The following is a 1,100,611-nucleotide window of genomic DNA, read 5'->3' as shown; positions in this document are numbered from 1 at the left end:
AGTGTCATTTGTGTTTGGGGTCTTTATGTTGGAATACTGCCCTGCGGCCCAGTCTCCAAAGGGAGGCGATCATGCTCTGCTTCAGTATGTCACAGTACATGTTGGCATTCATGGTTCCCTCAATGAACTGTAGATTCCCAGTTCCAGCAGCACTCATGCAGCCCCAGACTATGACACTCCTACCACCATGCTTGACTGTAGGCCAGACACACTTGTCTTTGTAATCCTAACCTGGTTGCCACAACACATACTTGACGCCATCTGAACCAAATAAGTTTATCTTGGTCACATCAGACCACAGGACAGGTTTCCAGTAATCCATGTCCTTAGTCTTCTTATCTTCAGCAAACTGTTTGTGGGCTTTCTTGTGTATCATATTTAGCAGAGGCTTCTTTCTGGGACAACAGCCATGCAGAGCAATTTGATGCGGTGTATGGTCTGAGCACAGACAGACTGACCCTCCCCCCACCCCTTAAACCTTTGCAGCAATGCTGGCAGCACTCATATGTCTATTTCCCAAAGACAATCTCTGAATAGGAAGCTGAGTACGTGCACTCAACTTCTTTGGTCGACCATGGCGAGGCCTTTTCTGAGTGGAACCTGTCATGTTAAACCGCTGTATGGTCTTGGCCACCGTGCTGCAGCTCAGTTTCAGGGTCTGACAATCTTCTTATAGTCTAGGCCATCTTTATATAGAGCAACAATTTTTTTTTTTTTTTTTTTCAGATCTTCAGAGAGTTCTTTGCCATGAGGTGCCATGTTAAACTTCCAATGATCAGTATGAGAGAGTAAGAGCTATAAACACCAAATTTAACAAACCTGCTCCCCATTCACACTTTAGACCTTGTAACACTAATGAGTCACGTGACACCGGGGAGGGAAAATGGCTAATTGGGCCTCACTTTTGTTGGCAGCAGTTTAGACATTAATGGCTGTGTGTTGAGTTATTTTGAGGGGACAGCAAGTTTACACTGTTAGTGCCCGTTCACACAGGGGCGACGTGACTTGCAGCGCGTCTCACAGACGCGACCTGCACACGATTTCAGCGGCGACTTGCAAAAATGACTTCTGTATAGAAGTCAATGCAAGTCGCCTGAAGTCGCCCCGAAAATACTACAGGAACCTTTTTCTAAGTCGGAGCGACTTGAGTCGCTCCTATTAGAACGGTTCCGTAGTACAGAACGGAGCGCGACTTGTCAGGCGGCTAAGTCGCCTGACAAGTCGCGGTAATGTGAACGGGCACTTATACAAGCTGTACTCTCACTACTTTACATTGTAACAAAGTGTAATTTCTTCAGAGTTGTCATATGAAAAGATTTAATAAAAAAAATATTTACAAAAATGTGAGGGGTGTACTCACTTTTGTGTGTGTGTGTGTGTGTGTGTGTGTGTGTGTGTAATATATATATATATATATATATATATATATATATATATATATATATATATATAAAATCAATCTAAAATAATTAAAGAAGAAGTGCTTAAAAGAAATCAAAAGATTGCTTTAGTTAGGCTGCCTTGGTTACATTTAGGTTGCATAATAACTTGTAAGAAGACGTGTATGCCTGCTGGAAATGAGCTCGTTTACTACTATACTGCTATATTTCACTCGTGCCATTTATCCAACTAGGAAACATACATTTATGTGAATATCATATCTTCCAAAGTGGTGTTTAGCTGTGTGGTTACAGATGCTAAGTGATTGTATAAAGAACCAAATTGAGGATGATGTTATTCAACTAAAAACAATTCTTGCAGCTGTCATGCAAAGTTTAGCTCGGAAAAATGAATGGCCCCTAGATAAGATGCATCTTACGGTGGATGTAATGAAGAAATACAAGGAAGAATTCTCCCAGCCTGCTAGAGAAGGAGCGTACATACATGGACTGTACTTGGAAGGTAGGTGCTAGGAGCTCCTGTTTGCTGCACCACTGTTCCAGTTTGGTCACTACAAGGCGTAGGGTAATTGTAGTTAATTTACATCATTAAAAGGGATTTTCAAAGCCACTCAAGAGAGCCTCAGGTAGAGGATGGATATCTGCCTTGTTCCTGAGCTATTATCACTAAGGTCAGGTTCATATTGATGCAGGTTGCAGTTAATGTTTTCTGTCACATTTTGAGTCTTTGAACACGTGTATTTCTTTTTTGTTACGGCAAATGGGAAAGTATGACAGTTCTGTTCATGGAGTGCGACTTTAATGCAACTTTATACTATCTGGCATTCAAGTAGCATTAAAGGGACAAGAGGTCAGAAGAGAGGTCAGGAGGTCAAAGGTCAGAATAAAGTTTATAAGTCAGAAGAGTTTTTTTTTTTTTTTTCTGAAAAAAGTTTATATTTTGAAAACAGACATAGGTACAGTAGTTTAGTGCCATTAAGCACCCAAAACAATAGATACAAGAAATACCACTACCAATCACATAGTCAAATGTAAAATCGAAATATCCAGTCAGTATGATATATAGATACCTCTAACCTTACGAATCAACCAAAACATATGGATAATCCTTGGCTCCACTTTGAAAGACCCTGTAGGAGTCGCATCTGAACCAGAGGTGTGCAGCCAATGAGCCCATAGCTTCACAAATTTGCCAGGTCAGCCCCTGTGTTGATCTATGTATTTTTCTAAACACAGTGATTCACCAAGAGAGCGAATCCATTCCTGCAAGGAGGGGGTGAGCTACAGATTTCCAATGTATCAAAAGCAATTTTTGTGCTAATAGATATGGCCTCTCGTTCAAAATCTTTGGGTTCTACATCTCCCAAAACATTCAATAGGCAGCATTTAGGGCAGGGATATTCAATTAGTGGACCTCCAGCTGTTGCAGAACTACAAGTCCCATGAGGCATAGCAAGACTTTGACAGCCACAAGCATTACACCCCGAGGCAGAGGCATGATGGGACTCTGCTAATTGCATATCCCTGATTTAGGGTCTAGTGCAGGGGTCTCAAACAGGTGGCCCTCCAGCTGTTGCTAAACTACAAGTCCCATGAAGCATTGCAAGGCTGGCAGTTACAAACATGACTCCCATAGGCAGAAGCATGATGGGAATTGTAGTTTTGCAACAGCTGGAGGGCCACCAGTTTGAGACCCCTGGTCTAGTGATATGTTAGCCTGGAACACTGAATTAGCCATGTTAATCACCCCCTTCCAGTAGAGATGGAGTTTTGGAAAGTGCCAAAGTAGATGCATGAGATCTCCGTGATCATGCTGACAGGGCAACAGGGATCTGGCTGAACTCCCATTCTGTGCAGGCGCAACGCAGTATAATGAACCCTGAGTAGGATATATAATTGTGACAGTTTTTGAGACACATTAAGAGAACAGGTAGTGAAGTGACCGCCTCAAAGGCTTCTTCCCATTGATCACCTGACAGAGCCTATATCTTTTTCCCATTGTACCAGAACTTTCATAGGGTATTTCTTAAGGAATTTGGTCATAAGGCATTGAGTAACATTGTGGAAAAAACCCTTGGGAGTACTCAATATTAACAATCAGGTTAAAAAATGGTGTAGGAGATAAATGCCAGTTAGGAGTATCCCCCAATGCCCTAATATCATGTCATGTCATAATTGTAGAAGAGAGGATTTTTTACAGCGGATGTTGGCTCAAACTTGTCTTGCATACACACGGTCACACAATGTTGACGGAAATTCTGAACGTCAAGAACGCGGTGACGTACAAGCCCAGAAAATTTAAGTTCAATAGCCATTGCGACTCTTCTGCTTGGTTCCGAGCATGCGTAGAACTTTGTGCTTCGGAATTATGTACACACGATCAGAATTTCCTACAACGGATTTTGTTGTCCGAAAATTTGAGATCCAGATCTCAAATTTTGTGTGTCGGAAATTCCAATGGAAAATGCCCGATGGAGCCTACACACGGTCAGAATTTCTGATAAAAAGCTCCCATCGAACATTTTCCATCTGAAAATCCGAGCATGTGTACGCAGCATAACAGTTACCGCTTACCCTAGCTCTAACCCAAACAAAGGTTCTTCCATTACTTTGTTGCTACTTGAGTGCCAGAGTGTAAGGTCACATCAAAGTCGCACTCCCTGAACAGAACTGTTATACTTTCCTATTAGCCCAAAAAAACGGAATGCATACAAAATGCAACATTTGTGTTTTTGCTACGGGTCCATTGAAGTTTATTACATGTAAAATATGATCTGCTGCTGAAAAATATCCCTAAACCCTTTCCAAAATATGCACCTTCTCAAAACGCTAGGTTAATCTAGGTGAATTAGATCAATAGGAAATCATGTTAAATGGACTGTAGAGCGTTTCTGCAAATCACACAAAAAAAAAAATGCATAGGTGTGATCCAAGGGTAAGGTACTATTAGCATGGGTGTTTTGCCACGCTGCCAATCTTGATGACAGTCTTTCATTGCAGTGTAGAGTCTTGGCGGCCACTGCTATCCACACACAGCTGTCAATCCTAGCAGTAGGTATTAACAGATTCCTGGTGCTGGAATTTGCAGTGTGGCAAAACACCTGTACGAATGATGCCCTAAGCCAGGAGTCGGCAGCTGCAGGCCGCTCCCGGCCAACCACCACTGAATGTCAGTGCCCGTAATTAATTCACAGACACGCATCCCGCTGACATTTTCACTGCTGTCCCCTTCATTGGACAGCGGTGAGGGGCCGTTATCACAGGACTGGGTGGGGGGGGCGGAAACTGCCTTTAGATTACTTTTTCATTAAACAGCAGGTGATTGGTTGCCAGGCGATCTTAGCAACCAATCACCAGCCTGATAATGTTAAAAGTTGACTTCAGAAGTTCCCACCCCCATCCATATTGATCTCTGTTTGCTGCACACTTTGTAAGGTAGGAAAGTTCTACCTACAGTATAGGAGAGGGGGAGTGCAGAGGTCAGAGAACACTACAGTGAGGGGGTGCAGGAGACAGAGGACCCTACAGTGGGGGGGGGGGGGTATGCAGGGGACAGAGGACACTGCTATAGGGGTACAGAGGACACTGCAATAGTCGGAGACCCTATTAGGGGCCCCATTACCCCTGGGGACAGGGACCTCTTCTATCCTGGGGATGGGGCCCCCATCTCTCCTAAGAGCAGGAACCCCATTTTCCTTAGGGACAGGAACCCCATCTCCAAACCATGTTGGCTAGCAGGGCTGGTGTCAGCCACCCTTGGGTACCAGGATGGGGAAGGGGGCAGTAAAATCTGAATCCCCAGCTACAGCACCTCAGGGTGAACTGCCTTTGTATTAGTGAAGCACCTTAAAGTGAGGTAAACCTGCACTGTTTATTACTGTGTTAGTATTTTTATCTTAATTTATTAGCAGGTGACTGCGGCCCCCCATGCATTCACATATATTGAATCCAGCCCTTAAGTGGAAAAAGGTTACTGACCCCTGCCCTAAGCAGTGACATCAGTCTCACTGAAATCAAAACTTTAAACTCGAGTACTACAGAACTAGCACATAACCTGTGAGTGAGAGACTGTCAACGTTCATCTGAGGTTTCTCAAACATGTATTTTGCTCTTCAAAAAATCCTTTTTACGCACTTCCCAGCTGTGATGCCACACCAAACAAATCAAATCTTTGGGATATAGTGAATACAGCATAATGAAAGTAATTGTTTTTACATAATATGGTCACATTTCAGAAGGCATTCGGGCAGTCCTCAAGATCTGTACTTACAGCTTAACTAAACCTAAATGAGAAAACTGCAAACAAGCAGCTTTGTTGTATTTGCGACTTACTATATATCTTCTGTTATAATATACACTTGCCTGCTTGCTTGCAGTTTCCCATTGAATGGGCACAACACTTAGCTGCACATGCACAGCTCAGTGTGCATTCCTAAAAGACTCCAGCTGTGCTGCAATGAATGACTCCTGTGTGCATGCATGGAATGAGGTCATCCCTCACCAGCCAACTAAAAGGGGCTGAAAACCCCTCAACCCAGGGAGAAGATGGCAGAGGCTGGTAAGGATGTTACCACTGCTAGTTTAAACCTTCCTTTTTTTTTTTTTTGCAGTGCTCATGGCCTAGAGTTCATGACACATGCACAATCTGGGAATAATAAACATCTCTGTGGAATACAATTGTCCATATACTTTGACACTACAGCCAGGGCTCAATCTATTTTGGAAATGATTACAGCGCTGACATCGTACAAGGTGGTGATGTCCTGAATTATCAAGGAGATCTATTGAATGGGATTTAATTTTATCTTCTCAGAATCACCCTTGGGGCCCGGGAGGATGGAGTGTTGTCCGTGAGAGAGGGGAGGGACCCGATGACGGCGCCAGCGTGAGCAGATGGGGGCGGTCCTAACGATCAGCTGGAGCAGCGCGAGGGGAAAGGACGCCGAGCTCCATGCATGAAGCCGCCCGGCCCGTACCACCCAATCCCTCCCGCATCTCGATGTATACGGCGGGCACGAGCAGAAGAGTAGAACCACAGTGCGGCGGAGCCTTAACGCCGATCACCCCCTCCACCCCCCCGCAAAGTGCGTGAAGTACTTACATAAAGCAGCCATGCTCCAGGAACAGAAGGAAAGATAAATCAAACTAAAGCCTCAAGTTTACCCTGAAGCACTGGAAGACAGCGGAATCCTGAGTAGACATTTGCTGCTTACTGCCTTCCGGACAAGATCCCCTGCCTCTCCAGGTATTCATTTTTTTTTGATTACCACTCACTTTGATTTGTAGTTGCTGATTATTTCTGGAACTTTACATGATCCTCTCCCTGATTGTCTAAACCTGTTGAAGGCCCACGGCACATGGGCTGGTGAACTGATGTCAGAGGATGACATACTAAAGATCAAGTGTAAAATAGGATCAAATGGAATGTATTTATAAAGGATGTGCAAGAGGTAATACACCTAAAAATTGATGCAGCGGCTCTGAGCACAAAGTACAGTGGTCAAGTGTCGGAAGGCTAAGTAGGTTAAACGTGTGGTCCTTGCTGTGGAATCGCATTGCAACTTTCATCTTGAGAGCATGTGAAATTGTAACTAAAACTATATGGGAGAGTTCACCCTGCTTAAAATCATAGAGCAGGTGAAAACGGTTTGAGGCCGGAGTCTTCAGCACAGGACAGGTGCTACAACTAAGGAGAGACTGTACAAAGAATTGTCGCCTTTCCTTTCAGTGCGCTGTTTTTTCGGCCCTAATAAACCTGGGGAGGCAAAGGACAAAAGGGGTAAACATGAGGGGAAGAAATCAAAAGGCGAACGATCCAAAAGAGAACCTGAATACAAGCACGATTCAGAAATATCTGAAGGAAACCAGTTTAAAAAGCCCCGGTATAGAAAAAAAACAGCAGGGAGTAAAGGAGAAAAAGAGAGAAGGATCCAAGACAGCAGGGGCCCCGGGAGCCAATTCAGGGGAGGATACGGACCCAGAAATAGATGGTAACTCGCGGGGACAGAGGGACATCGCCCTAATCCCCACTAAAAGTGAAATGTTGGAAATGTTCGCCAAACTTGAAAACACCATCAAAGTCGAAATTTCTAATGTCAGAATGGACATGGGCCATTTACTGAGGAGAGTGGAAGAGGCAGAGGAATTAACAGGAAAACAGGCCCACGAAATTTTAGAACTGCAAACACAAGTAAAGAAACTGCAAATAGATCAGCGGGACACTTTATATAAATTGGACGAACAAGAAAACCAGAATAGACGACAAAATCTGAGGGTCAGAGCATTGCCGGAACAACAGGGAGAAGATCTCGAGGCTAAGATGGGAAAAATTTTTAACCCCATTTTGGGAAAAGCAATAGGAGAGGTCTTAAAGATCGAACGGGTACATAGGGTGAGGAAACCCCTAGGTCTGAGGGAAGAGGTCCCGAGAGACGTAATCATCAAATTCAGTTACTATGACGACAAAGTTAAGATATGGAGTAGGCTTAAGGGGTCGTCCCCGTTAATATATGAAGGGGTCCCTATACAGATTTTCGCAGACCTGTCAGCAGGTACACTGGCCCGGAGGAGACTCTTAAAACCTTTATTAGAACTACTAAGAGCGGCAAATATCAGATACAGCTGGGGATTCCCTGCGGCCTTATTGGTTCAAAGAGATGGACAAACATTCAGATTAAAATTCCTCGAGGAATTGGAGGCTTTTTGCAACAACCTAGGGATCCCAGTACCAACAAATATCAAAGTCCCCTAGTGGATGGACACGGGGGTCTTTGACGGGGGAACATGACTCTTTGGATGGTTATTTTTCGGTGGGGTGGAAGGGGGGAGGGGGTGAGAGGGGTGGGGGGCGAGGGTGGCGGAAGGATCATGGGGGACCCCGGGATATCATACCCCATCGGTGGGGGGACCTCCTGCCTTCTTAGGGGAAGGAGGCAGGGGGGACCCAGACACGGGGGGCCTTAGTCGGAGTCACACCCTAGCGGGAGAAGTCTGCAGAATGGAGGAGATCCTCAGCTGCAGAAAAGTGACCAGGAATCGGCCAGGGGGTGGGAGGGGGGGAGGTCGGGTGGGAGGGATGAGGGAAGGTAGGGAAGGGGGGAGGTTAGGGGGGGGGGGGAGGTGTCTTGCAATGTCAACCAAGGTGTCACAGATCACGCCTTTTTCTTTTTTTCATCTTATCTGAAAAATTCAAATGTTAGAGGTAAATTTTTTGTCTTATAACGTAAAGGGCCTGAACTCTGTAGGGAAGAGGCACAAATTGTTAAAGGAACTACAGATGTACAGAGCGGAGGTGGTATTTTTACAGGAGACTCACTTGTCGCAAGACTCTAATATTAAACTATACTCGGCTAACTATCCAAATTGGCTATATGGGGACTCACCGATAAAAAGGGCTAAGGGAGTGGCAATCGGGTTTGAGAAAGGCATAAAGTTTACAGTGACTGACAGGAAGATAGACCCCGACGGCCGTTATATGTTTGTAAAGGGAAAATTAGGGGATAAGTTCCTCACCCTAGCAAATGTATACTGCCCCAACAAAAATCCTATAAGATATTTGAAGATAGTGCTGGGGAAGTTAGAGGAATTTAAGATGGGGGATGTGGTCCTTGCAGGAGATTTCAACTTTTGTATGGATCCATCTTGGGATAGTACGTCCCGTGCTGGGGGGTTAAATATGAAGGCGCGTAAGATGATTAAACTTAGGCTGAAACAACATCAAATGATGGATGTATGGAGGTTACAGCATGAAAAAGAAAAAGATTACACCTTTTTTTCCCACGTACACGGGACGTACTCCCGGTTGGACCATATACTAGTCGACCACAGATTGTTGGATCACGTAACAGAATCCAAGATTGGAATAGTTACATTGTCAGATCATGCTCCGGTGTCGGTGAGGATGAGGATACCCGAAATGCAGAGGCCACCGTTTATGTGGCGCCTGAACGAGAGCCTATTGCAGGACGAGAAAATTGCGGAGGCAGTGCTAAGGGAAATTGAATTTTATTTCTCTGTTAATGATACAGAAGAAATTTCGGGTGCCACTCTATGGGAGGCACATAAAGTATATATTAGAGGTATCCTCATCTCCATGGGCACAAGGAAAAAAAAAGAAAGACTGGAAAAAATTGAAAGTCTAAAAGAAGAGGTTTATAAACTAGAACAGGCCCATAAAAAAACAGGGGGACAACAACAGAAATATTTTCATCCATTGGTGATTAAACGGGATGAACTTAAAGATATGATGGAGCAGGATTCAAAAAGGACATTGGATAGGAGAACCAGAGAGAGGTACTATCAGGGAAATAAAATAAGTAGACATCTAGCTAGGCAGCTGAAGAGGAGAAGTGGGGACAACTTTATAGATAAAATTCAAGATAAGGATGGTAAGATGACCCACACATCCAGGGAGATATCGGAAGTGTTTAAGCAATACTACGAAGCTCTGTATAATATAAGTCAGAATGGGATAAAAGATATAGGGAAAAAAGAAAAAATTAAGGAATTTCTGAACAAAGTGAAATTACCAACTTTAGATGAGATTGATAGAAGTAACCTAGATAGACCCATCACAGAAGAAGAGATTTACAAGGCGTTGAAAGATACCGCCTCGGGGAAAAGCCCGGGTCCAGATGGTTTCACGGTTTCATATCTGAAAAAATATAAAGAGACGCTGGTCCCCAAGCTTTGTAAGTATATGAACGGCTTAGGTAAAGACTGTGCGATGGGAGGGGAGGCCCTGCGGGCTTCCATCACGGTATTGTTAAAGGAGGGTAAAGATAGTACATTGTGCTCTAGTTATAGGCCAATAGCCCTACTAAACGCGGACACCAAATTATTCGCCAAGGTCTTAGCATCGAGACTGAAGGACAGGATGCCCGACCTGGTGCACCCGGACCAGGTCGGATTTATTCCTGAGAGAGAAGGGCGGGACAACGGAGTACGATCGTTGCTCCTGCTACAGGCCTTAAAAATGAATGGGTCCCCAGGACTACTCCTGTCGATAGATGCTGAAAAAGCATTCGACAGGGTAGACTGGGGACTCATGCTTGAAACTCTGAAAGTGATGGGTCTAGGGCCAAGACTGATCCAATGGATCAAGGTGCTGTACAACCACCCGCAGGCGTCAGTAAAAGTGAATGGGTTGTCCTCCTCCCTTTTTCAAATGGAGAACGGCACTAGACAGGGGTGCCCGCTGTCCCCTCTTTTATTTGTCTTGTCTATGGAACCTCTATTGGCCTCTATCCGAGAAAACCCTGACATAAAGGGGATCATGGTCGGAGAGGAAGAGCACAAACTCGCAGCTTATGCGGATGATGTGCTGTTCTATATCTCCAACCCAAGGATCACGATTCCGAACTTGTTGAGGCTACTGGAAAAATATGGGGAAGTTTCGAATTTAAAAATAAACCTCAACAAGTCCGAAGTCTTAAATATCAACATTGAAGGACAGGAAAAGAACAGACTCCAGGAGGAATTTAGGTTCCCATGGAGAAAGGAGATCAAATACCTGGGAGTCTACCTCTCCAATACCATCAGGAAAATATATGTTAACAATTACATCCCCCTATTAGAGGAAATAAAAAGAGAACTAAAAAAAATCACAATCAGCCACCTCTCCTGGTTAGGGCGGATCAATGCAGTCAAAATGGTTTTGACCCCAAAGATTCTATATAAGTTTCAAATGCTGCCCATATCGCTCCCCCCAGTTTTTTTCAGGATGTTGAAGGGGTTGATTTCAGGGTATATTTGGCAACATAAAAAACCAAGGATAGCCTTCGCGGTACTGAGTAGAGAAAAAAAAAAGGGGGGCCTTGCCGTTCCGGATTTCAAAAAATACTATAATGCGGTAGTACTAACTCGAGTGGTGGAATGGGGAAAAGAGGGAAATAATAAAAGGTGGGTAAAAGTAGAAAAGGCACTGAGTCAAGCACAGTTAGGACGAATTATCTGGAACCCCCCTCAATACAGGACAATAGGGCTAAACACACATGAAATAACACGGATTGCTCTTAGACTATGGGACAGAACACATGCACAAAACAAATGGAGTTATAATTCACCTTTGATTTTTTTAAAAGACAATGATTTTTTTATGCCAGGGAAACAGGAGGTGGGGGGAAACTGGATAATAAATAACAATGCACAAGTAAAAGATATTATTTATAGAGGTAAAATAAATACATTTCAAGCACTGAGAATGAGCACGGAACTTATGAGTATAGACACTTGGAGGTACCTTCAGTTAAGACACTTTATATCAAAACTGCCCCATCCAATTAGAGGCGAGGAAGACTATAGGCCTCTCGAGCAGCTTTGCCGTAGAGAGAAATCAAAAAACAACATAGGTCGAATATATAAAATTTTATCTGCGGTAGAAGGTTGGGAGGGTCCACCTTACATTAAAAAATGGGAAAGAGAGCTGGGGACTCGATGTTGTACACAGACAATGGAGAAAATAATGAAACTTACACATAGTGCGACGGTTAACCATAAGTTGACGGAACTAAATTATAAGTGCCTCGCAAGGTGGTATGCGACCCCAGACAAACTAGGTAAATTTGTAATCGCGCAATCCCCAGAGTGTTGGCGGGGGTGTAAGACAATAGGAACCATGGCTCACATCTGGTGGGATTGCCCGAAAATCAAAAAGTATTGGAAGGAGGTGCTAGAGCTAATAAAAGTTGTTACAAATAAAGACATAGTAGAAGACCCCTGGACTGTACTGTTTCACGGGACCGAGAGCCCTGTGAGACAATATATGTCCTCATTAATCCCCATACTGCTCAGTTCCGCAAAAAGTCTAATCCCTAAAAAATGGGGGGAGACGGACAGCCCTAAGATACGAGACTGGATACACAGGGTTAATGAAATACAGAATATAGAATGCTCAGAGGGGGAGGAAGAAGAAGGGGCAGCTGATGAGGGGTGTAAGGATAAATGGGCAGCGTGGATAAAGTTTAAAAAATCATGGAGGTATGTTGAAGAAATAGTAAAATAAGTCTGGGTAAGATGAACATAGGGTTGGCTGGGGAGGATATTTCTCCAAACCCACTGCAAGACAGGGAGGGGGGGGAGGGGTAGAAGAGGGAAAGGAAATGTTTATTTAGCATGTATGTAAAAGATTCTAAGAAAAGAATGAGATATGGATTGAATGTATTTCCATTGTACCCTCTGTCTTATTCTATTTGTAAGGGGAAGAAAAAAAATAAAAGAAAACTAAATAAAGATATAAAAAAAAAAAAGAATCACCCTTGGGTGATCTCTGAAGAGCTCCATCACTATGAACCAATAAATATCAGGTTTGTAATGCAGCATGTAATAACGAGTTGTGTCCTAAATTGTAAACAGGTCAGATGACTCTGGCTAATTGCTAAGGACATCCTAGACACTTCCCTCCGCTATTTAAACATCATGCCAAATGTTCTCATTTAACCCCATTAGACTTTGCCAATGTCACCGCATTTTGTGCAATACTGTGTAGGGAAAGAGATTACGGTATTTAAAGTGATCTTGATTAATCCCCATTTCATGTTATTTGTTTTTACCTTTGTACTAAGACCTATTGTATGCACCTATTCCTTTAGCCATTTGACTTTATGAAGCAACAAATTAGACTTTCTTTTGTGTGAAACTTAGGGTCAAACCATCAGCACTGCTACATTAGATGAGGGCCCACAGGGTGGGGGCAGGGGTACAGTCAACTATAAATTCAAAGTGCAGAATAATGTGCAGTTAGCCCCATGGCGCGCAGCTATGACTTTTAGGCTCAGTACTGCATTCTTATGATGGGCATTTGATAAGTTGGCAGCACCTGAATGATATACCAGTGTCATAGGGAGTCTGCTAGAAGATGTTAAAAAGCATTGGTGAGCTTTTATTAACTTTAGTTTCAAATACCAGGCTTTTGGAAGACTGGGGGGATGACAATGGTTACATAGTTTATAAATGTTGAAGAAAAAAAAAAAAAACGTGCACCCAGGTGAACCCGTGTGTAGGATTTAAATTTTTTAACGATGCCCACGGCCCTGTACACTGAGTTTCCAAAGAAAGAAATCTATTTTTTTTTTTAAACTGTTTTTTAAACTGTTGACAGCTAGTATGACTTTATAAAACAAAATTCTAACACTAAAAAAAAAACACTTTAAACAGAATTATGCATTTAATTGTTGAATATATGCCCTTTGAATGCTATTTGATAAGTCTGATCTAAAAACACCCCTAGATCCTTTTCCATTACGAACACGCCCAGGGGAGTATCTTGCATGTGTATTTTTTGCCAACCAAGTTCATAAATTTATATTTCTCAATATTTAGCCTCATACGCCATGTAGCTGCCCAACTCCTTATCGTATCAAGGTCTTCCTGTAACAATGCTTAATCATGTGGATTGGTTTAAGAACCAAAACTGAATTGCATTTGGTTCCTGGATGGACAGAAGCTGTTATCCAAATACATTACTGTTAAATCTTAAACAAGTGGATGTAAACCCTCACATATACCCAGTGAAGTGAACAGCCTCAGATGATACACAGAGATTAAACAAATCTCCCTACATTAGTTTTACATGTATATCTGCAGGCTTCGTCTTTATATACGGTTTAGAAAGTGCATATTGTGTTTGGAGATTTTCTCTTTCTGGTTAGCACCCCAATGAAGACTGGGCATACAGCCAAGACAGCTGATTGGAGAAAAGGCACACACCCCCTCTTCATAGGTAGAGACTTTCAGCTCTGTTTGGTTATTAGTTCAGGGCTCTGCTAATTTATTTATAGCATCTTCCCCAACACAAAACTCTGGCTGCTTTTATCAGATATGGTGGAGAACTGGTCAGGAGTTATCAGGCTGATCACAGAAGAACAGAGCAGGAGACAGCTACGGGACATAGTGCTTTGAAGAGAGATAACAAAACGTGGCAGATAGATGTGCCCATCTCAAATTTCATGAATCGGGTTTACATCCACTTTAACATGACCAACAGACCATTTTTAAAAATACTAAATACTTTACACCCCACACCCCTTTCATCACATACCCCCAACTACAGAAACTTTGTAGTTGTAAACAAGTGTGACCTTGCCGCAGGGTTGGCAAAGCCTTTTTTCTTTTTCCTCTGACTTGATTTATATTTTGATATTTACAGGTGCACACTGGGATATTCAAGGAGGGCACATTGCTGAGGCTCGGCTAAAGGCTCCCAATCCTATCATGCCAGTCATCTTTGTTCGAGCAATTCCGAACGACAGACAGGACACAAGAAACATGTATGAATGCCCAGTTTACAGGACAAAGATAAGAAGCTCAACTTATGTGTGGTCTTTTCACCTGAAGACCAAAGAAAGACCTTCTAAATGGATTCTTGCTGGGGTGGCTTTGCTGTTAAGTGTATGAAATAAAGTTTAAAGGTTGAATACAACTTTTTTTGTGTTATTAAATCAGACAAACACAAACTCCCCATGAGAAGTACTAAAATCTTTTCCAAATATCCTATAAAGGCGATAGTATATACGTTTCTAGTAGCAACAAACTATAAACTATAGTGATCAATACAGGTGCTGGTGACCCTGCATTGAGTTTAGTTGAGACTACCTACCACTATCTTTTAGACGTACTAATTTCATAGGGCTTCAGAGTTTCTTTGGGGGCCAAGAAGAGTTTTTCACTTTAAAATCAAGCAATTAAAAGCACTGTGTCTCAGATTTAAACCATTACAAGTTGCACACAAGTCCCCAGAACACAATGGAGTTGATTTACTAAAGGGAAATAGCCTTTGCACTTTGCAAAGTGCAGTTGCACTCTGCAGCAACAGAGCTTAGTAAATGAGCATACACTCTTCTGACTTTCATCATCCAATCATGTGCAAGCAAACATGTTTTTTATTTTCCTTGCATGTGATTGGGGTTTTTCTTGCACAGAAACTTACCTCATTTACTAAGCTCTGGAGCAGCAGTTTATTTGCCTTTTGTCAAAGCATGTGCAATGGCTTGATTTACTAAGACATTTTACCAATGTTTAGGTCCCTAAATAGTGCGCACAACACGTGTCGTATCTCTAGCCCCAGCTTTTCCCCAATCCATCTGCAGTAGCTTCTCTGGCAATATACACTCATAGGCCACTTTATTAGGTACACCTTGCTAGTACTAGGTTGGACCCCCTTCTGCCTTCAGAACTACCTTAATTCTTCATGGCATAGATTCAACAAGGTGTTGGAAACATTCTTCAGATTTTGGTCCATATTGACATGAATCACCTTTCTTCCCCATTCGGATGCTCGGTTTGAAATTCAGCAAGTCATTATCACCAGGTCTAGATGCCAAAATGCATTGAGTTGCTGCCATGTAATTGGCCAGTTAACAATTTGTGCTGCCAAGCAATTGAACAGGTGTACTTAAAGTGGTTGTATAGTAATTTTTTTCACTTTTACCTACAGGAAAGCCTATAATAAGGCTTACCTGTAGGTAAAAAAAAAATTCCTAAACCTGTACGGTTTAGGAGATATTTCCTTCGGTATGCGGCGCATGCGCACAAGGGGATTCTCGGCTGAAAGCCCGGCAGTCGCCAGACCCGGCATGCGCGGGAGTGACGATATCGCGGCTCCGGCCACTCACAGCGCCGGAGCCGCGATACCCGGAACAAACGCAGAGGGAGCATGTCAGCTCCCTCGGCGTGGATCGGGCCAGATGTCGGGGGCTCGTTCTAAGGTAAGTATTTCATAATGAGCTAGTATGCGGTGCATACTAGCTCATTATGCCTTTTCCTTTGCAGGTGGCAAAAAAAAGAAAAAAGAAACACACACACATTAGCGGGTATACAACTGCTTTCATAAAGTGGCTGGTGATTGTATGCTCCCCCTCCCCTGGCCCAGTGGCTACATTCCTTGGTAGCTCTCTTCCCGCCATCCACACTAAGGCCGCGTACACACGGGCGGATTGTCTGCCCAACTAAGTTCGTCAGACAATCCGACAGACAGTCCGTCCAACTTTTGAATGAACGGACTTGACCACACACGATGAACAGACAGTCCACTGAAAGCTTGCGCGATGACGTGTACAGCACGTACGACGGGACTAGAAATACGACGTCCAATACACTGCAATGCAACCTTCGGCGTGTAAATCCTTTCTGAGCATGCGCCATACTTAGTCCGTCCAACTTGCCTACACACGAGCGGACTGTCCACTGAAACCAAGTTTGGACGGACAAAATTACGGAAATTCCAAAAGACTTAGTCCGCCAGACTGTCTGCTGAAAAAGTCAGCTGAAGCCCACACACGAGCGGATTGTCCGCTGAAACACGTTTCAGCGGACTAAGTTGGACAGACAGTCCGCCCGTGTGTACGCGGCCTAAATCTCTACACAACGCAAGATTAATGATAGCCAAAATATATACAAAACATAAAAAGGGTATCCTAAAAACTAGTCAGAATAGGATTAAATTTAGGAAAAAAAAAAACCTGAAGAACAGAAGGGTGAATGAACCTTTAAATTTACTAGGAATACAGAATATTTAATTCCATACACCAGAAAAAAAAACAAGTATTATAAATGACAATTTTCACATTAGGCATACACCATACATTACAAACACTGCAAATAAAACCACAAAGTATACACCCAGATGTACACAGGCAAATATCACCATAGGAGACGAGTTCCGCATGGGTAAAGAAAAAATAAGTCAGCAGCTGCAAATACTGTAGCTGCTGACTTAATATATGGACACTTACGTGTGCAGGGAGCCTGCGATGTCAGCACCCGAAGCCGACCCGTCCCTCAGCTTCAGCCATCATTACTAAGGGAAACAGGAAGTGAAGCCTTCCGGCTTCACAGCCTGTTTTCTACTGTGAATGTGCAGATGAGGGAGGGGGTTAGGAGGGCCGGACATTACGCAGTTCACCGCACGACATGCAGCAATCTTTACCCGGAAGTGGGAGCAGATACCTAGATTTGACAGGCATCTGCTCCCCCCTGAAATGTGCCAAATTTGGCACCAGAGAGGGGGGGAATCCGATCAGCAGAAGTTCCATTTATTGGTGGAACTCAGTTTTAAGCCCTTATATGATGAAAGAGGCTAAAGACGTTCATATTGTCCATAGTGATAAGAAAACTGAGTTAGACTTACCGGTGACGGTATTTCTAAGTGCCTTTCAGGACAACCCCGGAGAGAGTGTAGCTCCACCTTATTAGGAAACACATGCCCACTTTAAAAACACCTCCTCTTCCTCCATGGCTTCAGTTATTGTGGCCTTCCGACACTGGAAAACAAAGCACAGAAAGCACAACACCATGGTAGAACTTAATACATTTACTAAGAATAACCTAGGGAGGGAAGTAACGGTTGTCCTGAAAGGCTCTTAGAAATACCGCCACCGGTAAGTCTAACTCAGTTTTTCTCAAATCGCCTTTCAGGACAACCCCGGAGAGGATAACCGAGAAACCTACCCTAGGGCGGGACTACTGCCTGCAGTGTCTTCCTGCCGAAGGCCTGATCTGCCGCAGACAGTAGATCTAACCGGTAGTGCCAGAGAAATGTTGAATAACTGGACCAAGTGGCAGCCTTGCAGATTTGTTCAGGCGTTGCACCGGCCCTTTCAGCCCAGGAAACTGCCGTGGATCTGTTAGAGTGAGCGGCAATACCTGAGGGAGGTATTTCTCCTATTGCTTTATAAGCTTCTGTTATAGCCAGCTTAAGCCACCTACCCAGCGTACTCTTAGAAAATGTCTCCCCCTTGCGTGATCCAGAAAATATCACAAAAAGGGCGTTTGATCTTCTAAAGTCTTTAGTTATCTTCAGAAACTGCAATAGGCACCTTCTCACATCCAAGGTGTGGAAAACTTCCTCTCCTGCATTAGCTGGGGTTGCAGAGAATGTAGGTAACACTATTTCCTGCGATCGATGAAAAGCTGAGGATACTTTCGGTAGGAATGCTGGATCCATCCTCAGTACTACTCTGTCCGGATAAACTCTAAGGAAGGGTTCTGTAATAGCTAGGGCTTGGAGCTCGCTGACCCTCCTGGCCGAGGTGATGGCCACCAAAAAGATTGTTATTAAAACCACCTTCTGTAAAGAAGCTTCTTGTAAGGGTTCAAACGGTGCTCCCAAGAGACCCTGCAAAACTGTTAACAAATCCCAACTGGGAAAGTCTTTAAGGGCTACTGGTCTACTTCGAGCGAGAGCCCTAAAAAGCCTAGAAATTAAAGTCTCTTTAGATAAAGTCTTTTCAAAGAAAACTGATAAGGCTGCCACCAGAGTCTTCAGGGTGCTGGCTGCTAGACCCTTCTCCATTCCTTCATGGAGAAAACTCCAAGACGGACACCATGCTCTTGACCTTGAGCTCTCTAGAACTACACCAGGAGTTGAACTTCTTCCAGACCTTCATGTAAATTGCCTGGGTAACTGCTTTCCTGCTAGATAGCAGAGTCTTTACTACTTTATCTGAGAGCCCTTTGGCTTTTAAGAGGTCCTCCTCAGAAACCAGGCGGTTAGCTGTAGAAGTTCCACCTCTGGATGATTTACTGTCCCCTGGGATAACAAATCTTTTCTGGGTGGTAACCTCCATGGGGGCTTCGAGGCTAGGTTTCGAAGACCCGCGAACCAAGGTCTTTTTGGCCAAAAAGGAGTGACTAGTATTAAGTCCGTCTCTTCTTCCCTGAATTTCCTCAGCACTAGTGGAATTAGAGGAAAGGGGGGAAAGGCGTAGCACAGCTGGTAGTGTCAGGGGTGAGCAAATGCATCCAGCCCTATTGCTGCATCTCTCCAGTGAAGAGAAAAGAATCTGTCCACCTTTGAGTTCTGCTGGCTGGCAAAAAGGTCTACCTGTGGAACCCCCAAGCCTCGGAAATCATCAGGAACACCTCCTGATTCAGGCTCCATTCTGCCTCTAGCAATTTCTGCCTGCTTAGGAGTAGGGATGAGCCGAACACCCCCCGGTTCGGATCGCACCAGAACTTTCGAACGGACCCCACGTTCGTTACGAAAGTTAGAACCCCATTCAAGTCTATGGGACTCGAACGTTCGAAATGGAAAGTGCTAATTTTAACGGCTAATATGCAAGATACTGTCCTAAAAAGGGTTTGGTGACCTGACTCCTGCCTCAGGGGACATGGGTCAATGCAAAAAAAAGTTTTAAAAACGGCCGTTTTGGCGGGAGCACTGATTTTAATGACGATTAAAGTGAAAAAAAAAAAGTGAAGTATTCCTTTAAATATGGTGCCTGGGGGGTGTCTGTAGTATGCCTGTGAAGTGCCACGTGTTTCCCGTGTTTAGAACAGTCCCTGCACAAAATGACATTAAACGGAAATAACACCATTTAAAACTGCTTGCGGTTTTAATGTTATATCTGGTTCCTGCAATATGGTTGAAAATCATTGAGAAAAATGGCATGGGTAGCCCTCCCTGCCCATTACCAGCCTATTTGGGTCTTGTACGCATATTAAGGGGAACCCTGTACCCATATTAAAAAAAGGAAATGCGTGTGGCCCCCAGGCCCTATATACTCAGAACAGCAGTATACAGGCGGTGCAAACAAGACAGGGACTGTGTAGGTTTGTTGTGTTAAGTTGAATCTGTTTGTAATTTTCAACTGGTACATTTTTAAAGTGTAGCTCCAGTCAAAAAAACTATTTTTAAGCTTTTTGGAAAACATAGGGAAGGGTTATCAACCCTGTATAATTTGTTTTGTCATCCATCTTTTTTCATCTCACTTGCTGCTGTCTGATGTTTGTAAGTTGGATGTTTGAAAGTAGGGGCCTGCCCTATATGCTCTGCAGAAATGGCGGAACAAGGTGTTGGTTTTGCCACAACATTGTAAGCCCTCAAAGTGACTCTTGGTGGGCGCTGGAGCGCCCTGCTGTGAACGATTATATCAAGAATTGTAATTACATGCCATTGTTGAACAGTGGTAGAAAAATTGACCTTTGGTGGTTGTGGTGCTGGTGCCACAACACTATAAGTCCTCACCGTTACTCTGGGTGGGCACAGGAAGGGGCCCTCCTGTGAAATATTATATCAAGAATTGTAATTACATGTCCCTGTTAAACAGGGGCAGAAAAATTTGGCCTTAGGCACTGCTGCTGGTGCCACCACACTGCAACCTCTTCCATATACTCTAGTTTTTTTGCTGGAATTAGCCCTGCTGCAAAGCATTGCATCAAAAATTGTACTTAAACGCCCCTGTTAAACAGGGGCAGAAAAATTGGGCCTTAGGCTGAGGTGAATATCGCGGTGTATACTGCGGTCAGGGCACGCAGACAATAACCAGAAAACAGCAGAGATAAAGGGGTATATACAGATGTATACTGTGCTGTGCTGGAGGCACACACAACTTCCAATAACTCCTGCAGATGGCAATTGGGCTCAAATAGAGAACAGCTATGTAGGTGGATTATAGCGGTATGTACTGGCTACAGAGCACGCAGACAGCACGCACTATCTCCTAACACTACTGACTGCAAGCTCTATTATTAAAGATAGATCACTAGCTATATAGGTGAGGTGAATATAGTGGTGTATACTGCGGTCAGGGCACAGACAATAACCACTACACAAGAGCAAGATAGGAAATCAGCCAAAAACGATCGGTGTGTAACTGTGTTGAAGGTACACAGAACACCCACTGCTTCAGATGCCAACACACTACACGAGGCCGCCTCAAAGGCGGCCTTATATAGTTTGGGGCATGCACTACACAGCCTGAGCTATGATTGGCCACAGGCACCCTGCCTGTGGCCAATCATGGCTCTCCTCGCTGCTGGTGCTGCGATTGGCCAAGCATGCGGGGGTCACAGTGCATGCTTGGCCAATCATGAGCCAGCAATGCACTGCGCCATCGCAGTGCATTGTGGGCCGTGCGCGCCACACGAATTTTGACGCGAACGGACCAAGAGTTCGGATTTAGCCGAACGGACGAACAGCCAATGTTCGAGTCGAACGTACGTTCGACTCGAACACGAAGCTCATCCCTACTTAGGAGGTCTGCAAACAAATTCTGAGAGCCCTTCAGATGCACCACCGATAGTGAGGCTGTGTTCTGCTCTGCCCAGGCTAACTCCATCAAGCTCCTGCTCCTGATTCCCCCTTGTTTCATTATTTAGGTAACCGCTGTTGTGTTGTCTGACAAAACCTGGACATGGTGACCTCTCAAATTCTGCTGGAAGGCCACCAAACCCAGAAAGATCGCCTTCAACTCCCTCCAGTTGGATGATCTTTGAGCTTCCTGCTTGGACCAGACCCCCTGTGATGTCTGAACATCCAGATGGGCCCCCCAAGCCCCAGGCACTTGCGTCTGTTGTTAGTCGCTTGTCCAAGGGAAAAGTCCACACCAGACCCCTTGAGGTTTGTCTGATCTCTCCACCACCAAAGAGCCCTTTTCGTCCTTGACGAGATTCTTAACTGCTTTTCCAAAGGATCCTGATAGGACCAGCTTGACAGAACCTCCCTCTGAAGGGGTCTGGAATGGAACCTGGCCCACTGAACAGCCGGGATTGCTGCCGTAAGCAGGCCCAGAACTGCCACTGATCCCCTCACACTTTCCTGTGAGGGGATCAGGTTTGACTTCTCTAGATTTAGAAGCCACCCCAGGCCCTCGAGGTGACACTGGGCCATCTGGAGATTGACTAGGACCTGCTCCCTGGAGTCCGCAAAAAACAAAAGGTCGTCCAGATAAGGGACGACTGAAATCCCCTTCAACTTCAGGGGCTCCAGAGCCTCTGCCATAATCTTGTAAAGACCCTGGGAGAGGACGAGAGTCCGAATGGCAGAGCCCTGAATTGGAGGTTCCACACCGAACTCCCAACATTCAATTCCAGGCGCAGGAACTGCTGCGATGCCTGATGAATGGGTATATGAAGGTAGGCATCCCTTAGATCCAGGGATGCCATGAAACATTCTGGGGTCAACAACTTTGTGATGGAAAAAATTGTATCCATCCTGAAATGCTTGTACCGAATAAACCCATTCAGAACTTTCAGATTCAGGATCAAACGGTACTTCCCTTAGGGTTTTTTCACCAGATAAATATGGGAGTAAAAACCCCTGCCCTGCTGGTTTACTGGGACTTGAATTAGAACCTCTTGCTGTATCAGCTCCTGTAATAAAAAGCTTCATTGCAGAGGCCTTCTCCTGATCCCTTGGCAATGTTGTCACATAAAACCTGCTCGGGGGTGGTTCTGAAAATTCCAACCTGTACCCCTGATCGACAGTGCTCTTCACGAACAGATTTGGAGACAGCCTGTCCCATTATTCGCGAAAAGCTGACAGTCTCCCCCCCACTGGGGAGAGATTGTCACTTGCTCATGGGGATCTGCTCTGGGGGAGATCTAAAGAGGACTCCACCCCTGCCTTTGCCCTTCTGCGAACCCCATCTGCTCTTGCGATCCTGGTCTTTTTTATGGGACTGCTGAAAAGCACGAAAATTCTTTTTGGTAACCTGCTTTTTCTTAGCTGGAAAAGCCTTCTTTTTATTGGCCGTCCTATCCAGCACTGACTCTAAATCGGGCCCGAAGAGCAAGTCACCTGAGAAGGGCAGACCACACAGTTTGACCTTAGAGGCCGTGTCTCCAGACCATGTTTTCAGCCAAACTGCTCTTCTGGCTGAATTTACAAGAGCCGAGGACCTGGCGGCCAGTTTGACCGATTCTGCTGATGCATCTGCCATATATTTGACAGCATTCAGGATCAGTGGAAAGGACTCTAAGAGATCCTTGCGGTGTGTCCCCGCTTCAATATGGCTCTTCAGTTTCTCTACCCAGCATTCCAGGTTCCTGGTCACTACCGTAGCTGCCATAGCTGACTTTAGACTGACTGACGCAGCATCCCAAGCCTTCTTAAGGATGGAGTCAGCTTTTTTGTCCATTGGGTCTTTAAGGATCCCCATATCCTCAAAGGCTAGATCCGTTCATCTGGATACCTGCGAGAAAGCTGCATCGACTCTGGGTTTTTTTTTGTTCCAAACCTCTGAGTCTTTATCTTCGAAGGGAAACCTTCTCTTGAGAGCTTTAGAGAAGAAAGGGGCTTTTTCTGGGTCCTTCCACTCCTTTCTCACCGAATCTGAGAGGACCCTGTGGACTGGAAAAACTCTCCGTTTTGTTTCGTCCAACCCCTGGTACATTTTGTCATGAATTGACAGCTGTACCTTTTCTTCTTGAATTTCTAGAGTTGCGTAGATTGCTTTAAGGATGTCATCTACCTCCTCTAATGATAGCTTGTACTTAGAGCCCCTATCTTCTTCCTTCTCCTCAGAATCCCTGAAGGAGATGAGAGTACTACCCCCTTAGTCTCCAGAATCCTCGGTCTCCACCTGTCTGGACGACGACGCCCTGGGGCTGGGCGGCAAGTTCTGAGGCTCGGTCTGTGCGGGAGGGTTTTGTATCAGGATGGACCTGACTGAACTCAAGGAGTTTGTCAGCTCTTTAACCGAAGAAAACAAATCCTTATACTGCTGGGATGTTTCCTCTTCCACCAACTCTCTGATACAAACTCTGGACATTGCCTTCTGCCACGAATCTCTGAGGGGGGTCTTGCAAGAAGGACATTTTCTCTGGCCTGGTTTAGCTTTTCCTAGTGATTTTTCCTGAAACGACATGCAGGCTTAACTCACTAAAAGCTCTCAACTCCCAGTTGCTTAACACCAAGCCAGTGCAGAGACCCACCAAACAGACCACTAGTGAGACCCCAGAACTAGGCTGCAAAAGGTCAGAGCGAAGTCACCTCTGACCTGCAGCGACAGGCCCCCAAGAGGGGGGGGGGGAAACAGACAAAGACATAGCCCAATAGTGAAGCAGAGGGTGCCACTGCACCTTACATACCTGGGCTGGACCGGCGCTTGGGGCGCCTGTCTCCGCCATAGCTGGCTTACACTCCTCCATCGCTGAGTAAGGCAGTATTCACAAACAGCTCCGCAATTTTTTTGAATTTTCCCGGCCGCCGTGTCATCGGGGCCGGCCGGAAGCAGAAGCACACGGTCACCTGACCCGCCCCATGATTCCTGCTTTCCAGGTGCTTGAACCACGGCGCCACGCCCCCTCAGAGCGCCCGCGCGTCACAGTAAACGACGCTGTCGCCGCCCGGGACCCGACGCCGAAACGGAGCCACGCCGCTGACCCGCAGCGACAGAGCCCTCCCTGCGCTAGTCCAGCGGACACCGGGCACCCGACGCCGGCACTCCGAGGGTCCTTACTCCCATGAGATGGCGGGACCAGGAGCTCCAGGAGTCCTCTCCCGCTGGAGATGCTGGGGGGGCCAAGAAAAAAAGACAACCAATACCTAAGGTAAGCCTTACTCCCCTGCAGAGAGTGTAGCTTTCCCCTGATTCAGGCGCATGCTTCCTCCATGGAGGAAACACAATAACTGAAACCATGGAGGAAGAGGAGGTGTTTTTAAAGTGGGCATGTGTTTCCTAATAAGGTGGAGCTACACTCTCTCCGAGGTTGTCCTGAAAGGCGATTTGAGAAATAGTCCATAATTAAACTTCTAGAACAAAGCAGACAGCTGCAAGACACAGGAATGGATATCTGAAAAGACAGTAAAGTGACACAAGAGGGGCGCCACTAAGTGTATTAAAAAATAGCTTAAGGCTTCATGCACACGAGACGCAGATGCAAACTCTGCTGGACACATGTTAAAAACAGCTGAAAGCTGAAACCGGCGTTTAGAAACGCGCGTTTTGCAGCGATTTTTACCGCGATTTAGCGGCGTTTTACCGCATTTGCGTCTAGAAGCGTTTAGTTAAGCTAACATCATAGACCCTCCCCAGCTCAAAAAACAGTATTAACTATTTCAGCAATTTTGTGAGACCAGAGTGAGTAGCAGCAGCTGTGAGAGCTGCAGTGTACTTGTATTTAGCGTGTCACTTGCCACGGCACCTGCCACAAGTTATGGATTGTCCACTTGCCATGTGACTTGCCACATCACCTGCCACGTGACTTGCCACGTCATCTGCCACAAGTTGTGGATTGTCCAACTGCCACGTCACCTGCCACAAGTTGTGGATTGTCCACTTGCCACGTGACTTGCAACATCACCTGCCACGTCACTTGCCACGTCACCTGCCACAAGTTTTGGATTGTCCACTTGCCACAAGTTGGGGATTGTCCACTCGCCACAAGTTGGGGATTGTCCACTTGCCACATCACCTGCCACGTCACTTGCCACGAGATGTGGATTGTCCACTTTCCACGTCACCTGCCACATCACCTGCCACAAGTTGTGGATTGTCCACTTGCCACATCACCTGCCACATCACTTGCCACAAGTTGTGGATTGTCTACTTGCCACGTCACTTGCCACAAGTTGTGGATTGTCCACTTGCCACAAGTTGTGGATTGTCCACTTGCCACGTCACCTGCCACAAGTTTTGGATTGTCCACTTGCCACGTCACCTGCCACAAGTTGGGGATTGTCCACTTGCCACATCACCTGCCACGTCACCAGTCACAAGTTGTGGATTGTCCACTTGCCACATCACTTTCCACGTCACCTGCCACAAGTTGTGGATTGTCGAGTTGCCACGTCACCAGCCACAAGTTGTGGATTGTCCACTTGCCACATCACTTTCCACGTCACCTGCCACAAGTTGTGGATTGTCTACTTGCCACGTCCCCTGCCACAAGTGGATTGTCCATTTGCCACGTCACTTGCCACAAGTTATGTATTGTCCACTTGCCACGTCACATGCCAGTCACCTGCCACAAGTTGTTGATTTTCCACTTGCCACGTCACCTGCCAGGTCACTTGCCACAAGTTGTGGACTGTCCACTTTCCACGTCACTTGCCACTTCACCTGCCACAAGTTGTGGATTGTCCACTTGCCACAAGTTGTGGATTGTCCACCTGCCATGTCACTTGCCACAAGTTGTGGATTGTCCACCTGCCATGTCACTTGCCACAAGTTGTGGATTGTCCACCTGCCATGTCACTTGCCACAAGTTGTGGATTGTCCACTTGCAATTGTTTAAAATATTTTTCTAATGGTTTTTCATCATTTGCAATCATTTGAGATTTTTTATGTAAAAAAAAAAGTCACCTTTAAAAACGCTTATAAACGAAAACGCAGCAAAACGCGGTAGCGGCGTTTTGCGTCTGAACCCATTTTTTTGCTTCTGGAAAAACTAGGTTAAACGCAACTGCATAAAAACGGCAAAAAACGAGACTGTGTGCATGGACACATAGGATAACATTGAATGAGTTCAGGAGCAGTTGAAAAAAAAGTGTCCAACTGCCTCTGAACACGCGTTTAACTGCATCTTGTGTGCATGAGGCCTTAATGAGGCAGCCAAATGTGTACGCACATAAATCCACAAAGGGAGTGCTTGTAATTATAGTAGTATCTGCACATGGATCATTCACAGACCAAGCCGGAATGTCAGCAACAGCAAACCACCAGAGAGCCACTTGTCAGCCGGAGTAGAGGGACATTCAGAACCATGGAACAGAAAGGGACGATCCGTTGCCTAGGTAAAGCACATTGGAGCGCCAATCAGCTCCTTTGTCAAACCTAATAGGCTGCGTCAACAGGACACCTACTGGATTTATGTATTGGACATGCTGGCTCCAGTAGGACTCAAAGAGAAGATAGAGTAGCATGAGGAAAAGTAGCATGTGGAAAACACCAGGAAAACTTTATGGTAATGTGAGCATGACCAAAGCACTGGGCCCTGGGGTCCAGCCCTCCAAAGAGAGGCATTACAGGCAAAACCTTTTTCTAATATGAGGCCCGGGTACCATCCACTTTGGCCTCAGTGGAACTTTGGATGGATCCAGACTGTAGAGGCTGTTTAAATCCAGTAAGGATCGGTACGGGTATGCTGGAGGGGAAGAATCTGTTTTGCGGCCAAGAGAGGAACTCTATCTTGTAGCGGGATACAATCAGATCGCAGACCCATTGGTTGAACAGCCGAGAGGTCCACCAGGCTGCAAACCCCCCAAGGCGACCCCCCACCCGTGTTGCAGGTGGGGGCAAACCTTCATGCGGTAGCACTTTTGCTCACAGGCTTGCAGTTCCAGGGACGCTTTGGTCCTTCAGAAGTCATCCTGTCAGGCTGGGGACACTTGGTCGAAGACCCGGGCAGACCAAAAAGCCGCTTGTGAGCAGAGAGGGCCCTTGCCTACGGCGTGGCTCCTTTGCCTTCCTGGCCTGTGGGAGTAGAGTACTCTTACTACCTGTGGCATTTTTAAGAATCATCCAAAGAGCCAGTCGCCAAGGAAGGGAAGATCCATCAGGGCTTTTCTGGATGCCTGGTCAGCAGACCAGCATTTTGACCAAATTAGGAGCCTCAGCACCACTGCTGACACTGAAGCCCTGAATAACAGAGGGAGGGTTGTCCAGGGCCATGTCACAAACCTACTTAAGGCATTGCACTAGTTGGTCTGCTAGTTCCACACAGACAGAAGCCTATTCTCCCATTTACGGTGCAACAGTTTTGTCCACTCAGTGTCTGCGACACAAGTGCAGATGTCAGTACTGGTCGCACGGTTGACCCCACAACCGTAAACAACGAGCCACTGCCTCGGCCTTCCTGTCTGTGGGGTCCTTAAATGCAAAGTCCTCTCTACCGGGATCGTGGTTACTTTGTTTGACCTGGATACTAAGGGGTCCACGACCGGAGGAGCCAACCATTTTTCTAAAGCTCTCCTCAAAGGGGTAACGCACCGCCATGTATTTGGGGACCAAAAAGTTCCGTTGCTGTCGATCCCATTCCTTGTAAATTAACTTTTCAAAATAAGTCAGATACGAGAACACCTTAGGTGAACGGCCTTGGCTTACGGGACCCAAAAAGGGACTGCTACATCAGCGGAGGGTTCCTTGTCAGTGCAGTGTGATCTATGCACCTGGGAGCTGTCTAGAGCTGCTGCCTCTGGTGCTGAACTGATCCACGTGTCCAGGCTTCAAGAGGGTGGTCGAGCATCCAGTATAAAAAAAGAACAAACCCAGGGAAAATGGCCACCGAGCTACAGGAAAGCATGCTGCTCCTTGCCCTCACCTAAGATAGCCGCCAAACACTGTATACCATGAGGGACAGTGGCAGAGAAATGGTGTTGAACAGCACTGCAGCGAGCGACAGCCACCAGACACTCCCCAGGGAGAGAAACAACCACACACACACACATCAGGGCACAGCCAGCGCTGAGCCCCCCTGGAAAGCCTCTGCATCTGACACACGCCACTCAGCAGCCTCATGCAGCATCCCCCACAGGGAGGGGGGGGGGGGGGAGAAAAGGGAGGGAGAGAAGAGAGGGAGGTGAGGGACCCCCAAATCGACCCCCCACGGAATGCCCAGCCCTGCCAAGGCAGGGAGAGCTGGTACTTGCCAGTCCTGCAGAGCTGGGAGACATTCCATCACAGACCCACTCACCGATCAGTATGGGGTGGCCGTTGGCCCGGCACACTGACGCAGACATCAGTAGCCCGGTCATATGTGTGTCTCGGAGCATTAATGCTCACTGACCACCTCTGGAGCCGAGGTACATCGTGGCCGACCCAGCACATAGCTCTGGTCTGCACATGCTCGCTGGCCAGGCTGGGGAGACTACAAGGATAAGAGTATCCAGCATGTCACCCAGCCAGCTGTTGATAGCAGATCACAGGAACTGTAGTCTTGTACAAAAATAAGCTTCTGCAGAAAAACAAAACATGAACCAATTGGCCCGCAGGGTTCCTAGGTCCTTCTTCACTAGGCAAAATAAAACTGAAGCTGCATGGCAGGCTGAGGGATTGTTACCCAAGGGACTGCCCCTTGGGCGGAATTAGAAGTTCTGAGTTTTACACGTTACACCTAGTCCTCTCCTAAAGGTGGCGTAACAACCCAAAAACTAAAGAGGAGCTGTGTCAGTTGGTGACTATAAGAGAAAGTTAATTTTTAATACAAGTCATATTGTAATTAAAAAGGTCATCACAGGTGAACATACTATATATATTTTTTTTTTATTTGCCATCTATTTTTCCCCATGAAAGTGGAGCTACCCTTTAAGCTTGCTTTACATCTTTATCATCTATTGGGACAGACGTAATCTTATTGCCAAATGGTCAATAGCCTTTAAATATAGTAATTCTATCCTTATAAGGTTACATGATTGTTAAAAGCATTACATTTTAAACCGCTGCTGTCATACTGTGGCAGGTTGGCCCTTTAGACGCTTTAAGCTATAGGGGACACGCGCTGCCAATGTGACAGGGATCTGGCAATGTAAATAGATCCCAGTTCTGACAGGAGAGGACATACAGATATGCTGTCCCTAGTGATTAGGAACAGCGATCCCTCTTTTAGTCAGTCGCATCCCCACCTTGCAGGGAACGCATTTAACCCCTTTGTTACCCCCCTAGTGTTAACTCCTTTCCTGCCAGTGACATTTACACAGTAATCAGTGCATTTTTATAGCACTGATCAGTGTATAAGTGTCAATAATCCCAAAAATGTGTCAAGTGTCTGATCTGTCCGCCTCAATGGGGGGGGAGGGGGGGGAAGGCAGAGCGCCATTACTAGTATAGAGAGGGGGGGGGGGGGGGGGGGGGGGGGGGGGAAAAAAAGCATTAACCACTTCAGCCCCGGACCATTTTGCTGGTCGAAGACCAGACCACTTTTTTGCGATTCTGCACTGCGTCGCTTTAACGTGGCTCCCAAACAAAATGAACGTCTTTTTCCCCCACAAATAGAGCTTTCTTTTGGTGGCATTTGATCACCCCTGCGGTTTTTATTTTTTTGCGCTATAAACAAAAATAGTGACAATTTTGAAAAACAAATTTTTTACTTTTTGTTATAATAAAATATCCCCCAAAAATATATTGTTTTCCCCTCAGTTTAGGCCGATATGTATTCTACATATTTTTGGTAAAAAAAAAATAAAAATTGCAATAAGCCATTTGCGCAAAAGTTAGAGCGTTTACAAAATAGGGGATAGTTTTATGGCATTTATTAATTTTTTATTTTTACTAGTAATGGCTGCGATCAGCAATTTTTATTGTGACTGCCACATTATGGCAGACATTTGACATTTTTGCGACCATTGTCCTTTATACAGCAATCACTGCTATAAAAATGCAGCGATTCCTGTGTAAATGACTGGCAGTGAAGGGGTTAAGTGTTCCTAGGGGTGTGTTACTAACTGTTGGGGGCTGGGCTTTTATTTAGTGAACACTGATCTTTGCTCCAATCACATGGAGCAGAGATCAGCGTCACTAGTTGCTAAGCAGAACGGGGGAAATGCTTTTTACAACGGCATTTCCTCGTTCAGCCACCCAAGTGAGGCGATCGCGGGTATGCCCGTGGCGATAGAGTCCGCGGGACCCGCGACCGGACTCATGGGGGTCCCAACCAGCGCGCCACCGGTGGCGCGCTCGCAATGGCAGGGTGGCATTTAAGATTGGACGTACCTGTACGCCAATATGCCTGCCCGTGCCATTTTGCCGGCATACATCGGCGTGCGCTGGTCGGGAACCCGGTTAATCTACCCCTTTTGCACAAACCAGTCAATATACACTTATTGCGATTTTGTTAACCAAAAATAAGAAACAGAAAACATATTGGCCTCAATTGATGAAGAAATTTGTTTAAATTTTTTTGGGGGATATTATAGCAATTGTCACTTTTTGTTGATAGCACAAAAAATAAAAACCACAGGTGATCAAATACCAAGAGAAAGCTACATTTGTGGTGGGAAATAACCCTCAATTTTGTTTAGGTACAATGTGGTGCAATTGCCAGTTAAAGTGATAGTGTCGTATTGGGAAAAAAAAATAAAAAATAATAATAATTGCATGGTCATTAAAGGGGCAAATCCTTCTGGTCAAGTGGTTAATGGGTTGTGTTTAGAAAGCACGTTTTAGAGGTTAGTTTTCGCAATTTGAGTCCTCTGTGGCTGCTGTGTAGTTAGTCAGCACTTCCACCTTTCCCCTAGTGCTGGAGCTACGTGCTCCTGGTACAGGCTCCCCTGCACCTAAATGTATGAGCATACTTTAGGTTTGGCAAAGGAGCCAATTACCTAGGTAATGCGTTTCAGAATGCCAAACAGATCCTCCCCCAGTGTGACTGCTTCCTGGTTCATCCATCTAAACAGTTTGCCGTTGCTGACACTTGGCCTTGGTGCATGGACGATCCATGTGCAGATGCTACTGTAATTACAAGCACTCCTTTCATGGATTTAAACAAGTGCATGTTTCGTTGGCATATTAAAGTGGTTAATACTGCACTTAGTGCAGGCACATGGCCCCCACATATCCCTTTACAAGGACTACAACCGCCTGCACCTTCCTCCTGAAAGATATATATATATATATATATATATATATATATATATATATATATATATAGAGAGAATCTCTCTATCCAAACAGACAATTTGGAATTCTTGTAAATTACAAAATGAAAAAAAAAGTTCAGTCTCTGCATGCTGCTGTATAGATGGCTATTAAAAAAAAAAAAAAGTAAAATCACAGACAAACAGCGACTCAAACTCTGCACAAATAGTGATTGTCTAAATGACTTGAATATTATATGTTTTTTATATATCATCCTGCATTCAAATCATAACCAGCTGTAAGTGTTTTGTCTCCATTTTAATTATGTAGTCTGAAAATAGATGATAAAACCTTTTAGAAAAACCAATATGCTTGTAGCCGTTGGGGGGAGATGTTCTTATGAGGAAAGACTTTTCGGGGTAGACACTTGCGCAACCCCACCAGCCCCCCCCCCCCCCCCCCCAATAATTTTTATATGCAAAAAAAAAAAAAAAAATTAAAAAATAAAGGACGGATGGCTTATATATCATGTAAATGCTTTATTTAACCATGTGTGGCAATTTTAAAATTACAAAACTCACAACTTTCATTGACATAAAAAAGGGGGAGAAAAATCACTGTTATGGGCGGAGACTACCCAAATACAATATTTCAGTTTGTTCTGTATCACAGGAGATTCCAGTGATAAATCTTAGAGTGCATGGAGTACAATGTCAACATCCATCATAAAAGTATCACTCTGCATTAAATGACTGAAAATATAACAGCTGGAAATCAGGCTTCAAAAAAGGTCCAATTCTTGGAATCAGATCGGTTAGGGCTACATTCACACCGATTAGGGCTGGAGTGAATCCTAGCAGCAGAAATCCAATTCCTTTATTGTGGCTCTCAGCTGCTAGGTGTGGCCACCGACCCCGTTCACTAGAACTTGGTCCCCTGACAGGCACAGCTATTCACTGCGGTCCGCACAGCCCACAAGTACCCGTGGTGATCGCTGACTGCAGAGAGGTACGAGTAGCTGCAGCCACACCTAGCCAATGAGAGCTGCAACAGGTGTCAGAAGATTCCTACTGCAACAATTCCCACCAGCCCTAGTCACTAGTGTGAATGTAGCCTTAGAAACAATTCCTATGAAGACTAAATTCAAAAACTATTGCCTAATTCACTACAGTAACTTATGCAAGCAACACATTAACAGCTTATCCATTTTGGATCATAAAGTTCTCTCACTACTATGAAAACATTTCACTTGAAAATGGACAAAAGTGACAGTAATTCTAAAGGTTCCGATGTGGTTACCACTCCAGCTGGCATCAGAATCCAATGTATCACTTTTGTTTGAGACTAGGGAAATGCCAACATTACACCCTCTGTCATGTGACTGTGCAGGGGTCTAGTAGCCAATCACTAGGTCACATGCTTCCCTATAGACAAAAGGAACTGGTTATCCATCTGGTGGCAGGCTCAATGCAAGATTACTGGTAACAAGCATAACTAGGTCAATCAGAAACATGCTGTCAATTTGACCCAAATGGTCACATTACAGCAGCAGTTTACTCCAGGGAAAACTTTTGCAGCTTTAGATAGCATGGGAAAAACCTCAATTTTTTGTCATTTATCCCTGTTGGGGAATTTTCCCCACTCTGACCCCCTCTTATTGCATTTGAATTGAGGAAAATCTATCCAATGGAGACAGTGACCGCAATACAAATCAAAGTACTTTACATAGGTTAGCCTTTTGTTTAGGGCGCTTACATAATATATGTAAACTATTTAAGGCAGATTAGTGGTCAGCTTCAATAATAATAAAAATTTAGCAGGGGAGGGGCATATACTTACTATGCTATGTAGTAAGGGAATTTTACAGTATATGTTTCTCTTAAGAGAAACTCTGCCAATATACAAATATACAATACTTTTTACAGAAAAAGCTAAAACCACCTTTAGATGCATGGATTTTAAAAAACACCAATAAAGCCAAGCATTAAAAGCTACGAAAATCCTGTGGTTTTCTATATTTTCAAAATCATGCTCACGATATAACATGTTGCTGGTATTTTTTTTCTACCAGACCACTACAAAAATGGCTTAAAACCGAGCTTTTTTTTTTTTTATTAAAAACAATGGAACGAAACTTAGTAGCAATAGCTGAATATATGCAGGAATGACATAAAATCCAATCAAAAACTAAATTCGAACCGCCAGTTATCCTAGATGGATATATAAAACTATGCATTTTCAAGTTAAGTGGCCTTTTATATACATTTTATATACAGTAGACAAATGGAACAAATGTATTCTAAAAATCTTATTCTGAAGGTTACAAATATATTCCGCTTTGAAGGACACCCGTGATTTAATCAAACAGATCTGCTGCATTCTACAATTTTCTAACACCAAGTACTCAGACAACAGATCTGTTTAGATTGTAGGATTCCCTAGTTACCATCAAACGGAAACCAAAAAGCAGTGGTTCACTTTTGTTTAAAGAGGGCAGTGGAGGGGCAGCTATTGAGGGCAGTGGAAGTTCCTTCCGATAGTTTACCCCTACTACACCCCCCCCAGCAAGGTATACTCTTGAAGTCTGGGCTTACCCAAATGGATGAGGTCACCAGCATCCCCCCTTAAGCTCTCCAATAACCAAAAGCCCCTTAATAAAAGTAATAGAACAAAGGCTGTGAAGGACTGGGAGGAAGCAATGGGGTAGGAATGCAGCTGGCTACACATAGATCAAAGTTTTCTTGGTTAAGCAGGGGCTGGCTGAATTTCAATCCACAAATGGGCAGGGAGGTTGCACAAAAATGAATCAACCAATTGACTTCTAAAAAAAGACAACCCTATTGGTTCCCCCCTACTTGATGGCAGGAAACTCTCCAAGGTCAGAATACAATAGCTCAGCGAGTCCCCCGCCCCCATTTATAGCACGTGAATAGATCTTGCTTAGTGGGTTGTCAGGTAGCACTGTCACATTGTCCCTCAACGGTCATTAAAAAAAAAAAAAAAAAAAAATTGTCTTCCAACATTGAAGTAGAGATAATCTTCCAAACTGAAGATTTTAAAACATCAATTTCTGCTATGTAGCCAACAAGTCTGCCTTCCATCACGATATACAACCAGTGTTCAGTCCTGTTCCAGCTCACGTTTCAAGCTGTAAAATAAAATGAGAAAAAAAAAAAAAAAAAAGTTAAAGTTTAGTTTGAACTCAGGCACATTATGAATTTTTGTGCATCCACAAGCTTGACAAATCCCATACCTGTTCAGATACGCATGTACATTGTCATAACCATGGTATTTTGCGAGGTAAACAAGCACACCGGTGGCACAACGACCATTACGCTGTCGACAGAAACTACAGTTACAGATTCCTCTGCATGGTGGGCAGTGCCACTCCTGGGGGGAGGAAAAAATAATAAAATTAAAAAAAAAGTTGTAGAACGTCATTACAAAGGCAAAGAATCCAGATCATCAATTTCTAGCGCAAGAGCTATTCTCTAGTAATGCCCTTTACTAGGCAATATTGTCAGCTATTCAATGCCATCACTGCTGCATAATGATGGGTAATTGACTTACTGGATCTAGCAATGCAGTTCTCACATCCTCTCCATAACGATTCTTTAGGCAGGGACCACAGAACTGGCCCCTCACCCCTGCGCAATCGGGATTCCGGCAGTTGGTTTTGGTGTCAATGGTCTTCTGACGACACTGATGGCAGGTTGAACCCTAAATAAAAAACATGCCGTTAAGAAAAACTCCATCCAAATTTAGATTTGTAATAAGAGCATGGGCATTATGGTTACAACTAATCAGACAACTGCAAGACTAACTCAGTTTGGTACCTTGCAACACTTAGAAGTTTATAGCACACAATTTAAAAATAGAGCTGGGCTTTTACCCAACAACTTTAGTAACAGTCATCTGGTGCAGACAGATGTTAAAGAGAACCAGTCTCAAAAAAAATAAAAAAATTACAAAACACATCAAAACACAGAAAAATCTGTTTTGAAATGCATACTTGTAGAATTTTTACCTTCATTAAAACAATTTGACCTGCAATACGCCTCTGAACTTGCTAGAATGCAACTATTCCATGAGTCAATTCCATAGCACAACCTAGTCCTCCACTACCCTGGGAAATGTGCAATTATTCACTGTACTAACCCAGTTCCTCTCCCCACAACATTTTCTATAACTGCCAGTCCAGGGGGGGGGGGGGGGGGGGATACAACAGGAGAACACAAATGTCACTTGACAGCTAGGCATTTGCAGAGACTGGTGGACAGCACGTCCTAAGACAGAACCCAGCAGCACTCAAGGGACTTTTGGATGTATAGGTGGGAGATACTTACAAGCACAAAATACAATAAAATGCACACACAATATCTCATGTGACAATTTGTGTTGAACTGGTCTAAAAGTCTCGTAAAACAGGGCACAAGTACTGTAGGGCTCAAACATGATAGACAAGACGAGGTAGTAGTTATCAGCCTAGAAATCACTAATCTACTCAAGCTGATGGAATTGTATAGGCAAAAAAAAAATAAAAAAAAAAAGTTCCAAGTGATTTTTCTTCTTTTAAACATTTCAGCAGTCATTTTTAAATTTAGACAAATTAGCTAACCAGTACCAAATTTTTGTATACTTTATGGAGCCAAATTGGCCAATAAAACCAGTGGATCCCTAGCAAAACTCATTTTTCATCCTCTAAGGCAGTGATGGCAAACCTTGGCACCCCAGATGTTTTGGAACTACATTTTTCCCCATGATGCTCCACTACACTGCAGAGTGCATGAGCACCATGGGAAATGTAGTTCCAAAACATCTGGGGTGCCAAGGTTCGCCATCACTGCTCTAAGGGCTCTTGTACACAGGCCCCCTGAACCCATTTAGCATGATGGCCAGCATCTTTGCTCTGCCAAGGTGAAACATACAGCACCATCATTAACATGAATGGTTGTGCACCGCTGTATTTGTGTATATGGTGATACCATCAAACACAGTTTTTCTAATTTTTGCAAATGTTTATTCGCTTTACTTGCGTATACATTAGCACTGCCGCATACACAAGTCAGTCACTGCAGAGCCATTCGCATTGACAGGCTGGCTGTATGCTACACCTGGGAAGAGGGAATGCACCAGGCATTGCTCTAAATGGGCTTGTGCAGCCCACGTGCAAGAACCCCAACTAAACCCTAAAGATTGCAGTACTATTGCTCCTTAAACAGGTCTATCTACAGGAGGGAAAAAAAAAAAAAAAAAAAAAAAAAAAAATCAAAAAGCTTGATACTTACAGTCGCCCTATTGTAGACCTTGTCTCGTGCAGTGACACATATTGCATCTAGCTCCTCCTCTGTGATGTCTTCCACTGGTCTTATAATGTGTGGTAGAGTCAAGGAACTTTGCCGGCGGAACCGTGGAACATAATTCTCATCCTGAAAAAGCAATAAAATGAATATGTGATAAAAAAAAAAAAAACTCATGAAGTCTTTAAAACCTGCAGAATGTGACAATTACAATGAATAGCTCCATTTTAGATGATTTAAACCATCCAAACTAGCCATGGAACCTGTTACACCAGTCGAGAGAAACATGGGCACTAGCATTTAATTTTGTTTTAAAAAGCGAAAAGACCCAGGCCAGCAGTCACCCTTCATTCACTACTTGTGTAGTCACATGATCAGAAACAAGTACCACAACACCGGATATACACTTGTTCCAGGTCAGTTATGCCCAACTAGTGAAGGAAAGGATAATAGACAGGGGGGGTGGGGCTATATTTGCAAAGACAAACCACAATTATAAAAATACTGACATGATCAAAAGCAAGACTCACATCTAACATGGGTCTGCTGTGTAAGAAAGAGGCAATTATAGCCATATTAGTACACTTAACACTGAAACAACTTACTGTCCATGGTGTCATTTGCACTAGCATCCTGAAAAATTGGATGTTAGGGCAAATAAAAACAAGTCAGACAGTACTCAATTGTTTCAGTAGGAAAGTTTACAACTGCCATTTCCTCTGCTCAGTTTCTACTTAGTCATATTTAGGGTTCTAGTTCAACCTCATCAGGTAAATAGGATTGTAAGTATAGAGAACGTACATCATCATATTCTTCCATCTTTCTCTTCCTAATCAAATAGTAGCGGTCATCCTCCTCCTCCTCGTCGAGACCAGGGCTAGGCGGGCCATCAACCTGAGATCGAGACCGGGTGTGGGGACGAGAGGCTCTGTCTGGGTTCCTCCTCATGTGCCCCCCTGATGGTACACTTCTAGGTGTTCGCTTTACTTTCCTGTAAGAGAAAATTACACTAACCATAAATACCTTACTAAGATTGAAATCACAGTCCATGCCAAAGCAACAATGGCATACAGCTCCAACCATAATCAACAAGTTAAAATGTAATGCCCAGTTTGAACTAACCTGGGTATTCAAATGCAAGCCATGCATCCCAAGGTAAAAAAATAAAAATAAACCCAGCAATGATTGCATACTACCAAAAGAAAGCACGATTGGTCACTATACTTTTTTTTTTTTTTTTTTTTTTTTTACATATGAGAGAAAAGGGTCAGCATTGGCCTGGTTGGCAAGTGCTTATCACATAACTGAGCTTTATAGTATTTGCAGGTGATATTTCATATTGTTAAATAAGAGGTTAGATTTTCTGTTTGAACACCCATTAATAGCCCTAACATTAACATGGGGGTAGCATGTGATGCATTTTAACATAGACCACTTTGGTCCACAAGCCAAAAAGCAATTATTAAGTTGAGCAAAATGAGTTTGTTACTTACAGGAGGAGTAGATGGTGAGAATGGGCTTTTGAAGTTCATAAATTCAGGTATGCTCTTCAACTCTGCCATCAACTTTGCAAGCTGGAATGAGCAAAAAAAACAAAAAAACAAAAAAAAACTGTTAAGATGGCACAAGGCTAAAAAATTTGTCAACATTCTCTTAGTAAGAACTAAGTAAAAACACAATATGGAAAAGTAAAAACCTATGTGAAATATATAAAACATGTTTAGCCCCTTGCGCTCCAGCTCACGCAGATACAAGTCGGCAGAAGGGCATGTATGGGCATATTAAAAAGTACTTGTATGTTGCCCTTTAAGACACACCATTTGTGTGCATGTGCTGCCGCAAGTGTGAACCGCAGGTCCCGTGGACTATATCCACAGGGATACCTGCTATCGTCTCATGGAGAGAACAGGGAAATGCTGATGTAAACAAGCATTTTCCCCATTCTTCCTAGTGACTGATCACAGCTTCCGGTGATCAGGTGCAGTGATCTTAGTGTCGTGTCACACATAGCCCATCCTTCCCACAGTTAGAATCACTCCCTCAAAGCCCTGCAGCGCCCTTGACTGGCAGTCACATTTTACACAGTAAATCAGTGCATTTTTCAGTGCACTGATCACTGTATAAAATGTGAATGGTAACAAAAGGTGTCTTATCTGTCTGCCATGTCACAGTCACGGAGAAGAAAAACAGATTACTGCCAATACTAGTTAAAAATGCCATAAATGCGCCCCCCCCCCCCCATTTTGTAGACACTAGTGCAATTTTTACCAAAAATATGTAGAATATGCATCGGCCTAAACTGAGGGGAAAAAAAAAAAGTTTATATATTTGGGGGTATTATAGCAAGAAGTAAAAGATACTGCGTTTTTCAAAAAATTGACACTTTGTTTATAGTGCAAAAAAACAACCACAGGGGTGATCAAATACCACCAAAGAAAGTTCTATTTGTGGGGGGGAACTAGATCAGTTTAGTTTGAGAGCCACATCGCAAAACTGCACAATCGTCAGTTAATGCGACACAGTGCTGAATCGCAAAAATGCTCTGGTCTTTGGCCAGCCAAATGGTCTGGGGCTGAAGTGGTTAGTTAAAAATAGTGCATTCTCCCAAGTCTAAATATACTAACAAAAAAAAAAAAAAAAAGTTATTGAATTTGAGCTTTTGAAATGCAAGCCTACACAACACTGCCAGGTTTTAGGTGAAATGCCTGAGTCATTTCAAGATTTACAGGGACTAAAGAGATTCAGCAGCTTTTTACAGAATGATATGATGAACTGTCGCAACTAGTTTCCCTTGCTGACTATGAGCAAGGTCAAGTCATCTCGCCCCCCCCCCCCCCCCCCGCATACAAAAAAAATAAACATATCCTCCTTGTTGTTGCCTACCATTTCTTTGTTTTGTTTTTATGTTCAAGGCCCGCTTCTCTAAGAAATTGGATCCACTTTCAGTGTCAGAATCACCATCTTCATTCTTAACTTTCTTCTTCTGTTCTTTAGGAGGGTTTTTGGCAGGACCCTTTTTAGGTGGGAACTTTAGAGCTACTTTCAAAGACGTGTTCTTTTTTGTTTGTGCCCTTGTGGACCTTCGAGTCATTGGTCTACCTTCTTCGGAATCAGATTCAATTTTTCTATAGAAAAGCAAGAAGAGCAGAAGGGTTACAGTTAAGATAGCTGTACATTGTGTGCAATTATGAAGCAAAACCCCCAGCAGCCCGTTTCAGCCTAACAGGACATAGCAGTACTATGGCGGTAGAGTTTCCAGGGTCTCAACGAGGGATTGCAAAGCGGACAGCTACAAGCATGACTCCCACAGGCAGAGGCACGATGGGACTTGTAGTTTTACGACTGCTGGAGGGCTGCCAGTTTGAGACACAGGTTTATACTAAAAAATGACCAACTCAGACGTGGTCATTAAATCAAAAGGGCGACTGTATCCATTAGAGGAATTAGAGATCAGCACTTCCTTCATGCTAAACATTGCAGTAAAAACACAGCCGACAGTGTCCATGTACATAAGTTACATGCCTTTCACTGATGCACATTTACAGATGTTAAATGTTTCTAAAAGCTGCCGATTATTGGTAGCTGTTAGAAATAGTGCAATAATATTTTTGTAAAACTTGTGCCAAAAGACATTACCATCTCTGTTCGGGCTACAGATTTCTTCCCCGGGGCACTTCTCCAACTGTTGCCATCCTATACCACAGGCAGCACAAAAGAAAGTCCTACTACGCAGACTTTAAAAATAAAACCTACATTGCACTTTAAAGAAGCCCAAACCCTTGTGACAATCTATGGCTCAATAAGTTTGTTTAAGACAATTAACACCTCTTAGTAAACATCAGGCCAGTTAACTAACCACAGACCTAAAATGACACTGCTTGAGTTACAGGAAATGGGTAGAGAGCTACAAAGTTGTGTTGCATTACTGAATATCACAAACCCATGTCCTCAAAATACAAGACTTAATTCAGTCAATTTCCCATTAAAATCTTCATAACTTACTCATAAAATACTCTGCACGTATTTGACTTAACTAGGTTGTTTTGGTCAGAAGGCTTTAGCCACCATCCCTTATAGTGTTAGTTTGCCTTTCTTCACATGACTGCATTGCCACGTAATCCCTGCCAAATGACAGGGACACGTGGCTGTGACCATGACTTTGTATATGTGCATCATCAAGGGCAAGAGCAAACATGCCAGTACATACTTCCTGACAGTTAATTGGCTGGTTAAGATTTAAAAAAATATATATAGTATTTATTATAATTGTTTTTTTTTTAACAGGTACGTTTTTATTTGTCTCCATTTAGGAGAAAATCATTGGTACAATACAACAGCGCATCGTACAATACAAACAAAGCACAGTGTACAATCAGTTTTCCAGTCATTACATATCAACAGGATCAGAACAGAAGTCAGGAGCCCAGATACGGCTCATAGTAGAAAGCATTCTTCGGCAATACATCATTCTTCCCCCAGTAACCACATTCTAGCAGGTGATTATAAGAAAGTACCGCAAACCCTACTACCAAACCACCATCAGAATACAATAGTTCCACTCCCACCCAGCATCCCCAAATCTTGTCGAATTTGGACGGACATTTCCCACTCATATACGTCAATTTGTATAGAGGAAGAGCAGTCAATCAACCCCTTCCATTGAGAGATCCCAGGGGGGTCAGCCTTCTTCCAGTTAAGCAGGATGGTCTTCCTGGCATAGAATGCCGCATAAAATACAAAGAGTTGCTTGTGTGTACCCACTGCCACTCCGAAACACACCCCCAAAAGCAGGACCATAGGATCCAGCCCCAACGAGAGACCCCCCCACCGAGTTCAGGACCCCCACCACCTCTGTCCAGAAGGTCTGAATAACTGGGCATTCCCACACTACATGCATAAATGTCCCAACTGCCGTGCAACATTTCGGACACCTATCGGAGCACAATGGGTATATTCGATAGTCTCTGTGGAGTGTAGTAGGCCTTGTGGATAAACTTCAGTTGAATAAACCTATCCCGCGCCAAGATCATCAGGGGGATATAATTCTGAATCCCCTCCATCCAATCCTCCCCCCTCAGAGACTGGAGGTCAGACCTCCACTTGCAGAAAAGCTCAGTCTCCTCTATGGGTTTCGAAGTGGAGAGCCTAAGGTACAGGGAGGAAAGAATACGATCCGCCTGCTTGGAAATTAGGAACTTCTCAATCTGGTGTGAACATATGGAGATCCGGTCAGGGAATTGGGCCCGTGTCGCATGGCGCAGCTGCAGGTATCGAAAAAACATTTTATTCGGTAGCCCGAATTCCGCTTTTAGGGTGTCAAAATTGAGGAGAACTCCCCTAGGCATAACATGCTGTAGGGTCGTAATGCCATATTTGGCCCACAGTGCAGGGTCCGGAACAGAGTTTAAGTGTTGCAACTGCGGATTGCCCCACAACGGCATATGGGGTGAGACATCTAAGGGGCCACTAAGTTTTGTTGACACCTGCATCCACACACGCACCGTCGTTGTCATAGTGGATTTATTATAATTGTTAATTTAATATTTTTGTTATGCTTTAAAATTACTTTGAACAATATATATATTTATTGTTTTTATATGAATGGTGCATATCTGCATGACAAATATGGTACTATCATTTCAGAATACACCATTCACATAAATATGCACATATGTTATGTATTAATTCGAATGTTTTAGTTATGAGGCGTCTGTTTATTGGGTAAGGGAATTACATCTTTATTATTAACTTAATATGTGCAGTGTATGTGGAGTGCTTCGTATTTCACTTTGTGATTCTGATACTGAAATCTCCCGAGCCATCACGAGATTACAGAAACAGAAGCCGTTCAGGATTCTCAAAGCATTTGTAGATCACTTCTATTCTCAGTGGGAGAAGTGATCTACATGGTATATTAAACTGCCACAAGGGTGAGAACAGATCTCGGAGAAGAGCTGTTAACTCATGAGATGTGAAATATCAATTTTTAAACGGACACCATAATCTGCAGAAATCTCCCATAGAGTCTGGCTGCATCCATTTTAACTGTGGGCAGCTGAGGCTGCTGCCTGTTCACTTCATGGATTTACTCAGACACACAGAGGGCACACCTCCAGCTCTGATTGGCGCTCTTATGACTCATTCCCCCTTCCTTTCTGGCAAACACTCCAAGGCTGTGCATGATGTTATAAGCTTATTAGTAGACAAGAAGTGGGCTGTATAAGGCATTTAACATACATAGAGTTTGATTATCCAAATGTTAAAACAAAGGCAGGAGATTTAATAGATGGAAAGTTGGGGGGGGGGGGGGGGAGGTCTGCTCTTAATGCAGCAGAATTACCACAACATTTAATTGCTTAAATGCAGCAGTACACGCTTCATTATGGAAACTCACCATCCCATTCCGGATTTCATCTTCTGAAAATCCAGAAAAACACTCTCCTTCCGATTCCTCAGAAAATATTCTGGCCAATTCTCTGCTTGTACCGGCTCTGAACTTGTTTTTCTAGAAGAAAAAATAAAATAAAAACCAAGACATACACTTTTAGCTTAGCAATTTTCCATAAACTGCTCAGAGCTCAAATCACATTTACAAGTGTACTATAAAAGAATAGCTTTTGTTAGTAAGAAAATGGCCAAGGTTTAATAACCATTTTAGAGCTGTTATGGCAATCATCAAGCATCTTAGGTCAGGTGACATTTCAAAGGGGAGAATAAGTAGATAATCTACTTCCAACAATTACTACCTAGAACCACTAGCGAAAAGTAAAATGAAATTACAGGAGAAGGTGTATATTCATAAGCGCTCTATAGAAATGCTAGGAGAAGCATGCAGGTTCTAATCAAGCACAACACATTTTGTGCATTTCCAGCTTGGAGAGAGCGGCTCCCGAGCATGCTTCTACCTCACTTACCGTGTTTGCACAATTATCGGAGCCAAAGCTGTCACAACTGTCATCAGAAGATGACGAGGTCTCCATGGGGATTAACTTCACATTTCTAAATCTTCCAAATTTCTTTTGATTTGAAGTCTGCATTTTCTGTAAAAGAAATAAAAATAAAAGGGCATTATTCTATCAACAAACAACCTTATAGGTAAAAAATAAATAGCTCATATTACAAAATAAAATATTTTGAACCAATTAACCTAAAGCTGAACTGCAAGCAAATGTAAAGCACATGCAATAAATAGGGCTGAGGGGGTGCACACTGCAGTCTTCGAGAAAGACTTAACAGAATGGCAGGCTTCCTAATCATGTGACCTCTGGTTGGTGGTCACATGATCAAAAAGCTACCCATCATGAACTGGGAGGTGTCCACAACAGCATGGTTACTGTGCTGAAGATGCGCTTGGCACAGAATGGAGGTCCCACATGGATGCACCTGGTCATTAAAGTGGACCATCCCCTCAAAACATGATTGGTTGCATCTGACTCCAGTTTCCTCCCTCCCCCACACCTGGATACTTTTTTTACCCAACACTTTCAACAAGGTGAGAATTACGTTGTGCCCAAGCCACAGGTTTACAGATGTGCTGAAGAGCTCTATCCAAAAAAAAAAAATCTCATAATTTTTTGGGATAGAGCTCTTCGCACATCTGTAAACCTATGGGTTGGACACAACGCAATTCTCACCTTTTCTCCCACAATTTTGAAAAGAGTTCCTTTCGGCTGTAAAAAAAAAAAAAAAAAAAGCACATGGCTTTGCCTGGATTGCCCATCCACAGCGGACAGCCTGCAACAGGTTAAACTAATCACGATTGTTAGTGGCCAGTAGCCTCAGTGCAAGATTATTCACATAGATACTCCTGATCCAGCAATCTGCTTCCCTTCACAGAATCACACAGGAAAGCTCCATCTTGAATCCAATCAAGCTTATGAATACCTGAAGCCCTGATAAAGGGAGTTTTTTCTGACCACTCCCGATACACTTTAGCACACTAAAAGGTTAAGTTCACTTTTTGGAACAGGTTACAGCTCTCTCCTGCTCTGCCACCAGGCAGGGGTTGTTCACGTCAGTTTCCTGTGAATGAATGGACTACAAATACTGTTTTTCACCTGAATACACCAACATGAAAAAACCTTTGCCTTTACAGCCACTTTACGCCTGTCCTGCCACATACTGTATAAGCATACTGTAGAACAGGTTAACTGAGGCAACACTCCAACTTCATTGCCAGGGAATGGGCACAGCTAAGCCCTCATCCACATCTGAGCAATTTGGCACGTGCCTCCAGAAGCACAACAGTTAATTTTATTCTAAGGGGCTCGTTCACACAGGAAACAAATGGCTTCTGCCAGTTACAGCTCTGAGGACGTTTGGATGAAAGTTAGATTGCCACCTAAAACATAAAAGTAACCAACTGGCTGACATGACCATGGCTGCTGAAATACAAATATATACCCAACAGTGTGAAAATTCTACAATTTAGTTTTTTGGAACTTTTCATCGCCGCCCCAGCTTATATTGCCATACACTTTAAGTTCTAGTGCATCTAAAACCAAGAGCACAAATGTTTAGATTGGAAACATGCAACATGTTCCATCATCTGCAGCTCTCAAACTCCACCCCCTTGTGACAGCAGGCCAGGGATCTTCTCCCCATACTCACTGTCACAATCTGAAAATAGCATGACCATGCAGGGCTCTGCCCACTGGGCCAAGTCACTAGTTTACCATTTCCTGTAAATAAATGCCTACAAGTATTGTCAGCCATTGCAGCTGGCAGCTTTTAGTTCTCAATGAACTGTGAGGGAGCTGGCGAGCACTCTGGTAGTTCACCGATTCCGCCAGCTCTCAGGGTAACCGCCTGTCTGTACAAGTGGACTGATGTTCTGAGAGTCTGCAGGAGCCTGAGAATGCTTTCCCAAAAGTCTGGATTCACATCTGTTCATAGTGAGAAGTCAGATTCCTGCTTGATTTGCATAGGACAGCCTTTCCACTTAAAGTGGATGTAAACACAAAAGCATTTTTTAAATTAAAGGGGTTGTAAAGGTAAATGTTTTTCCTCTTAATGCATTCTATGCATTAAAGGTGAAAAAACATCTTTTTTCAGCGAGATAAAAACCAGATAAATAGGAGTCCATTTCTCCACCTTGCTGTGACAGGTGATATACATATCTAATGCACAAGTGTGAGAGGCATTCTGTGTACATCAGATCCCCCTCCTTTCTTCTCCAGCTCTCCCAGGATTGGCTGCTCCACATTTCAGCATGACTGGGCATGCTGAAGTCATGTGGGGACCTTTCTGGGTTTTGACTGGATGTTAATGATCATAGCACAAGTTCAGTGTAAGAAATACAAAGGAGAAAATGCATGTTGGCAAGGGGAATGTAGAAGTGGGCGGGGAGTCTGACATCACAACTCCACCCACCGAGCTCCAGACAACAGACCCACCCACAGAATCTGCAGTTTTTCAGGCCTCAGACAGAGGGGAGACATTTGACAGGTAAGGATACATGCAGGAGGCATGTATATCCTTCTAGATAAGAACTACGGCAGTAATTTAGAGAGGATGAGAGTGGGCTTACATCCACTCTAAATGGGGCGTTCTACACACAACAAATTCTCCATAACGATTTCCAAGTTGGGCATTTGTCACGTAAAACAAGCATCTGCTTCCTGTGCTTAGGTTGGAACAATAGAGCTGCATGCACGCAGAATTATTTTTTTTAAACTTTTCTAGAAGCCATCAGCATTTTTGCAGAAGAAAAAAAAATGCCTGCCACTTGCAAGTGTGGTTAATGCCATTACATGCATTTACAGATGTCAAGCGATTGGGCATTCATTTCATTGACTAGAATAATTTATTCTGCCATTGAAATGAATTAACGCTCAAGTGCTAAATCTGGCTAACATTAACATGTTTAGGCATGTTTACAAGTGTCAAGCATTTGTTTGTGTCCAACTCTGCTGCTCCTGGACACACTGGCAGGGTTTTTTCCTTAAGCCCCCTTTCACACTGGGGAGGTGTAGGCGGTAAACCGCTGCTATTAGTGACGCTTTACCGCCAATTTTGCAGTGCTATTCGGCCGCTAGTGGACGCTTTTACCCCCCGCTAGCAGCCGAGAAAGAATTAAAAACACCACAAAGTGCTGCAGCAGCGCTATGCCGGCAGTATAGCCGCACTGCCCATTGATTTCAATGGGCAGGAGCGGTGTATACACCGCTCCAAAGATGCTGCTAGCAGGACTTTTTTACTGTCCTGCCAGCACACCGCTCCAGTGTGAAAGCCCTCAGGGGTTTCACATTGGAGACACAGCAGCGGCTCTTTCAGGACACTTTGCAGGCGCTATTTTTATCGCTGTAGCGCCTGCAAAGCGTCCCAGTGTGAAAGGTGTCTTACTCTCCTACCACTGAAATATGCTAAATGTCTATGGGGTTGATTTACTAAAGGAAGAGTCTCAAGTGAAGTGACTGCAGACCTGAGGGGAACGTGCAAGAAAAATTATAAACCACTTTTTTGCTTGCACACGATTGGATGATAGAAATCAGCAGAGCCTCCCCACTGATCTAGAGCATTTGCAGTGCACAGTTTAGTTGCCTTTAGTAAGTCACCCCCCCCCCCCCCCCCCTCAGCGCAGCTGCAAGACATCCGTTGTGCACTAAGGCTCCAATCATACCTGGTGTTTGACACAAAGCACACAAATCACATGGCAAACACTTTGTGCTCGCAGTGCCATTGAGGCTGCACTGACATCTGGGTGTTTTGAATCACCACAATGCCATCCATGATTTTACTGCCAATGTGAAAAATCACACAACATGAATTTCAGATGTTATTAATCCTAAAGGGGTTGTAGACCTTCATGTTTTGTTCACCATAATGCATCCAGGTGAAAAACCTTCTGGCAGTCACACCCCCCCCCCCCTTACCTAACCGAGCCCCATAATTCCGAAGACGTGCTCTCCCTCTCTGCATGGGGTCCCGGCTCTTGATTGGATAGATAGCAGCGCAGCCATCCCACTGCTGTCAATCAAATCCAACGACATGGGCACCAGGGTCAAGTCCAGCATTCCTGTCAATGGCAGCAAATGCTGGATTCAGGAGCGTGGCTGTAAGGTGACCCCTCAGGAGGTCGCTTCTCCTGGGGGGGTCATCTGAAGTGAGGAGCTGCCACTGGGGGGCCCAAATGAGGAGGATCGGGCCACTCCATGCAAAAACAAGCTGCACAGTGGAGGCAAGTATGATGTTTTTTTCTCTCAAACAAGTCTTTACAATCACTTTAAGGACATGTAACAATGCAGTGCAGTGATGCCACACGACAAACCGCATTGGGCGGAGCTTGTCTGGAAGAATCACAGCAGACCCCCACACCCCCCCCCCCCCGTATGGTTAGTGGGCACATCTGTCTGGTCAGCAAATGCAGAGAGGGGCAAAACCATGGCTAATTCCACAGCAAAATACAATTGTGGAGAGTTTGTCAAATAGAAGACATTTTGCGAGTTCTCACTATACTTAGGTGTGGATCCAGACATAATGGTGGTGCAAGACGTGTTTACTGTGTGCCCGGTGTGAGCAGAGCCATAGGGATCAGTATCCTCAATTCATATAAATAAATAGATCACATACAATGCAGATCTGTGAAGGGCTCTCATCATCATACACACAGTACAGAGTTCGCGCGCTTCCCGCAGTCACGTGTCAGCTTTGTCTCTCCCCCAGCACAGGGCACACGTGTCCTCTTCCCCGGATGGCTGAGACTTCTAGTTCCTCATTTCCTATATATCCCCCTCCGCCCCGCCCACAGACCGACACCACAGGAGCGGGGGACACCCGGACTTCTCTACCACCGATCCATCCTCCGCTCCCCAATCACCACCACGCACTCACACTGCGCCCTGCACTCCGGGGTGTCTGCACTCACCTCAAGCTGAAAGGGATCCATGACGATGAGCGGAGAGACTTCACACCGTGCAGCTAAGAACTCCTCTGATTTCCCGCGAAACTTTCCGCGCGAAAAAGTTTGTAGTGTGGGTGGGGTCAGGGGCGGGGCGCGCCTCCCGAGGTTGTATTCTAACAGGCTCTGTAGCCTGCCCACCTCCACTCCTGGACCACCCACAACCCGCCCACCTCCAGTTCTGGCTAACTCGCCTGAAGTTATTGCCCGCCCACCTCTAGTGAGTGACAGGCCGCCGCCGCAGTGAAGATGTACAGTGAGGAGATGTACGGAGCGTGCTCTTGTACTGTACACTCTCCTCATGAGGTGAAGGTAGAGCGCTTCTCATATCACTACCCTGTACAGGGAATGACAGGGAGCTCCTGATAGAAGACTTCCCTGTACTGGGGGCTGATCATTAATAACATATCCCGGGACATGGCCCCGCCCCTCTCCTCACACAACACTTATTGGCGCCAAATGTAGATGATGGATTATTAGAGAGAGGATGGTGGGGGAGGTGCGGGGTGTCCTCTGGAGGAATGTGACCAGACTCCTCCCAGGAGAGAGCTCAGTACAGAGCAGCCCCGCCCCCCCATACAAACTACTCATCACATCACTCTATGGAAGTCTATGGATCCCATACAAGGGTTCCTCTCAGTGTCAGTGCAGCTAATGTGTGTCCTTCCTTACACAGGAGGGACTGAACCAATCACATTCACCAGTGTGAAGTCTAATTCAATCCCCTTCACTTATTACTGTAATGTACTTAGCTGCATATATATATATATATATATACTGTATGTACACGACTGTTCAAAAGTTTTAGGCAGGCGTGAAAAACTTCTGACAATTAAGAAAGCTTTCAGAATTAGAAGTGTTTATTTATATCAAGTAACAAAATAAGTAAAAAAAAAAAAGTACAATCAAATCAATATTTGGTGTGACTCGGTGGCGGCTGGTGGTTTTTTGTTTGGGGGGCAGTAAACAACCACCCCCCTCATTGTCTGCTAATCCACTGTTACTTACCTCATCTAGACGGCAGGCACATCAGGCAGCAGTGGGGATCGGGCATCAGCAGGCACATTGGACAGCGGTGGGGATCAGGCATCGGTGGGCACATCGGGCAGTGGTGGGGATCAGGCATCGGAGGGCACATTGGGCAGTGGTGGGGATCAGGCATCGGTGGGCACATTGGGCAGCTGTGGGGATCAAGCATTGGTGGGCAAATTGGGCAGTGATGGGGTTCAGGCATTGGTGGGCACATCAGGCAGTGGTGGGGATTCAGGCATCAGCAGGGACATCAGGCTGCAGCAGGTATTAGGTAGCGGCTCCTGTGTCTTCTCCTCCTCGCTTCTGCCATGGGTCTCCTCCCCTCCTCCTAGGCATCCAATAGGATCACCTGTCCCATCAGCCAAAAGTACAATAAAATCAATATTTGGTGTAACCCAGTGGCAGCTGGTGGTTTTTAGTTGGGGGGGCAACAAACAACCACCCCCTCCTTACTGTTTGCCAATCCACTGGTACTTACCCCATCTAGGCAGCAGGCACATCAGGCAGCGGCGGAGATCGGGCAACGGCAAAGATCAGGTATTGTCACGGGGGATCGGGCATTGGCAGGCAAATCCAGCAACAGCGGACATCAGGCTACGGTGGGCATTGGGCGGTGGCTCCTGTGTCTTCTCCTCCTCGCTTCCACTGTGCGCCCCCTCCCCTCTAATAGGATCGCCTGTCATTTCAGCCAGTCGGGTGAAGGGTATCAGACCCTCTTCCTGATTGGCCGGGAGTAGGATCAGTGTTGCAACATCGATTATTCATTCACTGTTGCAACACACCTGAATGGGCTCCAAACGCAATGCTCTGTGCCCCAAGCTCACTCTATTTTGAAGCCTTTTAGAGCCTCTGACTCAAAAAACACACCCCCCCCCCCATAGGAATTCATGTGCCCAGCATCCTGAAATGGACCGGGGGCATGGATAAGGAGAGCGGCAGTGGATAGGGGAGGCAGCGCCCATGCACTCACAATGGACGGGCCTGACCAGAATTAATATTTCTAGGTACACTTGCACACAGTTTTTGAAGGAACTCAGCGGGTAGGTTGTTCCAAATATCTTGCAGAACTGACCATAGATCTTCTGTAGATGTATGCTGCCTCATATCTTTCTTTCTCTTCATGTAATCTTAGGCAGACTTGATGTTGAGATCAGGGGTCTGTGGGGGATAAACCATCACTTCTAGGACTTCTTGTTATTCTATATGCTGAAGATAATTCTTAATGATATTGGTTGTATGTTTGGGGTTATCTTGCTGCAGAATAAATTTGGGGCCAATCACATGCCTTCCTGATGATATGGCATGATGGATAAGTATCTGCCTGTATTTCTCAGCATTGAGGACACCACTAATCCTGACCAAATCTCCAACTCCATCTGCAGAAATGCGGCTCCAGATGTACAAAGAACCTCCTCCATGCTTCACAGTTGCCGGAGTCACTTAGCCTTGTCTCCATTCCATGTAAATTGAAAAATAAACAATGAAAATATATTGTTTTGAAAGCATTCCTACTTTACAGCGTTTCTTCACACTTGCCTAAAACTTTTGCACAATATTGTGTGTGTGTGTGTGTGTGTGTATATATATATATATATATATATATATATATATACACACACGCGCGCGTGCCACACCGCTGCAGTACGTTTACTGCAGCGTGGTGGCACAGGCAGGCTCAATTACATATATATACCTGATTGAGCCTCCTCCGGGTTAGGGGCACACAGCACGCTCCACCTGTGGCGGATTACTGTTACAAATATCTGAGTATCATGTGATCACTATGATTGGTCATAATGATCACATGATAACAATGTTAACCCCTTCACACCTAAGGGTAAATTGAATCTCAATGCCTAAGCCAAATTTTGCAACTTTGGCATGTGTTAGTAAAACCGTACATATCATCACAACTACAGTGCCTTGCGAAAGTATTCGGCCCCCTTGAACTTTTCAACCTTTTGCCACATTTCAGGCTTCAAACATAAAGATATAACATTTTAATTTTTTGTGAAGAATCACCAACAAGTGGGACACAATTGTGAAGTGGAACGAAATCTATTGGATATTTTAAACTTTTTTAGCAAATAAAAAACTGAAAAGTGGTGCGTGCAAAATTATTCGGCCCCTTTACTTTCAGTGCAGCAAACTCACTCCAGAAGTTCAGCGAGGATCTCTGAATGATCCAATGTTGTCCTAAATGACTGATGGTGATAAATAGAATCCACCTGTGTGTAATCAAGTCTCTGTATAAATGCACCTGCTCTGTGATAGTCTCAGGGTTCTGTTGAAAGTGCAGAGAGCATCATGAAGACCAAGGAACACACCAGGCAGGTCCGTAATACTGTTGTGGAGAAGTTTAAAGCCGGATTTGGATACAAAAAGATTTCCCAAGCTTTAAACATCCCAAGAAGCACTGTGCAAGCGATCATTTTGAAATGGAAGGAGTATCAGACCACTGCAAATCTACCAAGACCTGGCCGTCCCTCTAAACTTTCAGCTCAGACAAGGAGAAGACTGATCAGAGATGCAGCCAAGAGGCCCATGATCACTCTGGATGAACTGCAGAGAACTACAGCTGAGGTGGGAGAGTCTGTCCATAGGACAACAATCAGTCGTACACTGCACAAATCTGGCCTTTATGGAAGAATGGCAAGAAGAAAGCCATTTCTCAAAGATATCCATAAAAAGTCTCGTCTAAAGTTTGCCACAGGCCACCTGGGAGACACACCAAACATGTGGAAGAAGGTGCTCTGGTCAGATGAAACCAAAATCAAACTTTTTGCCCACAATGCAAAACGATATATTTGGCGTAAAAGCAACACAGCTCATCACCCTCAACACACCATCCCCACTGTCAAACATGGTGGTGGCAGCATCATGGTTTGGGCCTGCTTTTCTTCAGCAGGGACAAGGAAGATGGTTAAAATTGAGGGGAAGATGGATGCAGCCAAATACAGGACCATTCTGGATGAAAACCTGTTGGAGTCTGCAAAAGACCTGAAACTGGGACGGAGATTTATCTTCCAACAAGACAATGATCCCAAACATACAGCTAAATCTACAAAGGAATGGTTCACAAATAAACGTATCCAGGTGTTAGAATGGCCAAGTCAAAGTCCAGACCTGAATCCAATCGAGAATCTGTGGAAAGAGCTGAAAACTGCTGTTCACAAACGCTCTCCATCCAACCTCACTGAGCTCGAGCTGTTTTGCAAGGAAGAATGGGCAAGAATTTCAGTCTCTCGATGTGCAAAACTGATAGAGACATACCCCAAGCGACTTGCAGCTGTAATCGCAGCAAAAGGTGGCTCTACAAAGTATTAACGCAAGGGGGCCAAATAATTTTGCACGCTCCACTTTTCATTTTTTTATTAGTTAAAAAAGTTTCAAAAATCCACTAGATTTCGTTCCACTTCACAATTGTGTCCCACTTGTTGGTGATTCTTCACAAAAAATAAAAATGTTATATCTTTATGTTTGAAGCCTGAAATGTGGCAAAAGGTTGAAAAGTTCAAGGGGGCCAAATACTTTCGCAAGGCACTGTACTTTGTGCATCCAGGTGGATTATACCTTGTGCTTTTTTTCAGGACAAATTGGGCTTTCATTTGTTGGTAAATGGTAATGGTTATCTCCTGATTTTTGTTAATTATCTAAGGAAAACTGTCCCAAAATAGTAGAAAATTATTATTTTTTCTTTAAAATTGAACTGTATATTTCTTGCTACTACCATAATATTATAATGTACCACCAAAAAAACAACCCAAAATAAATTCTCCTGCTCCCGAAGATTGCAGCGATACCACATATGTGTATGTTAGTTGTTTGTACCCCTAGTACAGCCCAGATACAATAGTGTGTATTTTGCTTTCCTGGCCAGCCTCACGTCAGCACACAATGGGTTAACCCCTTCCTCCAGTCTCTCAGTACCACCTTCTCTTAGCTGATAAAAGGGAGCCCCTCCTCCCCTACCCTTGTTCCTTTTTTTTGGTCGGACTCCAGGCCACCATGCTCGTGGATTAGACTACACCCCCCTACCGAACCTACCCACCCAGGTTCAAGCCTCTCCTGGGATCGGAAGATCCAGAACAATAAAGGTAGTTCCTTTTATCACACTGGACGTTCTATGTGCAGGAGCCATGCGGGCATACTAAGGCTTAAAGCTTACCATTTTAGGCTGTGGTGTTGCTGTAGTATTGTGCTTTCCTTTCCTGCTTTCTAGGAGCTGCGCTGGCCGTCTCCCCTGTGTTTTCTGTCGGTCGGTGATGACCTCACAGGGTGTCGGGGCTGTGGGGCTATAAAGCCTGGAGAGCCAGAAGCTCCAGTGCTGTTTTCCACAGCTAGTGAGGGAAGTGTACTGGTGAGTTTTTCTTCACAGAGGTGGAGGGGTGGCTGGGCTTTGTCAGTGTTTACTGACCCATGATCACAAAATGCATTACACCATATGTTTACAGCTTTTCAGATACCCTACAAATCTGCTGCCACCCTGAGTGACTCCATATCCAGTATTAAGGTAAAGTTTTTTCCTTTGAAGAGCCAGTAAAAAAAAAAAAAGATAGAATAGGAACTTCTTATTTCTATATCCTGTCTTTTGTTGCTGTAGTATGAGCTCACCACAGCCCCAAAGTGCACGAAGATCATCAGAAAGGTAGGAGGAGTCTACGGGGGCCACAAAACAAAAGAGTGCAACACCAGCCTAATAAGGTGTTTTGTCTTTATAGGAGCAGAAGTCCTAAAAAAATACAGTCGCGGAAGATAAAGTCCCGCCACCGCTCAAAATCTCTGCATGCATCAGGGTCCCGCACAGGACATAGACCCCAAGCAACGGGCAGTCCAAGCCTCAAAAATGCTCAGACAGCTAGGGCAGCAGAACCAAGTGCGACAAGAGGCCGTTCCACCGAAGGCCTCCGCTGGGCTTGTTCAGAGCCATCCGCCCCTGAAAAGCTCTTGTGCGCAGAATGCATAAGAGATGTAGCCACAGATAGAGAAACAGAGGCACGTAGGACAAAAGACTATATTCAGGAGGCGGTGACGGAGAGTATGCAGGTGGTCGCAGTGCCTCCGGGACTAAGCCTAGATCCAAGAACGCATCTAAGCAGAAGCAAGACGCATCACCAGGGCTGGAAATATCTTCAGGAGATTCTTCAGACTCTGATGAACCGTTGGAATATTTGTTCGACTTCCAACTCTTAGACCCTTACATTGTAGCAGTGAAGGCGGCCATAGACTGGGAACAAGACACTCAGCCTCCGGAAAAAATTAAAAGATATTTCCCTAACTTGAAAAGGCAAGGGGCAACCTTCCCGTTCATGATGGAGATCCACGAATTATGCGATGGGGAAGGCGAACATACAAAATCTTTTTAAGATTATACCCATTTAACACCCCAGATGCTGCCTTTTGGGAGTCACCTCCAGGGGTAGATGCGGTCTTGCAGCTCCTATCAAGGCAGGTGCCCCTGCCATTGCAGAATTCTACAACCTTCAGAGACCCAATGGACAGACGCACAGACACAGATCTAAAGAAGATCTATTTAACTGCTGGAGCAGCTTGTCGCCCGGCCATAGCCCTAACTTCAATCTCCAGGGCGCTGGAGGGCTGGGTCACAAATGTGGAGATGGCCCTGAAGTCTGACGTAAAAATGGCCAGAATCATTTCAGCAATGGAGGAACTTTATCTCTCAGCTGCCTTTTTGGCAGAAGCCTCTATAGACCTAGTAAAACTGCTTGCAAGAATTATGATGTTTTCAGTAACGGCAAAAAGGGCCCTATGGTTGCGCCATTGGGTGGCAGACAGTACCTCGAAACAGACACTTTGTAACATTCCATACAAGGGCAAGATGCTTTTCGGGGACACCCTGGAGGAAGCTATTAAACGAGCTACTGGAGGGAAGTCGGGTCTGCTACCACAGAGACCCAAAAGGTAGACAGCAAACCGCTCGGTCAGGCCAATCAGAGTTCAGAAGGTCGCAGGAGTCCAGGTCATATAGACCAGGCCGAGAATATACAAGACCCTAATGGAGAGGCTCACAAAGCTCCTTTCTTTAGAACGTGAAGGCTAAGGTCGCTCAGCTCGCTAAAAAAACGGAGAAGTCCTTTTGACGGGTTGACCGTCCATCACCCCCAGGTGGGTGCCAGGTTGGCATCCTTTTGGAAGGTATGGGCGGAGAAGGTCAAGGACTAATGAGTCCAGAAAACAATCAAGCAAGGGTACAAGATAATGTTTCGAGAAAAAACACCGGACATCATTGTCCAGACAGAATGGCCACAAGATCAGAAGAAACGAAGATGCTTGCAAGAATATGTGACTGAATTACTTCAGAAAGAGGCAATCTCGGTTTACTCCCCAATTTTTCTGGTGCCCAAAGCGTCCGGAGGTCTCAGACCGGTCTTAGACTTAAGATCTCTAAACCACTACATCGATCCCAAGACATTTAAGATGGAATCAATATTTACAATTATATCTATTCTGCAACCAGGGGACTGGCTAATATCAGTCGATTTAGCAGATGCCTACCTTCATGTCCCAATCAACAGGCATCACCAAAGATACCTGAGTTTCATGGTAGGGGAAGATCATTTACAGTTCAAATGTCTTCCCTTAGGAATCAGCACAGCACCTCAAGTCTTTTCCAAGATCTTGCTAGCTACCATCACTGTTATATGTTTGAGGGGCATAAAAATTTTCCACTACTTAGACGACATCTTGGTAATGGCCCGTGCAAGCGAAGAGTTAACAGCACAAGGCGAAGTGGTGCTGAAAATTCTGAATTTGCTGGATTATCAACAAGCAGAAGAGCCAGTTGATTCCCCCCCAAGAGATGGAGTACCTAGAGCTTCTTTTCAACAAAGCAAAGGGCAGGTCTCGCTACCACATTGCAAGATAGCTGAGCTAGTAGCCTGCGTGAACAACATGGTGGAGTTCTTGTCGCTGTCGGCGAGGGACTGTTCCCTGGGCAAGATTCCATACAAGGGCATTCCAAACGTCATTTCTGAACCAGTGGGATGGAGTATCACTCCACCAAAAAAATATTCATACCGAGACGGATCCGCAAGGGCTTGGCGTGGTGGATAGTGCCAGGAACTCTGTCGCAGGGAATGCCTCTCGGCCCCGGAGATTGGATCCAAATAACCTCGGATGCCAGTCTCCGGGGCTGGGGTGCTCACTGCCTCGGCAGATGGGTTCAAGGCAAATGGAGCAGGATGGAGACCAGACACTCCAACCTTTTGGAGTTACAAGCAAGATACTTAGCCCCACTGGCATTCGAGAACCTGATTCAGGGAGCTTGGATCAAGCTTATGTTGGACAACCAGATGGCGGTCGCTCATATAACCAATCAGGGAGGAACCAAGAGCTTGCCGCTGCTGCAGTTGGCAACCAAGATATTCAACTGGGCCGAGGCACATGTGGAAGTCTTGACGGCAGCCTACATTTTGGGCAGTCAAAATTACATAGCAGACCATCTGAGTCGGGATTTTCCCAACAAAAATGAGTGGGCACTCAATAAGGACTATCTGAAAACAATCTTTTACAGGTGGGGTACACCCTCTGTAGATCTGATGGCGACCCCCAGTTTGTGTCAAGATTCCACTGCAACGAAGCGCTAGCTCAAGATGCCTTCTCAATCCCATTGGAATTTCCCCTAGTCTAGGTTTTCCCACCGGTACCACTGATAATGAAAACCCTATTCAAAATTGCGAGGGAGAACGTCCATGCAATTGCAATCCTACCCTTTTAGCCACGAAGGCCACGGTTCCCACTGCTCCTGCAGATGGCGGCAGTTCCCCCAATAAGGCTGCCGCTGAAGAGGGACCTTTTACAGCAGGACCAATGGTGTCACCCCAACCCAGGCAGATTGCAACTGACAGCATGGCTGTTGAATCAGCCAGACTGCAGTCTCAGGGCATCTCAGGGAGGTAATCTCGACACTATTGAAGTCAAGAAGGGCCGCAACTAATGCCACATACACCAGGATTTGGAGAAAATGTACAGAATTCGCTTTACAACAACATTTCTCCCCATTGTCCGCAAACATTGCGCAGGTGCTGGAGTTTTTACAGTCAGCTTTAAGTATGGGCTTAGCATACAACACCATAAAGGTGCAGGTGCCAGCCTTGTCTTGCTTCACAGGCCACAAATGGGCAGACAAGCCGCTAATAAAGCAATTTCTTAGAGCGGCCATAAGAATAAGACCACCAAGGAAGTCCCTGTTCCCAGCTTGGGACTTGGGCAGAGTGCTAAAAGCTTTGCTCCAACATCCATTCGTGCCTGCGGAGACATACCCACTATGGCTCCTGACAGTCAAGCTGATTTTCCTCACAGCCATAACATCAGCAAGGAGAGTTTCACAGCTGGCAGCTCTATCTTGCAAAGATCCCTTTTGCATCATTCTCCCAGATAAAGTGATCGTAAGGCCCTTGCCAGCCTTAATCTCTAAGTTGGTTTCCAAGTTCCACGTAAATTGGGAGGCAGTCTTACCTAGCTTCACGCAACCGCCGAGACAAGCGGAGGAACTAGATTTCAGACCATTGGACATGGCCAACTTATTTTCAACCTACTTAAACCGCTCTCTACAGATGCGCAAAACGTATACCTTGTTCGTCCTGCCATCAGGACCTAGAAGAGGAGAAGCGGCATCAGCTAGAACCATAGCTACCTGGATCACCAAGGGGATATGAGAAACGGGCTGACGCCTCCACAAGTTATTAGAGCTCATTCTACAATAGGGGTGGCAGCCTCATGGGCAGCTTCTGCTAACATATCGGTTGAAGACATATGCAGGACCGCTAGTTGGAGCTCCTGCGAAACCTTCGCAAGACATTACAGTTTAGATGTCACAGCGGCTAGTGCATCAAATTTTGGAAACGCAGTGGTGTCAGCACCCTTCCAAGCAAAATAAAATATTCACTAAAGCCGTATTACCAGTTGTTTTTCAACTCTTTTTGTTATCCCACCCTATATCAGCTAAATCAAATCCCATTGTGTGCTGACGTGAGGCTGGCCAGGAAAACGGAAAATTGTTACCAATACTTACTGTAATTTTCCTTTCCTGGCCTGCCCTCACGTCAGCACAATATTTTTCCCCTCCCTACAAGCCTGTCGTCCACTAGTAATGGAACAAGGGCAGGGGAGGAGGGGCTCCCTTTTATCAGCTAAGAGAAGGTGGTACTGAGAGACTGGAGGAAGGGGTTAACCCATTGTGTGCTGACGTGAGGGCAGGCCGGGAAAGGAAAATTACAGTAAGTATTGGTAACAGTTTTCCGTTTTTTTTTATCCTACCTAAAACACACTGATACTAATTAAAAAGAAAAATCTTCTCCATTCACAGGAACAGAAAACAAAGGGTTGGGCTTCACAGTGACTGATCACCAAGTCAAGGAGAACATGCAAGGGCAACGCATGTCAAACAAAACCAAAGAAAATTCCAAGCTCAACTTACCAACGAGCTGCAACCAACCCAATTGCCCTGTCTAACAGAATGCATTAAAAACATGGATTTAGTTTACACATATTTGCAAAAATGTACATAAGCTGCAGAGCCACTTCACGGCACCCCGGTATTATCTGCAGTCGTAACTCTATACATTTTTGAGAGTCTTCATAGTAGAAGCACATGCATTATAATGAATAGGCAGAGGGCAGGTGAGCCTGGAGGGAGCCGACCCCTCCTTAACCACTTAAGCCCCAGACCAATTTGCAGCCAAAAGACCAAACCCCTTTCTGCGATTCGGCACTGCGCCGTTTTAACTGACAATTGCGCGGCCGTGCGACGTGGCTCCCAAACAAAATTGACATCCTTTTTTGTTCCCACAAATAGAGCTTTCTTTTGGTGGTATTTGATCACCTCTGCGGCTTTTATTTTTTGCTCTATAAACAAAAATAGAGCGTCAATTTTGAAAAAAATTCAATTTTTTTTACTTTTTGCTATAATAAATATCCCCAAAAAATATATATAAAAAAAAAAGATTTTTGTTCCTCAGTTTAGGCCGATATGTATTCTTCTACATATTTTTGGTAACAAAAAAATCGCAGTTAGCGATTATTGATTGGTTTGCGCAAAAGTTATAGCGTTTACAAAATAGTCCGTTTTATAGCATTTTTATGAAAAAATTTTTACTAGTAATTGCGGCGATCAGCGATTTTTATTGTGACTGCAACATTATGGCGGACACATCGGACATTTTTAACACATTTTTGGAACCATTGTCATTTATACAGCAATCAGTGCTATTTAAATGCACTGATTCCTGTGTAAATTACACTGGCAGTGAAGGAGTTAACCACTAGGGGGCAGTGTATGTGTTATGTATGACGTTATGTGTTTTTTTTATTGTAGGGGGGCATGGCCTGACATGTGACGTCACTGATTGTCCTTACCTATAAAAAGGAAGAGACGATCGGTGACAGCCACACAGGGAAACACGGGGAGAGGTTTGTTTACACAGACCCCTCCTCATTCTTCAGCTCTGTGACCCGATTGCGGGACACCAGCGGCGATCGGGTTCGCTGGTCCCGCGGCCACGGTCATGGAGCGTGCCGGCGGCGGCGCACTCCCGACCCACGGCTGGGCACTTAAAAAGCAACATACAGGTACGTGCTTGCGTCCAGCCGTGCCATTCTGCCGACGTACATCGGCGTGAGACTGTCCTTAACTGGTTAAAGGCACAGGGGTACACTGGACATAAGCATATAGCATAATGGCAGTATATGTGTCCAGTGTGTCCCCTCACCAATATTCCAACAGTACAAACAAACTTTTTCTGCATTAACACCCCTGGGGGAATTAATTTTTTATTTTTTTGCATTTATATTTGGGGTGCGCAGCATTTCCCTAATCCTATGTGGGTGTGCATATTTATATAAGGAGGCATTCTTTCCATTGCTAACTGATATGAGGGACATTTTTGCCATTGACCCCTAATGGAATTTTTTAGCTGAGGGGTTCCCCAAGATCTACAAATTATTTCAAGGGTTCCTTTGGGATAAAACGATTGATAAAGACTGTTCTTATACCATCCCTTGTGGTTTTTTTTTATCATATTCAAAAAAGAGTAGCGTTGATACACCGTAATATTTTATCAACCTAACTGGTGTGCAGTGAATACCAATAGCCCGCCCTCTGCCGCCAGCAAAACTTTATTCTGAATGGGGTTTTTTGTGTCAGAAAAATGTGTTATTTAACATTTAAATTGGGAAGTTGTTTATTTGTGATGATGTTGCTAATGCTGTTGAATTCCAATGTTTAACTGATGACACCCTTGTAGGATGTGAAATACTAAACGGATTTCTCCCTAGCTCAGATACTTACATGCAAACAAGGAATTAGTATGCAGATTGCCTCTTCTCATGGAAATTCTTAAAAACTCCACAGGTAGCTGCTGTTGCAGCAACAATGACAAAGTTACAAGCACTAGGCTTACCCCAGCAATGATTTTTAAAGGTTAGTAAATGGGGCCATTTCAGATTTTAGGTATGATTATTTGAAGTCTAGAAACAGTATATTTCAAGAAATGCGCATTTTGGAGTTTTTGTTCAACGCGTTTGTAAAAATGTTGGACCCAAGCTGGTGTTTGGTTACCTTATCATGGAAGTCATTTATGTGTTTTTCACTTGGATATCAGAGATGATTGTGGTGCACAGTGACCTTATCTGCATACATTTCCTGCAAAAGATAAAATATCAAGTTGCTCAATTAGTTTATAGCTGGCAAAAGGTTCACAAAGGAGGGGCTGTTCAGCACATTTCTCCCATACATAGGAGCATATTTAAAAAGCAGTGAATCTGATATTCACCAAACACTTACTACAGGTGAAAATTCCAAGTGCATGTGTTTTAAATTACAGTTATTTTAACTGTCACGTTCACTGTTTTGTAAAAATGTCCCTTAACCACTTCAGAAGGATTTACCACCTTAATGACCAGGTGATTTTTTGCGATACGGCATTGCATCACTTTAACTGACAATTGCGTGGTCGTGCGACGTTGTACCCAAACAAAATTGATGTTCTTTTTTTTCACAAATAGAGCTTTCTTTTGGTGGTATTTGATCACCTGTTTTTTATTTTGTGCACTATAAACAAAAAAAAAATGACTGACAATTTTGAAAAAAAAAACAATATTTTTTACTTACTGCTATAATACATATCCAAACAAAAATATATTCTCCAGTTCAGGCCAATATGTATTCTGCTGCATATGTTTGGAAAGAAAAATCACAATATGTGTATATTGATTGGTTTGGATAGGGTATACGTCTTGTTTACAAAGGCAGATCCCCATTCTGCCTCTCTTTCCCACGATCGTGGGTGGCCAGTGAACATCAAGTCCGCCAGACCTGTGGGCGAGCTCCGTGGTGCTAGCGCGTGTGCAGCACCACATGCACAGACCGATGTACAGTTTGTATGTCAATTTGTGCAGTTTAGCCGCTTTGCTGCAGTATATATGTGAAAGGTTAAAGTGATATTAAAGATTTTTTTTTTTTTTAAAACATGTCATAGTTACCTGATCCTCTTCCTCTCAGGTCCCCCGCTGGTGCTCCTGGATCATTCCGCTTGACCAGTGCCCCCAATAGCAAGCTGCTTGCTGTGGGGGCACTGGTGCACGCTCACTCCAGAGCCCTGCTCTATATGTATATAAGACCCGGCCCCACTCTCCTCACTGGATGTGATTGACAGCGGTGGGAGCTGCTATGTCTCAGCCAATAAGGAGAGAGAAAACCGAGATAGTCAAGGCTGTTGTGCACATCGCTGGATTGAGAGAGCGCTCAGGTGAATATTAGGGGGGCTGTGGGGGGAGAAGCACACTGAAGGTTTTTTGACTCCCGCAGCTGTCAATCAAAATCAGCCAGACAATTAGGGGAGAGAGGGGGTGGGGCCAGGTCAGAGCTCCTTGTCTGAATGGATACACGGAGCTCTGACTCGGCTTGGGTGCCCCCTGTAGCAAGCTGCTGGCTGAGGGGCACTCAAAGGAGGGAGGAACTAGGAGCAGCGAAGAGGGACCTGAGAAGAGGAGGATCCAGACTGCTCTGTGAAAAACCAACTGCACAGAGGGCGTAAGTATAACATGTTTGTTAGTTAAATAAAAACAAAAAAAACAAGATTTTTTCAATTACTTTAAACCCAAAACCTTGCTTCTTTATCAAATATTATTACCAGTTTATTTATTCAGCACCACATCTCAGGAAGATATGAAAAATAAAAACAGAGAAATAGGGATTTTTCAGGTGCTAAAACTTTCTGTCAGAATAAAATTACATTAATTAATTCAAAGCAATCATTTTAACTACAAAGTTCCATTTTAAAACACTATGAGGCACAAAGCCCCTCGAAAGACCACACATAATGGTTAAAGAAACTGTAATCAATATTGCAGTCCCCTAGAAAGAAGCATCTCCCCCAAAGGTAATATGGCTAGATATCAACATGTACACATACCACATCACATTTAGTTGTAAAATATACATATATCCAAAGGGGGGGAGCAACACCCCAGCGTGTTTCACACTCAAGGCTTCTTCAGGGGTTTATAGGGTGGGCTTCAATATGGTTAAAAAATCAATTTGAATATACAGTGCCAAGGGGAAATGATCCCAAAGGGAGTGTAGATCTGATGACAACCTCTAGACACATGACTATGAGCATAGGAGGCAAGAGATGGAAGGTACGTGAGAATGAGGCCCACAAAAAAACAGCCAGGGGATCCCAGACAATGCCCAAGGGGGAGTCACAAATTCCCATCAATCCCAAATGGTGCAGTGGCCTGAATAGGTAGAAACATCTGGGAGACACAAAATATGCAGACCACAGTTAGTCTCACAAGCGCTTCCCTTAATTTAGACAGAGATGTAATAATCCCGCCACTGCACACCAGCGCTAGAGGAGTACCAGCCCCTGGATGTGTCTACATCAGGGGTTAAATAAGGGAGAGATGACATCGCTCCCCCCAACACCACGCCATCCACAGCGTACTCACGCCGGAATTCGGCAGCGCGGATGTTTGCAATTTTATTCTGACAGAAGGTTTTAGCACCTGAAAAATCCCTATTGCCCCTTACACACGGTTGGATTTTCTGACGGAAAAATGTGCCATCGGATCATGTTTTCGGAAAATCCGACCGTGTGTGGGCTTCATCTGACTTTTTCTGTAGGATTTTCCGACTCACAAAGTTTGAGAGCAGAATCTACAATTTTCCAACAACAAAATCCGATCGCATAAATTCCGATCGTGTGAGACAATTCCGACGGACAAAGTGCCATGCATGCTCAGAATAAACTAAGAGACAAAAGCTATTGGCTACTCGCCCTTTTATAGTCCCGACATACGTGTTTGACGTCACCTCGTTCAGAACGTTTGGAAATTCCGACAACTTTGCAGTATGTTTTAAAGTTCATTTAAAATGAAATATGAGATTGTTATTTTGCTGTGAGGTTATTTTGGTTCTAATGAACCCTCCAAAATTATAGCTCAAAATGAATATCTGCAAAGAGGGCACCATTTTATCATTTAGTGGTTACTGTTGTACAATTGAAGAACACTTAATTTCAACAGCTTGTATAAGTAATCCCAAAGAACCTTTTTAGGTTTCTATTTAGAAACAATAAAATTGTGATCAAATTGTATTCTGCTTTAATGAAGAAATAGCTAGGCTCTTCTTATTAGACAACCTCATGTAGCGGGGATAATGCGCAAGATGTTTCTTCTAAATACAAACCGCCAGCTGTTTATTTGTGCACAATTTGATGTAATTGTGGATCTATACAACAGCACACAAGAAAGTGTTATTAAGTTGCACACACTGGCACTAAATTTGTATTTCATTATCCTCTTTACAAAATGCTCAACAGAAAAGTTTATGAAAAATATGATGTATTCATGAGGCCTTGAACATTTAGTGAACTATTTTATTTTTTTTAAGCGCAGTACTTATTACAAGAAAAATCTCTTTGTGGCTTTGCAGATGCTTTCTTGATGAGTCTTGTTTTGGATGTAAAACCTTAAAAAAAACAAAAAAAACAAAAGAGCTTGGGTAATTTACAGTGGAATTTTGGTAATTATGTTTAGGACTGGTTTCCAACACAAAGTTCAAACTAGCGAATTTTGTGCACATAAAGAGACCTTTAGAGTGGGGCTTTTTTTCCTACAATTAGGGGAAAAAAGTATTTGATCCTTTGCCGATTTTGTACGTTTGCCCACTGACAAAGAAATTATTAGTCTATAATTTTAATGTGGAGGGAGGTGAAGGTTCCAGTTACCAAACGTCAGCCTCGAAACCTTGGAGAGGATCTGCAAAGAGGAGTGGGACAAAATCCCTCCTGAGATGTGTACAAACCTGGTGGCCAACTACAAGAAACGTCTGTCCTCTGTGATTGCCAACAAGAGTTTTGCCACCAAGTACTAAGTCATGTTTTGTGAAGGGGTCAAATACTTATTTCACTCGTTAAAATGCAAATCAATTTATAACTCTTTTGAAATGCGTTTTTTTCTGTTGTTATTTGGTCTCTCACTGTTAAAATAAACCTACCGGTCAACTGAGCATACATAACCCCATAACTCAGCCAACTTTACAACGAGTTCTGGATCACAACGACCTTCTAATACAGGAGACCTACTAAAGTAGATTCCAATAGGGTCAATTTAGTAAGCCTCCACCTCTTCAGGTATACTTGGGCAACATATGTGAAACATGGCAGTCACCTCTTCCCTGCCCTTTTACTTTATTACATATGTCTATATTAAGATCATTCTGCTTTATTGTTCCTTTATCTATTGCTCCATTACATGAGCAGGTCACGGGTAACACCAACCATAGACCGGTTCAACCAGTTCAAGATTCCTTGTCCTTATCCCTAGACCCTTTTCCCCATACCCCGGTAGTATCAGAGTATAATGTACAACATTTATGTTAATTCAAAATTGTACACACTTGGAAGGCAAACACTTTCCCTTCCACATGCTTTTTTTGAACCTTGTTGAATATATATGTTTACCGTATATACTCGAGTATAAGCCGAGATTTTCAGCCTCTTTTTTGAGGCTGAAAGTGCCCCCCTCGGCTTATACTCGAGTCATCGCTGTCTGCCCGCTCGATCAGCGTGTCGAGCAGACAGACAGCGGCCATTCTATGATTCAAAAGCCGCGCCTCCGGCTCCGCCTTCGCCTGTGATAGGCGGAACACTGAATTTCCCAGCAGCCTGTGTTCCGCCTATCACGGGCTTCGTCTCATCCTCGTACTACGGACGAGGATGATACGACGTCCGTGATAGGCGGAACACAGGCTGCTGGGAAATTCAGTGTTCCGCCTATCACAGGCGAAGGAGGAGGCGCGGCTTTTGAATTTTACAATGGCCGCCGACGAAGAGGGCACGGGACGGAGGCAAGGCAAGGCACGGCACGGGACGGGACGGGACGGGACGAGACGAGACGGGACGAAGGCAAGGCACGACACGGGACGGAGGCTCGGGACAAAGGCTCGGGACACAGGTAGGCTGGACACACACACACACACACACACACACACACACACACACACACACGGATGGAGACACACACACACGGATGGATGGATGGATGGAGACACACACACACACAGGGATGGATGGATACACACACACACAGGGATGGATGGATGGATGGAGACACACACACACAGGGATGGATGGATGGATGGATGGAGACACACACACACAGGGATGGATGGATGGATGGATGGAGACACACACACACAGGGATGGATGGATGGATGGACACACACACACACACAGGGATGGATGGACGGACACACAGGGATGGACGGACACACAGGGATGGACGGACACACAGGGATGGACGGACACACACACAGGGATGGACAGGCATGTCTCACCCTCGGCTTATACACGAGTCAATAAGTTTGCCAGTTTTTTTGGGGGTAAATTGGGGGCCTCGGCTTATATTCGGGTCGGCCTATACTCGAGTATATACGGTATTTCTTTTTTTCCTCTTTTTCAAAGACTCTGTACTGTTTTGTAAACGGTTAAAATTCCAATAAAAATTGATGTAAAAAATAAATAAATAAATAAAAAATAAACCTACCCTTGGGGCAAACATACATACAAACATACAAAAGCAGCAAGGGATCAAATACTTTTTTTCCCTCACTGTATATAGTGTAGGAAAGAGTTAGGACTTCTTTTGGGTTAATATTGCTGTTGGCGTACCACCAAAGAGATCTCCTGTCTCTTCCTGTAGTGTCATTGGAACAGGAAAAGAGAAGAAATCTCTCACATAAGAATACAGACAGTATGTGCATATGTTTGTCAGATATATTACCTGCTGGCTGATCGTGTAATGTGACTGCAAGTAAAGCAGGTTTTAATTCCCAGCCGCCACACATATGTATTTATGGTTATCCCGGTACACTGACCAAGCGGTCACTGACAATTCTCAGTCAAAGTTTCTGTTAAGAAGTCAGCAACATGAGCTCATGATCATGTAGACACTGTGAGACCCAATCAGAGTGGTCGCATGCTAGAGAAGCAATGCTGTCTCCCAGGCCACTGACAGAAGGCAGTGTTAAAGTGGGAGTAAACCCTCCTATCCTTTTCAGGCTAAGAATCTTGGCCTTGGCCATGTTGCTGTTTATGTCATCCATTATGACACCAGCCACTGGATGGTTTGACAGTTTGGTTGAGAACACATCTAATGTGACAGCTAGCGTTTCCGGGATGCCGGGAATGTTAATAGTTTTTTTTAATTTTTGAAATTGATGGGTTTACTTCTGCTTTAAGGGTTTAATTAAAGTGGATCTTCACTGCAGCTGAGCACAACAAACCAAAAACACTATTTACCGTATTTTTCGCTCCATAAGACGCACCTGGCCATAAGATGCGCCTAGGTTTTATAGGTTGAAAACAAGAAAAAAAAATATTCTGAACCAAATGGTGTACTAACATATTTTCCAGTGCCCATGAAATGCAGAGTGACCATTACCATAGAAAATGTAGAGTGACCATTACCATTGAAAGTATTGGCAGGGTATGGCAGAGTATTGGCAGGGTATGGCAGAGTGTTGGCAGAGTATTGTCAGGGTATTGCAGAGTATTGACAGGGTATGGCAGGGTATTGCAGAGTATTAGCAGGGTATGGAGGGATGGCTGTGACTGCACTTGTCACAGAGCAGCGCTGTGGGCACTACAGATGCAGCCCACCGCGCTGCTGCCATCCGATCTCTCCCCTCCACTGTACAGATCTGTACACAGAGGGGAGAGAGGAACCAGCGTCATCATGACGCCGGTTTGTTTACAAGTGATCACTCTGTCATTTGACGGAGCGATCACGTTGTAAACGGCCGGCGGGTGCACCAAAATGGCCTCCGCTCCGGAGCTATATTTGTACTTCCCCGGGACCCACGGGCAAGGCCGTGATGCTTCCAAGATGGCGCTGACTGGGAAGGCCCAGAAGGCCACAAAAATCTCCCAGCACAACGCAGCTCAGCTCCAGAAGAACGCAGCTTCCCCAGTTCCCTCCCCAGGGTCGGTGAGTGAATCAGCCCCCCCTGCCTCACCTATATCTCTAGATAGAGGCTCTAAAATGTCTGACCTCCTTGGGAATGAGGACATCAGATGCCATATCTTGTCCCTCACCACCAGAGAGGACCTCTTCACTAGCAGGGTAGAGAAAGCCTTTAAAGAGGACATTGCACAGCTAAAGGCTGATACCTCATACCTGAATGCCAGAGTGGAATCTTTAGAGCATAGAATTGAGGAAGCTCTCCCTGTTATTACCATAACGTCTAAATGCCCTATGCAGGATCAGCAAATTCATACCTTGCTATGTCAGTTAAATGATATGGAAAACCACAGCTGTAGGGCAAATATCAGAATTCGGGGCCTGCCAGAAGCCACAGCTTCCAGGGACATTATCCCCACTCTTGTGGATATCTATAGGAAAATACTGGAACTACCAGCCTCTGCTCACATCGAGATCCATTGTGCACATAGAGCACTCAGACCTCCATCTCAGGATGTGGACAATCCCAGAGATATAATTTGCAAGCTACATAAGTTCACGCTTAAAGACCGCATCATGCAAAAAATGCATGGCAAGCCTTTTATTTTTATTTTGATGGAGCACATTTATCTTTCTATCAGGATATCTCCAGACGCACCCTCATGCAGCACAGGGCACTCCGCCCCCTACTGGCTGCTGTCCAGGAAGCAGGCCTGACATATCGCTGGGGTTTTGCCTTCTTTCTACAGGTGACCAAAGTCAGCAAACAGGTCACCCTACACACCAAAGAGGACCTCCCGCACTTCTTATCTACTCTTGGGATGGACTTCCAGGACTGGAGAGGATCTTCAGACATACCTGGGATACAGCTTCCCCAACCATGGTTACCTACTAAACGCAGAAGTCGTAAAAGAGATCGGCAGCATCCAGCCCCTGGTCCCTCGTCAGGCCCCTCCACTTGCAGAGACTGACAGAGCAAGTCTTCATGGTCTCCACAGTTTAACTTGAGGTCCTCCACCATTGTTGTGGGGTGACCCTGCTTCCTTGCGTATAATCCCTTCCTAGAGCCCTACTTGATCTTAAATGCGCTACTGCAGAGACTGTTCCAGATGGAGCCTATGGCTACCCAATGGCACATACAGCCCCATTCTGGTTTTGTTATCTGACCTATATTGCTGATACTGCCTAGGTTTTGGTTAGGAATACCCCGCCATCACAGACTTCATTAACAGTCTGCGGGCATTTAAGGTAAGATAGATAATATCCCCCCATCCGATCATGGCGTCTTGTTAAATGCAGTGGACGGAGGTGGGGGTTCCTACCTTCTCCCCCATGTTGGCATACGTTCCCCACGTAGGCCTCCCCTTTTTGGGTAAAGATCCATATTGGGACTCTGAATCGTGGTTTGGGGCCCTCACCTTTAGAGGGGAGAGCTCTGAATCCAAACTACAGATGTTTAGATTACTGTTACGGTTTCTGACACATTGCAAATTTTTTTGTTTTAACTGGTAATTCTGTGTTTGTCCTTTTTCCTCTTTTTCCCCCTTTTATCCTTTCCTCCTCCTCCTTTCTCCTCCTCTTCTCCCAGGAGCATCCCCCCGCTTCACCTACCGTGCTGATGGAGCTGGCGCATTTGGTAACCCACTCGTCCTGTAGATCTTCTTTGGCTACTCTTAAGGTAATATCTTAAACTGTCCGAGGCCTCTGTTCTCCAGGCAAACGTAGCAAACTGTGGTGGGAACTAAAGAGGTCTGGGGCACAAGTGGTATTTTTAGAGGAAACCCATTTTACTCCCCATTCAGTGCCTAAGCTGCCCACCCACCTATACAATCAATTGTTTCATAGCACTTCCTCCGATCTCCAAATCCAGAGGTACAGCGGTCGTTATTCATAAATCCAGCCCCTTCCAGCCCACAGGGAATAAGATAGATCCTCAGGGTCACTATGTTTTTCTGAAAGGTACTATTGCAGGGAAATTGTATACATTTGCCATAATCTATGCCCCTAATACCAACCAACTTACTTTCATAGATACGGCCCTAGAGCTATTGACGGAATTTAAGGAGGGTTTAATAGCCCTTGGAGGTGACATCAATGTCATTCCCAACCCCTTACTTGACACTCTTATGCTTTCCTTTAAACATTATTGCAAGTCCCTTCAGTCACACCTCCTGATCGATAGTTGGAGAGTGCTCCACCCCACAGGCAGGGACTTTAGCTACTACTCCAAAGTCCACAACATATATACCCGAATAGATCACATCTATGTAGATCGCCCTACCCTCGAGCTTCTGCAGTCTGCATCCATATCTGATCACGTACCGGTTGTGATGGCTTTCATCTTACCGTCCTGAACCCATAGGGCTTGGACATGGAGGCTAAATGAGAACCTGTTGGATGATAATGCATTGGTGGCAAGGGTAGCAGATGTCATAACGCACTATTTTAAAGAAAACACCACGGATGACCTTAGTAAAGGTATAGTGTAGGAGGATCATAAGGCAGTAGTCAGGGGGGGAGCTGATCTCCTTGGGCTCCAAGCTCAAGAAAGCGCATCAAGCAGACTCCCAAAAGGTACTTGATGCCCTCCAAAAGGCAGAATTCCAACATAAATATAGCGGAGACCCTGAGGCACTGCAGAAACTGACCGACCTGAGGGAATTGTTTTTGCAGTTTTTAGATTGCCAAGCATGTAAGAAAGTTCAATACATGTCTCATAAATACTATGAACATGGCAAAAAATGTGGTAGTATGCGCACAAGGGCTGTTCGAAAGAAGCATGCTCAGGCATACGTGCAGAAGCTTCACTCCTCCACTGGTGAAATTGTGATCCAGTCTTCTAAAATTGCTTTAGAGTTTCAGGAATAGTACTCCCAACTGTATAATTTAAACCCTGACCTGCCCCTGAATGCTCAGGTGCCCATATCAGTGGTCATCCAGGAATATCTGGCCTCAGCTGGTATTCCTCCCTTGACCGCAGATCAATGCGCTACGCTGGAGCTGCCGATTACTCCCGCTGAGATTGAGCTAACAGTGAAGTCCTTGCCCAATGGGAAAATCCCTGGACTTGATGGATACACCAACACGTACTATACATTTTTCCCCTCCCTCTTGATGAACCCTATGTGTAGGTATATCAATTCCATAGCTGAGGGCAACACTATTCCCCCAGAGGTGCTGCTAGCTCACATCTCAGTACTTCCAAAGGAAGGTAAAGACCCTACTGTCCCCCAAAGTTATCGCTCCATATCCCTCCTTAACGTTGATGTTAAAATCCTGGCAAAAATTCTAGCGAACAGGCTGAAACACCTTATACCCCATATCATTCACCCTGACCAAACAGGATTTATTACAGGTAGAAAAGCTATAGATAATTCCATTAGGGCAATCCAACTTATCCACTGGGCCCATAACCATCCCGACCCTAGGCCGGATGATGAAAAAGAAATTCGACGAGCTGTTAGATGCCCAGGGGTTAGGATCATGTATGTTGGCATCAATTATGGCCTGATATTCCACCCCTAGTGCACAGGTCAAGGTAAATGGGGTGTTCTCCTCCCAATTCTCAATCAGGAATGGCACAAGACAGGGGTGTCCCCTTTCACCCGTCCTTTTCGCCTTGGTACTGGAGCCAGTAATACATACCATAATGCTGCGTACACATGATTGGACTATCCAGCGGACTTGGTCCGGTGGACCAGAGTCCGCTGGGACAATTCGCACGTGTGTGGGCTCCGGCTGACTTTTTCTTCCTAAAAGTCCAGCGGACTTTGAAAGAATTCTTGACTCAAAATTGTCCGCCGGACAATCCTCTCGTCTGTGTGCTAGTCCGCCGGACTTTTCAAATGAACGGCCTTGCCCACACACAGAGTAAAGTTTGTTCATTTTGAACGTGACTCCAGGTAGACGGGACTAGCGAAGGAAGTCAATGTTGCTGCTTTCATTGGTGAGATTGATACCTTGCTAGCCTGGTATGGATTTAAAGGGGAACCCCTACGCTGAAAAAATGGCGTGGGGGTCCCCCAAAGTCCATACCAGACCTTTATCCGAGCATGCAGCCCGGCCAGTCAGGAAAGGGGGTGGGGATGAGCAAGTGCCCCCCCCTCCTGAGCCATACCAGTTTGCGTGCCCTCAACATTGGGGGTGCTTTGGGGAAGGGGGGGAGCTGCAGCCCCCCCACCCCAAAGCACCTTCTCCCTATGTTGGTGAGGACAAGGGCCTCTTCCCGACAACCCTGGCCGTTGGTTGTCGGGGTCTGCAGGCAGGGGGCTTATCAGAATCTGGGAGCCCCCTTTAATTAAGCCTTATTGAGAGAACATTAGATCCCAAATAAAAAAAAAACATCCTGGGTCTAAATGTCCCTCTGTCCCCGGTCCACTTCCTCCTGCATGTCCCTCAGATTCTGATTAGTCAATATAAGAAAAGCTCACTGCCACATTTGCTGAATCCGGCCAGACACTTGCTCCCAATTTATTGGAAGCAACTACAAATCCCTACATGGGAGGAGTGGATTGGCAGGGTGAATGGCGTTCGGGAGGACTGGATAGCAACCTGTAGGGTCTCTTCTGAACGCTTCAATAGTATATGGGCACCCTGGATGGATTATGTTTCTGACCCAGGGCACGTATCCTCTAGTCTAGACTTAGCACTTAGACTTAGCATTGCTGGAGCTGGCCGAACCATCCCTTAGAACCCGCCCGCAACTAGGCACAGAGGGGACAGAGATACACCCTCTTATCGTGATATAGCCTTCCCCATTTCCATAGGATGTTGTTCAGCCTTGGTGCGGCTCTCTCAGTGTGGATATGAAGATTCCATATAAGAGTACAGGTATGCTTTGGTCTTCTCTTTTCTATAATTTCTCCTGGTCTATTTATTCTTTTCCCCTTTATTCTTTAGAACAATGTAAACACTCCTTGTTATGTGGGTTCTGACACCCATCTCACCTACATTGCAATAGCAGGCTTTAGTGCTTTGTCGCTGGAAGAGAGGCCTCCCTACCAGGGGAAGACATCGCTTTTCCCTTTCAGCACCAGATGTTCGCCACAGACACTCTTGACTCGGGTGGGGTGCAGAGAGAGGTTAGCTGGAGGCTAATTTGCCCCCCCTTTCCCAGTGTCACTGCAGACAAGGTGCCCCTATATCCTTTCTAGAATTTCCAGAAGCATGGGCAGGCTCAGTGCTGGCTGTAGGGCTTGCTACGGCCCCCATATGTATCCTTATGTATTTTTAGGATGTCATTCATTGATGTCACTGTCATAGAAGTGCCCCTAACCCCTCATGAGTGAAAACCCTTATATTATTGCTTAACAGCATGACAAGCATTGTTCTCTTTTACCTTATTCCCCTGCTTGTTTGTACATACCTTTTTTATTTTTTGGATAAATGCCTATTTCGGTTTAGTCCTTGACTGTCTGGAAATGTTTGCTATGACATGTTATTTTTGTCCTAAATAAAGATTATACAAAAAAAAAATCTATCAGGTTCTTATACCTGTTTGTGACCCTTGTGGGGATATTTTCTCCACCTTCTTGTCCCTCTGACACAATACAATAAATGGTGTTGTGGTAGTCACTAGGAGAGGAAGGCATTGACAGCAATAAAGAATGTTCCTCCTTCTGCTAAAGTGTGTTCTTGTCTGTATTAGAGAGATTTTCCATCACTTTAGTAAAAAACTAAAAAGGATGAAAAATAAAAAGGGTTGGCGAAACCAATGCCTGTCATGTGACCTCCCTCTGCTTCCCTTCCAGAGTAAGTGAGCACAGTGGGAGGGGCTGATATTTCCCTCTGATGAATGTAAGCTAGCAGTGGGAGGTCATGTGTCTGCACAGCAGGGCTCAACAAAGAAGGTATTTAGCATTATAAATTTAGGAAAGCACACACACACACTGTTCTGAATAGGGACCTAAACAGAGAGAATCAAAGTAACTAATACACGTTTCTTTACTTTACAAGCACTGGAGCAGCTGTAGAGAATATAGGGGAGGAGAGGGGAGGGGATCGGCTTTCATACAGACCATGAAACTGACAAGGGGAGAGGGGAGATGCAGAGATGCTGAGGAGATAGCTGGATTACAGAGGCACCTAAACTGACCATTCTATCAGAGATTAGCATGGCCAGTTTACGGAGCAGAAGACAGGAACAGGCAAGATCCGCCAGGTATTGTGCAGTATAGAAAGGGACAATTGATATGGCAAAAGCACTGTACTATATCTCGTGCATTCAAGGGACAGGAGCATGTTTTTATTTTTAGCGTTATAACCACTTTAAAGCTGAAGTTTATTGTGCTTATATTTTTTGTTCCCTCGCACCTTCTTTCCCCCTCATCAACAAGCTAATGACATTTTTTTAATGAAACCTTTCCATTACATATCGTATTTTATACCCAATGATGTGATTAGTGGGTCTCTGTGCTTCTTTATGCACATGCAGATCATGGCTGGTGCGAGGGGTCGCCAAGGTCGTGCAAATAGCTTTGTGGAAACATCTCATGCACTTGGTGGGATGGCTTTATGGAGAAGATTTCAGCTCTTTCAAAAATGGAGGCTCAGCATCACATGAGTGTGTTACTTAGCATGGTCTGTATGCAAATTTAGCCTGCCTAGGAATTGCCACTTCTTCACATTGACATCCACCCATCAAAGCTCTTTTATATTTGCATAGGAATGCACAGAGACCCAATGATTTCACCACTAGGTCTCAAATAAGGTATGTAATGAAAAGTTTAATTCAAAAATATAATTAGCATGATGATGAAGGGGAATGGAGGAAGACAAAATGTAAGCAGATTAAACTTAAGCAGTCCCTCATTTAGGAGACATTTTTTTTTTTAATCAAGCATACCCCTGTAAAATTAAAGTGGAATTCCTGCCTAATGCTAGATGTGTTTAAAAGATGACCCCCCCTCCACCACCTTCTGCTACCTATGCAGCCTAACCTGTTTAATAAAGATGTGTATACCTATTTTTTGTTTGCTCTGGTCTGGTTGGTCATGTGATCTCCTGAGTCAGTGAGCAGCGGTTGCAGAGGAGAAGAGAGAGCGCTCAATAATGTCTGGAAATTCTGAGAGTGGTGATGCCACCCATAGGCTCCCATATCCCAGCTATTGTTGGTGCTCCCTCCTCTCCCCTGCTGTAGCAGCCGCTCACTGTCACAGGGGAGCCTGGACCATGGGACTGAAAATAGATAGATATACACATTTTTTTAGACAGGTTAGGCAGAATAGGTAGAAGTAAGGAGGAAGGAACATTTTTAAACCTAGTTAGTGTAGCGCTGGCTCCTGACGAGCAGGCGCTATATGTTTTTCAAAGTTAATTTACCTAAAACCACAGTTGGGATTTGAGGCTAATTTTCTAAATTTCTGGTTTCAGTGCCAGTCTAGCTGGGTTGCACTGGGTTCTCCTTGACCACAGGTGTCACTGTCACCGCCGGCAAGAGTAAGAATGCAGTCTAGCTGGGTGTATTGAATGCCACTGTTCTTTTGGAACCAGCCCAGTGGGAGTGTTCTCCTGCTGTGCTTTCTGGGAGGTGGTATTTAAGGTACTGACATCAGGTGCTTCGGTGGTTCCAGTTCCGGAGATTGTTCTGCATGTTCAGTTCGGGTGTTCCTCCTGACCCAGCCCCATGGCCCTCCTGGCCTGGGGTGTGGAAACATGCATTTCGAGTCTCACGGTTGGCTGACCCGAGGCAACGCAACTGCAAGGACAGGCCTGAATGGATTTCGGGGCCTATTAATCCAAAGGTGGTCCAGGTGCCGTCTCATCTGAAGAGAGAGGCCCAGCAACTGGAAAAACCCCAGGGGAGGATTCTTCAGGAGAAGGCCGTGCGCAAGGCATGCTTCTCTGAAGAAGCCTGGAGGCTTAGTTGAAGGACACTGGATCTACACTCATACGGTTTTGCCGGATCGGCTGAGAGATACTGGTACCGTATGATAGCTCTTTAAATTTGTCTATGTCCCTCAGTAACATTCAAGTCTGTGGCAGAGACTTTGTCAAATATCCTACGTTCAAGTCTGTAGCAGAGACATTGTCAAATATCCTACATTCAAGTCTGTAGCAGAGACTTTGTCAAATATCCTACGTTCAAGTCTGTGGCAGAGACATTGTCAAATATCCTATGTTCAAGTCTGTGGCAGAGACTTTGTCAAATATCCTACATTCAAGTCTGTGGCAGAGACTTTACTTAACAACCTACCGGCTGCTAGGCCTAGTGAGAGGAGGTCTATCCGGGGGTAATAAAATCCAGTTGTGAAACGGTTGCTATTCTCTGGATTTTCCTATAAGAGACTTTGCATTTTTGCAGTCTAAAGTACCTGAACTTACTCCTAGCCCTCTACCCTAAACTGAGAGACTCTGTTTCTGTTTCAAATAAATAACCCAAAAGAAGATTCAGTGTCAGTTTCCACATTTCTTTGGGCCATCTACCACGGGAACACCTAGACGGAGAAGCAGTCAAGAAGGTAATGGTAAGCCCAATAAAACCAGCAGCTCGTTCGGGGGTCAGTGATACATTAGTGTTAGACAGGAATCCTACTTTATTGTCATGAGACCCGTTTCTTAACTATCATCTAACAATCTCAGGATTCAAACCAGGAGATTGTTTCAGTCCTCAAGTTTAAAAAATGCACATGTATCCTAAGCCAGTGTTTCTCAGCCTTTTTCTGTTCGTGGCACCCTTTAAACGTATGCAAAATTTAGAGGCCCATAAATGTTACTCATCAGTAAGAAAACTGGGCCTGGGACAATGAACATGACTGCCTTGATGAATTTAAAGTGGTTGTAAAGCTTTAAAGTGATTGTAAAGGCTTGTTTAATTTTTTTTTAAAATAACAAACAGGTCATACTTACCTGCTCTGTGCAAGGGTTTTGCACATATCGGCCCAATCCTCCTTTTCTGGGGTCCTCCGGTGGCGCTCTTGGCTCCTTCTCCTCATCGAGTGCCCGCACGGAGAGCCGCATTCCATGGAGGCACTCGTGCGGGCTCACTCCTGAGTCCTGCTGCTGTGTCCATTGACACAGGCAGCAGGTCCTGGGCCTGCCCCCCAGCTCCCGTGTCACTGGATTTCATTGACAGCAGGGGGAGCCAATGGCTTCCGCTGCTATCAATCTATTCAATAAAAACCCGAGAAAGCGGCTGGAGCTGCTCTGCTCATCCTCAACGTTGGAAAGTTTGGGCTCAGGTAAGAATAAGGGAGGCTCTGTGGGCAACTGCAGCACAGAAGGTTTTTCACCCTAATGCAAAGATTCCATTAAGGTGAAAAACCCTGAGGGTTTACAACTCCTTTAGGCTGGGTCTACACTAGTCCGGTGTAAATTGCAGCTCCGGTTTCCCTGCAAAGATAAAAATGATTCATTCAGTGGTTCCTCTCCATTGTGGCTGTGGATCAGCTGACTGGGGAGAGGGGGGAGGTGTAGGAGGAGGGGAAATAATTTGTGTCCAGAATGGAACACATTTGCAAATCAGATGCGTTCCCATTGAAGAAAATGTGCCTACAATACGTATCGCACTGCCTAGAAAACGCACATGTTTTTTGTGCAATGCTGAGTGCGGATGCAATGCACATATGTGAACCAGACCCATTGAAAAGAATATATTTTCAAATGTTCTGTGAATTGGATGTGGTGTAGGCCGCATCCAATTCGCATATGTGTGAACCAAGCCTCAAGGTTTTTCACCTTTATGGCTCCTTTGTTTTCAGGTAAAAACGCTTCTGTGCTGCAGCTCTCCCCCAGACCCCCCCCCCCCCCCCTTTTTCTTACATGTGCTCGAGCGCAACGGCTCCAGCCATTATCTGTCTCCTCATTGGTCAGATTGATAGCAGCAGGAGCCATTGGTTCCCGCAGTTGTCAATCAAAAGCTCTGACACGGGAGCTGGTCTGTGTGAATGCAGCAGTGGAAGCAAGTCCGCACAGGTGCTCCATAAAAAGTGGCTTTCTGTGGAGGCACCAGATGAAAAGGAGGGGCCTGGAGTGCCGGCAGGGACCCCAGAAGAAGAAAATTGGGTCTGCTCTGTGCAAAACCATTGCACAGAGCAGGTAAGTATAAAAAAAAAAATATATATATATATATATATATATATATAAATAAAACATTTTACAACCACTTTAACTTCACAGCAAAAACCCCCTTTAGAGGTTCTCCCAGCACTGTAGAGTCACTCCTTCTCATCAGATGCCCCCCTATAAATGAAAGTCCTCCCTATACATGAGAGTTTCCATCAAATCAGAGTTACTCCATTACACAGTCTCCATCCACAGACTCTCCCCATTAAAGAGCTCCCCACCCACCAATAACGGAGTTCCCTCTTCACATCGGAGCCCTACCTTTTGGCTTCAGCAGCACAGCAGAGCGTAGGTGGTAGAGGAGGTCTGTGGTCTGGATGAAATGGACTTCTGTCTTCTCCTGAATGCTGGGAGCGGCCCTGCCTTATGCCTGTCTGGATCAGAGCCATGCATTGCCATGGTGCAGGCAAACCAGCCATCACCAAAGCAACAAATATTGGCATGCATCCTGGCCCTAGAGCCTCAGTGATTGTTATGGCATGGGTGGCCAGCCCGTCCACACCATGGCAACTCATGAAGCTGATCCAGAGCAAACTCGCAGCACCCCAAAGTGGCACCCCAGAGTGCTGGTTGAGAAACTCTGTCCTAATCCTAATAGCCACTGGATTTCATACTTGGGGACCACAAAAAACATACGTTGCAGTTAGAATGATACGCTGAATAGATTTTTCAGTTCTATATATTAGCTCTGCTTTAATGCATTTTCCTCTAGTGTAGGACAAACGAACCTCAAACTCAAATATTCAATTTAATTACAGCACCACACAACATGTAAAAAAATAAAAATAATGATCAAATCACTAGGTATTGTTATGTTGTGTCGCAGAGCTGAAAAGCATGAAATGTCTTACAGGAAGAACTATTTATTGTCTGCAATGGAAAGCATGAGGCTATTTCCATTTGAAGTCTTGTAATGAATGTTCTTGTTACATGGAAAGTATTTCCTATCTTTTTTTTGGCATACATTAAAATCCTGTTTATATGTTTTGTAAATTTTAACATAAATACTCAGAGATGCTGTCAAATTTTAGCATACTCTTATAACTTGTTGAAGAAATAATTGTGATGTACCATTCAAGAAGATTACTGAATAGGACTTTTAATTGTATTCAGTACAGATATTTTTTTTAAAGAGATAAAGCAGGAAAAATTATGTTATTCCTTTAGCAGATGCTCAGGTGTTAAAGTGGTATTAAACCCAAAACTAAAAACGTAACAAGTTGTAACTTACCAATCCTTAAATGTGGTGGCTGCATTCATTTTCCTTCTTTTTTTTTTACCTTTTAACCAGTTTTTCAGCCAATGAATCTGCTATTTTTCAAATCATTTTAACAGACCAAGATGTCCAGCAAGAGTAGCAGTTATGCCCCGTACACACGAGAGGACTTAATTCCGAAGGAGTTCCCAACGGAGTTCCGCCGGAGTTCCGCCGGAGTTCCGACAGAGTTCCGACGCAACGGACTTGCCTACACACGATCACACTAAAGTCCGCCCGTCTGGTCCGCTGTGACGTACACCAGGTCCGACGAGACTATAAAACGGAAGTTCAATACCAAGTGCGCCACCCTTTGGGCTCCTTCTGCTAATTTCGTGTTTATCTCGTGTTAGTAGAAGTTTGGTGAGAGACGATTCGCGTTTTTCAGACTCGTATTTTTCAGAACGTTTTTCACTGCTTTTCAGTTTGTGCTTGTGAGGTTTGTATCTGTTTTTTAGTGCGTGTAGTCAGTTCGTCTCTGTATTTTGCAGTGCGATCTAACTGCGCTCGCTGACTTTCAGGTCGCTCTTCACAGGCCTTGCTGTTCTTCAGTGACGTCTGTTAAGTTCGCTCTGACAATCCGACCGTTTTGAAGCCATGTTGCGTGTACGTACTCGTCGTCGAGTTCGTGCTTTGCTTGCGCTTGGTGTTGTAGTTCATTCTGCAACCCAAGAACAGTCCTTGGACGGGGTGTTGAGGAGTTCATGGACGAAGAATTGGTTGCTCCAGCGTGACCAGTTCTCGCACATGCCTTTGCTTCGTGAGATCCGGGAGAATAATCCTGATGATTTCAGGAATTATCTCCGGATGACGGACCCCGTTTTTCACCGTCTGCTGGCTTTGCTGACCCCTTATATCAGCAGGCAGGATACCTGCATGCGGCAAGCCATCACTCCGGAGCAGAGGCTCGTCGCCACGTTGCGCTACTTGGCGACAGGGAGAAGCCTTCAGGACTTGAAGTTCTCGACAGGCATCTCCCCCCAGGCTCTGGGGATCATTATCCCAGAGACCTGTTCTGCCATTATACAGGTCCTGCAGGAGGACTATATTAAGGTAAGATTTAGCATTTAACATCACATTTTATTGTCTTTAATGTTTGCTAATGCCTTGTATTTCTTTCCTCAATCTCTAATTACCATGATTGCAATATGCTGTGAATGTCCCCTTTGTCCTCATGCATGCTGCAATCTTTTAATGCTCCTTTTTTCTTTTTCATGCATATTTGCCTTCATTAACCACTTTCAGACCGGACCATTTTGCTGGTAAATGACCAGAGGTCTTTTTACACTTTGGCACTGCGCTGCTTTAACTGGTAATTGCGCGGTCATGCAATGTTGTACCCAAACAAAATTTGCGTCCTTTTCTTCCCACAAATAGAGCTTTCTTTTGATGGTATTTGATTGCCTCTGCGATTTTTATTTTTTGCGATATAAACGTAAAAAGACCGCAAATTTTGAAAAAAAATGATATTTTCTACTTTTTGTTATTAGAAAAATCCAATAAACTCAATTTTAGTCATACATTTAGGCCAAAATGTATTCAGCCACATGTCTTTGGTAAAAAAAAAGTCAATAATTGTATATTTATTGGTTTGCGCAAAAGTTGTCACATCTACAAACTAAGGTACGTTTTCTGGAATTTACGCAGCTTTTAGTTTACGACTGCCTATCTCATTTCTTGAGGTGCTAAAATGACAGGGCAGTACAAAACCCCCCCAAATGACCCCATTTTGGAAAGTAGACCCCCTAAGGAAATTGATAAGAGGCATGTTGAGCCCATTGAATATTTTATTTTTTTGCCTCAAGCGATTGAATAATGACAAAAAAAAAATTTTTTTTTTTTTTTTACACAAAGTTGTCACTAAATGATATATTGCTCACACATGCTATGGGCGTATGTGAAATGACACCCCAAAATAAATTCTGCTGCTTCTCCTGAGTACGGGGATACCACATATGTGGGACTTTTTGGGAGCCTAGCCGCGTACAGGGCCCCGAAAACCAAGCACCGCCTTCAGACTTTCTAAGGGCGTAAATTTTTGATTTCACGCCTCACTACCTATTACAGTTTTGAAGGCCATAAAATGCCAAGATGGCACAAAACCCCCACAAATGACCCCATTTTAGAAAGTAGACACCCCAAGCTATTTGCTGAGAGGCATGTTGAGTCCATGGAATATTTTATATTTTGCCACAAGTTGCGGGAAAATTACAAACTTTTTTTTTTTTTTTTTTTTTTTCACAAAGTTGTCACTAAATGATATATTGCTCATGCATGCCATGGGCATATGTGAAATGACACCCCAAAATAAATTCTGCTGCTTCTCCTGAGTACGGGGATACCACATATGTGGGACTTTTTGGGAGCCTAGCCGCGTACGGGGCCCCGAAAACCAAGCACCGCCTTCAGGCTTTCTAAGGGCGTAATTTTTTGAGTTCACTTCTCACTACCTATTACAGTTTTGAAGGCCATAAAATGCCAAGATGGCACAAAACCCCCACAAATGACCCCATTTTAGAAAGTAGACACCCCAAGCTATTTGCTGAGAGGCATGTTGAGTCCATGGAATATTTTATATTTTGCCACAAGTTGCGGGAAAATTACAAACTTTTTTTTTTTTTCACAAAGTTGTCACTAAATGATATATTGCTCACGCATGCCATGGGCATATGTGAAATGACACCCCAAAATAAATTCTGCTGCTTCTCCTGAGTACGGGGATACCACATATGTGGGACTTTTTGGGAGCCTAGCCGCGTACGGGGCCCCAAAAACCAAGCACCGCCTTCAGGCTTTCTAAGGGCGTTACAGTTTTGAAGGCCATAAAATGCCAAGATGGCACAAACCCCCCCCCCCAAATGACCCCATTTTAGAAAGTAGACACCCCTAAATTTAGGGGTACACTAGTGAGACTAGGTAATAAATGGCGGGTGCCCTGAAACTATAAAAAAATAACTAACCAACCAGCGTCACCTGTAACAGTTATATGGTGATCACTGGTGAAAGGGTTAACTAGGGGGCAATCAGGGGGCTTTATGCGGTAGTATATGGGGGTCCCTGGCGCTATAAAAAGCTGCGGCGAACCTAAATACCTACCTGCCTAACTAGCGTCACCTGTGACACTAATACAGCGATCAGAAAAACGATCGCTTATTAGGCTGGGTTCACACTGGAGCGATGCGGGAACGCCACGAATGCGCGGCGGGTTCCCGCATCGCATGCCTCCCGGCGGCAGTTCACACTGCCCTATGCGAACTGCTGGGAGTGTCAGTGAAATGTTAATGACACCCCCAGATCAGTTCGCATATCGCAGTGCGATCTGCAAACTTGGATCGCATGGTGTGAACACCCATGCGATCCGATTCTGCTGCGGACCAAAAAAAGGGTCCCGTGCGAGTTTGCGGCGGGTGCGGCGGGTGCGACACGAATTCAGCCATACTATCTGTATAGCTGAACTCGAATCGCACAGAGATCGGATGTGATTTGCACTGCAGTGCGGTGCGAATCACATCCGTTCTCATAAACCGCTGCAATGTGAACCCAGCCTTAGTGACACTGGCGACGGGGGGTGATCACGGGGTTAAACCTTTATTGGGGGGGTTAGGGGGGTACCTTAGAACTAAAGGGGGCTAACCCTAACTGCCCTAACAGTTATTAGTCACAAATGACACCTGCCGGGTGATCAGGGGGTTAAACCTTTATTAGGTAATAAATGGCGGGTGCCCTGAAACTATAAAAAAATAACTAACCAACCAGCGTCACCTGTAACAGTTATATGGTGATCACTGGTGAAAGGGTTAACTAGGGGGCAATCAGGGGGCTTTATGCGGTAGTATATGGGGGTCCCTAGCGCTATAAAAAGCTGCGGCGAACCTAAATACCTACCTGCCTAACTAGCGTCACCTGTGACACTAATACGGCGATCAGAAAAATGATCGCTTATTAGGCTGGGTTCACACTGGAGCGATGCGGAAACGCCGCGAATCCGCGGCGGGTTCCCGCATCGCATGCCTCCCGGCGGCAGTTCACACTGCCCTATGCGAACTGCTGGGAGTGTCAGTGAAATGTTACTGACACCCCCAGATCAGTTCGCATATCGCAGTGCGATCTGCAAACTCGGATCGCATGGTGTGAACACCCATGCGATCCGATTCTGCTGCGGGCCAAAAAAAGGGTCCCGTGCGAATTTGCGGCGGGTGCGGCGGGTGTGGCGGGTGCGGCGGGTGCGGCGAATGGCTGAACTCGAATCGCACAGAGATCGGATGTGATTTGCACTGCAGTGCGGTGCGAATCACATTCGTTCTCATAAACCGCTGCAATGTGAACCCAGCCTTAGTGACACTGGCGACGGGGGGTGATCACGGGGTTAAACCTTTATTGGGGGGGTTAGGGGGGTACATTAGAACTAAAGGGGGCTAACCCTAACTGCCCTAACAGTTATTACAGTCACAAATGACACCAATGCAAAAAAAAAAAAAAAAAAAAAAAAATGACATTGGTGTCACTGTGACTGGGGGGGCAGGGGTAATTGGGGGGGTGATCGGGGGGTAAAGGGGGGGTGTGAGTGTGCCTGGCATGTTCTACTGTGTGTGGGATGTGTTGGTGCAACTCACTGATCCGCTCTCCTCCGTGTCGGAACGAAAAATACCGACACGGAGGAGAGAATACATCACTTCCTCTCCTGTGTTTACATTACAGGAGAGGAAGTGATGTCACCGGGGATTTCCATTCGTCGGGAGCGATCGCGAGGGGGTGGCCATGAATGAATGGCCGTCCCCTCGTCCGGGATCGCTCCCGAACGAAAACCGACCGCCGCAGGCACCGGGCGGGGGCCCGATCGGGCCCCCGACCCGCGGGAGGCAAATCACGTACATGTACGTGCTTATGCCTGCCCGTGCCATTCTGCCGACGTACATCGGCGTGAGGCGGTCGGCAAGTGGTTAAACCTCACCAACATGCTATGGTAGGCCCATATCCACCTAGTCTAGTCACTTAAAATGTCTTTTGTCAGCTCCATTCTATTGCTTTATCCTAAAACCAAACATTTTAAAGCTTATTCCAAATGGTCTGTGTCCCCTTAACTGAATCCCCCCCCCCCCCCTTAATAGTATCCCAAATGGTCTGTGTGTCCTTTAACTGGATCCCCCCCACACACACTTAATATAATTCCAACGAGTCTGTGTGTCCTTAAATTAATGTTGAATTATATATTGTATTTTTAACACACTTCAACCCTGGAATGATTTTCCCCCCCTTCCTGACCTTCATCACTTTTTTGGGTGATTTGGCAGTGCGTTGTTTGAATTGACAATTGTGCGTCCTTGTAACATGGCTCCTCCTAGTAAATTATCTTCATTTTATTAGCACAAAGCGATTTTGTATTTGGTTGTCTTTGATCACCTCTGCTTTTTTAGTTTTGGTGATTAACCACCAACAAACCCAAAATGCATTTTTCTAAATATGCTTTTTTTTCTCTCTTTTCGCTCTAAAGAAAGATAGTCACAAAAATATATCACCATGATTTTTTGGGACCTCATTTGATGCTGATACGTAGTCTTTTAGTAAACAAAAATGTGTTAAAATGAATCACAATTTAAGCGTTTCTTGATTGTTTTTTTTTAAAGTTCTATCGTTTAGTAAATATGGTCTATTTTGCTGGCATTTTTAAAATCTTGCCATTTTTGAAACTAGTAATGGCGTTGCTAACCGTTTTTTTTTATTTTTTTTTATTTTTTTTTCTGGTGACTGCCACATTATGGCGGACACATTGGCCAATTTCCATACATTTTTGTGACCATTGTCATTAATACAGTGATCAATGCTGTCCAAAATTGTCTTGATTACTGTAAAAATGTCACATGCAGTGAAGGTGTTTTATTAAGCACAAGGGGGCCAAGGAATGGTTTAAAGTGTGTTCTGGGTGAGTGTTTTTCTTAACTGTCTGGGGGATGGGCTAGCAGTGACATGACCCTGATCACTGCTCCCAATGACAGGGAGCAGACGATCGGTGTCATGTGACTAGGCAGAAGCGTGAAAGAAAGTTTGTGTTGTAATGTACAATGTTTAATGTGCCAAAGTACTTATTTTGTTTTTTTTTCTGCTTTTTGCCTCCCCAGTTTCCTTCATCGCCACAGGAATGGCAGACTGTGGCATCCCATTTTGCCACCCGGTGGGACTTTCCTAACTGCGGTGGTGCCATAGATGGGAAGCACGTCCACATTGTGCCACCACCCCATTCGGGGTCATACTTTTTTAATTACAAGGGGTTTCACAGTATTGTGTTAATGGCGGTGGTGTCGGCACAGTATGAATTTCTCTATGTGGACGTGGGGAAGAATGGCCGCATGTCGGATGGAGGAGTCTTCGCCGAGACGGAGTTCTACCGCCGTCTACAGACAGGTGGCCTGGGCTTGCCACCTGATTCGGAGAATGTGGAGGAACTACCCTTTGTATTCATTGCGGATGAGGCTTTTGCTCTGGACAACCACATAATGCGGCCATTCCCCCAAAGAGCCCTCACCCCGGAGAGGAGGGTTTACAACTACCGGCTGGCCAGAGCGAGAAGAGTGGTGGAAAATGCTTTTGGCATAATGGCCAGCCGGTTCCGTGTATTTCTGACGGATCTCAACCTAGCGGAATACAAACTGAACCATGTCATCCTTACGTGCTGCATTTTGCACAACTTTTTGCACAAATATTCCACTACATATTTCTCAGGAATAATGCCGGAGGCTGGAGTTGGGCCAGAATCCATGACAGGCCTGGATACTGGCCGTACTGGCTTGGCCCCCCAAAGTGCACGGGAAGTGCGTGAGAGATATGTCACTTATTTTAATGGTAGGGGGGCCATTGCAATGCCACCCAATCTTTAATTTTAAAAAAGAGGAAAATAATAAAATAACCTCAAATCTGAAATGTGTTTTCTTGCTTGCTTTTGGTTTGTGCTGTCTCCTATGTTATCCTAGTGTACTTGTAGTGCCAAGTGTATTTTCATTAAATTCAATAAGGCCCATTGTCACTGGATACACAAAATCCCTTTTCCCAAACTGGTATTATAAGCATTGAAAGAATACGCCACACATTCTTGATTATTCAAAATTTTAATTTGGCCACATTCACATGTGCCATTGAATATTTAGTGATCTAAAATTTTTTGGGGGTTTATTTAACTTTCTTTGCCAAACATTTTTTTGTTTCCTTTTTTTTCAATTTTTTATAAACTTTTTTTTTTTTTTTTTTTTTTGTGGTTTTTATTTTTCTAGAAAAAATATGAAAAATGTATAAAACAACAATCAGCCACAATCGTAAAAATTGGTGAAGTAAAACAATCTTTTTGAACTAAAACAAGGGAAATGAAGAACATGATCGATATTATGGAGAAACGGATTATATTCTCCCCAAAATATCGATCATGTTCTTCATTTCCAGCTGCATATTGTCAATCTGAGTCTTCATGAGATCCAGGCTAGTTCGCATGTCATCTAGTTCCCCATTCCAGCCCATTATCTGGCCAATCAGCCTTTGTGCGCTGTCACTGGAAAATGGGGCCCTTTCCACAAACAGAACATCACCTACAATAGATGGGAAAAATTGGGTCAAAAATTAGGCAGTCATACATGGATTTCAACAAGCTGGGGTGTCAGACACTCACCTGGTGGGGTGCCCAGCTCCCCTACTTCCTCCACCTCTCCTTCCTCAACCTCTCCTTCCTCGACATCCTCGGGGGGGGGCACTGGTGCTTGGAAATGTGTCGCTTTCCACAACCACAACATCACCTAAAATAGATGTAAAAACATGTGTTTGGAAATATGCAGGTATACATCGATTACCTGAAGCTGTGGTGTCAGACACTCACCTGGTGGGGTGCCCATCTCCTCTCCTTCTTCCACCTCTCCTTCCTCCACATGCACATCCACGGGGGGGATGGGGCTAACCTCACATTCCTGCTGGCAAGGATGGCGGTCCCTGGGATCCTGCTTTGTGAGGCTTTTCTCCCCTATGAGAAATTAACAAACCAAAAGGTATACTTTAGCACACAGATATTTAAGGCCAGAACTAGGAAGATGAAACCTTGATTAGAAGTGTTGTACAATTGTCGGTTTATGAAGAGATGCAAAATGTGAAGACATGAGAAATCAATTCACTTTGCCAAAAAAGCTAATAAGTAGGTTTTTGTGCCAAGGTTCACACATGCCCAACCCCCCCCCCCCCCCCCAAGTATACCAGGGAACCCCGTGTGGCGTGTGGTTTACCCTAATAAATGTTCTCTGGTGTCCCACACCTTTGCTCATGAGTGCAGATGTGTTTTTACCCAGCTGCCAAGTGTCCTCTCCTTCAATTACACTGAATGTTCTTTTCTAGTCATTGTATTTTGAAACACATCTAAACCACAATGTCCTAATCATTTGTTGTGTCCTAAAAATTACACACCCAAAAAATGCTGTTCAAACCCTGTATCATAAACGAGGTTTGCCACGAACAATTTACGAGGGTTTGTTAAAACGATACGATTCTTTTACTGTATACAACATGAAAGCAGCAATTTTTTACATTGTACAAAGGTAAAGCATATGGATCTGTATGCAATAATCATAAAATAGGAACACACGACAAGTACTTACTTTTTTTCAGAACTTTCTTGATCCTTCTGTATTGATCCGGCTCCCTCAATTTCAGGTCGGACCACCGTTTCCTCAATTGGTCTTTTGACCGTCGTACTCCAAAACGATTATGCAGGGTCTTAACTACTTTGGCCATGATTCTGGCCTTGCGCAAGTTCGGATGGGTGTATGGTCCATGCTTGCCATCATAATCCCTACTTCGCAAGATTCCCACCATCTCCACCATCTCTTGAAATGCCATATTTGAGGCCTTAAATCTCCTCTTTCCGGATCGGGACGTTTGTGGCTCCGGGGATTCCTGACTACTGGAGTCGTTCATATCAAGCACCTGTTGTGTTTCCGCCATGTTTCTCCTACTGCGCACCGTAGAGAAAAGGGGGCGGGAAATATTCTTGTAAAAGAACGTCATGGGCGGGCAAAGCAGGCGTAGTTCTACGCGTACGCACTGGGTCTTACGCCAAAATCACACGTCGTACGTACGTTAAGTGCGCAGAAAGGGCGGGAAACCATGAACTTGACTAAAAGAACGTCAGGGGCGGGCAAAGCTGGCGTAGTTCTACGCGTACGCACTGGGTCTTACGCCAAAATCACACGTCGTACGTACGTTAAGTGCGCAGAAAGGGCGGGAAACCATGAACTTGACTAAAAGAACGTCAGGGGCGGGCAAAGCAGGCGTAGTTCTACGCGTACGCACTGGGTCTTACGCCAAAATCACACGTCGTACGTACGTTAAGTGCGCAGAAAGGGCGGGAAACCATGAACTTGACTAAAAGAACGTCAGGGGCGGGCAAAGCAGGCGTAGTTCTACGCGTACGCACTGGGTCTTACGCCAAAATCACACGTCGTACGTACGTTAAGTGCGCAGAAAGGGCGGGAAACCATGAACTTGACTAAAAGAACGTCAGGGGCGGGCAACGCAGGCGTAGTTCTACGCGTACGCACTGGGTCTTACGACAAAATGCACATGTCGTACGGACGTTAAGTGCGCAGAAAGGGGCGGGAAACCATGAACTTGACTAAAAGAACGTCAGGGGCGGGCAACGCAGGCGTAGTTCTACGCGTACGCACTGTATATAACGACAAAAATCACATGTCGTATGTTCGTTTGCGAAAATAGGAACAGAAGTTGGGAGCAAGAAAAACGAAGGTAAGTTTAAACCATTTCCCCAAATAAGTGGCAGATCCTGGAGTCTATCTTGGGCTAAGATTAGGAGAGTCTGAGCTAACATTATGTTTTTTGGCTTGTGTATTGTCTTGCAGAAAAATGAATAAAAAATTCAGGGATCCAGAATTTTTAAGTCTGTTTATCGACAAGTATAAAGAAATGTCTAATCTGTGGCATACCAAGAACAAGGATTATTTTAATAAACAAGTAAGGAGGGCAACACTGGAGAGATTTGTGACATTTGTGCAGCCTTGGATCCCAGAGGCAGACGTGGACTTTGTGGATAAGAAAATTCAAATATTGCAAAATATGTTCCGAAAGGAAAAGAGGAAAATCGCTAAATCCCAAACATCAGGAGCAGCACCAGGTGATGTATATGTACCCAGGCTGTGGTACTTTGAAAAGCTACGGTTCCTGGACGACCGGTATAGACCCAGGGAGTCGCTTTCTACTCTTCCCTCCACCCTTCCCTCCACCCTTCCCTGCAGCATTCCCTCCACCTCAGCAGAGGCTGATGAGCCTTCCATCCTGGAGGAAGCGGATGCACCCAGCTGGAGCCAGGTATTTTTTTACCAAAAATAGTGATATTCAGAATATTAATGATGTTAACTAGATGTTATTCGAATTTGTACGCTATTATTGATGTTAAAAAATAGTTAAAATTTGGACATATCAATTTACAGTAGTGGCCACAAATGTTTGTCACCAGCAGAAACAAGAAATAGTGGTGTCATAATGATACTCTTTTATATGTATTAACCGAATTTTGAAGTCAGGAGCTGAAAAATGTTTAGGATTGATGAACAAAAAACTAAAACAATGTCCCTTTTTTATACACAGGAGGAGCTCAGCCAGGAGGAAGGTGGTGAAAGTGGCAGGCAGGAGGAGGCTATGCCCACTCTCAGCCAGGAGGAGTCCATGCCCTCTGTCAGGCAGGAGGTGGCCGGGCCTAGTAGAAGCATGACGACTTCTCAAGTGCCTCCCCTCCGTCTTCCATCCAAAAGGGCCAAAAAAAATACACAGGCACAGGAGGAATCCCTGCGACTATTTAGAGAGGCGACTAATGTTTTAAACAGCCCCCCTGACGCAGAAGAGGCCTACGGCTGCTACATTGCCAGCCGGCTCCAGCAACTAGAGATGGGCCAACGTCTCCACTGCGAAAGGCTCATTTTCCTGTCCTTACAGAAGGGGTTCAGTGGAGATTTATCAGCCAACAGTACTATTGTGGAGCAAGTTCCTCCTGTTCCTCCTCCTCCTCCTGCCACGAGTCCACCACCGGAGACACAGCCTCCCAGGAAGGCTACAGGGAAGTCTGCAGGGAAGGGTGCAGTGAAGGGTGGAGCGAAGAGAAGAAGGTGATGACCTGGCTTCACTCTGGTCCGACCAACCACAGCCTGGGGACATATATACCATCTGATGCTGCTCTTGATGTCTGGGATTCTGGGACCATATTTGATTTTGTAATATTTGAATTTTCTTGTCCACATAGTTTCACGTTTGCCCTGGGGCCAAAAGGCTACAGAAATGTCACAATTTTCTCCAGTGTTGCCTTCATTTTTTTGTTTGTAGAACCAGAATAAATGGCTATTTTTGTTTGAAAATATAATTGCCTATGTGTTTTTTGGTCAAATACCTTTCTATAAAAGACAATGTGAAATTAACAAGGGACACTAACCTCCTTGAGGTTATAAACAAAATAAAAATGTTATTGTGGTAACTTGTCACCAGAATAAAAATAAAAAGGTTATTGTGGTAATGAAAAAAAAATAAAATAAAATAAAGTTTTTGGTTTTAACTTGACGGAACAATTAAATATGGAGATCACAATAAAAAATAAATGGTAAAGAATTGTACCAAAAATATGTAGGCCAAAAATTAGTCACCAACATTTTTTCTTGTTTTTTTTTATTTTTTTGGAGTAATTTTTTCATCAATATTTTTGGGTGAAATCATGAACATTTTTATTCTTGTGATCTCCATATTTAATTATTCGGTCAAGTTAACAACTTTTTTTTTTTTTTTTGGTTTTAATTGACAGAATAATTTAATATGGAGATCACAAGAAAAACATGGTAAAGAATTGTACCAAAAATATGGAGTAAAAAAAATTATTAAAAAAAACATAAAAAAAAAAAATATTGAGATGGGGCTTTAAAATAAAAACAAGATCATTCATGAGATGAGGAGAAATAAAACAGAAATGTGTTTGGTGAGAACTCTGTGAGTGAATATGAGCAGCAAAGCAACTTCGTTCTTCTAGCATTATAAATAAAAAGGCTTCGTTCTTCTAGCATTATAAAGAAGATGCGCTATACATTTAAACGAGCACAGAATTTGCAGCATGACGAATGTGCTACTTCCAATACGAACTGGAGTTTTACAAGACCGAGCACTTCCGTCTCGTACTTGCTTCAGAGCATGCGTCGTTTTAGGACTGTCGGAACAGCATACAGACGAGCGGACTTCTACATCGGACCTGGGTCCGGCGGAGTTCCGTCGGGAAAATTTGAAGCATGCTTCATTTCTAAAGTCCGTCAGACTTTTGCGAAGCTAAAGTCCGTTGCAGCCCACACACGAGCGGATAGTCCGCCGGACTCAGTCCGTCGGAGTTTGGATGTCGAAAAGTCCGCTCGTGTGTACGGGGCATTAGAGCATTGAAACAAACCATTTAATCCACACACTTCCTGTTTTTGGGTTTCTCCACCGTTGTTGGAGGAACAATGGAGACACCATTGGACAGTAGCATTGTCAATCTGGTGAAATGAAAATGAAAATAAAATGATTCAACGTGTAGCCTATCCCCACATGACAAAAGATGTATTGATTATGTTGTGAATATTATAATTGTTATGATTACTGGGCTTATTTGGCTTACAAATGTTTTAAAAGATATATACAGTTTTAGGATTATTGGACTCATTTTCTGGTAGCTCAGCTACCCATAGCCTTAAAGTGATTGTAAAGTCTTGTTTTAAAAATAAAAAATAACACACATGTTATACTTACCTGCTCTGTTGCAGTTGGTTTTGCACAGGGTAGCCTGGATCCTCCTCTTCTCGGGTCCCTCTTTACTGCCGCTCGTCCCTCCCTTCTGTCGAGTGCCCCAAACCAAGCTGTGTCTATTCAGACAAGGAGCTGCCATTTGGCCCCACCCCCTCTCTCTCCCGATAGGCTAACTGACTTTGATTGACAGCCATGGGAGCCAATGGCACCACTGCTGTGTTTCAGCCAATCAGGAAGGATAGCCAGGGACTCGTGGACATTGCTGGACAGAGGAACCCAGAGGCACACAGCGCAGCGATTGAGGATGGCGCGTGTCCCTCGGTCATAGCTCGTCCCCGATCACAGTAAAAAGCCAATGAAATTGGCTGTTTACCATGTGATTGGCTGTGTCCAATCACAGCCAGTCACTTTTGACAACAGACGAGAATGCGTGCCTGATGCTCACCCGGTGGCACGCACTGCAGTGACTGGGGATGGCACTTGTCCCATGGACATTGCCCATCCCCCATCAGGGTAAACAGCCAATGAAATTGGCTGTTTACCACATGATCGGCTGTGTCCAGTCACAGCCAGTCATAAGTATAAACACAAATGGCTGTTCCAGGGATCTCTCCTTCTCTCTCCTCACACACTGATCATGTGAGGAGGGAGGAAAGATTTGTGAGTTACAACTTTACTGTCTGCATTTTACACATTACTGTGCACAACACGCCCCCCCCCCCCCAATAAAGAGAACCTGTCACACAGCCCATCTGGATCTTTCACAGCCCATCTGGACCTGTCACAGCCCATCTGACACAGGCCGCCACCAGTACCACCATCGGTACCACCATCTGGATCTGTCACAGCCCATCTGAATCTATCACAGGCCCACCAACGGTACTGCCATCACTACCACCACACAGGTCCGTCATCAGTACTGCCATAAGTTCCGCCACACAGTCCCATCATAAAGTACCGTCACACAGTCCCGCCATAAAATACCATCACACAGTCCTACCATAAAGTACTGTCACACAGTCCCGCCATCAGTACTGCAATCTGTACAATCACACAGGCCTGCCAATAAGTACAGCCACGTCTCAAAGCCTTTACACACCTGAGGAGGCCTAGGCCATCCTTACCATGTCGGACTATGAGAGCAGTGGGGAGCTCCCATCATCCGATTCTGGTTCGGAAAATGAGCCAGTGGAGGATAGTGGATCAGAGTCTGAGTCAGAGGAGGAAACCATCCCTAATAAAAGAATAAGGAGATCAGGACCAAGATCTGAAGACCAACTTACCACCAGTAGCACCAGACCCCAGGAAGTGGAGCCCAGTACCGGTAGTGGAAGTACACACCCAACCCGAAGAATCCAGGTCCAGCAGTGGCAGTGGGTCCATAATGGTGCACAGGCACTCTCTCTCTCTCCAGCCACCCCCTGTATGACCAATGGATAGATTCATGCATTGCATGAATCTATCCATGGCTGCCACTGCCACCCCTAATTCAGGCACCACTGTAATTCATTGAGCGCCTTAATTACAGTGGTGGGAGGTGTTTTTGAAGCACCTGATTGGAGCCATAAGCATCAAAATGTTCACCCAGGTTTGTTAGAACATTGAATGAATATTCGCTGTCCTAACACTGAACCGCCTATCCACCAATCAGGTGCTCAGGTCTGTTACTGTTACTAATACCCAAGAGGAGTAGCAGAATGTATTTTGGGATGTCATTTTTGCTGTGCACATGCCGGGTTTTGGAAATAGCTTATCAATGGACAACTTTGTGTAAAAAAAATATGATTTCATTTTTCTTCTACATTTTCCAAAAACTTCTGGAAAAAAAGAACCGTTCAAAAGACTCATTATGCCTCACAGATTATACGTTGGGGTGTTTGCTTTCCAAAATGGAGTGATTTTGTTGTCCTGGTTCTCCAGGAACTTCAAAATTATAATAGGTGGTAAAGAAATAAAATGTGTGTAATTTATGCTCATAGAACGCCTGAAGGAGCTGCTTCAATGTTAGGCTTCTGTACCTCTGTGTGTGGCCAGGCTGTGTAAAAGTCTCACACATGTGGTATCGCCATAATCAAGAGGAGTAGCAGAATGAATTTTGGGGTGCCATTTTTGTACATGCTATGTGTTGGAAATATCTTATAAATGGGCAACTTTGTGTTAAAAAAAAAACTTCTGGAAAAAAATTAACTGTTCAAAAGACTCATAATGCCTCACAGATTATATGTTGGGGTGTTAGTGTCAGGGCTAGGCTTAGCCCTTCCTTTTCAAAGCTGGCTGCTCAGTTGTCGGCTAATTGCCAGCTCCTATCTCTCCAAAATGATTCATCTGTTGATGATATCCTGCTTGTCAGTCCTTCCTACTTAAGCCGTCCAGTCCAGATGATCTCTGCCTTCGTCTTGGTCACATCTCTAGACGCTGATCTCTGGCTCCCTGACGTTGGGCTTGTCTGACAATCCGTTACGGTTCCTGAACTCTGGCTATGTTTTTACTATGTTTACTTTTTTTATTATTATTAAACAAGTGTGATTTAACTGTACTTCTGTCTCAGTCTGATTCATTGTTTCTGACAGTAGGTGAAGTCCATGAATTCATGAATTCAGAAGATGCAGTCAATCCACTTGTTGGTAATATTTTTTCCAGACTGGATGAGCAAGATCACCGCATGGATCAGTTTGCCATGGCGTTACAAACGCTCCTGAGTTGCACGGCTCACCTGGAATCTCCCACTGTGGCTGCTCCGATACAACCTGTGTTGCAGGCTGTCCCTGCAGGCTGACTGCTGCTCCAGTCTGTGCAAGCACCCGCCTCGAGTATTACCTCTATAAGAGGTATGTCTGGTTCCGCTCCACTTCCCCAGCGATTTGGGGGCGATCCAGTCCAATGCAGAGGGTTTCTCAACTAGGTTGACATATACTTTGAGATGCGGCCCCAGGCATTTCCCACGGACAGAAGAAAAGTAGGTTTTGTGATATCTTTGCTTTCTGAGAGAGCCTTGGCCTGGGCAAACCCTCTATGGGAGACGCAAAAACCTGTTGACTTGAGTTACCCTGAGTTTGTGAATTCTTTTAAAAGGGTATTTGACATTCCCGCATGCTCCACTTTTGCTGCTGTACATCAGAGTACGAGAACTGTTGCCGATTACACCACTGAATTCCATACTCTGGCAGCAGAAATTGCTTGGAACAATGAGGCCCTCGTGGCTGTTTTTTCTCATGGTCTCTCAGATACCATCAAGGATGAGATAGCAGCCCGAGATATACCAACTGAGCTGGAGAGGTTGATCACATTTGCCATCCTCATTGACTCCAGACTCAGAGAAAGACTCCCTTTTAAGGAGCACTTGCGGAAGCCTCCTGTACATTTATCTCTGAACTTTGCAGTCCCACCCTTGCCTCCCTCACCTGCCATGCCTCCTGGTACAGAGTCGGTCTGTGAGGATGAACCCATGCATTTAGGCTTCACACGTCTTTCTGTGGATGAGAGAACCCTTAGGATGAGGGAGAAATTGTACCTTTATTGTGGCTAGGCACGTCACTTTTTGAAGTCTTGTCCTATCCATCCAGGGAACGTCCGAAGCTTGAGGTCCTGTCATGGACAGACCTTAGGTGGCGTTGTTTCACACCCAGTTATTCGGAAGGATAAGGCCCTCGTTTCGGTTACCCATTTAGTCCGTCCGTGAAGATACAGGCTCTAATCGACTCTGGGCCTGCAGGCCTGTTCATTGATGCTGCCTTTGTATTGGAGCACTCGATTCCACTGCAGCTGCATGACACTCCACTTGCCATTGAGCCTCTTGATGGAAGACTTCTACAGCCTGCCCATGTGACTCATGAGACTGCTCCATTGTCCATGGCCATAGAGGCTTTTCACCATGAGATAATCCAATTCCAAGTTATTTCCTCACCTAATTTTCCGCTGGTTATTGGTTATCCTTGGTTACAGAGGAACAACCACTGTTTTGATTGGCTCCGTGCTGAGGTTCTCTCCTGGTCACCACAATGCAGTAAGACATGCTTCCAGAAGGTAGCCAAGGTCCTGTGCACCTCTTCACTCTCCTACCTGCTGGAGGAGTAATGAGATTTTAGTGATGTCTTTGACAAAGGTCAAGCTGTTAGTTTGCCTCCCCACCAGTCATATGATTGAGCAATTGACCTTCAACCTGGTGCCATAGCCCCTCGTGGCCAGGTTTATTCTTTGTTGGTCTTGAAGGATAAGGCCACGGATGAGTATGTTGCAGACGCACTTTCTGGAGGTTTCATCCGCAAATCCTCATCTCCTGCTGGTGCTGGTTTCTTCTTTGTGAAGAAGAAGAGTAGTGAACTGAGACCTTGTATTGATTATAGGGGTTTCAATCGTGTCACAATTAAGAATGCCTATCCGATTCTGTTGATTACAGAGTTATTTGACCACCTCAAGGGAGCAACGGTTTTCACAAAGCTTGATTTGAGAGGGGCATACAATCTTGTGAGGATTAAGGAGGGCGACGAGTGGAAAACTGTGTTTAATACCAGAACAGGCCATTATGAGTACCTCATAATGCCTTTTGGCCTTTGTAACGTCCCAGCAGTTTTCCAGAAATGTATTAACGATGTCCTCAGAAATTTGCTGCAGTTATGTGTGGTGGTTTATCCTCATATTTTCCAAGTCCCTGTAGAGCCACCACACAGATGTCTGTCGTGTGCATCAGAAACTAAGAGAGAACAATCTCTATTGTAAATTGGAGAAGTGCAAATTCCATCGTGAACAGTTTAAATTCCTGGGTTATGTCATTTCCACTGCTGGTTTTTCAATGGACCCAGAGAAACTTTCAGCAGTCCTACAGTGGCCCCGACACGTGGGTTTACGTCCTCTGCAGCGTTTTCTTGGCTTTGCCAACTATTATCAGAAGTTTATTTGTAACTTCTCGTCTCTGGTCAAGCACCTGACTGATATGACCAGAAAGGACGGTAACTCACAGAGTTGGTCTCCGGAGTCCATTAAGGCCTTTGAGAGTCTCAAGGCTGCCTTTGTTTCTTCTCTTGTGTTGACCCTTGTGTCTCAAAAAAGGGGAACAAATTACAACTTGGGGAATATTTGTACTTTCCTGGCTGGTTAGGGTCTCAAGAAATGAGATAGGCTGTCAATACATCAGATATGATCAATTTTCAGTGATTGGCACTATAGCGTGTAGACTCTTCAACTTTCACACAGACTAAATAATATCCACTAATTTGGGTTATTTTTTACCAAAGATATGTAGCAGTATACATTTTGGCCCAAATTTATGAAGAAAAATTACTTATTTGCAAAATGTTTGCTCTTTTTTTGCTTATATAACAAAAAATAAAAAACCCAGCAGTGACTAAATACCACCAAAAGAAAGCTCTATTTGTGAGAAAAAAAATGTATAAAAAATTTGTTTGGATACAGTGTAGCATGACTGAGTAATTGTCATTCAAAGTGTGAGAGCACTGAAAGCTGGTCTGTGTAGAAAGGTGCATAAGTGCCTGGTACTGAAGTGGTTAAGCTAGACTTGGACATTAGATGGCAAATGGAAATACTGTATGCAGATGAAAAAACATGTCACTATATCGTATTAGACTGGTTTGCTTCATGTGCTCATCTGGCATTCTAGGACTATGTCTATGGGTACGAATATTATGTGTGTACTGTATCTGGTGGGCTGTTAAAGTAAATGGAAATCCAATCACTACAATGTATTATTATCTTTAGCATGTTAATACATTTTTTTTGAAAGTTTAATTCTGCAGATTTCATATAAACAATTTTTTTTTTCTGCTGTGATCTGACTTCCTGTTAGAGGGTGGCTCGGACAAACAGGGGGCCAAACAGCAGGGGGATCAGTACCGCGTAACAGTAGGACAATTACAGAGCAATGCACTGTGTCTGTTTCTCTTCTACCTGCCGGCTTTCAGCTGCTGAAGGGAGAGACACAGACACAGGACATCATTTTGTAAATATCCTTCCGTCTCACCACACTGATCCCTCTCCCTGTGCTGCCCACATCTAAAACATCCCAGTGTGCACAGCCACACCCCCCCCACCCCCCTGTAGTGCTGCCAACTTTTCTCTCCCGCTGGAGAGTGGGAGTAGGAGCCTAGTAAATATGTAATTTCCCGGCTCATTCCTTTTCTGAATTGGTACCGATTGCTCCTGTGTCCATTGATAACTGAACTTAGTAAACTGTGTTTACTATGCTTCAGTTTATGAATGAAAATGAGCCCCTGTCTCCTGTTCATTCATCTTTAGTGTAGCTCAGGCTGCAGAGAAAATAAGCTGAAGAATCTATGTCCCCAATTCCTTTCCTAGTATGCACTACTTGTTCCAAACAAACAAAAGGAGGAAATAGAAACGTTTGGGATCTCACAGAGTTTATTACAAGGAGTCAGAATAAAAGAGTTAGGCCCCTTTCACATGTGCGGACCGTTCGTCCGTTTTTCCCTACATCCGTTTTCGGACGAAAACGGAGCACAATGCATGTCAATGGCATTGCGGACGTTTGCGGATGACGATCCGCAAACGTTCGTTAACGTCCGTTTCCGTTCAGTTCCGTTTTTCCGAACGGAAGAAAACCCTATTTTCTCTTCCGTCCAAAAAACGGAACGGACGTAAAACGGACGTTTGCGGACAATCCGTTCCGCAGACATACGTTTTTGAGCAAAAAATATATATTAATGTACAGGTGACCTCTGACCCAGGTAGTGGCCAGTCACATGTACAAGCACATGCTGCTAGTGGAGAGAGTGGAGAGAGGAGAGGAGAGTGCATAGAAAGAGAGCTGCCTGAACCTGTGTGTTTTGAAGAGACGTGTCAAGAGAGAGGAGACCTGCCAAGAGAGAGGAGACCTGCCAAGAGAGAGAGAGAGGAGAGCAGCCTGGAGAGAAGAGAAAAAACGGCCAGAGATGTCTCCCATGAAAGGCTCATTCAGCTCGTGCATGCCAGGCCTGGCTTATGGGACAAAACATGTGCTGAGTACAGTGACCGCCATATCACCAGCATGAAGTGGGAGGAGATTTTTGAGGAGGTCACACCAAACTGGATGTCGCTTAGTAATAAGCACCGTCGGATACGTGGTAAGCAGTTTGTGGCTTGGCATGGTTAAACACATGGCATTTCATGGCATGGCATGTCACGTGGCCATGTGGCATGTCACGTGGTCACGTGGCCATGTGGCCATGTGGCATGTCACGTGGCCATGTGGCATGTCACGTGGCCACGTGGCCATGTGGCATGTCACGTGGCCACGTGGCCATGTGGCATGTCACGTGGTCACGTGGCCACGTGGCCATGTGGCATGTCACGGGGTCACGTGGCCACGTGGCCATGTGGCATGTCACGTGGTCACGTGGCATGTGGCATGTCACGTGGCCATGTGGCATGTCACGTGGCCATGTGGCCATGTGGCATGTCACGTGGCCATGTGGCATGTCACGTGGCCATGTGGCCATGTGGCATGTCACGTGGTCACGTGGTCACGTGGCCATGTGGCCATGTGGCATGTCACGTGGTCACGTGGCCATGTGGCCATGTGGCATGTCACGTGGTCACGTGGCCATGTGGCCATGTGGCATGTCACGTGGCCATGTGGCATGTCACGTGGCATTTCATGTGGCATGTCACATGGCCACATGGTCACGAGGCCACGTGGCCTCATATTATATGTAATTGTCATGTTGGAGTTCTATCAGTTCATTGTGTCTACTGTTCCTATACAGGTGATAAAATCATCACACGGTGGAGATCCCTTAGAGACCGCTACAGACGGGAACTAAAGGAGGAGGCAAGAGAAAGCCGGAGCGGAGCAGGACCATCAACAAAAAAAAAAGCCCCTTTTTTGATTCACTGGACTTCTTGAGAAGTGTTATGAACTTAAGAAAGTAAGTAAATACATTATTTCTCCCCTATATTAAATTATTTGGCCGAGTAAAAAAAATGATATACTCCAAAGAGGAAGTACAAAAGTACAGAAAAGTACAAGCATGCTAGCTCATTATGAATTACTTACCTGTGATGGAAGCCCCCGCTGTGGTCCCCGTTCCCCTCCTCCGTTGCCGCCATCACTCCCTGAGTGACTTCTGCGTATCATGGCTTCGGTACTGTGACTGGCCCTAGCCACAATGACGTCATGCACGTGGGATCCACCAGTCATGGCACAAGCGTCTTCAGAAACGGCACGCTTAGGCGCCGTTGTCTACGGGTTTTCTGCTAATATCTCCAAACTGTGTAGGTTTAGGGGATATTTCTTGCACCTACCTGTATGTATAAGTGGTCCACTTTAATGACACACATGGGTCCATGTATTGTAATAACTCTACTGTACTCACCTGTAATCCATCTATTAACAAATATTTTACAGTACCACCAGCAACATTTCTGATACAGAAGAGGAGGGGGGTGCAGTGGATACCCAGCCTGCGGCAGAGGAAGACATTGGAGTTGGTGGTAGGGAGCAAGCTCCTGAGGAAATGCCATCTTCACAATCTACAGCCACGCTTGAAAGACGTGTGCCACAACGTGTGCCTGTAAGTATCCTATATAAAATGTCCCATTTTAAATGTTGATAGAATAAAATGTACTAATAAATGTTCCAACCCTCAGATTCGTTCTGTTACTACTGCTTCCAGAAGCAAACAACACGGACAGCATAGGCCTGACATGGATGGAGCTATGCTGTCCTTTATGCAAGAGATGACGGCAATGAGACGGGCGGATAGCAACGATCCTTTTGCAGACCCCAATAATGAAGATGCAAGCTTTGTGAAGAACCTATATCACCACCTTTCAAAGGTTCCGACTGCACGCAAAATGGACGTTCACATGGCCATCTTCAATTTCACTGGTGTGTGCGTAAGGGCTGCACTATCTGGAGATCCCATGCCACCAGTTATTCCATACCCATCCCCAACGTCCATATGTTGAGCAAGCTCCGCAGCATCCTTATCCCCATCCATATCACCACCCAGGCATTATCCCCCATCACCAACGTGCTCCAGCCCCCACTGCCCAAAATTTTGCACCCCCACCTCAAGTGGCACCCTCCAGTTCCCCGGCCACTTCTTACCTTAGTTCTCCCCAGTCATCCAATCCCTATCCCACTTCCCACAGTCCTTATTATCAAGACCTTTAAAAAAAAAAACATTTTATGTTGCCTACCCCATTCTAGTTGGCCACCCAGTTTGCACTGCAGCAATTTTTAGTTTTTTTGGGTTATATATATTTTTGGAAATATGGTTGTCGATTTGAATTTTTTTTTGCGTTTCTATGTTGTCGTCACTGACATTATTAAACATAATGGACTGTATGGAATATTTTATTGTGTTTATTGTACTCTATATAACACAAAAACAACTGATACAAAAGAATGTGATGGTCATAGGGTCAATGGTGATTGATCTTGGCACTAGGAGAATGAAAACTACAAGCTTTATACACTGATAGCAGTTACAAGACTGCTATACTGCTAACATGAAAATGCATTATTTCTTAAAACTATTGCATTTCCAGTTTATGTGGGAAAACAAATACAATGCAGGGTACCAAAAGGGGGTCAAACATGTACTAACAAAGGTATACCCAATAAAGTGCCTGGTGAGTGTTTTTACACATGTTGATACTGCCACGGAACCTCTCCCTCTGGGGACATGAAATAGTTTGCAAACGTTTCACGCATGGTAACAACTGAATTGTTGGGTCGCAGTCCAGTAAACCGTACAGAAGGTAAATCGATCTCGTCCTCTTCCTCAACAGTAATTCCTTCTTTCTCACGTATAATGTTATGGAGGACACAACATGCTTGTATAGCTAGTTCGGCATTCTTCAGGCTCAGTTGAATTGTTGTATGGAATATGCGCCACTTGCTGGTCAAAATGCCAAAGGTACATTCAATAAGTCGCCTTGCGCGACTCAACCGATAGTTAAAAATTTTTTGGGGGGGAGTTAGATTGTGCCTGGCATAAGGCCTTAGGAGATTCATAGAAAGTGCAAATGCCTCATCAGCTACAAGTACATGTGGCATATCTGGCCCCACAGTTCCTGGAAGAGGTTTGTCTGATGGCAAATGGAAGTGGCCCTCAAGTAGTCTTCTCCCTATTTTCGATGATGTAAACACTCTTGAGTCTGCAGTACATCCATACGCCCCAATATCTACAGCTACAAACTTATAATTACTGTCACAGATTGCCATAAGCACAAGGGAGAAGTATTTCTTATAGTTAAAATATTGTGAGCCAGATCCAGGTGGCATCTGAATTCGGATGTGTTTCCCATCCAGGGCTCCAACACAATTAGGGAATTGGGTCTTATTCCAAAACCCATTTGCAATTTCTTGCCACATAGATGTATCTGGAACAGGCATTGCAGTACACCGAAGCTCCTCCCATATTGCTTGACAGGTGTCGTGCACAATTCCAGAAATTGTAGAGATTCCCAACAAAAAGTAGTGGTTTAGGGACGTATAGGATACTCCAGATGCCAGAAACCTGGGAAGAGTAGAACAAATAATGAAAGGAACCCTACATTATGCTGGACATAAGCAGAGAGGCTGGCTGGCTTACCTCAGGGTAAGTAGAAGTCGCTCCTCAGGAGGCACACAACGTCTCATATCCGTGTTCATCCTTTCCAAACGGGGTTGCAACTTTTCTAATAAAAATTCAAACGTTGGTACAGACATTCACGTAAAATTAAAAAATTTTTGCGGGAACTGTCGCAGATCTGCATAGTGCAGAGCAAAAAACCCTTCAGTGGGCCTCTTCAGCAGCATGGGATGTGTCCAGTACCTGCGTCTTATTGCAGATTTGTTCCTGCTCATGCGTTTCTGTCTCCTCAAATAAGATAGCATGACAAATAATGTCACATGCTCAAAAAATCTGTCCAAATCCATTGCTAAATAAGCACATACACTACAGCAAGGAATCAGGAAGCACAAAGCCAGCTGAAACCACAAAGCAGCATGGGAAGCACAATGCATGCTGGGGAAAACAAGGAATCATGGGAAAATCCACATAATTCATGAAAAAATGATTGCATACAGTTCTAAAAAAGTGGATAAAAACGGATGAAAAACGGACAAAAACTGATGAAAAACAGACATAAACGGATGAAAAACGGATGAAAAACTGACGAAAACGGATGAAAAACGGACATAAACGGATAAAAACTGACAAAAACTGATGAAAAACTGACAAAAAATGGATGAAGAAGGACATAAACTGATGAAAAACGGATGAAAAACTGAAATGAAAAGGATGAAAACTGACAACAACTGATGATAAAAAACGTGACTGAACTGATCTAATGTACGGTCAGCATGTGTGAAAGGGGCCTAAGAAATAATATGAAAATAGATTACAAAACTCTTAAGTAGTATATGTATATCAATTACTTTGTTGACTAACAATAGTGTTTGGTGTCATTTTTACCCTCTTTCAGAAAGAAGTTATGTATCAATAAATCTTTGGATAGCCCCAAATAAAAACAGTTTCTTATTTATATACATTTGTAGATGTCCATAAATAAGGATAGGGCAAGGGCTGCCCAAGACTGAGCAGCCCACAGCAGTTCACCCCATCTTGCCAATCTCCTGACTGCTGGTAAACGCCACGGTTGTCAAGTTCCCAGTGTGGGCTTGATTCCATGCAAGGGTCTCAGAAGCACTGCAAGCATGGTCCTTGCCGCTAAATTGCTTTCTCCTATTCTCACCAGTAATAATAAGGAATAATTATTTCTGTCTAGATAATGACAGCTCCATGCTGATAGGTAAAATGATAAATACAGAAGAAACTATACAAGGCATTGTAACATTACATATATAAATGATTTCTGTTCAGTTAAGTTAATGCCGCAGTCTTGAATGCAGGTGACCCCTTTTGGATGGATAAACTATAGCAACAGCAATTATACAAATAAAGAAACCTACTACAAACACCTCTATAAACAGTTGTCAAGGCTACGCGGTAAATGCAGTCACTTTCTATTGAATGGTTATAGTTAATCTGTATAAACCTGCCACCATTCTTAAGAAATTAAAATATTTGATGTTTCAGTAAACTACTGGATATGATAGGCCAAGCCATGACTGGTTGCAAGCCTGTATCAGTTTACGTGAACACATTGAATGTATTCACATGAGTATAATTTTTAGATGTACAAAAAGTTCCTTTACAAAAAAACAAGGAAAGCAAAGCAAAGCAAAGCAAAGCAAAATGTTCTTTATAAGGAAAATTAACATCTATCCATACCCTAATCTAATGGGAAATGTAAAAAAAGTTTGACCCATATCTTCAATTTTCAGCTTAAAGTGAAACTGCAGTCTGCTCACATAATTTGTAATAATTTGCCATTACGAAGCTTCCCTCCTACCACTTTGCATATTTTTTTATATATACTGTGATTCTGTACTTGCCAAAGATGCTGCAGAAATCTCCCTCCACTGAGTCTGGCTGCAATCATTTTAACTGTGGGCAGCTGAATTTGCTGGCTGTTCACTTCCTGGATTTACACAGACACACAGAGAGACAACTCCAGCTCTGCAGCTCTCATTGGCCCTCTTATAAATCACCCCCTCCCTTCCTGGCAAACTCTCATGAGTGTTAGAAAGAGAGCTGTGCATGAATTCATAAGCCTAGGCTTTTTTACAGTCAAGAAACAGGAAGTGGGCTGTATAAGGTATTTACTGGGAGAAAAAAAGTTTTACTATCCAAAGTTAAAACAACAAGGGCAGAAGATTTAACAGATGGAAAGATTAAAAAATGACTGAAGTTCTGCTTTAAATTGGTATTTGTAGACATTGCTCAATCTATTTGGTAAAATGTGCAACTGTTACTAGACTGACTGTGCTTCATATTTGTTTTGAAGGAACCTCTGATTCATTGGGGGTCTTGAGGAGCATCCAAAGAAAAGACTAGACATCAAGATGATTTCTAAGTAGGTGTTTTCATCTGGCCTCATCAGTCATGCTTGATGTGAAAACTTGGTGTATCAAATATAATCAACATTTTGTAAATATCTGACTATCCAGTCTATTTTTATTTTCTATTACATTTTTGGATGTGGAAATATACAGAGGAGAGGGAGGCACCCTCTGCAGCAAATTATACAGGAAGCCTCCAGTCGGCACTCGGCAATACGATACTGCATGCCTCAAGCTTCCACCCAAAGGTTCTGATAGATTCAATGCCATATAGCCAGTATCTAAGGATAAAACAGAACAGTTCAGATGATAATGACTATAAAATAGAGGCGGCAATTAAAAAGATCATATAAACAAGCATCTCTACAACCCAGAAAAAACTACTCTATTCACAAAAATCAAAAAACAATGCTAACCTTCTAAGAATTATTACAAAATTAACTAATCAACAGGATAAAATTAAAACAATTGTAGAAAAATACTGGCATATGCTATCACTTGACCTGTCACTGGGACAATTTGTCCCTGTAACACCTCTCTTTACTTTAAAAAGAGCTACATCGGTTAGAAATAGGGTCGTCAACAGTGAGTTAAAAGGAGAAGCAAATAAAAACCATTGTTTGGAACTTACATTTTTGGGACTTGTAATTATTGTAAATTTATGCTCACTCAAAAAAATCCTATCCTTCCAAACGGGCAAATCTTTCATCCAAAACATTTTGGAGTGATATATATCTTGCAATGTGATTGCAGTTGCTTCTATATTGAAAAACAGAACTCAAATTCTGGAGGCAGCCATACAGGCATATAAGAAGTATGCAGGTACTCAACCCAAACCTCCCTCTTGGTCAACACACCAAGATAGTACATGGTGGTACATTTGCAAATATAAAATTCTTGATTTTGGATCGGATACATCTCAGCTCCAGGGAAGGGGACTGGAACAAAGTCCTTCTCCAAATGGAGCAGCGGTGGATCCATAATTTGAAAGCCACACAGTCACCAAGCTGAACAAGGCTATCGTTTCAAACCATTTCCCGAGCGGTCCTCATAGGGGAGAATGGAAAAATAAATGATACATTGTTAACCTGAACTATATATTGCTAGGAAAGGTCATTAACTTTGTGATATCTGTGATACAACATAGTTTCAGATATAGCTTGCCTGTGTTTTGTTTTTTCCCTTGCTTTCTCCATTTAATACCATGTAATATAATAATATCTTTCTGCTGTAAAAAGTTCTAATGCTGTTTAGATTTATGTGTATCTGCTTTCTGCTCAGATCTCTTTTAACATCAAATTACCTTAATATCCATGTAATTTAGAATGTGTGTTTACATCATGTATCTATAATGTGTATGTGTGTATGCACGTATGTGTATATACACGTTGCATTTGCCTTTAATATTTGATATTTAATTTCCAAATGTGTCTTCCCTCTTCAGCCTTAGCCCTTGTACACATGGTCGGACATTCCGACAATAAAATCCGTTGGATAAATTCCGATGGATTTAGTAGGGAAGTGGTCCGCAATTGGTGTTGCATACACACGGTCGTACTAAGTTGTCGGAACTTCCGACCGCCAAGAACGCGGTGACGTAAGCCGCGTACGATGGGACTAGAAAAGGGCTCCTTCTGTTGATCTCGTGTTTATCCCGTGTTAGTAGAAGTTTGGTTAGAGACGATTCATGCTTTTCAGATTTGTGCTTCAGATGATTGTTACTGGTCTTCAGTTTGTGCTTGTCGGTGCGTATCTGCTTATCAGTGCGTGTAGTCAGTTAGCATTTGTTGGTCATTGTGGACTATGTCTTGGTATATAGTATGCTTTGATTCTCAGTGCTTATTGTCCACTCGTTTCTGGTTTTCAGTTCGTTCTTTCAGGCCTTGCTGTTTATTGGTGCTGTTTATCGGTGCCCTCTGTTGTCCGTTTTGACCAGCCGACCGTTTTGAAGTCATGTTTCATGTACGTACTCGTTGTAGAGTTCATGCTGTGCAGGGGCTTGGTGTTGGGCTTTTAGCTTTGACACAAGCCCAGTCCATGAACAGGGTGAGGAGGAGTTTGTGGATCAAGAACTGGTTGCTCCAGCGTGAGCAGTTCTCGCACATGCCTTTGTGAGATCTGTGAGAATAATCCTGATGATTTCAGGAATTATCTCCGGATGGCGGACCCCGTTTTTCACCGTCTGCTGGCTTTGCTGTCCCCTTTTATCAGCAGGCAGGATACCTGCCTGCGGCAAGCCATCACTCCGGAGCAGAGGCTCATCGCCACGTTGCACTACTTGGAGACAGGGAGAAGTCTTCAGGACCTCAAGTTCTCGACAGGCATCTCCCCCCAGGCTCTGGGAATCATTATTCCAGAGACCTGTTCTGCCATCATACAGGTCCTGCAGAAGGACTATATTAAGGTAAGTTTTCTCCTTTAACATCACATTCTATGTATTTAATGTTTGCTAATGTATTCCTCATTCCCTAATTACCATGATTGCAATATGCTGTAATTGATTTTTTTTTCTTGTTTGACTCCACAGTTTCCTTCAACGCCACAGGAATGGCAGACTGTGGCCTCCCACTTTGCCAGCCGTTGGGACTTTCCCAATTGTGGAGGTGCAATTGATGCGAAACACGTCCGCATCATCCCACCCCCCAACTCGGGGTCCTACTATTATAATTACAAGGGGTATAATAGTATCGTGATGTTCGTGGTGTCAGCGACGTAGAACTTCCTGTATGTGGATGTGGGGAAAAATGGCCAAATGTCGGATGGTGGAGTTTTTGCGTGGATGGAGTTCTACTGGCGTCTCCAGAGTGGCAGTCTGGGCTTGCCACCTCCAGAGGAGAATGTAGAAGTACTCCCCTTCGTTTTCATCGCGGATGAGGCATTTGCTCTGGCAAATCATCTGATGCGGCCTTTCCCGATGATGACTCTCACCACGGATCAGAGGATCTTTAATGTGCGGCTGGCCAGAGCCAGAAGAGTAGTGGAGAACACTTTTGGGATAATGGCCAGCCAGTTACGCCTATTTTTGACTCCAATACACATGGCGGAATATAAACAAAATCATATTGTGCTTGCCTGCTGCGTTCTGCACAATTTTTTGAAAAAACATTCAGTAAACTATGTGGCCTCAGTTGGCCCTGATGCAGACTTGATGGAAAATGTAAACCTCACGGCCCTTGAAGCTGCTCGTCCTGGCTTGCCCCCCCCCCCCTCCCCAAAGCGCCGTGAGGTGAGATCCAGATATGTGGAATACTTTGTGGGTAGGGGGGCCATTGATATACCAGACAATGTCTGAGAGGCATTTTTTTTAATACATTTTTCTTTGAAACTCCAATAATCTTTGTTTTCATTTACTGCTTGGCTTTGTTTTAGGTGTCTCCTAGGTTTTTTTTGTGTTTTTTTGGGCCTTTTTCTACAAGAGTGCAAACCCAAGTTCAGAGCGAGATGAGGTGACAGTCTCTTCTTCAGATAATCTTATTATGTTGTGGGTCTGCTACACATACACCTTCTTTTTGTTGATAATGTATGTAGTGCATTACTGACAAAAATATTGATCATTTTCAGCACCATGGCAGAAATATGTGGGGTCATGAAAATGGCGTGATTGGGGAAATTTTAACATCACTGTGGGTGTTATTTACTAAAGGCAAATCCACTATGCACTACAAGTGCACTGCAAAAGTGCACCTGAAACTGCACTTGGAGTGCAATGTGGAGTTGCCTTTAGTAAATACCACCCATTGCCACAGAAAACAACAACTTTACTACAAATACTGCTTTTGCACATTGAAAAAGGAAGCCACACATTGTTGATAATTGAACTTTTTATTCAAAGCACATTCACATGTGCGTTTAGAAAAGGGTTTTACAACAAACCAACATATTTGGTGTATATAAAACATTATTTTTGGTAATATTTTTCTAACTTGGCTTTTTTGTGTAAACAGGCATGTATCAAAGCATAACCTACAGAACACAGGAACTTACAGAGTTCAACTTTGAAAAGTGAAGACAATATTAGACATGAGTATGTACAAACTGTGCTGATATTGCCTTCATCAGATAGGGTGTCACCCCTGGAAAAGCCAAATTTGGAAGATGCACACAAATTGAGAATCATAAAGTGGCCAGTTTCCTCCTGATCCTATGCCTAATGTCAACATGTGCTATCTCCCATCATGGGGTATCAATGTACATGTTTTGGGGGTGCAACCCCTTCATCTCAGCCACTTTAGTAGCAAGGAAGGCGTTGCACCCACAAAATACGTACATTGATCCCCCATGATGGGAGATAGCACATGTTGACACACTGTGTGCATCTTCCAAATTTGGCTAAAAATATGAAAGTGTTTTTTAAAATTTCAAATGGATGCTAGCTAGTTTGGAGTGTTTCAGACTCTCCCTAAAACATCAATGATGTTCTTCATTTTTTGTTGAACATCATTGATGTTTTTCTGTATATTCTCTAAATCACGATTGCACCCCATTATCTCCCCAGTGAGGATCTGGGCACTTTCACTGGTAAAATGCAATTCTTCTTCCACAACATCCACATCACCTAAAAAGAAACCAAAAAAACACACCATGTATTATAAATATGCAGGCATACATTGATTAGCTTACCTGAAGCTGTGGTCTCAGACACTCACCTGTTGTGGTGCCAATTTCGCCAATCTCTCCTTCCTCCTCCTCCTCTGCTTGTGCTTTTGGTATTTCCCCTTCTTTGGGAGGTGTGGGGTCCCTGGTGTCCTCAGTCGTCCTGAGTCTTCTCTCCCCTATGAGAATGTAAAAATGGAATACTTAGCACACAGATATTTGAGGGCAGAAATAGGAATATGAAACATTGCTTGGAAGTGTCGTACAATTGTGTTTTTTGGCAGAGTTCAAAGGTGAAAACATTATTCTTGACACTTTCTAAAGCTGGAATACTTACCTGTTGTGTGAACAAATGTAGTCAAGTGCAAGTTGGCAAAACATCATTTTTGGAGTGGGCTAATGAACGATGTTTATTACGAACAATTGAACCCATGAACATGAAAGTGGCCATTTAAACTGTACAACATTAAATCAAAGCATATGGAGCAGTATGCAAGCAATAATAATAATATGAACACACAACTACTTACTTTTTTGAAGAACTCGCTTGATCCTTCTGTACTGATCATGCTCCCTCAGTTTCAGGTCTGGCCAGCGTTTCCACAGTTGATCCTTGGATCGTTGTACCCCAAAATTCTTCTGAAGACTCTTCACAACTTTAATCATGATCTTGGCCTTTCTGACATTTGGGTTTGGGTAAGGTCCATACTTCCCATCATAGTCGTTCCTCTTCAATATGTCCACCATCTCCAACATCTCTCCAAAAGACATATTTGAGGTCTTAAATCTTCTCCTCTGGGATCGGGACGTTTAAGGCTCCGGGCTTTCCTCGTCCTCCTCCTCGTTAGTGGAATTATTAGTGCGCACCTGCGGTGTCTCCGCCATGTGCTCTCCCCACTGCGCCGAAATAGAAGGGGCGGGGAATAGTCTAGAAAGAACGTCAGGGGTGGGCGGAGTTTCACGCATGCGCACTGTATATAAAATGCAACACGCTTGTGTCATACGTACGATCTGTGAGCAGAGCGAGGAGCTGATACGCCGATCGTTCACACGAAGGTACAATTTTAACTTGGTACATCACTAGCCTATACTGCTTCTATATAGGCCCATGTTGGGACAAGATTAGGAGAGTTTAGCCTGACACTATTATTAGGGTTTGTCTTGTGTTGTGTCTTGCAGACAAGATGGATCCCTTCAAGGAATCACATTTTATGGGGCTATTCATTGATCTGCTCAGGGAGCTGCCCTGCCTGTGGCAGATGAACAACCCCTTTAATAAGGACATAATAAAGAGGAAGGCAGCGCTGGAGAAACTGCTTGGTTTGGTAAAGATCATGGTCCCCACGGCAGACATGACCTATGTGAAGGCCAAAGTTGGTGCCCTGAGGAGTATATATCTCAGGGAGTGCAAGAAGTTCCAGGATTCCCTGAGATCAGGAGATCCAGATACCATTTATGTCCCCAGGATGGTGTACTACGGGAGGCTGCATTTTCTGGCAGACCAGGGGGAACCCAGGCCACCACTCTACTGTCTTCCTTCAAGGCTTCCTTCCCCCCCAGCTGAGGCTTCCAATGTCCAACCTGGGCCTTCCAGGCAGCAAAATGTGGAGGGGTCCAGCTTGAGACAGGTATAGCATTGTTGAACATATTTGTCGTACATTTAATGATGTTAACTAGATGTTATTATTGATCAGTAAGCTGTGATTTAACAAAGTGGTTTACATATCAATAGACAGTAGTGACCAAAAATGATTGGGACAAGAATGAAAAATGCTGGGCTCAGAATGATAGTCTGTTCTATTTGTTAACATTCAATTTGCAACAGTCATGAGCACAAAATTGTGTGATTGATGACCAAAAAAATAAAACTATGTCCCATTTTCATACACAGGAAGACCTCAGCCAGGAGGAGGCTGTGGTAAGTGGCAGCCGGGAGATTGACCATCACCCTCCTCCTCCTCCTCCTCCTGCCACAACTATAGGAGCCGAGCCACAGCCTGGAAGGAAGCCTGGAGGGAAGTGCCTAAGGAAGACCAGAGAATGATGGCCTGGGTTCAGTCTGGTCTGACAGAAGATGCAGCCTCCTGTAGGACCACAGCCTGGGTACATAGATGGCATCTGCTCTTCCTGTTCTCTTGGACTTCTGGACCAGACTGCTCTCCCTGATATATGCACTCCTCAGGCCACCAATTTTGCATTTTCAAATTATTTCAAATTGACCAGTTTCTCCAGCGTTGCCTTCCTGTTTATTTGTTTGACACCTAAAGGTTTTTTTTGGTTCAAGAAATACTTGCCTATGTGTTTTACTTTAAAAGGGACAGTTTATTTGTGAGTAGGCAGGTACATTTAAAAAATACAAAGTCGAATTAATAACAAGGGGCACCAACACCAAACAACCTCCTCTAGATTAAAAAATAAAACAATAAAATAAAAAGATAATAATGGTGTTGTGGTAAGTTGACACATAAAACACACCAAAAAAAAATGATTAGGGAGATGTGATGAATTAAAATATTGTATTCATGAAATGAGGAAAAAGAATAAAGAAATAAGTTTTGGAGAAGTGTGTGTGAATATGAGCAGCAAAACAACTTCATTCTTGTAGCATTGTAAAGAAAAAGAGAATGTGCTGCATTAAAGAATGTTTAACATTGCAGCATGACGAATGTGCTATATCGATTACGAGCGGTAGTTTTACCTGACCGAGCACTTCCGTCTCAGAATTAATTCTGAGCATGCGTGGCACCTTGTCCGCCGAACTAGGCTACACACGATCGGAACTGACGCGCATCGGATCATGTTGTCATATATTTTATAGCTAAGCTCTCAAAACGACGGAAACAGTCCGATGGAGCCCACACACGGTCGGATTATCCGACAACACGGTCCGATCGGACATTTACCGTCGGAATATACGACCGTGTGTACAAGGGCTTACTCTCGCTTTCCTGTCCCACAGAAAGGCCATTGGACTGCCCCGGCACACTAAGCCGCTCGGGCAAGGTAACCCGCAGTGGGCTCTGTGAGGCTACAGACGTCTACATCTTTGTCCGGCCTCCATCTTGCTACTCCGGCGGACATGCGCAGTCTGCCCATGAAGCTATCTGTGTTGAGGGGCAGTGCACACATGACGTTGTTCTGATGTGACGGCTCTTCATGCATGCGCACCGGGGATGAGACGGTGCGAGATCGGCTCAGGGGGCCGGGGCTGAGAGATTTGTTTCCTCTTCCTGCCTCCAGAGACATCAGCTGTCGCAATTATGGGTGCCATCTGACTGGAGGGAAGGAGTATTTAAAGACAAAATCCTGAGCACATCCTGTATCCACCACATTTGTTTGCTGGATGTCAGGACGTGCTGTATCTACTGTGATAACCTGTTTAAATGTAAATATGGCCATTTGCATCTATTTTACTAAAATTCTTTTTGGGATAGTATGCATTGGAACCTTCACTTTGTTATAAACAGCCTAAAACCTTTTTTATTTTTTTGGAGATGTCAGTACCGGTTGTCCTATTTGTTACCAATATAAACTGTAGTATATACAGTTGCAAAAAAAAAAGTATGTGAATCCTTTTGGAATGATATGGATTTCTGCACAAATTGGTCACAAAATGTGATCTGATCTTCTTCTAAGTCACAACAATAGACAATCACAGTCTGCTTAACCACTTAACAACCGCCCTATAGCCGAATGACGGCTACAGGGCGGTTTCTTAACTCTGGGAGGCCGTCATATGACGTCCTCCCAGAATTCCGCTCTCGCGCGCCCCCTGGGGCGCGCACTCGAGAGCATCCGTGACCGCCGGGTCCTGTGGACCCGGCGCATCACGGATCACGGTAAACGGCCACTCATAGCCAAATCACGGAGTGATCACTTGTAAACAAACCGGCGTCATGTTATGACGCCGGTTCCTCCCTCCCCCTCTCTGTACCGATCGGAACAACGGAGGGGGAAGAGATCAGTGTCAGCAGCGATGTGGGCTGCATCTGCAGTGCCCACATCGCTGCTCACCGAAAATGAACCCCTGAATTCCCTGCCAATACTCTGCAATACCCTGCCATTACTCTGCAATACCCTGCATTACTCTGCAATACTCTGCATTACTCTGCATTACTCTGCAATACTCTGCATTACTCTGCATTACTCTGCAATACTCTGCAATACTCTGCAATAATCTGCATTACTCTGCAATACTCTGCATTACTCTGCAATACCCTGCAATACCATGCATTACTCTGCAATACCCTGCAATACTCTGCATTACTCTGCAATACCCTGCAATACCCTGCATTACTCTGCATTACTCTGCAATACCCTGCAATACTCTTCAATACTCTGAAATACCCTGCAACACTCTGCAATACCCTGCAACACTCTGCAATACCCTGCAATGCTCTGCAACACCCACCAATACCCTGCAACACTCTGCAATGCTCTGCAACACCCGCCAATACCGTGCAACACTCCGCAATGCTCTTCAACACTCTGCAATGCTCTGCAACACCCACCAATACCCTGCAACACTCTGCAATGCTCTGCAACACCCGCCAATACCATGCAACACTCTGCAATGCTCTGCAACACCCTCCAATATCCTGCAATGCTCTGCAACGCAATACTGTGCAACGCCATACTCTGAGATACCCAGCCATACTCTGAGATACCCAGCCATACCCAGCCATAGTCGGTGATACCCTGCAATACCCAGCCATAGACACCCCCCTTCTCCCGCCGCCCTCCGGTGCTTCTACCGACTCGCCAATACGATCAAATCCAGAACCTTTTTTTTTTTTTCAGGTTTCCCAGCTTAGAGGTGAGATGCGGGGTCTTATTGACCCCATATCTCACTGTAAAGAGGACCTGTCATGCCATATTCCTATTACAAGGGATGTTTACATTCCTTGTAATAGGAATAAAAGTGATCAAAAAATTTATTTTTGGGGAAAAAAAATGTCAAACTAAAATAAATAAAGTAAAATGAACAATAAATTTTTTTTTTTTTTTAAAGCGCCCCTGTCCCCATGTGCTCGCATGCAGAAGCGAACGCATACGTAAGTCCCGCTCACATATGAAAACGGTGTTCAAACCACACATGTGAGGTATCGCTGCGAACGTTAGAGCGAGAGCAATAATTCTAGCCCTAGACCTCCTCTGTAACTCAAAACATATAACCAGTAAAAAAAAATTAAATCGTCGCCTATGGGGATTTTTAAGTAGCGACGTTTGGCGCCATTCCACGAGCCTGTGCAATTTTGAAGAGTGACATGTTAGGTATCTATTTACTCGGTGTAACTTCATCTTTCACATTATGCAAAAATTGGGCTAACTTTACTGTGTTTTTTTTTTTTAAGCACAAAACTGTTTTTTTTCCCCAAAAAAGCATTCGAAAAATTGCTGCACAAATACCGTGCGAGATAAAAAGTTGCAACGACCACCATTGTATTCTCCAGGGTGTTTGCTAAAAAACATATATAATGTTTTGGGATTCTATGTAATTTTCTAGCAAATAAATGATGATTTTTACATGTAGGAGAGAAATGTCAGAATTGTCCTGGGTGCTCCAGAACGCCTGATGGCGCTCCCTGCATGTTGGGCCTCTGTATGTGGCCACGCTGTGTAAAAGTCTCACACATGGGGTATCGCCGTACTCGAGAGTAATAGCAGAATGTGTTTTGGGGTGTAATTTGTGGTATGCATATGCTGTGTGAGAAATAAACTGATAATATGCCAATTTTGTGAAAAAAAAAAAAAAAGTAAAAAAAATCTTAATTTTGCAAAGAATTGTGGGAAAAAAATGACAACTTCAAAAAACTCATCATGCCTCTTACTAAATACCTTGAAATGTCTTCTTTCCAAAAAGGGGTCATTTGGGGGGTATTTGTACTTTTCTGGCATGTTAGGGTCTCAAGAATTGAAATAGGCTGTCAGTACTTCAGGTGTGATCAATTTTCAGATATTGGCACCATAGCTTGTGGACTCTATAACTTTCACAAAGACCAAATAATATCCACCAATTTGTACTTATTTTTACCAAAGATATGTAGTAGTATACATTTTGGCCAAAATTTATGAAGAAAAAATTACTAATCTGCTAAATTTTATAACAGAAACAAAGAAAAATTCATTTTTTTACAGAATTTTCTGTATTTTTTCTTTTATAGCACAAAAAATAAAAAACCCAGCGGTGATTAAATACCACCAAAAGAAAGCTCCATATGTGTGAAAAAAAGGACAAAAATTTCATATAGGTCCAGTGTTGCATGACTGAGTAATTGTCATTCAAAATGTGAGAGCACCGAAAGCTGAAAATTGGTCTGGTTATTAAGGGTGTTTAAGTGCCCAGTGGTCAAGTGGTTAAACCAGTAACACACAAAGAATTAAATGTTACCATGTTTTTATTGAACCCACCATGTAAACATTCACAGTGCAGGTGGAAACAGTATGTGAACCCTTGGATTTAATAACTGGTTGAACCTCCTTTGGCAGCAATAACTTCAATCAAACTTTTCCTGTAGTTGCAGATATGACGTGCACAACGGTAAGGAGTAATTCTTGACCATTCCTCTTTGCAGAACTGTTTCAGTTCAGCAATATTCTTGGGGTGTCTAGTTTGAACCACTTTCTTGAGGTCATCCCACAGCATCTCAATCGGGTTGAGGTCAGGACTCTGACTGGGCCACTACAGAAGTTGTATTTTCTTCTGTTTAAGCCATTCTGTTATTGATTTACTTCTATGCTTTGGGTCATTGTCCTGTTGCAACACCCATCTTCTGTTGAGCTTCAGCTGGTGGCCTTAAGTTCTCCTGCAAAATGTCTTGATAATCTTGGGAGTTCATTTTACCTTCGATGATGTTTTGATGTTGGTGTGCTGTGCCTCTTTTTCTCCACACATAGTGTTGTGTGTTTCTTCCAAACAACTCAACTTTGGTTTCATCTGTCCACAGAATATTTTGCCAGTACTGCTGTGAAACATCCAGGTGCTCTTGTGCAAACTGTAAACGTGCAGCAATGATTTTTTTGGACAGCAGTGGCTTCCTTTGTGGTATCCTCCCATGAAATCCATTCTTGTTTGGTGTTTTACGTATCAAAGATTCGCTAACAGGGATGTTAGCATATGCCAGAGACTTTTGTAAGTCTTTAGCTGACACTCTAGGATTCTTCTTCACCTTATTGAGCAGTCTGTACTGTGCTTTTGCAGTCATCTTTACAGGACGCCCACTCCTAGGGAGAGTAGCAACAGTGCTGAACTTTCTCCGTTCATAGACAATTTGTCTACCATGGACTGATGAACAGCAAGGCTTTTGGAGATACTTTTATAATCCTTTCCAGCTTTATGCAAGTCAACAAGCCTTAATCGTAGGTCTCCTGAGAGCTCTTTTGTGCAAAGTATCATTCACATCAGGCAATGCTTCTTGTGAAAAGCAAACCCAGAACTGGTGTGTGTTTTTTTATAGGGCAGGGCAGCTGTAACCAACACCTCCAATCTCATCTCATTGATTGGACTCCAGTTAAAAGAAAAAAGGAACAATAGCGCTCAGTCAATCGATGCGATTCGCATGCTTATTTAAACTGAATATATTGAATAAGATATAATAAATCTCAGTAAAAGGTCTTCATAAGACAACTGTCCAGAAAAAAAATTGTTTAAAGTCACATACAAGGTGCTCACAGGTATACCTACGGTATCTTTTACACTTGAGAAAGGAGCATGCTGGCTCTGTACGAGTCCTGCGCATGCTCAGAAACGCCTACGGTATCTTTTACACTTGAGAAAGGAGCGCGCTGGCTCTGTACGAGTCTCCCTCGCATACTCAGAAATGCATTGTGTTCCCCTTGCATCTCTGACGTCACACAATGTCTCTTCGTGCCGCTCTGAAGTCCACCAGACGCGAGACCCAGCCGGGCTCTCCCCCAGCATCCCACAGTCATATTCACGGGCTCTATTGGCACTCCTGGATATGCCGCTGACTACAGTATTTACTCCTGTGTGTGCCCAACTTTCTGCATGTCAGATGTAAGTGACAGATATATGTTTTATTATGGATTAAAGCACCTTTTACTGAGTGTCGCTTTTCTATTTGTTTTTTTTCTTTTCTTTATTGGACTCCAGTTGGCTGACACCTCACTCCAATTAGCTCTTGGAGATCTCATTAGTCTAGGGGTTCACATATTTTTTTCACCTGCACTGTGAATGCTTGCATGGTGGGTTCAATAAAAACATGGTAACATTTACCGTATTTTCCGGCGTATAAGACGACCTTTTACACTTAAAAAAACTGGCCAAAAATCGGGGGTTGTCTTTACGGCGGATCAGCCCCTCCGATGCCTGCTGAGGGTTCGGTAATACTGTATGTAGCTTCGGCTACATACAGTATATACCGCTCAGCCAATCCCAGTGAGCGTTGTATTCAGAGTAGCCTGCTCGGATTGGCAGAGGTTGTTACTCCAATCCGAGCAGGCTACTCTGTAGCCAGCTCGGATTGGCTTTGAGAGTCAGAGAGGCGCGGGCTGATGATGATACAGCCTCTGCCAATCCAAGCAGGCTTTGTATTCATTAATAGAATACATCGCTCGCCGTGATTGGTTCCAGCAAAAACAGGAAGAAGGATATGGCGCCAGCTCCTGCAAGAAGGACGAAATATCAAGCGTCGGAAGCCTCGGAAGGGGGTCGTCTTATACGGTAAGTACAAAAAAAAATGGTTAAACAACTGTAAGATTAGGGGGTCGTCTTATATGCCCGGTCGTCTTATACACCGGCATATACGGTAATTATTTGTGTGTTATTAGTTTAAGCAGACTGTGATTGTCTGTTGTTGTGACTTAGATGAAAATCAGATCACATTTTATGACCAATTTGTGCAGAAATCCATATCATTCCAAAAGGGTTCACATACTTTTTTTTGCAACTGTAGTTAACTTACTTGGCTTTTTTTTAACAGTGCGAGTTATACCAAACTTTGTATGAAAAATCACTTTGCCTTTCTACAACACAATATTTTACCATAATATATGTTTAAACATTTTTTACATTATATTTTAAATATATTTTCCTCTTCAATATACACCCCTAAAGAAGGAGATAGCTGTACTCCAAAATGCGTTGGGTGCAAGAGGATCATATCTGTTATGCTAGTAGATGGTGATAATGTCATAGAAGTACAATACTTTCCTTTTTCATATGTTTTTTTTTACTCAATGTATTTAATAAATAATAAACTTTACTCTAATACTTCCAAATACTTTTACTTTGATTAGGTGTGTCTTAAAAGTCCATTAAAAGTTTTTTTTCCCGCTTTGACTACAAGTGATTGGCTGTACGTAGCTGTACTGCTGTAAATGTTGATGCTTCTTTGCATCAGTGTTTACCTGCTCATGCATATCCGGCGTATTTTCCACATTCAGAAAATAAGTCAGATGTGAATGTGTGAGTAAACGCGGCAAAGAGACATCAGCCTTTACAAGAGTATGCCTGTGTTCAACCGCTTACTTGAATGGCAGGCTGTATGCAGAATATATGACTCCCGGGGTGCAGGAACATGCTGGGAAATTTTTGCTAAGCATAAAAAAATGCCTATAATAGTCTGTGTGCAAGAACCCTAATGTGTTGTAAGCTCAGCTGGTCTGCAAGTTTTCGTCTCACTGAACACTCCGTAAATCAGACCAACATGGTGCTTGGTATAGAGATTTTTCTGATTACTTGTACCTTGGGAAACTGAATATTTAAGCAGTAACTGTGGTTTACCAGCATCAGGAACCCCTCTCATGCACAGACACCAACAGCAGTGTTAAATATGCTAGCATGAAGGGATAATGACCTCAGTGAAGAGTCAAAAGAGCCAACTATTTCTTACGGGATAAGAGTATTTCTTACAATGTTGGGATGGTTAGACGTATGTAGTCACAGACCACTGTAGCCATGACACTAAGCACAATGTAAAGGCGTCATGTAGCACCTAACTGAGGTTTGGCCCTGCCATCAACTATCATGCCTTGCTCCCTCAACACTGATTGTTTTGTAGAGTTTACAGGTTGCAAAATTATGATCTCTTGATATTTCTCCTAAAAAAAACACCTCCCAAGCCAAATTTCTCATCATGCCTCATCATTAGAGTAATGTTAAAACAGAGTTCCCTCTTACAGGAAATATGGGGCCTAGAGAATCTTAATGCATCTTAGTTAGCCCTACTGAGCACAATGGGATAATTTTATGGCAACTGGTATATTGGTTTGCTTAGATCCCAATTTTTTCTTTTAACTATGCGACATTCAAGTCTTTTTATTGCGTATATACTTTGTAGTTATTTTCCCTTGGATTAAAGACAAAAGATGAGGAGAAATCTAAAGGGGACACCTGTTCCAGTGACAAATGTCTAAGCCCTTGTACACACGGTTGGACATTCTGACCACAAAATCCGTCAGATTTTTTCTGACGGATTTTGTCTGACGGATTTTGTCCGAAACTGGTGTTGCATACACACGGTCGGACAAAGTTGTCGGAAAATCTGATCATTCGGAACGTGATGACGTTCGTTCGTTACAATGGGACTCTGTTCAGGCTAGTAGCCAATAGCTTTGGTCTCGTAATTTGATCTGAGCATGCATGGCACTTTGTCCGATCGGAACTCTTTTTATATTAAATTTTATATCCAGCTCTCAAACTTTGTTAGTCGGACATTCCGACGGAATAAGTCAGATGGAGCCCACACACAGTCGGATTATCTGACAACATGGTCCGATCGGACATTTTCCGACGGAATGTCTGACCGTGTGTACAAGGGCTAAGAGGCAAAATCCCTTCACGTTTGAGAAATTTCCTCTAGCTTGCTGTTGCATATCTGGGGCTGGAAATGACATGAAATCACTCCAATAAGGATGAGTTAAGGTTTGGGCCAAATTAACTTTGCCTTGAACTCTCAGGAAATTGTCACAGGACAGCAGTCCAATCTGCTGTGACCATGGAATTCCTCTGCCCTTGAATTCCTCAGCCACATGTAGCAAAGGGGCAAGTATACTGGTGACATCATTGACTTAGACCCCTTTCACACTGGGGTGGTTTTCAGGCTCTTTAGTGCTGGAAATAGCCTCTGCTAAGCCTCCAATTCATTCCAGTGTGACTTTTCACACTCGGGCGGTACGCTTGTGGGACATTACAAAAAGTCCTACAAGCAGTATCTTTGGGGCGGGTTGGGAGGGCTGAATTTAACGCTTCCAAATCACCCTGCCTATTGGAATGAATGGGCAGTGCTTTCTAAGTGCCTGAAAAGCAATTTGAAAGTGCAGCAAAATTGGAGTTTCTAACCCTTATTTGGGGGTTAAAGGCGCCTCGCCACAGAAGCGCCGCTTAAACAGCAGTAAAGTGCCACTAAAAAGGCCAGCGCTTTCAGTGTGAAAGCAGCCTAAATATGGCCACATGGCCATAACCTTAGCTCATCCCTATAACCCAACAGTACATACAATGTAAACAAAATAACTTAAAAGTGGCTTTAACCCTTCTCTGTTCTAGTGTAGCACCCTCTAGTTAGGTATGATTTTTCTGGAGAGTAGGAAAATTTAGGCAGGCCTATCTGATGGTTAGGCCTGTTTGTTTTCATTCTGGGCTGGGAGTGGCTCAGGGCAGGGCTGGGGGACTCACTGGTAGCATCACTGTTAACTCCCTCTTCTTTCTAGAATGTGCTAGAAAAAGAGGAGAGGAGAGGTGGAGCAGCCTGGGGTATTCTGGAAGCTTTGACAATCCCCAACTTGGATTGGCAGGGGACAGGCCTCCTTTGATATCCGGGGTCAGCCCAGCTGAGGAGGAGTTGTTGGGTGGAAGAGCTGGAGTGATAAAGTGTGGAGGCTGTCAGGGCCCACGGGAGCTCCCCAGTCTCGGGAGGGGGTGACCCTGGGCCGGGGCTCGGGTGCATCCAGGAGGAGAGAGGAGATCCTGGAGGAGAGGCACATGAGAGAGAAAGAAGGGAGGACAGTGGAAGAGAACACTGCTAAGAGACTCCAGGGAGGACAACTGGTTGCAGCCAGGAGGGCTGGTGAGTGGAGCACAGTCGGTAGGACTGGGGAGGCATGCCTGAGAGAACTGGGAGATTTCAGTTTCAAATGGGTACAGAACCAGAAGAAAGGACTGTGGGAAGGGCAGTGGAGAAAGGTCTTTGAAACCAGGCTGGCTGGCAGGGCCTGAAGAGAGCTATCTGGGATTGGTAGCTGAACAGAGGACAGTTAGCACCTGAACTATTTCTACACACCGGGTCCGAGGTCCCTACACGCAAAAGGCAGTTCACTGAGGCCTGGCTGAATTAGTGTCAGGGCTAACCATGCAGTACTAGCTAGTCTGGGGGAGTAAAAGTCTGCAGCCAGGGAAGTGCTGGTTGAGTAACAGTCTGCAGCAAGTGAAGTGTTGGAGGAGTGAAGGATAGGAGGTCTTAATCAAGAGTTTGTGCTGGAGAGAAGACTGGAGTGTATATACTGAAGTGTATATATAAGTTCCAAGCAAGTTGCACTGAATATTCCTGGACATTCCATAATTTCCCATTTCTCATCCAAGTTTGATCCCCTCAATAAAAAAAACAAAAAAACAAAGCTTTTGGACTGTTTTATGTCTCTGATTGTCTGAGAGATGGGTGCCTAGTTGGACAGGGTGACAGATGAACCACTACATTCAGCAACCCCTACAGGGGCATGGTTACATATCCAAAACTAAACAACAAATTGGGCTATCCATACACAAGCAGCCTCTTTTGCAGCCAATCAGGTTTAACCTCCCTGGCGGTATGATTATTTCTGAGTTAGTGTGCTGAAAGTGGTGCAATTATTTTGCATGGAAATTTGGCGTTTTATATTGTAGGCCTGCAATTCTTGGGCATAACTCTCTTAAATCTGTTCAAACACGAATCTAGTAGACATCCCAGGTATGATAAAGTTTATAATATAATAAATAACTATAAATAATGATAACAAATAATAATAAAAATTATTCAATAATGTAATCAAATCCAAAAACACAGAAATTTGCTCATTTGCAGAATTGTCGCTGTCATTAGATTTAGTGTTTGATGACGGATCTCCCCACAAATCGCTATCGCTCAACTGGCAAGTGATTCTAATTTATTATCGCTGTTTTCTAGCTGGTCTAGAATCACTTTTGACATAAAGGGACACTTTTTGGTTGCTATGGACAATCTCCAAATTCCAGGCAGAAAAAAACAGTATTTATAATATAAAAGTGCATGCAGGGCACTGCACAGACCGCTAGGGACAAAGGGGGGTGTATTTTTTTATACAGTACTGTAATCTTACAGATTACAGTACTGTACTTACAGTACAGTACATACAGTACTGTATGTGTTTTGTGTATTTTTACTTTTTTGAATTTGGCGCCGATCTCTGCTCCCGTGCGTCGTAACGTCGCAGGGAATGGAGCTCGGCGGCACTCGGGCACTGCACTGTGTGAATCGAGCGGAGGACAGCTCGATCACACAGCACGGAGGACATCGCTGGATCCAGGGGACAAGGTAAGTAAGTCTCCCTGTATCCAGCGATGCGATCCCGAGTCTGGCTCGGGGTTACCGCTCGTGGTACTAAAATTCCAGCCCGAGCCAGACTCGGGATTACCGCCAGGGAGGTTAAAGTGATATGGTTCTGGTCTGGAAATCAAAGCTGATTTGTTGATTTTAGTTATTTATCCATGCTTAGAGAATAGCTCACTGCCATGATATCCACTTGATATAAGTTTGTTTTGATCCCTGTTTAATTTTTCTATGTGGGATTCAAGTTTGTTTATTGTGTATTTGCTTCCCTGTTGTTTACCCTTGGATTAGGTAGTCCCTTAGGGCCCCTTCACATGGACATGTCCGTGTACGGAGCCCATTCTGCTCAGTGGGGGATAGCTCCATCTATATCTGCTGAGCAGGAAGATGACAGGTCTGTCGCTGCACACTGTGCAGGGACGGATCGGTCGGAGCGCCGCTTTCCCCAGTGGGGGATGGGATGAGGACCGACCGTAGAGTCCGTCGTCACCTGATCCGATCTGATCCTCAGACGGATGGAAAAGTAGGTTTTTCCTCCGTTACACTTTTTCGGATTGGAGTGGGTCGGATGTCAGCGGACATGTCACCGCTGACATCCGACGCTCCATAGAGGTCTATGGAACGTCTGTTCGGGTCCGCCTAAAAAACTGACAGGTGGACCTGAACGGACAGTCCATGTGAAAGTGGCCTTAAAGCAGAACTAGATTGCATCTTAGCACCACAAACACTATCAAATTCATTTATAATATTCAAAGCACACTCCCCCATCCATCCATGTCTCAATGCTTTATTTTTCTGAAAATTCACTTTGAAAAACACCCCCCTAGCATTTATGGCTGTGGCCATTTTGAGTAAGGGCAGATGATTCATGTAGCATTTACTTTCTGGAATCCATCTTCCCTTAGCTCACGCATGCAGTTAGCTAAGAAAACCCCTCCTCTCCTCCTGAAGACTCCTGGGATGTATGGTATCATTTGCCTAGGCCTGTAAACCAGAAAGTAACTGAAGAAATATAAAAAAAAGTTTAATACAAGTAAATATGATATACTTTCCTATCTATTTACCAATAGCAGCATATGGATTAAAAATAGTCAATGTTGATGAAGAGAGTGAAGTTCCTCTTTAACAGCCAATCAGACAAACGGTGTTCATCTAAAAATTAAAGTGGCTGTAAACCCTTACATATCCCCAGAGAAGTGACTGGCTTCAGGTGATACAGAGATGAAACCAATCCTCCTACATATGTTGTACCTGTTTTTCTGCAGTCTTCTCTTTTCTACATGCATTCAATCTCCAGAATTTATAAAGTCTGAGAATTTAGAAAAAAGGTGGCAGAGAGCTAAAGCTACACTCTGCAAAGCTCAGTGAAGAGCTCAGTGAGGAGAGATCTGAGAGCTGATTGGAGGGAAGGGACACACAGGAACAGAGCCAAGCCTGTCAATCTGCTGGAGGCCCCTCCCCGTCACCATTTTTCTCTTGGTGTCAGGAAAAACTGTCTGAAGTGATTCATGCTGATAGCAGAGGAAAAAGGAGGCAGACAGAATTTAGACTTAGTGGTTTTAAATGAGACAAGTTCACACTATAGAGGGCAATGCTTTGTTCCTATTTCATGCCTGAGGTTTACAACCACTTGCTGACCAGCCACTATCTTTATACGGTGGCAGGCAGGCTCTCCTTCACCAATTGCCATAGCTTTAGGGCTGCTCACGCTTGCGCATGCTTCACAATGCGGGAGCAGGAGAACTCGATGTCCACTGGCGGCCCACAATCGCCTAGTACAGTGACAGAATGGTTATCTGCCTTTGTAAACAGGGCGGATCCCCATTCTGACAGATGACATGACAGAGATCTACTATTCCCAGTCATCGGGAACAGTGATCTCTGTCATGTCCCTGCCAGCCGCCATTACTAGTTAAAACAATAAATATAAAATAAAAGGCCCTAAATCTATCCCATAGTTTGTAGACGAGATACGTTTTGGGCAAACCAATCAATATATGCCTATTGCAATTTTTTTTTACCAAAAATATGTAGATGAATATATATCGGACTAAACTGATGAATACATTTCTTTTTTAAGGCCCCTTTTACACTGGCGGATAGAATTGTGCTTTTAGCTGCAGATTTTATAGTTTTCTATCGCAGCTAAAAGCACACAATGCTTTCCTATGGCCCCGTTCACACACTGCGTTTAGCTACAATTTAGTTACATGCGGTTTGGTGCGGATAGAAAAAATAGAACTGACTGTGTCCAGGAGCGATTTAGCGCAGTTTTCTGCACATAACCGCAGGTAATCGTAGTGTACTATTTCACCTGCGGATACAGCCTGAGAAAAAAAATATATAGATGGAAATAGATGGTTTGAAATACAGAGGACCGAAATGCATCATGGGTAGATTCAAGGGACCCAAGAAAAAAACATAAATAAAAAAAGGGTTGTTATGGGAATTACTACCGTAGCTAAATGCAACCGCATGTAATCGCATTGTACAAATGCAGCTGATCACAGTGCCTGGAGTCTTGAATTTCGCAGAACAAATTATATACTTTTATCTGCGGCAGAACAGCCATCCGTGTGAAAGGGGCCTTATATATTTTTTGGATATGTATTATAGCAAAAAGTAAAAAAACAAAACAAAACTTTTTCTCAAAATTGTTGCTGTTTGTTTATAGTGCAAAAAATAAAAACCATGGAGGTGATCAAATACCACCAAAAGAAAAAAAAGATCGTTAATTTTGTTTGGGTACAGCATCGCATGACTGTGCAATTGTCAGTTAAATCAAAGCAGTGCTGTATCGCAAAAAATGGCCTAGTCATTAACCAGTTCCCGACCAGTGCACGCCGATGTACGTCGGCAGAATGGCACGGGCAGGCATATTGGCGTACATGTACGTCCAATCTTAAATGCCGCCCTGCCATCGCGAGTGCGCCACTGGCGGTGCGCTCGTGTGCTGGTCAGGACCTCTGTGAGTCAGGTCGCGGGTCCCGCGGACTCGTTCGCCATGGGCATACCCGCGATCGTCTCACGGGGTGGCTGAACTGGGAGATGCCGTTGTAAACAGCATCTCCCCGTTCTGCCTAGCAACAAGTGACGTTGATCTCTGCTCCATGTGATTGGAGCAGAGATCAGTGTTCACTAAAAGAAAGCCCAGCCCCCAACAGTTAGTAACACACCCCTAGGAACACTTAACCCCTACACTGCCACCCACTGGTTAACCCCTTCACTGCCAGTGTCATTTACACAGGAATCACTGCATTTGTATAGCACTGATTGCTGTATAAATGACAATGGTACCAAAAATGTGTCAAAAATGTCCGATGTGTCCGCCATAATGTCGCAGTCACAATAAAAATCGCTGATCGCCGCCATTACTAGTAAAAAAATAAATTATTAATAAAAATGCCATAAAACTATCCCTTATTTTGTAAACGCTATAACTTTTGCGCAAACCAATCAATAATCGCTTATTGCGATTTTTTTACCAAAAATATGTAGAAGAATACGTATTGGGAAAAAAGTATTTTTTTATATATTTTTGGGGGATATTTATTATAACAAAAAGTAAAAAATAATCAAAATTGTCGCTCTATTTTTGTTTATAGTGCAAAAAAGAAAAACCGCAGGGGTGATCAAATACCACCAAAAGAAAGCTCTATTTGTGGGAAAAAAGGACGTTGATTTTGTTTGGGAGCCACGTTGCATGACCGCGCAATTGTCAGTTAAAGCGACGCAGTGCCGAATCACAAAAAGTGGTCTGGTCTTTGGCCAGCAAAATGGTCCAGGGCTGAAGTGGTTAAGGGGGCAAATCCTTCCGGGGCTGAAGTGGTTAAAACAGTTGTGAACCACTGCAATAAAAGAAAAAAACGTCCCCCTGTGATGTCGCATACACATTATCAGAATTTCGGCCAGCAAAAGACCGATGAGAGCTTTTCATCGGAAAATGCGACCGTGTGTATGTTCCATCAGAATTTAGCTGGCCGAATTCCCGCCAGCAAAAATCTGAGAGCATTTTCTAAATTTTTCTGAACAGAAAAAATTTCTATTGGAAATTCTGATGGTGTGTATACAATTTCTGCTCAGATTCAACTATGTGATGGAAGCTATTGGCTACTGGGTATTGAACTTCCTTTTTCTAGTTCCGTTGTACATTTTGTACGTCACCGCATTCTTGACGATTGGAATTTGGTGTGACCGTGTTTATGCAAGACAGCTTGACTGAAATCCCATCAGGAAAACCATCAGAGCCTTTCCGACCAAAATTCAGATCGCGTGAACGCGGCATAAGACAGTTGCATAGTGTGCTAGTATGCATTGTATACTAGCACATTATGAAAAATGTACCTTAGAGCGAAGCCATCCAGCAGTGCATTGTCACCGCTGACAGGTCTTCCATCTTCCCCCCGTCTTCCTTAAGCCGCGTACACACGGGCGGACTGTATGGCCAACTTAGTCCGTCAGACAATCCGACGGACAGTCCGTCCTACTTTCGAATGAACGGACTTGACCACACACGATGAACAAACAGTCCGTCGAAAGCTTGCGCGATTAGTGTACAGCACGTACGACGGGACTAGAAATAGGACGTCCAATACACAGCAATGCAACCTTTCGCCGTGTAAATCCTTTCTGAGCATGCGCCATACTTAGTCCGTCGAACTAGCCTACTCACGAGCGGACTGTCCGTGGAACCAAAGTTGGACGGACAATACTACGGAAATTCAATTTACAGGTTTGAAGACTCCGGCTCTGTGAGTGGCCGGAGCCACGATTACATCACAAATGTGCGCGGGAGCTCTCAGTTCCGACATGGTACTCTGAAGGTCCGACGTGGAAATATTCATTTTACCAACAGGTAAGCCTTACTATAGGCCTTATTATAGGCTTACCTGTTGATAAAAAACACAAAGCGGACTTTACTATCGCTTTAAATAATCTGATTGGCTGAATTAAATAAGGCTTCCACACATAGAGAATAGCTCCCTTCTTTTTGTTTGTTCCCTGCAATTTACCTGTAAGCATAGTTCTAATGCTGCAGATCTTAAGAATATTTTAGAAAACATTTAGTCAGTAAATAATTGTCCACTTAGTCATGTTTTGATTCCTAAGTTGATAGTAGCAATTACTGTACGGTCATTATACTATTCAGCTAGTTCAGGTATTAATCAAGGCAGGTACAAACAATTCCCTTTGTGAATCTTACTCAGTCTGTCACTCTTGAAAAAAGGCCTTTCTGATAACATTTCGAAAAGCGCTGTTTTGTTCTTCTGCCTCTTATTACCGTAGCAGCTATCGCATTGATTGCCACCAATCAACATCAAAATAAATCATAGTGTTTCCTGCGTAGGCCAGCAACTGATTTGATTACTTACAACCATCTCGGCTTGTATTATTACAATTAGAATGAGCATAAAAGCTGAAAATCACAGATATGGATGTTCCCATGGATGAATACTCAGCAAGAGCTACATTGTTTAAAGTGACTGTGGAACTGCATATCTATATTTGAAATATAATGAGTAAGGTTGCCACCTGTCTGGCTCTAGTTGGTAATATGCCAGTATATTCCATCTCCATTAAAGTGTATTGTAAAGGGCCCGGATTGCAGAAGTTCCTGCCTATTATCTCCCCCAATCTCCAGCTGCTGACTGCATTGCTGCAGCAGGCCTGTGATTTGGCGTATAAAAAAACCCACAGATTTTCAATTTCTCACACTGAGGAAGCAGAGAATTAATCTCAGCATAATGGTTAATAGATTAAAATCATTATTGTTCTCTTGCGGGCTTTGTGTGTGAGGAGCATTTTATAGCACTATCATTATTCAACATATTATCCGCCCATTGTGTGTCTACATCAGGCTGACGCAGCCACAGCAGCAGTGAACAGCAGGTGGGTGCAAAAGCAGTGCGCTACTCTGAGCTGACCGCCATGTGATGCTAAGGTGGGGAGGTAGTTGTTTCTTAACAATGAGGAAAATCTTGTGAAATCACAGTCATGACATCAGGAGTAGATGTGGGGAGGTGTAGGAAAAAGACAAGGGTCATATCTGGATTGCCAGATTTGGTTAAAACAGTTGTCTTATAAAGAAAGGCAAAGGGCATGCATGCAGAATATGCAGGGCAAAGCATGAGGCCTAAATAATTCATCGTCTGGTCTTCCACCACACCAGTGTGAAATATCCAGTACTTCCAGGGGATCTCCCCTTGTTTCTGCGATGTGATGATTGATGGGTATCTGAGCAGCCTCTAAAAAATCCTGAGTACTGTTACATGGGCAGGGGAATAATACTGGTTTACTTTAATGTCTGGTGTGTCCCCCCAAACCAATTATCACTATGTGAGCCACCTTGATGTTGGCATACCTGCCCATGTAGTTTGAGACAACATCGTCTTAATGTTTTTTATTGGTTAATGAAGGGTATTTGTTATAATCTTGTACTTTTGATCATTTGGAATTTAATACATTTGTATATGATTTGTTTCAAATTTGCCCGTGTCAATGACACTCGGTCTGTTTTATGTAACCTCCAGATTTGACCCCGATACTCTATTGGGGTCTTTTGATTTTTGGCATGGTTACTTTAATGTCTCATTTTCATCAAGGCAATGAGGTTGATTTACCAAAGACAACTCCACTTTGCACTACCAGTCCACTTGGAAGTGCAGTGACTTTAGATCTGAGGGGAAGATATGAAGTGAGGGGAAGCTCTGCTGATTTTATCGTACAGTGATGTAAAAAAAAAAAACAATGCTGTTTTTTTTTTCCTTGAATGTCCCCCTCAGATCTACAGCGACTGCACTTCCAAGTACACTTGTAGTTCAAAGTGGATTTGCCTTTAGTAAATAAACCTCAATGTGTTAGAGTATATACCTTATGGTATTCGTTATATGCATTGCGTTAAGGCAGTTTAAATAAATGCAAAAGGCACGAAAAAAAAAGGTGCATGCACCATTTCTGACAACGCAGCATACGCCAGTTGGCAAGTTGTTTTGGTGTGCTACTAGCACAACATCACACCAACCAGTAATTCCACACATTATATGAACATGTGCTTTAGGCCCTTGGAAGTTTGACAAAGTATGGTCTGAGCTGACCTAAGGTGTGTCTCCTATGATCTCCAAATTTTGTACATGATCCGGTACTAGACTAGGGTATACCCTTTATACTTGCTCCTTCTTCCTCCTTCTCTGCTGTCATTTCATAAGTTGCTCCTGCCCCCCCCCCCCCATACTTTCCTTTACCTTCTCTCCCCCCACCTTCTATCTCCATCTCAGTATGATCCTAAGTACAGGATGACCTTTTCTCCAGGGTGGGAGGTCTTTTTCTTTGGTACTATGGTGTGCAGTGTACTCATGAATGTCATGCCTAAACTTTCTTCCTCTGTGTACTGGTTCCGTGGTGATTTTGTTTGCCTGTCATAAATATGCTCTGTATGTACACCCTCTTGTTAAATACTGTACTAGACCATGGGTTGTATTCAGTTATGCTGTATTGCTTATTTGAAAATAAAGCACTTCTGTTTTGTAAAAAAACAAACAAAAAACGCGCTTTAAGGAGCGCATTACTGCAAAACAATAGTTTGAATAGGCCACAAAGGTACACTCAAGCTGACAACTGAAATGAAGTCTCAGTTTCTCAAATTGTCATCCAGGCAACTGTGTAGTGCCTCAGTTCACTGCTATTCTACTAAGGTGTAGACTTGAATGCTGCTGACTATGGCAACCTTATTACACAAGGATGCAGGCTTTGTGAGGCATCAGGCTATGGATGCCTAGGGGATTTGTAAGGACACCCCTGGTACAAGCAAGGTATCACCATCCCATGAGCACTGAACAGTGGTGGACTGACCAACTAACTGCCTGATGGTGCTTGATTAGTTCTGGCAACAATGTCACTTGAAATGCCGCGTACATATGACCGGACTTTCCGGCAGACTAGGTCTGAAGGAATCATTCCGTTGGCTAGTCAGATCGTGTGTGGGATAGTCCGATCATTTTTCTTTAATAAAATCAGACAGACCTAGAAATAGAACATGTTTCAAATCTGTCTGACGGACTCAATTCCTATCGGCAAAACCGTTAGTCTGTATGCTGGCCCGACGGACCAAATACAATGCAAGGGCATCTATTGGCTATTGAACTTCCTTTTCTAGTCCCAACATATGTCATCCCATTCAAAACGAACGGACTTTCGAACTTAATTTAGTCCGTTCGTGTGTGGGCAAGTCCGTTCATTCAGAAGTCTGACGTAACTCAGTCGAAAGTCTGCCGGGAAGACCGCCGGACCTTTTCTGCCGGAAAGTCTGGTCGTGTGTACGCGGCAATAGAGCCAGTAGCATGCAACCAATAGAGTGTATTCTGTCTTTTGCCTCTCAGGTAGGTAACCTATAATCTCTGTAACTGTCTGCAAGGGGGGGGGGGGGGGTTCTCACTGACCACCAATGTAAATCTGGCCATATACTAAGAATTCTTTCTTTCAGCCCATCTACGCTAAAGAGTGCAGATGGAGAGTCAATTCCACCATCCACGCTAAAAAGCATGAATGAAGAAATCTCCATTGCCCTATGCAGCCACTGCTCAGGAGGAATCTTCGCTGTTCCATCTGATTTGATGTAGCCGCTGTTCAGGTGACAATTTTCCACCTGCCTACTTCAGTTTATCCAATTGAAGAATGTTGGGCAGGAGAGTGCTAAAAGAGCCTCCCACAGCTTGAATTTTGGCCAATTCTTTAGAAACTTTATAAAATACTCTTCGTATAGGGTCAGGTTTAGGAGCATTCTTTCCATTGGTTACCAATGTAGTGGTGCATTCTTTTCACTGACCAATGGTGATAGAGGACTTTTTTTTCTCCTCCTGACCATAAATCCTTCAGACTATCAACTGAAGGATGTCAGGCAGGAGGATGCTGACAGAACAACCCTTGGCTTAAATTTTGGCAACTTCATCAGGAGCTGGAAGAGATACTCTCAGTGTATGGCCAGCTTTAGTGGCATTCTTCCCATTAGCTACCAATATAGCGGTGCATTCTTTCCCAAACCTCCATCGTCAAACCTACTCTTTACCATCAGTCTAAAGGAGTGCCTTTCTCACTGGCCCACAGGCTGCTTCTTTTCTGGCCATATTATTTATTTTATTTCAAAGTCATAACTGAAAATCCTTTTGTTGTATAGAGAAGGGGGAATGTAGAAACATATCTTCTCTGAGCTCCAAATACGCTAAGTCCACCACATTCTTTATTCTTCTATTTATCTTATTGTTTTATTTACTAATTACACAAAGGTGCCAAGAGGCCTGAAAATTATTTAAGGGGCTCCTCCAAGGTCACATTGTAGAGAAAGGATGCACTAGGAAGTTGGCTAAAATAATGCCGCTAATCGTGCATGACTGACTTTTTTAGCTATATTTTTTTTATTTGCCATATTTGTTTTCCACAAAAATGGAATTGCTCTTTAAGGGTTAGTTTACAACAGTTTGTTTGGCACAGTTTCACACCTGAATTATGATCTTGTATCTTCACTGCATGGTAGTCTCAGGGTCATTGCTGAACTTTACTCTACTGAACTGAACTTTACTGATTTATTGCATGTTATTGAAGCCAGGTGTAATTGACCTCACTACACATTTTTCTTATTGGAAAAGCTGGTTCTGGGATGTTTTTGTCCATGGTAGTTTTCGAAGCAGATGCTATTTGATTTTGTGCTTGCCCTAATTTGCACAGGTTTGAGAAACATAGCTTTTTGGGACTTCCATAAGAAGTGTGAATTTGCAAAGTGAAGGTATTCCTCTTATGAAATCAGAAAAGAAAGTCAAGACTATTCTGTGATGCTGTGAGTCAATAATTTGTACACTTACCTGAGTCCGAACTCAATCCAGGACTATGACCATCTGCAGAAGCTCTTCTCCCTGCTCTCTCTCTTTTCACAGGAGACTCATCAGTAACAGAAACCATTGGCTCCTGCTTCTGTCAGTCAAATACTGTGAGGAGGGAGCAGGGCCAAGTGGCACTGGGGTTGATTTCCTAAAACTGGAGAGTGCAAAATCTGGGGCAGCTGTGTATGGCCAATTGCATACCTCCCAACCACCCCGGATTCACTGGGACATTCCCAGGATTACAAGTAAATCCCGGCGTCCCAAAAATCCGGCAGGAGTTCCAGCACTGGGCTCCTTTAATGCATGCATCTCACAGGGGTGCACTGTAGTTGATCACCAGGGAGCCTCCCCCGGACCTCCCACACTGTAGCCTCCTGCAGGGATCTCCCGCCTCTAGAGAAGATATCACGAATGCAGGCTGGCAAACATCACAGCCAATGGAGAAACTTCAAGCCTTGCCCACCTGATGCTGATTGGTGGCAAGGACTGGAGGCGGGGACTGCCCATTCAACCCAGGAAGCAAAATATAACTCCAGCCCTGCCCACCTGCTGCAGATCAGAGCGCAGATAACAGGTTTCAGCAACTTTCCACTGACTGGAAGAGGGGAGGACTGGGGGTGAGGATTGCCCATTCAACACCCTTCAAGCAGAGAGGAAGTGTGTATGTATGAGGTTGTATGGGTCTGTATTAGAGGTCAACCGATATGGGGTTTTCTCTGGCTGATGCCAATATTTAGAAATCACAGAGGCCGATGGCCGATATATGATGCCATTTTTTTTTGGGCCGATATGTTAGGCCGATTTTTTTTCCCTTCATCTTATAAAATCTAACAGTTAGGCCACTTCCACACTGGGACATTTTTCAGGCACTTTTGGGCTAAAAAAGGCGCCTGTAAAGTGCCTGCAAAATGGCTCCCCTGCAGTCTCAGTGTGAAAGCCCGAGTCCTTTCACACTGAGGAAATGCGCTGGTGGGATGTTAAAAAAAGTCATGCAAGCAGCATCTTTGGAGCGGTGTATGCCGCTCCTCCACCGCTCCTGCACATTGAAATGAATGGGCGCCTGCAAAGCGCTTTGGCAGCAGTGCTACACGGGCGCATTTAACCCCTTCATCGGCTGCTAGCTTGGTTATAAGCGCCCGCTAGCGGCAGAATAGCGCCGCTAAAATGACGGTAAAGTGCCGCTAAAATGACGGTAAAGCGCCGCTAAAACGAAAACAGAATTTTACTGCCAATGCCTGCCCGCTCCTGTGTGAAAGCAGCCTTAGGTAATAAGTGATACAGAAAATGTCTTACATTTAAACATGTATTACATAAAACAAATCTCCAATCAGTTCACTTGTATGTATAATTTAGATAAAAAAACAAAAACAAAAAACAATATCTTAACCAGTTCCCGACCGGCGCACGCCGATGTACGTCGACAGAATGGCACGGGCAGGCATATTGGTGTACAGGTACGTCCATTTTTATATGCCGCCCTGCCATCGCGTGCGCTTGCGTGCCGGTCGAGACCCCCATGAGTCCGGTCGCAGGTCCTGTGGACTCGATCTCCGCGGGAATACCGACGATCGTCTCACGGGGCGGCTGAACATTCTGCCTAGCAACAAGTGATGCTGATCTCTGCTCCATGTGATTGGAGCAGAGATCAGTGTTCACTAACACAAAGCCCAGCCCCCCACAGTTAGTAACATGCCCCTAGGAACACTTAACCCCTACACTGCCACCCCCTGGTTAACCCCTTCACTGCCAGTGCCATTTACACAGGAATCACTGCATTTGTATAGCACTGATTGCTGTATAAATGACAATGGTCCCAAAAATGTGTCAAAAATGTCCGATGTGTCCGCCATAATGTCGCAGTCACAATAAAAATTGCTGATCGCCGCCATTACTAGTAAAAAAAAAAATATTATTAAAAATGCCATAAAACTATCCCCTATTTTGTAAACGCTACAACTTTTGCGCAAACCAATCAATAATCGCTTATTGCGATTTTTTTTACCAAAAATATGTAGAAGAATACATATCGGCCTAAACTGAGGGGAAAAAATGATTTTTTTTATATATTTTTGGGGGATATTTATTATAACAAAAAGTAAAAAATAATGCGTTTTTTTTCAAAATTGTCTCTCTATTTTTGTTTATAGAGCAAAAGATAAAAACCGCAGGGGTGATCAAATACCACTAAAAGAAAAGCCAAATTTTGGGAAAAAAAAGGAAGTCAATTTTGTTTGGGAGCCACGTCACACGACCACGCAATTGTTAGTTAAAGCGACGCAGTGCCGAATCGCAAAAAGTCGTCTGGTCTTAAGCCAGCAAAATGGTGCGGTCTGAAAGTGGTTAAATATTAAATATACAATAACAGTTAATCAAAACTTTTGGATGAAAAAAATGGGCTAACGTTACTGTTTAGTTTTTTTTTTTTAATTAATTGAAGTGTATTTTTTCCAAATAAATTGCGTTTGAAATACCGTGTGATATAAAATATTGCAGCAACCACTATTTTATTCCCTGGGTTCTCTGCTAAAAAAAATATATATATATAATGTTTGGGGTTTCTAAGTGATTTTGTAGCAGAAAATACAGGATTTATACTTGTAAGAAACAAGTGTCAGAAAAGATTTAGTCTTTAAATGGTTAAACTGAAAACTCCTACGCACAAAGCTCAGTCCATTGATAAATATAAACATTGTATCTCTTTGCTTCTTTTCTCAGACTTGGCAGGCTGCCCAGATAGGAGAGACAAGTCTCTATGGGAAGACTTCAGGCAACTTACATTGACTTCTATTACAGAAGTCATTTGCAAGTCCAGCTGAAGTTTTAAATCTGCTTTTTTTATCAGCACAATCAACGATGCAGATTAATTAAAAAATGCCAAAAATCGGCAGATATATCAACCTCTAGTCTATGTATGTGTCTGCATAGGAGTGTGTGTGTGTGTGTGTGTGTGTGTATGAGGTTGTATGGGTCCCTGAGAATGTCTGTGTTGCACTGCTAAATAATAATGTAAACCCACCATAAATTCAATAAAATACATAAATACATAATTTAACTACCACAAAAACGTAATAAATAAATCAATAAATAAGTGATTTGGAAAATTCATGAAAGTTCATAAAAAAAAAAAAAAACACTTAGAGCACATTTGTTTTATTCAGTACTGCACTTGGTTGTTCTTTCATCATCTATAAATTTTAATGAACGTCTTCAATAACCTATTTATTGATTGATTAATTTTTTATGAATATTCATGAACTTTACAAATCACTTATATATGGATTTATTTATTACACTTCACTTAATGTAAATCTTGTACTTTATATTTATTATTTATGGTGGTAGTTATATTATGTATTTTATTGAATTTATGGTGGGTTCACATTATTTTTTTGGCAGTGCAACACATTTGTTTTGGTGGTATTCTTTGTATTATTTTGTGTAGAGCTGCTGCCATTTGTTGATATGTTTAGTGATTTCTGTTATTGAAACGTTAGCACAGGATATTTTCCCCTTTTTTGTTATATTGTCTTTTTGTATGGCCTTGTTCACAAGGGCAACGATACCTGTAGAGCATGAACGAGTCATTTTTTTTTCAGTGTCTGTAACTTCCAGGGGCTCATACCTCCAAACTGTCCTGGATTTGCTAAGACCATCCCAAGATTTGATTTAAATCCCTGCAAAACTGTGCTGAATCCTAGAGCCCAGTGCAGGAACTGGCCTGACCAGAAAAAGACCTGACGGAGTACGCTAGTGTGGACACTCGGAAAACCTACCCTGCATCTCTTGCGGTGTGTCTGAGGTACCACACGCCTCTATTTGCCCCTCCCTGTACAACACACTGCCGAGCAGACTAAAACTGCTCTGCATGAGCTGCGCTTATGAGTTTATTATGGATTGAGACTTACAGGGGAGGGGGGCACAGTGACTGGGATAGGGGATAAAGGGGGGCAGATAACAGCAGCGTACACTTGAAGCAGTGATTTGGCAGGGCCAGTGGTATGAGGATATGTGCTGGGGGGTGCTTTTGGGGGGGGGGTGAACTTGTGCTAGAAGGGGAGGGGAGTTGGATTTGAAATCCCTACCCCACCTTCTAGCATAAATCCTTTCCCCTCCCAAAGAGCCCCCCTCACATATTTGCCTCCCACCTTCTAGCACAAGTCCCCTCCCCTCCCAAAGCACCCCCCATTACATTTGCACTCCACCCTACCTCCTAGCACATGTCCACTGCCCATCCAAAGTGCTCCTTCATCACATATCTGCCCACCCCCACCTTGTAAGCTGACATTCTCATGTACACAGAGAGGAGGAGGGACACCGCTCTGCATGAGCTGCGCTGATGAGTTTATTATGGATGGAGACGTACAGGGGAGGGGTGTACAGTGACTGGGATAGGAGGTGGAGGGGGACAGATCACAGCAATGTACATTTGGAGGTGTGATTTGGCAGGGCCAGTGGTATGAGGATATGTGCTGGGGGGTCCTTTTGGAGAGGAGAGGACTTGTGCTCCCTCATCACATATCTGCCCACCTTCTAGCACAAGTCCACTCCCCTCCCAAAGCACCCCCAGCATATATCTGACCACCCCCACCCGCTTTCTAGCACAAGTGCTCTCCCCTCCCAAAGCACCCCCCAGCATATATCTAACCCCCACTCGCTTTCTAGCTCAAGTTTTCTCCCCTCCCAAAACACCCCCATCACATATCTAACCCCCTCTCCACCCCGCCTTCTAGCAAAAGTTCTCTTTCTTTCCAAAGAGCCCCCAGCACATATCCAAAGCATGGGTTTTGTTTAACCATGCCCTTTAAACCCCTCCCACTGTGAAGCTCAATCACACCCACTTTTTGCAGCGGCGCACATAGTTCATCGTAGGTTTTATCTCTTTATGTCTACAGTGTACCCATCTTCTGATAGCTACGTCCAGCAGGATAATGTACCATGTCACAAAGATCAAATCATGTCACCTGATCGGATCGCCCGTGTGAAACGGGCCAAAGGCAGATAGATTGTTCACTTTGTAGAGGATTTTGCTTCAGAGCATATTAACCGCTTCGCGCCCGCCCTATAGCCGAAAGACGGCTACAGAGCGGACGCTAACTGCCGGGAGGCCGTCCTCCTGTTTACGTCCGCTCTGCGCGCCGCTGCGGTGCGCATCGGGGAAGTTCTGTGCTGGCCGTGTCCCTTGGACACAGCCAGTCACAGATCGCTGTAAACGGCCAATCACAGCGGCTGTTTACAGCACGATCGGCGTGTCCAATGAGAGATGATCTCATATGTAAACATATGAGATCATCTCTCAGCGCCGCTCTCCCTCCTCACACAGACAGCCTGTGAGAAGGAAGAGATGAACGGCTGCAGCGGCCGTAAGTTAAAAGAAAAAAAAAAGTTAAAAAAAGTGCCATCCTCCCCCAGTGCCATCCGCCCCAGTGCCATCCTCCCCAGTGCCATCCTCGCCCAGTGCCATCCTTGCCCAGTGCCATCCTCCCTAGTGCCACCTGTTAGTGCTATCTGTCCCCAGTGCCACCTGTTAGTGCTATCTGTCCCCAGTGCCACCTGTTGTCAGTGCCATTTGTCCCCAGTGCCATCTGTCATCAGTGCCACGTATAAGTGCCATCTGTCATCAGTGCCACGTGTCATCAGTGCCACATAGTGCCATCTGTCATCAGTGCCACATATTAGTGCCATCTGTCATCAGTGCCACGTATCAGTGCCATTTGTCATCAGTGCCACCTGTCAGTGTCACGTGCCATCTGTGGTCAGTGTCACGTGTCATCAATGCCACTTATCAGTGCCATCTGTCATCAGTGTCACACGTCATCTGTGTCACGTATTAGTGCCATCTGTCATCGGTGCCACTTATTAGTGCCACGTATTAGTGCCATCTGTCATCAGTGCCACGTATTAGTGCCATCTATCATCAGTGCCACGTATTAGTGCCACGAGTCATCAGTGCCACGTATAAGTGCCATCTGTCATCAGTGCCACATATTAGTGCCATCTGTCATCAGTGCCACATATAAGTGTCATCAGTGCCACGTATCAGTGCCATCTGTCATCAGTGTCACGTGTCATTGTCCTGGTGCTCCAGGGCCTTCAAAAGTGTAATAGGTAGTCAGCAATTTAGATGTGTAATTTATGCTCCTAGAAGATGTGATGGTGCTCCCTGCATGTTGGGCCTCTCCTGGCCAGGCTGTGAAAAAGTCCCACACATGTGGTATTGTAATACTCAGGAGGAGTAGCAGAATTTTTTTGGGGGTGTCATTTGTGGTATACACATGCCATGTGAGAGAAATAACCTATTACAATGACAATTTTGTGTAAAAAAAAAAAACATCTTAATTTTGCAAAGAATTGTGGGAAAAAATTACAACATCAAAAAGCTCACCACGCCTCTTACTAAATACCCTGGAATGTCTACTTTCCAAAAAGGGGTAATTTTAGGGATATTTGTACTTTTCTGACTTGTTCCGGTCGCAAGAAGTGAGATAGGCCCCAGTACATCAGATGTGATCAATTTTGTGCGATTCGCACCACAGCTTGTAGACTGTCTAACTTTCACAAAGACCAAATAATATCCACTAATTTGGGTTATTTTTCCAAAGAGATGTAGCAGTATAAATAAAAACCCCATAGGTGATCCAATACCACCAAAAGAAAGCTCTATTTGTGGGAAAAAAAGGACAAAAAATTAATTTGTGTACAGTGTTGCATGACTGAGTAATTGTCATTCAAATTGTGAGAGCACCGAAAGCTTAAAATTGGTCTGGGCAGGAGGGGTGTTTAAATGCCCAGTAGGCAAGTGGTTAATGAGGTGAAGCTGTGCTGACTTCATTCATCCAATCATGTGCAAGCAAAATTGCTGTTATTTTATTTTTTCTTCATGAGATTGGGTATTCATTGCAAAGTGAAACTTCACTATATTCACTAAGCTCTGGGGCAAATGCCCTTGCAATGTGATCAGACTATTTGCCTTTAGTAAATAAATCCCATTGAGCCATAACCTAAAGCAAGCCATAGATTATGTCATTTTCTTCCCTGCAACCATGGGCTGGTGTAGTCTGACAGCGGGAGGTTTACCCGCCGTCAGAATACAATGATCAGTGCTGATGGCTATAGCTGCCAGCATTGATCGCACATGAAAAACCAGAGAGGCTGGTTATACTGAAGTTGAGCAATGAATCAACTTCAGTACAACCAGCCTGCCCATAGATGGATCAAAATTCGTCCGGTTCCAGCTAAATCGGGAAAATGTTGATCAGTCTATGGCCGGCCTTTCTGTATTCATGGGCTGTAAGGCTTCAAAAGATTTTAACATGGTTCTATAATTTCTGACACTTCTCTACCTATCCAAATATATAATGTAAAGTAAATAAAGAATAAATACCAAGACCAGCACATAGGAAAGGGGATATTCTTTTATTTGCAATTTGCACTTAATAATGTTTATGCAAAAATATAAATATATATAAATTGCTATGGTGCTATTGATGTTTAAAAAAAAATCCAATTAAATTAGATAAAATATTTGCATTTTTAAAAAAATAAATAAGAGTGTAAACTGATGCTATTGACGACTACGATTAGATGCTTTGGGTCTATCTTTTTTTGACTTGATTTGTATAGGTTGCTTGTGATGTTTTTTGGAATGTTCTACTTTTATCCACCCTCCATCATTATTAACCCTGTTTTCTTCTCCATTAACCTCTTCTGTGGTTGGCACGGGCATCCCTGGTATGTGTCGAGTCTGATTTTGGCCCTTTCTGTGAGGTTTGTCATCATAAGTCCTTGCTTGATTTTGGGTTACTGTGTAGGATGTGTAATATTTACCATTGCTTGCTTGGGGACTCTTTCCTCCACTTCTTTGTGTGGGTGAGCTATGAGCAGAGTTTTGGTAAAAATAGTTTCTCTTTGCCCTATACCGTGCCCTCTCTCTCTCAGAGGGACTATCTGAGGCTGTACTGGAAGCACTGCTGCCTTTAGAACTATGAAGAGACATGGAGGACAAATTTGTAGTGAGTCCAATTTGGGTTGGCGATGAACTGCGTGAGTAGGTGATAGGAGTAACTTGTAACGTGGAAATTACTCTCACTCGTCTGACAGCAGCGGCGTAGGTTTCCTGGTTTTGAAGGTATGGTAAAATCTGTGACAGATTATTATGGCTAGAGGACTGGGAACGAGGTAAGCCAGGTGCATGCTGAGGAGACCTGTCCATCGCCATCTGACGCATTCTTAACATGTAGATCCATTGCCCATCAACACCTGTGGAAATGGAAATGTCATTAATGTCACAGTTAAAGAATATGTAAAACCAACATTTCATATTCCTGTCCTGATATGTGCCTGCTGCACCATGTACTTGTATGAAAAAGTATCCTGTTCTCTTTGTATTGCTTTATTTGTGTGACATCCCTGGTGTTCCTGTCAGTCCCTCTGACCACACTTAGCAGGAGAACACACCGTGGTCGGTTCCTTAACTATGCTGGGAACTCAGCCTGCTCGCCTCCAATGATTAGACTTGTCCTGACCCGATACACAGCCATTCATTGGGAAGATCAGTATTCTGCTGTTTCTTCTCCCCCCCCCCAGCTCTTTTGTAGCTGACAACAGGAGGAATGTGATAAAAAAGGGGAAAACAAGGTATTAAGACATTTTTTTGGTGAAAAAGATTTGTTATCCAGAGGTCTGGGGAGCAAGGCACCACATCCCATAAACTGGAAAATACACATGAAATCCGGAATGGGAACTTTTAGGGTGCCAGACAAAGATAATATATTACATCGTGTTTTAAAATTCATATCAAATTGTATTGGATATATTAAAAAGATACTTTTGTTTTTTAGGGGGTTTAAAAAAAAAGAATTTCAATAAAGATCACATGCAATCCAGGTATACAGTACAGCAATAATTCCTCAACAGGTTTCGCCAGAAAATGGCTTATTCAGAAGACTTATTTTGCTGTACAGGATATTCACTGTAGACAAAAAAAAAATACACATTTAGAAACAATATAAAATGGGGCAGTACGGCCCTTTTATTTATATTTCATACATAACCACTTGCCAACCAGCCACCGCAGTTGTACTACAGCAGAATGGCTCGGCTGGGCGAAACAATGTAACGTTGCTTCGCCCTGTAGCCACTAGGAGCGCGGGTCAATTTTGTTTGGGTGTAACGTCGCACGTGCAATTGTCAGTTAAAGCGATGCAGTGCCGAATCGCTAAAAAGTACTCTGGTCAGGAAGGGGGTAAAATCTTCCGGGGCTGAAGCGGTTAAATTATATTACAAAACAAAGTTTCATATATAATAAATTATATAACAACATAGTTACAATGAATCATCTGAAGGACTGCTCTTACCCACCAGACACCACCAGATAAGTATGTATCTGTGAAGGGCCAAAAGATTACCATCAAAAGCATATCAGTGTGTCATAGGAGGACCATATCACCACAATGAAGATCTAAAAAATATCCAACACAATATTAAGGAGACCATTGTCTCCAAAGGGAGGGTTCTGGATTCACAATGGTCTCCTTAATATTGCGTTGGATATTTTTTAGATCTTCATTGTGGTGATATGATCCTCCTATGACACACTGATCTTTTTGAAGGTAAAGTTTTGGCCTTTATACAGACTTACATACTTACCCGGTGGCATCTCTGGCGTAAGAGCAGTCCGGATGATTCATTTTTAACTATGTTGTTATATAATTTATTATATATGAAATATAAATAACAGGGCCATACGGCCCCATTTTATATTGTTTCTAAATGTGTATTCTTTTTGTCTACAGTGAATATCCTGTACAGTAAAATAAAGTCTCATGAAGAAGTCATTTTCTGGCAAAGCATGGTGAGCAATTATCACTGTACTGTATTCCTGGATCACATGTGATCTTTATTCAAATTCTTTTTAAAAAAACAAAACAAAAAAACCCCCAAAAAGTATCTTTTTAATGTAAAGAAAGAGAGCGCGACCGGGGAGAAAAGGGATTATTGCAGTCTTTTTAATGTATTCAATAAAATGTGATATGAATTTTAAAACATGATGTAGTATATAATCTTTGTCTGGCACCCTAAAAGTCCCCATTTGGTATTTCATGTGTATTTGCAGTTTTTTTTTTATATACACAAAAGGTTTTGCCTTTCATTTCTATTTTTAAACTGAATGGGCTGTTTTACAAGGTGAGGATTTACAATCATGTTAGGGTAAGATTACTGGTTTTATTTGAATTGAAAGACAAAATCCCTGTCCCATGATGCCTTTGCCAGCTCCGATGCAAGCTGTAGATGCAAGCTTCTGGCCTGAAATTGCTGGTAATATAACGCAGTATGTTAAGTTCTGTCAAATGTTGGGGAGTTTTTCCCGTATTTGTTACTCTATCAACAACAACACTTTTGTGAATGCCTTTATTATATTTATTAGCCCTTTTTATAAAAACTATACATGAGATACCCACACTTTTGTCAAGAGAGTAATAGCTACATATTTGTAAAAGTTGATAATTTTTTATCTAAAAAAAAAAAATAATAAAAATAAAAAATGTTCTAGATATAGTGGTGTTGTGGGTCTGTCTATAAATCAACTGGTGAAACTAGTAAGACCTGCAGTTCGGGGAAATCACCTGAATGAAGAAGAGGCTCCTGGACAAAACTGCCAGGGATGCCTGCACCCATTATTTAAATAATATAATTATTAAGTCACGCTTTTTTCAAACTTCTATAAGTTCTGGTTCAGCCGTGAAGATCTACTATGCCCAAGCAGCATCTATGATCTGGCCGCTTTTCACATTTTACTTAACCTCTTTGTTAGACACCTTGTATTACCTTCAACAATCAACCTGCATATTTCACAGCGGCATTTCTCTCTTGTTCCGATGGGTAACAGGTGCAGATTACCTGATTAGCAATTATAAAGCTACCCATACACATGAGATGACATTTGCCCAATCTAGTCTTTTTTCAACCAGAAGAATGAGAGAAACTGCCCCGAAATAGGTGTGCCAAGCTTGTGGCATCATACTCAAAAATACTTGAGACTGTAATTGGAGCCAAAGGTGCTTTAACAAAGTATTGAGCAAAGAATGTGAATAGTTATGTACATGTAATTTGTTTTTTTTTTTAATTTTGAATAAATTTGAAAAGATTTCAAACGTCTTTCACGTTGTCATTATGGGGTATTGTTTGTGGAATTTAGAGCAAAATAATGAATTTAATCAATTTTGGAATAAGGCTGTACATAACAAAATGTGGAAAAGGTGAAGCGCTGTGAATACTTTCCGGATGCACTGTATAAGCAAATGATGGTGACACAGGACCCAATGTGTGGTGGCAGATTACGGTAGGCAACGCTGGGTTTGCTGGATGTGTAAGCATGTGTTATTAGGATAATCAAGGAAACCAAGTAAGAGGGGAAAGAAAAAATATTATAGCGGGTTGAATTTCCTCTTTAACATAACATAATTTTATTTCTAATGAAGCTAAATACACCGCATCCAGGATGTCATTTATAATTAACATGAATAACTCTGAACTCACAAAAGAAATCATACTCTTTATAAGTTTAGAGTGCATTGTTTTAACTTTCAGGGAGCAACAGTGCCACTTGGTGGTATATCCGTTCTCTCAGCCGTGTTCACTGGTATATGTTTCAGTTCACAACGTACCCTCAGCTTTTGAAATGCTAAGACAGATGAATGATAATTTTTCTTGCATTGTCTACATTCTTTACATTTTTAAATACATTATGTGTTGTATAATGCTATTAAGTGTATGTATTGAGAACAAAGAACACCAGTAACCTTACTCAATAAAGAGGCAGCTCTTTTTTGGAGAAGAGGCATCCTATGTCTCTTCTCCAATAAGGCACGCTATCCTGACTGCTCTCAGTCTTCTACTGAATGGACACTGAGGTGTGCATGTATTTGAGTGTGCAAGAATAACCAGTTCCTGCATATATACACAGGATCACATCATGCCCCACTGGCCAATCAATAGGCAAAAGGCCTGTCACCCGGGGGAAGAGGACAGCGGCCAGCAAGGGATGTAACCATTGTGTCGCTGGAAGGTAGAGGTGAGTATCTTGCAGAGTTTAGTTCCGCTATAAATGGTCAGTCAATTCCAAACTGATACTTCGGTTAAGGAAAGAAACATCCGAGCTAGATTATTATACACTTCTTACATCTCCCAAGGGTAGGATTTCGCTGCTGGAATAGCTCCACCATCACCCACCACAGAGTTTTACTCCTTTTGTTCGAGATAGCGAGAGTTTAAATCCTACTGCTACAATCTCTATAATGTAACATGAATGAAAAATCCAGCAGGGAGGGGAGACCCCTCATAGGATACTTCAGGTGGAGGAATCTCAGAAGTCCTAAGATGTATAAGAAGCTAGTGAGTGATTCACTACGATCCATCTAGAGCAGAAATATCACTTCTGGGTATATCAGCATCTATAATATTAAGGATATTTGCCAATAGGAGCTGAGGTTTTTGCAATATGACCAAATGTAAGGTCAAGGCCTCAACTTACATGTGCTGGATGAGGCCTGGAGATAATAGAACACTGAACACTCTATAAATAATAGTTGGCTCTGGAAATAGGCTCCAGCTTGTAACAATCACATACACTATAAATGGTTCTGGTTTATTACTTCCATCTAAAACTGGGATTTCAAGCATTTACTACAGTGCTGGCTTAATTAAACAGCAAACCATTTAATACAATGATGTGTTGCTCATTCTGTGAAATTCTGGGAATCTTACTAGAATCATTGCTGGGCTTGCTCTCGGAGTTCAGCAGTGGCTGCTTTATTGCTAGTTGGACCGACTTCACTGCGTCCTGCTTTTTCATCTTGTTCCAGTGAATTTTATGAATGTGTTTGGTAAATTTAGGAGTTCTGACATCACTCTGTTGGACAAAAAGAAAAAAAACAAACAGCTCTATAAACACTCTGCATATAAATTAACCAAAACACAACAGAGGAAGAAAATAGATACAAAGATATTGGCAAAGAGATCTTTATTAGGGGGTGCTGGGCCAGCTGGCTGCAGTCTCCCCATCACTGATTACTATGCTGCCAGTTACAGTTTTCCACATTGTCTCCTAAATGTCTGGAAGAGTCTTTATTGTATACTATAACAGCAGAACAAAAATGGATTTACACTGATGCCACCTCTTGGCAAAATCAAAATATGTAAACGTCAAGCTTTAAAAGGAAACTATATGATTCACATGCTAGGTGACATAACAGGTTTGTCATAGAGGGGTCACCATAGACGGGCCGAGCTCCCCTTTTTATGCAGAGAAAGGCACCTCTAAGTGCAGTATGTCAGCAATTTTATTAAAAGGCAAGGGTAAAAAAAAAACACAGGATTACAGAGTAAACAGGCTCATCACTGTATGATGTACTCCTGAAAAGGTATTCCCTGTCACCGTGTCGGCCAGCAGCTTCAGGAACCGAGGGTCTGGGGGAGCAAATGGCTGCCACACTCCCTCAAACCACCATGGAACACAGGAGGCGGAAGTGACATCAGGAAGAGGCGGTGGCTAGTTTCAGAGCATGCTCAAGGGCTCCTTCTTGAGGTTTTGAAGAAGAAGCCTTTACGCATGCTCCAAAACTAGTTACCGCCCCTTGCTGATGTCAATTCTGCCCCGGTATTAAGGAAGTGCGGCAGCCATCTTGCTCCTCCAGACCCTCGATTCCTGCTGGCCGGCACAGTGACAGGGAATACCATCTCAGGAGGACTTCATACAGTGATGAGCCTGTTTACTCTGTAATCCTGTAAGCCCTTGTACACACGGCCGGCCATTCCGACAACAAAATCCGTCGGATTTTGTCCAAAACCGGTGTTGCATACACATGGTCGGACAAAGTTGTCGGAAAATCCGATCGTTCGTAACGTGATGACGTAGACCAGCTCTAAAACTTTGTCCGTCAGATATTCCGATGGAAACAGTCCGATGGAGCCCACACACAGTCGGATTATCCGACAACGCGGTCCGATCGGACAGTGTGTACAAGGGCTAAGTGTTTTTAACCTTTGCCTTTAATAAAATTGCTGACATACTGCACTTAGAGGTGCCTTTCTCTGTATATCTTTGTCTATCCAGAGCCTGCTTCTCTTCTGTAAGTGGTGCTTGAGTGCTTGTCAGCTTGCTATCCTGCTACCTTGGATGATCCTGAATGTATATATAGCACCTGGAGAGGAAAACCCTTGTAGGAGAAGAGCTCCTACTTAATATTTTCCATGAACTCACCTCCTTGCCTCCCATACCTGTGGAAAGGGCACCCTGAAATTCCTGTGAAAGCGTCAAACTTCTGAAGCCTTGAAACGTTTGGCCACCGGCTTCTCAAGTGCCCTGACTAAATTAAAAGGAAGCATGGACGGTGCAATGTGTTCCCCAGTTTGGAAAATTAATGCAAATGCTGAGTTGATGTTATGTCAAGGTCGCTAAAGATCATTAGGTGGCCAAAAAGTGCTACCCGCCCCACCACTGCCATTAGTAAACTATGTTTCTATAGAGTCTGCCATATATAAAAGTCCTTTTACGTATGATCAGAGCAATTTTGTATAACAAATAGTTGATGATATAGTCGCATTTTAAAAACAAGTGGTATATAAGCATGCACCGTTTTCATTTAAAGCATGGGTGCTCAACCTGTGGCCCTCCAGTTGTGGAATTACAAGTCCCATTAAGGCATTGCAAGGCTGACAGGTAGAAGCATGACTGCCAAAGACAGAGGCATGATGGGACTTGTAGTTCCACAACAGCTGGAGAGCCACAGGTTGAGCACCCATGATTTAAACTCTGCATTGTCTATGGACCTCTTTACATGCTAGAGATAAATCTACATATAAACAATACAACATGTTGTCTATAATAGCACATTCTGGTTTGTACATGCTCAGCAGTAATTGTAAAACATGGACTTAAACCAAAAAAGTGGAGCCTTTACAGATGGGAATTACCATCAATTATACACGAGGCACATCCTGCACAAAACTGACATTATATAACTAACAACTTTATAGGTTACTGCATGATAAATAAGACTGAAAGACCTTGGAGATCACATCAACTTGCATAGCCCAGGCTTTAGGAAACAAACCCACTCACCCCACATGTGTGCAGCTAATACCTCTGCCCGCTGTGGGTTAGATAGAATGCACATTGCAGTAAACCTGATGGAACTTCTCACTTCTAGTCCTATATATCCTACATAGCATTAAAGGCTTGCTGACTGCTATCCCTTGTTGGGTGGCATTGCTAATAAGGCACAGGTATAATGAGCTGTATGCAGGGTGCTCATTTGTGCAGATATGTTTCTATCAGGACAGAAATAACACGGCCAGCTTATTCTAATAGTTTAGTGTCAGCAACCTTCCCCACAGTATATGTCATATTCACAAACATTAGTCAACCAGCATGCCAGTGAGCACACTGTAGTCTTCATTTGTTTTTAATTCTTGCACTCATACCTGTACTGCTAATGGCAAGTTAAATTCATTAATTATAATGTATGCACTTCATATCTCAAAATGGCCCCAAAGCATGCACTTCAGACCTCAAATCCACCCCAATACATGCATTTCAGACCTCAGATCAGTCCCAATGCATGCATTTAAGATCTCAGTTAAGCCCCAGTGCATGCATTTCAGATCTCATTTAAGCCCCAGTGCATGCATTTCAGATCTCAGTTAAGCCCCAGAGCATACATTTCAGATCTCAGTTCAGCACCAATGCATGCATTTCAGACTTCAGATCAGCCACAATGCATGCACTTAAAGAGGTTATAAAGCTTGAACATTTTTTAATCTTAACCTCTTCACACCGACCACCTCCCAGCCCTTTAAGAGCCTAAAAGCCAGGAGGTGGAGGCAGGCATTTGGGTCATGTGACCACTGTCATTGGCTATCACAGTGGTCACATGATCTGAAAAAGCTCCCAATCACAAGTATGCATCAGGAGCTTTCTGGTACCTGTCAGCTACCATGCTGGGAGCGAACAGAAGACACCTTCTCAGCATGGTAAGTGGTTTTAACAGGGCTGCATATGTGCGGACACTCAGCGTTAAGGTCCACCCACCGAGCGCCCATATATATGCATGCGGCCGGTGTCAAAGGGTTAATGCATTCCTTGCATTAAGGTAAAAAAAAGTTTAGGTAGTAGTATTCCCCCTCACCCCTCCTTATATTTACCTGAGCCCTCATTCAATCCATCGCTGTGCCCGTCTGCAGGAGCACTCTCCCCTCACTTCCTGGCCTCACAGGCTTTGCTGAAGTAGCGAAAGCCATTGGGGCAGGGGTGAGCCTTGTTGTCTGTGTCTATAGACGCAGACAGTGAGGCTCAGGAGTGAGCCTGCACAAGTGCCCCTATAGGAAGCACCAGAGAGGAGGAGCCAGATGGGCTGGCAGGGGGAACCCGAGAAGAGAAGGTTCAGAGCCGTGCTGCACAATTGCATAATTCCATTACACAAAGCAGGTAATTATAAACCTGTTTGGGTTTTTAAATTTAGCATTTACAATCACTATAAGATCTAATTTTAGCCCCAATGCATGCACTTCACATCTCAGTTAGGTACCAATGCATGCACTTCACATATCAGTTCAGCCCCAATGCATGCACTTTACATATCAGTTAGGTACTAATGCATGCACTTCACATATGAGTTCAGTCCCAATGCATGCACTTCACATATCAGTTAGGTACTAATGCATGCACTTCACATCTCAGTTCCACCCCAATGTATGCACTTCACATCTCAGTTCCGCCCCAATGTATGCACTTCACATCTCAGTTCAGCCCCAATGCATGCACTTCACATCTCAGTTCAGCCCCAATGCATGCACTTCACATCTCAGTTCAGCCCCATTTCATGCACTTCCCATCTCAGTTCAGCCCCAATGTATGCACTTCACATCTCAGTTCCGCCCCAATGTATGCACTTCACATCTCAGTTCAGCCCCAATGCATGCACTTCACATCTCAGTTTAGCCCCATTGCATGCACTTCCCATCTCAGTTCAGCCCCAATGTATGCACTTCACATCTCAGTTCTCAGTTCCCAAGCCCAGTATCTTTATGGTATATACTAGACAAATACCTCATAGGTCACAGTGCACTCCACTGACTCATCTTCAGCTATCCCAACAATCCATTTCTCCATTACAAATGGCGGCTGCAGGGAAGAAAACAAATGAGGTGTAAAGAAAATAAAGATTATAGCCAGCACATAGGTAAAATGTATTTTAATTATGTAACTAAAAGTGACACTATAAACTTTTTTTTACCATCCGGTTGGTGTAAATATTCATATCGGTATGTCTAAATATATTTGAAAACCTAATTTCTGTTTATAATTACTTACATGGGTGTAGCCATTTTAAAATCAATATATATATAAAGTCTCTGCTACCTGCCTAGTTGTTGATTACAAAGATTGTGTCTAATGGCCCATTACACACGTAAAAATTTTTTTTGCATGCTAGTCTCACATTGAAAATGGATAGGTTACTAAAGTTACAAAAATTCTTGTATGCCAGAATAAAAAATCAGAAGTGATGTAGTGTGTTGTAGTGTATTTGTATTGTATTTATGGATGACAACTGTACTGTAAATGAAAATCGTACAATCTGGTATCATAGGAGAACATTTTTTCATGCTTGTCAGATTGGATAATATCAGATGAACTGTCGAAAGCTCTGTAGCTCTGTACTAATGATCCGATTATTGTACCATCGATTCGAAAGCGGTATTTTTTGTCTGGTGTACGGGCCATTGGACCAAGGATCTCCAAACTATGGCCCTCCAGCTATTGCAGAACTACACTTCCCATGAGGCATTGTAAAACTCTGACATTCACAGACATGACTAGACATGATGAGAATTGTAGTTCTAAACAACTGGAGAGCCATAGTTTGGAGACCCCTGCATTAGACTATGGGTAATGATTTGCCCACTTGTTGGCAGTCTCATCATTTGAAGCCACACTGAAATGAATGTGCTGCTAATGGGTTGACCATCAATATGTAGTTTCTCGGCAGGAAGAGATTAATATGACTTGCGTAGCACTCACTATTCCTCTTTCTTGAGGCAAGTGGACCAAGTTGTGGGGACTGGATGGAATCAATATCCTCTCTACTTGGCTGAGACTTTGCAATTGTTAAGAGGCCAAGAAGTACTATAAAAGCATACTCAATTATGAAAGAAGCTGGTCTAGCTATGGTCCCATTATCCCACTGCTGTGGTTATTATTTTTTTTATACAAGTAGCTGTGTGCACAAAGGAACTCTCAACACTTGAGGGAGAGACCAGGAGGGAGAAAGAAGGCGTTACGTAGAGACCAGGCAGCCTTGTAGGTGAAAAAAGCTGGACAGTCAGGGACTTCAAGCTAAACACTGGTAGGCCAATAAATATAAGCTCTGAATAAAGTTAGTATTCCTTTACTCTCCCATCCAGACTAAACAAGCATTTAACCTTTACTATCTGGGGAAAGGGGGAGAAAACAAGGCACAAAATACTTGAATTTAATGGCTCGCCTGAGTTTTGACTTTAAATGCTGTGTAAGTGCCCCACAGGCAAGAATTTATTTTGTACTTTGCTTTTTTTTTGTCTGCAAGAAGCTGCCTATGCTGCTTTTATCCTAGAACTGCAAAACTGCTGTGTGAACTCCAGCTGTCTATACAAAAAAAGCAGTGGCTGCCTACTCCAAGAAATAGTTGAAGCTAGGCAGCTATCATCACAATATGTCACAGAAAGACTGAAATAATAATTAAAATATGGTACAGCAAGAATTGAAAAATGGGAAAGATGCATTACATTTTTTTTTTTAAGGTCAGTCAACAAACTAATGATTAATGATGTGTGCTCATTGGAAATATATTTCCCTCTTTAATATGTATACAATTCTATCAATTCAGTCCTGTAATACAGCCTATACAGCAGGGACATACTGTAGCTATGCAAATGAAACAAGGTGTGAGAGTTTTTACAGCACACAGAGGCTCCAGTCATTTTTAGTTATGACATTTTCATGCTTTTTTCAAAGATTAAAATAATTAGAATTTTAACATATTGTTATACTGTACAATACGCTAAGTGTATTGTGTTAAAAAAAAAAGAATAGAAAATGGGATTACAGAAAATGTGTTATAAGCTCAGTGGGGATAATGTGCTGGCTTTTAACATTACTTACTTTAGTCATCCTCAGCACCTCAGACTCTGCCTGACGTCTGCTGAATGTCACGTCCTTTATGTACGTTATAGCAATTTCATCTCCATCTAACTCAATGTACATTTTCCATTTGCAGTCCTAAGATTAAGAGAGACTATTTTAATTTGGAAACAAGAAAATAGCATCTTTTATTTCTCAATAGCCTTCTATATATAGAGCTAACACAATGCAACAGAAAGACACAAGGCTTACTACATTTAGCGCCTGTAATGGATTGTACTATTGTGTTATATCCGTTACAGAAAAAATTCTTTGTATTAATTGGTTATAACTGGCCACATGCTGATATGACCTGACCAGGAATAACTTAAGGGACCATATTCATAAAAATATGTATTGAAAGGGAAATGTTACCCAGCAGCTGCCCTAGCTACTCAGCTACCCACAGAAGGTATAACAGTAAGTGCCCCTGGTTACCGGCAGCAATTTACAACATTTGCAAATTAGGATTTTAGGACTATAATCCTCATTTGTATTGTGTCACATGTGCAGCAAATGTACCCTTAGGCAATGGTACTAAATCAAATGTAGCTGTTCTCTCTAGAAACCAATGGTGAAAATATCAATGTCTCACCACATGAAAACAGGTACTTAATAAAAACAGTAAATCTAATATTGAATATGGTACACTATATGGCCAAAAATTTGTGGACACCTGACTATTGGAGATGAACTTGGATGTCCTCCAAACTCAACTCAACTCTAAACTTCTACTTTGCGATCCTTTGAGGTCCACTCATCTGTGGGCCATGTCAATACCATCCCCGCAGCATCCCCCCTGCAATTGTTGGAATGCTAATGATGTCAGAGCCCTTATAAGGACAAATGCCTATATTTAGTCAATGGCATTTAATTATTTAGTCAATGACATTGACTAAATATGGGCATGTGTCCATATAAGGGCACCAACATCACCAGCATCACTACCCCTTTGTTTACATAGGGGTAGTGATGTAGGGGTTTGCTGCAGAGTGGGAAATGACCCTGCCCACTGCTGATTGGACTTATAAAGAGTGCTAAGTGGAAGTTTGGATAGAGATGAGTTCAGAGGACATTTGAGCTCATCTCTACTGACTATCACACCTATACGAGTTTGCTGGACATCCCATTCCAAAATCATAACCATTAATATGGAACTGGCTCAAGCTTTCCAGTTTTAACAACCTCCATTGTTTTGGTAAAGCTTTAAGCACATTTAGGCAAAAAGCATCAGTGAAGTATTGGACTAGAAGATCTGGCTTGCAATTGACATTCCAAGCCACTTGGGATCTTCCAACAAAGTCGCCAGACCAAGTCTTTATGAAGCTGGCACAACTGTCTAAATGTATGCTGTAGCATTAACAGTACCCTTCACTGGAAATACCTGAGCTTAACAACTTGGTTCGGTATTTTGGCCATATATTGTATAAATAAGGTAAACGTTCTGAAGGAATGGAATTTATATTAAAGACTGAGCAATCCAGATCTTAAGTGAATGTCAGTAAATATGTCTTATTTGGGCGATTATGCTTTATGGTAACCATATTTGTTTCTTAAGATATTTTTTATTGAAAAGTGTTTTTAGCAAGATTCAGATTAAGTTGCTAAGTTCAGAAAAGATAATAACAAAAAATATATGTGTTTAGCAGAATAGACAAAATCATTTTTTCATCCCAGAGGTATCATAAACAGTCTGAATTAGACTTTATTAGAGGGAGAGAGAGAGCAGGGCACAATAAGCTCCACATCCCAGATTCCCATAAGAGGCCAGTCTACTGGACAGGTGCGGGATAAGCTGGATATAATAGGTTTTCTATGGTGAGTCTGGGTATTTATTCAGGTAGGAGAGTGTGACCTGGAGGGATGGGGTAGACTACAGGATAGGGTGCAAAAGAAGATGAAGGGGAAGGAGCTAGCAGGGATTTCTGGTAGTGTAGGTGGCTTTATGGGGTGTTAAGGGTATGTTGTTTTGGAAGAGTAGAAGGAAGGGTGGAAAGGGCCGAGGAGGCGGTCTGGGTGGGAAAAGGGGTTATGGTGGAGGCTCCGGCAGGGTGGGGTACCAACTTGACCCAAACATGTTTTAATGAGGGAAAAGTGTCAGTCTCCTGATTTATTGGCTGTAAACCAAAGAGTATTGTCATGTATATGTTGTATATTGCCAAACAGTGTTTGAAGATTAGTCAGGTTTTGAGAAGCTAAAGAGGATGGGGGCACGTTATAAGTTCATCCAGGAAAACCAGACTGGAATGGTTGGCGGATATTATGATTTCCATAGTCCCAGGATTAGGGATTTAGCTGTATTCAGCAAGTGTGGTGAACATACTTTGGATATGTAGCAGCATTTCTGGTTGGCGAAAAGCAGCAAACTGATCATTCACCACATTATAAATATGCTACTAGGTGTTCAAGAAATATTATTCAATAAACATATAACAGTAATGAATTGGGGTAATTTCTTTAGATACAGAATGTTCAGTATAAACAACACTGACAATGGAGCCTGAAGAGCTCACACCAACAAACGCAGGCCCAGACTGGTAGTCTGACAATTCTGGGATTTCTGTCTGATAGCATGTTTAGGCTGGTATGAACTTGAGGAAAGCTTTAAGCAAGCTGTTTTTTTTTAAATAGTTAAAGTATAACTAAAGGCAAAACGTTTTTTTCAAGTTTTGGACAGAGTGGGGATGGATTAGAACAACTGTCAGTTTCTATTGCTGTCTATGCCCCATTACAGAGATTCCCCCTCTCTATTTGTCCCCAAGAGATTGCCTTAATTAGCAAGGATTTCCTGTCACTTCCTGTTTGGCTATGGGACAGGAAGTGAAGGTAAATCTCCCCAATGGGACAGATGACAAAAATAAACCTTACACTGGTTATAACCCTCTCTTATTCTATCCAAAAAAAAAAAAAAGTTTTGCCCATAGTTCTACTTTAATGATAAACATTTTACATTCAGATCATATGGAAGTACTAAGACAGGTGTCTTTACCATAAACATGACAAATGATATGTTAAAAAAACAACAGTGAATTTGAAAGCCTATGTGTATGTGGAGGGATCGTTAAAGTGATACTAGACATACACTATTTAATTTACATTATCCATTCTCGTTCTGTATATGGATGATGGCACTGTAAATATTTTAACCACAGGCCATTTTTTGCAATACGGCACTTCGTCTATTTAACTGACAATTGCGTGGTCGTGCGACATTGTACCCAAATAAAATTGATGTCTTTTTTTTTTCCCCACAAAAGGAGCTTTCTTTTGGTGGTATTTGATCACCTCTGCGGTTTTTATTTTTTGCGCTATAAACAAAAAAAGACAGACAATTTTGAAAAAATACCAACAATGAGTTTTACCTTTCGCTATAATAACTACCCCCCCATAAAATGTAAAAAAACGAATTTCTTCATCAGTTTAGGCCAATATGTATTCTTCTACATATTTTTGGTAAAAATAATAATAATCGCAATAAGTGTATATTGATTGGTTTGCGCAAAAGTTATAGCGTCTACAAAATAGGGGATAGTTTTATGGCATTTTTATTATTATTATTTTTACTAGTAATGGCAGTGATCAGCGATTTTTTAGCAGGACTGCGACAGATCAAAACACTTTTGACACTTTTTTGGAGAGCAATGACATTTATACAGTGATCAGTGCTATAAAAATGCACTTATTACTGTATAAATAACACTGGCAGGGAAGGAGTTAACACTAGGGGGCGATCAAGGGGTTAAATGTATCTTTTATCCTAATCAATATACAGCTGTCACATGACCCTGCTCTTTCCCAGCCTGTCTGTAGGGAAACAGTGGCAGGAGGAGCTTCTATCCATCTTTGCTTCAAATTGTCATACAAATATATAGCTGAAATGCAATCTTTAACATTTTTGGCAATAACATGGTGTGGGCAGATTTCTGCCAGTCGCAGGCTGTATCACACCCCTCCAGCCTGTGTCTTTGAATAAGAGGGAGGTGAAGCCTCTATCAATCAAGATGTAATATCCCATCTCCATTGTGTTCAGCTAGTTAGTGAACATGGAGGAGGAGAGGCAGGGATTTAGCTGTCCTTTATCACTGTGTATACGCCCACATGTGTGACTCTATAGCAGTCTTTCTCAACCAGGGTGTGTCATAAAAGAAGCTGCTGACCAGCCTCTGAATAACAACAATACCCCTCATCACAACTGTGGTCACACAGACTTCATGCTGAGGAAGAGGCATGGGCAGGTTTGTATCCTAGCATGAGCAAGCTCACTAGGAAGCTGTCAATGTACTGGGCCAATCATTTATGACTGAGACATTCCCCACCTTGCAACCACACATTTTCACCACACATATGCTTCCACATGTGTGTCTGACTAGGTGTGTTAGATTATGGGCCGCATAGGGCACAAACACTGGTACCTATTGCATCGTACAGCCAAAGTTTGACACCCTGTGCAACTGCTATACCAGGAAAGTGGAGATAAGATTATGAAAATGGAGGTTGTTAGCACGATGTCTATCTGCTTAAATATCTGTTTCTTTGATCTCAGTTTGGGTAATCCGAAGCACCAAGAACCCAGAGAATAATTCACAGGCTCACTAGGAGTGTACATCCTGAAGTCTGTGATGTGACTTCCTAAAGCTTGCCATAGAGGGCTCGTATTTTTGGGGATTCCTGCTGATTTAGCAGACACTCAAGTCGTGGGTGGACTACTTGGCTTACCAAAAGTTGATTTAGAAATCGACTGAGCTGGGTGGAAAAATATGGGCTAGTGACCGCATCTTATTAGATGCAGATAGTGTTCAGGTATTCGAGCAGCCACAAGTGCTGCACTTGCCTGAATACAAAAACAAAAGTAAAAATGGGGTGCTGGGTACAGATAACCAATGGGTCACTAAAATTATCACTGGCAACACTGGCTCCAGTTTGGCAGCACTTCACAAAACAGGCACACCCCTTAAAAGCGAGGGGTAAACCCAGAATTGATAATCTAGGCACACACAGTCCAATTACAGCAACAAATGCCTAAGAACCCAAGGTTTTTAATTAAAAAAACACGTTTCAGGGCCAAACAGACTCCCTTTTCATCAGGGCTTAGGAATTTTAACTGAGCTTAAATGGACTCATATAAGCAGATACCAATTAGATCTGTAAAGAGATCTGCTTGGAACCATTTCAGAACTGTTGGAACAGTATAACAAAAAAGTCTCCTTTACTGTACTCATTAACACCGGCTTAACCTGCCCTTCTGAGTCCCTCCCACAGCTCCGGGCACAAGCTATGTGCAGCACTCGGGTGATATCACTACTACTTTTACAAGGTAATAACTGTAACTGAAAAGGCATTTGGTGCACACAAAGTATATTTATATCCAGTATTTGAATGGATTTAGTTTTTTTGCCCAGAGCTTAGATTTAAGCTTATCCCATATGTCATGAAAGAACCTGCTCAAGACAGCTGTAGACCAACATAGGGTTTAATTAAGTTTCTTTGCTGAATAACAAGGTTGAGTGAAGAGGATATTTTCTGCAATTTGTATATAGTTAATTGCCCCTCCAACCGTGTACCTTCCTAATTGGGTAAAGTTGATTGAGCACTCATTTTGTCTTTTTTGTTTTGACACAAAATAGTATTATTTTAGGCTATAAAACGTAGCTGTCTACATTTATTAAGAGTAAGCTGACATTACTGATATAGAGTTTAAAACAAAAGCAATATTCTATCTCATCTTTTAATGATCTTAATTAAGCATTTAATATAGAGAGCATCCATGAGGCTCAGCACACAAAATTGTACTTCCTAATAAAGAAGGCAAGCTTTTTCACAAACCAAGTCATTAAAGGATAAGTTCACTTTAAAAAAAAGTAAAAATGAATAAATGCCCTTTTTTTGCAGGTAAAAATATGTGCATTTAAATTTTTTATTTTTAGGAGCCTGGAAATCATTGCACCAGCGATCATTAGATCACTGATGCCATGCAGGTCTCCTGCAAACTCTCAGTGTGAGCCGTCTACCTGTCCATCATACAGACACAAATAAAGACTCAATGAACTACCACAATGCTCAACAGCACCATAGCAGTTTATTAAGAACTACAAGCCGACAGCCACAAAGGATGTCGGTACTTGTAGTTCACTCATACACAGAACTCTGTGAATGAATTACGTGGCCTTGTAGGCAGAGCCCCATGCAGCCGTGCTGTTTTCAAAAAGTGACTGCAGGTATTGGCTGCTGCAGTGGGAACATGTTGCATGTTCCACCCTACAAATGGGTGGAACATGTAACATGTTCCCAAAGGTAGACTTATTTTTTAAGATAAGGTCACCTATACTGCAAGAGGACATCTCATTTCTGAATCTTTCAGCTGTGTGTGTAATCTGACCTCCCTTTATCTTTCACAGGATAGCCTACTTGAGGTGATTGTAGCCATATTAGACCCCTTTCACACTGGGACATTTTTCAGGCGCTTTAGCATTAAAAAAAAGCGCATTGAAAAGCGCTTGAAAGAAGCCGCAACTGCAATCCCAATGTAAAAGCCCGAGTGTTTTCACACTGAGGCGGTGCGCTGGCAGGGCGTCAAAAAAAGTCCTGCAAGCAGCTTCTTTGCAGCGCTTTTGGAGCGGTGAATACACCACTCCTAAAGCGATCCTTCCCACTGAAATCAATGAGAAGTGTCTGCAAAACTCCTGAAAAGCGCTTTTGGCATCAGCGCTTTGTGGGCGCTTTTAACCCTTTATTTGGCCACTAGCAGGGGTTAAAAGCGGCCCAATAGCACCCAATAAACCCTGGTAAAGCGCTGCTAGTTTAAGAGGCGCGTTACGAGCGTTTTTCGGGCGCTGACATTGTGAAAGGGCTCTTAAAGCACTTGGGCTTTCACACTGGGATTGCAGATGAGGCTTCTTTCAAGCGCTTTACATGCGCTTTTTTTAACGCCAATGCGCCTGAAAAACGCCTGAGAAAAACGCCCCAGTGTGAAAGGGGTTTAGTGCAATCGTGACAGAGAAAATGGAGTACTGTCCGTGATACTTTTTTTAATTGCACTAAGACCCCATTTAACACTGGAGGCATTTTTAAGGCACTTTGGCACTAAAAATAGCGACTGTAAGGCGCCTGAAAAAAGCCTCAGCTGCAATCCCAGTGTGAAAGCCTGAGTGCTTTCACACTGGGGCGCTGCACTGGCAGGATGTCAAAAAAAGTCCTGCAAGCAGCTTCTTTGCAGTGCTGTAGGAGCGGTGAATACACCGCTCTTAAAGCGCCCCCTACCGATTGATTTCAAGCAGCAGTGTTTTGTGGGCAGTTTTAACCCTTTTTCGGCCGCTAGCAGGGGCTAAAAGCGTTGTAAAAACTACAGTAAATCGGCGCTAAAAATAGGTACCTTCCATTTAAATGACAATCTGATTTAAATAAAACACAGATTTACATCTCATTGTACATGTCTACATAGGGTTTGGGCCATGAGTATAAAGTGGTTGTAAAGTCAGAAGGTTTTTTATCTTAATGCATTAAGATAATAAAAAAAACCTTCTGTATGCAGCAGCCACCCTCCAGCACCCCCTAATACTTATCTGAACCCCATCTTCCTCCAGCGATATCCAAGAGTTCCTTGGCTGTCCAGAACTCTCTTCCTGATTGGCTGAGACACAGCGGTGGCATCATTGGCTCCCGCTGCTGCCAATCAAAGTCAGTTAAGAGAGAGGGGACAGTGCAGAAGAGGGACCCGTGAAGAGGAGAATTTGGGCTGCTCTGTGCAAAACCAACTGCACAGAGCAGGTAAGTATAACATTTTGTTATTTTAAGAGAAAAAAAAAAACAAAGAATTTACAATCACTTTAAGTTTCAAAGCCATTAGGCCTCAATGGCTCTCATTGGTTTCACAAACAGATAAATATGATTCCAGGAGTGTGCTAGGGGCCCTAGAGATTTACCAAGAAGCACCTCATGGGGCTCACTTATTTTCAAATGGATTGCCCTTAATGGCTTTTATTGGACTGGGACTGAGATGATCAAAGCCCTAAAAATCCAATGCAGTTGACAATACAATTCTCCTGGGGTAAACTATGGTTTATTCTCAATACGTGTGCAATGATTGTAAACACATTACGGAAAAAGTACACATGAACCTTTCCTACTGTTTTCATTACAAGAACGACGAAAAAATTAAATTTGGCTTTAAAAACAACTGGGTAAAACGAAATGAAAACAATACACGTGGAAGAAGAACATTTCATTATTTTCATAGTTAACAAATAGTAAGTCATTATATGGTCATGGGTCAGCAGATTTCCCTATTTGCCTGTGAGGCATGCAAAGCATTGATCAACAATTAATTTCAAGCATGTGAGCTATAGAAGCTTAAAGATGTGATGGATTAATCTAGCATAAAAATGCACAATGTGCTATGAATAATAATTTTCAAAATGCTGAATGACTCTGTCATCTGAAAATAAAAAAAGAGTGAAATTATATCCAGTGAAATGTGAAGTAGGTTTTGTTTGACATCTGATGATCAGTCTGAAGTTTAAAATGAAGATGTGAAGCATTTTATGGCACATTTATTGTTTTTCCTAAATTAAAATGACTATTTTCTGAATTAATGAATCTGACCTACAAATGCAAAATTAGGGCTTTTTCAGGCAGGTGGCGGGGGGCAGCAATCTGCCCACCCTGATTGTAACAATACACCTGGACATTGCTGTACACAAGCCTTGGCTGCAATGCTTTGCTTTGTGGCATTCTGTAACTAACTCTGGGTGCAGCATTTGACACGCAGAACCATCTGTCAAACTGACATACTGAGTTCAATAGGGCGGCACTGCAAACCACAAGCTGAAAGCTGCAGAATGGTCCCACAATATAAAATTGTCATGGAACGCTTTTAAGAGAGCGGCAAGCAGTACTGCAAGTCTGAAAGAAGCCTCATAGTCTGGAAGTGGTAGTCCAGCCTATACTTTCATTTTTAGCTTTGGATAGAATGGATGGGGAACGGTTAGAACTGCTAATGGACTTTTTTTTTTGCTATCTGGGACATTTCCACTCATTTAGCGCTTGTGTATATGGGTGTTGTTTTATTCTATTTGAAAAACACATCTAGCACATGTCAGCAAGTTCCCATTCACTTCAGTGGAGTAGTATAAATGACAGTTCAGAGGCTGTATTTGACTTGCTTTGCATTAGGTTTCTTTAGAAGTAGTACATTTTATTAAGGTGTATTTGGATTGCTGGCAAAGCAGGTCAAATTAAGCCTTTTCTTGTAATTGCTGCAGTTTGCATTCAAATGCATTTGCATTTGAGCAGCGATGCGTTCAAATGGACACTGCTAAACTGAACACTTGATGACACGAGTCGCTGCTGTCACAATGACAATGTCACAATGACAATAGCTTTACTAGACAGGAAGTAATGGAAAGTCTACAGCAACAAGCAGGTGGGGTTTCTAGCTTTCCCTAATCTATTAAGACCACATTCACATGCAGTTGTGGCTGGTGTTCGTTTTTTTGGGGGGTGGCAAAAAAAACCCCCGCCAGGTCCGCACTTACCCCATCCAGGTCGCGGCTTTCCCGGCTTCTCCTCACTGCTAATCCGGTTATAAGATCCACCTTCTGTCCTGACTGGCCGGGAGGAGAGCCCGGAAGAGAATAGTGAATATTGATTCGCTAATGTCACAAGTGGGTGGGTTTGGGGCTCTGCGTCCCGAGCCCAATCATTCTGAAGCCATTTAGAGCCTCAGGCTCTAACCATGTGCTTTAAAAAAAAAAACTCATAGAATCCTATGAGTCTGGCGCCCCACATGGTGATTAGGAAGCAGATAGAGATTAGGGGGATGGCACCTCCACGCCCCTTATGGACCGTCGCTGTTCACATGTCCTAGATGCCCATAGTGTGGCAAGTATACCTGCGCAGAGATCCAGGTGTTCTGCTCAATGACAGGCTGTAAAGAACCGGGGCTGTCCACAGCTGTAAGCATGTATTCACACATTCCGCAGTTACCTGCAATTAGGGACAGATGTCTTCCCCCGGGGGGCAATCTATCTGTGCCAAGGGGAGATCACCTGTCCCTATCTGTAACCCTTGGATGTGTGGATAGTCATGGATACATGCTTATAGTCAGCTTTTTTCAGTCTGTCATTCAGTTGTATGACTGAGCAGCCACCGCTGATCAGAACACCTTTAGGGGAGCAGGTATGGGGGGCAACTCCAAGACTCTATATATATAAAAATTGTGACACCCTTCCCTATTTTGTTCCCTTCTTCTATTCATCTCACACATTCACTCACATTCACAGAGAAGCTAAACAATTCAGACTTCAGCTGGAGACAACTGACACACGTTCAAATATGCAAATAGTGTAGTGTCTGTTATTTTTTCTGCACCACCTATTTTAATCTCTCACACAGAAGAGTCACTTCCAGCGTTATGGGGTCCTCTATGGCTGGATACAAAATGACCGCAAGACCAAGCACAAAGGCGGATGCAGCCCTCCTCACACGGGGTAATCAAAAGTAAAACTACAAAAACAAACGGACAAGAAGGCAAACAAAAACAAACAAAAATTCCCAGCTCATTACCAGTTACCAAATTACCAGTCAGCTTGCAACAAACTGTCTTCTAGATTGTAAGCTAACGAACAGGGCCCTCTAGTCCCTCCTGTATTGATTTGTATTGTAAGTGTACTGTCTGCCCTCATGTTGTAAAGTGCTGCGCAAACTGTTGCTATATAAATCCTGTATAATAATAATGTCTAACAGTTCATGTTAAAAACAAGGTTTCGTTTGAACACATTGGCAAATATATGTGTAAGCTGCAGCTACCACGTCACGCCACCCCACCCTAGTGTACTTCAGTCCTAACTATGATTTTGAGAGTCTCCTGAGTTGGAGCACACATATATAATATGAAAGACTCTCAAAATGATAGCGTTAGGACTGCAGTACATTGGGGTGCAATTGACGTGGCCGCTGCAGCTTACGCATATATTTGCAAATGTGTGCAAATTAAACCCCTTATTTTTAACATGAACTATTAGGCAGGGCCATTTTAGTTTGTTGCAGGCTGCCTGGTAAGTGAGCTGTGCATTTTTGCTGCAAAGGCTAGTTATAGCTTGCGGTGGTTTCCATTTGTTTGTGTTGTGCAGTATTAGGCTATGTTCGCATATAGGTATTGTATTACAATGTGCTAAAGGAAATATATAGTCACAGGATATTTCTTGATTTTTTTTTGTAAAACTGTACAGCAGGGGTGTCAAACTCAATTTAATTGTGGATGGCATTAGCAGTAGGGTTACCCTCAAAGGGCCGGTTGTAGCTGGGGTGCACTACGTACTGAGTTCAGGAGTGCAGAGTTCAGGGTTGCGCTATGTACAGAGTGCATGGTTTAGGGGTGTGCTATGTACAGAGTGCAGTGTTCAGGAGTGTGTTATTTACACAGTGCAGAGTTTAGGGGTGTGCTGTGTACAAGTGTAGGTCCCCCCTCTCAAAGCTTCTTCATATCTCTCTCTCCAACCTGACCTGGCTTTAGTACCTTCCTCTGTAGGCCACTCTGCCTCACCTTGGAGATCATTCTCCCTCTCAGAGATCTCAAAGATCTCTGGAGATCTTTCCCTGCCATGCCCTGCCATGAGTGCTTGCAGGGCTTTGGTAGTTCCTGAAAGCAAAGCTTTCCCTTGTAAACACAGAAGGCTTAGTGGGGATCTGGAGCAGAGGGTAAGTGCCAGAGGTGATGGTCAATATAAAGCGGCTCCAAACCTGGTGTGAGGGCCAAGGCTTGGAGGGCCGCATTCGGCCCGCAGGCCTTGTGTTTACCATATGTGCTGTACAGCATTGCTTTCCTAATGTATTGCCAAGCCGGGCAGTATCTTATGCCCACTGGCTTACACAAGGTACTACAAAACCATCAGGCTCTTTTAACAACTAAAAGGACCACATGCAACGTGCAGCAGCACATAACAAGTCATTTTATTTGAAAGTGTAATCTGAATGGTTAACATGACTCAACACATTGCTCAACCTCGGTAACAAAGCCGCCGCATCCCACCAGGTACAATTTTCTGGAGATCTATAGGCAGTGCTAAACAACCCTATCTATTTACAGTACTGTCCCAAACATTAAGGCCAACAGCTGCGGCAACCTTTTTTCTACCCATATTAGATAACCAATTCAGCTTTTGTAAACCAGCAGAAAGGACTCTGTGAAGTAACCGACATTTTTTGAGATGAAAACATAAATCTTTAAAAAAAAGAAAAAAAAAATCCTAAATTTCCCCCCGCTACTAATAAAAGTAGTTTCATGTTAATGATGTAAGCTTCCGCTGCCTGTTGTAAATTCTTTGCTATTATCAAGCTCAGCTGCTGAGACCTGCTGTTTTCCGAGTCATAACAGTTACGGCACCTGGGTTATTTATCATTATGTTAAACCCCCGTTTCACTTTATCCTTTTTCGGATTTAAAAAGCTCCATAATACAAGTGAGGATAATTTGCTCCTCTTCTTTCATAGCTGGCATGTCATGACCCTCCGCAGCACCGTCTCATGAGACAGTCTTATGGAGGAAAAAAAAAATAAAAAAATGAAACCCACCATGCAAAGATGTCTCTCCCAAAAATTCCATTAATAGTCCTCTCTTAGCACATGTAGGTTCCAGGGTCTGGGTCTAAAGGATGTTTTAATCTCTTCAGGAAAACAATGTCTCATAATGATGTAAAGGACTACTGCGGCACTGATGTAAAAATCATAAATTATTCAGCACCTTTCACTTGGCACCACTGTGATATCCTCATTAGCAGTGGCTCACAGTGTCTGTCAGATGGTGTCCATACGAAACGCCGGCATCACATTGTCTTTGAGATGTGCAGCTGGTTCCATGACACTGCCAGTATATGAAAACATGACGCCAGTTTGTTTTATTTAGTGCTAAACCTTCCAGTTTGTAAAAACAAGGCTGACACAGAGCCTGACATGAGGCAGTGAAAATAATTAGCTCCCATTTTCTCAGGCTCCTATTTCCTTCTCCCCGCTGCGTTTTCTTTCCACTAAACCACCACATGTCAGTCGAAATGGGAGGCAATTAGTGGGCTCATTTCAGTCCCCACAACTGTGCTGAAAAGAAAGTATTTATGATGGCACAATGAACAGCTGAAAGATTAAATAACATTTGCCTTTTGAAAAGAAAATGACTTCAAGCTAAATGGCCAATTTTTGATTATTCTCAAACAAGCTTAGAGTAGTTGTTTTTTTTTTTTTTTTTAACTACAAGAAAGGAAAATGAGTCATTTTATTTTTTATTTCTTTTTTAGGTGGAAGAATCAAATAAATCTTGACACTGTAATGCAAATGACTGATGTTTTATTGCAAAATATGTAAATGTATTATACCCTTAACAATAGCGCGTGTCTGAGGTCAGGCGGGATTGGTACTAACTAGACACTGTGCAGACAAGGTTACTACAAGATTGCAATTTTTTTTTTTCTTATGTGTGTTGCCGGCGTCTGAAACAAGGCCTTTGGGTATTCTTTAAGATTAAATGGAATCAAGACAAATGAAGCATACTTTTTAATGACACAATACATGTTTCATGAGAGCAAAACATCTTGGCTGACATGTTTATAAAGGTCCTGACATGTTTTCATGAGTAGATGTCATGGAGCTAAATTAAGAAGGGCAGAATAATGTTGCTTTTCAACCAGGTACTTTTAATTAGAGCTCTGAAATACGTCTTCCAAGTATATTCTTGTAGTCTTTTTTTAATCTCTGAGCTTTAATTTCCTTTATTATTATTTTTTTTTTTTTTCTGCTCAATTATAAAAGATAAAACAGACACAGCTTGACATAAACTCAGTCTTTGTCCTAAATCTAATACATTACGTTAAAAAAGGTGTTTTCATGAGATCTTCTTGCGATTGATCGATTCATGCTGGGGGAGTAAAGAGGAGGACTAGAGCAGGCTTCCAGATAAACTGTACAACAATATGCTATTGGTTCTAAGCCTACCATTAACTTAAAGTGGTTGTAGCCCCACTAGGTTATTTGCAGGCACTCAACTGTCTTCCATAATGCTAAGTGCACTGCTTATGGGTTTTATATAAAAAAAATACTGTTCTATACCTTGTATCCTACCGCCGCTTGGCGCTTACGTGGCCGCCCGCTGCTCCCTATCGCGATCTGACAGCTACAGGGGGCGGGGCTGAGAATCCTCCTCTGGCGACCGTCGGGAGGAGGAGAGAGGCAATCGGTCACGTGAGCGCCGATCTGAAATATAGTATAGAATGGCACTTAACTGTCTTCCATAATGCTAAGTGCCCTGTGTATGGGTTTTATAAAAAAAAAATAGTGTTCTATACCTTGTATCCTACCACCGCTCGGCGCTTACATGACCGCCCACTGCTCTCTATCGTGATCTGACAGCTACAGGGGGCGGGGCTGAGAATCCTCCTCTGGCAACCGTCGGGAGGAGGGGAGAGGCAATCGGTCACGTGAGCGCCACTCTGAAATATAGTATAGAATGGCACTCAAGTGTTTTCCATAATGCTAAGTGCCCTGTGTATGGGTTTTATAAAAAAGAAAAAATGTTCTATACCTTTTATCCTACCGCCGCTCACGTGACCGCCCGCTGCTCTCTATCCTGATCTGACAGCTACAGGGGGCGGGGCTGAGAATCCTCAACTGATGACCGTCGGGAGGAGGAGAGATGCAATCGGTCACGTGAGCGTCGCTCTGAAATATTGTATAGAATGGCATTTTTATGATAAAACGCATACACAGGGCACTTAGCATTAAAGAAGACAGTTGAGTGCCTGAAAATTACACAGTTATTTCTGCAGGAGGGGAGGGGCGGGCACTGACACAGCTGACAGGCAGGAAGGGAGAGGGAAGAGGAGGACAGAGGAGAGCTGCGGATGACGGAGGAACGTAAACTGACTACGGTGCCAGGTCAGTTTACAGGGGGAGGGCAGAACCAGGCAGGATCAGACACTTAGTTTATATGATAGAAAACAAGAAAAAAACTGAGCTTGTGAAATAAACTCAAACTAAATAATGTATGGCAGCACTACTGACGTCAGATAATACCACTAGAACAAGTAACTATAAAAAAAATGTGTTGCGCTAAATAAATCAGTCCGTATGTCTTCAGTATGACTTTATGAGATACAAAGGGACAAATTACACAGCATAAACGCTGTGCTGTTATTCATGCTTTAAGGAAACAGGATACATTTTTTTTTAGGGTAACCTGTCACTGGTAGCAAATCGTCAGTAATAAGATCGCTCAAATAGATCACTCACCTACTCCTATCATGTCGCTCCCTTGATGGCCAAAAGACTACAGAGCAACGACAGGGCAGCACCTTGCTGGTAAGGCCAGAGGGGAGCGACGCAACGCTGCAGGAGCAGATTTGTATCCACGTTGCTGAGTTGCCACCCAGGCCTAATAATTCAGCAGATGGATCATACAAAACCTGGCAGATGAATGATCTTTTGTGCTGTATGTTTGTGACATAGGCCTAATACTTCATCAGATGGATCATACAAAATCCAGCTGATTACCTATCTTTTGTGCTGGGTGAACCTGCATGTTTTTTGTCTATGGAGAGGTAACAGGAAACACCAATCAGCCACTACTCTATACTCAGTCTTTGTCCAAAATCGAATACATTACATTAAAAGGGTGTTTTCTGGAGAACTTACTGCGATTGATCGATTCATGCTGGAGGAGCAAAGAGGTGGACTAGAGCAGGCTTACAGATAAACTGTACAACAATATGCTACTGGTTCTTGGCTAGCATCTAAAGCTACCATTAACTTAAAGTGCCATGCCACTAGTAAATCTGTCACTGGCAGCAAATCGGAAGTGTCAAGATTGCTAAACAGATCACTCACCTGCTCCTAACATGCCACTCCCTTGCTGGCCAAAAGACTACAGAGCGACATCAGAGCAGCACCTTGCTGGTACACTACTGTGTTTCCCCGAAAATAAGACCTACCCCAAAAATAAGACCTAGCGTTATTTTCCAGGAAGGCTGCAATATAAGCCCTACGCCGAAAATAAGCCCTAGTTTAAAATGTCAGTAAAATCCTATAATCCACTCTATTACTGTACTATATAATATACAATGTGTTTTTCTGTAATATAATTGCAGGGAAGAGAGCTCACAGCAGATAGCTCACAGAAGAGCAGAGCGGCACTGTAAACAAGGTATTTGGCACAATTATATTACAGAAACACACATATTGTACATTATATACTACTGTGATATAGTAAATGATAGGATTGTACAAGCATTTTAACTCAGTTCACACAGGGGATTCCTGACAGGCAGGGAAAGAGAGGGGGAGAGAAGACATCACATTGCATGGTAAGACCTACCATGAAAATAAGCCCTACTGTGTCTTTTGTTGCCAAAATTAATATAAGTCCCAGACTTATTTTTGGGGAAACACGGTATATAGTACCAAAAATATTGAGACGCCTGCCTTTACACACACATTAAGTTTAATGGCATCCCAGTCTTATTCTGTAGGGTTCAATATTGAGTTAGCTAACCCTTTGCAGCTATAACAGCTTCAACTCTTCTGGGAAGGCTGTCCACAAGGTTTAGCAGTGTGTCTATGGGAATGTTTGACCATTCTTCCAGAAGTACATTTGTGAGGTCTCCGCTCTAATTAATCCCAAAGGTGTTCTATTGGGTTGAGGTCAGGACTCTGTGTAGGCCAGTCAAGTTCCTCCACACAAAACTCACTCATCCATGTCTTTATGGACCTTGCTTTGTGCACTGGTGCGTAGTCATCTTGGAACAGGAAGGGGCCATACCCAAACTGTTTCCACAAAGTTGGAAGCATGAAATTGTCTTGGTATACTGATGTCTTAAGAGTTCTCTTCACTGGAACTAAGGGGCCAAGCCAAACCCCTGAAAAACAATCCCACACCATAATCCCCCTCTACTAAATGATTTGGACCAGTGCACAGGTCCATAAAGAACTAAATGAGCAAGTTTTGGGTGGGGGAACTTGACTGGAGGAACTTGACTGGCCTGCACAGAGTCCTGACCTCAACCCGATAGAACACCTTTGGGATGAATTAGAGCAGAGACTGTGAGCCAGACCTTCTCATCCAACATCAGTAAGTGCTCGACCTCACAAATGCGCTTCTGGAAGAATGGCCAAACATAGACACACTCCTAAACCTTGTGGGCAGCCTTCCCAGAAGAGTTGAAGCTGTTATAGCTGCAAAGGGTGGGCCAGCTCAATATTGAACCTTGCGGACTAAGACTGGGATGCCATTAAAGTTCATGTGTGTGTAAAGGCAGGTGTCCCAATACTTTTGGTAATATAGTGTATGGCCAGAGGGAGAGCAGCGCTGTATGAGCAGATCAGTTTCTGTGTTGCGGCATTGCCACCGTAGGCTTAAAGCGGTTTTATATTTTTATATTTTTAACTTTGACCCACAGTTAATCCTATAATAATGCTTACCTGTAGGTATAAAGAATATCTCCTAAACCTGTACGGTTTATGAGATATTCCCCTCATTGCGTGCACCAGGGATTCTCGGCTGAAAGTCCGGCAGACGCCGGACCCTGCTGGGAAGAAAACTGCTATGAAGACAACATGGCTCCGGCCACTCACAGCACCGCAGCCGCAATACCCGGAAGACACGCCGAGGGAACATGTCAGCTCTCTCGGCGTGCACCGAGTGAGATTCCAGCACCCCATTCTAAGGTAAGTATTTCATAATGAGCTAGTATGCGGTGCATACTAGCTCATTATACCTTTTCCCTTACAGGTGTAAAAAAAAAAAGTCAGCGAATTTACTCCCGCTTTAATAATTCCCCATATGGATCATATAAAACTGCTGGTAAGGCCAGAGGGGAGCGACGCAACGCTGCAGGAGCAGATTTGTATCCATGTTGTTGAGTTGCCACCTAGGCCTAATAATTCAGCAGATGGATCATATAAAACCTGGCTGATTAATGATCTTTTGTGCTGCATGTTTGTGATAGAGGCCTAATAATTCATCAGATGGATCATACAAAATCCAGCTGATTAAATATAATTTGTGCTGGGTGAACCTGCATGTTTGCGTCTATGGAGAGGTAACAGCAAACACCAATTAGCCACTAAATATCGTGACCCTTCCCATAAGAAAGCATAGGCAGTGATATCTTCCATTCTTTGATAGGGCCTACACACAATAGACCAGTGATGGTGAACCTTGGCACCCCAGATGTTTTGGAACTACATATCCCATGATGCTCCACTACACTGCAGAGTACATGAGCATCATGGGAAACGTAGCTCCAAAACATCTGGGGTGCCAAGGTTCGCCATCACTGCAATAGACTGTCCCTCATCCAACCAGAAAGATAGGATCTAGTAATGTTCTCTTAGCCCTTGTACACACGGTCGGACATTCCAACGACCAAATACGTTGGATTTTGTCCGAAACTGGTGTTGCATACACACGGTCGGACAAAGTTGTCGGAAAATCAGATTGTTCAGAACGTGATGACGTTATTTTGTTACGATGGGACTACGTTCAGGCTAGTAGCCAATAGCTTTGGTCTAGGAATTTGATCTGAGCATGCGTGGCACTTTGTCCGATCGGAAATTCTCTACAAACGATCGGACAAAGTCTGATCGGATCATGTTGTTGGAAAATTTTATAGCCCAGCTCTAAAACTTTGTCAGTCGGATATTCCGACGGAAACAGTCCAATGGAGCCCACACACGGTCGGATTAACCAACAACACGGTACGATTTCTGTTGGAATGTCTGACCGTGTGTACAAGGGCTAACATCTATAGGGAGATAGCTAGCAATACATACAGAAAATATGTACAAAATTGGGTTTATTTAAAAGGAACCTGTCAGAGAAGAAATATGTGAGCTTCCATTGCTGACTTTATATAAATGCAGGTTGTAGAGCCATCCTCCTGATCCTGCCTTTATACCTGGAAAGTCAATGACCCAGAAGAAATGATGGAAGCGGTGATGTCTGAACTCAAATTCATTCTGTTTTCAGGTTAGTGACCGACTGGGCGCTGAGATGGCAGCCCAGGAGAAGGCACCTTAAAGCATATTAGACAGCTCTCAAATTTCCATCCTTCCAGGTTCCCCTTAAGACACTCGTCAAACTTGCGTTCCTAATGCAAGACCTCTGACCTATGATCGCAAGTGTCACATGAGCCTAAGAAAAAACAGCCTTTAGGAATCGCATGCGGACTGACAAAGTGCCATTTTTCTTTATAATCTTCTAAGTTTCATCTTCCTAGTTCATCTTAGCTAGGACAACGATAGGACATTTTTTTACACGCTGAACACATTTCCTTTTTGGTGTGGCCACAGAATTTTTAATGACATAAATGGCACAAAAAACACTGCATTTAGGGCGTGCTGGATTTCCATGTTTGCACATCGATGTTTTTAACGCTGCCTATAATCCAGAATATATTTTAGTTCTGTAACACATCATGACTCGTCATGTATGATAAAGGATGATTCAACTGGTCACAGGAAACTGTTTTCACCACAGGTCCATCAAGCTGCAAAAATTCAGTTCTCTGATGATACAAGGGTAACATTCTTACCATGCTGCATCCCCTATGGGAGTAACAGGGACATCTCCAGGCATGCAATAAATTCTAGATGTCTACAAATTAATCTGAGAACAAAAGATGGGATTACCTGCTGTGTGAGAAGCTTAAAGAAAACCTGCCAAGAAAAACATAGCTATGTGGCTATGTGCCACTGGCTGCTGATCTCTTTCTAAAAATGCTTGCACCCTGGCTGCCGGGACGCCTCACATACCTGATATCAGTATTTTATTCACTTACCTGAAACAAGCATGCTGATCAAAAACTTTGATTTGCAAACCTGTTTTGGGTCTAGCTCAGCAAGTGCTGACACCAGAGACAGCCAGACAAGTTTACTAGAACACAAACTCCATCAGTAGGTTGACCATGCAGATTATACACAGGATTGATTCTATAGATTAATCTGATTGTGAATGACACCATTGGTGGGACTATACCTCTTAAAAATAAAATCTGTGTCCATCTGTCTTCCTCTATTTGGCCTGATATATAGACAACTAAAAAAAAATTATATATATATAGATAGATAGATATAGATATCTCTCTCTCTCTATATATACATAAAATATTATTATACACGATCTATATAGCGCCAACAGTTTACGCAGCGCTTTACAATGTAGAGAGGGGACAGCACAATTACAGTACAGTTTAATACAGAAGAGATAGGAGGGCTCTGCTCGTAGAGCTTACATTCTAAAAGGGAGGGGGTGGTGGTACAAAAGGTAAAACATGTGGGGAATGATTTGATATATATATATATATATATATATATATATATATATATATATATATATATACTGAGAAAAATTATAAACGCAACACTTTTGTGTTTGCCTCTATTTATCATGAGCTGAACTCAAAGATCTACGACTTTTTCTATGTACACAAAAGACCTATTGCTCTCAAATATTTTTCACAAATCTGTCTAAATCTGTGTTAGTGAGCACTTCTCCTTTTCCCGAGATAATCCATCCACCTCACAGGTGTGGCACATCAAGATGCTGATTAGACAGCATGATTATTGCACAGGTGTGCCTTAGGCTGGCTGTCATGAATCTGCCACCTAGGGGTTAAAATAGTGCTGACTAGTTTCAGTGATTGGTAACAGGCTGCCTTATTTAAACACCTCAGCAGCACTGTGTCTTTGGTGTCTGATCTGCAGCTCATACCTGTTCCAGTGACTACCTGTTCCTGTGATCCGATCTGTTTCCTGTGTTTGACCCGGCTTGTTTGACTACGATTTGATCTCTGCTATCCTGACCTTGGCCTGCCTTGTAACCACGCTCTGCTCTACACTGCTTGATATCCTGTTGCCGAACTTTGCCTGTATCCTGACCATTCTCTGCCTGTCGTCTATGGCCGCGTACACACGGCGGACTGTTCGCCCAACTTTGTTCGTCAAACAATCCGACAAACAGTCCGCTCAAAATTTGCATGAACGGACTTGACCACACACGATGAACGAACAGTCCGCTGAAAGCGTGCGCGATGACGTGAACGGCACGTACGACGGGACGAGAAATTCGACGTCCAATACACTGCAATGCAACCTTCGCCGTGTAAATCCTTTCTGAGCATGCGCCGTGTCGAAGTCCCGAATACCCTGGAAGCCCTTATCACACTGACCATTCCATGAGCAACTATCCTGAAGATCAGCCCAGCAGCCACGTCCGGTCTGGATGATGCCACGGATCCCAGCTCCTACTCACTCTGCACCTGTTTGCTTCACTCCAGTTCAGCCAGCTCCTGTTACTATTGCCACCGAAGCACTGGAGCCTATGCAAGTTGGCCTAATACACCCCTCTCTGTCTCCGGAGGAACGCCTGCACTGACGACAGAACAACCTCTGCCTATACTGTGGGGAAGCGGGCCACTATGTACGTTCCTGTCCAACCAAGACACGTAAGTGGCGGATGTTTTCTTCCATTAATAACTTTTCTTTATCTACCAACGCCACAAACCTAACCCTTCCCATCTCTTTCTAGTTGCTAGAAAGGGAAGTGTCAGTTAACGCAATCATTGATTCTGGGGCCTGCAGTTGCTTCATCGATCTAACCTTTGCAACACAACAACGTATCCCCTTAAGACCTAAAGCACAAGGACTTTCTGTTTTTCTAGCTGACGGGTCATGTATCAAGTCCGGACCTGTGACCCAAGAGACATTTCCTTTACCCGTGTTGGCCTCCTCCCAACATAAGGAAATCCTAAGCCTCAATGTCATCTCTTCCCCACTATTTCCTGTTATTCTGGGCCTACCCTGGCTGCAGGCGCATAATCCACGAGTTGACTGGGCCACAGGGAGCATTGACTTCCACTCAGCCTATTGCCAGGAACACTGCCTTCCAAGAGCCTCAGCTTCTTCTACAACACTACTTTGTGTGGACTCTGAGTCTGAGGTGCGGCAAGTCGTACCTGAACCATACCATGAGTTCCTGGATGTCTTTAGTAAGTGAGGGGCTGACACTCTTCCCCCGCATCGGCCATACGACTGCCCAATTGAACTGCTTCCAGGGTCTGAAATCCCTTTTGGTAGAATCTTCCCCCTCGCTGAACGAGAACAGGAGGTACTAAAAGAATATATCCAAGAAAACTTGAAAAAGGGGTTCATCCAACCCTCCACCTCCCCAGCAGGAGCAGGAATATTTTTCGTTGAGAAAAAGGACCACTCCCTACGACCTTGTGTGGACTATCGGGAGCTCAACAAAATTACAGTTAAAAACCGGTATGCTTTCCCTCTAGTACCCAAACTATTTCAGAGATTAAGGTCGGCAACCATTTTCAACAAACTAGATCTACGGGGGGCCTACAATTTAGTCCATATCCGTCAAGGGGATAAGTGGAAAACAGCTTTTCGCACCCGATTCGGCCACTATGAATACCTGGTGTTGCCCTTTGGACTTTGCAATGCCCCGGCTACCTTCCAACACTTTGTCAATGACATTTTCCGAGACTTCCTGGATATATTTTTGATTGTTTACCTAGATGACATCTTGATTTTTTCCATTTCCCTAGACTCCCACCGAGATCATGTAAAAAGGGTGCTGAGCCGGCTCCGCCAACACGGACTCTATGCTAAAGGTGAAAAATGCGAGTTTGAACGAAGCAGCATCCAATTCCTGGGACTGATAATCTCACCTGAAGGCATTAAGATGGACTCTGAAAAAGTCTCTGCTATCTTAGACTGGCCTCCACCTACCGACAAGAAGGGGGTGCAGCGCTTCGTAGGATTTGCCAACTTTTACAGGAGGTTCATTAGGGGCTTCTCCGCTATCATAACCCCTATCACACAGCTGACTAAACAGAATCTCCGCTTCCATTGGACATCCGAGGCACAAGCCGCATTTGATACCTTGACGGGACTGTTTACTTCAGCACCTGTTCTTGGTCACCCAGACCCGTCTCTGCCTTATACACTAGAAGTAGACCCATCTGAAGTCGCTATTGGAGCAGTCATCTCCCAACGCTAAGGCCCTCAGGATCTGATGCATCCAGTAGCCTTTTTCTCCTGCAGGCTGTCTCCAGCAAAGAGAAACTATGATGTTGGAGACTGAGAATTGCTGGCCATAAAGGCGGCTTTAGAAGAATGGAGGTACCTCCTGGAGGGAGCAGCGCATCCCATATTGATCTATACTGACCACAAAAATCTATAGAGTACCCGAGGACTGCTAAACGCCTTAAGCCACGTCAAGCACGTTGGGCCCTGTTCTTTTCCCGATTTGTTTTCCACATTACCTACCGGCCGGGCTCGAAGAATGTCAAACCAGATGCACTGTCTCGTATGTTTGATGACCCCAAGGAACCACCAGTGGTAGATACCATCTTGTCTGAAAATAACTTCTTACTTTTACAGGGCAACCTTCTCAACCGAATGAAGCAGGCTTCGACAGATGTTCCTAGCCCTCCAGGGGTCACGCTGACACTCCAGGAAGGATTGTTGTTTAACGGAAGCAAGGTATTTGAGCCTGAATGTCTACGTATAACCATTTTGGGTCTGTGTCATGATCATCCCCTAGCAGGTCATTTCTGGGTGCACAAGACGCTTGATCTCCTGAAACGCACGTTCTGGTGGCCAGACCTGGAAGAAACCTGTAAGAGATACGTAAATTCCTGTGCAATCTGCAACCGGAGCAAGGGTACAAAGAACCGAGCCTAGGGTCTACTTGGGCCACTGCCAGTCCCTGACAGACCATGGAGAATGATAGCCATGAATTTCATTGTGGAACTTCCCCCATCGGAAGGATGCACAGCCATCTTTGTGGTAGTGGACCGATTGTCCAAAATGGCCCATTTCTTGCCTCTGAAGAGTACTCCCTCTGCCATGGAGACGGCTTTATCAGAGAGATTGTTAGGCTTCATGGAGTCCCTATGAACATTGTCTCTGATCGGGGGTTCAGTTCACTTCCCAATTCTGGAAAACTCTGTGTGAAGCCCTTAAAATTTAAAGATCTTGTCCTCCGCCTACCATCCCCAGACCAATGGACAGACAGAGAGGACCAATCAGACGTTGGAGCAGTATATCCGATGCTTCACCACTTTTGTCCAGGATGACTGGGTATGGCTGCTACCACTGGCGGAGTTCGCCTACAATAATGCCACTCACTCAGCCACAGGTCAGTCACCCTTCTTTGCAAATTATGGTTTTCACCCATCCTTCTTGCCCGACTTTATTCCAGAGACCACAGTTCCTGCTGTCCAAGACACAGTGGATTTCCTAAACCGCAACAATAAGTTACTTCAAGAAGTGGTTACCAAGGCACCAGCAACAAGCAAGAGGGCTTTTGACAAGAAAAGAAGGGGTGAACTGATTCTCCACCCGGGAGACCAGGTATGGCTGTCTACTATGAATCTCAGGTTGGCATGTCCCTCAAAGAAACTGGCACCTAAATTTGTGGGACCATTCCCAGTCAAGAAGAAACTCAATGAGGTTGCTTATGAATTATCCTAACCTGACTCACTTAAGATACATCCTGTCTTCCATGTTTTTCTCTTGAAACCTGCAGTCCCTGACTCTTTCCCAGATAGAGTATCCAGGCCACCAGAACCTGTGACCATCAATGGCGAAGAGGAGTACGAGGTAGAGGCCATCATAGACTGTAGGAAAAGAAGGAATCAGGTACAGTACCTAGTTAAGTGGAAAGGTTATGGCCCAGAGGATAACTCTTGGGAGGCTGAAGAGGATGTGCACGCCAGAGACTTGGTTAATGCCTTTTTTTCGCAGTCATCCACAAAAGAGAGACCTGTTGGGCACCCGGAGGTTGCCCGTAAGAGGGGGGCAATGTCCTGAATCTGCCACCTAGGGGTTAAAATAGTGCAGACTAATTTCAGTGATTGGTAACAGGCTGCCTTATTTAAACACCTCAGCAGCACTGTGTCTTTGCTGTCTGGTCTGCAGGTCATACCTGTTCCAGTGACTACCTGTTCCTGTGATCCGATCTGTTTCCTGTGTTTGACCCGGCTTGTTTGACTATGATTTGATCTCTGCTTTCCTGACCTTGGCCTGCCTTGTAACCACGCTCTGCTCTACACTGCTTGATATCCTGTTGCCGAACTTTGCCTGTATCCTGACCATTCTCTGCCTGTCGTCTATATCTACATCTGATCACCTGTTACCAAACCTGGCTTGTCTGACTACGTATTCAGTGTCTCCCCAGCTTACCAGCCTGCTTCCTGTTTCCTGCTGCACCAGCTGAACTGACAAGACCAAAGACGAACCAGGCACCCATACACCACCAGGCTCTTGCAGCCACTGTTGCAACATCGGTGGCCCTTGAGCCGGGGTTGTACGAGACAGCCTTCCCACTGCATGTCAGGCTCATCCGGCAGGTACGTAACACTGGCCACAATAAGAGGCCACTCTAAAATGTGCAGTTTTATCACACATCACAATGCCACAGATGTCACAAGTTTTGAGGGAGCGTGCAATTGGCATGCTGACTGCAGGAATGTCCACCAGAGCTGTTGCCCTTGAATTGAATGTTCATTCCTCTAACCTAAGCCATCTCTCCAAAGGAATATGGCAGTACATCCAACTGGCCTCACAACCGCAGACCATGTGCAACTACACCAGCCCATTACCTCTACATCCAGCATCTTCACCTCCAAGATCGCCTGAGATCAGCCACCCGGACAGCTGCTGCAGCAATCGGTTTGCATAACCAAAGATTTTCTGCACAAACTGTCAGAAACCATCTCAGGGAAGCTCATCTGCATGCTCGTCATCCTCGGGGTCTCAACCTCACTGCAGTTTGTCGTCGTAACTGACTTGAGTGGGCAAATGCTCACATTTGATGGCATCTGGCACGTGTTCTCTTCATGGTTGAATCACGGTTTTCACTGTACAGGGCAGATGGCAGACAGTGTATATGTTGTTGTGTGGGTGAGCGGTTTGCTGATGTCAACGTTGTGGATCAAGTGGCCCATGGTGGTGGTGGGGTTATGGTATGGGCAGGCGAATGCTATGGACAACGAACACAGGTGCATTTTATTGATGGCATTTTGAATGCGCAGAGATACTGCCATGAGATCCTGAGGCCCAGTGATATGCCATTCATCCACGACCATCATCTCATGTTGCAGCATGATAATGCACATCCTCATGTTGCAAGGATCTGTACACAATTCCTGAAAGCTGAAAACATCCCAATTCTTGCATGGACAGCATACTCATCAGACATGTCACCCATTGAGCATGTTTGGGATGCTCTGGATCGGCGTACACGACAGCGTGTTTCAGTCCCTGTCAATATCCAGCAACTTTACACAGCCATTGAAGAGGAATGGACCAACATTCCACAGGCAACAACCAGACCAGCTCTATGTGAAGGAGATGTGCTGTACTGCATGTGGCAAATGGTGGTCACACCAGATACTGAATGGTTTTGGGATCCCCCAATACAGTAAAACTGCACATTTTAGAGTTGCCTTTTATTGCGGCCAACCTAATGCCGCGTACACACGATCGGACTATCTTGCGGACTTGGTGGTAGTCTGATCATGTGTACGCGGCATTAAGCTGGCCACAATAAAAGGCCACTCTACAATCCGCCTGTGTTTGGGGTCTGGCGGACTTTTTTTCCCAAAAGTCCGGCGGACTTAGAAAGAAGTTTTGACTCAAAATTGTCCGCCGGACTACCGAGTCCGCCGGACTTTTGAAATGAGCGGACTTGCCCGCACACGGAGAAAAGTCAGTTCATTTTGAACGTGGCTCCAAGTAGACGGGACTAGCAAAGGAGGTCAATGTCGCCACCTCCATTGGCGAGATTGACACGTCGCTGGCCCCGTCACCTGGTATGGACGTAAAGGGGGACCGGGCCGCCACTAGTAAAAGAGCTGGGAGAAGAAAGCGGAGGCCCAGCAAGAAGAACCAAAGAGGGGGACAAGACCCCTTAAGAGGGGGACAAGACCCCCAAAGTCGGAAGAAGACCCCCGGGCGGCGACGAAGAAGAAAGCCGGGCTCCTCCGCTAGTAAAAGAGCTAGCAGAAGATAGCAGAGGAGTCCGGCGAGAAGAACCCCCCAAGACGGAAGAAGACCCCCGGAGCTGTGCAATAAATTATTTTAAAACCTTGTGTTGTGTTTTATTAACTTTTTTTTTCACCAGGTGAATGGGTAGGGGTACATTGTACCCCATACTCATTCACATAGGGTGGGGGGCCGGTATCTGGGGGCCCCCTTATTAAAGGGGGCTCCCGGATTCCGATAAGCCCCCTGCCCGCAGACCACGACAACCAATGGCCAGGGTTGTCGGGAAGAGGCCCTTGTCCTCATCAACATGTGGACAAGGTGCTTTGGGGTGGGGGGGCCGCAGGGCCCCCTTCCCCAAAGCACCCACCCATGTTGAGGGCACACGGCCTGGTACGGCTCAGGGGGGGGGGGCGCTCGCTCGTCCCCACCACCTTTCCTGACCGGCCGGGCTGCGTGCTCGGATAAGGGCCTGATATGGACCTTGGGGTGGGGACCCCCACGCCGTTTTTTCGGCGTAGGGCTTCCCCTTTAAGTCTATACCAGGTGATGGGGCTAGCGAGGTGTCAATCTCGGCGCTGAAGGTGGCAACATTGACTTCCTTCGCTAGTCCCGTCTACCTGGAGCCGCGTTCAAAATTAACGGACTTTTCTCTGTGTGTCCGTTCATTTCAAAAGTCCGGCGGACTCCCGCCATAGTCCGGTCGTGTGTGACCAGGTCCGCTCATTCAGAAATCCGACGGACCTCCGCTTCAAAGTCTGGCGGGTTGTCCGCTGGGCTAAGTCCGATAGTGTGTATGCGGCATAAGGCACACCTGTGCAATGATCATGCTGTCTAATCAGCATCTTGATATGCCACACCTGTGAGGTGGATGGATCACTAACACAGATTTAGACAGATTTGTGAACAATATTTGAGAGAAATAGGCCTTTTGTGTACATAGAAAAAGTTGTAGATCTTTGAGTTCAGCTCATGATAAATGGGGCAAACACAAATGTGTTGCGCTTATAATTTTGCTAAGTGTATGTATATATAATATATATATATTTATATATATATATATATATATATATATATATATATATATAATTTTTTTTTTTTTTTTTTTTTTATGGTTTAACTGACAAATGTGTTATACGACACTTAACCCAATCTGGAATGTATTGCATTTGTTATTTTGAACAGCCAGTATATAAGAAACGTAGTGTTTGAAAAAAGCACTTGTGGGTTTAACTTGTCATTTTTTGCACATTTATTGGTCTGCTAACATAGAGTGTGTTCTTTGCCTACATATCTTGTGCTACAAGGTATTCCTTTTTCATCTCTGAGAATTGAAAGGTATAAAAATCCACTTAAAAAAAAAAAGAGGTCTGATGGCAGAGATGTAACCACAGATCAATTCACTCCCTTTCAATATATATCCAACCTAATATCTGCTGGTTGGTCACTGTCAGCCCACCCATAAAGTGTAGGCAGGAGGAATTAGGAGGGGAGTGTATGAGATGAGATCTAACCACTGGTGTCCCTTAAATATATAAGATAATGATTCAACACAGCAGTATATATTCATAACCAAATATCGGTATTATGAGCGAGCACCAACTCTTTAATGTAAACCTGTGCTGGTCTATAAAGGCAACAACTGGTTAGCTTAAATCCCCCCATCCCCAGCAGACAATATTCACACTTTCTTTACTCCCCCTGCTCCTCAATTCAGTGGAAATACCAATACTTCTACTGTCACACAGCTCAGTAAGGTCACTCCATTTTGGTACTAGGTATAGGGTGGTATTTGACTCGGCCACGTTACAGCGGTGGGCCAATCAGTGCTCTCACAGGGAAATCTATAGCTGGATGTAAGCTACAACTCCAGAGACTCACAGCTTACACAGGGCTTTCCATGCGGCATGTAAGGCATAATATAAGCATATGCTGCAGGGAAGTGGAGAATTACAGTAAACCAATAGCTTTCATTGCTTGGACATATAGAGGTTAACAATAAATTAGGGCACTAGTTTGTTATATATTTTCCCTACTCTGACTACTTTCAAATCCAGTAAAACAGTTAAAAAATCTCCATAAAACACGTAACCATTTAACAGTTGCAATCAGGGCAGCATAGTGCCTTAGTGGTTTGCACTTCTGCATTGCTGCACTGGGGTCCTTGGTTCATGTCCTGGTCAGAACACAATCTGCATGAAGTTTGTATGTTCTCTGATACAATAAAGCCAGCTACTCTGTAACATCCATTATGACAATTCCTTATTGGCTACATAGCAGGATACAGTAATAACATACAAATACGTTTCAGCTGAAGCTTTACTTTTGCTGTAAGGCTTCAGCCAAAACGCATTAGCATGTTATTGCTGTATCCTACTATGTAGCCAATAAAGAATTGTTGAAGTGGATGTTACAGAGTAGCTGGCTTTATTGTATCAAAGGGTTAATGCTACATTTCAAAAGAATCTGGGCCAAAGCACGGGTTTCCAGTCTTCCAGGTAATTTGCAGTAGAGCATATTTTCTTTGCTGGACTGAGTTTGTATGTTCTCCCAGTTGCCTGAGTAGGTTTCCTCCAGGTTCCTCCCACACTTCGAAGAGTGTGGTGTGCATGTGGAATGCTGGTAGGCTAATTGACTCCCATCTACAATTAACTAAGTATGAGATTCTACTGAGTGTATCCAAGATAGTTGTCTCACCATCTGCCCCAACAGCAGATAAGGCGCTTTGAGCCTCCAGGGAGAAAAGCGCTATAGATTTATAAATTGATTGAGACAACTAGTAATTTTAATTTCCTTTTTTTAATAAGCAACCTTTTATGTCAGTAACAAGGGATTTATCAGATCCTTAAAAGTGGCTTCTAGACTGGTGGTAGTGCTGGTCTTCTGGCGTCAATGACTTGGGTCAGCGACCCACAACAGCTTTGTAGATACAGACTTTGACTTTTCTCTGACTTTCCCAATCTGCATACTTGTTGCAAATCAGTGATTCTGAATTGAAGCCATTAGTTTAGCACAAAAGTTTGTCAACCACAATTTTAAGAAAATGGTAAATCTGCCCTGGAGAGGGAAAGGGAGAATATATGGCAAATACAGATAATTCTTCTAGATTATTGAGGTCTACTGCTGAAACAGAATCTATTTGTCCATGTAAATATTGAAAATTGTTGTTTGGCTATTATTTCTGTGGCTTTTTTTTCATAGGCCCCTAACCTGCCCCACCAGAGGCCATTTGTATGTCTGTAGAAGTGGCCAGTCCCAGCATTTCAGAATAATTGTAGACCTGGAGCAGTGCATTGCCTGTTAGGAGATATTGAGTGTGATGTGGCTACGGCACAATGAGTATAAACCCAGGGGTATGGGGAATGGCAGGTGATTGACCGGGGAGACATTTACTTTAAAGCCCAACTCAAGGAAACTTTAAAATGACCCATTTGTTTTATCTAGGGGAGATGGGAAGCACTTTTACTTAACTGATTCTCATGATCAAGCAATAGACTGTCCCACAGTGTCCTCATGTACACTGCAGGGCTACAGAACCTGCATTGGTCTTAAGGACATCGGGACTTAGACCGCTGGAGTTCAGGGGAGAAGATGCTGCGGGGACTGGTCTAGCAGGAGAGAGGCGTGGGTAAGTAAACCTTCTTTTTTTGTGTCCCCTAGACCTAGACCCACTGCAAGGGAGAATTTTGGTTTCAGGGAGTTGGGCTTTAATGATGAACTCCAGAAAACCAACTTAATACACAGGTAAGAATACATATATAAAAGTCAAAATTACAGCATCCAAGAGTACAAATAATTACTAAGAAATTATCAAAGAGTTATTAAGAAGATGATATTAGTAAACAGCAATCCAGCAAAAATCAGGTAAGTAATCACAGTCCTACAAAAGTTTACACCATCCAGAGAGAGAAAGAATCACCACCACTTGTGATTGAAGACAATAACCGCACTCACCATCTCCCGAATCTGACAGAGCAGCTAACAGCTCATGTTAAACAACACAGCATCCCTCTATAGCTATCACAGCCCCATCCATCCATTGTCTTCTTATCACAGATTCCACTCTGCACCACTGGTGGGAGTCTGAATCACAACAACACTGTATAGGAAAAAGAATGCTCACTGCAGGAGCCAGAAACACCAGGGGGGGCTCCAATGGCCGCCAACTCCCTGGCCTCCTGGCCCCTCCCCAATGTGTGTCGTGCCAACGCACATCTTCAGGGGATGAGCTGATGTCACATTGCCATTTCCAGTCATGGAGTTGGTGGCCATTGGAGCCCCTCCTGGTGTTTCTGGCTACATGTGGTGAGCAATCTTCTTCTTATAATAGATCTTCTTCTTGTAATAGATGCAATCAAGTGCATTTATTCAGTCTCCCCCTAGTGGTGCAAAGTGGAAACTGTGATAAGAACACCATGGATGGATGGAGGGATGCTGTGTTGTTTAACATGAGCCGTTAGCTGTTCTGTCAGCTGGTGAGTGCGGTTATTGTCTTCAATCACAAGTGGTGGTGATTTTTTCTCTCTCTGGATGGTGGAAGCACATTTGGATGGTGGAAACTTCTAAAGGACTGTGATTACATACCTGTTTTTTGCTGGACTGCTGTTTACTAATATCATCTTCTTAATAACTCTCAGATAACTTCTTAGTAATTATTTATACAAAATACTGCAGTTTTGACTTTTACTGTGTTTATGGATTTTGTATACTTGCCTGTTTTCAGCTGCCTTATATTATCATTCCTAGCACTGACCATTTTACATACAGATACAAGAATATACATCTAAGCCCTTGTACACATGGTCAGAGATTCCGACGGAATGTATCCGATCGGACCGTTTTGTCGGATATTCGGACTGTCTGTGGTCTGCATCAGACTGTTTCCATCGGAGTATCCGACGGACCAACTTTTCCAACTTGCCGGTAAAATTTTCCGACAAAATGCTCCGATCGGACATACTCCGATCATGTGTAGAGAATTCCGATCGGACAAAGTGCCACGCATGCTCAGATCAAATTCCTACACCAAAGCTATTGGCTACTAGCGTGAACGTAGTCCCGTCGTAACGAAATAACGTAATCACGTTGGATTTTCCGACAACTTTGTCCGACCGTGTGTATGCAACAGTTTCGGACAAAATCCGACGGATTTGGTTGTCAGAATCTCTGACCGTGTGTACAAGGGCTAACAGTTGTTTTATCAAAATGCAACTAAGTCTTGTCCCTGCTCCCAGCATGACACAGGACAATAAAGGAGAAGCAGTAGACTGATGAGCCCATCCTTCTGTCATTCTGTGTTCCTTGTCAGCACAATTGCAAGCAGCTCAATGATCACTGATTCAGACTGGCTCCCAGCACTGCCCTTCCCTCTGCTGTACAGTGGATTGCAAGAGGCTGATATGTAATCAACGTCAACACTAGTTGCTTTTAACAATAAATGCAAAGATATACACTTTTTTCTGCCAGTAGTTCAGCTTTAAAAAGAAAGAAGATTGTATATACATACTGAGGCATGTACACGGGACGTTTTTGCAACCTCTCCTGAACGATTTAACTTGACATATAGTAACTCACGTTTAAAATGTCAGTTTTGCCACGTTTACATGCCGCGTTTAGAGGTGTTTTGCCGCATTTGCGTTTAGAAGCAGTTGAAAAAAAAAATATTATTTTTTTTTTCAAAATAGCCAAAAACAACAAAATGCGGCTAAACGTGAGTTACTGCGTTTAGAAGCTTTTGGCACTTGAAATGCCTCTAAACTCAGCGTCTGAACTCTTTTTTTGCATTCCAAAAAAGGCCTCTAAACTCAACTGCCTAAAAACGATTATAAATGAACCTGTGTACATGTACTGATACGATAACATAGAGGAGAGTTCAGGAGCAGTTGAAAAAAATGCCCAACTGTCCCTTCAAGCGCCAAACACTTCTAAACGCAGCTAAACGCGGTAACTCCCGTTTAGCCGCGTTTCGTTTACAGGCGTTTTTCACTTTTGGCTGTTTTGAAGAAAAAAAACTAAATATATTTTCAAATGCTTCTAAACGCAAACGCGACAAAACGGACGTTTTAAACGTGGGTTACCATCTGTCAAGTTAAATCGTTCAGGAGAGGTTGTAAAAACATCTTGTGTACATTAAGCCTTAACGTCCGTTTAGCAGCAGCAGTGTACATGAGGCCTAAAGATTTTCAACTGTCCTGTGTACAAGGAGCTGCTATGGGCAGCCATCATTTGTTTTTGTTTTCCCATTCATAATATACAATGTTAAATTATTACCTATAGCCAAGGTAATGTACCAGGAATTATACACATTCAGGCAGTAAGCAATTCAATATTTATCATGTTGAAGTGGTTTTAAACCCAAAATCAAAAATGTAATGTACTGCAGCCTGCCAATTATGTTTTTTTTAGGCTTTTCCTCTCTGTTTTCACCTGGTGATCTGGCCAATAACACACTTCCTGTATTAGAGTGCCTCCACTCTGGATGAAGGAACACAGTCTTAGCCCTTGTACACACGGTCGGAGATTCCGACAACCAAATCCGTCGGATTTTGTCCGACGGATTTTGTCCGAAACTGTTGCATACACACGGTCGGACAAAGTTGTCGGAAAATCCGACGTGATTACGTTATTTCGTTATGACGGGACTACGTTCACGCTAGTAGCCAATAGCTTTGGTCTAGGAATTTGATCTGAGCATGCGTGGCACTTTGTCCATCGGAGTAGGCTACACATGATCGGAGTATGTCCGATAGGAGCATTTTGACGTAAAATTTTACCGGGAAGTTGGAAAACTTGGTCCGTCGGATATTCCGACAGAAACAGTCCGATGCAGACCACACACAGTCGGAATATCCGACAAAACGGTCCGATAGGAAACATTCCGTCGGAATCTCCGATCGTGTGTACAAGGGCTTAGATTTATTAGCAGATATGGATTCACTAAATAAATTGAAGCTTAACTCCAGCTAAAACTTTATGGGTAGATACAGCAAACAGTTCTTTGTTCTTTTTTGTATAAAGGTTTTACATAAATAAAAAAAGCTGTTTATTATGTGCACCCCTGTCAGTGTTGAATGGTTTGCCTCATTCCTGTAACTGATACATTTGCAGGACAGCTTGTTCTTTTGAAAAACAACATACTTACTGGCTAGGTCACCAGATGAAAATAAAGGAAAGAAAGCTTAAAAAAGAAAACAAACTCAGCTATCACATCTAAGTATTGGTAAGCAGCTGCATTATAATACATATTTGCTGTTAAGTTTAAAGCGCAGTTCCACCCACTTTTACAAGGTGGTCTTAAAATAAAGACCAGCCCTCGTTTTTGGATATCTATACAGTGGTACATTGTTTAACGAGTAACGCTATTAACGGCGTTTTTAAAGACGAGCAACGTTTCTTTTTTAATTCTGACTCGGTTTGCAAGTGTTTCCTTTTTCTTTCCGAGGGTTTCTGAGTTCAGCCGAGCTGTCTCAAGCATTTCCGAGGCTCTCTGGTGCCCCTCCATCTCTGGCCACATGCGGTATTGTATGCAATAGAAGTCAATGCGGAATGAATTATCTTAGTTTCCATTGACTTCTATGGGAAACTCACTTTGATATGCGTGTGCTTTGGATTACAAACATTCTCCTGGAACAGATTATGCTTGTAATCCAAGGTTCCGCTGTATATATATATATATATATATATATATTTTTTTTTACTTCCTACCTTTTTAGAAGTACAAAGTGTACTTCCATCCTAGCCAGGTGAAGTACGTGATGTCCTCTTCTGCGCGAGCCCTCCTCCTTCTCCACCGCTGCCCTCTGGGACCTGTGTGTGTGTCCCAATAGACGATGTAGCCATTCACAAAGCGCCGTTGCGACTTGCACATGCGCAGTAGAAAACCAACTGTGAAGCCTGAAGGCTCCACTGCCGGTTTCCCTCAGTTGTAATGAGGGCTCACATTGCGGGCTCCATGGACAGGTAGTTGTCCTTATTAAAAGTCAGCAGCTACAGTACTTGTAGCTGCTGACTTTTAAAAAAAATCTTTTTTTGCACCTGGAACTCCACTTTATTACCACTTTAATCTTTCATTGGTTCAGTAAGAGGGTCCAATCAGACCTTAATGTCCTAGTGCGTTTTGTTAATGCCCATTGTTTCGCATGTTAACATAGCAGCACAGTGGTGTAGTGGGTAGCACTCTTGCCTAGCAGTAAAAAGGGTTGCTGGTTCCAATCCCAACCATGACACTACCTACCTGGAGTTTGCATGTTCCCCCTGTGCTTGCATGGGTTTCCTCCAGGTACTTCCGGTTTCCTTCCACACTCCAAAGACATGTTAGGAGGTTAATTGACTTTTGTCTAAATTGGCTCTTGTATATGAATGTGAGTTAGGGACCTTAGACTGTAAGCTCTTTGAGGGTAGGGACTGATGTGAATGTACAATATATATGTAAAAGCACTGTGTAAATTGACGGCGCTATATAAGTACCTTAAATAATAATAATTTGTTACGTAAAAGAAAAATATTCAAATAAATGAGAAGACAATGCACCAAATCGTTAAAACAGACATTGACAATTTTTGGCACCAAAGCACAGCATAACATATGGTAATGCCTTAGTGTGCATTGTGGCCCATGTGCGTTGGAGCTGCATTGTGTCATGCATTGTTGTGCTATTCAAAAGGAATGACACCGCAACAGGCTAATGCACGGAACGTGTATTATCACACTGGAAAGGTGTGAATGGGCCTTTAGGGTTTAGAAAGTGTCTGTAAACACGCCACTTATCCCATTAGGTGTTGTCCAAATCCCACAGTAATAGGAATGTGACACATCAAGCCATTAGACAGTGTACGGAGATTTATCATTATAGACATTTACCTCTGGGCTGTTAGCAGATTTCAAATGGTATCCAAACACAAGTTCTAAGTTCACAATCTTTTCTTCCTCTTCATTCTCTATAGCGAGATCCTGCAGCACAGATGGAGTAATTTGTGTCACTTCTATTGTGGATCTTTTTTTAGCTTTACAGACAACATTCAGGAGTTTATCACAGCCAACAGCTGAAATGTTTCTTTAACAACTATTTTCAGTCTCGCAGTTGACATCACCGCTGAGGATAGTTGCCTCCCACACAATTAAATAATGGGAACAATGCTCTACTCTTAATGTATTTCAAAGACCAGATTCGGGGAAAAAAAACAGGTGCATTCTTCAAGTGAGTTTGTCCAAAAATACTCCCCGGAAGATGCACGGTATTATCGCACAAATTGAACTGAATTGCAAATACAGTTTTTAAAGGGGGGTTGCTGTAACAATTTTCAGATTATTTTGAAATTATGCTTTTTTTGTGTTTTTATTTATCTGTAGAATGCGAGACAATTTCTGCTTTTTCAAAAACAGGGGATTAAAGGGCAATTACCTGAATCCTAATGCCTTTGTGACATACGGCAGCTTTGCATATACTTAAAAAGTACTAAAGGTAAAAAAAAAAAAAAAAAATTGCTATAGTTACCTGCTCTGCGCAATGGTTTTGCATAGTGCAGCCCTGATCCTCCTCTTTTTGGGTCCCTCGTCAGCGCTCCTGGCTCCCCCCCCCCCGTTGAGTGACCCCCATAGTGTGCCACTGGCTCCGGCTTGTATGTCTGAGTCAATGAAGGGGGAGAGAGGTTGCTCCCATGCACATGGATCGGGATTGGCTTCAGGTAGGTATTAGGGGGTGCTGGGGGCTGCATACTAAGGCTACTTTCACACTGAGGCGTTTTTCAGGCGTTTTAGCGCTAGAAATAGAGCCTGGAAAGCACCTGAAAAACACCTCCCATGCCTTCCCAGTGTGAATGCCTGAGTGCTTTCACCCTGGGGCGGTACGTTTGTGGGACGTTAGAAAAAGTCCTGCAAGTAGCATCTTTGGGGTAGTTTGGGAGCGCTGTACACAGCGCTCCTAAACCTCCCCTGTTCATTGAAATGAATGGACAGCGCTTACGAAACACCTGCAAAGCCTTTCCTTTTCTTTGTTAAAAACGCCACTCTAGTGGTCGAAAAGAGATGCTAAATCGACAGTAAAGAGATGTTAAAACTAGCAGTGATTTACCTCTAACGCCAGGCGCTTTCCGTGTGAAAGTAGCCTAAATGTTTTTTCCTTACATTCGTAGAATTCATGAAGGTAAAAAACATTCAGTCTTTAGAGTCCCTTTAGTAAAATACCTGATCAGTTTTTTTTGCCTCCTATGTTCTGTTAAGTAGAGACAACAGTAAGCTAGAGGGAAAAAAATTAGGGAAATTAATCTTCATCTAGACAGTTACCACAGGAACTGATTTCCCAACTGGAAGATTTACTCTGTCTTCCTGTTTGGGAGACTGTTCAAAATTTTGTATTTTTCTTCAAATTGATACTCAGTGATAATGGTTACCAGGAAAAATAGAGAGGGTGAATCTCCCCAGTTAGGCAGGAGACAGGCAAAAAAAATTTCTGGTTTTCCTATTGGTCGTAAGCATAAATACAATGACAAGGCGGGTGAGCCGCACATATACGTTCATAGGGAACCACTCTTCGGTGCTGAAAGCGTGCTCCCAGCACAGTGACCGAGCTGTCCCAGACAATTCCCAGTCATTGCTTACGATCAAGCATCCAATCGCGTGACTGCAGTGACAGCCCAACACAGTGGTCACAGGATCAGGGAAGCCTGCCTCTTTTTCCTAGAATTAGGAGGCTCTTAAAGGGAGGCTGCAAGGGGTTAAAGCTGAATTCCAGCGAAACAGCTAAATGCATGGTAGAAATACAGATATATTAAATGTCTTATCTGCCAAAAAAATGTTTCATTCCCCCAGCCACTTTTGTGGTTCATAAACCTCTTGCAGACAACATAGCCAGGAGGGTGACATCATTTTCTTTGTTATGCCTCATTAGCACAAGCATACCTATGTGTACATCCATGTGAAGGGCTATCTTTGCCTGCTAAGACCACACAGGTATTCTGTGCATCTGCATGCAGACAGTCCCATTTATGTCTATTGGGACGCAGAGGCTGCTGGACATAGACACTGGTCCCAATTAGACAGTGGTGCGGATGTGTGTCCTTGACATACTGTCTGCACTTGGGGACACACACCCACGCTGACATTGCTGTCAAATTGGGACCAGTGTCTGTATCCCAACAGACATGAATGGGACTGCCTGCGTGCAGATACATGAACACTTGTGCATCCTGTACAGATGAAGAAAGCCCTACGCACAGATGTACACAATGTATGTACAGTGCTGTATTGTATTTGCTCCTTTCCTGATTTTTTTTTTTGTATTTGTCACACTTAGAAGTTGTGCTTTCTTTTTTTTTTAAATCATACTTACCTAGGTGGATGTAGCATCGGTCCCCCGCCGGCTCCAAGACTGAGACCCAAGGGATCAAACACCGCTTATCGCTCGGTTCTCAAAGCTCCGTGAACAGAGACCTGATGACTGTCAGTCACCGCTGTCTGCTCTGCCCCTCCTACGCCATGTTCACTGGAGTGCTGGGCTGTGGAGGGGAGCTTCAGCCGGGTGCTGATCCAGGCATGTGGGTGGATCCCGACTTGATTGTCGTGATCGTGCATGACCATTTTTTTTTTTCCGTGGACCGGCTCTGTGACGTCAGCCATCAGCGGGCTTCAGCTTACTGTCTGCTGAAACAGGGTCACAGGAGAGAATGGACTGCACTCCTGTTATCCACAGGAGAAGTACACCAAAACAAGCTTTAAACGGTTCAGATCGAACATTTAAAACATTTTAATATTACACAAAGATAACCCGAGTAAATACAAAATGCAGTTTTTAAATGGTGATTTAATTTATTAAGGGAAAAAAAACTGTCCAAACTTGCCCTATGGTCCTGTTAGAAAAAGTAATTGCCCCCTAAATATACAGAGCAAAATATTGGGAGCTGTTATTGAATGGACACACATAGGAGCTAAGATTTAAATCTTTGCAAACATAGTGAACAAAAATGTGAACAGCATTCACAGATAAGGCTATGTTCTTGGAAGGATGTGTTGTTTTTCTAAAATGACAGTGTCCTTAGGCTTTGTGACCATCAAAAGAACAAGATGATATTAGGTTTTAGAGGGGGAGGGTTTAAGCTTTCTTTTTTTTAAATATATACAACAGAGATAAAACTATATCCACTTTAAAACACTTCTACTTTAAACAGCATTGCTGGGCCCTTTGCTTCTGAGCCCAATATCACCTTCCACAGCTCAAAAACTGTATTTATATAATACTTACTTTAGTTAGTGGTGGGAAATGAAAAAGATTCAGATAATCGTGAGTTAATTTTTCAATAGCAGTCTGCAAAGCAAAAAAGTCATGAGTTAGATAGACCTGGCAAACGCCAACAAGATTCTTATCATAAGTACATAGTTAGGATAAAAACACACAAGTCCATTTAGTTTAACCAATAGAAAAAATAAATAGAAACCCCTCATACACATAATTCTATACCCACAGCTTATCAATTCTGATTACATTACTGGGACCCACCTTATTTTTAACCACTTGCAAATTGCAATACCCATATACACGTTGTGGTTTGCAAGTGGTTTGCGGGGTTATGGCTGAAGCTACCAGTCATAACCAGGTATTTTTTTTTTTCCAGCAGGATCTGATTACCTCTATGGCCTTGGAGGACTGAAGCAACGTCATGACGTCACTTCCGGTCTAGGGTGAAAGTAAGCAATTTTTTTTTTAAAGCACTTGCCGTCCGTATACAGGCATACCCCACCTTTAAGTACACAATGGGGTTTATTTACTAAAGCTGGAAAGCGCAAAATCAGGCTCACTTCTGCACAGAAACCAATCATCTTCCAGGTTTTATTACCAAAGCTTAAGTGAACAAGTTGGGGTTAGAAGCTCATTGGTTTCTATGCAGAAATGAGCCTGATTTTGCACTTTCCAGCTTTAGTAAATAAACCCCATTGCGTACTTAAAAATGGGGTATGCCTGTAACTTACTTATATGGCGGCAAGGTGACACTGCTGCGCCGGATACGTGATCCAACACTTTCAGGTCTAGGGCACACATGCGCGATGCCGACGACCCGCCCCCGCTATGATTATGCAGATTATTCAGTACAGAGGCAGAATGGCGATCTGTCTATGTAAACAAGGCAGATCACCGTTCTGTCAGTAAGGGAGGCATTGTTTGTGGGTTCCTGCAAAGCAGAGACAATGATCCATGTTTCCTCCTAGTAAAAGCACCTCCCACACTGTACACAAACACACTAGCTGGGTACACAGTTAACCCTTTGATTGCCCCTGATGTTTAACCCCTTCCCAGCCAGTGTCATTCGTACAGTGACAGTGGATATGTTTAGCAATGATCACTGTATTAGTGCCACTGGACCCCAAAAAGTGTCAGTTAGTGTTCGACGCAATATCGCTGTCCTGCTATAAGTCGCTAAACACCACCATTGCTAGTAAAAAAGATCATTTTGTTTTTTAAATAAATATAAATCTCCCACAGTTTGTAGATGCTATAACTTTTGCACAAACCAATCAATATACACCTATTGGGATTTATTTGACTGAAAATATGTAGCAGAATACATATTCACATAAATTGATGAAAAAATTAGATTTTTTTTTAATTTTTGATTGGATATGTTTTATAGCAGAATGTAAAAAATGTATTTTTTTCAAAATTGTCTGTCATTTTTTTGTTTATGGTGCCAGAAAAAGAAAAACCGCAGAGGTGATCAAATACCACCAAAAGAAAGCTCTAGTTGTGGGGAAAAAAAGGATGTAAATTTTATCTGGGTACAGCGTCGCACAGCCACGCAATTGTCAGTTAAAAGAATGCAGTGGTGTATCACAAAAAAATAGCCTGGTCATAAAGGGGGGTAAATCTTCCAGAGCTGAAGTGGTTAAAGCAAAAGATCTTTTGCTTTTAAGGTTGGGTTCACACCATTGCCACATGCAGCTGCCAGCAGGGGTCTGGCGCGTCTTGGTTCACCATTTCAGGTCTGATTTCAGCCCAAATTTTTAGCTGAATTCAGACATGAAATGGACCAAATGCACGGCTCCTGTGAAATTTTGCACCAAAGCCGCAGTGGAGATATGTGAACCGCCTCCATTAAGAGCCAGAAAAAATCTCCTGCTATTGCAAATTGGATGCAGGCCCTGCATCCAATTTTCAATGGTGTGAACCCAGCCTAAAGGTAAAGGAGAGATTTGTCATCCTTATTTCTATTACAAGCGATGTTTACTTTCCTTGTAATAGGAATAAAAGTGATCAAATAACAATAAATAAATTGTAAAAATAAAAAAATTAAATAAATAAGAAAAAAAATTAACGTGCCCCCATCCCTTTGTGTTTGCATGCAGAAGCCAACGCATATGTAAGTCATGCAACTCTAAACAGGTAATCTGTAAATATTTTTAAAGCGTTGCCTAGAGAGAATTGTAAGTACTGTACTACTTCACAAGCATGCACAATTGTAAAGCGTGACATGTTTAACATAAGTTTCTATCTTCAATAAAGACCCATAGTAATAATTCTCTCTTATAGTCTGAGACCTCATATACATTCAGTATATATGTTGATTTTGCTGGTGCATATACATTATTATAGTACACATCTTTTCTGTGGCATACCTTTAGATGAATAATATGTCCTTTGGAGACAATGCCCATATCTTTGAGGTCACTTTCCTCCAGAAGGAGCAGTCTCTTTCCTGTAATGTGGTGTTCCTTGAACAGGGTGGCATAGATACTGTGCAATGTAGAGTTGTCATCTGCAACCAAAAGCAAAAATGACACAATATGGTAACCCTTTTACAACAAAAAAAGCAACAAAGATGATTCACAAAACACTGACAGATCTTACCTGTCTTTACTAACTGTTGCACCCAGAAAAACTGTGAAAAAACATTTAAATAATTTCAGATTATATATCCAAAAATGTACATATAAAAAAGTGAATTCAGCCTGGTCAAGGACTCTGGTTCAATAATCGGGACAAAGTTTGGCCACACAAATTTAAAGTAATTGTAAACATTTTTTTTTTTTTAAATAACAAACATTTTATACTTACAGTACCTCCTCTGTGCAAGGGTTCTGCACAGAACGGCCCCGATACCCCTCTTCCGGGGTCCCCCAATGGCGCTCCTGGCTCCTCCTCCGCATCGAGTGCCCCCCACAGAGTGCCGATTTCCATGGACGCACGCTCCAGAGACCTACTGCTGCGTCCATTGACACAGACAGCGGGACTTGGCCCCGCCCTCATGTCACTGGATTTGATTGACAGCTGTGGAAGCCAATGGCTCCTGCTGCTATCAATTCAGGTAAGTAAAAGGGGGGCTCTAGGGGGCTGCTGCACCACAGAAGATTTTTTTACACCTTAATGCATATGCATTAAGGTGAAAAACCTTGAGACTTTACAAGTCCTTTAATAGACACTCCAGTTTTCCTTAGAAGGGTATAGTAGTTTAAAGCTGAAATTTAATCTGCTTTATATTTTTTCTATTCCTATTTCTATTATTTTTTTGCTCCCAATTCATTACCATGCTCATGACATTTTTTAAATAAAATCTTTTTGCTTTCATTATATACCTTTTGTTAGACCCAGTGATTTGTGACATTGGATCTCTGTGCTTTTCTATGAAATGCACATAGTTAATGGCTGGGGGAATGGGCTGGCAGGGTACTGTACATAGCTATCTGAAATAATCACAGCACCCCTGCCTCCGTACTCCTCTTTCCTTAGTCCTGCAGTGTGCAGTGAATTGCAGTAAGCAATTTCAATACAAGAGGGGAGCCTGTACAAATGTACAAGACTGTAGGGAAGGCTGGAGATGAGCTTTAGGTCTACAGTAAATATAAAATGTGCTACAGTGCCTTGCGAAAGTATTTGGCCCCCTTGAACTTTTCAACCTTTTGCCACATTTCAGGCTTCAAACATAAAGATATAACATTTTTATTTTTTTGTGAAGAATCACCAACAAGTGGGACACAATTGTGAAGTGGAACGAAATCTATTGGATTTTTGAAACTTTTTTAACTAATAAAAAAATGAAAAGTGGGGCGTGCAAAATTATTCGGCCCCCTTGCGTTAATACTTTGTAGAGCCACCTTTTGCTGCGATTACAGCTGCAAGTCGCTTGGGGTATGTCTCTATCAGTTTTGCCCATCGAGAGACTAAAATTCTTGCCCATTCTTCCTTGCAAAACAGCTCGAGCTCAGTGAGGTTGGATGGAGAGCGTTTGTGAACAGCAGTTTTCAGCTCTTTCCACAGATTCTCGATTGGATTCAGGTCTGGACTTTGACTTGGCCATTCTAACACCTGGATACGTTTATTTGTGAACCATTCCTTTATAGATTTTGCTGTATGTTTGGGATCATTGTCTTGTTGGAAGATAAATCTCCGTCCCAGTTTCAGGTCTTTTGCAGACTCCAACAGGTTTTCATCCAGAATGGTCCTGTATTTGGCTGCATCCATCTTCCCCTCAATTTTAACCATCTTCCCTGTCCCTGCTGAAGAAAAGCAGGCCCAAACCATGACGCTGCCACCACCATGTTTGACAGTGGGGATGGTGTGTTGAGGGTGATGAGCTGTGTTGCTTTTACGCCAAACATATCGTTTTGCATTGTGGGGGGCAAAAAGTTTGATTTTGGTTTCATCTGACCAGAGCACCTTCTTCCACACGTTTGGTGTGTCTCCCAGGTGGCTTGTGGCAAACTTTAGACGAGACTTTTTATGGATATCTTTGAGAAATGGCTTTCTTCTTGCCACTCTTCCATAAAGGCCAGATTTGTGCAGTGTACGACTGATTGTTGTCCTATGGACAGACTCTCCTACCTCAGCTGTAGTTCTCTGCAGTTCATCCAGAGTGATCATGGGCCTCTTGGCTGCATCTCTGATCAGTCTTCTCCTTGTCTGAGCTGAAAGTTTAGAGGGACGACCAGGTCTTGGTAGATTTGCAGTGGTCTGATACTCCTTCCATTTCAAAATGATCGCTTTCACAGTGCTCCTTGGGATGTTTAAAGCTTGGAAAATCTTTTTGTATCCAAATTCGGCTTTAAACTTCTCCACAACAGTATTACGGACCTGCCTGGTGTGTTCCTTGGTCTTCATGATGCTCTCTGCGCTTTCAACAGAACCCTGAGACTATCACAGAGCAGGTGCATTTATACAGAGACTTGATTACACACAGGTGGATTCTATTTATCACCATCAGTCATTTAGGACAACATTGGATCATTCAGAGATCCTCGCTGAACTTCTGGAGTGAGTTTGCTGCACTGAAAGTAAAGGGGCCGAATAATTTTGCACGCACCACTTTTCAGTTTTTTATTTGCTAAAAAAGTTTAAATTATCCAATAGATTTCGTTCCACTTCACAATTGTGTCCCACTTGCTGGTGATTCTTCACAAAAAATTAAAATTTTGTATCTTTGTTTGAAGCCTGAAATGTGGCAAAAGGTTGAAAAGTTCAAGGGGGCCGAATACTTTCGCAAGGCACTGTATAACCTATGGTGACAATAACAATCTTTCATTTTCAAATCTGCACTAGGAAATGACTGCCACTTTATGGTTGGCTACTCCCCAATTCTTCTATAATTCTTTAACACAGGAAACCTAGTATTGCATGACATAGTGTTTAGGTGTAATTACACTTTGATAGTCCCCCAGACCTTAGCTATCAATCCCAGTCCTATACTAACCTGGCCCCAATCCAGTGCCACCCAGCTTATTGTCAAAATCTTCCCGGTACATGCGCTCTGCACTTCCATTGATTCCAATGGAGAGTTATGTCACACCATATCCCAAATTTAAATATAGAAATAAAAAAAATTATCAAATCTATAATCTAAACCTTAATATTTCTAAGTGGCTCAACTGGCATTTGGGACAGACATTTCTAGGTGAGATATATTATATATGAGTGCACATGAGACCTTGAAAAAGTGGACATTGTTCCAGAAAATACATATACATGTGCAGAATAAGCTTTAGAAGAAATATTTACTGTATATCTCTAATAATTTGAACAAGACATTATTTACGAAGGTATGCAGTATTTCAACTTTGTATTTTTAATTTGTTTGTTTTGCTTACCTTTCACACCTAATTATCCACACAAAAAAAGTTTGTAAATTCCTATGGCGGGTTAGTAAGGAGTATGATTCTAGAGCTCTCTGTAAGGTTCAATGAGTTTGCAGAGCACATATGCAGGCCTGGGGCAAGGGGGGGGGGGATATTGACAGGGACTGTGTGGCTGCACAGCTGATACCTCACTGTAAAAGTACATAAACCGTAAGCATTTACAAACTTCAGTTGCATATTTAGCTATTTTCCTGCAGATTTATTACAAACTATTTAGATGCTAAAGATTAAAGGATAAGTTCAGCTTTTGTAACATGTTACACCCATATTCAGGCCCCCGCACCTCCCCGATCCCCACTGTGACAGCTAGTGGGAGTTTTCTCCCCCCAATCCCCCATTAGCTGTCACAATTTAAAAAGAACATGGCCGAGTGGGGCTCCGCCCGCCCATCCTGTCATGCATTTACAGGACTCTGTGCATGAAAAACGACAAGGACCTGCAGCCTTTGCGGATGTCGGCTTGTAGTTTCAATGAACTACCATGACGCTGTGGTGTGTCATGGTAGTTCATTCATTCTTCCTGTCAGATTGAATCTGCTTACCCATATGGGATGTACAGACAAGCAGATACTCTGGCAGATCTAAGGAAGACCTGTGGGCACCAGCGATCTTCAAAAAAATTAGCAATTTATTATTTTTTTCTAAAACGTGAGCTTATCCTTTAAACTGATATTTGACCTCTTACTTATATTTCCTAAGGTTTAAACATTCAAATAAAATGTTTTAGACCAGACATCCACAAATTCAAAAGGTGCTTGTACACTAAATCAAATTCTTATGCAATCTGAAAGATTTAAACTTTTACCCAGTGGCGTACCAAGTGGGGGGTGGGCCGCCCCGGGTGCCGAACACTGGGGGGGGGGGGGGTGTCAGGCCGGCGCCCCCCCTCTGCGACTGAAGCGGTGACATTGCCACGGGGTGGGTTTAGGCAGTGCCGCGGTGACAGGCAGGTAAGAGCAGGGAGAGGTGAGCTTACCATCTAATCTGGGTACAAAATAGTAGCTACAGATGAACTCCATCCATTAGTTAGGGAAGTTGGAAAATTATTAGGGGATGCCTACTGGGCCCTGCTCATTTAGCTGATGCTATGTGCACTGCTGGAGAACATGCTTAATATGCACTATATACTGTATATTAACTGCTGACTGAGAGTCATTCCTAGGAAAACAACCAGGTAGGCACCTTTAGTTCTTTTCACCTCGGGCACCACCATATGAGCCTTGATGGTTGGCCTACCCTGAAATATTATTCACTACAATTTAAATAGTTATAGTGAACTGATAAATTAATTCAACCACTCTTTGCAATGCTTTAAAGAAACCTTACCACGTCTTCTTCTGTCCATGAGCATACATCAAATGAAGGCAGCAGCTGCATAAGATGAGGGAAAACAAGAACAATTTTGTTAGGCATTACTATTTGGAATCTTACATAGCATCCACAATGCACAAAAACGTAAAGTCCCCCAGAACAGATATTTCAATTATACATGAATGCAGTCAAGTTAAATTATGTGCTTAGATATCTGCTCCACCTTCCCAGTTCCACCCAGGTACTGTCATTGCAGAGCTAAGATATGTTTTTTTCCCCCACCTTTTGAAATATTCTCAGTGATAAGGAAGAAATAAATAATTTGGCTACTCTTGCTGTCAAAGAAAAACTCTACCTTTGTTACCTTGTGGCAGTTGACAAACTTCAAAGAGAGAACATTCCACTTGTGTTTCCAAGAGATTGAACATGTAGGTGCCTGTTCAAAATTACAATCAGTTTTGGATGTATTGAACCTTTACATTTCCTTAATATGATCATGCAATTTGTTTGAAGAGTGGTACTTTTGCAGTAGAGTACTGCTCCATTTTATTGTGGGATCTCACGTTCCTTTTTCATTAACCAGACAAGGGAGATATTACATTAGCCAGACCATACAAGATCTAACCTTGTCCTTGTACCATAGGGGTGTCAAGCCATCTGCATAATTACACACACATATGTAAGTAAAACATGATTCTGTGATTAATCACGTTTAGTACAGGGAGGGGAAAAAAAGTAATTGATCACCTGCTGATTTTGTACATTTGCCGACAAAGAATTGATCGGACTAGAATTTTAATGGTAGGTTTATTTTTAAAGTGAGAGACAGAATAACAAAAAGAACCCTAGAAAAACGCATTTCAAAAAAGTTACAAATTGATTTGCATTTTAATGAGTAAAATAAGTATTTGACCCCTTCGCAAAACATGACTTGGTGGTCAGACGTTTCTTGTAGTTGGACAGCAAGTTTGCACACATCTCAGGATGGATTTTGTCCCACTGCTCTTGGCAGATCCTCTCCACGTTATTAAGGTTTCAAGGCTGATGTTTGGTAACTCGAACCTTCAGCTCCCTCCATATTTTCTATGGGGTAGAATCTGGACCTTAATGTGCCTCTTCTTGAGCCACACCTTTGTTGCCTTGGCCATGTGTTTTGGGTCATTGTCATGCCTGAATACCCACCCATGACTCATTTTCAATTTTCAATGCCCCCTGGCTGAGAGAAAGAGAGGTTCTCATCAGAGATTTGAGGATACATGGACCCGTCCATCGCCCCTTTAATGCAGTGAAGTTGAGTTGTCCTGTCCTCTGAGCAGAAAAACACCCCCAGAGCATAATGTTTCCACCTCTATGTTTCATGGTGTTCTTGGGGTCATAAGCATCATTCCTCCTCCTCTAAACATTGCGAGTTAAGTTTATGACAAAGAGCTTGATTTTGGTCTTATTTGACCATAACACTTTTACCCAGTTCTCCTCTGAATCATTCAGATGTTCATTAGCAAACTTCAGATGGGCCTGTACACATGCTTTCCTAAGCAGGGGGCCTTGCGGGCACTGCAGGATTTCAGTCCTTCACGGTGTAATGTGTTATCAATTGTTTTCTTGGTGACTAAAGTCCCAGTTGCCTTGAGATCATTGACCGCCATCTCTCACTTGAGAGATGGCGGTCAAGGTTGTTGACTTCCTCACCCATGCTCTGAGCAGAGGCACGGATTTCAGATGTCTTCCCCACCCTTCGATAGCTGGAGTTTGTTTGTGGACCTGCCCCCCCTTTTTTTTCTACTTGTTCTAATCCTTACAATTGACTCCGGGACTATCATAAAATAAAGGGGTAATATACTCCTCAAAGGGATATCCTTCACCGGCTGACCAAATTATTGTGGTCTTTGTTCCTGCCCTGGGATTCTCCACTCCTACCGGAAGGTTTGGAGAATTTATGGGTCAGGTAGTGTCGGGCTGGTAGGCTCAGCCGCCCAGAGATGATGAGCCTTAGGCTGTTGTTTTCGGGTTCCTGGGGGTCCCGGGCACTTATACCTTTAAATGTTCCATAGGTTTTAAGTTAAGCAATACTATTTTAGCTGATTCTTGATGACTGTGTTATTAGAAGTTTTCTAAATCCTGTGCTAAAGACTGTTTAGTTGAATGTATTTTTATTGTTACGGGCCAGTGGTTAAGTCGGACCACTGCTCCCCCCATGAGTTGGCCCTTGGCTAAAGCGGCTGTCTTGGCCAATGTCCCACCCCACTGTGGACATCACAGTCCATGAATTGTTGCATTTAAGTTCTTAATGCTTACTCTACACCAAGTTCTCTTCAATACTCTTGAGTCTTATGTCTTGTTTTCTCTCCCCCCCTCTCTCTCAGTCCCTGGGGTGTGTGACTGGAACATTTAGTAGCAGCACACTTCTGATCCCATGACCCTCCACTGGTTGTCACTGAATGTTAAGGGCATGAACTCTCCCCAGAAACGGGTCAAAGTATTTAAATATTTCAAACAACAAAAAATAGACATTGCATGTCTGCAGGAAACCCATTTCTCTTCCTCCTCCTACCCAAAATATTTTGCGGCAGATAACCCCCATAATTTATCTGGCCAAAGGTCCTACTAAATAGAGGGGGGCCCTGATTGCCATACGCAAATCGGTCCCATTTATTTGCAGTAAACAGGTAGCAGAACCCAATGACAGGTACTTCATTTTGCAAGGCACTATTCAAGACAAAGAAGTGACCATTATGACTTACTACACCCTGAATAAGAATCCAGGGCCCTTCTTGACCCACGTCTGCTCCCTGCTGAAGTCACACCAGAAAGGTACCCCCCTGTCTTTCAGAGAGATCCTTAAAGACTTTGGTGGAATATTCTAAACTTAATGCAGGGTCAGTTTCTTCCCGGTCACATTGTGGGAAGCTTACAAGGCGGTCCTTCTGGGCCACATTATCCGCCTTGCGTCTAGATGCAAAAGAGAACGAGCACAAGTCCGCCGCGACTTGAAACAACAATTGGAGACCTTTATAAGCAACCTTTAAACAATCCCCTACCCCTGTCAACTGCAGGCTCCTAGAAAAAAGTCCGCACAGATCTAGACTTGACGGACAAAGTGGAACGCACCCTACTCTGGGCCCGACAAAAGTGGTATGTAATGCCAATAAACCCAATGCAATGCTAGCCAAAAGACTGCGCAACTTTACCCCAAAATTTGCCACCATTGCTTTGCGCATCCGCCACAACATCCTTATGGGCAACCCTTAGCGGGTTCTGGATGAATTCAGACATTGTCTTACTAAACTTTATTTGGTCCCCGACCACACCTCCACCCAGGGTCTCGATGCCTTCCTGGCAAAATTATCTTTACCCTCTCTATCCGAGTCCCTTATGGACTGGGACATACAAGTATCAGAAGTCCTTCAGTGTATTAAGGAGTTGAAGGTGGGTAAAAGACCAGCCCAGATGGTTTTACAGCACTTTACTATCGGAAAATGGCAGACATTATAGCCCCCTACCTGACAACTATGTACAAATCAGTTAAAGAAGGTCATCTCTTCACACCAAACCTGCTGACTGCTAACATCGTAATGATCCCCAAACCTGACAAGGACCATTCCTCCGGGGCCAACTTCAGGCCGATTTCTTTAATCAATATAGACATGAAAATCTTGACGAAGATCTTGGCCAAACGCCTCAACTCCTTTCTCCCACATCTAATAAAAAAGGATCAGGTAGGCTTTGTCCCTAGGAGACAGGCTAGCGATACTATCCGACGTCTCCTTCAAATACAACATATCGTCCACAATAGGTCTTTAGAAACAATGTTCCTGTCATTGGACATCAACAAGGCCTTTGACACCTTGTCCTGGCCTAACCTAATACAGGTAAACCACTTTGGGTTTGGCACATCCTTTATGAGCTGTGTTTCAGCTATTTATGACACCCCCCTAGGCCAAAGTGAAATACTCTTGAGTCGCCTATCTTTACTATTAAAAGGGGAACTCACCAGGGGTGCCCACTTTCCCCACTTCTATTTATCTTGGCACTGGAACCCTTGGCAGAGGCCATCCAATCACATCCGGTATATATCGGGGGTGGAAATAGCGAGTACATTTCACAAGCTGTCCTTGTTCGCGGACGATATTCTGCTCACCATTACTAAACCTTGACTTACCCCTCCCTAACTTGCTATCTCTTTTAAACACCTTTGCTACACTTTCAGGCCTAGCTGTCAATACTAGACATGTGCAGAGTAAAATATTTTGTTTCGGAATTTCGTTTTCGTCTGAAAAATTAATTTATTTAGTTACTCCCGAAATTCGTTTTTATTTATTTCGTTTTTCGTTCAAAAATTGCATTCGTCCGAAAATCCACATGAATTACGGTCGAATCTGTCTTTGTAGGCTTATGGTGTCTGTCGAATGTATAAAGAAGATTCGACGGAGCTAGTATATAGCATACTTCGTGTGAACTTTAGAACCCTATTAAAGTCTATGGGACTCCAACGTTCAAAATCTAAAGTGCTAATTTGCAAGTTACTGTCCTAAAAAGTGTTTGGGGACCCGGGTCCTGCCCCAGGGGACATGTATCAATGCAAAAAAAAGTTTTAAAAACGGCCGTTTTTTCGGGAGCAGTGATTTTAATAATGATTAAAGTGAAACAATAAAAGTGTAATATTCCTTTAAATTTCGTAGGGGGGGGGTGTCTATAGTATGCCTGTGAATGAAGGGGCACATGTTTCCCATGCTTAGAACTGTCCCTGCACAAAGTGTCATTTATGCAGGAAAAAAAGTCCTTTAAAATCACTCGCAGCTATTATGAATTGTCGGCTCCGTAATACAGAGTACACTCATTGAAAGTCATTGATAAAAATAAATAAATAAATAAAAAAGCGTGGGGGTCCCCCAAATTCAATTACCAGGCCCTTCAGGTCTGGTATGGATATTAAGGGGAACCCCGCGTCAAATTAAAAAAAAATTGACGTGGGGGTCCCCCTAAAAATCCATACCAGACCCTTTATCCGAGCACGCAACCTGGCAGGCCGCAGGAAAAGAGGGGGGGACGAGAGAGCGCCCCCCCTCCCTCCTGAACTGTACCAGGCCACATGCCCTCAACATTGGGAGGATGCTTTGGGGGTCTGTGACCCCTCAAAGCACCTTGTCCCCATGTTGATGCGGAGAAGGGCCTCATCCCCACAACCCTGGCCGGTGGTTGTGGGGGTCTGCGGGCGGGGGGCTTATCAGAATCTGGAAGCCCCCTTTAACAAGGGGACCCCCAGATCCCACCCCCCCTGTTTGAAATGGTAAGGGGGTACAAAAGTACCCCTACTATTTCACAAAGAAAGCGTAAAAAATAGTTAAATAAGACAAACACACTTTTAAAAAATTCCTTTATTAAAAATAAAAAAAAATTTAAAAAAGATTCCAGAGGTGGTAATCCATTCTTGCTATCCAGTGACGGAAGATCATCTCTCCGGGGTCCAGCGATGGATCATCTGAATCAGCGCAGCGAATGCATCCATCTTCTGTCTCCACGGAGGAGACACTGCGGGGCCACCCGTCACCTGACCCCGCCCCCCTCTCACGCAAGGGGAAACCCGGGGTTCCCCGTGACGTATGGGTGACCCCGCACCCCTCTGATGTAACACAGGCAGGTTTCCATTACAGGTTTCCATGTTTACCACCACTAAGATTATCCCATTTGCTTCCTTTACGATCCTCTCATGACATCCCCCTTAGGGAGCACTATAGCTATATGCAAATCCGACACTTCCTTCAACAACTTATTAAATCCCGACCAACCCCCTACACAATAACCCCTTTTCAGAGCCTTTACAGATCACGGCCCCAGTCCGCGGGTTTAAACCCTTTAATATATGCAGCTATAATAGGCTCTAAAAAAACACCCAGGAGACCATATCTCCATTGGGAGGCAGAGTTGGGGAAGCGATTGAACACAGAGGATTGGCAGGACTGCTGCATTGTCCAAATGCTCCAAGAATGTACTATTCCTGGAAAATGCTTACAAAGTGCTCTATAGGTGGTACTATACTCAGGACAGATTGGCGAGTTTTATCCCACCCTATTCCCCCTTGTGTTTCTGTGGGTGTGCTCAAGAGGGCACAATGGTGCACATTTGGTGGAGGTGTCCCAGGGTATGCAGACTGTGGATCAGAATCTATGCACTTCTTCGTAACCTTTTTAACGCCAATATTAAGAGGGACCCATTTGAGGCCCTTCTGGGGAAACCGATCATGGAATTACTATGACCAGAATGCCAACTGACATTGCACATTTTTACTGCAACTAAATTGACCATAGCAAAGTCCTGGAAAACCCCGGCTCTCAGCTTCAAAGCAGTTAAAAACCATGTAAACATAATCATGAATAATGAGAAGCTGACAGCCGTGTTATCGCATACGCATGATAAATTCCTCCCGACATGGCAGCCTTGGGTGACTCATATCCAACCTCCCCAATTGGACCCAGCGCTCCTCTCACTCTAATATGCCTACACTCTCCCCACCCCAGGGACCCCTCTTCTTACTCCTTTCTCCTTCTGCACCACCCCCCCCTTTTTTTCTCTCTGCCTTACATATCTACTCTACTTTTCTCTTAGCCTTCCTTCTTTTCATGTCCCCTTTCTATATTTTCCTTTTCTGACTGTTCGACCCACAGGCTAGCGCCTGTCGGGACTGGATGCATGGTGAGAAAACGCTATTAATGAGTACAAGAATATGCTATCTAGTCTTATGCATTCTCTTTACTTTTATTATTCTATTAAGTTTTGTTTTACATTCCTCTGTTGACACATATACTACATATGGCTCTGTAATCTAAAGCACACGTATACGTAGTTAAGCAAGCTACTACCCCTTCAGGATCGGTTGGTCACGCACGACCCCCTCCTGAACCTTCAGGAACGTGTGCAAGTTTCTATGTTCAGAAATAACATATTCTTTTGACATCTGTAATTTAAGCAGAAATGTTTACATGATGTGTCCACCAAAGTTTTGTACTTTCTTGTTGATCTGTATTTTCAATAAAAACCCTTTGTACAAGAAACTCTGTAGAGTTTTCTGTGTCCTTCACTATCGATAATTTCAATTACCACCTTTTCAGGAAAGAAAGCTATAGGTAACCTTTTCAAGACACCAGGACACAGACACGTGTTTAGTAGGCTGGGATAATGGTAGAATCTCCCTTTTATTATATGGGCATCAAAAGCAAGGGAGTAAAGGAAAATCTTCCCAGTGTGGTCACTAAGAGATACACAAACATGTTAATGCAACTTTTAAGCCAGCCATAGATGGTTTGAATTTTGGCCGGTTTAGCAGGAACCGGCCAAGATTCAAACCATGTATGGGCAGGCTGAATGTAGCCTGATCGATCACTTGGGTACAAACAGCCTGCTGAATTTCACATGCAATTATTGCTAGCGGTTGTTATAATTGCTAGCAACAATCACTGTGTTCTCCTAGCGGGGGACACTTCCCCTTGCCGGGAGAACAGAATGGCTCCGTGGGAGGAATTCCCCTGTCAACACTGTATACAGCGCTTCCAAAACGTCCTGCCCATTGAAATGAATGGGCAGCGCTTCAACACGGGTGCTTTTAAACCCTTCTTTGGTCACTAGCGGGGGTTAAAAGTGCCCCAATAGTGCCCAAAAAACATTGCTTAAGCAGCGGTAAAGTGACGATTTACCGCTAATGCACGGCAGCCCCAGTGTGAAAGGAGACAATTGTTTTGTCCAGACTTGTCTCTGCCTTGCGTAATACCATGCCAAGATATATCATGAGGACTAAATCTAAACATACACATAACCATTTCTCTCGTTCAGCCCAAGGAGCTGAACAAGAAAGTCCATTGATTCCCCCAATTATGATAAACCGGGATTCAGCCACAATTCGAGCAGTGTATGGCTTGCTAAAGTGCTTGTAATGTGGCATTAATGGAACAACTGTGTGAAATGGTTTCTAACTAGGGGGGCATAATTACAAAACAAATGTGCAGAAATACACATTTTTGTTTTTTACTTTTTTTTTATCTGGGGGTTTAAGGAGCAAAAGTGGAAGAAAAAGGAGAAATTGGAATTCTCTAGCAAAGGAAAGACAAGGCCAAGTTCACTGTTAAAATACATTATCCTCCCTTGTCCTGATGTCCTCGCCTTGGGGGGGGGGGGGGGGGGGAGGGGGGGTCAACGCTTATCTACATATGCCTGAACCGCTAAGGTCCTCTGTTATTTCCAAGAATTGCTTTTTACTATGATTATCCAATTATGCATTCAGAAAAATAAAACACAGAATTGTGATCGCTGTCATTCCTATCAGCAGTGATAGATTTCCATTAAGTGGCGGTTAAAAATATATGTACGGTGCATTTTTGCATGGCATAAGTAGATGCATATGCTAAAAGCCGCGTGTTCAAAGTCCGTATCACGTCCCTGTTGCCACTCACTTCTAATTGCATGTAGATATCTAATAGCAAGAAATGTAACACTGAGGTCACATTTATCGGTTCTAATGGTTATCATTAAGCTAATATTATTTTTACTGTGGCCATCGAGGCCGATTTAATGGAAATTGAGGCTTCATGGAAATGTCCTACTACGTATCAAGGAGTGGGGGGTTGACAAAAAAAGAGAGCTCAACAATAAAAAAAGATGACATACCGTATATACTCGAGTATAGGCCGACCCGAATATAAGCCGAGGCCCCCAATTTACCCCCAAAAAAACTGGCAAACTTATTGACTCGTGTATAAGCCGAGGGTAAGACATGCCTGTCCATCCCTGTGTGTGTGTCCGTCCATCCCTGTGTGTCCGTCCATCCCTGTGTGTCCGTCCATCCCTGTGTGTCCGTCCATCCATCCCTGTGTGTGTGTGTCTCCATCCATCCATCCATCCCTGTGTGTGTGTGTATCCGTGTGTGTGTGTGTGTGTGTGTGTGTGTGTGTGTGTGTGTGTGTGTGTGTGTGTGTCCAGCCTACCTGTGTCCTGAGCCTTTGTCCCGAGCCTCCGTCCCGTGCCGAGCCTCCTTGCCTCCGTGCCTCGCCGCCGTGCCTCGCCGCCATGCCTTGCCTCCGGTCCCGTCCCGTCCCGTCCCGTGCCGTGCCGTCCTGTGCCTTGCCTCCGTCCCGTGCCCTCTTCGTTCGTCGGCGGCCATTGTAAAATTCAAAAGCTGCGCCGCCGCCTTCGCCTGTGATAGGCGGAACACTGAATTTCCCAGCAGCCTGTGTTCCGCCTATCACGTACATCGTATCATCCTCGTCCGTAGTACGAGGATGATACGAAGTCCGTGATAGGCGGAACACAGGCTGCTGGGAAATTCAGTGTTCCGCCTATCACAGGCGAAGGGGGAGCCGGAGGCGCGGCTTTTGAATCAGAATGGCCGCTGTCTGTCTGCTCGACACGCTGATCGAGCGGGCAGACAGCGATGACTCGAGTATAAGCCGAGGGGGGCACTTTCAGCCTCAAAAAAGAGGCTGAAAATCTCGGCTTATACTCGAGTATATACGGTATTTAAAAAGAACTCTAGCAAGTACCGATGCAACCCCATAGAAAAAAAAAGTCTTTAAATTAAATTATATAGAAGTGTTAATCCTTTCCCATTGGAAATCTTTGCTATTTTGGGTCCACACTTGTGGAAGCCATTTTTACTACTGGAGACAAGTCAAGGTTTTTTTTCCTGTGCTTACTCTACAGAATTCAGTTGCTGAGAAAATATTCCTCCCTTATAAATCCAGCCGCTGCAACAGATAATGTAATCTTCCTGCTGAATTGGCTGATATTCAAGCTGTGGCTGGCCCTGCAAGCACCGCCTGTCTCACCCAAATTAATTTAAAAATTGACTGAGCCAGGTGGAACATTTTCATCTGAACAGGGACTGCATCCTGTCACAAGCAGTCTCTGTTTGACCTCACTGTTGTATATACGCAACCGCAGGTACCCTGACTTGTTGAATAAAATAGCCGGTAGAGGAGATTCATATAAGCCTGTGTATCATATTGTTGGATATTCCCAAAGAAGGACAGCATAGCCACCGTTTATAGTTTTTATTGAGTGTTGTAACCTTAGGACAAAAAGTGAATTACTGGTAGGATCACCAGGTAAAAATAAAGGGTAAACTGTCTGAAAAAAAGAAAATGAATACAGCTACCACATTGAAGGACTGGTAGGCTGCAATATATTATAAATTTGTTCTTGGATTTAGATATACTTTAACCCCTTCCCGACCAGCTGCCGCAGTTATCCTGCGGCAGGTTGACTGCCCTGCGCAAGCCTTCGTAGCTGTATGTCGGCTCTGTAAGATGTTTTAGCAGGCAGGTGTGTGTCCCCGGAGCCGATGCGTGTGCCCAGTGGGCGCGATGACTGGCAGGCACCCATGATCACTCGTGACAAAGCGAGAACCAGGATCTGTGTGTGTAAGCACACAAATCCCGGTTCTCTCAGGGTAGAGGAGACAGATTGTGTGTTCCTACTAAGTAGGAACACCGATCGGTCTTCTCCCCTAGTCAGCTCCATCCCCCCCACAGTTAGAACATACCTAGGGAACACAGTTAACCCCTGGATTGCAACCTGTTAACCTCTTCTCTGCCAATGACATTTATACAGTAATCAGTGGCTGTTTTTAGCTGATTGCTGTATAAATGTCACTGGTGCCAAAATAGTGTCAAAAGTGTCCGATCTGTCCGCCACAATGTCGCAGCGATAAAAATCGCTGATCACTGCCATTACTAGTAAAAAAAATAAAAATAATAATAATAAAAATGCCATAAATCTATCCCCTATTTTGTAGGTGCTATAACTTTGATGTTGAAGAATACATATCAGTCTAAACTGATGAAGAAATTTTGTTTTTTTTGGGGATAGTTATTATAGCAAAAAGTACAAAATATTGTGTTTTTTTTTAAATTGTCACTATTTTTGTTTATAGCGCAAAAAATAAAAACCGCAGAGGTAATCAAATACCACTAAAAGAAAGCTCTATTAGTGGGGAGAAAAGGACAATTCTGTTTGGGTACAACGTCGCACAACCGAGCAATTGTCAGTTAATGCGACACAGCGCCGTATCGCAAAAAATGGCCTGGTCAGGAAGGGGGCAAATCCTTCTGGGGCTAAAGTTGTTCTAAAGCCAGGTGTTTTTTTTTTTTTTTTTTTACCTAAATGCATTACCTGCATTAGGATAAAAAATCATCCACTCCTTGTCCCTCCACCCGGAATATTGTATTTACTTGTATCGATCCAGCACTTTGCCCATCTGCAGCAGTTTAATAGATGCACACAGGCCGGAGCAAGCCTACAAGTGCACCACCATTGAAAGCAGCTTCCTATGGGGGCACACTGAACATAGGAGTAGCTGAGAGCGCTGGTGGGGGACCCCAAAAGAGGAGGCTTGGGGCCCCTCTGTGCCTTTTACAACTACATTAAGTAGTCGATTTATCAATGATTTCACCAAAGATTCAAACAACTTTCACCCAAGTGTCGCTAATTTTCTAAAAGAATATTGTGTGAAAAATGTAAGTGATTATGAAGAATTTTTATTTTTTTATTTTAATAGCCAACAACCCTATACTTAGCTGCTCTGTGCAATGCAAATTGCACAGAGCAGTCCTGAACTTCCTCTTCTCAGGTCCCCCGCCGGCGCTCTTGGCCCCTCCTCTCTGTCTAGTGGGAAGCCATTTTCCTTGAGGGCACCCGAGACCCGCTGTGGGACCCTGCCCGCCCCCCGCTCCCCTGTCATTGGCTTAGATTGACAGCAATTGAAGCAAATATCTCCTGGTGTCCAAGCAAAGTCAGCGAGACCCGGAAGTGAGGGGAGAGAAGAACCGAAGACGTGTACAGTGCTGGATCCAATGAGGGCTCAGGTAAGTAAAAAGGGAGGGGCCAAAACTGATGCCTAAACATTTTTTACTTTAAAGCAAGAAAAAAAAATGTTTAGGCTTTAGAACCACTTTACTTAGTGAAAGCTGGGTGAAAACATTGATAAATACCTTAATACTCTAGCCTAAAACATCCTTGGATTTTACTTATCACACAGGCATAATTTTACATAATATTGATGCACTAAACTCACCTGTCATAATGCTGTTAGCTTGCACTACAGAAGTGATTTCTATAATTTGTCTTACTCTCCGATTACATTTATTGTTCCGGCATTCCACTTGTCATTCAAACTAATCTGTGAGAATTGGATTTCGTGATGTCAGCAGGTGGTGATGTCAGAATGGAAAGTGGCAGGGGAACGATGGCTCCGCAGTTATATGTAGCTATGTATACAATAATTGCTCTTTTGTGAAGTTTTCATTTACAGCCCAAGGTTACTTAATATGTACGCTTGAAAATGAAAAGATCATAGGGTCATAGACCATTACTTCTGTATTGCCATTGGCTCCAATTCCCATATATGTGATATATTCATTATAATGCGCCACGTTTAGCTGCCCTCTGCAGACAGTAATCCTTCTAATGACAGTAAATTGCTTTGTTCTGTAATACTGAAACCGTGGATAATCTTCTATTACTAATACAACCAGAATAAATATGCTCTCTTCAATTTTAAGCAATGTAGAAATTCATTAAGAGCATTGAAGCTGCCTGATTACAGAAATACAATGCTTAAATATCCTGTAATTCCTCTTAATACGGCATGACAGATCCGTGGATTGAAATGTGTTGATGAATCCCATTTTAACACGGATGGCTCAATACAAGACAATTGCTAGAGGAATGTATCAAAAGAACATAATCTGTATTGCCAGGACCTGCGGGTCTTAATTGCTGCGAAGCAGACAAGCTTAAAATATTGAATGTTATTATTGAACAAAACGCGAAAGGAATTAAAATAATTGTGATCAGTTATGGCCTTGTTCAGAACTTTCCTGCACTGATAATATGGAGTAGACAGACCGCAGACCCCATTTTGTCACTGGTCACAGTTGCCTACCATTTATGCCAAACACAGAACAGTGCTTCCTTTAATCGCAGACCTATGCCATGGCAAATAGGTTTTTTTCCCCCCCAAAAAGGTTGACGTTCAGGGAACAAAGGACATGATGCACTTAGTAGTAAAAGCCCCACTCTGGGCAGAAAAAAAGGTTTCCTATCAGTGGAGTCCTCACATTGCTTATTAAGTCTAGAGGTAGAGAAAAAACGTGTAATGCTTCTTTCAGACTTGAAGTACTGCCTACCCCCTCTGAGAAGAGGTCTGCGGTGGATTGCTATTAAGAGGGCAGTATAGCAGCAGCTGATAGGAATGCAATAGGCTGTCACCTCCTGAACGCCTGTTTTGTGTTATTTTTCCTTTTTTTTTTTTCAATTGCCGAATGGGCATTTTACATTGCTGAACTTGCTCTGCAACTGTGAGCCAAGTTTTTGGCTCGTAGTTGCCGTGTGGGCCCATTGAACTCAATAAGCAAGTTTGACAGGTACCGTCACCTATAAAACGGAGTCAAAAATGCAGCAGCTGAGTAGGCAGGTGGGGGATGGGCGTTAAAACAGGCAGCTACTCTTTTTTACAGACTTTAGGGGGTCTACAGACTTTCATACAGCGTCATACCGACAATGGTCTGGTTCTGGAGTCTGGATCCACCCACTCTCCTGTCATCTTGCTTGATTGATGACGGCTCTCTGCTCGTTCCCAAGACTTCACACAATACACAGAGCAGCTCTCCCCTTCCCTTCTCCTCCCCTCTCCCTTTTGCGGACAGGACGAGCTAAGCACACGTTCAGGAAAGCAGCAGAATTCAGTGAATGTAGAAGTCACTAGCAGTACGCTGCTCTATTATATTCTACTCTCCTGGTAAAATTATAATATAAAGAATACATTTTTTAAGTAAAATCCAGCACTGGCTTTTGTCAGCATTGCCTACATGGATAGGATAGGGATGACATCAGTGGCAGTGGTGAGGATAGAGATGACATCAGTGCTGGTGGGGATAGGAATGACATCAGTAGCAGTGGTGGGGATAGAGAGGACACCAGTGGCAGTGGGGATAGGGATGGATGATATCAGTGGCAGTGGGGATAGGAATGACATCAGTGCCAGTGGTGAGGATAGGGTTGACATCAGCAGCAGTGGTGGGGATAGGGATGCATTGAGACCAGTGTTACAGCTGTAAAAATGGCTTATGCAGATAAACACCGTATACTGCCCTAAGCCACGTCAAACATTTTTAAGCTGTAGTTATGTAATTTGGGAGTGGGAAAATAGAAGAGAGCAGTTTTCTTTACAAAAACAAATGCTAAACGATAATGCAGCTAAACGTGGCATCAGTACTGGCTTTGCAGCTATTTTTTTTTCAATGCCTTGTGTGCATTGTGTTTGGCCTTAAAGTGTTACTAAACCCAGTAATATGAAAATAGTTCATCTGCCCCCCCCCCCCCCCACAGCTTATAAATCGTTTTACGTTAAAATACTGCCACTATATACCTTTTTGGCTGATCTGTATACCACGGTCACATGATAAATTGCAAGGTCTGCCCGAATGCCGAGTGTTCAGGTAGGAGGAGATTTCCACTATAGCCTGTGTCATGATGCTATTATGGGGGTGGATCATCCATCAATCAAGATGGGCATGGAGGAGGGAGGGGACTTGGCTGTCATTTAGGATCTGTACACATGCCCACATGTGTGATGTCATTATCATGTGACCTGGCTAGCTCTGATCAACAAAGAAATGTTGCCTCCAGCAATAGAGACCAAACTGGACATGTGCAGCAGTACTACCCTCACTGTGCGTTATCTGGCCTTGCCAAGAGAGACCCTGCAGGAGGGGGAGGATCTGTTCATACAGGATCAAAAAGCCAAAAAGCCATTTTACACAATGCAGAGGATTAACCCCCTAAGTTTCACAGCGAGTATAACAAGCATGCTAATCTGCACATACAGAAAGAAGTAACACTTAGTGGAGCACCAGACAATTTCAAAAACATTTTTTTTAATAGAGTGGCTGGTGGTTGAGGTTGGACTCGCCCTCAGTTCTTGCTTCAGTGACAGTTGACCATTTGTAGAAACTTGAGAGGAAATTAAAAATTTTACAGTTGTGGATAGAAAAGGTGGTCAGGGAGAACTTACGGATAAGGATACCTGTTCTGGTCACAACTATCAATGGCGGGCGTTTCCTTCTCTATGAGGAGATTTCCTTTTATTGTCATATCTCCTGGACATAAGCCCCCAGTGTGGACACAAACAATACCCAATAGGTCTAACCCTATTTAAAACTAGCTTTATCTTTGGTTTCTATTTCATTTCTTGGTTTAATGTGCTTAGCACCCAGTATAACAAGGGTCCTTACATTTCTGCAAATATCTTTATTTATATATGGCTTATTTCAAGAATATTTAATAGTATGTACAATTCACAGACTATTCGTTTTTCCAACTATGCAAGTGTATTAGAAACACAGAGGCTACCCCCTTAAAAAGAATATCACAAAACTGATTAAATTCACCTTTGTCGGATCAATGTATCAGCATTGTTTTTTGGCATCCATACCAGAGAATAAATATATATTGTTCAATGCAGGTGTTATCAAAGCAACAGTCCTATCATGATAACAAATAGTCCAATTTCAGCAGGCTATTAATGTAAAGTAAATAAAACAATGCCAGAAAATTAAATCAAGTAAAAGTGTTGTGAACTAGGGGGTGTTTCCATACACAGTACAAATACATTTATACAATGGCAAAAAAAACTGTAAAAACCTTCAAAACCGGGCATCACAAACATTAACACAAATAATACTGAATGATATATTTTTGTTCTCAGGAAATTACACAATTTGTTTCAAGTTCATAAACACAACTGCATTAAAATGACAAATTCACGTTAAAAATGACCTAGAAAGTGTGTCTACAATAGCAGATATATTACAAAGGTCAAACAATTTAGGCCTTGTGCTTCACACATAATATATATAAAAAAAAATCGTTTGGCTTCATTTCCTCAAATAGACTTGACTGTTCATTCACTGCTATCATCTGACCAATCAAAATCACTGAAGCCGACAGCCATGTTGATCTTCTTGCCTTTCCTGACTGATGTGGTTTTGGAGGAGTTCTGCTTGGCTTGCATGTTTATTTGAATCCCAGAATGCAAGACGGGTCCCACATCGCCCATGTCGAACATATTCCCGAAGCCCTTCATCATGGCCTGCAGGCTTTTGTTCACGCCATCTACCTCTCCGTTACTGGTGGCTGTGATCTGACATGACATCTCAGCACTGTTTGACTCCTCTGTTTTAGATTCAAAGAAACACTTCTGAGAGAGCCTTGCAGGAACAGGAAAGTAAAGCTATTAAAAAGGAGGAAAGGACAGAGGCAAAAAAAAAAAGGAAAGTTAGAATCAATTTAAATCAAAGGATCCATAAAAAACTGGATTAGTTGGCAGTAAATGGAAAGTAAAATGATTAGTGATTTAAAACATGTAAGCCAAGTAGGACTTGATCAGAGCCAACCTTTTTATCGTGTATGTGTGGGTAAAAAATATTTTTTTGCCATTTCAGAGATGATTTTGGAAGAGAAGAAAAAAATGCTTATATATATATATATATATATATATATATATATATATATATATATATATATATATATATATATATACATACACACACACACACACCACACACACACACATATAAAAGAATAGTAGAAGTATAGAGTATAAATAAAATGAAAAAAAAAAAAAATAAATCAAAGGAGGTCATGCTTCATGATCATTACTTTAGAAGTTTTAAGCAATACCCATCAGTCAATAATGGCCCAGCTTATCCATCAAACACAATGTTTGTGTGTCAAGTATTAACAGTTGAAGCTTTCATAATTTCCAACTCTCCATCTGAGACCCTTAGGGCTCATGTACACATAGACTAGGTCAACCGCCGGTCATGGGAAAACGCAAAACATGGCAACATCACACCGACAGTAAAAACATTTGTATCCTGAATGTGATACTTCCACGTTTAGGAGAGGGAGGTTGAACCTCCCCTAACCGCAGCAGCTTCAAAACTCTTGTAAAACCCTATGTGTGCATGGACACATAGGCTTTTATAAAGTTGAGTTTAGGAGCTTTGGCAAAATAAACACCAAAAGCTCCTAAACGCAAGTTTAGATGCTATAGTGTACATGAGCCCGAAGGCTGATGTCACACAGGCAATTTTACTGCTAGAACCACCAATCACCCAGAAGAGGCTTCCACTTATCTTCATGAAAATGTTCTGTTGTTTGACAGGAGCTCAGCCGGACTTGCTGGTCCGGTTATTGACAAAGTAATTGCATTAGAATAGTAGTAAATTAGGAATCCAGTCAGTGGGGAGTAGCAGCCAGTGACAGTATTCCTGTGCAACATCGGTGTTCGAACCCCTGTCTGGAAAATATGCTTGCCTTCTTCTGTCTAGTGAAACACCAGGACAGTAAGTGAGGGGAAATCCTCTAATGGAGCCCCTAATAGGAGTGTAAGTTCTAATCCTTCACCACTGTAAGTAAACACTAAATTAGCTTTGGCTGGACATACATACACTTTAAATGAGCAATGGCTGACGATTTTAGAAAGAAAAAAATGGAACATCATTGTAAAGACCTGCCCATGCACTGCTCCAAGGGTAATAATTAGAACGGCGTAATCCCCTAAAAGCAAAGTGACAACTACCTCCAATATGCTATACATCTTGAATGTGTGTATTGTGAAAGCAAATACAGTACTTTGCTTAGTGCACATCAGCATTCATATAAGCCCCTGCTTATCAAACTAGCTTACAGTTTAATCCCCCAACTAATCGTGGTAGGTTGACCCACTACCCCTAACAAACAGGCTAACCACTATGACACCATACTGCAAGAGCACTGTTTTCAGCTAAACTTGAACAGAACTTGTCAGTTTGACAATAATGGATAAAGGGACATGGCATAAACTTCAGGGTGCGCCAACGTCACATCATTTTTTTGTTGCAGATATTCAGTGCTTCTGGTTATGGTTGAGACTGAGTTTCTCCTAGGGTGCAGTGCTCAGGGCTGAGTGGCCAATCACTAAGTCCAAACACTGTCACCTGGTGTGGACAATGTCATACTCCTTGTTTAAACTCCGACACCAAGGTTACACATACAGTATGTAGACTCAATGAGTAACAGGGAAGCACAGGGGAGGTTAGAAGTGGGTTGATTAATGGAATAGTAAAATACTTTAATGCTTTGCCTTAAAATAGGAAAATGACTGAGTCTCTTCAAAGCATACATATACTTAAAAAGTAGCATTTAAAGCCCTTGTTATGATGGATAACAGACCAACAGAAGGTGTGGAATAAATTGTAGAAAATGTGGAATCAGGCTCCCTACATTGCAGCTCCTATCACTAAATGCCTACATATTTGGTCATGTGATCTCTTCTAAGTGGAATGGAAAGCCAAGCTGATCTCTGATCCTCCATTTTAGGCTATTGGATTTACAAGCAGCACTGGAGGCAACCACAATTTCATTCTCTTGGAAAAGTAGGTATTTCAGACATTCATAGGGTTCATTTATCTAATCAACAAGCCTATTGACATTTGAATAAAATTAGTTTACATCGCTTTCATTGCGATGTAAACAGATACAATAAATAACTTGCTGTATTCACGTTATTCCATTTCTCACTCAGGGTTTCAACAGTTGTATCTAATCCTAATTTGAAAATCTTATCCATTATAAGGTTCCAATCCACTAATAGAAAAGTATGGTCAAAGCTTTTTTGGTAATATTTCTCTTTTGAGTCACAGGAGCCACTCCAGGCTCTGGAAGGATCCTTGCAATATTGTCAGCATGCACCCAGATGGCTGATTGGCAGCTGGCTCAGCCTCTCAGCATGCTACTGAGAGCCTGAGACAGCTGCTCCTGCCCCCTCCCCAGCCTAGTGCTCCAGAGCTGGAGGGGCAGAGTAGAGATCAATGGCTGACAGTCCTCGCTCTCTGCTCAAAGCAGACTGAGCGATCAGTGGTCATGTGATTGCTCAGTTCTCAGGCTAAAGCTAGCTATACACTATACAATTTTCTTGTACAACTTTCCTTTAGATTGACCGAAACCATATAATATGGAGGTCAAACCTAAACACTTTCAAATTTTTTGAAATCATGCAGGCCCTTGCAATACATAGTTGAAGGTAACTCTAAAGGAAATTGCACAACAAAAACTGTGTATCCAGCTTTAGAACCGGTGGACAACAGATGCTACAGGAGGGAGGTGAGTATAAAGGTCTGTTATATTTTTACATTTCCAATACCTCTCCTTTATTGATGTTCTGCAAAGCAGAGAGAAGTATCAGCCACATTTACTAGTCAAAGCAGCACTTATTTTACGCTTCCATTGCCCCTAGATGTTAACCCCTTCCCAGCCAGTGTCATTAGTACAGTGACAGTGTATAGTGTTAGCACTGATCAGTCTCATTGGGGATGTCAGTGCCAGTTAGTGTCAGATTGCCTCAGGGTCCCATTATAAGTTGCTGATTACTGGCATTACTAGCATATAAAAAAAATTAAAAGATTCCATTATATATATATATATATATATATATATATATATATATATATATATATATATATATATATATATATATCATAGTTTGTAGCTATAACTTTTTTAGTTTGCATAATAAAAAACCCAGTGGTGATCAAAGAAAGCTCTATTTGTGTGAACAAAATTATATACATTTTGTTTGAGTATAGTGTTGCATGACCACGCAATTACCAGTTAAAGCAGCGTGGTGCTAAACAGCAAAAAATGGCCTGGCCATAAAGAGGGCAAAACCTTCCGGATCTGAAATGGTTAAAGGCGGAAACTGAGAAACCTGTTCCATGTCCTGCCTCTCCCTGTGCGCTCATTGCTTGGAACATCTTCAAATACACTATTGTAGAAGTGATGCCAAGTTTTGCAGATACTGCTTGTTTTTATGAGCAAAATGAAGGAGATGTACAGTATCTCACAAAAGTGACTACACCCCTCTTATTTTTGTAAATATATGATATCTTTTCATGTGACAACACTGAAGAATTGACACTTTGCTACAATGTAAAGTAGTGAGGCCGCGTACACACGCGGGGACTGTTCGCTCAACTTTGTCCGTCAAACAGTTTCAGCGGACAGTCCGCTCAAAATTAGCATGGACGGACTTGCCCACACACGACGAACGAACAGTCTGCTGAAACCGTGCGCGATGACGTGAACGGCACGTACGACGGGACGAAAAATACGACGTCCTATACACTGCAATGCAAACTTCGGCGTGTAAATCCTTTCTGAGCATGCGCGGAACTTAGTTTGACGAACAAGCCTACACACGAGGGGACTGTTCGCTGAAACAAAGTTTCAGCGGACAGTTTTTCGGAACTTAGTTTGACGAACAAGCCCACACACGAGCGGACTGTCCGCCGAAACACTGTTCAGCGGACAAAGTTGAGCGAACAGTCCCCGCGTGTGTACGCGGCCTGAGTGTACAGCTTGTATAACAGTGTAAATTTACTGTCCCTTCAGCACTGCCTTGCTAAAGAAGCTGAGGGTAAAGGTGATGGACTGGCCAAGCATGTCCCCAGACCTAAACCCTATTGAGCATCTGTAGGACATCCTCAAACAGAAGATGGAGAAGCGCAAGGTCTCTAACATCCACCAGCTTCCTGATGTCGTCACAGAGGAGTGGAAGAGGACTCCACTGGCAACCTGTGAAGCTCTAGTGAACTCCATGCCCAAGAGGGATAAGGCAGTGCTGGAAAATAATGGTGGCCACATAAAATATTGACACTTTGTGCCCAATTGGGATATTTTCACTCAGGCCGCGTACACACGGGCGGACTGTTCGCCCAACTTAGTCCGTTGAACAGTGTTTCAGCGGACAGTCCGCTCGTGTGTGGGCTTCAGCGGACTGTTTCAGCGGACAGTCTGACGAACAAAGTTTTTTGGAATTTCCGTAAGACAGTCCGCTGAAACTTGGTTTCAGCGGACAGTCCGCTCGTGTGTAGGCTTGTTCGACAAACTAAGTTTTGCGCATGCTCAGAAAGGATTTACACGGCGAAGGTTGCATTGCAGTGTATTGGACGTCGAATTTCTCGTCCCGTCGTACGTGGCGTTCACGTCATCGTGCACGCTTTCAGCGGACTGTTCGTTCATCGTGTGTGGTCAAGTCCGTTCATGCAAATTTTGAGCGGACTGTTTGTCGGATTGTTTGACGCGGCCTTAGGGGTGTACTCACTTTTGTTGCCAGTTTAGACAGTAATGGCTGTGTGTTGAGTAATTTTGAGGGGACAGCACATTTACACTGTTATACAAGCTGTACACTCACTACTTTACATTGTAGCAAAGTGTCATTTCTTCAGTGTTGTCACATGAAAAGATATAATAAAATATTTACAAAAATGTGAGGTGTGTACTCACTTTTGTGAGATACTGTACATCTCCTTCATTTTGCTCATAAAAACAACGCAATGTATGCATTCATAGACGGCTGAGGTTTCTATGCTGAGAGCGTGCTCATTGTGCACTCCTAACAGTGTGTCTGAGCTGTCAGACAGCTCCTGCTCTCTAGTAAAGATCAGGAGCCAGTGGGATTGGTTCCTGATCATGTGATGACTGTGACAGCCAATCACAGCAGTGATAGTGCAGTCCTATTGCCCCTTGGGTGTAAAAACCTAGGTAAAGGGAGGATGGAAAGGGGACATATGTTCCATCAGACAATTTATTTCTTTAAGTTATTTTTATTCAGTTTACAAAAATTACAAAGCAACAGCTTTAAAAAGGTACAGGCCTACTTATTTCATTTTTTTAAAGAAACTTTAATAAAACTGGTGCAGCTGTTCATAGTAACCAATCAGCTTCTAGGTTGAAGGTCCGGTTCACACTGGTCCATCATATACTTTGACTTTGATAGCACAAGTCGCATGACATGTCAAAATCAATGTTTCCCTATGAGAGCAGCTCTAACTGGTCCAACTTGGGTCGGACCGACTTTGAAAAAAGTTCCTGCACTACTTTGGTCAGACTTGGGCAAGATTTAAGCCCATTGATTTGAATGTAAGTCACATCTTAACTGATCTGACTTGTGGCATGCGAGTTGTGCAACTGAAGTTGAACCGCATGCCAAAATAAAAAAAAGGCATGGGGGGTCCACCACCCCCCTAAGACTATTATCAGAGTATGCAGTTTGGCAGCACAGGACAGGGGGATGGAGAGAGGAACGAGTGAGTGCCCCCTCAGACCGTACCAGGCCACATGCCTCCCTGTGACGGCACAAGGGGGTGGGGTCTCCAGACTATGCCAGAGTGGTCCCTGCCCCATAGCTATATAAGAACCAGTAGACAACAGAGCTAACACAAAGGAGGGAGCCAGCGGCAGAAGAAGATATCACCGGAGGGAGAAGACTGGATGGAGGAAGAAGACATCAGAAGAGGGAAAATACATCAGCAGATGGAGAAGACCGGAGGAAGAAGACATCAAAAGAGGGAGAACACATCAACGAATGGAGAAGACTGGGAAGAAGACAGCGATGGCGGAACAAGAGAAAAAACACACAATTCATTTTTTATAAAGGACTAGTCAAAAACCGTCTCTTGTTTTTTGTAACACTACACTTCTTCTTTTTTTTTTTTTTTGGTGAATGGGTAGGGGTACAATGTACCCCATACTCATTCAAATAGGTGGGGGCGGGGGTCCGACTTCCGTATAAAAATAAAATAAAAAATCAAATGTAAAAGGTGTTGGTGCCTAAAACTTATAAAATGAATGTGAATATTAAGAAAAAACAAATAAATATATTAAGTCCAAAGTGACAATCCCAACACCATAAATTTATGAAATCTTTTGGTTTGATGTTCCTTCAAATAAAAGCTTCACCACGAGTGCTCATGAGGTAGATGGCAACTCACCAAAAGGTGTTTGGCCACTTTATACAGTAGGTCAAAATGCGCTTAGGCTGAATGGACCAGAGGAATCCTAGGTATGCATCTCTCCACTGAGTGACCCTCTCCAAATGGCAGCTGCCCTCTGGAGGGGGTCACTCAGTGGAGAAATGCATACCCAGGTGACCTACTGCAAAAAGTGGTCAGATACCTTTGGTGAGTTGCCATCTACCTCATGAGCACTTGTGGTGAAGCTTTTATTTGAAGGAACATCAAACCAGAAGATTGTATTAATTTCTGGTGTTGGGATTGTCACTTTGGACTTTATATATTTATTTGCTTTTTCAATCACCATATGCTTTTTCTTAATATTGTTCACATTAATTTTAGCGCCAACACCTTTACATTTGATTTTTTATACGGTTCAGTGTTTACACTTTCTGGAAGGGGCAGCTAAGTTTAGAAACACTAAGCGCCATTTTCAACCCACTCATTATCACATCGTCCAACTTCTGTGTTGGAGCAGTGTGAACCTGGCCTGATTGGTTATTAAGCACAAATGCACCAATTTCTGTGAACACCAGTTTTAGTAAATCTTCTCTGAAGTGTGTATATACAGTAGATGTCCAAAAACATAAAAGATTATTATTCCTAATTTTGAAATCCATTTATCTTTGGTCAGTTAAAACAGATAAAACAAACTTAAATGGAAAGCCGAGGCAAGCAAATACAGTGCTACATGGTACATGAAATAGTGTATTGTGCAATGGATACTTTTAGCTGGGTTAGCTAACAAAATAGATGGTCAAGACAACTTTTGAGTATGTTTTTTTTATTAATTACAAACAGGTGATAATACAGGAAACACATAACATGCAAAAACTTCATGCAGGGCAGGCTCATGGATATTTAATAAAGCGTATCTCAATCCAAAAGCAAGATATTGCAATTCATCAATCCTTAGATTTTGTGACTGCATTTGTTTTCTGTTTTTATTTTATTTTTTTATCTCTATTTTCACCTGGTGAACCAGCCAGCAGCACACCTTCTCTCTTAGGGTGGCTCCGCTATCTATGGAGGAGCAACAGACACCCTTTGGATAGCAGCAATGTCTGGAGAGGGTAGTGTTGAATGGCCTTTAACACTTTTTAAAGCCAGGTACATAAACTGTGCCCCCCCCCCCCCCTTAGGATAAAGGTTTCACATAACTAAATAAAATCTGACTATTGTAAGCACCCGTCAGTAATAAATGTTTTTTCTCAACCTTCTAACTGCCACTTTTGCTGCACAGCTTGCTCTTTTAAAAGGAAGTTGCAAAATAACAGCAGGATCAACAGATAAAAAAGTTACAGGGGTGACCCAAAAAAACAAAGCATGTAATCATACAGTATCTCACAAAAGTGAGTACACCCCTCACATTTTTGTAAATATTTTATTATATCATTTCATGTGACAACACTGAAGAAAGGACACTTTGCTACAATGTAAAGTAGTGAGTGTACAGCTTGTATAACAGTGTAAATTTGCTGTCCCCTCAAAATAACGCAACACACAGCCATTAATGTCTAAACTGCTGGCAACAAAAGTGAGTTTGCCCCCCTATGTGAAAAAGTCCAAATTGGTCCCAATTAGCCATTTTCCCTCCCCGGTGTCATGTGACACCTGGGCTGCAGGTGTGTTAAATTTGGTGTTATCGCTCTCATCCTCTCATACTGGTCACTGGAAGTTCAACATGGTACCTCATGGAAAAGAAAAATATGTGTTGCTCTACATAAAGATGGCCAAGGCTATAAGAAAATTCCCAAGAACCTGAAACTGAGCTGCAGCACAGTGGCCAAGACCATACAGTGGTTTAACAGGACAGGTTTCACTCAGAACAGGCCTCGCCATGGTCAACCAAAGAAGTTGATTGCACGTGCTGAGCGTCATATCTGGTGGTTGTCTTTAGGAAATAGATGTACGAGTGCTGCCAGCATTGCAGGTTGAAGGGGTGGGGGGTAAGCCTGTCAGTGATCAGGCCATAGGCCGTGCACTGCATCAAATTGGTCTGCATGGCTGTCATCCCAGAAGGAAGCCTCTTCTAAAGATGATACAAAAGAAAGCCCGCAGACAGTTTGCTGAAGACACGCAGACTAAGGACATGGATTACTGGAACCATGTCCTGTGGTCTGATATGACCAAGATAAACTTATTTGGTTCAGATGGCGTCAAGTGTGTGTGGTGGCAACCAGATGAGCAGTACAAAGACAAGTGTGTCTTGCCTACAGTCAAGCATGGTGGTGGGAGTGTCATGGACTGGGGCTGCACGAGTGCTGCCAGCACTAGGGAGCTACAGCTCATTGAGGGAACCATGAATGCCAACATGTACTGCGACATACTGAAGCAGAGCATGATCCCAGCCCCTCGGAGACTGGGCCGCAGGGCAGTATTCTAAAATGACAACCCCCAAACACACCTCCAAGAGGACTACTGCCTTGCTAAAGAATCTGAGGGTAAAGGTGAGGTCAAGCATGTCTCCAGACCTAAACCCTATTGAGCATCTGTGGGGCATCCTAAACTGAAAGGTGGATGCGCGCAAGGTTTCTAACATCCACCAGCTCCGCGATGTTGTCATGGAGGAGAGGAAGAGGACTCTAGTGGCAACCTGTGAAGCTCTGGTACACTCCATGCCCTAGCGGGTTACGTCAGTGCTGGAAAATAATGGTGGCCACACAAAATATTGTCTCTTTGGGCCCAATTGGGACATTTTCACTTAGGGGTGTACACACTTTTGTTGCCAGCGGTTTAGACATTAATGGCTGTGCATTGAGTTATTTTGAGGAAACAGCAAATTTACACTGTTATACAAGCTGTACACTCACTACTCTACATTGTAGCAAAGTGTCATTTCTTCAGTGTTGTCACATGAAAAGATATAATAAAATATTTATAAAAATGTGAGGAGTGTACTAACCTTTGTGAGATACTGTATATGCTTTTTTTATTTTGCCTCTTTAGTACTACTTTAACTTTAAATTAGAATGAATTAAAATAAAAAAATAATAAAAATCTAATTTTAATGTTTATTGCCCATACTTTTTAAGATCTTTTGATAACTAAAGATATAGGAGAAAAAATAATCAAAATAGAAAAACATACTAATCATAGCAAGCATTTAGCAGCTTCAGCATGGGACAATGAACTCACAACTGAAAAGAGCTTACACTAACAAATTATATAAGATGGTAAACTTCCTTATTGTTCTGTAAAAGCTTAAAATAATCAGATATATTTGTATATATTTTGTCAGTTCCAGGATTTGAAATACAAGTGATGTGTGCTCATTTAATTCATATGAATTATTTTCTACACAATTAAAATTTTTACTTCTACCTTGTATTTACACCAAAGACGCTTTATTAAATATCCCACAGCTTTCTCATTATACTATCAATACAGACATTAATATGTTTGTGATGCCAAAACACAAGTACATTAGTTAGCAAAAGCTACTTTCAGTCATTAATAGAAAACAATAAAAGTGAATACATTTAATATCGGTTTCAAACGCTTTGGTTTAAAAAAAAAAATAGAAGTTATGCAGACAAACCAATAGTTTTTAGATTATTTGGCTGAAAAAAAACATGGAAGAGATGTTTTCTGATAAAACTAAGAGTCGTGACAGTAAGAAATAAAGTCATTAGTAATTCTTTCTCTCACTATTATAAACTGTGCATATATATGCACACACACTTTATTACTTTATATGTTTTTTGTTTGTAGTTTACAATAGGACTCTTTAAACCTGAAAACTTATTTACTGGGGACACTTTTTTTAAAAGGAAGTAGACAAATATGGAGATTGTCATTGCTAAATTTGACTTCTAAGAAAATGCCAATACAATAGCTTAAAGCGGGATTCCACCCTAAAGTGGAACCTCCGCTGATCGGATCCCTCCCCCCCTCCGGTGTCACAATTGACACCTTTCAGGGGGGAGGGGGGTGGAGATACCTGTCAAAGACAGGTATTTACACCCACTTCCGGGCATAGACTCCCGTGGGAGTCTACGCCATTTCCTGCCCTGCCGCGCTGTCTGCTGGGACACACACGGGTCCCAGTGACAGCGCAGAGATTTCCTATTGCGCGGCGCAACTCGCGCATGCGCAGTAGGGAACCGGGAAGTGAAGCCGATTCGCTTCACTTCCTGATTCCCTCACCTAGAATGGTGGCGACAGCAGCCGAGGGCCGAGCGATCGATCAGCCTCGGCTGCCGGCATCGCTGGAACCCGGGACAGGTGAGTGTCCATTTATTAAAAGTCAGCAGCTGTAGTATTTATAGCTGCTGGCTTTTAATATTTTTTTTTTTTGGTGGAATCCCTCTTTAAGTAATTAAAGCTGAACTACTAGTTTATTCATATATACATTCTTTAAGTTATCTTTAGGTATTATTTTAAAAGCATTTAAAAGTGTTTAATAAGGAGTGATGCCGCTTCATGCATGGTATCCCAAACAAACACCCGCCCCACTCAAACCTTCAGGTGCAGACTCTGCAAACGTGTAGACAATCAAGGAAGATAGCTGAACGACCACACTCCGAATATGATGACTAAGTCATGATGTGAAACGCCTTTATTCTGTACCTACCTCAGCCATCTTCCTCAATTGTCTACATTTAAAAGTGTTAGTGTTAAAAAAAGCATTTTATACATGTTAATAGCCACATTTGTATTTGTATCGGCTTGATAAGCTCCCTGTGCTATAGCCGGCAATAGTGATAGTTGTATTCTAGGGTTGGGGGATAGCTCAGCGAGAAGGAATCAATGTGGATGGGGGAATCGGCAAGTGCAAGCTGGTGAATGGAGTCCTTGAAAGAGCTACCCTTGTAGCATAATCAATGCCAATTCCAAAAAACGTATTTCCCAAAACATGTAAGATATACAGTACTTACAGTATTTATTGGCGTATAACACTCACCTTTTCACTATGAAAATTGGGTGCAAATAGCGTGTGCGTGTTATACGCCGATACTTCAATTTTAGCTGCCTCGGAGGGGACAGGGAAGGGGGCAGGACAAGCACCGTCAGATTACATACAGTGAGAATCTCCTGTTTACTTGGCTGTCTCTATAATAGCAAGTCCCGTCTCCTGGGCCACCATTGGACCAGTGTTCTGTCTATCATAGGAGATTCTCACTAAATGGCTGCAAATGGGCAAGGATCAGGCTGCACTGATGGCAATGGTGAGGCTGCTACATGGATGGCAAGGGCGAAGCTTCTGCATTGATTGCAATGGTGAGGTTGCAGTGATGTGGACTGATGAGGCTGCAGATGAACATTGATCAGGCTGCATTGATGGCAATGGTGAGGCTGCAGAAGGGCACTGACTCTTATTTGGCTTAAAAGTTCCTTATTTAAAATTTAATTTTTTTTCCTGAAACTTCCCTCTTAAAATTAATGTGCGTGTTATACGCCGATAAATATCCTTTCTTTCTAAAGATGTTATGTGTTCCAATATATCACTAATGAGTTTATTATGTCAGAGAACAGTAATCAGAATTTGTGTCCTATGGTTACTCAGGACTCGCAGTTACAAAAACTTTTGTTCTTTTTTAGACGATCATAATTACTTTTAGCTTAACAAATTTATTGGATTATTTTTTTGGAATATTGATCCAAAATAATTAATGATATTTTTGTGCCATATAAATATAAAAGTGTATATGCAAAAAACAACATACTGATTCAGGTATGTCATAATCACAAAATTGTTGAAAGCACAAAATTGGCCCTTTTTTTTTTCTTTTAAGCAAATATTATATAAGTCCGGTGTAAATGTATTTTCAACATTTTTTTTTGTATTATTTAACAAAAATAAAATATGAAGAACCTGAATAATTTGCAGAAAACTGCTCAACTTTTGAAGAAATTTAACTTTTTTTTTCTCACAGTGAATGTCCGTATTCTTTCTACAAAACATGAATTATGTACAGGCCCTGATATCTTCTGAAGACATCAGTTAGGCCCCATTCACACTTCAGCGTTTTGTAGCTTGAAGCCTGAAGTTACAAAATGCTGGAGGGGGAAAAAATCAATTATTTTCTATGGAGATGGTTCACATCTCCACTCCAAAACGCTTGAAGCCAGCCAGAAGCTCCAAAATGCCTGAAGCTTAAACAAGTTCAGGAATTTTTTTTAGGCAGATTACAGGCATTTTTCTGCTTTTTACATTGGTGACCTTTTGACTTGTACAAAATTGCAGCAAAAAAGCGTCAAAAATCGCCTGAAAGCGATACGCTCAGGTGTGAATGGGGCCTCAGCGATGACACTTTCAAATCTCCTGCATTGTATTATGACAGCACTGCCTGGAGTTCTGAAGATTCAAGGCAATAATCTTCTCCAGTAGATTTCCAAAAGAAAGAAGAAAATCTTGCAAAGGATATTTCTGCTATATAAGTTTGCAGGTTTTATTTGTAGAAACTTCCTTTTGGTTATGATGGGAATTTTTAATGGCACATGGAATCCTAATCAAGAATCCCACTGTTATCCAAACAGAAAGTGATGTGAAATTCACATTTTTACAGGGGGTGTAGGGGGTGTAGGTGTAGGGGTAAATCTTCTATACTTGTTCCAGTGATAATTATTTAAAGAACACAATTTCACTCACTTTGGGGTTGGTTTACTAAAAGCAAATGGGCTATTCAATTTGCATGGGAATTTTAACTTTTCTTTTTTTTTTTTTGTTTCACAAAGTAACTTTTCAAGTGAATAAAATGAGGTGAAGCTCTGATGACTTCCATCATCCAACTGGGTGCAAGCTATTTTTTTCCATGACTTTATTGGGTTTTCTTTGCTCAGTGAATTTTCAAGACATTCACTAAGCTAAGGGGAAATTCCCTTGCAAAGTGAAAATTCTCTTGCAAAGTTTACAGCCTGTTTGCCTTTAATAAATAAACCATACTGAGGCTAATTTAGTAAAGAAGTTTAGAATAGTCACTGAAAAACACTGAATATTTACTTTATCCAATCAAACACTGATCACTTTGAATATCCAATCATGTGCTTTTCATGTGATTTGATACAGACTTTTTTCAGTGCCAATGTTTAACCTTTTTATTAAATCACCTCTCTCTCTACTGGCTACTCATTTGTGGGGACTGAGAGTGATCTTTGATGGCTCGGTCTCTGTGCTGGATTTGTACAGTGATCAGCATAGAAACATCAACCATCCAGCAATTCATATGTGTGGAATGTGGGTATTAAAAGTTTTTTAAAAACCTTTTTCCACTGCACATGTTACGTGAGATGCCACAAGTTAAAAATGAAATTGCAATAAAATAAAAAGTCAATAAAATATAATATTTTTGACAATATAATTTGACATAATTTTTGTAGCAAAAAAAAACTGAACTATGGATCATTTTAAATAATTGTAAATCAGTCTGTATGAATCAGTTGTAACTGTACTGTCTTCCCTTATTTTGTAAAGCGCTGTGCAAATTGTTGGGGCTATATACAGTGCCTTGAAAAAGTATTCATACCCCTTGACATTTTCCACCTTTTGTCACATTGCAACCACAAACATAAATGTATTTTATGTGATAGACCAGTGGTCTCCAAACCCCCGACCCACAGGCCACATCTGGCACACTTGGATGTTCTATCTGGCCTGTAGCTCATTGAGACTGCTTGCTCCAGCATTCCTACTGTGTGTTTTAGGCAGCGGGACAGAGCAGAAGTCAGGTGGAGCGATGTATGTGCCGCAGATCCAATGAGACAAGAGGAAGGCGGAGAAGTGGGCAGATTCCCATGCATGCAGGGTGGAGACGGGCCCCCATTGTCAGGAAGTATGGATGTGCGGGCTGGCTGTGCGTGCTGGAGTCAGGCTGGGGGTGGGGTGCCATCAGAGGAGGAGGTCGGGGTGGAGGAGGCTGTCCGCTCTATGCAGCTGCCACTGCCACTAGAGATTTGGATGGAGGTCTTGTCATTCTTGTCCCAGTGATAGCTAACCCACCTTTGTGTGCTGCAAATTCCTCCACTGACATCATCTGGAGGAAGAGCCGCAGTACCAGGAGGAACTGTCTGCAGGACTGGAAAACCCAAAGGTGTGTGTGATGGTGGAGAGGTATGAGGGGAGGGGGGTAGTAATCAGAGTGGAGAGATATTGGGGGGGGGGGGGTTGATCAGAGTGGGGGTATCTGGGGTTGTGGTGATCAGGCTGGGGGGGGATCTGGGGGGGAGGTGTGGTGTGATCAGATGGGGAGGATATCTGGCAGTGTAATCAGGGTGAGGGACACAGACGTGCAGAAAGGCTCTGACGGAGACACAGACGTGCGGTAAGCTTCCGATGGGGACACAGGTGTGCGGAGAGGCTCTGATGGGGACACAGACATGCGGAGAGGCTCTGATGGGGACACAGACGTGCGGAGAGGCTCTGATGGGGACACAGACGTGCGGAGAGGCTATGCTGAGATTATTTATAAATACATTTTTTTCAGCCTGCGAATATTTGTAAAATCTACAATGTGGCCCTTGGGCTAAAAAGTTTAGAAACCCCCTGTGAAAGACAAACACAAAGTGGCACATAATTGTGATGTGGAAGGAAAATGATGAATGGTTCAAGGGGTATGAATACTTTTTCAAGGCACTGTAAATCCTGTTTAATAATAATAAAAATACAGCTGCTTTTCAAAAAACAAAATCTTCTGGCACATCTACAATGTACAGCTCTGTACTTTACAAATGTGGCCTTTGCTTGCTTTGGTACACTGCAGCATGCAAAAGTCTATTTATTTTACTGAACAGGGAAAATTGAGTGCTGGGAGGAGGAGAGTGCAGTCATGTGACCTGTCAAAGACTTGTGACCAAGCGCTTTTCCTATCACAGACTGTTTTGCAGTGTTATGGATAGAACCACCACTAAAGAGAAAGCCGCTCCAGGTGAGCACATTAGCCATCCATGCACAGCATAGCCAGGGTTTAGGTGAAGGTGCTAGCGCAGCCCGTCTCCAGATACACAATTAAAAGAAATCCAGAATTCGCAACACTTTATTAATTCTTCATGCAAAAGATATCACAGAGAGTGCAGGGTACAGTAAAAGTTGATGAGTTTCACGATGTGACTAACGCAAACATATGAGGTTATGCGTAAGCGCTAGTCACAGTGCAAAAAGCATCAACTTTTACTGTACCCCGCACTGTCTGATGTCTTTTGCATCAAGGATCAATAAAAGGTAAAGTGGTGCAGCAAATTCTGTATTTCCTTTGATTGTGTTGTGCAGAGAATACTCCGGACACCAAGACCTGCATATTATGAATGACTACTAAAAAAGCAGGCACAGTGTGAAGTTAACAGTTGAGGTACTCGCTCTCCTTTTGAACTAGGACCCTAAAATTGGGTATACACGGGCCGAAAGTTGGCCTGTGTGTATGTTGGTCTGTTCGAAAAAAGCTAGCCACTTGACCGGCATGAGCATGACAGAAAACCAGCAGCGGACCGACTCCATCGCTTTCAGCCAATGGCATAGAGCACTGATCAGAGTGTTCTGGGTGGGGCAAACCCCTGTCAGAACCCAGCCCCCGGGGTTGAACGAAAAAATAAAATCGAATAGTGTGCACCCAGCTTAAGCCTGTAAAAGTCAGTAAACAACAACTTGGCTTGCTAAATTGGTATCTAAAAAGGAAGTCCTACTTTTATTATTCACACAGAAGTGCCGGTACCATTATAAAAATGATTATCTGTCAAAATTCAGCCCATGTATGTCCACCTGAATTACACCTGCAGTACTGTTCATAACCCGATCAAGTAACACAAAAAGCCCACAAGATTAATAAAACAGCAGCAGGAATCACAGTATCAAAAACAAGCAGATGGATAACAAGTAAATCCACAAAAAAGTAAAATGAACTTTAGTTATACTGCACTTCTAAAATATACAAGAAAAGAAGATCGTAAAACATTGACATGTTGTCAGATTGCCGTTTGATATCACAGATAATTTGAGCTAGATTTTTATTTTATTTTTTTGTACTTGGAAAACACACAGTTTTGCTAGTTCCATTCCCTTCAAGATCATTATGTGCCCAAAAAAGGGTTTACACCACTTAATTGGAATCTAGTCCATTTCTGAACACTCGACAATTTAATCCTGTGATGTGTTCTTGCTTCTCGCAAGTACATCCCTATTTATTCCCTTAAGCAAGGAACACAATGTGACTTGCCTTCTTTCAAGGATCTAGAAGATGATACAGAGGTCACACATCACTACCAGCTGCCTGGCAGGTCAGCCAATTAATTTATAGTTATCCTGTAAAAGTTCCTGAGATCTTTCTCTTGGCAGAACACTACAGAGTGATACTATCCCAATAAATGTCATTCTTGATCAGCTCAGCATGCACCATAACAAAAGCTATTAAAGGTGCAGTCCGGCCTGTACATTATTAATTTTTATTATCAGTCTTATAAATCAGATAAAGAGTGATCTTGAATTTTCTTCCAAGGTGTACAATATAAAAGAGACACTTCTATTACAAGCCCAGTGTTCCATTTTGAAGTGCAACTCAATGTCGTCAACAGGACATTGCTCTGTTAAGCTAATTTGGAGGTGCAAGCAGCAATGACAACATGCAAAGAGCAATAATCCCCAACAACCAATGAGATTTCAGGTCAGGGAAGCTTGAAAAGTGTTACCAACATTGCCATTTTCTTGCTAAATAACTGTGCATGCATTTATTATTTATTCTATCGCAATATTCAAAGATTATAGACATTTGGGAAAGTCAAAGCACAGTATGTTGGTCTTATCTGAGACAGCAGGGCCTTAAAAAGGATAGTTTAGCTGTAATAAACCTGACCCAGCATAACATTGCCCACCCCCCCCCCCCATCAAAAATTTACCATAAGACCATTGTAACTAAACATATTGTATTCTGGTAACTATGTAGTAATACCTGCAATGGTAATATTTAGTATATTAATTTCTCCTTTATTTACCGTTTTTTTTTTTTTTTTTAAAGACACCCATAATGTTCTTATTACGAACTTTAAAAAAGGTAATTATGTGCAAAGTCAGTGTAGTATTGCAGTATTTTTGTATAAAATTAACCTTAATATTCAATTGGCATTGCGCTACATGGTAATTGTGGGTATGTGAAGCCCACTATTATATTCTTTCCGGGACAAGGTTTAAAAATGGCGCTCATCTCCGGTTTGTATCACGTCATTTCCTGTTTGGAAATAACGCAATGCTAACGGCGGCGATGCCCACTGACTCTAGGAAATTATAACACAAATCTCCCAAGAGCCAAGGTGACACAGGAAATTACATTACTCACTGCGGCGGCCGAAACAGGAAAAAAAAAAAAAAAGATTACACCGTGGAAACCAGGTAAAGATAGAATTCTTTTTTTTAAATGGCTAATGATGTTTTAATTTGCTGTATTGAAGCGGATGATGCAAAGATGCAAATGTGGGTGGTGCTTTAAATTGGTTTCCACATTTACAGGCAAGTCAAGCTGTCCAGCAAAAAACATAGTTACAGGGATTGGGACAAACCAACAACCCTTTTCTAAAAAAAAAACTGTTGCTGTAACTTTGGAATGTTGTTTTTTTTGTTGCTTATTTAAAGTTCATCCAAAAATGGCATCCATTTTATGACAATGCAGATGTGCATTTCACTAGAGTTTAAACAACTTTGTTACCCTGTTAAAGGAAATTGAAAAATTGGTGGACCTACTACTAGCAGCATCAACTAAAGAAAAAAAATGGATGTTATGGGGTGTAAAAAAAAGGGAGGGGGGCAGGTTTGAGGTATTTGTTTACAACCTCAAATGCTTTTGTCCATAAATTTTTATGGAATGAGGCTATGCATGTACGTTATAGCAGGGAAGAAAGCCGTAGTGGAGCACATAAAGAAAGCTGTAGCTCATTGCACCCCACAGCTGTCATGGCAGAGTAAATGTGTTGTCTACGGGTATGTTAAATCTTAAAAAAAACTTTTTTAATGAAGAGGACAGGAGGTAGACTAGAGCAGCTTTATGAACACTAAACGTAGTCTTTACAAATTAAGTAGTTAAGGGCTGGAAGGATTTGCCCCTTAATAACCAGGCCATTTTTTTTGGGATACGGCATTGCGTTGCTTTAACTGACAATTGAACGGTCGTGCGCCGCTGTACCCAAACAAAATTGACATCCTTTATTTCCCACAAATAGATGTTTCTTTTGGTGGTATTTGATCAACTCTGCAGTTTTTATTTTTTGTGCTATAAACAAAAAAAACAAAAAAAAGCAACAATTTCGAAAAAACAAAACCAAATTTTTTACTTTTTGCTATAATAAATATCCCCAAAAAAGGCCGATATACATTCTTCTACATATTTTGGGTAAAAAAACACCCCAAAAAAAAAAGGCAATAGGTGTATATTGATTGGTTTGCGCAAAAGTTATCATGTCTACAAACTATTGGATAGACTTAGAGACTTTTTTAATTGTTTTTACTAGTAATGGCGGCGCTGTGCGATTTTTAGGGACTGCGACATTGCAGCGGACAAAGCTGACCCCAAATGAAACTTTTTGGGGACCAGTAACATTATTACATTGATCAGTGCTATACAAATGCACTGATCAATGTAAAAATTACATTGACAGGGAAGGGGGTTAACACTAGGGGGTCATTAAGGGGTTAAGTGTGTTCCCCCGAGTGTGTTCTAACTGTAGGGAAGATGGGTTGCCTGGGACATGACAGAGATCACTGTTCCCGATGACTGGGAACAGTAGAACTCTGTCATGTCACCTGTCAGAATGGGAATCCGCCTTGTTTACAAAGGCAGATCCCATTCTGCCTCTGTACTAGGAAATCGCGGGTCGGCAGTGGAAGTCAAGTCCGCCCGACCCACGGGCATGCTCCCACAGCGGGTGCGAGCTGCCACACACCCGCCCGCAACTGGATGTACAATGTCAAAACCCTGTGTCTTGTAGCTTTGTCCTGCTCCGTTCACCTGTTATCAGCCTGAGAACTTTGACAAGCTCTCCAAGGCCCGGAGATAGAAGTGTGTGTCCGAGGAGGTTGCTAAAAATAGATTAGCAGCCAGCTAAACTATACACAGGCAACCTCTGCATATGTGGGGAGGGGGTGTGTGCCTTTCCTCCAATCAGCTTTCTCATAGTGTCTAGTAATGATCTCTTCCTACAGGGGAGTCAGGAAGTGAAAAGTCTAACAGAACTTTCACTTTCTATACAGTATATGAAGGTGAAGACAACAGAGGTACATGTAAAACTTATGCAGGGAGATTTGTTTCATCTCTGTGTATCATCTGAGGTTGTTCACTTCACTGGGTATATGGAAGGTTTACATACGCTTTAAGTCCGTGCATAAATAATACGACTCTAAGATTATGATTTACTTAGGTGCCGTGCATGTTTTGGTTAAATCTTCATTAAAAAAAAAAAAGCAGCTTGCAGTATCACATTGAGCTACTTTATCTGAATGAGTTTCAAAGAGCCAAACTGCATTATAGAAAACATTGAGTGTCCTTGTGTTTAATAAAGCCATGCATTGTCAGACAATGACACCCTGGCAAGAACAATCCACTGTGAGATAACACACGTGCATTCATTATCTAGTGTCACTTGATATTTTTTTTTAATTTCATAATCTTTATTCATTTTCAACATACTTTTACATAATAAAAGCAAAAAAAAGCATTCTCTATAGCATGTGTAGCACTTATTTCACCTTTACAAATACAGTAATACTTTAGTGAGTAATAAAAAAAACCTTTAGAAAACATTCCTATCCATGATGTGTCAGTATTTCTTCTATCTAACCCCTCTTTTCGCTCGTTGCTCATATAGTCCTCCTTCCCCTCCTACTTCCTCTCTCTCTACCCAGCTTTCACCTCTCCCATACCTCATTCTGGGTATCTCATTCTATCCAGCCAGGGTTTCCACATCTTTTTAAATTCTTTAAAATTTCCTCTTCTCAAATATATCACCCTCTCTTTCCATATTGTCTCCATAATTGCTGTCTGCCAGTCCACTACTGAAGGAGCATTTTTTGCTTGCCACCTTTGAGCTAACAATCTTCTTGCCTGAAACAAACATCTCAGTATTGCTTTATTGGTATGTCGCGATCTCCCCATTGCTTCACCCAGACCCAGCACACATATCCTGGGATCACCTCTGATCGTTACACCAAATGTTTCATTCAAGGTGGTAACAATCTCTGACCAGTAACGAAACAATTTTGGGCATCGCCAGAACATGTGAGCTAGGTCTCCAGACTCTTGACATCTAGGGCACCTATCATCTGCTCTACGTCCAAAGCTGAACAGTCTTTTTGGCGTATAATAGGCCCTATGCAGCAGCATTAAGTGTGACATCTTCTGGGCGGGCGAAACTGAGATTGAGTAACCATCCTCCAATATTTTCCTCCACTGTTCATCCGTGAATGTTCCCAACTCCTCCTCCCATTTCCTTCTGCATTTAAACCCTTCTGGGCTTCCTATACTTCCTTCACATATAACTGGATATACATCCGCTATAAATCCTTTTGTCCTCACTGGGGCCTTTAATCTGGTAAAAATAGGGGAGCTATTCCACACAGGACCTTGCCTATTAAATTGTTTCCCTAGGGCGTGTCTGATTTGAAGGTATTTATAAAATGATTGTTTGGGTATATCAAACTCTGATCTTAAAGCACTAAATGTTTTTAATATTTTCCCTGTATATAACTGGGCCAACCTATCTATCCCTTTAACTTCCCAGTCTTTATATACCCCTATTTCTTCCATTTCCTGCAGGTTCCGGTTGTCCCACAATGGGGTGTACTGAGTTAAGCCTCCCAGGCCTTTAATCGCCTTAACTGCCTTCCACACCTTTACTACTAGTTTTATTGTGGGTATTTTTTTTTTGGGAAATGAATTTGCCTCCAGAGCTTCTACCATATTCTTATGGGGTGTCTCCGTTAATATTAAGGCCTTATTAATTCCTCCACCCATCTCCTCACTCATGTCCAGGTGTTGTAATTGCGCAGCTAAAAAATAGCTCCTTGGATGTGGAACTGCCATTCCACCTTTTCTTGTAGGTAATTGCAAGGTTTGTAGAGCTATCCTGGATACTCCCCCTTTCCATATAAGTTCTCGGAATAGTACCTCTATTTTCCTAAACCACATTATGTCTACCCAAATCGGAGAGTTATGTAACACATACAACAACTGAGGCATCCATACCATTTTAATCAAGTTACATCTCCCTGCATTCGATAATGGGAGTCTTTTCCAGATTTCGATTTTCTTCTTGAATTTAGCTATTAATGGAACCAAATTATCATTTATATATTTATTAGGATCTTTTTGTATGTGTATCCCCAGGTATTTCATGCGCTCCACAACTTCCAGCTGCGCGCCTGTCCCTGGGCTTTGGGCCCTACTTTTATCCAATGGCATAAGAACTGATTTTTCCCAGTTTATCTCCAGGCCAGAGAACCTCCCGAAATCTGAAATAAGTTTCATCCCTTGTCTGAGGGACTGCTCTGTGTCCCCCAGAAAGAGGAGAATATCGTCCGCATATAGCGCTATCCTCTCTTCCCTCGTCCTCCTTTGAAAACCGACCATATTCCTACTGGATCTAATTGCAATAGCTAATGGTTCTATTGCTAGGGCAAAGATCAGGGGTGACAAAGGGCACCCCTGTCTTGTCCCCCTCTCTAGAAAAATCCTATCTGAATATTCATTATTGACCCTAATTCTAGCACTAGGGCCGTTATACAGAGTTTTTACCCATGCAATAAGATTAGGGCCAAACCCAAATTCCCTCAGTACCCGCCAGATATAGGGCCATTCTAAACTATCGAAGGCTTTGATTACATCTAAAGCCATTATTGCCTTATTGCCATCATTCTCTATAGGTACCTGCATATTAAGATATAGTCTTCTTATGTTTGTGCTTGTAGTTCTGCCCGGGATGAAACCTGTTTGGTCGGGATGTATCAGCCTGGAAATAATTTTATTCAATCTAATGGCTAATACTTTGGCTAATATTTTAGCATCCGCACAGAGAAGGGAAATGGGTCGATAGGACTGTGTTTCCAATGGGTCCTTCCCCTCCTTGTGTAAGACTATTATTGTTGCCTCAGTCATTGAAGTTGGCAATCTCCCCTCTTTTTTTGCCCAGTTAAATACTTTCAGGAGCTCTGGAAGCAATATTTTACTGTAATATTTATAGGTTTCCAAAGGAAGACCATCTGGCCCTGGGGATTTCTTATTGGCCATTGCTGCTACTGCGCACTGGATTTCCTCAATTGTTAATGGGGCTTCCATTATCTCATTCTCCTCCTTTGTTAGGGAAGGCATTTTGATATTCGAAAAGAACCTATCCATATCCTCGCCAACCTCTGTCCCCCGTGAAGAATACAGTTTGGCATAGAATACCCTAAAGGTATCAGTAATCACTGAGCTCTGTGCTGATATTTCTCCTTTCTCAGTCCTTATTACTGGGACAGTGGATGGCGAGGAGTTACTTCTTACAATCTGTGCCAACATCTTTCCTACTTTTTCCCCTTCCCCATATTCCACTTGTTTCTGGAACAGTTTTTTATTCTCTATTTTCCTAATAACCACTGCCTTGTGTTCCCGTTGTTTCTCTAACCATGTTTTTTTTTTCTCTGGGGTGGGGTTTTCTATATAGGCTCTCTCTGCTATTACTAGATCCCTTTCAACCCTATTCTCCCATTCATTAGATGTTTTTTTAACATTCGCTACCTGTTGGATAAGAATACCCCTAAGATAGGCCTTCAATGCGTCCCATATTACTCCAATCTCTGCAGACCCGCTGTTAAACTCCACAAACTCTGCCACACTGAACAGCACCCTCTCGGGGTCCCCAATTAGCTCAAACCACACTGGATTCATATTCCATACTCTTGGGGGCTTTATCCCTCCTAGATTTACCGAAACTGTCACTAGCGAGTGATCTGACACCCCTCTAGGTTGATAAACTATTTCCTTTACTACACGGCTTGCCTCCTCATTCCCAAGGACTAAATCTATCCTTGAGAGTGAGGAGTATGAGCTTGAGAAACATGAATATTGTAACTGGTCCGGGTTACGCTTTCTCCATATATCAGACAGGCCCCCCTCCAGCAAAAATCGAGACAGCCGGGTTTCAGCCTCCGTTTGCATATATATTCCTGGTGGAAACCTATCCTGGCTTTTATTTATAACCTCATTAAAGTCTCCCATTACTATAACAGGAATCCCCGATTTGTCCGCTATAAATTCCATCAAATAATATAAAACTTCCATTTTAAATGGGGGAGGAATGTAAACATTTGCAAAAACATACTCCTGATTTTCAATTACACAGTGTAAAAAGATAAACCGCCCTTCTTTATCTATATTGATCTGCCGACAGGAGAACGCCACCTCTCTCCTTACCAACACGGCCACTCCCCTCGAGTAAGAGGTGTGGACTGAATGGTACTGGACTTGAAATTTCCTACTCTGAGTTTTTAATATAGTTTCTTTACTTAGGTGTGTCTCCTGTAGGCAGATCAATCCTACTCCACACTTTTCCAAGGTGTCGAACACTACTGCTCTCTTTACAGAGGCTCCCAGCCCTCGGACATTCCAAGAGCCAATATTCAAAACTCTGGACTGCATAACTCTAGGAAGTGTGGAAAAAGGAAAAAGAAGAGCGAGAAAAGAGTAAAACCTGAAGGCTCAAAATTAACATTTAAATTGCTTGAATTCCCTGACGTTGAGCAGAAATAATCCCTGCTTCTCCCTCTATAGTTCCTGCCGAAGAGGCGAATGCAATGGGGGGATGTAAAAAGAATAGTGCAATCCCACTTAGTGAGTACTTTAATAAAGCTATACCATCTTTTATACTCCCTAGTGTCATCCCTTCTCAGTTTCCTCTTGTGAACGTGAGATCCAAACCTTCTATCTACACACACCATTACCCCGTATTTGCTCATTACTTTTAAATTAACATCTATGACTGTGCAAGTATTACCTATTTCCTTTTCCTGAATTTTGTATGCTTCCATCTTCCCTGTTCCCTCCCCCCTACCCTCTCCATACCTTTCTAGGTTACCCCTAGGGGTTTTTACCGTGACCACTACACTCCCACACATACACATACCCTCATGCTCCCCCCTCCCCACTCCTTCTCTCATGCTTCCATCCCCACCCACCTCCCACTCCCCCCCAATACTCAACAACCCCCCCTTTTGACCCTCCCCTTCCTCAAGCATAAATTCTTACTATATTGTGTGTCATTCTCTGCACCCTGACTTTAGTGTATCATCTTCCCTTACTTCATTTACAGTGCGCCCATTACATCCCCCCTTCGCTAATCTTCCCCTCTCCCGATAAAAGAGGGAGGGGAAAGGGAAGAAAGAGAAAAAAAAAAAAAAAAAAAAAAAAAAAAAAAAAAAAGGAAAAAAAAAAAAAAAGAAAAGAAAGGATAAATGAAGTGAAAAGGGGGTCATACACATGCATATATAAAAAAGAAAAACACATCATTTCTTCAATAACTGATCTCCCTTCTCCTGCATCCATGCTTCTACCCTTGCCGGCGTATCAAAAAATAAAGTCTCTCCCAATGCTACTACCCGTAACCTTGACGGATAGAGCAGAGCATATGTAATGTCCAATTTCTGGAGTCTACGCTTGACTTCTATAAACTCAGCTCTGCGCTTCTGCAAATCAGGGGAAAAGTCAGAGTAAAACGAGATTTTAGCGCCCTTGTAGCTGACACTCCCCATCTCCCTGGCCCTCCGAAGCAAAACAACCTTATCCCGGAAGTTAAAAAATTTGATTAGTACAGATCTAGGCTGACCCCCCCGATGCATAATTCTAGGCGGCACTCTATGTGCCCTTTCAATAGCAAATTGTTGGGAGAAAGACTCTCTGCCAAACATTTCAACAAGCCATTTTTCCAGAAACTCAGCTGTGTCAGAGCCTTCACACTTCTCGGGGAGGCCTACCAGTCTTATATTGTCCCTGCGGAGTCTGTTTTCCAATTCATCCAGTTTCCCTTCATATTTGCCCATCTGTATTTTTAAATCTTTGACCTCTTGATTTAATGGATACACCTCATCTTCCATCTGAGAAATTCTACCTTCTGCTGCTGTTAATCTGTCAACCGTTAACTGAAGTTCCTGCCGTATAAAGGCCAGCTCTTCTTTAATACTTCTTGTTTGATCGCATAGCTCCAATAATGATTGTTTGCAAACGTTAACAGCCCCAAGGACCTCCTTCAGCGTCGGCTCTTCTTCACCATTTATTGGGTGTACCAGCATGGGATCTGACTCTGATCTTCCAATTGCACCCGTATTTTTGTTATTTATTTGTTTTACGCCTGTTTGTGACAGTTGCCCTTGACTCTTTCTATCCGTTGGAGGTTTTACTAGACTCCCCTGTCCCCCCTTGGTTGGCGTATTATCGGGAGTATGAGCATGGGCATATTTTTCCAACTTGGCCGCAGCAGCTATCCCAGCTGTTGTTGCAGTGAACTGGGGATCTTTTTCTTTATCTTTTTCTTTGGCAGATCTCAAAGATTGCGCCCCCACATTTTCCTGCCTGACATGCTCCTCCCCCCTCCTCCTTGCAGACATCGTTCAGATCCGTAAGTGTCCCCGGGAAGAAAAAAATAAATAAAAAATTAACGTTTTTTGAAGGGGGGTAAATTTCCCTAGGCCAAGGCAAAAAAAAGGAGGAGAGGTCGGCTTCAGCTACTCCGCAGTCGGTCCAGAACTTTAAACATGAGTGGATTTGATTTGAACTAATTTCTTAAAGGGAAAGCAGCAGCAGGAGCTATTTTTTCCAGTATATGTATTTATATATTTCTTTCTTACTGCAACACTTTCCCCAAGGATAATACAGCGTTCACAACAACTCCCCTCTTATTTCTCCTTTAAATCAACTCAAACGGGGCAATGATGGGGGGGATCTGGCTTGAAATAAAACGTCTCTCCACAGTCACTGCATAACAATATATAATATATCTATGCCTTTAAATTTCTTCGCTGGGTTTAGCTGGCTTTTACCTGGAAGTGGCTGTGCCTCCTCCCCAGTCTCAGTGATGTGGCTCCTCTCTCGAGCGGATCTCACGGGATTTCACCTTCAGGGGCTGAGCTGAGAGATCTCCCCTCCGTTCACCCTCCTCCACACACCGCCGGTGCTCAAAAGATCCCACCGCTCCGCCACACACTGCCTCTCCCGACCGTCACCAACCACTGCTGGGCACCACAGGTCTCCCCAGCACACCGAGCCAGAGCCTTCTCGTTAGGGAGATCAAACGGGGATGTCACAGGCGCCGCTGATACCAGCTCCCGTCAGCGTGCAGTGAGAGCACACATCTCTCTCACACTCACTCCTCACACACCGCCGCCATCACCATCCGGTCACGCCCCCGCCTATAGTGTCACTTGATATAAATATATGGAAGGATTACCTAACTGGTAATTTAGAAAAAGATATCTGCTATACAACAAAAAATAGTTTAGCAAAATCTATAGTTGAAAACAAAATACAGTATAGATATGATGAAAGGATTGTGTACTTTAAATAGGAATACATAGTGTATTCATTTAATTATGGTATGCTTTTTAAAAAAAACGGCATAAATAGTCAGTAAAGACTTGAATTTGGATTGTATGATAAATAGGAAATGAACATAAACAAAGAAAAGTTTTATGTAGAAGCCTTTGGCTATCCAGTTTAAAAGGTACATGTAGACTTGAGATATGAGATGATTGACGAAAATGGCTGGATTGGGTGACTGCGGTCAAAGGGAATAAAGTGATTGGGCTAGATACAAAACCTAACCCTACTTATTTAGTCTATATACCAATAAGACAACACCAGCATTATCCACTCTCCTTGACCCTACGCTTGTCTTTGAAGAGGGAAAGAGCAAGGAAAGCCTGGCAGATCTGAGCATGCCTACAATATGGCTTTGCCCAAGTATGATCAGAAGTTATACCAAGTCTCACAAACACTTAAAAGAGTATTTCCACTTTTCAAGTCAAATTTGAGAAAGTCTCATTATATGTTTTATTATATACTGTATTGTTATTTACACAGAAAATCGGAATAATAAAAAAATATATATTTTATACCGTTAGATGTTTCTGAGGAGAAATTGCTGACTGCAGGCATTTCTCAGATAGCTGTGTGATGTGTTCAGTTCCCCTAACTAAAAGCAAAACTTTTTTTTTTTAGTTTTGGATAGAGTGGAGAGGGATTAGAACACCTGTCAGGTTTTAATTGCTGTCTGTGCCCACGTTAAGGAGATACTCCTTCTCTATTTGTCCTGTTTACCATTAGCATTGAAAGTAAAAGAAAATCTGTCCCCAGAAAAGTACCGTATTTATCGGTGTATAACACGCACCCCAAGTTTAGGAGGGAATTTTAAAGGAAAAAAACTTACATTTAAATGCCTATCAATGCAGCCTTATCAGTGTGCATCTGCAGCCTTGTCCATCATTGCAGCCTTGCCCAGTGCCTTTGCAGCATTGCCAGTCTCTTTGCAGCATTGCCCTGTTTTAAATTTGGCGCCGATCTCTGCTGACTGTGAGCGGAGAGGAGCGAGCGGAGCCGAGATGCAGAGTGTACTTCGGCTAGACTCGGCTCTGCTCACAGTCCCACCCATCTCCACTGATTGCGAGAGGAGGGGAGCGAGCGCTGCTGACATACAGAAAGCCGAGTGTACTTCGGCTAGACTCGGCTCTGCTCAGTCAGGGTCGGGACTGCGAGAGGAGCCGCGTCTAGCTGAAGTACACTCGGCTTTCTGTACGTCATCGGCTCTCGCTCCTCTCGCAATCAGTGGAGGTGGGCTTGACTGCGAGAGGACCCGAGTGCTCTTCAGCTTTGTGTATCTCGGCTCTGCTCGCTCCTTTCCTCACAATCAGCGGGGGATCGGCGTATAACACGCACCCTTGATTTCCCCCTGATTTTAAGGGGAAAAAGTGTGTGTTATATGCCGATAAATACGGTAATAGAAGGGAAATCTTCCATTGGGGACACCAGTTCTGGTGACCTGGGGGTCCCTAACGAGTTTCCTTGAATTTACAGGCATTTTCTCTCACTTCCTGTTGAGCTATGGGATAGGAAGTAAAGGGAATTTTCCGCAATGGGACACAGATGGCAAAAAAAAAAAAAAGAAGAAAAACAAGGGTTTATAACTCTCCCTTACGCTATCCAAAATGAGAAAAAAAAAGTTTTGCATATAGTTCTAAAACATACAATGGAGAAGCCAAGCTCCTAAACATTTAACCTTTTGTCAAAACCATGTTCAAATTTATGATGAGAAATCTGCTTCCAGACACTGTGAACTATGGTAAAAACTTCCCAGCCCCTCTCATAACTGAAAAGATAGAATTTTTCCTTGCTGGAAGTTCCAAATTAGAGCATCTCAAAAGGTAAAAGGGCATTTTATTTTATTTTTGCTATGTGAATGGGGATATGTAACACATCTAAAGTAGGTATTATCCCAATGTAGCTGCACAAGTGGAAATACCCTGTACTTTTACCATTCAATCCAGAGTAAAGGGTTCACAGAAAAACAGGTAGAGTATTAAGCCTGTACTCACATCCCGGCCATCTCATTTTCCCACCAGAGCCTTGAAAAAAGACTGGTAGATATAAACATGGGAGAGCGCATGACACTTTATTCAGCCTCTCACAATGCAGTGCTTCTTGCTGGAGTGACCAAATCTCAGACCCAAATGCTGTCACGTTGGGGAAGGGTCTTTAGCACTGTGTAAGCTTAGATCTAGTATATGTTAAAAAAATTACTGAATGGTTTTGGGGGGGGGGGGCTTTGGCTAGGAGAGAATGTGTAAAATATAACTGAAGGATAATTACCACAACTGCTATCTATCAAACCTGTTACTTTTTGCCATCTCTAATTTAAAGGAAAAAAAAGTCCCTACCAACAATTTGTCCATGTCAATCTCAGCATGCCACTGCATCTAAATAGACCAAAGAGTGTTAGTATGCTACCTACTACTGGTTTGGTATCCTTAAGAGCAAGAGGTTTTTTGAGGTACTGACCACATGATATCATAGAGCACTTACCACTTATAGGTAAATGTACCTACCGGTGTGTGCGACTGTTCTGTGAGCTTCTGCTCCCACATTTTTAAGTGCTTCTCTCGCTCTTTCAGTTCTTGCTCCTTAAAGCTCAAGTCTCGCTCAAGCTTTTTCAGCCTCTCCAGTGTTTCTTCAATTTCACATCTGTGCATCACAAACACAAAGAATTTGTGTACTGTTAAGGCATACTCAGCAAAGATTAATACTGTAAGAAAGGCTGTGGTAAGGTTTTCATATTTTATCTATATTTTCTGCAGATAAACATTTAATTACTAGAAGCATCTGGGGGGGGGAACGTAAAGAAAAGGAAGTTTTTTTGTTGGCGTTTGTTAATTTGTAATCATAATTAAACAGTTCTTGTAGGTCCACCATCTGCAAGGGTATGGAAATATACAATTACATTACTGCACACTGTAATTTGCACACTATAATTTTGACTCTGATGGTGCACACAATTATGACACCGGTATACTAGACAATTAATAACCAGAACAAAATCTAAACCAAAAACGCAACCTACAAGAATGTAAAAAAAGTTCAAAACATAGTTGACTCTACTTCCTGTCTTTGTACGGTAAGAATACAGTAGGATGACAGTATGTAAATGTAAGGGAAAACTCTTCTGGTACTGTGGGTCTTGTCAAAAGGCTGGGGTAGGCAAGCTTTTAAGATTTATGACTGGTGAATGTGAAGTATATTGGCAGTTGAGGTCTAAGGGGTCAATATCACTCCATATATATATATGTTGGCAAAATTGAGTCTCTTTTAGTTCTCCATTATCTGCTCTAATCTTCTGGCTCTTAAGAAAACTGTGTGTATACAAGGATTGGTTGGTTTTGTTCATATTTTTGTTCAGTTCTATGCCTTTGAAACTGTGAACTGGATATTACAGAGAGATTTACTTTCTGCTTGTGTTTAAAAGCTCATAAAATAAAATGTGGACATTTTGTCTTGTGGGGCATCAAACACAAAGCAATGGGGCTTCCACAAAAAACACCTTTTCAGAAGTTCTCTTATTTAAACAGACATATTAAATTTACCATATATGGTCTAATACCTAGCAAAATGACCTTTTTATTATAACTTTTTTAGAATAATAATAAAAGTGGGAAACACATAGACCACATGGTACCATATTCAAACCTACAACAAAGATGAAAACAGCCTTTACAAAAGGCCAATATTTTTTTTTTCCAAGCAATGCAGAAATATAGATTGGGTCGCCGCTAGGAATTAAAATATTCCCCACTGGCAAATCGGTAGGCGGTCAGCGATAGGAATTGTTCCAGAAATAAGGATCTAAGCAACGTGATCAAATAAGTCGAAGATGAAATTTTTATACAAAGATTTTGATATCTCATGATTCAATTCTACATACTGTTCTTTTGACCTTTTTATAAGCTCAGAGCAAGCGTACTTTTTTTTTTTTTCGGCAAATGCCTCTCCACTGTCAACATTACAAAACCAGATGGACGGCCACCTATCACTTAAGACAGATCTGCTACAAAAGTACAGAACAGGAAAAGGGTTTGATCTTGCCAAAGTGAAAGCGGAGACAGTGGTGAATCCTCATTAAGTGTAGTACTTACACAATGAAAGGTAAAAATATAAAAGACAGACCCCCCCCCCACCTTTTTTTGCGCTGTGAAAAATACATTCATTTTCGAAATGCACGGAATTTTTTATGTATTTTTTATTTTTTTTATTTGAACCATTCAAGAAAGGGGTTGTATTGACTTGTGTTGTACTGACATTATTTATACCAATACAATTATTATAATTGACATTACATTAAATTAATTGTACTTTATTAAAAATATTTGATAAGCTACATTATTAATTATCTCTAGCTGAAGGCTTCCATAAACCAGATGTGGGTTACAGCCTTTTAATAACAATTGAGAAAAAGTTTATCAGGTTTACCAGGAAAGCTGGTTTTACCGAGTTACCAATTTTCTAGCTGAGTTTCTAGAACTAAAACACCGGAACTGACCTAATCTGATTTTTTTTTGTGGCATTCAATTACTTTGTATTGTGCTATTTTTTTAGATTATTTTTAACCAGCTCTAAACTACTGCTATAGTATTTTTCAATTATTCATTTTTCAATCTGGCAACCCCATAGTGCATGTCTTCTTGAATGCAATCAATTTCTGCTACAAATAAACATTAACTATTCATATCTTTGTATACAATGCTATTAGAGCCGAGTTGCACAAAAACAAAAATTATAAGGGTGAATTACTAAGATTTTGGTTTGACTAACTAGCAATTATTTTAAACACTGGATTTAAAACACATTGGATTGAGGGTATTTGAAAAAATCTAATACAATAATTAATTTACAGTCATATTTAATAATTAAACTAAGACCATAAAACTATTTTGCAATTGGAGGTATAGCCAGTTTTATTCAAAATGCTATTTGTAGCTTTATAGATGGATAGGATTTCTGTAATTGTAAGTAACATTTCCAAAACGGTATTACTTTTTATTATGCATCCTAGTATTTTTTAATAAAGCTTGGTGAATTAAGAGTTTGTCAAAGAAGACCTGTGGATGAACAGTCTTATGAAAAATCTTGATGATACCAATAACATACACATAATTTTTGTATTTTTCAAATAGATAAATTAATTTCTTTTAAATTATTAACATCTATATTAAGAGATGCAATATTAAAATGCTTGAAAATAACCATTTGCTGACTTTTTGTTTGTCATGTATACCTTAATACAGCAGTAGAGAACTAGCTCCCTAAATTTTAATGATGGTGGTGGTAAGTGATGCAAAATCTACTTCTGGCAATCTAAATGATGTTACTAAAGCAACCTTATAGTGTTACTTACCAATACCAAATATCATCCGCAGCTCTAAATTCCACAATCTACCCTGTTTAATCAAGAACTATACCTTTCTGTACCATCCAAGCACATGGTATAGACACTGTCATCTTGCTAGCCCCGTGAACAGGAGATCCCACACATGCACATAACATTTTGGTCTGCATCATGTAGGCAAGAGCCCCGCAATAAGTATGCTACCTTTAGGAAGACTGAAATAAAGGAAATAATTGGTTGTTTTTTTGTTTTGTTTTTTTGTACAGTATCTGGGTCAGGATTATTTTAATATTACACAGGGGCAGAGTTTTAGAGGATATGCAATATGGATATAGAGTATAAAATCTGATTACTGCTATAGTATTTGTTTCATATTAAACACATGTGCATGTTGGTACTTTAGTGAGTATGAGCCGATGTAAAGCTGGATTTAGGTTTGTTGTTACAGATAGATATCCAACCTCAGTGATAATGAATTACAATATCCATTATAATTTAAAGGCACATAGAATAATACATTATTTTTTTTAAGGAATCCCTACTAACATACCCCTACCAGGGATCAGTACAAAAAAGGCTTTTAAAAGGTAATCATAAAAAATAGCCTTTTTGTGAGACATCTCTAGATGTCATTTTTGTAGGTTTTTTTGCTTCTTCTTTTAAGTCAAGTAGTGTTCCTGTAATAAAAAAAGGAGCACTTTAGACTTTTCCAAAACCCAATGCACACTAGCTTTAAAACCCTAAATTGTTTTTTTTTTTTTTCCACCTAGTGGAAATACTTTGTGAATCAGGTGTTACAAATCCCAAGGGGAAAGTTCCAGGTATTCGAGAGGGCCTGAAACATTTTCCTTGAAAATTGCAGGCACTGAAGGGAAGCTATAATGGTTTTGAAACAATTTTATTTTATATTTTAACATTTTACACAGATGTTTTATATCTTTTTTTTCTGCTTATAGAAAACCTTTGTTTGAAAAGAATAAAAGTAAATAAATAATAATAGAGGGTAAACTCATGACAAATGATTTGGATAGCATTATAGGTTTTTAAAGAGTTCAGAAAAATCGGTTTGCCTTCCAACTCCCTACTTAATTTATTAGATTGTAAGCTCTTCTGAGCAGGGCCCTCTTAATCATCTTGTATTGTATTATAACTTCATGGTCTCCCTTTTATATTTTAAAGTGATGCGTAAACTGTTGGTGCTATACAAATATTGTGTAATAGTAATACTTCTAAATTAAACTTCCCATGAGAGCAGTCTGTACACAGCAAGATGTAGAGGAAGTGAGGAGTGGGTGCACTGATTTATTTAGCTGTGTGTGTTTCAATTTCAGCTTAACTTTTTTAAGCTATGTTAGGATAAGCACGGCCCAAAAGGATCCTCGATCTCCACCTACTGCTTGATGATCAAAATGTTTAACATGTGGACATGTTAAAAAGGTTTCATTTTTTTAGTTCTTGTCACAGTAAACAAAAACATATATACAAGACCACTACACATTAACCATTCCAGAAAACTTTTTTCTTTTCAGTGATGTGATAGTGATGTGTTTTTAGATCTCCTGAGAGGCCAATATTAGCATGCAATAAGTGCTATAGCAGTTTGATTAATCTGGCCTATATATTATTATACAGGATTTATATAGCGCCAACACTTTGTGCAGCTCTTTACAACATGAGGTAAAACTGTACAGTTACAATACAATTCAATACAGGAGGAATCAGAGGGTCCTGCTAGTTAGAGCTTACAATCTAGGAGTGAGGGTCTCAAAAGGGCAGGTAAACAAAACCACACTGCAGGTGGAAAAAAAATGTGTATTTTTATTAGTAGTCTTGAACTCAATTGCACTAAAAAGCTTTGGGGTTTCAGAAGTAGGCTGCGCAAGTAGGCCAACCCCCCCAAAAAAAACAATTATAAAAAGTTTAACATTTTTGAACTAAAGAATTGGCCAAAATACCTCCTAAATTCTGCACAGATCTGAACAGCGGCAACAAAAATATTTAATTAAATAATATTTAATGGGCTTTTTTTGCCAATAGGAAGTTGAAATAATGTCCAAATATGTTTACTACTTTTTTCAAATTGATGCCCTGATTGTTTAAACTCTTTTTTTTTTCAATAAATGTTATGTAAATGTTGTGCATGTGTTGTTTGTTACATAAATCTGCTTTGATTTATTCGCAATTTGCAAGTCATACATGCAGAAATCCAGAAATGTCCTAAGGGTTCACAAATGTTATGAAAGGAGACTTGCCAGTGCATGCAGCTTGCATTCCCCAACAGCAGATGGCGCAAAACATTCTTAATACCATCCTACTAAGCCATTCCGGCATCTTCACACAGTTGATTCAGGATAGGAATCATGTCAATGTTAAATCATGCTATTTATACTTCTATCATGTGATCTGGCTGAAAGCTCAGAGTCACTTTTTCCATTTGCAATGTAGCAGCTTCAACCTGCTGATTTCAGGTTTCAATAAAACAAGGTTGTTGCTTTCTGCTCTGGGATCCGTCCGTTAGTCACAATAACTTGCTTTGCAGTCAGTCTCAGAGACTTTGACTGTATTACTCACATTTCATTAAAAAAGCTTTGAATATTCTTGGATCAGCGTAAGAGTTTTCCCTGGCCTAAGTCCAAGCATTCTTAATATAGCCTGCAGTGGGAAACTTGTAGTACTAGTCCCTCTGGAGATACAAATTTGTTTGCAATGTCTCTTTGCAAATGCTAAAAAGAGCAGATGCCTCCAGATTATACCGGAGTGAGAATTAGAGTCTGGGTTTCATATGATGTTAAACTGGGAAACAAGACTAGAAAAGTATCTTCATAAAACTGGTTGGCTTACCTTGTGGGTACGTTGTTACAGTGCCAATTTTGTTTTAAATGTTGTTGCCAAGTTATCCCAAAACGCTTTACAAAGGAAATGATTCAATGTAATTCAAAGAATCAAATCATTTAGGGCCCTTTCAGACATGCAGATCCGTATCCAGCCATCAGCTTGCTCAAAGGGGATCGCTCCATTGATCCCCGCTGAGCCGGCGGATGACAAGTCCAGCTCTGCACACTGTGCAGGGATGGACCTGTCAGAGAGACCGCTCTCCTTTATGGGGGGATTAGATGAATATGGACTGCCTGTCCGCCGTTTTCATCCGATCCACCAGACGGATGGAAAATAGGACATCCGATCCACCAGACGGATGGAAAATAGGACATCCATCCGTCTGGAGTTTGTGGAGCAGATCGGGGCAGATCAGATGTCAGTGGACATGTCACGCTGACATCCTTTGCTCCATAGAGATGTATGGAGCGATCGTTCAGATCCACTGAAAAAACTGACAGGCGGATCTGAACGGTCCACACGTGTGAAAGGGCCCTTAAAGTGTAGATGAAAGCAAACATTTTTTTAGCTTTGGATACAGTAGGAAAGGGTTAGACCTGCTGTAAAATTTGAATTGCTGTCTGTTTCCTCAATGTCACAAAGATAAACAAAAAGGAAAGCCCTAAATTTTAGAGCTGACATAAGAGGAAGATTTTATAAACCTTGTTTCCTTATAAGTAGATGTATATGCAGGTGGTCATATTTGCTTCTTACATATGCTTCTTACTTCTGAACAATGTTTGGGGATGTTCTGAAGTAACGATTTCTATTCTGATTTTTGTTATTTGGTTTGAGCTATCTTTAAACAGAATAATTACAGCAACACATGACATAAATCAGTCACTACCTAATGCTATTCAAGAAACACCACCAACTGTGCCAACTTTAGGAAGTTCAGTGTAATCCACTGCAGTCCGACTCCACACAGTTCTTAGCCCCTGTACACATGGTCGGACATTCTGTCAACCAAATTCGTTGGATTTTGTCAGACGGATTTTGTCCGACGGATTATGTCCAAAACTGTTGCATGTTGCACTGTTGATGACGTTATTTCGTTCAGGCTAGTAGCCAAAATCTTTGGTGTAGGAATTTGATCTGAGCATGTGTGGCACTTTGTCCGATCGGAATTCTCTACACATGATCGGAGTATGTGCGATCGGACCAGTTTGTAGGAAAATATTTCCATGTTGGAAAATTGGGTCCGACGGATATTCTGACGGAAACAGTCCGATGCATACCACACACAGTCGGATTATCTGACAACACGGTCCGATAGGACACATTCCGACGGATTCTCCGACCGTGTGTACAAGGGCTTACATGATGGTAGCGCTACATCCTGAACTCTGCCTTGTGCAATTCCTCTCTGCTTAACAACTTCAATACCGGGCATTTCACCCCCCTTCCTGCCCAGGCCAATTTTCAGCTTTCAGCGCTGTCACGCTTTTGAATGACAATTGCGCGATGCAGTACCCAAATTAAATTTTTATCCCTTTTTTTTTTTTTTTTAGACAGATAGAGTCTTCTTCTGGTGGTATTAAGGCTGCATTCACACCTGAGCATTTTCAGCTCAAAAAGCGCAAGAAAAAACGCCCAAAAATCGCCCAACAAACAAAATACCATTAATTTCAACAGCACCTGCTCACAGCTGAGCGTTTTGTCACCTGAAGCAAAATGCCTGAAGCACAAAACAGTACATGAGCTTCTTTTTTAGGCAGATTACAGGTGTTTTTCTACCTTTTACCCTAGTGACCTTTTGACCTGTACAAAATCACGGTAAAAACTTTTCGCCTGAAAAAAACACGCTTATGTGTGAATGCAGCCTTAATCGTCAATGTTTTTTTTATTTTGTTGCTAAAAAAAAAAAAATTTACAAATAAATAAAAGACCGGAAACTTTGAAAGAAAAAATTATTTTCTGTTAGATCATTTTGTAATTTTTTTCCTTCACTAATGTGTGCTCATGAGGCTGCACTAATGGGCACTAATGAGATGACACTGATGAGACGGGACTAATATGCAGTACTACTGGGAACTGACTGGCATCACTGCTGGGCACTGTTGAGGCTGAACTGATGATCAGTGCACCTATTATCTGTGCAGATCTCCCCAGTGAGAAAATGCCGCTGATCAGCTCTCCTGTCACACTGTCAATGTGAGGAAAGGAATACCGATAACTGGCATTTTCTTGTTTACATCTGAACAGCTGTGACTAGACACAGCCGATCACATGGGTAAAGGGCCTTGTCATCGGCTCTTTACTGAGATTGGAGATGCGCAGTGTCCCCGCTCTGTTGATGGTTGATGATGGCCACGGGTGCGCAAACGCCGCGAGAGTGGGTTGATGTCATATAACATCGTCCCAGAAGGAGAGAGCCACAGTGGGTAGGAGGTGGTTAAAGAACCACAAATCAACCTGAAACATGGGACTAAATCTGTCTGGTAGTTGTGAGACAATTCAGAGTATTCAGTATTCAGAGTTCACTTTGAAAAACACACCCCTAGTATTTCTATCCCTGGCCATCTTTAGTAAGGGCAAATGATTCAGGTAGAATTTACTTCCTGGAATCCTTCTGCCCTTCACTCAGGCATGCAGGCAGAAGTGTGTGCTTAGCTGATAAAAAAAATCCCTCCTCCTAAAAAAAAAAAAAAAAAAAAAAAAAAAAACGCCAAAGAAGGCTCCTAGGCCAGAAACCAGGAAGCAAAAAAGTAAAAAAAAAATGAATTAAACGTTTATTTCTATCCATTTACTAATGCTAGCAGGATAAGGCCTCTTGCATGATACTCCTGTTTAAGCATCTACTTGCTCAAATGCGCAAAAATGTATTCTCACATTCTCGTTCTGCCCAATATGTAAATGAGCATTTGCGTGTATGAGGCGTAAATTACTGACCAATAAAGCTGATTTTTCTATTTTTGTAGCTCTCCTTTTGTATTTGATTTGCTTGTCAGCCACAAGCCTTTTTAGCAGTGGAAGGTTTATATATGGTTTTGTACTAAAAATACCCATAAAGATTATAAAAAAATAGTTCATACTGATTGATACGGTTTGTTTCGCTTTAAGGGATCATGCACATGGCTGATTAAGGCAGTACACCAGTCAGATCACTGTATTTCTGCAGCAGGTAAGGTCAAGCATTTCTGATCAGTCATGGACAGGAAACCTGTACAAATCAATGACCAGCTGACACTGTTTGCATGTACTCCTACATGGAGTCATTAGCTGGGGCTAGTGATGGAGGCGTGCCCATAGATGCAGACAGTTTGTGTATTTGCCACAGAAATATAATTATCTGGGTGGTGTATGGCTCTAATTGGCCGTGCGCATACGGCCGACCATACCCGCTTCGAATCTCGGCTGGTTCAGCAGGAACCATTAACGAGCAGGCTAATTGTACCAAGCTGATCGACTGATCAACTTGAGTACAACCAGCCTGCCGGATTCACTTTCGATTATCGCAAGTGGCTGCTATAGCCACTAGCAATAATCAATGTCTTTTTCCAGTGGGGACAGCTTCCCTGCCCGCTCCTGCCAGGAGAAAACAATGGAGCTGTGCGTGCTGATGGGGGAATCGTGTGAATCTTTTTCTGGCAACCGTGGCTGCAGGAAAGAAATTTGCACCTTCTATGGCCAGCCTAAGCCCTTATCTTGTGTATAAATAAGTCTTTTAGGATTATTTATAGTATTGTTATACCTTATACTATTATTTGTTTCACTTTATCAGAATCCTTTCAACTATCCCCAACATTTCTATTCCATGTTTCTCATCTCCTTTCACGGCTCATCACCTTCACTTTTTATTCCATGTAATGGTCTTTCATATACAGTAGATCTGAAATGGAGCGGTTTTGTTTGGCAAAGGATTTGTATTCCCGTTTTCAGTTTTGAGATTTACACAGAACAACACGGACACTATGTTAGAATTAAGTAACATTTACAGGTCTTGTTCCTACCAGCCTGTAATTGGACAAAGAAGAACCAACAGACTGATGAGGTCATCTCTGTCACTCTTCTCACCCCTTCCATCAGCATTCAGAATATTAAATTACCCCCTTGGGCTGCTTCTATCTCTCCCAGCCTGAGCTGTACAGGAACATTAAGTCAAATTAAGGTACTTAAACTGATATATAGATGTACATACAAGATGGCCATTTAATTCCTGGAATGGACTGTAAAGAAAAAAGGGTTTGTGCAAGAGTCTTGTCGTGTCATGCCAGAGTTTGTCTTTTCCTGTTGAGATTCCGTAACCTTTTCAGAATTTCCAAGTAACAATAACAATGTTGGTTGACTGTTGTACCATGTTCTATGAACTCGTAGTGAACTATTCCATTGTTTAAAAAAAAACAAAAAAACACCCCAGCATGAAAATACGAGCGTTCGCACTAATGTTTACTTATTTGTTTTAGTTGATCATACCTCCATTCTGCCTTGTTGTGTAAAAATGAATTGCATTGGTCTGGCAGCTTGCTGTCATTTGACATAGACTCCAAGTTTGCTATGATTTGTTTGAATGATGGTCTTTTCTAAAAAAAAAAAAAGTGATTTATTTTTAAAGCTACAATAAAAATATTAAGGCAAACATAAGCTAGGGTTAATTTTTCTGTGGATACAGTGGGGAAGGGTTAAAGTGGTTGTAATCCCTCTCCTATAACCAGTGAAGTGAATAGCCTCAGATGATACACAGGGATGAAAGAAATCCTTCTACATAAATTTAACTTGTATATTTTCCCCTTTTTCTCTTTGGAAAGTGCAGATTGTGTTAGAAATCTTTCTTCCATTTTCAGCAGTACATAGGGGTGGGTGGGGAGACTGTGCTTACACTGTGTGAGAGCTGATTGGAGGAAAGTGACACCCCCTCGCCATAGGCAGAAGAACGAAGGAACATGCAGAGCTGTAGGCGGAATAGAACAGCTCCCTGCTAATCTCCTTCTAAGCTCTCCCCCCCACACAAATTTTCAGCTACTGTTATCTCATGTGTTGGAGAATTTGTCAGAAGTGATGCTGATAACAGAGGAATGGAGCACCAGAGAAAAATGGCACTTTGGAGAGAGATAAGTAAACACAGATATATGTGCTTAGTTCAACTTTCACGAATGGAGTTTACAACCACTTTAATAGTCTTGAACATGATTCATTTTTGTCTGTTCCCTCACTCATGAGTTTTTTTTCCCTTCCAGTTCTTGGAACAGGTGTCAGATGGGAAGGGATGAGACTAAACTTTTTTTTGTGTCCCTTGCTAGTAGATTTACCCTGACTTATTTTCCCAATGATCTGTGTCAGACAGGTCAGTACATTATATGGGCAAGAATTTGCAGGCAACTGAACATCACACTTATATGAGTTTGTCGGACATCCTATTCCAAAACCATAGGCATTAAAATACAGTTCTCCAATTTAACCCTAATAAATGAAGCAGACACAACTAGGGTCCACTGTAGAAAATAAATCAGCACCTTCAAGATAGATAGTTATGTCTTGATTTTTTTCCATCAATTCCACATGGCAAATGAACAAGAACAAAGAACAAAACTTGAAAACCCAGGATAAGAATAAAATAATTGTAACAACTTTATGCAGCAACATTTGGCCTGTCTTGTTTTCTACCATACACAAGTTTAGACAAAAGGTCTAATGCTAAGACAACATAATAAACTCCATCATGGATTACCTTTGCATCTGCTTCCCAGCACTGGCGCATGAGTTCTGCAAAACTTCTCGGACATGAGCTTGGAATGGTCAACCTCTGAAAATACACAAGTTAGAAGATTTTACTGGTCCACCCAATTGAGTGTCTTAAATAATGGCTTGTCCACATAGTAATCTGCGGCCGCTTATACTTTAAAAAACAAAACAAAACAAAAAACAGAAAGAAAACAGCATTTGAACACCAATGAACATCTGAAATAATCTAAACCTAAATTCTTGAATGTTATGAAAGAGCTCTAAAGGACATTTTGATTATTATTTTTATGAACATAAACAAGCAGAACAATATAACCGTTCCAGCAACGTCTGTTCTGCCACTGTTTAACCAGTCCCAGTAAGCAGACTAGCGAGGACAGAGAGCGAGAGAGAGAGGTTTCGACCGGAGACCCTTTGTATGACATAAGCCACTGTCTCCTAGGATTGTGTGATGGCTGGGCAGGACCAAAAAATGTGAATGAAGTCTCCCCTAGAGTGAGAGCATCTCCAACAATCAGGTGACGTGACAGGAACCATTTTATGCACTCTGTATGGCATATAGTAAGCTTGGTGTATTATTTTAAATTGAATAAGGCGGTCTCAGAGAGAGACTTATTTTGATTAATTGTATTCTTTTCCTGTCAGAGTAGGAATAACAGACTGAATGTCAGGCTGATAAGCCATCCTAACTTCTGCCTGAGTTGAGAGCTAATAACAGTCAGCCATAGTCTGTCAAGTAACAAAGATACTAACAGGATTACATGAAAGAAAGCTAAAGCTACTTGACTGGGCTGACATTTTAACCAGTTCCTGACCGCGCACGCCGCTGCACGTCGGCAGAATGGCACGGGCAGGCAAACTGGCATACAGGTACGTCCAGTTGAATTTGCTGCTGGTCGGGACCCCCATGAGTCTGGTCGCGGGTCCCGCAGACTCGATCGCCGCGGGGATACCCGCGATCGTCTCACGGGGAAGGAGAATGCCGTTGTAAACAGCATCTCCCCGTTCTGCCTAGCAACAAGTGACACTGATCTCTGCTTCCTGTGATTGGACCAGAGATCAGTGTTCACTAGCACACAGCCCTGCCCCCCACAGTTAGTAACACCCCTAGGACACACTTATCTCCTACACTGCCACCCCCTGGTTAACCCCTTCACTGCCAGTGTCATTTACACAGGAATCAGTGCATTTGTATAGCACTGATTGCTGTATAAATGACAATGGTACCAAAAATGTGTCAAAAATGTCTGATGTGTCCGCCATAATGTCGCAGTCACAATAAAAATCGCTGATCACCGCCATTACTAGTAAAAAAAAAATATTAATAAAAATGCCATAAAACTATCCCCTATTTTGTAAACGCTATAAATTTTGCACAAACCAATCAATAATCGCTTATTGCGACCGCGCAATTGTCAGTTAAAGCGACGCAGTGCTGAATCGCAAAAAGTGGTCTGGTCATTGGCCAACAAAATGGTCCGGTCTGAAAGTGGTTAATTGTGACAAAAAGAGAATACAACAAATTAACAGTACACACAGCAATCCTTGAGTGCAATAAAACAGCAATAAAACAATTTAACAGTGGAGATTTAGATTTGTTAAAAATAAATATTTCTTATGGCCCCTTTCAATAGACTTCCTGGAGCAACAGGGCTGACATGAAGTGACCTGACCTGAGGGAAGCATCAGGGCAGACCACAACAGTCTTTATTTCATCAGTCATTTTAGTTCAGTTAGCAAAGAGTACCCAGAAAATGTTTGTTGTATGTAAGGAGGGATGTGACTATGATGAGGAAGTTTCACTGAAATAGTAGAAAGCATGAAGGTAAAATTGCAGAGCATGGAATGAAGTAATTACATGATACTTCTTAGGATATGGCTAGCTAAGCAGGGATTTCCCTCTGTATTTATGTGGAATCTGACAAGTCAATTGTTTAGTTATTGTGCACCTAAACTCGTTGTAGTGGTGACACTGTACAGGACATATAGCCATATAGAACTTCATGTGTCGTTCCTGCTGTGTGTATATTAGAATAAATGAGTGACATCCAAGATGAGCCTCCATTCCTAGTTGATACCTATTACATAGAAACTTATCAGGTGGAGCCACATCTGTGACGTCATTGCGCCCGAGATGGCTGGCGACTACGGTGGTCTTGATTGCTGTTTGCATTCGCTGCTTTTTAACTTCAAATGTGTAAGTGCAATATGTGCCTGGTTTTAGCTTATTAAACTTTGAGGTCTACTCCTCTTTCCACACATGCATGAGAGTGACTGCAAGTCAAATGATATCTGCTCCACAGAGTATTGGCTGATATCTTTGGATGACACCATCATTGAGATTGGCTCTGGGTGAGCTCCTTTCCATTTGCTGAGTTTATTGGAAATCTTTATAGCGAGTGAGATCTCTATAATCTGAGATCCTTTTTTTCTGGTAAGAGGTGTGAGTCTATGTGGGGATGGCACCTTTACAGCCACTTCTTCACGCTGTGTCTGTTGATTTGAACACCGATAAGCCACTGGGGCAGTCGCCATTCAATAGGATTGTTTATTTGGAACCAATTTTTATGAAATGTCATGATAAAGTTTGTTTTAAGAATTGATCTATCTGCGCATGTAACAATTTATTCACAATATTGTTGATTTATACATCAGTTTGAAGCTTTGACACTTGGGCTGGTTTCACACTGGGGTGGCAAGTTCGTTAGCAGTAAAGCACTGCTAGTTTTAATGGCGCTTTACTGCTGCTTTAGGAGCACTTTTTGCCCACTAGTGTGGCACCTTTCAACCCCCACTAGCGGCCGAGAAAAGGGTTAAAACCACCCGTGTTGTGGCGCTTCCGAATCGCTGCCTATTCATTCCAATGGGCAGGGGCGAAGTAGGAGCACTGTATACAGCGCTCCCCAATGACTCCAAAGATTATGCTTTCAGGACTTTTTTTCCTGTCCCACAAGCGCACCACCCAGTGTGAAAGCACTCAGGCTTTCACACTAGGGAAGCATTAGAGGAAGTTTTCAGGTGCTTTACAGGCACAATTTTTAGCGCTAAAACGCCTGAAAAATGCCTCAGTGTGAAAGTAGCCTTAGAGAAGCTCAGTGTCAGCATAAAAGCTAACGCTATGTAAAGCCAAAGCTTTAATTTTAGTTGTTTTTAATAGAATTAAGAATAATTAGAACCTCTGTTAGGACTTGTTTTTACGGTCTGTGTTCCTCTTTGCCCTTGTACACACGGTCGGAGATTCCGACAACCAAATCCGTCTTGTCCGAAACTGTTGCATACACACGGTCGGACAAAGTTGTCGGAAAATCCGATCTTTCAGAACGTGATGACGTAATTTCGTTACGATGGGACTACGTTCAGGCTAGTAGCCAGTAGCTTTGATGTAGGAATTTGATCTGAGCATGCGTGGCACTTTGTCCGATCGGAATTCTCTACACATGATCGGAAGAAAGTCCGATCGGAGCATTTTGTCGGAAAATATTTCCGGCAAGTTGGAAAATTTGGTCCGGCGGATATTCCGACGGAAACAGTCCGATGCAGACCACACACAGTCGGAGTATCCGACAAAACGCTCCGATTGGACACATTCCGTCGGAAATCTCCGATCGTGTGTACAAGGGCTTAGGGAGATTTTTAATGAAACAGAGAAAAAGTGATGGGAAATCCAAAATGTTTGAGTTTTCCCAGGACAGAAGGTAAGAGAAAATTCTTTCAACGGGGTAACCAGGTCCAGTGACAACCTGTATAAGAAGGCTATCTTTTTGCTTTGCTACTGTATCTCTGGAGCAAGACAGGGAACAAAACCATTCCCTATCCCAGACAAAATAATAAAAGATTTTGGCTATACATACATTTTATTGTCAACAATTATGTTATGTGCTTTCAATACACTTTCCATCACATGACTGGTAAAGTCACTGGCAGTTTTTTTTTTTTTAATGCAGATTCTGAATTTTTCACAGATTATGAAAAGAACAGAATTGTCCAGATTGCTCACAAACTTCTTTCAGAGTAATGAGATTTTTGTCTCTTTTTTTGAAGACAGGGACATTGTATTACAGATAGCTACTAAAAACTATTAGCAACAATAAACACTAGAACAGATAGTACTTGCTATGTACTGAACATCAAAGACCCCCACCCCTCAACAACCTGAAAAAAAATCCATGCTTCCAAGAGATCTAAGGGGAAGCTCTGAAATGAAGGGAAGTTCTACTGATTTCTATAATTCAATCACGTACAAACAAAAATGCTGTTTTTTACTTTTCTTGTATGTGATCAAGTATTCTTTTCAAAATGAAATTTTACTTCATTTACTAAGCTCTTGCGCAAGTGCACTTGCAGTGCACAGTATATTTTCCATTAGTACATCAACCCCTAAGCCTCTACAACATATCCTGTGGAGGATTCCAACCCTTAATAAAAGTACCTTGAAATAAATTTTAAACTGGTCAAATGAGAGATAATACATTTCAGGGAACTATGTATACCAACCAGAACAAGATTGATCACTGAATGTATAAGGAATATACCATTACATGGAGCCGTGAAATGGAGGCTTTGTTTTAGAATTTAACTTTAGCCAAATTATTTTTGCTTGAAGTAGGATTGTGTATGATGTAAAAATATTTACACCTAATTTTTCTAATAGTTATGGCATTTGATTATTGGCATGATATTTTCAGTATAGAAGGCCCTTTGTTTTATGTTTTTGGCCTCATACAGTTAATAAGAACCCCAATGTCTTGAATTGGGATTAATGGAAAGGAAAGCATTATCTTATCATGTCCTACCTTTATTTGTAAATTTTTATATAGTTCATTTAAATATGTCATCTTTTATTTTAGATGTGGTCTTGTGCATAAATTAGGATGACATACTATGGCTGTTCAATTTAAAAAAGTAATTTTGTTCTTATTTTATTAACATTATTTTTGTTACAAATGCTCCAATTAAATTAGGATGGTTATTTTTAACTCACAATTTAAAATCAGATTGTTCACAGTGATCCTGGTGCTAAGCATGAATTTCAGGAAACAGACATGTAAGCACAGTTAAAAGGCGAACTATTCCCTAGTACAGTACGTGTTTACTCCACTGTAGACTTTATTCAATGGCAAAAGCTTTGAGGAGGAACCTTAAAGCTCAGCACTGCCAATACGTGTTATGAGCATATCTTTAATGTGGAGTCAAACATGCTGCGGGAAGCTAAACTGTAATTTTCTTTATTTTTTTCTTCTTTTATTTTTGAAACTCTTATCTAAAGTGACAGCTTCTTGTAGTACAACGTCTCCTGCTGGGAGAGTTAAGTTGAAGTATCTGAACGTCTTTCACTGAAATATCAACTCCTGGCCAGTAAAAAGATGCCCAAAATCACGGGAGATGGAGTTAAACGGGTCCCCTACCTTGGACGCAATGACTCCTTTCATCACGAAGAACAAACCCCCAGGTTACCCTATTGAGGCTGAGAAACTAGTACAGTAGTTCTACAATTTTTGATCTGTGGCATCACGATGTGAAGCCTCAACAATTAGATGTAAAGGGTCCATTCATGAGGAATAACATTAGTTTGACCCTTTGTGTTAGCTCCTACTGGTAATCTTTCCATAAGCGTTGAACTTACTTTCAATTTGAAAAAGATGAAAAAGTCTTTTGCAAACCCCCAATACTGTTTTCATATCTATCAACTGTATCTGAGCAGAAAAAAGTAGCCTTACCTCGTTTTTTTCTACCACGAGCCAAGCCACTTGCAATCCTTCAAGTCCTTTAAACGGAACCTCCCTTGTTAGCATTTCCCACAAAACCTAGAAACAGCACAAATATTATCTGACAAACGAGATTTTAAAGCTTGTATAAATATTTGATCTTTAAAATTCACAGCGCGTGCCCATTCATAGTGACAACATTTTATGTGCTAAATCTTTTCAGCTTATGTTGCCTTAATCAAAAAAAGTTTTAGAGTAGTATACACACTTTTTTATTACAAAAAAGACTGTACAATGCTTTAAATATATTGCATGATATATATATAAAACATATTTATAACATTTGACTGTAAAATATAATATATATATATATATATATTACACATACACACACACACACACACACATATACATATTTACAAGTATGCATATAAATGTACTCAAACAAGGAGCATCATTTAATAACCTTTTCATAACCAAACACACATTTTAACTGGTGGTGATGATATGAAAAAACAAACAAAAAACAAAACAAAAAGATAAACTAGCAGTTGCCAACACTTATAATGATCTGCTTGTTCTGTATACAATATGGTGGAATAGAACAAAGCAATAGATTTGAGAAATGTAATGGGTATCTTAGAATACAATGATAATTCTGGTGACATATCAGCTGTTAAGTTGGTTTAAATCTTTTTTGTAAGGACATCATTAAAAATAATTATTTTCTACAACTTGCAGAACTTTGTCTTTTACAAATTGCCTTCAGAGAACTAAGAGTCTTCCTGGGTATCTGTAAAAGTTTTAGATTTCCTATAATTATAGGAAATAAAGGAAATTCGTTATTTCAATCACATATAAAAAACACTAAAGCGAACAAATAGCCATTATAAGAAAAAAATATTCTGCAGTGTCGTAAAACATCATAATTATATCAGCATCAGTGTTCATGCTCAGCAAACTGTATAGCTGTCAGAGAATGCATCAATATCTTTAGAAATATGAAAAAAATAAAAATTAATATTAGTTAGAAATCTTACCATAAAGTGTTTTTGTTGATAATTTTTTAAAGACAAATGGCATCTAAAATGTAAGGTTCTTTTTTTATTTATTTTTTTATTATTTTTTATAAATATGTTTAATTTTATTGAAAATGTCAAGGTAATGTTCTGTGACAGCACTTGAGGAACATTGGCCTTCCACACAGTTGTAGCCCACTGCATAATATTAATTTCCAACTTTTTAATCCTACCTCTCCTAGGTCCTCTTCAGCGCTACTAATCAACTAATCTCCGGTCTTACCATCTTCATTCTTCCTCCTTGTTTTCCTTCAATAACCTTCTTGGGGATATTTTTTCTCCTCCTTATCACATGACCAAGCTATCCAAGATACGGAATTTTTTTTATCTGCTGCTGCGTTTGGAGTTGCAAAGCTGGTCCATAATTCTTTATTTGTCCCCTTGTTTCATTTTTCAATAAAAGCCATCATGAAAAAACCCTCCTTAAACCTTTCTTTACACCTGTCTTAGTCAGTCCACTTCTGCTTTTGTTATTATCCAGGTATCTCCTCTGCCTATGTAAAAATTTTGAGAATAGTTCTTTAAATCTGAATTTTAAATTCCAGTGGCAAAATCCTTGATCTATTAAATAATGACACCCTTTTTCTTTTTATTCCCTGGGACACATCATTGTCTCCATTTATTGTGGAGCCCAGGAGACAGGATGATTCTACACTTTCATTTTTTTTCTGCAACACACATTTTTTCATATGTTACTCCTGTTTGTTGTGATCGTGTCCTTAGCCTTCCCGAAACTTGCCTTTACTCCAGCTTTCCCAAGTTCTTGAATTTGTTCATCTTCTCACTGTGTTTTTACGAATGTCATTTTTTATTAGGTATGCTTGGTAATTACATGTTTTGTCACAGAATGCTAAGTAGGCCATTCTACTGCATCCAAGCTCATTTTTAAATTCAATTTAATTTAAAAGCTAAATTTGCATATGCCCACAGTTGTTTGATGTCTAATACCAAGAATGGAAATAACATGAATCAGTAGCAACGAAGATATTCTAAGATCAAAGCAATAGGTCATGAAACTTGCTCTGGCCCAAAAGTATAATGCTCTGACCAACATAACAAAGCAACCGTGAAATATCTACGACTCTCCTAAATACTGGCAGAGGAACATTATTTTGTAAATACTTTTTTCATTTTGTGGATTTGCATAGGAAACTTCCTTGGGGTGGAGGCGATTTCCTTTCATTGTTATCTTCTAAATAAACCCTAAATTTACCTCCCACACGGTTTTTATTTTTCATTCTTTGGCTTCTCATTTACTCTATTTTATTATCCCTTTATATTCCTTGGGTTTATGATTTTTGTTTTTGGCCTAAGCTTAAAGGTTAGGTAATGAACTTTCTATCCTAGTATGAAAAAAAAAAAAGACAACTCTTCCAGATGTTATTGGAAATATCTTCCTTTTTCTTTTTCACAAGGCATATTTATAACTGCAAGGAAATATGTAAATGTATTACAATTTTTGTATAACAGATACTGTAGAGTTCTGTTACTTTTCTTAACTTATGTAACATTTATGTTGGAATACACTTTTTGTCACTGATGCCAAGACAAATGGAAATTTATTGATGACATTATGCCAAGTGTGTCATCTGATGCACTGTTTTTGTGCAAAGTTAAACACGAATAAAAACAAATTTAAAAAGAAAATATCTCCATGTCAGTACTCCACTGATTGCCAATTCCTTTGTCAGGGTTCTCTGTATACACAGTACAAAAGACGGATGCCAAAAAAGTCAATGTATAGTAGTCTATGAAGTGTTATTGTAGGACTCGCCAAACATGAGGATAAAATGCATAGCAGCCTGTTTGCGTAATAAATTGTATAGGTGACAACAAGAGGCTGGTCTCAAGCACTGTGAAGCTACATTTTTTTTTTAATATTTTACAATGCTGTATGCATGCTTTCCCTTCAGTGTCTTTAAAAATAAAGTCTAGGTATTCTTAGTAAGTGCACATTTTGAGCTCTTATTTTAGCGTTTACCCAATTTCTAAAATGATGTTCATATTTTTAAATGCTTACTCTACTCTGTTAAGATATTGAATGTAACAACTGTAGAGATTGAATAAAAATACATCAGCTATACTAGGGGTGCATTTTTTTCAATTAGGTGGCTGACTCAGCAACTTGCATTATGATAAGCAGTATTAAAGGACACTCATTAGTGTATACTGCAATACGTGACAAGCAAATATGGGTGCCTCTTTGTATATGTATATAAACTATACACAAACACAATGTTTTTTAAAAGAAGAAGAGGGGCTAACCCTTGAAACGCGTAATCTATGCCCCAGTGGATGGATGCAGCTACAGCATTGGGACTGGACTATTTTACATGCACTTTTTCTTGTACTTTTGTGAATACATTGGGTTTTGGTTTAATAATAAAATGTCTTATGATAATGCAATGGGTGGTTGAGCCTTTTGTTTGTTTCAGTTTTCCCCAGATCTGAATTGGGCAGCAATGCCGGTGTGGAGTCGAGGTTGCCAGTGGCGGTGGTCTATATCTCTGTTTAACAAGACTGAAGATGGGCCTACACGTTGAACTCTTAGCTTTAAGGGCCTCATTCAGCCATAGCGCTGACAAGATTGTATGTTTCTGTTTAACCCATCTTACTAATTGGTAATCCTATTTTATGTCAAATTTCAACCATCTTTTTCTGGGCTGCCAAGATCGTACAATTGTTGAAAGTGCATACATGTATTGATATTACTATTCACAGAATATTTTAGATGCAATGTATTGTAAAAATATGGCTAACTGTCCCCCATATTTCCTGAATCCACACTGGTAGTCAACTAATTCTTATGCCCGAAAAACCTATATGACTGCAGTCTATACATACTGTCTCATTCAATTTTTACATAGGTACAAAAATTACTTTTATTCAGTCCTACATCCTTTTACATTTTCCCTCAAAACACAAGTTCTAGGATACATTTTTGTTGTTAAATTTCCTCCTGGGGTTTTTTTTTTTAAAGCTGGTTTTACTGCAATACTTACCTGCAATCCAGGGCTTAACCACACAGTATCTTTTCTTCGCCACAACATGTCATTAGACTTCTCAGTGCCACACAAATCAGAAGGCATGGGAAGACTGATTGTAGGGCATCAAGGCCTGCTCCCTGAGCAGGACTTTCTGCACTCTCTGTATCTGTGCAGAGAGTTCTGATTTAATTATGTCAATGCCAAGCTCTGCATTACCCACAATCTGTTACACCTGCTTCTTAAAATTTCCCATAAACTATCTATGCTCTTTTAAGTTTTTTTTCTGTATATTTACAGACTGCTCTGTTGCCAATCATAAATTATTATTATTATACATGATTTATATAGCGCCAACAGTTTACGCAGTGCTTTACAATGTATAGGGGAGACAACACAATTACAGTACAGTTCAATACAAAAGGAACAGGAGGGCCCTGCTCGTAGAGCTTACATTCTAAAAGGGAGGAGGTGGTACAAAAGGTAACAGCTGCAGAGAATGATTTTATGGGGGTGCCTCGTGGACAGTTAGGTGGTTGTGGGATAGGCTTCCCTGAATAAATGAGTTTTCAGGGATCTCCTAAAGGTGGACAGGGTAGGGACTGATCGGATATACTGGGGCAGGGAGTTCCAGAGGATGGGAGAGGCTCTGGGGAAGTCTTGAAGGCGAGCATGGGAGGAGGTAACAAGGGAGCTAGAGAGCAGGAGGTCCTGGGAGGAGCGGAGGGGACGATTTTGGCGATATCTGCAAATGAGGTTGGTGATGTAGATGGGGCGATGTTGTGAATGGCCTTGTATGTTATGGTTAGCATTTTTAATTTTACACGGTGGGGTAAGGGGAGCCAGTGAAGAGATTGGCAAAGAGGAGCAGCAGTCATGGATCGGTTAGTGAGGTGTATTCGTCTAGCAGCAGAATTCATAATAGACTGAAGGGGGATAGCCTGCTTAAGGGTAGGCCATTAAGGAGAGAGTTGCAGTAGTCAAGGCGGAAAATAATCAAGGAGTGAATAAGTTGCTTTGTCGTGTCATTAGTCAGGAAGAGTCAAACTCTGGAGATGTTGCAGAGGTTAAGGTGGCAGTATTTAGCCAGTGATTGGATATGGGGGCTGAAGGAGAGGTCAGAGTCTAGGATTACGCCCAGGACCCTGGCATGTGATGGTGCGGTAAAAGGAAAAAATAGTAGTTAATATAAAGTACAACATTTTTTAATCCATTGAAAAAAAAATGTGTTCAGTTGGCTAAAAGTTAATGTAGTACTCCTAATTATTCAGGTATTTGTACGCAAGTAATGGATTTCAGGTGTTAGGTTGTAGAAAATATTACAAAAATTCACTGATCAATAAATAATATCTTTGAGCCAGTGTAATATTCTGAGGAGCAAGAGGAATGCAAACATCTTCTGACCAGGCAACTTAAAAAATGTACTTACCACCCCATATGAGTATGTATCACATGTCTCAGACACAGGAAGACTTTGAATAACTTCTGGAGCCATCCATGGAAAAGTCCCTACAAGGGACATATGTGTAGTATGGGAATGGAACCTCGAGGCACCAAAATCACATATCTAGAGAAAACAATGACATATTTTAGACAACAAGAACTTGTTGGGATGGAAGTTATCAAAGTTCTATTGTAAATAAGAAAATCCTTACCTTTAATATTCCATCCACAGTAATAACAACTAGAAAAAAGAAGACAGGACAATCTGTAAATATAGCACATAAACTACTACTACGTAATTCAGCCCCTACTGAAAAGGGAGCTCTGTCACATCTAAAAAAAAAGTTGCCTGCAAAAGAAAACTGTTAGTACTAGCCTCCCTGGCTGATGGTGAGTCTGCAGTTCATTCCCTTCAAGAGCCAAGACCTGCAGCAGAACTTTACACCTAACACACTACTGGGTGTATTGGTTGCCTGCCACCATGATGTACAAAGTAGGTAATCCTGCCACCCCCCATGTCACTACTGTGTCCTGTGGTGATGTAGGGCAGATAGAACCACCAGCTCATGCTAAGGGATGAGTTATACCTGGAAGTGTTAAATACTAAAGAATTGGTTGGTGGCCATGGCTCTGCAAAAGTTAGAACTCGTCATACTTTAGAGAGATTAGAACTAGAAGTCTTCTTTACCAGGCAGCTTTTGGAGACATTTTTCAAGTGAAAAAATATCAACACAAACAAGAAAATAGCTCTTCATTCCACATAGTTATAATGCAGTTTGTGACTTATCTAAAACTCCCCTAAAAGACAATGATGTTTAGTAGACAAACTGCACTTCTCTTTAAATCTATAAAACCCTAGTAATATTCAAATTGTGAAACTCAAGTATTAATAATTTCCAGAAAATTAATAATAGCTGAAGTTAAGTTATATGTGGTTTGAGGTTTCAAATTTAAAGTGGTGTTCCAGTGGAATTTTTTATTTTTTTTAAAAAGTCAGCAACTACATACGCTGTAGCTGCTGACTTTTAATAAGGACAATTACCTGTCTAGGGCACCCACAATGTCGGTCCCACTGTGGCCGATATGTCCCTCATATTGCGTCAAGGCACCGCCATCCTCACTAAGGCAAACAGGCAGGGGAGCCTTGCGGCTTCACTGCCTGTTTCCTACTGCGTATGCATGAGTCACGCAGTGCTTTGTGAATGGGGCGTGCTGTGTTCTGGGACACACACACAGCGCGCCCCATTCCCCAAAAAACAACGTGAGGGAAGACTGAAGATCACCGCTGAGTAGGAAGAGGCAGATTAGGAAGACTGCCTAGCAACAGGGGTTTCTGGCAATGAAATTTTTTTTTCCAAATGTTTTTTTTTTTTTTAAAGAATATTAATGCTTTTTTTTTTTTAGGATGGTCCTCCACTTTAAGTTTGATTATGCCTTAACTGTAAGCAAAGGAACCCTTGTGACAATCTAGATAGAGGTGTTTTAACAAGTGTTATGATTATCAGAAGTGATGCGTATAACACAAAAAGGTTTTCCAACATTCTGGAAAAATACTTTTGGGATGAATAACCAGTTTTTCCTTTAACTACTAAAAAATACATGCATCATTGACAGCCATTGGCCAAATTGGGAAGATTTTGGAAAGTCTAGCAGCACCTGACTCCTATGGAGATATTATCTATTATTATTTAACCCAAGGATAAAATTACTCTGGTGCCTTGGGGAAACTTTGAGGTCACATTCTAAATTCCTTACCAAAGTCGTGCAGTTTTTGGTTATGTCAGGTTTCAGCAGCAAGGATGGCCAGATCTGCGTGGCTACACTGAGGAAACTAGGACCAGACTGTGTATGCTTTAAGTGAGGTTTATTTACAGTGAAACAAAATCCATCCAAACAAAAAATATAAGTGAACCAAAAACCCAGTGAGAGAATACCCGAATAACTAACAAACAGAAGCCTAAGCAACAAATAACTACCCTATTTATCAGTGTATAATGCAGACTTTTTCCCCTGAAAATAGTGGGCAAACAGTGCATGCGTGTTATACGCCAATATTTTTTTTTATCAACGGGGGCAGGGATCGGGCGGGCTGCTCTGGGTGCCACACATTGGGGGGGGGGGGGGGGGTGTCAGGGCATCAGCTCATACATTGATCCTCCTGTCTCACTGTCATTGTAAAACGAAGCCCCTAGATATCTCTGTTATTTCCTCCTCCCGCTCCTCCGAGTGTAGCTTTAGATTGAAGGAGGACACTGGCAGTACTGCCCAGGAGACTGGGGGTCTCCTGGGAGTGTAGATGGCTGTACAATTAAAGGGGCTGTGTAATGTAAAGGGGGTTGCATTTTGTGCAGGGGTCTTTGGAAAGTTTTTTTCCCTGAAACTTTCCTCTTAAAATTAGGGTGCGTGTTATACGATGATAAATAAGGTATATACAAAATGGGGATCACAGAAAAGCAGGGAAAAACTGAGGTGTAGGGAGTAGATGGGAAGGGAGAACAAAAACGTGGATCAAGAACAAGGGAGAGCAGATATAAGGCAGCAGGATATAGGGCAGAAGCAAGAACAGGATCACAGCTAGCAGTATCTGGCAGCAAGAAAAACACTGGAGCAAGAGGTACTCAGTAGGGGAGGACCTAAATACCCTCCCAGCCGCCATCATTAGGTGAAAACAGATTACTGGGGTCTCCTAGCTGCTAGGAGACACCTGCTGGTGGACACTGGAATTACAACCCTATGCTCTTCTATAAAAAGTCAATATTTATTAAAGAGGTGCACAAACATAAAAAAAACACACACATCACAGATTTCAGCGGTTCCTAAATCATGCCAAGTCTTCTATTGGTACCTACATTAACTGCATTTCAAAATGTATTTCATTAAGCTTTTAAATAAGGACCTAAGTGTGTGAAATTTTGTTTTTGGATGTGACCCGAGTTCAGCTTCAATAAGGGGTTGCAAACAGCACTAACAATATACACAGTATGATAATACTAGCCATGCACTTATGAATGTATTTTAGGAAACCTCTCCAGACTTTTCTGGTACTAGCTTTAGACATGTGTAATGAAAGCACCAATTATTTTCACTGTTAAAAATAGTATCTATACAATTAAAATTGCAAAATCCTATATAATGTATGGATTTTGGAAGCTTAATGGTGGAGCAATCTCCCCTACCAGTTATTGTCTTTCAGACAGCTGCAGTGCCTGGAGCGGTCTTAACACCTGAACAGTGACTGCATCTGATGGGATTCAGTCACTGTTCGGTCAACAGTTTTCCATCCGGGTTTTCCAATTTTCAAAGTTTGTCAAGGCGGGTGGTCCTGATAGCTGGTATCGGCTAAAAATTTTGAGTGGTGTATGACCAGCTTAACTCCATTTACTAATTAATGAAAGATAATAGCCGATTGGGTTGCTTGGACCTACAAGTAGTTTACATATTCGCCTTCACTTATTTATTAAAGGCCAGAGAACAAAGATACAGTGCAGCCGGAAAGTATTCACAGTGCATCATTTTTTCCACTTTATGTTACAGCCTTTTTCCAAAATGGATTAAGTTCGTTATTTTCCTCAAAATTCTATAAACAATACCCCATAAGGACAATGTGAAAGAAGTTTGCTTGAAATCTTTACAAATTTATTAAAAAAAAACAAAAAAAAAATGACAGTTAGGTCCATACAGTATACATTTGGACACAGGCAAAATTTTCATACTTTTGGCTCTGTATACCACCAGAATAAAATTAAAATGAAACAATCCAAAATTTATTTGATTTCATTCAAGGGGTTGAATGTAAATATCAAGTACACATTTTAGGAACTTCAACCATTCAGCTTTAATTCAAGAAGTTAAACATACATTTAAAGTACAAATTTTAGGAACTTCAACCATTTTTATATACAGATCCCCCATTTCCAGGGGCTCAAATATAATTGGACAAATTAATATAATCATAAATAAAATGTTCATTTTAATCCTTTACTGGCAATGACTGCCTGAAGTCTGGATTCCGTGGACATTACCAAAGACTGGGTTTCCTCCTTTCTGAGGCTTTGCCAGGCTCTAACTGCAGCTGCCTTCAGTTGGTCTTTGTTTGTGGGTCTTTCTGCCTTTAGTTCTGCCTTCAGCAAGTGAAATGCATGCTCAATTGGGTTGAGAGCAGGTGACTGACTCGGCCATCGCAGAATATTACACTTTTTTTTCCTTCAAAAGCTCCTGGGTTGCTTTTGCAGCGTGTTTTGGCGTATTGGCCATCTGTACTGTGAAGTGCCGCCCAATCAACTTTGCTGCAATTAGCTGAATTTGGGCTGACAGTATATCTCTAAACACTGCAGAACTCATCCGACTGCTTCTGTCAAATCATCAATAAAGACCAATGACCCAGTGCCACTGGAAGTCATGCATGCCCATTCCATCGCACTGCCTCCACCACGTTTTTCAGATGGCGTTGTGTGCTTTGGATCATAAGTTCCAAGCCTCCTCCACACTTTTTTCTTCCCGTTATTCTGGTACAGATTAATCTTAGTTTCTTCCGTCCAAAGAATGCTTTTCCAAAACTGGTCTGCCTTTATTAGATGTTTTTTTCAAAGTCTAACCTGGCTTTTCTATTCTTCAGGCTTATAAATGGTTTGTATCTTGTGGTGAACCCTCCGTATTTTTCTTGTGAAGTCTTCTCTTGATCATAGACTTTGGCAATGATATGCTCACCTCCTGGAGAGTGTCCTTCACTTGTATGGATGTTGTGAATGGGTGTTTACCATATAAAGAGGATCCTGCGATCATCCACCACTGTTGTCTTCCGTGAACGTTCAGGCATTTTTATGTTGCCGTTTTCTTTCCTCAGAATGTACCAAGCTGTTGATATGGCCACTCCTAATGTTGCTGCTATCTCTCTGATGGATTTGTTTTGTTTTTGAATCCTTACAATGGCCTGTTTCACTTGCATGGACAACTCCTTTGAATGCATGATGTAGGTTGACAGCGATAGATTCCAAATGCAAATACCACACTTAGAATCAACTCCAGACCTTTTACCTGCTTAATTGATGAAGAAATAACAAAGGAGTAGCCCATACCTGGCCACAAAACAGCTTTTGATTAAAATTGTCCAATTACTTTTGGTCCTTTGAAAAAGGAGGGGGGGGGGTGTCTAGTCTTAAGAGCTGTTACTCCTAAACCCTTCCTCCGACTTGAATGTACAATCAAGTTAAACCCGAGTGTGTGCACTTTTAGCCCATATCTATTATAGAACTAAAGCTTGAATATGTTTCAGTAAAAATACCTGTCACAAAAAAAAAAAAAATTTGTACCTGTGTCCAAATATATATGGGTATAAGTATTCACAGCCTTTACTCAATACTTGTTGAAGCCCCTTTAGTATCAATTACAGCCTCAAGTCTTTATGACGCTACAAGCTTGGCACACCTATTTTTGGGCAGGTTCGCCCATTCTTCTTTGCAGGACCTCTCTAGCTCCATATTGTTGCATGGGGCATGTCGGTGCACAGCTATTTTCAGATCTGTTCAGAGATGTTCAATCGGGTTCAAGTCTTGGTTCTGGCTGGGCCATTCACAGAGTTATCTCGTAGCCACTTCTTTGTTAACCTGTCCTGTTGAAAGATGAATCTTTGTCCCAGTCTGAAGTCCAGAGTGATCTGCAGTAGGTTTTCCTCATGGATGTCTCTACACATTGCTGCATTCATCTTTCCCTTGCTCTTGACCAGTCTCCCAGTTCCTGCCACTGAAAAATATCCCCACAGCATGATGCTGCCAACACCATGCTTCACTGTATGGATGATATTTGCCAGATGATGAACAGTGCCTGGTTTCATCCAGACATGACGCTTGCCATTCAGGCCAAAGAGTTCAGGCTTTGTTTCATCAGACCAGAGAATTTCGTTTCTTATGGTCCTTAAGGTGCATTTTGGCAAACTCTAGGCAGGCTGTCATGTGCATTTTACTGAGGAGTGGCTTCTGTATGGCCACTCGACCATACAGGCCTGATTGGTGGAGTACTACAGAGATGGTTGTTCTTCTGGAAGGTTCTCCTCTCTCAACAGAGAAACGTGGGAGCTCTGTCAGAGCAACCATAAGGTTCTTTGTCACCTCCCTGACAAAGGCCCTTCTCCCCCGATCCCTCAGTTCGGACGGGCGACCGCTCTAGGAGTCCTGGTGATTCCACAATTTCTTCCATTTATGGATTCTGGAGGCCACTGTGCTCATTGGGACCTTCAGTGCTGTAGAACACTTTCTATACCCTTCCCCAGATCTGTGACTCAATACAATCCTGTCTCAGAGGTCTACAGACAATTCCTTGGTTTTCATGGCTTGGTTTGTGCTCTGACCTGCACTGTTAACTGTGGGACCTTATATAGACAGGTGTCTGCCTTTCCAAATCTTGTCCAATCATCTTAATTTACCCCAGGTGGATTCCAAGTTGTAGAAACATCTCAAGGATGATCAGTGGAAACAGGATGCACCTGAGATCAATATTAAATGTCATGGCTGTTAACCTGATTTATTTATATTTAAGATTTATTATCGTAAAGATATGAGATGGGTTAAATGAGAGTTCTTTGACCAAGAGTGAAAGCTTTAAATATAATAACATTTATTAGAGTATTGGTAAAGTCTAGCTAATAATACAAACATCTATCTATAGTCATATCTAGGAAGAAAATATTAGGTTGAAATAAAATATTTACATGAAGGAATAGAGAGTATATTCCTTAAAACAGTAATCTACAAACATATTTAGTTACAAGCATACCTTTCCCATAATTACCCATTCTTACAGTACCAAAGTTCCATTCTTATGGCTGGTCTCCCAGAAAGAGAGCCATCCCCTCCCCTCTGCTCTGAGTATAACCCTTCATGCTGATGCCCCATAGGTTGGCCTAGCTTGGATCATGATTGGAGGGCTTACTACATATGTCAGCCCCCTTTCATGCAAATCGTTGTGACTATTCTGGGCAGGAGATTTAATTGAATATCCCCAGGAAGTTAGGTATTGATTATGGGTTGGGCTCCCTTCATTGCATATCCCAGCATGGGATCCTTTGAAGTGAGTAAGTCTTAAACAATGGAATTGGCTCTCCATTGTTTGTATAGACAAGCCTCGGCACCGCATTGTCTGCTCTTAACAAGTGCTTCGATGAAGCCCTTTTGCCCGGCTTTCATAGATGCACGCTAAATGAAATAGATTCATAATTACAATATTTTACAGCTATTAATGGAGATTTCACATAAACCCATAAGGCAACATTGCAAAAGCTGTGAATGCTTAAGAACATGGGATTTTTTTTTGTTTTTTATTTTAAATACATTGGCAACGATTTCAAACAAACTTCCTTCACATTGTCATTATGGGATATTATTTGTAGAATTTTGAGGAAAATAATGAATGTAATCAATTTTGGAATAAGGCTGTAACATAAAATGTGGAAAAAGTGAAGTGCTGTGAATACTTTCCAGATGCACTGTAACTGTGAAACATGGAACATTACCACAGTGCATTGAATTCCCTAAATATATTTTATATACCATATTTATTTACCATTTCTAGACTTGAGATCACGATGTATTACACGGATTGGGGCCTCCATGTGTAAGTAGTGCATTCCTGTTAATAAAAAGAAAAGCAAAGTGTGAATCCAAAGTGTTTTTACTTCTGCATGAGCATACTCTATCCTAAAAAAAATACATTCATTTTGAAAATTAAGAGATACCGTATATACTCGAGTATAAGCCGAGATTTTCAGCCTCTTTTTTGAGGCTGAAAGTGCCCCCCTCGGCTTATACTCGAGTCATCGCTGTCTGCCCGCTCGATCAGCGTGTCGAGCAGACAGACAGCGGCCATTCTATTCAAAAGCCGCGCCTCCGGCTCCGCCTTCGCCTGTGATAGGCGGAACACTGAATTTCCCAGCAGCCTGTGTTCCGCCTATCACGGACATCGTATCATCCTCGTACTACGGACGAGGATGATACGACGTCTGTGATAGGCGGAACACAGGCTGCTGGGAAATTCAGTGTTCCGCCTATCACAGGCGAAGGCGGCGGCGCAGCTTTTGAATTTTACAATGGCCGCCGACGAAGAGGGCACGGGACGGAGGCAAGGCAAGGCACGGCACGGCACGGCACGGGACGGGACGGGACGGGGGCAAGGCAAGGCACGACACGGGACGGATGCAAGGAGGCAAGGCACGGCACGGGACGGAGGCAAGGCACGGGACGGAGGCTCGGGACAAAGGTAGGCTGGACACACACACACACACACACACACACACACACACAAACACACACATGGATGGAGACACACACAGGGATGGATGGATGGATGGATGGAGACACACACACACAGGGATGGATGGATGGATGGATGGAGACACACACACACAGGGATGGATGGATGGATGGATGGAGACACACACACACAGGGATGGATGGATGGATGGACACACACACACACACAGGGATGGATGGACGGACACACAGGGATGGACGGACACACAGGGATGGACGGACACACAGGGATGGACGGACACACACACAGGGATGGACAGGCATGTCTCACCCTCGGCTTATACACGAGTCAATAAGTTTGCCAGTTTTTTTGGGGGTAAATTGGGGGCCTCGGCTTATATTCGGGTCGGCCTATACTCGAGTATATACGGTATATGTTATCAATTAAACTGACACCACTTGAACATTGTTTTTTATTATACAAATAAACCTACCAACCAGTTTAGGCTGGGTTCACACTGGATGCCGATGCGGTTCCCAGCAGGGGTCCTGTGTGTCCTCGTTCACCATTTCAGGTCCGATTTCAGCCCAAATTTTAAGCTGAATTTGGACCTGAAATGGACCAAAAGATGCACAGGGTTCCTGAGCAAATTCCCACCAGAGCCGCATTGGAGATATATGAACCAGCTCCATAGAGAGCCGGTCACATTCTCCTGCTATTGCGACTTGGATGCGAGGATTCCACATGCAATTTGCAATAGTGTGAACCCGGCCTTAAAGAGTAAGTATAAACTATCATGAATACATTTAAAATGTAAGTGTGTCCAGCATTAGTGCAAACAAAAAGAAAACACTCATATCAAAGTAAGTCTTAGATCCAGAGATACAGGTAGCTAAAATGCTATGCAAATCGCCACTTTTCTTGATTAAGTTGAGCTCCCCTTCCTGCTCCATGTGTCAGTGGTACTTCAATATGAAAACCTACCTTGTTGACCAACATGGAAGTTTGACTGAATGTGGGCCAGCGACTTACGCTGAGAGACAGCAATAGTCGAGCAGTCTTTGTGTAGCACTACTAAACAGGAAGCAGAACTTAGATATGTAATGAGCAAAAATGACTGTGCCATGCCCATATAAACTTACAAACTACAACACAGAAAAAAGGTACCTACTAAGTAAAGGGCTATTTAGAAAAAATTCAAAGTGATAAGTCTTTATTCATAAATAACTTCAAAAAATAATCAGCAATGGCAGCATCTATATTTCTTTCCTGACAGATTAAATTTACAGCCCAACTCTAGGCATTTTATTTAAATAGTCCACCAATAGGGTTTTGCAACATAAAAAGCAGATCTGGCTGCAATAGTCACCCCATCTCTGCAGGTGTCCTTAGCAATAATTCCTTTACACCATCCATAGACTTTCATTGAGTGTCATTTAACGTGTAAAATGGAGGCCCTGTTAGTGCAAGGCATTATGGACACACTACTGGTGGATGAGTCATCATCGAATTCGACATTAATTTTGTAATGATGCAAACATCATTGTGTCAGTGCCACTCTCTGCACCAAAAGGGACTATTAGGAGAAGATCTGAAGAGGAAGAGGACCCTGCACGTCAGCCTGAAAATGATTTCTTCAGGGGGCTGGTCAAGAGGAGCACTGTGAAGGCAGAGGTGCATCCATGGAGTTGAGTTTGAAAGATAATGTAGGTGGCCACTGATATTATTCATTACAGAATTGATATTTTGATCTAGAATAACTTAGAACTCCTAGGACTTCAAAAGCATCGAAACTAACACGCAAAACAGGTTCCTGCATACCCAGGGGTGTATTTACCGAAAGGCAAACAAGGTGTTTGCCTGGGGCAGCATTTTTTAGGGTGCAGGCATCACCCCGGTATTATTTTTTTTAGAGCCAGCAGTGGGCTCTCTTGTAATAGCAATCAGAGCAGCTTACTAGCTGCACGATTGCTAATAAAAGTAGCAGGAGGGGGCTTCCCATCCCCCCTCCTGCTGCCTTCCGCAGCTCTACCGCCCCACAAGGAGACTGACATGCTGGATAGCCAAGCAAAGCCGGGACTGGCTTTGCTTTGCTGTTCCTAAGAGTAAACCGGAAGGGATGGCATGACATCACTTCCGGTATATGGGATCCAACCGATGCAGGTTTTGAAAAATCTAAAGCATTCAAAAACACAGATCTTGGTGTTTTGAATGCTTTTAAGGCCAGAGGAGGGATTTGCGGTCTTATAAACAATATTACAAATAGTTTAAATAAATAAGAACAATCATGGAATCCACTTTGCATAAGTTGCAAATAGTAACCTAAGCTCAGATATATCAACATGAAAAATTTATGGTACAAAGAGGTGTCTCAAAGGAGCAAAAATGGAGGATCAATCACAGAGTATCTAATTAAGAAATAGCTTTATTAGTTTACAAATATAGAGCCCCCCTAAGGACACCCTGCAATAAAAACACATACAGAAAAAATAACAACGTTGTCACAATATGGTGCCAATCTGAGGGCCCCACACAGACACGAACCAGCTAAAGAAAGGAAGGAATGGTGCTGCTGTAGATAAATGTAGATACTTAGTCCTGTATGGTCAGAGATAATAGACTACATATGTTGCATGTCCATGTAGTGGGTTTGTGCAATTATAGTATAGACAGATTGCCTTAACAGGTAAGTCACACATATAGGGCTATATTGGGAGTCCGTAGCCTATATTGTGGTGATCAATCAGCTTGTAGTGATTTCAGCAGGCTGATCACTGAATGGAAAGCAGATAATTCGGGCATATAAGGATGGATTGATTATGAAGCATATTATATATGCATGTATTGACTTCACAGTTCCTTGACCGAACATAACACATCAAGTCAAACAGTGCTCAGTTCAAGAATAGGTTCAGTGAATGTGAGCAGGGTTCAGAGGGGAAGGAGGAGGGGAGAAAGAGAAGGATTTTATTTGCCCTAGGGCTCTCACCAGTCCAAGGATGATGGGTGCAGTAGCCATGGTACATGGAGCCCGTTCCCCTCTGAGAACAGCCTGCAGATGAATGCTAGATCAGCGTGTAGGTGAACGCAGGAAAGGTCCATCAGCATGTTACAGTGGCAGTCTGTTGTGGAGTGTCAATGCTCAAAAGCTTCCAAACATGTGTCAGGTATGCTGGCTATGGTGGCCCATAAATAGGTGCAAAGCAGGCTTGTCCAGTCCGTCCAAGCAGAAGTGGCGGTGTGATGTTTTCTCGTGCACTTGCTGGAACGCATAGTGTAGCATGGGGTAGAGATGGAGCGGCCTACGTCAACGCGTTTCACTCATGTGACCGTGTGCTTCATCAGTACGTGAGCTATCTCCATCTTTTTAAAGTGATGAGCATCCAATCAGTATCAATTGCGTCAGGATTTAATTTTAGAGCCATCTTGTGGTGACAAGTATTATATTATATTGCAGTGATTAAAAAGAACAGGACAAAGGATAAAAAGGATGAGTGTGGAAACAGTCTTTATACTGAAAAACATGGAATTAAATTATATAACCATAACACATCTGCATGAGATAAAGGTATGATTTTTGATCAAAAATAGATGGCCAGCTGAAGACAGTTCGGCTCAGTACAATTAGAGAGACCCAGTCATTTAAATGGCGATTTGAATAATGAGGCAGATTATTATTAAAAATAATTAAAAAAATTATTGTTGAGAAATTATTATGGCTCAAGGAAAACTTTAAGGCTTCATTCATTATTCAGTCCTTCAGGCTGTAAAGTATCTAGCCTGAATATCCAAGACTTTTCTTTCCTCCACAGGACTGTGCCAAAGTCACCTCTATGTTCTGTTAGCATGGCATAAAACTCCTTAACCCTCAGACCAGTAGGATTCCCACCATGACATTGTACAAAATGTTGGGCCACGGGAATGTCTGCTTTCTGCTTTATACTCTTTCGGTGTTCACCTAACACGATACGGAGTTGGCGTTGCGTTTTAACGATGTCGAATTTTTTGCATGGGCCCCCCCGAAATATAGAGAACCCGCATTGTAGCACAGTTGATAAACCGTTTAATCTTGTACTCATGCCTTCTTTCAGAGTCGGTGAAGACCCTTGAGCATTCAACATGAATACACATCCCACAGTGGCCACAGGGGTACATTCCTTTCAGTCTGGGCCGATCAGTGAGCCAGTTTTTATTTTGTGAGCGGGTAAATTCAGATTGGACCAATGTGTCGTATAAATTTCTTTCTCGTCTTGCCACCATATGGGTGTCAGAAACCATGAATCAGACAGAGACAGAAGTACAATTAAATCACACTTGTTTATTAAATAAAAAGGTAGAGAAAGCGTAGTCAAAACATAGCCAGAGTCCAGTAACCAGAGTCCAGAGTTCAATAACCAGATCGGGTAATCAGCCAGGCCAGAAGTCAGGGATCCAAGTAGAGCAACAGCAAGCAGGATAAGGAGCCAGAAGGGATGTCAGCAATCCAGTCTTGAACAGAACCGCAGGAGATGGTTTCTTGTGATGTGTCAGGATATGCCAATGATCCTGCATGATCTTGCCAATCTGATCCCACTGTGTACTGTACTGTGTTATTAATCTTACAGGTCCCTCTGGTACATCAATTGTCCTATCTCGGACATAATGGGGATAGTCTTTATCCCTAAAGTGTTGATAGAGTAAGTTAGATTCATAGCGGTAGTCCTCCTCTGTATCCTGAGGAACTGTAACACCAGGATCCCATGAACAAGTGGTTAAGGGTAATGGCTGTCAGCTGAAAGTAGAGTGTTGGCTGCTGTCTTTTTCCTATAAGTTTTTGGTACCAATTTACCCCTATCAAGTTAAATAGAGAGGTCAAGGAAGGAAATCTCATGGGAATCCATCACATAAGTTAGATTTATGTTCCGAGTTTTGGCACGTTCGTCCATAAATTCCAGCAGTTCGATTCTAGAGCCCTCCCATACCATCACGATGTCATAGATGTACCTGGTAGCCAGCTGCAAACATGGCCAAGGCACATCGATGAGGCATAGACCACTTCCTCCTCCCACCATTCAAGATGGAGGCAGGCATAGGCCGGTGCCCAGGGTGCCCCCATGGAGGTACCACGTAGCTGTTGATAACTGTGTCCCAGAAATTGGAGGAAATTATATTTTAATGCCAATTCAAGGAGCTCAATGACAAACCCATTTTGAGCCCCCATAGTGGGAAATGTTTCTTCCAAGAAATGGTAAACGGTGGAGATACCCCATTCGCGTGGTATAGATGTATATATTGCTTCTACATCAATCCCAACAAGGACTTCCCCTGGAAAGATCAATTGTTCAATTTTAATTACATCTCCGGTGTCACACACATACAAAGGTAATGAGCTGACCAGATCCTAAAGGGAATCTATATATCTGCCAACATATGGGCCCGACTGCAGAGACAATTGGCCTTCACGTTTGGTCCTCGTGGTTTTTATGGATCTTTAGAATGATGTAGAAGGTCAGGATATTGTAGTCATCCACTTTTAGATGGTTCAGGTCTTCTTTGGTAAGTAGGTCAGCCTCAAATGCCCACTGGAGTCTATCATTGATAAGTCTAACTAATGATGGAAAAGGGTTATTACAAATAGCATTGTAAGATTAATTCCCCCCCCCCTTCCCAAACAGTTAAAGTGGTTGTAAAGGCTGAGGGTTTTTCACCTTCATGCATTCGATGGACACTGATATTCTGCACTGATGGCCAAAGAACAGGTTGAACTGATGGACACTGGTAGGGCTGCATTCCATAAGTATTAAAAACAAAAATTATTGGCGCACAAATGAATAAAACCTTTTGTAGAGAACGCTTTGTCCAAATGTTAAGTTAATTGTTGTCTCGAGGAGGACCTGTAAAAAGTCTCAATGTGCAGCTGCTAGACCACTTTGGACTTGGTGGAAGAAAGCAGAAATTGAACCATCAAAAGGACAGCGCATCATTCCATAAGCACTGGTGAGGCGGCATTCCACGATGATTTTACACACAAACAAAAACCACAAACACACACAGAAATCATCACAAACACAGAAACCATGACACCCAAACAATAGAAATGACTTTCTCTTGACAGGGGTACACCGTAAAAAGGTAACACTGCCATATACCATATAACAAGTTTTTAATGCAGACAGCAATTTCCTATAAGTAAGATATAGAGATATAGAGCACAGTAGCAAGAACTGGTTCATTTTTTGGTGTCTGAGAGAAAATAAATGATAGAGAAAGGAGAAAATAGCTCTTATACACCACTCACTTTTTTTCCAGGAAAGAGAGGAAGAACAAATCTTTCATATGTTTATTTTAGAGAAAGTCACATTGAGGTTAAGAGCTGATTTATTGGCATGTAGCTAGACTATAAAAACAGGAGCTGCTTCCCTGCTTTTAGGCCTCATGCACACTGGAGGTTAAAATAACGTTATATACAGTTAGCTTTGCAGTGGACTTTTCAATGTTTAACGTTTTTGCAATGGCGTTTTTGCGGGTTTTAGCGCTTTTCCTCGTTATCAGGTTTTTTTTTTTCAATGGATCACAAACGTCAAAAAAATGCTGGTGAGCTGCGTTTATCAGCGTTTTTTGACGTCGGAGCGTTTTACAGCTGAAATCAGCTGAAAATTTTCTCTCAGAACCCACTAGTTTTTTTTTTTTTTAAAGCCAAAAAACTCACCAGCCAAAAACTGCTGATAACAGCTTGTGTGTGCATGGACACATAGGATAACATTATGGGGAGTTTATTGACTGTAGAAAAAAACATCTGAAGTGAAAACCAGCTGCTGTAAAAATGTCCAAAAATGTCCAGTGTGCACAAGGCCTAAGTGTTGACTACAAATAGCTCACCAGGGCTGCCGCTACACGCACTATATTGCTCGCACTTGCAGAGCTGCAGCGAAGCGATGCAAGCAGGACATGCAGCCATGCGGGGGAGGCAGCCTATAACACTCCTCCGTCATTAAATCAGGTGAAGCTGTCCCTCAAAGTTCTCCAATATCTCCAGAGGTAGCTGGAGTTGGTGAGTGGAGCTGGGGTTGGGGCTGCCTCTTCCACTCCTCCCACAGACTCCTTAACTCTGGCTGAACCCACGGCTGAAGGAGGAGAAAGAGGCGAGGACACAGCAGTCCTGGATATCTTCATCTCTGCAGCTATGCTGTAAGTTACTGCACACTGACTACATAGAATTCTAACCTGCCCCACCTTAACCTGCCAATATACCACCCTAACATTCCCTATACCACCCCAAACTGCCCTATATCACCCTAGCCTGCCACTATACCACCCTAGCCTGTCACTATACCACCCTACATGACCCTAACCTGCCACTATACCACTCTATACTATCATTTAAAGGGGCCGGTTTGGGGTGCGCTTCGTGACCGTGCACTGCCTGCAGGGCGCTGGCCAGGATAGACAAGGGTGATGACACCATGTTTTACCGCATCAGGTGATACCAACCCTAGTGATGGCACTGCATGTAAGGGGGGGTTTAATGGGTTTGAAAAAGATGGTGGGGGTCAACAGTAACAGCTGGAAGTCTCTTAGCAATGTCCGAGCAACAAAGCAGGACAGGATGATGCCATCCTTGGGGAGTCTTTCAATCAGGCTTCAGGGGGTACATAAATGGCCTACACCTATGTATAGCAAAAGGGCATTATTCAACTTTGGTAAAACCTTCACAATTTGTTTTTATCTAAAGACACCTCTTACTTGCATAAGCATTGTTTAGGTGAAGTTTGCCTTTAAAACGACACCTGACCCCTAAAACCTAATGTTGGCCTGGCTTTAGCAATGTTAACCCCCATGAAATAAATAAACCTGCGCTACTGACTACTCTCACCCTGCTGATATACAGCTGCTATCAATGAACTATATAAATATACTTAAAGTGGTTGTAAACCCTTACAAACCACTTTGACCTACATGTAAGCCTAGATTAAGGCTTACCTGTAGGTCCAAGAAATATCTTCTAAACCTATACGGTTTAGGAGATATTTACAAAAAGACAGCCACCTCTGTCTACGGCGCATGCGCACTGCCGTCGAGGGTTGGCTCCCGAGCGCATGCGCGGGAGTGACGTCATCGCTGCTCTGGCGAATCACAGCGCTGGAGCAGCAAGACTCAGAAGTCACTCCGGGATCCATGGCAGCAGTGGACATGAAGACGGAGGACCGCTTCGGGGGCTTCGTTCTCAGGTAAGTTATTCATAATGAGCTAGTATGCTATGCATACTAGCTCATTATGCCTTTGCCTTGCAGGTTGCTTTTTTTTCCTATGGGTTTACAACCACTTAAAAATTGGAAAAGCAAACATGTTAGAGCGCTAAAATATATGATAGGATACATACATATCAAGAAATAAATAACTAAAAATGAAGAGTGTTCAATACATGTAAACAACATATCAAATGAATATCAATTCATTATTGCGTCAACTAAAAAAAAAATCATGTGGATAAAAAAAATGAATAAAGCACCACATATATAAATACCAGTTCATCCCATAAATGTGCTTTCAAAAAATGTTTGTCTAAATACATTTCTGTGCATAAATATTATATCATCTCTATATGTAAACATTTTAATAAAATCCAGCACTTTCTTAAACAAAAAAAAAAAATCGCAATAAAAATAAAATGTCCCATACTCAAATGTGCATCAATTAAAGCGCATACAAAAATATTCCAAATATCAATGTGCCTTCAATTATACAACCAATCTTCTATCTTCAACCGCTGTGCCACCACTGTGTTCACCGACGACTAACCAGAAAAATAACTGTCACCAGCCTTGTTAAACTTTTGTCCCTTGATCCATTCTGCTCCAGCCTTACAAAGAATTACTCCCCTTTGACATGGAATTGTTCTCTGCTCTCATACCAATGTCCCAGTGGAGAACCCCAATAAAAAAAGCTGAGAAATGCTTCCATCGCCTCTTTTTATTTATTGCTCCTACATCTTTGAAATGTAATTGCTGACACAAAGGAATAACCAGACTCAGAAACAAATTTAAGCCATGCTGGCACCAGCCACAATGTCCTGGCTGTGAGCTCGGAGACTATATGGGATGATGTCACGTCCAATAGACCACGCCCAATGCGTTTCATCTAAATTACTTCTTCAGGGCAATGGATTTGTAGTCCAATATCATCGAGAATATCCCTGTATTTAGCATCATCCATCTTTCCTTCAACTCTGACCAGTTTCCCAGTCCCGGCTGCTGAAAAACATGTATCACTGTGGGGATGGTGTTCTTTGGGTTATGTGATGTGTTGGGTTTGTGCCAGACATAGCGTTTTCTTTGATGGCCAAAAAGTTAAATTTTAGTCTCATCGGACCAGAGCGCCTTCTTCCATAAATTTTGGGAGTCTCCCACATACCTTTTTGAAAACTGAAAATGGCACATTGTTTTTTTTGCTGAAAGTAATGGCTTTCTTCTGACCACTCTGCCATAAAGCCCAACTCTATGGAGCATACGGCTTATTGTCGTCCTATGTACAGATATTCCACAGTCTCTGCTGTGAAACTCTGCAGCTCCTCCAGGGTTACCTTAGGTCTCTGTGCTGCCTCTATGATTAATGCCCTCCTTGCCTGGTCCGTGAGTTTTGGTGTATGGCCGTCTCTTGGCAGGTTTGCTGTTGTGCCATGTTCTTTCCATTTGGTTATGACAGATTTGATAGTGCTCCTAGGGATCATCAAAGATTTGGATTTTTTTATACCCTAACCCTGACTTGTGCTTCTCAACAACATTGTCCCTTACTTGTTTGGAGAGTTCCTTGGTCTTCATGGCAGTGTTTGGTTAGTGGTGCCTCTTGCTTAAGTGTTGCAGCCGCTGGGGCCTTTCAAAAGGGTGTGTATATGTAATAACAGATCATATGAAACTTATGCCGCATACACACGATCAAACAATCCGGTGGAAAAGTCCGGCAAACTCAAGTCCGCCGGACAATCCGCCCGTGTGTAGCCTCTGGCGGACTTTTTTTTACCGAAAAGTACGGCGGACTTAGAAAGTAGTTTTGCACGCCAATCTTACCGCCGGACTTGCATTTCTGCGGACAATCCGGCCGTGCGTGTGCCAGTCCGCCGTACTTTTGAAATGAACGGACTTTTCCCGCCCGGAGAAAAGTCTGCTCATTTTGAGCGCGTCTCCAGGTAGCCGGGGTCAGCGAAGGAGGCGTCGCAGGCCCCATCACCTGGTATGGACTTAAAGGGGAATCCCTACGCCGAAAAATCGGCGTGGGGGTCCCCCCTAGGTCCACATCAGACCTTTGTCCGAGCACGCTACCCGGCCGGCCAGGAAAGGGGGGACGAGGGAGCGCCCCCCCCCCCTTCCTGAGCCGTACCAGGCCACGTGCCCTCAACATGGGGGGGTGCCTTGGGGAAGTGGGGGCCGCGCGGCCCCCCCACCCCAAAGCACCTTGTCCCCATGTTGATGAGGACAAGGGTCTCTTCCCGACAACCCTGGCCGTTGGTTGTCGGGGTCTGTGGGCGGGGGGCTTATCGGAATCCGGGAGCCCCCTTTAATAAGGGGGCCCCTGGATACCGGCCCCCCACCCTATGTGAATGAGTATGCGGTACATACCAGGTGACGCCTCCTTCGCTGGCCCTGGCTACTTGGAGACGCGCTCAAAATGAGCGGACTTTCCTCCGCGTATGTGGGCGAGTCCGTTCATTTCAAAAGTACGGCGGATAGTCCGGCGGACTTAGTACGCCGTATTAGTCCGCTGAAAAAGTGCTGTGTGTGGGCAAGTAGCCCGTTCGGAAAGTCCGGCGGGAAGTCCGCCGGATAGTCCGCTACGTGTGTACGCGGCATTAGATTGCACACATGTGGACATCATTTCATTATGTGACTTCTGAAGGTAATTGGTTGCACCAGAGCTGTTTATGGGCTTCATAACAAAGGGGGTGAATACATACGCACATGCCAATTATCAGTTTTTTATTTCTGAAAAATAGGTTTATATATCTATATAGATATAGATATATATTAGCGCTGTCACATTTTTACTTTTCCAGAATTTACCTCCAGCCTTAGGTCCATGCAGAGGTATGAACTTGGCCAGCGTCTGCTCTGTACATCTCCCAATAGTCCATCAGTGTACAGCAGATGCACTTTAACCCTAATCCTAACACTTAACCTGCCAAACATATTTCTATGCAAATTCTAACCTAACCTTCAGTCTTTCACAGTTATACAGGCTTCTTTCCTGCATGGAAATTGCATTTTCTGATTTCACTGCACACTTTATATTTCTCAGGGTGTATGGCAGGAAATCAGATTATGCCTCATTTCCTGGCTGGAGGGCATCCAGCACTATCTAGTCCTTTCTTCACCAACCACACTGTCCCTGGCCTGCCCCTTTCATTTATTGAATATACGTTCTTTTAGTCAAAGAGACTAATGGGCCCTGCTGGCCCCTCATACCAGCTATAATCTACCAGCACTGCATAGAGAAACACAAAGACCGAGTAATGACATTACTGGGTTGACAATAAGGCAATTCATCAAAATGGAAAGCTTTTAAAATGTAATTTGCATGTTAACAAGGGGGGAACCAGGGAAGGCAAAATATAAGCCGAGTCGATTTTAGCTTCAACTGCAATCTTATTTTGAACGTTAAAATAATACCAATAAAAGTATACATTTGTATAGAGTAAAGAGCAGGATTAGAGTAATGCAGAATAAGAGTAAAACAGGGTTATGCCGCGTACACACGAGCGGACTTTTCAACATCCAAAGTCCGACGGAATGATTCCGTCAGACTATTCGATCGTGTGTGGGCTGCAACGGACTTTTGATTCGCAAAAGTCTGACGGACTTTAGAAAATGGAACATGCTTCAAATTTTTCCGACGGAACTCCGCCGGACCCGGTCCCTTCGAAAAATTTGCTCGTGTGTATGCTATTCCGACGGACTAAAACCGACGCTAGAGCAGCTATTGGCTACTGGCTATGAACTTCCTTATTTGAGTCCAGTCATACGTCATCACGTTCGAATCCGTCGGAGTTTGGTGTGATTGTGTGTGGCCAAGTCCGCTCAGTCGAAAAGTCTGTCAGAACTCTGTCGGAACTCCGGCAGAACTCCGGCAGGACTCCTTCGGAAGTCTGTCGGACATAAGTCCTCTCGTGTGTACGGGGCTTTAGAACCACTGCCAGGGTTTTATTTCTGTATGTGGTCACATTATAGATTTACTCTCTCCTGGGAGAATTAAAAAAGGGATGTGACTGGTTGTAACAGACATCAAAACATATTTCCTATGAGAACTTAAGTCAATTATTTATCACTTCCACACACCAATGATTCCTATGACTTCAGTATCTAAGGTTTATGTTCACATTCAGATAACTGCTCTACGCAAACATGCTGAATTCGTCCCTTACCTTTCGCTACATCTGTGGCCCAGGCCATGATATGTTCCATGTCCATGTCTTCACTCCTATTGCTATTAATGTAATCATACAGTGATCCACAAGCAGCATATTCTGTAAAATGTAAGAAAAAGACAAAAGTAAAAATTACAATAGGAAGAAATGTACATGCACAGTTATTCAAATAAAGCAATCCATAATGTGGATGTGTCCCAACCAGGCCTCATGTGTCATTAGGTCCTGCAAGCACACATATGGTGCCTTAAAGGAAAGTAAAAACTTTTATTACAAGCTCGTACAAGAAAGAGGTAGCATAGCAGGGAGAACTAATTTCAACCAAACAGCTAACATTCAGTGAGGCTGGGATTACACTTGTATGCATGACGTGTGAAAATCAATGTTTCCCTATGAAAGCCATCTTAACTGGTTCGACACAAGTCGGTCCAACTTTGAAAATGCTCCCTGTACTACTTTGGTCCGACTTTGATCCTACTTCAGCCCATTGAATATCACTGAAGTCGGATCAAAGTCGGATTGCGGTCTTAAATGATCCAACTTTGTCATGCGACTTGTGCTCTGATGGTCTTGAAAAGGGAACCCCACACCAAAGAAAAAAAACAAACAAACAAAACACACAAACCTTCGGTCTGGCATGGTTTTAAAGGGATACCCCCCAAAATCCATACCAGACCCTTCTCTGAGCACGCAGCCCAGCAGGTCAGGAAAGGGGCTGGGGATGAGCGAGTTCCCACCCGAACCATACCAGGCCACATGCCCTCAACATGGGGGGTGGGTGCTTTGGAGCAGGCCCTGTGCCCCCACCCCAAAGCACCTTTCCACCATGTTGACGGGGAAAAGGGTCTTTTCCTGACAACACTAGCCGTTGGTTGTCGGGGGTTTGTGGGTGGGGCTTATTGGAATCTGGAAGCTCTCTTTACCAAGGGGCTCCCTCAGATCCCAGCCCCCTACGCTATGTGAATGAGTATGGGGTACATTGTACCCCTACCCATTCAACTAAAAATGTAATGTAAAAAAAAAAAAAAAAACAGTACACAGGTTTTTAACGTAATTTATTAAGGCAGCTCCAGCATGCCTTCTGAATTGTTCTGCCCTTTCCGACTCTTCTGCCTCCTGCGCTGATGTCTTTGGCCTCTGCCGGATCTTCTCCCCTCTCCGCTGATGTCTTCTAGCCCTCTCTAGTTCTTCTCCCTCTGTCTGTCTTCTGCCGGGTCTTCTCCGCTGTCTTCTCGCTCTTTTGACGGATCTTCTCCATTGTCTTCTCCCGCTCTTGTTTTTCCGATGTTGACTCTACGCTCTCTCCCACCCTAATGCTAGGTGACGTCATAGGTGATGTCATAGGAGGCGTGACCTCCATATGACGTCACCGGATGGCCCTGCCCCATGTCTTTATAAGTCATAGCACACGGCGGATCTGGCATTACATTGGGAAAGCGCGTCGTGGCAACATCAGAAGAAGAACAGAGGGCTAGAAGACATCAGCGGAGGAGGCAGAAGAAATCTGAAGAGAAGCCTTAATTACATTAAATTACTTTAAAAACCTGTGTACTGTGTTTTATTTTTGACATTTTTTTTTTTTAGGTGAATGCCTAGGGGTACAATTACCCCATACTCTTTCACATAGGGTGGGGGGCCGGGATCTGTTAAAAGGAGCTTCCATATTCCAATAAGCCCCCCGTCTGCAGACCCCGACAACAATGGCCAAGGTTGTTGGGATGAGTCCCTTGTCCTCATCAACATGGGGACAAGGTGCTTTGGGGGGCACAGAGCCCAAGGGGGCAAAATTTTAGTACAATGCAAGGTCCACTCAAATTACCCAGTCTCCCTTTAGATATCATCTAGAGTTAGTTGAGGTTTATTCACACTTGTGGGTAGTAAAATAGACAATTGTGGCTACACATGTCACAGCCACGATGTGTTATTGTCACGAAGATCCTGCCAGCAGCGGTCAGCCCGGACCTTCCGCCGTGGGTGCGCGCGTGCGTGCGCACACGGGTGCGCGCGCGCGGTCGTACGCGCGTGTGTGCGCTCGTTGGCGCCAGGCGGGCTATTTAGTCCAGTTGGTCACATCCAGTTCTTGCTGTCTGATCTACAGCGTGCTAGTACCCTTATCCCGAGAACCTGCTTCCTGTGACCTGTTGACCCGGCTTGTTTACCTACTGCTCCTGCTATCCGCCTGCATCTGACCTCGGCCTGCCTGACCACCCTTCTGTTTATTCCTTCGGTACCTTGCTGCCTGCCCGTTTACCGACCCGGCTCGTCCGACCATCCACCTGCCTGATCCTCGGTACTTCTGCTGTCCGCCTGACCTCCGACCCGGCTTGCCTGACGACTCTGCTTCCAGCCTTCTGTTCCGGTGCCATCCGCTGCCCATCTCCTGTACTGGTTCCAGCATCTGCCTGAAGTCCTACCTCTGCCAGAACTCCTGCACTTGTGTCCTGCTTCAACCTCTCTGCCTGCTTTCCAGTTCCCCTCCGATCCAGCACTCCTTACCCAGCTGTTGATCCTGCCAGACACTCGTGCTCCTCTTGACTCCTGAGTCACCTGTATACACTACCAGGGCTCTCAAGTCTGAGCTGCAAGAGAGGTCTCCTTCTGCAAGTCGGGCTCTACCACCAGGTACGTGACAGTATCAGACAGCCATGTCCGAGCCCGCGCAGGGAGCCTCTCCCATGGACGAACTTTGTCTGCATCTGGCTGGCCTCACCCAGGCTGTTAAGAGTCTCCAGGAGGGTTACACGCGTTTGGAGGAAAGGGTCCAAGCTCTCACTTCGCCCACAACCGCTCAGGGGCCTCTTCCGTCTACTGCCGGCTCTAGCACCCCTTCTCCGACGGTGGTAATGCTGCCTCCCGAACAAAGGGTTCCCATGCCTGAAAAGTTTTCCGGGGAATGAAGTAAATTCAGAGCGTTCCGGAACTCTTGTGAACTGTACTTTGCCCTTCAGCCTCGCACCTTCTCACTTGAAGCCACCAAGGTGGGATTCGTGGTGTCCTTACTCCTGGGAGATCCTCAAGCTTGGGCTCATCGTTTACTGGAACAGAAAGCAGAGGTCCTAACCAACCTGACCACCTTCTTCGATACGATGGCCCAGCTCTACGAGGACCCTCAACTCTCTGCCACGGCCGAAGCCGCCCTGCATACCCTTCAGCAAGGGCGTAGGGCCGTAGAGGACTATGTCGCTGAGTTCCGCCGTTGGAGTACTGATACGGACTGGAACGATGCGGCCCTTCGCTACCAGTTTCGGATGGGGCTCTCAGACCCACTGAAAGATGAACTGGCCCGTGTGGGAATCCCACAAACTCTGGATGCCTTGATTAATCTGGCCATCCAAATTGACCGACGGCTGAGGGAGCGAAGAGCTGAAAGAGGTCCTGGGCTCACTCGCCCCACCTGGATGCTGCCTCGGGTACCTAACTACTCTCATCCGGCTCCCATTCCTGGTCCTGTTCCAGCACCTGATACCTCTGAGCCTATGCAGCTCAGAGTCCTTCGCCCTGCTCTTACGGTGGAGGAGCGCCAACGTCGTCGGGTCAACAATTTGTGCCTCTACTGCGGGGAACCTGGGCACTACGTCAGGAACTGTCCGGCCAAGCTTCGTAAGTGCATGTCTGTCTCGTCTGGCTCTACTACTGCTTGGCTTAAGACCTCTTCTCACCTCGCCCTTTCTGTCTCGTTGCAGCTCCCAGGAAAGACTTTGCAGGTCCCCGCTATCATTGACTCGGGGGCTTGTAGTTATTTCATGGACTCTTCTTTCGCCAGTAAACACCAAATCCCTTTGCTGTACAAGGCTCAAGGACTCTCCATCTACCTGGCCGATGGCTCCACGATAAGATCTGGACCAGTTACGCAAGAGACTACCCCCATTTCAGTTTCTGTCTCTAACCTGCATCAGGAACTGCTCCGCTTGGACATCATTCCATCTCCTTTGTTTCCAATCATCCTTGGCATGCCATGGTTGCAGGCCCATAACCCTGCTATTAACTGGGTCACTGGGGAGATCACGTTCTTCTCTCCTTACTGCCAGCAGTACTGTCTCCTGAAAAATTCTGGCAAATCTTCTGCCCTACTATGTCTGGATTCCGATTCCGAGCTTCGCCAATCCGTTCCCGAAGTATACCACGACTACCTAGATGTCTTCAGTAAGAAGGGGGCAGAATCTCTGCCGCCCCATCGGGCATATGACTGTCCCATTGAACTTCTTCCCGGGGCTGAAATTCCCTTTGGCAGGATCTTCCCACTGACCGAACTGGAACAGGAAACCCTAAAGACATACATAGACGAAAACCTGAAGAAAGGCTTCATTCAACCCTCCACTTCTCCAGCGGGTGCAGGCATCTTCTTTGTGGAAAAAAAAGACCATACCCTCCGACCCTGTGTCGATTACAGAGAGTTAAATAAGATAACTATAAAGAATCGATACCCGCTTCCTCTGGTACCGGAATTATTTCAGAGACTGGGAACCGCCTCTATCTTCACTAAGCTGGATCTCAGAGGGGCCTACAATCTGGTTCGTATCAGAAGTGGGGATGAGTGGAAGACAGCCTTTCGAACCCGCTTTGGGCATTTCGAATATCGGGTGATGCCCTTCGGACTGTGCAACGCTCCCGCTACCTTTCAGTATTTTATTAATGATGTCTTCCGGGACTATTTAGACTTGTTTGTCATTGTTTACCTTGACGATATCCTCATTTTTTTCCCCTTCTCTAGACTCCCATCGCAAACACGTTAAATGTGTCCTGAACCGGCTCCGGCAACACGGGCTGTACGCCAAGGCTGAAAAGTGTGCGTTTGAACAAGAGAGTATCTCATTTCTGGGCCTAGTTATTTCCATTGAAGGAATAAGGATGGATCCACAAAAGATTTCTGCAATCCTTGATTGGCCAGCTCCCACTGACAAGAAAGGGGTCCAACGTTTTGTTGGCTTTGCCAATTTCTATAGGAAATTTATCAAGGGGTTCTCCGCTATCATCTGCCCAATCACGCAGCTAACCAAGCAAGGGGTGCGTTTTCACTGGTCCCCGGAGGCTCAAGTCGCTTTCGAGTCCCTCAAGAGACTGTTTACCTCCGCGGATGTCTTAAAACACCCCGATTCTTCCCTACCATTTGTCCTGGAAGTAGACGCCTCTGAAATCGCTGTTGGAGCTGTCCTCTCCCAACGACAAGGTACCAAAGCTTCACTTTTTCCTATTGCCTTCTTTTCCCGAAAGCTGTCCCCCGCGGAGAGAAATTACGACGTAGGCGATCGGGAATTACTGGCCATTAAATCTGCCCTGGAAGAATGGCGATACCTGTTAGAAGGAGCTGCTCATCCTATCCTGATCTACACAGACCACAAGAACTTGGTGTACCTGAAATCTGCAAAGAGGCTGAGACCGCGACAAGCTAGGTGGGCCCTGTTCTTTTCCAGGTTCTCTTTTCATGTTACTTACCGGCCCGGCTCCAAGAACACGAAACCCGATGCCCTCTCTAGGATGTTCCACAAATCCGAAGGAACTCCACCCCCTGACACTATCCTGGCCCCAGGGAACTTTCTCCTGTTACAGGAAGATCTGCTCTCGCGGTTGAAACAAGCTTCCATGGGACCAACACCCACCGTTGGAACTGAGTTACAGGTCAGGGATGGACTGTTTTGGTACGGCAGCAAGATCTTTGTACCCGAATGCTTGCGAGTGAGCATTCTCGAACTTTGCCATGACCATGCTCTAGCAGGGCACTTTGGTGCCTATAAGACTGCTGATCTTGTTCAACGTACCTTCTGGTGGCCCCAAGTACTTAAGGACTGTAGGAGTTACGTGGAGTCCTGCACCACCTGTGCCCGGAGCAAGACCTGTAGGTCCAGAGCTTGGGGGTTACTGAAACCTCTGCCCATCCCAGATAGGCCGTGGAAGATGTTGTCTATGGACTTCATCGTCGACCTGCCCCCTGCAGCTGGGCATACTGCCATCTTTGTGGTGGTAGATCGGCTGTCTAAAATGGCCCACTTCATCCCGATGAAGGGTACCCCCTCTGCATCCGAGACGGCCCAGACGTTTATCAGGGAAATAATTAGACTCCATGGAATCCCGACTAATATAGTGTCTGACCGCGGAGTGCAATTTATCTCACGGTTTTGGAAAGCGCTGTGTAAAGTCTTGGGAATTACGCTGTCATTCTCCACCGCTTACCACCCTCAGACGAATGGTCAGACCGAGAGGACCAATCAGACTCTCGAGCAATACCTCCGTTGTTTTTCATCCTATTCCCAAGATGACTGGATCACACTGCTCCCGTTGGCCGAATTCGCCTATAATAATTCCGTGCATTCTGCTACCAAGCAAAGTCAGTTTTTTGCTAACTATGGGTTTCATCCAGCTTTCTTTCCTAATTCCATTCCCGAATGTTCTGTGCCAGCAGTCTTGGAGACTATAAATTTTTTCTCTTCAAACAACCAACTACTACAGAAGACCATGGCAAGATCCCAGGAACAGAATAAGGAAGTGTTCGACAGTAAGAAGCGGGGTGAATTGCTGCTCGAACCAGGTGACCGCGTATGGTTATCCTCCGCAAATCTTCGATTGTCGTGTCCTTCCAGGAAATTGGGCCCCAAATTCCTGGGCCCTTTCACTGTAAGGAGGAGGATCAACGAGGTAGCCTATGAGCTGGAGCTCCCGGATTCACTCAAGATCCACCCTGTCTTTCACGTCTCCCTGTTGAAACCCTTTGTCCCCAATCCTTTTCCCGACCGGAATGTGAACCCCCCAGACCCTGTAATGGTGAACGGGGAGGAAGAATTTGAAATTGAAGCTATCCTGGATTGTAGGAAAAGGAATAACCAAGCTCAATTTTTAATTAAATGGAGAGGTTACGGCCCGGAGGAGAATTCTTGGAAGCCTGTGGAAAATATCCATGCAAAGACCCTAATCCAAGCCTTAAGAAGATTGCACCCGGAAAGATGGGCCCGGTTGGGCATCCGGAGGCTGCCCCTTGAGGGGGGCAATGTCACGAAGATCCTGCCAACAGCGGTCAGCCCGGACCTTCCGCCGCGGGTGCGCGCGTGCGCGCGCGGTCGCGCGTGTGTGTGTGTGCGCTCGTTGGCGCCAGGCGGGCTATTTAGTCCAGTTGGTCACATCCAGTTCTTGCTGTCTGATCTACAGCGTGCTAGTACCCTTATCCCGAGAACCTGCTTCCTGTGACCTGTTGACCCGGCTTGTTTACCTACTGCTCCTACTATCCGCCTGCATCTGACCTCGGCCTGCCTGACCACCCTTCTGTTTATTCCTTCGGTACCTTGCTGCCTGCCTGTTTACCGACCCGGCTCGTCCGACCATCCACCTGCCTGATCCTCGGTACTTCTGCTGTCCGCCTGACCTCCGACCCGGCTTGCCTGATGACTCTGCTTCCAGCCTTCTGTTCCGGTGCCATCCGCTGCCCATCTCCTGTACTGGTTCCAGCATCTGCCTGAAGTCCTACCTCTGCCAGAACTCCTGCACTTGTGTCCTGCTTCAACCTCTCTGCCTGCTGTCCTGCTTCAGCTTCCTGCACCTGCCTGCTTTCCAGTTCCCCTCCGATCCAGCACTCCTTACCCAGCTGTTGATCCTGCCAGACACTCGTGCTCCTCTTGACTCCTGAGTCACCTGTATACACTACCAGGGCTCTCAAGTCTGAGCTGCAAGAGAGGTCTCCTTCTGCAAGTCGGGCTCTACCACCAGGTACGTAACAGTTATTATACCCAATGTCAAGTGAATGGGGCTGCACTGTAACTGCTCTTCAACTGCATGTAATAAATGTGGTTAAGGCATGGTGGTAAAAGCTTTTGAGGTTAAAGGAGAAGTTTATCTTTGGGAACATGTTACCTGTTCCATTCGTTTTTAGGGTGGAACAGGTAACATGTTCCCACTGCTGCAGCCTCTCCCAAACCAACCGCCTTTAGTGAAAGCGGGCCAGGAATCTTCTCCCTGAACCCACTGTCACAATTTAAAAAATGCAGCCGTACCTGGTTCCACCCACCCGACCACATCATTCATTTACAGAGTTCTGTAAATGGGAGAACTACAAGTACCAACAACCTCTGCAGCTGTCAGCTTGTAGTTCTCAATGAACTACCATGGAGTTGTTGATCACTCTAGGTAGCTCATGGTCTCTTCCTGTCAGTGTGTAACTGCCTGTCCATATAAGGTACAAGCAGACAGATACACTGACAGTCTGCAGAAGTCCTGCATTGCACCCGCAACATGCTAATCGCGGGTGCAATGCTTTTCAGGCTGTGCAGTGGGGGCGTGTGAAGACAAGTCTGATCAATGGGAGGAGAGTAGGCGGAGTTCCCAGCACAGCTAGAGAACGGACCACAGTGTGCTTTCTGGCTTAGTGTGGTCAGATTTCAATAAGAAAGCAAGGGGACTAGCAGGAACACCAGGCATTTCACACCAAGGAAGCAATACAAAGAGAACAGAATACTTTCTCATACAACAACGTACTTGGTAAAGCATGCACATATCAGGACTATTGGGGTAACAAACGCTTTTATAGTCCCATAATCTGATTTGGAGGAGGATGAGAACAAATAGAAGATACTTAGAGTTAAGAATAGAACCTGAACAGAATTTCAACTTTAGATGCATTTTGTGTGCAATAGATCATATTAACAACATCACCGTGCAGAAAATCAATATTAAAACACACATGACCTTTTCTGACCAAAAGTAAACAATGACTTTGCTATTCGCTCACAGTAATCAGGATCTTGGTATTCAGAGATATTTTTTGGCATTTATCAGATTCTCAAAGGTTTGCAAACATTGTTTATTGTATTACTAAACCTAGGACCGCAGTTCACTATAACTGGTTTCCCACAGGACACAGAACATGAAAATGCAATCGTTTTAGTAAATATAAACTGCTAGATACCTTTTCTCATTAGCAGTATATAGCAGTCTTGTGACTTCTATCAGTGTCTGGTTAAAGCTTTTAGAAGGAGTTTTCATACTGCACTGGCTGTCCTATGAGGTTGCAGGACCCCTGACCCTCTGTCTAGAAAGTGCCGATTGGCCCTGTGCTGATCACATGCACTCTCCCAAGAAAAAGAAAATCTCTAGCAATACACACCAACGTGAGCATTGTTCAGACTGACTCCATCAACTCGGTCTTATCCAGACATGTTTTGGGGACAATGCAAGAAGGGCAGGCTCTGTGCATATGGATCAAACAGTCTTTATGCAGAGGATTAACCCTTTAGGATCCACAGTGAGTATAACAAGCATGCTTCACTGCATGATTTTTCTGTTGTAGGTTTAGTAACACTAAGGTTCGGCTCACACTGTTGCACTATGTTAGTGCATGTTGCGTTAAAGCACTCTATTTATTTGAACCAGTGCATGCACTAATTTCTGTAAATCACAACACATAATTATCATGCGTCGTGGCGCACGACAACACATTATTATTATTATTATTCACGATTTATATAGTGCCGACAGTTTATGCAGCGCTTTACAATGTATGGGGGGGGGCAACACAATTACAGTACAATTTAATACAAAAGGGTACAGGAGGGCCTTGCTCGTAGAGTTTACATTCTAAAGGGAGGGGGTGGTACAAAAGATAATAGCTGCAGAGAATGATTTGATGGGGGTGCCCATTGGCTAGGTGCATTGTGGTCCAATGTGTTTTGATACCCTGAAAAACTATTGATTACATGGTATTCACCACCTTTTCAGTTTTGTTCGGCCCAATTTGAATCTTGCATAAATTTGGTGTGTACATGTTGAAGCTTTTCAATAAAAATGCTTGAACAAGTGAACTTCTTACTGTGTATTTCTGCCTTCTTGTAACATCCCCTTCACTTCTGTATTCTATAGTCCCTAGTCCATAATACCTACATACAGTGATACCATGGAGAATGAACATAGCCACCCTCTAACAGAAAGTTAGCTTATCACAATAAAAAAATAAATCTGGAGGAGGCAGAGAGCAACCAAAGGTCCTTTTTTGAGTTAGTAATACAGTTTAGTGCCACATTAAAGTGAATGTGTGGCCAGGCCATGGACATACCAAGCATTTAAATTATCTACACATAGTAAGTGGGCTTTAAAACAAGCCCTCGCTGACCATGGTAGCCACAAGCAGTGTGCTGTAATTCATCCTCATTAATTTTCAGGACATTTTCAGCATTACTGTTATAGCAGGGAGAAATGTTCTGTAGCACAATGCAGTATTGACTTCCTGTGCTATCATAGCATAGAAACAAAAAAAAAAAAAGTCACACAGAGCAATAATAAAAAGAAAAAGAAAATTTTTAAATATCGCTATACACGCATTGGAACTTGTTTATATATAGTTCTGAATGCTATTTATTAGCATCTGATGCATTTTGTTTTGTATCATAATGATCCTTTAAAGGCAATCACCAAAAACTGATATTTCCTATTTTGGTGGAAACCAGGTGACTGAATTACCTGCCAGTTTCTTCTCAGAGACTCCAACAGTGAGATGACTTATTCTTCTTTGTGTCATCACTCCTCTCACATAGCCATAAAAAAGGTGTAACTAACAGCAGAATTCAGCATGCTGACAGGAGTGATGAGTGATGTCCTCATCAATGGGGCTCTTCTACCTCTCCTATCCAATCAGTGCACTGTGGGTGTGATCAGGTCCTACTGTACAGCCTGGTCAAAAGTTTTGAGAATGACACGAATATAAATCTTCAAAAAATCTGCTGCTTCAGTGTTTTTAGATTTTTTTTTTTTTTTGTCAGATGTGACTATGGTATACTGAAGTATAACTAAAAGCATTTTATGAGACTCAAAGGCTTTTATTGACAATTACATTACGTTTATGCAAAGAGTCAACATTTTCAGGGTTGACCCTTCTTTTTCAAGGCCTCTGCATTTTGCCCTGACATGCTGTCAATCAACTTCTGGGTCACATCCTGACTAATAGCAGCCCCAGTCTTGCACAATCAATCTTGGAGTTTGTCAGGAATTGTGTTTTTTTTTTTTTATTCACCTGCCTCTTGAGGATTTACTACAAGTTCTCATTGGGATTAAGGTTTTGTTCCCCAAGCCACATAGTTATCACTTTTACTTTATGGCAGGGTGCTCCATCATGCTGGAAAAGGCATTGTTCATCACCAAACTGCTCTTGGATGGTTGGGAGAAGTTATTCTCGGAGGATGTTTTTGTACTATTCTTTATTAATGGCTGTTTTCAAAATTGTGAGCCCATTCCCTTGGCTGAGAAGCAACCCAACACATGAATGGTCTCAGGATGCTTTACTGGAGGCATGACACAGGACTGATGGCAGCGCTCACCTTTTCTTCTCCAGACAAGGTTTTTTCAGGATGCCCCAAACAAACAGAAAGGGGATTCATCAGAGAAAATTACTTTACCCCACTCCTCAGCAGTCCAATCCCTATGCCTCTTAATGTTTTTCCTGGAGAGAAGTGGCTTCTTTGCTGCCCTTCTTGACACCAGGCCATCCTTCAAAAGTCTTCGCCTCACTGTGTGTACAGATGGACTCACACCTGCCTGCTGCCATTCCTGAGCAAGCTCTGCATTGGTGGTGCCCCGATCCCGCAGATGAATCAACTGTAGGAGACAGTCCTGGCGCTTGCTGGACTTTCTTGTGCGCCTTGAAGCTTTCTTCGCGAATGCAGTGGAAATGTTTTTATGGGATTAAGTTCTGGAGTGTATGCAAATTGCCATCATAAAAAACTGGTTTGTTTTTTGTTGCTGCCTCTAAACGCCCCAAGATGTTAGCCTATGTGTCCATGCACACACAAAGGCATTTAGAGGTTAAAAAAAAAAACACTGCCAGTACGTCCAGGAATAGCAGTGTTTTGGCAGAGAAAATGATTGGTGCATGTAAAAACACATCTAATGCTTGAATTTGAATTCATTTAAATAACCAGAATAATAATTATTCTGCCCAATAAAATGATTTAACACCCATTCACTTGGTGCACCTAAACGCATCAAGCATTTACCAGGAGGAAAGACCATAAGTCCAGTGTGCAGGAGGCCTTAAAACTATATGATTCTAAACATATTCTGTTCACAACAGAACCAAACACCTCTGATACTGGTCCAGAATAAACAAAGAATCAAGTATATAAATCTTCATTGCTAATTACATTTCCATGTACAAAAACTTGGCAGATGCTCAGGAAAAGAAAGAAATCTGAGAATCTAAAAAAACAAAACAACAAAAAAAAATCAGCTACAAAAAACAAAATCTTTAATATCAGCTTAAAAAAAAAAAAAAAAAAAACCTGGTTAACCAACTTGATCTCAAGGGCAGAGAACACCGATTAAATGCTTCCGGTAGGCCTAGGCAACGTCACTTGATTTCCACAAAAGGACTACTTTTTATGATAAAGCTACATCTTTTTTAACCCCCCTGATGGTATTCCCGAGTCTGACTCGGGGTGGATTTTTCATACCAAAAGCGGTATCCCCGAGCCAGACTCGGGACTGCATCGCTGGATCCAGGAGGAGGTTTACTCACCTTCTCCCTCGGATCCAGCGTTGTCTCCCCGCTGTACGAGCGAGCCGTGTCTCGCTCGATGCATTACATCGCCGATCTCCGTGCCCTGCGAGCGTTGCGACGCACGGGCACGGAGATCGGCGCCAAATTCAAAAAGTGAAACAAACAGTAAACATACAGTATAATGTAATCTTACAGATTACATTGCTGTATGTAAATATTTCACATCCCCGTTGTCCCTAGTGGTCTGCCCAGTGTCCTGCATGCAGTTTTATATAATAAAAACTGTTCTTTATGCCTGGAAACTGGAGATTGCCCATAGCAACCAAAACTGTCACTTTACATCAAAAATGATTTTAGACCAGCTAGAAAACAGCGATAATAAATTAGAATCACTCGCAGAATTGAGCGATAGCGATTTGTGGGGAGATCCGTCATCAAATACTGAAAAGTAATGACAGTGACAATTCTGCAACTGAGCAAATTTCAGTGTTTTTGATTTGATTACATTATTGAATAATTTTTATTATTGTTATATTATTATTTGGTACAATTATTTATAATTATTTATTATATTATAATTTATGATTTAATTTTTCAAACTTTATCATACCCGGGATGTCTGCTAGACTCTGGTTTGGACAGATTTAAGAGAGTTATTCCTAAGAATTGCAGGACTACAATATAAAACGCCAAATTTTCATGCAAAATAATGGTACCGCTTTTAGCACCTAAAATCCGAAATAATCGTACCGCCAGGGAGGTTAATTCTATACCATTTATGGATATTTGTAAAGCACTGAGAATTTAAACAGCAAAGGATAAATGAGTACACTTCAACAGATTTGTCCGAAAAGCTTTATTTTCATTTCAGAATCAACATCTTTGGGACACTATGCTACAAAATACCACCACAAATGTGCTCCGTTGATTGCAAGATTTGTTAATTAACCCACAAAGTATTTTTCCTAACAAATTCATTCAAGACCATGTTGCAAAAATTAACACACTCCAATGAAAGTCTAAGGAGCAAAAATTAATTTTAGAGAACAAAATCCTGATTAACAAGAATTCAACTACAGGTAATTCTAATTATTCAATAAACAGGTGTCCAGCAAACAGTTGATTATAAATGCGGTCAGCAATGGCACCACATGAAAGAGAAATGTCACAAGGCCTAAGAAAGAAAATACTTTCTTTACACAGGAAAGTTGAAGGCTACAAGAAGATCAGCAAAGCTTTACTTGTCAGTCAGAATACTGTAGCAAAAGTGATACAAAATTTTAACAAAAATGGAACTGCAACCATCTCACAGAGAGGCCCAGGCTGTCCACGGAAGTTAACACCTCGACAGGAGCATCTTCTGATGAGAAGGGTTGAAGAAAATCACCATGCAAGTTCACTGCAGTTAGCCAAACTTGGGTGATTGTTTCCTGTTACACAATTTGGCGTAAACTGCAGAGGAATAGCATGCATGGGTGTCATTCACGAAGGAAGCCTCTCCTAAAACCCATGCCCAAAAAAGCCCCCATAGAATTTGTCAGGGCCCATGCTGAAAAAGAAGACTACAGGGACTCTGGAGTGAAGAGACCAAGATAAACGTTTTTGGAACTGATGGCTTTAAAACTGTATGATGTCGCAAAGGTGAGCAGTACAAAGAAAAATGCATGGTGCCTATGGTGAAACATGGTGGTGGCAGTGTCCTTCTGTGAAGCTGCATGAGTGCTGCTGGTGTCGGGGAGCTGCATTTCAAATGATGGTATCATAAATTCACAGATGTGCTGCTCTATATTGAAAAGAGAAGATACTACCATCACTCCGTGCCCTTGGTCGTCATGCAATTTTCCAACATGGCAATGATCCAAAACACACATCTAAGGCCACTGTTGCATTTCTGAAGAAGAACAGGGGGTGAAAGTGATTCAGTGGCCAAGTAGGTCTCCTGATCTGAACCCAATCGAACACCTATGGGGAATTCTGAAGAGACAAGGTGAAGAGACGAGGTTGTTCTTAAGGAATAGAAAAAGATAGATATTGCAATATGTTGCCAACTTGTTCATTCCATGCCTAGAAGACTTGGTGCTGCCCTTACAAATCATGGAGGTCATACAAAATACTAGATGTAGTAGTTTTTGTTGTGGGATGTATTCAGTTTTGCATCAACTAATTTGAGTAAAACTGAAGATTTTGTAATCTACATTATATTATTAACCTTACTTTCATGTAATGAGCTAAACAAATGTTCTATAAAACTCAAGTTTTCCTAAATGTTATAAATTGTTCTTGTGTTCATTAAGATATTGATTAAAATCTTACTTTTCAAAAGGGGTATACTCATTTATGCTGAGCACTGTGTGTGTGTATATCTGATCAGCTGAAACTTTATTACCACTGATAGGTAAAGTGAATAACATTGATTATTTTATTGCAATGGCACCTTACAGTAAGCGGGAGATAATAAACAGCAAGTAAATATGTTGTGCCTGAAGGTGATGTGTTGGAAACAGAAAAAGTGGGCAAGCATACGGATTTAAGTGACTCTGACAAATTGTAATGGCTAGACAAATGGGTCAGAGCATCGCCAAAACTGCAGCTCTTGTAGAATGTTCCTGGTCTGCAGTGGTCAGAACCTACCAAAAGTGGTTCAAGGAAAGAAAACCGGCAACCGGGCTCATGGGTGGCCAAGGCCCATTGATGCATGTGGGAAGCAAAGGCTGGTTTGTGTAATCCGATCCAACAGAAGAGCTACTGTAGCTCACATTGCTGAAAAGGTTAATGCTAGTTCGAATAGAAAGGCGTCTGAACACAACAAAATTGCCAGATGAATCACGTTTTCTTTTACATTATGTGGATGGCCGGATGCGTGTACATTGCTTACCTGGGGAAGAGCTGGCACCAGGATGCATTATGGCAAGAAGGAAATCTGGCAGAGGAAGTGTGATTCATTGGGCAATGTACTGTTGGGAAACCCTGGGTCCTGCTTTTCATGTGGCTGTTACTTTGACATGTACCACCTACCTAAACATTTTGTCTGACCAAGTATGCCCCTTCATGAAATCAGTATTCCTCGATAGCAGTGGCCTCTTGCCACTAAATAATAAGCCCCCATGCCAACCCTTCTTGGGTTTAAATGATCTTAGAAACCCTTATGGCTCATTCAGTTAGCAGTATACTATATACAATGTATTTTATTGTGGCATTTGCAGCATGTTTAACGGCTTGAAATAAACATGGTATGATCTAGAATTCCCCTTTAGTAAGTGAAACAGTAATGAGAATAAAACGACTGGAAGGCCAGCTGTACTGTGATGGGGTATTCAGATTCTCTCCTCAGTCCAGCTGTCACTTCTGTCATTAAAACTGTATCTGACAGGAACCATCTGGTCACAGCAGGAGGGAATAGTTAATGTGGAAGAAATGTAATTTTAATCCAAATATTCCATCCGAAATTGAATTTCTTAACCAGTGATGCATAGCTCGTATTTGTAGTAACCTTGCTGCGGGCATGCCGTCGTCATTGGCAGCAAACAGACTTTTACAGAAAAGTAAACAGGAAATTTGGTAGAAAGGGTGGAACAGTAGCTGATGTTTATTACAGTTCTATTAAACAGAAACTTCACGTAATGTTTAACATACATGATTTTATTGCCATAGTTTATAGTTCTAATATATTACAAGATCTATAGTAGAACCATTGACAACAATTTCTGTCCGTGAAAGGCTTATTTCCTCTCAGTCATACAAACACACACCAACATTAGGGCCAGTTAACCTAAGAATATGTTTTTTTAGGTTGAGAGAGAAAATCAAAGCATTCACAATACTAGAAAATCCACAACGTCATAGAAAAACTTCCAAATTGTATTCGGTGTACCCGTGGATATTAAACCTAGTTTGCAAGTGCATAGAGGCTGATTTATTTGTGAATTGATAATGCTATCCATGGCCAAAAGGTGCACCAAACAAATGCTTTATGTCCAACAATGATTTATTGGTTCGGTTATAGGCCATTGAAAGGACAACAGCCAATGCACTTAAAAGCGGAATTAAACACTCCCATCTTTTACAGCCATGGAAGATGCAATCTTAGCCTTTGTCTGATCTGTAGTTGCCAAGGTACAGCCAAGTTAATTGCTTATGACAGCAGCCATTTGATTTGGTTCACGTGAGAGCACAACCAATTGTGATAGTCATCGGTCACAGCATGTGTTGAATGTAAGGCCGCGTACACACGGGTGGACTGTTCGCCCAACTTTGTTCGTCAAACAATCCGACAAACAGTCCGCTCAAAATTTGCATGAACGGACTTGACCACACACGATGAACGAACAGTCCGCTGAAAGCGTGCGCGATGACGTGAACGGCACGTACGACGGGACGAGAAATTCGACGTCCAATACACTGCAATGCAACCTTCGCCGTGTAAATCCTTTCTGAGCATGCGCGAAACTTAGTTTGTCGAACAAGCCTACACACGAGCGGACTGTCCGCTGAAACCAAGTTTCAGCGGACTGTCTTACGGAAATTCCGAAAAACGTTGTTCGTCAGACAGTCCGCTGAAACTGTCCGCTGAAGCCCACACACGAGCGGACTGTCCGCTGAAACACTGTTCAGCGGACAAAGTTGGGCGAACAGTCCGCCCGTGTGTACACGGCCTAACAGTTTTGGGAAACCGTTAAATAAAAGGCTGTGGTTCCACTTTAAGTACCGTATTTATTGGCGTATAACACGCACTTTTTCCCCCCTTAAAATCAGGGGAAAATCGTGGGTGCGTGTTACACGCCAATCCCCCGCCGATTGCGAGCTCTTCTGCATTTTCTGCCAGTCTCAGCAGCTTTCGGCCACTCTCGGCGGCTTTTGGAAGCCGCCGAGAATGGGCGAAAGCCGCGGAGAGCGGACGAAAATAGCCGAGAATGGTACCGAGCGCCACCGAGATACACAGGACAACCGCTCTGTATCTCGGCGGCACCATTTTTAAATGGAAAGCCTGCAAAAGAAACTGACAAGGCTGCAAATGACTGACAAGGCTGCAATGAAAGGCTGCAAATGACTGGGAAGGCTGCAAATGACATGTAAGGCTGCAATGGAAGGCTGCTAATGACATGTAAGGCTTCAATGGAAGGCTGCTAATGACATGCAAGGCTGCAATGGAAGGCTGCTAATGACATGCAAGGCTGCAATGGAAGGCTGCTAATGACATGCAAGGCTGCAATGGAAGGCTGCCAATGACATGCAAGGCTGCAATGGAAGGCTGCCATTGACATGCAAGGCTGCAATGGAAGGCTGCCATTGACATGCAAGGCTGCAATGGAAGGCTGCAAATGACTGACAAGGCTGCAAATGACACTGATAAGGCTGCATTGATGGGCATTTAAATGTAAGGTTTTTTTTTCCTTAAACTTGCCTCCTAAAAAAGTTTTTTTCTTTAAAATTCCCTCCTAAACTTGGGGTGCGTATTATACACCGTTTAAATATGGTATATTGAAATGGTTTAGTGACCCAGAAGTGGCACAATCACCAGGGTTTGTGGTGTAAAAAGGCAGCTATGACCAAGATCGGCAAATCAATGAATTAGCCAAATTTGCTGACTCACTGATCCTGGTCATATTGGACTTTTTACGCAATCAAACCCTGGCGATTTTGTCATTTTTGAGTCTCTAAACTATCTGATTGTACATGAGCCCTGAAGAAGAGGGGAAATTTATGAGCCCCTGAAATGTGTTGGCTGTTTGTTGTCCTTTTTGAGGAAATTTGCTGAATCAATAAATTATCACTGGACTCTCTCTTCAATTGGTTGAACTGGGTGGATTTTTTTCAACCAGACTATGTAACTATGATTCTTGGATTGTTTGGCACTCTTCTTGTGCAAGTGTATACAGACTAGAGGTCGACCGATATATCGGCCGGCCGATATATCGGCAGATATTTGCCGTTTTTTAAATAATCGGCATCGGCCGATTTTGCTGATAAAAAGCCGATTTAGAACTACAGCGGGACTTTGAAATGACTTCTGTAAGAAGTCAGTGTGAGTTGCCTGAGTCGTCATAGCAACACTTTCCTCCTCTCTGGGCAGACTGCCAAGAAAAGAACTAAATGATACAATGTTTACACTGAATGAATGAAGTCATCTCAGTGTGTAGAGTTCTCAGTTTAACCATTTAAAGACTAAATCTTTTCTGACACTTGTTGCTTACAAGTAAAAATCCTGTATTTTCTGCCAGAAAATCACTTAGACCCCCCAAAAATTATATATATTTTTTTAGCAGAGATCCTAGGGAATAAAATAGCGGTTGTTGCAATATTTTATGTCACACGGCATTTGCACAGAGGTCTTTCAAATGCATTTTTTTGCGAAAAAAATACACTATTTAAAAATAAAATAAAAACAGTAAAGTTAGCCCATTTTTTTTTTTCGGCCAAAAGTTTTGACTACCTGTTTTTATTTAATATATAGGTTTTTTTTTTTTTTTTATCTAAATCATACATACAAGTAAACTGATTGAAGGTTTGTTTTGTTTAATAAATGTTTAAATGTAAGAAATTTTCTGTATCACTTATGAAGCCTCCTTTCACACTGGAGCGTTGATGTTAAAACGCAAGTTTTAGCGGCTCTTTACCATCATTTTAGCGGCGCTATTTGGCTGCTAGTGGGGCACATATAACCCAGCTAGCGGCCAAGGAAGAGGTAAAATGCGCCCATGAAGCACCGCTGCCAAATCGCATTGCATGCGCTTCGGCAGTGGTGCCCATTCATATCAATGGGCAGGAGTGGTGGAGGAGCGGTATACACCACTCCAAACGTGCTGCTTGCAGGACTTTTTTTAAGATCCTGCCAGCGCATCGTCTCAGTGTGAAAGCACTCTGTCTTTCACACAGACTGCAGGGGAGCCATTTTGCAGGCACTTTACAGGCACTATTTTTAGCCCAAAAGCGCCTGAAAAACGCCCCAGTGGGAAAGGTCTGTTAGATCAAGGGGGATTAAAAAAATAATAATAAATAAAAAAGTAAAAAAATAAATAAATAAAATAAAATCGGCCTAACATATCGGCCCAAAAAAAAAATCGGCATCATATATCGGCTATCGGCCGCCATGATTTCTAAATATCGGCATCGGCCAGAGAAAAACCCATATCGGTCGACCTCTAATACAGACTACTCAATTTGTGTGATCAATATTTTTATGGGGCCCACACACTATGGAGAGCCACTGAGCCAAAGCTATTTGGCTCCACTAAGGACTTTGTTTCTACTGGTAGAGGATCCATATACAGTGCCTCACACCCACCTCATCTTGAATTAGATCTAGGAAATTTCATATTTGATCAGTGAAATGTTAATATTATCCAGGAAACTTTGAAAGCGAGCAGAGGTCTGAAATTCAACTCATTTTATATAATAAAAACAAAGAACAGCAAACAATCCCCTGTGCTCAAGCGCAGCACCAATGTGGGAAGACACACTCTACTTCATGTACCCACTATGCCTTGCCACACTCCTCAGACAGGGGTAATCTATATGCACTACATGCAGAAAGACAAAAGACTGTGCACCAACCTAGTGTGTTAACTACAACACCATTTATTCAAAAGATAAAAGTAAACAATTATACTCGCAAAACGGACACAAATTGCTCATTACATATGAAAAGAAGAAATTAAGAAACAAAAAAACCTCTGTGCATGTCTCCAGATGGACTGGGAATAAGCCACAAGGGCCTGAAGATGCATATGTGTTTTTCGAGGGTATGCCCTCTTCTTTTAGCAACCATGGCATCATCAGGAAAACATAAAGTTAAATTAACATGCCCCAATAGATCACTGTAGCAGAATAAAATAAAATGCAGGTTAGGTTACCCTAGTTAGAGATGTGTGGTGAAATGTGCGTTAAGATGTAAGATCTATTCACACTTGCTCCCCACCACTCCAACATGTTGTGTCTTTAAAATTCAGCTTCAGGATCTGTCCTTCCAGTGAATATTCAGGGTTGATTTCCTTCAAGATTGATTGGTTTGAACTTCTTGCCATCCAAGGGACTTATATTACTAGTCTTCTCCAACACCATAGTTCAAAAGCATAAATTCTTCAGCGTTCAGCCTTTCTTATGGTCCAACTATCACAGCCATAGGTTACTACTGGGAATACCATAGCTTTGACTACTCGGCACTTTGTTGGTAGGGTGATGTCTCTGCTTTTTATTATCTTGTCAATGCTTGCCATTGCTTTCCTCCCAAGAAGCAAGTGTCTCTTACTTTTATGGCTACAGTCACTGTCTGCTGTGATCTTTGAGCCTAGAAAGATAAAATCTGTCTCCGTTTCCATTTCTTTTCCTACTATTTGTCAAGGAGTGATGGGACCAGTTGCCATTATCTTAGTTTTCTTAATGTTCAATTTCAGGCCAGCTTTTGCACTCTCCTATTTTACCTTCATTAAGAGACTTTTTAGTTCTTCTTCACATTCCGCCATTAGTGTGGGATCGTCTGCATAAGTTAGGTTGTTGATATTTATCCATGCGATTAATTCCGGCTTGTGATTCATCAATCCTGGAATTTTGCATGATGTTCTCTCCATACAAGTGAAATAAGTAGGGGGACAATATACATTCTTGCCGCACTCCTTTCTCAATTTTGAACCAGTCAGTTGTTCCATGTACTGCTCCAACGGTTGCTTCTTGACTTGTATACAGGTTTTTCAGAAGACCGGTGGTCCGGTATTCCCATTTCTTTTAGTATTTGCCACATCTTGTTGTGATCCACACAATCGAAGGCTTTACTGTATTCAATAAAGCAGAAGGACAACTCCCTTTCTTTCGCCATGATCCAGTGAATGTTGGCAATTTGATCTCTACTTCCTCTGACTCTTCGAAAATCCAGCTTGTACTTGTGGTAGCTCTCGGTTCACATGCTGCTGAAGCCCAGCTTGTAGAATTTTCAACATAACCTTGCTAGTGGTAGTTTGAACATTCTTTGGTATTTGAATGTAAACAGACCTCATCCAGTCCTGTGGCCATTGCTGAGTTTCCAAATATGTTGGCATATTGAGTGCAGCACTTTAACAGCATCATCTTTCAATTTTGAATAACTCAGTTGGGATACCATCACTTCTTCTAGCTTTGTTTATTAGCAATGCTTTCTAAGGCCTACTTGACTTCACTCTCTGGGATATCAAGTTCAAGGTCAGTCACTGCATCATCGTGGTTATATGGGACATTCAGATCTTTCTTGTATAATTCTTCTGTGTATTCTTGCAATCTCTTCTTCAACTCTTCTGCTTCTGTCAGGACCTTGCCATTTTTATTTATTATCGTGCCCATATTTGCACAAAACTTTCCCTTGATATCTCCCATTTTTTTTTTTAAAAGCTTTCTAGTTTTTCCCATTCTGTTTTCTTGATTGTTTAAGAAGTCTTGTTTGTCTCTTCTTGCTATCCTCTGGACGTCTGCATTCAGTTGGGTATATTTTCCCTTTTCTCAATTACCTTTTGCCTTCCTTCTTTGTTCAGCTATTTGTATAGCCTCATCAGATAGCCACGTTGCTTTCTTGCATTTATTCTATTTTGGGATGGTTTTTATTGCTGCGTCTTGTATGATGTTACACACTTCCTTCCATAGTTCCTCAGGCACTGTCTATCAGATCTAATCCCTTAAATCTGTTTGTCACCTCCACTGTATTCACAAGGGATCCAATTTAGAACATATTCCAACTGTCTTGTGGCGTTTAACACTTTCTTCAAAACAAGACTGAATTGTGTCTTACGAAGCTCATGGTCTGAGCCATAGTCAGTTCCAGGTCTTGTTTTGATGGACTGTATAGAGCTTCTCCATCTTTTGCTGCATAGAATATAATCGATCTGATTTCTGTAATGACCATATCCTGTGATGTCCATGTGTAAAGTCAACTCTTGGTTGTTGGAAAAGAGTGTGCGTTTTTACCAGTGTGTTCTCTTGACAAAACTCTATTAGCCTTTGTCCTGCTTCATTTTGTACTCCAAGGCCACATTTACCTGTTATTCCAAATATGCGTTGAATTCCTACTTTAGCATTCCAATCTCCCATCAAGAAAATCTCCCTAATATATGGTGTACAAGAACATGTAGTGCTGCAGGCCCTTGTGGCATTTTCCCCATCCATCTGGAGGTACTCACAAAGGTTCTGGCTGTTTCTTTTACATTTGTGATGAGCCTTTGTCAAAGTCCATTTATGAGGATAATTATATATGTTTATCTTTCTTTTTAAATTGTGTAGTGGTTAAAGGACTAGACTGGCACACCCGCTTTTGATTAAAAAAAATCTATAAATAGATTATATATATATATATATATATATATATATATATATATACACACACACATCTCATCTCAATTTTGGCTAGATTTATCACACAAAGAGTATGAAGGGCTGATTTGATTGCAGTCAGGCAAACTCACTACACCGGCACACTCTGCAATCCATTGAAGCTAAATTCCATATTTGTTTCATAGCTGCCATTTAGGTATTGCCAGAGAGCTCTGACAGGAGAGATTACAACTATCGTTATGCAAGGATATTTTTAGATGGGATCGTAAAAGCAATAGCAATGGTCTGTTTAAGAAGAAACATGTCATCTTGGGATATTATTCTATGTGCATTCTATGGAATTCAAGGAAATAAGCATAATTTGTAGTCTTCCATGATACTCCATGCGGATACACAATTCTGTTTACTGTTAATTAGTTTGCCGCAGCTCACACTACTGAGTATCATTCCTATCTGTAAACTAATATTAACCTGGAAGTTTGTCTGGGGAGAGATAAGGAGGTAAAAGAGCAGACCTTTGAGTTGCTATAATAAATGGTATCATGCAAAGCTTAGCATAATAATTGTCTTCCTTAGCAAATGTAAATAGTTTCGAGCTGAATCATACTATTCTACCAACTAGTGCCAGGTTAGGTAAAAGAAGGTAACATTTTTTTTGATTCAAAGCTGGGACACTTCCGTATAGTGTCAGGACTTGTCCAGTACCAACCATGATGATGGGCTGCCTCACTGGCTAATAGGAATGTGTGTGAGATAGGAGGGGGCAGGCAAGCTAATTCACTGCTAGGAAGTAAGTGCCAAAACTCTGGCAAAATGGCCCAGCATTGAATGTAGCAAAGACATGGAAAGGGCAGCAGATATGCACAAGATAATATGTTCCATAGTCAATGCATAGTCAATGCATGCATTTAAATGTGCTATGCAACAGTATATTTGGAACTTGTTTATAGAAATGGGGCTTCTCCTATATCTGTTCTCACAACAGCAGAAGAGCTAGATTTCTATGACAATATGTCCAAATGGCCTCAATTTCTTGTGTTTAATTGGTCCTAGCTAAGAATATTGTGATAACGGAATTTGTGTATACAGCCTTACAACCGTGGATTCAGCCAGCCTGTTATTGATTTGTTTAGGCTGGATGTACATGGCTGTATGATGTATGAGCCACCTTCACATTCTAAAACACAGTGTTAAACCAATGACGTCCTTCCTCAAACTCTATTTAGCCAGCATGAACGCACACAGCTTTAAAGCCTACAGACTGCTGTGCTCTAAAGTGTTTCACCCTTACATGCTTAATCACAGAGTTCTCCATTTGGAATTTTGTTTGCAATGTAATGGAAAACAAAGCAGAGAAGGGCTCCTTTTGGCCTGCACTTGATGTTCCCAAGAACAAGCATGAGGAGGATTAGTGAGGTTTGGAGCAGTGCCTCCTTTTTTGTAACCTGCAAACTAAACAATCCACCTGTCAGTCCCTGATAGAGAAATAAGCCCAAATGTACGCTATATAATATGGCCTTCTTGCAGCTGCGATGACTATTTCTACAGATAATGGAAAAAGTATCTAGAACTGGTAGGGAACTCAATTATTATTAGAAGGACATAAACAAGGATCATGATCTTCCGAACTGTATGTTGTTTGCAGATACTTCGGGGTTCAGCACATTGCAGATCAGATGGACAGATTGTTTGGTGGGCCTGGGGCGGACGCAGCTGTTGTGGTACATAATGGTACAAATGATAAAATTAGAGAAAGATTGAGTGTCCTTAAAATAATTTTAGGATGCAATATTAAAGTAAAGGACCTCCAAGGTAGTATTCTCAGAAATAATGCCTGTACCTTAAGCCACACCAGTGAGCCAGCAGGAGCAAGGAGAGAGGTAAACAGGTGGCTCAAGAACTGGGGCAAGGAGGAGGGTTTTGGGTTCATGAGGAACTGGGCCAAATTTGCAGTCAGTTACTGGCTCTGCAGCAGGGATGGAGTGCCCTTAAATCAGGAGGGTGCAGTTCTGTTGGGGGGGGAGAAGATGGGCAAAAGGCTGGAGGAACTTTTAAACTAGGACTGGAAGGAGAGGGATCAGTGAAAGGTATGCAGTGCAAAGAGCAAGTGTCAAGTGTGCAGATATGGGCAAAGTTGGGGGGAGGGGGCACAAATCAGATGATAGAGCAACTAAACTATGAAGGACCAGTACTTGTAAGCTGGATGAATTGTGCTGTAACCCAAGAGTGAGCAATAATAAAATATGTGCGTGTACAAAATTAAAATTAAAAGGAATATACACAAATGACAGAAGTCTGGTTAATAAAATGAAGAACTAGAACTTCTGATACATGAGGAGGATTTTGACTTCATGGGAATATCAAATATTGGGTTTGACTTGCTTGCGACTGTCCAGTGGTATGTCCTGCATTGGAGGGAAATGGTAGGTAGAAGAGGGGAAAGGGTGTGCCTGTATGTCAACAGTGATTTGCTGGTGAATATGAGAGATGAATCAGATTAATTGTGGGTGTATTCTATAGGCCCCCTAATGTTAAAGAGGAGGAAGAGACTAATCTACTTTCACATGGGAACTTCAACTATTCTAATACTGAGTAGGCACACAGAATGTCACACTCAAGTAAGGCTCATCATTAACCACTTGGCGCCCACACTACGTCTATTGATGTCATGGGCTTTCAGTGGTTATATCTGAATGATGCCTGAGGCCACAGACATCATTCAGATATTACCGTTTTCAGCCGGCGATTCCCTGCACCATAAGAACGATCATAGCGGCTGTTCCACCGCTTGATCGTTCTTACGGGCGGCGGGAAGGGACGCCCCCTCCCGCCGCCCTCCGGTGCTTCTACCGACTCACTGTTTCCATCGGTGAGTCGGTCACAGGATCCGCCGGCCCCAGCAAGTTATCATAGAGATTTCCGTCAGACTAGATCGTCCCCGGAGTCTCTATGATCGTTCGGAGGCCGGGCGCGATGTTATGACGTCACGCCCGGCCTCTGTATTTAAATTAATGTCGCTGATCTGGCTAGGAAGCCAGGATCGGTTTTATTTTATTTTTATTCTTCCCAGCTTAGAGGGTCTTATTGACCCCATATCTCACTGTAAATATGTCCAATCATGCCATATTCCTAATACAAGGGATGTTTACATTCCTTGTAATAGGAATAAAAGTCATCAATTTTTTTATTTTATTTTTTTAAGTGTAAAACTAAAAAAATAAAAATAAAATTAACAATAAAAAAAAAAAATTTAAAGCGCCCCTGTCCCCGTGAGCTCGCACACAGAAGCGAACGCATACGCAAGTCCCGCCCACATATGAAAACTGTGTTCAAACCACACATGTGAGGTATCGCCGCGAACGTTAGAGCAAGAGCAATAATTCTAGCCCTAGACCTCCTCTGTAACCCAAAATATGTAACCAGTAAAAAAATGTAAAGCGTCGCCTATGGGGATTTTTAAATACCAAAGTTTGGCGCCATTCCACGAGCGCATGCCATTTTGAAGCATGACATGTTGGGTATCTATTTACTCGGCGTATCCTCCTCTTTCACATTATGCAAAAAAATTGGGCTAACTTTACTGTTTTTTTTTTGATGCAGGACAATTTCATATGGTGGAAGCCCCAACTAGAAATATTGCTCAGCTGGATCAGAGTAATTACATTTGCCATAAATTATAGGAAAAGAGCATGACATTTCAAAAGTGCAAACTTTACTAAGCTGTGCTACATGATACTAAATAGGATCTAATTTGTGAAACAAAGCACAATGAAGAAAAGCAGGAGTGCTTTTAGGATATAGCAAGCATGCCATATAGTCATCAATTTTTTTATTTTATTTTTTTAAGTGTAAAACTAAAAAAAATAAAATAAAATTAACAATAAAAAAAAAAAAATTTAAAGCGCCCCTGTCCCCGTGAGCTCGCACACAGAAGCGAACGCATACGCAAGTCCCGCCCACATATGAAAACTGTGTTCAAACCACACATGTGAGGTATCGCCGCGAACGTTAGAGCAAGAGCAATAATTCTAGCCCTAGACCTCCTCTGTAACCCAAAATATGTAACCAGTAAAAAAATGTAAAGCGTCGCCTATGGGGATTTTTAAATACCAAAGTTTGGCGCCATTCCACGAGCGCATGCCATTTTGAAGCATGACATGTTGGGTATCTATTTACTCGGCGTATCCTCCTCTTTCACATTATGCAAAAAAATTGGGCTAACTTTACTGTTTTTTTTTTGATGCAGGACAATTTCATATGGTGGAAGCCCCAACTAGAAATATTGCTCAGCTGGATCAGAGTAATTACATTTGCCATAAATTATAGGAAAAGAGCATGACATGTCAAAAGTGCAAACTTTACTAAGCTGTGCTACATGATACTAAATAGGATCTAATTTGTGAAACAAAGCACAATGAAGAAAAGCAGGAGTGCTTTTAGGATATAGCAAGCAATGGTCTTCATCAGTGCATTCCAATGGGCAACAAATTTAAAAGAGCAAAAGTTAAACCTGGACGGCCAAATACCAATGTAAAAAGGCATATTAATGAGAAAAAAAATATCCTTTAAAAAATGATAAGGTCAGAGGGTCAACATCAGCATTCCAAAACTACAAAGAGTGCAATAAGAAAAACAAGCGTGTGATCAGGACAGCCAAAATAGATTACGAGGGACACCTTACTGAGAGTACAAAAAAAAATAAAAAATTCAAATAGATGATCAGTAAAAAGGATAGGTCAAAATATACATAAAGGATGAGCAGGGAAAGTTGGTCACAATTGACAGGGAGAAGGCGACTGTAATAAATACATTTTTCGCCTTAGTTTATACAAATAAAAAAAGGAAATATAATAAGCAAGACAGGAATGCTAACATTATATTGAATGTAGCCTTGAGACTGCCAGAGACCACTAAACCTTAATGTGAACAAGTCACCAAGACCAGGTGATCTATACCCGAGAGTTCTCACAGAACATTGCAATGTTATAGCCAGACCATCATTCCTTTTTTTTTTTTTATTCTTTATTTTCATAATATAGTGATACAGTCTTTCATATCTAAACACGTATACACCTACATCTTATGTTTGACACCGTGCCATTCATCATTTAATCGTGCTTAATTTCTTCTATTACATTACCATATTTCCTTATATTCACTATTATTTTTTCCCTTAACCTGGGATAACCCTGGTTATTTGTCTTTGAAGAAAGAAAAACAAATAAAAAAAAAAAAAAAAAAAAAAAGAACAGAGAGAAAGATAATAAATAGATAAATAAAAAACAACAAAAACAAAAACAAAAAAAAAAAATTAATTTCTTCCTCTTCCTCCTCCATCCCCCCCTCCCTTGCCCCTCCAAAAAATAACCAGGATCAAAATGGTAAAACATGAGTATTACAGAGACACGATGACCCCGGACCAGAATGTGGACATAACCGACAAGAGAGGGGGAAACATTTTTTTATAAAAAGGAACACCCCCATCTAATGGTTTTGTTCCCTATATATAATATAGGGTTTCCACACTTCATGATACCTATCTTCTTGCTCTCTCAATATCATAGTCAAATTTTCCATTTGTTGGATCTCTGATACCCTGCTCATCCATTGTGATTTGGTTGGAGCCACCGTAGTTTTCCATAAAACTGGAATGCATGCTTTTGCTGCTGTAAGCAAATGCCTTAAAAGAGACTTTTTATATTTCTCTATGGATAACGGAACATCATGCAGTAAAAAAGCTGCCGGATTTTCCCCAAGAGACACATCTGTTATTTCCTTCACTATTTCCGATACCATCTTCCAAAAATCTTTTACTCCGGGACATTCCCAAAATATATGTAGTAGGGTACCTTCGGCTCTCTGGCAGCGCCAGCACAAATTTGATACTTGTGGATATATCCGGTGCAATACTTCTGGTGTCCTATACCATCTAGACAACATTTTATAGCCCCCTTCTTGGTATCTAGTTGCTATTGACGCCTTATGCGTGAACATGAAGATCTTATTTTTCTGTGAGTCTGAGAAAGTGACTCCTAGGTCACTCTCCCATGATCGTATGAAAGCCAGATCTTGTGAGGCTTCTTGTTCCATCCGCAATGCATACATTGATGAGAGGGAATGTTTCAGTGGTTCACCTTTTAAGCATATCTGTTCAAACCCAGATAGTGTCCTAATCACCGGTATTCTCTGCCTACTTGATCGAAGAAAAGCATTTAACTGTACTCGCCTAAATGGGTCCAAGTCCTCCCTAAATTCTTGTTCGATCTCTTCCTTATACATTACATGATTATCAATTGAGAAATGTATAATCCTACTGAATCCCTTTCGTCTTAGTTCCCTAAAACCCTGATCTGTCAAACCTGGCTGAAAACCAGGAGTGCCCAAAATTGGTATCATAGGGCTTGGATATTCTGATATCCTGGTTTTCTTAAATAACTTTTGGACTGTCTGTAGTGTGGCACCCACTGTCGGATGTCTACGTACCTCTTGTGGAATTTCTACGTCTGAGAGCCACACTATTCCTTCCAGTGGTATCGGGATTATTGCTTGTTCCATATCAATCCAAGGTTTTTCTTTTTGAAGTCTACACCAGTCTACTACCCGTGCTAAATGTGATGCCTCATAATAGCCTACTGGATCTGGGAATCCTACCCCTCCTCTCTCTTTTGGTAATATTCTCGCTTTTTTACCTGCCCATATAAATTTCATAAATCTTGATCTCAGATCTCTCAAAAATCTTACAGGGAGGTTTATCGGTAGGGTCTGGAACAAATATAGCAGCCTCGGCATTACGTTCATTTTGATAATATTGATTCTCCCAAACCATGTAAAAACCGTTTTGTCCCAACGTTCAAGATCTAACTTAATCTGTCGTATTAATGGGATAAAATTTAGTTCAAACAATCTGTTCAACTTATTTGATATTTTAGTCCCTAAATAACATATGTGGGAGTCCGTCCATCTGAACGCAAAATGCGCCGCTAGCTGGGATTTCATTACATTATTCATTTCTACCCCCATCGCTTCCGATTTGCTGTAATTTACTTTAAAGTTAGATATCTCTCCATATCTGCGCAGCTCCAATAACAAAGAAGGTAAGGAAATCCTTGGGGAGGTTATAAAAAACAGCAGATCATCCGCTTATGCGGCCAATTTATGTTCATCATTTTTTTTTATTGAAATGCCCTGAATATCAGGATTAGCCTGAATTGTTCTCAAAAAAGGTTCTAATGTGAGAATGAATATGATAGGGGAGAGTGGACATCCCTGACGCGTTCCATTCCTTATGCAGAATGGTTCAGACATTATCTCATTTATCTTTACCCTAGCTTTTGGGCAAGAATATAGACTATCAATCCAATTCTGCATCCCATTTTTTAATCCTATATGCTGTAACGTTGCTCTCAGGAATGTCCAGTCGACCCTATCAAATGCCTTCTCTGCATCCGCCGATATAAGTACTAGCGGTTTTTGATAGTATTGTGCTATATATAGAGCATCGATAACTCTCTGCGTATTTTCTCTTCCCTCCCTACCAGGGGTAAATCCCACTTGATCTGGATGTATTAAAGCTGGAATAAATGGCAAGAGTCTATTCGCAAGTATTTTTGTTAAAATCTTGAGGTCTACATTTAGTAAAGAAATTGGGCGGTAACTGGCACATTGAGTTGGGTCTTTCCCTTCTTTTGGGATCACCGTTATATGAGCCATTAGCGTTTCTGGTCGCATCCTTTGCCCATCCCGTATAGAGTTAAAAGCCTCTATAAATTTTGGTGCCAATTTTTCAAAAAAAGTCTTATAATAAAGTAATGTATACCCGTCCGGGCCGGGGGCCTTTCCGGGTTTCATTTCTTTAAGGGCTTCTGACAATTCCTCTATTGTAATTGGTCCATCTATATTTTCTGCTTCTTCTTCGAGGAGCATAGGCATTCCCGATGCCATTATGTATTCTTTTACCTTTTCCCCTCTAGAAGGTATCCCCAGCATGGGCCGTCGATCTTCAATCTGATAAAGAGTAGTATATTAATCCCTAAATGCTTTCGCAATAGCCTGTGGTGAGTTAACTAACACATCTCCTTGGGTTTTAATTCTCTCAATATGATTTTGTGCTCTCGTTTCTCTGAGCGCATTTGCCAGCACTCTGCTGGGTTTATTTCCATATTCATAATATATTTGTCTGCACCGAGTTAGTTTTGCTTTCGCTTTATCCGTCAATAACAAATTCAATTCTTCCCGTAACCTCATTAATTTTTCTTCAGTCTGTTGCAACTGCGATTTCTTATGTACTGATTCAAGTGTCCGGATCTCTTCCAGCAGAGTGTCTAGTTTAGCGCCCAGAGCCCGTTTCCTTTGTGCTCCTAAAGAAATAAGAATTCCCCTAATATAACATTTATGTGCTTCCCATCTACATAGTGGGGTTACCTCCTCTGATTCGTTTGCTATAAAGAAGAGTTCTAATTCCTGGGCGATCTGATTCTCGTACTCTGGTTCTCTCAGGAGTGTCTCATTCATCTTCCAGTTCCATTCCCGCAGAGTTTTCTCTCCCCATTCCATAACACTATTAGTTGGCGCATGGTCCGACAGCGTAAAAGATCCTATGGAGGCCTCTTTCACACAGGACAATGCACTTTGGGACATAAGAATATAGTCTATTCTAGTATATGTTTTATGTTTAGCTGAGAAAAAAGTATAATCTCTTTCCTGTACGTGGAGAATTCTCCATGTATCTATTAACTGCAAGTCCTGTAACATTTTCTTCACTCTGCGCAATTTTACTGCAAATAGATGAGAGACTCCCTTTGAGACATCCAGGGCAGGGTCTAATGCTATATTCAAATCCCCTCCCATCAACAGAATCCCCTCCTTATTTTGGTATATCAGATTCAAATATGTCTCAAGTGCCGCGACCTGTCCCTCGTTCGGTAAATACAAATTAACTAGTGTTACTTTTTGTTCTTGTAAAATACCTTTGACAATCAGAAGTCGTCCTGCCTCATCAGTGATTATCTTACATTCTTTCCATGGTATTTGATTTGAAATCATAATTGATACTCCGTTTGCCTTTGTAGTCTGAGCAGCACTATGATATACTGTAGTAAATCTCCTATTTCCTAATTTTGGGATTTTGTCCTTTCTAAAATGTGTCTCTTGTAGGAAAATAATTTGGGTCTTCAGTCTCCCTAGTTCCGTTAACAATCAAGTCCGTTTCTCTGGGCTGTTTAACCCCTTTACGTTATAGGAACGTATAGCAATCCATATACACCCTTTAACCTATCGCACCATCCACCCTTTTTTAATGTATCGAATTTCTTAACTATCCTATCTTTGCATTTTCATAACCCCCTTACCTCCCTATCTATCCCAAACCCACCCCCTCCTTTCTCTTTTTCTTCTTTCCTCTCCTCCCTCTACACCCATTGCTTTACATTTATTAAATTTCAAGGGAGAAAAAGAGAAAAAAAAAAAAACATATATAAGAAACACCTCCAAGCGGGTCCCTATATTATTATATTATTCAAATATTAATATTTTCTCTTCCACTCTCTATATTTTTTTTTTTTTTATCTATATCTCTCTATATCTATATAACTTTGACAAATCGTAGTATTTTAGTTCTATTAATTCCTTCCAAAAAAAAAAAAACAACAACAAAAACAAAAATAAATAAATAAATAAATAAAATTAAATAAAATAAAAATATCTTTAGAAGTTCATTTTAAATTTTCTCGTTCGTCTCATTCAGTCCATAATAATTTCTTGTTCCTATGATGGGCTTGGTCTAAATCTCTCCCTCTGCCATAAGCTTTGTTGAGAGGGTCTTTTCAACAATTCTGTCCAATTTGGGACTTCAATAGCCTCTGAGCCCAGAAAGAAGAAGAGGTCTGGGAGTTGGGTCGGTTCCCTTAAATTGAAACTTTGCCCGTCCTTTTTCACTACCACTGCCAATGGGTGACCCCATTTATATGTAGCTCCTTTACTTATCAGATAGTCCAGTAGGGGCTTTAGCATCCTTCTCCTCATTTTAGTTTGTCCACATATATCCGGATATATTTGTATTTCACTTCCTTCAAACTTTACTGTTCCCTCTTGCCATGCCGCTCTTAAAATGTCCTCTTTTACCCTGTAAAAGTGCACCCGACACAGAACATCTCGTGACTTAAACCGTGCAGGAACATGCGTCCTGGGAATCCGACGCACCCGGTCAAGCTCAATCTGAGTGTTCGGGGGATTTTGCAGCACTTGATTTAAGATACTCATCACTATGTCTCTTAGGGTGTCCCCCTCGCTCCCCTCCGGGACCCCCCTAATCCGGATATTATTCCTTCTACTTCTATTTTCTGTTTCCTCAGATTGCAATTGTATCATAGTCATTTACCGATGTTATTTACATAATTTCTCCTCCATAGCCGCCAGTCGTGTGTCAGTCAAGTTGTTTATCTTTTCTAGGCTACACACTCTGCTATCAACCGCTGTAATATTAACCCGTACCTCCTCCATTTCTCCTCTCAGTGAACCCACTATACCAGTCAGAAGTTTTTGTATATCTTCCTTCGTTGGGAGAGCCTGGATAAGCTGTCTAATATCAGGCTCGCTCCCCTGCTCCTGTGTGTTATATATGGCATGTGTACATACCTGCTCCTCTCCTCCTGAGGCTATAGGGGTCACCACCGTATGTACCGCACCAGCCGTCTCAGAGAGTGCAGCCGACACTCCCCACTGTGACTGTGACCGTGACTGCGAGGTCACCGATGCTCCATGCTGTAACAGATCAACAGCCGGAGCCTGTGTCAATACCTCCGCAATGGGCTCCTGTGTCCGCAGCATACTGGTATCCGCGTCTGTCGGCTGTTTGGCTTCCCGCTTTAGCGCCAGGTATCGGGTGATGTATGAGTGGGTTGGAGTGTGTGCCCCTCCTGCGCTTTTCCCTCTCCTCGGCATGGGTTAGATAAGGTACTAAACACTGTCGGTCTCCTGAAAGGTGCAGCTGAGCTCCGCTCTACATCGCTCTCACGCCGCCATGCTTAGGCCACTCCCCCCGGTGAGAGACCATCATTCCTAATTAATTAGGGACAACTTATTGACTGGAATGGTACCAGCTGATTGGTGAAAAGCAAACATGGTACCAATATTCAAAAAAGAGCAGAGATACAGTATATATAGTACCTGGAAACTACAGACCGGTCAGCCTAACATCAATAGTATGTAAACTATTTGAAGGAATGATAAGGGCCCATATCAAAGAATTTGCTGATGAAAAGAGTATCATTAGCAGTAACCAATAGAGATTTATAAAAGACCAATCTTGCCAGACCAACCTTAAAATTCTATGAGAAGGTGAGCTGCAATTTTAATAGAGGAAGGTCTGTGATGTATATGTATATCTACAGTATTGTGCAAAAGTTTTAGGCAGGTGTGAAGAAATGCTGTAAAGTAAGAATTCTTTTAAAAATTTATAATTTTAATTGTTATTTTTATCAATATACACAATGCAAAGTGAGTGAATGGAAGAAAAATCTAAACCAAATCAATATTTGATGTGATTACCCTTTGGCTTCAAACCAGCATCAATTCTTCTAGGTACACACAATGCTTGTGCACACAGTTTTTGAAGTTTAGCCACTAGAGGGTGGCTTTTTGCCAATACGTTCTCATTATAGCTTCTCTCTTAACAATTACTGCAATAATATAACCACTGCACATAAGATGCATTGTTTTCAGTAAGTCGGTTGACTCAAATATGTTCTTGGTTAGAAGCAGCAACAAAGAACAACCAATTTGTAGCAGTGCAAAGTAGAAAGCAGAGAATGTACATATGACAACTTATGCACATGTATATATTACACACAGAAAATAAGTGGCTTAAAACATCAATACACACTGATAAGATCATATACATAAAAATGATCTATTTTATATAAACCTTGAACAGACTATACATCCTCTTTAAGAAATAGATTTAGCTAGGGGTCAGTTTGATTATATTGCACAATAATACGATAAAAACGCCAGAGAAATGTGATCAGATAAAACAGAGAGAGAGCACAGCTCTGACTGCTGAGTGATACTGACAATACCATCAACAGCCCTATCAACAAGTCCAAAAATAAAACATAAGGGTATGTGTACAAAGCACTGGGAACTTAGCACCTGGTAGCCACACAGTTTTGCGAACACGAAGGTGGTAAACATACGGCTTTCTGGACAGCAGTACCAAAGATGCCCTTAATAAACATTTAGGGCTCCATTTATAACAGAGCAAATATCGAAATCTGCTTTTCGCTATACACCGCAGCCTGCATTTTATGACCCATAAAATTAAGACTGTGGTGTTCTACAGTGTTTTCTCTGTGATTTTTATATGCATATTTTTGTTCTTGGATTTTAATACTTGAGGTTAATAAAATGTCCCTGTTAAATTAAAGTGAGGGTCGACAACCCATCGATCGCGGTACACCTGTCGACCGCCAGCAGGTGACAGGTGGACTGCGAACATATTCCTGTGCCATCGACCCCCGCCTTCTATGTGCCAGTCCTTGTCTCCCTTTCCAGCCTCCAGCCACCTCCGTGGTTGTGCCGCGTCATCTATATCCCGATGTCTCTCTCTCTGTCTCTCTCTCTCTCCCCACCTCCACCCGCGCTGCTGTGATCAGTGAACAGTAGAGACCAGGAGGAGGAGCTGGCCAAACAAACTTTTTATGTTAAACCGCTGGTGACTGGTTGCTAGCATACAGGGTGGTCCTAAGCAACCAATCACTAGCTTGCTAATACTAAAATTGACTCTGCCAGCTCCCGCCTCTCTGTTCAGAACTGTGCTGCCTCCTGGTCTCCGCTGTGGAAACAAGTAGGACACTGTGCTATGGGAGAATAGGGAAGGGGGGTGGGGGGTTACTGCTATAGGGGAAAGGGGCAGAAGACACTGCTGTGTGTGTGTGGGGTGATGTGAAGGGTGCAGAGGACACAGTTATGGGCAGGGTCACCCCCATAGCAGTGTCCTCTACCACCCTTTACATCACCCTCCACCCCTGCATTCTGACCGCAATGCACTGCTGAACCCTGCATTCTGATCGCAACGCACTATTGAACCCTGCATTCTGACTTCAACTCATTCCTGAACCCTGCTTTTTGAGTGCAACGCACTCTTGAACCCTGCATTCTGAGTGCAACGCACTCCTAAACCCTGCATTCTGAGTGCAACTCAGTCCTGAACCCTGACATTCTGAGTGCAACTCACTCCTGAACCCTGCATTCTGAGTGCAACACAGTCCTGAACCCTGCAGGTGTGGGAGGGGGCAGCCGAGTGTCTACAGGTTTGAGAGGGGAGAAGCCGAGAGCCTACAGGTGTGAGAGAGGCCGAGTGTCTACAGGTGTGAGAGGGGGCCCCCGAGTACAGGTGTGAGGGGGGCTGAATGTGTACAGGTATGAAGGGCCTTAGTGTGTACAGGTGTGAGGGGGGCTGAGTGCATACAGGCATGATCAGTGAAGGGGGGGTGCCAGATATAGGATCCACCTCAAGTGCCAAATGCTCCAGGAATGCCCCTGGTCTGGATTGTTCTTTCCTCTTGCATAATACATTTTAAAAAAAATTCAGTGGTCCATGGACACATTTTACACTTATGTATGGTACAAGATGGCTACATTATAACCTACATATACTTCTTTGTACTTTATTATGCTTTATTGTTCTCACCATGGCTATTGATCATGTTGCCACTCTGAAGCACAAAAGTTTGGGAAATGATGTATTATACCTATACAAAACTCAATAATAGAATCTTAAAAAAATAAATAAATAAAGTAGTTTTAAAACTAACACTGGTAAAACTGGGGAAAAATATATATTTTTTTTAATTTAGAAAATAAAATATTTTTTGCTTAGACTTTGTTTCAAGAAAAAAATATTTTGGAAGTAATGTTAAATTACTGAATATAAGGGGCACAGCTAAAATGAAAAAATTGCCTAGGCTCAGAAGCGGTATGGGAGATGCTGTGGTTAATAATAACCTGTATGTATTGTATATTACTTTATTGAATTATCTCCAGCCTCAAAACGGCTAAGTCTTTCTATTATCATATACAGTATATAATAGAATTCATTCCTTCCATTCAGGGCTGAAAATACAAACTGAGAACTTGTGAATCCTTTGTTAATCTTAAGAAAAGGCTTGAAAATTATATTTATATATGCCAATAGGAGAGCTCACCAAGTACTAATAAGCAGGGGGATTAGGAGAGTTACATTATGTAAACGAATTCCACTTATTTTTGATGATCGCAAAAAAGACAAATTAAGCGAATTATAGTTATCTGATGGGTCACTTTTTAATGCTTCATTATGCTGGCTGAAATGATTAATAATTCAAGAAGCACAACTTTTACCATGAGGAGGATAAGACACTTCGTATACAGAATACTTGGGATATAATCCTTTCTAAGACACTGGGTATAAATGGCTGTACAAGGGCGATGTGCTAAATTCTAACAAAACACCGCGCAGACAAAAACCAAAACCAGATAATCTCTCCAGAAGCCATAGCCTTGCACAAATGAGAGCAAGCAAATCCAAAACAGCTGTATGCAGTACAAGGGCGTAATGACGGATCATGTGACCCCATAGCACAATTATGATGGGGCCTCTCAATGACCATTCTACTGTCACTCATCTTAGCAAAGTATGTCTAAATTAAGGACAGGTAGCAAGTGAGCTGTGAGCGTGGTGAGTACAATACTAGGGAACAGAGCTGTAAGCATGGTGAGTACAATACTAGGGAACAGAGCTGTGAGCATGGCGAGTACACTACTAGGGAGCAAAGCTGTGAGCATGGTGAGTACACTACTAGGGAGCAAAGCTGTGAGCATGGTGAGTACACTACTAGGGAGCAGAGCTGTGAGCATGGTGAGTACACTACTAGGGAGCAGAGCTGTGAGCATGGTGAGTACAATACTAGGGAGCAAAGCTGTGAGCATGGCGAGTACACTACTAGGGAGCAGAGCTGTGAGCATGGCGAGTACACTACTAGGGAGCAGAGCTGTGAGCATGGCGAGTACACTACTAGGGAGCAGAGCTGTGAGCCTGGGGAGTACACTACTAGGGAGCAGAGCTGTGAGCCTGGGGAGTACACTACTAGGGAGCAGAGCTGTTTGCATGGTGAATACACTACTAGGGAGCAGAGCTGTGAGCATGGTGAGTACACTACTAGGGACCAGAGCTGTGAGCATGGCGAGTACACTACTAGGGAACAGAGCTGTGAGCATGGTGAGTACACTACTAGGGAGCAGAGCTGTGAGCATGGTGAGTACACTACTAAGGAGCAGAGCTGTTTGCATGGCGAGTACAATACTAGGGAGCAGAGCTGTGAGCATGGTGAGTACAATACTAGGGAGCAGAGCTGTGGGCATGGCGAGTACACTACTAGGGAGCAGAGCTGTGAGCATGGTGAGTACACTACTAGGGAGCAGAGCTGTGATCATGGTAAGTACACTACTAGGGAGCTGAGCTGTGAGCATGGTGAGTACACTACTAGGGAGCAGAGCTGTGAGCATGGTGAGTACACTACTAGGGTGCAGAGCTGTGAGCATGGTGAGTGCACTACTGGGGAGCAAAGCTGTGAGCATGGTGAGTACAATACTAGGGAGCAGAGCTGTGAGCATGGTGGGTGCAATACTAGGGAGCAGAGCTGTGAGCATGGCGAGTACAATACTAGGGAGCAGAGCTGTGAGCATGGTGAGTACAATACTAGGGAGCAGAGCTGTGAGCATGGCGAGTACAATACTAGGGAGCAGAGCTGTGAGCATGGCGAGTACAATACTAGGGAGCAGAGCTGTGAGCATGGTGAGTACAATACTAGGGAGCAGAGCTGTGAGCATGGTGAGTACAATACTAGGGAGCAGAGCTGTGAGCATGGTGAGTACAATACTAGGGAGCAGAGCTGTGAGCATGGTGAGTACAATACTAGGGAGCAGAGCTGTGAGCATGGTGAGTACAATACTAGGGAGCAGAGCTGTGGGCATGGCAAGTACACTACTAGGGAGCAAAGCTGTGGATAGAAATCATCAGGAAAGAGAGGGGCATCTTTGCATGGAAAAAAACTTTGAACTTTCATTTGCCATCTAACCATTCTGTCCTCAGTAGCTCCCTAGACAATTGTAGCATCTTAGGTCTTGGATAATTAAGGGGTGTATTTCTTAAAAAAAACAAAAAAAAAAATGCACAGCCATGTGTCCTGCAATACTGCATGCACATTCATTATGTGCAAATGCCAGCAAAATCTAATGTTACTTTTTCTCACCAGGTCAACCGTTCTTCATTGAGAAGAATAGTATGAATCAGGAAAATACCACATTATGGCCACTGGGTGGAGCTGATTATCATAGGAAATAAATAACTCCATCTGGTGACCCCAATATATGTAAATTCTAAGTCTTTCCATTAGTTCTATCACCACAGCAAGTGCTAAAATGGTTGTCTAGTAGTAGATAAAAAAAAAAAAAAAAAGCAGTAAAAAAAGGACCTATACACTAGCATGACATATTAGTGACATAAGCACAATTGCTTCAAGGCCTCATGTACACTGCTGCTGATAAACAGACGTTCAGAGTCAGTTGGATGCTTTTTTCAGCTGCCCCTCAACTCATCCAATGTTATCTTATGTGTACATGTACACAGGTTCGTTTAATGTTGTTTTTAGGCATTTGTGTTTAGAGGCTTTTCTTTGAAGGCAAAAAAAATGAGTTCAGGCGCCGAAGTTTCCAACGCCAAACGCGTCAAAGCAAAAGCATTTTCGCTTAGAAGTGTTTTTAAAAGGTGCCCTATTTTTTTTACATTCCAAAACTTAAAAGAGGAAGTAAACCCTGATGGGTTTACTTCTTCTTTGTCTCCCTGCAAAGGTAAAGCATAATGGGCTACTATGCATCGCATAGTAGCCCATTATGTGTCACTTACCTGACACAGGAGCCATCGATGTCCCCGCTGTCCCCTGTAGCACGGAGCATCCATCTTCTTCCGGGTATGGCTACTCCGGCCACTCACAGCGACAGAGCAGCAATGGTGTCACTCCCGCGCATGCGCCGTAGACAGCGATGCCTGTCTTTTTGTAAATATTTCTTGGACCTTCAGGTATGCCTTAATCTAGACTTACCTGTAGGTCAAAGTGGTTTGTAAGGGTTTACAACCACTTTAAAAATGATAGCAAATGATGAAAAACCACAACATTTTTTTTTGAAAAACATTTAATTGCTTGCAATGCTTCATTCATAGACCATTGCAATGCTGACCATTCATAGACCATTTATATACCCCTATAAGCCCATGATCCAATCCAATACACCACTAGCTTTGCTGTTAGCCAAAAGTAGAATTGGAATTTGACCTATATGTTTTGTTAGATTTGAACCAGATGATCCCACCATTGATTTCGACCGCCTTCTTGATCAAACATAGTTGCATGAAACTTAATATCTGGCTTTTTTGATTTCCTGACATCTGCTCATTGTGGGATCCATAGTAAAATCTTGGAAATTGAGGTAGATATAAGTACACTATCTGCTCACTCAGCTGCTGCTACTCACTCTGGTCTCACAGAATGGCTGAAATAGTTAAACAATACAGTTTTTTTGTGCTTTGGGAGGGTCTTCTGATGTTATATTAAATAAACGTGCCTAGATGTGAACGTGGTAAAGCGCCACTAAACTCGGCATGCAAACGCGGCTAAACGGGTGTTTTTAAGTGCCGGTTTCAAGCTGTCAAAAAAGTCATTCAGAGGAGGTTGCCTCAGGGTCCCGTGTACATTAGGCTTAATACAAATGTCATTAAATTGTTTTATTTTTTTGCAGAACTACTAACAGCTGCTTTGTACGTTTTTAGATGAGGAAACGCACTTGGATTTTTTTCAGCCTAAGGAAAACTGCATTAGAATTACAGAGTTAAAGCAATGTTAAACCCAAAAATAAAACCTTAATACAGCTTACCGATCCTCGAACATGGTGTCTTCATTAATTTTCTTTATTTAGCTTTTTTACTTTATTTTCACTGGGGGAGCAATGAAGATGCCTTTGGAAAGCAACACTGTTTATTCTGGGGAGAGGGTAATGTTATGCCGCATACACGCGACCAAACTTTGAGGCAGAAAAGGTCAGACGGTCTTCCCGACGTTCTTTCGAATGAACAAACTTGCCCACACACGAACAGACCAAATGCCATTCATTTTGAGCGTGATGACGTATGACGGGACTAGAAAAGGAAGTTCAATAGCCAGTAGCCAATAGCTGCCCGTGCATCATATTTGGTCCGTCGGACCAGCATACAGACGAATGGTTTTCCCGATAGAAATTGATTCCGTCTGACAGACTTGAAACAAGTTCTATTTCTAGGTCCTGATCGGAACTTCTCCAGCATTGCCACTCATCCCCCCCACCAAGGAGTGAGAGAAGGAATAAAAATAGAGATTATATGGAAGGGAGAGGAAAAGAGGGGGAGGAACAAAGAAAAAGGGAGAGGAAGAATAAGAGAAAGAACAAGAAAGTCGGCTAGAGAGGGGGATGGGGAAAAAAAAAACAAGAAATTAGGCTAGAGAGAGATAAATGGGAAAGAAAGGAGAACAAAGAGAAAGAGTGGTACATCCTAAAATGTACCATAAGGGGTTTTAATACTTGTACGAGAAGAAGGGACTCAGGGAGCACTAAATGTCCGAGGGTTAGGTCTTGCGTTGGGTGCTGACAACTCACGATACAATTTTTTTTTTACTGTTAGGGCTCTCTACAACTTGGGAAATTTTATCAAGGGATCACGGCACTAGAAGGGTTGAGAACCAATGGATTGGGGTAATAGCATCGATCTCTACAAGCCTCGTGTAACATGTTTATAGCTCCATATTGTGTTCTGCAGCATATTTCAAGCCAGAAATATAGCATGTCCACACTCTCTGGCCCCCTATTAGGTCTGCAGTTTCCAACAGTCCTCTCAAGCATTATGCATATTGAATATTATCTGTGGTCCTTTGGAGATGTCAGGGGTTGCAATTTGAGGACCCCTTGAGCTCATAAGTTGACAACCAGTGATCCACAGGCTTTTAACCAGACAATTTTTAGATATTTTCAGCGTGCGATTGAGATAAATTTAAGGCAAATATGTTTTACCTATTCAGGGCAAAGCAACAGATTTGCTTTAAACCCCCATTCCCCACATCTCAAAATGTACCCAGGACCTATTAAAAAAGTTCCACCTTTTGGCTGGGTATGGGAATACAAAATATTAAAAATAGAAAATATGTGCAAAACCACTGTACATACCTTTAACAGCAACAAAACATAACTGTTTAAACGCCGCAATTTTTAGCATATAGACCAAAAAAAAATTTTGCAAAATATGGTAAAGGCAGTATGGAGATAACAAGAATTCCTATTAGCCAATGAGCAGGTCTACATATATTATTGCTGTAGGTATCACCCCTATTTATTCAACCTCTAGTCTATTTCAAAAGCAATACTTAGATATTAAAAAATATTCTTACCTGTAACTATACAGTAGTTAGGCGGTTCAAGTACAGCTCCATAAAACTGGATGATGTTTCTGTGACTAAGCATGCTAAGGATTTCTGCCTGCAAAACAAAATAAAATAAAAATAGGTGTCATTTTTATCCACATACAAATGTATATTGACTTAAAATGTCACTAAACCCAAATCATAAAAAAAATCAATAAAAAAAAATCAATAAATGATTTTTACATGCTGTTTATTTGTATTCTGCCAAAAACCTGATTGATCCTGCTGCTCTCTATCTCCACCTTCTGTTCAAGTCCCCTATTCAGCTAGGGATTTTGCAGAGCAACGTTGGCAGCTCTGCACATGCTCAGTTTTCAGTTAGTTTCTATGCTGGGCATTTCCTCCCCATAACATCTGAGCAGCCCATGTGACTACAGAGTCCCACATGTGGATGTATACACAGTGGTAAATGACAGCCCACTCCCTCCTCCTCCCCCATGCCCAATAACCAGCTAAACACAATTGGGCCGGATTTTACATGTAGATTGATGGTGAATCATTTCCCTCCTATTCTAAGACACAGGCTGGAGGGACAGGACACAGCCTGTGACTGGCAGATATTCACACACACAGTGTTTTTGCCCAAAAAATAATAAAGGTCTAATTTCAAATGTATATTTGTATGACAATTTCAAAAAAAAAAATTATTATATTAATTATTTTTACTCTTAATTCCAAAGGCCGTTTTTTTATTTTGAACATGTGACCAGAAACAGTGGACTAGAAGCTCCTCCTGCTTATGTTTCCTGCAGACAGGAGGGGAAAGCTCCGGGTCATGTGGCAGTTGTGTATCTGTGACAGACAAAACCGGGACAGGGGCTTTTAGAGAGGACTAGGGACAAGCCTCCTACCTACTGATTGTGGCCCATGGAGAGGTAGATCATTCTCCAATGATGGACAACAATGCAATGAACGCATTAGAGCGAGGCTTGGATTAATTGTTTGAATAAGAACAATAACGCATCCCGCAGGGATCGAAAAAGAATAACGCATTCCGCAGTGGATGGAAAAAGAACAATAACGCATCCCGCAGTGGATCGAAAAAGAACAATAACGCATCCCGCAGTGGATGGAAAAAGAACAATAACGCATTCCGCAGTGGATGGAAAAAGAACAATAACGCATTCCGCAGTGGATGGAAAAAGAACAATAACGCATTCCGCAGTGGATGGAAAAAGAACAATAACGCATCCCGCAGTGGATGGAAAAGTGTAATATTAATCTTGTACAGGTTAAATGGTCAGAGGAAACATGGTGGCCCTCCTGCAGACTGGGTTGGAGAGGCTCCTTCACTTGAGAGTTGAATATTTATCAACTATCTCCTTCAAGAAATCTATAAAGATAAAATTATTTTATCCACTGTATCAGACTGCTGAAGCACTGCATGAGTTGTTCTCATAGACTGCTGTAGACACGTGCCGGCCAGTCTGTGGTGGAGTAGGATCACTGTTAATATAATGTGCGTCTCTCCCATTGTGTGCCTCCTAGGTGTGCGTTCCCATTGTTAATTGAGTCACCAATTGTTTCTGTCTGTTATCTAATTTGGCTAACTCTTGGAGGTTCTTATGGTGGGATTAGCCTTGTGTCAACTTTAGCTCGTTATCTATTGTGTGTTTTGGGTAAATATTTGGTCTTATTGTTCATGTGGTGACTGACCTACTTTTGAAGTGTATAAAAACCTGTATTTCTGTTCAATAGACTGTTATTGCTTTGGTTCTACCGCAACATCTTGCTCGTTTACGATGCTTGGGGTAAAAGGGCTGGTATTAGCTCTCTGCTGGAATGGTTAGGAGGGCAGGATGAGCCATTTGGCGGAAGCACCCAAGCGGGGTGCCAAGTTTCATCACAATATTGATTAGGAAAAGGGTACTTGTAGATGTTTTTTTTTAATTAAAATAAATACAGAAATAGAAGGGATAATGCAAATTAAACAGTGTGTGTTTAGTAGCACTTTAAGTCTTCCTCTACCTTTAACAATAACCCTCAATGTAACCCTAACACTCACCCTCATTGTGACCCAAGCACTTACCCTTCCCATAACCCCAGCACTAACTTTCCATGTACCCTAAACACTCACCCTCTCCCTTATGTACTTATTACCTTGTTCAAATATTTAACACTCCCATACTAGAATCCTCTGTGCCAAAGACCAAAACAGTGCCAAAGTTCCCACATCAGAAACTACTGATTTGGTAAAAACAATTCCAATATGTAAAGTTTTTCCAATTTGCAAATTACTTACTCTACAAAAGGCAGTTTGTGCCTCATACAAGATTTAAACATTTCCAAAAGGAAACCAACAAATTAAACAGTCATATAGTTGCCTTGTTGTTTCCTAGGTTGTGCAGCTTTTACAAAGACACAAGCACTGACTGAAAAAAAAAAAAAAAGAATTATCTAACGGCCAGTGCTATGCTACATGTACATTAGCAACTTTGTGTGTGCATTCTCCATATCACCATGAATCAAACCCCAGGTGTCAGCTGCTTCATGACAGCTTTTAGAAGCACTTCTAAAGTGCAGTGTATCCAAGGTGGCAGTGCTTTTCTGTGACCTCTCTCTTCCCATAGTTTATGTAGTTAGAAAAACCATTTCCTTTGATTGCAATCGTTCAAAACAGCAAAGTTGCTTTTTGTGATTTATGTCAGATCTTTCACTTTGTCTTTGATGTCACTGAAGAGGAGAAATGAGAGCTGCCAAGGCTCGGTTCACAAAACTACTTCAACATTTGTTGTCAGGATTGCACTTATGTTCTTCAAAGCTAGATATTGTCTCCTTTTTTTCTTTCTACGGCAGGTGGAGCTTGCTGAAGAGGATGGTTGATAATTATTTTACTTAGAATAACAGCACAATGGTACAAAACAGTCATGGGGGTTTAAAGGAGTCTCACAAAACCATGTTTGAAATATTGGTCTAAAGTTTCCATTGTGTGCAAATTACCTAAAACTTAACATAGATGTCCATCAACACTTTACCTCTAAGTCAACAAACAGTGTCCCTCAATGAACTCAGAGAAAAGAGTTTTACGGACAGTAGAAACAATTTATATTCTTTATCAGATCCATAGACCATTAGACCAGTGGGGTTTGAGCAAATAGTGTCCAATTAAGTGGTTGGCAAAAATACACCAAACAATAAGAAAAAAAATACACCAAACAATAAGAAAAAAAATACAGAGCTACGTGACAGACATCCTCCCTCCTTGTCCATTGGCAGTTGCAATGTTAGGAAACCAAACTGAGCTGTCCCACCTCCTGTAGATGGCACTATAACCCACTGGTCTAAGAATCTATGGAACATAAGCTGTGTACCTCAATGAACTTTAGCAAAAAAGCTGTTATAAAATATAGGTCCTATCAAGAACGCTATGTGTGTACATACAGTATGCCCATACTATGCATGCTTAGGTGACTTTTCTCCAGGTGGTCAAGTTATCTCCTACAATTCACATCCAAACTGGCCTCCTATAGAGTAAAATCTGTAAGCACATTAGATTGTAGGGGAATGATGGGAATTGTTCAGTGTTCTCCATAGAGCTAAACTAGTAAAGCACATGTACAAATGCAAGCACTAGAGAACCATGTAAAAGGTACTCAGTCCGCCTGCCAGAACCAGAGATGCAGGTCCCCGGGAGAATATTTATATTATATATTATATATATATATATATATATATATATATATATATATATATATTTACATTAATAGTGTGGTTCTTGTGGTGAGTATTGATATGCACAATGTAATTGACTGCACACTCAATACAGTCCCTCTTATAGATTTCAAAATCACCAGCGTTATATGGTAGAATGCAGGGGAAAGAAGTAGACTTTTAAAAAGTCAATATTTGCATTCCGACAGTGGGAAGCTAACAGAGCAATCCGGAGGCTCGAATTATTAAATGGAATTGTTTACTAGCACCTCTTGGTAGTAGCACTTGCAAGGGTATGTTGGTTTATACATACGGTTGTCAAGACAGATTTACTTAAATAGCAATAGTGACCAGGACTTTTTTTTACATGCATAAATCACATTTGCTGGCAGCCATCACACTGATGTACTAAATTTGGAACACAGACATTGGATTTCCACATATTTGAAATTCAGGAAGGATTTGCCAAAACATACTGCAGTCCATTTGGGTCTGAGACACCGATATAGTGTCCCTTGGAATATCATTCCCCACAGATCTTAATTTACAAATGCCATTAACTTCAAACACACAGCTATCAGAGACTGTAAAATAGTCTTATTTTGTTTTTACAGAATACCAAGAGTTTGTGGACAAAACCTCATAACTTAGAGGATCTTTAAATATGGACTTACAAAAATTGTGAAACAACTTGCAGGTAAAATTTAACTAACTTTTTTTGTTTCATAAAAAATACAGGGGTAAAAGAGTGAATCTTTCGTCAATAATTACATAACGTTGCACGTGCTTCCCTTGCTTTTTAAAAATTTGACAGGTGTTGTATTTTAATATACAATTTTTACTCTTCTAATTAAGCTACCTTCATCTTTAAAAGAGACCCTGTCACCAGACCTGGATCATGTTATAGATCAGGGGTCTCCAAACTATGGCCCTCCAGTACTTCAAAAATGACAATTTCCATAATGCCTAGTTATGAGTGTGTCAGGGCTGGGCTCAGCCCTTCCTTCTCAAAGCTGGCTGCCCAGCTGTCAGCTAATAGCCAGCTCCTATCTCTCCATAGTGACTCACCTGCTGATGATAGCCTGCTCGTCAGTCCTGCCTACTTAAGCCATCCAGTCCAGATGATCTCTGCCTTCTCCTTGGTCACATCTCTAGAGGCGCTCTCCTGTGTTCCTGTTAAAGACTTGCTTGGCTGACATTCCTTCTGGCTCCAGATCCTGCTTGTTGTTCTACTATGCTCCTCTCTGGCTCCCTGGTCTTTTGTCTTGTTTGACTATCCGTTCCGGTTCCTGAACTCTGGCTATGTTTTGACTACGTTGACTGTTTACCTTTTTTCATTATTATTATTATTAAACAAGTTTGATTTAACTGTACTACTGTCTCAGTCTGATTCATGGATTCTGAAAGTGTGTGAACGTCAGAGTTTTACAATGCCTCATGGGATGTGTAGTTCTGCAACAGCCAGAGGGCCATAGTTCGGAGATCCCTGTTATAGATCATCCTTAGGATGCACAGATGAGGCACAGTTGTTTGGCTCAGCAATGCCAGGAGAAAGTTGAGGTCCACTGGTAGGTTACACTTCCTTTATCAGCAATCATTAGGGGCCCAATGCAAGAGTCAGCTGGCTCCTGATCACGTAGGAAACCAAAATGGTGGCAGCAGATGGAATCTGCATTCAAAAAGTGGAAGATGAGAAGAGGAAATCAGTGGGAACAGCAAGTATTTGTTTATTCAGAAGGTACCAGCACGGGCAATAGAGATCTGGTCATTTTTTCTGGGGCAAGGCCCAATTTAATGTTGAACTCCGAGCATCTTTTTAAAAACAACCCTTGTATTAACATTGCAGTGACAATTTGTGAATTTTCATGCACAGTACAGAACAAAATGTAGTTTTAGTTTAACTGGTAATGTATTTTTTATAATTAAAATGATCTCAAATAAAACGTATGAAGTTAGAAATTCCTTAAAAAAAGAAAAAAAAAAAAAATTAAAAAAATCTAGACTCTCATGGGATCTTACCTGTGATGACACTAGAACCACAGCAGCCCACTCAGTGGGGATGAATCCAGTGATCATCTCCAGGAGAAGAAGAAGAAGAACAAGAAGAAGAACAAGAACGGAAGGCGGCGGCGGCGGCGACGACAGCGGCGACAGAAGACCGGGCCACCGCCTGTAAAAGAGCTACAAGAAGGCGCGGTGGCCCGGCAGAAGAACCGAAGAGGGGGACAAGACCCCCGAAGTCGGGAGAAGAGGCCGGCGGCGGGGAGGAAGAAAGCCGGACTCCTCCGCTAGTAAAAGAGCTACACACAGATAGCGGAGGAGTCCGGCGAGAAGACCCCCGAAGACGGAAGACCCCCCGGAGCTGTGCAATAAAATATTTTTTCCCTGTGTTGTGTTTTTTTTTGTACTTTATTTCACAGGTGAATGGGTAGGGGTACATTGTACCCCATACTCATTCACATAGGGTGGGGGGCCGGTATCCGGGGGCCCCCTTCTTAAAGGGGGCTCCCGGATTCCGATAAGCCCCCCGCCCGCAGACCCCGACAACCAACGGCCAGGGTTGTCGGGAAGAGGCCCTTGTCCTCATCAACATGGGGACAAGGTGCTTTGGGGTGGGGGGGCCGCGCGGCCCCCCCTTCCCCAAGGCACCCCCCCATGTTGAGGGCACGCGGCCTGGTACGGCTCAGGAGGGGGGGCGCGCTCGCTCGCCCCCCTTTCCTGGCCGGCCGGGTAGCGTGCTCGGACAAGGGTCTGGTGTGGACTTTGGGGGAACCCCCACGCCGATTTTTTTCGGCGTTGGGGTTCCCCTTTAAGCCCATTCCAGGCGGCTGAGCCCGCGATGTCTCCTTCGCGGGCCCCGCCTACCTGTACACGCGCTCGAAATGGGCGGACTTTCCGAGCGGGAACAGTCCGCTCATTTCGAAAGTACAGCGGACAGGCCCACACACGGGCGGACTGTTCGCTCAAACACAGTTTCAGCGGACAGTTTTTCGGAATTTCCGAAAGACTTTGTCCGTCCAACTGTCCGCTGAAACTGTCCGCTGAAAGCCCACACACGAGCGGACTGTCCGCCCAAACACTGTTCAGCGGACAAGGTTGGGCGAACAGTCCGCCCGTGTGTACGCGGCCTAAGACAACTGCAAACACCACTAGATAAAGCACCTGCATTGTACTGCCACAGCCTGTTTACTCGCTTTATGGTACTGCCACATTAACTTTAAAAAAAAATGTTACTCCAACATTTCATATTCCTGATATGTGCCTGCTGTACCATGTACTTGTATGAAAATGTATCCTGTTCTCTTTGTATTGCTTCCTTTGTGTGAAATCCCTGGTGATCCTGCCAGCCCCTCTGCTTTCCTAATAACAAGTGACCCACACACCAGGCATGAGAGTACAGCGTGATCACTTTTCTGTCTTTGCTGGGAACTCAGACTGCTCTCCTCCAATGATCAGACTTGTGCCGACACCCCCCTACCCCCCATTCACTGGGAAGACCAACGTGTTGCTGTTTCTTCCCCCCCTAGCTCTCCAAGCTCCTTATGCAGCTCAGAACAAAGAGCATGTAATCACAAAAAAAAGAGAAGATATTTATTATTTTTTGTTTTATATGTAAACACAAATGCCTTTCATTTCTATTTTAAACTGCATGGGTTGTTTTACAAGATGAGGGTTCACAAATACTTTAAGGCTTTGGGCTTCTTGAACTGTCTGCAGGACAGAACAGTAAATGTTAGCTGGAAAGGTCTAGCGACATTTTGGAACAGAGACAACATCTAATATCAAGCTGCACTTTCCAACAGTGAAGTAATGGTCTCTTCACATTCCTGTCTTTAAGAAGCTGAGACTTGCTCTTAAAGCCTAGTAACGCTATTTTTACCCCCAGCAGAACTCACTATCCATTTCAGTTTTGCTTGTTTTCTCCTGTAATTCATGCTGCTCAGAGAGCGCATCGCTCATATGACCCTTCCTGTAACCTTACAGCAAGACCACTTTTAAAAATGGTCACTGAAAAGTCTCAGAAACACAAGTCATTATACAACCATGACAGCATGCTGAAAAAGGTCTTAAGACCAAAAAAGTATTTTCCCTCCCTTGTATCTAATACCAACCAAACACAAAGTAATGTCAATTTTAAGAGAATCTGACATCTGCAGAATATATATATATATATATATATATATATATATATATATATATATATATATATATATATATATCTATCTATCTATCTCTCTATCTATCTATCTCTATTATATATATACACACACACACACACACACACACATATATATACATATACACATAGAGATACATACACATATACACACACTACTTTGCAAATGTTTTAGGCCGGTGTGAAAAAAAATTGCAGTAAATTAAGAATGCTTTCTGATATAGAAGTTTTAGTTTATTTTTTTATCAATATATAAAAGGAGTAAAAAAAAAAATTGTAAAAAAAAAAAAAAAAAAAAAAAAGGAAATGAACAGAAGAGAAATCCAAATCAATTTTTTTTTGGTGTGACCACCCTTTGCCTTCAAAACCAGCAATCCTAGGTACATTTGCACACAGTTTTTTAAGGAATTCAGCAGGTAGGTTGTACCAAACATCTCTTCTGTAGATGTAGGCTGCCTCAAATCCTTTGGTCTCTTCATGTAATCCCAGACAGACGATAATGCTGAAATCAGGGCTCTGTGGACACCTAACCATCACTTCGAGGACTCCTTGTTCCTCTTTACGCTGATGATAGATGACATTTGGCTGTATGTTTGGGGTTGTTGTCCTGCTGCAGAACAAATTTGGGACCAATCATACAACTCCCTGATGGTATGGCATGGTGGATAAGTATCTGCCTGTATTTCTCAGCATTGAGCACACCACTGATCCTGACCAAATCTCCAATTACATTTGTAGAAATGCAGCCCCAAACCGGCAAAGAACCTCCACCATGCTTCACTGTTGCCTACAGACACTCATTGTATCTCTCTCCTCTGTGAACAAACTGCCTCCTGCTACAGTCAAATATTTCACATTTTGACTCATCAGTCCAGAGCAGCTGCTGCCATTTTTCTGCAACCCAGTTCCTGTCTTTCTGCATAGTTGAGTAGCGTAGCCTCGTTTCCACCTGAGAGATTTTTTTTGGCCACAATTTTCCCATAACAACCACTTCTCATCAGACTTCTCCAAACAGTAAATGGGTGTACCCAAGTCCCACTGGTTTCTGCCAGTTCTCTGTTGATAGCACTGCTGGACATCTTCATGGCGTGTCTTTCATCTGTCTTTCATCTGCTGCCTTAAGTTCCCTTGGCTGACCACTGCATCTACCGTCCTCAGCATTGTCCGTTTCTTTCATCTTCAGAAGAGCTTGAACAGCACCTCTTGAAACCACAGTCTACTTTGAAATCTTTGGCTGGAAGTGACCTTACTGATGCATTATAACCTTGTGTCTTATTGCTGTCCTCAATCTGAAAAGGTGACCTGTGATATGAAATGGTCATCCACACCCTCACCTTACTAGCAGAGTTTGCCTGTTCCTCACTCAGTTTTGTGCCTCCTACACAGCTGTTTCTGTTTCAGTTAGTGATGGTGTTTCAACCTACATATGAAATTGATGATCATTTGCACCTGCTTGGTATAATTTGTTAATCCTACATCTGACTCTAATCCTACATAACCCTTGACATTGTGCAAGTGTACAAAGTGTGCAAGTGTAAGAACTGATGCTGGTTTGAAGCCAAAAGGTAATCACACCAAATATTTTATTTAGATTTTTCTTCTGTTCGCTCACTTTGCATTTGTAAATTGATAAAAACAATTAAAATATATATGTTTTTGAAAGCTGCACAATGCAAGAGGTCACCGAAATTACCTTTGAACATTATATATTTATAAGCGGACACATTTAGAAAGCAGCTCCAAAAGGAAATACCGTATATACTCGAGTATAGGCCAACCCGAATATAAGCCGAGGCCCCCAATTTACCCCCAAAAAAACTGGCAAACTTATTGACTCGTGTATAAGCCGAGGGTGAGACATGCCTGTCCATTCCTGTGTGTGTGTCCGTCCATCCCTGTGTGTCCGTCCATCCCTGTGTGTCCGTCCATCCCTGTGTGTCCGTCCATCCATCCCTGTGTGTGTGTGTGTCCATCCATCCATCCATCCCTGTGTGTGTGTGTCTCCATCCATCCATCCATCCATCCCTGTGTGTGTCTCCATCCATCCATCCATCCCTGTGTGTGTGTGTATCCATCCATCCATCCGTGTGTGTGTGTGTCTCCATCCATCCATCCATCCGTGTGTGTGTGTCTCCATCCGTGTGTGTGTGTGTGTGTGTGTGTGTGTGTGTGTGTGTGTGTGTGTGTGTGTGTGTGTGTGTGTGTGTGTGTCCAGCCTACCTGTGTCCCGAGCCTTTGTCCCGAGCCTCCGTCCCGTGTCGTGCCTTGCCTTCGTCCCGTCCCGTCCCGTCCCGTGCCTTGCCTTGCCTCCGTCCCGTGCCCTCTTCGTCGGCGGCCATTGTAAAATTCAAAAGCCGCGCCTCCTCCTTCGCCTGTGATAGGCGGAACACTGAATTTCCCAGCAGCCTGTGTTCCGCCTATCACGGACGTCGTATCATCCTCGTCCGTAGTACGAGGATGAGACGATGCCCGTGATAGGCGGAACACAGGCTGCTGGGAAATTCAGTGTTCCGCCTATCACAGGCGAAGGCGGAGCCGGAGGCGCGGCTTTTGAATCATAGAATGGCCGCTGTCTGTCTGCTCGACACGCTGATCGAGCGGGCAGACAGCGATGACTCGAGTATAAGCCGAGGGGGGCACTTTCAGCCTCAAAAAAGAGGCTGAAAATCTCGGCTTATACTCGAGTATATACGGTACTATTGTTACAGGATTCTGAGCTGTGCAACCTCCCTCTCATGCTTCATTGTGTGTGAGTGAGAATGCTGTGGCTCTACCTGAAGTATGGATCAGACGGGGACATATTTGTATGGCATGTATATTTTTTATATATATATATATATATATATATATATATATATATATATATATATATATATATAATTTTTTTTTTTTTTTATGAACTTATTCTTTAAGGTAAAAAGAAAGCTTTGGCTTTAGAAGTGATAGTCTATTAAAGCAATCAGGAGTTGCACAAAAAAAAATCTTCTGGAGCTTATACCACTTTGGAGGGCACCAGTGTTTTTGTGCACCAAACTATTCATTGGGGAGGGTTTAGTTCTCTCCACAAAGCACCAGTCTACAAATATTGGCAACGCTGGCTAGTATTACCACTTCACATGAAATGATGTACCTGTTATCACCTGTTATCATCGCCGTTATCACCAGAAGCTGGAGGGGATGTCCCCCCACCGCTCCGCCCATGTCTCCCATCCCATTGGGAGACTTAACCACTTTCAGACCGGACCATTTTGCTGGCTTAAAGGGATTGTAAAGTTATTTATTTTTTAACCACTTTCAGACCAGACCATTTTGCTGGCTTAAGACCAGACCACTTTTTGCAATTTGGCACTGCATCGCTTTAACTGACAATTGCGCGGTCATGCAACGTGGCTCCCAAACAAAATTGACGTCCTTTTTTCCCACAAATAGAGCTTTCTTTTGGTGGTATTTGATCACCCCTGCGGTTTTTATTTTTTGCGCTATAAACAAAAATAGAGCGTCAATTTTGAAAAAAAACGCACTATTTTTACTTTTTGTTATAATAAATATCCCCCAAAAATATATTAAAATAAAAACGTTTTTTTTCCCTCAGTTTAGGCCAATACGTATTCTTCTACATATTGTTGGTAAAAAATAATCACAATAAGCGATTAATGATTGGTTTGCGCAAATGTTATAGCGTTTAGTATAGTGGATAGTTTTATGGCATTTTTATTAATAATTTTTTTTTATTAGTAATGGCGGCGATCGGCGATTTTTATTGTGACTGCGACATTATGGCGGACACATCGGACATTTTTGACACATTTTTGGGACCATTGTCATTTATACAGCAGTTAGTGCTACACAAATGCACTGATTCCTGTGTAAATGACACTGGCAGTGAAGGGGTTAACCGGGGGTGGCAGTGTAGGGGTTAAGTGTTCCTAGGGGCGTGTTACTAACTGTGGGGGGCTGGGCTTTGTGTTAGTGAACACTGATCTCTGGTCCAATCACATGGAGCAGAGATCAGTGTCACTTGTTGCTAGGCAGAACGGGGAGATGCTGTTTACAATGGCATCTCCCCGTTCAGCCTCCCCGTGAGACGATTGCGGTATCCCCGCGGCGATCAAGTCCGCTGGACCCGGACCGGACTCACGGAGGTTCCAACCAGCACGCAAGCGCACCGCCAGCGGCGTGCACGCAATGGCAGGGCGGCATATAGAAATAGATGTACCTGTACGCCAATATGCCTGCCCGTGCTATTCTGCCGATGTAAATCGGCGTGCGCCGGTGGGAAGTGGTTAAGTAACAGGGTTTCTCGCCATTCCACGAGTGTGCGCAATTTTAAACCATAACATATTAGGTATCTATTTACTCGGAGTAACATAATCTTTTTCACGATATACAAAAAAATGTTTTTAAATTCAATGAAAGACAAAAAATTCAGTTTGAAAGACCACTGCCCAAATACAATGTGACATAAAATAACCACCATTTTATTTTCCAGGGTCTTTGCTAAATAAATATATATTTGGAGGTTCTAAGTAATTTTCTAGCAAAAAATACAGATTTTAACTTTTAAAGCAACAAGTGTCAGGAATAGGCTTGGTTCCTAAAGTGGTGTTTCTCCCCCCCCCCCCTCCCCCCAAAAAATGAGTAAAATTCCTCCCAAAAAAATAAAAATTTGAAAAAATAAATAAAAATGTAACTCACCTCTAAATGCCTGTTGCTAGGGGGTCCCTTGTAGTCTGCCTCCTTCAGTGCCCGGGCACCTGATGTCAATTCGACTCGGCGCAGTCAGTCATCTGGGACATATGACAGGTCTCAGATGACTGCGCGGCGTATCACGCCGCGTGGCGCCGCTCGCGCATGCGCAGTGGGTGCCCGGCTGTGGCTTCACAGTAAGGATGCGGGCGCTGCCGAGCGGAGGGGGGGCGCGAACGCAGCTTCGTTCCCCCGCATCGCTGGACCCTGGGACAGGGAAGTGTCCGATTATTAAAAGTCAGCAGCTGCAGTATTTGTAAAAAAATTTTTAAGGGGCACCCCACTTTAAGTGGTTAATGTAACCAGAGGGCCTGCATATTCAGGGCCTGAAATGCATTTCTTCATATGTGTACCATAGAAGAGAAAGTCCTATACAGAAAGTAAGAAAAAACACAAGTGGGGGAAGGACACTGCAAATTGACAGAGATTACGATAATAGGATTTCTCTAGTTAGGATAGTAGATGGTTAACACCTATCAGTCAAGAGAACAAATAGAATGTGCATTTTATTGGCTTCATAGTTTATCCAGAAAACAAACGATCATTTAAATAACAATGCTGCCACATTAAATGTACCATCTGTGCCTTAGTTGAAAATTTCCTGTGGCACCCAGGGCTAGCATGTTTATACAGTTATGTTGTAATCGCAAGAGGAAAAAAAAAAAATCATCAATTTAAAAGAGGAACTTCACCACAATGTGGTTGTGTTCGTACAGCTGCTGCAACCCTATTCAGTAACATGGGCTGCCTGCAGGTGGCTCCAGAGGCATAAACACATGGCTCATTCTTGCTGCACAGACCTCAGCGCTTGTGTGAATGAGCCTTTGCCTGGACCGGCACCTGGCTCAGCCTCTTAGCGAGCCGCTGAGAGCCTGAGCCGCCCACTTAAACCCCTCCCACAGCCCAGAGCGTGGGGGGGGGCAAAACTGAGAGCCAGTGACTGACAGTCACCAGCTCTCTGCTTAGGGAGCTCTGAATACTGAGTGAGGCAGTGTTTGATCACTCAGTTCTCAGTCTCAGTGCCAGGGGGCACAGGTGCAGCTTTGGACCAATGCTGCATCCACCTAGGCAAGCATGATTTAAAAAAAATAAAAAAAATAAAAAACACACAACATTCCCAAAGAAAACTATATAACTCCAACTTGCAAAATCTCAGCTATCTCACAGTGCTTACACAAAACATGGAAGTGCTGAACATTTGATGTCCATCTACAAATAGATGACAGCCCCACATACATTGACATAGTAGTCACAATAACAAATCCACCCGTGACGTGTAGCTGAGCATTTATATGGAACAACCTGCCATGTTGCACATGGAAGAATAATGTATGGACTTTTTATAAAGAGCGCACTTAAAAAAAAGAAATGGTCATGAGCCTCCTCTGGGAGCTTGTAAAGGAAATAATATGATGTAAAAACAGTTACATCAGCTGATCGAACTTACCATGTCTCATTCTTTACTGTGTCTGTGTGCAGGTCTAGCATGAATGAAGCAAAAGCAGTGAGATCCTTACACTGCAGGTCCTCAGGTACAGCTTCCTCTCCAGCAAAGAGAACAGTGAGCAGCACACTAATAACATCACCAGACCTCACTCTAAATCTCAACAGACTAGCATTCACGTGCAGCAGTGCCTTAGATCTCCCACTGCACTTACTCTATACTGCTCTGAGGCTGTAGGTGCAGGAACTGCACTGCTATTGCAGAAGAAGCCAAGTCAAAAGGTAGATATTTCACTCTACTGCTTAAGCAAAACTAACATTGCTAGACATTCGCTATAGCAGAGCAAATCTTCACTTCTTTGGGTTCAGGTCCACTTTACATACAATGGGGGGAAAAAAATGATTTGATTTCCTGCAAAGTTTGCCCACTTACAAAGAAACAAAGGGTCTATAATTTTTATCATAGGAGTAAAATAGGTATTTAATCCTCAAGTAAAACATGACTTGGTGGAGAAACCCTTGTTGTCAAGCACAGATGTAGTAGTTGGTTACCAGGTTTGCACGCATCTCAGGAGGGAATTTGGTCCACTCTTTACAGATCTTCTCTAAATCTTAAAGCAGAACTCTGGCCAAATTGTTTTTCCATGTCCTTGTTGCTGATCTCCTACCTTCACCCTCTTTGCCATGCATGTTCTTCTGAGCTCTGCAGTTCCTCTGTAATAGGCTGCTGAACTTGCTGAAAAAAAGGTTATTGCCTGCTGACATCCTGTCTGTAAGACCACTTGCTGCTATTCCTCTCCTCAGCTCAGCCAGCTGTCTGGCACTCCCCCTTGTAGTCCTCAGAAACCCGAGCAGGAGGAAGCAGACATGTATGCGCAAGGGGTCTTACAGACCCTGCTCTGTGCTGCCCATGGAGGAGGTCAACTGCTTCTCTCTTCTCCCTCCTCCTCCTCTGCTCCTGCCAGTCACCGCCACCACTCCACCCCCTTCCACTCTATCACCACCGCACCATCCCTCCGCCCCTCCCCCCGGATGCCACCTGCCTGCTATCTCCGTGCAGAGTGGTGATTATCATCAGCAATTACTTGTATATACACAGCAGGGATCTTCCCTGACATGGTGGCCCCTGACAAGTAGCACTGGTGGTCCCGGACAAGCGGCACTGGTGGTCCCTGACAAGCGGCACTGGTGGTCCTTGACAAGCGGCACTGGTGGTCCCTGACATGGTCATCCCCAACAAGTGGCACTGGTGGCCCTCGACAAGTGTCACTGGTGGTCCCTAACATGGTGGTCCCCGACAAGCGGCACTGGTGGTCCCTGACATGGTCCTCCGACAAGTGGCACTGGTGGTCCCCGACATGGTGGTCCCTGACAAGTAGCACTGGTGGTCCCTGACATGGTCATCCCCAACAAGTGGCACTGGTGGTCCCCAACAAGCAGCACTGGTGGTCCCTAACATGGTGGTCCCCGACAAGCGGCACTGGTGGTCCCTAACATGGTAGTCCCCAACAAGCGGCACTGGTGGTCCCTCACATGGTCGTCCCCGACAAGTGGCACTGGTGGTCACCGACATGGTGGTCCTCGACAAGTGGCACTGGTGGTCACCGACATGGTGGTCCTCGACAAGCGGCACTGGTCTCCCCGACAAGCGGCACTGGTGGTCCCCGACATTATGGTTTCTGACTAGAGGCACTGGTGATCCCTGACATTTGGCACTGGTGGACACTGATAAGTTGCACTGGTTTGCATTTTATATTAAATGCATTCATTTAATTTAAATGTATTTATTAAATGCATAAAATATTATATTAACATGCATTTATATTAAAATGCTTTGCATTTATAAGGTTGTAACCTATCATACCGTGTGTTATGTATGGCTTGCTGGCTGCAGAATGAGGGATGTGATTTATATTGAAGTGGACAAAGTTCACAAAAGCCTAGTGTACCTCCCACATTCACTCCCATCCCAAGTATTCATGGGAAATGTAGGCTGATTACAGAGAGAGAAAAGAGGATATGATGCAATCACTGTTCTAACACCTCCTCTTTGCCAGAATACAGGCTGCATTTTTTTTAATTGGAAAACCGACTTCCTGAAAATTAAATCAGTCATATCTCTTAAAACGGTAAGAAATTTCACAAATGTAGTAACTGTTTAGTGTTTTGCATGTGTGCGCTGTAATGTTTTTGTTCTTGAGGAAGGGGACCTTGCAGGCGATGGAGGATTTCAATTCATGGCAGCATATTGTGTTACCAGTGGTTTGTTTGGTGACTGTGGTCCCAACTGCCTTGAGATCGTTCACAAGCTCCTCTGATGTAGTTCTGGGCTGATCCCTCACTTCTCTCATGATCATCCTTACCCCATGAGGCAAAATCTTGCATGGAGCGCCAGACCGAGGACAATTGATGGTTATTTTGTATTTCTTCCATTTGCGAATAATCACTCAAATAATTGCCTCCTTCTCACCAAGCTTCTTGCTGATGGTCTTGTAGGTCTTGTGCAGATTTACAATCTTGTCCCTGATGTCCTTTGACAGCTCTTTGGTCTTGCCCATGATCGTGAGGTTTGAATGGAAGAAAGATTCTGTGGACAGGTGTTTTTTATACACATAAATAATTGTTGTTAGGAACGCCTTCTTAAATTGATAGGACTAATCTGTGTACCACATGAGCTCATACTGTAGCCAGTCTGTGGGATCCAGAATTATTGTAGGTTGGTAGGAGATCAAATACTTATTATTTTAATCCCTTTACTGCAACTCCATTTAGAACATTTGTTTTATGTGTTTTTTATGGATTTTTGGTTGCTATTCTATCTCCATCAATTAAAATACACCTTTGATAAAAGTTATAGACCAATTTCTTTGTAAGCAGGCACAATTACAAAATCTGCAGGGGATCATATAATTATATTTCCCGCTGTAGGTCATACATCAGCAGCAGTAAAAGGTTTTACACACACTTTTGGTTGCTGTAGTGCATGCAAGTCTGACAAGCCGACTGTCGGCTACCAGGTGGAAGCAATCCCCAGCGGCTGTAGTGCCTGAATGCTTCCACAGACCCGTGACAATGAGCAGATAATTGGCCCTCATCCAACTAATAACCCAAGATATTTGCGTTATTAACAGCTCTTCTACAAAACTTTTTTTTATTACAAAATTATTGGTTCTTAATTAGGCATAAAAGTACCTAGAAGCCGGTAAATGTGTCAAAAGTTGGCCAATGGCTGCAAGCACTGAGCAGTGTATTCTAGCGGGGGAAGAAGTCCCTCTGTCAGAATACAATAGCACAGAGGGAGGGATCCCTGAATCACACATGGTTGTGTTGACGCGGGGATCTGCCAAGTTTTTTTTTTCCTTCAACCTGTTTGATGAAGGAAAAAAAAAACTGAACTTGTATACCCAGCTTTAGAGACAAACAAGACAAAGTTTAATTACCAAAAAAATCGAAATGCCTCTGTTGGTTGCTATGAATCGCTAAAATTCCCAAATTCTGTAAAGTTTACGCAGCATTAATGCATATACCTGAATGTGTCTGTGGTCAGGCCTACATATAAAGTATCAAATACATGTCACTTTACTCAAACTGTAGATAGGGATATATAAAATGGTGATAAGTGCTTGACATAAGTAGGAGTCTTACACAATTGGATCTTAAAAGGCAGAGAGCTTGTAATGCCAATGTGCTCTTCCAAAACTCTAATTCTATTTAGCATGATGAAAATGTTGCTGTTGCCATTTTTTATAAATTGCCATTTCCTATGTGTTTATACCCATCCTATAGCTTCACTACTTGGTAAGCCTGGTGCTATTTTTATTGGCAACTTTATTCACTCTCAAGTTACCCAGTTTAGTAGTTTATTGGTGTCACTTCTTAGCGGTTTTTCAGATTAGACTTCATTGACAAAATTGTCTGTCTACCTCCTTCAACGGTAGTCGTAACTCCCACTTTCTCATCCCAATTCCCCTGATTCCACAAGTTAGCCCCCTCCCTTTCATGTTCCCTCTGGAATGTCTTCAACAAACTAGCTTCTCTCAATGACCTTTTCCTCTCCAAATCCTTTAATCTATTAGCCATTACTGAAACCTGGCTCCAGGAATTCAACACTACCTCTCCAGCTGCCCTGTCCCACAGTGCCCTCCTCTGGACTCACTCCACCAGACCTAGTGGACGAACACAATGCTCCTTCCAGGTTCTTCCCACACCTCCCTCTTTTTCCCCCTACTCTTTCAAATTGCACTGCATTCATCTTTTCTCTCCAGCTTGTCTGAGGGACGCAGTAATTTATCGCCCTCCTGGACCAATATCTTTCTGGATGACTTCTCTGCATGGCTACCCTATTTTCTCTCCTCTGAAGTACCTGTCATTATCCTAGGTTATTTTAACATTCAAATGAATGTTGATACTGCAACCACTTCTCAACTACTTAACTTAACCTCCTTTTTTAACCTAACACAATCCGTTTCACACTCTCCTTGTCTCCTACCTTCAATGCTGCCAACCCACAAATTACTACCCGCAGAAACGTTTGCAACCTCAACGCTTCCCTTCTTTATTCTGTACTGATGGCCTTTACCACAAAATCGCACCCCTGTCCAGCCCAGACCTAACCACTTCCATCTACAACACCACAATGTCATCCTCCATAGACGTACTTGCTCCTCTTTCTACACGCAGAACCAGGCCCCATCTGCCACAACCATGGCAGACACCAGAAGTCTCAAGAGACGCAGCCGTGCTCTTGAGCGAGCATGTCATAAGTCTAAATCCCTACAAGACTTTACCCTCTACAAATCGTCCCTTCTCAAAAACAACTCCTACCTCCACACTGCTAAACAAACCTACTACAACAACACTCTCATCAAAACCCTCTCATCGAACCCTCACCAAGTCTTTTCTACCCTTAATTTCTTACTTCACCTCCCACTGCCCCCACCCACCAATGGCTTGCCGCTCAACAGATTGCCAACCATTTCAAAAGCAAAACCTACACAATTCGCAAGGAGATATCCAGTATTCAACTTCCTCCCCTACCCAACACATCAGGTCCAATATCACACTCAACACTCCCCTCCTTCACCTCAGTTACCACCGATGAAGTTGATAAACTCCTCTCCATGGCCCACCTCACCACCTGTCCCCTGGACCCTGTCCCCTGGACCCTGTCCCCTCACAATTACTGCGACCACTTTTCCACTCTATCCTAAATTCTCTAACCCACATCTTCAGGCTCTCCCTCTTCTCCAGTACCTTTCCTTCCCCACTCAAACATGCGCTGGTTACCCTCACCTGTTTGAATAACTTAAGACCCATCTCCCTGCTCCCGTTTGCCTCGAACGCCTAGCCCATAACCCAATGAGTCACTGTCACACTACTTTCTCAAACCAAACTTGCTATTTTTCTTCCTTCCCGGTCCCCCCCCCCCATGACTTTACCATTAAGTTGAACAGCATAACCATTGGTCCCTCCACACATGCCAGGGTGCTGAGTATAATCCTTGACTCTGACCTCTCCTTCAGCCCCCAACATCCAATCACTGGCTAAATTCTGCTGCCTTAACCTCTGCAACATCTCTAGAATTCTATCCTTCCTAACTAATGACACCACAAAGTAACCGATCTGTAACTGCTGCTCCTCTCTGCCAATAACTTCACTGGCTTCCCCTACCCCACTGTATAAAATCCAAAATGCTAACCACAACATACAAGGCCATCCACAACATCACCCCCAACCTCATCTGCAGCTATCACCCAAATTTTCCCCTCCGCTCCTCCCAAGACCTCCTGCTCTCTAGCTCCCTTGTTACCTTCTCCCATTATCGCCTTCAGGACTTCTCCAGAGCCTCTCCCATCCTCTGGAATGCCCTTGCCCCAGTATGTCCAATCAGCCCCTAACCTCTCCACCTTTAGAAGATTCCTGAAATTAATTTATTAAGGCAAGCCTATCCCAAGCCCACTTAACAACTGTTCCTGGGCCACCCCCATCAAATAATTTCCCATAGATATTACCTTCTGTACCACCACCCCCTCCCTTTATAATGTAAGCTCTACAAGCAGGGCCCTCCTGTCCCTTCTGTATTGAACTGTACTGTAATTGTGCTGTCCCTCCTCTACATTGTAAAGCTCTGCAGAAACTGTTGGTGCTATATAAATCGTGTATAATAATAATAATAATAATAGCTTACCTCAACTGAATTCTGCCTGCCCCAACTTTGCTGCCATTCCTGTCTAGGTGTTTGCTCTTGGTTTCACACTCAGGTCTGGTAACTTCTGACAATGACTCTTTATTATACTCATGCCTACACTCCAGCTGGGCCTAGGGCACAAGCTAGTGTAACCACTTTATGTAGCATTACAATCATTACAGTTCATGAAAGCACTGGATAGTTGAGGTCAGGGGTGGACAAATTAATATGGAATTCAGAAGTTAGCCTGTACAATTTATGGACAAGCAGGGTATTTAGGAGCCAGCTCTATTAACGAGTACAGAAAATCTCAAACCTTAGGTGCCAGAAATAACTTTTTAGAAGCATTGCCTGGAATTCATCCAGCCCTGTCTTAGAGAATAGGTGTGAGAGGGCTTGGTGTTCCCATGTACCAGGGCTTTTAAAAAGTTATTAAAGTGTTACTAAACCCACAACAGTAAAATCAGTCTGTATATACAGTAAAGCATACTTGTTATACTCACTGTGAGTATAACCTAAGGGGTTAATCCCCTGCATTAAGTAAAAAGGCTGTTTTATCCTGTCTTCTCTGAGCCTCCCCTTATTTTACAGTCCCCAATCCATCTACTGAGCCTTTAGGGCACTCTGCACATGCTCAGTTTGGTGTGTATTGCTAGAGTTTCCCTTTTTTTTTTGGATGGTGCATGTGATCAGCACAGGGCCAATTAGCACTGTCAAGACAAAGGGTCGGGGGTCATGCAGCCTCATGGTAGTGTCAGAGCACAATGAAAACTGCTCAGCTGGACTGCTGGAAGCCACAAGACTGCTATATATGGCTGATAAGAAAAGGTATTTATCGGTTTATATTTACTAAAATAATTGCATTTCATGTTTTGTGTACTGTGGGAGACCATATATAGTGAACGCCGGGTCCTGAGTTTAGGAACACTTTAAACTTTAAATAAATAAAAAAATGTAATATATTGCAGCTTGCCAGCCATTAGCTGGGGTGGTTGCATTATTTTAAGCTTTTGGGACGGGTTATACAGCTCTCCCAAAACACCTCTGCTCATTGGAATGAATGGGCAGCAATTTCAAAGCACCTGAAAAATGCAGAAAAACGTGGGTTAAAAGCACCCCGCTAGTGGCCTAAAAGCAGCGCAAAAGAAACAACGGTAAAGTGCCAAGCAGCGCTTTAGTGCTAACGCGCCCGCGGCCCCAGACTGTGTGTAAAGGAATGCGATTCCAGCCCTGTGTAGTGTGGGAGGACCTGTATACAGTGCTGGGATGGGAAAGGAGCTCTGCCAAGTGACCTGCCAGGGGTCCCTGTCCTCTGATTCACCAGCGGTGATCCCTGTCCTCTGATGTAAGAAAACTCTTAAGCCACTTTGAGTATCTTGGCATGCTGTGGACGTATCTACACGCACGTTGGAAGTAGTGGGCGGGGGGGCCCAGGTCAACTTTTGCATCAGGGCCCACAAGCTTCAAGCTACACCTCTGTGTCAGGGTCTTGCAATGTCTCATGGGACTTCTAGTTTCACCACAGCTGGAGGGTCGAGGTTGCCTAACCCTTTGTTAGAGAAATTGTAAAAAATGTGTGCCGAATCCAGTCCTGGAGGACTTAAGTTAGCCACCCTTGCATTAAAAAGAGGCAGGCTGAACTGGGACCAGTACCTGCAGATATCTGTGAATTAGCCAAACCTGGGTTGCATCACAATCCATGACAGTTGGTTAAAATTATTTCTAGTGATATGACCATTTGAATTGTGAGATAAATTTCATGCCATGTGAATGTTGGTACGAGTGAATGTGTCATACCACTGGAATTTCTAACGGAAACTAATCTCTTACCTCTTTTTCTATTTTCAGAAGTTTCTTCACCGCCACTTCTTTGTCTTGCGGCAACCATTTTGCTCTGTATACGCTGCCGAAGCTTCCCCCTCCACAACTTTCAAAAAACTGCAGGTCGATAAACTTTATTTGGACAAACGAAGCGGTTAAGGACGACATCTCATAATGACAAAGAGCAGTTCCAAAATACAACCTGCAACACAAAACACCGATATTCAAGTACACACATCAAAATGAACTGTACTATATAGTGAACGATAGACATGTAACCCATATAAAATAATTATTATTTTGTGTTTAGCAAATGGAGACAAAATAAATTCTTTGAACATTTTCAAATAAATCGACAGTCCTAAGGACCCTTGTTGCTCTTAATAAGGTTGGGTTTTATATACAGGTTAGTATTTCAAATGACATTAGGCAGACTCGTAGAGTTAAATAAACTTACAAGTTATTTGTCCCCAGACAAAAAGTAGCGTTTTTTTCAGCTCTGCTGGATAAGATCCCGTGATCGCTCTCCCATGGGACACATCACTGTATAAAGTTCTCCATGGTCCTGCACGATGGCACAAAGATCTGGCCTTCCCACAGGTCTGCTACAGTTAAGTTCTGACAAGTGCCCAGCACACTTTCAACTGCCAGCTTGCATAGCCATTCTGGAATCTAAGGCATGACATAGCCCTGCGTCGTGCTCCCTTTCCATTATGTGAACATTCTCGCAACATCATAGCTGTTACAAATTGGTCCTGATCAGCTAGCCGACATTGGTGCTTAGGGCCACTGAAACACCTGAGAGATCCTGATTGACAGTCTAAGCAGATTGTTGATGTACCTGTACGGTTATTTACATAAGCTTACATATTGATGCTAAGCCCCCCCCCCCCCCATATACATGAGCTCTTATTCCAAGAATGGATCTTACGTTTCTAGCAGATGACTGGGTCATGTTCCTGTTCTTTTTTTAGATGTACAAAATAATGTCTGCCTGTACCATTTATGACTGTATGGCCATTCTACAACACGCACTAGAAAATACACAGTTCAGATGCAAAGCTAGCCTATTCTCAGATGAAAACCATTGCAAGTTATATACTTGAGCCAGGACCTCCATAACATCACATTACCCGGCTACACCACCTATGCTGGAGCAATACAAGGAAAGTAACCATTGTATTTCATTAAGGCAACAAGAGGAGGAGTCCCATAGAGAATAAACTCCTAATGATATACCAGAGCCTGGCAGAGCCATGCCGGTTCACACTTGTGCGGTGTCAGACACTTAATTTTTAATATTCAAAACAAATGCACCCATCCATCCTTCTTTGCTTTATTTTTGTTTAGAAATCGCTGTGGCCATCTTAACTAAGGGCATGTAGAATTTACTTCCTGAAATCTATCTGCCCTTAGCTAAGGCATGCAGGCAGGAGGGTGTGCTTAGCTGAGAAAGCCTCTTCTTTCCTCCAAATGAAGAGCCTAGCAGAGGTATGCTGGTTCACACTTGTGCGATGTCAGACACTGCATGTGATTCACACCACATTGCTGTGCAGATCACTAGCGATGTCTCTGCAGTTTGAAGTCAACCATACAGATTGTATGGCTGAATTTACATCGCATTCGGACTAAACTCACGCAGGACCCTTTTTTTGTGCGCACCATAAATGGTTCATGCCCAGGCAATCCGATTCCTGTCCGAATTCACAATTTGCACTGCGATCTGCGAACAGATCTGGGGGGTGTCAATAACCTTGTATTGACACTCCCAGCAGTTCACATTGGGCAGCGTGAACCACTGGCAATTCAAGTGCGATGTGGGAACCCACGCTGGATTTGCAGGCTTTCCCGCATCGCCCCAGCGTGAACCCAGCCTAAATCACAAGTAAGGGGTTACTTTACTCCATATTTCAGGATAGCATTCACGAGTTTGTAAATTAGGAAAAAAAATTGTTTTTATGATTCGTGATAGAAGCAGAAAATGTGCAGCTTAAAGCCAAAGCTTAATTATATCAGAGGAGAGCACCACAAAACTGAAACCGCTAACTAATTTTTAATATTCAAAACAAATGCACCCATCCATCCATGCTTCTTTGCTTTATTTTGTTGAGAAATTGCTTTGAAAAACACCCCCCCCCCCCCACAGCATTTCTAGCTGTGGCCATCTTAACTAAGGGCAGATGATTCACGTAGAATTTACTTCCTGAAATCTATCTGCCATTAAGTGGTTGTAAACCCTTACAAACCACTTTGACCTACAGGTAAGCCTAGATTAAGGCTTACCTGTAGGTCCAAGCAATATCTCCTAAACCTATATGGTTTAGGAGATATTTGCCCGAAAACGGGCACCGCTGTCTACGGCGCATGTGCTGTAGACAGCGGCGTGCAGGCGCACTGAGCGCGGCATTCTCAGCGACGGAGCTGCCGCACGTGTCGGCTCCCGTGCGCATGCGCGGGAGTGACGTCATCGCGGCTTCGCCGAATGACAGCGGCGGAGCTGCGAGACCCCACCAACAAGATGGATGCGGCGGACTACAGGGGACAGCGGCGACTTCGCTGGCTCCTGTGTCAGGTAAGTGACACATAATGGGCTACTATGCGATGCATAGTAGTCCATTATGCTTTGCCTTTGCAGGGAATGAAAGAGGAAGTAAACTCATCAGGGTTTACTTCCTCTTTAGCCAAGGCATGCAGGCAGGAGGGTGTGCTTAGCTGAGAAAGCCTCTTCTTTCCTCCAGATGAAGAGCCTGGCAGAGGTATGCCGGTCAGACACTGCATGTAATTCACACCACATTGCTGTGCAGATCACCTGTAATGTCTGTGCTATGTATGACAGCATTTGGCCTAGGTCAGAAACCAGGAAGCAACTGAAGAAATGTAAAAAAACATAAAAAAAAAATAAAATAAAAAAAAATATTTTTATAGAAAATAAAGTAAACATTTTTAAAAAATAAAATAAAAATAAATAAAGTAGGGAGTCAGGGTGTGGAGCACCATCTGACCAAGAACCATTTTGGTGTGGACAAAATTGTCCAAAACTCACATAGGGAGCCCTATCTATTAAAGTAAAAAATAACATGATCAGTTGCATAATAAAGGCTACAGACTGAATCATATTTTGGAAACCCATTGTGAGTAGGGGGACAAACTAACCGAAACGGAGCAGATCGGCCTCAGCGAAGATTCCATAAGACAAAAAGAAGAAAAAAAAAAGTATGTGCATGCAGTATATCATATCTTGAAAGAGTGAAAACAAAAACTATATAACTTCCTATAAAAGGCAATATAAAGTACCAGCAAATGTCCCTCCAGAGGAGTATTTCAACTGTTTACTTTGCGCTACCATATTAACTTGCAACTTTTCAAAACTTTAATAACCTTTCTTTTAACTTGATGGAATAAGTGGAAATCTTTGACTCTATTTAGTTCCTATCTTTTCTTTGGTTTTGTATTTCAAAAGATAGGATAATATGTTAACCGAGGGAATGAAACAACTTCTTCAGGCATCCATATTTCTGAATGCTTGTCGCCATCTTGTTTGATCCCGACATGTGGCTGGGGTAGCCCAAATAGGTAAAGTGTGGGGAGTAGTAGGTCTTGCCTCTGCAACTGCATCCAGAAGTCCCAATTTCACCAGGAGATCTTTACCTTCTGAAACATTAAAGATGGTCTAAGTAGTGCCATTGTGGGGCACTGTTAATTTAAATGGAAATCCCCATCTGTATCTTATGTGGGCAGATTGTAGCACTGAGGTTATTTCCTTCATTTTGCGTCTTGTTTCTCGGGTAGCCTGGGAAATGTCAGGAAAAATTTGGATTTTTGTGCTATCAAATCAAAAATGTTGTGCATATTTTTGGAAGCTCTTAATATGTTCTCTTTTGTGATGAAATCTTTCATACACAGAATAATGTCCCGTGGGGGCTTGTTTAGGACGCAAGGCCCTATGGCCCTATGGATTCTGTCACAGGCAAATGCAGATGGTGGTGACTCTGGGAGGAGATTGTGGAACAAATTAGATACAGCCGGCATTAGGTCAGAGATTCTGGGATACCGTGAATCCTCAGGTTGTTCCTACGGTTTCGATTATCCAAATCTTCCACTTGCAAATATGAGTAGTTTTCAGCTAGGAGTTCAAAGTCTTTTCTACGATCATTATGAGCAAGTGATAGCTCGTCATGTTTAGTTTCCAGAACATCTGTGGGACCTCCGAGGGTTGCTACTTCTTGTGTGAGTGTGCTTGTTGATTTTTGGAGCTCATATTGTATTTTATCCGCAAGTTTTTCATAAATCTTAGTTAAGCTGGCATCTAAGACTGCTTTTGTTATTTGAGTGGAGTTTTCACTGTTATTTTTTGTGGAGGCCATCTCCTGTAGAGGGTCACCAACTGTTGTAGAAGACTGTACTGTCTGTGGAGAACCTGCACCTCTTTGAGTCATTTTCTTCTGTTCCTTATTGCTCAGAGGATAAGTGGTCAAGGAACGTTGTTGTGAATTGCGGCGGTGCGCCTTCCTGCCCGACAGCATGCACTGGATTGACCTGCAGGAGTGGTAGAGGAAATGCAGGTGATTTACTGAAGTTTTCTTCCTTTTTTTCTTTTTTTTTTCCCCTACAGGGTGCTCAAAATCCTTGCTGATCTGATGGGGCTCTTACACAAAGCTGCCGATCCGCATCGCGTCCCGCATGCTTCCCCCTTTAACTAGAAGCGTGACTTCTACTCCACTGCAAGATTAGAGGCAGTTACACTCTGACACCACAGCGTGGTATCAGACTGTCTGGTATGGTGGCTGCGGTACCCTGATGGGGCTAAGGTCTAACACCGGAGTGATGGGGGGGTCAAAAAAGAGCTATTGTGGTGTAGCAAAATGGCCACCCCCTTTCAAGCCAGGAACCACACCACCTACGGCCGAGGGAACAGCATATTCTTTTTAGTGTTAACAGCCTCTGGTGGTAGTCTTTCAGGCTTGTTACCTCCAGTTATAAAGCAAGGAGCAGCGTGTCTGAAGAGAAGTTTAGGGAGGCTACTGTAACACTATGGCCGGGCATAGCAATATGGCCGGCACACGTGGCTATGGGATTAAGGCCAATTCTGCTGTCCACTCCACAAACAGAGGTGGAACGCTTCTTCAATCCCCCCACAGGTGCCCTGCACTGTCCAATCGGGGTGTTCTGGTGGTGGGATGGGGCCTGGATTGAGCTCCGAGGGGGCGGGAAGGCCTCAGGCATCTGATAAGGTGCACCAAGATGGCCGCTGTACCCCTGCTAGGCCTCAAGAGATTCACCTGGACAGCGTTGAGACACTGCTGGATCCAAAGGCAGCGGATGTCTCGCTGAAGAGCCCCCTTCACCCTGTGAGGAGGTAGCTGAGCAGGGAAGGGCCAGAGGGGCAGTGAGGGGAGGAAGGTACTGTCTGCAGGTGGAGCAATATGGCCGCCGTTCCACCGATTGCAGGCCGGAGCCATCGGCCTCGAGTGGTTGGAGCGGGAAGGGACACCTTGCAGACGGCCTCGGGTGGTGGGTTAAGTGTCCGGAGACTCAGCGGGCAGTGGTTGTGCCCGTTTTAGGTGACTGGTGTGTGACAAGGGGGCTATCTTGCCTGGTAACCTTTTTCCCGGATTTCTTAATACATATCAATGAGATGTGTATACGTGGAATGTATGTGGATGGTGTCTAGATACAGCCCTTGATTAGACAACGTTGTCTTTTTAGATGGTATTTGGTGGAGGTGTCTCATTTTGTATTGGAATTTATTATATATGCAATAAACTTTTGTAATTATTTATAAATTTTGTTTGTTCCATTGTTTGGTACTGTATCCCTGAGGCTCTCGTTTTGTGGTGCTTTGAACTTTACTCCTCCCTAGTTCAGTTCTATTTTTTGTATACGCTATCACTCCATGATGCCAATGCACAAACAAGGAAAGAGAGAGTTTACTTCTTTGTGTCAAAGGCACGGTGCTAAGTGTGTTCATGTAATGGATTGATATTCCAGATCTCAGACCTGCAAACAGAAAATGAAGAACAGAAATCATCTTCACTCTGCCCTACTGTCAATGAGTTTGATATTGTGGAGAGTTAATTAGTCAAAATTTACTGGGCTTATATATGAGCAACTTTCTGATTGCAAAGAATAGTAGGCAAAGGTGATAAATGGTGTTCTTTAAAGTGATTTAAAGCCTTGAATATTTTTTATTAACTGCTTTTGGACTGCCCACTGTACATATACTTTGGCAGGACGGCCCGGCTGTGCAAAATCACATACCTGTACTTGTTTTCGTGCAAACAGTGTGGGGGCAAACGCGCGTCACCGCAACGCCGCTCCCACTTTGACTGAACACAGCGGGAGCCAATCAGAGGGTTCAGCAGCCGCAATGCCCGCCACGACCTGCCGATCGCTCTGTGGAGAGAGGGATCAATGGTGTGCCTATGTAAACAGGGCAAACCGCTGGTCTGTCAGGGATAAAAAGGAGAGATGTTTGTGTTTCAGCTAAGCTGGAACACGGATCTCTCTTTTCCTCCAGTCTGTCCCTCTCCCACAGTTTGAAAACACTTCCCAGCCACACACTTAACCCCTTGATTATCCCTGGTCTTAACCCCTTCCCTGCCAGTGTCATTTATACAGCGATCAGTGCATTTTTTTTATCACTGATCACTATACTGGCGTCACTGGTCCCCAAAAAGTGACACTTCGTGTCCAATTTGTCCGTCGCAATGCCGCTTCCCCGCTAAAAATCGCTGATCACCGACAACACTAGTAATTGTCGTTTTTTGTTTATAGCACAAAAAATAAAAATTGCAGTGGTGATCAAATACCACCAAAAGAAAGCTATATTTGTGGGAAAAAACATCAATTTTATTTGGGTACAACGTCACACGACCACGCAATTGTCAGTTAAAGCAACGCAGTGCCGTATCGCAAAAAATGGCCTGGTCAGGAAGTGGGTAAAACCTTCCAGAGCTGAAGTGGTTAAAATAACATCATACTTACCTGCTCTGTGCAATGGTTTTGCACAGAGCAGCCTTTATCCTCCTCTTCCCAGGTTCCCCACTGAATGCTCCCATAAAAAGACTCTATGGCAGCATTCATGCGGGCTCGCTCCTGAGCCACCCTCTCTGGGTCTTTGACACAGACCGTGCAGCTCGGTCCTGCCCCCCCCCCCCCCCCACTTCCTTGTCGCAGAATTTGACTGACAGCAGCAGGAGCCAATGTATTTTATCATTTAATTTTGTATACTTACCATTTTTATACATCACTAGGCTAGTTAGCCCTTGTACACACGGTCTGAGACTCCGACGGAATGTGTCCTATCAGACCGTTTTGTTGGATAATCCGACTGTGTGTGGTCTCCATCGGACTGTTTCCGTCGGAGTATCCGACGAACCAAGTTTTCCAACTTGTCCGTAAAATTTTCTGACAAAATGCTCCGATCGGACATACTCCGATCATGTGTAACCTACTCCGACGGACAAAGTGCCACGCATGCTCAGATCAAATTCCTAGACCAAAGCTATTGGCTACTAGCCTGAACGTAGTCCCATCGTAACGAAATAACGTCATCACGTTATGTACAATCGGATTTTCCGACAACTTTGTCCAACCGTGTGTATGCAACAGTTTCGGACAAAATTCGTCAGACAAGATTCCAACGAATTTGGTTGTCAGAATGTCCAACCGTGTGTACAAGGGCTAAGGCGATATGCAGAGTCATTTGCTTTGCCTCTTCTATTGTACTCAATGATGCAGACAGTGAGCTTGTTATGACATCAGCATCATTCTGCATCATCACACTAAGTGCAGGGTGGCATAATGGTACCCACTCAGGGGACAGGTCATTGATACCCTGCACTCACAGCACACCCCAAATCTTCTGGGTAAGGGCCGCTTGGTAGCATTCAACTCAGGAGACTGAGGATATGTAATGACAGTAAAGACTTACTGCGGATAACAGTGCTGAAGATGAGGCAAGTCCATTGCAGCCGATCGTTCTCTGCTAGAGTTTCACTTTCACTTACATTTCCCCTCCCCACTCTTTGGACAGTAAATAGAGAAGCAGCTCACAGATGAGCTCTGTCATTTTGCTTTCTCCATTTATCTCCACATTCCTTGCACTGCAGCACATCCGATTGGCTACTTGTTCTGCTTCTCCCTCCTCCAGTCTGAGTTCTGCAGTATACACTGTTCAGTAGACTGCCAAAGGTTGATAGCTAGGCAAATTACAAGTACTTGCTGCACACGGCTTCATTAAAAATATAAATTTAATTACATATTAATGAATAGAGATCTGCATTTTTGTATCTTTTAAATATGCTTTGAATTCAACTTCTGATCTTTTATAGATACCTAGGAAACACCTAGCAGTATACTAGCAGATCCTTTGCCAGTGTTCCCATACAGTAGAGAGCCGGGCCAATTCACAAAGATGCATGGGTTATTTTTACTACAGTCTTCATTTTACTTCCTAAAAATGTTCTCATGCAAAAGGTCAGTTCACAAACATAAATATCATAGATGTGAGACAGACATTTTTTCACATGGAATGGATATTTAAAGAGAATCTGTCACTGTGCCCAGTAAGGTTCTGATGCTAGCCCACCCCACTGATACTCACCTTTGCCTATGCTGACCCAGCTGCTCCACTGGTCTGTCAGAGGCATGGGTGTAATCTTTGTGTAACTCAATGTTGGAGTTTAAACAGGGTTAAAGTGTTACTAAACCCACAACAGTAAAATCAGTTTGTATATGCAGTAAAGCATCCTTGTTATACTCACTGTGGAACCTAAGGGGTTAATAAACCACATTGTGTAAAAAGGCTGTTTGATCCTGTCTTCTCTGATCCTCCCCTTCTTCCGCAGCTCCCAATCCATCTCCCGATGAGACATAATAGCCTTGAGGGCACTCTGCACATGCTCAGTTTGGTGTGTGCTGCTAGAGAGTTTTTTCTTTCTTTTCTTTGGGGGGTGCATGTGATCAGCACAGGATCAATCAAAACTGTCCAGACAGAGGGTCAGGGGTCCTGCAGCCTCATAGGACAGTCTGAGTAGAATGAAAACTCCTTCTAAAGTTTTAACCAGACACTGATAGAAGTCACAAGACTGCTGTATACTGCTGATGAGAAAAAAGGTGCTTAGCAGTTTATATTTACTAAAATAATTGCATTTCCATGTTCTGTGTAATGTGGGAGTCCAGATATAGTGAATGCAGGGTCCTGGGTTTAGTAACACCTTAATTACCACCTCCCCTCCTAAGGTGACAGTGTTTGGCGCTGGCAATTGGGTACCCAGGCCTGAGCATTACATCATGAGAGCAAAGAAAGGTCACACTGAACCCCATACCCAGAAGTACCAATTATGGGCCAACAGAAAATCAGAGCAGTGAGAGTTCAGCCAAGAAATGCATCAGTGGATAGGCTAGCAAGAGAACCTGTCACTTTGCCATGAATGCAATAAGTGACACATTTCTGATGAATCAGTATTTAAATTTTAAAATTTTTCCAAGTTTTTACATTAAAACATTAACCAGAAAGACAGCTAAAGGAAAAAAAAAAAAACAGTACAGGACATCATTATGCATTACATCACTGCAAAATGTGAAATTATTCTTAAGGGCTCTTTCACACGGGACGGATCAATGATGATCCGCCCCGTGGATATCCGCACGCTCAGCGGGAATCACTCCGTCGATCCCTGCTGAGCAGGAAGATGACAGGTCCGCCTGTCAGTTTTTTAGGCGGACCTGTCATCTTCCTGTTCAGCAGGGATCGGATTGTTCGTCTGAAAGAGGCCTAAGTGCCGCATTCAAGTAAAGAATTGTAAAGAATTGTCAAGGTAGACAACAGTAAATTAGAATATGATCAGATGACAATAATGTAGGTGTGGTAACGGGTAATGTCACAAGTGTGATGTCCTGTGGAACAAAGAGAGGTATAGTTAAGCTAGCCAGAGATGGATTGAAATTCAGCCTGTCATGAAGTGACGGACGAATTCTGATCCATAAAAAAAAAAAAATTCTCGATCAGTGGCTGCAGCCCCTGATCAGTTATTCTGACAGCAGAGATTCCCCGTGTGCATTTGGGAACACGGACTTACATGCACCCGCACCCACACGGACATCACATTGGGACACAGCAGCTGGGACTTTCTGTACAGGGATAGATGGAACACCAGTACAGGCAAACAAGCGGGCAAAAGTTATAGCGTGCCCATGTGGACGAGGCCTAACAGGTCATGTTTTAATGGCTTTGTTCTGGCCAGTGCTGTGTAATTAGAAGATCTGTCTGCCTGCCAGATTTATGCCGTATTCCTCTCACCTTCACAGGCCTCGGTTTACAATTCATCTCTCAGGAATACACAGTGTGAAAAGTCTGACTGTAGAAGCGCACATAAAAGTACTTCTATTTATAATAATGCAAAGACTTTCAAATAACATTATAAAACATTTGTCTAGAGAAACCTCATAAACACTTGTGGAAGTAAACGGGCGCAATGTACTTCTTGGCCAGTAACCTCGTATTTCCATTGTCAGCATTGTATATTGAGCTGATACCATCTTTACTCTATATGGCTGTCTGGTTAAACTATTACACTCAAACTAACTGCAGTCAGCCTCAAGAATCCTTTCCAGTGACCTCATGTGACCCGCTTGTATAGCACATTAGACTTGGGTTTTACAAAATACTAGCGGTATGTTATATTGTGAAATCACCACAATCCCTCCAAAAAAGCAAAAAAAAAAAGCAATCAGTTGCACTGCTGATGTGTGTATCATTTAGACCTCTTTCACACTGAGGCACTTCTAAACTGTCAGAGGCCACTTTCACACTGAGGCGTTTTTGCGCCAAAATTAGCGCCTGTAAACTGCCTCTTCTGCAACCCCAGTGTGAAAGCCCGAGTGTTTTCACACTGCGGTGGTGTGCTTGCAGGACAGGGAAAAAATTCCTGCAAGCAGCATCTTTGGGGCAGTGCAGAAGGGCTGTATACATCGCTCCTAAACCGCCCCTGCCATTGAAATCAATGGCCAGCACTGCCAAAGCGCCTGTAAAGTGCTTTGGAGGTGCTTTTAAAGCTTTTTTGGCCCGCTAGCAGGGGTTAAAAGCACCCATAGCGGGTCAAAAGCAGGATAGTGTTGCTTTACTGTCAACGCGGCCAGTGTCTCAGTGTGAAAGTGGCCTAACACTGAGCACTTTTGGGGCGCTTTTCAGGTGCTTTTGAAGAGCTTTTCAGGCGCTTTTTTATTAATTTCAATGGAGAGGGGTGCTTTCTTTTAGCTCTCCAAACATGCTGCTTGCAGGAGTTTTTCACTTCCCCACCAGTGTGAAAGCATCCGTTGATTTTAATGGGTAGCTGTTTTTATGAGCTTTTCAGGCGCTTTTTTTAACGCAAAAGCATTTGAAAAACACCTCAGTGTGAAAGGGGCCTTATTGAATACAGCAATGTGAAAAATACATAACTAACCCCTAAAAACCTTAAGACCCCTTTAACACTGGGGTGCTTTGCAGGCGCTATAGTGCTAAAAATAGCACCTGCAAAGCGCCTGAAAGTGCCGCTGCTGTCTCTCCAATGTGAAAGCCTCAGGGGCTTTCACACTGGCAGGACGCTAAAAAAAGTCCTGCTAGCAGCATCTTTAGAGATGCACCATATCCCAAAGCTCACATCATCTCGCCGCTGGTTTCTTGAATATGACAATGAGGTCACTGTACTCCAATGGCCTCCAGAGTCACCAGATCTAAATCCAACAGAGCACCTTTGGGATGTGGTGGAACTGGAAAATTGACATCATGGATTTGCAGCGACAACTTAGCATCACGCAGTTGCTGCTATCATGTCAGTATGGAGCAAAATCTCTGAGAATTGTTTCCAACATCTTCTTGAATCTATGCCACATTTAAGGCAGTTCTGAAGGCAAAAGGGGGTCCAACCCAGTACTAGCAAGGTGTACATAAGAAACTGGCCAATAAGCGTATCCAGGAGTGAGGAACCTTGGCACCCCAGATGTTTTGTAACTACATTTCCCATGATGCTCATGCACTCTGCAGTGTAGTTAAGCATCATGGGAAATGTAGTTACAGAATATCTGAGGTGTCCAGGTTTGCCATCACTGGCGTATACTACACATGCATGGTTTACCCTGCCAAAAGGTATTGTAGTTGTATTCAGCTTGTGATCCAGATAGCACAGGCAGGCTGGTTACCTCATATTTTCTCTACTGCAGTTAAGCAGTATATCCAGTTAAGCAGTATATCCACCAACTAGCTCGAAATTTGTGACTAAATGATGCATTAAAGCCAACCTTCACTCAAAAATAAACATATGCAGTTTTTTAATTATTTTATTTACCCTTTTTTTCCTGCTGGTCCCACCCTCCACCCCCATTGTTGCATAGGTGCCTAAACAGAGGCAACTCCATGTCTGGCACTGTGTCCGTTTACATATTGCTCTATGAATGGAGGATAGTAATGCCTAATGTGATTTGTGACATTGGTATGCCAGGTGGCAAAACTATCCTCCATTCATAGGAAAAACATGTAAACGGATACAGCGCCAGATCTCTGTCTGCACATGTGTATGATACGGTGTTGCATGGTCTGGGGAGGAGAGGGGGTTGGAGGGCTGGCTGCAGGCACCAGGAAGGGACAGCCATTGCCCTGCAACATAAATAAGAAAGATGGCGGCACAGAACGGGTCCTGTAAGAGAAGAGTGGTGCAGGAGCACAGGACAATGTTAGCTCTGTTGGGCTGGTAAGTACAGTATATTAGTTAAGCATACATTTTTAAAAAAAAGGACCGAATTAGAGTGGATGGAAGGTTTCTCATTGGGAGGGCGAAGTTCCTCTCTCAGGGCTTGTTTACAGCATATGCATTTGAATGCATTTTTAAATACAGTACTTATGAATATGCAAGAAAAGGGAATATATTTCAATGAGACATATAAAAGCAAGTAAAACGCAATTCATTTTAAAAAAAAATGCAAAAAAAATGCACACTCAAGTATGAATGCATAAGCAAGAAAATTAATATATTCCAATGGGCCCAGTTTACACCACTGCAGTGCTTTCATGTGCATTTAAAAATGAAAAAAAAAAAAAGAAAAGAAGAAGATGAAGAAGGCGGAGAGCAGGCTGTATTTTTGGTTTTTTTTTTGCACCGAAGAGCAAGTGAACGCATTGCAAACGCCTGTAAAACGCACATGTCCAACTGTGCACTGAACGCAAAGACCGCAGTGTAATTATTGAGCCCTTCCGCCTTGTTTACACCGATGGCTGGAAATGGCAAAAACAGGCAGATGAGTTGTACCCCCTATTAGAATCCACCTATAAGAACACGCAGATGCTCAAACTTGTACACGTGTCGCAGCAAAAATTGTTGCATTCAGCAAGCAGTACCGCCAACAAGCACAATCATATCAAGAGAGTGGGGGTATGCTTCAACACTGTTACAATTGCACAGAAAAAAAACAGGCAGTGACCTATTGCCTTGACACTGCCTGTCAATCCCCGGTGGATCACTTTTCAGAGGGGCTGCAAGTGTGAAAAAGCCCTTAAGCTGGTTACATACTAAAAGTTTTTTTTTTTTTTTTTTCATTCAACTTTCAGCAGGCTGAGAACAAAAAATAAATAAATAAAAAACAAAAAAACAGAGATCCCCGTACTAGGGGACTGGTAGTCATCACTCCTGCGGTGAACATGTTCATACTGTTTACTGAAAATTGAGTGCAAACCAATAGAACTCTGACTGCCCCATAGAGATGGTCCTCCAACTCCTGATCTGCTGTGCAGAGGACCACAGGAGTCGATATCAGGACTGCTTTAGGTATTAATGCAAGTTCTAAATAACAATATGATCAGTAGCATTTCCATGAATACATACAGTATATGTTATATGGCGTTTTAATATTGGCCTGGAATTCAGCTCAAAGGCATACGATATACGTATTTTTCTTGCTGCACTAGACTTCGTAAATCACCTTCAGGAATGAGCAGGACCATGTGAACTCGGTCGGGAGGAGGATTCTCTCCTTAGATCTCTTTTGTCCCATGCTGCCTTTTTTAGTTATATTTACAGGAACATGCCAGCAGTCTTTCAACCTCTCTGTTCTGCTCACATCTATACTCTTCCTTAAAGTACACACACTGCGTGATAACCGTTACCGTAATCCCACTGCAATTTGTCAGACAGCGCACAGACCAGAAGGCAGCTCACTTCTATCAGATCAGGCAATGATATTATACTAAAGCCTGTAAACTTCTTTCTCTCTCTCCTAATAATGGAATGGGGTATATTGTAGCTGGTAACAGAACTCCTCTTATTATCATCTGGCACATTTCACTAAACAAAGAAAGTAGCCAGGCAGCCTTATTTAGCCAGGAAAGCTCTACAGATCTGCTCACTGTACAGTGCAAAAACATTGTCCAAGAGAAATTCAATTTTATTTTTTAATAACAAACATGTTATACTTACCTGCACTGTGCAATGCTTTTTGCACAGAGCGGCCCCGATCCTCCTCTTCTCAGGCCCCCTGCTGGTGCTCTTGACTCCTCCTCTTCTCTGAGGGCAAGGCCTTCCCGGAAAAAGATGTCTGGATGGGATCATATGCTGCTGGATATATATCTTTCAGCAGTGTTGGTGCCTTTCCAGATCTACTAATGCACCCCCATAACATCAGAGATGTTGGCTTATGAACTGAGCGATGATAACAAGCCCAAAGGTCCTTCTCCTCTTGAGTCCAGAGGACGCAGCACTCATGGTTAATGAGCTTTGGCCCAGAGAAGATGGCAACGTTTCTGGATCATGTTTCGATATGGCTTCCTATCTGAATGTTAGAGCTTTACCTTGCATTTTTGGTTGGAATGGCATACTTTGTTCACAGATAGTGATTTTTTTTAAGTATTTCTGAGACCATCCAGTGATGTCCATCACAGAATCATGTCATCTGATGACCGAAGATCACAGGCCTCCAATATTATGTTTCAGCCTTGCCCCTTGATGATATATTTAAAAGCTTTGGAATTTTACATTGAGGAACATTATTTTAAAATTGTTCGACAATTTTTGGATGCAGCTTTTCACAGATTGGTGAACCTCTGCCCATCTTTATTTCAGAGACATTCTGACTCCCTAAGATGCTCTTTTTATGCCCAATCATGCTACTGACCTGTTACTAATTAACCTAATTAGCTGATAAATGTTCTTTCAGCTTTTCCTTCTCAGTACAACTTACTTTTTTGACAGATTTTTGTTGCTCCTGTTCCAACTTTAAGAGATGTTGCTGCCATCAATTTCAAAATTACCTTTTTTTTTGTTTTTTTTTAAATGGTACAATTTTCTCAATTTAAACATTTGATATGTTTTCTATGGCAAATAAAATATCAGTTCATGATAAATTATTGCATTCTGTTTTTATTTAGATTTTACATAAAGGTCCCAACTTTTTTGCAATTGGGGTTGTAGTTGATATGGGATTTAAAAGGGACAGCACTGCACTGTTTGGGGGAAATGTTCTTGATCCATCTGATGTCACAAGACTGCTTCTAAGTTTCAAGGTTATGATGACAATATGGCGAGATTTACTAAAACTGGAGTGTGCAAAATCTGGTGCAGCTCTGCATAGAAACCAATCAGCTTCCAGGTTTTATCGTTAAAGCTTAATTGAACAAGCTGAAGTTAAAAGTTGAGTGGTTACTATGAACAGCTACACCAGATTCAGGGCGCTACAATTTTGCAAATCTTTCCCAAAGTGAGTTCTCTTAGCCCTTGTACACACGGTCGGAGATTCCGACAACCAAATCCGTCGGATTTTGTCCGAAACTGTTGCATACACACGGTCAGACAAAGTTGTCGGAAAATCCGACGTGATGACGTTATTTCATTACGACGGGACTACATTCAGGCTAGTAGCTAATAGCTTTGGTGTAGGAATTTGATCTGAGCATGCGTGGCACTTTGTCCGTCGGAATTCTCTACACATGATCGGAGTATGTCCGATCGGAGCATTTTGTCTGAAAATTTTACCAAGTTGGAAAACTTGGTCCGTCGGATACTCCGATGTAGACCACACACAGTCGGAATATCTGACAAAACGGTCCGATCGGACACATTCCTTCGGAATCTCCGACCGTGTGTACAAGGGCTTAGACTTTAGAAATTATGTTGGTGGAATAACAGAGGAAGAGGAGAAGCAGTAGACTCTAGGAACCAATCATAATTCAGTTTTTGGTGCAAAAGAAGAATTTTGGTCTATTGATTACTGAACATAAAACGTGGAGCACCGAATTGAAAATTCTGGTGTCGAAACCAAAAATTCAGGATGCACTTGGCCGAAACCGAAAATGAAGGTTTTTGAAAGAATATGAGATTATATATATATATATATATATATATATATATATATATATATATATATATATATATATATATATATATTTTAAAAACCTTCAGTAGCAAATGTGTGAAAACGAAAACCCCTGTTTGTAATGCATATTGTTAGTCCTCTGTCACACGGGCACTCTGATTAGGTCCAACTGTCAGTTTTTCAGGTGGACCTGATCGGATGCTCCATGCACATTTATGGAGCGGCGGATGTCAGCGGTGACATGTCCGCTGACATTTGCCAGTATTCGATAAATCCAGATGGATGGAAACTCTATTTTTCATCCATCTGGAGGATTTGAATGGATGGGATTGGATGCAAAATGGACAGGCAATCCATTTTCTTCCAATCTCCCATAGAGGAGAGCGGGGCTCTGATAGGTCAGTCTCTGCACAGTGAGCGGACACGGACCTGTCATCCACCTGCTCAGCGGGGATCAACAGATCAATCCCACGATGAGCAAACAGAATCCATATAAAGAACAAGCCCGCGTGAAAGCACCCTAAAGCCTCGTACATACGATCGACTTTTCATCCGGGAATTGTGTGATGACAGACTGTTTGCCTTAAAATCTGACCATTAGTACGCTCCATCAGAAAATTGTTGGCCAACTTTCCGTCAACAAATGTTGGATGGCAGGCTAGTAAATTTTCAGCGTACAACTGTCTGTTGTCAGATTTTCCTACCGTGTGTACACAAGTCCATCACACAAAAGTCCAAAGTACAAACACGCATGCTCGGAATCCATGCTCCCCAAACATGACATTAGCAGAAGATGCCCAAAGGGTGGCGCTCAAGAGCTGAAATTCCATGTAGTATGTCACTACGTTTGTGTTTTTTGACCGACAATTGTGTACTGATTGCAGCAGAAGGTGCCCAAAGGGTGTTGCTCAAGAGCTAAAATTCCATGTAGTACGTCACTACGTTGGTATACAATTGTTGGCCAACAAACATAGTTTGTATGCAAGACAAGTTCATGGCACATGCAGTTTGGACAAAAGTCTGACGCTTTGTTTGTCAACAATCCGGTCGTGTGCACGAGGCTTTAGACAGGATAATTCGGTTGGTTGCAGGCTGGTCAGTAAGTTGAGCTGGGAATTACTTTGGTTTTATTTTGCTAGTGTTGCCCTTCCATGTGCTCCTTGCTGCAAAGGCCAGTTAGGCCTCATATACACTGCTGCTGGTAAACGGACGTTCAGAGGAAGTTGGATGTTTTTTTCAACTGCCCCTGAACTCATCCAATGTTATCGTATGTGTACATGTACACAGGTTTGTTTAATGTCGATTTTAGGCAGTTGCATTTATAGGCTTTTCTTTGAAGGCAAAAAAATTAGTTCAGGCGCCAAAGTTTCTGACGTTTCAGATGCCAAACGTGGCTAAACGCGGTAACTCACGTTTAGCTGCATTTTGTTTACAGGTGTTTTTCCATTTATGGCTATTTTGAAAAAAAAAAAAAAAAACACAGCAAAACGGACGTTTTAAACGTGGGTTACTATTTGTCAAGCTTAATTGTTAAGGAGAGGTTGTAAAAATGTCCCGTGTACATTAAGCCTTATAGGTGAGGGCAGTTGGCCATTTGTTTGTACTCCTTATTGTACACAGATTTTTCCAACATGCAGGAAAGTTTCTGCACTGCATGCACCATTGTCTTTACTGCGCAGGAAAACAGAGACAGGTCTCCACAAACATGCATATCGATTTGTGTGTCACTGCCAGACATCTGCTTGTCTATAGCCAGCCCAGCCTGGAATGAACACAGCACAGCGCTGGCAAAGTCAATTTAAATCCAATCTGCAAGCTCTAGCAGTTCAATCTTCATTGCGACATAAAGATAAATGATGGCAGGAAGCCTCCTAATGACAGATTCAGATGCAATAAATCAGCTGACTGTCACAGCCATAGGTTCAAAGTATGCTCGTCACCTGTTTATTCCAGTAGCACTTTACCCATTTTGGCAGCAGGCACAGTTGGCGTTCTTCTCCTTCCTCCCCGTGGCCCCAAAATTGTACTTACTGACACTTCAGTATAAAAACATTTCTTCAGCGTGGTTTGTAATATCCCCGACCCGGCCTGTTCTGGAAGGAGCGCGCTTTTGCTAGTTAGGGATTGAATGCAAACGCCAAATTGTTTATAGACAATTTTAGTTTCATTTCCTTACAGATGACCACCTCTGAAAAGAGTTTCTAACACTTTTCTCTTATTCTTACTATTTTCACAAAGGACTGCACATATTTAAAGCAGTATTAAACCCAAAAGCAAATATTATATTGCAGCTTAACAATCCTTAAATGTGATGGCTGCATTAAACACACTGGGTAAAATGCCACTTGTTTTTAGTGGTGCTCTACCACTGTTTAAGCAGGGCTTTTCGGCCGCTAGAGGGGCGCTTTTAACCCCCGCTAGCGGTCAAAGGGGTTAGAAACGCCCGTGTTGTGGTACTTCTGAGAGCGCTTGAGGTGCTGCCCATTTATTGCAATGGGCAGGGGCGTTTTGGGAGCGCTGTATACAGGATCGAGACAAATCATTTACCACTGACAGGGGGTACTTACAATGATCAGTTTTTATTTATGTAAACCCTTTATCCCAAAAAAGGGGAAAAAAAATATTTGCTCTAACTGCTTAAAAAGTGTAATGCCCCATACACACAGTCGGACGTTCCGACCACAAAATGCATCGGATTTTTTCCGACGGATTTTGGCCGAAACTTGTCTTGCATACACATGGTCGCATAAAGTTGTCGGAAAATCGTTCAGAACGAGGCGACGTCCAAAACGTATGACGGGACTATGTAGAGACCAGTAGCCAATAGCTTTCGTCTCCAAATTTTTTCTGAGCATGTGTGGCACTTTGTGTGTCGGAATTCTCTACACAAGATCGGAAAAAGTCTGATCGGATCTTGTTGTGGGAAAATTTTAGATCCAGCTCTCAAACTTTTTCCGTCGGAAATTCGGACAGAAAAAGTCCAATAGAGCCCACACACGATCGGATTTTCTGACAACATAATCCGATCGGACCATTTCCGACCGTGTGTATGGGACATTGTAATTTGGCTTCAATCTGTTAGTGTATTTATATCTGTTAGTCCCTCTAACACTTCCCTCCCCCCAGACTGAAAATTCTGCTGTCTAAAGGAGTCTTTGTGCTCTTTCTCCAGAGTTGTGTCTCACTAAGGCCGGCCATAGACAGTTCGAATTTACTGCTGAAGCGGCCGGGATTCGAACCATGTATGGGCAGGCTGAATGTAACAGGTTGATCAATCGATCAACTTGGGTACAGCCAGCCTGCCAGATTTTGTATGCGATTATCACTAACGGCTGGTATACCCACTAGCAATAATCACTGTCTTCTGCCAGTGGGGATGGCTTCCCTGTCAGAAGAATACAATGGCTCAGCAGGAGGGATTTGCCTTTTAACGCTGTTTGCTCCGTGGATTCGCTGCTTAAATAGTTGTAGTTGTAAAGTCTCATGGTTTTTCACCTTAATGCATTCAATGAACATCTCCATTCTGGCTCTCGTGCCCGCCAGCCACGCGCATCGGATCCCCTGCCGTCTCCCACCAGCGCGCACGCTATTGCCGTTTTAAAAGGCTGACCTACAGCTACGGCGATTCGGGAGAGAGAGCCAACCTGCCGCGGTATAATGATGGCGGCTGGTCGGCTAGTGGTTAAAGAAGTTTCTTCTACATAGATCTCCGGGCTTCATTGGCTGGTAAGTAGATTTAGCACACTATGCAGCTATACCCGGGGCTTTTCAAATTTGCTTTGAATGTAGGAGCCAGCTAAAAAAAAAAAGTTAGGAGCCATTTTTTTTTTTTTAAATAATAAATTTTATGGGTGGAACATGTAACATATTACAGTAGGTGAACTTATACTTTAACCCTTTCACTACCAGAGCCGTTTTTTGCACACGTTTGAAAAAAAATATTTTAGGCTTGAAGATTATATAAAACCCCCAATTTTTTGAAAGTAGACACCCTAGAGAATAAAATATTAGTAGTTCCAATTTTTTATGTTACACGATAATACCACAAAAGGTAAAATTCTGTAAAAAAACAAACAAAAAAAAATATTAAAAGTTTTTTTAGAGCGGGAACAATTTTTTTTTATAAAATACAAAAGCAGAGCCGAGTAAATAGATACCAAACATGTCAAACCTTAACCACTTGCCGACCAGCCACAGCACATATACTGCAGCAGCTTGGCTCTATTTTGCTAAACAACGCACCTGTACATCATTTCGTGCAATAGCCAGCGTGGACCACGCACGCTGATTGGCAAGAGGGATGAGCAGTCGCTCCCAAAAGAGGGGTAGAATGGTGGTCTGCAGATGTCAATGCCTTGTTTACAGGTATGAACCCAGTGATCTTGTGTTCCTGCTAAGCAGGAACATGGATCTCTGTTTTCATCCAGTGAGTCCATCCCCCACACAGTTAGAAAGAATTCCCTATGGACACACTTAACCCTTTGATCGCCCCTGGTGTTAACTCCTTCCCAGCCAGTGTCATTAGTACAGTAACAGTGCATATTTTTAGCACTGATCACATTATTAGCGTTACTGGTTCCCAAAAAAGTACTACAATTTTCCGATTTGCCTGCTGCAATGTCGCAGTCCTGCTGAATATCGCTGATCACAATGGAGCCCTGGCTATACCCATATGGGAAGGTATAGTGTGCTATTTTTTTGTAAAATGGACTTGAAAGCAGAGTTCCACTTTTAGTTTATTATAAGTCAGCAGCTAAAAAAAATGTGTAGCTGCTGACTTTTAATAAACAGACACTCACCTGTCCCACTGTCCAGCGATGTGGCTGCCTGAGGCCTCACTCCTCTCTCCTCCTCTTCTTGGCACCGTCCTAGCAACTGTGGGCACCTGGCCGTGACAGCTTGTGGCTTTAAGGCCAGGCACGATCTGGGCACGCGCGAGTTGCACTGCGCTCTGTTAGTGGCCATGCAATCTTCTGGGACCTGTGACGTGTCCCAGGAGATTGCAGAGAGGGAGGGGCTGCATAGGGGGAGAGGAGTCGTCGCCTTGGCGGCCAAGAGACGAAAGCAGGAAGTACCTCTCAAAACAAGGTGATCGAACCCCTGCTCAAAAATATGACATGGCAAATGTGGCATGTAAGGGGACGAGGAGTGCTTAAAGTGTAAGGTCCACTTTTGGGTGGAACTCTGCATTAAGAACTTGTTCATGCCAGATGCATTGGGGCTACACTGGCAGCTATATCCTGCAATGCATAGACAAGGCAAAATGTTTTGTATCCAATGATGTGAGTTCACACTACCAGGGTCAGTGCACACCACTGTGTCTCCCGGAGCACACCAGCAGCTATGCGATCAGGGCAGCTCGTTGGTGAGAATGAGCTCCTAAAGTAGGTGTAAACCTTTACATATACCCAGGAGAGTAACTGGCCTCACTCCTCTACATCCAATGTGCAGAATTTATACAGCGTGTCTGAGCTTTCGGGCAGCAGGGGGCAGGGAGCTGAAGTTACACTCTGCAGAGCTCAGCGACAGTGGATTGGAAGGAAGGGACAAACCACCCATTGCACAGGAACAGAACAGAGGCCGTCAATCACAGGCTGTGTACTGGAGCTCCCTCTTCGTCACCCTTATTTTTTGTTGTTGTCATGAAACCTTGTCAGAAGTGATTCATACTGATATGGATAAAACAGGATGGTCTCTACAGTAACAATGCCCAGATCTCCCTGAAAATCAGTAACAGTCTGATCTGTGTGTCCCTTAGATGGCTATCTACATATGGGATTTTGGCTCTTCAGACACCCTTTGTCTTTGACTGCCCCCCCATGAATGACCTCTCTCCCCTCCCCCTTTTTTTTCCCCTCTCTGTCCTTCCTGGTTAAACAGGATGATTAATTCCATCCATGTCCAATGTTAAGTGTGAATCCTGAAGAAGCTATTAGCAGCGAAACACGTTGATTCCACCCGCTTATACTAACCAAGACTGACTGTCCAACACTGTATTAGTTTTATACAACATGATTTTACTTTTGATGGCACTTCATCTTTTTAATGTGATACAAAAAAATTATGTTTTTATATTATTGAAGGTTCCATTCTTCTTCATTTGTTGGCACAATTAATGTTCCTTCCTCTGCGGTTGAGGTCTTCTCTTCCTTTTTTAGGATGTGGCCCTCCCTCTTACAGGGGTTATGTTGTGGTTTGCTAAGATTCATGCTTATAGTAGGGGATTGAAGCAGCAGAGAGAAATGACACGTCATACTCTGAACTGAAACTGAAAAAGTACAGTGCCTTGCAAAAGTATTCACCCCCCTTGGCATTTTTCGTGTTTTGTTGCCTCACAACCTGAAATTAAAATGGATTGTTTGAGGATTTGCATCATTTAATTTACAGAACATGTCCACAACTTTGAAGATTTTTTTTTATTATTGTGAAGCAAACAACAAATAGGACAAAATAACAGAAAAGGTCAATGTGCATAACTATTCACCCCCTAAAGTCAATACTTTGTAGAGCCACCTTTTGCAGCTATCACAGCTCCAAGTCGCTTTGGATAAGTCTCTATGAGCTTGCCACATCTTACCACTGGGATTTTTGCCCATTCCTCCTTGCAAAACTGCTCCAGCTCCTTTAAGTTTGATAGTTTGCACTTGTGAACAGCAATCTTTAAGTTTGACCACAGATTTTCTGTTGGATTGAGGTCTGGGCTTTGACTAGGCCATTCCAACACATTTACAGGTTTCCCCTTAAACCACTCAAGTGTTGCTTTAGCAGTGTTTTTTGGGTCATTGTCCTGCTGGAAGGTGAACCTCCGTCCTAACCTCAAATCACAGACAAAGTGGTACAGGTTTTGCTCAAGAATATCCCTGTATTTAGCACCGTCCATCTTTCCTTCAACTCTGACCAGTTTCCCAGTCCTGACTGATGAAAAACATCCCCACAGCATGATGCTGCCACCACCATGTTTCACTGTGGGGATGGTGTTTTTTGGCTGATGTGTTGGGTTTGCGCCAGACGTAGCGTTTTCTTTGATGGCCAAAAAGTAAAATTTTAGTCTTAGACCAGAGCGCCTTCCTCCACACATTTTGGGAGTCTCCCACATGCCTTTTCGCAAACACAGAACGTGCCATTTTGTTTTTTGCTGAAAGTAATGGCTTTCTTCTGGCCACTCTGCCATAAAGCCCAACTCTATGGAGCGTACAGCTTATTATTGTCCTATGTACAGATACTCCAGTCTCCGCTGTGTAACTCTGAACTCGGCAGCTCCTCCAGGGTTACCTTACGTCTCTGTGCTGCCTCTCTGATTAATGCCCTCCTTGCCCGTTCCGTGACTTTTGGTGTGCGACCGTCTCTTGGCAGGGTTGCTGTTGTGCCATGTCCTTTCCATTTGGTTATTATAGATTTGATGGTGCTCCTAGTGATCATCAAAGATTTGGATATTTTTTTTTTATAACCTAACCCTGACTTGTACTTCTCAACAACATTGTCCCTTGGTCTTCATGGCAGCGTTTGTTTAGTGGTGCCTCTTGCATAGGTGCTGCAGCCTCTGGGGCCTTTCAAAAAAGGTGTCTATATGTAATGACAGATCATGTGACACTTAGATTGCACACAGGTAGACATTTCACAAATGATGTGACTTCTGAAGGTAATTGGTTGCACAGAGCTTTTAATGGGCTTCAACAAAGGGGTGAATACATACGCACATGCCAATTATCAGTTTATTTCTGAAAAATTGTTTTATGTATATATTTTTCTAATTTTACTTCACCAACTTAGACTATTGTGTTCTGATCCATCACATATAATTCAGATAAAAAAAAAAAAACACACACACTTAACTAAAGGCTATAATGTAACAAAATAGGTAAAAAGCCGGGGGGGGGGGGGGGGGATACTTGTGCAAGGCATCTACTTGTGCAGATTGAAATGCTTTGTTCATATGTCTGAGGTTTACAACCACTTTAAGCGTTCCAGAAAAGGTCGTGACCTATTCCACCCTATGTTGCATATAATTGCATCACTATTTTTTTTTTTTATTATTTGGAATGTTGTTCCTACCTGAAAGCTCATATATGTGTGATATAAAGAGAAAAATGTTTCATGTCAGTCTACACTGACCCAGAAACCTGCACTGAGATAAGAGAAGTACTAAAGTACAATTACTGTACTAAACAGGATGCTCTGTAAAAAATGAGCAATTGTGGCTACACCCTGTACAGATAGAATGACAATCACAAGAAGGTTTATAAAATATGAATGTATTGATAAGAGGAGTTTATTTTCATGATATTGGAAACCACACGCAAAAAATAAAAAATGTAAAAAAAATAAAAAACTTAAACCTGCAAAAACTAGGTCAGGCTGACATTGCAGGAGTGGCAACACCCCACGGCAGTTCCACTATGATATAAAATAGCAATTATGCATTTTTTACATTCCATTAGCAAGAATAATTTTGCCAAACATGTTTCCTAAACTAAAAAAAAAAAAAGAAAAATCTAAACTTGCCATCAAACCATACTTTAGGGCTCTTGCACATATGCGCCAACCCCCCCCCCCCCCCCCCCAAAAAAAAATAACACAAGTTTGGGTGTGCAGGAGGCTTTTATTTTACTTTTCTCAATGCAGCCCACTGTTTTCAGGTGGCCTGTACACACAGGCACGTAATGTCAGCAAACTACCACCGCTTTTAGGACAGCCATATGCCATTCAAATCTCAGCCAGTTCAGTAGGAAGCCGAGATTTGAACTGTTAATGGGAAAGCTGAATGTACCAAGTTGATCGATCGACTTGGATACAGCCAGCCTGCCGGATTCTCTTGGACGTCGGAAGAAGACAATAGCCCAGCCCAAGGGAATCAAGCTAATTTCTTTCCTGCAACCTGTGGTTGCAGAAAAGAAATTCAGTCTGTGTATCACAGGCCTTAGATCAGAAAAAAAAAATATATACAAATATGATTTATTGGTCAGTATTTTACACGTGTACAGGTCAATACGTTTGTAACTCACACCCCCTTTGGTTCTGTGTAAACTTGCGCACTTTATGGACCATATTCATTTTTTATGCAGGAAATTTTTGCCAGGAAGATCTGGCATTATTACATCAGTACCTTGCACAAGGGACCCCCCCCCCCCCCCCGTAGGCTACATTCGCTGGCAATTAGGGGCACACAATGGGATTCCAACGCATATGTGAAAAGCTGCGGCCCGGCAAGCCTGTACAAAGCAATGACAGGAGCCACACATCCAGTGATTACATGTGGTTAGGGACAGATGTTTACTCCTGAATGCAATCTGTATCCAAAGTTGGATATCTGTCCCTAACCACAGGTAAACACTGGATGTAGGGATATGTGCAAATGGCTGTGGCTCCTACCAGCCTGTTATTGCTTTTTACAGGCCTCCCGACCACAAACACCTGTGATCGCAACAGTTCAAAGAAAACTCCGCTACCATGGCTCTCCACCGATCATCAATAAACAGAAGAAAACGGTTGCATACCATAGAATTAATCCAGCGTGTTTAATTCCAAAACATGACAATTGACAACCACAAGGACAAGGTTACAGGACCCAGGAGGTGATGCGTTTTATACTGAAGAAAGTGCTTCTTTAAACTCTTCAGGTTTGAAGAAGCTCTGTCTTCAGTGTGAAATGCGCCACCTTCTGGGTCCTGTAACCTTGTCCTTGTGCTTCTCAATTATGTTGTGGAATTAAACATGCTGGATTAATTCTTTGGTGTGCAGCCATTTTCTTCTGTTTATTTACCTGTGATCCCAGCTATAGGAATCAGCTGTATGCCCCTAATTGTCCATGTGAATGTACCCTTAAGCCCCGTACACACGGACCAAATATCAGGCTGGTTCATTAGAAACTGGCCAACATTCAGCCTCTGTGTGTGTGGCAGCCGGTCCGGCTAATGTCGAAAGGGGCATGACCGAAAAAGGTCTGCCGATCGCCATCCAATCAGTGTTCTCAGCCAATGTCGGTGTTCTGGTGGTGGGAGCCTCCCCCTTTCCGAATAAAATAGCTCAGCGTGGAGATCAATGTGATAAAATAGGATTGTTAGTACAGGATCTACTCCCAAGCTCTTCTTCTTTTTTTTCTCGTTCAGCCCGCTGGGTTAAAAAAAAAAAAAAAAAAAAAAATTCTAGTGTGTACCAGGCTTAAGATTTATTTTTGAATAGTGAACATTAAAATAGTATCCAGATGTCACCGGTGATATCAGATGTAGTATCACAGATTGGCGTTTGCAGTGATCCTATGAATGTCTCTCTTGACTCATCACTGTCTGTTGTGTCCTGATCTATTTCAAGCTAACTAGTCAATCTTCAAATGATAAGCCCCATATTAAAAACAAACCGGAGTATACCTGCCACACCTGGAACCCTACCTATACCTCTCACCAGTCTGGAAATACTTGATCTGTGGATCTCTTGTATTACTGATTAAGAAAAAAAAATGAAATCAATTTCAAATAATCACTGCAGCTAAGGAAACACTGAAACATTAACATAAAACTATTACAACTGTCTTTCCCGACTGATAAAGAATACGTAACAGAAGAGAAGAAACACTTAAAGTGTATGTAAACTTCAACAATACATTTCTCCTATGGGTGCCATCTTGGTCTGTAAAAATATCAATAAAAGGGTTTGATTATAGCTGGTGAACAAGTATAAAAAAAAAATTGTTGTGCTCTCTGCCTCTGGACTGTCATCAGTTTGCATTGTTCTCTGCTATTCTTTTTAATGGTCTTCAACCTTCTTCCCGATTCAAGTAGATTATTAAGAACATTTATACAGCATGTCACTGTGCTTCATAAACAGGGGCAGACTGGGCAAGGGGGCAATTGCCCCCCAAACCACTCTGATCTCCCATAAAAAGGCCACAATGCTTCTGCTGCAGGCATGCCTAAAGGCTTCCTGGTGAAGAGGAGTAAAGATTCCCATTGTCTGAACCAAGTGTGGGGTGAGGACAGAGCACAGGTTGCCCCTCTGGCATGGATCGTGTACTGTGTATCTGAACTGGCTGTGCCCGAAGCTGGCTCCGTGCCTCACCAGAGGCACTTCTCCCCTATCTAGCCCCAACTGAGCCACCCGCCTCCCCATTGCAGCCCCTAGCCACCCCCTGCTGACCAATGTGGTAACCCAGAGTCGATGCAGCAGGCGCTGTCCAGTCCAACCTGCCCGGTAAGCAGAGAGTTACTTCAGCCTGTGATGGGGGTCGGGAGGAGGCAGGGAAGAGAGAGAGTGGGAGGGGGGCCAAGTCGCTGCACCATGGGCCTCTGGGTTGTACTTGCTCCCTGAGCAAAAAGTGGCCAGTCAGCCCCTGTTCATAAATATGCATTTTTTTTCCCTTTAGGCAGCAGTAAGACCATACTTTGTAAATGGGGCCTGTACTATATATAACTGCATTAAAAGAGAAGTCTATCTTTCAAACCATGTTTCATATTGCACCCATAACATGGGTGTAACATGGAACATGGCCGAAGTCCCTCTCCCCATCCCCTTACAGAATCTGGAGGTTCTCATCCCCACCGGCTCCTGTCATGTTGTTAATGAGTGTCATGAGTTTCCCGACATCAGAATACATACAATGGTCAGTTTGCTGATTATAGCTCGCAGCACTGATCAAGCAAAAAAAAAACCTGACAGGCTGGTTGTACAGAAGTCTATCAAGAAACTAACTCCTGTACAACCAGCTTGCCCATAGATGAATCAAAATTTGTCCGGTCCCTACTGAAACAGCTGGATTTTGATCCGTTGATGGCCAGCTTTAGATGGTATGCTCCCCTTTCCCTTGGCTTCCTCTGGGTGTACCTAGATGAAGATGACCTTATCATGCTTATGTCGAGATCCCGGGGAAGATTGAGTAGCCCCAACCCTCATGGAAGACCATCCTGAGCTTTCCGTAGAATTTTGTTAGCAGGGTGGTAACGTTACTCACTGCACTACAGAAGTCATCGGAAAAGTAAGTACATTTATGGAAACTTTTTCCATACAGGTTTTTTTTACATTACATTTTAAGTGGCATTTCAGGAAGGGGCGGGGCATAAAGACCAGGTATTAAGTGTAAGGTTCAATATAAAAGCCTTGCAGAAGAACATCCAGTGCAATTTCAAGTGCACTTTGCACTTGTAGTGCAAAGTGGATTTGCCTTTAGTAAATAACCCCTAAAGTGTCACTTTAAAACCCAACATTTGCAGAACGCCAGTGCCAGTGTAAATACTCAACACAGAATCCTTTCTTCGGAACAGTCTACTTAAAGTTTAATTTAGAGATAAATATAGTCTAAATACAAGAGGCTTGTGCAGCCATCCAGTGTGAAACATCTCTGTGGAGGAACTTCCTGTAAAAAAGACCAGCCAGCACTGCTCTTTCTCCATGTGCAGGGTGACTGGTCTTGTCTCCGCCCCTCCTGCAGTTTTCAATAGGTAGCCTGAAGTGGATGGGGCTCCTGGAGAAGTGACAACTGGCAGAGACATTAAAGTGGCACTAAACAATATCCTTATTTTCCAAAAATAATTCATACAAATCTAATGCTTAATGGCCCCGTAAACAATTTTTTATTAAATAATTTCTTACAGTGTTTGTCTGCCTCCTTGTAACATCATCCGTGAGCTCCCTTTGCTCTTTTGGAATGAGCAATGCATTCTAGTTGTGCTAGATAAGGGTTTAGTATTGATTTTGGGGGGGGGGCCACATCTTTTTTTATTTTGGCGTGGGGTTCCCCTCCAAATCCATACCAGATCCGAAGGGTCTGGTAGGGACTGGGGGGTGGGGGGGAGGGGGCGACCCTACGCATTTTTCATTTTTTTAATAGCCGGGTGGCAGCAATTGCAACCGCGAGTCATATTAAATGTGATTTGACTCTTTTTTTTTTCTGTAGAAATGCCATTTTTGCTACAGCATGTTTTATGCATGAGATGCACCACTTTACAGGCACATTAAGGGGACCCCCAGCACTATATTTAAAATAATTTTTCATTTTTATTGTTGCACTTTAAGCAAAATTAAAATCACTGCACAATGGGCACTTTTGATTTTTCCTGTTCAGCTCCCATAGAATTCACTGGGGTTTGCCGTTTGGGTTAGAACATTTCTCCTATTTGGGAGTTCTACTGCGAAGAGAAACGGGGGGGGGGGGGGGGGGGATGTTCGGCCAATGTCGAATTATGACAGACTTACCCAACAACGAAGCTCTCAAGTGGCACACTGTCACCGCCGAAGGCACTTCCATCTTTCTTCTGGGTTTACGGGCTTTGGTGATATGAATGGCCAAGCCGGCGATGACATCACTTCCAAGCACTTGCGCAGGAGTCGCCGTTTACGGCACGGCTCTGAAGGAAAGGCACAGGTGTGCTGTTCCTTCAGAATACATATGCCAGTGATGTCACCTGCCGCATCTAATGTAAATTTCTCCTAAAAAGTGCACATTAAGAGATATTTACACTACCTACATTTTATATATATATATATATATATATATATATATATATATATATATATATATATATATATATATATATATATATATATAGGTAAGCCGAATTATAGGCTTACCTATAGGTAAAACTCATACATGGGAGTTTACGCCCACTTCAAGGAAGTCTTCCATCAAACAAGAGAACCTTTTACATTTTGAGTGGTTCATGGTACATCTCTGACTGCGGGAGATAAGGCACAATAGGTGCATGCAGTAACTACCAGCAGCAAGTAAGAATGACGACTTACCCCATAAATACAGTAGTACTAAACTTTTTGCACTCAGTGACTCGATCACAGTAAAATGCCAGTCATCTCATATGTGTCATAGTAAGCAGTTTAGCCATGACATGGTGTGTCTGTCATTGTAAAGTAGTTCAGGGATACCAACATGTGTAATGTGTTGCTCAACACTATATTAATCCCAATGTGATGACAGCTGATGTTCTCTTCTAAGGAAACAGGCTTTTTTAGGCCTCATGCACACTGGACACAAAAAAGGCTTCTAATACAAGCGTTTTACATTAAAAGAGCAGCAAAAAGAAAAAAAAAAAAAAGAAGAGAAGCTTTCGGGCAGAAAAAAGCTAGACATGCATAAACATGGCGTTTAGATAATGATTCAGATAAATAAACTCAGAATGAAAAATTAATAGGGGAATGTTTTGGAGGGAAAAAAATGCTTATAAAAACGCAAACGTACATAAACGAGTGCGATACATAGTTACATAGTTAGCCAGGTTGAAAAAAGACACAAGTCCATCCAGTTCAACCACAAAAAAAAAAAAAAATATCATACAATCCCATATACCCAATTCTATACCCACAGTTGATCCAGAGGAAGGCAAAAAAAAAAAAAAACATCAGGGTATGATCCAATTTGCTAAAGCGGGGTAAAAAATTCCTTCCTGATCCCCAGAGAGGCAATCAGATTTTCCCAGGATCAACTTTACCTATAAATGTTAGTGCCCAGTTATATTATGTACACTTAGGAAATAATTCAGGCCTTTCTTAAAGCAATCCACTGAGCTGGCCAGAACCACCTCTGCAGGGAGTCTATTCCACATTTTCACAACTCTTACTGTGAAGAAACCTTTCCATATCTGGAGATGAAATCTCTTTTCCTCTAGGTGTAAAGAGCGCCCCCTTGTCCTCTTTGTTGACTATAAAGTGAATAACTCAACACCAAGTTCACTAACCATTGAGCCATTATGAGCGAAAAAGTTCCCGAAGAAATTGCCCCTGGGATTTTTAAGGAAGTCACAACACAACTTAAAACATAAGTATAAAACAAACAAATAGTTTTATTACAAAAAATTTTTTTCATAAAAACATAGAAATGCACCAAAAGCATATTCATCAGGACAATTCCTTTGGGTACATACTCAATATTCTGTACAAATGTGTGCGATTTATATTTTATTGCCACAGAAAAAAACAACAACATCATAATCTGAATAAATTCCACGATTTTTAGGCAGATTTTTATGAGGTTGTGGCATTTTTTTCAGTGTGCATGGAGCGTTCATGTTTTATTTCACAAGTTGTACTATCACAAAGTCGGATCAAAGTAGTAACCTGTTTATTCAAGTCAGATGGATGTAGGACTGATGTCGCAGAGCAAAGTAGGAGGACAGTGGTACCTAATTTCAAAGTTCACCGCAACACGACCCGTGTATTGTCATGTGTGCATTGTGGAGTGTTAAAGGGTCAGGCCTATTGTTAACTGCCTGGTTTTACATTGGGGGGCAATTAGAAATGAATAGGAGGAACAGTGCATGTGTCTGATGTGCGCACATAGGTGTGAAGCCAGTTTTCAGCGTCTATTTATGTTTTTATGTTTTAACATTTGTGTTACTCCTATACTCACACTGTATATGAATTGAATGTCTCATTGAAACCAATGCACGCCCTGTGTGGCTGATATCGATCCCAGTAGTTAAAAAAAAAAAAAAAAAAGAGCATTAGAGTAAATGCAAGTTGAGTGACTATAAAAGCTGAACACTGGGATTTTTGTATAAAATACCCTTGCTGTGGACAGCCACCCCCCACACCGCGAGAGTTAATTGCTCATTAAGTCTAGGGGTAGATGGAAAAGCTGTAAGGCCCCTCTCACACGGGTCGGACTCCGGGTGCAATCCATTTGCTCAGCAGGGCATCTTTTTGGTGATCCCCGCTGAGCAGGCAGATGGCAGGTCCGTGTCCGCTTTACTTATGCTCATGTTTACACCTGACTGTCATCCGATCTGATCCGCTAGAGGGAAATAGAACAGATCCTCATCCGTCTCTTTTTAGTGGATCGGATTGGAAGCAGATAGATGTAAAAGGGACACATGCCCCTTTACACCCGCTATCCTATGGAGGAGAATGGAGGTTCCGATTGGGTCCGCCTAAAAAAAAAAAAAAAAAAAAATGACAGGCGGACCCGATTGGAACACTTGTGTGGCAGGGGACTAACAGTTACCTTACTTCTCACTGCTTGGTAGGCTTCTGGTGCTCTCCTCTTCTCTCTGAAGTTCTGGGCAGGCCTTCACCACCCTCACTGCACAACTGTGCAATTGTCAGTTCAAGTAACGCAGTTTTGTATCGCAAAAAAATGGCCTGGTCAGGTGGGGGGGGGGGGGAATCCTTCCGGAGCTGAAGTGGTTAAAGTGGTTCTAAAGGGTCATTTAAAAAAAACATTTACCTGCTCTGTGTAATGGTTTTGCACAGAGCCACTCTGATCCTCCTCTTCTAGGGGCCCACACTAGCGCTCTCCTCTCCCTTTCGAAGTGCCTCCAAAGCTGAGCTGTGTGCGTGCCTAGACACACACACACACAGTGCGGATCAGCCACATCCCCTGCTTCCTTCTCACAGGACAAACCAAAAGAGGGAGGGCCTTGTGCATAATCTCAATATACTCTTTGTTGATAAAACCAAGGTAGATATACTCACAAACTGATTTACAGAATTCATCAGAATAAATCAAACACTTGATCCACTGCACAAGCTCCTTAGCTTGCGAACACGCTATCTGGATATTTGCTGGCTTACGCGTTTCAAGGGGTGTCCCCTTGTCCTCAGACCAAAACAGTTCATCCTCAAGGGATTTGATTGACAGCAGCAGGAGCCACTGGCTCCCGCTGCGGTCTTGTCCTGTGAGAAGAAGGAGAGAGAGAGAGCTGCTACACACAGGCACAACGCTAGATCGAGGGGACTCCGGTAAATGTTTAGGGAGGTGATACAACTGCCGGGACAGTTCAATCAACTTGGTATATTCAGCTTGCCCATACATGGTTGTCAGTTCCTGCTGAACCGGCCAAGATTTGAACCCTGTATGGCCTGCCTAACGCCCCGTACACACGAGCGAAATTTCCGTCGAAAAATCTTGGATGTTTTTTCCGACGGAATTCCGCTCAAGCTTGGCTTGCATACACATGGTCACACAAAATTCCCTGAACTTTCGACCATCAAGAACGCAGTGACATACAACACTACAACAAGCTGAGAAAATTAAGTTCAATGCTTCCGAGCATGCATCGAATTGTTTCCGAGCATGCGTAGGAATTTTGCGCTACAGACAATTGGAATTTCCGCTCGTAAATGTTTCCATTGGGAAAATAGAAAACCTGAATTTCCGCCAGAAAAAGTCAGATGGAGCTTACACACGGTCGGAATTTCCGACCAAAAGCTCATATGACACATTTGATGGTGGAATTTCCGATCGTGTGTACGGAGCTCTAGATGTTGTCAATGTCTAAGGCCTGGTTCACACCTATGCAGGTTGCAGTTTGCATTTTGTAATACACCAGAAAAGGTCCCTGTCCCTTTCTATAAAATGTACAGAGTGAACATGATCCATAAGAGACCATGTTAATTGGATTGTAGTGCGTTTCTGCAAAACTGAAACTGCACTATAAAGTGGACACTTACTGCATTAGGTAAGTGGGTATATGGATTGTGTGGCGCTCCCTTCAAAAAATAAATATATATAAAACACACACTACTGTGCGGCTAAAGTACAAAAATAATCCTACAGTGCATACATATTACCAAAGTACTGTGCAAAGCAAACAAAAGAGTGTCATAAATAAATCAATAAAATAAATAATTAGAACCTCAATTGATCAGTAGATGCATAAATAAATAAATTAGTGAACCAAAAGAGACCAAAGCATATATGTATATTCAAATAAACAAGAATATATATATACTCGAGTATAAGCCGAGATTTTCAGCCTCTTTTTTGAGGCTGAAAGTGCCCCCCTCGGCTTATACTCGAGTCATCGCTGTCTGCCCGCTCGATCAGCGTGTCGAGCAGACAGACAGCGGCCATTCTATTCAAAAGCCGCGCCTCCGGCTCCGCCTTCGCCTGTGATAGGCGGAACACTGAATTTCCCAGCAGCCTGTGTTCCGCCTATCACGGACATCGTATCATCCTCGTACTACGGACGAGGATGATACGACGTCTGTGATAGGCGGAACACAGGCTGCTGGGAAATTCAGTGTTCCGCCTATCACAGGCGAAGGCGGCGGCGCAGCTTTTGAACTTTACAATGGCCGCCGACGAAGAGGGCACGGGACGGAGGCAAGGGAAGGCACGGCACGGGACGGGACGGCGGCGGCAAGGCACGGCACGACACGGGACGGATGCAAGGAGGCAAGTCACGGCACGGGACGGAGGCAAGGAGGCAAGGCACGGGACGGAGGCTCGGGACAAAGGTAGGCTGGACACACACACACACACACACACACACACACACACACACACGGATGGAGACACACACAGGGATGGATGGATGGATGGATGGAGACACACACACACACAGGGATGGATGGATGGATGGATGGAGACACACACACACAGGGATGGATGGATGGATGGATGGATGGATGGAGACACACACACACAGGGATGGATGGATGGATGGACACACACACACACAGGGATGGATGGACGGACACACAGGGATGAACGGACACACAGGGATGGACGGACACACAGGGATGGACGGACACACAGGGATGGACGGACACACACACAGGGATGGACAGGCATGTCTCACCCTCGGCTTATACACGAGTCAATAAGTTTGCCAGTTTTTTTGGGGGTAAATTGGGGGCCTCGGCTTATATTCGGGTCGGCCTATACTCGAGTATATACGGTAATAAGAGTCCAAAAAAATAATCAAGTTCATAAAAATTGTGTATATGGTGAAGCTCCAAAATGGCCAAAAGTTTCAAAATGTGACCCAAACGGTATTCACAGCAAAAATTGGTGACTTTTTGTGCTCAAACAATACAGGTGACTCTTATGCTTCCCCTCCAGGTTCCCCACTCACCGACTCCCCATACCCCTACAGGGGTAATAGGCATATATGACAACCGGTCCGTTCTCACAGCAGTGACACCTTAGCTGGCTCCTTCAGCTGTTGATAAGCCCCAGAAACAATCTGCAGGATGGGCCGGTTTGTGGCGTGCGCTCCACCTGCGTTCCAGGCTCCCTCTTTGCGTACCGGACATGACTTACTGCATTAGAGCTCATGCACACTGCAGCTCCAAAAAATAAATAAACAGCTGCTTTTACAGGCGTTTGAGCTTTTAGTTTGAGCTTGAAGAAGCTTGTGTTTTATTAAGCTCTTTTCCCCTTTTTTATTGAGCTTTTTTGAGCATAAGCGTTTTTTTTCCCCCCAACAAACCCTCCCCTCGGCTCATTTTTCCTATTTTTTTGTGTGTGTGTTTTTTAGCTTCTTAGAGCTCTTTCATGCTTTTTTTTCGCAAGTTTTTGGGCACTTAGGTGTCTTTTCTGCTTGAAAGCTCCTCTCAAAAACGCGAGTTTGGTGGGAGGGGTTTTTCTACCTATAAACTCCTGAAAAAAGCCATAGTGTGCATAGATTTAGTAGAAGGAAATATGATTGTATGGCAGTGGATGAAAGGAACATGTATTTTGCCAATAGCAAATAATCAGATTCTGATACCTCTCTGGCGCAGGTCAGAATATGGAGTCCGGAATCAGGCTGAGTCACTTTAGTCCTCCATAAATCAGGCATCTGCTTCTGACCGACATACCAGCAATGATCAGCGACTGCTAATCCCCTCGCAGTTCCCAATGACCTCATCTGCCAGTCAATCACACAAAGATAACTAAACAGCAAGTGCTGAGCTACAAGCTGCTGATAACATGTAGGGACAATGCCAACACCATCGCTGCCAACAGCTGACACAATTGAAAGCTCCCAGGTCACCATTAGTACAAATTTCTACTATTTTCCATGTTCTAAGGTAACATCTAGAAGCCTTGATATTATGTGGCTGCTCCCTTAACCGTTTCACTGCCAGAGACGTTTTTGCATTTTTTTTGCACACATTGAAAAATATCATTTTAGGCCTGAAGATTACACAAAACCCCAAAACATTACATATTTACTGAAAGCAGAAACCTTAGAGAATAAAATAGTGGTAGTTCCAATTTGTTGTGTCACACGATATTACCGCAAAGGTAATATTTTATATTTTGGTAAAATAAAAAAGGGACGAGGTTGCACCAAGTAAACACATAGCTAACATGTCAAACCTTAAACTTGTGTGCCCCTGTGAAATGGCAACAAACTTCAGTACCCCATATTTTCTATAGGTAATGCTTCAAAAGCCTTCCATAGGTCATCAGTTTCGTGTTACAGAGGTCTTGTGCTAGAATTACTGTGCTCATTCCGGTGTGTGTGGCCATATGTAACATGTATAACGCAATTGATGTTTTCATGCATAGGTGTCCCCGACATGTGTTTACGTTCATAAATGCATATATGTGGGGAGTGGGGGACCTCAACATTTTTTTGATAGGGGATTTTATGTGGTTGGGTGTAACTTTTTTTTTGCAAAAAAAAAATTACAAATTTCTTGGCTTTTTTTTCCCCATCACATAGTCCCCTAAGGGATGATGTTTAGGTGACAGGTTCTCTTTAATGAGAACCTCCTCTGTACTCCACTGAATATACTGCAATGCACATTGCATTGTAATATATTCCCTCTCGGCTATGCTAACTGGGGAGAGTGACAGGTGACCTAGAAGTGACATCATACACATTGCTTTCCGTGTCACAGCAAGAAGGGGAGATGAGCAGATGTGTGTCCACTCTTCTTTCTCCCCTCCACTCACCATGTTGGTCCCGGGCCCTCAGATGGGCAAGCAAGTCCCGGAATACATGGCGGGGGGCGGCGATACCTGGGAGTGTGGAGTCAATCAGGCGGCAGTGCAGCAATTGCCCTGCCTTGTTCATGCCCTGACTTAGTCGGGGTAAGCGGATCACTTTGGTGGGGGTGGGTCAGCCCGAGACTTGACCTTTGACCTCTGGGGGACATGCCTGCTGACCTTTGGGGGTAGTCCCTATTCCAATCCCTGAGTCCTAACCTTGTTCTTCTAGGGGAATCCCTAACCCCCCCGGTGGCTGCAACTAGTGGTTTGTGCGTGAAACCCCTGGATGTCAAGTCCTTATGACGTACAGACCTGGCAACGAAAGGGTTAAAGGGTTAGTTCACCTTTACAAAAAACCTGTCTATGCAGGTAAGGGGTTGTCTGGATAAAAACAAACTGTGCAGCTCTGACTAAAGTTGAATTATGTCCTTGCTATAAGTGTAGGCCATTTACATACCTCCCGAAGAGTGACTAGAATACTACCAGGAAATAGGTAAGTGAGGCCTAGTCATCGCTGCTCACCTCCAACATCGCAGGAGAAAACTTATTTTCTTATTCAAACCTCCACACAAGCTCTCTCTCTCCCCTGACGAAGTAGCTCTGAATCTAAGAGCTCACTCCTGTGATGGTGGAGGTGAGCAGTAATGACTAGGCCTCACTTAGCAATGTCCTGGGAGTATTCCAGTCATGCTTCGGGAGGTATGTAAATGGCCTAAACCTATAGCAAGGGCTTTATTCTGCTTTAGTCAAAGCTGCACGGTTTGTTTTTATCTACAGAACCCCTCATCTGCATAGGCAGTTTTGTTTGGTAAAGATGAACTAACCCTTTAAAGGTCTCAGGGAACCCCTGACAAGAATTACTGTATCTACAATGCATAGTACATTAGCCTGGTGGTCATCAGGAAGAATTCCCTCCTTACAAACATCTAAAAACATCATTGGTGTCAGAGGACACTTATCTGAGAGGCAGAAATGGCTGATTGTTCAGGGAACCTCTAGCAACCTCTGGAAGAACTCTATTCGTGAAAGGCTGACTTACACAGGGGACACAACTATGGCTGATCACAAACAGAAGTCTCATGCGTTTATATAATTTGAGTTTCAGAGGGAAATGAGTTCCCCTTCCCATTCACAAACATGCAAAGTAAATGTTTGTCCTGAACTGAAGAATTTTTCACATCACAGTGGAAACGCCACAGATTCTAGAACTGCAGATGAAGTATTTGAAAACCTCCAACAATAAACCTATTTTCTCCATTTTGGTCTTACCAAAAAGGACTGAAGTTTCTGAAAAACACAACTTCTAATAAACCCATCATCCATGTGTGGTAAGGACAGCAATTCTGGGAACTAAAGCCACTCGCAATATTCCGACATATTGACAATGAAATATTGGCAATTGCTGCAAAACCAATGTCTCCACTGCTAACAGGTACACGTTAATGGAAGGTCAGGCTACCTAGAGTAGGGGTGTTCAACCTTTTGACCTTCCTGGGCCAAATTGGAAGAAGTGGAATTGTCTTGGGTCACACATAAAATACACTAATGCAGGTCATACATACATGGATCGAATTCCGAATAAATTTTCTTTTGAAAATCCAAAATTTTTATGTGTTTTGTAATCCGGAGGTGCCACCATTGATTTTGAAATTCAACCAACCAAGCCTTCAATTTCACCTTATGTTGCTACAAAAAATAATTTTTGAGGCCGGGAATCTTCTTTTCTCTTTCTGGGAAATTTTCTTTTATGGTCCTCATGCGCATTTCTTTTTGAATTATATTTCTTACACAATTCTCCCATCATTGATTAGAAAATCATCTGTTTTTCAAAAGATTTCCAACATGCCCGATCACTCAATTTCGATGGCTGCACAAACATCGGCCCTTGCTGTGGCCCAATAAGGCCCCTTTCACACTCGTGCGACTTGACCTGTGACTTGGGACTGCAATGTCGCACAAGTCATTCCCCATGATAACCATTCATATCTGTGCGCCTTCAAGTCGTGCTGACTTCAAAGTAGTCCCTGTACTACTTTGGTCTGACTTTCATGCAAGTTGAGGTCCAAATACCTTAAGTTTACACAGGCATTCCAAAGTTGCGGCAAAATCGCACGGCTTTGAAGTCTCTGTAGTGTGAAAGGGGTCTGATAGTTCGAAATGCGAACGAAAACTCTTATGCCTTGTACACACGGTTGGACATTCCGACAACAAAATCCATCAGATTTTTCCAACGGATTTTGGCTGAAACATGTGTTGCATACACACAATCGCACAAAGTTGTCGGAAAATCCGATCGTTCTGAACGAAGGGAGGTCAAAAACGTATGTCAGGACTATAAACGGGCCAGTAGCCAATAGCTTTCGTCTCTTAGTTTATTCTGAGCATGCGTGGTACTTTGTCTGTCGGAACTGTCTACACACGATCGAAATTTATGCGATCAGATCATGTTGTCGGAAAATTTTAGATCCTGCTCTCAAATTTTGTGCGTCGGAAAATCCGACGGAAAAAGTCAGATGGAGCCCACGCACGGTCGGATTTTCCAACAACATGACCCGATCACAACCGACCATATGTACAGGGCATTCGAATTTTCTGACTACAGACCGCTGGCCGCCGAAAATTTTATTAGCCTGCCATCCAACATTTGTTGGCGGAAAAGTTGGCCAACAATTGTCTGATGGAGCGTACTAGCAGTCGGATTTTAGGCCAACAGTCTGTCATCACACAATTCCCGGACGAAAATCCGATCGTGTGTACGAGGCTCCATGCACATTAGAATTTTTTCTACTCCTAGAAGCTAAAGCGTGTCATCCTATGTGTCCATGGACGCTATTAGCATTTGTGAAAAAGAGGGCAACATTTTTTTTTTCGTATAGTTTTTTTTGGAGCTTTTTGCCAGCAGAAAAGAACGCTCCTAACTGCCTTTTTTTCGCTTTTTTTCTTTATGTACTGCAAAAACACTAATGCTCCTAAAAAGCTACTACAAGCTGGCACAAAAACTCTATTATGAGCGTTTTTTTAAACTAGCATTTTTTCTCGCATTTATTTTTTATTATAGTGTGCATGGTGCCTTCTAGTATATCCGTACTCTCTGACAGTTGTGTTTAGCATTACTATTGTACTATTATTATGTGCCGCCCTAGAGTTATGTCAAAGGTCACAGTTGAGGACCTCTATACCTTGCAAGTTGACAACCACTGGTGTAGATAGTAAGTTAAAGAACTTACTGGTTTCTTGTCTCCCTCAGGGACTCCACCTGCATTATCAACCCCAACCACCCGCTTCAGACACTGCAAAGGAGTTTTATTCCCCTATTGAGTTTCTCATTTAGCTTACATTATGAACAATGTAGCAAAGGCAGTGACACTTTCTCCTACTGCAACGCCATAGAAAAGGGGAAAGATCCAGGATATGGTTGGGTAAACTCTCTGCTGGAAGTCTTTGGGTGACTAAGCCCACCAACTAACGTCCAGTTATGTACAGCAGCCATTCTCAACCAGGGTTCCATGGAACCCTAGGGTTCCTTCAGAGGTGGCTAGGGGTTCCTTGAGCTGTGGCTGATTTACCTCCTGATTGATGGTGCCTACATAGTTCTTAGCCAATGCCACTTGGAGGAGCCAGTGTTGTGACACCACTGATCTTTATAGCCCTCTGTAAGAGGGCCATTCTTACCACCACTGTAAAAAAAAAAAGTCATTGTTCCCACACAATGAATGGGTTTTATCAGGGGTTCCCTGAGACCTGAACGTTATTTTAAGGGTTCCCCTGGGGTAAAAAGGTTGAGAAAGGCTGATGTACAGACTGATCTTGGTCTTCCTGCATTTAGCGTTGTTGGTTAAAGATTACATCATTCCTTTGCTTGCCATAGGTCAGCGATGGTGAACATTGGCACCCCAGATGTTTTGGAACTCTATTTCCAATGATGCTCAACTACACTGCAGAGTACATGAGCATCATGGGAAATGTAGTTCCAAAACATCTGGGGTGCCAAGGTTCACCATCACTGCCATGGGTTATAAAACATCTCTGGTTTATATGGGTTACAGAACATCTTAAGTGGCTATGAGATGCAGAAAGCCCGTTGTTCTTTGCATTAGTATGTTTTTGTATGTCTATCCAGCTGTGGCACATCCATAGCAGTTACCATTCCCACCAATTAACCATTAAGTACATTATACAACTTGCTACAAACATGTCACTCCCTACTAGTGCTGGGTTTATAAGAGGGCAAAAAAAAAAAATGAGTGCCAACAGGAAATCCATCCAAAGTGAGGGAAATCCCTGGCAGTCCCCTTTTCAAAATTTCCTCTCTATTTATGTTCTGGTGACAACCTAAAGTGGAAATAAAAGAAGTGTTTTTTTTTTTCTTTCATTTTGGAGGGTTATAACCCCCGTCAGTCTTTTTTGCCATTTGTGTGATTTTGTGTTCTAATCCTTCTCTGCTCTATCCAAAATTTAAAAAGGAAGGAGGTTTGCCTTTAGATATATTTTACATTTTCTTTCACGGTTGGGGAGAATGGTTACCAGGATAAACAGGGAGTGAATCTCAGGACACAGAGAGCAATAAACTACTGACAGATGTGCTAATCCCTCTCCACCAGTCTCTATGCAAAACAAAGAAATGCCTTTAGTTGTACTTCTAGGAAGCAATATTTTGTCTGCAACATTCTGTAACATTATTCTGGTATATTGTATCCAATTTAAACTAGTTACTTTAGCGGCTCACATGAACCTCCTTAAAAAAAAATGGTATTAAACTAAAAATTATAATATATTGCAGCTTATCAATCATCAGATGTGGTGGCTGCATTGATTTTATATGCATAAGCTTTTTCCCCCCCTCAGTTTTCTGATGACCAGTAATACACCCCCTATATTTAGAGCGTCTACACTCCGGATGAATGAACACAGGGGGCACAGCAGACAGCGGCACCATCAGTCTAGGGAGGGAGTGTTAAAGCGTGAGTTCCACCAATTTTTATTTTATTTATTTTTTTAAAGTCAGCAGCTACAAATACTACAGCTGCTGTCCAGGGCGCCCGCGATGTCGGCACCTGAATCCGATCTGTCCCTCGGCTCTCGGGTGGAGGTGCCGCCATCTTTGGTAAGGGAATCAGGAAGTGAAGCCTTGCAGCTTCACAGCCTGGTTCCCTACTGCACATGCGCGATTTACGCTGCACGACTCCACTGGTCCCTGCTGTCTTCTGGGTCCTGTGTGTCTCCCAGAAGACATCGGGGGACGGAGGAGGCGCCAGATATAGCATAGACAACCGCAGATACTGCAGCTATCTATTCTCAGAAGTGGGAGCAAATACCTGGATTAGACAGGTATCTGCTCCCCCCTCCCCCCTGAAAGGTGCCAAATGTGACACGGGAGGGGGGATTCCAAAAAGTGGAAGTTAAATTTTTGGGTGGAACTCGACTTTAAATGTACTAGCAGATTTATCACACTTTATAATCAGTTACAGCAAACTGTTTTTTCTTTCCTTTTGGGAAACATTATGTACTAATTATTGTAAGCACTCCTGTCGGTGTTAAATGGTTTGCCTCATCTGTGTAAACTGAAACATCTGGCTTGTTCTTTTGAAAAAGCAACAGACTTACTGACCAGATAACCAGGTGAAAATAAAGAAAATAAAGGCTAAAAAGAAAAACGAATGCAGCCATCACATCTAAGAATTGGTAAGCTGCAATATAATACATACTTGCTTTTGGGTTTCATTTTACTTTAAATAAGGCGGTCTAGGATTGTGCGTGCGCATGCGTGTGCAATCTCATAATGACTTTGTATCATGTATTTTCAAAATGTGGGAATGTCACTGAGAAAGTAAAGCAGCTCCATATTTATTATTTGGTGAGAAGTGTCAATCACCAAGTACATTTTGTGTAGAGGAAGGCTTAGCAAGCACGGGCATGCTAGGCCAGCCTTTCGCAATCAGGGTCCTCCAGAGGATACTGGGAGTTCCTGGAGCTGTGAGTAGCCGTACATTAATCAATAATGTCAGTGATTATATAGTGATGTCACTATGATCATCAATGTAAGGGACACTACACTAACCAGCAATACAACACGCCATTCTTCCCTCTGACCAGCAATATAACAGGTATGTATATGGATCTGCCATAACATTATGACGACCCACCTAATATTGTGTAGTAGGTCCACAGCAGCCCTGACCCCTCGATGTATGGACACCACTAGACCTCTGAAGGTATATGTGGTATCTGGCACCAAGCCCTCAGTAGCAGATTCTTTAAGTCCTGTAAGTAGTGAGGTGGTGCCTCCATGGATTGTTTCTCCAGCAAGTCCCACAGATGTTTGATTGGATTGAGACATTGAGAATTTGGAGGCTGAGTCAACACCTCAAACTCTTCATGCTCCTTAAACCATTCTTGGAGCATTTTTTCAGTGTGGCAGAGAGCATTATCCTGCTGAAAGAGGCCACTGCCATCAGGGAATACCGTTTCCATGATGAGGTGTACTTGGTCAGGGACAATGTTTAGGTAGGTGGCGCGTGTCACATCCACATAAATGGCAGGAAGAAGGTTTCCCAGCAGAATCACACTGCCTGTGCCAGTCTGCCTGCTTCCCATACTGCATCCTGGTGCCATCTCTTCCCCAGGAAAGTGATGTACATCGACTTGGCCATCCACATGATGTGATAGAAAATGTGATTCATCAGACCCGGCCACCATCTTCCATTGCTCCGTGCTCCAGTTTTGATGCTCACATTCCCATTGTAGGGGCTTTTGGCTGTGGACGTGGGTCAGCATGGGCATCCTGACCGGTCTGCATCTACACAGCCCCATACACAACAAAACTGCCAAACTGTCCAATTTTTTCTGCTGTCAGCACATCAACTTCAGGGACAACATGTTTACTTGTCACTTTATATATCCCACCAACTGTTAGATGTCAAGGTAAGGAGATAATCAATATTATTCACTTTACCTCTCAGTGGTGACAATGTTTAGGTGGATGGATGTGTATGTGGTGTGTAGTGGATGTAGCTCCATGGTGTAATATGTATTGTACTGGTCACATTGATTTTTAGTGTATGAGGTCCCTTCAAGGTATAGATCCAGCCCTGCCCCCCACTATACATACTTATTGATCTGAATTGGAAATCAATAGTGATGCACCAAAATCATCAGCCAAAAATACGTTTTTTAGCTTTGTGCCGAAAGAATAAATAAAATAATAAAATAAATAAATAAATAAAGTGCCGATAATAGTTTCTAGAATCGCCCGCAATATTACCGTGTTTATTGTTTATTTTTCATAGGTCATGTGACTCAAAAAATGCATCAAAAACGCAACACTGGTGCATCTTTGATGTGTTCTTGCTGCATTTTCAATGCATTTTAATGGGCGGGTGCATTTTTGGTGCGGTTATTTTTAGCTGACCAAATATTCACCAAAAATGCGGCAAGCAGGACTTTTAACTCTGCTTCAAAGGGTGCCAGTAACGGCCGACAAATTCATCTTCATTTAAATTCATGATATTAAAAAAAAATTCAATATAATAAAATTATTTATAAAAATATATATTTTAAAAAACCCATCAATTTTGGTTTCTGCCAACTGCATCTTGCGATTTTAGAAATCAGTGAATATTGTGAGGTATGTACAGAGGTAGGTGCGCACACAGCTCCTCCTCCACTCTATGATCAGATAGAAGACACATCACCCTGTAGATGGGGAATTCCCTGCATGGTGGGGACTACACTAGGGTGGCATTTACTAAAACTGGAGTAGCTGTTGTGCATGACAACCAATCAGCTTCTGGCTTCTGCTTCTTTAAGCTTTGAAAATGAGAGGTAGAAGTTGATTGGCTGGCATCCACTGCTGCTGTTCACGATTCTGTCTGTCCAGCCTTATCAACTTTTCTAAGCATGGAATAGACAGCATGTGGAGCAGCTGTGCATGGCAGCCAATCTGCATCTAGATTTCGTTTTAAAAACTTAGCTGCTCAATAAGATGCTAGAAGCTGATTGGTTGTTACGCTGCTCCGGGTTGTATAGCTGTAGATTGGAGTTCACTGATCTGATCCTCCCCTGGCATTGCCAGTCCGGTAGGTGTCCCACACCGGGTGCTGAGTCACCTCCTCCCCGAACTTCTAAACTTTGTTCTGTATTGTACAGCCCACTTCCCAGACCTTCCAGCCGCCTCCCCCCAGCCTGCTCCCCGCTCTTCTTACCGGTGCTGAAGCTGCAGTCAGTCCGATCCTCTCCCCGGACAGGATCCCCGCTCCGCCACCGGACAGCTAGAAAGTTTCCCGCAGGAGGCAGCGTGCTGTCACTGGCACTTCCGCCCTTCTGTCATTCACTACTATACTATGGCAGAGCTCTGTACCAGCGCCACCTACCCGCAGTCCGCGGTACTGCACACGCATCCCATAATAAGGAGCTGCATTCCACACACAGACAGGTTCTGGAAAATGTGTTCAGAGTTCATCCGTCATAGAGATGTGTGCTGAGGAGACTACTCTACATGGGGGAGGGCTGGATTCACATTGTCATTCAATGTACCCATTTTGTGCAATTTCTGGCTGATATTATCAGAGAAGAGCTTCACACGTCTCATTCCATCACATATCCCCGAAAAAGCTAGATTATTCCTCATTTCAGGACAGTTCTCAGAGCTATGCAGATTATTGCCTTACACCCTATTGCCCAACACACAGCGCATGGTGTAAAGTGTAAATATCAGACATCCCAACCTGCAAAAACTCATTTCAGGGAGGTCACACTCCGTGCCGACAGCCCACTCATTCATTATAAAGTACTAGAATAAAATAATGCTTGAAAAGATAATGTTGTGTCACACTCACCAACAATGTACCCTCACTGTGCCCATTTGCACTCTCGTTAGTGCCAACAATGCATCCAAATTGTGCCCATCTGCAGCCTCATCAGTGCCCATCAATGCAGCCTCCCTCAATGCCATCTTAAGAGCATTATAGGCCCCCAGACAATACAGTGCACTGGGGCCCTGTCTACACAATCATGCACGATTGCCCACCAAATGCAGCTTTACTGTGCCTGTGAATGCAGCCTCAGTGTGCCCATCAAACGCAGCCTCAGTGTGCCCATCAAACGCAGCCTCACTGTGTCCATGAATGCAGCCTCACTGTGTCCATGTATGCAGTCTCACTGTGCCCACCCTTGCCACCTCACTGTGCCATGAATGCAGCCTCACTGTGCCCACCATTGCAGTGTCACTGTGCCCATGAATGCAGCCTCACTGTGCCGTGAATACAACCTCACTGTGCCCACTATTGTAGCCGTACTGTGCCCCTGAATGCAGCCTCACTGTACCCACCATTGTAGCCTCACTGTGCTACACCATTGCAACCTCACTGTGCCCACTATTTCAGCCTCACTGTACCCTTGAATGCAGCCTCACTGTACCCACCATTGTAGCCTCACTGTGCCCACCATTGCTGCCTCACTGTGCCTTGAATGCAGCCTCACTGTGCCCACCATTGCAGCCTCACTGTGCCCTCCATTTCACCCTCACTGTGCCCACCATTACAGCCTCACTGTGCCCATGAATGCAGTCTCACTGTGCCCACAACTGCACCCTCACTGTGCCCATGAATACAGCATCACTGTGCCAATTAATACAGACTCACCATCACCTGGTAACACACACACACAGCGGGCATCTCCTCCTGGGTATCACGGAGCTGGCTGGGTCTGTGTTTGGGGGCCGCACTGTAACAAGGTCCTGCCCCCTAGACCGGCTTGTGTCATAGGCAGAACACTGATTCAATCTACTATTACACATGCCATTTTAGGGAGGCGGGACCTTGTTACAGCGTGGCTGCCGAATACAGACCCAGCCAGCTCTGTGATACACAGGAGGAGGAGAAGAGAGGGAAAGAGCTGAACACTGCAGCAGCAACTTAAAGCGGCTCCAGGGCAGGCAGCCTACCTGGAAATTTTCTGGTATCCTGGTAGGCCATCTTCAGCCTCACTGTGCCCATCTCTATCTTCATCAGTGCCCATCTACAGCCTCACTGTGCTCATCTGCAGCCTCACTGTCACAGATTTTTTTTCCAAGTATGCAAAAACAAAAACACCAATAAGGAAACCAAAAGAGTACACTGAGGCCAGCCATATATGGAGCAGTTTTGCTCAATCCCCCCTTCAACAGGGGTATCTTTCCCACCGAGCCATTGTATTCTCCCGGCAGGGGGGTGGGAGAAGACCATGATTATCGCTAGTGGCTATCGCAAGAGTCCAGCAGGCTGGTTGTACCCAAATTAATCAATGAATCAACTTATTACATTCAGTCTGCCCATTAAGAGCTCCTGCTGAACCAGCCAAGATTCAAACTGTGTATGGCCAGCCTTAGGGTGTGTCTCCTCCCAAAGAGGAATGACCCCTCAGGGCACAAGGCTCCTGTCAGGAATAAGTTACACTCAGGTTATCCTAACCAAAAGCCCTGGTGGACCCGTCTCCTCATGATAAGCCAACCACCGAGTATAAAGTGAAGAGCTTTCCTGAAGAAACACCCCCCCCCCCCCCTTCAAGGCAGGGGAAGAAGGAACCTGTTGGTCACACATCCTCCCCCTAGATTTCAGGGTAGGTCCGAGGACCCACACCCTCCATCCTGAGTGAAAAAGGAACACGCTTATAAGTGCAGGGTGGCACATGTGCAGAGCAAATACATATATATATATATATATGAAAAAATAAAAAAAAGTGCCAGTGGCTAGGCCTTGCAGCTCGGTAACAAAAATTGCCCTGTCTCAGCCATAAGGCCTAGCCCATGAGGCTCGATGCAGAAAAAAGCCAAGTTGTTGAAGCCTAGTGCTGTTTCACACAGTGGGGTCCCAATACCATAGTGTTACTTTGGTATCCCTGGGGCACCATTCCCTGGGATGTTTGACACCACAGGCCCTCTGCCTTCCCAGACCTGGTAGCACTGCTCAAATCAGAAAGCACTTGGCTTCTCAGAATCCTCCATCAGGGCATTACTTCCAGACTCAACAACCCAGGGACACTTTAGGGTTATTTTCCAATAGGGAGATTCTTCAGGACCCCCATCACACCAGCAGGGATATACAGCCACCCACCCCAGCCAGAAGGACAGTGGACCACCTCAACTGGACACTAATAAGAAAAGATACTACAAATGACATTAGCCAAAAGGCCAAGACACATACAGCTGTTTTAGGCTATTTGGCCATTATCAGTGCAGTGTATGGAAACCAAGGCTTCTATGGAATAGGGTTTGGGGGTCCAACAAGACAGTATAACTATAGAGATTATGGTGAAAAGGGACTAAAGCAATCAAATAACCCTTTTTGTTTTCTTCGGGCCCTTCTCACCATATCCTGTATGATTATCCTGTCCAGCTGAAATGAAAACTGTAGAAGGACTATAGGTAGTCAGAAGGCTCCTACTTGTTCAGGGAACATGACACCATCATGGTGACCACAGATGATACAATCTGAGTGTACAATCCTCTTTGCCTGTAAATGTATAGATCATAGCATAGCAAATTATGGTTTCGCTGATACTAAGCATTTGCACAAGAAACTCATATTCGTGCAAATGCTTTAGTACGTAAAACCGATACCTTTGTTGTGTGATTTGAGCTCATACAAAATAAATTGGCCTAAAATTGCACTGCAAAGAATCACATGTGACTTGACCAGGAATGCGGTGCAATTCCTGTCTGAATCACACACGGTTTTTCCAACCGATCCTGTGTGAATACTCATAGTGACTAGGGGTGGGCAAACGGTTCAGCCCGAGCATAAGTTCAGGCCGAACTTTCGCTATTTGGACATTCAGCGAACAGCCGAACAAACGGGTCATTCAGCCGTTTGTTCGCTCCCCCCAAACCGACCACAACGCATTGCGTCGCTGAACAGTGCATTGCAAGCTCTGATTGGCTGAAGCAGTGAAAGCTTCACTCAATCAGGGCAGAGAGCACTGTCAGATTCCTGATTGGACACTGTCATCATGACTTTATCCAATCATGGCTCATTCCTGCCCCACAGTATAAAAGTATTCTTTCAATGGCAGCCATTTTCAGTGTGATTTAGGCAAGGAGAGAGATAGAACAGGGCTCTGTTCAGTGCTATCAGTTAGATAGTGTGCTATACTGTGCTACTTTGCTTCAATTGTCAGTGTAAAATAATAGTTAAGTGTCAGTCTTGGGATGTGTGAGTGTAGTGAGGAGGACATTCATTCAGCTTTGCATAGTGTGCAGCTAGGTTAGGGACAGCTCAGATAGTTTCATTGTAGTGTAGTGAGACCGTGTCATTCATACATACATTAGTAGGGACAGTTCAGATAGTGTCAGTGTAGTGACAGTTGAACATTGTCTATTTGATTGCGCTACTGAGAGTTTAACGCCATTTACTTCTGTGTGTGTCACTGAGAGTTTAACGCCATTTACTTCTGTGTACGTTACTGCCAGTTTAACACCATAAAGTTTTGTGCATTACTGCCAGTTTAATGCAATTTACTTCTGTGTGCATTACCGCCAGTTTAACCACTTAAGGACCGCCGTATTGCCAATGTACGTCAACACAATGGCACAGGCAGGCACAATCACGTAAATGTACGTGCCTGCCTTCCAGCGGGTGGGGGGTCCGATCGGACCCCCTCCCGTTGGATACGACGGTCCGGTTCGCTCCAGGAGCGCTCCGTGATGAGGGGATGGCCGTTGGTTTTCGGCCACCCCCTCTGGATCGCTCCTGGCCAATGAGAAGCTTCCTCCCACTGTGTATTGTTTACACAGGAAGGAGGAAGTGATGTCATTCTCCTCGGGGCGGTCTTTTTGACCGGACTACGAGGAGAAGACTAATAGTAAGTGTGCACCAACACTACACTGACATGTAGGTACACACAGTCACACAAACCCCCCCCCCCGATCCCCCCCGATCGCCCCCCCGATCCCCCCCGCCCCCCCCCCCCCCCAGTCACAGTGTCACTGATTGCATTGATCATTTCTTTACTGATCAATGCATTCAGTGTCAGTTGTGACAGTAAAAACTGTCAGGACAGTTAGTGTTAGGTCCAGGGTAGCCCCCTATCACCCCCCAATAAAGATTTAACCCCCTGATTGCCCCTAGAGTTAACCCTTTCACCCCCTTTTGCCAGTGTCACTAAGCGATCATTTTTCTGATCGCTGCATGTGTCGCTAGGTAGCTAGTTATTTTTTTAGGTTCACCGCCAGGTTTTTATATCGCTAGGTACCCCGATATACTACCCAATAATGGTTTTAACCCCCTGATTGCCGCTAGTTAACCCTTTCACCCCCTTTTGCCAGTGTCACTAAGCGATCGTTTTTCTGATCGCTGCATTAGTGTCGCTACAGTCGCTAGGTAGCTAGTTATTTTTTTAGGTTCACCGCCAGGTTTTTATAGCGCTAGGTACCCCGATATACTACCCAATAATGGTTTTAACCCCCAGATTGCCGCTAGTTAACCCTTTCGCCCCCTTTTGCCAGTGTCACTAAGCGATCATTTTTCTGATCGCTGCATCAGTGTCGCTAGTGTCGCTAGGTAGCTAGCTATTTTTTTAGGTTCACCGCCAGGTTTTTATATCGCTAGGTACCCCGATATACTACCCAATAATGGTTTTAACCCCCTGATTTCCGCTAGTTAACCCTTTCACCCCTTTTGCCAGTGTCACTAAGCAATCGTTTTTCTGATCGCTGCATTAGTGTCGCTACAGTCGCTAGGTAGCTAGTTATTTTTTTCGGTTCACCGCCAGGTTTTTATAGCGCTAGGTACCCCGATATACTACCCAATAATGGTTTTAACCCCCTGATTGCCACTAGTTAACCCTTTCACCCCCTTTTGCCAGTGTCACTAAGTGATAATTTTTCTGATCGCTGCATCAGTGTCGCTAGTGTCGCTAGGTAGCTAGTTATTTTTTTAGGTTCACCGCCAGGTTTTTATAGCGCTAGGTACCCCGATATACTACCCAATAATGGTTTTAACCCCCTGATTGCTGCTAGTTAACCCTTTCACCCCCTTTTACCAGCGATCACAGTATAAGTGTCACTGGTGACGCTGGTTAGCCAGTTAGTTATTTAGGTTCCCCGTCAGGTTTTTATATAGCGCCAGGGACCCCCATATACTACCTAATAAAAATTTGAACCCCCTGATTGCCCCTAGTTAACCCTTTCACCACTGATCACCGTATAAGTGTTACGGGTGACTCTGGTTAGTTTGTTTTTTATAGCAACAGGGCACCCACCATTTATTACCCAATAAAGGTTTAACCCCCTGATCACCCGGCGGGTGATATCAATTAGGTTTTAGGGTCAGGGTCTGCGTCGCCCCAGGCAGCGCTAGGTTAGTGCCAGTACCGCTAACACCCACACGCAAAGCATACACCTCCCGTAGTGCTATAGAATCTGAACAGATCAATATCTGATCTGATCAGATCTATACTAGCGTCCCCAGCAGTTTAGGGTTCCAAAAAAACGCATTGTTAGCGGGATCAGCCCAGATACCTGCTAGCACCTGCGTTTTGCCCCTCTGCCCAGCCCACCCAAGTGCAGTATCGATCGATCACTGTCACTTACAAAACACTAAACACATAACTGCAGCGATCGCAGAGTCAGGCCTGATCCCTGCCATCGCTAACAGGTTTTTTGGTAGCATTTTATATTTAAATCCGGAAGGCAGTGCTTGGTTTCGGGGTCCCGTACGTGGCTAGGCTCCCAAAAAGTCCCCCACATGTGGTATCCCCGTACTCGGGAGAAGCAGCAGAATTTATTTTGGGGTGTAATTTTACTTCTGCCCATAGCATGTGTGAGCAATATATCATTTAGTGACAACTTTGTGCAAAAAAAAAAAAAAGTTTGTAATATTCCCGCAACTTTTGGCAAAATATAAAATATTCCATGGACTCAACATGCCTCTCAGTAAATAGCTTGGGCTGTCTACTTTCCAAAATGGGGTCATTTGGGGGGGTTTTGTGCTATTTTGGCATTTTATGGCCTTCGAAACTGTGATAGGTAGTGAGGAGTTAAATCAAAAATTTGCACCCTTAGAAATCCTGAAGGTGGTGATTGGTTTTCGGGGTGCCGTGCGCGACTAGACTCCCAAAAAGTCCCACACATGTGGTATCCCTGTACTCAGGAGAAGCAGCAGAATGTATTTTGGGGTGTCATTTCACATATGCCCATAGCATGTGTGAGAAATATATCATTTAGTGACAACTTTGTGCAAAAAAAAAAAAAGTTTGTAATATTCCCGCAACTTGTGGCAAAATATAAAATATTCCATGGACTCAACATGCCTCTCAGTAAATAGCTTGGGGTGTCTTCTTTCCAAAATGGGGTCATTTTGGGGGGTTTTGTGCTATTTTGGCATTTTATGGCCTTCAAAACTGTGATAGATAGTGAGGAGTTAAATCAAAAATTTGCACCCTTAGAAATCCTGAAGGTGGTGATTGGTTTTCGGGGTGCCGTGCACGACTAGACTCCCAAAAACTCCCACACATGTGGTATCCCCATACTCGGGAGAAGTAGCGGAATATATTTTGGGCTGCAATTCCACATATAACCATGGCATGTGTGAGCAATATATCATTTAGTGACAACTTTTTGTAAAAAAAATTTTTATTTTTTTTTGTCATTATTCAATCCCTTAGGAAAAAAAAAAAAAATATTCAATGGGCTCAACATACCCATCAGCAATTTCCTTGGGGTGTCTACTTTTCAAAATGGGGTCATTTGGGGGGGATTTGTACTGCCCTGCCATTTTAGCACCTCAAGAAATGAGATAGGCAGTCATAAATTAAAAGCTGTGTAAATTCCAGAAAATGTACTCTAGTTTGTAGACGCTATAACTTTTGCGCAAACCAAAAAATATACGCTTATTGACATTTTTTTTACTAAAGACATGTGGCTGAATAAATTTTGCCCTCAATGTATGACTAAAATTTAGTTTATTCGATTTTTCTTATAACAAAAAGAAGAAAATATCTTTTTTTTTCTAAATTTTTGCTCTTTTTCCATTTATATCGCAAAAAAAAAAAATCGCAGTGGCAATCAAATACCATCAAAAGAAAGCTCTATTTGTGGGAAGAAAAGGACGCAAATTTCGTTTGGGTGCAATATTGCATGCCCGCGCAATTACCAGTTAAAGCAGCGCAGTGCGAAATTGCAAAAAGACCTCTGGTCCTTAAGGTGTTTATTGGTCCGGAGCTGAAGTGGTTAATGCCATATAGTTCTGTGTGTGTTACTGCCAGTTTAACACCATATAGTTTTGTGTGCATTACTGCCAGTTTAATGCCATATAGTTTTGTGCATTACTGCCAGCTTAACGCCATTTACTTCTGTGTGTGTTACTGCCAGTATAACACCATATAGTTCTGTGTGTGTTACTGACAGTTTAACTCCATATAGTTCTGTGTGCGTTACTGCCATTTTAATGCAATATAGTTTTGTGCGTTACTGCCAGTTTAACACCATTTACTTTTGTGTGCTTTACTGCCAGTTTAACGCCATATAGTTCTGTGCATCACTGTACGTTTGGCGCATTACATTGCAGTATATAATTGTGTGTCCGTGGAATGTATCTGTGTAGTGTGAGTGCTCAAATTAAAGTACACCAAACACCTCTTTACATTGATTAAAGTGCATCTACTTACATATTTCAACATCTTATTTTCATTTGCTTATAAGCACCACCCCCACAATTCTTTACAGTGTGATTTGAGCACAATCATATTGTATAGGCTTAAATCACACCGCAAAGGTATCGGTAATTGGTATCAGCGAGTACTTGAGCACAAGTGTTGGTACTCATACTCGCCAAAACATTATCAGTACAAACCTATAGCTTATAGTTTGTCACATTCAGCCAGTCGTTTTTTAGAAATGTTAAAGAACTTTCGCCACTTATCCAGGTTGCTTCCTCATTTCTGGAATATCTTTAGCATTGCTAACCAATCCAGCTGTGAACAGCTGCTGGCTAGATTTACCAACAATTAGGATGGGGGAGACCAACAGACTTTATAGAAATTGAATGGACTTTTTAGATAGGACCTAGCACCACAAATCTGTTGGTGAAAGCGGAAATAAAGTTTAAAATGAAAAAAAAAAAAAAAAATAGAAGCAGGCAGACTCTTTATTGCAAAGGATACATATGTCTTTTCAATAAAAAAAAAAAAAAAACTACCTGCCTGCTTGCAGTCTTCTATGTACACTTTTTTTATAAGTGATCGCATTCCCTCTGTTCTCAGCTGCATAGGAGCTGGGAGAGGAGAAGCAGCAGTACACTGATCTTTCCAGTGAAAGGCTGTGTAGGGAAGGCAAGTCTGATCATTGGAGGAAAGCAGGCTGAGTTCTCAGTATAGCTAGAGAACTGACCACGGTGTGCTCTCCTGTAGGGATGAGCCCAATGTTCGCGTCGAACGCAAGTTTGACTCAAACATCGGGTGTTTGCCTGTTTGCCGAATAGCGAACAATTTGGGGTGTTCGCAGCAAATTCAAAAGCCACAAAACACTCTTTAAAAGTCTATGGGAGAAATCAAAAGTGCTAATTTTGAAGGCTTATATGCATAGTATTGCCATAAAAAGTGTTTGGGGATCTGGGTCCTGCCCCAGGGGACATGTATCAATCCCAAAAAAAGTTTTAAAAACAGCCTTTTTTTGAGAGCAGTGTCTTTAATAATGCTTAAAGTAAAACAATAAAAGTGAAATATTCCTTTAAATTTCGTACCCGGGGAGGGGGGGGGGGCGCATTTTTCTCATGTTTAGAACAGTCTCTGCACAAAATGGGAAAAAAAGTCAGTTAAAACTATTTGCGGCTATAATGAATTGTCGGGTCCTGGAAATATAGATAAAAGTAATTGAAAAAAACGGCATGGGATCCCCCCAGTCCATTACCAGGCCCTTTGGGTCTGGTATGAATATTAAGGGGAACCCCCAACTAAAAATGAAAAAAAATTTGCGTGGGAGTCCCCCCAAACTCATACCAGGCAATTCAGGTCTGGTATGGCTATTAAGGAGAACCCCGCGCCAATTTTTTTTTCTTTAAATGGCGTAGGGGTCCCCCTCAAAATCCATACCAGACCCTTCAGGTATGGATTTTAAGGGGAACCTCACGCCAAAATTTTTTTAAAAAATGCCGTGGGGGTCCCCACAAAAATCCATATAAGATCCTTATCTGAGCAAGCAACCTGGCAGGCAGCAGGAAAAGAGGGGGGACGAGAGGGCCCCCCGAATCGTACCAGCCCACATGCCCTCAACATTGGAAGAGTGCTTTGGGGTAGCCCCCCAAAGCACCTTGTCCCCATGTAGATGGGGACAAGGGCCTCACCCCCACAACCCTTGCCCAGTGGTTGTGGGGGTCTGCTGGCGGGGAGCTTATCAGAATCTGGAAGCCCCCTTTAACAAGGGGACCCGCAGATCCTGCCCCCCTGTTTGAAATGGTAAGGGGTACATTGTACCCCTTACCATATCACAAAAAAAGTGTCAAAATGTTAAAAAAAAACACAAGACACACCTTGGGACAAGTCCTTTATTTAAAAAAAAAAAATGTCCCACGAAGTCCATTCATATTCTTCTCTCACTCCGCCGATGGACCGATTTTTTTTTTTTTAAATACGCCTCCATTTTACGTTTGCGTGTTCAAACAAATTTTTTGCCGGTTCGCATGTTCTCATGCACACCGAACCGGGGGGGGATGTTTGGCTGTTTTAGCCTGTGCTATATTCAGTCATTTCTTGTCTCTTGTCTCTTGTCAGAGCTGCTGGAGCAATTTGCCTCTGTATACTCACCACAAGGGGTCACTCATTCAGCACCTCCACCATTCACAGAACATCTTGGGGTTGATTTACGAAAACTGGAGAGTGCAAAATTTAGAGCAGCAGTGTATAGAAAGGAATAGGGTTTTTTTTTGTCAAAGATTAAATTGAAGGAGCTGACGTTAGCAGCTGATTGGCTTCCACACAGAGCTGCACCAGATTTTGCACTTTGCAGTTTTAGTAAATCAACCCCCTTGTATTTTTTTGAATTAATACAAGGCATTCTGTGATTGGACAAGGTGGTAATTGTGTCACCATCCACCCCTTCCTCTTCATCACTTTTTTGCACAAAAATTTGCTTTTCTTTAGTTTTACTGGTTCTTTATTATAAACCCAAATGCCAGAAAACACAGAAATCCAGAGTAAATTTATCACATTTTAATCGAATAAGTGTTTTATATGTACAGCAAAAAATAATACAGTCTTTTTTTTAACCTATGACAAGAAAATAAGTATTTAATGCATGTGTTGGTATATATGTCATTTGTATGTACTGTACACACACACCAACTCTACAGTTCTTCTATATACACAGAAATGAACATTGAAACATTCATCAGTTACATGCCAGTTTAATAAATAGAGCAAAACAATTTGGCACAATGCTCAACATAGAAGTGAATAAATAAAGGAACAAAAAAAATGAAATAAATAAGAACAGGCGGTGTAAATATGGTCCTACACAAAGGAACTGCCACAACCAATGTGGAAGTACATTTTCTTGTTGATGACACATTTGGCAGTCCCTATGTGAAAATCACTAGGAAAGCAGATAAAACATGGAAGCTAGAACACAGAAATGTATACAATATCAGTGGTAAAATAGCTACAGTGCAATGCAGTGAATATGTAATCCAGTTGTAATGCCCAGAGAAGATTGCACAGGATGCGGGAATACACATTTCTATCGATTGTGCTTCTGTCTACATATTTATAATGAAAGAGCTCTAGGGGACCTCAGCTGTAAGTAGGGATGAGCAAATCAGGACTGGAACTGTTTTATTCTTCTGAATATTTCTATGTATTTGTAGTAACACAGAAATCCAGACTAGAATACATTGCAACTCATCATTGTATGAGCATCGCCACCCTCTAACAGGAAGTGTGATCACAGAAGCAAAAATACAAATTTTAGAGAGCTATAGAAGTGGCTCTAAAGTCAAAAAGATTTTACCTTTGGGGCGTGGCTTAGAAATGGAAGCGTGAGGATGTGCTTTCTGGAGCTCTGCACGGGAAAGAGCCAAGAATCACCCGTTGGACTGTACAGATGAGCTGCTCTTTCATGCCCGGGGACCGCAAACACCCGCTGACCACAGGGGAGCAGAGGGGACTCAAAATCACCCACTACTTCTTGAGGCAGCACGCTGTTTCTTCTCCCGCTGCCCTGACCAAGATAGCGCCACCACGAGTCAACCCAGCGACCAACGCCACCTCTACAAGTAAAAAAGTACCAAGACAGGGGCTGCAGTGGCAGGTGACTTGCCATCACTTGTGGATAGGCCGTTCTCCCCGGCGAGCAACACCACCTCCACAAGTAAAAATGGTACACAGGCAGGGTCTGCAGTGGTAGGTGACTTGCCATCACTTGCGGATAGGCCGTTCTCCCCTATGCTGTCCCCAGCTATCCCGCACTCAGACTTAAAGCCAGACTCTGAGAACACAGGAGGTCAGGTGGCCATTCAGAGGGCTCCCTCCAGGATATAGTAGCATGTTTGTCCACTAAGCAGGACCTTATGTCATTGCAGCCTGCATTGTGAATGCTATCATGCAGGAGCTCCATGATCTCCGCCAGCAGGTGGATACGGTTGAGGAGAGGGTGACCGTCCTAGAATCCTCCACCACCACCACCACATTACCACCCTGGAGACAGAGCACCAGGCCTTCCGCCAGCATCTTGTTGAGGTCCAACTGCAGTTAGATGATGGGGAAAATAGGATCAGGGGAAATAGTCGCCGCCTCTGCGGCATCCCTGAGGTTACCATGGGTCCAGATCTCCATGCAACCGTGGTAGCTATTTTGAACCAGGTTCTGGGCAAGCCCCACCTCTGAGTTAGAGCTGGACAGGGTTCACCATGTACCGGGCCCCACGACACCTTCCTCATCTCCACAAGGCCCACATACCTCAGATCTGCCACGAGATATTCTCTGCAGCGTTCACTTCTTCACCATTAAGGAGGAGATCTTACGGCATGGGCGAAAGGCCTGACTGACTTTGAGGGAGCCCTCATATGGATCTACCCTGATGTCTCCAGGCAAACACGGGCAAACACGGGCCATGCAAGGCCCTGAAGAAGCGGGTCAGCCCATGAAACTCATTGGCCCTACTTTAACAGAATCCAGGAATGTAACCAGTCTATATATATATAGGGGAACAAGAAGGTACTGCCACCAAAAAGGGTGGTGACAAATTCAGGATGCTCTGCAAAAAAAGAGGTCTATTGGATATTGAATTTAAAGCCGGCGGGCCTTAAATTTGAATGGGACGTCACCCATTTTTATGAGTGAAGCATTCATCAGGTATTCATTTATTTGTTTATTTTGATATATTTTTTCAATTTTGAAATATTTTTTTCAATTGTTATCCTGCCTTATTTTTTCAATTTCTTTTTTTCTTTTCTTTTTTCCTTTTATTTGTACCTTGATAATTTTTCTGAAATTCTTGATAACAATCCATTTTAGGCTTAGAGGTTAATGTGGTTGGTTTCTGTCTCCCTTTCTTTGAAGGATGGGTTCTCCATATATTTTTCCTCGGTGACAATAAATTAGTGCTTTGGTCTAGATTTGTCCATGTGCACACGTGTGATTTTTTTTGAGTTTTGTATGTCAACTTTGTTGGTACATTATTTTATTTTTTAATATTATCTTTTAACATAATTTTGTCTCAGATTTAATCTTTCATTTAATATCAGACATAAGATTCTTGATATAAACACATATATATACATATATATATATATATATATATACATATATATATATATATATATATATATATATATATACACACACATACATTAAATTTTTGATCTTAAATGTATTTACTATTTTAGCATTTTGGGCTAAACAGGTGATGGGCTTTCCAATGTGGTAAATCCTATCATCTGTCAATGCCTTCCAATTGTTAGGTTAATAGGTATTAGGATCTTTTATTTGTGTTTGTATATGTAGCACCCTGTTTAGGCAGGGCTGCTATTAAATTTATTTGCCAGGTGATAGTTGCCTTGGCCAGTTGTTAGGAGATCAGTTGATTTCCCCCTGGCATTCTGGAATTGCTGCACTTATCTCTTCTGTCACTAGGTGGCCAGGTACCTGGTGACATTGGATAAAACAAAGGCATAGCAAGGACAGATTATGACTAAATGGGGTATCTCAGCCAATGGGCAGGGATTTTCTTGGGTCCCATGGCCTGCTGGGAGAGCCTATTTATTCAGGTGATTGGGGCTCTGTGCCATCTGAATGACTGTCTGAGTGGACATGTGTTTTATTGCCCCGGGCTGCTAGGCCAGAAGCCTAAGGCCTATCCCGGGAACATCTGACTGCTAGGCTATTTTAGAGCCTACCCAGAAGTAGCGCAAGGTTGGGACTGCGGGCTTGTAGTCCAACCAGAAGGAAGTAATGGTTCTGCCGCATGTCAGTGGGGGTGAAGCTTGAGGAGTATCTGTGAGTGCCAAGCCTGGGACTATGCAGGCAAGCGGAGGTGATGCTTGAGGAAATTACTGAGTGCTAAAGTGGAATAGCTCAGGGGATCCAGTGGCTAGTGGATCTGAAGTCTAGTGAGCGAGACTGGGAGCTCGTTGAGTGAAGACACACAATGAGAGAGTGTGGGGAAAGCTGAGAACTGTTCGTGTTGCAAATAGTTGAATTTAATTGCCGTTAGTAACAGCTACATGATTGTTGCCATAGGAGCCCGCAGTCCTACCTATAAAGAAGTGGTGTCCGGCTGGATGCCTTCACCTGTATAGCTGTCTTCCTATAGAAGTATCGGAGTCTGTCAATTAACATTGCATCTACCTAAGGGTGTCCTGGCCCTAACCCTTTCTCGCACAGTTCTGTTTAAGAGACAATAATTCTATTTTTTCCATTCTAAAAGTGTCTGGCATCTACCCTTTCATCTTGCATTACACCCACAATGCCTTGCAACCCACTCAACACAGAAGGATGTCAGCTGTCCCTAACTGTGGGGGTCACCATTAGGCCTTGAGGGGCCCACAACTTTGCTACATATACTGCTTTCATTATATGGAATAAAGGCAATTGCAGAGTGCGGCCATCCAGACTTCTTTCTTCCTTCATGTTTCTGCTGCAAGCTTAGCCAGCACCTACTTCATGTGCAAAGGCTACAGAGCAGCAGAATAGGTGATTTTTCTGAAGCGATGCATGGTGTGTAACCATCTCGGATGACTGACTTGTGGATATGTTTTTAAACTTATTTATTTATTTGTAATATTCTCAATAAAAATAAACATGTTATGCTTTTATACACAGTATTTGTATCTGTTAATTACACCCAGGAGGTGCACACAAAGTCCCATATAACCTGTGTATTTTTTAGCGATGCTAAGATTAGTTTATTAGGGATCATAGGGAAAAATCCCCATACAAAGGCGGTCAGGGAGAAAAATGCCCCCTTATAGTAATCCCACTGGTTCTACAAAGTGGAGCTGGACCTGGAACTATGTGGGCTCCATCAGATAGGGAACCCTTAGCAATCTCTGGAGGAACCCTAGGGTTCTATGGAACCATTGTTGAAAATGGCTATGCCAGAGCACAGAACACATTTAGGAACTACCTGGAGCTCCATGTAATATAACAGCATAAAAATCAGTGTTCAGCAGTAAGCAATCAGAAATCATGTTTTATCACTCATTATGCTAAAATGTGATATCTAAATGCTCACTCCAGTACATTAAACTATGTTATTTTCGAAGCCCCAGTCCTTAATTATCCACTGAATTGCTAAAGGGTGATTCATATTTCCGTAGCAGATTTTGGTCTCTGAGAATACCTTACCAAATCTCTTGTAGTAGTGCTTACACTCATGCCAGTAATGTGACTAATGGTGTTTATTAATGAAAAACTTTCCCAAGTTACATCACACTCAGGAATGCTGCACCTACTTTTTGCTATGTTACTCATCACTGTGAGATGCAGACATTTAAGGAATACATTTATTTACACAGGCTAAGAAGACGGAAGTTGAATGATTGTGTAACAATACAGGAAATGGTTATTCTGGGTTATACATGGACGTAGTAGCTCACTCCCGCTATGTCATTAAACCAGAAAGATCACATTTTTTGGAGTTAAATGTGTTTAGTGTGCCAAGACCACAAACTGTAATTTTCACACTACCAAAAATATCACTAATATTTAAAATGCCCTACTAATTATTTTATCTGTGGTTCTGTCTGAACTGGAAAACACAGACTACAGGGTCTGTTCATACAGACAGTGAATACAGTTCTGTATCCAAGCCTGTAGGAGTCTGTATGTTCTGCCTGCCTTGGATTCTTTTTCAAGAGGGAAAGCTTGCTGGGAAGCAGTCAAAGTATATCTGTCATCAGAGTAATATGCGGGCAGTGTCAGTGATCTCCTTATTAAAAAATGTAGTTGCCTGAGCGCTCAATTTTTTACGCGTTAAAAAGTCTAGCTGCTTGGCTATCAATCAATCAAGGCCCACAGACTTTAAGGCTGGATTCACACCTATGCATTTTTAGTGCTTTTTGCATTTTGCAGATTTGCACTACAGAACGTGTTCCATAGGAAACCATTTTAAATGGGCTGTAGTGCAAATCTGCAAAATGCAAAAAGCAGTAAAATTCATCAAGCCTAAGGCCTGGTTCACACCTATGCAGGTTACCATTTGCATAGGTGCATTTTGCATTTTTTTATACACGTTTTTGATTCATTAAAGTCTATGGAACCAAAACCAGAAAAAAATCCCTGGCCCTTTCCAGAAAATGCACAGATGTGAACGTGACCCATAGGAAACCTTGTTAAATGGACTGTAGTGTGTTTCTGCAAAACTAAAAACGCACAAAAAAATGCATAGGTGTGAACCAGGCCTAAGGACTTGTTCATACTTCATGCATTGGGCTGTACTGAGCAGCCTTACTCAACACATTGACAAGGCAATTTTCCTTGAGTCTTATGGATTCAGTTCACACCATTGCAGAAGTGCGTGTTATAGGGAAACAACACAGATGCACAATTGGGAGACATTTGTCATTGTATTAAAGGAAGTGCCTGAAGAAGAACCTACATGGCAGGATCACAGGTATTATTTTAATGATGGCTGTATATTACTTTAGAATATTAAAGCTTATATGAAACTAGTTGTTGGGTTTATATCTACTTTATTCTTTGTTATGAACACAGGTGCAGCATGCCCTGTTTAATAGGTACTGAATAAAAATGTAATAGAGCAGGCTGCTAAGGGCTGAGTGTGACCTCCTTTTCCTTGAGATGAATGCAAGTTCATCTCAGTAGGATCTCAATAGGATGCATTCAAAGAAACACAAAACAATTTAATTGCAGCCTCAGAACCATCACCCATACTACACCAAAAAAGGTAAGTGGTAATCTGCTGATCTGCATTTGCTGCACACATCTACCCAAGCACTAAGGCTATATTCACACCTATGCATTTTTAGCGCTTTTTGCATTTTGCAGATTTGCACTGCAGTCCATTTAACATGGTTTCCTATGGAACACGTTCTGTAGTGCAAATCTGCAAAATGCAAAAAGCTAAAAATGCCTAGGTGTGAATCCAGCCTAAAGTGAGGTCACAAATGGGGGCATGAGGCCAGTAAAAACAAGCGGTTGATCTGCATTTTTCTTGCCCGTGACCACTTATTTACAAATTTACATGGTGGACAATCAGGTCCATTTACATTACTGTGGATTTGATGCTTTGTGGTGTGCCAGATTTAACTCTGAAAGCCCAATGTGACCATTGAAGTCCATTGAACTGTGTGGCAACTGTGCACCAGGTGCTTGACATGGGGCTGCGGCATGGTATTTCAATCCCCATTGGGATAAATGCATCAGTATCTTGCAAGCTTGGTTGGTTCAGCCGAAGGTGCACCAAGCTTGCAAGTCTGTGTGGCTCTGTTGCCTGGGGGTGGTTGGATTGTATCTATATGTTAGACAGCCTAACTGCAGCAGATCTCTTTTCCGGAGACTGATTGGCAGTTTTGCAGGTATTCAGGAGGAGATACTGATGGTGGTGAGAGCTGTGGAATGACATCTTCTCCCAATCCAGGTAAAAATGGCCAGATTGGAAGATTGTCATCTATTATCTTTGGGCATTTTCACAGCTGCACTCTACGTTGTTTAAAATAGTTGTCCTGTCTAGATATTTTGCCAGTAGAGTCCCTGAGAGATACTGTATGAGATAGCGAATGATTCAGGGCACTAGCATGAATCTAAAAAGAAATGCAGGTGGACCCTTCGATAAAACGTAGCAATGCGCAAAGTTCAGTCATCCATTGCAACCAATCAGATCATTGTTCTAATAGGCCCCAGAAAGATGACTGGACATCTTGTAACTTGAATAACTGAAATATACAACTCTGTAGCTGCCATCAACGTATAATTTTACATCACAACCCTAAGTACAGTAGCTGTATAACCGTTATGCATTGGTGTATTTTTCAGTCACTACATAAAATATGTACAATATTCACAGGTCATATGATCAGACTGTGGAACTAAGAAAAAGTATAAAACTTAATAATTGCCACAGTGCTTGTCATGAAAAGAACATCCTTGATTACGGACTTCCTTTTTAGGTGCGCCGCGGTTCTAGCCGATGTGACATCTGCGATAATATCCTCTGATTGTCAATGACGTTAAACTGCCGTACGTAATTTCGAACATCCTGGTGATTTTTGTTAACAAGGGAAGCATCAGGGCCTGGTGGTAAAAACATTTTTTTTTAAAATTGCTGTGCATAAAATACAGCTATCTTCAAATGGGTAAAAAATAATAGCAATTTGAATTTGTTGTCATTTCATTATTCATTGTAGTTATTGCAGCGTTTGCTGTATAGTAGGTTTTGATGGGAATTTCATAGGTCTACAAGTTTTCTTGTCGCTAGCATGCTCCTCACTGGACTTAACACACAGTAAGCTAGTACATTTGTAGAATGTGGCTGAATTCCTAGAGTTCAGCATTAAAAATATATAATGCTACCTAAAACATAGCTTTATTTGTATTTTGGATGACGTTCTGAATAATCACTTAGCCTCTCTGCTTAATAATTGTTGAGATAAAATATCTTATTGGGATTGATTTACTAAAGGCAGAGCTAAGTAAATAAGACGAAGGTTCACTTTGCAAAATATACCCAATTGCATGCACGGAAAGTAAAAAAACAAAACAAACAAAAACAAAACAGCATTTTTGCTTGCAGATGATTGGATGATGAAAGTCAAAATGTACTCTGAAGTAACTACACTTGCAAAGTGCACAGTCTTTTTGCCTTTAGTAAATCAACCCCATCGCTGTCTGCCGTGTTGGCGGACATAAGGGTTGATGTACTAAAGGCAAAATACTGTGCACTTAGCAAACAAAAAAATGAATTGCATACAGGGCACGTGTAGCATGTCCAGTCTCTCTGCCCCACTGCTGGGACCCCACCCTCCCCAGGTTCCAGCAATTGTCAGCAGTGTTTATTCAAAGACGCATTACTGTATACTCAGTAGAGAAGTCTACTTTTATATTTATATTCATATTTTTTATGAAAATGGTGACTGGATATTGATTTTGGTTTTGGACACACATTTATATTTTTGTTTTTCTTGTTTTTTTTCCTTTTTCATTAACTCACTTTATTTATATAGACTTTTGTATATGTTGTATTGTATTAATTCATGTGCACTTATTTTTCCCTGTATTTTGTTGCAATTTTAAGGTTGCGCCCTTTTTATATTTTTGAGTTCATGATAACAGGTTCACTGTGAAAGGAGCAGCAACCTAGTGTTTTACACTTGTTTTAGGCCCCTTTCACACGGAGGCACTTTGCAGGCGCTAGAGTGCTAAAAATAGCGCCTGCAAAGCGCCCTCAAACAGCCGCTGCTGTCTCTACAGTGTGAAAGCCCGAGGGCTTTCACACTAGAGTGGTGCGCTTGCAGGACGCTGAAAAATGTCCTGCAAGCCGCATCTTTGGAGCGCTGTAGGAGCGGTGTACTTACTGCTCCTAAAATGCCCCTTCCCATTGAAAACAATGGGGCTGCGCTCCAAACCCGCCTGCAAAGCGCCCCGCTGCAGTGGTGCTTTGCGGGTGGTTTTAACCCTTTTTCGGCCGGTAGCGGGGATTAAAACTGCCCCGCTAGTGGCCGAAAAAGCGCAGCTAAAACAACGGTAAAGCGCCGCTAAATATAGCGCTGCTTTACCGCCAGCGCGCCCAGCGCCTCAGTGTGAAAGTAGCCTTAGGGTTTTGTTGGCACTCCTCTTAATTAATCATGAGTAGAAAAGTCGACAGCTGTAGCTCTCAAAAAAGAAGTTTGAAAGGAGCCGATTTACTAAAACTGGAGATTGCAAAATCTGGTGTAGCTGTGCATGGTAGCCAATCAGCTTCTAACTTCAGGTTGTTCAATTAAAGTGATTGCAAAGTCTCCTTTTTTTTCTATAAAAATAACAAACATGTTATATCTACCTGCTCTGTGCAGTGGTTTTACAGAGAGCAGCCCAGGTCCTCCTCTTCTCAGGTCCCTCGTTGTCACCCTCCTGTTGAGTGCCCTCACAGCTTCTGCCTTTACAACCACTTTAAGCTTTTGACAAAAAAAAACAAAAAACTGGAAGCTGATTGGTTTTTATGCAGAGCTGCACCAGATTTTGCACACTCCAATTTTAGTGTATCAACCTGTGTTTAAAAACAACATTGCTACAGATGCAATTATGCAAAGATAGAAAGTAACATATTGTTACTTTTGTATCATTCTGTTCATTCATCTGCAGATCAAGGGGATGAACTTAGATCTGCAAATGATGCCAGTTAAAACCACTTGACAAGTAAAAAAAGTTTTTTTAATAAAATGTTCATGTTTAACCCCTTATTAAACACTGGCTTACTGGGAACTTAAACCCCCCTCCTATTCAGACCAATTTTCAGCTCTCAGCGCTGAATGACAATTGTGCGGTCATACAACTTTAAAGCAGACCAGGTCAAAGTTGCAATTGATTTGGCTGGAACAGCCGACCTGGATCTTTGACTTGATTACCTGATTCAAAGAAGCTCAATGACCATGATTGTTTAAGCAACTTGTGCAGTCTAAATGGTGGTGTATATTGTTTATTACTTCCTTACTGCTAGCCATAAGCAAAAAAGTGGCAACAAGACAATAGGCTTTTCCACTGCACTGCCACATATAAGTGTAAAGTCAGCGTCACAGTTCTGTTATGGGAGCGCGCTCAATTGCGTGCCCCCAGCTCTGCGACTGAGTTGTTGCCACCAGCTCCCAGTCACTGTTTATGATTGGGAGACGGTAAGGTTGGCTCACAGTCATGTGATCACTGTGGCCAATCACAGTGTTCACGTGATCAGGAAGTCCAGGAAATTACACCAGGTGGTAGGAAGGGGATAACCAAGACTTCATAGCTCAAAAAGTGCTAACAAAAGAGTTAAAGGATGGGATTTTATATGTGCAAAATTAGTATTACGCAAACTACTGTTAAAATGACATAAACTATATTTACAAATTAGATTGCCGCCCATATACTGCATATATATGGCGGCAAGGTTCTCCTGGGCAGGATCACTTACCTGTGCGTGATCCTGCACTTCCGGGTCTGGGGCCAATCAGCGAGTCTGGCAGATGCGATGTCCGCTGGGACTCGCCGATCGTTTCCTATGTAAACAAGGCAGATCGCTGTTCTGTGAGAAGGGAAGGTTGTGATCCTGTCAGGAACATGGATCTCTGCCTTCCCATAGTACAAGCACCTCACATAGTGTACACAAGCACACGTTAGGCACACAGTTAACCCTTCGATCGCCCCTGATATTAACCCCCTCCCTGCCAGTGTCATTAGTACAGTGACAGTGCATATTTTTTAGCACTGATCACTGTATTAGTGTCACTAGTCCCCAAAAAGTGTCACTTAGTGTCTAATTTGTCCTCCGCAATGTCGCAGTCTCGCTCTAAGTTGCTGATCGCCCCCATTACTAGTAAAGGAAAATAAATCAATAAAAATTCCATAAATCTATCCCATAGTTTCTCACCAGCTGCCGCCAGCATCCTTGGTGAGGGGATCTGGAAGTGAAGCATTGCGGCTTCACTTCCCAGTTCCCCACTGTGCATGCGTGTCCTAATTGGTCCCTGCTATCTCCTGGGACCTGTGTGTTTCCCAGGAGACAGCGGGGGGTGGGGGGGGGGGGAAAGGGGCGTGACTCCTATGGGATTCTAAATCCGGAAGTGGGTGGAAATACCTGTATTATACAGGTATCTGCACCCCCCACCCCCTGAAAGGTGCCAAATGTTACACCGGAGGAGGGGGGGGGGGGTTCTGAAAAGCGGAGGTTCCATTTTTGTGTGAACCTCCGCTTTAATAGCGCTTAAGTATGTTTTTTGTATATTTCCACATGTTGACTGATTTCTTGTGCTGTTTTTTGATTCTTGTCTATTAGTATCCCTGTCACACATTTTCCTGAAGAAGCTAAGATGGGCGAAACACGTAGAAGAAAAAGTGTGATGGGATGTCATTTTTACTTGTTTATAGAATACATACAGTAGTTGAATCAGTGCATCAATGTTTTTAATCGAAGTTTATGTAATTTTAACAATAGTTTGTGTAATACCAATTTTGCACCTATAAAATCCCATAATTTAACTCTTTTGCTATGATGGTACCAATTAGACATTTTTTTCTGTTCTTATCCTCAGACTTTATAGTTAAGCATTATGAAGAGAACATGTCAAAGTTCTAACAATCCTTGAGTCTGCACAGTCTTTTTCTGTTAACTATACTTAAAAACTCAACGAGTCCTAATAAAACTGAGACAGTCCCACCAAAACTGGGACTGTGAGATGACATGGCAAAGTTGTAGCTAACAACTGTTATAAGCCTCTGTGTTACATCTGTAGTTCAAAGAAGTATATCACAGGGAGATAAACACCAATCAAGTGAATCAGTGTTAATGTACAGTATCAATTAACAAGCTGACATGATATAAATGCTATAAAAGAAATTTAATCTATTCTTCTATTTAGAAGTTTAACTTGACAAAGCCGGCTTGTGCTGGAATCTAATTTATGGTCTGTTTTGATCATTTAAATTCAGAGCTGAGTTTTATAGAATCACTTTACCATAACATGCTAATTATGACTGTGACACAGTGACAGTGCATATAGAATAGATAATAAAGCCATTATGATACATACTTAAACAGAGCCATAAAATGCTTTATCTCTCATTCTACGCTCGTACATAATAACCTTGATGAAAAATACAACTTACTGAAGGGCACGCTCCGGCAGTATCTCATTGTTCTGACGGTGTTTGCAATCATACGCTGAAAAACACAATTCATTGTCCTAATATTAATCTCACTTGTTTGAAACAAAGGCAGTGATATATTTGCAGTATTGCTGTACTGTTTTAGCGGAACTCTTTATAATTGTAAGGTACCATTTGGTTCTGTTATCAATGTTTCCCAAGTTAGTTTCCCAAGGAGCCAATCAGTTGTGCTCCAGTTCAGGGAACATGCCGATTAGAGGAGAGAGGAGAGTGACAGAGAGATAAGCTCATCAGTGTGCTGCTTTTCATTTCACTGTCTAGTCACAGGGTAGGAAAGACAAGACTGTGCTGCGTGGCAGAGTAGTGTAAATGTTAGATCTGGATAGGCAGAAATACACATTCTTTGATAAGAAAATAAAGCAACCGCTCCCCTAGGTCCCTTTTACACATGTGGATCATTTGTCCTTTTTCATCCATTCGTTTACTTGCGGCTCTACATGTGCCCTACATGTACATGATTTGCTAGGATGTGGACATATAGCACACACAGTCTGGGCTTCTCTCCCATTATAGACATTTTGTACCATATAGAGTGATTCATTTAGGTTTTAGGAGGATCTGCCCTATTTCCAGAAATATGCAGGAACTACAGCTGTGTGCTACATAACGGAGACTGACTTGCTTCCAATTCTTACTCTTTATATTGGCCAGGAAATCTGCTTTAATCTGATTTACCTGTATTTCCAGTCATGCCATATAACTAATACAGCTAATGTGCAATTTCCTCTTTTAACAGCACCTGCTGTTCTCTGTCTGTGTGCTCCTGTCACCTGATTTCCCCTTAGAAGTACATGGACAATTCTGTGACCTAGGGCAGGCAGCACAACTGGAAAAGGTTTTGCTTAGCTCAGCAGATTTGAGCCTAGGTTCACATTGATGCAATCTGGCATGCGATTTGACATGTCAAATCGCATGCCAAATCGGCGGCCATTGCCAGCAGTGACACCGTGCGAATGGGTGCGATGCTGACTTTGCAATGCCCCATAGATTCCCAGAAGTAGTTTCTGTACTACTTTTGCCGACTTCAGATGTGATTTCAATAGACATCTGTGCAGGAATCTGCACAGATGTCTCTGAAATCACTCCCGAAGTCAAACTGATGTGGATATGAAATATTGCGAGTTCAGCTGAACTCGCACAATTTCAAACTCGTTGTCAGCGTGAACACAGTGGTTTTCAAATCCACAGCAGGTTATATTTTCAGGATTCCCCTACTTTTCCACAGGTGTGTTCATGTTGACCACTGCATCAGTAATTTCCTACAGTCGCCTCCTTTCCCCCACTTCCTGTAGCCGTCTGCTGCCATTTTTAAATGGAAGCCTGTACCTGTAGCACTAGCAGCGGTATTCATTCTCGGCGCGGCGGTGCCATTGCCTTGCTACTAGCCGCCACAGCAGCCGAGGAGGAGCAGAGCAAAAGGAGAGGAGAGGAGAGGAGGGGAGGACACTGTCAAAGCCTGTGAACTGGAGGGGCACAGAAGGATACTGAAGGGGGGCAGAGGAGGAACCTACCATGTCCACAGCCTTTGTCCCCCACCTCCTGTAGTATGTCCGCAGCATCTGTGCCCCACCTCCTGTAGTATGTCGGCAGCATCTGTCCCCCACCTCCTGTACCATGTCCGCAGCATCTGTCCCCCACCTCCTGTAGTATGTCCACATCATCTGTCCCCCACCTCCTGTACCATGTCCGCAGCATCTGTCCCCCACCTCCTGTAGTATGCCCGCATCATCTGTCCCCCACCTCCTGTACCATGTCCGCAGCATCTGTCCCCCACCTCCTGTAGTATGTCCGCATCATCTGTCCCCCACCTCCTGTACCATGTCCGCAGTCTCTGTCCCCCACCTCTTGTACCATGTCCGCAGCCTCTATCCCCCACCTCCTGTACCACGTCCACAGCCTCTGTCCCACATCTCCTGTACCTTGTCCGTAGCTTCTGTCCTCCACCTCCTGTATCATCTCTGCAGTTTCTGAGGGTGAGTTTGAAGAAGAGTCAAGAGTGGGGACACCGTCCTGGATGGGGGTCCCGAGAAAAATCAGACGTGTGGACTGTGGAGAGGAGACTATAGAATATAACCAGAGCCACTAAGCTGGAGCCGTCAGACCGAGCCCTGCACGGTGCACCTGGGTGGAGGTCAGTAACAGTGCCGCCAGGCCAGTCTGAGGGGGATTGCTGATGTAAGGGAGGAGTGAATACAATAATGTAAGGGGGCACTAATACAAAGTTTCCCCCTTATATTAGTAACACACCCACCCCCCCTTACCTTAGTGTATTCACGCTGCGGAAGCTGGTCTCAGGTCAATAGGGCCCCACCCTTACATCAGAGTTCCCCTGTACATAAGAGTTCTGTTTCACTGTAAAGGGGAATCCTGCAGACCCTGATGTAAGGGGAAACTCTGTGTTGGCTGGGCTACAGTAACCTTACCTTCATGTAAATGGAGGAAGTTGGTTTTTGCTTTTGTTTAACTTAAACGCATTGCTAATAGCACTAGCTATATGTGTATAGTTTAAATATTGATATTTGCACAATTTAGCAGTGAAAACTGTCATTTTAGGTACTTTCTTTCAGTGGCAGTAAAAAATGCAGCTCTGCCAGTAAATTTCGGGATTTTTGCCAGTATAAATTTTGTGCCGTTTGTAAATTTTGGCATCCTGCCAGTGAATTTCATTTCAGGGGTTTGGCAACACTGGAGGGAAGTAAAAAAATAAAATAAAATAAATAATGTGGTTGCATAAGCGTGCACACCCTTTTATAACTGGGGATATAGCTGTGTTCAGAATTAAGCAATCACATCATAAACTCATGTTAAATAGGAGTCAGTACACACCTGCCATCATTTAAAGCGCCTCTGATTAACCCCAAATAAAGTTCAGCTCTTCTAGTAGGTCTTTCCTGGCATTTTCTTAGTCGCATCCTACAGCAAATGTCATGGTCCGCAGAGAGCTTCCAATGCATCAGAGGGATCTTATATTTTTTAAATCAAAAAACCAAGAGCCCTGGACCCCATACTAATGATTGGGACCCGGAACACCCAACTCCGGGTCACCTGATCACTGTGATAGCTCTGATTATCTACCTCAGTGATCAGTCACTGTGAAGTCCACCCCTTGTTTTCTCTGTGAATGGAGGAGAGAAATACATTGCATCTCTCTCTTTCCTTACATAAAAAAAAAAGTGCATGTAAAAATAAAATAAAATAATAATAAAAAAAAAATATTAAAAATACAAAAAAAAACCTATATCAAACTTTAATCAAGGTCAGTGCCAAGGTTAGTGTTTGGGTCAGGATCAAAGATCAGGGGCAGAGTCAGTATTTATTTGGACAGGATATTTTTTTTAATTAGTATCGGTGTCAGTTAGTGTCAGTTTGTTTTAAGTAGTATAACAAAAATCAAAAAGCACACATATTGTTTCTGGGCTGTGCTATGGGTACAGACAACATCTCCCGCTTGGGGGGGGGGGGGGGTTTAGGGCAGGGGTGTCAGCAGTGCGTGTGGGGGGGTTTGTTTGCCACCCCCCAAAAAATCTTAAGTACCAGTTGCCACTGGGCAAACCCTAACATTTTTCTCAAACGTGAACAGAACTAACGCTTTTTGTTTAATACGTACTGTTGTTGTACAAAATTAGATACAAAATACTGTACATTCTCTAAAACGATAAACAATAATTTACGATACAATGTTTCTATGTCAAACAACAAAAAAAGCCTATGTCGCTTGGGAATTTTTGTACAATTAGTGCCATTCTCGGGTTCCACTTGCTTTGAAACATCAAGGAAACCAGACAATCATTTGCTCGATTTTCTTATATTGTGCACTCAGATTTAGTCTAGATTTAGACATACAGCAAGATTGCCGCACCTCTTAAATGCGATTTGTGGTCGGAACGCTTTTCAGAAGTGTTGAAAAATGGTGAAGAGGCACTATGTGACCTCCTCACTGCCTGTTTTAACCCCATAAATGCTGCACCACCTTGCTGCAACCGTGTGCATTGCATTTGTCTCACCGGGTCACATTTCGGTGGCCTTACTGCCGTCTAAACGCGAGAGGGAGGACAAAACATTGCTGTCAAATACATGTAAACATCTGCTGCCTTTTCCATTTAAAAGAGAAAAGAGAAGTATGGGCATTTTTCTTATTTAAAAATCATACTTACCTAGGTGGATGCTGCATCTGTCCCCCACCGGCTCTAAGACTGAGAACCAAGCGATTAAGAATCGCTGATCACTCAGTTCTCCCTGAGAAAAGAGCTTGTGACTTTCAGTCACTGCTGTCTGCTCCCCCCCCCCCCCCCACACGCTCACTGCAGTGTTGGGCTCTGGAGGGTGTGGGAGAGGCTGGCTCAGCCTCTCAGCAAAGAGGGAGAGAAAGGCTGGGTACTCCTCCCCTCCTTTACCCCAGCCTATCAGCAGACAACAACCCTTCTCTCCTCCCCCTCACCTCTCATAAGTCCGTCGAGCGACCATGGGGGTCTGACGAAGGAGCTGTGCATGCACCGAAACGCGCTACTACCTACCACCTTCACCTGCTGTTACAATCGGCCGCGTGCATTCCAGCCTGGTTCCAGAACCCAGGGCACCTCGTCACATCTTCACCTCCTTGCCAATCCACATCACTAGGGACTCTGACAGGTGCAGGATGGCTATCTCTCTCTACCCAAGACAGACGAGGATTACAGCGATCCGCATGGGAACAAATCATTGTATGCATATGACCTCTTACCATCTTGTGTTTTTAATCCCATTGTGCCTGTAATAAATATTTTAACCACTGCACTTAGAGGCGCCTTTCTCTTTCCTTTATCAGCCTCTCAGCGAGCAGAGGCCGAGATAGGGGCCGGACCAGCTTTGGATGTACCTCAAGGGAGGGAGAAGGTTTGGGGAGAAGTAAAAATGTAGCTTAGCCACATGTTTTTACCACCCCCCTGAACCACAAGTCTAAACAAGTCCTTCCAGCTTCTACCCAAAACTAACACTGACTAGCCCTTTAATGTAGTGTGCTCACTTTTCCTTATAAACCTTCTCTCAGGAGTTCTTTAATAACCTAGACCTGGTATAAATAATGCCTCAAGTTCAGAGGAAAGAAACATACAATTAAAGATAAGTGTTACTCACTCGCTGGTTTCCAGTTTCATTCTGTACTGTTTTGCTCACGCTGCTAATTATAATAACATATTGTATAACTACTTGTTACAATATCCACCAGCTGTCGGTATCAGATGGCTATTTATAACCTCCCACTAGTTAGATAGAGTCTTGTGCAGGGGACGTGGTACAGTGTAACCCCAGATCTCCACAGTTTAAAGCCTATGCCATGACCTCATAATTGTTATAAATATTCACAAGCTCACTAAGGATATATCAGGTTCATGACTGTCATGGATGTAAAGTGACAAAATGATATTCAGTGCTGCATATACCCTGGTGATGGAACATAAGCTAGGCTTACTACTTCTCTAATGCTTTAACTTTTTCTTAAAAATTTTTTTGCCAAGTCCATAGAAGGTGATCTCCTTGCTGTGGTTAAAGGGAAACCCCAACTTCACATTATGTGGTCAGGCTTTCTTAATGATTGTATAAAAATGTGTGAATCTTTAAAGTTGGACTCTAGGTATGATCTTATTTTCCTTCATTGCTCAGCTTTGTACAATGTAAGTATGCCTATCTGATACCTGGGAGACCACTGGGGAAGCTACCAATCACCAAAGAAGTTGGCGCTACTACAATGACTGCCGCAATCTTCTGAGTTCTGTGCTGAGCAGATGCCCCCACTGCACACTACAGGGGTTTTAACTACTGAATACAATGCATTCTCAGCAGTGGCGGCTGGTGCTCAAAATCTTGGGGGGCATAAACAAACTGAAAAATACTAACCCCCCCCCCCCCCCCCCGAGCTATTGTGTTCTGACAGGGGGGCAGCCCCCCGCCAGAACACTCTGGTCAGGGCTTTCTGCCATTGGCTGAGAGTCCTGATCGGGAGGCAGTCGGCTGCTGATTTTTCAGCATGCTCATCCGACAGAAGCCGACTGAATGGCCAGCTTCTGTTGGACCGCCTGCCATACACATGGGCCGAATATTGGCCGGTTTGGTCCATGTGTACTAGGCTTTAAATGGCAGCTCTTCAAGGTTGACTGTGATCAGTAGTATACATAAGTGGAAGTGCCAAGGATGATAGTATGCTCTGCCACTACTACTGATCAACTACTACTGATCAACCATGACCTCTGAGAGCTCAAAGGTAAAGGTAAAGTGGAGAGGCATGGCAAAGGAGAAAGGCAGCAAATCTTATATGCATGAATATACAATACACAGAACATGGAAATGTATTTAAAGATAAATGTGGGCTTTCAATCACTACCACTCGTTGCTTTCACATTTAAATTTCAGTTTATTTTCATATATGGAGGTTTTTTCTCGTCTTATTTAACTTTTTTATTTTAGTTAATTTTTCTCTTTTTAGAGTCTACTGCAAATAAAGTTTTTGCATTTTGGGTTTACAAAGTGAAGTAATCAACTTTAATAATTGGATAATATCTTTAGAATATATTTAAAGAACTGGAATTTCGGATAAAAAAATACGGAAAAACTGAAACATCATAGATATGAGTCCCCAGAGATCTACTATACTGGACTCATTTTAAAACATAGCAACTATTCTTAGTGCAAAACAAACAGATACACACAAAAACAATAGCAATAACAAAATCAGAAACATAGGGCTCTTTGGAAATTTGGAATGCAGATTTAAAAATGTTCTTATGCACAACAAAAAATAGATTGCTATACTAATAGGGATGAAATCAAAGATACACAGAGTAGACCCCAAAGTCCTCCAAGTTGTGACCCTCTACCCTGTAGCCTGATGCTGTGTCTCCATAGTCTGTATTTGGAGATCATGCTGCCCTAAGTACATCAAAATAATGATGGCATTTTACACAAGCTCCACCCCTTTTGTCATTTGATTTTATTAAGTAAAAACTACTGCTACAGTTGTGCTCATAAGTTTACATACCCTGGCAGAATTTATGATTTCTTGGCCAGTTTTCAGAGAATATGAATGATAACACAAAAACTTTTCTTTCGCTCATGGTTAGTGTTTGGCTGAAGACATTTATTATCAATCAACTGTGTTTACTCTTTTTAAATTATAATCACAACAGAAACTACCCAAATGACCCTGATCAAAAATGTACATACCCTGGTGATTTTGGCCTTATAACATGCACACAAGTTGACACAAAGGGGTTTGAATGGCTATTAAAGGTAACCATCCTTACCTTTGATCTGTTTGTTTGTAATTAGTGTGTGTGTATGCAAGGTCAATGAGTTTCTGGACACCTGACAGACATTTGCATCTTTCATCTAGCTACACTGACGTTTCTGGATTCTGAGTCATGGGGTAAAAGGATTGTCAAAGGATCTACAGGAAAAAGTAGTTGAACTGTATAAAACAGGAAAGCGATAAAAAAAAGACATCCAAGTAATTGAGAATGGCAATCAGCAGTGTTCAAACTCTAATCAAGAAGTTGAAAAAGAGAGGTTCTGTTGAAACCAAACCACGGTCAGGTAGTCCAACTATAATTTCAGCCACAACTGCCAGGAAAATAATTTGAGATGCAAAGAAAAACCCACAAATAACTTCAGGTGAAATACAGGACTCTCTGAAGACATGTGGTGTGGCTGTTTCAAGATGCACAATAAGGAGGCACTTGAAGAAAGATGGGCTACGTGGTTGAGTCGCCAGAAGAAAGCCATTACTACGCAAATGCCACAAAGTATCCCGCTTACAATATGCCAAACAGCACAGAGACAAGCCTCAAACCTTCTGCCAAAAAGTCCTTTGGAGTGATGAGACCAAAATCTAGCTTTTTGGTCACAACCATAAATGGAAAGGAGTCAACAAGGCCTATGATGAAAGGTACGGAGGTGGATCGTTGATGTTTTGGGGACGTGTGAGCTACAAAGGCACAGGAAATTTGGTCAAAAATGATGGCAAGATGAAAGCAGTATGTTATCTAAAAATACTGGAGGAACATTTGCTTTCATCAACCAGGAAGCTGTGCATGGGACGTACTTGGACAGTCCAGCATGACAATGATCCAAAACAAAAAGGCCAAGTCGACCTGTCATTGGCTACAGCAGAATAAAGTGAAGGTTCTGGAATGGCCATCTCAGTCTTCTGACCTCAATATCATTGAGCCACTCTGGGGTGCAGTTCATGCAAAACAGCCCGAGAATTTACAGGAACTGGAGGCTTTTTGCCGAGAGGAATGGGCAGCTTTACCATTTGATAAGATAAAGAGCCTCATCCACAAATACCACAAAAGACTTCAAGGTGTTAGAAGGGGGCAATACATGGTATTAAGAACTGGGTTATGTACAATTTTGATCAGGGTCATCTGGGTAGTTTCTGTTTTCATTATGATTAACACAGAGTAAACACAGTTGATTGATAACAAATGGCTTCAGCCAAACACTAACCATGAGTGGGTGAGAAATCATAAATTCTGCCAGGGTATGTAAACTTATGAGCACAATTGTATAATCAATTATTGGAGTCTGTATGCTGCCTGCTTTATATGCTTAGCTACTTTTCTTTTACTTTGTTTTTATTGAAACCTCCCCCCCCCCCCCTCAGAAAAAGCAATTCAGTACAATACCAACAGGCCATAGGTCGCAAAGCTAAGGGATACAACCATTATTTCCACCGTTTTCCAAATGTAGAGATTAAGAAACATCACCTAGTACAAAACTCTCTCGCTAGTCTAAAAGCAGAGAAACTTATTAGTCAAACATTTTAGAGCAGTCCTGAGCGGAGCAAAGCAGAGGATAAATTAGGCCAACAGCCATTAACATAATGATGACCGGATTTTAAAGGTATTTTAAAGTGATAACATGAGAACATTCACCTGATGATAATTCAATACAGACATGAACTATCATGGGCCAAAATAATTGCTAACAACATGGAAATGGCTCACTAAAATCTCCCTATTGCCTGACTTGAGAGGAGCAGCTCTATGCCATCTCCGCTGATGAAGAGAGTGAAAAAAGGAAGAATCCCTAAAAAAAGAAAGAAGAAAGAAAGAGAGGAGGTAAGAGGATGAAAAGGAAGGAAGAGAAGGGAAGGAGGAACATAGGAAAGGATAGACAGGGGAGGGGGTGGCTTTACTTATAAATCTGCTATGTTCATATTTCTATACTCCTTGAAAAGTGTGTATTGTGTTAGAAATCTTCCTGTTTCAGCAGTGGGTGTGGAGTCTGGGCATACACTGTGTGAGAGCTGATTGGATGAAAGGCACACACCCCCTCCACATAGGGACATGCAAAACTGTATTATGAATAGACAAGCTCTCTGCTTATCTACCTCTAAGCTCCCTCCCCAAACACAAATTTCCAGCTGCTGTTATCTCATGTGTTGGAGAACTTGTCAAAAGTGACTCTGCTGATAGCCGCAGAGGAACGGAGTACCAGAGAGAAATGGCACTCAGAGCTTTGGAGAGAGATAAATAAACACTGCAGATAGATGTGCTTAGGTCAAATTTTATGAATGGGGTTTACAACCACTAACTGCACAGATAGGCCCCACCCCGCCCCTCTTCCACCTTGCCATTTTTTTTTAAAATGTTGTCCTGCAGTTTTTTTCCCAGGTATTTAGGAGCTGGCAGAAACTGGCACATCTGCACATACAGATGGTTCCCAAGTATGCAAACAAGTGCTGCCAGCTTCTGATAGATAGGCAGTATGGAGTTTCTCCACATTTTTAGGCATGCACGGAAATAAGATGTGCATGCGCATATGGGTGGTAGAGTTGGGGCTTAGTAACCACCTCCTGGGATAGCTATGACGTAACAATCATGGGAGGTAGCAGAGCCTGGTCTATGCCAGAAACTAGGGCAGTGCTGCTTTGCAACATGAAAGCTAACCCAAAGATGCAAATTGTAATAATTTGTTTTATTATTTATATAAAACAGAGGGGGAGGGACAAAATAAAATAAAAGTGTTCTACAGAGGTAAAGGGTAAAGTGGAACTTTAGTCTGAAAATTAAGTCCTGATAGATTATTTCAGACTGGTCTCTTTTTGCATGTAAAACATTAAAGAATATGTAAACCCAACATTTCACATTCTTGATATATGCCTGCTGTACACCCATTCACTGGCAAGAGACCAGTGTGCTGCTGTTTCTCCTCTCCCAGCTCTCTAAGCTCCTCATGCAGCTGAGAACAGCAGGTATGCAATCACATCTTAAAAGGGGAAGAAAGGGGGTATTCATAATGTTTTTTTATACGTATACACAAATGTTTTGCCTTTCATTTCTATTTTAAATTGAATGGGTTGTTTTTCAAGGCGAGGGTTCATACTTTAAAAATAAGCGCCTATACTGTTTAACCACTTGAGACCCGCGCTATAGCCGAATGACGGCTACAGCGCGGATCTCCTTTTCCGGGACTACGTCTATTGACGTAGTCCCGTGCACGAGCGGCCTGCGCGCCCCCTGAGGGGCGCGCGCGGCTCGCTCTGTGATCGGCGAGTCTACGAGACTCGCCTGATCACCGATCCGTGCAAGGGGTCGATACCGACCCCTTATCACGTGATCAGCTGTCAGACAATGACAGCTGATCATGTGATATAACGGAGACAGTAATCGGCTATTATTCCTCCTCGCGCTGATAGCGCGAGGAGAAAAAAAAAGCCGATCACCGGCGGCCGTGATCGGGACATCAGTCCCGATCACGGCCAGCCCTGCCAGTGCCCACCTGCCCCCTGCCAGTGCCCACCTGCCCCCTGCTTTGCCTGCCTGAATAAAAAATGTGTCCCCCCTGTCAGTGCCACCCAGCAGTGCCCATAGTGCCACCCAGCAGTGCCCACAGTGCCACCCAGCAGTGCCCACAGTTCCACCCAGCAGTGCCCACAGTGCCACCCAGCAGTGCCCACAGTCTGCCTCAACAAAGGTGCTGCACCCCAGTGCCACATATCTGTGCCCAGCAGTGCCGCCCATCAGTGCCCATCAGTGCCCAGCAGTGCCGCCCATCAGTGCCCAGCAGTGCCATCTATCAGAGCCACCTATCAGTGCCACCTATCAGTGCCCATCAGTCCCATCTATCAGTGGTACCTATCAGTGCCCCTTAGTGCCACCCATCCGTGCCACCCATCTGTGCCACCCATCCGTGCCATCTTATCTGTGCCCGTCTTTGCCCATCAGTGCCGCCTTATCTGTGCCCATCGGTGCCGCCTTATCTGTGCCTATTAGTGCCGCCTTAACTATGCCTATCAGTGCTCACCAGTGCAGCCTATCAGTGCCCACCAGTGCAGCCTATCAGTGCCGCCTCATCAGCGCACTTCAATGAAGGAGAAAAATGACCTGTTTGCAAAATTTTATAACAAACTATTAAGCATTTTTTTTGCATCTTTTTTTGTTTGTTTAGCAAAAAATAAAACTCCCAGCTGTGATTAAATACCACCAAAAGAAAGCTCTATTTGTGGGGAAAAAATGATAAAAATGTCATTTGGGTACAGTGTTGTATGCCCGCGCAATTGTCATTCAAAGTGCATCAGCGCTGAAAGCTGAAAATTGGTCTGGGACTGAGGGGGGTTTAAGTGCCCAGTAAGCAAGTGGTTAAAATACAAAAAATGCACTGTCTCACCCTGCCCTGCATAAACTAAGTTGTGCTCTATTCATGGCACTGTACTTAACATTTAGAGCCAGTAGAGCCAATCAGCTGACAGCTTTACGATTTGTGTGCTTAGGGAACACAGATTAGGGAGGGAGCAAATAAAAGCAGTAGAGGTGACAGGGCAAACTATGCTGGGAGACATAAGAATGAAATTTACATGGATAGTGTCCTATTTTATGTCGGCAACCTGTGAACATCAGCACTATAAAGCTTCTGTCAGCCTTCTGCTCTAACTTCACCAAGACATACAATCAAGGCTGGAAATGTACATATTTTAATTACAGAAAGTTACATATAGTTTTTAAGACCAAGGAGAGTGGGGGAGTTTCCAGTAAGGAAGTGACTGCTCTGGGCTTCATAAAAATGGCGGCCTCCGGTAAAAAGCGTCGCCTATGGGGATTTTGAAGTACCGAAGAAAAGGCACCATTCCACAAGCGTGTGAAATTGTGAAGCATGACATGTTAGGTATCCATTTACTCAGCCTAACTTTACCTTTCACATTATGCAAAAAAATTGGCCTAACTTTACTGTTTTTTTTTTTAAAGCACAAAACTGTTTTTCTTTTTCCCCAAAAAAAAGGCGTTAGAAAAATTGCTGTAAATACCATGCGAGATAAAAAGGTGCAACGAGTGACATTGTATTCTCTAGGGTCTTTGTTAAAAATATATATCTAATGTTTGGGGGTTCTATCAAATTTTCTAGTGGAAAAATATGATTTTTACATGTAGGAGAGAAAAATCAGAACTGGCCTGGTTGGCAAGTTGCTAAGCTTGCTTTGTTTTCAATCGTATTGGGTGATAACACATTAGGTTTATTTTCATTACACGGCTTGGTGTCAGTTTTCCTTCAGTCCTAATATATACACAGCTCTGCTGGGCAGAGCAGAAGATCTGTTTTTTCTGTACTATAGTAAAGTACCAATTACTTCTTCCCAATTCTATCACTAGACAGGGAAAAGAGGAACAACAGACTGATTGGTTAATGATCTCTCTGCTCTCTCCCCCATCAGCATATTCCTTCCACTGCAGTGCAACTACTAGGTCCTTGTGCTGCCTCTCTCTCTTAGGCCGCGTACACACGCGGGGACTGTTCGCCCAACTTTGTCCGTCAAACAGTTTCGGCAAACAGTCCGCTCAAAATTAGCATGGACGGACATGGCCACACACGACGAACGAACAGTTTGCTGAAACCGTGCGCGATGACGTGAACGGCACGTACGACGGCACGAAAAATACGACGTCCTATACACTGCATTATAACTTTTGGCGTGTAAATCCTTTCTGAGCATGCGCGGAACTTAGTTTGACGAACAAGCCTACACACGAGGGGACTGTTCGCTGAAACAAAGTTTCAGCGGACAGTTTTTCGGAATTTCCGAAAAACCTTGTTCAGCGGACTGTTCGCTGAAACTGTCCGCTGAAAGCCCACACACGGGCGGACTGTCCGCCGAAACACTGTTCAGCGGACAAAGTTGGGCGAACAGTCCCCGCGTGTGTACGCGGCCTTACAGTCTGATCTCTGCTGTACAGGGACTGCAAGAAGCTGATGCCAGGTCAAACTATATTGCTTGCATTGCAAAAATAAATGTAATGATGTGCTAAGGAATACACAGCTGCATTCATTTGAGACCTTTATATTTGTCCGGAGTTCAATCCCAGGTGTGAATTTCTTTCCGTGAAACAATGATTATATTGAACGATTGTATTGATATGTGTATGGCCATAATAAAACACAAACAGTATTTTTGCGAATAGATTATAACCCAATTAGTGTCTCAAATTATTCCAAAGTCACTGCCGATAATATGCAAGACAAGACATGGAAACACACTAATGTTACTTTAGCTTAACGAGCCAAAGAGGTTAAAGACTTGTTTAACGTTAAATATTTCAATTAGAATTAATTTACATAATGACTTTACTTAAACTGTGATTTAGCATTACAAATGAGAGAAGCACACAGATGGGATAGTAGGAATAACTTGGAATAGAGAGTTCATATTGCTGTACTTAGTGTAAGCTCTTTAGATTTAATCTCCTGGGAGGCAGATGTTACAATTGCTTTATTATATTAGGAAAGAGGAAATCCACTGTCCTGTGGCTACTGGGATGATTTCACATCACCCATGCAAAGACAGACTTACCATTTTCTCAAAGTTTATCAGATTGTCGATAAATGTTTTGTTCCCTTCATGGGTAAAAGTCATATCTGTAAAGAAATAAAGAAGAGATGGTCAGGCGGGGTAAGATATGTGTGTTGTGAACCCTTGGCGCTCTAAGCTCAGCCCATCTACCTACCCGCACTCTGTTCAATAAAGTGCAGTAACCATCGCAAAGGCACATATAGGGAGAGATAATGGGGCTGCACACCCCAATTAAACAGAACATGGGAAGAGTCCACAAGAACATTTTAGTGGTTCAACATCAAAAAACACCTAAAGGATAAGGCACCACATCCCTGAGAATTTAAACATAAATCAGAGACAAGAAAGGGAAATAGGGATTTTGGCGGTGCGTATAATGACTAAATAGTAAGCATTGTTCGATAGAATACAAAGTTAAATTACAATTATTTATTAAATTCAAAGTTAAAATTCATTAACAATAATTATTAATGAGATATAAAAACACAGGACAGCACAATGCAGTGGCTATTCTCGTTAAACAAACATAATCCCAACATGTTTCGCAGTGAGTTGCTTCTTCAGGGGATGTGTGAATTTTTCAGAAAAATCTTGGACCACTACAATGATGATAATGTAGGGAGTTTGTCCACCTCAAAGGTCACCCACAGTCATGCTGGATCGCAGGGGGCTAAAAAAACGGCCAGAGATAACTGAGTAGGTTGAAAATTTGTAGAGATATAGGCGAATCGTAGATATTGGTACTCAAAAGGACAATTTATCGAAAAAGTACCAGTAATGAATGGTACATCATGAGAGTAAGCGTCACCCTTGGCTGCAGATAGCGAATCTACCTACCCGCACTCTGTTCAATAAAGTGCAGTAACCATCGCAAAGTCACATATAGGGAGAGATAATGGGGCTGCACACCCCAATTAAACAGAACATGGGAAGAGTCCCTCAGGGTTTTTTTTATAGCAACAATGTAAAGTAATTGAAAAAATATGCATGGGTATAGAAAAATAGATGCTTTATTTAGAAAATAAGATATAATATTAATAATAGTTAAAATATGAGCTCTGATGGGGGCATAGCCATACCAAATACACAGAATTTGCAAACATGGAAATTATACACAACATTACATGTCTAATATACAGGCATACCCCTCTTTTAAAGTGGTTGTATAGTCATTTTGGGGACTTTTACCTACAGGAAAGCCTATAATAAAGCTTACCTGTAGGTAAAAAAAATATATTCCCCTCGCAATGCGCCTCTGACTGCAGCAGCGCATGCGCACAGGTGATTCCCGGCTGGAAGCCCGGCAGACGCCGGACCCTGCCGGGAAGAAATCTCCCACGCGCATGCGCGGGAGTGACGATATCGCGGCTCCGGCCACTCACAGCGCCGGAGCCGCGATACCCGGAAGAAACGCCGAGGGAGCTGACAGGATCGGGCCAGATGTCGGGGCCTCGTTCTAAGGTAAGTATTTCATAATGAGCTAGTATGCGGTGCATACTAGCTCATTATGCCTTTTCCTTTGCAGGTGGAAAAACAAAACAAAACACAACAGCGGGTTTACAACCGCTTTAAGTACACAATGGGGTTTATTTACTAAAGCTGGAAAGTGCGAAATCAGGCTCACTTCTGCATAGAAACCAATGAGCTTCCAGGTTTTATTGCCAAAGCTTAATTGAACAAGCTGGGGTTAGAAGCTCATTGGTTTCTATGCAGAAGTGAGCCTGATTTTGCACTTTCCAACTTTAGTAAATAAACCCCATTGTGTACTTAAAAGTGGGGCATGCCTGTATAACAATGGCTGACGCGTTTCAACCCATACATTTGCGGTTTTCTTCAGAGGAAAAGTTTGCAATGCATTTGGAAAAGGCCACACAGTGCAGTAACCAACAGCAACTGTCAGGAAGGCACTAGCCATAGTACAGATGAAGCCTCGAGACGTGCGTAGATGTGAGCAAGTGCATAACTGTTAGTGAATGCATATGCGTATGCACGAATGCACACGTGCGCACCTGTCACTAATGTTGGTGCCAATGCGACTATTTAAACCGCAGAAGTTCTATTAGCCAGTGCTGTCTGATCTACAGCTATTACCCATCTGTTCCTGTGTTACTTCTGTGATTGACCCGGCTTGCCCTGACCTTGCTTGAACACTACCTGACCTAATTATGGCCTGTCTCTGCATTTGCTCTCCGTTCTGCCCATCTGCTTGATTCTAAGATGCTGACTTCTGCTTGTATCCTGACCATTCTCTGCCTGCCGTTTATGTCTGTTTCTGACCGTCTGTTGCTGACCTGGCTCATCTGACCCTGCTTCCAGTTATCCACTCATCCTGCTCTGCATGCTACCTGGTACCTGCTGGTTCTGCACCTGCTGCCTGTCAAGCACCTACTGCCCTGCTGTCTGCCCAATCTGGGGTCTGCTCTGTCTGCTGCCATCTGCTGTTTCAGCGATTTGAGCCGGGGTTGTACGAGAGGCCTCCCTCTACACGTCAGGCTCTGCCACAAGGTACGTCACTGCAACTGCCTAGAATACTACGTTTGCCGAAATCTGTAACTGAAATCTGATCAGCTGTTGTGACTTATAGCAATTTGAATATTATCACTGTGCTTTGCATTACTTTATTAAGTGCAAACCTTGTTTGGAACCTAAATCCTTGCTTGGACAACGTAGTCATTTCTGATAAACACTTTTGGGTCTTATATAAATGTCAGAATCAATGGCAAACGCAATGCACCTTCAGCATGCCATGATGTATGCTGAAGGCCTGCTAGCAGCGTGTTTATTGCTGACTTCCAAGAATATAACTAAATACAAATATGTATACAAGAATGATTTTAGCTGTCAAAATATTTGTAATCCTGTCTATCCACTTCTGAGATTTACACGGCTGTGCTACACAACACAGCCCTGTCTGGTAGAGCAGAAGACCTGATTTTGCAGTAGTTTAGTAACTAACCGGCAGGGCTTGTTCATTCCCAGCCCATGACTGGACATGGAAAGGTGAAGCAGCACACTAAGATACTCACCTCTCTGTCACTCCACTCTCTTCTCCTACCAGCATGTAGCATGTTAACACATAAGCACTGCAGTACATCTTACTGGCTACTTGTGCTGCTTCTATCTCCTCAAGTCTGAACTCTGCTGTACCTTGGATAAAAAGGCTGATATGCAATCAAATTTATTTTACACTTCTTTCATTTAAAAATATATTCAATGATTTATTAATGAACACAAAGCTATATTAAAGTTTTTTTTTTTTTGCTTTGTTTTAAATCCTGATTTTGAAATATGCCAACTTTATTCAATATAACCAGTTGACACTGCTTTGCAACTTTTCAGATGACTGTGCAGATTTTACACTCCGCAAATTGTAATAGAGGATAACTATAGGTAAGTCCAACGATACCCTGAGAATAAGTAGCAAAGATATCATTAATTAATAAGCTATCATTTATCTTTGTATGATTAAAATATGAGATTACCTTTAATGAGCAAAGGTGTAAATGGAATAATCGGTGGCTCCAGTTTAGCTATAGTCAGCCTGTATGCTCTGTGATTTCTTGATGGGTCCTTAAACAAAAAGAAGGAATCTTAGTAATAATGCACCATGTTATCACTTCACTTACAAGAACAAATTAAATGATAAATTGCACTTTGGTTTGATTTCTTTTGAGTTTACATTAAGAGACAATGAGCTCCATTTTACTAACTTTCACAAAATATGATTCGTTTTGGTTTGATGCCTATTTTTCAATTACAGGAGACTAGTATGTAAGAAAGTATGTCACCTGTAACTGACGACGTCTGATTCTTAGGGCTAGACTTGCTTCAAAACAAGGCTTCGGACACGCTTTGTTAAAGCTCTCTGGACACCAGTCAAAGCTCCTGTCGCTAAATAAAATGGTTAGCTTACAGTCCAGTTTACACCTTGCTTTTGCTTGGTGCTTCGATGAGGCTTCAGTGGGGCTTCGATGAGGGTTCAGTGGGGCTTTGATGAGGCTTCAGTTGGGCTTTGATGAGGCTTCAGTGGGGCTTTGATGAGGCTTCGGTGGGGCTTCAGTGGGGCTTCAAGCAAGCTTGCTATAGTCTTCTATGGAGGCTTTGAAGACTCTTTGAAGCACCACTGAAGCTACACGGGGTATAATTTTTGAAGCAAAGCCAAAGCAAAGCAAAAGCAAGGTGTAAACAGGACTGTAAGCTATTCATTTTATTTAGTGACAGGGACTTTGACTAGCGTTCAGAGAGCTTTAACAAAGCATGTCCAAAGCCTTGTTTTGGAGCAAGTGTTAACTAGCCGTTAATGTGTGTTGAAGCTGAAGCAAGTGTAAATGAGCCCTAAATAAAATGGTTAGCTTACAGTCCTGTTTATACCTTGTTTTTGCTTGGTGCTTTGATGAGGCTTCGATGAGGCTTTGGTGGAGCTTTGATGGGGCTTTGATGATGCTTCGGTGGGGCTGCAGTGGGGCTTCAAGTGAGCTTTGCCATAGACTTCTGATAGACAATGATTTGAAGCACCACTACAGCTACATGGGGTATAATTTTTTAAGCAAATCCAAAGCAAAGCAAAGCAATGCAAAAGCAAGGTGTAAGCAGGACTGTAAGCTAACCATTTTATTTACTGACAGGAGCTTTGACTGGCGTTCAGAGAGCTTTAACAAAGCCTGTCCAAAGCCTTGTTTTGAAGTAAGTGTAAACTAGCCGTTAATGTGTGTTGAAGCCAAAGCAAGTGTAAATGAGCCCTTAAAGTGTCAGTTGCTTGGCTCTCATACCGATCCCATGGCTTCTGAGTTTTCTGAGTCAATGACCTGGAACAGGGATGCAGATCAGACGTACGTGCTGCATGCTTGATCTGGTTAGTGACTAAGTGTAAGAAAGCCATATCCTCTTCAGTAACTAGAATTTTAAGAAAATGGTCAGCAATGGTAAATAACCTGTTTCTCGCTGACATTCTGGGGATTAGCTTCAACTGTCCTATTATGGTAAATATATACAGTATATACATATATACACTATATAATAAGATATATTATTTACTCACCATTAAATTTTCAAACTCTGCATAGATCTTCTTGAACTTGCTTGGAAGTTTCTAAAAGACAGAAATTACAAACTGTTGCATTTTGATTGGACACATTGAGGTATTACTTAACCAGTCCCTGGATAGACCATGACCCAGGACGGCTAATGCCGCATACACGCGATCGTACTTTTTCGGTGGACTATTCAACGGACTTTGCAGCAGAGGTCCGCCGGACTTTCAAATGAACGGACTTGCCCACACATGATCACTCCAAAAGTCAGACGGATTTGAACGTGATGACGTAGAATAAGGAAGTTCATAGCCAGTAGCCAATAGCTGCCCTAGTGTCGGTTTTAGTCCGTCGGACTAGCACACAGGCGACAAGATTTTTCGACCGGACTCAAGTCCATCGGAAAGATTTGAAACATGTTTTATTTCTAGGTCCATCAGACTTTTGGGAACGAGAAGTACGCTGGAGCCCATACACGATCGAATTGTCTAACAGATTCCGGTCCGCTGGACCTAGTCCATCGAAAAGTCTGATCGTGTGTACGCGGCATACATTTTATGATGTCGCAGTCTTCCCCTTTTTTCCTTTTTTTAAACATAAGCCATAAACCTGCACACAAAACATTTACTTACCTTGTAAGTAAACAACCTATTTATTTAAAATAACAAGCGTTGTTATCACAAATATTTGCAGTCATTGGATAACAATCCCAGAGGTGAGGGGATTCAGTCTTAAAATCTGTTCCTGATTAAGCAGGTACTCCGCTGAACACATTTTATAGTGATATTATATAGTGATATAGTACCAGATCTAAAATTTAACATGCTACGCAAGGAATAAAAAAGGAAAAAAGAACAAACTATAAAATTAAAGCAGCATTAAACCCAAAAGCAAACATTTATTAAAATGTAGCTTACAAATTCTTAGATTCTTCTATTTTCATCTGGTGATCCAGCCAGTAAGTCTGATGTTTTTCAAAAGAACAGGCTCTCTTTCACGTGTATCAGTTGGGATGGGACAAACCATTCAACACTGGCAGGTGTGTTTACAATGATCAGCTTTTATTTATGTGAAACCTTTATCCCAAAAGGGAAAACTTGTTTGCTAAAATTGATTATAAGATTCCAGGATCTGGCTTACATGTGTTAGTGTATTTAAATCTCCTAGTACAATTAACACCCCCCGCCCCAGACTGACAATGCTTCTGTCTGCTGTGCCCCCTGTTCTCATTGCTCCAGAGGGGGGGCACTCTAATACAGGAGGTGTGTTACTGGCCAGATCACCAGATGAAAACAGAGGGAAAAAAGCCAAAAAAAAAACGAGGGAAGCCACCACTGGTTAATGACTGATAAACTGCAATATAGTACAAGTTTGGTTTTGGGCCCAATACCCCTTTAATCATGAGAATAATGAATAATGATGTTAGAAATAACACTAGTCCAAAAAGCTCACCTTTTGGCTTTGCAACTTTATCACTATCACCTATATGATAGTCACATGTGGTGAAAACAAACTGTACAATTTTATTTTACTCTGCCAAAAAACGATGTAGTGTGAGGGCCTATCTAATGTAACCATTCAACTTATACTTACACAGGCCCTTGCAGTACATAGTTGGTCAACCTCAAAGACTAAAATTGGATTTTGACAGCTTTTAGTATAAAACCCTACTCATCTCTATACTTGCAGACCACCAGCAGATTCTAAGCATGTCCCTTGTTAGCACATGAGCTCAATAGATGGTGGCTGCTTGTGCTGTTCTTTCCTCTTGCAATCTGAGCTCTGCTGTACCAAATAGTTTTAATCACCACTGGGTTTTTTATTTTTTGCTAACAAACAAAAAAAGACCAACACTTTTGGAAAAAAAACAAAGCAAAATCTTTTTCATATTTTGTTATAACATAACATAACAAACAGGCAATTTTTCTCCTTCACTGATTGTCACTGATAAGCTGGCACTGATGGGCACTCATAGGCTGCACTGATAGGCACTGATGAGGCAGCACTGATGGGCACTGATAGGTGGCGCTGATGGCCACTGATAGGCGGCATGGATGGGCACTGATAGGCTGCACTGATGGGCACTAATAAGTGACACTTATGGGCACTGATAGGTGGCACAGAGAGGTGGCATGGATAGGAAGTACGGATGGGCACTGATTGGCGGCACTGTTGGGCACTGATAGGTGGCACTGGAGGGCACTGAATAGCAGCACTGGGGGGCAGTAAGGGAGCCAATGTCCCTCCAACAAAAGCTAGTGAATGGCTTTCTTCATTTCTTCATGTTGACAGTGTGGAGGAACTTGACTGGCCTGCACAGAGTCCTGACCTCAACCTGATAGAACACCTTTGGGATGAATTTGAGCGGAGACTGCAAGCCAGGCCTTCTCTCCAACATCAGTGCCTGACCTCACAAATGCGCTTCTGGAAGAATGGTCAAACATTCCCATAAACACACTCCTAAACCTTGTGGACAACCTTCCCAGAAGAGTTGAAGGTGTTATAGCTGCAAAGGGTGGGCCAACTCAATATTGAACCCTACGGATTAAGACTAGAATGCCATCAAAGTTCATGTGTATGTAAAGGCAGGTGTCCCAATACTTTTGGCAATATAGTGTATCTAAATTTATATATATATTACACACAAGGCATCACAAAAAAGTGGTTATATAGTTCACTAGTTCTATTTAGCAATTTCAGTATTTGTTTTTTTATGGATAAAGACATTTCTGCAACTACATAAAGGTCTCCCTATACATAAAACTTTGGGTGGACTGCCCGACAGCCACACAATTGTTTCATAGAACTGAACAGGCCAAGTGTTTAATCAATTGATTTACACCCTATCTTGGTAAAAGTACAGCATTTGACCTGATCTCCGGTTATTTAATTCTCTATGCCTTGTACTTTTTCTTTAAAGATAAGAAATGTGAATACTTTAAATTTAAAATGAATTTATAAGCAAATCTTGATTTTCCTATACAAGCTTATCTTGGTACATCCGACATCCCCTATTGGTCAGTAAAACCACCTGCCTCATTAACCACTTCATGACCAGGCCATTTTTTTCAATATGGCACTGAGTTATTTTAACCGACAATTGTGCAGTCGTGAGACGCTGTACCAAACTAAAATTGATGTCCTTTTTCCCCACAAATAGAGCTTTCTTTTGGTGATATGTGATCACCTCTAAGTTTTTATTTTTTGCTTTATAAACAAAAAATTTGACAATTTTGAAAAAAACAAAAACAAATATTTTTTACTTTCTTCTATAAAACATATCCAATAATTGAAAAAAAAAATCTAATGCCTTCATCAATATAGGCCAATTTGTATTCTGCTATATATTTCTGGTAAAAAAAATCCCAATAAGTGTATATTGATTGATTTGCGCAAAGGTTATCACCTCTACAAACTATGGGATATTTATATGGGATTTTATTTTTTATTTTTTTTATTAGTAATGATGGCGATCAGAGAGGCTGTGACATTGCGGCAGACAAATCTGACATCAACTTACATTTTTGACACTTTTTTGGGAACCAATGACATTATTACAGTGATCAGCGCTATAAATATGCACTGTTACTGTACTAATAACACTGGCAGGGAAGGGGCTAACACCAGGGGCTATCAAGGATTAAGTGTGTCCCTAGGGGGTGATTGCTAACTGTGTGGCAGATGTACTGCCTGGGAGAACCCAGAGATCTGTGTTTCTGCTTAGCAGGAACACAAGATCACTGTGTTCTCCCCCCTCAGAACGGCGATCTGCCTTGTTTACATAGGCAGATCGCAGTTTTGCCTCTCTGGGGAACGATCAGCGAGTCCCCGCGGATATCTGTGGTAGGCGGTCTTTAACTGGTTAAAGGACCAATAAGGAAACTCAGGAGTTGGGAAGAGGTGGGGGAATATTCAAGTGTTTTCCTGTAAAAATCAAGATTAGCACAGGTTTTCAGTAGAGTATAAGCCTGACTTACTAAAGGCAAATAGGCTGTTCAATTTGCAAGGGAATTTACCCTTAGCTTATTGAATGTGGAGAAAATTAACTTTGCAAAGAATACCCAATCATGTGCAAGAAAATGAAAATGAAAGAAAATATTTTTTTCTTGCACATGATTAGATAAAAGAAGTTAACAAGTCTTCACATCATTCACTAAGCTAATTGAAAATTCCCTTGCTAGGTATACAGCCTATTTGTCCTTAGTAAATCAACTCCTGTATTTCTAGATCTACAGCTATGGCCAAAAGTTTTGAGAATGACACAAGTATTATTTTCACAAAGTCTGCTGCCTCAGTTTTTATGATGGCAATTTGCATATACTCCAGAATGCTATGAAGAGTGATTAGATTACATGGTTACATAGTTAGTCAGGTTGAAAAAAGACACAAGTCCATCCAGTTCAACCACAAAAAAAAAAAATAGTATCATACAATCCCATATACCCAATTGTATACCCACAGTTGATCCAGAGGAAGGCGAAAAACTCCAGCAGAGCATCATCCAATTTGCTAAAGCAAGGGAAAAGATTCCTTCCTGATCCCCCGAGAGGCAATCGGATTTTCCCTGGATCAACTTTACCTATAAATGTTAGTGCCCAGTTATATTATGTACATTTAGGAAATAATCCAGGCCTTTCTTAAAGCAATCTACTGAGCTGGCGAGAACCAGCTCTGGCGGGAGTTTATTCCACATTTTCACAGCTCTTACTGTGAAGAAACCTTTCTGTATTTGGAGGTGAAATCTCTTTTCCTCTAAAGAGTGCCCCCTTGTCCTGTTTGTTGACTGTAAATTGAATAACTCAACACCAAGTTCACTATATGGACCCCTTATATATTTGTACATGTTAATCATATCCCCCTTAATCTCTTCTTATCAAGAGTGAATAAATTCAGTTCCTCTAATGTTTCTTCATAGCTGAGCTCCTCCATGCCTCTTATCAGTTTGGTTGCCCTTCTCTGCACTTTCTCCAGTTCCCCGATATCCTTTTTGAGAACTGGTGCCCAAAACTGAACTGCATATTCCAGATGAGGTCTTACTAATGATTTGAATTGCAATTAATTGCAAAGCCCCTCTTTGCTATGAAAATTAACTTAATCCCTTAGAAAACATTTCCACTGCATTTGTGAAGAGGGCTTTAGGGCGTCCAGGAAAGTCCAGCAGGCACCAAGACCGTCTCCTAAAGTTGATTCAGCTGCAGGATCTGGGCACCACCAGTGCAGAGCTTGCTCAGGAATGTCAGCAGGCGGGTGTGAGTACATCTTCACCCACTGTGAGAATAAGACTTTTGGAGGATGGCCTGGTGTCAAGACGGGCACCAAAGAAACCACTTCTCTCTAGGAAAAACCTCAGGGACAGACTGATATTCTGCAAAAAGGTACAGGGATTGAACTGATGACGACTGGGGTATAGTAATTTTCTCTGATGAATCCCCTTTCAGATTGTTTGGGGGGATCCAGAAAAAACCTTGTCCAGAGAAGAAAAGGTGAGCGCTACTGACCTGTATCATACCAACAGTAAAGCATCCTGAGACCATTCATGTGTGGGGTTGCTTTTCAGTCAAGGGAGTGGGCTCACTCACAATTTTTTCTAAGAAAACAGCCATGAACAAAGAATGCTACAAAAACATCCTGAGAGCAACTTCTCCTAACCATCCAAGAACAGTTTGGTGACGAACAATGCCTTTTCCAGCATGATGGAGCACCTTGCCATAAGGCAAAAGTAATAACTAAGTGGCCTGGGGAACAAAAGATTGAAAAATTTGGGTCCATGGTCATGAAACTCCTTAGACCTTAATCCCATTGAGTACTTGTGGTCAATCCTCAAGAGGCGGGTGAAACCCACAAAATCTGACAAACTCCAAGCATTGTTTAGAATGGGCTGCTGCCATCAGTCAGGATGTGGCCTAGAAGTTGATGGACAGAATGCTTGGGTGAATTGCAGAGGTCAAAAGAAGAGTCAACTCTCTTTCTTGACTCTTTGCATTAATCTAATATAATTGTCAATAAAAGCCTTTGGAATTTATGAAATGCTTGTAAACACACTTCAGTATACTATAGTAGCATCTAACAAAAAGATCTAAAAACACTGAAGCAGCAGACTTTGTGAACATTAGTGTCACTCTCAAAACTTTTGGCTTTTCATAGAACAGGGATATGCAATCAGCGGACCTCCAGCTGTTGTAGAACTACAAGTCCCATGAGGCATAGCAAGACTCTGACAGCCACAACAATGACACCCAGAGGCAGAGGCATGATGGGACTTGTAGTTTTGCAACAGCAGGGGGTCCGCTAATTGCATATCCTGTCATAGAAGGTAATCTCTACTTATGTATTTTGTGTGATACATTCCGTTTGCATTGCCCAGGTTTGAGACAGGTTTACTTTAGTTGATATAAATCCCTGGTAAGTATAAAATATTGGCAGCACTGCTCGGCATCCTTTGAGAGAATCAAATCCTTTCATGACAAATGTGCTGAAACATTGTGCGATACAATCAAGATGTTTGCAGATCATTTGTATTCATTTGTGCATTTTCTGTATTTCTCATCTGCTACATTTTGAATTGCTTGTCACCTGACCTCATGAGCCTAAAGTGAATTTTATATCCCAATGTATGACATGTCAGTGTGAACAGGCTGAGGTCGGCCAGCTTATGGAGTGATGGACAGCGCTAGGTTGTGACTGAACATATAATGTATGCAACATTACGTCTAAAATGTCAAGTGTGATTATACTAATGACCAGGACAAATTTTATCAACCTTGTTTTTAATACATTTTTAGCAGATTTCGACACATGAAGTTTAGTCCCTGTGGTTCACAGTCTATATGGAGTCACGACATTTCGTTTTCTGCCTTGGGATACAAAGTTTAATCTGCCCATGCGATTGGTTATAAATAGATCTTTTGTCAAGTATAATTTAAGTAGAGCAAAGAATATTGCCAGACATGACAAAAGTCTATCTCCTGAAATGTATTAAAAAATCTAAAGTAACACACTTTTTAAACATGATCGTAAATGTAATCCTTATTTATGCATTGTGCATAAAGGCTGTTTGATCCTGTATGCACAGAGCCTCCTCTTCTTTCATTGACTCCAGAACATGTCTGGATAATTCAGAGCCTTTGGAGTCAGGTTGCACATGCTCAGTTTGGTGTGTATTGCTAGAGAGGTTTTTTTTTTTTTCTTGGGAGAGTGCATGTGATCAGCACAAGATCAATCAGCACTGTCCAGACAGAGGGCCACGGGTCCTGGATCCTGATAGGACAGTCAGTGCAGGATGAAAACACCTCCTACAAACCTTACCAGGAACTGATAGAAGTCCCAAGACTGCTATATCCTGCTAATGAGAAAAGGTATTTAGCAGTTTGATTAATGTGTTTTTACTGCCAACATCCTAATAACATTGTATAGAGAAACATGCACAGTAGTGCATTAAGGGACGCCCCTTTGGACTTTATATGCAGTTATATAGTATCAAAGTCAAAACTCAATTAGCAAATATATATAAAAAAGGCAGAAAGGTGCCAACTTTATTATAGTAATCAAAAAGAAAGAAATGTATGTTGCATAATGCACAATGAATAAATAAGCCTAAAGTCATACATCGATGAATATTGTAAATATATGTAAGAGGATAAAATACAATGACCCAAACTCGTTGTCAAGAAAAAGCATCAACCAAACCACACAAAGGTTGGCAGGCTGATTCAGACGGCATGGACCCAACATGTTTCGGAAACCAATTTTACATCGATATTTTCCTGTGATATATTCCAACGCTTGGCCAGCATGAGACACAGTCAGTTATTTAAGAGCTGACAACTGAGGATCTGGTCAGCTCACCGGCTGTGTCTCCAGTGCCTTGCTTCATATGCTGGCTTAAAATTCAAAGGTAAATTTTAATTACAAACCTTTCTCTGTATTTTATTATGTGAGGCACTGAGTGGTTCCTGGACACTCACTTTTGCCACTTACCACTAATCTAAAATATATATAATTTGTGTTACATACAATGGCATATATGCACCCCTACTGATACAAAGGACTCACTTGTTTCCTTTTGCCATTTTTCCACAGTACATAACCCTGCTGCTGTGGTAGTAGTTTACCATGTGTCTTTTGTGGACATGCCCTAGCGATTGGGTTTTGGACATATGCCTTACCATCTGCCCCATATATGGATATGTGCACAGCCAGCGTGTATCATTCCTCTGCATTGTTATTTTTTACTCTGGCCAAATCGCATGTGAATCTATGATATGTAAGTACATGTGGCTCTGTTTACATATTACTTTCTTTATATCCAAAAATTCTCTGACAACAGATGTATATTTTGTTTGATGTTGTCAGATGAACTTTATTATGTATCCTTATATTTTTCACAGATCTGAATATAATTGCCTAAATTCCACATCACCCCTGAAGAAGGAATATATCGATGTAAAATTGGTTTCCAAAACATGTTGGGTCCATGCCATCTGAATCAACCTGCCAGCCTTTGTGTGGTTTGGTTGATGCTTTTTCTTGACAATGAGTTTGGGTCATTGTATTTTATCCTCTTACATATATTTGCAATATCCATCGATGTACGATTGTAGGCTTTTTTATTCATTGTGCATTATGCAACATACATTTCTTTCTTTTTGATTACTATAATAAAGTTGGCACCTTTCAGCCTTTTTTATATATATTTTCTAATTGAGTTTTGACTTTGATACTATATTACTAAAATAATAACATTTCCATGTTCTGTGTACTGTGGGTGACCAGATATAGTGAATGCAGGGTTCTGGGTTTAGTAACACTTTAAGTGCTCTTTTAAAGACATTTATTTACCGCCACATTATACGTGCAATATTTCAGGGTCACTGGGGACCCCTTCTTTAGACAGCAGTGAAACAAGAAAACTGCAGAGGGTATAAAACCATAACTATGGTGGAATTTTAAAGGGCTGACTTGAATTGTACTTAAAAAAGAAAGTTTATTATAAAATTTAATTTGTTAAAATGACAAACATTATTAAGACCTACTATCCATACATAAACCTTTCCCAAGGCTATTGGGTTTGATGTTCAAATTAAGTGGTAAACAGTTCTGTTCAGTGCTGATTTAAGCAATAGACCTAATACAAAGATCTCCTTCCATACACTCGACGCGTTTCTTGGATACAAATCCACTTCATCAGGAATTCATTGGTGGAGCACATGTATATTCACTAAATGCAAAAGATATGCATATAGAATTTTATTTTAACAGCATCAAAAAGTTACACCACTGATGATCTCAATCTATGCATGAATCGACTGGAATTACCGGAACCTTTGGACATGAAGAGGTGGAGAGCCAGCAACCCTTATGTAGGGAGAAAAGCGCATGCTAGGCCCTTGACCAAGGGGTAAGGCCGCGGGGAGACACCACACAAATATGTTTCATGGATTCTATACGATGTATGTGCATCTACATGATTACTGTGAATACAAACAAAGAAAAAAAAAGGGGATTTTTTTATATGAATAAAGATCAGATCATTTATTATATCCACATTATCAAAGTATATTTTTTAGGTATGTTTTTATGTTCACAAATACTCAGTAAAGGCCTTATATTTATTATGTTTTACCTGTAAAGTTCACAATGTAGCTTTTTATTTGTGTTAATTAAATCCAACGTTCAGATACTTTGAATCTACAAAATATAAAATATAAATGACATGCTAGTCTTAGTTATAGGTGTCTATCATGGCCTCATAGTAAGGCCAGTGTTAGCTTCTAGTACAGCCATAGATAATGGTAATATATAGTCAGAGCTGCATGCCAATACAAGAGTTAATAATATGCTTTATTTATGGTGTACTAGTTATTGCACATCCCCTAAAGGTTTCAAAACACAAAGCCAAAAGAGAATGGAGATATACAAGTACTAACATAACTACATAGATTAGCACTCAATAAACTACATAATTAGCAGTGCACAGGCCATCTGTCGGGTGGTCATGCCTCCGTCACGCCTCTACCGCAGGTGTGATGTATGGGGCCCATTTAGGGAGTACATAGGCAGGTGGCCTGTGCGAGGGGGGGTTTATGGTGCATGGGGAACCATTGATGCAACTTGTTTGGATGAATGACGGTCTTGACAATTGTGATCCCTTAGGCTGGTATGTGCTGCTAACCACATATTACTTTAATAGGGCCCATATACATATAGTTATGATCCTTGTAAATTACACACTGCTAATTATGTAGTTTATTGAGTGTTAATTTATGTAGTTATGTTAGTACTTGTATATCTCCATTCTCTTTTGGCTTTGTGTTTTGAAACCTTTTGGGTATGTACAATAACTAGTACACCATAAATAAAGCATATTATTAAAGGGGTTGTAAAGGTTTGTGTTTTTTCACCTTACTGCATCCTATGTATTAAGGCGAAAAAAAACACCTGTCAGTCACCGCCCCTCTAGCCCCCCGTTTTACTTACCTGAACCCCTTCATTCAGTTGGCGGAGACACGCTGTGTCTCTCTCCACGTGCTCCTGGCTCTTGATTGGATAGATTGATAGCAGCGCAGCCATTGGCTCCCGCTGCTGTTAATCAAATCTAATGGCACGGGTGTTGGGGAGCAGGGCCGATTCCTGCATTTGGCCTCTATGGATGCTGAATGCTGGAGTCGGGAGCATGCCCACAAGGTAATCCCCCGGGAGAGCGCTTCTCCTAGGGGGTTATCTGATGCGGGAAGGAGCCGCCAGAGCTGCTGGGGGACCCCAGAAGAGCAGGTTCGGGGCCACTCTGTGGAAAACGAGCTGCACAGTGGAGGTAAGTATGATATGTTTGTTTTTGTTTTTTTTAAATCCCCCCTACAATCACTTTAACGTTTGTATTGGCATGCAGCTCTGATTATATAGTACCGTTTTCTATGGCTGTACTAGAAGCTAACACTGGCCTCACCGGAGATCTATAACTAAGACTAGCATGTAATTTATATTTTATATTTTGTAGATTCATAGTATTTGCAGGTTTAATTGAATTAACACAAATAAAAAGCTACATTGTGAACTTGACAGGTAAAACAAAATAAATATAAGGCCTTTATTGAGTATTTTTGTGAGCATAAAAATATACCTAAAAATTATACTTTGATAATATGGATCTAATAAATGATCTGATCTCTATTTATATAAAAATGTCCCTTCATTTCTCTGTTTGTATTCATAGATATCAAGTAGATGCACATAAATCATGTAGCATACATAAAACATGTGTGTGTGGTTTGTGTGGTGTCTCCCAGGCACCTTGACCCTTGGTCAAGAGCCTAGCCTGAGCTTTTTTTTTTTACCTACATAAGGGTTGCTGGATCTCCCCTCTTTTATGTCCAAAGGTTCAGGTAACTCCAGTCGATTCATGCATAGATTGAGATTATCAATGGCAAAACTTTTTTTAAGTTGTTAAAGCGTAACTTCAGTCATTTTCTCATCTTTCCAGCTATTAAAACTTCTGCCCTTGTTGTTTTAACTTTGGGTAGTAAACATTCTTTTTCTGCCAGTAAATACCTTATACAGCCCACTTTCTGTTTCTTGTCTGGTGATTAGCCTAGGCTTATGACATCATGCACAGCTCTCCCTCTCACTCTCATGAGAGTTTGCCAGGGAGGGAGGGGGGATGAGTCATAAGAGGGCCAATGAGAGCTGCAGAACTGGAGGTGTGCCCTCTGTGTGTCTGTGTAAATCCAGGAAGTGAACAGGCAGCAGCTTCAGCTGCCCACAGTTAAAATGGATGTAGCCAGACTCAGTGGAGGGAGATATCGGCAGTATATTTGGTAAGTACAGTATCACAGTATATATAAAATAATATACAAAGTGGTTGAAAGAAAGCTTCCGAATGACAAAGATATTTTTATTACAAATTATGTGAGCAGACTTAATATATTTAATATATTATTCTATATGCATTTCTCTTGCATTTAGTGAATATACATGTGCTCCACCAATGAACTCCTGATGAAGTGGGGTTTTATCCAAGTTGAGTGTGACGCAGAAGCTCTTTGTATTAGCTGTATTGCTTAAATCAACACTGAACAGAACTGTGTACAACCTAATCAAACATCAAACCCAATAGCCTTGGGAAAAGTTTATGTATGGATATAATATGTCTTTTAATAATGTTTGTCATTTTAAGGAATGTAATTTTGTAATACACTTTCTATCTGAAGTACAATTCTAGTCGTGCCTTTAAAATCCCACCATAGTTATGGGGTTACATCCTCTGAAGTTTTCTTGTTTTATTATAATTAGGATGTGGCACTATAAGGTCTATATACTTTTTAGACAGCAGTGAACAGTGAGATCCTCAGTGGCTTGGAAACAAATCTTCTGGTGGCAAAAAAAGTTAATTGATGTTTTGCTACAACAGTGTGTTGTGAAAATCTTTAAATCTGTGGTCTATTTGTGACAGCTCCATCCGTCAGCTCACCTTAGCTCCCAATTTTGCCGAAGGTCTGTGGCTAAAAAAAAGGCACAGGTTCTTACTGATTTTTGGACTAACTTTAACAGGGAGCCGTCTTTAAGGCAGGGCAAAAGGGGCTGGGCCCTGTCATTGCTGTGGGGCCCAAAGCAGCTGCCTCATACTTGCCAACTATCCCGATATAAATTCCCCTGTCCCTTGAAGTTTTAGTCAAATGCTGTATCCTGATATCTCAGTGTGGAGTCCTTTTACTAATGCTGCCCAGCTCTGCCCTATTGTTCTGTACAGATGAATCACCTGCAGACCCTGTGTTCAGGGCTGGTGCTACCACTAGGCAAACTAGGCCGCCACCTAGGGTGCCCTGCTGCCTAGGGCACCTGGCTACTGGTGTTCCTACTCTCTTCTCCCTGCAGCAAGCAACTAATGCCATGTATACACGATCGGATTATCGGACAATCTGCCCGTGTGTGGGCTCCGGCTGACTTTTTGTTCCCAAAAGTCCAGCAGACTTAGAAAGAAGTCTTGACTCAAAATTGTCCGCCGGACTCTGCCCACACACAAAGTAAAGTCCGTTCATTTTGAATGTGACTCCAGGTAGACAGAACTAGCGAAGGAAGTCAATGTTGCTGCCTCAATTGGCGAGATTGACACCTCGCAAGCCCCGTCACCTGGATTTAAGGGGGAACCCCTGCGCTGAAAAAATGGCGTGGGGGTCCCCCCAAAGTCCATAGTAGACCCTTATCAGAGCATGCAGCCCGGGCCGGTCATGAAAGGGGGTAGGGACGAGCGAGCGCCCCCCTCCTGAGCCGTACCAGGCCGCGTGCCCTCAACATGGGGGGGTGCTTTGGTGCACCTTGTCCCCATGTTGATGTGGACAAAGGCCTCTTCCCGACAACCCTGGCCGTTGGTTGTCGGGGTTTGCAGGCGGGGGGCTTATCGGAATCTGGGAGCCACCTTTAATAAGGGGGGCCCCAGATTCTGGCCCCCCACCCTATGTGAATGAGTATGGGGTACGATGTACCCCTACCCATTCACCTGGGGAAAAAAGTGTACATAAAAATACACAACAAAGATTTTTAAAGTACTTTATTAGACAGCTCCAGGGGTCTTCTTCCTTCTTCGGGGGTCTTCTCGCCAGACTCCTATGCTATCTTCCGCTCTTTTGCTAGCTCTTTTACTAGTGGAGGAGCCCGACTTTCTCTTTCGTCGCCGCTGCCGTCCGGGGGTCTTGTCCTGCTCTTCGGTTCTCCGCCCAGTCTTCTGTCATTGTCGCTGCCACCTTCTGCTTCTTCTTCTTCCTGCTTCTTCTCTTCTTCCGATGTTGACACAACGCTCTCTCTGGCCGTAATGGCAGGGAGGCGTTGTTCGGCGACTTATATAGGGATAAGGGGCGGAGTCACTGATGTCCGATGATGTCACATGGTGACCCCATCCCTTATGATGTCACAGCCCCAGTATCCTCCAGGGCTGTGGCATAAGGGGCGGGGTCATCATGTGACATCACCAGGTGACCCCGCCCCTTATCCCTATATAGGTCGCCGCACAACGCGCCCCTGCCATTTCGGCCAGAGAGAGCATTGTGTCAACATCAGAAGAAGAGAAGAAGGAGGAAGAAGAAGAAGCAGAAGAAGCAGAAGAAGAAGCAGAAGGCAGCGGCGACAGTGACAGAAGACCGGGCCAACGCTAGTAAAAGAGCTGGAAGAAGAAAGCGGAGGCCCGGCACGAAGAACCGAAGTCAGAAGAAGACCCCCGGACAGCGTCGGCGACAAAGGAGAAAGCCGGGCTCCTCCGCGAGAACACCCTGGAAGATGGAAGAAGACCCCCGGAGCTGAATAATAATGTACTTTTAAAATCAGTGTTGTGTTTTTTTTTATGTACAATTTTTTCCCCAGGTGAATGGGTAGGGATACATCGTACCCCATACTCATTCACATAGGGTAGGGGGCCTAATCCGGATTCTGATAAGCCTCCCACCCGCAGACCCCGACAACCAAAGGCCAGGGTTGTCAGGAAGGGGCCCTTGTCCTCATCAACATGGGGACAAGGTGCACCAAAGCACCACCCCATGTTGAGGGCACGTGGCCTGGTATGGCTCAGGATGGGGGGGTGCTTGCTCTTCCTCACCCCCTTTCCTGACCGGCCGGGCTGCGTGCTCGGATAAGGGTCTGCTATGGACTTTGGGAGGACCCCCAAGCCCTTTTTTCGGCATAGGGGTTCCCCTTTAAATCCATACCAGGTGACGGGGCTCGCGAGGTGTCAATCTCACCGATGGAGGCAGCGACATTGAATTCCTTCGCTAGTTCCGTCTACCTGGGGCCATGTTCAAAATGAACGGACTTTACTCTGTGTGTGGGCAAGTCCGTTCATTTCAAAAGTCTGCCAGAAATGTCTGGTCGTGTGTTGGCGTGTGTGGGCAGGTCCGCTCGTTCGGAAAGCCCGGCGGACCTCCGCTGCAAAGTCCGGCGGGTTGTCTGCCGGACTAAGTCCGCCGGATAGTCTGATCGTGTGTACGCGGCATTAGTCTCAGCAACAACAGGCAGTTGGCGGAGGACTGTGTCTGTGTCCTGACTCCCGAATGAATGGAAGCAAGAAATCATTCATTGATGGGCGCTGGTGAGGCTCCATTTGATGGGCGCTGGTGAGGCTGCATTTGATGGGCGCTGGGGAGGCCAGATTTGATGTGCGCTGGTGAGGCCTCATTTGATGGGCGCTGGTGAGGCCTCATTTGATGGACACGGGTGAGGCTGAATTTGATGGGCGCTGGTAAGGCCTCATTTGATGGGCGCTGGTGAGGCCTCATTTGATGGGGGCTGGTGAGGCCTCATTTGATAGGGCGCGGGTGAGGCTGCATTTGATGGGCACTGGTGGGCTGCATTTGATGGGCACTTCATTAAAAAGGTAGGGTATTCATAGGCAGGGAAAATAGGGTGGAGTCAGGGATGGAGCCAGGAGGCGGCAAAATTAGGTTTTGCCTAGGGTGTTCTTTCACCAGCCCTCCCTGTGTTTACATGGAAATAACTGCCATTGGTATGTAAACAGAGGCAGCATTCATATGTATATCATGCCCCCCTGAGGTCATATCCACCATCACCTATACTTAATGCTGCCAACTAGGAAGGCAAAGGGGAATGCTAGAATGTCCTGCCTAGTTTTTAATCCATGCCAATGGACCTTACTTTGTACAGTAAAGGTTTATGGGGAACTGTGTCAAATACTTTTGCCAAATCCAGATACACTACGTCAATGGGCCTTCCTTTATCTAGACCGCAGCTCATCTCCTCATAGAAGGTTAATAGATTGGTTTGGCAAGAATGATTCTTTATGAATCCATGCTGATTACTGCTAATGATACAGTTTTCATTACTAAATCTTGTATATAGTCCCTTATCATCCCCACCAAGAGCTTGCATATTATTGATGTTAGACTAACTGGTCTGTAATTCCCAGAGATGTACTTTGGCCCTTTTTTAAATATTGGTGCTACATTGGTTTTTCTCCAATCAGCTTGTACCATTACAGTTAGTAAAACAGGATTGGTCCCAGCACAGAACCCTGGGGGACCCCACTTCCCACCCCTGACCATTCCGAGTATTCCCTATTTATATTACTCTACCAATAAGGATTCCACCTCCTCCATAGCTCCCTTATTGATGTCATCTCTCACATTCACTTGTACATTATTCTTGATATATAGGCATACCCCTCCCCCTTTTTTACCCTCTCTTTTCCTGCGATAAAGGTAATACCCTTGAATGGTTGCCAGCCATTCATGAGAGCTGTTGAACCAGGTCTCTGAAATTCCCACAGATTCTAAATTCTCCTTGTCCAACAGTATCTCTAGTTTACCCATCTTGTCCGCCAGGCTCCTGGCATTGGTGAACATGCCAAGTAGTTTAGACGGATCCAATACTGTCCTCCTATTGTGTGTTCCCGAGAGTTGCAAATGTTAAATAGGAGTCAGTACACACCTGCCATCATTTAAAGTGCCTCTGATTAACCCCAAATAAAATTCAGCTCTTCTAGTAGGTCTTTCCTGATATTTTCTTAGTCGCGTCCTACGGCATATGCCATGGTCCGCAGAGAGCTTTCGAAGCATCAGAGGGATCTCATTGTTAAAAGGTATCAGTCAGGAGAAGGGTACAAAAGACAGTCATCATCAAGTGGAAAAAATATGGCACAACAGTGACATTACCAAGAACTGGACGTCCCTCCAAAGTTGATGGAAAGACGAGAAGAAAACGGGTCAGGGAGGCTGCCAAGAGGCCTACAGCAACATTAAAGGAGCTGCAGGAATAACTGGCAAGTACTGGCTGTGTGGTGCATGTGACAACAATTTCCCGTATTCTTCATATGTCTGGGCTATGGGGTAGAGTGGCAAGATTGAAGCCTATTCTTACGACGAAAAACATACACGCCACACTAAATTTTGCAAAAACACATCTGAAGTCTCCAAAAAGCATGCGGGAAAATGTGTTATCTGATGAAATTAAGATTGAATTTTTTGGCCATAATTCCAAAAGATGTGTTTGGTGCAAAAACACTGCACATGACCAAAAGAACACCATACCCACAGTAAAGCATGGTGGTGGCAGCATCATGTTTTGGGGCTGTTTTTCATCAGCTGGAACAGCAGCCTTAATCAAGGTAGAGAGAATTATTAACAGTTCCAAATACCAGTCAATATTATTACAAAACCTTCAGGCTTCTGCTAGAAATCTGAACATGAAGAGGAACTTTATCTTTCAGCATGATAATGACCCAAAGCATACATCCAAATCAACAAAGGAATGGCTTCATCAGAAGAAGATTAAGGTTTTGGAATGGCCCAGCCAGAGCCCAGACCTGAATCCGATTTGGAAATCTGTGGGGTGATCTGAAGAGGGTTGTGCACAGGAGATGCCCTCACAATCTCACAGATTTGGAGTGATTTTGCAAAGAAGAGTGGGCAAATATTGCCAAACCAAGATGTGCCATGCTGACTCATACCCAAAAAGACTGAGTGCTGTAATGCCCCGTACACACGAGCGGACTTTTCGACATCAAAGGTCCGACGGAACGATTCCGGCGGACTATTCGATCGTGTGTGGGCTGCAGCTGACTTTTGATTTGCAAAAATCCGACAGACTTTAGAAATGGAACATGCTTCAAATTTTTCCGCCAGAACTCTGCCGAACCCAGAAATCCGCTCGTGTGTGTGCTAGTCTGACGGACTAAAACCGACGCTAGGGCAGCTATTGGCTACTGGCTATGAACTTCCTTATTCTAGTCCAGTCATACGTCATCACGGTCGAATCCGTCGGACTATGGTGTGATTGTGTGTGGCCAAGTCCGTTCATTCGGAAAGTCTGTCAGAACTCCGTCAGAACTCCGTCGAAAGTCTGCCGGACTTAAGTCCTGTCGTGTGTACGCGGCATAATAAAATCAAAAGGTGCTTCAACAAAGCATTAGTTTAAGGGTGGGCACACTTATGCAACCATATTATTTATTTTTTTTATTTTTATTTTCCTCCACCTAAAAGATTTCAATTTGTTGTTCAACTGAGATGTACAGTTTATAGGTCACATTAAAAGTGGAAAACGTTCTGAAATGATTTATCTTTGTCTCATTTTTTACATCACAGAAACCTGACATTTTAATAGGGGTGTGTACACTTTTTTTCGGTCTGCATCTGTCCCCCGCCATCTCGAAGACTGAGAACCCGAGCGATCAAACACTGCTGATTGCTCAGTTCTCAGAGCTCACTGAGCAAAGAGCTGGTGACTGTCAGTCACTGGCTCCCTGCTCTGCCCCCCACCCCCTTGTTTACTATGTCCACTGTAAGTGGAAGTTTGCACAACACATAATCACATGTCAAAAACATATGGCCTATGTAGATTGCTAAATCTTCTTTCACTGGATTTTATAAAATCTAAATTTGTTGACTAAGGCTAATGTGGAACTATAGCCAGAAAATTAAGTCCTGCTAGATCACTTCAGACTGGCCCCTTTTGCAGGTATAGCTATGTAAAACATTAAAAATAAGTGCCTATAATGTTTGAAACCCCATAATACACTGTCTCATCCTGCTCTGCACATTAGACATGTGCACTGCCGAAAAATGTGTTTTTGTTTTGTTTGGGGTTTTTTTGTTTTTCGGGTGACTTGTTATGATCACAATTCCCAAAAAAATATGAAAAAAAAAAAAAAAAAAATCAGAAATGAAAAAAAAATCGGAAATTCAGGAATTCGAAAACCCGCAAATTTGAAAAATCTGAAATAATAACTAAATAATAATAACTTAACTATTACTAATTGTTATAGGTATTGGAATTTCCTTTCAGATTTGGCTGTTAGTGAACGTTACAAATGCAAATTTATCCAAAGTTACAAATTATACAAAATATGCAAGAATGCCGCATTTAACCAAATGGAGCGGAACATATAATAATAAATAATAATAATAATAAAATGTTTTTATTATTGTAATTTATTATTATTAATTTGTTACGCTCCATTCCTTTAGATACGACATTCGTTATTTCAGATAATTTGTAACTTTGGATAAATGCGTATTCATTATGTTCACTAACAGACAAATTTGAAAGGAAATTCCAATACCTATAATTTAATAGCTAGTAATAGTTAAGTAATTATTAGTTAGTTATTATTTCAGATTTTCAAATTCTTGGGTTTTTCTAATTTCCAATTATTTACGAATTTCCTTTTCTTTCAAATTTCTGTTTTTTTTTCTAATTTCTTAATTTCGGTTTTGTTTTCGAATTTCCGATTTCTTTTGAATTTACACATTTTTTTGAATTTACGAATTTGGAATATTCAAATTTACGAATATTCGGAAAAGTTTGTTAAACGGGTTTTTGTTAATTTAGATATTTCCGAATCAACAAATTTGTCGAAATTCGTTAAGAGACAAATTCGGAAAGAAACTAATTGCACATCTACTGCACATGCTCAGTTGCTCTTTTTTTTTTAGGCACTGCTGAATTTGTAGAGGCCGATCTGCTGACAGGCTTAAACTAGAATTAACCCTCTTAACCTTTACAGCCTAGAAAGCTGTTTCTGTTTGATCTGCAACTGCAATATGATCAGTTATGACTCCAGCCATTTGATAGTTGAGGAAACAAGCAAATGTGACAGCAATCTTGGCATTCCAGGAATGTAACTTTTTTTTTAAACCGCTACATTGATGGGTTTAGTTCCGCTTTATGATTTACTGCTGCTCAGGGGCTCTGTGCTTCACCTAAACGGCAGCCTCCAGCAAGAACAAACAAGAGCAATGCTGGAGACAATTTACAGCTCACACTAATGTTAGTAGCATAAGTATTAATGTGGAATGTGTGCTCTTTGCTAAAGAACATTATTTTTGATTACGTTGTTATGGGTAAAGTTCCACTTTAAAGTAGTAGTTCCAGAAACCATTGCAAGGCTGTAATAAGCAAATTCTATTCATATAAATGACCACCTACTTCAGAAGAATGTGTGTTGCACTGCCTAGCCTGTAAGCTCTATTGCTTACATCCTCTGAACTGTATTTATTAAGTATTTGTGCCAGGTTGGCTGTTGTTTACTTCAACGTAGCGACCAACTTATTCTCAGATTGTGCACCTACATTTACCAACTACATGAACCCGGCACTGACCACATACAACCTAAGAGGTGCAAGCGGTTTCTGGATATGGTACCCTTTTACTTTTGGTAATGTGGCAGCACAGGTTCTCCGTACAGAAGACCTGAAATAGTTTCTAAAACTACAGCTATCCCATAACTCCCTCCTTGATTTAATGCAACTAAAGTAATGTAATCTAGAAAGTGTTTGGCTTCAATTTGCTAGAGTACCTAAATCTGCTAGTACATTTAACACTCCCATCCCCCCAGACTGACAATGCTGCTTTCTGCTGTGCCCACTGTGTGCCTTCATCCACATGGCACTCTAATACAGAAGGCGTGTTACTGGCCAGATCACCAGGTGAAAATAAAGGGAATAAAGCCTAAGGCTACTTTCACACAGTGGCAGTTTTCAGGCGCTATAGCGCTAGAAATAGCCTCTGAAAAGCGCCTCCTATTTGTTGCAGTGTGTCTTTTCACAATGGGGTTGGCAAAAAGTCCTGCAAGCAGAAACTTTGGAGTGAGTTTAGGGGCGCTGTATTTAGCGCTCCCAAAAAAACCCTGCCCATTGCAATGAATGGGCAGCGCTTCCAAAGCGCCTGAAAAGCATTTTCAATGCACTGCAAAACACAATTTTTGGGGTAAAAAGTGCCCCGCTAGTGGCTGAAAAGCGCTGCAAAAGCACCGCTAAAACAAGCAGTGCTTTAGCACAAACACCCTGGTGTCCCAGTGTGAAAATAGCTTTAGAAAATGTAATGTCTTCCAGTTTGCTTCCCTACATTAGACCTGCTTGGTGCAGACCACATTGCCTGAGCAACTTTCCCTATTATTTCTCCTGCCATCTGTACTCTGCATATGTGGGTGGTCTCCATATCGTCAGCTGGGTGTACCTGGGGGGCGGTGACCTGGTTCCAGCTTGCTGAAAGTCCATCCCCACCATCAGAGGCCCTGGGGCTTAGACTCCATGCCCTTGGAAACCCCTAATTGGCGATCTACAAGGGCTCACTACCACAGAAACCTCACAAATGCAGCCACCACATCTAATGATTGGTAAGCTGCTATTAATCTTGTTAGCCACCATGTCCACCCCTCTGATCCCATTTAACTTTGCTACTTCCCCTAACTTCAAGTAACTGCATTAATAGCTGGCACCTATCTCCAGGTCTAACAAGAGAAGTTCTGGCAAAAGGAAGAGACTTAGAGACAGGCTCGGGGTATCAATGCAGCCTTGTCCTTACTAACTGTGTTGTAGGTCAGCCGTGGGGGGGGTTGAAGAGCGGAGTCCTGTCTAACCACATATCCAGCCTTCCACTGCACCTAGGAAGTTAGGACAAAATATTATGTGTACTTTGTATCCTGGGTGGCAGAACACTTTAATAAAAACAAAACTTCTTTTAGAGTTTAGTTAAAAAAAAAAAAAAAAAAAAACAGGAACAGAGAGAAGCAAAGGTCAAAAGATAGCACTAGGGATTTCCAAGATCTTGCGATCGTTATTCTGGCAGCCATGAAAATGTAAGATATTAGGCATTGGTTGGATCTTGGGGCTCCTCCAACTGGGTGTCCGAGGAGTGCCTGTTGCTGGGTCTTAGTCAAATTAGTCTTAGTGATCCCCAAATCCAGAATCCACAAGCTTTTGGGCACATCCATCATAAGTGATACACTGTTCCCTCTTGGCCGCACCCTCAAAAACACAGAGGGGAGGATCCCAACACCCATTGGGCAATTCTGGCAGGTACCAAGTACCATCGCATTAGTACTTTGTAGTTGGCCTCTATTAGGCCCCATTCACACCTGGGCTTTTGTAGCTTGAAGCCTGAAGCTACAAAACGCTGGAGGGGAAAAAATCAATTATTGTCTATGGAGATGGTTCACATCTCCACTCGAAAAACACCTGAAGCCAGAAGCTCAAAAACGCCTCAAGCTCAAACAAGTTGTGGAACTTTTGTTTAGGCAGATTTGGGCGTTTTTCTGCTTTTTACATTGGTGACCTTTTAACCTGCACAAAATCGTGGCAAAACACCATAAAAATTGCGGCAAATCGTGGTAAAATCACGCGATTTTCTGCCTGAAAACGATACACTCAGGTGAATGGGGTCTTAGGGAGGTCAATAAAGTTTTTTTGTTTATTGAAAAAGTATAGGGTACAGGACCAGACAGGTATAGGGTACTCTGGTACAGGACCAGACAGTACTATATATCGAAGAGACAAAAGCAATGTCAGAGCTTCAACTGAAAACATGACAATCCTTTAAAGTTGATATATAAAATCTGTTATAGTACAACTTCAATACAATATCAGATTAAACCCCCCCCCCTTCAACAAATGTCAACATGTACCCTTCTGTAGTATTACCATGTGAACTATCAAGATCATAGAGTAATTTGTTACATAACCAATTGGTTGCTATCTCAGTTCACCCATCAAGACCTGGGATATCCGTCCAACTCTGCCGTATGTGCAAAAATGATGAATTATGATGCTCAATTGTTAATTTTTCACACATCAGATTAGTGTGGCCTATGTTAGGCAGGAAATTACTAATACTATTAAAAGTATAAAATAGCAGACAGGTTCTCTTCAAATAAGAGGGGCTTCATTATTCTCATCCTCAGGAAAAATAACATGCAGCATCTACTATGCCCCACTCTCCTTTGGAGCATTATGTCAGCTGTAAAAGCAGGCCCTCTTATTATTTTTTTTTTTTTTTTTCAGTTCAATTTAAGTGTATTATTTGAACAAGCCAAAGTAATAGCATAATATAATCTGCAGCCGGCTTTAAAAAAAAATCCTTCTCAGCAATAGAGACAAATGGGAGTGTTCACTGAGCAGCTAACATTGATATTTGTAACCTTGTCGCTGTAACTAACTGGTGACATAAACAAAACACAATTATTATTTTCTGATTTGCCAAGTGCAGAAAAAAAAAACGCTCTAGCATTCTTTATGCATATGCATCTGTCAATGATAATTGCATTGTAATATTCACAAGCTAGCTGTGAAAACATTGAAATACTAATCACATTGGCATTATGACTTATGAGCAACAATCACTGCGATCAGTAAACATTTTCCCATCTAAATTGTCTGAGCAATAATTGGGGAATGAAAACTCGTGCGAATGAATAGAAAGCAGATCCAGGAAAATATGGCATCTCAGAACTAGGGAGGAAGATAAAAATGACAAGCAAGCAAATGGGATTCTGCTCATATTATTCAGCCAGGAATGGTTACTGTGAATCAATTATAAAAGCTGTTTTCATGCAGATGAGAAATATATGAAGAGCTGGGGTGTCTGGGTTCAGCCTACCGGATGTTCTGCAGTACAATCCCTGTACAGATAAAACAGGAGATGTGCAGTTAAAGACCCAGATGTAGTTCAGCCTATGGCAAGTTTATAAATAGACCAATTAGGTAAAAGTGGAGGGGGAACAGACTGCGGAAGAGGGAGGCTAAAGGGGAATTCCAGCTCATGACACGTTTTATCAAACAATATAAGGGTGCAAGAACTACCACATTGTAATATATATACAGATATATACTGTATAAATCTATATATATATATATATATATCGATCTCTCTCTCTCTCTCTCTCTCTCTCTCTCTCTATATATATATATATATATATATATATATATATATATATATAGCTATATCTATCTATCTATCTATCTATCTATCTATCTATCTATCTATCTATCTATCTATCTATCTATCTATCTATCTATCCATCTATGTAGATAGATATATATGTAGATAGATCTATCTATCTATCTATCTATCTATCTATCTATCTATCTATCTATCTATCTATCTATCTATCTATATGTAGATGATAGATATATATGTAGACGAGCGGTTTTTCCGATAGGAATTGGTTCCATCGGAAATATTTAGAACGTGTTCTATTTCTAGGTCCTTCAGAATTTTCGGCATAAAAAGTCAGATGGGGCATACACACGATCGATCGGAATATACGATGAAAAGCTCCCGTCTTACTTTTTCTGGCAGTTTAGAAAGGCAGTTTAGAAAGTTTACAAAACAAAGGCAGACAGATCTTTAAAGTGGTATTAAACCCAAGAGCAGGCTGCACAGTGATAATACACCCAGCTTCCAACCTGCAGGTTGTTGACTCGTTTAGGTACTTGGGTTTAAGGCTGGATTCACACTTGTACGACAAGCGCTCTGACATTAGGAGCTCATGTCGCATGACGTGTGAAAATCAATGTTTCCCTATGAGAGCCGTCTTAACTAGTCCAACACAAGTCAGTCCGACTTTGAAAATGCTCCCTGCACTACTTTGGTCTGACTTTGGTCCTACTTCAGCCCATTGAATATCATTGAAGTCGTATCAAAGTAGGATCTTTGTCCTAACCATCTGACTTGTGATATCCGACATGGTGAGTGCAGCAGCAGTAAAAGGAATTTATGTCACACTGGGATTATTTTGATTGGTCAAAAGATAAGTCAGATTATCACAAAATTGGATCAAAGTAGTATCCTGTTCATTCAAGTCGGATGGATGTAGGACCAATGTAGGACTGATGTCACAGAGCAAAGTAGGATGACAGTCGTATGACTGTTGTGTAGTATCAGTGTGAACCTAGCCTCAGGCTGGGTTCACACTGGTACGACAAACTCTCTGACATTGGAAGCACATGACATGTGTAAATCAATGGTTCCCTGTGAAAGCCTCTTAACTGGTCCGACACAAGTTGTTCTGACTTTGAGGCCAGGTTTACACTGGTGCGACAAACACTCTGACTGGGAGTTGATGTCGCATGACATGTGAAAATCAATATTTCCCTATGGGAGCCGTCTTAACTGGTTACAGAAAGAAGTCAGTTTTTAGGGACTTTAAATGAATTTATGGTCTGGTAAGGCCATGTATTCCATCTCTTGGGACTTTAATTGAAATTATGGCCTGGTAGGATCATACATTTCCATCCCTATTATGGTCAGAAAAAGGAGGGCAGAGCTCTGCCCTCCTTTTTCTGAGCCATCTTAACTCTTCTGACACAAGTTGGTCCGACTTTGAAAATGCTCCCTGCACTACTTTGGTCCGACTTTGATCCTACTTCAGCCCACTGAATATCATTCATATCAAGTCGGATCAAAATTGGATCGCCGTCTTGCCTGATCCAACTTTGGCATGCGACTTATGCTCTGATGATCTTGAGGGGGAACTTCACGCCAAATATTAAATAAAAAAATGGCATGGGTTCCCCCTCCAGGAGCATACTAGGCCCTTCGGTCTGATATGGATTTTAAGGGGAACCCCCTACGCCAAAAAAAACGGCGTGGGGTCGGTCAGGAAAGGGGATGTGGAAGCGCAAGTGCCCCCCTCCCTCCTTCCACAGCATGCCCTCAACATGGGCAAAATGCCCAAAAAATATATATAAATTGCCGCGTTATACGTGGGATTGTAAAAACTTGTGTTAGAAAAAAGTAATAATCAAGCAAATAACAATAAAATATAGTCCAATAACAAATATAGAAAAGGCATATATGTGGAAATGATATTATGTTGAGCCAGTTCTAGTGATCACCCAATGCACCGTCACCTCTGTTAAAAAAAATTGACTCTTACCGGAGCAGATAGATCCTATTACAAAGTCAGATTAGCATGTATGTTGTAATCTCATTATAAAGAGGTTCAACAGACCCACATAGCGTAAAACTGCATACAACTTTTAATAGAATAAAAAAATACATAGAACTACTCACAATGTTTAAATGAAAAAGCGCTTATAAACAGTGAACATTCCTGTGCAATGTTGTAAGCAATCTAAACATCTACCAGTGCATTGCCGTGGCCCGTGGGTGCTGCGAGAGGGAAAGACCGATCTAGTCTTGTGAAGCAACATTTGCCTTGACTGGATAATGATGTAATATATATTTCCATTCCCCTTTGTTACAATTAAGTGCAGTTACTGCTTTCTCTCCCTGTCATGTAATCAATAAAATGATATTTTACATAAAGTTTTTCATATATATATGTTTGGTTGCCAACAAAATCCCAGAAGGTCTCAAAAAAATGTGTATTTGATACATTAGGGATGGTGGCAACCATCACCTACATTTGAAAGGGAAGAAAAATATTTCCAAGGTTGAAGGTTTAATGAATAGTCCAGTCTAAAGGCCCGTAGACACGATCTGACTTTTTGACAATAAACATGCACATTAGCTGTTTTAAGGCAACATCTGAACGTGTGTACGCTCCATCGGACAAACTTTTTCGTTTTTTATCGGACAAATGTTGGCTGTGTGAACAGGCAAACTTTTCGACAACATAAGTCCGATGGAGTAAAGTCCGATCATGTGTACAGAAAACCATCGGACTTTATAAACACGCATGCTCAGAACCAATGCAAAAGATCAGACAACAATACAGAAGTTGACCAAAGGTGGCGGTAAAGAGCATAAAAACCGCGTGATTTGGTGAAAGTTGGCTGAAAAAGTCTGATCGTGTGTATGCTTAACAAGTTCAAATTTACAGTGCCTTGCGAAAGTATTCGGCCCCCTTGAACTTTTCAACCTTTTGCCACATTTCATGCTTCAAACATAAAGATATAAAATTTTAATTTTTTGTGAAGAATCACCAACAAGTGGGACACAATTGTGAAGTGGAACGAAATCTATTGGATATTTTAAACTTTTTTAGCAAATAAAAAGCTGAAAAGTGGTGCGTGCAAAATTATTCGGCCCCTTTACTTTCAGTGCAGCAAACTCACTCCAGAAGTTCAGCGAGGATCTCTGAATGATCCAATGTTGTCCTAAATGACTGATGGTGATAAATAGAATCCACCTGTGTGTAATCAAGTCTCTGTATAAATGCACCTGCCCTGTGATAGTCTCAGGGTTCTGTTGAAAGTGCAGAGAGAATCATGAAGACCAAGGAACACACCAGGCAGGTCCGTAATACTGTTGTAGAGAAGTTTAAAGCCGGATTTGGATACAAAAAGATTTCCCAAGCTTTAAACATCCCAAGGAGCACTGTGCAAGCGATCATTTTGAAATGGAAGGAGTATCAGACCACTGCAAATCTACCAAGACCTGGCCGTCCCTCTAAACTTTCAGCTCAGGCAAGGAGAAGACTGATCAGAGATGCAGCCAAGAGGCCCATGATCACTCTGGATGAACTGCAGAGAACTACAGCTGAGGTGGGAGAGTCTGTCCATAGGACAACAATCAGTCGTACACTGCACAAATCTGGCCTTCATGGAAGAGTGGCAAGAAGAAAGCCATTTCTCAAAGATATCCATAAAAAGTCTCGTCTAAAGTTTGCCACAAGCCACCTGGGAGACACACCAAACATGTGGAAGAAGGTGCTCTGGTCAGATGAAACCAAAATCCAACTTTTTGCCCACAATGCAAAACGATATGTTTGGCGTAAAAGCAACACAGCTCATCACCCTCAACACACCATCCCCACTGTCAAACATGGTGGTGGCAGCTCATGGTTAGGGCCTGCTTTTCTTCAGCGGGGACTGGAGTCTGCAAAAGACCTGAAACTGGGACGGAGATTTATCTTCCAACAAGACAATGATCCCAAACATACAGCAAAATCTACAAAGGAATGGTTCACAAATAAACGTATCCAGGTGTTAGAATGGCCAAGTCAAAGTCCAGACCTGAATCCAATCGAGAATCTGTGGAAAGAGCTGAAAACTGCTGCTCACAAACGCTCTCCATCCAACCTCACTGAGCTCGAGCTGTTTTGCAAGGAAGAATGGGCAAGAATTTCAGCCTCTCGATGTGCAAAACTGATAGAGACATACCCCAAGCGTCTTGCAGCTGTAATCGCAGCAAAAGGTGGCTCTACAAAGTATTAACGCAAGGGGGCCGAATAATTTTGCACGCCCCACTTTTCAGTTTTTTATTAGTTAAAAAAGTTTAAATTATCCAATAGATTTCGTTCCACTTCACAATTGTGTCCCACTTGTTGGTGATTCTTCACAAAAAATAAATTTTTTATATCTTTATGTTTGAAGCCTGAAATGTGGCAAAAGGTTGAAAAGTTCAAGGGGGCCGAATACTTTCGCAAGGCACTGTATGTGTAATTCCCACCCGCACCCCCCTCCTTTCTTCTCAAGCTCTCCCGGGATTGGCTGCTCCACACCTCAGCATGATTGGGCATGCTGAAGTCATGTGGTGACTTTTCTGGGTTTTGACTGGATGTTAGTGATCACAGCAGAAATTCAGTGTAAGAAATACACAGGAGAAAATTCATGTTGGCAAGGGTAGTGTAGAGGTCGACAGGGAGTCTACTGACATCATGATTCCACCCACCGGCCTCCGTAACAACAGACCCACACACAGAATCTGCAGTTTTTCGGGTCTCATAACAGACGGAGGGGAGATATTTGACAGGTACTGATACATGTAGGAGGCATGTATATCCTTATATATAACCACTATGGCAGTAGTTTAATAGTAAAAGTAGTACTTTACTACTACAGCTTAAGACAGATTGATATGTCAGCAGTATATTGGTATATTTGCTAATGTGATATTTGCGTATGTTTAGCTCAAGTTTAGAGCTCGCCAGTGAGTACAGTCCATGCCAGTTATGCCGTTTAAGACCTTGTTGGCCACCATTTTTTTTTTCCTACGCTATCCATAGAATGGAAGATCCTGCTTCTCTGACCCATGGTGGGAGAAATACACTCCTCTATATGGAAGGACTCCTCCTATAACACAGATGGACATCAATAAGAGGCAATGATGGGGGAGTGGGGTGCTCCGGCCCAATTGTTGGCCAACTTTAATTAAAAAAAGAAAGAAAAAGTTCACACCAGAACAAATAGATTCCCTTGCAGGGGTTTTCAGACAAAATAAATGTTCCGCCTCTTGGCTCTCTTTAACAGCACAGGTGTGTTAGCAGCTTTTTTGGAACTTGGATAGCGCAGTGTTTTTCTTTGAGTATAAGGAAAAAACTATTATTTTGTATCTCTTTAACAGCACCCCTGTTCAGGCCTTATGCCTAGGTCGCCCTGACCACCTAACATAGCATTCCCGTGTTCATGTACAATCGCTGTACTTCTGTCAGATATCTTTTCTTTGCAACTCCCTGCTGCCCCGGCCCTCATGCCCTCTGTCTATTCTATCACAGACATGCACCCTTCAGGCTGCTCCCTTGTAACTACACGGACTCCACGGGAAGGGTGGAGGCCAGAACCCTAGTCCTGATTCTCCTAAAAACCCAACACACATCTGCACCAGTTTGCCAGTTGTCTGCAAAACCTTGTCCCAGGATTGGAGATGTCCTCCCTCTGAAACCGGATATTACACACTACTGGGGAAACTGAAAACACAGTGTCCTCTGAATGAAACAAGCACCCTGGAGCCCTTCAACGTGCCTTGTTGAGAATCCTCGGTGACAAAGTAAAAAAACTCGTAGGAAATCTGTCATTATGAGGTCAAAACAGCAAAAAAAGAAGGCATGACTGTAAAAAAACAAAAAAAACAAAACAAAAAAAAACAACAGGGGCACTACATTAAACTTTTCAGAAGCCCATGTTTTGAAATGCTTCTGTGAAGGCCACTCCAGGAATTCCACATTTTTGGGTGTACAAATTCTTGCTACCCTTGATGCCCACAGTGGTTCCTCCAACTATCTTATATGCTACTACAGGAGATATGAGCTAACGGGGGGGGACAGGTATTTGACCCATGCGAGTAGTTGACCATTTGCACTGCCCTGAGGGCAGAAATGTGGAAATGTTTTCAGGACACATGCTTCCAGAAAAGTATAATGTCTCTTTTTACAGCTATGTATTTTGCTGGTTTTGACCCTATAGTGACAGGTTCATATCACCTGTGTTCTGGTGTTTCAGCTCACCCACTTTTGCTTTGCTTTTTTTTGTTTTGTTTGGGGTTTAAAATAACTGATTGAATTATCAGTACCAGGTTCGTTTTTCTTTTAGGTGTGTTTTACTTTTGTTCTCATTTCCATATTGATCCCCTGTATCAACATCTTCTAATCAACAGACGAATAATACTAATAGAGGTCAGAGAGATAAGAGAGGCATAAATGATGAGTCACACCCTAATAAAAAAGGAGATCATTAATCCACCAACATTTTAGTATTCCATTGCTTTTTGTTTTATTTTTAGCACCATAATACCTTGAATACCTTATAACTACACTGTCTATTGGTCTAATGCCGCGTACACACGATCAGAAATTCAGCCAGCAAAAGACTGATGAGAGCTTTTGGTCTGAAAATGCAATCGTGTGTATGCTCCATTGGACTTTTGCTGGCTGAATTTTGGCCAGCAAAAGATTGAGAGCATGTTCTCAATTTTTCGGTCAGAAAAGGTTCCTATCCGAAAATGCGTTCGTGTGTATGCAATTCCGAGGTGCAAAAACTCACGCATGCTCAGATTCAACTACGAGACGGAAGCTATTGGCTACTGGCTATTGAACTTCCTTTTTCTAGTCCCGTCGTACGTGTTGTACGTCACAGCGTTCTTGGCGGTCAGAATTTGGTGTGACCATGTGTATGCAAGACAGCTTGGGCAAAATCTCATCGGAATTCCGTCAGGAAAACCATCAGAGCTTTTTCCGATTCTGATTGTGTGTACGCGGTATAAGTCATTAAAGTGGTAGTAAACTCACATGTATGGTTTCTGGTAAGCCTATAATAAGGCTTACCTATAGGTACTGTAAATATCTTCTACATGTGCACCTTTAAGAGATGTTTACTTTATAAGGGCTTCTTTTTTTAGGCAAGTCTGTCCTAATGTGGCATATTATGACTTAACCCAACTACGTGCTGTTTTTTTTTTTTCTGGATGCAGTTTACTAATGCTTTACCAGTATATAATATAAAACATATGAAATAGGCACATACAGTATATGATAGATATGTTTTAAAATAAGTTCTACAAAATTATTAGAACATAGCATTAAAGAAATATATCTGACTTTCAATATTTACCTCCCATGTCATTGAAAGCCGACTCACTGCCACATTGCTTAGACCCATAACAATTGCAAAGAACGAGTTCAGATTCTTGTATTCTTTACAACTGAAAAACAGAACATTTTAATCTTAGCGCTGCCTTCCAATCTTAGTGAAATGCAAATCCTCTTCTGTAAACATATGCCATCATAGGTCAAAACATTATCGGCTGTTTCATATAACTGGTGCTGTGTGACTGTCCTTTTATGCTCTTAGCTCCATTTAGGGATATCAACATAAGTGACCCGAGGAGTGGCAAGGATCCAGTGGATCAACATAATGAGAATCCTTGAAAAATTTGGAATAAAAGAACCACCCGGATTTTGTTGCTACAAGTCCCTGGATTCTGCTGGGTGCCGGGTCTTCAGCCATCCTGATTGGCCAATGCAGGGTCACATCACTCTTGCAAATTCAAAGGAGTCATTGCCTGCCCAACTCTGTGTACATTTTCTTGGAGGATTGCGAATAAGCAAGTAAGTGTATTTTTTGAAAAGTCTTTTCTGCAATAAAGAGCCTGCCTGTTCATGATTTTTGTTTATTTTTTGCATTTAGCTCTGCTTTAAAGCTACAAAGAAATTTTAGACAATTTCACACTTCCAACCTTGTGGCAACAGTTTGGGTACAACGGTTTTCTGTTTGATATGACTGGGCCTCTGTTTACAAAGCCAGCTTCATTCAGACATGGTTTGAGGGGTTTGGTGTGGAGGAACTTTGGAGGCCTACACACAGTCCTATAATGTAGATATTCGCCAGCACACCAAGGATCTTTAATTATGTCCAAACGTTTTTTTTATTGAAAAGACATCACATCACAAACAGTGTTTCGGAGCCACACAGGACTCCTTTGTCCGGCAAGTGATGCCTGACGACATCATCACATACTTGACAACATCACATGCCTGACAACATCACATGCCTGACGAAGGGGTTCTGCGTGGCTCCGAAACTTTTCAAAACACTGTTTGCGATGTATTCTCTCTTTGATAAAAAAAAGCTTGGATTCAATTGAAGATCCTTGGTGTGCTGACGAATATCTATATTATATTGTGGATGTTCCAGTATCCAGCTGGCAGTTGCTACAGCACGGTCAGAGATTCAGACGGAATGTGTCCTATCGGACCGTTTTGTCGGATAATCTGACTGTGTGTGGTCTCCATCGGACTGTTTCCATCGGAGTATCCGACGGACCAAGTTTTCCAACCTGTCCGTAAAATTTTCCGACAAATTGCTCCAATTGGACATACTCCAATCATGTGTAGCCTAGTCCGACGGACAAAGTGCCACGCATGCTCAGATCAAATTCCTAGACCAAAGCTATTGGCTACTAGCCTGAACCTAGTCCCGTCATAATGAAATAACGTCATCACGTTATGTACAATCGGATTTTCTGACAACTTTGTCCGACCGCGTGTATGCAACAGTTTCGGACAAAATCCGTCGGACAAAATCTGTCAGACAAAATCCAACGGATTTGGTTGTCAGAATGTCCGACCGTGTGTACAAGGGCTTAGCCTTCCCAAATGAGTGATAACTTTTTAGCTGCAAAGGGGGGTACTTATTTTTAATGTCCATGGTTTTATAATGGGCTATTCAACAAGCTCATATACGTGTGATGGTCAGATGTCCACAAATGTTTAGCCATATAGTGTATCGGGGGAACAGTCACAAAATGTGGAAATCTTAAATGTTTCTATTTTTTCAAATTTTCGAATACATAAGCAATACTATATATAAAAGATATAAAGCTAGTTAGCTTTATTATTATAATTTAACTTCTACGCAACATTAACGTAGATTCTTCCAATGTTTTGTTTTTATCATATAAGGAATTTCTCTCCCCACAGGAATGCCATCTGCTGTCTCTTTAAGAGTTCAGCCCTAAAAGTGGGGTTGATTTGTGCCAACTCGTCTTTTGTCTCCATAAATTTGTTCTTTGGCACTCTCGGTGGGAACTCCAGCTACTAAAAAGCACATTTAGCCTTTTTTTATTTTTAGCCCTGTGCAAAGTAGAAAATGAAAGTAAACAGTTTTCTTCTTTCTAGGACTAAATTAACCACATTAAGAGGAAAAAAACCATAACGTTACCTGACACCCTAAGCCGCTGCACTTAGCCCCACCAGTGTTTTTGTTTGGCGTGCCCTTTAGCACTTACGTTTAAGGATTTTTTTCTAAATTCCATTGTCTTTGAAGATTGTTATATTTTTAATTGGTTGTAATTAAGTATTTTTCTTGAATCCCGCTGCTGAACCTGAACACATTTTGAAATTTATGTCTTTAAAGGATTTTTGTTTCTTTTCAATGTCCTGCTGATTTTTGAAGCTGTAAACGGTTGAAGAAAAACACCTTTAGCATTTTTTTAATGCAGTTGCTGAGAGGGAAAAGGATTTTGAGAGGAAAAAAGCAGCCTTCTATCCAGCGGGTTTAAATAGTCAATCCACAGGAGAGCAGAGCCGGGCTGTCAGGGGTCATGCTGTTGGCCTACTGTGGTTTTCAGTCAGCCACCAGCCTAAACAGAAACGATTTTCTGGTGGACTTTGAAATGTTTTTCTATACATTATGTCTTTATTAAAATGTATCTCTGGAGCAAAGAAAATAATAAGTCATAAGCAACTTGAACGTGCAAAAAATAAACTAAAAAGTACAATCCATTTAGAAAATAAAAAGACCCCCTCAATATTTTTTTCCCCGTTACTCTTTTGAAAATTGCACTAAAAGTACTTACTGGGCTGCAATTTTAATAAATTTCTTCAGAAGTTGAACACGCTTGCTGAGTTGAGGGCACAGGCAAATCTCAGTCACAACCCAAAACTGGATTTCATTGAAACGTCTCAGGAAGAGGTCCAAATTGGCTGTTGTCTTTTTAAAATTGTGCCTTCCAAAGGTGTGATAGATTAGCTCCAGCTGAAAGGAGGGAAAGATTACTTAACTGCACTTGCAGGACATTTTAGGTGAAGGGCAATGTCAGATGGCTGCTTTCTCGCCATGTCTTTTTTTTTTAAATTAACGTATTACATAGGAATATATTGGATCAACCAACACAAGGTTATGTGAGCATGCCGGCAGATCATTTTTATAAAACATACACATCAAGCATTGGTGTGAGGAAGGCTGTAAGGTGTTTTTAAGCAGTGATAGGAAATCACTGATACTTTGGATAGGGATTATAATCCCTGCTAGTTTTTTTTCTGCCATCTGTGTCCCATTACAGAGATTCCCCTTCACTTCCTGCCCCACATCCAAAACAGGAAGTAAGAGGGAATCCCTCCAAAGTCAGGGAATGCCTGCTTGTCACCAGAACTAGTGTTTACTTTGGAAGATCCAGAGAAAGTCACCAGCACACCATGGATCTCCAAAATGGGTCCAAAACTTTTTTCAGCAAACACATTGTTGGAGCAAAAGCAACGTTTTAGAGCCTCACAGGATCCCTTCATCAGGCATGTGACCTAGTTTGCTGTAACATTGTGATCGCTGAATAAAGTTTGGGACCCATTCTGGAGATCCATGGTGTGCTGGTGATGTTCTCTCACTCTGACTATATACAGTTTCAGCCAGTGGTCGCTGCAGAACCCACTTACATACACAGCCATTGCTACAGGAAAGTGTACACTGGGAATAGTGCGTTGGAATCTAGTGAAAGATTTCACCTTTATTCCTGTTCTTTCTAGTGACAGCCCAAAATGTGGGATTTTCTTTTACTTTCACTCTTAGTGATAATGGTAAACAGGACAGATAGTGAGAATGAATCGCCCTAATAGGGGTACAAACAGCAGGTGGTAACATGGAGGAACCCTAGAACTAACTTTTAGGACACATGGAACCCCATGCTAATAATTACTATATGTACAACTCATGGTAGTCAAGCATAAACAGTAAGTGGAACTATAAAAGTGCATGCACATGGATGTTTGCAGGTGCAAATCCCCTCTAGTGCAAAATTATAGTTTATGTACCACAGGTGGCGCATACATAATGACTGTATGTAGCTGTATCTGGCACTGGTCTTTAACCACACATGCATGTATAAAGTATTCCCTAAAAGTGAAACTCTTGCAGTCTGGGAGTACATCTTACATGCAGATTAGTCAGATGAAGGGAACAGCTGGCAACTCCGTGAATCCTTATATTTTTACTGTTGCATATCAGCGAGTAAAAAAAAAGTGACTAACATGTTTCGGGGATAAGCCTTGGTCACACTGTTTTTTACTTACTGATATGCAAGAATAAGGAATATAAGGATTTACAGAGTTGCCGGATGTTCCCTTTATCTGATTAATCTGTCCATTGGTGTTGAGAGGACACCTAAGCCTGAGCACCCAGAAGATGGCTTCCACCAATGCTTGATACTTTGTGGTTCCACTGTTTAGAGAAATGCACCTGCTCCCTTTGTGGTTCACATCTTACATGCACACATGGAGAAAAGTTGAGGCAAAAAAGCCTTGATGTTTTCTAGAGTTTAGATGCATACAGCCATTCACCTCAATGGCCAGCTGTGCGCATCACCTGCGGCTCTTCAGGCAATAGAAAACACCAGGATTTTTAGGCTAGATGAGATTTGCACCTGGAAATGTCTGTGCTCACGGGCCCTGATAAAAAATAAGAAAATAAGAAATAAGACACATACTTTACATTTTTGACACCTATTACATGACAATTTTTTTTTAGCAATAATAATGAAATTAAGTAAACAAGAAAATACATTTTTAGTGCTACCCTACATTTGTGGTCAGTAAGGTGACTCCTTGGTAAAAAGTCCCCCTTACAGGAAGAATACTGCCTACATTGGTAGTCAATGGAAACAACGCTCCTTACACTGGTGGTTGGTGGAAAGAAGGCTCATAAAATATATGGTCAGTGGGAAAAAAATGTTTAGATAGTTGAAAGAATCATTAGTGTCAGTGGCTACTTATCTAGGCACCAAAAATGCTTTGATCAAGAAACCTTTAGCAACCTTTGGAGAAACCTTAGGGTTCCATGGAACCCTGGTTGAAAAAGTCTGTTATAACCTAAAGCAGGGGTGTCCAACCTGCAGCCCCGGGGCCACATGCAGCCCCAGATCCCCAGATGGCTATGAGTGCGGCCCAACAAAAAATGATAACCTTACTTAAAAATTTAGATTTTTGGGGCTGAATTGTTTGTAAAAATGTGTTTACACTTAGCGAACACATGCTGAAGAAAAATGTATCAGTTTCTCTTTACTGGACTTTTATAAGTTTTATCTTCCCAAAGAAAATATTCCACTCTTCACAATCAAGCCTTATCCATGCCATTAGTTTTCTGCACCTATATTTTTGAGCAACAATTTTCATGGATAAAACACGTAAAGGGCAAAATTAGAACAAAAATATCTGAAGAGCACCTTGAGAATTCATTGAGGATTGTTACTACATCCATCAAACCAGGAATTGATGCGTCAGTTTATCAAAAACAGTGTTAAATATTGCACTATTTCTATGTTGTCCTCTTTCTTTTAGAATAAAAAATATTACAAAAAAATTACTCAGATAGGTACATTATCCATGTTATTGATTGGTAACTTGTGATCTGCCCAACTTTTTCTGCTCATCAGCTATCCATATTGTTAGTGTATTTTATGTGTGGCCCAAGACCATCTTCTTCTTCCAATGTGGTCCACGAAGGTCAAAAGATGCTATCAGCTATATTACTGGTTAGTTAAATCCAGTCTTAACAAACCCACAGTGGCTTTTAATAATTATAGATCCAGTGATATAGATTTCTGTACAAGAACAATGAATCCTCAAACGATTGCCCTGCTTGCCAATATAATATAATACCACATTATTCAATAACTAATTAATGAAAACCTTCTGTGTAATAAAAACGAGAAACCTGTAAAGTCTATAGTTATGAAGGTACAAATCGCCACATTTCTTTGAAAACTCTTATTTTTATAATATTTATTGATGGTCTAGAACAAAGCCAAAAAACTTTTGGGCACACAACTTACCTCATTAACACAGTTGAAAAGGTCCCAGTCGTGAACTGTCATTTGGTAAGCCAAATCCTTTGAACTCATGAGTTCAAACGTTGACATGGTACCGACTGACGGGCCCTCTTGTTCTGGAAGAGGTGTCTAAATCAGAAGACATTTATGTTACTTAAAATAGAATTGTCTCACTTGTTATCCTTCTTCTACAACCTTAGGCATTTTTTTTTTAAATTGTATTTTTTATTGAAAATATAAAGATAACAATGACACAGTATCTTATGCTTGCATAAGTGCACATGTAGACAGTAAATCCATCATATAAGACAAATCAAAAATAGAGAGGGAGGGGGGATGGTGGTGGGGGGGGGGGGGGGAGAAAGGAAGGAAAGGGGAGGGAAGAAAGAGGAGGGGGGGACCATGATATTTCAGCACATTCAGTATGTCTTCACAAAAATTAACAATTATTTGCGGTACAGATCAGCATTCGTCACAATCAAATAGGCATAGGAAAGTGAGCAGGAAATGTGGAAATTTCATTCCTTTAGAAGGGCATGAAACAGTGTGAACGGTCAATTTGAGCCTTAAACTCAGCATAAGAGGTCATAAATCAGAAGTCTATATTAAGCAGCAGCATACAGTTTAGAGCGATACCACAGATCCCAAATCATAGAGAACTGAGGCATAGTGTCATGGACTATGGCTGTAAGCTTCTCCATACGGCCGATATGTTCTAGGTTCTGCAAGACTTGGGGGAGAGTGGGCGGAGTACGGGATAGCCACCGTATAGGGATAGCTCTCTTAGCTGCTAACAAAATAAAGGTGGCGAGCTTCTGAGCATGTCTAGAGAGTCCAGGAACCGGTAACCCTAGTAGGAAATACAGAGGGTCTAGTGGGAGGGAAATCTCAAACAAGTCGTGGATGAAGGATTGTATTGCAAGCCAAAATGGGCGGATCAATGGGCATTCCCAGAAGATATGGAAATGGGAACCTATATCCCCTCGACATCTCCAGCACATCGCAGGGGTCGTGGGATTATATTTATGTAAAATTTCAGGCGTTCTATACCAAAAGAACAGTATCTTGTAAGCCGTTTCCTTCTGTTCCACACAGCGGGACGTCTTAGAGACAGCTTCCCATATTCTCTGCCATTGTGGGAGTAGGATGGGATGTTCTAACACTTGCGACCACTTCCGCATATATGAATGAGAAGATTCCGTAATGGGCACCATTTCATGGAGTATTCTATAAATGTCAGAGATTAAATGGGCCTGGTATGGGCCCTGAGCGAATAAAAATTCAAATGGGGTTGGCTTGTCAAGACAGAGAGTGGGGGATTTAGAAGCAAAATAATGTCTGATTTGCAGATAGGAGTGGAAAAGTTGTTTGGGAATTTGTTGCTGTTTCTGCAATTCCGCGAACGATAGAAGCCTCCTGGTGAGCGAATGCACTATATTGCGGAGTTGAAACAGACCAGCTTGGGACCAAGGAATCATTCTATCATATGCCAGGCTGTCTGGGATATCCGGATTAAACAGTATGTTTATCAAAGGAGGGCATTGGGAGGCCAGAGGAAATAACTTTAGGCATTTCCTCCAGATTTCCAAGGAAAACAGCATCGGGGCCAGACAAATGCTACGAAGTGGACCCATGGAGGTTTTAAGGTCTGCCCAAAGCATGGCACAGATGTGTACAGGTCTGGTGATGCTCATCTCAATTTCTGCCCATACTGTAGGGGCTTTCCGGGATAACCTTAGGCATTTTATAGTACAACAAGCAGAAAACTGACCAGTACAGATTTTTTTTTGTCTGATATCATGACAAGTTTAACTACTTCCCACCCAAGGTACGTCATATGACATCATGGGCTTTGAGTGGTTATATCTGAATGATGCCTGCAGCTACAGGCATCATTCAGATATTGTCTTTTTCAGCCGGCGATTCCCTACACCAAAAGAATGATCATAGCTGCTGTTCCACCACTTGATTGTTCTTATGGGCCTCCCACCGCCCTCCCGTGCTTCTACCGACTCACCGCTTCCATGGGTGAGTCAGACAGGATCTGCCCGCCCCGGATGGTGATCATAGAGATTTCCCATGGACTAGATGGTCGCCGTAGTCTCTATGATCGTTCGGAGGCCGGGCGCGATGTTATAAAATCACGCCCGGCCTCTGCATTCAAACAAATGGCGCTGCCTTGGCTGGGAAGCCAAGAACGTTTATTCTTATTTTTTTATTTCAGGCTTCGCAGCCTAGAGGTGAGATGTGAGGTCTTGTTGACCCCATATCTCACTGTAAAGAGGACCGATCATGCCATATTCCTATTACAAGGGATGTAATAGGAATAAAAGTGTTGAACTAAAAAAAAGAAAAGTAAAATTAACAATAAAAAAAAATTTAAAGCGTCCCTGTCCCCGTGTGCTCGCACGCAGAAGTGAACACATAAGTAAGTCCCGCCCACATATGAAAACTGTGTTCAAACCACACATGTGAGGTATCACCACAAGCATTAGAGCGAGACAATAATTCTAGCCTTAGACCTCCTCTGTAACTCAAAACATGTAACCAGTAAAAAAAATTCAAGCATCACCTATGGGGATTTTTAAGTACCAGAGTTTGGCGCCATGCCATGAGCGTGTGCAATTTTGAAGCGTGAAATGTTAGGTATCTTTTTACTTGGCGTAACTTCATCTTTCACATTATGCAAAAAAAATTGGGCTAATCTTAATGCGAATACCGTGCGAGATAAAAAGTTGCAATGACCGCCATTGTATTCTCTAGGGTCCTTGCTAAAAAAACATATATAATATTTATAGAGGTTTATAGAGGTTCTATGTAATTTTCTAGCAAAAAAATTATGAATTTTATATGTAGGAGAGAAATGTCAGAAATGGCCTGGATGGGAAGTGGTTAATATATGATGTTTTTCCATCATCAATAAATACAATTACATTTTTTTCATCTTGATTTTTTATTTATTTTTTGTCAAAAGGTTTTCTGCACAGATTAAGTAAGGTGCAATGTGCTGATCTTGTGTCCATTTTACGTACCAGAGAATCGAACTGATCCCGAGGACAAGCAAAGAGTCGTCCATTCACGCTGAGTGTTGTAAACACAGAAATGTCATTTGGCTTCAGAACCACTTTCTCTAAAAGAGGGAAAAGGGTTAACCATCAGTGACAAAGAATATATGCAAATATGACATTTATTTTTATGCATTTATGATCCTTTACTCCTTATTTTTTTTTTTTTCCCTAAGTAATCCCTAAAAGTACATCATAAGGGTCTGTGTCAACAGAATTTTGTTTGCTTTATAGCAGGTTTTGCTTTCCCATACTATTTTTTTTTGTAAAGCCCGACTGAGGCAGGTCAAATGCATTTCAGGAGGTCAATTGCATGTCAGGTGCACCTGACAATGAATCCTGAATGAACTCAGAAGCATCTCGAACTGATGTCAAACTAATGGCATCAATACAAGCTCAAAAACCATTGAAACTGGCCCTAAGGCAGTTCAAAAACATTGATTAAAGAGTATGTAAACTCTAACGATGAACTTCTCTTATTTGCTGCTTTTTATCCTGGTAAATGTACCACTGAAAGAGTTTTTGAGAATATGATATTGGTTGTGCTTTAGTACTTTAGTAAAAGAAAGCTGGGAAAGGCTGACACGACTCAGTTCAAAAAAATGCTGTTGGCTATCTATCCACAACAGGACATGGGAGCTGGCAGATCGACAGCTATTTTTCTGTACTTGCAAAGCTTCTAAAGGCACAAGACATGGGGAAATATACAGTAAACCCTTGGATTGCGAGCATAATTTGTTCTGGAAACATGCTTGTAATCCAAAACACTTTTATATCAAAGCAAATTTCCCTTAGAAATAATGGAAACTCAGATGATTCGTTCCTCAACCATTTATTCATAAATCCTTCAGTTTATAGTCCATATAAAAAGATTATAGCAATGTGATAGGTTGTGTAACCATAAAATGTCCAGCCACAAATGGCAGCCTCTACAAAGGGATTAGAAGCAAAATCCAGCAGGAGCTACAGAGCATAAAAGAGAAGAGAGGTGCCTCTAAGTGTAGCAATATGGTTCCATTTAATAAAGGTACAACATTTAGCAACTCACATGGTTAATGATTAAAAGAGGCACATCTAAGTATGCAGGCAACTGGGGTAAAGCTGTCCACATAGACCGTCCTCCGAACCGCCGGCTCTTACCTCTGTCAGTCTGCAATTGTGACTGTGTAGACTACCCTGCAGTAGAGCGATCTGAAAATTAGGCTTGAAGTGCTCGTGGGGCACAGCGTGGAAGAGATGACGTCAATGGCAGTTAGGAAGATAGTCTATGTGGACACCTTTACCCCGGATGCCTGCATACTTAGATGTGCCTGTTTAAATCATCAACCATGTGAGTTGCTAATTGTTGTACCTTCATTAAATGTAACCATATTGCTACACTTAGAGGTGCCTCTTTTGTCTTTTATACTCAGTTGTGACATGACGCCACTTATATCAAGACATCGCTTGTTTATCAAGTCAGAATTTATTAAAAAATGTTGCTTGTCTTGCTAAACGCCCTCAAACCAAGTTATTCTTCAACCAAGGTTTTACTGTACATGTATTGCATGTTTTTTTTTTCTTTTAAACAACAAACAGTAACCTATTGTAACAAGATTTCACATTGTTGTAATTAGACTAGAAAAATAATGCAATTCTGGTTGCTAGGGATTACTAAATTCTGCACACTAACTTGTACAACTGGGAAACTCATTTATTCTCTAACATTTCACCTCCTGCATCTTTCACAGAATTCATATTAGGCTCTTCTGCAAAGGAACTTGGTTAAAGGAGAAGTTGTTTGGCTGTACTTCTCCTGTGGATCACAGGAGTGCAGTTCATTCTACACTCCTGAGACCCGTTTTCAGAAGACGGCGGTATGAAGACCGGCGAGCTGTGAGAACTGAGCAATCTGCGGTGGTAAATCACTCACTTCTCATTCTTAACCCCTTCATGCCGGTTCCTCCTAGGGCCTTTAAGAGGTTTAAGATGCCGGGAGGCGGGGCGTGGCTTAAGATCACATGACCACCATGACAGCATGCAGCGATCCAACAGCAAGTTCGAAAAAAGCTTGCCAAAGCGAAGGGAAATTTCCTTTTAGACAGTTATCATTGGAACAGGTGAGAGATGAAAATTGTATGTAGCGATGCCACCATAGGAGCCGCTGAGTTTTGTGGTCCACCTGTCACCCTGCGCAGGCCGGCATTCAATACTCATTCACTCTTATAACAATGAACAGTTCATGTGCTTGTTTTTGTTTGTTTTAGTGAGGGAATTTTACTTTGATGGGGTAAGAGAAATATGGGATGCCTGATGAATTATATATTAATCAATTGGTGGATTGTATATCAATCAATTGGTGAATTGGGATAAATTGGGACAACTATGTACACTCCTCTGTACATGTTACTACTTCAGTCTCCTCCAGCACTTTCCTTGTTTGTTCTTCCTTCCTCCTGCACAACTCTTAATCCTCAGGACCAGTTAGCACATGTAAGGTTAGGCCTGACACTGGCTCAGTGAGGCCTTAGCAACTGCCCCTTGCAGGCAGGGAATGCGGGTCCCTATGGTGTAGCAAGAAATAGAAAGTCTATAGTGATAGCTGTCCTACAGATGGACTACTGCTCCCAGTCAGCCCTCTTCAGGCTCTGCCAGCCATCCCGGCTACAGCTGCTCGACTCCACTGCCCATGACATCACAGTCTTCTCCACTGGCTCTGCCCCGCAGTACTAGCTCCCGCTGCACTCATTTGCTCCTCCTGTGCCTTCTGTCCAGAACCTTCAACTTTTCTTGAAAGGCTCCATCCTGCACCCAAGCCCAGGCCCAAGGTGACCCCCCCCCCCCCCCCCCCCCAGACAGAGGAGCTCCCTCAAAGGCCCATGGCAGCCTAGTACTCTATCTCCATTTTTTTTCACCCGACAGATACTCCCCAGCCAGGCTGACTCTGGGTATTTAAGGAAGCCAGTCCCCTGCCATCCAGGTTGGGGATTGGTCAGGGCTCTTTAGAACACCCCAGGCAGCTCCACCTCTCCTCTTCTCCTCTCCTTCTAGAATACTCTAGAAGAAAGAGGGAGGGCTCAGTGGCGCTGCCTCTGAGTCACCAGCTGCTAACTCTGAGACACTCCCAGCCCACACAAACCAAAACAAACAGGCCTAGCTACCAGCCAGGCCTTCCTAAATTTACCTCCTCTACAGAACAAAAATCATATTCTAGCACCTAGCTAAGTAGAGGGTGCTACACAGTTCTAGATTCTCCCATCACTTTCTGTCACTGGGACAGTGGTCACCAGAACAAATAGAGAAGGTGAATCTCCCTAGCAGGGACATAGAGAAGAAAACTTGAAGTTCAAGTAGGAAAACGCCAAACCCAGAATGTATAAAGTCCAGATTACATTTTATTGAGGCACTGCATCCATAAATCCAATGTGTTTCAGGGACTCAACTGGTCCCCCTTTATCAGGGCTTGGTATTGTTAAATGACACTGTGTCATTTAACATGACAATGTGTACTGGACTGATAAAAGTGGAGGAATCCTAAAGGGGTAATGAGTGTGATCTCTTCAGATGCTAGTTGAGCTGTATCCATCGCTTTAAAAAGTTTTGGGTTTAGAAACACTTTAAGGTTGAATATATTTTTTATTTTAGAAAGAAGCATAAAATACAACAGTATAACAAAGTCATTATCGCATAGATATATGGGGGTGAGGATAGGGGGGAGGATATTTGAGGGGAGGGTAGATGGTAAGATCAGGAAGGAGCTTAGATACACTTTAAACCAAGAATGATGATGACATCAAATGAGGGGAAGACCTGCTGCAGATCCAGGGAACCCATGCAATGTTCCAGTTTAACACTTTTGAATCATGAGGGCAAAAAAATAAACTTCATTAGATAATCTGAACAGTATCTGAACAATATCTAAGCAGATAGCATTCAAACAAGAAAGCCAGAGGCAGTCAAAATATTAAAAAAACAAAACAAAAAGCCTTTCTTAAGTCCCCTTTTAGACTGAGGCGCTTTTCAGGCGTTTTATGGCTAAAAATAGCATCTGTAAAGCACCTAAAAAGCGCCTTTCAGACTGGGGCAGTGCGCTTGCAGGATGGGAAAAAAAGTCCTGCAAGCAGCATCTTTGAGGCGATGTGGAACCGCTGTATACAGCGCTCATACACCACCTCTGCCCATTCAAATGAATGGGTAGTGCTTCCGAAGCGGCTGAAATGCACTTCGGAACATGGGCACTTTTAACCCTTTCTTCGGGTGCTAGTGGGGGTTCAAAGCTCCCCACTAGTGGTGTAAAAGCGCCGCTAAAACAACGGTAAAGCGCAACTAAAACTAGCGCCGCTTTACCTCTAATAGACCTGCCTCCCCAGTGTAAAAGGGGTCTAAAGGATATGTAAACATCCAGAGAGATTAAGCTCTAGTGGTGCATCCGAGTTGAAGAAATCATGTCAGTCCCAACTGCATTTTCTTGGGCATGGCAGCCCATTTTTATTCAAAAGAAACAGTTCAAAAATAAACAGCAGGTTCCCTCACTGGGGTATTCAGTATTACGGTCCTGCTTCAGAACAGCCAGTATTCAGCCTTCCTGGCTAAAACACAGCATTCCTGCTCAGGCCTTTCACCTTAGGTCTTGGTCAGTCTTCCCCAGACCTGATGCTCAGCACCTCAGTGCTTGCAGCTTCGTGCTGCACTGGCACCCTCCTGACTCCTAGGCCAGAACTCCTGTCTGCTGGGTGGAGCTGTCTCTAAGGATGAGCACTGACCTCTATTCCTGGGATGTTTATGAACCCAGCCCACAGGGGTGGAATAACTATTCCTGCCAAAATCAGGCATACACTGCTCATATTCACCTGTGACACGGGGTTGCATCTACACAGACACTTGATCTGGTTATTTGCATTTTTGCCCCGTCCTATTACTGAACTGTGAAAGGAAGTTATGCAGAATTTAATGACAAACCAAACAATCTTTTTTTCTAAATAATTTCCTTAAACTGGTTATTCTTTATTGGGTGGTAAGAAGGTACTTGTATATGCCAGATTCTGAGCTCCCATGGATGTATTTTACACAAACTTGGGTACTATGCCAGCATTACAGCCAAAAAAATCCAACTTCTGCATTTTAGTCATTGTTTAAGTGGAAATCTGTCAATCATACAATTAGATTTCTTTCGCCTCCTCCTTGATCAACATGACTGAGGATCTGTCAAAGTCTTTTTCTGTTTGATTGACATAATTGCTTTGCACAGCCTCACTTACTATGCTATTATGCTAAAGATCTGGAAAGCATAACACTTAAAGAGTAGCTTGCTACAATATAATTGTTTACTACTTCCATAATGTGCTTTAGCCTTAACTTAGCAGAGGTGTGTTTTAGAAAGGCATCGATAGATTTTAAAATCATCCTTAACAGTATTTAAGGAGTATTGGTTCTGTCAGCGTTTACATACACTATCATTACCGTTAAGAAAGAGAGGAAGACATATTTGATTCACATGTTGGATGAATATTGTGTTTTCCCTTTATTTTCAAAAAAGAAAAAAGATAATTCATCCTGACATTGATACCTTAAAACTCATGGTTAATGACAGGGGTTCAGCACATGCCACAAAGCCAACTCTTCAGTATCCACGTGTACCCAGGCTGTCCCAGACCAACCACAGATCCAAATCCCACATTACAAAATGAAAGATGGATCTGCTCTCACTTCCATGATTGCTTCCCAGAGAGATGGGAACGAGGGACACCTATTAGCAAAAGTATGTTGGCATAAGACACACCCCCTGCCACACCCTCTTAACAGAGAATTATACAAAAAATAAAACAAAAAAGATTAGTTCAACCTCCAAGTGCTTTTTTTTACCTCTACTACTCCTTTATACTGTTTACTGTCTGTATAATGTCTGGTGGGAGACTGCCTGGGGTCATCATCAGAAGTGTCTGTAGGTCCACAGCAAAGGTATGGTCTGTGAGGCTCTATCTCGTGGAGCTTCCCCTTAAGGGGAAAGCAGTGGAGAAAAAGTGCAGGACTATTGGTACTACTCGGATCCCCTTTGCAGAATATATGGGTTTCTCGACTGAAATCTCCTCTCCTTATGGTTCTCTCTATTGTTTGCAACATTAAAGCTGAAGTCCAGTTTTTTTTTTCTCCATAGTTACAGTGGTTCATCTTGGACCAATGTAAGTATACAGTACATACTCCATACCTGGCTGATCCCTGTAGTAGCCGCTGCTACTACAGTGATCTTTGCTGTCTTTCGGGTGCAGTGCCGAGTAGCTACCTTGCACCATATTACCCACAGGGAGTTGCCTGCTCATAATGGGCTCCATGAAGTTTAATGTTAGCTTTTTCCCGTATATTGCATAACAAAGTGGGGAAACTGTATATTCCAGGGGTATATACAAGAAGCTCTGCTGAATAAACATATCAAATACTGTTTACACCAGAGACCAACACCATTGATTTATTTGTAGTTGACTTTATGTATTGGTGTACAATATTTGCTGCATTTTATACTGATATGTATGTGTTAAAGAATTGAAAAAATAATAATACTGGGCTCCATTTAGAGAATGCCTTGTATTTTCTCAATTAATGCAAAGCATTCTCTGATTGGACGAGGCAGAGAGGTCATGATCTTCACCTCATATAATCAGAGAACATTGTGTATTAGTTGGAAGAATAAAAGTCTTTCTCTGAATGGAGCCCATGCCGTGTGGTTACTATGCAACAGGAGAGTTGCTCAGCACTGGACCTGGAAGAGAGGAAGAGCCTGTAATTCAGCTTTAAGGAATGTGCCGTCACTGTTGCGCCCTGCCAGCAAAAGTATGTAAATATGTAAGTCAACTGTGTTCAGTAAAGAGTTCAAATGTTATTTGTACTCTTCCTTCTAACCTTTAGATGGGGCTGGGTACGGCTACAATTGGGGTCTATAGCAGTAAGGCTTGAAGCAGGTATGAGATGGACTACATGGAGGGTGCTGGTTAGGCCATCCCGCCGGTATTGACAGGTTCCAAAGGGTACTCTGGGGAGTATTCTGTAGTGCCCCAGTAGGTCTAAGGGACCATTCTTTGACAATGGGTTAAAGAGTACATGTGCTTCCCAACTATATTGTTAGTTTTACATATGGAGGACGAAAAAAGGTGAATAATTGGGACTTCAAATGAAATGCAAGGGAAGGTTTGCACCTCCATACCCATCCATATGTAGAAAAAGCATATGGATAGGGCCTTTGAATGAGGTGTGTGCGCTGGAGCCAAACAAATCCGCATATGTATAAACATCTGTATACATGTTAGTAAACCAAATATGGCATAAATAGAACAATATAACATGCATAAAGGCATATGACGTATCAACTATACATAGTATGAATTGCAACCAACATGGCAGAAACACAATAAAAATTTTACATCATGATCCCCCAGGAAAATGATCAAGTATAGTAAAAAATTATTAAAATCATCTAGAATATTTGATATCAGGTAGATGCATTAAAATGGGCTTGACGCGTTTCGTGGACTCCAATCCACTCATCAGGAGCAAGTGCATCGATGTTCCGAAGGGAGATAAAAATCACCAAAGTGATCTAATATAACTACCAACTGGGAGTATAGAAGTAGTTGACAAAAATGGCTAGCCATAACTGACAATACTCACATAAGATCTGATATTTAGATACCACATGCTGGGAGGTGGCCCAGAAAGATATGTCTGGCACAGGAGCTGAGGAAGGGGCCAAAGAGGAAACCAGGTGCACAGATGCAGTCCTCCATGGGATATATTGTGTAAAAACTCTTTGTGTGATTGTTGGTGGGATTACTATGTTATATAAAATAGAATAAATGGTATGTACCCATAAAAATGTAGATAGGTAAAATAAAAATATAGGTTGTTTGCTTGAGAGTTGAGATGCGAGCTGGGTGCCCTCCCTCTCCCCTCCTCTCCACCTTTGATGGATGTGGGGGATTGGGCATGCGCTTCTCCCATGCATCGCCACCACCCCCTAGCGCCCTTCACACACACACGCTTGCATTTCAGCTTGGCTGAAATGTGGGGAGTCAGTCCAGTTGTCTCTCCTTTTGTGGCATGCCGGCGTGATGCTGGATAGGACCTTGGCCACACTGGGCTCACCATCCAGTCCCCACTCAGCGATATTATTTAAGGCAGCACATCTCTTGCATTTCTAGATTGGCTCCTGTCCTATCAGGATCACCAAGGTAGTCACTCAGTAAGCACTTAGTGCACATTGTCTTCACTTTATTTCTCTGGAGCAAGCATCTGCACAATCATATCACTCCTGCCTCCATTTTCACTTCTGGCTTTCAGGAATTCTACTATTAATTCTTATTTCTTATTTTTCATTATACTATATTCATGTACACTCTTTTCTTCTTTTTTCTCACTTCAGTTATATGTTCCACATCATCTCCATTCTGTGGTTCATGGGTTCTATTATATATTTTTGTTTTACCTATCTACATTTTTATGGGTACATACCTTTTATTTTATTTTTATATAACATAGAAATCCCATCAACAATCACACGGAGAGTTTTCACACAATATATCCCATGGGCGACTGCATCTGTGTTCCTGGTTTCAACGTTGGCTCCTTCCTCAGTTCCCGTGCCAGACATATTTTTCTGGCCGACCTGCGGCTTGTGGTATCGCTCTTATGTGAGTATTCTCAGTTATGGCTAGCCATATTTATCAACTACTTCTTTTCTCCCAGTTGGTAGTTATATTAGATCACTTTGGTGATTTTTATTTCCCTTCAGAACATCAATGCATTTTCTCCTGATGAGTGAATTGGGGTCCACGAAACGCGTTAAGCCCATTTTGATGCACCTACCTGATATTAACGATTCTAGATGATTTTAATAAATTTTTACTATACCCGATCAAATGACAATGTTCATTTCCCTGGGGGATCATGATGTACAATTTTTATTGTATATGTGTCATGTTGGTTACAATTTATACTATGTATATTTAATACGTCATATGCCTTTATGCATGTTATAATGTTCTATTTATGCCATATTTGGTTTACTAATAAATATGTAGATGTTTATACTTATGTGGATTTCTTTGGCTCCACCCAGGGATGTTGCTAGGTGGGAAAAAGACCAGGGGCATCAGCCCGGAGGTAAAGCCGGGGGGGAGCAGCAGGCGGGGAGGTTGATAGGCTCACTTGCTTGACCTACCTGAAACATACACTGACCTACCTGGCAAATACACTGATCTACCTGACACATACACTGACCTACCTGACACATGCACTGACCTATCTGACACATACACTCACCTACCTGACATACACTGACCTATCTGACATATACACTGACTTAACTGACACACTGACCTACCTGACACATACATTGACCTACCTGACATACAACACTGACCAATCTGACACATACACTGACCTACCTGATGGCACATCAACACACGTCAGACCTCTGATCTCCTGACACATCCATTTATAACTTGTCACAGGCAGTAAATGTTTAAAATGGTTATATTAATATAATTATACAGTTCAGGCTTTTCTTTACATGTCTATTACATATTTAGCTCTTATTTAACCACTTCAGCCCCGGACCATTTTGCTGACCAAAGACCAGACCACTTTTTGTGATTTGGCACTGCGTAGTTTTAAATGACAATTGCGCGGTCATGCGATGTGGTGCCCAAACAAAATTGACGTCCTTTTTTTCCCACAAATAGAGCTTTCTTTTGGTGGTATTTGATCAACTCTGTGGTTTTTATTTTTTGCGCTATAAACAAAAATAGAGCAACAATTTTGAAAAAAACGCATTATTTTTTACTTTTTTGTTATAATGAATATCCCCCAAAAATATATAAAAAAACATTTTTTTTCCCTCAGTTTAGGCCGATACGTATTCTTCTACATATCTTTGGTTAAAAAAATCACAATAAGCGATCATTGATTGGTTTGCGCAAAAGTTATAGCGTTTACAAAATAGGGGATAGTTTTATGGCATTTTTATTAATATTTTTTTTTACTAGTAATGGCGGCGATCAGCGATTTTTATTGTGACTGCGACATTATGGCGGACACATCAGACATTTTTGACACATTTTTGGGACCAATGTCATTTATACAGCAATCGCTGCTATACAAATGCAGTGTATAAATGACAATGGCAATGAAGGGGTTAACCAGTGGGTGGCAGTGTAGGGGTTAAGTGTTCCTAGGGGTGTGTTACTAACTGTTGGGGGCTGGGCTTTCATTTAGTGAACACTGATCTCTGCTCCAATCACATGGAGCAGAGATCAGCGTCACTTGTTGCTAGGCAGAACCGGGAGATGCTGTTTACAATGGAAACTCTCCGTTCAGCCGCCCCGTGAGACGATCTTGGGTATGTCTGCGGCGATCGAGTCTGCGGGTCCCACGACTGGACTCCCGGGGGTCCCGACCAGTACGTGAGCGCGCCACCGGCTTCATGCTCACGATGGCAGCATTAAAGATTGGACGTACCTGTACGCCAATATGCCTGCCCGTGCCATTCTGCCAACGTACATCGGCGTGCGCTGGTCGGGAACTGGTTAATAACCGGGAAATCAATCACTGAAACAGAATTTTCATATCCCTGCGCACTTTAGGAATTTGAGTCCAGATTGTTGCTGCTCAGTAGTGTGCAAGTACACTCATCCCAGCATTCAGCACCACTCAGACAGCCCTGCAGGCACCAGGCAACCAGAGCCAGGATAGAAGAGCTGCCATAGGACGTCCATCATAGGAGCCGGAGGCGGGACTTTTTGTACGTCACTCGGACATGATGGCTAAGCAGGAGATCGTTCCCTGTTGCCTGTGTAAACAGCTTGGGGCTAATAATGCATTTAGGAATATCGAGACCCGGGGCTTTTTAGGGGCACACTCAGGGCCCAAGCCCTCATCAGCCCCCCCCCCCCCCCCCCCTCCTGATGCCACTGGCTCCACCACACACACCTCATTCAAAGTCCCAACCTTTCCCCCTTTTTCTGCATACATATGGAGGACATGCTGCCAAGTACACAACTCCTATTACATTACAATACTATACACAAATGAACAGATTTCATTACTTTAGGCACTGCTGTCAAAAGTAAAACTCAATCACATAGAATGTTTTCTTGCTCTGATTATCCTCGTTTTGCCCCAGTTAGTGTAGTTGTGGAGCCATCAGCAGGGGAAAGCAACTTTAATGCTGCTTTGTGTCTATTATTTGTTATGGTTGTGCCCACAATTAATCTTTCATAAGTTTATATAAAGAAATCCAAACACAGTCAGACTGGTAGGTAACATGTTGAATTATGTAATGAATTAACTGCTGTATGTTACAAATCAAATTTACTGACGAAAGACTACCTCAAAAGAATCTTTACCCACTTTCAGACCGGACCAATTTGCTGGTCAAAGACCGGACCACTTTTTGCGATTCGCCATTGCGTCGCTTTAACTGACAATTGCGCGGTCGTGCGACGTGGCTCCCAAACAAAATTGACGTCCTTTTTTTCCCACAAATAGAGCTTTCTTTTGGTGGTATTTGATCACCCCTGCGGTTTTTATTTTTTGCGCTATAAACAAAAATAGAGCGACAATTTTGAAAAAAACACATTATTTTTTACTTTTTGTTATAATAAATATCCCCCAAAAATATATAAAAAAACATTTTTTCCCTCAGTTTACCGATACGTATTCTTCTACATATTTTTGGTAAAAAAAATCGCAATAAGCGATTATTGATTGGTTTGCGCAAAAGTTATAGCGTTTACAAAATAGGGATAGTTTTATAGCATTTTTATTAATAATTTTTTATTATTATTTTTTTACTAGTAATGGCGGCGATCAGCGATTTTTATTGTGACTGCGACATTGTGGGGGACCCATCGGACATTTTTGACACATTTTTGGGACCATTGTCCTTTATACAGTAATCACTGCTATATAAATGCAGTGATTCCTGTGTAAATGACACTGGCAGTGAAGGGGTTAACCAGTGGGTGGCAGTGTAGGGGTTAAGTGTTCCTAGGGGTGTGTTACTAACTGTGGGGGGGTTGGGCTTTCATTTAGTGAACACTGATCTCTGCTCCAATCACATGGAGCAGAGATCAGCGTCACTAGTTGCTAGGCAGAATGGAGAAATGCTGTTTACTCTGCATTTCCTCCATTCGGCCGCTCCGTGAGACGATCGCGGGGCTGCCCGCGGCGATCGAGTCCGCGGGTCCCGCGACCGGACTCACGGGGGTCCCGACCAGCGCGGGAGCGCGCCGCCGGCAGCGCGCCCCCGATGGCAGGGCGGCATTGAATATTGGACGTACCTGTACGCCAATATGCCTGCCCGTGCCATTCTGTCGACGTACATCGTCGTGCGCTGGTCGGGAAGTGGTTAAATTAAAATCAAATTTTTTGGTAAAAATAAAATGTAAAGAATTTTAGTGCTCACAAACACAATATAATAACTAATTGTATGTAAACTATAAAAGTTATGCCAAGTAAATAGATACCAAACATGTCAAACTAAAACTGTGTACGCCAAAGGAACAGTGGCAAACTGCAGTACCTAGAAATCTCCATAGGTGACAATTTAAAAGCCTTTACAGCAGGGGTCTCAAACTGGCGGCCCTCCAGCTGTTGCAAAACTACAAGTCCCATCAGTGTGGCTTAAAACTGTCAGCGTTGCAAAGCCTCATGGGACTTGTAGTTTCACAACAGCTGGAGGGCCACCAGTTTGAGATCCCTGCTTTACAGGTTACTAGTTTAGATTTACACAGGAGGTCTGGAGCTAAACTTATTGCTCTTTCTCTGACGTTTACCATCCATGTGTGGTGCGATCACCGTTTACATTTGCATGCAGGCCCTACCTGTACATATGTGTTTGCATTTGCACGTGAGCATGGGGGGGGGGAACGTTACATTTTTTTTCTTATTACTTAATTATTTATTTTATTTAAAACTTTTTTACACTGCCCTTTTATTTTTTTATCAACTTTATTGCTATCGCAAGAGATGAACCTCCCTTGTGACAGCTCGGGTTGCGGCACATCCTCTTCACGGAGAGATCAAGGGTCTACTAGACCCCAGATGTGTCCTCTGGCCTCCAAAGCATCTGGTCAAACCGAGATTGGTTTGATCAGATGCTTGTTTGTACAACCAAAACCAATTTCTGATCTAATAGAGAGAGAGGAACGGCAGTTCCTTCCTATTTCTCTGTTCATTCCATAGGATGCTGCTGGTCAGAGCGGCCCCAGGCTTTCCCATACAATTGTGCAAGGACAGCATTGGGGGGGGGGGGGGACCACCCCCATCCACCACCTGTAGAAGTGATTGCGTTGCTCTATGGCCACTTAAATAGCTTCTACTGTAAAGTGAATCACTGGCTAAAAAATTTGATATTGGGATAATATATGCAGGTATCATCCTGGTATAACCACTGAAACCCTAGGACATCATATGATGTCCTATGAGTGGCAAGTGGTTAAAAATGAATTGAATAGCGTTTTTGGACAAATTTATGACTAGGTGTTATAAAACACCCTCTTGCCTGTTTCCAGGTTCTGATCCCACCTGCTGGCGCGGCTGCACTCACCGCGGTACATTTTTGGTGATATTGTCCAAAGATTAGGACTTTTTGGGATTCAATACTTCCTTGGATTCAGAAAACGTCTACACGACCAGTTGAATATATCCCACTTCAGTTTCTCTTCCATGATGCTAGGTCTTTGGTCAGCAAAAGAGTATAACCACTCACTTGCTAAACACTGCTAAATGCCCAATCCCAAGATATTGGAAAGGGGTAGCATGTCCAACATTAGCTGATTGCTTGGAAGAAGGAGGTAAACGTTCATGAAAGCTGAACGTTGGGTAAGCTTTACTAAGGACAAGTTGGATCAATTCCATGATACCTAGATGGATGTATTATGCTGAAGAGATCCCTAATGCGTAGTAATGGCCCTCCCAGACTGAGCAGCCAACTCACTAGGAACTCGCTTTAGCCTCTTTCATTCCCCTTTTTCCCCCTTTTTTTGGATTCAGATGTCTCTGTGTAGTTTTAGATACAGCAGATTCTTCTTCAACGACACCAGATTTAGTTCTTAAGTCTTACATCTTTAGGTACTTACCCCCTGACTTTCTCTTCCCCTCTTCCCCCTTCATATCTTTATTGTTTTGTTAGAGAGAGGTACTAGTCCCATATGGTACATTTATTATGAGCTGACAAATCTCTGGATGAACATGATGTTTCCTTCTTTTGGGTATGCTCACCCAGTGCACAGGTTATATCTCGATATGTATGTCTATTGTTGTACTTTGTTTGGCCCAGGGGCAAAACCTGGTGTTGTGCATTCCACCCTGTAGATCTATTTTGATGGATAGTATTTGGACTATTGTCTCTTGCTTGTTTCATCAGTCACCAATATTGGCACATGTACATTTTTCTTTTAGATTATTGTTCTGTATAAAAAGTCTCTATAATTAAAGATTATTTTAAAAAAAATAGCGTTTTTGGTGCAATGCAATGTAGTTCCATTTAATATTTAATATTGACATTTATGTCCAGCCAAAATGCTTTCTTAAAATTTTGCGTAGAGTGAAGAAGGATCAGAACCCCTGTTTTGTGTTTTTATGCTATCCAGAACTTTATAGAGATTTCCCTTCACTAGGGAATCTACATTTAGGACTTGGGGAGGTTCAGAGCTGGCTTGTACTGGATGCATCGATTTCCGTACTAGACAGATAGAGCTGCTATAGGCCTGATAAAATTTTATAGCCTTGTGGTGACATTATGGTAGTCAAATTCCATTAATATTCAACTGACTATAAAGGGCAGTGATTGATAAATTGATTGTGAAACAGATAAGAAATAAGGTGGGACAATAGTCATACAAAGAGTCTGTAGACACAATGAGGTCCCCCGGTAACCTTCTTAAAATGGAAATGAAAGAAAAGCACCTGACAAGAGGTTGCACATTATTGGGGCCTACAGCATTATTCTCCAATGCACATGCCTGCCCTTTATCCTAGTTTTATTTTACATCATTATGATTACATAATTGGGGGTATAATGGAGTAGTGCGTAGAGAAAGAATGTTTATAAAAGGTCATGACAATATCATTTTGAAGTATCGAATGGTCAAAAAAGCAATCCTTTATAATACTAAATATGCACTTATCTCGTTGTACATTCATTTATATTATAAAACATTTCTGTATTAAAATATCTCAATATTACAATTATTTCTGTATAATGCATTATAGCCCTCCATACTACAATATAACAGGTATGTTACCAACTGTTGCCAATTTCCTATTCATTCCTCTTCTCTTTTTTTTTTTTTTTTTTTTGGGGAGGGGGGACACGTTCCAGCATAGCAGCGATTATTGCATTTAGCACTGGCAGCTGGTCTAAAGTAAGCAGGTTGCCATGGTTATGACGGTTAATAATGGTGTGTCACCTCTGCTTCGTGTTTACATTCTAAATCCCTTACAATATTGCACAATCTAAACACACTACACACACTGTTTATATCAAGGGGAAAGTGCTGTTTATTTCTCATATTCATCTTTTTTTTTGAAGAATCTGCATAAAAAAAGACTATTCATTATTCTGAGATGATATTGTTGCAGCCCATGGTTAATTTGAGTGGGAGAACTTGAAAATGACAAAATGTGATCAGAATTCTATAGCAGGAAATACATAGATTTTTTTATTTGACAAAATAAAGACCCTTTTCACACTGAGGCCGTTTTCAGGCATTTTAGCGCTAGAAATAGCGCCTGTTAAGTTCCTAAAAAGTGCCTCCCATTCTCTGCAATGAGTGCTTTCACGCCCAGGCGAAGTGCTCCTGGGACGTTCGGAAAAGTCCTGCAAGCAGCATCTTTGGGGCGGGTTGGGAGTGCTGTATACAGCCCTCGTAAAGTGCCTCTGGTCATTGCAAAGAATGGGCAGGGCTTCCCTAGCTCCTGAAAAGCGGTTTGAAAGCGCCGCAACACAGAAATTTTAAACCCAGCGGCCGAAAAGTGGCACAAAAGCGCAGCACAAACAGCGGTAAAGTGCCGCTAAAACGAGCTGCACTTTACCGCGAACTCGGCCCCAGTGTAAAAGGGATCTAAGAAGCAATAATATCAACCAACCCCTTGTTACAATTTTCTGTAGGAAAGTCTCACTTTCTGACAATTGCTCTACATCGATCTCAGACAACCACTCTTGGTTAGATCAGCAAGTTTCCTTCATATTTCCACAGTTTGCTTTTGTAATGGAGTGATATAAATCAGTTAGGCCTAGTTCACAATAGTCTCAGCCTGTATAAGGGCTTGTTTACACCTGTGTTGCACAGAGATTGCATTAAAGGGTAACTCCACTTTGGTGGGGGGGGAAAAGCAAATAAAAAACATAATATAGCACAATTGTGACTCCAGTCATATTGTAATTGAATGTTATTAAAAATTACCTTTCCTTTTCAATCTACAGCTCTGTAATTTTCTGTAAAATGCAATGCAATATGGCTACCTGGAGGTGTTTTTTTTGCCATAGATATCAGGCTAATGGTTTAGGAAAAAAGAAAAACATCCAACAAAAGGTAGTTGAAGGAACAGGTCTCAGGCACATGTACTAAAGTGTTGCCAACCGCCCATAGATTTACGGGCAGCCCGTAAAAACAGGGCACTTTTCCGGCACCCGTAAATGTCTGTAGGAGCCGAACGGTGCCAGTAAAAATGTCTGTGACAGGCTCAGATGAGAACTGCCCATGCGCAGCGCCAACTCCGGACTAGAGTCCGGAAATCCCCAAGATTGTCCGATCATGAGCCGGCCCCACGACACCTGGCTCGCCCCCGTGCCCGCTGATGTCATACCACAAGCCGCGCACTCGCGCAGCCCAGCGGGAACTCCGAGTGGACTGGACACAGACATGCAATTGAGGCTGAGGCACCAGCAGCACCGTGATACGGCGAGAGATGGACAGCGCAGGGCACTGCAGACCAGGCTGACCCCCTGGATGGACACGCAAGTCCCCCTGACCAGTGCCACTGACCAGCACTGAGCGCCACACCCTGCCCTGGCTGCAGCCCCCTGGTTAGTGAGTGACGTGCAGCTGTGCATGCATACATAGTTAGTAGCCAACTTGTTTTGAACTGAATCCCTGTCCCCTGGCTTGTCTGCCTGCAACATCCATCCATTGCTTGACTGGCTGCCACAGATTGGCACAGGCAGCAAATTCCAGACAAAAATGGCAGTGGTGAGATTGTATAAAGTCATTGTATGCAATCTCTGACTGTCGTCTCTCTGATATCTCTGCATGACCATCTCCTGTATCCTGTCCGCATGACCGTATCCTGGCCGCATGACCGTATCCTGTCCGCATAACCATCTCCTGTATCCTGTCCGCAAGACCGTATCCTGCCCACATAACCATCTCCTGTATCCTGTCCATATGCTCTGACCACCTGTGCCCTGTCCATATGCTCTGACCACCTGTGCCTTGTCCATATGCTCTGACCACCTGTACCATGTCTGCAATCTCTGACCATCTCCTGTACCATGTCTGCAGTCTCTGACCATCTCCTTTACCATGTCTGCAGGCTCTGACCATCTCCTGTACCATCTCTGCAGTGTCTGACCATCTCCTGTACCATGTCTGCAGTCTCTGACCATCTCCTGTACCATGTCTGCAGTCTCTGACCATCTCCTGTACCATGTCTGCAGTCTCTGACCATCTCCTGTACCATGTCTGCAATCTCTGACCATCTCATCTTTTATCATGTCGGCAGTCTCTGAGGGGGAGCCTGGAGAGGAGTCAAGAGTCCAGATTGAGCATCACGAGAGAAGTCAGATGCTTGTGGACTGTGTAGCGGAGACTATAGGATAAAACCAGAGCCACCAAGCTGGAGTTGCCTGACTGAGCCCTGCACGGTGCACCTGAGAGGAGGTCAGTCTGAGGGGAGGGGGGGGTCACTGATGTAAGGGGGGGAGTGAACACAATAATGTAAGGGGGCACTGAAATAAAGGTTAACCCTTATATCAGTAACCCCCCCTTACCTTAGTGTATTCACTCTGTGGAAGGTAAGCTTTGGTCACCAGACTCCCCACCCCCCCCCCCCCCATTAGAGTTCCCAATGTTCTCCTTTACATCAGAGTCTGTAGGATTTCCTCTTATAGTGCAAGGGAGAACTGTGCGGACCCTGATGTAAAGGACAATGCTGCAGAGTGCAGACCCTGATGTAAGTGGGAACTCTGATGTAAATGGGAGCGCAGAGCCACCCCCCCTTACATCAGAGTTTCCCCTTAGATCATAATCTGTGGCATCGTCCTTTACATCAAGGTTCGCAGAGTTCTCCCTTGCACAGTAATGGGGAACTCTGTGCTGGCTGTGTTATATTAACCTGACCTTCATGTAAATAGAGAAATTTGGTTTTTGACTTTTGTTTAACTTAAACACATTGCTAATAGCACAGGCTATATGTTTATAGTTTAAATACTAATAGTTGCACAGTTTAGCACAGAAAACATCCATTTTAGGTACTTTTTTGAAGTGCCAGTAAAAAATTGGTGCCGTTTGTAATTTTTGGCGTCTTGCCAGTAAATTTCACTTGGGGGGGGGTTGGCAACACTGATGTACTCTGACTTCTTGAAGGAAAGAAAAAACCCAGTACTTTCAGCAAACATCGCATCTTCCTCAACACAACAACAGCCAGAAAATATTTAGCAGAAGCATCATGACTTGATAAAAGAAGTAAGGATTTTACACTATGTGGAGCATTCATTCATTTTTTCATGTCTTGGGAGTAGACCCATGTGACTGAGCGCTAGGAGCAAGCTTTGGAGGACCAATATTGTTCCATTTGGGATCTGTCTGATTGTATCTGGGGAAAACCCTGGCCTGAGTTGGTGGTGTCACAGCTGGAATCTCTTAAAGGGGTGATATACCCCTCTTCTCACATGGAGGGATTTGTGGACTTTATTTGAAATAGATCTCTTGGAGAACATAATATTTTTAATTGTCTCAGCCTTATATTTATTTATTCAACCACTTCAGCCCCAAAAGAAAAAAAGAGAAAGAATTTACCCCCTTCCCGACCAGAGCACTTTTTGCAATAATGCACTGCGTCGCTTTAACTGACAATTTCGCGGACGTGCCATGTTGCACCCAAAAAAAATGTATGTCCTTTTTTTACCACAAATAGAGCTTTCTTTTGGTTGTATTTGATCACCTCTGCGTTCTTTATTTTTTGCGCTATAAACAAATAAAAGAGCAACAATTTTGTAAAAAAAAAAGGTATTTTTTAAACTTTTTGCTATAATAAATATCCCCCAAAAATATATATATAAAAAATGTCTTTCTCAGTTTAGGCTGATATGTATTCTTCTACATATTTTTGGTAAAGAAATTGCAAAAAGCCTATATTGATTGGTTTGCGCAAAAGTTATAGTGTCTACAAAATAGGGGATAGATTTATGGCATTTTTATTATTATTATTTTTTTATTAGTAATGGCAGCAATATGTGATTTTTATCATAATTGCGGTCAAGACACTGGTTCAAGAGCAAATCAAGTCCGATTTTTTGCCTGAATTTCCACTTGAGTCAGGACCAAAAATGCACAGGACCCTTTCTAAATGCAGACCGTGCCCGTCCCGGAGGTGTGTGAACCAGCTCCATTGCAGCATTTGTTTACTAGGCGCATTGAGTTGGAATAATCTTCTTAGGGAAAAGCGGTAAGCAGACACTGTATCAGATGTTTAAATCTATATTACAACAAAAATAATGAAATGTAATCCCTTTTCCCTTAAAGTGAATGTCTATTTTTTTATAATTTTTATAAATAACAAACATGTTATACTTACCTCTTCTGTGCAGTTGGTTTTGCACAGAGCAGCCCGAATCCTTCTCTTCTCAGGCCCTTCCTCCTGTTGATTGTCCCCACAGTCAGCAGCTTGCTATAAGGGCACCCGAGCCGAGTCACAACTCTGTGTGTCCATTCCGACACGAGGCTGTGACCCGCCCCGCCCTGCCCCGTCCCCTCTTTCTCCTGATTGGCTAACTGACGTTGATTGACAGCCATGGGAGCCAATGGCGCCACTGCTGTGTCTCAGCCAATCAGGACGAGAGTCCCAGATGGCTAAGACATTCGTAGACATTGATGGAGAGAGATGGGGCTCAGGTAAATAATTAGGGGGTGCTGGGGATTCTGCTACACACAGAAGTTTTTTATCTTAATGGATAAAAAACCTTCTGCCCTTACAACTCCTTTAATTCTATACCCACACAAAGTGTATAACATACAATACAAATATATTCCAAAAGCACCCTTCAGATTTTTATACAACAGTTCAATTCACTAAATACAACAATAAAACGTCCAGCTTCTATCAAGTGAAAACAATCCATGTAAATTATCCTCCTCCACCTCTGTGAACAATCAGCTCCGCTCAATGTGATACCCCACGCCTTATATCCACACAGAGAATTCTCAAGATAAATATGACCTTTCCGATAATAAAAGGTCTATAGCACATTTGTATCACACCCGCATCTCACACAGTCCTTTCTCTTCTATAGGAGCTTTTACATGTAATACTTAAAGCAATGCAATACCAAAAACTCTGATAGTGTAAAAAAGTTTTAAACATTTATTTAAAAGCAAAGAAATATATTTTCTCATATGCGACAGAGCTAAAATCTGCACCATTCTGAAAAGGCTTATGCTGTCCATACATTATACAATTTTCTTATTCTATTTCCTTTAGATTTATCTTCAACCACAGTATGTAGTGCAAGGGCCTGCCTGATTGCAAACAAATTGAAAGTGTTTAGGTTAGAACTCATAAATTATATAGTTTTGGTAAATTTATAGCAAAATTGTATAAAGCATGGCTAGCTTTAGTCGCTATTTTCCTCTGCAGCTCTGTGGTCTGTTTGTTCTCATTAAGAGAGATTGTAGTTCAGAAAGTGATTTTTAGTACTTATATAATAGCAGCACATGTTTAGATTTTAAAATATTTAAAAATATTAAAATATAATTACACTTTTACATTTTAAAACTATTTTAAAATGTTAAAATATTAAAATATTATTATAATTATATTAAAATTATTTCATTTTAATTTTTAATACTACATGATAAATATACCAGAATGTATAGAGCATGCACAGATCTGTACTACAGGGGAGAAGCAGATAATGTGTCAAGAATCTTGAGTATATTATATAAAACATATTACATAGAAATGTATCCCTGGTACTAAATAAATACATATATTAGGAAAAACAAATATATTATTATTACATATTGCGCAATATCATATCTGGGATATATAGCCTACTATATGAATGTATAAATTATTTGATAAAAATATTTGAAATCTGTATCTTTTTTAAGCTGGCCATACACTAGAAGCAATTCATTGAAAACTTTTATTTCAGGAATGTTTGTTTGATTTTTCGAATCATTCGTGGAGCAAAATTGCACAGTGACAAGAAAATTCGAAGGAGGTGGAAACAATTTTCTTAAATTAATTTCTAACAGTGAATGTGTTTTTATGTTTGGGTTCATGCATTAATTACAAAATCAATTGTTAAAAGCAGCTGAGATTTTGCAAGACTTTCCAATGGCATTCGTCAAGTTATCGAACAATTCAAGAATTTTCCTATGAATATTTGTTAGCAAATCTACTAGTGTATTGCCCCATACACACGGTCAGACATACCGACAACAAAATCCGTCAGATTTTTTCCGACGGATTTTGGCCCAAACTTGTCTTGCATACACCCGGTCGCACAAAGTTGTCGGAAAATCCGATCGTTCAGAACGCGGTGAAGTAGAACACGTACGATGGGACTATAAAAAGGGCAGTAGCCAATAGCTTTCGTCTCGTAAATTTATTCTGAACATGCGTGGCACTTTGTCCGTCGGAATTGTATACACGCGATTAGAATTTAACCACTTGCCGCCCGCCCTATAGGCAATTGACGGTGGCAAAGTGGTTTCATAATCCTGATCGGACGTCATATAATGTGATCAGGATTATGAGCCGCTGCGCGCCCCCGGGGGCGCGTATCGCGGCGATCGTTGTTGCGGGGTGTCAGTCTGACACCCGGCAACTACGATCTCGGTAAAGAGTCTCCGACGGAGACTCTTTACCACGTGATCAGCCGTGTCCAATCACGGCTGATCACAGTGTAAATGGGAAGAGCCGGTGATCGGCTTTTCCTCACTCGCGTCTGTCAGACGTGAGTAGAGGAGAGCCGATCGGCTGCTCCTCTGACAGGGGGGGTCTGTGCTGATCGATTATCAGCACAGCCCCCCCGAGGATGCCCACACTGGACCACCAGGGACGCCACCAGATCACCAGGGAAAAGGTAATCCTCCCTAGACCACCAGGGATGCCAGTCAGCACAATGGATGCCAATCAGTGCCCATAATGGATGCCAATCGGTGCCCACAATGGGCCTCACTGATTGGCATGCGTTATTGTTTGGCACTGATTGGCATCCATTAGTACAGTATAACACCAATGCCGCCTATGAGTGCCCCCCTGTGCCGCCTATGAGTGCCCACCTGTGCCGCCTATGAGTGCCCACCTGTGGCACCTATCAGTGCCCACCCATGCCCATCTGTCCCGCCTATCCATGCCCATCTGTGCCGCATATCCATGCCCATCTGTGCCGCCCATCCATGCCAATCCGTGCCGCCCATCCATGCCAGTCCGTGCCAGCTATCAGTGCCAATTTGTGCCACCTATCAGTGTCCATCCGTGTCGCCCATCCGTGTCGCCTATCAGTGCCGCCTATCAGTGCCACATATCAGTGTCCATCAATGCCACCTCATCAGTGCCACTTCATTGGTGCCACATCATTGGTGCCCATCAGTGCCGCCTTATCAGTGCCCATCAGTGTAGCCCCATCAGTGAAGGAGAAAACGTACTTATTTACAAAGTTTTGAAACTGAAACAAAAAAAATTTTTTTCAAAATTTTTGGTATTTTTTTATTTGTAGCGCAAAAAATAAAAACCGTAGAGGTGATCAAATACCACCAAAAGAAAGCTCTATTTGTGGGGAAAAATTATAAAAATTTCATTTGGGTACAGTGTAGCATGACCGCGCAATTGTCATTCAAAGTGCTACAGCGCTGAAAGCTGAAAATTGGTCTGGGCAGGAAGGTGTTTAAGTGCCCGGTATTGAAGTGGTTAAACGACCGGATTTTGTTGTCGGAAAATTTTAGATCCAGCTCTCAAACTTTGTGTGTCAGAAATTCTGACGGAAAAAGTCAGATGGAGGCCACAAACGATCGGATTTTCCGACAACAAGATCCAATCGCAGATTTTCCGTCGGAAAGTCCAACCCTGTGTACAGGGCATAAGACTTCCCTCTATAAAGGTATGAATATTGTGTATCACATTATTTTGGGATACGTATTAGCAGTATTCATTTCAAAAGCAAACATTCATTATATTACAATTTACTGAATTATAGATGTAATGTCTGCATTAGTTTCCTTTTTTATGCTTTCTTTCTTTTTTCATCAGGTATTCCAGCCAGCAAGTCAGTTGTTTTTCACAGCTCAAACTATCCAGCAGAATGTATCAGTTTACATGAATTATCTAAAGAGAACCATTATGGAGAATAAAAAAAACCTCAATTTGTTGTTGCCACCATCCCAAATATATTGTATATTTAAAGAGAATGAGTACCTCCCAGTACTAAGGGACTTTAAGGGTGAACTTTTGAAGACACAGTATTTCCGAAACATAAAAAAATGTATTATTTCATAAAACAGAATGACGGTCAAAGACAACAAACATACACAAAGTAGTCCGGCACAGTGGTGTAGTGGTTAGCACTCTCACCTAGCAGTAACAAGGGTTGCTGGTTCAAATCCCAACCACAAAACCACCTACATGGAGTCTGCATGTTCTCCCTGTGCCCGTGTGGGTTTCCTCCAGGTACTCTGGTTTCCTCCCACAATCCAAAGACATGCAGATAGGTTAATTGGCTTCTGTCCAAAATTGGCCCTAGTAAATGAATGGGGACCTTGGATTGTGGGCTCCTTGAGGGTAGGTACAGATGTGAGTGTGCAATGTACAGGGACAATTGTAGACACCTCACTCAGGTTGAACTGGATGGACTGGTAACATTTTAAAATAGTTTTAAAATCTAAAAGTGTAATTATATTTTAATATTTTAAAATATTTTAAAATCTAAACATGTGCTGCTATTATGTAAGTACTAAAAATCACTTTCTGAACTACAATCTCTCTTAATGAGAACAAACAGACCACAGAGCTGCAGAGGAAAATAGCGACTAAAGCTAGCCATGCTTTATACAATTTTGCTATAAATTTACCAAAACTATATAATTTCTGAGTTCTAACCTAAACACTTTCAATTTGTTTGCAATCAGGCAGGCACTACATACTGTGGTTGAAGATAAATATATTGAAACTATGAAACCTTTTTTTACTCATTCAAAATCCTTATCCCACAAGAAAAAAAAGAAAAACCCTGTAACTACTCATAAAGTGTGAGATGGAGTTAGGCTTCAATTTGTTAGTGGTTCAAAATCTGCTAATACATTTAACCCCCCGCAACTGACAATGTTGTTGCCTGCTGTGCCTCCTCTGCTCATTCCTCAAGAGTTGTGTCTCACTAATACAGGAGATGTATTACTGGCCAGATCACCAGGTGAAAACAGAGGGGAAAAAACTAAGAAAAGAGAACGTATGCAGCCACCACATCTAATGTAATATATTACATTTTTGGTTTGGGGTTCAATACTGCTTTAACTTTCTTAGTACACTAGAGGTTATGTAAAATATGTTTGTATCCAGTCAGCCTTACTCAGTTTGTGGTGGATCAAATGCAAATTGGGCAAACAGATCATAATGTTAATGATCAGCTTTAGGCATAAAACGATTTACTAGATCACATTTTTACATGTGTTTGAATGATATAGTGCTATATATTCTCTGTGGCACTCTACAGTCCTACTTTAAAATCAAGATCAATGTTTATGTGTGGTATTCTGCAATCCTTGAAAAAGAATAGCCATCAGTCTGTGCAATCTTTATGAGGCTAAGTGGGATGACATTTTTCGTACAATCAGAAGATGGAAACTGAATTGTGTGAAGAAGAAGAGATTGTAACATGCGACCAGCTATTGAGAAAGATCAGGTCTACATAAAGACATATGCATGGAAAACAGCAAACGACAGTTGTGTAGTGTGCATTTAGGCCAATCTCATTATGTTAGTCCTTTAATTTTCTCAGCAACAACACAAGGGCACTCTGCGAAGGGCCGTTTTTGTTAAGCGAGTCGTTTTGCTGCACAGTGCTAGCTTATCATTTTAGTAATATTTGGGGAATTGGCTGTACTGTTACCCTACAAGGCAGCACGGTAGCCGTCTTCAGCAAAGATCTACTTCCAGCACCCAGCTTGGCCTATTTACTCAGCGGGGGATCGTACTGTTGTTTGTAATCAACTCAAATTATCTCAAACGCTTTGATAAAACCATTGCTATTTGTGTGTTTAACCTTGAGTTTTTAAATTATTTTCTATGAGCGTAGGGAATGATAGTCAAACAGTACCTCCTGCGGAACTGATCTTTACAAGTATCAGGCTTTCCCCAGAGCCCAGTTTATCGGCTACAGCAGAGAGCACTTCCTTCACCGAGGCTGCCACTTGCACACGAATGGTGGTGTATGTGTGATCAATGCAGTACACCTTGAACAGAACTGTTAGGAAACAAGAAAAAACACAATTGTAATAAAGGGACAGAATACATACAGAATAACCACATTACAAATCAAATGTAATAATACAAAAAAAAACTGAAAACAGAATTGAAGTTGTATCCACAGCCAAAAGTGTCTGTGTGCCCATTAGGTAGATATACTTTATTTGTCTTGGGGACCACCATCAAAGGTATTGAAGGTGAAGGAAAACCCAAAATTTGGAGTTGTCACCAGAACAGGAATAAAGGGGAAACCTTTCAGTAAAGAAACTAAAAGGGGTTTTCGCTCACTTTGGAAAGCTTTCTACATACTTTTTGTTGGGTCTACAGGACAGGAAGTGAAGGAAAGTCTCCCCATATGAAATGATAACAAAATAACCTGACAGGGGTTCAGCACATTCCATATTTCATCCAACCAATCTTGTGATTTGCACAACCCAAGCTTGAAGGACGATACACTTATTTCCTGGTTAAGATTTGTGTCTTCCCATAAAAATTCTCTTTGTCCAACCTCATCACTAGGCAGTGAATTTGTATCACCAGCTTTGTCCAATGAGCAGGAAACCGAACCAGGAGGTAGCAGAATGACCATACTGAATAGCAGATTTGTGAGTATCACAAGAATAGTGCGTGGCAGTGTCAAGAGTTTGTAAGTAAAGCAGTAAATATAATTGACAGTCCTTTTTTCTGGAATTCCACTTAAGCTATAAATACAGAATTTTTTATACTGCTGAATGGAGAAGGAATCTTAATAAAAGAATAATTCAAAACAAACTGAATGCACTGGTATCCAAAACCACTTTCCATGCTATATATTGAGAAATTCAGTGGCAAGGTCTTCTTTTCATACACCCTCTTTCTATTTTTGCTCCCTATGCAGTTTGGGCTCCTTATTCCTGCCTTGGTGTGCTCTTATTCCTGATACTGCTGTCCAGTGGCTTTTGGGGCTACAGGCCCGAATCTGAAGTCCATAGCCCTGAGTCTCTGCAGGGGTCCCCGAGGGGAGGGGAGGCTCTCTAAGGACCCTGATGTAAGTGGGGGCTCTCTGGGGAACCTGATGCAAGGGGGAGGCTCTCCGGGACCCTGTTTTTCAGGGGGAGGTTCTCTGGGGACCCTGATGTAAGTGGGGGGCTCTCTGGGGACCCTGATGCAAGGGGGAGGCTCTCTGGGGACTCTGATGTAGGGAGGAGGCTCTCTGGGAACCCTAGTGTAAGGGGGGCTCTCTGGGACCCTAATGTAGGGAGGAGGCTCTCTGGGGACCCTGATGTAAGGGGGGCTCTCTGGGCACCCTAATGTAAGTGGGGGGCTCTCTTGGTACCCTGATGCAAGGGGAAGGCTCTCTGGGGACAATGATTTTAAGGGGGAGGCTTTTTGGGGACCCTGATTTAAGGGGGAGGCTCTCTGGGGACCCTAATGTAAGGGGGCTCTCTGGGAACCCTGATGTAAGTGGGGAGCTCTCTGAGGACCCAGATGCAAGATGGAGGCTCTCTGGGGACTCTGATGTAGGGAGGAGGCTCTCTGGGGACCCTGATGTAAGGGGGGCTCTCTGGGGACTCTGATGTAGGGAGGAGGCTTTCTGGGGACCCTGATGCAAGGGGGGTGCTCTGGGGACCCTGATGTAAGTGGGGGGCTCTCTGGGGATACATACTCACATACATGTATATTAGTGTATATACATGTGTATGCCCACTCAAGTGTATGACTTTCTTTAGTACGCTGCTATGGGCTCTAGCCCCAGATTTCTTGTAGACCTAGCAACGCCCCTGCTGCTGTCTACAAAATATAAATACAGTAAAGTCAAAAAAAGGAAAAGGGGTCATCTCAAAATGTCAAAAGCAGGTGTGTATGCCTGAAATCTCAAGCGTATCTATCAGAGTCCCTCAAGAGATAAAGGAAGCCATTGGGTGGTTTGACATGGCAGCATCTACCAAACACCGAAGCATCAGTGGGTTGAATTACATTCACTGAAGCCCAACTCTAGCTTCTGAATAAAAATAATGCCTAAATTCCCCCCAAAGATGCAGCTTTAGTGGCAAAACCCAACTTCTCCTTTTTGCTGTCACCTGTGGAGAGTCCAATGGCTGCTATTCCGCCTCTGGGTTGAAGTCTGCCTACAAGGCAGTCATGGCCCCACACACCGTAGTTTACTGGAGTAGCCATCAACCAGGCTGTGTGTGCGTATTTGTTCTATGTCCTCAGGATGCTGACTCATGTGACGGGCCACTTGGAAATTTTTATTTTAGATTATTAGAAGGGTATTTAAAAGAAGGTAGTACACTATTTAGGGAGGAAACGGAGAAGGGTTTGTTATTTTTATTTATAGATGGAATATAATCCTCACACATGTTGTTACAAAACACAGTATCCTGCACCGTCTTCTCATCTGTCACCATTCTGACCACATTTTAGATTATTCAGAAAACAGGGGTCACAGCTCTCCTAACTAACTGAAAGAAGAATCAGTGAACAGGGTACTAATTGCTATGTTCTTCAAAAACTAACAAAATAACTGTACAAAACAGTATTAACTAGCAATATATCGGAAGGTAGATCCAACATATGAAATTAAACAGAATCAGAATAACATTTTGGCACTGCCTGCAAATCTATTAAAATCTAGAATTATTTGTAATGTTATAATTTCATAAAAACACGCTAGAATCTGTTAAGCATCAGCTTTAGACATTGCGCTGAAGAGTGCATTGGCCGGTCCTAAAACAACAGGTATTATATCTCTTTTTAAGCCTGTGAAAACTGTATATGGTTCTCAAGTAAAGCTGAAGAGAGGTGATCTGACCGTTTACAATAGAAGCAGTTCTTGCTCTATGACTCATGAACCATTGATACAGAAAGAAAAAAACATTTACAAGTAAACTGACCCGAAACAACAAGAGGCTCAGCTCTGAAAATAGTTTATTGCTTGAAACAGCCATTTAACCAACCAATTTTCTTTCTCGTTTCCTTTACACTTTGACCTCTGCAAAGGCAATTCACCCTATCATGTCCCCCTCTGCTAAAACAATACAATGGAATATGAAAGTCAGTATAGCAAAAGTAACAGGTGACAACCTTAATCTCCAACTCAGTGGAAAGCTTGAGTAGAACCCTTAAAGCATACTTAGTGCAATAAATAACTACACATGATTACCGTAAATACTTAGTGCTAGAATAAATCTTTAAAGAGTCATTACAGAGTCTTTATATTGATTTTGCAATCTATGTTGTACACTGAACTCGATATACAAATAAATACACAAATCAATTTAGTATGTAGTTAGTTGTTCATTAAAAAATATTAAATCCGTATTGGAACACAACTAATGTAAGTACCTACATTTATTTTGATATAGGCCCCTTGTAATCCCCTGTCGAGCAGTACTAAGACTGGGAGAAGGAGGGGCAGAACTTGTAGAATATCAGGCATGCTGCATATACATGTGCTGATGGGAGGAAAGAACAGAGGGTGGAAGAGGGATGAGCTCATCAGTCGGCTGCTGATTCACTGTCCAATCACAGGCTGGGGGCAGGGAGGTCACCAGGCTACAATGCTTAAATCGGTTGTATTGCCCGCTTACCTGCAGGTAAAATGAGAATATCTCCAGGCTTAACTGTAGGTGCTGGAAATATCTCCTAAACCTCCATGGTTTAGGAGATATTTACAAAAAAGCGGACCGCCAATGACTACAACAATGCTCAGATGTCATCGGCGCATGTGCACTTTAGAAAGGGCACGTCATGCCATTTCTAATAGGGGTCATGCTGTGACTGGCGGCTCCCTCGCAAATGCAACGTCACGCAACTCTGGCCAGTCACAGAGCCAGAGTTTGCGGCCTCAGAAGGAAGACGGGCGAAGATGGGTGCTCCCTGCTAGTGGGGACAACGGTGACATTGCGGGCTTCGGTTTCAGGTAAATGACACATAATGGGCTACTATGCAACGCATAGTAGCCCATTATGCTTTACTTTTGCAGGGAAATAAAGAGGAAGTAAAACCCACCAGGGTTTACTTTCTCTTTAACCCTTTCTAAGCCCCTGTACACACGGTCGGAGATTTCCACAACCAAATCCGTCGGATTTTGCCCGTCGGATTTTGTCCATCGGATCTTGTCCGAAACTGTTGCATACACACGGTCGGACAAAGTTGGCGAAAAATCCGATCTTTCAGAACGTGATGACGTAATTTGGTTACGATGGGACTACATTCAGGCTAGTAGCCAATAGCTTTGATGTAGGAATTTGATCTGAGCATGCGTGGCACTTGGTCCGATCAAAATTCACATGATCGGAGTATGTCCGACCGGCCCAGTTGGTCGGGAAATATTTCCAACATGTTGGAAAATTGGGTCCGACGGATATTCAGATGGAATCAATCCGATGCATACCACACATAGTCGGATTATCCGACGACACAGTCCGATAGGACACATTTCAACGGATTCTCCGACCGTGTGTACAAGGGCTTAGATGTACTGACTGCATGGTCTGTTTGCTACCCCTGTCTATAAGTCACTTTGGACTTTAGCGCAAGTACTGAATTTTGTGTTCTTTTCTCTGCTACCCATCTTTATGCTGGTGAAATCAAAAGGGGAAAGGTCTTATTTAGGTTACAACAAGTTCAACAGAGTAAATCAAAAAAAATATATAAAAAGAAAATGCAAAAAAGACACATCTTAATAAAAAACCTACGTTCATCGGTGCTCCGTATTGGTTGTCGCTTTTGTAGTCTTTCATCCCCAGTGCTGAACTGCCGCAAAAGCACTTTGTGCTGTCAATCAAATAAAAGTTACTTCAAACTGGTATTCGTATTCATCTTTGAATGTGTTTGCCAAAGACACCATTAGAGCTACATGATGTTTAAATGAACCCAAATATCTAAAGTCTGCAAGCAAATGTGGATATTACTTAAAATGCATAGAAACCAATGAGCTTCTAACCCCAGCTTGTTCAATTAAAAGTTTGTAATAAAACCTGGAACCTCATTGGTTTCTATGCAGAAGTGAGATTTTGCACTTTCCAGCTTTAGTAAATAGACCCCATTGTGTACTTAAAAGTGGGGTATGCCTGTAATGGATAATTTCTGGTCTGATGTACCTTTGTTCTTATATTGTATATAACGCACTTTATTGAGAAAATATTCAAAGAAAAAATTGACTCACTTTCTTCTGTTTTCCGTCTTCAGATCTGCAAAGTATAAATGGTTGAGGTTATTTTTACTAGAAACAACACACTGCAATAAGTAATAAGTATACGTTCCATTGTGAGACTGGGATATTCTTTGGATTTAAATAAAAAAAGAAAAAAGAAAAACCCTATGCATCAGAATAAGTCATCTCTTATAATGGAACATGTTGCCCCTCATGAACTGCCCTTATTTCTATACAAGCAGTCCCTGAGTTACAAATATATGACTTACATATGACTCCTACTTAAGAACGGAGGCAGAGTGGCATCACGCTGGTCATGGAAATTGCCAGGCAGCCATCTTGCTGCTCACCACATGCCACCCACTGTCCGGTGGACTTGTCAGTCAGTGTCAATTTTGGCATCAAATTTCAATTTAGTTTTAGTCTTTTGACTAAAATGCCATTTTAGTTACAGTCCCATTTTAGTCATCTGAAATTGTTTTAGTTTTAGTCATATTTAATCAACAAAAATCTGCAGTACATTTTAGTTCAATAAAATCTAATTTGTTTCGTTAAATTGTAATACGTTATTTAAGCATTTCTCAAGAATTTGCAAACTTTATCCACTACAATACAGGGCACTTTCGCCCCCTTCCTTCCCAGCCCAATTTTCAGCTTTCATCGTTCTCACAATTTCAATGACAATTGCGCGGTCCTGCTACGCTGTACCCAAATTAAATTGTTATCATTTTGTTTTCACAAATAGAGCTTTATTTTGGTGTTATTTATTAATGACTCAGTTTTTTATATTTTGTGATACAAGCGAAAAAAGAGCGGAAATTTGGAAAAAAAACAATATTTTCTTCTTTCTATTTTAAAAGAAATCCAGTAAAATCAAATTTTGTCATAAATTTAAGCCAAAATGTATTCTGCTACATGTCTTTGGTAAAAAAAATTTGGTTAAGTGTATAATAATTGCTTTGTGTGATCACGGACATATGTACGCAAATGATCAGGTACATATGTGTGCAGGTGATCACGGACATATGTGTACAGATAATCATTGGGACATGTGATTTTAGTGGGGGACATGTTTTTATTATTAGGGACATGTGTTTTTATTATTTGGGGACATGTGTGTTTTGGGGACATATGTGGGGTCATTGTTTTTATACTGTGTGGTGTGTTGTGTGTTTACACTAGGCTGGTGATCAGTGGGTAAAAAGCTGTAAAAAACAGCTCATACTCACTGATCATCAGCCGGCTGCAGCGATCTGCTCTCCTCTCCTCAGCGATGACTTCTGTGTGAGGAGAGGAGGAGCCGATTGCCTAGCAACTGGCTGTTTGTTTACATCACATGACGGTCCGGGTGACACGAGCGCGCGATCCCCCTCCTTCTGAAGGACGTTCAGGAACGTCCACTCAGAAGTAGAGAGCTCCCACCCGGCCGTATATGTACATTGGCCGGGTGGGAAGTGGTTAAATACGCCTAGAGTAAAAAAAAATCTAGTATGTATGTATTTATGGTATTGAGGTTTGAACAAACTCACAAATACAGATTTAGCTGCTCTGGATGGTCTGAGGAAGCCTGGAATGCTGCACAGTGCTCTGGACAGTGCTCTGAGGAGCCCTGTAATGCACACAGTGCTCTGGACATTGGTCTGAGGAGGCCCTGTAATGCTGCACAGTGATCTGGACAGTGGTCTGAGGAGACCTGTAATACACACAGTGCTCTGGACAGTGGTCTGAGAAGGCCTGTAATGAACAGTGCTTTGGACAGTGGTTGGAGGAGGCCTGTAATGCAAAGTGCTCTGGACAGTGGTCTGAGGAGGCCTGTAATGCTGCACAGTTCTCTGGTCAGTGCTCTGAGAAGGCTTGTAATGCACAGTGCTTTGGACAGTGGTTAGAGGAGGCCTGTAATGCAAAGTGCTCTGGACGGTGGTCTGAGGAGGCCTGTAATGCTGCACAGTTCTCTGGACAGTGGTCTGAGAAGGCCTGTAATGCACACAGTGCTCTGGACAGTAATCTAATGAGGTGACGAAAAACTTAACAAAACTGTTTATGTTAACACTGCTGTCAGCAATCCCATATAACTCCATGGCCAATAAACCCTCCCCTATGCTATCCACAACATAAAAATTAAGTTGCACTTAAAAAAATGTACCTGTTCCAACTTACATACAAATTCAACTCAAGAACAAACCTACAGATCGTGTTTGTAACCCAGGACTGCCTGTGCAGGTTCCTTACTCAGCTCTGGGGTAAATGGATAGCACTAATGGTAGCGGTACTACTAGTAGTTCTGCAGGTATGGTTTCATTTTTTTCCCATCTTAATCAAAACAAATCTGACCTTGATTAATTGCACACTGATGTGAAGGGTATCTGTCGCAGTTCTGAACACCAATACTTCCCAACTTTCAAACTAATATGTTGAAATAATCAGATTCTGATGGTGGGTAGTTATGGCTTTTGATTACTGTCAGTTCTGCTCTAAAAACATAACTCAGGTTATAATTCAATGACCTGTTTGGGTCCACTTCTTTTCAACATGACAAATCTATGCAATATTGAATCAATAGATGAAAAAAACAGCTTCTAAAAACAGATAGAAGCTTCTTTTCCTGTGCAGTTCATGATAAATTAGTGAGAGACATAGGGGTTGATTTGCTAAAACTAGAGAGTGCAAAATCTGGTGCAGCTCTGCATAGAAACCAATCAACTTCCATTTGTTTTTGTCAAAGTTTAATTGAACAAGCTGAAGTTGGAAGCGGATTGGCTACCATACATAGCTTCACTAGATTTTGCACTCTAGTTTTAGTAAATCAACCCCATAGTCTACCTGTTGGATTTTTAATAATATTATATTATGCATAATGCGACAGAATGAGATGGAATAGGCAGAGGTAAGCAAGAACAAAGCTCCCAGTTGGACAGGTACAGCAATTATGACAGGTTGATCTTGCTGTGGAAGCATCCAAAACATATAAAATGTCACACGTTTCACGTTGTGGGAGTGTGACCCTATAACAAAAGTCAACCGAAATATATTTAAAAAAACAACCCTAAATAAAAAAATCATTCCCCAACTTTGTATTTTTTTTTTTTACTGTTTCCTGAAAGGATGTCTGTAGTGAAAGATACAGGGTTGCCATTGCTGACCCTTCCTTCTGAAAACTCTGATGTTCCTACATAAGCTATGGTACTTTCAAATCCACTAATTTGGGGCAAGCATTTGGATTGGAAACCCTGCATTCACTTTTCTGATCGGCAGACTTGTTCTGGGTTGGTGTCCCACAGAATTGAAGGCAGACTACCAATATTTTCAGTCATGGCAGCCTTTGTATTTCTCTCAATACAGCTTTCCTTTAAATATGCATAGAAAGCTCTGTATGCTTTTGTAGTATGCTTCCACTCTGAGTTTTCACATAAAGGTTAATTTTATTAGGCAATCTTTACAATCCCCCTCCTTCCACTGTGCCCAGTTCTTTAACTTATCTGCCTTAGTACTCTCCGTGGTAGAAGCTAAAACTATAAATTAATCCAAGACTTTGAAAATGTTAGGGAACGATACTGAATTCATTACATAATGAGTCCTTTATTTTCTGCAAATGGGAACTTGTGAAAAGCACTTGAATTATTTTGTCGCTATTACTTCAATAAAGTAATTGTAGAAATCAGTAAGAACAATATTCATCTGAGATCTTATGAAGTTCCATGCTGGGGAAGTCTGCGGCAGCCGCTCGTTCGGCCAACATTCAAGAAGAACTACCAGAGGGCCACAGAAGACTTTAGGTACGTAATGTTGATTACTCATTTGAGTCCAAATGACATTATTAGCATAACCAAATAGGAATGTGCACTTGAAGTGTCTGCTCTTGGAAGGCTGCGTTTGTTTGCCACAGGAGATCAGAAAGCACATTTAGCAAAGTGTTTCTTATGATCTTAGCAGGCAATTCGATTCCATTTAATTATGTGGATTTGCAGTGGCGTTCTATATAAAAGATATGATATCCATATAAAATGGTAACTTTTGTGAATAAACTAAATAAGCCTCTCTGTGATATCTCACTTCTGGCTTTCCTATTATGCAGAGTATGCTTGAAAAAGCACTGGGATACCAATCAACAGCGAGAAATACTGCTGAACGAAATAAAGTTCCTCCTAAAGATGTTATGGTGGCTTTATACGTTATTGAGGGGCGTTGTTTATCGGTCGGTACACTTTTGTGCGGACATTGCTGCCCAATGCAAGGCAATACATGCTAACAGAAATTACACAAGTATTGTGGTACTGTTTTCATCAGAAAATCCCCTCCAGGCACATCTTCAGACATATTTTATGAAGCAAGTCTGTCTTAGAATCATTCAGTGGTCGCACACTATCTTTATACCTCTAGACCCATTGTGGCTCAGCGTCCTTTTCATCCTCCTGATAACTTCACATACCAGGCTGTAATATTTATGTGGCAGACACACACAGTGACATAGACATGTGTAGTGTGGTTGGTGGCCCCTTTAATCTGAAAAACAGTCCTCCCTGTTGTAGGGAGGAGAAAGCATCTTCAACAAAGAAGCCGCAGTAGCCATTTTGTTGGAGACTTTGAGTGAAAATAAGGAATGTAATTAGCTGTCCCTAGCCAGCCCCTAGCAATAACAAAGGAGGATATTGATTGGCTGCTGAGTGGCCAGAACAGTAACCCCCACCCAACAGACCAGAGTGGAAAAGAAAGGAGGACCTGCTCTGGGTACAGAGTACAGGGAGTCATGTAGAGGCTATGACTGGGAGAGAGTGGACTGCCGGGCCACCTTATAGTGCCAGCAGCCTGGAAGCTTCTTTAACCTATCTGTCCAGTGGTGCTGTGCTATGCTAGGGGAAACCTACAGGGAGCTGAGACCAGTGTGCATAGCTGCTACATTGGGTCCAACAAAGACTATGCTACAGAAAGCTGTGAGTACTGTGCTGCTGCCCTGAGCCCACCAGAGACTGTGTTGCTGTTCCTGCACTACTGTTCTGTAACCACCAGAGACTGTGTTGCTGTTTCTGTGCTGCTGTCCTGTGACCACCAAGAGAGCTGCTATACTGCACTGACCAGAGACTATACGGTTCTGAGGATAGCACTGCATTGTGCCTGCCAGGGACTGAGTTATGACAGCTATTGTGTAATGCAAAGGCAGAATACTGCAAGAGGAGGAAAGAACTTATGCTGAGGACACATTCAGATCATCTGGAGTGGTGAGAAAACTTCTGGCCATTCCTGTTATAGCTGTTTGAAATTATTGCTAGTGGAGAGTCAGCTTTGTACTGTTGACCCTTTCCCTTGTGATTACAAATACCCCCCTTTGGGAGTGAGCACGCCAATGGGAGATCAAGGGCCCTAACGCTGGCTAACTGTACTCAGTCTGTTGGTCAGTGGTTTAGTGAGGGCTCTTTTATCTTTATTTAAGCCATCCAGTAAATTACTGACTTTCATAACTACTGTGTTTATCTATAGTACTGTTGCATGTGTACACTGTATCCATTGTATTATTGTATTTGCATTACAGTGTTATGCAGTTGTGGTCTGTTGTCTGTTCATTTTTCTTTGCTTCCCTACAGGGCTTTTACCTTACAAAAAAGACCATTTTAAACCACAAGTATGTTGGTAGGATTAGGTTCAGCAAGGGTGGCTCATCACTGAAAGGAACAGAAGGACCCAATCAACCGAGTGTTTGTGATAGTACCCAAACAGGCAGGTCAAGGCCCATTGTGCACTTGAGAGTTGCTGTAAAAAGAACTGTAGAACTAGCACCTTCAAAACTTGCTCCCTTCATCTTCCAATGAGGAAAAGTGTCTAGGTATAGGAATGGAGATCTTTCTGCCACAAAAAACGTCTATGGCCAAGGCTGTCTCACCAACATATGCTCAACCACTGTGCCATTCTATTGTACTGTATGTCTTGCCACCAGCTCTTTCTGTAACTCTCCCTGAGCCTTTGACGTACGGCTCAAGGTCCCCAGTACCTTCCAGACTGGCATGCTCAAAGGGGGTGGTGCCAACTTACACATGGTTGCCAAAGATATCTGCACCTAGTTTACACCAATGGAAACACAATTACTAGAGAAAGCCTCCCTGATTACATTTTAACTTTGTGGAGGTTTCCTAGGTTGTGCAGAACAAATTTTAATGCTTGTCAGGAGTTAGACAAATTCTTCACACTCACAGGAGAACACATGTAAATCTGGAATGTTACATTTCCACTAAAAGGGCTGGCGATAGATACATCAGTGCATAAAACATTTATTACAGACACATGCATGGATTCTATTTGTATTCCTTAAGACTGAACTCCAGACAGATATTAAGCAGCACAATTAATGTGGTTATGTATTGATTTATATAGTTATTAAATATATACATATAATTTATAATAATTAAATGTATTTTAAATGCAGCTACTATAAGTACCTACATTTGGCTTGATATCAGCCATTTACCATTTCATGTACAGCAGCAACCAACTAGAGGTAGAGCCACGTAAGTGTGCTCCAGTTTACATGTGCTAAAAATGAACATGCTGCCAGAAGGAGACTGTAGTGCAGCGATGGCGAACCTTGGCACCCCAAATGTTTTGGAATTACATTTCCCATGATACTCATGCACTCTGCAGTGTAGTTGAGCATCATAGGAAATGTAGTTCCAAAACATTTGTGGTGCCAAGGTGCACCATCACTGCAGTATAGGGAGATCATCAATCTCCTGCTTTGCTTCACTGTCTAGTTAAAGGCTGGAGGAAGGAAGGTGACAAGACTGTATTATAAAACTGCTGTAGAAAAAATGCACACCACTACTGACTAGTAATCCAGTGTTTCCCGTCTCCCTCAGTTTCTCTCCCTCCTACCCCAGTGCTGATGGAGATGGGCAGGGAAGGGGCAACAAGGATGTTGTATAGGTGCACGACATCTTCCTTATCAACTGAAGTTGTTAAGATACTGGCGGCTAGAAGGTTGCAATGGTGCACAATAAAAACCTGTGGCTTTCTGTAACTAAAAGGAAGGCTTAATTCACCAGGTAGCTTCTATACAGTTTTTGGGCAATTTTTAGGCATTTTGCTAAGGTGCCTCTGAAGATACTTGATGGCACCCTGGTTGAAAAAGGCTGGTCTAGATCCATTCAGTAGAGCATACAGTTGTAAATGTACACTACTTACATTTGCTTTACGGTCCTCTCCAGCTCAGGAAGCTGGTCCTTTAGTGCAGCAATTGTTCTTGTATCATCTGATACGGATACATAAAATTCCTACAGAAACAAATATGAAGGATTTGAAACAAAATGATATACAATTAGGTGATTATTTCTAGCATTTCTGATTTACAGTACTTGAGCTGAAGTGTTTGGAACAGATTTCAGTCCTGAGTGACGGCACAATAAAAGTAGCCTATGAGCACATAAATAAAGTCTAGCCGTTACTTTTCTGTGCTTGACTAATCAACATAAAAAAAAAAGAAAAGATTGGGGTTTAAATTTAAAACCTAGTGCACACTAGTAGTGTTGAACGAAACTATCTGATGTTAGTAACACGATCTCCCCTGCTGTTCTATTGCGTTCTGACAGGGAGATGGCCCCCCTCGCCAGAACACTCCATTCTGCGTTCTCAGCCATTGGCTGAGAGCACTGATCAGGAGCCAATCGGCAGACCTTTTTCAGTCATGCCCCTTCAAAAGAAGAATGGCTTGCTTCTGTCAGACCGACTGCAGCACACAGGGGCCGAATGTTTAACCAGCCAATGCAGCCTGACATTCAGTCTGTGTGTACCAGGCTTAAGGCAATGTACATCAGAGAGTACTCCTATCCCTCCTTTTTCGACCTCTCAGACACCCCCTTCTTCCCCGCATTCCTGTATACCCTGCTTCCCCCCTTGTTATCGATGCAAAATGACAGTTGGTAGGAGAATGACAGTTGCCACCAGACTAATGCTGGCCATACACTTTACAAAAAATTCAGTCATTTAGACAGTTTGTTAATTTTTCGGCCAGTTAATGGGCACAAAATTGATATTCGCTGGGATGTTTTTGAGCCAAAAAAACGAAGGACAAGTTTGGAAATTTTCTGCCGAACGAACGATAAATTGAAAGGTTAATGTGTTTCCCATCAGAACTGTCTGCACTAGCTATATGTAAATAAACTAACAAAAAATGCATACATTTATGTCCACTGAATGATTTATCGGTCATTACATGATGGAATTATCGCTTGCGCTCACGGCCGAATGTTCATTTTTCGAAAATGGGTTCGGCTGATTTTTCGTATAGTATATAACCAGCATAAGCTGTTTACTTACAGTAGACCTAATTGTTCAATGAAAGAATTTTCCGTTCCATCCAGACTATCCATCTTCGGTTAGACCCATTGGTATGTGTACATAGGATTAGTTCTGAAATGGTTATTCTGAAATCTATTCACTCCATTTTGTGTTCTAACGTTTAACTGTAACTTTATGAGACCTATCTGTCCTCAACTACCTGTATCTCAGCTCACAGACCAAATGGGGTTTAACCATTATACTCTTCCTTTTGAATAAATAAAGAATTCATTTTAAAAAATAAATAAAAAGAGCAACTTGCTAAAAAAAATCATCAGTGTCGCCCACAGCAACCGATCAATAATTTGAAACCTGCACTAATGACAGTTGTAATTCAATTGGTTGTAATCAGCAATATAGAGATGTCTGTTTGAGAAACTTTGTTAAATAAAGCAGAAAGTGCCTAATATATATATTATTTGACAAGTACATTCACGGTTAAAGCCCCTGTTGCCAGACCATTCATTTAAAAAAAATCTTCCAAAAAGGATTATACATGCATTTAATATATTTTATGCAAGTTTTTACCTGTAAAAAATAATATATAAAATTGTAAAAAAAAATGAATTGTAAAAAAAAATGGCAAAATAAAAAAATTGTAAGAAATGAAAAAATATATAAAAAAACAAATTGTAGCTGACTTAGTGTTATCACTCATGTGACACGCTATAGTATACCAATTCACTCCTCCCTGACAGCTACATCAAATGTTATTGGTGAAATGAGGGTTAATACAGACAGTTATTAGAAGGGCTAGGACACAAAAGAAGAGAGCGGACTTTGCTAGGGAATTGACTCCTTTTGGGGTAGCAAGTTTAAAGGCACATTACAAGTGAATAAAAAATCATTTATGGAAGGAAAAAAAACGTTGCAAGTAAGCATTTAAAATATTTGTCCACTGCTATGCTTCAACTTGCATTTTTTTTTTTTTTTACTTTGCAGTTGCTAACAGGATCTTTTTTAAGCAGAAAGGTCTTCCTAGGCATTGATCAGGTCTGTTGGCGCATCTTTGCATTAGCAAAAATATTCCTTTTTTTAACCGCATTCTGTAGTTTATCTTCTGATGTTGTTTTCAACACATACAATTGCACCAAAAGTTAAAAAATAACATGATACAAAAAGAATATCCCTTTACTGTACATGGTAAAATTACAAAACCAGCTGTTGATGCAATATTCACCTTCACTTCAGAGATTTTTCCCTTATGCCTTGTACACACGGTCGGAAATTCCGACGGAAAAGGTCACATCGGATTATATTGTCGAAAAATTTGATCGTGTGTGGGCTCTATCGGACTTTTTCCGTCTGAAATTCTGACAGAAAAAAATTGAGAGCAAGATCTCAAATTTTCCGACAAAAAAATCAGATCGGACTTTTTCCGATTGTTTATAGAGAATTCCGATCAGACAAAGTGCCACGCATGCTCAGATCAAATTACGAGACCAAAGCTATTGGCTACTAGCCTCAACGTAGTCCCGTCGTAATGAACGTCATCACGTGCCGAACAATCGGATTTTCCGACAACTTTGTCTGACCATGTGTAGCCAACACCAGTTTAGGACAAAATCCGTTGGAAAAAATCTGATGGATTTTGTTGTCGGAATGTCCGACCGTATGTACAAGGCATTAGTATTTTTTTTCTGCCACTAGATGTTTTCAGTCTGATGGCCAGCACCATTAAACCCATTTCCTCTGAGCCCAGATTGTCCTGAGCCTGGCCCAGCCTGTGATTGGACAGTGAAAGAAGACGCAACGCAGCGACGAGTTCATCCTCTGTCACTCTGCCTTCCTATCAGCCTGCAACTTGTCAACTGACTGACGCGCTTTACCTCCTACACTTCAGATTTGCTGCGCAGAGACTACAAGAGGCTAGCAAAATATAATTCAAATCCATAGAAAAAAACATTTTTTATCAGAACTACACATTGAAAAGCAAAGCCACGTACTCATTTGCATACAGTTTTCTAGAACATGTTTTCTGGCATATACATATATTTGTTTACATCTGATGAATTCACACCATTCCATACATATATATATATATCTATGATGTGTTTATCCTATGGAAGTCTAATGACAACACACACAATCACACTGATTATGCAAACCAGATGTAACTGCTAAGATAAGTGTTTTTTTATGAGATAAACTACAAAAAAGGGAAAAACACTAATGTGATTTAATATGAATTGGAATCTCCTCAATCTTGCATGTTTTTTTTTTTTATCTGCTAATACAGCCTCGTCAATTTGGTATTTGTCATTCCATAGGGGTAGAACGTAAAGTGGTAATTGGTTAATAGGCTATGAGCTAGTAGTTGTAAAGAGAGTTGGATGCAAGTGCTATATAAAATGATTGCTCTCTCCCTCTAATAACAGCCACGTGCGATGTAATTGCAGGTTAGCCGTGCATCTCATGGAGACAGGCCTGTAAAATCCATGTTCTGTGTAAAAACCATGCTTCTAAACGACTTGCCCACTTATCACAATCATTATGTATATTTTTAGTTGGAAGCTATTGTGTAGTAAAGTCTCTTAAGGAAAATTGCAACATATTGACATTTCTAAAAGCTGGTAATGAAGTGTGGGAGAAGATATACAAATTCTCCCACTGGATTCACATTAGTACGAGGACCTGGTATTGATGCCGACATCGCCTGCATTCTTCTAGTCCTCTCATTCACTTCTAACAGGGAACTAATGGAATCGATACAAAGCCAGGGAGAATATTTCCTCCTAATGAAACCATCTCGACCTGGCTATTAGGATACTGGTAGCATGCAAGTAGATTTTTTCGCTAACAAAACCTCTTAGGCCTCATTTGCTCAGCTCTCCTAAACACCTTTCCTCTTGGCTGCAGCAATTTGGAAGAAAAAAACACTTGACGCATGTAAACATGTGAAAATGCATCTAATAATAATTTATTCTGGCCATTGAAATGAATTAACAATCAAGTGCTTGACGCACCTAGTGTTAATGTGTGTTTCGATACATTTAGAAGCGTTTCTTCTGCTAAAACGCATATTCTTCGGGATGCGCTGGTAATGGTATTTTTTTTTTCTGCCTCTAAACACCTATGGGTTCATGGAGGTAACAAAAAGGGGCGTTTTGAAGCAGAAAAAAAAAATGACAGACATCCCTATATGCAGCGTTTTTAACACACAGTGTGCATGAGGTCTTAAAGTGGACGTACACCCTCCTCTTCTCTTCAGCCAAGGAAGCTGCCATCTTGGCTCCTGTGTCAGGGCTGGGCTCAGCCCTTCCTTCTCAGAGCTGGCCGCCCAGCTTTTGGCTAATTGCCAGCTCCTATCTCTCTTCACAGTTACTCAGCTGTTGATGATTTCCTGCTCATCAGTCCTGCCTATTTAAGCCGTCCAGTCCACAGGATCTCTGCCTTCGCCTCGGTCAACATCACAGGGACATTCTCCTGCGTTCTTGTTTAAAGACTCGCTTTGCTAACATCCCTTCTGGCTCCAGATCCTGCTTGCTGTTTCACTACATAGATCCCTGACTTCTGGCTTGGATGACTATCCGTTCCGGTTAATGAACTTTGGCTATGTTCTGACTACTTTTGACGTTTCTTCTTTTTACTTTTATTATTAAACAAGTGTGATTTAACTGTACTTCTGTCTCTGTCTGATTTCATGGGCTCTGATTTCTGACACCCTGTTTAATCTTCAACTGTCATGATGCTGCACATGTGATCAGTCATGACACCAGCCATTAGAGGATTTGACAGTTTGGTTGAGAGCACAACCTGACAGCTACATTTCCAGAACATTCTGGGAATGTGACTGTTTTTTTAAACTGTTAAATCGATAGATGGGTTTAATTCCGATTTAAGGTAAAATCCAGGCAGATATAAAAAACAAAATTTTTATAAAAAATGTATGTACTTATATAGTAAACTCAAGGTGTGCAGTAAAATCAGAGAAAGTAATTTCAGTAAAGGAAAGTAGCCTATACAGCTTTGCAAGACTAAAAGTAAGGCTGGAGTTCAGCTTAAAATAACCTAGATATGTGCACACCCTCCACAAACATGGAAATGGTATTCAATAAGAATTAAACAGCCACTCACCTCAAGAAAATTTATAGCCACTTCATCTTCCCGTAACAAGTCCCCATACAGGTTGGCCCACTGCTGCACCAATCGGATCACCCTGCGCTTGTTATTGATGGCATAATCCATTTTCTCTTGCTCTGTGCCCTGGGAGGGCTGGGAATGGTAGGTGCGAATAAGTTAAGGAATTGGTTGGAATGAAATAGACTTACCGTATTCTACTATAAATAGGCAAACAAATAAGCAAAATGATGTTATGTTTTAGAAGTACAAGGTACATTTGAAGCCTGTAGTATCAACTGGCTGCTTTGCCCACAGCAACTACATTCATCATTTTATTTCCTAAATACGTAAATCAGAAATTCACCCAAAAAGGTTCGTTTGCATTCACTCACATTTGGCACTTTATTTTTATTGGGGGGGGGGGTAGGTTGGGCAGGAACCTGATTTGACAGGTACCCACCGTTCGAATCATCAGAAGTGGGGGAGCCCATACAAATGGCAGCTGAACAGCAAAGAAAAAACAAAGTGCAAAGTTGACTGGGCGCTCAGGAATGGGGACAGGCTATAGGTCAGGGTGGACAATGAATAAGCATAGAGAGATAAGGCAGAAGTCAGTAACCAGAGATACATGCAATCAGGAAATTGAGAACATGGGGATACAAAGGGGTTATCAGGTGATACTGGAAGTACCTGGGTCACTAGGGGGCACAGGGTGCTCTGGGGTCACATGGTGAGACCAAATGCTCTGTGGGTCTGGGTGTTAGTTGATGATTTGGGGTCACTGGGTGAAATAGAAAGCACAGGTGTCGCTAGAGACACTGGGGTACAGGAGTGACTTGGAAGAAGAGGTGTACAGAGGTTACTGGATACAAAGAATGTAGGGACTCTGAAGGCACAGGAGTACCGGGCTCACGAGTGCACAGGGGAGAAAGTTGCTGGGAGCAAGAGAACAGACAATGCACAGACAGACACTAGAGGAACAAGGGAGTGTACTGGGTAAAGTCACTGAAGGCTCAGCATACAAGCAGATGAACAGATGAGAGGCCCTGGATGCAGACGGTTTGCATCTACAGCTCATCCATACCTCCCAACTTTTTGAGATGGGAATGAGGGACACCTATGAGCAAAAGTATACAGGCATAAGACACACCCCTCGCCATGCCCCTTAAAGGAGAATTGTAAAAAAAAACTAAATTGGGTAAACCCACAAATGCTTTTTTTACCACTACTATTCCTTTATATTTGCTTTTGGAATTTACAAATGCAGCAATTACGATGAATCAGATGAAAGGTTCAGTGCTGGAAACCACTGCATTTTCTATACATCTTTACAGAAATGAGGAGGAATGAGGAACAGAGGGACATTGCTCGAAATCAGAGACAGTCCCTCGAAATCAGGGACAGTTGGGAGCTATGCTCATCTGATGCTAATGGCCCGTAAGCTTATCAATGATTTCTACAGGCTGCTGGTCATGCCTGATCACAAACACCTGTGATTAGTCCCTACAGTGATTTTTCTGCTTGTTTAGAATGTGTAAATACATCAGTGTGCATAGTGTGGGCACAGCTTCACTTTAGAGATAACCTGTAGTCTTTTTCATGTTTTTCATATACTGTACATGTCAAAAAGGTCAGATAAAAGTAAACATATTAAAAAAGTAATTTAGGTTTTAAAACCTTGCTTCTATGGATGGTTTGTCATGTCATTTTATACGTGCAATGGGTCACTACATTTTCTTATTATATAAATAAGCTTTGCCTACTAATTAGCTTCTCTCACTTCTACATTCAGTCTGACTTTCTTCATGTTCATCTAATAATGACAAGCAGCAGGTTGTAGCCTAAATTCAGTTTTTCTAATTACCAGTGTTTTTCAAATTTATATAAAAATCTAAATAATAATATAGTCATTTGGTAATCCTGACGTGTGCCTTATTGGTTTATGTAAAGTGTGAATTTTAATGTTATGTCCACTTTAAGTGGCTCCTACCCACACTGTCCATAGTGCATATGTGTGTACTCCTCTTGTAAAAGCCTAAAATGTCACCAGCACTGCTGACTGAGGAGCGGCCCCAGAATATCGCATTTTGTTGTAAACTAAATGTCTGATGTTTGCATCCCATGGTGCGTTGGTGACCTTTTGCACTTCTATCATGATTTTTTGATGGCTTCATCCGTCTGCCGGTCACTTTAGCACCCGTATTTGAAAAAGGTTTGGGCGCTGAATGAACGAGATTCAGACTCTCTATCAAAAGACATCACACTGTATGTTTCTTCAGGATCACTGATATCAGTGGTTCAATGTTCTTGGTAAAGTGATGCAAAAATGTCTGCACTATATAAATGTATAAAGTAAATACATTATAAATAAAGCAAAATGTCTAGATATATATTTCGACAAGCCGCTTTGCGTTTGGAGTTTTTAGGTACGAAATTTTAAATTTTTTTGCAATTTCAGTAATATAATTTTCATATATATATATATATATATATATATATATATATATATATCGGTTCCACAATCGCCTAATTTTTCCTGTTTTAATAATATAGTTAAAGTGACTTTATTTCAATGTAAAGAGCATGTGAAATAGCCTTATTTTTAAATTGTTTAGATAAAAAAAAAAAAATGATAATGACTGACTCTCAAATGTGATTTTTCTTCTGCTTTATAATACTGCAAAGAGCATGAGTGCCATCTTGTGGTGGTCAAGCATTCTCCATTGCACGCCCCATACACACTATCAGATTTTCTACTGATTTTTTTCCTTCAGATTTACCAAAACCATATAATATGAGGTCAAACCTTCGGAGTTTCAATTTGTATGCAATCAGGCAGGCCCCTAAACTACGTATCCATTTACTTATTCATTTTTTTTTCTTTACTTACCAGATGTCATTGGGGTGGATTAACTATTGTTATGTAATGTTTACTCTGAATACCCAATTTCAAGGGACAACTACAAAAAAATTTTGTTTTCATATTGATGATTGAATGAACAAACACACTCTCACCAGACCTACAACACAATAATGCACAATTACATTGATAAGTAAACATTTCCTACATTTTTAGTATATCATTTCTTATTGACTTCAAATGATAATAACACTAGAAACTATATTCTCAAAAAATCTTCTAACCGAGTTTCAAAAGGATCAGAAGTACATGGCTACAATAATCATTTCTGCCTCCCTAGTCCAATTTTTTATCTCCTTTTCCAACACTCAGTTGGATCTTTTTACCCCCCCCCCCCCTCCCCAAATTATGTTAGGCCAAATGTAGGACCATCTGCACAGAAATAAGCATGTACATTTAGCTAAAATGCATATTTATGTGAAAATTGCTTTGCAAAATAATTTAGTGCAGTCTGATCTTCTGCCATCTCATGTCTTTGGCCATACTATCAAGATCAGGATTGAATGTACAGATGTCACATTATTACAAAATGGGTATAACCATTCTCAGTTCTATTATCATACTTGTTCTACAAGAATAAGAATAATATTCACTGAGGCAGACTCAGAACCATACTGACACAACAAGAAACAGGCTTTTTGGGACTGACTCCAGAACCAGTCTGACACAAGAAAGAGATTTCAGAGAAACAAAAACAGAACTAGCTTGTCTAAACTATGTTTCGGATGTATGGACTCAGAGTAGTTTACCAGTACATAACGTCAATAAAAATGCACAAACAAGACAGTAATGCCCCGTACACATGTTGGATGTGAGCTTATTGGCGGAAAGTCCAAACGTGTGTATGCTCCATCGAACGTTTGTTGTCGGACTCAAATGTTCTCAAATTTTCAGCCAACAAATATTTGTTGACAGAGTTTCCGATCGTGTGTACACAAGTCCGTCGGACAAAAGACCACGCATGCTGGTAATCAAGTACGAGCCTGGAAGCACTCGTCTTGTAAAACTACCATTTGTAATGGAGATATCAGGTACTTCTTGAACGTCACTATGTTCGTAATTGTTAGCCAACATTTGTGTGACCGTGTGTATGCAAGACAAGTTGGAGCCAACATCCTTTGAACAAAAATCCACGGTTTTGTTGTCGGAAAGCCCGATCGTGTGTACGGGGCATAACACTAAAGAATCACTTGGAAGGTTGGCTTGAACCCTTAGGTACATTTGGAAATATAGCACACTGATTGTAAGCAGCACACTGAGAATAGAATAAGAGAATAAGAAGAATAAGTAGAATAGAAGAGGGCTAATTAGTAGTAGATAATAGTACTAACAAAGTATCCCCCAGTATGTCCACATTAAAAGAGGAAGATATTAATGTTAATTTAATCTTTCTTTACCATGCCCCTATTTTTACTATTCCCAAATTGAGGTAATGGATTGCTGAATTGAAAAGCAGAGCGAAAGTTTTAAATATATTGAATGATTGTTATAGTGTGGCAGCACTCTACTGCAATGGTGGAGCCCCAGCAGGGTTCCTGGGAGAGTCACCTTTTGTGGAGAGAATGAGAAAGAATGAGAGTGCCAAGCTGTAGAGAATGGTCCAGGCATGAATGTATTATATGTCTATTCGACACAATAACAGGGTCTATCAACACCTTTACACAAGCTCCCAAATGAGAAAAGGGGAACAGCTTGTGGCTAGGGTGCAGCATGGTGTGCTGTTGGCAGAGAATAAATAGCAGCCAAGGTGAAAAGAAACAGTGTATTAAGAAATACCCTCAATGCACAATTAAGCCCGGTGGTTAGGCACAGCCAATCTGAGCCACTTACAAACTGTAACAGAGAAACACTATTTTGCAATGATGCCAACAGCTTCTGCAGTGAGGAGTGGGAATAACGCCTTGCCAGTCAACACCCAAATAAGAGGCTTCCGGAGAGGAGATAGCGTAGTCCCTGCACTTTCCCTACTCCTCTTAAACCTCTCCGTCCAGCTGTGCACTGTCCCTGACAGACGGGGAACCTGTCCCTACACTAACCACTCACACAATGCGTGCCAACTCAGGGACCCAGGGCCTAAAATAGATGGCCAGAGAGGTCATGAGGGGCACCAGTGTCCAATAAGACAGTTTTTCCCTTGGTGACCGCAGGAAATCAAAGAGGAACCAAGCACCTCACAACTTCCTTCCTTTTTGCATTCCCACTTTAGTTGAGCACCACCTACAGTGAGGAGTACAGACTGCACCTGTCTACACACGATTTAACAACTTCCCAAAGATGCTATAGCCGAATGACGGCTACAGTGCAGTCGTCCAGTTCATGGTGTCATATCATCCCTTGATCCTTAGGACATAGCTGATCACAGATTGGGGCAAAGGGCCAATCACAGCGGCCCTTTACCATGTGATCAGCTGTGTCCAATGACAGCTGATTCTGATGTAAACACAAGCCAGTTATCGGCATTCCTTTCTTCATACTGACATCATGAGGAGAGAAGAGCCGATAGCTGGCTTGTCTGAAAGGGACATCTACACTGATAATCAGGGCACTAATTTTCAGTGTCCCAATTATCATTGCAGTACCTACAGCGCCCACCAGTGCTGCCAATTAGTGCCCACCAGTGCTGCCGATCAGTGCCTCCTCATTAGTGTTAACTATCAGTGCTGCCTATCAGTGATCATCTGTGCCCATCAGTGCTGCCTCTATGTGTCCATCAGTGCCACCTATCAGTGCAGCCTCATTAGTGCCTCCTCATCCAAGCCCACCAGTGCCACCTCATCAATGCCCATCAGTGCTACCTCATCAGTGCTGCCTACATCAGTGAAGGAGAAAAAATACCTGTTTGCAAAATGTCATAACAGACTATGAAAAACTTTTTTTTTCTGTTTATTTAGAAAAAAAATAAAAATAAATCCCAGTGGTGAATAAATACCACCAAAAGAAAGCTCTATTGGTGTGAAGAAAATTATAACATGTCTAATATTTTTATTTTTTAATGCACAATAAAACAATGTGACTAATAATACTTGGCTATGTGTTTTACTTCAAATGACAGTTTGGGAGTAGGCAGTTACATTTAAAAAAATACAATGTAAAATTGACAAGGGACACCAACATAGTTGTATCTTTGATCTTAAAAACTAGGGGATAATGGTGTTGTGGTATAAATAATAAAAAAATAAAAATAAAAAAATAATAATATTATTCTTGATATCACTAGAAAAAAAAAGCCTTTGAAAATTCACTTGCAATAACTCCATCAGTATCACCAGCAAAGCAGCTTCATTATTATCCCATTAAACAAGAAGAGAATTGTGCGGTGCATTTGGAGATTTTATAATTTGCCACGTCACGAATGTTAATTCTGCATTATGAACACTAGTTTGCAAGACTGAGCGCTTCTGCTTCCGAGCATGCATGTTTGTATTTTGGACTTTTGTCCGACGGACTTGTGTACACATGCTCGGAAAATTCGACAACACACATTTGTTGGCAGAAAATTTTAGAACCTGCCATCCAACATTTGTTGGCGGAAAGTCTGACAACAATTGTCCGATGTAGCATGCACACGGTTGGATTTTCTGCCAACAGCCTGACATCGAACATTTCCCATCGGAAAATCCGATTGTGTGTACGGGGCTTTATACTGCATAGTTTGGGCTGCAAAGTTGAAGCATGTGATGGAGTGGATGGGACCACACAAAGTCGATATATTTTGGGAAAAGAAAGGTTCCCATTAAGATGGTAGACACCTAAGGGTAATTTCAGTTTTACCCATATGCTACATTCTTTTATAGCTATAGCTTAGCAAGTGCTATTCTTACATCTACCAATATAATAAAAGATCCTAAACACAAAGAAAGGCATAAACACAAAGCAATCTGTTTACATTTAAACCATGCTTTTTTTCCTCTAAAGAAATAACTTGCAAAGTTCAATCCTATTTAATTTCATACAACATAATTAACACATCACATTTAGATGATGCCACTCTTTAAACAAGTCTCAGCATCCATTAAAGCTGCTTATTGTTGTATGGGATTAAACTGTACACACTTCCAAACAGTCAGAACAATAACATGCAATAATGCTGTCAATACAGCCAGTGTTAAAAATGTGAATTGCAAGTTTAATGTTCCTCTTAGTCATGTTCTTGTTCAGCTTCTGCAGCCGTATAATTATTTCATATATTTTTACCTCCCTATTATCAAACTCACCGCAGGTACCTGTAATTTTTGGCATTTTCTTATTTTACATTAGCTTCCTTTAAATCCTGCTAATGATAGCTCTCCGTACAGAGATTAAGGTTTGCAAAAATAAGGAAAGAGAAAAAATATACACAGATTGTAATTTGCTCTCATTAGACATGATTACATTGTGAGATCTACTGACGATTTTCGCTTTGCAATGGCAGATACAGCACAAAGGATACTGCAGATTATAACTGCAATTGGCCAAATTCTATTGTCGTATGGATTCCTTGGCATCTTCCGTAATTATATATCTACCATCTAATTTCCATTTTCCTTTTCTGTTACTAGACCTACATAAAGGCAATCTGGCCCCATGCTGAGAAGCTTAGTCTCTTTAGCACTAAACTGTTGTTGCAATTGTCGGTAGCCCATACTAACCAACCAAAGTCATCCAAACCGGTTGCAGATCCCCACAATCAATTGCTCACTTCTCCTCTGGAATGAAGTACTATGTTTGCCTTGTGATTGTTTATTGCAAAGACTCTCCCTTGGTTGATTGCATGAATTGTAACAATAAAGGTATAATATAGCAACAGCAAATTAAAACATCCACTATAAATCATGTGCATAAAAACATGAAAGTAAAAATTACACACAAAAATATATATAAATATACTAAAAACTCCAGAAATGTCCATGAATTGCTTCTAATATTAACACTGCTCTTACTGCTGCAACTCCAGCTAGCATCACATTACTGAAAACTGTTTCCCATGTCCCTTTTAACACTGGTATGCTCTTTTGCCCCATCTATAGACTGTCCACATTCCTATTGTTTTTGTTTCATCCCTATGCCTTTCCTTTAAATTATGGCCTCCTTATCTTTATTAGCTATGCACCTATAAGTCTGTTTCTGAAGTGAGAATTTTTCTCGGCATAGCCAGCTTTGTTTTATTAGTTCCTTGATTAGCAATTAAGCACCCTACCCCCATAACTAGCAGTATATAACTAAGCATCTCTTGGGAAAGGCACGCTTGCCAAGGGGTGGCATGTTTGCAGATGGGGTTATTTCTCAAAGTGGGGGTATTTCTCTAAGTATGAGCACTTCTGACCCTGCACTTCAGCAAATGCACAAAGCGAAGGAACACAAGAAAACACCTTGAAAAATACAATACAGGTGACCTTGTTTACACTTTCAGCTCGTCCTCTGCCTTCCAAAATGCAATGTCTACCACTCCTTCTGACAGCTGTGTCTTCTATCCTTAAACTAACTCTCCTGCACACCTCTTCTCCACCCCACACCTCATATATATCACCCTCACTTCTGTCCTCTCCCTATTATTGCACTCACCAAATCTGGCTAATTCTAAGGCCGCGTACACACGGGCGGACTGTTCGTCCAACTTTGTCCGCTGAACAGTGTTTGGGCGGACAGTCCGCTCGTGTGTGGGCTTTCAGCGGACAGTTTCAGTGGACAGTTGGACGGACAAGGTTTTTCGGAAATTCCATAAAACTGTCCGCTGAAACCTTGTTTCAGCGAACAGTCCGCTCGTGTGTAGGCTTGTTCGTCAAACAAAGTTGCGCGCATGCTCAGAAAGGATTTTCACGCCGAAAGCTATAATGCAGTGTATAGGACGTCGTATTTTTCGTCCCGTCGTACGTGCCGTTCACGTCATCGCGCACGGTTTCAGCAAACTGTTCGTCCGTCGTGTGTGGCCATGTCCGTCCATGCTAAGTTTGAGCGGACTGTTTGCCGAAACTGTTGGACGGACAAAGTTGGGCGAACAGTCCGCGCGTGTGTACGCGGCCTTAATCCACATGCCCAATGCTCAAAACCACTGGGGCATGTCCCTTCATATAGCTCACACTCTCACATTACCACCCTCACTCTTCTGCTTCTCCTATCCTCTGGTGATGTAGCCCCAAACCCTAGGTCTCCTTCATCTAACTGTACTCAACATTATACCCATTATCGTGCATAATCTGGCTGCAGCCGCAATGCACATAATCTAGTTCCCATTTCTCTTCTTCCCTTGACCAGACTCCTTTTCTCTTGTGCCCTTTGGAATGCTCGCTCGGTCTGTAACAAACTCACCTCCCTCCATGATCTCTTTATCGCTAACTCATTTAATCTACTTGCCTTTACTGAAACCTGGCTTCTCAAATCCGACACTGCGTCTTCTGCTGCTCTATCCCACTGGGGTTTTCTTTGGACTCACTCCCCCAGACCCAGTGGACACAAAAGAGGAGGTGTTGGAATCCTTTTAGACCCAGATAGCACCTTTTAAGTACTTCACCCACCTCCCCCTCTGTTACTCTCCTCATTTTAGGTGCACTGCCTTCGTCTCTTCTCCCCAGTTTCTCTAAGGATAGCTGTGATCTACCGGCCCCCTGGTCCACTATCATCCTTTCTTGATGACTTCTCTGCCTGGCTACCCTACTTTCTCTCTTCTGAAATCCCCACAATCATTCTTGGGGACTTCAACATCCCTACTAATACTAACATTCCTGCAACTTCCAAAATTCTCAGTCTAACCACCTCCTTTGACCTGAAGCAATGGATACATGCTCCTACTCACTCTGAAGGCAATACCCTTGACCTTGTCTTTTCCCACCTATGCACTCCATGCAACCTCTCCAGCTATCCTTACCCTCTCTCTGATCACTACCTTATTAACTTCACTCTCTTCCTCACCTCTGCCTCCTCACCCTCCATACACCCAGTGGTTAACCGTAGAAGCATTCACCATCTCAACCCTTCTCTTCTCTACTCTACGACTGACCACCTCTATGGCAAAAATCGCACCTCTGTCCTGCACCAACCTAGCCACTTCTGTCTACAACACTTCACTTCAATTCTGGACACACTGGCCCCCTCACTACACACAGAATCAGGCCCCGCCCCTTCAATCCTGGCAAACGGATGATACTAGAAGTCTGAAAAAACAAGCCATGCTCTCAAGCACCTGTGGCGTAAGACTAAGTCCCAGAAAGATTTTAGCCAGCATAAATCTGCCTTCCAAAAATACAATTCCAGCCTACTCACTGCCAAGCAGACCTATTTCATCACATTCCTTAAAAATGTATCATCCCATCCCCATCAACTCTTATCTACCTTCAACTCTCCACTTCGCCCTCCTCTGCCTCCACTCACTAACTCACTCACTGCCCAGGAGATCGCCAATCACTTCAAACAGAAGGTTGATACATTCGTGAGGAGATCTCTATTGGCCAGATACCCTCCATGCTTTACACCTCATGTCCACAGGTACAATCATTACTTCCCTCTTTCAACTCCATCACTATAGACAAGGTTGCTAAATTACTTGCCAACGTCCATCTTACCACCTGCCCTCTGGATCCTGTTCCCTTGCAAATGCTACACTCACCTTCTAGCTCTATTCTACACTCTCCAACCCACATCTTCAATCTCTCCCTCTCTTCTGGCATCTTCCCCAACTCTCTAAAACATGTACGTGTCAGACCCATACTTAAAAAGCCCTCACTGGACTCATTCAATCTTAAAAATCTACGCCCCATCTCCTTGTTCCCCTTTTTATCCAAAGTCATTGAACGTCTAGTCTACAACCGACTGAGCATCCATCTTGCTGATAATAGCCTTCTTGATCCCCTTCAGTCTGGATTTCGTCCTCAACATTCCACAGAAGCTGCTCTCCTAAAACTAACAAACAATCTACTAATGGCCAAAACGAAGGGACACTATTTGTTCTCCTACTCCTGAACCTCTCTGCTGCTTTTGATACGGTTGACCTCCTCCTCAAAAAACTCCATGCCTTTGGTCTCTGTGACTGTACTCTTCGCTGGTTCTCTACCTACTTATTTAACCGCTATTTAACTTTAGGGTTGCCTGCAATTTTATTTCCTCCTTTCATCTTCCTTTCTCTGTTGGGGTCTCCCAAGGTTCTGTCCTTGGACCTCTCCTATATAGTATATTGATTGGTTACAACTATATAGATCAGACAAAAATGAGGGACAAATGAGGAGGAATGAGGGACAGAGGAACATTAATCCAAATCAGGGACAGTCCCCCGAAATCAGGGACAGTTGGAAGGTATGCTTCTTGTTCTTCATCTCAGTAGGGGACTGTGTTGATGGGCTTTTGTTTGCATCTGATGATTTACATCCCCAAACATGTCTATAGGAATGCAAAACCTGCCTGAGGCAGGCATAAGGAAGTCAAACGAAGGTCAAATGCACATGTTCATAAATCCTGAATGACAGAAGCATCTCAAACTCAAGCCCAAAGTTCATCAAAACAGGCCATGAAAAAGAATGCAAAGTTTGGAAGGCCACAGGGACACCACAGCTTCCACTGATGTCAAATGGGCTGGAACAGACAGCAAAATATTCCATGTATCTGATTTACGTGATCAACTAATCTGCATATTAGCACCTTTCCTAGGTTCAGCAACGAAGACTAATGCCACGTACACACGACCGGACTTTCCGGCAGTCTAGGTTCGACGGTCTTCCCAACAGACTTTCCGAACAAGCGGACTTGGCCACACACAAACGGACTAAGTCCGTTCGAAAGTCCATTCATTTTGAACGTGGGACTAAACAAGGAAGTTCAATGGGCAGTAGCCAATAGCTTCCCTTGCGTCGCAGTTGGTCCGTCAGACCAGCATACAGACAAACTGTTTACCTGATTTTCAGTCCATCAGAGTTGAGTCCGTTGGATAGATTTGAAACATGTTCTATTTCTAGGTCCGTCTGATTTTTTTTTGAAAAATGATGGGACTAGTCCACACACGATCGGATTGTCTGATGGACTAATCCCTGCGGACCTAGTCTGCAAGAAAGTCCGAGAGTGTGTACGCGGCATAATTGCTTTATTCAAACTGGGCAACCAATCACACTTCTTGTATTTGTCTGACTTTAGCAAAGTCAATTTTAACTGGCTCTGCACTTAAAAACTAGGAACTCTTAATAGTAGTTTATAAATCATTAATAGTATAGAGAGTTATATGTATATATATTTTGTTTGTTTTGCTTAGACTTTCACTTTTGTTACAGTTCTATAATCCCTAGAGTTTCATAATCACTAAAACTAGGCATACACTGCTAGATTTCCAAAAAAAAAATCAGTAATCAGATTTATACAGTACATTCAATGTCTTGACGAATGTCGTTTTCAAAATTCCATTTGCTTTTGATTTTGGAAAGATTTTATTTTCCTGAGCAAAAACCACATTCACTGTCAGAAGAACTTTACTTCAAGAAAAACTTTCCAACCTGCTCCTTTGAATTTTCTCATTCCATCCCATTGGTCAAACAAATGTTGATTTCACCCCACTAACGATTAAAAAAAAAAGTCGAATGAACATTTTTAGAATAAATAGTTTTGTTCGAAAATCAACTAGTATATACCAAGCTTAAAGTGGTTGTATCCGCAGAAGGTTTTTCCTTATCTTAAAGTGTTAGTTAACTCTTGGGGGGGAAAAAAAATTATGCCCAACCCACCTTCCCTGCAAATGAATGGCATAATGTGCTAGTATGTTTTTTGTGTAGGTTTAGGAGATATTAATTTTACCTACAGCTAAGCTTTATTATATGCTTACCGGTAGGTAAAAGTGACAAAGTACAGTTTACTACTGCCATAAAGTCGACCTATGGGCAAATGTTTTTTCTTTCATTCTGGATAGAGTAATGGAGGGTTATAACCTCTGTCATTTTTTTTTTTTTTTACCATCTGTGTCCCATTGCAGAGATTTTCTTTAATTTCCTGTCCCATAGCCAAACAGGAAGTGAGAGTAAATCCATGCAAATTAAGGAAATTCCTTGGGGGCCCCCAGGTCACCAGAACTAGTGTACCCATTGGAAGATTTCCCCTCTATTACTTTTCTGGGGACAACAGATCATTTGTTATTTTCTTTTCCTTAGACATGAAATATGAACAAAGAATATCCCTCTACAGTATAGTGTATACTTGTCTCAATCTAGAGCAGTCTGTTGCTTCATTCCTCTGCTATCAGCATGAGTCACTTTTGACATGTTTCCCTGACAACAAGAGAAAAAAGGTGACAGGGGAGGGATCTCCAGCAGAGTGACAGTCTCAGTTCTGTTGCTGTGAGGGGGGTGCATCTCCTCCCTCCAATCAACTCTCAGAACTCTCTTCACTATGCTCTGCAGAGTGTAACTTCAGCTCTTCACCCTCTTTTTTCTGAGCTCTCAGACAAGCTTTATAAATTCAGCACTTTGAACAACTGTAAAGAAGGTACTTCATTGGGTATATGTAAAGGTTTACAATCACTTTAGGGATGCCATAAGAGTTGTTTTAGATTTTAATTTCACAGATTACATTATTCTTTGTCCTCCAAAAAGTTGTCTAAAACACTTGCAAAATAAATCCAGAAACTGCTAGTGAACAGTAACAATTACATCGCTAAATAATTTCATGAGAATCACCAGATAAATAAAATTTACAGACACAACAATTATACTGTCAGATCTGCAGAAACAATTTGGCCTTAAATATTTTGTTTATTATCTCAGTTAAATGCAGTTATGTGCAGTTAGGCAAACCCTGACAATGATATTTATATTGCAGGACAGCTAAACTGAAACGCCCTAAACAGACATTATTAAAATAACGAAAAACTATATCTACAGGGCTAATGTAGTCTGTATTTAAAATGTCTACATAACAATGTAATTTGGTGTTGTCCTTCTGAAAAAGAACGCTAGTTGCAGTAATAGACAAGATCAAACATTCTAATGAATATTATTGTTGATGGTTTGTGAATTTCAGAAAAAAATGTGGTCCCTAAGCACATTTGACCTCCCAAAGCGTTCTTCATCGATGGCTGGAAATGTTAAATGTCAAATCAGACTGAGCTCTTCTAGCATATAAACTTCTTTTACAAGGGGAGGGAGGCATCACGGCTTTGAACATTCAGTTATGAGTATTTTTTTTTTGAGTTTTCAGCTAAAGTTTTGATTTGTTTATCGTATATTAGCTTTTTTTGTTTTTCTTTTCCAATTTTTTTATTCAGAATATTTTTAACAAGTACAAGATCAACAGTTTCCATTGTAGTAGAAAGTAATTGTACATTGGTATAATTTGGTTACATCACAAAGTATCTTATATTTATGTGAGGATTTGTATATCATTGTCCTCATTTTAGATTTATATAGTATGGTTAAACCTAAAAAAAAAAAAAAAAAAGGAAGAAAACTTCTAGGTGGTGTGCAGGTGTACTCCAACATGCAGCATGGGGAGCCCTGGGGGGAGGATCCCCACCCCGCCCCCTTGCTGCCATTACTAGATGCACCCTACTAGTTTAACCTTCTTAATGGACCCAGGGGTCACAATTGGTCCATGGGACCTTAGGAGCAAATTCAAGTTGAAATAGAGGATAGAGAAGGGGGTGTACCTTGGCCCTGGAGAGGAGTACTTCCGAGCCGATCCCATCTCATTATGTAGCCAAGAGATAGCTAATCCAGGGATCCCATATTTTGTCAAACAAAGCTATCTTATCGTTTAGAATTGCCGAGGGGTGTTCATTTACCATTATCCATGATAGTTTAGATTTTGCTTTTTTTGTTTTTTATTACATTGTACTTTTATTACAACCACAGTGTAGAAATTGGTGAAAGAAGGCCTGTTGATGTCCCCTATTGACTTGTGTGTGGTTATCTACATTAAGCGGGGCTTTGCATTAAAATGTAATGGGGCTACATTCTTTTTTTCATACAGTTTGCTTGGAGTTATATCATGGAACGCAACATCACAACAGATATTTGCTGGAAAAAAATATGTTCTAAGCCCAAGGTCAGGACAGGGGGGTAGGGGCATCAGAAGGAACACATGCCCCGGGTGCAGCACCTCTATGCAGGGAGGGTGCACTGGGAGCTCCAGCAGTTCCCTTCTCCCTGCTTTTCACTGACAGGAGTAACTGTAGTGTCACTTCTTTCAGTGGAGTTTTTTGTAGTTTGGAGTGTAGCAGTACTTTGTACCTAGCCTGTGCTCAGCCTCATTTGTTCTGAAAACTGAAGCCATCTTTCTGCACCAGCTTCTATGTTTACAAGTGACAGCGCATCCTCAGTACAGGAGAAGTAGCTGCCAGAGGGTTGGGCTGTCATGCTGCAGAGCAGGGAGTGATTACACAGGGGAAGAGGGAAAAGCTCTTTACTGGGGAGGAAGGTTGGGAGGGAGGAACTTTGTAGTGGTGTTTTTTACGATAACATCACCAATACGGGTACAATTTTTCCTTTCAGTGACACCATTGATGCAGGGGCATTTTTTTCTTCCAGTGACACCACCAACTAATGGACATTTTGTAATTTCAGTGACACCCTCGATGAGGGGACATTTCTTCATTTCAGTGACACCACTGATTTGAAGACATTTTTAGCTTCCAAAGACACCACCAAGAGGACAATTTTTCCTTCCAGTGACAGCTACGCAGGTACATTTTTTGATTTCAGTGACACCCCAACACAGCGATATTTTTTTCCTTTCAGTGACACCACCAACCCAGAGACATTTTCTCCTTTACCACTTTTAACTCAATGTTTGTGCACCAATCTTAAAGATTTTTAGTTCCCTGCAGTCTACAACAAACATTGCTGCTATTAGCCCCATTCCCTTATCCACCCAATGAGAGGAGTGGTTGGGATGTCCAATGGGGGGGCAGTTTCCTATTTTCACCCTGGGCACTGGATGACCATGCCCAGGCACTGTCTAGGCCTCTTTCAATACTATCTGAAGAGCTTGTGTGCTTAGTATCTTAGGTGCATAGTATCTTGACTCAAGAGGAGGATTACCAAATGGTTGAGCCTTCGGATATTTGGCATACACTGAAAGGAACCAGAAACAACATCTACTCCAAGAGCATGATCAGGCATTCCTCACTGACTATTATTTTGTGAAATAGAGACTAGCAGTATTATGTGACATTATCTAATTGTAACTTCTACTCTATCACTCCTGCTACAATAGGAGTAAACAAGCCCATTCATGTGATCCAAGTGTGCAGTCATACATCAGTCTGTAAAAAATGTTAATCTTTTGCTGCTGGACCAATGTTTGAATTTTTTTTTTTTTTTTTACAGACATGCTAAAATATACATTTTTGGCCTAAAGGAAACATTTACCCTCAAAAAATATATATTTCATGATAGCAAAAAATCTTTATAGTAAAAAGGTTTTTGTTGCTCGATATTTATCAAACCTATATTTTCAGTAAAAAAACTGTATATTTGTGCACAAACACAATATCATTCCCAAATTATATTTTAAAACATGGAGGTTGAGATTGTGTTCATTAAATAGATACCACAAAAATGGCAGGTCTTAAAATTGCGAGCAGTATCAAAACAATGACCAATTTTGATGCTCTAAACTTTACACAGGTAACACATTAAATACCTCACAGCTCATGAAATTAGAGTTACATGTAAATGATGCTCTAGAATTATTTATCTTAATATGTGTTGCTTAGTTGGCACTTATGTACAGTACATACACACATACTTTTCTTACATCTGCTTCTAGGGGTTTTGTCTTTTTATTCTTTTAGGCCGTGTCACATATGTGCAGCCGCGATTTCCAGCATGAGGTCCGGTGCGTTTCTGTTCACCGGTTCAGATGTGATTCAGTTCTGAGTTTTTCGCCTGAATTCGCACCTGAACCAGACCCAAAAACGTACAAGACCCTTTTGGAAACCGCATCCAATTCGCACATATGTGAACCCAGCCTTAGGGTTTATCACTTGTTAAATAATGTTTACTTTTAAGTTGACTGAATTGCGGTCACAAAGGGCTTTTTAAGTCCCCTTGAACATAATAAGAAAGCAAGGTAATAATTTAAAACTATATATTCCCTTTTAAAGGAAAAATGTAAGCAAGTGCCCCAACTTTATTTTTGATGCACCCTGCTTATTTCACCTGTAATTTTATATATATATATATATATATATATATATATATATATATATATATACGTTCACCTTTTCAAACATGTTACATTTTTCACCCGCATCATCCTTTCCCAGTTTCATGTGAATGAATGAACTACAACTATCATCATCCACTACAGCTGACAGCTTGTAGTTCTGAATGAATGGCAAAGGCACTAATAAGTGCCCTCATAGTTCATTCACAAGCCCTGCAGCTTTATGCAGACAGCCATTATGAAGGTCTGTCGTTGAACCCCTGATCCACTGATCATGGGTGCAATGCTTTGCAGGCTCCTGCAGGAAAAAATAAGAAATGCACATTCTTGTGCATTTCTTATTTTTTCTTGAAAGGTGAACTTATCTTGTCACCCAAGCTGGCTATCTGTGGACTGGATGATCAGTCTCCTCAACAACTCCTTTCACCCCAAATAATTCTGCAGGGGCACATGTATGATGGCCTGATGAAGGCGCATGCATGCTTCCAACACGTGCCATGCACTCCACCATGCCTTACGGGAGTGATGTTGCAGCCCCTTATAGCTACTTTAGCAGGCTGCCACTGAGTCTGTTTACCTGGACTTTTATCCATTGGACTATTTTAAGGAGTTATTTAGAACTGTTCTTCATCACTACTAATTGTATCCCCATACTAGTTCTCACTTCTCTGTTATTTGTATATGCAGTCACAAAGAATCCTAAAATGATATGCGTATAAACTCATCGTTCTAGAAAATAAGCTAATTGCTCAACACCAAAACATTACCTTAAAAGGTTTCCAATGTCTTGTGACTGAGAACAAAGTCTTTAGGTGATACATCCTTTCCTTGTCTTCGACATTATGTTATTATGGATGTTGCTAGTAATATTTTTTCATGTTCCCAGAGATGGTCTTTAAGCCAGAACCCACATATCACGCCATGAGAAAGTTTTGTGATCCTGCCTAAATAGCTTTCTAATTAATTGCACATATGTTTTTTTTGCCCGTGCTGCATTTGACAAAAGAAAAATAATAACACTAAACAATGAATAATGCACTCCATATTGGAGCATAGTTACAGATTCCGAGAAAGGATATTGGGACATCAAGACAGGGCAGAGCTGACAGTTTGGCATGAAAACACACTGCATGAGAATAAAGTCATCTACAGCGGTATCTAGAGGAAATTCAAAAGTCAAAAATTACTATTGTGTCGTAAAAATTGAGCAAATACAACCAGTATATGAAGCAATAGAAGTCATAAGAAATATTTCATGGTGTTGCAACTTTATCAAGGAATTGATAGTGGAAGAGTGACATCCTAAATCAAAATAACTCTTTCTTCTAAATATTCTAAATCATTTATATTCTTTCAGACATTAACACATTGGGCACTTTTAATTTGTATAATGTGTAGCCAAAGCACAATAAAAAAAAACAAGTGCAGCCGGGTATAGAGGGCATTTATTCTGTAAGCTATTTTTTACAAAATGGCTGAAGGAATAAGTGGGCTCACAAACTGGGGCTGGGCTTTAAAATGTATTTTAAAATGTAACTATCATAAGCATCTTTTTTTTTATCAGTTTCCTAAAATCCACTGCACACTAGTTCTGGTAAAGGGTGAGTCAGCATCTTGAGCCAATCGGGGTTGGTTTTGCTGTTTTCAGTCTTAAGCTGGCCATAAATGGACTGAAATTCGGTCGAAGCAGCAAGGACTGACCACATTTTTATCCATTTGTGGCTGCTCCTACTCGACGGAAGTCGATTTATTGATCGACTGCTGTCGAACAGGCTTGGAGGAAAATATGTTTTGATCTGTGGCTACAGCCACCGATCAGTGTATTCTGCCAGCGGAAAGTCCCTGCTGGCAGAATGCAATAGGGGTTATTTACTAAAGGCAAATCCACTTTGCACTACAAGTGCAAACTACAAGTACAAAGTTCACTTGAAATTGCACTGAAAGTGCACTTGGAAGTGCAGTCGCTGTAGATCCGAGGGGGACATGCAAGGAAAATAACATTTTAGCCTGCACATTCGTAATAAAATCAGCAGACCTTCCCCTCATTTCAGATCTACCCCTCAGATTTGCGACTGCACTTCCAAGTGCACTTTCAGTACAATTTCAAGTGCACTTGTAGCGCAAAATGGATTTGCCTTTCGTAAATAACCACCAATGTCTCAGTAGGAATGATTCCTCCATTAACATTAACTGTGTGGGTAGAGGAATCCATTTGTTTTTATTCGTTTAGCTCACTGGGTAAATAAAATTAAAATAAAAAAAGATCCATCTATGGTCAGCTTAACAGTGCTTTCATGCCTATTGAATAGAAAAGCATAACAATGACTTTAGGTTCTTTTTCTGTCCAATTGCAGTGGAGAAAAAAGAAAATAACTGAGCTGTATTTGCTGTGTGCCAGGGGGCCTAAATCTTAAAATCTTAGGGCTGGATGCAGTGGCAGCTGGCGGTCTACGTACTGAAGCTATTACCACCGCTCCCTCGTGGAAGGAGCGGTGACATGTTATGTTAATATTTTGTCCTTTTTGTATTATGCTGCAGCTGTTTTTACTCTTGCTTTTAAATAAATAATACACCATATGAGCATTTTTTGGCTCCCATGGGCGAGTTTTTTTATATAATGCTTAATCCTATCGTGGACCACCATTCTACCGCAATACAGAGATGGGATGTCCTAAAGTAACTTCTTAAGGCGTATTACCACTGTCGATCTGGTGAGTGTGCAGACTGGTGGAGGTGCACAAGTTGTGACAAATTATTTCCAGACACACTGGGTATTTTCTATTTCCCTGCTGTATTTCATTCATTTTATGGTAAGCGCATAACTTATCAGATACTCCGTTGGAGCTGTTTCAAATCACGAATATACCATAGGACTTTAATCAATTCACAGGACTGTTATATTTTGGTTCACTGTATCACAGGAAGTGCTGCACATCTTGTTGTTTTATATACTTATTAATAATACATTAAATTTTTTTGCACCTTTGTTACCTGACACTTCATTTAATCCTGACTCAAGGCGCATAGTCTCTAAGAAGTGTTCTAAGATTTTTTCTGGATTTCCAGACATCACTGTGTACCTGGAAATTAAATAAAAGCATTTTTAATACCATCAATAGACATAAATAAGAGATATATAGAAAAGATATTAGATATTATGAATAGGATATAAATGACTATTTACTGTGTCTTGGATACTGAGCCATTAATGCCACGTACACACGATCAGACTATCCGACAGACTTAGTCTGGCAGACAAACCGCCGGAAAGTCCGCTGGACTTTCCGAACGAGTGGACCTGTCCACACACAACCGGACTTTTCCGGTGGACTAGGTTCCCTGGACTATGGTGGGAGTCTGTCGTACTTTTGAAAATGAACGGACTTGCCCACACATGGAGGAAAGTCCATTTTGAACGCGGCTCCAGGTAGCCGGGACTAGAGAAGGAACTCAATGTCGCCGCCTTCGGTGGCGAGATTGACACGTCACTGGCCCCTTTACCTGGTATGGACTTAAAGGGGAAGCCCTAAGCCAAAAAAACGGCATGGGGGTCCCCCCCAAGGTCCATATAAGACCCTTATCCGAGCACGCAGACCGGCCGGTCAGGAAAGGGGGTGGGGACGAGCGAGCGCCCCCCATCCTGAGCCATACCAGGCCACGTGCCCTAAACATGGGGGGTGCTTTGGGGAAGGGGGGGCCCTGCGGCCCCCACCCCAAAGCACCTTGTCCCCATGTTGATGAGGACAAGGGCGGGGGGCTTATTGGAATCCGGGAGCCCCCTTTAAGAAGGGGGTCCCCAGATACCGGCTCCCCACCCTATGTGAATGGGTATGGGGTACAATGTACCCCTACCCATTCACCTGTGAAAAAAATGTAAATAAAACACAACACAAGGTTTCAAAATAATAATAAGTATCCCATACTTATTCACATAGGGTGGGGGGCCGGGATCTGGGGGCCTCCTTCTTAAAGGGGGCTCCCGGATTCCGATAAGCTTCCCGCCCACAGACCCCGACAACCAAAGGCCAGGGTTGTCGGGAAGAGGCCCTTGTCCTCATCAAGCACCCCCCATGTTTAGGGCACGGGGCCTGGTATGGCTCAGGAAGCAGGGGGGGGGGGGCGCTCGCTTGTCCCCACCCCCTTTCCTGACCGGCCGGGCTGCGTGCTCAGATAAGGGTCTTATATGGACCTTGGGGGGGACCCCCATGCCGTTATTTTGGCGTAGGGCTTCCCCTTTAAGTCCATACCAGGTGACGGGGCCAGTGACGTGTCAATCTCGCTGCTGAAGGCAGCGACATTGACTTCCTTCGCTAGTCCTGTCTACCTGGAGCCACGTTCAAAATGAAAAGACTTTTCTCCATTGCGGGAAAGTCCGTTCATTTCAAAAGTCCGGCGGACTAGCACACAGATGGCCGGATTGTCCGCCAGACTCGCAGTCCGGCGGACAATTTTTGAGTCAAAACTAGTCCGCCATATAGTCTGAACGCGTGTACGCGGCATAAGAGATACACTATACTGTTCTTCTCCAGATTTTCATTTTTCCTCTTTTGGATTGTCACACCTTACAGGCTCTCATGACATCTATATTCAGTTATATTCTAAATAATTGGAAAGAATACCTGGTTTACTATGTACAGTTATAACGGTAGTAAATTCCGCTTGATCATATGTACCTATATAATAAAGCTTACCTGTGGGTACAATGAATATCTCCTAAGTATGCACCGTTTAGGAGATATTCTCAAATTCTGCCACTGGTGACATCACTGCTGCATGTGCACTGCGCTCTGGATTGAGAGCACACTGAATGTGTCCTCAATCCAGAGCGCTGTGCTGCGATCATGACTCCCGTGCCCATGTGCAGGAGTGACATCATCTCAGCTTGGCTATTCAAATGAACTCAGAAGGAAGATCGCCACCACAAAAATAAAATATATTTCTGCTACTATCTATATTATATAATAATTAATAATAATAATACAACATAATATATAATATATATATATAATATATCAACAGGGGTTGAGTAATAATGAGTTTTTGGAGAATAAGCTAAAGTTACAAGCAATTAATGTTTCAAACTTATTGAAGTTATATAATATGCTTTTCATGTAATCATTATTGCAATAATGTTTAAAATACAGCCAATTATCTGCCCATTGCAATGTATGTTGTGAGCAGCCCCATAGGGAAACAATTAAATACAGCCTGACTGCCTGCCAGGACCCCGAGAGCAATAACTATTCCTGGTCCCAGGACAGATTTCTTTTTTGATTTTGCTCTGTGCAAACGTCTGTAGACTCTATTGTCTAAATTATAAACGTACAAAGTGTTAATGTAGTGTTCTATAACACTGCCCACATTTTGTGTGAATGACAATAACACATTTAGGAGATTGCACAAACTTGGCAGGTTCCTAAATTCTATAGCAAGAGTTTTCAGAACCAAGCATAAATCCTCAAAAGATTTTATTACAGAGCAAAATCATTTTCTTTGCCTAATGATATAAAGGCAATGTAATGGGTTTCATATCTCCATGTAGTGTATACAAGTTAAAAGCCCTCTGGGGAAATAAGTATTTAAGGTGAAGACTGAAGTATTTTCATGATTTATTACTTCAGGAAATAAGAGCAAATATATGTAGCAAACAGGAAAAACACAGTACAGGCATACCCCACTTTTAAGTACACAATGGGATTTATTTACTAAATCTGGAAAGTGCAAAATCAGGCTCACTTCTGCATAGAAACCAATGAGCTTCCAGGTTTTATTACCAAAGCTTAACTGAACAAGCTGGGGTTAAAAGCTCATTGGTTTCTATGCAGAAGTAAGTCTGATATTGCACTTTCCAGCTTTAGTAAATAAACCCCATTGTGTACTTAAAAGTGGGGTATGCCTGTACACGTTCTAATACATGACCTTCCAAGCTTCACATGCATGGGCCTGGGCTCAGACTATTTTTACCCAGTGAAGTGCAAAACATTCAGATAGCACACATTCCTATTTAAATGTTTACTTTGCACTATCAGCACCACAATGACCCACTTATTAAGTAAGGCAGTCAAAGGAGCAAAGTTTAGTATTCCCTAATAACCATGATGACTAATATAACTATCTTATCTACTGAAAACTCAAATCTGATTGATTGCTGATGGGTACTTCCATTAAACATTATTATTGCTCTTTATGCTGTCTTTAATGCTGTTTTTTTTTTGCTTAAAGTGGATGAAAACCCGATTCATGAAATTTGAGCTGGGCACATATATCTACAGTGTTTTGTTATATCTCTTCAAAGCACTATGTCCAGTAGCAGTCTCCTGCTCTGTTCTTCTGTTATCAGCCTCATAACTTCTGATAAGTCCTCCATCACAGGAGATAAAAGCAGCCTGAGTTTTGTGTTGGGGAACATGCTATGAATAGATTAGCACAGTGCTGAACTATTCAACAAACGGAGCTAAAAGTCTCTACCTATGTGGAAAGGGGGTGTGTGTCTTTCCTCCAATCAGCTGTCTTGGCTGTATGCCCAGGCTTCACTGCAGTGCTAACCATGAAGAGAAAATCTCCTAACACACTGTACATTTTCTAAACAGTATATACAGATGAAGACAGCAGATATACATGTAAAACTTATGCAGATTTTTTCCATTTTGAATAGAGTAAAGGAGGGTTATAACCCCTGTTGTTTTTTTTTTTTGCCATCTGTGTCCCATAGGGAAGATTTCCCTTCACTTCCTGTCCCATAACCAAGCGGAAATCCCTTAAATGTGAGGAAGTCACCAGGGTCACCAGAACTAGTGTCCCCATTGGAACATTTCCCCTCTATTAGTATTCTGCTGTCAACCTAAAATTTGAAATATTCATTTACTTTCACTTTGCATGATAACAGTAAGCAGGACAAAAAACTAGAGGGTGAATCTTCCTAATGGAGGCACAGACAACAATAAAAACTGACAGCCCTAAACCCTTTCCACTCTATTCAAAACGAGAAAAAAAAAGTTTTGCCTTTAGTTTCACTTTTGCTTCAGCTCCGGAAGGTCTTACCCCCTTAACCTCCCTAGCGGTAATCCCGAGTCTGGCTCGGGTTGGGATTTTAGTTCCACGAGCGGTAACCCCGAGCCAAACTCGGGATCGCATCGCTAGATACAGGGAGGACACAGGGAGAGGTTACTTACCTTGTCCCCTGGATCCAGCGATGTCCTCCGCACTGTGTGATCAAGCTGTCCTCCGCTCGATTCACACAGTGCCCGAATGCCGCTGAGCTCCATCCCCTGAGACGTTACGGCGCACGGGAGCGGAGATCGGCGCCAAATTCAAAAAAGTAAAAATACACAAAACACACACAGTACTGTAATCTTACAGATTACAGTACTGTATAAAAAAATTACACACCCCCTTTGTCCCTAGTGGTCTGTGCAGTGCCCTGCATGCACTTTTATATTATAAATACTGTTTTTTCTGCCTGGAATTTGGAGATTGTCCATAGCAACCAAAAAGTGTCCCTTTATGTTAAAAGTGATTTTAGACCAACTAGAAAACAGCGATAATAAATTATAATCACTTGCAAAATTGAGCGATAGCGATTTGTGGGGAAATTTGTCATCAAACACTAAATCTAATGACAGCGACAATTCTGCAAATGAGCAAATTTCTGTGTTTTTGGATTTGATTACATTATTGAATAATTTTTATTATATTATACACTTTATCATACCCGGGATGTCTGCTAGACTCTGGTTTGAACAGATTTAAGAGAGTTATTCCTAAGAATTACAGGACTACAATATAAAACGCCAAATTTCCATGCAAAATAATTGTACCGCTTTCAGCACCTAAAACCAGAACTAATCATACTGCCAGGGAGGTTAGCGACCAGGCCATTTTTTGCGATACAGCACTGCGTTACTTTAACTGATAATTGTGCGGTCGTGCGATGCTGTACCCAAATAAAATTGATGTAATTTTTCCCACAAATAGAGCTTTCTTTTGGTGGTATTTGATCACCTCTGTATTTTTTTTTTCATTTTGCGCTATAAACAAAAAAGACTGACAATTCTGAAAACAAAGAAATATATTTTTTACTTTCTGCTATAATACATATCCCCAAATTTTTTTGCAAATCTAATTTCTTCATCAATTTAGGCCCCTATGTATTCTTCTACATATTTTTGGTAAGAAAAAATCCCAATAAGCGTACATTGATTGGTTTGCGCAAATGTTATAGGGATAGATTTTGGACTTTTATTTATTTTTATTGTTTTTAACTTTAACTTTTTAAATGACTCTGGCAGGGAAGGGGTTAACATCATAGGCGATCAAAAGGTTAAGTGTGTTCCCTGGGAGTGTTTTCTAACTATGTGGGGGATGGACTGACAGAAAGAACACAGAGATCTGTGTTCCTGCTTACAAGGAACAGAAGATCTCTGTGTACTTCCCTGTTAGAACAGGGATCTGCCTGATCCCCATTCTGCCTCTCTGTGGAGCGATCGCAGCTGGCCGGCAGATATCGGGTCCACCGGACCTGTTGATTGGCTCCTGCTCCATGCAGCAGGCACGCATGTGCCCACAGTATCTATTGCACTAAAATTATGTACAGGTACATTGTTTTGAGCAATAGAGCCGCTCTGCCGTGGTATACATGCGGTGGGAGGTTAAAGTGAACCTGCCAGACATTTTAAACTATTTTAAAGCAAAGATTTGGGGGGGCCAACTTGATTTGGGCCAACAAGGGAGCAATTCCATAGAGGTTAGTGGAAGGCTCTTCTAGTCATTCTGCTTCTGGCAATGTGCCACCAGCATAAAAGCAGGAAGTACAAAAGTATGACTGTTATTAGTCTGAAATCCCTTCGTGGTGGGCCTCTGTGATTTAGTTTTGACTTTGTTACCTGGGACTTGACTTTTCTAACTTCTGTGCTATTCCCCACAGACCTACCTGTATCCAGTCCAATACCAGCACCTTCAATGGTCACTGAAGTGCACTCACTGGGAAGGTAGAAACCTGGGCAACCTGGGCAACCTCGTGAGTCTTAGCCCAGAATTTAATAAAGTTCGGTCCCTAGCAACAAACAAATACCTAAATCAGAGAGTTGTACAAATGGGTGGGGGGGGGGTTCTATCTAATAAAGGAAATAACAGGCAACTTGTTTACCTGAATATATTTCAGACATTTTAGTTTTAAAGAAGTATGGCATTTTTAATTATCCCATTGCTTCAGCTTGAAAACTGGAAATCACTGTAGTATAGACACTTCAGTGATCTCCACTAGCTTCTAGGTCCCATGACGAGAATGCCAAAGCATTCTTTAAATAGGTTGATAGATGGACAGTGTGACATCACCGCCCTACCTCTCCAACTTGTCCAATCAGACAAAGATTTGCATTCACTGAGAAAGTGCAAAGTGATCTTTGATTTGTAGCCGTGCCGAGTGGCCAAGCACCTGTGTTCACAATGCAGGAGGACAGCCATTCTGCATGGGACCTGGGCTAGTGGGGATTACTGAAATAGCGGTGTCTGCTACATTGATTTCCAGCTTCCAGAGAGATCTCACAGGTATGGTATATACATGGTTACATTGGTCCAAGCTGGAGTTTCATGCACCAGGGCTAAATGTCCAGTGTTAATAGGGCACACAAAACTTTTGCTTAAAAACAAGAGATACACTGTAATGTATCTGCTACTGACAGCTAAAGTTAATACAATGCATTGCGGTTTGTGTGTTAACAAGCATTGATAGTGAAACACCATTTTTTGACAATTAATGCTAAAATAGCTGCTGACTGCAGTTCTGCTACATGGATTGGTTCAGCAGGTACCATCAGCTTCATGATTGGTTGTGCTCTCAGTTAGGGAGGACTCAAGAATGTACATGATTCTCTATGTTCTAGGCTCTTAACTGGTTTACAGATAACAGGTTCAATTTATGTATTTAGAACTGACTGAGCAATATTTGGGGATGGCAAGACTAGAACTTCAGCAACCGTATTCTTGCACTGCATTACGCAGTGCTTACTTTATGAGAAGCTCAGTAATCCACAGAAATCTGTCAGATCTGATTTAATGTGGTCAGGATAATTAACAAATATTTTCTAATTGGTAATTAGGCATTTCTAAATTTTTAATTTTCTTATACTGACAGATGTGGAAGAGGGTACTGCAGACCTTGTTTAGAATAGCAGTGGTTGACAAACAGTAACATACTTATAAGGGGATTGTGTGTTGCCTTGTGCTGACACTTGCGCCCCAGACAGAATTTTCTCCAACACCAAGACATCTTGATCATGTTCTTTAAGCCTCACTGTATTTGCTTCAACATCCTATAAGAATGAGAATAAATATAAAAGATTATTATAAAAAAAAAGCCCCCCCATCTCCTTTTTTTTTTGTTATTTTGGCTAGGTAGGTAAAAGGAAGGGGAATAATCAAGAGCAGAGCTGCACAAGAACAAAATTTGGTAAAAATATACCTAGGCCACTGAGGTTATGATTTCCTCCTTGTTGACATGACCTATGACATATGTTATCGCTTTCTGGCCTCAGGTAGAATTTGGCTATAACTATTAAAATGGGTGACACAGTTAGACCTGGTTTATGACCAGTTCAGGCCTTTGTAGACTATTCACTAATATGAGTCTGCCTGTACACTTGTGGGTGTATGCTTTATCCACAGCTGTATGCAAATGTTTTTTTGTAGAGTGAGGGGAGGCTAGAACCCCTGTCAGCTTTTGATGGCTGTCTGTGCTTTGTTGCAGAAATTCCTTAATTTCTAGTTCAGTAAAACTGTTGTCACAGGACATGACATGAGGGGAAATCTCTCTAACATCCTAGGCAGCAGTAAAAACCTGACATTGGATTCTATTATTGAGATCTCTGTGCCTCAGAGTTCCGGTGTGTACACACTTGCTATGGCCATTACGATGGAGTCAACTCTCTACCTGTTGGATTTGTTATTTATTTTATATAACATAAGAGGTGTTGCTGGGACATTGCAAAGAAAGGCTGGAACATCTAAAACTTCAAGGAGGACAGAAGTCTGATATAATGGTAGGGGGGCCATTCTATTTAAATATCTGAGAAAAATAAGCAGAAGTCAGGGGCTGCATTAGCCTGGCATATTTTTGTTGACTAAACAGTTAATCAATTATATATACACTTTAAGGTGCCAAACTACACAGTCAACATTAATACCAACCCTCAGTATTCTGTTGAAGTCCTCTTTGTCCACTCGTAGAAAGTGGCAATTGTCTTCCCGTAGAACTATAGATGCTGCCCGAGGTGCATCATTCACTAAAGCCAACTTTCCAAAGTCATCTCCTTCATGAAGGGTACATACCACACCCTGAAACAGACACAGAAAAGAAAGTGCAAACTTCCTATTAATAAAAGCCTTTACATGCAATGGTTGATTGCATTTAGTTTCCCTTTAGAAAGTATCACCTCCACGACACTTTGCGGGCCTATTATACTAAAGTTTGCGTGTACCATTGACACTTGTATTGTGTACTGTGTACACACGTGTACATTGTGTATTGTGTACGAACAAGCAAATCATGGGCTCCCTGAATTTAGTATGTGTCCATGGTGTGTGCAGAAACATGCACACAAGCTACAGCATATACAGAATATTAATATATATATATATATATATATATATATATATATATATATATATATATATATATATATATATAATGACTAACATAGTTGCTATAGAATATATGCTCCAGCATTTGAATGTAGTGCTCCTGGAATTCATTTTACCTCATTGTGCGCAAACCTTCGTACACAGGCTAAAGTGAACATACAATTTAAAAAGGGTGATTTGCTATAGAACAGGTTAAGCATGGCATACCTAAATCTGAAATTTGATTTTCTCTGGGTCTGTCTAACCCCTATTAACCATTCATTTTAAACATGTTTAAATGCGCATACCATATAGAAATAATAGATTGTAAAATGCTTAATTTGTAAAATGTTCAATGAGCACTTTACATATGAAAGTCCGTGTGCATGCATGCAATATTTACTTTTTTATCCGTTTTTATATTAAAGATTACATAAAGGTAATTTTCTACAGAACTTTCACATTTTTACTTTCTTGCAGATCAATAATTTAAGGACTGTAACTAATATATAAATTTAGACAATTTCACTCTGTTGGCTGTATGTATTTTAGACAACTGCAGTTAGCACCTTTACTCAGTAACACAAAAAGTACAAAGATCAGGCCAGCTATATTATAATTAAGCCAATACCCTTATAGTTTTCAAACAGTCCAAAAAAGACTTTCTTGCACTGAGATGAAAAGCAGAGAAGAAGGATGACATCATCAGTGTGCTACTACTTTTTCACCGTCAGAAATTCCACCTGAAAAAATTTGAGAGCAGGATCTCAAATTTTCCGACAACAAAATCCGTTTGGACATTGTCCGATCGTTTATAGAGAATTCCCTATCGGAAAAAGTGCCACGCATGCTCAGATCAAATTATATAGCCTGAACGTAGTCCCCTCCTAATGAACGTCATCACGTTCCGAACGATCGGATTTTCCGACAACTTTGTCCGAACGTGTGTATGCAACACCAATTTCAGACAAAATCCGTCGGAAAAAATCTGACGGATTTGGTGATCGGAATGTCCGACTGTGTGTACGGGGGATAACAGTAAAAGTATTGTCATCCACCTGGCTGTTCTGTTTCACAGGGCTGTGTAAATCAAGAATGCATAGGCAGAAATACATATCTTTGTCAGTTAAAGTAGCTGAATTTTACCTATCCATTTAGAGGTTTGCCTACATTTCTTTTTTTCTTTTTTCTGGAGGAACAATGGCGATTGACTAAGAATGTCCAAAGTAGATGGTCTATTCTTCCTTTACACTGATTGGCCCAGGGGTGCCTCTATGGGCTTTCCAGTATCATGGACTAGTGATTACTTCCTGATACAACCAAAATTTGCCTAATTTTGGCAAGATAATTTTATGTGTAGAGGTATTTTTATCTGATAATGCAATATAGAGAGCATTGATGGTTTAAAACAGCTGTCTCCAAACTGTGGCAATTTTCTTGCCCTAATTGCGGAACTATTCCCCCCACTGACACCAACAATGGGGCACTCTTCCTCCCACTGACACCAACAATGGGGCACTCTTCCTCCCACTGACACCAACACTGGGGCACTCTTCCTCCCACTGACACCAACACTGGGGCACTCTTCCTCTCACTGGCACAAATGATGGGGCACTATTTTTCCCACTGACACAAATGATGAGGCATTTTTACCAAGGCCAAGATATTTTCTACTCTCACTGGTCACTAGTCTGGCCCCTCTGAAGTCTGAAGGACAAAAAACAGGCCCTTTGTTTGGAAAGTTTGGAGACCTCTGGTTTAAAAAGAATAGAAAACCATTCAACATCCACTGGACTGGTAATAATAAAATAAAGGCTTGCACAAATGAAATTATTTTAGGTCTAAACTGAAGAAGATTTAATGACTTTCCACAATACTCAGGTCATTTTTATATACAAAAAACAAACACACATAAAATGACAAGAAATCATTTTAACAACATCAAACAATTTCCAGAGAGAAAAAAATAGATTTTAAAATAGCTAAATTTGCATGTGTGCAAGTCTTTACAATTTTTTGCTCATACATTCATTGCACGGTTAGTCAAATTTTTGTTGTATTGGTCAAAAAACTTTTTTTGTTTATGGATAGCCTTGTTACATTTGCAGCACTGTCTACTTGAACCTGCTAGTCTTCCAAAAAGAGAACAAATTACAGGCGATAATCTTCTGGCTAACACAGATCTGATATTAAGTAACACTTAAGCAGCACCTGCTTGTCCTAAACTGCTGCTGTTCTCTAGTAGGCTCCATGCACACTGAAGCTCAAAAAAGCTATTTCTGGACGCCAGATTGCTGGCAGAAAACGCTGGTTGAAAAACCTGCTTTTAACAGCGTTTTATACTAGCGTTAATGAGCGTTTATGAGCGTTTTACAGCGTTAGCGTTAATGGGCGTTTTTTATAAAAATACACAGAGGACACTCCAAAAATCCCACAATGCATTGAAAAATAGAATGCCGAATACTAATGAACGAGCGTTTATCAGCGTTTATCAGCGTTTATCAGCGTTTGTAGTTTTTTGGCCCTGAAAAACGGCACTTTGAACGCGAATTTCTGGCGTTCAGCAAAAAGCCCATAAACTCCACTGCTCATTAAGGCTCCATGCACACTGAAGCTCAAAAAAGCTATTTCTGGACGCCAGATTGCTGGCAGAAAACGCTGGTTGAAAAACCTGCTTTTAACAGCGTTTTATACTAGCGTTAATGAGCGTTTATGAGCGTTTTACAGCGTTAGCGTTAATGGGCGTTTTTTTATAAAAATACACAGAGGACACTCCGAAAATCCCACAATGCATTGAAAAATAGAATGCCGAATACTAATGAACGAGCGTTTATCAGCGTTTATCAGCGTTTATCAGCGTTTGTCGTTTTTTGGCCCTGAAAAACGGCACTTTGAACGCGAATTTATGGCGTTCAGAAAAAAGCCCATAAACTCCACTGCTCATTAAAGCTGAAAAACGTCCATGTGTGCATGGACACATAGGCTAACATAGAGTGGAGTTTATGGGCTTTTACAAAAAACGCCCAAACGCCAATAAACTGCAGTTTATCAGCTTCAGTGTGCATGGAGCCTTATAGTGGTGGATTTGTTTCACTTGTAGTGATAGAAAGCGATAAGTGATGGCAACCACAAATACCAAACTGTAGAAAGGAAATGTTGCCAGCAGTAGCCAATCAGATTCTAAATGTCATCTTCCAAATACAAGATAGACAATGAGTTTAACGGCATTATTTCAGTACATCTTTTAATAAAGAGACATGGCAATTTATAATTTTTTTTAACCTTGCACTATTGATAGTGTAATGGTATACTATTTACTATTATTTAACTAGTTATTATTAATTAACTAAACAAGAATATCCTATATCCTTTCCAAAGTACAACATTTACCACATTTTAAGGATGTGTGATTTTTTTAAATGTTACCCAATGTCTTCTAGAATGCATGCAATGGTCTCAAAGCACACAATAGTTATGAATTAGGTGGCCCTAACGCATATATTTTCCAGCATAGAAAAAGAGAACGTACCTTGCCATAGATGACAACATTGACAGATCCTCTTAATATGATATACCATGAAGTCCCTTCTTCGCCCTGGTTAAATACTGCAAATGGGAATCTCATTAATGAAATTAATACATATCCATGTAAAATGAGAAACAAAAATGAACCCAGTCAACCTGCAGCTAGCATTTGCAAAATTAGAACTCCCATTCCAAGGTGAAAGATTTTATCCACAAACTATCTTTATCTAAAGCTTAACTACACAAAACATTTGGTGCATGCCAGCTTAGAATACATGTCTGAAAGCATACCAATTTTCCATCTGGCACAATAACCAACAGCTCTAAACAAGGGCTTTAAAAAGGGAAAGCGTAAGAGTTATTATTGTAATGTTTACCTTAAAAGTGTTTTGGTGTAACTTTTATATTGCTGCATGCTTTTCATTCTATATTTTTGTTACTATAGTGATTTGTAGTTTGATCACTAGTGAGCCCACTCTATTTATCTGTAATCACATAGCCTCCCTGCTTAATTGTTGAGCTATCAGACAGTGATTGAGAGTACATGTTTTTATCAAATTGGAGGACTCATAGGGAATGATTTACTAAAAGAGTAAAAAATGTTTACCTAGCAAATTAACCCCCCTAGCGGTAATCCCGAGTCTGGCTCGGGTTAGGAATTTACTGATAGGATCGGTAACCCCGAGCCAGACTCGGGATCGCATCGCTGGATGCAGGGAGGACACAGGGAGAGTTACTTACCTTGTCCCCTGGATCCAGCGATGTCCCCCGCGCTGTGTGATCGAGCTGTCATCCGCTCGATTCACAGTGCCGAATGCTGCCGAGCTCCGTTCCCTGCGACGTTACGGTGCACGGGAGCGGAGAACGGCGGCAAATTCAAAAAAGTAAAAAGACACAAAACACACACAGCACTGTAATCTTACAGATTACCGTGCTGTATTAAAAATGACACACCCCCTTTGTCCCTAGTGGTCTGTGCAGTGCCCTGCATGCACTTTTATATTATAAATACAGTTTTTTCTGCCTGGAATTTGGAGATTGTCCATAGCAACCAAAACATGTCCCCTTTTTCAGTGTTTTAGGATTTGATTACATTATTGAATAATTTTTATTATTCTTTATTATATTATAAACTTTATCATACCCGGGATGTCTGCTAGACTCTGGTTTGAAGAGATTTAAGAGAGTTATTCCTAAGAATTACAGGACTACAAAATAAAACGCCAAATTTCCATGCAAAATAATTGTACCGCTTTCAGCACCTAAAACCGGACTGAATCATACCGCCAGGGAGGCTACATATTCACTTTGCAAAGGTTACATTGCAAAGTGAATGTTAGTAAATAAGGCTGAACCTGTTTTCATTTTAACTATCCAATCATGTCTGAGGGTAATTAAAAAAAAACACCAAAAAAAAAAAACAAGCTTTTTGCTTTGTACATGATTGGATATTTAAAGTAAACATGGAAAAACAGAGGCCCTGAATGTGTATTGGCTAAATACAGCTTCCCCTATGTACATTTACTTTGATTCATTTTTATTTATTTTTTTCTTCTATGTTGTATTGAATTCTAATAATATACTTACAAACCGTTCCTGCTTTGGGATGAGATTCAAATATTAAAAATCCAGCCAGTTCCCGTTTAACCTTAATGAAAAAAGGAAAACAAAGATCACTTAGCAATTAAAATGACATAGAAATAGTTTGATGAACATATTTCAATTCCTGTCTATGAAATTGCAAATATCCCCCTAAATAAAAGTATAACTAAAGACAATTTTCTTTTTTCTTTTTTTTTTAGTTCTGGATAGAGTGTCTAAGGAATAGAACAGTTGTCAGTTTTTATTGCTGTCTGTGACCCCCGTTAAGAAGATTTACCCTCTCTAACTGTCCTGTTTACCTGTTTATCATTGAAAGTGAATGTAAAAACAATCCCAAATTTTGGGTTGTCCCCAGAAAAGTAATAGAGGGAAATCTTCCACTGGGGACACTAGATCTGATGACCTGGGGTTCCCCAAGGAATTCCCTTAAATTGCAAGGATTTATTTTCTTTGGCTGCTTGGCTATGGGACAGGAAGTGAAGGGAAATCTCCGAAACTGGACAGAGATGGCAAAAATATATATTTTTTTAAACTGACATGGGTTATAACCCTCCCTTGCTTTATTCAAAATGCAAACATAGTTTTGCCTATAATTCTACTTTAATGATTTAAGACCCCTTTCACACTGGGGCGTTTTCAGGCGTTCTTCAGGCGCTTTAGCGTTAAAAAAAGCGCCTGTGAAGCGCTTGAAAGAAGCCTCATCTGCAATCCCAATGTGAAAGCCCAAGTGCTTTAAGAGCCCTTTCATAATGTCAGCGCCCGAAAAAGGCTTGTAAAGCGCCGCTTAAACTAGCAGCAATTTAACATCGTTTTTTGGGCGCTATTGGGGCGCTTTTAACCCCTGCTAGTGGCCAAATAAAGGGTTAAAAGCGCCCACAAATTGCTGCTGCCAAAAGCGATTTTCAGGCGCTTTTCAGGCGTTTTGCAGGTGCTTCCCATTGATTTCAATGGGAAGGGGCACTTTAGGACCGCTCCAAAAGCGCTGCAAAGAAGCTGCTTGCAGGACTTTTTTTGACGCCCTGCCAGCACAGCGCCTCATTGTGAAAGCACTCAGGCTTTTACATTGGGATTGCAGTTGCGGCTTCTTTCAGGCGCTTCACAGGCACTTTTTTTAAAGCTAAAGCGCCTGAAAAACGCCCCAGTGTGAAAGCACTCGGGCTTTTGCATTGGGATTGCAGTTGCGGCTTCTTTCAAGCGCTTTACGGGTGATTTTTTTAACGCTAAAGCACCTGAAAAACGCCTGAAAAACGCCCCAGTGTGAAAGGGGTCTAAAAACCACTGCACCTGGTGCGCTAGGAGAGCTCATTCACTTATTGTGCCCCAAGTGGAGGGGAGTCATCAAAACCATAAATTATGTATTCACGGTAAAGGTTCCACAAGACCCAAAAGTGTGTATACTAGGCATTATAGACGATCTCCCATTTCAGGATAACCCAAGGAAGGCCATTGGTAGAGCTCTTTTCCAAGCCCATAAACATTAGACACGTGCATTCGTTTTCGTCCGAATGCATTTTCGTCCGAATTTCAGCTATTTTCGTTTTCGTTTTGACAAACGATAACGAAAGCACAAAATCCGAAAAACGAAAGATCCGACATAAATAAATGCTTTATTTTCGTTTTCATTGTTACAACAGTTCGATATAGAATAGGAGATACGACATGACTCTGACAACAATCTGTGTCTATAGAACCTGTGGTCGAATGTGCCTAACCTTACCTCTATTAGTCCAAGATTATATAGAGAAAATATTCGACAGAGAAAAAAGATTTGACAGAGAGAAAAGATTCTGCAAGTTACTGTCCTAAAAAGTGTTTCGGGACCCGGGTCCTGCCCCAGGGGACATGTATCAATGCAAAAAAAAGTTTTAAAAACGGCCGTTTTTTCGGGGGCAGTGATTTTAATAATGATTAAAGTGAAACAATAAAAGTGTAATATTCCTTTAAATTTCGTAGGGGGGGGGGGGTTGTCTAACCACTTGCCGACCGCCGCACGCCGATGTACGTCGGCAGAATGGCACGGGCAGGCATAAGGGCTTACATGTACGTCCCTTGCCTCCCGCGGGTCGGGGGCCCGATCGGGCCCCCGCCCGGTGCCTGCGGCGGTCGGTATTCGTTCGGGAGCGATCCCGGACGAGGGGACGGCCATTCATTCATGGCCACCCCCTCGCGATCGCTCCCGGCGAATGAAATTGTCCGGTGACATCACTTCCTCTCCTGTAATGTAAACACAGGAGAGGAAGTGATGTATTCTCTCCTCCGTGTCGGTAGTTTTCGTTCCGGCACCGAGGAGAGAGCATCGGTGAGTTGCACAAGCACTACACTACACAGTAGAACATGCCAGGCACACTCACACCCCCCCTTTACCCCCCGATCACCCCCCAATTACCCCTGCCCCCCCAGTCACAGTGACACCAATTGCTTTATTTTATTTTTTTTTTGCATTGGTGTCATTTGTGACTGTAATAACTGTTAGGGCAGTTAGGGTTAGCCCCCTTTAGTTCTAATGTGCCCCCCTAACCCCCCCAATAAAGGTTTAACCCCGTGATCACCCCCCGTCGCCAGTGTCACTAAGGCTGGGTTCACATTGCAGCGGTTTATGAGAACGAATGTGATTCGCACCGCACTGCAGTGCAAATCACATCCGATCTCTGTGCGATTCGAGTTCAGCCATTCGCCGCACCCGCCACACCCGCCGCACCCGCCGCAAATTCGCACGGGACCCTTTTTTTGGCCCGCAGCAGAGCAGACAGCAGACCCTTAGAAAGCCTGAAGGCCGTGCTTGGTTTTCGGGGCCCCGTACGCGGCTAGGCTCCCAAAAAGTCCCACATATGTGGTATCCCCGTACTCAGGAGAAGCAGCAGAATTTATTTTGGGGTGTCATTTCACATATGCCCATGGCATGCGTGAGCAATATATCATTTAGTGACAACTTTGTGAAAAAAAAAAAAAAAAGTTTGTAATATTCCCGCAACTTGTGGCAAAATATAAAATATTCCATGGACTCAACATGCCTCTCAGCAAATAGCTTGGGGTGTCTACTTTCTAAAATGGGGTCATTTGTGGGGGTTTTGTGCCATCTTGGCATTTTATGGCCTTCAAAACTGTAATAGGTAGTGAGGAGTGAAGTCAAATATTTACGCCCTTAGAAAACCTGAAGGCGGTTCTTGGCTTTCGGGGCCCCGTACGCGGCTAGGCTCCCAAAAAGTCCCACATATGTGGTATCCCCGTACTCAGGAGAAGCAGCAGAATTTATTTTGGGGTGTCATTTCACATATGCCCATAGCATGTGTGAGCAATATATCATTTAGTGACAACTTTGTGAAAAAAAAATAAAAAAAAATTAAAGTTTGTAATTTTCCCGCAACTTGTGGCAAAATATAAAATATTCCATGGACTCAAAATGCCTCTCAGCAAATAGCTTGGGGTGTCTACTTTCTAAAATGGGGTCATTTGTGGGGGTTTTGTGCCATCTTGGCATTTTATGGCCTTCAAAACTGTAATAGGTAGTGAGGCGTGAAATCAAAAATTTACGCCCTTAGAAAGCCTGAAGGCGGTGCTTGGTTTTCGGGGCCCCGTACGCGGCTAGGCTCCCAAAAAGTCCCACATATGTGGTATCCCCATACTCAGGAGAAGCAGCAGAATTTATTTTGGGGTGTCATTTCACATATGCCCATAGCATGTGTGAGCAATATATCATTTAGTGACAACTTTGTGTAAAAAAAAAAAAAAAAAAAATTTTTTGTCATTATTCAATCGCTTGAGGCAAAAAAATAAAATATTCAATGGGCTCAACATGCCACTTATCAATTTCCTCAGGGTGTCTACTTTCCAAAATGGGGTCATTTGGGGGGGTTTTGTACTGCCCTGCCATTTTAGCACCTCAAGAAATGAGATAGGCAGTCGTAAACTAAAAGCTGCGTAAATTCCAGAAAACGTACCTTAGTTTGTAGATGTGACAACTTTTGCGCAAACCAATAAATATACAATTATTGACTTTTTTTTTACCAAAGACTTGTGGCTGAATACATTTTGGCCTAAATGTATGACTAAAATTGAGTTTATTGGATTTTTCTAATAACAAAAAGTAGAAAATATCATTTTTTTTCAAAATTTGCGGTCTTTTTACTTTTATATCGCAAAAAATAAAAATCGCAGAGGCAATCAAATACCATCAAAAGAAAGCTCTATTTGTGGGAAGAAAAGGACGCAAATTTTGTTTGGGTACAACATTGCATGACCGCGCAATTACCAGTTAAAGCAGCGCAGTGCCAAATTGTAAAAAGACCTCTGGTCATTTACCAGCAAAATGGTCCGGTCTGAAGGTGGCTATAGTATGCCTGTGAAGGGGCGCATGTTTCCCGTGCTTAGAACTGTCCCTGCACAAAGTGTCATTTATGCAGGAAAAAAAGTCCTTTAAAATCACTCGCAGCTATTATGAATTGTCGGCTCCGTAATACAGAGAACACTCATTGAAAGTCATTGATAAAAAAATAAATAAATAAATTTAAAAAAAAGCGTGGGGGTCCCCCAAATTCAATTACCAGGCCCTTCAGGTCTGGTATGGATATTAAGGGGAACCCTGCCTCAAATTTAAGAAAAAATTTGACGTGGGGTTCCCCCTAAATATCCATAACCAGACCCTTCAGGTCTGGTATGGATATTAAGGGGAACCCCGCATCAAATTTAAAAAAAAATTGACGTGGGGTTCCCCCTAAAAATCCATACCAGACCCTTTATCCGAGCACGCAACCTGGCAGGCCGCAGGAAAAGAGGGGGGACGAGAGAGCGGCCCCCCCTCCCTCCTGAACCGTACCAGGCCACATGCCCTCAACATTGGGAGGATGCTTTGGGGGTCTGTGACCCCTCAAAGCACCTTGTCCCCATGTTGATGAGGACAAGGGCCTCATCCCCACAACCCTGGCCGGTGGTTGTGGAGGTCTGCGGGCGGGGGGCTTATCAGAATCTGGAAGCCCCCTTTAACAAGGGGACCCCCAGATCCCGGCCCCCCCCTGTTTGAAATGGTAAGGGGGTACAAAAGTACCCCTACCATTTCACAAAGAAAGTGTAAAAAATGGTTAAATAAAACAAACACACTTTTGAAAAATTCCTTTATTAAAAATAAAAAAAGATTCCAGCGGCGGTAATCCACTCTTGCTATCCAGCGACGGACGGTCATCTCTCCAGCGATGGCTCATCTCATCCAGCGCAGCGAATCCTCCATCCTTCTTCTGTCTCCGTGGAGGAGACACTGCAGGCATTCCGGCGGCTGACGTTTCTTATATACGGAGGGCGGGGCCACCCGTCACCTGACCCCGCCCCCCTCTGACGCAAGGGGAAACCCGGGGTTCCCTGTGACGTATGGGTGACCCCGCACCCCTCTGATGTAACACAGGCAGGTTTCCGTTACATCAGAGGGGGGCGGGGTCACCCATACGTCACGGGGAACCCCGGGTTTCCCCTTGCGTCAGAGGGGGGCGGGGTCATGTGACGGGTGGCCCCGCCCTCCGTATATAAGAAACGTCAGCCGCCGGAATGCCTGCAGTGTCTCCTCCACGGAGACAGAAGAAGGATGTATTCGCTGCGCTGGATGAGATGAGACATCGCTGGAGAGATGACCGTCCGTCGCTGGATAGCAAGAGTGGATTACCGCCGCTGGAATCTTTTTTTTTTTTTTTTTTTTTAATAAAGGAATTTTTCAAAAGTGTGTTTGTTTTATTTAACCATTTTTTACACTTTCTTTGTGAAATGGTAGGGGTACTTTTGTACCCCCTTACCATTTCAAACAGGGGGGGCCGGGATCTGGGGGTCCCCTTGTTAAAGGGGGCTTCCAGATTCTGATAAGCCCCCCGCCCGCAGACCTCCACAACCACCGGCCAGGGTTGTGGGGATGAGGCCCTTGTCCTCATCAACATGGGGACAAGGTGCTTTGAGGGGTCACAGACCCCCAAAGCATCCTCCCAATGTTGAGGGCATGTGGCCTGGTACGGTTCAGGAGGGAGGGGGGCCGCTCTCTCGTCCCCCCCTCTTTTCCTGCGGCCTGCCAGGTTGCGTGCTCGGATAAAGGGTCTGGTATGGATTTTTAGGGGGAACCCCACGTCAATTTTTTTTTTAATTTGACGCGGGGTTCCCCTTAATATCCATACCAGACCTGAAGGGTCTGGTTATGGATATTTAGGGGGAACCCCACGTCAAATTTTTTCTTAAATTTGAGGCAGGGTTCCCCTTAATATCCATACCAGACCTGAAGGGCCTGGTAATTGAATTTGGGGGACCCCCACTCTTTTTTTATTTATTTATTTATTTATTTTTTTATCAATGACTTTCAATGAGTGTTCTCTGTATTACAGAGCCGACAATTCATAATAGCTGCGAGTGATTTTAAAGGACTTTTCTTCCTGCATAAATGACACTTTGTGCTGGGACAGTTCTAAGCACCAGAAACATGCGCCCCTTCACAGGCACACTATAGACAACCCCCCCCCCTACGAAATTTAAAGGAATATTACACTTTTATTGTTTCACTTTAATCATTCACTTTCAATGAGTGTTCTCTGTATTACAGAGCCGACAATTCATAATAGCTGCGAGTGATTTTAAAGGACTTTTCTTCCTGCATAAATGACACTTTGTGCTGGGACAGTTCTAAGCACCAGAAACATGCGCCCCTTCACAGGCACACTATAGACAACCCCCCCCCCTACGAAATTTAAAGGAATATTACACTTTTATTGTTTCACTTTAATCATTATTAAAATAACTGCTCCCGAAAAAACGGCCGTTTTTAAAACTTTTTTTTGCATTGATACATGTCCCCTGGGGCAGGACCCGGGTCCCCAAACACTTTTTAGGACAGTAACTTGCAAATTAGCCTTTAAAATTAGCACTTTAGATTTTGAACGTTGGAGTCCCATAGACTTTAATAGGGTTCTAAAGTATGCTATATAGTTAGCTCCGTCGAATCTTCTTTATACATTCGACAGACACCATAAGCCTTCCAAGACAGATTCGACCCTAATTCATGTGGATTTTCGGACGAATGCAATTTTTGAACGAAAAACAAAATAAATAAAAACTAATTTCGGGAGTAACTAAATAAATTAAGTTTTCGGACGAAAACGAAATTCCAAAACGAAATATTTTACTCTGCACATGTCTAATAAACATATCCTTCAACATTGGAAGGCAAGTAACCTTCCTAAGGTGTGAGAATGGATAGCTCAGATGGGAGCTACATTACGCTTGGAAAAGTACATTTATCAACACAGCTGCCACCCAGGAAAAGTTGATCTATGAGATCTAAGAAATGAGCTGATGAGTCAGCACTGAGTGTATACTTGTATAAAAACAGAGTAATGTAAGGGAATGTCCGGTTGTAAAAGTGTTAAGGCCTAATTGGCCATATAACCTCCATAAGTTGGAATGCTGTATGTAAGTGAAACAATCTCATGTATGTAATAATGGTACACTGGAATGACATGTGTGCTGTTTTTTTTTTCTCTTTTCTTGTATGAACATGTATGTCACCTTGATTTATACCAATAAAAATCATTTTTTGAGAAAAAAAAAAAAAGAATTTTAAAAGCAAAATCACAAATGATTAAAAATATACAAAAATGTATTAAGACAAAGTGACTTACTGTGGTGGAGAGGTGAGATAAGGCTTTAATGTGAATAAGTTCTTCGAAAATAATTTCCAGATCATCAGCAGTCCTCTGACCTGGTCTGCGCAATAGAGGATATAGATGTTATCTTCTACAACATACAGTACAGCCAATTAATGACTTCATTCTTCAATAGCATAGCAGTAATAAACTGAAGGTAATTAATTCAATGTTTAAAAAAATTGGGTTTCATTTGACTGGCTAGCCACTAATCTGAAACAAACACATACACCTTTACACTATTAAATAAAACGCTTGCTTCATAGTTATTTGGCAATTTGCATGCCATCTGCTATGTAAACCTATGTGCTACTCCCTGCTTAGTGGAACATTCTGTGGGACAGTTGTAGCTTACACAGAACCTTATATTTTATTTTTGACATTGGAACTGAATAGTGAAGGAGTGAAAGGATGATAATTAAAGACACTATCAGACCACCTAGATGCAGTACCATCTAGTAAACCGCTTGTGGATCTCTGTGAGCATATTGGTGCATACTATGCTAATGGCCTTGTATCTTGAGGGCATGGTATCTATATATTCCTCAGTCCACTGGTCCCTTTGGTCTTTTGTAATGCTATTTGGCTTCACTTCAGTCTCTTACCATTGTGAATCTACTACATCTTGTGTACTATCCAATGGCATATACAAGATTTGGACCTTACCACTTACTTTGAGGTTTCCCTCATCTGCCCACCCAGGGGTTGCTTTATTGATGTCTCTGCTTGCCAGGACAGGTGCTATGCTGTTTTCATGAGCCCTGATGAAGCTAAGTTTGGCAAAACGTGTTGGCACGTAAATATAAGCTCTTATAATTGTGATGCCTTATTATATGAAATTATTATATTATGCACTTTGTTGGCACCTGTATATGTTGCTTTTAAATACTTGAATACATACTACACGTATGCATTTTAATAATTGTTTGAGAATAAAATTGCATTTTTTTTTAGAGAAGTTGTTTACTCCTTGTCTGGCCTGTACAGTCCAACTCTCACTTTTCTTCATTTTACTCTGTATAGAATATGGATGATGGCCAAGAATGCCACATAATAGTTTGCTAAGTAAAGACATCTGTGGAGGGCTGCAATAAAGTGAACCTGCTGCTTTGCTCTGCATGGGCAAAGCACAGGGCCTATGTTGACTATAGTTGCTTACAGAACCGCTTCCCATACAAGCCTATGAAAATAGAAAAAAAGGTGTGTGTGTGGGGGGGGGGGGGCAAATCAAAATAATTATAGCCCCCTCTGCGCCCTCCAAAACTGTTGCATACACACAGCCGGACAAAGTTGTCAGAAAATCTGATCGTACGTAACGTGATGACGTTATTTCTTTAGGATGGGACTACGTTCAGGCTAGTAGCCAATAGCTTTGGTGTATGAATTTGATCTGAGCATGCGTGGCACTTTGTCCGATCAGAATTCTCTACACATGATCAGACAAAGTCCGATCAGATCATGTTGTTGGAAAATTTTATAGCCCAGCTGGAAAACTTGGTCCGTCGGATACTCCGACAGAAACAGTCCGATGGAGCCCACACACTGTCGGATTATCCGACAACACGGTCCTATTGGACATTGTCCATCGGAATGTCCGACCGTGTGTACAAGGGCTAAGGCACTCATGCCCCTCTTTGGTGCAGCCCTTGTTATATGACATATTAATTATTATAAGGCAGATTAAATGGGGAGCATTTTGGACTGTTTATTTGTTTGTCATTTGAATTAAATTATTATGTTATATTAATAAAGTTAAGATATTCCTATCTAGACCTATGATAATGTTCCACGGCCCATTTAAGCCAGTTAAAGCTTTCTGTGGTTATTATTTTTATTTTATTTTCATTCCATCTTTATTGATGGCTATAATATGGTATATATACGATTGAACAAGAACATGGTCGACAATAGCCACAAACCTTACTCATAAAAGACATGACTATTGTTTCAATGTTACAACAGGCCGTCATATATAAACAGGTGAAGGAATAGACCAACTGAATGTAAACCCAACCAAAATGAAAGAAAAAAAAAGGAAAAAAAGGGCAAACCAAGGCTTCCATCGCGGAAACATAGTCGGAAAATAAGCACCATAGAAATTCTGTGGTTGTTTTATTGATATGTTTTAATAAAGCTGGCTACAGTACCATGCAAAAGCAGCTTGAAGCAGGTCAACTATAGGTCAAATGCACTTGCAAAGAATTTTTCATGATCGCAGAAGCCTCTTAAACTGATGCAAATGCATTGAAGCCCATCGATACAGGCCCTAAAGCTCAACATATTTACAAATGAGGGAAGCTGTCAGAACCAATATGTTTACACCAAGTAGAATCTGGCAGTGGGCATTTGCAGTAATCTAAATTTTCACTCATGAATTGCTTTAATAGAAAAGCTCCACTTCTAATGGATGACCTGATTTGTAATAATGTTCTTGTGTTTTCTCCCTGTCATGTTGTTTTCTCCCTGTGAAGTGTCAGCCTGTAAAATACTCCCATCTCCTGTCAAAGCTCACTGCTGATAGCAGAACTGGCTGTATTTATATTCTCTGGTGAGAATACAACTAAATAATAGCACACATATCTGTCCCTGACAGGTGAGGCTGTACAATTCTGACAACTTTAAGAGGAACTTCACTCTCCCCACCCCTATGCTTTTTCCCCCTGTTACATTTTACTGCTGGCGTAATGCAGCGTTCACATACTACTCAGCAAGTGAATCAAGCATTTTCTTGCTGTGATCCACTAAGTCTGTGTCATACACTGGTTCCCATGCTGTCATCCTGGTTGCTGACATCACCCAGTTCCTCCTCCTGGTTCAGGCAGCCTGGTGGGATATTTGAGGGCATACCCCAGGAGGCTTCAGAGAAAAGAAGACATCATTCTGGTCTAGGCCTAGGACATTAGCTGGGGCTAATCATCAATAATAAAAAAAAAGTAAAGAAACATTAAAAAATGTTATTTAATGATTGACATTGTGAAGGGGGGGGGGGGGGGGAATTAAACGATGACAAAACTCTGATGGTTTTCCCGACGGAATTCTGACGGGATTTCGCTCAAGCTGTCTTGCCTACACACGGTAACACCAAATTCCGACCGCCAAGAACGCGGTGACGTACAACATGTACGACGGGACTAGAAAAACAAAGTTCAATAGCCAGTAGCCAATAGCTCCTGTCTCGTAGTTGAATCTGAGCATGCCTGAGTTTCTGCACGTTGGAATTGCATACTCACAACTGGAATTTCTGATAGAAACTTTTTCCGTCTGAAAAATTGAGAACCTCATCTCAATCTTTTGCTGGCGGAAATTCGGCCAACAAAATTTCAATGGAGCATACACACATTTTTCGACGAAAAGCTCTCATTGGTCTTTTGCTGTCTGAAATTTCGACTGTGTGTACACGACATAAGTCTCCAAATAGTTATTCCAATACAACTGTTGCATAAAATAAACAGATAATTAGAGTTTAATGTGCACTACGTTTTGATGTTCATAGATATCACTTTGTATTGAGGACTCATTCACGGCAGATGCACTGGGACTATGTTGGTAGCTATTTCTAGCACAGCCTTAACGCATAGACAACGCAAAAAAGCCTTTTATTGTGTCAGTACACATGATGTGCGTTAAAAAAAGAATTTTGCATTAAGTACTTTGCAGTTGGACTTAGCAAGTTGCAGCAAAATACCGCACTGCAACACTGCTGAATAGAAATGTATCAAAATCTCAATAAAGTTCTGTGGAAACAAAAAGTGTGCTGAGAATGGCACATCGGCACTGTGCCTACCAGCGTGCACCAGTGGCCATAAGCCATCATTTTTATTCTCATGTAATAGGTTATAAGAGTGCTATCTGCCCTTACAGGAAAAGAAACTTGTATGTTGACTGCTTAATGAAAGAAGTATGCAATAAATAGTAGGATGAAGGAAGTAGTAAGCTGAAGGAAGTATGCTCTCTTAAGAGCAGTGAAAACAATACTTCCAAATGTAAGAGTGAGCAGTTCTGTTTTACCCTACTAATAAACAGATTGGTGAACAAACCAAGTCCGTGCATAACCGTTCTATCCTGGGCATAATATTCCATTATCTACCTATCTTCCATTTCTCTACCTACAGCTTGTTGTGATTTTTTTAAGCCAGCATCAGCAAAAATTGCTCTGTGTAAAACGTTGATTTTAGCAGAGGAGTGTTAGTGGGGGCACCAAAGGTTGGCTTTCTTGTCTTGGGCATGGTGGTCTGCTCACACACACTGGACCAATGGTGAGAATAGACATTCGCTACATATAAAGTCATGGTAGAATTAAGTACAGTAAATGAATTACGGTTTTCGAAGGATCATTCTCATGTGAGCATCAGGTCCTTTCTGGGACAACACAAGTAAGGTTTCCTGGAGCTCCTCCTCACTTTCCCGCTTCTCCTCATCGGTTGGCATAGGCACATCGTCGTGTTCATCATCCAAGAACCGATAAAACAGGTACTTGTCTTGGAAGTAATATTCTTGGTCAACTAAACAGATAAAAGGAGGCATGAATATTAAAATGATGGTTGATAAGAAAGAAACCCATACATGGTTCAAATATCCAGTCTCTGTGTAATGAATTGAATTGAAAGTATAACTAAAGGCAAAACATTTTTCTTAGTTTTTGAATAGTGGAGAGATATTAGAATGCTTGTCAGTTTTTATTTCTGTCTGTGTCCCCGTTAGAGAGATTCACCCTCTCTATTTGTCCTATTTGTCCTCTCATATTATCATTGGAAGTTAAAGTAAAAGAAAATCCCACATTTTGGGTTCTCTCCAGAAAATTAATAATGGGGAAATCTTCCAATGGGGACACTAGTTCTGGTGACATGGGAGTCTCAAAGGAAGTCCTTTAATTTGAAGGGATTTCCTCTCACTTCCTGTTTGGCTATGGGACAGGAAGTAAAGGGAAATCTCTGCAATGGGACACAGATACTTACTCTATCCAAAATGAAAAAAAAAAAAAGTTTTGCCTATAGCTCTACTTTAAATTACTTCTCCAATTCTGCAAAGTCACAGTGCTAAGCACGTACTCACTCTACTGTGTACCAATCTGTACTTAGAATTTTATTTACAGATCTCCCAATATGTAACTGAAATCATGAAATTAGAGGGAAGTACATCCCTTTTAATGATGTCATATTTTAATGAAATACAAAGGCTACTATTGAACATGCTAATTCCAGGGCTGTTATGCTTATCCATTGACTTCACTACTTTTTGAGTCACTGACCTGGAAAAAGTAATGCAGATTAAAAAGTCAGAGTGTCATCATCTCCTATCCTTGCATCAGCTCACTAATGGGGTGATTTACTAAAGGCAAATAGACTGTACTTTGCAAGTGCAGTTTCACTCATTTTTCCCATAAATTAGTGAATGGGGCAACTTCTTTCTTTGTAACTACCGGTAATACCCAATCAGGTGCCAGGAACTAAAAATTAATTAATTAAAAAATTTTGCTTGCACATGATTGAATGATGGAAATCAGCAGAGCTTCACCAAATTCACCAAGCTCTGGGGGAAATGAGTGTAATTGCACTTGCAAAGTGCACAGTCCATTTGCTGAATTTACTGAATTATCATGGTGACCATGCAACTAGCATATTCAGAAGGAAATGTAAGCAATGAAAGCACATTTCTTGTAATTTATTAGGGGATTATAATATTTTATAGCGTGACAGACTTATGAAATATATATATATATAAATATATATATATATAAATATATATATATATATATATATATATATATATATATATATATATATATATATATATATATATATATATATATGTATATATATATATATATATATATATATATGTATATATATATATATATATATATATACAAAACTGTTCTGCAAAACAAGGATCTTATTTGTAATAGTTAATATCATCAAAACTGCCCTGGACAAATTTATGGAACCAGTGACTGATCCAAAGATCTGGAAAATTTGCCAAATGTTATAAAAGAATGGTAATAAAATAAAGGCACAATTTTGCAACGTGTAAAAAACATCATCGTCAGATAACTGACATAGCCAGCAGAGGGCATAGTTTAGTCATATATAACAAACTTTAAAAGCCTGGGCGCAATGATGAAAAATGTTCAATACAAGTGACAGTGAATGAACAATAATCTGGCAAGGTCAGGAAATAAGTCTTCTTATATGTAGGTAAAAGGAATTGTTTAAATTATTGTATTTAAAATGTGTGTTCGAGAACCTAGTCTCCGGAATGTTCATAAGAAGGTTGGTTCTAATCATCGGAAATCGAAATATCATTTTTATATGAAAAATGTTAGTACAAAATGTTAGGTTAATTGCTTTTATTACCAACGTTTAATAATAACCCAGACATTGTAACCAATAAAATTTTGGATTTCAGAGAAGTAAAAATCTTTACAACAATTTCTGATTGGTTATTGGGTTATTCCTCTTTATTCTTGTATTGAGAAAAATACAACAGTGGCCAGTGGTGGTTTCCCTCTAAGAATGCTAGCTGCCTGGCTGTCTTTGGTGTCAATATTTCTGAGTCAGAAACAATGGAACAATGGAGATTGGAAAGCCAATGAAGACATAACCTTTGATTTTCAGGTCAATGTCTTTAGCCATAAAGGTAAAGATTTCTGGACTAAGAGACATCCATAGATTCCCCCATCTATGCAAAACAGTGTGATGAAAGAATCTCCTGCTACTGGCTATTGTATTCTGACAGATGCCACCCGCAGCTGTCAGCAAATATGAGCAGTGACTACATCTGATTGGCTGCAGTCACTGTTAAGCCAACTTTTTTCCCCTCAGCTCTTTTTGTCGAGCCGGGTGGTATCTGCAGAGCCACACATTGCTCCAATATCTCACAATTCACAAGAATCAGACGTAATTCAAGAAGTGTTTGGCCAGCTTCATAGTGCCCACACATGCTTTGATTTTGTTATCCAATCAATGGATGATTCGACCAAAATATTTTCGAATTTGCAAACAACTGAATAGCAATAAAAGAAGCGGGATAATATGGCGCATATTCAGTGAAACAATAATGAATAAATATACAGTGCAATATTCAAAAGTGCAATAATCAAATGAGAAGCTTCATATATAATCTTGCATGAAACTGCAAAAAATTCCAAAAGTGCATCAAAGTGATAATAAGTGCATAAAATTAAAATGTCCAATCAACGATAACAAATAATTTGAAAAATAAAGTGCTTGTGCAAATAAACAGGAAACATTCAATTCATCCAAAGTGTTGTTACCATCCGCTCAGTATTGTCCAATCAAGGAGAATAGATAGTTCATAGAGTAAAGTTCTTGTGCAAGAAAAAAACGCAAACCATCCAATTCATCCGGGTGTTGTCACCATCTGCTGTGTGCCAATAGTTTTCCCCAGCCTCTCACCTCATATGGATACCCCTACGGGTCGAGTCAAGCCTCTTGTATGGATGGAGCAATGATTACCCAGCAATCAGTTGGTTTCCAGAGGTGTCCAAGACCACCTCCAAAACCAAAAGATGCTTGACTCGACCCGTAGGGGTCTCCATATGAGATGAGAGGCTGGGGCAAACTGTTGGCACACAGCGGATATAAAAGCGCTCTTATTGTCCGCCGCAATATCGCAGTCCACATAAAAATCGAAGATCGCCGCCATTACTAGTAAAAAAAATTAAAATAATAATTAAAATACCATAAATCTCTCCCCTATTTTGTAGACGCTCTAACGTTTGTGTTTTTTTTTTTTTTTAAATGTGGGATATTTATTATAGTAAAAAGTAAAAGATGTTGGGGGTTATTTACGAAAGACAAATCCACTTTGCACTACAAGTGCAAACTACAAGTGCACTTGAAATTGCACTGAAAATACACTTGGAAGTGCAGTCGCTGTAAATCTGAGGGGTAGATCTGAAATGAGGGGGTGCTGATTTTATAATCAAATCATGTGCAAGCTAAAATGCTTTTTTTATTTTCCTTGCATGTCCCCCTCGGATCTACAGTGACTGCACTTCCAAGTGCACATGTAGTGCAAAGTGGAGTTGCCTTTAGTAAAAAAAAAACCCTTGTGTTTTTTTCAAAATTGTCGCTCTTCTTTTGTTTACAGCGCAAAAAATAAAAATTGCAGAAGTGATCAAATACCACCAAAAGAAAGCTCTATTTATGGGAAAAAAAGGGTGCCAATTTTGTTTGGTTACAGTGTCGCACGACCGCCTAATTATCAATTAAAGCGACGCAGTGCTGTATCGCAAAAAATGGCCTGGTCATTGAGGAGCCAAATCTTCCAGGGCTGAAGTGGTTAAACAGCGTTTTTGGTTTGTGGTAATCACATGTAGTGTAGTTCCGCTTTAACTGTCAATTGAAATCCATTTCTCTGCATGTGGCATATCAATCGAATGATTGACTATTCTTAGATTGATTGGAAAAAGAATCAATCATTTATCAAAGCATGTATGACCATCATAAGAAAGAGCTGAGCTCACTAATTAAGCATAATAGCCAGACAGAAGGAGTGGTCATTTTTGGCAGCCTATATACTTTGAGTACAGTTTTCCTTTAACCAAGCTTTACAGAGTTATGTATGATACCCCAGCTGTGATGATGCTGCATTTACCATGGTTAAGAACTCCCTCCTCCAATAAGACTTGCCACATGCCCACAGCTTGTGTCCGGGAATGAACGCAGGAGCTCTGCTGGATCAGCCAGTCAACCAGTTCTGTTCCTACACAGCATTGCCTGCCAAAGATATATAGACATAATAAAGTTATCAAAAGTCATAAACCATGAATGGGTTTAATCTCATCTCAGTACAGTTCAGAAGCATTACTTGGGGAAAAGGAGAAGGTTTTGAGTTATGGTTATTGGAAGACAGAGTCTGATCCTTGCTGGGTATGTATTTAATGGAGAAGTTTGGCTGAAGCTTTTTTTTGGCCCTAATTCTCCTGTACATCACAGGAGTGAAGTTAGTTCTGCACTCCAGTGATCCATTTTCAGCTGACAGCGGGCTAAAGCCGGCTGCGATACCTCACATGTGTACTTTGAACGGCGTTTACATATATGGGCGGGACTAACGCGTGTGTTCGCCTTCTGAGCGTGAGCAACCGGGGACAGGGGCATTTTAAAAAACATTTTTTTTATTTTAGTTTTTATTTTACTTTTTATTTTTTGATTTTTACAACATTTTTTTTTTTGATCACTTTTATTCCTATAACAAGGAATGTAAACATCCCTTGTAATAGGAATCATTCGTGAAAGGTCCTCTTTATGGAAAGATGTGGGGTCAATAAGACCCCACATCTCTCCTTCAGGCTGGAAAGCATGAGATTGTGAAAAAAATGTCACCGATCCCATGCTGACAGCCGCGATCGTGGCTTTGTTTACTTCTGGGAACCTGGGCGTGATGTCATAATGTCGCGCCCGGGCCTTGGACGTACATAGAGATGACTGGTGACCAAATCTCTATCGTCGCCATTCGTTGCCGGACAAATGTTTCTCCGGGTCCCCGATGGCGCGGGAGAGCCCGGTGAAGCATTGGATGGTGGTGGATGTCCCCTCCCGTCGCCTGTAAGAACGATCAAGCGGTGCAACTGCCGCTATGATCGTTCTTATGGTGCACAGAATCGCCCGCTGAAAACAAAGATATCTGAATGATGCCTGTAGCTGCTGGCATCATTCAGATATTTCCACTGAAAGTCCAGGACTTTATATGACGTCCTTGGGCAGGAAGTGGTTAATCACTTGAAATTAGATTTTTTTTTTTTATTGGATATGTTTTATAGCAGAATGTAAAAAATATTGTTTTTGTTTTCAAAATTGCCAGCCTTTTTTGAAAAAGCAGAGGTGATCAAATATGACCAAAAGAAAGCTCTATTTGTGGGGGGGAAAAGGACATATTGGATGACTGCGCAATTATTAATTAAAGTAACGCAGTGGCGTATTGCAAAAAATGGCCTGGTCATGAAGGGGGTAAATCTTCTGGAGCTGAAGTGGTTATTAAAGTATATTTCTGCTTTTGTAGCCAAATCAGGATGGCACCTACTTTGACACATTCGGGTGCATTGGCAGCCCATTATTTTCAATAAGCTGCCTTAACACGGTGCACATTAAAGCGGAACTAAAGTCCCGCTGTAAAAAAAAACTGTGCTCAGACATCTGTCCCTAACTGCAGCTATCTGCTCTGTGTGCGGCTATATGCGAACAGCAGTGGCTGCTGTCAGACCACCGTTAGTTTAAATGGGCTGAGAGGATGCCGCTGATCGCATTACCCGGTCATTCCAGCAGTAAAAATCCGCAGATTCTTGCCGCAGGAATCTGGCAGGCTTTTATTGCAGAGGAAACATGCACTGTCTCTTCTGCCCCTACCTTAGCTTAGCTTACAGTGCAGACCTGTCATGTGTCATTGTCCTGGTATTTCAAAAGTGTAATAAGTAGTCAACAAGTTAGATGTGTAATTTATGCTCCTAGAACACGTGATGGTGCTCCCTGCATGTTGGGCCTCTCTATGTGGCCAGGCTGTGAAAAAGTCACACACATGTGGTATTGTAATACTCAGGAGGAGTAGCAGAATTTTTTTGGGGGTGTCATTTGTGGTATACACATGCCATGTGAGAGAAATAACCTATTACAATGACAATTTTGTGGAGACAAATAAAAAAATGAAAAATCTTAATTTTGCAAAGAATTGTGGGAAAAAAATGACAACATCAAAAAGCTCACCATGCCTCTTACTAAATACCTTGGAATGTCTACTTTCCAAAAAGGGGTCATTTGGGGGGTATTTGTACTTTCCTGACTTGTTCGGGTCACAAGAAGCGAGATAGGCCACCAGTACATCAGATGTGATCAATTTTGTGCGATTCGCACCACAGCTTGTAGACTCTCTAACTTTCACAAAAACCAAATAATATCCACTAATTTGGGTTATTTTTACCAAAGATATGTAGCAGTATAAATTGTAGCCAAAATTTATGAAGAAAAATTAATAATTTGCATAATTCTGTCACAGAAACAAAGAAATATGCGTTTTTTTTCAAAATTTTCGGTCTTTTTTCATTTATAGCGCAAAAAATAAAAACCCCAGAGGTGATCAAATACCACCAAAAGAAAGCTCTATTTGTGGGAAAAAAAAGGACACAAAATTCATTTGGGTACAGTGTTGCATGACTGAGTAATTGTCATTCAAAGTGTGAGAGCACCAAAAGCTGAAAATTGGTCTGGTCAGGAAGGGTGTTTAAGTGCCCAGTAAGCAAGTGGTTAATGATGATTAAAGTGAAAAAAAATGTGAAATATTTCTTTAAATATGGTGCCTGGGGGGTGTCTGTAGTATGCCTGTGAAGTGCCACGTGTTTCCCGTGTTTAGAACAGTCCCTGCACAAAATGTCATTAAACGGAAATAACATCATTTAAAACTGCTTGCGGTTTTAATGTTATATCTGGTTCCTGCAATATGGTTGAAAATCTTTGAGAAAAATGGCATGGGTAGTCCTCCCTGCCCATTACCAGCCCCTTTGGGTCTTGTACGCATATTAAGGGGAACCCCGTACCCATATTAAAAAAAGGAAATGCGTGTGGCCCCCAGGCCCTATATACTCAGAACAGCAGTATACAGGCGGTGCAAACAAGACAGGGACTGTGTAGGTTTGTTGTGTTAAGTTGAATCTGTTTGTAATTTTCAACTGGTACATTTTTAAAGTGTAGCTCCAGTCAAAAAAACTATTTTTAAGCTTTTTGGAAAACATAGGGAAGGGTTATCACCCCTGTATAATTTGTTTTGTCGTACATCTTTTTTCATCTCACTTGCTGTTGTCTCCTTCCGTTTGCAAGTAGGAGATGTTTGTAAGTTGGATGTTTGAAAGTAGGGGCCTGCCCTATATGCTCTGCAGAAATGGCGGAACAAGGTGTTGGTTTTGCCACAACATTGTAAGCCCTCAAAGTGACTCTTGGTGGGCGCTGGAGCGCACTGCTGTGAACGATTATATCAAGAATTGTAATTACATGCCATTATTGAAGAGTGGTAGAAAAATTGACCTTTGGTGGTTGTGGTGCTGGTGCCACAACACTATAAGTCCTCACAGTTACTCTGGGTGGGCACATGAACGGGCCCTCCTGTGAAATATTATATCAAAAATTGTAATTAAATGCCCCTGTTAAACAGGGGCAGAAAAATTGGGCCTTAGGCACTGGTGCTGGTGCCATGACACTGCAACCTCTCCCATATACTCTAGTTTTATTGCAGGAATTAGCCCTGCTGCAAAGCATTGCATCAAAAATTGTAATTAAACGCCCCTGTTAAACAGGGGCAGAAAAATTGGGCCTTAGGCACTGGTGCTGGTGCCACGACACTGCAACCTCTCCCATATACGTTAGTTTTATTGCAGGAATTAGCCCTGCTGCAAAGCATTGCATCAAAAATTGTAATTAAACGCCCCTGTTAAACAGGGGCAGAAAAATTGGGCCTTAGGCACTGGTGCTGGTGCCACGACACTGCAACCTCTCCCATATAGTCTAGTTTTATTGCAGGAATTAGCCCTGCTGCAAAGCATTGCATCAAAAATTGTAATTAAACGCCCCTGTTAAACAGGGGCAGAAAAATTGGGCTGATAGCATCACCCAGAACCAGAAATGTTCTTCCAACATATCAGCGGAGGAGGAAGAGGATAGACAATCAACATAACAGGACAGTCACTCAGCATCAGCATAGGCAGTCTTGAAGGGATGTGATATTTCCAAAAAAATTATTCAGTTACATCAGCTTCAGGTGCTTGGTAGCTGTGGGTTATCCAAGACTGATTCATCTTGATGAAGGTCAGTCGATCAACTGATTCGGTGGACAGGCGCACCCTGTGATCGGTAACAAAGCCACCAGCAGCACTGAAGGTGCGTTCCGAAAGAACGCTGGATGCAGGACAGGCCAGTAGCTCAATTGCATACTGTGCAAGCTCTGGCCAGTGATCCATCCTCAAGACCCAGTAAGCCAGAGGATTTTCGTTGGGAAAGGTGTCCAAGTCTGACCTTGCCCCTAGGTATTCCTACACCATGTAAATCAGACGCTGGCGATGGTTGCTGGAACCGATCATACCTTGGGGCTGCGGACTAAAAAATTGTCTGAAAGCATCAGTCAGACGGCCACCTTCTCCACCGCTCCTTCTGACCGATGCCTCAGCAATACGTTGTCCAGGACCAGGAGTTTGTAATCTCCCAGTCTCTGGGAACGCGTTGCACAGACCTTACTGCAAGGCCTCCCGAAGATGTCTCATCCTCTGCTCCCTCTGCGATGGCAAGATAAGGTCGGCAACCTTACTCTTGTACCGTGGATCAAGGAGAATGGCCAGCCAGTAATGGTCCCTCTCCTTGATCCGAAGAATACGAGGATCCTTCCGCAGGCTTTGCAGTATCAGGGAGGCCATGCAGCATAGGTTAGCTGAGGCATTCGGTCCGGAGTCCTTTGGGTCACTAAGGACAACATGATCCGCAGCTACCTCCTCCCAGCCACGTACAAGTCCACGGGTTTCTTGGGACTGTAAATCATCCCTACAAGACTGCTACTGCTGATGCTGACTGCCAGCCTCCACCTCCATGCTGACACAATCATCCTCCTCCTCCTCTTCCTTCTCCTCATCCTCTGTGATGGGTGGCACAGCAGGAACACTGTCTGGATAAAGGGGGCCTTGAGAGGCAAGGAAGTCCTCCTCTTCCTGCCTCTGTTCTGCCTCAAGTGCCCTGTCCATTATTCCACGCAGCGTATGCTCCAAGGGGTGGACAAGAGGTACAGTGTCACTGATGCATGCACTGTCACTGCTCACCATCCTTGTGGCCTCCTCAAACGGTGACAGGACAGTGCATGCATCCCTGATCATGCCCCACTGGCGTGGGGAGAAAAAACCAAGCTCCCCTGACCGTGTCCTGGTGCCGTAGTCGCACAGGTACTCATTGATGGCCCTCTGCTGCGTGTGCAGCCGCTGCAGCATGGCCAACATTGAGTTCCACCTGGTGGGCATGTCACATATAAGGCGGTTCTTGGGCAGGTTCAACTCCTTTTGGAGCTTAGCCAGCCGAGCACAGGCATTAAATGATCAGCGGAAATGCACACAGACTTTCCTGGCCTGCTTCAGGACATCCTGTAAGCCCGGGTACCTGCCCAAGAACCGCTGCACCACAAGGACGTGAGCTACACAGGGCACATGGGTCAGTTGTCCCTGTCGGAGGGCGGAGAGGAGGTTGGTGCCATTGTCGCAAACCACCATTCCTGGCTTAAGCTGGCATGGCGTCAACCGCCTCTCGGCCTGCCCCTGCAGAGCTGACAAAACATCTGCCCCAGTGTGGCTCCTGTCCCCCAAACAAACCAGCGCAAGCACGGCATGGCATCGTTTTGCCTGCGTACTTGCGTAGCCCCTGGAACACCTACGGAGCACCACTGGTTCTGAGGACAGAGCACTGGAAGAGGCCATGGAGGAAGAAGAAGAGGAGGGGGTGGAGGAGAGAGGTGTGTCACAACCAATAGTAGCATTTTGGAGGCGTGGTGGCGGAACAACCTCCAACACTACTGCACCTTGTCCTGCATCCTTCCCAGCTGCCAGAAGAGTGACCCAATGGGCCGTGAAAGACAGGTAACGTCCCTGTCCATGCCTGCTGGACCATGAGTCAGCGGTAATATGCACCTTACCACTGACTGCCCTGTCCAGCGAGGCAAGGACATTGCCTTCCACATGCCGGTAGAGAGCCGGAATCGCCTTCCGTGAGAAAAAGTGGCGTTTGGGGACCTGCCACTGAGGAACCGCACATTGTACAAACTCACGGAAGGGCTCCGAGTCTACCAACTGAAAAGGCAGCAGTTGAAGTGCTAGCAATTTAGCCAAGCTAGCATTTAACCGCTGGGCATGTGGATGGCTGGGAGTGAACTTCTTTCGCCGGTCCAGCAGCTGGGGCAGGGACATTTGCCTGCTATAATCGGACGTGGGTGTACTGCTAGCAGAGTGCCCGGAAGCACTTGGCTGTGACACACCTAATTCTACACCTTCATTCCTCTCAGAGCAGGTTTCAGAGAGGACTGAAGGTCTAGTGGGGTTGGAGATCCCAGCTGATGAGGAGCAAGGAGAGGTCCGCTTTGTTCTTTGGTGTGGGTCTTTGAGGTACGCTTGCCAGCGAGCTGCATGGCAGGTCAACATATGTCTGGTCAAGCATGTGGTGCCCAAGCGGCTGATGTTTTGGCCATGCGAGATACGCTTGAGACATATGTTGCAAATAGCAGCGGTGCGATCTGATACACTCGTCTCAAAAAAGGCCCACACCAAAGAACTTTTAGAATAACGTGCAGAGGCAGCGCCCTGCACAGGCGGAGCTCTGCGGTGTGATTCAGTCGGTGTGCTGCCCCTAAGCTGGCCCCCGGAGGGCATCCTGCCTCGTCGGACATGTGCCTCCTCCTCCTCCTCCTCTCTCCTACCAGGTACCCACGTGGAGTCAGTGCCCTCATCATCCCCTCCCTCTTCATCGCTGTAGCAAACCTAGCAGTATGCTGCAGCTTGTGGAACATGACTGCCAGATTGCTGTCCTTCTTGAGCATCCCCTCTCTCTGCATTCACGCTACTGCCTTCCTCTATCTGAGTGTCATCATCAGAGCCTACAAAACACTGGGCATCCTCCTGGAGCATGTACCCAACACTGTGCTCAACGAGTTCAGGAGACTCCTCAGGAGGACGTGGTGGGTCTAGGGAAGGAGTCACTGATGATGACATTGAGAGGAGGGAAGACGATGCATTGGCAGCTGCTTTGCTAGTACCCTGAGACTGGGTGAGAGAGGATGAGGAGGATGAAGAGGGCTTGGTCATCCACTCTACCAAGTCGTTGGCATGTTGCGGCTCAACATGTCCAGCTGCCGAAAAGAAGGACAAGCGTGTCCCATGGCCACGTGCTGATGACGATGCACCGCGTCCACGACCAGCACTGTTGTCTCTAGACACAGAGCCTGCTTGCCCTCTTTTATCGGCTCGCGCCTGTCTGCCTCTCCTTGCTGGCCTTCCAGACATGGTAATGGCCTGAAGGGAATTGGGTAAAACAGCAATTGGGTAGTGTATATTGTGCTGGAGGCACACAACACCCACTAACTCCTGCAGATGCCTTTATTATAGAACACCAGCAATAAATGGTAGATAAAGGGGTATACTGTACTGGAGGCACACAACACCCACTAAGCCCTGCAGATGGCTCTATTAGAGAACAGCAATAAAGGGTAGATACAGGTGTATATTGTGCTGGAGGCACACAACACCCACTAACTCCTGCAGATGCCTTTATTATAGAACACCAGCAATAAAGGGTAAATACAGATGTATACTGTGCTGTGCTGGAGGCACACACAACTTCCAATAACTCCTGCAGATGGCAGATGGCTCAAATAGAGAAGAGCTATGTAGGTGGATATAGCGGTGTGTACTGGGTACAGAGCACGCAGACAGCACGCACAAGCTCCTAACACTGACTGCAAGCTCTATTATAAAAGATAGATATATCGCTAGCTATATAGGTGAGGTGAATATAGCGGTGTATACTGCGGTCAGGGCACGCAGACAACAACCACTACAGAAGAGCAAGATCGAAAAATCTGCCGATAACGATTGGTGTATACTGTGTTGAAGGTACACAGAACACCCACTAACTGCTTCAGACGCCAACACACTACACAAGGCCACCGCACTGGCGGCCTTATATAGTGTGGGGCCTGTACTACACAGCCTGAGCTATGATTGGCCACAGGCATCCTGCCTGTGGCCAATCATGGCTCTCCTCGCTGCCGGCGCTGTGATTGACCAAGCATGCAGGGTCACAGTGTATGCTTGGCCAATTATGAGCCAGCAATGCACTGCGCCATCGCAGTGCATTGTGGGCCGTGAGCGCCACACGAATTAGGCGCGAACGGCCCATAACGTTCGGAATTCGCCGAACGGACGAACAGCCGATGTTCGAGTCGAACGTATGTTCGACTCGAACACGAAGCTCATCCCTAGTGGTGAGGAGGTGACCACCTCATTGCTTGTCAAATGCTCTCTAAAGAGTCATATGAATGTGGATTGCTCTTGAGAGAACAAAGCACCTGTGAACGAGCCCTAAAGCGTGAAATAACGCACATTAACTGGTATGGCATGGCTGGGCAAATGGGCGTACCTGTTTGTCCCTTTAAATTTGCCACCGTGCCATCACGTGCGCGCGCCTGCCGAGGGATACCCATGATCACCTCACAGAGAGGAAGAACGGTGAGATGCTAATGTAAACAAGCATCTCCTCGTTCTGCCTAGTGACAGTGTCACTGATCTCTGCTCCCTGTGATCCGGAGCAGAGATCAGTGACGTGTCACACGTAGCCATGCCCCACACAGTTAGAATCACTCCCCAAGACATACTTAACCCTTACACTGCCCCCTAGTGGTTAATCCCTTCACTGCCAGTGTCATTTACACAGGAATCAGTGCGTTTGTATAGCACTGATTGCTGTATAAATGACAATGGCCCCAAAAATGTGTCAAAAATGTCCGATGTGTCCGCCATAATGTCGCAGTCATGATAAAAATCGCTGATCGCCGCCATTACTATTAAAATTATTAATAAAAATGTCATAAAACTATCCCCTATTTTGTAAATGCTATAACTTTTGCACAAACTAATCAATAAATGCTTATTGTGATTTTTTTTTTACCAAAAAAATGTAGAAGAATACGTATCAGCCTAAACTGAGGAAACATTTTTTTATATATATTTTTGGGGATATTTATTATAGCAAAATGTAAAAAATAATGAATTTTTTCAAAATTGTCCCTCTTTTTTTGTTTATAGCGCAATAAATAAAAAACGCAGAGGTTATCAAATACTACCAAAAGAAAGATCTATTTGTGGGAAAAAAAGGATGTCAATTTTGTTTGGGAGCAACGTCGCACGACCGCGCAATTGTCCATTAAAGCGACGCAGTGCCGAATCGCAAAAAGTGCTCTGATCTTTGGCCAGCAAAATGGTCTGGGGCTTAAGTAGTTAACAAACCACACTACTGTAAGGCCCCTTTAATACGGCCATGTAGCTATGGCCGCCGAAATACTGCAACAAGAATCAGCAGATTCTTACTGCTGGAATGACTGGGTTATGCGATCAGTCGGCTGCATCTGGGCTCAGACAACTGTCCCTAACAGCAGCCTTCTGCTTTGTGTGTGCAATAAAAGCCTGACGACCTGCCAGATTCCAGCAGAAAGAATTGGTGTATTTTTGTCAGCGGCCGCTGCTGTTCACATGTAGCCACACGAAGAGCAGAGAGCTGCTGTTGGAGATGCTGCTGATCTAGGGTTGCCACCTGTCCAGGATTCACCCGGACAGTTCGGGTTTGGAATCATGCGTCCAGGTTTCAGACTGCCTGAAACGCAGACACATTATTTAGACTGGACTGTGGCTTCCCAGCAGGGTTGTTATACTCTTCACACTGCCCAAAGCCAGCACTAACAACCCCCCCCCCCAAACACACACACAGACAGGAGAGGAGAGAGGGCACGGTCTGTGCCTCCTTCCCCCACCCATACCCCTCTGTGTTTGCCCAGATTCCAATCCCCAACGCTGTGCCTGAGAATAGGAAAGTAAGTTGGTACCGGAAATTTGAAGTCCAGCAGCCTCAGATACATCTGGATGAGTGGTGCTGACTGCCAAGGGGTGAGTGAGCTCACCATCCATCCCTGTCTGTAACTGAACTCTCCCCCTTCTCCCTCCTGCCTCTGAGTAAGTACACTAAGGCAAATCAGGGTTCTCAGAGAACCCCTTACATCAGATTTCCCCTTTACACCAGAGGCCACAGTGTTCTCCTCTCCGTACATCAGAGTCTTCTCCATACACCAGAGTTCTCAGTGTTCCCCCTTAAATCAGGGTTCCCAGAGCATCCCTTATGTTAGAAGCCCCCGAGTTCTCCTTTACATCAGAGTCTGCAGAGTCCCCTCTTACAGTGAAAGGGAACTCTGCAAGTTCAGATGTAAAAGGGGAACTCTTTGGACTCTGATGTTCTTAACTTCATATGATTAGAAATGTTATTTAATAGCAAAATCTATGTATAGTTTTTACTATTAAAAATAAAATTGCTGTGCGCCACTAAAGTGTTCAGGTTTGACTTGAAGAAAAGGCATAATTGTGTGCAGCATATTGCATTAGGGTGTGCACCCCAAAGCTCATATGTGTGTGTGTACACCCTAAAACACATATGCATGTGTGTGTGTACACCCCAAAACACATGCGCATGTGTGTGTGTGTATGTATACCCCCAAATACATATGCATGTGTGCACCCCAAAGCTCATATGTGTGTGTGTGTGTGTGTGTGTGTATACACCCCAAAACACATACGCATGTGTGTGTGTACACCCCAAAACACATACACATGTGTGCGTGCACCCCAAAGCTCATATATGTGTGCGTACACCCCAAAACAGATATGCATGTGTGTGTGTGTGTGCACCTCCAAAACACATATGCATGTGTGTGCATGTGTATATACTGACAGTGTCAGTAAAGCAGTGGATGGTGTCATAAGAGCAGAGATTTGGTGCTAGCAGGGCAGTTACAATATTTTTATTTATTTATGTATTTTTTTAGGAGAAATAAGGAAAAAAGTAGAATTTATTTATATATATATATATATATATATATATATATATATATATATATATATATATATATATATATATATATATATATATATATATATATACTGATCGCATAACGTTGATACTGAATAATGTTTAGACAAGTTCACAATATCTGAAATTTGTATGTAGAGTATAAAGCGCACAAGAAAAAGGCCAAATACTTTTTGTAGTATTGTCGGCTCTCTGGCTTCATTTTAACGTAGGCCGCTTTCATGTATAACGGAAGTGAGAAATCTCAGCTCCATAACAATAAAACAATGTGTGCACGGGTACTCTTCCAATCGAGCATTACACGCATAGAAAGCCAAGGCATGTTTTTAGACTAAACACTGAGCAAAGGAAGTTTGCTGCCAAGCTGTGTTGTTTAAGCAGCCATGAAGACAAATGAGAACTGACAAGGGGAAAGAATATTTCAATATTTTATGTAGACGCCGGTTAGGAGATGGCAGTGTACAAATCATTACTTTTACAGGAAATGTTCCTTGAGCCTAGCGAGGTAGAACTTATCTCTTCGATAACTCACACATAAAGCTGATCAATGTTGCAAAAAACCCCACGAGCCGGTGAGAGATATGTGAGTACTTTATAACATTCGCTGTTTACTGGAAGGAAAATGTGGAGTGGTGCCTAGACGGCACTGCAAGAGGAGGCAGCACCATGGCACATTTACTATTTGTTTTTTTATTTTTTTGTTTACCATTTTATACTTTAACCATTTCAGCTCTGGAATATTTTACTCATTGACCAGGCCATTTTTTGCTATTTAGCACTGCGCTCATTTAACTGGTAATTACATGGTCATGCAACGCTGTACCCAAATTAAATTTACTGTATATGATTTTTTTTCACATAAATACAGCTTTCTTTTGGTGGTATTTGAATACCACTGTCACAGTCACGATAAAAATCGCAGATCACCGCCATTACTAATAAAAAGAAATGAATAATAAGAATGCCATAAAACGATCCCCTATTTTGTAAATGCTATAACTTTTGCGCAAACCAATCAATATACGCTGATTGCGTTTTTTTTTTTTTTTACCACAAATATGTAGAAGAATACGTATCGGCCTAAGTTGAGGAAAACATTTTTTCTTATATATTTTTGGGGGATATTTATTATAGCAAAAAGTTAAAAATAATGCTTTTTTTCTCAAAATGTTTGCTATTTTTTGTTTATAGCGCAAAAAATAAAAACCGTAGAGCTGATCAAATACCACCAAAATAAAGCTCTATTTGTGGAGAAAAAAAAAAGAGAATTTTGTTTGGGTGCAATGTCGCAAGACCACGCAATTGTCAGTCAAAACGACGCATTGCCGTATTGCTAAAAGTGCTCTTTTCAGGAAGGGGGTAAAATCTTCCAGGGCTGAAGCGGTTAAACTCAATGTAGGAAAAACATTCAATGTGTATCAGCATTACTCACCTGTATGTTTTTAGGTGATACTTGCGATCTCTGATCATGTGAGGCGCTCGTGAAAGAATCGCATTACGTAATATCTTCCCAGCCCGGAGAATACGTTCAGATGGGACCTTTATGATTTAGGTATAAAAATAAAAAAACGTTAGACTGAGCTTGAGACGTGAATGGTATATCCCTTCTGGAAGATAAATGATGTTTAGCATAGTGATAAAATATATAAGTTAACATACTGTATCATCATATTAACATACTATATCATCTTCTTCCTTAGATTATCAGCCAACATAATCTGGTAGTTGTGTTGCAAATCTTATATTATTGAAATGTAACTAAACCTGTGTTTGAATCAAAAGTCTTGACCCCAATTTCAGTTCTCAGTAGGTGTACATAGTCTTAACTCATTGGCTTCTTATATATACTGCTCGGATTTAAGTAGCAATCAGGATTATGTATTACTCCTGTAACTGCAAAACGGAATGTAAGAAAAAAAAAATCTTGAAAAAAAGAAAAAAATCCAACTCCTGGAGTCTCTATCTGATATAGGAAACCTATGGATGATTTGATTAACACTATGGGGTTCATTTACTAAAGGCAAATAGACTGTGCACTAAACAAAGTGCAGTTGATCCAGAGCTTAGTAAATGAGGGGCAGCTTAACTTTGCAAAGAATATATAATCATATGCAAGGAAAAAAAAAAAAACAGAATTTTTGCTTGGATATGATTGGCTGATGGAAGTCAGCAGAAATCTCCATCATTCTCACTTTGCAAAGCCCACAGTCTCTTTGCCTTTAGTAAATCAACCCAAATATACCCTAAACTCACTAAAATCAGTTTAACTGAAAAGACCCTTTAAAGTATATCTAAAGCCCATTTTTTAGTTTTAAAGTATAGGAAAAATTAATACCCCTGTAGTTTTTTCTGTCTGTCACTGAGAGATTTCTATTAACTTCCTTTTCCAGATACACAACAAGAAGTCAGAGGAAATCTTTCCGAAGTAAATGAAAATCCTCTCCTAGACAGCTGTAAACAGAACACGAGACTCCATTGTAAGATTGTCCCTCTATTTATGTTCTGGTGACAGCTGTCTATAGCTTTCTATTAACCATTAGGGATGGGCAAACTTTGGTTTTTTGGACATTCGGCGAACAACGAACATTACGCGGTGTTCGTGGCAAATTCGAAAGCTGCGGAACCCTGTTAAAAGTCTATGGGACACTAACATGAAAAACCAAAAGTGCTAATTTTAAAGGCTTATATGTAAGTTATTGTCATAAAAAGTTTATAAAAGGGTGTTTTTTTCAGGAGCAGTGATTTTAATAATGCTTAAAGTTACAATAAAAATGAAATATTGATTTAAATATCGTGCCTTTGAGGTGTCTATAGTATGCCTGTAAAGTGGCATCAGAGGGGGGGCGGGGCCACATGTTAATGTCACCAGGTGGCCCAGCCCTCAGCTATATAATAGCTGTCACAGAGAAGAAGTGTCACTCGGCGGGAGCCTCCCAGGCGGAGCTGTTGCAGCTATTTTTTATTTATTTTTTCGGTCTATTGGGTGGTGTGAGATGGATCTACATTGCGGGACATTTTTTTTTTTTTTAATAAAGGACTTGTCTCAACGTGTCTCCTGTCTTTTTTACTATTTTTGACACTTTCTTTGTGAAATGGCAGGGGTACAATGTACCCGTTACCAATTCACATAGGAGGGGAGGCCGGGATCCCTTGTTAAGGGGGGCTTCCAGATTCCGATAAGCCCTCCGCTGGAAGACCCCCACAACTACTGGGCAAGGGTTTTGGGGATGAGGCCCTTGTCCCCATCAACATGGGGACAAGATACATTTGGGGGGCTACTCCAAAGCACCCTCCCCATGTTGAGGGCATGTGGCCTGGTATGGTTCAGGAGGGGGCGCTCTCTCACCACCCCCACTTTTCCTGCGGCCTGCCAGGTTGCATGCTTGGATAAGGGTCTGGTATGGACTTTGGGGGGGGGACCTCTATGCCATTTTTCTTTTAAATTTGGTGCAGGGTTTACCTTAATATCCATACCAGACCTGAAGGGCCTGGTATGGATTTTGGGGGGACCTTCACACAATTTTTAAAACATTTTTGGTTCAGGGTTCTCCTAATATTCATACCAGACCCAAAGGGCCTGATAATGGACTGGTGGAGGGGGGGACCCATGCCGTTTTTTTTTTTCAATGATTTTTTTAGTTTTAAATTACTTTTTTTCCTTTAGTGTAATTTTGCTGTGGTACTGTTCTAAACATGGGAAAACTGCTCCACTTTACAGGCATAATATAGACACCCCTCAAGCATGATATTTAAAGGAATAATTCATTTTTATTGCTTCACTTTAAGCATTAGCATTAGTAAAATCACTGCTCCCGAAAAAATGTCTGTTTTAAAAACTTTTTTTTTTACATTGATATATTTCCCCTGGGGCATATAAGCCTTTAAAATTAGCACTTTTGATTTTTCATGTTCGTTTTTCTATAGACTTCAATGGTGTTTGTTCAAATTTTTTGTCTGTTTGCATGTTCTGGTACGAACCGAACTGGGGGGGGGGGGGGGGGGGCTGATGGGTGATGGTGTTCGGCTCATCCTTATTAACCATTGCTTTATGTCTCAGTGACAATGGTCACCAGGACAAATAGTGGGGCATATCTAAACACCAAGGACACAGACAGCAATAAAAAAAAACTGACAGGGGTGTCAATACTTCATCACATTCTATCTAAAACTAAAACAAAAATGTTCAGCTTCAGATACACTTTAAATCCTAAACATGAACCTCTTCATTATAAAATCAGTATGCACCTTAGACACTTCTCGAAACCCCATTACCTCTGTAATGGTTTTAGCTTGACGGATCGAGATTTGGTTTTCAATGAGTGGGGTCTGAAAAATAAGACATTACCAAAAAATAAACAAAAAACAAACATGGGAAAAAAAGTAAAAGATTAGCAATCAACAGAAAAAAAACACTAATCTATAGGTAATGTAAAACAGAATCTTTTAAGAAGAAAACAAATGTTTAATTTAAGTAGTAAAAGCAGAAAAACGTAAATTACATAACTACTAAATTATAAATGAAAATGAACAAATAAAGTAAAAGAAATTAAGTATATAAATTATAAATTGTGAACTTATGAGATATGAACAGAGCATTACATGCCACTTTACTTTATAGTTAACATAACTCAAGATCATTGGACTGTAAAATTACAGGGGAAATCGGTAGCATACGTAACGCTTAGAAAATAGCATTTGGTAAGAATCAAGACAAATGGGGATCGGAACATGACTGCTGAGATCCCATAGTAACACCACTATACGCACTAGGGTCGTTCAAGCATTAGAATGTTCTCTGCTATAACCACTAATTGCATCCACAAAATACATCCCGATCTGTGAAAGAATACTGTTTATGGGGTCCCTATGCCTCTAACAGTCATATACATGGATAAAATCAACAGAGGAACAGCTAGAATTTGAGTGTCAGCTGTGGCCAAACTAATTTTTCCGGTCCCTCTAGTTTTTCCATATTCCCCCGAACTTTGTTCACAATTGAATGTAGGACTAGTATACATGACAATCTGTGCTGTGCCTTTGGATTCAGCAAATGAAAAGAAGCTGCCCCTATAGGACAGGTAAGTAGGGTCAATCCAGTAAAGGCCTTTTTCACCCCTGTCCAGTGCTTTTTTTTTCAACACACACCACAAAGAACAAAAACAACAGACACACACAACTTTTTTTTTTCAATGCACTACTCCACAATGCATAGATGGTTCCCATCTATGCATTGTGGTGTGCTGAAAAGTATGTGTTGAAGTACACTGACATGTTAAGTTTGGGTACCATTCGAAAATTGTTGTCACCGCAATACACTGCAGATCTTGTGTTACCACTTATTGCAGCAGTGCTCAAATGTGAAGCCAGGCTTAACCTCCCTGACGGTATGATTCAGTCTGGATTTAGGTGCTGAAAGCGGTACAATTATTTTGCATGGAAATTTGGCGTCTTATATTGTAGTCCTGTAATTCTTAAGCCGCGTACACACGGGCGGACTGTATGGCCTACTTAGTCCGTCATACAATCCGACGGACAGTCTGTCATACTTTCGAATGAACGGACTTGACCACACACACCACTTTTTGAGCGGACTAATACGGCGTACTAAGTCCGCCATACTATCCGCCCTACTTTTGAAATGAACGGACTCGCCCACACACGCGAAGGAAAGTCCGCTCATTTCGAGCGCGTCTCCAGGTAGGCGGGGCCCGCGAAGGAGACGTCGCTGGCCCTGCCACCTGGTATGGACTTAAAGGGGAACCCCAACGCCGAAAAAAATCGGCGTGGGGGTCCCCCCCAAGTCCACAACAGACCCTTGTCCGAGCACGCTACCCGGCCGGCCAGGAAAGGGGGGCGAGCGAGCGCCCCCCCTCCTGAGCCGTACCAGGCCGCGTGCCCTCAACATGAGGGGGTGCCTTGGGGAAGGAGGGGCCACGCGGCCCCCCCACCCCAAAGCACCTTGTCCCCATGTTGATGAGGACAAGGGCCTCTTCCCGACAACCCTGGCCGTTGGTTGTCGGGGTCTGCGGGCGGGGGGCTTATCGGAATCCGGGAGTCCCCTTTAATAAGGGGGCCCCCGGATACCGGCCCCCCACCCTATGTGAATGAGTATGGGGTACAATGTACCCCTACCCATTCACCTGTAAATTAAAAGTACAAAAAAAAACACAACACACGAGATAAAATACTTTATTGCACAGCTCGGGGGGTCTTCCGTCTTCGGGGGTCTTCTCGCCGGACTCCTCCGCTATCTTCTTGTAGCTCTTTTGCTAGCGGAGGAGTCCGGCTTTCTTCCTCGCCGCCGGCCTCTTCTCCCGACTTCGGGGGTCTTGTCCCCCTCTTCGGTTCTTCTGCCGGGCCACCGCGCCTTCTTATAGCTCTTTTACAGGCGGTGGCCCGGTCTTCTGTCGCCGCCGCCGCCTTCCGTTCTTCTACTTCTTCTTCTTCTTCTTCTCCAGGAGATGTTGCCTCGACGATCTCTCTGGCCGGAATGCCAGGGACGCACTGCGCGGCCACTTATATAGGGACAAGGGGCGGTGTCACATGGCTTTATGTCACATGGGTTGATGTCACATGGGGACTATGACATCGTAAGGGGGTGGGGTCACCATGTGACACCAACCCATGTGACATAAAGCCATGTGACACCGCCCCTTGTCCCTATATAAGTGGCCGCGCAGTGCGTCCCTGGCATTCCGGCCGGAGAGATCGTCGAGGCAACATCTCCTGGAGAAGAAGGAGAAGAAGAAGAAGAACGGAAGGCGGCGGCGGCGACAGAAGACCGGGCCACCGCCTGTAAAAGAGCTATAAGAAGGCGCGGTGGCCCGGCAGAAGAACCGAAGAGGGGGACAAGACCCCCGAAGTCGGGAGAAGAGGCCGGCGGCGAGGAAGAAAGCCGGACTCCTCCGCTAGCAAAAGAGCTACAAGAAGATAGCGGAGGAGTCCGGCGAGAAGACCCCCAAAGACGGAAGACCGCCGGAGCTGTGCAATAAAGTATTTTATCTTGTGTGTTGTGTTTTTTTTTGAACTTTTATTTTACAGGTGAATGGGTAGGGGTACATTGTACCTCATGCTCATTCACATAGGGTGGGGGGCTGGTATCCGGGGGCCCCCTTATTAAAGGGGGCTCCCGGATTCCGATAAGCCCCCCGCCCACAGACCCCGACAACCAACGGCCAGGGTTGTCGGGAAGAGGCCCTTGTCCTCATCAACATGGGGACAAGGTGCTTTGGGGTGGGGGGGGCCGCGCGGCCCCCCCTTCCCCAAGGCACCCCCCCATGTTGAGGGCACGCGGCCTGGTACGGCTCAGGAGGGGGGGCGCTCGCTCGCCCCCCTTTCCTGGCCGGCCGGGTAGCGTGCTCGGACAAGGGTCTGTTGTGGACTTGGGGGGACCCCCGTGCCGATTTTTTTCGGCGTTGGGGTTCCCCTTTAAGTCCATACCAGGCGGCGGGGCCAGCGACGTCTCCTTCGCGGGCCCCGCCTACCTGGAGACGCGCTCGAAATGAGCGGACTTTTCTCCGGGCGGGAAAAGTCCGCTCATTTCAAAAGTACGGCGGACTGGCATACACACGGCCGGATTGTCCGCCGAAATGCGAGTACGACGGACAGTATTTCGAAAAATCCGAAATACTTAGTACGCTGGACTGCACGCTGAAAAAGTCAGCTGAAGCCCACACACGAGCGGACTGTCCGCTGAAATGTGTTTCTGCGGACTAAGTAGGCCATACAGTCCGCCCGTGTGTACGCGGCATTAGGAATAACTCTCTTAAATCTGTTCAAACCAGAGTCTAGCAGACATCCCGGGTATGATAAAGTTTATAATATAATAAAGAATAATAAAAATTATTCAACAATGTAATTGAATCCTAAAACACTGAAAAAGGGACAGTTTTTGGTTGCTATGGACAATCTCCAAATTCCAGGCAGAAAAAACAGTATTTATAATATAAAAGTGCATGCAGGGCATTGCACAGACCACTAGGGACAAAGGGGGTGTGTAATTTTGTAATACAGAACTGTAATCTGTAAGATTACAGTGCTGTGTGTGTTTTGTGTACTTTGACTTTTTTGAATTTGCCACCGTTCTCCGCTCCCGTGCGCCATAACTCCGCAGGGAACGGAGCTTGGTGGCATTCGGCACTGTGAATCGAGCGGAGGATGGCTCGCTCACACAGCGCGGAGGACATTGCTGGATCCAGGGGACAAGGTAAGTAAGTCTCACTGTGTCCTCCCCTGCATCCAGCGAAGCGATCCCGAGTCTGGTTCGGGGTTACCGCTCCTATCAGTAAATTCCTAACCCGAGCCAGACTCGGGATTACCGCTAGGGGGGTTAAAGGATAAGTTCACCTTTGTTCACCTTTTTTTATTTTTTATTCCAGCTCTACCAGATCTAAAGGAGATTGTGCAATCAGATTGTATAGTGTATGGTGAGCTTTACGGAACCCAGAACATAGTTCTCCTGTTTTCAATACTACAGCTCTATCCACATTGGCTGTTATCTCATCTCTCATATCCTGCACAATAAATGATACAAGATTAAAGTGGAAGTAAACTCTGTATTACCACTTGAACCTACAGGTAATCCTATAATAAGGTAGGTACTGTGAATATCTCCTAAACTTGCACAGTGTGTGCAGCTGATGACATCACATCACAGCACATGCACTCTGGAGGTCCGGCTTACAGCATCGCTTGCGCAGTACGGAGCAGAAGGAGATTCGGAAAATCTCCGAAGATGAACGCCGCCTGCTAGCCCCACCATCCAAGTGGACATAGGGCTGCACATATTAGAGGGCCCCTCGCGGGTTCACTTCGCTCGCATCGCTTCGGGCACGGCCGCGCTGCGCTCAGCTCTTTTTATTCTAACTCTATGTCCACTCGGATGCTGGGGCTAGAACCTGGACTCACGGCACAGGCGCCGTTCATCTTCGGCTATTTTCGGAATGTGGTTGTCCTGTGTACTGCGCATTCCCAGTACACAGCGGACACTATCCGATGGGGGACAGTATGTGATAGGACACCGGAGAAACGGTGATGTTATCGCAGCTCCGGCCAATCGGCTTGCAAACCCGGAAGACAGATAGGGGGAACATGTCAGCTCTCTCAGCGGTGACTTTATAGCACTAGAGGGCTTTGTTCCAAGGTGAGTATTTCATAATGTGCTAGTATGCGATGCCTGCTAGCACATTATGCCATTACCTTGCAGGGTTTTTTTTTTAAATCGGCGGTTTTTCTGGTATTGTTATGTTGCATGTGGTAATTTACTAAGAGAAAGGATTGTTATTTGGCAAAGTAAATATTGAAGAGGGTAAAGCTGTGTTTAATTTGAATACCCAATCATGTGCAATGGAAATAAAAAAAAATATATGTATCTGCGTGATTGGATAATCACGGATAATCACAGTTAACATGGCTTCACATTTTTAACTAAGCTAAGGCATTATTCACTTTGCAAAGTGAACATTCTATTCTCCTTATAGCAGAATTCCAGGTAATTTTTTTTTGCTATGTTCCAGTTTGGACCAATGTAAATATGCATATGCCATACCTGATCAATCTTTGCTGCTACTACAGTGATTCTCGCTGTCTTCTGTGTCCCGTGCAAAGCAGCTGCCTCGTTGCATAGTAAACGTAGGGGGTCACTAACTCGGAACAGGCGCCATTCAGAGAATGCCTTGAATTTTTACTCAATGAATGCCAACTGTTCTCTGACTGGATGAGATGGAAACCTCGCCACCTGCTTCTCTGCCTTACTCACTCAGAGAATGCTTTACATTCAAGTTGTTTTCTTAATGGCACCCGTGCCAAGTAAGCAACCTCCTGTCTTCAAGATGCAGTGGGGCGGCTGCTCAATATGGGGGGCAGAAGAAAAATGACTGTAGAAGCGGTGGCTACTACAGTGATTCTGCGCTTCCACAAGGATTGGTCGGGTATGCTAAACTATATTATCAAAAGTATTGGGAAACCTGCCTTTACCAGCATATGTACTTTAGTGGCATCCCAGTCTTAGTCTGTAGGGTTCAATATTGAGTTGGCCCACCCTTTGCAGCTATAACAGTTTGCACTCTTCTGGGAAGGTTGTCCACAAGGTTTAAGAGTGTCTATGAGAATGTTTGACCATTCTTCCAGAAGCGCATTTGTGAGGTCAGGCATTGATAATGGACGAGAAGGCCTGGCTCGCAGTCTCCGATCTAATTCATCCCAAAGGTGTTCTATTGGGTTGAGGTCAGGACTCTGTGCAGGCCAGTCAAGTTCCTCTACCCCAGACTGCCTCCTTCATGTCTTTATTGACCTTTCTTTGTGCACTGATCCAAATCATTTGGTGAAAAGGGGTTATGGCGTGGGGTGGTTTTTCAGGGGTTGGGCTTGGCCCTTTAGTTCCAGTGAAGGGAACTCTTAAGGTGTCAGCATATCAAGACATTTTGGATAATTTCATGCTCCCAACTTTGTGAGAACAGTTTGGGGATGGCCCCTTCCTGTTCCAACATGACTCGGCACCAGTGCACAAAGCAAGGTCCATAAAGTCATGGATGAGCTAGTTTAGGGTGGAGGAACTTGACTGGCCTTTACAGAGTCCTGATCTCAACCTGATAGAACACCTTTAGGATGAATTGGAGCAGAGACTTGAGTCAGGCCTTCTCGTTCACATCAGTGCCTGACCTCACAAATGTGCTTCTGGACGAATGGTCAAACATTCCCATAGACACACTCCTAAACCTTGTGGACAGCCTTCCCAAAAGAGTTGAAGCTGTTATAGCTCCAAATGGTGGGCCAACTCAATATTGAACCCTACGGACTAAGACTGGTATGCCATTAAAGTTCATGTGCATGTAGGGGTATTCCATATATTGATCTAAGCAGGACCAATATAACTATGCAAAAAAAACAACACATATCTGGAATTTAGGTTTAGGTAAATCAGTCCTAATGGAGTTGATTTACCAAAACAGAAGAGGATGTTTATCTTGCAAAATGAATTCTCACTGTGCTACGCAAATTTTTACTTGGCTTAGTGAATGAGGTAAAGCTAAGTGAAAATGTCTTCTGCAAAGAATACCCAAACCTATGGTTGGAAAATTACAAACAGAACTGCTTGTACAGGATCGGAGGAAGTCATCACAGTTTCATGGTATCCACTAAGCTAAATGATCTTCTCCTTTAGTAACTAGTTTTATAAGACATCAATCAAGATTTTTTTTTACTTTTTTCTGTTGTATTGAGTTTTTTATTTTTCTGTAAAACACCTGTTTCTTTACATGTGAAATGTCATTATTATGTCTGTTTGTTGATGTCCAAATAAAAAGATTTAAGCGGGGGCACTGTCTGCTGCAGGTTAGGTTTTATTGCGCTCTGCGGTCATGGTCAGATGGTCACCACAAGCCCTATCCAGTCCTGTACAAAGCTGTATACAGACAGACACAGAGTCTCTGAAGGTTTGTCTGCTTCATTTTTGTTGCTGTTAAATTTTTCAAGTGTTCAAAGCATCCTTGGATTAAAAATAACCACGGCCAAATGAAAGAAGGTCGTTTTTTTTTTCCTCTTGGAACACTTTTGTGATAAAAGTCCAAATTCACCATTCTGAATTGAATAAACATCTAAAATAAGGTATTTGTTTGTATGGTTACGTCAACAAAAATGTAATTTTTAGCCATCAAACTCAGCCTGGCCAGCATATAACTAATTGCTATCACACACTCATCCCTGGTGGAAGCTGTGACGACACATAGGAGGTTATTTACTAAAGTCAAATCCACTTTACACTGCAAGTACACTTAAAAGTGCATTGAAAGTGCACTTGGAAGTGCAGACACTGTAGATCTGAGGGGAAGATCTGAAATGAGGGGAAGCTCTGCTGATTTTATCATCCTATCACGTGCAAGCTAAAATGCTGTTTTTTATTTCCCTTGCATGTCCCCCTCGGATCTACAGCGACTGCACTTCCAAGTTCACTTTCAGTGCACTTTCAAGTGAACTTGTAGTGCAAAGTGGATTTGCCTTAGTAAATAACTCCCAGAGTCCCCCTGTTGTCACTATCAAGAGATAGCCTTATGCTGCGTAAACACGATCGGATTTTCCGATGGGAAATGTTGGATGTGAGCTTGTTGGCTGAAAGTCCGACCGTGTATATGCTCCATCGAAACATTTGTTGTCGGACTTTCTGCCAAGAAATGTTGGCTAGCAGGTTCTCATATTTTCTGCCAACAAAAGTTTGTTGTCGGACTTTCTGATCGTGTGTACACAAGTCCGTCACACAAAAGTCCAAGCATGTTCGGAATCAAGTATGAGCCAGAAGCGATTGGTCTTGTAAAACTAGCGTTTGTAATGGAGACAACATGTACATCTTGTACGTCATTACGTTCGTAATTGTTGGCCAACATTTGTGTGACCGTGTGTATGCAAGACAAGTTGGAGCCAACACCCTTCAAACAAAAATCCACGGTTTTGTTTTGTCGGAAAGTCCGATCGTGTGTACGGGGCATTACTCTTTTTCCGAACGTGTAAAGCATACATTTTATATGCAGCAGCAAGAAAAGTGAGCTGTAATGCCTAGTTGCTGGAGGCACGGTCACCTGAGGTGTTGTACTGAGAGTGCGCTCACTGCACAATCCCAGCACACTGACCAAGCTATCACCAACAGCCTTCAGTCATGGCTCCCAATCATGTGACCTCTGTGAGAGCCAATCACAGCGATCATATGATAGAAAAGTCATGCTGCCACCTGGATGCTAAAGCCCACTGGGAGGAGACATTAAGGGCTTGAGCAATGATATGCAGCTAACTCTATGGTGCATGTAAAATAAGGAATTATTCTCGCGCTATCATGTGCAGAACGGAAATATAAAAGAGGGGGGAGGGGGAAAGAATTGCCGCAAACACCTATTGTGGATCAAGCCATATCCACTGGGAATTTACACTGTATTGGAGAGAGTGATGTTGAACTGTTCAAAGGATGAGTGGAATGTATAAGAAAGAAAAGGTATAAAAAAGAAGGCATAAGAAAGAAACTAATATCATATACTCTGTATATCAAAACAAATGTGCCAAAAAGTGCTAACGTGCAACACCTGTGCAAACTGATTCACATGCATGAGAAAATTGTAAATATCAACACAATAAAAAATTTGGGCGATATAGTAATGTTTAGTCAAATCCGCCAATCTGTACAGATGGGTGTACAGCTTAAATAAAGGGATGGTCGGCACTCAGGATGACATCCAAAATGGTATTTCTTTATTAAATACATGTACAAATCTGTAAAACAGCCTACGTGTTTCGGACCTTAGTCCTTAGTCATGGCCATTTTGGATGTCATCCTGAGTGCCGACTTTACCTTATTCTGGTATGTTGGAGGTGTCAACAGCCTCAAGGTCTAAGCAACTGGTGGAGATTTTATGTAGGGAGGTCGCAGTGCCTATACATCTGATTTCCTAATACAGTATATTGCAGCTTACCAATCATTAGATATGGTGACTTCCTTTGTTTTATTTTTTTTTAGGTATTTTCCCTCTGTTTTCACCTAGTGATCTGGCCAGTAGCACACCTACTGTATTAGAGCATCTCCACTCTGAGCACAGGGACACCTTTGAACATCAGCATTAAGGAGATGCACCCTCTCCATTCGTCCTGTTTACCATTATCATTGAAAGTGAAAGTAAAAGAAAAACCCAAATTTTGGGCTGTCCCCAGAAAAGTAAAAGAGGGAAAAATCTTCCAATAGGTACACTAGTTCTGGTGACCTGGGAGTACCCAAGGAATTCCCTTGATTTACAGGAAATTTCTCTCACTTCCTGTATGGCTATGGGACAGGAAGTGCAGGGAAATCTCCGCAATGGGACACAGATGTTGGAAAAAAATCTGACAGGGATTATAATTCTCCCTTGCTCTAACCAAAATGAAAAAATAAAGTTTTGTCTATAGTTCTACTTTAAGGCTTCATGAACAGACAGGGCTTACAAAATGCTGCTTTTACAGGCATTTGGCATTTGACATTTTTTTTACAGTCGGTAAACACACCTCACAACACACACACATGTTAGCCTATGTGTGACCATGGTGTTTACAAACATGTTAGAAGAGGAGTGTTTAGAGGCTACAAAAAAAGGAGGAACCTTTGCGCACAAAAAACACTTGAAGAGCCTAAACGCAAGACTTGTACATCTAAACATGCCTAAACGCTAGACTTGTTTATCACTTGAGCATTCATTCATTCCAATGGCCAGAATAAATAAATATTCTGGCCAATGGAATCCATGAATGCTCAAATGCTTGGCAAACCTGAACGAGCCTAAATGTGTATGCAAAATGTGGTTTTAGAAAAATGCCAGTACAATGCGCAAAGAGGTTCCAAGGGGATATATAGATAACCACAGTAAGGGAAGCTCCATCTACTCATCCGACCAATGATGAGATATGAGTACAAACAACAAATAAAGGAGAACTTCCAGCTCTGTGGAAGTCCATAGAGCCAAGAGCCCAGGAATAGATAAAATCAAAATTCACTTTATTGTAAAGTTAAAAGCATGGCATGCAGAAGTGCCCACCCAGACTGATACATCACCAAGGAAGAGAGGAAAGATCCCTGGTGTAGCACATCCACAGAGTCCTATGGTGGTAAAAAGAGAGACAATCTCAGCCTGGGTTCCCACCAGGCCACACCCCCAATGACTAAGCTCTGGTGGCAGAGTGAAATGCATTGGGGACGTGGCCTGGTGTGAGCCCAGGCTGAGATTGTCTCTCTTATTACCACCATAGGACTCCATGAATGTGCAGCACCAGGGATCCTTCCTCTCTTCCTTTCAGAGACTACAGAAGCTGGGATGAGCTCCATTCCTTGCTGGCACTCCTGCAGCAGACATGGCATTACCCACACTACTCCCCACAGTGATCGAGCCTGAGCGGCAAACTAAGAAACTACGGGTCACCAAGCCAGTGGAGAGGAAAAACAAATAATCCCAAAAGCTGAAGGGTAAGACGAGATCCCGGACCTAACAGTAAGTTGCTTCGCCCAGGAACTTCAGGACAGTGGGAGAAGTGCGTGGTTGGCAGCTGCCGGGGTCACTGAGATGGCTCGTGTGCTGGAAGTAACGTGTCCCAAAAGCAGATGTGATGTCATACACCTGGCAGAAGACCGTCCAAACATTGGATGGTGAGGGTAAAATAGAAGTCTTGGAGAGCACTCACACCATGTCAAACCAAAGGAGAGAAGCCAGTCACTATGATGACATGTTTCGGGTGCTTGCCTCTTCCTCAGATCAGGTAATTCTTCCCTCATCAGCTTACGTTCCGGTGCTCTTCCACCAGGTGTATGACATCACATCCGGTTGTGGGACAAGGGACTTTTCCATCAGGTGCGCCATCTCAGTGACCCCGGCGGCCATAATCCACACACTTCTTTCACTAAACGCTAGGAGCGCTCCTTTATTTGTTGTTTTGAAAACATGGTTTTAGGCTGCTTTTTTCAGCCAGAAGCAAAGTCGTTCAGGGGAGGAAAAAAAAATGCTAAGCAGTTATAGGAACAGTTTTATTCCTTTTGGGATAAAGGTTTTACATAAAAGAATAAAATCTGATCATTGTAAGCATTGTATTTAAAGTGAAAGAAGCAGAAACTGTATGTAAACAGTATTCAGTTTCCACTATCTAGGTACTTAAGGTAAAAAAATGATAGATTTGTATATTATATGCTTCTATTTAAATGTCTCTTGTATATATGAATGGCTTGTACATGTATAACTTTATTTACAAAATCATGCCAACCAAAGAATAAAAAGCCTACAAAAATTTAAAGCAAAAAAATAATGAAAGTGATTTTATGTTAGTTTTGCATTTTGTGTTACTACAGCTCCACCACCAGTTTAGAGCCTGCAAAGAAAGACGATTGCTGCATGTTATTTTAGCTTTGTGACTACTCTCAGTAATCTTCGCGCACCGTTATGTCTTACAGTTCTGCTGTTGAATTATCCACGCATGTCCGCAGGGGTCCAGCCATGGCAAATTACCATAGAGCCATACCCTAACTGGATGACATTTAGTTACTAAATCATTGTGTATCAAGAAGAGACATGATCATTTTTTTTATTCATAAAATACTTGTTTTGCGTTTTCTAGATTACCTTTTGTATATTAGTTTTGCTGATTTCTTCCAGCCTCTATCAGCCAATTCCTGTCTACAACAGTGCATTATACCTGTATTGGAATGGCCAGCTGAAGTCTCTACCAGGGGTGCATGTGACACAGTGACAACACAGGAAGGCAGTTAAGAGACAGTTGTCACCCTATAACAGGAAATGCCAAAACAAGGGCCTTCATGGTAGGACCACCAGTTAATGTTTAAATGAAAGCTGCAGATTTATAAAAAACTGAGATCAGATTTTGAAATTACAGTAACATATCTGCACTTATCGGAGATTTTATTAGTTAGGTTTAGATCTACTTTAAGTAACAAGAGGAAACTATTTATTTTCATTTTGGCCTTGCCCTAGGTATAGACACACACATATTTTAACTTGTAGTGGTAAAAAGGCTTAATCTAACTATTCATATTAATGTTACCTCCCCCCCCCCAACCACAACACCTATTCTGCATATCCTGTATGAAAAAATGATCTGTGTAATTCCTTTTTTTAATACGGTCCAGTCATGTGATTCTGTAGCTCCAGCTATCCTATGTAAGAGAGTGTTGGACAATGGCTGTGAATTCCCAGAGTCGTGAAATTACCCATAGGCTCCCATGGCCCAAATGTTGCTGGTGTTCCCTCCTATCCCTGCGGCAACTGCTCACTACATGGGGCAGCCAGAGCTGCAAGATCCTCTAACTGGATTAAAAAATAGGTAAGTACACAGATCTTTTTTATATAGGGTATGCGGGATAGGTAGGAGGAGGAGGGAACATTTTATATGAATAGTGTTAGCATTTTCTTCCACTTTAAAGTATAACTAAAAGCAATTTTTCCATTGTGAATAGAGTCAAAACTTAGTAAACAGCACAGCTCTAAATTTCTGACCTGATCTGACAACAGTTTTTTTTTTTAACGCTTATCGAATATAACATACAGATCATTACACATACAGACCCAAATAGAGCAAATAAAAGTTATTGCTGGTCTTTGCATACACTTTAAATATTATTATTATTTTTATTATTGTTATTATTATATCCCGATATCCCGTGTATGTGCAACAATATATATATGTGTGTGTGTATCTATATCTATATATCTATATATCTATATCTATCTATCTATCTATAAATAAATATATATATATATATATATATATATATATATATATATATATATATATATAAAATATATATATTATGTATTAGTTGTATTATGGAGGATAGGAAAGGTGCTCATTGGATAACAGTTGAACCTCACAGAAGCAGTCAATAGGCAAATACAAAGAATGACAGAGATATTGAACCAAAGTTGGTAATTACGAATAGGGATTTGTGATAGATTTTGTGACAAATGATAGCAAAGAAACGATCTATCATCAATTAACATATTGAACGGTGCAATAAACAGTAGTTTTGCATTTTTTAATTGACTAAAAATAATAAGGAAATATGACCTATTCAATTTGAGGACTTTAGACGCATTGATTAATTGAGTGAATGGTCATATCAATATGTGTCCAGCTACCATAAGTCCGGTACTTAGATCTTACCACTTCAGATCAAAAACCTGAACAGCAGGGGGTTGTCCGGGGGTCAGTGCTCATACTTATTTACACATTATCCCATTATTTTGAGACACGTTAGGACCAGTAAAGCAAAGAAATGTCCCATTTAAAAGAGGTAACGCTAGCAGAAGGGTGTTACTTAAGGTACCAAAAGGTGCCTACAAGTTTCAATGATGTAATTCGGGCTCTGCCCATGGATCAGTTGGAAAATAAGATGCATGATCTAAGATTCTTAGATTGTAAGCTCTAACGAGCAGGGCCCTCTGATTCCTAATGTATTAAAGTGTATTGTATTTGTGCTGTCTACCCTCAAGTTGTAAAGTGTTTGCGTAAACTATTGCCGCTTTATAAATCCTGTATAATAATAATAATGCATGACTTTGATGGCGGTCAGCTTATAAGGGATGCATGATGTGACTGGCTGTCTGTATAGATAAGAGTGTTGTGTTCCTATTGGCTTTGTTCATTTATGAGTATATTTGGTCCTACTTAGGAGGGGTAAAGTGACCTTGTTCCAAATGTAAACTAACTGATAGTGAAGAACATTTCCAATCCTTGCCTGATTCCTATATATTAATTTCATCCTTCCAGTGCTTCTTCTTTTCTTACACTGCATAATTCTACCTTTATTAATGTGAGAGACATTTTTCTGGTAGAGGCTAACAGTACATTGGGACCAATCATACCTGCAATGCTGTGCTGTAAGACATATTTAGTTATATTTGTGTATATCGTTTATTACATTGTCATGGTGTATTGCTGCATTGCAGATTAAGATATTGTTTGTGTTGGTATAGCCTACAGTCCAGAGTGTGTTCTATAGGTGGATAGTAGAAAGCCTTTCATGTGTCGGTAGTCATGTTTTTCGAAGTGGGTTATATCCAAAAACAATCAGGGTCTGTTTTTGCACATATGTATCAAGATTTTTTTGAACATACAGTAAATCAGGGTTCTCAAACTGGTAGCCTTCCAGTTTTTGTGAAACTACAGGTCCCATCATGCCTCTGCCTGTGAGAGTCATGCTTGTAACTGTCAGCCTTGCAATGCCTCATGGGACTTGTAGTTTCGCAACAGCTGGAGGGCCGTCAGTTTGAGACCCCCTGGGAGTAAACCCTGTAAAATTTCTGTGCAGTAGATTTGCATTAGGATGTGATTTTACTGATATTCTTACCTTGCTGCAGTTCTTGGAACCTGAACATAAGGAGCTGTTCATGTTTTCCTTGTCGGATGATCCTGAAAAGAGATAAAACAGCAAAAAGATGACATTGCACAGAGTTCCTGCTAAATTAGACAAAATTTGGGTGGCACCACCATGTGGCTTGACCAAAATGAATTTAAAATTCTAATAAACCAGATGGAATATTGTCAACTGAACAGTGACCGCATCCTATCAGATATAGTCAGTATTCAGATATTCAGTCAGACACAGGTGTTGTGGCTCTCTGAATACGATAGCTGCCATTGCAGATTTCCCCATTGATGCTGTTTAGGTGTTCAGACATCCCAACCTGCAAAAACTAATTTCAGGGAGGCGGCCAACTAATTACATGGAGGTGGCGCTTCGCGCCCCCCCCCCCCGTTGCTAAATATTATTTAAATCACCATTTCAATATTTTTTACAGTGCTTCTGGGGAAGGGGGTGGGTGCTATGTGGCAGTGGACGGTGTCAGTAGTTTTTTTAATTCTTAATAATTAATTTTTTTTAAATGTAATTTGTTTTGAATTTTTGTTCACAATGATTTTTGGGGGTTGGGGCAGTGGACAGTGTTGGTAGGGCAGGGGAGAGTGGTGTCAGTACTTTTTTATTTTATTTTTTTACACAAATTTTTTAGGATTTTTTTACAATAATTTTTTTAAATATTTTTTGTGGGGCTTTGGTGAGATGTCAGGGGTCTAAACAGACCCCTGACATCTCCCCTTTGAGACAGAGAAAAGGACAGAGAACCTTTCTCAGCACTAAAGACGAATGAACAGGAGACAGAGGCTCCTGTTCATTCATAAACTAAGCAGAGTAAACAAAGTTTACTCTGCCCAGTTATCACAGGAGCGATCTCGCTCACTGTGTCCCTCCAATTCCTGACAGATCCCCCTGCAGCCGGTGGGAGAGGAGGGGAGCCGGCTGCAGTGGACAAGGGGGGTCAGAGGAGGAGAAGAGGAACGGCAGAAGAGAACACAGTGGTCGGGGGAGAATGGGGGGGCGGAGAAGGACATGGAGGGGTCTGGGGCGGAGCACACGAAACAGCTGGGGATGATCGGTGTGGCGGGAGGGACAGCTTTGAACACCGATCTCCCTGTATAGCCTTTTAGCGGACAGCCGCGGGAGAGAGAGAAGGAGAAACGGCTGTCCGCTAAAAAACTATACAAAGGAGATCAGTGTTCACAGATGTTCCCCGCTGCACCGATTATTCCCGGGAGATCGGGAGGAGCTTGCTTCTAACTTCAGCTTGTTCAATTAAGCTTTGACAAAAAAAAACCTGGAAGCTGATTGGTTTGCATGCAGAGCTCCACCAGATTTTGCACCCTCCAGGTTTAGTAAATCAAACCCATTATGGTTTATAATCTGGGGATCATTCACTAAAGACTCTTTTGAAAACACTGTGGGGCTGATTTACGGAAACTGGAGAGTACAAAATATGATGCAGCTGTGCATGGTAGCCAATCAGCTTCTACTTTCAGCTTGTTTAATTAAAATTTGACAAACAAACCTGAAAGCTATTTGGTTTCTATGCAGAGCACCACCAGGTTTTGCCTGCTCCAATTTTAGTAAATCAACTAGGAGCAAACATCTCATAGATGGCCCTCCATGTTTTCTCCCAACAAAAAAAAATCAACATAATACCAAATAAAGGCAGAGAATGAAAGAGCTAACAATTTTGTGAAACCACAAATTCCAGCAGGTTTCTCTCTATCAGGGGCGGACTGACAACTCATGGGGCCCCCGGGCAATAGGAGATTATGGGGCCCCCAGGCAATCAGAGATTATGGGGCCACACAGTATACAATCACACAGTATACACATACATGTACACACAGTATACACAGACATGTTTCTATTGGCTGAGAAGGTACTGGAGAGGTGGGGCAGCTATAATCTCGGGATTTTTAGACTAAAATTATGTCGGTAAGGGACATTTCAGAGACAGATGTAAAAAAAACACAGATTTTTACATACTGTTCCTGGTTTTACTGAGGCTGGCAACCCTGATGGGGCCCCCTAGTGGCCCGGGGCCCTCGGGCAGAGCTCCGTGGGTCAAATGGTCAGTCCGCCCCTGCTCTGCATAGTGCCATGTGCTCAGTGGGAGGTCAGAAAACACAATTCATTTCGTAATTGATGGGACTCACCCAGCAACTTTTCTGATCTGTACACTTGTTACACATCACTGACTCAGACAGCATTGAAGCCAGTGGATCAGTATAACAGTCAGTCAATTAGCACTGTTAGGCCCCTTTCACAATGTGGCGGTAAAATGGTGCTATTTTTAGTACCACTTTACTGACGTTTTAGCAGCAGTATTCGGCCGCTAGTGGGGCGGTTTTACCCCCCTGCTAGTGGCGAGAAAGGGTTAAACCATCGCAAAGTGCTGCTGCAGCTGACAAGTGTTTTCAATGCCCTGCTTGCTGGAAAGGATACCATAACAAGTTTTATATAAAATGGTAAAAGAAGGGGAAGAAGCAGTGCATACAAAAAGCCTCCAACATCCCTGACATGTTTGAGGTTGCAGTAAGCAGTTTAGTTGTATATATGAGATCAAGGGTGTTAAAGGATTGCCATTAGACATGTGTGGTTCGTTTAGTTCTGAATTGAAATTCGGACAAATTTTTTGTTATTCAGAAATTTGAATTGTTCTGAATTTCTAAATTACAATAGTAACTAATTTAAACAAATCCCAAATAACGAAGCAAGATTTCGGACTAAATTTGAATTTGAATAGTTTTCTAATTGAATTTGAATAGTTTCTAATCTAATTCAAATCTCCGAAGAGAATAAAGTAGAATAGAAAAAAAAAGAATAGAATAGAGTAGAACAGAACAGAATAGAAAAGAAAAGAGCAGAAAAAAATAGAATAGAAAATAAAGGTATAGAATAGAAAATGCAGGAATAGAATAGAATCGAATACAAAATAGAATAGAATAGAAAGAATATAACCATCTTCTGAAATTCTAATTTGAATAGAATAAATTTAGATTCAGATAGAATAGAAAAAAATTGAATAGAAAAAAAATTTAATAAAAAAATAGAATAGAATAGAAAGAATATAACCATTTCACAGAATTTGAATAGAAAAAATTAGAATTTGTATAGAATATAAAAGAATAAATTTTAATAGAACAGAAAATAAAAGAATAGAATAGACTAGAATCGAAAAAATAGAACAGAATAAAAAAATAGAATAAAAAGAATATAACCATCTTCCAAACTTCGAATAGAATACATTTGAGTTTGAATAGAATAGAAAAGAATAGAATAGAATAGAAAATAAAACGATAGAATAGAAAATAATTTAATAGAATAAAATAAACAATAGAAAAGAACAATATAATTGTTTTCCTAAATTCAAATTTCAAATAGAAGAAATTTGGATTAAAATAGAATAGAAAATAATAGAATATAATAGAAAAGAATATAAATTAAAAACACAGAATAGAATTGAAAAAACAATAGAATAGAATAGAAAAAATATAACCATCTTCCAAAATTCGAATTACAAATAAAATAAATTTAATTTTGAATGGAATTTGATTTGAATGCAATAAACAAAACAAATTTTGAAAACGAATTAAACAAATGTAGCTAAACAAATTTATGGTGATAATGAATGGAAACTAAAGGAAACAAATTTTTTGTTCTGCACATGTCTAATTGCCATTTTTAATTTTCCTCTGGCACTGCAGACAGAGCAGCACATATTAGTGAATTGGTCCAAATGGCCAGACCGTATGAATGTCCCTAAGACCTAAACTAGAAATAAAGTATATTTTAGATATTATTTATTTGCTCTACTGCTTATTGTTAAAAAAATATACTCAAGTTTATTCAGGTACCTAGCTTGTCTGTAAATTGATGCACAACAAAAATGTCCCAGGAGTTAAAATGCAAAGCTGCTTTCAGTCTGAATGTAGAGAGGATTCTATAGTCTACATTACACATTTAAAATGTCCTTCCTAAATGTAGACATCCCAATATGTCTGTTATTAACATTATTAGCCATGGCAAACCACAAAGCCATTTTCCCATTATAATGCCGGGCCTATCAATTTGTCAATACCCTGATTAATTATAATAAAGAACTGTGATCTTGATGGCAGGCCCTTACTATTCATCATTTCTGTCATACAACTTTGGTTAACAAAACACTTCCATTACATGTTTTGGATCACAGCTGACAAACTAGGGTACTGTCATAGCTGGGCTCAGCCCTTCCTTCTCTGAGCTGGCCACTCAGCTGTCGGGTAATTGCCAGCTCCTATCTCTCTCCACAGTTACTCAACTGTTGTTGATATCCCGCTCATCAGTCCTGCCTACTTAAGCTCTCCAGTCCAGAGTACCTCTGCATTTGCCTTGGTCAACATCACAAGAAACATCTCCTGCATTCCTGTTTAAAGCCTGGCTTTGCTGACATCCCTTCTGGCTCTGGATCCTGCTTGCTGTTCCACTACTTTGATCTCTGACTTCTGGTTTTGCTGACTATCCGTTCTGGTTACTGAACTTTGGCTATGTTTTGACTACCTTTGCTCTTTTTGCTTTTATTATTAACTGGTTGCCGCCCACCCACTGTCAAATGACGGCGGGGCGGTGCGGCTCTTGTTCTGGTACTCCGTCATATGATGGTGTCCCAGAACAGCCACTCTCGCTCTCGCGGGGGCATGCTGTGCAGCGTTCGCGTTCGTGCCCTGTTGCTAGGACACGCTGCAACCCCGATCTGGGGAAAGAGCCATGGCTCTTTAAACGTGATCAGCTGTGTCCAATCACAGCTCGTCACATGTAAACAAGGAAGTGCCGGTAATCGGTGTTACTCGCCTCACACTGACAGAGTGTGTGGTGAGGAGAGCCGATCAGCAGCATCTCTATGCAGGGGGACATCTAAGGGATGGTCAGTGCCCTGATTACAATAGTGAAAAATAGTGTCACCATACAGTGCCCATCAAGTGATCAGTGCCCACCAGTGGCAGCAGTCAGTGCCAACCACTGCCCACAAGTGCCACCAATCAGTGCCCATTAGCAATGCCAGTCAGTGCTGGCAATTAGTGCCACCCATCAATGCCCATCACTGCTGTCAATCAATGCCCATCATTGTTGTCCATCAGTGCCACCCTTCAATGCCCATCAGTGCCCACCAGTGCCACCTATTTGTGCTGCCTATCAGTGCCGCCTATCAATGCACCCTATTAGTGCCCATCAGTGCCGCCTATCAGTGTTGCCTAACAGTGCTCATCAGTGCCACATATTAGTGCCACCTATCAGTGACCAAAAGTGCGGCATATTAGTGCTTCCTCATCAGTACCACCTAATCAGTGCCCATACATGCCACCTCATCAATGCTTACCAGTTCAGCCTATCAGCGCCCATGAGTGCTGCCTCATCAACGCACATCAGTGAAGGTGAAAAATTACTTAGTTACAAAATTCACTGACAGAAAAAAGTGAAAAACATTTAAAAAAAAAAAAAACAGCAGTGATTAAATACCACCAAAAGAAAGCTCTATTTGTGTGAAGAAACAAAGGGTACAGTGTACAGTGAAGGGTACAGTGTAGCACGACCGCGCAATTGTCATTCAAAGTGTGACAGCGCTGACAGCTGAAAAATGGCCTGGGCAGGAAGGGGGTGTATGTGCCCGGTAGGCAAGCGGTTAAACAAGTGTGATTTAACTGTACTTCTGTCTCTGTCTGTTTTCATGGTTTCTGACAGGAACTGCAGTTTATTTAGCACTTCATTTAGCTTGCACCCATCCAAATATCAAAAAAACTTCAGTGTATCGATATGACAAGCTCAGTAAAACATCACATTTACTTACTGTCATTTGAAGCCGTCTCAAGAACACCATACGGGGGAGCCAGGAAACTAGCCATGTACTGCCGATATTTCTGTAAGACAGGAAAATATTCCATCACTAAGCAACAGCTGAAACACTTGCATCATTCCAAAACCAAACATTACTACAAAATTCTCTGTTTTATCTACAAAGACAGATTTATTAAAGCAGTCGTTTTTACACTGCCCAGTGCTTGCCTCAAATATACAATCAGGCCTAATAATCAGATCCAAGGCGTAAAAAAAGAAAAATAAAATAAAAAAATCCCTGATAAATATAAGGCCGCGTACACACGCGGGGACTGTTCGCCCAACTTTGTTCGTCAAACAGTTTGAGCGGACAGTCCGCTCAAAATTAGCATGGACGGACTTGGCCACACACGACGAACGAACAGTCCGCTGAAACTTGCGCGATGACGTGAACGGCACGTACGACGGGACTAGAAATACGACGTCCTATACACTGCAATGCAACCTTCGCCGTGTAAATTCTTTCTGAGCATGCGCGGAACTTAGTTTGACGAACAAGCCTACACACGGGCGGACTGTCCGCTCAAACCAAGTTTCAGCGGACAGTTTTACGGAATTTCGGAAAAACTTTGTTCGTCAGACTGTCCGCTGAAAAAGTTGGGCGAACAGTCCCCGAGTGTGTACGCGGCCTAAGCCAAAATTGCTCTTTTAGTAAATCAGTACCAACATTTTTAGGCAATGAAATAATTGGAGAAAAAAGTAGAACAGTTTCCAAAGCAACCAATCAGATTGCTTGGTTCATTTTGCAGTGAAATCTAATTGGAAGCTGTGACCAACAGTTTCTTGTTTGCTATTTTGTTTGTTCTAGATAATTATACAAATATAAGTCATTGATCATATAATTATTATACATACATGTTCTAGATTGTAAGCTCTAAGGAGCAGGGCCCTCTGATCCCTCCTGTATTGATTTGTATTGTAAGTGTACTGTCTGCCCTCATATTGTAAAGCGCTGCGCAAACTGTTGGCACTATATAAATCATGAATAATAAATCCTGAATAATAATAATATTTTGCCAAAACATATATATTATTATAGTGGTTTGAAAATACAGGGAATACTGTTTCATTTCTTTCACTTTTTATTCCTTTCAACAGCACTAAAAGTTATAAATCTTATTGGAATAGAAACATGACATTGACATAACATTGATAATTCCAGCTCTGTAGGCATACATATACATTATTTAATTGTAAAATGTCAAAACACATTGTAACTTACCCTAGCTGGCTTTTCAATGTTATGTTTCATTTCTGGGCTACTAATGCTTGTATGGTTTTGGTGTTTCTGAAGTTGCATGCCAGATCGTGTACTACGAAATTGATGTTTAAATTTGAAAGTCTTTTCCATAGCATCACTCAAAGATCATTAAAGGTAACAGAGTAGAATGTTCGTGAAAATTAGAGTTGTGCCAGGCTCATCATCCTAAATAACGTTGGAGCCCTCTCAGCTCAGGTGAAGATATAAATTCCATCACAACAAGGATGTTCTGAGATAAATGGCAGTGATATTTATGGATCTTCTAATCCCCTCAGATGGGATAATATGACAGGTCCTTTCAGGAGTAGAAGATGCATTAGCTGTCTGAGATGAACTATGCTTTCATAGCTTACAGGCCTCCCTGTCACCATTTCTAGTTAACGTTTGTGAGGAGTTAGCAATGGTCGATAAACTTAATCTGGATTAACAAGACATGATTTGAGTTATAGAGACAATTGGTGAAAGTTCTGTTCTAATTTTTTTTAACTAACAAAGCCACATTGTCACCATTAATGTGTATCTAAAGCTGCATTTTTTTTTCATTTTAGTTTTGGATAGACTAAGTAATGATTAAAACCCTATTGGATTTTGTTCTTACTTTTTAATAATTCATTTGGTTCATAGCAGAAAAGAAAACAATACATTTCGGGGACAAAACAGGCTTCCCCTACCTGTACTTAAATGAACACAGATCTATTTGGTATATGTTTATCTAAGTCCATGTAAGCACAGTCAAAATTCCAGAAAACTTTAGACTCTTATGCCCCGTACATACGATCAGATTTTCCGAAAACAAATGTTCAATGTGAGCTTGTTGGAGGAAAGTCCGACTGTGTGTATGCTCCATCGAACATTTGATGTCGGACTTTCCGTCAACGTATTTTGGCTAGCAGGTTCTCAAATTTTCCGCCAACAAATTTTTGTTGTTGGACTTTCCGATTGTGTGTACACAAGTCCGTTGCACAAAAGTCCACGCATGCTCGGAATCAAGTATGAGCTGGAAGCGCTCGGTCTTGTAAAACTAGCGTTCGTAATGGAGATATCACGTACGTCTTGTACATCACTACGTTCGTAATTGTTGACTAACATTTGTGTGACCGTGTGTATGCAAGACAAGTTGGAGCCAACAACCTTCGAACAAAAATCCACGGTTTTGTTGTCGGAAAATCCGATCGTGTGTACGGGGCATTAGACGTTTGTATGGTGCTCTCATTGAACTGTATACTGTCAACTCTCAACTCTCCATATTTGTAAGGGGTGTGTCCGTTGAGTACATACTATTTTGCATGTTTCCTGTATTTTCGTGCTGTGTTAAGTGTATCTAATATCTATAAGGTAAAACTTTTGTAGTTATCAATAGAGTAGTAAGGAGCTACAAAACCCATTCAGGTATTTACTGTCTATGACACTTTTAGGGAGAATGACTTTCACTATTTGTCTTGTGGGCCACTGTCACTTCGATTGAAAGTGGGAGAAACTCCAAACTTCTGAGCTGTCACCACAACAGAAATAAGGGTCCTTTCACACGGGGCGGATCAGTTCTGATCCGCCCCGTGGATATCCGTTTGCTCAGCGGGGATCGGCGGAGTGATCCCAGGGAGATGACAGCTCCATCTCTGCACACTGCGCAGGGACGGACCTGTCACAGCGCCGCTCTCCCCTATGGGAGATCGGATGGCGACGGACCGCAGTGCCCGTCGTCATCTGATCCGATCCGCAGACGGATGGAAAAATAGCTTTTTCCTCCGTTACACTTTTTCGGATCGGAGCGGGTCGGATGTCAGCGGACATGTCACTGCTGACATCCGACGCTCCATAGACCTCTATGGAGCACCCGTTCAGGTCCGCCTGAAAAACTGACAGGCGGGCCTGAACGGGACATCAGTGTGAAAGAGGCCTTAAGGAAAAACCTTTCAATGGGGAGACTTTAGTTGTCCCCTTTGGAGGCGTATTCTTCATTTTGGAGAGCTTCCCTCACACTTCTTGTTGGGTCTATACGGGACAATGTGAAGGGTAATCTTTAGAATGGGACATAGATGACAAAACAACAGGCAGTTTATTCATTCCTTACTCTATTCAAAAATATCTAAAATGTTTTTGTTTTTTTCTAATAATTTCCTAGAGATACACTTTTAGGGACTAGAGGCCAAACATGAACTCATGAACTCCCAGCTGGTATGACAGTGATTACCAAAAAACCAATGCTGCCTAAACTCTACTTTCTTATTGCAAATATTGGGTTGCAAGTACAATGATTGCAATAGCAAATGAAAGGCCAGTTCTTTAAATGTATCTGAAACTAAATATTTTTTTATTATTGAGCCTTATATAGAATAAGGAAGGGCTATAATCTCTGTCAGGTTTTCATTGCTGTCCGTCTGGGAGATTAACCTCTCTCTATTTCCTGGTTACCATTATCAGAGAATGTTGGGAAGACAAAAGCTTTACAGTTGTCACGGGAATAGGAATAGAAAGGAAATTTACCAAGGGAGCACCTGTTCTAAGAGTGGTTTTCCTATCAGTTTGGAGAAATGTTCTCCTCTTGTTGTATCCGGGGGACAGGAAATTAGGGGAAATTTTCCCAATGGGATACAGACAAAAAAAAAGGCAAGTTTTACCAACTTAAACTAAAAAAAAAGTTTTGGCTTTACCTGTTGTCTGTATTAATGTATATTCAAACAAATACAGTATAGTGCAAGAACGTTGGAGCACAATTACAGGGGGTAGTGTCCACTGCTTTAGGGTCCATGATGTTTTGGCACCCAGTCCTTCCCCTTTATGTACCATCCACCAGCTCACAATTCAAAATAATAAAGCTGTTTGCTTCCTTTCAAATAATTTTCGACATTCTGTAATTTGCTATTCATCCTTTTAGTAGACTTCCCTTTATATCAATATAATAAATAATGGATAATGTTAGTAGGTATGGGATTTCTGGAAAAATATATTTTAAAGTTTTTTAGAGTCAAGACTGGACTTCATTGAAGGGCAAATCAAACTTTCATTAGGTTTTTGAACAAAACGAGAGGGCCCTTTTTGAACTAGGGGCCATGTGGTGCTGATTTACACCCCTGGAAGAATATTTTGAAGTGTCCTTCATGCTATATGTTAGGCTACATGGCTTGCCTGGCAAGGTAGAAAGAGTAGTAAAAATAGCAAGTGTTATGTAAGGCTGCCTCTTAGGATTCAAAGGAAAATCTGTAGAACAAATCAGTGTTTTAACTGAATGTACAGTCTCATGCGAGCTCCTGGAGCAATTCACACTCTAATATAAACACAGAATCTGAGAGCTGATAAGGAGCGCTCAGCCCACGTAGGCTGCCCTTTTGTACAGAATATAATAGCTCGGGTCCCACTTGACTGATGGCCTTTTTATATTCACGATAACCCAATGTCTATTACATTCCATTACTGTATTAGCCTCTTTTTAATCTGCGCTTCAGCTTTTTCACAAATCCATCGCTCTTTTGCAAAAAACATTTCTTGATTCTTACCATAATCAGCTCTGGAGAATGATCTTATGTGCTTTCACTGCTCTTTTTATCCAAAATACACATTTTTTTAAAGGTCAAGAAATAGAAGAATTGTGGTTCATTTTATACCTTACAACAAACTTACTGGGTTTCTAAGCAAATATATATATCTATATATATCTATATAGATATAGATAGATAGATAGATAGATAGATAGAAAAATAGATATAGATATATAGAGATAGATAGATAGATAGATAGATAGATAGATAGATAGATAGATAGATAGATAGATAGATAGATAGATCTATATATATATATACACACACATAAAACTGTCCCACTTGAACCAGAACTGAAAAAGAAGCATACATACCTTTTTTGTTGCCCACACTGCCAAATGTCACTCTGATCCTGAAAAATGTTCTGCTGAAGGCTGTATCAAAACCAACACTTCTGGGATAGTCTGGGCCTCCTGCAGCTTTCACTGGTTCTTCTTCCTGACCTCTATATCACTACTATATACTGTAACAAGTGGAGGTACAAGTGAGAGTTGTGGGGGACCCAGAAAATCAACACTTTTGTTGGTTTCAATGTGGATTTATGCAGAACATGTCTAAGGATTGCTTTAAACATTTTTGTACAGCCATGTGTTTGTTTCAAGAAGCTACTTAAAGTAAAACTAAACCCTTCTATAGTTTTCTGGAAGGAAGCTGCCATCTTGACCTCTGATCTTCAACTGCCATGATGCGGCACATGTGATCAGTTATGACACCAGCCAATTGATGGTTTGACAGTTTGGTTGCGAGCACAATCAATGTGACAGTTACATGACGGACACGTTCCAGAAAGTAACAGTTTTTTTCAAACTGTTGAATCCATTCTGCTTTAGGCTGGGTTCACACTGCTGCGGGGGGAGATCCGGATGTGATTCGCACCGCAAATCACATCCGATCTCCGTAGCGATGCGAGTACAGCCATACAGATAGTATGGCTGAATTCGCATCGCTCCCGCAGCAAACTCGCACGGGACCCTTTTTTGGTCCGCAACAGAATCGGATCGCATGGGTGTTCACACCATGCGATCCGATTCCTGTGCGAGTCGGCAGATCGCACTGCGATATGCGGACGGATCTGGGGGTGTCATTAACATATCATTGACACTCCCAGCCGTCCGCATAGGGCAGTGTGAACTGCCGGCGGGAGGTGTGCGATGCGGGAAAACGCCGCGGATTTGCGGCGTTCCCACATCGCAGCGGTGTGAACCCGGCCTCAAAGTGTATCTGAAACCAAAATGTTTTCTTAGCTTTGGATAAGGGCATGGTTACAACCCCTGTCAGTTTTTTCTTTGCATTGGAGAGATTCACCCACTCTGCATGTTCTTGTGGCTTTTGGGAAAATCCAAACTTTCACTGGAAAGGGGACACTTGTTGCACTCTGCAGGAAGACTCATTATACTACTAGAGCGCTCAACAGCGCCCTGGTAGTTCATTGAGACCTACAAGCCAACAGCCACAAAAGGCTATTGGTACTTGCAGATCTCACATCCACAGAACACTGCACATTAATGAAGCAGCTGGGCTGGTGGAGCCCCACACAACTGCAAACCTTTTTTAGATTGTGACACGGGGGATCGGGAGGGTTGAAGGGGCCAGTGCATCACATGTTACACCCTGAATATGGGTATAACATGTTATAAAAGCTGAACTTATCCTTTAAAGCTACCAGTCAGCTTCAAGCCTTCCTTGAGAACAGGTTAAGCAAAAAGAGAAGTTACAGAGCACACATTTAGAGAGTAGACCCCCCCCCCCCCCACCATACATGTGAGAAACTGTCTGAATTCTGGTTGCCGTGAAATGCACAGCTTATTGAGGTAAGTTAAAAGGGCATTTTGTACTTCACACAGCTGTAGCATTTTCTGAACAGCATCAGTAGCTCACTGATTAAGGCTGGCAATACATTATACAATTTTCTTATTCAATCGCCTTTAGATTTACCTTTGACTATGCTGTGCAAGGGTCTGCCTGATTGCATACAAATTTAAAGTGTTTAGGTTTGATCTCATAATATATGATTTTGGTTACGCTAAAGGAAAATTGTACAAGAATATTATATAATGTATGGCCAGCCTTAATTTCACTAATTGTCTGGAACTTCCAATATTTGCTCACATGGAAAGTGCTATGGTTGTACAACAATCCGGGAGTGAGTCTGAGTGTTTTTTAGAAAAGTTTTATATTCTTTGGACTATCTAACTCTGGTTTAAGAACGCTGTTAACTTCTCCAAAGCCTACACAAATTCTGCAGTTGGCCACCAAAATGGTTCTCATCTGGCACTGCTGCCCCACAACAATTTTGTTAATGAACCCAGCTACACACAAGCGTGCTTTACATGCCAGGGCTGCTTTTTACTCCCAACTCAGACCTATCCAGCTATTTCAGGGATCATTCAACACTATTTAAAACTGTTCTGTAGCAGCAAAAATGATAGAAGTTTGTTTTTTCTGAAGCACCCTCTACCATAGCTTTGTAGTGCAATCAGTACTGGTAATCCATAATCCATCTGACAGCTGCTTTTCTCAGACGGATCAGTAACAGCTTACCCATTAGAGGTGAATTATATTATTCTGTAGTCAAACAAAAAGAAGGAAATTGAAATTGTTGAATGTAAACACAGTGCAGGTGCAGGAAAACCCCCAATGCTACACCACAGATGCTTCTCACCATTTTTTTCACCACTTTTAGTCTGCCTCTTCATTTCTCTGCATACCAACGTTTTAGTACATCAGTGCCAACTATAACTTTATGTCCTAAACTTCCATGATTATGTCTACACTAGAAGATGGGGTTTAAACCAGATGGGACAATCCTGTAAAAGATTATCAAGAGATTTGACAGATTTCTGTAATTGATTAATTCCAATGATCATCAGCTCCATCTAATGGCCAAAATGTGGTATAGTTTTCTGGACTACTTCCAAGAGAATATACACTATATTACCAAAAGTATTGTGGCACCTGCCTTTACACACACATGTACTTTAATGGCATCCCACTCTTAGTCCGTAGGGTTCAGTATTGAGTTGGCCCATTCTTTGCAGTTATAAGAGCTTCAACTCTTCTGAGAAAGCTGTCCGCAAGGTCTAGGAGTATGTCTATGGGAATGTTTTACCATTCTTCCAGAAGAAGCATTTGTAAGGTCAGAAACTGATGTGGGCAAGAATGTTTGGCTCACAGTCTCTGCTATGTCATCCCAAAGGTGTTCTATCGGTTGAGGTCAGGACTCTGTGCAGGGCAGTCAAGTTCCTCCACCCTAAACTCGCTCATCCAATTCTTTATGGACCTTGCTTTTTGCACTAGTCCAAATCATTTGGTGGAGGGGGGATTATGGTGTGGGGTTGTATTTCAGGGGTTGGACTTGGCCCCTTAGTTCCAGTGAAGGGAACCCTTAAAGTGGTTGTAAAGGCAGAAGGTTTTTTATCTTAATGCATTCTATGCATTAAGATAAAAAGCATTCTGTGTACAGCAGCCTTCTCGCCCCCCTAACATTTACCTGAGGTCCCTCTCTGTCCAGCAATGTCCACAACTGTCTCAGCCGTCCGAGACCCCCCCCCCCCTAAATTGGCTAAGGTACAACATTAGCACCATTGGCTGTCACTGCTGTCAATTAAACTTAGCTAGCCAATCAGGGGAGAGGGGGAGCACAGGGAGCTGTGACTCGGCTCAGGTGCCCCCATAGCAAGCTGCTTGCTGTGAGGGCACTAAACGGGAGGGAAGGGCAAGGAGCACAGAAGAGGGACCCGAGGATCTGGGCTGCTCTGTGTAAATCCAATGCAACAGAGCAGGTAAGTATAACATGTTTGTTATTTTTATAGGGAAAAAAACAAAAATTTACAATCACTTGAAGGTGTCAGCATACAAGACAGTTTGGACAATTTCATTCTCCCAACATTGTGGGAACAGTTTGGGGATAGCCCCTTCCTGTTCCAATATGACTGCACACCAGTGCACAAAGCAAGGTCCATAAAGACACAAATGAGCAAATTTGGGGTGGAGGAACTTGACTGACCTGCACAGAGTCCTGACCACAACCTGATAGAACACCTGTGGGATGAATTAGCGCAGAGACTGAGAGCCAGGCCTTCTTGTCCAACATCAGTGCCTGATCTCACAAATGCACTTCTGGAAGAATGGTCAAACATTCCCATAGACACACTCCTAAACCTTGTGGACAGCCTTCCCGGAATAGTTGAAGCTGTTATAGCTGCAAAGGGTGGGCCAACTCAATATTAAACCCTATGGAATAAGACTGGGATGCTATTAAAGTTCATGTGCATGTAAAGGCAGGTGTCCCAATACTTTTCGTAATATAGTATATGATGTCATTTGGTCACTGGATGGAGCTGATGATTCTAGGAATTGATCTATTAAAGCAAAAAAAACAGGAACAATTCATCCAACCTGCATGAATGTGTGTGACATTCATCCAGAAAATGTTTTATGCGTACACACGAGCGGACTTCTTGTCGGACTAAACTCCGAAGGACTTTTCTGCGGAGTACCGACGGAGTCTCGCCGAAACGCACTTGCCTACACACGATCACACCAAAGTCCGATCGTTTAGAACACGATGACATACAATGGGACTAGAAAAAGGAAGTTCAATAGCCAGTAACCAATAGCTGCCCTTGCATAGTTTTTGGTCCGTTAGAACAGCATACAGACAAGCAGTTTTCTCAACAGGAACTATAGGAATATTTGAAACATTTTCTATTTCTAGGTCCATCAGAATTTTAGAAAGAAAAACTCAGATGAAGCCCACACGCGATCTGAATGTCCGACAGAATGATTCCGTCTGACCTTTTCTGCCGGAAAGTCCAGTCCAGTACAGGGCATTATGAATATACCTCTTAAAATAGAAGTAAAGGATTTTTTTTCCCTCAAACAATCTTTTTCTGGATTTCTCCTTTAAAGTAGAACTAAAGGCAAAATTCTTTTTTTCTTTTCATTTTGAATAGAGTAAGTTTTTTTGCCATCTCCATTGGTGAGATTTCTCTTCACTTCCTGTCCCAACGCTACAACATAGTGAGAGGAAATCCCTCCAAAATGAGAGAATCCCTGGTTGTCACCAGGGTCACCGGGGCTAGGGTCCCCATTGGAAGATTTCATCTTTATTCCTGTTCTGGTGACAACCCAAAATTTCCCTTAACCATGATAATGGTTAACAGGACAAATATAGCAGGTTAATCTCCCAAATGGGGGCACAGAATGCAATACAAGAAGGAACACGTGTTCTAATCCTTCTCCATTTCAAAACCAAAAATAAGTTTTACCTTTAGTTATACATTAAAGCTGAACATAATGAAGATATAAAAGACAGGAATGAATGCAGCTCTGTAATCTTTAAGGGCCAGTTCACACCAGATGCAGTTCCGTTCAGTTCCGTGTGCTTTTTTTATGCACTAAAAGTGCATGCACAGTGTTTTCCATGTACACCATGCAGTCAGTTTCTGGTCAGTTTCCGGTCGGTTTCTGGTGCAGAAACTGACCGGAAACTAACCGGAACTCACTGTATTTGTGCAGAAAAAACAGAACTGCACGGAACTGCATGGAACTGCATCTGGTGTGAACTGGTCCTAAGACATCAGTGCTAGTTCACACCAGATGCAGTTCCGTTCAGTTCCGTGTGCTTTTTTTATACACTAAAAATGCATGCACAGTGTTTTCCATGTATTCCAATGGCTCTAGTTCACACCATGCAGAAACTGACCGAAAACTGACTGCATGGTGTGAACTAGAGCCATTGGAATACATGGAAAACACTGTGCATGCATTTTGTGCAGAAAAAAAGCACACAAAACTGCACGGAACTGCATCTGGTGTGAACTGGCCCTCAATGCAATTGGTGTAAGTGCATCTATGTGACCTGGTGTCAGCCTCTTGCAATCCCTGTAATACAGGGCTGAAGTGTGAGAGTTGGAAGCAGCACGAGGAGTCAATCAGTACATGTGATGACAAGAAGCATGCTGATATGAGGAGAGAGCACAGTGACAGAGAGATGAGCTCATCATTGTACTGATTCCCTTTTCACTGCCTGGCTACTGGCTGGGGCAGGTCCAGGGTGACCTGGTTTAAGGGAATTGGATTGAATCATGCTGGGCATCAGACTGAGGATATTGACCAGCAGAAAAAAGGACTGTGGGGGAAATCTCTGGATTAAAGATGGATCCTGAAGCAACAGCTGGTTTTACAATTGTATCTTTTAATACACTGTTCAATTTTATCTAATTTCTTTCTGGACTTCTGCTTTAAATAGCCTTTATCATAGATGACATGTCGCAGGCTGATTAATATAATATTGTGGTTGGCTCATAGCTCCAAGATCTGCACCTTGTTCGAACAAATCCAACATGAACTAATAACTTCCAGTTTTGCTTTTGTCACATTTTACTTGTGAGAAATGACCAAATTATGCAGAAATGTAATAACACTGTGACAATAATATAATTATTATTTTTTTTTTACTGATTTACAAGAACAGCCCCTGGTTTTGTAGATTGGCCTCCTGATAGTCAACAATAACTCAATTGAAATGCATTGAAAAGCAGCCTTTAAACTGAAAAACAGGACTTATCTTCCAAGGTCATAATTCTGACATGTTTGCATGGTCTTTCTGTGGGTGATTGGGCCATAGCTTAAGGTAAATCTAATTGTCCATTCAGGAAAAACTGACAGGTTCTATTGGTAGACCTTCTACCCTTCCACTAACACTTGCCCGCCCTTCTCTCCTCCATCACCCTGTTTGCCTGCAAAAGCCCTGAACAGAGAGCCCTGAGAAATCTGTGCCCCCAGCCTCCAGAAGAGTTGTAGAGCACAGGGAAGGTAGATATCAACAAGGAGTAAGGCTCCTTAAAAAGTAAGGTCTCTCTTGAACCAAAATTGGGTGCTTTCTCTGAGGGGTACAAGCTTTAAAGTTAAGCATAATTTGAATACTTAAGTTAGCTAAATCAAATTCAAAGTGAAAAACCTGAAGAACTACTTCTCTGAAGGGGTTATAGAACCCTATAACTGACATAATGTATAGACCCTCCTTGTGATAGACCCAACTGGGACAGGGGCTTTTGGAGGGGACTAGGGGCTAGAATTCTTCCCACTGATTATGACCCATGGAGGAGACTGGGGATTTTGTCTGCTTCTCCCGGTTAAAGCAAGGAAAAGAGCTCAGTTCAGCCTTTGATCCCATGGAGAGAGCAGATCATTCTCTAATGATGGACAACAACATGATGAATGCTGAGAAAGAGGCTTGGATTAATTTTTCTGAATAAAGACAATAAAGCTTCCCTTCTGGAGTGTAATATTTATCTTGTACAGGTTAACAGTCAGAGGAAATATGGTGGCCCTCCAGTAGAAGCTTCTCCACTTGGGACAGAAATATTTATTAACAATATGTCTCAAGAAATGTATGAAGATAAATGAATATTTTAGAAGTTTTGTCTTATAAAGACTTGTCTAGTGGACAGATTACACAATTGAAATCTGGCTAATGAGACTTGGATAGCCCTGGGTCTTTTTTCTGGAGAACTGGTGCCGAACTGGGTGAGCAATGATCTGAGTCACCTAGGCTTGTCTAGGTGACTATTTGTCAATTAGCTAACTGTTTAATTAAGATCACCGTTTGCTCTTAATTGGATTGCTGTTTGAAGTTTGCATCGTCATGCTAATATCCCCAAGAGGGGAATGTCTTCCTGGGGGCATAAAGTATGTGTCTGAGTTTTAAATATAGAGTCATTTCTTTGTTTTTTACCTCAACATCTTGTCTGTGTATGATGCTTGGGGTAAAGGACTGGTATTAGCTCTGGGTCTGCTGGAAGGGTTTGGAGGGCAGGAGGCACTGTTTGGCGGAAGCACCCAGGCACTTTTATAGCCCTGGCAGGACATTCCACTTCAACACATTCTGTCCACTATCCGGCCACAAACCTTGACAGAGACTCCCATATGTATCTTTAACCACTTGCTTACTGGGCACTTAAACCCCCCTCAGTCCCAGACCAATTTTCAGCTTTCAGCGCTGATGCACTTTGAATGACAATTGCGCGGGCATACAACACTGTACCCAAATGAAATTTTTATCATTTTTTCCCCACAAATAGAGCTTTCTTTTGGTGGTATTTAATTACACCTGGGGGTTTTATTTTTTGCTAAACAAACAAAAAAAGATGCAAAAAAAAAAATCATGTTTAATAGTTTGTTATAAAATTTTGCAAACAGGTCATTTTTCTCCTTCATTGAAGTGCGCTGATGAGGCGGCACTGATAGGCTGCACTGGTGGGCACTGATAGGCTGCATTGGTGGGCACTGATAGGCTGCATTGGTGGGCACTGATAGGCTGCACTGGTGGGCACTGATAGGCATAGTTAAGGCGGCACTAATAGGCACAGATAAGGCGGCACCGATGGGCACAGATAAGGCGGCACTGATGGGCAAAGATGGGCACAGATAAGATGGCACGGATGGGTGGCACTAAGGGGCACTGATAGGTACCACTGATAGATGGGACTGATGGGCACTGATAGGTGGCACTGATAGGTGGCTCTGATAGGTGGCACTGCTGGGCACTGATGGGCGGCACTGATGGGCACTGATGGGCACTGGTAGATGACACTGATGGGCACAGATATGTGGCACTGGGGTGCAGCACCTTAGTTGAGGCAGATTGTGGGCACTGCTGGGTGGCACTGTGGGCACTGCTGGGTGGCACTGACAGGGGGGGACACATTTTTTATTGATGTGGCAAAGCAGGGGGCAGGTGGGCACTGGCAGGGGGCAGGTGGGCACTGGCAGGGCTGGCCGTGATTGGGACTGATGTCCCGATCACGGCTGCCGGTGATCGGCTCTTTTTTTTTCTCCTTGCGCTGTCAGCGCGAGGAGGAATAATAGCCGATTACCGGCTCCGTTGTATCACATGATCAGCTGTCATTGGCTGACAGCTGATCACGTGATAAGGGGTCGGGATCGACCCCTTGCTCGGATCGGTGATCAGGCGAGTCTCAAAGACTCGCCGATCACAGAGCGCGCCGCGCACGCCCCTCAGGGGGCGTGCAGGCCGCTCGTGCACGGGACGACGTCAATAGACGTAGTCCCGGCAAAGGAGATCCGTGCTGTAGCCGTCATTCGGCTATAGCGCGGGTCTCAAGTGGTTAAAAAATACACCATCAATGCACCATCAATCTTGTTTAGTCTCCCTACTCTCCCACCTACAGCATTTGTCCCTCCATTGCAAATGGAATATAGGACTAACTTTCACACAAGAACAAAAAGATTATGTTTTACTTTTCGCCTGCTAATCTTCATCTTGTCTTTCCAGCAGATACCAGGAAGCTGAGTAGTGATGGACGAACTTCCGACGGGACGTTTCGCGAACGCGAAACGCGAACGGACCCAAACGTTCGCGAAACCGAACGTTCGCCGCGGGCCCCATTGACTTCAATGGGAGGCGAACTTTGCAAACCTTCATGTCGAATTTGCGGCCACGTGGTAATTATTAGGGGGTAAAACGTAGTCCCACCATCTGGACAATGACATAATACATGTATGAGGTGAATTTGGGATCGATAACTACAAGCATTTTTATTTTATTTGGGAAATTGTTCTAACAATTCAGGACTATGGAGCTAATGAAGGCAATGGAGGAGAGGGAAGGTCAGGGACCAGGGTAGGCAAAGAAGAGGGTGCAGGAGATGATCACCAGCAGCGTGACATACCGGAATGACACATGCACCGTGATAGAGGCATCTGACAGCAGCACCGTAATACAGAGCACTGACAGCAGCACCGTGACATACAGCGCTGACAGCAGCACCGTGACATACAGCGCTGACAGCAGCACCGTGACATACAGCGCTGACAGCAGCACCGTGACATACAGCGCTGACAGCAGCACCGTGACATACAGCGCTGACAGCAGCACCGTGACATACAGCGCTGACAGCAGCACCGTGACATACAGCGCTGACAGCAGCACCGTGACATACAGCGCTGACAGCAGCACCGTGACATACAGCGCTGACAGCAGCACCGTGACATACAGCGCTGACAGCAGCACCGTGACATACAGCGCTGACAGCAGCACCGTGACATACAGCGCTGACAGCAGCACCGTGACATACAGCGCTGACAGCAGCACCGTGACATACAGCGCTGACAGCAGCACCGTGACATACAGCACTGACAGCAGCACCGTAAGCAGCCCCAGGAGGAAGTCAGCACAGCACAGGGATGGTGTGATCCCCTCATAATAAGAACCCCCAGGAGGAAGTCAGCACAGCACAGGGATAGTGTGATCCCTTCATAATAAGAACCCCCAGGAGGAAGTCAGCACAGCACAGGGATATCATAAGCAGCCCCAGTAGAAATATGACACCGCTCAACCTCTTCAAAGAGGAGGGTAGGGGCATATAGTACGGTGTGCTTTTTTGGGTCAAGGAAGTGAGCCAAATGAATTAAGAAGGTCTGTGTGCTTGATTAAAAAAATAGTTTATAGACATATACATGGTCTACTGGTCACATGTGTTGAATTCCTCCGAGATCCATGCCTCATTCATTTTTAGAAATGTGAGGTAGTTAACACTGTGGTGAGCTAGGCGAGTACGCTTATCGGTCACAATCCCCCCTGCTGCGCTGAACGTCCTTTCGGACAGGACACTGGATGAGGGGCAAGCCAACAGTTCGATTGCAAATTGGGCAAGCTCTGGCCAGAGGTCAAGCCTGCCCACCCAGTAGTCTAGGGGTTCATCACTCCTCAGAGCGTCCACATCGGCCGTTAACCCAATGTAGTCGGACACCTGACGGTCTAGGCGTTCCCTGATGCTGGATCCGGATGACACCTGTCGATGGGTCGGCTGAAAGAATGACCTCATATCCGAAGTCACCAACACATCTTCAAACCGGCCTCTTCTTGCAGGCGCTGTTGGATTGGTACCCGCAAATCCTTCTCTGGGAGTGGGAATTGCTCCTCTGCCAGCGCACGCAAAAGCAGAATGCAGCATTTCTCGAAGCAAGGCCTGGAAGTGCTGCATTCTGACAGCCCTCTGCGACGGCGGTAACATTTCCGCCATTTTGTGTTTGTACCGGGGGGTCTAAGTACGTTGCCACCCAGTACTGGTCCTTGACCCTCATGCTTTTTATACGGGGGTCCCTATTAAAACACTGGAGCATGAAGGCCCCCATTTGCACTAAAGTGGAAGCGGTGTGGTGGCCTGGCTCCTGCTCATCATCCAGGATAATGTCGTCCTCTTCATTCTCCTCTCCCCATCCTCGCACAACAGGGATCCCAGAAAGGTTTAAAGCATGCTCTTCTTGCTCCTGCTCATCCGCCCCGGCACCATCCTCCTCTGACTCCTCATCAGACTCCTGTTGTTGACTTGTCTCAGATAGAGTAGCCCCCCCTGGGAATTCATCCAGCATTGCGACTTCCTCATCTTCCCGCTCCTGCTCCTCCACAGCCTGATCAATGACACGACGCAATGCACGCTCCAGAAAGAAGGCATAAGGTACCATGTCACTGATGGCGCCATGGCTGCGACTGACCAGTTTGGTGATCTCCTCAAATGGCCGCAGAAGTCTGCATGTGTCGCGCATGAGCAGCCACTGGCGCGGTGAAAAAAAACCCAGCTCCCCAGAACCGTTTCTTTCGCAGAGTTCATACAGGTAGACGTTAACTGCACGTTTCTGCTGGAGCAGCCTATCAAGCATATAGAAGGTTGAGTTCCATCGCGTCGGGCAATCGCAAATAAGACGTCTGACCGGCAGATGGTGTCGCCGCTGAATGTCAGCAAGGCGAGCCATGGCCGTGTAAGATCTTCTGAAATGGGCCGAGATTTTCCTTGCCTGCCGCAAGATGTCCTGGACCCCAGGGTATTTGACAAGGAATCGCTGCACGACCAAGTTTAAGACGTGTGCCATGCACGGCACGTGCGTGATTTTGCCCTGTTTCAATGCGCTAAGCAGATTGGCACCGTTGTCACACACCACTTTACCAACTGTCAAATTGAGCGGTGTTAGCCACTCATCTGCCTGTGAACGCAAAGCTGAAAGGAGTGCCGGGCCAGTGTGGCTCTTTGCTTCCAGGCACAACAGACGCAGCACGGCATGGCAACGTCTCACCTGGCATGTGGAATAGGTTCTGGGGAGCTTGGGCGGTGCAGTGGAAGAGACGCTAGCAGCGGAAAAGGAGGAGGCAGCTGAGGAGGAGAGGGAGGAGGATGGAGTAGGAGGAGGAGAAGAAGAGTCAGGCCTGCATGCAATCCGTGGCGGTAAAACCAAATCTACACGGGTGCCACGGGTTACATGCTTGACGGCCGTCAGAAGGTTCACCCAGTGGGCAGTAAAACTGATATACCTTCCCTGCCCGTGTTTGCTAGACCACGTGTCTGTGGTCAGATGTATCTTGGCACCGACACTGTGTGCCAGAGATACATTCACTTGCCGCTGAACATGGCCATATAGCTCTGGGATGCCCTTCTCTGAGAAATACTTCCTTCCTGGGACCTTCCATTGTGGTGTTCCAATGGCCACAAATTTGCGAAAGGCCTCCGAGTCCACCAGTTTATATGGCAGTAGTTGGCGGGCTATGAGTTCTGACAAGCCAGCCGCCAACCGTTGGGCAAGAGGGTTATCCGGCGTCATCATTTTTTTACGCTCAAACATTAGGCCCACGGAAGCCTGCCTTTTTGCAGAAAAATGTGAGCTTGGCGTGATGGAAGGTGGAGTGGAGGACAATTGTGAGGAGAGAGGAGAAGGAGAAGTAGAAGACGAGGCTGGACGGTGAGAGCCTGCAGTGTGGCTTTGTGTGTTCCGTTGCTCCCACTGGGCTCGGTGATGGCTGCTCATGTGCCTTCTTAAGGCGGTCGTCCCTAGGTGAGTATTGGGCTTACCGCGACTAACGCGTTGACTGCAAAGATTGCAGATGGCAACGCTATTGTCAGCAGCGGACACGTTAAAAAAAGCCCACACTGCGGAGCCATGTGCCGGTGTCCTGGGAGCGCCAGATGTGACCGTACATGGTCGATGACTCGCTCCTGATACATTTGCAGTCTGCTTTGTCCCTGCTGTGCAATGTAAGTCATTGCTGCTTCTCCTCCCTATCTGCTGGTCCATATCTCCCTCTGAACTCCCCTCCTCTTCCTCTCTTGTGGGCACCCACGTGACATCACTAGACACGTCATCATCAACGTCACCTTCCCCACCGCTATAAGTAGAGATCTCGGAGTAGGCAGCAACACCGGGGACCAACCTCCTCCTTGGGCTGATCTGGGTACTGGCGTCAGACTGCTGAGTAGCGCTTGTTGCTACCTCCTCTTCCTGATCCAATACCAAGAGTGGCTGCGCATCAGAAATGTCCTCTTGATATGGATCGGAAAATAATTCCAGTGACTCAAGCGGAAGGTATGTGGTGGTGGTGGTGGTGGTCGTGTTGTTGGTGGTAGTGTCTTTGGGGGTGCACATAGCAGAGAGTGAAGAAGAGGGTGCAGATCGAGAGGATGAGGAGGGTGCAGAAGAGTAAGGCTGAGCGAGCCACTCAACCAAGTCTGGTGCATCCTTTAAAGTAATTGAACGCACCTTCTGCAACTTCCCACTTTGGCTCAAGCCTGTTGCTCCTGCCCTACCCCTACCACCCCTGCGGAAGGGCCTGCCTCTTCCTCTGCCTGTCATTTTTTAAATGACCCTGTGACAAAACTCTTAGTCCCTATACCGATGAAGGACTGCTGCAGTATAGGGCAGCGGTCAGCAGTGGTGCACGTCAACCCTATCTATTGTGGACCGATAGCGGTCCTTACAGAACAGCAGACTGTACCGCACTCAAGCCTATGTACCGTAGCACCCTATACCAAGTTACCAGTCCTTATAAGAACTTTTGTGGACCAAGCAGGTTGTGTATTAGTGTTTAGCAGACTGTACGTCAGTCCCTATACCGCTGAAGGACTGCTGCAGTATAGGGCAGCGGTCAGCAGTGGTGCACGTCAACCCTATCTATTGTGGACCGATAGCGGTCCTTACAGAACAGCAGACTGTACCGCACTCAAGCCTATGTACCGTAGCACCCTATACCAAGTTACCAGTCCTTATAAGAACTTTTGTGGAACAAGCAGGTTGTGTGTTAGTGATTAGCAGACTGTACGTCAGTCCCTATACCGCTGAAGGACTGCTGCAGTATAGGTGAGCGGTCAGCAGTGGTGCACGTCAACCCTATCTATTGTGGACCTATAGCGGTCCTTACAGAACAGCAGACTGTACCGCACTCAAGCCTATGTACCGTAGCACCCTATACCAAGTTACCAGTCCTTATAAGAACTTTTGTGGACCAAGCAGGTTGTGTATTAGTGTTTAGCAGACTGTACGTCAGTCCCTATACCGCTGAAGGACTGCTGCAGTATAGGGCAGCGGTCAGCAGTGGTGCACGTCAACCCTATCTATTGTGGACCGATAGCGGTCCTTACAGAACAGCAGACTGTACCGCACTCAAGCCTATGTACCGTAGCACCCTATACCAAGTTACCAGTCCTTATAAGAACTTTTGTGGAACAAGCAGGTTGTGTGTTAGTGATTAGCAGACTGTACGTCAGTCCCTATACCGCTGAAGGACTGCTGCAGTATAGGTGAGCGGTCAGCAGTGGTGCACGTCAACCCTATCTATTGTGGACCGATAGCGGTCCTTACAGAACAGCAGACTGTACCGCACTCAAGCCTATGTACCGTAGCACCCTATACCAAGTTACCAGTCCTTATAAGAACTTTTGTGGACCAAGCAGGTTGTGTATTAGTGTTTAGCAGACTGTACGTCAGTCCCTATACCGCTGAAGGACTGCTGCAGTATAGGGCAGCGGTCAGCAGTGGTGCACGTCAACCCTATCTATTGTGGACCGATAGCGGTCCTTACAGAACAGCAGACTGTACCGCACTCAAGCCTATGTACCGTAGCACCCTATACCAAGTTACCAGTCCTTATAAGAACTTTTGTGGAACAAGCAGGTTGTGTGTTAGTGATTAGCAGACTGTACGTCAGTCCCTATACCGCTGAAGGACTGCTGCAGTATAGGTGAGCGGTCAGCAGTGGTGCACGTCAACCCTATCTATTGTGGACCTATAGCGGTCCTTACAGAACAGCAGACTGTACCGCACTCAAGCCTATGTACCGTAGCACCCTATACCAAGTTACCAGTCCTTATAAGAACTTTTGTGGACCAAGCAGGTTGTGTATTAGTGTTTAGCAGACTGTACGTCAGTCCCTATACCGCTGAAGGACTGCTGCAGTATAGGGCAGCGGTCAGCAGTGGTGCACGTCAACCCTATCTATTGTGGACCGATAGCGGTCCTTACAGAACAGCAGACTGTACCGCACTCAAGCCTATGTACCGTAGCACCCTATACCAAGTTACCAGTCCTTATAAGAACTTTTGTGGAACAAGCAGGTTGTGTGTTAGTGATTAGCAGACTGTACGTCAGTCCCTATACCGCTGAAGGACTGCTGCAGTATAGGTGAGCGGTCAGCAGTGGTGCACGTCAACCCTATCTATTGTGGACCGATAGCGGTCCTTACAGAACAGCAGACTGTACCGCACTCAAGCCTATGTACCGTAGCACCCTATACCAAGTTACCAGTCCTTATAAGAACTTTTGTGGACCAAGCAGGTTGTGTATTAGTGTTTAGCAGACTGTACGTCAGTCCCTATACCGCTGAAGGACTGCTGCAGTATAGGGCAGCGGTCAGCAGTGGTGCACGTCAACCCTATCTATTGTGGACCGATAGCGGTCCTTACAGAACAGCAGACTGTACCGCACTCAAGCCTATGTACCGTAGCACCCTATACCAAGTTACCAGTCCTTATAAGAACTTTTGTGGAACAAGCAGGTTGTGTGTTAGTGATTAGCAGACTGTACGTCAGTCCCTATACCGCTGAAGGACTGCTGCAGTATAGGTGAGCGGTCAGCAGTGGTGCACGTCAACCCTATCTATTGTGGACCGATAGCGGTCCTTACAGAACAGCAGACTGTACCGCACTCAAGCCTATGTACCGTAGCACCCTATACCAAGTTACCAGTCCTTATAAGAACTTTTGTGGACCAAGCAGGTTGTGTATTAGTGTTTAGCAGACTGTACGTCAGTCCCTATACCGCTGAAGGACTGCTGCAGTATAGGGCAGCGGTCAGCAGTGGTGCACGTCAACCCTATCTATTGTGGACCGATAGCGGTCCTTACAGAACAGCAGACTGTACCGCACTCAAGCCTATGTACCGTAGCACCCTATACCAAGTTACCAGTCCTTATAAGAACTTTTGTGGAACAAGCAGGTTGTGTGTTAGTGATTAGCAGACTGTACGTCAGTCCCTATACCGCTGAAGGACTGCTGCAGTATAGGGCAGCGGTCAGCAGTGGTGCACGTCAACCCTATCTATTGTGGACCGATAGCGGTCCTTACAGAACAGCAGACTGTACCGCACTCAAGCCTATGTACCGTAGCACCCTATACCAAGTTACCAGTCCTTATAAGAACTTTTGTGGAACAAGTGAGTTGTGAATGTTTAGCAGACTGCAGCAGAAGGGCAGCAGTCAAGTATAATATCCTTTCTATATTTGGAAGAAAGAATATTATACATGTACAAGCCTATTACTGTACCACTGATACCAGTCCTGAAAAGAACCTTTGTGGAACTAATAATAACAGCAAGTCTTTAAAATTACCCTCACTGCCTGACAACACTGCTTCCTTCCTGTCCCTATACAAATTGGCAAAAAAAGAGAACGATTAGTGGTTACTGGAACAGCTCTTTTGTGGACCTTGATAGTAACAGCTAATGATGATGATGATGATGATGATGATGAAAGACTAATCTGGCTGTCCCTGTAGCATACACCGTCCTTTCCCTTTCTCTAAACTAACAAAAGACACTCAGGCTGCTGCAAGAATCAGCAGCACAGCAAACCTATCAACACCTAACACCTATACCAGTCCTGAAAAGAACTTTTGTGTACCAAATAGCTAGTGGTTTATCTCTCCCTACTCCACACAGGAACCTGTCCCTATCGTAACAGAAGAAAGAATGTAAAATGGCCACCGGATCGGGTGTATTTATAGGTTAGGGGGAATGTACAAGTGTCCATGTGCTGTCATGTCTCAATTGGCTGTCCTGTATCACATGATAAACGTGTCACCAAAGGTTAAAGTTCTTGTATACATTAAACACGTAAGTCCGCCGCGGCGAACGACGGAAAAAGGCGTTCGAACGTGCGGACCGCGAATGTCGGAAATTCGCCGCGAAACGACCGCCGGGCGAACCGTTCGGCCATCACTAAAGCTGAGTACAAAATGTTGACCAGGTGGTGCAGAGTTCCAGCTATCATGCACAAAATGTTTCCCTGATTAGGTGTAATCAAGTGAGAAGCACACTACTACATATTTTCTGGGAATGTCCATTGCTATGACATTACTGGAAGACATAAATAAAAGTGACGAAAAGTGAAAGACTTTCTTAGAAAAAAAAAATGATCCATGTTTTTGAGGGACGATTGATTATCTGTGAAAACATAGCTCAGAAGCAAAAGGTCCTTGTAAATTCGTTAAAAACGTTGGCAGCTATACAATAAAGTAACCCCTTGATTGCCTTCCTTCTAGGAATGCTTAATCTGTCTAATCTCCATCAGCCGAGGCAAGGCTTCTATTGATTTCTAATCTCTTTATTAATCTGTGATGCCAATCCTGTCAACCTTTCATATTTCTGTAAAGGATGGATATTTGTAAAACAAAATGTCAGAATTTGAGTATATTTACTGAGCCACAGGAAATTGTTTGGAAGGATATTCATTGTGAAAGAACCTGAGAACTAATGCCCCGTACACACGATCCGAAAATCGTATGAAAAATACCACTTTCGAATCGATCGTATGATAATCGGATCGTTAGTACAGAGCTTTCAAGAGACGATCAGGACAGTTCACCGATATTATTTTATCGGACATGCATGGAAATTTTTATGGTACGATGCCAGATTGTACGATTTTCGTTTTCATCAGTACAGCTGTCCTTCGAAAATTCAATACAAATGCATTACAACACGACATCACTTCTGATTTTTTATTCTGTCGTACGAGAATTTTCATGACTTTAGAAAACTCATCAGATTCGATGTGAGATTAGCATGCAAAAAAAAAATGGACAATCATTCGTCCCATAATCGGATCGTGTGTACCGGGCATTACACTGAAAAACAAATGAATACAGTATGTCTGTTATAACATAGGACAAACTGCAGTGATGTGTGGAAGGGTTGACTTTAACAAGTTGGAAGTCACCTTTCTGCAGTTCACCCACTAAATATAACCTGATTGGATATCAGATCGCTGTAATATCACTACATCTGTCACTGAGGAATATCACTACACTGTGCACTGTGCTGCTAATCCTGCTAATCTGTATTGGAATCCATGTTGTTCCTATAGTAGTTCTCTTGGGGTTCCTTTTGACTTTCAGTCAGTTAAAAATGCATGGTTGAGTCACATTCGTAGTGTCCCCATACTCCCCACCCTCCCTCCCTTAAGCTGTAAAGGTAACAAATGGTTTTGTTCGCATGCCAGCAAAAAGTATTGATTCCGTTGCATTTGGCAGGCAGCAAGCCCACCAAATGTGACCTATTTACAGGGTTAAAACAGGCATTTAGGAGGTGACACATTGCCTCCCACTGTTTATCAAATGCCTCTGAAAAACAATCACAACACTGATCACTTTTCAGAGGAGAAGCAGTTTAGACACAATTCTAAACGTGGCTTAAAGAGGAACTGCAGTCTGCTCACATAATTTGTAATGAAAAAAAAAAACATCTTTGCTATTCTGAAGCTTCCCTCCAACCACTTTGCATATTATTTTATATATACTGTGATTCTGTACTTGCCAAATATGCTGCCGAAATCTCCCTCCAGTAAGTCTGGCTGCAACCATTTTAACTGTGGGCAGCTGAAGCTGCTGCCTGTTTACTTCCTGGATTTACACAGACACAAAGAGGCACACCTCCAGCTCTCTCATTGGCCCTTCCTGGCAAACTCTCACGGGAGTGAGAGAGAGAGAGAGAGAGAGAGAGAGAGCTGTGCATGATGTCATAAGCCTAGGCTAATAACCAGACAAGAAACAGGAAGTGGGCTGTATAAGGTGTTTACTGGCAGAAAATGTTTTACTATCCAAAGTTAAAACAACAAGGGCAGTAGATTTAATAGATGGAAAGATAAAAAAAAAATTACAGAAGGTCTGCTTAAAATGTACAAGTTCTAACCTATTTAACGCAGACCTTCTCTCTCAAAATGAACTTTGCCAGGAAACTGTTATGGAAGAAAGCATCCACACTGATGTTAGCGGCATGGAAATTACTGGTGACTAAAGTGATACCTTTATATAAAGCCACTTACTCAAATTGAGGGCCTTTCTCCAAATTTGATATAGTGTGGGGTGGTTGGCTCTCTTCTACTTCTGCCGCTTCTGATTCAATGTAACTGTAATTAGTACTAATCTACAAATATTGGGTGTGATCTCCTTCAATTACTGTATCTCTGGGGGTTCTTTAAAGAGGAACTTCAGTTTTTTTTTTTAACTGTCTGTCTATTAACCACTTTCAGACCGGACCAATTTGCTGGTCAAAGACCAGACCACTTTTTGCGATTCGGCACTGCGTTGCTTTAACTGACAATTGCGCGGTCGTGCGACGTGGCTCCCAAACAAAATTAACGTCCTTTTTTTCCCACAAATAGAGCTTTCTTTTGGTGGTATTTGATCACCCCTGCGGTTTTTATTTTTTGCGCTATAAACAAAAATAGAGCGATAATTTTGAAAAAAACGCATTATTTTTTACTTTTTGTAATAATAAATATCCCCCAAAAATATATAAAAAAACATTTTTTTCCCTCAGTTTAGGCCGATACGTATTCTTCTACATATTTTTGGTAAAAAAAATCGCAATAAGCGATTATTGATTGGTTTGCGCAAAAGTTATAGCGTTTACAAAATAGGGATAGTTTTATAGCATTTTTATTAATAATTTTTTTTTTTTTTTTTTTTACTAGTAATGGTGGCGATCTGCGATTTTTATTGTGACTGCGACATTGTGGGGGACCCATCGGACATTTTTGACACATTTTTGGGACCATTGTCATTTATACAGTAATCACTGCTATATAAATGCAGTGATTCCTGTGTAAATGACACTGGCAGTGAAAGGGTTAACCAGTGGGTGGCAGTGTAGGGGTTAAGTGTTCCTAGGGGTGTGTTACTAACTGTGGGGGGGTTGGGCTTTCATTTAGTGTACACTGATCTCTGCTCCAATCACATGGAGCAGAGATAAGCATCACTAGTTGCTAGGCAGAATGGAAAAATGTTGTTTATACAGCATTTCCTCCATTCAGCCGCTCCGTGAGACGATCGCGGGGATGCCCGCGGTGATCGAGTCCGCGGGTCCCGCGACCGGACTCACGGGGGTCCCGACCAGCGCGGGAGCGCGCCGACGGTGGCGCGCTCCCGATGGCACGGCGGCAACGAATATTGGACATACATGTACGCCAATATGCCTGCCCGTGCCATTCAGTCGACGTACATCGTCGTGCGCTGGTCGGGAAGTGGTTAAATCGTCTGTCCTTGTTGTTTTAACTTTGGATAGTAAAACAATTTTTTTTCTGCCAATAAATACCCCCTGTTTCTTGTCAGGTAAAAAGCCTAGGCTATGACATCATGCACAGCTCTCACTCTCGTAAGAGTTTGCCAGTAAGGGACGGAGATGAGTCATAGGAGGGCCAATGATAGCTGCAGAGCTGGAGGTGTGCCTCTGTGTGTCTGTGTAAATGCAGGAAGTGAACAGGCAGCATCTTCAGCTGCCCACAGTTAAAATGGATGCAGCCAGACTCAGTGGAGGGAGATTACTGCAGCATATTTGGCAAGTACAGGATCACAGTATATATAAAATAATATGCAAAGTGATTGGAGGGAAGCTTCAGAATGGCAAAGATGTTTTTATTACAAATTATGTGAGCAGACTGCAGTTCCTCTTTAATATGTTCATCCTTTGGTGAAACATGGGGTTAGTAGACACTTATTTGATGTATAATATTCTCTATGTTACTCATGCCAATGTATTATAATGTATGTGTCTCAACACCCTTATTTCTGTTTGGATGGGGGTGGGCAGGGTGGTTGAAACTGTTTATCCTTCTTTTATTGTTCTAAGGAGGGCAGCACTATATACAGTGGTGTGAAAAAGTGTTTGCCCCCTTCCTCATTTCCTGTTCCTTTGCATGTTTGTCACACTTAAGTGTTTCGGAACATCAAACCAATTTAAACAATAGTCAAGGACAACACAAGTAAACACAAAATGCAATTTGTAAATGAAGGTGTTTATTATTAAAGGTGAAAAAAAATCCAAACCATCATGGCCCTGTGTGAAAAAGTGATTGCCCCCCTTGTTAAAACATACTATAACTGTGGTTGTCCACACCTGAGTTCAATTTCTCTAGCCACACCCAGGCCTGATTATTGCCACACCTGTTCACAATCAAGGCATCACTTAAATAGGAGCTGCTTGACACTGTAAGGTCCACCAGAAGATCCTTAAAAGCTACACATCATGCCGAGACCCAAAGAAATTCAGGAACAATTGAGAAAGAAAGTAATTGAGATCTATCAGTCTGGAAAGGGTTATAAAGCCATTTCCAAAGCTTTGGGAATCCAGCAAACCACAGCGAGAGCCATTATCCACAAATGGCGAAGACATGGAACAGTGGTGAACCTTCCCAGGAGTGGCCGGCCGCCCAAAATTACCCCAAGAGCGCAGCAACGACTCATCCAAGAGGTCACAAAAGACCCCACAACAACGTCCAAGGAACTGCAGGCCTCACTTGCCTCAGTTAAGGTCAGCGTTCATGCCTCCACCATCAGGAAAAGACTGGGCAAAAATGGCCTGCATGGCAGAGTTCCAAGGAGAAAACCACTGCTGAGCAAAAAGAACATCAAAGCTTGTCTCAATTTCTCCACAACACATCTTGATGATCCCCAAGACTTTTGGGACAACATTCTGTGGACCGATGAGACAAAAGTGGAACTCTTTGGAAGGTGTGTGTCCAAGTATATCTGGCGTAGAAGGAACACTGCATTTCATAAAAAGAACATTATACCAACAGTAAAATATGGTGGTGGTAGTGTGATGGTCTGGGGCTGTTTTGCTGCTTCAGGACCTGGAAGACTTGCCGTGATAAAAGGAACTATGAATTCTGCTGTCTACCAAGAGATCCTGAAGGAGAATGTCCGACCATCTGTTCGTGAACTCAAGCTGAAACGAACTTGGGTTCTGCAGCAGGACAATGATCCTAAACACACCAGCAAGTCCACCACCGAATGGCTGAAGAAAAACAAAATGAAGACTTTGGAGTGGCCTAGCCAAAGTCCTGACCTGAATCCTATTGAGATGTTGTGGTATGACCTTAAAAAGGCCGTTCATGCTCGAAAACCCTCTAATGTAACTGAATTAGGACAATTCTGCAAAGATGAGTGGTCCAAAATTCCTCCAGGACGCTGTAAAAGCCTCATTGCACGTTATCGCAAACGCTTGGTTGCAGTTGTTGCTGCTAAGGGTGGCCCAACCAGTTATTAGGTTTAGGGGGCAATCACTTTTTCACACAGGGCCATGATGGTTTGGATTTTTTTTCACCTTTAATAATAAACACCTTCATTTACAAATTGCATTTTGTGTTTACTTGTGTTGTCCTTGACTATTGTTTAAATTGGTTTGATGTTCCGAAACACTTAAGGGCCGGTTCACACAGCGAGGCGAGGCGAGGCGACACGGCTCGCCTCGCCTCGCTCCCGCAAGTCGCCCCCATTCAGTACTATGGAACCGTTCTGAGAGGAGCGACTCGAGTCGCTCCGACTCAGAAAAAAGGTTCCTGTACTACTTCGGGGCGACTTCGGGGGCGACTTGCATTGACTTCTATACAGAAGTCCTCTGCAAGTCGCCGCTGAGCTCCCCGCAGGTCGCGGCGAGGTAAGTCGGAGACGCCTCGCCGCGCCTCGCTGTGTGAACCGGCCCTAAGTGTGACAAACATGCAAAGGAACAGGAAATGAGGAAGGGGGCAAACACTTTTTCACACCACTGTATGTCATGGGTCACTGGCACACTGTTTTTACTAAGGTCACTGGAGTTGCTATGTAATAGAGATGAGGCTAATTTTGAACTTTATTTTTACCTTTTCTATTGTTGTATCTGCAGTACCTACTGGTTTGTAGCCATTGTTAAAATCTCAATGAGAAAAATGTGTTTCCCATTACTTTCTGAATCAGAGACAACGTTCAACTGGACAAGCAGAGATGTTGAATTAAGGTTCAAGCACTTTACCTAGCTGCTATGCTTTGTCTAGCCATTGACCTTTTTTATGCCCAATCACAAATAATAGAATGACAGGGTACAGAGGTTCTCCAATATACTAATTACTATAATGCATTGAAAGGAGGGAGATGTACTTGTTCTTCCAGAGGTGATTCTGTTTATTTTGAATATCTTTGGATTGCTGTAGGCATGTGTTCCTCCACACGTTTTATTTTATTTTTTGTTTTTTTGTTTTTTTTTGTCATCATACAGCAGAGCTAGAACTATAGACTGGGGGAATGTTAGGAGTAACAGACTCAATTATTAATCAGCACTTTAGGACATCACTTTGACACCAAACCACCACAATCGAATCTCCATACATCTGCTATATACAAGGTGGTTGCCAAATATAAAATTTCTCCAAAATACTCTAAAGCCCCATACATACGATAAGATTTTCTGCTGTTTTTTTTCCTTCAGATTTACCAAAACCTTATAATATGAGGTCAAACCTTAGGAGTTTCAATTTGTATGCAATCAGGCAGGTCCTTGCACTGAAGACAAAAATCAGCGGAAAATCTGATAGTGTGTATGGGGCTTAACACCTTTATAATAACAAGAGTTATACTTCTTCAACAGGGGCCCCTAACCGCATGAACCCAGCCATGGCACACAAAAGTGTTGTAGATCTGCTAGGAAACTGACAAACATAACATCATTGGCTCTACTGCGCTCAATTTAATTGCTTGTCCTTATTGACCTTTAAAGCTCTTCATACCATACCATCAAAAATCTGAATGATTTCGTACAGATTTTCTGCTTGTTCATTTATAAGACTGACAGAACAAAGTACGTGATGACAAACCAAACAAGCACACGGGGAATACGTACAAAGCACAATGCCCACTACATTCGGACTGTTCCAGTGTGATTCCAGTGGAATTCAGAGTATAATAAACTTATATGAATCATAAATGTATTACTCCTATTGAAAATCGACATAATTAATTTATGGCATGGGTCATTTTAATCATACGCTTGTATCGTTTGTACATTTGTATTTCTTTAAATTTTATTTTTATTTTTTAAAGTGCAGTAACTGACAACAGCAGTTATGTTTTATTTGGCCTGATTTTCATGCATGATAGATAGACTCCAATTAATAGCTTTGATGTATGTATGAATAACACACTGCCATATAAATAAAAATACCAGCCAAGTTTGCTTATTTAGGGGCTCACTTAAAAAAACAGGGGTATTGCCACAACACAGGCATTCTGGTGCTGTAAAAAAAAAGTCATGTGACCTATCAAAGTCACATGAGCAGCTCACCTCTACTCACATAGCTCACTTTGCTGCATTAACCAGGGGGGATTCAGTACCGCTCAGCCAGCTACACAAATGGCCCACATTTTACAAATCTAGTTAAAAGATGCAGGCTGTGATGTGCAAAGTGGAGTGTAACAGGGAGCAGATAGACTTAAAATTCAGCCCACTTGTAGGCAAGTGTAGTCTACTTTTTCCACTGCAGGTGGCGCCCAACTGCATCAGCATTGTAGAAGGAATGGAAGTCAAGGGGAACCTGGTTTCTCTATGGTTTCCTGAGTCACTAGAGAAGCTATCCGATTGGATGCTGCCACCCTATGTGACCCATCTTGGGTCAGGCAGAGTCCATTTAGAACCCTGGCTCCTTGGTGTGCATTTTCACATATGGGTAGTGTAGGGTCAGGTCACCCATCTGTCAGGGACAGTATTAGCAGTAGGAAGAGGTTCCAGACAAGTAGGGAAAGAGCAGGGACACACTAACCTTTCAGGTAGCCTTACCAGTTGGACACAGACCGGCCAGGCCACATTCCATCCCTCACGACAGAGGCTGTTGATGCATCCGCAACCTGCTGTTACACTGTTTGCTGCAACATTCTGGGTTGGGTAGTTGTGCTTGTTTGAACTACAACTACAATACAGTTCTGTTGAATCATCTGGACTTTGAGTGTTTACTCCCACCTCCCCACACACTAGTCTTCTGTAAATTTTGGTAAGCCACTGTGTGTTCCACAGACCTGAATCACCACTGGCCGGGAACTAATGACACCAGGCCCCACCTAAATGCATTTAACACTCTAGCATCTTCAGGAGTGGCGTTGCTTTCTACCACTGCATACCAAAGGCTGTCTGCATTGGTGCCAATCCGACACTTTTATATGTGAGTATATGTGACTACTACTATTACTAATCAGCATGTAACAGGATGAATCCCCAAGGGTATGGTAAAGGGGGACTTCCACAACACCCTGAGCCACAGAAGCCTCTCTCTGTTATAGATGGTAATCATAAATACAATGCAAAAAAAGTGCTTTGAAGCCTCTCTCTGTTATAGATGGTAATCATAAATACAATGCAAAAAAGTGCTTTGAAGCCTCTCCCTGTTATAGATGGTAATCATAAATACCATGCAAAAAAAAGTGCTTTATAGTAAGCACTTTTTTTGCATGGTATTTATGATTACCATCTATAACAGAGAGAGGCTTCTGTGGCTCAGGGTGTTGTGGAAGTCCCCTTTTACCATACCCTTGGAGGTTCATCCTGTTACATGCTTATTTGGGCCATTCATGGCCAGAGCTGTTTGGCAAGCGTGTATTGCTTATATCACATGGCGGAGCGCGGTATTGGAAGGATATCTATTGGACTATGGATGTTTTGGATTTTTTCACTTGATTAATGGAAGTTGATTTATATATATTGAAAGTCTTGTATAGTGTGAATGAATGTGGTATAGAGATATAATTTTGCTGAACACATTTTCTTGCTGATTGTTTTAGTGCACTTTTTTGGTTAAGTGCTTTACCTGCATTTATGTCATATATACAGTGCCTTAAAAAAGAATACATACCCCTTAATATTTTCCATATTTTGTCATGTTACAACCAAAAACGTAAATGTATTTTATTGGGATTTTATGTGATAGACCAACACAAAGTGGCACATAATTGTAAAGTGTAAGGAAAATCAATTTTTTTACAAATAAATAGTGTGACGTGCATTTGTATTTTGCCCCCCTAAGTCAAAACTTTGTAGAACCACCTTTCGCTGCAATTACAGTGACAAGTCTGTTTGGGAATGTATCTATCAGCTTTGCACAGTGAATTTTTGGCCCATTCTTTGCAAAATAGCTAAAGGGAAAGTGTGATAATACTGCGCTGAAATTGCGGTGAAAATTTACGTGCAGCAGCTACATACAAATGTGACAAAAATTCATAAAAACCAAAGAGGACAAAATGTAGCGCTAAAATAAAAATAAATGGTAGATAAATTATAAAAATAGCTAAAGCTCTGTCAGATTGGATGAAGAGTGTCTGTTAACAGAAATTTTTAAGTCTTGCCTCCGATTCTCAATTGGATTTAGGTCTGGACTTTGACTGGGCCATTCTAACACATGAATATGCTTTGAGCTAAACCATTCCATTGTAGTTCTGGCTGTATTTAGGATCGTTGTCCTGCTGGAAGGAGAACCTCCGCCCCAGTTTCAAGTCTTTTGCAGACTCTAACAGGTTTTCTTCTGCCCTGTATTTGGCTCCATCCATCTTCCCATCAACTCTGACCAGCTTCCTTGTCCCTGCTGAAGAAAAGCATCCCCATAACATGATGCTGCCACCACCATGTTTCATGGTGGGAATGGTGTGTACAGGGTGATGTACAGTATTAGTTTTCCGCCACACACATAGCATTTTGCTTTTTGGGGCAAAAAGTTAAATTTTGGTCTCATCTGACCAAAGCATCTTCTTCCACATGTTTGCTGTGTCCCCCACATGGCATTTTGCAAATGATTTTCTTCTTGCCCCTCTTCCATAAAGGCCCGATTTGATGACTGCATGACTATTAGTTCTGTGGACAGATTCTCCCACCTGAGCTCTGGACCTCTGCAGCTCCTCCAGAGTTACCATGGGCCTCTTGGCTGCTTCTCTGATCAATGCTCTCCTTGCCTGGCCTGTCAGTTTAGGTGGACGACCATGTCTTGGTAGGTTTGTAGTTGTGCCATACTCTTTCCATTTTTGGATGATGGATTGAACAGCGCTCCGTGAGATGTTTAAAGCATGGGATATTTTTTTTTATAACCTAACCTTGCTTTAAACTCTTCCACAACTTTCTCCCTGACCTGCTAGGTGTGCTCCTTGGCTTTCATGATTCTGTTTGTTTACTAAGGTTCTCTGTTTGATGCTGTTTGTTCTCTAAGGTTCTCACTAAGGTTCTCTGTTTTGTGAAGCCCTGTGAGGGCTTCACAAAACATCTGTATTGATACTGAGATTAAATTACACACAGGTGGACTCTATTTACTAATTAGGTGACTTCTGAAGGCAATCGGTTTCACTAGATTTTAGTTAGGGGTATCAGAGTAAAGGGGATGAATACAAATGCACGTTACAATTTTTACATATTTATTTGTAAAAAAAAATTTAAAACCATTTATAGTTTTCCTTCCACTTCACAATTATGTGCCACTTTGTGCAGGTCTATCACATAAAATCCCAACAAAATACATTTACATTTTTGGTTGTAACATGACAAAATGTGGAAAATGTCAAGGGGTATGAATACTTTTTCAAGGCACTGTATTTCACAATAGAGGTTGTGGTTTTAATAATGATTTTCTGCTCTTAGTAAGTTAAATATAGGTCCATCCTACATTACCAATATTGCTGGTTCCTTTGCATAAATCCTTTCTCAAGAAAAACATTGAGGCTGCTATTGCTGATTACTAATTTTGCTAATGCCATTTGCCTGGTTGGCATGCTGCCCTCCTGGTTTCAATACTTTAGGTTACTAACTCTGAACAAATATGCAGGCAACCAGGCAATTTGAATTTTCAGAAGGAGATCAGCAATGGTGATCCTTATATTTCTCTTAGGTTCACTTTAAATAAGCCTATTGATGTTATACATATGCTGCTGTATTGCTGTATGCTGAACATTTTAGAATAATTTCCATTTTTCAGGTGACAGCTACTATGCCTCGAACAAAGGCCTACTAGATGGTATGCAGATTATGGCAGCAGTCTGTCAGCTATTGTAAGATATAAAATATTTCTCAGGTCGTTTGTACCACAGTATTCCTTCATATTATCATACAATAATATACCGGTAATTTCACTTTTAATACTGACTTGCTGACCTAGTGACACCATAAATGATCTAATTTCTCATTTTTACAATTTCATCTGCCCTACTATAATTTCAACCTGTCCATCTTTAGCCTGAAGCATTATTATCACTTTTTTACACCTCCTGCTTCTATGCTCTATTGTCATCATTTCAGTACATATCAGATAATATAACACTGTAGAACACCTTCTTGGAAGTCCTAATTTTTGCTGGTATTCTACAGTTTCTAGCTCCCAAATGCATGGGGCCTATAAAACATGGTGGTGACGTTTCTAACAAATGTCAAATTAATGGTGGTTTGATGGTTCTAATGTTAAATTTAAGGCTCTATGCACACTGGAGCTCAAAAAAACTGTTTCTGGGTGCCAGATTGCTGCCAGAAAACGCTGGTTGAAAAACTTGATTTTATCAGCGTCTTGTATTGCCGTTAATGCACGTTCAGCGGTGCTAGCTTTTAGCAGCGTTTCTCTGCCTCTATTTAAAATCAATGGTTCCCTATGAGAGCCCATTGATTTGAATAGAAGTTGCACCAGAAGTCGGATCATCATGATCCGGCTTGCGATGCGACTTGTGTGCTGAGGATGAAGGGGAACCCCCGCCAAAATAAAACAAAATTGGAGTGGGGTTCCCCCCCTCGGAACGATATCAGACCCCTCAGTCTGGTATGGATTTTAAGGGGAATCCTCTTTGCCAAAAAAAGGTGTGGGGTCCCCCCAAAAATCCATTTCAAACCCTTATCCGGGCACGCAGCCTGGTTGGTCAGCAAAAAGGGGGGTGAGGACGAGCGAGCGCCCCCCCTGAACCAGGCCACATGCCCTCAACATGGGAGGTAGGTGCTTCGGGGGAAAGGGGGGCTCTGAGCCCCCCCACCCCAAAGCACCTAGTCCCCATGATGATGAGGACAAGGGCCTCTTCCCGACAACCCTGGCCGTTGGTTGTCGGGGTCTGCGGACGAGAATTAATAAGGGGGACCCAGATCCCAGCCCCCCACCCTATGTGAATGAGTATGGGGTATATTGTATCCCTACCCATTCACCTTGAAAAGTGTCAAAAATAAAACACACTACACAGGTTTTTAAAGTAATGTATTAAGCAGCTCCGGGGGTCTCTTCAGTCTTAGGGGCTCTATTCCTACTTCTCCGCGCTCTCTACACTCTCCGGTTCTTTTGTCAAGCCCCTCCGCTATCTTCTGCTCTTTTGCCCACTCTTTTTCTAGCAGTGGCCTGGTCTTCTCCATTGCCTTCTTCCCGCTTCTCTTCTTCCGATGTTGACACGACGCTCGCTCCCGCTGTAATGCCGGGTGCGCGGTGCACAACGACTTATATTGGCATGGGGCATGGTCACCAGGTGATGTCATCTGGTGACCCGCCCCCTTATGACATGGGCATGAGGGGAGTGGAGTTTATGGGCTTTTTTAAAAAAACGCCAAGACTCCAAAAAAATGGCCGTTTATGAGCTCCAGTGTGCATGGAGCCTAATTTGTCCTTTTTTGTGTTTTGTAAGTTTGTCAGTGTGGATCAGCAATTAATGTGAACTTTGCTGTACCTAATGAGCCGTCCTTGTTTATAATGGATCTATATCAAAATTTTAGCATGTAGCTATATTAGCTGACATTTTAAGATGCATTAGTAATAATAGAATGGCTGAAATATCACTTCTGAAATGCTGCTCTAGGTTCTCTCTTGTGCTAGACACTAATAAACACCTAGGCATTTGGTTATTTGATCTCTGCTATAGGGAAGGATCAGTGTTCAGACTGGCTGATCATCCCTTACTGCAACAATATTAAGTTACCAAAAATCTGCAGCAGCATTTTTTGCAAGAGAGGTAAGTATTTCAGCAAGGCTGTTAGCTCTATTTAAGCTTCAGTTTTCAGGAAATTGTCCCAGTATATGCAACTTCAGCTGTTAGTTCATGTAGCACAGCTTGGGAACTAATAGTACATAAATGATTAGTTGCAACCAGTCATGTTTTATTGTAAAAATAAGTGCATTTAAAAAATAATATATTTTTCCCCATTTTGTATATGTATTTGTCCCATTACAATGACCTCTGTCATCAATCAATTCATAAAGTTAAATTCCAGTTGAACATGCATATTTCCTTTAAATACACTCATAGGACATAGCCTACCTGGCCAGCAGCTCTAATTTCCATCATGGACAGTGGCGGAACTACCAGGGTTGCAAATGTCGCAGTTGGAACCGGGCCCTGGTGTTCCACCACCATAGGGGGGAGCTTCAATACCCACTGCAGAACATATGAAAGGATTCCGCCCCCCCCCCCCCCCCGTATCCTGTATCCTGTATGCCTGCACTGTGTTTAGTTCTCCCAGTACCACCTCCCTCCCTGGTGATGCAGTCTGGAGATGCAGCTGTCTGTTTCTCTGTGCCCAGTGTCTGGGACCTTCTCCTCTGCTGATCATCCAATACCTCTCCACCCCCCCTTCACCACCACCCCACTGTGTAACCAAAACTGGCTTGGCGCTGCGGTGTCTCATCCTTCCCATCTCTCTGCCCTCATTCTTAGCCAGTCCAATTGATGGGGTCGAACTTGCAAATGAACCGATAATAATGCATTCCATCACAGTGTGGAGGGCCCAAGACAGCAGGAATGGGGCCCAGTGCAGAACATGTGAAAGGGTCCCGCAGCGGGACCATTATAAAGGGCCCCAGGATCAGTGGAAAGGGCCTTGGGGCTTGGAGGGAAGGGGCCCCCGGGACCAATGGAAAGGGCCCCAGGACGGTAGTCGGGGGGCCCTTCTTAGTTTCCTTCTCCGGGGCCCCTAGTTACGCCTCTGATCATGAAATTCATTGTGTGCATATGGTGACCCTGGTCACTGTAATTCTGTAGCAGCTACAGGAGGTTCCCAGGTTGTAAACAAGATAGAGTCTGTAGGTTTGTTCTTAAGTTAAATCTGTTTGTAAGTCAGAACAGGTAAATTTTTTAAGTGTAGCTCCAGCCAAAAAAACAATTTTTAAGCTTTTTGGATAGCATAGGGAAGGGTTAACACCCCTGTAATGTTTGTCTTGCTGTCTGTGCCCCTATTCAGAAGATTTCACCTCACTTTCTGTTCCAATGACAAATGGATTTTGAAAAATCTTGAGCTGTTGTAGAAACAAGCGTTTGGTGATAAAGCATCAGTGGAGGTACCCTTTTTCCCATAATAACTCTAACAGGAGTGCATTTCCCTTCCTAGGGGTAGATTTCCTCTCACTTCCTGTTGTCTCCCTCCATTTGTAAGTAGGAGTCGTTTGTAAGTTGGATGTTTGTAACTAGGGGACTGCCTGTATTGTTCTTTTCTTCTCAATGGCCCAAAATATAAGCCTTAGGAATACATGCTAGTGTGTTTCATGATTCCAACAGTCTTAGAAAATAACTTCTGCTGAATCTGGCAGTAAGGGAATTTGGGAACTATGCAGGAAAAGGAAGACATTGTGTAGACTTGCTGACTCAGCACAAATGCAGCGTTTCCTAGGTTATTATGAGAGGTTTCATGATTTTACATGTTGCATATAGTTGTCCTTTAGATAACAGGGAACAAAAAATTATACACTACATTAAGTAAATAGATGGGGGGAGCATAAAAAAGGGCAACTAAGAAAAATGTCACCACACAAAAACTATGCTTAATTTCAATCATGGTTCTGTAGTAGTTTATCAAAGGGTTTTGCTTAGGTCAGGAAAATCCTTTTAAGCAAATTAAAAAAAGTCATAAGGATGAAAGGGAAAAAAACTATTCACAGGCCCTACAATTTTGGCAATGCCAGAAATTGCTCTCCTTTCACTGATATCTGGCCCTATCTCTGCCACCAAAAAGGTCTATTGCACTTTTTCTTCCTCTCGGCAGCCAGAATGGTGATCCCAAGACACTAAAGATTGAATACCCCCTTCACAGGCATGGATCACTAAACTTACCCACCTACAATGCATGGAGGAACTGATGGCCTTGCTACATAACAGATTTAATCAATATATCTTCACTAGGGATGAGCTCAGGCATGTTTGCATGGAACACATGCAGAGCCCGCCAGGAAGTCGGCGCAGCTCTGCGCTAATCACAGGCAGTGAGACATTGCCCCAATATGCGGCTGCAGAGATCGGGCAATGTCTCACTGCCTGTGATTATCGCAGCACTGCGCCAACTTCCTGGCGGGCTCTGCACGTGTTCCATGCGAACATGCCTGAGCTCATCCCTAATCTTTACATAATGCATCTGGATCGCTTTCATAAGAATTACCTTCTAAAATGCTGATAAATTACTTAACAACAACAGTTGTTGCCCCCCCCCCCATATGGACACCCATCCCCCTCCTTCCCTCTACTCTCAATTATGCCCCTTCTGTCTGTAGCTGGGTGAACCCCCTGTTAGGATGTCCAATTTTCGTGGTTGGGCTTTTGTCGTTCAGTTGAAACAGTATAGGGGTGATTGAGGGAGGAGTGGTGAAAGAGGAGGGGAGAGAAGAGAGAGTCTATGAGGAAGGCTGTAGCTCACGGAATGAGCACATATACTTTCCATTTTTGGGGGAAAGCTGTAGTTTAGCTGAACTCTTAGATGGAAATATTGAGGAAAACCACAACAATGTACGAAGTGAACAGTCTCATGAGTACCCCAATACCCACATTTGGGGTGAGTTATGTGAAAACCTTAACTGTGCATTCAAAACGTTGCCAAATTTTTGGAAAGTCAACTTATAAAATGTAAATTATTGCCAGTACATTCAGTACTCCCTGTTAAATAAGTCTTTATCCACTGTAGACAGAGAGGCCTCTCGAAGTGTCTATGTGTGTGATTCCCGACATGGCATTAGGGCTGACTTTAGTGAGGAACCTGGACAATACAGTGAATTGGAGGGATGGTATATTGGGTCTCGGATTGGCCATCACTGAAAACTTTTTCTGTAGCTCCAAGCATGGGATCAGGCTTAACAACCTGCTGCAATGGGTGCTACATGTTTACTGATTCACTTATTTGTTCTCTGTTTTCCATTCTGTCTTCTCTTCCAGTACTAGGGATGACATAAATGTCCACATCTTCACAACCCCATATTTCCTAACACAACGGCCCATGGAGCCGCGCCTCACCATACCTCTAACATACAGACTGCCACTCAGATTTTTAAGCCTTGTGAAAATGTACCTATTGTTTGTTGTTGATTGTATAAATTAATTGTATATCTCTTTTTACACCTGCACTTTCTAATTTGTCACTATGTATGGAAAATGTCCAATCAACTTTACTATTTACAAAAAAGCAATGTTGTAAATAGAGCTCAGTCCTTGCCTTTATCATGCATTATCCCTTTCAGTTCAGTGCATTGCTGTTACAACTCTTCTAATTAAAGAAACAATGTGATGGGGGTGGGTACTTGCCTCTGTTCATAAACTATTTTCATTACTTGCTTTGATCACTCTGTAGTGAGGCTAGGACGCAAAAGTCCCTGGTACTGTATTCTCATTTGAAGTTAAAATCCCTTAATGCTAATAGATAGTGAACTAAAAGTGTGTGCTTTCAATATAAAAACAATACATACCATAAATTACATTTTACTTTGCACAGCATCATTACAAAGCTTAACACAGTATACAACCAAAACGTATGTGGACACACCTCCAAATTACTGAGTTCACGTTTCCAGTGAAAGGTATGATTAATACTACAGCATATAGCATAATTTGCTTTAGACAATTGCTGGCTCACAACCTTATGACTGCAAGCAAAGTTTTCTCATCTGACTTCAGTACTTGACCTCAAAAATGTTCTTCGGACAGAATGGGCACCAATGACACTATTTGACCTAGAGTTTCTGGACCATAACACCTGCGTAGGACAGGGTTGCTATTAAAGAGGTCCATCTTAAAAAAAATGTATTAAAAGTCAGCAGCTACAAATACTGCAGCTGCTGACTTTTAATAAATGGACACTTACCTGTTCAGGGTGCCCGTGATGTTGGCAGCAGATGACGCCGCCATCCTCGGTCAGGGAATCAGGAAATGAAGCGTTGTGGCTTCACTGCCCGGTTCCCTACTGCCCATGCGCGAGTCGCGCTGCGCGTCTTTAATGGTCCCCGTTCTGTTCTGGGAACTGTCCATTTCCCAGATCACAACGGGAGGCAGGCATCTTCGGCTAGCTATTCCCGGAGGTGGGTGCAGATATCTGGATTATACAGGTATCTGCACCCTGTCCCCCTGAAAGGTGCCAATTGTGGCACCGGAGGGGGGGAGGAATCCGATGAGCGGAAGTTCCACTTTAGGGTGGAACTCCACTTTAATGTTATTATGTGGAATAGTTCATTGTTTCTTAAGTAAGAGTTTGGCTCCCTCTAGTAACCACTGAAACTTTATCAGGATCTTTCTTTCGTTTAAGAAGCAAACAGTTATGCATTGTGGGATATATAGTTTGATGAGATAGTGACTCATGTTGTTAAAATGCCAAGTCACAGAACAGCCTGCTGGGTAAAAGGATAAAAGAACAGGGGTGGCCTGCTTTCAGCCTCTCCGGACGCCATTCAACAACCAGCAGGAGGTCTGTGTGTGTGACCTGGGCTGAGAGAAAGCGGCCTATGGCACGGAGCAGGATCGCTAGCCTCTGAGGGACTTCAGAGTACAGCCCTGCCAGCTTAGCAAGTGGATCGGTGTGCAGTACAAGGACATCTGGAAGTTTCCTTCATCTCAGCCACCCGGAGGAGCGGTACAGCACGGCGGCGCCATCTTTTCATCATACTGAGACATCAAGAGCAGAGTCTGGATGGAGCCTCACAGCCTCTATTGTGGTGAGGGGGCACCTGCCCATTTCAGTAAAGTGCACTGTTTGCTGTGTGAGTTATTTTACAGACTGCTGGTGAGAGAGGTGATTCTACTTATTCACAGGCCACATACAGTGAAACTCTGGGGTTTATTCCCACTGCTGTAAAGTCAGTACTGTATTACACTCACATATAAGGAGGAGGTTACAAGTGCCATATTTCTTCAGTTACACAGTTATTAACATACCATTTATTCTAGAGTTTGCTTTTTCTCTTTTGCCCTGTTGGATTACAAATACTACAGTTTAACCACTTGCTTACTGGGCACTTAAACCCCCCTCAGTCCCAGACCAATTTTCAGCTTTCAGCGCTGATGCACTTTGAGTGACAATTGCGCGGGCATACAACACTGTACCCAAATGAAATTTTTATCATTTTTTTCCCACAAATAGAGCTTTCTTTTGGTGGTATTTAGTTACAGCTCGGAGTTTTATTTTTTGCTAAACAAACAAAAAAAGATGCAAAAAAAAAAAAAAAAAAAATCATGTTTTAATAGTTTGTTATAAAATTTTGCAAACGGGTCATTTTTCTCCTTCATTGAAGTGCGCTGATTAGGCGGCACTGATAGGCTGCATTGGTGGGCACTGATGGGCTGCATTGGTGGGCACTGATGGGCTGCATTGGTGGGCACTGATGGGCTGCACTGGTGGGCACTGATAGGCATAGTTAAGGCGGCACTAATAGGCACAGATAAGGCGGCACCGATGGGCACAGATAAGGCGGCACTGATGGGCAAAGATGGGCACAGATAAGATGGCACGGATGGGTGGCACGGATAAGTGGCACGGATGGGTGGCACGGATGGGCACTGATAGGTACCACAGATAGATGGGACTGATGGGCACTGATAGGTGGCACTGATAGGTGGCTCTGATAGGTGGCACTGCTGGGCACTGATGGGCGGCACTGCTGGGCACTGATGGGCGGCACTGCTGGGCACTGATGGGCGGCACTGGGGTGCAGCACCTTTGAGGCAGATTGGGTGGCACTGTGGGTGGCACTGTGGGGTGGCACTGTGGGTGGCACTGTGGGTGGCACTGTGGGTGGCACTGTGGGCACTATGGGCACTGACAGGGGGCACTGACGGGGGGCACTTACTTTTTCTTTTATTTTACTTCAGGATGGCACTGCGGGAGGCAGGTGGGCACAGGCAGGTGGCAGGTGGTCCCTTGTATTGATGGCCGTGATCGGGACTGATGTCCCGATCACGGCCGCCGGTGATCGGCTTTTTTTTTCTCTCCTCGCGCTGTCAGCGCGAGGAGGAATAATAGCCGATTACCGGCTCCGTTCTATCACATGATCAGCTGTCATTGGCTGACAGCTGATCACGTGATAAGGGGTCGGGATCGACCCCTTACACGGATCGGTGATCAGGCGAGTCTCACGGACTCGCCGATCACAGAGCGCGCCGCGCGCGCCCCTCAGGGGGCGCGCAGGCCGCTCGTAACCAGGACGACGTCAATAGACGTAGTCCTGGAAATGTAGGTCCGCGCTAATGCCGTCATTTGGCAATAGCGCGGATCTGAAGTGGTTAAACTACAGGCTAGCTGAAGATATCTGGAGTCAAGGAACTTTTACCATCTTCTGTAAAGCATCACGGTTCTATTTTGTAGTTTTGAATTACAACCTAGGGGGAGCTCTTGAGTACAGGTTAAATATTGCATTGTATTATTGAATGTAGGTAACATTATATTGCAATTTGGTGTGTGTATTGAGGCCTCAGTGGAAGGTGTTTAATAGAGGTTTTGGAGCATATTGAACACTTGTCCCATTGTACACCTGTCTACATATGCTCCTTAGGCCGCGTACACACGCGGGGACTGTTCGCTCAACTTTGTCCGCTGAACAGTGTTTCGGCGGACAGTCCGCTCGTGTGTGGGCTTTCAGCGGACAGTTTCAGCGGACAGTCTGCTGAACAAAGTTTTTCGGAAATTCCGAAAAACTGTCCGCTGAAACTTTGTTTCAGCGAACAGTCCCCTCGTGTGTAGGCTTGTTCGTCAAACTAAGTTCCGCGCATGCTCAGAAAGGATTTACACGCCGAAGTTTGCATTGCAGTGTATAGGACGTCGTATTTTTCGTCCCGTCGTACGTGCCGTTCACGTCATCGCGCACGGTTTCAGCGGACTGTTCGTTCGTCGTGTGTGGGCAAGTCCGTCCATGCTAATTTTGAGCGGACTGTCCGCTGAAACTGTTTGACGGACAAAGTTGAGCGAACAGTCCCCGCGTGTGTACGCGGCCTTACTGTGATTATTGAATCCACCGTTCTCATATCTATACTAACTGTTACCAACTGTCATTGATTGTTTCTGTCTAATCACATTGTTCATTGTGTTTAATGTCCACTTTAGTAAACTTTCTGAGTGGTTCATTGATATTGTGTCTGAGTCTCTATTTACTACCACAGCTGGTGATGTGACGGAACCCAGGGCCTTGGTAAATATACTTCATGGTTTATCATTACTTTGTTTTCTCTCTATTGGCGGGTTCCACACTAATAATATCAAGCAGGTGTGCTAGAGGGGTTGAGACCGTTCTTAGGGTTGAGAGGCAGAGTACAGAACCAAACATACTTTAAGCAACTCCTTAGGGGGTAGCGCTACACGTGTAATGGGCACTAATTACACTATTTGATCTAGAGTTTGTGGATCATCACACCTACACTAAGTATTTGACCATCACACTTGCACTATACAGTATGGCCAAACTTAAGTGGACACCCCTCCAAATTCTAAAAGCTCAGGGGTTTCTAGAAGGGTACCGTTAACGTAGCTCCAAAACTTTTTTGAGCTTCAGGCGACATGTAGTGGAGCTGTGAACCATTTCCATAGAGAATAACTGAACAGGGCCTTAATGCTACAGCACAAAAACACATTTATCCACAGTTCTGTGCCTCCAAATTATGACAATAGCTTTGGTGAAGGTCCTTTTCTGTTTTTATTGTACCCCTTTGCATAAGCCAGCTCCATAACATGGCTTGATAAGTGTGAAGGAACTTGAGTAACCTGTACAGAGCCTTTATCTCGGCCATACTGAACATCTTTAGGAAGAGATGGAATGCCAACTATGAGACAAGGTCTCCTTCAATATCAGTACTTGACCTTACACAAAAACTTCTTTGTAGGAATGGGTACAGATTCCCAGAAAAACACAGCATAATCTTGAGTAAATCTTTCCCTGAAGGGGATGGGGAGGGAAAGTCAACTTTATATTGATGGCTCTGGTTTTGAAATGGTTTTGAAAAGGTTTTGAAATGGTTGTTCAAAAAGCTCATCTAGGCTTAATGGTCTGGTGTCTGCAAATGTTTGGCTATATAGTGTAGCATTATTGATTGTGCTATTACTCTTTTACAATTTTACGTACCTTAATGAACTGTGGAACTCAATCAAAATCAAGCTAAATATAAACTGAATATAGTTATACTTTTTTTTTGAGTGCCGCTGTGCATATTTGAAGTTTGTTTATAGCACAAAGCACAGTTTTTAAAGATTAATATTTTAAAAAATAGCTAAAATATTTGATTTCAACAGACGTAATCCTCTAACTAATAAATACCTTTACATGCATCAGTATTTTTCTTTTTGGTCTTTGCATCAACATCCTTTGTAGAGAAAATTCTTAATCGGACTCTCTGATATTGTAAGCAACATTTAATGGATATTTTTCTATTTGAATGATTGAGATGATGTGAATAACTACCTGAGTTGATTGTACATGTAAATACAAGAAGAATCTTCATTTAGGTGAGAGCTAATGGTGTTATGCAAAAATGATTGGAATTTCACTATTCAATCACAGTCCGAGGCTCCTCAGCAGCTTTTTATTTAGCGGCCCTCTCATAATAATCTCTGTCATTTGGCATGTATAATGAGTTTGCACACATTTACATAGCAAAGGTCGGGGCCCCTGATCATGAAATCTGCTGTTTTTGATCAGGCTTGTCTCTTTAGATATTGTATTTCCATAATGAGCTATTTGGAAATAACAAGAATAATTGAGTATTGGTGCATGTTTAAGGTTATTGGTGCATGTGCCTGATTTACTGTTTAATGCTAGTTTTTTTTCTATAAGCACAGAATCTGCAGAGATTGTCCCAAAAATTAGCTTAATCAGAAAATTATATTATTGCTGAAAGGAATATGTTTGAATTAACATGTTCTTAATTTGGGGGGGTCACAAGGTGCAGCAACATTTATTGTTTCCTCTTGAAACATTACTATATGGATGAATAATCTAAATGTAATTCATCCTCCTTTGCTATAGCTCATCTCCATGTTATTGGCTGCTTTCTCTCTATATAGGAACTGGCTATACACCATAAACCATATAATACACCCAATTTATTGTGCCATGGATAACTAAAGGGCTGCATTTCCCAATTATTGAAAGTGATACCTCACCATCGCAAACTTTGGTGTTTCTTAGTGCCCCATCTGCTGTTATAATATACCTCACATACCACCCACCTACATTGCTCTACTGGCAGTCACATCACAGTCTCATGCAGGAACTTGTCCTTAAACTCAACCTCCACTCCAGCAGTGGTTTATTTATGCAATAAGCCATGGGCTGTATCCCCATGTCCCCCCTCCAACATCACCACTATCAGCACCAGTTTGATGGGACCATGCATAAGGGTCCTTGTACACAGGCTAAAGGCTCTCAGTCCCATAGTGGTCAGGCAGGCAGATGGAACATTGAGATAAATGGAAGAAGAATAAGACTTGACAGTGCGAGAGGGACTGTTGATTTACAGGAGTTCAGAGAGGTCTGGAGGAGCAAGGTTATGAATTACCTTAAAGGTAAGTAACAGAGTCTTGAAATCAATATGATATTTGACTGGAAGCCAGTACTGAAGGACAGGAGTGATGTAATTAAAGGAGAGGTTCTGGTGATGATGCAAGCAGCAGAATTCTCAACAATGTGAAGTTTATGGAGGGACTTTAAAAGGAGACCAAAAAAAGGGGATATGTGGGAAGTGACCAGATTATGAATGACAATGGTGGTGCTGTTGGGTATGAAAAACGGACAGAGGCAATACATTTTTCATCAATGGAAATATGCTGACCAAGTGAAATTACTGATGTGGGCTTAGAGAGATCATAGCAGCTACCAAAAGGTTTGTCCTGTTAATCCCTAAGCTCTCCCTGCACTGACTTTGGCTTGCTTCTTAACCTCTGCTTCTGACTGCTCCTGTTGCCCCTTTACTGCTGATCTGATACCGACTCCAGCTTGCATCCTGACCACGTTCTTGTCTATGTACTTGTAGCTGACCCAATCACCAGTCTCTGACTCTGCTGTTCTACTTGCTGCCTAGCAATCTGCTCAAAGCGCCTACCTGCTACCAGGCAGTACCTGCTCATCGCCTGCTCATTGACCAGCCAGCAATTGCTTGTCACCTACCTACTACTAGCCAGTGCCTGCTTGCCACCAAACTGCTACTAGGCACTACCTGCTCTTCACATGTCTGCTGCTACCCAGTATCGGTATCTCTGCCTGTTTCAACATTCTACTTAGCTGCCATTACCCAGCCAGTCTATCCCGCTGTGGTCCACTGTTGGCTTCCTTCTGCTCTGGCTTGAACACCCTGCTCCACTCTATCAGGAGCCCTCTTCCAGAGGTGTAAGCCTTCCTCATGACATCAGGTTTCTCCACCAAGTATGTGACACTCATGCAAGACTGCTGGATTTTATGCCCATCCTGTTTTGAGATAAGCAGTGTCCTGCTGTGACTCAGTATTCCCCAAAAGCATATCAGAGCCCTTAATCCCAGACTAATTTAGTCTACAAGGAGCATCTCTGTAATCAAGTGACCTCCAATGCAAAAGTTTTATAATGCCCACTGGCTCCACCAAGAAGCCCAGAGATACATATAAATCAGTGGTGGAAACACAGTGAAGGAAGAGCTTTGTAGGATGCAGTGCCAGGGCCTGGAGTGCTCCCATTTGTACTATACCACAGCTTTTCTTAATCTTTTTAATACAGAGGAACCCCTGAAATAATTTTCATGTCTCAGGGAATCCCTGCTAAATTTTACATCTCTAGTTCATGACAAATTTACAAGATCAGTAAGTTGTAAATATAACAATACATAAAAGATCAAAGAATGTAGTGTATCTAGCTTATAAGACACCTAGAGCAGATTTTTAGCACTCCCCTGTTCTATAAGAAAACATTTGCTTGAGCAGTGGTGGTCTATGAGAAACGCTTCCAAGCCTGCAATCAGCTGATTGCAGGCTGGGAAGTTGATTTGCCCATGTTTAGGGTGTGCTCGGGGCACACACAATGCGCTCACAAACACTTCTACTCTACTGTAATTTGTTAGTGTGCCTATAGTAACTGGCTAGGATTGGTGTGGAGAGGACAGTGGGTGGTGCTTTTTCATCACAGTGGAGGTGGAGTTGACTGGGACCGGAGGAGATGACAGTGGGCGGTGCTATTTTCATCACTTCCGGTTTCCCGGGCCACAGTGGGGGTGGAGTGGACTGGTGTGCGTGAGGTGGACTCAGAGACGAATGGCGCCATTATAGGGAAAGTTCTGGCCTCGCACTGTAGCCCCCAGACACTCTCTTCTCTCAGTCTCTCTGCTGCCCACCCTTCAGTTCCGCATAGCCAAATGCTGACTCCCTGTCCCAGGTTCCTATTTCCAATGCCATGAGACCATGCTGTCCGCCCCTCCATTCTGCACAGCCACACGCTGACACCCCCTGTCCACAGTCCCAGCTTCCTAGTCCCAATGCCAATGCATGATGCCTGCCTGTGCCTTATTTATCAACAAGACTGTCAGACTCATGCGTAGCTGAACGTCAGGGGCCTTTTTTGGGGAATGTTATTGTCTTCTTCCAAGTGCCTGGATGTCATGTGTATATATAGCTGTATACACACATTGTGAGTACATCTGTCCTGTATACAGGAAGGAAGAAGGTATGTGTATATTGCTATACACTACCCAGGACAGATGTACTCACAATTTGTGTATATTATCTGTGTAGTAGTGTATACAGCTATATATATATATATATATATATATATATATATATATATATATATATGTATATATACCCACACCTTTTTCCTTCCGGTGTATAGAGACCTTGCTCCATCATCATTGACTGCAGATATACAACATTTATCCTGTTACTGTATATATAGCTGTATACAGGACAAATGATGTATATCTGCAGATGGAAGAAGGTCTCTATATACAGGAAGGAAGGTGGAGTATATATAGCTTTATAAGAGATGGCACTGCTGGGCACAGATAAAATGACACTGGTGGGCACAGATAAGATGGCACTGGTGGGCACAGATGACATGGCACTAGTAGGCACAGATGAGGTGGCATGCTGGGCACAGAAAAGATGGCACTGGTGGGCGCAGATAAGATGGCACTGGTGAGCACAGGTTCGACAGCACTACGGCACTAGTAGGCACAAATGAGATGGCATCGGTGGGCACAGATGAGACTGCACTAGTGGGCACAGATGAGACCGCACTAGTGGGTACAGATGAGATGGCACTGGTGGGCACAGATGAGAGCACACTAGTATGCACAGATGATACAGATGATATGGCACTAGTAGGCACAAATGAGATGGCACTGGTGGGCACAAATTAGATGGTACTGGTGGGCACAGATGAGACTGCACCAGTGGGCACAGATGAAACTGCACTAGTGGGCACAGATGAGATGGCACTGGTGGGCACTGAGGAGATTGCACTAGTAGGCACAGATAAGATGGCACTAGTAGGCACAAATGAGATGGCACTGGTGGGCATTGAGGAGATTGCACTAGTAGGCACAGATAAGATGGCACTAGTAGGCACAAATGAGATGACACTGGTGGGCACAGATAAGACTGCACTGGTGAGCACAGATGAGACGGCACTGGTGAGCACAGATGAGATCGCATTCGTAGGCACAGATGAGATGGCACTAGTGGGCACAAATGAGATTGTACTGGTGGGCACAGATGAGACTGCACCATTGGGCACAGATGAGACTGCACCACTGGGCACAGATGAGACTGCACCAGTGGGCACAGATGAGACAGCACTGGTGGGCACAGATGAGATCGCACTAGTAGGCACAGATAAGAAGACACTAGTAGGCACAAATAAGATGCCACTGGTGGGCACAGATGAGATTGCACTAGTAGGCACAGATGAAACAGCACTGGTGGGCTGTATACTCTGCTGTGAGTCTGGGCTGTATACTCGGCTGTGAGTCTGGGCTGTATACTCGGCTGTAAGTCTGAGCTGTATACTGTGCTGTGAGCCTGGACTGTATACTCTGCTGTGAGTCTGGACTGTATACTCTGCTGAGAGTCTGGGTTGTATACTCTGCTGTGATGCTGAGCTGTATACTCATGACACTATGGGTGGGAGCAAGTACAATATCGGGGACAGAGTGGATGGGGCTTATAAATGTGAGGGGTCAAAAAGGAGGGGCGGGTCTGGCGCCCACCCATCCTAAGACTTCACCACTCACCACTGTGTTTGAGTAATAGTCATGAAACAGAACACATAATAATAATGAACATAAATTAAGCACCAAGTGTGAAAATTCTAGCGCCCTTTACATTTGTGGTCAGTGGAAATGTGCCTTTTTTATTGGTAGTCGATGTAGTGGACCCATATACTGGTGGCCAATGGGGGAAGGACCCCTTATATAAATGATCAGACCAGTGGGAAAACTGCCCCTCATACACACAGCTAAAGATAATTGTTATCACTGGTTCCTAAGTATTAAAAACTCTTTATTTCTCAAAAAACCCCTAGCAATCTCTGGAGGAACCCCAGTGCTCCATGGAACCCTGGTTGAGAAACCCTGCTCTACCAAACAATGTGACACACCTTCATAGTGTGTAGATGCCTGCCTGTCATACCGACCATCTTGTTCCAATAATTCTGTGCTTACCTGGTACACATTAACACAGAAGGACTTCTGCCTCTTTGTGCTTTAGAGAGTCTTAGATATAATGTAACATTCACATTGATAATCAAGTTGGTTTACTACGGGAGCAGAGGCCGTTTCATTTTCAAAGTTAATGTTCACTGAGCTGAGTAAATAAGATAAAGCTATGCTCACTTTAATCAACCAATGGTGTCCTAGCCTTCTGGGTGCCTTCTTTATCCTCCACTAATGGCAGCCCAAAGCTAAGACTTAATGTCAGTATTATCCATGAGTTCCTCACAACCATACAAAAATAGGTTGACATAAGGAGCCTGGAGTAAATTCTAATTAACCTGTAGGGATATTATCAGCATTGTCGTAATTACATAAATTAAAAACAATAGCTTTTTTTTAATGATTTTTCTTGCAACTCCATTACAAGTACTATCGCTAGCAACAGAAATTTTTGCCAAATGGCCTATTATCTCCCTCATCAGTAAAACATTATGTACATTTTCTGGGATACAATACAAGGCTAGTTGATTGAATGAGCCTGGTGTCAACAAAAAAGCAAACAGGTATTATAGTTTGTATAGCCCATGTCTAAGCTGATCATTTAAAAACACATGAAGGGAAAATCCCCTTTGAGAATGTTGTAAAATGACACAGCAAACAGATAAAATCAGGTTTCTAGAATGATTATATTATATAACATGCTAGGGTTAACAATCCCCAGTAGCAGAATCCACTCATGTGAATAATAGTATAATAATTGCTGGATTGTCAATGCTCATCAGCAGTAAGTTGCAGCTGCATCACAAAGCAGTATACTGTTGCTTCATATTCACTCAGGTGTAAATCCCAATGCAACTGCCAATCACCAATTCTGCCACAATAAATATTACATGTTAAGTACTTCTAAACCAAATTGCTGAATGTTAAAAACATTGATTTTTAAAAGAAGTGTCAATTTAATGCCCTAGTATATAATGATAGCACTGAGTGTGCCTACAAATAAAACACTTATGCTCTTTGGACATCAACACATATACAACAGTTGTCTAGACAATTCGATTTTTTTTTGGCTGGGTCGCCAAAGTCTATACGCACACACATACGCGTGTCAGAAATGGTTATTTAAAGGTATGTAGAACTTTATAATTCTTTTACATGCAGATCAGCCATAACATTATGGCCACCTACCATAACACCATGACCACCAACCATAATATTATGGCCACGTGGCCCATAAAGGCATAGAGTTTACTACACAAAGCATCTAATTGCCACCTTTGGCTTGCTTTCTTCCCATAGTTCTTCCTTGTGCCATTGCTTACTCAGGTAAGGGATGAACAAGCACTCAGCCATCTACGTGATGTAAAAGAAAATGTGATTCATCAGACCAAGCCACCTTCTTCCATTGCTCCTTGGTCCAGTTCTGATGCTCACCTACCCATTATAGGCACATTTGTCTGTGAACATCAGTCAGCATGGGCACCCTGAATTGTCTGCTGGCTACACAGCCTCATTTACAACAAACTGCAATGTACTGTGTGTTCTGACATCTTTCTAATGGACCCAGCATTAACTTTTTCAGCAATTTGAGCTACAGTAGCTCTTTTATTGGATCGGATCACACAGACTGGCCTTCGCTCTCCATGTGCATCAATGATCTTGGGCGGGACTGCGAGCCAAGCCGAGTACACAGTACAGTCGGCTCGGTCTTTTTCAGCAGCACTCGCTCCAGAAACAGCAGGGAGGCGGGACTACGAGCGAAACCGAGCAGTCGGCTCAATCTTTTATGGCGGCGCTCTGTATTTTTCTGAGGCGCTCGCTCGGTCTGTCTCAGTGGAGGGAAATTTAAACGCGGGCAAGGCTGCAAATGGCGCTGTGCAAGCTGCAAATGGCGCTGTGCAAGCTGAAAATTACACTGGCAAGCTGAAAATGACACTGGGCAAGGCTGCAAACCGCGCTGGGCAAGGTGCAAATGATGCTGGGCAAGCTGCAAATGACTCTGATCATTCTGCAATGATGGACAAGGCTGCAGATGCACACTGATAAGGCTGCATTGATGGGCATTTAAATGTAAGTTTTTTTTCCCTTAAACTGCCCTCCTAAAACCTTTTTCCTTAAAATGCCCTCCTAAACTTGGGGTGCGTGTTATACGCCAGTGCGTGTTATTCGCCGATAAATACGGTAAATGCAATTTTCACATCAAAAATTTTCTTTCCTTTAATTTTACAGTACTAACTAGTAATAGGTACTTTACCTTATTTAAGTAAATAAATATAGGAAATTAATGAAAGAACAGAATGAGAATGGAGAAAGGAAAGTGTACACTGCCAAAGAGCATCTGAAATAAAATATATTGGGGCTGATGTATAAAAAATGTGCTAACAGGAAACATTGGGGTCGATTTACTAAAGGCAAATAGACGGTGCACTCTGCAAGTGCAGTTTCTCCAGAGCTTAGTAAATGAGGTAAAGCTTCACTTTGCAAAGAATACCCAATCACATACAAGGAAAATAAAAAAACAGGATTTTTGCCTGCACATGATTGGATGATAGCAGTCAGCAGAGCGTCTGTTCATTTAGTAAACTCTGGAGCAACTGCAGTTTGCAAAGTACACCGTCTATTTGCCTGTAGTAAATCAACCCCATTGCTCATGCCCTGAGCAGCCAGTTTGAACCCTTCAGACTTCAGTAATAAGCTGATTGGGTACTAAGGACCACAAAGTTTCTATGGTTGCAATGGGCAACCACAAATTTACCGTTATAACTAATCTATGAAGCCTGCTACAGAAACAATTTACATTGCTCATAGCAGTCAGTTAATCTAAGTTTCACTTTTAAGCTGGGTTCATACTATTGCGTATTGGATGGGGGTTTACCCGCATCCAATTGGCATGTCAGGTGATTGTGACCAGCTCTCTATGGAGCCCATTCACACATCTCTGGAGCAAATTTGCACCAGGTCCTGAGAGTCTTCTGGTCCGTTTCAGGTCCGAATTCAGCCAAAATCTTGAACTGAAATTGGTCCTGAACCAGTGGACGGGAATGCACCGGACTCCTGCTGTGAGCCCCTCCATGTGGCACTGTGAATCCAGCCTTAGACCTAAATTTCAGAAAAGAAAAAGCTGGAAGATGATTGAATGCTGCGATAACAATAATGTTTTTCTTACAACATACCGCCAGTGGAGGTGTTCCCCACGGCAACAAAATTCCTGATTGTTTTTAGTGCAGATGAACAATACTTAATAAATATCCAGCTTGCTGATATGGATAACACCTCAACATTTCCTTCTTTCAGATTTTACATTAAGGCAAGTTTGACTGTGATAACATGCAGAATTTCAGCAAAAGCAATTTTTAATTAATATCATTCCTGCATTAAACAGATTCAAATGGCATAAAGACTTAGCACCCACATCCAGGTACTTCTATGTGTATGACATGATTGAATAAGATCGTATGTAATTACTGGTAAGCAATTCATTCAAATGTTGGCTTCATCCGAAGAATGAACACGCAGCGGGGCTTCTTCAATTTTACAGAGCGGCACTTTAGCAAATCCTGACTTTTATTACAGTGTATAGCTTGCTGCTAACAGCCTGATGTCAGATATAATTCCAATTACGATGTACTACCTGTGCAGTGACACTGGAGAGGCTTCCTGTCCTTGTCCTCTCAAGCATGCCACAAGCCCATACAAAACATCTATTTTTAGTGACTTTTCAGCTTTTTCTACTTTGTACTTTTTAAAACAGAATCCTGATTGAACTAAGTAATTCTAACAGGACACAGAACAGGTGTAATGAGCAAGGAACACATTGCCACAGAAACTGTATTCTCATTAGTTAAAGGGAAGAGAGCACGGTGCGCACAATATTACAGCCTCTGCCACTAGAAAAGAAAAACAATTATTAAAAAGCAGTTTATTCTGGTATATTCCAAACTCTGTCCAGTTCCTTATGCGGTTTACACCTGGGCATAGACAAGGTAATGTAATCCAGCCTTTCTCAATTAGGGTTCCTCCAGAGGTTTCTAGGGGTTCTTGAGCAAAGAACGATTCCTGCATCTTTAATTTGTAACCGCTGACAGCAATCAGCATTTATATTTTAAGCTATCTATAAAATTTGGAATTCTTCCCACTGACCACTAATGTAAGGAACGGTTTTTCCTCTGACCATCACTATTGAAGCATCATCATCATTGACCACCAATTGAAGGAGCATTCTTCACACCAATCACCAATATAAGCAACCTTTATATCACTGACAAGAATTGTACAGAGTATTCTTCCCAAAGTCTACCAATATAAGAAGTATTCTTATCACATACCACCAGTGTAAGGAATATTCTTCCAAATGGCCACCAATGTAGGAAGCATTCTAATCACTGACTACCAAAGTAAGGGGCATTCTAATCCTTGATTACCAGTGTAAGGACCCTACTTCCCACTGACCACAGATGCAAGGAGCATCCTCACTAATTACTAACTATGCAAGGAACATTCTTCCTACTGAATACACTGACTTCCCATGTTATAGCGCCCTTCGCCCACTGACCACCAGTAAAAAAAGGTCCTTCTCCCAATGAAACTAATTTAAGGTCAAACTTCTCCCACTGACCATCAATCTAAGGGGGCCCTTCTCCACTGACCACCAATTTAAAAGAGCACTTCAGTGACAGGGCTCTTCACGGACCCCCAAAGTAAGGGAATGCTGCCGTTTTCACTGTTTGCATTTCTTTTCTGGCGTTTATTTTTTTTTTATTTAATTACATTATTATTTTTCTAAATATTTGTGGCATACAGGCAACATATAGTATGCCATATTTCTTATCCTTAGCTAATTAATGCTAATTTAACATTGTTCTCCTTGATAAAAAGGTTAAGAGAGGCTGATATAACCACTTAGCCCTTGTACACACGGCCGGAGATTCCCTCGGAATGTGTCCTATCGGACCATTTTGTCGGATATTCCGACTGTGTGTGGTCTGCATCAGACTGTTTCTATCGGAATATCCGACGGACCAACTTTTCCAACTTGCCGGTAAAATTTTCCGACCAAATGCTCCGATCGGACATACTCCGATCATGTGTAGCCTACTCCGACGGACAAAGTGCCACGCATGCTCAGATCAAATTCCTAGACCAAAGCTATTGGCTACTAGCCTGAACGTAGTCCCGTCGTAACGAAATAACGTCATCACGTTATGTACAATCGGATTTTCCGACAACTTAGTCCGACCGTGTGTATGCAACATCACTTCCGGACCTCTTCCGGAATTAATCAGTCGGAATTACTCCGACGGATTTGGTTGTCAGAATCTCCAACCGTGTGTACAAGGGCTAAGATACAATAATTCATACTCCTGCATAATCAGCTCTTCACACAACATAAATATCCAGAAATCTATGGGCATTGGATGTTTCCTTATTGCTACCTATGTCCCATGGAGAGCATTGGGTTATATCTATTTATTGATGTTTTTGGACAAAGCTTTTTAAGGTCTGTAGATCCCTTCAGATGCAAATTTAAGCCCAAGTTCCACAGATGTGATAATGTGTTTCTTCTTGGTTCCCCTGGCCCAGGTAGGGATGTTGTTGCAATTATTATTATGCGTATAGTCAGCCATGATGGTAAACAGCTCAGCTGCACATTTCCTACTGAGCTCAGCTAGATGCAGGGAGTAATATTATTCAGGACAGCCTTTGATGGAGTTATCAGAGGAGTTTGTTTTTAAAGCTATTAAATATTGAAACTGTTCCCCCTGGCTAAGCTGGTCAGCCATATGGCAAGATGGCTACAAAGCCTGCGCTCAGAAGAGGCCAAGGCCAGGTCTTAGATACAAAGCACACACCTTACATTATATATACGCCACACGTAATGGATACAGAGCATACCCTTAGGTTACGCATAAGGAAAACATCTAAGATATAAATCTGAACCGTTGCTGCAGTAAAACAGAGAAAACACAGCTACCTATTTGGACCAAAGCAGTTAATTTTAGGTGTCTTCATTCCCTGGCCCTTCCATCTTGAAGTAAGCTAAGTTCAAGTAGAGTTTTAAAAATCAAGTCAAAGTGGCACTTTCATTTTCTACACTACATACTGGAGACCCACTGTAATAGTATAGCACTCAGGTACCTAGGTAGTGAGCACTTTGCAATCACCGCAAGTGTACTGGCTGTGCGAATAGCCATGAATAGCTGCAGCCACTGACAACCTGTCATTGAAGTGCACAGGCTAGGTGGCCTCAGCTAGTCTTTCATGCCTGTCACACACAGTAACAGGAATCAGTAGATTTCTGCCACTGGTATTTGCTCCTTGGCAAAATGCCTGTTCAAATGTAGCCTAAGTACCTTATTTGCAGTGTTGGGTAGTTCACATGATGATGTTTCCAGGAGCCAGCTGTATGCATTTTTGGGACCAGTTGTCCCCTTCTTCAGGACAAAAAGAACAGAAAGGAAGAAAACATTCTATAAATGCACAAATATGTGCATAGGTTTCATCCCTTTAATGCCTCTTGTGGTATGAACATGTAGTATAAGCCCTGATTCACACTGGTGCGATTTGACATGTCAAATTGCATGTCAAATCGCCAGCAATTGCCAGCAATGGCACAGTCCTGATCGGTGGGACCCTGCATTTGCGGCACCACACCAATTTCAAAAAGTCGTTTCTGTACTACTTTTTGCGATTTCGGGTTGCGATTTCTATTGACATCTGTGCAGAAACCCACACAGATGTCTGTGAAATCGTCGCTGAAATTAGGACTCACATGCGGGAATGAAATTGTGTGATCATGAACCTGGGCTAAAGGACTGTTTTAGTTTGTAGATCATGAAGTTGTCTTTGGAAGTATTCCCCTGCTGCTGAGCCAATTTAGAAGCCATTCAGAAAGCGCAGTGCACTTTGTGCATTTGCAGTAGGAAACCGGCTGTGAAGGCAAGGCTTCACTGCCAGTTTCCCTTACAGGCAATGGCGGTAGCAGCACCCGAAAGCCAATGGAAACATCAGCTGGGGTGTCGATATGGCTGTATTTCAGGACAGATAAGCAGTGGCGGCTGGTGTTTTTTTTGGGGGGGTGCCCCCCGGCACTTACTTCATCTGGGAGGCTCCTAAGGGCAGCAGGCAGGTTGTGGGCAGCGGCTCCTGTGTCCTCTCCTTTTTGGCTTTGGCAGCAGGCAGCGGCTCCAGTGTCCTCTCTTCCTCAGCTTCGGCAGCAGGCAGCATAGCTCCTGTGTCCTCTCCTCCTCAGCGGCGTGCAGCAGCTCCTGTGTCCTCTCCTCCTTGGCTTCCGCTGCTTCTGTTGTGTGGCTCCTCCTCTTAGGCATCCAATAGGATTGCCTGTCCTTTCAGACCTGCTTCCTGATTGGCTGGGAGGAGGATCGGTGTGGCAATAGTGAATATTCATTCGCTATTGTCACACAACTGGGTGGGTACTGTGCCCCGAGCCACTCTTTTTTGAAGCCTATTAGAGACTCTGGCTCTAATCACGTACTTAAAAAAAAAAACACACTCCCACTATTGGAATCCATGAGTCCGGTGCCCTGCATGTAGTTTAGGGGGCCGGACGCATGGATAAGGGGAGAGGCGCCCGTGTGCCCATAATGGATGGACCGCCACTGCAGGTAAGTGTCCTAATATTTAAAGTCAGCAGACCGTGCGCTGGAGCCAAATCAAAAAACAGGAGGGGATACTACATCCTATCAGCAGAAATCAAATTGAGGAAAGAACATACATTGACTTTTTCTGTACCCCATAGACACATACAACAATTCATTCCAGAATATACATTTTATTACACAAATCAAGTTAAAAATAACAAATACATTATTAAAAGCTCAGCCTGTACAATCATGGAGAACGTTTCCCTTGGCAACTATACATGCATAATAATAATACCCCAATCACAGGGTGAGGTATAAAACCAGATTCCAATGCAATATTCTCACTACACACATTCCTGTAAAAGTGGCTGTATGTAAAAGTGGGTGCTGAAGCGAACACCGGCTAGAACCGTGAATAATCAGAGAAAGAGATGGCACCAGCACACCATGGGTCTCCAAAAATGGGTCCAAAGCTTTATTGAGCGATCACATGGTTACAGCAAACAGCAACGTTTCGGAGCCACACAGGACACCTTCATCAGGCATGTGACATGCCCGACAAACGGGTCCTGTGTGGCTCCAAAACCTTGCTGTTTGCTGTAACAATGTGATCGCTGAATAAAGTACAAAACAAGGGAACACAAACTCCAACAATATTATGATCCTCTATCTCCACATGTGATCTGTATTGAAATATTTATTAAATACATTATCACATTATCGGCTCCCAGTGGTGGCTTCAGTATAGAGGAGAGCCAGCCAACAACGGATGCCCCATAGTAAGTATAGCCGTTGTCGGCGATTCATCCTTTTCACGGAAGCCGGCTGCTGGGGAGATCATGTGACATGACCAGAGCACCTTCAGAATAGGTAAATATAGACATCTTTTCTTTACAGGGTAGTTAGTATAGGGCTTAGAATGTGGGTAGGAGCAGGTTTAAAGTGGAGCTCCATCCAAAAGGGGAAGTTCCGCTTTAAGGCCTCTTCCCTTGTTTATGTTTGTGAAATGGAGCTTTTGGGGAGGAGGGGGGCGGGAGTGGGTACCCGATTTTGACCGGTACCTGCTCCCACTTCCTTTCAAACCTCCTATGTGACCAGAAGCGTAAGTTTTCCTCCCCCCCTTCTCCTCTCATGAAGTCTCCTGGGACACATGACAGGTCCCAGAAGACTGCGGGACCATGCACCGTGTGCAGCGCTGCTCAGTCATGTGCAGTGGGCACTCAGCTGTGAAGCTGCAAGCTGTCATAGCTGGGTGCCCATAGTAAAGATGCTGGCACTGAAGAGGGCAGCCACAAGGAGAAAACGGCTGGGGTGAGCACACTGCTGGATCGTGGGACAGGTGATTGGCTGTTGAACGTCCACTTTATGGTCATACAATGAGAATTGTTGGCTGTTCTGTTTCTCCTCAGGAGATGGGAAAATAATTACAAAGATCAATTTAATTTTTCCATACTAGCTCAGCATATTTTTATAGGCTGTTAACTTTATTCACGATTAATCATTTTCTACAATGAAATGTGCCCCATCTTTATATGATTCTGCTTGTGTAACAATGACAACAACAATTCACGTGTTCCAGAAGCAGATTTTATCAGCACCACAGAATGGCACTGGGCGAACATCTATGCAGTGTGAAAGCAGAATCAGAAATGCTATATCATCTTATAATTAACCTCTTGTCTATTCCAATTTTTACTGAAAATGTCTAATTTCTCCAACTCCCTAACTAATGCATGTAGTTAGTCAACCACTCTCGACGGTCTTTCTTCCAGCAGAGCGGCAGGCAAATGAATGCGTGTACAGCTGTCACTGCCTCTTGTTGTTCTCCTAGCAGCAACTGTCAAAGCAAAGGTAGGTCAGCCGCCTCTTTCCTGGAGACAGAACATGTCACCTCCATTACAACAGAGGCTTAATTCTCATGCCTAGAAACTGACAGCTGTCAGTTCCGAACTTGTGCGTCACTCTACTCGGGGCAGAGAAAACGCTCACCAACCATCAAATAGTCACTGTATCTAGATAATCAGTGGCCTCAGCAATGATGTAATGAGAACTTGGGGTTAACATGTCTATTTTTAGTGTAGCCAAAAGGTGGTCGTGTAAGCATAATTTAGCTGATAGATGGACATGAAAAACAAATGATTTTGCTATAGATGCATCGAATTCGTTTGGCAAATCTGGGATGTTTTCTTTTGATGCCAGGAAAGCATAACTTAAGTGAAACTGTGTGGCTGCAGAGTCTAATATTTTTCTCAGAACTGCCTAGAGGGCTTGGAGGTGAAACACAACCTTACTACGGACAGATCCTTCCATAGGGCACTCAGTTCGCCCCAGTGTCTAGGTTTGAAGCTATGGAAGAGGGAGAGCAACAAGAAAGAGGAAATCTATGGTTACCTTGGGGTTGGGGACACTAGTGACATTCACCAGTGTGAGATTTGCCTGAACCTCCCTTGCCCCAGGATTTTGCAGCAAGACAAGTCTATATATGTAACCCAAAATAATGAATATAGTACTGCTGGAATGCCCCCTAAACATATGTCAATCAGATCAGCATATGAATAGACTAAAAAGAAAACCAAGTCTAATGCGCTTGAGAGAATCATGTGGCCTGATGTGGTCGTATGCCTTCAACTGGTTCAACTTCTGCATTGGCTGTGTTGCTGTTTACAAACCCTGACCAGTTTGTCTTTATCTATAGAGATAAAGAACAGAGGGCACACCAGCCTAGCACATTACCTTTGCAACAATTTATTGTTCAAAAAGTGTATAAAAAAATAGTAATGAATCAAGCAAAATGCAGTCCACAAAGTGCTCAACCCAGCATGGTCTGCTGACAAGTGCCAAACGTGAGATGAAAGGTCCAAAAAAATAAAGAAGAGGGGATCCTTCTTGAAACGCATCACATTTTTTTGACCTTTCATCTCACATTTGGCACTTGTCAGCAGATCATGCTGGGTGGAGCACATTGTGGACTGCATTTTGCTTGATTCATTAATTTGTTTGTGAGTAGGGATGAGCTTCGTGTTCGAGTCGAACGCAGGTTCGACTCGAACATTGGCCGTTCGGCCGTTCGGCGAATTCCGAACGTTTTGGCCGTTCGCGTCAAAATTCGAGTGACGCGCACGCGGACCACAATGCACTGCGTTGGCGCAGTGCATTGCTGCCCGATGATTGGCCAAGCATGCACTGTGACCCCGCATGCTTGGCCAATCGCAGCGCCGGCAGCGAGGAGAGCCATGATTGGCCACAGGCATCCTGCCTGTGGCCAATCATAGCTCAGGCTGTGTAGTGCACGCCCCACACTATATAAGGCCGCCTTTAAGGCGGCCTCCTGTAGTGTGTTACTTTGCATCTGAAGCAGTGGGTGTTCTGTGTACCTTCAACACAGTACACACCAATAGTTTTTGGCTGATTTCCTATCTTGCTGCTGTGTAGTGGTTGTTGTCTGTGCCCTGACTGCAGTATACACCACTATATTCACCTCACCTATATAGCTAGTGATCTAGCTTTAACCACTTAACAACTGCCCATTGCCGATTAACGGCTTCAGGGCGGTTGTTTAACTCAGAGAGGCCGTTAATTAACGGGCTCCCAGAATTCTGCTCTCGCGTGCCCCGAGGTGTGCGCACTCGAGAGCATCCGTGACCGCCGGGTCCATAGGACCCGGCGCATCACGGTAAACGGCCGCTCATAGCGGCCGTTTACCACGTGATTGCTCCGTCAAATGACGGAGTGATCACTTGGAAACAAACCGGCGTCATGTTATGACGCCTGTTCCTACCTCCCCTTTCTGTACCGATCGGTACAGCGGAGGGGAAAGAGATCGGTGTCAGCAGCGATGTGGGCTGCATCTGCAGTGCCCACATCGCTGCTCACCGAATTTAACCCCTCAATTCCCTGCCAATACTCTGCAATACCAGTGCATACTCTGCAGTACCCTGCCATTACTCTGCAGTGCAGTACCCCGCCATTACTCTGCAGTACCCCGCCATTACTCTGCAGTGCAGTACCCCGCCATTACTCTGCAGTGCAGTACCCCGCCATTACTCTGCAGTGCAGTACCCCGCCATTACTCTGCAGTGCAGTACCCTGCCATTACTCTGCAGTGCAGTACCCTGCTATTACTCTGTAGTACCCCGCCAATACCCCGCCAATACTCTGTAATACCCTGCCATAAATTGCCATACCCAGCCATACTCAGAGATACCCAGCCATACTCGGTGATACCCTGAAATACCCAGCCATAGACACCCCCCACCCCTCACCGCCCTCCGGTGCTTCTACCAACTCGCCAGTACGATCAAAGCCAGAATCTTTTTTTTATTTTTTATTTCAGGCTTCCCAGCCTAGAGGTGAGATGTGGGGTCATATTGACCCCCCAGATTTCACTGTAAAGAGGACCTGTCACCCCATATTCATATTACAAGGGATGTTTACATTTCTTGTAATAGGAATAAAAGTGATCAAAAATATATTTTTGGGAAAAAAAATGTCAAACTAAAATAAATAAAGTAAAATGAACAATAAAAAAATAAAATAAAAATTAAAGCGCCCATGTCCCCATGTGCTCGCATGTGCCACACATGTGAGGTATCGCCGAGAATGTTAGAGCGAGAGCAATAATTCTAGTCCTAGACCTCCTCTGCAACTCAAAACATGTAACCAGTAAAAAAATATTTAAAGCGTCGCCTATGGGGATTTTTTAAGTAGCGACGTTTGGCGCCATTCCACGGGCATGTGCAATTTTCAAGAGTGACATGTTTGATATCTATTTACTCAGCATAACTTCATCTTTCACTTTATGCAAACATTGGGCTAACAAGTGGTTAATAATAGAGCTTGCAGTCAGTAGTGTTAGGAGTGCGTGCTGTCTGCGTGCTCTGTACCCAGTACATACCGCTATAATATAGGGCAGGCCCCTACTTTCAAACATCCAACTTACAAACATCTCCTACTTGCAAACGCAAGGAGACAGCAGCAAGTGAGATGAAAAAAGATGGACGACAAAACAAATTATACAGGGGTGATAACCCTTCCCTATGTTTTCCAAAAAGCTTATAGTTTTTTTGACTGGAGCTACACTTGTACCGGTTGAAAATGACAAACAGATTCAACTTAACACAACAAACCTACACAGTCCCTGTCTTGTTTGCACCGCCTGTATACTGCTGTTCTGAGTATATAGGGCCTGGGGGCCACACGCATTTCCTTTTTTTAATATGGGTACGGGGTTCCCCTTAATATGCGTACAAGACCCAAATAGGCTGGTAATGGGCAGGGAGGGCTACCCATGCCATGTTTCTCAATGATTTTCAACCATATTGCAGGAACCAGATATAACATTAAAACCGCAAGCAGTTTTAAATGGTGTTATTTCCGTTTAATGTCATTTTGTGCAGGGACTGTTCTAAACACGGGAAACACGTGGCACTTCACAGGCATACTACAGACACCCCGCAGGCACCATATTTAAAGGAATATTTCACTTTTTTATTTTCACTTTAATCGTCATTAAAATCAGTGCTCCCGCCAAAACGGTAGTTTTTAAAACTTTTTTTTGCAGTGACCCATGTCCCCTGAGGCAGGAGGCAGGTCGCCAAACCCTTTTTAGGACACTATCTTGCATATTAGCCGTTAAAATGAGCACTTTCCAATTCGAACGTTCGAGTCCCATAGACTTCAATGGGGTTCTAACGTTCGTACCGAACGCGGGGATCGTTCGCAAGTTCTGGTGCGAACCGAACCGGGGGGTGTTCGGCTCATCCCTATTTGTGAGTATATTGTTATACACTTTAACAATAAATTGTCACAAAGGTAATGCGCTAAGCTGGTGCGCCCACTGTTCATTTTGTTTATGAATAGACTGGTGCATGGCAGACAGAATTGGCTTCTCAGGCTCCGGTAGACGTCAACAAAATGGTGGTCTATTGCACACAGACAGGTGGAGAAAGGAGCTGAAGCCATCTTTTACCCATCCCATTCACATTTATGAAGGGAGTCAGTGTCTGTGTGTAGACTATTTTGTTGAAGACAGGTCCTTAGACAACACTTTGCCACCCACTGACAGAGATGACCAGTCAATTGAAAATATCATGTAACATAGTGTATTACTTTTATTCAATATTTACATTATATATATTGTGATTGTATCAAAATGACCCTGTGTACATGTACTGATAAGATATCAGAGGAGAGTTCAGGAGCAGTTGAAAAGAATGCCCAACTGTTTCAAAAAGTCAGTTTAGCAGCAGCAATGTACATGAGGCCTTATGCCACGTACACACATTGGATTTTCCAATGGGAAATGTTGGATGTGAGCTTGTTGGCGGTAAGTTTGACCGTGTATATGCTCCAGCGGACATTTGTTGTCGGACTTTCCGCCAGCAAATGTTGGCTAGCATGCTCTCAAATTTTCCGCCAACAAATGTGTGTTGTCAGACTTATACACAAGTCCGTCAGACAAAAGTCCAAAGTACAAACACGCATGCTTGGAAGCAAGGATGAGCCAGTAGCAGTCAGTCTTGTAAACTAGCGTTCTTAATGGAGAATTAACATTTGTGACGTGGCAAATTATGAAATCTCGAAATGCAACGCACATTCTCTTCTTTGCTGGTGATACTGATGGAGTTATTGCAAACAAATTTTCAAAGGCTTTTTTTTTCTAGTGATATCAAAAATAATATTATTATGGGTTTGTTTTTATTGTAAAAGTTACCACAACACCAATATCCCGTAGTTTTTAAGCTCAAAGATACAGCTATGTTGGTGTCCCTTGTTAATTTTACATTGTATTTTTGAAAATGTAACTGCCTTCTCCCAAACCGTCATTTGAAGTAAAACACAAAGCCAAGTATTATTCTCCACAATTTTTTTTGTTGTGCATTAAAAAAAGAAAACAAATAAAATTAGACATGCTATCTGCCAATAGAACTTAACCAAAAAGTGCATTCTATGCATCCAAAAATATAGAAAATATACCAAATCAAATCATTATTCAACCAAAAAAAGAATGCCAAAGCAATAACTCCAAGACTGATAATAAATAACACGTTATCTCCTCTGATTCCGCAGCATGTCTAGTTGGTGAACGACCGTTCAGAAACAAACTGAAAAGCATGAAATGAAAAGTGTGAATCAGCACTCACCAAACTTCTACTAACATGAAATTAGCAGAAGGAGCCCAAAGTGTGGCGCTAAAGAGCTGAAAAACCACAAAGTACATCTAGTACGGCACTACGTTCGTAATTGATGGCCAACATTTGAGTGATCATGTGTATGCAAGACATGTTTGAGCCAACACCCTTCTAACAAAATTCCACGGTTTTGTTGTCGGAAAGTCCAATCGTGTGTATGAGGCATTAGGCTTCATGTACACTGCTGCTGTTAAACGAACATTTAGGAGCAGTTGGGCATGTACATTCTTATTCTTATTTTTATGGAGACAATGAAGGCATACTGTGCATTGGGCTGTCTCCCAGGGGTATGCCTTCATTGTCTCCATAAAAATACTTTTACTTTTAGTCTTTATATGCTGTTTGGCCATACTATGTGTCACCAGCATCTACTAAGCTTCATGTGGATGTGATTATGTCCACTATTGGCTGTCCCCATTGATGGTCATTTACTGACTGAGACTTCTTTCCTGCCCCTGCTATAAGCAACTATCAATTTCTGTTTATACTCATCAGAATGTGCCACTTGCTGTCCACTCTATCACATCGTGGTTGACCGCTCCATATATTTGGATCTGTCCTGGTTGCTATGACATTTGTACTTGAGGCGCGGCTCATTTGAAGATAGTGAGATTTATTGTTGTTCTCTCTTGCTATGTCTTTGAACCTTTTTCCGTGTCCTGAGGAAGCCTTTATGGCGAAACGAGTAGACGCGACGCACAAGGGCTCAATGTACAAATTATATAATTTCATATGATTTTTATATTGTTTTGAACACTGTTATGATATTGTATTTTTCAATAAAATAATATTTTTTCTACTTCCCTATTTGCTTCCATGCCTTAAAAGTCCGACCTGTTGATATCTATTTGGTATCAGCTTGTAAACGCGGTAACTCGAGTTTAGTTTACAGGCGTTTTAAATTGTTGACTATTAAAAAAAATTTTTGAAATGTTTCCAAACGCAAACGTGACTAAACGAGGCTAAACGTGGCATGTGAATGCGGCAAAACGGATGTTTTTAAATGTCCATTACTATCTGTCAAGTTAAATCATTCAGGAGAGGTTGTAAAACGTCCCGTGTACATTAAGGCTTAGGACACTTTTACACTTAGCAGCACAGCGCATCGGCGGTAAAAAGCGGCACGTTATTGACGTTTTTGCGTCGCTTTTGGCAACTAGCAGGGCACTTTTAACCCCCACTAACGGCCAAAAAAGGGTTAAAAGCGCCAGCTGCACTGGTGCTTTGCCGGTCTTCGGCGGCGTTGTCCATTGATTTCAATGGGCAGGAGCTTCTACAGCGCCTCAAAGATGCTGCTTGCAGGACCTTGTTTACTGTCCTGCCAATGCACCACTCCAGTGTTGGAGTGAAAGGAGAGGTGCTTTACAGGCGCTTTGCAGGCGCTATTTTTAGCGATATAGCGCCTGTAAAGTGTCTCAGTGTGAAAGGGGTCCTAATGTTTTACATTAAATTATGATAAGTACCTTTTATATTGCTGTATAGTACTGTATATAGCACAGTCCTTTTAACATCTAAGTCAATGAGTAAGAGACACATGTGTATATATAGGCACCAATATTTTCAGTGATGCATTGTCCCCGCTATAACAAGCCTTATAAATAATTCCATACACACAGAAAAACACATATTGAAGAACTCCGCTGCATCAAGCTGTTATGGAGAGATGCCCTGCAAAGGATTCCAGCCCACTTCTCACGAGAAGGCTCACTGAAGAGTGAATAGCAGGATGAATAGCACATAATAGAAGATACATATCACCGCATTGACTGCTTGAACTTTAAAGGTTAGCAATGCAAAATGGAAAACCTGTTACAGGGGCACAGTAAAACACGTTCACTGGAAATTGTTTACAGCATTTTTATGTATTCCCGTTTACGATTACAGGCAACTTTAAAAGGCATTTGGGAGGAAATCATCATCCAATATTTTTTACAGTTAGGTGGAAAAGTACTGTCAAGGGTTTTTTTTACTTGCTTTAAACAGAACTGCACAATTTAAACTTAATGGAACCAATCTAGAAAAGCCTAGAAACTCTGCTCATTCACACCAGCTCTGCTGGGCTGCACCGGACGATGTTTCCCAGCGTAGTTCCAACACAAGGACAAGGCAATTTTCCTTATTTCAACAACAACCACAGGACGTAAATGTATTTTATTGGGATTTTATGTGATAGGCCAACACAAAAAGGCACATAATTGTGAAGTGGAAGGAAAATTATAATTATTTTTTTTTTACAAATATATATCTGAAAAGTGTAGCGTGCATTTGTATTCAGCTCCCTTTACTCTGATACACCCAACTAAAATCTAGTGGAACCAATTGCCTTCAGAAGTCACCTAATTAGTAAATAGAGCCCCTGTGTGTAATTTAATCTCAGTATAAATACAGCTGTTCTGTGAAACCCTCAAAGGTTTGTTAGAGCACCTTAGCAGAAACAACCAGACAGGTCAGGGATAAAGTTGTGTAGAAGTTTAAGCCCTTGTACACTCGGTCGGAGATTCCGACGGAATGTGTCAGATCGGACCGTTTTGTCGGATATTCCGAGTGTGTGCTGTCTACATCGGACTGTTTCCGTCGGAGTATCCGATGGACCAAGTTTTCCAACTTGTTCGTAAACTTTTCTGACAAAATGCTCCGATTGGACATACTCTGATCATGTGTAGAGAATTCCGATCGGACAAAGTGCCACGCATTCTCAGATCAAATTCCTACACCAAAGCTATTGGCTACTAGCGTAAACGTAGTCCCGTCGTAACGAAATAACATCATCATGTCCGACCGTGTGTATGCAACAGTTTCGGACAAAATCCGACGGATTTGGTTGTCGGAATCTCCGACCGTGTGTACAAGGGCTAAAGCAGAGTCAGGTTCTAAAAAAATATCCCAAGCTTTGAACATCTTACGGAGCACTGTTCACGCCATCATCCGAAAATGGAAAGAATATGGTATAACTGCAAACCTACCAAGATATGTCCGCCCACCAAAACTGACAGGCCGGCAAGGAAAGCATTAACAGAGAAGCAGTCAAGAGGCCCATGGTAAGTCTGGAGGAGCTGCAGAGATCCACGGCTCAAGTGAAAGAATCTGTCCACAGGACAACCTATTAGCCCTTGTACACACGGTCAGACATTCCGACAACAAAATCCGTCGGATTTTGTCCGACGGATTTTGTCTGAAACTTGTGTTGCATACACACGGTCGGACAAAGTTGTCGGAAAATCCGATCGTACGTAACGTGATGACATTATTTTGTTACGACGGGACTACGTTCAGGCTAGTAGCCAATAGCTTTGGTCTAGGAATTTGATCTGAGCATGCGTGGCACTTTGTCTGATCGGAATTCTCTTCACACAATCGGACAAAGTCCGATCGGATCATGTTGTGGGAAAGTTTTATAGCCCAGCTCTAAAACTTTGTCCGTCGGATATTCCGATGAAAACAGTCCGATGGAGCCCACACACAGTCGGATTATCCGACAACACGGTCCGAACGGACGTTTTCCGTCGGAATGTCCGACCGTGTGTACAAGGGCTTAGTCGTGCACTCCACAAATTTGGCCTTATGGAAAAGTGGCAAAAAGAAAGCCATTATTGAAAGAAAGCCATAAGAAGTCCCATTTGCAGTTTGAAAGAAGCCATGTTGGGGACACAGAAAACATGTGGAAGAAGGTGCTCTGGTCAGATGAGACCAAAATAGAATTTTTTGGCCTAAAAGCAAAACGCTACGTGTGGGGCAGAAAACTAACACTGCACATCACCCTGAGCACACATCCCCTTCTGAAAAACATTGTATCAGTGATCAGCAGATCATTAATGCCATGCAGGTATCCTGAAGACTGTCATTGTAAGCTGTGTGCCCGTACATCATATGGGTACAGGAAGAATCAATGAACTATCACAGCGCTCAACAGTGCTGTGTTGTAGTCTATTGAGAACTACAAGCCGGAAGCCACAAAGGTTGTCAGTAGTTGCAGTCCATTCATTCACAGATCACTTTTCTTTAGATTGTGGCAGCAAGTGAGGGGAGAAGATCCTCCACTCGCTGTCAAAACAGGGAATTGGGAAGGTGTGGGGACTGGGACATTTGTAACTTGTTACATGTTACACCCTGAGTAGGTGAACTGGTCCTTTAATATTACTTTTATAGAACATATAAAGCTGGCCATAGATGGATCTTTTTATTTTGAATCAGCCTACTGGCTGGTCAAAAAAATAAAAAATAAAAAATAAAAAAATGAACTGAACTGATTCCCCAATCCACACGAGGTGCTCCTTTCATGTGTTATTAAGTAGACATGTATGATGTCTATACAATTGAGCTATTCTGTTCTATTTCACAGTAAGCCTCAAAAATTCAGCAGTGGACCAATATAGACTGTATAATGGTTATGTTAACAAATTGACCGCAACAGTGTTAGGTTTTCAAACTTATAAGCAACTATTTCTAAACAATGGATGTTAAATAGATAATGTTAGATTATTGACTTAAAGCACTTTTATGTGTTGACACAATGGCGGCGATTGTCCCAGAGTAGCCTATATATAGATCAGTGTATTTTATGGCTGGTGTTAAAATGAAACCCAAGAGATGTTTTAAATAAGGCAGCGGAAGCAGAGTCTCTGAGAGAAAACGTACCAATATCCGGAGCCCCACATCCTACCTGGCCAGTTCCACATGTAATCTCCTGTGCTGAAATTACCAGCAGAGTGTGGGACAGATAACACATAAATCTAGATAAGAAACAGACACCATGTTTAGCTGATATAAAGGCAGTGAGTGCATAAATACTACTTGAAAAAGTACTGCCACATCTACCCTGCTCCTATAATAGCCCATTATATTTACAGGGGGGGGGTATATTTAGGGTTCATGCACACTGACATTTATAGTCAAGAATTTGCAGGTGCAGCATACAGGATGCCATACAAATAAATGCCTGTAAGCCGATTTACTCTTGTAAATGCCAATGCCTTTTTCCAGTGCATGCGAGTCCAATGCATTTCCTGAATGCTGATGGAAAGAAGCATTGCTGTTTACAAGAATATGACCGTATACAGCCATTCACTTGTACGGCAGGCTGTATGTGGCATCTGCGGCTCCGAGGGCAGAGGAAAGCTCTGGGAAATTTACTCTAGGCATATAAAATGCCTGTTAATGTCTGTGTGCATGAACCCATACATAATATTGCTGAATAATAAATAAACCTGAAACTTCCACTTATGTCACTAGTAAAATACAAAAAATACATTTAAAGTTTAACTATAGGTTTCTGTACAACAGTCAAAACAAGTACTAAATCCAGTTACTATGTGATGCACAGTCCTCATTAACATGGTATTAAACCCAAAAGCAAACATTTATTATATTGCAGCTTGCAAATTCTTTGATGTAATGTAGTCCATGGCTACAGTATATTGCTGAATATTCATGTATCCACAAGCTGGTTTAAAAGGGAGCAATGTTGAGCATTGAGTTTTACCAGCAATTGAGGGATCCTATTATTAATTGTGATTTTTTTTAAACCATTGGAAAAGCCCAATCTCTCTTTTGTTTCTTCTCAGTTTGTAACCCTTTGGGGGAATTATCTGGTGGCTGCTTATGAAGTATGAACTATTTAAAAGTGTGCCTGCATTGGTCCCTCATGCTCCCCCGGTCTTCAAGGAAGGAGTCTGGACAGCGGATTGGGATAAGAGCAGAAGTGTACCTTTAAAAAAGGTAACAATGTAGGTGCAGGAGATGCCTTCTAGTAGTGTCATAAGACAACATTTTCTATTCAGGATCTCTAGGCCAGGAGTCTCCAAACTTTCTAAATAAATGGCCAGTTTACCATCCTTCAGACTTCAGGGGAACCGGACTGTGGCCATTAGGAGTAGAAAATGCTCCGGCATCAGTGGAAGTAAACAATGCCCTATCTTTGGTGTCATTGGGAGGAATTGTGCTCCATCATTGGTGTCATTGGGAGGAATTGTGCCCCATCATTGGTGTCATTGGGAGGAATTGTGCCCCATCATTGGTGTCATTGGGAGGAATTGTGCCCCATCATTGGTGTCATTGGGCCCCATTGTTGGGGTCATTGGGAGGAATTGTGAACCTTTTTTGGTGGCAGTGGAGAAAATGTTGCTCGATTGCTGTGTCAGTGGATGAAATAGTGCCCCAAAGCAAGCAAAGGGCCATATCCGGACCCAGGGCTGCAGTGTGGAGACCATTGATCTAGGCTATTTGCTGCTGCTGCTTCAGAGAAGTCAGCACAGAGATCTATAAGTGTAATTCCTGTACAATTTACAGAGCATGCATAGTGGGAAGAAATCATAGGTATATGGGTGAACAGGGCTTACTAATGACAGGTGGAGCTAGGGTCCTGGTGGCAGATTTTTAGTACTAAAGCCACAGTAGCTTTAAGGTTCTTACTAAAAAATACTGTTGGGCTCGGAGATGCCTATTTGCCCTCTCATTAAAACAACCCTCTTTAAAGACAAAATGTCTTTAAGCTTTTATAATTTGAGAAAGAGAACAAAAACTCACAAAAATAAGTGAATGGTACCACGTGGTTTCCTTGTCAGTGCAGCAGACTCACATAAAGCTTTATAATGTTGATCTTATTTGTCCTTTAAGAGCAACTCTAAAAACACAACAATTCTCAATCCATGCATTAACCCCGCCATTAAATAATAAAAACCCTCTGTACATCTCCGGGAAAGTGTCACCATGGCAGAAGGCCAACCTGTGATTTTTGATGGTTCTGCATATTGTGTCCCAAAGCAGTTCTTCCAGTGTAGTCACTGTTTACTCAACCGTCACACTCCACCTCTTAATGCCTGATGTAAATCTTGTCTAAGACTCCCCAGTGTACATTTTCATCCTTCAAAAACAGCTAAGCATTGTAATCATTAAATATATAATTGCAATAAGAAGCATGTTCATGCTGGGCTCCTGATGAGCCCTCCGTTGTATGCCAAGGTTTACTAGGAAGGGTCGGTAAGGAAGGACAACACAATCACACAGATATATTTTATCCCACAGACTGCTAGGAATTCTCAGTATTACAAATCTTCAGAATGGAATGTAAATGTAAAGGACAAACTCTCAGAAAAAGCTGCAGATAGTAAAATGGAACTTTATCCTCAGCACTTGTTATATTCAGGGTTCCAACATAACCTACATTTTGCCTCTGGAAATATTCAATTTAGAATTCACATTTTCATAGAACTTAAATCTACAGAACTAGGAGGAACTGGGTCACAAACACACTAAGCAGAGCTGCCAACCTCATGGAAGGAATAGGTAAGAAATGCATAGTTGAAACCTATTCTCGGCTTTATAGATTTATCTCTGGACATAATGGTATTGGAAAATGTTATTTATTACTTTGCTGACTCCAACAAGCTCATTACCATAGTTAGTTAAAGTGTTTTTTACCCTAAAAACAGTTCCTTTAAAGCATGAATAACACCACAGAGTTTGTGCTGTGCAATTTGACCCATTCTTTCACCTAATATGCCTGGCTGATCCTGCCTGGTTCTGCCCTACCCCCTGTAAACTGACCACAGTTTATCATGGCTGCTGAGCCCTGACACCGTGGTCAGTTTACGTGCCTCCGTTATCCGTAGCCCTGCTCTGTCCTTCTCTCCCCCCTCCCTCCCTGCCTGTCTGCTTTGTGTCAGTGCCTACCCCCTCCCCTCCTGCTGCTATCATAACTGCCATAAAAACCACCCATGCCCATTTTATATAAAAAAAAGCTGCCGGTCTGTACCTATATCAGAGTGTCTCCCGACGACTCCTCAGCTCTCTCTCCTCTCCTCCTCCCCGGTTGATTTCAGCAGCATTGCTGGGGCCTGCCCCCTATAGCTGTCAGTCGGGTAGAGGAGAGAGCTGAGGAGTCACATGAGCGCCGGGAGACGCTCTGATATAAGGTACAGATCGGCAGCTTTTTTTTAATATAGAACAAGGCAAGACACGGGCATATAATGTTATGTTATAGAGGGGATGGGAGCTCTCTCTCCTCTCCTCCTCCCCGGATGATTTCAGCAGCATTGCTGGGGCCTGCCCCCTATAGCTGTCAGTCGGGTAGAGGAGAGAGCTGAGGAGTCACATGAGCGCCGGGAGACGCTCTGATATAAGGTACAGATCGGCAGCTTTTTTTTAATATAGAACAAGGCAAGACACGGGCATATAATGTTATGTTATAGAGGGGATGGGAGGTTTTTATACTGTTGGCTTAGCAACCACTATAACACTTAACTTCAGACAAACAGTTAAATACGAAAAATTAAACGCATATTATACATGGGGACCATTTTACCTGCCACAGGATTTGTATATATTTTCATCCAGTTCTGGGATTTTCACAACCCTGATAGACAGCAAAACTAAAGCTAAAGACCTGACTTTTTGTACAGCAGTTAAGCACCACAGCTTTGTCTCATACCTGCCCTCTTACTGTCAGTGGACTGTAAAAGAGAAGCAGCAGGCTAAAGAGGTAATCTACACTGTATCTACACTGTAGAGTGTACACAAATGTATACTGTAGGGCAGTGGCCATCAACCTTGTCCTCAGGGCCCACTAACAGGCCAGGTTTTCAAGATAATGGAAATGCATCACAGGTGATATCATTTGCTGCTCAGTGATTGCAGTATTCTAGTCTGCATCTCCCCAAGGTAATACATAAAACCTGGCCTGTTAGTGGGCCCTGAGGACAGGGTTGATGACCACTGCTGTAGGGCACTTGATTGTATAATAGTGGTTTCCCTTCCTATGAACCTCAGTCACATTTAGGTATTTAGTTGAGTAGTTGGGTTAAAAAAATGCAATGAATGGCTTTTATTTCCTTTTAAATAAATATATAATTGCATTTGTTTGTGTTTCTATCTGCTTGGAGTTCAGATTTAAAGTGACTTAAAGCTCCCGTTTAAAATGAACTCTAAAGCTGGTGTTCAACTTTAACGTAAAGCTGAACTCCAGCTTTTGATACACTTTACATAGTTTGTTTGGACCAAGCTGGCCTAAATGAACCATGTCCCTCACTATGATGTGAGGCCACTGGATGTGCTGTATAAACTGTATGTAGCTGAGGGTACATACAGCATACCGCACTGTGTTCCAGGATCAAGCCAAGACTTTAAGTCTCATACCTGGAACACATTAGAGTCTATCTGAGCAGTGTTCAGCCATTCAGAGAAGGCAATGTATTCTAGCAATGAATACAAAGCTTTCTCTGACTGGCTGACTCTGAGAGGTGGGTTGATGATGTCACAACCACTGACTCAGCTAATCAGAGGAGGCTTTGTATTCATTGCTAGAATACATTGCTTTCTCTGTATGGCTTGAAGTCTCAGCTTGAACCCAGTACAGTATGCTGTATGTAGCCTCGGCTACATTCAGTTTATACAGCACATCCAGCGACCTCACATGTTAGTGAGGACCATAGTTTGTTTGTGCCCGCTTGGCCCAAACTAACCATGTAAAGTGTATCAAAGGCTGGAGTTTAGGTTTAACTCAAAAAGTACACTTTATAGCTGTCAGCCTCCTCAAATCTCCAAAGAGATTTTTGATTTTTTTTGCTACTGTGATCTGACTTCCTGTTAGAGGGTGGCTACGTTCATTCTCCATGGTTCCACTGTATGTAGGGACATCCATCTCGAGATGGACTATGGGATGTGTAGTGTGCACAACATAGCAGTGCACATGACTGCAACTAACATACACTGCTCCTTCCAAACAGAAATGAGGAGCTCATGGAGAATGTTACAAGGAGGCAGAAAATCACAGGGCCAATTTAATAAAAAATAGATTGCAAGGCCATTACAGTGATACTAAACACACACCTTACATTGTAGTAAAAGTACCTTTTTCCTAATCAATATACAGCTGTCACATGACCCAGATCTTTCCCAGTCTTCCTGCAGGGAAGCATAAGCAGGAGGAGCTTCCAGTCCTCTGCTGCTGGTCACATGTTCAAACCTCTCCCCGCCCCCTTTGGAATAATAATGAATAAATAATATCAATAAACGGTTTTAAATTTGCATATATATATATATATATATATATATATATATATATATATATGTATGTATATATATATATATATATATATATATATCTTTATTATTTTGTGGATATAACATGGTGCGGGTGGATTTCTGCCATTCACTCCCCTTCAGTCTGTGTCTTAGAATAAGGGGAGGAGAAGCCACCAATAATTTACATGTAATATCTCTCTTCTCTTGTGTTTAGCTTGTTAGTGGACATGGAGGAAGAGGGAGGGAGTGGGCTGTCATTTACCACTGTGTATACACCCACATGTGTGACGCTATAGTCACATGGGCTGCTCAGATGTGATAGGGAGGAAATGCACAGCATAGAAACTCATTGAAAACTGATCATGTGCAGAGTTGCCACCACAACTGAAAAATCCCAGCTAAACTGGGGACATGAACAGAAAGTGGAGATTGAGCGCAGCAGGATCAAACAGTTTTTTTGCAGAATACAGAAAACAAATCTCATAGTGACTGAGTGAGTATGAACAGCATCTAATACACCATTTATTGACAGTTTTTCATGATGTGAGTTTAGTGACACTTTATGTATCGGATGTACAGTATATGGATAATTTTTAGAGCATAAAGATATTGTTTAGTGTCCCTTTAACCCCTGCATAGATGGATCTAAAACTCCAAATCAGTTACATGGCTTATTCTTTTACAGTATTGGGTCACGTATTGCCCCTTACATTTATAATACATGTTGACTGTGGGCTTTTCACATGTAAACTGAATTGCCCAACAATTACCTTTTCCTATTAAAACTAAAGCCTCTGGTGGCATAACTGTTTGAAATGCCTGGCATAATATTAGTAAAAGTATTCTAAATGTGATGAAGTGCCAGTTTCCAAAGATTTTCCCCGAGAGGCATAAATATAACAAAAAGAGTAGAAATAAATAAAGATAAAAAAAGAGGATAGTTTTTCTTATTTTCTGACAATGCCCTGTGTGTTCTTTGCTTCCCTTTAGCTAAAACTTAACAGGCTAAAAGGACATTGCCAACAGTCAAATACTTTGGATTCTGTTTAGTTACCTTTGTAATTCACAAATTCTATAGTTGTAATTTTTTTTCTTTTGCTGTGCATCTAGCAAGCCATTGTAGGTGTATAATGTACTTCAACTCGGGTGGGGGAATTCATTGTGTAGGCAGGGCCTAGGCCAAGGGTACCCGATCAGGAGGAGACCACACACAGTCCTTGATGTTGCAACTTAGCTTGTATAGTATATATGGTAAGCAGCGATGAATAAAGACAGTTTCTATAGGCACTGGTGTTAGACAATATGACATAAGGCCAGGGCCGGTGCTACCACTAGGCAAACCAGGCAGCCGCCTAGGGCGTACTGCTGCCTAGGGGTGCCCGGCCGCTGGTTTCCCTCCGCGTCTGCATGCTCTGCAGGCTGCAGCATGTAACTAACTCAGTCTCAGGCAGCTGCTCCATCCGACGGGTAGTTTCATTAGAGGCGCGGCGCAGCACTGAAGCCAGCGCTAGAGGATCCAGAGCTGATGCTTCTTATATAGTGCCACCTCCTGTCACATGGGCAGAGCAAAGGGGGTGAAGTCAGGGGTGGAGCCAACGGGGGCGGCAAAATTAGGTTTCGCCTGGAGTGACAAAAATGCTTGCACCACCCCTGCATAAGGCAATATATCAGTGGTATTTGTACAGTGTCACCAGGCTCTGGCCTGTATTACTGGAGGACGGCTTCCGCTGCAGGGGTGGCAGTTAGTGGTTACCTGACTGCACCCTGTTACTACTGAGAAGAGCCCCATCTCACTAAATTGGATACCAGGATGTTTCCTCTGCACAGGAGTTGTTCCTGTCTCTCTCTGTAACAAGTGTGGTCTCAGTCCCTGACTCTGCCTTTCTCAACCAGGGTGCCGTGAGCTCTGCCTGAGGTCCTCAGGGTTGCAAGGAGTATCCTGGTTCAAAAAGGCTACCTTAAACTCCCGCTTCGCCGGCCATCAGCACAGAAGGCACTTGGCCAATACAGTGCAGTGAAAAGCAGTGAAAGAGGGAGGCGACTTCCTGAGCCCTGAGCTTTCCGCCTCTCCCTACATGACAGCACTCAGCATGAGTGCAGGGCTATGTGTGTGTATGCATGCAGGGCCAATAGAGGAGGGGGTGGGGAGCATACATCCTACTAACTAAAGTGTCCCTGGTACTGACACTGCAACTGGCTGCTAATTCAGAGCTACACCATGCAGCCAGCCATATGTCCCTTGCAGTTCACTAGCTTGGCCAGACTCACTCTTCACATGGCCAGCACTGCCCACTGCCACAGTGGATTTTAATGGAAGAATGATCTTGCCCTGGAGCTCTAGTTAGAGGAAAGCATGGCGGAGGATGAGGTGGCTTGTAGAGGTTAACAGAGAAAGTAGGGTACAAATGTGTACAGGGGTTTTGGGGTACAGAGGGGTTTGGAGTACAGAGGAGAGCAAACAGGGGGTGTGGGGTACAGAAGTGAGCAGACAGGGGGTTTGGGGGTACAGAGGTGAGCATAGAGGGGGGTTTGCGGTAGGGTTTGAGGTACTGACAGGGAAGTTGTGATGCAAAGGTTAGCAAAAGGCTTTGGGGTGCAGAGAGTAGCAGGGGGTTGGGATATAAAGGTGAGCACAGTGGGATGGGGTGCAGGGGTTGGTAGAGAGGGGAACATGCAATGTGATTTTGCAGCCTATTTATTTGAATGGGCTGCAAATCGCATTGGAATGCCCAAAAATTTGTGCATGCACTACTTTTAAAAAAGTACCCCACTAAACCACATTGTACTGCGGTACTATGTAGTTTGGTGCCTTCAAAAAAGAAAGGTACTTGTACTGCAACCTCGTGTGAGAAAAGGTTCATAGGGGAATGTAGTAATCATATAAAAATATAAGAATAGTTCCTATAAAAAATTCAGAGGCAAGCCATTTACTTTAAGGCCTTCATTAAAAATCATGAGGGCATACCACAGGGTTAGAAAAGAAAAAGCTTTAATTCTAGCTGGAAAAAAATTTACGTCAAGAACCACATCAAACTGTGCAATATGTTTTTCAGAAGCAGACTATCAAGGTTTAAGCTATTATTTTTATATTTGAAATTTAAAGCTGAACTCCAAGCTATAAAAGACCAATTTATTGCACGCTGTGATGCTGTATTTATGAATATACATTTAGATGTGTTTTTTTAAATGCAAGCAGTATGTTTCTTTTTATTATTCTGTTTTTCTTCAGACAATGGCACAAATGGTATTCAGCAACTTTACAAAGTCTTTCTTACAAAATTTGTAAGGTAATATTATGTTTTTTGTGAGATGAAATTTACTTTAGGGAACAAATTGCCTTTACAATATCTTTTTGCCTTTTCCAGTTCCATTGTTTTCTTGTAAGTGTTTAAATCCTTTCTGGGCACTAATCCTATTGCTCTGATATAATTAGAAAAACATTTACAGGAAATCAATGCATTTATGTATTTTGCGTTATCATTGTCCCACATGGACATTGATTTCCTCAGCACAAGCAGATATTGATGAAGTTCACACATTATAAAGGATTTTTAAAGTTCAAGCCACACACATAGCTGCAGTGATCTAACTTTAGTAAAACAACCTTACTAAATTGTAACTGAACCCTCTCTTTTCTAACCGGCTCATGCAATTCATGGGCACATCAGGGTTCCAAAGCTTGAGGCCCACCAGGGTTCCCATGGTTGCTGCAGAAGAAACCTCCACACCTCGCCCCTCGCTCATCTTCCACGAAACCTCCACACGCTCGCTCATCCCTACCCCCTTTCCTAACTGGCCAGGCTGCGTGCTCGGATAAGAGTCTGGTATGGACTTTGGGGGGTCCCCCACGCCGTTTTTTTTGGTGTAGGAGGTTACCCTTAAAACCCATTCCAGGCAGAGCACAGGAAAATATCAGTCAATCGAACAGTTATAACAAAATGTTTTCAATGGTATATTTACTGTCACAGACAAACCAGAGGCATCTACTGTACATAAACGTAATTTTCTTTTTCGTACCTCACGGGACACATAGCCACAGTATTTACTGATGGGTTATATAGGCACCACTAGGTGATGGACACTGGCACTCCCTAGATAGAAAGTCTAGCTCCCTATATAACCCCTCCCCATACTGGGAGTACCTCAGTTTGTTCTCCAGTGTCTTAGGTGTTGGTCACAAGTAAAGATGTGCTGTGCTGAGCTCCACTGGAATATTCCTTACTGGGGCAAGCCATGCAACCGGATCCATTCAAAGTGCCTTTTCCAGGCCAAATTGAATGGCACTTTGTGTCAAGAACAATGGATCCACTTGCATGCAGGACAGATGCCTCCTATTCTGCTGCTACCATGACTTCTTTGCAGGATCAAGCAAGAAAATAAGTCAGTGCTTCTTGTGGCCCCAGCTTGGACCAGAAGATCTTGGTATGCATAAATAATATGCAGAAATAGTGAAGATGGCGGTAGGGTCCCCATGGATCCTTCAACCAAGTCCAGACCTGCTATCGCAGGGACCAGTGCTCCATCCAACCTTACGGGTTTGGCTATTGAAACCCACATTCTAAAGAGTTGTGGGCTTTCAGGCCCAGTAATTTCTACCTTAATTAATGCAAGAAAGCCAGCTTCCAGAGTTATTTATTATAGAGTCTGGAAAGCATATGTCTCCAGGGGTTGACATCCCAGAAAGTATGTCATAGGGAGAATCCTTGCTTTTCTGAAAATGGGGTTAAAGATGAAGCTGGCCTAGAGTACTATCAAGGGCAAGGTCTCTGCCTTGTCGGTATTGTTTCAACATCCGCTTGCTTCACATTCTTTGGTCCGAAGCTTTATACAGGAGCTAACGCGGCTTAATCCACCGGTTAGAGCGCCCCTGAACCCCTGGGACTTGAATTTAGTTCTGTCAGCATTACAGAAACAACTTTTTGAGCCAATACAACATATTCCCTTGGTCCTTTTGACAAGGAAGAAAAATTTTCTGGTAGCCATTTCTTCTGTAAGAAGGGTATTGGAATTGGTGGCTCTTTCTTGTAAAGAGCCATATTTAATCTTGCACAAGGATAGATTAGTATTACGTCCTCATTTTAGCTTTCTGCCGAAGGTGGATTCAGGTTTTCATCTAAACCTGGATATTGTTCTGCCTTAATTTTTTCCAGATCCCTGCTCTTCGGAAGAAAGGTCATTACATTTTCTGGTTGTAGTGAGAGTGGTCAAAACCTATTTGGAGACGACTGCTCAGATTCGCAGAATGGATGTTTTGTTTGTGTTGCCTGAAGGTCCTAAAAAAGGACACGCAGCGTCAAAATCTACCATTGCTAAGTGGATTTGACAGATAATTGTTCAAGCTTATGGTTTGAAGAGGAAAGTTCTACCTTTTCAAATCAAAGCGCACTCCACAAGGGCTGTTAATGGTTCATGGGCAGTGCATCATCAGGCCTCCATGGCTCAAATCTGCAAGGCTTAAACTTGGTCTTCAGTCCATACAGTCACCAGATTCTATCAGGTGGATGTGAGAAGACATGAGGATATCGCCTTTGGGCACAGTGTGCTGCAGGCAGCGGTACAAGGTCCTCAAGTCTGATTGCACCCTACTTTTGTTTGTGTCTTCCTCCCCTAAGATAGCATTGCCCTGGGACATCCCATCAGTAAATACTGTGGCTCTGTGTCCCGTGATGTACGAAAAAGAAAATAGGATATTTTTACAGCTTACCTGTAAAATCCTTTTCTTCGAGTACATCATGGGACACAGAGGTTCCTCCTCTTTCTAATACACATATATTGCTTTGCTACAAAACTGAGGTACTCCCAGTAAGGGGAGGGGTTATATAGGGGGCTAAACTTCCTGTCTAGGGTGTGCCAGTGTCCATCACCTAGTGGTGCCTATGTAACCCATCAGTAAATAATGTGGCTCTGTGTCCCGTGATGTACTAGAAGAAAAGGATTTTACAGGTAAGATGTTATAAAAATCCTATTGTTTGGGTTCACATGCATTTGAAGACCACTTTTACGCTGTATGAATATTTGGTGTAAGGAGTTACTGTATATCAAATTTTAGATCAAGTAAGGCTAGTTTTTAGAATGGTAAGAAGGGAATGACTTTGATCTACCATACCAGTATTTTAAACTGTCTACTTTGTAACTTCTAAAAAAAAAAGGCATCTCACCTGTAACTTAATGGCTGCTATGGTAGGTTACCGTTAGCATTAGATGCCCCTGTTGAAGTCCTATGGGACGAAACACGTAGGTCGAGGTTGTCATGTTCCCTGTATTGCCTTTTTTTATTATGTTTCATCACGTTTTTATCTAAACTTTTTTATTTGTATTTGCTGATTTTATGCCAATAAACAGCTACCTTTATATTTTCATCTACACTATGGGAAGCTGTTTTTCTTTTTTATCTCAAATGTGATCCCCTTTACGAGTTTGGCCTGGTTTGTTACCAAATTTTTTGGTTGGAGTCTGTCCTTCTTTTCCATCCCATCTGGCCCCCTGATGAATTTGAACTTCGTGGATGGTACAGACCACTCCTTCATCGACCAGAGGATCTACAGCCCTTTCGGTGGTGGATAGACTTGCGGGGATTCATCGATCCATACATGCATGCATGACCTAGTGTATACACACAGGTCTGATGGTTTCGGTAAGTGTACCCATCTTTTTTACCTACCTAGATGTCACTGATGTGAGATGTCTCCGGGATTACTTTTTGGTTCTTACACCGTGTGAAACACCACATTTCGTGTCCTACGTGGACTCTAAGGACCAATTTACTCAGTTAAGATTTGGATTTTATTTGTTCTTTTTTCTTTTTAAGGTTTTATATTTCACCTTTTTCCACATCACTTTTCTAGCGCTACATTATAGTGTTTTGTTTGCTATGGTAGGGACATTCTTTAAGTTATTACATATTCCTTTCTAAAATTATGATTTTCTTTTTCTTTTCTATACCTTCCCAAAACGTACTGCAAAAGCTAGACTTTTAGTCTAGCTAGATAAGCCAGTGCTTCGAAGTTGCAGTGCTGCTGAAAATATTCACAAATTCCTTAGACTGAAATCAGTAAATGCTCAAGATAATGCTCTCAGCCAGTTCACTGGAGGGGCTGATACTGAAAGTAAAGTTCAAATATTTTGGCCAAACGAAGCAAATGCTGAAATCACTGCCAAAGGTTTTGTTGCTAAAGACTTAAGGTGGCTAGACAGTTGTACTGAAGCAATAAATATCATCATGAAGAATCGTAGAGAAACGGATGATAAGCCAGGCATGATGTCATTATTTGTGTGTATCCTCTGTGTCACAGGTAGGTGGTAGAAGTAGCTCGATGAGACGCAGGCTCTACATTTGGCTGCAAGATTATCACCAGTCTAAGGTGTTTACGAATGACTTGCTGTCAACAACTGACCATCAGACAGGACACGGTGGAGTTGTAGGCCATATGCCAGGACAGGTGGCAGACGTGTAGAGAAAGAAATCAGGAAGAAGGTTGGGACTTGTGATCAACGGAGCAGAATCCAGGATCCATGCTGAGCTGTAACCAAGGATAGCTGACCAATGACAGCAACCAAAAGACAAGCTGATTTCACACCAGGAGCAGCAGGTTGGCAGCAGACAAGGTGAATTCACAAAAGTAGTGGCTCATTGAACAGCTTTCAGTCTCAGAGTAACAGAAAACTTTTTTTAGGCATTGAGTGAGAACACCGAGCACGACATTGTCAATTTTTAATCTCATAGATTGATTGAGTGATAGTGAGAAGTTGATTACTTAGCTGCACTACCGAAAATCTTATTTGTAGCAGTCTGCAATAAAATGAATGTGATACAAACATAGATTGGTTTAATGTAGATTAAAGTGGTTGTAAAGGTAGACTTTTTTTTTTTTTAATCTTAATGCACTTTCTGCATTAGGCTAAAAAAAACCCTGCACGCAGATCCACCATAGCCCCAGAGCTCGATCCAGCGCAGGTTACACTCTCCGCTCTTTCCCTCCTCACAGGACAGATTGTCAAAAGCAGTAGACATTGGCTTCTGTTCTTTCGATCAAATCCTGTGACAAGGGAGCAGGGGTGGGACCAAGCTGCACTGTCTGTGTCTATAAACGTAGGCAGCACGGGATCGATATTAAATGCTTGTTAAAGGAGAAATATGAGATTATAAATGTAGCAGAGTCTTTAGACTCTTCCAGTCTAATGAGGACCTCTAAGGCCAAAGATAGCTGACATCCTTCTGTAAGTAGTGGGTTGTGAGGCATAGTGTGTGCAAGGTCTAAGTTATTGGGCGCCAGACATTTCTTGAATGCAAAAGAGATGATTATTTCTTTTACAGTCTTTCTTTTATGGGGGGAAAGAGGTTTAGGACCAGGACACCCTTAAGCAGTTATAATTTCAATTGTCAGACTCTGAGACTTTAATAGGAGGACAGCCGTACAGGGAAAAGCCCCAGCAAGGTGACACATCTGCACGTGCAGGATTGCTGTCTCCTATGGAAACAGTCTTTAACAGTTCCTAACACAAATCATAACAGTCCTCTCAGCTTCACTACAACCTCTACTTGTAGTTCTTTAGCCTCTTTGAGCTCCTGGTCTCTCACTGGACCCTCTGATTCACTGACTTTGATTCCCTGGAGCTCCTCAAAGCTTTGTGGTGGTATCTCCCTCAAGCATCACCCACGCTTCCTTGCTGGGTCCCTAGCTTGGCACCCTAGATTCTTTTCAAGATTCACCCCTGCTAACCGGTTTGGTCCCTGGCTTGACACACAAGGATGCTCTGCAAGCGTCACCTCCGTTAGTTGGGTCCCTGACTTGATCACCGCCTGAAGTTTCCAGATTCTCCATGCCCGTTCGGTGAGAATGCTGCTCTGGTTTTTGCTTCAGTTACTCACTGTGGTCCCTGGTAATGGTGGTTGGTCCCTTAGTAGCGACAGCTTCCCTTTTACCTCTGACAACGACGGGTTCTCCAACCGGCAGAACAATCACTTCTGGCTAGACTGCAAGCTGCAATCCCAACTCTTACTTCTGGATAGGCCCTCACACAGCTTGGCAGCCAGATGCAACTGGGATAGGCCCAATCTCCAGCCTAGCAGCAAGGGACGTACAGCACACATCCACCCAGACAGCCGTCCAGGTGGCACAGAACCTAGATCACCAGACTTCCTTTGAATATATAGGCTCTCGAAGCAGGCCAAAGGATTCAAGAAAACCCCTGCCCATTGGCTGAGATACCCCATATACCCATAACCTGACCTTGAGTTATCCTTTTCGTATCTAGTGGTAGAAGAGAAAAGAACAACAAGGTCAAACCTGGGGAGAAATCAATGGATCTCTAACAATTGACTAAGGTAACTACGAGCAAATCTGTGAGGAGCATCCCTGACTAAACCCCAGGGTGCTACATAAAAAACAAACATACATAATCACCTCGATTCTGCAGCATCGGTCTCACACTGCAGCTGTCCTTTGCTGGCTCTAAGCCTGAGAACTGACAATCAAATGACCCCTGATCACTTAGTTCTCAATAAGTTCTGAGCAGAAAGCAGTGATAGTCATCTGCTCTCTGTTCTGCCCCTCCAGTGTTCACTGGAACATTCAGCTGATAAGGGAGCCAGAGCGGCTGGCTCCGGCTCTCAGTCAAGCGCTGAGAGGCTGAGCCATCTGCCAATCAGGCATCTGGGTGGATTCCAGCAATTCTGTCAGCCGACAGCATGCTTTAGCCCGATATCTGCTGTTTCTGGCTCCCAGCAGAGCACAAGTAAGTGCACTCCAGTGACCCAGAAAAGAAGTATGGCCAAAAAAGCTTTGTCTTTGCTTGTTACATATCATTAACATACATGGTACAACAGTTTTCTGAACAAGAGTGTACATCCATTCCAGCATTATGTGACCATTCTTTATGTCAACACAGGAATAATGTAATTTTTAATGGGTAAACTATGCGCAATTGCAACATTTAATAGAACTGTGCATATAGAGGTGTTTCATGCCCATTCATTTGTCCTGCAGGTCCAGTTTACAGTGTTATTCATTGTTCTCCTTAAATGTAATGTATCCATGGGTCTCAAATCTTTTAAAATAAAAGTATACTTATTGTCATCCAGCGTACCATTATCCATGAAACTTTTGTGTTTATCAATGTAAACGGATAGACAAAGACCTCCATGATCTGCTGATTGCTATCTTGGGAGCTAAAAATATAAAGGAGATCTCACACACCCAAACAGGAAAGAAGGAAGGATATGGAGCTGTGTCCAGAATAGACAAGCTGTGTGCTGAGCTCCCTCCCCATCACAATTTTATCTTGTGTTAGGAAGACTTCTCAGAAGTGACTTATGCTGATAACAGAGGAAGAAGCACCAGAGAGAAATTACACTTAGAGCTTTGAGTATAGACAAGTAAACACTACAGATACATGCTTTGTTCAGATTTCATGACTGAGGTTTACAAGCACTTTAAAGGAAAATTATAACTACCGGTAGTTTTGCAATTCCAAGGTGAAATGCTTGGATTATTAATAGATTATATTAACCTTGGCCTTTTGCCATTTTCTGTTGATCTGTTTTCACTCAAGGCACACACATAACAGTTGCTTATACAATTAACATGTGGTAAAATTGTGTTACAGAAATAGTAAATATAATAATATCACCACGCTGCACAGAGAAGACTGAAAAATAATTAAATCAAATAAAATAGGTCCGAAATATTGCTTGTAATAAGGATGTTTACTTTTAAAGGGATTTTCCACTTTCAAAAAAAAAAAAGGAAAAAAACCCTGGATGCAGATTGATGGAGTTCTGCTCTCTGAACCTCTGCCAATCAGCAGTCTACACAGTGTGTAAAAGCAGCTCCAACACTGCAAGGATGCTTGAACTGCTAGCAACGTTTTGGTGCGATAGAGCTCTAAGCTGCTATGTGGAACTGCGGCTTCACTGCCCGTTTCCTACTGCGCATGATCCGAGGAGCAGGAAGAAGACAGATTAGGAAGACTGGCTAGCAACAGGGATTTCTGGCAAGGTAAAAAAAACTAATATTTTTCAAATGTTTTTTTTTTTTCAATTTTAAGAATATTAATGCTCTTTTTTATTTATTTTTTAGGGTGGCCCTCCACTTTAAGTGCATGGATGAGGTCTGTGCTAAGTGCGTGGAGGGACCCTATTCTGTCACTGGGAGTGAGATAACAGAAAAAGCTGGACTGCTGGAGCAGGACACAATCTCAGCTGGAGGACACAGTATGCAGCGAAATGGGACAGAGTTACAAAGAAGAGATCTAAATGTTGATTTACAGTTGCATACGGTGTATGTCTCACTTCTAATCCAGGGTTCTGCCTTAAAGCGGAGTTCCCACTAAAAAAATAAAAATGAAAAGTCAGCAGCTACAAATACTGCAGCTGCTGACTTTTAATAATCGGACACTTACCTGTCCCAGGGTCCAGTGATGCGGAAGGAAGGAAAATTGAACCCCTTCTCCCCCTCCACTTGGCGGTGCCGGCATTTTAACTGTGGGCGCCCGGCTGTGGCTCCACAGCCAGGCACCCACTGCACATGTGCGATCTCCCTTCCTGCGTCGGGGGAAGTGACGTTAGGAGCCTAGGCACTGAAGGAGGCAGATTTTGAGGGACCACATAGCAACAGGCATAATAAGGTAAGTAAAAAAAAAAAAATTCCAAATAGTTTTTTCCATGCACATTAATGCAATTTTTTTTTGAGTGGAACCTCCAGTTTAATGTTGATTTTGACATGAATGCGGCCCCGCTTGTTCCCAAGCATTAGTGAGCATATGCATGCAAAAGGTACCCCCACTAATAGGCCCCACCCCACACAGTTTTAAGCGGAGGCAGCACTGGACCAGTTACATGGATGGAGTCCATGCTGTCAGCCCATGGTGGATTGAATGCGAGCAAGCCGTCTCTGTTGCCTTCTGCTTGACAGCCATTGATCTTCTGTGGTTCTTGAGGTCTGGGTTGGGCTGAGACCCATGTGGTCTGCACCACTGAGCCATTATCTGTCGGTCTGGACATCCAGTCACGTTCATATCTTTGATTGCTTCCACGTCCTTGCCCCTGATGAAGACTTTATATAAGTTGAAACGTGTTGGGTTGACTTGATGGATATGCAATTTATTTTAATAATTTTATTTATCCCTGTAGTATATATATATTGTAGGAATGGTGTAAGACCAGGACGTGAAGTGTCTAGATCAGCCAATTTTAAACCTGTTATTCCATTAAAAAAAATTTACTTTTTATACATCAATTTGTAATTGTGTGATTTCTATTGCTGCAACAAAGTCTCATGAGAGATATCTTTTGTCTAGTGCATCAAGGATGGAGCAGCCTTCTTCCCGTGATATAATTGCTACTCTCTGCTTTGGATGGAGGAAGCAAGCCAACTCGGGAATAGAGTATTACATCTTATCCCTGCACTCCTAGACTATACAAGCCTTTAACGATTGCAGTTTGGGTGGGCTCACCCGCACAGTGGCCAGGCATTAAAGCATTTGTTATCCCAACACTTCAGCCACTGTGCCAACCCCCCCCCCCCCCCCCCCGCCACCTCCAATGTGCATCCATGAGTGGGCTTGCTACTAACCAAATGCAAAAGTACTGTAAGCTGCACCTGTAGCCTGGCATTAGACATTACATTTATCTTTTATTACATATTCTTAACAAGCGAGCAATAAACTATAAAACAAGCCCTTACTGACCTACGTATCTGTAGGCACTGTGGGACAGTGGTATCATAGAGTTTTATAAGGCAAGTAACATCATAACCCTGCATGGTGATCATTAAAAAGGAGGAAATATATGTTAGCATGGGGCAAAAAAAATGACATATGAGGATAAGGTTTTATTAAACTTGGAGATGGGCTTTAACTTTCACTATACAACCGACACAGTGAATAAAAATTGAGTATGAAACAGAGCAAAGTGCAAATGGAAAGCATTTAACAAGACATCAATTAACATCACACACCACAGCATAATAAACACTGCTAGTCAATGTTTGCATTTCCTGTGTTAACTACAGGCACAAGTTGATCATTAGCTCTACCACAAATCAATATTCAGATCTTTTATTGCAAAATCACTCCCAAATAGACATGATGATGGGAACAAAAGACAAATATGACTCCCACACAGGCAATAGGAAACCATTTGAAATTGTTAAATGAGAGCTTTGGTCTTCATTATTTGTAAAAGTATCTCTCAGGCTTGAAAAAGAAAAAAGAAAAAAAAAGAAGCAGGAAAGTGAACACACCAAAGGGAGTCAGCAATAAAACCGACCTCCAGGCATCAAAAAATAAATAAATAAATCATTTTTAAAAAATCACTAAACGCCATTTTCATTAGAGCTGGAAAAAATATCTTATTTGGATTCTGACAAACAGGATTCTGACTAAATGTATCCACATTGATTGATAAACACTATCCTGTGGATATTTTTTTATCAATAAATGTGGATACATTTTACTAATCCTGCACCCTGGCAACTGTTTCTTTTCACAAAAAAAAAAAGAAGAGACATTTGACCACTTGTGTTGTTTAACTTAATGGAGCAATTCAGGCTACCATGTTTACGTTGCTTTGCGCCACATTTTAATGTGAGATGTTGGCAAACCCACTCATTAAAGTCAAAGGGACTGCGCCACAACCACATGCCAAATGCGGCTATGCCAGCTGTAGCACAGCATTTCAATGTAAAAATCGCCCTTGGGATTGCAAAACATGTGAACCAGGAGGTGACGGTATTGCCTTCAGAATGCTTGTAAGCCAACTCTATCCGAAAAGCGATCCACCACAAATCACGCTTAAAAGCCTACCACTTGCGTGAAAGAAGTATAACACTGCGTATGCTATTGAAACATTTTTATGAAATCATTGTATTACAGCTGATATAGAAAAGGCTATAGGTAAAAATGAATTGCTTGAACAACTGTGTTATATAGTAACCAAATCTAAACTGGCCACGTTAATATAAACCCAACATATTTTTGGGACTTCAACCCTGTAACTGCTAAAATAGGGGTCCCCAAACTTTCTAAACAAAGGCCCAGTTTATGGTCCTTCAGACTTTAGGGGGCCAGACAATGAGTAGAAAATTTCCTGGCGTTAGTGGGAGTAAACAATGCGTGTGGGAGCAATAATGTCTCATATCAGTGTGAGGAAAGGGCCCCTGAGCTGCAGTTTGGAGATCATTGCGATAGAAGCATGTGCAGAAATTTTAATGTTGTTACTGTGTCTATGACACCACCTCCTCCTCAGCATGTCATACCTGAGCAGCTCTGCTACCATGATGTAGTAAGAGCATGCATTGTCATACACCTGCATGAGCTTGGTTTTCACCCATTGGAGCAATGGGAACAGATGCTGGGTGCTTTAATCCTCGTAATTTGCACCTTAGCTAAAAATATACCAGAAGAGGCACCATAGCATAGCAAATATATTCCCCCCATTATTCCATTCTACAAGCCTGTTGTCATACAATAACTGTGTCCTGTAGGGACATACATTTTGAAGAAAGGAACCTTAGCGCACCACAGAGGCCATAGGCATCCAAAACTTCCATGTGAAATGCTGAAGAGAAGGGAAGTGAGGCTTGCCCCCTACTGCAGAGAAGATTGTTCTATTTTTTATTAACCAACTGACAGAGTCACTTTAATAAACAAAATATTCTTTAGCTAGGGTTTACATGTATTTTAAAGTGGACCTTGCAGTAAAATGTAATTTCAGCTTATAATGTCTGTCATCCCACTTTGCAAAAATCACTAGCTCTTAGCATGTGCAAAAGGTACTTGCAAGTAAAAAAAGTTGCACTTACAGTATACCTACCTTATGCCCCATACAGTCGGTCGGACATTCCAACAACAAAATCCATCGGATTTTTTCCGAAGGATTTTGGCCGAAACTTGTGTTGCATACACACGGTCGCACAAAGTTGTCGGAATTCCTGATTGTTCTTAACGAGATGACGCCAAACACGTAAGGTGGGACTATAAATGGGACAGTAGCCAATAGCTTTCGTCTCTTAGTTTATTCTGAGCATGCATGGCACTTTGTCTGTTGGAATTGTCTACACACGATCAGAATTTAAACGATTTTGTTGTCAGAAAATTTTAGATCCTGCTCTCAAACTTTGTGCGCTGGAAAATCTGACGGAAAAAGTCAGATGGAGCCCACACACGGTCGGATTTTCGGATAACATGATCCGATCGCACATTTTCCATCAGGAAATCCGACCGTGTGTATGGTGCAATACACTTGTCTTCTGTAGCCTGCTGAACCTAGCTGAGGCTGATGTCCAAATCTCACAAGAACATGGTTTTCTCATGAGATTTGGCCTGCTCCGCATTGCCAGAAATCTTCTCGAAGGATGGTGACGTCAATCCTAGAGATGCAGAACACTGGTCTAAAGTAAGTAACAATCTGATTTTTTTTTTCTTTACAAGTTTCTTTTGCCATACTAAGAGCTGGGGAATTTTATAGTGGGAGGGGCCTGGGCATTTTATGCAGACCTTGCATTGTACTGCAAGGTCAGCGCTAAAGACAAAATGAGTTCAAAGCCAAATGCTCTTTAAAGATAACCATCATTGCACGTGTCTTTAGTGGAAATATGCGGCTACAAATATGGGTCAGTGTGGTCAAGCAAGCATCTGGTAGCCGCACTCATTCATTATATCAATGACCCATGACCTAATTAATGTACTGATTGTGACATTAAAGCTAGCAACACTCCACTACCAGTCCTCTAAAAATAAGAACAACTCGAGATCTGTTGGTCAGTTCTGTGTTGCTTACATTTTGGGTCATTGAGTAATGCGCTTCAAAAGCTACATACCAAAACTTCCTGGATTCTTCAAAGAATTTCTGAGTGGAAAACTGGTTCATAGGAATTAGGTGGAACACTTTAGAAAGTACTACACAGAAAAAAAAAAAAAAAAAACGTTGTCAAAACTAACCATTAGAAAAGCTAAAGTTTTTAAATTCAAACTGCATCTAATGCTGCGTACACACGATCAAACAATCCGGTGAAAAAGTCAATCCCCCCGTGTGTAGGCTCCGGTGGACTTTTTTTACCCAAAAGTACGGCGGACTTAGAAAGTAGTTTTGCACTCCAATCTTTCCACCGGACTCGCATTTCGGCGGACAATCCGGCCGTGTGTGTGTGCCAGTCCGCCGTACTTTTGAAATGAAGGGACTTTTCCCGCCTGGAGAAAAGTCCGCTTATTTTGAGCGCGTCTCCAGGTAGCCAGGGCCAGCGAAGGAGGCATCGCTGGTCCCGTCACCTGGTATGGACTTAAAGGGGAATCCCTACGCCGAAAAATCGGCGTGGGGGTCCCCCCCAGGTCCACATCAGACCCTTATCCGAGCACGCTACCCGGCCGGCCAGGAAAGGTGGTGGGGACGAGCGAGTGCCCCCACCCCTCCTGAGCCGTGCCAGGCCGCGTACCCTCAACATGGGGGTGCCTTGGGATGTGGGGCCGTGCGGCCCCCCACCCCAAAGCACCTTGTCCCCATGTTGATGAGGACAAGGGCCTCTTCCCGACAACACTGGCCATTGGTTGTCGGGGTCTGCGGGCGGGGGGCTTTAATAAGGGGGCCCCCGGATACCGGCCCCCCATTCTATGTGAATGACTATGGGGTACAATGTAGGAGGATGCTGAGGATGCTGGGACTGTGACATCATAATAGGCGGGGCCATCATCCGGTGATGTCCCTATATAAGTCCCCACGTGCCGTGTCCCCGTCATTGTGAGCAAAGACATCGACGAGGCAACATCTGAAGAGAAGAAAAGAAGAGAAGAAGAGAACAGAAGACGGCGGCAGAAGACCGGGCCACCGCCTGTAAAAGTGCTAGAAGAAGGCGCGGTGGCCCGGCAAGAAGAACCGAAGAGGGGGACAAGACCCCCGAAGAGAGGGACAAGACCCCCGAAGTCGGAAGAAGAGGCAGCGAAGAAGAAAGCCGGGGGTCTGGCGAGAAGACCCCCGAAGACGGACAGAAGACTCCCGGAGCTGTGCAATAAACTATTTTAACCCTTGTGTGTTTTTTTTTACTTTTTTTTACAGGTGAATGGGTAGGGGTACATTGTACCCCATACTCATTCACATAGGGTGGGGGGGCCAGTATCCGGGGGCCCCCTTATTAAAGGGGGCTCCCAGATTCCAATAAGCCCCCCGCCCGCAGACCCCGACAACCAACGGCCAGGGTTGTCGGGAAGAAGCCCTTGTCCTCATCAACATGGGGACAAGGTGCTTTGGGGTGGGGGGGCCATGTGGCCCCCCTTCCCCAAGGCACCCCCCATGTTGAGGGCATGCGGCCTGGCACGGCTCAGGAGGGGGGGGCGCTTGCTCGTCCCGACCCCCTTTCCTGGCCGGACGGGTAGCGTGCTCGGATAAGGGTCTGATGTGGACCTAGGGGGGACCCTCACGCCGATTTATTGGCGTAGGGATTCCCCTTTAAGTCCATACCAGGTGACGGGCCAGCGACGCCTCCTTCGCTGGCCCCGGCTACCTGGAGACGTGCTCAAAATGAGCGGACTTTCCTCCGCGTGTGTGGGTGAGTCCGTTCATTTCAAAAGTACGGCGGATAGTCCGGCGGACTTAGTACGCCATATTAGTCCGCTGAAAAAGTGCCGTGTGTGGGCAAGTAGCTCGTTCGGAAAGTCCGGCGGGAAGTCCGTCAGACTAAGTCCGCCGGATAGTTGGCTACGTGTGTACGCGGCATAAGTATAAAAAATAAAAGCTGAATTCCGAGTATGGATAATTTTGCATAATTACATTGGTCCAGCTTGCATATTCCATACATGGTTGATTCCTGTGGAAGCAGAGAATCGTTGTAGTAGCCGCTGCTACTTAAGCGATCCACAATGTTTTCTGCATCTAATGCTCTCACAGGTGGTCATCCTCTCAGCACAGGTGCAATTCGGGGAACCTTTTGCATTTTCTCAGTTAATGCATAACATTCTCTCACTGGAAAAGTGGAAGAGGTGGAGCAGTGACACCATGATCTCTAACTCAGTGACACCACGATCACCACAAACTCTAACAATACACCCTTTCCAAGTGAGCGTCCCCCCTTTGATTAATATGCAGCCAAGTCAGCCACTTGGCATGGGATCCAGAAGGCAGCTGCTACTACAGTGATTGTTCACTTCCACAGGGATTGGTCAGATGTGAAATATGCATAACAAACACAAAATCTCCTGCGCTTGAAAGTGGGCACAAACAGTTTTTGTCTAGACTCACATCCTGGCTTATCTGGATATGTCAGGCCTCAAGAGACTGGGGAAATCTGAATGCACTGAAATTACAAAATAAAACGGAGGGTGCACAGGCCTAGTGCATTATCCTATATATAAGTCTTTAATAGATAAAAGAGGTAAGTACTATACTCACAAATAAATGCACGTGTCTCAGCTTCTCAAAAAAGACAGTAGCTTTAGGTTCACGATGCAGCATATCGCATAACAGATCAAATATCCAGCAGTTCTGCAGGCTAATGCTTTTCAAGGCCTTGCCTCTTCTTCAGAGCCAAAAGCTCTGTTGCGTTTATTTGTGACTTAATACTTGCCTCTTTTATCCATTATTGTTATATATTGAAGACTTATATTGAGAGTAATGTACTAGGCCCGTGTGCTCTCTGTTTTATTTTGTGATTTGATGGCATTTGCATACTTTCATTGGTCCAAGCAGGATTAATGTAAAAATATCCTTACCTGGAATTCCGCGCTTAGAATCCTGGCAGCATATGATAGGCAGACTGGCAGCATTTGATGGGCATACTGGCAGCATATGATGGGCAGACTGGCAGCATTTGATGGGAATTTGATGGGCACACTGGCAGCCTATGATGGGCACACTGTCAGCATATGATGGCACAGTGGCAACGTTTGATGGGCACAGTGGCTGCAAATGATGGCACAGTGGCAGCATTTGATGGCACAGGGGCTGAACGACGTAAGTTATTACGAAACGCGTCTGGCGGAGCGACGTGTTGACGTCACCTCAGTCTTGTTCGCTTGCTAAACACCAGGCGCACACCTTCTATCGAGCCTGATTGTTAAATCCTTTATGTAAGTGCATCTATATTTTTTTTTATTAAAAGTCATTGGTTTTACACTATTTGGAGCCTTTATCTTTTATATGGTATTGCGCTGAGCTGAGAGTGGTGTATGGAGGGACAATAGAGACAGCTATAGCTCCATCTTGTGGAAGACTTGTGATCGGTCAAGTGGTACATCAACCTGAATGCCCATTTAATCCATTGTCACCTTTTGTGACCCTCTGTAACGGGGGGGGGGGGGGTCATCTCAAGTTAGTAAGGAGCCAATTTATACATATGGTGGCGGCTAAGAGCACATTGCACCTTGAAAACTTTTTTGCTTGAATGCAGTCATTCACTTGAAGATTCATCACTGGTGGTCGGTCAATTACATGGACAATTTGTACAATTAATAATATACACATTTTTCACCTTTAATCATATGGACACTATATAGTGTTGATATTGTTTATATCATTTTATTCACTTGCTTTTTTATTTTGTTTATCACGCATCTAATTTTTTTGTTACACACCTTGTTTGAGCTTAAGCTCATCACTTATGTCTTTTTAATTTTTTGTGTATAATTTTCTATGCTTAATTACATACACAGTGGTCGCTTTCCCTTGATACGAATACTGGTAATACATTACTGTATCTCATTTGCGAGGGTCAGTGTCACACATGTACACATATGCACAATATGTTGAATTCATTTACTATTCAGGTGCAACACTTTGAGGTTTTTGTTTGTTTTTTACCTCTGGATTGGTATATATATATATATTCTTTTCATTTTAAGGATATATTTCCATTTTTTTAGGTTAGCACAGTTTTTTCTTTTTTCTATTCTGATTTTTGTATTTTTTTGGTATACATTAGAATTGCAGCTTCCGACTAATTCTGTATTTTGGGTATCCCGTAGCGCAGTTTGCCCCTCCTTTTTTTCCTGAATTCAATGGCATAGTGGCAGCGTTTTATGGGCACAGTGGCAGCGTTTTATGGGCACAGCGACAGCGTTTGATGGAACAGTGGCAGTGTTTGATGGGCACAGTGGCTGCAATTGATAATTTTTTTTACAAACATTTTTTGCACCCCCCCCCCCCCCAGACGCCACTGCCCTCTATATTATGCCAAAGAGGAGGAAGGCGAGTTTTGTAGTCCTATCTTGTTTCTGTTGTCCTGGTACATTATGTTGAATGAGTGTTGTGCTAGGACTGGAAGTGTGTTACTGGCAGAATCACCAAGTTAGCAAAAAATAAAAAATAAATAATGCAGGCATCTCTGCCTATGGACTGGTAATATGGTAAATTTTTTCGGGGGGCTCAGATCTGCTTTTAGGGGTGTGTCTGCCACAATTTCTGTTTCAGGTACTGGTGGACACTGGTAGACGTAGTCACTCGCTTGCTTCTTCAAGAGATACTTCCACTTGCCCATTCAGTCTTAACAGTGTCTGTAAAATGTTCCCTCTCCTCCGTGACTCAACAACAACACCTTCCCCTGCAACACACCCTGCAACACCTTCCAAAAATACACAATGCCAGCTGGTGTCAGAGCCTCAAGCATACCTCCCAACTTTTAGAGATGGGAATGAGGGACGCCTATCAGCAAACATATGCAGGCATAGGACACACCCCTTGCCATGCCCCCTTAAAGGAGAATTGTAGAAAAAATAAATGATTGGTTCAAACCAAAAGTGCTTTTTTACCATTTCTGTTCCTTTATATTGGCTTTTGGAATTTACAAATGCAGCAATTTAGAAATCAGATGAAAGGTTTTGCACTGTAAAACACTTTTTCATAGATAAAAAGTGAATTTTTTAAACATCTATACAGATCAGACCAAAATGAGGGACAAATGAGGAGGAATGAGGGACATTGCTTGAAATCAGGGACAGTCCCTTGAAATCAGGGACAGTTGGCAGCTATGACCTTGAGGTCTCTCTCCTTATTATTATATTATTATTATACAGGTTTTGTATAGCGCCAACAGTTTACGCAGCACTTTACAATATAAAAGGGAGACAATACAGTTATAATAAAATAAACTACAAGAGGATTAAAAGGGCCCTGCTCAGAAGAGCTTACAATCTAATAGGGTGGGGCAGGTGGTACAAAAGGTTGTAATTGTGGGGAATGAGCTGATGGAAGTGGTAAAAGATTACCGTATTTATCGGCATATAACACTCACTTTTTTCCCCTTAAAATCAGGAGAAAATCGCGGGTGCGTCTTATACGCTGATCCTCCACGATTTTGGAGCCTCTGGACGGCTTTCAGCCGCCTTCGCCCCTTCTCGGCGGCTCTCAGCGACTTTTGGCCGTTCTTGGCGGCTTTTGGCCCTTCACGGCTGCTCTCGCCGGCTTTCGCCCGCTTTCCCCCCGTCTCGGCGGCCGAAAACTGGTGAGAACGGCCGAGAGCGGCCGAAAGCTGACGAGACCAGCCGAAGGCGGCCGAAAGGCGACGAGGAGGGCCGAAGGTGGCCGAGAACTACCCAGCACCACTGAGATACATAGGACATCTCGGCGGTGCCATTTTTAAAAATAAAACCTGAAAATAAAACAGACAAGGCTGAAAATGACACTGACAAGGGGACATCGATGGACAAGGCTGCATGACGAGGCTGCAATGATGAATAAGGCTGCATGACAAGGCTGCAATGATAGATAGGCTGCAATGATAGATAGGCTGCAATGATGGACAAGGCTGCAATGATAGACAAGGCTGCATAACAAAGCTGCATATGACACTGACAAGGCTTCAGATGAACACTGATAAGGCTGCATTGATGGGTATTTAAATGTAAGTTTTTTTTCCTTAAACTTCCCTCCTAAAAGTTTTTTCCCTTAAAATTCCCTCCTAAACTTGGGGTGCGTGTTATACGCCGGAGCGTGTTATACACTGATAAATACGGTAGTTAGAGATGTGATAGGCTTTCCTAAAGAGATGAGTTTTCAGGGATCGCCTGAAGGTAGCAAGAGTAGTGGATAGCCGGACAGGTGGAGGTAGCGAGTTCCAGAGGATGGAAGAGGCTCTGGAGAAATCCTGGAGACGAGCATAGGAGGAGGATGTGATCATGAGAGAGTACTCAGGCCTAATTAATGGTTAGACACAAGCACTGTCACATGGAACTTACATGTTACACACTCCTCTATACCTGAATGCCGAAAAGCACCTGATATTTTGCACCAGCTGAGGTAGTAGGTAGCATTGGTAGAGTATAAGTCAGAAGAAGGGTTATGCTGCCTTAAAAAATTAAATCTAGCAGTGATGGTGAAACTTTTACAATGCTTGATTGAAGTGGATGGGAGATCCCAAGGCTGTCACCTCCCAGTCTTCCATAGATATAAGAACCATAACCCAGTTGCCTACAATTACTGGGTACTGGGGGTTCTCTTAAGTGTTATACGATTATAAGCTCCAGTAAAGTTCGTCTAATCCAAAAAATTAATTGGTGAAGGGGGGAAAGAGATGCAATTGCTTCTAAAAGGGGGCACATTACTGAAAAACTGGTTTAAGGAGAGGTCAAGTCATGTCTTAATGCCATTTCCCCCTTTAATCTATAATTAAATCACAATTCCCTAATTACAAAGTGATTTTTGTGAAAACTAGATCAGCATAGTAACATTGAATGGTAGTTTCTCTTTAAGCTGAATTCAGATTATGTAATACTCTCTGATTCCTCTGCTTATCTGCACTGGCTCGGCGTATCCATCTGCCATAGCCTGCTTTAGGTTTATTCACATTAGCAGTGAATGTAGCTGGCAGCCTCTTCTGAATGACTGGGTAAAGCTGACACAGTTACAGTCTACTCTGCAAACACTGTACAGCAGTAGAGCCAAAGCTTCGTCACCTCATCATGACTGTTTATATTGGCCATCATTTCACAATGACACCACTGAAGCCGGCCAGGGTCCTTGCAGCTCTGCATACATGGAAGAACTACAATTTCCAGGCAGCCTCCGGCGAGCTCTCCTTATTGGTACCTGGAATTCTTCAACACTATGATTGACTGTTACTTTGTACGGATATACTCTACTTCCCATAATCCTACCAAAAGATACCAAGCAAATTCTGTTTAATGTGATTGAGAAGTGGGAGAAACACATAGAGGCTGACCTCCTTCTGAAAATACTAATTCCCTTGCTGTTTCTGGCTTCTTTCTGAGCCACTGGATCGCAGGCCTGCAATAAATCAAGGTGGAACTTTAAAGAGTAATTCCAGTTTTGTTAAGAAAACTTAACATAAGTGAATGTAACTCCAACCCTTTCATGCTGTGTTTAGTGATGCTCTGTGGCTTTCTGCAGCATTAGACCACTGCCACAGCCAGAGGCCAGCAATAGATCACTATTAAAAGTGATCTACTGCTGAACAGCCTCATGGGGGACTTAGATCTGGTCTTCACTGACCAAATCCAGATCCCACCATAAAAAAAAAAAAAAAAAAAAGGTTGAAGAAAAATATAATGTAATTTATGTATCCATACATGAGGGTAGACTACACACCCAAAATACATAATGTATGGAACTGAGACATTGTTGAAACAATAAAAAAAATGCTCTGAGACTCAGTGAAATTCTGATTGGCTGAGCCGCGATGACCTCACTCCCACGCACATGGGAGTCTTGGCTGCAGCACGGAGCTCTGGCACGGGTTTGCCATCCCTTCAGAGCACATTTGCTGGTGATATCATTGGCTGCCTGCAGTGTGAATATCTCCTAAACTGTGCAAGTTTATAAGATATTCAATGTACCTACAGGTAAGCCTTATTATAGGCTTAGCTATAGGTACAAATAAAAAAAAGTCTATATAAGCTTACCATATATATATATATATATATATATATATATATATATATATATATATATATATACTATATTACAATATATTTTTACTTCATACCTCTCAACTTTTTGAGATGGGAACGAGGGACACCTATTAGCAAAATTAGGTAGGCATAGGACACATCCCCTGCCACATCTGCTTAAAGGAGAATTATACGAAAAAAAAGTTTAGTTAAACCCATAAGTGCTTTAACCACTTTCAGACCGGACCATTTTGCTGGCTTAAGACCAGACCACTTTTTGCGATTCGGCACTGCGTCGCTTTAACTGCGCTTTAATTGCGCGGTCGTGCGACATGGCTTCCAAACAAAATTGACATTATTTTTTTCCCACAAATAGAGCTTTCTTTTGGGGGTATTTGATCACCCCTGCGGTTTTTATTTTTTGCGCTATAAACAAAAAAAGAGCGACAATTTTGAAAAAAAACACATTATTTTTTACTTTTTGCTATAATAAATATCCCCCAAAAATGTATAAAAAAAACGTTTTTTTCCTTAGTTTAGGCTGATACGTATTCTTTTACATATTTTTGGTAAAAGAAATCGCAACAAGCGATTTTTTACTAGTAATCGTGGCAATCAGCGATTTTTATTGTGACATTATGCGACATTATGGCGGACACATCGGACATTTTTGACACATTTTTGGGACCATTGTCATTTATACAGCAGTCAGTGCTATACAAATGCACTGATTCCTGTGTAAATGACACTGGCAGTGAATGGGTTAACCAGGAGGTGGCAGTGTAGGGGTTAAGTGTGTCCTAGGGCCGTGTTGCTAACTGTGGGGGTGTGGCTGTGTTTTACACATCACTGATTTCTGCTCCAATCACAGGGAGCAGAGAACAGTGTCACTGTTGCTAGGCAGAATGGGAAGATGCTTGTTTACTTTAGCATCTTCCCATTCTTCCTCCCCATGAGACGATTGCGGGTAACCCCGCAGCGACCGAGTCCGTGGGACCCGCAATCGGACTCACGGAGGTCCCGACCTGTGCACGCAATGGCACAGTGGTGCATTTAAAGGGACGTACCTGTACGCCCATGTGCCTGTCTGTGCCATTCTGCCGACGTACATTGTCATGCGCCAGTCAGAAAGCAGTTAATTTAGAAATTGGATGAAAAGTTTAGCACTGTGAAACACTTTTTGAACGTTAAATAGCGCATTTTATGTACAACTATATAGATCAGCTCAAAATGAGGGACAAATGAGAAACAAAGAGGGACAGATGGACTTTGTTCCAAATCAGGGACAGTCCCTCGAAATCAGGGACAGTTGGGAGCTATGCTTACTTGAAATATGTCCTTTCATGTTGTGAGTGCTGTCTGTCGGCTGATCATTTCTTACTGCATCTGCCTGGATTCTCTGCATGCTTTGCAGCTTCCCCTCTGCTGTATACTTTCAATTTCAATTTCTAAGGACTACATATCCCATGGTACCTTGCTTCAAGCAGTGGTTCCTGAACTGGCTCCGCCTCCTGAAACTCCTCCCCTCAGCACTTCTGTCGTTCAAAAGGCAGGCTCTGTCCAACGTGTGGCACAGCAGTACTTACTCACATGACATAGTGAACATGTGTCACAGTAAATGTGTGGGAAAATTCACAAAGTAAGTTTACAAACTTCAAGATCAGTCAGAGTATTAGGAGGAGGCCAGAAATAATTTAAATACAATGTGGAAATTAATATACGATTTTACATTTTGACACATTCATTTTAAATAAAAATATGATTGTGCATTTGAGCCTAAGTCAGCTTGAAGCATCCCCATGTACATAGGGGAGGAAACCTTCACCTTTCAAATGTTGCCAAGGCTGACAGGTGTGGTGCGTTGCGAGGTTCACAAAAAAGCAAAGGTGCCCTACAGGCATAGCAATGAGTATCCATATAGTGGTGAGAAATATAAAGTGACAAAAACTTCTTGATATAAATGTGGAAGTATAAAACTTAACAAAAAGCACCTACAAAGAAACATGACTGACTAAGCACTGCATAGCAAATGTATACAGAAAATGAAAACACAGATACTCCTCATCAGTCAATTCTTTGTGAACTACAAGTCTCGATGTATCCGTCACAGCTGAAAGGAAGTGTGCTTTAATCACTTCTGGTAAAACACATTTGCTTAAGCTGACGCGAATCTTCAGCTCCCTCCACATATTTTCTATAGGATTAAGGTCTGGAGACTGGCTAGGCCACTCCAGAACCTTAACCACTTACGGAACACCCACCGTCCTTTTACGTTGTTACTTCGAAAAGGAATATCATTGTTATCCTCTTCTTCAGCGGGTGGTCTGCTTCAAGATAAAAGTTGTCTCTACGGCGGATTCACCGCAAGATCACTTTTATTGGCGCCGGGAGAGGGCCCCACCCCCCTTCCTTCCGATCTCTGGTGCCCTCCACCACCTACCGGAGCAGCCAGCCGTGGCAGAGGCGATACCATCTGCTCCCTAGCTTGGCATGGAAACGAGTGAGGGAAAGACGGCCCCCACCCGTCTCCATATCATTGTAGGCGAAAGCGACGTCAAAACGTCACTTCCGCCCATAGCTCTTAAAGGGACATTTTTATTCTTTTATTTTTTCAAATTGCATTTAATTATTTAATTTTTTTATTGAATTTTAGTGTAAATATGAGATCTGAGGTCTTTCTGGCCCCAGATCCCACATTTAAGAGGTCCTTTCATGCTTTTTTTTCTATTACAAGGAATGTTTACATTCCTTGTAATAGGAATAAAAGTGACACATATTTTTTTTTTTTTTTTTTTAAAGAACAATGTAAAAATTAAAAATAAAAAGGTAAAGTAAATAAGAACAAAAATTCAAAATTTTAAACGCGCCCCGCCGAGCTCGCGTGCAGAAGCGAACGCGTACATGAGTAGCGACCGCATCTGAAAACAGCGTTCACATGTGAGGTATCGCAATGATAGTTAGAGCCCTAGACCTCCTCTGTAACTCAAAACATGCAACCTGTAGAATTTTTTAATTCGCCTATGGAGAGTTTTAAGGGTAAAAGTTTTTCGTCATTCCACGAGCGGGCGCAACTTTGAAGCGTGACGTGTTGGGTATCAATTTACTCAGCTTAACATCATGTTTCCCAATATAAAACAAATTTGGCTAACTTTACTGTTGCCTATTTTTTTATTTAAAAAAGTCAATTTTTTTAAAAAAAAGTGCTTTTGTAACACCGCTGCGCAAATATGGTGTGACAAAAAGTATTGCAACGACCGCCATTTTATTCTCTAGGGTGTTAGAAAAAATATATATAATGTTTGGGGGTTCTAAGTAATTTTCTCGCAAAAAAAATATGTTTTTAACTTGTAAACACCAAATCTCAGAAAGAGGCTCATCCTTATGTGGTTAATGTGCTTCTTCTTGAGCCACTTCTTTGCCTTGGCCATGTGTTTTGGGTCATTGTCATGTGGAAATACCCTTCCACAACCCATTTTCAATTCCCTAGCTGAGAGAAGGAGAGAAGGAGGTTCTCACCCAAGATTTGATCGTCCCTTTTGATGTGGTAATGTTGTCTAGTCCTCTTACCAGAAAAAACACTCCCAAAGCATAATGTTTCCATCTCCATGTGTGACGGCGTTGATGATGTTCTTGGGGTTATAGGCAGCATTCCTCCTCCTCCAAACATGGCAAGTTGAGTTGATGCCAAAGAGCTTGATTTTGGTCTCATCTGACCACAACACTTATAGTCAGTTCTCCTCTGAATCATTCAGATGGTCATTAGGAAAGTTCAGAAGGGCCTGTACATGTGCTTTCTTGAGCAGGGGGACCTGCAGAATTTGAGTCCTTCACGGAGTATTGTGTTACCAATTGTTTTCTTGGTGACTATGGTCCCAGCTGCCTTGAGATCATTGACAAGGTTCTCCCGTGAATTTCTGGGCTGATTCCTCACCGTTCTCCAGATCATTGAAACTCCACCAGGTGAGATGTTGCATGGAGCCCCGGACCGAGGGAGATTGACAGTTATTTTGTGTTTCTTCTATTTGCGAATAATAGCACCAACTGTTGTCACCCTCTCACCAAGCTGCTTGGTGATGATCTTGTAGCCCATTCCAGCCTTGTGTAGGTCTACAATCTTGTCCCTGACATCCTTGGACAGCTCTTTGGTCTTGGCCATGGTGGAGAGATTGGAATCTGGTTGATTGATTGCTTCTGTGGACAGGTGTGTTTTATACAGGTAACAAGCTGAGATTAGGAGCACTCCCTTTTAGGCTGGATTCACACCTATGCAGTTTTGGTGCTTTTTGCATTTTGCAGATTTGCACTATAGTCCATTTAACATGGTTTCCTATGGAACACGTTCTGTAGTGCAAATCTGCAAAATGCAAAAAGCACTAAAAATGCATAGGTGTGTGCTCCTAATCTCAAAAAACAAACAAAGTAAATATGGTGCTCACAGAGTAAAGCTCTAATGAAACTAGATAACTAGGAAAAATAATTTTACTATGTTTAGTACAAGGTGCGGATGAAACATAGTAAAATTGACATGCTGGCATTGTACTACTCAAATGTGAGTGTTTTTATACACTTTTTTTAATAAAATGTTTTATCATACACGCTGCACTTAGAGGGTGCCGTCCTTCTTTGTGTTTGCTCCTAATCTCAGCTTGTTACCTGTATAGAAGCTTGTTACCTGTATAGAGGACACCTGGGAGCCAGAATTCTTGCTGATTGATAGGGGATCAAATACTTATTTCACTCATTAAAATGCAAATCAATTTATAACTTTTTTGAAATGCGTTTTTCTGGATATTTTTGTTGCTATTTTGTCTCTCACTGTTAATATAAACCTACCATTAAAATTATAGACTGATCATTTGTCAGTGGGCAAATGTACAAAATCAGCAGGGGATCAAACACTTTTTTCCTCACTGTAGATGGATCATATCTGGGCTGGTTCATCACAGACTGGCTAATATTTGATCCATCTATGGGCAGGCTGGTTGATTCACCTATCAACTTGGGTACAACCAGCGTGTCAATTTTTTGATATGCGATTACTGCTGGCGGTATAGCCGCTAACAGAAATCATTGTGTTCTGCTGGCCTGAACGGCTCCCCATGCCCCCCCCCAACTAGAATTCAATAGCGCTACCATAGGGATTCCCCTATCAACATTGACTGTGTGGATGTTGAATTCAACCAATTTCCTTTACTTCCACCCATTGTAGAAGGAAAGGAAATTGAATATAATCTATGGCTTGCCTTATTGTACCAGACTTTTAGTCTTGCCTATGTTCCAGTTTAACCACTTCCCTGTCGCGCATAGCAATATGATGGCGCAGGAACCTTTTGTCCCTTCAGGCTGCAGTCATATGATGTCTTTTACTTTCTGAGCCTCTAGGGGCATGCACGCAACCACCGAGTCATTAGGCACCAGATGCATGTGCTCGGCGGACATCGCGGTGAACCCGTGATTGCCTGTGAACACAGCAGGACCGTGGATCTGTGTGTGTAAACACACAGATCCACGTCCTTTCAGAGGAGAGGAGACCGATGGTGTATTCCCAGTACAGAGAAACACCGATAAGTCTCCTCCTCTTGTGAGTTCCCTCCCCCTACAGTTAGAATCACTCCCTAGGATACACATTTAACCCCTTCCTCGCCCCCTAGTGTTAACCCCTTCCCTGCCAGTCACATTTACACAGTAATCAGTGCATTTTTATAGCTTTGATCGCTTTATAAATGTGAATGGTCCCAAAATAGTGTCAAAAGTGTCCGCCGCAATATCACAGTCACGATAAAAATCACAGATCGCCGCCATTACTAGAAAAAAAATAACAATAAAAATGCCATAAATGTATCCCATATTTTGTAGACGCTATAACATTTGCGCAAACCAATTCATATACGCTTATTGCGATTGTTTTTTACCATAAATATGTAGAAGAATACTTATCTGCCTAAACTGAGGAAAACATTATTTTTTATTTTTTATTTTTTATAATGGGATATTTATTATAGCAAAAAGTAAAAAATATTGTATTTTTTTCAAAATTGCCGCTCTTTTTTTGTTTATAGCGCAAAAAATAAAAACCACAGAGGTGATAAAATACCACCAAAAGAAAGCTTCATTTGTGACAAAAAAAATTATCAAAATGTCATATGGGTACAGTGTTGCATGACGGCGCAATTGTCATTCAAAGTGTAGCAATGCTAAAAGCTGAAAATTGGTCTGGGAAGGAAAGGGGTGAAAATGGCCTGTATTGAAGTGGTTAAAGTGGTTCTGAAGATTCAAGTGTTTTACCTTCATGCATTCTATGACCAGAGGATGAAGATGCGGGAGAAGATGGAGGAAGAAGCGGAGAAGAAGAAGAACATTTTTAATAAAAGACTTGTCAAAAACTGTCTACTGTATTTTTTAACACTACACTACTTTTTTTTTAGTGAATGAGTAGGGGTACAATGTACCCCATACTCATTCACATGGGGGGGCTGGGATCTGGGGGCCCCCTTGTTAAAGGGGGCTTCCAGATTCCGATAAGCCCCCCCGCCCGCAAACCTCGACAACCACCAGGCAAGGGTTGTCGGGAAGAGGCTTTTGTTCCCATCAACATGGGGGCAAGGTGCTTTGACGTGGGGGGCACAGAGCCCCCCATGCCCCAAAGAACACATCCCCCCATGTTGATGGAATGTGGCCTGGTATGGTTCAGGAGGGGGGGGGGGCGCTCGCTCGTCCCCTCCCTTTCCTGCCCTGTTGGGCTGCATGCTCAGGTAAGGAATTCTATTACATGCAAAATGCTGCATTTTGCGGGAAAAAAGTCCCTGACCCTTTCCAAAAACGCAGAGGCACAAAAATCCATTGATATGAACATGTTCCATAGGAACCCATGTTAAAAATTTCTGCAAAATGCATCAACAAACGGATTAGTGTGAATCGAGCCTTAGTTCAGATTAGTGTTAAGGTCAGGGATTTTCTGGTGTCCATTTTTAGTTTTAGGCCGCGTACACACGGGCGGACTGTTCGCCCAACTTTGTCCGCTGAACAGTGTTTGGGCGGACAGTCCGCTCGTGTGTGGGCTTTCAGCGGACAGTTTCAGCGGACAGTTTGACGAACAAGGTTTTACGGAATTTCCGAAAAACTGTCCGCTGAAACCTTGTTTCAGCGAACAGTCCGCTCGTGTGTAGGCTTGTTCGTCAAACTAAGTTCCGCGCATGCTCAGAAAGGATTTACACGCCGAAAGTTATAATGCAGTGTATTTGACGTCGTATTTTTCGTCCCGTCGTACGTGCCGTTCACGTCATCGCGCACGGTTTCAGCAAACTGTTCGTCCGTCGTGTGTGGCCATGTCCGTCCATGCTAATTTTGAGCGGACTGTTTGCCGAAACTGTTTGACGGACAAAGTTGGGCGAACAGTCCGCGCGTGTGTACTCGGCCTCAGTGTTACATTTAGGATGTTATATAAGTTTAAAGCTTTTATCCCAACACTTCATAGTCCTGCTATGTGCCTGCTATATCATGTACTTGTTTGAGAACGTATCCTGTTCTATTTGTATTGCTTCCTTTATGTGAAATCTCTGGTGTTCCTGCTAGTCCAGTTTATTCAAAGCCCAGATTTTATTTTTTGTTTTTGTTTTTTATAGTAGAGAATAGTTAAGAGCCCTGTCTGGTTTTTCCTTTCTGTCTGTGCCTCTTTGGGGAAATTTTAGTTCACTTCCTGTCCCAGAGACACAAAACCAAGTTCAGAGGATATCTCTAAAGTGAGATGATAGCTGTCACCAGAACAGGTTTCCCCATCAATAGATTTCCTTTCACTTCCCTTGACAACTCTTGGATAATTCATCACTTTCTGTACATTTCCATCACTTTCTGAGACAAGATTTACTAGGAGCAACGGAAAGTCAAACTTCCCCAGCGGGAACACAGTGCCTAAAGCCTGATATGGATTCTAACCCTTAATGGATTTATCCAAAACTAAAACTAAATGTTTTGGGTTTACCTACACTTTAAGGCCCCTTACAGCACCCTGAGCAGAGAGCCGGTGAGAGCTCTCTGCTCTGCCCCCTCCCCCTCCCCCTCCGCACTCACAGGTGTGCTGGGCTGTGGAGGGGGGGGGGGGACAGGGGGCGGGAGGAGCCAGCTCAGGCTCTCAGCAGCTTGCTGAGAGGCTGAGCCAGGTACTGGTCCAGGCATGTGGGCCGGGCCCGTCCATATGGTCGCAATCTTGCTTGAGCCTGGATCAGCTCTGTGTCGTGATGGATCACAGGAGTGCAGAATGAACTGCGATCCACAAGGGAAGTACAACCAAATATATTTTATATCTGAGAGGAGTTCAGCTAGTATTAGGTGACCATTTAAAAGAGAAGTGCGGGACTAAAAAAAATTAACATTCATACTCACCTAGTTGGATGCCGCATCGATCAGAGCTGCATCTGTTTTTGCCGAATCTACACCACAAATTGAGCAATTAAAGATTACTGATTGCTCACTTCTCATGTGCCATAATGGGGAGGGGGGGTCATGCTGAGTGGCTGAGCCAGCTGCTGCCTAGGCATGTGGTTGGATCCTGACATTATTGTTGGGATCCCTGTAGAGCCTCGACTGGCTCTGTGGCATCAGCCATCAGCAGACTTTATCCCACTGTCGGCTGAACTGAATCTGGGTCACAGAAGTGCAGGACTAAGTGACCTAGCTTTGGCCATACTCCTCCTTTAATGTAAGAGGTAGTTTACAATTGAGGTGCACTTAAGAACACTTTGGAATTTGCACTTACTGTCAGTGCCAAGAACTCTGTGCCAAGAAAGTACCAGGACTGAGCTTTTAGCACTCAGAACTAAGAAACATGCAAAGTCCAGCACAGCTCCTCACTGTCACACATACAGTACTCCAGCAGATACATGTGCACCTTATACTGCTAATAACAAGGGAGACCTACATCATGTTATATAGTTGTGTATATCCCTAAGACCCCTTTCAAATCGGAGGTGTTTTTCAGGCGATACAGCGCTAAAAATATCGCCTGTATAGCGCCTGAAAAAGCGGCTCCATTCACTCCAGTGTGAAAGCCCGAGGGCTTTCTCACTGGAGCGGTGCGCTGGCAGTGTGTCAGAAAAAGTCCTGCCAGCAGCTTATTTGGAGTGGGAAACTCACTGCTCCTCCACCGCTCTTCCCCATTGAAATCAATGGGGCAGTGCTGCTATACGGCTGGCAAAACGGCGCTCAGTGGCGGAATTATAGGGGTCGCCAAGATCGCCATGGCGACCGGGCCCCTTGCTGCAGGGGGCCCGAGGGCCCCCTGTACTTCTGCGATAGGAGGGAAGGCTGAGAGGAGCTCACAATCATCAGCCGAACTGAAATCGGCACTGTGTGGCAGCTCCTCACATTAGGCTTAGTGAAAGCAGTGTGTGCTCTTTGTCTCCCCCTAGAGTGCAGTACCCGCCAGGAAGAGGTAAATGTCTGCTGTTTTTTTTTTAATAAGCCTATCTACTGTATTTGTGATTGTATGTGTGTGTGTGAGCAGGCATGTACTGGCCATAGGGACTACAGGGAGTTTCCCGGTGGGCCGATGGCTCAGTGGGCCACTCTGATGTAAGGGGCTGGTGATGGGACACTTTGATGTAAGGGGGCTGGTGATGGGACACTTTGATGTAAGGGGGCTGGTGATGGGACACTCTGATGTAAGGGGGCTGGTGATGGGACACTCTGATGTAAGGGGGCTGGTGATGGGACACTCTGATGTAAGGGGGCTGGTGATGGGACACTCTGATGTAAGGGGGCTGGTGATGGGACACTCTGATGTAAGGGGCTGGTGATGGGACACTCTGATGTAAGGGGGTGGTGATGGGACACTCTGATGTAAGGGGGTGCTGATGGGACAGTCTGATGTAAGGGGGTGCTGATGGGACACTCTGATGTAAGGGGGATGCTCATGGGACACTCTGATGTACGGGGGTGCTGATGGGACACTCTGATGTAAAGGGGTGCTGATGGGACACTCTGATGTAAGGGGGCTGGTGATGGGACACTCTGATGTACGGGGTGCTGATGGGACACTCTGATGTAAGGGGGCTGGTGATGGGACACTCTGATGTAAGGGGGCTGGTGATGGGACACTCTGATGTACGGGGGTGCTGATCGGACACTCCGATGTAAGGGGGCTGGTGATGGGACACTCTGATGTGAAGGGGGCTGCTGATAGGACACTCTGATATAAGGGGGCTGCTGATGGGACACTCTGATGTAAGGGGGTGCTGATGGGACACTCTGATGTAAGGGGGATGCTCATGGGACACTCTAATGTAAGGGGGTGCTGATGGGACACTCTGATGTACGGGGGCGCTGATGGGACACTTTGTTGTAAGTGGCTGGTGATGGAACACTCAAAATGTAAGTGGGCCGTTCTGGATGAAGTCCAGGGCCGAATTTCTGTCCCAGTCCAGCCCTGTGTGTGAGCATGCTTGTATGAGTGAACATGCTTGTATGTGTGTGTGTGAGCATGCTTGTATGAGTGAACATGCTTGTATGTGTGTGTTTGAGCATGCTTGTATGAGTGAATATGCTTGTATGTGTGTGTGTGAGCATGCTTGTATGAGTGAACATGCTTGTATGTGTGTGTGTGTGTGAGCATGCTTGTATGAGTGAACATGCTTGTATGTGTGAGCATGCTTGTATGAGTGAACATGCTTTTATGTGTGTGTGTGTGAGCATGCTTGTATGAGTGAACATGCTTGTGTGTGTGTAAGCATGCTTGTATGAGTGAACATGCTTTTTGTGTGTGTGTGTGAGCATGCTTGTATGAGTGAACATGCTTGTGTGTGTGAACATGCTTTTATGTATGTGTGTGTGAGCATGCTCGTATGTGCGTGTGTGTGAGCATGCTCGTATGTGCGTGTGTGTGAGCATGCTTGTATGTATGTGTGTGAGCATGCTTGTATGTGTGTGTGAGCATGCTTGTATGTGCATGTGTGTGAGCATGCTTGTATGTGTGTGTGAGCATGCTTGTATGTGCATGTGTGTGAGCATGCTTGTGTGTGTGTGAGCATGCTTGTATGTGTGTGTGTGTGTGTGTGTGTGAGCATGTATGTGTGTGTGTGTGTGTGAGCATGCATGTGTGTGAGCATGCATGTGTGTGTGTGTGTGTGTGAGCATGCATATATGTGTGTGTGTGAGCATGCATGTATGTGTGTGTGTGCGAGCATGCTTGTATCTGTGTGCGTGCATGCTTATATCTGTGTGCGTGAGCATGCTTGTATGTATGTGTGTGTGTGTGAGCATTAATGTATGTGTGTGTGTGTGTGAGCATGCTTGTGTGTGTGCGTGTGAGCATGCTTGTATGTGTGTGAGCATGCTTATATGTGTGTGTGTGAACATGCTTGTATGTGTGTGTGAGAGCATGCATGTATGTATGTGTGTGTGTGTTCATATATGTATGTGTATGTATGCATGTGTGTGTGCATGTGTTTATCAGTGGCGGTGCATCCAAAAGGGTGCACAGGTTCCACCCCCTCTATGACCGATGGATAGATTCATGCATAGCAAAGCATGAATCTATCCATGGCCACCGCTGCCACCCCCATATTTAGGTGTCTGGTTCCTTTTGGGGTGCCGGGTGCCTGAATTACAGTGGCGGGGGGTGTTTTTGTAGCGCCTGATTAGAGCCATGGGCTATAATAGGCTTCAAAATAGGTGAACTGCGAGCGCCATGCTTGACGCTCACAGTCTACCCAGCCAGGTGTGTTAGAAAAGTGAATTAATATTCACTTTCCTAACACTGAACCGCCTCTCCACCAATCAGGTGTGCGGGTCTTTTACCCATCACTTGATTGGCTGAAACGATAGACACAGCTATTGGACGCCCATCAGGAGGAGAGGACGGGAGATGAGGATGGCAGTAGCTGCATGGAGGACCCCGCTCATGGCCGTTACCCACTGCCCCACCAAGACAGGGTAAGTGGCGGGCAGACAGTGAGCGGGCAGTGGGGATTCACAGTGGCGGCATTTGATGGGCACAGTAGCAGCATTTGATGGGCACAGTAGCAGCATTTGATGGGCACAGTGGTAGCATTTGATGGGCACAGTGGCAGCATTTGATGGGCACAGCGGTGGCATTTGATGGGCACAGCGGTGGCATTTGGGCACAGCGGCAGAGTTTGATGGGCACAGTAGTGACATTTGATGGTACAGTGGTGGCATTTGATGGTACAATGGTGGCGTTTGATGGGCACAGTGGCTGTAATTGATGTTTTTTAAATCGTTCCTTTGTATGCAGCCACCCATTTGGGACTGGGCCCTGGTGTTCCACCATCAGGCTCGGAGAAAAGAGCCCTGTCCGAAGGTCGGGGGGGGGCCCGCCATGGTTTCCTGCATCGGGGCCCTGAAGGACTAGTTACGCCACTGACGGCGCTGCAGCATTTTGCGGGCGGATTTAACCCCTTTTCGGCCACTAGAGGGGCGGTTTTAACCCCCCGCTAGTGGTGCTAAAACGATGGTAAAGTGGCACTAAAAATAGCGCCACTTTACCGCTGAAACCCGGGGTGGTACAATGTGAAAGGGATCTAAGGGCTCATTCATACATGTGGCTATACTGGTGTCCCTCTGAAAATCCATAAACTGCACATGAAAGGCAGTTAGGTGGCGCTATATTGCAGGGAAGCTGCGGGGCAGCCTCATCCACTTGAAGACACACCACATTTTTGACAGCTACTTCATGTATACAGCCCTGAACAGATGCATGCCGAAGTGTAAGTGGGAAATCAGGGGGGAGTAATACCCTGGCCCAACTGCCTACTTTTACCACTCTCCGCCCAGCAGCCCGTGTGAATGAGTTCTAAGGGTCAAGTTACACAAGCAAGTTTCTAGAAGTGATCTGTAGCAGATACAAATGTCAAATTTTCTGTGGCAACTTGTAGTTGGGTACAGTGTAGCTGCCCTGACTGTCCATACAGCTTGTCTATGAAACGACATGGTCATCATCAGCTGGGTGTAAAAAAATAAAAAATAAAAAATAAAAAATAATATATATATATATATATATATATATAGAGAGAGAGAGAGAGAGAGAGAGAGAGAGAGAGAGAGAGAGAGAGAGAGAGAGAGAGAGAGAGAGAGAGAGAGAGAGAGAGAGAGAGAGAGAGAGAGAGAGGAGAGAGAGAGAGAGAGAGAGAGAGAGAGAGAGAGAGAGAGAGAGAGAGAGAGAGAGAGAGAGAGAGAGAGAGAGAGAGAGAGAGAGAGAGAGAGAGAGAGATTTTTTTAAATCACATAAGTAGTTACTGAAGCTGGCTATTCTGTAGCTTTATCTATATATAAAAAAAAATCCTCGGTGGCTGAGCTAAAAACTCTTGAATTTGCTACAATTCTGCAATTCTGGCCCTGCATTGACCTCATTTCAGTTTTCAGCATTCTGTGGCTACTACAAAAATTCAACATATCCAAAAGCATGATTTTTTTTTTTTCCAAGATTCTCAAGTTAATAATTACTGTTTCTTATAAGATATTTCCAATGAATAGACTGGAGCTGCCACCTGGAATGATATCTTGTACTGTAATGATAACCACGTCTGCTGAAATCTGTTTACTGTCTTTTTTCAGATCTTTTTACGATGATAATTAAAGGCTGTTGCTCTGAGCATTTGCCTTTAAATCTTCTTAATAAACATGGCAGACTGTATGAAAAATATTCAATATACAATATACTGTTGAACTCATCTGCACAATTACAATATTCAGAAAATTATATACAGGACCACGACAAGAGGGGGGTGGGCAGGAGGGACCGGCACCTAGGCACGTGGGTGCCATGTGCTAATCTGCACTACATTACTCCGCATGCACTCCAGACCAGTGGCTGGCAATCAGTGGGCCAAGGCTTCATGTCTACTGCCATGGGTTAGCGGCAGGGGAGAGGGACGCAGGTCCGCATCTTCCTCCTGGATGCTGGGTGAACTCATATACAGATTTTTTTTTCCAATATGATCTGTCAGATCCACAGTATTTACCAACAACTGTGTAGTGTGAGGGTTTACATCATTGGATCTCATATAAATGGACTTTTAAAACAGGGGTCCCCTACTCCTGGACCACAGACCGGTACCAGTCCATGACCTGTTAATTATTAAGGCCACACAGCAGGAGTTAAGAGGTGACTGAGGTCCATGACAATCCTGTCCGTACCACAGCCGTGCCACTTAGCAGCCTATGTGTTCTCTCCCAGGTCTCCTGTCAGCAGGGCAGGGGGCAGGAGGAGTTGGTGATCTGGACAGAGAGCAGAAGTCTTGTCATATTAACAAGACAGTAATTGCCCCCTTGTTAAATTATACATTTTTTTATGTAAAGGAGACTGCACTGTAAAGGGGCACTGTGATGTAATGGGAACTGTGATGTAAGGGGACTGCACTGCAAAGGGGCAATATGATGTAATCGGACTGTGATGTAATGGGAACTGTGATGTAAGGGGACTGCGCTGTAAAGGGGCTCTGTGACGTAAAAGGACTGCACTGTAAAGGGGCACTGGGATGTAAAGGGGCACTGTGATGTAATGGGAACTGTGATGTAAAGGGACTGTGCTGTAAAGGGGCACTGTGATGTAAAGGGACTGCACTGTAAAGGGGGCACTGTGATGTAAAGGGGCACTGTGACATAAAGGGACTGCACTGTAAAGGGGCACTGTGATGTAAAGGGGCACTGTGATGTAAAGGGACTGAACTTTAAAGGGGCACTGTGATGTAAAGGGACAGTGTGATGTAAAGGGGCACTGTGATGTAAAGGGACTGAACTGTAAAGGGGCACTGTGATGTAAAGGGGCACTGTGATGTAAAGGGATTGCACTGTAAAGGGGCACTGTGATGTATAGGGAACTGTGATGCAAAGAAGGGCTGTGATGCGAAGGGGAACTGAGGACATTGTGGGACTGCTTTAAAGGGTAGCTGTATTGTAAAGGGGGACTATGAACACTGATATAAAGTAGTAGCAGTATTTTGTCTGTCTATGGCTTAGACCCAAAACATTTCCAAATTAGGTTAACTTTCATGCTATCAGGTTTACAATTATATCCTATGCAGTGTCATTGCATGGAACAACTTTTGTACTATACCATTAAATGATAAATGTATAATTATATTTTTGATTATATTTGATTGGGTTGGAGCCCTGTACTGTTTTAACCATTGGCAGCAGTAAGAAATACAGTATGCCATGGTATTTTACTGAAAAACAGCTATGGCCTCTGTCATGTGACTTGTTTGGGGGCAACTCAAGGAAACATCTACAACACTTTTATGGTGTTATATCCCCTTTTAGAATTTTCGGCACCAAATTCATGAAAGCCATGCAACAGCTTTCTTGTTATTTCTGATGCTTAAACAAATCAGTATGGAAAAACGTGTGGCGCTATAAATGATGAATCAATAAACAGAACAAAAGTGACACACCATCAGTGATTACATTGTGTACGTTGTGGTAGTGATACTGTACTAAAATAAACAAGTATGTAATGGTGAGGTGAATAAAATCCAAAGTATAAAGATTAAATAGAAAAAGTCCCAAAACTCAATTAAGAGTTCACCCTAAAGGTAGGTCTATGTTGAACAGAAGACCATCTGTAAGTAGGGACTTCACTCTGTGCTCCACCACCATATGGAAGTGATATGCGCTTACCAGAATGCACAGACTCTTGTACATAAAGTTAAGAGTCTAATGTGCTTGTATAATGGCAGACCATCACTTGGTAAAACTTTCCCTCCTGGGATGGACTCCTTCAATGGAAATTCCCAGTGGACTCCTTCAATGGAAATTCCCAGTGGGTTACCAGGGTGATCAGCTGCCAGCATAACATGAGATCATCATTCGTAAAGGAACATTGGGCCAGAGTCCATAGTGAAAAATTGTTATGTCAAATTTATTATAAAAGGTTGCTAAGCACTCACAGAATGTGTAAAAATTGACAGCGCTGTACAATCATTACTGGGGATTTTAAGAAACACTTCCTGGATCCAAGTATGTGATGATGTCACAGGCACGGACCCCTCCCAATGCATTTCGTCATAACTGACGCCATCCTGGGCTTAGGTGAACTCTTGATTGATTGAATTTTCAATTTAATCTTTATATTTTGTATTATATTTACCTCACTATTACAAATGTTTATTTTGTTATAATATCGCTACCATGATACTACCATGATGTATACTATTTAATCCCTGATGTTATATCACTTTTGTTCTGTTTAATAATTTATCATTTATAGCGCTGCAAGTTTTTCTGTATTCATTTTTGATCAACTTTTGTCAGTTGGTGTGCTGGCGGCTACGCTTGTCCTCCAAATACAATTCCTTCCTTGCGTACAACAAATCAGGTGATCCGTAACTGTGTCACATTCTGCCACTGTGGCAAATTCATTAAGAAATACTGGTAAGAAATATTAGTGATATGAAAAGAGGAAGCAATTTAGACCTCTTCCAGATCAGAGTCAATTGTGACGCACTTCTAAGTATTATGCTGCAGAAGCAATTCTCAGACAAATTCTGCAACAGATTTATATACACCTTACTGACAATTACGCAAAATTGCGTTATTTGTTGCATGGACAGGAGACTTAATGAATGCCTTTGACACTCTGAATGTCACACTTTATATTTTCCTAGGCATTTTGGCTGAATTACTAAAAGAGTTTCATAGCTTCAGACATTAAATATGTAATATTTACTTCAATTTTTGTAAAAAAGCTAATTTCTGTTAATTTTGAATACCCAACTTTGGTTGGATAACTGAAGTGAATAGTCTCATAATTTATTGTGTGAAGATTCTCAACTCCTGTAGTAAATGAGCCTTGTTTTTTTTCGGATTAAGTTTTCACCCCACACTTAGACTGGCCATGAACTATACAATTTTCTTGTTCGATTTCCTTTAGATTTACCTTCCACTATGTAGTGTACAGGCCTGCCTGATTGCACACAATTTGAAAGTGTTTAGATTTGCCTTATATCATATGGTTTTGGTAAATCTAAAGGAAAATTGTACAAGAAAATTGTATAATGTATGGCCAGCCTTATACTTGATTCCCAATCAAGAGTGAATCTACCGAATGCATGTCTTACAACAACAAAGAGTTAAGCAGACCATCTAGTACAATATATAGCAAAATCACTCTTATTTTACTCTTACTCTGCTCGTTACATAACAGACATGTCAAAATAAATGCACTTATCAATAACAGTCACGAGGATGAAATAGTACTCTGTATCTAGTGGCAGCTCACAGCTCAATTTAAGATCTACCCACTACCTGACAGCTGCCTGGAAAACAATATTTCACCAGCTGAGCTATAAATGCCAGTCATCGAGTGCGTAACTTATCCATTATTTAAAGCCTGCCATCCTGTCTACAAACCTTTATGCTACACACCCTTAAAAAAACTCTACTTGTTCCTTCTGCATCTTTCTCTTCATCACTTGCCTTATGTAAAGTTTTGTTCTTAAAACGTTACTTAGAAAAAAAAAGCAAAAGGGAAGGCGCTCTTGCACTTCATTTAATTACAAAAAAAATGTAAAAAAAAAAAAAAGTAAGCTCATTCTATCTATCTATCTATCTATCTATCTATCTATCTATCTATCTATCTATCTATCTATCTATCTATCTATCTATCTATCTATCTATCTATCTATCTATCTATCTATCTATCCATCCACCCATCTATTGATTTACTCCAACAATGATACAATGTTGCAAGCAAATCAAATGCATCAATAAAGATCAACAGGAATGCAAGCATTATTTTGATTTCTAATTTTAAAAAATGTGATTTATAATAAAAAAAACATTTATTTTTCAAAAAAAATTAATAAAAAAATAAAAAAAATAAAGTAATTTATTTGAAACACATTGTTGAGTATAATTTTATTTTTTTTTTCTTGGAAGATCTTTTTTTTATTATAAATCACCTTTTTTAAATTAGAAATCAAAATAATGCTTTCATGGCGTAGATGAAAATGATAAAAAAATAAAAATAAAGAACTTACATTAGAGCATTATTTTGATTTCTAATTTAAAAAAGGTGATTTATAATAAAAAAGATTTTCCAAAAAAAAAAAGGTAATTTATTTGAAACACATTGCTGAGTATCATTTATTTATTTTTTTTGAAGATCTTTTTTTATTATAAATCACCTTTTTTTTAAATTAGAAATCAAAATAATGCTTTCATGGCGTAGGTGAAAATGATAAAAAAATAAATAAAGAACTTACATTAGAGTCTGTTCATAGATGCAGTTTATAGTAAGCCCCAAGGGTACCCCTTCATACGCTCCTGATGCTCTGCCCACAACTGTGATCCTGGCACATGGTCAGATTGTGGCAGATTTCCCTTCTCCCGTGCATCAGAATATTACTGATTTCACTGTCTTGTCTTTCAAGAGCCGATTAACAAGGCTTGCCTGTGCTGATGTATCCAGCTGTGTGCTTCCTCAGTGCCTCCGAAAATCCAGCCAGCACATTCTATCCAGGGCTTCCTCTACAGAACAATCTGTGAACAGACACTCCTGGTCAGGATGCTACACTGGATACAGCTGATCCTCCCCTTCCTATCTCGCTGTGCAGAGCAGCAGAACACAGAGGCAGCAGGTCCCTCCGGACTGTATTTTTTCCCCCCCTGCATGTCTAATCTATAGTGTTCTGTAGATGTTATCAAATGCAAATAAAGCCTAAACCAGCAGTTCCTGATTGACGTGTCAACAAGCTATACTCATCAATTCAAAGCTTTTTCTTTAGATTCAGGATACAGACAAAAATTTTATAAATGCACCCGTAATGATTCATTTAGAAAAGCACATTTATTATTATTTTCCTTTGGATTGGAGCCTCCAAGCATTGAAACTTCGATCAGTGGCCCCCGCAGTCCACTCCTTCAATTCCAGGTCTGTACCGAGGGCCTTCGGTTATGGGGCTGGACGAGGTACTAATGAACTACAAATGCCGGTCCGCTTGCATCCGACTGCCCATAGAACAAAGCGGGCTGTGTCTGTGTCCACTCTGCATAAACTGAGCAGACACTGACCTGTCATCCTCTGCTCTGCGGGGGGATCAGTGGACAGATACCCTGCTGAGCAAGCCAGAGTAAAGTGGAGTCCATGTGAAAGGGGCCTCAGGTGATACAAAGAGATGAGCCAAATCCTCCGATATAAGTTGTATCTGTTTATCTGCAGCCCTCTCTTCTCTACCGTCTCCTAAAGCACACATTTTACACAGCATTCCTTGGCTCCAGAAGGCAGGGGGTGGATATCTGATGTCACCCACAGCACAGTATAAAGCCATGGCTCCCAACTGTCCCTGATTTGGAACAAAGTCCCTCTGTCCCTCCTTTCTCTCCATTTGTCCATTATTTTGGCCTCATATATATAGTTGTGTATAAAATGCACTTTTTATCTTTCAAAAAGTGTTTCCCAGTGTAAAACCTTATATCAGATTTCTGCATTTATAAATTTCAAAAGGCAATATAAAGGAACAGTAGTGGTTAAAAAAAGCACTTGTGGGTTTAACTAATCTTTAATTTCTATAATTCTCCTTTAAGGCGGTGAGGTAGGGGGTGTGTCCTATGCCTATATAAATTTACTAATAGGTATCCCTCATTTCCATCTCAAAAAGTTGGGAGGTATAATAAAGCAGAGAGTTGAGTGTAATCTGAGACCTGAGTGGAGGGAGCGGACACATAGTCTCAACTGAGGCTTTTAATCCCCTGCTATGTGCTGGAGAGAGGTGGACCCTCTCCTGGGATTGCTTAGTGTCAGCATAGACTGTCAGAAATTACTCATACAGATAGCAGAGGAATGAGAGAGGTGGTATAAATCACACTTGGATCAAGGGAAGTACACACTATAGAAGTATATGCTTTGTTCATTTTTCATTTCAGAAGTTTACAACCACTTTAACCACTTGCTTACTGGGCACTGTCACTCTTTTCCTGTCCAGGCCACTTTTAAGCTTCATGCAACACTTTACCCATATACAATTTTTTATGATAAACAAACAAAAAAAAGACCAATAAAAAAAAACAACCAAAAAAACTGTTTTCATAGTTTGTTATAAAATTTGCAAATAGGTAATTTTTCTCGTCCATTGATGTGCGCTGATGAGGCTGAATGGATGGGTACTGATAAGCTGCACTGATGGGCACTGATAGGTGGCACTGATGGGCACTGATAGGTAACACTGATGGGCACTGATGAGGCTGCACTGATAGGTGGCACTGAAGGGCACTGAGAGGTGGCATTGATGAACACTGATGGGCACCTGTAGGTGGTAGGCAGCACTGATAGGCAGCACTGGTGATAAGACACGGATGGGCACTGATTGGCAGCAACGATGAGCACTGATAGGTGGCACTGGTGGGCAGCACTGGTTAGGAGCACTAGCTGTCACTGTGTGGGACCGCTGTCCCTTTTACAGATGTCCTCTACCCCACCGTATAAAGTTCAAAATGCTAACCACGACATACAAGGCCATCCACAACATCGCCCCCAGCTACATCACCAACCTCATCTGCAGATATTTCGCCCAAATCGTCCCCTCCACTCCTCCCAGGACCTCCTGCTCTCTAGCTCCCTTGTTACCGCCTCCCATGCTCACTTTCAGGACTTCTCCAGAGCCTCTACCATCCTCTGGAACTCTCTATCCTGGTATATCCGATCAGCCCCTAACCTGTCCACCTTTAGGAAATCCCTGAAAACTCACTTATTCAGGGAAGCCTATCCCACACCCACCTAAGAACTGTCCCCGTGCCACCCCCCATCAAATCATTCCCTGCATCTATTACCTTTTGTACTACCACTCCCTCCCTTTAGAATGTAAGCTCTACGAGCAGGACCCTCCTGTCCCTTCTGTATTGAACTGTACTGTAATTGTTCTGTCCCCCCTCTACATTGTAAAGTGCTGCGTAAACTGTTGGAGCTATATAAATAGCATGTATAATAATAATAATAATTTACAGAAGCCTGTAATCAGCTTATTTTTTTCTCCTCATGCTGTCAGTGTGAAGTAAAAAAACGCCAATAACCAGCTTCTGTTTACATCATGTGATCAGCTGTCATTTGCTGACAGCTGATCAAGTGGTAAAGAGCCGGGATCGGCACTTAACTCTGATCTGTGATCACAGAGCGCACCGCCCACACACCGCAGAGGGCACACAGGCAGCTTGAGCATGGGAGGACATACATGTACGCCCTCCTGGCAATTTATTCCCTCGCTGTAGCCATCTTTTAGCTATAGTGTGGGCACCAATTGGTTAAGGTGACTAATTTGTCTCACCCAAAACAAATTAAGGATTTCTCCCTGCAGTAGAAGACACTAAATGCTTAACTTTCCAATAGGGATCAGCTTGGGCATGCTCTAGTCCAAACCTATATGAGCAATCCTGCCAGGAAGCTGCCCCCTGTACTGGGCATGTGTATATGTGTGACTGTAGAGAGGGAAATGCCTTAGCCGCTTGATTGTCCCAGTACAGTCAAAACTTCCTGGCGGGCTCCTTCAGATGAATTTGGACTAGGATCTGAAGATGTCTGAGCTCATCCCTACTCTCCGGCAGGTGGTGAGTCTAAATTCAATGGCTGAAGGCCTCATGCACACAGGCACCTGGGGCATCTGTGGCTCTCAAGCTGGGAAATACGCTCAAATTTTACATCATACAGCCCCAGGTGCCCATGTGCAGGAGGTCTTAAAGCCTAACTTCAGCTTTGCTGTAACTTTAAATAGTTTTTTTGGTCCAAGTTGGTTAAAACTGCTTACATTGATAATCGGGGCACTGATCATCTGTGTTCTGATCATCAGTGCAGCGCAATCAGTGCAGCTTATCAGTGGCCATCAGTTTTTGCCAAAAACTGTAATGAGTTTTGGGACTAATTGCGCTAAATCTTACTTTGGAATCAGTTTGGTTGGGCTGTATAGAAGTTCTGCCTGGTCATAGGTGGGGTTGTACACCTGTGGGAGGCTGGAGAAGGCAGTCTGGTTGGACGCATTGGGTACCAATCTCTGTCTCGGAACCAGTCAGTGGGAGTTTGTCCCACTGCGTAGTCCGGGAAGGGGTACTTAAGGTGCCGTAGTCACATGGTTCAGAGTTCCAGTCCAGAAGTTGTTCCTCCTGACCAGCCCTCAGGGGCCCTCATGGCCTGGGGTGCGGATCCATCCCTTTCCGAGCCTCAGAACTGGCTTGTTCGAGGCACAGTAACTGAAAGGAGGATTCTAAGGTGTTCTGGTGTCGTCTCGGGTTTTGGAAAGGCCCAGCAACTCTACATGCGACCAGGGGAGGACTCTTCGTTAAGAGAGCCACGCACAAGGCTGGCTGCTCGGTAAGAGCCTGGAAGCTGAGCTGCCATGGACATTTATTGAATCCACAATTCTTACGGTATCGCCGGACCGGCTGAAAGATTCTGGTACAGTAAGAAAAGTTCCTACTTCTACCCTTCCAGTTGTAACTAAGTTTCCACGTTTCCAACCAAGTCTGTGTGAGAGACTTTGAATTACCTGTTGGCTGCTAAACCCAAAACTTAAGAATTTATCCAACAGTTAAAGAGTCCAGAGATGAGCGGCTATTCCCTTGATTGTGTACATAGAGAGAGACTGTATTTGAAGTCAGCAGTTCCAAGCACCTGGGCTAAACTCTACCCTGATACCCTCTATTCCCAACTTAGTTTTATGCAAAATAAAAATCCTAACAAGGAATTCAAGTGTCGGTCTCTACAGTTACTGCGTTATCAACCCTGGGAACCCCTAGACAAGGACAACAAGTACGAACTGGAGGAGGTAACCGGTAATCCCAGAAAAATTCAGCCACTCCTTCGGGGGTCAGTGCTACACACCTATCAGTGCCCATCAGTGCCACCTCATCAGTGCAGCTTATCAGTGCCACCTCATCAGTGCAGTCTCATCAATGCTCATCAGTGCAGCCTATCAGTGGCCATCAGTGAAGCCTATTTATTTGCAATTTCTTTTTAAAAGAAACTAAGCTAATCACATGTAAACAGACTTGCTAGTTATCAGCAATCCTTTCTTCACATGCTGTGTCTCTGTGAGGAAAGGAGTGCTGATAACTGGCACGCTTGTCAGCACACTGCTTACACTGATAATGAGGGCACTGATCATCAGTCTTCTGATCATTAGCACTGAAAGATGAAGATTGGCTTGGGCAAAGTGCCATGGTTAAAGTTGAAGTGGTTAAAGTGACAGCAAAGCTGAAATTAGGCTCTAAGCAGCACAGCCTACATTTTACAGCCCATTCATAAAATGCAGGCCACTGTGTGGAATCTGTAACAGAGTACTCTCTACATAAAGCATAACTTCACCCTAAAACGAAGTACATATTTTCTGTCTCCACAACCCCCCATCCTCTATTTTTTTACCTAATTTTGATAGATACCCATCCCCACTTTACCCGCAGCCTTTTGGGATGCATCAGGTCCCAGAAGGCTGCAGGACCATTCACAAAGCGCAGAGTGGCTTGCACATGCACAGTGGGAGGCTGACATGAAGTCGCAAAGAGTCACAGCCAGCTTCCTACATTAGACATGGTGGGGACCCAAAGACCGGTGAAGGACCGGCCCAGATGAGGGTAATGTAAATTCAGCAGCTACAGTATTTGTAGCTGCTGACTTTTTAATTTTTTTAAGGGGACTGAAGATCCTCTTTAACCACTTCCCACTGGATGTCCTCAGGTTTCAGTGGTTATACCGGCATGATGCCTGCAGCTACAGGCATCATCACGGTATGTATGTTTTCAGCCGGCAATTCTCTTTCAGGCAGAAGTGACCCAAGTGGCTAATTAGCCACTCAATCACTTCTGCAGGTGGTAGAAAAGGGTCCCATCCCCCTCCCATCACCATCTCTCCCAGGCTCTACCGTATGATCGCAGTGCCCGGGAGTGATGCGGCTGGCGGTAATGGCTGCCCTTAAGAGAGAGAGAGAGAGAGAGGAACTGAGATCGTTCCTCTCTCTCTATAACACCGAAAACTGGGAGCAACAATTTATGCTGTCACTTCCAGTTCCGCCTTTTTGTTTACCTGGCCACCAGCGGCCAGAAAAGCAGCAGCTTAGACTGTACTGTGTGTGATCGGTTGTATGGGAGGCTAGAGGAGAAATTTGGGGTCTAACAGAGCCCAGATTTCTCCATAAAGAGGACCTGTCACAGACCATGCTGTCAGAAGGGATGTTGTCATCCATTGTGATAGCAATGAAGTTAGTCCAAAAAAAAAAAAAAAGTGCATAAAAAATATTATTTTTTTACAAAATAAATAATAAAAACAAAAATGTTAAGCTCCCCACCGTGCTCACGCACAAATGCGAATGCATACGTTACTCCCACACGCATACGTAAACTGTTTTCATTCATATCGTTTAAGGTTTTTTTTGTTTTGTTTTTTCAAAAGAAAGAGCACTGTTCCTGAAACAACTTAAAATATGTTAGCTGGAGTTGGGCTTTAATTTATTTGTCAATTACCTAAAACCATGCCAAAAAGATATGCACATCTTAGACTAATCTTCACCAGATGACAACGCTGCAGTTAAAAAAATGGAAGTATTACTGCAATTATTATTATTATTATTATTATACAGGATTTATATAGCGCCGACAGTTTTTACGCAGCGCTTTACAACATTAGGGTAGACATTACCGTACAATACAATTCAAGACAGGGGGAATCAGAGGGCAATTGACAGACTGCAACATTTTGGTTTAGTCCATAGCTGCAATATTGGCAGGTAATAGGTCTGGATTGGAGGTGGCCAGAAGGTAGATTCACAGTCACCAAAATCAGATAGAGAGGTCTATAGGTTAAGACTGTAAATGTCTATGTGAAGAAATTAATTAAAAATGTATTCATTGGAACCGCGCTCTCTATAAAATTAATAAAAGTGCAAGTGCAAAAAATGCTGAAATTGCATAGACCAGTGACAACAAACACAACAAAATCTAGAATATATATAATATATGTATATGTATGTGTCATTCAAAATATATCTAGTTGAAGTGTCCAAGATACTAAATCAAATGTTCAGTAATTAAAGAAATCAAAAAATCAAAAACACAATTAAAAAATCAAAAATCACACATCGATGTGCAAAATAAAGTGCCCAAATCAACAATTTTGTGTATATAAATCTTCCAATACTCGGCAGACAGCAAAGAAGTAGATATTCCACCACCATCACCAGCCACACATCCTACTCACCAGAATCCAATAACCTCCATTACAGGTAGTCATAAGCGCTTTCCGAAGATTCCAATGAAGAATCTCACGACCACGGCTTCAATCTGAACGATTGGATACCAGGATTTCAGTGGACCTATTCAGGTACTTGTGGATGTATTGTGTGGAAACTCGATGTGGAAATGATCATATCAAAGCATCAGTGCCATAAAAGAAAAAAGTTAAAAGAAAAAAAAAGCTCCCATAGTGAAGTAGTGGGATGTGTGGCTGGTCATGGTGGTGGAATATCTACTCCTTTGTTGTCTGCCGAGTATTGGAAGATTTATATATACAAAATTGTTCATTTGGACGCTTTATTTTGTACAATCAATGTGTGATTTTAGATTTTTTTGTTTTTTTGATTTTCTGAACATTTGATTATCTTGGACATTTCAACTAGATACATTTTGGATTACACATACATATACTCATATTATATATGTGCTATATTTTGTTGTGTTTGTTGTCACTGGTCTATGCAATTTCAGCCTTTTTTGCACTTGCAGTTTTATTAATTTTATAGAGAGCATGGTTCCAATTAATACATTTTTAATTAATTTTGCTACATTTACATTTATTTATAAAAAGCTGCTATTGTTATTTATATTTAGTCATACGCAATTTCTTTGCCATTTGTGCAGGTTGGTGGTACTTATTTTTATTGTAAATGTCTGTGTCGTGATGAGAAAGAAACCCGCTTGGTGGTTGGATTGTTGTCTCATCAGGATAGATATATTTTATGTTTCATTTTTCTTCTATGGCTTCAGTTCCCTGGCATGTATTACATAAGCTTTTTAAACTGAAGTGATCCCTTGTCTTGCATGCATTTCATTTTAATTGCACAATGAGTGTTTGAATGCTTTTAAAATAACCATCTACAGTATTTTCCGTACTAATGTAATAAAATCTTTACCGCCTTATTATCTATCAAGAGTGGAAGATGAAGTCTACAGACTCCCACAAGAACTATTCTAACTTTGCTCTCACATTATTCAGAATCAGAATCAGAATTAAGAGTTAAAACAGAACTCAGGTCAGTACTTCAGTCCCAATATGGCTGTGCCAATAGGGAAATCTGCATCCACTGAGCACAGAAGCATCCACAGCACAGATATTTTACAGAAATCAGATCTCGTAATTTAGCTGACTTGTTGATTTGTGGGGTGTGAGACTGAACCTGGAAATGGGTGTATAAGCTGTTGTTATCCTTCAACTTTTGTGAACACCAAAGTGATATTAAACCTTCAGTTTAAAGTGATATTAATACTTAATTGTTTATTTAAATTAAAATAATAAACATGCTATACTTAACTGCAGCTCGGATCCTTCTTTTCTAGGGTCCCCCTTCGGTGCTCCTGGCTCCTACCCTCCACCCAGTGCCCACATGGAAAGCCGTTCTCTATGGGGGCCCTTGTGCAGGCTTGCTTATGAGCCTCCCTGTATGTGTCTATTGACACAGACAGCGGGGCTTAGCCCCGCCCCCTCATCACTGGATTTGAATGACAGGGTGGGGCAGAGCCAGGAGAGCAGCAGCTCTCTGCACAGTGCTGGATTGACATAGGGCTCTGGTAAGTAGAAGGGGGGTGAGGAGGGAATTTGTGACACAGGAGGTTTTTTACCTTGATGGATAGAATGCATTAAAGTGGAGTTCCACCCAAAAGTGGAACTTCCACTTATATGATTCTTCCCCCCCTCCAGTGCCACATTTAGCACCTTTCTGGGGGGGAGCAGGTATCTGTTTTTCACAGGTACCCTGTACCGTACCCACTTCCACCGGACCTCGCCATAGCAAGGTACATCAGCAGATCTGCACCCTCCTCCTTCCTCCTTCCTCCTCTTCCTTCCCCTGCTGCCGCGCCAGTAAAAAAGTGCAACGCGCTTCGCAGAAGGGAGTCGGCTGTGACCGGCAATGGCAGGACAGCACCATGAGAGCAGATGATGGTGCCGACATTTTCTGGATTCCAGGACAGGTAAGTGTCCTAATATTAAAAGTCAGCAGCTACAGTACAACAAAGTATGATCGAACGATAATCAGACCATTAGTACATAGCTTTTGGGAGCTGATCACGACAGTTCATCTGATATTATCCGTAGGGACAAACACAAAAAATGTTCTCGTACGATATCAGATCGTATGACTTTCATTTAATCAGTACAGTTTTCATCCAAAAATACAATACAAATACAATACGACACATTGCATAATTTCTGATTTTATATTCTGTCATATGAGAATTTTCATACTATAGTAAATTATTCAGTTTCTAAATGCGACTAGCAAGTGAAAAAAGTTGCACAATTTTTGGATTGTATGTACGGGGCATTACATTGACTCTCTTTCTTTACTTCTTGGCAAAGCTTGTTTGACTGTACTTCTCCTGTGGATCACAGGAGTGCAGTTCGTTCTGCACTGCTGTGACCCGTTTTCAGCACACAGCAGGCTGAAGCCCACTGTCGGTTGACATCATAGAGCTGGTCCAGGCTCTGGCAAGTTTGTGACAATGAAGTCGGGATCCGCTCATATGCCTAGACTGGCACTCGGCTCAGTCTCTCAGCAAGCCACTGACAGCCTGAGCCTGTCGCCCCCATCCCTCCACAGCCCAGTGCTCCAGTGAGTGAGGAGGGGGGGCGTAGCAGATATGGGTGACTGACAGTCCCCAGCTCTCTGCTCAGGGGAGCCCTGAGAACCGGATATTCTACAATGTTTGCTTGCTCGGTTTTCAGTGTTAGCGCTGGCGGGGGACAGATGCAGCATGGGACCAATGCTGCATCCATCTAGCCAAGTATGCTTCTGCAGAAAAAAACAAAAAAACATAGTTCTCTTTTACTAAAATCACTATCATTGGACAAGGAATTGGCAATGGCATGGACATAGCTCCAAACTCCAGTAAAGCTTTGACGTACCCTTTAAGATTATTCTCATTCAGCCCCTGCAAGCTTTCAAAATAACCCAAACGGTGGCTACGTCTGATTGGGGGCAGCCTCTGTTTGGACAACAATTTTTCACCCCGCTCTTTTAACTTTCAGGTCAAAGCATGTTGGGTGAGAGGGTGCAGGGAGGGTTAAACTAGTTGAGTGGAATGACACAGGGGTGTGTTTTTCCTTTTATTTAAGTCAATACATGTGTTCTTTGAGAGTCTGCGCCTAGGCAGGGCATTTATTTTTAAAACTTTAAAATGTTGGATAAGTTTGATTTAAAGTGGACATGTGCCCATGAAATGCACACTAAGGTATTAACAGATTCTGAACAAGCATTTAATCCATTAAACAAAGCAAGAACAGCGTGCAGCAAAGCATTAGCATACAGTCCCAGTTAGAGGTAGTGGAAAGGAGTTGAGTACATTTTAAATAACGGATGTCTATGACATATGGACCATAAGTTTCTGGAGCTCCTCACAATGATCTGGGTTGATTAGTGCTAGTACAAAAACAAAAAGGGATCACGGGATCCAATTAAAATATAGTTTCATCCTTGAAATACTATCAGGTGGTACTGGTTAGACTTATAGATTGGCACCTTCATTTTGTCACCAAGATCTGGGTGCAAAGAGTGCTCCATGGTGTTATGATGATTTTCCGCCTGCCATAAAGTCACCCCCTCTATTAGGACCCACTATCCGTATATGCTCACACCTCTTTACACAGTTTCCCTTTCTACCAAAAACTTTCCTTTATTCCCAATTCTGGGGAACCCGCAATTTCTCCCAGGCCTTCGTGACCAGAGTTTTCTGACCCTATACCAAGCTGATCACTATAAGGCATCCCACTTTGTGACAGTGGAACACTGGCCTACCATTACATCTTTAATAGAGGACACAGGTCCCTTACGTCCAACATTTTTAAAGGCCCTTCAACTACATAGTTTTCTTTGCTCTTTACCAAATTCGTGAGGGTTTATAATGCATTTGATGACTTTTGAGGAATATTGCTCTGATGAAGGGACATTATCATAAGTCCTATCTAAGACCTACAATGTATTGATTACCCCTTCCGAACAACCATATCTACCTTGTGTAAGGAAATGGGGAGTGGAACCAAACCGCACATTTACACTAATCCAACTACAAAACATTATCAGACTATGAGATTCCCGACGATCCAGACTTTTTTTTTACTGTGTCGACCATTCCGACAAAAATGTATAAACAAATTGTTTATACCTCATCTGCTAAATGCTGCCAAATCCTGTATACCCCCCATTTGGAAAAAATCCACTAACTCTAGCCATCAGTTGCTGGCTGCACAAACATGAAAAGTACTCCAAGCTTTGGAGGTTATGGAATATGTTTGTCCTCTCTGAAAAGGGGGCAGCTCTTTTTGGATCATAATTATCCAACAGGTACTATTTATTGACTGCCTTTGTAGTAATGAACCATTACCACCTCAAACTCCCCCCCCCCCCTCCTTTTTTTACTTCCAAAAACGTCAAACCTTTCTTTAAATAGTTCACCTCTTGGAATCTATGAAGGAATGATTAATCTATACCTGAAATATCTTCTGATGCTGATTTTTCTTGAGGTCTATGTATATCCAGTGGTTGCTTCATGGTTAGATATGTTACATGTTATGACATTGGATATATTGATGGCTATACATTATTGATCACAATGAGTGGAAAGGGGCTAAACCCATATAAAACAGTGCTCACATATTAATAAACATATAAAGTATTAAATGAGAACCAAATAGCACATGTAAAAATAATAAAATAAAAGTGATCATCATAAAATATAAAACAAAAAAAAAATCAATCCAGTGAAGCAAAGTCAATTCAGGTGAAAAATGTTAAATAATGATGATAAAGTTCAGTGCAAAAAATTGTGTTAAAAAACACAATAGAAAGTGACAGTGCAGAAGGATCCAAATTCAGTGATGTTGTATTAATTCATGCAGTCCGATATAAATCCAAGTAAGTGATCAATCCATCAATCAGTGCAATAAAGAGAATATCAGGCAATAGATCAGCCACTAATCAACATACGATCTCCATTAATCCATCAGATGATTGGTCCGATCCGCCCGCGCACATAGAAGGTAATAAAAACTCCTTATGGTGTAGTACCAAAAGTACATTTATTGACAAATATTTTTTAATAGCTTACAGTTAAAAATTAGGACATCCAGCATAGGCAAAGACCAAGGGGTCGCTGAAGCAATCACAGACTTCCGATCTCGGCCGTGACCGGAAGTGACTTCACCCGGCTCCTCCACTTTCTATTGTATTTTTTAACAATATTTTTTGCACTGAACTTTATCAGCATTATTCAACATTTTGCACCTGAATAGACTTTGCTTCACTGGATTGGTTGTATTTGTTTTACAGTTTATGCTGATCACTTTTATTTTATTATTTTCACGTGTGACATTTGCTTCTCATTTAAAACTTTTTATGTTTATTAATATGTGAGCACTGTTTTATATTGGTTTAGTGCCTTTCTACTCATTGTGATATATATCCTCTATGTATGTATCCTCTACAGGGATTGGCAGCGTTCCCCTTTTTTTGAAGATTTATTGGTTTATCACATTTAGAAAGTACTCTGAATATATTTTATATCTTATATTATATGATAGATATATATATTATTATTGGTTTTCACTTTGATTAGTGTACGTGATTATTATATTTAGACATAGGTTGTATATTTACTTTATTTGTTCACACTTGATAGCGCATTGGTTTTTCATCTTTTTATTTATACATTATTGATGTAATGACTTAGATCTGCCTTTTCTGGTTTAAATAAATTATTTGAAAAAAATATATATTTTCAATTATTCCATTGCCCCATACTTTGATGCACATGCTAGTCACAAGCAATGGGACACTCCACCGCTGTCTTTTATAGCATCACTTTGTGATGTGCTCGGAATTCCCTCTACTCATTTATGCTGATTACAGGCTTCTCAAGTGTGCTATTTTATTTATAGAATAAAATGACTTATATTTTAAATCAGACCCTGCGCTCCTGTCCTTCTGTTTTTGAACAAGCATTTAAATGACTTAAAACAGGTCCCCATTTACCTCTATAGCTATAGGCATTTTGAGAAATGAATCTTCAAAGTTCGCTACACAGACACTGAGGTGATAATTTTACAACAAGCGTTTCTAAACTGTTAGAAACAGGCTGAAACCTAACTTCAGAGTCTGTGTTGTGATCTTTTGAGGACCTAGAGGTTGGGGGTGGCTTGTTTCAAAGCTCTTGAAACAATGTTGTTAAGAACATGGTAAAATTTTAATGTCCATAGTTTAGGTACAGATGAACTTTATGAAGTATCTTCATCAACATCTACAGAAATATCCAACAAAATAGTACAGTATAGCATTAATACTAAACAACACTAATGCAGATTATATACAAAAAACAGTCATCATTCTTTGCTGAGGTGCTTTTTGATTTTACCTGTGGTACTATTTATTCTCCGGGTAGATGTACTTGTTTGTTCCACACCAGCAATGCATCAAGTACATTTTTTTAAACACACTACACTAAATCACATTGATGGGAAGTTTGCCTAAAGAATAACTTTCGGGGTCACAGCCGATGTTGCTGTCAGAGCACCCATGAGGTCATGGACTCCATGAGTAGCAGCTACTGTCTCTTATTTACCAGCTGTGCTCCAGCTTTACATTATATACTGAATAGAAACATTTATCCTCAGTTAAATTCTCTAGGTGGCTTGTTTAAAAATAAGAAGCTGCAAAACTAAATGGGACCCTTAAAGCTTTCCACATGGAAGGCCTTGCACACTTTTAACATATTTGACTTCACAGCCCTATGACTTTTAGGTATTCTTATGGAAGAACCTTGGCACCCCAGATGTTTTGGAACTACATTTCCCATGATGCTCAACTTCACTGCAGAGTACATGAGCATCATGGGAAATGTAGTTCCACAACATCTGGGGTGCCAAGGTTTGCCATCACTGGTGTATAGCATTAACACAGAATCGCCTGTGTTTAGTCATTCTATATACTGTGACTGCTCAGTCAAAAATTTGAAGTATATCCAAACCCAAACAACAAAAATGTAATACGTTGCAGCTTACCAGTCTTTCATTTTTAGCTTCTTTGCATTATTTCTTCTTTCTATTTTTTTTTTTTTTATAACTAACAATTTTATTGATTTTTTTCTTTTTCAAAACAGAAAAGTAAAAAGATAAAGTTACAAACAATGGACATCATATAGGGCCAACAGAAGACCAATATACAAAATGAAAACATAGGTCAAGGAGGTGCAACAGCACTAAGTGGCGGTTCACACAGGGGCGACCTGTCAGGCGACTTAGCCGCCTGACAACTCGTGCTCCATGCAGGGCCGTTTTTAAGGCAGGGCAAAAGAGGCAGCTGCCCTGGGCCCTGTCATTGTTGTGGGGCCCAAAGCAGCTGCCTCATACTTGCCAACTTTCCTGGTTTAAATTCTCTCATCCCTTGAGGTTTTAGTCCTGTGCTGTGTCCCGATATCTCAGTGTGAAGTGCTGCTACTAATGCTACCCAGCTCTGCCCAATTGTTATGTACAGATGTCTCACCAGCAGACCCTGTGTTTATATGTAAATTACCGGCATTTATATGTAAATAGTGGCGGTATTCATAAGTAAATAGCGGCGGCCGGTGGCATTGATATGTATATCATGCCACCCTGAGGTCATATCCACAGTAATCTCTAGCAACCAATCAACAAGCAGAAGTCATGTGCTGTAACCTCTAGCAACTAATCAGTGAGCCGTAATGTGTGGTGTAACCTCTAGCAACCAGTCAGTGAGTGGTAATGATACACTGTAACCTCTGGCAACCAATCGCAATAGCTGCCTGATCTGATTCAGTAAACAGATTTTGAGTCTAGCTGCTATTTATTGTATGTCTCAGAGCAGGTGGAGAGCAAAACTGCATCGGGGGGCCCAAGAAAAGTTTTGCCCAGGGTCCAATCAATATTAAAGACGGCCCTGGCTCCATGCAATGGAACCATTCTAAGCCCTTGTACACACGGTTGGAGAATCCGTATGCATCAGACTGATTCCGTCGGAATATCCGTCGGACCCAATTTTCCAACTTGTTGGAAATATTTCCCGACCAACTGGTTCGATCGGACATACTCCGATCATGTGTAGAGAATTTTGATCGGACCAAGTGCCACGCATGCTCAGATCAAATTCATACATCAAAGCTATTGGCTACTAGCCTGAATGTAGTCCCATCGTAACGAAATTACGTCATCACGTTCTGAATGATCGGATTTTTCGACAACTTAGTCCGACCGTGTGTATGCAACAGTTTCGGACAAGATCCGACAGACAAAATCCGACGGATTTGGTTGTCGAAATCTCCGACCGTGTGTACAGGGGCTTATAGGAGCGACTCAAGTCACAAAATTTCCTGTACTACTTTTGGGCAACTTCGGAGCGGCTTCGCTTGATGTCTATACAGGCGTTTTGCAAGCCTCGCTGAAGTCGCTCCGTATGGGGCGGCTTCAGAGTTGGACGACTTTGAAGCTGCCCCTGTGTGAACCGCCACATTTACTCAGTTACTAAGCTCTAGAGCAACAACACTTGTAGAATGCAACTGCACGTTGCAAAGTGCACAGTCTATTTGCCTTTAGTAAATCAATCCCCATATGTCAGCATCACCAGGTTTAGTCTATATGAAATTTTAAGGATTGGGTTCACGTAATTTTTAATTGCTGATATCAGGGCTCGAGTCCTGCGGGAACGCATGGGAACGGCGTTCCCGTACTATTTCCACAACGGGAACGCCGTTCCCATTAGCAGCCCGAGTAGCCCGCCGCTCCTCTGCCGCCCGAGTCAGTGACTGGTTGCTAGGCTAGGGCCGCTCCGCGTCTAGCAACCGGTCACATGACATCGGCCGTACACGTGGGCACGCACGGAGTCAGTGGGCAGTGCGCATGCGGCCTCCAGCGCAGCCAGCGGCAGACACACGCCACTGGCATACGGACTGTCTCCTCCCTCCCCTCTACCCAGTTCTCTCCCGAGCGAGAAGTAAACCAGGTTAGTCACTAGCACTCTGCATTACCCTGCCAATACTCTGCATTACTCAATACTCTGCAATACCCCGCCAATACTCTGCATTACTCCACCAATACTCTGCATTACCCCGCAAATACTCTGCATTACCCCGCCAATACTCTGCATTACTCCACCAATACTCTGCATTACTCCACCAATACTCTGCATTACCCCGCAAATACTCTGCATTACCCCGCCAATACTCTGCATTACTCCACCAATACTCTGCATTACCCCGCCAATACTCTGCATTACTCCACCAATACTCTGCATTACTCCGCCAATACTCTGCATTACTCCACCAATACTCTGCATTACCCCGCAAATACTCTGCATTACCCCGCCAATACTCTGCATTACCCCGCCAATACTCTGCATTACCCCTCCGCCAATACTCTGAATTACTTTGCCAATACTCTGAATTACTCTGCCAATACTCTGCATTACTCTGCCAATACTCTGCATTACTCCGCCAATACTCTGCATTACTCCGCCAATACTCTGCATTACTCCGCCAAAACTCTGCATTACTCCGCCCATACTCTGCATTACTCCGCCAATACTCTGCATTACTCTACCAATACTCTGCATTACTCCACCATTACTCCGCCAATACTCTGCATTACTCCACCAATACTCTTCATTACTCCACCAATACTCCGCCAATACTCTGCATTACTCCACCAATACTCCGCCAATACTCTGCATTACCCCGCCAATACTCTGCATTACTCCACCAATACTCTGCATTACTCCGCCAATACTCTGCATTACTCCGCCAATACTCCGCCAATACTCTGCATTACCCCGCCAATACTCTGCATTACTCCACCAATACTCTGCATTACTCCGCCAATACTCTGCATTACTCCGCCAATACTCTGCATTACTCCACCAATACTCTGCATTACTCCACCAATACTCTGCATTACTCCACCAATACTCTGCATTACTCCACCAATACTCCGCCAATACTCTGCATTACTCCGCCAACACTCTGCATTACTCCGCCAATACTCTGCATTACTCCACCAATACTCCGCCAATACTCTGCATTACTCCACCAATACTCTGCATTACTCCACCAATACTCTGCATTACTCCACCAATACTCTGCATTACTCCACCAATACTCCGCCAATACTCTGCATTACTCCACCAATACTCTGCTATACCCTGCCAATACTCTGCAATACATACCCTGCCGATACTTACTCTGCAATACTTACCCTGCCAAGACTCTGCAATACTTACCCTGCAATGCCCTGCCAATAATCTGCAATACCCAGCAATAATCTGCCATACCCTGCCAATACTCTGCAATACCCTGCCAATACTTATCCTGCCAATATTCTGCAATACCCTGCCAATACTTACCCTGCCAATACATATTCTGCTAATACCCAGCCATACCCATCCATGCTCAGCCAAAATATTATTGGGGGAGATGACGTGGATATTACAGTAGGGGAGATGTATATTGCAGTGGGGACTATATGGTGGTGACATTTTTCACAGGTTTTTGCAAATTCAATTATTATTTGCTGATCCGAAAAAAGATCCGATCTGTGACTCAGATCCAAGGAATGATCCGATCCGTGAGTTTTTTGATCCGTTGCCGATAATCTTGCACGGCAAGGGCAACATTATTCCAGTTTGTGTGATATTTTCTAATTTGCTGTATTTGAATTTGGAACAGGGTGTATTTGTGTTAGAAATTCCCTGCGAGGGAAAGATCATCACCCATTGTGTTGATTATTCTGTTTGACAAGTTAACTTATTTTGTATTTGTAAACTGGCACTTTACAATAAATGTACTGTATTTTCTGTGAAATATATATGCATATGAGCGTACCTTTATTTATTTTTATTTTTTTTGGTGGGGGAGTGGATCTTGGGTGAGAGTTCCCACACTTTTTTCCCCAGCACTTGACCCCTGGCTGATATTGCACAGTTACGTTTAAGGTTGTTGATGTAATGTTCCAAATTGTTTAATTTGGTATTAGCACAATGGACTGTATAGAGCTGGTAATAGTAATCTATAGTGAAATGTTGGATTCTCATGTAGGCACTATATGCCACTATGGCCATTGTTCAAACAAGTAAAACCATTAACACCAGGTAGGTGACCATAAATATACAGAGTTACTTATTTCTCTCTCCTATCTTTGAATATCAAGCGTTCCATTTGAAATAAGAACCCTTACTGTGAGCTCTCTGCTCCCTGATCCTTTGTATTTATTCAGGATGACTTATCACTGGTTTGTCTGCTTATAAGGACTAATGCATTTTCAGTAATCTATCACTCTTTCGGTTTATTTAATAAATGCTGTGTTGCTGTGTAATGTGAGCATCACATACTATATCTTCTTCACTGGGTAAAAGCAGGTTGCAAAGGGACAGCAATTTCTCTCTCTCCAATCAAACCTGGAGCTACAAGACCTATTTATATAGAGCTGTTTGCTGTAAACAGGAGCTGCGCATTCCCTACCCAATATTTAATATTAAAATCAGCCACTTTATTAGGTACACCCGTTCAATTGCTTGGTAACACAAATTGCTAATCAGCCAATCACATGGCAGCAACTCAATTCATTTAGGCATCTAGACGTGGTGAAGTCGACTTGCTGAAGTTCAAACTGAGCACCAGAATAGCGATTTAAGTGACTTTGAAAGTGGCATGGTTGTTGATGCCAGACAGGCTAGTCTGAGTATTTCAAAAACGGCTGAGATTACTGGGATTTTCATGCACAACAATCTCTAAAGCCCCATACACACTATCAGATTTTCTGCTGATTTTTTCCTTCAGATTTACCAAAACCATGTAGTGCAAGGGCCTGCCTGATTGCATACAAATTGAAACTCCTAAGGTTTGACCTCATATTATATATATGGTTTTGGTAAATTTGAAGGAAAAAAATCAGCAGAAAATCTGATAGTGTGTATGGGGCTTTAGGTTTACAGAGAATAGTCCAAAAAGAGAAAATATCCAGTGAGTGGCAGTTATATCGTGAAAAATGCCTTGTTGATGTTAGATGTTCGAGATGATAGAGAGGCAACAGTAACTCAAATAACCACTTGTTACAACCAAAGTATGCAGATCATCTTTGAACGCATAACACATCAAACCTTGATGCAGATGGGCTACAGAAGCATAAGACCACACCGCCACTCCTGTCAGCTAAGAACAGGAAACTGAGGCTACAATTCGCACAGACTCACCAAAATTGGACAATAGAAAATTGGAAAAAACGTTGGTCTGATGAGTCTCGATTTCAGCTCCAACATTCAGATGGTAGGGTCAGAATTTGGTGTAAACAACATGAAAGCATGGATCCATCCTACCTTGTATCAACGGTTCAGGTTGGTGGTAGTGTAATGGAGTGGTGGATATTTTCTTGGCACACTTTGGGCCCCTTAGTACCTTTGAGCATCATTTAAATGCCACGGCCTACCTTAGTATTGTTGTTGACCATGTCCACCCCTTTATGACTAAAGTGTACCCGTCTTCTGATGGCTCCTTCCAGCAAGATAATGCACCATGTCACAAAGCTCACATCATCTCACCACTACTTTCTTGAACATGGCAATGGGGGTTATTTACTAAAGGAAAATCCACTTTGCACTGCAAGTGCACTTGGAAGTAAAGTCGCTGTAGATTCGAGGGGGACATGCAAGGAAACTAAAAAACAGCATTTTAGCTTGCACATGATTGGATGATAAAATCAGCAGAGCTTCCACTCATTTCAGATCTACCCCTCAGATTTAGAGCGACTGCACTTCCAAGTGCACTTGTAGTGCAAAATGGATTTGCCTTTCGTAAATAACCCCCAATGAGTTCACTGTACTCCAATGTCCTCCACAGTTACCACATCTTAATCCAATAGAGCATCTTTGGGATGTGGTGGAATGGGAGATTCACATCATGGATGTGCAGCTGACAAATCTGCAGCAACTGTGTAATGCCATCATGTCAATATGGACCAAACTCTCTGAAGAATGTATGCCACAAACAAGGCAGTTCCAAAGGCAAAAGGGGGTCCAAACTGGTAATAGCAAGGTATACCTAATAAAGTGGAGAGTGTAAATTCACACAATCAATAATTACCATATATCCAAATGTGTCAATAAAGTGCAGTCAATAACCAATAAAGTGCATATGAAAACATTAAAGTGCATAAAGTCCAGCAAAGAGCGCAAAATCCAAAGTGGCTATTAGTAACTATTAAAGTCATGTGAAGACGCCTTTAAACAAAAGTGCTTGTGCATACAAAATTGCTTAACACCAATATATATATATATATATATATATATATATATATATATATATATATATATATATATATATATATATATATATATAGTAACTATTGATTGTGTGGACTTATATTTTAGTATTATTTATTGAGTAGGGTAAGCGCAGCTCCTATTTACAAGTAGTACATTACATGGTGTATGAGTCCAATTAAGAGCGGCAGCGACCCAGTTTATCACAACTTTTGCGCAAGTGATTTGACATTATTCTGTTTATATAGAAATCAGCACTGTGGACAGCAACGACCATTACAAGCCAAGTTCACATTCAAAAAACAAAGCAAGGCTCACTTACAAAGAAACATTAAGAGACTGGATGACAAAATGAAAAACATATTTCCTTTAGACCTAAAAATAAAATAAAAAGTTGTATCCACATTGACAAGTATAATTGTGAGGAGCAGTGTGGTAGAATTTAGGAGCTCACTTACAATACACTTCCAAAGCGTGAAACCGTTTATTGTTAAAATTATCCAACAAAAGAAAAAGTAGATACACTCACATTTTTGGAACGGGTTTTTCCTGGCACCGGTGTGATCGGCGTGTGTTTTTTAAAAATGTGGGTGTAATTCGGACAGTCTACACCCTTGTGATCATGTGATCATTCCGCTGGAGGGGTGGGGGGGGGGGGTGTCACCGGGTGCCAGGATTAGGCACCAAAAAATGTGAGTGCATCTACTTTTTCTTTTGGATAATTTTAACAATAAGACCCCTTTCACACTGGAGGCGTTTTTTCAGGAGCTTTTGGGCTAAAAATAGTGCCTCTAAAGCACCTGAAAAACGTCTCCCCTGTATTCTCGGTGTGAAAGCCCTAATGCCCCATACATACGGTCGGACATTCCGACCACAAAATCCGTCTGATTTTTTCTGACGGATTTTGGCCGAAACTTGTGTTGCACACACACGGTCGCACAAGTTGTCGGAAAATCAGATCGTTCTGAACGAGGTGATGTCAAACACGTACGTCGGGACTATAAATGGGCCAGTAGCCAATAGCTTTCGTCTCTTAGTTTATTCTGAGCATGCATGGCACTTTGTCCGTCAGAATTGTCTCCAAACGACTGGTATTTATGCGATCGGATTTTGTTGTCGGAAAATTTTAGATCCTGCTCTCAAACTTTGTGCGTCAGAAAATCCGACGGAAAAAGTCCGATAGAGCCCACACACGGTTGGATTTTCTGACAACATGATCCGATCACACATTTACCGTCGGAAAATCCGACCGTGTGTATGGGGCATAAGGCGATGTGCTGGCAGGACGTTAAAAAAAACTCCTGCAAGCAGCATCTTTGTGTATACACCGCTCCTCCACTGCTCCTCCACCGCTCCTGCCCATTGGGCAGCCCCGCCAAACTGCTGGCAAATCGCCGCTGCGGCGGCACTTTGCTGGTGGTTTTAACCCTTTTTCGGCCGCTAGTGGGGTCATTTTTATTCCCTATCAATGGAGGATTACTAGAAGTGCAGCTGACCTTGAAAGACACCCCATAGGGGCCTGTTCCCCACAAAGCACAAGTGACCACTCTAGCGATAGGTGGTTCACTAGCAGGGTGAGTGCACATCCATGTGGGGCACATTGTCTATAGGGAGGAAGCAACCAAATTGCGAAGTAACAATAAATAAGACTATATCATTAGGCATATTTTGATTTAAAAAAAAAGCAAAAAAGAGACTATATCAATTTGGGGTGCTGTATGAGAAGAGTGATTACTTTTATGGCACATTATATATGCAAATTTGTCACAGGAGGACAGCAAAAGCTGCATAACAGGGTCCTTGTGACTCCAGCTTCCTCTGGCTACTAATGGCATATATACAGACCCCAAGACCGTCATTGCATATAGTCCAGTGACACACGCATCCCTATTTTCTGCAGAATGAAAAAAAATGAGTGAGGGATTATTGCCACTGTTATGTCTAGTATCTCTTACCTTCAAAGTACAATAGCAACTTCAAAGCACGTGTCATGAAACAACATTTCAAAGGTTCGGCAGTCTCAAGCAGAAGATCGCAGTGGGCTCATTTACATAAAAACACAAATTACATATGAAATGGGGGACTTGAAACTGCTGCAGTGGCAGGAAAATCAAAGTAGATGGTACAGTACATACTATGATGTGTGACAACACACAGAGGAACAGGTGAACAGACCTTTGTAAAAGAGATCATTGTATGTAGTCTATCAACAAAACAAGGTCCATCTGTATCTAAACTGCTACTGTATCTAAATGTAGCACTTTATTCTTAACACGATTAACACAATCTGTTTGTTTTGCTTTTTTTAGGTTTTTATAGAGTGGTGAAAAGTTAGAACCTGTTAGATTTTTATTTGTTGTCTGATTTCCCTTTAAGAGGATGCGATCCCTCTAAAGCTAGCCAGAGAGATAATTCCTCCATCCACAGAAGTGAGGTAAAAGAAGGAACCCCCCCAGCTGGGACACTGTATTCTGACAGCAGGGACTCTCCGCTGTCAGAATACACTGATCAGTGGCTGCAGCCATTGATTGAAAATGTTTTCCAACATTCCCATTCAACAGAAATGAATTTAACGATCAACTTCTGTCGAACAGGAGTGGCTACACATAAATTGAAATTTGTCCAGTCCTTGCTGAACAAGCCAAATTTCGATCCATCTATAGCCATCTTAATTTGTCCTGATCCCCAGTGTCACTGAGAACAAAAGTAAGGGCAAATCCAAACTTCTGGGTTGCCACCAGAACAGGATCACTGATTTTCAAGCACATCCAAAACCAGAGAAAATTCTGAACTTTTTTTGGTCTACTTTATGGTGTTTTTGAAATGGATCAAAATACAGTGATATAAACCCTAAAGCTGGCCAACAAAAAATGCTAATGGATTTACTCATCCACACAATTTGGGTAGCTAAAGGAATGCTCCCCGTTGGGACTATAACAGCAGGGCTCTCCACTGTCAGAATACACTAATCAGTGGCTGATAAAGGAAAAATTTCCAAAAAACCTGTCTAACTTCTGTCGAACAGACAGGGTCACACGTGGTTCAAAATTCATCTGGTCCCTATTGAACCAGCTAAATTTTGATCCATCTATAGGCAGCTTTAGTTTGATTGATTGCCAGCTCACTCAAAAGTGATATTTCACATGAAGTTTGGTGGGCATGCCTTTTTATATTTCTGGGTGAATCCACTGGCGAGATTGCTCTCCCATAGTTCTTTGTTCCCAAACAGCTTAGGGTTTTAGATGTTCCTGCTCACCTTGGGGTAAATAAATGCAAGTATTCAACATTGAGATTGGGACCCCCCCCCCCTATAATGGGCATGACAGGCGTATAGACCCCGAAGCTCAAGGACCTTGCCAAATGTTCCTCTGAAAGATACTGCATTGTATATAAAACTTTCAGATGTTTTTGTTCTCCAGCATCTACCAACACTGAAATGTTAATTGTGGGTGCACTGGCACTTTAGTGACACACACATGAATGCATCACTCTGTAATTTGTAGGTCAATTAAATATCTGAATTATATTCTAATAACTTGTTGATATACTGTAGGTTTTAAATACAACCTTTAAAGAACCCTTTCTCTTGCTAAAGATAGACAAGGTTATTTTGAGTCCCAAGGCCTCTCTTCTACCCAAGGTGGTTTCTTCCTGTCACCATAACCAGGCCATTGTTCTACCATCTCTCTGTCCTACCCTAAACATCCTAGGGAGTTTCTCTCCATTTTTTGGATGTAGTAAGCGCTGGTCAAGTCTACCTCTCAGCTACAGCTCGCTATAAACAGTGACTCTTTGCATTCCGGAAGGTCCCCATAGGGGACAACCTGCTTCTTGTTCCACTAATGCCAGGTGGATTTGATTACTCAATATTCTAGGCTCTGACCTCAAAGGCGCGGTTCCACCTTTACTTGTCAAAGTATACACAACCAGATCAGATAGAGCTTTTTGGTCTTTTCGGCATCAGGCATCTGTTTCTCTGAGTGGCGAGGCTGCTACCTGGTCTTCTGTTTACATGCACAGTAAGTTTACCAAGTGGATGTTCAAACCTCAGCTGGTGCTGGTTTTGGTTGTAAGGTTATTCAGGCAGCTCTCTGGGTTCTTGGAGCTACCCATGGTAACCTATTGGGTTTGTAAGCTGTTCGCCTTGCATTTGCTGTTTTGGCCACCCCTCAGTTGGGGCTCCTTTTGGATGTTACCTAAATCCTGTGTCCCTTCATACTGGATTAAGAGAAAAAAATCAGGCTACTCCCCTCTGTTCTTATGATTCATTACTACTAAAGTATTGCTTGCTACATAACTAAGGTATGCTGTAAGTGTGAGGGGTTATACTGAGTAGACATGTGCGATTCGTTTTGTACGAATCTCAAATTCGTACGAATTTCCCTAAATTTGAACGTACGGGAGGATCCGAAATAGGAATTGCCATGCGTCCGAATTTTGTACAAAATACGAACTTTTGTTTACGAATCCCCAGGAGGAAGTCAGCACAGCACAGGCATGGTGGGAGCCCCTCATCTAACGAAAATTCGTATTTCGGATAGGAAATTCTTCAACGGAATTTCGTATTTCGGATAAAAACCAAACTTCCATCTGCATCGACTGTCATATTGAGGTATAGTTCTGCCTTTAAATTCATCGTAAAGAACATTCGTACAAGTTAACGAACCTAACGTCAATTCGTAGTTTGTACGAATTGAAATTGAATTTCGGACACGAAATATGAAGTACGAATTAATTTTAATACGAACCGTAACGGAACAGAACGAAACAAATTTATTGACGGAGCCCATGTCTAATACTGAGCTTACAGCTTTGTTGGCACTGTTCAAAGTCATGAAAGCAGCGGCATATCCCCTACTTTCCTGGATAACTCATTCTGTGTTTCTTAATGTACTTCAAGTTAAGGATTTTACAGTTTTAGTCAAAAATCATATTTAATTTGCAATGACTATAAAAAGGTGGTGTCAGAATGCAGGTCAGAAGATTTCACCTTACTTAAATGTTGTGGTGCGGACCTCAGGTCTGATGCTGTGCTTGACCTGCCAAATATTCCTTTTTTGGGTGAAGAAGGTGCTATTAGGATGTGTTTGCTAATAAACAACATCTTCAAAAAAAAAAAAAGTGTTTGCGTTGCAGGTAAAGCAGGTGAAATGCACCCTTTTGCTGCATTTTGCATTATAACACAATCATTTAAAAACTGCTGTTTGAATGCAAAAGACATGCTTGACAGCAATGCTTGTCTACACAAGTCCTTAAACTGACCTCGTCAGTATAAAAGCTGCTACCTCAATTATATTATACTGTACAAAACAGTTTTATAATGTTATTATACCTATCAGCTGTACAGGTTAATTTGAGAATGTCCATGTTAATTAATTCTGACTTATCAACGTCACAGCTCAGAAAAGCTCGAAACCATATATTTTTTTAATTAATTAGCTGTAGAAAATAATTAAGCCATCAATAACGTCATACAGTTCACCTTATGTTTACCCAAAACTTGTTCAATTCAGGTTAGGCCCAAGTGCCCTATTCCTGACCCCATCTGGAACTTCTTACATAGTGATCCTGTTTCTGCTAAGCTAAGGCTTTTATAAAAATACTTATTAGCACAGCCAAAATCACAAAGCACAGAGAACGCCACATTAGGCATTCCATCCAAGCTGAACCATAAACGTGTGCTGTACAGATGAGGCAACACAGAAGTATATATTTATATAGCCAGCTGCACTAGGCTAAATAATCAAGCAAATAAGTGAGACAAAGCATTTCGCCTACAAATTGCATGGATAAGACTGAATTCCAGGCAGATATTAAAGCAGAGCTCCGCCATTTTTAAATTTTTTTGTAAAGTCAGCAGCTACAAATACTGTAGCTGCTGACTTTTAAAACATGGACACTTACCTGTCCAGGGCGCCCGCGATGTTGGCACCCGAAGCCGATCTATCCCTCACCTGTCTGGTGCTGCCGCCATCATCTTGGATAAGAGAAGGCTTCACTTCCTGGTTCCGTACTGCGCATGCGCGACTCACGCTGCGCTATCCCACTGGTCCCTGCTGTCTTCTGGGACCCATGTGTCTCCCAAAATACAGCGGGGGGAGTGGAGTAGATACCCGCGGGTGGCTTGGGTATCTATGCCCGGAAGTGGGAGCAAAATACCTGTATAAGACAGATATCTGCTCCTTCCTCCACCCTGAAAGGTGTCAAATGGGACACCAGAGGGGGGGAGGAACCGGAAAAGCGGAAGTTCCATTTTTGTGTGGAACTCAGCTTTGAAAAAAATCAAGGAATGCAGCTATATAAATATATATAGTACACAATGAAATTCATTTTGAATTTCAACTAATATAAGTGCCTAAAGTTGTCACGGTATCAGCCAATCCCCTATGCAGCAGCACTAGGATAGGAATGGGCTGCACTGGTAGCCAGTTAGGCATGCTGCATAGATGTATGTGATAAGGGTGACAGGAGGAAAGAGCAAAGTGACAGAGGAATAGAGGGCTGCTGCCTCAAAGTTAGGCACTTTGAATGTCCTTTGAAAACAATTCAGAAATGTTTGCTTTTAACATTCAATTTTAGAATGAATAGACTTTCCTGAACAAAAACCATACACACTGTTAGAAATTTGTTCAAGAAAATGTTTCCATCTTGTTCTTTTGAATTTTCTTGTCACTGTGGTTAAAAACGTAATTTTGACCCCCCACTAACAATTAGAGTTAAACAGAGGTTCTTAAAATTTTCAAAAGAAATTCTACTCGTGTAATGTCAGCTTAAAGTGATATTATAGCTTTGTTTTTTTTTTAAGTAACAAACATGTTATACTTACCTACTCTGTCCATTTACACACGGAGTTGCGGCTCGGCCCCGTCCCCTCCGTCTCCCGATTGGCTCATTGGCTGTGATTGACAGCAGTGGGAGCCAATGTCTCCTGCTGTTGTCAAATACCCCATCAGGAATGCAAGTCTCCAAAGAAGCAAGGCTCTTGTGGACATCGCTGGATCGAAAGGGGGATCAGGTAAGAATTAGGGGGGCTGTTGCATACAGAAGGTTTTTTACCTTCATGCATAGAATGCATGAAGATGAAAAACTTTGTGCCTTTGCAACCACTTTAAGAGTTGTCACCCATGAGCAGGAAGTGTGTTACATGCAGGATCTATAGGGCCTTGAAAAGGTAACCATATCCCTTGAAATTTTCCACATTTTGTCATGTTACATCCAATGTTGTGGAGAATTTTAAAGCAGGGTTAGGTTGTAAAAAAATATCCCAAGCTTGAACATCTCATATAGCACTGTTCATTCCATCATCTGAAAATGGAAAGAGCATGGCACAACTGCAAACCTATCAAGACATGGCCATCCACCTAAACTGACAGGCTGGGCAAGGAGAGTAGAGAAGCAGTCAAGAGGCCCATGGTAACTCTGGAGAAGCTGCAGAGATCCAAAGTCCAGGTGGGAGAATTTGTCCACAGGACAACTATTAGTCGTGCACTCCACAAATCTGGCCTATATGAAAGAGTGGCAAGAAGAAAGCCGTAAGAAATCCCATTTGCAGTTTGCAAGAAGCCATGTGGGGGACACAGCAAACATGCGGAAGATGGTGCTCCGCTAAAATGAGACCAAAATAAAACTTTTGGCCCAAAAGCAAAACACTATGTGTGGCGGAAAACTAACACTGCGCATCACTCTGAACACCATCCCCACCGTGAAACATGGTGGTGACAGCATCATGTTGTGGGGATGCATTTCTTCAGCAGGGACAGGGAAGCTGGTCAGAGTTGATGGGAAGATAGATGGAGCCAAATACATGGCAATCTTAAAAGAAAACCCTTTTAGAGTCTGCAAAAGATTTGAGACTGGGGCAGAGGTTCACCTTCCAGCAGGACAACGACCCTAAACATACAGCCAGCGCTAAATGGAATGGTTTAGATCAAAGCATATTCATGTGTTAGAATGGCCCAGTCAAACTCCAGACCTAAATCCAAATAAGAATCTGTGGCAAGACTTGAAAATTGCTCTTCACAGACGCTCTCCATCCAATCTGACAGAGCTTAAGCGATTTTGCAAAGAATAATGGGCAAAAATGTCACTCTCTAGATGTGCAAAGCTGGTAGAGACATCCCCAAAAAGACTTGCAGCTGTAACTGCAGCGAAATGTGGTTCTACAAAGTATTGACAAATTCACGCCACACTTTTCACATAATTATTTGTAAAAAGTTTTGAAAAACTTCACAATTGTGCCACGTTGTGTTGGTCTATCACATAAAATCCCAATAAATGTTTTTTACGTTTTTGGCTGTAACATTACAATGTGGAAAATTTTAAGGGGTATGAATACTTTTTCAAGGCACCGTATAAAGAAAATAAAGCATAAATAAAAGAAAGCAAATGCAGTCACCAAATCTAGGGACTTGAGCGCAATATATTCCATTTTTGTTCTTTGGATACACTTTTAAACAAAATTGAATTTGTTATCATTGAAGTCTTTCCATTCAAAGCAAAATGAGCAACTTTCTTCCTTTTATATTCTGCTACTTGCGGCTTTTCAGTGACTATATTGTATGTTCCAGTTTACAAACATTTCCTACAAACTGATTTCACTCATTTAGAAGAAGCCTGTTTAACTTAATTTTGAAAGCAGAAGAATGAAAATAAAGTATTTTCCTGGCAGCTGGAGCACCTTCTGCTATGTAATTGTGCAATTGTGCAAATTGTCTGTATTGTATTTGCATGTATTTATTATTGTTTAGTATATGTTAACATTCAGCTGAGAACATGAAAGCCTGATGCAAATGAGGCTATACATAAAACAGTTTTTTTTATCTAGATGGCCAATAAAATGGTCATAGATATTAGACTCCAGATGGATGAGCACATGCAATTTAGAATGCCAATATTTTTTTCCATGGATTGCTACAGACATATTGCAAAAGTCATCCTGATTCCTGCTGAAATCAGCAGTATTAAGCCCCCCAATATCTATGGGAATACTTAATTGTCTACAGCGAGAAAATTTTTGGTATGATATGAACAGTTTAGGTGCATATTCATAAAGGATGCAGACAATCACTATAAATAATTAGAAATGATGCCCTCCAGACAGCAGTGCGAGAGTAAAAATAAACTGTCAGGTTTAGAACATTTCAGTAAATTTCCTACTACTGTACTGTAAATGCACAGGCTAAATAGACATAGAAAATAAAAAACTGTTTTGCCATAAAGTAAACACGTGGGTCTAAGGATGAGGAAGACTAATCCCTTAGATTCAGCACTGGGATTTCAACGCAGGACTTGAAATTCTTTTGAGACAATTCTTTTGTGCAGGAAAAGCAAAGTATACTTGAAATTTTCCACGTTTTGACATGTTACAACCAAAAATTTTAATATATTTTATTGGGATTTTATACGATAGACCATCACAAAGTGACACATAATTGTGAAGTGGAAAGAAAATTATAAATGGTTTTCAAATTTTTTACAAATAAATATCTGAGAAATTTGGCGTACATTTGTATTCAGCCCCCTTTACTCTGATACTGCTAAAATCTAGTGGAACCAATTGCCTTCAGAAGTCACCTAATTAGTAAATAGAGTCCACTTGTGTGTCATTTAATCTCAGTATAAATACAGATGTTCTGTGAAGCTCTCAGGGATTTGTTAGAGAACAAACAGCGTCATGAAAGCCAAGGAACACACCAGACAGGTCAGGGATAAAGTTGTAGAGACGTTTAAAACAGGGTTAGGTTATAAAAAAAATATCTCAAGCTTTGAACATCTCACGGAGCACTGTTCAATCCATCATTCGAAAATGGAAAGAGTATGGCACAACTGCAAACTTACCAAGACATGGCTATCCACCTAAAATGACAGGCCGGGTAAGGAGCGCATTAATCAGGGAAGCAGTCAAGAGGCCCATGATAACTCTGGAGGAGCTGCAGAGATCCAAAGCTCGGGTGGGAGAATCTGTCCACAGGACAACTATTAGTCGTGCACTCCACAAATCTGGCCTTTATGGAAGAGTGGCAACAAGAAAGCCATAAGAAGTTCAGTTTGCAGTTTGCGAGAAGCCATGTGGAGGACACATCAAACATGTGGAAGAAGGTGCTCTGGTCAAGACGTATAATACCTTTCACCTTACTGTAGGATATAGGCAATAAATGATTACACACATGCTTAGTGGTTGACACTATTTGTCTAGAATTAGGAACTTGCATAAATGACAAATAAAGTGCAGTTCACTAAGCAGAGTAGAACTGCCCTCAGGTAATAAAGGTAAGCAAATATATCTATAAAAGCAGCTCTTTATCAAAAGCAGAAAAAGCAATATGAGAATAGGTAAATCAATATTTAGCAACACAACTGTACTCTAAACATGTCCAAAGGATTAGCAGTTTCCTAGTGGTTTTCGAGGGCACTTGAAAAAATGAGAGAAGGTCGGGCTCCCCTTTAAATTGCAACAACAAACGGCACAGGGCTGGTGCAAGGATTTTTGTTTACTTATCCCCGTTCCAAGAAGTGACGTCATACAGGTGAGAAAAAAAGGGAAAAAAGAGATTGCGCTATGGATAAGGCAAATGTACCGTAGGTATGAACTGCCTCTACCTAATATTACCTCCCAAAGGGTGGAATAAACTGGTGAAAAAAGGAAAAGTAGACTTGGCGCTATACCTTTAAGGCATAAACAATCACAAATGTTGAGTGATATTATGCTCCTTATGGCTTAATTAATATATTATACTGGTATCAAGAAGTGAAATGAAAAATAGAAGGTGGAGATAAATACTGAAGATGAAAAATCTCAAAGTGTAAAGTCCCCTATAATTGGGGTTACATTTTAGTGCAATATTACCAAATGTGATGCAAAAAAAAAACAAAAAACTAGTAATATTATCAATATACGTGCATATAAATATATACCACTTTGAAATCACACAAAACAAAAATCTTATACATAAGTGCATATAACAAAAGGGCATATAATAAACAAAGTGAGGCCGTCTAACAACCAGCCAATAAACATGCAATTATTATTGGGGCAAACAATGCTAATAGGAGTTCAGTTAAAGTCCCAAAGAGTATTAAAGTGACTTGTGCAGGAGATGTGTAACCACTAATAACGAGCTCCCCGGTGTGTGTTTCCAGTGTCAAATACTGATATTGCCCTCACCAGATGCCCTGCCCCTGTAGGGGTAGGATCGACTCCACAGTGTAAACCCCTGTGTTGCTGTCTGGTATTTCTCTGGGAGGTTCGTTTTGTCATCAGCTGGAAATATCTCACTTGAACTCTCAATAAAAAAGAGGAGTATTCATAGTGTGAACAGTTTCCACAAGAAGTTTATTGTATTGAAAAATTACTTTTCCTTTTTTCACCAGTCATACAGGTGAGGGCTGGCAGCCTGTCCAGTCAAGTGGCCCACTGAATCAGCTCATCCATGCCCACCTGGTTTTTCAGCCACACCAGTGCCGCCTCATCAATGCCCATCAATGCCCATCAATGCAGCCTCATCAGTGCCCATCAATGAAGCCTCACCAGTGCTCATAAATGCAGCCTCACCAGTTTCCCTTAAATGCAGCCTCACCAGTTTCCTTTAAATGCAGCCTCACCAGTGTCCATAAATGTAGCCTCATCAGCGTCCATAAATGCAGCTTTATCAGTGCCCATAAATGCAGCCTCACCAGTGCCCACAAATGCAGCCTCATTGGTGCCCATAAATGCAGCCTCACTGGTGCCCATCAATGCAGCCTCACCGGTGCCCTTAAATTCAGCCTCACCAGTGCCCTTAAATTCAGCCTCACTAGTGCCCTTAAATGCAGCCTCACCAGTGCCCTTAAATGCAGCCTCACCAGTGACATAAATGCAGCCTCACCAATGTCCATAAATTCAGCCTCACCAGAGTTGTAGTTTCCTCTGCGCTGGGAGAATGCACGCGGACTACAATTCCCAGAATGCAACAGCGGCTGGCTTGGCTGCCGGCCCAACTTCCTACAGAAGAAAAAAAAGGCAGCGGTCAGCAGTTGCTGGCTGGTTTCAACATAGGTTAGGGTGGCCTAGGGGGCAATTGCCACTCTGCCCCCAAGCCCAGCCTGCCCCTGACATCATACATGACACTTCCCGGTCTGTGTACAGGAGGGTGGCTAAGTGGACAAAGGTCTGCTGAGCTCCCACCGCCCTTCCCAGTGCCACTCTCCATGACAGCACTGGGCCCGCAGGTGGGACAGTGGTGCCTGGTAAACATGGTGAAGGGGGTTGGACATCGTCTCAGTGGTGGAAGTGATTGGCAGCTTCACAGCCACTTTTAACACTTCCACATGAAAGGCAACAGTCGGCTTTACTAAAGTACACACACTCTCAGCTGCTATAGGGGATGGAAGTGTGTAGGAAAAACACTGTAAAAATCAGAATCCCCAGCATGTGGCTGGGGATTAGGATTTTACTGCCCCCCCTATCCTGGTGCCCTGAGGTGGCTGCTTAAGTTGCCTTATGGTAGTGCCGGCCTTAGCCCTGGGGCTGCTACAGTTATAGGGCAGTCTTTAGGCTCGGTTCACACCAGTGTGCTGTGCGACCTCACATGTGATTCACAACGAACTGCAGTGCAAATCACATGTGAAGTCTGTGCTATGCAATTTCAGCCATACAGATAGTATGGCTGAATTTGCATCGCATTTGGACCAAGTCATGCAGGACCCTTTTTTAGTCACCAGAAACGGATCACATGAATGTTCACACCCATACGATCCGATTCATGTCTGAATTGACAGTTCGCACTGTGATATGTGAACCGATATGGGGGTGTCATTAACTTTGTATTGACACTCCCAGCGGTTTGCATAAGGCAGTGTGAACCACCTGCGAGTCAGGTGCGATGCGGGGATCCGCAGTGGATTTGCAGGGTTCTCATATCGCACCAATGTGAACCGAGCCTAAGTGCTGGTTCACACTGTAGCGATGTGGGAAGCCTGCAAATCCACTGTGGGTTCCCGCATTGTATGTCTCCCAGTGGCAGTTAAAACTGCCCTATGCGAACTGCTGGGAGTGTCAATTAAAAGTTAATGGCACACCCAAATCAGTTCACACATCGCAGTGTGAACTGCAAATTTAGACAGGAATCAGATCGCATCGGTGTGAACACTCATGCAATCCGATTCTGCTGCAGATCAAAAAAGGGGTCCTGTGCGAGTTTGGTCCGAATGTGATGCAAATTCAGACATACTATCTGTATTGCATCGCACAGAGATCGCGTGTGATTTGCACTGCAGTGTGGTGTGAATCACATCCGACGTCAGACATTGTTGCAGTGTGAACTGGCACTAAGGCCGCGTACACACGAGAGGACTTATGTCCGACAGACCTCCAAAGGAGTTCCGCCGGAGTTCCGACGGAGTTCTGGCGGAGTTCTGGCGGACTTTTCGACCGAACGGACTTGGACACACACCATCACACCAAACTCCGACGGAGTCGAACGTGATGACGTACGACTGGATTCGAATAAGGAAGTTCATAGCCAGTAGCCAATAGCTGCCCTAGCGTCGGTTTTAGTCCGTCGGAGTAGCATACACACGAGCGGATTTTTCGAAGGGGACCGGGTCCGGCGGAGTTCCTTAGGGAAAATTTGAAGCATGCTTCATTTCTAAAGTCCGTCAGACTTTGGCGAATCAAAAGTCCGTTGCAGCCCACACACGATCGAATAGTCTGACGGACTCAGTCCGTCGGAGTTTGGATGTTGAAAAGTCCGCTCGTGTGTACGGGGCATAAGTCCTAAACCTTCATCTCTAATCGCTGGTGCATGTTGCAGCTAGTAATAGGGCCTGCAGGCAGTATTATGGCCAAAGAATAACAAGGTGGGCAGTTCCTATGGATGGCAGTAGATAATGGCCGACTGACCCTTTTACCAGACCTGGGGATACAGCAACAATGGTTCCTCTGATCAGGAGTTAGCTCATTCTGGGACTCCACTGGGTAGCGCCCAGATCTGTATTCTGGAAATAGGAAATAGGGCCAATGGGCAGCAAGCACAGGGAGCCCTCCAGTTTTTCAGTGGTGGCTCATGCAGGGGGGTGAAGGAGGTGTCCTTCTCTGACCCACTCCTGTCATTTGCTGGCGGGGAGAGCAAGCGGGATGGGGATCCCCGGCACCTGCTACACATATCAGGCAATTTAGGTGGCTGTGAGGCCCCTGTGTTCGCGAGGCCTAAGGAGACTGCCTAATTTGCCTCTGTGCACAGCGCACGGAGACACGAAATTCCAAACTGTCACGTGGCCTTCCATGACAGCATAAAATATGTTCTCCTTTAAATGTGACATTTTAGAGCAAATACATTTAAACACTTTTACAAAATCATCTTAAATACATTCATGACTAAGAATGTAATTCAAACAACAATACAATGTTGATAAATGACCAACTAATGAATTTAGCTAGGTATTCCCATTTGGAAACATTTTGAGTCTTTCTATAAACAGATTGTATCATTTAATTAAGAAAAAACTGGCAAACATATATTTTCTTTTCTGAAGACAACATACACATTTAGCAACACAACGAATGTCTCTCCATCTGCAATTCACATATTCATAAACCGCTGGAAAAGCTATGCTCATAACCCTTTTATTTAGGCTAATGAACTATGGTCTGTTCTAGAATATGTCCAAAGAGATAAGCAAAACTCAGATTAACATAGCCGAAAGAATAACTTATGCAGAATTTGTTTTAGTATTTAAGTCATTGAGGTGTCTGACCCAATTACAGTCAGAAAACAGAGCATATTTCTAGATGCTTGAGATGGAATTCTGGCTACAAGAATTTAGAGGATAGTTTATCTTAGGATTTTGCCCTCCCCTGTTAGACATTGGGGGGGGATTTATTAAAACTGGAGCACGCAGAATCTGGTGCAGTTGTGCATGGTAGCCAATCAGCTTCTAACTTCAGCTTGTTTAATTAAAATTTGACAATAAAACCTGAACACTGAGTGGTTTCTATTTAGAGCTCCACCAGATTTTGCACTCTCCAGTTTTAGTAAATAACCCCCATTGTGTTTCAAAATACCCTTTTCCTACATAAATTATATTTAAATCTGAACGTTTTTCTAAACTTCTATCAGGGATAAAAGCCAATACGTTCTGAGGGTCACACAATCAAGATTAAAGATAAAAATAGTAATTTGGCAAGGAGAAAAAATAAAAGTCATATTTGTGTATTTATATATAGTACATATGTACAGAAATACACCCATATAAACACTTGTCCATAAAAACACTTTTTATGGCCAAAAAATGTATTTAATCTTCTATAAAACATAAACCATTGTACAAAAGACACACCTCAAATAAAACTTAAAATTAATGTGTTTTCATAGGGAAGGTTTGATTACTAAAGCCAAAAAGACTGTGTACTTCACAAAGTGCAGTTGCTCCGGAGCTTAGTAAATAAGGTTAGGCTTTACTTTGCAAAGAAACCCCAATCACATGCAAGAAAAATAAATAAAAAAATGCATTTTTGCTTCCACATGATTGGATGATGAGTCAGCAGAGCTTCTACTCATTTACTGATCTCTGGAGCAACTGCACTTGCAGAGTTCAACTGCACTTTGCAAAGTGCACAGTCTCTTTCCCTATAGTAAATCAACCCCAAAATGTAATCTTTATGCACCAGAATTCATAGCTGCAGAATAACTTTGGTAATTTAGGATTGTTTTTTAACTTTCACTTTTGATAACGATAAACAGGACAAATAGAGAGGGTGAACTTCCTTACCGAGGGCAAAGACAGTGATAAAAACTTGACAGGCATTTTATTCCCTCTCCACTCTATCCAAAACTAAAAAAAAGTTTGCCTTTAGGTAAACTTTAATGTTAATCCTTAAACCCCAAACCTACCATAACCCCCAATAATAAAGCTGATCATAGATGGATCATAATGTATTCAGTGCAGCAAAGAGCAGTTGAGCAATGATTGATTGTTTCGGTCTGTTCAAGGTTTTCTGAGCTGGGCGTTTGATTACTCCCACCGCCTCTGAAAGAACTTTCCAGAGCACAGGGCAGGAAGATTTGAATGATCAGTTGAAAATGTACTAATTTCTTGCCAATCACTGGAAAGAGGCACCCAGAAGGTGGCTGGGGAGATAAATGTTCAGGAGGCTTGAGCAGAGTGTTTTTTCCCTCAAGAGAGGGTTCCAGTTCTCTTGGGGTTACTGCCCCTAGAGGAATCTCTACTGAGACAAGAATTGGCAGTCTGATCCTCAGCAGCTGCTGGGCTAAGGGCCTCGAGAAGATAGCTGGAGGGCACAGCACTGAAGTCCTGGTCTGAAGAAGGATCTTGTTATCTCTTGTGACTGAGGATATACCTGTGGATGCTGGATGGCAGACACTGGGAGTAAAGACCTTCATGGGGACCATTAGTTGTGCAAGTGCCTGAGGGCCTAGATATACTGGCCATTCCCTGCTACCTCCGAAAAAGTTGCTATTTGAAGATAAGGGAGACGTTTGTCCTCCTATTATTGCTATTGATTGGTTTAGAGCATCCTATGACCCTAAACCTCTCTCCCTTTGAAGTTCTTCAGCAATAAATACTAAAAAGACATCCTCAAACAAAGCCTGAATTGTCGAAGTGCATGGGGCTCTACCTATGTGACTGGCAGCCCCTGTACTACTTTAGAAGAAGCTAATTCCAATGGCCCCTCCAGGTGCTACATTTGTATAACTTTTCTATTGCTAGTTTCCATATGGCTAACCACCATCTAATGCTGCCTTTCTTATCCTTTTTCCTTTTAAATTAGTTATTTTTCAATTCTAATGAAAGAACAAATACAAAAAATGGCTTAAAAGTAGAAGCAGATCTTGTAACAGAAGCATAAAGGTCAAAAGATGAGAACGTGACCCATATCACATTATGTGTGCCCAATTGCATTTTTTTAACATGAAGGAAATCTCAAAATAACTTTCAGATCTCAGGGAATCCCTGCTAATTATTATCATAACTACAACTCACAGGACATTGGCTTGAACCGAAAACTGAACAGAAAACTGTGAAAAAGATTTCATTATTAGAAAATAAAAAAATAAGAATGCTGTGTGCATAAAATATTTAACACCCATGGCTTTATTAGAAAATATTATTTTCTGTAATAATAATGAAATATAATAAATTATAATTTTGGCCATAGGCGAAATGCAGAATGTGAAAATTGCAGTGCTTTCTCACATTAGTTGTCAGTAAAAAAAATGATCCCTTACATTGGTGGTCAATGGAAAATTGTGCCCCCTTGGTGTTCAGTAAAGTATCCATTTGCACAGGTGGCCAGTGAAGTGCTTCCCAAGTAATTAAAAGGAACGGCAATGCCCCCTTACATTGATGGTCAGTGAAGAAGGGCCCCCTCTACATTGGTGTTCAGTGGAAGAAGGCCTCCCCCACCTTACACTGATGGTCAATGGAATGAAATTCTCCTACAATGGTGGTGACTGGAAAGAATGCTCCTTACATTGATGGTCAGTGGAAAGAATATCCCCTTAAAGATAGCAAAAAGATCAAAGTGTCATTGAGAAATGTTTTGCCATTTTAAATGATAGGTTAGCGTTGTTTGAGAAATCCATAGATTGATCTGGATAATGAATCCTAAGATGTATCAGCTTAAATAACTGTATACACAGATACATTGGCATACAGTACTATATTTCTGTTTCTGCTTTCTTCCTTATCTCTTTCTCTCTTCCCTTTCCTATTTCTGACTTTCGTTATGGACTATTTTTCATATTAGGATGACATATAAAAAAAATCCATATTTTATTGGATAATTTTAAAGACTCTATATACTGTATTTATTGGCATATAACATGCACCTTTTCTCACTAAAAATCGGGTGCAAATAGTGTGTGCGTGTTATACACTGATCTTGCAATTTGGTCTGCCTGGGAGGGATTGGGGAGGGGGGCGGGACGGGTGCTGTCAGATTACATACAGCAAGAATCTCCTGTTTACTCAGCGGCCTCCGACGGATTTTGTTGTCGGAATGTCCGACCAACAAAGTTTGAGAGCTGGATATAAAATTTTCCAACAAGATGTTCTGATCGGACAAAGTGCCACGCATGCTCAGATCAAATTACGAGACCAAAGCTAGATTTCAGCCAAAATCCGTCTGAAAAAATCTGACGGATTTTGTTGTCGGAATGTCCGACCATGTGTACAAGGGCTAAAAGAGGCCGCCGAGTAAACAGGAGATTCTCGCTTTATGTAATCTGACGGCACTCGTCCTGCCCCCTCCCTGTCCCCTCTGAGGCAGCAGTAATCTGAGGTGAGGCTGCAGATGGGCATTGATCAGGCTGCATTCATGGCAATGGTGAGGCTGCATATGGGCATTGATCAGGTTGCAGATAGGCATTGATCGAGCTGCAATGATGGGCAATTGTGAGGCTGCAGATGGGCATTGATCAAGCTGCATTGATGGGCAATTGTGAGGCTGCAAATGGCATTGATCAGGCTGTAGATGGGCAATGGTGAGGCTGCATTGATGGGCACTGAAATTATTTTGCTTCAAAGTTCTTTATTTAAAATGTAAGTTTTTTCCTGAAACTTCCCTCCTAAAATGAAGGTGCGTGTTATACGCCTGTGCGTGTTATACGCCTGTGCGTGTTATATGCCGATAAACACTGTATATTGGGTATGAATTTCAATGAATACGTTCTTGGCTTCTTTACTATCGCAAATATTTTTTATTCAGCTCATAACTCAGATCTCGAGTTGCGTTGCTTATAGTCATCCTAACCTATTATTACAATGTATTTGTGCATATAAATAGTTAATTTAATTGATTTTTTTTTTCCTGTAGTAGATTATATGTTCATTTTATTTGTTGAAATTCTGAATAAAAACAATGAAACAGGGAAATTTTCTGAAAGGCAGAAACTGCCAACTGCTTTAAAGTGGTTGTAAACCCTTACAAACCACTTTGACCTACAGGTAAGCCTAGATTAAGGCTTACCTATAGGTCCAAGAAATATCTCCCAAACCTACACGGTTTAGGAGATATTTGCCCGAAGAAGGGCACCGCTGTCTACGGCGCATGCACCATAGACAGCGGCGAGCAGGCGCACTGAGCGTGGCATCATCGATGACGAAGATGCCGCGCAATGCCGCGCGTCTCGGCTCCCGTGCGCATGTGCGGGAGTGACGTCATCGCAGCTTCGCCAAATGACAGCGGCGGAGCTGCGAGACCCCACCGAGAAGATGGATGCGCCGGACTACAGGGGACAGCGGTGACATCGCTGGCTCCTGTGTCAAGTAAGTGACACATAATGGGCTACTATGCAATGCATAGTAGTCCATTATGCTTTGCCTTTGCAGGGATTGAAAGAGGAAGTAAACTCATCAGGGTTTACTTCCTCTTTAAGAGCTTCTAGCAACTTCTGGAGGAACCCTAGAGTTCTACAAAACCTTGGCTAGTTTTAGCGATTTGGGTTGTGTCAGTATGAGAACTAATAGCAAGTGCGGAATGAAATAAAATATTAGTTTTTATCTCTTCCAGGATCTAACTAGCCACAAATAGTAAGAATAATCTTTGGGAAATGAACAATTAGATCAATCTTCCCCCAATACACACAGCTTCTTTACAGTGAATGTGAATCTCCAGTCATTGGCAGTTGACAGCACAGAGCTGTGACTACTCACCTCTCCTTCGTCAGTAGGGATAAAAGAAAATATGTTGTTTCATACTGGATCTCCAAAAAGAAGAATGCTGATCTTGTGATATGATCTTCTCTGTTCCCTATACACGCTGAAGTCGTCTCAGTCTTTTGATTTTAATAGCCGCGCATCGCCAGTAAAACACAGAAGATATGCAAATCGCACGATTTTGCAAAAAGGTGCATTTTGTCCAAAGGATTGTGTAAGGTTCATACCTCCCACGTTTTCCTGGCCCCACCACACAGTTGTCTGGGAAAATAAATGAGGACTGCACCTTAACCCACCACATTTTCCATGAACATTTGTTAATTATACGCAAAGAAAACCCACTGTAGCAGAAATAGCATTGGAAATATCTTCAGGCACACTCTGTTGTTACTATTCACAGCTTTCCTTGCGGCCTAGGGCTATATCCAGTACAGAAACAATAGGCTTGCCTGAACTAAAGCATTATTATATTTTCTTGATGAAGAAAATGAAATTTCTCTTCAGTGCAGCTATCTGGGAAACAATGCTAGTATTGATGTGTTAAAAATAAGCCAATCACAGATATTGCAGTATGTTTGCCTTATACAGTAAACTATTTGCAGAGTTTTTTTTTTTTTTTACACCAGACCTGAACAGTAACAATAACTCATATCCAAGAAGTTTCATACGTCTTGGCAGACAGGGACATGTCCAATATAAACTCTACTAGACGGCTGATTTCCCGTCATGCCTGAGAATAACGTCTACTCTCAGGAGACTACACTCATGGTTGCATGCTATGAAAAGGTCAAAAGGGCCACAAGACAGTTAAAAATAATTGTGTGAATTTTTCAGTTATTGTAGGTATCTGAAACCTTAGTTGTGTATGTGTTTCCTTCTACTTATTCCAAATTCTAAAATCAAAGCCCATTGATAATACAATTCTGCATTTGACTAGGATCACCAGGGCCGTCTTTAATATTGATTGGACCCCTTGAAAACATTTTCTTGCCCCCCCCCCCCCCCCATGCAATCTCACTCTCCACCTGCTCTGAGACTTAAAATCAGATTACTGTATCAGATCAGGCAGCAATTGTGATTGGTTGTCAGCAGTTACAGCATATCATTACCGCTTACTGACTGGTTGTTAGAAGTTACAGCACACATTACGGCTCAGTGATTAGTTGCTAGAGGTTACAGCAAATTATTTCTGCTTGTTATTAGTTTCTATAGATTACTGTACAGTAATACTGCTCACTGATTGCTAGAGGTTACAGCACATCATCAGCACATCATCTTCTCACTGCAGGGAAGCATGATATACATATGAATGCCGCCTTTATTTACATATCAATGCCGCTGGCCACAGCTATTTGCTTAGTAATGCCACCGCTATTTACATATGAATGTCGGTTATTTACATGTAAACACAGGGTCTGCAGGCGAGTTATCCATACACAACAATAGGGCAGAGCTGGGCAACATTAGTAGCAGCACTCCACAATGAGATATTGGGACACAGCACAGGACTAAAACTTCAAGGGACAAGGAAATGTAAACTGGGATAGTTGGCAAGTACGAGGCAGCTGCTTTGGGCCCCACAACAATGACAGGGCCCAGGGCAGCTGCACCTTTTGCCCTGCCTTAAAGACGGCCCTGAGGATCACACATGAGATTTATAGGGATTGATTTACTAAAAGCAAATAGACTGTGCAAAAGCAGCTGCTCCAGAGCTTAGTAAGAGTATAAGCTCTGATGACTTCCATCATCCAATCACGTGCAAGCAAAAATGCAGTTTTTCTTTCTTTTTTTTTTTTGTTGTCCTTACACGTGATTGGGTACTTTTTGCACAGTGTAGCTTTAACTCATTTACTAAGCTCTGGAGCAACTGCACTTGCAACTGTGCACAGTCTATTTAGCTTTGCTAAATAAACCCCATTGTGTTTATTAGCCTCTGCAAACGTATGCCACAGAGACATCAGATTTTGTTGTGATTTTACAGGAGACTTTTAAACCAGTTCCATATTAGCTAAAGGGGAACAATGAGACCTGGGGGTGTGGTTTTTGCCTTGTATTGAAGTTCTCCTCTTGAGAAATCTTTAGTAGTCAAATATTTACTAAGCAATTGGAAATTCTTTTCTTATTGGTATGTTTGGCAATCACCCATGAGAGGTTTACAGCTACCCAAAGTAAGTTGGATCACCTTAGCGTTTTCAGTACCTCCCTATATAACTGATATATTTTATTCCACGTATACACATTTTGTATATGTCCTAAAGCTGAAACCCTGGCAGATATAAATGATTCATATTAAAGTGTTTATGAGGTGACTAGCATCAGGTAATACACAGTGATTAAACAAATCCTCCTATATAAGTTGTACTTGTTTATCTGCAGAAATCTGTTTTGTAGTCTACTAAAACATATACAGTTGTGTGAAAAAGTATTTGCCCCCTTTCTGAATTTTAATTTTTTGCATATTTGTCACAATTAAATGACTCAGATCATCAAACAAATTGTATTATTACAGAAAGAAAACCCGAGTAAATACAAAATGCAGTTTTTAAATGATGGTTTCATTTAATAAGGCAAAAAAGCTGTCCAAACCTTCCTGGCTTTATGTGAAAAAGTAATTGCCCCCCTAAACCTAGTAAATGGTTGTGCCACCCTTGGTGGCAATAACTGCAATCAAGCGTTTTCAATAACTGGCAACTAATCTTTCACATTGCTGTGGAGCAATTTTGGCCTACTCTTTTTTGCAGAATTGTTTTAATTTAGCCACCTTGGAGGGTTTTCCAGAATGAACGGCATGTGTAAGGTCATGATACAGCATCTCAATTGGATTTAAGTACGGGCTTTGACTAGGCCACTCCAAAACCAAAGTTTTGTTTTGTTTGAACTATTTGGAGGTGGACTTGCTGTTGTGTTTTGGATCATTGTCCTGCTGCATAACCCAAGTGCATTTGAGCCTGAGGTCACAAACTGATGGCTGGACAGTCTCCTTTAGGATTTTCTGGTTGAGCTCAGAATTCATGGTTCCATCAATTATGGTAAGTCGCCCAGGTCCTGAAGCTGCAAAGCAGCCACAGACCATCATCCACCACTACCATGTCTGACGGTTGGTATGATGTTCTTTGATATGAAATGCTTTATTAGTTTTATGCCAGATATAACGGGATGCACACCTTCCAAAAAGTAAAATTTTTGTCTCATCAGAATATTTGCCTAAAAGTCTTGGGGATAATCAAGATGTTTTTTGGTAAATGTGAGATGAGCCTTTGTGTTCTTTTTGGTCAGCAATGGCTTTCACCTTGGAACTCTCCCGTGGATGCCATTTTTGCCCAGTCTCTTTCGTATTGTTGAATCATGAACACTGATTTTACCTGAGGCAAGTGAGGCCTGAAGTTCTTTAGATGTTGTTCTGGGTTCTTTTATGACCTCCTGGATGAGTCTTCATCATGCTCTTGGAGTCATTTTTGGAGGCCAACCATTCCTGGGAAGGTTCACCACTGTTCCAAGTTATCTCTATTTGTGGATAATGGTTCACTGGAGTTCCAAAGCCTTATGCCACGTACACACGAGCAGAATGTCTGACAGAAAATGTCAGACAGGAGCTTTTCATCGTATATTCCGACCATGTGTATGCCCCGTCTGACTTTTTTTTCCTGAAAATTCAGAAATGGCTTTGAAATACTTCCTAGACCGATACATGTACGGTACATTACTTTGTTTCTAATCTGTTCTTGAATTTTTTTAGATTGTGGCATGATGTGTGGCTTTTTGTGACCTGTTAGCATGCTTCACTTTGTCAGAAAGCTTCTATTTATGTGATTTCTTGATTCAACAGGTCTGAAAGTAATCAGGCCTGGGTGTGGCAAGTGAAATTTAACTCAGCTTTCCAAAAAAATGTGGTTAATCACAGTTCATTCATGATTCAGCATGGGAGGGGGCAATTACTTTTTCACATAGGGCCAGGCAGGTTTGAACAGCTTTTTTCCCTTAAAAAATGAAATAATAATTTAAAAACTGCATCTTGGATTTACTCTGGTTATCTTTGTGTAATATTACAATTTGTTTGATGATCTGAATCATTTAAGTGTGTATCATTACATTTATTTTTTAAATGCAAGCAGTATAAGTATTCTGAATTTGACTTGGTATCAGCCTATTGCTCCGTATAACAGAGCTTAGACCGAGAGGGAGAAGCAGCTTAAGGAGCCAATCAGGCGTGCTACAGTGCACATGTGCGAACAATGAAAATACTAATGGAGAGAGAAGAGTGACAGAGAGATGAGGTCATCAGTGTGTTGCTTCTCCTTCACTATCCAGTCATTGGCTGGTGGGGAAGAGACAAGACCTAGTTGTATTTCTTAACTAGAAGCAAAAAACTAAAAACATACACAAAGCAGTTATTGAACCCAGTGGGGAAACCTATTGCCTTGCAGTGTTCACTACTTTGGGAGGAGGAAACCACAAGATAACCATGTAGGTTTTAAAAACCTAGCTTGCAATTGCAAAGTGACTTCACAGCTGGCTTAAAGCAAACCAGTTCTTTTCCCAGTCAGGGTAAAGTAACAGGTTTACTTGAATCTGCCTATCCCCAGCAGCATATATTTACCTTCCCTTCAATCTGATGCTATGTGCAGTGCTGAAAGCTAAAATGAAATACCCAGCACTTTGGGTATAGAAAAGCACATGACATTTCTGGTGACTTGCAGCTTGAAAGAAAAGTAAGTACAGTAAAACCTTGGTTTGAGAGTAACTTGATTAGAGTGCGTTTTGCAAGACAAGCAATATTTTTTAGTAAATTTTGACTTGAATATACAAGCGATGTCTTGATATACAAATATCGTCATGTCACAACTGAATATAAAAGAGAAGAGAGGTGCCTCTAAGTATGGCAATATGGTTACATTTAATGAAGGTACAACATTTAGCAACATATACGCTTAGAGGCGCCTCTCTTCTCTTTTATACTCTGTAGCTCCTGCTGGATTTTGCTTCTAATCCCCTTATGGATGGACATTTTATGGTTACACAACCTGGTCACATTGCTATAATCTTTTTATATAGACTTTAAACTGAAGGACCTATGAATAAATGGTTGTGGAACGAATCATTCGAGTTTCCATTATTTCGTATGGGGAAATTTGCTTTGATATACAAGTGCTTTGGATTACAAGCATGTTTCTGAAATGAATTATGCTTGCAATCCAAGGTTTTACTGTATATACATCTAGGGAGGTCCACAATAAAGTAACCTTTATAGGTAAAACACAAATTCACTTTAAGCCAAGCTGCACGAGTTATGAGAAGCAGTGCCTCTATCCTGACAAGAGACTACTCCTCTGCGATGACAAAAATGTCTTGAAAAACCCATGAATATTGTCTATTTTGATGCAATAAATAAAATCTTTTGACAAGGAAAAACCCATGAATGGAAAATCCCACAGGAATATCCAGAAAGCTGAATGATCCTCAATGGGTGGAGTTTCCCTTTAAACAGTGGGCTAATTTGAGGCCTTTAATTGTGTAAGATAAAGATGTCAGTATTATGCTACTTTAAATTACATGTCTATCACATGTTACATGGTCTTTGAATTTGCTTCCCAAGCTGCTACCTTTAAAACGGTATAATTATATGTGCTCTAAATTGCAATAGCCTTGTTTAAAGAGTATGTCCATGCAACCTCAGACTGCTGTATTATGTCCAATTAGGACATTTTTCAAAGTACTTATAAAATGCAGATTGTGCTTCAAAGGCAGATGTCAACTCCCTGTGGGAAGCCAGTCATAGCTGAGTGGTACAGAGATAACGAATTGCCATATTTTTGGCCTTTTTCACATTCGATAGTTTAGCCACTTGGTTAATAGGAAATACTTTACAGAAATACTTTACAAAGAAATTCTTTGTTGGCATTCCAATTTAAAGAAGCCATTTTATTTTTGTGTAGTGGTACCCCCGTAGGGGCTGCTGAGTTGAGTGGTCAGGCTCTCACCCTGCACAACCAGGCACACAGTTCTCATTCACCCTCAAGCAGAAAGCCAGTCCTCAAACTTTGTTTTGTATTTTGATTGAGGTCATTTATTTTGGTTAGGGATAGGCTATTGGATGCCCACTTGATTGCAGAAAAGGTATATGGGACTAAACTATATACACCTCCGGTATATACATCTTCCTCACTTCCAGCTCCAGCAGATCACTTGGTTACACTTCCTCACTCCCAATTCCAGCACAACTCTTGATCTCTACTTCCAGGACCAGCTAGCTCTGTGATTTAGGCCTGACACTGGCACAGCCAGACCCAAAGCAAATGCGTTTTGCATACAGAGACCTTGGGCCCCTTTGGTGTAGCAAAAACGTAGATAGTCCTAGTGCTAGCTGTCCATGTCACTACTAATCCCAGCTACACATCTTCAGGCCCTGCCTGCCTGAACATGTGGCTGCAGTTGCCTCTCCACACTGCCCGTGACACCACAGTCTACTCCAATTGCTCTGCACCCATCCCAGACTGCAATCTCCCAGTCCTCTCAGGTGTGCCTCTTCAGTCCTTCTGACTGTGTCACTCACCAGCCCTCCTGGCAGTGACTAGTTGTTCCTCCCTGGAGACTTGCCTGGCAGTGCTCTCCTGCTGTCCTCTCCTTGCTCCCATGCCTCCTGTCCAGGATACCCCTGTTTGTTGCAGGAAGGTCCTGCCCGGACCCGAGCCCTGGCCCAAAGTCACCCCCCAGAATGGGGAGCTCCCTCCAAGACCACGACAGCTTAGAACTTCAGCTTCCTCCTGAACAACTCCTCCCCAGCTGGGCAAACCCTGAGTATTTGAGGAGGCCTGCCCTCTGCCAAGGTTGGGGATTGGTCAGGGCTCCTCAGAATACCCCAGGCAGCTCTCCCTCTTGTCCTTCCTTTCCAGAAACTTCCAGCACATTCTGGAATGAGAGGAGAGGTCTCAGTGACACTGCCTGTGAGTCACCTAGCCCTGCCTTAGTCACTCCCAACCCAGATCAAAAGACACAGGCTTGGCTACCTGCCAAGCTGCTTACATTTTCCTAACCTTAACATCTGTACACATCTAGCAACCTATAGGGTGCTACATTTGTTTCTCAAAAGGATAAGCATAACACAGCACCTATCATGTAAAAAGATATATGTGTGAGTGTGTTAATACGTACACTATAGTACCAAAAGTATTGGAAGGCCTGCCTTTACACGCACATGAACTTTAATGGCATCCCAGTCTTAGTCTGTAGGGCTCAATATTGAGTTGGCCCACCCTTTGCAGCTATAACAGCTTCTACTCTTCTGGGGATGCTGTCGACAATGTTTGGCGTGTGTCGATGAGAATGTTTGACCATTCTTCCAGAAGCACATTTTTGAGGCCAGGCACTGATGTTGGATGAGAAGGCCTGGCTCGCAGTCTCCTCTTTAATTCATCCTAAAGGTGTTCTATCGGGTTGAGGTCAGGACTCTGTGCAGGCCAGTCAAGTTGCTCCACCCAAACTCACTCATCCATATCTTTATGAACCTTGCTTTGTGCACTGGTGTGCAGTCATGTTGGAACAGGAAGGGGCTACTTCTGTTCTCACAAAATTGGGACCATGACATTTTCCAAAATATCTTGGTATGCTGACACCTTAAGAGTTCCCTTCATTGGAACTGAGGGATCAAGCCCAATCCCTGTAAAACAACCCCACACCTTAAATTCCCCCTCCACCAAATTATTTGAACCAGTGCGCAAAGCAAGACATGGATGAGCAAGTCTGGGGTGGAGGAACTTGGTCCCAGGACTGGCCTGCACGGAGTCCTGACCCCAACCTGACAGAATAACTATGGGGTGAATTAGAGCAGAGACTGTAAGCGAGGCCTTCTAATCCAACATCACTGCCTATCCTCGCTAATGCGCTTCTGGAAGAATGGTCAAGCATTCCCATAGACACACTCCTAAACATTGTGGACAGCCTTCCCAGAACAGTTGAAGCTGTTATAGCTGCAAAGGGTGGGCCAACTCAATATTGAATCCTACAGACTAAGACTGGGATGCAATTAACATTCATGTGCGTGTAAAGGCAGGCATCCCAATACTTTTGGTAATATAGTGTATATATATATATTTTTTTTATTTTTTTAAAGAAAATTGTAAAAATGGAAATTGCTTGGCTGCTATGCTATTTAGGGCCCATCCACAATATTGCATTGTAGTAATTTGCAGAAACACATTCGTTTTACTGCCCATTCCTGCAACCCATTTCACACTTAAAATGTGAACCTTCTGTGAGCCTGTGCTGAAAACAGCGTGTTCTGTTTTTTTCTATAAGTTGCGGTGCAATTCCAGCCCAACCAGAAATCAATGGGCTGCCTTAATGCAGCATGCATTTAACACAACTAACATATGAAAAGGACCTTACAATCTTATATTTTTCTGTCGCTAAAACAAGCATTCAAATTATGTATTCTAGCTTACTTGGTTGAATGCTTGTTCCAAGTTATTGACTGAGAAAGGCAGACACAGCAAAGCAGCTAGCATTTTCTGAGGGAGGTTAGCAACAACAGCCACAATGTTTACTTAGCAGTAACACGAGTTTCCTTTTTTTTTGCCTTTCTTTTTTTTTCACAACCACTAGGAATCAGTGGGAGCCATACTGAGCTAAGCTATGCAATTCTGAGGAGAAATGGTCACACACAGGACCTATTTTTATTTTTTCTGGTACAATAATTGTTATTGTAAAAGGAATAACATCTTGACAAACATTCACACATGCAGGGGTATAGTGCAGTGAATATAACAATCAAGTAACAATTATAGTTATTAGCTATCCACTGGGCATGGGATAACCCAAAGGTCTATTCAAATACCTGAGCATGAGGTCCAACTAACTGGGGCCCTATATGCAGGTGCACAGAGTATAAACAGAGGGAGTTTTGCACAAACTGGTCTCTTAAATACCCTCAGTACTGGTCGGGGCAAACATTTGGTGGAAAGGTACAGCTTGCGATGAAGTGGCAGTGGCCACTTGAAAACCTAAAGTAGCCCTAAATCCAGGGATCCAAGGTGACCCCAAAGCAGGGAAGACCGAGCGTGACCCTAGGCACAATCCCTGGTTGCAAGAAGAAGGAAAGAAAAAAGGGAAAGAGATAAGGAAATAAGGGCCAGGAAAGAATAGAAGAAAGAGAAAAAAAAGGTTGGGGAGGAGGCCTAGACTGCTCAGGTGCAAAGTGGGAGAGCATAGGACCACCAAGGTGACCATACTTTAAGGAATCTAGAGTGAGAATCATTTAGAATGTTCAACATTTTCTCATTGATCATAAGATCGGTTAAGGTGCTCTTTACCATTGAAAACAGAAGAGAGGGCCTCTTCCATGCTTTGGATATACCCTTTTGGCTGCAATGAACAGGTAAGAAGCTAATTTCTGTTGGCATGAGAACAAGCCCTGAATCGGGCAGTGCAGCAAGGCAGTTTTTGTTTCTCTACATATGTGTATGTGAAATAGGTAATGGAGGAGTCCAAACACCCTGGACCAAAACCCTATGAGGCAAGGACAAGCCCACCAAATGTGTACTACATCCCCCCGTTGGCCACACCCTCTAAAGCACTGGTCACTATAGGACGGGTTCGAACTCACAATCCGGGCCAGTACCCAGTACCATCGTAGAAGGACTTTGTATGCAGCTTCCAGAGTAGCCATGTTGAAGGAGCACTTAGCCACAGAAGACCAAGCCTTGTTCCAGTCCTCTGGTTCGATAGGGGTCTCTAGGTCCTGTTCCCACCACTCCTTATAGGGCGTGGCCCTGGGCAAATCAATAGCATTTAGAAAAAAGTAGATTTTCCAGATAGCACTTGGGGCACCGGGGGAATGGAGGCATAGATGTTCAAAAAATGTCTTTTGAAAAGGGTAGGAGGAGGTGCACCTTAATGAGGAAACCCAATGGCATATTTGAGCCTAACAATTCCAGCAAGGCTGCCTCATGGGTATCTTGGAATGAAGACCAGGGGGCGAGAGTGCGGGACAAGAGAAAATGTCGGACCTCAGTGAAGCCATGGGTGGACCACCAAGAAAAAGAGTCTGGTTGGTCCAGGCCGGCCGGGAACAGGGGGTTATTGAGAAGAGGGAGGAGTGGTAGAAAGGGGGACATAAGGTTATCTCAGAAGTGGACAGAGTCCCAGAGTTTTAAGCTATGATGCATAAGTGGGCTAAGAGAGGTAGGGCGCAACTTGAGAAGAAGCCACAGTAGGGCCAAGAGGGGAGTGGGGAGCTATAAGGGAGTTCAAGGAGCACATGAAGGAGCTGCATGAAGTAAAGTTAACTGGGAGATCTGGACCGCCTGAGAGTATTTGGCTAAATTGGGCAAGAAAGAATCTTATCCTGCAATAAAATAGGAAGGAGCATGAACTGGGAGGGTACGAAAATAGTAAAGGACTTTAGGGAGGATGGTCATCTTGACCACATGGATGCCGCCTATCTAGGACAGGGAAGGATCCTGCCAAGATTGACTTAAGGACGTGAGTGATCGTAGTAGGGGATAGTAATTGGTGGCAAAAAGGGATGAGTAATGGGGAGTCAGCTTGATACCAAGGTAATCCAGGGAGGAGGAGTTCCAGTGATAAATTAAAAAGGTTTGCAGCTCTGTCACCAAAGCAGGTGGTAGGGAAATGTTTAAGGCAATGGTCTTGTGGGGGTTGACTCAAAGCCCAGAGAAAGTGGAGAAACGGGAGAGGAGGGATTGAAGATTAGGGAGGGTGGTCAGTAGATTGGTCAGGGTCAAGAGAGCATCGTCAGCAAAGAGGCAGATTTTACGGTGAATACCAGCCTATTTTTATTTTTTAATTCCACATTTATAATTGTTACACATATGGGAACCCAAAAAGTTTGTTTTTCATAGAATGGTTTTGTGGTCAGTTTATAATTAAATGGCGCTTATTAGGATTTTGTATTTGGCGTTGTTTCTTTGCATACTAAAATCAGTGTTTCTTCACCAGGTGTGCCTGTTGAATGTCCACCACAAGAGATGGCAGTTTGAGATTGGCCTGTCAGCTATTTGTGAAGCTTCACATAGGAACTGAGGTAGACTGGCCTGTTTCCTGAAAGCTCATCATCTTACACACAAAATAGTTTTCAGACAGGAAAAGCTTAAATAGGTTGAGGAAGTTGGACCAGCCCAAGCCTCAGAACTACTCCTGAGTGGCTCAGAAGAAAAACAGGCTCGCTTATCTATGAAAATTCCTTTCAGACACAGAGAGGTTTAACCACCAAATATCTAAAACAAAGGGAGAAATTAAATCAAGAGCACTTAATCCTCTTTTGTAATAATGCACTTGTACAAAGTCAATGAAGGCCAGAGGACAAATCTCCATTAATTGTTTAGCTGAAAGGTCTTATGAATGAAGATTTAAAGAAAACACTGGTTTCGCTTGAAAACCGGGGTATTGTTTAACAATGAGGAGCTCTTGAAATCACTATATTTAACCTACTTTTCTTGTAATGGAACAGAAAGTAATTGCAAGCCATTATATGACTCCTTAAAAATATTGAATGGGATTTACTGAACCTGGTACACACAGAATCTGGTGCAGCTCAGTTTTTTTTCTTTAAAAATAACAAACATATTCTAATTACCTGCTCTGTGCAGTCGTTTTGCACAGAGCAGCCCCGATCCTCCTCTTCTCGGGTCCCTCACCAGCACTCCTGGCCCCTCCCTCCTGCCGAGTGCCCCACAGCAAGCAGCTTGCTGTGGGGGCACCCAAGCCGAGCCACTGCTCTGTGTCAGTGCGCCCCTTCTCTCTCCTCTTTGGCTCGCTGACTTTGATTGACGGCAGCGGGAGATAATGGCGCTGCACTACCATCTCAGCAAATGAGAAAGGGGAATCCTGGGCAGCTGAGTCTCTCCTTGCTGTATCAAGATGGGCTCAGGTAAGTATTAGGGGTACTGAGGGGGGGAGCTGCACACAAAAGGTTTTTTATCTTAATGCATAGAATGCAATAAGATAAAAAGCTTTCTGACTTTACAACAACTTAATTGAACAAGCTGAAATTAGAAGTTGATTGGTTACTATGCACAGCTGCACCAGATTCTATGAGCACCAGTTCTAGTAAATCTCCCCATTGTTTCTGTGACATCATGGTAACTTGTAGGTAGATTGCCTACAGTATGTTAGTTAGGCAGTTGGGTTGCCCAGGCTAAGGAAGGTGTCAATGTTCTACACCTCTGTTCCTGGACTTTTTGGCCCCAGCTTATGCGCCCCGTGATATAAATAAAGAAGAAGGCCATGTCCCGGCGCTTTGGCCGTGATTGCTGTTGAGCACCAAAGCAGGGACTGCTGCGCTCAGCAGTCCATCAGAAGGTGGCGGGAGTCTGGTGAACTGCCAAGCCTTTGGAAAACACCACTGATGGACTATCACCTTTCTAAGGTATGCCTGGGCAGCCTAGTTGAGACAGTTAGGGAATTTTTCATTGAACTATTCACGTTGGACTGGGTCGCAAAATCTTCAAGTAAAGTTGCATCAACTGTTTTAAGCATGGTGTAAAGTCATTTAAAGGGAGCTCCTGGAGGTTTCGGGCATATCAAAAGAACTATGGTCAATAAAGCACATGTGGGGTATAAAGCAAAGCCTCTAAAAAAGGTCTACTCAGCAAGACAAACAGTAGGAGAAATGCAGTTGCTATGGGTAAACAGAAATAGTGCAAGGTACATCACAGTTAGTCAAGAAGCATGGTACCTGGCATGGCGGAGGGTTGTCTGGTAGAGAGTAGGTTCCCCAAAGCAACCAGAACCGAACCTGCGTTACAGAGAATTACAGCCTCGCTGCATGGCATGGGAGAGAAAGGGTTAACAAGCGCATGCATGAGGTTCATGCTAGGTGCACGGCAGGACCCCTATCCATCACTGGGAGTTAGGTGACAGGGGTATACTAGACTGGTGGAGTGAGAATAGGCTTAGTAATGTCCCTCCTTAATGCAGCATCTACCAAGCTAAGGTGTGTAGTGACATGGGACAGCATTCAGCATAATTAATTACTGCGCACAAGCTCCTCTATAAGCCACCATAATGTTTCATTCTTACATAAATGAGGCCCCTGCCTGGTCCTGGGCATTGGTGAGCACGCTCTGTACAAAAGGTACCCCTTACGTGCAGGGCAAGTGGCCCCGCCCACAAACTGACAGCACAGCTTACTCATTGCAGAACAAAGGGAATATCCAACTGCATGTGGGAAGCAGAATTTTTCTTGATTAGACATCACGTAATCCATAATGATTTGCTATGATCAAAGTAGAAATATACATGTCTTGAATTGATAAATCTTTCTATACAGTATGTACCTGTCTATTAGATGCATAGAGAATAAAAAACAGTGCTGGCTTGTGTGTTGTTTTCCTGAAATAGTTTTCTTATGTCCATTTTAGAGGCACTACTTGGTATAGATTGCCCTGCAACCAAGCCTCTCCATAGATAAAGTATAGCAATATTTACCAGGCACCCTCAGATGTCACCTGACCATACCTTCCAATAGAGGGACTATCCCTCTTCTGATCCTTTTACTCCTTAGTTGTCCCACTTGTTGGTCTAATGTACAGATATCTATGAATCTGTACTACTTAACTACCTGAATTGTTATTCTTCACTAAAACCTTCATTATATTGCTTACGGTAGTTATTTTGTTTTCAATTTCAAAAGACCAGTATAATGGAAAAGTAATGTTAGAGAAAAAAAACAATTCTTGGTTTAGTCAATCATTCTTGGCATATAAATTCTTAATGGTTTGCAAAATAGAAAGCATGGCAGGGGTTTGTCCATTGTCTTAATACATTGTGCTAAGAGGCATCTCTGTTTCTCATCTGCGAAAGTTGGGAGGTATGCCTGACACTGACTTCTTGAGAACCCCAGGATCCATGATACGTACATAGCATCTTAGTTCCTAAAGAGGTAATGAGACTTTAGTCTCCTGCAAAGATCCACACTAACCTTTAAATCCAGGTTTAGGAAACAAGTGATGACAATTCTCATGGTCACAGTATTTTGCCCTTTGCTGCTATTAGCACTTGCCCTTGGACCAGTTGTGATGTCCATCACAGTTTACAGCCAACAGGAAGGTAAAGGAAGGATTATGTAAAAACCATGAAAGATCTTGTTACATTTTTCCTAATGCTGCACACTGGATATTATGGTTAGGGCTTTTCAGGGAATAAAGTCTTCCAACTGAAAATGGGAGCAAGGAGGGATTTATGTCTCCTGCAGCCCTCTCCACCCCTTCTACTGCCCCCCCCCCCATCACTACCCTAGATGACTGGCTATCTCAAGCCTGTCACAAGCTAATTTCTGCCAGTTCCTCATGAAGTGGTTGAAATTCACTCTATGGGTGGCTTTGTTTGCACCATCCTGTCCAATATCCTTCAAATATTGGCCGAAATCCAATCAGATATAGGCACTGTTTGGTATTTTGAAGGCCGGTGGTCAGAACAGAATAGAGGGAGTTTGCCTATCTGCACTGTAGAGAGTGGATGGAGGATTCTGTCAGATTGCTCCACAGGCTGAACGGAAAAAATCTGTGTAGAGCCATCTGTATCACATTAATAAAATCACATATCATAGTCGCAAAATGTATGGCATGGCTGAGGTTGAGAAGTTCAACAGGAGTAGCATGAAGTTCCAGCAGCAGCTTGGAAAGTTGAATTCAATTTATTATTACTGGGAGTTAGCAACATGGTGTGTGGCTGGTTGTGTGCTGCCCCTGGCAACCTATTTTACATTGTTTTTAGGAGCAGCTGTAACCGTCATGCCCCAACAGTGCGAAGATTCAAAGATTCTGTTGCTTGCTTCTTATGTAGAATCACTGTAGAATTGTTATCCCTTGTGTCCAATATGCACAAAAATAAAGGCATGTGGCTGCAGATTTTCATGAATCATCCATGTCTATTTAGAAAAAAGCGTTTCATTTTTTTCAAGGCAAGTTCAGGAAGACAGTACATTTATTTTTGGATCTCGGAAACCTCCAGCATTGTGAGCAGCCTTGCTAATAATGTCCCTGGAGAATGATTAATATATAAATCTGTCATTCAGGGCCAAGTTAAACAGAAATACTATCAAACATCCACACCCTGACATCAGCTACATGCAGGGAAAACACGAGAGGCCAGGGACCAACCGATGCACTTTGGGTATTTTAAAACTTTAGAAGATAGCTGTGCTGACCATAGCAACCAATCCATCTTCACGCCTCATTTTTTTCAAGGGCATGTTGGAAACACAAGCCTATGGTCACATGTGATCAAATTAATACAATATTGCAGTTCAAAGTGGATCTAGGGACAGATATATTTTATTATATTAAGTGTGTGCATGTTTAGTAATGTGTAAGTTCTAACAACCATAGGTATATATTATCACTGACAGAGATCACAATAATACCCCCTGACAATGCCTGGGCTATTTTCGTTCACTCATAATCTAAGGTCAGATTGTACTTAAGTGAAGGTCCACACAAAAGAGAAAGTTCTGCTTGTCTGCCCCCCCCCCCCCCCTTTGCTGCCATACTTGGCACCTTTTGGGGGTGAGAGGAGGTGCCTAGTTTTGACAGGTACGCACTACCATTTCCAGCTCAGTTTGGCCCCCCTCCTTCCCCTGCAGCCTTCTGGGACACTTCAGGTCCCAGAAGACTGCATCCCATTCATAAAGTACATCACACTTCCTGCATAAGCATTATCACACTTCCCGCATGAGCAGTATCACACTTCACAAAGTGCATCACACTTCCCGCATGAGCATTATCACACTTCACAAAGTGCATCACACTTCCCGCATGAGCATTATCACACTTGCCGCATGAGCAGTATCACACTTCACAAAGTGCATCACACTTCCCGCATGAGCATTATCACACTTCCCGCATGAGCAGTATCACACTTCCATCACTTCACAAAGTGCATCACACTTCCCGCATGAGCATTATCACACTTCCCGCATGAGCATTATCACACTTCCCGCTTGAGCAGTATCACACTTCCCACACTTCATAAAGTGCATCACACTTTCCACATGAGCAGTATTAATTTGCGGCTGTGGAGCCACAAGCTACCGGATACCCTTGGTCAAGATGATGGCGCCAACACCCGATAGCCAATTGAAGAATCAGCTTGGGTGAAGACACCACAGGGTGCTTGGACAGGTAAGTGCCTTAATATTAAAAGTCAACGGCTAGCTGCTGACTTTACATTTTTTTTTTTGGGGGGGGGGGGGCATGGAGCTCCTCTTTAATGGACTGAGAATCTGGCCACAAGATGACACAATTATGTAAATCCTGGTGCCTTTACAATTTTTGGATGTCTGACACCCACCAATGCAGCTTTTTACCTTGACTCACTAAAGGGTTAAAAGGTTTGCATAGGCAAAACTTTTTTTGGACAGTAGGGAATAGGGAAAGTTTAAACATGTACCAGTGTTTTCTTTTTTACTATCTTTCTGTCCCAAAGATGCAACAGAAAAGTTAGAGGAAAACATCCCCTCTTAGACAGCTGTCCTGGAACAGATGTCCACTTTGAAAGATTTCCCTCTACCTTGTTCAAGAATTTTGCAATTTCCCGTAACTTTCTTTAATAGGAGCACAGACAGCAAAGAAAAATTGATAGAGGGTCTATCCCTTTCCCACTCTGTAAAAATATTTAGTCTAGTGTAACCCCCTTACCCCCTGAATGTTAGGAACCCCAACCACAGGCCCAAAGTGAAATTTCACTTCGGGCCTGACTTTTTTTTGGGGTATGAAAAATTGGCTACCAGTCACTTTTGAAAGGTTGGGAGAATTTTTTTGACCCCATTAATCAGATTTGGGTGCATGATATCCAAAAAAGAACCACGGGCAGACTCTCAATTTTACTTAGGCTCGGTTCACACAGGGGGCGACGCGAGGCGACACGACTTGCCGTGCCGCGACCTGACAAGTTGCCCCCGTTCTGTACTACGGAACCGCTCTAAGAGGAGCGACTCGAGTCGCTTCGACTTAGAAAAAAGGTTCCTGTACTACTTTTGGGCGACCTCGGGCGACTTGCATTGACTTCTATACAGAAGTCATTTGCAAGTCGCCGCTGAGGTCGCGGCAGGTCGCGGCGCGGCAAGTCGTGTCGCCTCGCATCGCCCCCTGTGTGAACCGAGCCTTACAGTCATACAGAAAATGACTTTTGTATCCTTCAGACTGTTTAGCAGTTGCAGTTCTTCATCCTTCTGGGTGAGCCACCAGACTTCCTGCGAAGTCCAAGCTTGCAGTTAGCCCTTACAGAAAATCTTCCAGCAGATGAAGTTCACGCCTGGTGTTCCATTTCAGGTTCTGGCTTCATTCTTTATGGATATATCCTCTAGCCAGGCAGTGCATGCTTTTTTGGCCCCAAAACTGGGCCTTCTTTCTCCAAGTACATGTGTCCTCCCCAGGCAGCAGACCTGGGAGATCAGACAGCTGCACAAACATCATCTGCAAAAAAAACCAGGGAGGCAGAAGGTTCCCCCAAGTATTTATATCCTTGCCCAGCATGCATCACTGGCAGTACGCCTCCTAGTGGTTGGCCAGGGAGATTTAAAAATTCATAACTCAGGTTATTGGATCTTCTTACACTATTGCCAGGGACACTCCCCAGAAGCAGTAACAATAACCTGAATTTACGGAAACCCTACAGAAGGGAGAAATATCAATTCAGGCCTAGGTTGACTACAGCCCAGTAGCATTAAATAGAGAAACACTTTAAAGATACCTAAATTGACTAAATGTAGGTACAGGGTACAGTTAATAAGCAGATACTAATTTACTCACCATATCAAAAAAATCCTGTTTCACATATCAATGCATACATACCTTAATTTCTGCAGTTTTTCTGCCCAGTCACGTGATGTAACAGGATCCTCTTCTTCCTTCTCTGATGGGTAGGTAGTCCTGAATACTGCAGAGAATGGCACCAGTTAATGATGTCAGCGCTGTTCCCTGCAGTGTTTTCCTGTGCACCCAGGGCATGACTATGATACCATCGGCTCCCATTAAAGCGGAGGTCCACCCTAAAGTGGAGCTTCCGCTCATTGGAACCCTCCCCCCCTCCGGCACCACAATTGGCACATTTCAGGGGGGAGGGGGTGCAGGTACCTGTACAGTACAGGTATCTGCACCCACTTCCGGCGTAGATTTTGCAGAAGCTACACCCCTTTCTGCAGAATCTACGCCCCTTTCCGAAGGTCCCCCGCTGCCTGCTGGGAAACACACGGATCCCAGAGACAGCGGGGACCATCCTCACTGCGCAGCGCGCCTCGCGCATGCGCAGTAGGGAACCGGGAAATGAAGCCGCAAGACTCCACTTCCTGATTCCCATACCCAAGATGGCGGCGGCAGCACCCGAGAGACGATAGAGAGATCGGCTTCGGGTGCCGACATCGCGGGCGCGCTGGGCGGGTAAGTGTCATTATTTTAAAAGTCAGCAGCTGCAGTATTTGTAGCTGCTGGCTTTTAAAAAAAAAAACGGCGGACTCCGGCTTTAAGCAGGCTGAATGAAAATGGGTGTTATTTAACTATCAAGAAGTGCAATGTTTTATCATAGAGGTGGACAGTGCTGAAGATAGAGTAATTGCAACCTTGGGAGCTGCTTTTTTATTTTCACTCCTGCAAGGTTATTAATATTTAAAATATTTTTCCAGCTGGATTTGGCCTTTAAGCGTAAAACATTTTAAGAAACATATGGGGCACACAGTCTACCTACTCTAGGTTTAATATTTTTTTACCAGACATTGTCATAGTATATCATGTAGTGTCCCACTCGCTTTTGTCAGCAAGCAGCAACTCTGTTTGTGACGCAAGAGAGAAATTCCAAACACTGAGTGAAGGATTTTTGCTGTCCACATACAAAAAGCTTGACATACCTATAATGTCAGCACACAGCCACAACAGAATTAGGGCTGTTTTGAATGTTTTAACGTGATTAGTAATGCAATAAGAAGACAGAGCAGATGTTACACATCACAGGTTTCAGGATATACACTCCCAGTCACCTTGTGGGGTGGTCTGTGGATTCTTGCTGCAGCAAATTATGCAGAACTCAGATGTGGGTAATGCTGATATTAGCACAACTGCAGCGTTTACTAAATAGCTCACTAATCGGTTTTATTTGTTGTCTGGAATACTGTTTAATATGCTCTCCTGGAACAAGGTACAAAACGTAACCCCTTTATACACTATTAGATTTTCTGCTAATTTTTATCTTCAGATTTACCAAAACCATATAATATGAGGTCAAACCTTAAGAGTTGAAATTTGTGTGCAATCAGGCAGGCCCTTGCACTACATGGTTTGGTATATCTGAAGACAAAAATCTGCAGAAAATCTAATAGTGTGTATGGGGTCTTAGACACATACAATTTGAACATAGTACACTGGAAAGTGACCTGCTTTCCAGTGTCTGTTTACCTGGCTGTTAATTAGACATAAGCAGCAGAATTCTCCTCTATGTGTGGGAATTGTGTGTTTTCCAGCTATGTGACATTTCCTTGACTTTTTGATGCACCTAGAGGTTTCTTTCCTGATTCCTCGCTCTCATGTCACTGTACAATTTCCCTGAAGCTAACAGAGGAAACCTGGCTGTCAGAGACTGACTTCATGGTTCCCTAAAGCCTACTGCGGCAGTACTCAGCAGTACACAATGCATTCGAAAAAGAAGTAACTAAGACAATTTCTCAGCCACTGCCATGGATATAACAAATTCCTGCTGAAGTGAGAAAAATGTGGTTCTGTACAATTCACATTCCAAAAAAAAATGTTATGGGATTAAACTATTTCTAATGAACAAGGCAATCTCATTTTAAGCAAACGTTCTAGTAAAGGTTCATTTGTAAAAAAAAAAAAAAATTGCTAAGGCTGCCCAAACTTCTGGCACCACTGCCTCCTGGGAAAAATTGGTACTTGAATTCCAGAGAGAATGTGATCCAGTCTATTTGAAAAGCACACTTTTACGGGATTGGCGTCACCCTCCCATCTTGAAAGCCTCAGAAGATAGGGCTAAAATTGTTTTTTTTTTCTTTGTTTTCGGTTGCTACTATTTGTGAGGCTTTGTTACAGCTAATTGTGTTTGGGAAGGGTGGTGGGGAGTAGGTGCCTGGCAGTAAAGTGGACCTTCTTTGTTTCACTTTAACGTAAATTTTGCCTACCACGTTGGATTCTACATGGCTCTTCAGAAAGTGATTAGAAAGTAATAAAGTCAAAAAATAAATAAAAAAAAAACAGACACTCCACTATCATTTTTACACGCATATTTATTTATAACAAAAAAAAGTGAAAATACTGTACCTTCCCTTTAAAGGATACCTGTACTGAGCGATATCTGGAGGTAAGTATGGCTGACTTTCTTCTGAAAAAGCTTGGTTGTCTTTTGTTGTATTAGTCATTAAAGGAGAAGTACAGCCAAAGCTTGTCTGGCTGTAATTCTCCTGTGAATCACATGAGTGCAGTTCATTGTGCACTCATGTGGCCTGTTTTTTGAAACCTGCTGTCTGCTGACATCACAGAGCCAGTCCAGGCTCGATAAAGATTGGAAAAATTAAGTTAGAATCTGCCTATATGCCTGGACTGGCACCCGGCTCACTCTCTCAGCGAGCCACCGAGAGCCTGAGACGGCTGCTCACACCCCCTCCCCAGCCCAGCACTCCAGTAAGCACGGTAGGGGGGGAAGAGCCGAGAGCTGGTGACTGACAGTCACCAGCTCTCTACTCAAGGCGCTGTGAGAACCAAGCTATTGGCAGTATTCAATTGCTCAGTTTTCGTGTTGGAGGTGTGCCAGTTAACCACTTCCCGACCAGCGCACGCCGATGTACGTCGGCAGAATGGCACATTGGCGTACAGGTACGTCCAATCTTAAATTCCGCCCTGCCATCGCGAGCGCTGATCGGGACCCCCGTGAATCCGGTCGCGGGTCCCGCGGACTCAATCGCCGTGGGCATACCCGCGATCGTCTCACAGGGCGGCTGAACTGGGAGATGATGTTGTAAACAGCATCTCCCCGTTCTGCCTAGCAACAAGTGACGCTGATCTCTGCTCCATGTGATTGGAGCAGAGATCAGTGTTCACTAAAAGAAAGCCCAGCCCCCAACAGTTAGTAACACACCCCTAGGAACACTTAACCCCTATACTGCCACCCACTGGTTAACCCCTTCACTGCCAGTGTCATTTACACAGGAATCACTGCATTTGTATAGCAGTGATTGCTGTATAAATGACAATGGTCCCAAAAATGTGTCAAAAATGTTCAATGTGTCCACCATAATGTTGCAGTCACAATAAAAATCGCTGATCGCCGCCATTACTAGTAAAAAAAAAAATTACTAATAAAAATGCCATAAGGGGGAGTGGCCAGGACAGGCATGTGAGAAGACGTGTGTCTCACAGCTCCTACACAGCACAGTCAATTGATCCTCTCTCAGCAGTAATCTACCGGCAAGAAATGTCTATCCAGCTGGCTACCAAGCAGGGCAACCCTCCGGACCACCTGCCGGCACTCTGCACCCGTGGTAAAAGCAAAAAAAAAACGGAGGTTTACATGAGTTCCCGAAATCCAAGATGGCGCCGGCGCAGCCTTGGTACAGCGCACACCGCATGGACCAGAGAAATCCAGAGGGGATCCAAGCAAAAAGGCACCAAAGACTGCAGGTAAGGAGTACCCGAGGGACATTACTTGTTATGCACAAAAGCTGGGGGGATCCCTGGAACAGGCAGAGGCGGGGGGCTCTGCACACCCTCAGGTGGCACTACCGGGCCCAGCAGCACAGAGCTTACTGCGGCAGTCAGCAGGGGAGACAGAGGGACAGGGTGAGCAGGACTGTATGGCTGAGCAGCACCATCCCTCACCCACAGACACTGCTGCACATGATGACACTGAGCAACCAACTCTGGCAGAGATACTTAGAGTAGTACATGTCTGCACTGCTTCAGTGAATACCCTTAAAGAGCAGTTTGGGGGTTTAAGAGAGGATGTCTCCCTGCTGAGACAAGATCTGCAAAAAATTTGAGAACGTACAACTGTGGTGGAAAGCAGGGTGAGTGAAGTTGAAGACAGACTCCCCCCAGTCGCTCGAGAGGCCCACCCATGCTGCCCATCAGCTAACCAGGGAAACTAACAACAGAGCAGGTGACATCAAAAATCGTTTAAGACGGAACAATGTGCGTATTGTAGGACTTCAAGGAGAAGACTGAGGGGAGAGACCCTACCACATTTATAGAGGGATGGCTACAGGAAATATTTGGCCAAGAAGCATTCTCTCTGTTTTTCACCGTGGAGAGGGCCCACCGCACACCGGGCCACCCACCACGACCTGGTGCCCCTCCCAGGCCTGTCCTTGCCTGACTTTTGCATTACAGAGACAGGGAAGCGGTACTGAGACAAGCAAGAGAGAAGGCCAATGTACAGATGAATGGGGTCCGGGTATCTTTCTACCCGGACTTTTCTGCGGAGGTGCAGAGGAGACGGGCCAAGTTCTCAGATGTGAAAAGGAGACTGAGGACATTGCAGCTACCCTAAGCTATGTTGTACCCAGCTAAGCTGAGGGTTACTGCTAACCGCCAAACCCACTTTTTCGAATCGGCTCAAGATGCTGCACTGTGGCTGGATCGGAACGAACAGGCCTTACGTCACCGAGGTGGAGAGGAGGCTGGGGATTGATTTGTTGACAGCCACGGCCGGAAACCACGCCAAAGAATCACCATGCTGGATGTATCGACAAGCTTTCTATGAAGTGCTCATATTTGGGTTTTTCGTCTATCCCTAAGTTTCCCTTACAATTCCACCCGTCTTTGCCATGGGTAGCTAGAAGACGTATTGTTCATTTTGACACCGAAGAAGAGTTTCGTCTAAGCGGGGATACTTAGGACTGGCTCTGCTGGGAGACATACTATTACTATGTGAGTCTTGAGCTATCTTGTGAAGATGCAAGAAAAATGCATTCTTTCTACGTGAGAAATGGATAAATAGAGCTCAAACTGTTTTGGTTTCTAGTTAGTTTAGTCTGGTCTGTCACGTTGACAGCCTGGACTGCTGTTTTTTGTTTTTTGTGTTTAACTTTTTCTACATACAGGCTTCGCATGAAGGACACTAGGTTTTGGAACTGTCGTTATGCAAACATGGGTAAATTTGAGGCCCCTGAACTGGGGCACATCCCCAATAATGCGGGCTGGGGCCGGGCCTGGTCGCTACTGGCTTGGTCCGGCTTCCCCTTTCCCTGGACCTTGCCACACTTTACTACCAATAAAAATGCCATAAAACTATCCCGTATTTTGTAAACGCTATAACTTTTGCGCAAACCAATCAATAATCGATTATTGCGATTTTTTTACCAAAAATATGTAGAAGAATAAACTGAGGGAAAAATTTTTTTTTATATATATTTTTGGGGATATTTATTATAACAAAATGTAAGAAATAATGTGTTTTTTTTCAAAATTGACGCTCTATTTTTGTTTATAGTGCAAAAAATAAAAACCGCATGGGTGATCAAATACCACCAAAAGAAAGCTCTATTTGTAGGAAAAAAAGGACGTCAATTTTGTTTGGGAGCCACGTCGAACGACCGCGCAATTGTCAGTGAAAGCAACGCAGTGCCGAATCGCAAAAAGTGGTCTGGCCTTTGGCCAGCAAAATGGTCCGGGCTGAAGTGGTTAAAACAGGAGAAGCTTAGTAAAAAAATCACAGCAAAGCTTTAATCTGGAAGTTTGGTATGGTCAGTAACTCAGAAATTACTGATAACATTGGATCAGTATCACAGCTGGGCAACATTCGGTGCAAAGCGACAGTGTCTGCTGACAGCCCACCCCACTCCCAGTAAGACTTATGCACCGATACATGCCCCTTTCATCCCTTTTTTTTTTTGCCACATCAGTGAACACGTTCGGGAGACCCAAATCAACTCTGCCGTTCATCGTAGCCCCGACTCTTTTCAACATTATTGTAGCATTTATCTCTCCAGTCTGTGTGTTTTTTTTTTTTGTCTGTCCTTCTTTTCTTTTCTATTTTTATTCAGACATGCCCCAATGGGCTCCACTTATCTGCTTCCCTTGATCATTCTTTTACAAAAAATATTTACCCACCCTTCCCCCATCCCCCCATCCTAACCCCCCCTCCCCCATCCCCCCATCCTAACCCCCCCTCCCCCCCCATGGTCTCTCCTTTGTATCAGGTAAGCAACCGGGACCGACCCTTACTCATACATCACTCTTTCTGCCATCTTTTCATCGTATCTTGGTGTTTGTTGGTATTTTTCCCAAGCATTCCATCTCTTGACAAATCCCGTTTCCCCTGATTCTCCACTGTGCTTTAGGTACTCCAAATTGTGAATTCTATTGATTTTGCTGAACCATCTTTTCACAGAGGGGGTCTCGGGATTTCAGTAAGAATCCAGTAACAGGGGATTAAACTCTTTGTGGCATTTAATAAGCTTGGTATCAATGATTGCCTATATTGTTTGATGGGCATAGTGGTCCCATGCAGTAGGCATACCCCATGGTCCTCTGGGATTTTTAGACCGGTAATTTCCTTGATTATTAATAATACGGTCTGCCAGAAAACTTTTATTTTAGGGCATGCCCATCAGATGTGGACCACGGAACCCTTCTCTGAGCATCCCCTCCAACATAAATTTGTGAGCCCTTTTTTGGAAGTGGTATATTTTATCCAGGGTTATATACCACCGGGCCATGCACTTATAATTAATTTCCAATATACTACAATCTGGAGAAATTGCATGCAGCATCTGTTCTTTATCTCTCTTTCTGAACTTCTAGTCCCCATCTCTTCAGCCCACCTTTTCATGTATGCGGGGGGGTTCCGATATTTTTAAACCCATCAGTATTTATATATCTTCGCAGTCACTCATTTTCCATCCGTCCCCGCACACAGCTGCTCTAATGGGAGCAGATCGTCTGCAGATCTAATCGGATGTGGGAGGGACTCAACAAAATGTTTCAACTGAATGTACCTCCACCAATTTATTTCTACAACCTTTTTTTGCTTCTTTAATTCCTGTAACGTGCATATTTTCCCATTATTCATAATATCCCTTACTTGTGCCTCCCTCTTTCTAATCCACCCTCCAAATGACCTGTCTTTCCCTGGTGCAAAATAGTTAGTGTCACATAAAGGTGTTAACGGGGAATTGTAATTCCATTTTTGTTTTTTGTGAACCCTATCCCATATTACCAAGTCTGAGTGATTATATGTGTGTGAGCATCTAAATCCCTTCTTGGTTGTGTTGATAGCCTCACTGCACTACACATGGGGCTTTTGGGTATATAACAATATGATGATACTGCTGGCAATTGAATGAAAGGATTATGCAATTATTCTTTTAAATGATACATAATAGGACAGTAAAAATGACAACCTTGAAAGGAAAGTACATGCATTGCTCCTAGCAACCAGTCTGACCTGCCCATTAATATTCTTCATTTCATTAGCAACAAGGACAAATCTGATTGTTACGGGCAACACAAGAATGCTATTTTTCTAGTTTTCTAGTATTTGGTCCCAAAATTATTGCTCTGGAATTAAAAAAAATCTCCTTCTTTGGAGGAGTGTGGGTCATCTACGGGAGGGTATACTGTGGCTATACTGTGGGTATAGGAGGGTTACATGTAAGTATACTGTCATCTACAGGAGGAATAGAAAGCTCCAGCCCCCTGCATACAAGCTTAGTTTAGCTTGGTGTCCTGAGGAGGTAAATTGTCTGTATTCAGCTCTGCTGGATCTAGACTTGTTGGGTGTCCTTGCTGGTCCCTTCATTTTAGAATATCATTTTGGAACTTGAAATAAAATCTGTGGCTTAACATAACTAGTTCTGGACGGTGCCCCCAATGCATGAAGGAGAACATGATTTTTGTGTACTGACAGTTACATTCTTTTCTTCCAGATTTAATGGAGGAAACAGCTACCTTCCCTCTGTGGGTGATATTCTTTTAATTGGTCAGTTGCCATGCTTGAATTTCTGTTATGGGAGGGATGGTAAAATACAGTAGTTCTCACTACTTTCTTCACATGAGCTGTTGAGCAGTTGCAGGGCTATAGTCACTATAGGGAGTTGACCCCTTTTTTATTTGCAGATTGAGCATACTTTCTGTAAGTGGCATGATACCCACATGTACAGCGTTTTGTGCTGCGCCTTTCAATTAATCTCAGAGAAAGGGTTTTTATGGTGAGTTCCATTTTTTTTTTTTAAATACAAAAAATTTAACACAACTAGACAATCTATTTCTATCCCTGTAATAAAGAGTAATGCTATCAACATTTTCACAACTTCTCATTAACATTGAAAGATATCTTTCAATATCGAAATAGATGGAGGTAATTATTCCTGGTAATATTGGGAAATGATAAAAACTCAACTGTCTAGAAATTTCCCCAAGGCATTGAGTCAGCTGGTAAGTTTACCGTTCCTAATTCCAATATTTTGGAAATAATTAGATATATTCATGGGCTATATTAGCAAGTGTCTGTTTGCCGTCTAGTATAATTTACCCTTGATAAATTGATAACTACATGCAAGCCAATACATATATTTAAACGCTGGATTGAGATAGTACAAGTTATTCCTAGCAGGCAAAGAATGAGATTGCATGAACTAAACCTACCTTCTAAAGGGAAAATCACTATTCACTTAGCTGTGGATTTATTATGTATCTACAAAGGCTCAGGACAGATCCCTCTTTTGTGCCTAGATTGTGAACGAGTGATCCAATTTCAAAGAGATCAGAGACCGAGGTTCTAGACAGATAACAGCCACCTCTGAGGAATATCCTGCTATATGCAGGATTAAAATGAAGACTGATTAAATATTATTTCAATTTAAATAAAGTAACTCATTGTAATCACTAACTCTGTGTTGTCATAGATATTCAAAAGTATGGTAATGCAAAGTGCAGAAATACTTATATATATTGACAAGAAATGTTTGCTTGTGGAGCTGCATTTTAACACTCCACTGCATAAACTTACAGTAAACCTGATCTGAGAGAAAAGTTTGCTGGTCATTGTTGACTGCCTTTTGTGTTTTAGTTTGCCTGGTTCTTATGCTGACCCTCTGATGTAGTACTTTCTACATTCTACATCACTGACCCTGAACAAGTATGCAAAATCATTCTAAGACTCGAAGTATTGAAAGCAAAATGTCATCAACACAGCTAGGCATCTAACATTTGTATAATAAGGTCAGCAATCTCCTTAATATTTCTCTCAGGAAAGGTTTGCAAGTCCTTTTTAAATCCATTGGGGGATTTACTAAAACTGTTGCCCACAGAGTCTGGTGCAGCTGTGCCAATCAGCATCCAGGTTTTATTGCCAAAGATTAATTGAGCTAACTGAAGTTAGAAGCCGATTGGTTACTATGCACAGCTACACCAGATTCTGTTTGCACCAGTTTTAGTAAATCTCCCCCAATATCTCCAAACTGACTGGAGAAGGGAAGGTGCATTTCTCAGATGGTCTTTAATGTGACCCAATAATCCAGTGATCTCTTCCTCTCCCAGTATTTTAGACTACACTTGCTTTTCTTCAAAGCTATACTTGTGACCATCCTAAGGGCTTGTGTTGAATGGAATGCAAAACCTGCTTGAATCAGATCAGAAAGGAGATCAACTGCAATTCAAATGCACTGGTAAAATTAATTTGAACGGTCTAAGAAGTGTCTTCTAATAATTTATGCCTTCAACACAAGCTCAGGCCCCTAGTGATTTCTTGATATATTTCCATGGTGAAACCAGGTAGAGGCAAAGATCATAAATCCTGTACCATCTGTCCTGTACCAAAATTTGGGATTCTCTTTCACTTTCAGTAATTTGTTCTCCATTGTAATTTATCAAGAAGAGCTACTCCAGTGGACTACAAGTTCTACATTAAATTTGCCTACCAATCTGCGTGTGGCACCATCTGTCTTCCATCGTATCCATAACATGGAAAACAACTTACTGGTGAAAAATGTCAAACTGGTCTTTAAAAGTTGTTAGCAAAAGTGATGTTTTATTGGTAGAATAGGCAAACATACCTGCCAAACTGTAGAAAACCAGGCGAACATGAGACAAACTAAAAGGAAGGAAGACTAAATGGTAAATACGATTGTTAGTGTCATGTTGCCACATTAACCACTAACCATGTGAACTTTATGTGCAGTCCACTTTTACCTTTTCCTATAGAAAACGTGACTTGGGATGAAAGAAAAATCTAAAAATAGGAAAAAAACTAAAGACTAAAAACTATTGAAAAATAGGTTGCAAATGGTAAACTGCAAAAGTTTTTGACTGATAAGTTTCCCTGAAAAAGAAATCCATTGAATATGCTTTTATAAGTAGGGGTTGAAAAGATGAAAGGAAAAAACAAAAAGTTACATGAAAAGATAATGTACACAGCTATTCCATCCTGTATTACTAGACCCATACAGGCGTGAAAAACTTTTATTAATGACCCCAAAAACCTTCATCTAAGCTTTCAAAAAACCCAAAGTCAGTCTTCTTCAATGGTCCTTTAATACTTTTCATTGTAATGTCTTTATGATGCAGAAGAATGTCCAAAGCTTGAAATTCACAATTCTTAATGATATATTTTAGAACAGGGAAAAAAGGCCATCAAATAAACTTGATCTTATCATTATATAAATAATGTACTTCCTCCAGCAGCAAAGTGGCCTGTTACTGTATCTAAATATCAGAAGCTGGTAAGAACATACTTTGAAATCTGCTAACATTCTTCCAAGAATTGCTCTGTACCAAAGAAAAGTAGATCTTTGCTTTATTATATCCAGGGGTACACAACAAATTTAGTTCCTCATCCTGTTAACTCATTATAGTATACCTTGGTGGCCCTGTGGAAATCTAGACTCCTCCATGTTTTCATTAAAGTAGCACTAAAGCAAAACGTTGTTTCCATGTTGGATAGAGTACGGAAGTGATCGGATTTGTGATCTGTGTTCCATTGCAGAGATTTTCCTTCACTTAATGTCCCATAGCTAAAACAGGAAATGTTTTGGAGTCACCAAAACTGGAGTCTATATTGGAAAATTTACTCTCCATTCCTATTCTGGTAACATTCCAAAATTTGGAATTCTCTTTTACTCTCACTTTCAATAATAACAGTAAACAAGACAAATAGACAAGGTGAGTCTCCCTAACGGTCACAAACAGCAATAAAACCTGACAGGTGTTCTAATCCCTCCCTACTCTAAAAAAATAAAAAAGGTTTTGTCTATAGTTCTACCTTGATTTCTTCATACGATAATAAAATAGTAATAATAATAGTTATAATAAAACTTATTATTATCATTGTTTGTCATCTTGAAGCATTTTTGGCTCGGAATAATTGGCTATCATTGATGTAATCATCATTGAACCATTATACATATACCGTATTTATCGGCATATAACATGCACTTTTTTCCCCTTAAAATCAGGGGAAAATCATGGGTGTGTGTTATACGCCGACCCCCCGCCGATCTGCGCTGTCTGTGGAGCGGCGCCGACATTTACTGAGCTGAGCCGAGTGTACTGGGTACTCGGGTCCGCTCTCAGTCACACCCAGTCCCGCCTCCTAGCCTTTACGTCCTGCCATTGGCCCGGTGTTGTGTCCATCACAGGAGCCAGGACAAGGGGCGGGACCGGGGCGTTACTGCGAGCAGAGCCGAGTAGCCGAGTACCCTCGGCTCGGCCTATGTCGGTGGTGGGAGGAGCCTAAGATCTCGGCGGCGGCGGGTGGAGCCGAAGATCTCGGCGGCGGCGGCGGGAGGAGCCGAAGATCTCAGCGGCGGTAAATTTAAAACTAACCATGCTGCAATTTTGGGAAAGGCTGCAGGGGGACAGTGCAAGGCTGCAGGGGGACAGTGCAAGGCTGCTGGGGGACAGTGCAAGGCTGCAGGGGGACAGTGCAAGGCTGCAGGGGGACAGTGGAAGGCTACATTGATGGGCATTTAAAATGTAAGGTTTTTTCCTTAAACTTCCCTCCTAAACTTGGGGTGCGTGTTATACGCCGGCGCGTGTTATACGCCGATAAATATGGTAATCATGGAGTGTTTATTAGCTTTCAAGCCTTTCATGCAGTCAGATGTGTTATAGTTTATGGTGAGCATTTGTGGCCCTGATTTACATTTTATATTTTGGCCAAAAGGCATGGAGCTATACCACCAGCCGAAATGCAGTATTTTTTTTTTAAAATCAGGAATAAAGTTTATTAGGCTTTAATAGGAAATGCAGTATTTAGTATTACATCATGCCCTCCAAATATATGCTCTAAACTGGCCCAGACATGCATAATTGCCATATAATTAACATTTATCGAATGCAGAATAAACTGCTAGTGCCCATGCCTAAGTGGCCAAAGTCTACTACGTGTTCTAGCAAACATAAAAAAACACCTTAGATAATATCTAGTGCCAACTGCTCTCTTACTATGCTTGAGGGTTGTTAATTTTGTTTCATTCTCTGCTGATGTTTTGGGTAGTACTGATGCTTAAAATAGAAGTCTATGTAACATGCTTCAGTATACGATAAAACACTGGCCATTAATCTGCCAAAGACTGAAGTGACCGTTTGGCCAACACAAACCTTATTTTCTGCCCATAGAAAAGAACTTACATGATTCACATCAAAGATACTGTAAATCCAAAGGAAACTGAAATGCCAGTGATAAACTGTTCTAATTTTAATATTCTTCCTGAAACAAATACGCTTGAGTTTTGTATACTGTAAGGAAGGAAATGGGCTGGCAAGACATATTCTGTCACGCTCTATTGTAGCACAGTAGAAACCTCTGTTTCATGTTTTTTTTCATTGTCTTACAAGGATCTGTCCTGCTGTTATCTTCCATGATATGGTGATTCGAGGTTGTAGAACAACAAGCTTCAGCATAAATGTTCAGCTTCTTCTATACTGTGTCTGTGGCAATAATGCGGCATGCAAATCATTTATTGGGCATTTTAGCAGGTGGTTACCCCACAGTCTGCCTCCCAGAGCTGCCTTGCATATCACATGTTAAACTTGACAAACAGGAAAATGTATAGTATACACATAAAAGATCCAACAAGAACATAAATTAACAATTCAGTCACCAGAAAAGTCAGATAGTGAAAGAACTGGGTATCTAGAATTCATCTGCCACAATGGCATAGACACAAGCCGAAAAGCCCCGTCTACACAGGCCTTTAATGATTTTTTTAAATATATATTTCCATGGAAAATCCAGTTAAATACAAAGAACATATACCATAACAACCAATTTTTTCGACCAATTTATGACGGTGTTCATTGTCTTTTTTCCATCATATTCATAAAGTGGAAAACAACTAACTCGTCAATTGTAAAAATGTCAAACTGGAAAGTTGGAGTAAATGGCAAATATATCTGCCAAAGTGGAAGACTCAACAGCTGTTTTTTATTTAAAATGTTCTTGTACTTACAAAGTATAGTAAATGGATGCTGTGAAGAGGTAGGGGAAGGGAGGAAGAAAAAAGGATAACGTTCTTCTGTAAAGGTTTTAGTGTATTTTTGAAGACACTCACTTGTGATTACTTCACTGTAAAATTGACCACTCAAAAAGAACAGAACATATTAACTGCAAAAGGAGGTTGGGCTTAAAGAGACCCTTCTAAAATAGCTTAGAATTTTACAATATAAGATAAAAGAAGACATTGGGACAATTAGGGACAATGCCATCTTCCCTACCAGCACCCTTAGAGCACTTAATTTTATTCTGCAGTACTGAATATTGTATATAAACCCTTAAACTTATATAAACCCTTACATGAGATTAACCATGTAAGGATTTATATACAATAGGGCATACAGTGAGGGAAAAAAGTATTTGATCCCTTGCTGATTTTGTCCGTTTGCCCACTGACAAAGCTTTTTGGTCTTGGCCTTGATGGAAAGATTGGAATCTGATTTATTGATTGCTCCTGTGAAAAGGTGTCTTAGACCCCATACACATTTTACAACTTTTATTCTCTGATTTCCTTTAGATTTACCAAAACCATTTAGTGCAAGGGCCTGCCTGATTGCATACAAATTGAAACTTTTAAGGTCTAACCTATTCTATAGTTTTGGTAAATCTGAAGGAAAAAATCGACAGAAAATTGTATAGTGTGTATCCAGATTTATACAGGTAATAAACTGAGATTAGGAGCATTCCCTTTAAGAGAATGCCCCTAATATCAGCTTGTTACCTGTATAGAAGACACCCGGGAGACAGAAATCTTGCTGATTGATAGGGGATCAAATACTTATTTCACTCATTAAAATTCAAATCAATTTATAACTTTTTTGAACCGCGTTTGTCTGGATATTTTTGTTATTCTGTCTCTCACTGTAAAATAAACCTACCATTAAAATTATAGACTGATCATTTCTTTGTCAGTGGGCAAATGTACAAAATCAGCAGGGGATCAAATACTTTTTTCCCTCACTGTATACCTGTACAGTAAAAATATTAAGTCTTAAAGAGGAGCTCCAGGCCCCCCCCCCAAAAAAAAAAAATTATAAGTCAGCAGTTACAAAAACTGTAGCTGCTGACATATAATATAAGAACACCTACCTGTCCAGGGATCCAGTGGTGTCCTTACCCAAGGAAATTCTTCAGTCAGCATCGGGTGCAGGCGTTGGAATTTTGACTAAGGGAAACCGGCTTCCAACTGTGCATGCTTGAGCTGCGCTGCATTTTGTGAATGGTCCTACAGTCTTCTGGGATCTGTGGTGTGTCCCAGAGGACTGTGGGGGAAGGAAAGGGGACCGAACTTTCTTTCTTGGAAGTGGGAATGGGCACCTGTCAAAACCAGTTATCCGGGGGTTCAAACAAGTGGATCTTCCCCTTTTGGGTGGAACTCCATTATTACAGTTGTCCAGTCTTATGAACTAATTATATTTTCTTCTATTTCTAACTTCAATTTTGGTTAACACTGCTGCAATTCAGTTTTCAGTGCCATTATGTAGTGCAACTTGAATGCTACTTTGAAGTGGTATGCATATTTTAGGGGCTCAAAATCATGCTGGAAGTGGAACAAAGTAGTACCTTTTTCAAAATTGTGACATGTTGATTTGCAGAGAGTCAGAGCTGAGAGACCCCCATATTTGGACAATTTATACTCTCAACTGTTTGACTTTATTCTGATACCACACACTGTCTCTCAGCTGTTCAGTGGACATAACAGTAAATAACACCTTATTTGTCTATAATGTAAAAAAATATGCTATGTGCACACTGGACATTTAACATTGGTACATAAGACTCCAGCTATTAGGTGCTCGTGGGAGGCACATGCTCACCATCTAGCCTGTAAAACACAAAAAAAGGCTGACAAGTGCTCTTGCTGGACAGGGCTCGTTGGTGCACCTTGTGGTACTAACATTTAGTGCAGTATTCACCCAGGGACGAGTGTCCAGAAAGAAAGCAGTCCAGGAAAAAACATGGGTTCTGTCATCACTAAGCTCTACTTCTGTAAATGCTACTGGCCAGGTTATCATGCTGACCCCTTTGTTTCCTTAAGTCACAAACCCACTGTCCATAGGTACATGATTGTCCCAGGGCAGCGACTCAGAAAGCACTTAGTCAGCATAACAGCCAGCTGGCAAACAGTTTCAGAAGGCAGTCAACAATGTCACCCACCATATTTCTCTCATGACAGGTTTTACTTTAACAACTGTGTAGATAAAATATCAACAACATAAGGGAGTGGAGTGTTTTCAATGAGGTGGCTGACCCCATAGTCTTTCCTTATGAGACGGAGCAGTAAAAGCATAACCATGGTGCAGCATTGAAAAACAGGAAGTAGAGCCTGCATACTGTATGTAACAATTAAACATGGCAGCCCCCATGTATATAATTACAAATTATACATAAAAAAGGTTTTATGGCATATATTTTTAATATTACTTGTTATCCAGTCAATTTTTCTTTACATGTATACCTAAAAAATTGTTTAACCAGTTGCCAACCGCCGGCCGTCAAATGACGGGCAGGCGGTGCAGCTCTTGTGGGGGGAGGGCGTCATATGTCCTCATATGTCCTCCCGTTTAAACAGGGAATGCGCGCGATCTTGCCCGCGCAATCCTCTTCCTTCGGCGGCGGCGTATCACAGAGACACCGCTCGCCACCAGGGGGGGGTGAACAGCCATTGGGTATGGCTGTTTACCACGTGTTCACGGCCGATCACAGATGGTTACACCCCCACTGTGCACGGCACAATCGCAAGCCCGCTGCGCGTGCACATCTGTGGCGGCGTGTTCCTGGGAACACTGCTCGTCACTGACGCTGGTAAACCACCATTGGCCGGCCGTTTACCCACGTGATCGGCTGTGATCGTTTCACAGCCGATCACTAAATGTAAACAAACCGCGGTAACGAGATGTTACGGGGTTCTCCTCCTCACACACCGATTGTGTGTGAGAAGGAGATTGCGGTAACATCTCGGTACCGCTCACAGTGTACACACCAATCACACTGATTGCCCCCCCCAATAAAGAGGACATGTCACTCACAGTCCATCAGAGTACCTGTCACAGTCCATCAGAGTACCCGAGTACCTGTCACAGCCCATCAGAGTACCCGAGTACCTGTCACAGCCCATCAGAGTACCCGAGTACCTGTCCCAGTCCATCAGAGTACCCGAATACCCGTCACAGCCCATTAAAGTACCCGAGTACCTGTCACAGCCCATCCGAGTACCCGAGTACTTGTCACAGCCCTTCAGAGTACCCGTGTACCTGTCACAGCCCATCAAAGTACCCGAGTACCTGTCACAGCCCATCAGAGTACCCGAGTACCTGTCACAGCCCATCAGAGTACCTGAGTACCTGTCACAGTCCATCTGAGTACCCGAGTACCTGTCACAGCCCATCAAAGTACCCGAGTACCTGTCACGGCCCATCAGAGTACCTGAGTACCTGTCACAGCCCATCCGAGTACCCGAGTACTTGTTACAGCCCATCAAAGTACCCGAGTACCTGTCACGGCCCATCAGAGTACCTGAGTACCTGTCACAGTCCATCCGAGTACCCAAGGACCTGTCACAGCCCATCAAAGTACCCGAGTACCTGTCACAGCCCATCAGAGTACCCGAGTACCTGTCACAACCCATCAGAGTACCCGTGTACTTGTCACAGCCCATCAGAGTACCCAAGTACCTTTCACAGCCCATCAGAGTACCCGAGTACCTGTCACAGTCCATCTGAATACCCGAATACCTGTCCCAGTCCATCTGAGTACTCGAGTACCTGTCACAGTTCATCTGAGTACCTGTTACAGTTCATCTGAGTACCTGTCATGTTTGCGTTTTCATTTTTTTCCACATTTTCCAAAAACTTCTGGAAAAAAATGAACCGTTCAAAAGATTCACAGATTATACGTTGGGGTGTTTTCTTTCCAAAATGGGGTCATTTTATGGGCAATTCCATTGTCCTGGTACTCCGGGGCCTTCAAAAGTGTAATAGGTGGCTGTGAAATGAGATGTGTCATTTTTGCTCGTAGAACGTCTGAAAGTGCCACTTCAATGTTGGTGCTCTGTATGTGGCCAGGCTGTGTAATGTGGTATCGCCATACTCAGGAAGAGTAGCAGAATGTATTTTGGGTTGTAATTTGTTGTATGTATATGCTGTGTGTGAGAAATAACCTGATAATATGAAAATTTTGTAAAAAAAAATGATAATAAAAAAAATCTTAATATTGCAAAGAATTGTGGGAAAAAATGACAACTTAAAAAACTCACCATGCTACTTACTTAATAGCTTGGAATGTCTACTTTCTAAAAAGGGGTCATTTGGGGGGGTATTTGTACTTTTCTGACTTGTTAGTGTCTCAAGAAATGAGATACACCTGATGTACTGAAGGCCTGATCAGATGTGATAAATTTTCAGCGATTGGCACCATAGTTTGTAGACTCTATAACTTTCACAAAGACCAAATAATATCCACTACTTTGGGTTATGTTTACCAAAGATATGTAGCAGTATAAATTTTGGCCAAAATTTATGAAGAAAAATTACTAATTAGCAAAATTTTTTGACAGAAACAAAGAAAAAGGCATTTTTTTATTTATAGCACAAAAAATAAAAAACCCACTAGTGATTAAATACCACTAAAAGAAAGCTCTACCTGTGTGGAAAAAAAAGGACACAAGTTTCATATGGACACTGTTGCATGACTGAGTAATTGTCATTCAAACTGTGAGAGCACTGAAAGCTGAAAATTTGTCTGGTCAAGAAGGGGGTTAAGTGCACTGTATTGAGGTGGTTAAAAGGTTATACATATTCCATGGCACTACTGTATCCTGTAATGGATGGAGGTCAGCAGGTGGAACCTCTGAGAGCTACATAGAACCCAGGAGATTGACACTGCAGGACAACCCCACCCCAACCCCCCCCAAAACGTATAAAATGTTCAGTTTTTTAGGGAGCCCTTACTAAAACCCATTCCTCACAGGTCAATGGAAAAACTGCCTTTTATATTGATGGTCAGTAGGAAGAATATAATCATTGCCATGGTGGTTAGAATGCCACCTCACAGACAGCTACAAAAGATAATTGGTGCCATGGATCTAGCTTTGCCAAGTGGTGTTGGTCCTAGAACTAAGCAGGCACCATAGAATGGTAGGTCAGCTCAAGAAATCCATTGTAAACTTTGTAGAACCATAGGGTTCCATGGTATCCTGGTTGAGAATGGCTGCTTCAGGAAGTGTTGGTTTCCCAGCAGACTAAGGCCTCATTCACACGGGTCAGATTTTTTTTTACAGCGCTAAAAGCTCAAAATGGTTATTTGCTGCACTCCAGTACGCCCTTTGCCGTTAGTACGGACATGTGTGCCACCAATGTTAATTTGCCAGCGGGTGGTAAAAACTGGGTCCCAGGCAGTTTAAGTCATAATAGTATGCACCGCTATCTGATTGGCCGAACCGGAGCCGTTCCTTCAGAGCGCATGCGCTGGTTATGTCAAGGGCTGCATCTAGAGTAAATATTTCCTCAATTGTGCATGTTTAGGAGATATTTAGAGTACCCATAGGTACCTAAAGGTAAGCTTTATTATAGGCTTATCTATAGGTAAAAACCATACATGGGAATTTACTTCCACTTTAAGAGTCAGCAATCGTCTGCTACACAAAACAGTCATTTAAATGTAATTTGCAGCTTCTTAGAAAATAAGACCTCAGCCTAACACTTGATTCCCCCCCCCCCCCCCCCCCCCCCCGTGTAAATCAGCCTACTCTAACTTCAAGCATCTTTTTGTGTCTGTCAGCACCCCTTTGACAAGATACTTCTAGACAGAAGCTGCAGAGGCGACGCCAGAAATAACAAAGAGTACATCTACAGCTCTCCTTGTCCTAAATCTCACGCTGTCACTTGAAGAAAGGGAGCTAACGTTCATCTTTTGCACCATTCAGAACCTTTGGGTTTCCAGAGGTCACCCTGGAACATATCTGGACATGTCATTTAAAGGACTTAAAGGAGAAATGACATCATAAACCTTCTAGGGCTTGTGTGTCAGAGTAGATTGTAAATCAGATGAATTTGCACAGAGTTGCAGTCCTAAACTGTCCACTCATCATATAAATATTTTAGTAATCTCTGGCCGAAGATGCCTCATAATGTCCATTAAGTCTTTCAGCTACTCTCCAGCATCAGTCTAGGTTGGAAAAGCAAAGAATAGGCAAGGAATATTGTTTATTACATAACCATAAGGGTCACTTATGAAAAAGAAATGAAAAAAAAAAATGTTTTCTTTTCTTTCCTGCAGCCTAGGTCATAAAATGCTGGCGTTTCACTGCTCTCTAGCTTCAGCAGGTATTTCATACTTCCAGCTGTGTGAATACCTGTTCCTCTTATTGACTCATGCATCACTAAGGGCCTGTTCATATTATGGGGTTGATTTACTAAAACTAGAGAATGCTAAATCTGGTGCAGCTGTGCATGGTAGCTAATCAGCATTTAATTTCAGCTTGTTCAGTTAAAGTGGAAGTAAAGCTGGTTTTAAACAAATGGCTGACAGGCAGGGTATTAATGCCATGAATGCATCCTTCTGCCTGTCAGCTGTCATGTTCACTGAGAATGCGCAGCTCAGCAAGCATTTACAGCCCTGATCTGTGGCGCAGTGATTTGACTCCCATGCGCATGCACGGGAGTGACGTCATCATGGCCTGGTCTATCAAATGGCCGAAGGCACAGGACGTGGGAGGAAGAACGAATGAAGATGGAAGTGCCAGGGGCCCGGCAGAACAATCCCACCACAGTGTTGGAGGATACCATATGACAGGTAAGTCTGGCATATTGTACTAATATGCTGTGCATACTAGCACATTATGGCATAACCCACCTGGGGGGGGGGCCCTAAAAAAATGTTACAGCGGACTTTACATCTGCTTTAAGCTTTAACAAAAAAACTGGAAGCTGATTGGTTTCTATGCAGAGCTGCCCCAGATTTTGCACTCTTCAGTTTTAGTAAATCAACCCCTATTTGCGGTGATTGGCGGTTTTCTGTACCTAATTAACACCAGTCACTGGACACATAGAAAACATTTGGTTTCTATGTACTCCATTCAAACCATGATGTTGGTGTGATGTGTGGTGCAGAAATGCAGCTTTCCACAGCGTATTGGATTGCACCGCATGTCACATAATTCAGGGCAGCACAACGCACTACAGTGTGGAGGCATGGTAACTTTGTACACTTCCAATAAAAGAAAAAAAAAAGAAAAAATGGAAATACCCCCTCCCCACCCCACTGCAGCAGAGGGAACAGGTATTTAACTCACTAGGAAGCAATAAATTCCTACAGTGGCCAAGGAGGAGTCAAACAGCAGCACTCCATGTGTAAACGTAAAGACAGGGTCACTTTAAGCAACTACACTAATATGAAACATCCAGATAATCAAATAAACACACAAATAAATTTTTCTAGATAATGAAGCACACAGATATTTCAGATAACCATCAATCACTTTCACAAGGGGATAAGGATATTAATGTGACCGATTGGTGGGCCTAGAAACACAGGGGGACCTGTTGCTACATTATAATGTATGCAGCTAAAACGACATTACTAGTTGCGCTTTCAGTGCCATTAATTGTTAAAAACACACCAAACACAGAAGCAAACACACATTTTTGGCCTGTGAAAAAATGAGTGGCAAATGCTGAAAAACGCACAGAAAACAACCCACAAAATACCAACATGTTCAATAAGCCACATATAGCACAGCCCATTTAAATCAACGGGCTGCCCTATATGTGGCACAGGAAAAATGAGACACAACACATTCACTCCCACTATGCTAGATGTTATCCGGTCTTGAAAGTGAAATTGGTGCATTAACACAAGAACAATGAGGCTCCATTCACATCTGTGTGTTTCCTTGCATTTCAGAAATCCACTGCACCAAAAAGCTCCACTCTAAAAAAAAAATTCTGAAGCTTCTTTGGGGCGATTGCTGTGTGTAGGGCAGCCCATTTAGGTGGATGGGCTGCCCTATGTGTGATGAGTGAAAATGCTCCAAAATGCCTCCTTCCTCGCTAAAAAAAAAGCATGTAGGAATGTGAGTTCCCGCTATGCAGAGATGTGAACAGGGCTTGACAGCTGAGTGTTTCTGTCAACTGCATTCTATGTACTTTTATAAAGACGGCCATACTATGCAATCTGATTGTATATTGTGTATTTAGTAAGAATGGTGATCACTAATTGATTGCAATTCATTTAAAAAATGTGCACCTGGGAATGGGAGGGTGGACGATGCAGGGTGTGTGCTAATGAGGTCAGCTGGTCAACTCCTTCCTGTATCATGACCTGAAAGGATGTAAGACAGAAGCAAAAGATACGTTTGGAATTATGGATGGAGGACAATAAGGTACGTGTTTGTAGATTTTATGGAAAGATTTGATTTTTTACAAAAAAAGTACATGAATGCTATAATGGTACATAGGGGAGCTGTAATTTAGAAGAAAAAAAGGTGAAATTAGCCTTTAAGCCCAGTGTACATGGAGCCTTAGAGTGAGTTTCCCTTACTTGCTGTGCCCTGCGGGTCGTGCGCGGTGATCAGTGAGTCTATGAGACTCGACTTATTACAGATCAGAGTAAGGGGCCGATTCCAGCCCCTTACCACGTGATCAGCGGTCAGCCAATGAGGGCTGATCGCGAGATGTAAGCAGAAGATTGGTAATCTGTATTTTTTTTCCCTTATGCTGCCAGCGTGAGGGGGAAAAAAAGCCGATCACCGACACCTGTCAGAGGAACATCAGTCCCTCACACAGAAAGCTGCGGCTGCATTTTCTGTGCCCACCAGTGTCAGCTGCTAGTGCCCACTGTGCCTCCTACCAGCGCCACCTATCACTACCCACCAGTGCCATCTACCAGCGCCCACAGTGCCACCCATCAATACCCACCAGTGCTGCCAATCAGTGCCCATCAGTGTCTTATAATCAGTGCCACAAACCAGTGCTGCCTATCAGTGTCACCTACCAGTACCCATCAGTGCCACCCATCAGTGATCATCAGTACCACCTATCAGTGCTACTTATCAGTGCCACCTATCAGTGCCCTTCAGTGCCACCTATCAGTGTTAACCATCAGTGCCACCTCTCTGTCAGTGCTGCCTCATCAGTGCTTATCAGTGCCCATTAGTGTTGCCTTATCAGTGTCCATCAGTGTTACCTATCAGTGCCCATCACTGTCACCTATCAGTGCCCATCAGTGCAGCCTCATCAGCACACATCAATAAAGGAGAAAAATTACCTGTTTTCAAAATTTTATATTTATTATGAAACAGTTTTGTTTTTGTTTTTTAATTTTTATTTAAAGTTTATTTAGAAAAAAATAAAAAACACAGCAGCAATTAAGTACCCCGGTTCACACAGCGAGGCGATGCGAGGCGACACGGCTCGCCTCGCCTCGCTCCCGCAAGTCGCCCCCGTTCTGTACAATGGAACCGTTCTGAGAGGAGCGACTCGAGTCGCTCCGACTCAGAAAAAAGGTTCCTGTACTACTTCGGGGCGACTTCGGGGGCGACTTGCATTGACTTCTATACAGAAGTCCTCTGCAAGTCGCCGCTGAGGTCCCCGCAGGTCGCGGCGAGGCAAGTCGGAGACGCCTCGCCGCGCCTCGCTGTGTGAACCGGCCCTTAAGAGAAAGCTCTATTTGTGTGAAAAAAATGACAACAATGTAATTTGGGTACAGTGTAGCATGACCGCGCAATTGTCATTCAAAATGTGACAGCGCTGAAAGCTGAAAATTGGTCTGGGCAGGAAGGGGGTTTAAGTGTCCCGTAAGCAAGTGGTTAAATAAATTCTTTATTTACATCATAAGAGAAAGACAACGAGAAAATTGGACAGAAAATATTAATTCACATCATCCAATAGCACAGCGGTGGCTATAGGGAGGTGGAATGGGAAAAAAATACATAATAGTTTAGATTACAATCCCAGAAGGAAATGTGCTTTGGCAAGTCTCTTGGGCCACCTACATCACTGTTCTCTTTGCAATATTCTATTTGAATACATACAAGGACTTGTTGGGATGGTGGGGATTGGAGAGTCATTTCAAACGCCTGTGGGTGCAACATGTTCCCAATGTAGGTTTTTAACAGGGAAATATTATAAGGTTATGAGGATTTTGGAGTACTAAGTTGGGTGAGCCAGAAATAACCAAAGAAAAGAAAAAAGAGGGCAAACATGGGGAAATAAAAGAAAAGTAAGTTTGGAGAGGTAAAAAGGTGACGAGAATTGAAGGAGAAATCTCTCTAATGGAGCTCTGGATACCAGTAAATGTTCTAATTATTTCCTACAGTATCCAAACATTTTAGGTAAACATACATTGTTAATGGTTATGCTGTGAGTCTGCGTCACACACTGTCGCTGCATTTTTATATTTTATATTTTTTCTTTTTTTTTCTTTTTTATATCAAAGACAAAGTGTATTAACTAGCACAGAAAAGAGTTCCAGAACATCTGTGCCACAGTATACAGCAAAATATCTAACGCTTGAATATACCAGCGGGCAAAGAAATCAGCAGTAATTCAAATTACAGTACATGTGCGGGTATAAATATAGAACCTCAGATCTGTTATCACAATTCGACCAATATACAAGTTAGGTAATAAACAGCCATGCAAGTAAACATAGAACGCGAGGGTAAAAGCGAACCTCAGGTAACATGGTCACTAGGTAATAAGCCTGAGAACTCAACCTCAATATTTTCATTTAAACAAATGTACAAATAAAGTTAAATATTCTACTTCAGATACCTGATCCAATCATTTCAAGTAAAAAAAAAAAACTAGACCACATTGATTCTTTCATTTAAATGAATCTAACACCTAACAACAACAAAACATAAAAGGTTAATAACAGCATGGTTAAAGAATTACCAAAGCTTGCCCAATGTGGTAGGAGTTTAACAGTCTATTTATCAATTTACTCAACTTAAGACTCACACTTTTCACAAAGGATTCAATTAGAAAATGGATGAATCTTAGGTGAAAATATTGATAAATAGATTCCTAAATGTTCTACCTTTATGTTTCATAGGACTCTTAAAGAAGAAGTAATAATGAACAAAAATAAAGATTATTAAACCCCTTAAATCCATGCAGACCCTGACCACCTGCCTAGCTACCCAACAACCCTCACCGGGAAAACAGTGCTATGACTGATAGGAAGAGATGAGGGACTGATGGGCAGTGCACACAGGACCCAACTCCCACCTCTCATCCTTCTAAGCTGCAACAACGAATATCACTATGTTGTGCTGCTTCCCTATCTCTCCTGTTTAATTTACGCTGCATGCTGCCAGCTATTCAGGACACATAGAGAGTGGAAACTATCAGCTTGTGTTGTGAATGATTGCTGCTTTTACTCACAAAAAAAAAACAAGCCGACAACAGAACACACTGGCTACTACACTAGTACAGGTAGGGCAGCCGTCAGAAATTGTGGGGCCTCTTACATAGTTTTAGGCCTGCCCCCCCCCCCCGAGCCTAACCACCAACATTCCCCAGGGTCCTGCCACTGGCCGCTCCACTAGCCATTCCACCAACCAAGTTCTTCAGTGCCTCAGTCCCCCTCACACCTGTATGCTCTCAGCCCCCCTCACACCTGTGCAATCTCAGCCCCCCTCACACCTGTACACTCTCAGCCCCCTCACACCTGTATGCTCTCAGCCCCCTCACACCTGTATGCTCACAGCCCCCCTTACACCTGTACACTCTCAGCCCCCCTCACACCTGTACACTCTCAGCCCCCCTCGCACCTGTACGTTCTCAGGCCCCCACATCTCAGCCCCCCTCACATCTGTACGCTCTCAGCCCCCTCACACCTGTATGCTCACACATGTGCACTCTCAGCCCCCCTCACACCTGTACACTCTCAGCCCCCCTCACACCTGTACACTCTCAGCCCCCCCTCACACCTGTACACTCTCAGCCCCCTCACACCTGTATGCTCTCAGCCCCCTCACACCTGTATGCTCACAGCCCCCCTTACACCTGTACACTCTCAGCCCCCCTCACACCTGTACACTCTCAGCCCCCCTCGCACCTGTACGTTCTCAGGCCCCCACATCTCAGCCCCCCTCACATCTGTACGCTCTCAGCCCCCTCACACCTGTATGCTCACACATGTGCACTCTCAGCCCCCCTCACACCTGTACACTCTCAGCCCCCCTCACACCTGTACACTCTCAGCCCCCCCTCACACCTGTACACTCTCAGCGCCCCTCACACCTGTACACTCTCAGCCCCCCCTCACACCTGTACACTCTCAGCCCCCCCTCACACCTGTACACTCTCAGCCGCCCCTCACACCTGTATGCTCACACCTGTACACTCTTAGCCCCCTCACACCTGTACACTCTCAGCTCTCCCTCACACCTGTACACTCTCAGCTCCCCCTCACACCTGTCCACTCTCAACCCCCCTCACACCTGTATGCTCACACCTGTACGCTCTCAGCCCCCTCACACCTGTACACTCTCAGCTCCCCCTCACACCTGTACACTCTCAACCCCCCTCACACCTGTATGCTCTAGTCCCCCTCACACCTGTATGCTCTCAGCCCCCCTCACACCTGTACGCTCTCAGCCCCCCTCACACCTGTACACTCTCAACCCCCCTCACACCTGTACGCTCTCAGCCCCCCTCACACCTGCATGCTCACACCTGTACACTCTCAGCCCCCCTCACACCTGTACACTCTCAGCCCCCCTCACACCTGTACACTCTCAGCCCCCCTCACACCTGTATGCTCTCAGCCCCCCTCACACCTGTATGCTCACACCTGTATGAATGAATGAATGAATGAAATACTTGTATAGCGCACAATGCGAACTGAATCGCCTCTAGCTCCCCCTCACACCTGTACACTCTCAACCCCCCTCACACCTGTATGCTCTCGTCCCCCTCACACCTGTACACTCTCAACCCCCCTCACACCTGTATGCTCTCGTCCCCCTCACACCTGTATGCTCTCAGCCCCCCTCACACCTGTACGCTCTCAGCCCCCCTCACACCTGTACACTCTCAACCCCCCTCACACCTGTACGCTCTCAGTCCCCCTCACACCTGCATGCTCACACCTGTACACTCTCAGCCCCCCTCACACCTGTACACTCTCAGCTCCCCCTCACACCTGTACACTCTCAACCCCGCTCACACCTGTATGCTCACACCTATACACTCTCAGCCCCCTCACACCTGTACACTCTCAACCCCCCCTCACACCTGTATGCTCACACCTGTACACTCTCAGCCCCCCTCAAACCTGTACACTCTCAACCCCCCTCACACCTGTATGCTCACACCTGTATGCTCTCAGCCCCCCTCACACCTGTACACTCTCAGCTCCCCTCACACCTGTACACTCTCAACCCCCCCTCCCACCTGTACGCTCTCAGCCCCTCTCACACCTGTATGTTCTCAGCCCCCCTTGCACCTGTACACTCTCAGCCCCCTCACACCTGTATGCTCTCAGCCCCCCTTACACCTGTAAGCTCTCAGCCCCCCTTACACCTGTACGCTCTCGGCCCCCCTTACACCTGTACGCTCTAAGCCCCCCTTACACCTGTACGCTCTCAGCCCCCCTTACACCTGTATGCTCTCAGCCCCCCTTACACCTGTACGCTCTCAGCCCCCCTTACACCTGTACGCTCTCAGCCCCCCTTACACCTGTACGCTCTCAGCCCCCCTTACACCTGTATGCTCTCAGCCCCCTTACACCTGTACGCTCTCAGCCCCCCTTACACCTGTACGCTCTCAGCCCCCCTTACACCTGTATGCTCTCAGCCCCCTTACACCTGTATGCTCTCAGCCCCCCTTACACCTGTATGCTCTCAGCACCACTCACATGTGTATATATATATATATATGACATGCATGTACATACACACAGAAACATGTACATACATGCAGGCATGTACACACAGAGAAATGTACACACACAGACATGTAAACAGACACACACACACAACTGCTCTGTGTGCACTAAACAGGAGAGATGAGGAGACAGGGCAAGGCAGAATGGAGAATGGATGGGGCTGGAGCTCAGTGCTGTCTGTAACTCCCTCTACAGAAACACTTATATTTTTAGGCATCAAGCGGGAGGAGCTGCAGCCAGTGATGACAGAAATTTTTTTTTATTTAACATCCATTGTTTGGACTTTAATTTGGATAATTGCTATGGGCACAGAAATCGCTGAGTGATTTAATAAGCTTTTTCTTTCTTCTGGCAATATTTCTACTTTAAAGGTGTTTCATTTACATTCCACAACCCATAAATACAGTGCTAACAATCTATTTCCATTGAAAAAATCTCCAGAGAAAGTGTTTGTAGAGTTACCTCTAGGGAGGGCTTAAATTGTCTTTGTACTATGTGCAATTATATATTTTGGTGTTACATAAATTTTAATAAATAAATACAAATTAACAGCAAGCTGAGCTTGATGGGGTGGAAGGTGTTGAATGAAGGATGCAAGAAGAAAACAATCATTTAAAAAGTGAGAAAAACAAAACGTCACCTGTCACAACCCACTTCCACAGACAACTGCTTCCTAGGTATTCCTGGATGAAGGGTAATAAGGTAGTGTGTATATAAAAGTATTCTTAAAGTATAACTAAAGGCAAAACTTTTTTTTAGTTTTGAACAGAGTGGAGAGATGGATGAGAGTCCCTTTATTTGCAGGGATTTCCTCCCACTTCCTGTTTTGGCTATGGGACAGGAAGTGAAAGTAAATATCCTAAATAAGAAACAGATTGCATATAACACTCCCTTACTCTATCCAAAATGGGCAAAAAAAAGGTTTTGCCTATAGCTCTACTTTAACTTTACAGCCCTGATGCTGTAATTGAACTCCATAAGGTTCCTTAAACGATTCATCTTTTCTATGTTTGCTATAATTATGCCTTTCAGAATGTGAATGTTAATCCCATTGCCTTCGAGTGCAATCCTCATAGTTATGGGGCATAGAGTATGCGAGGAGGAAAGAAATCAATGTAACTGCATCTTTACACTGCATCTTCAGAAGTATTTATTCCTTTCCAATCAAAGGAAACAGTGCAAAGAGAAATGTCCTTACTGATGTATGGTGCTTCTCACACAGCTCAATAACAACAATAAAAACTGTCTATTTGCATTATGATAACATCCAAGATTACATACTGTTCTTTGACAGATTTTAGCATTCTAGTCATTGCTATTTTTATTACAACTACATTTTCTGGATCTTATTTTCATTTTGAAGAGCACGTCTGCCAGTCTGCCACTAGTACGTAGCAGCAGAGACTCTAGGCAAAGGGAAATCCATTTCCAAACACCACATATGTCTACACAGATGATGATTCAAAGACTACTCATCTAGTGCCGATCTGGCATCTTCAAGCAACTGCTGTAATCTGTGTCTCCATTTGTTATTTACGTATTACATATGTCACTCTGCAAATACACTGTTGTTAAAGACACCTCTCAATATGAAGACTGTCATATGGATTTTCATAATTCCTTGTAGGGATTTCCATTCAACAAATGCTGGTAATTGATTACCAAAGGGACTTATTGATGAAACATAACATTATAACATCACTGGAAACGATAATATCCAATGTTAGCATAAAGTAAACACAAAATTATCTTATCTATCGATATATCATTCAAAAGAGAGAGTGGCACACTGGCACTCACGGGTCTTGAGAGGTGAACACAGATTTTATTTTGGCATTTCAAGCTTGTGCCTCGTCAAAATAAAATCTTCATTGTGTGTTCACCTCTCAAGACCCTTGAGTTCCGCTCTCTATTTTGGATTATATGTACTACAGTCTTTGCTGCGCACCTGGGCCCATTTTTTTTTATCTCTGATATGTGTGCAGTGGCAACCAATGGATTATCTATCTATCTATCTATCTATCTATCTATCTATCTATCTATCTATCTATCTATCTATCTATCTATTCTATTCTATCAGGCGCTGAAAATAATGAAAGCGATAATCTGGCTAAACGAATGCTAAGGCCACCTTGCATGCAAAAGTGAAAAAATGGATGGTGACTAATACTAATCATATGCTAAGATAATGTCAAATTTGAAAAGCACAAAAAAATGTGACCAGTTCAATAATATCATCATCACACATACATAGACATAGAATAAACTTATGGCGAACTTGTGCAAAAACAAGTTATTGCAAAATAAATAATAAAACAAATTGTGCGAAAGTCTTTAAGTAAAAAAGTCCATCGTGCAGAAATCCCACGTGATTGATCAGAGGTTTGGGCGTTCTTCAAACAACCAAAGGTATGTATTGACTCGCAATCACCAGTGTAAGAACACCACCACCTATAAAGATGTGAGCTTACCAAATAGCTCGGACACAAAAGAACCTACCTTCTATGCTGTAAATTCTCTCACTGCTAGAATGTCTTGGAAACCTTAGCTGGAAAGAAGAAGGCTGTCACTGTGCCTTGAGTAACAGAGAAAAAACAAAAATTACTGGGCCCCGAAGCGTCTTTTTCACCCCTCAGGCTGCGTAATCAAATTCGGTTGTCAGTAAGTCTATAAAACCACAACAGCAGATGTGGAAAATAAATAAACAATGTATTTTTTGTGTTAAGAATGTAATATCAGCACCATACTAATTAACCACTTCAGCTCCGGACCAATAAACACCTTAAGGACCAGAGGTCTTTTTCCAATTTTGCACTGCGCTGCTTTAACTGGTAATTGCGCGGTCATGCAATATTGCACCCAAACGAAATTTGCGTCCTTTTCTTCCTACAAATAGAGCTTTCTTTTGATGGTATTTGATTGCCTCTGCGTTTTTTTTTTTTTGCGATATAAATGGAAAAAGAGCGAAAATTTTGAAAAAAAAATATATTTTCTTCTTTTTGTTATAAGAAAAATCGACTAAACTAAATTTTAGTCATACATTGAGGGCAAAATTTATTCAGCCACATGTCTTTAGTAAAAAAAATGTCAATAAGCGTATATTTTTTGGTTTGCGCAAAAGTTATAGCATCTACAAACTAGAGTAAATTTTCTGGAATTTACACAGCTTTTAATTTATGACTGCCTATCTCATTTCTTGAGGTGCTAAAATGGCAGGGCAGTACAAACCCCCCCCCCCCAAATGACCCCATTTTGGAAAGTAGACACCCCAAGGAAATTGCTGATGGGTATGTTGAGCCCATTGAATATTTTTTTTTTTTGTCCTAAGGGATTGAATAATGACAAAAAAAAAAAAAAAAAATTTACAAAAAGTTGTCACTAAATGATATATTGCTCACACATGCCATGGTTATATGTGGAATTGCACCCCAAAATATATTCCGCTACTTCTCCCGAGTATGGGGATACCACATGTGTGGGACTTTTTGGGAGTCTAGTCGCGCACGGCACCCCGAAAACCAATCACCACCTTCAGGATTTCTAAGGGTGCAAATTTTTGATTTAACTCCTCACTACCTATCACAGTTTCGAAGGCCATAAAATGCCAAAATAGCACAAAACCCCCCAAAATGACCCCATTTTGGAAAGAAGACACCCCAAGCTATTTACTGAGAGGCATGTTGAGTACATGGAATATTTTATATTTTACCACAAGTTGCGGCAATATTACAAACTTTTTTTTTTGCACAAAGTTGTCACTAAATGATATATTGCTCACACATGCTATGGGCATATGTGAAATGACACCCCAAAATACATTCTGCTGCTTCTCCTGAGTACGGGGATACCACATGTGTGGGACTTTTTGGGAGCCTAGCCGCGTACGGGACCCCAAAATCCAAGCACCGCCTTCAGGATTTCTAAGGGCATACATTTTTTATTTTACTCCTCACTACCTATCACTACCTATCACAGTTTTGAAGGCCATAAAATGCCAAGATGGCACAAAACCCCCCCAAATGACCCCATTTTGGAAAGTAGACACCCCAAGCTATTTGCTGAGGGCCATGTTGAGACCATTGAATATTTTTTTTTTGTCCCAAGGGATTGAATAATGACAAAAAATAAAAAATAATTTTTTTTTTTACAAAAAGTTGTCACTAAATGATATATTGCTCACACATGCCATGGTTATATGTGGAATTGCACCCCAAAATATATTCCGCTACTTCTCCCGAGTATGGGGATACCACATGTGTGGGACTTTTTGGGAGTCTACTCGCGCACGGCACCCCGAAAACCAATCACCACCTTCAGGATTTCTAAGGGTGCAAATTTTTGATTTAACTCCTCACTACCTATCACAGTTTCGAAGGCCATAAAATGCCAAAATAGCACAAAACCCCCCAAAATGACCCCATTTTGGAAAGTAGACACCCCAAGCTATTTACTGAGAGGCATGTTGAGTCCATGGAATATTTTATATTTTGCCAAAAGTTGCGGGAATATTACAAACTTTTTTTTTTTGCACAAAGTTGTCACTAAATGATATATTGCTCACACATGCTATGGGCAGAAGTCAAATTACACCCCAAAATAAATTCTGCTGCTTCTCCCGAGTACGGGGATACCACATGTGGGGGACTTTTTGGGAGCCTAGCCACGTACGGGCCCCCCGAAAACCAAGCACTGCCTTCCGGATTTAAATATAAAATGCTACCAAAAAAACTGTTAGCGATCGCAGGGATCAGGCCTGACTCTGCGATCGCTGCAGTTATGTGTTTAGTGTTTTGTAAGTGACAGTGATCGATCGATACTGCACTTGGGTGGGCTGGGCAGAGGGGCAAAACGCAGGTGCTAGCAGGTATCTGGGCTGATCCCGCTAACAATGCGTTTTTTTGGAACCCTGAACTGCTGGGGACGCTAGTATAGATCTGATCAGATCAGATATTGATCTGTTCAGATTCTATACCACTACGGGAGGTGTATGCTTTGCGCGTGGGTGTTAGCGGTACTGGCACTAACCTAGCGCTGCCTGGGGCGACGCAGACCCTGACCCTAAAACCTAATTGATATCACCCGCCGGGTGATCAGGGGGTTAAACCTTTATTGGGTAATAAATGGTGGGTGCCCTGATGCTATAAAAAGCAAACTAACCAGAGTCACCCGTAACACTTATACGGTGATCAGTGGTGAAAGGGTTAACTAGGGGCAATCAGGGAGTTCAAATTTTTATTAGGTAGTATATGGGGGTCCCTGGCGCTATATAAAAACCTGACGGGGAACCTAAATAACTAACTGGCTAACCAGCGTCACCAGTGACACTTATACTGTGATCGCTGGTGAAAGGGTTAACTAGGGGCAATCAGGGGGTTAAAACCATTATTGGGTAGTATATCGGGGTACCTAGCGCTATAAAAACCTGGCGGTGAACCTAAAAAAATAACTAGCTACCTAGCGACAGTAGCGACACTGATGCAGCGATCAGAAAAATGATCGCTTAGTGACACTGGCAAAAGGGGGTGAAAGGGTTAACTAGGGGCAATCAGGATGTTAAAAGCATTATTGGGTAGTATATCGGGGTACCTAGCGATATAAAAACCTGGCGGTGAACCTAAAAAAATAACTAGCTACCTAGCGACAGTAGCGACACTGATGCAGCGATCAGAAAAATGATCGCTTAGTGACACTGGCAAAAGGGGGTGAAAAGGTTAACTAGGGGCAATCAGGATGTTAAAACCATCATTGGGTAGTATATCGGGGTACCTAGCGCTATAAAAACCTGGCGGTGAACCTAAAAAAATAACTAGCTACCTAGCGACAGTAGCGACACTGATGTAGCGATCAGAAAAATGATCGCTTAGTGACACTGGCAAAAGGGGGTGAAAGGGTTAACTAGGGGCAATCAGGATGTTAAAACCATTATTGGGTAGTATATCGGGGTACCTAGCGCTATAAAAACCTGGCGGTGAACCTAAAAAAATAACTAGCTACCTAGCGACAGTAGCGACACTGATGCAGCGATCAGAAAAATGATCACTTAGTGACACTGGCAAAAGGGGGTGAAAGGGTTAACTAGGGGCAATCAGGATGTTAAAACCATTATTGGGTAGTATATCGGGGTACCTAGCGATATAAAAACCTGGCGGTGAACCTAAAAAAATAACTAGCTACCTAGCGACAGTAGCGACACTAATGCAGCGATCAGAAAAATGATCGCTTAGTGACAGTGGCAAAAGGGGGTGAAAGGGTTAACTAGGGGCAATCAGGATGTTAAAACCATTATTGGGTAGTATATCGGGGTACCTAGCGCTATAAAAACCTGGTGGTGAACCTAAAAAAATAACTAGCTACCTAGCGCCAGTAGCGACACTGATGCAGCGATCAGAAAAATGATCGCTTAGTGACAGTGGCAAAAGGGGGTGAAAGGGTTAACTAGGGGCAATCAGGATGTTAAAACCATTATTGGGTAGTATATCGGGGTATCTAGCGATATAAAAACCTGGCGGTGAACCTAAAAAAATAACTAGCTACCTAGCGACACTAGCGACACTGATGCAGCGATCAGAAAAATGATCGCTTAGTGACACTGGCAAAAGGGGGTGAAAGGGTTAACTCTAGGGGCAATCAGAGGGTTAAATCTTTATTGGGGGGTGATAGGGGGCTACCCTGGACCTAACACTAACTGCCCTGACAGTTTTTACTTTTACAACTGACACTGAATGCATTGATCAGTAAAGAAATGATCAATGCAATCAGTGACACTGTGACTGGGGGGGGGGGGGGCGGGGGGGTATCGGGGGGCGATCGGGGGGGGAGATCGGGGGGGGTTTGTGTACCTGTGTGTACCTACATGTCAATGTAGTGTTGGTGCACACTTACGGTCAAAAAGACCGCCCCGAGGAGAATGACATCACTTCCTCCTTCCTGTGTAAACAATACACAGTGGGAGGAAGTTCGTCATTGGCCAGGAGCGATCCAGAGGGGGTGGTCCCCTCATCACTGATCGCTGCTGGAGGGAAACGGACCACCGTATCCAGCGGGAGGGGGTCCGATCGGACCCCCCACCCGCTGGAAGGCAGGCACGTACATCTACGTGCTTGTGCCTGCCTGTGCCATTCTGATGACGTATAATGGCAATACGGCGGTCCTTAAGTGGTTAAATAGAAGGAAAGGATGCTAAGCTTGGGCCTACCTCCTGGGTTTCATTGGCCCGGAAGCACGTGTATTTTTTGCCATGTCATAGCTGTTTGGTTCCTATAAAGCCTTTGGCAATACAAGAAGAGCATTTGGAAGGACCCTAGATTTCCTCTGGTGCAAAATAGTTGAATCCTGGGCAGCACATAGCTTCAAGGACCCAGCAGTTTCTGAAGCCACTGCACCCTCGGTAGCTCTGCTCTCTTTAAAATGTAAACCCAAATTATTTTTTTTATGTCATAATGTAGAATATAAGATTTCCTATCATTTGAGCCCAGTCTTGCTACAAAGAGTTAAGCTCTGAGCAATCCTCTTTTATTGTTCAGTGAGATAAATCTTGACAAACAGAGAAAAACTTTTTCAAATCCTCCCCCTTGCTCTGAGTGACAGATGATTTACATATCTCGTGCACAAGCCTAAGAGACATGCATTATTTTTTGATTCCCTCCCACTCCTTTCTTCTGCTGCTGTGCCAGGATTGGATGTTCCCCACCTCAGCATAATTGGGCATACGGAAGTCATGTGGTTACTTTCCTGTCTTTTCACTAGATGTTAGAGATCATAGCAGAAGTTCAGTGTAAGAAATACACAGGAAAAAATGCATATTGACAAGGGGAGTGTAGAGGTGGGCGGGGAGTCCACTGACATCACGACTCCACCCACCGAGCTCCAGACAACAGACCCACCCACAGAATCTGCAGTTTTTCGGTTCTCATAACAGACAGAGGGGAGACATTTGACCGGTAGGGATGCATGCAGGAGGCATGTATATCCTTATAGATAACCCCTATTGCAGTAGTTTAGAAAGGATGACATTGGGTTTACATCCACTTTAATATTTAACTAGTAAACCAGAAAGCTTACCTCCCACAGAGCTTTAAAGTCCTTCTGTTCAATGCGTAGGAGCTCACTGAATTCTCTTGTGACAATGGTGGCATGTCTGGGTGTATTGTCCAGTATTGATTCTCCAAAAGCAGTTCCGACCCCCAGTGTACATATAACCACAGCATCCTATGGAAGAGGAAGAGGAACATTTTGAAGGCAGATATAATTGTGTGGGGACAAATTAGCTTCAAAGTGATGGGTCTTTAGCCAATTTAAAACATGCATCACAAACACTAATAGAAGAAATGTCACCTTAGACAGTAGTAGGTGGCAGTATGTCATTGCCTTCCACTATTCTCTTGTATGCCAAAATGGCAGCAATCAAAGATATAAAAATGAATGGCCACATCATTCCTGCTATCAGTGTAAGCATTAGAGAAAGCAGAACTTTCTGTAATCACAGACAGTGTAAGATGGGAAGAAGAGCCTTTCACTGCCTCTACTGTCCTTTAATTACATATTCAAGAGGTGCCAGTGTAAAGCATGGGAGAGAAGAAGAAAGGATGTAGAATATGGGAATGGGTGGCTGAACCATGAAAAGGCAAATGACTGCCATAAAGTCACTTTTAAAAGGCAAATCGCCCTCAATAATTTGGCATACTTCCACTTAATGTGGAAATGTCTACACTTTAAATAGAACCAATATCTTCAGCCACAGCTAATAATTTATTTTTGGATTGTTTGGGGAAGTTGAATGGTATGCTAGCTTTTTTTAATCTTATTTTACTCCAATATTATGATTGGGCTTATTTGTTAGAGGAATTGAGAATGTTCATGCAATACATAGTGCAAAACGTATTAATTCCTGCAGGGGATCTTGTGCACATAGCAACTGTCCCCGTGGGGAACTGTGAAGGGGTTGCTGAGCTGTAATATCAAATAGCTAGCCCCACCCACCTGATTAGCAATCTGACAACACTCTGCAAAGAAAAACAATTTCTGACTGACAGCTCAGGATAAGAGGGGGTGCAACAGCCACTGCACACAGAGCCCGTACAGGGTTACTGTCATGCCGCATACACACGATTGGAATTTCAGCCAGCAAAAGACGGATGAGAGATTTTCATCGGAAAATGTGACCATGTGTATGCTCCATCGGAATTTAGCTGTCCGAATTCCCGCCAGCAAAAATTTGATAGCATGTTCTCAATTTTCCCGATGGAAAAACGCTCTATCAGAAATTCCGATCGTGTGTATGCAATTCCGACGCGCAAAAACTCACGCATGCTCAGATTCAACTACGAGATGGAAGCTATTGGCTACTAGGTATTGAACTTCCTTTTTCTAGTCCCGTCGTACGTGTTGTACGGGAAAACCATCAGAGCTTTTTCCGACGTGCCATCAGTGTCCATGCTGGGTGTCAATGGAGCCAAGGGGAAAGCTCCCCAGAGAGGACAAAACCAGCAATGATAACATGATAGAGGTTCTAAGTCTTCCAAACTGCATCCAAATCATTATATGGAATTTGCTAATAGCTTTTTAATGTTAGGATCTCTTTAAAGCAAACCCTGTTCTATAACATACCGTATATACTCGAGTATAGGCCGACCCGAATATAAGCCGAGGTCCCCAATTTACCCCCAAAAAACTGGAAAAAATTATTGACTCGTGTATAAGCCGAGGGTGAGACATGCCTGTCCATCCCTGTGTGTCCGTCCATCCCTGTGGGTCCATCCATCCCTGTGTGTGTCCATGCATCCGTGTGTGTGTGTGTGTGTCCATGCATCCGTGTGTGTGTGTGTGTGTCCATGCATCCGTGTGTGTGTGTGTCCATGCATCCGTGTGTGTGTGTGTGTGTGTGTGTCCATGCATCCGTGTGTGTGTGTGTGTGTGTGTGTGTCCATGCATCCGTGTGTGTGTGTGTGTGTGTGTGTCCATGCATCCGTGTGTGTGTGTGTGTCCATCCATCCCTGTGTGTGTGTGTGTGTGTGTGTGTGTGTGTGTGTGCATGCATCCGTGTGTGTGTGTGTGCTTTTTCCCACCTTAGTTTGATTGGTTCATTAATATATCAAAATTGCCCTAAGGAATTAGAAACAACTGTCAAATAGGCTACTAAGGAATAAACCAGTAACACCAGTAATAGAAAGGTTTTACATTGCTGTTGTTACAAAAGCACTATAATAAGCATATGTGTATGTATATTATTTGCTAAACATTGTTTGATCATCATAAACACCAGTCAGAGGAAGTAGCCATTGAAGTAATGGGTTCCATATGGTACAAACTGAAAGAAAAATGGAATAGGGCACATGCATTGATTTCTTCATTTCCAGGAGAGGCACAGTAAAGACACAGTAGAGCCTACCTGTGTCCGTCCAGCCTGTGTCCGTCCCGGCCTGCGTCCCGTCCCGGCCTGCGTCCCGTCCCGGCCTGCGTCCCGTCCCGGCCTGCGTCCCGTCCCGGCCTGCGTCCCGGCCCGTCCCGGCCCGTCCCGAGCCGAGCCTCCGTCCTTCAGCTCTTCGTCGGTGGCCATTCTAGGATTCAAAAGCCGCGCCTCCGTCGGTGATAGGCGGAACACTCAATTTCCCACTGACTGCTGGGAAATTGAGTGTTCCGCCTATCGGATGTCCGTGATAGGCGGAACACTCAATTTCCCAGCAGTCAGTGGTCCGCCTATCATGGACGTCCGCTCATCTTCATACTACGGACGAGGATGAGAGGATGTCCGTGATAGGCGGAACACAGACTGCTGGGAAATTCAGTGTTCCGCCTATCACAGGCGAAGGCGGAGAGGGAGGCGCGGCCTTTGAATCATAGAATGGCCGCTGTCTGTCTGCTCGACACGCTGATCGGGCAGACAGACAGCGATGACTCGAGTATAAGCCGAGGGGGGCACTTTCAGCCTCAAAAAAGAGGCTGAAAATCTCGGCTTATACTCGAGTATATACGGTACAATTTTTACAACTAGAATAGAATACCTATGGTAGTGTTTTGGAACCCCCAAAAACATAGGGTAATCTGATATGTAAAGACAAAAGAAAGGTTGACACATGCTCCTTCCTATTTCTTCTGCCTCACTATTGGTTACTGAGCCCAGAAATCATATATAAGAACTAATAGTGAGCTAGTAGTGAGACACAAAATGTGGAGGACCAGATTTTGGCTTTCCTTCTTCCAGTCAGCATTTACATATTAGGGCACAACAGGTTCCAGAGAACTTGATAACATTTTTGTAGACACAGTATCTCACAAAAGTGAGTACACCCCTCACATTTTTGTAAATATTTTATTATATCTTTTTATGTGACAACACTGAAGAAATTACATTTAGCTACAATGTAAAGTAGTGAGTATACAGTTTGTACAGGTAGTACAGGAGGGAATAATGCAAGTTTTTTAAACAATATACTAAACTTCAGCTTTATCTCTTATATGAATAAGCCCAAGAGTCATAAATAATGTGTAGGTAGTTTGTGGAGGACTGACAACACCAGCATCCTATCATATTGTAGCATCAATAGCTTGTATAAAATGTTTTCCCATGTTGAAATGTGATTAGCACTGTAGCCTTGCAGAACTTTGATGTTCTCTATACGGAGCATGTACTGTATGTACTTCTACTGCAATACATATATAAAATCTTTATAATTAAATCTTTGTATGTATGTAAAAATATAGTCATCTTAAATTATATACTTTTTTCAACGTGTGAATATTTAAAAAATAAGGTTTCTATGTATATTTTACATGTGCACATGGGCTCAGCCATACGTACTCATTACATAGCAGGCTTCACTTCTTTAGAGTGATTGTGGCCCTCTACATGGCTTATCTTAAACTACATTTCAGTAACCGTTCTGCAAGAATACTGCTTATTGGAAAAAGAAGTATATAAATAATGTATAATGATAAATGTTACATAAATGTTTCGTAGCCTGCTAACATTGAACTATCTGCTATATGGTTAGTGGGTTCAGCTATCAAACAGCAAGACCCTTTCTAAAGGCATACCTCCAGACTTTCAGAAATAGCCTAAGGTGGAAACCTTTTGCAACAACTTATGTAGTTTACTACACAGACGCACACACACACACACTATAATACAAAATTGTTATTTCTTTTTACACGCAGTAGGACCAGGAACTTGGGAATCACCACCAAACCAACCCTCTATTGGTTGGACCTGGCTCCGGAGTGTGGAGTATGGGCAGTGCTTTTGCCACTCTCACTATGGAGGAGATCTGGAGAGATGGACAGTGGGTGGCGCTTGTGGTGTGGGTTAGGTGTGGTTTTGTTCCACTTGATGAAGCAAATTAATAGGGCTCTACTATGTTGGAGGATGTCCTTATTAATTATAATATTGTGGTGTATGTGTTTGTGTATATATATATATATATATATATATAGTTATTATTATACAGGATTTATATAGCACCAACAGTTTGTGCATTATATAGAGCAGTTACATAAGGTGCTGGTATACATTTACTTTGTTGATTGTAGACATATGATGTTTTTATTAAAATAGTTTCAAAGAGTCTGAGGAAGTGGGATGGTTGGGACTCACAAAACATGTTGTGTAACGACACAACCCTCCTTATGTTATCATCATTTAGAACTTTGGAAACCATCCAGCATGGAAATAACAAAGGATACAAGCAATTTCCTGAAGGGTGGGAAAGTCAACGTTTTACATTGAAACAAATATTTTATCCATTGTGAAATGTGTTATACATTTATGAATGAGATTTTATGGCCAGCATGTTATGTACACATTGGGGTTGATTTACTAAAGCTAGAGAGTGCAAAGTCTGGTGCAGCAGTGCATAGAAACCAAACAGCTTCCAGGTTTTTTGTCAAGCTGAAGTTAGCGGCTACCATTCACAGCTGCACCAAACTTTGCATTCTCCAGTTTTAGTAAATCAACCCCAATGTATTTAATAATAATAATTAATTAATAAATGTACAGTATGGAATTTTAATTGTGGTTTATATTGTATACATACTGGGGCACCTTAAATAAATATAAATGGTTGGTTCTCTCTCTATGGAGAACATGATACTATGCCGTGTATTTGTAAAAGCAGTGTAAAACCATAGAGCATACAGTCATCCATAGCAATGTTGTTAAACTAAAATCTGATTGGTTGCTCTGAGTTACTATACTTTTGCACTGTTTTACTAAATAAGCCCCCACTTCTATCACTAAATATTCAGGTTTGCAGTATTGAGGTTCTGACTGTAAGCCCTTGTACACATGGTCGGAAATTCCAACCACAAAATCCGTCGGATTTCTTCCTACAGATTTTGTCCGAAACTGGTGTTGCATACACACAGTCGGACAAAGTTGTCGGAAAATCCAATCATTCGGAATGTGATGACGTTCGTTCATTACGATGGGACTACGTTGAGGCTAGTAGCCAATAGCTTTGGTCTCGTAATTGGATCTGAGCATGCGTGGCACATTGTCCGATCAGAATTCTCTACAAACGATCGGACAAAGTCCGATCGGATCATGTTGTGGGAAAATTTTATATCCAGCTTTCAAACTTTGTTGGTCGGACATTCCGAAGGAAAAAGTCAGATGGAGCCCAGACACGGTCGGATTATCCGACAACGCGGTCCGATCGGACATTTTCCGTCGGAATGACCGACCGTGTGTACAAGGGCTAAGGCCTCATTCACATGGCCATAAAAAAAGGCATATATAACCATTTTTTAATTATGTATCTGAATGTAGCTTCATTGTTTTCAAGGGAGCCATTCACACAGGTGCATAAACATGAGATGCGGACCTGAACGGATGCTCCATAGACCTCTATGGAGCGTAGGATGTGAACACTGACAAGCCCGCTGACATCCAACCCGCTCCGATCCGAAAAAGTGTGATGGAGGAAAAACCTACTTTTCCATCTGTCTGCGGATCGGGTGATGACGGACTCTGCAGTCCGTCGTCATCCGATCTCCCATAGGGGAGAGCGGCGCTCTGACAGGTCCGTCCCTGCACAGTGTGCAGAGACAGACCTGTCATGTTCCTGCTCAGCGGGGATCGACGGAGAGATTCCCGCTGAGCAAGCAGATGCCCACGGGGCAGATCATCACGAGGCCTTACACAGAACCAAAAAACATGCGTCTAAGAACATGCGCTTTACGCGCTTATGCATATAAATAAATGTAAACAAATGTAAACACATTTGTAGGTGCGTAAATTAAGTATAAACAAAGGGAAAAAATAAAGTATCATAAAAACAAACAATGTACGCATACATCTCTTTTACTCAAGTATTTTGCTCACCATTTTGCAGGAACTTTTCTCATAGAAAACACACATGTAATACCATTTTTAAGGCCGTGTGAATGAAGCCTTAATCATGAAATAAACATTCAGCCTTTATTAATCCACCCTGAATTTTCCATGGAAGTGGCTAAGTGGCTGTAGCAGGAATAATCACATGAACATTTACGGTATATCAGCACCCTCAATACAGCTCCTCCTATGGCAGATGCTAAAATCAATAATTAAATCAGAAATGAAATGTTGCTTAACATTTCATCAGTGTACTGGAGTGCTATTTTTGCTGCCCCACTCCTTCCCTCCAAGCCCTGATGTGTGCAAAAACTGTAAATTTCACACATGGGATGGACGGGTATAAACATATAGCAATTCAAGCCTAACATCTGGAGCTAAAAGCTATTATATTCTTTACAAAGCCTACTTCTGTGTGGTTGAAGTCAGACCAGGCTGCTGCCACCATCTGCAAAAAAAACACATCTTATTGGTGGGGCAGGCTGATGTGTGGGGCTTTAAAGTCACAGCTTTACTAAAAACATGAAACTGTAGCAGAGAGGTGCACAGTTAAGGTTTTTCTGGCTAATAACTATAATAGATGTAGCACCCTCTACCTTAGGTAGGTAGCTGCTAGAGTAGTGTTTTTGTGTGTACTGCCAGTGCAGGTAAATTTAGGCAGGCCTAGCTGTGAGCTAGGCCTGTTTGTTTTTGATCTGGGGGCAGGGGAGTGGTTTAGTATAGCTGCAGGTGACTAATGTGTGCTTCAGCTCTCTGGCGCCTCCTTTGTTTCCAGTAAAAAGGTTTTGGAAAAGAGGCAGGGCAGAGAGTGAGAGTGACATGGAACATATCTGGGAGCCCTGACCAATCCCCACTTAGGATTGGCAAAGGGCAGGCTTCCTATAGATGCTCATGGTCAGCCTGCTGGGGAGTTTGTTGTCGGGTGGAAGAACTGAATGATGGAGTATTAGACTGTCATGGCTCTTGAGGGAACCCCCTTTCTTGGGGGGGGTGAACTCAAGTCTCAAGCTCAGGAGCTGGGAGGGAGCCTCTCTCTACACGGTCATTGAGAGGTGTCCTGGAACAGGAGCAGGAGGAGGACAGTTGGGAACACTGCCAGGAAAGTCATTTAGGAGGGATCCATGCCGGGTCGGTGAGTAAGAAGCACAGTGAGAAGCTCTGGGAGAGACATGCCAGGATTGGATGTGGAGCCAGAGGGAGAGACTGTGGTGTTGTTGAAGTGAAGTTGCTGCAGCCAGGAGGGTTGGTAGGATTGGCAATGGACTTTCTGGGAGCAGTAGTCCACTAAGTGTCAATTAACACAATTATCCTTTTGATCTAAAATGGTTGCAACAATTAAGGGGACGGCAGACCCCTGCCCGCAAAAGGCTACTAGGAAAATGTTAGGAACTATTCAGAGTAAGGCCTAGCCATGTGCTAATGGTGACTAAAATCTAGAATTGGACAGTGGAGGAAAGCAAGTGATCTCAAGTAGTGTGCTGGAGGAGATGTAAAGCAGAAGATACTGTCAATTTAGATTTCAACCAACTTTATTTCCATGTTTTGGGAATTTCTCTTAGATAACATAGCTGTCCAAAATACCAAGCCATTGACTCTGATTTAAAGCACCTGTGCAAGATAAAGGAAAATCTGCAAACATGGCCTGTTAGGGGTACTTGAGGACAGGGTTGAGAACCACTGCAATAAAGCATGCTTGCTACACTCACTGTGGAGCCTAAGGAGTTAATCATCCACATTGTTAATCCTGCCTTCTCCGATCTTCCCCTCCTTCCACTGCCCCCTGATAATTTCCTGACAACATAAAGTCTATAGTCAGGCTTCGCATGCTCCGGTTGGTGTGTATTGCCAGAGAGATTTTTTTTCTTGGGAGCCAAATTTAACACACCTTATCCCCATTCACACCTGAGACCTTGTAACTCTAACGAGTCACATGACACTGGGGAATTTCTCTTAGATAACATAGCTGTCCAAAATACCAAGCCATTGACTCTGATTTAAAGCACCTGTGCAAGATAAAGGAAAATCTGCAAACATGGCCTGTTAGGGGTACTTGAGGACAGGGTTGAGAACCACTGCAATAAAGCATGCTTGCTACACTCACTGTGGAGCCTAAGGAGTTAATCATCCACATTGTTAATCCTGCCTTCTCCGATCTTCCCCTCCTTCCACTGCCCCCTGATAATTTCCTGACAACATAAAGTCTATAGTCAGGCTTCGCATGCTCCGGTTGGTGTGTATTGCCAGAGAGATTTTTTTTCTTGGGAGCCAAATTTAACACACCTTATCCCCATTCACACCTGAGACCTTGTAACTCTAACGAGTCACATGACACTGGGGAGGGAAAATGGCTAATTGGGCCCAATTTTGACATTTTCACTTAGGGGTGTACTCACTTTTGCTGCCAGCAGTTTAGACATTAACCGCTTAAGGACCCCCTCATGCCGATGTACATCAGCAGAATGACACGGCTGGGCACAAGCACGTACAGGTACGTTGCTCTTTAAGTGCCCAGCCATGGGTCGCGAGCCCGGCGGCGCACTCGCGACCTGGCCCTAAGCTCCGTGACCATGGCCGCGGGACCCACGGACCTGATCGCCGCCGGTGTCCCGCGATCGGGACACAGAGCTGAAGAACGAGGAGAGGTAAGTGTAAACAAACCTCTCCTCGTGCATCCTACTGAGGCTGTCACTGATCGTCTGTTCCCTGTTATAGGGAAAGACGATCAGTGACGTCAGATGCCAAGCCACGCCCCCTACAGTTAAAAAAAACACACACACTTAACCCCTACACTGCCCCCTAGTGGTTAATCCCTTCACTGCCAGTGACATTTTTACAGTAATCAGTATATTTTTAATTGCACTGATTGCTGTATTAATGCCAATGGTCCCAAAAATGTGTCAAAAATGTCCAACGTGTCCGCCATAATGCCGCAGTCACAATAAAAATCACTGATCGCTGTCAATACTAGTATAAAAAAATGATTAATAAAAATGCCATAAAACTATCCCCTATTTTGTAGACGCTATAACTTTTGCACTAACCAATCAATAAACGCTTATTGCAATTTTTTTTAACCAAAAATATGTAGAAGAATAGGTATCGGCCTAAACTGAGGAAAAAAAATTTTTTTTTATATTTGTGAGGAAAATGATTATAGCAAAATGTAAAAAATAATGCGTTTTTTTTCAAAATTGTCGCTCTTTTTTTGTTTATAGTGCAAAAAAATAAAAACTGCAGGGGTGATCAAATACCACCAAAAGAAATCTCTATTTGTGGGAAAAAAAGGACGTCAATTTTGTTTCGGAGCCATGTTGCAGGACCGCGCAATTGTCAGTTAAAGCGACGCAGTGCCGAATCGCAAAAAGGGGCTTGGTCCTTTAACTGGAAAATGGTTCAGGGCTTAAAGTGGTTGTAAACTCTTACAACCAACTTTGACCTACAGGTAAGCCTAGATTAAGGCTTACCTGTAGGTCCAATAAATATTTCCTAAACCTTAGGAGATATTTGCTGAAAGACAGGCACCGTAGACAGCGGCGCGCAGGCGCACTGAGCGTGCCGCGGTCAACGGCGATATGCCGTGAGTGGCGGCTCCCATGCGCATGCACGGGAGTGACGTCATTGAGGCTTCGCCGAATGACGGCGGCGGAGCAGCGAGACCCACCGAGAAGATGGATGCTCCGGACTACGGGGGACAGCAGTGACTTCACTGGCTCCTGTGTCAGGTAAGTGACACATAATGGACTACTATGCGATGCATAGTAGTCCATTATGCTTTACCTTTGCAGGGAATCAAAGAGGAAGTAAACTCATCAGGGTTTACTTCCTTTTTAAGTGGTTAATGGCTGTGTGTTGAGTTATTTTGAGGGAACAGCAAATTTACACTATTATATAAGCTGTACACTCACTACTTTACATTGTAGCAAAGTGTAATTTCTTCAGTGTTGTCACATGAAAAGAGGTACTGTATATTTTTTGCTATAAGGCACTACAGTTGTTTGTTATATCAGTCATTATACAGCATTATCAGCTTATGCAAGTTTGGCAGTACTGTACTGATATAAACAACAGCTGTTCTTATTGCAATCTAATATTCTAGTGCCACCTAGTGGACCAAAATAAAGCCAGTTTAACAGCCATAATTATAAGCCAGTGCTGTCCAACCTGGTTTCTTAAGAACCTACAGTTCATCCCCCTTCCCCATGGTTTTAGTATTTCTCTAAAAAGAAATTATGAAATAAAGATTGCACACAGTAGTCAATACTGCTTTGTCTGACCAAACAATCCTAATGATTCTAGCAAAGGATACAATAAATAACAATTATCTTTTTTAGAATAAGCAGTTAAAGGAAACCTGTAGTAGAAAAATATGTAGGTTATCTGAAACAGCATAATAACCATTAAATCTGCATTTTTTTAAGACAAGGTCCTTATAATGCCCCCAGAAGAGGTGTCCTTTATCCACAGTGTCCTGCCATATATACCCATCACATGCCCCATGCTGTATATCCTTGAGGAAATTCAAACAGGGATCATAGTTTTTCTTTGCCAATATATCAAAATAAGGACCGAGTATGCTATGACTTTGGAGCTATGCCCCACCTTCACCAGTCAAACCTCCCAATCATAGCAACATAATGTCGCGTACACACGATCAAACAAGCGGGTGGAAAAGTCCGGCAAACTCAAGTCCGCCAAACAATCCCCCCGTGTGTAGCCTCCGGCATACTTTTTTGACCCGAAAGTACGGCGGACTTAGAATATAGTTTTACACTCCAATCTTCCCGCCGGACTCGCATTTCGGCGGACAATCCGGCCGTGTGTGTGCCAGTCCGCCGTACTTTTGAAATGAACGGACTTTTCCCACCCGGAGAAAAGTCTGCTCATTTCGAGCGGGTCTCCAGGTAGGCGGGGCCCGCGAAGGAGACGTCGCTGGCCCCGCCACCTGGTATTGACTTAAAGGGGAACCCCAACGACGAAAAAAATCGGCGTGGGGGTCCCCCCAAAGTCCACAACAGACCCTTGTCCGAGCACGCTACCCGGCCGGCCAGGAAAGGAGGGGCGAGCCCCCCCCCCCCTCCTGAGCCGTACCAGGCCGCGTGCCCTCAACATGGGGGGTGCCTTGGGGAAGGGGGGGCCACGCGGCCCCCCCACCCCAATGCACCTTGTCCCCATGTTGATGAGGACAAGGGCCTCTTCCCGACAACCCTGGCCGTTGGTTGTCGGGGTCTGCGGGCGGGGGGCTTATCGGAATCCGGGAGCCCCCTTTAATAAGGGGGCCCCCGGATACCGGCCCCCCACCCTATGTGAATGAGTATGGGGTACAATGTACCCCTACCCATTCACCTGTAAAATAAAGTACAAAAAAAACACAACACACAAGATAAAATAATTTATTGCACAGCTCCGGGGGTCTTCCGTCTTCGGGGGTCTTCTCGCCGAACTCCTCCGCTATCTTCTTGTAGCTCTTTTACTAGCGAAGGAGCCCGGCATTCTTCTTCGTCGCCGCGGCCTCTTTTTCTGACTTCGGGGGTCTTGTCCCCCTCTTCGGTTCTTCTGCCGCCGCCTTCCGTTCTTCTTCTTCTTCTCCTGGAGATGTTGACTCGACGTTCTCTCCGGCCGCAATGAGGAGAGCAGCCGTGTTGCTACTGGAGATGAGTGGCCGTATTGAGCCATTGCATTGATGCTTGCAGCGATTGCAAGGAGCTTTGTTGAAAGGCGAAAGAAAAGGTTATAGAGGAAATGTGATTATGTAGGAATGACCGTGCGCAACACTGAGCAAATTGGTGGAGAGAATTGTGTATGATCATGTATGGATAGACTGAGAAAGTCAAACGTAAGTACTGCTGAATTCGTACAGTCGATGTGGCTAGTTTGAACTGGGTTATAGCTATGGAATAGTCTGCGAAAGATTTGACTCATTTGAGTCGGAGATGCAACAGGATTTGGCTTGGTTGTTAGAGTTGCGTTTGGCAAGGACTGGAATCATTGCGCCGATGCTGCGACTAGACTCGAATCCTCCGTAGATGCAACTGAGAGGCTCATATATGGGATCCGACCGTATCGCTGAGGATATGGCTGGGTTCAGACTGATTGAATTGTGATGGTGGTTGAAGGGGCTGGTGATTGCCAATGATCCGAAACATAGAAGCGAAGTTGCGACTAGATTAGAATCAGCCATAGATGCGAGGTGACTACAGGGCTCGTATGACAGATCTGCCCATATTGCCGATGATATGGCTGGGTTTGAATCGACTAAATGGTGATGGTGGTTTGAAGGGGCTTGTGATTGCCGAGGATCCGAAACATAGAAGCGAAGTTGCGACTAGATTCGAATCGGCCATAGATGTGAGGTGACTACGGGGCTCGTATGACAGATCTGACCGTATTGCCGATGATATGGCTGGGTTCGAATCAACTAAATGGTGATGGCGGTTGAAGGGGCTTTGTGATTGCCAAGGATCCGAAACATAGAAGCGAAGTTGCGACTAGATTCGAATCGGCCGTAGACGCGAGGTGAGTAAGGGGCTTGAATGTCGGATTTGACTGCATCGCCGTGAAGTGAACGGCTCGAGTAAACCCGCGTTGGGTAGAAAGCATGAAATACATGAAAGATGACATAGAAAGACTTACGGTGGCGTAAGTGCGACTTTTGCAAAACGAACATGATAACGAACATGATAACGTAACTACTAGAGTTTAGAGGAGCGGTAACAACAAAGTCCTACCTGCAACAGCGAGTGTGTAGCGGTCCGAGTGATCTCAAAGGTACAACTGCGTGGACACGCAGTGAGTTGGCAGAGTCAGCCTGTGCAATGCATTTGACACGAATCAGCTTAAAAAATGTATGAGATGAATCTGATATAAATTGGCAGTAAGGAGTATCTGATACGAATTGGTTGTAGAGTGTATGTCATTCCTTACTGTGAAACCAAACACCGATCAACCACCCATCCCCCCAGGCTAGTCAAGTGCAGGAAAGACATCAGGTGGGTTTAATTACACCCCAATCAGCCACAGAAACCCATACAAACAATACCTATTTATCTCAAAAAAGGATGAGAACAGTGAATCTTATAACTAGTGAAGCCTATGGCGAGTAATATTGGAGAACGACCGACAGCGACTCGGAGGCTTGGATCTATGAATGAATCGTATGTTTGGTAGAAGGAATTTACGAATGTACTATGCCTGTGCCGAAAGATGTCGGGACATGAGTGTCAACAACTCAGAAGTAGGTTTTGCGAAAGGGGTACAGGATAGTAAGCATGATAAGCTGCAAGTTTGCACATGATATGAAAAGATTTGGATACTACTTATCTGCGACCATGAGCGGGAACCGCCGTCGAAGACCACGAATGAAGAAGCCGAAGTGCACCTGCGATTGGACGCACAGATAGTCGACCGTGAGGGAGCTGAGAAGAGTCAACCCCTTGATGTGCAGTACCTTGCACTGGAACCGACACAGACCGTTGTGGGTGGTCTGATTATATACCCTCCGGGCTCCTCCCATAATTACGGGCCACCATACTGGCCCTCTTATATATATATATATATACAGGCATGTACTGGCCATTGGGACTACAGGGAGTTTCCCGGTGGGCCGATGGCTCAGTGGGCCAGTTTCAGTGACAAAGTAATGGCTGGGCGGCTCGCCCTCAACTTCACGCAGTGATGTGAGAAAGATGAGAAAAATACAGAGGAGAATAAGTGAAATAATAAAAGAGGTTAGTGAGGACTCCTTATGTTATGCTACTTATGTTTTTTTTGCACAATTGCGTATAGTTTTACATACTGTTTTTGTGCTTGTTTGCAAAATTAAAGTAGGCTGGTCTGGATGAAGTCCAGGGCCAAATTTGTGTCCCAGTCCAGCCCTGTATTTATATATATATATATATATATATATATATATATATATATATATATATATATATATATATATATATATATATATATATATATATGCAACAATTTTGTGTTTGCTCCTATTTATCATGAGCTGAACTCAAGATCTATGACTTTTTCTATGTACACAAAAGGCCTATTTCTCTCAAATATTGTTCATAAATCTGTATAAATCTGTGTTAGTGAGCAATTCTCCTTTGTCGAGATAATTTATCCACCTCACAGGGGTGGCATATCAAGATGCTGATTAGACAGCATGATTATTGCACAGATATGCCTTAGGCTGGCCACAATAAAAGGCCACTCTAAAATGTCCAGCCTGCTCTTGCAGTTTCTCCAGCTGCTGTGCCGTTATGGGCGGCTCCCGGGGCACAATGCGCAGGAGTGATGTCACTGCGGCTCTGGCCAATCACAGAGCCAGAGCACGGTCACGGGGAACCTCTGCAACAGCATCGTTCTAAGGTAAGTATTTCATAATGAGCTAGAATGAGATGCATACTAGCTCATTATGCCTTTGTCTTGCAGCGTTTTTTTTTTTTAATCTGGGTTTACAACCACTTTAATCACTGCTGGTTTTTTTTTTTTTGCTACAAAAATGAAAAAATACCAAAAAATTTGAAAAAAAGCACTGATGTGCTGCACTGATGTGCTGCACTGATGGGCACTGATAGGCTGCACTGATGGGCACTGAAGAGGCGGCACTTATGGACACTGATAGGTGGCACTGATATGCAGCACTGATTTGCCTCACTGATGGGCACAGACTGGTGTCACTGATGGGCACAGAGTGGCATCACTAATGGGTACTGCTAGGGCTGCATTGATATCAGGGCACTGATGATCACTGATGAGGCGAGGAGATCCAAAAAACTGCACTTCCTTGTTTACATGTGATCAGCTGTGATTGGACACAGACGATCGCATGGGCAAAGAGCCATGCCATGTTCAAGTTCACGGCTAAACCATCATATGGCATTGTCCCAGAATGGGAGCCGCACCACTCATTTGACAGTGGACAGGTGGCAAGTGGTTAACGATGGTCATCGCAGTCTCCCAAGCAACAATATGGAGTGCTCCATCATGACATATAAAATAATAAAACCAGGGAATACCCACATAGTGTAGAATTGTATAACAAGTTTAAAAAAGAAGTTAGCCACTCACAAGATATATAGCATGAACAAGCATTGAGATAATAAATATACGGGTCCCGGGATCCGATCCGACCAACTAATGTCAGGCCTGGGCTCAGCCCTTCCTTCTCTAAGCTGCCCGCTCAGCTGTCGGCTAATTGCCAGCTCCTATCTCTCCACAGTGACTCACCTATTGATGATATACTGCTTGTCAGTCCTGCTTACTTAAGCTGTCCAGCCCAGATGATCTCTGCCTTCGCCTTGGTCACATCTATAGAGATGCTCTCCTGTATTCCTGTTAAAGACTTGCTTGGCTGACCTTCCTTCTGGCTCCAGATCCTGCTTGCTGTTCTACTACGCTGATCCCTGACTCCCTGACGTTTTGGCTTGTCAGACTATCCGTTCCAGTTCCTGAACTCTGGCTATGTTTTGACTACGCTTACTCTTACCTTTTTTATTATTATTAAACAAGTGTGATTTAACTGTACTTCTGTCTCAGTCTGATTCATGGTTTCTGAAATTTGGGCATGCATGGTGACGTCACAAGTGTAAACTCCACCCTACATGTTATGTCAAAGCTGACGGCATTGGGGGGTACGGACATGGAGTGACTAGCTTCTTTTGTAATTCTATATAAAAAAAAAAGAGTCCACATGTTCTGGTAAGAGATCATTTTATCTTAAGGTGGAGGTACACTTGGGCTTGGGTGACTGACATTTTGGATTTAACGCTTTCTTCACATCTGATATGCTCACTCGGCTTGTAAAAATTGGGTCTTTAACACTTTGTTTTTTGTTTTGTTTTTTGGACACATTAGACTTATCACATTGCATTTAATTTCTGGACCCAATATATAACTTTCTTTTTGGTTTATTTTTTTCACTGATTTTAGGTTGAATGCATTAGTCATTAGCACGGGAAAGATTTGTGTGTGTATTTTAGTTTACAATCCACTCTGATTGTTCTTTTGCCAGCTGCTGTTTTTTTTTTTTTTTGATCTGCCAGCGCAATGTTTGTTTACAGTCAAGAAAAATTGTCCCACAGAGACAAAAAAAAAGTAATTAAAAAAGTTTTGACCCAGCTTCACTATCGACCATTCGGCTTTCTCTTCTGCCTGTTTTTTTCCCATCTTACTGTTTCACACTAATTTGTATGCTATATGCAGAGCCCTTACTGACTCAACCAAGGCTTTTATTATGTTTCATGCTAGATGTTCTCTGCCTCCGAATAATGAGTAATTTGTTTTGTTGAACAATGCTTTCCTTTGTGAAATATTACCTAGACTAACCATTGTCAGGTAAACAAAACTCGCTGCATTTTTCTTTGACTGTCTACAATTTTTTTAATCTCAAATAAAAATTAAACAAGAAAAAAAGTTTTAGCTTTACATATACAGGTGCATCTCATAAAATTAGAATATTATCAAAAAGTTATTTTATTTCAGTAATTCAATTCAAAAAGTGAAACTAATTTCTTTCTTTTAATTTTGATGATTATTGCTTAGAGCTAGTGAAAACCCAAAATTCTGTATCTCAGAAAATTTGAATATTACATAAGACCAATGAAAAAAAGGATTTTTAATACAGAAATATTGGCTTACTGAAAAGTATGCCAATGTACAGTATAATAAGCACTCAATACTTTGTCGGGGCTCCTTTTGAATGAATCACTGCATCAATGTGGCGTGGCATTGAGTTGATCAGCCTGTGGCACTGCTAAGGTGTTATGAAAGCCCAGGTTGCTTTGATAGCGGCCTTCAGCTCATCTTAATTGTTGGGTCTGGTGTCTCTTATCTTTCTCTTGACAATATTCCACAGATTCTCTATGGGGTTTAGGTCAGGTGAGTTTTCTGGCCTACCAAACATAGTGATAACATGATCATTAACACAGGTATTGGTACTTTTGGCAGTGTGGGCAAGTGCCAAGTCCTGTTGGAAAATGAAATCAGTATCTTCATAAAGATGGTCAACAGAGGGAAGCATTAAGTGCTCTAGAATTCCCTGCTAAAGGGCTGCGCTAACTTTGGACTTGAAAAAACACAGTGGACCAACACCAGCAGATGTCATGGCTATCAAATCATCTTGGACTGTGAAAATGTTGTATTTCATTGTGAAATCAAGGTCCCAGAGTCTGTAGGAAGAGTGGAGAGGCACAGAATTCAAGTTGTATGAGGTCCAGTGTGATGTTTCCACAGTCATTGATAATTTGGGGAGCCAAGTCATCTGCTGATGTTGGCCCATTATGTTTTATCAAGTCCAAAGTCAGTGCAGCCCTCTACCAGGAAATTCTAGAGTACTTCATGCTTCCCTCTGCTGACCAGCTTTATGGAGATGCTGATCTCATTTTCCAGTAGGACTTGGCACCTGCCCATACTGTCAAAAGTACCAATACCTGGTTTAATGATCATGGTACCATTGTGCTTGATTGGTTAGCAAACTCACCCGACTTAAACCCCATAGAGAATCTGTGGGGTATTGTCAATAGGAAGATGAGAGATACCAGACCCAACATAGCAGATGAGCTGAAAGCTGCTATCAAAGCAACCCAGGCTTCACTAACACCTCAGCAGTGCCACAGCCTGATCGCCTCCATGCCATACCTGCATTGATGCAGTAATTCATGCAAAAGGAGCCCCAACCAAGTGCATACTATACTGTTCATGGACATACTTTCAGTAAGCCAACATTTCTGTATTAAAAATCCTTTGTTTTATTAGTCCTATGTAATATTAGAATTTTCTGAGATACTGAATGTTGGGTTTTGACTACCTGTAAGCCATAATAATCAAACTTAAAAGAAAATGCATGAAATATATCACTCTGTGTGTAATGAATGTATAGAAAATATATGAGTTTAACTTTTTGAATTTAATTACTGAAATAAATTAACTTTTTGATGATATTCTAATTTTATGAGATGTAAGTTTAAATTTATACACAACTAACCCTTATCAACTGACTCCTTACCTTCTCTCCTTAGCTGATTTCTTTGGCTGATTGTTTCTCATATATGAAGAGTTATCATTTTGTGATCATTCAATTCTTTAACGCAAGTAGTGTCATAATAATAATAATAATAATATAAAGCTTCTATTTAATTTTGACTTAACTTTGCCATATTTTGTACCAGGAGGGGCATTTTAGTGTCATTATAGATCTGTCACCTTGTCATGGTTATGCAGTGATCTTCCTGTGTTTGCTTACCTTCCCCCATGTCTTCAGACTAAGAAGCCAGCCACTTCCACCTGGGGGTTTTTATAACCTCTCCTCTAAGCATGGCTCCACCCCAAGCCCTATCAGGGAGCCCTATATTAACCTGTGCACTGCAGGCCTCAGTCCTGATCAACCATTGTGTATCCATTGTGTATTAGCTTCCTGTTTCCTGCCGTGTGCTCTGCTACTGGTTTCCGTTACCGACTTTGGCGTGTCTTGACTATCCCTGCTTGCCTGTGACCCTGACTTTTTGGCGTGTACCCGACTATCCTTGTCTGCTTGTGGCCCCGACCTTGGCTTTGTCCCTCACCATCCCTATCCTCCTGTTGACTACTGTGGGTGTGAGCTGGGGGACCCTGGGGGTCACGACCTGGAGCCAGTTGCAGCCAAGTCCATCTTCACCACTGGAGGCTCTGGTGAACACCTGCTGGCTCTTAGACTCCGCGCCCCAGGGAATCTCACGCTCTATCCCCAGTGGGATCTGTCCCCCGTCTGCAGCAGTCAGCCGTAGGGTCCACAACCTTGCGGTGCACTCCGGATCCCTACGGTGTGCACCTGTCACCTCGCCTCAAGGTGACCTGACAGTTTGATCAGCCATGGACCCGGCTGACGTGCCGCTTCCTGCAGATGATCCATTGCAGAGCTTAGTTCGGCGACTTGAGACCCAAGAATCGCATCAGACCCAGGTAAAGCAATTCCTTCAGGATTTGGCATCCCGTTTTGAACAGGTTCAGGCCTCATTAGGACCCCCGGTTTAACAACCTCAACCGCTATCTGCCACTGCACCTATCGCATCAGTCGCAGCCACACATTCATTACAACTACCAGCTCCGGTCCGTTTCTCTGGGGACTCCAAGGCTTGCAGGGGATTCCTTAGCCAGTGCACAATTCATTTTGAACTTCAGCCCCAAAACTTCCTGTCCGATCGGGCAAAAGTCGCATATATCATATGCCTCCTGTCCGACGAGGCATTAGCCTGGGCCGCCCCTCTGTGGGAACTGAATGATCCAGTGGTTTCTAGCCTGTCTGATTTCTTGAAACTTTTTCGGAATATTTTCGAGGAACCGGGTCGTGTCTCCTCAGCGGCTAGCGCTCTTTTACGTCTCCGCCAAGAGTCCGCTTCTGTGGGACAGTATGCTCTTCAGTTCCGTATCCTCTCAGCTGAATTGAGCTGGAATAATGAGGCCCTAGTTGCAACCTTTTTACATGGCCTCTCTGATAGAGTGAAGGTTGAATTAGCAGGAAGATCCCTTCCTGCGAATATGGACAGTGTCATCACCTTGTGTAACCAGATCGATATTCGCTTTCAGGAGAGGGCCCTGGAAAAAAGACGCCAGCACTCCCCGTTCTTTAGGCAGCCTGAGTCCCCAGTCCCTTTTACTCGATCCGAGGAGCACCCCCTGCCTACCGAGGAACCTATGCAGTTGGGCTGGACTAAGTTATCTCCCGAAGAACGCGCTAGGCGCAGAACTCTGGGCCTATGCCTCTATTGTGGGGCCAAAGGTAATTTCCGTGACACTTGTTCTCTTCGTCCGGAAAAACGCTCAGGGCTAATACATCTGGAAGGTGGAGTATTAGACCCTGAAATATCACCTTCACCTTCTCGTCTTCTCCTTTCTGTGTTGTTTCATGTCGGTGCTTCCTCTCGTTCGGTCTCAGCACATCTGGATTCCGGAGCCACTGCCAATTTCATGGATTGGGAAACTGCATCCTCCATGAGACTTATCCTTTTGCCCCTTACAACACCATTGGTGGTCTTGGCGATTGATGGCACGGTTCTCCCAGGGGGTCCTATCCGCTTCCAGACTATTCCTGTTAAGATGTCAGTAGGGACACTCCACCAGGAGTGGATATCCTTCCTTGTCTTACCTAAGGCTTCATCTCCTATCATATTAGGTCTTCCTTGGTTTCAGCTCCATTCTCCACACGTTGACTGGTCTGCTGGACAGATCCTGGCTTGGGGTTCCTCCTGTTCCTCTTCCTGCCTACTCAAGGGTACCCCAAAGAAGAGACTTCCCGTTACCACCATCCCAGTATCTTCTGCTTTTCCTGCTGTATATGGTGATCTCTGGGACGCGTCCTGCAATAGTCGGACTGGTGCACTCTCTGGGTCATGTGGTACTCTGGATGAGGAGCCCACCTATGAACCTGAGTTGATCATTCGCTCCAGTTCGCATAACCAATTACCTCTGCCTGTCCCTAATCTCCCTTGGACGCACAGCCAGGCTAACTTGTCTGCAAGTTCCAGAGTCGCTATGCCTTGTGATGCGCCTCACAGAAGTAGCCGGAGTCCAAGACATAGATCTCCAATGGTTCGCGTCCTTCCTAGGAAATCGGTCACAGACAGTGAAACTAGGAAAATTCCTCTCCGAAACTCGGGCAGTCACCTGCGGAGTCCCTCAAGGCTCTCTGTTGTCACCCGTTCTCTTCAACATTTACATTCGCCCACTCCTTAAAATCATCAGATGCTCAGATCTCTGCTTCCACTCTTACGCTGACGACACGCAACTTTATTTCCGGATCAATGGAAAAAAAGATCACCAACAACAACTTGAAAACTGCCTCAAATCAATAGAGGACTGGATGACCACCAACTCCCTCCAGCTGAACCAATCAAAGACAGAGCTTCTTATCTTACACCCAAATCATAAGCCCGCAACCAAAACCTCCTGGTCTCCACCAATCGTCTTTGGGCAGACTATCTCCCCAAAGACCAAAGCGAAGAGTCTCGGGGTTATTTTAGACGCACAAATGTCAATGGATGCGCAAATAGGATCTGTAGTCAGTCGATCTCACCATCTGCTGCGCATGCTTCGCAGACTCATCCCTTTTATCCCAAAGAATGACAAAGCAGTGGTAGTTGGAACAATCATTAATTCACGACTGGACTACGCAAACTCGCTTTACATAGGATTACCACAATATCAACTTGCGCGATTACAACTGATCCAAAACACGGCGGCAAGGCTGATAACAGGAAAAAAACCCTGGGAATCCATCTCTCCTTCACTGAGGAGCTTACATTGGCTAACCGTAAAAAATCGGATCACGTTCAAGACCTTTTGCCACAAATGCGTGCATAGAGAAGCTCCGCAATACCTAATGGAGAAAATAAATCATTACACACCAAACCGCAGTCTTCGATCAGCCAACAAAAACCTCCTCCTCGTGCCCAAAGCCCGGTATAAATCCAAGGGTGATCGGAGATTCGCTGTCCAAGGGCCTCGGCTATGGAATGCTCTACCAATCAACATCCGCCTGGAAGAAAATCACCTGGCTTTTAGGAAAAAACTCAAGACCTTCCTCTTTTAGCAGATGATCAAAGCTCGCCACAGCGCCTAGAGGCAATTCAGTTCGCATTGTGCGCTATACAAGTATTTCATTCATTCATTCATTCATTCATTGAGATGGTCGCTACATCTGACAATACTATTCAGTCGGCCTCCACACCACTTATGCCAGTCCAGCCCATGCCCAATGAGCTTCCTGCTTCTTGTTCAGGACCTTCTGTGACCCAGCCTCACCCTACTACTACTATGTCCGTTCAAACCCATTTAAGAGGCTCAATCCATCCTTTGCATAGAATACCTCATTTGGCCAGGAGGGGTTTTCGATCTTTTTCTCAGGGTTCTGTTTGTGTTTCAGCTATCCAGCTTGACTCTTGCGACATGTCATCCTCTAACCAACCTGACCTCAGGGATCCACTGATCTCTGCCCAGTCTGGTGGTCCTGTTATGGATGCCCAACTCAACTTTAAGGGTGTGGGGGTCCCTGCTCAGACTCCTGATCTTCTCATGCCCTTACCCATTCCTAAAAAGCCTTTAGTCCTCAAGTCCTCTCGTCCTCTCCCTACCTTTGCTTTGGTTTCTGAGGATAATCTAAAATACGAGGTTAGTCAAGTTTTGGATTCCCGGCTCCGTAAAGGCATTCTTCAATACCTCGTACTTTGGAAAGGGTTGGGTCCTGAGGAGAGCTCTTGGATCACTGCATCTGAGGTCTTTGCTCCCTGTCTGTTTAGGAGGTTCCATCTGGAGTTTCCCTTTAAGGCTGGACCCAGGCGGGGGAGGGGGAGGCCTCGTAAGAGGGAGGGTACTGTCATGGTTATGCAGTGATCTTCCTGTGTTTGCTTACCTTCCCCCATGTCTTCAGACTAAGAAGCCAGCCACTTCCACCTGGGGTTTTTTATAACCTCTCCTCTAAGCATGGCTCCACCCCAAGCCCTATCAGGGAGCCCTATATTAACCTGTGCACTGCAGGCCTCAGTGCTGATCAACCATTGTGTATCCATTGTGTATTAGCTTCCTGTTTCCTGCCGTGTGCTCTGCTACTGGTTTCCGTTACCGACTTTGGCGTGTCTTGACTATCCCTGCTTGCCTGTGACCCTGACCTTTTGGCGTTTACCCGACTATCCTTGTCTGCTTGTGGCTCCGACCTTGGCTTTGTCCCTCACCATTCCTATCCTCCTGTTGCCTACTGTGGGTGTGAGCTGGGGGACCCTGGGGGTCGCGACCTGGAGCCAGTTGCAGCCAAGTCCATCCTCACCACTGAAGGCTCTGGTGAACACCTGCTGGCTCTTAGACTCCGCGCCCCAGGGAATCTCACGCTCTATCCCCAGTGGGATCTGTCCCCCGTCTGCAGCAGTCAGCCGTAGGGTCCACAACCTTGCGGTGCACTCCAGATCCCTACGGTGTGCACCTGTCACCTCGCCTCAAGGTGACCTGACACACCTCCAGTATTTGCTAATATTTAACTTAGCTTATTTCGTAATATAAGGTAAGATAATCATATAGAAACCATGTAATAATAATTATACAAACCAATGAGAGTCCATCTGATTAATTCACTACACTCTCTGAATATGGAAAATGGTTAGTGAATTTTAGTGAATAGGAAACTAAATTTCCTTTTTTTTTTAAAGAGAAGTATGACTTTTTTTTAAGAATAATATTTACCTAGGTGGATGCAGCATAGGTATGAATCTAAAGCCCCGTACACACGAGAGGACTTATGTCCGACAGACTTCCGAAAGAGTTCCATCGGAGTTCTGCCGGAGTTCCGACAGAGTTCTGACTGACTTTTCGGCTGAGCGGACTTGGCCACACACAATCACACTAAACTCCGACGGATTCGAACGTGATGACGTACGACTGGATTCGAATAAGGAAGTTCATAGCCAGTAGCCAATAGCTGCCCTAGCGTCGGTTTTAGTCCGTCGGAATAGCATACACACGAGCGAATTTTTCGAAGGGACCGGGTCCGGCGGAGTTCCTTCGGAAAAATTTGAAGCATGTTCCATATTCTAAAGTCCTTCGGACTTTGGCGAGTCAAAAGTCCGTTGCAGCCCACACACGATCGAATAGTCTGACGGAATCAGTCCGTCGGACTTTGGATGTTGAAAAGTCCGCTCGTGTGTACGGGGCTTAAGACTGAGAACTGAGTGATCAAACACCACTGATCGCTTGGTTCTCACAGCTCCCTGAGCAGAGAGCTGGTGACTTTCAGTCACAGCTCTTTGCTTTGCCTCCCCACACTCACTGGTGTGCCGGGCTGTGGAGGGGGCGGAAGCGGCTAGCTCAGGCTCTCAGTGGCTTGCTGAGACCAGATGATGTCTTATTAGATGAAACGCGTCGGCTGATGCCACTGCGTCATTACATTTTATCTAAGCGCTTTTTTTAACCTTCTAAATGTGAGTGTCCATTTTTACTTATTCAATAAATGTCCTTTGTTTAAATGGAATCACACTATGTGGTATATTTTCTCTCCTTTTTATAAATGTACTATTTGGAGGAAATACTTTTGATCCAACTCTTGGTCATTATATCCTTGATTGCAATGTACTGGAGATATTTCTGCCCCATATATCTATATTGTACGCTGTCTATGCTGACATACGTCTCCTCTAGGTGTGTTACACCACAAGCTCTATTGACTCATTAGGCGTACGCCTATTTGGTTTCAACGTGTCTGGTAAGCCTTTCTTTCTATTGGTGGTGGAATATCTACTGACAAAATGGTTTACACGGATCACTTTTGAAGTCACTTTATTCATTGGGATCACTTATATAGACTACATGTAAATATGCATATGCACCTTTTATTCCTGTAACTGTATCACTGTTCACTTTATATAATTTTTTTGTATAAGCTATATATTGAGTTTATCTATTATCACTCATTTCATGATTTTATATATTTTTATGCACATAAGTAACTCTTTGATATCAAAATAGGTTTGTGTAGTTGGAGTTATCTTTCATTACTATCAAATTTAACACTATACCACATATATTTTGTTCACACACATAGCTATACCTGGATACAGGGCCGTCTTTAACATGAGGCAAATGCCCTGGGCCCTGTCTTTGCCATGGGGTCCAAAGCAGCTACCCCTTGAGCCCTTGCTACCCATAAATTGGGGCCGCGATGATGGCACGGCAGAGTGCACTGGAGACACGGGAGGCAGCGCTGTAATCCTGAGCCAGCAGAAAAGGGGCGAGGGCAGGAGCTCCACTGATGCTCTGACCGTGCCCCATGCAGTATGTATATTCGGGAGGAAGGCACTCTGTATTCCCCAGCCAGCAGAGAGGGGGCAGGGCCGGGAGCTCCATTGATACTCTGACCCTGCCCCATGCAGTCTGTATACTCGGCAGGGAGGCAGCTCTGCATTCCCCAGCCAGCAGAGAGGGGGCATGGCCGGGAGCTCCACTGATGCTCTGACCCATCTGATGCAGCTTCTTCCAGGTGCCAGTTTTCGGCCTTCTTGATTTTCTGGCACAGGTCAACATCATTAGTACACATTAGTGCACTGAGCCTGAAATGTAAATGGAGTTGCGAATGTGCAGCTCCACATACATTTCTCAGAGGACTGCAAACAGACAAGTAATTTCATCTTTTGCACATATGCTTAGCTTCCTTTAGTCGATCGTTTCACTGCAGTTAGAATTTTCAAACAGAGTGGCAATATCTGCACTGAGTGCCTATATGGAAGTAAGGTGGTATTCTTTACCTGATGATTGTTGGTTTCGGTGACTTTGACATCCAAAGATCCAGTTAATACAGCATACCAACTTGTACCAATATCACCCTGGCGATACACTGTAATTAAAAGAGAAACAATGTGTTTTAATAGTCTTTACAAATGTTATATTTTAACTCTTTGATTTACTGTCTTAATGTTTCCATGTAACAAATTAAATAAATCAGTTAATGCTATGCTGCAAACAATGCAACTGTGTTAAAATTAGCGCACTTAATATATCTTAAAGTGGTCCTAAAGCCTAAACATTTTTTACCTTAATGCATTACCTTCCCCACCACCAAGAGAAAGCTCGGACACATCAAGATCAGACTTTGGCTATACTGATACAGGCCCAGCAGACCCAGGCAGAGCAACTTGAGGTGCAGAAGGAGTCCATGCAAACCCAGTTGACTGCTCTAGTGGAGAGTTTGAAGATGGTCACTGCCCCTAGCAACCCAGTGACGGTAAGAGCCAGCCATTTCCTACAGAAACATACTCTCCATGATGATATGGAAGCCTTACTGACCATGACTGAGTGCACTGTCGAAAGAGAGAGAAATGTTCTTGAGGGCCAGCCTCATCGCTCTGTTCCTGTCAGAGAAACCACAGATGGGCTACTATGATATGCAAGCAGCTGACACCAATTATGCAAAGCCTAAAGGGGAGATCTTGGCTCGCCTTGGAATGACTGATGCTGTCCAGACATACCTGATGCATTGCTGGAGATATCATGCTGGCTAGTCAACGTGGTCCCAAATGCACGACCTGTTGCAGCCGGCAATAAGGTGGTTGCAGCCGGAGAGGCCAACGGGACCACTGATAGTGAATTAGGTCATCATGGACCATTACCTGCAGGCACTTCCTATTAAGCTGCAGCGTTGGGTAAGCCATGAGGAGCTCCAGATGATGGACCAACTGGTAGAGGTGGTAAAGTGGTACACCATGAGTTCAGGATCTGCTGGGATCTGTCAAGCCATGAGGACTCCTGTCAGTGGGGAGAAGAAGGTCATCCACAAACCCAGCGACAAGCACTCAGGAGAGTCAGGGAACGACTACTCTAGCAGTACTCCAGCAAGAAGGACTGATAGCTTGATGTTCTAGCTGTGTCACACCAATGGTCAGATGGAGGCTCAGTGTCCCCTGCAGGAAAAATTCATGGAGTGCGGAACTATATGGAGGCTCTCCTGCCTGACGCTGTCTACCTGGATCTGACTGCAATTCAAATGCGCCATCTGGGTAAACCAACATCATGCCCGGGCATTACTGCACTCAGGTAGTATGGTAACCCTTGCCCATAAAAGGGTGTCTGGAAATGTGGGCCCTGTAATTAGAACCCTGCAGGTAGTGTATGTACATGGGGACACTCCCTGCTGGTAACAGTGAAAATAACCATTGCATGTGACGTGGTTACCCAAGAGGTCGGGGTGGTACAGGATATCACTCAAATAAGAGAAAGAAATAAGAGAAAGCTAATGTCTTTGGTCAAGGAGCATTTGTAGAGGCCACAAGAAGCACAGAGAAAGGTGTACAACTTGTCCTCCAAATTTAGACAGTTCCAGTTAGGAGACCGGGAGGCGGTGCTTATACCCATAGTGGAAAGTAAGTTCCTGGTCAGGTGCCAGGGGCCATTGGAGGTGGTAGGAGAGGTTTGTGGGGTAAACTATAGAGTACATCCAACTAAAGTGAAAACCTTACCAAATCTACCACGTGAAACTATTAAAACCCTGGAAAACTAAAACTAGAGAATGAATAGCAGGGCTAATAACTAAAGTGAGGTACTAAAGAGGTACAGGCAGAAAGCTGCAGGCCATCTACAGGAGTCTGACATTGCACAAGCAATCCACTGATCACAGGTGCAATGCTCATGTGAGAAAAAATAATAAAATAAATAAAAGTCAATTTTTTTCTGCAAAAATATGTGCAATAAATATTATGTTCCCCAAAGGTAAACTCAGCCTGTAATATATTGCATTTCTTCACATTCAATGTTGAAAAAACAGACTTTGCAATTTTAAATTCGAATGTACCTCATGTAAAAATGTTTAATTATACAGTAAAAGGGTTTGCTATGTGCTGTAGATGCTGGGAAAATGCTTTATATTTTAAACTTCAAACATACTGTTGATTTTCCAACTGTTATTTTCCATCATTTGTAACATAACATACTGTACGCTAATTGTTGTAAAGAAAAATAACATTTTACCGTATAATTTAAGTAATTATTAGCCCATATCATTTAAAATTCCTGAAATACTCCAATTGTTTAGCTAATTTTGTAGTCGCTTTCTATTGTATATAAATTCACATTTATTGTAATGGTTTATGTTCAGTAGCGCTAGGTGCAAACTATGTTATTAACTGTGTCTCTATATGTCTGTGTCTATAATTTTAATGGTAGGTTAATTTTAACAGTGAAAAACAGAATAAACAACAATCCAGAAAAACGCATTTCAAAATATTTTAAATTGATCTGCATTTTAATGAGTGAAATAAGTATTTGAACCTCAAGAAAGTGCGTAAAAAAGCCTGGCTGCAAGATAGGAGGACCCTATTTCAGGTAAAGCCCAAGCCAACTACTAAAATAGGCAGTGACATACCCCTAAGGATAATCACGGCCTATGGGGCGCAATGGAAACAGGTCAGCAATGTTCTCACCAAACATTGGAACATTCTGACTAAATCTCCAGTGCCGACAGGGATTGTTGGTCCACGCCCACAACTGGTGGCATGTAGAGCATGTCCAGGATGTCTTTGTTCGCTCAGAGTACAACAACCGCTAACTAACAGATTTATCCCCCTTAAGGGAATGTATGCATGTGGCCACTGCCAAATGTGTAGACATGTCGATAAGATTGCTGTGTTCACCAACGCTGGCCACACTGTAGAGTACCAATTAAAAATGTTGTAAACTGTGCCACTTCAAGGGTAGTCTACATGTCGGTGTGCCCTTGGTATTACATAGGTAAAACTAAGCGCCAACTTGGGGTACGTATCGGTGAGCACATCAGGAGCATCAATGGTGCTAACAAGGAGGAGGAAAAGGAGAAGAAAAAGGACCTGTCTCCAGTGGCTGCACACTTCTTTTATTTCCATGGTGGAATATATATATAATATATATATAATTATGAATACTCTCCCTCTAGCAGGCACATTGCCTATTTGCCTTCTTATTGTTTTCACTTTTGCTTCTACTTTATTTTCATTTTTTATTTTATTTATGTTTTTATTTTTATACCTTTATTTAATTATTAAATAATCCTGTCTAAATAATCAAGTCTTGGCTTGCCGTTTAAGAAAAATGCTTCCCTGCTTCTCTCCTGCTACTTATTTGCCCCCTTTTCATTTTCATTTTTGGCTAGGCTTCCCCTGATATGGGGTTAAACTTGATTGATGAAAGCCAGCTGCAGATTAATTGTATGTGGTGTTGATGGTTAAGGTGGCCTATAGTGGCGAAAGGAAATAACTGCACTTCCTTCCAAGCTTTTTGGACAGATGCATCCCCAGGCACGTGCGTCGCAGACACCAACCCCACTGACGGTTTAAATATCTGGGGGTGGTGATCACGAGGGATCTTCGGGCCTTCGGTCGTCTCAATCTCCAGCCCCTGGTCGGGAAACGTAGGGAACACTGCACTCGATGGAGGGAGCTACCACTATCCCTGCTGGGGCGGATTAACATCCTCAAGATGATGTTCCTTCCGCGGTTCCTTTACCTGTTCCGCAATTGCCCGGTGTGGCTCCCTGGCTCCTTTTTTAGGGAGCTGGAGGGACACATGAGCACTTTCCTGTGGGGTGGCTGATCCCCAAGACTGGCCAGGGCTACCCTCCAGCTGCCAGTTCGGTGTGGGGGTCTGGCTATGCCAAATCTGCAAAATTACTATTGGGCGGGAATCTTAGTTTCAGTGAGATGGTGGTTTGAGCAATCTAGGACTAACGCAGCGGTGGCCTTGAGGCGGCGGTTCTGGGTTCCTTGAGAGAGCTTGGTAATTTGGTGTACAGGGGACCCAGGGCGTACCGGTCCCTTCCGTCCCCTACTAAAACTACCTTGCAGGTATGGGCGGTGGCCAGAAAGAGATTCCTCCAGGAGGACCAGTATTCACCCTTTACCCCGTTATGGGGAAATCCAGGTGTTCCTCACTTCCAGACGATACCGGACCCACAGCTGTGGGCCCGCTATGGCATTAGGACTCTCCAGGATATCTATAGCGAAGGTTCATTACTTCCCTTTGGGAGCCTGGTGGAGAGATTGGGACTCCCTGGGGGCTTGCTTTTCAGATACTATCAGCTGAGGCATGCGGCCAGGGCTCAGTTTCCTAGACCTATTGTTTTGAGGGCAGACCCAGTTGAGGCCATCCTGGCGCAGGAATCCCTTAAAAAGACTCTTACTACACTGTACCAGGTCCTGTTGAGATCTGACTCTCCTAGGATGAACACCCTCTGGGACAAGTGGCACACGGGCATCCCCAATTTGGATAGGCAAACTTGGGAGGATTGTTTTGAAGATGGGTCCCGGTTGTTAATTTCCTCCAGGGACAGGTTAATCCATACAAAATTTTTGCACCGAGTGTACTATACGCCGCAGAGGCTGCACAGGATTTATCCCAATAGGTCTCCGGAGTGCCCCAGGTGTCACTACCCCAATGGTACTTTCCTACATATGTTCTGGGAATGCCCCCGTATTGAAAGATTCTGGTGGGGCGTTTTTGAATATATCAATAATCGTCTCCAGTTAGGAGTGCCTATGTCACCCGAATTTGCCCTTCTGGGGATTCAGGATGATGACCAGCGACCAAGATGCACCAAGCTGTTACTTTCACTCCTGGTGTTTTATGCCAGGAAGGAAATTCTTCGGCACTGGATATCGCCTTCACCCCCCACGGTGGAGTCGTGGGATGCTACGGTTAATGCTGTCCTCCCCCTATATAAACTGACCTACATGGTTAGAGGGTGCAGAAGTTTGACCAAGTGTGGTTACCTTGGTTGGAACAGTTCTGAGAACTTGATGTATTGGATGTGAGAGTTCTGCCCCCCCCCACCCCCCCCCCACCTTTTTCTCCCTTATCTCCCCCCACCCCTCCCCCCCTCCCCTACCTTTTTCTCCCTTATCTCCCCCCTCCCCCCCTTCTTTCCCTCTCTGTTGTCGTGGAAACTGTGTGTCCGGCCACGTGCCCTCTCTCGGTAACTACTGCTTCAATAGTTCTTTGGACGCTGTGTTTTTGCTTTAAGCGGCTTCTGTCTTATACAAGCCTGTTTGTACTGTCTGTATGCCTTATTGTTATGCAATGTCTCCTCAATAAAACCAACCGTGTTGTTAAAAAATTCGGAGGTGTTGGTGATAGGATTTTTATCCGGTGTTTTTTGTATTACCATTTGATATTTTTGTATAATAAAGTTCCCTTATCTATAAACTGCATGGTCCCTGGTAATTACTGTAGGTGAGGCTAGTCACTTCAATGAGTATATGTAAAGGTGTACAACCACTTTAAAGTAATTCTAAAGCCTCCTTTTTTTAACCTACACCTAACTTCAACGTGCAGACTCTCTCCTGAGCCAAGCTGTGTGTGTCCATAGACTCACCCCCCACTCCCTCCTTACAGCAATTGATTGACAGCAGCAGGAACCAATAACCCCGCTATCAATCTGCCCTGTGAAGCCAGGAAAAAAGAGCAGTCTTGCTGCAGATGGGCACAGGGCTGGATATAGAAAGGCCTTCAGTAAGTATTTAAGGAGGTGGGGGAGGCAAACAACTACGGAAAGGTTTTTACCTTACTACAAGTAATGCATTAAGGCAGTGGTCTCCAAACTGTGGCCTTTTGCTTGCCTTTATCTGGCCCTTGGGGCACTATTCCACCAAATGACACCAATGTTGGAGCTCCATTCCCCTGACTGACACCATTAATGAGTAACTATTCTTCTCATTGATATTAACAATGGGGTGCTATCCTCAAATTAAAACCAATAATGGAGCTCTGATGTCAGGACATTTGCTGCTCTCACTGGCCGCAGTCTGGCCCTCCTAAAGCCTGAAGGACAGTAAACTGGCTCTTTGCTTAGGAGATTTGGAGACTCCAGCAGGTAAAAAAAAAAAACCTTGTAACTTTAGAACCAATTTATAGTTACCTTATTACCTTACAGTGCATGTTTCTATTAGGAGGTTCACTTACATGTAACACCTTTTTCCAGACTCTCATAATAACCACAGAAACAGATTTGCTGAAGTAGATTCGGATGAAACCTTTCAAATGCTTTAACTGCTTTTAGACGGGCGAATATGATGTCCACGTCTTCACTAGAACGTTCAAGCGGCCTAAAAATAGTCACAGAAAAATGAACACAATCATGTCAGCTGTAATTGGGCAGAAAACAGGTCTTATTTATTATAATTGTGCAAAGCATTCGACAGTAGTATACATATATATATATATATATATATATATATATATATATATATATATATATATATTGTACAAAAATGAGTATAGTATGGATTGTACAATCTACAAGGCTTAGTTAGAAAACAAGGTTTACAAAGATTATGTTAAAACACAGAAATAAAATAAAAAAACCCACAAAGTATAAGTATAAATATATACAATACCAATTTCGAGAATGGACATTATTATATAGTATCTTTGCATATCATTAAACTATCAGAGAATAGAAGTCTGGTATTGAAAAGAGAGAGATATGAAGGTTAATAAAAATAAATAAATGATATAGTTTAGTGTTTAGATTCAAAATTAGGTATCATACAATTATAGAAGGAGATTATTTGCTATAATGTAGTAATTGATGATCATCAGATTTATCAATGAGATTATTGGGGTAAAGCCTCGTACACATGATACAATTGTTGGCCAACCAAGCATCTGATTTTTGTAAAAGGGCGTGTGCCAGGATCTTGTCTTGCATACTAACGGTACACAAATTGTCGATCGACAATGTATTGAACGTAGTGATGTACTAGACATACTACGAGATTATAAAGAGGAAATTCATTTCTCAAGCGCCACCCTTTGGGCTCCTTCTGCTAATTTTGTGTTAGTAGAAGTTTGGTGAAAGTTGATTCGCACTTTTCAGTTCGTTTCCGAATGGCTATCAGTCAACCAACCATTTTGCGTAATAGGAGGTGAGAACGTGTTATTATTGGGCTAGGAGTTATTGCTATGACCCTAGTCCAGTCCAGGAACAGGAGGAGGAGGAGTTCTTGGACCAAAAATTGGTTGCTTAATAGTGACCAATTATGTCATATGCCATTGCTGCGGGAGCTCCAGGGGAATAATTCAGATTTTCGGAATTATCTCCGGAAGACGGATCCCTGCTTTCACCAACTCTTGGCATTGGTGTCCCCCTATATTAAGAAGCGATACACATGTATGAGGCTTTCCATCACTCCAGAACAAAGGCTCATAGCCAACTTGCGGTACTTGACGATGGAGAGAAGTCTCCAGGAGCTCAAGTTTACGACTGGGATCTCCCCCGGGCTCTGGGAGTCATTATTCCAGAGACCTGTTCAGCCATTATTCAAGTCCTGCAGAAGGACTATATTAGGGTAAGTTTTTTCCCTTTAAGATCACATTCTATGTATTTTTTTTTGCTAATGTATTGTATTAATTTGTTGATTACATAATTATCAATATAATATAATGTCCTCTTTGTCCTCATGCATGCTATAAGCTTTTCCTGCTCCTTTTTTGCCTACATGCATATTTTCTACCAATAATCTCCCCAGCATGCTATCCTGGGCCCACACACACCTAACCTGGTAACTTAACAATGTTTTTTGTCAGCTACATTTTGCGGCTTACCCTAAACAACCCCTAAAATATGTACAAATGTTATTGTTGTCCTCAAATTCAGGGAGAGTGCAAGAGGCCATTTTTTGGGGCCCAAATGCATTTGGGATCCTCCCTCCCCCCCAAAAATGCATAGTCAACGGATCCAAATACTGTATCTGCTGACTTTGCAAAACCCATACACACTATCCCTCTTTTGTGTTCATATTTCTGTATAAATTCACCAAATCATGAAGTGCAAGGGACTGCCTGATTACCTAAAAATTTAAACTTCTTAAGTTTTTGACTACTATTATATTGATAGGTTAAACCATAATGTCAAAATGTGCTGCAATTTGGACAGTGTGTATTCAGCTTTTTGGATTATGACACTTCTTACCTGTCCACTGGGCTGCCAATAGTGTAAGTAAGGAGGGGCTGGCCAAAGTATAACTATTATTTATGCAAACCGCTCTCATTGAAGTGGAGAGGGTTACCTGTCCAAAACATCCTCCCATTACCCCAATAAAATTTGTCTAATGGCCATCCAAGGGGGGGGGGGGGTCAGATAAGTTGACCTTCCACTTTTGTCTTTAAATACTTATTTAAGTTTGTATTAACATGTATCTTTATGTTGGCTAAACATGTTTGTCAAATCTGCTTGCAATGTTATGTGCAGTAGTAGTAATATATTTTTTATTTTTTTAATCCACAGTTTCTACCCAACCCAGAGCAATGGCAGGACGTTGCAGACCAGTTCCATCATCAGTGGGATTTTCCCAACTGTGGTGGTGCTATTGATGGCAAGCATGTCCAGATTGTACCACCACCCAACTCTGGCTCCTATTATTTTAATTATAAGGGCTTTTGCAGTATAGTCATGCTAGCTGTAGTGTCTGCCTACTACGAGTTCCTGTATCTGGATGTTGGGAAGAACGGTCACAACGGAGGAGTGATTATGCAGACAAAGTTCTACAAGCGTTTCCAGAATGGCACCTTAAACTTGCCACCTGTTATTGAAAATGCCCGTGCTGGATTGCCATCACAAATTGCCTGAGATTTACAGCAGAAATACCTGGAATATTTTCTGGGTGGAGGGGCAGTGTCTTGGCAGCAAATTCTAGATGATAATTTTTAATTCTTTTGGAATATCATAAACTCCTATTTCATTTGAACTACTGTTGTCTTTGTTTCTTATGCCGCGTACACACGATCAAACTATCCAGCGGAAAAGTCGACAATCCGCCCATGTGTGGGCTCCGGCGGACTTTTTTTACCCAAAAGTCCGGCGGACTTAGAAAGTAGTTTTGACTCAATTTGTCCGCCGGACTCGCAGTCCAGCGGACAATCCTGCCGTGTGTGTGCTAGTTCGCATTACTTTTGAAATGAACGGACTTTTCCCGCACGGAGAAAAGTCCGTTCATTTTGAGCGCGGCTCCAGGTAGTCGGGACTAGCAAAGGAAGTCAATGTCGCCTCCATCGGCGGCGAGATTGACACGTCGCTGGCCCTGTCACCTGGTATGGACTTAAAGGGGAAGCCCTACACCGAAAAAATGGCGTGGGGTCCCCCCCCCCTAGGTCCATATCAGACCCTTATCCGAGCAACCCGGCCGGTCAGGAAAGGGGATGGGGACGAGCGAGCACCCCCCCTGAGCTGTACCAGGCCACGTGCCCTCAGCATGGGGGGGTGCTTTGGGGAAGGGGGGCCACGCGCCCCCCACCCCAAAGCACCTTGTCCCCATGTTGATGAGGACAGGGGCCTCTTCCTGACAACCCTGGCCATTGGTTGTTGGGGTCTGCGGGCAGGGGGCTTATTGGATACCGGCCCCCCACCCTATGTGAATGAGTATGGGGTACAATGTACCCCTACCCATTCACCTGTGAAAAAAATGTAAATAAAACACAACACACAAGGGTTAAAAATAATTTATTGCACAGCTCTGGGGGTCTTCTTCCATCTTGGGGGTCTTCTCGCCAGACTCCGCTATCTTCTGCTAGCTCTTTTACTAGAGGAGGAGCCCAGCTTTCTTCTTCCCCACCACCCGGGGGTCTTCTTCCGACTTTGGGGGTCTTCTCCCCCTCTTCGGTTCTTCTTGCCAGGGCCTCCGCTCTTCTTCCAGCTCTTTTACTGGCGGTGGCCCGGTCTTCTGATGCCGCTGTCTTCGCCGCCTTCTGTTCTTGCTTTGGGGAGGTGCTTTGGGGAGGGGGAGCCGCGTGGCTCGTTCGGACAGTCCGGCAGACTTTACGGCGGTTTGTCCGCCAGACTAAGTCCGCCGGATAGTCTGATTGTTTGTACGCGGCATTACATGTCTACCATGTTCCCAAATGGGCTTTATTTTGGTCACTTGCTCCAATAGCGCAAATGTACCTTAATTGCTACATGAGGTGACAATATCTTCTTGACCTAAGTATTATGATGTGCAGTGGGTCTGCTACACACACACACACAATGTTTTTGTTCTTAATGGATCTAATGCATGAAGTTCAAAAACATTATGCCTTTACAACTTTAATTTTTTAAAAGGCCTAAAAATTGCAGGAGTTGTCCACATTTTAGCCCTTGTACACATGGTCGGAGATTCCGACGGAATGTGTCCTATCGGACCGTTTTGTCGGATATTGCGACTGTGTGTGGTCTGCATCGGACTGTTTCCGTCGGAATATCCGACGGACCAAGTTTTCCAACTTGCCAGTAAAATTTTCCAACAAAATGCTCCTATCGGACACATATCGGACATCCGATCATGTGTAGCCTACTCTGATGGACAAAGTGCCACGCATGTTCAGATCAAATTCCTAGACCAAAGCTATTGGCTACTAGCCTGAACGTAGTCCCGTCGTAACGAAATAACGTCATCACGTTATGTACAATTGGATTTTCCGACAGCTTAGTCCGACCGTGTGTATGCAACATCACTTCCGGAAATAATCCGTTGGAATTACTCCGACGGATTTGGTTGTCGGAATCTCCGACCGTGTGTGCAAGGGCTAAGAGTACATTATCGCTGTAACTATAACAAATTAGGAAATACACTGGTATTGAGCAATGAAATAATAAGCCACACATTGTTTACTAAAAGACATTTTACTCAAAGCACATTCACATGTACATTTTAAGGTTTTAAAACAAACCAACCTCTTGGTGGTTTGTCTTGCATTATTTCTCCTTTATTGTGGCTAAACAGGCATGTTCTAAAACATTAGATACACATCCCAAACACAGTAACTTACAAAGTTCGAGTTTGGCAAAGTGAAGGCCAAATGAGACATTAGTATCTCAAGATTGTGTGGATGTTGCCTTCCTCAGATGGGGTGATCTCACCACTCTAAAAGCCAAAATTTTAAGCCACGTACACGTAAAGGCACGACAGTTAAATGTCCCTTATGATCCTATGCCTAAAATGTGTGTAGTTACAAACATCTATTTTTTGAAACCCACAAAACACACAGTGTGTCAACGTGCTATCTCCCATCACAGGATATCAATGGACACGTTTCGGGGGTGCAACCCCTTCCTCTGAGCTACTTTAGTTATGAGGATGGGGTTGCACCCCCAAAAAGCATCCAATTATGCCCTGTGATGGGAAATAGCACATTTTTACACACTGGGGGTTATTTACTAAAGGAAAATCCACTTTGCACTGCAAGTGCACTTGGGAGTAAAGTCGCTGTAGATCCGAGGGGGATATGCAAGGAAAATAAAAAACAACATTTTAGCTTGCACATGATTGCATGATAAAATCAGCAGAGCTTCCACTCATTTCAGATCTACCCCTTAAATTTAGAGCACTTGCAGTGCAAACTGGATTTGCCTTTTGTGAATAACCCCCACTGTGTGTTTTGTTTTTGTTTTTAAAATAGATGTATGGAACTACACACATTTTAGGCATGGGATCATGGGGGAAATAAGAATGTTAAGGCTCAATTTAGGGGCACCTTCAAATTTGTGGTTTTAGATTATAAAAAAAAAACCATAAACATTACAATTCACATTAGTGAGGGCAGTGTTTCCCAACACTTCTCCTCAAGATGCAAACCCAGGTCATGTTTTCGTGATTTCTTGAATTTGACACGGGTGATGTTGTAATTTTCACTGTTAGTAATTCACACAGTCGTTTTTAGACTGAGGAAAATATAGAAAACAGGACCTGGTGGTGCACCTAGAGGAGTGGAGTGTAGAAACACCGAGTTCTGTCCCTAAACTTTCCCCCTAAAAGTCATGAAAACATGGTAATTATTAAAAGGGTAAACAGGAGGCAACAAGTGGAACAATAAACTTCAGACCAGGCAAGAGGAAATTAAAATTTTGGCAAGCATTTCCACAAAATCTCTTATTCTTCGCTGTAAAGCAGTGGCAGCCTCCTTGATTTTCTCCAGGTCCTTCAAACAATGCAACATATCTGCACTCATTCTGCCAACAGTACATCAGGGAAGATCATGACCTAGTAAGAAGAGTAAAAAGTATTAAGGGAACGATGGTCAGGTGGTTGAGGCCCTACATAGTGAGTTATGGTCAAGTTACTAGTCAAATTCAGGAAATACTTACCTAACCAGTCTATTGTTGCTTGCAACCTGCTTGCCCTTCAGAGACCTACACTACTAGGAATGTACACACTGCAACGACTATGTAAACCTTGGCCCTGGTGCCTGGGTCTCCCAAACTCGGGTACCTAGCAACACTACGAGCTCCTTCCACCTCTTCCTTCTCCATGCTAATATTAAGGCACTATATTGGTAATGTGTGAAGAGGGTGTTTGGTTTGGACATCTGAACACTCAACATGTATACACATTTGAAGCAAGATTCCAAGAATACTTACTTGTGCAAACAAAAGGCTCCTGAATACTTTCTTCCTCTTCTGGTTCGCTTTGGCCCTCCCTGTGACTTGCATCAGGGGATTTGTTGACCACAATGGCAATGTCTGTGCTGGGTCCAGGAGTCAGATCCCATGGCTCCAAAGAAACATCCTGGGTGAGCTGTCCACACTCAATTTCCTCTAAAAAGGAACAATACATCTTTCATTAAGTCACCCCAAGTCACATCTGATTCTAGCATCCATTTTGCTATATTAGTTGACCAACCTTGCACTTGATCTGATGTCAATGTTTGCTCCTAACTAGTGGACTCCACCATGTTGCAGTCTGTTTTTTTTTCTGTGAAATATGTATAGAAAAGGGAAAGTGATGGCATTTTCCTGAGGGCAAACACTTGACACTTGACAAGTGCCAACATTGAAAAAGTCCTGCAGCTGCCCCCCACCCCTCTTGTATCCTATGAGATACGGGATATATGATGACCATCCTAACGGGCATGACTCTGCGTGTCTCCTTTACCAATGTCTACACTAGCAAGGCTGCATTAATGGACACTGATGAGCCAGGCAGCAACCATAAAGTGTTCTTTACCCCCTAAGTTCTGCCCTAAGTCCATGGCCTTTGGCCCACCTAGAAAACTCCTGTCGGTGGCTAAATTAGTGTGTTTGAAGTTGGCACTTACATTTTTGGGGGGAAGATGGCCTCATTGCCTCCCCTGTTGGGGCCCAAGAGAGGGTAGCCTCCCTTCGTCCCTTGTGGTGGCTTGGCTGGAGCCTCTTTTTTTGGTGCCTCCCTGTTGAAAGAAGAAAAAACAATTAGTTCCAAAAAAAGGAATATCCAAAAACATGACCAAATAATAATGTTCATATATGCTTTACAATTATCTTAATCTTTGGAATCCCAAGTCATACAAAGATTTTAGAAAAACTTATATATAATTCGCTAGAGCTACTTGGAGAAAGAACATATACTGACAGCTAATTTACATATATACATATAGTTTAGATCTAAATATTGCTTACTTTTTTTTATGATCTTACGTACTCCATCTGGTCTTTTTCATGGTGTTTGAGATCAGACCATTGTTTTCGGATTTGATCCTTTGATCGTTCCACCGAAAATACACACTGCAAAACAGCGATGACTTTCTCCAAATGAGGTCCTTTCGGCTGTTGAGCCTTTCGTAATTGTGCAGCTTGCAGTCGTAATTGTGCTTCTCTAGGATGCTCACTATCTCCACCATCTCACCCTTGCTCACGGGGGTTGCTTTGTGCCTCCTATGAGTTCCACCACTGCGTTGCTAGCTGTAATCTGCCGAATCCGACATGTTGTCCCTCCCGAATGTTCCGCCATGTGAGCCACATGCAGAAGAGAGATGGTCACGCTGCAGTGTCATGACACTTTGGAGTTTGACGCATGCGCAGTGTATATAAAGCTAGAACGGCCGTAGGAGCGATCTTGGTGTGGATGACAAATGAGCGGTAACACAAGAAGGGAAGCATAAAAGGAAGGTACAATTGGAAATTTGGCCATAGGTGCTAATTGAAATTGAAATCGAAATTAAAAGTGCTAATTGTAATGGCTAATATGCAAGATACTGTCCTAAAAAGGGTTTGGGGACTTGGCTCCTGCCCCAGGGGACATGGGTCAATGCCTAAATTTTTTTTAAAAATGGCAGGAGCACTGATTTTAATGACGTTTAAAGTGAAAAAAAAAGTGAAATATTCCTTTAAATATCATGCCTGGGGAGTGTCTATAGTATGCCTGTGAATTGGCACGTGTTTCCCGTGTTTAGAACAGTCCCTGCACAAAATGACATTTAACGGAAAAAAAGTCATTTCAAACTGCTTGCGTTTTTAATGTAATATCTGGTTCCGGCAATATGGATGAAAATCATTGAGAAAAATGGCATGGGTAGCCCCCCTGCCCATTACCAGCCCCTTTGGGTCTTGTATGGATATTAAGGGGAACCACGTACCCATATTAAAAAAAGGAAAGATGTGGGGCCCCCAGGCCCTATATACTCAGAACAGCAGTATACAGGCGGTGCAAACAAGACAGGGACTGTGTAGATTTGTTGTGTTAAGTAGAATCTGTGTGTAATTTTGAACTGGTGCATTTTTAAAGTGTAGCTCCAGTCAAAAAATCTATTTTTAAGCTTTTTGGAAAACATAGGTAAGGGTTATCACCCCTGTATATCCCATGTATTTGTTTTGCCGTCCGTCTTTTTTCATCTCACTTCCTGTTGTCTCCTTCCGTTTGCAAGTAGGAGACGTTTGTAAGTTGGATGTTTGAAAGTAGGGGCCTGCCCTATATGCTCTGCAGAAATGGCGGAACAAGATGTTGGTGTTGCCACAACATTGTAAGCCCTCAAAGTGACTCTTGGTGGGCGCTGGAGCACCCTGCTGTGAACAATTATATCAAGAATTGTAATTACATGCCATTGTTGAACAGTGGTAGAAAAATTGACCTTTGGTGGTTGTGGTGCTGGTGCCACCACACTATAAGTCCTCACAGTTACTCTGGGTGGGCACAGGAACGGGCCCTCCTGTGAAATATTATATCAAGAATTGTAATTACATGCCCCTGTTAAACAGGGGCTGAAAAATTGGGCTGCTGCCACTGGTGCTGGTGCCATGACACTGCAACCTCTCCCATATACTCTAGTTGTGGTGCAGGAATGAGCCCTGCTGCAAAGCATTGCATCAAAAATTGTAATTAAACGTCCCTGTTAAACAGGGGCTGAAAAATTGGGCTGGTGGCATCACCCAGAACCAAAAATGTTCTTCCAACATATCAGCGGAGGAGGAAGAGGATAGACAATCAACATAACAGGACAGTCACTCAGCATAAGCGGTCTTGAAGGGATGTGATATTTAAAAAAAAATTATTCAGTTACATCAGCTTCAGGTGCTTGGTAGCTGTGGGTGATCCAAGACTGATTCATCTTGATGAAGGTCAGTCGATCAACTGAGTCGGTGGACAGGCGCACCCTGTGATCGGTAACAAAGCCACCAGCAGCACTGAAGGTGCGTTCCGAAAGATGAAGGACAGGCCAGTAGCTCAATTGCATACTGTGCAAGTTCTGGCCAGTGATCCATCCTGAAGACCCAGTAAGCCAGAGGATTTTCGGTGGGAAAGGTGTCCAAGTCTAACCTTGCCCCTAGGTATTCCTGCACCATGTAAATCAGACGCTGGCGATGGTTGCTGGAACCAATCATACCTTGGGGCTGCGGACTAAAAAATTGTCTGAACGCATCGGTCAGATGGCCACCTTCTCCACCGCTCCTTCTGATTGATGCCTCAGCAACACGTTGTCCAGGACCAGGAGTTTGTAACCTCCCAGTCTCTGGGAACACTTTGCGCAGACCTTTCTGCAAGGCCTCCCGGAGATGTCTCATCCTCTGCTCCCTCTGCGACGGCAAGATAAGGTCGGCCACCTTACCCTTGTACCGTGGATCAAGGAGAGTGGCCAGCCAGTAATGGTCCCTCTCCTTGATCCGAAGAATACGAGGATCCTTCCACAGGCTTTGCAGGATAAGGGAGGCCATGCAGCGTAGGTTAGCTGAGGCATTCGGTCCGGAGTCCTCTAAATGAATGAATGAATGAAATACTTGTATAGCGCACAATGCGAACTGAATCGCCTCTGGGTCACTAAGGACAACATGATCCGCAGCTACCTCCTCCCAGCCATGTACGAGTCCACGGGTTTCTTGGGACTGTAAATCATCCCTACAAGACTGCTGCTGCTGCTGAGTGCCAGCCTCCACCTCCATGCTGACACAATCATCCTCCTCCTCGTCCTCTTCCTGTGTGATGGGTGGGACAGCAGGAACACTGTCTGGATAAAGGGGGCCTTGAGAGGCAAGAAAGTCCTCCTCTTCCTGCTTCTGTTCTGCCTCAAGTGCCCTGTCCATTATTCCACGCAGCGTATGCTCCAACAGGTGGACAAGAGGTACAGTGTCACTGATGCATGCACTGTCACTGCTCACCATCCTTGTGGCCTCCTCAAACGGTGACAGGACAGTGCATGCATCCTTGATCATGCCCCACTGGCGTGGTGAGAAAAAACCGAGCTCCCCTGACCCTGTCCTGGTGCCGTAGTCGCACAGGTACTCATGGCCAACGTTGAGTTCCACCTGGTGGCCATGTCACATATAAGGCGGTTCTTGGGCAGGTTCAACTCCTTTTGGAGCTCAGCCAGCCGAGCACAGGCATTAAATGATCGGCGGAAATGCACACAGACTTTCCTGGCCTGCTTCAGGACATCCTATAAGCCCGGGTACCTGCCCAAGAACCGCTGCACCACCAGGTTAAGGACGTGAGCCACACAGGGCACATGGGTCAGTTGTCCCTGTCGGAGGGCGGAGAGGAGGTTGGTGCCATTGTTGTAAACCACCATTCCTGGCATAAGCTGGCCTGGCATCAACCACCTCTCGGCCTGCCCCTGCAGAGCTGACAAAATATCTGCCCCAGTGTGGCTCCTGTCCCCCAAACAAACCAGCGCAAGCACGGCATGGCATTGTTTTGCCTGCGTACTTGCGTAGCCCCTGGAACGCCTACGGAGCACCGCTGGTTCTGAGGACAGAGCACTGGAAGAGGCCATGGAGGAAGAAGAAGAGGAGGGGGTGGAGGAGAGAGGTGTGTCACAACCAATAGTAGCATTTTGGAGGCGTGGTGGCGGAACAACCTCCAACACTACTGCACATTGTCCTGCATCCTTCCCAGCTGCCAGAAGAGTGACCCAATGGGCCGTGAAAGACAGGTAACGTCCCTGTCCATGCCTGCTGGACCATGAGTCAGCAGTAATATGCACCTTACCGCTGACCGCCCTGTCCAGCGAGGCAAGGACATTGCCTTCCACATGCCGGTAGAGAGCCGGAATCACCTTCCGTGAGAAAGTGGCGTTTGGGGACCTGCCACTGAGGAACCGCACATTGTACAAACTCACGGAAGGGGGCCGAGTATACCAACTGAAAAGGCAGCAGTTGAAGTGCTAGCAATTTAGCCAAGCTAGCATTCAACCACTGGGCATGGGGATGGCTGGGAGTGAACTTCTTTCGACGGTCCAGCAGCTGGGGCAGGGGCATTTGCCTGCTATAATCGGACGTGGGTGTACTGCTAGCAGAGTGCCCGGAAGCACTTGGCAGTGACACACCTAATTCTACACCTTCATTCCTCTCAGAGCAGGTTTCAGAGAGGACTGAAGGTCTAGTCGGGTTAGAGATCCCAGCTGATGAGGAGCAAGGAGAGGTCCGCTTTGTTCTTTGGTGTAGGTCTTTCAGGTACGCTTGCCAACGAGCTGCATGGCAGGTCAACATATGTCTGGTCAAGCATGTGGTGCCCAAGCGGCTGATGTTTTGGCCACGCGAGATACGCTTGAGACATATGTTGCAAATAGCAGCGGTGCGATCTGATGCACTTGTCTCAAAAAAGGCCCACACCAAAGAACTTTTAGAATAACGCGCAGAGGCAGAGCCCTGCACAGGCGGAGCTCTGCGGTGTGATTCAGTAGGTGTGCTGCCCCTAAGCTGGCCCCCGGAGGGCATCCTGCCTTGTTGGACATGTGCCTCCTCCTCCTCCTCTCTCCTATCAGGCACCCACGTGGAGTCAGTGCCCTCATCATCCCCTCCCTCTTCATCGCTGGAGCAAACCTGGCAGTATGCTGCAGCTTGTGGAACATGACTGCCAGATTGCTGTCCTTCTTGAGCATCCCCTCTCTCTGCGCTCACACTACTGCCTTCCTCTAGCTGAGTATCATCATAAGAGCCTACAAAACACTGAGCATCCTCCTGGAGCATGTACCCAACACTGTGCTCAAAGAGTTCAGGAGACTCCTCAGGAGGACGTGGTGGATCTAGGGAAGGAGTCACTGATGATGACATTGAGAGGCGGGAAGACGATGCGTTGGCAGCTGCTTTGCTAGTACCCTGAGCCTGGGTGAGAGAGGATGAGGAGGATGAAGAGGGCTTGGTCATCCACTCTACCAAGTCTTCGGCATGTTGCGGCTCAACATGTCCAGCTGCCGAAAAGAAGGACAAGCGTGTCCCATGGCCATGTGCTGATGATGACGATGCACCGCGTCCACGACCAGCACTGTTGTCTCTAGACACAGAGCCTGCTTGCCCTCTTTTATCGTTTCGTGTGCTGTCTGCCTCTCCTTGTTGGCCTTCCAGACATGGTAATGGCCAGAAATTGGGTAGTGTATATTGTGCTGGAGACACACAACACCCACTAACTCCTGCAGATGGCAGATGGCTCAATTAGAGAAGAGCTATATAGGTGGATATAACGGTGTATACTGCGGTCAGGGCACGCAGACAACATGCACAATCTCCTACAACTGACTGCAAGCTCTATTAAAAAAGAGCAATATAGCTAGCTATATAGGTGGATATAACGGTGTATACTGCGGTCAGGGCATGCAGACAGCACGCACAATCTCCTACAACTGACTGCAAGCTCTATTAAAGAAGAGCAAGATAGCTAGCTATATAGGTGGATATAATGGTGTATACTGCGGTCAGGGCACGCAAACAGCACGCACAATCTCCTACAACTGACTGCAAGCTCTATTAAAAAAGAGCAAGATAGCTAGCTATATAGGTGGATATAACGGTGTATACTGCGGTCAGGGCACGCAGACAGCACGCACAATCTCCTACAACTGACTGCAAGCTCTATTAAAAAAGAGCAATATAGCTAGCTATATAGGTGGATATAATGGTGTATACTGCGGTCAGGGCACACAGACAACAACCACTACAGAAGAGCAAGAATGCAAAATCGGCCGATAACGAACGGTGTATACTGTGTTGAAGGTACACAGAACACCCACTAACTCCTACAGACGCCAACACACTACACAAGGCTGCCGCGCTGGCGGCCTCATATAGTGTGGGGCGTGTACTACACAGCCTGAGCTATGATTGGCCACAGGCATCCTGCCTGTGGCCAATCATGGCTCTCCTCCCTGCCGGCGCTGTGATTGGCCAAGCATGCGGGGTCACAGTGCATGCTTGGCCAATCATGAGCCAGCAATGCACTGCGATGGCGCAGTGCATTGTGGGCCATGAGCGCCACACGAATTTGGCGCGAACGGCCCATAACGTTCGGTATTCACCGAACGGGCGAATAGCCGATGTTCGAGTCGAACGTATGTTCGACTCGAACACGAAGCTCATCCCTACTGATCACTGATACTGGACTTGTTGATATTTATTCACCTCCTCTTACTTGTATTTTAAAATTGTCAAAACACAATTTTACATTACAGAACTGCACCCTAACTGAGAGATGAGGATGCAGCTTGCGGGGTTGCATTGAGGCCCCACTGAACTCATTTGGTGATATTCACAGGCAGTGCTGCTGGTAGTCCAGCCTTGTCAAGCTGTACTGTTACTACTTGAGTTGGCAGGGTAAAACTATGTCTCAAATGGCTGTTATTATGATATCCCCCCCAGCTGCCCATCTGAAAGAGCCCTTACTGCACTCTCCTGTGCTATAAAATAAGCCCAACAATATAGTAGGCATTCTGTAAAGTGCAACAAATACAGGGCACATGACACACTATATTTACCAAACGTATTCAGGCGCCTGCCTTTAAATACACATGAACTTTAATGGCATCCTAGTCTTAGTCCATAGGGTTCAATATTGAGTTGACCCACCTTTTGCAGCTTTAATAGCTTCAACTCTTGACCAACGTTTGACCATTTTTCCAGAAGCGCATTTGTGAGGTCAGACACTGATGTTAGACGAGAAGGCCTGGTTCACAGTCTCTGCTCTGGTTGAGGTCAGGACTCTGTGCAGGCCAGTCAAGTACCTCCACCCCAAACTCACTCATCCATGTCTTTATGGACCTTGCTTTGTGCACTGGTGCGCAGTCATGTTGGAACAGGAATGGGCCATCCCCAAACTGTTCCCACAAAGTTGATAGTATGAAATTGTCCAAATTGTCTTGGTATGCTGACACCTTAAGAGTTCCCTTCACTGGAACTAAAGGGCCAAGCCCAACCCCTGAAAAAGAAAACCCACTCCATAATCCCACCTCCACCAAATGATTTGGACCAGTGCACAAAGCAAGGTCCATAAAGACATGGATGAGCGAGTTTGGGGTGGAGGAACTTGACCTGAGTCCTGACCTCAATCCAATAGAACACCTTTGGGATGAATTAGACTGTGAGTCAGGCCTTTTCTCCAACATCACTGCCTGACCTCACAAATGCACTTCTGGAAGAATGGTTAAACATTCCCAAAGACACACTCTTAAACCTTGTGGACAGCCTTCCCAGAAGTGTTGAAGCTTTTATAGCTGCAATGTGTGGGCCAACTCAATATAGAATCCTATGGACTAAGACTGGGATGCCATTATAGTTCATGTGTGTGTAAAGGCAGGCGTCCCAATAATTTTGACAATATATGTATAACACATTTTAGGTCACGTGGAGATTTATTAGTCGGGTGGATGCACAGCCATCTCTGAGGATGCAGGACATTGCAGACATCATGAATACACAAACTGACATCCTTCACACCGTGGAACAAAGAAAATGGCACATATAGTGAACGGAGTTTTAATAGAATTAAGTGCCCCAATTCCTGCACATTAGTGTTGTACGGCTATATATATCAAGTATAACAGCTGAATTAGATGTTACAGAATAAATAGCAAGCATAAAAACAGTATTCCAAATATATAAGACAACTCTGAATGTTTTTAGGAAGATATAGTCTGTGTGATTCCTATTTAAAAGATTAATTAGAATATTCTATTTGATTAATAAAAACTAGGGAAAAATAAACTTTTATTTTTTTCTCAGAACAATGAAGTCGATTATTCGTGACTAGCCAGCACTAGAAGATTGACAGGTATGCTCTGATTAGCTGCTTGTTAAAAGCGGTATTAGCTCCAGAAGATTTACCCCCTTACTGACCAGGCCATTTTGTGTGATACGGCACTGCATTACATTAAGGCCCCTTTCACACTGGGGCGGTGTGGGCGTCGGCTGTAAAGCGCTGCTATTTTTAGTGGCTCGTCGTTTTAGCTCCCACTAGAGGCCAAAAAAGGGTTAAAACCGCCCGCAAAGCACCGCTGCAGCGGTATAGCCATGCTGTCCCATTGGTTTCAATGGGTAGGAGCGGTGAATACACCAATCCTTTCACCGCTCCAAAGATGCAGCTAGCAGGACTATTTTCACCATCCTGCTAGTGCACCGCTCCAGTGTGAAAGCCCCTTTGGCTTTCAGACTGGAGTGAAAGGGGCCGTTTTTTCAGGCGCTACACAGGCACTATTTTTAGCACTGTAGTGCCTGAAAACCGCCCCAGTGTGAAAGGGGCCTAACTGACAATTGTGTGGTCGTGCAATGCTGTATTAAAAAAACTATGTCCTCTTTTTTTCCCCATAAATAGAGCTTTCTTTTGGTGTTATTTGATCACCTCTGCACTTTTTATTTTTTGCGCTATAAACAAAAAAAGAACAATTTTGAAGAAAAAAATATTTTTTACTTTCTGCTATAACACATACCCAATAAAAAAATCTAAAAAATCTAATTTCTTTATCAATTTAGGCCAATGTGTATTTTACTACAAATGTTTGGTAAACAAAATCCCAATAAGCATATATTGAATGGTTTGTGCAAAAGTTATACACTAATACAGTGGTCAGTGCTAAAATATGAACTGTCGCTGTACTAATCACAATGGCTGGGAAGGGGTTAACACCAGGGCAATCAGAGTGTTAACTGTGTGCCTAGCTAGTAATTTTGTGTACTGGTGGGGGGGGGGGTGCTTTTACTCCTTACTTTGCAGGAACACAGGATCCATGTCATCCCCACTGACGGAACAACGACCTGCTTTGTTTTCATAGGCAGAGGGCCGTTCTCCTTCTGTATTGAAGGATCGACGGGTGCTGGCGGCCATCGAGTCCATGGTACCCACTAATCAGCTATAATCATTGCGGGAGAGGGCCGCCAGTGGCGTGCATGCACCCCCCACCCAGAAGTGTCAAACCACGTACTATAGGTACGTGATCCGGTGCAGCAGTGTCACTTTTCTGCCATATATGTAAGTTATACGGTCAGCAAGTGGTTAAGCCCAAAACTGAAAACAATATATTGCAGCTTACCAATCATTAGATGTGGTGGCAGCATTCGTTTTCTTTTTTAGTTTTTTTCAACTGATGATCTGCCCAGTGTGACAAGCTGGGGAATTTGTAGCTCATTGGTAGTGAGTTTACTCCATGTCAGAAGTATGTTTCAAGACTTTTTCTGCCAATTTTGATTTAAAACAAAGCAAAAAGTTCACACTTGAATAGTTAACCATGCAGGGGGTTCTCACCATCAATGCAACAAAACATACTGTAGAATTCAGACTCGTGGCTCTCTTTGTAATTTCACTACTCACGCCTCATGCCTTGCTCCTCCAGAATGTCAAACAAACACACAGTCCAGTGGCGGAAGTAGCAGGGTTGCAGCAGTCACACTTGCAACCGGGCCCTGGCATTCCACCACTGTCAGGGGTCCCAGTGAGGTTGCTAGTCCCACAGCTCTGAGCAGAGAGCGTATCTCTCATACAGCTTACAGCCTGCAGTTCTCACTGCTCTCCCTCCGTCCTCTCTCGCACGGGATGACACATCCAATTTGCTCTTTCTCCCCCTCCCCTCTCCTGTGTGAACTTTGCGGGAAGTCAAGTGTGAAGCTAACAAGCTCACATCTCCCGCAGTACACATATGGGAGATCGGTGGGGGGAGAAGGAGCAGATCAGCGGCACTGATGGGTACTGATGGGCACTGATGGACAGCAATGATGGGGCACCGATAGGCATTGAGCACTGATAGGTGGCACTGATAAGCAGCATTAATAAGCTCTGAAAGGTGGCACTGATAGGCGGCACTGATGGGCATTGAGCACTGATAAGCAGCACAGATAAGTGGCACTGATGGACACTGATGGATGCTGATAGGTGGCACTGATGGACACTGATGGATACTGATAGGCGGCATTGATGGGCACTGATAGCCAGCACTGGGCACTGGTAGGCTGCATTGATGGGCACTGATAGGCAGTATTGATGAGCACTGATAGGCAGCACTGAAATGCAGAAGATGATGATGAGGATGATAGTGATGAGGAGGATGATGATGATGATGATCTCTCAGTAACTTGGTTCAAGGGATGACATCTGGCCTCCACCACAGTACGGCTTACACCGATCCGAAATCTTTGCAGGATGGATGGATCAGACACAGCCTCCAGACTGCCGCTGAACAGTAAAGGGAAACTGTACGCAGGTGTCCTTCCGGATTTCCGCTGGGTAACTCCGCCAGAGCAGGCCAAAATTCAGCTACAGTTCACCCGATAACAGATCCCCTGCATGCAGATCCACACCAGTCCCAAGAAAGCGCAAAAGACCTCCCCTCTTATAGTCACTCCCAGTGGTCTGCTCTTCTCCATCAGACAGCTGGTAGTTGTAGTTTCACACAATACAGCCAGAGGGCGAATCGTATCTGTATAAACTACATGTCCCAAGATGCTTTGCTCTGTCTTTGATTAGGAAAGTCACAGGATAGCCCAAACTGGAAAACTAGGGGCAGGCGGCTTCCTCTGAAGAATGCCACACAGTGTCTTCTAATTGCAATATGTATATATGCAGCTACAAAAAAAAGTAAAGGAGAGATTTTGGGTCTCTTTGACCCTAGATATCTCCATAAAGAAGACCTGTCATCCTTATTTCTATTACAAGGGATGTTTACATCCCTTGTATTAGGAATAAAAGTGATAAAAAAAAATAAAGGGACAGTGCAAAAATAAAAAAAAAATAAGAAAATGAAAAATTTGAAGCGCCCCCATCCCTCTGTGCTCGTGTGCAGAAGCAAACGCATACATAATGCACACATATGTAAACAGTGTTTGCACCACATGTGAGGTATCGCAGTGAATGTTAGAGTGAGAGAAATAATTCTAGTGCTAGACCTCCTCTGTAGCTCAAAACATGTAACCTGTAAAAATGTTCAAAGCATCGCCTATGGAAATTTTAAAGTACCATAGCTTGTCGCCATTCCACAAGCGTGTGTAATTTTAACAGGTGTGGCTTGTAAGGTATCTACTCAGCGTAACATCATCTTTCATTTACTAAAAAATTGTCATATATATATATATATTTCTGCAGTTGGAGTTAGGGAGAGCAAAACATCCATCCTCCACTCCTCCAATCATAGAAAGCCTTGCATTCAGTCAAAGAATATACATTTTTTCTGAATGGAGGAGGTGTACACTGAGCGACCTGCTATGATCAGTGTACAACCGACAGAAATTAAGTCTCTGAGCTGGATGATTGGCATTTACAGTACTATGGGGGCTGATGATAGTAACAGGTTTTTTTAGTGCATGGAATGTGGGCCAGCAATCAGTAGAGGTAATTTATTTTTACACAGTAAATGGTTCAAAATATTTTTTTTCCCTGGAGTTCATCTTTAAAATAATTTGCTACAAGAAAAAAAAGGTGCACGCAAAGCAGTCTGCAAAAGATTTTTCAGCAAGCTGTAGCTCCTCGAAGACTGGTGGCGCAAGCAGCTGGACAGGTATGTAGTAATTGTATGTAAGCTAGCCTTAGAGTCCCTTAGGCCAGTGGTCATCAACCCTGTCCTCAGGGCCCACTAACAATCACTGAGCAGCAAATGATATCACCTGTGATGTATTTCAGTTATTTTGCAAACCAGGCCTGTTAGTGGGCCCTGAGGACAGGGTTGATGACCACTGCCTTAGGCATTTCCAGTCATTTTGCATTTGTTTGTATTTAGAACCATGTGAATCACTGCCTTTCAGAATGCCATTAATAGATAATGAACGCTATTCTGCTGTTAACACTAGAGGTCCTCAGTCACCATACTTATTAAATTCCAAAGCCAGTATCTGGATATGCCATTCCATATCTGGTTATGCCATTGCTTTTAAAGTGGTTGTAAACCCTAACAACCCATTTTTTGCTACAGGTAAGCCTATAATAAGGTAAGCCTATAATAAGGCTTACCTGTAGTTACCCTGGATAGTAGCTACCCTGGATATCTCCTAAACCTGAACGGTTTAGAAGATATCCACTGTACTTGCATGTGCCGACGTCATCGGCACATGCGCACTGAAGCAAACTGAAGCAATGGCGCGTACATGCCGTTGCTTCAGTTAGACTGCGCCGTTACCGGCAGCTCCCACGCAAATGCGCGGGAGTGACGTCATCGCGGCTCTGGCCAGTCACAGCACCAAAGCCCGCAATACCCGGACTCACTCCAGGAGCAATGTCACCAGCCAGGTAAGTAATACATAATCAGCTAGTATGCTATGCTATGTATAGTATGCTATGCATACTAGCTCATTATGCCTTTGTCTTGCAGGTTGTTTTTTTTGTGGGGGTTTACAACCACTTTAAAACTTTGCTCGGCAAACCCTACTGAATTCTTGAGGGTGGGGTCGACGCAAACTAATTTTTTGATGATTCCCGTGCCAGGTCCATCACATTTGTGTTGAACAAATCCCCCCCCCCCCCACTCACTTTATTTCTACCTTCTCTATACTTTACCCCCAAATTTCTTTAACTGAGTGTCTTATTTTCAACTGCCAGGAAGACATTCTTTCGATCCAATTCCATTAATGATTTAGAGTAGTCGGTAGCTTGAGTGGGTACACCAACTAGTACTTACAACATGTATATCTGCATAAATGGTATGGGCTGATTCGCGGGCCATATAGTATGTTTTATATTATACAGCCTTCCTGAGATCACACAGGCTCAAAATTGGACAATAGAGGATTGGAAAAAACATTGCCTGGTCTGATGAGTCTTGATTTCAGCTGAGACATTCAAATGGTAGAGTCAGAACATGTTCTATTCTAAAATGACATACTGTATGTCCCGATATCTACCCACCTGCACAGCCAGCATTCAGTTAGAACATTATCCGCTCCAAGATGATGACAAAGGCTAGGTTCACATATATTCGAGTTGGGAGTGTGTGCATAATCAAGCTGCCAACCTGCACAGAAAAATGCTGCTCCTTAGCAGATGCTTGGGGTGCCAGTAATTCTTAATGGCACCCCCACACATCAGCACCGCTGCACATCTTTGCGCTGCATGAAATTGTATGCTGCAACAGCATTACGCAGTTCCATGCTGCGTGTTTTTAAGAAAGGGCCAGCGGCTATTTTCCTTGCATTTCTCATGTGTACAGCAGCCCATTCAAATGAACGGACTGCTCTAGCTGTGACGAGCACACGCTAAATGTGCACCCACACAATGCACAGATGAACCTAGGCAAAGGCACCAGCCAAAAGTAGTTGTTTCACAACCAGCCTCATTACAGTGCCTGCCACTGAGACCTATAATGTAGATATTCTGCAACACACCAAGGATCTTCGATTTCGTCCAAACAGTTTTTAATTAAAGAAAGATCACATCACAAAACAGTGTAGTGCAATGTTTCGGAGTCACGCAGGACCCCTTCGTCAGGCATGTGATGTAATCTTTCTTTAATTAAAAACTGTTTGGATGAAATTGAAAATCCTTGGTGTGCTGGGGGAATATCTACATTATAGTGCGTGTTCCAGTATCCAGCTGGTGGTCGCTACAGCCCCCGGTACTTTTACAGCTCATTCCAGGAACGTGTACGATGGGAATATAGACTCTGCCACTGAGAGCTGACACTAGAAGTAGGATATTCTCCTAAAATTGAATTCTGTAATCCTGAATACTGCAGTGTCTAACAAATTCTGTGTAAATATAACCAGAAGGAAATATTGAACCCAAAAACAAAAATGTATTAATGAAATACATTACAGTTTACCAATCCTTAAATGTGGTGGCTGCAATAGTTTTCCTCTATTATGGTTTTTTTTTTCTTTAATTTTTACTTGGTGATACGGCCAGTAACACACTTCTTGTCTTAGGGCAGTGATGGCGAACCTTGGCACCCCAGATGTTTTAGAACTACATTTCCCAGGATGCTCATGCACTCTGCAGTGTAGAAGAGCATCATGGGAAATGTAGTTCCAAAACAGTTCCAAAACATCTGGGATGCCAAGGTTCGCCATCACTGCCTTAGGGTGTCTATATTCTGTATAGAAGGGCAATGAAGATGTCTTGGGACAGCAGCATTGCCAATCTTGGCAGAGGGTAGTGTAAAGCCAGCTATAGACGGTTTGGATCTCAGCCGGTTCAGCAGGAACCGCCCGAGATTCGAACCATGTGTGGGTTGGCTGAATGTACCATCGATCAATCTGCTTGGGTACAACCAGCCTGCCAGATTCACTTGTGATTATCGGTAGTGGCTGTTATAGCCACTAGTAATAATCACTGTTTCTTTATCACTTTATCGCACATCACAGGACACAGAGCAGCTTATAATCATTGCTATCTGGCATATAACCCAAAAAGTAATGATTATAACCTGCTCTGTGTCCAGTGATATACTCAAAGAAATGGATTTTACATGTAAGCACGTAGGCATAAAAAATGTATTTTCTCCTGGCAGGGACAGAAGTTTCACTAACTTCCTGTTGCACCTTTGGTACAGCAAGTGAAGGGAAATTTCCCCAATGGTATATAGACAGCAAAAAATAAACTTGCAGGAGTTTTAATTACTTCCTACTCTATTTAAAGTTTGGGCTATACATACACTTTAGAAGTGTAAAAGTTCTTTCTTGAATGACAGTCTTTTAGATTAGGTGCATTACTGAGTGAAATGCATTCGCTGGCATAGGTTTTGATGGATCTGTCTGTGCACTGAATGGATGAATAAAACCTTTATTATGGTTTTTATGTAGTGCTACCCTTGCAGGAGTGGCTAGTCATTTGGGTTCTTTGTTCTGCAGCTAAATTCCAAGAACACCCTCAGCCCCACTTACATATAGTACCTGGTTGAATGAAAGTCACTGCAAGCACTTATAAAGCCCCATACACACTATCAGATTATCTGCTGAGTTTTTCCTTCAGATTTACCAAAACCATATAATATGAGGACAAACCTTAGGAGTTTCAATGTGTATGCAATCAGGCAGGCCCTTCTACTACATGGTTTTGGTAAATCTGAAGGAAAAACTCAGCAGATAATCTGATAGTGTGTATGGGGCTTAAGAAGAGCATGAGTATACAGACTTCCCAGCCTGAAATCTCATTTCAGGGAGTTGGCCAATTTTTTAAATATTTTTTCACAGTGCTTCTGGGGAAGGGGGTATGTGGCAGTGGATGGTGTCAGTAGTTTTTTTTGTTTGTTTTTGTTACAATTTAATTTAATGTTTTAAAAAAAATTATTGGAGGGAGGGGATTGAGGCAGCGGACAGTGTTGGTAGGGCAGGGGGAAATGGTGTCAGTAGTTTATTTTATTTTATATATTTGTTTTTTACAATTCAATTTTCTTTTTTGCATTTTTTTATCAGTCTTGTTGGTGGGCTTTGGTGAGATATCAGGGGTCTAAACAGGCAGCTGACATCTCCCCTTTGAGACAGAGAAAGGGACTGAGGACACAGATTCCCCAGTCCTTTTCTCAGCATTGAAGATCAATGGACAGAGACACCGTTTATGCTGCTCAGTTATGACAGGACACCGGGGGAGCTCTGCTCACTGTGTCCAATTCAGAAAAGAAAGGGGCTGGTAAATTACATATTTACCGGCCCCCTCCTCTGCTCTCCATCCTGACATATCCCCTGTAGTAGACGGGAGAGGAGCGAAGGGAAGCTGGCTGCAGGGGCAGAGGGGGGCAGAGGAGGAGGAGGACAGGGACTCCGATGATAACGGGGGGTGGGGGGTGGAGGAGACCACAGAGGGAGTGGAGAAGGACACAGAAGGGGGCCAGAAGAGAGGCTGGAGGAGGAGGACACAGGAAAAAAACGGGAATGATCGTGCGGCGGGCAGAACGGCTGTGATCTCCCTGTATAGCTTTTTAGATGACAGCCGCAGGAGGGAGAGAAGTAGAAGCGTTTGTCAGCTGAAAAGCTATACAGGGGGTACGGTGCTCACAGCTGTCCCTCCCGCCGCACCGATCATTCCCCACTTTGAACCAGGGGACAATCCAGGATCGGCCCCGCAGCCGGGATATCAGGAGGTGCTACAGCAAAAAATGCGGGAGACTCCAGCACCGAGTATAGATACCTTTACTTGGCAATGAGTTGGTACCAAGAAATAGACACATGACCATTTAGTGGTAAATTACTGTAACTGGTGGTTTGAGCAAAATTAGTATACAGAATGTAGGACACAATATGCTACACAGTATAATTACTATGCCAAAGTAAATTAGAATAGAGTTCTGTACCACTAGACTGAAATCAACTCATAAATCAGCAATAAACTGTGCAAATGAGCATTAAATGCATGTGTAAAGTAATACTGTAACTAGTCTAGGAGAATGTCTAGGATCTGGTGAAATGTCCCCTGAAGGTACCTCTTAGCATTAGCAATAGGCAAATGTCTCTGTGCAGCAGCTGTAAAGGGGCAGCATTTAGTCTTAGTTGGCCATCGGTACACATGAGAATAGTCCCAGTCAAGCCTGCAGGCAGCAATAAGGTTACTAGTGGGCTGTACAGTCCATTCATAAAGGGCTCAGTCTCTCTAGCAGCAGAAAGTAAATCCCCATGGCAGCAGCTCACCAGTCCCAGCCGCATTTCACCTCACCATCCGGTCACACACAGCGATTAGTCCACAATCTGCTCTGCAACCAGGTGACTCTGGCTGTTGACAAACCTAGAATCATCATTCCAGATCCTGCTCAGGGCACCATTATGCAGCCATAGTGGTGCACATTAGACAGCAATATGCACTCTCCAGGTTCCCTCATGGCAAGAGGAAGCTGTGTCCTGTACAGCCTGAGAAAATACAGTTCTTTCTCTTCCTCCTGGCAATCTTCCTCTGGGAAATGCTTTTCAAAAGCTCTTGATTACAGTAGAGTCTCTCTCCTTTGGACTACAGTTCCCACAGTGCAGTTCTACCTGACGCCGTCTATTGAACTCTTCCTGCTCAGCAGCTCCCTCCTCTTGCTAATACAGCTGTTAAACAGTTCTGCACTGCAGGACAGCAGCTACAGTGAGCAGCTACAGCCAGTGTTTCTCTTACTCTCCATTCTTAGCCAAGCACCTGGCTACATTTACAGTATAATGGAGAGTGATTTCCTTCCTTTTAGGTGATATGTTTTTGAAGCAGATTAAAGATTGCTGGTAAGCCTGCACCCATAGGTTGTTAATAGGGATGAGGTTCAGGGTCCCCACTACCCTGGGTTTGAGGCAAAAACTGCATGTTCCAGGTTCACAGTCCCAACTTTGTAATGCAGTAATACAGCAGACTGAATTATTTATTACCATACTGCACTGCCTGCCCTTTGAACTTAGGTCAGCTGGCTTATAAAGGCCAATAACTGTCTTCGTTATGTGCCATCCTCCTCACTATAAAAGATTTCCAGCAGTCATTTGCCAGTGTGCATGTGAAGTGGCCAAGTTGGGGCAGGACAAGTATGAGTTTTTCTATCCTCTGCTGCATGTATAGCCTCTGCAACATTGCCAAAGTCGGTGGGCATGTCACAAATCTGGTGGTTTACAGGCAGGTGGAATTCCCACTGAATTTCAGCCATCCGAGCACTGGCTGTGTATGACCGCCTGAAATGGCTACAGACTCTTCTAGCCAGCTTTAGCACATCTTGCAACCCTGAATACGTATTTAGGAAACGCTGCACCACTAAATTGAGGACATGTGCCAGGCATGGCACATGCGTCAACTTTCCCTGTCTAAGGGCGGACAGGAGGTTTGAGCCATTATTGCACACCACCATTCCTGGCTCCAGCTGGCATAGTGTGAACCAGCTCAGGGCCTGTCCCTGCAGAGTTGCAAGAATCTCTGCTCTGGGGTGGTTCCTGTCCCTAGACACACCAGCTGAAGCACTGCATTACACCTTTTAGCCTGACTCATGGAATATCCCTTTGAACGCTTAGGGGGTACCTGATGTTCACAGGACAATTCTGCAGAGGAGGGAATGGAGGTGGCAGAGGAGGAGGAGGAAGAGTGGGTAGAGCTCACAGGTCTGGCATTATCACCATTAGCTGTATGGAGATGTGGGGGCACAACAAGCTGCAGTACTGAGCCCTGTCCTGCATCCTTTTGAGTTGCAAGCAGCATTACCCAGTGTGCTGTGAACAAAATATATCTCCCCTTGCCCATGCTTGCTGGACCACGTGTCAGCAGCAAGGTTTTATGGCTGACTGCCTTGCCCAACGATGTCAGAACATTCCCTTCCACGTGATGGTAGAGAGATGGAACGGCCTTACGTGAAAAGTAGTAGCGACTGGTAACCTGCCATTGTTGTACTGCACATTGTGCGAATTCACGGAAGGGGGCAGAATCCACCAGGCTGAAAGGCAGAAATTGGAGAGCCAACAGCTTTGACAAGCTTGCATTTAGACGCTGAGTATGTGGGTGGCAGGAACTGTATTTTTTTTTCCGCTGCAGCAGATGGGGCAGAGAAAATTGCTGGCTACAGTCTACAGCTGGTGGTGTGCTGCTGGCACATATGCTGCTAGGACCTGGGACACCCTGTGCTATACCCTCATCCCTGTCAGTGGAAGCTGCTGAGAGGTAATGACTCAGTATAGCAGGGGCAGACTGAAGTGGGTAAGGTGGAGGAAGAGGAGGGACAGATTTTGCCCCTTTTGTGTGGCTTTTAGGTGCTCTTGCCAACAGGCTGAGTGGTTGGACGTTAAATGCCCTGCTAAGTATGTGGTACCCAAATGGCTGGTGTTTTTGCCATGTTTGATATGCCTGAGAAACAGTTTACAGATAGCAACAGTGCGATCTGCTGCAGATGTGCTGAAAAAGGCCCAGACAGCTGAGCTTTGGGGAGTGGGCCGGAAGATAACAGCTCCAGAATGTGATGGAATAGGATGGCTGCTCTCTACTCTCTTGATGTCGGCCTCCTTGTGGTTGTGCCACCTCACCTTCAGTTTCCTCCTCTGCTCTATCTGGCACAGAAAGTCGCATCAGTGACCTCATCATCATCATCTCCTCCATCTTCATCATCATCATTACCACTGGAGACAACTTGGCAATACACTGCAGCTGGGGGAACATGAATGCCAATTTTTCTACCAGTGTTCTCCTCTCTCTCTAGGCTCATGTTCCTGTCATCCTCAACCTCAGAACCAACATCTGAATCCAGTAATGGCTGTGCATCAATAAAAGTTCAGCCTGAACTTATGCTCAGGCTGAACCATTCACCCATCCCTAGTCATGTCCAGTTGTGATGGCGCAGTCACCTGTACCCCTTCCTCCTCACTGGACTCCTTTGAGCACAAAAAATTATACCTGACACCATAACCAGCTCTTGCCACCTCTCCTGGCCTATTCCAGTGCTTTAGCACTGTACGGGTGCCACACAATTTTCATAGCTGGATCTCAGTTTCTAATATTCTGCAGGGTAAATCCTGAATTGTGCACAGTGTTATACTTACAAAATAGGAATAAAATCAAGCTTGTCATATACAACCCTCAAACTGTTGAGGTGGGTGACTCTACAGCCACATGGTGGAAAAGCTTACGCGTTTCAGGGGACAGACCCCCTTCCTCAGAGCTAAACCACACCAAGCAGTGAGCCACTATTTGAGAGTTCAAACACCTCACCCAATGAGTGTCTGGGCGGGGGACAATCCTAACCCTCTTATTGATGCCCTTATACACTGTCCATGGTCAGATGTCTCAAAACGCCTTTGCCAATGCACTTAAAAGGCAGACAATGTTTATTACAAAATGTATATGTAATTATATATGCTTATTGTGACTTACTTGCTAACCAGGTCTATCTGGGGGTCTAGTAGGGGCTCCTGACGAGTCACGTTTGCTCATCCGGACATGACTGACACAATGGGCTCCTGGGTTCCCACCATGCAGACCACAACAAATGGCTGGAACACACGCTCAGGGCTGTGGAACGCAAACCTGGAAGTGCAGTGCCGGAAGGACATCATGTAAAGGCCGGGCTGAGGCAAGTTGGACATTCCCCTTAGCATTGGACTGCACCTTGTCTACATCGGCGCAGGGAAAAAATCAGGCCAGGAAAGGTTACAAGGGAATCGACCAAATTCTGGCACATCCATTGATGCGCTGGCAATCTCCATCTGATCGACCCATAATAAATCCTACTTTGTGCCTTGAAGTTAGTGGTCTATACCAGTGCTCTGGCACTCTCATTTTTATTTCATGATAAAACCTGCCTCGTCTTTTGCTCCTATATTGTGGTCTAACCAATTTGCTTACATACTGCCCAGGCACTGAAAAATATTTGTGGCTATCTCTGCTAGGATAATACACTCTAATTTGTATTGCACAATAAAACTTGCTGCATCTCTCCCTCTTATATTGCAGCCTAACTGTCCCGATAGTAGCCACTTTCTGACAAAAACATACAGTACTAAAAATCGATATATTTTGAATGTTTGGGAAGTAATTGGGAATGCTGGCATGGGAAGGGCTTTGGGGAACGTGGGGTTGTGCAGTCTGTTTTGACATTTTATTTCTAACTTTAAAGACAAAACCGTATAGCACTGCAAGTTTACAAATTATACTATCAGCTTGCATGAATATGAGCATATTAAAGTAATCCCATCCACACTGGATCTCTCAGTCAGCAGTTGGCAGAAAGAACCTGCATAAAAAAATGCTTGTTTTGGTGCATAATTATAGGGTATGGCATTTAGAAACATAAGCTAGTGAAGTAATTCTATTGACTAAAATATTAATTCCAGCCACTATAGTAAATTTACGCACATACACGTGCATATACATGTACTGTGTGTGTGTTAAATATCCTTGTAAGCTGCTCTCCAAATGCACACATGCTTAAGAGTACAGATCTAAAAGCCAGAATGTGCATTGGAATAGTTGCATTGAGTCATTAAAAAGTCATGCCTTTAAAAGCTGCATTTTTTTCTGCATGAGGTCTTAAAAGAGAAGTATGAGAATCTGAGTTTTTTCTCTGTGATATCATCTTACAGCGGGATTCAGGTAGTGTTTATTATCAAGATTCTTTACCCTAGGGGTTCACATCTAAGCGGCTGCGGTTGATGTGTTTTTCACATAGGCAAAACAACTGAAGCTTCCAGCGCTTCAGTGATAGTCGCTGTAGTGCAGTCTGTCCAGGTCCCATGATAAGCCAGGCTCTGCCCAACATTTCATCACTCAAAGTGCATCATCAGGGGCACCTTACTGCTGACACGTGGTCATGCCCCTGATGATGCACTTTGAGTGATGAAACGTTGGGCAGAGCCTGGCTTAACGTGGGACCTGGACAGACTGCACTACAGTGACTATCACTGAAGCGCTGGACGCTTCAGTTGTTTTGCCTATTTTAATCAACTTAAATGTGAGCGGAATTGTTTTTTCTTAATAAATTGGGCATCGTTTTTTAAGATATCTGCGCAATGAGCGTTGTTATTTTTCTCTATCCACATGACTGCTGAACTGCATGGGAATCTTAATACCTGTTCATGATTGGAGAGATTTCTGGTTCCAGTGTACTGCTTGTGAGGAGTAGTGGAACAAAGTGGCTTTTCTATTTGTGCATTATCGTTGCACTGATGGTAAGGGTCTGTCGTGTTGGGTGATGGTGATGGGACCCCTACTATCCTTATCTCTGCTGAATGAGGTGGAGGGAGATCTGTTGTGGATTCACTGAACTTTCAGTACCTGTTTTGGACTTTTACACATGAATGTGTTACTTTAAATGCGTTTATATATTTTTTGCTTTGTGCGCCGCATTTTCTTTGTTTACATTGTAAAATGACATTGTCTCTCTCATTCTTCAGGGTTCTGCCAATTGAGAGATAAATGATGGGGCCTTATTTCTGTCAACAAAGGGCTCCAGAAGGACAAAGGAAATTATATAAACAATACAGCCAATACTTGTAAGTGATACAGGGAATACTGTATCTCCAAGCTTCTGAGATGAGAAAGAAGGGCACCTTTAGCACACAACACCACACCCTAAACTTTTCACCTATACTTTTCTTTTATATTAGCATTGAAAAGTTTATTATTACAAAGAACACTGGCAAGAAAATGGTGTATTTATTTAGATAGATCATAACAGAGCTAATATAGGAACATACTGTATGAGGAGAGAGAAGCTGAATGTGGTTCCAAAGAGTGACTTTCTCTCCAGAGAGACAGTTGAGAGCTATGACAAAGTACGTGACCTTCACTACAATATATTATATTTGTAGTGTAGGTACTTTAAGGCCAGGTCAGTTTCACCTTTATTGAATGTTGGTAGATATACAGTATGAAGCTGTTTATAAGTATTACTCCCAAACTTTTTTCTTTTGACAGATACTGCTGGAAGAGAGTGTTCCAGGTGCCACAATTCCTGCTCAGAGCAGCAGAATTTTTTTTTGTGTAATAAAACATTCCCAAGTAAACTATGTCAAAGAAGGTGCCAGTATTCTATTAGTTATTACCTAAACCTTGAGTAACACGCTTTATTTACCCCGGTAAACCACACCTTTCAAGCTATTACAGCAGCCGTCTGCAGTGCTTGTTTCATTTTGAAAGTCCACAATGCTCTTCTGTGATTGTAACTTGCACAGCTTGTACAACAGATGTACACACCACTGGGAACAGATCACAGAACTTCTGTGTGCCATGCTGTGAGGCTGGCAAGGTCTAGCACTCATTAAGAATTGATGGTGTTCTGAGCAATACAAAGGTGCATTTTCCACACACTACGGAGAGCTATATATATATATATTGAGGTACAAGCTGTCGTCTGACCTGGACATATTACTTTTTTACTTTTTGCATTAATTTTACCAGGAAAGTCATGTGTCAGCAAAACGTATCAAATAGGAAAAGAGAATAAAGAAAAAAACACAGGGTGCCACATTTATTAAAGCGATGCTTACTAGCCCTTGTTAGCCAATCATATTATCCCTGATTCATTTTCTGATTAATTTTCTTACCTATCATCAGTCTGGATGGTTAACACCTGACAGCATAGAGATTTCTTATACCAAACTCTTTAGTAAATGATGCCCAGGGCTAATTTATAAAACCTTGATCAAAGGTATATAGAAATTATATACATCAAATCTAGGATTTAGCTTTGGTTGCTTATAGGTAAAAGGCACATTTTGCAGTTTTCTTCAGTCAGCTCCAATGTACATTAAAACTGAAAAATAACTGTTACCCATAGTAACAACTACATTTCCAGATGTCTTCTTCCCTGTTGTGAAAGTAGGATCAGGTGTCCTCCTTTTCCTCAATGTAAATGTGGACATCATTATAAGCAATGACAAAAAATTTGAATGATCAGATTTTTTCATTGTCACTCATTGTAAGCCAATGAAAGCTTTTTTTTTAAGTTTTGAATGGCAAAGGGTTAGAACCTCTCAGTTTTTTTTAGGGAGATTCATCCTCTTTATTTGTTCTGATGATGGAATTACCTAATTTAATGTTGTCACTGGATCAGCAATATAGAGGAAATCTTCCAGTGGTGACAATTTTCACTGGAACAGTAATGACCCATACACACTATCAGATTTTCTGCTGATTTATTCCTTCAGATTTACCAAAACCATGTAGTGCAAGGGCCTGCCCGATTACATACAAATTGAAACTCCTAAGGTCTGACCTCATATTATATGGTTTTGGTAAATCTGAAGGAACAACTCAGCAGAAAATCTGATAGTGTGTATGGGGCTTAAGAGAGGGTAAATCTTTGAGTGGGGACACTAGTCATTGAAACAGTAATAGAGAGGAAATCTTTCATTTGTTATGCAGAGTATTGATATAATTGCCCTGGAAGCTTCTTGGATATAGCAAATGGCTTTACTTTTATGGAGGATTGCAATAGACATGTGCACCGTCAATAAATTTGTTTTGTTTGGTTCCTTTCCGTTTCGTATTAAAATGAATTCGTAATTTGTAATTCGTGGATGACGTGTGGGTGACCCCGCCCCCTCTGATGTAACGGAAACCTGCGTTACATCAGAGGGGGCGGGGTCACCCACACGTCACTGGGGAACCCCTGGCTTCCCTCTCCAGCGTCAGAGGGGCGGGGTCAGGTGACGGGTGGCCCCGCCCTCCTAATATAAGAAACGTCAGCGCTGGGCTCTCTGCAGTGTCTCCGGAGTGGAGACAGAAGAAGGATGTATGGACAGCGCTGGACTGAGAGATCCCCCGTCGCTGGATATGATCATCCATCGCTGGACCCCGGAGATCCGTCGCTGGATAGCAAGAGTGGATTAGCACCGCTGGAATCTTTTTTTTATTTTTTTCATTTTTAATAAAGGAATTTTTCAAAAGTGTGTTTGTCTTATTTAACCATTTTGACACTTTCTTTGTGAAATGGTAGGGGTACTTTTGTACCCCCTTACCATTTCAAACAGGGGGGGGGCGGGATCTGGGGGTCCCCTTGTTAAAGGGGGCTTCCAGATTCTGATAAGCCCCCCGCCCGCAGACCCTCACAACCAACGGCCAGTGTTGTGAGGATGAGGCCCTTGTCCTTATCAACATGGGGACAAGGTGCTTTTTAGGGGTCACAGACCCCCAAAGCATCCTCCCAATGTTGAGGGTATGTGGCCTGGTATGGTTCAGGAGGGAGGGGGGGCCGCTCTCTCGTCCCCCCCTCTTTTCCTGCGGCCTGCCAGGTTGCGTGCTCGGATAAAGGGTCTGATATGGATTTTTAGGGGGACCCCCACGTCAATTTTTTTTTTAAATTTGATGCGGGGTTCCCCTTAATATCCATATCAGACCTGAAGGGTCTGGTATGGATATTTGGGGGGACCCCCACGTCAATTTTTTTTTTTAATTTGACACGGGGTTCCCCTTAATATCCATGTCAGACCTGAAGGGCCTGGTAATTGAATTTAGGGGAACCCCCACGCTTTTTTTTTTTTTTTTTTTTAATCAATGAATGAATGAATTGTCGGCTAATACAGAGAACACTCATTGAGTGTTCTCTGTATTACGGAGACCCGACAATTTAGCCGCAAGTGATTTTAAAAGACTTTTTTTCCTGCACAAATGACACTTTGTGCAGGGACAGTTCTAAGCACCAGAAACATGCGCCCCTTCACAGGCATACTATAGATACCCCCCAGCTACGAAATTTAAAGGAATATTACACTTTTATTGTTTCACTTTAATCATTATTAAAATCACTGCTCCTGAAAAAACGGCCATTTTTAAAACTTTTTTTTGCATTGATCCATGTCCCCTGGGGCAGGACCCAGGTCCCCAAACACTTTTTAGGACAGTAACCTGCATATTACCCTTTAAAATGAGCACTTTAGATTGTGAACGTTCGAGTCCCATAGACTTTAATAGGGTTCTAAAGTTCACACGAACTTTAGGTCTGTTCGCAGGTTCTGGTGCGAACCGAACAGGGGGGTGTTCGGCTCATCCCTAGTTATAATGTCATAAACATAGATAAGGATGTATATCCATCTGTCTTCTTGGTTGTTTCATCGTAATCTTCATCGAATTTCTGGGAGTAACACTTGGCATCTAGTCTGGCTTTGTATTTGTAGATATACCCTTCTGCGTCTGACTTTACTTAAGAAAGTCCACTTACTTTCTATAGTTTTGCAGTTAGGAGGGAGCTCTCTGAGTGTCTAGGTTTTATTTTCTTCAAGTGACTTTAATTCTTCTGCTGCCTTTCTCCATTTATTGGCTTCACATTTTGGCAGTCTTCCCATGATGTTGGTTCAAGTATGCTGTGTGTTTTGGCAGTGTATGACAGCTTGCGGCGTGGTATCCCCTTTGTGGTCCAAGTGGATCTTTTGATTTCAGGCAGTTCAGCAGGATCTGGTGGGGAACTTGATTTAGGCAATGTGAGGTCCACCTTTTGTTCTGACTCCTGCACAGGTTTGTTTTGGTCGACCTTTTCTTCTGGTTTGCTTGGCATATTCACTTCACAGCTTTTAGGGATCGGTGTTTCAGATGATGTGTTTCATATGATGGGCTCTCATCAAAATAAACACTACAGCTTATTGTCACTTTGTCAGTCTTTGGGTGCAGGATTCTGTAACTCTTATGCCGCGTACACACGGTCGAACTGTTTGACGTACTTAGTCCGCTGAAACACATTTCAGCGGACAATCCACTCGTGTGTGGGCTTCAGCGGACTTTTTCAGCGTGCAGTCCGGAGTACTAAGAATTTCGGTTTTTCTAAAAATCTGTCCGTCGTACTTTGGTTTCAGTGGACAATACGGTCGTCAGTATGCTAGTTCGACGGACTAAGAATGGCGCATGCCCAGAAAGGATTTACACGGCAGAAGGGTGCTTTGCTGTGTCTTGGACTTCCTATTTCTAGTCCCGTCGTACGTGCTGTACATGTCATCGCGCAAGCTTTTGACGGACTGTTTGTGTATCCATGTGTGGTCAAGTCCGTTCAGTGGAAACTACGACGGATTGTCTGTCGGATTGTATGACGGACTAAGTACGCCATACAATCCGCTCGTGTGTACGCGGCATTAGTTTGCTCACTGTAGCCTACTAGAATGCCCTCTATGACTCTGTTCTTTAGCTTGGATCGCTTTTAACTTGGAATATAGGCATATACTTTACATCAAAACACTCTTATATGTCCTATGCTAGGCTTTTATCCATGCACATTTTGAATGGAGTACTTTTAATGGCTCTTGAGGGTAATCTGTTCTGTAGGTAGGTTGCTGTCAAGACTGCTTCTCCACAGTACTTGTGAGGTAGGTTGGCATCCGATAACATGTATCTGGCCATTTCTATAAGAGTGAGATTTTTCCTTTCTGCTACACAATTTTGTTCAAGAGTTTATGGTGCATTTGTCTAGAGTACTATTCCTTGTCCCTTCAGGTATGAGGCCACTTTTTTTCTTATGAATTTGCCTCCATTGTCAATGCATATTATTCCTGGTTTGCGTTGGAATTTGTTGCTAGACATGGCAACGAACTCTTGAAGTTTCTCTGATATTTAATTATTGAGTTTCATCAGATAAGTAGTTGTGTACCTGGAATAATCATCAATGAAAGTCAGTAGTTATCTGTTCCCGCTTGACGTGGGAGTTTTCATTGGACTGCATACATATCACTGTGTATGAGCTGCAGGGGGTGGGTAATTTTTCTTAGAGATGCCTGTGGAAGGGGAGCACATGTGGCTTTAGCTTCAATACAGCATTTGCATTTCATGAGCACTTTGCAAGGCGCTATTGTCAAATCTTCTGATAAGCCTCTCTTTATAATGTCATGCATAGCTTCTGGACTTCTGTGCCCCAGCCATCTGTGCCATAAATTAATATATTTGCTGTGTAAGTCATTAGAGACTATATTGGCATGCTGGTCTATAGTGATGAGCTTGTATAGGTGGTAATCCAGTTTTCCTTTTGAGAGGAATCTCTTATTGTGAATTGTGCATTCATCACCATGTAACCTAACTGAGAGACAATTGTTCACAAGACTTTTCACTGATAAAAGCTGCCTTCTAGTTCTGGAGCATACAGCACTTTCTTTACAAGGATACTCTGCTTGCCTTGTGGTGTAATGCAGTTCAGGAAGTCCGGACCTTTACCTTCTGCAGTGATGCTTTTCCCGTTTGCTAGGAAAGCTTTGTCTTTTGCACTGTAATCAATGTTTGTGAAGAAGGTCTCATCACTAGTAATGTGGCTTGTCACTCCTGAGTGTATGCACCAGACGCGTGGCTTGCCGCTCTGTCACTTTAAAGGTGCCACTCCATTATGTGTCTTCAGTTTCCCTTGTGGCTGCTTTGACTCTTTCTTTTGTGGATAGCTCTAGCTTTCACTGCTCAACTTTCCAAGTAGAGTCCTTTTTTAAGTGGCCAGTCCTTTTACATCAAAACAGGCTCTGCTTTCTTTGTTGTACTCTGTGCCTTTGTACATCTTAAAGTGGTTGTAAACCAAAAAATAAAAAATAAAAATTCAAATCCGTGTATATTATTTAGTCTGTAGAAAAGTTACACAAACTATGGTATATATCTGAAAATTGGTCAATCCTGATGTACTGACGGCCTAACTCATTTCTTGAGGCCCGAAAATGCCAGAACAGTACAATTATCCCATAAATGACACCTTATTTGAAAGTAGACAGTCCCTGGTATTTAGTAAGAGGCATGGCACATTTTTTGAAGTTGTAAACTTTTGTCAAATTTTTTTGGAAAATTAAGAAATTAAAAAACATTTGTTTTTTCCATATTCTTTTTATTTTTACATACTGTCACCAATGCAGTACATATAACTGGCTTGGCAGTGAGCAGGGACACTGACTGGTGACAGTATGTTAAAAAAATATGTTTTTGTTTATGTTTTACATACTGTGAAATACAGTGTTACCACAGCAGCACTGTACAACTCTGAGGAAGTGATCAGGAATTTTTTTTTTTACACTATATTTACTTAACTACTTCCCACCGGCCGCTGCACATAAACGGCTGGTGCTCCTTTCTTCATTATGAGTGGTCATTCAGGAACATCCCTCAGAACGAGTGCTCGATCATTCTGATCACAGGATCCAGCTGAGCAGAGATCGGGATATGGGCGCTGTGATTGGCCCTCCTGATCACCTGACGGTTGTGTCCAATCACAACCGTCACAATGTAAACAGAGACGTGAGTCTCTGTGACAGGTCTCCCCGCCAAGCTAAGTGAAAGCTCAGTGCGGGGGGGGCAAATCTGCAGACCTATGACAGCTCTCTGTGTGAGGATGATTTTACACAGAAAGCTGTTGCAGATCACCCCACAAACTACACAAAGCACCACTGATATACCCATGTCCCTATACACATTTCAGTGTCCCAATAGAAAATCTGTCTTTCCTCCATCACTGCCAACACCAAATAAACACTGATTTGGGTTATTTTTACCAAAGAAATGTAGCAGTATATTTTTGGTCAAAATTTATCTAGAGAAATTACTTATTTAAGTAAAAAAGCAGTGCAACGCTCAGGTGAAACTACGAATTATACAAGAAACAACCACAAAAAAGTTCCAGAGTGTCAAGTTTCTGAAGCAAAGAGGTGTCATCAACCGATAAACCGGCAGGAAGAAAGAAGACTCCTTGATAATGAACAGGGTGCTTGAAAACATTATTGACCACTGTACATCCACTTCAGTTTTGTCCACCATCAGAGGTACAGGACGCTCACCTTAATGAATAGACCTCTGAACTAACAGACAGGTCATTCATGCAGTCCCTTAACAAAGGTAAATAAAAGTAAACCACACTCATTCGATAACCAAAAGACACACACTTAGATATGCATTATTCATGCAAAATTCAAATAAAAGAAATATAGTGCTATCTATTTGTATAAAGGACACTAATTTAAATGAATAAAAATATTACTCACAAAGACAGCACTGAATCCCAGTGCTTAGATACAAGACATATAAAGTGCATATAAAACCAGGTAGGTGGCTGTGCTGACATCACATAGTCCCCCGCACGCGTATCGTCCATGGGAAAGGACTTCCCCAGCGAATAAAGTTGGGGACTCGTGTGTCAGTTTCTTTTATAAATGCTCTAATCCTGTTTTTTGTGAAATACAATTAAAAACCCCCCGCCCTTCCTGCAGCAATGGGACGTCTGTCAGAGCTAGCACTATTGGCCGGTGAAAATATGTATCAAAAATAACAAACATCACGATTGGCCAACAAGAAGTATCACTTCCGAGCTGCGGTACGCAGCATGATTGGCTAGCAGAGGGTCCCCAGCACACCAATCACTTCTGGGTTATAATACCCACATCCCCTCCTGTCATGGCAACAGACAACTTCGAAGTCCAGGATGGTCAGTCCCACCCACAACATCGACATCAGTTAGAAAACAAAACCACATGACACGTGATAAGACCAGTATATGGGAACCACCAGAAGTCAAGCTACCATGGTAACTTATAGCGGTGCTGGATTACCAATCAAGCCCGCCCAACTGGTTTGCGTCATCAGAGCAACACTGCAGTACATCCCTACATGGGAGGGTCATAAACGACTGCTCAAAACCAGAATGATAAAGCATACTAATATAAGACCGGTTGCCAGATGGCCCAGCGAACCTCTCAAAGCAGTCACTCAGTCATCTGAATTCATTCTGAGAATGTAGGTAATCTAAGGGGATTTACCAAAAGCCCATAAGTTAAAGGAACTCAGCACCGAAACAAAAAATTGCTACAAGGTGATATTACATATAGAGGGGAGGACAGCTTGCAGCAACACATAACACTAAGGCCATATAAAACGGGCACAATGACTAGTATAGAGCATGAGAGCTACCCCCCCCATGAATTAACGGGCACTAAAACCTTAAAGAGCCAGAACCATAGAAATAAATATAATCATATAAAATGATAAATATAAAATGGACATCAGCACAACCACCTTTCCTGTCAATCAATTAACAAATAATACAATAAAAACCATAAGCAAAATGTAAAATGAAAATTATAAATAAATCACTAGCGATCTGAAATAAAAAAAATTGAGGTCAAACTCAACGTTCAACCTCAAAGGGATCCCCACCTTAGTTTCATAAACCCAAAAAGATTCACATCGGCTAAGCTGCGGAATGAAATTTCCTCCTGTCCAGTGATTCAACCCAACAGGGATGCGATTGTGAAAAAGTAAAAAATGCTTGGAAACACTGTGCGATAGGAGACCCTTCTTAATATTATTGACATGCTCTCCAATCCTCACATGGAGGGGTCTGGAGGTCCTTCCAACATATTGGAGGCCACATTCACACTGTAGCATATAAACTGCTCCAACTGTATCGCAAGTAATCAATTCCTTGATTTTATAACTTTTTCCGGTTGCCAATGCCACAAAGTCCTTGCGTTTTCTAATATTGTTTCTAGCTTGTCTGCATGCAGGACAACGACCGCATGCATGGAAGCCAGTAAGGAAGTTAAAAATCCTGTTCTCAGACAATATGGGGGGTCAATGACCCCTGGAGCTAACTTACTAACTATCCCTAAGCGAGGGTGCTCTTTTATAGATCAATTATGGACAATCTGGTAATATTGGGCCCAAAATCCTATCATGTTTCAGAATTGGCCAATGTTTCTGCATGATCCTCTCGAATTTCCTGTACTGAATATTAAAATCCAAAATCATCCGAGTGTTCATAAGATCATTCTGATTGGCTTTAGGGGCATTGGAAACTAACGCTTTCCTATCTAAAACCCAAACATTTTCCATTTCCTTATCCAGAATAGTGATGGACGAACTTCCGACGGGACGTTTCGCAAACGCGGACAGCGAACGCGGCCGATAGTTCGCGAACCGCAACGTTCGCGGCGGGCCCCATTGACTTCAATGGGAGGCGAACTTCGCAAACCTACAGGTCAAATTTGCAGCCACAAAATAATTAATAGCTGTGCAAACATAGTCCCACCACATGGCCAATGACATAACACATGTATGAGGTGAATCTGGGATTGACAACTACAAGCATTCTTTTTTTTATATGGGAAATTGTTGTGACAATTCAGGACTCTGGAGCGCATGAAGGCAATGGAGGAGAGGGAAGGTCAGGGTAGGCAAAGAGGGTGCAGGAGATGATCACCAGCAGCGTGACATACAGCAATGACACCTGCACCGTGATAGTCATCTGACAACAGCACCGTGATAGAGAGCACTGACATCAGCAGCGTGACATAAAGCACTAACACCAGCACCGTGAAATACAGCACTGACAGCAGCACCGTGATAGAGAGCTCTGACATCAGCAGCGTAACATAAAGCACTAACACCAGCACCGTGAAATACAGCACTGACAGAAGCACCGTGATAGAGAGCACTGACATCAGCAGCGTGACATACAGCAATGACACCTGCACCGTGATAGAGTCATCTGACAACAGCACCGTGATAGAGAGCACTGACATCAGCAGCGTGACATAAAGCACTAACACCAGCACCGTGAAATGCAGCACTGACAGCAGCACAGTGATAGAGAGCACTGACATCAGCAGCGTAACATACAGCAATGACACCTGCACCGTGATAGAGTCATCTGACAACAGCACCGTGATAGAGAGCACTGACATCAGCAGCATGACATAAAGCACTAACACCAGCACCGTGATATACAGCACTGACAGCAGCACCGTGATAGAGAGTACTGACATCAGCACCGTGATATACAGCACTGACACCTGCACCGTAAGCAGCCCCAGGAGGAAGTCAGCATAGCACAGGGATGGTGGGAGCCCCTCATAATGAGCATAGCACAGGGATGGTGGGAGCCCCTCATAATGAGCATAGCACCGGGATGGTGGGAGCCCCTCATAATAAGCAGCCCCAGGAGGATGTCAGCATAGCACAGGGATGGTGGGAGCCCCTCATAATAAGCAGCCCCAGGAGGATGTCAGCATAGCACAGGGATGGTGGGAGCCCCTCATAATAAGCAGCCCCAGGAGGAAGTCAGCACAGCACAGGGATGGTGGGAGCCCCTCATAATATGCACAGCAGAGGTACAGTCCCAGGAGGATGTCAGCACAGCACAGGGATGGTGGGAGCCCCTCATAATAAGCAGCCCCAGTAGAAATATGACACCGCTCAACCTCTTCAAAGAGGAGGGTACGGGAATATAGTACGGTGTGCTTTTTTTGGACAAGGAAGTGAGCCAAATGAAGAAAGAAGGTCTCTGTGCTCGATTAAAAAAATTGTTTATAGACATATACATGGTCTACTGGTCACATGTGTTGAATTCCTCCGAGATCCATGCCTCATTCATTTTTAGAAATGTGAGGTAGTTAACACTGTCGTGAGCTAGGCGAGTACGCTTATCGGTCACGATCCCCCCTGCTGCGCTGAACGTCCTTTCGGACAGGACACTGGATGAGGGGCAAGCCAACAGTTCGATTGCAAATTGGGCAAGCTCTGGCCAGAGGTCAAGCCTGCCCACCCAGTAGTCCAGGGGTTCATCACTCCTCAGAGCGTCCACATCGGCTGTTAACCCGATGTAGTCGGACACCTGACGGTCTAGGCGTTCCCTGATGCTGGATCCGAATGACACCTGTCGATGGGTCGGCTGAAAGAATGACCTCATATCCGAAGTCACCAACACATCTTCAAACCGGCCTCTTCTTGCAGGCGCTGTTGGATTGGTACCCGCAACTCCTTCTCTGGGAGTGGGAATTGCTCCTCTGCCAGGGCACACAAAGGCAGAATGCAGCATTTCTCGAAGCAAGGCCTGGAAGTGCTCTATTCTGCCAGCCCTCTGTGACGGCGGTAACATTTCTGCCAATTTGTGTTTTTTTACCGGGGGTCTAAGTACGTTGCCACCCAGTACTGGTCCTTGACCCTTATGCTTTTTATACGGGGGTCCCTATTAAAACACTGGAGCATGAAGGCCCCCATTTGCACTAAAGTGGAAGCGGTGTGGTGGCCTGGCTCCTGCTCATCATCCAGGATAATGTCTTCCTCTTAATTCTCCTCTCCCCATCCATGCACAACAGGGATCCCAGAAAGGTTTAAAGCATGCTCTTCTTGCTCCTCCTCATCCGCCCCGGCACCATCCTCCTCTGACTCCTCTTCAGACTCCTGTTGTTGACTTGTCTCAGATAGAGTAGCCCCCCCTGGGAATTCATCCAGCATTGCGACTTCCTCATCTTCCCGCTCCTGCTGCTCCACAGCTTGATCAATGACACGACGCAATGCACGCTCCATAAAGAAGGCATAAGGTACCATGTCACTGATGGCGCCATGGCTGTGACTGACCAGTTTGGTGATCTCCTCAAATGGCCGCAGAAGTCTGCATGCGTCGCGCATGAGCAGCCACTGGCACGGTGAAAAAAACCCAGCCCTCCAGAACCTGTTTTGCTGCAGAGTTCATACAAGTAGACGTTAACTGCACGTTTCTGCTGCAGCAGCCTATCAAGCATATAGAAGGTTGAGTTCCATCGCGTCGGGCAATCGCAAATAAGACGTCTGACCGGCAGATTGTGTCGCCGCTGAATGTCAGCAAGGCGAGCCATGGCCGTGTAAGATCTTCTGAAATGGGCCGAGATTTTCCATGCCTGCCGCAAGATGTCCTGGACCCCAGGGTATTTGACAACGAATCGCTGCACAACCAAGTTTAAGACGTGTGACATGCATGGCACGTGCGTGATTTTGCCCTGTTTCAATGCGCTAAGCAGATTGGCACCGTTGTCACACACCACTTTACCAACTGTCAAATTGAGCGGTGTTAGCCACTGATCTGCCTGTGAACGCAAAGCTGAAAGGAGTGCCGGGCCAGTGTGGCTCTTGGCTTCCAGGCACAACAGACGCAGCGCGGCATGGCAACATCTCACCTGGCATGTCGAATAGGTTCTGGGGAGCATGGGCGGCGCAGCGGAAGAGACGCTAGCAGCGGAAAAGGAGGAGTCAGCCGAGGAGGAGAGGGAGGAGGATGGAGTAGGAGGAGGAGGAGAAGAAGAGTCAGGCCTGCATGCAATCCGTGGCGGTAAAACCAAATCTACAGGGGTGCCATGGGTTACATGCTTGACGGCCGTCAGAAGGTTCACCCAGTGGGCAGTAAAAGTGATATACCTTCCCTGCCCGTGTTTGCTAGACCACATGTCTGTGGTCAGATGTATCTTGGCACCGACACTGTGTGCCAGAGATACATTCACTTGCCGCTGAACATGGCCATATAGCTCTGGGATGCCCTTCTCTGAGAAATACTTCCTTCCTGGGACCTTCCATTGTGGTGTTCCAATGGCCACAAATTTGTGAAAGGCCTCCGAGTCCACCAGTTTAAATGGCAGTAGTTGGCGGGCTATGAGTTCTGACAAGCCAGCCGTCAACCGTTGGGCAAGAGGGTTATCCGGCATCATCATTTTTTTACGCTCGAACATTAGGCCCACGGAAGCCTGCCTTTTTGCAGAAAAACGTGAGCTTGGCATGATGGAAGGTGGAGTGGAGGACAATTGTGAGGAGAGAGGAGAAGGAGAAGTAGAAGACGAGGCTGGACAGTGAGAGCCTGGAGTGTGGCTTTGTGTGTTCCGTTTCTCCCACTCGGCTCGGTGATGGCTGCTCATGTGCCTTCTTAAGGCGGTCGTTCCTAGGTGAGTGTTGGGCTTACCGCGACTAATGCGTTGACTGCAAAGATTGCAGATGGCAACGCTATTGTCAGCAGCGGACACGTTAAAAAAAGCCCACACTGCGGAGCCATGTGCCGGTGTCCTGGGAGCGCCAGATGTGACCGTACATGGTCGATGACTCACTCCTGATACATTTGCAGTCTGCTTTGTCCCTCCTGTGCAATGTAAGTTATTCCTGCTTCTCCTCCCTATCTGCTGGTCCATATCTCCCTCTGAACTCCCCTCCTCTTCCTCTCTTGTGGGCACCCACGTGACATCACTAGACACGTCATCGTCGACGTCACCTTCTCCACCGCTATAAGTAGAGATCTTGGAGTAGGCAGCAACACCGGGGACCAACCTCCTCCTTGGGCTGATCTGGGTACTGTCGTCAGACTGCTGAGTAGTGGTTGTTGCTACCTCCTCTTCCTGATCCAATACCAAGAGTGGCTGCGCATCAGAAATGTCTTGATATGGATCGGAAAATAATTCCTGTGACTCAAGCGAAAGGTATGTGGTGGTGGTGGTGGTGGTGTTGTTGGTGGTAGTGTCTTTGGGGGTGCACATAGGAGAGAGTGAAGAAGAGGGTGCAGATCGAGAGGATGAGGAGGGTGCAGAAGAGTAAGGCTGAGTGAGCCACTCAACCAAGTCTGGTGCGTCCTTTAAAGTAATTGAACGCACCTTCTGCAACTTCCCACTTTGGCTCAAGCCTGTTGCTCCTGCCCTACCCCTACCACCCCTGCGGAAGGGCCTGCCTCTTCCTCTGCCTGTCATTTTTTAAATGACCCTGTGACAAAACTCTCAGTCCCTATACCGATGAAGGACTGCTGCAGTATAGGGCAGCGGTCAGCAGTAGTGCACCTCAACACTATGTATTGTGGACCTATACCGGTCCTTATAGAATGGCAGACTGTACCTCACTCAACCCTATGTACTGTAGTACCCTATACCTTACCAGTCCTTATAAGGACCTTTGTGGAACAAGTAGGTTGTGTGTGAGTGATTAGCAGACTGTACGTCAGTCCCTATACCGATGAAGGACTGCTGCAGTATAGGGCAGCGGTCAGCAGTAGTGCACCTCAACCCTATGTATTGTGGACCTATACCAGTCCTTATAGAATGGCAGACTGTACCTCACTCAACCCTATGTACTGTAGTACCCTATACCTTACCAGTCCTTATAAGGACCTTTGTGGAACAAGTAGGTTGTGTGTGAGTGATTAGCAGACTGTACGTCAGTCCCTATACCGATGAAGGACTGCTGCAGTATAGGGCAGCGGTCAGCAGTAGTGCACCTCAACCCTATGTATTGTGGACCTAAACCAGTCATTATAGAATGGCAGACTGTACCTCACTCAACCCTATGTACTGTAGCACCCTAGACAGACCAAGTTACCAGTCCTTATAAGGACCTTTGTGGAACAAGTAGGTTGTGTGTGAGTGATTAGCAGACTGTACGTCAGTCCCTATACCGATGAAGGACTGCTGCAGTATAGGGCAGAGGTCAGCAGTAGTGCACCTCAACCCTATGTATTGTGGACCTATACCAGTCCTTATAGAATGGCAGACTGTACCTCACTCAACCCTATGTACTATAGCACCCTACACCAGGTTATTACCAGTCCTTATAAGGAGCTTTGTGGAACAAGTAGGTTGTGAATGATTAGCAGACTGCAGCAGAAGGGCAGCAGTCAAGTATAATATTCTTTCTATATTTGGAAGAAAGAATATTATACGTGTACAAGCCTATTACCATACCACTGATACCAGTCCTGAAAAGAACCTTTGTGGACCTAATATAGTAACAGCTACTGATTAAACTGACCCTCACTGCCTCACACACTGCTTCCTGCCTGTCCCTATATAAACTAACAAAACAGAGGCTACTGGAACAATAACTGGAATAGCACTTTTGTGGACCTGATAGTAACAGCTACACCGCTAAACTGACTGTCCCTACAGCAGACACACCGTCCTGTCCCTTTCTCTAAACTGACAAAAGACACTCATGCTGCTGCAACAATCAGTAGCACAGCAAACCTATATACACCTAACACCTATACCAGTCCTGAAAATAACTTTTGTGTACCAAATAGCTAATGATTTGGGTCACTGAAATCTCTCCCTGCTCCACACAGCAACCTCTTCCTATAGTGACAGAAGAAAGAATGTAAAATGGCCGCCGGATCGGGTGTATTTATAAGTTAGGGGGAATGTCCAAGTGTCCATGTGCTGTAATGTCTCAATTGGCTGTCCTGTACCCCATGATGGATGTGTCATCATAGGTCAAAGTTCTTTTACACAGTAAACACGGAAGTCCGCCGGGTGAACGGCGCCAATAGTCCGCCGAACGGGCGGACCGTGAACAGCCGAAATTCGCAGCGAAACAACCACCAGGCGAACCTTTCGGCCATCACTAATCCAGAATATTCCTATCATAACCCTTCTCTATAAATCGTGAGGCCAAGATCTGTGATTGAGAAACAAAATCACCTTCATCAGTACAATTGCGCCTCAGGCGTATAAATTGCCCTCTGGGTATATTGCACAGCCATTTATTATGGTGGCAGCTCTCAGTAGGAATGAAGGCATTCCAATCTGTAGCCTTGAAGTGGGTAATCATTTTAATCCGATTACCATCCTTTGCCAAGTCAAGGTCTAGAAAAAGCAATCTATCAGTACTTATATGCCATGTGAGAATGATATTTTTATTATTGCCATTTCGTTTGGATACAAACACCCGGGGGTTTATTTTTGAACATGGCCTCCTCCTCCCAGTGTACCATAAATAAATTGACAACACTGGGAGAAAACCGTGCCCCCATTGCCACTCCTCTGGTCTGGAGAAAAAACTGCTTGCCATAACAAAAATAGTTTTTTGACAGACAGAAAGTTAAGCTGGCAATCAAAAAATTCCAATGTCTTCTGGGTAGGCCAGATGATCCCAACGCCCAATTAACCGAGGACAAATCGTCCTCGTGGCTAATGATCGTATATAGAGAGCCAACACCGGTCGTAATCAAGAAACAAGAGGACGTAATGGTCAAAGACTCTAGAATTTGTATGATGTGCTTGGTGTCCTTTAGGAACGGGTTGGTTTTATTTACCAATGGCTGAAGGAAGGTATTAGTATATTGGCCAAGTCTCAATGTAACTGAGTCGATCACATTCACTGTGGGTCTCCCAGGTGGGTTAACTATCCTTGTGGATCTTGGGAAGGAAGTATATGATAGGTGTGCGACAGAACAGGGGGTCCAGATATGATGCCTTCTTTGCACTTAGCACTCCTATATGCTTCCCCCTCTCCACAAGTTAGTGGAGTTCTCCCTTAAAGTCAAGCATGGGATCCTTATCCATAATACTGTAAGTATTAGTATCACTGAGAATGTTCTCCATTTCATTCTTGTAATATGCTTTGCTCAACACCACTAACCCCCCCCCATTGTCTGCAGGACATATAACCAAATCCTTGCTATCTGTCAGAGATTTAATACCATTCTTGATATGAACGGGATCATTAACCTTCCGTACTTTCAACAAATCCAAATCCTTCTCAACCGTATTTCTGAAAACTTCCAGATGTTTATTATCTGTTGTTGGGCATTAAAGCGGAGGTCCACCCTAAAATGGACCTCCGCTCATCGGAACCCTCCCCCCCTCCGGCGCCACAATTGGCACCTTTCAGGGGGGAGGGGGGTGCAGTTACCTGGATAATCCAGGTAACTGCACCCACTTCCAGGATAGCTGTCTGCGGAAAGGGGCGTAGATTACGCCCCTTTCCGCAACTGCCCGCCCCTTTGCGCAAGTGCCCCGCTGCCTGCTGGGAAACACACAGTTCCCAGAGGCAACGGGGACCGTCCGGATTGCGCCGCGCGGCTCGCGCATGCGCAGTAGGGAACCGGGAAATGAAGCCGAAAGGCTCCATTTCCTGATTCCCATACCCAAGATGGCGGCGGCAGGACCCGACAGACGACCTAGCGATCGGCTTCGGGTGCCGACATCGCGGGCGCGCTGGACAGGTAAGTGTCACTATTTTAAAAGTCAGCAGCTGCAGTATTTGTAGCTGCTGGCTTTTAAAAAAAAAAAAAAAAAACGCGGAGTCCCGGTGGACTCCCGCTTTAAATATGGATTTATTCCAAAGGTTAGAACGATGACCACCATGATTCAACGTGTTTACTGATGTACCCATTGATCTCATAATAAAAAAATATTTTTTAATATTCAAAGTACGAATGGATTTTTGCAGATTAACATACGTTTGGAATTTATTTACTTATTTGCAAAATTTTATAATAGAAACTAACAAAAATCGATTTGTTTATTTGTAGCGTAAAAAATAAAAACCCCAGCGGTGATTAAAGTGGTTGTAAACCCTTACAACACACTTTGACGTACAGGTAAGCATAGATTAAGGCTTACCTGTAGGTCCAAGAAATATCTATAAGGCCGCGTACACACGGGCGGACTGTTCGCCCAACCTTGTCCGCTGAACAGTGTTTGGGCGGACAGTCCGCTCGTGTGTGGGCTTTCAGCGGACAGTTTCAGCGGACAGTTGGACGGACAAAGTCTTTCGGAAATTCCGAAAAACTGTCCGCTGAAACTGTGTTTGAGCGAACAGTCCGCCCGTGTGTGGGCCTGTCCGCTGTACTTTCGAAATGAGCGGACTGTTGCCGCTCGGAAAGTCCGCCCATTTCGAGCGCGTGTACAGGTAGGCGGGGCCCGCGAAGGAGACGTCGCGGGCTCCGCCGCCTGGAATGGGCTTAAAGGGGAACCCCAATGCCGAAAAAAATCGGCGTGGGGGTTCCCCCAAAGTCCACACCAGACCCTTGCCCGAGCACGCTACCCGGCCGGCCAGGAAAGGGGGGCGAGCGAGCGCGCCCCCCCTCCTGAGCCGTACCAGGCCGTGTGCCCTCAACATGGGGGGTGCCTTGGGGAAGGGGGGGCCGCGCGCCCCCCCCCACCCCAAAGCACCTTGTCCCCATGTTGATGAGGACAAGGGCCTCTTCCCGACAACCCTGGCCGTTGGTTGTCGGGGTCTGCGGGCGGGGGGCTTATCGGAATCCGGGAGCCCCCTTTAAGAAGGGGGCCCCCGGATACCGGCCCCCCACCCTATGTGAATGAGTATGGGGTACAATGTACCCCTACCCATTCACCTGTGAAATAAAGTACAAAAAAAAACACAACACAGGGAAAAAATATTTTATTGCACAGCTCCGGGGGTCTTCCGTCTTCGGGGGTCTTCTCGCCGGACTCCTCCGCTATCTGTGTGTAGCTCTTTTACTAGCGGAGGAGTCCGGCTTTCTTCCTCCCCGCCGCCAGCCTCTTCTCCCGACTTCGGGGGTCTTGTCCCCCTCTTCGGTTCTTCTGCCGGGCCACCGCGCCTTCTTGTAGCTCTTTTACAGGCGGTGGCCCGGTCTTCTGTCGCCGCTGTCGTCGCCGCCGCCGCCGCCTTCCGTTCTTGTTCTTGTTCTTCTTCTTGTTCTTGTTCTTCTTCTTCTTCTCCTGGAGATGTTGACTCGACGAGCTCTCCGGCCGGAATGCCAGGGACACGCTCCGCTGCCACTTATATAGTGACAATGGGGCGGTGTCACATGGTATATGTCACATGGGTTGGTCACATGGTGACCCCGCCCCCTTACGATGTCATAGTCCCCATGTGACATCAACCCATGTGACCAACCCATGTGACATATACCATGTGACACCGCCCCATTGTCACTATATAAGTGACCGCACAGCGCGGCTCTGGCATTCCGGCCGGAGAGAGCGACGTGTCAACATCTCCTGGGGAAGAAGAAGAACAAGAAGAAGAACAAGAACAAGAACGGAAGGCGGCGGCGACGGCGACGACAGCGGCGACAGAAGACCGGGCCACCGCCTGTAAAAGAGCTACAAGAAGGCGCGGTGGCCCGGCAGAAGAACCGAAGGCGGCGACAGAAGAACGGAAGGCAGCGGCGACAGAAGACCGGGCCACCGCCTGTAAAAGAGCTACAAGAAGGCGCGGTGGCCCGGCAGAAGAACCGAAGAGGGGGACAAGACCCCCGAAGTCGGGAGAAGAGGCCGGCGGCGGGGAGGAAGAAAGCCGGACTCCTCCGCTAGTAAAAGAGCTACACACAGATAGCGGAGGAGTCCGGCGAGAAGACCCCCGAAGACGGAAGACCCCCGGAGCTGTGCAATAAAATATTTTTTCCCTGTGTTGTGTTTTTTTTTGTACTTTATTTCACAGGTGAATGGGTAGGGGTACATTGTACCCCATACTCATTCACATAGGGTGGGGGGCCGGTATCCGGGGGCCCCCTTCTTAAAGGGGGCTCCCGGATTCCGATAAGCCCCCCGCCCGCAGACCCCGACAACCAACGGCCAGGGTTGTCGGGAAGAGGCCCTTGTCCTCATCAACATGGGGACAAGGTGCTTTGGGGTGGGGGGGGCCGCGCGGCCCCCCCTTCCCCAAGGCACCCCCCATGTTGAGGGCACGCGGCCTGGTACGGCTCAGGAGGGGGGGCGCGCTCGCTCGCCCCCCTTTCCTGGCCGGCCGGGTAGCGTGCTCGGGCAAGGGTCTGGTGTGGACTTTGGGGGAACCCCCACGCCGATTTTTTTCGGCGTTGGGGTTCCCCTTTAAGCCCATTCCAGGCGGCGGAGCCCGCGAAGTCTCCTTCGCGGGCCCCGCCTACCTGTACACGCGCTCGAAATGGGCGGATTTGCCTCCTCCTTACGTGGGCGAGTCCGTTCATTTCAAAAGTTGAGCGAACTGTTTGCCCAACCTTGTTCGTCAAACAGTCCGCTCGTGTGTGGGCAAGTCCGCTCATGCAAATTTTGAGCGGACTGTTTGCCGAAACTGTTTGACGAACAAGGTTGGGCAAACAGTCCGCGCGTGTGTACGCGGCCTAAGAAATAAGATATTTGCCGAAAGACAGGCACCGCTGTCTACGGCGCATGCCGCGCTGAGCGTGCCACCGTCAACGGCGATATGCCGCACGCGGCGGCTATAGTGCGCATGTTCGGGAGTGACGTCATCGCGGCTTCGCCGAATGACAGCGGCGGAGCAGCGAGACCCACCGAGAAGATGGATGCGCCGGACTACAGGGGACAGCGGTGACTTCGCTGGTTTCTGTGTCAGGTAAGTGACACATAATGGACTACTATGTGATGCATAGTAGTCCATTATGCTTTACCTTTGCAGGGAATGAAAGAGGAAGTAAACTCATCAGGGTTTACTTCCTCTTTAAATACCACCAAAAAAAGCTCTATCTGTGTGAAAAAAATGCAAAAAATTTAATTTGGGTACAGTGTTACATGACTGCGCAATTTTCATTCAAAGCGTGACAGTGTTGAAAGCTGAAAATTGGTCTGGCAATGAAGGGAGTGAAAGTGCCCTGTATTGAAGTGGTTAAAGATGTGAATTTCACTTTTATGAGTAAGCATTTTTACTGAATGAAATAGATTCATTCAATGTGCATTGTTGTACTTAGCTGTGACTGACCACAGCTAATCACATGGTACAGATGGACTGTGATTGGTCCTGTCTGTACCTTGTGCTCACCGTGACCAATCCCAGAAATCAACACAATAGTATACAATGAATGGCATGAATCAAATCCATTTATTGTTTACAATTGTCATGTGATCTACTGTGATTGGTCACAGTGATCACATAGTACAGACAGCAGGCCGATACACTGATCTGACATCTGCTGTGTCCACTTACGACAGATGGCACCAGTGCATGGGCTGCTCCTTGGTAGGATGTCATTTTACAATGGCCTGGGTGGGAAGCAGTTAAATTGGCTGTTTAAAATCTGAGTGTTAAATATCACTTTAAAGCGGGAGTCCACCGGGACTCCGCGTTTTTTTTTTTTTTTTTAAAAGCCAGCAGCTACAAATACTGCAGCTGCTGACTTTTAAAATAGTGACACTTACCTGTCCAGCGCGCCCGCGATGTCGGCACCCGAAGCCGATCTCTAGGTCGCCTGTCGGGTCCTGCCGCCGCCATCTTGGGTATGGGAATCAGGAAATGGAGCCTTTCGGCTTCATTTCCCGGTTCCCTACTGCGCATGCGTGAATCGCGCTGCGCAATAAGGACGCTCCCCGCTGCCTCTGGGATCTGTGTGTTTCCCAGCAGGCAGCGGGGCACTTGCGGGAAGGGGCGGGCACTTGCGGAAAGGGGCGTACGTTACGCCCCTTTCCGCAGAGAGCTATCCCGGAAGTGGGTGCAGTTACCTGGATTATCCAGGTAACTGCACCCCCCTCCCCCCTGAAAGGTGCCGATTGTGGCACCGGAGGGGGGGAGGGTTCTGATGAGCGGAAGGTCCACTTTAGGGTGGACCTCCGCTTTAAAGTGGAACTGAACTCAAGAAGTATAGATTTGCTTTGTTGTAGAGAGCATTTATAAATATCAATGATGTCTAAGCAGTATTTTGAAGGATACCTTTTTCGTCTGGAATTTTTTCTCAATAACAGCCATGTATTTGGGGGGTGAGGGCCAGCCACTAAATATTATTTTTTGTGTTGAACAATGCAACAGTCTGACAGGCAGAAGCAGCACCATAGTGCTAGTATCATAGGCACTGCTGTGCCATTTCTGCCTGTGTGACAGAAGAAATTTGCTGCCAAGGGGAGGCTCACTCCGGCTCCAGTGACGTGATAACCAAGGGGGGGACTTACTCTGAACTGCCACTAAACCAAAGAGAAATCTGTACTGAGGAGTTGGGCTAGAAGTCAGGGCCTTACTGGGGGGTTGTCTGTACTGAGGTGTAAAGGGGGGTCTGTACTGAGGGCTTAGATTGGGAGGGGGATCTTTACTGGGGGGGGCAGTACTAAAGTATTAGGCAGGGGGGAGGGTCTGTACTGAGGGGTTAGACTGGGAAGGAGGCCTGTACTGAGGGGAGATTTGGGCTGTTGGTTGAGATTTACACTCTGGGAGATATGGGTTGGGGGCGAGGGGTTTGTGCTGGCGAGGGGGGTCCTTTTTGTTTCTATTTTGGGCACTGGTGTGTGCATTACACACTCTAGAGCCCTGCAGTCTGTCTTATGCACTTCTAAGCCCTGCACTCTGTGTTATGCAATCCTGACAGTGTAGTTACACAGTAAGTACTCTAGCATGTGTGTGCTCTGTATAGTGAGCAGGCAATTCACCCTTTAAGCATACTGACCTAAATCCTTTCCCATCATACCTCAGTAACTGACTAGACTTAGTAGCACACTAATGCCCCATACACACGATCGGACATTCCGACAATGAAATCCTGGATTTATTTCCGACGGATGTTGGCTGAAACTTGTCTTGCATATACACAGTCGCACAAATGTTGTCAGAAATGCTGATCGTCAAGAACGCGCCAATGTACAACACATATGAAGAGTTGAGAAAAATGAAGTTCAATAGCCAGTGCGGCACTTCTGCTTGATTCCGAGCATGCGTGGACTTTTGTGCTTCGGAATTGTGTACACATGATCGGAATTTATGACAACGGATTTTGTTGTCAGAAAATTTGAGAACCAGCTCTCAAATTTTGTTGGTGGGAAATTCCGACAAAAAAAGTCAGATGGAGCCTACACGCACGAACATTTGTTGTCGGAAATTCTGATTGTCTGTACATGGCATTAGAGTATCAGACCTCATAACCACACAAGCCCCAGTGATCCAGAGGAATATAAAGGGACTGTTTCCACACTCAGTGTCAGTACACCTGGGCCTATAAGTACTGGGCAAATTGGCAACCCATTCTTATTGAAATTAGGCTCTAGGTGTAGAGACCCAACCAGTAATGTGATACATGGATGGCTGTGTGCCATCCTCGGCCATGACCTTTATTGGTTATACAGAAATCTGACCCTTACATGACTACAATCACCGTATGCAGTATTTAAAAAAATACTCTTCTACTCTTCCTCATTATACCACTACAAATTGACAATTGCATATTACAGTAACCCTTACCTGGTCAAAAATTATTCTAAGATGACAACACTGTTCACATGGTGCTCTAAAGTACCTGTTTTCTTCTCTAAAGCCTTGGTCTCTGTTAGGCCTCTTAGGTCATAGGCCAAGGGTCTACACCAGTGTTAATTTCATTGACTAAAACATTTTATTCAACTAACTTAATACCATTCTAGTCGACTAAAATACGACTAGAGCAATTGAAATGACTAAAATACGACGAAAACTAAAGTGGGAGAAAAAACTAAAATGCCATTTTTGTCAAAAGACTAAGGCCGCGTACACACGGGCGGACTGTATGGCCAACTTAGTCCGTCAGACAATCCGACGGACAGTCCGTCCTACTTTCAAATGAACGGACTTGACCACACACGATGAACAAACAGTCCGTTGAAAGCTTGCGCGATGACGTGTACAGCACGTACGACGGGACTAGAAATAGGATGTCCAATACACAGCAATGCAACCTTCCGCCGTGTAAATCCTTTCTGAGCATGCGCCATACTTAGTCCGTCCAACTAGCCTACTCACGAGCGGACTGTCCGTTGAAACCAAAGTTGGACGGACAATATTACGGAAATTCCGAAATACTTAGTCCGCCAGACTGCATGCTGAAAAAGTCCGCTGAAGCCCACACACGAGCGGACTGTCCGCTGAAATGTGTTTCGGTGGACTAAGTTGGACAGACAGTCCGCCCGTGTGTACGCGGCTTAAGACTAAAACTAAATTGAAATTTGACGTCAAAATTACCACTGGTCTGTAGTGTATGTTCATACCTCGATACCATAAATAACATATTTGATTTTTCACTGCATTATAATTTAACTACACCCATTAGATTTTAGATAACTAAAATGAGTTTTAGTCGTCTAAAATGTACTGGAGATTTAGTCGACTAAATACGACTAAAACTAAAACAATTGCAGAAGACTAAAACTAAATCAAAATATGCTGTCAAAATTTTAACTGGTCTACACAGGTACCCCCCACTTGTCAGCAAGATGAGATTCAATGCCCTCGCCCTTTCTTTTTTTCCTGGCGTTAAACCCCACTCTCTCCTTTAATTGACAAATACCAGTGTCCATACTGCCCTCTTCAGCATTTGACAGCTCAACAGGAGAGGGGCTTAATCACAATTTTGGAAAAAATTGAATCCCCATGTTCAGCCTGATCCTAGGATCCAGCGGCTCCACAAAAACGGATCAGATCAAAAACGGATGTAAACTGACAAATGATCAGTTTTTCATCCGTTTTTGCATTGGTAGTGGATGTAAAAAAACTGATGAGCGAGGGTGAAAAACTGATAAAAAAACTGATAAATACTTCACCCGTTTTGATGTGACTGAACTGATGAAATGAACGATCCGCATTGTGTGAAAGGGGCCTTAAGGTTTTTCAACTTAATGCATTCTATGCATAAGGGCTCCTTCACATTCACGTCAATCCCCGCTGAGCAGGAAGATGACGGTTCTGTCTGCACACTGTGCAGGGACAGACCCGTTAGAGCGCCGCTCTCCCCTATGGGGGATCGGATGAGGACAGACCGCAGAGTCCATCGTCACCCAATCCGATCCTCAGACGGATGGAAAAGTAGGTTTTTCCTCTGTCACACTTTTTCGGATCAGAGCGGGTTGGATGTCAGCGGACATGTCACCAATGACATACGACGCTCCATAGAGGTCTATGGAGCGTCTGTTCAGGTCCGCCTAAAAAACTGACAGGCAGACCTGAACAGATTGTCCGTGTGAAAGAGGCCTAAGGGTCCTTTCACACGGGTATTGATCCTCCCCGTGGATATCCGCTTGCACAGCGGGGATCGCCGGAGCGATCTCCACTGAGCAGGAAGATGACAGGTCCGTCTCTGCACACTGCGCAGGGACCGACCTGTCAGAGCGCCGCTCTCCCCTATGGGAGATTGGGTGACGATGGACCCTCTGCTCAGAGGGGGATCGCTCTGTCGATCCCCGCTGAGCAGGAAGATGACAGGTCTGTCTCTGCACAAAAATAGCTTTTTCCTCTGTCACACTTTTTCAGATCGGAGCGGCTCGGATGTCAGCGGACATGTCACCGCTGACATCCAACGCTCCATAGAGCTCTATAGAGCATCTGTTCAGGTCTGCCTGAAAAACTGACAGGCGGACCTGAAAGGATCGTCCATGTGAAAGGGGCCTTAAGATGAAAAACCTTCTGTGCTGCAGCTCCCACCCAGACCCCCCCTTTTTCTTACCTGAGCCTGATCCAGCGATGTGCGTGAGCGTGTGCGTGAGCGTAGCAGCTCCGGCACAGAATAGGTAAGGATTGTTTGTTAATAATAAAAAAAATTTACAAACAATTTAACCCTTGGGGAGTATCTCACCAAAAATGAATTGTCTGTTGTCTAAAACTTGGATTCCAGTGCAGACTTCTGGGAAAATCTGTGAGCCAATTACACAAGCAGGAAATTATGTCTCTGAGGGTGTTCTGTACACCAAAAGTGTACAGAATACCTCCATTGAATTTTACAGAAAACTACAGTGGCTGCAGATTAAAAAAGAAAGATAATTTTAATGACATTAAATAACAACATGGCCTATGTTCTACAAATGTGATGTTAGCCTTTAAGTGATGTGTTCAAGTTTACTCTAATAGATCATACAACAATATTAACATCAGTGAAAATCAATTATTAATATTCAATACTAATTACGCTTTTAAATACCTTTGTTTTTAAAATACACACACACACAGCACACAACACATACAACACACACACACACACACACACACACACACAGACAACACATACACACAGCACACAACACACACACATACAACACACACACACACACACAACACAACACACACAGACAACACACACACACACACACACACACACAACACACACACACACAAATAACCTAAGGCAAAAGCTATGCTACTACCTTTAGCTTGACCTTAGCAAATACTATTCTGCAACGTGGCCTTTACATCAGTGTAATATTTTAAAGGAACGTATTACTGACAAATGACTGAAACTGATTTTAGCCTGTGTATAAACACATGTCTTCCTGCTTAAATAGCATTTAAAATAGAGGAGATTTTGCGTTATTAAATTTTTTATTTTCTGGGCAAACTCAGTTATGGCAATCATTTTAGAACAAAAATAAAACCCTCATCAGGTATTAATTGATGCGTATGTAATGCAACCGTAATAAAATATGCTGCTTGATTAGCAAAACAGGCAAAGCAAATGTTTCCCAAGAGGTTCTGCATCGGCTGACGTCTGCTGCCTTTACAAATCCCCTCCGTCACTCCACCTCTGTATCACTTGGGCCACGCTCCCTCTGCCCATCTGCTCCAGGCATGGATCTGCTTTCCAAATTGCTAACTCACCATTTATTAGCACATATCACTAATGCACACACACAGAGGGTATTGATTTTTTTTTTTTTTCAAGCTGTAGACCTTGATTCCCAGGAAATAACAACACCAAGGGCAAACTCTATACCATGAAGAAGGGCCAACCTCAGATCAGCACCAGCGCTGTCCACTGACCACTGTATGTACACTGCATAGGAAGACCATGCATGCCCCTATCATTGACTACAAATATCCCACCATGCACCATTCACTGGTTCATTAGCATGCACTGGGAGACAGGCTATGCGGTACGGCAGTCACATCATGCATCCACTACAATACACGTGAAGGTACCTTTTATCAAGGCAGGCAATCCACTCTGCAGAGGAGGAAGAATGGGAAGCGTGTGCAGCAACCATGTTTGGAGCAATGCCAGCTCAGTCTTGCACAAATCTGCCTGCCCAGCTTCCAAAGTACAATGCTAAGACCAGTTTGTCAACTAGAGCTTGTTATATACAGATCACTGATCATCTGCAAACTGGAAGCAGTGCTGAGCCCACCCTACTCCTGTATATCACATGCTATGAGCAGCCCAGCAGCAGAGAGGCTTGTCGCCACCGCAGACCCTGTGCACTGGCTGAGCTTGTACTCTACTGGAGAGATAGGAGGGGGGAGGGGTGGGCTGAGTTACAGCAAGCATTGGCTACAGCACCTCACATAGTACAATCTTTCCCACTATGGATACAGAAATACAGCTTTGCATTTTTTTTTTCTCCATCAGCTGACACCTTGGAAGCTAGTCATTTATTGGTGTGCTAAGACACCTGTACTTAGCAACAAAGTATGCTTCTTCTCAATGTGAACAGGTTTATGCTTTACCCTTTTAGGGATCATTGTGTTTATTTAGCATCATATTTTTACTACAGTATTATGCAGTATATGGCCATTTAACTTTATCGTTCAAAATCCAAACTAGCCAGCTTGGGTGATTAGGTCTAGGTTCACACCTGGGCGTGTGCTTTTCATGCATTTCTTGGAGCTTTTTGCAGCGCGCTTTCACACGTATTTATTTTCCGACTTCATACATTTATTTATTTTGTAGGAGGAGACTAGTTGTTAAACTCAAAACCCTTCCAAAAACACACGAAGAATCCATGCGCATGCATTTTTCATGCGTGGGAGCGTCATTAAGAATCTAATACCCCGTACATACGATTGGAAATTCCGCCAACAAAAGTCCGATGAGAGCTTTTGGTCGGAAAATGCGATCGTGTGTATGCTCCATCGGACTTTTGCTGGCGGAATTTTGGCCAGCAAAAGTTTGAGAGCATGTTCTCAATTTTTCGTTCGGAAAAAGTTCAGATCGGAAATTCCGATCGTTTGTACAAAATCCGCGGCATAAAATTCCTACGCATGCTCAGGAACAATTCGACGCATGCTCGGAAGCATTGAACTTCATTTTCTCGGCTCGTCGTAGTGTTGTACGTCACCACGTTCTTCACGGCCGAAGGTTCAGAGAACTTTTGGGTGACTGTGTGTATGCAAGACAGCTTGAGCAGAATCCCGTCGGAATTCCGTCGGAAAAACAATCAGAGCTTTTTCTGACCATAATTCAGATTATGTGTACGAGGCATAATGCTAGCCATACGCCAAGTCTATGGACCCAAAAATGTACAGTCCTGCGTGAAAAAGTCCCGTTTCCAAAAAGATCAGTTTCCAAAAAACAAACACTCAGTTGTGACATCACGTAATAATCAAATAAATTATTCAATGGCCAATATTAGGCTTATGTATCACATAGTAACTTGGTTTGAGACCTGTTTAGGTCCGGTTCACACCTGAATCGTACAGGATCACGAGGATCACGGGCCATGTACCTGGGCAATTCCTATGTGACTATGTGCAGTGTTATTTTCAGACCATTCATTTGAATAGACTGAACTCACATTCCATCGCGACTAGTGTAGTGCATGCGGTACTTTTCTAAAACACCCTGCACTAGATCTCATGGTACTGCAGTACCATGCAATCCAGTGCAGGCAAATGCACTTTGTGTGCAATCTGCGTTTGGAGTGTTATTAGGATTCATTTGAAACCCACATCAGATTTCCCACCCAGTGCATTTTGAACACAGTGCGGGAAACGCGTGTGGAATGTGTATATCGTTCACTGCATTCCAGGGTGAACGAGTCCTCAGAATAGTGGAACTTTACTTATTTTATTCTCATGCTGCTAGCATTAGTAAACAGATAGGAAAGTATATGTATTTACTTGTTTTACTTTTTTTTTTTTATTTCTTTAGTTACTTCCTGTTCTTTTGCCTAGGCAAATGATGTCATGCATCCCAAGATTCTTCAGGAGGAGAGGAGGAGTTTTCTCAGCTAAGCACACTGCATGCTTGAGCTAAGGGCAGATGGATTTCAGGAAGTAAATGCTGCATGAATCATTTGCCCTTACTAAAGATGGCCATGGCCAAAAAAAGATAGGGGTTGTTTTTCAAAGTGATTTCTCAACCAAATAAAGCATAGAGATATGGACGGATGGGGGAGTTTGCGTTGAATGTTAAAAATGAATTAAATAGCTTTCTCAGTTTGTGGTGCTCAGATACAATAAAGATCCGCTTTAGTTTTTCATTAATGTTTGCTTCAACATGCAGTAACCACTGAAGGCAACCTCTGCTAATGTGACTTTTTATTCATCAATCATATGCTAATGCTAAAGTGGAAGAAAAGCCTACTTTGAACTATTATTAAAAATGTTCCCTCCTCCCCTCCTCCTACCTAACCTGTATAAAAAAAAAGAACAATGTACCTACCTATTTTAAATCTGCTCCAGTCTGGTCACGTGAGCCTGCAGCTCTGGCTCAGGGAGTGCTCAACAATGGCTGGAAATTCCTGGAGCTGTGATGTCACCCATAGGCTCCCATAATCTAGACCTTGTCAGTGCTCATTCTCCCATGCAGCAGCCACTCACTGAAACAGGGGAGGCCGAGCTGCAGGATCACATGTCCAGACTGAAGCGGATTAAAAATCAGTAAGTACACAGTTCTTTTTTTATACAGGTTATGCACGATAGGTGGTTGAGGGGGAGTTTTTAAGAATACATAGTGCTAGTTTTTACTTTCTCTTTATATTGCCCAAGTTTTGTGACAGTGTCACTCTGATAGTTTGCATTACACATGAGAGTATTTAAAGTGGTATTAAACACAAAAGCAAACATTTATTATATTGCAGCTAACCATTTCTTACATGTGATTGCTGCATTTATTTTCCTTTTTAAGGCTTTCTACTATTTTCATTTGTTGATCCAGTCAGTAAGTCTGATGTTTTTTACAAAATAAACAGCTCTCCAATGCAGAATCAGTTAGACCCCTTTCACACTGGGGCGCTTTGCAGGCACTACAGCTCTAAAAATAGCCCCTGCAAAGCGCCCTGAAAGAGCTGGCAGGATGCTAAAAAAAGTCCTGCCAGCGGCATCTTTGTAGCAGTGTATACACCGCTCCTAAACTGCTCCTGCCCATTGAAATCAATGCTTAACCCTTTCTTGGCCTCTAGCGGGGGTAAAAGTGCCCTGCTAGCTGCCGAATAGCTAAAAATAGCGTCACTTTACCGCTGGCGCACCCACCACCCCAGTGTGAAAGGGGCCTTACAGAGATGAGACAAACCATATGACAGGGGTGCTTACAATGATCAGCTTTTCTATTTATGTAAAACCTTTATCCCAACAGTAAAAAAAAAAAATGTATGTTGTAACTATTCACAAAGTGTGAGCTGGAGTTTGGCTTCATTATGTTAGTGTATTAAAACTTCTAGTACATATAATACTCCCCTCCACCCAGACTGACAATACTGCTGTCCAAAAGAGCCCCCTGTGCTCATTCATCCAGAGTGGGGGCACTCTAATACAGGAAGAGTGTTACTGGCCAGATCACCAATGGAAAAAAAAGCCTAAATATAAAGAATGCAGCCACCACATCTAATGATTAGTAAGCTGCAAAATATTACATTTTTTGTTTTGGGTCTAATACAGCTTTAAATGTTGTATGTTAGCTCCCACAAACCTTGTTCCAACATGAGATGTTTTGTTAAAGTTTTGTTGGTTACAAATTCATTTTTTTATTTTGCAGGATCAGCATTGTGATAGTAATACAAACAATAGTTACATTGGACAATCAAATATAAGCTTACTTGAAAATGATTTCATGATGTGAGTTCTGTCTGTCTGCTGGCTGTCTGGTTGCACATCTTTCTGGATTCCCTGCATGCTTTGCAGCCTATCCTCTGCTTCAATTTCTAAGGACTATCTATCCCATGGTACCTTGCTGCTTGAACTGTACTGACTCCGCCTCCAGAAACTCCTCCTCTCCGCCCCTCTGTAGTTCAGGTGGCAGGCTCTGTGAAATGTGTGACACAGCAGTGCCTACCCACAGAGCATAGTGATTGCATGTCATAGAATTCAAGTAAATGTGTGGGGATCTTCACCAAGTAAATTTACAAACTTCAAGATTGTCTAGATTAATAGGAAGTAGGCTAAAAACAATTGAAATGTGGAAATTAATATATGATTTTACATTTTGACAATAGATACAGTACCTTGCAAAAGTATTCACCTCCTTTTTGTGTTTTGTTGCCTCACAACCTGGAATTAACATGGATTGTTTGAGGATTTGCATCATTAAATTTACAGAACATGCCCACAACTTTTTTTTTTTTTTTATTGTGAAGCAAACAACAAATAGGACAAAATAACAGAAAAAAGTCAATGTGAATAACTATTCACCCCCTTAAAGCCCATTCCTCCTTGCAAAACTGCTCCAGCTCCTTCAAGTTGGCTGGTTTGCGCTTGTGAACAGCAATCTTTAAGTCTGACTACAGATTTTCTATTGGATTGAGGTCTGGGCATTGACTAGGCCATTCCAACACATTTACATGTTTCCCCTTAAACCACTCAAGTGTTGCTTTAGCAGTGTGTTTGGGGTCATTGACCTGCTCCATCCTAGCCTCAAATCACACACAGAGTGGTACAGGTTTTGCTCAGGAATATCTCTGTATTTAGCACCATCCATCTTTCACTCAACTCTGACCAGTTTTCCAGTCCCAACTGCTGAAAAACATCCCCACTGCATGATGCTGCCACCACCATGTTTCACTGTGGGGATGGCTTTCTTTGGGTGATGTGATGTGTTGGGTTTGCACCAGACGTAGCGTTTTCTTTGATGGACAAAAAGTTAAATTTTAGTCTCAGACCAGAGCGCCTTCCTCCATACATTTTGAGAGTCTCCCACATGCCTTTTCGCAAACTCAAAATGTGCCATTTTGTTTTTTGCTGAAAGTAATGGCTTTCTTCTTGCCACTCTGCCATAAAGCCCAACTCTATGGCGCATACAGCTTATTGTCATCCTATGCACAGATACTCCAGTCTCTGCTGTGGAATTCTGTGGCTCCTCCAGGGTTACCTTAGGTCTCTGTGCTGCCTCTCTGATTAATGCCCTCTTTGCCCAGTCCGTAAGTTTTGGTGTACGGCCGTCTCTTGGCAGGTTTGCTGTTGTGCCATGTTCTTTCCATTTGGTTATGATAGATTTGACGGTGATCCTAGGGATCATCAAAGATTTGGATTTTTTTATACCCTAACCCTGATTTTTACTTCTCAACAACATTGTCCCTTACTTGTTTGGAGAGTTCCTTGGTCTTCATGGCAGCGTTTGTTTAGTGGTACCTCTTGCTTAGGTGTTGCAGCCTCTGGGGCCTTTCAAAAAGGTGTGTATATGTAATGACAGGTCATGTGACACTTAGAGTGCACACAGGTGGACATCTGAAGGCAATTGGTAGCTTTTTATGGGCTTCATAACATAGGGGGTGAATACATACGTACATGCCAATTATAATTTTTTTATTTCTGACAAAAAGTTTTATGTATATATTTTTCTAATTTTACTTCATCAACTTAGACTATTGTGTTCTGATCCATCACATATGTAGCACTTACCCTCGAAGGAGCTGCTGGTATTTGATTGGGCTTACCATACCTCCTCCGTTTCACCATGTCTTTCATAGGGGTCCCATTAAAGATTCCTTTTCATATAGTTTTGACTCTGAAACAGTCTCTTTTTCCAGTGCTTTATTTAAGAAACAACATTTCAATAGAGGGATGGAGGGTTTAGGGGAATTCAGGTACCTTTTCACTTGCAAGTCAGGGATACTTTCTTTGATCCAGAGGATAACAGCTCCACAACTGGATTCAGCAACCACTGGATAGGCCTCTCTCACTGACCTAGCAGCCGATGTGATGCTCGGTCATAGTCTCTGCCACAGACTTTAAGATTCAATAGAACTGTTACACAAACCTCTGTCACAAGATTGGGTAATTAGCGACTTTTTGCAATGTCAAGGCTTATTCGCATAGTACCAGTTCCTTTTTCCCGAACCGATGGTACTGTGTGGTAGGGGACCCGGGATGCATCCTCCAACTGGGTCTCCAGGCTCTTCTAGAGGCATCGGCCTTGTTGCTCGGTCCTGTCTCTGAAAAGTCCTCCCCTGGATTCTCCAGTCGCTTGGCTTCTTCCGCAGGCAAGACAGCACAGGACCACCCCTGGATCGGTAGGCCCCAAGACTTTTGGGCCTACCTCTTCAGTAACGACGCCTCGGGCCAGCCGGCCCCGAGACAACTTAGCGGGCAGAAATACACCTTAGGCCAGGAGGGCCATCAGGTCTGAACCACACCCGGTCATGGGGTCTGTCCCTTAAGTACCCTCTCCCAGAATGCACAGCGGGTAGACCACACCCACTGAATGTTTCAGGGCAAAGAGGCACTCAATACACCCAGCTTGTTGCAATTTCCAACCTTGGCCAAATAATAGGGCCATCCCTTGGCCAAGGGGAAAACCACACAACCAACCAAGCTGAAAAAGAACCAGAATTTACAACAATATCAGTCCGAGCTATACTAAAGCTTCAGACAAACTACATTTTTATACATAGCGTATGTTATTAAAAATACCAGCACTACATATATAATTCAGATTAAAAAAACATTGAACTAAAGGCTGTGATGTAACAAAATAGGGAAAAAAAGCCAAGGGGGTAAAAACTTTTGCAAGGCACTGTAAATTTTTGCATCAGTGGTGGGCCGTCTATATGGGGCACAGGGGCGCTGCCCTCCTAAACCATGCGTCCGGCCCCTAATCTACATGCCGGGACGCCGGACGCATGGATTCCAATGTTTTTTTTTTTTAAGCACATGATTAGAGCCTGGGGCTCTAATTGGCTTCAAAAAAGGGTTGGGTTCAGGGTGCAGAACACTGCGCCCCGAGCCTACCCAGTTGTGTGACAATAGCAAATTAATATTTGCTATTGTCTTCCTGATTCTCCTTCCGGCCAATCAGGAAGCAGCTCCTGAAACCTGATTGGCTATGGAGTCTTAGGACTCCCAATCATGTCTCAGGGCACATTTCCTGTTCAGCCCAGAAGAGAACGGAGAGGAGAATGGCCCGGCTCTTAATTTCTCCTGCCTCCTTAACGATAGTCTCCCCCTTTTCGACTATCTATTGACTGGGGGGGGGGTCATTAGTGTGCTTGCGCCTTCCTGTCCGTCTGGGGGGGTTTTGGTGTTAGTTTAATATTTAGCAGCAGTCACCACTGATTTGCATCATAACTGTATACATAGGGATGTTTCGTTTTTATTACACCCTGTGGATGGTGTTTATGGAAGCTTTTACACTTGATTATTAAAGCACTGTTGTATTAAAGTGGTTCTAAACTTTAGCAGATTGTTACATTACAGGAATACCCCTCTTTTAAGTATGCAATGGGATTTATTTACTAAAGCTAGACTGCATAGAAACAAATGAGCTTCCAGGTTTTATTACCGAAGCTTAATTGAACAAGCTGGGGTTAGAAGCTCATTGGTTTCTATGTAGAAGTGAGCCTGATTTTGCACTTTTTAGCTTTAGTAAATAAACCCCATTTTGTACTCAAAAGTGGAGTGTGCCTGCAATGCATTCTATAGGGCCTGTGCTTACCATGGCACGGAGCAGGCAAGTATAGCATCTTTTTTATTGTAATGAAAAAAAATAAGATTTACAATCACTTTAATTGACAATTCAGTATAGTATGCAGGTATTTATACTAAGAAACTGGGTATCTACTGTTACTGTTTGCATTATGTCTATACCCTCTGCTTCTATATACTGTATGCAGAACCTTAGAGAGCAAACTTTGCTGCAACATAGGAACACACTGGAGTTGATTTATTAAAATCGGAAAGTGCAAAATCTGATGCAACTCTGCATAGAAACCAATCAGCTTCCAGGTTTTTGGTCAAAGCTTAATTGAACAAGCTGAAATTAGAAGCTGATTGGTTTCTTTGCAGAGCTGCCTCCGATTTTGCACCTTTAGTAAATCGACTCCACTGACTATTCACACAAGGAAAAATTTAAGTCAAGATAAAAGCGTCTAACAAGCTTATACCATACCAGGTTATGGACCATTGGCATTTTCTAGTTTTATAAATAACTGAAATAAATGTTACAAAGTAGAAAGTTCTTTCAGCCAGTAATTAAGTAATGCAGTGAAGACAGTAGCTTCATGGAGAAGGAAAACATTGTAGTAGACATTTTTAATGCCAAGCTCTATGTGGCGCTCCCCCTGTGAATGAATAAATGAATGAATGAATAATTTGTATAGTGCTCAAAGCGAACTGGATTGCGTCAAGGCGCTGTGCGGAGCTTTGTTGTCCAGCTTCTAGAAGAGGAAGGTCTTGATTTTTTTCCTGAAGACCTGGAGGTTTTCTTCCAAGGGGATGTTGGTTGGTAAAGCGTTCCATAGCTGTGGTCCTTGGACAGCGAATCTCCATTCCCCCTTAGATTTGTACCGAGATTTGGGAACGAGGAGGAGGTTTTGGTTAGAGGATCGAAGACTGCGGTTGGGTGTGTAGTGTTTTATTTTCTCAAATAGGTATTGAGGAGCGTCTCCATGCATGCATTTGTGGGTGAGGCAGAGGGTCTTGAATGTGATTCGATTATTTACAGTTAGCCAGTGTAGGCTCCTCAGGGTAGGGGAGATTAATTCCCAGGGTTTTTTCCCTGTTATCAGCCTTGCCGCCGCGTTTTGGATAAGTTGTAAGCGCGCAAGTTGATATTGGAGTAATCCTAAGTAAAGGGAGTTTGCGTAATCAAGCCGTGAATTAATAACTGTTCCAACTACCACTGCTTTGTCCTTCTGTGGGATGAATGGGATTAGTCTGCGTAGCAGGCGGAGCAGATGGTGAGAGCCACTGACTACTGCTCCTATTTGGGCATCCATAGACATTTGCGAGTCAAAGATGACCCCGAGACTCTTTGCCTTGGTCTTTAGGATGGCGGTCTGTACTGCAGTCTGATGTGTCCCTTGTGCTGCTGGCTCCTTCATTAGTTGAAACCTTCCTCCTCCAATCCCCCAGTACCCCCATCGGCAGTGCTGCAGGGGCTAATAGAACTGAGAAATCTCTGATAGACATTCATCACATGTGCTGACTATGCCCTCCCTTACTCCCCACTCCCCCATTCATAAGCCATATTATAGCGATCTATGAATGGAGGAGGCAGTCCTTCCATTCCTCTGCTTGACCTGCATTTGTAGATCATTTTGAATTTTACTCTTGATGGAGCATTTGACAGTTTTTTTTTAAATCGCTGTGTGTTTTTTTTGGAACTTTCAAGGTAAAGCCATAATGTGCTAGTCTGCATTGCAGACTAGCACATTATGTGAAACTTACCTTAGAACTAAGCCCTTCCAGTGGTGAGCTGTCATTGCTGACAAGGCTTCCATCTTCACCCATCTTCCTTCTGTGTGACTGGCCGGAGCTGCAATGACATCACTCTGGCTCATTCGCACGGGAGCCACCGTTTACGGCACAGGACTCTGAAGGAACAGCCCAGGTGCACATATGCTGGTTACGTAGCTGGCAGCATGTACAGTAAATATCTCCCAAACGGTGCAGGTTTAAGAGATATTTACAGTACCTGTAGGTAAGCCTTATTATAGAATTACCTATAGGTACAAATTATGCATAGGAGTTTACTCCCAGTTTAAGGCCCGCAGGCCTTACATACAATAGGAGTGGTTCCTTAGAGAGGGTATAACTGTTGTAGGGAACTCAGGAGTGTAAGGAGACTGTTCGGTTAGCAGTATGAGGCAGCATAAGTTGTCAGACAAGAGGGCCCTTTAAGGAGAGACCCATGCTCTCCATACTCCCTAGGTACCTTACCAATGCTACCCCTGCTCTTTCCCTATCAAGCAGCGCTCTGTTCCTGACCTTCTCCCACACTGCAGGCTAGTGGAATGTTGCAGAAAATGCTGCAAAAGCACTTCTGTTTCAAGACGGCCGTTCAAATCTTGCATGATATCAGTGTCCAGTGGAAGACACCATCCTCCCCAAACAGAGCTCATGAAAGGGGACAACTTTAGTCCCCTGTGAGTTTCTGCCAGCCTGAAGAAGCAACACAGCACCTTCTTCAGGTTGGCATTGACTGCCTATATCCAGACTCAGGATAATCATCGCTAGAACTTTTTTCACTTGGGGTGGAGTTCCACATTAAAGCTGAACTCCAGGTAGACAGCTAAATTCCCAGATGAAATAAATATTTAGGAGCTTTTTTTTACCTTTACCTGCTGCAAGATATAAAATAACACACAGTAAGTCCACGTTACAAATCTGAAACTCTTCCGGGCAGACCAGTCCACAAAGAACCACAAAGGATAAATCATGCACCTAGAAACCTCCACTGTGCTGCTGTGGAATATCAATTAGTGGAACCACCAAGGTTTGCATGGATGCCTTGCTGCCCTCTTTGATCCAGGGAAACCAAAGCTAAAACACAAGCAAAGGGAGAAGGCCCACCAGCCTAGTGCATTACTGTATAACTCATTGTATTAAAAAGAGTAAAATGTACTCCCAAAGGGAAAATGAGTCAAGCATATCTGAACAAAGTACCAGAACTCTGTGGAAGAGGGCATGCCCCTTGAAACACGTTAGCTGTGTCCCACTCGATGGACTTTTGTTCAGTGGTACGTTGTTCAGATATGCTTGTCATTCTCCATTTGTGAGTACATTTTATTTCTTTTAATACAATAGAGTTATACAGTAATGCACTAGGTTGGTGCACGTTCTTCCTTTGCTTGTGTTCTTTCTTTGCTGCAGTTTTTTTTTCCACTTACAGGTCCAGCCCTGTGACTGGACAGTGAAAGAAGTCAAATCAGCACACCAGCTAGCAAATTTTTCAGTCACTTTACTCTCATAGCAACCACTAAAACTCCAAAGGGACTGGAACAGAGACAAGAACTAGGGTGGGGATATTGTGCTGCTCAATTCCCCAAGATACAGTGTATAAGAAACTAGCAGGCGACTCCAATTATAATTAAAATATGTTGAGTGCACTCAGATTTTAGTAAATCAACCCCATTGTGCTCAGCTTGCCCAATGAAAGTATGTAAAATACACTATATTACCAAAAGTATTGGGACACCTGCATTTACACGAACATGAACTTTAATGGCATCCCAGTCTTAGTCCGTAGGGTTCAATATTGAGTTGCCCCATCTTTTGCAGCTATATCAGCTTCAACTCTTCTGGGAAGACTGTCCACAAGGTTTAGGAGTGTATCAATTAGAATGTTTAACCATTCTTCTAAAAGCACATTTGTAAAGGTCAGGCACTGATGTGGACAAGAAGGCCTGGCTTGTAGTCTCCACTCTAATCATCCTAAAGGTGTTCTATCGTGTTGAGGTCAGGACTCTGTACAGGCCAGTCCAGTTCTTCCACCACAAACTTGCTCATCCCTGTCTTTATGGACCTTGTTTGTGCACTGATGCGCAGTCATGTTGGAACAGGAAGGAACCATCCCCAAACTGTTCCCAGGAGCATGAAATTATCTAAAATGTCTTGGTATGCTGACGCCTTAAGAGTTCCCTTCACTGGAACCTAAAGGGCCAAGCCCAAACCCTGAAAGACAACCCCATACCGTAATCTACCCTCCACCAAATTATTTGGACCAGTGCACAAAGCAAGGTCAATAAAGACATGGATGAGCGAGTTTGGGGTGGAGGAACTTGACTGTTAAATACACATCATTTTGCAGGTAAAAAATGTGCATTTATTTTTTATTTTTTTTTACTTGAAGCCTGTAAAGCGTTGCACCCGTGATCAGCAGATCGCAGGTGCCATGCAGGACTCCTGAAGACAGTCAGTGTAAGCTGTATGCTTGTACCTCCTACACGCAGACAGTTACACGATGACAGAAAGAGACAATGAACTGCTCAACAGCACCAAAGTTAATTAAGGACTACAAGTCGACAGCTGCAAAGGCTGCTGGTACTTGTACTTTTCCATTCAAAGAATATGAGTATCTGCACAATTCAGATACTCATCCAACCAGCAGATCCAGTGATGTCAAGCTGACGACATCATCGATAGGCTCGATGACTCTTCCTGGTTCAGCAGGCGAGCCTCCCAATGATGAATAGATAGGCCCGCTGCCGCATCCTTTTCTGAATGGAATGCAATGCCTCCTGGGATATGTGACGTGCATATCCCAGGAGGCACAGTGGGCAGTGTGCATGTCATTCGCCTAAGGTGACTGACGTGCATGGGGAGGACATTTTTGCCTAAAAAAGGCAAAGAACCCCCTAAAACAGTGCTATACCTACAAAAGGATGAAAGGAGGGGTTGGAGTGGAGAAAAGTAGTGGAAGAGGGTGGAGGTCCGCTTCAAAGTTGAAGCTAAAAAAAAAAGATCCTGTTACTTTAAAGCATGTTATACAACTGTGTCATTTGGCCCCCATATCACCTGAAATACCTGGCTGATCCTGACAATTTCTGCCCTCCCCTTTGTAAACTAACCATGGTAGATCATGGCTGCTGAGCTCTGACACCGTGATCAGAGTAAGTGCCCCTTTCATCCGCTCTCTGCTGTCTTATCTCCTCGGTCAACTCCCCCCTCCCTCCCTGCCTGTCAGCTTGTGACAGTCCCCACCCCTGCAACTCCTGCTGCTCAAATAACATTTAAATTGTCATACTATCAGCGCTGTGTCGTAATCCTGTGTTCCCATGTGTGAGTGATTTATAAAAAAAAGTCAATTATACCTAATCTCACAGTGCCTCTCAACGATCATGTGACCGGCTGGCTCTCTCTCTCTCCTCTCCTATTCCCCTCCTGAGTGACGTCAGTGGGGGAATCTCGGTCCCGCCTGCTACAGCCGTCTGATGGGGAAAGGAGAGAGCCAGCCAGTCACATGATCGCTGAGAGGCACTGCGCAATGAGGTATAATCAGCTTTTATTTTATAAATCACACACACGGGGGGGGGGGCGACAAGGGATTAGGACACAGCGCTGATAGTATCAAAATGTGAAAGTACTCTTAAAGTGGTTGTAAGCTCTCCTTCACAACTTTGTCCCATGTAAATCATAAAAAACCCTAATGAACACTGCTTTTAGATATTTTATACTATGTAGATAGGTTTTTTGGGCAGCACAGTGGTGTAGTGGGTAGCACTCTCCCCTAGCAGTAAGAAGCGTCGCTGGTTCGAATCCCAACCACGACGCTACCTGTCTGGAGTTTGCATGTTCTCCCTGTGCCTGCGTGGGTTTCCACTGGGTACTCTGGTTTCCTCCCACAAACCAAAGACATGCATGTAGGTTAATTGGCTTCTGTCCAAAATTGGCCCTAGTATATGAATGGGGACCTTGGATTGTGGGCTCCTTGAGGGTGGGGACCAATGTGAGTGTGTAATGTACAGGGATAGGGACAATTGTAGACACTCAGGTTGAACTGGATGGACTGGTGTCTTTATTCAACCTTACTAACTATGAAACTATATCTGCTTACTTGCTTAGCATTGTTGTAATTCTGTAGAATGAAGTCGCTGAGCATGCCCAGATCTCCCCTGATTTAAGGCACACTCTCTATGTCTTATCTATCTGTTATCAGGACTTCCAACACTGAACTCAGAGCTTCCTCCTACACACCATGTGACATGACATACAGTCTAACCTTGGCCATTACTGCAGTCTTATCAGCTGAAGCTGATAAGTCTGACAAAGGGAAACATTAGACATTGGCACAAGTAAATACTATGAAATAAACAAGTAAGCTATGAACAGGGAAGCAGGGTTGCCATAGAAACGTTGGATTGAGAAGGAGGCTTGGTTAACAGTACAGGAAGTGGTCAATGTAAGGGCAGAAATACACTCCACTGTGGACTCAGAAAACAATACTTAAGATGGTGCTGCCTAACCCCTGGAAACAAGTTTTTTAAAGTTTCTTTAAACAGTAAGTAATATACGATTTGGGCTGGATTACAGTGGCTATAGACTGATAATGACTTATTATAATGGAATAAATGAAAAGAAGCATCAGAGTGGGAGAGTTTACTTCCTCTTTAAGTAATGGTGGCCCATCCATATGGGGCACAGGGGAGGCGCCCGCCCCCCCAATCCACTAATCCATGTGCCTGGTCCCTATTCCACATGCAGGGCGCCGGACGCATGGATTCCAATTCAATTTTTTTAAGCACCTGAATAGAGCCTGCGGCTCTAATTGGCTTGAAAAAAGGGTGGGCTCAGGGCGCTGAGCATTGCTTCCCAAGCCCACCCACTTATGTGACAATAGCTAATTAATATTCGCTATTGTCTTCCTGATTCTCCTCCCAGCCAATCAGGAAGCAGCTCCTGAGACCCGATTGGCCAGGGAGTCTTTGGATTGTGTCTCAGGACATACCTCCCATTCCACCCAGAGGTGACCGGAGGGAATTGCTCGACTCTTCATTTCCCCTGCCTCCTATGTTAAGGTTAGTCTCCACCGCCGCCTTCTTGTCCATCTAACGCCCGGGGTGGGTCATTGGCGTGCTCGCCTTCCTGTCCCCGTTCGTCTCCCACAGGTCGGGTTGCTTGCTGCGATTGCCATCCATCTGGAGGGGGTGGATGGCATTAGTTTGACGCCCCCCCCCCCCTTAAATATTCAGCACCAGCCCACACTGCACTTAACCACTTAAGGACCAGGCCTCTTTTTCAGATTTGGTGTTTACATGTTTAAAACTGTTTTTTTTGCTAGAAAATTACTTAGAACCCCCAAACATTTTATATTGTTTTTTTTCTAACACCCTAGAGAATAAAATGGCAGTCATTGAAATACTTTTTTTCACAGCGGTCTTACAAGTGCACTTTTTTGGGAAAAAATTAACTTTTTTGAATAAAAAAAATAAGACATCAGTAAAATTAGCCCATATTTTTTTTATATTGTGAAAGATAATGGTATGCCGAGTAAATTGATACCCAACATGTCACGCTTCAAAATTGCGCCCACTCGTGGAATGGCATCAAACTTTTAGCCTCAAAAATCTCCATAAGCGACATTTAAAAAAATTGCGTTACAGAGGAGATCTAGGGCTAGAATTATTGCTCTCGCTCTACCGATCGCGGCGATACCTCACATGTGGTTCGACCACCGTTTTCATATGCGGGCGCTACTCACGTATGCGCTCGCTTCTGTGAGCAAGCTCGTCGTGACGGGGTGTTTTTAAAAACCTTTTTTTTTTTTTCTTATTTATTTTAATTGATTTTATTTATTTTTACACTGTTTACAAAAAAAATAAATAAATGGATCACTTTTATTCCTATTACAAGGAATGTAAACATCCCTTGTAATAGAAAAAAGCATGATAGGTCCTCTTAAATATGAGATCTGGGGTCAAAAAGTTCTCAGATCTCATATTTGGACTAAAATGCAAAAAAAAATAAAAAAATAAATAAAATGACATTAAAAAAAATATACCTTTAAGAGGTATGGGCGGAAGTGACGTTTTGACGTTGCTTCCACCCTCCTATGGTATAGAGATGAGTGGGGGCCATCTTAGCCTCACCTGTCTCCATACCCAGCTAGGAAAAGGACCCGATCGCCTTGGCCGCTACCGATGGCTCCAGTAAGCGGCGGAAGGTGCAGGAGGGCGGCGGGAGGGGGGGTGGCACCTCTCCCATTGCCGATAGCTGTGATCTTGCGGCAAATCCGCCGTGGAGACCACTGTTATCGTACAGACGACCGGCGCTTGAAGAGATGGATATCTCCGTTGTGGCAGCAGCTGCTGCCGTTACCGAGATATCCCTCTTCAAAAATAGGACGTACATCGGCGTGCGCTGTTCGTTAAGTGGTTAAGCAGAAACATATAAGCCGATCTCACAAAAATGCAGACAAACATGTAAAGATACAACATTACACGTTACAATATGTACAATCTCCTCAAATTATATCATTACCTGACTGATTAGATTCAAATTGAATAGATTGTTTAGTTAGGTCCACTCCTTACATTAACAGTTTTGGTAAATCTAAAGGAAAGTGAAAAAAGACTGTACAATCAGATTGTGTGTGACAACCTTGCACAGACTTTGACAATTTTTGACCTGCAATTGTTTTTGTGACCAAAGTTTAGACCAGTGGAACTGTAAAGCTTAGGCACCATTTCTACCACCTCTGTATTAGCACCAGTTTCAGAATACTGTATGTATAGACCAGTGCCGGGACAAGGTCATCCAGGGCAAAGATGCCAAACTGCGCCCCCCTTTCCCTTAGGGTTAGGGTCAGGGTGCCCCCTACGCCTGCAATAAACCATTGCGCCAGGGACAGCCGCCCCTCCTGCCCACCCCTTGTCCCGACCCTGGTATAGACTACTGTATAGTGAATTTTGATAAGAGCCTACACTTGCCCACATAAGAATGTTGAGTCTAACAAACTGTTTTAACAAATGCAAATGTTGCCAGACAAGCAGTCTGAACCATCCCAGCCATCCTAGCCTGCGCTACACTATATCCCACATAAACAGCGCTTCATTGATGTGTATGTGTGTACAACACGGGGTGATGTAATTGCTTAATTGGGGAGTTGGCTGCTGTGACATATGTTTGGAAGTAAAGTTTATAGTGATTCATTAAGCCTCTTTGTTCCGTGCTCTCAGGCAGAGGGCTGATGAGATAAATAGCTGCTCTACAACCAGTTTCCTTGGAGATGGCTGGTAGTAGAACTTCACATTTAGTCATATAAAAAAAACAATGAGTCCATAGGGCAGGTTTCGTACTGGAAGAAATATTTCTGACATCATTCTCCGCTAATAATTGACACCATGAGGGAATTTATTATGATTCATATATGTACGCTATACAGGCTTCTTTTTCGAAAAATGTTTCCATAAAAGTTATCAATAATTCTTGGCATTACCATATCTCTCGATTTGATGTTCAGTGTTATTTCCGTGGCTTTTCCAAGGAGATTGGTGCAGATGGTTATAACTGTAGCAAGGGGGAAAGAGAGGAAGTTATTCATCCTGGAAATAGAAAGATGACTCAAAGTGATACTAAACAGAAGTTTTAAGGGCCATAATTCATTCACATAAACCATATACAGTGAGGAAAATAATTATTTGATCCCCTGCAGATTTCGTAAGTTTGCCCACGAACAAAGAAATGAAGGCTCTATCATAGGTGTATTTTAAATGATAGAGACAGATTATCAACCAAAAATCCAGAAAAAAAACACATGATACAATTGGTTTAAATTGAGTTGCAGTTCAGTAAGTAAAATACAGGCATACCCCACTTTTAAGTACACATTGGGGTTTATTTACTAAAGCTGGGAAGTGCAAAATCAGGCTCACTTCTGCATAGAAACCAATGCGCTTCCAGGTCTTATTACCAAAGCTTAATTAAACACGCTGGGGTTAGAAGCTCATTGGTTTCTATGCAGAAGTGAGCCTGATTTTGCACTTTCCAGCTTTAGTAAATAAACCCCATTGTGTACTCAAAAGTGGGGTATGCCTGTAATTATTTGATCCCCAAGCAAAACATGACCTAGTACTTGGTGGAGAAAGTCTTGATGCAAGGCACAGAGGTAAGACATTTCTTGTGGTTGGTTACCAGGTTTGCACACATCTCTGAAAGGATTTTGGTACACTCTTCTTTACAGAGCTTCTCTAAATCCTTAGGCCGGGTTCACACCGCTGCGATGCGGGAACGCCGCAAATCTGCGGCGTTTTCCCGCATCGCACACCTCCCGCCGGCAGTTCACACTGCCCTATGCGGACGGCTGGGAGTGTCAATGATATGTTAATGACACCCCCAGATCCGTCCGCATATCGCAGTGCGATCTGCCGACTCGCACAGGAATCGTATCGCATGGTGTGAACCCCCATGCGATCCGATTCTGTTGCGGACCAAAAAAAGGGTCCCGTGCGAGTTTGCTGTGGGAGCGATGCGAATTCAGCCATACTATCTGTATGGCTGAACTCGCATCGCTACGGAGATCGGATGTGATTTGCGGTGCGAATCACATCCGGATCTCCCCCCGCAGCAGTGTGAACCCAGCCTTAAAGTGATTGTAAAGGTTTTTTTTTTTTTTTTTTTTTTTAATAACAAACATGTTATACTTACCTGCTCTGTGCAAGGATTTTGCACAGAGCAGCACCGAACCTCCTCTTCTGGGGTCCCCCAGTGGCGCTCCTCCTCTTCGGTGAGTGCCCCTGCGGAGAGCCGCATTCCATGGGGGCACTCGAGCGGGCACACTTGCGAGTCCTGCTGCTGCGTCCACAGATAGCATAACTCGGCCCCACCCACTGGCTCCCGGGTCACTGGATTAGATTGACAGCAGTGGGAGCCAATGGCTCCTGCTGCTATCAAGCTATCCAATGAGAACCCAAGACAGCGGCTGGAGCTGACGTGCTTGTTCTCGTCACTGGAAAGATCGGCTTCAGGTAAGTAAAAGGGGGGCTCTGGGGGGTAGCTGCAGGTTTCTTGGCTGTCACTTGGCAACTCAAAATTTTCAGTTCCCTCCATACATTTTCTATAGGATTAAGGTCTGGAGACTGACTAGGCAACTCCATGAATGTGTTTCTACTTGAGCCACTATTTTGTTGCCTTAGTGGTATGTTTTGTTTCATTGTCATGCTGGAAGACACATCCACGACCCATCTTCAGTGTTCGGGCTGGGGGAAGAAGGTTCTCATCCAAGATTTTATAAATACATGGCGCCCTCCATTGGCCACTCAATGTAGCAAAGTTGACCTGTACCTTTAGCAGAGAAGCAGCCCCAAAGCATAATGTTTCCACCTCCTTGATTCACTGTAATGATGGTGTTCTTAGGGTCATAGTCAGCATTTGTCTTCCTCCAAACACGGCAAGACGAGTTAATTAAAAGAGCTCAATTTTGGTCTCAACTGATCACAACACTTTCTCACAATCCTTTTCTAAATCATTTAGATGTTCATTGGCAAATTTCAAACGGGCCTTTACATGTGCCTTCTTTTTATAGTTTGAGTTTAATGACACTTTAATAGGTATTGAATGCATACCCTTATCATTTTCTGAGATAAGCCAGAGGGATACTTTTGTTTCACAAAGTTTTTATTGAAGTTTTAAGTAAATGAATGCAATTGGAATTTAGGTAAAAGCGGTATTAAAGTCTTCTTTAAAAAAAACAAAAAAAAAACCTGTTATACTTACCTGCTCTGTGTAATAGTTTTGCACAAAGCAGCCCGAATCCTCCTCTTCTCGGGTCCCACGGCAACGTTCCTGGCCCCTCCCTCCTGCTGGGTGTATCTCTCTATATAGTGAGTACTTGTCTCAATTGAGAGCACCAAGTGTCATTTTTGTCTGCTATATTTTGCAAAAATACCTTGCTGTTTTAATTACAAGGGCTGACAATCTTATCTCACGGTCAAGCTAAATGAAATGTTTGCAGAAAATAAGGGTTTTTTGCCTAAGTACCTGGCTGGTAACATGAACTGGCAATCTATTTTTTTCTACTGCTAATACAGTTCATATCTGTTAAAAAAAAAAAAAAAAAAAAACCTTGTTTGCCCAATGTTCATGCTTGCCAGATTAGTGCTACTCACTTCACTATGCCAGCAAAAAAGGGAAATTTGGGACATGGATAAGTCACACAGCAAAGCAGTTTCATAAAAAAAAATTGAAGAGGCTCATTAACCCACAAGGTTTATCTCAGCCAAGTAATTGACTCAGTTATTGTCACATTCGCACTGTGACATGCACCTATGGAACCTCTCAGCCTTTACCTTTAGAAAATCAAGCAATGCCAGCCCAGTAAACATTTTTTATAGTCTAATTTGCTCAACAATATCAGTTCTTGGTGGCAAAAAGTCAGACCCTGCATAATGCTTTGGTTGGTGTTGAATCGCAGAGCTGGATATTCTTCATTGCTCAGTAGGGATGAGCTTGATATTCGGGTCGAACATCGGGTGTTCGCCCATTCGCCAAAGAACTAACACTATGGGGTGTTCGTGGGAAATTTCGAGTGCCCACGGAATGCCCCGAGATCGCAGTGCATTGCTGTATGATGATTGACCAAAGCATGCATCTGACCTGCATGCTTTGGCCAATCCCAGCGCCCTCTGCTAAGAGAGCCATAATTAGCCAAAGGCAGGGTGCCTTTGGCCAATCATGACTCAGGAGGACTAAGGCCACGCCCCACACTGTGTAGTGTTGTTGGTGTGGATGGAGACATAGCTTGATTTAGATTAAGCAGGCAGGTTATTCAGTTAGTGGCAGTGTATTTGAGAGATATATATATATATATATATATATATATATATATATATATATACTCTGCAGCTTCCAGTGTAGCCTATATCTACACTGCATTCCATGGTGTATTGTTTCTACTAGTTTTCTGGTGGTGTACACAGTACACAATACAGTGCAACCGTAATGCAGTTGCTACTACTTTTCTGGTGGTGTACACATTACACAATACAGTGCAACCATAGTGCAGTTGCTACTACTTTTGCCACCTAAGGCCCTGTTTAACAGGGGCATGAAAAAATATTTAACAGCAGGGCGCACAACAAGAGTAACTATGAGGGGTTACAGTGTTCTGGCACAACCAACACCTAAGGCCCTATTTTCTACAGAGTATATAGGGCAGGCTGTATAGTATATATACTTCTGTTCAGAGTATATAGTGCCTGGGGACCCCCAACGCCATTTTTTTTTATTTGGGTGCAGGGTTCCCCTTAATATCTATACCAGACCCAAAGAGCCAGGTAATGGACTGGGGGGGGGACCCATGCCGTTTTTCTCAATGATTTTCATCTATGAATGCTGCTGCCAGACTTATTCACCTTACCAACCGCTCAGTGTCTGTCAACCCTCTCCTCCAATCCCTACACTGGCTCCCAATCTCCCAGCGAATTAAATTCAAAATACTAACCACAACATACAAAGCCATTCACAACTCTGCCCCGAGCTACATCACCAATCTTGTCTCCAAATATCGCCCAAATCGTCCCCTCCGTTCTTCTCAAGACCTCCTACTCTCAAGCTCTCTCGTCTCCTCCTCCCACACTCGTCTCCAGGATATCTCCAGAGCCTCTCCAATCCTCTGGAACTCGCTACCTCCACTGGTCCGGCTATCCCCTACTCGTGCTATCTTCAGGCGATCCCTGAAAACTCATCTATTCAGGGAAGCCCATCACGTCTCAAACTAATCTCCTACCACTTCCATCAGCTCATTCCCGACAGTTATAACCTTTTGTACCACCTGTCCCCCTCTTTTAGATTGTAAGCTCTTCTGAGCAGGGCCCTCTTAATCCTCTTGTATTTTATTGTATTGTAACTGTATTGTCTCCCTTTTATATTGTAAAGCGCTGCGTAAATTGCTGGCGCTATATAAATCCTGAATAATAATAATAATCTATATTGCCAGGACCCGACAATACATTGCAGCCAAAAGCAGTTTTAAATTACTTTTTTTCCTTTAGAAATTTAATTTTGCTGTGGTACTTTTCTAAACACAGGAAAACTGCACCACTTTACAGGCATACTGTAGACACCCCCCCCCCCCCCATGCACAATATTTAAAAGAATATTTAATTTTTATTGTTTCACTTTAATCATTCTTAAAATCGCTGCTTCACATTCGTGTCCCATAGACTTTAACGGTGTTTGCGTGTTCAAACAAACTTTTCTACATGTTCGGATGTTCTGGTGCGAGCTGAACGGGGGGGGGGGGGGGGATGTTCAGCTCATCCCTCTTGCTTGGGTACTGTAGGTGTCATAAGCAATGTTACATACAAAACATTCTAATAACAGTGACATATATGATGTCAGGATGCGGAAGACCTGGAAAATGCTTCAGGATTGTGAAAGTGATTAAGAGTCTGATGAAGGAAAAACGAAGGAGTATGATGACACAACAGAGGTAGAAGGTGAAAAAAGACACAACGCCTTTCTGCTTTTCCTCCTGTATCCCTTAAGTGCACAGTACTTAATATACCCTCTGTGATCCATATGTTCCAACTCCTCCATAATAATCACCTCCTAAAGCTGCTGCATTACCCAACCACTTCCATGTCAACTGCCAGCAAGATTTAGTTAACCACTTGCTTACCGGGCACTTAAACCCCCCTCCTGCCCAGACCAATTTTCAGCTTTCAGCGCTGATGCACTTTGAATGACAATTGCGCGGCCATATAACACCGTACCCAAATAAAATTGTTATCATTTTTTTCCCACAAATAGAGCTTTCTTTTGGTGGTATTTAATTACAGCTGGGAGTTTTATTTTTTGCTAAACAAACAAAAAAAGATGCAGAATAAAAAAAAGAAAAAAAATCATGTTTCATAGTTTGTTATAAAATTTTGCAAACAGGTCATTTTTCTCCTTCATTGAAATGCGCTGATGAGGCGGCACTGGTGGGCACTGATAGGCACAGATAAGGTGGCACCGATAGGCACAGATAAGGCCGCTCGTGCATGGGACGACGTCAATAGACGTAGTCCCGGCAAAGCAGGTCCACGCTGTAGCCGTCATTTGGCTATAGCGCGGATCCCTAGTGGTTAAAGATATCTGTCTGAATATACAATTCTGTGTAACACAAAAAGCTTTATTGATTTGAAAGTCCATCTACTGTACCCAAGGGTACTTCCTCAAAGCAATTTTCAATCTCCACCAACAATGGCTACAGTGAAAAACATACTTTGACAAAAAAAAAATCAATACTGGAAACATCCAAGATTCCCACAGCATTATGAGTTTTCTAAAAAAAATTACACAGCAGGGATCAGTGCTGGGACAAGTTCATCCAGTGTCCAGGGCGAAGATGGCAAACTGCACCCCCCTTCCTAGTGGTGTTGAAAAAAATGTCCCTGCATCAGTGTTGTCGCTAAGATGGGGAAGGGTGCTGCATCACTGTCAATGGGGAAAAAATGCCCCTGTGTTTGTGATGTCAATACGAAGAGGACTGTTTAGGTATCTATGTCAGTGGGATGAAGAACAGCAGGAGGGGATGAGAGGTGGGCTCAGTGGGCTGCATGGAACTAAAGAGACCGGGAGGGCACCATGAGGGAGGAACGGGGTCTAAAGGGTTCTAAGGGAGGGAGGAGGCTAAGGGACTTTTGGGGTTCTAAGGAGGAGAGGGGAGATCCAGGGCCTAGCTTCCCCCCCCCCCTCCTGGGAATAAGAGACAGGATGCAGGCTTCAGGAACACAGGAACACAGGAACACATCACATATCAGGGACATAAGGAGAAAATACCAAGACAAAGTGTAATAGCATTCACCAGGTTTAAATACACTTCCTGCAATCAGCATCAGGTGATGCCTGATTGCAGGGGATGATGTCAGCTCCTGACTGCTGAGAGACACCCTCTGGTGGACTCCGGAACTGCAGCCTAAAGATCAGGGAGCACAGTGCCACCAGCAGGTGAATCCTCTCTGACCGTCAACCTCCGACTGCTGAGAGACACCCGCTGGTGGACATCGGAACTGCAGCCCATAATCTGGGAGCCACAGTGCCAACAGCAGGTGAAATCTTTACTGACACGCACCACCGACTCCATCTGAAAATATAAAATATTCATACATAATGTTTTCTATTTACCGGACAAATGTTTTTTTTTAGTTTTAAATAGACATAAAAAACATTTAAGCATTCGTTTAAAATTAAAACAAATGTTTCTTTACACTTTTTGTTTGTGTATGTTAACAACGTGTGGGGCTTTTGCACAGCCATATGTCTGAATATGTGTTATATTTTGAGACTGCACACAATGTAGGAAGAATAGTGTGTAACTAGGTAACAAGCTTTGAAAACACGGTTATATATCATAAGTTAGCGCATAGCTGTTTTTAGTGACACGTGCTTAAAACTCCTTCATACCCAATTAGTCACTGCCACTGACTCAACCTTTTTGCTCTTCGCTTGTAATATCTCAGACTATAATTTGTTTGCGTGGCACAATTTCTCTACACAAAATAAGTCAAGTTAGCTCAGTGACATTTAAAAGTGAATATAATTTTGAAGAGTAAATCTACATTTGAGTAAAACAAAAGCTTGCATTGATTAAAGGGTGATTCCAGTCGAAACACTGATCCTCTCCTTTAGAGATCCTATAAGCAAATACTAGGCTCACATTAGTGTTCTCTCTAGGTAAGATATTTCAGCTTTTCTAATAACTTTGATTTATCAGTTCCCAACAAAATGTATATTTAAGATTAATATCTGAGCATTGACCAGTTCTAATAAGTATACCAACTGTATATTATCTATTACTGTGAACACAGGTCCCTCCGAATATACATAATAAATTATAAGATCATGCTTCATACTTTTTTAACTTAGGGTACATGAATAAAATGTCTTAGTAATTATGGAAGGGAAGATCAGGATACATTTAAATGTATTTCTTTGTTTTGGGTGGAATGGGGCAGGCTTTGATCTCCAGCAAGGACTTTGTTTCTGGCACTGGTGGCAGGATCCTTTTATACTCCCACCAACAACAGCAAATAGTCATCTTTCCTAAATATCCAAATTGTAATGTTGGAAGGGAGGACAGAGGATGCAAGTGTCCATGAGGTTATGAAGTTTAACAGGTCATTCAAACTATCACTATAACCTGGTTTCGGGAGGGGAAATGACCCACACTTTGGGCAGGTGTACAGCAGATTGTCTAAAGTCTTTTATTTCTGACTGTTGTAGAGCTAGATGGTGCAGGCAATTGCCAGTGTTGCAGTGAGTTCCATAGCAAAGCTTGGTTTTCAGAGGCTCTCCATTTCCATTATATTCATTTTTATGTAAAAGAATCCCATCCAAGTCACATCCAGCACATTCAAATCAGTGCGGAAGCTGTTATTGTTATGGAGTTTTACAAATACAGTGACTATTTGTTTATGGTAATATTGCGTTGCATACTTCCTGTTTACTCTTCTTACCTTTGACCTGGATGTAGTTATACAGTTCAACATGACTCCCCAGACTAACAGCTTGCAGTGTCTTCATTTTTTATACTTTGTGATACAGCTCTATATTGTGAATTATGGCTTAAGACTGTTCTTCGTGCATGTTCTGATATTTGAGAACTCAGAGACTTAATTATATGGCTGCTGTAAATTACATTCCTCCCCTGGAGGGGATGATAATCAGTGGGGATTGGAGCAGCAACTGGGAAACTTTCATAACTGAATTTGAGGATTATTCCCTGTATACAGGGTTGAATGAGAAACCGGCAGAAACTTTGAGAAGAGTCATGGGCAGTCAATGCAGGCATGTGTATAGGAACAAACTGAACCTCACGGCAGAGCAGCAAGAGAATGTTGCAGTAATTTTACATGCACTGGAAGCTTATTTCAAACCTCAAAAAATTTAATTTTTGAAAGATATTTTTTTTAAATAATAAGGGACAAAATTGTGCTTGGTAAAGCTTGTGTGAGAGCACATGCAGGTGTCTTCTAAGAGAGCATGACTTAAAGGAGAAGTCCAGCCTGAGCTTTTTAGGCTGGGCTTCTCCTCTGGGTCACAGGAGTACAATTCATTTTGCACTCCTGAGAACCGTTTTCACTGCACCTAGTCGAGGCAGCGCATCAACCCGACTTCAGAAGTCTGGATCCACCAGCTGCCTTGACTGATGGCAGTCTTAGCATCTCAGTGAGCCGCTGAGACGGCCGCTCCCCGCCCCTCCACAGCTCATCACTCCAATGAGCGTGGAGGATCAGAGCAGGAGAGATGGCGACGGCCTGAATGGTCTGATGCTGCATCCACCTAGGTACAGTGCCTTGCGAAAGTATTCGGCCCCCTTGAACTTTTCAACCTTTTGCCACATTTCAGGCTTCAAACATAAAGATATAACATTTTTATTTTTTGTGAGGAATCACCAATAAGTGGGACACAATTGTGAAGTGGAACGAAATCTATTGGATTTTTGAAACTTTTTTAACTAATAAAAAAAATGAAAAGTGGGGCATGCAAAATTATTCGGCCCCCTTGCGTTAATACTTTGTAGAGCCACCTTTTGCTGCGATTACAGCTGAAAGTCTCTTGGGGTATGTCTATATCAGTTTTGCACATCGAGAGACTGAAATTCTTGCCCATTCTTCCTTGCAAAACAGCTCGAGCTCAGTGAGGTTGGATGGAGAGCATTTGTGAACAGCAGTTTTCAGCTCTTTCCACAGATTCTCGATTGGATACAGGTCTGGACTTTGACCTGGCCATTCTAACACCTGGATACGTTTATTTGTGAACCATTCCTTTGTAGATTTTGCTGTATGTTTGGGATCATTGTCTTGTTGGAAGATAAGTCTCCGTCCCAGTTTCAGGTCTTTTGCAGACTCCAACAGGTTTTCATCCAGAATGGTCCTGTATTTGGCTGTATCCATCTTCCCCTCAATTTTAACCATCTTCCCTGTCCCTGCTGAAGAAAAGCAGGCCCAAACCATGATGCTGCCACCACCATGTTTGACAGTGGGGATGGTGTGTTGAGGGTGATGAGCTGTGTTGCTTTTACACCAAACATATCGTTTTGCATTGTGGGCAAAAAGTTCGATTTTGGTTTCATCTGACCAGAGCACCTTCTTCCACATGTTTGGTGTGTCTCCCAGGTGGCTTGTGGCAAACTTTAGACAATACTTTTTATGGATATCTTTGAGAAATGGCTTTCTTCTTGCCACTCTTCCATAAAGGCCAGATTTGTGCAGTGTACGACTGATTGTTGTCCTATGGAAAGACTCTCCCACCTCAGCTGTAGTTCTCTGCAGTTCATCCAGAGTGATCATGGGCCTCTTGGCTGCATCTCTGATCAGTCTTCTCCTTGTCTGAGCTGAAAGTTTAGAGGGACGGCCAGGTCTTGGTAGATTTGCAGTGGTCTGATACTCCTTCCATTTCAAAATGATCGCTTGCACAGTGCTCCTTGGGATGTTTAAAGCTTGGGAAATCTTTTTGTATCCAAATCTGGCTTAAACTTCTCCACAACAGTATTACGGACCTGCCTGGTGTGTTCCTTGGTCTTCATGATGCTCTCTGCGCTTTCAACAGAACCCTGAGACTATCACAGAGCAGATGCATTTATACAGAGACTTGATTACACACAGGTGGATTCTATTTATCACCATCAGTCATTTAGGACAACATTGGATCATTCAGAGATCCTCGCTGAACTTCTGGAGTGAGTTTGCTGCACTGAAAGTAAAGGGGCTGAATAATTTTGCACGCACCACTTTTCAGTTTTTTTATCCAATAGATTTTGTTCCACTTCACAATTGTGTCGCACTTGTTGGTGATTCTTCACAAAAAAATTAAAATTTTATATCTTTATGTTTGAAGCCTGAAATGTGGCAAAAGGTTGAAAAGTTCAAGGGGGCCAAATACTTTCGCAAGGCACTGTAAGTATGAATATTAAAAACAACAAAAAAATATATGTACACCATATCTCACAAAAGTGAGTACACCCCTCACATTTTTGAAAATATTTTATTATATCTTTTCATGTGACAACACTGAAGAAATTACACTTTGCTATAATGTAAAGTAGTGAGTGTACAGCTTGTATAACAGTGTACATTTGCTGTCCCCTCAAAATAACTCAAAGTATTTACAAAATGTGAGAGGTGTACTCACTTTTGTGAGATACTGTATATATATATATATATATATATATATATATATATATATATATATATATATATTTAATATATTTACACACTTCTCTTTCAACACAACCATTGAAATGTGCCATACAGCAGAGCTCACTGACAGATGTCTGAAAGTTATGGAACAGGACAGACAGCAGACCAACAGCATAAACATTTCAACGCAGTGACACCGCATGAGCAAACAGCAGCAACAAATCCACCCTTCCAGCACAAATGTTGCCAACCCTACAGCATGCAAATATTGTGGGACTATGCATCAAAGAACTAAAGAGCAGTGCACAGCTTATGGGAAGTTTTGAAGGTCTTGTGGAAGAGCAAGTTATTTTGCTAACATTTGTTTGTCAAGTAAGAAACAACCGTCAATAGGAAAAGTTACACACCGTGGAACACACATCTGCATATGAGGAAATGCCACACACTGCTGAAGTGATATACAGCTGTGAATTGATCAGCGATGGGCAATCCAGAGGAAAGAAATGTTTTTTCACTTTAAAATAATAAGCCTCAATCCTGCCAGCTTGATTCAGGAGCAACATGTGATGTAATGTGCTTGAGAGACAAAATGATGTGTCTGCCAAAGACTTACCTGAACTAAGCATTGGAGAGCCAATCTGTATGCAGCTGCTGCCTGGTGACAGAACTGGTCACTGGAAACTGGTCATCTGTGTTCAGAGGGTTGTTCCTCGCTCATATCTTGTGGATGTGGAAGGCAGTCTCTATCGCCACAATTGTTTTGACCTGAGAGTGGCAGAACAACTCACAGCACAAGCCTATGAGCATCCTGCACATTATCCTCCGGAGCCACTCAATGCCCCTGGTCATACTGGACCACATAAGCAAGGCAGAGACAATGCTATCAAAAGGATACCATAAGGATCACATAATAAAGTGGATGTAAACCCTCACATATACATAGTGAACAGCCTCAGATGATGCACAGAGATGAAACAAAACTCCCTATATAAGTTTTACATGCATATCTGCTGTCTTCATCTGTATATATCCTTTAGAAAGCGCTCTTTGTGTTAAAGTTTTTCTCTTCCTGGTTAGCACAGGGAGTGGATTATTGGCACACAGCCAAGACAGCTGATTGGAGGAAATGCACATACCCCCTCTCCTCATAGGCAAAGGAAGAAAGGAATGTGCAGAGGTCTGCTCTTAGACAGCAAGCTGAATGCTAATCTAGGCTAATAACAGAGCTAGGGAGCAAGAAACAGCTATGGGACATAGTGCTTTGGAGAGAGATAAGAAAACACTGCAGAAATATGTGCCCAGCTCAAATTTCATGAATTAGGTTTACATCCACTTTAAGCCACATATACCAGTAAGTTCTTCTGTGCCAAACTCACCAACCAGGAAAGAGAGCATCTCCTCAACATCTTCTGGAGCTGGACAGCATTCCCCAGACTGTGGCCTTGTACAGCAGTCGAGTTTCAAGACCACCAAATAGACTCAATTTGTTGTGTATCCACCGGTAACACGGTATTTTTGGATTAAATGTTAAAAAGTTGAGATGTTATGGAGTCATTTTGCAGGCACAGTAACTCTATTTGTTTATGGTAATGTTGCCATTGCTTGTACTTCCTGTTCCTACCTTTGCCCTGGATGTAGTCATACAGTTCAACGTGACTCCTCAGACTAGCAGCTTGCAGTGTTTATTTCTATACTTGAAACAGTTCTATCCCTAAGTGCCACAATTCTTTGTATTTGCACCTCATGCACACTGCGGCTAAAAAGTGTCTATAGGTATTTGAAATTTTTTTCTTGCTCTAAATGCCTCCCTATGTTAGCCTGTGTGTCTATGCTGGTGTTTTTCAATCTTTTTTCAGTCTAGGCACCCTTTAAAATTCTGCACAATGTCGAGGGACACAATTCTAAAATGTAAAAAAACAACTTAAATGAATAGTTTTACATAATGCAGTAACATCTACACACTTAGTAAAAAAACCAGTGCCAAAATAAATTACTTCCTCCTATAACAGGGTAAATGTGTGAAATCACCAATATATGTGACTGCACAGCAGCTGAACACTTATAGTGCAACCCCACACCAAATTCAATATTGTTTTCTAAATAGTGCAGCACTGTGTCTCATTAAATAATGTGCATACAAAATTTATATTAACCACTTGCCCACCGCTGTCGGCATATATACGGCGGCAGAAGGGCACAGCTGGGCAAAGTAAAGTACTCGTAAGTTACTTTGAAATTCCCACCGTGCACGCGCATGCCTGCCGCGAGCTCTGTGACCGTGCCCACGGACTTGATCGTTGCGGAGGTACCCGCGATCATGTCACGGAGCTCAAGAACAGGGAGATGCCGATGTAAACAGTATCTCCTCGTTCTGACTAATGACAGGATACTGATCGTCTGCTCCCTGTTATTGGGAGCAGCGATTAGTGTGGTGTCATACAAGTCCATCCCCCAGTCAGTTAGAAACACTCTCCTAGGACACACTTAACCCCTCCCCGCCCCCTAGTGGTTAATCCCTTCACTACCAGTGACATTTTTACAGTAATCAATACAATTTTAAAGTATTGATTGCTGTATTAATGCCAATGGTCCCAAAAATGTGTTAAAAATTGTCCGATGTGTCCCTCATAATGTCACAGTAATGATAAAAATCACTGATCACCGCCATTACTAGTAAAAAATAAATATTAATAAAAAATGCCATAAAACTATCCCCTATTTTGCAGACGCTATAACTTTTGCGCAAACCAATCAATAATCACTTATTGTGATTTTTTTTTTTACACTGAGGAAAAAATGTTTTTTTTTATACCGTATATACTCGAGTATAAGCCGAGATTTTCAGCCTCTTTTTTGAGGCTGAAAGTGCCCCCCTCGGCTTATACTCGAGTCATCGCTGTCTGCCCGCTCGATCAGCGTGTCGAGCAGACAGACAGCGGCCATTCTGATTCAAAAGCCGCGCCTCCGGCTCCCCCTTCGCCTGTGATAGGCGGAACACTGAATTTCCCAGCAGCCTGTGTTCCGCCTATCACGGACTTCGTATCATCCTCGTACTACGGACGAGGATGATACGACGTCTGTGATAGGCGGAACACAGGCTGCTGGGAAATTCAGTGTTCCGCCTATCACAGGCGAAGGCGGCGGCGCAGCTTTTGAATTTTACAATGGCCGCCGACGAACGAAGAGGGCACGGGACGGAGGCAAGGCACAGGACGGCACGGCACGGGACGGGACGGGACGGGACCGGAGGCAAGGCATGGCGGCGAGGCACGGCGGCGAGGCACGGAGGCAAGGAGGCTCGGCACGGGACGGAGGCTCGGGACAAAGGCTCAGGACACAGGTAGGCTGGACACACACACACACACACACACACACACACACACACACACACACACACACACACACACACACACAGGGATGGATGGATGGATGGAGACACACACACACAGGGATGGATGGACGGACACACAGGGATGGACGGACACACAGGGATGGACGGACACACAGGGATGGACGGACACACACACAGGGATGGACAGGCATGTCTTACCCTCGGCTTATACACGAGTCAATAAGTTTGCCAGTTTTTTTGGGGGTAAATTGGGGGCCTCGGCTTATATTCGGGTCGGCCTATACTCGAGTATATACGGTATATATATTTGGGGGATATTTATTATAGTAAAAAGTAAAAAAAAAGTGTTTGTCACAATTTTTTTATATTTTTTTATTTGTTTATAGCGCAGGGGGATAAAATACCACCAAAAGAACGCTCTATTTGTGGGAAAAAAAAAGGATGTCAATTTTGTTTGGGAGCCACGTCGCACGACCGCGCAAAAAGTGCTCTGGGGGTAAATCCTTCCGGGGCTGAAGTGGTTAAACATTTCATGATAAAAAAAAAATGTAACCACTTGACCACTGGGCATTTAAACCCCCTTCCTAACCAGAACAATTTTCAGCTTTCGGTGCTCTAACACTTTGAATGACAGTTACTCAGTCATGCAGCACTGTAACCATATGAAATGTTTGTCCTTTTTTTCACACAAATAGAGCTTTCTTTTGGTGGTATTTAATCACCGCTGGGTTTTTTATTTTTTGCGCTATAAAAAAAAAAGACTGAAAATTCGGTAAAAAAATTAAATAAAATAAAAAAAAAGAAAATTCTTTGTTTCTGTTAAAATTTATTGCAGAGTATTGGCGAGTATTGGCAAGTATTAGCGAGTATTGGCAAGTATTTCAGTGTTGCAGAGTATTGGCAGACTATTACAGAGTATTGGCAGAGTATTGCACAGTATGGGCAGTGTACTGCAGAGTATTGTCACAGAGCAGCACTGTGTGCACTACATATCCAGCCCACAGTGCTGCTGCCATCTCTCCCCCTCTCCCCTCACACTGTACCGATCGGTACAGAGAGGGAAGGGAGGAACCGGCGTCATGACATGACGCCGGATTTGTTTACAAGTGATTGCTCCGTCATTTGACGGAGCGATCGCCTGGTAAACGGCCGCTTCCACAGTTTACCGCGATCCGTGATGCGCTGTGTCTTCTGGACCCGGCGGTCAAGGGGGCGTGCGAGAGCAAGATTCTGGGAGGACATTCATGGATGCCCTTCCAGAAAAACCTGACCACGCTGTAGCCGCCTTTTGGCTATGGCCCGGTCGGCAAGTGGTTAAATAAAATAAAAAAAATTAAAATGTCAAAAAATTCAAGAAAAACAGTTCATCTGTGTCAATGCTTCCAAAATAATCACTGCTGTGTATGTTCATCCGCAAAATGACCAATATCCAGTGCACACTTCCACCAGCTTAAGTGCCTGCTCACCTCAAAGATGAATGTAAAAGCATAGACAAATCACTCCTCGTGTCCACCCCAATGGATCAACTTTCACTCTCCAATTGTAATCCTACAGTCTCCAGACTGCTCCTCTGTGTGGGTAATCAGCGGTTGTATTGCCATCAGACGAACTTTCCTTCACTTTCTCATAAGTGCTCAATCACAGTATTACTTCCGTGGGTTATAGACATGAAACAACACACACAAGTGCCATAGTCTACTCTGTTTGTTTGTTTATTAAAAGCCCCAAAACAAATCCACTTACAAGATAAAAAAAAAAAACTTTAAAACAGCATGTCTCAAATCATCACTTCATTCACCAAAAAATCTACACTCACAAGGCTTCACAGATTCGCCCCTCCCCTCTAAACGTGTGTTGGCATCTCATTGGCCTTCATCAGTGATGAGGGCCAATGAGATGCCGACATGCATTTAGAGGGGGAAAAAGCCCCCCCGCCCCTATACTTACCTGAGCTAGATCTTGATCCAGGTCTCTGTCTAGCTCTCTCCACACTCTCTCATCACTGCTTATGGTGGCAGCTGCAGGAACCATTGGCCAGGGCAGGGCTGAACTGCTCTGTGTGTGTCTATGAACACTCACAGTGCGACTCGGTATCAAGTCCCACCAATTCCCCCATAGCAAGTGGCTTGCTATAGGGATACTTAGCAAGGGTGGGGAGCCAGAAGCGCAAGGAGAGGACCCCAGAAAAGGGGATCGGGGCTGCTTTGTGCAAACCTATTGCACCAAGCAGGTTATTATGACATGTTTTTTGTTTAACCACTTCCCACCTAGCCACTGTACATAAACGGCCGGGTGGTCCTTTCCTCATTCTGAGTGGAAGTTTACAGGATACAGCCGAGCAGAGATCGGATATGGGCGCTGTGATTGTCCCTCATGATCACGTGATGGCTGTTTCCAATCACAGCCGTCACAATGTAAACAGAGATGCGTGTCTCTGACAGTTCTCCCCGCTGAGCTCAGTGCAGGGAGGGGGGGTGGAGCGGGGGAATTTGCAGCCCTGTGACAGCTATCTGTGTAAGGATGATTTTATACAGAGAGTTGTCACCGATCCCCCCCACAAACAGTACACCAAGCACGATTGTCACCCCTGTCCTCATACACATATCAGTGTCCCCATAAAACATCTGTCACAGTGCACAAAACATCTGTCAGTCCCCCCATCACGTTCACCACTACCGCCGGTGGCCGATCCACATTTTTTATTGCTACCATAGCTTTCCCACAGACCAAATAATATACATTGATTTTGGTTATTTTTACCAAAGTATTGTAGCAGCATAATTTTTGGCCAAAATTTATGAAGAGAAATTACTTAGTTTCTGTTATAAAATTTAGCAAATAAGAAAAATGCATTTTCTAAAAAAATGTTTTCGTTCTTTTTTCATTTGTAGCGTAAAAAATAAAAATCCCAGTGGTGATCAAATACCACCAAAAGAAAGCTGTATTTGTGTGAAAAAAAATATAAAAATGTAATTTTGGTTCTGTGTTGCATAACTGTGCAATATTCAATCAAAATGTGAGAGCGCTGAAAGCTGAAAATTGGTCTGGGAAGGAAATGCGGTGAAAGTGCCCAGTATTAAGGTGGTTAAAATAATTCCCTTTAAAATCACTTTAATTTAAATGTACACTGAAACACTATATTACCCATTTGTTTTGGTAAAATATATAAGATGAGGTTGTGCTGAGTAAATAGATACCCAACATGATAAGTCTTAAAAGTGTGTGTGTGTCCCTGAAATGGTGACAAACTTTGGTACTCAAAATTACACTGGACAACAATTTTTTCAAAACTTTTGGTGACTATGATAGACCCCTTCGAAAAGAACACAAATATAATTTCTAAATGACTGTTTTATAGAGGATTCTGTAATATGAAATTAACTTTTAATGACAATTTTTTTTTTAAAGTAGAGTTCCACCCATTTAAAAGTCAGCCACAATAAAAGTGTTTTTTTGAAAACTGACATTTTATTGAATTTCCAATTTTTAACAGATACGGGAAAAAATAAAAAAAAACATTAAAGGGGTTGTAAAGGTTTGTTTTTTATTTTCTAAATAGGTTCCTTTAAGCTAGTGCATTGTTGGTTCACTTACCTTTTCCTTTGATTTCCCTTCTAAATATTTTTGTTTCTTTTTAGTGTCTGAATTTCTCACTTCCTGCTGCTCCTCAGTAAGCTGTTCAGTGAGCTGTTCTGGCTGACTAAACACCGCTCGGATGATGGTGTGAAGTTTACTGAGGAGAAACAGGAAGTGAGAAATTCAGACAAAGAAAAAAAACATTTAGAAGGGAGAAGGAAAAGGTAAGTGAACCAACAATGCACTAGCTTAAAGAAACCTATTTAGAAAATAAAAAATGAAGCTTTACAACCCCTTTAAGGTACAGTAAATGAGGCTAGGCAGTCACAAGCTACTTTACTCTGTATGGCGGGTGGCACATACCAAACAAGCCACCTATACTTCTATTCAGTGGCATGGTCGCATAGTCCTGACTCTCTAGGTCCAACAATTTGTAACAGAAACACATTATACGACAATACACCAACTCAGACATTACACCACTACCAATGTACATTTACAGCGGGGATTCAATTCCTGCGTTATTCCACTGGCCTAGTTAGTAATCATTCATGTGACTTATATTAGGATGAATGAGGGGAAAGAGGGAAAATGGGAGAGGAAGATAAGGACACGTAGAATCGTGTAAACAGCCCTAGGACAGGAGAAAAAAATTACAGAGTAGGTAAAGAGAGAGAGAGAGAAGGAAAGTAAAGGACGCCCATCCGACCCCACACCCCCGCAGCCCTGTCATTTGGGATTGAGGGCCTCCATCCTATCCCAAAGGTCCCATACCTTGTTATGTTTATCAAGAGTGTTATTTAAAGAGGGATTCCGCCCAAAAAAAAAAAAATTAAAAGCCAGCAGCTATAAATACTACAGCTGCTGACTTTTAATAAATGGACACTCACCTGTCCCGGGTTCCAGCGATGCCGGCAGCCGAGGCCGATCGACCGCTCGGGCCTCGGCTGCTGCTGCCGCCATTCGAGGTGAGGGAATCAGGAAGTAAAGCGAATCGGCTTCACTTCCCGGTTCCCTACTGCGCATGCGCGAGCCGCGCCGCGCAATAGGAGATCTCCGCGCTGTCACTGGGACCCGTGTGTGTCCCAGCAGACAGCGCGGCAGGGCAGGAAATGGCGTAGACTCCCGTGGGAGTCTATGCCCGGAAGTGGGTGAAAATACCTGTCTTTGACAGGTATCTCCACCCCCCTCCCCCCTGAAAGGTGTCAATTGTGACACCGGAGGGGGGGGGGGGGTTCCGATCAGCGGAGGTTCCACTTTAGGGTGGAATCCCGCTTTAAGGAAGCTGTGAGATATTCCATTAGAGCCTCGCCCGGCCATCAGCACCTGAGCTAGTAGTTTTTGGGAGGATCGTGAGAATGAGGTAGGAGGGAGGCCCAGTAGAAATAGTTTGGGGTCTAATGGTATTTGTACCGCAAAAACGTGTTGTAATAAGGCCTGGACTGTTTCCCAATAGGGGACAACTTGTGGACACGTCCAGTAAATATGGAACAGCGTTCCTACGGCACTACGGCGGGAGTCAGCGGAGGGGTATATAGAATGGAGCAGTTCCGGGGTTTGATACCAATGGAGCATAACCTTATATTGTTTTTCCTTATATAAGGTGCATATGGAGCTTTTAGTTGCACGCGACCACACCTGTTGCCATGTCTTCAAAGGTATGGTCTCCCCCAGATCTCGCTCCCATTTATCCATATAAGCATGCCGCGGTCCCGTCAAAGTGGAGTCTGCTATCAGAATTTGGTAGGTGCGTGAGATCATGCCCTTTAGGGACGAGCTCTCCAGGCATACTTTTTCGAACTCTGTTAAAGGGGAGGTGTAGGATTGTTTTAACCACTACAATACTAGGCACTTTCACCCCCTTCCTTCCCAGCCCAATTTTCAGCTTTCAGCGCTCTAGCGCTTTCAGTGACAATTGCGCGGTCATGCTACACTGTACCCAAATGAAATTGTTATCATTTTGTTCGCACAAATAGAGCTTTATTTTGGTGGTATTTATTCACGACTCCGTTTTTTTTTTTTGCGATATAAGCGCAAAAAAAGCGGAAATTTGGAAAAAAAACAATATTTTCTTTTTTCTATTTGAAAAGAAATCCAATAAAATCAAATTTTGTCATAAATTTAAGCCAAAATGTATTCTGCTACATGTTTTTGGTAAAAAAAATTCCGTTAAGTGTATAATAATTGGTTTGTGTGATCACGGACATATGTACGCAAATGATCATGTACATATGTGTGCAGGTGATCACGTACATATGTGTGCAGATAATCATTGGGACATGTGATTTTAGTGGGACATATGTGGGGGACATGTTTTTATTATTAGGGACATGTGTTTTTATTATTTGGGGACATGTATGTTTTGGGGACATGTGTGTTTTGGGGACATATGTGGGGACTGTGTTTGTACTGTGTGGTGTGTTGTGTGTTTACACTACACTGATGATCAGTGAGTAAAAAGCTGTAAAAAGCAGCCCATACTCACTGATCATCAGCCGGCTGCAGCGTTCTGCTCTCCTCTCCTCAGCGGTGACTTCCGTGTGAGGAGAGGAGAGCCGATTGCCTAGCAACCGGCTGTTTGTTTACATCACATGACGCCCGTGATTGGACACGGCCGTCATGTGATCAGGAGGGCCAATCACAGAGCCCTCCTGCCGATCTGAGATGTGCCGTGTCCGGGTGACACGAGCACATCGGGATCGCGCCGCTGCGCGGGCACGCGCGCGCGCGATCCCGCTACTCCTGAATGACGTTACTGAACGTCCTATCAGGAGTAGACGGCTCCCACCCGGCCGTATATATGCATTGGCCGGGTGGGAAGTGGTTAATCACACCTGAAGCTAATTGTAGCTTAGGGTTTGTTTAGGGTAACTCGCAGGATTTTTTATTATTTACAAAAAGTGTAGCTGCTGACTTTTAATAATCAGACACTCACCTGTTCCACGGTTCCCTCCTCTCTGCGGCACCGGCATTGCAACTGTGGGTGCCCGGCTGTGGCTTCACAGCCGGGCACGCACAGTGCATGCGTGAGCCGCGCTGCACGCTGTGAATGGCCAGGCAATCTTCTGGGACCTGTGACATGTCCCAGAAGATTGCAGAGAGGGAGGAGGGAGAGGTGATCTTCCTGCCAGCGCCACGGAGCCCCGGGAGGAAGTAGGAGCCGGATGCCTCTTAAAAGAGTGGCATGTCAGGGGGTCACCATCACTTAAAGCGGAAGTTCCATCTTTGGGTGGAACTCTGCTTTAATCACGTTTCCAAAGCACTGTATGAGTTCAACAAGGCTAAAAGCGTTTTGCTGCTTACTTTCATTTGTACAGTACTCTGTACTGCATTTGGCTGCAGTATCCAACAACAAGCAGCTTTTGTTAATAGATATATCAGATATCAGTTGCGCTGATACCTTTTTTCCATTGTGGCAGTGTCCTGGGGAAATTTATTCATCACTCATTCATCACTGACTGCTCCTAGATTTTTTGGACAGAAGTACAAATGTAAATGCAAAAAATGAATATTCAGTGCCATGTTACTCTTCATGGTCTTGTATGCTGAAAGAAGTTTGTCAGCAAGGTGAATGTAGTTTGATGCTCTCTTTGCCAAGAAAATTCTCAATAATATCCTTGAATGCTTTCCAGACAATTTTCTCTGGCCCCATTAATAGATCTTTGAGCATCTTGTCATTGATGACATATCTGTCTGGGGACCAAGAAAAATTCCCTCCTTTATCTTGACATCAGTTATTCTTGAATGCATCTGTCTCAAATAACGAAAACCTTCACTTTCCTTCCTTATCGCTTTCACAAAATTTTCCATCAGTCAGAATGGTACGTCAACAAGTGGTTCATAGGCCATGTTGTCCTGTCCTGGAACCAAATCCTTTTGGGCTGGTCATTTATTTTTAATATAATGTGACTCTCTTGCATGGCTGTCCCATTTGCACTATAACATGAATACCTGATATATCCAAACAGCATTCCAAGCAGCTAAGCCACTACGGGTGGGAGGCGGCAATCGGCAGCTCTATGGTGTCCAAGGGCAGAGGGATCTCCCTGAGGCTTGTAGTTCTCTTCCTGAGTCTATACAGTGGAGAGGGGAGGTGCCTCTGACCCAGCATGTATGAGTTTCACTCTTCAGTGTACAAGTGAATCAATCTGCGTGTACGCTGTTGCTGATACATGCCTGGGTCAGAGCCCCCTCCCCTCTCCACTGTATAGACTCAGGAAGAGAACTACAAGCCCCTGCGAGATCCCACTTCATAGTGAACTGCAACAGAAGTGATCTGAGGTACAATGGGAGATGCTGACCACAGACTGTCAACAACATTGATTGGTGAGCGACCATGGGGTGAAAGTGTGGGGTGGAGGGGGGGACAGAGATGTGCTGGGGGTTGAAGGTGAAGTGGGGGTACAGAGATGTGCTGGGGGTTGGAGGTGGAGGGGGAGTACAGAGATGTGCTGGGGGTTGGAGGTGGAGGCTGCATTCCTGGGCACTGGTGGGGCTGAATTCCTGGGCACTGGTGGGGCCGCATTGCTGGGTACTGGTGAGGTTGCATTGCTGGGAACAACTGAATCCTGCATTCTTTATGTAACGCACTCCTAAACTCTGCACTCTGTTTTTTCTTTGTCTTATCTGCATAACATTTGGCAGTCATATCTCAAAAAAGTCTAAGCAGTATCTTTTTTTTTTTTATCTTTATTTATGGACGAAATGTTAGAAATAACGTATATATGATACAATAATTCCATAAACACATACCACATGCACTGCATATATCATTTGAGGAAAATATGCTCATAAAATAGTTTACCATTTGCCAATAAAAAAAAGTCCCCATTTCATTTTAAAAATCTGGTCACCTTAAAGTAGTTGCCAGACCCTCCTAAAAGACCAGCCTACATCCTGGCTCTCTCCAGCAAGGGCCCTCCCCTGGACCTTCTCAATTTGGCTTGGCTTCTTCCATGCCAGTCAAAGACACCCTAAGGACCACCTTAGGATTAGTAGACCCCAGACAGGCTTCTGGGCCTACCTGCAGAGCTCACTTCAGCAACATGTCCTCAGGCCAGGAAAGCCTGAGGCAATAAAGTGAGCCACCCCAAATATAAATCCTCTCCCAGAATGCACCAGTGGCCAAAAACCTCCTACTGGGCTGGCTGGAAGAAGAATAAATATTGATAACTCAACTTAGTTGTACTATGTCATACCGGACTGTGGTACCAGTGACACTTACTGGTGAGAGTGAGAAATGCACAACCTAACTGAGATTGGGGAAAGATCAGAAAAACCATACAATCAATCTCAATGAGCCCAAAACTAAATTTACATTATAGCCCCAGTTTGGGACCAGGGGGCTACAAAAGCAAAAAGCATTCAATAGAACCATTATAGACTCAACAAATTTCATATAAAAGGTTTGATTGTCATGCCAGCAATCTGAATACTACAGTATGTTCCATATAGAGGTATGCAATTTTTGCTGAATGAAATTCACATACGTAGTTGAAATTTTGTTTGGGAAATATTTTCATTTTTCTACTTTGACTTTCCTCTTCACTAAGGTCAAAAATAATTTCCAATTTGAACCGATTTAATAGTAGAAAAGATTGAACAAGCATTATGTAAACAATTTTTTTAAGCAAAATTCTACCAGTGTTTGGCCACATTTACTGTAAAAAATCCTTTCTGTCTGCAGGTAGTAAACGTTTTCCCCCACAGGCACAAAGAGAGCTCATTTTTATTGTATCTGTGCAAGGTAGTCATTTCTTGCCTTAATTGCCTCCTAAAGTAGACATAAAGTTCCACTGTCACAATCTGCAAGCAGGCAGACTCACTGCATAAGAGACATGCAATGGGGTTGATTTACTAAAGACAAATAGGCTGTGCACTCTTCAAGTGCAGAATGAGTCCTACACATGCACAGCAGTGATGTCATCCCTTGCTGACCTATGAAGATAAATGAAGACCTGCACCCCCAGAAGATGCTGATGAGGGACAGGGACCATTGAAGAAAATATATGGTTAGCTCTGTTTTAAGCAGAACTAGAACTAGAAGTCCACAATAATTACCTTAGCTCAACGGTCCATAGTATACGAGGTTCCTTGCTAATGCCAGCATTCTTTACAGCTTCTTCTGGGTGTTGGTCCATGGGAATCTTGATTGGATAGCGTGGGGTGACATGCAGTGCCTTGAAAAAGTATCCAGAACCCTTGAAAATGTCCACATTTTGTTATGTTACAACCAAAAGCATTTTTGTTGCAATATTACTAAAGCGCCGATGTGAATATAAAAAAATATGTGATACAACTGGAAAGCAAGTGAAGAATATTAAAAGATAATCAAATGCTAATTGCTGCAATTAGTGTCTTGTGTACTGATATCACATAAAAATGTGTTATATATAGGGTTAATAATGTGCTAATATCAACCTAATATTGCACAGTGCTCCAACAAACTAATATTATATATATAAATAATGTTAAACAATAAGACATATAGAATGAGTGACCAATAAAACATCCACCGCCATTAACCACTTGACCACTGGGCACTTAAACCCCCTTCCTAACCAGACCAATTTTCAGCTTTCGGTGCTCACATTTTGAATGACAATTACTCAGTCATGCAACACTGTACCTATATAAATTTTTTGTCCTTTTTTTCCACACAAATATTTAATCACCGCTGGGTTTTTTTTTTTGCGCTACAAAAGAAAAGAGACCATAAATTCTGTAAAAAAGATGAATTTTTCTTTGTTTTTGTTTTGAAATTTAGCAAATTAGTCGTTTTTCTTCATACATTTTGGCCAAAATTTTAACTGCTACATATGTTTGGTAAAATAAGTACAAATTGATGTATATTATTTGGTCTTTGTGAAAGTCCACAAGCTATGGTGGCAATATCTGAAAATTGATCATACCAGAAGTACTGACGGCCTATCTCATTTCTTGAGACTCTAACATGCCAGAAAAGTACAAATACCCCCCAAATGACCCCTTTTTGGAAAGAAGACATTCCAAGGTATTTAGAAAGATGCATGGTGAGGTTTTAGAAGTTGTAATTTTTTTCCCACACATCTTTAAAAAAATCTATATATTTTTTTTCTTTTTCACAAAATTGTCATATTATCATGTTATTTCTCACACACAGCATATGCATACCACAAATTAAACCCCAAAACACATTCTGCTATTACTCCCAAGTATGGTGATACCACATGTGTGAGACTTTTACAGGGCGTGGCCACATACAGAGGCCCAACATGTAGGGAGCACCTGCACACGTTCTGGAGCACCCGCACACGTTCTGGAGCACCCAGGACAATTCTGACATTTTTCTCCTACATGTAAAAATCATGATTTATTTGCTAGAAAATTATATAGAACCCAAAAACATTGTGTATATATATATATATATATATATATATATATATTTATTTATTTATTTAGTAAAGACCCTAGAGAATACAATGGCAGTCATTTCAACTTTTTATCTCGCACGGTATTTGCTCAGCAATTTTTCTAACGCATTTTTTTGGGGAAAGAAACAGTTTTGTGCTTTAAAAAAAATAGTAAAGTAAGCCCAATGTTTTTGCATAATGTGAAAGATGAAGTGATGCCGACTAAAAAGATACCCGACATGTCACCCTTAAAAACTACACACACTCGTGGAATGGTGCCAAACTTTGCTACTTAAAAATATCCATAGGTGATGCTTTAAAATTTGTTTATTGGTTACATGTTTTGTTTTTACAGAGGAGTTCTAGGGCTAAAATGATTGATCTCGCTCTAACGTTCGCAGCAATACCTCACATGTGTGGTTTGAACACCGTTTTCATATGTGGGCGGGACTTACGTATGCGTTCACTTCTGCATGCGAGCACATGGGGACAGAGTTATTGTTCATTTTACTTTATTTCTTTTAGTTTGACACTTTTTTCCCCAAAAATAAATTTTTTGATCACTTTTATTCCTATTACAAGGAATGTAAACATTCCTTGTAATAGGAATATGGCATGACAGGCCTCTTTACAGTAAGATATGGAGTCAATAAAACCCCACACCTCACCTGTAGCTGGGAAGCCTGAAATCAAAAAAAAAAAAAGGGAAGAAAAAACGATTCTGGCTTTAATCGTATTGGCGAGTCGGTAGAAGCACTGGAGGGCAGCGGGAGGGGGGGAACGCCCTTTCTCGCCTCCCGTAAGAACAATCAAGCAGTGGAACAGCCGCTATTATCATTCTTATGGTGTAGGGAATCGCCGGCTAAAAAATCTAATATCTGAATGATGCCTGTAGCTGCACCCATCATTCAGATATCCCCGCACAAAGTCAAGGACATCATATGGAAGTGGTTAAAATTAGGGATGCACCGAATGGGTTTTTTGGTGCCGAAACCGATACCGAAAATGAAAAATACACTAGGCCGAAAACCGAAACCGATACCGAAACAGCACCGATACCGAAAATGACTGTTTTAAAAAAATATTTTTATACAGGAGGTGGTCAGAGACTGGGGACATGGTTCAGGAGGTGGTCAGAGACTGGAGACATGGTTCAGGAGGTGGTCAGAGACTGGGGACATGGTTCAGGAGGTGGCCAGAGACTGGAGACATGGTTCAGGAGGTGGTCAGAGACTGGAGACATGGTTCAGGAGGTGGTCAGAGACTGGGGACATGGTTCAGGAGGTGGTCAGAGACTGGGGACATGGTTCAGGAGGTGGCCAGAGACTGGAGACATGGTTCAGGAGGTGGTCAGAGACTGGGGACATGGTTCAGGAGGTGGCCAGAGACTGGAGACATGGTTCAGGAGGTGGTCAGAGACTGGGGACATGGTTCAGGAGGTGGTCAGAGACTGGGGACATGGTTCAGGAGGTGGTCAGAGACTGGGGACATGGTTCAGGAGGTGGCCAGAGACTGGCGACATGGTTCAGGAGGTGGCCAGAGACTGGCGACATGGTTCAGGAGGTGGCCAGAGACTGGCGACATGGTTCAGGAGGTGACCAGAGACTGGCGACATGGTTCAGGAGGTGGCCAGAGACTGGCGACATGGTTCAGGAGGTGGCCAGAGACTGGCGACATGGTTCAGGAGGTGGCCAGAGACTGGCGACATGGTTCAGGAGGTGGCCAGAGACTGGCGACATGGTTCAGGAGGTGGCCAGAGACTGGCGACATGGTTCAGGAGGTGGCCAGAGACTGGCGACATGGTTCAGGAGGTGGCCAGAGACTGGCGACATGGTTCAGGAGGTGGCCAGAGACTGGCGACATGGTTCAGGAGGTGGCCAGAGACTGGCGACATGGTTCAGGAGGTGGCCAGAGACTGGCGACATGGTTCAGGAGGTGGCCAGAGACTGGCGACATGGTTCAGGAGGTGGCCAGAGACTGGCGACATGGTTCAGGAGGTGGCCAGAGACTGGCGACATGGTTCAGGAGGTGGCCAGAGACTGGCGACATGGTTCAGGAGGTGGCCAGAGACTGGCGACATGGTTCAGGAGGTGGCCAGAGACTGGCGACATGGTTCAGGAGGTGGCCAGAGACTGGCGACATGGTTCAGGAGGTGGCCAGAGACTGGCGACATGGTTCAGGAGGTGGCCAGAGACTGGCGACATGGTTCAGGAGGTGGCCAGTGACTGGCGACATGGTTCAGGAGGTGGCCAGAGACTGGCGACATGGTTCAGGAGGTGGCCAGTGACTGGCGACATGGTTCAGGAGGTGGTCAGAGACTGGCGACATGATAAAAGTGATAAGTGTGGTGTCCCCTCGTGCAGCCAGTAGTGTTTGTGTCCCCCTCGTGCAGCCAGTAGTGTTTGTGTCCCCCTCGTGCAGCCAGTAGTGTTTGTGTCCCCCTCGTGCAGCCAGTAGTGTTTGTGTCCCCCTCGTGCAGCCAGTAGTGTTTGTGTCCCCCTCGTGCAGCCAGTGTTTGTGTCCCCCTCGTGCAGCCAGTGTTTGTGTCCCCCTCGTGCAGCCAGTGTTTGTGTCCCCCTCGTGCAGCCAGTGTTTGTGTCCCCCTCGTGCAGCCAGTGTTTGTGTCCCCCTCGTGCAGCCAGTGTTTGTGTCCCCCTCGTGCAGCCAGTGTTTGTGTCCCCTCGTGCAGCCAGTGTTTGTGTCCCCTCGTGCAGCCAGTGTTTGTGTCCCCTCGTGCAGCCAGTGTTTGTGTCCCCTGTGTAGTCAGTGATGCAGAAAGAGAGGAGAGCCGCCTCTGCCGTCTGGATCAATAGAGCGCCGGGAACATCACAGCTTTAATTTCAATAGCTGTGTGTTCCCCCGTCGCGCGCCGCCGCATATAGCCCCTCCCCCTTGTCCGGGGAACTGTGATAGACAGATCCCCCGTCCAATCTGGACGGGTGATCTGTCTATCAGTTCCCCGAACGAGGGGGAGGGGCTGTAGGCGACGGCGCACGACGGGGGAACACACAGCTATTAAAATTAAAGCTGTGATGTTCCCGACGCTCTATTGATCCAGACGGCGGAGGCGGCTTTCCTGCGATATACACCTCCCGTGATGGGCGGCACCAGGGGCGGGGGCGGAGCTCCGCCCCGCCCAGGCCCCGCCCCATTTTCGGCTCAATTATCGGCCGTTTTTTCCTTTCGGCAAAATGCCGAAAGGGCCATTTTCGGCCGATATGTTTCGGCGGCCGAAATTTCGGTGCATCCCTAGTTAAAATGCATTTTTTTTTTTAAACACAAAGTTATTTATACAATATTTCTAACACATAGCACGTACATACCAAAAATGACACCCCAAAATAGATTCTCCTACTCCTCCTGAGTATGGCAATACCACATGTGTGAGACTTCCACAGCCTGGCCACATACAGAGACCAAGTACAGCCGAGCATGGCTGAGTATGGCTGGGTACGGCTGGGTACGGCCGAGCCTGGCTGGGTATTACCGAGTATTGCAGAGTATGGCTGGGTATCACCGAGTATTGCAGAGTATGGCTGGGTATTGAAGAGTATGGCTGGGTATGGCTGGGTATGGCAGAGTATGGCAGAGTATGGCAGGGTAGGGCTCGGTATTGCAGGGTATGGCTGGGTATTGCAGGGTACTGCAGAGTATGGTTGGGTATTGCAGAGTATTGCACGGTATGGAAGAGTATTGCAGAGTATGGCTGGTGTGACATTGGGGTGTTCAGCTCAAGTGGTTAGATGCATTTTTTTGTGCAGTGAGTCCACATCAGACAGGCATTTCTAGTTAAGGGCCTGGTAGCCCATGTTTATTAAAGGGAAAACAAAACAGTCCATCCAGGAATCCCACGCAGGGGTTTAACTTCATTCAGCACACATAAATGAAAACATACCAAGCCACCTGGCTTGGTCAGCAGTTCCTCTGCTTGCTCCCAACAGACTTATCGATTCTTTCCAGCCCCCTGGACTCACTGGCTTCCGTAGTCTTCCCAGCCTTTCCCAGTCCCTGGGCAAAGAATCCCCCTTACACGGGCTACAGTCTCCCACAGGGCAGACCACTCTCCAAACACAGGTTTGTCTTCACACAGCAGCAGCAGCAAGCTGCTCACACTCCACCATCCTTCACCCTCTACTCTCACCAGCCCCTCGTTATATGGGCTGTGTGCAGCTGGGCACACACCCTGCTTGCTATCCTCAAGACCCGAACATAGGGTTGGAGATCCCATCCCACCCATGACTCTCAGGGATCTCCAAACTACAGAATCCCATCCGGAGCTAGCAAAAGCTGGAGAAAACTGACAGAGCAGTTTTCTCCATTTAAACTCTACACTCTGTAGTCTTGCAGTCCACAGATATGCAAACTCTGTGTCTCTTTTACCTCTAATTTCATAGGGACAGAGCCTCGCTCTGCCACACTGGGTATTGCAAGGTATTGCAGAGTATTGCAGAGTATGGCAGGGTATTGCAGAGTATGGCAGAGTATTGCAGAGTATGACAACAGCCGTGATCAGCAGCCATTTAAAGTAATTCGTGATGCGCTTGGTCCTGTGGACCCGGCGGTCACGGATGTTCTCGGGTGCGCACCCCAGGGGGTGCACAAGAGCGGCATTATCCAACCACCCTGTAGCCATCATTCGGCTATGGGCCGGTTGGTAAGTGGTTAAAATGATTCCAACTACTCCCAAAGTTAATGAATATGTGCCATGGCAGGACAAAAAAATATCTGTGGCAAAACGTAAAATGTGCTGTTTACAGACACTCTCCATCCAATCTGACAGAGCTTGAGCTATTTTGCAAAGAAGAATGGGCAAACATTTCACTAGATGTGTAAAGCTGGTAGAGACATTCCCAAAAAGACTTGCAGCTGTAATTGCAGCGAAAGGTGGTTCTACGAATTATTATGGGGGCTGAATACAAATACACACCACACTTTTCAGATATTTTTTTATCAAGAATTTTGAAAAACATATATATATAATTTTTCTTCCACTTTACAATTATGTGACACTTTGTGTTGGTCTATCACATAAAAATACCAATAAAATACATTTGCGTTTTTGGTTGTAACATCACAAAATGTGGAAATGGGGTATGAATACTTTTTCAAGGCACTAACTCCAATCTCAATATTATTTGTACATAAACTGTAAATAATAAATAGGTAAAGAATCACTAAATATTAATGTCCATCTGGGTTTTTTGCTTTTCTGGCTCTGGGTAAGATACAGATGACTGACATTCTGACAGGCTTAGGTGTCTAAAAAGATTTGCCTTAGCTTTCAGAGAGTCATTGTGAATAATCCTAATAATGCGCCTAATATGTGTGTTTCCTATGATTGTCAGCCCCATCTAGTGACCATAATGCAGTATGTATTTTCCTGAAACACCGCAATCATGCAAATACTGCATTATGACCACTTGATGGAGCTTATGATCACAGGAAATATACATATTAAACACAATACAGGGATTATTCTCAACAGCTATGTGAATGCTGATGGCCACAGCAAATATGCAGACCCAGGAACTCAGCACAGAGATCTCTCCAAAAGTCACCAAGTGATATAACAAATTGTAAAATGGTTGATGATTCAACCAAAAGCTGAAATGTCAGCTTTTAGATAAAGGATTCCTTAATCCAAAACAGGTGGGGCCTTATTGAGAACAGCACAAAGCGATGTGCATAATGCTGTAACTGCAAGCAATCAGTTATTTAGTGATCTACAGTAAGTTGAAATTACATTAGGTAATACACATTACAGCTCTTAGCATATAATCATTGCACAGCCAGCTTGAAAATATATTTTGTGATAGAGGATATAGTTTCAACTTTAAAAGCTAACCTATGTATTGCAGAAAATAAACCACAAAAACAAAAAAAATAATATATTGCAGCTTACCGGGTTTTAGATGTAATGGCTGCATTAGTTTTCTTTTCTTGGTTTTTTTCCCTTTAATTTCCCCTCCTTCCTTTAACCCCTTTGTTGCCAGGACCGTACATAGTTCAGACCTGACAGTGGGGGGGGGGGGGGGGGGGTTCACACAGGAAAGGCAGCCACCGGGATTGAACAGAAGAACAAGAGAATATCTATGGACAATCCAGGTCAGTTGTAAAAAAATAAAGTTACACCCAAGCACATAAAATCCCGCCAAAATAATTTTAAAACCCCCACACGTGAAAACGTTGATTACGATACACATGCTACATATAGCCTCACATGCCGGAGTGAGTGCGATAATTCTAACACAAGACTTCCTCCGTAACACTAAACTGATACCTATAAGGGGCTTTTGAAGTGTCACTTATAGAAAATACAGGGTACTGCAGTTTGTTGCCATTTAATGGGCACACACAAATTTAAGGTTTAACATGTTGGGTATCTATTTATTCAGTGCAACCTTGTCTTTTATATTTTACCAAAAATTTGGGCAGTTTATTGCATTTGTTTGCCATTAAATTCATTGTGTTTTTTATAGAAATTTTAACCTTTTTGTTAATTACTTTTGACATAAAAAAATTGGAACTACCACTATTTTATTCTCTATGGTATCTGCTTTCAGAAAATATATAATATTTGGGGGGTTTTGTGTAATATTCAAAACTATTTTTTAAACATGTGTGCAAAAAACGCAAAAACGGCCCTGGCAGTGAAGAGGTTAAAGGAAGAAAATATCTTAATACTTTCTCTGCTTCAATGGTCCAATGGCTGTGAGGTCCCTCGCCATTGCCAACATCGTCTCTCCTGCTTCTTCTGGGTGCATGTCTTCAGCCATCTTGATTGGCCAGTGCGGGAGGATGTCACATTTGTAAATGTACAGGAGATCCAGGCACACAGGGTCTGTGCCGTAATGTAAACTGAGCTGCACATGTGCAGCTCTGTGCACAATCTGCAGATAATCTATAGGTGTATGGCCAGCTTTAGACAGAAAATCTGTTACTGGCTCGATACCCAGGGGAAAATAAAGGAAAAAATAAAAACAAAAAACAAAAAAACAAAAACAAATGCAGCCACCACATTTAAAGGGACCGTAAAGGCTTGTTTTTAATTTTTTTTTTAAATAACAAACATGTCATACTTTCCTATTCTCAGCAATGGTTTTGCATACAGCAGCCCTAATCCTCCTCTTCTCAGGTCCTCCACCAGAGCTCCTAGCTCCACCCCCTTGCAAGTGCCCCCACAGAAAGCTGTTTGCGCTGGGGGGCACTTGTGCGTGCTCGCTCCCGAGCCGCCTCTGTGCGTCTATGGGACACACAAAGAGTGGCTCAGTCCCGCCCCCCCTCATCATTGGCTGTGATTGACAGCAGTGGGAGCCAATGGTTCCCGCTACGGTGTCTCTGCCAATGAGGAGAGACAGACCCAGGGGACCCACTGCTCTCATGCATATCACTGGATTGGGTAAGTATTGGGGGGGGGGGGCTGCATTGAGAAACTTTCTGCCTTTAGAACCACTTTAAGGATTGGTAAGATGCAAAATATTTAATGTTTGTTTTGGGGTTTAATACCATGTTTGCTTTTGACAAGCAATCTCTCTGTTACTATACCTGTACTGCTGGGAACATGGCATTCTTGGCTAAGATGGCTGCGGTATATTTAGTACAGAAAACAGCCTAGAGGGACATCTATTGCCAGGATTCATCTAGCTTAGGTTAATAGGACATGTTATATGAATGAGCAAATAGCCCTGACCAAGACTTCTAGAACAAAATTCTATGCTGAAATGTGTAAAGATTTAGATGCAAGAATAATGATTTCTTGACCTAAAAAAAGCACATAATTTTCTGAAATGTCTTTCTGTATTCTAATTACTTTATAAAAGTAATATATAGCATATAACTGAATTGTGTTAGAGAGCCAGTGTTAGTTGTGTAGCTATTTGGACATCTGATGCGTAGGCCCTTTCACAACTAACGCAGCAGGATGCAGTTGGACGCATTTTGGACTGCATTCCCAACTGCATAGACAGTCCAAAATCAAGGTAATCCTATGGGCATATTTCACATTATTGCAGTGCAGTCAAAAAAAGTAGAACATGCTGCATTTTTCTGCACTACAAATATGCAAAAAAGCATGCAAATGCACTGCAACGCCTCTCATCTAAATATGCGTTAAATGCATGTAAGGGCCCATTCACACCATAAACTGCACATTATGTGTTTTTGACTGCATGTTTACATTCATTTGAATGACAATAACATGCGCTTGACACATGCTTGAATGCGTTTTTGGATGTGTTTTGTGCGCAATTTTGTGCTGCGTTTAGCACTGCATCTGCAGTGCATTTTTCTATATGTTTTTAGGCTTAGCTTTCTTGGATTTAGGCTGGATTCACACCTATGCATTTTTTGTGCTTTTTGCATTTTGCAGATTTGCAGTAGAGTCCATCTAACATGGTTTCCTATGGAACATGTTCTGTAGTGCAAATCAGCAAAATGCAAAAAGCACTAAAAATGCATAGGTGTGAATCAGGCCTACGGGGGTGCAAGGTGGTGCATTTGTAGCATGTTTGTAGCACATTCCCTGCATTTGAGGTGCAGGAAAATGCAGCATGCTCTACTTTTTAACTGCTGAACTGCACTGCAATGATGTGAACTATGCCCATAGGATTACCTTGATTTTGGGCTGTCTACTCAGTTGAGGTGCAGTTCAAAATGCATCCAGCTGCAGCTAACTGTATCCAACTGAGTTTGGTGTCAAGGGGACAAAAAACACCCATTAAATGTATGTAATTGTGCAAAGAAAAATGTGCAGTTTCTGGTGTGAATGGACTCTAAGAACACGTTGAAAACGTACTAGAAGTTTTTCTGCAGCGTCCCAATTGAAGTCTAGTGAACCAAAAAGCACCATTTTGTGTTTAGAAAGCTGGATTCACACCTATGCATTTTTTGTGCTTTTTGCATTTTGCAGATTTGCACTACAGAACGTGTTCCAAAGGGAACAATGTTAAATGGACTCTAGTGCAAAATGTAAAAAGCTCTAAAACTGCATAGGTGTGAATCCAGCCTTAAAGTTCCTGACCCTTTCCACAAACACAGAGAATGAAAAAAGCATAGATGTGAACGTGTTCCATAGCAAACCTTGTTAAATGGACTGTAGTGCGTTTCTGCAAAAAGCACCACAAAAGGAGGATAGCAGGAGCTGAGTAATATAAACATATAATACATGCAATCACTAGATAAGGTAGTAGAACATGAACAATAACTGCATGTATGCATGCAAGTTGCAGATTTAGAAATATAAAAAATTACTTTTGAAATACATTTCAGCGAAAAAACATTCACAAGACCTTAGTTTTTGGGTTCACATCTATCAGTACAGCTCTCACACCTGAACACCAACTATGGACCAAAGCAGTCTTTACATTTCTACTATGGGCCTGTTTATTTGGTATTAGCTGTATCATTACTTAAAGTGGTTTAAGTTTTTTTTTTTAAATAACAAACATGTTATACTTACCTGCCCTGTACAATGGTTTTGCACAGAGTAGCCCATATCCTCCTCTTTTTAGGTCCCTCGCTGGCCCTCCCAGCTCCTCCTCTACTTTGTGTGCCCCTATAGCAAACCACTTGCTATAAGGGCACATGTGCGGGCCCAATCCCAAGCTGGGCTGTGTGTGTCTATTGACACACACAGAGTGGCTCAGCCCCAGCCCCTGCTCCCTCCTCACAGCATTTGATTAACAGCAGGAGCCAATGTTTCCCGCTACTGCCTCTGAGTCCTCTGAAGAGAGAAAGAGAGAGAGAGAGAGAAAGCAGTGCTGCTGCCCTTGGGGACAGTGCTGGATGGTGATTGGGCTCAGGTATTAATGGGGGGCTGGAGAGGGGATCATCATGATCATGGAAGGTTTATTACCTTAATGCAGAGAAACCATTAGCATTTACAACCACTTTAAGACCCCTTTCACACTATGGCGCTTTGCAGGTGCTATTCTGCTAAAAAAAAGCACCTGAAAAGCTCACCAAAACCAATTTCCATTAAACTCAATGAATGCTTTCACACTGGGACGGACGTTGCGCTGGCAGGGCTTTGAAGAAACTCCTGCAAGCAGCATCTTTGGAGCATGTTTGGAGCACTAAAAAAAAGCACCTGAAAAGAATAGGAAAAGCCTCAAAAGCGCACAAAAAGGGCTTCAAAAGCACCTCAAAATGGTTCTTTTGAGTCACATGACCTTCAAAAAAGTACACCGTTAACACCTCAAAAGCACAGCAAAAGCACCTCAAAAGCGCCGCCAGGCGTTTTATGGGCAGTTTTCAAGTGCCTCAGTGTGAAAGTGCCCTAAGATAACAAAGTAATTAATATATCATTTTTTTAGGAATCTGAGGCAAGACTTGAAAATTGCTGTTCACAGACGCTCTCCATCCAATCTGATAGCTATTCTGCAAAGAAGAATGGACAAAAATGTCACTCTCTAGATGTGTAAAGCTGGTAGACTTGCAGCTGTAATTGCAGTCAAAGGTTGTTCTACAAAGTATTGGCTGGGGGGGCTGAAAACCATTTGACACTTTATTTTCACTTCACAATTATGTGCCACTTTGTGTTGGTCTATCACATAAAACCTCAAAATACATTTACGTTTTTGGTTGTAATATGACAGAATGTGGAAAATGTCAAGGGGTATGAATACTTTTTCAAAGCACTGTATATCTGAAGGGGTAGACGATTTTGCAGGAAGTGAAGGGACTCGATTTAACCCCTTGCCGTCTGCTCCTAAAAGGTTCTGAATGCCTGGCAGGTGGAAGGATTGGTGATCATGTGCCCATTGTGATTGGCTGTCACATTGGTCACATTATCAGGAGCCAGTTGTATTGACTGGCTACTGATTGTTAGTGGGGACCATGAGTTGTCTTTGACAGCTCGGTCTTCGTGCTGGGAGCGTGCAGTAAGCGCACTCTTAGCACAGAAACACCCAGTGATGCATACTGTATGTGCAGCATGTGAAGGGCTGGCCGAAGACATTGTGCTGCCCCCCCAAAAAAAATCACATTGCACCAAAAGGCCCCCACATCCATTATTTTCTATCAAGATAATTAAAACTAAAATTAAATTTATCACAAAGTCCGATTTACATGCAACAGCACCTTATCTATATGCAAAATGATATGACATACCATTATGTTCAATTCCAAGGGGTGGGCTAGGGCAGTATAGGGGCAGGCTAGGTCAGTATAGGGGCAAGCTAGGGCAGTATAGGTGCAGGCTAGGGCAGTATATAGACAGGCTAGGGTAAGATAGCAGCAGGCTAGGGAAGTATATAGACAGGCTGGGGTAGTATATGGACAGGCTAGGATAGTATATGGACAGGCTAAGGCAGTATAGGGGCAGGCTAGGGTAGTATATAGACAGGCTAGTATAGTATATAGACAGGCTAGGGCAGTACAGGGGTGGGCTAGGGTAGTATAGGGGGGAAGGCAGAGCGGCCCGGGGGGGGAGTTGTCATCATGACACACAAAACTGCTGAAAGAAAATCTTGGTTGTCAATTTGCTGGGTAAATAGAAGAGAAGAAGAGGTGACTGTGGTTCAATTTGCTGCCCCTCTCAAAGTGCTCACCGGGACCCATGGTAGGGCCGGCCCTGGGTGTGTGGGCGTTAAAGTGTGAGCGTTTGCCGCCACATGTGTTATGCAGGCAGCAGCAGGTTAAAGAGAAGTAAACTCTCCCACTCTGATGTTTCTTTTCATTTAGTCCATTATAATTATCAAACTATAGCCACTGTAATCCAGCCTAAATCGCATATTACTTACTGTTTAAAGAAACTTTAAAAAACTTGTTTCCAGGGGTTAGGCAGCACCATCTTAAGTATTGTTTTCTGAGTCCACAGTGGAGTGTATTTCTGCCCTTACATTGAGCACTTCCTGTACTGTTAACCAAGCCTCCTTCTCAATCCAACATTTCTATGGCAACCCTGCTTCCCTGTTCATAGCTGACTTGTTTTGTTTCATAGTATTTACTTGTGCCGATTATCTAGTGTTTGCCTGTTTCAGTCTTATCAGCTTCAGCTGATAAGACTGCAGTAATGCTGCCCGATGCCCTGGTTTACACTGCATGTGATGTCACATGGTCACATGGGGTGTAGGAGGAATCTCTCAGTCTCCTGACATTTCAGTGTTGTGTGCCGTAGGAAGTCCTGATAATAGATAGACAAGTCCACAGAGTCTGCCTTAAATCAGGGGAGATCTGGGCATGCTCATTGAAGTCCTTCTAAAGAACAAAAAGGATTACAATACTAAGCAAGTAAGGAGATATCTACAAGCAGTGTTCATTAGTGTTTTATATGCTGATTTACATGGGACAAAGTTGTGAGGGAGAGTTTACAACCACCTTAAGCATGAGAAGACCCCTTTTAGATGTTTGCATGTTACAATCTGAATGTAAGAACATCCTTCAGATCTGCCAACATGTAGTGGTCTTCCTGACTGGAGAATCAGAATGGAATGTTATGTAGGCCCTCCCATTATACTGTTTCTGTAAATCAGAGCTGTTACAAGCCATTAAATGCATGACCACACTTTCACTAATCAAGTGTATGTGCAGTAATCCAAAGCCAATCAAAATCCATCTTTTGTTGTAACCTAAAGCGTATATTACCCCAAAACTTCATATTCCTGATATGTGCCAGCTGTACCGTGTATTTGTATGAGAAAGTATCCTGTTCTCTCTGTATTGCTTCCTTTATGTGAAATCCCTGATGTTCCTGCTCGTCCCTCTGCTGTCCTATTAAAAACTGACCACACTAGGCAGGAAAATACACTGTAGCCAGTTCTCTAGCTTTGCTGGAAGAACAGAGAGAATGTGATCACTTATTAAAAAAAGGGAATTGATAAAAAAAATGATATCTATACAAAAAGTTTTGCCTTTCATTTCTATTTTAAACTGAATTGGTTGTTTTAAAAGGTGACCGTTTACAATCACTTTAAGTCAGATTATGCCAAGTTCCTATGTACCTGACGGATGAGCCCGATTGCAAAGTGCAGAGTGCAGAGGAAGGCCTCCCTTACGTATCTGACTCATAGCCCCTGGTAGAGCAGACAGGTGGCACGGGAGTGCAGTATGGTATGAGTATCTGACGGGTCAGCTTTAAGGATGGCCGCTCTGAGATTCCTGATGCTGCAGAGATGAGGACCAGTTGGGAGGAAGATCAGAATAGCAGACAGGCTGGAGGCCAGAACACCCGATATCCGGACACACACACCCACACCCAGATGCCGGGTCTGGCAGATAGTGGATCAGTCCAGAGGGGTGTGGATACAGGCAAATGCAGGCAGGCTGGATCTCAGAGCTGGTGCAAGGCAAACAGGTTGGGTCACAGACCGGGTCAGTAACTGGCAGACTGCGTAGTATTCAGAGGAGCAAGCAAAATCAAGGTCAGAGTCCTGTCTGCATATCCTGTTTTAATAGGCAGTTTGGCGCCGAAAATCGCACGTACACGCAAACGCACCGGCGCACACAGACGTGCACCAGCAATGTGTTTTCCACTGGGCAGTTCCTGACAGATTGTTTACAGGAGGGCTAGAGCACATTGCTCTATTGAGTAATCTTCATTCAAAAATCTGTATTATTGGTGAGTATTTTATGCGTGTATACGTGAATATGTGAGTAGATCACATCGCCTCTATATTATTTGCACACAAGTATAAAATATACACTCCAAAGTGTTTCTTTATGGATTTGAATGTAGGTTTAATGTTTTCAATGGAGACATGCACACAGGTGCTTAAATATGCACGGCTTTCAGATCTGTAACCCCAAATCGAAACATCTGCAACTGAGGACATGCATTTTATGCACTTACGAGTGTAAATGCTTATATGAATGAATAACAGATGCAAAAAAAAAATGCATTCTGGTATTGAAAAAAAGCAGGAGGATATAGAACTACAATTTTATGCATTAAAAAAAATATCTAAAGGCAATTATGTTTGTTCCAGAAAAAACTTACCTATATGATCAGCAACATTTCTAAGGTCGTGTGCACATAGAGCAGGGGTGGCCAACCAGACAAAGACCAAGAGCCACATTTTTTTACCAAGTTACCACAAAGAGCCACATCATACGCATGGGCACACATGAACATCACCCCATCCCTTCCTCATACACACATACTTTTGCTCAGCTGGATTTATTGTAAATGTCACACACTGTTTTAACACTACAAAGACCACAGGCCAGTCATTTTCAACAATGAACACTGTGTGCACTCTCACACAGACAAACTCTGTTTAACCAAATCCATAAACAATAATAGAACAATTTACAATACATACATGAAAAACTGGCCACATGCGCATTTGACGAAAATAATGTAGCGACCCTGCAGTAATGTTGAGTGTTACAATGTTTATGTTAGAGTTCTGTGATTTCCCATGGTCTGTGACTGCGTCTGCCTGGATGTGAGAGCGAGGGGGCGGGGGAGTGAGAGTGAGGGGGTGAGCGGAGGTGTGTGTGAGAGCGGATGGCGAACGACTGGAAAAGAGTAAGTAAGAGAAACGAAGATTGTTTTTTGTTTGTGTTGTTTTGGTGTGGTTACGGCCAACAGTAATGGAGTTCTGCTGTTGTCAATGAATGACAGTTCATTCGACAACTTCTCGTCATTCTTGCACGTCTGGCAAACCGCTACAATATGAACGTAAGAGCCGCATGGAACTGGGCAAAGAGCCGCATGCGGCTCGGGAGCCGCGGGTTGGCCACCCCTGACATAGAGGAAGAATTTTTCTGTGTGTAAGCACACATACACATTCATAACTATACTATACTATACAGACCAGGCTCGCCTTTTTTGGGAAAGAACTTTGTCAGGAAGATCCGCAGTTTATACATCAGTATTTTGTGAAAGGACCCTTAGAGAGGGTTTATCTTACTTTCCAGAGATTTCTTCTAACTTTATGTTATGTCTATTTCATTCAAAAAGTGACTTCAGATTTACTTTATATATGAGGTTTTTTTTTTTATATTGCCCCAATCAAATAAAAAAAAAAAGCAGATGATACATTCACATAAAGACCTGCCATTTAAAATGGTGTTCATCTAGAAGTAATGTAATCTTTTGGAAAAATGTATTTGCATGTGTTTTTAGTCCACACACTTTTCTGCTAGCCATTGATAATATTATTACAATTCTGAAGGAAAAAAAGAATTGCATGGAATCTAAAGGCAAATTGCAGTGAACCATTTTGATCTAACTACCGGTAACCTTTTTTTAATTGAAAGCAGATGGAAATAATTCTAAAATTGCCACAAATCCCCAAGTGTATATCCAATTTAGGTCTCTTAGGCATAGGCTACTGACACTTTCTTGTGGCTGTGTTACAAATGCAAGTGAAAGTTTCCTATTAAGTGGTCTGTCCAACTCTAAATGGAACTCATTTTTATCCCAATGCATACTGCCCATATGTTGCTTACATCAAACAAATCACAAGTTTACAGTGGGCAGATGGCCTGTTTTTGTATAAATGTGTACATAAAGAGCCTGCCAACCACAACCAAGGGATAGCTGCCAATATGAACCAACAGCAGCTTCCTCCTACTGCTAAAATATTCTGCTTGGGTTATTTATCAGTGTACTGCATTAGAGACTTGCCACAGACTGAAACAATGTGTGATTCCGGAGCTTAGAGCTCCATGTCACCAAACAAAAGATAACGGTAGCAAGTTTGATTAGAGATACACTCCAGTCGAACAGAGAAATGCTGCTTCAAGAGCAATTACAGGCAACATGTGAAGCCAAAAACTGAGCTACTGTAGTAACACTATCCAGAAAACACGACTACTGTGTTGTATTTTGAATGTTCAGTGAAAGTATTTGTAGAGCCAAGTATATTGTAGTTTTTGGGAATTTTGTATTAAGCTATCATAATCTATCTTGTACAGTTCTGATGTCAAGAAAGTGATTTCTAATTGGCCCTGTACCTAAAGCAGATCTCCACCCTTAAAAATAACTTTTCTCCTCTCCATCTCACCCCACTCCTCTACACAAATATTGCCCTTTTTATGTTTACTTACTTTTTATTTTGTGGGTTCCAGTCCCACCCCCATCCTCCCAAATTGCCTAGGCAATGATGTCAGTGCCCCTGTGGCATGCATATCTCAGGAGGCATAAAGAGCACTACAGTCAGGGCTCAAGTCCTGTGGGAACGCATGGGAACGGCGTTCCTGTACATTTTTCACAACAGGAACTCAGTTCCCTTTAGCATCCACGTCCTGCAAGACTTTGAAGTATGCGAGCTGTGTGGCTGTGCTGTCGCCGACACAGCTCGCAATAGTAAGTGCTGCACACCAGGGGTGGACTGACCATTCAGGCATTGCCAGTAGGGGGCCCCATGACAGCTTCCTCTTCGATTTACCTGTCAATCACAGCTAGCAGAAGGGTAGATCAGGTCCCTGCTGCTAAGAGTTTGTATTTAGTCAGACCTCTTGTGATGCGCTCCTCCCTGCCGGCCCCTCCTGATTTTCTGTCTCCTCATCCTCCCCCCCAGGTCTCCTGCATACTTGCTCTGTGTGTCCCGCTGAATTCCCCCCTCCTCTATCTTCAGTGCCATATGATGAGAGAACCCAGAGGAGGAGCACAGCTATTCTGCTCACAGGACATGCAGGGAGAGAGGTGAGCTGAGGGAGGAACATCAGTTTGGGGTGGTAAGCTGAGCACAATACCTGGCAAAGTTTAATGCCAGGAGGGAAGTTTATGTGGAAATATGTGAAGGGTTGGAATAGAAGCGAATGTGTGTGTTGGAGCCCTGCAGTGTTTGCAGCCCCCCAAGCTAACATTCCTCTCCTAAGCAGGAACACATCACTATCTCCCCAAGTATTCTGTCCAGATAATGTGCAGTTAATTTATGACCTTTCCATTTAACCCTGTGTTATCCAAACTCTGTTCAATGAAAAGTGTAAACTCACCACATAAACACTCTATATACAAAATAAAATTCCCCAATAAAGATCAGAACATGATGTTCACATTTGCATGGAAGCACAATTGAATGAATGGTGATTATTCAGAGAATTGCCCTATTTATGTTTATCAAGGATTTTTTTTTTATGTACTAACAGTTAAGCTTCATACACACAATTGACAATTGTTCGTGCATATGAGTGGATCTTGGGTGGGAGTTCCCACACTTTTTTCCCCAGGACTTGACCCCTGACTACAGTCATTCCATTCACTAAACAAGGAGGGGGCAGGCTAGCAGCACATCATCAGGAGGCGGTGTCTGAGCTTGGAAGAGCTGGAAGCCTCCCAGTGATGTCCCAGAGGAAGATGGCAGCATGGGATCCATGCAGCAGCTGCAGGGAAGGGGATCTCAGCAGGACAACGCCTACTAGGTTCACTGGGTGGGTGAGTATCTTCACTATGTAGAACACATAATCAGGTAAGCAGGGTAAAATAGATAATGACTGGTGGGAGGGAGAAGTTTCACTTTAATTTATCTTCATTTAATTGCTCTTATTATAAGCCTGTAAACATTGATAAACTGAATCACCAATGATGAACATAACCAATACTGCATAAACATATACTCCTAATTTATTCAGAAATACATGTATAAACATAAGTATGAACAGCAAAATTCATTTGGAGCCAGTGCTGGCATCCAATATTGGCAAGTTGATTTTCAATGTAAACTACAGCTAATGACTCACCAAACCTCAACTCCTTTCTCCTTATATTAAAGTAGGAAAGCCAAAGACTAATATATTAATGGAAAGATTTTATAAAGCTTATTTGCAGTGCATATTAGGCACAATATATCACATATGCGATATGGAACACTGGTTGATATGTGTAGATATACTGTTATTAAAAGCAAAACTCATCCATTTATTTATTTTTTTGCATTCTTATATTTTAAAGGTGACTGTCAGAAACATTGTACATATAAGTAATGTTTATGGCCCATCTGTATGTTTGTATAGGCTTTTTTTGACCCCTAAGTTCAGTAGGCAAAGTCCACACATCACTCTCTCTTGGCTATGACATGAGCAGACAAAAAAAAGTATGAAATAAATGAAAAATAATAGTGACATTTCCAAAAACAGCTGCAAAAAGCTCTAGACAGATCAACTTTGTTATAGCTTTGTTCCTTTGTTAAAAAGGAAATAGTTTACATACAATGCAGTTTATTATTAAAGGACTTCTATAAACAAATTATTTTGAAATAGGAAAGAAACACTGTACAAAATGCATTATATACTGCACAATATCACATTTATCAGAAATGTGGGGTTATGATAATACTCAGCTAGTATAGGAGGAAAACAATACTTTAAAGTTGTCCGCTTTAAAAATGTGCAAAATTTTGTTATGTATCAACACATTAAATCACATTGTATTTTTCAATAAAAAAACACCTAATACCTTGGAAATAAATTGATGAAAAAGACAAAAATTGCAGTTGACTGAAAATGCTAACTTTTTTTGAATTATAAATATCTACACAAAAATGTAATTATAAAATACTATGAATTTTATAAATTATTATTGTAAATAAAAGTCTTAGCGTGAAAAAATGGTTTTATCCTATTAATTGTAAACACATCCAGTCCTATACAGTATGTATAAAAAGTTAAAAAACACAAACGAGAAGATATAACTGTAACCTCCGTTATTTCTATCACAGCTCACCTATCTATTTTAGCTTATAGTGAGGAGTAACCTTTAATTCTATTGTGTTAAACCATAATATACTCATCTAAAAATCAAAACAGTTTAAAACCCAAGGATTCTGAGGACAAGAAAAATGATATCATTAGAGAATTGATACAGGACTTGGTCAACTTTACAAAACACCCCAAATACTCCAACTTTCAACTTTTTATATGCCAAAAGATGTATGGAAACTGGAAAAGAACAAAGGTATGTTGGATTGTTAAATGAAAGCCATTATCCAAGAAACCGCTCTACTGTGTTGCTGTATTTTCTTTAAGGTACCCCTTTGGCCTTGTTTCGAAATACGTAGAGGATAAAGGGATATCCACCAGGTGCTGAATTTATCAACATGTCAATGTTCTAAAGCAGAGTTCTCGGTGAAGGGGCATCTGGTCAGACTTGGGCTTCTTATATTTCTCTTGGGTTCCTTATTGATATGAAAAGGAAACTCTGTCTTGGATAGACGTAGCCTTCGCTCTTCCTATCTGAACATTGTGTAAAAAAAGCAGGCATTCTAAGGCATTATTTGAAAAGTATAATCTTAAGAGATGTCATTAAAGTGTTAGGGGGGAAATCACAAAAAAAATGAAAGACAAGGGCTTTGAAAGAAGGAAGCAAACGAAAGGCGGATAATAGTCAAAGTTCTAAGACACCTTTTTGGGGGCCTTGGTGCTAATACAGAATATTTGAGTTGTGTCATTACCATACTTCACATCCATATCGACTTTGGTTATGTTACACAAAAGAGGGGGATGATGGTCTTTCTCCAGAAACATGATTAGATCTTCTTTTGTGTAGAGTACAAAGCATTGCAGAACTACAGTAGAATGGTCACAATGTAATGGACCATTCCAAGGAAATGAAAATTGGCCTTCACATTCTGTATTGTCACAATGGATTGGATGGATAATGCTAAAGAAAAAGGGTTCATGCATATTATCGTATGGGATATCCGTATAATTCTTTGTAGCCTATTCATCCAAGGCAAAAGATGAAATGTGCTACAGAGGTAGGAATTAACAAAGAGATAAAAGTTTTAAGGTAACGGAACACACATAAAATTCCAATCCATAAAAAAAGGGCCTTTATTCTATTAGGAAACAAGATATCAAAGAAAAAGCAGATATAGAAAACAGACAGAAAAACTTTTTCAGATCCTTTGGTGGACTTTTTCTAGTCACTTTAATACGTTTGTCTTTTAAAATAAGTTTGTTTAACTGAATCTTTTAACCTTCATAACTCCTGTTATGGTGTTTTCATCCCCCAAAACACTGACCGTAATGATATCCTTATTTCACATCATTTAGAGGTATTTTCTGTCTGAAGAAAGTAAGATTGTCAAATTTATACAGTGCTAGAGCTCCCCTCATCTGTGGATACATGGAATTAAATGGTACAGCCATATTGCAGCTCATACTATAGATATACTGTATATGGTATTTTTCTGACTGCATTTTACGGCCTGTAGGGAAGTCTGTCTTTTAAAGTTTATTAACTGTGTAATATTGCACCTAGTTTTTACTTTTTGTGGACTACTTAAAGAGACTAGGTCTACTTTTATATACTAGCCAACTTGAGGTTGGAAACTTTCTCTCGAAACAGCCACCACCCTACCGTTTCCAGGTATGTTTCTCTAACTGAAGCTGCAGAGTTCTTCCATTCCACAAGCTAGCGCATAGTCCTTTGCTGCTTCTAGTACAGAATAAACTAAACTAGAAGGGTTCTGGCAGCGTTCTTCTAAATTAAATCAGTTTCTAACTAAAACAACCATGAAGATGTCATCAGTTTCAGTGAATCTTAGTAGAGTCATCTTTACTGCTTTACATCTAGTATTTAGTCTGTTAGCTTCCATCTAACATTTCTCACACAGATTTTTTGCTTTGTGACGGATCCACTTTAAATACAATATATCCCCAACAAAATCATGTCAGCCTTATATAAGTTCACTAATTACATTAGGTATGTTTCTACTCAATGTGTCAGTATCTGTATTATTAAATTCAGTGTGCTGTCATTGTAAATGTCTGCAGTGCCCTGGCACACAAATGTAACAGAGTTGGGCCGAACGAGAGAAATCAATCAATTCCTCCATCCACAGTAAATACCATGGGTGGAGTAACTTCCTGTACCAGCTATTCTATTCAAGCAGTTTACACAACGGTGTTAGAGTGTTCTCCCAATGAATTTGGGTCACTTTATTACTGTTGTTTGGGATACATGAGGGATGCTAAAACCTATGTCAAATCAACTAGTTACCACATTATCGGTTACACTTTGTAGCATGGACAACCTAGTAGAATCAGCACAATTGGTAGGGTGTCAAGACTAGTGATGGCCGAACGGTTCGCCCGGCGGTCGTTTCGCGGCGAATTTCCGACTTTCGCCGTCCGCGGGTTCGAACGCCTTTTTCCGTCGTTCGCCCCGGCGGACTTACGTGTTTAATGTATACAAGAACTTTAACCTTTCGTGACACGTTTATCATGTGTTACAGGACAACCAATTGAGACATGACAGCTCATGGACACTTGGACATTCCCCCTAACCTATAAATACACCCGATCCGGTGGCCATTTTACATTCTTTCTTCTGTCACTGTAGGGAAAGGATCCTGTGTGGAGTAGGGACAGAGAAAACGCTAGCTATTTGGTACACAAAAGTTCTTTTCAGGACTGGTATAGGTGTTAGGTCAGCAGCCTGAGTTTCTTTTGTCAGTTTAGATAAAGGGACAGAGCGCTGTATGCTGCTATTTTAGGGACAGCTCAGCCAGATTAGTCTTTCTTCATCATCATCATCATCATCATCATTAGCTGTTACTATCAGGTCCACAAAAGAGCTATTCCAGCTAATCGTTCCAGCCTACTCTTTTTTGCCAATTTGTATAGGGACAGGCAGGAAGCAGTGTGTCAGGCAGTGAGGATAATTTTAAAGACTTGCTGTTACTATTAGTTCCACAAAGGTTCTTTTCAGGACTGGTATCAGTGGTACGGTAATAGGCTTGTACACGTATAATATTCTTTCTTCCAAATATAGAAAGAATATTATACTTGACTGCTGCCCTTCTGCTGCAGTCTGCTAATCATTCACAACTCACTTGTTCCACAAAGCTCTTTATCAGGACTGGTAACTTGGTCTGTCTAGGGTGCTACGGTACATAGGCTTGGGTGCGGTACAGTCTGCTGTTCTGTAAGGACCGCTATCGGTCCACAATACATAGGGTTGCCGTGCACTACTGCTGACCGCTGCCCTATACTGCAGCAGTCCTTCAGCGGTATAGGGACTGACGCACAGTCTGCTAAACACTAATACACAACCTGCTTGGTCCACAAAAGTTCTTATAAGGACTGGTAACTTGGTATAGGGTGCTACGGTACATAGGCCTGAGTGCGTTACAGTCTGCTGTTCTGTAAGGACCGCTATCGGTCCACAATACATAGGGTTGACGTGCACTACTGCTGACCGCTGCCCTATACTGCAGCAGTCCTTCAGCGGTATAGGGACTGACGTACAGTCTGCTAATCACTAACACACAACCTGCTTGTTCCACAAAAGTTCTTATAAGGACTGGTAACTTGGTATAGGGTGCTACGGTACATAGGCTTGAGTGCGGTACAGTCTGCTGTTCTGTAAGGACCGCTATCGGTCCACAATAGATAGGGTTGACGTGCACCACTGCTGACCGCTGCCCTATACTGCAGCAGTCCTTCAGCGGTATAGGGACTGACGTACAGTCTGCTAAACACTAATACACAACCTGCTTGGTCCACAAAAGTTCTTATAAGGACTGGTAACTTGGTATAGGGTGCTACGGTACATAGGCTTGAGTGCGGTACAGTCTGCTGTTCTGTAAGGACCGCTATCGGTCCACAATAGATAGGGTTGACGTGCACCACTGCTGACCGCTGCCCTATACTGCAGCAGTCCTTCAGCGGTATAGGGACTGACGTACAGTCTGCTAAACACTAATACACAACCTGCTTGGTCCACAAAAGTTCTTATAAGGACTGGTAACTTGGTATAGGGTGCTACGGTACATAGGCCTGAGTGCGTTACAGTCTGCTGTTCTGTAAGGACCGCTATCGGTCCACAATACATAGGGTTGACGTGCACTACTGCTGACCGCTGCCCTATACTGCAGCAGTCCTTCAGCGGTATAGGGACTGACGCACAGTCTGCTAAACACTAATACACAACCTGCTTGGTCCACAAAAGTTCTTATAAGGACTGGTAACTTGGTATAGGGTGCTACGGTACATAGGCTTGAGTGCGGTACAGTCTGCTGTTCTGTAAGGACCGCTATCGGTCCACAATAGATAGGGTTGACGTGCACCACTGCTGACCGCTGCCCTATACTGCAGCAGTCCTTCAGCGGTATAGGGACTGACGTACAGTCTGCTAAACACTAATACACAACCTGCTTGGTCCACAAAAGTTCTTATAAGGACTGGTAACTTGGTATAGGGTGCTACGGTACATAGGCCTGAGTGCGTTACAGTCTGCTGTTCTGTAAGGACCGCTATCGGTCCACAATACATAGGGTTGACGTGCACTACTGCTGACCGCTGCCCTATACTGCAGCAGTCCTTCAGCGGTATAGGGACTGACGCACAGTCTGCTAAACACTAATACACAACCTGCTTGGTCCACAAAAGTTCTTATAAGGACTGGTAACTTGGTATAGGGTGCTACGGTACATAGGCCTGAGTGCGTTACAGTCTGCTGTTCTGTAAGGACCGCTATCGGTCCACAATACATAGGGTTGACGTGCACTACTGCTGACCGCTGCCCTATACTGCAGCAGTCCTTCAGCGGTATAGGGACTGACGCACAGTCTGCTAAACACTAATACACAACCTGCTTGGTCCACAAAAGTTCTTATAAGGACTGGTAACTTGGTATAGGGTGCTACGGTACATAGGCCTGAGTGCGTTACAGTCTGCTGTTCTGTAAGGACCGCTATCGGTCCACAATACATAGGGTTGACGTGCACTACTGCTGACCGCTGCCCTATACTGCAGCAGTCCTTCAGCGGTATAGGGACTGACGCACAGTCTGCTAAACACTAATACACAACCTGCTTGGTCCACAAAAGTTCTTATAAGGACTGGTAACTTGGTATAGGGTGCTACGGTACATAGGCCTGAGTGCGTTACAGTCTGCTGTTCTGTAAGGACCGCTATCGGTCCACAATACATAGGGTTGACGTGCACTACTGCTGACCGCTGCCCTATACTGCAGCAGTCCTTCAGCGGTATAGGGACTGACGCACAGTCTGCTAAACACTAACACACAACCTGCTTGGTCCACAAAAGTTTTTATAAGGACTGGTAACTTGGTATAGGGTGCTACGGTACATAGGCCTGAGTGCGTTACAGTCTGCTGTTCTGTAAGGACCGCTATCGGTCCACAATACATAGGGTTGACGTGCACTACTGCTGACCGCTGCCCTATACTGCAGCAGTCCTTCAGCGGTATAGGGACTGACGCACAGTCTGCTAAACACTAATACACAACCTGCTTGGTCCACAAAAGTTCTTATAAGGACTGGTAACTTGGTATAGGGTGCTACGGTACATAGGCCTGAGTGCGTTACAGTCTGCTGTTCTGTAAGGACCGCTATCGGTCCACAATACATAGGGTTGACGTGCACTACTGCTGACCGCTGCCCTATACTGCAGCAGTCCTTCAGCGGTATAGGGACTGACGTACAGTCTGCTAATCACTAACACACAACCTGCTTGTTCCACAAAAGTTCTTATAAGGACTGGTAACTTGGTATAGGGTGCTACGGTACATAGGCCTGAGTGCGTTACAGTCTGCTGTTCTGTAAGGACCGCTATCGGTCCACAATACATAGGGTTGACGTGCACTACTGCTGACCGCTGCCCTATACTGCAGCAGTCCTTCAGCGGTATAGGGACTGACGCACAGTCTGCTAAACACTAATACACAACCTGCTTGGTCCACAAAAGTTCTTATAAGGACTGGTAACTTGGTATAGGGTGCTACGGTACATAGGCCTGAGTGCGTTACAGTCTGCTGTTCTGTAAGGACCGCTATCGGTCCACAATACATAGGGTTGACGTGCACTACTGCTGACCGCTGCCCTATACTGCAGCAGTCCTTCAGCGGTATAGGGACTGACGCACAGTCTGCTAAACACTAACACACAACCTGCTTGGTCCACAAAAGTTTTTATAAGGACTGGTAACTTGGTATAGGGTGCTACGGTACATAGGCCTGAGTGCGTTACAGTCTGCTGTTCTGTAAGGACCGCTATCGGTCCACAATACATAGGGTTGACGTGCACTACTGCTGACCGCTGCCCTATACTGCAGCAGTCCTTCAGCGGTATAGGGACTGACGCACAGTCTGCTAAACACTAATACACAACCTGCTTGGTCCACAAAAGTTCTTATAAGGACTGGTAACTTGGTATAGGGTGCTACGGTACATAGGCCTGAGTGCGTTACAGTCTGCTGTTCTGTAAGGACCGCTATCGGTCCACAATACATAGGGTTGACGTGCACTACTGCTGACCGCTGCCCTATACTGCAGCAGTCCTTCAGCGGTATAGGGACTGACGTACAGTCTGCTAAACACTAATACACAACCTGCTTGGTCCACAAAAGTTCTTATAAGGACTGGTAACTTGGTATAGGGTGCTACGGTACATAGGCTTGAGTGCGGTACAGTCTGCTGTTCTGTAAGGACCGCTATAGGTCCACAATAGATAGGGTTGACGTGCACCACTGCTGACCGCTCACCTATACTGCAGCAGTCCTTCAGCGGTATAGGGACTAAGAGTTTTGTCACAGGGTCATTTAAAAAATGACATGCAGAGGAAGAGGCAGGCCCTTCCGCAGGGGTGGTAGGGGTAGGGCAGGAGCAACAGGCTTGAGCCAAAGTGGGAAGTTGCAGAAGGTGCGTTCAATTACTTTAAAGGATGCACCAGACTTGGTTGAGTGGCTCGCTCAGCCTTACTCTTCTGCACCCTCCTCATCCTCTCGATCTGCACCCTCTTCTTCACTCTCTGCTATGTGCACCCCCAAAGACACTACCACCAACAACACGACCACCACCACCACCACCACATACCTTCCGCTTGAGTCACTGGAATTATTTTCCGATCCATATCAAGAGGACATTTCTGATGCGCAGCCACTCTTGGTATTGGATCAGGAAGAGGAGGTAGCAACAAGCGCTACTCAGCAGTCTGACGCCAGTACCCAGATCAGCCCAAGGAGGAGGTTGGTCCCCGGTGTTGCTGCCTACTCTACTTATAGCGGTGGGGAAGGTGACGTTGATGATGACGTGTCTAGTGATGTCACGTGGGTGCCCACAAGAGAGGAAGAGGAGGGGAGTTCAGAGGGAGATATGGACCAGCAGATAGGGAGGAGAAGCAGCAATGACTTACATTGCACAGCAGGGACAAAGCAGACTGCAAATGTATCAGGAGCGAGTCATCGACCATGTACGGTCACATCTGGCGCTCCCAGGACACCGGCACATGGCTCCGCAGTGTGGGCTTTTTTTAACGTGTCCGCTGCTGACAATAGCGTTGCCATCTGCAATCTTTGCAGTCAACGCGTTAGTCGCGGTAAGCCCAATACTCACCTAGGGACGACCGCCTTAAGAAGGCACATGAGCAGCCATCACCGAGCCCAGTGGGAGCAACGGAACACACAAAGCCACACTGCAGGCTCTCACCGTCCAGCCTCGTCTTCTACTTCTCCTTCTCCTCTCTCCTCACAATTGTCCTCCACTCCACCTTCCATCACGCCAAGCTCACATTTTTCTGCAAAAAGGCAGGCTTCCGTGGGCCTAATGTTTGAGCGTAAAAAAATGATGACGCCGGATAACCCTCTTGCCCAACGGTTGGCGGCTGGCTTGTCAGAACTCATAGCCCGCCAACTACTGCCATATAAACTGGTGGACTCGGAGGCCTTTCGCAAATTTGTGGCCATTGGAACACCACAATGGAAGGTCCCAGGAAGGAAGTATTTCTCAGAGAAGGGCATCCCAGAGCTATATGGCCATGTTCAGCGGCAAGTGAATGTATCTCTGGCACACAGTGTCGGTGCCAAGATACATCTGACCACAGACACGTGGTCTAGCAAACACGGGCAGGGAAGGTATATCAGTTTTACTGCCCACTGGGTGAACCTTCTGACGGCCGTCAAGCATGTAACCCGTGGCACCCGTGTAGATTTGGTTTTACCGCCACGGATTGCATGCAGGCCTGACTCTTCTTCTCCTCCTCCTACTCCATCCTCCTCCCTCTCCTCCTCAGCTGCCTCCTCCTTTTCCGCTGCTAGCGTCTCTTCCACTGCACCGCCCAAGCTCCCCAGAACCTATTCCACATGCCAGGTGAGACGTTGCCATGCCGTGCTGCGTCTGTTGTGCCTGGAAGCAAAGAGCCACACTGGCCCGGCACTCCTTTCAGCTTTGCGTTCACAGGCAGATGAGTGGCTAACACCGCTCAATTTGACAGTTGGTAAAGTGGTGTGTGACAACGGTGCCAATCTGCTTAGCGCATTGAAACAGGGCAAAATCACGCACGTGCCGTGCATGGCACACGTCTTAAACTTGGTCGTGCAGCGATTCCTTGTCAAATACCCTGGGGTCCAGGACATCTTGCGGCAGGCAAGGAAAATCTCGGCCCATTTCAGAAGATCTTACACGGCCATGGCTCGCCTTGCTGACATTCAGCGGCGACACCATCTGCCGGTCAGACGTCTTATTTGCGATTGCCCGACGCGATGGAACTCAACCTTCTATATGCTTGATAGGCTGCTCCAGCAGAAACGTGCAGTTAACGTCTACCTGTATGAACTCTGCGAAAGAAACGGTTCTGGGGAGCTGGGTTTTTTTTCACCGCGCCAGTGGCTGCTCATGCGCGACACATGCAGACTTCTGCGGCCATTTGAGGAGATCACCAAACTGGTCAGTCGCAGCCATGGCGCCATCAGTGACATGGTACCTTATGCCTTCTTTCTGGAGCGTGCATTGCGTCGTGTCATTGATCAGGCTGTGGAGGAGCAGGAGCGGGAAGATGAGGAAGTCGCAATGCTGGATGAATTCCCAGGGGGGGCTACTCTATCTGAGACAAGTCAACAACAGGAGTCTGATGAGGAGTCAGAGGAGGATGGTGCCGGGGCGGATGAGCAGGAGCAAGAAGAGCATGCTTTAAACCTTTCTGGGATCCCTGTTGTGCGAGGATGGGGAGAGGAGAATGAAGAGGACGACATTATCCTGGATGATGAGCAGGAGCCAGGCCACCACACCGCTTCCACTTTAGTGCAAATGGGGGCCTTCATGCTCCAGTGTTTTAATAGGGACCCCCGTATAAAAAGCATGAGGGTCAAGGACCAGTACTGGGTGGCAACGTACTTAGACCCCCGGTACAAACACAAAATGGCGGAAATGTTACCGCCGTCGCAGAGGGCTGTCAGAATGCAGCACTTCCAGGCCTTGCTTCGAGAAATGCTGCATTCTGCTTTTGCGTGCGCTGGCAGAGGAGCAATTCCCACTCCCAGAGAAGGATTTGCGGGTACCAATCCAACAGCGCCTGCAAGAAGAGGCCGGTTTGAAGATGTGTTGGTGACTTCGGATATGAGGTCATTCTTTCAGCCGACCCATCGACAGGTGTCATCCGGATCCAGCATCAGGGAACGCCTAGACCGTCAGGTGTCCGACTACATTGGGTTAACGGCCGATGTGGACGCTCTGAGGAGTGATGAACCCCTAGACTACTGGGTGGGCAGGCTTGACCTCTGGCCAGAGCTTGCCCAATTTGCAATCGAACTGTTGGCTTGCCCCTCATCCAGTGTCCTGTCCGAAAGGACGTTCAGCGCAGCAGGGGGGATTGTGACCGATAAGCGTACTCGCCTAGCTCACCACAGTGTTAACTACCTCACATTTCTAAAAATGAATGAGGCATGGATCTCGGAGGAATTCAACACATGTGATCAGTAGACCATGTATATGTCTATAAACAATTTTTGGAATCAAGCACACAGACCTTCTTAATTCATTTGGCTCACTTCCCTGACCCAAAAAAGCACACCGTACTATATGCCCCTACCCTCCTCTTTGAAGAGGTTGAGCGGTGTCATATTTCTACTGGGGCTGCTTATTATGAGGGGTTCCCACCATCCCTGTGCTGTGCTGACTTCCTCCTGGGTGTTCTTATTATGAGGGGCTCCCACCATCCCTGTGCTGTGCTGACTTCCTCCTGGGGGTTCTTATTATGAGGGGATCACACCATCCCTGTGCTGTGCTGACTTCCTCCTGGGGCTGCTTACGGTGCTGCTGTCAGCGCTGTATGTCACGGAGCTGCTGTCAGCGCTGTATGTCACGGAGCTGCTGTCAGCGCTGTATGTCACGGAGCTGCTGTCAGCGCTGTATGTCACGGAGCTGCTGTCAGCGCTGTATGTCACGGAGCTGCTGTCAGCGCTGTATGTCACGGAGCTGCTGTCAGCGCTGTATGTCACGGAGCTGCTGTCAGCGCTGTATGTCACGGAGCTGCTGTCAGCGCTGTATGTCACGGTGCTGCTGTCAGCGCTGTATGTCACGGAGCTGCTGTCAGCGCTGTATGTCACGGAGCTGCTGTCAGTGCTGTATGTCACGGAGCTGCTGTCAGCGCTGTATGTCACGGAGCTGCTGTCAGCGCTGTATGTCACGGAGCTGCTGTCAGCGCTGTATGTCACGGTGCTGCTGTCAGCGCTGTATGTCACGGAGCTGCTGTCAGCGCTGTATGTCACGGAGCTGCTGTCAGCGCTGTATGTCACGGAGCTGCTGTCAGCGCTGTATGTCACGGAGCTGCTGTCAGCGCTGTATGTCACGGAGCTGCTGTCAGCGCTGTATGTCACGGTGCTGATGTCAGTGCTCTGTATTACGGTGCTGCTGTCAGTGCTCTGTATCTCCTGCACCCTCTTGTTTGCCTACCCTGGTCCCTGACCTTCCCTCTCCTCCATTGCCTTCATTAGCTCCATAGTCCTGAATTGTCAGAACAATTTCCCAAATAAAAAAAAAATGCTTGTAGTTATCGATCCCAAATTCACCTCATACATGTATTATGCTATTGTCCAGGTGGTGGGACTACGTGCTACCCCCTAATAATTACCCCGTGGCCGCAAATTCGACCTAAAGGTTTGCGAAATTCGCCTCCCATTGAAGTCAATGGAGCCCGCGGCGAACGGTCGTTTTCGCGAACGTTTGTGTCCGTTCGCGTTTCGCGTTCGCGAAACGTCCCGTCGGAAGTTCGTCCATCACTAGTCAAGACAGAGATATGCTCCTTATGGGAAAAATTTACTTTCTACTTATGAATGGATGTCTTTATGTTGTACTAATCTGGCCAGAAATCTATGGAGTTCTTAGTGGTTGCTGAGGATACAAGGGGGTTGACTTACTAAAACTGGAGAGTGCAAAATCTGGTGCAGCTGTGCACAGTAGCCAATCAGCTTTTAACTCCAGCTTGTTCAATTTAGCTTTGACAAAAAAACTGGAAGCAGATTGGTTTCTGTGCACCGTTGCACCAGATTTTTCTCTCTCCAGTTTTAATAAATCAACCCCATGGTGTCATTTAATGAGATATATTGTGCTCTATTCAATATACAAATTGGCTACTAATGTATCTATCCCTCTGATAACTCAAATTTGAATTTGAATTTGAAAAGCCTGGCAGTCATGAAAAATGTAAGAAATAGTTGGCATTATACCTGCTTCTTTTTCTGAGCAGTGAAGAAGTTGACTTCAACTCTGCCATAGTTATTGGACTATTGGGGCCCCACCGAGATTATTTTTATATTCTAGGAATCACATAATTTGAGGAGGGACTCAATAGGGACTTTTACATCAGTTTTACATTTCTAGCACACTATTTGATGATTACATCATATAGCAGATATAGCATTTTTTGGTCTGGAGAGGTGGGAGTTTGTGACAACGTTGTAATTTTTTTACTTAAGGGTTCACAGATTTCAATTTTAATTTGTAGTGTTGTATTTTTAAAATAATGTATATTAAAGATCATTTATGTACTCATAGTAAACTCAACCAAGGGTTAACCATCTGTTGGCACCTTCTTAGTAGCAATTGTTACTACATTAGTTATTATTATATTGGATAGGTCAGTAGGGAGTTACAGTTAAGGGTAAGTCTCAGGTTGTTTTAATATTTTCTGTCTGCCCTGACCCACACATTGGTGTTGATTTACTAAAGGCAAATTGACTGTACACTTTGTAAAGTGCAGTTGCCCCAGAGCTTAGTAAATGAGGTAAAGCTTCACTTTGCAAAGCGTACCCAATTACGTGCAAGGAAACTTGAGAAAACAACATTTTTGCTTGCTTGTGATTGGATGATGGGAGTCAGCAGAACTTCTGCTCATTTACTAAGCTCTAGAGCAACTGCACTTGCAAAGTGTACAGTATATCTGCATTTAGTAAATCAACACAATTGTCTGAGAAAAGGGAAAGCAAGGCTTCAACCTGGAGTTATAGCTGAACTTCAGCCCTACCTTCAGTCCTACACAATTGTACAGGCTTCTGTCCTGTACTAAATTGCTTACTCTAATTTCTCACAGAGTGTGAAAAAAATTGGAATAATCTATAGCTGAGGAGAAAACTTTGAGACATACATTCTTACTTCTTGAGGCCAAGGCCAGATTCAATTTTCAGGGAGCTTTCTTTACAAGGAAAACTCTTTCTACTAGAGGCACATCTATAATTGGCCTCTGATCTAAGAAGTCTAAAGTGCTTTTTTGAAGTCTGAACCTCTTCTCCTAATTGGGCAGACTAGGAGTATAGAAAAACCCTAACAGAGAGACCTAGTTTTCAGGCTTGTCCTTACAAAAATATGTAATACACGGGTGAGCATAACATGTTTTATATAAAACTTTTCTTCCTACATTTTTGTTTCTAGGGTCACCCTGGTATTACTAGAAGGCCATATAGAAGGTACCAGAGAGGCCACATGTGCCCAACAGTTCAACCCAATAATAGTTCAGAATAGTTGTAAATTATTACCTGTAACAACCCAGGTGTTTTTAAAATTGTAAACATGAGGAGTGCCAGTATGTCAGCAGTTAAATGCAAATATATAGGCAAATAACAAACAATTTGTATGTTTCACATTGATGACGAGGACTCATAAATGACAAATTATGGAGTCTCAGATACATTTTACCAACTGGAATTCTTGTTATAGTTAAGAAGGTAAACTATTTCAGATGTATGTGTTTGCTGACTTCATTAAACACGTGCTGACATCTTGTATCTTTTAGGGACCCCACTTGCAGCACTCATTCTACTGGAATTCACAATTGCAACCAACTGCCACATTCATAAGAAAGATCTACTCCTGGATTCTCTATAATGTACAATAAACAATACATCTAGATATCCGCTTGTGACAGAATCCTTCCTGGATGAGACAGAGATTCAAACTGCTGCAAAGATATCTGGTCGATTGAATACTCCAGAGATTTAACCTTGTGTGATCTGGGGCCTTATGGACTACTCCAGCACACCGCCATCTTTGAGTATACCACCATAGCACTCCATATATGCAACTGTGTTTGTACACTCAAGAATGACATCTCTGTTGGTCTAGAATCCTGACATCATCAAGACCAAAGCAGGGTCTATAGCACTGCAGTGGACCTAATGACACTTATGGACAGTGGACCACCGAAGCGTAGGGGGGAGCCCCATCTGCCAAGGGAGTGGAGGATCAGGTAAGTAACACTGTTCCAACTTTCCCTAAGGCTGGCCATACATACAATTTTCTTATTTAATTTCCTTTGGATTTACCTTCAACTCTGTAGTAAAAGGGCATACCTGATTACATAAAAATTGAAAGTGTTTAGGTTTGACCTCATATTATATGGTTGTGGTAAATCTAAAGGAAAATTGTACAAGAAGATTGTATAATGTATGTACAATTAACCATTGCAGTATGAACACAGCCTCACTGCAATGAATAATTGTTAAGTTGCATAAAATTGGGCTTTAAAATGTGAAAGTTGTCAAAAGATGGTGTTTAATAAACAGACACAATTATTATTTAAATCCAATTAAACCCAGAACCAAAAATGTAATATATTGCTGCTTACCAATATTAGATGTTGTGGCTGCATTCGTTTCCTTTTTTAAAGGGATTGTAAAGTGATTTTTTTATTTTTATTTAAAATAACAAACATGTTATACTTACCTCCACTGTGCAGCTCGTTTTGCACAGAGTGGCCCCGAACCTGCTCTTCTGGGGTCCCTTGGCGGCTGTCTCGGCTTCCTCCTGCAGATGCTTCTCACGTTCATGTCAGCTCCCTCGTATGGTGAGAAGCATCTGCGGGCCCGCTCCCGTGATACAGCCGGTGGCTATAGCCGCTCGCTGTATCACACGGCCCCGCCCCCCGGCGCTCCGCGTCAGTGGATGTGATTGACAGCAGCGTGAGCCAATGGCTGCGCTGCTTTCCATCCATCCACTCCAGCCAATCAGCGGCCAGGCTGAACGGTGGAAAGGACGTTGGGGGACAAGCGCGGGACTTTCGAGGGGTGAGGAAAGTAAAACGGGGGTGCATAGAATGCATTAAGGTGAACAAACATTTACCTTTACAACCCCTTTAATCTTTTTTTCCATTTGTTTTCACCTGGTGATCTGGCCAGTAACACACCTCCTGTATTAGACTGCCCCCACTCTGGAGGAATGAACACAGGGACATATTTGGACAGCAGTATTGTCAATCTGGGGGGAGGGTAGTATTAGATATACTAGAAGATTTAGATGCATTAAACAAATGGAGGCCAAATTATAGCTAACACTTTATAAATAGTTTTGGCAAATAGTTTTACCTTTTTGAGATAAAGTTTTTTTTCATGAATAAATAGAATCTAATTATTGTAAGCACCCCTGCCAGTGATAAATGGCTTGTCTATTCCCGTAAATGCAAGAGAGCGTGTTCTGTTGAAAGATTACAGACTTACTGTCTCGATCACCAGATAAAAATAAAGGAAATAAAGCCTAAAAAAGAAAACAAATGCAACCATCACATCGAAGAACTGGTAAGCTGGTAAATCTGTGTAGATACTTCTGCCCCCCAGCTCCATCTGGTAAATCCACCCCAAGCATGTCCTTATTAATAATAGTAAGTACACCATTGTTTTGAAGCAGTCTGGCAGAAGTGTTTCAACCATATATATTTTATATCCTAACTATTCCCTAGCTAATACTGCATTTATAAATTAATATATATTTGGATATTTGTGGCTTTTAGTGCAAGGTATCTTCTTTTATCTGATCCTTGAAGTGAGTACAGTGGTGTGAAAAAGTGTTTGCCCCCTTCCTCATTTCCTGTTCCTTTGCATGTTTGTCACACTTAAGTGTTTCGGAACATCAAACCAATTTAAACAATAGTCAAGGACAACACAAGTAAACACAAAATGCAATTTGTAAATGAAGGTGTTTATTATTAAAGGTGAAAAAAAATCCAAACCATCATGGCCCTGTGTGAAAAAGTGATTGCCCCCTAAACCTAATAACTGGTTGGGCCACCCTTAGCAGCAACAACTGCAACCAAGCGTTTGCGATAACGTGCAATGAGGCTTTTACAGCGTCCTGGAGGAATTTTGGCCCACTCATCTTTGCAGAATTGTCCTAATTCAGTTACATTAGAGGGTTTTCGAGCATGAACGGCCTTTTTAAGGTCATACCACAACATCTCAATAGGATTCAGGTCAGGACTTTGGCTAGGCCACTCCAAAGTCTTCATTTTGTTTTTCTTCAGCCATTCGGTGGTGGACTTGCTGGTGTGTTTAGGATCATTGTCCTGCTGCAGAACCCAAGTTCGTTTCAGCTTGAGTACACGAACAGATGGTCGGACATTCTCCTTCAGGATCTCTTGGTAGACAGCAGAATTCATAGTTCCTTTTATCACGGCAAGTCTTCCAGGTCCTGAAGCAGCAAAACAGCCCCAGACCATCACACTACCACCACCATATTTTACTGTTGGTATAATGTTCTTTTTATGAAATGCAGTGTTCCTTCTACGCCAGATATACTTGGACACACACCTTCCAAAGAGTTCCACTTTTGTCTCATCGGTCCACAGAATGTTGTCCCAAAAGTCTTGGGGATCATCAAGATGTGTTGTGGAGAAATTGAGACGAGCTTTGATGTTCTTTTTGCTCAGCAGTGGTTTTCTCCTTGGAACTCTGCCATGCAGGCCATTTTTGCCCAGTCTTTTCCTGATGGTGGAGGCATGAACGCTGACCTTAACTGAGGCAAGTGAGGCCTGCAGTTCCTTGGACGTTGTTGTGGGGTCTTTTGTGACCTCTTGGATGAGTCGTCGCTGCGCTCTTGGGGTAATTTTGGGCGGCCGGCCACTCCTGGGAAGGTTCACCACTGTTCCATGTCTTCGCCATTTGTGGATAATGGCTCTCACTGTGGTTCGCTGGATTCCCAAAGCTTTGGAAATGGCTTTATAACCCTTTCCAGACTGATAGATCTCAATTACTTTCTTTCTCAATTGTTCCTGAATTTCTTTGGGTCTCGGCATGATGTGTAGCTTTTAAGGATCTTCTGGTGGACCTTACTGTGTCAAGCAGCTCCTATTTAAGTGATGCCTTGATTGTGAACAGGTGTGGCAATAACCAGGCCTGGGTGTGGCTATAGAAATTGAACTCAGGTGTGGACAACCACACTTATAGTATGTTTTAACAAGGGGGGCAATCACTTTTTCACACAGGGCCATGATGGTTTGGATTTTTTTTCACCTTTAATAATAAACACCTTCATTTACAAATTGCATTTTGTGTTTACTTGTGTTGTCCTTGACTATTGTTTAAATTGGTTTGATGTTCCGAAACACTTAAGTGTGACAAACATGCAAAGGAACAGGAAATGAGGAAGGGGGCAAACACTTTTTCACACCACTGTAGATTCCATCACATGGACTGCAATATCTCCAGTTACAACCTTAAAGAGGAACTTTGGCCTGGAAGAATTAAAATAAGTGTCAGCAGCTACAAATACTGTAGCTACTGACTTTAAATATACATGCACTTACCAGTCCAGGGATCCAACACTGTCCTCACATGAGCCAGTTCTTCTTCAGTCTTTGGGTCCACTGGCACCACCATCTTGGATGTGGGAAGCTGCGGTGACTTCCTGGTGTTTCACAGTTGGATTTCCATCGTGCAAGCAGGAATAGCACTGTTCCTTCTTAATGGACCCACGGCAAGCCTGCCCCAAGAGGATGCAAATTGGGGTTGCCTAGGTGATCTGAGCGGAAGTGGAGTGGGTACCTGTCGGAAATAGGTACCGGTGTCACGTCACATTCGGCTACCCATCACATTTTGCTACCCACTGGAGTGGGCATGCATAACGCTGCCATATGCATTCCAACACAGGGCCCCTCGCGGGCTCGATTAGCTCGCCACGCTTCGGGCACGGCCTCGCTTTGCTCGGCATAATAACCTAACTCTATGTCCACTTGGATGGTGGGGCTTGAACCTGGACTCAGTGGTGGAATGTATATGGCGGTATCGCACATGCGCAGTTCAGCAGGTAGCCAAATGTGATGGGTCACCATATGTGACGAAACACCGGCACCAAGGAAAAAATAAATCCAAACGTAGGGGGAGGGGGGAGGAGGAGAAAAAGCAGACCTTCCCTTTTTAGGTGAAGTTTCACTTTAAGTGTACAACTGGTTAGGTGCGGGCTTGAGAAAGAGAAGACCTCAAATTAAACAAAAATGAGGATGACCAGGAATATAAATAGAGAGGACAGGGAGTAAGGCTGGATTCACACCTATGCAGTTTTAGTGCTTTTTGCATTTTGCAGATTTACACTACAGTCCATTTAACATTGTTTCCTATGGAACACGTTCTGTAGAGCAAATCTGCAAAATGCAAAAAGCACTAAAACTGCCTAGGTGGGAATCCAGCCTTATGGGGAAAATGTAAGCAAAATCAGAGTTAAAGGAAAACCATTGCCTACAGATTTGCACTACAGAATGTGTTCCATAGGAAACCATGTTAAATGGACTGTAGTGCAAATCTGCAAAAATTTTAAAAGCACTAAAACTGCATAGGTGTGAATCCAGCCTTAGGCCCTGATTTACACTTGTGCATTTTGCAGTTTGCAGTTTGCATATTGCAGGTGCATTTTGTGTTTTTCAATACACATCTTCAAACCATTGAAGCCTATGGAACCAAAAATCTGAAAAAAGTCCCTGGCTCTTTCCATAAAATGCACGGATGTGAACTACAGCCATAAGAAATCATGTTAAATGGGCTGTAGTGTGTTTCTGCAAAACTGAAAATGCCCTAAAAAATGCATAGGCGTGAACCAGGCCTTAATCTGACTGTGTGCTATGATAAAAACAGTTTCCATAAATTAGGATAGAGGCATGCTGTGGGTAAATTGCAAATATACAGTGCCAAGTCAGCAATTAAGAATTCAAGAAGTTTAATTGATCATTACAGCCAGTCCTCACTTCGCAAAAGTTTTTTTTCTTCAACATGGAAAATGAAGAGGCATTTTTGTGATATTATTCTGTAAAAACTGGAATCCTCTGCTGTAAAGAGAATTTTCACTAGATGGCGTATCAGAGCAGCTAATGACTACAGATTTCTCTCTGCCTAACATTGAACTGCAAACTGATGGTTTATGTCAACTTTTCTTTCTTCCAGTAGGATGAAAGTCTTTCATTGTGTCTAGGTCCCTCCAAAGAGCATGATGACCTCTAGGCTGAGAAATGTTAGAGCCTATATCTGTTTTTTATTGTTAATTGTATGTTTCTTAGGTAGATTTTCACTCACTTCCTCTCAGATCAGGGAGTGATGGGAAATCTCTATAAGAGGGTTACAGATAAAACAAAAATATATTTTTTTGTAGTGAGAAACAATTTGAACTTCTGACAATGTTTTTTTGCTTGTCTATTCTTTTAACTGCAACCCCCATTTCCTCCATGGAGTCACAGGAACAGGAAGTAACTCCTGACTACTTACAGATGAACTTCACCCAAAAGGGTAAAAAGGGGAAATTCCTCTTCTCTTCCTCCTCCCACCTCCTTCAATTTTTGGCACTTTATTTCTTTTTGGGGGGGTACCTGGTTTTGACAGGTACCTGCTCCTATTTTCGCCCGGATCGCCTAGGCCAGGGATGTCCAAACTTTTTTCAAAGAGGGCCAGATTTGATGAACTGAACATGCGCGAGGGCCGACCATTTTGCCTGACATTCTTTGAACCATTAAAATTCGGTCTAAGTGTGTTAGTCTGAGCACTAATACACTGCCCAACAAGAATTCTCTTGCCTTTGTGGCTGTTTGTGGTGAAGAGATGAACTCAAGTGTATTATTTGGATACACCATATTTATTGGCATATAACACGCACCTTCACTTTAAGAGGGAAGCTTCAGGAAAAAAAAATTAAAATTTTAAATAAAGAACTGTGAAGCAAAATAAGAGTCAGTGCCCATCTGCAGACACACAATTGCCAGGAAGGCAGCGCCCACCATTGCCAGGAACACAGCGCCCACGGTTGCCAGGAACGCAGTGCCCACCATTGCCAGGAATGCAGCGCCCACCAAGCGCCCACCATTGCTAGGAATGCAGCGCCCCCCATTGCCAGGAATGCAGCCCCACCATTGCCAGGAATGCAGCCACCATTGCCAGGAATGCAGCCCCACAATTGCCAGGAATGCAGCCCCACAATTGCAATTGCCAGGAATGCAGCCACCATTACCATCAGTGCAGCCATGGAGGGCAGAACGAGCGCCAAAGACATCCTACAGGAGAATTTCCTGTTTACGCAACGGCCTCTTTAAGAGAAAGTCCCGCCTCCTCTGATAGACAGAACAGTCGTCCAATGCCAGAGATGGGACTTCCTATTACAGCTGCCGTGTAAACAGGAAATTCTCCTCCTGTGTGCACAACACTCATCCCGCCTCCTCCCTCCGAGGCAGCCGGACTATATATCTTTTGTGACCCTGGCGCTGGGAGATCGCCGGGGGGCCACAAAAGATGTATATATTCAAATAACCAGGTGGCCCGTTCAAAACCGGACCGCGGGTCGTGATTGGCCTGCGGGCCGGATTTTGGACATGCCTGGCCTAGGCAATCTAAGTGGAAGTTAGCCTCCCGCCCCTCCTTTGCCCACAGCCTTCTCGGACACCTCAAAGGAGCCAGAAGGCTGCATCGGGACAATTCACAAAGCACAACTCTTGCATGCTCAGTCGGAAGCTGTCTGTGAAGCCACAAGGAGTCACAGCTTGCTTCCCATGCTAATCATGCCAGCATCATGGACCCCGAAGACCAGCTAAGAACTGGGTTGGGTGAGGACAGAGCTGGATCCTTGAACAGGTAAGTGTCCTTTTATAAAAAAAAATCTTTCTAGGGTGAAGGTCCTCTTTAATTTAGGTTGTTCTCTCTTGAGATAAAATAATGCTCTTTTACTTTGGTGTTATACTCATTCCATTTTGGATGTAAGACTTACCCCAGATTCATTTGATATTCACTTCTTTACCTTTTGCAGGGAATTGCTGAAATTGCAGATATCGATTTTATATATTACTGCGATTTGCAGAGAGCAGTTAGGCTACAAACAGCCTAATTGTTCCTTCATCTCTTAGTGTGCCTATGTTTAGGCTGTTTACTGCTTCTGTTAGCTTCTTTTAAGCATGCTCCAGGAGACTATGTGAGGGTGAGCTGAGGAAGTGATAAATATTTGGAACAGCCTTCAGTTCCTGGTTCCCTGGACTCCTGCCCATGGAGATGGTATCCTAGCTCTCAGAGGATTCTGCTGAGTTGTGTTCTCTGTTTCCCTTTCTTACAGAACAGGACACAGGCTCCATTAATCATAAACCATAGATTATATGCTGCTACCTTCAGGGGAGGACACTGGCAAACAGAACTGTGGGAAACCCATATAATCCCCCCCCCCCCCACTTCCAGCAATTCCCAGGTTTTTGCTAGTGTCCTTAGGTGATGGACGGCCTTTGTCTACTGATAGTAGGTTTCTGGCTTATATTTCCTATTTTTGCCTAGTAGATTAAGAAGAAACCACAATATTTTGCACACTGAGAAGCTTCTTTCTCCACCCAGCTGCATGTACAGTAGCTGATGCTTCTGCAGCATCCAGAGTGGTGATCTCTTGTCAGAGTCTTTGGCAACTGCATTCAGATCTCGCCCCACAAGAAAAGGCAGGGGCAGCCTTTAAGTTTCCTTATGCTATGGCAGACCTGATCGGGAATGTCCCTGCATGATAGAGACTGCAAGATACACAAGACGAAAGCACCATAAGCCAGCATCCCCTACTGAATCGTTGTCTGTGTCATCCAACATGGCGGTGTTGCCTCTCAATGTGGATGAGGAGGGAGGAAGGTAAAGAAGTGGACAGTGAATCTTCAGAGTCAGAGCACTCTTTTCAAGAGGATGGGCAGTCGGTTGAGTTGATCTCTCCTAAGATGCAGGAAACCTTTAAAGATTTGGTAGTCAAGTGGTAGACAAGTATCCTTCTGCTTGAAGTTAGAGTGGTTTCCCCCTTCTGGACCTAAAGTTACCAGTATGGGAATCAGGGTTACTGTGCGTAGCTTGAAGCTTGTGGGCCCCGATGCAAAAGTTGACCTGGCCCCCCACTACCACCAACTATTTCCACCATGTATACAGATACACCCACCGCACGCCAAGATACTCAAAGTGGCTTAAGAGTTTAGAGTCCACTGAGTTCCTCCTTACATCAGAGGACAGGGATCACCCCTGGAGAGTCAGAGGACAGGGACCCCTGTTAGGTCACTTGGAAGAGCTCCTTTCCCATCCCAGCACTGTATACAGCTTCTCTTCCCCCACAATACACAGGGCTGAAATCAAATTCCCTTTCACACAGTCTATCAGCCTTCACAGGGTGGATCTGGCTTTTATGTTGCTGTTCTGACCTGGGAATTTCCCTGATCGGAACGGCAGTGTAGTTGCAGTAGGCAGATACACCCTGTGCAGATCATGGCTGACTGGCTGTGTTTTAAAGGAATGTGATTTCAGCCCTGCGGAGGAGGAGCAGTATAGAGTGCTGTACTGGGAAAGAAGCTCAGCATAGCATCCAGGGCGTAGGGGGTGGTCAGGGGGCTTTGGGGGGGGGGTGAAACTTAGATCTGGGGGGGCAAAGCCATGTGACATGAAATCTGGAGCCTGCAGCCCATCAGGAGGTGTTAGGGGATTTGTTTTAGCAATATCTCAAGGTTTCTCTGTCAGTGATGGAAGGTGTTGGGGGAAGGTCACCTCCCGGAGGTGCATGTCTTTACCCCAGTTGTCAGGGAAGTGGGGTAAGCAGACATCCCCGGTTGGGGGCTACAGCTAGTGACTAGAAGACACTGAGCGGCGTCTTACCTCACCAGTGACACCGGTCCCATTGTGGATACAGGACAGCACTCTTCTCCTCTTAACTCGCTGAGCTCGGTTACCATTCCATGTTGCCAGCACACAGCACAGACACTTCCCCATTCTGGGCTGTTCTCACAACATGCTCTTCTCCATTCAGGAAATGGTTTTCAGCTTCTCCCCAGCCAATGAGAACAGAGGGGTGTGGACTTTGGAAGGCAAAGTGGAAGCCCAATACTGGAGCGTGGCTGTGGGGCTCTGGGGCAGATCGGAGCTGGACTTTGTGGAGGATATGATAATATGACAGGGAGGCTGCAGGGGTCCCTGGAGCTAATGGCAGGGTTGCCAAAGTGACCTCTGCAACTCCTTATGCTTCGCCAATGATCTTATGGCATCCCCTTTAAATAAAAAGGTGGACAGGTTTGTGATGAGAATCAGGCCTTCGCAGTGGATGCACGGTTGACCCTATGGGTTCAGTTTCAGCTGATGTACATCTCCCTTCCACTACAGAGTCTTCCTCGGCCACTCATTCTGTGGTGAAGGGCTTTATCATGGGGTGGCTCATATAGATTCCCCTGTTCGTTCACCAGTCTCACTGGAGATCTTAATCTGGTCTTGTTGGCTCTTCAAAAGACTCCATTTGAGCTGTTTGGCATGTGCCCTTGGCCAACCTTACCCATAAGGTGGCTTTTCTTGTGGCTATCATGTCTGTGAGACATGAAGAAAAATCATACTATCACTAGAACCAGGGCCGTCTTTAATATTGATTGGACCCTGGGCAAAAAATTTCTTGGGCCCCCCCCCCCCATTGCAATTTCACTCTCCACCTGCCCTGAGACATACAGCTAGACTTAAAATCAGTTTACTGTATCAGATCAGGCAGCAATTGTGATTGGTTTCCAGCAGTTACAGCATATCATTACTGCTTAATGACTGGTTGCTAGACGTTACAGCACACCTTACGGGTCACTGATTAGTTGCTAGAGGTTACAGAAAATGGTTTCTGCTTGTTAATTGGTTGCTAGAGATTACTGTACAGGACATCATCTCTTCACTGCAGGGGAGCATGATATACATATGAATGACACCTTTATTTACATATCAATGCTGCTGGCCGCGGCTATTTACTTAGTAATGCCTCCGCTATTCACATATGAATGCCGGTTATTTACATGTAAACACAGGTCTGAAGGTGAGTCATCTGTACATAGCAATAGGGCAGAGCTGGGCAGCATTAGTAGCAGCACTTCACACTGAGATATTGGGACACCGCACAGGACTAAAACCTCAAGGGACGAGGGAATTTAAACTGGGATGGTTGCCAAGTATGAGGCAGATGCTTTGGGCCCCACAACAATGACAGGACCCAGGGCAGCTGCCCCTTTTGCCCTGCCTTAAAGACGCCCCTGACTAGAACCTTGGTCCCCAAAGAACCTAAGATCTGTGAGTTGCTATTAGACAGCAAAGCCTGGGAGAACACAGAAAGCATTTGAGGAGGATTAGAAGGCAGCCTAAGTGATGTTATGCGTTTGGAATATCCTGATGTTTCCCATATTCTGGAGTCTGCAAATGGGTTATTCCTATTCATCTACAAAGTGACTGTCACCAAAGTTATTTTTACTAACACTCTAAAGAAAAAAACATCCTGGAGATGTATGTGCCTAGAAACTCCAAACATGTAGTTGGACTGAGACATCTTAGTGTGGCCTATATTGCCATTTGGAGGCCATCTGCTTAGTCCTCAGGGCAAATATGGTACACTTTTATTCAAACTATTATCAGATGTGTGTAAAGGCATCTATGTAGGGCCAACCATGGATGGTTCAAACCTCGGCCGGTTCAGCAGGAAGGTATCAAGGGTGTATAATTAGCTCAGATTTAGTGGCTAACTCAATAAATCATCAACTTAGGCCGCGTACACACGGGCGGACTGTCTGACGGACTTGGTCCGCTGAAACGTGTTTCAGCGGACAATCCGCTCGTGTGTGGGCTTCAGCTGACTTTTTCAGCGGACAGTCTGGCGGACTAAGTCTTTCGGAATTTCCGTAATATTGTCCGTCCAAACTTGGTTTCAGCGGACAGTCCGCTCGTGAGTAGGCAAGTTGGACGGACTAAGTATGGCGCATGCTCAGAAAGGATTTACACGGCCGAAGGTTGCATTGCAGTGTATTGGACATCATATTTCTAGTCCCGTCGTACGTGCTGTACACGTCATCGTGCAAGCTTTCGGCGGACTGTCTGTTCATCGTGTGTGGTCAAGTCCGTTCATTCGAAAGTAGGACGGACTGTCTGTCGGATTGTCTGACGGACTTAGTTGGACGGATAGTCCGTCCGTGTGTACGCAGCCTTAGTCCTATAGTCTATCCCTGATCTGTCCCAATGTACTTTCTCTGCTTTGGTTATTTTGTCCAATTTAGATATTTGAGTTTCCATTTTAGGTATTTGTGTACCATGCATTTTGGGTACCTGAAGTTCTTACACTTAAAAAGGACCTGGAGGTGTCTGCTGCATGCTCATAGCACTGGATAAAGTATGCACAACATACTACCATATTTGTCAGTTCACATTGGAAACTCAAGAGACACCTGGTTTTAAGGTTCCTCTCCCAGGCCTTCCAGGAGCTGAAGGACTGTTGCTAGCTATCCTTAAAATTGTAGTTTTCTGTAAAACACATGTTTTATATTACAATTGTTTTTGTCCCTGTGTATTTGTAACTCTGTAAATTTAAAATAAGACACGTTCCCTTATTTAGACTAACAGTACCACTTTTTCTTCCTTATCACTGTATAAATATTTTATCCAAGTTGACATCTTTCCACTATGGATTTGCTTAAAGTGGTTATAAAGGTAGAAGGTACCTTCTACAGTGGTGTGAAAAAGTGTTTGCCCCCTTCCTCATTTCCTGTTCCTTTGCATGTTTGTCACACTTAAGTGTTTCGGAACATCAAACCAATTTAAACAATAGTCAAGGACAACACAAGTAAACACAAAATGCAATTTGTAAATGAAGGTGTTTATTATTAAAGGTGAAAAAAAATCCAAACCATCATGGCCCTGTGTGAAAAAGTGATTGCCCCCCTTGTTAAAACATACTATAACTGTGGTTGTCCACACCTGAGTTCAATTTCTCTAGCCACACCCAGGCCTGATTATTGCCACACCTGTTCACAATCAAGGCATCACTTAAATAGGAGCTGCTTGACACAGTAAGGTCCACTAGAAGATCCTTAAAAGCTACACATCATGCCGAGACCCAAAGAAATTCAGGAACAATTGAGAAAGAAAGTAATTGAGATCTATCAGTCTGGAAAGGGTTATAAAGCCATTTCCAAAGCTTTGGGAATCCAGCGAACCACAGTGAGAGCCATTATCCACAAATGGCAAAGACATGGAACAGTGGTGAACCTTCCCAGGAGTGGCCGGCCGCCCAAAATTACCCCAAGAGCGCAGCGACGACTCATCCAAGAGGTCACAAAAGACCCCACAACAACGTCCAAGGAACTGCAGGCCTCACTTGCCTCAGTTAAGGTCAGCGTTCATGCCTCCACCATCAGGAAAAGACTGGGCAAAAATGGCCTGCATGGCAGAGTTCCAAGGAGAAAACCACTGCTGAGCAAAAAGAACATCAAAGCTGTACTCAATTTCTCCACAACACATCTTGATGATCCCCAAGACTTTTGGGACAACATTCTGTGGACCGATGAGACAAAAGTGGAACTCTTTGGAAGGTGTGTGTCCAAGTATATCTGGCGTAGAAGGAACACTGCATTTCATAAAAAGAACATTATACCAACAGTAAAATATGGTGGTGGTAGTGTGATGGTCTGGGGCTGTTTTGCTGCTTCAGGACCTGGAAGACTTGCCGTGATAAAAGGAACTATGAATTCTGCTGTCTACCAAGAGATCCTGAAGGAGAATGTCTGACCATCTGTTCGTGTACTCAAGCTGAAACAAACTTGGGTTCTGCAGCAGGACAATGATCCTAAACACACCAGCAAGTCCACCACCGAATGGCTGAAGAAAAACAAAATGAAGACTTTGGAGTGGCCTAGCCAAAGTCCTGACCTGAATCCTATTGAGATGTTGTGGTATGACCTTAAAAAGGCCGTTCATGCTCGAAAACCCTCTAATGTAACTGAATTAGGACAATTCTGCAAAGATGAGTGGGCCAAAATTCCTCCAGGACGCTGTAAAAGCCTCATTGCATGTTATCGCAAATGCTTGGTTGCAGTTGTTGCTGCTAAGGGTGGCCCAACCAGTTATTAGGTTTAGGGGGCAATCACTTTTTCACACAGGGCCATGATGGTTTGGATTTTTTTTCACCTTTAATAATAAACACCTTCATTTACAAATTGCATTTTGTGTTTACTTGTGTTGTCCTTGACTATTGTTTAAATTGGTTTGATGTTCCGAAACACTTAAGTGTGACAAACATGCAAAGGAACAGGAAATGAGGAAGGGGGCAAACACTTTTTCACACCACTGTATGTGCAGCAGCTCCCCTCAGTCCCACCACCCCCATACTTACCTGAGCCTTCTCTTGATCCAGAGATGTTGCACAAGAGCCTCAGTTGTCCGGGAACTTTACCTCCACATTGGCAGAGACAGCAGCGGGAGCCATTGGCTCCTACTGCTGTCAATCAAAGTCGGTGAACCAATGAGGAGAGAGAGGGGGCAGGGCCGATCCATGGCTCTGTGTCTGAATGGGCACTTAGAGAATTGGCTCAGCTCGGGTGCCCATAGCAAGCTGCTTGCTGTGGGGGGCACTTGGTAGGAGTGATGGGCCATTAGCTCTGGCGAGGGATCCGAGAAGAGGAGGACTTGGAATTCTCTGTGCAAAACCACTCCGCAAAGCAGGTAAGTATAACTTGTTTGTTACTTTTAAACAAAATAACAAGACTTTAAAGGAGTTGTAAAGGCAGAAGTTTTTTTTTATTTTACTGCATTCTGTGCATTAAGATGAAAAACCTTGTGTGTGTAGCAGGCACCCCAGCACCCCCTAATTACTTACCTGAACCCCATCTCCCTCAAGCGATGTTCACGAATGTCTAAGCCCTTGTACACATGGTCGGAGATTCCGACAACCAAATCCGTAATTCCGACGGATTAATTCCGGAAGAGGTCTGGAAGTGATGTTGCATACACACGGTCGGACTAAGTTGTCCGATTGTACATAACGTGATGATGTTATTTCGTTACGATGGGACTACGTTCAGGCTAGTAGCCAATAGCTTTGGTCTAGGAATTTGATCTGAGCATGCGTGGCACTTTGTCCGTCGGAGTAGGCTACACATGATCGGAGAATTTTGTCGGAAAATTTTACCGGCAAGTTGGAAAAATTGGTCCGTCGGATATTCCGACGGAAACAGTTCCGATGCAGACCACACACAGTCGGAATATCCGAAAAAATGGTCCGATAGGAAACATTCCAACGGAATCTCCGACCGTGTGTACAAGGGCTTAGCCATCCGGGACTTTCTTTCTGATTGGCTGAGACACAGCAGCGGTGCCATTGGCTTCCGCAGGTGTCAATCAAGTCAGTCAGCCAATCAGGGTAGAGAGGGGGTAGTGCCAAGTCTAAGTGGACACACGGAGCTGTAACTCGGCTTCAGTCCCCCCATAGGAAGCTGCTGACTGGAGCAGCAAAGAGGGACCCAAGAATCACTTTACTATCACTTTAAAGAAATCTGTGCAGAGTGCTGCCAATGCTAATTTAATTCCTAACATACTAGTACCTGTTGTCTCTAATGCCAATATTTCCGAGTCACGGATGATGGGGGCCGGACATTAAGTAGTTTGCCGATCTTTCCCCGAAAGTGGGAGCAGATACCTGGATTTGATAGGTATCTGCTCCCCCTTCCCCCCTGTAAGGTGGCAAATGTGGCACGGGGGGGAATCAAATCAGCGGAAGTTCCATTTATGGGTGTAACTCTGCTTTAAAGGGGTTGTAAAGGTAAAAGTTTTTTCACCTTAATGCATTCTATGCATTAAGGTGAAAAAACATCTGACAGTGCCGGCCCCCCCCCAGCCCCCCTGTTTTACTTACCTGACCCCTCGAAAGTCCTGCGCTCGCCCCCAACGTCCTCTTCGCCGATCAGCCTGGCCGTTGATTGGCTGGAGTGGATGGATTGAAAGCAGCGCAGCCATTGGATCGTGCTGCTGTCAATCACATCCAATGATGCGGCGCGCCAGGGGCAGAGCCGAGTGATACAGCAAGCGGCTATAGCCGCCGGCTGTATCACGGGAGCGTGCTTGCAAGTGCTTCTCACCATGCGAGGGAGCTGACATGAACGTGAGAAGTACTTGCGGGGGGAAGCAGAGACAGCCGCCGAGGGACCCCAGAAGAGCAGGTTCAGGGCCACTCTGTGCAAAACAAGCTGCACAGTGGAGGTAAGTATAACATGTTTGTTTTTAAAAAAAATAAAAAAATTCTCTTTACAACCCCTTTAAGGTTTCTTTTAAAAATAAAAACATGGTGCATAAACCCACCATTAATGTGTATCTAAACCCATAAACAAAAAATGCAGGCTTTTTTTCCTTCACTTTTTATCCTACCAGTAGCACACTTCTGATCCCAAAATGGCAACATTCACTCACTGTAGTGTACTGTATGAATGGATACAGCCGCCAATACTGGAGGTACAGACCATTCTCCTGCACAGGGCACGGGTTCCATCAGGGGCTGCTTGTGGCTACAATCGAATGATGTCCAGTGACTGGCTCAGCTACAAAGTTAGCAAATCCAACCGTGCCTACATCTTAAACAGCATAGTATCTGGAGGACACAGCCTTACATTTACAGAGTCCAGCCCAGGAAAAGAGCAAGCATTACGTGGTGATCTTTGGGGATGCTCTTAGAAGTGTGGACTTATCTTGCTCCCTATTTACTCTATTTACTTTACTTGCTCCTAATTACTTGTTCTTCAGACCATGCTGGATTGTAGGCTCTGCCAATCAGAACAGCCTTCTGGGTTTGGGAAGCTTTTCTGCAGCTGCTGCAACATGCTTCAGCCTACGACCACAAACATTTCCTGGTGTCAGGCATCAATCAATAATTGTAGGTTAGTCCAGACACACCAAGAGACTGGAACTGATGCCAATAACAACAAATCAGATTTCTTGTTTCACTTAAAGCATTAAATCTGACCGGTTCCTATGGGCAGCACCCTGCTTTGAATTTTTAGTATTTGCTTTCTTTTGGTTTGTTAAATATATAATTGAACACACTTTGTTATATCTGTTTGAGAAGTGTAAAAAATTATCTGTTAATCCTGCCAGAAATTCAGAGCTCTTCTGTGCACCCTACAGGGTTATCTTAAACCCCTGGCATACCCCTGGCCAGTTTACTTTCGTGAACCACAGAAAGCCTCACCCTCCCCCAGCTGGGCAGTGCACATCCACATGCATCACTTCAATTATTGTAGCATTGCTGAGATGTAGGGTGCCAAGTACTGAATCTAAGGAGGCCAGTGGGCATGGCAGTGCTGGTTTTTGAAGTTGGACTGTCTCTGAAATGTCAATTACTGATGTGCTCAATGCAATAACATGCTCCTTCTGTAACTGAATGTAATGATTTTATTTTTATTTCCACTTTTACAGATCAGTAATGTAGTAGTGTACTGATAGGGGGGGATTTTCTTGTACATAGTGTCTTACATACAGTGCCTGGACAGGAGGGGCAGCTGCCCTGGGCCCAGTGATTTCATATGGAAGTTTTCCCTGCACTCTGTATGTGAGACAATTGGGCGTACACGTCACAAAGGAGAGAAGTGCAATTTGGCAACCCTGGGCGCTGGATGACTTTCAGTCATGTCAGTGACTGGGAGGTGATATGTCACCACCTCAGCACCTGTTTAATCCTTAAAAGCCTGCAACACCGCCTCGCAACCACATGAATTTCATTCACTTGAATGGGTTACATTTGGTGATGGTATCAAGGGCGGATCCAGAGTCAAGTCTCGGGAGGGGCACTGTCAGAAACGAAGGTGTTGCTTACAGAACTCGAACGTATCGTACAGTCCTAAACTTGTTTAAAACAGTGATACTTTTATCATTCCAGATTAGATTATTACATTACAAACAGACAAGATAGGTTTAACCACATATAACTTTATTATTACAAAAAGCATAAGCAGTTTGTATAATTATAACGGAATATTACCAGACAAAATATTCACAAACAATATAAAATTATGTGTAAAAAACAAATAGCAGAACCCAAACATTATCACTCTCCTCTGTCTCCAAACACACACAACAACAGAAACATTTTATTTATTTAATTTACATAACATGAAAAAGTCACAGAATTAGCTCAAGTCTTCGTTTTCCTTGTTTGGCAAACAGCTCAATAACTCGGTCAGTATTCACAGAAATATCTCTATGAATGTAAAGTAAACACAAGCCATTTAACCGGTCCTCCGCCATTCGTGAACGAAGCCATGTTTTAACACGACGGAGGGTTGAGAAAGATCTCTCTGCTGTGGCCACACTTACAGGGAGAGTAGCTAAGATCAGAAGTAAACTTCTGATGGTTGGGAAGAGGTCCTGTTCACACAAGTCCAACACTTCAAGAACTGTTTTTGGAACTTCCTTATGTTGTGATAACTCTCGTTTCCACTTTGTAAGCCATAGACTTACTTCTCCCTGCAGCAATGTCTCCATTATCTTCTGCTTACCCTCAGCTAGAAGAGGGTGGAAACGCTTTGATAATGATTGCACAGCCACAGGAACCATGCTTTCCATTTTTTTACCAAAAAGTACTGCTGGCATCAAGATTTGAATCTGGAAACACTGCATTGAATTTTCTGGAAAACGAGTTTTTAAATCATTAATAATGTTGTCCAGCAAGGGAATATACAACGATTTCCTGTAGTATTCTTCAGTTGATTCTACATTGCAATTGAATCTGTGCACTTGCCTGCCTACAAGACGTGGCAATTTTAGTTCCACTCCAAGTTCTGATGCCAATTCTGTAGCCTCCATATGCAAAGTGGAAAAAGTGCCATCAGCGTTACATCGCATATTCTCCAGGGTTGCCATGGTATCAGTCAAACAGTCAGATGCACTTGTTAAATCAATTGTTGGGGATTGAAGGAAACGACTCAGAGGAAGGGTTACTTTCAGAACACTGATGAGTGAAATCAAGGAAAATATGAATTCTGTACTGCACAGAGAATGGATGAGAGTAGATGCTGTTGAGCTAGTGCTTGAGCATTTCCATTGCGATATTGCAGATAGTGCACTCACCACTTTTACAAGTCCATCTCGAAATCTTATGAGAGAATCATGGCGCTCTACCCATCTAGTTTCACAAAGACTGGTAAGCTGAGAGCCTAACTCCTGCTTTAAAATAAAATGACGCTTTGCCGATTGGTTAAAGAATGAAATGGTTGATTTGACCACTGCTACTGCATTGCGAACTGCTGACACTTGTGAGGACTTTGAAATTGAATTGTTCAGACAATGATTGTAGCAAGGGCATCTGCAACTGTTGGGTGCTACGCGGAGAATCTCTGATACAGCACCAGCCACCTCTGAAGACATAACACTACAACTGTCTGTTCCAATGCCAACACAATGAGTGATGTCCAGGGAGAGGTCTTTAATTAGCTGGATAACCATCTGGCCTAAAACCTTTCCTGTAAGCCTTGGTTCTGAATTATCACTTTGCGATTCGTTCTGGGTTGCAAATTCATACGCATCTACAAATTTTATAAAATCCTCACGAATCGATCCATTGTAGACATATCTAAAGTTCAGTGTAAGTTGCTCAGTATGGGAAATGTCTGTAGTTTCATCAAATATTATACTAAAATAGCAAGCCTCTTTAATTCTAGCTACAATGATATTACTGATTTCATCACCACAACACCCGATTATATCATTTTGTGTGGATTTTGAAATGTATGTAGCGCGAGAAGATGCAGTAAGGAGGTGCTTCTCTAATACTTTGTCTCCAGATGCAACACGGTACCTCAGCAATTCCCGAAAGTTGCCTTCATTCACCTCCGGGGTGGAGTCATCCATTAAAGCACCATCATCTCAGTGGCCACGAAGAGGTATATTTTGTCTACCCAAGAATACAATTGACTCGACAATAGGATGAATTCGCTCTCGGTTTTCTTTCACTTTCTGAAGTCGATGCAAGTTTATTTGATTAACAATTTCATTTTTCGGTGCATGGTAGGTTTTTAAAAAGGCATTTCCTTCAAATACACTCTCCTGGTGATAAACAAGCCTTGCATGGACTTCCAAATCCCCATCCTTGCCCTTAAGTTTTTTGAAATTAGTAAGGGGCTCTATGACCAATTTTCCAAGGGCCATGCCTTTGTTATGACCAGCTTTCCGATGTTGTGCAAATAAGTACAGTACTTGCAAAACAATCCCTTTTTGGCAGGTGAATATACTAGCCAAGGAAAACTGTCAATATGTTGTTTTGACAAGTATCTCTTTATTTCCCGAGTTTCTCCATTTTTGGAAGTCATCTTCTGAACAGAGAAAGGTAATTCATATCCAGGAGGAGGTTGCCATGGACTTTCCAATAGCAAGCATTTCGTGTAGTCACTGATTTTTTTCCCAAGATGTGTGCCAATGTCATTAATTAACATACTGCTGGTCTCAGGCGGGGTATCAACAGACAGTGGCGACACATTAGGATCTGTTTCGCCAGATATTCTCTCTGCAAATGCACTAGAACAGGATGGGAAGGTAGTGTCAATTTCCATAGGTGAAGTGCTTTCTACTATTGGCTGCTCTCCTGTTGACTTTTTTGCACTGGCACTGAAGAAAGAATCTATAGTCCTGCAGTTCACCCTTTTCTGACTCATTTTGCTGTTTCTATAATTAAAGTACAAAAGTGCACACTACATAAAGTAATTGGCTTTATAGAACAGCACAGCACTGCACACACATTGATGACATGTACATGTACAATAACTGAACTGATTTAAATATGCAAGAATACATTGCAGACATGATACAAGAGATGATCAGAGACTGCAGACATGATACAAGAGATGATCAGAGACTGCAGACATGACCCAGGAGATGATCAGAGACTGCAGACATGATACACGGGATGACCATAGACTGCAGACATGATCCAGGAGATAATCAGAGACTGCAGACATGATACAAGAGATGACCATAGACTGCAGACATGATAGAGGAGACAATCAGAGACTGCAGACATGATACAAGAGATGATCAGAGACTGCAGACATGATCCAGGAGATAATCAGAGACTGCAGACATGATACAGGAGATAATCAGCACTGCAGACATGATACAAGAGATGACCATAGACTGCAGACATGATACAGGAGATAATCAGAGACTGCAGACATGATACAAGAGATGACCATAGACTGCAGACATGATAGAGGAGACAATCAGAGACTGCAGACATGATACAAGAGATGATCAGAGACTGCAGACATGATCCAGGAGATAATCAGAGACTGCAGACATGATACAGGAGATAATCAGAGACTGCAGACATGATACAAGAGATGACCATAGACTGCAGACCTGATACAGCAGATAATCAGAGACTGCAGACATGATACAAGAGATGACCATAGACTGCAGACATGATAGAGGAGACAATCAGAGACTGCAGACATGATACAAGAGATGATCAGAGACTGCAGACATGATCCATGAGATAATCACAGACTGCAGACATGATACAGGAGATAATCGGAGACTGCAGACATAATACAAGAGATGACCATAGACTGCAGACATGATACAGGAGACAATCAGAGACTGCAGACATGATACAAGAGATGATCAGAGACTGCAGACATGATCCAGGAGATAATCAGAGACTGCAGACATGATACAAGAGATGACCATAGACTGCAGACATGATACAGGAGATAATCAGAGACTGCAGACATGATACAACAGATGACCATAGACTGCAGACATGATACAGGAGATAATCAGAGACTGCAGACATGATACAAGAGATGACCATAGACTGCAGACATGATACAGGAGATAATCAGAGACTGCAGACATGATACAAGAGATGATCAGAGACTGCCGGCATGATACAATAGATGATCAGAGACTGTAGACATGATACAAGAGATGATCAGAGACTGCAGACATGATACAGGAGTTTATCAGAGACTGCAGACATGATACAAGAGATCAATGCAGCCTCACCAGTGCCCATTAAATGCAGCCTTATCAGTGCCCAACAGCAATAAAAAAAATTGTCAGGAGTTCCAATGATCAAGTCTGTCGGTCAGTTTTTCAGGGGGACCTGACTGGAAAGCTCAATGCATTCCAATAGACAGGCAGGTGTAAATGGCCCATTTATACCTGCCTACCTCCTCTCTGATTTACTCTAAAAAATGGAGGGGGATCTGTCCTGTTCTGTGTTGGCAAATCGGATTTGAAGTAGTTGGGTGTAAACAGACAGCCGAGTCCGTTTACACCCAGTCGCTCATAGAGTAGAGCAGGCTTAGTCTGTGTTTGCTCTTCATAAAGTTGGCAGATACAGATGTGTCATCCGCCCACTCTCATCCAATCAACAGTCAGCCAATCCCCTGCTGAATTAAACAGAATCCGTGAAAGGGGCCTAATGTTCTTCCTAAAATGACAGCAACATTGGTTACATTGGTTTCCTCATAAACTCACCTGTTCTGTTTCCTTTAAGCTATAAACTTTTGTACCACAAAATACCAAAATATTGCACGGAAAACCTGAAAATTTTGGCTCAATTGCCATGTCAGTGTTTAAAATTCAGTGTTAGATTTATTGATTTAACAAATGTTTCCAAAATGTAAATATAAAAAATACATTCAGGTGGCCAGATTAAAGCACTGTTTGCTCTTCTGCAGCTCCACATTTCAAGAGGGATTTCACTGTGAAAAAAAATATTAAAAGCCAGCAGCTATAAATACTGCAGCTGCTGACTTTTAATAAATGGAAACTCACCTGTCCCAGGATCCAGCGATGTCGGCAGCCGAGGCCGATCGATTGCTCAGCTCTCGGCTGCTGCCGCCACCATTCTAGGTGAGAGAATCAGGAAGTGAAGCATTGTGGCTTCACTTCCCGGTTCCCTTCTGCACATGCGCGAGCCGCACAGCTTAATAGGAATTGTCCGCGCTGACCCGTGTGTCCCAGCAGACAGCGCGCATGGACAGGAAGAGGCATAGACTTGTGTGGGAGTCTATGCCTGGAAGTGGGTGCAAATACCTGTCTTTCACAGGTATCTGCACCCCCTCCCCCCTGAAACGTGCCAATTGTGACACCGGAGGGGGGCAGGTTCCGATGAGCAGAAGTTCCACTTTAGGGTGGAACCCCTCTTTAAATCAATATTCTGCATTATAATTACATTAACCACTGGCTGACCAGCTGCAGTACATATACTGCAGCAGGTTGGCTCTATTGCACGAAACGACATACCTGTAGGCCATTTGGTGCAATAACCAGCGAAGACGTGCGTGCTGATTGGCCACCCACGATCGCTACCCACAGAGCTAGGACAGCGGTCTGCAAATGTCAACAAAGCAGACTGCCGTTCTGTCAGAGATAAACAGAGTTAACCCTTTGATCAACACATGAATTGTTAACCCCTTACCTGCCAGTGTCATTAGTACCGTGACAGTGCATATTTTTTAGCAATGATCACTATTAGTATCACTGGTCCCCAAAAAGTGTCAAAAGTGTCAGTTATTGGTCCGATCTCTCTGCTGCAATGTTGCAGTACCACTAAAAATCACTGATCGCCGTCATTACTAGTAAAAAAAAATTAAATATAAATGCCATAAACATAGTTTGTAGACGCTATGAATTTTGCGCAAACCAATCAATATACACTTATTGGTTTTTTTTTTTTCTCAAAAAATATGGAGCAGAATACAGATTGGCCTAAACTGAGGAAGCAATATTTTTTTATAGCAAAAGCAAAAAATATTGTTTTTTTATTTTTAGTTGTTTAAATTCTTGCACTTTTTCTGTTTATATCGCAAAAAAAAAAAAAAAACGCAGAGATGATCAAATGCCAGCAAAGAAAGCTCTATTTGTGGGAAAAAAAGGACATCAATTTAATTTCGGTACAGCATTGATTGCACAACCGCGCAATTATCAGCCAGTCAAAGTAACGCAGCGCAGGATCACAAGAAATAATCATACATAATGGCACACATTTATTTTGCGATTTGTCACATAACATTCATTTATACTCACGTTTAGGCAATTCTTTTGGTAGTCTGGTGAGGGGATGGGTACCGTTCCCATGCAGGAGCAATGGAGTGGAGATGGATGGGATGGATGGATCCAGCAGTAATCTTCTCAATATCCTCTGTAGAATTCACTCTGTAGACTGCACTGCACAAACCGGTGGAGAAGATGGAGGAGGTGGGTGGAGCTAAAACTAACTCAGGGGTGGCAGAGCGGAGGCCTGTAGCGTGGACAAGATGGAGGGGGAGCTGGGTGGGTGGGACCAACAACGTCAGGGGCGGACTCCAGAACTAAGATTGCTGCAAGTGCCACTCTGCAGGAAGGAAGACTTCGTTTTTTAGCTGAAGTTGAACAGCTCAAATGCAGTGACTGTGATTGATTATCACAGTCACTCACTGGCATAACATTGCCTCAGTCAGTCTATCTCGGGGGGGCAATTGACCTGTTGCCCCCCCCTGGATCCGCCCCTGGATGGTATTACCCGCAACACAGGGGTGTAGATTTTGCTGTGAATGAATGAGTGACTTGTATAGCGCTACCTATGCGAACTGAATCGCCTCAGGGCGCTTTTTTGCCACTGGTGTCCATCTGCAGCTTTTACACGGTCCTTTAACCTTTAGGGTTCCGACACAATTACAACACATACAACATACACATATTATGGACAATTTTATTTTTATTTTTTTTGGACAGGGTCTAATTAACCTACCAACATGTCTTTGGAGTGTGGGAGGAAACTGGAGTACCCAGAGGAAACCCATACAGGGTGAACATGCAAACTCTAGGCAGATAGTGTCGTGGTTGGGATTTGAACAAGCAACCCTATTGCTGCTAGGTGAAAGTGCTAACCACTACACCACTGTGCTGCCCATCACTGTGGCATGTGTACATACTCCTTCGGGCGCTGTGTTGGCTTTAGTGGTCCGGTAAAGTCGTGGCTCAGCTGTCTATTTTTATCTCCCCCTGGCTCCAGTTGTGAACAAGCCCTAAGAACTTTCCAGTGTATGATGGGACACCAGGCATGGGGGGTGGCGCTCAAAGTTTATGGGGAGACATAGTTGGGGGAAGTTAATAAAGATGCCACTTAAGCTCTCAAAATTAACATCAGTTTGAATTATCTTCCATAACAAATGAATGAATGTAGAAAGGAAAAGGGTACTCTGGTACATGAAATAAAAAAGTTAGCTGTCTTAAAAAGAGTAAAGAAAGATCTACAAATTACAAGTAAATTATATCATCCATGATGAAACAGAAATGATATAATAATTCCAAGTAGACAGTTTGAAAATCCCCGTGTCCCTAGTTTTCCTGCATTATGCAAACCACATACAATGTTCTTCTAATGTGAATGAAAACATCACACATCATTGGCTTTTAGTAAACTTTTAATATTCCTGAATGTACAGTATGGAATAAATTGCATTAAGTATAAAGACAACTAATGTGATCTTTCCTAGCAATAGATGGTTACTATGGTAACAAAAAAGCTCATAGACTGCGGAATATCACCATCTATCTTTTCACTCCCACACAATACCTCTCTAACTTAGTAATGACCAGTACAAGGCTAAATGTTGGGAGAACAATGCTTCTCGGTAAGACTCATTCAAGAAGTACAAAGAGCAGTCAGCTATTAAAAATCCCATTTTGATAGCTGCCCCCCCTCCCCCCCAGTGATTACTTTAGGCAGCACCCCAACAATAAAGTTGTTGCATATCTGAAATGCCTGGACAACAGCTTAAAATATTGATTGTGCTACTCTTCAAAGAGTATTTCGAAATTATGGGACCCTAGGGTTTCTCTAGGGCAGTGATGGCAAACCTCGGCACCCCAGATGTTTTGGAACTACATTACCCATGATGCTCATGCACTCTGCAGTATAGCTGAGCATCATGGGAAATGTAGTTCCAAAACATCTGGAGTGCCAAGGTTCGCCATCACTGCTAGGGGGTGCTAAAGGTTCCTGGAGCTGTGAGCAAGGGTGGATCTTGGTCTTCTACTTACTCTGACAATCACTGTTAGGCCGGGTTCACATATAAGCGAATTGGATGTGGTTATTACCGCCTCCAATTCACATGACATGTGAGTGTGACCGGCTCTCATTGGAACACACATGTTCACACATGTTCTGGGCGGCCACAGAGCAAATTCCAAAAGGGTGAATTGCCAAAAACACTTTTGAATTGTCCAGTTCAGGTGTGAATTTAGGCAAAAACTCGGACCTGAATCGCACCTGAACCAGTGAACAGGGACTCTGGAAACTGCAGCGACACATATGTGAACCCGGCCAAGCTTCAGGCACATTGCTGTACAAGGGCAGTACAGCATGCAGAACTATTCCCAGGACATACAGCTGCCGTGTACAGACACCCATTTAGATGAGGCTGTATGCAATTATACTGTACGCTAGGGGTTGCAAAAAGTGCCTGCACGCACAAGGACTCATGTTATAAACTCTGTGTGCATTTGAAGCATACATCTATGCCGATGCGAGTGCTTTACACAACTCCCAGCGCATAACCACATACAGCCACATCTAACTTATTTCAAACTCAATAAGCAGCTGTACAAGGCTCCTGCAGGTCTCGGGAGAATGATTACTCATGCTCTGCAGTTACTAGAGCCTTCTGACTCAGAATTGCAAATTAGACCAAATCCCTGGGTAAATATATTAACTTTATATTGTGAAAACCAGTTGAATAAACAAAAAATGATTGAAGGTCTGTTGTAACTGCAAACTGTAGCTAAAGTCCTTGATTTATAAACCAGAATCTTTATGACTGATAAAATCCTTAAGTCTACACATTTCACATGCCATGCAATATCACTGTAGGAAACATCCAACAACCATAATGTCAGAAAATTCAAAAGACAAACATCTGCAACGTACATCAGCTTTGGACCTCCAGTACCTTGTAGGAACAGAACCCCCTTACTATAAGTTACAGATATATTCCAGCTGACCGGCCCGTAGTAAAAATATGTCATTACTTTGACGTTAAATACCAGTGTTATGTCAGCAGCTAGCTCCGGCATCATTTTTTACTATGGACGATTCTGTGTTGGATAAAAGTGGTCCGGCAGGTGCATTCGCAGCGGGGTCACTTTTAGAGGCAGCGGGAGAGGTGCCCCCTCTCCTGCCGCTTCCTGGTTGTTTCCAGACTTACTCGAGCCATCAGTAAAGCCTGAAAGAGATCTGATTCATTGGACAGGAAGTCAATTGAGGGCAAGATGGCCCCCACTCCTCTCTATACCCTTGGAGGACCAGTACGACCTCTGACATAATTTCTGGTTCTCAGGCCAAAACATTATTTATTTATTTTTTACAGTCAAAATTCAAAAAGATGCAGCTTACCCCTGATGATTGGCAGCATAAAGTCATGAAATGCGTTGGGTTAACAACTTATGGTGCCCAGATATTTTTACTTCAATCATGAATTTCAACAACAACATTATTGATTGTCTGTATATATGTAATCTATGATCTGTTATTTGATTTAGATTTTTTTCTGTGTTTGTCATATCAATTATGTCCATGTATGTGTAATAAACATCATTAATATTATTACCAATATCGTTTTAATATTTTTTCATGATTACCGTATATTTCATATGACATATTATTTATATCTTTTATTCATTCCTTATGATTATAAACATCATGGATCATCCCCAGGGGATCATGACATCAAATTATATTAAAATCAATTATTTTTACATTTTCATAAATCACAATGACATGCCTTATGTAAAAACCTCCATTTTCCAAATTTTCCATAATATATGCAGGGATGGAGGCATGCCTTAGTTTTAAATTTAATGATAGCTGCGTTGGGTCACACCCATCTCTATGCATTACGAAGAAGCATTTGTGTTCCAGTGTTCTGCTGAGAACTGTCCCCCCATCTGATAGTGTCCGCCCTGTACTGCGCTTGTGCAGTATGGAGGACAAGGAGATGCCGAAAGTCTCCGTAGATGAACGGCGCCTGCGCACTTAATAGTACCTTCTGCCCTGAGTCCAGGTTCAAGCCCCACCATGCAAGTGGACATACGGTATGCACTTAGTAACATGGCCCCTTGTGGGCTTGCTTCGCTCGCCACGCTTCGGGTACGGCCTCGCTTCGCTTGGCAATTTTTTATTCTGACTCTATGTCCACTTGGATGGTGGGGCTTGAACCTGGACTCAGTGCCGTCATCTTCGGAGACTTTCAGCGTCACCTTGTCCTCTGTACTGCACAAGCGCAGTACAGGGCGGACACTATCTGACGGAGGAGAGTATTCAAAAAAGACATCGGCTCTTTTAACATTTGGAAACCACACCCACAATTTTTAAGCCCTGCCCTCTTGGAGCCCAGGTTTGCTTGCTCTCCTGCTCATTTTGCTGCTAAAACATCTCTTTCCTGCTCTCCCTAGCTGCATTCTTCATCTACTTTAGCCTTGTCAACTACCCACTTCCTTGGGAAATTGGGGCATATACGGCTCTCTCCCCTTCAACCCCTGTTTTAGCACCTGGTGCCTGAGTGGCAAATCATCAGGTCTGAGCAGTGCTAAAGAAAGGTGAGGGAAGGGTCCTGGGTCATATATAAGCTTTGACTTGTGATCAGACAACACTCCCCACCCGAATCCATGGCCCTGGTGCATTTCACCACGTAAAGGGCTTAATCATAGATAGAGCTTCCAAAGCAAACGTGTCATTTTGGCTTTAATGGGCAAAGCACAGATGTGCATTACGTCAGCCAATCATACCAACCAAAATTCTGCCACGTGGCTTAAGTGACCAAACTCTTCTAAATACTGCACTATTTTTTTACATGCATTCTTACAATTACTGATATGCTTTTAGTGAGCCTTATATAATCTTCAGTGTAAAACACTGGAAGAATATCTATCCTGGGTTTTTTTCTGCTACAAACCTTTTTGTGACTTGGCTTTCTATGACATTTATCTAAGTAGTTAATTGTCAGAAAATTACATATTCCTTTTCCAACTAAGTGAATTCTTCTGCTGTCAGTAAATTGCTGAAACCCAACACCCCCTTTCCTCTCTGCGGAACGAAGAATATGTTCCCTAATGGGAAGAAAGTTTGGAACTCACTAAAAAGATCATTTGCAATGGCATACAGTGGATAAATGTTGTGTAATATATTTTTTCGGCTTGTAGGTAAAATGAAAAAGCTACTTGGTAAAATTAAATATGAACTATTGACATGTAAGGGTAAAAACTGAGTATAAAAATAACTCATGTTTGTTCATTTTCCCATTAAACTCTTTGTTTCCATATACTGAGCATGGCGTTCTTTTAAAGTAATGGATTCGGATGTGCAGGGGTAATGGACAAGGGCTTCATTCATTCATTCATCCATTTATTCAAGGGCTTTTATACACTTTTTTTTTAGTTTTGATACATTTCAAAGAGATATGCCCCTCAATGGAGATAAATATGAACAGGCTTTCTAAACATAACAAGTCGCCTTTACAAAACTATATCTGTTCTTTATTTCATTGTGTCAAATTCAATTATACTATTGTATCCATTTTTTGTAGCATCAAAACAAAAATGTAATACATAAACACACACAAAACACACATTTACCATCCTCTGCAAAGCATGCGGATGTGACTCTTTACATATACCATCCTCAAATCTTATAATATTAAAGTGGTTGTAAACCTCTGACATGAAATTTGAACAAAGCACATTCCTCTATAGTGTGTACTTGTCTCAGTTCAGAGCATGGTCATTTCTGTCTGCTGCCTCCTTCCTCTGCTAACTGAATGAGTCACTTTTGACAGTTTTTCCTGACACCAAAAGGAAAAAGGTGACAGGGAAGTGTACTGCAACACACAGCCTGCAATTGAAAACCTCAGCTCTGTTCCTGTGTGCTGTGTGAAGATGGGGTGTCTCAGAGGCCTATCTACAGGGGTCACACTTGCAACCTGGGCTCATGCTGCAGGGGGGCAAATGCGGCTCCCCTGTACACCTGGATAGGAGGCGCGGTGGGGGCGGCTGCATATAGAGGAACCGATCTCTCTGCCTCTCCTCCTATCCAGCTTCTTTTAGCTGCCCCCCCCCCGTGTGCTCTCCTGCCCCCATGCTCTCTCCTGGCCCCCCTTGTTCCTCACAGCTCTGCCAAGTTCCCCCTCTCCCACCGCTGCAGGGAATCTGTCAGGATGGAGAGCGGGGAAGGGGTCGGCAAATGTGTCATTACCGACTCCTTCCTTTTCTGAATGGAGAGTCAGTGATCCATACCGATCACTGACTCTTTCCGTTCATAACTTAAACATAGTAAACTGCGTTTACTATGCTTTTGTTTGTGAATGAATTGGAAGCTCTGTACAGAGCTATTCCTGTCCATTCTTTCAGTGCAGCTGAGGCTGCAGAGAAGGAGATTGAGGACTGTGTCCTCAATCTCCTTTCCCTGTCTCAAAGGTGAAACAGCAGAGGTCTGTTTAGACCCTTGATATTTCACCAAAGCCCCCCCAACGGGAACTACCAGCAGAACTAATAGGGTCACAAAGATCACTGGACTGGGCCCTGGCTTTCTGCCACCAGACTTAGAGGGAAGGGCCCTGCCTGGGGGTCAGGGGGGCTCTTCATGTTTTCTTGCACTGGGGCCCTGAAGTTTCTAGTTACGCCACTGAAGTGTCCCTTCCCTCCAATCAGCTCTCAATAAGCTCTGCAGTATGTAACTTTAGTTCCCCACTCCCTGCTTTCTGAAAGCTCAAACAAGCTGTATAAATTCTGCACTTTGAACAGATGTAGAGAATACTGCAGGTAAACAAGTAAAACTTAGGTGGATTTCTTTCATCCTTGTATTTCTTGATGCCAGTAACTTCACTGGGTATATGTAATGGTTTACAAGCACTTTAATACTGTCCAATCCTCAATCCACTCGGGTATAGGATGATATTAATGCCGTTTGTCCTATCAGTGGGCTGTGCAAACAACCAAATGTTCCAGTGCAGCTTGTATGGTTCACAGATTAATTATAAGAAATTAAAATGGAGATCTCTGAATAAGATTTAATAAAGCATTTGAGACATTTTTGGCAGTGTGCATGTAGTCGACACATTCATGAAAACCCTGCAACACTTTTATTGTTAGCGCCAATGTGTTTTCAGGTAGTTCTTATTTACAACACTTTTATAGTTTGTCTCTTTTGTTGTTACTGATTTATAAAGAAAATCCTGTCGTATCTGGGATTTGGAAAGTGGAGTTAAATAAGACTTCTTCCATGCTGAAGCTAATTTTTGATTGTGTTCCACATGTAATTATTCTGTCCCATTTCTGAGACAATTCTGCAACAAAACTTGTTTTAGGGCCTGTTCACACAGCCTGGAACAGTTGCTGCTGCACACTGAACTGTGATTTAGTTTTCAGCGACTTTCCGTTCCTGCTGCAGTGAGCCGGTGACGACAGGGGAAGGTGTGATGCATGTTTCAGCATATCACACGGTTTCAGTTGTTTCTTTTACTTTTTTTTCGTACAAACTTTTTTTTGTATTTAAAACTTCTCTTTATTAAAGTGGAAGTGTTGTGACCTCCATGAAGGCGGGCAGCGCAACTGTTGAGTTGCGCTGCACGCCCTCATGGAGGTCACAACAGACTTTGAATACCAATGAGAGTGAGCTTGTCCTGCTAAAGCCATCTTTTGATAAGGCCCCTGTTTGTTTCTCTTTGTTTTGAGATTATAGAATGAAGGATCCCTTCTATTAGGCCTCAGTGCAGGGCTCAAGTCCTGCGGGAACGCATGGGAACGGAGTTCCTGTACTTTTTCCACAACAGAAACTCAGCTCCCATTAGCAGCCTTGTCCTGCAAGACTTTGAAGTATGCAAGCTGTGTGGCATGTGCTACACCAGCAGCCGCTGACACAGCTCGCAATAATAAGTGCCGCACACCTGACCATTCAGGCATTGCCAGTAGGGGGCCCCATGACAGCTTCCGCTTTGATCTACCAATCACAGCTAGCTGATGGTAGATCAGGTCTAGGTCTAGCTGACGGTTAGATCAGCTATTCTGCTCACAGGACATGCAGGGAGAGAGGTGAGCTGAGGGAGGAACATCAGTTTGGGGTGGTAAACTGAGCACAATACCTGGCAAAGTTTAATGCCAGGAGGGAAGTTTATGTGGAAATATGTGAAAGGTTGGAATAGCAGCGAGTGTGTGTTGGAGCCCTGCAGAGTTTGCAGCCCCCCAAGCTAACATACATCTCCTAAGCAGGAACACATCACTATCCCCCCAAGCATTCTGTCCAGATAATGTGCAGTTCATTTATGACCTTTCCGTTTAATCCTGTGTTATCCAAACTCTGTTCAATGAAAAGTGTAAACTCACCACATAAACACTCTATATACAAAATAACATTCCTCAATAAAGATCAGAACATGATGTTCACATTTGCATGGAAGCACAATTGAATGAATGCTGATTATTCAGAGAATTACCGTATTTATGTTTATTGAGGATTGTTTTTTTTTATGTACTAACAGTTAAGCTTCATACACACAATACGAAAATTGGATAAAAAATACCACTTTTGAAGCGTTCGTGCATATGAGCGTATCATTTTTTATTTTTTTTGGTGGGGGAGTGGATCTTGGGTGGGAGTTCCCACACTTTTTTCCCCAGGACTTGACCCCTACCTCGGTGTCTCTAGTTCCCTTATTGAGGTGATCATGTGATGATTCCCCTCTTGGACACTGGCCTTTTCTATCTAATTTATACTATCTGACATCCATGACAAGGGCGGAGTGAGTGGAATTCTTTGAGACCATGTCTGTTTTTTAATCCAACACTGAATGTTCACATGTACACCATGCAAGTGACTATAATTGACATCTCCCTTACCCCGATGAATGTTGGGTGGAGAATGTAATTTTCTTTCATCGCCTACATTGCTGTTGGTGTAATTTTAGTCTCATAGGCCATGTACGTTCTGTGTTTACAGTTTTTTAAGTGTTAGATATTAAGAAAGAAATCTTTTTTATTCACTTGTACTGTCATATGAGTAAAGTGCCTTCAAAGTCCCACAAAGGAGAGTATCCAATATCCACCTTGTAATGGGAAGTCTAGGCTATCAGCAGTGGAGTCTGACTCCGTCCATAAGTTCCAGGCCTTCGCAAACTTTTTAGGGCAGCCTCTGGAAAAATAGGTTGCTTTATAAAGGTGGACCACTGAGTTGACAAGGTGTTTCCAATGGGATAAATTAGGGGGCCTATCTAACTTCCGATGGAGCACAATAGCCTTTCTGGCATAAAATAATAGAATACCCAATAGGGTGCGAGAAGCCCTGGCAAAAGCCATTGTGTTAACTAATCCCAAGAGAATACCCCTACCTTGAGTGGGACTGCTATGGTTGCCAAAGTGGTTGCGAATTTGGTCACCTCCTGGCAATAGGATTGGATCTGTGGGCACTCCCAGAATACAGAAAATCGCTTTTTTGACTGTTTAATATGGCTGTCTGGGCCAGGTTTTCCAGGAAACAAGCACACTAATGGTACAGGTGTGTGCTGGCTTTATGTTAGAAGCAGAAGTAGTGGTGAGGGACCCCCCTCCCCCTCCGAGGGAGTGAGTCTGTGAAGGGAGCAGTGAGAGGTGCATGTCTGCACCATGCTGTTTGGGTCAGAACAGACAAAGGCCCGAGCCTGTGAAGGATGTAGGAGCTGGGAGTAGCAGGATTAGGAAGACAAGCTGACAGAGGTACGGTGTTTTGTATGCAAGCACTTGGGACTGTGTATTTGATGGTCAGGACGACCGAGGCTTGAGGCCTGAGCCACATGTTATATTGCATTGATGGTGAGGACCCCCTGTGTGGGAAGCTATTCCTGTATAAACTTTTCTTTTGTTTAATTAAAAGTGGGCAGAAAAAGCCCTGAAAGGACATTTCTGGCATGGAGTTAACTCGCTGTTTGGCTACAAAATCCCCAGCTTGTCATAATATATATTGTCGATCACTGCAGTGCAGCTTGAGGCTACATTGCAATGTGACTAGGACACATAAAAAATAATTGTTTTGTGCTGACCCCTAATCCATGCGCCCAACCCTTAATCTACATGCAGGGTGCCGGACGCAATGATTCCAATGTTTTTTTTTAGAAGCACATGATTACAGCTGGAGGCTCTAGAGCAGGTCCTGAGACCTGATTGGCCACGAGTCCTAACTCCTGATTGGCTGCAAAGAGAAGCTACCATCAGGACTTGGGAGGAGACACAGGGGGGAAGCCGCCACCTAGATGGGGTAAGTGCGGGGCTGGTGGGAGTCCTGGTGGGCGATGGGTGATCGATCACCCCTTCCCCCTTACCTGATGCTCCATCAAGCGGGGAGAGTGGGTGGGTTATGTGGTTGGCTGGCTGGGGGGAGGGCCGTGGGCTGCACCCACCCCAAGAAAATTTAGCACCAGCTGCCACTGCTCCCAACTTCCCAGGAGAGATGCTTAGGACAAATAGAAAAAAGAGGGAACCAAATTATCATCTATAGAGTTCAAAATCTTCCGCCTATCCTATCACTCAGCCATAAATGCAGACACAATCACACATTACTTCTTTCCTCAGTTAGCAATTTTTTTCCAGGAGCTTTTGTTTTGAGTCCAATAGACACCTTTTTGATACACTGTCCAAGCCCTGATGATTTTTGACCCCTGAAACGCGTTGGATATCTTTTGTCTTCCTGCTGTTACCTATGATAATAACAGTAAGGGATTTTGGACTCTTGAGGCTATCGTTTGGTGGTCTCACTTTTGTTGTTTTCACGTATACTTTAAAACAGTGATTGACAGGTTTATGGGGGGTTACTGCACAATGCATATTGTTCATTAAATAAACTTGGACTAGTAGCAGTTAACTTTCATAACGTATTGCTAGTTATGTCTACATGAGACATGCAGGCCTGTCACTCTCAGTCCTACAGTTTATCTCCTGAGAACTAATCGTGGGAGTTGGGAATCTTCGTGGAAAGATCTGATTTTTATAAGATCTCAGATAATCGTCCTCTGTTTCTCAGATTACAGCCTCCAGGGCATATAGAAAAGCCGTCCTATGGAGGAAACCCAAGCTATGTAAAGCAGATGTCCCCAGGGTAAACAAGGGTCTCCTTTACCTGATCTATATTTGCTCATATGCAGTGAGAGAACTAGGAGTGTCATTGTCACATATCAAATGCAGCAGATGGAATGAGGTGGAGGTGCAAAGTGATTAATGCAGAGTGTGTTCTGCTTGTTGTCTTATGTAAGAGCTTATATACAAATAAGTAAAGAAAGGGACGTGATGCAAGTAGAAAAAATCCAACTATGTCTAGCTTAAAGGATATGAAAACCCAACATTTCATATTCTTTTCATATTCCTGCCTGCTTTACCATGTATTTGTATGAGAAAGTCTCCTGTTCTCTTTGTATTGCTGTCTTTGTGTGAAATATCTGGTGTGCCAGTCACTCTGCATTCCTATTAAAAACCGACCACACTAGGAATGAGAGCACAGTGTGGTCTGTTTTCTCACTGTACTGAGAACTCAGCCTACTCTCCAATGAGCAGACTTCACCCCCCCCCCCCATACATCCATTTACTGGGAAGATCAGTGTGATACTGTTTTTCCTCCCCCAGCTATCTAAGGGCCTTATGAAGCAAGGAACATGTGAGGATATATGGGTATGAGGGTATGTGATCACTTATAAAAAAAATATGTATATATAAATGTTTTGCTTTTTGTTTCTATTTTAAACTGAAGGTTTACATACTGTATACCTTAAAGTGATTGCTATATTAATAAAAAAAATAAAGCTTTACAAACATGTTATACTTATTTGCTGTGTGCCAATGGCTCCTGCTACTGCTAATAGCCAATCAGGAGTGGGAGTCCCCGGGGGGGGAGCAAGGTTCTTGTTGGCATCTCCGGATCGAGAGGGGGCTCAGGTAAGTATAAGAGGGGCTGGGGGGCTGCTGCACATAAAATAAATAATAATAATAAAATGTATGAAAGTAAGCCTTTACAACCACTTTAAGTTAGAATACTAAAACAACTAACTACACAGTTGAAATACACACAGTTGTGCTCATACGTTTATATACCCTGGCAGAATTTATGATTTCTTAGCCATTTTTCAGAGAATATGAATGATAACACAAAAACTTTTCTTTCACTCATGGTTAGTGTTTGGCTGAAGCCATTTATTATCAATTAACTGTGTTTATTCTTTTTAAATCATAATGGCAACAGAAACTACCCAAATTACCCTGATCAAAAGTTTACATACCCTGGTGATTTTGGTCTGATAACATGCACACAAGTTGACACAAAGGAATTTGAATGGCTATTAAAGGTAACCACAGGTGACTTGTATGTCATTTGTGTATAAAAGGTCAGTGAGTTTCTGGATCTGCAGGAAAAGGTAGTTGAACTGTATAAAACAGGAAAGGGATATAAAAAGATAGCCAAGGAATTGAGAATGCAAATCAGCAGTGTTCAATCTCTAATCAAGAAGTGGAAAATGAGGGTTTTTGTTGAAACCAAACCATGGTCAGGTAGACCAACTAAAATTTCAGCCACAACTGCCAGGAAAACTGTTCAGGATGCAAAGAAAAACCCACAAATAACTTCAGGTGAAATACAGGGCTCTCTGAAAATGTGGTCCAGATGCACAATAAGGAGGCACTTGAAGAAAAATACGCTGCATGGTCGAGTCACCAGAAGAAAGCCATTACTACACAAATGCCACAAAGCATCCCGCTTACAATACGCCAAACAGCACAGAGACAAGCCTCAAACCTTCTGGCACAAAGTCATTTGGAGTGATGAGACCAAAAATTTGCTTTTTGGCTACAACCATAAACGCTACATTTGGAGAGGAGTCAACAAGGCCTATGATGAAAGGTACACCATGCCTACTGTGAAACATGGAGGTGGATCGCTGATATTTTGGTGATGTGTGAGCTACAAAGACACAGGAAATTTGGTCAAAATTATTGGCAAGATGACTGTAGTATGTTATCAATAAATACTGGAGGAACATTTGCATTCATTAGTCAGGAAGCTGTGCATGAGATGTACCTGGACATTCCAACATGACAATGATCCAAAACAAAGGCCAAGCCGACCTGTCATTGGCTACAGCAGAATAAAGTGAAGATGGCCCTCTTAGTCTCATGACCTCAATATCATTGAGCCACCCTGGGGAGATCTCAAACGTACAGTTCATGCAAGACAGCCCAAGAATTTACAGGAACTGGAGGCTTTTTGAAAAAGAGGAACTGGCAGCTTTAAAATCTGAGAAGATAAAGAGCCTCATCCATTAAGAACTGAGGTATGTAAACTTTTGATCAGGGTCATTTGGGTAGTTTCTGCTGCCATTATGATTTAAAAAGAGTAAACACAGTTGATTGATAATAAATGGCTTCCACCAAGCACTAACCATGAGTAAAAGAAAAGTTTTTGTTATCATTCATATTCTCTGAAAAATAAATCAATAAATCATAAATTCTGCCAGGGTATATAAACTTATGAGCACAACTGTATATGCTTTAGCCCTAGTTCACACTGGTATGATTTGGCATGCGATTTGACATGTCAAATCGCATGCCAAATCAGAGCCCATTGCCGGAAACGGCACCATCCAAATTGGTGTGATGCGGACTTTGCGGCATCGCACGGTTCCCAAATGTAGTTCCTGGACTACTTTTGGCGACTTCAGGGGCAATTTCAATAGACATCTGTGCATGAACCCGCACAGATGTCTCTCAAATCGCCCCCAAAGTCAGACTGAAATGCCGGTTTGAAATCGTGCGACAGCTGAATTCACACGATTTCAAACCCGCATTCAGTGTGAACCTTGGCTAAGACACGGATTTTAAAATTTGATTGTATAGATCGTTTAATGTAATATAAGGGATTACCCATTTATTCCATTCAATCTTTATAAGGCAGGTCCTTGTACTACACAGCTTTTGGCAGATGTAAGGGAGGTTATACAGTCAGATTGTAACAGTGTGGTCATCTTCATGGTTTACTTGCCAAAGGATTTGAAGTTCCATTCAGCCAGTCTTGTGATTCACACACCTTCCATTAGGAAGGTCACTCTACTACTTCATCAGTTAGCTTTATCGCTTTCCGTGCCATTGAAAAGAGCAGGATGGGGGGGCGCATGCGCGGAAGCGTCCAAGATGGCCGCATAGACCGGGAGCTCCGCGCCACCCTGGACTAACGCTCGCCGCCACGACGTTCTGAGCCCTCGTTTCTACCGGCAAACAGTCACTTCGGATTGGGGAAAACGCAGGCTTCACACGAATGCCCGGTTCTAAGTCCCGACGGAACCCCAAACCCGCGCTTTCCACAGCGTTAGAGAGGTCAGGCCGATCCAAGATGGCCGCCGTTACCTCACAAAATACAGCCTGCAATGAGGAATCCATAGCGGACCAAGACTACACAGTTAAGCACCTCTCTTCAACCTCAACTTCAACTTCAAACGGCACAGTGAGTGAAATTCAACTCGGGACCCTATCCCCAGCATCCACAGACCCTCTTCTGAGTCATATTAGGGGGGAAAGTAACTCATCCATACAGCATATTTTACCTATAAGCTTTACCCCATGGGACATAGTTCCTAAAGATGCGCCCTCACCTCCCACAGACTTTGCCTCTATGATGAACGCATTTTCTCAAATGTTGTCCAGAGGTTTATCTCAGACTGCCACACAGATCACAGCTTCCATCCATGCTGATTTGCAACAACTAGGAACCAGGATTGATGTAATAGAGCAAAAATCAGATCAGTCATGCCTACGCATTAACCAAAACACAGCCAGGATTCAAGAACTCCAGGATCATTTAGAAACAGCCACAGCCAAAATTGACGACCTCGAAAATAGGTCGAGGAGATATAATTTCCGTGTTAGAGGCATTCCTGAATCTATCAAGGACATTCATCTCGCTATCCAAGACCTCATCAAAAGCTTAATTCCCACTATTTCACAAGATCGTCTAGAATTAGACAGGGCTCACAGGGCTCTGCAACCTCTTCGCACAGATGGTCTTCCTAGAGACATTATAGTGAAACCTCACTACTATTCAGTGAAAGAAGAGATAATGAGAGTTTCCAGAACCTCAGATTCTCTGACATTTCAGGATCATTCCATACAAATTTTTACCGATCTATCACCATACACAGTCCAAAAACGACGAGCTCTTAAACCTCTACTTCAAGTTCTGACGAGCAATGAAATCCCTTACAGATGGGCCTTTCCTCTCCGCCTGAATTTCTCTTATAATAATAAACCATACCACTTCTCGACGTTCCAAGATGGTGAACGGCTTCTGCTTCAATTGGGAATGATCACCCAGGAACTTCCACAGACTTCTACACCGAAAGGATCCTCGTCATCCAAACGCCCCTCACCGACAAGCCCATTGACGCAAATATGGCAGAAACAGATGCCCAAGAGATCGAGGGAATCTCCACCAACCTGAAGATACACCTGAACTGTCCAATTTTTGTGGAAAGAAGGAAAAAAAAAAAAAAAGGACAGAAAAAAGGAAGAAAAAGTTTTTTGTCTTCCTTACGGTTTGTCCTTAGGGCCGAACCTTTACCAGGACCGGGTTGATATTTGGTCCTGTTTTTCCTGGAAACTTCTCCAGGCTTTTTCCTACAGAAGACATTAAAAAGGATATTTTTTTTTTTTTTTTTTTCTCTCTTTTCTAAAGTGGAAAATTTCAGAATATTTCTCCTTTTTGACATATAAATTTACTGTAATGCCTGTATTAGACCCCTCTTCCTCTATAATTTTATTTTTCTCTCCAACTGACCTTTTGGCTTTTTATTTGATGGTTTTTTCTCTTTATTTTTATTCTTATAATGGCTCTTTTTGACATTAAGTCACGGTCACTCATATTGTAGAGGAAGAGGGGGGCAGTTGCACTTTATTTATATTTCCCCTATGTTTATTATAGTCTGGGCTCAGATTTTTTTGTTTTAGTGCCTTTGAGATAATCAACCTATGTGGCGAGGTTGTCCAGGGTGGGTACAATGCACCCCCCTGTTTACTTCGATAGGAGAACTATTTCTCCTACCGGGGTTTGTTTACAGCGACCCTTTTGGGCCGCTTTGGGATTTTTTTTCCCTTCCTATTTTATTTATTGTATACATTACTAATTTTTTTTTGGCTTGAATTGTTATTTTATATAATGCATATTCTGATGTACTTTTATTTTATTTCTATCTCCCTACTTTCTTCTTCCCCCTTTCCACTCTCCCTTTTTTACCCTTCCCAGTCTAATCACATCTTCCTTCCCATCTCCCTTGTACAGGATCAGGGCCTGGTTGGATTCTCCTCGTTTTTTTCTCACAAGCATTTCCTCAAAAGAACAGGTGTCATCTCCTATCTGCCAGGGATCACCACAAAGACAGGTATTCCTTTTGTTCATAGTATTAACTCCTACATGCTCTTCCCATGAACTCTACCTCACCGGTACAATCTGATCTATGTATAATGTCCAATAATGTTCAAGGCCTTAATTCCCCAGTGAAAAGGCGTAAAATCATGCAACAATTTCATGCCCTCAAAGCTGATGTTATCTTGATACAGGAGACACACTTTCCCATTTCTTATAACCCCATTTTCCTTCACAAAAACTTTTCTCAATTTTATTTAGCTAATGCTTCCAATAAAACAAAAGGGGTTGCGATATGCTTTGCCAACAAAGTTCATTTTCATCATTCTAAAACAATTAGAGACCCAGAAGGCCGATACATCCTGGTCTCTGGATCAATTAATACAGTAACATACACATTTGTTTCCTACTATGCTCCGAACTCCCGCCAGGACAAATTTTTTGAAAAGACTCTCTTGACGCTGAAATCCCATCTGAAGGGAATTGTTGTTCTGGCGGGAGATTCGAACATCCCATTTGACCTTTCCTCAGACAGATCCAATCCTACTAAGCCAATGCCCAAAAGACCTCCTAAATGCAGTCTTAGGGTTGCACATTCCATCCAATCAGCAGGCCTAATAGACATATGGAGAGAAATGAATCCCCGATCCAAAGACTACACTCACTTTTCTATCCCTCATAATACATTAACCAGAATAGACCATATCTTTATTCCTCCACATTTCATCTCTTTGGTTGAATCCTCCAAAATTTATGATTCCTCTCTCTCTGACCATTCCATCGTTTCATTAATTATTAGAGGGGGAGGAGGAGATAAACGACCGTTCCAATGGAGGCTTAATGAGTCTCTTCTAAACAATCCAGCTCACTGTGCGGTATTAAACTCAGCCCTTTCGGACTACTTTACAGATAATAATACAGACTCAATTTCGCCAGGCTCCCTGTGGGCGGCACACAAGGCGGTCATGAGGGGTAAAATAATTCAACTCTCAGCCCGACTCAAAAAGGAATACTCCGCAGAGCTTATACGACTCAAAGAGGAATTCCAAACACTTAGCAAAAGTCATAAAAAACATCCTACCCCAGAGAGCCTGGCTGAACTTGATAGAGCACGCATTGCACTTAATCTCTCACTCACTACCTCAGCAGAAAAACATCTGCGATGGACAGGTGCTCGCTTCTATTATCAAAAAGATAAAATAGGTGCCAAACTCGCGAGTAAATTGTGTCCTCGAACTCGTACCTTGGTCTTCCCTAAAATCAGACAATCGTCGGGTACCCTTACACAAAATCCGGTAGAAATTTTGAAATCATTTCATGATTTTTATGAAAACCTCTACTCTAAGACAACTCATACACATTCCAAAGCTAGAAATCAGTTCCTCGATCACCTCAATCTACCTTACATACATCAAACTCATAAAGAACTAATGGATGATTCCTTCTCCCCTGCCGAAATACTTGACGTCATAAAAGCCCTTAAATCAGAATCAGCACCGGGCCCCGACGGTTTCTCAGTCAGATATTATAAGACTTTTGGACCAAAATTAGCTCCCTACATGGCTCGTTTCTTTAATTCTCTCCGGGATGGAGCCCCCCTCCCGAATGATTCTAATACTGCATTTATCTCTGTTATTCCGAAACCTGCTAAAGATACTAGTGAAGTGGGAAATTACAGACCCATTTCGCTGATCAATAATGATCTTAAAATTATGACTAAAATATTAGCCAACAGAATGTCCAGTTTTATATCTAACTATATTCATAAGGATCAGGTGGGCTTCATCCCGGGGAGACAGGGAACGGATCAGGTGAGAAGGGCAATCGACTTAATATCATTATTGAATTCGCACTGGGACGGTGGCCCGGCACAAGAAGGCCTTCTGCTGTCTTTGGACTTGCAGAAGGCATTTGATTCTGTTTCATGGCCATATCTTTTTGAAATTCTCACCAAATGGGGTTTCGGAGCAAATTTTATGAACATTCTAAAATCCCTATATTCAACCCCCTCTGCTCAAGTACGTCTATTAGGCCACCTCTCTCAACCATTAGATATCCATAGAGGTACTAGACAGGGTTGTCCCCTGTCACCGTTAATCTTTATTATAGCTATAGAAACTCTAGCCATCGCCATTAGAGCAGATATAAATATTAAAGGTGTTCGTTGTGGTTTAGAAGAGCATAAATGTGCTCTCTTTGCTGATGATATGCTTATATTTCTGACCTCACCCTTAATTTCCACCCCCAACTTACTTCATCTCCTTCGGGATTTCGGAACTATTTCAGGTCTCCAAGTTAACATTTCCAAGTCAGTTGCTCTCAATATTTCGGTTCCCTCATTAACCATCTCCCGACTTGCGCCCTTCTTTCCCTTTTCCTGGGCTACAGATAGGATTCCCTATTTGGGTATTTCTCTCACCAAATGTGTCAGTAATTTATACAATGCTAATTACCCACCCGCCTTCAAATCTTTAGAAGCAGATTTAACTAAATGGTCTAAAGAAGGATTGTCTTGGCTGGGCAGGCTCAATGCAGTCAAGATGAACTTATTTCCTAGAATTTTATACTTATTCAGAGCCCTTCCCATACCTATTAAAAAGTCGAATCTCAACAAATTCCAATCAAAAGTGATTGGATTTGTCTGGGGAAAACAGGGACATAGACTGGCGCGTGACATCCTGTTCCGCCGGACAACCCAAGGTGGTTTAGGACTTCCTAACCTCTTTTTTTTTTTTGTAATTGTTTATTTTAAATTTTCAACATCATACAGAAGAAAATATACATGAGATATGAATATTAACGTATCAAGAATGCAGGTATACTTTGATTACAAGGCATACAAAATCTAAACATATAGAGGCATAGCGATGTGATTAAAGTAGTGATCTTCCACCGTATCTTTAAGGGGGTTATAGACAGAATCTGTAAACAGACTATGTAACATCAAAGAAAGCTTTAAGAAAAAAAATAAAAAATAGATTTCAGACCTTCTCTCGGGGACATGTATGTATCCAGGTTTTATCTAAGTAGGAGCAATCCCATCAGAACCATATGTAGACTCATCCCATGTTGACCAAATTTTAGAAAATTTCTGCATCTTATCCTCCACTACGGCCGTCAAGTGTTCCATTCTGCGTATGTCAGCTACAGTGGTGATCAATTGCGGAAGTGTAGGTGGAGAGGTGGACAACCATAACCTGGGTATGACCCTTTTAGCAGCCAATAAGATAAAGGACAACAATCTGCGCAAGGCCTTAGAAATACCAGAGAAAGGGAGGCCTAGCAGATAATGCATGGGCGTCAGGGGAATAGGAGTGCCAGCCAGTGTTTCTAACAGATTTTGGACTTGGAGCCAGAACTGGTGGACTAGGGGGCAGTCCCAAAAAATATGGTAGTGAGAGCCGACTTCCCCACCACATCTCCAGCATTGTTTCGAAATTAACCTGTTACGGGCATGTAGAATATCTGGAGTCCTATACCAGTGCATTAGAACTTTGTAAGCAGTTTCCTTGTGGGTCACACATCGAGATATTCTGGAAGTGTGCTCCCATATGTTCCCCCAGTCCACCAGGGAAATATCGTGTTGTAGAATCTGAGACCATTTCCTCATGTAGTGGTGGGTGTTCACCGTCATAGGTATGGCGTCATGTAATATCGTGTAAATAGTAGAGATCAGTCTGGGTTCGTAAGGACCCTTAGCACATAGGCTCTCAAAGTCTGTGGGTTTGTCCAGAGTCAGAGAGGGGGACCTGATAGAGAAAAAGTGTCTGATCTGTAAGTATGAATGTATAAGCCTTTGGGGGATCTGGTGTTGCTTTTGCAAGGTGGGAAAAGTCAATAAATGGCGTGTCGCCGGGTTAACAAAGTGTCGGAGTTGAAAGAGTCCCGCTTGGGTCCATGGTAGCATACGATCATAGGACAGGCTATCTGGGATGTCTGGGTTAAATAGGATATTTAAAAGCGGTGGACACGGTGAGGATAGGGAAAAGCGGTCATTGCACCTTTTCCAGATATTCAACGTGAACAACATGGGAGCTAGGCATATGTGCCGTAATTGGGGCATATGAAGGGCAGTAGAAGGCCAGAGCATATAGCAAGGATGTACCGGGGCTGTCACACTCATTTCTATTTCTGACCATCTATTTGGGGCCTTCCGGGAGGTCCAGGCCTAACCTCTTTTTATATTATCAAGCAGCACAACTAGCACAATTTTCAGCAATATATACCAAAACCAATTGTCCAGACTGGGTTTCTATTGAGAACCAGGCAGTACCTGACTACACATTAGATCATCTAATATGGAGACCAACAAAGCAAAGACCTGCCATATTGTCCCCAACGCTTTCTCAATCCCTAGCACTTTGTGACAGACTATACAAAAACGAACACCTGATTTCCCCACTGAGACCTCTCGTACATTTATTCCATAATCCTGATTTCCCTCCTGGCCTGAACATCCAAGATTTTCATTGGTGGTTGAACAAGGGCCTTTTCAGAATTGGACATTTCATTACACCAAATGGACCCATCTCAATGGGACACTGCTACTCCAAACTAGAGATGCCCGATTCAGAACAATTGAGACTTTCACAGATTAAACGTTTTATACATTCTCTGGAACTTGACAAACCAAATAGTTACAATGTTACGATTTACGAGCAATGGTGCTTAAAACATGGTCATCGCAAAGGAGGTATTTCCCTTATCTACTCGTCCCTGGCAGATAGGAGTGACAAACCGACATATGCTCGTTCTTGGGAAGAAGACTTGGACATCCAACTAGATACGGAATTGTGGTTTCAAGTTTTTAGACGTTCTTCCAAAGGTATTTTAAATATTTCCTTAATCGAAACTAATGTCAAAATTCTAACGAAATGGTATTATGTTCCTGTGAGACTTTCAAAGATGTACTCAGAGGTTTCACCGCTCTGTTTCAGAGGATGTGGTCTTTTGGGTACAATGGTACATATATGGTGGTCTTGTCCTCGCATACGAAACTTTTGGAATAACTTTATACATCTAGTGAGGAAGGTCACGAAAGCCCCAATCCCACAAGATCCTTCATATATCCTTCTGAACCGCAGGCTACACAATACCCCTAAACATACTCAACAACTAATCTTTTTTATGTGCTTGGGAGCCAAGATCACTTTAGCAAAAGCTTGGAAATCTTCTAGGGTTTCTCTTGTGGCTACCAGGCAAAAAATTTCATGGATTATGATTCAGGAACAAATAGTAGCTAAATTACAGAATACCACTCAACAATTTGAAATGACATGGGATCCATGGGCCCAACACATCAAAGTACAATTGTTTCCAGGACACCTTCTGCCTTAAATTCTACATGGATGGAGCCAGGACCCTGAATCCTGTACAACTCTCCCTTCCTTACCCTCCCTCTTCTCTCCTGACTACACTTTCTACTTTTCCTTTTTTTTTTTTTTTGTTGTTTTTCTTTAAGCAGGATTTCTCATATTTAGTAATTGATCAGATGTTACCTTATTCTACTACATTTTTCCTTAGTTAACCTTTGTGGTTCGGACTGGAGTTTACTAGTTCTAAAGAGTTCATTTGGAATTTAATTGGGAATTTTGAAGTCCAACTGTTCACTTCCCTCCGGGGAGCACAATTTCTGGGTGCTGTCCGGGGGTTTTAAGGGACGTAGATGGGGAGTTCTTCGGCGGGAGTCCCCCGAGCTATCCCACTCCACAGTGTGAGCCCATTGGGGTGGAGTGGTGACCTTGGGGGTCTCCTTAGAAGTTGCCGATATGTTTATATCTTAAATCTTCTACACCTCACATTTAAATCTAATCAAATTCCTTCCTTTTTTTTTCTCTATGTTTCTGTATGTATATATATATATATATATATTTACATATATATATATTTTTTAATTTTTGTGTCCCTTTTTCTTATATACATCTTTATTACAAATTTTCAATGAAGTGGATCTTTACACTCCAAGCCCTTCTTGACATATAATAGCCCCAATTATATCTGTATAAGATACCTTGTATATTTTGACTTTTTTTCTGATTGATGCATCCTGCTTCATTTGAATTCTCTGTTTTTTTTTTATGTTATGTTTTTGCTTTATTTCTATTTTCTGTCTATACATGATGTATTTACCAAAGAATGAAATTCAATAAAAATTATTGAAAGAGAAAAGAGCAGGATGGATGCAGAAATGCAACTTTCAAAGTTGGAAACCTGAAACAGAAATAAAGGTGCTACCTGCCTGGCTGTGCAGCGTGGCAGAGATGTGTGAGCTGTGAAACTGGCAGGACAGAACTGTAAATCCATTTTCAGTTTTGGACAGAGTAGGGACAGAGAAGGTTAGAACATCTGTCAGATTTATATTGCTTTCTGTGCTCTCATTGGGAAGATTTTCTTTCACTTCCTGTGTGGTCACCAGGACAGGTAAGGAGGAGAAATCTGTAGAACTAGAAAACAGACAGCATTAAAAAAATAGTGAGGTGGTAAGGATAACAGTACTGCTGTCTGTGTCTCACTAGGCAGAATACCCCTTGGTTCTTGTATGGTCACCAAAACTGGAACTAGAAATCCTTTGAGTAGGGACATAATCTGTCAAAGGCTCTAACCCTTCCATCCAAAGCAAAAAATGTTTTTGGCTAGAGTTGGCCTTTGAATTGCAGCAACAAACGAATGTCTCAGTTTTAAAAGCTATGCATGCTTCCCCAGGCATAATAGTGGCTGAGCTTTTGATAACTCAATGCAGTAAATCAGTTCTTTTCTTTTATGTACATGGCTTTATTTATATATTTCTCCACTTTTAAATCCAGACCAAACTGGCCAATGACATTGACAGTGGTTGCAATAAACTCCCAGGGGTTAGTAGATGTAGCAATTTTTAAATAATGTGCACAATAGTTTCCCCCTTGGAGAATATTAGGCTTGGTTCACACTGCCGCGACTTGGGTTCTGACTAGTCAGATCCCAAGTCATGTAACATGTGAAATCCCATTTTAGTCAATGAGAGCTGTCTTAATTAGCACTACTGAAGTCGCTCATACTTTAGAAAAGGTTCCTGAACTACTTCAAGGTGATGTCTATCTGACTTGTGCCCATAGACTTTAATGGAAGTCGCCTCCAAGTCATAGTCTCATCTTAATTGATGTAATTTGGATCTGACATTACAGGAAGATTACCCAGGCAGTCCCTGAAGTTGCTTCAAAGTCGCTTCAAGTTGCCTGTTCATACTTGAGTGTAACATAGGTAGGTCATTTTGAGGCTTTTTGTTGACTTTTTGCACATAAAGTACCATATAGGAACTTCTTTGGAACAGGATTGCATGTTCTTGGCACTCCCATCAAAGCTAATGGGGTGAAAAATGCTCCATTCTGTTTCAAAAGTAGCTCAACACAGGTATGAATGAGAGCTGAAGCTTGTAGGTCAAGTACATAAGCTACGTTTGAGCCAAAAGCTTGCTTCAAACATTTTTGACTCCAATAGACTTCAATTGGAGCATCTAAAAAACATGCATTTATTCCTCTAGTAACGAGTTTTCCATTGGCTAAAAATTATTAGAAAGAAACAAAATCACTCAAACCTCAGATGCTCAGAAACACTCAAAAATGCCTATGCAAACATTTAAAAAAGCCTGTAAAACTAGCAAAGTTGCTCAGCTCAAGTGCGAATGCAGCCTTATACCGGTTACAAATGGGAAGTTTCTTTTTCATTCAACCCAGCGGGCTGAACAAAAAAAAAACATACAGATCGCCATACTAACACATCTGATCATAGTGCAGTGATCTTCACGCTGAGCTATTGTGTTCCGACAGGGAGAATGCCCCCTACCAGAACACTGTGATCAGTGCCGGGGCGGTCCGTCCATTGTGGGCGCATGGGCGCCGCCCCCCTATCCATGCCCTGCCACCCTCCCTATCCATGCGCCTTGACCCTCTTAAGACACTAGGTGCATAAATTCCTATGGCGGGGATGGGTGGGAGGTGTGTTTTTTGAAGCACTGATTAGAGCCAGAGGAATAGGCTTTAAAATAGGATGGGCTCGAGGAGCAGAGCATTGCAACACTGATCCTCCTCCCGGCCAATCGGGAAGCGGGACTGATACCCATCACCCGATTGGATGAAAGGACAGGCGAGCCTATTGGATCACTGCTTGGTGGCCGATCCCCGCCGCAGACAGTGAGAGGGGGGAATAGGGGGGCTTGAGGTACTGCGGGCAGGGGTGGTTGTTTGCCGCCCCTCCCAAAAAAAAAAACCAAAAAAACGCCTCCATTGATCAGTGCTCACAGCCATTGGCTGCCAGAGCTGATCGGATGCTGGTTTGAGAGATTGACCTCTGTTGTATGAGGAGCTGTACACACAGGCCGAAAGTCATCCAGTAACTGCTGAATCAACCATTTTCAGCAATTTTCAGCCCATGTGTACCTAGCTGAAGGCCTGTTTCCTTCGGGCACCTCCATGGCACAGAATCCGCTTGCTCAGTAGGGGATCACTCCGCTGGTCCCCGCTGAGCAGGCGGATGACAGGTCTGTCTCCGCTCACTGTGCAGAGTGGAGATGGCACAGTCCGCTCTCCTTTATGGGAAAATCTCCTGTCCATTTTTTTTTTTTAATCTGTTTATTGTTTTTTTAGAACATACAATAAACAGAACAAAACAACATACATTTGTCATTACAAGTATCTGGGTGACCCATGTAAGGGACATATCATCTGGTATACAATCATATAAAGCCAATCAGGAAATAGCTGGGCAAGTCCAGAAGATGTGGGTAAAGTCTCCCGGGGTCCACCCACAACACCAGCACCTGGGGGGGGGGAGTACATTTTGTGTAGTCTGTGGGGAGTAAGGTATGCACGATGAACCATCTTAAATTGTATCAGACGATCTCGTAATGAGACAAGGGAGCTAAATGGGAAATCCCATATGTCACCCCAGTCCTTGTTGTCAAAGTCCGGCATGTTCTAAGTCTCCTGTTGATTTTTATCTGATGATATCCAATCGGCAATACGGATGGAAATTAGGACCAACATCCGTCTGGATTTTGCGGACAGGATCGAATCGGATGGTGGCAGATGTCAGTGGACATATCACTGCTGATATCCGCCGCACCATAGGGGAGACTGGAGGGTGACATCAAGTCTGCCTTAATAACTGACAGGCAGACCTGATCGGACAGCCCATGTGAAAGGGCCCTTACACTCCTTTTCTTGCTTTTCCCTGGGTTTTGTAAAAGATCTGTTATCTGTATCCAAATGTTAGATTTACCGTGTGTCAAGCACTGCTCACATTTACAGACTGTAACTAAAACATGAATTCTGTATAAGGCTGATTAATAACATTCGTCAAACTAGTGCATCTAGATTTAATCCCACTGTAATCTATGTATTTAAGTGATTTCCAGCAGCAGGAGCAGTATCCAACAGAGTCTGGGGATTAATATCCTGGATTAAAGTCACTTGTGATTAATTCCACTAACATTACAAAATCAAGTAAAGCCCAATATTATCCCAGCAGAAATATATATTGTTGTTTAAAAAAACACCTTAATAAATTGCAGTACTAGTGTTGTCAGAGTTGGGTAGTTGATAATCTGGAAGTAGGGTGATAGTTATGTCTTATGTTAGAGACTGTGCTGGAGATTACAGTGACAGGTAGCCTGCAGAATAGAAGACAGAAACCCCTTGTGAATTGTCTGGATTTTGGCATTTCAATTATTTCACCAATTTCAAAATACTTACAATTTTAGATCATGTAAAAAGTTCATATAAAGCCAAATGTGTAAGGTTTATAACCTCTGTTAGGTTTTTATTGATTGTGTCCTTGCTGGGGTTCAATGCTGGCCATACACCAGTAGAATTATTTTTGAACATTTGTATGGAAATTCAAAAAAAAAGTTTGTTCTTCTCATCATTGAGCCAACTCATTTTGTTTGAAAGACCTAAAAACAGAAAATTGAATGTCCAATATGTACCACAATTTTTCTTTCCTGAAGCGTTCCATGACAGCGAATCCAACCTACCCCTACTTTGACAGAATCGTAATTATAAATTCCAGCCTGCCCCTAGTCCAGAGTTACATAACCCTACAGAGTCCTTGGATTGGGTGGGAAACTGTGCTGCCATGGAGCTTGTCAGGAAAGGAAAATTGCGGTAAATAATTCACATTCAATTTTCCAATTTCCCTGATGGCTCCATGTCAGCATACCTGGGAGCTAACTAGCCACATAGGGGATGGATAATGCTACACACTTTTTAATTTTGGCTATAAGCAAAAGCCAGAACACCTCAGCCAAGGTCAACTGTTGCTAAGGCTGTTGGTTTTATGAAGTAATGAGCCATGAACATATATATTGACACCCACATATCTGTCTTGCAGATTGTCTCTTGGGACACTTGGTCTGCTGCCACTCACAAGGTCGAGACACTTCTAGTGGAGAGCACCATGATCCCCCTGGAAAGCCAACCCTTTAGACTTGTAGGCCAAGGAGATGAGCTTCATCAACCAAGAAGCAATAATCCTTGGGAGACTTTACCCACATCTTCTGGACTTGCCCAGCTATTTCCTGATTGGCTTTATATGATTGTATACCAGATGATATAAGCCTTGAAGTCAGATGATAGAAGCCTTGAAGCCATTACTAGCTCCACCGAGAAGGATAATTAGGTGCTTCGACTTTCTGATGCCGGATGTCACCTTGATTTAAAATGTTAAAGCTTGGCCCGCATCCAGTGAGCTAACTTTTTGGGTACTCCCAAAAAAGGACATAGGAAGAAAAACCTCTTGTGTGATATGGAAAACCTCGATTAGCATCAATTCTGTGAATTGAAGCCTTATTCTACTATAAGCACTGTTAGTGCTGTCCTTCCTTGTCTTCATAAGAGTATTCACAACCTTTACAGAGCACCCAAGGTCTATTTGGCTCTGCCTCTCAAGATCCAAGCCATCACTGTGAGCCTGTCCGGTGCTGGATGAAGAATGGGACTTTGGAGAAAAAGATTCAATCTTACTGGCAGAAGGAGTGGATCCTTGACACTCATTAGGAGGAGCAGAGGGTACCATTCAGGCCCATTCAGCCAATCTGGGATCACTGCCAGAACTGTCACTTTCTCCCGCTACAGCCTCCGCAGGAAGCTGAGAATCAAAAGTACCAGCAAAAAGGCATAAGCTGTCTTGAAGATCCACTCTGCAATTAGTGCAACAAGTCTACCTCTGCAAGGAATGACCAAGCTCTGTTAGTTCTTCAAAGACTTGCAGCAGTAGGGACCATTCTTTGTCATCCAGGGTTGTCCTGTACCAATAGTCTGCCTGAAAATTCTTCCGACCGGGCACAGAGGCCGCAGATAGCTGCAGAAGATTGACTTGGGCCCACTCTAGAACCGTAGAAACCTTCTTCAGGAGGGAGACACTGAGTGCCCCCTTGTTTCCAGATGTAGACCACAGTCCTTGTGTTGCCTAACTATATCAGGACAGCTCTACCCCAGATTAGGTGACCTAAGGCTAGGAGGGCCTGAAATGCTGCTTTCAACTCCATAATGTTGGACACCTTCTTGGACCCTTGAAAAAGCCATTGGCCCTGAGCCCATTGCTCCCGAAATAGGGCTTCTCAATTACTTTGCTGGTGTCCGACTTCACCTCCAGCCACTACATCATCTAAAGGAAATTAACTGAACTTTCCTGACCTGCTGGATGGAGGCATTTTCTGTGTCCCACTCTGAGACTTGAAGGATGAAAGATCTCCCAAATGTGGCCTGAAGCACTTGCCTTGAGGGACCATGGCTGAAGGGAAGCAATCTAGTGCCAAAAGACATGTATGGGTGGCACAATCTCCAAAATACCAGAAAGCATCCTGACATGGAACTGTTCCCTGTCTTCTTAGATTATGTACTGGCTTTCCAGTTTTTCCCAGACTCCCAGCCAGAACTGCAGAAGCCAACCTCTCTGGAGTAAGAGTGTAAACTGACTCTTAAACTGTGGTCTCCTTTAACTGTCTTGAGGCAGGAAGCCAGACTGACCGCTATTAATTTAAGCTTCACCTTCTAAGATTAAGAACAATGCAGTGATTGAGTACTTCCTTGAAGGCTACAGCATCTTCTATTGGTAAATGCATGTATCTATACAATCTCAAAAAGGACACACCAATCAAAGCGATGACTGTAAATGCTGGACACCTTCCTTTTCAAAGGGGCATCATTTTGAAATCCTGCTGTGACAATACATTCCAATCTTGTAGAATGAGCATTTAATTCAGTCATCATAAGGGAAATGCCAAGAATTGCTTCTATTCCTGTTCATTTGATTGTGGAGGCTTGTCATTTGCCAATTCTAAGGAATAGCAGAACTGGCCATGCAGCATTTCACATTCTCTTTATCTAATAGCCACCCACAAACGTCCTGGGAGTAGAAGGGCTGCATAGGGACTCACAGAGTAAATCATTTTTATAACCTTGATCTTTCTTTCCTCTGCACAGGGTCATTTATTCTTTTTCATGAAATTCATGAAGTGGTGGAGACCTTGTGGTTTTCTTAGTGGAAAGCGCACCACTAAATATTGCAATGACAAGGTAAGGCAATGGAGTACCATGATAATAGGGATGGGGGTAAAACATAGTACTATAAATAGTTCACATCAAATTGTAGACTTTTCCTAGGTATGGGATAGGTAATGCAAAAGGGTACCATGATAAAAGGGATAGGAGTAGAACATAGTACTGTACATAGTTCACTTAAAACTGTAGACTTGTCCTAGAAATGGGATAGGTAATACAATGGGGCAACATGATATTAGGGATAGAGTAAAACATAATACTGTACATAGATCACATCAAAGTGTAGGCATGTCCTAAATAAGAGATCACGATGGGAAGGCCTGACTTTCAATAGATTTGTCCTACCAAAGCTCTCCCTATACATGTACAATCACACACTGGGCTGACATCTCAGGCATCGGACATATCTTGGGAAAATATTAGCTAATTTCAGTGAAATTTGATTTGGATGATTTATTTTACCCTGAGAATGATCTGTCTGGGTGCGTCTACAGATATACAAATATGTCCAAATGCATATTTCAATCCAACCGTTATTAGCCACCCCACCATCCAATGGACGTCTTCAATCTTCCATCTGATTGAGCAATCTCTAAACTAATCTCCTCTCAAATTTACAAACAACGTTATCGTACGAGGGCCTACCAAGAAATCAGTTAATCTATATCTGACTGATCCTCGTTTTTGACAAAGTTGAAGTGTTTGTAAATGCAAAACTTTTCTTTGTAATTTTGGAAAGCATTTTTATAGCTTTCTGTTTTGGCCTTGCATACACATCAATGTTTTCGTTCATTTTTGGTTTAGATTTCCTTACAAAAGGCTTCACATTGACCTTTTTTTTATCGCTCCATCAGATTCCTCACTGCAGAGATCATTTGGGGCCTGCAGTTCCTTTGTGAACAGGGGATTGTCCACCGGGATCTCAAACCAGAAAACATTCTGCTGGATAGCATGGGGCATGTGAAAATCACAGTGTTTAGCCTCTTAGCAATGGGTGTGTGCAAGGCTTGGACCCCAACATCCATCACCGGTACTCGAATGTACATAGCGCCAGAGGTAAGTATTGGATCATTTTGGCTTTTCTGTCTTTTTGTCAGTAAAACTATCAGTAATAAACATTTTACTCAGATCTTTTTGCATCAGTCATATGGATTTGCCTCTGACTCTTTCTCCCTGGGAGTTATAGTTTATATGATGGCGACTATATATCAACCATTCATGTGCAAAGACATCGACAACAGGACAGATGTGATGCTCGCAGACTCAATTATCAACCATGATCCAGAATACCCTGAGGATTTCAGTATGGATCTCAAGGACCTCTTAGGGGAAAGAGAATGTAAACCCCCATTTGTAGCTAGTAAAACAATGGCTATTCTGTTAATATTTAAAAATTGAAATGTATAGTTATTGCCTTTGTACCATAGATACAATTTTTTGCACATTTTTACAGCTTCAGTGCAAATGCCCACACTTGAGACAGAGGCTTAGGCTCTGTTCACATATGCTGCGGCCGCAATTCACAGCAACGGGTCCGGTGCGTCCCTGTTCTGGTGCGAATCAGGTCTGAATTTTTGCTAGGCTTAGGCCTCATTTACACAGGCACCGTCAGGTTTCACCCATCTTTCGTTTCGTCAACATCCGTTTACATCCATTAATTTACCCGTTTACATTTTTGCATCCGTTTCGATCTGTTTAGGCCCCTTTCACACTGAGGTGGTTTTCACGCGCTACATCACTAAAAATAGCGCCTGTATAGCGCCTGAAAAAAACGGACCCTTTCACTCCAGTGTGAAAGCCGGAGGTTTTAACCCTTTTTTGGCCACTAGTGGGGGTAAAAACTGCCCCGCTATCGGCCGAATACCGCCCATTAAATGATGGTAAAGCGGAGCTAAAAATAGCACTTTACTGCTGACGCCCGCACCGCCCCAGTGTGAAAGGGGCCTTACATCAGTTTCTGTGGATTTGTTGACATTATTCAGAAAGCATTGCTCTTCACATTCTGCATTTTTCAGTGAGTGACTTGTCCTTGCTGTATCCATCCTTTGTCCTTGTCCTTGTTTGTGCTATCTGCGTTGTGCGATGGATTCCAAAAATTTTTGGGACAGTGTGACATTGTTTGTCATATTTGCCTATATGTGGAGAAAGGTTCTCCTTGGGGATGTAATTCCAATGTACTTCCTATTGTCCAACTACTGCCTTGGTCATAGGTTGAGTTTACAGATAAACAAAAAAATTATAATTTCTTCAAAACGGATCTTAACTACTTAAGCCCGGACCATTTTGCTGGCCAAAGACCAGACCACTTTTTGCGATTCGGCACTGCGTTGCTTTAACTGACAATTAACTGACGTGGCTCCCAAACAAAATTGACGTCCTTTTTTCCCCACAAATAGAGATTTCTTTTGGTGGTATTTGATCACCTCTGTGGTTTTAATTTTTTGTGCTATAAACAAAAAAAGAGCGTCAATTTTGAAAAAAACACATTATTTTTTACATTTTGCTACAATAAATATCCCCCAAAAATATACAAAAAAACATTTTTTTCCTCAGTTTAGGCCGATATGTATTCTTCTACATATTTTTATTTACAAAAACGCAATAAGCGTTTATTGATTGGTTTGCGCAAAAGTTATAGCGTTTACAAAAAAAGGGGATAGTTTTATGGCATTTTTATTAATAGTTTTTTTTTATTAGTAATAGTGGTGATTTTTATCATGACTGTGACATTATGGCAGACACAGCGGACATTTTTGACACATTTTTGGGACCATTGTCATTTATACAGCAATCAGTGCTATACAAATGCACTGATTCCTGTGTAAATGACACTGGCAGTGAAGGTGTTAACCACTAGGTGGCAGTGTAGGGGTTAAGTGTGTCCTGGGGCATGTTTCTAACTGTGGGGGGGCGTGGCTGTGTGCGACACGTCACTGATCTCTGCTCCTGGTGATAGGGAGCAGAGATCAGTGGCACTGTCACTAGGCAGAACGGGGAGATGATGGTTTACATTAGCATCTCCCCATTCTTCCTCCCTGTGAGATGATCGTGGGTATACCCGTGGCGATGGAGATCCGACTCAGAGAGGTCCCGACCGGCACGTACGTACACCGCTGGCGGCACGCACGTGATGGCATGGCGGCAAATTTAAAGGGACGTACAGGTATGCCCATTTGCCTGTCTGTGCCATTCTGCCATCGTACATCGGCGTGCGGCGGGCGGGAAGTGGTTAACTGATCAGACATTGACGGACATTGTCCGTTACCATCAGGTAGTATCTGTTTTCACGGATCTCAACTTAGCCTTGTACGTTAAAAAAACGGATAAAATCGGAAGTGGAGGCTAGCGGATGGTAAAGGATGGTTATCCGATTGCCCATAGGAATGTATTGTCATCCGAATGTATTGCAGTGTATTTGTAATGTATTTTTGGACAAAAACTGTACTTGTTAACCTCTTAGCACCCCGGCGACTCCCAGCCCTTTAAGAGGTTTATGATGCCAGGAGGCAGAGCTTAAAACCATGTGACTGCCATGATTAGCTGTCACGGCGGTCACATGAAGTGAAAACTCCAGAGCGCTCCTTGCTTTGGTTAGACTATAGTTACTAGGCCGCCGTGTTTGGCTGTCAGGGCGGTCACATGATCGGAAAACACCTGATCACTCCTAGCTTCGGTTAGATGATGGTAACTGTTTCGGGAGCATGCAGCGCGTGCACTCTCAGCACAGGTGTATGGGCAGAAATTCATGCAAATATGCAGCCGCTCTGTGTCTTGAGGCATACAGCCAACACCAAGGTTTTTAAAAAAAATCGTACGATCTGGTATCGTCCGATACCAGATCATAAAAAAAGTTGTGTTTGTCTCTTTGGATAATTTCGGAGGAACTGCTGTGATTGGCTCCCAAAAGCTGTGTACTAACGATCAGATTACCTAATGATCGCTTCTAAAGCGATATTATTCGTATGATTTTCTGATCGTGTGTACTAGGCTTTAGGCCTGGGCTGTACTTACTGACATCTAAGCCTGGAATTTCTGAAGTGAGCATTTACTGTAGGGTGAACGATTGTTATAGTTTGCATTGACTTTAGACAAAAAAATGAATGCTTGGCTAAGGTATGCAGTACTAGGCATGGCACAGGAATGCACACTGGGCGCTCCCTTTTATTGCTCCTGTGTACTGAAAAAGTCTTCATTGTGGTGATTTCACCAAGCCTGAATCATTAATTATACAGGTATTGTTTACAGTATGAAAGCAGAGCTATAGCATCATAGCATGTGTGCCGATGGACCTTTCATCACGTGAATATCATGTTTACATTCCATATAAATGCGACTTGCACAGCGGTGAGATGCTGTCTTTATTAAAACCTGTTTGACCACTTTATTTTAGTTTCCAACACAAAGCCCTTGTTTAGTTTAATATATGAGCATTTTTATGTTTGCTCCTGTGCCAGCAGAAATCTTTCAATGGTGGAAAATAGAGCTTTAGTTTTTGCAGCAGGACAGTGTGCCTGTATGTAGTATTATAAAGACAGCCTCTAGATAATGTTAAATACCTACATTGTGAACTCATCATCTCAGTTAGAAACATAACACAATTTCAGTAAAACACAACCTTTTTAAGAAAAATACCTACTGTTAAAGTGATATTAAACCCAAAACCCAGATAGCAAGCAAGTGTGCTGCAAGTTTAACCACTTCAGCCCTGGAAACAATTTAGCTTTCTTTGGGTGCTATTTGATCACCTCTGCAGTCTTTATTTTTTACACTATACACAAAAAAACGAGCGACAATTTTGAAAAAGAAAACAATATAGTTACATAGTTAGTAAGGTTGAATAAAGACACCAGTCCATCCAGTTCAACCTGAGTGAGTGTCTACAATTCTCCCTATCCCTGTACATTTTTTTTTTACTAGTTGCTATTATAAATATACCCAAAAATATTTAAAAAAAAACATCTTTCTTCATCAGATTAGGCCAATATATATATTCTTCTACATATTTTTGGTAAACAAAAAAAATCGCAATAAGTGTATATTGATTGCTTTGCGCAAAAGTTATAACGTCTACAAACTATGGGAAAGATTTATGGCATTTTTATTATTATTATTTTTTTACTAGTAATGGTGGTCGATTTTTAGAAGTATTGCGACATTGCGGCGGACAGATCGGACACTTTTGACACATTTTTGGGACCATTGACATTTATACAGCATTGATTACTGTGTAAATGACACTGGTAGGGAAGGAGTTAACACTAGGGTCGATCAAGGGGTTAAATGTGTGTTCTAACTGTATGGGGATTGGACTGAGTAGGAGAGGAGACATTTCGCTGTTTCTACTAACTTGGAACAAACGACATGTCTCCTCTGACAGCACGGGGATTTGTGTGTTTACACACACAAATCCCCGTGCTGGCGCTCGTGCATGCGATCACGCGTGGTCAGTGGCGATCACAACCAGCCCCTGCCATGCAGCAGGTGTGCGCGAGCCCCTTCGGTGACAGCTCGCACCCTCTGGCGGCTCATAAAGGAACCCTGTATATATACGGGGTTTCACGCAGTGGTGCAATTGCGCCGCAGTATATGTACTTGAGCCGGTCGGGAACTGGTTAAAAATTACTTGCTAAGCTATTGCTAGACATGCCAGGCTTCACGAGTTTGTTACACAATTGCAGCAAGTCCGCATTGCATGACTCCAGATCAACTCAGAATTTAGCTGTCCGAATTTCCGCCAACCAAAAATTGATAGCATGTTCTCAATTTTCCTGACGGAAAAACTTTCTATCGGTAATTCCGATCGTGTGTATGCAATTCCGACATGCCAAAAATCATGCATGCTCAGATTCAACTACGAGACAGAAGCTATTGGCTACTGGCTATTGAACTTCCTTTTTCTAGTCACGTCGTACGTGTTGTATGTCACCACGTTATAAATGATCGGAATTTGACGTGACCGTGTGTAGGCAAGACAGCTTGAGTCGAATTCCATCGGAAACCATCAGAGCTTTTGCCAACGAGAATTCCAACCATGTGTACGCGGCATGAGAGTGTGTAGTTTTGCATTTAAGGTTCCTCCATTACAGTGAACTTGTTATTTTGCCCAATGCAATTTAGCACTGCTATTACTTAAGAAATATTTTAGGCTAGGACAGGTTTGCTATAAAAGAATCAAAGACTAAAAATCTCCATTTGAATTTCTACCTTGTGTCATTACCCTGTTGCCCCGAAAATAAGACCTAGTGTGATTGTTGGTGATGGCTGCAATATAAGCCCTACCCCCCAAATAAGCCCTAGTTAAAGTCCTTGTAGGTCTTATTTTCAGGGTAGGGCTTATTTTCAGGGTAAACAGGGTAGGTCTTATTTTCGGAGAAACAGGGTATTATCAGATTACATTTACATTAGTCCCTTCCCCTAAGCAGTTTCCCATTCAAGCTATCACACATGCATATATAGTGTGATAGTTGTGTATAGTTAGCTGTTAAAGTAGGTAAATTGGTTTGGCTGAGAGCCAAGCCTGGGCGCCCTCTGAGGAAAGTGATGATAGAAATGCGTCAGGGCGTTGCTATGCAGCATCCTACAGTGTCAACCGGCTCGCGCCTTTCCTTCCCAGGAATACCGTGGAAACGGTGAAAGGTTAGACGGGATTGCGCGGCTAATACTATTATATGCCCTTTCTTTATGCAGATTTTGTGAGTGTTTTATCGTGAGACAATTTTAATTAATAAAATAGAGTTGTACTGCATTGTGCTATGTTGTTTTTTTTATCTATTGCTGATGATGAGCATAATATAGATGGGAGGCGTCCAATGAATTGAGATCGTTTATTTGACTGACAAGTGTGTAAACCAGCTGGGTCTGGTAAGTGGAATACCTGTAGGGTTGTGGCACTAGTGGTGTGGTGAAGGAGTTCGTTCCACATTGGAATTGCTACTAATTTATGGCACAGTCACCTCTGCACAATAATGGACTTTGATTGAGTGTTTTATTTCTATTGCACCTGCATATAGTGGATTTTATGTTAAAACCAATCAATATTATTCTTAATCACCTGCTGAGTGTTTTTATAGCGCTGCTAATGTTTTAGAAATATTTTTTTCTTTGACATAATTTTGATTATTTAGTTCTATGATAGAAGCTGCTTCGAGTGTTTGTATTAGCAAACATTTTTTCCGTGGGCGCTGAGGGAGAGATATTTGAACATCGTTTGACTATTTCTCAGTTTAATATTATCCCTTTACATATACATTGTATATTCACATCAGTCCCTACCCTCAAGTAGCTTACAACCTAAGGTCCCTAACTCACATTCATACATATACTAGGGCCAATTTAGACGGGAGCCAATTACCTTACCAGCATATCTTTAGAGTATGGGAGGAAACCGGAGTAACCGGAGGAGAACCGACACAGGCATAGGGAGAACATGCAAACTTCAGGCAGACGGTGCCGTGGGTTTTGAACCAGCAACCCTTTTTGCTGCTAGGTGAAAGTGATGACCACCCATGCGATCCCATTCCAATGCAGGAAAAGAAAAGTCCCTGCACCTTTTTTGTGCGAATCCAATGCAAGCTCAGCCATACAACTGTATGGTTGAACTCGCATTGCACAGACATCGCATGTGATTGGCATAGCAATGGGGGTGTGAATAACATGCGATGTCTGTGTTTGCAAAAGTGTAATCCCAGGCTAAAGGTCTCTGCACATACCTGCAACAGCCTTACAGTGTTTATCGATATTCCTACATGCTGGGCATTCTTATTGGTGAAACCCTGACACTCTGGTAGAGTGCAGTGTTAATTTTGGCAGCAAATTTCAATTTAGTTTTAGTCTTAGTCTTAGGACTAAAATGGCATTTTAGTTTTAGTCCCATTTTAGTCTTCTGCAATTGTTTTAGTTTTAGTCGTATTTAGTCTACTAAATCTCCAGTACATTTTAGTCTACTAAAATGTCCTACATTTTAGTCGACTAAAATCTCTAGTACATTTTAATCGACTAAAACTCATTTTAGTCGTCTAAAATATAATGGGTGTAATTAAATTGTAATGCTTTAGTTAACATTTCTCTACAATTTCCCAACTCATTATATACTGCTGGAGAGAAACATCTCATCCCAACCATGACGCTACCTGCCTGGAGTTTGCATGTTCTCCCTGTGCCTGTGTGGGTTTCCTCCGGGTACTCTGGTTTCCTCCAACAATCCAAAGACATGCAGGTAGGTTAATTGGCTTCTGTCCAAAATTGTCCCTAGTATATGAATGGGGGCCTTGGATTGTGGGCTACTTGAGGGTAGGGACCAATATGAGTATACAATGTACAGGGATAGGGACAATTGTAGACACTCACTCAGGTTGAACTGGATGGACTGGTGTCTTTATTCAACCTTACTAACTATGAAACTATGAAACTATATGTTATTATTTATGGTATTGAGGTATGAACATGTACTACAAACCAGTGTTCATTTTGAAGTCAAATTTCAATTTAGTTTTAGTCTCATGCCGCGTACACACGGGCGACCTGTATGGCCTACTTAGTCCGCCGAAACACATTTCAGCGGACAGTCCGCTCGTGTGTGGGCTTCAGCGGACTTTTTCAGCGTGCAGTCCGGCGTACTAAGTATTTCGGATTTTTCGAAATACTGTCCGTCGTACTCGCATTTCGGCAGACAATCCGCCCGTGTGTATGCCAGTCCGCCGTACTTTTGAAATGAGCGGACTTTTCCCGCCCGGAGAAAAGTCCGCTCATTTCGAGCGGGTATCCAGGTAGGCGGGGCCCGCGAAGGAGATGTCGCTGGCCCAGCCGCCTGGTATGGACTTAAAGGGGAACCCCAACGCCGAAAAAAATCGGCGTGGGGGTCCCCCCCAAGTCCACAACAGACCCTTGTCCGAGCACGCTACCCGGCCGGCCAGGAAAGGGGGGCGAGCGAGCGCCCCCCCTCCTGAGCCGTACCAGGCCGCGTGGGGGTTGCCTTGGGGAAGGGGGGGCCGCGCGGCCCCCCCACCCCAAAGCACCTTGTCCCCATGTTGATGAGGACAAGGGCCTCTTCCCGACAACCCTGGCCGTTGGTTGTCGGGGTCTGTGGGCGGGGGGCTTATCGGAATTCGGGAGCCCCCTTTAATAAGGGGGCCCCCGGATGCCGGCCCCCCACCCTATGTGAATAAGTATGAGGTACAATGTACCCCTACCCATTCACCTGTAAAATAAAAGTACAAAAAAAACACAACACACGAGATAAAATACTTTATTGCACAGCTCCGGGGGTCTTCCGTCTTCGGGGGTCTTCTCGCCGGACTCCTCCGCTATCTTCTTGTAGCTCTTTTGCTAGCGGAGGAGTCCGGCTTTCTTCCTCGCCGCCGGCCTCTTCTCCCGACTTCGGGGGTCTTGTCCCCCTCTTCGGTTCTTCTGCCGGGCCACCGCGCCTTCTTATAGCTCTTTTACAGGCGGTGGCCCGGACTTCTGTCGCCGCCGCTGCCTTCCGTTCTTCTTCTTCTTCTTCTTCTTCTTCTTCTTCTTCTTCTCCAGGAGATGTTGCCTCGACGATCTCTCCGGCCGGAATGCCAGGGATGCACTGCGCGGCCACTTATATAGGGACAAGGGGCGGTGTCACATGGCTTTATGTCACATGGGTTGGTGTCACATGGTGACCCCGCCCCCTTACGATGTCATAGTCCCCATGTGACATCAACCCATGTGACCAACCCATGTGACATAAAGCCATGTGACACCGCCCCTTGTCCCTATATAAGTGGCCGCGCAGTGCGTCCCTGGCATTCCGGCCGGAGAGATCGTCGAGGCAACATCTCCTGGAGAAGAAGAAGAAGAAGAAGAACGGAAGGCGGCGGCGGCGGCGACAGAAGACCGGGCCACCGCCTGTAAAAGAGCTATAAGAAGGCGCGGTGGCCCGGCAGAAGAACCGAAGAGGGGGACAAGACCCCCGAAGTCGGGAGAAGAGGCCGGCGGCGAGGAAGAAAGCCGGACTCCTCCGCTAGCAAAAGAGCTACAAGAAGATAGCGGAGGAGTCCGGCGAGAAGACCCCCGAAGACGGAAGACCCCCGGAGCTGTGCAATAAAGTATTTTATCTCGTGTGTTGTGTTTTTTTTTGTACTTTTATTTTACAGGTGAATGGGTAGGGGTACATTGTACCCCATACTCATTCACATAGGGTGGGGGGCCGGTATCCGGGGGCCCCCTTATTAAAGGGGGCTCCCGGATTCCGATAAGCCCCCCGCAGACCCCGACAACCAACGGCCAGGGTTGTCGGGAAGAGGCCCTTGTCCTCATCAACATGGGGACAAGGTGCTTTGGGGTGGGGGGGGGCGCGCGGCCCCCCCTTCCCCAAGGCACCCCCCCATGTTGAGGGCACGCGGCCTGGTACAGTTTAGGAGGGGGGGGCGCTCGCTCGTCCCCCTTTCCTGGCCGGCCGGGTAGCGTGCTCAGACAAGGGTCTGTTGTGGACTTGGGGGGGACCCCCACGCCGATTTTTTTCGGCGTTGGGGTTCCCCTTTAAGTCCATACCAGGCGGCGGGGTCAGCGACGTCTCCTTCGCGGGCCCCGCCTACCTGGAGACGCGCTCGAAATGAGCGGACTTTCCTCCGCGTGTGTGGGCGAGTCCGTTCATTTCAAAAGTAGTGCGGATAGTATGGCGGACTTAGTACGCCGTATTAGTCCGCTCAAAAAGTGGTGTGTGTGGTCAAGTCCGTTCATTCGAAAGTATGACGGACTGTCCGTCGGATTGTATGACGGACTAAGTAGGCCATACAGTCCGCCCGTGTGTACGTGGCTTCAGTCTTTTGACTAAAATGCCATTTTAGTTTTAGTCCCATTTTAGTCTTCTGACTAAAATGTCATTTTAGTTTTAGTCTTATTTAATCATCTCAATTGTTTTAGTTTTAGTCGTATTTTAGTCGACTAAAATATTATTCATTTAGTCGACTAAAATATTATTCATTTAGTCGACTAAAATGTTTTGGTAATTTTAGTCATCTAAATTAACACCGGTAAGGTGGATACTTTTCACTGAATTGGGCTTTAAAGAGTATCTAAAGTCAATTTTTATTTTAATCTTGGATAGGGTCAGCAAGGGTTAGAACCTTTGATGGGTTTTGATTGCTATCTGTGTCCCCTCTGGGAAGATTCACCCTCTTTCTATATCCTGATGATTGTTATTGGGACTGGAAGTAAAGGAAAATTTTGAGTTGTCACCAGAACATGAATAGAGGACAAATCTTACTATAGGGACACTTTCACTGGTGACAACTGTCTAAGAGAAAATGCTCCTTACTTTGGAGGTTCTCCTCTCACTTCCTTTTGTATCTCAGAAGAGAAAGTAAAAGACTATCTTCATAACGGGATACAGTTACCAATAAATAAAACCATTAAAACCATAAATTTAACCATTCTATAATCTACATGTAGCGGCCATAACCCATTGCAGGGTGGCCTTGACTTATTGGGCTTACCGGTTACCTCTGGCTTGGCTTGTTCTTCCATGTCTAGGGGTTCCCAGGGTTAATATAATACCCAACAACTTGCACGCTGACACAAATAAAGTCCTTTTGAAAGGTTTTATTTTGCAGTAGTAACTTCCAGTAACACAGTCTCTCATGGGAACAGAGGGCACGGGTGAAGAACTTAGGCACCTTTAACTGCAGGTCTAACAAAGTCTCTAATTCCACCCAGAGAGTAGCCACTCGCAGCTGGGTACTTCAAGGCTGAACAGATCTCTAGCTAGAGATCATGGCAGTCAGCACGTTGACTCAAAACTTGAACAAACTTATGAACGTGGACAAGTTGTAACCAAGGGTGAACAGGAACCTTTTTCCTCAGTACCTGGAACGTCTCCCGTCTCCTCAACGGTACTAGAAAAGTTTGGATTCGTCAATGTCCTTCCCAACTCAGTAACCAGGCACTTCTTTGGATGCCACTTGCCGGCCCTCCTCCAAAGAGTCCTCCCCCAATCACTTCCACAAGCTGTGGTGCCTCTCCAAGCCGAGAGCACACCCGGACACCTTGAATCCTCCCTCCGCCTCGGACCAGCCGGTTCCGAGACTCAGGAACAGACGGATCCCTACCCCAGACAGTTCTATCAGGGGCCTCTGACAGAAACATGTTTCGGGATGTCGAACACCCCGTGATCGGGACCCTTCACGGGGCTACCCTGGTCCTGGAACCAGAACAGACCACACGGGTCTCACAAACTATTCTCCCCAAAACACGTGACCCACACCTCTTAAGTACCCCTTCCCAGACTCCTCAGCGGGCCCCGGCACTCCCACTGATTGGTACCGAGAAGGCTGATACCCAAACATCCAACCAGGCCTGGTTCTGGCCTGTCATGTGCACCTCACTGTTCACATGACCAGGCAGGACTTCCAAACACAACCTGGCCAGACTGATGTTAAGGCCAACCTATGTAATTAACCCTCAGAACCCCTATTGTTCTGAGGCAAAAATTAAATTTACATGCGTATGACATTTTGTCCAAAATGTCATCCGCTACATACATAAAACCAAAAAAAGAAGGTTTAGATTTTATCACAGTTGCAGTATTCTATGTAGCACCAGTGGCTCATTGATTGGATTTACTTGTTGATTGAAGCTTCTTTTTTACACCGGAAAGGCCAGGTGCATGTGGAATCTAAGCAGGATTTTCTTGTCAATTATCAGCGATGTTCTGAAAGAAGCAGGACACACATGAATTCGGTTTCAAGTGAATATTTGTATTCATGTAACTAATTTCTGCATAGTTTTCCAATGTTAACCTTAGAAAAGAGAAGCAAATTGCATTCCTGAGGTTTTTTGTGGCATCCGAGTTAATGATTGCCTAGGGATTGTTCTTACCTGCCTTGTAAATGTTCAACCTGCTTGTGCCATAATATGCAAGTATATAGTGCTATTATATATTGAGTTTCCACTCTTCTCTCAGTCTAACTTGGTAATGCGTTTAGCAGAAGTATTAATCAATATAAATGCTGACTATGTGAAGTATCATGGCAAAATAATCTGGTATTCATTTCCTAATGAATTCAATCCAGTCAAAGTGATATGCTCAGTTTAAAAGGACAAACTTTAATGGCTTTGAATACATTGGCTGTTTTCATTTCCCTTCTTTATTTTAAATATGAGTTTAAAAAACAATGGAAGTCCAAATTGTGTATATCTATGAGCAAAAATGTGGAAGAAAGTTCACTACCTGTAGCGAATACTATAGACAACGTTCTCTACACCAGATTTTAATCATTTCCTTTGGGATAAATAAAGTATTCTGAATCTGAATCTTTGCAATATTTCCCACTGCGAACCATTGCTTTTATGGCATACTGTACTACAAGTATTTACCATAAGATGGCGCTGTAAGTAATATGTTTACTTCTAACTCAAAAAGTGGGGGACCACTCTCTTATGATATGGCGGGGTCACAAGCACATAGTGATTTCTAGTTACCAGAAACCCCCTTAATTCTATTATATGAGATAATGATATGATGAACTAAAATATTATACATTGTTTATATTTATAACGCTTGAACTCCAGCCAAAGTTTTATTTTAATATTTCGGATAGGTTTATAACCTCAGGTTTTTAACCACTTCAGCCCTAGGAAGGATTTATCCCCTTAATGACCAGGCCATTTTTTGCAACACGGTACTGCGTTACTTTAACTAACAATTGCGCAGGCGTTCAACTCTGTACCCAAATTAAATTGATGTCCTTTTTTTCCCACAAATAGAGCTTTCTTTTGGTGGTATTTGATCACCTGTGTTTTTTATTTTTTGTGTGAAAAACAAAAGAAGACCAACAATTTTGAAAAAAAACAACAATATTTCCTGACATACTCCATGGCAGCATACATGTGGGTTAGCCCCGCCTCTATAACCACCCTATAGGACACCTCTCCCATAAATCTTTGCTCTGGGCTATCAGCTATGTTCCTTTTTTGTCCTCCTCCGTAGGACCAAGTCAATGGTTCTCCTGCCTGAAGACAATTCCCCTGCAATCAGGATCGGCCAAGTGACCAGGAGTCACATCCCTCTGATAAGCATTTTCTGTTAAGCAGGGTAAGGAGTGTATGTGCTGAAGATTTGGTGGCCTAGCGGTTCGCAGGCAAGAGCGCACTGGCCTGATTGCCTAGCTGTGAGCAGGCGGCCATTATCTGCCACAAGTCCAGTGTGTGTTGATGTCCCTTGGTCTGGATGATCGTGGGTTGGTGAGATGACAACTTTAGCCATGGCAGCAGTGTTTGAATTTATATATTGTGTTTGTGTACCTCTTAAGGCCTTTTTATGGCTCTGGTGTCGTTCTTCCGGTGAACATGGTGGCTGGCTCATGGGCTCACTGAAGGGGGAGGCTCCTCAGCCTCGTGACCCCCCACCGGAGCCATTATGCTCCCCAACTGTAGAGGGGCTGGTCCACGATACATAGGAATCTTCTAAGCCAAGTGTCATGGTTATGCAATAGAGTTTGTCTGCTTACCTGTTTCCATGTGTTCATCTCTAGAGACCAGCCGACCCTCACCTGACTGCTTTTGTAATCCATCCTCTGGCATGACTCCACCCTAGCTCCTATCAGAGAACTCTATATTAACCTGTGCACTGCAGGCCAACCCTGCTGATCAACCATTGTGTATTCCTTTGTGTGGTTAGCTTCCTGTTACCTGCCGTGTGCTCTCCTGTTGTTCCGTTACCGACTTTGGTGTGTCCTTGACTATTCCTGTTTGTCTGTGATCCTGACCTATTGGCGTGTCCCTGACTATTCCTGTCTGCTTGTGGCCCCGACCTTGGCCTTATCCCTCACTATCCCTATCCTCCTGTTGCCTACTGTGGGTGTGAGCTGGGGGACCCTGGGGGTCGCGACCTGGAGCCAGTTTTAGCCAAGTCCATCCTCACCACTAGAGGCTCTGGTGAACACCTGCTGGCTCTTAGACTCCGCGCCCAAGGGAATATTACGCTCTAACCTCGGTGGGATCTGTCTCCGTCCGCAGCAGTCAGCCTTAGGGTCCACAACCTTGCGGTGCACTCCTGATCCCTACGGTGTGCATCTGTCACCTCGCCTCAAGGTGACCTGACACCAAGCCACCCATCCACCCCTCCCTCAGACAGCGAGTCAAAAGTGGAGGATGGGGTTTGAGTATGCCCTGGTTCGCTCTTTGATAAAAGCAGTGATGGAAGCCCTGAATTGGGAAGATCCTGTAACTTCTCCGAAACAGAGGAAATTCTTCAAGCAGCTCAATAAGGAGCATCAATATTTTCCCTTTCTCACTGAAGTGGACGACATCATCTCTGATGAGTGGGGCTAAAATCTAATCTAATCTAATCTAAATTCCTGAAGCTGTATCCCTTCAGGGAGGAAGAGGCTAAGCATCTCGAGACGGCTCCTTTGGGGGATGCAGCGTTGATGAGACTAGTTAGATATGTGACCCTTCCCCTGGAAGACACTGTCTCCTTTAACCACTTCAGCCCCAGAAGATTTGGCTGCTCAATGACCAAGCCATTTTTGCAATACGGCACTTCGTCTCTTTAACTGACAAATGTGCTGTCATGCGACGCTGTACCACTCTTTTGGTGGTATTTGATCACCCCTGTGGTTTTTATCTTTTGCACTATAAACAAAAGAAGAGCAACAATTTTGAAAAAAACACAATATCTTTTACTTTTTGCTATAATAAATATCCCAATTTTTTCCTCAGTTTAGGCTGATATCTATTCTTCAACATATTTTTGGTAAAAAAAAAAAATCGCACTAAGCGTATATTGATTGGTTTGTGCAAAAGTTATATTGTCTACAAAAGAAGAGATAGATTTTTGGCATTTTTATTATTATGTTTTTTTACTAATAATGGTGGCGATTTTTATCAGGACTGCAATGTTGCCGTAAACAAATTGGAAACTTTTGACACATCTTTGGGACCATTGACAATTATACAGTGATCAGTGCTATAAAAATGCTAGGGGGCTATCAAGGGGCTATCTGTGTTCCCTAGGTGTGTTCTAACTGTAGGAGGGATGGGACTGACTAGGGGAAGAGAGAGATCGGTGTTCATATTTTGTGTTTGTGAACATGTTTTGTATGAACACACAATCTGTCTCCTCTCCCCTGAGAGAACCGGGATCCCGTGTCTCACTCTGTCACGGGCGATCGCGGGTGCTCGACGGTCATCATCGGGCACTTGCATCAGCTCCGGACAGATGCTGCGGGTGCGCCCCTAGCAGCCAAAAGGTGAAACCACGTGAGGTAATGACCATTTGCCCAGCCGAGCCAACCTGCAGCAGTAAAACTGCGGCGACTGGTCCGGAGGTGGTTAAAGATCCCTTGGAAAAGCAGATTGGTTCCGATTTGAAGTGGATCTACCTGACGGCGGGCATGGCCTTCAAGCCGGTCCTAGCCTTAGCCACAGTATCTAAAGCCATGGAAACCTGGTCGGATAGCATTGACGAGACCCTCAGAAGTATTTCCAGTGAAGTGGCCAGAAGCGCACCTATCCAGGAAATCAGGCTGGTATCCGCTTTTCTGGGGAAGGCTTCCATTGATGTCATCCGCCTGGTGGCTCAGGTTATGCTGGCAGCGGTCACAGCCTGCCGTGCCTTATGGCTCCACCCATGGTTGGCAAATCCAGCCACAAAGCAGGTTTGGTGCCAGATTCCCTTTGAGGGCACTTCCCTTTTCGGCAACAAACTTGATAGCGCCATAACCCGGGCCACAGGTGGTAAGTCTGGTTTCCACCCTCAGGATTGGCGCATACAGAGCCAGAGACGCACCTTCCCGAGAAGACAATATAACAATCGGGCCAGAGAGCCGTGCAGCTATAGGCCTGGCCGGGAGTTTACAAGATCTTGGAAAGCTAGGCAGTCTTCATTCAAGAAACCCATGAAGGGCAACCGGGAATCCTCAAAATCATTTTCATATTAGGCCCGCTCAGGCATGCCTTGTGGGGGCTTGTCTCCTCCACTTTCGGCATGTCTGGGCGGCCTCAATCTAGGACTTTTGAATCGTCAAAAAGGTCTCCTCGGGTCACAGCTGGGTCTTCAGCAGCACTAGCCCTCCTCTTGCAACATGGAGCAGCACTTTGCTAGGAGGATTGCAGAACTTCCAGAAGGATTGCCTTTAGCCTGCAGCTGATGTGTATGGGCTGCAGCCTCACAACAAGTCCAAACGCAGGAACATATGACAGACCGACAACCCAACCATTCATTCTACGGCATGTAGAGCATTGTGATGCGGATACCTCTAGAATAAAGGAGAATACATCACCAAATCAGCCATTCCTCTTTGTCATGTACCTGAGTGTATTTGAACCGGGATGTTCCTGGTCCCACAGCTGCAGTCTTACTTTTTGCGCCACAGAAGACCTCTGGATTTATGACTATGTTCTCTCAGTTTGATGCATTACCTTGGACTCACTAGCCCCACCTGCTGCCAGCTGTGGGCAATTTACAATCAAAGCAGCCCATAAATAGCGGCACTTGCTATCTCTCAGTGCCCATTTGTGTGGACTAGCTCCCTGGGTGTTGTGACTGCTTTGTGACTCTGAATACCGTATATGAACTTCTGCCTGAATTCCTGACTACTTTCTAGCTTGCTGATTTTGCACTTCACTGCCAGCTCATGTATGACCTTTGCCTGCCTAACCACGAACTGGATTTCGATCGTGTACCGCTTTGCCTGATCTGTTGCCAACCTGATCTGCCTTCGTTTTTGCCTGAATCCTCAGCACACAAGCTCCACTTCAGACACTACCTATCACCGGTACCTTACATTACAAACGGGCCACAATGGCAGTGGACCCTGCTGAGATTGTTAAGGCGATTTCACATCAGGGACAATTGATTGGAGCTCATGAACAGCATCTTTCTTCCCTGGACGCCAAGTTAGATGAACTTTGTACTATGCTTAAATCTTGCTTGCCTGGTACTTCTGCCATGGTCCAGCCTCCTGCTCCAATCCAATCTACCTCTTCTGTACCACCCAAACTTCCCGTGCCTGAAAAATTTGGTGGTGATACTGAGGACTGCAGAGGCTTTTTAAATGTTTGCCGTTTACATTTCCGCAACAACCCTGGGACTTTTAACACTTCGTCTGCCAAAGTGACTTTTGTAATTTCCTTGTTAAAGGGGAAGGCCCTGGCCTGGGTGTCTCCTTACCTGATCCTGTGCTGCAAGATGCTGAAAAATTTCTGGCTTCTCTCCAGACTGTATTTGGCAAGCCAGATAGAGCGTCTGCAGCTGAGTACTCACTTTTTCACATACAACAAGGTACCAGGTATGTGGCACAATATGCTATTGAGTTCTGTACCCTGGCTACTGAGACTAATTGGGACTCAAGGGCATTACGTGTAGCCTTACGAAAAGGTCTTACAGATCGCATCAAGGACGAATTAGTCTATAAGGATTCCCAGAAGACCTTGAGAAATTCATAGAGCTGTGTGTTCGTCTGAATGTCTGGTGTCATAAAAGGTGCCAAGAGAGACTTAGAACTCGGAAGTTTCCTAGGCCAGCTTACCGTTTGGCCCCTGACTTCCAAGCACCACCTCAGCCAGAATCTGATATCTCAGTTGAACCCCAGGCACCTGTGGAACCAGGGGCGTACCTAGAGCATTTGGCACCCGGGGCGGATCCTACATCTGGCACCCCCCCCCCCCATTTAAAATGAAAAAGCACCCACGAATTATTTTCCATTTTCTCAAGAATATTTATTGTATACAGCACACGCCTGGATTCTGCACCCTGTATATAGGACATATCTGCATTCTACGCCCTGTATATAGGACATATCTGCATTCTGCGCCCTGTATATAGGACATATCTGCATTCTGCGCCCTGTATATAGGACATATCTGCATTCTGCGCCCTGTATATAGGACATATCTGCATTCTGCGCCCTGTATATAGGACATATCTTCATTCTGCGCCCTGTATATAGGATATATCTGCATTCTGCACCCTGTATATAGGACATATTTGCACCCTGTATATAGGACATATCTTCATTCTGCGCCCTGTATAGGATATATCTGCATTCTGCACCCTGTATATAGGACATATCTTCATTCTGCGCCCTGTATAGGATATATCTGCATTCTGCACCCTGTATATAGGACATATTTGCACCCTGTATATAGGACATATCTGCACCCTGTATATAGGACATATCTGCATTTTGCACCCTGTATATAGGACATATCTGCATTTTGCACCCTGTATATAGGACATATCTGCACCCTGTATATAGGACATATCTGCATTCTGCGCCCTGTATATAGGACATATCTGCATTCTGCACCCTGTATATAGAACATATCTGCATTCTGCACCCTGTATATAGGACATATCTGCATTCTGCACCCTGTATATAGAACATATCTGCATTCTGCACCCTGTATATAGGACATATCTGCATTCTGCACCCTGTATATAGGACATATCTGCATTCTGCACCCTGTATATAGGACATATCTGCACCCTGTATATAGGACATATCTGCATTCTGCACCCTGTATATAGGACATATCTGCATTCTGCACCCTGTATATAGGACATATCTGCATTCTGCACCCTGTATATAGGACATATCTGCATTCTGCGCCCTGTATATAGGACATATCTGCATTCTGCACCCTATATATAGGACATATCTGCACCCTGTATATAGGACATATCTGCATTCTGCACCCTGTATATAGGACATATCTGCATTCTGCACCCTGTATATAGGACATATCTGCACCCTGTATATAGGACATATCTGCACCCTGTATATAGGACATATCTGCATTCTGCACCCTGTATATAGGACATATCTGCACCCTGTATATAGGACATATCTGCATTCTGCACCCTGTATATAGGACATATCTGCACCCTGTATATAGGACATATCTGCACCCTGTATATAGGACATATCTTCATTTTGCACCCTGTATATAGGACATATCTGCACCCTGTATATAGGACATATCTGCATTCTGAAATCCCCCCTCCCCCATCAGGTCAGCTACACTATACACATGCCAGGGGGAGGGGGTGATGGACACAGCAGTCACCCTGACTCCCCCCCCCCCCCTCAGATCAGCACAGGGTAGACACAATACTCCAGCCTCTTCTTACATCAACCCCCCCCCCCCCCCCATCAGCTAGTACACTATACACATGGCAGGGGGAGGGGGACACAGCAATCACCCTGACCCCCCCCCCCAGACCAGCACATGGCAGGGGTAGACAAACTCCTCCAGCCCCTTCTTACATCAACCCCCCCCCCCCCCCCAATCAGGTCAGACAGCTACACAATACACATGGCAGGGAGAGGGAGTGGTGGATATAGCAATCACAGTCACTGACCCCCTACCATAGACCAGCACAGGGGTAGACACAATTCTGCAGGCTGCAGCCTCTTCTTACATCAATCCCCCCCTCCACTCACCACCTCAGGCTCTCAGTCGGCTAGGGAGGACTCTGTATTCACTGTGTGGAAGCAGCCACCCCAGCGGAGAGAGATGAGACAGACACACACAGGCAACAGCAGTGGTGGGTGGAGGCGGAGCTATTAGGAGGGAATACAGTCACTCACTGAACAGTCTGGAACAGTCCATTGTGGTCATGGCACGGGGGTGTTCTAAAAAAACGAAAGTAAAAATGAGCAACCAGAGACAGCAGGGATGCCCTTGAGATGATCTGTCACCCCGACTTGGGTGCGGAAATCACCCCCATATCAAAGTCACTTGGCCACTGACACCCCCCCAAAGTGTGGCACCCGGGGCGGACCGCACCCCCCGCCCCCATATTGGTACTCCCCTGTGTGGAACCCATGGAAGTAAGTCGTCTCCACCTAACTGAGTCAGAGAAACAAAGGAGGTGTGCATTGGGCCTATGCCTGTACTGTGGACTTAAAGGACATTTGTTATCTGTCTGCCCTTCCCATCCAGTAAAAGGCAGGGTCTAACCAGTGTTGGAGGAACTGGGTTAGACCTGCAGGTATATCCACAAAAGACCGAGATTAACGTTCCCGCAATTATCCATTTACCCTGTAAACTTGTCTCCTGTGAGGCTTTTGTGTATATTCTTGGACTACACTTTTGCTAAAGAAAATAACATCCCATTTGTTCCAAAGTCTAGACCCCTGAACATCACCGCCCTGAATGGACAACCCTTGGGAGATGACATTGTAAAATTTGAGACTACAACAATCGCCCTTCAGGTAGGCGTACTCCACAAAGAGGAAGTTATCTTGTCTCTTAATGATTCTCTACTTCTGCCCGTTATCCTTGGTTACCCATGGTTACAACAACATAACCCTTCTTTTGATTGGGAAAATGGAGAACTAACCTCATGGGAGTCGTACTGTCATCTAAACTTTTTGTCTCAACCCAAAAGACTTCCTGGTTGTCTGTTGGCTTCTGTGGCCATCCAACCTACCTACGTATTTTGCAAGCAAAAGGCAGAGGATTTACCTCCACATCGTTCTTTTGATTGAGCAATTAATTTGATTCCTGGAGCACCTCTTCCCAAAAGAAAGACCTATCCCCTGTCTTTGCCTGAACAAAAATCCATGGAGGAATACATAAAAGACAACTTGGAAAGAGGTTTTATCTGACCCTCTCCTTCTCCAGTAGGGGCAGGTTTTTTTCTTTGTTGAAAAAAAAGATGGGAGTCTTCAACAATGCATAGACTATCAAGGGTTAAATCCAGGGACATAACTATAAATCCCAGTTCCCCATAGCAAAATGTTGTATTGGGCCCCCCCTCACCCTCACCCAGGGACAGATCCAGAGTCTAGTCTTGGGAGGGGCACTGCCAGAAATTTTTTTTTTTGGGGGGGGGGCAATTTATCGGGGCAATGGCTGATGTTGGCACTTCAATCATCACGGCACCATGGTTGTTATGGTGTCAGGATAATTGAAACACATTATTTCTATTATTACATTGTTATAGAAAATGAAATAGTTCAACTCATCATAATGGAGCCCTGAGTGTGTCACTTGCCACCGTCACCTGCCACCAGATGCAGATTGTCACTTGTCACACGTTGCAGATTGTCACTTGCCACGTCACCTGCCACAAGTTGTGGATTGTCACTTGCCACGCCACCTGCCACCCGATGCAGTTTTTCACTTATTACACGTTGCAGATTGTCACTTGCCATGTCGTCTACCACAAGTTGCGGATTCTCACTTGCCACGTCACCTGCCACACGTTGCAGATTGTCACTTGCCACGTCCTCTGCCGTCCCGCCGCCCGCTCACCAGGCCCTTTTCGGCTGTGGGTCCCATAGCGCCCACATGGGTCGCTATGGAGATAGTTTCACCACTGATTAAATCAAATCCCTGTAAAAGACTCCTACCCTTTGCCTCTCATTCTTGAACTGTTTGATGTACTTAAGGGAGCCATTATCTTCTCTAAGCTGGAGCTATGAGGGGCTTATAATCTGATTTGAATTAAAGATGGAGACAAGTGGAAGACAGCATTCAACACTCGTAATGGACATTTTGAATATTTGGTTATGACATTTGGGTTATGTAACGCCCCTGCTGTCTTCCGTTTCATGAATGACATTTTTCATGATTTCAGCAACAGTTTAGTGATCATCTACTTGGACGACATTTTAATCTTTTTCAAGACTCATCTAGAGCACATCTCACATGTAAATCAGGTATTGCAATGACTGAGAGAAAACCATCTTTACATGAAGATTGAGAAATGCAGTTTCCATCAAAGCCGTATTCCTTTCCTTTGGATACATTATAAGTGCTGTGAGATTCCAAATGGGCCCTCAATAACTTTTTGCTGTCTTGCAATGGCGCCAACCAACCACTTTAAGAGGGCTCCAAAGCTTTCTAGGGTTTGCAAATTACTACAGATGCTTCATCAAAGGTTTTGCCTCTATTGCAGCCACCCTTACTGCTTTGACTGAGAAAGGTACAAATTGCAAGGTGTGGCCCTCAGAAGTGGAATCGGCTTTCCAGCAATTAAAAGACATGTTCAGCAAGGCTCCAATTCTTCAGCATCCAAATCCCGATCTCCAGTATATAGTTGAGGTTGATGCCTCTGAGGTAGGAGCTGGTGCCGTGCTGTCCCAGAGACAGCCTAAGTCCGGTAGAATCCATCCAGTAGTGTTTTTTTCTAGAAAGTTTTCTCCAGCGGAGATGAATTACGATGTTGGGAATCGAGAACTACTGGCTATCAAATTGGCATTGTCTGAATGGCGAAGGGGCTCCCAAGCCTTTTTCTATCCTCACTGACCATAAAAACCTGCTGTATCTTCAGACTGCAAGACGTTTTAACTCATGTCAGGCTCGATGGGATATGTTTTTCTCCCATTTTAATTTTGTTCTTTATGTTCCTGGGCATAAAAACAAGAAAGCAGATGCTCTTTCCAGACAGTTCGCTACCTCTGAAGAAGATCAACCTACCAAGCAGTATATAATCCCACCTCACAAAAACAGCTCTTTCCCAACAGTTACAAGAAACGCATAATCGTGTTCCCCAAGGCTTGAAGATAACACCAGGGGGCCTATCCGTAGCCCCTAGCCTCAGAAAACCTGTAATCCTCTGAGCACATGATGGTGTGTTATCCGGTCATCCTGGTGTCACCATCACTCTTAAGACCTTGCAGCGTCATGTCTGGTGGCCTCATATGAAAAGGGATGTTACTGACTATGTGGCTGCCTGTCCAACGTGCGCGGCTAATAAAGTACCCTGCACACCGCCTACTGGACTGTTACAACCACTTCCGGCACTTCGCCAGCCTTGGACCCATTTGACTATGGACTTTAAAACAGACTTACCCAAGTCTGAGGGCATGACTGCTATATGGGTCATAGTGGATCGCTTTTCCAAAATGTCTTTTTGTGCTGCTGCCGGGATTACCTACAATGGAAGCACTGTCTACCCTCTTCCTTTCCCATATTGTGAGATAGCATGGCATACCTACCAATGTCGTCTCAGACTGCAGATCCCAGTTTGTTTCCTGATTCTGGAGAGCGTTCTGCAAGAAACTGGGAGAAACACTCTCACTCTCTACCTCACATCACCCTCAAACAGATGGTCAAACCGAACACATGAACCAGACCCTGGAAACCTATCTTCGACATTATGTCAATACCTTACACTCCAACTGGTCTGAGTATTTGTCTTTGGCTGAGTTCGCCATTAATTCCCATTGGCACAGTGCTCTTCATACCACACCATTCTATGCAGCCCTAGGCTATCCCCCTTAGACTTCTCTCCTACTTCAACTTTCTTCTGGTGTACCAGCAGCAGCTCAGCGGGTGAAAAATACATTGGAAAAAGATTCACATATTACTGCGGAATTCAGCAGGCAAGTATGCACTTTTCTCCAACAAACGAAGATGCCATATACCTACATATGTGGTGGGGGACAGAGTTTGGCTATCAACCAAATACGTGAAACTGAAACAACCTTCTACCAAATTGGGCCCTCGATTCATCGGTCCTTACAGAATTATTGCTCAAGTCGGGCCAGTCTCCTATCGGTTGAAATTGGCCTCCTCTCTCCGGATACACCACGTATTCCACATTTCCCTCTTCAAAAAGACAATTTTCAATCGCTACTCCAGAACGCAACAGCTACCTCCTCCTGTTCTTGTTGATGGACAAAATGACAAGTCTCCAAGATTCTTGATTCAAGAAGACAGGGTCATAGCCTACGGTATCTGGTTCATTGGAAGGGATATTCTGTCACAGACCGTTCCTGGATCCTAGCCAAGGATTTGCATGCTCCTGCTCTTATTCAAAACTTCCATGCCTCCTTTCCCACATCCTTTCCTTTTGGCTTGTATTCCTGACTACTCTCTAGCCTGCTGATTTTTTACTTTACTGCCAGCTCGTGTATGACCTTTGCCTGCTTGACCACTCTCTGGATTTCCATTGTGTACCGCTTTGCCTGATCTGTTGCCAACCTGATCTGCCTGACTACGTTTTCACATAAATCCTCAGCACACAAGCTCCACCTCGGACACTGCTTATTATAGGTACCTTACACTTGAAACGCGTTAGCCTACCTTGAGCATTTGCCCTTCCATGGGCATAATGAATTGTTCATTTTTAATGAATATCTTGTAACCCATTCTAATGAATTCATACTAATTTCTTTGTAATTATCCATTCTGTCTATGAATAAATCATATCACTTTGATTCATGCGTTATATCACATGCCTTCCACCCCCTTTTTTTTCACTTAGCTTCCTTCAGACCACCCCTGGTCAGTCTAGGCAGTGGTACACACATGATCGTTCTATACTACTTACCATTCGGAATTACTACTACTTTACACTAACACCGCCTGCACGTACACAGGAGAAATACTTTTTCTGTTTATATCTTCAGCAGCACCCCCAGACTCAGATTCATCCCTACGACTCTTCCACAGTCAGAAGAAAAAAAGCAAATCCTATTAACCTACATAAACTCTTTGTTGGAGCAAGGAGCAGCCATTCCTGTTCTGGATGGTGAACAAGACCAAGGCATGTATTCTTCCCTGTTCATGGTACAGAAAAAGAATGGCACATGGAGACTGGTCAGCTGCTGGCAGTCAGCTCTCCCTAACACAAGCTGGAAAGCCTGTGTACATTGTTACGGCCAGCTTGGCAGGGTCATGGGTTATAGAGTGAGACACCCGCTACATCAGACATTTACAGTGCCTTGCGAAAGTATTTGGCCCCCTTGAACTTTTCAAACTTTTGCCACATTTCATGCTTCAAACATAAAGATATAAAATTTAAATTTTTTGGGAAGAATCACCAACAAGTGGAACACAATTGTGAAGTGGAACGAAATCTATTGGATATTTTAAGCTTTTTTAGCAAATAAAAAAATGAAAAGTGGTGCGTGCAAAATTATTCGGCCCCTTTACTTTCAGTGGAGCAAACTCACTCCAGAAGTTCAGCGAGGATCTCTGAATGATCCAATGTTGTCCTAAATGACTGATGGTGATAAATAGAATCCACCTGTGTGTAATCAAGTGTCTGTAAAAATGCACCTGCTCTGTGATAGGGTTCTGTTGAAAGCGCAGAGAGCATCATGAAGACCAAGGAACACACCAGGCAGGTCCATAATACTGTTGTGGAGAAGTTTAAAGCCGGATTTGGATACAAAAAGATTTCCCAAGCTTTAAACATCCCAAGGAGCACTGTACAAGCGATCATTTTGAAATGGAAGGAGTATCAGACCACTGCAAATCTACCAAGACCTGGCCGTCCCTCTAAACTTTCAGCTCAGACAAGGAGAAGACTGATCAGAGATGCAGCCAAGAGACCCATGATCACTTTGAATGAACTGCAGAGAACTACAGCTTAGGTGGGAGAGTCTGTCCATAGGACAACAATCAGTCGTACACTGCACAAATCTGGCCTTTATGGAAGAGTGGCAAGAAGAAAGCCATTTCTCAAAGATATCCATAAAAAGTCTCATCTAAAGTTTGCCACAAGCCACCTGAGAGACACACCAAACATGTGGAAGAAGGTGCTCTGGTCAGATGAAACCAAAATCGAACCTTTTGCCCCCAATGCAAAACGATATGTTTGGCGTAAAAGCAACACAGCTCATCACCCTCAACACACCATCCCCACTGTCAAACATGGTGGTGGCAGCATCATGGTTTGGGCCTGCTTTTCTTCAGCAGGGACAGGGAAGATGGTTAAAATTGAGGGGAAGATGGATGCAGCCAAATACAGGACCATTCTGGATGAAAACCTGTTTGAGTCTGCAAAAGACCTGAAACTGGGACGGAGATTTATCTTCCAACAAGACAATGATCCCAAACATACAGCAAAATCTACAAAGGAATGGTTCACAAATAAACGTATCCAGGTGTTAGAATGGCCACGTCAAAGTCCAGACCTGAATCCAATCGAGAATATGTGGAAAGAGCTGAAAACTGCTGTTCACAAACGCTCTCCATCCAACCTCACTGAGCTCGAGCTGTTTTGCAGGAAGAATGGGCAAGAATTTCAGTCTCTCGATGTGCAAAACTGATAGAGACATACCCCAAGCGACTTGCAGCTGTAATCGCAGCAAAAGGTGGCTCTACAAAGTATTAACACAAGGGGGCGAATAATTTTGCACGCCCCACTTTTCATTTTTTTATTAGTTAAAAAAGTTTCAAAAATCCAATAGATTTCGTTCCACTTCACAATTGTGTCCCACTTGTTGGTGATTCTTCACAAAAAAAAAAAAATGTTATATCTTTATGTTTGAAGCCTGAAATGTGGCAAAAGGTTGAAAAGTTCAAGGGGGCCAAATACTTTCGCAAGGCACTGTAGATCAGTACTTTAATTCCTTAAGGTATGGGACCATGGCTTTTGTTTTCTATTTGGCACTGCACCACTTTAACTGGAAATTGTGCGGTCATGCAACACTTTACTCAAATGAAAGCTTTCTTTTGGTGATGTTTGAGCACCACTGGGATTTTTATTTTTTATTGTATAAATGAAAAAAACAAAACGAAAATGTTGAAAACAATGATATCATTTTTACATTCTGCTATAAAACATAATAAAAAAAATATAATTTCTTCATAAAAATGTAGGCAAAAATGTATACTGGTAAAAAAAAATCCCAATAAGTGTATATTGAATAATTTTGCATGAAAGTTATAGCGTCTACAAATGATGGTATATACATTATACTGGAATTATTTATTTATTTATTTATTTTTTACTAGTAATGGTGGTGATCAGCATCTTATATTGAAACTGGGATGCGGCAGACAATCTAACCCTAAATGACGCTGGGTGGGAACTGACTGACAATGACATCACCACCAATACAGTGATCAGTGCCAATACTATACACTGTCACTGTACTAATGACACTGGCTGGGAAGGGAATATTATCTAAGGGCAATCAAGTGGTTAACTGTGTGCCTAACAATGTGTAATGTATGCTGCTTTACTGAATTACATTTTTACTATTTAATGTGGCTTATTTTTCTCCCTGTACCTTTTTCACCTATGTACAGAGTCCTGCATTAGTAAACACAGGGCTCTGTACTGTGATTCGCTAAGCCCATCAACAGGTCCCCACCATAAATGGCCAGGACCTGATCGACTTGAACTGTACTGAATTACAGCACAGATAGGGCAGCGGGTGGAAATTTCCTACCTGGAAATGCCAGCTCATGCACTTGAACGTAATCCTGGACAGAACGGCTGTTCGCAAGTTGTTAGAGGCATAAAAGCAGCATTTAGAGGCATAAAATAAACACACAAAGGAGTGTTCCGAGGGGAGCTTATGAGCATAGTTTACATGTATGCACATGGAAACCCACACGTATGCGTGTGAATGTAGTCCAATAGCCAGAGTAAATTAATATTGTGCCCAGTAGAATGCATTTACACTCAGCGCCATATACACGTAAATGTGTGTACATATGCGACATCAGAGGAATTTTTTCTACTAGGATCTGGCATATAAAAACTGAATATCTGGGGCAATTCATATTCCTATTTGCATGAAGCCATATTCTATCTAGAGTTTGAAAATAAATATAACTGAACAAGCCAAAAGGAATATACAATCCGGTATCATGAAAGCATATGTAACTCTATATACAGTTGTGATAAACAATAAACTCTATCAGATACTGTATGTTTTTATAGACAATGGTATACAGTTTACTACAAAGGTTGAGTGTTTTCATCCTTCCTATTCCAAATAGCCTCCAGTTATGGAAAATTTATGTTGAGTCAGTATGCTTGTGTTTATTTCAGTTAAACCAGTTATAGGAACATGTACAGACTGGCAGCATCCGCTCACAGTTCTGAATTTCTACAATCACATGGAGCATGCAGTACTTAACACCAACGTATCATGAAAGGATTCACAGCTTATTATAATGTGGTATGCTCACCAGCAGTCAGAAGGAGGAGGGGGACTATTGCAAATGTCTTTAAAAACCACATTTATCAGTGTTATTTATGAGGAATTTCTCCGTTTTTCTTTTATATTTAAATCGGAGTTCCACCCAAAAGAGGGGAACTTCTGCTTTAAGTACTCCTTGCCCCCTGATATGCCACAGTTGGCATGTCATTTGGTTTGGAGTGGGACTTCCTGTTCCACTTCCTCCTTCTGGCCACCTTGGCGACTCCTAGGCATAGGTCCCAGAACATTGCTTGGCCATTGATGGAGCGCAGCACGGGTCTTGCATGCGCAGTGCGTGCCCGGCTGTGAACCTTGCAAACTGTCACAGCCGGGCGCCCACACTCACAATGTTGGCGCCGTAATGAGGAAGGGGAGAGAACGGAGGCTTCGGGTGGCCACATCGCTGGACCGTGGAACAGGGGTGTGTCTGTTTATTTAAAGTCAGTAGCTTTACTTTTTGTAGCTGCTGACTTTTAATAAACTCAAAAACCAGTGGAACTCCGCTTTAAAGGAACTGTTTGCTGGTTATAAAAAAAAAATTTTTAAACACACTATTACTATAGCATTACCCCTATTCTTTGCAGAGACTCTTATTTAATTTTTTTAGCTAGTGACTAGGTCACTTCATGCATTCTTTTTTGACATATCACCTATTGTTTACAAATCATGACCATACAGCAGAGGGAATGTCTTCTCTAGGTAGTGATAACGCTAATTTTTACATTTTTTCTCCAGATGCTTTTCCACAAGCTTCCCATTCTACAGCTTACCATATGGGTCTCACAAACATGTGAGCCATACTTCCCTCCTGGTGTGCCTGATTGTATTTCCTTTCCCATGGGCAGAACCTCGCTAGGCCTCTAGTTTATTACCCTTCTAATAGTGCCTCTCCAGGTTGACATGTGCAGGACATCACTATGAGTTTGCCAGTGCTCCACTAGTGTTTCTCTCATGGAAACAGCAGGCCATCCATCTCTCTCTTTATGAGTTATCAATGTTCATGTAGCACCCACAGTGTAGACAAATTTAGTTTGGCTCCCCTGTAGGAGGAGCATGAGTTAATTGAGTTTAGGAGACTGGACAGTGCTTCATAAGCTATGGCTTTGTAACTTCCCTTTACCTTTATGGAGTTTCCACCAATCCCTGCGATAGCAGGCCCAGAAGGTGGGGAGACATCCCATAAATACATAGAAGCCTGGCAGTCTGGGAGCAGAGTTCAAGGTCCAGCTGTCTGGATGAGAAAGAGCAAGAGAAGAGAAAGGGAATAGGAAAGCCCCAGGACACGACTTAGTCATTGCCTCAGCTAGGCCTAGATGTAGACTTCAAGCCAAGCCAGAAGCAGCCTGTTCAGCAGAGAGGCCAGTGCAGCAGCTTTTTGGATTATAGAAGTTACTGAGAGACAGTACACCAAAGCAACAAAGAGGACAGTGTAGTGCAATACCACACATGTCTGAGACCTAGGGGACAGCTTTATTGCTCTGCAAGACAGCCAGGAGCACCTTAACAGCACTGCATTGGGTCTAGAGCAGCCAGGAGCTATCTATTCATCACTGACTTTTTGGAACCATTATCTTTTTTTCAGATGCATCATTACTCTCACTGGTGTGCACCATAGTTTAGTTGAACTTTAGCAGCCAGAGACTTTAGCAGTTCTTCAATTGTATTGCTTGGGGTTTACAAGCTTTCTTCAGTTCTGGGCATCCCATGTACCCCCAATCCCTTATCCAAGTTCTCTGTTCCCAAAATAAACACTAAAAACCAACACCCCTAGACTGTTTCTTGAGCTATTGGAGAGTGTGTGGAAAACTATTTTTGCCTAGCTGTGGGTGCTGTGTGGGGGGAAATGGGCCTGAAGTCCAGCAGCTTCTTCTGGGGTAGTGCTACATTCACATAAATGTAGTTAACAACCAATTTTTTTTACTGGAACTTTATTTTGTGCAAAATGAACAGCAACAACCCTTTATTTGTTTTCCAATAGATTTCCATTGTATTGTATTTTTATCAAAAGTAAGAACAAAATATACTTTCACAGGGTTAAGAGAATTTTTCTCAGTGTTTATGGCAACAAATTAGTTTTCAGAAAAGGTACATATCCATGACTTTGTCTGAGTAACATTTCCCACATTTTACCTATAGTTTTTTTTTGCTCTCCAGAAAAGGATGATGTCTCTGTTGAAATATAGTGTGGATAGTGATAGGATTAGTGATGCCTGGAGTTGTTTTTTAGAGCCAATGGTCGGATTTCTTGTGATAACAACCGATGCCGCTAAGCAGCCGCTCGATTGTTATCACAAGGAATAGGAGGGGAAATCACCCCCTCCCGCCGCCTTCCGACGCTCTGTCCGGGCTCTCCTGTACCACTGACCAGAGACCCGAACAAAGCTGGAAATGGCTTTGATCAGGTCTTGGATCTAGTTACCCCGGAAGCAACATCACAACGTCACTTCTGGTTCTATTCAGCAGCCAACATCAGCATTTAAAAAAAATCCAAATTATTCAAAAACGCAGATCTTGTCAGAGGAGGGGTTTGGGGCCCTTTGGACTCCAGATCCCTCCATAAAGGGTACCTATCACTACCTAAAACTATTCCTCCAGTATTTTTTGATAACATACTGCATTCACCTTGCCATCAATTTTTACCTAATTTCCTGTGCCTTTGTAGATCACACATCCTCAAAATATTAGCGATCCACCTCCGTGTTTCACAGTAGGAATGGTGTACCTTTCATCATAGGCCTTGTTGACTTCTCTCTAAATGTAGCATTTATGGTTGTGGCCAAAAAGCTAAATTTTAGTCTTATCGCTCCAAATGACTTTGTGCCATTAGGTTTGAGGCTTGTCTCTGTGCTGTTTTTAGGCTACAAACAAATACAGTGTGCAATTAGCAATATGATTTAAGATAGATATTAAGGCAAAAAACATATTTCGATTTTAGATACAGTAAGTAGCTCAGGGACAGGACTCAGGAGGGCAAGAATTTAGAATGGACAGGCACACACACATTATATTATTATTAATATACAGATTTTATATAGCGCCAACAGTTTGCGCAGCGCTTTACAACATGAGGGCAGACATTACAGTTACATTATAATTTGGTACAAGAGGAATCAGAGGGCCCTGCTCGTTAGAGCTTACAATCTAAAAAGGAAGGGTCAATTGATATGTAGCACTAACCTCCGAAGGAGCTGCTGGTTTGATTGAGCTTACCGTTGCCTTCTTCACCTTGATTTGCGTCTAGGGGTTCCCGTGGTAGATGGCCCAGAAATTTTAGAGACTGATTACAGATCCGCTTAAAGGGATTTTTATTTGCAAAAACGTAGTTAACGAACAGTCTCTTAGTGTAGGATCAGAGGTTAGGAGGAAAGTTCAGGTACTCTTAGTGTCAAAGTCAATAATAAAGAACTTGCTTACTTTGACTAAATGCAGAGAATAGCCATTCACAGCTGGATGTTCACTCAAGTTGGATAGTCCCTCTCTCACAAGGCCTAGCAACCAACAAGGTGCTTAAATCAGGAACAAGTCTCTGCCACAGAAGTTGTTGTAGAACATGTAGGAATCTAGAACTTGTAGAACACTCATGTAATACCTGGATCTTTCAGTCAGTTTGGCGATACCCACAAGATTGGATTCACTTAGGTACTTCAGCTTTACCAGGCTCTTGCTAAGAAGACAACTAATACGTGGCCTTCTTCTGAAGAGTCCTCCCCTGGATAGCTACGAAGTTGCTGGGCCTCTGTCCAGCCGGAGACGGCACCGGACCACCTTGGAATCCTTTCTTCAGTTTCCTTGCCTCGGGCTAGCTATCCCTGATACATAAAGTCGGGTGGATCCGCACCCCAGGCCATAGCCTTCCTGGGGGCTGGTCTGGAGGACCAGGATCATGGAGTCAGAACATACTTCTGGACCGGAACCTCGAACCACGTGACATCCGGATCTTAAGTACCCTCTCCCAGAAAGCACAGCAAGAATGACCACTCCCACTGGACGGGCTCTGAGAGAAAGTAACCTTATAGCACCCAACCAGACTGTGGTTCTATGCCTGCCAGAAGAGACAGTGCCCCTGGTGGCCAGGCTGAACAGCCTATAGTCCAGTCAGACTGATGCTGAGGTCAAAATTTAGAATAATTATACCCAAACCAAACTGCAGTTCAGGTGTAACCTTAAATTTCAAAAACATAGCCTGTGCTCTTCAGGAGCCGCCTCTACACATACAAAAGGTAATAGCATGAAACTGACTCTCAGTGACAGTGTGCAGCAGTACAGATGATGATTACACCTCACTGACACAACACGTCCCCTGCTGAGTCATAGTGACAGTCCCTTTCGGGCCACTCCAGTCCAAACAGCACTGACAGTCCTGTTCCCAACTTGCCCTGCTCTCTTCCTACAGACTCGCACATGAGGCTCCGGCAGCTCTGGTTGGCTCCCTTGCATCATGACATCACACAACACACTCAGGCACTGCCTTTACCATACTCGCCCCTGCCAGCCCCACCCGAACACACTGTAGCAGGCACTCGGATGGTTTCAACCGGCTATGGACCGGAAATGTGCATGGCAAACTTTTCCTGTCATTTACTGGCAGGAGAAAAGTGCTTGTTTTTTACTTGCTGCCAGTAAAAGTACTGACAGTTGGCAGCACTGCACAGTGCTGGATTGAGGGCAGGAGCGGGAGCTAGCAGAATGAAATTTTCACAGGAACAAGCTGATGATTGGTTGCTAGGACTGCCCAGCATCCTAGCAACCAGTCACCTGCTAGTTAATGTGGCCTAGGGGAGCAGGTTACAAACACCTATGCTCTTGAAGAAAAAAACATACTGCAAGTGGTCCAGTTAGTCTGGGCACAGACAGAATGCAGTACTGGATTACAAGGGTGACCCGGGCAAAAAAAAAAAGTCCTGCAAGTGGTCCAGTTGGCCTGCAAACAGACAGTAGTGCTGGGTCACTGATCTTCACTCCTGGTAGAGGCACCAGTGAGGGATGTACATTATGGCAATGGATTGGAGTGGAAAGGAGCATTTGGGAGGGTGGTGTAAGATTGCCCAGATATGGACGTTTAATTTAAAAGCCTGGTTTTAATGAAAAATGGTTTACATTGTAGCTATTAAAAAGCTACTTTCTGCTACAACAAATTGTCTTCAGCTCTGACATTTGTCTTTGCCAAAGCGAAGATCCTTTGGCTTTGTCTGACCAATCTGTGCCTGGGCTGCTGTCTGTGACATCCTCTGTGATCGTGGATGGATACTGTCTGTCCGACAGCACAGAGTCACACTCCATCTCGAGGCTCCTCCGTTCCACCTGTTCAGTTTGGCTCCTGGTGCTTAATAGGCTGGCAGTGGTGTGGTGGAAAATGCTTTATGACATTCCTCACTGGCCTTGTCACAAATAGGCATGCTGCACAGCCTCTACCAGCAGCCAGACCCGCCCCCTGGCCTGTGCCCCACACCGGCGCCACCCGAATACAGGAACGGATCAGATTGACTCGGGCATCTTCAGCCAAGCCGGTTGCAGACATTTTTCACTGGCATTTTTCTCCTGCTTCAGGCATTTACATGCAGGAAGAAGAGTGCCCTGTTTTACTGACTGCCCGTAAACATACAGGCGGTTGGCAACACTGCTCCCCACTCCCCTTAATTTAGATTAAAGTGATTGTAAAGCTTCATCTTTTTTTTTTTTTTTTTTTTATTACAAACATGTCATACTTACCTCCACTGTGCCGCTAATTTTGCACAGAGTGGCCCCGATCCTCCACTTCTTTGGTCCCTCAGCGGCTCGCGGGGCTCCTCCTCTTATCAGATAACCCCCGTAGGAGAAGCGCTCCTTGTGCTACCTTGTGGGCGTGCTCCCGAGTCCAGCATTCGGCATCCATAGACACAAATGCCGAACTCATCGCTGCCCCTGGCACCCACATCGTTGAATTTGATTGACAGCAGCGGGAGCCAATGTCTGTGCTGCTATCAATCATGCCAATCAAAAGCTGGGACCCCGTGCAGAGAGGGAGAGCGTGCCTCTGCCGAGTGACTTACGGGGCTCAGGTAAATAAAACAGGGGGCTGGGATCGGTCACTGCCAGAAGTTTTTTCACCTTACTGCATAGGATGCAATAAGGTGAAAAAACACAAGGTTTTACAACCCCTTTAAGTTTACTGAGCTGCTGGTTTACAACATAACATTTGGGCTTTGAGTCTTATCCTCTTCCTTTTTGTTTTCTTTTCTTGTTAATTAATATATACTCCTAATATGTTTCCCCTTCATTATTCTTTTGGGTCATACACATTGATAAAGGACTCTACTGCCCTCTCAACCACACTAATCATGTATGGCTTAACATTAAGGGAGATACCATATATATCTCCCCATTACCCAGCTTAATATTAACCTGACTTGGCCTAAACAGTACCTAAGTGTCACGTACCCGGTTGAGATCAAGCTGGGAAGGGGGCTTCTCTTGCACCTCTTGTCTAACACCCCTGGTAGTAATGACAGCAGGTGTAAGGATACAAAATGGCACGAGGGCCGGTGTAGGAGACAGCACCAGCTGGTGTTTGCAGGAAGAAGATGACCGTAGATCACCAGGTGGGAACCAGGAACTGGAACATGGTGACACTTGATTGGCAGACAAGAGCATAGCTGGGACACAAGCCAGAATGTTATCAAAACACAGTCAGCGAGGTACAGGAACATCAGGCAGAGTCAGAATACAAGCTGAGATCAGTACACAGTCTGGTAAAGAGGTGCAGGGGCGCAAGACAAGAGTGGAGTCAGAACTCAAGCCGAGGTCAGAGCAGGCAAGCAGAAATCCAGAGACAGGTTCAGGGGCGGATACAGAGTCTAGTCTCGGGAGGGGCACTGCCAGAAAATATGTTTTTGCAGGCAATTTATCAGGGAAAATGGCTGGTGTTGGCACTTCAATCATTCTGGCACCATGGTTGTTATGGTGTCAGGATGATTGAAGCGCATTATTTTTATTATTACATTGTTATATAAAATGAAATAGTTCAACTCACCATAATGCAGAATCAGCGGGAGCCCTAATTGTTTCACTTGCCACCGTCGCCTGCCACCAGATGCGGATTGTCACTTGCCACGTCACCCCAGAAGTTGCGGATTGTCACTTGCCACATTACCTGCCACAAGTTGCAGATTGTCACTTGCCACATCACCTGACACAAGTTGCAGATTTACACTTGCCACTTAATTGCCACATGTTGCAGATTGTCAATTGCCACATCACCTGTCACCAGATGCAGATTGTCACTTGCCACGTCACCTGCCACAAGTTGCGGATTGTAATCTGCCACGTCACTTGCCACACGTTGCAGATTGTCACTTGTCACGTCACCTGTCACCAGATGCAGATTGTCACTTGCCACCTCACCTGCCACAAGTTGCGGATTGTCGACAACTTGGCACTTCGCCTGTCGCCAGATGCAGACTGTCACTTGCCACGTCACCTGTCACAAGTTGCGGATTGTAATCTGCCACATCACCTGCCACACGTTGCGGATTGTCACTTGCCACGTCACCCGTCACCATATGCAGACTGTCACTTGCCACATCACCTGCCGAAAGTTGCGGATTGTCACTTGCCACTTCGCCTGTCACCAGATGCAGATTGTCACTTGCCACGTCACCTGCCACAAGTTGCGGATTGTCACTTGCCACGTCACCTGCCACAAGTTGTGGATTGTCACTTGCCACGTTACCTGCCACATGTTGCGGATTGTCATTTGCCATGTCACCTGTCACCAGATGCATATTGTCACTTGCCACATTGCCTATCACCAGGTGCAAATTGTCACTTGTCACATCACTTGCCAACGTCGCTTGTCACTGGATGCAGATTGTCACTTGCCATGTCACCTGCCACAAGTTGAGGCGAGGTGACAGATGCACACCGTAGAGATCAGGAGTGCACCGCAAGGTTGTGGACCCTACGGCTGACTGCTGCGGACAGGAGACAGGTCCCACCGGGTTTAGAGCGTAAGATTCCCTGGGGCACGGAGTCTAAGAGCCAGCAGGTGTTCACCAGAGCCTCGAGTGGTGAGGATGGACTTGGCTGCAACTGGCTCCAGGTCGCGACCCCCAGGGTCCCCCAGCTCACACCCACAGTAGGCAACAGGAGGATAGGGATGGTGAGGGACAAAGCCAAGGTCGGGGCCACAAGCAGACAGGAATAGTCAGGGACACGCCAAAAGGTCAGGATCACAGGCAAACAGGGATAGTCAAAGACACGTCAAAGTCGGTAACGGAACAACAGAAGAGCACACGGCAGGTAACAGGAAGCTAAACACACAAAGGAATACACAATGGTTGATCAGCACTGTTGGCTTGCAGTGCACAGGTTAATATAAGGTTCCCTGATAGGGCCTGGGGTGGAGCCATGCTTAGAGGAGAGGTTATAAAAACCACCAGGTGGAAGTGGCTGGCCTCTTAGTCTGAACACATGAGGGGAGGTAAGCAAACAGGAAGATCAATGCATAACCATGACATGCGGATTGTCATCTGCCGCACGTTGCAGATTGTTACTTACCATGTCACCTATCACCGGATGCAGATTGTCACTTGCCACACATTGTGGATTGTCACTTGCCACGTCACCTGCCACACATTGCGGATTGACACTTGCCTGCTACAATTGTCACTTTCCTGCTAAGGTGGGGATTGTGACTTCCTGTGTCCCAGAGTGAAGTCAGGAGCAAGCCGAGTCATACACAGGTATGCAGGTAAGGCATGTCAAGGCTTAGGTTAAAGAGAAGTTCAGCCTGAGCTCATTTCCTGGGTTTCTCCTATGGGTCACAGGAGTGCAATAAGTTTTGAAGTCTGCTCTCTGCTGACATCACAGGAATCAGTCCAGGCAGCACGTCTTCACAACAATAAAGTCTTGATCCTCAGGATGCCTGGACTGATACCCCGCCTCAGTCTCTCAGCGAGCCGCTTAGAGTGATGGCACTCCCCACTTAGACCCCTTTCACACTGGGGCATTTTTCAGGCGTTTTTCATGCGCTTTAGCGTTAAAAAAAGCGCCTGAAAGAAGCTGCAACTGCAATCCCAATGTAAAAGCCCGAGTGCTTTCACACCAAGATCCCTTTCACACTGGGGCATTTTTCAGGCGCTTTAGTGTTAAAAAAAGCGCCTGAAAGAAGCTGCAACTGCAATCCCAATGTAAAAGCCAGAGTGCTTTCACACTGAGGTGCTGCGCTGGTGGAGCGTCAAAAAAAAGTCCTGCAAGCAGCTTCTTTGCAGCGCTTTTGGAGCGGTGAATACAACGCTCCTAAAACGGCCCTTCCCATTGAAATCAATGGGAAGCGCTTGTAAAACGCCCGAAAAACGCCTGAAAAACGCTACTGGCAGCAGCATTTTGTGGGCACTTTTAACCCTTTATTTGGCCACTAGCAGGGGTTAAAAGCGCCCCATTAACGCTCGAAAAACTCTGGTAAAGCGCTGCTAGTTTAAGCGGCGCTTTACGAGCGTTTTTCGGGCGCTGACATTTCACATTGGGACTGCAGATCAGGCTTCTTTCAAGCGCTTTGCAGGCGCTTTTTTTAACACTAAAGCGCTTGAAAAATGCCTGAGAAACGCCCCAGTGTGAAAGGGGTCTTAGAGTGACAGCCGTTCCCTGCCTCTCCACAGCTCAGCGCTCCAGTGAGCACGGGGGGGGGGGGGGGGGGGGGGGAGGCAGGGAGGAAAGCTGCTGATTGACAGTCAGCAGCTCTCTGCTCAGGAGAACCAAGCCATCAGAGGTGCTTGATCACTCGGTTTTCAGTGCAGAGGCAATGGGACAGATGCAGCACCGATGCTGCCCCCACCTAGGTATGAATCTGTGAAAAAAAAAAAAGCATACTTCTCGTTTTAAGCAGGAACTAGCTGATGACCACTTAGTAATCCATTTATATCACAGCCCAGCTTAAATAGGCCATTTGGCGACAGTACTCATACAGGATGTGCGTGTGTGCATATGTTTTCTGCACACGCTAAACAGTTTGCGTGTGTGTGCCAATGCCCATTGTGGAATGAGCTTTTTCTCAGAATTATGAGCATGCACATGAGCATGTAATAGCCTTCTTGTTCCAACAGGAACTGTTCTTCTTTTACATTAAGATAAAAATACTGAGCTGCAGACACATTGTAGAACATGGACGTACCTGTGTAAGTCTTCAGATTGATTGCTGTCCCTAGGAAGTCCCTAAAATCCTATGCCCAGGCTGAACACAAGGCTTCAACTTTGTTTCAAGTAAGAATACGGCACATGTATAGTAAATGGGCTTTTGTTTGCATCAGAACTGCTTTTCTTTCTATACTGTACAAGCCAATGAGAATGCCAAAACAGCTTAAAGTAGCTTGATGCACTTTAGAAGGTTAACTATGTGTTATGCCACGTACACACGGTCGGAGAATCTGTCGGAATGCGTTTTATCAGACCGTGTCGTCAGATAATCCAACTGTGTGTGGTATGCATCGGACTGATTCCGTCTGAATCTCCGTCCAACCCAATTTTCCAACATGTTGGAAATATTTCCCGACCAACTGGGCCGGTCGGACCTAATCCGATCATGTGTAGAGCATTTTGATCGGACCAAGTGCCACGCATGCTCACATTCAAATTCCGACACGGAAGCACTCTTTCAGGTAAAACTACTGCTCGTAAGCGATATAGCACATTCGTCACGCTGCAATGTTAAAAAATCATTCATCAAGCGCATTCTCTTGATCTTTAACAATGCTGCAAGAACCAACTTCTTTTGATGATCATAGTCACACACACTTCTCCCGAACAGATTTCATTACTCTTTTTTAACCATTTCAGCAATACAATTTTAGTTTGCGTCACATCTACACAATGTTTGATTTGTTTTTTGTTTTTTTGGATGTTTTTTTTTTGGGGGGGGGGGGGGGAATTCCGTAAAAATCTCCTTTAAAGACACTTTGCTAATTTCTCCTTATTTTTTATTTATTTTTTTGGGTGTAAACTTACAACAACAACATTATTGTATTTTTTATATTTTCTTTTTTAATCTACAGGAGGTTGTTTAGTGTTGGTACCCCTTGTTCTTTAGTTCACTTTGTATTTTGGAAATGTACCTGCCTGCTCACAAATAAACTCTACTTTTTAAAGAAAAACACATTACACAAGTATTTCATCAAAGAAAAAAAAAATGTATTTTGTTTGCTCGAAAATAAAACTAGGAACGCAGCACTGGAGAAACTTCTTAACTTTGATGCAGCCTTTGGCCCCCAGGGCAGACATGACTAAATGAGATATAAAAAAATTGTTGGCCTGAGGAGTACATATCTCAGGGAGAGAAGTCTGGTCCCGAAGTCCTAGAGAGCAGGAAATTCAGATGCCATTTCTGTCCCCAGGATGGGGATCTTCAACAGGCTGCATCTTCTGGCACACCAGACTCAACCCAGGCCATCACTCTCTGGTCTTCCTTTGTGACTTCCCACCAGGCATCCTTCCAGGCTGTGGCTGGGCTCCTGTAGCTGGGGCAGGAGAAGGAGGGCATTGGTGGACCTCCTGGCTGCCACTTGCCACAGCCTCCCCCCGACTGAGGTCTTCCTGTGTATGAAAAGGGGACATAGTTTTAGTTTTTTGATCATCAATCACAACATTTTGTGCTCCTGGCTTTTGCTAATTGAATGCTACCAAATAGAACAGACTATCATTCTGACACCAGCATTTTTCTTTCCCGTCCCAATCATTTTTGGTCACTACTGTCTATTGAGATGTAAACCACTTGGAGAAATCTCAACTTACTGATCAATAAGAACATCTAGTTAACATCATTAAATGTAACACAAGAAATATGTTCAACAATGCAATACCTGTCTCAAGCTGGGCCCCACCACATGGTGCTGCCTAGAAGGCCCAGGTTGGACATCAGAAGCCTCAGCTGGGGGTGAAGGATGCCTTGGAGGAAGCCTGGAGAGTGGTGGCCTGAGTGGTGGCCTGGGTACCCCTTGGTCTACCAGAAAATGCAGCCTGTCAAAGTGCACCATCCTGGGGTAATAAACAGCATCTGGATCTCCTGCTCTCAAGGACTCCAGGTGCTTCTTTCTCTCCCTGAAATATGTAAGCTTCATGGCCACAATTTTGCGATTCAGATAGGTCATGTCTGCCGTGGGGACCCTGATCTGCACCAAAGCAAGCAGTTTCTCCAGTGCTGTGTTCCTCTTTGATCTGTCATTATAAAACTTGTTGTGGAACTGCCACAGGCAGGGCATCTCCATGTAGAGCTCGAGGAATAGCCCCATAAAATTGGCATTGTTGAATGGGTCCATTTTGTCTGCAAGACACAACACAAGACAAACCCTCAAATACTAATAATGCAATTAAAATCCCTCCTAATCTTGTCCCAACATCGGCCTAGATACAAGCAGTCTAGTCTAGTGAAGCACCAAGTTAAAAATGTTACCTTCGTTTCCACGTTCGCCGCATCCGTGACTCACACTCTCCTCCCAGATCGTACGGACGATACACATGTGTGGCGTTTTATATACAGTGTGCATGCGTGAAACTCCGCCCGCCCCTGACGTTCTTTCCAGACTATTCCCCGCCCCTTCGCTTCCCGCACAGTGGGGAGAGCACATGGCGGAGAGAACGCAGGTGCGCACTAATAGTTCCACTAACGAGGAGGAGGGTGAGGAAAGCCCGGAGACTGAAACGTCCCGATCCAGGAAGACAAGATTTAAGACCTCAAATATGTCTTTTGGAGAGATGTTGGAGATGGTCGACATATTGAACAGGACCGACTATGATGGGAAGTATGGACCTTACCCAAACCCAAATATCAGAAAGGCCAAGATCATGAATAAAGTTGTGAAGAGTCTTCTGAAGAATTTTGGGGTACGCCGATCCAAGGATCAACTGAGAAAACGCTGGTCAGACCTGAAACTGAGGGAGCACGAGCAGTACCTAAGGATCAAGCATGTTCTTAAAAAAAGTAAGTAGTTGTCGTGTGTTCATATGATTATTCTTGCTTGCATACATGCTCCATGTGCTTTGATTTCATGTTGTGCATTTTAAAATAGCCACTTTCAAGGTCATTGTTTCGTTCGTTCGTATGAAACATCGTTCTGCAGGGAAGTATTCCAGCTTAACAAAGTGGCCCCAATAATGTTCTCACCTTGTAACTCGGCCCAAAAACACAATTGTACAACACTTCCAAGCAATGTTTCAGATTCCTATTTCTGCCCTCTGTGTGCTAATTAATCTTTGTTTACATTCTCATAGGGGACAGAAGACTCGGCAAGTATGAGGACACCAGGATCCATGAGGACACCAGGGACCACACCCCTCCCAAAGAAGGGCAACTTCCAAAAGAAGAAACAGAGGAGCAGGAGCAGGAGCAGGAGGAGGAGGAGGAGGAGGAAGGAGAGATCGTGGAGGTTGGCCAAATTGTCACCACAACAGGTGAGTGTCGGAGAACACAGCTTGCGGTAAGCTCATTGATATATATCACCATATTTGGATTACATGGTGTGTTAGTTTGCTTGGTTTTCTAGGTGATGTGGAGGAAGATTCCCGTTTTACCAGTGAAAGTGCCCAGATCTTGATCGTGGAGATAATGGGATGCAATAGGGATTTGGAAATTGTACAACAAAACATCAATGATGTTAAAAATAAAATGAAGAACATCATTGATGTTTTGGGGAGAGTGTGAAAAATAAAAAACTAGATAGGGTTTTATTTTTGCTTTTTAACATAAAAATGTTGTATTTTGCATAATTAAAAATTTGGAAGATGCACAGAGTGTGTAAACATGCGCTATCTCCCATCATGGGGGATCAATGTACATGTTTTGTGGAAAGTGGCTGAGATGAAGGGGTTGCAGCCCCAAAGCATGTACATTAATCCCCCATGATGGGAGTTAGCACATGTTGACACACTGTGTGCATCTTCCAAATTTGTTTTTTACAGGGGTGACACCCCATGTGATGAAGGCAATTACAGCCCAGTTTGTACATACTCATGTCTGATATTGTCTTCACTTTTCCAAGTTGAACTTTGTAAGTTCCTGTGTTCTGTATTTTACGGTTTTATACATGCCTGTTTACACAAAAAAAACAAGTAAAACAAAAATATGATTAAACTCGGTTTTGGATACCCAAAATATCTTGGTTTGTTGTAAAAACCTTTAATAAACGCACATATGAATGTGCTTGTATTAAAAAGTTGAATTCTCAACAATGTGTGGCTTCCTTTTTCATTGGGCTTAAAATGTATTTGTAGTCAAATTTGAGTTTGTGCTGAGAAGGAGTGCGATTTACTAAAGGCAACTCCACTTTGCACTCCAAGTGCAGTTTCAGGTGTACTTTTGCAGTGCACTTGTAGTGCATAGTGGATGTGCCTTTAGGAAAAAGCACCCACAGTGATGTTGTCACGTACCTAGTAGGCGAGCCCGGAATGCAGGGAGCGGCCTCTCGTATCCCCTGGCTCGAGAACCCCTGGAGGTGGTAACAGGGGTTCAAAAGTTCAGAGGGCACAAGTGCCTGGCAGGTAGAGGCAGGTCCGGATAGTCTGCAGCAACACAGGCAGCAGGTAGATACGGCTGATGACAATCGGCAGGTGGCAGCAGGCACAAGTGGATGGACTGGCAAGGCAGACGATCGTCAGCGGAGACAGCAGGCACAGGAGATCCGAACGGATTGGCAGGAACAGCAGAGTCGGGTACAGGCCGGGTCGGCAGCAGGCGGTCAACACAGTACAAGTGAAGAGGCAGAGATGTGGTCAGACAGGCAGGTAGTCGGTGGCAGGCAGCAACGAATCGTGGTCAAGAACAAGCCGGGTCACAGGAATCAAGGCAACAGGTAACAGATAGCAGGTAGCAGAATCTCCGAACACGCTGTAGACTGGACAGCAAGAAGGGAACGGAGCAGAGTCCTTAAGAAGCCTTTAGGGCGCCAAAATGGTCGCACGACGAGTCAGCGTGCACCCGCGAGTGGCCGTGCACCCGTTCGTGACCCCACGCACATGCGTGCGCTCGTTTGTGCCGACGCGCACCCGCGTGCGTCCGTTCGCGTTAACACGCGCCAAAGGGGAACGACAGGTTCTCGACGACAGACTCCTGCGGGTAAATCTCCTGTGTGCGACCGGAACGCCAGGACGGTCGTGACAGATGTGTAAATTTGGACAATCATGCCATTTTCCTGCCATGGTGCTGAAAATGAGCATGATTTTGATCAGTAATGCACTACATATTAGTTAACAAAAAGGTGTGTGTGTAGCAGACCCACAACATAATAAGATTATCTGACCCTTGCTAAAAAATGAGGGGGGGATGTTTAGGACAGGTAACGCTCTCCACTTGATTGAGAGCTGAATGTCTAAATAATGTGTGATACTTTGTGAAGCCCCTCCTTAGTTACACTATTGGCAGCCCACCGGACAGGTAAGAAGTGTCATAATAACAAAATGGAAGGACATTTTGACATTCTGCTATTACATAGCAAGAAAATTAATGTGTTTAAAAAATAAAAATAGCATTTGAAAGTATTGAGGCAGGCCCTTACACTACATGCTTTGGTGAATTTGTCCATAAATGTGATCATGATAAAGGTATTTAGAGTGTGTATTGGGTTGGGTCAAGTCATCAGATAGAAGATTGCTATCAGCTGAGGTAGCAGTTGGGGAGAGGGGGGTTCCTAATGAGTTTGGCACAACTCCAAAAAAACAAAAAAAGGTCAATTTGCATGAATTGAAGCACACACATCACATTTGTAGAGATTTTAGGGGGTGTTTAGGGGAAAGCAATACTATGGAGCTGCCAAAAGACATTGTTAAGTGACTAGACTATAGTTTTAGGGGCCAAGAAGAGCATCGTGGGGAAGTTAGCGAGGCAAATCTGCATGAGGACAAAGGGGCAGAGCATATGAATTAGAGCATATTGCAATGATGGTAATTAGGGAATGAGGAAAGAAATGCAAGACATTAGCAATCATGAAATACATAGAATGTGATGTTTAAGGCTAAAACTTAGCATAATATAGTCCTTCTGCAGGAGCTGAATGATGGCAGAACAGGTCTCTGGAATAATGATCCCCAGAGCCTGGGGGGAGATGCCTGTAGAGAACTTGAGGTCCTGAAGGCTTCTCCCTGTCGCCAAGTAGCACAACGTGGCGATGAGCCTCTGCTCCGGAGGGATGGCTTGCCGCATGCAGGTATCCTGCCAGGTGATATAAGGGGTGAGCAAAGCCAGCAGACAGTGAAAAAACGGGGTCCGTCATCCTGAGAATAATCCAGAAATTATCAGGATTATTCTCGCGGATCTCACGGAGCAAAGGCATGTGGGAGAACTGGTGACGCTGGCGCAACCAATTCTTGGTCCACAAACGCCTCCCCTCCCTGTTCATGGACTGGGCTTGTGTCAAAGTCAAAGTAAGAACCCCTGCACAGCACAAACTGTACGATGAGTACGTAGACGAAACATGTTTGGAAAACGGTCGGCTGGTCAGAACGGACATCAGAAATCACCGATAAACACAAAGGCCTGAAAGCACGACCCGAATAGCAGAAGCAAGCAGACAATAAAAAATGCCTTTCAAAGCGTACTATACCAAGATATAGTCCACAATGAGAAGCAAATACTTAATGACTGCACGCACTGATTATCAGATACGCAAAGACAAGCACAAACTGAAGAGCGGTAGCGATCTGAATCACTAATCTGAAAAGCGCGAATCGTCTCTCACCAAACTTCTACTAAAACACGAGATCAGCAGAAGGAGCCCAAAGGGTGCCGGACGTGGTGCTGAACTTCCTTTTTCTAGTCCCGCCATACACGGCTTACGTCACCGCGTTCTTGGCAACCGCTAAATCAGACAACTTGGCCCGACCGTGTGTATGCAACAGTTTCGGACACAATCCGTCGGACTAAATCCGACAGGCAAAATCCGACGGATTTGGTTGCCAAAATCTCAGACCGTGTGTACGTGGGCTTAGAAGGAGGTCAATTGCAGGCCAAAAGTACCTGAAGGAGGAGGAGCTCAAGCCCTTAGCACAACCCTACATTGTACTAACGATTGCAACCTTTTGGTCAATGGAAAACCAAATGGGGGTGGTTAGACCAGTGTGGTTTAGTTATAATGGAGTATGTTAGTATGGCAAAACCGAGCCAGTGCTCACAATTCTGTGCTGCATATTGCAACCATTCATAATCAGGCTTTTCTAATCTAAATTTCTAATCTAAAGAAACTCAATGATCTTATTGCAGTAAAAGTGACATAGATCTTATTAGCTGCTATTACTGACTCATTTTCCTTTCAGATGGCTTTGATAAATTGGGTTTATATTGCCGTGGGTTCACCTAAATTGTCCAAGACTATAATCTGGAAAGGGGACAATAGAACATCAAAGAGATTTTTAAATTCTTTAACAAATGTGACATTATTTCAAACAGGCTGATTCCATTTGTTTCATCTGAGGGAAGTTACTTGCCACATCCACAAAACAGCATGAATAAAGTTATTGCAAACTTTGGATACGATTTTACAAACCTAAGGATTAGTGTCTAGCGGGGGTTTCACAAAGCTGTCTGCAAACCTATGAATGTAAAGGGTCCAAGCTCTGGGGTAAACGTTTTGTCTGGGAACATAAATTTCAGCCTTGGATGCTGCCAAGTTCAGATGTTATTTTACCCTAGATAACTTCTTCACTGACTTCTTTCACATCTGTATCTTGTTAAAGCCCTTTATGGTTTTTCCAAGTTTGTAGACAGAGCTATTCAGCATTTGTCTGCCAACATGACTATGGAATGCCTTTTCTTGATTTCTGGTTAAAGGAAAGTGTGTGCTACTATCTATTGAAGCAATTCAGCATAATTAATATCATCCTGTTATAGATTAAGTTTTCCAAGACAGGAAATCAAATTCTTGATAAATACAGGTGGGTAATATCACAGAATTTTTACAGAATATATGGTTTTGTTCACTCTTGTCAATATATGGCTTTAACAAAAAAACAACAAAAATATCGCGCTGGGGCAAAACCTAAAAGCTGCAACTAAAAACCATCAAATATCAATTATGGATCAAATCAGAAAAAATTATGTGTAAAGTTGCGCTAAATATACGTGAAATCTATAGTGTAAAGAGTAATGAAATCCAATATAGATTATATATAAAACATGAGTCAAAAAATACAACATGTGAGAAATTCTAATATTCAATCTCAAAAGTCCTTATACGAAAAAAAATCCAGGTTATGATTTAAATTCCCAAATTATAGAGAACAGGGAAATCAGTCCTTCTCAAAAGTTTGATGAGACCTTCCTGGTTTTGCCAATATCACTTCCAGACCGGAAAAAAGTTGACTCTTACCGCAATGAATGGACTCCAGACCAACGGAGTCGTTAGCGCTGGCAGACAAACCCTCTGTGGGGATCACAGGTGCGTACTCCGCTCTCACACACCACTGAGGGCGTGAGCATGTACGGATCTTCCGAAGGTTGTCGACATGGGCCGAAAGATCCCGGAACCAGCCGATCAACCTGCTGTCCTCTCAGTCGACGCGGAGCAAATGGGCAGGGTGGCCGTCCAATCACTGTTAGTTTCCGGAGTTTTACAGAGCTCTCCGATAGGCTATCATATACGAAGGTTCCTCAATGAGCAAACCTGTAGTAAGACATAATACGCTCGGGCCGCCCGGCCACGAGCGAAGGGAAGGGGAAACAAAAGTGGACTCCGATCGTGAACGTACCGTTAAACAATCGACAAATTTAATAAATTAAAAAAATATATACAGCAGACCAGAGGAATGACCCAAATGGCCAGGTTATAACAAATAAAGAAGAAATAAATCAAAACCGGTTAAATTAAGAACAAATATACACCCGTGCTGGGGAATATTCTAAACGTGGTGGTATCAGCATAAACAGCCTGACATGTTTCGTAATACCTTACGTCCTCCTGGGGCACAGGTGATATGCTGATCCATCATTTAAATAACATTAGGGCCGAACCAAGCCTCAGTTCCGTTCGGATAACATTAAGGCCGACATTAAGGCCGAACCAAGCCTCAGTTCCGTTCGGCTGCCATTTTCCTCGGAGACCAAGAATTAAATCTAATCTCCTATGGGCTGGACACAGCCTTAACCGCTCCTCGCCACCATTTTTCTGGAGACCAAATGTAATCTGGGTCTGCAGCTAGGTCCCATCTCAACTCAAATGCCATTTTTTTGTGGACTGAATCTACATCGGGAAATGCATGACTGAAAACATTCAAACGCCACACAATACCAGATCTCAGTTCAAATACACCCCCTGAATGCCAGGCTTCCGGATCAGACAGATCCCTCCTCTACGGCATATATTTATCACCCTAAAGGGTCGATCTGTGTCACAGGAGGCCTGCTAACGTGCTATGTTAAATACACGCTTTAAAGGCTGTAACATCATATGAGATAAATTGAACATGTAGTGGTCTTGCCTTATATTGAACAGATTTTGGACCAGTGAATCTAAATTCTTTGAGGCTTTATTCAATAGCCCTTTGCAGGAAATCTTTGGTTTGCACTTCTCCATCTTAAAGCAAAGCTTCACCCAAAAGGGGAAGTTCCACTTTAAGGTCTCCTCCCCAGCTCCTGTTTACGAAATAGATCTTTTGGGGAGTAGTGCCTTAGGCGATGGGAAGCGAACGTTTGGGACCAGTCACAGACCGCCTGCACAGTGGGCACCTGGCTGTGAAGCCGCAAGCTGTCACATGTGTCCATAGAGAAGATGCCAACGCTGGTGAGGGAGGACATAGGGAGAACACGACTGAGGTGAGCACATTGCTGGATCGTGGGACAGGTGAGTGGCTGTCTATTAAAAGTCAGCAGCTACAGTTTTTGTAGCTTCTGACTTTTAATTTTCACTTCAGAGACTGGAGCTCCTCTTTAAGCCTTCCTCGTTAAGCCCCAATTTAAAATAGATATGTATGTGCTTTTAGCGACTAAACAAACCATCATGAAGGCTTGGAAGAAGCAATTCATACTCTTCTCTGAAGCTAAGCAACTCATGGATACATTCATGAGAAACTCATTGACCCCCTACCAGAACTTTCTTGCTGTGTGGTCCCTGTGGCTACAACATGCCCATCCCTCGTTTTTACCTGAAAGCTTTACTTCCATACACGTATGGCTTTTTGAAGGGATCATGTTGGGAACTCCAGTGTCCTTAGTTTGTCTTTCTTCCCTAATTTTCCCCTTTTTTACCTTCCCCACCCCCTTCCCACATCATAATTTCCTACTTATCTACTCTTACTTACCCTGCTCCTTTTCTACTGTCTACAGAGATTCAATTAGGGACCATGCTTTTCTCCTTTACAGCTCATACTTTTGTGAACACTTTATATCTAAATGCGTATTAAACTATGTGATGAACTAGACATTAATAGTTTGAATTGGAGAAGTTCCCCCTCCTTTGTTACCAACACCACCCTAAGAAACTGCTTCCAACCCAATCAATTAATACTTCCATTGTTATTGGTATTATTCCTATTGGGCTAATGAGGTTTCTGTATCCACTGATTTTATTATCATTTATGTTGTCTTGTACATAAAATATTGTACTTATAATTATATGAATCTCTGTAATTTAGTCAATGTTGCCCGTAAAGATTCCCCAAAAAAAACGATTGAAAGTAAAATTTGATTGGCTTTGGATGGAATGGCGAAGCACATCAAAAACGAAAAAATTAACCCCTTTCCCAAGGTGACAGAAAAAATAACCAAATATATATACTGTCATACATTCATGGTTCCCTCAATGAACTGTAGCTCCCCAGTGCCGGCAGCACTCATGTAGCCCCAGAACATAACACTCCCACCACCATGCTTGACTGTATGAAAGACACACTTGTCTTTGTACTCCTCACCTGGTTGCCTCCACACATGCTTGACACCATCTGAACCAAATAAGTTTATCTTGTTCTCATCAGACCACAGGACATGGTTCCAGTAATCCATGTCCTTAGTCTGCTTGTCTTCAGCAAACTGTTTGCGGGCTTTCTTGTGCATCATCTTTGGAAGAGGCTTCCTTCTGGGACAACAGCCATGCAGACCAATTTGATGCAGTGTGCAGCGTATGGTCTGAGCACTGACAGGCTGACCCCCCACCACCTTCAACTTCTGCAGAAATTCTGACAGCACTCATACATCTATTTCCCAAAGACAAACTCTGGATATGATGCTGAGCATGTGCACTCAACTTCTTTGGTTGAACATGGCGAGGCCTGTTATGAGTGGAAACTGTCCTATTAAACCACTGTATGGCATTGGCCACCGTGCTGCAGCTCAGTTCCAGGGTCTTAGCAATCTTTTTGTTGCCTAGGCCATCTTTATGTAGAGCAACAATTCTTTTTTTCAGATTCTCAGAAAGTTTTTTTTTCCATGAGGTGAAATGTTGAACTTCCAGTGACCAGTATAAGAGAGTGAGAGCGATAACACCAAATGTAACACACCTGTTCCCCATTCACACCTGAGACCTTGTAACACTAACGAGTCACATGACACTGAGGAGGGAAAATGGCTTATTGGGCCCAATTTGGACATTTTCACTTAGGGGTATACTCACTTTTGTTGCCAGCAGTGTATACATTAATGGCTGTGTGTTGAGTTATTTTAAGGGGGCAGCAAATTTACACTGTTATACAAGGCTGTACAGTCACTACTTTACATTGTAGTAAAGTGTCATTTCTTCAGTGTTGTCACATGAAAAGGTATAATAAAATATTTACAAAAATGTGATGGGTGTACTCACTTTTGTGACATACTGTGTGTGTGTGTGTGAATATATATATCTATATCTGTCTATCTATCTATCTATCTATCTATATATATATATATATATATATATTGTAACATTGGGGGATGTTTAACTCAGTGGCAGATGCCTTTTCAGTAAGTTCACAGCGAACAGGAACTTTTGTTTAAGGGCATGGTAGCCCACTTTTATTAAAAAGGAACAACATAAGGTTTATACATGCACTTGGTTGCCCACACAGGGGTTCTTCTGCCAAAAAAACAATACATGAAAAATGCAAAGCCACCTGTCTCTCTGCAGCAGCACTGCCACCTAGGCTTTACAATTCAGCCCTCTTGGCCTTATAACAGGGTTCCCGCACAACTACTGTACCTCTTTTCAGCTTCCTTGCTGCTTAGGCCTTCCACTTCAGGCTCTCATTTGTCTCAGATGCGCACAGCTTTAACACACACAGTGTCTATCTAGAAAGCAGCCCCTCACTGCTCTGATCCTCAGACTTGGGTCTCTGGCTTTCTATAGTGCACACCTGCACTCTCTGGACTCCTGGAGACCTCCCGTCTCTCTGGGTGGAGCCCAGAACCCTAATCCTAACTTTGCTATAAGCCCAGGACCCACCTGCTCAATCAACCAGCCAGACTCCTGGCTGTTCCAAAAACCCGGTCCCAGGACTGGAGATTCCATCCCACCCATAACGCTATGGAATCTCCAGGCTCCAGGTCCCCAAGTGGATTTTACAAACTTTGGAGGAAACTGATAAAACGGATTCCTCCACATTAAATACCCCTGGAGCCCCTCAACCTGCCTATTTGAGAACCCTGGGCGACAATTACTAGGACAGGGAACTGTACTGTCACTATATATATATATATATATATATATATATATATATATATATATATATATATATATATATATATATATATATTCAACACAGGTTTGCCTGCCAGTCAAGCTTAAATTTACCTACACTAACAAAAAAAACTATCTACACTATCTAGCACACTACACTAGAGGGTGCTACCCTTGCTCCCACAAACTTCCTGCAGACTGTATGGCCGGTCCTTCAAAGCTGCTTTCCATTTCTGTCTTTATTCTCTGACATCATCTTGTAAAATGCAAGACCAGCCCACACTGGAGTGGAATGATGTTTTAAAAGCTTCACCAATGTTGCTTTAAGTTTGCCAAAAGCCTCACAAATGCTTTGCAAAAGTTTGCTGTACACAGGTCTCTTATGGAAGCCCATGTGAACATTAAGGATTTTTAAAGCTGGCCACAAACATTACAATTGACTATACTATTTAGCTTTATCAATCAATTTGTAGAGTAAGAGCCTGCCTGGTTGGACATAAATTAAATGGAAGCTGTCATATTATACAGTTGTTGGTTAAGTAGATTGTGCCGAGATTGCTTAGTCAGATTGTAAAATGATCACCATTTTGTATAGATAGAAAATAAAATAAAAAACATATAAATACCCTTTTTCCTTTTTTTTTTATAAGTGATCAAATTCCCTCTGTTCTCAGCTGAATAAGAGCTGGGGGAGGTGAAGCAGCAGCACACTGTGCTTCCCAGTGAAAGGATGTGCAGTGGCAGGGCTCAAGTCCTACGGGAACGCATGGGAATGGAGTTCCTGTACTTTTTCCACAACAGGAACTCAGTTCCCGTTAGCAGCCGCGTCATGCATATGTCTGAGTAACTGGTTGCTAGGCTGAGCAGCGCCTCAGAGAGATAGCAGCCAGCCACAGACACCACACCAGACAGAGCCACACATACTGCTGGTAAGGATCCAGCCTGTGCCCACTGCCCTCTCAGTGCCAGATAATCCCGGGGACGCCGCCGACTACTCCCGCAGCTGCTGTAGCACATTGCCAGCATTGCAGCCCAACTCTGAGCTGCCAGACTTCTCCAGTTCAACTTCTCCTCCCCTGAGCTGAGCCTCTGAGTCCTCCCACCCACGAGGTCTGCTGCGAGTTTGCCGCCTGCCAGAGCCATTCACAAACTTCTAGGTTTGTGTGTTACACACACTTTGTTAGTTACAGTGAGCATGCACCCCCTCCGTTCTGCTGCTGTGTCCCCCACTCCCCCTCCGTTCTGCTGCTGTGTCCACCACTCCCCCTCCGTTCCGCTGCTGTGTCCCCCACTCCCCCTCCATTCCGCTGCTGTGTCCCCCACTCCCCCTCCGTTCTGCTGCTGTCCCCCACTCCCCCTCCATTCCGCTGCTGTGTCCCCCACTCCCCCTCCGTTCTGCTGCTGTCCCCCTCCAGTTTTCCTCCATGTCCCCCTCCATTCTTGTGGTGATTATTCTGTTAGTTTGACAAGTTAACTTATTTTGTTTTTGTGAACTGGCACTTTACAATAAATGTTGCACTGTATTTTCTGTGAAATATATATGCATATGAGCGTATCGGTTTTTTTTTGGTTGGGGAGTGGATCTTGGGTGGGAGTTCCCACACTTTTTTCCCCAGGACTTGACCCCTGTGCAGTGGGGTCTTGTCAGGACAAGTCTGAGCACTGGAGGAGAGCATACTGAGTTCCTAGCATAGCTAGAGAACTGACCATGGTGTGCTTTCGTGCTTACTGTGGTCAGTTTTTAATAGGAAAGCAGAGGAACTGGCAGGAACACCAGGGACTTTACAAGAAGGAAGAAATACAAAGAGAACAAGATAGGTTCTCATACAAGTACATGGTACAGCAGGCACATTCTAGGAATATGCAGTGTTGGGGTAACAAACTCTTTAAGTGCATGTCTTTCTTTAGTTCTCTAATTCTGGATGAGCTATGGTGCCATTGAGCATAGTGTACTGAAGTAAGTGGCCAATCTACTGACTTTTTGCTGTGTCTGTACTTTTGTCTAGAAATTTGGCAGCGAGTACCAGGTAATAGTTTGTACAGAGTATCAATGGGTTATCAACAATAACATGCTTGCTCTGTATTCTCACAATCTGTTATCCAATTTTGATTTCAATAAATGGCATTGAGGAAACCCCACCCGGGTAAGAGAATAGTGTACACGGGAAACTTATGGGTGTGGATAGCAAAGTTCTATCATGCATTTTATAGATAACAAGAAACAAGTTTGTAACAAGTGGCAGGTATGAAACTATGCATTCTTCTATTGTATGTAAATCTGTCAAGAAATCCTAAAATAACCATCACAGTAAAATGTTATTTGCCTTAATCAGGTGTAGGTAAACTGTGGCCCCAGCTCCTTTATAACCCATTTTAACATGCCACACATAGGTTAGTGCTACTATTTGCATCAATGTACTAAATCAAATATACTATTACTATAATCATCGAAGATTATACCTCATGACAGCAAAGTAACCATGTGCAAAAATTACATATATATATATATATATAAAACGGTGCATCCACTTATACAGAACTCTATAAAGTGCTTCAAATAGAAAAACCAAAAAGTTATTCGAGTGCACTAAAGTGCTAAAATATAAAGTCCATTCCAATTCAATCCAGTCCACTGTTTCTATTAGAAATGAACGAACGTGTAATTGTGTCCACTCTTGTGTACCCCCTTTGGTGTATGCGCTCACTTTAGAGCGTGTGACCTTGCAGCTAAGCTTGGTCAAAACACGCTTTTGAACCAACTCTAGGTTTAATGACTGTTCTTGGGTCCTGGGCTGGTTGCTTGTGCATTTTTCCACATAAAAATATGACAGAGGAAAGTTGATAGTGTAATATCGTTTTATATATTATTTATTAAAAAATTAACAAACCGCCCCTTTCATAGGGTACTCACATTTAGTGGGTGCTGCAGTGCACCACTCTATACAAATGCCAAAAGTCATAAAAACATTGAGCCGATATGTCCCTTCCTTGCTGAGAAAGCTTTTACTGTCTCACACGCCGTCCTGTCCCCTCCCCAATGCATGTCGATACCGGGAAATTACGTATCTTCCTCAGGGGGAAGTAGAGGTGTAGTGGCTGTAGTGGTCGCATTACACCAGGTGAGATTATTCCTGGAGGGGGGAGCACTTTGTGGTGACACATTTGTCTTCACCATTTTTTGAGCACTAAGTTAGGGGCGGATGGAGTAAAAGACACCACTGTGTGGATCCTATGTGGAGAAGGCTGTTTCTTCAATTTGCATGGACATTTTTATATTTGAATTGCACTGATTTCGTATACCTGATATGTGCCTGCTGTACCATGTATTTGTATGAAAATGTATCCTGTACTCTTTGTATTTCTTCCTTTGTGTGAAATCCCTGGTGTTCCTGACAGTCCTTCTGTTTTCCCATTTAGGCCCCGTTCACCCCTGAGTGCTTTTCAGCTTGAAGCTTGTAGCTCTAAAAACGCTCAACAAGCCAAATCCCAGTTATTTCAATGGCCTCTGGTCATGTATGAGTGTTCTGTCACCTGAAGCAAAACCTCTCAAATAAAAATGCATGAATGTAGCTCTGCTTAGGTGTGAACGGAGCCTATAAACTGACCACACTAAACTGAAGACACTCCCAACTCCCCCCCCCCCCCCCCCCCGGCCATGTTTTCACTCCGAAGATTACTGTTTCTTTTTCACCCGACTCTTAGGACACCTTCACACACACCGCTGGACCTATCAGATCCACCTGTCAGTTTTTCAGGCAGACCCGATCGGACCACCCATTGTTCCTTATCAGGGGCAGATGTCAGCGGACATGTGTCGGCTGACATCCACCAAGCATCCGATCCAACAAAATCCACTGAAAACAGATGTATGGCGATAAGTTCCCCATCCAGCCAGTAGATCAGGTGATAAGTGGATGGAAATGGACATGCATCCATCCATTTTCATCCGAGCGCTACCCCCCCCCCCCAGGGAGAGCAGACATAATGGAGTAGACACAGACCTGTCATCCGCCAGCTCAGTCGCAGTCAGTGGAGAGAACCCCCTCCGAGCAGGTGGCTTCCACTTGGACAGATCCGCTCGATGTGAAAGGGGCCTTATGCAGAGAACAGAGACTATATGATCACTTATAAGATAGGGAAACAATGGTATTTATAATTTTTTTTATATATATCTATACACAAATGTTTTGCATTTAATTTTCATTTTAAACTGAATGGGTTGTTTTACAAGGTGATTTACAATCACTTCAACTGATAGATAAATCTGAAATGCTCCAAGATCACCTGCACCACTCGTAATCTGAAAAACACCCACCATGCTACAAACTGAAAGGTGTACATCCATGCACTTACTACTCTGAGAACACATTGTCCAGCACCACTTATACCAAAATACACCTACCTGATGAATCACCCACTGCCTTCTCATAAATCTTTGTTATTTGATATATTTTGTTGCACAAAAGCTGAATTGGATGCAAACAAAGCAACTACACAGTAGCTTAGTGGGTAGCACTTCTGCCTTTCAGGTCATCTATTTGAATCCCAACCACATCACTACCTACATGGAGTTTACATGTCCTCCCTGTGCTTTGTTGGGTGTATTCCAGTTTTCCCCCACACTGACTAATTTGCTTTGGTAGAAATTGGCCTAGTACTAACTAACCTAAGGCAGCAAATTTTAGGTGAGGAAATGTAGTTGGGCATAACTAGTCTTTTTATACTTTATGATTTTGACGTGGTGACTCATAACACAGGGCACCAGCACAGATCCCTAATAAATAATGGTAATTATACATCCTGTACAATCCCGTAATCAGTCCAGCAGCTGCAGAAAAGTTTACATTCATATGCATGACATATAAACAACCTGTAAAAAACAATTACACTACTCCAAAGTATGTAAGGCTAATTTCTCGAGTTAATACGTATATCCTGCAGGAGACCAAGAATTTTCTAAGAATGTGAATATGAGAATGCTGTACTCATGGCAATGTTTAATATTATTTTTGTAAATGCTGTATGTAAATGTATGTATGTACTGTACGTAAATGTAGCTGTAAAATATCATATATTTTAATTTACACCAGGATAATGGAATTACAGATATAGCATTCTCTGCTTAAAACCAGGAAAACAGATAACAACACACTTGAAGTACAGCATGTATATGTATATGTATTGTCTTTCCTGTAAAAAAACTATTTGAAATTCTGTTCAGTTAGTCTTGTGATTCGAGAACTGGCTAGACAGCACATCCAGGGGTTCTCTGATTGCCAATATTTTGCTATACCTTTTGCTGCCAACAACGATCAATGAAAGGATCACTACAAAGTGCTGAGGAAATAATCTTGGAACCAAATCCCTCTATGCTTAGTTCCTCCTTAGGCCTCTTTCACACGAATGATCCGTTCAGGTCCGCCTGTCAGTTTTTTAGGCGGACCTGAACGGATGCTCCATAGACCTCTATGGAATGTTGGATGTCAGCGATGATGTGTCCGCTGACATCCAACTCGCTCCGATCCGAAAAAGTATGACGGAGGAAAAACCTACTTTTCCATCCGTCTGCGTATCGGATCGGGTGATGACGGACTCTGCGGCCTGTCATCATCCGATCTCCCATAGGGGAGAGCGGCGCTCTGACAGGTCCGTCCCTGCGCAGTGTGCAGAGACAGACCTGTCATCTTCCTGTCAGCGGGGATCAAAAGAGCAAGCGGATGTCCATGGGGCAGATCATCACGGATTCGTCCCGTGTGAAAGAGCCCTTAAGGCCTCATTTACAAGCTTTTAAGAGCTTTTACAGGCGTCAAGCTCTTAGGCGGTAATTCATTTTTATTGGCCAGAATAAAACATTTATTCTGGCCATGGAAATGAATTAATTAAAGCACTAGCTTTTATGTGCGTTTAGCAGCTCCTAGCAGCTTTTAGTAGCATAAAGTGTTTTTTATGCCCAAACTCTGCTGCTCCTGGACGTACTGGTAGTGGGTTTTTCTTTCCTGCCTCTAAAAGCCTCTGCTGCCAAAAGCTTCTAAAAGCCATAGTGTGCATGGACACATAGAATAACATGGAGAGGCCTTTCTAAGCTCTAAAAAAACACGCCTGATACCCCTAGGAGCAGCTGTAAAAATGCCCAGTGTGCATGAGGCCGAAATGTCCCTCTTATAGCCTTGGTGTGGAGATCTTTATTATTATAATTTATTTTTTTTGGTGATGCATTCTGTTTTGTAATCCTTTGTGAAATGAATAAAAAGAACATAAACAAAACAAAAAAAAGATCTATATTAATGAAGCTACTGTTTTAGACCAGAGTAGACCAAAGAAACAGGACACCCCACTAGCCACTATTAAAGCAGAAGCCTACATTTGATTGGAGCTGAGAACGTCAGCTGTGCTCTGGGTAATACCAAAAAAAATTATTTAAAAAAATTGAAGGCTGAAATAATCAAAGCAAATATCCACTGGCTTTCACATTGCTCCCTAAAGCAGTGAATTTCTTAGTATAAAATGTTTATTGATTTAGTGTACAGGGAAGGCAATACTCAAGTACAACAATAGCATAGAGCAGTCACAGTTACATTTATACTTTTTGTTATCTAGAGCAGTGAATTTCAACCACCAGGCCATGGCCTACTGCTGGGCCACAGTCTTCCTTCTCCCAGGCTGCAAGCCAGCTGCAAATTCCCAAACCTACCACAGCACCTCCCAGCTCCCATAGGCCCCCGACCTCCCATTATTAACCACAGTGCCCTGCACCCCCCCCAGTGCCTGTAGACCCCCTGACAGTCATCAGTCCCTGCAGTGTACCCCAACCTCCCACAATGCCTCCCAGAATTCCATAGTGGCTCACCCCAGCCCCTTTAGAAACCCCATCACCTACAGGGCTGCCAAGTCTGCTGCAGAGTCTCCTAACCTACTCCAGAACCCCCTTTCTCCCCACACACCCAGGACACTCAGGACACCCAGCCCTACTCAGAGCCTTCCAGCATTTCAATACTTATTACTTATTATGCAGAGGCTCTTTGTACCTCCCCACATATCAAAGGGCTGCGAATTGGCTGGGTTGAGGAGAGGGTGGCACTGTATGCAGATGACCTCCTGCTATTTTTGAATGATGCTGGCCCGTCGCTGAAGGGCAGCCTTCAGGTTTTCAAAACCGCTGAATGGTGACAGAGCCCTGACATTATCAACTCCTCTGTACTACTTGAAGTGGCAGTGGTAAAATCATTGGAGGTTTTACAATTTCTAATTTTCTGGGGCCCCCATGCTCGATACGCACTGACCCCATCTATGATTACCACTCTCCAGGCTTGGGGAGCTGGTCTAAAATAGGAGCATTATCCCAAGGGAGCTTTTTCCCCCAATGCCCCACTATGGTGTAATTCCAACCTAGACCAAATGTATAAGTTAGGCCGCCTACACACGGGCGGACTGTTCACCCAACTAAGTTCGTCAAACAATCCGACAAACAGTCCGTTCAAAATTAGCATGAACGGACTTGACCACACACGATGAACGAACAGTCCGCTGAAAACGTGCGTGATGACGTGTACAGCACGTACGACGGGACTAGAGAAACGACGTCCTATACACTGCAATGCAACCTTCGGCCGCGTAAACCCTTTCTGAGCATGCGCGATACTTAGTCCGTCCAACTTGCCTACACACGAGCGGACTGTCCGCTGAAACCAAGTTTGGACGGACAAAAACAAGTTTGAACGGACTGTCTTACGGAAATTCCATAAGACTTTGTTCGTCAGACTGTCCGCTGAAACAGTCCGCTGAAGCCCACACACGAGCGGACTGTCCTCTGAAACACTGTTCAGCGGACTAAGTTGGGCGAACAGTCCTCTCGTGTGTACGCGGCCTTACCAGAGCCTTATACCTGGACTAAATATAATATTAAGACAATAACTGGGACGGAGCTGCGCTAAAAATAGTATTACAATGAACGCAATACTATAAGTGAATATACATATATCTGAAAATGGTTCTACACACCAAACAATTGTGAGAGTGTTTAAATTGTGTGAACTCTTGAAGTGACTTCCAACACCACCATAAAGTTGTGCACCTCCACCACATAAAGTGCGTGTCTACTGGAAGGCAAGCTATCATAAGCCTGCGGCTAATACCCAGCCAGGGCCTTTATTCAAGGAGTATGGATAGCAGCTCAGGAATACTTTATAGATGAGGTGATAATACACAGCAAACGGCCTGGGAGACTCGAACATTCAAAGATGATGGATGTAGACAGGAAGTAAGGAATAAAATATCACAGTTTAAAAGCCAGCCATCTAGAGAACACCCATCCACTCAGATTAACAACGCAATGACGTCAGCACTCCACTCCTCCCACTCCACTCCTTTAGGGAGGAGTGGCGTGCTGACGTCATCACTGATGTCATCTATTTTTAGCGCAGCTCTGTCTCAATTATTATTTTATACATGTGTGTATCTCACTTATGAGCTGCTGCTTTTTTCTATGTATTAGTTTACTTAGTGTGGTATTCCTTTATATGTAATTTATAATATTAAAACAGGTTCCCAAATAGTAGATTACTATTCTCTGGCTCCCCTGCCTCTCTTGGTTTATAAATTCAATGTCCTAGGGTCATATCTCTTTTGTTACTTCCAACTCTCCCATGCCTTTAGCTGCCTATTTTCCCACTCTGCCCCCCCCCCCCCCCCCAACTTATACAATCTTTTTAAGAGGATGTTCTCAGACTTGACTATACAAAGCCACTTCTCAGATATACTCCTATCTCATTAGAGTTTTAATGTCTGTCATGGAGAGTCTTCGGGTCCAGTTGCTCTGAGACATTCCTGAACTTGATGGTGACGATTGGGATGATATCTGGGATTCCGTTCTGGACCTTAGTTTCTCTCTGTGACTGACTAATACAGTTTAAACTGGTGCACGGTGCCCATTTTACACCATACAGACTACATAAAATAATCCCAGCTCCCCTCCGGAGTGTTGGCGATGTGGGGGAGCTCCGGGAGACTTTACTCATATCTTCTGGACCTGCCTGACCCTCACTGGGTTCTGGGAGGAAGTGTTAACCTACATAGGGCTGGTCAGTGCTATCACCTTGAAGTCCTCCATGTCAGTTTGTTTATTGGGACTAATTGAATAGATAATCCCCACGGTGACAGGGTGTCCTTTTATTTTATGCCAGGAAAGTTATCACACTTGATTGGAGGAAATTGGTTCCCTCATCTATCACCTTCTGGAAACAGTTGGTCAATAATAGACTACCTCTCTACAAGGATACCTATGCCAAAAGAGGTTGTCCTAAAAAATACGATAAGGTTTGGTCCAAGTGGCTGGCAGAGCCATCTACGGCATTATCGTGTTTTTGAGTTTGATGTAAACCTATTTTGCTATAGTGTCGAGTAACGTTTGTTTTAATGTCATGCCTTTTATTGCTGCACATCTGGGAGCGATGAGGTTTATAATTCTACTAGCCATACCTTCTCTTGTATTAAGGTGCCCTCCACTTCAGATAATGGCTTGACTTCATAGGTGTATACAATTACAGTACCTGTGCGTGGATTACTGTGCTCTTTACCTATATGTTGGTTGCTTGTATGTGATATAAATGGCTATAAATAGATAACAAAAAATAATAATTAAAGTGGAATTAAACCCCACTACATTTTTTTAAATGGGCCCCCAGGAGGTTTATGCCATATTGTGCTAGTTTGTACTGCACATAAGTATATTATGACAGTCTTACTTGACAAAGCCCTCCAGTGCTGCACTCTCAGCACCCGGGTGCTCCCAACTTCTCCCAGTCTTCCTTCTGGGTTTGCTCTATTCAGCCACTTGAATGGCTGGGCTATGATGACATCACTCCTGTGCATGTGCACAGGAGTTACTTCATTAAGGCACAGAGTAGTGCTCTAAATTTACTCTGAGGCCGCGTACACACGAGAGGACTGTCCGTCCAACTTAGTCCGCTGAAACGTGTTTCAGCGGACAGTCCGCTCGTGTGTGGGCTTCAGCGGACTTTTTCAGCGGACAGTCTGGCGGACTAAGTCTTTCGGAATTTCCGTAATATTGTCCGTCCAACTTTGGTTTCAGCGGACAGTCCCCTCGTGAGTAGGCAAGTTGGACGGACTAAGTATGGCGCATGCTCAGAAAGGATTTACACGGCCGAAGGTTGCATTGCAGTGTATTGGACGTCGTATTTCTAGTCGCGTCGTACGTGCTGTACACGTCATCGCGCAAGCTTTCAATGGACTGTCTGTTCATCGTGTGTGGTCAAGTCCGTTCATTCAAAAGTAGGACGGACTGTCTGTCGGATTGTCTGACGGACTTAGTTGGACAGACAGTCCGCCCGTATGTACGCGGCCTGAGCTGTGCATGCACGGCTCGGTGTACATTACTGTTGACAGGGCAGGAGAAGAATATATAACAGATCACACCAATAAGTACATCATACTGTATATTCCACACAGGGGATGTGCAAGAGATAAAGCACATCCAGCAGATGGCCACATCCAATAATTGAATAGGTAAGTGAGGTAATCAAAGTCTTTGTCAATCTAGTAAACAAGGATCATAAGATAGAGCTGAAATATATTTGCATTAATCCATTAGTGCAACAAGTAAAAGGAAAAAATACTGCGCTCCTATCTAAATAAAAAAATAAACTACACAAACCGCGGCTACTAAAGTGTAATACACACCGAAAATGCAAAACAAAAAGAAAAATTTAGCTGCGCTAACAGGGATTATCCCCCACCACCAAAGACTCTAGTTACTATATAAATTATCCCAGTAATTTGAACATCAATATAGTGAATAAATAAATTAATAAATTATTAATAAAAATTATTCCCAATAAATTTAAATTAATCAATATATACAAAAATATAAATAATTCATGTAAGTATTCTCAATCATAAATACAAATAATAACTATGCAAACAAAAGTATAAATAAAAATGAGATCATGAGAAAATGTCCTAGAACCCAAAGTGAATGAATCCAAAATAATAGTCCGTTCAATAATTATGGCAAAACGTGCAAGCTTTCATCACCAAAAAGTGTTAAACACCACTAAGAATGCACGCTTACCAGAAGCCAAGCGTTTAATCGCTCACTCAATATACACATCAGGGTCTCCAAGGTAGATCTCAAATTCCCATTCAGACTCAGATTGGAATCACACTCGGAAGGCTTGCACATATGAAAAGATGGTCTCTCAAAAGATATAAGCAGAGGCACTTCCCATAGTGTAAATCTGGTATACAGCTTTATTGCAATTAAAAGTAAATATACTCACAAACAACAATGATAAAAGAGCAGCATATATGCCGTCCGGCAATTATTATTAATTTAATAATTTATTTATTCATTATATTGATGTTCAGATTACTGGGATAATTTATATAGTAATTAGAGTCTTTGGTGGTGGGGGATAATCACTGTTAGCGCAGCTACATTTTTCGTTTTCTTTTTGTTTTGCATTAATCCATTGCTCAGCTGGGCCACTGCAGAATATTCACACTAAAGCATTGAAAGAGTAGCGTCATATGTTCATGTCCACACGGCTATATAGAGCAGCACCCCTAATTCTATGATCTCTGTGGAATGTTATATGCTGGTCTATAAATGAGGTCAGGAATGATCCCACCATTTGCGAAAAGACTGGAGCTGTCACACTGTTCCTAAAATTCATAGGACTGGATCGTGGTGACATGGACAGGTAGTGGCATCCAGTAGAAGGTACAGTAAGTGGTGGCTCCCCTCATGCCACATGTGACCTCACACATGTAATTATGCCGATGTGGCTTCTACTTGGGTTATAGCTGATTTAGAAGGAAAATAAATATTTAACAATTTTAGTTTTGATGCGCCTGGAATGTATTTAGCTGATTAAAGAGTTCAGTTGGCTTGAGGGGTGAATTACATCTATTAATTATTAAATAAATATAGTGCAGTGCTCATAAATGCACAATCCCTGCATTCAAACAAATTAATTAGTACAACCCACTACATAACATAAAGTGCTGAAACTGAAAGCTTGACGAACTGATCCTAGTTCCACCCTTTGATGAAGCCCTAAAGACGTAACGCATAAGGCGGAACCACAAGTGTGAGGCCATCACACAAAGAGCATTACTATTAGTTTGAGGACACAGGCTTGATCTGTATTAGCCACAGAGAGAGAGCGATATTGGGAATTTGATAAGTGATTCATATGGCTATGTGTATGTGAATGTTTTTTTATGCATGATGATAGCTCTTTGTTTTATGGAGCTGTGCTGGAACTGTTGCTAAACCTGTGGAGAAGGAATAAGCCTTGAGAGGACAGTGTGACTACAATCATAAGAGTTGTGCCTAGAGAAAGCCTTAAGGAGAGAGCACAGCAGATAAATCCCTATGGGGTGTACAGTTTATTTGGTCTGCTGTTATGTAAGAGCTGGGTATAATTATACTGGTCTGGGAGTAGAGCACTAGGGCACTGAACAGCAAGACTGGACTGGGACAAAAATCTGGCCCTGGACTTCATCCAAACCAGCCCACTTTAATTTTGGGTGTCCCCATCAGCAGTCCCCTTACATCAGAGTGTCCCCATCAGCAGTCCCCTTACATCAGAGTGTCCCCATCAGCAGTCCCCTTACATCAGTGTCCCCATAAGCAGTCCCCTTACATCAGTGTCTCCATCAGCAGTCCCCTTACATCAGTGTCCCCATCAGCAGTCCCCTTACATCAGTGTCCCCATAAGCAGTCCCCTTACATCAGTGTCTCCATCAGCAGTCCCCTTACATCACAGTGTCCCCATCAGCAATCCCCTTACATCAGTGTCTCCATCAGCAGCCCCTGTCACATCAGTGTCCTCCTCTCCTCCCCCTCCCACATGTACTCACAGTTCTGAAGGCAGCTTCTCGTTCCTCTCTCTAGTCATGGGATAAGTGACAAGTGATAAGGGGAGAGAGGAAGGAAAATCTGCCGGCTTTCTATCTCCCCTTACAGTCTGGAGGGAGCAGAAAGCCTAATCCTCACTCCAGCAAGTGTCTGCAGCTGCTCCTTGGTGACAGGAGTGAAATCGCGATCACTCACTGTCAGAGAGGAGCGGCTCCAGGACTGCACCTGACTGGCCCACTGAGCCATCGGCCCACCGGGAAACTCCCAGTAGTCCTGATGGCCAGTACATGCCTGCTGAACAGCAAGCACACATTAATATTTGCCTGCTGCTCAATCCAGGAAAAAGTACTGCCCACCACTACTGTAAAAAGATAGGACAGAGTCCCGATGAATCAGAAGGAGCGACCAGAAGACCCTTGAGAAAATATATACTGTATATGTGAAGCGCTGCATAAATTGACGGCGCTATATAAATAACTATGATAATAATAAAAGTATCTGTGTATGTACTGTATATAGATTTATGTACAAGAACAGGAAATTAGACATTTAAAGCCCCCTGTGCCTTACAAATCCCCCAAAATATCTTACTATTTGCTTTTCCTATTAATGCCAATGCAGTTTGCCAAAATTGCAAAATTTTGTCAAAGTGGCACAATTTTTGACAAAAGTTCACGGTAATGAAAACTTCTGCAGATCTCTAATTACTCTGCCTGAAAGTGGTTGGACTGGACAACAATTGTCTATTATATATTGGTATATATAATTCTATTATGATGCTTTAAAGTTTAATGCACTATTGTTTGGAAAATGACAAGAACAAACAATGAAAACTAATGAGAGTAAAAATATCATTGTCTTGCCAAGATGTGTTGCATGCATACTTTTGTTTTAGGATCACCCAAGTTTTGCTAGAGCTGCCAAACTCTACTTGTCATTGTTGAGAATATATTGTGTGTGTGGGTGTGCGAGAGTACAGAGTTTTCTGCTATACATAGAATGAGCACATAATTAATCAGCCTTCTAATTATGCAAAGAACTATACTTGTATTTTCTGCTAATAGAACTGTAGTTGTTACATTATCACTGAAAGTTGAATTTCAGCTAAAAAAAAATTATAGACAAGTTATAGTAAAAATAAAAACACAACTTTTCCTGCAATATTTACCTTCAAGTCTGAGCTGTTCCCTACAGCATTTCCTTTTCACCACTAGGTTTCCTCTTTCTTCTTCATAATGACCAGTGTAATCAACCCAACTTCCTCTGAGCCCAGGTTGTTATGGTCCCACTTTCTTGTGCATGAGGGACAACTGCACACCATTGTCACCAGAGCAGAAGTATGTTTTTATGACATAGAATTCCACTTTAAAATTGCAAAGCACTTTTATTAAGTTTGGAAGAAAAGAGCACTTGTACCATATTACACACAACAAAAAGCTTTATTTTTACATTTTTGAACATGCTGTATTAAAAACACTGGCTTGTTTAGAAGCGCTTTAAATACATAACGTTTTTGTTATGTTGTGCAAATTCTAAAGCAGCCTGCCAGGTGTTCTATTAACCAATTATGTGATTGCCCCGCCTTCAGCATTTACAGAAGAACCAGACTTTCTCCATCCAGACCTGCTTTGCCTCCTCTTTTCCGACCCGTTGCTCTGCTGCCTGAAAGGTAAGTGAAGACTCAACTGGGCAAACATGGATGTAAGGCAAGACTCTAATGGGTAAACATGGATGTTTAAGGGGGGCTCTGCTAGACACACATAGATTTAAGGGAAGTCTCCGCTGGGAAAACATTGATTTACGGGAAGACTCTACTGGGAAAACATGGATGTAAGGGAAGACTCTACTGGGAAAACATGAATGTAAGGGAAGACTCTACTGGGAAAACATGAATGTTAGGGAAGACTTTAGTGGGCAAACATGAATGTAAGAGAAGACTCTACTGGGTAAACATGGATGTAAGGGAAGACTCTACTGGGCAAACATGGATGTAAGGAATATTCTACTGAGCAAACATAGATGTAAGGGCAGACTCCACTGGACAAACATGGATGTAAGGGAAGACTCTTCTGAGCAAACATGAATTTATGGGGAGACTCTACTGGGCAAACATGGATGTAAGGGAAGACTCTTCTGAGCAAACATGAATTTATGGGGAGACTCTACTGGGCAAACATGGATGTAAGGGAAGACTCTACTGGGAAAACATGAATGTTAGGGAAGACTTTAGTGGGCAAACATGAATGTAAGAGAAGACTCTACTGGGTAAACATGGATGTAAGGGAAGACTCTACTGGGCAAACATGGATGTAAGGGGAGACTCTACTGAGCAAACATGGATGTAAGGGCAGACTCCACTGGGCAAACATGGATGTAAGGAATATTCTACTGAGAAAACATAGATGTAAGGGCAGACTCCACTGGACAAACATGGATGTAAGGGAAGACTCTTCTGAGCAAACATGAATTTATGGGAAGACTCTACTGGGCAAACATGGATGTAAGGGAAGACTCTACTGGGCAAACATAAATGTAAGGGGAGACTCTACTGGACAAACATGGATGTAAGGGAAGACTCTACTGGGCAAACATAAATGTAAGGGGAGACTCTACTGGGCAAACATGGATGTAAGGGAAGACTCTACTGGGTAAGTATGGATGTAAGGTGAGACCCCACTGGGCAAACATGGATGTATGGGAAGACTCGTAATTGGAGACCCTACTGGGCAAACATGGATGTAAGGGAAGACTCTACTGGGCAAACATGGATGTAAGGGAAGACTTTAGTGGGCAAACATGAATGTAAGAGAAGACTCTACTGGGTAAACATGGATGTAAGGGAAGACTCTACTGGGCAAACATGGATGTAAGGAATATTCTACTGAGCAAACATAGATGTAAGGGCAGACTCCACTGGACAAACATGGATGTAAGGGAAGACTCTTCTGAGCAAACATGAATTTATGGGGAGACTCTACTGGGCAAACATGGATGTAAGGGAAGACTCTTCTGAGCAAACATGAATTTATGGGGAGACTCTACTGGGCAAACATGGATGTAAGGGAAGACTCTACTGGGAAAACATGAATGTTAGGGAAGACTTTAGTGGGCAAACATGAATGTAAGAGAAGACTCTACTGGGTAAACATGGATGTAAGGGAAGACTCTACTGGGCAAACATGGATGTAAGGGGAGACTCTACTGAGCAAACATGGATGTAAGGGCAGACTCCACTGGGCAAACATGGATGTAAGGAATATTCTACTGAGAAAACATAGATGTAAGGGCAGACTCCACTGGACAAACATGGATGTAAGGGAAGACTCTTCTGAGCAAACATGAATTTATGGGAAGACTCTACTGGGCAAACATGGATGTAAGGGAAGACTCTACTGGGCAAACATAAATGTAAGGGGAGACTCTACTGGACAAACATGGATGTAAGGGAAGACTCTACTGGGCAAACATAAATGTAAGGGGAGACTCTACTGGGCAAACATGGATGTAAGGGAAGACTCTACTGGGTAAGTATGGATGTAAGGTGAGACCCCACTGGGCAAACATGGATGTATGGGAAGACTCTACTGGGCAAACATGGATGTAATTGGAGACCCTACTGGGCAAACATGGATGTAAGGGAAGACTCTACTGGGCAAACATGGATGTAAGGAGAGACTCTACTGGACAAAAATGGATGTAAGGGAAGACTCTACTAAGCAAACATGGATGTAAGTGGAGACCCTACTGGGCAAACATGGATGCAATGGAAGACTCTATTGGGAAAACATGGATGCAAGGGAAGACTCTACTGCAGGGCTCACAATTTCAATTCCTGAGCTACTAGCCAGGCCTCAAGGGTTACTCGCCACCAATTTCCCCACCCAACCCCTACCCTGCCCCGCCCCTAAACACACCCTCATAAATGATCTCATGAGATGACACTTAAATGTTTTATATAGAATTAAGTTATGAAAATAAATATTAACAACTTTATCAGTGCCTATCAGTGCAGCCTCACCTGTGCCCAACAATGCAGCCTACCTGTATGCATCAATGCCACTTCACCTGTATCCAAAAATGCATCCTATCTGTGTCCATCAATGCAGCCTGCCTGTGCCCAACAATACAGCCTACCTGTGCCCAACAATACAGCCTACCTGTGCCAACAATTCCACCTCACCTGTGCCCAACAATGCCACCTCACCTGTGCCCAACAATGCAGCCTACATGTGTCCATTAATGCAGCCTACCTGTGCCTAACAATGCAGCCTACCTGTGCCCAACAATGCCACAGCACCTGTGCCCAACAATGCAACCTACCTGTATCTATCAATGTCACTTCACCTGTGCCCAACAGTGCAGCCTACCTGTGTTCATCAATGCAGCCTACCCATGCTCAACAATGCTGCCTCACCTGTGTCCATCAATGCAGCCTACTAGTCTCCATCAATGCAGCCTACCTGTGCCCAATAATTCCGCCTCACCTGTGCCCAACA

At 43.0% G+C, this 1,100,611-nt stretch overlaps 5 protein-coding genes and 2 long non-coding RNA genes across 15 annotated transcripts in view; 2 read left to right on the top strand and 5 right to left on the bottom strand.

Annotated features, from left to right (window-relative positions):
* LOC143925685 (dynein axonemal heavy chain 11-like) overlaps positions 1-14,817 on the top strand; it is a 701,866-nt gene extending 687,049 nt beyond the window's left edge. The window contains exons 69-70 of the mRNA XM_077450147.1: positions 1,762-1,902; positions 14,545-14,817. Coding sequence (XP_077306273.1) covers positions 1,762-1,902; positions 14,545-14,792 — 389 coding nt within the window. The 3' untranslated portion in view covers positions 14,793-14,817. The remainder of the gene's footprint in view (positions 1-1,761; positions 1,903-14,544) is intronic.
* A 17,332-nt stretch (positions 14,818-32,149) lies between these two features.
* CDCA7 (cell division cycle associated 7) lies at positions 32,150-48,941 on the bottom strand. Its single transcript, XM_077448023.1, is given in 11 exon segments — positions 32,150-34,778; positions 34,884-35,020; positions 35,201-35,350; positions 36,919-37,059; positions 37,732-37,916; positions 38,420-38,504; positions 39,814-39,831; positions 39,833-40,054; positions 43,325-43,435; positions 43,845-43,970; positions 48,797-48,941. Coding segments are annotated over 11 exon segments (1,224 nt in total). The 5' UTR covers positions 48,818-48,941; the 3' UTR covers positions 32,150-34,750.
* Positions 48,942-100,815: 51,874 nt separating this feature from the next.
* LOC143924012 (uncharacterized) lies at positions 100,816-101,754 on the top strand. Its single transcript, XR_013261806.1, has 2 exons — positions 100,816-100,975; positions 101,052-101,754. It is a non-coding gene; the product is annotated as an uncharacterized LOC143924012 (long non-coding RNA).
* A 38,980-nt stretch (positions 101,755-140,734) lies between these two features.
* MAP3K20 (mitogen-activated protein kinase kinase kinase 20) lies at positions 140,735-397,815 on the bottom strand. Of its 4 annotated transcripts, none has more exons than XM_077448019.1 (21): positions 397,665-397,815; positions 352,485-352,677; positions 330,418-330,505; positions 288,157-288,258; positions 275,079-275,144; positions 267,737-267,765; positions 267,511-267,648; positions 262,031-262,117; positions 256,300-256,374; positions 255,048-255,154; positions 244,927-245,062; positions 244,759-244,797; positions 199,027-199,071; positions 194,424-194,454; positions 194,192-194,331; positions 191,826-191,888; positions 188,450-188,539; positions 152,538-152,654; positions 150,447-150,521; positions 146,105-146,249; positions 140,735-141,598 (listed from the first exon to the last, which is right to left on the bottom strand). In XM_077448019.1, exons 2-21 carry the CDS (start codon positions 352,641-352,643, stop codon positions 140,904-140,906), a joined length of 2,427 nt encoding a protein of 808 aa, XP_077304145.1. In that variant the 5' UTR covers positions 352,644-352,677; positions 397,665-397,815; the 3' UTR covers positions 140,735-140,903. The 4 variants fall into 4 exon arrangements, with proteins under 4 accessions (XP_077304145.1, XP_077304146.1, XP_077304147.1 ...); XM_077448020.1 differs by lacking the exon at positions 397,665-397,815 and adding an exon at positions 352,933-353,223; XM_077448021.1 differs by lacking the exon at positions 244,759-244,797.
* On the bottom strand, positions 374,813-388,547 carry LOC143925431 (uncharacterized). The gene is made up of 2 exons (XR_013261974.1): positions 388,250-388,547; positions 374,813-375,155 (listed from the first exon to the last, which is right to left on the bottom strand). It is a non-coding gene; the product is annotated as an uncharacterized LOC143925431 (long non-coding RNA).
* A 10,809-nt stretch (positions 397,816-408,624) lies between the features above and the next one.
* RAPGEF4 (Rap guanine nucleotide exchange factor 4) lies at positions 408,625-906,072 on the bottom strand. Of its 6 annotated transcripts, none has more exons than XM_077448013.1 (31): positions 905,765-906,072; positions 849,636-849,778; positions 843,461-843,549; positions 817,940-818,086; positions 608,699-608,768; positions 602,857-602,918; positions 588,249-588,329; positions 585,436-585,542; positions 572,968-573,089; positions 568,667-568,850; positions 564,325-564,409; positions 556,673-556,733; positions 555,090-555,166; positions 551,129-551,275; positions 550,139-550,254; positions 542,927-543,024; positions 541,024-541,102; positions 522,931-523,081; positions 517,702-517,790; positions 510,547-510,571; positions 510,077-510,155; positions 505,246-505,392; positions 479,646-479,743; positions 476,617-476,742; positions 473,374-473,552; positions 470,628-470,718; positions 439,635-439,685; positions 438,079-438,166; positions 434,597-434,661; positions 420,721-420,775; positions 408,625-416,178 (listed from the first exon to the last, which is right to left on the bottom strand). In XM_077448013.1, exons 1-31 carry the CDS (start codon positions 905,827-905,829, stop codon positions 416,051-416,053), a joined length of 3,105 nt encoding a protein of 1,034 aa, XP_077304139.1. In that variant the 5' UTR covers positions 905,830-906,072; the 3' UTR covers positions 408,625-416,050. The 6 variants fall into 6 exon arrangements, with proteins under 6 accessions (XP_077304139.1, XP_077304140.1, XP_077304141.1 ...); XM_077448014.1 differs by having other exon boundaries at positions 542,936-543,024; XM_077448015.1 differs by having other exon boundaries at positions 588,276-588,329.
* A 90,891-nt stretch (positions 906,073-996,963) lies between these two features.
* Positions 996,964-998,691, bottom strand: LOC143925684 (52 kDa repressor of the inhibitor of the protein kinase-like). Its single transcript, XM_077450146.1, has one exon. It carries the CDS (start codon positions 998,689-998,691, stop codon positions 996,964-996,966), a length of 1,728 nt encoding a protein of 575 aa, XP_077306272.1.
* Between the last annotated feature and the right edge of the window lie 101,920 nt (positions 998,692-1,100,611).

This window comes from Lithobates pipiens, unplaced genomic scaffold (assembly GCF_037356315.1).
Source record: "Lithobates pipiens isolate NorthernLeopardFrog02 unplaced genomic scaffold, aLitPip1_a1.2 Scaffold_22, whole genome shotgun sequence".
NCBI lineage: Eukaryota > Metazoa > Chordata > Amphibia > Anura > Ranidae > Lithobates > Lithobates pipiens.
This window is presented reverse-complemented; position numbering and strand designations above follow the sequence as displayed.

Excerpts from the sequence above, each read along its gene's own strand:
- MAP3K20 (XM_077448019.1), bottom strand. The coding sequence starts at position 352,643 with ATGTCGTCCTTAACCGCTTCGTTTGTCCAAATAAAGTTTATCGACCTG. Across the intron at positions 275,145-288,156 it reads GGCCACAGATGTAGCGAAAG|GAATGCACTACTTACACATG; the intron begins GTAAGGGACGAA and ends TTTTATTAACAG. Across the intron at positions 152,655-188,449 it reads AATCTGCTAACAGCCCAGAG|GACTGCAAATGGAAAATGTA; the intron begins GTAAATGTCTAT and ends TCTTAATCTTAG.
- LOC143925684 (XM_077450146.1), bottom strand. The coding sequence starts at position 998,691 with ATGGATGACTCCACCCCGGAGGTGAATGAAGGCAACTTTCGGGAATTG.
- RAPGEF4 (XM_077448013.1), bottom strand. The coding sequence starts at position 905,829 with ATGGTTGCTGCACACGCTTCCCATTCTTCCTCCTCTGCAGAGTGGATT. Across the intron at positions 541,103-542,926 it reads TGAAGTGTCAGGTAACAAAG|ATACCGCTGTAGATGACTTT; the intron begins GTGCAAAAAAAT and ends AATTTCCTCTAG. Across the intron at positions 470,719-473,373 it reads TTTATTAAAATTGCAGCCCA|TTGTAAAGAATACAAGAATC; the intron begins GTAAGTACTTTT and ends TCTGTTTTTCAG.